Raw genomic sequence first — 1,097,378 nt, 5'->3', positions numbered from 1 at the left:
GTCAAAATACTGACCTCACTGAACAAAACAGGAACGTTTATAATAGCGCGCGGAACTTGACAATGACCGCAATCTACAAAACTATGGAATCATGATTGTAAGAATTCATGGTAAACGCAGGGAGGGCAACCTGATAAAGGGTTACTAAACAAAGGGAATAACTATAAATCCCCCCCCCCCATTTAGGAGGGAGACTGAGTACTAGGGGCACTCCGTTTTAGTATAAAATAGGCCCCAGGTAAAAGCACAGTTCTGTAACACTGGACCTGAATGCGCTCATACCATTTAGCAAGGCAGAGAAAAGTTCCATCATTTACATAAGAATTGCAATACCTGAAACGGCTTAAAAGCTAAAATGAGATATATATCGTAATAGGATAAGCTAAAAAAGGTCATTGACGTTATTTCATTTCAGAAAGACGGGAGAAGGTGTCATTACAACTACCCTTCCTCGCTCCACTAATTAATCTCTTTACTGCAATGCATAACATAAGAAAGTCATAAAAGTTGCAACATGAACGTAATGACTTATAGAGGCCATTTTTATTTATTAGGGAGTACAGACCAATCTTTGGCAATTCCACCGTCTATCGTAGAGCTCTAGGTGAGATTATGTCTGTGAAACTATATTGCAGGCATTGGTGTATTTATGTATAAAAGCCAGAGGCTGGTTAAGGCCGTGTATTGTATTAATCTGCCTGACTACTCCTTAGACAACCTGTATACAGTTTCTCATTTTCATTCATATAACCAGTGTCCTCTAGCTGCATTGCTGTAAAGGGACATTCCTTTGGAAATAAAATGATATTAATAGCAATAATAATTTACATCGTTCTACTTTAATGTACTCCCTCCCGTTATTGCCCAGTTATAATGGTGGGGAAGGGCTCCCTAAGATGGCAGAAACATAGACACATTTAGAAAATTCCAAAGTCCATGTTATAATAACTGTCAGTCCATTTTTCGAAGCCCGCAGCGTCATCAATTAAGATGACCATGACAAACCATAGTAAATGCAAAAAAAAAATTCCAACACTGGCATATGCCTCAGTCTAGGTGTTTTTGTCTTAGCAGGACAAGGAACTGCTATCTACAGAGGCTGAATAAGGAAGTCTTCGCGAAGCTCGCTTAGTTTGTGGGTACCAGGAACTCCACTGAAAAAAGCGTGCACTACAAGGAGCTGCCTGTAACAATTACAATCAAGCTGACAGCACCATGAACTGGCAGAGGATGTAAAGTGGAAACAGAGAAGACTGATCATTTAGAAGTAGAAACCCACCCGAATTCAATAACAGAATACCACGTCCTTGTCCCCATTCCCACCAAAATGGATTTGTTCTGTTCCGTCACATAGCATTTGAGAATTATGAACTGTGTAAGCTGGTTTTGTAACTATAATGCTACATGCCAGTGATCTGGAGGTAGATTCTCCACCTCCAGATCAGCGGTGTCTGATCTATTCCTATGTTCAAGTTTTCCCGAATAGCTGACCTACTCCAGCCAGAAGGGATAAAGATTTGAATGTAACTCTACTATGTAGATTCCACCGCATAAATTCATGACTCTGTTAACGCAAAGTGGGGCAATCGAAGTGCCCAAAATTCTAGCTAAGCCAGTTCACACACACCATATTACATAGAGGCTGCCGTAGCCTAGTGGTCAGGCGCGCGGGTGCGTAAGTACACGTGCCTTGAGTGACCGGGGTTCAAGCCCGTGACTACTGAATACGGTGCTGTTTCTTGTATTCTATCTATCTTGTGAACTCCTCTGACCGTTTGGTCGTCCCGGAGTATAAACAGAAAATTTATTTATTTATTTTATTTATTATCAATACAACTTCCAGATGCAGAAGCGTCCTTCGCATATCAAATACAGCAATTGAGAAGTCCTGTTGTTCCTATGCATAAATGACTGACTAAGCTACAGACACTAGGTAGTTGCCGTCGCGGATGCTGTTCTGAGAAGGACATATTTAATTAGGGAGCATATTGCTTAAGTCAATACAGATGTACGAATTTATATATAAAATGATGAAATACAGAACATTCGGGAACCTAGGCCCAAAAGGCCTTCAGTTTCACACATTAATAAAAGCAACATATTAGCGATTAATGTTGTCTTTCACAATTAACCAAATATTCAGTTCTAGGAGTCGCCAAGCATATCACGCCTGAGGCGCCGAAAGGCCTCCAGTCCGCAGCCGAGTTGTCAAACGACACCGCGAAATTGTGCACGTGCTTTGAATGACGCGGTTCAAGCCCGCGTGACTACGGAATACGGTACAATTCTTGCATTTATCTTGTGAATTCCTCTGTTTCAATTGCAAAGTACATAGAACTGCACAGATGATATATTCATTGGTACTAACTTCCACCACTATAACACGACGATGCTTTTGAAACAAGAAAAGCGGAAACTTCCTATAGTAGAAATAAGATTAGTTATTTAAATTAGCGCACCTTGCACCACTTACACGTTTAAGGCAATCAATTGTATATCGTACTTTATTGGTGCCTAACAAGCAGCAGGTTAAGAATTGCAAGGCATAAAGTATCTTATAAGTGGAACGGAAGAGCATACACGAAGAATTAAAAAAAAAAAACAGAAAGAAAAAATTGAGAAACACCACAAAAAATTAGGAGTAATGGAGATAGGCATACTCTTCCCCCACCCCTTTTAGAGAAGCGGAGCCACAAGAGTGTGAAAGACTTCTTTAGAAGAAGAATCCTAGGAATCAAAACGGACATTTTACTATGCTAGGAAACTTGAGCAGCCCAGGAAAGGTAAGAAAACAACTATTAGAAATATTAGGTATGATAAATTCAGCCGATTTTATCAAGCAAATTAAGGTTCTGTGCATATGTCAACAGCCCCGATACCACTGCTTTTCTTCTTGCAATAACCAGAACTGCATATTTTCACAGCTCATCATGCTTTTTTATATGGAATAATATGACTAGCCAATAAAGAATTAATGAAGAAGCCGATTTATAACCGGATCTAGCCTGGTCAGACCGAAGATAAATACTTGTAGGTCATAAAGAATTTTAAAAGGTGACAGTTTTTTTCTATTTCTCTGCTAACAATCTGGACAACAAACGCAGAACAGTTTGCGGTGCAGAAAGAGATAGAAAGCGAGTGAGAAAAATTACGTAATACTGGTAATGTGAATCCGATAAATGTTACGGAGCTATTCCACCGTCCCTTCCCTTTTGCAACACATAAACACAGCAAACCCCCTACTAGCAAAGAGGGAGGGGAGAACGGATTCAATCAATAAAGAAGGCCTCCACGGGGGTCACTGTGAGCCCATGCAGTTCAGCTTCTCTCGGGAGTCAGGACCATGATAAGAAGGAGCAAAATATTACGCGTTTCGTATGTGTGTATATACACACACCCACACGCACGCACGTGTGCAATTTTTAGGCCCCTCTCCCCACAGTGTTTCGCTTCGGTATCTTCTGCAAAGTGAAAACTCGACAAGGGAACGCTTTAATGCCCCATATAATGGGGGAATAATTAAAAGATGTGAAAAAAAATAAGCTTAAATTCATTGTATCCTTTTAATTCTAAATTGTTAATATTTAAATATATTTATAATTACCTTATTGAAAGTTCTGACGATTGCAGCAAAATGGTTAAATTAGTCCTTCAATAGTCCAATAAAACTTAGAAGTGAGTGCGTTACAACTTGAAACCTTCCCCCCCCCCCTCGCCATTTACCCGCCCAACAAGAGTTGACGTTCAGAAGAAAGAATATTTGAAAGAAGAGGACGAACAATACAATACAGCAACCCCAAATGTATACCTAAATTCTGCGGTGGGGTGACAGCAAAAAGGATCCTTAGCATGTAACCATTACCTGCCAGTGTATATTGGTCCCAGTGATTTAAAGCTCTTCATTAAAAGTGTAGTAAAAAGTAAGAAAGTAGTCGTAAAAACTCACATTTCACAACCAACAATCACATCCGCCTTCCTAGGTGGCGGTGCCGACTTTCTTCCGTAACGTCTTTCGGTAAAAAAGAGACACGTTAGAAAGAAAGGAAAAAAAAGGGGGGGGGGGAGAGAGTGTAGCTTGGCTTCCTGCTCTTTCGCTATCAACCAGTGGGCGGTACAAGTCATGTCCGTGCGTCCTGTATAACTCAGGTGAAAGTAGCCAATCGGTGGCTAACTATCACACAGGTAGCCCCGCCTATTCGACACGCGGACGCACGTCATCGTGCTCTTCCAAGCATCACCAGCGAAGCACCTCTCTCTTTCCACAGCGTGTCATGCTAGTAACGTGCTCGCGCAGTGACATCATGCAACAATGAGTTTGTTCAAGAGCCAAAAAAAAAAAAAAAAAAGCGCAAAACGAACCTGCGCGCGACTTTCTTTTCGGGCTCAGAGAACAAGGTTGGTTGAGAGGTAGAAAGCGATGAACAGGATTTGCGTGCAAGTTAAGCTACTGCTTTAGATGAGACGTTTATATAGGTCACTAACAGCAAGCCATTATACTGACTAGAAGACAAACGGAAGTCAATTTTCAGCTTACTGTTCCCAGACAGTTGTCTTTCAATGAGCAAACTGCCAACAAGTAATTTGTGTGTGTGCGCGCGCGCACACACACCAGCAGAACTTGTAAGACAGAAGCAAAGTACTGAAGAGAAAAAGAATCCGCTAATCTATTAGAAAATATTTTATTTTGTATGATGAACCAATGTTAAACCTAAGCATATAACAGTTAAAGGAAGAAGGTGATAAAGGAAGAGGCTGAAAGATTAAGTGGATAACTTGCCGACATTACACAACCAGGTGTCATTATCGGCCACCCTGAGAATACATGACCTCACTTTGATCACCTGTAGCCACCTGTTTCATCGTGGGTTTTGTAAGCGAATGGTGTCACTGGAGGCAGAAGGGATAACCCGGTGGGGAGATACTGTTGTTAGTAGCCGTAATTGAGGAAAAGTAATGGGCAGAGAGGCACAGTAAAGAAGCATTAATTTAGCCAGGCCTATAATGTGTCTCTCCCTTTTGATATTCGCTTTGTTCCCTGTCAACAAAATAAGGAAGCTACACAAAAAGAGCGTCGCTAAGAGGTTACCAGAAAGACCCGTCATAAGCACTTAACCAACCGTAGAAATTTACGGCAAAACCAAAGCAAGTGGAAGTTCCACTTCTTTGCTTATGTTTCTTTTTCATTCATATAACTGACTGACATTGGTGCCATCTGCTGTCACCTTTTGTTGTCACTTTTTTTTTTTTTTTACATGCGTCTTTCCTTTTTAATCGGAATGTACAGCGATGCGCTAAGAAAAGTATAATGATTAAGATAGGGATTAAAGTCTATGACCGTGAAAATGGCAATAAAAACGTTACCTAATAAAAGAGCACAATGGTGAAAAACAGCGGGGGTGATTAACCTGGATACAGAGTTCCCCCGAACAAGCACTGAGGTTAATGAACAAAAGCAAATGGCGTGGGTGACTAATAAAATGAAAGCTTCAACAAGCGGTTTACAAGTCTTGGGCTAAGTCAGTACTTTTATCCGTCCACCACTCCCTTTTTTTGGCGTTACTAGATGCATGGAGAAGAGTTCAAGTGAGGTCAAAGGTTGGATATGGGGTTTAAACATTATGAACGCTTGGGTGGGAAATGCAACTTTCTCTCTCTCGCGCGCTCGTTTGCATTCATTCTATCTGCACTTGACCATACATTATCTCACCTGCAACACAGGACTCAACATAACGTCACAGACTGAACCGGTAACGGGGGACTGTTACAAAGCAACGGAAATAACAGTCTATGAACGACTGGAACGGTACACTTCACTTAGATAATATTGATATTCACAGATATCAGATTCTTTACACAGCATTCTATTCTTGTTTTAGATTAAAAGCAAAGCCAATTTTTAGCCGTTATTTAAAACCTGCAGAAAAGGACTATATTTCACATTTTCTATCTTTATAAAACATTTCTGTTTTATAAAAATTCACTGTCAGACTAAGTCATTATCAAGCGTAATCAGTTTTCTTAACTTCAATTTAAATCCATTTGAAGCTGAGGAAGCCCCCTGGCTTTTGCTTCACCAGCCAAACATACATCAAATATTTAAATTGATATGTTCAGCTAGCTTCAAGTAGCTACCAGACTGGAAGATACGAGTTCAGAATTATAACATACTTTCCGGTTTAAATGATACAATGTTTATATTTAATTAAAGTTTAATAATTAAAAAAATAGCAGTTTTTAGTTCTTCAAATTTTAATACAGTATTTAAATAAACTTAGGGTAGCAATATTTTTAATTTTTATAAATATAAAAAGTTTTAAGAACCCACTTCTTTTTTTTTTTTTTTGTTGATTTTTAGAGACAGTTAGAATGGGATTATAAGAATGGAGAAATTATAATTTCGAGAACTCAAAGATGATCTCGAAAACTGCCAATAAATGTAAATTTTTAACCTTCGCTTTTAAGCGTGGTCGCCCTTCAATTAATAATGTAAACGTCATACACTGAATTGACTCTGTTAGCAATACCAAACTAATACCTTGTGGGAGCGACCTTTTGTACACATCTTAGCCAGTACACTTGACCTTGGCATGGACTCCATAAGGTGTTGCAGGGTGTCCTGTTGTAGTGCTACTCATGCATTGCGCAGTGTAATGCCCGCCAATTGTCAGGTGGATGAGCTTAACATTGAATGGCTTTTTCCAGTAGGTCCTAAACATACTCAATTGGGTTGAGATCGCGTGAGTTGAGCGTCTATGGGAGGACAGATAATCACTGTCGTGTTCCTGAAACCCGTTAGTAACCAGCCCAGCCCAGCCCAGCCCAGCCCAGCCTTGTGGCATGGCGCGTTGTGTTGTTGATGGGCGCTGGAGATGTCTGGATATATTGTCATCATGAAGGGTTGTACTTGGTCGACAACGAAAGAAAAGTAGGCGATCCCATCGAGCCAGTGATTAACGGTGATCAGCATATCCAAGGCATGCCACGATAAAAACAGTCCCCACAACACCACCGCCTCCAACTTGCCGAACGCCAACAGTGCATTCAGGTGCCAAGGCCACATGTTGCTTTCCCCAAATGCGGATACGTTTATCTGCATGACAGAGTTGGAAATGAAACAGGCGACAGATTTCCACATGTCAGTGTTCCAACATTGGTGCTGACGTGCCCATAAAAATCCCGGTTTCTTGTGTCTTGCAGTGAGCATGTGTACCCGTGACAGCCTTCGACTGCCACAGCCTATACGAACTAATTTTATTTATTTATTTATTAAATCTGTTTACTGCTCTGCCGAAGAGCCACCCCCTGGACAGCAGGAAACTAGGGGGGGGGGGTGATATTTACATACAGAGGTTAAGACAGGGACATGTGTCTGGCGGTTACATGGGGCACATGTATGCTTAACCCGAAAGGTACAGAACTTAGTGTTTATTATTTTACATAATTGAAAGAATTACAGGATATTATTTTCTCAAAATTACAAAAGCATGAGAGAAATGTACAAAATATAGAGAAATGAGGCAGTCCTTCACCGGTTGTTGCACGTGGTATCTCTTCAATCTTGACTGTAATAGTGCTCACAGCCAGGCGTCTTTGGAGTAGTAGATTCTAAGAGAGAGAACCAGTGATGGCTTCACTTTATTTTCATTTTCACCTATCTTTAACGGGATGCATTGTGGTGGCATTTTCTTTCTGGTGGCGTCTCATAAGTGAACGTTTGCATAAGTGTCCTTTAGCTTCTGACGTCTGTATGTATGCTGCTCGCAGAATCTATCCAGGTCGATGGCTAGATTGTTCATCAAATCTACCGTGTTTCCTGGGAACATCCGTCTCAATCCTTTCATGTTGTTCAAATTGATTGTGAGTGGGAGCCTTGAGTCCATTTGATTCCTTCCAGCAATGCGGGGAGTTTTTATCAGATCAGTAATGTCAGGGACGTCGAGTCGCCCTGTAATTAGTCTGGCAAGTGTAAAAAGGTATTGCCGCGCATATTCCACAGTGGAGTTGAGGGGACCCGAGTACCCCCAGTGCCGCATACAGTAAACACTATAGTCCATGTGGATTGGTCTTGCTGTTCCTACGTTGTACCGGGTGATTAGCGGGGCCACTGTGTTGAGTCGATGCTGTGTTACAAAACGAGACACATGACATTCACCACGGGCGTCGACAATACATGGCTCTCAGACGTGTGACCTTTGGCTGTTTGTTAGACCACTGTTGAGGCAGTCATGCCATAATCGTGACACGGCAGCACGGGAGCGCTTAACCATGTTGGCTGTTGTCGAGATATCTGTGCGTTATATCCTAAAATCATTCCACGCCTGAAGTCGGAAATATCTCGACACCGATCCATTCATTCTTCCACCCAGACACTCAAAAACTAACCGCCACGTGTGCGAACTAAATAAATAAATTTTCTGTTTATACTCCGGGACAACCAAACGGTCAGAGGAGTTCACAAGATAGACAGATTACAAGAAACAGCACCGTATTCAGCAGTCACGGGCTTGAACCCCGGTCACTCAAGGCACGTGTACATATGTACCCTCGCGCCTGACCACTAGGCCACGGCGGCACCTACAATCTTATATCAGCCGTTCCGACTTTGAGCTTTCACCAGCGTTACAAATCAATCCATTCCTACACAGAATTGCTGATGCAAATTTATTTAATATAATAATGCAGTGTATATTTAATATAATAATGCCGACCAGTCATCGGAAATCCTATACAAGCAGGGCCATTACGAGTGAAGAGTTCTGCAACACGCTGTCTTTCGATCCGATTTTTAGTTTTTAGGCGCATCAACAATTTCGACCACATTGCGCCATTGTATATTGTGTCTGTACGGTGTGTGTTTAGCGGACGATTTACTTGTTATGCGGGATAAAAATCCCGGAATAATTCAAGGGAAAATCCCTGTTCCCTCCGCCTGAAGGAGGAGGGAACGAGGGAGCACCGAGTTCAGCGATAACGACAGCCTCTACTGAAGAGGTCTTTAGAAATTCCTCCAGTCAATGACGGGACTCGAACCCATACCTCTCCAAACGAGTGAGAAGCGGCGAAATCACTATACAGTCACAGGGGCCTGCAGCACGATGGTGGTATGATATTTTATAAATTTTCCATACATTAAATTTCGGTTACACTTGCCAAAGTGGCATGCAGGATGATTTTTTTTAGTTGCAATTAATAAAAATGGTAGTGATAAGGAAAAGCAGTTGTTGACACCTGAACAGAGATCGTTATGCTCTCAGTGCGGTGGCGAAAATACAAACCCTGCCCTTCCTCCACTGCTCTTTTACTATTCCAAACGAATCATCTGCGATGCAACTCCCACGATGGAAGACCTGGCGGTATGAAAGTTTCGCTATTATCTCAGTGAAAGGATGACAGCACGAATACAAATTCGTGCTGCGATCATCTCATTAAGACAGTGGCGAAACTACCAACATAGAGTTCATAACATTGTGAGCCTTTCAGAATCTGAAAAACATGAAAAATTTTTATATAAATACGTGCCCGATTCTGAACAGTTACAGTGCTATCGGCTGTTTAAATTTTAAAAAAATAATAAATAAGAATAACCACACGCACCTAGTAAGATGCTTATTCACACTCGGTACATGCTTGCTTAATCATAAATTTATGTTTTTTATTATTTTTTTTTTACCACTGAAAACTCCATAGCCAATTTTTTTAAATTCAAACAGCAATATCGCTGTAACCGTTCAAAATTTGCACGTTTACACGAACTTTTTTCACTGTTTTCAGATCCTGAATCGATTCTGAAAATACAGCTCACGTGTTATGAAACACCTACATGATTATACGGTCGTAAGAAACGTCACGAATACAGTAAACCGTTTTCTCCACTAGGCAGCATCGCTCAGCAGTGATATATATTTCGTTTGCAATACTCTCCCACCCGACATCGCTCAAGTCATGCCTATGCGCAATATTCTTGACACCCTGTATATGTACTATGAAGTGCCGGATTAAGAGAAAAGTATAGTGCATTTCACGAAAGATAATATTACGTGACATGTAATAGATAACAATGGCTAAAGAGGGACTCGTCATGCTGATCGATCAATTCAGTTATGACAAGTTGGTTTGGTTCCCATTCAATTAAATCGCTATTTATAAATCGACGATAACGTTTATAATTAAATCAACTTAAATGTGTAAAACGGTTTAATCTGCATCCACGCTGGCATACATATTATACTTTAAAAGCCTGAATTCCAGTACATCTAAGTTTAAAAAAAAAAAAAAAAAAAAGGGAAAGGTAGTAGAACCTACTGTACTTTTATATGGTATGACGCACGGTAAAAGTACGAAACAGCAACGCTTTTCACTTTATTTCTAACTTTCTTACGGTAAACCCTTACAATTGCGAGTTCGTTTTGCCGAAAAGGATGGTGGTGATTTGTAAAAACCAACAATTTGAAATAAATAAAGTTATTTACTTTTTTTAGAAAAGTTTTCTTCACAGATTCTAGTGTAGAAACAAACCATAGAGATATGATTTTTTGGGCGCCTCCGTAGCCAGGTGGGAAGGAGCAGCAGTGCGTAGCACACGCTTCTTGATTAGACCGGGGTTCGAGCCCGTCACCACCAAATACGGAGGATATGGAAAGGTCAGGGAATGACCACCGCATATCCCGGAGCAATATGGCCTTAGTTGCTAATGCTCCTAAAAAACCAAAACAACAACAACAGATATGATTTAATATCTTGTTCTCCTCAATCGGAATACAGTATAATGAATATGTTACCCAGGAAACTTTGCGGGATAACCTTGTTTAAAAACCAGAAAAGTGAATGAAGCAGAAGATTGTAATTGCATTCCTTTTCGCACTGGCACTGTGTGATCATCTCTTTTCCAATTTTTTAACAAAAGCATAGGGGGATATATATCTGCTATCGTTGCAAGATTGTCCGGGTAACGTATTCACTACATTCCGAATAAAATGAACATTCCTCCATGCCCTTGTTTAAAATTCGGAAAAGAGATGATTGGACAATACGAAAAGGGAAGCAATGTTATTTCCTGTTTCATTCACTTTTCCGATTTTTAAACAAAATTACAGGAGAGATATATCTCCTGCCCTTTACTATATTTTATATTTACCATATTTGGAGTGCCTAATAAACAGTAATTCACTCAAAATGGAAAAAATTCGCAAATGCGATTATCGAATGGGTTTGACCAACACAGTCACTTAAATGATAGGATTTAAAGTATCAGAACAGTAATAGCGCGAAATAAAGTGAAATGTGTTGATACTTCGGATCTTACCAAAAGTCTAAATTTTAAGCTTTTGCCAAAGAATTGGCAAAAACTAGGATTTACCGGATTTCGGGGTTTTACAGTAACACACAGACATATATATATATATACACACACTGATGTGCAAAACTTAAGGACCAACACTATTTCTGAAGGTTACAACCATAAAATCTTCACTTAAGGTACTCTTTACTGATGACAGTAGATTCAGTCTCAGCAGCGATTCTGGACGTCAGCTAATCTGGCGAGAGGTTGGCACAGGGTATCACCCCCCAAACATCACTGAAAGGGATCGATATGGCGGTCGAGGTGTTCTCGTCTGGGGATGCGTTATCTTGGATGGACGTACACAACTCCAGATACTGGAAGGCAGTACTGTAACCGGTGTATGCTATTGTACTGAGGTAATCCTTCCCCGTGTGCGTCTGTTCCGAGGTGCCATTGGCCCCGAGTTCGTGTTTATGAGTGATAACGCCACACCCCATCGCACTGCAGCTGATGATATGCTTTTGGAAAGTGAGACATTGTTCGTAAAGATTGGCCTGCCCGTTCAACCGGTCTAATTCCCATCGAACACATATGGGACGCTCTGGGGAGAGGATTAGCGGCACGTCCACACCCACCAGAAAATGTTCACCAGACTGAAGATGGCGCTGACAGAGGAATGGACGATGTTACTGCAAGGACTTATCAAAAACATTGTTCTAAGTATGTACAGGCGGTGCAAAGCCTGCATCGACATTAGGGGTGGCCCTATCTCCTACTGAGGACCACCTCTCGCCTTTGTTTCATCTTTGGCAGTGATGCATCTGTATCATGGCAGTCAGAGCTATGTTGCCATTTTGAATAAAGTCTCTCTGTACCGTTTTGTTTCCGTTGTTGTGTCGAAGTTGTTTCCTTCATCATTTCTGTAACTCACGAGGTTCCTTTGGTATGCTTTTCCCATATCCAGGCCACTCCTATGAGAAGCGACAGGTGAAAACCTGACTGGTCCTTAAATTTTGCACACCAGTGTTTATATATACGCACAGAGTGGACAGAAATCATGGGATACATACCTAGTAAAGGACAGACCCATCTTTCGCCCGGATAAGGGCAGTCACACGGCGAGGCATTGAGTCCACTAGTTCAGGAAAACCTTCCACAGGTATTTCCGTCCATGCTTGCTGCACCGCTGTCCATAATTCCGTCGTATCCTGGGTTCAGGATCCAAAGCTCGAACGGATCTTTCCACAGCATCCCAAAGATGCTCCACAGGGTTCAGATCCAGTGAACGAGGAGGCCATTCCATGGCGATAAAATCTGCGGAATGCTCTTCGAACCATGTTCTAGTCACCACAGCTTGTGGAGAGGCGCATTGTCCTTCAGAAAGAGTCCATTGCCCTGTGGGTGGACGATGACCATGAAGGGGTGCAGATGGTCTGCAAAGATGGACACGTAACCTGGACCGTTCAGAGATGGGTCTAGACGTACCAGAGGTCCCAACGTGTGCCAGTTGAACACGCCCCTGGCGGAAACCGCAGCTTCCTGCGGTTTCCGCCAGGTACGCATCCTCCCGTCCGTTCGAAATTACTAGAAACGGGACTCATCGGACCAGAAAACCCCTCTCCAATCATCCAAGGTCCAGTGTCGATGTTCTTTCGCCCAGTTCAGCCTTAGAGTCCTGTTTCGTGGTGTTAGCAATGGGACTCTGGTGTGTCGGATACCTACTGCGGATAATGATCGCCTGATAGTCTTGGTGGATGTGTTTCTGGCACCTCCCTCGTTGAAGTCGACGGTAATTTGTGTCACTGTCGCTCTCCAGTTGGCTGAAACAATGCGAGACAGACGTCGACGGCCACGTTCATCCACTATCTTTCTTCGCCCACAGCGCTGTCCACGATGAGATGTTATTCCGGAAGTGGCGTATGACGACTACTGTTGAACGGGAACAGTACAATTTCTGTACCATCTCTGCGATATAATGACCTATGCGTTGGGAACCCACTATCATCCCTCTTTCAAAGTCGGTTAGGTCTTGACGTTTATCCATACTGACATCGAATTACCATTAAATGGATGCAGTGATGCAGCATACCTAGCCAAGCGGTGGATTCGTCAACTAGCGAGAGGGGTGACAGCATCGCGTTGCCCAGGGACCAGATATCCAATGAATTCTGTCCTTTCAGTATATTACTAAAGTAAGTAATTGAAATGATTTTTTTTTTTTTTTTTTTTTTTTATATTTTTCTTGTAAAGTATCTTGATTTGGCGAGCGACATATTTGCTATTACTTCTACCCATTCGGTATGTTATTTCCTCCTAAAAGATCCGGTTACCTAGGAGTGTAATATGCATACACATTCTATTATATAATAGAGTACCACATACAGTTATATATTAATTAATTTAACTGGCGTATAACACTAATACTGTTACATTTAAAGCATGACTTATCATTTGATAAGAAATGAATTCAACATTTAAATATTTTTAAATATACACAAATATTTAAATCAGAAAGTAAGACAATGATACAATGTAAAACAAAATAAGGACTTTACAATTCATTTTTGCAGTTTGCAGAAGTCGGTTCATTTTCATTGGTTTTTTAATTATTATTTTTTATTATTATTTATTATTATAGCACGGTACGAAGTACTATTAGGTATTAGAACCTATAGTACTTAGTACCGTGCATGAGTTGAAGGGTGAGAAGTTGAAAGCAGATATTTGTTGACATTATACTTGAACTTCTGTAGATTGTAATTTTCAGGAAATATGTATGAAGGAATCTTGTTCCAGAGAACGGAAGTTGAATGAATAAATGAGAAAGAAGAAAAGTTGTTTACGTTCAGCATTCAGTTTTCTTCTGTAGGTGTTACTCAACCGCCTGATCACCGCATTTAAAGTTGGAGGTATGTATTTTGAAAAACTTCCGTTCTATAGTTTTTCTTTGTGTATAACCATTCTGGGTTACGAGGAGACTGTTGTAGCTTCTAACAGTGCTGGACGGCAAAAATCGCTGTAAACCTTTCAGCTGCGCATTTCTGAGTGGTGGCGGCTCTTTACTCACCATCCTTTGCTCACACATAGTCGAAAGTACTAACATTGTAAGCTGGCTGGTTGTTTTAGAGATTTCTGGTGCATCAAAGTTGCTTATGTAAGAATAAGCCGTAGGCTTAATGGATCTGAAGTAATCGAAAGAACCTAGAATACTTTACTGTCTTCTGTTTATTTAACTTGGTTAAATAAATGGGAACGAGGCCCTCCTTGTATTAGTATTAGCTATATAGTGCAAGGAAGCTACAAGCTTTTTTTGCTATTAGGGAAGATACTGTTTCAACTTCAGGCTTGACTCTAACTGGCAAGAATCAGGCACTTATACAAAAAGATGATCTCAGACAAATGATCTCAGTAGTTATCTTTTATTAATATTTATTTATTTATTCTGAAGATAGATAAGCACGCGCATACGTATGCACATGTACACGCACTACAGTGATGTGCTGCTGCCCCAAAAACCCAGGAAATTGTTGTAAGGTTTTAGGTGCATCAGCAACCTAGGCCATATTGCGCTGTATATGTTATGCCTCTAAATTGCGTGTGCTCTCTGGTCGATTTGCTGTTTGCTGGACAAAAGACCCGAGTTAGTTTCCGGAAGAAAAAACCATGCTACTCTTGCTTAGAACCGAGTAACTCAGTCACGTTGAGAAAAAGACCCATAAAAATTCCTCGAGTAAATGACAGGACTCGACCTTAGATCTTTTCCACCTGGTGTAGTGAGAATGGTTTGTTTGTTACAGTATTTGGTTTTTAGGAGCATTAGCAACTAAGGCCATTTTGCTCCGGGATATGCGGTGGTCATTCCCTGAGCTTTCCTCATCCTCCGTATTTGGTGGTGAGTGAGAATGGTGGTGGTGAAAGTGAAAGTGTATTGACGTCTAGCGGCACCAAGCGTTCCCCCCATCTCCACGTTTCTTTCATTGTGGGTGTACCAGTTCGCTGGGAATGCCAGAGATTTAAAAGTGTGTGGGCTTTGCATTTATGTGATGTCGTGTACCGCTGTTCATCTGGTCGTTTAGCCGCTGCACCCCTGCTGAGGCCCAACGTTGCCCCACTTCGCCTCGTGGAGGCAGACCAGGAACCCAGTAGACTTAGTTACTCTGGCAGGTCCTGCCGCATAATTTTCTGAGATTTCGGCGGCTAGGACCTAAAAAAATAAAAATAATAAAAATTAATATATTTTTTAAACTAATTGATTGCGTGAGGGTAATGTCGCTTGAATTCGAAAAGGCCGAAATATGGGCGAAAGGTGATTTGGACATGTTTAAATTTAGGTGTGTGGGGCTTTCGCTAGCGTATAGATGGAGTGGAGAGGGAGACTGAAGACTGGGGGGGAGAAAGGCAGAAGTATAGGACCAATAGAGGTGGCCCAAGGTTTCAGTGGGGCAGGCTCATGCCCCACCAGAGAAGAAAAGTGGGGGTGGCAAGGAGGGGAGAAGACGGGAAAAAAGTCTCACCCAGGGAAATATAATTCAAAGATGAAGGGGGCTAGGGTGCCCTCTTCAGATCGGCATATGGCAGCCAAGCTGTACTTTGTTTCGTCATTTCTAGTTGTATCATTTATGGGGCTAGCCCCGTCCCTGTATTTTCTTATTCCTGCTTCGGGTGTTTTCTTTGGGGAGATTGGTTCCTTATTTGTCTCAGCCGGTGGCGAATCACTGTCAGCCAGGCGCTGCATCCACCATCGTTGTTTGGCTGGGTCAGATTATCTCAATTTGTCTTCAGTCAGTTGTCCTATCAGTTGCTTCGCAAGTCGTCACATTAGTTCTCGGTGCTCTGGTGTCTGCTCAGAGGATGGCGCCTTTTATCAGTTCAGTAATGACCATATCTGGGACAGTGTCCTGGCCGTGATTTCCATGGGTCCTATTTTGTAATAATGAACTGTGGAATGTTTTTAGTGGTAGGTCACATAAGGGGTGTGTTCCCGTCCTGGGTTGTAGAGTTGACTGGTCGTCCGTGCCTCATATGCTTGGGTCGCACATAGGAGCAGGGTCTCATCTCGTTCATTGAGTGCTCAGGAGGATTCATCATTGTAGTTGAGAGTCACACTCGATGTCTCTTGGGATGTTTCGTCCTTGTGTGGTTTTGTTTATGGCATTCTCTTCAGTGGATCTTCTCGTCAGTTCCTGATCGCATTTCGAGTTCTTCTTCTTGCGAAGAGCTCCCAGGGCAAATCTGGACAGGATTTGATATTCGTCGCTTGAATCCAATAGGTGAATCTCAGTCTCGTTATGAAGATTCCCCGCAGGTCCTCGTATATGGGACACTGGTACATCAGATGCTCCCAGCTTTCTCCACAAGGACAGTTTGGATCTTGGAGTATACCCAGCGTGGCGAGTTTGTCATTAAAGGGCCCATGGCCAGTCAGCATGAAGGTTGTTTAGAGGCCCGGGTGGAGCCACGCAGGCGACTTCGGGTAAGTTTTTTCTACAAGGGGGATGAATTTCCTCGTTACCTCGCCCTTGTGCGAAGGGAACCATCTAATCTGCCACGTTTTGTTTCAGGTGTGCCTGCAATCGTGCTTTCTCTTGTTTTTCTCCGTTTGCCGGTTCTATTGTGTGCCCCAAGAAGGTAATGGTAATCCCTTTCGTTATGTAGTATCTCAAGCCACATCTAATGATTTCCAGTTCCAGCGGCAAGACTCCTGCCAGAACCTGGAGCGCATCCGTGCTGACTCTATTACAAGCACGCGTTATTTTCAACAATATTGACCGTTGTATTGAGTTAAGGATCCTTTTGTTGATTACAGTCGTCATTTTGTGGTAGAATGTGGCAGCTGCGTATGTGATTATTGAGATAAAAGTGGCTTTGTAATAAAGAGCCAGTGTTCTTTTGTTTAGTTCCCAGTCTCGTCGCGTGACTCGGGCTACCATGGCAGCATAGTTTCTAATTTTCTTTCTGAATTGTATGAGATGTGGCTTGAACGTGAACTTTGTGTCGAGGATTATGCCAAGGTGTCTCATTTGGGTGGCGAACCTGATTGTGGCTCCGTTTATGGGGGTTTCCTTGGATCAAGGGTTCCTTCCACTGCAGTTTAAGCAAATTGGATAATCACAGATGCTGCATATCAAATGGTCACTTTCTTTATTTTACCATTACAAAGACCACAACTAACAAAATTCTCCACATTACTATTAATAAACTGTAAATTATCTTATTCAGCAATTTTCTTATAACTGCTGTTCCAACTTGCATTTAAAAAAAGAAAAAACAAAAAATTCGAACTAGTATGCCCTTATTAACTCAGACAACAAACTGGTCGGTCTAAACACTAAATAATAATGACTATAAAAACAGCTAATAAATACTAAAACATATCATACTTAAGGTGAACAACTTAGATCAATACTAAAAAGTTAAAATCTAACACTAAAAATTCAAAGTCACGATAATGCAATATGGCGCCTCCTCAACGGCAATGGTTACTTTAAGCAGGGTAATGCGGAGCCAAGTCACAGATCGTTCGGAATGGTTATGATAGCATAAAGACGACTTTACCAAACACAACTGGCCTTTTTTTTATTCAAGTTCAAAGTATTTCATTATTTTTTTTTTGGCGGGCTCCAGGGTTTCCCCCATTCGCCGACAACTGGCCTGCTTGGTCATCGAATTTCAATCCAAATAAACATCTACAAGACGAAGTGGAACGAGCACGAACTGTTCGCAGCATGGGGGTATACCGCCATCCAATCTCAGGAAACTGCAGGATGCGATTGGGCCTGCATCGGCCAGCATCGCTATGGGACACCTTTGGCACCTTGTGGAGTTCATGCTTAGACGAAACCCTCGCAGTTCACACAGTATGGAAAAGGCCACTAGCATAGCTACCCTTTTTCGAGCCCGGAGGCAAAGCACATATTCGGTCACCTACTTAATTAAGAAAATTGCAAAAACAGGAGACAGCCAAGACACCGGGTCGCTAAAGTGTCCGGAGGCAATTTTCTTGCCTGCCTGCCTGCCTACATGGTAGCTACGCCACTGGAAAAGGCCTAGGTTAAAATCCCGTCAATATGGGAGGGTGTGGCCGAATCAGTAGTTCTGGCAAGGTTTGCATGGTTTTAACTTCTGGAAATTCGGATTTTTCCTCTAATAGAGAGGCAAACGGACCGAAGGAATGACGCCATTAGAGACATAATATACTAAGCAAAAGAACGTTCTGTTTAAATGCCGGCATGACTATACAGTTTAAAGGAGTTTACAATTAATCATTTTAGCAAGAATATTAAATCATTACTCTGTATCAAAAGTTCGCGTAGGTCAACTTAAATACTGCACTCCTTCACTCATGGCGTTAGTTTTCTTGGCGCTTAACACACACATGCCCAGGCAACTTCAAAGTGTATCTAATATACACTGGACTTGCCTCCATCACAGAGTACATACGGCTCAGATGTGGGAAACCACTAGTGGCATAGTATTTATGGCGCCTAATCCTAAATACTATGCCACTATACACTGGTCCCCTCGGTGTTTGGGGTATAATTGTAGCAATTTTCTTCTCCATACCAATAAACTAATTAAAATATTTCAAGCAGAAAATATTAAATCTTACTTAGAAAAACTACTCTTTCACAGTTCAGTAGCCGACCGGGCTACTGAACTGTGAAAGTTGGTAAAGCACCTGCCTGGCAACCCAAAGGTTGCGGGTTCGGGTTCGAATCCCGCCTCGGGCTTGGATCAAAGTACTGCAAAAAAAAAAAAAACCTTGGGAGGTGCATTATGGCCACAGAAGCCGATGCGCCAACAACTACCAAAAACAAAAACAAAAAAAAAACTGTTCAATAAAACTATTAAGCAAATGATTAAAATCTAAGGAGTGTAATATTTCAGTAAGCGAAGTTCGAACAATTGAATTAGAATAAAATGTACATTTTCCCAATAGGGAGTCACCAAAGATGGTATTTCAGAACTAGAGGAGAACACAAATTGTGAGTAGAGCATTACGTTAATTTAATTTTAATAATGGAGGATACATATTTTCCAGCCTTGTTATATTTAGCAGGCTAACGAGAACGTTCAGTTTAGAAACGTTTCGAGTGCTTGTCAAAAAGAATAACCTTACTCTGTATAAGTTGTTATTAGAATCAAGTAACAGACTGATAATCAATATGCACAGAGGAGAGTTATTTGCATCCACAGCTATGTTCAGTTAAACAATTGTGTATAATTGCATACTCATCCAAAAGTTCATTAATTCAGAATTTTTGAGAAGACTGCAAATCAAAGACATTACTACAAAAGCAGTCTAACTGTGGATGAGGTTTTCCTTCACCCATATTTCTGTGCATCATTGCAGTATGAAAAAGGTGAATGCAATAGTTTGGATTTCAACTAATATCCAACGTAACAATTGCAGCCAGCCAGCAGGAAAATGACTCCATGCAACAGCCAGATACAAGAGCTGTAAGAAAGAGAAAATTACCGGGTGGGTAAAGTGCCTGCCTGACAACCCAAAGGTCGCGGGTTCGAATCATGCCTCGGGTTTGGATCAGAGTAGATAATGCCCAAAACTTGGGGAGGTGCATTATGGCCACAGAAGCCGATGCGCTAACAAAGAAAAGAAAATTGAAACTTTTAAATTTAAGTTTTTCATCAGAGATTACTGTAGTTTTGGGATTTGACTTCTGTATATTATGAAAATGCTATAAAACACCATGGGTTTTGTCAATAAATTATTCGTTCATTTATTAGATTTTAATATAACTTTTCAAATAAGTACATTAAAAGTGATCATGGAATAGTATTCAAATTCTTACTACGAATCGATAAACCTTTATATAAATAACTCGGAATATGTAACCACGACATAGCTAACTCACGACACGTGTAGCCCATGTTAGTCGCAAGCCTCCCGATTTGAAAAAAAAAAAAATAATAATAATAAATAAATTAATTAAATAACGTAAAATTAATACAACTGATTTGAAAATTCAAAAATGAACATAAACACATACAATTTAAATTCCAGTTTTACTGTCAGATATCATGACCAGGGTTTCAATGAGAAGGGGGTCTAGGGTTACTATTTACTCCCTTTTGGCGTTAATTTAGCATATGTAAATAGGACTGTTAGCGAGCTCTTCATAACATCGATTGCATAAGGATGAATTTATTCGTTAACCTATATTAAAGTATTTCATGAACGTAAAATTGTTTTTATTATAAAAGTTATATCAATATAACATTTCCAATAAATAAGTATATGCGTTTAGCATAAATTCCTTTATGTAATAACAAAACATTTGATAGCATTATGCCACCAAAGGTTTTTGCCAACTATGCAAGCGAATTGTTGATTCCGATGGCTTCTGAATGCGTGCCCCATGTTATGTTGGAAATGCCTCGCATGCTATTAGGTGGCGTGCGAGGCATTTCCAACATAACATGGGGCACGCTGCAAGAAATAGGGGTGGTCAACTCTGAATTAGCATGTCAAAATGTAAATTTCCAAGAACCGCTCCACCGCTATGGACTTCAGCTGTATATAGCAATGATAAAAACTAATGGGCAGCTCAAAGTCAATCACTAGGCTTCCCTCTCCTTAATCATTCCACAATAGACTGAATATAGATTGAATAGGACTGTCTGTTAATTACCTTGAGCCACTTATTGTTTTACGCCTTACTATAACGTCACTGATTTGCGTTACGACTTTATCTAAATGGTTTGCCTAAAGCTGCTGTAGCCGTGGTTAAGAACAAGGGTAAAGAAGTACAAACACTTTGACTGACCGTCGTCAGGCGCCTCCGTAGCCAGGTTGGGAAGGAGCAGCAGTGCGTAGCACACGCTTCTTGATTAGACCGGGGTTCGAGCCCGTCACCACCAAATACGGAGGATGCGGAAAGGTCAGGGAATGATCACCGCATATCCCGGAGCAATATGGCCTTAGTTGCTAATGCTCCTAAAAACAAAAACAAACAAAACTGACCGTCGTTCAAGCTCGCATGACTATTAAATACGGTCATGTTCTCGTTTCTATCCATTTTCTAAACTCCGCTGACCTTACGTGTGGTCGTCCCACAGCATAAACGGAAAATTCATTTATTTTATTTAAAGACGGGTCTACAGTTGAACATTCTGGCCTAACGTTTATATGAAATAATCAACGAATGCCCAAGTTCGGAGAGTGTTACTGTATTTTTCGTTCCTTCGGCTCGTGGCGCGGTCTATCCACTTTGTTGGTCTGAGCTAGCACAATGGTATCGTCACCGTCCTCCCCACACAGAGTGGAAAAGGCCCGGGTTCGAATCCCGTCGATGAAGCTAGGAACTTTTATGGGCTTTTTTCACTCCGTGGCTGAGTTAGTCGGTCACAGGCGTAGATAGCAAGGTATATTTTCCCCAGAACCAGGGGTTTTCCGTCTAGCAAAGCAGGCAAATCAAAGAAAAAACACATGCATGGAAATGTAGTTGAAATTACATTTCCAGGTGACCCTAATAAAATAGTTTTTTTTTTTTTTTTTTATCGTAACATCAGAGGATTTTGTATAAAACCACGTGCACTAGTGTGGACAACAATTGCCAATTTTCAGTTAAATACTACTCTTTGAAGAACAGCATTCGACTTTCTATTTTTTAAATTCAATTAAAGGGGTGCCCTTACCAAGAAAGGCTTAAGCTCTGCAAATTACAGCGCCTGGAGAGTAGGCACCTGCGAGGTGATCTGATTGGGGTGTATAAGGCCTTGAATGGGTCGAGCAAGCTGAATGCTGATGGGATTCTTCCTTTTGCTCAGATTAAGAACCTGAAGGGGCATAGATTCAAATTGAGGAAAGACAGTTGTAGAATAGATGTACGGAAATTTGCCTTTAGTCAGCGGGTGTTTGATTGGTGGAACAGACTTCCATCTTTTGTTGTGGAAGTTGATAGCCTAAATAAATTTAAGGCTGAGCTGGACAGGCATTTGGAACGAATGGAGGGGTGAAATGGGAGCGGGTTTTTTTTTTTTTTTTTACTGATGCTGCATAAGCTTGCTTTCTTGCATTGTATGCCTCTATTAATGTTAATGCTAATTATATCTGCTCTTTCATATTTACACTATCACTGCAGAGTAAACTATAATGAAAATCAGAAGTGTATGAATTAACTCCCTCACGGTCAAAACCTAAAGGCACGGGTGATAACGTCAAATTACTCATTGTCTATATCAATAACACCTATTATGAGAGGCTTTCATTAGGTCATTCTTGTAATGCTAGTTGATATTTCTATAAACAACGCCTCAATATGGAACTTAGTTTGCTATCAGAAACTGAATCTCGAAAGTTTACTTTTCGAGAACTCGGAAAGTTTATCCTAAAATACAACTCCGACTAATTTCATGAACTGTTTTCGTCTGATAATGAAGATGAACATATGCTTTAGCTTTAAAAGGCGAGAAAAAATGTATATTTGGGTTAAAATATGTAGAAGAACCTTAAAAATCAGAAACTTTTTGAATGTTTCTTCGAGGGTAGCAGACCATAAAATTCCAGAGGAAAAATGGGCAGGCCAAACAAAATAAAAAAGCATCGCAGGTGCCAAATTTATATATCATATTACATTAATCATTTCCATAAGCTATTTTTTTTCCTTATTTTACATATTTCCAAAACTGTAGGTCGTTATTACTGTTAATTTCCAAGTTCGCAGTTGGTAAAAAGGTAGGCAGGGTTGTTAATGACAGTATGCTACTGCAACAGGATCTAGAAAAGTTAGGCAGGTTAGGCAGATGGGCTGAGAAGTGGCAACTGAAGTTTAACATTGACAAATGGAAAGTACTGCATATGGGTAGCAGTAACTCGAGAGTAACGTACCAACTGTGTGGACTACATTCAGGGTAGTGGAAAATGAAAAACAACTAGGAGTAACTGTGTAGTCAGATATGAAGTTCTCTAAGCAATGCAGACAGGCTGCCAGGACAGCTCATGGGGGTTTTGTCAATGATATACAGGAATTTTGCTATTAGGGGTAAGGAGGTGATTATCCCATTGTATAAGACAATGGTGAGGGCACATCTTGATCACTGCACACAGGTCCGGAGGCCTCATTTTAGGAAGGATGTAAAGCTACTGGAACGCTTACAGAGAGGGCAACCAGATTGATGAGAGGAACAAAGGGGTGCTCTCACTAACAAAGGCTTCGGTTGAATTGTAACATCTAGAGACTAGGCACACCTGCGAGGTAATCTGATTGAGGTAGTTAAGGCTTTAAATGGTTTGAGGAAGCTCAATGCTGATGGGATTCTTCCTCTTGCTCAAATTACGTGCTTGAGGGAACATAAATTCAAATTGAGGAAAGATGGTTACAGAATAGATGTGCGGAAATTTACCTTTAGTCAGCGAGTTGATTGCTGGAACAAACTTCCATCCGTCGTTGTGGAAGTTGATGGCTTAAATAAATTCAAGGAAGAACTAGACAAACTGTTGGAGGGAATGAATAGCTGAAATGGGAAATATGTGTGTGTGTGTGTGTGTTTTTTTTTTTTTTTTTTTTTTTGGCTGATTCTGTATAAACTTGCTTTCTTGCATTATATGCCACTAATAATGCTAACATATTTGCAACATATAAAATCATTTGCGAGGCATTCAATACTAGTTCACAATACTATACTATTTAATAGTATAGTATTCTGTATTTTGTTTTTAAGACGAGTCAATTGCTGAAATCATATCGCACTATATGTACCTCATATTAAAAAATATTGGACGACCGCAACCCCATACCGGAAGCAGCATTCAAAGTTTACACCTTTATTTCTTAAACAAGTATGTTTCCTACTAGACCAATATCATCAGATTACAAATATCAGAGCTACTGTATTAGGTAATAAAAATAACGAATCACTCCTAAATACTTAAGCTGTATATGCATAATTTTCAAAAATCGAAAATATGCTATTTTCCTGAGGATGCCGGATTTATCAGGTTGTACTGTATATGTAATAAACTGTAAATATACTGGCATTAATTAATATCTTTCTAACCCTAAACACTTTACTTTAAAGTTGCATATGGTGTAAGTCGACCTTAAACTTTTAAAAGATATTTAAAGTGCTTCAAAAGTCGAAGTACGTATATTTCTTCGTAAACGCAGAAATATATGGTAACTCTTTTCCGCCTAGTGTAACTCAAATTTCCTACATATATCAGCTTCTTACTATCCTACAAATGATTTGTACAGCCTGAGAATTTATGAATACTTAAATACTTGAATCTTCAGCTCTATTGCGTTTCAGCAATAGAGCTAAAAAGTAAATGTGAGAGAAAAATATATTTTAAAAAAAAATTATAAAACGGTCACATAGGCCGCCGCAGCCTAGTGGTCAGGCGCGCGGGTGCCTAAGTACACGTGCCTTGAGTGACCGGGGTTCAAGCCTGTGACTACTGAATATGGTGCTGTTTCTTGTATTCAATCTATCATGCGAACTCCTCTGACCGTTTGGTCGTCCCGGAGTATAAACAGAAAATTTATTTTATTTTATATGTAAAACAAATTATGTTGTTTGGTTAACAGATTTCGGCTATAGCTTATTAATGTACTTTCCGTAAGGTTCGAAAAAAAAAAACAAATTCAAAGACGTCGACATGTCGACGATTAACTTGGACTTCGAATATATTGTTGATTACAGTTAATATAATTTCGAAACCATCTTTAAAAAAAAAAAAAAAAAAAAAAAAACCGAAAGCGTTTGAATATCGCATTTAGTAAATTAAGGAACCGCATTATTTCGTAACCTTAAAGGGCAATCCAAACCATTTTTTTTTTATAAAAATCGTCACTTCTGTCTACAAGAAAAATGGATATATGCGCCAACAAGAACCTGTGTAACGATTTTTATACAGATTTTCTTTTTTTTAAAATAATTAATAGTTACCGAGCAGTGCTCATTTCACTTGTAAAATATAATCAAAAGAACTTCCGTTATTTTTTGCTGCTTAATCTCCAGCTGAATATGTTGTCCAGTTATGACATCATACACCTATTTGGAGGTTACGTTAAAGAACGCTTACCACTGTCATAACAACATTAATTAATTTTTTTTATTATTATTTTTTTTTTTTTTTTTTTTTTCAGATCATACTAGATATAACAGCAAATCCCAAAAAGAGTCACCTGGATGGATGATCAACGTTTGCTACAAAAGATATTTCGCAGAAATGTCAAAAAAAAAGATAAAGTACTCATCACTGTTGTTAAGAGCGAACTTCAGGGCTTCATGGTCCTTTAAGATATTTTGCAATTTACTGGAAATAACATTGTTGAACTTCCTTTTTAGCAAAGTGTCCTCGATTCAGATAAATCGGTTCTTTAATTGAAGGAACAATGACGCCATCCAGTGATGAATTTGCAGTCAGTATGGATCAGCAAAATAAATAGCTGTCTCCCTCTCTTTACTAACTATACAATGGTGTGTGCATGTGTAACCGCGTAGGTACCAACAACAACAGCAATAAAAAAATCTTTCACTAATCCCTCACTTCCTTACGGCACCTTGTAATTCCACAAGTTACTAACCACGAGCCTTATAGGAAATGCAGATGAGCAACGCATTTTTCCGCCCTTTAAACGCGCACACCTCATTCAATTTATCACAGCATTTCGCTGCACATCAGCATCGGACTAAACGGGAGCGCGCGGCGGCCCGCTCCCTTAAACAGATTCCTGCCAAACTTCCACAAATTTAGCGAACCTATTAAACACGACTAACAACTAACGACTCATTATCAACCCGAAACCGAACGGTCCTATCAAATGGAAGTTACAACCGAACGCCATGTGCGCTTTCCCACAATTCAATTAGTACGACGTTCATGCTCCTATACTACGTCATGCACAGTTTTAATTAAATTACGCGCGCCTCACGTAGAACGTGGCCAACAATGGGATCCATGTATCGGGTAGGCCTCCACCTGCTGCTTCACTCCGTTTAGTCAGTTGCTTGCAGGGAAAGCTGGCTTAAATTGATGCTCGCGAGTTTAAAGGCATTATATACTACTATATTTTAATTTATCGGAATTTTCCGATAATCTCTGACTGGCTAGAGGAGGTAACTTACACTGAGATGAAATTATCGGAAAGGTTACAAAAGCAGAAGGGGGGAGCAAAATAGCGGACGGGGAAGGGGGAAGTTAATGCTAAAATCACCAACTTTTAGCGAGGGCTGATAGTTTTAATCGACATTTTTTAAAGGGGCATCATTCAAAACTCATGCTACACCTTCTATTGATTGTGATTTTTATTAATTTTTTTTTTCTTATCCCGTTGCGTTCATTTCCAGGGCAAGTGAATGTGCATGAGACGTCTACAGATGGGGAACTGGTCAGTTCAATTCCCAAGAAATGGAAAACCAGCAGCAATTGAGATAATTCACCGGTGTGACAGGCAATACTAGGTTCTCCCGTCAGTTCTCAATTCGCAAGAACACAGAAAGAGAAATAGAAAACAGAGAAAAAAGACACAAAAAGAAGAAATCGAAAAAGAGAGGTAAGAATAAAACAAAAAGAGAGCAAAAGTGCAAAACAGAGAAGATAAAATGCATAACAAGAAAGTAGTGATCGTGAGAGTTGTATTAATAAAACTGTCAAACAAATTTGTTATTTATATAAGTATACATCAATAGACGTAAAATTTTTCTTTCCCATTTACAGAGAAAGTTTACTGCGCGACTCGTATAAAAATTCTTTTATGACAGAACGCCTTTTTACGCACGATATGAAACAGAATACCCTGCATTTTGAAGCAATTGTTTTCAATGCATTCCATTTTTTGATCTTCAGAGGATACTTTTACCTTTTTATTTCCTACCATTCTACTTCCTTCATTATTTCTTCGCTCTTCATTACTTCTCTGTGGTTGCTCCATTTCTTACACATGGTTTTGTTTTTCCAATTTTTTAATTGCTTCTATTTACATTTCTCCAAATATTCTTATATTTAATTTAATTTAGCTTACTTAATGTCTTTTATTCCTGTTTCCCTCCACATACATCGTATATTGATTAATGTTATTTCAGCAATATCATGTCATCTTTTCTTGTTGAGTAACTCTCAGTTCAATTTCAATATCCTGTCCTTTACTTTGTAACGCTTATATTTTAAATTTACTTTTTTTGTTTTTTGCAATAACATTTTCATGATCGTGTCCAGTATTCTAAATGTTAGCAAATTTTCAGGTGACAGTTATGTTGATGGTTCATCTGATACATTAGTTCATATGGGCTTATTATTGTTTATGCACAGTCTGTAGAAGAGTGCATTTATGGATAGATTTGCATGTTCTGCGGCTGAAAAACCTGGAATAACTCTTAAGGCAGAACCTTCTTCTCTCCTTCCGTCTCTGATGTGAGTAACTTGATTTTCTGAATTCCAGAAGACGTTTTTCAGGTATATAAAATAATATGGAATAAAGGATTTCGCTTTCATTGTACGTAGATACAATAATATATTGTGAGAAGGGATTTCAACGTATTAAATCTTCTCTTCTAAACTTAAACATAGCTCCAATCAATAGATATGAAAATTCACTCTTCATTTCAAAGGGCCGGAAGACATTTATCTCTCTATTCAGTGCGGCACGTCGATCCATGCTAATGGTTCCTCAGTGCCCAGGGAAAAAAAATGAACCTCGGCGATGTGTCAGAAATGGTCCACACACATGCCTTGTTTCGCAAATGATGTATTTGCATAGCAAAGGCACTTGATAGAATATCAACAACTTCCAGACGGAAGACTAATTTTTGGGTTAACAGATTTCGGGCAGCTCTACAGGCTGCAGCGATTTTAGCTGGTGTATCAATAAAGACAGCCTCTAAGGTATCCCTTCATGTGGAAACGGAAAGGATAAACGTGTACAAGCAAGCACAACTGAATGGCAAAGCTCCATTGACGTCTTACTCCAATTTCCACTACAAACAGGCAAGCTACGGCAGATGTTCTAACCACGGAGCTTCGACAGCTCCGTGGTTAGAACATTGCATTAAGTAGTGCATAAACACGATATTCAGTTGTGTGCCTGCTTAGAAACCTCTCATATCACAACTAATAGGAACACATAAATTAAAGAAATTCCTGGGGCCTACCGGGGTGTCGGCAGCACATATGTTGGACTGCTGACCAGTGTCAGAAAGTTGTCATGTCTGACAAATCAAAATTTATGGTAATCCACCCGATGATAGACCCAAGCTTTGGAGACAACCACATGGAAGTGTGCAATACCTCTCACACCGCGAGTTTCTTAGTTTGTATACATAGTGTTTTATCGCTATGATTCAAGTAAGTGGTGGCTCTGTAATGATTTGGAGTGTCGTTTGTTGAGAAGGTCAATATGCTGAAGTATCTCTTCCTGGTTGTGTGACATCTTAAACGTATTTGGACATCTTATCTGACCATGTGAAACCCTATAATGATATTAGTCTGTCTCACTGGTGATGGAATCTCTCAGCGCGATAACTATTATCCAAAAAAGTTCTTCTAATTCGAAAATCATGACAGTGATTTTCGTCCTAGCCATCACAGAATTCTGGTCTCGGTCCAATTGAGCATAAATGGATTGAAGAATCAGGCAGCCAGAAAACACTCCTTCAACCTGTCGTTTGCGTGATGTATTATAGGGGAAATGGTGCAGAATCCCCTCGGACAACGTTCAACCTCCTACTGGTTTAACGTCATGCCGTATAATAGCACTTGTCAAAGCTCGGGGAGGTCGAACACGTTATTAGTTACTGTTCTCTATTATTTATTTATTTTTTTTTTTTGAACAGTCAATGTTAGAGATACGGATAAATGCTTGTGAATGAAGTTATGAAATGGATGGAGTATTTCGGATGATCTTATTAATCCAGATTACTTATCTCATAATATGAACCTGGGGCAATTAACCAAGTTATAGGTCGTTGTATATCGGTAAACTTCAAAAGAAAAGCGCCTGTTAAAAAAAGGACGGCTGGACAGATATTGTAGAACAAACATACTACTATGTCCTGGCGACCTAAGCACCCTCTATAAATTTTTTAGGCGGTGTCGGGTGTGAGAAAATAACATGGGTTTTTTTATTACTTTATTACATTTATTACCTTATCACATCTTTCCTAAAAAGGACCACTAAAAAAACAATTCCAAACATCAAAGTTAGATATTTAGACGACCCCCTTAGCTCTCCTGGAAAAAAAAAAAAAAAAAAAAAAAAGGCGCTTTCTACACTACAGCCTCCTTCATCCTCGTCACGCGTGTGCAAGTAGACCGCACGTTTTTCACCTGTCACTGGACCACGGTTAGGCTGATAAACGGACGAGTGCTTTCTGAATTGAGTGTGTCTTTAAATCCCTGGTTTTTAATGCGATGTCATATCGCCCAAGTACAGCGTTGTGGCCCAGTGAAAAATTTCCCCCGGCCACCGTTCCTTGCGCTGCGTGATAACTCATCCTCCTAGCGTTGGTGCCGTAAACCTGCACGAGACAGAAGATGCGTCCGTCTCTCCGTTCAGTGCTGCACGTCGATCTATGACACCCATACACTTGGTGTTAGGGACAGTTCATTTTTCTTTCACTAGCCACAATACTTTCTCTCAGCCATCGCCATCTGTATGCCCGAGTGTGTACTCTAAGCTTACGTCAGCTATGCAATGTACTGTATCTGTACATAAAGTGTACAAACAATGCAAACTCTATGCACAGATATAGCACATGTACTGTATCTACATATAAAGGTACAAAACAATGTGAACTCTATGAAAAGTACACACAGCAATGCTAAATTTTCTTGCATATTGTCACGTATGTACACAGTACAATACAGTAATACCTCTCTCAACCGCGAGTTTCTTAGTCTTGCAAAACGCGGTATTTTTCAAGAACACATCCTCGCGATTGTGATTGAGGGATTCGTGTATACCACGTTTCTTAAAGAAAGTATCTTTTTTATACGTCAAAAACTCTCGTGTTCATGTTCCATATTTCTAATACCAACTAGCGAAAGTATACAAAACAGCTCTAGCCTAAAGGTTCCAGACTTTTTTAATTCAATTTATATATTAGAAAATCTAATACATAAATCCAGTGTATTAGATTTTTTTGATACATATTAAAATCAAATTAACCTCAGTGAACTGTGGCAATATTATTTTAAAATCTCGCAACACTCGGTCGGGAATCTATGCTCTATCCTCTAGTCATTTCTAAAAGTTAACCAACTTCCAAGCAAATTTTAAACCAACTAGTATGCAACTGTTCAATGAAGAAATCGATATTTTTCATCTGGCTAATCGCAGTTAAATGATTTCATAATTTAAGTGTATCATCGGAGTGCAATGAAATCCCTACTTGTTGAGAATGGTTCCGGAAAGTTATGGTACTCGTAACGCAAGAGATAAAGCTTTTGTACATTAAAGATGGAACATGAGACGACAACACAACCGGGACGTCCAATACAGGAAGTGAAAATCTCAAGTAATCCCAAATGAATGGGAAAGCCCAAGTGTGGGGCAGGCCAACCACGTAAAATTAATTGCGTATATTTGCACCCAACTCATAAGTTCAGGGGTGGAGAACAGGGTTGACAGACAGAAGGAAGTGGGCGGTGTGCACGAAATCGTGCATCTTTTTCGTGCCTTGAATACCACGATTTCTTGCTTGAGGATAAAAACTATCATTTACCCCCTTTTACCTTAAGGGCTGTTTCATGATTCCCAGGAGGGTGGAGTGTTTTGTGCGGCTTCGGCAACCAAAAGATCAATGATGTTTCATCTGGGGAGAGAGGGAGGAAGAAAGCGAGCGAGAGAGCGTACGTGTGTGTGTGTGTGTGTGCGCGCGCGTGCGTAACACCATCTTGTGAAGAATCGTTTAGAAATTACTTTTACAAATACCTTGACTCCGATTCCAAACTCTGGGAAGCCATCAAAGAATTTGTGCGCGCTGCGTATGTACACACATCGGTGAAACAAGTCTACATCAGCATGATACCAGAAATAAAGCAAATTGACTGATTCTTCATTTTAATGACTTCTCTTAAGAATGTGGAGTTATTTCCAGTACTTCACCGTCATCACCACTAGAAAAATTAGTATTATTTCAGAGTTTTAAGTCGGTCTACTTCGAAGAGAGAAAGTGCAAGAACGAGGGAGAGGCGCAGAGTACTTTTGAATGTCTTAAATTACAGCGATTTGTATAATTACTGACGGTTTTCTCTCTGAATAATGCGTTCCATTAAGTAACTTAAAACTCGATACCATATTTTATTCCTGTACTTAAAAGGGAACATTTAATTAAAATCGATTTCAGAAAGGGAATTCATTTTTTAAGCCACTGTTTTTAATTGACTGGCTGATGAAAACAAGTGCGCAAGCATGTCATGTTATAGCTGGAGCGTGCTCGAGCTTAACCGCAAAGCCATGCTATAGATCACACTGACAAACTCGCATAAGTAGCTGGACAAACAAAGCGTGTGTACTTGCTGGAACGACTTGGGCAATATTAAATATAAGTCTATTCCTTTATGACAGAAATTACACTTTGTAATAGAATTCTATGCAAGCCATTGCACAAATTCGATAAACAATTTTTGATATTTTTTTTCAATAAGACGAGTTTTAATAAAGGATTAAAAATAAAATTTAATGTCGTTAAAAGTGTATTTAGACAAATTTCATGATATAAATAGCATTCAGATAGATAGTATAGAAAATTCCTAGTACTGTCAATTATATCTGTACCTTCTAGACAGCGAGAGTAGCAACACAATATCCATCCAGTAGTTCCAAATGATATTGTGTTACGGTGTCATCAAGGAAAGACTTCTTTCTTAGGCGCGTTAGCATATATGCATAATACTCATGTTGTCCTGAACATGTCCGTCAGACCATCCGACCGCATTTAACAACTCAACTCCCATTGAAAGGATTTTCACGAAATTTTATATTTGAACCTACTAAAACGCTTTGTCAACCCATTCCAAATTTCATTAAAATCAGACTAAACAGAAATCCAAAAATTTTTATTTATTTATCTATCTATACATTAAAAACGTTTTCCTCCTAGTGATATTTATTCGGGCCAATGGGAGAAGAGGGCGGGGGAAATTACGTCACTACAAATGTGCAAGTAAATAATTATATTATTGTCGCCCATTGAAAGACAATTGCTTCCATAATGTTCGCCAACCTTGTGCACGTGCTTTGAATGCCAGGCATCATTTAATGTTCCATTGTAATATCAGCAGATGAAGGGATCTAATATAGTTATTGCAAATAGTTTAGTATTTCTAAATATTTAAAATATTTGTAAATAGTTTAGTATTTTACAAATATTTTAAATATTTGTTTAGTTTGTAAATATTTTAGTCCTGCTCTTTCGGATGCAACAATATTCCTCATGCATTACGGAACCCGAAGCATAAGGCCTTTTCCTAAGCGACCTATGTAAATGCAGGTAAATAATTACATAGTGATATTTATTCCACCTTGAGAACGCTGTGTGGTGGGGGTAGCCAATGGGAGAAGACAGACCGGTCACATGGTACAAGTGAGAGGGGCAATTATGTCACTACAATGCACAGGCAAATAATTACATAAATAATTTCCTGATTAGATATCGATCAGTGCGTTTCGACAGGTTTCACTTAATCCGTCATACCCCTACATTTTACGTAGAAAAGCGTGCGCGGGGGTTGGCGAACAAAGCGAGCAGGGGGCGAAGCTCACTTATTATTATTATTGTTGCTCTTATATTAATTCTCTCTGATTGGGGTTCCATCTCGTGACGGGTATTGCACAACAGACGGGGTTGTTGTTATGTCTGGTGTTACTGTTAGTGTCATACTGTTAAAAACGCCTCACGCTGTTAAAAATTAAAAAAAATAAAAAAAATAAAAAATTATGCAACAGATTTGAAAAATCAGAACTGAAGTTCAACACATACAGCAAAGGTTTTCAAAATGGCTGCCTCAAAATTTTGCCATCATATTAGTTTTCACTTTGATTTCCTTTCACTGTATATAATTGATTAAAATACAATTTTTGTTAAATAAAATGTTTGCGATACTTATTTCTTCAGATGTTTCATGCTTGGAAGTTGGTGAACTCTGGACAGGTTCTTTTGCTTTGAAAGTTAATGACTGACCTAGTCGATTTTAAATAGCCTTGGTTAAGCAAGCTTGTGTCTAGTTAACGCATTTTCTCTCTCTCTCTCTCTCTCATGTTTTTTTTCCCCGACACAAAGGAATTGCTTACCGTTGTATTTATTACCAACTTCTAGAGAAGGAACAAAAACGGCGGAGTGTGGAATAATTATAAAATTTTTGGTGGGATGTGGAATTATTTTCGGCACATGCATAGTGTATTGGCTTTAAAAAAAAGTTTGTAAAACACTGACATACAGTTTAAATTACGCTTATTACCAGAAACTATTACATGGTTCTCAGCGTGACGGGAATCTCATTTACCCATTCATATTTAAAGTGAGGCTGAATAAAGCAATAAAGTTCTCATTAACTTATATTAATTTCATAAACGTGAAATGTTTTAATTACAAGCGCTTAGCATAAAATTCTTTTTTAAAGTAAAATGTACAGCGGAGCGAATCAGTGGGGAAGAGGTATTAATTTCTAGATTCACCCCTAAGTGGCATCTGCAGAAAAACGTTGGCCATCCAGGAACTATCATTCAGTAATCCATTCCGGTCGATTGCTCCCATCACTGCTACTAACCTCTATATTTCTCTCAGCTATGGACTGTTCTTGGACCCTGAACCTCGGAGCTGGCTTACTGTCAGCTGTACCCTTGGGAATCCAGTTGAGTATTCCCAAGAGAGGACCTTCATTGTTGTAGGGAGGAAGTTGGAAACAACAAGATCAGTAAATAAAAATAGAAAATTTCTTCACAAATACTTTTAATAAAATGGGAGTAATGCATAAGTTGCCATTATATCCCCCATCCCCCACAAATCAGCCCTTGCCCATCCCCCACAAATCAGCCCATAAAATGTGTGATCAAATCATAATATATCATGATTTGATCACACATTTTATTTTAGATTCGAATCGAGAAACACGATCACTTTGTCAACTTATGAACTACTTGATCGCCTGTTAGCGTGTAATGCTGCTCAGTGATCGTCTGTATTTCTCTCGAGAAAAATTCGAAAAGCCTGGGACAAACATTTTCTTTTCTTTCCACCACATTAGTAAAGTTTGGTGTTCTGACAAAAAGGGACGGTATTTAAATACAGTTCTGCCTCAACAATGATTGGATGGCGAACTAATGTCACGCGTGCCACGAGCGCAATCCTTAGGAAAATATACCGACACGCGGCCGTTCATACATAGTTTATATTATAAAAAATATTTTTTATTTGAATAAAAATCTGTTTCACGGTCTTTCGGCTAGTGAAAACTATACATGCATTTGTGTGTAAAATTATAAGCAATAAAATTCGCATTAAAAATATTAAAGACAATTTTTACGTGCTCTTTCAGATGAGATTCACACAAAAACCCGTAAATATTCAAATTTCCAATCCATTCTAGAAATAGCCTTGAATGTTTTCACGTTTATTCTTGCTAAGCAGGAGAACATATCAGATATAGAAAGGTTTCGTTTACAGAACTGTACAACATTGCAAGATACAATGTGGTTGGAGAGTTCTGGTTGAAAGATAGAGATAGGTCACCTGCATGTGGAGGATCTTCAGTCGGAAAGTGTCATCTCACTGCTGCATAAAAAATTCCGAAGGCAGGAACATTTCATTGCAAGAAAGATGTGCACGCACAACGCTGATGTCTGCACGTAAACTTACATTTGAGTTTTCGCCGGCCATAGGTACTAAATATCGGTGTCTCCTGGTTTAAGCAAAGAGGAATTTAAGCTAGGAAACTTGCGATTTGCATTTTCTAACGGTTTATGCCAGGTTTTTTTTTTTTTTTTTTTTGGCTTGAGGACAAAATGAATAAATACCGAAGGTTGCGAAGTGACATGAGTTCTTGCGGGACAGCGGGAACACTACTATTTACGCATTTTTCGAAATAGAATTTAAGTTTTCTTATCAACGTTAATATTTATTGTTTCATTTTTTTGTTACTTTTAACAATGAAATATGAAAATTCAATAATTATTAAATGACACAAAGAACATTCTTATTACATGGTTATAATAATAATATAGTTAAAACACCATAAGAAAACAATAAGAAAAATCAAATATTACTAAAACCGGATACAGTTTAGTGACCAAAAGGAATACAGACGTACACATGTTTCAATTAACTGTGGTTCAGCCCTCGTGACTGCTAATTGATTAATAATTGTATTCTTGTTAAAACGATCAGTTTTAAATGGTTGTGATCTATGTGGTCGTGCCGGAGTATAAACAGAACTTCTCTTTTTTTTTTTTTTTTAAATTTTCAAAAGTCAAAGTGAAACTACTGTTTATAACGTGCTAGTTTTAACTCAGTTCTATGCAGGGAACGCATAACACTTAGGGCTGCCTACATAGTATCGGGACAGTGTTTCACGAAGAGAGAATGTGCTGCGCCATATCTTCCACCAACACATATGAGGACAGTTTTGGGGGTGGAAAAATAATGGTGTGGAGAGGCATCGTTTTTTTAAAGGCCGTCCGCTCCCCCCCCCCCCCATATTTTCAAGGAGAAACCAGAACTGCTCGATGATACCTCTATATCATCTATTGGAATCTTAGTCCTTTGTGAGGTTGTGCCCGGCTGTAACTGGTCCTCAGGTCCTTTTTATGGACAATAACGCACTTCTCCATAACCCTTAAGGATACTAACACTGGGCACGATCGCCGTTGTAACCAGCCTACTACCACTGGGTTCGATCCTGTCAGGGCGAGAGGAATTTTTATAGGTTTTTTTTTTTTTTTTTCCCCACACCATGGGAAAGTTAATCGGTCTCCGGAGAGAGGTGAACGTTCCCTGCAACTGGTAGTTTTCAGCCAGAAAAAAAAAAAAAAAAAAAGCGATCACTGAATATACTCAGTTTACAGAATACACTGAGACCCATAGTCTTAGTTGCTTTGACGTGAAAACAAAACTTTCCCGTTCGGGCTCAGTTGGTTGATGATTTACTGGAAGACGAAGATATCTAAAAAATGGAGTGACCTCAGAGATCTTCAGACGAATAGATCCTACGAAATCTATCGGTTAGTTTCGGAGGCGAACAGCAACTTGCCATCCTCATCCAAGGATATGTGAGCTAAAATCTGCCCTCAAAGAGGAACGGGATTTATTACCTACCGACCTCCTGAAGGTTTGGTGTGACAGTTGTGCAATGGGGGGGGGGGGAATGATCAGATGCTCTTAATTCTTGTCTAATTATTTATTCATGGTATTAAATTTGTGATTTTCATGAGTTGATTATACTTTCGTGACATACACGTTCATTGCGTTTTGGTGGGTTTTAAGCGTTATTCATTTACAGATGTCTGCAGTTTTTTACTGAAATCTCTACTTGGAGATTCCATTAAAAATTTTACATATTTCTCTTAGAAACACGTACATTTTATTATAAGAGAAATATGCACCTGAGTGTTTATTTAAAATAGAGGCTAGCCAGCTTCACAGCTAAGAACAACACAGAACCTCAGCTGAAGAAGACATACATTGACAATAGGTTTAATAAACACTGGATGAGCAAGAGTGTAATAAATACCCCCTCCCACAGGCAGTCTCCGGAGTGTGGGGCTCACAACGAAGAGAAAAAGGGGAGGGGGCTCCACAGCTCCAAATAACTAGGAACAATTTCCTAGTTATTTTTAACTAGTATCTAATCTATTGCTGACGAAAGCAGTATTTTTAATCGAGAATCTCTGCATTTTCATCCTGAAAAACTACCAACTGACCATTATAACAGAAGCAGTCTACAGACAATCACTCCACTACATCCTTTCGGATATGTTCACAGAATATAAGCAGGCCGGCTACCCTATTAATCATAGGCTCTACTATACAGGAGTTTGAACGAAACTATAGAATCGGACGGGACACAAGATAAGAGTCGCATTTTTTCATTAGTAGTCATTTTCAGTTCTGTGCAAATCAGATTTTCTCTGCCCTTTTCATTAGCTGATACTGTCCACAATTAATAGCATTCACTTCAATTTTCCATGTTTTAGAACTTTCCTATATTAATCGAACTGATCATCTTCACACTTCCGCAAAGGTAACTGAAAACCTTCACACTTAATCGCTTTTACTTCGAAAAAGTAACTCCCGAAGCTACAATATTTGATACCCACGTTATCAACTGGCAAAAGTAATACAACAAACTTCATTATAATTTTAAAATTGTTTCTCCCCACCCCCTCCTCTACAAGCAAAGATTAAACACTGAGAAATAAGTCCCATTAAAAATAAATAAACTTACATTTACCACAGTGAAGACCTGAGGGTGTTCTGCAATAGTGAAAGTTAGAACTCAAAGCGTTTTCGGTTGTAAAAACAAACATTAAGAAAAGGGTGGGTGGGGAAGAAAGAAAACCAGAAGCGCAGGATGTTAAAAAAAAAAAAAAAAAAAAAAAGGAAAAAAAATTCGTAAAACACAAAATTAATTCACAGGTCTCTTTACAAAGTGGAGTAATTTAGCCTGGCCAGATCACGCTTGCGTGACGGATTGAAAGATTGAAGTCCACGGACTCCGAAAGAGCCCGCCGAACAATGCTGCATTCAATTTGGTAGGCTGTCTGCCAATAACTGGGCGACAAAAACAGAAGCGCGTGGAAATAGGCAGGTGTCACGCGATTTACCTGATGGACAAAACTATTTACGAGAGCTCGAGACTGCTATTTTTAAGTGCGTCTGGAGATAAGGGAGCGAGGTAAGGGGAAAGAAGGGAGAGAAATAAAAGTACACGCTGCAGCTAAAATGACGTGGAAGCGGTTAAAAAAAAAAAAAGACAAAGAAAAGAAAAAAAAAGATGATGGAATTCGCAAGTTTCATCCAAGACAGTCGGTCATGCTGTTTCGGAAGCATTTGCAGGCAGTTCTTTTGTACTCGTGGCCTTTTTTTGTGGGGTTCGATGTGAATGTCGTTAGGGTGCCGTTTTAAAGGATCATTATGCTAACCAAACGTCTCCGGTGGGAAATGAGAGGGCACATGAGGTTAGATTAGACACGAAGAATCCCCGAGTAATAAGGAACGACAGAAGGTGAGAAAGAGAGAATAAAGTACGGAGGAACGGCTAGCCAAGAAAATCACACCACAAAAATGGAAAAGGCCTACAGTAAGGAGCTATAAAATCGCATGGTCGCACGGAATGAAAAGAAAGACTTTAAAAAACTACGAGTGAGTAGACCAAATAAAAAAAAAAAAAGCCATAAACATGGAGTTTCAAGTTATAAAATTGGTACAGCAAAACTTGCTTAAAATTAGCGACTTACATTTTGTCTTTTCCTAAACGAGATTCCCGTTGGTACAATCGGAAAAATACGTTTTTCACGTGATAAGATACTCTTACGGAATTTATAATATGTATATCACATTAAAAGAACATGCGTTTAAATACCTGTGGTGTGAACGGACATCCAACTGAGAAAAATCGCAATGTACTTCGCCAGCCTAGGGCTTTCCCGTGTAAGAAGTTCAAATTTTTTGGTCCCATCATATATTCCAGATATTATTTTTTTTACAGTTAAAAAGATTCCCACGTAATAATAGTCTCGGTGTAAAATTTTAAGCTTTTCCAAAATTTTCCCACTCTACTCACTTCCACAACACTAATTGGAAGTTTATTGCAACAATCGAACCTTCGAGGATAGCACAGTGCATATAAACACCGTGTTCCTCACACCGGGTACAAAATACTTTTTTTCCCAACGTAGCTGAGTAGGTGGTCTTCGGCTACAGTAGCATGGTTTTCCTCCCGGAATCTCGAGTTTTTCGTCCAGCAAGCAAGCAAACAAATCGACCACAGAACACACGCCCAATTTACAGGTATAATATATACAGCGCAATATGGTCCAAGTCGCTGATGCGCCTGAAACCCAACAACAACCAATATCTGATTACTTTCTGGCTTAATGCAAATTTCCTTAATGCACATCTATTCTGCAACCATCGTTTTTCAATTTAAATTTATGCCGGATTGTGCGTGTCACTGAGAAAGAGTAAAGATACATAGTTTCCAAAGACTGCAATTTACAAAACCTCACTCTTTCTTGTTAAAGACTAGATAAATAAAATAAAATATCATTTTTGTCTTTAATTAATCTTGTTGCTCTTCTCTGCATCCTTTCCAACAGATCCATACCTTTCTAAAAATGACGTTTCGAAACCTATATGGTCTTTCAGATGAAGCCTAACCATTGCCTTATCAAATAGATAATCCCCTTTCTATCCCTGTTGGCAAAGATCATGTATATCATTAACAGAATCCCATGGGCTGCTTTAGTAGCCTATTTGCACAGCTCAGAGAATTTCATGTCCGACTATGCAATTAATTCTAGGTCGTTTTCCTTATCAGCTACCTTGAGTTTGGTGTTACACAAATATTACAGTATGTTATTCCAAGGTTACTGCTATCTAGATGCAATGTTTAACTTCAACTGCCATTTTTCAGCACATCTGCTTAGTTTATCTAGATCTTGAAGTAGCATGTCCTAATTACTGTCATTAACCATTGTGACTTGCTTTGTATCGAGAGCAAACTTAGCCATCAAACTTGAAATAGCTACATCAATATCATTAATAAATATCAAAACAATAAGGGGCTAACACTGACCCTCTCTAGTCTCCCACTCATCACATTAGTCCATGAAGAACAGTAGCCATTTATAACCCCTCTTTGTCTCATACCACTTAACCATCCCTTTATTCACAGATAACTTGTCCTTAACGCCACACTGATCCAATTTATACAATCGTACGTGTGGTAGAGTATCAAAGGCTTTACCGAAATCAAAGTAAATATATGAGTCAAAATTATTCTTTGCATCCAGTCCAGTTCCTTTGTGACAACCTCGTAATAGCTAATCAGATTGGTCAGATCTTCCCTTTAACAAATCCATGTTCTGCTCCTATCCAGATGCTCTTGTTTCGCTTCTTTAACCAGTGAATACATTATTTTCCCTGGCTTATGAGTCGAACTTACAGGTCTGTAGTTACCCTTTGAGCCATCCTACCATCATGTGCAACTGTATCTCCTATTCACCTTGTGAATAGGTAAGATATTTGCACATCTCCAATTTGTAGAGCTTCCCCTGAATCTAAGGATGCTCTCATTATTATGGCTAGTACCATGATAGCAGAGACGATAGTAGGAACCTGTCACCTTAATCCAAAGTTTGTTGATTGCGCTAAGAGCATAAATTCTTCAAATAGAAATGCAGTACTGTTTGGGTGATAATTGCTTTCTGCGTGATGATTTCCTCCGATGTCAAGTTAACAACTTTCATTCCTAAGTATTATTTATTATTATTATTTTATTTTATTTTTTTTGTGGTTAAGTTTCTTATACACTCATTGTAACGTGTCCGTTGATATGGTGTTTACTGCATACTCAACTGACATGACTATGCTTACAGTAAATGAAGTCAATTAGAAAACCATTAATAAAAAAAAAAATCGAGCAGGCTAAGGTCAGTACTCCTTGCTGAAGCCATAATTTTTTTGAAATCAGCTGCCCATGAAACACAATACTCCAACTATGTTACGCTAAAAATGTGCTACGCTTAATTTTATTAAAATCTTATGCCGTATTCAGTGGGCATCCTGTTTTACATAAAAAAAAAGAACTAAACTATGATATTAGGCCACCCGAATATTTAAATTCATATTCCGTGCTGTGTGTCTTATGTCTGTTAAATGCGTGTATTCTATGGTCGATTTGTCTGTTTTTCTGGACGAAAAACACAAGTTTCTGGGAAAAAACCTTGCCATCTATGCCTGAGACCGACTAACTCAGCCACAGAGTGAAAAAAAGCCCATAAAAGTTCCTCGCGTCATCGACGAGATTCGAACCCAGGCCTTTTTCACACAGTGTGGGGAGAACGGTGACCACTGTGCTACCCGCGTAGACCCTGTTTTAAATCCAAACAAAATAAGTGTACAACAAAAGACAAAAAATCTAAGAATATTAAAATGGGACTGCAGTTTTCTTTAATATAAGCACCCTCCGCCCTTCCATCCATACGTATATTGCAACCCTGGCTAATTTTTAGCATTCGAAAATAGTATATGTCGCACTGGGGCAAATAGTTATGTTCCATACCTTTACATGAATAGTAAATTATTCAACGAAACAGTTTTACATAAACAGTAGTGGTATATTCCATGAATTGTTTTTGCAATTATGCCTTTTGATCCTCAAAATGCATAAGTCTAAACTCAAATGCATAAGTCTCAACTAAATGCTACGGTAGAATGTACTGACTGCGAAACTTTGAAGAAGGTTTTGCAATCAGTACATCATACGTGATTATAGAAATGTGGCCACAATTACAAAAAAATTTGAACAAGAGAGAACATTTTCTATTGGGCAAGCCAAGGTTCTTGATGGCAGGATAACAGAAATTCCCCTGCCTTTTGTCCAAACTCCCGGTATTAAAATTTTATCCTGAAAATTCTGTGGAAATTATTCAAAGGGTTGGCAACACTGGCCAGTAGCTTATCTAGTTTCCGCCAGTCTTTAAATTAAAAAAATAAATAAATAAAATTATGTTGGCATCACAGCTTCAAAACAGTTTACAGCGACTTTGAAACTTTCATTACAATATCCCCTTTCGTGACTCCGAAATCTGGGAACCGCTATCTAAGCAATAGTTTGCTTAATCTAGACACCTGATGCTTAAGGAGTCTCTATTGAAAACAGACTAAAATATTGGCGACCGTGGTAACTGATGAATCATCAGTAACAACTGTGGTCTGTGGATTTACTCATCAGCACGTCACAAAGAATTTTTTTCTTCTTAGGTCGCAACATCTGTAAAGAAAATTAAACTTACTTCCACAAATTCGTGTGACAAAATACATCTTCCTAGAATAGTTAACCATTCGCTGCTGACAGAACCAGTGCTACCTTGATACAACCACAGCGTGCTTGAATTTTGCACCAGTGTTGTCAAGCAACTTGTTATATGAGGGTTCGGTAAGTAATTGGTTTTTCTGTTTCTCATAAGCCAGAAATTAGTAAAGTCGCAACATCAAAGGCCTTTACAGCACGATAACAGTGGTCAGCACCTGCAGAGGTCACTGGCGAAAGCAACACTTGCGAGTGGCCTTGCATTGTCAAGGCTAACGATGTCATGGCTATGTCGTGAAGATCAAGGTATGAGAACAAGCTTTTTGAGGTGTGTGTGTGTGTGTGTGTGTGTGTGCGCGCGCGCGCGCGAGAGAGAGAGAGAGAGAGAGAGAGAGAGAGAGAGAGAGAGAGCAGCACCGCTGTCCACTTGCTACCCGTCAGGACAGAAAGAGATGAGACAAGAATTCTACATCTAATTGTCAGCAATAAGGATTCATGATAAAAGAAGGAAAGAAAAGGTTAAAAACACATCAAAATGAAAAAAAAAAAAAAAAAAAAATTAGAGAAATTATTGCAAAATGAATTGTTCATCGACAGCCAGATTCAATGGAGAACTTCGATGTCAGGAGCAAAGGCTAACGCGAAACATGCAACTGGATGTGGTAACCTACAAATTAGAAAAGAATGTGCGATGTTAAAGCCCTCCGGCGAGGTGATGATTACAGTTATCGAAGAGGAACCGGCGTAAACAGTTAAACAATCAAAAACTGAGACTATTCTCATATTTATTTACAGCAATAAGAGTAGAAAACTATAGTTCTCAGCCACTCCGTATAATTATACTTAGGATGTTTAAAGATTTGAACATGAGATATAAAAGGAAAAATATAATAACTATAAATATAAACAGCAAATCATCCACAGAACACATGTAATTTACAGAACTGTTATCTACGGCGCAATATGCACTTAGAATCCTAAAATAACCAACCTACCCTGCTTAGAAAACTCCTGGTTGGGTTCGCGTCCCGTCAACAACACAACGAGCTTGTTCCTGTCTTTGGAATAGTGCTTAATTAGCTGGTTTCCAGACAAGGTTTCCACGAGATTTTCTCTAGTTCATGCATTATATGAACAGACAAAATGGCCTAGAACACACAATCTACGGCCGCAATACTCTCAAAAGGTGGCATGAGCTGCCGTGGCGTTATTGAATACATAAAAGAAAGCTAGATTACAAATCTCCCAAAGAAAATTCATGTTGATATAATTTCATTTTCAAATAAGCATCTTAATATGACACGCATCCCAGTGTTACATACAGCGCTATATGGATGTGAGGTATTTGATGTAACTGTGCTTTCCTTGTTTTACTTTCTTCTCCAGCCTACATTTACTCTAGTAGAGCTTAATTATTTTCTCCGTTAGGCGAAATAAATGTGCATACGTTGAGAGTACATCAGTCATTTTTGGGTCCACTGTTTCCGTCATTCTCACAATCACGCACATTATTGTGCACGTTCGTGGGGGTGACAAGTGCATGCGATGAATCGTGCTTTGACCATGGCGATTAATGTTTCTTCATTCGCAGTGCTGTATGAATTCAACAGCACTGCGAATTCCATCGCAAATCATCTGGTGCAGTTTCTCAAACAATAGTCTTGGAACCGGTGCCAGTCGGTGATCTTCTTTCTACTAGTTGACAGAAAGAATCGTTGCCTTGCCATCCTTTGCTGACGGTTTTATTTATTTTCACTATTAGCATTTTCATCAATGTAAGTTGCGCTTTCTAACTGAGGTTTACAAATGCTACTTTTTCAGATATAAACTAATTCAGCGGAATGGTAAATGTAGCTAGTTACCGAAGCGATAGACATCACTACTAAACAAATACACCTCTCAAGCAGCACATTGACACAAAATTAGTAACCAGCAATCACCAGCTGCAAATGATAATTTGTCATCATATAGAACTGAGATAGTAAACATCCTAATTTATTTCAACGATGAATTATAATTTTGTACTTCAAAAAAAAAAAAAAAAAAAAAAAAAAAGAGTACAAAATGCTATTCATTTTATTATGCTAGAAATTAATTTATATGAGATTTTGTTCATTTCCAGCATAATAAAACACTTATAGCATCCCTGGAACAAATATTACTTAATTATATTTAAAGCATATGTTTTAAACTACTGAGTAATTCTTTTCGAGTCCAAAAATTTATTTTTTGTACGTCTGTCATTAAAAATTGATCAGGATCAAGGTTAAATCTGTTAAACTTGGAAAGTTTACACTGGAGGAAAGGAGTAGCTTGTATTGAAAGAGAATCCAGATGTTGAAGAAGTCACTTTGGCCATAAATCAGGAATACGAGATTTTGGAGAGCTTTGTATTGCCAGCAAACAGAAACAAGTCCAATTTATTAATTAAAAAAACAAGGTTTTATTTCAGTATCATCTTCGTGCTCGATCGCCCTTGCTGGTAGCACAGTGCTTCCGTCATTCCACTATGGACTTCATAGTGTTTTTTTTATTTTTTTCATATAAGTACCATCTCCTCCATACGGCCAAAAAAGGCTCAGAGTCGAATCCAGTCAATGAGATGAAGAATATTTTGGACATTTTCACAACCTGGCTGAGTTAGTTGGCCTCGGGAGAGGATTGCATGCTTTTTTTTTTTTTTTTTGTCCAGAAATCACGCAAATCGACCACAGAACACAAGAAATTTACAGACATAATATAGTATATAAGGCGCAATATGGTCTAAGTCGCTAATTCGCCTAAAACCCTACAACAACAACAACATCAACCTGTTCAGCCACATGACCATGTTTACATTTTGCTGGTTGCGGGTCTTGAAAGGACTGGAGTGCACTTCCGAGATATCACACGCATTGGTAAAGTCATGTACGCATTTGATTAAAAATATTTATTTTATTAACGAGCGTTCCGTTTCTTAAAATTTTTCATTTCGATCCCTGGCTGGCTGCCATATAAAATTCTTATCCTCAAGGTTATGAAGGAAATTTTTAACGTCTGACAATGCCGTTGATTCAATAGAGATTATTGGATAGAAAAATGCTCCAGTGGAGGACAAAAAAGGAGAATATGTTTGGGCATGGAAAAGCAGATGATAGTTCCAAGTGAAAGGAACCGAGCAAGGAAAATAAGAGGCCAAAAATTTTATTTTCCCAGAACTACAGCTGTTGCCTTTACAGCGCCAGACTGATGTAAATACATATTCCACGGATTTTTATTCAGCTTATAATCTGATTTGAACATCCATCTGATTTCAAACAACATATAGGCCGCTATAGGTGAGTGGTCAACGGAAAGAGTGCATAAGTACACGCACTTTGAGTGACCGTGGTTCAAGCCTGCATGACTGCTAAATACGTTACTGTTTCTTGTATTCTCTCCGTCTTGTGAACTTCTCTGACCGTATGGTTCTTTTGAGAAATGGCATACTTATTCAGTACTTTCTGCACAGTAAGTGCTACAATGCATGGATTATATAAGGCAATTAAACTTTAGTTGCCATTTTTTGGCAACTAAAGTTTAATTGCAACCGATCCGAGTCTTTCTGAGGCATCATGGTTTTGCTCAAATTTTTAACCAGCCCTCCCACCTTCAAATCATCAGCAGACTTTGATAGCTTCCATTGGATACCATCGTAAACACGATTTATGAAAATTAAAAATAGGAGGGGACCCAACACCGCGCTTTTGAGGGATTCACTTGTTATACTAGTCCATTCTGAAGTCTGACCATTTATGACAACCCCTCCGTCTTCTATCTTTTAGCCAACCCTCGTTCCAGCGTAGGATCTTACCAGAAATCCCCGTTTATACTAGTTTATATAGCAGTCTCCCACAACGGACGGTATTAAGCTTTACTGAAGTCTATATACATAATGTTAAAACTTTACGTACATCCAACTGTTTAATGACTACATCACAATAATTTACCAGACTTGTCAGTTATGACCTCCCCCTTAACGAACCCCTGCTGGGATCTATTCAAAATACCATTCTTGTCAATATGGTCGTAAATCACATCCTTAACCACAGACTTCATGATATTCCCTAACAGAAGTCAAACTCACTGGCCTATAGTTATCTACCTTCTCTTTAGCATCACTTTTGTAGACTAGAGAGACATTAGTACTTTCCAGTCCAAGGGAATCTTTCAGGAGTCTAATGACACTGTCATTGACATTCATAACGGTATGGTATACTCACATACAGCCTACATGAATATATACCAACCTCTCCTAGAGACCTGCCCTCCTTTAACCTCAATAACTTTTCTAATAAACGTTTAAACGAGAACATTAATATCGCTTATCTTATTTTCAGCAATCGGACTCCACATTCCCCAGAAATTCGAGCTTGCTTTCAACTTTATATATCTTTGAGAAATATCTATTCATCTCATCAGCCATTTCGGCTGGTCTTTCTATTGACCTTCCACAGCAATCAGTTAAAGTTCCTATTCGATTAATTCTCTTCTGTTTTTGTATTCACATATGAGAATTCCCTCGTTCTTAGCTCTCTTCGTTAGCGCTTTCTCGTGATCAACTTTTGTACATCTTACCTCGTCAACAGCTTTGTTGCATAGCTTTTATAATGCTCATGCATCTCGGAATCACGTTATTTTAAGTAACTGTCCGATGCTTGTTTTTTTTGTTCGATTCAACTCTTAACCTCACTAGTCGTACATTTTGGCATCTTAAATTTAACGAACTTTACTATTGATGTGAATATATTCGTGGCTTCGAGCTAAATCTCATGTTGAATACTTCCCATAGCATATTTGTATCTGACACCATACAGTGTTCTCTGCAATTATTTATTGCGATTACTGAATTCGTAATCTGATTCACGTGTATTCACAAAATGATCACAGGTAACACTGCATTGAAATAGAATTCTTAATTAATCTACATTGAATAATATGCTATAGAATATCTCATCGCATCCAGAGTTTCCTTCCTAACTTTAATTCTGAGGGGGGGGTGAAGGTCAAAACACATGTGATCAAATAAAGCTTTCATTGGCCAGTTGCTAAAGAATACAGTGGCACTTTGGCAATTAATCAATGAGAGTTTTACTCGATGACATGTATTTCTTTAAGTCAGGATTAAAGTTAGAGTGAATATGGTATATTACTGTAAACCGGAAGGGTGGGGTGGAAGAGAGAAATCAGTACTTGTGAAAATGTGCCGCTCCATAAACTTTCATGAAATTTGTCAATTAATGATAATGAAAAATAAATGAATAATGAAACGAGAAATCATATACTGATAATCTTCTTTAAGCACTGATTACCCTCTACTGATTATGCAGACAATCCGCCTAAACCATGGAGAGTAATCAGTTGTGGTTACTTGAAAGAAACCATAAAAGTTGAAAATCTATTAGAGAAGAATATCATCAGAGAAAAATGAAAGCAGTTTAGTTTATAGACCACGTGCTGGTTTATAAATCTTCAATAAATTCGTCAAGTAACAAAAATTAAAAGAAAAACCAATTAAAAAATTAAGCATAGTTTGTAACCTGCAAAGAGAATAAATCTTCCATATTACTTGTATAAAGAGAAGTTGTTATGATGATCAATTTAATATTAGTTTCCCAGTAGAGTTGACCCTTCTAGCAGTTGCCAAAATGCCAGTTCGGCAATAGGCGCCACGATTAATTACGAATGTATTCGAACTTATAAACAATAAACATCTTACAGTCGTGGAAAACACATTTCGGAAATTTAACAATTGGAACCCTTTGATCTCAATTTTAAAAAGGAAATGTATCAAGTGGAACGGAATTCCGGTGTGCTCCGACCCAATTCAAGTACTGTATATAACAACAATAAGCTCTCCACTCTTTTTCATGTATTCTCAGAGAGCCCTAGCAATATCAAGTGACATGCACACTACTCGAGTGACGAATTTCGAATTTAGAAGCTTCCCATGCATACAACTAACGCATTTCCTTGAGCAGACTTGCCAGACAGCCAGTTATGTAAAGTCTTTATTGACAACATATTACAGGTCAATATAAATAGGATAGCGAGACGCGGACTACAAGTGCCCGTGAATGGCAAACAAATTCTAGAAAAGAACAAAACACAGAACAGAACAGAAATACACAACTAGATAAACTAGTAAACAGTGTTCAGTTACGGATATTCGATTGCACCTTATTGTAAACTTTCCGCAATAAATTTCATATCCGTTAACATTTTGAATTTAAGAAAATATATATAAAAAATGAACTGAATGGGATCATCAGCACAGAACTTTATCGTTTATTCTTGTTACAATATTGAACTGAGAGATTAATATACTATAATAATGAAGTTAAAAATAAAATTTCAATTTATAAAAGGACGAAAATTTTCTGGTTTATTATCTAAGAAAATTTACACAGTTTTATTGTGCGAGTGTTCGAATTCCGTAGAAAGAAACAAAACGTTTTGTATCCTTTTTTTTTTCACCAAATACATCTTAAGCGTAATTTACTTACTGTATTAAACTAGTAAATGATGAAATTTAAAAAAAAATTAAATTAAATTAACATCAATTTGTATAGATTTGCCAAAATTCAGGTTATTATTCGAAAACGGACTTAGGATTCAAAATACGGTGCAAGAAAATAATAAATAAATAGAGGATGAAATAAACTTTTTGGATTTAAAATGGGTAATTCTTTTTTAAAAAAAACCCCAGGAAATCTGGTTAATTTCTTGTGTCATCGACATATGGTATCAGTTTTCGCGTGTGAAACAATTCATTAAACAAAACTTAATTATTATACGCTAAATACAACAAAAAATTTGAACGATGCACAATCACAGAAATTCCAAGTCCATATTTACAAATTCCATATTTGGTAGAGATTTAATTAAGGTCTTATTTCAACGCAGCGATACATGTGATCATTTAGAGAATGTAGGTATATCAGATTACGAAGTGTGACTCTAAAATTCTATGAATGGGTATGGTAAGTTTAACCTGTACTTAACAATTATTCGCTTATGTTCTCTTCAATGTACACTGAGTGCACAGAAATCATAGGACACCTACCTAGTAACGTGTAGGCCCACCTTTTGCCGGATAAGGGCAGTCACACGGCAAGGCATTGAGTCCACTAGTTCAGGAAAGCGTTCCTCAAGTTGTTCCATTCATGCTTGCTGCACCGCGGTTCATAACTCCGTCGTATTCCAGGGTGGAGGATCCAAAGCTCGAACGGACCTTTCCACAGCATCCCAAAGATTCATGTCTGATGAAAGGGGGATCCATTCCGTGTTGGTAAAATCTGCGGAATGCTCATCGAACCACGTTCTAGTCAATACGGCTCTGTGGGGGAGGCGCATTGTCCTGCTGGAAGAGTCCATTGCCCTTTGAGTGCACGATGACCATGAGGGGATGCAGATGGTCTGCAAGGATGGACACGTAACCTGGACCGTTCAGAAATGCGTCTAGACACCCCAGAGGTCCAAACATGTGGCAGATGAACACGCCCCCAGACCATACCGACCGTCCACCTGCCTGAACGGTTTCTTGTTGACATGACGGGTGCAAAGCTTCGTGCGGTTTCCGCCAGATACGCACCGTCCCGTCGGCTCGAAATAACTGGAAACGGGACTAATCGGACCAGGAGACCCGTCTCCAATCATCCAATGTCCAGTGCTGATGTTCTTTTGCCCAGTTGAGGCGTAGAGTCCTGTGTCGTGGTGTTAACAATGGGACTCTGGTGGATCGGTGCCTCCCATAACCTATTGCGGCTAATGATGGCATGATGGTCTTGGTAGAGACGTTTCTGGCACCTTCCTCGTTGAAGTTGGCGGTGATTTGTGCGTAACCGTCGGTCTCCGTTTGGCTCAAACAATGCGAGACAGACGTCAACGGCCACGTTCATTCAACACCTTTCTCCGCCCACAGCGCTGTCCACGATTAGATGTTATTCCCGAAATGGCGTATGACCGATACTCTTGATACTGTCGAACGGGAATAATGCAATTTCTATACCACTTCCGCGATAGAGTAACCCATGCGTCGGGCACCCGCTATCATCTCTCTTTCAAAGTCGGTTAACTCACGACGTTTATCTATACTGATATTGAATTACGGTCTACTGCAGTCATGCAGTAATGTACCTATATACCTGAAAAGCGGTGGGTTCGTCTATTAGCGAGACGGATCACAGCGTCGCGTTGCCCAGGAACCAGGTATCCCACGAATTCTGTCCTTTCAGTGTAGTTGTTTACGTTCCCTTAGACAGCTCTACAAAAGGCACTCTATGTATCACGACTGAAAGTATTACTGGAACTCGCTAACTGATATCAATCTTAGTACCCTTTTATTTAGCACTGAAATGTGCTCCTTTTAGCGAAGTTAAGATTTTTTAATATTAGAACTGAATCGCCGATAACGAAGTGCGAGCTGGAGCATTGTCATAATACAACAACCATTGGTCCAGCCATGATTCGCAGCTTTTATGTAATCCATTTTTATATCAAATGCTTCATAACTTGACCGTAAAAATTTTGACGGAGGTCTTTTGGAAAACGAATTCGAATATTCGAATATTTCATGAAAAGATAGTTCTTTTGGGAAGTGTCTTTTCATGAAAGAAAACGAAGGGCATCTTAATGAATTTTGATTTTCTCTACCCTCCCTTGCTTTTATCGTTATTGATTTTACTCAGCATCTTAGATCATATTGCTCCAGTCTTTTACGTATGTAGAGATGTGTGTTCACTGCCGATTTGCATGCGGGCTGAAAAAACCGGAAACTCACGTGTTTTTCACGAGGAGGTTCCTCGTACGTTTCTCGATCGACCCTCACTGAAGAAGTCTTTAAGAATTCCTCCGACATTATAACCCATAGCTCTCCAAACGAGTGAGAAGTAGCAGAACTACTATACTATCAAAAACGTATCGTGCTTTTTTTCGATCATGGAAAATCCACTGTCTTTAACTGTGTCCTCTGCCCTTTCGTCTCGGAATCATACCGAAATATCTGAATTCCCTTGTGACGACAACGTTATCTATAAAGTTTGGTTCTTTGTCTAAAGCAGCGTTTCCCAAACTGGGATCCGGGACCCTGAGGGTTCGTAGACCAGTTCCAGGGGATCCGCGAAACGGACCCTCTGGATCCAAAGTGTCAAATTATTCGTTCTATGTAATAATTGATGATAAAGTTATTATATATTATACTCGAGTTATATTATAATATTATAAGTTATATAATATATTATATTATAAATATTATATATTATACTTATTATACTCGAGGGCTAGAGCAATATTTAATAGGGAAAAATCTAGTGCAATCAACCGCTGCATGAAAGACACACTTGACAGGGGAAAACTACTACCTCGTTAAACACATAAAAGTGACACAAATCAGGGACTTGACAAAGAAGCGTGAATGGACCACATCAGCAGATTCTCCAGCATATATCATGAGTCACAAGTCAGGGAGTTTGAGTGGAATCAATTAGTTGACAATGAGTTGGAGTCTGTTCTTATCACTAAAGAAGCACTGATACAGAGTATTAACCTCATCAGGGCAACTAAGACAGTTGGAGTTGATCGAGTCCCCCACTTCATGATAAAGTGTCTAGAGCTACTGCCAAAGCTGTCAAATCAGATACTGGCCAGGCAGCCTCAACAAATTCACTGTTCAATAACTACAAGATCAACAATTACTAACCACCTAACTGATATCAATCTTAGTACCCTTTTATTTAGCACTGAAATGTGCTCCTTTTAGCGAAGTTAAGATTTTTTAATATTAGAACTGAATCGCCGATAACGAAGTGCGAGCTGGAGCATTGTCATAATACAACAACCATTGGTCCAGCCATGATTCGCAGCTTTTATGTAATCCATTTTTATATCAAATGCTTCATAACTTGACCGTAAAAATTTTGACAGTTCAAGCCGCGATACTAAATGCTTTCCAAGCCGGAAAGGAAATTGCAATATATGATGATATAAAAACAGCTTTCGACAGTCTCGATGTACATGCCCTACTTCATCTGCTCCAACACGCCTTCCAAATAAAAGGAAATTTGCTGAAGTTCCTACAGGTCCTCCTTACTTGTCGGTCCATTTATTACCATACAGACAATCAGATCTTCCAACGCCAACTCCATGCAGTCTTATCTGGACTCCACTTTACCGCCATGATGATCCTGTTCTGCAAGGGTAGGGATGATGTATGCACTTACGCAGACGATATTAAGATCCTAACGTCCATCCAACCGTCCTTGACCAATAGTGCATTGTGTGACCAACCCCCTCACAGTTCAACCCCCATCCATCCAACCATCCATGACCAATACTGCATTGTGTGACCAACCCCCTCACAGTTAAGAACCACAACCAGATTAATCATAAGCTTCTGAACTTATTCGGCCAGGACAGCTTAGGCCAGTACTTAGATAAATTTGGTTTGGCCCTAATCAGCAGAAGACTGTAATCATGGTGTACTCGCTCACAAAATCGCCTACGCTCGTACATCCAAAACTAAATGGCAAACCATCCCAGTTGTTAAGACGCATAGAGATCTGGGAGTAACATTTGATACTAAATTTACGTTCAAGTCACATATTGACCTGATTGTAAAGAAAATGAACTACTTACGTTGGGCAACAAACAGCACCTCTTGCACGTGAAGCAGACTACAACAACCGCACGATATTTAAGAACCACAGTGTATTCGGCCATATTGTATGGCGCCGAATTGTGGGCGTCAACCACCCCTACCTACATTAGGAAAATATATGCGAGTGAATTCTGGCTGCTGAAGTGGGCAAACCATAAGCACCATCTCCCTCAACAATTAAGGGCAACGCAGCTTTCTGAACAGCTTAAACTACAGCGTTTACCAGACATCATTGCCTGGAAACGATTAATAACCACAATCAAAATGATGGCTGGCATGATATCATCACCATGCTTCTGGCAGCTTTGTGAGTGGCACATCCCGCCATCTACCTTAAGACGCACCAAATCCTTGAGAATGAAAACCGACAGACTGAAAATGGCCGACAGGTTTATACCAGCCAGTGCGTTGGAATCAATTCAGTGCTTAACACATATTGGAATTGACCTACAAATGCTCATAGAAATGAGCTACAATTGACCTACAAATGCTCATAGAAATGAGCTACAATTGACCTACAAATGATTACATTGCTCTATACAGAAATGTAGTGATGAGTAATGCAGTTTATATTTCAGCTTTTCTTGTATATTTTGCCTTCTCTTGTATATTTTAGCCATTCTTTTATTTTTCATTTCATGGTAATCCCCTGGCATTTTCTGCCGTGAAGAGAATTTTTCACTTACCAATGTACACCTATATTTTATATTTGGTAGGTAACGACTCTCTAAATGAATTTAGAGAGTCGTTAAATATTATACTTTTCAGGGTATTGATGAAGTTTATTCTATAGCCACTTGTATTACTGCAAGTTCTGCAGTGTATACACTGCATTCATTCGGCAGTTGTGTTAAAATGATATTCCCACTCTAGTTACACTTTTTGACCGATTTGTATATACTGGGACGTAATTGTAATATTCAGATTGTATGACGGCATGCAACTGTAGGATATTATCTTTGGGCATTAGATTCTTGTTCCAGTTTTGAAGCTGAAGGTCACATTCTGGTGGAACTGTGCTCCAAGGTAGTGGAAGAAGCTTTGGAGTGGTTGCAGTGTTTTGTAGATATTCACGTTTGGTAAGAGTTCCGAATTTGGATCTAATCAGAGCTCTGTATAAATGAAGTAACATTAAACAATCAGTCCCCCCCCCACACACACACACCTTATTGAGAAAATTTGTAGGACAGTTAGCTTTTTTTTGATTCCCAACTGTTTGACATGTTCAAGGAAATTTAGCTCATGGTCAAAAATGACGCCTAAGAAACGAATGCTGGTTTTAATAAGAATCGGTTGTCCATCTACTATTAATTCTTGATCGGAACAAAATCTATGTTTCCGACAGAAATGGCTCCCTGAAGCTGCTTTTATATAGTTCTCATAATTTGATAGTAACAAGAAATGCTGAAATCATCAATACATAATGTGGTGACCACTGCGTTTGGAAACTGCTGTGCTAGTGCATTTATTGCTACTATGAACAGGGCTGGGTTAAGTACTAATCGCGGTGGGACTTCCTTTCCCTGCGAACATACTTTGGATATGCAGTTTAAACGCATACTTGAAATTTGAAAGGCCCTCGTGGATAGCACAGCTGGTAGGATCACCATCCTCCCAACACCGGATGGAAATGACCTGACTTCGAGTCCCGTTGATGACGGAACTTTTTTATGGGCCTGTTTTTACAGGAAATTTTATGGGCCTTTTTCACAACATGGCTGAGATAGTCGGTCTCAGGCGTAGATAGGTTGATACCCCCCCCCCCCAGAAACTGGGATTTTTTTCGTCCAGCAAAACAGGCAAATCGACCAGAGAACACACGCAATTTACGGACACAATACTTATACGGGTATATATAATCATTTACCGGCGACTCTAATATAATAATAATTTGGTTTTTATATATGATTTGAAAAAAGATGCACTTGAAGATATTGCTAAGCCTGTTTGTGTTTCAATGGTTGGTATTTGCCAGTGACTTGAGCATACACCCCAGGGGCTCACATCTGGTGAGTATGGGCTTGGAATACCCAGGATCCTGAGTCTCAGTCTCTCTCTCTCTCTCTCTCTCTCTCTCTCTCTTAGGGTAACTCGGGAATTTTTTTTGGCTGATACGCTGAGCATAAGCCTCAGGCTTCCTTGCACCATATAGCTGCTACTACTACTACTACTAATAATAATAATAATAATAATATCCTCGGACTTACGTGACGGAGTTGGTAAGGTGCTAGTTTTGCTTCCTAGTATGTGACGTCATTTTATACTTTATATTTCTGGATTGCTTTCTCGTCTTCAACATCTAGAAAGACAAGAAAGCAATCCAGAAAAGCATTGTTGCATGCTTTGGAATAGGCAGTGTGATCCTTTCATTTGCAAGGCGTTGCATTCCTGACAATTGTGTTCGGGTGATCTGAATTTGGCACAAATAAGGATTTCCCCTACAGACTGTTTGAGAGTGTCCAAATTTCTGGCATCTGTAACACTCCAGAGGATTTGGGATGTAGGGCATGCCACTGTATATTAGGTATCCAGCTTTAATGGATGTAGGGCGCTGTGGCGTTTTCAAAGCGATTATTAAGTTACGAATAGAGATGAGGTTACCATCTCACCTGGTAGAAATTCTCCTTGTTCTCCTAACCTCGATAACGCCTTGTTCTGATAGTTCCTTTAGAATCTCATCTTTAGAAACATCAAGAAGGTTCCACCTTGAAATTTTTCTTTTCTAGTTATTTAGGGATTTATGGGGGCTTACTTTCATTAATCGTTCAGTGTGTCTTTTGGATTTGCGGTTTCCCTAATATCCCTATTTCCCTAATTATACCTGACTTGAGTCTTTTAACTGTCTTAGATGATCTAGCAATGCTCTCCGTTTCTTTCTGGATTCTGAATGGTGACAGTTTACTTACTATTATTTCGTTGTTAAAATGAAATATTAAAAAAAAGACGAAACTGGGTATGCCATTTCGTCAGTTATTTGACTTTTGGGTGTTGGGCTAGGTTCCTCATATTTACATCCTGTTATGTTTGCATCAGATAACTCAGTAGTTTGCCCTATAGAATTCTACCAACTGTGCTACCAGTGAGTAGCACAGTTGTTAGAATCTCCATCCTCGGGTCTTTTCCCACACCGAGCGGAAAAGACTTCAGTTCGAATCCCGTCCATGATGAGAAATTTTTATGGGCCTTTGTCACAACGACTGTGAGTTTGTTGGTCTCAGGCGTGTGTAGCATGGTTTTCCTCCCGGAAACTCAGTTTTTTTTTACTAGCAAGCAAGCAAATCGACCACAGGACACACGCAATTTACAGAAAATATGTACGGCACAATATGGCGTAAGTCGCTGATGCGCTTACAACTCTATAACAAACCAACAAAAGTAAACCCAGTGGCTTTCTCTGTTTTATGGAAGTCCATTCGTTCAGCCCTGGACGAGAGAACTTATCTCGACCAAGTTACTGCCCTCCCCCAGTTGGAGGCAGGAGCAGTGCCGCCTTGTGACCAAGTGGTAGAAAGGGTTAGAGATACGATTGTGCAGAGAAAGAAAAAGAAGAAGACAGGAGGTTACTTTTCTTCCTAATCTACAAACTAGTAAACGATTTCTTTACTGAAGCTTAGATGATTTGGTTTTAGTGTACTGTTAACAAATAAACGATTTATGACTTCAAGAGAAACCACTAATGTAGTGGCGCCTCCGTAGCCAGGTGGGCAGGAGCAGCAGTGCGTAGCCCACGCTTCTTGATTAGACCGGGGTTCGAGCCCGTGACCACTAAATACGGAGGATGCGGAAATGACCAGGGAATTACCACCGCATATCCCCGGAGCAATACGGCCTTAGTTGCTAATGCTCCTAAAAACCAAATAACAAACATAACTAATCTAGTTCGAGAGCTAAATTGCTTGATCACAACTCGCTTGGCAGTCGGGCCTAACTGGCGGGGAAATCTCTACTCCTCTGCCTAAGATCGAATAACTACAGCTCGACTGAAAAAGAATTCAGAAATTCCTCCAGTCATCGAAATGTTGTAAGACACAAAATACATGCACAACTTACAACCGCTATAACAATAAATGAAGAAATGATTGCGGTCCCGTTTTGTCGTTGGTGACGACAGCAGCGCCTTGCTTACTAGCCACACATTTTGTATACGCAATACATGAAGCCAATTTTTTTGCGTAGCTACCCTGTTATGCACATATTTTTAAAATTAATCATCTTTGAATAACAATAAAAAAAATTAAATTTTTATTGTTATTCAAACAATATGTTAATTAGACTACAAATAAGTGCCAGTAGATTAGCAAATAGCACTCAGTTACATTGTAGTACACGTGGGCTCCATCAATATATTTACAAAGTCTTATTTACAACTGTTTATATTACACTGTGTTGTCTTCTGATTTATAATGGGAAATCTCTAATTTCAATAAGTAACAAATGTCTGGTGTTGTATCTTAGGTGCAGGTACAGCCAGATGAAATATTTACATGCAAGGTAGTCCAGTTTACAATATATAACCTTAGGCAATGTGGACAGAATTTGAAGTATGGCCCACCAGTTGAGCTCTCAACACGCCTGTTACAGTTGGAAACTGAACAGACATTTCAAGAAATCATAATTAAAATCAATATACAGAAATGTTCTTGTTTATACTCCGGCACGACCACCAGGTCAGTGGAGTTTGCAATAAATCAATCAATACAATTTTTAATCATATTTAGTAATCACAGGCTTGAACCCAAAGAGTGTGTGCTACTGCACTCGCATTCCTGACCACTCAGCTACGTCAGGCCTAACAAGTGGGATTCCCCATAACTGGGTAAGAAGAAAGATGCTTCCATAAATAAACTTGTCTTGTTTTCCGTCTATGGGTTCTTGACGAAGCCTTAAAGGATCAATCTTCAGAGTGTTAAATGCTTCTAATATGTTCGTTGGGAGGAATCTCCTAAAACTATCCAACTTGTTCAGTGAGGCTAGGTGCCAGCAAAGAGCCTCATATCGAACTGTGAACGAGAGCTGAGGTTTTTCTACAATTGGCACGTCTAGCTTTCCGGTGAAAATCTGGACAGCCGTAAGCACATTCCTTGACAGTACTCACAACTTCCAGGGCAACCAACAAGAATCACGAGATGGCAAAAGGACCCCGAGCCACCGTGTCCAACCATCTCAGTAAATAAATAAATAAATAAATAAATTAATTAATTAATTTTCTGTTTACACTCTAGGACGACTACATAAAGACTCAGATGTTTCTGCATAACCAAAAGAAAGCCTCAGTTTATCAGAAACTGCCAATGATTAAATCGAAATGATGCATGTGTAATAATTATAGGAGAGCTCAGTGCTGTAGCAGACGATATGACTGCATATCATTTCGATATATACGAATGTTTTCGCGGATTTAATGGTTGTCTAAACTTCGACGAACCAAGAAAAAAATAATAAAATAAAAAAGAAATTTGCAGTAGTTTAACTGATTTACGAGTATCAACAGTTTATACATAAACGTCAACGCAATTACATTTAATGAGAAAGGATTTAAATCAGTACTCTAACTGATTTCGAAAATTACCCACACTGGCCAAAAAAATACGAAACTTACAACTGTAAGTCACGGACAGAAGAAATGCAAATAAATGAGAATAAATGCAAACAGGTGCAAAGAAAACTATGACGTGTTGCCTCGTTCAGTAAAAAGGCTGTTCGACTTCAGTAATCTGAAGCTAGAATGAGGAAAACAAGTAATCTATCAGACTTTGAAAAAGGTCTTATTGTAGGTGCACATTTAGCAGGAGTCACGATTCAAGAAACGAAAGATATAACTGGTTTCTAAAAATTCTCAAAAGCATCCTTCTCAAAGGTTTTTAATCACTGGAAAGCATGCGGTTCTTCCAGATCTCAAAGGCGTAAAAAAATGTGGCAAAAAAAAACAATACTTCAAGAGCGAAGCTGTCGTACTCTAATGACGACTGTACGGAAAAATAGGGCATCCAGTGTGCAGAAAATAACATCTGAATTCAACCAAGCCCAGAACTGCTCTATTTCGACCGTACCAAGCACAGGGAATTGGAGAAACTGGGTATTGGCAGTCGCCTACCTATTCAGAAGCCACTCGTTAGAGAAACACAGAAAAATCCGATTGCAGTGATGTCGAGAACGTCATGTTTGGACAGTGAAACAATGGAAGAAAATCATGTGATCACACGAATCGTGATACACTTTGTTTTGCACTGATGGTGGGCAGAGAGTGTGAGGAGAACCTCAAAGGAATGGATCCTTCCTGCCTTAAGACAACCAAGCATCTGATGACCACTTTATGGACAACAATGCAACAGCTCATCGTGCAAGTATAGTTCGGAGAACTATACTTGAACGATTGTTTCTAGCACGATGACACTGATTTCCACCATCTTCCCTGGCCCCTACATACACCTGATCTCAATCCTATTGAGAATATGTGGAATATATTGGAGAGAGCTATTCGGTAGCGAAGTTCTCTCTCTTACTTCAACTTTGTCGCAGCTTTGCGATATTTTGCCGGAAAAATTAGGCCAAAACGTGATAAAACGTTTTATAGAATCCATACCATGCCGCCTCGTTATTTGAAACGAAGACGACCCAATTGAACACTGAATAAATATTCGAGGTTTTTTTGGACAGTGTGTGTAAAACTTAATAATAAGACATTGATCATTATTTGCTAGAAAACAGAGTGCGAATATCAAGAAGTCTACCAGAAAACAACAGCATGCAAATTACATATAAAAACAAACTGTTTACAAGTGAAAAACAGAATTACCCTAATATTGTTTAAAATGTTATGCAGAGAAAATTAATTAGGAAATTAATAAGAATAAATTAAATATTCCGAAAACAGCTATATATACAGAAAACGATTTTTAAGATACAAAAAAGGAACATAAATAAAAGAATTCACAACTGGAATGGTATACAAAAAAATACAAAACAAAACCACGGACACATGCAGAAATGTCTGAAAATGATATAATGTGCTAAGATAAGATAATATAAAATAAGATAATGTACTGGTTCAAGATAGAATTTGGAAGAAAAAAAAATGCTCCACGAATTAATTCAGATTTTGAAAAAAATTTCATATTTGTTGTTCAGCTCTACCTATCGTTCGAATGAATAATCGATTTCCTTTCAGAGAAATTGAGAAAGGTCTAACAACTTTCTGAATATTTCTTCTCACTAACTTAAAAGCAACGTTTAGGGATACGTGGTTTTGTAATATGAAAATTCCCTCCTAATTTTAAAAATCGATGAACAATTGACACATCTCAATTACATAACAAAGAATATATATATATTCGAAACTGGATCTCTGATAAAGAGTAATAAGTGAAGAACCTACTAAACTGCCAGAGTGCATAAAGGTTCAGTAAAAATGACAAAACGGTAGTTGTTATTGTAATAGGGTTTTAGGAGCATCAGCGATTAAGGCCATATTGCTCCCTATGTATTGTCTGTAAATTGTGTGTGTTCTGAGGTCGATTTTCTGTATGCTGGACGAAAAACCCGAGTTTCAGGAAACAAAAAACCATGCCACCCTCGCCTGAGACCGACTAACTCAGACACGTCGTGAAAAAGGCCCCTAAAAATTCGTCATCGACGAGACTCGAACTCAGGTGTTTTCCACGCAGTGTGGGGAGGACGGCGCCTACCAACTGGGTTACCCACGAGGGCATATCTGAATACTTAGCTACATAATCTTTATAAATTCTAAATGTAAGTACGTACTAATAATGATATTTTGTTACACTTTATATTTCAGTCCTCTTAGGGTTACGTAGTCCTATCAAGTGCTTTGTTCATTTATGCATTTATGAATAGTTTTGTTTTAAAGTACGCTCTCTCTCTCTCTCTCTCTCTCTCTCTCTCTCTCTCTCCCTCCCCTGATGTGCATGGACGATATTAAACTATGCGGCAACCGAGAATAAACTCCAACAGCACATGGAACAAGTAATGACAAAGAGTTCAACACTGACATCAGAATACATTTGATCTCTACCCAGTGTAGGGAAGACCGGGTGGATCAGGGAAATCAAGTCGGCCGAAGCTACCAACTGAAGACCGGTTAAGAGATTGAGGCCATTACAGACGAAAGGAACTAAAAATATATGGTGATCCTGCAAGCTCAAAGGTCTAAAACGCAAGGAGATCGAGGCCCCCCGCTCTTAGATATTCCATCAGAGACTGAAAAGCCTGCAGAAATCAAAGATGAATGGTGGGAACATGGTCAAAGCCATAAACATCTACGCAGTCTCCCACTACTAACATACTCCTTTGGGATCACAGATTGGACCAACACTGAGCTGGAGGAGCTTATAAGATCGACCAGTACAATGATAACCAAGAGCCGCCAACAGCACCAGAAGTCGGTCATTGAGAAAGGAACGAAAAAAAGAAAGGAGGAAGCGGTTTGACAAACCTCATTGAACAACAGAAGAAGGCGATTAAGAACCTGAGGGATTACTTCCAGGAAACACATTTCATTTTTTCATTTTTCATTTATTAACACACGACTGTATATACATTTTCAAGATATATATTACCCAATTTATATACAAGATTTAAATACAACATTTATATACATACTGTTGTCTGATTTTTAGGAGCATTAGCAACTAAAGCCATATTGCTCCGTTATATATATATATATATATATATATATATATATATATATATATATATATAAATAAATACTCTTATATATGCTGTACCCCCTTGTGTACATATGCATGTGTGTGTCCTGGTATGAAGTGGGGGGTGACTCCTAGACATAAGCCCATCTCCACCTATTTCTCCTGTGATAGCTCAGAACCTCTGCAAAACAGGCCTGAAAAAAGTGTTGTGTCAGGCCATCTCGCCACCAGGGACCAACCAACACCTGGATCACCCATTCTCTGTGTGTGCTATAATGCACAAATCCAACACCCACCGGATGAAGTGCTATACCGGTAGATGCCAGCAATGCCGCCCCTAAGGCTGCCTAGAAAACACAGCGCCAATGTATCAAGCCACTCTCTCACCCTCTACACACTCTCTTTCTCTCTCTCACCTGATGTACATGAATGACATCAAACTCTACGCCGCAACCGAGAATCAACTCCAACATCTACTCCGGATCACTGAAAAGTTCAGCACTGATATCATGATATAAATTTGGCCTAGAAAAATGCAAGACTGTAGATTTCATCAAGGACATCCAGTCGGACGAAACTACCAGGTGAAAAACGGTTAAGAGATTGAAGCCATGACAGAAGGAGAGACCTACAAATATGATGATGATGCAAGCTCAAGAGCAAACACGCAAGGACACCAAGGCCCACCTCACTGAGAAATACCATCAGAGACTGAAAAAATGAAAGCTGAATGGTGGAAACATGTAACTATGTTTCCGTCATTATATGGTTACAGCCATAAACACCTATGTAGCCCCATTACTTAAATAAAAAAAAAAAAAACAACACAAACCATTAGGGTCACCTGGAAAGTTATTTCATCTATCCATGTATATTGTGACTGTAAATTGCGTGTGTTCGCTGGTCGATTTGCCTGTTTTTCTGGTCTAAAAGCCCTAGTTTCCGTGGGGGGAACGAACCGCGCTATCTACGCCTGAGAACGACTAACTCAGCCACGGAGTGAAAAAAACCCATAAAAGTTCCTCACGTCATCTACGGGATTCCCACCCGGTGTGGAGAGGACGGTGGACGGTGACGATATCACTCTGCTACCCGTGCAGGCACTCCCACTACTAACGCACTCCTTCGGGATCACTGATTGAACAAACACCGAGCTGGAGGAGATTATGAGGTCGACCAGGATAGTGATGATCAAGATCCGCCAATATCACCCCTTGATGATCAAGAGTCACCAACGACCATCAAGAGCCTGACCACAGTCCACAATCAAGGAGGGGTGGGATAGACTGACCTCACTGAACAAGAGAAGGCGATTAAGAAACTGCGGGATTACTTCAGGAAAACACAGCACCAATCTACTAAGCCATTTGTTGTTGTTGTTATTTGGTTTTTAGAAGCATTAGCAACTAAGGCCATATTGCTTCGGGGATATGCGGTGTTCATTCCCTGACCTTTCCGCATCCTCTCCGTATTTGGTGGTCACGGGCTCGAACCCCAGTCTAATCAAGAAGCCTACCAAGCCATAAGAAAGATAGACAAACGGCAACATCGCTGAACCTTAACAAGGAGACTCCACTCACACACAGAAGAAACAAAAATGGGTGAAGAAGGCACTCCAGGGCAGACAATACAATGACCTCCACCATGTACATAAGACGGCTTCCAACGCATGGCTGATGAACAATTAGCTCTTCTCCGAGACAGAAGGATTCATACTCGCCATCCAAGACAAAGTAGTCAATACTAGGAACTACGTGAAATACATCGCAAAAGAACCCGGAGTGACAATTGACACATGTCGACGAGACGATGCCACCTGGCCCTAGAAACAATCCAGCACATAACCGCGGGTTTCAGGTTGATCACCCAAAGGGAGTACACTTAGAAACACGAAGAGGTCGCCAGAAGCTAGCGCAAAAATACCAGTTGATCAAAGAAAATGTACCATATTACAAGTACAAACCCAAGGCCGTATTAGAGACCCTTACAAACTATACTGGGACTGTGCCATGATAACAGACAAAACAATCCCGCACAACAGATCCCTGAAGAGACAGACCAGACATAACCCTCATCGACAAGAAGGAAAAAGCTACCTACCTGATCGACATAGCAGTGCCCAACACAAGCAACCTCCAGAAAACGTACTAGGAAAAAATCAGCAAGTACACAGATCTAAGAAAGAAAGAAAAGTCAGAGAAACGTGCCATAGTAATGATCATCTGATCGCTGTGTCAACCACTGGAATGGTGCCAAAGCGCCTCCATAAGAACCTAACAACAATAGGTCTCCCAGAGAAATTACATGGAACTCCAGAAAACCGTAATCCTGTACACTTATAGGACAGTAAGAGAGTTCCTCGACCAACAGTAATAACAATAGTAACCGGACACAACCAACCCATGCACTTTGTGCCAATACCCAACTCGGGGCGGAAAAAATCCCATAAAGGAGAAAAAGTTAATAATAATAATAATACAATGCAGTGTTTATTGGCGCTAAAAGTAATTTACATAATAACTGAGCATCTCAAAAACGAGAAAATTCCTTGTCAGCAAGTTTTAGTTTATACAGCAGTTGATTTGACATACACATATGGCGCACTATAGCCAGTGTTGCCGATGCGCCTAATAAACAAACAAACAGACATACACACTTTCAAGTTTCCAATCCCAAATTCCTCTCCCCCACCAAATAATAATCCGAGTTACGAGAGAATATCAAAATGGAAAGCACTGAATAAAAAACAGCTCTCAAATAGTTAATGATTAATTATATTAACAGCGAAAGAAATCAAACCTAAATTAAAGATGTATGGTAGACCGTAAGAAGTTTTCTTTTAGCCAGGGAGTTCTTAATTACTGGAATATGCTAACTCCGTGGTGGTTGAGGCTGACTGGAGAAATTCAAAGTTATCTGGATAGTTACCTATGTGAAGAGGAAAACACATAGATTGTTTATTTTCTGCTTTTTTTATTTTTATACTCTTTATATTTATTGTTGTTATTATATTATTTCTCCTTGATGGGATGAAGAATTCCACAGGAATTATTATTATTACTGTTGTTATTTTTTGCTAGTACAGTAAATCCCTGTGGCTTCCTTGCACTAGACGGTTAATACTAAAGAAGACCAAATTAAAATACACAATAAATAAATGCTTCGATTACTAAGTTAGAGATACTCTTTTTTTTTTATCTCTGTATGATAATTGTTTTCACTACCATAATTATTAAATGATATATTGACAAAAATGCTGAAAGCAAAAAGTGTTAAGCCTACCTAGATACATTTTTCAAGTTACGGGTTACCCGAGCAGCAGCTCAATACACTCAATTGTGTTTTTTCTGGTCGGTTTGCTTGTTTTTCCGGAGACGAAAAAACTTGCTACCTTCGCTCGAAACTGACCAACTCCATCACGGTGTGAAAAAAGCTATAAAAATCTCTAGCATCATTAACGGAATTCGCACCCAAGCCTTTTCCGCACGGTATATAGAAAGATGGTGAGTATAACCACTATGCTACCTCAAGGGCACTAATAGGTTACAACGAAAATTAAAAGAACAAAACTGAGCATTTATAGTGAATCAAATTCACTTTGTAAACTTCTCTCTGAGCCTACTACGCAAAATGGTAGGGAATTCTTGATGAAAAAGGTTTAAAAACAAATTGGTTTAATTTGTGGGCTGATTCTGTTAAAATCAGAGGGTTAGCAATGGAACTTCAACATATTACAAATATATTAGAACTCTCAATAACAAAATATAATGCGAGCTTCACTGAAATAATCTAGTAATAATAGGAAAAGAAACAAATAAATAAACTGCAACAAACATGACATAATACGATAAAATACAGTACATAGATCAAATTAAAAACAAATATTAAAACAATTTAAAAATCATCACATATCAAAATCTGAAAACAGGAATTGAATGAATATGAAAATTTTAAAGCATCAGAAATAATAGCTACATTATATCTCAGATGCTTTTAGAAACAAACACGGTTATCAACCAATGCGAACGTGGTTCAAAGTGACGTTATGTAGTCAGTGATATCAACAGATGGCCAGAGGATTAATTTCCTCGCAAATTCGTCAAAAATAGCTAAGATACGGATAGGAAATAATTAAATAAGTAATTAAAATATGTATTATAAACATGAGAAAGAAAATCTTAATTTGGAATAAAGGCAAAATTAAATTCTAAAGAACTTTTCGACATTTTAGGTGGTTTGCACACAACGGCTACCATTGCCCCATTTCCCTCCTCTCCCCAACAGATACAGGAACTCACTAATCGATGAAAAGTCATACTTCATTATTTCAACTTTTTAGAACAATTTTTTTATTCGTTAATATATATTATGCATGTTGGGTTATTTAACATTCAAAGAAACAAACCATGAGTTCGCAAAATACGGCAATTAGAGGCGTGCATAGGGAAAACTCATAATAGAATTGTCCCTAAATATTAAGATAGTTTTCTGTATACGATATATTGCATTTTTGCCTTTGTAACTAATGTTCTGAACTGTCCTAAGAAATAGAGATGACTGGAAGCCATAGTTTAGAAACAACGAAAAATTTATTTGTCGTATGAATTTAAGATATTAAAAATTAAAGATTTACCTGACATCATCAATGCTGTTAGAGCTTTCTTTTTCAACCAAACAGCCGAAGCCATTATAAATGTGTAAAGAAAGAACGACGTTGTACTCAGACTTACGACAAGAAATAACAATATTCATTTGCAAGGTTTCCTGTGCAGAATCTGGTAATAAACAAATCGTCTATCTATCAAGACTGTCACGTGTGTAGTGTCTCGCGCTACTCAGAGAGGAAGCAGTTCCCGAGCGTCATAACGTTTTTCTTATTCGCTTGTCTTGTTGATTCAACATCAAACGAATTTAAAACAAATGCTGCTTACCATTTTATTTCTCTGACTAGACTTCGACGTACGCAGAAGCGTACCGAATTATTTGAAACAGAAAACGTGCATTTTAAACCAAACAAAAAATTTAACTGTGTACTTTCGAAGGAATAAAATAATATGTTGAGTGACCTGTTATCCCTCAAACACCAATTCAAATGAAAATGGTGGAAGAGGGGGAAAAAATCTGATTCCAATATATTGTGTGTATATTTTCCAGACGATTGAATCGACTCTTTTCGAATGCGCATAATAAGCAGTGAGTGCATTGAGTAACTTCTCAGTAATAGTCTTTAATAACTTCTAATAGAATGCTAGTTAAAGGGCCATTCACGAATTATATAACGCAACTTTTTGAATGCCCTTCACGTAATCCCTCTCCCATTATTGGGTAACAAAAAATGCTGTGATTCAAGTCATTTATTTTTTTTTATGAAAAAACTGTTACGTAAAATTACAGTAACAATTTTTTCATAAAAGGAAATACAAAATAGTTGGGCAACGATCCGATAATCCACTACTACTTATGGACAGCAGCATCAGATTCTTCCAGCGATGGGGGAAGGTTGGAGCAATATGGTCGTAGTTGCTAATGCTCCTAAAAAAAAAAAAACCGATGGGGGAAGGGGGTTAACAGCCGTTTCTACAAACAATGAGATAGGAGATATAGGCATCGACAGAGGTAGCCATAGCTGTCGCTGTCCAGAATCCTCGCCATGTCCAATTAATTATGTATACAGGATGATTCACTACCAGTGCGACAAACTTGCAGGAGGTGTAGGGGGCACAAAGACGAATCGGAATCACATAGCATTGCAGGGTCCGAAATGCCTTCGTCATGCGGTAGAGGACCTTGAAAGGGAGGTCGTGTGAACAGTGATCCCGCTGGAAGTCAGCATATGCGAACCGGTTCCTGAGGCAGTAGGATGGAAGAGTATTCAAACGTTGAACTGGCCGACATGCACCTCGCGTATGGAGCTGCGGACTGTAACGGGCGCGTCGCTCTGCCCTTGTACCAGGAACATTTCCCGCATAGGCGTGCTCCTCATCATACGATTTTCGCACGTGTGCACAGAAGGTTACGTGAGACTGGTTGTTTCACGAGAGGTACCATGAATCGAGAGCGAACGACGAGGACGCTAGACAATGAGGAGAATGTCCTACGTCTTGCAGAAGGCAATCCGAATACGAGTACTCTAGCGATAGGCCATCGATTGGGTATTTCCCAATCCACTGTATGGAGGATACTGTCAACAAACCAAATGAGTTCATACCATCTGTAACGCGTCCAATCATTGGAGCCTGCGGATTATCCACTCCGGAGGACTTTTGCTACTTGGTTTCTTCAACAGAAACGGTTCGCAAATGCTGACTTCCAGCGGGATCGGTGTTCACGCGACCTCCCGGTCAACGTCCTCTACCGCATGACGAAGGCATTTCGGACTCTGCAATGCTATGTGATTCCGATTCGTCTTTGTGCCCCCTACACCTCCTGCAAGTTTATCGCACTGGTAGTGAATCACCCTGTATAGTCATTTACTATATACATACTACAGTCACTGTGCCAGATACGTGTAAATTTATCTTGCTAACGATAGGAGATACAGAAACATAGCTTGATGAGAACAAATTATTGTGGCGGCCGCAAATTCACCTGAATCTCATGGAGCATCCAGTGAGTTCAAAAACAAAATGCCTCTCGTTTCCCACGGCTGCGCAACTCACGACTCCTTTGAGTGATGATGAATACAGAAAAATATCAACTGCTTACTACCGTAAACTGGTCACAGTATTACCTGATGGATCACGGTCATCATTTACAGTCCCAGGGGCGCCAATATGTTATTAATTTCATGAGAAAACATCCATTTTCTTAAAAAGTATATTTATTTATCTTTTTTTAAGACTATAGTGTAAATTCTATGTTCTTTGTGGCCATTGAAATATTTTCACGAGCATAATAATAATATCTGGACCTTCCGCCATCAGAGGCAACCCCCCCCCCCCCCCACTAACTCAAATAAAAACCCTCTCAAGGCTATCAGAACATTTGCATTGACAAAGGGCATATTGTCTACACCAATTTCACCATCACGGCATAGTCAATGAAAAGCGCGACTGCGCACTATCATTTAATCAGTCTGACAACCAGAGTAGAAGAAGTAAGAACCTATTTTCATTTAATCTGATACATACCCGTTGGGCTTTGTGTCGCCTATCCCAGTTTTCTGATTCTGACACTATTTTTACAAAATTTAAATTTAACACATATTATCTTTTCTCATTTATTAGCACTTCTCATTTAATTTCTATTAATTTCTATACAATCACCTAAAAATTAATATCAGGCAAAACTGGAATGGGGACAACAGAAACGGGTAGGTATGAGACAGTCTTTTAGTCTGGCTATCGGTCTGCTCAAAGCCCCCGTAGAAGTAGCAGACCGATGACCAAGTGGAAGAATGTTATTTACATTTTCATTGTTTATTATCATTTTTTATTGTAATTTTCATTTTTCATTATCATTTTTTATTTTTATTTTTATTCCCTTCTGGAATTTCGCGTCAAATACTATTAACAAAGGAGGACAAAGTGAGCGTCATCTACACACACCTGACCCATTCATTTGGTTGTGTCTCACAATTCTGAGCACTCAGTCAGTACGTTACGGCATCTTGGATCCACTTCATTCCTCGATAATGAGCTATATTAACCAAAGAAGTCACTATACAAGGCGCTAACTCGTCCGGGTTCTAGTCCCCAGGTGGCGTTCCTCAAGGTTCATCACTAGGACTCCTTCTATTTACTATTTTCATAAATGACCTGACCAAAATATAAATCGATCAGAAGGCGCACATTTCTATGTTCGCTGATGACGTAAAGCTTTTTATATCAATAAACGAATCAAAATACCAGCACCCTTCAGGATGCCACAGACAAATTCTCTTATATGTGCACACTTTATTTTGCGGAACCGGGGAATAAAAAAAAAAAAAAAAAAAAAGTCTTGAATTTTTTTGTATTCCATCAGACAAAATTCTATCACACTGGTAACAAAAGCAACGGATCTACGGATTACATTTGCACATGGCTGCAGCTTTGACATCCATATCGCGAAAAAGGTTGGTCAAGAATCAAGACGGAGGAGTTTATCAAGAGAGCACCTTTCAATTCAGTAATCCTGTATTTCCTGTTCTTCCAAAGCCTAAGTTTAGGAGACTCAAAAAAAGATGGATCAGATAGTTCACAAATCGCTGACCAGAGTTCTAACTCAGAAAATGTTATACCCAACTTTGTCAATATTTCAAGCTTCAGCCATTATAGGAAAAAATAAATATTCAAGATATGAAATTTCTATACAAATTAATTAACAGGTCACATTAGTATTCCTGTCCCTCTATGTCACATCATTACTCCGACTCTTTTAGGTCACATCAGTATTCCTGCCCTTCTTGGGCAAGTTCATTTCCATGTCTCCACAAAGCTACAAACGTTCGCCACAAAAAAAAGTTGACTCTTGAAGATGATAGAGAGCAACGAGGATAGCGAACAGACATGACATCAATTTCTTCACGAACATCAGAAAATTTCAGAGAACTCTTCTTAATTAAGGAAGTGAAATCGGGATCCAAATACATGTCTCCCATAGTTAAAATTTACTAACTGTTTTTGTTGGACATTGGTTGATCGATTAAACCAATCGCTCTTTGATGCATTTTTATGTCACGATTTGACGATAAGTAATAGTTTAGGTTTCAGTTAGTTTATATAAATTGATCCAGCCCATTGAACAATGCATTTTTACACATTTTGCAATTATCAATTGAGAAATATTTTACATAGTAATACAGTTATAAAGATTTTTTTTACACAGAATATCTATACTTGAATAATTTATATAAACTAACTGAAACCTAAACTATTAAAAGGTAAAAACCTTTTTATTTGCGAAATGATAATTGATTTTGAAATGATTTTGATAATTGCGAAATGTGTAAAAATGCATTATTGAATGGGCTGGATCAGTGGTTTTCAACCGGGATGCCGCAACAACATTCTTGGAGTGCCGTGTAATTTGGGTTTAAGTTACTTAAAGTTATTATTATTATTATTATTATTTTAATTTGTATATTTATTTCATTATAAAAAGGTGTACGGTATCCATTGTACCCTATCTTTTCAATTTTTTGGTGATCTATAATTGATCTTTATTTAGTACCTCTATATAAAGAATAAAATTATTATATAGTTATATATCAAAAGGTCGAAACCACTGTGTTAGGTATTTCTTTTAACCTAGGGGTGCCGTGAAAAAAAAGCTACTAGGGCACTAAGGGCGCCGTGAAACGAGAAAGTTTGAGAAACTCTGGGTTGGATTGTCAACCGACAAACCTATTATGTGGGCGATGTATCAAAAATAATCAAAATTCTATTGACTCTCAAACTAAAGCCAATCAAAGTTTTTACTTCAATAGTTTATTATTGAAGTAAAATACAGAAGCTTTGCTCTGCTTTGATGTCATGTAAAAATCTACTACTGAACAGATCCGAGAGTGATATTTTTAATCTTAAACCTTATCTCAAAATTTATACTCATTTATACATGTCTTATACTCTAGTTCAAAACAAATACATGTCTCCCATAGATAGAACTTTTGCTTTCATAAAAAAGAGTAATAATAAGGTTTCATATTTTTATAACAGTTATGAACTACTACATAATATGATTTATAATATTATGTACGTTATTTATATATAACGTAATATATTATATATTTACATTATTATGTATGTACATCATTTATAAATGTTGCCATAAAAATCGGAAATTTAAATGTCTATTACTATAAGAAAGAAAGAAGAGAAGAAAAGAATGAGTAAGGTTGGAGTTTCAGAAAATATTACACGCTGCTCATCGGATTCCTTGGACAAGAAAAGTCGGAAACCACGAATATATCGCTCACTGGCTGCAATAGTGGCACAACTCAAAATTCTTAATTTTTGAGTTAATACAACTAATGAGGTTGGGACAGTCGACTCTATATTTATGAAAAACAGTACAAGGCGAGTTCAATATTACCTCGCTAGGTAACACAAGTGACATTATGCCATCTGAGTTTTTACTGCATCGAGAAGCGTCAACAGTGGCACTTCAGTGTGCCCCCAACCTTAGGAGTGAATGGAGCGCGGTCTTGTGCAAAGTGATCCTTTTTGAGTTGTGCCAGTATTGGAGTGTAGTGCAACCTTCTTACTTAAAATATCAGTTGGCATTATTTTAGTTGAGCCACTATTCCACTCAAAATTTATTATAACAACCTATTTGTATGCTGTGGCGAACTTTCGAATCAAAGCCAATACAGTACACACAAATTTCTTGTTGTAGGTCAGATCCAAAATGAGGGTGACTGTGCACACTCATTAATATAGAAAAATATTAAAAGATCGCTGAAGTCTGGTCCTGTATTCGTCCCATCACAATATGTTACATTAGCTAGAACTGCCAGAAAGACAGGAAACCCTTTCAAGGTGACAGAGATGAGTCATTACAATTTTTATGACCTGAAAGATTTGGCCCGACAAACTTCTTATGAAATTTAATGAAAATACTGATGAAGTGAAGTTCCACTTCAATGACATTGCCATCTTTAAAGTAGAAAAGCAGCATTTAGACTCTTTCTTTTATAAAACATCATAGAAATAGGACGATTATAAATCAGTTAATGTTAAAGATAGTAAAACAAGAAAACCTTTGGAGTCATTTGTAGATTTCGAATTGAAAAAGGCCTACAAGAGTTCCATTCCGATTTCGAAAAAGAAGCACATGACCTCCAATGTTTGTTGAACAACAACACAAGTCCCAAATGTCACGCCGGTTTTTATAACAGTCTAAAAGTTAATTTACGGAAAGGTTAAATTTGTTTAATAATGACTAAATTCTTCCAAATTTTTGCTTGTTTGTACACCAATAATTTCGTATTAACTTCTTGTTCTTATTTATGCTTTACCACAATTTTTTTCTTAAAGATTAAAATGTAGTTCACACATGTTCCTGAGTTTATGAATATAAATAAAGTTCTTGTTTAATGTTTTTTTTTTTTTTTTTTTTTTTTTGTTCATCCTAATTATCTTCGATCTTTAGGAGACTCAAGTCAGTCACAAATTTTGAGTGTTTGTTGGTGCAATAGTGGAACAACTCAAAGTGGGAGGAGTTAAATTTTCGGAATTCTGGTTACCCATCAGGGAATGTCGATCAAGCCAGCCTAATTTGAGTACTACGGGGTATGATGAGATGAATCACAATATATTTCAACAATCACATAATTTCTTCGTTTCTAAAGAAACTAATTTTTAAAAACCAAATTTTTCTCATCGATTATCTCAGAATCGCGATTTTTGAGTTATGCCAATATTGCAGCTAGTGAGCGATATGGTCTCTATAACGTAATATTACTTAGCACCTGTTGTTTAATACGTGTTCATAAAGAATGCGAAAACGGTTTTATATCTATACTGAAAGAGCACATGTTCTGACAGAATTTTTTTGCTATTCCCTGTGATAAATCCCTTAAACGAAATTTCTGTTTGCGCCAGAGGTGAGTTCAATCATTTTAATACCTGACTTAATCTACAACTACAGTTCGTGTATTTCAAGCAGTAGAGGATATTTTCTGAAATTATTCGGAAGGCCAAGCTTAACTACAGTCTACAAAAATAACAATTTTCTTACACGATTGCCTGTTCCCCCCTTTTTTTTTGTTGGAAATCATTCCTCTTAACATATTAGATACTTTAGATAGATTCTTTTTCATATCTAGTTTAAGCCTTGTAAATTTTTCCTGTATTAAAATTGTCCACTGAGAAAAAGAAGAAACTTTTATGAAGTGTGAGAGGAAAACTTTTTCACAAACTCCCACATAGGTAATTTATTTCTTTTTCAGGACTTAACTTAAATTGTTTATGATTTGTATTGTTATTATTTTTAGATATTTATTTACTACAGGGAACGTTCCATTCTCGTATTTGACACGAAAGTACAATGTGCCTGTGAATATTATTATTGGAATTTAAGCTTCGTAAGGTGGTAAATCTGTATTTATTTATGAGGAGAATGAAGATTTAAATTTTCCACATACCGCAGATCGAAGCAGTGAATAGACTGTTATTGTTGTTGTAAGGTTTTAGGAGCATCAGCGAATAAGGCTATTGCTCCGTGTATACTATCTGTAAATTGCGTGTGTTCTTTGGTTGATTTTCTGTTTGCTGGACGTAAAACCCGACCTTCCGGGAGAAACAACCGTGCTACTCTCGCCAGAGACCGACTAACTCAGTCATGTTGTGAAAAATGCCCATAAAAATTCATCGCCGTCATCGGTGGGACTCGAACTCAGATCTTTTCCCATCCGGTGTGGGGAGGAGACCGATTCTACCAACTGTGCTACCCACGAAGACTGAATAGAGTGATTAGACTATTTAGCTTTATAAGCCATTAAAAGCAGACAGTAAGGAGATTGTTATGAACGTCAATAAATACCTATTATGAAAAGGAAACCACGAAAATGCAATCTCAATAACTGAAATTAAACAAAATTATCTTAATAAACTCACTAGTTTCTCAGGCTTCGATAGGGGACATCGGATACAAGGTCACATTCAAACCTTTCATTCCTTTCACCGCAGGACCTTCTATAAGAAGAATTTTCTATTAAAGGAAATGTTCATCGCTTATCTTACCTTGTTTAATACGAGAACTTCAATTACACTGCTCTTCATTGAAATTGCTGCACCTAAAAAGAGCGCATCCTTTGAGCTAAAAATACCGTAAGAAGAGTGATAGATGTAGCATAAAGATGAAATTAAAAAAACCGACCGGGCTAGCCGGGTGGGTAAAGTGCCTACCTAGCAACCCAAAGGTCGCGGGTTCGATTCCGGGCTTGGATCAAAGTACTGCAAAAACCTTGGGAGGTGCATTATGGCCACAGAAGCCTATGCGCCAACAACTACCAAAAAAAAAAAAAATAAATAAATAATAAATAATTAAATTAAATTCAACAGTATTTACTTAGGCAATTGCGGTGCACATCAATATCAAGTCAATTCCCAGTACAGTACATTGATATGATGTTCATTTCTACCTAAAATCTACCATGCCCCACTTACTTATTCTGACGGAATCTCAATTATCGGTAGCCTCAACCACTACTTATCTCAGTTGCTCTGACTATTCACTCTATAATTCCATTTGCTTTGAAGGTGGTACTTGCGCATATGTCTGCTCTGATGTTCCATTTCAGAGACTTATTAATTTTCAATTTCCACTTTTCGATCTCCTTTAGCTTAAAATCTCTCTGTCTCATGTGCAGAGACATTTTCTCTGCATATTAATTAATTATTGTTTAATATTTAACTTATTATTTTGATTTTGATTTGTTATACTTAGATTTAAATTTAGAATTGCTTTTGATTTGGTTAACTAATTTATTTGTACAGAATTTATTGGTTTTGCCTTTGGCATATCTTTGCCTTGGATGAGTTCTGTTTGTCTCTTTGTGTTTTGCATATATGTTTCTGCATTTCTTCTGGTTGACTATTTCTGTTAATTTCTTGGTTGACTGGTTTTTCAGCTAAGATTTTAATTACTTATATTGTAAATATTGTATATTTTACTCTCTGCTTATGCAGTGTAATTTGTTAATATGTTTACTGCTATGTTTCATATCGGTGACATAAGTATTTATTATTTATCTTAATTTATTCTTTTAAGTGGCTATCTAATAGCCACTTGTACATTACCTATGTTCTTTCCTTGAGACTTTTCTTTTTCCCCTTGTCGGTGCAGGGTGGGCTTCCTTCCCGGCTAGGAGAATCTTTCTTTCAAAATTACAAGCCTTCGGGCTTCAAAATTTTACCTCTTCAAGCTCTCTCGCTTGTTAGATTTTCCAACTAGTGTTTTCCTCTTTCCTATTTCTTCTTTTTCCTGAGAGAGTGTTTTGCTCTCTTTTTTTCTTCTACTTTCTTTTCTCCTACTTTCTCCTCCCTATTCCTTATTTATTATAACCGGGATTCCACTTGTTGGAATCCCACTTAGTGTAATTTAGATAGTTCCTGGAGCGCCTGCACGTGGCTAGGGACGGGAGTCGGGACGCAGGTAGCTTGCTCCCTGCCTCCCGGCTACTAAGACTCCAGGGCCGGCAAACAACAACCATCACAACACACATATATACTTACATACACACACTTGCCGGCTATAAATAACCTACAGATGCTACAGCGGTATATAGGGGTAACCCTGGAGGCCGCAATCAATACAAGAATACCTTGTCCCTTGTCCCATTCTGTACAACCGATTAGAAGAAATTACCAACAAAGAGAACTCTCCATTCATGACCTGGTGCAAATGGCCAGGACTGATGCTCTCAACGAATATGACTACCAAACTGACCAGAGTCATCACTCCTCTTCCTGACCCCATAAGACGAACACGAGACAAGTGAGACTGAACCAAGACTGTGACCTACCTGAAGTGACACTGAACTGAACATCCAAAAACCATGACTGTGACCGCAGTAACCCACCTGAAGTGATTCTGAACTGGCAATCAAAAACCATGACTGTGACCGCAGCTACGCTGTTGCCTCGCCTTTTGCGATCTCGGTTGGACACCTAGTCTGGCCCACGTTCTCTCCATATCCTGGCGGGGGGGACCGTTCCCTCCCCGCCGTCCCCCCGTTTACTTCTGGTGCGGCATGGGCATGCCGCACTGATATCTGGGGTCGTCTTCTCTATTGGCCCCATACTTCTGTCTTTCCCCTCCAGTCTTCAGTCTTTTCCCCCACTCTCTCTCTCTATACATTACAGTGTACGCCCCACACGACAAAAACTTAAATAAACTTCCAAATTATAACAGCCAAATCGTGCATCAATTCCGAAACTTAACCTCATTAGCGAACCACCCCTTAAAATCGCGTTATTATTATTATTATTTTATTTTTATTTTTTTTTTTTTTTTTTATTCCCTAGCCACTGAAATCTCAGGAAATTAGGTGGCAGGGCCTGCCAGAGTAAATAATTATGCTGGGTGTACCTGGTCTGCCTCCACGGGGCTGAGTGTGGGCAACGTTGGGCCCCAGCAGGGGTCTAGCAGCTACACAACACAATACTTCCAAATCCCATACACATTTAAATCTCTGGCCTTAACAGTGCTCTGTTACACCCACAAAGAAAACTACGCGGAGATGGAGGAAACCCTGGTGCCGTTTGACACGAACACACTTTACACTATACACTTACTTGTCCCATTCTGTCCAATTCATTTGTTGTTGCCTCTATCATTCTCCCAACTCCAATAATCTCTCTTAACTCTTAGACTTCCTTTCTTTGAAACTCGACTTTCTTCAGTCTAACTTTCCATAGAGTAAGGTAATTTCCCTTGGTGATTTTAATGTTCACAACTCCAGTTGGCTTCTGTTTTCTAGTCACACTGATTGAACTGGTCGAGATGCTGAGGCTTTTGCAATTACTAATGACCTCGCACAGATTGTTCATTTACCTACCAGAATATTGGACAATCCTAACCAAACACGCGCAACTCTCTTGTTCTTTTTCTCACTAATAACCCTTCAAAGAACAGAATCAGTATTAGTGGTCCTCCAATACTTGCATGATGGTCTCTCTCTCTCTCTCTCATGGCCTTGTGTTGTTTGGCATTTCAGGGATGTGAAATGGGATGATCTGCATACTTTCTATTCTCCTTTTCCTTGATTGGATTATTGTTTTAATTCTTCTGATCCCAATGTTTGCTCAGATAGTATCAGTGAAATTATTCTTGTAAGGATAAATTCTTATTCCTCATTCCACACCAAAATCTACCCCTTAACTAGGCCATTTTTTTCTTCTTTTTTTTTCTGTGCTAAGGCTGTTCAAGATAACAATGCAGCATATTGCAATTGGCGTGCGTCCAAATCTCCAGCTTCATTTTCAGCCTACACTAAAGCTCGCAACAATTGTAAAACAATTATTAATCAATATAAACTCAATTCTGAACAGGCTGAGAGTAGAAAACTAGCTTCTTGTCGAAATAGTAGAAGAGCATTCTGGTCTCTTGCCAAGGGTATTGGCCACAACTTCTGTACATCAATAACACTACCACCTCTGTTACAATATGGTCGTTTTATTGCATCCTCAGCTAAAGACAAAGTTGGCTTACTTGCATCCTATTTTCCTTCTAACGCTTGTATTAACGATCTTCGAAAGCAACCACTTATCATATACAATACACCAATACACTCCACTGGATGTTGTAAGAATTCTGGACCGTCTTGATGCCAAGAAAGGTCCAGGTCTTGATGCCATTTCTTCACTCACTCTCAAAACATGTGCTCCTGAGCTTGCTACTGTTCGGTGTAGCCGTTTTACACTTTCTTATCCTTTTGCTTGGATGTTTTTTCATATGAAGTTCACAAAATGGGTGGCAAATTCCTACGTTCCAATTGTCACCCCGTTTCACTTACCTTTACTTTTCTAAGTAATGGAGAAATCCATCAACCGCCAACTCTTAAATTATCTTGAAACCTTCCATCTGATCAGTATCAATCCACTGGCGACATATTGGTTTATGCTACTCATCTTTAGACAAATTCTGTGGAAGAAATTTGGAAAAATTCAAGCAGTTGTCTTTGACATTTCTAAAGCTTTCGATCATGTTTGACATAAAGGTCTTCTAAACAAGTTCCCATCTTATGGCCTGCTGACTGTTTTATGCAATTGGTTAGCCAGTTTTCTCCTTGGCCTTTCACTGCGGGTAATGGTAGACGGCGCTATCTCTTCTAACTTTTCCACTAATGTTGGCATTCCCAAGGTTCAGTTCTTTCACCCACTCTTTTCCTCTTGTATATTAATGACCTTCTTCCACTAACTATAAATCCAATCCATAGTTTTGCTGACGACAGCACACTATGTTCCACCCTCCAGTTTAAGAAACCTTGTCCTGCACAAACAGCCTCAGCCTACCCTAATAACCACCACCAATTCAGTAAATGCTGATTTCCAGCTGATTCCTCCATGGAGCGAATAAAACAGAATAAAATCCGCAGTTGGCGAGAGATTCCTGTATTATAGAGCTATTAGATAATACGCGCCCCTACTTCTGTAGAAAGATGAGATATTTCCACCGAGAGAGAGAGAGAGAGAGAGAGAGAGAGAGAGAGAGAGAGAGAGACCAAGGACAATTCTGATCTTTAAAAATACAGTAAAAAAATTAGAATTCCACCAATGATAATTTGTTTCAAAATATTAGTGTAGTCGACATTAATATCAGAAATTTTTTGACTAATTGCGTTTTCCAGAACTTATGCAAATCCCAAGTATGCATTAGTTCTCTCAGTATTAAGAACGATTGTTGGTCAACAGATCTTACACCCGACTGTTTAATCCTATGCGGATGTTGTTGTTGTTGTTATTTGGTTTTTAGGAGCATTAGCAACTAAGGCCATATTGCTCCGGGGATATGCGGTGGTCATTCCCTGACCTTTCCGCATCCTCCATATTTGGTGGTCACGGGCTCGAACCCCGGTTCCAATAAATGGAAATGACCTTTCCGCATCCTCCGTATTTGGTGGTCACGGGCTCGAACCCCGGTCTAATCAAGAAGCGTGTACTACGCACTACCGCTCCTGCCCACCTGGCTACGGAAGCACCCTATGCGGATGGACGTCATGGCAAAACTAACGAAAGGTAATGAATTAAGGTGTAAAGAATTAGAACCGATAATAATCAGTTTATTCTTAAAGTACAGTATAGTTTATTATGAAAATAACGAAGTGTGACATCTTGTTTCACTTAACGTGTTAGATAGTATTTCCAGAACAGTGTGCAAGGAGATTAGGGGAGCTCGGTTCCTTTCAATTGTAATCACTCTATAGGTTCACCACAAATATAACATATACTTCATCTTTTGATTCAAAACGTGACTCGTGTGACAATAGTTTCAAAACTGTTGCTGTAAGATATCTGGAAATTCCACAATGTGAAAGAACGTAACAGCAGGTAAGAGAAATGCCACGATAGGTAAAAATAACCTATAAGCCAAAAAGACAGAGAAAGAAATAACCTTCTACACAGTAAATAAAAATATTTACAGTATAGAAGGTTAGAGTATATACGAAGGACATGCGTTGTATTTTATGTAGCATGGCTTTTAAACGTTAATTCAACTCCGTCGCGGTGATGACGCAGAACTGGGTAAAATGGCCAGAAATGAGTTAGTACGATGTTTGTACAATGTACAGTATGTGTTCTTTCTGGCCAATCGTCTGCGCGGGTAGCACAGTAGTATCGTCACCGTCCTTCCCACACCGGGTGGAATAGGCCCGGATTTGAATCCTGTCAATGACGCGAGGAACTTTTATGGGCTTTTTTCAATCCGTGGCTGAGTTAGTCGGTCTCAGGCGTAGGTAGCAAGGTTCCCCCCAGAAACTGGGCTTTTTCGTCCAGCAAAAGAGGAAAATTGACCAGAGAACACGCAATTTACAGACACAATACACACGGGTATATGTAGTAACATACCGAGTGACCCTAATGTAATAGTTTGATGTTTTTTTTTTTTTTTTTTTTTTTTGTTTCTGGCCAATCAGCAAACATAAGAGTTACAAGACAAATAACAATCTTAAGAACAAAAGTAGGTGGTTAGATATTTTTAATTTTCGCCGAGGCTAGTTTGCCTCGAAATTACAGTGTATGGTGTTTGTAATTGCGTGTATTTTATTATTTTATTGGCAGTTGGCTAATTTCCAGGAGAACAAACTATATAAAACCCTCGACCAATACCGATTACCTCGGCCGATGTGTGACAAAAGCCCAAAAAAGCTACTTCCATCGAGATGAAATTCGAGTGCAGGTACAAAGTTACCCATATGTTGTGTGGATAATTTCATACCCGCATTTGACTACTCGGCTACAGTGGTGCCTTTTAAATAACTGATAATACAATCATATGAATGTATGTATCATTAACAACCACCACTGTGATTATAACTACTGTCTTACCCACAAAGGCAGGAGAAGAGCAGAGAATCTAACTAGTGGGTACTTTACAGCTATGAATTGTGTAATGCTACAAATTGTGTTCATGATTTGTAAGCAGTTGAAATATAGTCACACTCCTCCTCACCCCCAGTCATGCTATCTTTGTGAATTTACGGCCCATTATTTCTCTCCTTCCCGAATTTAAACATCCGCAAAACCGAGAGCAACAAAGGACGCTTTCCTGGCTTATCGATAACACTATGTTCCATAACGTCTTATCGTCACGTGCTGCCTCTGTAGACACATAATTGCCATCCTCTGAGGACGGTCGTTAGCTGTACTTCATACTGTCTTCCCCCTTCCCCACAGTGCCCTATACTCTAGAGTTTCGACTTTCGCTGAAGTGGACCATTATCTTCGATCGTCTTACCCCCCCCCCCCCCAATGAAAGTTCCCCAGCTTGGACCTCTGGAGGTCAGCAAAGAAGTGGCGAAGTTGACCATCGAATATCAATAATCCCTAATCTGACGTCTGCCCTCAATTACTCCGGGGACATAAGTCGTTGTCTTCATCATTAAGATCCCCTTCCCAGTAAAGCCATCACAAATGATATTTAATACAATCTGTGAACCACTTTAAAACTTGTCAGAATTGCCTCGTTCATTATACCGAACTGCAGTAGATGAAAATAATGAACTATAGATTTTACCCACAATTCTGCCCGCACTGAACCACGAAAAGAATATTTTCTCTATACAGAATAACAAAATAGCAACATAAAAATAGGTTACAATGGAAAGTTTGTTTAATTTAATTAAAATCAGGCCTTCAAAGCGAACTTTAAGGTGAACGTATGACCCTCAGGATTTCTAGATCCTGTTTAATCAAATATCCAAATATAAAAGCTTAGCTAAAAACCTCTTTCAGAAAAGGATTTTGCGAATAATTAATGTGCGTAGAAAGCTTTCGACGAAGAGACAATAGAAGCTTCAATATGTCACTACAGAACAAATAGCAGTGCATTTCTTAAGCCAATCAAGACAGTCAGTGGGATAAAAGTATGTTTAGTCACATTTGATGAAAATATTAGCGCTTGTCACAGTAAAACTTTTATGAATAATGTGCTTATAACTTTACAGTTACAAAACAAGTCCTATGCCCTGTAATTGTTATAAACAACGTGCAATTAGCTGCGTGCATCTTTCAGTGTCATGTACTAGCCTTAAGTTTTGCATTTAATTCTTTTCTTGGTAATCTTACTTCATCTCTACGTGATAGAGAAGAACGCCCAAGATATTCTGCGTGCATGAGTAACTAATAGTGGCCATCACGAATCATAACTCTCTGTCTTTCTCTTCGATTTCTTTCTGCGTGTGTTTCTCGGCCATCTAATATCGCTTAGAATGGGGAAACTTTCTTGAGTTTTCTTTCAAACTTTACCACGTTGGTAGTTCCATTCTTTTTTTTGCCCAAGCACAAAGAAAAAGCTTGTATGCTCACTTAAACATTAAACCGCTGACAAGAAAACTTAGAGACTATTAAGATATGCAATATTAATTAAACCATTGTTCTTTTGATGTCTGGTGCGAGGGTTAAAAAATGGATGTTGCATATTGGGTAGAAATTTACTCATTGTTGGAACGTCACGTTCTTGCGTCATCGAGCGGGGTGGAAAAAAAAAGTGAGGAAACACGCGCTGCTGGTTACGTAGCAACCGATGTGAAAAGTACAATCTGAGCGAGAAAACGGCTGAAAACGTTTGTTCAAATGTGTTCACAAAAAGGGAGAAAAAAGTGATAAGAGTCCAAGTAGCCACAGCGTGCTGTGAAACTTGTACAATAACAGGTAAAAGTAATGCCACCAGTACACCAGGTAGGAACATCTACATCGGTTTTCCACCCAGATGAAAAATAGCTCTGGAACTAAACATGGAAGCTGCCTGTATTCCTTAGAACCGCTTGGGATAAGGGGATAGTAGCCAGCACATGTATAGTTCTCAGACATAGACGCTGAATTCTTTGATTGCAAGTCACGCAATTGTGTCTCCCATACTCACCTCCCCCCTCTTTTTTTTTTTTCTGTAATGTGTCTGAACTCAATGCGTGTGAGATTACTTCATGCGCCTTATGTCAATAAAGGAAGGCAAATATCCGACATGCTCTACTACAGCAGAGACACGCTAACCTCAACAACGGGAGTAAATACTGTAATTTACAGCATAATTGAACCTAGTCTGTAAAAGGTCTTAGGCAAGCTTTTATCTTAAAGAAAAAAAAAACTGCAACTAGTAATACTGGATGGATAGTGAACTTCTTTGCCGTAAAGATTTGTAAGCCTTGTGCTTATGGAACAAGGCTTAGCAACAAATTCAATTAAGAAAAATGAGACTCCTTTTCACCGCTCCACATAAAAAAAAAGAAAGAAGAAAAAAGAAAAATGGTCCTTTCATTACCGGAACTCTGTATGGCCCACCTGTTGTTATAGGCTCTCTTTCTGCTGTGAAATCAATACTGCAGAAGATGTTTCGCTCAGTTTGTGCATTCAGATATCACATGGGAGGGGAGGGGAGTAAATGTCTATTCAGAATAAAATACTCACAAAAAGCACCTGTTGTTAAATGGGGCAGGATTAGTGCTTTCTGTCTAAACTATGCAAAATACATGGAGTGTTCACAAGTTATTGAATGTAATACAACAATGAAGTCTAATGTAACTGAAAAATCTCCTCTCTAAGTTTTACAGGCGTGTTTTTTTTTTTCTTTGTTAGTCCTTTCCTGTAACGTATGATGTCATATTTACTAAGGATGGGGTTAGAAAAGGACCGTGTAGACAAAATTCACGGATACAAAATCAGATAAAACACAAAGTTTAGAACAACTTATAGAAGGGAAATGCCAATAAGGTCCATGAACCATGAATAGCACAAAATGTTTGTAACAAGTTGTACGCAATTTATGCACGAATCGTGAAAATTTCGCTTCTGCGCATCATTCATTCAATTTTCCTTCCTCGAACCAGCGCATGGTAGCAAACATAATATTCCTAAAAGTAAATAATAACTGCCGGATTTATATTGGTCCGATTTTGATGAAATTCGGGAAGGGACAACAGAGCGGAATCTAAAATTTCATGAAAATCTATCCACTGGAAGTCGTATTATTATATGCGGGTGTGCGGAGGGACAAAGAAATAATAACGGGAAAAAAAAAATAATAATAATTACCGAATATCTATTGGCCCGAACTTGATTAAATTTGGAAAGGCGCGGCAAATATTTTCATTAAGTCCAAATGTAAAACTTCATGAAAATCCATATACTGGGAGTCGAGTTGTTACATGTTGACTGACAGACAACCGGGCGAACATGAAGACATGTTCGTCCGGTTGTCTGTCAGTCTACATGCAGTGAAGACAATAAGGCGCATGATGCAAATGCGCCTAAAAAACTGGTTGTACTCTGCAGAGGAAGGCATAACGAATACTAAACTTAAGGATAAATTATAATAGTTATATTACCTGTATTAACTAAAACGAAGCTTTAGAAATGATCACTAAAAAGCTATACCAAACGGCATTGGAAGTAGCAGCAAAAGAAATCAAAATATCTGAGAGAACAAAAGAATGGTTCAAGCCACAACTGAAAGTAAGTTTCCTCAGGAAGCAAAAACTGTACAGAAAATGGCAAAGAACGGGTAATCCCGCTGATCACGTTCGTTATAAGAAGGAAAGAGCACATTTCATCAAAGCAAAACGACAGGCACACTGCAGTGTTGTTCATAACAAACTAAAACGAGCAAAAAGAATTACTAGCAATAGAAATAGCACAGAGAATATGACCGAATGCATTTTCAAGGAATGGGCTAATAACACTTTTGGTAACCTGCCTGGACTGAATCAAATTGAGAACACTGATAACAGTAACAAAATTTTGGACCTCCTAAAAGATTTAAACAAGCGAAACTATTCGACAAGAGAGGAACCAACAAGATCTCCATTGAGTGAAATACAAATCACCAAAGAGAGCGTAATGAAAGCAATCAACGATCTGCCCAATAAGGCCACTGTTGGACCAGACAAATTTCCAATGTTCGTCCTCAAAATAAGTAGCCCATTTATAATATATCTATTACTGCACATCTATCAGGAAATCATCATGTCAGGAGCTTTCCCGCCAGCTTGGAAAAATTACATTGTAACCCCAATACCAAAAATTAAAAACCCAAAATTGGCTAAGGATTACAGACCAATTTCTGTTAGTTGCATATTCTGTTAGTTCGAATACCTTCTGTAGGGTGCACCCTACAGAAGGTATTCGAAAAAGCACTGCTTCCCACCATCAATCAACACTGCTTCAGCCATAGACCACCACATTTGCACTCAATCATTTCGGGGAGATCAACAATAACAAACTTAATGGAAACCCTTTTTCGCGTGCAGAAAGCACAAAATGAGAAAAAACAAATTGATATTATTTTTTTGGATATCTCCGCAGCCTACGACAACGTCTCAATTCCAGCGCAAATTGCGGTTTTAAGGAATTATTTTAATGTAAGAGGAAATTTGTTAACTATAATAAGCAGCCTGCTAGAACACAGAAAACTTACTGTTAAGCACCAAAAGCTATAATCTTGCTTTACCATCTCGCGAGGAGTGCCACAGGGGGGGGGGGGGGAGTTCTTTCGGCTACCCTCTTCGCGGCCGCCCTGGAGCCGTTTCTTGCACGGTACTACAATTTTATAACATATGCTGACGATGTAAAATTCTTCATCACTTCCAAAGACCATGAATCAGCAGAAGGTATTTGCCAGATGGCAAATAGCACAATCTGAGAATTTGAGCGCTACCTGGATTGCATCGGGCTCCGTATTAATGCACAGAAGTCTGCCCAAATGACCATAACTTACAAGCAGAATAAAAATGACATCTCGATCTCTGTGAACGGGTGTAGTGTGGAAAAAGTGCACTCTCACCTGGACCTGGGTCTTAAGTGGGATGACAGACTCACCTTTGCTCAACACTTCGCCCATATGAAGACAAAAATATTCGTTGCTTTATGGGCTACTAGACAGGAACTGGTAGGAATTAGGGATCCTCAGCTAGCGACCATGTACATTTTAATGTGTGTCCTGCCAGTTGCAATGTATGCCTCGCAAATCTGGTCTTCAGCTCCATATTCACATTATAAGTCCGTCCTTGGGATCGAGTACTGGTTCTTGCGATGGCTTAACAGAGTTGCTGGCCACCCTTTTACTATCTCAAGGGCCATTCTCTACTCAAACATTAGCATCACACCCTGGATGCAGCGGACAATTAACAGGAACATACACACTCTCGCATAAATGCTCACAGGCAGAGTAGATGCTCCAGTCCTGGATAATACAGTATTCTAGTCAAACCGCGTGCCACTGCTAGACGTTGCGGAGAAGTAAATAATCCACTGCGTCCAGTCCTGAACAATCTTAGTAGCCTGCAAAGATTCTTCCCATCAAATGCAGCAAAAATATTTAACTCACTACACATAGATGTCGAAAAACTGTGTGAGGATGCAGCATATCGGAAAGAGCATACCGGAAAGAGATCTTCCATATAGACTTACCGAAATATGAATCGGCTGCAAAGTACCAAAGAATTGTGAGTAAAAGTGAAACTTTCTGCTTTAAGAACAGTAACAATTTGGTAAGCTGTTGACTGTAAAAATATATCTTCTCTAACAGTTATGTAAATATGTAAGTTATATATGGAATTATTAGTGAATTGTAAATATGTAAGTTATATATGGAATTATTAGTGAATTGTAAATATATGATTTGTATAATGCATCTACAGAATCATTAATGTGTAAATATTGTATATATTAAACAAAATTTGTATATAATATTTCGGGACGAGACTACGTGTTCAGTATATGTAACCCACTGCACGTAGTATCTCGTACCCTGATATGTACTTAGCACCCTCCTGGCATTTTGCCGTCCCGGGGTGGTTTCCTTTACTGGAATACACAGATGATAATAATAATAATAAAAATATAACTCACAAATAATTAGATACTAATGATACAGAAAGGAATTACTCTAATCCCAATATAATGTATTATTCCGGTTATAATGTAATGGGGAGGAAAGGGTCATTTGTCTTAGTTTTTCCTCCAATAAATTCTATCCTTTGTGAATTTGCAGTAGACCTCCATATTTTGAGCGAAGTTAGCATCTGGTTGGGGTGAAATCTATCTGATAAATGCAATTTTTAGATGGAGGCCAGATGGAAGGGACCCTCTCTAAGAGGTTTCTACAAGGCTTTCAATCCACAAGAGTCCCAAAATGTCAGGGGAGGAGATAATTCTCACCAACTTCTTGACAGTAAGAGGAAGCCTGCTCTCAAAGACGAATGTTGATATTCTAATTAGAAGAAGAAGAACTCTTTATTACATACAGAACGCACACAATACCCTTCACGACTACAAGCCAGGGGTTTACAGTAAAGGCTAACACAATGTAATAAACAAGGATGAGATAGGAGAAAAAAAAAACAATATTATTACGAATTATACAAGTGTAGGATTAAACATTGAAAAACAAATGAAAAATTTACATATGAACATATACACAACAGCATGTTATCAAGTTAAATTATCATGCTGTAGATGTTGTTCTCGTAATAGCAAGATCACAAACGTGAAGTCGACGTTGCTTAATTTTCTTTGCAAACGGCATACTTCAAGCGGGTACGTCAGATGTGGTAGCGAAATCTAAATCGGGGTTAAAGTCTCACCCAGGTCAGTGTACCTAGTGAAAAAGAAATCGGCTTCCTATTCACTATTGGCTGAATCTCAGATGGCAGAGTTTTCATTTTAGTAGCGTTAATCATAAGTCAAAAGTGCTTTGCCAATGTGCCAACGAGATAGGCAAATGTAAGAAATACAGAGCTCAAGCCTTGTCACAAACATTTCAACTTACCCAGTTCTAATGAAGGCCTGCCGCTGAGATGTGTTTTTCTAGTCTGATGATTATTTCACCAGATCTCCTAATTGAAAACAGCTTCCATTGATTAACTCTAAAATTCAACCAAGTATATCTAAGTATAACTAAGTATATCAACTAAATATATCTAAGTATATCAACTAAGTATAACTAAGTATATCAGCTAAGTATAACTAAGTATAGCTTTCAACTAAGTATAACTTTATATTATTTTATTTCTAATGGTTAACTATAATACTATTGTATGATTGATGGAATATAATGTGTTATACTACGTATGTTTATAATTCCATATATTAATGTAACCCTACTAGCCAGTAAAAATAGGTATGAAATCTGTAACCCTCCTAGTGCAAAAGCTGTACAGGAGTTGAAACTTATTAAATAAAGTGGACAAGATAAGCTAAGTGAATCTATGTTAGTACAGTTAGTGACCGCTATTGCAAATGACATCTACAATGCATATCTGCATAGCATAAAATTGCTTTGCTGTCATGGACGATGGATATTAGAGTCTGAAAGTACGTCCCCTGCAAACATTTTTGTCTGCTTAGGGTGAAAGTTCTCTTACCTACTGTATATTAAAGAGTTCTCTTTGACAACAAACGCTGTGAGAAAACAAAGAAGGTTTCTCTTAGTGAGGGGGCCCGCTTTTCATAGATGTGTAGTAAATTGGTTATATTAAGGCTGTAGAAAACTGCCCGCGGATCTGAATACACGTATCTCACTTAAAGCGAATCAAATCTATGTAATTTTCATAACTGAAGAAGCTGAAACCCTTCCCTTGCATACAGTGCTGGATTTAAGTGATCTGGAAGCCCTGTCGCACATATTTTTAGAGGCCCTAAAAGTAAGGTCGCGACAGGGCCACCTAAGAGTAATTGGATTGGTCCGGGGCCTCCGTGACCTTGAGGTCTGGAGCAACCAAACCACTGCACCCCCATATAGCCTGCCTATATTTTTTAAAAATAACAGATTAGTACATTCAGACGTTTCGTGATACCATATTAGTTCTTAACATACGGTTTTCCATATCACTTTTTCAAAGAAAATAAATTCATAAGTTATGAAGTGACTGTTCAGTGACTGCTTTCTCCGATTTCAATATCATTAATTTTGCTTTTTTTGACAAATGATCATGCATCATTTGTTAAAAATAAGTTTTGTGATAAAGGAATTTTCTCTTTATACTCCGGGAAGACTACAGAAGGTAAAAGTAATTTACAAAAGAGAGAGAGAGAGAGAGAGAGAGAGAGAGAGAGAGAGAGAGAGAGAGAGAGAGAGAGAATACTAGAATACATTTTACCGTATTTAGTAGTCACGCGAGCTTCAGCCACGGTTACTCAAAGCCAGGCCTGGACCAAGGTATTTCCGGGCCCCAGGCAAAAAGATTTTTCGGCGCCCCTTTACTAAGGATATATATATATATATATATATATATTTATTTTATTATTTTTTTTTTTCACGATTTATAAAATTTGGTGTCCCTTAGTAACTCCTTAAAGAATGACGCTCAGGCAAGGGGCCCTGCTAGCTTGTACCTTAATCCAGCACTGCTCAAAGCGCATGCACATTTCTATCCTCGTGCTTGACCACATGGAGGCCTTCCTGAAAACAGAAGCAACAAAAATGACATGTAGATTAGTTAACCAATTAATTATGGTTTTATGTTGTAAAAATAGTGAAAACAGCAATAAAGATTAAATTTCGAATTAACGAAAGTGATGACATAGAAATGCTGAAATAAAAAAAGAAATCATATTCGGCGTTGGCATAGTGGGATAGTATCTAGGGTCAGGCGCCACCGGTGGTTTGCCACATCTGCGCCGTATATACTCTGTGATGGAATGCAGAACTACTGCAAAGCCAGAAAAAGTGTAATGTCTGGTTTTATGTAGTATTGTGCTTTGTTCTGTTGTTGTGTTTCTGGCTTCTTGGCCGAGGGTCCCCTAGTGGGGCCCTACGTTGCCTGCCACAACCACTGGGAGGTGATCCAGGCTGCCCATTATACTCTGGCTGGCTTCTGTCAGGAAGCGCAGGCGACCCTGGCAGAGGCCATAAAAAAAAAAAAACGAAAATTTTTTTTTGAAGAGACCATATGGGGGAGTAAGAAGAAGACGAGGTCAGAATGTGGGGAACAGTAGTTGGAGTGAACCAATAGGGAAGGCAGTCCATTCTAAGTTAGGCGAAGGTTGGGGATGGAGAAGGGGGTTGAAAGTCACAGGAGCAGGTGCTCCTGTGTGATTCGGCGTTCACATTTGATTGTCGTACTATATGAGGCGATGCAAACAGGAATTATACAAAAATATCTTGTTGATAAAATCGTCATGGGTGTGTGTGTTGCGCTGACGCCGAGATTAGGACAGACCACAGACGGGTGCGCCAAGATGCAGCGAACTGTTTGATCTGCGTGTATCCTTTATGATCCAAAAAATGCTAAAAAAAAATGGGTTGCAATGGTAAACACCAAGACGAATGTTGACAGAATGGTGTATGACGCTTGTCATGAGGTATGCTGGGGAATTAGTGTTATCAAATTACTACTGTTATATTGCTCTTTAAAGTTCCCCAAAACCAAAGGGTACAGGGCAGAGGAAGTGCGGTGGCGGGTTCAAATCAAACAACCGAAATGGCAATGCTGAACAGACATTGCTAATAATCCCTTTTTGAGAGAATGTGTCAAAAGGAGCATTTTCCACCAAAGTCGGCTCGAGGCATTCATGCTATCGAACAGCCTGGAGTCATTATAGATTAAGTTGCATTTTTTATGCAACTCAATCATTCACTCTCTAAGATTCAAAATATGACACTAAAATGTCTTATTTAACTATTCGTTTAGTTTCAGCCTGTATACGGAATGACTATAATTAATGTTTGGTTACTTCGATTCATCCGCAGAAAAGGCTTATTGATAAAAGAATTCATATTATTAGTAGACCCACTGTATAGTGACAAGAATTATGCAAAATAAACCTCGTTCCGAAAATTGTCATCGGGGGTACATGTTGATAATATGAAAATGACAGCATTACACTGATATATAAAGTGTTGGTGCTTGTGACTTTCGCTGTTGTGAATGACGCTGGGAATCACAGAATCGTTGTACCTGGGAATCACAGAATCGTTGTACATCACCGGTGAAACCGTTTTACCACAATGAAAGCAGTTAATAGCAGTATTAAAAAGGAGCTTCATCTGATGAAAGGATTGCGATGAAGCTTGGTGTCGGCAAATGATATCAGGAAAATAATGGTGAGGTTCGAAAAAACAGTTATTTAGGTGTAAGATTAGGGACCTTATTCGGAATATAAAGTAGAGAATATCCCTGTAGTGACAGAGAGTTCGTTAATGAATGTACAAGAAATAAGAAGGGCGTGGCATTGCACATCATTTTTCTTGTTGTGTTCCATGATACCAGTTTGTACAATAAAATCTACATTATTATCTGCTGTTCTTCAGACTGGTGTGCTCAGTAACTTCTTGGTAATCTGGCAATTTGAATAAATTTCCAGATTACTAAGAATTGGGTTATATCCCAAGATTGGTTTAAGACCCAGATTACCTGAGGGGTCTATCCCAATAGCAGAATTCGCCTTCCGGGGGGAAGCAATGGCCGCGCGATTCAAGAAGTCTCACCACACCACACTTTTATCCTGCTACAGAGCACTAGCCTAAAGTCGCCAAGTGATGTGGATTTACGATTAGAATTCATTATTTGTATATTCATTATATATATATATATATATATATATATATATATATATATATATGTTGTAAATATCAGGGGCGTATTCAGAGATGGCGGCATATGCCCCCCTTAACCAACCATGCGTATAAGTATTCGTAGGTCTATCTAAAAAAAAAACACTCAAAAACTTCGTTGTCATGTCCCCCCTTACGAGGATACGATAGTTGTAAATATAACTTTACGTTACGTGATATAGTTTTGTGAATACAGTTAATACTTGCATTATGGGAAGGATAATTCTGCATAGTACATTTTTTCATTTACTTTTATAAGATGCGTACATAATTATTTAATTCATGTGAGACCCTGGGTTTTGGCCGTGACGGGACAGTTACAACATTAACCATATTCTAAATTGCATTCATCTAGTTCCAGTAAAGACTCTCTCTCTCTCTCTCTGTCGTGAAATTGAAAGATTGACTTAATGAAAGAACTGACAACAATGAAGACGTTATTGAAAACAATGCGAGAATACTGACAGCCATTTCTTAAGAAGAGTTCCGAAGCATTAAAAGATAACAAACAATTAATACTGTTATACCACGATTATTATTCCCTTCTTTTAGCGGAATCACATTCTGGAACTTCTGTTATTCCCTTGGTTAATATACACTACTCCTCTCGATAATCAGTTAAGTCCATTACCATTAAAAGCAGGGGAAGGGATATGACGTCATAATAGAAAGGTTTACTTCTATTGATCAATCAGAGGAATCCATAACCCTGTTCTACCCTCTAAAGATTCTCTTCTGTAATATGTATATACCCTGCTTTTAAAACTTTAGGAAAAAAATTTTTTATTTTTATAAATTTATATTCTGTTGCTGAATAGATGCATCTATATTTCTATATAGAAATATATTTCTATTTAAATTTTTATTTGTTTAATTAATTAATAAATTAGATAATTAGATATATTTCTGTTTATTGTATTTCTATAGAAATATCCCCATATTTCTATTTATCGTCCTAACTTCAAATTTCTTTATATGCGAGGTGTGGTAATAAACTTCCCGGACTGGTGCTGTTGCGGTCACATTCTATGAGTTGGAAAAGAAAACAAGTCCTATGTAGTGGTTCAAACTTCCTCTAGGTAGTGCAGAGACCGTACAGTAGGCTACCAAGTTGCAAGTAACAACCAGTTTCGTTAGTAGCGTTACCATTCTGAGTCAGGATTTTGCAATGGAGCAATAAATGGATGCCAAACTTTGCTTTAAACTGGGAAAATCTGCAACAGAAACGTGTAAAATATTAAACACTGTTTATGGTGATGAAACGATAAGTCGTAACAGTGTGCTTGAATGGTATAAGTGGTTAAAAGGTGGATGTTAATATGTTCGTGATCACCCAAGAAGTGGGCGTCCGTCAACCTCTCGAAATGAGGACAGAGTTACAAAATTTTGGGATATTGTATGACAAGGGATAAGAAATCTCTTGTCATACAGTCGATAGTCGTTTAACTCTCAGAATGGTAGCTTATGAGCTGGATATGAATAAGGAAACGATCTGTCAAATTCTGAACGAAGATTTAGGGAAAAAGAAGGTCTGTATTCAAAATTTGTGTCGCACAGCCTAAGGATAAGCAGAATCAACGAAGAATTTTATCATGCGAAGACTTCATCCAGATTTGTCAAGAAAATCCTAATTTCCTTAACTCTATTGTCACTGGAGATGAGTGTTGGCACCACCCAGAGACGAAACTTCAGAGGATGCAGTGGACTTCAAAATCAACACCAAATATTTTCGTTTACAGAGCTCCAGGATCAAGATGATGCTGATCATGTTTTTCGACAAACAGGGTATGTATGATTCACAAGGAATTTGTGCGTGAAAAGGAGAGAGAGTGAATGCTGCGTTCTATGCAGGTGCTTCCAAGGCTACTGAAGCGCATTTCCCGGGTGATGTCGCAATTTCGAGAGAAAGGCAGCTGATTTTTGTTGCATGACAATGCCCCCTCTCATTCCGCATTTGTTGTGAAAACGTTTCTGATGAAATGATATTGTATAGATAACGATCCACCCTACTCTTCCGATCTAGTGCGATTGACTTCTTCCTCTGTCCCAAAATGAAAATTGCCCTCAAAGAAAAGAAATTTCAGGATGTTGAAGAAAAACATAAAACATCATCTCTTTGAACGCCTTCGCTGACTCTTTTCAGAAACTTTTACAACGGTCTAATAAGTGCATTCAATCAGGTGATGATTACTTTGAATAAAAATAAAACCATTTTTCAGCTCCTTCACTTTGTGTTCTTTTTATTGCGCCAGTCTGGGAAGTTTGTTGCCACACCTCATACATAGCTTCTTTAACTTTTATTTTGATAAAATCCCTTACCCTCGATTATTTTGAATTTTTTTACATTAAAAACCTGGGCATATTCGAAAGCGTGTTCAGCCAGCTCTGATTTTCCAAGCATTTCCCTTTACAGTGTTCATCAGTTCTAGTTTCAAATAACCACCCTGTCTCGTCGATATTAAGTATACTTTCACGCACCCATATGTGTTTTTGTTCATAAGGTGCCTTCTCCTAGTCAAAGGAATCGCATCACTTAAAATATTGTCTATTTCGTTCATTGGTTTAAATAGAACATTAAGTCCATACTTGTTACAAGTTCTCATAGTTTTCTCCTCTTATTCCTTTTATGTATGGTATTGTGATGATTGCTTTTTTTGAATTTCTCTATTCTGCATTTTCTTATTTTCCTGTGAAGTGGCAATCCTATAATTTCCATAAAGTAAAAGTAAAGTGCAGCCATTATCAACCCACTGCAGGATGGAAGCCTCCTCAACAATTCATGCTGAGGGAAATGGACCATAATCTGCCACGCTGGTCCAGTGCGGGTTGGCAGATCGACCGTATTCAGCAGTCAGGGGTTTGAACCCCATTCTACTCAAAGAGCGTGTGTGTTACTGCACTCCAGCTCCTGACCACTTGGCTACGGAGGCCATATATTTGAATATAGTTTTATAGACCACGCCTTGTAAAAATCCATTGTTAGTAAGGGTTATTAGCAATATGTTTAAGTTCATCATCTTTTAGTATTAGCATTAGTAGTGGCATAAAGAAAGCAAGCTTATTCAGCATCAGCCAAAAAAAAAAAAAAAAAAAACATTTCGCCTACTATCCATTCCCTCCAGTAGTTTCCCTCAGTCTAGTTCTTCCTTGAATTTATTTAACTATCAACTTCCAAAGAGGTGGAAGTTTGTTCCAGCAATCAACAACTCGCTGGCTATAGACAAACTTCTGCACATCTATTTTCCATCTATTTTTGGTTCTCAAACGCTTTACTGCTCTGCACATTAGCGTTTTAGTGATTGCTCTTTTTAATATTCGTCGAATGCTTTGAATTAAAATTAATATAACAACCCAGAGTCCGTCTTTCTCCTATACACCTGGATAATAATACAATTTTGTTCCCTCTTCACCAAGACATCCAAAGATAGTAGTTCATTTTCATCTACTTCCATTTTAAACCTAATAGAATAGTTTTATAAATATTATATTTCTTTCACATATCTGATCCATATTAGCGACTTTTAATGGCCAAGCCAATCTCACTCTCTTTCTCTTTCTCTCTCTCTTCAAAATCATCCATAAAGATACCCACCATGGGCGTTTAAAGTAGCTTCCCCATACTTTAACTGGTATTTCTGTATGTAAATTTTCCCTTCTAATTTGAAATACCTCGGTTCTAAAGCCAATTGTAGTGATTTGATTATCAAAGCGTTAGAGAGTATTTTATTTGTTTGCAGTGATTTGATTAGCAAAGCGTTAGAGAATTTTATTTGTTTGTTTGTGGAATTTTAATTTCCACCCTCTTCTTTTAGTGTTTACTACCTCTATTGTTTCTCTCAGAGTAATGTTCATAAACATTGTCTTCTATATCCATAGTCGTTCTTAAATTTTATTTCTTGATAGTGTTGATGAAGTCAATCGAATTTTTAAGTAATTACTTCTGAATTGATTTAAAATGGAAACTACCTATTTGCCTAAATGTTGGCTATTTACTGCTAAAGATGGGTCTAAGGGAATTACATTGTTTGTAAATTTTTATATTTCCAAACAATATCCATGCTCCGCTGTTCTTAGGTCCGATTATGTTATGGGTTTTTAGGAGCATTAGCAACTAAGGCCATATTGCTCCGGGGATGTACGGTGGTCATTCCTTGACCTTTCCGCATCCTCCGTATTTGGTGGTCACGGGCTCGAACCCTGGTCTAATCAAGAAGCGTGTGCTACGCACTGCTGCTCCTGCCTACATGGCTACGGAGGCGTCCTTAGGTCCAATGAAATTGTATGTCCTATTATTAATGGTCCCTTTGTCTAGTAAGTGTTTTGTATCCGCGATTTTTCTTTAAGTACTAGCAGTCGGATCTATCTTTCGTTCCGGGAATGCTTCAAAAAGTGGCATCAATGGCATTGGACTATTCAGTTACTAGACGGCCAGACACACTGTTTTGAATGCAAGTAGACTACTTTGAAGGGAATATAATCCAAAAGTGTGTGCGAGAATAATTTTATTTGTGTGTTGCTGAATCGGTTTCAGAACTTTGATAGATGCGCATTTATATTAAAATGGTATTATTCCCGTATTTATATTAAAATGGTATTATTCCGGTATTTATATTAAAATGATATGATATTATTGCTGTTTTAAAATTAGTTTATTGAATAAATTTTAATAATTTTTTGTGATTTCCTATTTTCTTCACTGTGGACCATTACATAATTATACTATAATCGTATTGTTAATCAGTTAGTGTTCTTTACGTAGATTTATAATTTAATTTTTAATTCCTGCTTATTTTAATATGTATGTTAGCTGTAAAGTTATTTACTGTAATAAGTTATCCCACCGATATATTTTAATTATTTGCTTGATATTTCATTTTTCTCATACTAAAAATTGTCTCGTAATCCTATTTATTAGCACAGTCTGGTGGATTGAACGATGAACAAGGATAAAATTGTGTATAGAATTCAAAACAATTCAGGAAGCTAAATCTCTTCAGCTGTAATTAAAGGATGCATAGAAGACCTGCACATTCATTGCTTTATAAGTTAACATTCAGCAAGTACAATCAGTAAATTATTGGAAGCGACAGCATCGTATTTTCTGATCTTTGCTCCATTTGTAAAGTGCAGTTTACTGGAAAGCGAATTTGAAGTGACTGCCATGTTTTGAAGAGTTCTTGAAACCCACGCGAAGCACTTGTTCTTCATTGAGCTAAGAACAATCTCAATTGCTGCGGACTGAAAAATAAAATATCCTGTGTTTATTTTTTGGCAGTTGTCGAACGAAATATGTCACTGTCTTTATTTCTATAGCATAGTAATAGTATTCGCCATATAGTGCAAGGAAGCTACAGGCTTTTGCCGCACTGGCAAAAAAAAAACCAAGTAGATAAGAAAATACAAATTATATGCTTCTCTCCTCACACAGGTAACTATCCAGTTGACCTTTGAATTTATTCAAACTGTCAGCCTTAACTACCTGTTATGGCAACTTGTTCCGGCTATGAACGACTCGCTGGCTAAAAGAAAACTTCCTACAATCTAATCTAAACCTCAAGCCCTGTAATTTGAATTTATGATCCCTAGTTCTGGAATTCTTTAGAACAGTGAGAATTCCATCATTCATTTTACTAATCCCTCTCAGAGCCTTATAGACCTCAATCAGGTCACCTTTGAGGTGCCTGGTTGCCAAGCTCCTGTAGCTCACATAATCGGAGTCTTTCCTCATACGATCGTCCGTGTGCCGATCTCACCATCCGAGTTGCCCATCTTTGAACCCTTTCAAGAAGCTCGATGTCTTTTTTCAGATGAAGTCTTCATACTTGAACACAGTATTCCAAATCGTGGGTTTAGTGTCAAACAACGTTAACTACAAAATTGTATTTTCTTTTTTGCGATTACTTTAGTTTTACTTTATACAAATAACAATACATATCATGTCATAGAACTGTATTTCTCTAGTACTTTACAAGTTAGCTTAGGCTGTAAGTACATTTCCGGTAAACCAAGAAAATGTCAAATGACTTTTTTTTTGGTTAATTACAAAAACATCATCTACAAAATGATTTTGCAGTTAACGTTGATTGACACTAACCCTCAAAATGTAGTCTTACAATTGCCTTATACAGTGGGATTATAATCTCTCTATCTCTGCAGGATAATGTAAACTCTCAACAGTAAATCTCAGCTGGACGTCATCTTCCTTGATATTTCATCTGCTTATGATAAGTTCTCAATTCCCGCTCTCATCTACATTCTAGAAAAGTACTTTGGCATTACTGGAAACCTGCTAAAAACCATCAACCTCATCCTTATACCAAGACAACTCATCATCAGCTATAAATCCTTCCAACAGGAGTGCATTATAACGAGAGGAGTACCACATGGAGGTGTCCTATCCTGTGTACTGTTCGCCGCTGCCCTTGAACCCTTCCTCGGAAGGTACACTGATTTCTCATCATGTGCAGATGACCTCAAATTATATATAAAATCAAAAGACCCTGAACAAACCCACCTGATAAATCAGCGAGTCGCCATCCTGATCAAACAGCCTTGTAACCTATCTACTGCAGATAGGTCTGGAGTTAAACATATTTAAATCAGCCCAAATCACATTTACAAAAAAGAGAATCAAAATGACATCACAGCCTATCACAACGGAGTGCAGATAAGGAAAGTGAAGTCTCACACCGACCTCGGCTTGACTTGGGACGAGGGCCTCACTTTTCAGAACCATTTCTCGACCATGAAAACTAAGACTTTCTCGGCGATGTGGGCAATTCGACAAGAGCTGACGGGGTTACTCCACGTCGATGTAGTCGTAGGATACGTCCAGCGGTGCCTACAACCAATCGTACTATATGCATCACCAATCTGGTCTTCTGCCCCGACGTCGTATATAAATAGATTCCTCGCAGTCGAGTACTGGGTAATGCGATGGATGAACAGTGTCACGGGCAATGCATTCACCATCTCCAGGGCTGTTTTATATACCAACTTAAATATCATTCCCTGGAGAGTTCACATTGAATCCAGGAATATTCTTCTTCTTTCTCAGATGCTTACCGATGTGACTGACGCCCCCAGTCTTCGAGGACTTATCTCTACTCCACGTGCTGGACGCAGTAATGACAGCCCCTACCTACCGTTGCATTTTATACTGTGGAACCTGTGCTCTCTGAAGAATTTCTTCCCAAACAACGCAGTGAACCTTTTCAATTCATTGGCAATAGACCCTGTGAATTACTCCGAAAGCAAGCAGTACAGAGTGAAGAGCCTCTCAGAAGAGCACAGCTAACTTCAACCATAATCTTGTCAATGAGTGAATTTTGTAAATAATATTGTAAATATACGCACTTGTGTAAATATTGTAAATAATTGTAATCGTCCATTTTTGTACACTCTTCTTGTATTGTAAATACTGTAAATAATTGTAATTTTTGCTTTTTGTGCACCCTTCTTATATTGTATATAATTGCAATTCTTGCATTTTGTACACCCTTCTAGCCGGTCGGCTGTGTATAAGGGGTGAAAGCAAACACTTGCTATTTTTAATAAACGGATTTAATAATAATAATAATAATGTTCGATGAATCATTGATATGACACCATGGGCTTTCCTGGCTGCCTGTTTATACTGTCAGAAAACTTCATATCTGCCCGCATTTTAACTCCCATATCCCTTTCCTTCTCCACTGCTTTTAACTCAACCCACAACAGTGTATAATTTATTTGTGGGTTGCTATTCCCCAAGTGTAAGACCTTTCCTCAGTAAAGCGATGCAAAGTACCTGTTAAATTCATCCGGTACATTAATAAATTTAAATAAATAAATTTTCTGTTTATACTCAGGCACGACAACCAAGTCAGTAGAGTTTACAATAAATCGTCAATTCAAATATTTATCGTATTTAGTAGTCACGGGCTTGAACCCCGGTCCACTCAAGGAATGCGTGCTATGCACTCTCGCTCCTGACCACTGGGCTACGTCAGGCATTAGCTGGGTTGTCTAATACTTTTCCCCACCCAGTGCACAAGGGTCCAATCTGATTCGGTTTTTTTCCCTTGTATTCACCACATACATGAAAAATTCCTTGTCCTTTACATATCGTAGGTCTTTCAGGTCTGTTTTGTCAGTAATTGAAAATAACAAGGTGTCATTCGGGGATTGAAAGTTCCTTTAAGAAGCATACGAACTCATTGCTTTTTCTTTTCTATTCTGCTTTTCCCAAACTCTGATTGCCTTCAGAGATAACAAAGACCTTCCACAGTGGATCAGCCTTCTCACAGAACTCTTTCCGGTTCAAGTCGCTCGTTTAATCACAGTCATCTTAGTCACTAAGGAGGATCTTAGTCACTTAAACTCTTCGACGACCTAATTTCGCTCACGGACTCTTTATTCCATTTTCAGTACGACTGCCTACCTATAATAACGTCATCATTAAGGTCTAGCTACAGCCTACCCTGCAGCTGAAGCAAAAAACGAAGAAGGAAAAAGGAAAAGAGCGTGTTAAGAGAGTGGAGGGTTTCCCTAACCGCCTCACAAAAGGCCATTAATTACCGGAGTTCTGATTAAAAACTGCCTTGCTAAATTACCCTCTGGTCTTGGCCGACAATTACACTGTAATTAGAGCCCATTTAAAGGTCTTACAAACAGTCAAATAAACTTCAGATGTCACTGCCGCTCAAGAAAGTGTCTACTAACCCCCTCCTCCCCTTACCCCAAAGAGAAGTTCTAATGGTTTGTTGGCTGGATGTGTAAAACAAGCCATTTCCATAGAACGCTACCAACACGCTATGATTAATGGATTTTATCCTCTCTCTCTCTCTCTCTCTCTCTCTCTCTCTCTCTCTCTCTCTCTCTCTGTCCCCCCACCACCACACTGCCAGTTTTCCGGATAGCCACCTTTTTCTGTACCTTCTTCCCCCCTAAACCTAACTACAGATGTCAGGTGATGATACGCCATCTTGCGGGGATTTTGCGTGCCATCTGGGCTATAATTTGGCACTCCTCCTATTATTAATAGACTTGGCTATGGGCACTTATTGAAAGATGGATGTAGGAAACACTGACGCATAGTCAACTAAGTTTCTATTCCGCACTCGATTTCCTCGTGCGATTTACAAGAGAATTCAACCTTTTCAATATGCTTCAAGATGACGATGGAACAGCGGACAAGAAACGGTAATCGAGAGAAGTTTTAGAAAAACCCAAATGACGAATTGAAGAATAAGTAGTGTTAAGCAGAGTGACCTATTGCTTTACAAGGAAACTGAGTTTAAATACGTTAGCCGAATTTTTTGGCATCAGAACTCCCTCTGTTCCTATCAAAAAAAAAAAAAAAAAAAAAACGGTACCGCTCCATACATTACAGTATTTACTTTCTTTCAGGATTGTAGGCGTATAAAAGATGAGTGGGGTATACCGTATAAGTAAAAACACCATGCCAATGATAATTATTCAAAAGGCGAGGGCATATGCTAGAAAAAAGGTAGGGGTGTGCGGCATATATCACAATTATATTTTACTACAGCTCTGTTCGCTGAAATTCTCTTTTAAATCCTTTATGAACCAGTTTACACAATTCGAGACGTTGCCGGAGAAATTTTATCAACAAGAATATAATGTTTGGCGATAAGAAATGCATTAGTTTATTTAATAATATGAATCCTTTCATGATGTTAACAAGGCATTCATTTCGTTATCGGATGTAGGATTGGGGAGAAGAGAGAGATCCTCTGTTCTATTAAAAAAAAAAAAAAGCATCTTAACCTCTTTTACTCTTGTTTTTCGCCTTCCTTTATAAATTGTAATCTAGTATATTTGCCCATAATACTCTTATATACACTAAGTACGTATATCCCTTCTAGCTCTATTAACCATCACGAGGACATCTGTATTGTTAAAAACTGACATATCCTTGTGTTTATTTTTAAAAAGTACGAATTAAAGTGGAACTATCTTGTTTGAATATTTTTATCTGCTTTCACTATACTTCTCCAGTTGCGTATAATATTTTCTGTCCCCTCCTTCCTTCTCTTCGTCTTTTTGTAGTGTGCTGTACTTTCGATTTTCACCATGAACATGACGACTTTACAACAATCTACTATAAGTATACGGGACACACATACGATGGTACAACTACAATGGCGCAAAGATGCGCCCGGGCCCTTTGCTTCAGTGATCATCTCTTCAAAAATTATATGCAAGTCCTGCTTTTGGCCCCAAACGACCTTGTGAACCTGGTTGCATTACTGCACTCGCTCACAAACACACGCATTTCCGTGTTTGCACAAAGGCCATCTACTCTTCAATTTGACCACTTACTGTTATATGATAGAGTTAGTCACTTTGCAACCTATATTTCGTCAAGAAAGCGGTATGCAAGTAATGTATATGCGCTGTACCAGTAAACGGGTGTATTCAGTTACTTGTTGATTCAATGTGACTGGTCCAGATGAAACAGGATTTTTTCAACTTTCAACAAACGTTAGTATCAAATTACCCTATAGGAACATGACTTTTATTAATGACCCATCAATGCGATGGGTAACGAATAAAAAAATAAATTAAATTAAATTAAATCAAGTGTGTATGATTCTAATGCAGTTTTGCCTCAAAAAACCGTTTTATAAGCGATTACATCGTATAATTTCGTTATGCTCTACTTTTGGACCAGTATCATATTATTTATCTGCTTTTCGCTACTCTGCTACAATAAAAGGAGCAACACAAGACATTAAACTGATCCCAAATGTGTCAAAATTGTCTCATATTTTCAGTGTATGCTTTTTTGCGCTTTGATACCATCCAATCAAAACTTTCCGATCTTTTTTTTTTTTTTCCAGAAAAACACAAAAGGGGGTTATTAGGAGGATGAGGAAGACTTACCATTAGACAATATAGGAAGGTGTAGCGGAGGTAATCCGCCAAAAAGCTGGAACCATGGGCACGTGAACATATCCTTAGATATAGAAATCCATCTCGCGCTGTAAGGCCACGAGTTTCTCTTTCTCTGAATGCGTGTGTATGTATGTTGAGTGTGTGTGTGTGCGTGTGCATATGTGTGTATGTGAGGAGTGTGCAACAGTCCACACCTGCGCAGTTATCTCTCTTGTAGAAGGCGTGAGTCGAGCGCGAGCTCTCTCCACTTTTGTAGTGGTTGCAAGGGAGCTTCTTTGACACACATCATCGAGCATCGCCTGGACGTCACGCAGGCCCTATTGAAACATAACTGTGCCACTGACGTGCCCTCTGGCCCTCGGAAAGTGCAGGAACCAGTAGCGATATACATGTATGTGTGTGTGTGTGTGTGTGTGTGAGAGAGAGAGAGAGAGAATCTATTGTTACCAAAACGACGGCCCGAAAGTGGTGGAGGCTCACGATCTTCGAGTAAGAGCAATCACGCACAGCACGCTGTTCCTACATTTCACGGTGCACAAGCACAAGCGATCACATTCGACGTAACTGTACGTCCCACCCATGCTCAACAGCCGGCGATCACTAGCTAATTACCCGTCTGAAAGCACGCAAAGCAACACCGGTCCCTGCTGCTCTTTTCTCGTGTGGAAGTTGAGAGTTGCGTTTCCCTAGCGACAAGTACTTCAGCTTGCCGCACGATGGCGCTCTAACTCACCGGCCACTCATAACAAGAGGGGAAAAGGGGGATGAAGAAAAAATATAAGGAAAATTCAAAACGGTAGTAACTGACAGTTAAGATTAGGGAAAGTACCATACTGGAATGGATGAAAATCGTTAATTAGGCAGTTGCTGTGCACGAAATTAATCACGTTTACCAAAAAAAATTACCAACAGAAAAAAATTGAACTGTTCGCTTGTTATTCTTTTTTATTTTTAATCTGTTAGACGTACCCTTAAACTACTAAACACGCGCGCGCGCGTGTGTGTGGAGAAAGATTTAATATTCTTTCAACTGTTAAACTGAGTAAAATACCAAATTTATTTTCTACTTACTAAGTAAAAAATATAAGGAAAATTCAAAACGCTAATAACTGACAGTTAAATTAGGGGAAGCACCATACTGGAGTAGATGAAAATCATTAATTGTGCACGAAATTAATCAGGTTTACCAAAAAAAAAAAAAAAAAAAAATATATATATATATATATATATATATATACACATGTATATATATATATATACAGTAACCTGGCGTAACAATACGCCAGAAACGAATTTTGCCGGCCCTCTATTTTCACACATGAACTCTACGGTACATAGCAAATATACTGTTCATGGCCTATATGATAAATATTTAGGTCAGTGGTTCAACCTTTTTTTAATAACTAAACAAAATAAAATAAATTACTTAGGGGTGCCCCTCTAAGTAATTTATTTTATTTTGCAGCACCCCTACTCAATTTATTCTCTCTCTCTCTCTCTCTATATATATATATATGTTATATGATATTTATTACAATAATATAATTATAAAAATTACATTTCATAATACAAATTATATATATACAGCATATAATTTTATTCTTTATACAGAGGTACTAAGTAAACATCAATTATAGATCACCACAAAATTAAAAAGATACTGTACACCTTTTTATAATGAAATAAACATATAAATTAAAAAATAATAATAAGTTTAAGTAACTTAAACTCAAATTACGTGGCACCCCTGGAATGTTGTTGCGGCACCCCGGTTGAAACTAGGTAAAGGTTTTATGGAGACAGCTTAACAATCTTTTTTGTTATGAAAACTGTAAGCCATATATCTTAAAGTGAAATTTCCAATAAGATACTTAATGCTTTCTTATTTGCTCAACATAAAATATTTCTGAGAACTGTTTAATAGAGGTAGGAAAACACTAATAAAACTGTGATCAGAACTTAACCTACAGCTTTATATTTCAGAAAATCAAATTCTTTTCTATCTTTTGAATAAATTATTACTTAATCTTGCATAACTACGAATGGAGCTTATATCATCAATTCATGGAAAGACTGGCAGATACCTGTATCAAACCGGATGACGTTTTTAACGCTCGTCAGCCATTAAAAATAGACCAACCAACAAAATAACACTGGGTTTTCTTCATGGATTTTTCCTTTATTAATACTAATACTCCTTCAAATATAGTGGTCTTGTCAAAAAAAAAAAAAAAAAATAACACACTTGGTATTTATTCAAGATGCCTTATGGCTTATATAACGTATTTTAATCTGCAAAGTACAAATAAAATACTAAATCATAGAACTTGTTTAAGGTAAGGACAACTGTCGGACCCCAAGTATTGTGCATTCTGATTTCAATCGAAATAAGTGTCATTTGTTATGCTACACTGTCATGATTTTTATATTAATACTATTATTAATACGGAGCCCTCTTGAGAGTATAGTGGTATCACCACTTGTCACTCGTTTCTTTTTTCTGACTGCTGTGACAATAGAGAGACGATTGCCTTCGCTATCTTATTCATCAATGATTTCTTTATGTGACTATAATAGGAGGAGTCATGTTAGACGCGTGCTGTTTTGTAATTTTTTTAAAAAAAGAGCAATAGTATCACACTTTTATGCGACTTATGGCAATATCACATTTCACATGAATTTATTTTGCAGTGTTTTTTGTTTGGTTCTGTTCTAATCTCCGTAACAGCTTAGTAGGCACGATACATTTCATTTTGTCACTCATTTGGAGAGGTCTGTGTTCGATTACCGTTGATGAATAGAGTAATTTCTGAAATCCTCCTCAGTCAAACTGTAGTTAGCCAATCTCAGGTGGATGGAGTGGTATTTACTCTCCCATCGTGAGTTATTCTTGGGTTTTCAGCTGGTACAACATGCAAATCGGTCCGTGAACACACACTTCGTACAGATAAAGCACAGGGCCCGTATTAGGATTAGTCACCCAGTATGGTACTGCGGTCAAGTGAGAAGCAAAATTGTTTTCCTACCCACAGCTGCATCGTAATCAATTCACGTTATGACTATTCTAATATTTATTTTATGTCTTTAAGACATCATGTTACAGTTGATAGATGTTAAAACATTTTGATTTATCAGTTGACAATATAGTTTTTGCCTCTGTTTCTCCACTAAAAATTCGAGAAGTTTGTATTAGATAGAGCGAAACTGTCTTACAAATTTGGCAATATTCCACACACGTTTTGTGGAGACTGTCACATGGTTTCTAAAGTAATTAATCTTTAACAGTGGCAGATATCAACCTAGGCACAAAAGGCGCGTGGCAAGGGCTCCAGATTTATGGTACCCCAAACTCTAAATTACAAATAATCATTTGCAAATTGCATATACATATCCCCCAAAATGTATTGGTACACCTCACTCCTGATAAGTTATGGTTAATTCCATGACGGGCAGATAGTACTAACAAAAGTAGGATATAAAAGTTACGCACCCTAATTACATAGAATGGAACAAGAATAACACTTCGATCGGCTCACAAGAGGTGTATAGTGTTACTTGCCATGCAGCAGTGGGTCCCCCAACTTCGCGTAGTATACTGTGTTGCAGTACAAAATTCTGTAAAGGGTAGAAAATGTAAGTTTATTGCGTAGGCTGCGTAGTGTAGCGCTGAGTTGTGGTCTTTTGTTCCTCCGGCCATTTAGCAGCGGGGCCGCTGGTGGGACTCCCCCGTTGACCATCCAGCACCTCGGGGAGGTAGGTCGGGCATATGGAGTAGATAAAGTCCCTGGATAGGGCTAATTCTGCGCGTCGTCTGAGTTTGCCAGGGCGGGCCCTAAAAGAAGAAGAAGAAAAACAACCTCTGGAAGTTTTTTTTATTGTAAAAGGGACACGGAGCTGATAGCTCAAGTTTTGGAGAAAAGGTGAAGATAAAGGTGTATGACAGGAAGGCTTCCACCATGAAATCAGAAGTCAAGGGAACAGAGGAGCACCCCTGTGCAGAAGCTCATCCTTATATTTAGGGGTGGCAACAGATGGCCGTTTTGACAGATAAATATAACTTTCACTCACACGTTTCCAGTGTTACTTTCATCAATGTTATATATATATATACAGTGAAACTTCTCCTAACGGACACCTCTCTTTAACGGACATCTCTCTACAACGGACATTTTCAAATTCCCCAACTCACCTCCATTGGTTTTAACGTGTTTGCAGCTTCTGTCTAGCGGACATTCTCTGTAACGGACGCGGACAGGCAATCTGCACTGTTTCGTTTAGATTAGCACTTAATTTAATCTCCCCATAACGGACTGTGGGAGAGCTCACGGCCCTTTTTCTAAGAACTTTTCTTCCACGTATTGCCTCAATCGTGTGTTTATTTTCTATTTCAGATTCTCCGAATTTTATCAAGGCTTAGGTCGCGGTTCTAAACCCTTTTTCAAGAATTTTACGGCACGTGTAAAACTTCTGATGAATTCGGTGTGTGCAGGGAGGAGGAATTTGGTCGGTCTTTTCAGTTTCAGTTTTGTTCAGTGTCGTGTGAAATGCACAATGTCTTCTCGTAAACATTTAACTTTAAGAGATAAAGTCGAACTCATTAATGCGTATGATCGGCAAAAAAATAGTGTTCGCAATCTCGCTGCAAAATTCAAAATCGGGAAGACGCAGGTAAGCGACATCGTAAAGAAGAAAAAAAATGAACTGCCCAAACAATTTTGGCAACACGGAAATGATCAGGTTCAAAAATCATTCCCGAAAACTGTTGGACTTCAAATTGACAATGTTACGCATGAGTGGTTTTTGTCGGCGCACGTGCTAAAAAAATTCCCATTAATGGACCTATTATTAGGGAAAATGCTTTGGAGGTTGCGAAATCTATGGGAGTAAATGAGTTCAAAGCTTCTGTGGGATGGTAGACAAGTTCAAAACTCGGCATAAAATTTCTTGGAAAACCGTAAGTGGTGAAGGTGGATCTGTTGATACTGGGGTTGTAACAGAGTAGACCGTTAAATTGGAAGATTTATGTCGTGATTTTGAAGCTAAGGATATTTACAACTGTGACGAGACAGGGTTGTTTTTTAAAGCTCTTCCTGAAAAAACAATGAGTCTAAAAAACGAAAAGTGCCAGGGCGGAAAAATTTCTAAGGAACGCTTGACTGTACTATTGTGTACAAATATGCTGGGAGATTTTGAACAACTTCTTGTTATAGGAAACCCACAAAATCCTCGTTGTTTCAAGGGAATAAAGTTGAATCTTTTGAATGTTGACTGGAAGTCTAATAAAAAAGCGTGGATGACACGATATATCATGAGCGAATGGATAAGTCACTTTAACCAAAACATGATTCGTCAAAACAGAAAAAATATTCTATTCATGGATAATGCTGCATCTCACACGCACATTGAATTGTCCAACATTCAAATCGTTTTTCTGCTACCAAACACATCTGCAGAGTGTCAGCCCTTGGATCAAGGGATAATAAAAAATTTTAAACTTCACTACAGAAAACGTGTTTCAAGACATCTCATTGCAAACATGAACGATTGAACATGTGCGAGTGACCTTGCAAAGAAAATCAGCATCCTAGATGCGATTCAATGGATTTCCTCTTCAGTAAACGCAATTAGAAAACAAACTGTCGTGAACTGTTTTGTAAAGTCTGGCTTCTCAAACGCAAAAATTGAAGTTGTGAACAGCAATGTGGAGCACCAAGAAGAAAAGAACTTCAGCATCTATTGATAATGTACGATACTTCCGCTACAAGTGACCCTGGCTACAAAGATATAGACTCGAACCTCACTACAGAAGATGGTGCTCTAGATAGCAACGACATTATGATCGATATTTTTCAAGAAGTTCCTCATGAGGATGAAGAAATGGAAGGAGGTCATTCTGTCGAAGAACATATTAACGACGAACCACCGATGACAATAGAAGAAGCGCTCATACAAATCAATCGTTTAAAAATGTTTTTCGCCGCTGAAGAAGATACTAAAGGACTTTCGATGGTTTCTTCACTCCAAACAAATGTTGAAAACAAAATTATCAGCCGGAAGAAGGTGCAGAAGAAAATAAGTGATTACAGTATGTATTTTTCTTAAGATAAAGTCATAATATGCATAGCACAATTGTATGTATATTATTTACAAAAATATTGTGCAAAATCTGTATATAATTTAATTTAATTTTACATTAAACGATTTTTTTTTTTTTTTTTTTTTTTTTTCTCCCTCAGACTTCTTGTAGCGGACACCTGTCTAACGGACAGATTTTCGTTCCCCATGGCTGTCCGTTAAAGGGAAGTTTCACTGTATATAGTAAACCCTCGCTAATCCGGTTACAGTTAATCCGGATCGAAATATGAAATTCTGTTAACAGTGGCGTTGGCGTGCGACGCCAACGCCACCTGATAAATGTATAAAAATACAATACTAAATAAAGGCTTTACAGTGATATATTTTTTATTTATTTTCATCAGCACTACCTATATCATTAAATTTTCCATTTATTTGTGTTCTAAGTTTTTTTTTGTCATTTAGGGCTATCTTTTGCTTCACTAATCCGGATTATTGCTTAATCCCGATGACCTCTCTCCCCCCAATTAATCCGGACTAGCGAAGGTTTACTGTATATATATATAACATATATTTCGAGTGTACTGTTGTTATTGTTATTGCTATTTGTAGGAGCATTAGCAACTAAGGCCATATTGTTCCGGGGATATGCGGTGGTCATTCCCTGACCCTTCCGCATCCTCCGTATTTGGTGGTCACGGGCTCGAACCCCGGTCTAATCAAGAAGCGTGTGCTACGCACTTCTGCTCCTGCCCACCTGGCTTCGACTGTACAGTCAACACTAAATGGACATTCTTACTTACACATCAGTTATACACAGTTTTTGGAATTCACTCAACACCGCAGTGAATATGGACTTTTCTTGTTTTGTGCAGGTTAAGTGTACATATGCACAAACCTTACAATTTTTTTTTCCCTTGTTAGTTGTTGGCGCATCAGCTTCTATGGCCATAATGCACCTCCCAAAGTTTTTGCATTTTACTGTGATCCGAACCCGCGACCTTTGGGTTGCCAGGCAGGCACTTTACCTACATGGCTAGCCCAGTCGGCAACAAATATTCACTGACATGAACAGGAAGGATGAACCCAAAGACTGCATTCAATCAGCACAAGCATTCAGTTCATTCAGTCCTGTATAACTTTCGCTCAGTTCAGTCATGACGGACGCGACTGAGAGCTCCGTATGAACGTAGTCATTTACTCACCCTTAGCTGCGCGCCTCCGTAGCCAGGTGGGAAGGAGCAGCAGTGCGTAGCACATGCTTCTTGATTAAACCGGGGTTCGAGCCCGTCACCACCAAATATGGAGGATGCGGAAAGGTCAGGGAATGACCACCGCATATCCCGGAGCAATATGGCCTTAGTTGCTAATGCTCCTAAAAACCAAATAACAAACAAACAATCACCCTTAGCAACTTCAACCGTACACTCCACCATGGGGCCGTGGCAGAGAACTCCAGGTGGACTTGGACATTTAGTCAGACCCTGCTTACACACTAGCTTGTGTACAAACCATGATTGAAAGCTCCAGGTGGACACAGCAGACTCCTCACTCTAACATTTACTCCCATCATGGTGGCCGCAAGAGAGAGAGAGAGTTTCAACTGCACTCAAGCATTCATCAAAACCTTTCATTTACCCACATACTTCAAACTTTGTATGTACGTAAATAGGAGCATACTCTCAAGCCACTCAATCATACATGCTGCTTCATACAATGTAATAAAGTGTAATAGAGCAATATAATAAAGTTAATAAGCATATGTATAGAACAGCTTAGAAAATATATCATGCACATAACGATGAGGTGCTGTAATCACTTGGAATGTATCTCTCGTGTTATTACAGTATATTAATATATTGCTTTCATGCAGTTTGGAGAATATTTCTCATACAATAAGTAAGTACAATAGTTTGGGTGAAAGCAGTTAAATTTGCTACTTAACAATGAGTACAATTTTATATCCTGTGTCCGTAGTTTTTTGTTTGTTTTGTTATTTGGTTTTTAGGAGCATTAGCAACTAGGGCCATATTGCTCCGGGATATGCGGTGGTCATTCCCTGACTTTTCCGCATCCTCCGTATTTGGTGGTGACGGGCTCGAACCCCGGTCTAATCAAGAAGCGTGTGCTACGCACTGCTGCTCCTTCCCACCTGGCTACGGAGGCGCCCTGTGTCCGTAGGAATGCATTTGAAAACGAAATGCACAAGGCATAATCCTTATGGGTTTTGGCAATTAATATCGGTGTAGATACACCATAGTTAAACCATAAATTTGAACTACGCAAATAGTGTAAAAGGCATCGTTTTAATTATATCTCATATTGTGGGTGCCTTCACAACGAGATGGTAATAATGCATACACTGACCCATTTACTACTCTTATTCTATTTACATTAACTCTCTATCACAAGACCACAAGCAGACATTTATTCATGCAATCACCAACCGTCAAACACATATACGGATAATCATACACATTCATTCATACATACATTCTCATCATAACGATGCTCATCTCCTCGATGAGGAGAGGAGCATCGTATTATAAATGATTCTATAATTATATGTACAATTTTGGTTGTTGTTGTTGTAGTAGTAGTAGAGTTTTAGGAGCATCAGCAACTGTGGTATATTGTAAATTGCGTGTGTTCTGAAGTCGATTTTCTGTTCACTGGACAAAAAATCCGAGTTTCCGAAAGTTCAACTATTTACAAATTCCACTATTTGCATGTTGCACTGCTCTTACATACTCAGACACTTACTGTCCCGAACAGAATGATTGCAATCTCTCTTTTGTCTCTTGCAATTATTGCATTGCGGCGAATTCTCTTTATTGGACAGTCAGCAAAGACAACCCCCATTTGCACAGTACTTAACCCCACACGACACTGTTTTGTGGGAACAGACCTGTGCTGAATACCCATAACCTAGACATTTGAAACATTTATTCATAACTGTGAATTTTCGAAATCGATGTGAAGTAAATCCCAAGTAGGCACGATCACTCTGAAACAAACTCTTCAAAAGACGGAGCGAAAAACCTATTACCCAGTAAGTTATCTTAGATTCTGATTCAGAGTTAAATCTGAATGTAGCTTCCTCTTTTATATCATCTTCTGTAAATTCATAGTCCTTAAAGTTCTTAAGATATAAATTTTCAAGTATTTTCCCCTTCATATATTCCTTGGGCACACCATAAATAAGAACCGTAGGATTAGACATTCTCGGTTTCTCTATAGATATTCCAGCCTCTTTCAAGGCCAGTGCATTTTCAATATTAACAATATCCTCATGATTTGTAGTCTCCATGAGTATTCCTTTATTCCTCAAAAGACGAATGCCTTTCACTTTCATATTTTTATGGTCCTTCTTAAGAGTCTCAGTCACAAGATTTTTAACAACTTGGCTAGAAGCGAAAGCAGAATCAGAAGATGGTCTAAGTATAACCAAATTTTTAGGGTCAATAACCCCTGGAGAGACAGATGAAGACGAGGGTCGTACCCGATCTCCAACAGTCCTCTGCGTACTTCTCAAAGTATTCCTACAAGTATCAGAGCCCTCAGAAGCCTTCTCAGAACAAGACTTTTGTCTCACTACATCAGCAAAAGATCTATGGAGATCATTTTGTCTTTCTATCAGCTGGTCAAAAATACCTGCACGCACCTCAAGTTCAGCAGATTTCATTTTCAATCTTTCATTATCAATTAATAGCGCTGTTATTACAGCCTCCAAATCAGCCCACCAATCATGGATACGGTTTGAAGCTGTTTTGGTAATCTTACTAGATTCCACCGTCATAACTTCACCCAAAGCCTTTCTAATTTTTGTAACCGCTGTATATACCGCTGAAGCCTCAAGAGATCCCTCAAGATCCAGTCCCTTTGAGAGCGACGAATTCCGAATTGACTCCGATTGATTTGAATCAATTTGTTTATCTACATTTTCTTTAGAAGGACCCATGGCCACCTCATCTTCAACTAATTGCACCAACTCATCCTCCAACATCGGAGTGTTTTATTTTTTCCTTTGTCCTTATCCTTTTCTTTACCCATCCTAGAAACTATCACTTAGGCGTTTTGGGGGGGGGGGGGTCTTTCTGCCTCTAGTCACTTTAACTGAATCCAGAGACCTTCTTCTCCTTACAGAATCCACAGAAGAGCAGCCCTCTGCATTAGAATTCCCTATCAATGTTTTTTTCCAATTCTGTACTGATGTTGTAATGTTGACTACAGAATTTAGAAACTAAAGAAATATCGAGTAAAGAAATTAGAAACAAAAGTTACAATATAACTTTTCTCTTATCAAGTAAACAAATTCTCTTCTTCCATTGACTAGAAATCTATAAATCAAAGTACATATATTTGTATGTATTAACACTTTTCTAATGGATGAAAAATCTGAAAAAAGTTCAGATACATCCAAATCAAGGTTTTCAAATCCCCTCTTCTAACCACCAGGGAAGCTAGAAAAATTCTTAAAATTAAGTAATTTTTTGAGAATCTTACCTACCAAAGATGGGGTCCCTGGAACCAATAGGTAAGGAGATAAAAGCAGTTTAAGGCTGAAAAAGATAGCCCAAATTAGCCCACCATGCTTTCCTATAGAAAAAATATAAAACTGCTCTAAATCACATATAAAGACTTCCCCTTGAAAAACCAATATTATATTATTCAATAGTGTGAACTAAGATGGCGCCACTGAATGTTTATATTGCTATGGCAAACTTAAAAATATAGAATTTTCTAGGTCTCCATTTTTTCAAAAGTCTATGGGCCTATCTTAAGTCTATGGAGAATTTCAAAACACTATGTAAAGCAATGAGTAACAAACTACTCAGTTTGTAATTTGATCACTCACTGATATCTTCACAAACCCACAGTCCCAACACCTAAAATTACAGTTATTAACTCACCACGCTTTTATCTTCAAGGAACACATATGGGGGATCCCTTAAAACGCACAAAAGCAAAACTGGACAATAGCGCCACTCTGGTCACTTCAACATCAGAGTACTAAACTATTATTATTTTTAGGCCACCCGAATAGTTAAATAAAATAATTAAATTCATCTGCCATGCACTGTGTATTATGTCCCTAAATTGCGTGTGTTCTACGGTCGATTTTCCTGTTTTGCTGGACGAAAAACCCCAGTTTCTGAGGAAAAACCTTGCTATCTACGCCTGAGACCAACTAACTCAGCCACGGACTGAAAAAAGCCCATTAAAGTTCCTCGCGTCATCGACGGGATTCGAATACCCGGGCCTGTTCCACCCGGTGTGGGGAGGACGAACATCAGAGTACCGTCTGATATTCATTTTTCCAAAAACGACGACCAATGTTCCAATCTGAAACCACGAGAAATAATTCCAGATGATGACAGCATCTCCGCCAAACACCACAGTTTAGATGACACACTCTGGTAAATAACATTCTCCGGGCATCCGCCAGACCCAAACACGGCCATCAGATCGAAAAACCGCGTACCGTAATTCGTCACTTCATACCACAGCTTTCTAACGTTTCACGGTCCAATTACGATGGGTTGGAACCAGGCAAATCGATGCTGTGCAGTGAGTACTTCGTTTTTGGGCTGCAGTTCTTCCTGCTTTTGGAGATGGACGCTACATGGTAGTGTTCCATGGAATCCAGATTTCTATAATGACCCACGTGAATATTAAGATAGTTTATTTAGCTATTAACTAAATCACTGTACATTAAGGTAACGTTTCGGATCCCATTAGCAGGAGGCTGGCAACAACCTATGTATGGTCTGAGGATGGGTTCCGGCAAGGTTCCCGAAAAGTTACCTTAATGTATAGCGATTTAGTTAATAGCTAAATGAACTACCTTAATATTCACGTGGCATATAAGTGGTTATTACAGAAATCTAGCTTTCAGAGAATATTCTCAAATAGTTTCGTTTTCCCTGGATATTCTTTTGAGAATGTCACTAGTGTATAATGTTCTTACAGAAATAATAATTATCTGTTCCATATCTGTAGCCTTTCTTTTACTCTTCTGTTACCTCCATACACTCAACTTGGGATATATATTCTGATTCTAACCTCTGGGTCGGGGGATGGTCTGGGATTGCAGTTCGTTTGGACCAGTGACAAGGTAATTCAGGCCACAAGCAGTGACAATTTAAGCATAAACGGAGTAAGTGGTCAATTTAGACCTCAGAATTTAGACAGCGGGACAAAATTTACTATATTTAAGGTGTTCCATGTGTGTCAAGAGCTAACAAATTCGCTTCAGGGCTCGGAATAGACGAATGGAACGCCATTCCACTTCGTAACACGCATCGGTAATGCCATGTACATACTTTATCATTATAAATAAGATATTTTATTAATAAGTGTTTCATTTTGTAAAATTTTTCCATTTTGATTCCTGCGTACAACGTTAATTCATTACAAAAAACATACATTTTGTGAAAGTAGGCGTACTGTATATAATCCTGTATTTTTATATGTAGCCGAGTGATTAACGAAGAGGTAAAGCTGCACATGCATTTCAGTTGACCGTAGTTCGTATCCATGTGAACACTAAATACAGATCACTTAATGATATCCTTTTCATATGTTTCACAAATATTACATAGATTACAGGTATTTGTACATTTCTGTCATCTATGTGGCAGCACTGGAGTATTAAACAGAGCGTTTATTTTACTTTATGCCATACGGAATCCCTAAAGGCCGCGGGTGCATAAGTACACGTACCTGGAGTGACCGGGGTTCAAGCCCGTGACTACCGATTACGGTGCTGTTTCTTGTATTCTATCTACCTTGTGAACTCCTCTGACCGTTTGGTCGTCCCGGAGTATAAACAGAAAATTTATTTATTTATTTAAAAGTATTCCCAACGCTTAATTCCTCAAAAGTACTTAGATACACAAGTCATGAGCGTTTAATCCCACAAAAATTCTCTACATATCTGCCTGAGATAAGCAGACTAACATATTTCCGATTGAAAAGCCCTCGACAGTTTCATCGCATCATAGACCAGATTCGAGATCAAACTTATCCAGGCAAGTGTTAATATAGCCGCTCTCTTGTCATGGGAGCATCCTCAAGAAGGTATATTTAAGATACAACAGTTATTTTATCATGCCTTATTCAGATAATTATACTATTTTATTATGCCTTATTCCTCTGATCTATGTGGCAGCACTGGAGCATTAAACAACTACTTACAGAAAAAGCTTGTGGCTTCCTTGCACTATATGAAAATTAATATTATTTAATATTTATTTTAAAGTACAGAGTAAAAGTTTTTAAGGTCACTGTCCTGTCTTTCTAAATTTTAACAAGATCCCTCTATATAAATATTTATCAAAATTTTGTCATGGTTTTCATTAGATTAAATTTCTATCTAAATTTTTGTGCTTTCTCTTGTTCATGAAAATTATGTCTAGAGCTTGGAAATATACTTTAGGAACAGAAGATGCCTGAACATCAGCTCATTACTAACAGGTCAATGCAAAGCTTTCTGTGCATTCTCTTACGTTTGTACGAAGAACAAAATTCTTTACAATGGATATTTCTATTAACGAAGTAAAAAGAAACTTTGCTCACATTAAGGAATGATTGTGCTTGCAGGTATACACCATCACCTTCATCTTATTGAAATGATCCCTGTAATTACAGAGTAACTTACCACATTAGTGTGGTAAGCAACTTTGCGCTCTTATTTTCTGCAATTAGTGAGTAAATGTCATCTGATGGTCTCAGTGCTGATAGTGTTAATGTAAAGTATTTCACTGACATACTCATTCAGTTCATTATTGTTTAAATTTATGAAACAGTTCTGACCTTTCTGCTTCTACAGATTTAGTTGACGCCCCCTATAAATCTTATTTCGCAGACTAGAAAGCGGATGTAAGGTGAAAAACGTATCCAATGATGAATTCGTAATCAACTTGACAAACTTCATCTCATGTGTACAGAATCTTCAGGCGATTTGTGCCCAAAGCAGAACAAGTTTCAGCAGTTCGCAGCGAGCAACGTTAATCAAGAACAGATTCGCTTTCCATGACTATGTTTTCTTTTACAATATTCAGCACGTGCATTGACATAAAGAGTTGTTCTACCAGATGGCGCTAGTGTTCAATGCCCTGAAAGAATAAACAGGTGGATGTGGATTTATCTTTGCTTCATCAAGATAACATAGCACTTTTTCATTCATCTATTTGTTTTTTTATTATTTTTCTTCTGGGATGAGTGTTGGATCATTTGCAAAGAATTCTCTTTCGCTCATTTTAATCCAAGACACCGAACACATATTTCTCCTTAATTTTTCAATCTAGTTCGCTCTCAAAATCGAAAATATTGATTCAACTCCAGTTTTACTGCACCAATTATCAGGAAACTGATTTGCATATTTTCGCGCTCCAGCTTCAAAACAATTTTAGGAGAAAAATTCATAAACGACTCTACAACAGCCATTTATCTTTAGTAATTTAGGTCCCACTTGTCTAGTTAAAGCTATAAATATATATTCTGTATTGCAGCTTAAGAATAAAACAAAAGTATACTTCTGGAGTATTCTTCTATTTTTCAGCACAAAATAAAAATTATTTCGTCATGTGGTGAACTGCGGCAATCTACCATTACGATTTTTTTTATTCTTATTATTATTAATAATCAGTTGGGTATCGAGTAAACTCCTCTCCATTCTGCTTTCCAGGTTCCACCTTCTCTTCGAGTGCGCTCTCTACGAGGACCTGAGGCAAGACCTAGCAAATACCATCCCTCTCACTGAAAATCAACTGGACATTCTGTTACAGACACCAGAAAACCTGGCTGCCTTCCAGGCCTACTCGACGCAAGTATTCACGCGCAGGAAAGCCTCCTACAGAATAACACAGGCTACGAATGGGGATCCCCAGACAGCAGCTTAAAAATTTTATTTTACTAATCTAAAATTTTTAATTATCTATATTTATTTTTATTATTATTTTTTAAAATTTTTATTTTTAATTAATTATTTTTTTTTCTCATTTTCTCATCGCGTTCTGCACTAGCCTACTTTTCTTTTTTTGTTTTTCTCTCTCCTCATCCCTCCCCCCGCCCTCCACTAGTATAGCTTCTCTCTCTCTCTCTCTCTCTCTCTCTCTCTCTCTCTTTTTTTTTATTACACCACGGAATTTTTTTCCCTCCCTCTCTCTCTCTCTTTTTTTTTTTTTTTCTTCTCTTCCTCTGGAATGGGCCCCCAGAGGAACCTGGCCCACCTTTTGACAACATCAGCTGAGTCAGTCTCTTTTGAGACGGTACGTGTTTTACTGGGACTGGCCCATCTTCCCGTGGTGTGGACGAGTACCCAGAATCATCTGTCCAGGTGACTGATGCTTCTGGGTGGCCAGAACAGAACAACAGAACACACACAAACCTACGTCACACACATATCTGGCCCATTTGTAGTGATACTGTTCTTCACAGAGATATGAGGCGGAGTTGAACAGACGTTCTAGGAACCGCCCTTTACAAAAACACATGTCCATATGTTCAGGTTGCTATGAGTCCAAAAAGAAGCAATGCAAGAATCAATTTCACCTTTACTTACAGGTGCAAACAAAGATGAAGGATAAATTAGTTCGTCACTGACCTTTCACTACATTAAGCTATTAAGGGCGTTTGAATGGTTCGTGGCCTGAGCTGAGTATGAAGGGTTTATTTCAGGAGTCTGGGAATATGTTACTTTTCAATGTAATACCTTTTGGAGTCAATACAAAACTTTCCAGCTACCGGGAAAGTTTTCTCTTGGGACTCCAGGAATACATCCACTACGGCAATGACGTCACTATCAGTGGGAAAATGGATACCAGACGGGGATGTCACCTATTTCCTAATTTCTTCCAATTAGAAAATAGCTCAAAGTCCGATGGCTATAGATCTAGTGGATATGGAGGATGATCCACGATTTCAAATCCAGACTCATGCAGTGCAGCCATGGCAATGACACATTTGTGAGCAGGTGTGTTGTCCTGATGAAACAAGACTCCTTTGCAGTGTTTTCCTCGGCGTTTTCTGAAGGTAATCCGCTAGCAAAACTCCATCGGCATCCCAAAAACCCGATGCCATCACCCTGCTAGCAGAAGGAATCGAGTTGGCTTTCTTTGGAGGGGAAGAAGAGCTGTGTTTCCACTGTTTTGACTGTTCCTTTGTCTCTGGCTGAAAGTGATGGATCCACATCTCATCCATGGCCACAAACCTTGCATGGAAATTTGCTGGATTTGCACATTCATGACGTTGTTGGAACATATCAATGTTCCAACAACGTCATGAAAAATGTGCAGACGATGCACATTTTTCATGACGAGAACCTCCGTTATTATGTGGTGCATACATTCAGATGAAATGCCCAAAACGGCGTCAATGCCTTATTAGACCGGGATTCGAGCCCGTCACCACCAAATACGGAGGATGCGGAAAGGTCAGGGAATGACTACCGCATATTCCCGGAGCAATATGGCCTTAGTTGCTAATGCTCCTAAAAACCAAATAACAAGCAAACAAACAAACAAACAAACGGCGTCCATGTACCGACCTGTATCATCGATCACTCATCACCAGATCATGCACGCTGTCAACAAGTTCTGAAGTGATGGATGTTGGAAGTCTTCCACAGCATGGGTCATCTTCCAGGCTCTCCCTCCCTGGTTTAAATTCTGCTGTCCACTTCTTGACCATGGAATAGGAAGGCACATCCTTTCCCAATGTTGCAACCATATCTTCATGAATTGTATTTGGCATTAGTCCTATTTTTCCCAAGTATTGGATGACTGCACGGTGACTGATTTTGTCCATCTTTCTTCATTTACAAAAGTTTGCTGACTTCAGGACCTGTAATTAAAAAAAAAAAAAAAAGACCTTATTGAAACTGCACGACACTTGGTTGGTTACTATTCGAAGCGTTTACAATAGGTACAAAAAGTTTTAACACTATGCTACTACCTTTTCATACTCAGACCACGAACTTTTCAAACGCCCCTAGTATTAGTCTGTTTAGCCCCCGAACTAGAAGTTTTCTGATCCGCCTAACACAATCTTGACAGCATCAACAAATATTCTTGCACCCCTTCTGTTTAAGTGTACATCGTCCCTGTAAAAATAGCCTCGCCTGTTGGGAAGCCCAGATCATGCTGGGAAAAACTCTAACCCATGAACCTTGCAGAATCTTTTCACTGCTGAATTGAATGACAAAGCTCTCATCATATACTCCCTCCTATCAACCATGATGGAAAAATTTTAGACACTTAGCCTTAACTCATAGCTTTTTCTCAACGTGACATCATACCTGTAAAATAAATTCCGAGATTACCTATACTTAGTATCTTCAGTATCAACATGTACAACGATATCACTTTTGTGTCTTACAAAGTTGATAACTGTTCTACAATATCATTAACTTTTGCTCCTGGCAGACGTACCCTGGTCTTACTTATTCTACCTATTCGTTTTGCATAATATATTTACCATGACAATAGAATCACCAATAATAGCTACACCCTATGAGACCAGAACCTTGGTGCTGGTCCAAGAGGAAGTGGCAGGAACAGCATCAGACAGGACAGTGGGACCACCTTGGTGGTCCCACTGTCCTGTCTGATGCAAGAGAGTAGGCTCTAGCATTGAGTTACGAAACTGAATGAATAATGGGTTCCAACTGTAGTTTCTTCGATAGTATCAACCTTTTTTCCTCAAAGTTGCCCATTGAAGCGCTTAATCACCTCACACTTTTTGCATCAAAAATGTACAAAGGTATCTCGCCTGTAGTTCTATTATATCCCACTACTTAGAGCTCTGCATACATGCCGTAAGTAGTATAAATGATAAGATCCTGATTCGTAAGAGAACTGCCTTCGGCGATCCACCCCCCCCCTCCCTCGAGCCAAAGAATTCTTATTTGAGCTCCTTGATTTGCTGCTCTAGTCTGATGTACCATTTGAGTTAAAATCTAGATTAAAGACTATACTACACCTCAATGCTATCACCTAATATTAAGAGATACTTAAGCACAATAAGAATGCGACAATATTTCCAATTATAGAGTATAGCAGTATGTATGCATTACGCAATGAAATTACATTATAAAAGTACGTTACGTAACATGTTAGAGCGTTTATAGTTTATAGACTACATTAGAGCACTTATAATATTAATTATACGACGTACACCTAGGAATTACAAAAAATAAATAAATAAATAAAACAGCAAAGAGTATTTAAACCGTGCTTATATCGGTACAATGCACGCCACGACGACAAAATTCTTTTCTACTTCGACTATCGTGTTTGCGTAATTATCATGAGAATGCGCGTCGGTATCACTCAAGAAATTTTCCCAACGGGCTTGTGACAATAACCTGACTCAACGTATCAACATGTACAGTGGTAACCTATGCAAATCCTAGTAAGAAAAAGATTTTTCATCCTTATGGAATTTTAATAATCACTTCAATACACCTAAATTCCATTATAGGGACTTAGGAACGGCGTTTTCTCCAACTGCTCCTTCGTTCCTCGTAATTTGAAAATTTTTAAGAAGGCATATTAGGTTCTTGGATTCATCAAGAAATTCACTTAAACGTTCAATAACGGACTTTTTATTAAACATTTATTTGTCGCTACTGCCTTGCTGATTCTTGAATATACTGTCCCTATATTTGCCCACAACAGCAAAACATTTGCTCAAGAGTTGGAAAATATTCATTCAAAAAAACGCATAAGATTACTACTAAAATTAGATGGCGCAATTTCCACAGAAAATATTGTAAGTACCTCCAAATATTTTCCTTATCTTATTTATTAAACAGGCGAACTCTGCTCAAATTTAAATTTCTTTATAAGCTTTTACATCATAAAATCTTAGATACAGGTTGCGTAGAAAATATAACTTATTCTGTTCCTTTCATTTCTTTTTGGTCTCTCTCTCTCTCTCTCTCTTCAATCAAATACAGGACTGACTACGGCAAAAACAGTCCGTTACTCAGTGCCTTAACTTTGCTAAACTACTTGCAACTAGACCCCTTCATAAATTACGCAAATTTCATTCACAATGTAAAATTTAACAATTCGGATTTATTTTTAATTCTTGTATAAATACAATAATCGCCTTTTTTTCTTGTATGTATATACAAATGTATAGATGCATATCTTGTATATATGTAAGATATATATCTTGCTTAAATGACGTGTTATTTAATTTGTCATGTAATACTGTACATATATATTGTCATTAGAGCTAACTGTGTAATGTGTGTTATTGAATAAAAACCTTTTTAAAAATAATAATAAATTTCCGTTTATTCTAGAGAACCAAATAAGAAATTTTCTACTACTTAATCATATAAACCCACATGATAACGTCACTACAAATAAAAAAAAAAAAAAAAAAAAAAAAAAATCCAAATTCCAATAAATCTGATAAACATTATTGCATTTTTAATAAAAGTTCAATAAAGAGTAATAAAAATCTGCTTATTAGGGATAACAAGTGGTGGCCACAGTAGTTTTAATCATTAATCGCTAATACTATTAAGTATTGCTTACATAAATTTCGACGGTGAAGTGATCTAGAGCTGGTTTATAAGTGCATACGGTATATTTTAGTATTAGTATTAGTAATGGCCGCATGGTGCAAGAAAGCCTATGGCTTATGCCGCGCCAGCCAAAAAAAAAAAAAAAAAAAAAAAACACGAATAAAACAATGATAAAAAAAAAAAAAAAAAAAACTAATAATTAATAAAAGAAAAGGAAATTAAACCTATCATCCAATGCGTTTCCCTCACCCGAAGGTACTGTCCAGATGACCTTTGAATTTCCCCAAAGTGTCAGCCTCTACCACCCATGTAGGCAACTTATTCCAGTAATTTATAACTCGCTGGCTAAAATAAAACTTCCTGCAGTCCAATCTAAACATCTCCCACTGTAACTTGAATTTATGTCCCCTAGTTCTAGCATCATTTATAATCTTGAAAATTTTGTCCTCATTCATTTTACTGATGCCTCTCAGAGCATTAAACACCTCAATCAAATCTCCTCTAAGGTGTCTAGTTTCCAAACTATGCAACCCACATATTCGAAGTCTTCATAAGGACGCCCTTTTTCCTATCTCACCAGGCGAGTTACCATTCTCTGCACCCTTTCAAGAAACTCGATGTCTTTCTTTAGGTGCGGTCTCCATACCTGAACACAGTATTCCAAGTGTGGTCTAACAAAAGCCTTATATAATGGGATTATGATGTCTCTAGTTGCAAAAGTTCGATAGATCATCGATAGGACACCATGGGCCTTCCTTGCAACCAGGTTACAATGCTCAGAGAACTTCAAGTCTGACCGTATTTTAACACCCAAGTCCCTTTCCTCCAGTACTGAGTTTAGTTGAACTCCACCAAGTGAATAAGTTATTTTGGGATTACTGTTTCCCAGGTGTAATACCTTACACTTTGTTGGATAAAAGCATAGCTGCCATTTTTCTGACCATTCCTGAAGTCTATCTAGGTCTCTCTGAAGAAGCTCAGCTTGACAGTGATCATTAACTAAGCTACCAATTTTAACATCATCTGCAAATTTAGATATCACGCCCTCTATCCATTCATCAATGTCGTTTATGAAAATTAAAAACAAGAGTGGTCCTAATACTGATCCATGGAGAACCCCACTTCTTACTTCAACCCAATCTGAGGAATAGCCATTTATCACAACCCTCTGTCTCCTGCCCTGAAGCCATCCTGATATCCATCTAAAGATTTTCCCAGTGATTCCAACCTGTTCCAGCTTATAAAGCAACCGCTCATGTGGGACTGAGTCAGAAGCTTTGCTGAAATCTAAATAAACAATGTCGAAATTATTCCCTAAATCCAGCTCGCGAGTGACCCTTTTAAAATAGCGAACCAGATTTGTTAAACATGATTTTCCCTTTACAAAACCATGTTGAGTATCCTTGAGAATTTCAATTCTATCCAAATGATCCTGAATTCCACCCCTGATCATTACCTCCATGATTTTCCCTACCACTGAAGTCAGACTGAGAGGTCGATAATTTCCCGCTTCACTCTTAGAATCACCCTTATGTATGGGAGATACATTGGCACTTTTCCAATCCAATGGAACCTCCCCAGAATCTAGTGATGCTCGCATAATTAACCTCAATGATTCAATGCACTCACTTGCCGCCTCCCTTAAGATTATAGGGTATATTCCATCAACTCCAGGAGCCTTACTGGCCTGTAGGCTCGAAAGATTTTTCATTAAATAATCTTGTGAAATTTCAATTTCATTAATTACATATTTTTCAACTTCGCTCCCACAATTTCCCATTGCCACAAAAGGTTTGTCATTTGTAAATATCGATGCAAAATAACCGTTGAGTTCATCTGTAATGGCAGCTGGTGTATTTAATACTATCTCCTTTCCCTTACGTAAAGGTCCGATCTGGTTTGTCCTGCTCTTCTTAACATTTATATATGTGAAGAATTTCTTATCCCCCCTCTTTGCTCTGTTTGCTAGCGATTTCTCATAAACTGCCTTTGCTTGTCGAACCTTTTCTGTGGCTCTATTACAGATAACCTTGTAGCTGTTATAGGCTTCAGTACTCTTTATTGCTCTGTAACTTTTCCATGCCACCTTTTTCTGCTCAAGTAATGTGGCAACTTCACGATTCATCCAGCTTGGAACCCTCCTCGTGGAGTATTTTTTTAATGGTAAATACGCATTCAAGGCGTCTGGGATTAACGTTTTAAAAGCATACCACAGTTCAATTGTATTAATTTTTCTTTTTATACTTTTTTCCAGTTAGTGTAAGCATTTTCTGACATTGTTGTTGTAGGGTTTTAGGCCATTAACGACTTAGACCATAATGTTCTATTGTGTATTGTCTGTAAAAGTATATTCATGGGCCTATTTGCATGTTGTGCGGCTGAAAATCCTGGAATAATTCAAATGGGGAACTCTACTCCCTCCACCTGAAATCGGCTAAACTACATCTCCGGTTGAAGAAGCCTTTAAAAAATTTTTGGCACGTTATTTTCTTAATAACAGCTAGCAACACGAGAGCTGAATAGACAAAGCCTATATCCATAATATAGGTCTTATGAGCTATAAGAACTTTTGTGTGCACTCCCCGCCACCACAGTAGTGATGTTGTTACAGTAGAAGTAATATTGCCTTGCCGACACTTGGACACTTATTACTCCACATAGAATCTAGGAGATTATACTAGGATAGTAGTCTACTTTGAACTAACCTAAGACACATGATCTGGAGAAGTGCACTAGTGACATTTCTGAATGCCACAAACAACGTTACTTGCTTTTTTGTCAAAGGGATAATTGTAAAATGTTTCTTGGGCAAATGAACTGATGTCTTCAAAGTGCAGTATACGCAGCTTTTGAAATGTAATCCGAACCATCAGCACCCGCAACAGTGCGAGTATCTTATTGTTATACCAACTGCTGGTTAAATTCTCGCTCATAAAAGTTATAAAAGTGGTGATGACTGCCCACGTCATTAAACAACTGCGTGAATATCTGCCCCTTTTCATGGTGATGTCACATGGATTACAGTAATTTCTCTCTGATCTTTCTAGATAAAGCTCTGGAAGCAGGTTTGTGGACTGGTGCTCCTGCGAGCAGGTGAATTTAGCTGTTCCATCCATACGTCAGAGCATTCGATTTTCGTCACCAGCAAGATGGAAGGGTCATTCCTGTCTGGATTGAAAGAACTTTTATGGGCTCATTTCACGTAGTGAAAACACGCATTTATCGCTGCCACAAATTCTTCTGTCGTAGCGGTAAGTTGCAACATGTATTGATATACAGTATTTAAGAAAACTGCATTTATTTAATATTTTTATCTATTAAACTAGGTAGATACATAAATTACCGTTAATTTTATCAAGAAAAAAAAAGAAGCAAATTACTAGTTTTATGAAAAACCTTAACCAGATATTTGTGCTTGTTTGGCATCAGTTAAATTATTTATTTTTTATGTATGGAAATTTACTAAAAAGTAAGTTTCTGACAATATATTTTAGTAGTTTGGAAATATTAATTTATTAGAGAAGGCTGGTCGGTATTAAATTAAAAATAAATAAGAAATTTCCGTTTATTCAGAAGAGTTTACATATTCATATATATATATACTGAAATTAAGGACTTCACATGGCAGCACTCGAATCTGCAACCTCCTTACTTATTGTTTACACATCACCAGACCAGGATTAAAAACACAAAGTTGGATATAATCTCTCTCTGATTTATATAGAGAATTATACTAGTCAATTAAGACAAGAGATTTGGAGAAAATTAATACAATATTTTTTCATCAGTCACTTGAATAAATCGCAAAGTATTCACATAAGTAATGCAACCTATAACAAACTTCAGGATGTTTCACCTTTTAACCTGTGACCTAGTAATTGTTGGATTCTTTTAAGGGACTAGTCCACTAAAGTGTCTTCATTTTATTTCCCGCGTTACTTGAACTCTAAAGCGGCGTCAAACCTAGGTTCATTTTATCTCTTGGGAAGAAACAATGTGTGGGGGCTATCCGATGAACCGTTAAATCTTGACAATTTCAGAGAAGTTTCCCTGTAAAAAAATAGATAATAGATCTGTGGCCCCATTCCCTGTAATTGACTACATCATTGTGCCACATTACTGGTGAGAGCTGATCACTTTATCCCTTATCTTTTTGTCCTCTTCTTTTATTCTACCATTACTTTCCTTCGAAATATCCAGTACTCCTTTTGATTTGCTCTCTCTGCTCCAGTTTTGTGTAACGTTTACAGATCTTATCAAATCTCTCACCCGCTGAACCTATAACAACCCTATCAGCCACCCACTGAACACTTTTATTGTGTGCAGTCTAGCCTGATGAAAATTATGTTACGCTAGCCTCTACTGTCCCAATGAGAAATGTGGACTTGGACCTCTCTCCTGCTGTTACCTCAGCACTTTTTAACTACTCCATCTCTGCTAGCATCCCATAGGTACTAAATTATCCTTAAAGTTCATGGTCTTTTATAGTTCTTTCTCTTGATATTCATACTTGTTATTGATTGTTTTTCCCTTATCGTTTTCCGACTTTTGTTCCGTTTCTCCTTTTCACATCTATTTACACTTCCTGCCCATCCTTTCACGAACATCATGGCACATTTTGGCGTTATTTAGGTAACCCTATCTTGATTTAGTAGTAGTAGTAATGGAGGCATGCAATGCAAGAAAGCAAGCGCATAAGCTCGTAGCATCAGCGAAAAAAACCAATTTCATACATCCATTACCTCTAAGAGTTTGTCCAGTTCCTTCTTGAATTTATTTAAGCTATAAACTTCCACAACGACAGATGGAAGTTTGTTCCAGCAATTAACCACTCAATGTGGCTAAAGGCAAATTTCTACACATCTATTCTACAATTGTCTTTCCTCAATTTGAATTTATGCACCCTCGGGTTCATACTCTGAGCAAGCGGAAGAATCCCATCAGAATTCAGCGTGCTCAACCCATTCAAGCCCTTATACACCTCAATCAGATCACCTCGCAGGTGCCTAGTCTCCAGCCACTACAATTTGCAGAACCTAAGTCTTTCTTGGTAAGAGGATCCTTCGTTCCCCTCACCAATCTTGTTGTCCTTCTCTCTACACGCTCAAGCAACTCTATATCTTTCCTAAATTGAGGCCTCCAGACCTGTACACAGTACTCAAGACATGACCTGCCATTGCCTTATACAAAGGCAATGGTCATGGGGTATTGTCAATGATATACAAATGTATATATCATTGACAATACCCCATGACCTGCTCTGGCAGCCTAGCTGCATTGCTCAGAAAACTTCATATCTGACTGCACAATTACTCCCAGATCTTTTTTCATTTTCTACCACCCTAAATGTAGTACCACACAGTTGGAAGGTTTCTTCTCTGCGGTTACTTCTACCGATATGCAGTACTTTGCATTTGTCAATATTAAACTTCAGTTGTCACTTCTCAGCATATCTGCCCAAATTTTCTAGATCCTGTTGCAGTAGCTCACTGCCATTACTGTCATTAACAACCATGCCAACCTTTGTTTCATCTGCAAACTTCGACATTAAGCCTGATATACCTTCATCAATATTATTGATAAATATACAAAACAACAGTGGGCCCAACACCAAACCCTGGGGTACTCCACTAATAACATTAGTCCACGAAGAGCAACGTCCACTGATTACCACTCTGTCTTCTCCCACTCAACCACCCTTTTATCCATTGTAGCAACTTACCCTTAATACCATACTGCTCCAATTTGTACAGTAGTCTTCCATGCGCAACAGTGTCGAAAGCTTTCCTGAAATCCAAGTATATGATATCAAAATTAGTTTTTGCATTCAGTTCCTTTGTAACCACATAATAGTATCCAATCAAATTTGTCAGACAAGTCTTTCCCTTAACAAACACATGCTGTGTCTGAATTATTGCTGCAGTCTTGTCTAGATGATCCTGCAATGCATCTTTAACAAGTGACTGCATTATTTTCTCCGGAACAGAAATTAAACTAACTGGTTTGCAACTACTCGTGTCACCCTTAAATCCCCCTTTGTGAATTTGGGATGCATTTGTACATTTCCAGTCCTTGGGGACTTCCCCTGAGTCCAAGGATACTCTCATAATTATGGCTAAGGGTTTGTTTACTTTCTTTGCCGCCTCCTTTAATTTAACTGGATAGATCCCATCCACCCCAGGTGCCTTTCTTATGTTTAACTTCAATTTCTCCTCCGCTTTGCTCTCAGTTATTACAAAATCATTAAGCACCCTGTTTTAGTTTGATAAACTTCTGGCATTTTCCTCCCTTAATAACTCCTCATGTGTGAATGTAAGTGCAAAATACGATTGCTGATAATCATTCAGATTATCAGCAATCCAACCATCGATATCAAGTGGGCCAATCTGATTTATCCCCTTCCTTTTAGGGCGCCTCCGTAGCCAGATGGGAAGGAGAAGCAGTGCGTAGCACACGCTTCTTGATTAGACCGGGGTTCGAGCCCGTCACCACCAAATACGGAGGATGCGGAAAGGTCAGGGAATGACCACCGCATATTCCTGGAGCAATATGGCCTTAGTTGCTAATGCTCCTAAAAACCAAATAACAAACAAACCCTTCCTTTTAGAGTTTATATAAGTAAAGACGTCCTTCCTGTTTTTCTTAGCATCCTTTGCTTGCCTAACCTCCTTTGTGACTTGATTACAGACTAGCCTATTTTGGCAGATTATTTTAATTCTACTAAATGAAGTGTATCAATGCACTCTAAAATGAACTTTATAGTCACTTTGGATTTAAAATACGTGAATTGTCCGAAAAAGTAGCGGCAAAAGTGCTGTTACAATAAAAAAGTAAGTAAAACGAGCTTTATTTACAGGAATTTGACCGTTACATTCTCTCAAAGTAATTTGTAGTCCCCAATACAACTCAATCCAAAGCATATGGGTGGAGTCTGATACCATCAGCAGCTGCGTTCTATTGAAGAATGGTAAGACAGTGATCTTTTGCTTGCAGTATCTCATGTGTTCTGACAATCTCATCTCATGTGATGCGTTCTGAAAACAATCAACTTTGAGTAGCAATTTCATCTTGTAAAATGAATCAAAGTCACGAGGACTCATCTCTAGCCGACCGGGCTAGCCGGGTGGGCAAAGTGCCTACCTGGCAACCCAAAGGTCGCGGGTTCGAATCCCGCCTCGGGCTTGGATCAAAGTACTGCAAAAACCTTGGGAGGTGCATTATGGCCACAGAAGCCGATGCGCCAATAACTACAAAAAAAAAAAAAAAAACTCATCTCTAAAGAATGGGGGGGGGGGTAAACGAGGTCATCAAAAATTTGCACTTGCGACAAATACAGTAACGTCTTCACAGTACCAGTCACGTTATACCTTGATTTTCTTGCATACTTTCCCTTTCATGTCGAAACGATTTAGCCACAATACAACAGAGAAATGCATCATGTTCGCATTCTCCTGTAAACCACAGAGACATTCCTTTGCGTTTCGTCCCAAAGCGATAAATACAATAACGACTTCACAGCACTAGTTACGTGATACATTGCATATCTGTAAATTATTACAGATCACTTCAGTACTTCAACTATGGCTTTCCCGCTTGAGATCGACTAGACAAGATGAAGTTAGTTATCCTCGCTAGGTTAAGAATTGGACATGCAAATGCCACACACTTCTATTTACGCAGAGCAGTAGATCCTCCTCATTGCAATTGTCAAGTCTGCAATACTCTTAAAACAGTCGTTCACATCCTACTGGACTGCCCAACATTTATAACAGCAAGTCAAGTAGTTTTTGCTGATCATATTAAAAAAAAAAAAAAAATTGTGCTTCAAACGTTGCTGAAGGACAAAACAGACATCTCCTTCCTTTGTTTAATAAATCATTATCGCTGCTTTTAACCTCTGAGATCGACTAACTGTCAAAGAGTGAAAAAAAAACATTAAGTTCCTAGCGTCATTAAAGGGATTTGAACCTGTACTTTGCCAGCAGCCGTGGAGAGGACGGTGATTATAATCGTTGTGCTACCGCGAGGATTATATAAGTGTATAACTAACAAGCACTACACGAATAGTTAATAGACTTTTTTTAACCATAAGCTGGCGCACTATGGCCTTAGTTGCCGATACGCTGTTCAACTTCTACTAAATCAACCAGCCAACCATCACACTTCTATCACTAACAGTGTTGACACCTGGCACAATGGGTACATTGATTAATACTGCTTTCGCCGTACTCTGGTCCTGCTATTGTATAAATGAGGGTTCTCTGCATTGCGTTGTGAAAAATATAAAGTTGAAAAACTCTAATTTTCAAAAAGTGAATTCAGCGTGTCAGATTTGCTCAGATTGCTTCTCGATATTTAAGTAAGATAGCACTTTCATATTTTCCTTAAAGTTATCAAGATCATCGCAGGGATGTCGCCTATTTCCAGATCACACGGATAATATCTGCATCCTCACATTCGTCTTCATTTATCACTTGTGTTTATCTGACTATCGAATTAGTGACTGCCATACGATAATATCCCCTTTACGGTGTGTTGCCCCACCAGCTGCCGAAACGAACAAATATGTAAAAGTGCTGCGTAACGTTAGACAGCTTATGCTCGTAGGGCGCTAAGAAAGCACGTGACAACAGAGAAGCAAGGTAACCCAGAAACCTCTGGCTGCAGCAGCAGCATTGTAGAAGTGATCTATGGACAGCGGGGATGCTTTCTCCTCACAGGGAGGTGGTGGCGGCGGTGAGCACAACCCGTAAATCTGATCGAGGGAAGTTGGGGGAGGTTGTTTCGAGATCACTGACAAGAGATGCAGTCTCAAACCGTGGGGGTGATAAATGTGCCGTGCACAGAATACCGCAGACGATGTGTAATTAAAGCGAGATATTATCACGGATACAAAGAAAGTGAGGGGGGGGACCGCCCTGATCTCCGACCGGCGGATGGCCAAGAAGGGACCGGCTCGAGTCCTGCATGGCGACGTGACATCTAGTGGCCCGACACTCCTGCGAGGCCAGGCGAACGTAATCCATCATCAGATGTGGACCTATCTTTATCAGACAAACCACCCCTCTCTCTCTCTCTCTCTCTCTCGCTCTCAACCCCCCCCCCCCCGTTGTTTTCTCGCTTTCCCTTACGATCTCCATCCCTGTAGTAGGTGCGTGTTAGCCCAGAGGCCAGTCAAGAAGCACGAGGCACACACACACAGATGATAGCATCTCTGCTAGAACTCCGGACAGCCGGACAGGTGTTTGGAACCCATTATCTCTGCAATGGCACTGTTTATCAACTTAACGCGCACTTCCCTGCTACCGCCCTCCCCACCGTCACGAAAAGACTACGGCTACGTTCAGCTCCGACCCCGTCCGCAGTGTTACGGAACCGTCCGTCTGCCTCATGTAGGTCAGGACGACGATCACGATCGACGGTACTGTAATTTACCGCAACTAATGAGTTAGGGCTTGGGAGAAGCAGCCCCTCCACTAGCTGCCTTTCTGTCCGTTTATGAGGGTGTGTCTGCAACAGGCGGTTCACCTTTACCACGACCCCAGTGACGTCACAATGGCAACGTGCTATCCAGATACCGCTATTAGGGAGCTCGAGGTGACAGCTACCACTTCACCACCTGTCACGCGTCCTATCAAAATGTTTGTGGTCATTAGGCCTAACCACGGCCTGGATCACGAAGTTATGCTAAGTAGCTCACACTTAGGGCTGCCAGGGAAGTGCAAGGGAGGGAACTCAGGGTTCGACCAGCTGTGTTCATGACCACCGAGGTGAACCACACCGTTGCAGCTGACTTCGACTGTTCGAAAACACGAGGAAACCATCTGAATTGTACTCCTCCATCTCTTGTCTATGTATGTTCACACAAGTGGAGCGCAATAAAGAAGCCAAAAGGAAGCAAAAGGAGTCTCTCCCTTTCGCTCGTGGTTGTGTCGTTTTCTTTTTCTCTCTTTTCAAGTCCCCCCCCCATCATCCGCTTTTTGTCTGATTTGTTTTTATCATGTATCCAGCTCCATTTCCATTTCTGCTACGAATCACTCTCTCTCTCTCTCTCTCTCTCTCTCTCTCTCTCTCAGTAATTCCTGATTTTTTTCTCTTCTTCCCTCTTAATAAAACTTTTATTTTTATGATTTGTTTTTCCTTCGACTTTTGACAATACTGACCTGACGAAGTTTTAAATAATCATTTTTTTTTCTAAAATGTTATTGTTTTTTTTTTATGTAGTCATTGTAATTAACGTCAGTTTATCTTCTCTCATATCCTGTAGACACGAACACCATTCACATCTGAACTATTTTTCGCACATTCCTCTTGCAAAATTCCGTCTTCATTACACTGCTTTGTCTCATAGAACAGCTATTCATCTTAAGTCCGGTAATTCATGGAATGAAACTAATTAACCTTCATTAGAAGTGGATTGATATTTTTGTTCCCAAGCTGACTCTTGGTGTGCTGAAATAACTTTTTTTTCTTTTTTTTTTAAATTCTACCATTAACCTGCTATGTTCAATTAAGTTTAACCAAAGGTATTTAGTCTGAAATTTTATCTAATAATATTATCATTATTATTATATTTTGTTCAAAGCTGTAAACAGTTACAAATTATTGATTATTACATTCATGTAATAATCAATGATTTGCCTCCGTAGCCGAGTGGTTAGGGGCGGGAGTGGAGTAGCACACGCTCTTTGCCGGGGTTCAACCCCCATGACTGCTAAATACGGTCGATCTGCCAACCCGCACTGGACCAGCGTGGAAGATTATGGTCCATTTACCTGAACATGAATTGTTGAGGAGGCGTCCATCCTGCAGAGGCGCCTCCGTAGCCAGGTGAGAAGGAGCAGCAGTGTGTAGCACACGCTTCTTGATTAGACCGGGGTTCGAGCCCGTCACCACCAAATACGGAGGATGCGGAAAGGTCAGGGAATGACCACCGCATATTCCCGGAGCAATATGGCCTTAGTTGCTAATGCTCCTAAAAACCAAATAACAAACAAACCATCCTGCGGTGAGTTGATAATGGCTGCAGTTTACCTTTTTTTTTTTTTTTTTTTTTTTTTAATTCTTATTTTATACAGCATTTCTGTATACAGGTGAACTAGTGTTTATCATTATAATGTTTATTCCAAACGAATAAATTAATACTTGCACTATTCTTTTTGAGGACACTTTGATTGGCCTCCAAAATTTGCCTTTAGTCAGCGGGTAGTTCATTGCGGGAACAAACTTCCACCTGCTCATGTTAAATTTTATGATATATAGATATGACAGCTTAAATAAATTCAAGGAAGAACTGGACAAACTTTAGAGCAAATGGATGTGTAAAATGGTGTGTAATATGATAGGTGTACAATTGGGCTGAATGCATGTAGAGTGTGTGCTGTTCTAACAGGTCCCCAAATTAGACTGCAGCGAAAGCAACCCCTAACAGGAACACCCCCCCGCCTTGCTGACGACACATCCCCCTCTTCTGAGGCATGACATGGGATTTGATGACACCGGCTTCAGCTGGCCTGGCCGGCGTGGGATTAATAACAGAGAAGCACTGTAGGTCCACAGTGCCATCTCCTCTTCCCACCTAGGGCGCCCTGTCCCTATGACTTTAATCCCCTACAATGGCAGTCTCCCTTCCCCACCTCCCAACCCAACCTTTTTGCCTAGTGGACTCTACCGCCGCCACAAATCTTTTTCTGCCTTTAACAGTCGCCCTCTGTGGAGGATAGCGACCCCTTCCACAGGGGTATCCTTCTATCTTCATCTGTTCCTTTCCTCCTCATCTGTCTACCCCGTTCCCTGTTTTCCTTTCCAGAGTGTTTTTTTTTTTTTTTTGTGGGCTCTACCTGGCAAGATCAGGCATCATCCAGGGTTCGCCACCAGAGACCTTTGTATTCCCTACTCTACGCGTCCTGCCTCCCCGAGATAGAGGACGGGCAACGTGGTGTTCCACTAGGGGACCCTGCGGTTAAATGGCCGGAGGAAGAACAGAACAACACAACCTAACAATACACTACGCAGACCAACACTAAAACTCACACTATCTCTGGCCGTTACAGAGTTTGTGCAACGGGGATCCCCACTGCCGCTTGACAACCAACACTATACACGATCAAAAATATATTGTTACGATTATTATAACTGTAAACCCCGCTGTGGTAAAGTAATAAAAATAATAATTTCAGCGCAATGGCTCTTTCTATGTTTCACCCCGACACTTTTGGTCTGCTTCGAAGACTCCTTTGAAGTATTGCCCCAGGAACTTCCCCAGCTGCTCCGGCTTAGTTCTGCCACTGGCGAAAGTTTTTAGTTAGATTTTGGATAGATTATCACGCTGGTTGTCAACACAGTTAACTATGTGTGTTCTGCAGTTTATCTGTTAGGAAACACGTTATTAATTATATAGCGAGCACGTTGTTATATAGTCAGCTTAGTGATAACTGATTGACTGCACACCGCTGGAGAATGGGGTGGGGTGAAGGATTAACGCATGTGGGTTTTTAGAAGGAAAATAAAAGTACCAAAGAAATACTTATAAGAATATCAGTATTCATATTAACCGCGCACAAGCGTCCACTCATAACCATAAGTGTAATATGTCTATGTAAGTGTGTTCATGGGCCGATTTGCGTGTGAGAACCCCTTGTATATACAGGTGGAGATGTAGAGCTGAAAAATCCGACACCCTCAGCCCGAGATCACCTATCTTAGTGGTCCCAACATTTTTTGTACTTACAGAGACATTTGAAAGTTCATGAGGGAGAATAATGGGCACCAACAACTCAATTTGAGACAAAAAGTAACCACGATTAGTGCAAAGAAGGATCCCAAATATAATAAACCACAAAGTGCGAGAGAAAACAGCAACATCACAATATGATAGTACAGCTCGCATTCCACGCAAAGTCATGCTATGTTCTCGCAAGCTTACTACACTGCTGGACAAAATTTGGGATGGTGGTGTATCATAGAATAAAGATGAAATGAGGAGACAGCTAGAAACTTCGGATAGCTATAAGGGACATTTATAGGGGTTGTATAAGAATTACCAAAACGATCACATTACAGAAGTCGATACATGATGCTCGAAAATATGGTCACATAACATCAGTACGTCGTATGATCTCCTCCAACGTCTAAACAGGCCTGACAGCGGTGAACCATGCTCGAGATATGGGTTTCTATAAGATTCTGTGGCAACAAAGTCCATTCTTCCACCAGCACAGACCTTAGCTCATCAAGTGACTGAGTAGGTGGCTGTCGGCGTGCAATGCCACACCCAAGGGATTGCATTGCATATCCAAGGCACGTCCTACACATGTTCTATCGGATTTAATTCTGATATTGTGCTGGCCACGGCAGTCGAGTACCCAGAATCATCTGTCCAGGTGACTGATGCTTCTGGGTAGCCAAGAGGCCAGAACAGAACACACACATAATACACACAAACCGACGTCACACACATCTGGCCCATTTGTAGTGATACTGTTCTTCACAGAGATACGAGGCGGAGATGAACTCACGTTCTAGGAGCCGCCCTTTACAAAAACGTATGACCACATGGCCACGGCAGTCATTGGATATCTTCTGTTTCAAGACATTCCTCCACCACTTGAGATCTATGTGCAGTGTCGTTGTCGTGCTTGAAAAGAAAATCTGGACCATCTGTACCCCTAAAAAAGCCGCACATAGGATTCGAAGATCTGTTCACGGTACCTCTGCGCAGTTATGGTACTCCAATCAAAAACGTGAGGAGGGGTACGGCCGTTGGTCGTTATTCTGCCCCACACGAGAACACCGCCGCCACCGTAAGTGTCCCTTTTTTTGGTACTGCCTCGTTGTCTCCAGACAAAAACGTCTAGAAACTGTTTGTAGGCTGAAATATAGTCACATGTTTTAGGTCACGTTTTTAAGACTCATCAGAGAACAGAACCGTACCCCATTTTAATGGGATACAAAAAAAAAAAAAAAAAAACAATTCTTAATACAAAATGTATAATATTTCTTCAAACAGGCCTCTGAGGTTGGGTATATTCATACTGTAGATTTTAGTGTTTTGCACCAACCTTACGTAAAAATAAAAACACAAAAGAAACTGGACTTTTAATAACTGTGTTTATAATAAATTATAATAACCTGTATTTACAATAAATTCAACTTTACGATAAACTATACATATAAAATATTAAAATCTGCTACATTAAGAACAATAAAATGCATTAAAATATACTAAGTTAAAAGCGATAAAAAACCATAGCTTTCAAAGGCTCCAGCCTTCTTCTTCAGCGGTATTTTCTTATTCGGCAGTACATCTTTAAATATCAGTAGGTTCATGGTACTCATCACGTGTTTCATTCTCACGCGTTCCGTTCTCTTGCGTTGTGGAACCGGAAGTGGCTCGAGCGGGAGTCATACGGAACCGTTCATCCCTTCTGAGGATAGTGGCCTCAAAGAGGGGATGAATCCGCGTACCTCTATCTCTATTAATGTTGATTGTAGAACAGATCCGCAAACTCTCGAGCCACTTACGGTCCCAGAAATTATGCGCCCGATCGGTGATCGGGCGCATAAGTTGTGGGGAATGTTATGTAGGGGAAACAAAACGCCGTCTCAAAGATCGTCTGGGGGAACACACTAAGGCAATAAGAAATGCGGAGTATGGCAAATCCGCCGTGGCCGAACATTTTTGGGAGAAGCAGCACCAGATCTCCCCGGACGATGCTATCATCACCGATCGGGCGCATAAGTTCTGGGACCGTAAGTGGCTCGAGAGTTTGCGGATCTGTTCTACAATCAACATTAATAGAGATAGAGGTACGCGGATTCATCCCCTCTTTGAGGCCACTATCCTCAGAAGGGATGAACGGTTCCGTATGACTCCCGCTCGAGCCACTTCCGGTTCCACAACGCAAGAGAACGGAACGCGTGAGAATGAAACACGTGATGAGTACCATGAACCTGCTGATATTTAAAGATGTACTGCAGAATAAGAAAATACCGCTGAAGAAGAAGGCTGGAGCCTTTGAAAGCTATGGTTTTTTATCGCTTTTAACTTAGTATATTTTAATGCATTTTATTGTTCTTAATGTAGCAGATTTTAATATTTTATATGTATAGTTTATCGTAAAGTTAAATTTATTGTAAATACAGGTTATTATAATTTATTATAAACACAGTTATTAAAAGTCCAGTTTCCTTTGTGTTTTTATTTTTACGTAAGGTTGGTGCAAAACACTAAAATCTACAGTATAAAAATGTATAATATAATATATAATAATACAAAATAGATCCGAAAAAATTTTAATTGAAGTTTTCAGACAGTTCATGGGGTCTTGTGTTTGATATACAGGAACTTTGCTAGCATGAATAAGGAGGTGATTAGCCCTTTGTATAAGGAAATGGTCAGGCCACACCTTGAGTACTGCATACAGGTCTGGAGGTCTCATTTTAGGAAGGATGTAGAGCTGCTGGAATGAGTACAGAGAAGGGCAACGAGATTAGTGAGGGGAACAAAGGGCCGCTCTTACTAATAAAAGCTTAAGTTCTGCAAATTGCAGCGTCTAGGGACTAGGCACCTGGAGAGCTTTGAATGGTTTGAGCAAGCTCAATGTTGATGGGATTCTTCCTCTTGCTCAAATTACGCACTTGAGGGGCATAAATTCAAATTGTGGAAAGACAGTTGCAGAAATAATGTGCAGAAAATTCCTTTAGCCTGCGAGTGGTTGATTGTTGGAACAAACTTCCATCTGTTGTTGTGGAAGTTGATAGCTTAAATAAATTAAAGTAAGAACTGGACTACTTTTGGAGCGAATGGATAGATGAAATGGAAAGTTTTTTTTTTTTTTTTTTTTTTTTTTGCCTGATGCTCTATAAGCTTGATTTCTTGCATCATATTCCACTACTAATGCTAAAATCACTTGCTTCCTTACTTAGAGTCCACTTGAATTGAGCCTTCTGAACAGAGTCCAGTAGGAAATGTTTTCACCTGTGGCCGCAGCAACCTCAAAAGACAGTTAATGACAGAACATCGTAAGGTCTCGTCTTGCTGTTAGAGTCATGTAGTGGTCTCTTCTGGTTGACGCAGCCCTTTGGGCGACATTGGCCAGCTCTTCTTGTAATGGTTCCTGCTTCCGTAGTGCCGAGAACACAATCTAGTGGTCACAAAGTTGGCAGACGACTTCAGAGATATCAAAATAAAATCCGTAAGGAAGACCCGAAACGTAGGGATTATCATCGAGACTCAAACAAAAGAGGACGCAACAAAAATCCTACAAAATGAGAAGATTCAAACACTTGGACTTGAAGCCCTACACCCTAGACGTAAAGGACCTAGCATAAGGATATATAACCTCGACAATGATCTGACAACAACTGCTCTCCAAGAGGAACTGTATCACTGAAACCTCCAGCACGCACATCCGGAAGAAGAACCCGCCAACTTGATCATTCCCAAGTTCAAGACGAAAGCCAGAACAGGAAATACTTACCACTGGGTCGTGGAGTTGTCACCAGCGGCCTGGGGCACGCTTAGCCAGATCGACAGAGTGTTTATAAACTAGGACAGTCACTGCTTTAGGGAGCACGGTGCTGTCGCTAAGTGTTTCAGATGTTGTCGGTTTGGGCATACCACTCATACCTGTGCCCAAACCCAACCCACTTGTGGCCACTGTGGAGAACGTGGCCACGACTTCAACACGTGTCCGAATAAAGACAAGCCGCCGACCTGTGTAAATTACAAATTTCATAAACTACCAGCAGAGCACTCAGTTAGAGACAGCGAATGTCCAGTGTACTGTAAAGCAAAGAGCGCTTTCCAAATGAGACTAGATTATAAATAAATAAATAAATAAATAAATATTCATTTATTGCAAATACAGCAAGCCCATCACAGCACATGGCTAGGGGCAGGTAAAAATACAACGGGAATGACATAAAATAATCCAGTATATGTACATAGCAGATTTTATATAGATATTAACAATGCTAGGAATTTTAGTTATGAATTTAAAAATTGCAGAACAGTTATGAATTTAAAAAAAATTGCAGAACAGGACATTTGGCTTTCAGTTGCAATTACTGGGTTGAATTATTTTTCTTCATTTTATCGGAGATCTGACTCCTGTAGGCTTCAGAGTTGATTAACCTGTTGCAATCAATGTTGTGATGATTTATGAGGTGAAGAGATGCAGTGGGGAACATTCTGTCCATTAGTTTGAGCCTGGAGAGGTTGGATTTGAATTTTCCCTGTTGGGGATAGCTATTATATTGGCTAAGTTTGGTGAATCGCACGCAGAGGTGATTAACTTTGCAAGAAGCATGACTCCAGACTCGTTGATAAATATTCATTTATTTATAAATATTCATTTATTGCAAATACAGCAAAAACAAAAACCTAAAAACAAAGCCTCTGTTGCAGAGGCTTTGTTTTTAGGTTTTTATAAAGCTGTTGCCTGGATATTGCATGGGGAAAACGAAGCTTACTATTGAGCCATCTAAGAACCCAATATTCTAGGGCAAGGAATTTCTTGACGGTTACTTGAGGAGCACCAGACCAGATTTCGGAAGCATAGGACAGAATGGGAAAGATGCATCTTTGAACATGCTTAATGACTGTTTTTCTGTCTTGAATCGCTGCTGTTTCTTGTTTGCCACACGCCCTAAATCCTATAACATCAACATGGTAAAATTCATACAACTTAATGCACAACGGTCCAAAATAGTAGCGGCGCAGCTCACAAAGAAGGCGAACGAGGCAAATCTCGACATATTCCTCATCCAGGAGCCATAGGCATATCGCAAGGAGGTCAGGGGTTACCCCTTAGCCTATAAGATAGTGCAGGATAACAGAGAAACACCCTGGACATGCATATTGATTCGGAATCCAAATATAACAGCAACAAAACTAACCAACTACTGCACATCTTGGGCTGCATGTGCCCATATTATCACGCCCCTGGGTGAACTTTATGCGGTATCGCTATACTGTCACCCAGGTGAAGATATACTACCAGTAACCAGATATCTGAGGAGCCTCCAAACAGACTTCCCAAACAGTAAAATTGTCGTGGGAGCGAATGTGAATTGCAGGTCCCCAACGTGGTTCAGCGAGACCACGGATAGACGTGGAGTACAGAACGGGCAACAACTTGAAGATTACTTAGCGAATAGTCCGTACACAGTCCTCAACCGGCCAAACAATCTGGCAAAGTTCTCTAGTTCGATGTAGGAGTCCACAATAGATGTCTCTCTGGCTACCAGATCCCTGGCTGGCCACCTAACATCGTGGACCATCCAAGAAAGCTGGACCACAGGGCCATCACGTTTGAGCTCCAGCGCTCCCTTAGTCGACACCAAGCAGTGAGCCAGGCACAGCCAAGATATGCCATAGAGAAGGCGGATTGGCCACTCTTCCAAGCCACACTAACCACAGCAGCCCAATCGCTGAACATCACTGGACTCAGCCCGGATCAGCACCAGATGACGGTCGCTGGTCTCATCACCTCTATTAAAAAGAAAAACCCAACCCCGGGGGCTGTATCCTGGTGGTCTCCAGAGCTACAGAGGCTTAGGCAGGAGATGCACAGGAGAAGGAAACTTTTCCAGCGGACAAGGCGCTCCCAGCCGGCAGCGGAAGTGGACGCACTAAGACAGAACTTCCGAGACTCAAGGAATCTATACACTGCAACCATACGCCAGCGTAAGATGCGCAGTTGGGAAGACCTTGTTTTACCACTGGGAATGATAACCCCTGGGGTGTGGTATACAGAGTAAATACAAACAAACTCCCCAGGGGTGAGACCGTACCAGCAACGAGGACACGGCAGGGTACTTATACCCGGACCTGGCAGGAAACAATTATTAACATCATGGATACCATGTTTCAAGACCATGGTCCGCAGGTTTCATTGTCCGCACTCTGTGCGGACAATGAAACCTACTGCACAACTGCAACAGAAGACCCTTTCACCAAACTTGAAATGGAAACAGCTGGCATGAGGATTAGAAACAAGAAGTCTCCTGGCTCTGATCTTTTGGAGCCAGAGATTGTCAAGAAAGTCGTCGAAACCATTCCAGAGGTGCTTCTTAACCTATACAACCACTGCCTCAAAGAAGGCCTGTTCCCCCAGGCCTGTAAAACTGAAAACTTGTGCCTCATTCCCAAAAGTACCAACAAACAACTAGACCTTCCGGGGTCATACAGACTCATAGCACTCTTATCAGTCCTGAGCAAGCTCTTTCAGCAGTTATTAAGAAACAGAATAGGGATCCACTACACTGCAGCCGGCCTGCAGTCACCCCAACAATATGGATTTAGGAAGGGATGCTCAACCCTGGATGTCCTGGAAAATATTACTAATGCTGCAACTACCTCAGATCAGAAATACTTTCTGGTCACAGCAATAGACTTTGCTGGGGCGTTTGACACTTTATGGTGGCCAAGCGTCCTGGCCCGACTCCGGAAGGCCAACCTACCATCAAATCTGTATCAAGTCATCAAATCCTACCTGTCGAATAGGTTCGTGACAGTCAGCGCACCATATTCTTCAGTAACAAGAGAAGTATTCAGAGGACGCCCACAGGGCTCAATCCTGGGTCCACTCCTATGGAACCTGGTTTTAGACGGATTTTTGAACCTGGAACTCGGCGACGTAGTTCCCTTAGCTTATGCGGATGATGTGGTTCTGATGCTGCCTGGGGAATTTAGGGCGCAACTGGAGAACACCGCCAACAGAGCAATAGAAACTCTAGAGGACTGGGCTAACAACAATAACTTGAAGATCTCATCCTCGAAGACAAGATCTATATTATTAAAAGGAGCCCTAGACACCAGATGACCCCCTCAAATCAAGATACAAGGTAATACAATTAAGCTTACCACCGAATTAAAGTACCTTGGAGTCGTACTAGACAAGAACCTCAGCTTTACACCACATATAATGCACTTACGGAAGAAAATTAGAGGATAATCGGCACTTTTTGCGCGAATCACACGCAAGGAATGGGGTTTGAGGAGAAAAACTCTCAGCTTCTACTATAAAGCTATTTTCCTGCCAGCGATTACATATGCTGCTGGAATATGGTATCGCAAGGCTACCACTGCAGTGAACCGGAAAAAATTGGAGACTACGCAGCGACACGTACTCATAACCATCTCGAGAGCATGTAACACTTTAAGTACCCACGCACTCCAGGCCCTAACGGGATCCCTCCCTCTAGACCTGGAGATTGTTAAGCATGGGCTACTCTATCAACTGACCAAAGGCAGAACAACATGCCTCGACTACACCATAGATCTGTCAAATGATCCCAAAGTAGAAAGGAACCGTCTCTCCGCTTACCTCCAACAAACTTGGCAGGCCTGCTGGGAGACCTCCAGCAAAGGTGCAATAACTAGAAAATTTCTACCCAACATACGGCTGGTATATCCGAATTATCCACCGTGGCTCTCACCAGGACTGTACAACACCTACCTGCTGACGGGACACGGGACCATTAGAGACAAACTACAAGGATTTGGACTGAGTGATATGCCGTTTTGCCTCTGTGGTGAACATGAAACGTGGGAGCACCTAATGTACAGTTGCCCACTATATGAGGACCTCTACTGCAGGTTCATTACTAGAACACAGCTTAACCTCCGTAATCAAGAAGACCTCGCCATAACTGAAGTTGACACATACAAGGCATTCGCGCAGCTGGCCCAGGACCTCTTCACAAGGAGAAGGACGTTCCCACAGCCTCAAACACTGCAGTAAACAACCATGCCGTGCAGACCAGCAGAAAGTCTAGACAACCACGGAAACCTTCCCAGATGATGAACTGACACCAAGGTGAAAAAACCAAGGAATTAAACCCTCACAACTGAGTCTACCTCCTGACGTGACAATCTCATTCAATACATGAACATGAATAAGGTAACTGGACCTAACCTGGAAGTGACCAACTAAAAAAAAATAAAATAATAAAAAAGAAATCACACTGTGACAACCCGATTAGATAACCTCATCCAGCACAGGCATTCGACAACCTGATCAAGATAACAAGACTTCCATGCAAGGGCTCAGAGAAATGACTGTAGCATATTGCTGCCACCTAGCCATACGGCGATCTGGGCTAGTAACCTTGACCAGCCTGCTTTCACTCCTATTCCTTGGCAGGGGGGGGAGATGGCTCGCTGTCTTCTCCTCCTCCTGCCATCCCCCTTTCCTTCTGGTGGGGCATGGGCATGCCCCACTGACTGCAGGGGCCCTCTACCCTATCTGCCCCTTACTTCTCTTTCTTCCCCCAAGCCTTCAGTCTCCCTACCCTTCTCTTTGACTATACACCGCGAAAGCCCCATTCATCCAAATTTATATTAGCACGAAAATTATTTCCCCCCCCCATTAGGCCTCTAGAACTTGTCATTTTAGCCTACAACCCCATGGTCATTTCGGCGAACAAACCCCACATACTATCTCTTAATAGCGATTTTACAATTATCACCGCGATTATCTTTTTTTTTTCCTCTCTCTCTAGGACCCAGCCGCTGAAATCCCAGGAAATTAGGCGGCGGGACCTGCCAGAGTATAATAAATTTCAAGGTACACCTGTCCAGCCTCCTCGTTGGCATGGTACGGACAACGTCGGGTCCCATCAGGGGCTCGACGGCCAATAGGCCAGAAGAACAATGGGCACAACATACTACACAACACATGATCCACACATTTTTAAATCTCTGGTCTTAGCAGAACACTGTCCCTCGATACAGCGAACACTCGCAGAGATCGGAGAAATTCCTGGTGCCGTTTGACCCTCAACATACTTTGTACTACTGATACATTAAGCCAACATGCCACCTCCGCCTGCCGGCTTCAAGTCTTCCAACAGGCCGCTATCTCAAAGAATTATCTAAACGATGACGTCATCCTGAGTACTGGAGATGTGTCTGTTCCACTGAGCAAGCCAAAAAAACGAGAATAAAATGATGTGGTGGCAACCCGTGTTTTTATAGGCATCAATAATTTGCACAATGTGCGGCTCTGTAAGGCGGTAGAACGATTTCTATTTGCTACTTGGAATTTTCATGCCATGATGCTTATTATATCAAATATTCGCCTTCAGCGACACTGTTCACAACAAAATATTAATAAAAAACATTTTGTTTTATTAATTTTGTCGCGCAGTGTAGTAACAACTGGTAAGAAGTATTCCAAACTAGCTGCGTAGTGCACGTTACGTAACACTAGCATCCCACCAAGCAGTAAATTACTGTTTACAAAATACTCCGATATGCCTTAGCAAAAGGATAAAAAAAACCTGTGATGTTAGGACCACCCGAGAATTACCTCATAAAAAAAAACAGATAAATGTGTGTCCGTTTGTCTGTTTTTTGGATGAAAAATCTGAGTTTCTGGAGAGGGAACCTTGCTATTCCCACCTGAGATCAACTAACTCAGCAACAGACAGTGGCGGATTTAACACCTGAGAGGCCCCAGGCGCAGTTCAGTTTTGAGGCCGCCCTCTAAATATTTTCGGTACCACTACAGTGTGCATTCTACGCACACGTTTTTACTCTAGCACGCGCTCTACATTTGGTGTTGCGGTTTTAATCATTTTGGTTGCGCAATTCTTTCATACATATTTTATTAATTGGGAATTAAAAAATTAATTCCCAATTATCACTTGCTATAAATGTCACGCCTCGTCAAACAATTCAGTTTTCATAAATACATAAACAATACATATTAGAGATACTTACTTAATAACAAAACAAAAATACTCCTACACTAAAACACCAACCACACCAAACTCTAGTAATTTGTAACAGATTCGTGAGTGATATGTTAGTTCCGAAAGCTATTAAAAAAGACGATGCTCCGTTACATGTGAGCCAGCGCAGTAGTGATTTCAGAGGCTTTAAAAGACTACTGCGCTTGCTTATTGGTTCCCAATTAGTTGCGAATAGTTTTGAACTGCCTCCGCGAACAAATCTAATATCGTATCTTGAGCAATATCGTCACAGGGTTCTTCACTCGTAGAATTACCTCCACAAGGAAAAAACTGAAAGTGTTTAATTTAAGCATTAATGATAATATGTATTCTACTTCATATTCACTTAGTTCGCATAGATACTGTATTTCATATAATATGTAGGGATATTCGCATAAGAGTTTACTAACTTCTCATCTTAAATTATAGTTTTATTCAGTAACGGTAATAAAGATGAGGGTAAATATTTACAATGAAACAATTTTTTTTTTTTTTTTTGAGACCTGAAATTTGAGGCCCCCTCGATTTAAGAGGGCCCAGGCGCGCGCCTCGTGCTCCTGTGCGGAAATCAGCCACTGGCAACAGATTGAAAAAAACCCTTAAAAGATCCTCGGGTCGTTGACAGGATTCGAACCCAGACCTTTTAAACCCAATGGGGGAAGAAGACTGTGATTGTAACCACTGTGCTACCGCGAAGAGTGCACGAATAGCTTTGACGTACACTGCGAGTTTATAATCTTATGTACGTTCTCCACTCATATTACGGCTTTCACTATTGATTGACTTCTTCCCGCGGGCACCCAAATAAGCCTTGGGGCGCCATATTGCCCACTGGCACTATGCTGGGGACTACCGTTCTAACTACAGCCTCAAATGCAGAAGACTTTAGAAATTACTTCGGTCTGTGTTCTATTCCATTCGACAGGAAGCGAGCCCGGACCTCTCCAATCGAGTACAGAATGCGATTCGCCGCGGCGACTGAGCTGCCACAGATAGCTAAAATGAATGCCTATGTTAAATGAAGTAAAAAGTTAATAACAAAAACTTTAAAACAGCGACTGGTCAATGGTGTTTATAACTAGGAATTACGTGCGCCGCATGCCCAGGAATTACGTGCGACCCACGAGATACAGTAATATTCTTGTAAATCGCAGGTAGCTGAAAACTCTTCTAACACTATGTTGCCTTTCTAGAGTACTATTATTTTTAGGCAACCTGAATAATTAAGTTCATCTGTCGTGCTGTGTGTCTTATGTCTGTTAATTGCGTGTGTTTTATGGTAGATATGCCCACTGGAAAATCGACCGTAGACGATTTGCCATTTTTCGTTTTTCCCCAGAATTTGTGGACGAAAAACCACAAATTCTGGGGAAAAAACTTTGCTATCTACGCCTGAGACCGACTAACTCAGGCACCGAGTGAAAAAAGCCCATTAAAGTTTCTCGCGTCATCGAAGGGATTCGATTCCAGGCATTTTCCACCCGGTGTGGGGAGGACAGTGACGATACCACTGTGCTACTTGTGCAGACCACCAGGGGCGTAAAAATGTAGGATTTAAAAATAATATAATACGCGGGGGTTCGAGAGAAAAGCGAGAAGGGAACTCGCCCCTGTTCGCCAACCCCCACTCACGCTATTCTACATAAAAATGTAGAAGTATGACGGAGTGAGTCAAATCTTTTCTGCGTAAAAGACACCTGTTGAAATGCACTGATCGATATTTAATCAGAAAATGGGCTATATTTCCCTGTGCATTTGTAGCGACGTAATTTCCCCGCCCACTTGTAACCCGTGGTCTGCAATCCTCTTTTCCCATTAGCTACCCCACCACGCAGCATTCTCAAGTTGGAATAAATACGGTAGGGCCCCAATATCCGATGCTAATTCGTCCCACAAAACCCACTGTATATTGAAAATATTGCAAGTTGAAACCAATATATTGATTTCCTGTAATTCGTTCCTCAACAACGCATAAAATAGGTATTTCTTACATTTTATACGTCATTTTTACATTAAAAATGAGTGCTTTATAGAGATTATTTAATAAATGGTTAAAACATCCGTAGCGGAGTGGTCAGGCACGGGAGTGCAGCAGCACACGCTCTTTGACTAGACCGGAGTTCAAGCCCCTGACTGCTAAATACAGTCGATCTGCCAACCCGCACTGGCCAGCGTGGCAGACTATGGTCCACTTCCCTCAGCATGAATTGTTGAGGAGACCTCCATCCTGCAGTGGACTGATAATGGCTGCAGTTTTTTAAACCATCTTAAAATAAAAACAAACAATAAATTAGCATTTACCTTAGACTTGAAGTGCAGAGCTAATGAAATCAATGGTGGCGTAATGGTGGTGGGACTATATCAAGCGTCAGGTGTCTTTTCAGTCTGTCTTTTGATTGACTTTGGACTTTTATTGGCAAATAAACTTTTCAAAGTCAAGCAAAGTGGTTTTGGGCGGCAAAAATTTGAATTGAACAAATCAAATTGTGACTCAAGAGATTGAATAAGTTTGGGATCATGGCCCCTCGCATTATCCAGCAGGAGCAGTTCCTACATAGGAAGCTTATTTTTCTCTTCACTGAAGGACAGAAAACTCCAAGCTCCCATTCACTGAAGACACAGTATCCTGCAACACAGGCCTCCTTGTTACTGCGCCAAAACACTCCCAGCATGTCGACCTTTTGTTGTTTAAATACTCTGGAAGTGTTCGAGTGACACACACAAGCAAAGGCTTCGGCTTAAAATCTCAAGAGGCAGTGGCACACAACAGGAGAGTGAGCCTATGTTTCATATGTACATCACTAAGGATGAGGCTAGGTAAACTAGCCTCATCCTTAGTGATGTACGTTCTGGGCATTCGCTTCCAGAAGAGGCCGGTTTCGCCAGTGTTAAAAACCTGCTGGGGAAGATAACCCTCCTGATCAACAAACTATTGGAATTCAATTTCAGCTGCTTTATTTTTTATCAGCACTGGATGCGTCCCCATGCCTTTCAACACTTTTGATATTCGCCCTTTTATTGAAGCGCTCGAACCAGCTTCTGCTGGCTTTAAAGTCATCAAAGAGCACAATACTGCTACTGGTTGATGGAGCCTTAAGTTTCAGATTGTCATAGATCTGAAAGAATCGTACGAGTGATGTTCCGCGCCCCACGCGTTGAACAAAACGTTGTTGAACGAAAACTAAGATGTTAATTTGTTTAGAACAATCGTACGAGTGATGAAAGTGATGACGAAAGTTGAAAATTTCCACCCATATCGGAAAGTCATTGGTACCTGCAAATATCATCGGTCCTTAAAATAAGAGATTGTATGGAAGGTATATCGGTTCCTAAGAATATCTGATGATGTCATCGTAAGTCGAATCCCCACTGTATCACTATATAAATATTTACCTGCGTTTATATAGGTCACTTAGGAAAAGGCCTTTGCTTCAGGTTCCATAATGCATGAGGAATACTGTTGCATCCGAAAGAGCAGGACTAAAATATTTACAAACTATACAAATATTTAAACTATTTACAAATATACAAATTATATCGGGTCCTTTCATCAGTTGACATTACAATGGAACATCTAATGATGGCGTGAGTGGTCATGTATTAGACAGTGAAGCATGTGCACGAGGGTGGTGAACGTTATGGAGGCAGCTGTCTTTCAATGGAAGACAACAATGTAATTATTTACCTGCGCATTTGTAGTGGCGTAATTGTCCCGCCCTCTTCTCCCACTGACTCGAATAAGTGACGCAAATGCCTCAACCTCTTCTCCCATTGACTTGAATAAATATCACTAGGAGGAAAACTTTTTGATGTGGGAATACCTTTGGCGGCACGCACTAAATTTCGGACGGTAGTAAAATCTATTTGTCACGATTTTGCGAAGCGGAAATGACGTTTCGTAACAAAGAAAAACGCAGTCGGGAAAGGAGATCGCGCAAAGGATCATGGGAGGTGATCTATGATATGGTCAGAGCTGGCATAAACCAGCTGGTTGCGGAAAAACATTTGATTCGGGGCATACCACTGAGGTGGTTCTGGGCTAACCATTGCTACCAGTGGCAGAAACCTTTTGGTAACCAGAGAAATGGATATCTTGACGGCAGTGACCCTGGATGTGCTCAGAGCTGGCATAAACCAACTCTGAGCACATCCAAGATTACATGCACTTCAGCCTTACCAGTTGAGACGCATGTTATATAGGCGTTACAGTACCCGTCTGTATTACTGAAGCGGTTGTATATTTCCATCAAGAGGCAAATCATAAATGTTTTTCTGCAACCAGCTGGGCGGTAAAGAATATCTGAATCGGTTGCGATTGGGAGATAACAGACTCCAAATTACATATGAGTAGAATCTTTTGCTTGTCATTGGTCATTCTCATTAAGTTGCGGAAGTCTTCGTTGGTTATCAAGAGTTCGCGTTTCTTTGCAATTGCGCTGAGTCGATTGAGCGTTACGAGTTTTAGATCCTCATTCATCTCGCTGTTTGGATGATTGTAAAAGTTTCGAAAGGGGTCTTCTCGCAGTCGAGTTACAAGGCTATGCAGGTCATTACCGCATGCTTCCTCAGGGTCAACGTCGTCGTTGTCTTGACACATAGTCTTACATATTTCAATTGTTTTGCGAATGTCCAAGTCCGATTCATACAATTTACGATCTACACATGAGCTCTTCATTGTCGTCGTAGATCTTGACCTATTTCATCTCTGACAGTATCTCTGTTTTCTCATTGCGAAATGGAATGTGCAGTGTTACCATTTCGCGCTTGTACTCGTTGAGATCCTGAACCAAGTCATAGTTTCGATATATTATGCGTGGATACTTTCGTTTCTTGCAGATCTCGTAGCGCTGCATGTGTAATTTGCGACAAAGCATGAGAGAGTAACATTATCCAACAGGATAGAAGGATTGCAACAATGCAAGTATTTGTATTGTTGCATATTCAACAAATGGGTAATTAGACTATTGGCCTAACCTCTTTCGAACGTTGATTCGGTACAATAAGCAGCGGGCGTGTGTATCCTATTAATTGATTCGGTAGAGTAAGTAGTGGGCGTGAGCATAAATTACATAGTTCATGATTTCGGTTCTAGCCGTTCAAACTTTAGTAGGTGTCGTCAAAGGTGTTTACACATAAAAGTGTGTACAAGGTACACACGCGATATACTATAGATATCTATTGTTACGTTTTTAAACTTTTAAATGCAGCAAAAAAAAAAAAAAAAAAAAAAATCACGACACCATTTGGCAATATAATATTATTCATCGTTCATTTTTATCGTTTATATATTGGGAAGAATATGGGGTACAAAATTTTTCTCAGCGCCCGCAAAAATACATAGTCACGGCTCTGCCGGAGCATAAACAAAAAAAAAAAAAAAATAAAATAAAATAATAATAATAATAAAAATAAATAAATAAATAAATATATATATATATATATATATATATATATATCGTTTAATGGCACCTTCATAGACAGCAACACATTTTCTGAATCGTGTAGGCCAGTGGTTTTCAACCTTTTTTTTAATAACGGTACCCCTAAGTCATTTATTTTATTTTGCGGGACCCCCTACTCAATTTTCTGCCTGTTAGATCCGATTCCTATATATATATATATATATATATATATATATATATATATAATAATTTTATTCTTTATATAGCGGTACTAAGATACTGTACACCTTTTTATAATGAAATAAACATATAAATTTTTAAAAAATAATAATAACTTTAAGTAACTTAAACCCAAATTACGTGGCACCTCTGGAATATTGTTGCGGCACCCCAGTTGAAAACCACTAGTGTAGGCGATTCCAATTGTCATTTGTAATTTAAAACAAGTGCTATTAACTGCTTAGCCAGGGCCAGCTCTAGGTAGATGAGATAAGTGAATTGCACCAGGTTCTGTGCTAATAATGAAAGCTAGAAATTCCAAGTTGTACTCTTTAAGGTCTAACATAAGATAATATGAGAAATTTTATAGCTGGTTTGAACTTTATATAGGACATTTAGCATTAAGGCCACATTGCGTTTAACACATGATTTAACATGCTACCGCTAGTTAATACCCTCATTTACGCTATTTAAAAATTTAATATTTAAATCTAATTGTCTTCAGACATAATTCCAATATATATATATATATATATATATATATATATAAACTGGATTTTTTTTTTTTTTTTTTGAAAACGCTATGCTTTAGTTTGTAATTGTACCTAATGCTCTTGTTCCTGTAATATGTATTTATTTGAAAAGAAAAATATAAAATCAAATCAAACAGTCGCAAACACCATCTTGCACATATCATAGCACATAACTACGAAAAAGAAAAGAGAAAAAGCTCCAGTTAAAATTTATGAAATTGGTCATAAAAAAATTGGGGAAATACAAATATTTCAAAGAATAAGCAAAATATTCAGAACACTCAAAAAATCCATACTCGTCTTAAAAGAAATGTGATATTAAAGAATCTGCTACTAAGAAATGGATTCCTTAACAGAAACATTAAAAATAGATATCAAATCTCTTATTTTTTTTATTAAAAAATGCATCCTTTCAAATATTAATCGCTAGTCCCAAGCCATTATATGCACTCGATTTGCACTTCTCTCCACAAATCCCAGAGTTGGCCCAACTTTAACAGAGGGTTCGTAGCAGTAACATGCATGGAATGGTTCCAGGCTAGTATTCTCATAGACTCGTAGAAAATATGGAGTTAACTGTCATACGCCCTCTGAAATCCTTGCTATCCTCCTCACAGATACCACGTTTCGCTTGCATCCGTCCCAAGATACGTATATTTACGCCTTCTGCTGGACACTTGGTTACTTAATAACCTCCGAGGTGTTGCCGTTTCTCTTACTCATTCCGTCAGCGCAAGCTCTCTAATTCCCCCTTTTCTACCCGCCTTCGTCCGAGTCCAACGCCTCTCTTTGTCCTTTACCGCCGACACTCGTGCTCCGAGCCACGAGAGAATTGTCCCACTTACACCTCGCCTTTATTGTTGACCGACATGTCTGCCTCCGTTTCTCATGTCACCGCATAGGGGCGCTAATGACGAGACACAGCCGCCGACGCTCTCTCCTTCGGGCTATGTGTCTTCGCACAGCATTCCGAATGAGCTTCTCGGTTTAAATTATAAGCTGGAGTTGCACAAGCAGGAATCTGTGGGGATTAAACATTCTTTCTGTTGGATGGACTTCTGACTGATGAAGAATATCAAACTTGTGCTCTGTGTTGTATTAAATGAGGGAGAAACCCCCTTCCCAACGCCGCCATTTCTGAGGTAGAGCCTTCATAACATCTTGTGCTTATTTGGCGAGGATTTATAACCATTATTGCTGTTCTCTCCCTTCATTTTTGCCTTGAATTGAGAATTAAGAAACATTCTTGACCTCCATCTTACTTTGTTGTATCAACTGCTGAAGTCACAGATGCTTAAAGTAATTCACTGAAGCAGAAGTTCCCAAGGTTTGTTTTATCCCTTGAGCCCCTTTAAAATTTTTCATAAATTTCAGGCTCCCCAAATTCCAGAACAAGTGCAAATAAACAGATTTCACCTAAAATTTAGTTATGCCTATACATACCTTTATAAATTAATATATACTTCAGTACAGTATATTTAAACGCAAAAAATAAATGCGAATACTAGAAATAAATAAAACACGCTACATACTTGGATTTGTGGGATACTTTGTCCTATTTCATTAAAAAATATAAATAAATTTATAAATTATCTGTTTATACAGCGGGACGACCAAACGGTCACAGGAGTTCACAAGATAGAATACAAGAAACAGTACCGTATTCAGCAGTCACGGGTTTGAACCCCGGTCACTCAAGGCACGTGTACTTATGCACCCGCGCGCCTGACCACTAGGCTACGGCGGCTTCATGAAAAAACCAAAAAACCCAAATGTGCCCCAGGGCGGACGCTCCACAGGTTGGAACCTCTGCACTAAAGTAATTCATATATATATATAGTATATATAAAATTTCCCCACCACTCGCAAACCAAAATCTATCGGAATCTTCACCTAATATATCGATGTGGGTATAACGTTTAATTGTTCATCCTACGATAGCATTAACGCCGCATAAGCGCAATACTGTATTGTTTGAAACAAATATAGAACATTGGCTTAAAAGTAGCATTCAAAAAAAAAATATATATATATATGTGTGTGTGTGTGTGTACCGATGAGCCAAAACATTATGACCAGCGAGTCGTTATGCAAATCGAAGCAACTGCAGGAGAACTACGGCACGTGCGCGGGTCGAGACACGGTATAAAAAAACACCTGATACTGAGCTCCGTTAATCAGTGTTAGTCTTGTTTTTCAGATGGGAAAAGCAGCGGACTTAAGCGAGTTTGACAAAGGCCAAATTTTAATGGCCAGACGACTGGGTCAGAACATATCCAAAACAGCACGGCTGGTGGGGTGCTCACAGTCAGCCGTGGTTAGTACCTACCAAAAGTGGTCCGAGGAGGGGAAACCCACGAACCGCCGTCGAGGTGTTGGACGACCACGGCTCATTGATGCTTGAGATGAGCAAAGGCTCCCCCGGATGGTACATGGCAACAGAAGGGCGACTGTGGTGCAACTCGCCGGTAATTGGAATGCTGGTGACAGAAGTATGTGTTACAACACACAGTATATCGAGCCCTGCTGAAAATGGATTTTTCATCGGCGACAGCGCCTACAATGGGCAGGCGAGCATCGAAACTGGACCTTGAGTGATTGGAAGAAGGTCGTCTGATCCGATGAATCACGTTTCCTGTTGCACTATGTGGACGGCCGGGTACGTGTGCGTTGTTTACCTGGGAAGTGATGCCGCCTGGATGCACCATGGGACGAAAACAAGCCGGTGTCAGCGGTATCATGCTGTCGGCGATGTTCTTCTAGGCTACCTTGGGTCCAGTCATCCATGTGCCAGGTCGATACTTAGCGATAAGAACCGACCTGTACCCTGACACCAAGAAAGACAGACCTCGATGGTACACAGAGCTAATCAAGAGGTGTCAAGAGCGATGGGATGCGTGAACGACAGGAGTTGTGACGCGAAGGTTCCTCAATATCCCGAACAGTGAACTCTTGGTTTTCAATTTCCCTTGAAGCCTCATTTTCAGTGACAGGACACAGATCAATAAAAGAAAAACTTAATTAACTTAGTTTACTTAACACAGATCAATGTTTCTGCGGAGGTCGCTAATGACGGTACTGGCAGCACATAATCTTAACATACCCAGAATATTGCGATCAAAGGCCGCCCTAGCCTAGTGGTCGGGCGCGTGGGTGCATAAGTACACGTGCCTTGAGTGACCGGGGTTCAAGCCTGTGACTGCTGAATACGGTGCTGTTTCTTGAATTCCGTCCATCTTGTGAACTCCTCTGACCATTTGGTCGTCCTGGAGTATAAACAGAAAATTTATTTATTTATTTATAGAGAACAGCTATTTAGACAGTTTCCCAATCTCACCCCGGACACACTTGGACAACTACTTTTAACTCCACAAACCCTTGTAGCATTCCAGACTAAAGATGTCTTCACGAAAAGAAAAATGCTATACCTCGCAGCGAATAATAATAACCAAGAAGACACCAATCAATAAACCAGAAGTAGTCGCAGCAGATTATATCACTGTTATGGCCCTCTTGCCATACTAAACACTTTTTTTTTTTTTTTTTTTTTTTTTTTTTGCGTGCTTTGCCACGAACTGGGGCTCCCCAATAATCTGGATAGCCACATTTTCATTCTCATTCTTTTTTTTTTCTTTTTTCTTCCTTACACTACACTCTGGTACGGAACCCCTCTGGTCTGAGAGGTTCCCTACTCTCTCATCTTACCCCCTTTTCCCCCTTTTACCCAGTAAGTAATTCCTCCCTGGGGAATTCTTCCCTCGGGGGAGGATAAGCTAGGGGAGGCCTTGCCTTCCCGCGGATAGGGACGAGTACCTGGAAGCGGCTATCCTGGTGATCGCACTTCCAGGTAGCCAAAAGGTCAAACCACATTACACTACAGAACACATAAGCTCACTAACAAATTTTTTTTCTAACCTATCATTCTCCTGAGTTGGGATGAAAACTTTTTTTTTCCCTCCTCCACTATTGTTTTCCCCTCCTCTTCTATTTTTTTTTTTTTTTTTCTCTCCACTACACACACATTTGACCTAACCTTAACAGAGTCTGTAAAAATGAACAGTGGAACGAGGCCGTGATGAACTTTGTTCTAGGAGCCGCCCGTACATAAAACCCATACATACCTAAATAGAGGTGGCGCTGAGTGTAGTCCTAGGAGTCACCCGAATAGTGAGCTCCGTGGAAAAAAGTTATTTTTATTGTGAAAAACATCGAATTTAATTTCGGATCGCAAATGGTGTTGGGTGGAAGCAGGAATTGGATTGGATGTACAGGTGACCTTTTGTGATTTTCATCAACTATTTTTAGAGATATGAACGTTTTTAAAAAAATTTCAATGTAAACCAGCACAGCAATATGCTGCGGGTATATGCTTAGAATAATTGTTTTGATTAGAGTGAGTCAAGCTCTTGGGAAGCCCAAAACCCTATAAAATAATCTCTCTTTATTACGCTCATATGATTTTGTAGTATTACCCGTAAAAAAATGATATTTTTGCATAGTCTAGAGATATTTTATATGTTCTTTTCTCGCGTTTCCAATCTCTTATTATCGTAACAATAGCGACACCACATTGGCCGCCATCTTGGATCGGTAACGAGTGAATTGCTTCAAAGCTGTTTAATATCGTATGCTAGGTAAAAATAATTGCCAACTAAATCTGATACTGAATGTATAAGGACACAGGAATACTTGCATAAACCGCTTGTTAAGTATAATACGAAATATTTACAGAAATTGGAAAAGTAACTAACGTCTAGTGCTGTCGTAACCATAAAACCGAAATTTTTTCGGGAAACTTTTTAAGGGGAAAAATTTGATCGGATCATGAATCAACAAATATCATTAAAAAGAGGATGGCTCCCTTTATTAAAGGAACCCTCAGAAAAATTAAGACAAATATTGGAGGTTTTACAAGTGTCTAAACATGCCTCACAATTTTAAGCCTCTCCAATACTTTGAATACTCTCCAACCCTTAAATTCTAAATTTGAACACCAGTCCCCCAAATATAACAAGTGAAGGACAGCCCAAATCTACAACAGTGATTGTGTGAGAACCAGTAAGGCCACACGGACTTGTAGCAGGTATTGTTCACCAGCATTTTATAGCGACAAAAACTGATAAAAGGAAAGACAACCCCGATAATCCACAGATCCGATTATCCGGAACCTTTGCTGATATGGATAGCAGAAATGACAAACTGAAAGAAACTCAGCCAAAAGGACAGGACGACGAGATAATCCCCCCCCCCTAGAACAACAGGAGGAGAGGACGCCCATCCAGGGACCCCTAACGCAAAACAAGCATAAAAGCAAAAATCCGGTAGAGAAATAGAGCGGGCAACACGCTCCCAAACTGAGAATAAGGACACTCAAGAAAATGTCAATGAGAACAAAGAAACAAACGAGGAAAAGCAGCAGGACACGCCCTCCCTACCGGTGGGCACTGTATATGAAAAGTCGCTGGCACTCAAAACAGCACTGGAATCAATCTTCAAAGAACCGAACAGGATAACCACCTTTGTGAGGTCGCAAATCGTCACAATCTTCAACAAGATGGAGACTATCCTATTCAAGACCTATGTCGAGAATGAAAAGGCCAGCGCAAAGCTGCAGGCCTATAATGACTGTCGGGCAAATAAAATGGAACAGCATGCTCCCACATATGCCGAAACACTGAGGAGTAACCAAAATCAGGAAAAACAAACTCAGAGCGGGCCCAAAAAAAGGAAGCAACCTCTCTTGAAGACACCCAACTTTGTTGTGCTTAGACCTGTGGCAGAGATGGCACCAGGAAAAGAGAACAAGTGAAGAATTAAAGCTACTAAGATAAAGTCCATCCGGAAAACGAGGAATGTAGGACTCGTTATTGAAACGGGGGGAAAAGAAGACGTAGAGACATTTTTTTTTTTTTTTGTGTGTGTGTGTGTGTGTGTGTGTTTGAGGGTACACATTATCTTTCAGGTATCCCCGTGCAAAATAAAAAATAAAATAAATAAAAAAACCCTACGGGACTGAGGTCTGGAGACCATGGAGGGCACACAAAAGTACTCCCCCTGCGATCTATCCCTTGTTCATGAAATTCCCCGTCCAAATTCACGAACAGCAGTATGAAAAAATGTGCGCCATCCTGTTGAAAAAAAACACCATCGTATCTGAAAATAGGCTTCTGATATTGGGTATTGCATAGTTCCTTAACATTGCTAATACACAATAGAACAGATAGGATATCATATGCAGATGATTTAAAGATCTTCACAAAAATAAATTCTACCGATGAAGCAAGAAACGCCACAGTAACCATCAACAAGACCTTATCCGAAGTACAGCAGTACCTCACGAATTTTGACCTGCAAGTGAGCCCTGAGAAATCTGCCATCATGGTATTCTCACTTAAATCGATACCAACCATAATTCAGCCTGCGATTGACAGAGTTCCGATCTCCTGTGTTGAAAAGCAAAGAGATCTGGGTGTAATCTTCGACAGAAAATTACGATTTCATCATCATATAGAAGAACTCTGTGCTAAATTCAACAAGAAACGGTGGGTTGCCAAGCAGCACTTGCTACACATTCACAACAGCAACCTGATAAAAATGTATATCAGGATGATGATTTTCGGAGGTGTACTGTATGGAGTAGAGTTGTGGGGCTCAGCTGCAGACACCACAATTAAACCATTAAAAGCAGCTGAATACTGGCTCCTGAAGTGCGCAACCTGGAAGTGTCATCTCCCACCACAGCAGCGCACAACACTGATGGCCAAAGCGCTGAATTTAACCAGGTTTTCAGCATTAATGCACGAGAGAAGACTCATCTTCACCGTAAAAATGATTGCCGGGAGAGTCTCAGCACCCAACGTTTGGGACACCATGTGCTGGCGGATTCCCCAACCAGCTCTCCGCTCCACTCCCAAGCTTATTGCTCTTCCTTCGAGGTTACATTTGAAAGATCGGTTCCTCCCTTATCAGAAGCTCCATCTGGTTCAATCCCTGGATGCTGACTTATTTAAAATCATAGATGACAAAAAGTATAGACGGCTCAGCCTAGATCTGCACGTGGTCTCCAGAACTAATAACTGATCCCAGATCGTTATGGCTGGGAAAGAAACTCTCAGAAAACTGGACTGGAGGAAAATCTTTTGTTATCACAATTTGTATTATTTTTGTTATTTTGTATTAGTTTTCCTTCCAAGTCAATGTTATCTGCTATAAGTACCTTTTTTATATATATATATATATATATATATATATATATATAATCTGCCTATAATTAATCTTTATAATATCGGCGAGATTATCTCTGCCGCTTGTTAACCCCTGGCATGGTGCCGTGAAGGGTATTGTAGAGTCGTGGTACCTGCGTGTACCGGTGAACTGTACAATAAAGATCTTATTAATTTCAAGACAACATTTCTCAGTAATAGTGCCACCGAATCTGTAAAGAACGATAATCCCGTGAGATAGGCACATTTTGGCCTCAGTTGCCCTTGTGCCCTAAAACATCAATACCAATTCCATGACAGGAGATTCCCATCCACACAGTTATCCCTGGTAGGTTAGCACCTTTCTATAAGGTGAGCTGAGAATTTTCACTGGCCGGTAAACATTCGTGACGATTAAAATGTCCATTTAGTTCGAACGTGGCTTCGTCTGCCACCCAACTGCATCCTCAAAAGCGCTGATTCCATCATTTTATGACAACACGCTCACAAAATTATGTTCAACGATCTAGATTATCTTCTCGTATAGCAAGCAATAACTGAGGTCTAAAAGGCTTCAAATTTATGTGCATTAAGATTCTTAAAACATTCGATTGGCCAATTTGCACTTCTCATGAACTCTGATCTCTTTTTCACTTCTGTGGGAACGTTCAAATGTCAGCTTCAACGTGTTTTCTGTACTTCTTGATTGTCCTTTTCCTCCCACTGCTTGTCTTATTGATATTGTGTACAGTTTCAAGTTCCTCAAATTTATTATGCAGACGGGTTATTAGACCTGTACGACATTTCGAATTTCCAATATCATTTTATCCTTTCTCTCACCAAAACTTAACTGGGGTTTCTCAGTTATTTCTATTCTTAATTCCTCTGTATTGGATTCTATATAATGAACTATGGTTCCGATTTTCGAGCATTTTTAGCCTAATGGTGCTGACTAATAAATTTAGTGACTGTTAGCAACCTAGGTTTAAAAATGACTTTATTACTAATGCTAAAGATATATTAAACTAAACAATTAAATCTAAAATTAATTAATTAATTAAAATTAACAGTCATCCATTCATCTGCATGGCCATCTCTCCGCTACTCATCAGGAGCTTTGAGTGGATATATAACCAATCGATATGAACGTCTCATGCATACCCGTTTCTGTTGTCCCACTAACACCTTTACTAATCTTAATTAATTTCATATTTAGTATGGCCAAAAATATAAATAGTAATATAAATTTTATGATAAATGATTATAAATGATATAAATGTAAAAAAAATAATAATAAATAAATAAATGATTTATCATATTTATCCTACGCGTCCTGACGAGACTTTTGAGATGGCAGCTTTCGTCACACTAGTGATTTCCTTTGTTTTCCCCATTTTGGCTCCTGCTAAACGTACTTTGGTCCAGTTCCCCTTCAAAGCAGAAGTCAATTCAGCTGATGATTGCGGACTTTTTGTCCTAGCCTGAAGTTGACGTTACAGTTCATTGTAGAGGTGTTCGGTGGGTATAAGTTCGGCGCTCTTGGCGGGCAGATAAAGCTTTTTCACGCCCATGTCTTAAACTGTCACTAAAGACTGGACATATGACATGGTACACTGTCACGCTGAAAGAGAAAAGAGCCCTCCCCCGTACTACTGCCATATTTTAGGAAGAATGAAACTGTCCAGAATGTCAATGTACCGCATGGCATTCATTGTCCAGGAACGATGACCAAACCGCAAAACAATCCCAGAGATAATAACGGTACACATCCACCATACTTCATAGTACGGCGACACAATTCAATAAATAGCATTCTCCTGACATCCTCCAGACCCAAACACGGCCATCAGATCTCAAAACCGGGTACCGCGGCTCGTCACTCACACCACAGATCTGCTACTTTCCAGCAACCAATTAATGGACTATGCATTGTGTGCTGTAGCTCTTCCGTAATTTCTGATGCGATGCAAATCCTTACGTGTCGTCTTTTTACTAATATCGGTTCTTGTATCCTTCCTGAACTCCTGGTGGACAGTATTCAATGAGAATTAACTTTATTTATATATTGCTATTTTGAACGCCCACCGGTTTTTTCCCATGAACTTGGTCTACCTGAACGTTTCTCGACTATAATATCGCCATAACGTTTCTATGTGGTGTTTATGTCAGCTCCCGTTGATCCAAATAAGTTTTCTGTTTATACTCCGGATTACCGCTAAGGTCACTGCAGTTCACAAGATAGAGAGATTCAAGAACATTACCGTATTTGGTTGATACGCGGACTTAAACCACGGTCTAAGCCTAATGTGTTGCAGTTTTGTTGAAATGGCACGAACAGATTCGTTAATAATGTGATCTCCTCCGATGAATCCCCTGGGAAACTGTCAAACTGAACGCCCGACCCATCTATATCTCATTGATCTGCTTACTTAAAGCGTGTAAACAGTTGCTTTTATACCTATTCCTGACAGGTGGATGGGAACCACACATGGGGCGTATGGTTCATTTTATGGTTCTCTTCCCAAATACCATGCGTAACCGATTGGCAATATAGTAGATATGTGTTTGAATGACTGTCACCTGGTAAAAAATGCAAAAAAGAAAGAAAGAAAGAAAGCAACAAGAAACAGGTAGAAATGTGGAGAAAAGGCAAACAGTAAAATAAAAAATATATACTGGTATTGATGACAAATACAATAAAAGTAAAATTTAAGATAAAAAAAAATCGTAAAACCTGGTAAGTCAAGGAAATGTGGTGCAATACTAATTTACAATACCATTTATCGGCTAAGGTATGAACAGAGGAAAAGGGTAGAAAGGCCTCTCTGAAAAGTTATAAGTGACTGTCCGTCAGCCGACTCACGACTGTCACAGTAATTACGATCGCTTTTCTCCCACACCGCGCGGAAGTTGAGCCTCCGTTTGACTGCCTCCGAGAAGGGAAGAATTTTTATGGGCTTTTTTCCAAACATTGCCGAGTCAATCGGTCTCAGGCAGGGGCGTATTCAGGGGTGGACAGAGAGGGCATATGCCCCTTAACCAAATATTTGAAATTAAAGAAAAGGGACGCAGGAGGCGTTCTAAAAAAAACTCAAAAGCCTGGTCGCCGTGCCCCACCTTACGATGATACCTGGACCTGGTCGCTATGCCCCCCCCCAACGATGGTACCTGGATACGCCACTGCCCTCAGGCAAGGTTTTACAGTTCTTTCTCCTGGAAATTTCAGTTTCTCACGCAGAAAAACTGATAAACCGCTCAAAGAACACACGATTAAACACAATATATTAACGCCTTATAGCCTTAGTTGTCAAGTGTCTAAGATTTTTCCATTCTTAAAAATGTTCGTTAAGCCTTCTTTGCCTTGTCATTTGTATGTCAAGATTTTTCCATTCTTAAAAATGTTCATTAAGCTTTCGTTGCCTTGTCATTTGTATGTGTGTTTAATCTAAAACACACACACACACACACACACACACACACACAGTCAACCCATTGGACAAAGCAATAAAATCAAAAAGAAAATAAATGGAGTCATGGAAGGAGTCTGCAATAAAATGATTAACCTCTTCTTCGGGGTTAAAATTCTGAAACTGCACAGAAATGAGTACTGATATTCAATGCCAGAATTACTTAGTATGGTGCCTTGGCGCATATATTTTTAGAAGCTCTAAAAATAAGGTCGCGGGAACCTGAACTAACAGTAATTCCATTGATCAAGTGTTCTCTATGACTTTAGGGCTGTGGAGCAACTGCGTTCCCACAAATACAGCCTTGCTGATGGCTTCATTGTTCCCCATATCTGTCCCAAAGTGAGATAAAGTCTCTGTCCCTTTTACATAAATGAAAGCAGTTCATAAATTAACCATTATTTCACAGCAACTTTCACTTCGTCATCTGTTAAAAAACTTGGCCATGAAAAGATACTCATTCAGATAATGTAACTATAACTGAAAATCTAGGTCGGAATCATGCGGTGAAATGTTCCATTACGTTCCACATGTAATGTAACTATGCTCTAGTATGAGCAGCTGCTGGAGGTGTTGCGTGATGATGAAGTAATATTATAACACCTGTTGTCAGCAACCCGCGTTGCTTCTTCCTCTTGGGCATCCTTACTTCACGTTGAACGCCGATATCAGCGATTAAGCGACTTCGACAGAAGACGAATTATCGACCTTTGAGAGGCAGGATGGTCGCTTCATTGTGTAAGGGAACTTGTGGTTCGATGGGTGATGGGGTGATAGCCAGCCGATTTCACAACTCATCTGAATGGTATCCAGAGTGGCTGTAGGTGCGGTGTAAACCTGTTGACGGATGAGACGCTCCTCCTGTTCTGTAGTTCTTCGTCATGCTCCACTACCCCTTCGACGAGCAGTCGTACTTTCCCACAGCCACTGTTGCCAACATCTGTACAATTTGGTATCGTACAGATGTTGGCAACAGTGAATGTAGCCCGCAAGTTCCGCTACAAGGCAGTCCCCCTTCTGCCGACTAGCAGACGGAACCCACCGTGCATTCCAGCCATCGCGTCGATTACCCATGACTGTTGCCAACAGCATCTGGAATGGTACCACTCTCGGACAACCTGAGACACAAAATTACGTCAAGTGGTCTTCAGCAATGAATTCTATTTCTTCTTGGGGTCCAGTGATCGCCGCATACATGTGTGGCAACGACATGGTGAACGCAGTGATCCTATAACCATTATTCAACCCCACACTGCACGCCCTGCTGGCGTTACGGTACGGGGAGCGATCAGTTTTGATAGTCGGTCGTCGTTGGTGTTTGTCAACGAAATCCGACTGCTTGCTGCTATGTCGAGAAAGGCACCTCAATATGAAAGGAGAAAACGTCGTCACGTTGCTCTCCCCTTTAGGGGAGAGCAACGTGACGGTTGCAACGTTTAGGGGTGTCTAACGCCAATTTTTGGCAGGACAGCCCCCCTAACATATACCGCAGGGGTTTTCTTTGGGTAAAAATTTAATTGAATAATAAAAGTAAAAATAAAGATAAAGATAAAAAAATAAATTGTGAAAGCTGGTAAGTCAAGAAATGTGATACAATACTAAACTGCAATACAATTTATCGGCTGAGGTATGAACAGACAGAGCGCGAATGTCTTGGCCAGCCAAGCCCGAGAATTCTTCCCCATCGAGCACGTGTGGGCCATAATTGATGCCATCTACAGAGTCTGCGGAACCACGTGCAACAGGTTCGTTGGGAATACGGCAGGAGGCTATCGACACCAGTACAACTCAGTGCCGAGAGGCTTAGCTAAATATATCCGCAACCGTGGTGGATTTACATCATATTTATCTGTCCATTGAAAGCATCATTTTGTGTCATTAAATATGCTCACACCCACATTAGCGTCCGCAACATTTATCATGTGTTCCTTAACTCTTTGGCTGTCATTACTCTAGGTATCCTCTATATGCCCGTTTCTTCAGGTGCTGCAATTTCAATGTCACAGAGTGTATTTATTTATTTTTCATTTTATTATTATTTTTAGTCAGTTGGAACAGTCTTGACTATTTTTCAGGCTGAAGATCTAGGAAGTATCTTGTATCTCCACCCTGAAAGTGCTATCGAATCTCTCTTTGTTTCTGAGGCAGCATGTTTTATCCTGTATCACAGCTCTGTTCAGAAAGTCTTTAACCTCTGCCATATGCCACAAGAACTGCTGGATACTCACTTCCATAAGCATGCTTTTGTATGTTTCAATTAAATCCTTGGGGATCTAGCATGTATGCACCTCTCTGAATCCCAGCTCGCCGTACACAATTCTGTTTGTTATTGACGTGCTTAATTTACTCGTTCTCTCTGCAACGAAGAGCTTTCTATTTGTGAAACAGACACTTTCGGACATCCACAACATGTCTGAATGATGTGCCATCAACTCTCGATGAATTTCGGGTGGAAATGATCTTTCTGTAATTGGGAAACGACTTAGCACTTAAGGATGTATTCATATCTACATGGATGTTTATTTACATGCATGGTGTTATCAGAAGATGGTACTCCTACCTCGTAGCCAAAAACAAATATATGGGGCACTGCAGGCAGAAGCTGCAGAAGATCTTCTCCCTTGTTGGCCCATGCATTCCTAGAACCAGGATGTTAGTTTTTCCTGTCTGAATGCTGCTGACGCCCGACTCGGCGTGGACGCTGACACCCCTTCTCGAGGGTGTGGGATATCGACTTCGTGGGCTTTACTCATGACCTTTATTTCCCTCTTCCGCAGGGGAGATGGCCTCCCGGATCCTCCCTTCCCCATCTACCATCTTTTAAATTCCCTAAGGTGGATGCTTCCACCTACATCCGCCTCTTTACTTCTACTTCCTCTCCTACTCCCACTCTATTCCCCTCTCCTTTTCACTACAATAGGGATCCCTTTCTCTTTATTTTAACTCCCCAACGGGTGGATCCCCAAAATCCCGCTTTCGCCTGGTGGCCAGCTAACCATCACTTTAACTACTTCCGTTCAGGGCAGGTTGGGCTTCCCACTCTAGAGGTTTCCCTACTGTCACTCCTTTCAACCTGGCGGCCACTTTCGCTACTGCTCCCTCTTTTATCTCCTACTCACACTATCTCCCCCGTCTTCCTTTTTTTTTATTTTTATTTTTTCTGGGACGTCCCTGGAAAGCTCAGGCGATCCCGGGGTTCACCCCAACAGAGTCTATTTCTTCCTACTGACCCGGCCCGTCTCCCCGTGGCAAAGGATGGTAACTATAGGTTGGTGGTTTCCACAGGCCCTTAGACTAAGAGGCCGAATGAACAACGTACCAACACAACCTACACCACACACACACACACCCGAGGAAAAGACCCGAGTTCGAATCCCGTCGATGACGCGAGGAACTTTAGTGGGCTTTTTTCACTCCGTGGCTGAGTTAGTCGGTCTTAGGCGTAGATAGCAAGCTTTTCCCCCCCAGAAACTGGGGTTTTTTCGTCCAACAAAACAGGCAAATCAACCAGAGAACACACGCAATTTACAGACATGAATACGGGTTAATGTAATCATTTACGGGTAACCCTGATATAATAATTTGATACACAAACACACACTATCTGGCTTTTACAGAGTACTGTATACGTCTCAAAATACCAATCACGGAGTTGAGGAAACCCCCGCTGCCGATAAGTAAGTAAGTAAGTATGGAAATATGTAAATTTTTCTCATATGTAAATTTGTAATTTTTTCTCCAATGTTTAATCCTACACTTGTATAATTAGTAATGTTTTTTTTTTTTCCCTCTCCTATCTCATCCTTCTTTATTACATTGTATTAGCCTCTCCTGTAAACCCCTTGTAGCCGTGAAGGGTATTGTGTACGAAGAAGATCTTCTCCCTGGCAGCTTATTAGTGAAAAAAAACGAAATCCATCCTCCCTTCTGGAGGATGGATTTAGGAGTTTTTTTTTTTTTTTTTTTTGGAGAAATGGATAGTCCGTTTCTGCCTCCATTGTTGTAATTCTCTGAGAGCAAAGTTGCTTGTTCCTCCAGTGCCGCGCTCTGGTGCTGCCCCTGATCAGAAGGCCGAGATCATCTGCAAAGGAAACTTTACCAGTAGGATCGAAATCAGTAATAAGAAACTCAATTAGTAATGAGGTCCAGAAGTATTGATGCACACTTTACTTTGGGGACAGCCTTTTGTGACTTTGCGCTTGATTTCTTCGAAACTAGTTAGCGCATCAACTCTTCTATCTGTAAGATAGTTCTTTAGGTATTATTAGTGGTTAAAAAGTACGTTACTTTGACGAAGTTTCCTAAGGATACTTGACCGCCACAAAGTGTGTGGGGAACATATATTTTCCCCAAATTGTACCTGCAGCTGTGATCATGTAATGCATTACATTATCTGTAGATTTACCTTGTTTGAACCCCTATATATGAGGTATATGAGGTATTGAGGGTCTAGCGGCTCCTGGGATTTCTCCCATCTCCGCGAATGTTCTATGTATCGGTGACAGTACCCTGTCAAAGCCAGAGATTTAGAAGTGTGTGGGTCATGAGTAGTGTTATATGTTGTGCCCATTGTTTCTCCGGCTTATTGGCCGCCAGGCCCCTAATGGGACCAGACGTTGCCCATACCTCGCCACGTGGAGGCTAGCCGGGTGTTACCATTGAGTCAATTGTACTCTGGCAGGTCCTGCCACTTACTTTCCTGGGATTTTAGTGGCTAGGACCTAAAATAAAATTGGAACGACCGCGGTTGATTTTAAATCACTTACATTAAAGCACTAATATGGGGTTTGACGCTGAAAGCCTGTTTCTAAAGTGCCTAAAAGGTTGGGCGAAAATTTTTGGTGTATTTTAAATTTGGACGTGTAGGGCTATACGCTGTGCAAGAAAAAGTGCTGGGAGGGGAGAGTGAAGGCTGGGGGGTGAAATAGGAAGAAGAGGGTCGATAGGGTAGGTGACCCCCAATTTTTCAGTGAGGCATGCCCATGCCCCACCAGAGGGAAGAAATGGTGTGGCAGGGAAGAGAGGCGACAGCAAGCCGTCACCTCCCTCCCCTGCCGGGAGTGGGAGTAAAAGAATTGCACTGCACAAGAGAGTGCAGAGCATAGAGCCAATATGGCTCCGTTGAGGCAGCAACTTGGAGTTTCTCTATCTTCGTTGGTCTTCTCTGTCATTGATAGCCATATTTTTCCTCAGCTAGGAACACTGGTCAGGTCCATTGTTGGTCTGTTAGCTATGGCTGTGGTTCTCTTCATCATGGAAAGATCCGCAGCTCCATGGGGTTATTCTTGCGATCGCTGGTTTTAGATGATTAGTAGTAAGCAGGTTCCTGGGCGAGGTTCTCCTTGAGTCATCTCCACGCGTGTTCTGTGCCCCCCCTTTTTTTTTTTTTTTTTTTTTTTTTTTTATCTTCTTCTGTAGATGGCTATCAGTGTTTTACGCCTACCAAATAGTTTTTGGGCATATTCCTTTAGCTCCCTGTATTCCTCAAGTGAGTCCAATAGATGTGATTCCAAGTTCTTGGGGAGGTAGTGTATTGCAGTGATCAGTCTGCACCTGAGGTCCTCATAATGGGTGCAATCATACATAATGTGCTCCCAGCACTCAAGCTCCCCACAGGCACATCTCGGATCCACCTCAATCCCCAGCGCTGCCAGCTTGGCTTTAAAGGCCCCGTGACCAGTCAATAAATAGGTGGTATATAAGCCAGGTTGAAACCAAGTTGGGGAACTGGGGTACATCCTGTCGATGTTCGGAATGAATTTCCTGGTGATATTTCCCTTATTTGAGTTGGCCCAACGCTCCTGCCAAACTTGCATCAGGTGTTTTTGCAGCCTTGTCTTTTCATTTTTTTGTGGTGCATTAACGTCCACAGTATAGCCATGGTATGTACAAGGTATTCCTTTCTCTATGTGGTAGTTCATTCCCCTACGCATGATCTCTAAGTCAAGGGGAAGAGCTCCGGCCAAGACCTGCAGCGCGTGGGTACTGGTTGTCCTACAAGCACGTGTAACTGTCAGTATGATTGTTCTTTGCGTTGCATCAAGGATGCGTCGGTTTACTACAGTTCCTGTTTTGGAAAACCATATTGCTGAGGCGTAAGTGATGATCGGTAGGAAGGTTGTTTTATAAAACAATGACAGGGTGCGTTGGTTTAACCCCCAGTCCCGCCTGACGATCCTAGCCACCAATCCAGAGTATCTTTTGATTTTGGCTCTGATATAAGTTAGATGGTGTTTAAAGGTAAGATTACCATCCAGTATAACTCCTAAATATTTTAACTGGGTCACTAATTTTATTGTGGTAGGTCCCACCTTTATTTGTGGCGGTCTACGTATATCAAGCTTGCCTTTTAGCAGGACGGAGGACGTCTTTGTTGTTGATATCGTCAGGCAGTGAGTTCTGGTCCAGTTTTGCAATATCAGCATTGCCTGATTGGCCTTTTCCTCTAGCTGGGCCCGGCTATCTGCAGCAATGGTGAGGACCAAATCATCAGCAAAGGCCTGGGAGCGCACATCACCGAGGTGCAAAGCCAAGAACCCATCCAAAACCATATTCCACAGGAGCGGTCCCAGAACAGAACCCTGGGGACAGCCCCTGTGGACATCACGATTCACTCTACCATAAGGTGCTAATGCAGTTCAAGGTGCATATTTGTCTTGTTAGTCTTTATAGCATTATTCTTCATATTATTTTCTCTAGAACTAATAGGGACTTCGCCCGTAAGATTTTGGATTGATTAGCGGTTTTTCTGGGTTTTTCAAAATTAATCATAAGTTAGCTAATTTCCATGCCTTTGGATATGTCCCTTCAGCAAGGCATTCATTGAACAGTTGCAGGAGGTTATCTGTGAGTTATTTAGCATATTTTTTAATGGTTTATACCTCTCAAAGGCATTTGAGAGGTATAAACCATTTGTTTGTTTTTGTTCTATCAAGAAGCTGGTTTCGTTCCTGAGTATCATTGTTATAATTATCGTCGTATGAACAGATTTCTATCTTTTCAGGGGAAGTGCTCAACCATCGTGAGAACAGAGCATTGAGAAGATTGTTTACGGTGTACTCTCAAGTGAGAGTTTGGGACCAGTCTGACGTTGCAGTCGTGTTGAGTATTCCCCTCTTGGCAGCTTATTGGTGACATGGACTACATGCCGGACGTTAGTTTGTATAGGCTATTGCAGTCAACGGCCGTCACGGTACCCATGCTCACTGCGAGACGCAAGAAACTGAGCCTTGCATGGGTACGTCAGCACCAACACTGGACCCACCACCGAAATGTGGAAAGCCGTCGCCTGGTCTGATGAATCCTATTTCCAACTTTATCATGGAGTGGTCTATGTGCCGCTTGAGGTCCAGTTCGCCCCAACAGGGGTCACTTGGCGTGCCTCATCGGTGTTTCCAAGTAATATGATGCAGTTATTTAACTTCTCTTTTCACAGCGAACGAACTATGCATTAGTTAAGTCATCCTACATCAAGGATATCAACAAACTTGGCTCTGAATACATGTCTCTTCCATGTGTAAGTAATACAATCACTTTGGAAACAAATTGAGATTATTCCGCCTCTGTCGAAACTAGTTACTGTCTTAAAATGCATCGATTACCACCCAAGATGACCTGCTAAACAAATTGGAAGTCCTAAAAGAGAGATTTCTAAACCTATTTTCTAGCCAATAAATTCTATGGAATTCTATTATTTCATCCAATGATTAGCAAAATAGCATCTGAAAATCAACCTCTCAGGATGTACTTGTCAGACTCATTTTTTCTACCTACATATTTTTTGTTTACCTACAATATCTTAATGCTTTCTGTTGATATCACGTCTGTTATTTTATCTTGTTTTATCAGGGAAAGGAATGTTAGGTTAACAAGTTAGAGTAACTTGTTAACCTAACATACCTTTCCCTGGAAAACAAGCTGTGCCCACCACTGACACACTTGCATACGAAGTACAAGGCAAAGTCTTCTACTTCATAATGATAAATAAAAATAAATGATGATCATTCACTATCAACTCGTTTGAAAAGGTTCAGGTTTGGATCAGTTGTTAACGGGAGAAATTATTAACGACTTTTCAAACAGCGACGAATTAACCAACAATCAAGGAGGTGCAGAGTTTTTCACGGGATGAAGTCCAGATGTCAGGGTAAGAAAGATGACAACACTTCATATAAACCAGTAAAATAATACTGTTTCGTAAATTTACAGAGATCTGAATTTGAGTAAAGCTTCAATGAATTCAGAGCTGCTGTTGGTTAACAGCTTTAGTAGTTGTTAGAACTAGTCCCAACTTCCTGAAGTTTGAAAGAGCAATTTTTATTGATTCGTCCGATTAGAAATGGGTTACTCAACCATTAATAGTTAGCTGAAATTAGTACTAAAAGTAGCATTATTCTGTGTAGAATAATACTATTGTGACTGCTGCTTTCGATCTTCTGCTCTGGAATAATTAAGAGAGAACAGAGCCGTAATCGCAATAAACACTATACGATATGCATTATCTGTACTTAGACTGCTACATGACCGATAAATCTCAAATTCAAAGTGGACGAAATGAATAGATCATATACAAAAAACTTGAGCCATCTGTTATTCAGTGAAGGACGAAACAAGAACAGCGAAGTGGTAACTACAGTAACCGAGCTCATCCGTATGAATGTCCGTGCAAGCACTTTACAGTTTTCTACAACGATTTATCTGACGTTCATTAGAAGAAAGTAATATTCCTTCTGTTTATCACCTCTTATCTGTGGTGCAGGATAACGCAATCCTGCGCATATTTGAGAACGTGCGCTTCTATTTGTGCACCTTGTCTATGAGCGCGCGGAGTTTATGGCAGGTGGAATAAACAAAAGAACAATTAAAGAGGATCATGGACGTAGAAGAGGAACGTAGCTAATGTCATTTCTCCTTCTAAACTCATTCGGAAGAATAAGAAGAGAATTTCTTTGGAAGCACCGCGGATTCTACTTAAAACTTCAACACTTAACACCATCTGGAAGTAGTTCCCCAGTAGAATTTTACAAATGTTCAAGAAACCCAGATGATGTCATTTACCACTTAGTAAAACTCTTGCTCCCTCAGTCACACGGTATGGATCATTTGATGAATAAACGACGGAAAGAAAGAAAAAGGGGGGGGGGGAGATGCATAAGCACTTTCAAGCGAGTACTCTCTCTCTCTCTCTCTCTCTCTCTCTCTCTCTCTCTCTCTCTCTCTCTCTCTCTCTCTCTCTCTCTCTCTCTCTCTCTCTCTCTCTCTCTCTCTCTCTCTGCAGTGTGGTCATTAGGTATCCCCACATTCATGGAATCTGTTTCTGTAGTAGGAAATGGAGTCAGATAATTTATTCCTGAACAAAGATTCAATTTATCACTTGTCTCTAGTCTCTATGGCAACGAGCACGCGGCGTGAGAACATGCCACTGTTGGCGCTCTGTTTAATTATCGGACGTGTGGGAGGAAAACTGCAAAAGGCCAACTGACGGTCGGGACCTACAGCCAGGTGACTGAATGGATGGTTTATCTTTTTTTTTTTTAACCTTCCTTTTCTCTCTCAGTCTATCTTCTCCAAACTGTCACTGATGGTTCCTGGTTGGCTGTCTGTAGGCAACGAGTAGCAATGCAACCTTCAGGATCCTAAGCGGAATGTTGAAGAATTACCAGATAGGAAGTCAGAAAAATCCGCGAAGAGAGAGCGAGAGGACGAGAGGGGTTGGACTGATGGCAAAGAGGAATTAACATTCATTACAATATCAGGATATTTTACTCTTTATCAAGAAAATTTATTTTTATTTAATAGGAGAGAAAGAGAACTGACATTTTTTAATGATAGAAAGAAAGCTGTAGATGAATGAACAGAATGAAAAATGTTTACTTACATAATAAGAAGAAGAACCGTAGGATGCATCACCATGTTTTCATTAGTGAATTACTTAAATAAAAGAGTTTGAGTATGGGCTTGGCACACCCAGGGTCCTGAGCTGGATATCATCATTCTTCTCTTTCTTGGTGATTTCCTTCTACTCTCTCTCTCTCTCTCTCTCTCTCTCTCTGGGTCGCAGGGTAAATCAATTTTTTTTTGGCTGGTGCAGCATAAGCCTCAGGCTTCCTTGCATCATATGACTAATAATAATAATAAGTTTTGCAGTGGATTAAGATGAAGTAATTATCCTTTGGTTGTCTTTTATCTGTTAGTAAAAATGATTCGTCCCTCAAGACTGAGAATTCTTTATCAGTTGAAATTTCCAGACAACCCTCTACCGTGAATGCCACTCCGTACATGTCTACAGAGTCTTTAGTTCGAACCCAGCCATTGATGAGAGATTTCTATTCTTTTCAATAAATGTAGAGTTTAGAAATTAACTTTTTTTTTAATAACAAAACATAAATATAATTAGGAAAATAAGGAAAACTCAAATCAAACTTTTATACAGGGTGTCTCAATTAAGAGGCACTGGGGATCTAACTCGCTTATTTTTAGGTTCAGGCTATTTGCTTTCTGAAACTGTCATATTTGGGTTGAAAAATTTGATCGTAAAAATCTAAATTACCGTTTAGATTTTTACAGTTTTAAGTTTTGCCCAATCAACTGTTCTCTTTCTTAATGGGAAAGTTGTTTCCCGTTCTTGATTGTCTGAAACCGTCATCGGTGTAGGTCATAGGTTTAGTCGCGCCATTGGTGTCCTCCTGAAACGAAAGTTTCAAGAATATTCCTGACTCGTCATACACCTATGACGAACATCACATACCCAAAATCGCTCTTCAGTACGCGCATTTAAGTCTGGGTTGCGCAACAGATCGCTGTGTGAAAGCAATTTGTATCGCATCTCCTCACACTACTACCGTTATTAAAATAATAAAAAATAATTATTGTATTTTAATTTCAAGAAAAGATTTATGTTCATTTCAAAAGTACACCGAAGACGTTTGGGGAAAGGAATAATGATCAATAACCACACCCCTTTTCATATTTTTGATAGGGTTACCGAGAATAGATCCTTGAACTCTACGTGCGACTTTTCTAGGGGTGCGGTTGGCCCAGATTTTCTTTTAATGCACTACAACTCCACTGCACATAGAGCTTAAGTGGTGAAGGAATATTTTGAAACTGAAGATATTCAACAACTGCCGTGGCCAGCACGATCAGTCTTAAAAACCGGTCGAAAATGTGTGGGACGACCTTGGGTGTCGCTTTGCACGCCGACAGTCTACTCCTCGGTCACCTGGTGAGCAAAGGTTTGTGCTGGTTGAAGAATGGAATTTGTTGCCACAGAATTTATAGACACTCTTATATCGAGAATGGTTCACCGCTGTCAGGCCTGCTTAGGCGTTGGAGGGGGGGGGGTTAATACGCCGTACTGATGTCATGTGATCCGTATTTTCGAGCATCTTGTATCGACTTATGTAATGTGTACTTTTTTTGGTAATTCTTATACAACCCCCTATAAATGTCCAGTATACCTGTCCAATGTTTCTCGCTGTCTCTTCATTTCATCGTTATTCTACGATACACCATCATACCAAATTTTGTCCCGTCCTGTTTCATTGCAAGCTGCATGAATTGTACCACGTTTTCTACGTGTGCGAATAATTTTGTCGAGTAGTGTATTGTCTGTAAATTAAATATAACTGTGGCGCAACTCGTCGATAATCGGAATGCTGGTGGTGGGAGTAATGTGTCACAACACACAGTACATCGAACCCTGCTGAAAATGGGGCTGCGCAGCTGCAGGCCGCTGCGAGAGCCCATGATAACCACAGCTCACCGGCGACAGCGCCTACAATGGGTACACGAGCATCAAAACTGGATCTTGAATGATTGGAAGAAGGTTGTCTGGTCCGATGAATCACGTTTCCTGTTGCACCATGTGGACGGCCGGGTACGTGTGTGTCGTTTACCTGGGGAAGTGATGGCGCCTGGATGCACTGTGGGACGTAAACAAGCCGGTGGCAGCAGCATCATGCTTTTGGCGATGTTCTGCTGGGATACTCTGGGTCCCGTCATCTGTATGCAGGCACTCTGACGTCTACCTCCTACCTAAAAAAAAAAAAATCTGTATGCAGGTACCACAAAGCAACTATTGCAACTAACAGACGAAGGCTCGACACAACACAGCGCCACATTCTGCTCACCATCTCCAGAGCATGCAGTACAGTCAGCACCCATGCACTCCAAGTTCTCATGGGTGTCCTCCCCCTCGACTTGGAAATAGTTCGCTGTGGTCTCCTCCATCACCTTTCCAAGGGCAAAACTGTCACCTGCCAAGGCTTTACAACGGATCAGAGAAATGACATCAAAGCAGAGAAGAGGCTTATCCTACACCTACAGCAAACTTGGCAAACACACTGGGAAAACTCTCAGTAGGGCACAATAACTCGGAAATTCATACCACAGGTGCACGCCGTCTATCCAAAATACCCACACTGGCTATCACCAAGATTACTAACCACCTATCTGCTCACCAGCCACGGTGCCATCCGACAAAAACTGACTGCCTTTGGACTCAGTAACACAACTCTTTGCCACTGCGGATAAACAGAAACGTGGGAGCATCTTATGCACCACTGTGAATTATACGACGACCTACGATGTCGCCTAATCACATAAACACAATACGTATTACAAAACCAGGAGCATTATGTACTAGAGGAGGAGTATAGCTACAAGGCGATAACTAAATATGCGCAGGACTTTTCGGCCGAAGAAGAACCTTCCCTGAGTCACAACCATAAGCAGTGAAACCCAGCTGACTCACCGGCCCAAAGAACGATCTTGCTTATATAAACTTTCAGACAAAAAAACATAACTAGCTGGAAGAAACCCCACCTCATTACTCAAACTTTGAGGGAGAAGCCTCTCACATGAACTAGACAAATCCATCGAGTGCAACACACAGAAACACTCCATATGGACTTGGAAGCGACAACCACCCAAGACGGTACTGCTGGTAGAAATCGCTGACCCGCAGAAACCGCGTGTGACAGCTCACCTACCAGACAAAGAGCGGAAACCAGACGAATTGAACACAAATTGAACGTATCCACAAAAAAAAGACGGTGCTAATGCTGATCAAGGGGTAACTCGATAGAGAGCGCCCATCACTTGTCAAGTACAAAGATCAAAGGATCAAATATACACAAACAACTAGATACATAGGCGACATGCTGGATGAAACACTCAGCGTCCTCCCACACGCAACATACTTAGAAGAGAAGACCAAGATCTTCCTGATGGTCCTCAAGCAAATAACCAAAAGAGAATGGGGCCTAAAAGCCCACACGCTAAGGGTATATTATAACTGTGTTTTCCTTTCTATTCTTACATACGATGCGGGTGCGTGGGGATATAGAGCAAACAAGTTGATAATACCCAAACATCTGGAACAGGCACAAAGAATGGCGCTCTTAACCATGTCAAGGGAATGCCGAACAACTTCAACAATGGCATTACAAGCTCTACTAAGGAAAACTTACCACTAAGGAAAATGCCAGCAAATCTAGAAGTACAATTCAGATACATGAGGTACAGAATAAACAAAGGAATACCCACGATTATTGATGACATCACTGTTGACCTGCAGGCTGGAAAAAAAAAAGGAAATAACAAGAATAAAAAATGTGATGAGGGAGAAATGGTTTGATTTGATTTGGATTTTATTGGCGCATTAGCAACTAAGGCTATAATGCACCGGGAGAAATGGCAAAACACCTGGAAAACCACGGAAAATGGAGCAATAACAAGACAATACATCAGTAACCAAGCAATAAGAAAAAAACAATAAGAAAAAAATTTCTCGAGTCCACCAGGGGCAGTACCCTGGTGGACTCGAGAAATTGCCATGCTCCGGCGGCAAACGATAAAAGCAAGGAAGGACTTTCAGAGGGCCCGCAGATCATGGCCTGCAAACGAAGTCCTGAGACAACAATATAGGGAGATAAGAAACCGCTATACTGATGCCATTAAGAAGAGCAAAAGACGCTCTTGGGAGCTCTTAGTATCCACAGAAGGAAACACTAATCCCTGGGGCCTAGTCTACAAGGTAACCACCAACAAAATGCCCAGAGGGGAGGTGAATGCCACCACCAGAACCCGGCAGGGAAACCTTACCACGACCTGGGAGCAGTCGATGGACAATATACTGGACACAATCTACCAGAAACCAGCGATGCCGATACTAACAGCACAGAGCGAAATATGCGAGAGCAATGCCAGTTACACCAATCAGGCAATGGAGCCCCCCTTTACCAATGACGAGCTCAGCGTGGCAGCTAGTCGAGTAAGAAGCAAGAAATGCCCAGGTCTCGACATGATTGAGCCTGAAATCTTAAAGAAAACTGTTGAATACGCACCGTACCTATCGCTCACCCTATACAACAGATGCCTGGAAGCCGGCCACTTTCCAAAGGCATGGAAAACGGCCAACTTAAAACTAATTCCAAAAAACCCCAAAAAAACCCAGAAAGCCCAGATGCATATCGACCCATCGCACTGCTCTCGGTGGTAAGTAAAGTATTCGAAAGACTACTTCACAGAAGAATAATTGTTGTTGTTGTTGTGCTTGGATTTTTCTGGTGCAAAGGCTACTTAGGCCATATTGCACCTATCAAAGTAGTTAGTACTAATTTTATTGGTTTCTATGGGAGCAGTTAGAAACGGTTATATAAACCTATTCGTTTCAGAAAGAGAAAGAATTCTGTAATGTTTGAGTTTTCGCCTATGATATGGCTAAGTGACAATTCCTGTAAGTTTGAGAGAGACGTGAATGAAATTAGACGGGAGTTGTTATACAAGATGCATTCCAAGAGTATGTGTTTTATTGTTAGTGGCTTGTGGCAATGTGAACACTGTGGAGGGTCATTACCTGATAACAGAAATAGATGGGTCAAATGGGTGTGGCCTATTCGGGCTCTGGCCAGGACGACCTCTTCTTGTCTGTTTGTACGAAAATTGGAGGCCCATAATTGCGGTATAGGTTTAATTTCAAGGAGTTTGTTATGAATGTGCGTTTGCCATTGTAGTTTCCATCGTTCCTTACATATATTACGTATATGTACTTTGTAATCCCTGAACGGGACCAGAAAATTCATTGGGGATGTGCTGGATGGATGCTTGGCAGCATCATCTGCAATTTCGTTTCCCGGTATTCCAGTATGGCCTGGGATCCAGCAGAAGACAACATTTTGCCGATGATCTCGGAGACGAATCAATTCTGATCTGATTAGCTGTAGTAGCGGATGAGTAGATGGGGAAATCTTTTGCATTGCTAATAGGGCACTTTGCGAGTCTGTGTAGATTATACTCTTTTTGATTGAGAGATGGGAAATGTTTTCCAGAGCAAGTTTTATGGCATATAATTCAGTGGTGTAACTGCTGCATTCTGTCGGAAGTGATAGTGTCATGGAATACCACTGCTGCACCTGATCCATTCTCAGACTTTGAGCCGTCAGTATATATTTTCGCAAAGTCAGGATAACTTTGTAAATGTGCAGTGTGGAGCTGCTGGATGTTCATACCCGTTAAAGAGTGTTTCCCCCATTGGTGAAAATAATAGTCACAACACGGCATGATGACAGACCATGGAGGAACGTGATCTGTAGGTTCTTGGTGGACTTTATTGATTTGTATATTCCAGTTTTCTGCTAGTTCCATTAATCTAATACCTGCAGGCCTAGTTGCTTGTGGTTTGTTTCTATAAAATATCGTGAGTGGCGGATCATTAAATATTGACCAATTAGGATGGGTCGACTGACTTTGGATCTTGGTTGCGTAGTTCAATAATAACATCTTTCTTCTGATGTTTAGAGGAGCTTCGTAGGCTTCTACATAGAGACTTTGCACTGGAGATGTTCTGAACGCACCTAGAGCTATTCTTAGAGCTGAATGTTGAATAGGGTTGAGACGAGATAAGGCACTCTCCCTAGCAGAATCAAAGACAGGTGCGCCATAGTCCAGACGAGATCTAATTATGGATCTATATAAGTGAAGCAGGGTGTAGCGATCTGCTCCCCAGGTTGTTGCTGATAAGGCTCTGAGTATGTTCATTTTCTTTTGGCAAGCTGTCCGGAGATGTTCAATGTGTTTTTGGTAATTTAACTTACTGTCAAAAATTAAGCCGAGCAGACGAATACTATTTGCTATTGGAATAAGGTGGTTATCTAATTGGAGTTCAGGATCAGGATGCATTTTACGTATGGTACAGAAATGAATGGCAGTAGATTTCTGGCTGGATAGTCTGTAACCGTTTTGTGTCATCCAAATCTGGATCTGATTTATTGATATCTGCAATTGTCTCTCAATGTAGTTTATGTTTTGAGAGTGACAGGAGATTGTGAGATCATCGGCATAAAGATATGAGTCCACTGTGTTCGGAATAAGTTCAGTTAAGTGGTTAATTCTAATTGCGAATAGAGTGGCGCTCAGAACGGACCCTTGAGGGACTCCTTCTTCCTGAACAAAGTTTTTAGAGAGAATTCCTTGGTAACGAACTTGAAAGGATCTTTGTTCTAAGAAATTTTGGATGAAATATGGCAAATTTCCTCTCAGGCCAAGAGAATGCAGATCCTTTAAAATGCCAAAACGCCATGTGGTGTCAAAAGCTTTCTCAATATCCAGACAGACCATAACGAGATGCTCCTTTTTGATGAATGCATTTCTGATGTTTGCTTCGGCTTTAATCATAAGGTCCAATGATGATCGATTTTTTCTGAAACCAAATTGATTATTATTGATTAAGTTTTGGGACTCAAGATACCAAGTCAGACGGTGGTGAATCATTTTTTCGAGGGTTTTGCTCAGACAGCTGGTAAGTGAAATTGGTCTGTAGTTTTGAGGAACAGAATTGTCTTTACCAGGTTTTGGGATAGCCAGAACGTAGGAATGACGCCAGGAGCTTGGGTATGTATGTTCAGTGAATATTCGATTGAGGAAGAACAGCAGTGATGACTGTGACTTTGTATTTAAATTTTTGAGCATTATATAAAATATCCCATCAGGGCCAGCAGCGCTGTTCCTTGTGTTGGTAAGAGCATGCTGAAGTTCAACCATGGTAAATGGTTGATTATATTTTAGTGCACATCTGTCAGTGAAATTCAGTTTGGATTTTTCAGTTACACCTTTAATTTTTTGAAACGATTGGTCATAAGAAGTTGAGGAGGACAACTGGGAAAATACGGATCCTAGTGCATTTGCGATTTCTGCAGGAGTAGAGAGTTCCTGTCCATTCCAGTTAATTAGTGGAGTAGATGTTGGAGGAATTTTGCCATTTAACAATTTTATCTTATTCCAGATCAGTCTGATGTCTGTATTTTTATTAACTGAGGAAGCGAATTTAATCCAAGATTCTTTTTTTGCTTTCCGTCTGATATAACGGGCTCTTGCTCTAAGTCGCTTATAATTAATAAGATTGGAAGTGGTTGGATGTTTGTGGAATTGATTCCAAACTTTGTTTTTCTCTTTTTTTGCATTGTTGCACTCTTCGTTCCACCAATAATTTAATTTTCGCCTTTTCCTGACTTGGTATTGTGGAATTGCAGCGGTTGCAGCTGTTAGAATTTGGTTTGTTATATGTTCGGTAACATGGTTGATAGAAGAGCACTGTATGATATGGTTGTCGAATGAGACAAGCGTGCTATATTTTATCCAGTCAGCCTTTGGAAATTTCCATTTTACTGGATTGTCTGTTGGTAATGAACAGGAGGTTTGAACTTTGCATATTATTGGGAAATGATCGCTGTTGTGGGGGTCGTTAAGAGTTACCCACTGGATACTTGGATAGAGCACTGGAGAGCAAATGGAAAGGTCTATTGCAGAGGTTGATCCGGTAGGAAAATGAACATAGGTGGGAGAGCCAGTATTTAACAACGTTAGATCCTGTCTATCTATTAACGTTTCAACAAGTTTTCCACGTCTGTCTAAGCTGGAAGAACCCCATAACGGGTGGTGAGCATTAAAGTCACCTAGTAGACAGAAGGGAACTGGTAGTTACAACACGAGACCTTCGATTTCCTGAATAGAATATGGACGATTAGGTGGAAGATAAATTGAGACCAATGTAACTGTGATTAAAATTACTACGCGTACGGCAACAGCTTCTAAAGAGGTTTTCAATGGAATGCATCTGGAAGGAACTCTTGAGTCCAACAGGATGGCTACTCCTCCATGAGCACTATTAGTGTCAGATCTATCTTGTCTGTAGATAGTGTAATTTTTGACTGTGGTGGAAACTTGGGGTGTCAAGTTGGTTTCCTGTAGGCACATAGCTACAGGATTGAAGCAGTGAATTAGTTCGTTGATATCATCGATGTTGCTGCGAAAACCTCTACAATTCCACTGAATTATTTTTTCCATTATTTGGTTTTGTTCGTGGAAGATGTATCTGACTGCTTTTTATAAGTTGATTGTTTATGACGGTCTCGTTTTGGTTTTTCTTTTCGGGGAAAAGTGGGACGTCCCGATTCACTGCTATCATCCATATCCATCTTCTGCGTGTATTTCAAGCAGTTCTTCTTGACCGATAGAATCATCTGTATCCATGCTTGTTAGACCTGATACTTTCGTCTCAGCAGAATAAGATCTTTGCAAATTTTCTGCTGCCTGACGATGCGGAAGTCTCTGGGTTGGAATTGAGAGTGGCGTGTTATTGCTTTGGTCTGTTGAATTCGGTTTAGATGGATGCTGGATCAAGAGTACTGATCGTGCCCAGTCTGATATTGATGTATTTGGAGAGATGGATACTTCAGTCTGACATGCCACTGATTCGTGTCTGAGAGTGGTAGAAGCATAAGTGCGTTTTGGCATACTTAAGTTGATCTGTTTTTTCGCTTCTTGGTAAGAGACTTTATTTTCAATTTTATATTTTTGTATTTTTTTCCCTATCTTCCACAGTTCACAGTCCTTAGAGTAGGCTGGATGTTTGCCACTACAATTAGGGCACTGTGGTGTTGGAGCTTTGCATTCTGCTTGTGTGTGATTCTTGCAGCTGCAGTTTGGACATATGGCGTCTCCACGGCATGCTGTCTGAGAATGGCCGAACTTTTGACATTTAAAGCATCTGAGCGGATTTGGGATATAAGGCCTTATGCGGCAATTCAGGTAACCTGCTTTGACAGAATCCGGTAGATTTGGAGTACTGAAAGTCAAGATTATGTTTCGCGTGGGAGTTAAGTTGCCGTCTTTTCTGATCATGATACGTTTTGCATGAGAGACATTTTGATCTTTTAGCTCCTGGACAATTTCTTCCTCAGAAACATATAATAGATCCCATTCCGAGATCACTCCTTTGGAAGAATTTAGTGTGTTGTGTGGTGTAACCTGAATCGGTATTCCGCTTAAAGAAGTAAGTTGTAGTAGTAACTCAGAATGTCTTGAGTAACAAGTCTCTACTAGTAGATCTCCTGATTGGAGACGTTTAACCATTTTTGGTGAGCCTGCAGCGTTTTCAAGGCATCTCTGGATGATGAAAGGTGAGAGCTTGCTCACAGGTTGGGATGACAAAGAGTGTATTATTAGGAAAGCTGGAGATTCCTGCTTCCTAGTGTCTTTTTTAAGTCTCTTTAAAAGAGAGAAGTCATGGTCGGTGTCATTGTCAAGTTCATGTTGAGAGCACTTAGGCTCTAAACGTGGAAATTCATTTGTTTCCATCTTTGCTCCTTTTCGCCCCGAGGGTTGGTTTTTCCCCCAGGTTACCGGCCCCGCCACGTGGAGGCAGGAGCGGTGCCGCCAGTGACCAAGCGGTTGTTTAAGTTAGTGGATTTGGTTAGTGATATATATAAAGAAGAAGAAAAGAAAGGTGGATTGCCTTTCTGGGTTCTTACTTTTGACTTTTAAAGCACAGAACCACTTCAAGTAAATAAAATAACAGCCGCACTGGAAAATAAAGAAACTATATCACTTTGGAGATCACTCTATAATCACTGGAAGAAAATCGCTTGTCACTATCGCTTGGCACTCGGGGCCAAGAATAATTGCTCACTACGGAAAAGCTGGACTCCATGCCGCGAATCAGTATGGCTTCAAGCCAGGGACCTCGACAGTGGACGCACTGGGAAACCTACTCAGGACGGTACAAGAATGTAGAAACAAGTACCTGCTTCTCATCTCGGTTGACTTTGCTGGGGCGTTTGACTCACTTTGGTGGCCAAGCGTCCTGGCGAGGTTGAGTGAGGCACGGGTGCCAACAAACCTATTCAAGGTCATGGAAAACTATTTATCACATAGAAGAGTGGAGATCAATGTAGAATACCATAAGGTCACAAGAGAAGTACACAGAGGCTGTCCGCAGGGGTCGGTGCTGGGACCACTCCTGTGGAATATGGTGTTAGATGAGTTCTTAGTGATGGATCTGGGACCCGTCAGGACACAAGCATTCGCTGATGACCTGATATTGACCGTGGGAGCGGATTCGCGGGCACAGTTGGAAACCCACGCAAACTAAGCACTGCAGCAACTCCAGCAATGGGCCGCAAAACACCAGCTAACAATTTCACCCACAAAGACCTCTTCAATCCTGCTTAAAGGAACCCTGCAATTGCGACGACCACCGCAAATAAAAATTGACAATGTCACCATTAAGTTTGTAAACCAACTTAAATACCTAGGCGTGGTACTGGACAACAACCTCTCGTTCCAGCTGCACCTAAAGTACATAAGGAAAAAAAATCAGGAGCTATTCTGCACTGGTAGCCAGAGTTACTAGGAAAGATTGGGGACTCAAAAAAAGAGCTCTGACGCTATATTACACGACAACGTTTCTCCCAGCAATTACTTACGCCTCAGCAATTTGGTTCCCAAAAACTGCACTGGCAGTGAATAGAAGAATTCTGGACATGATCCAAAGGACTGTACTCTTAACTACGACGCGTGCGTGTAGTACAGTGAGTACTCCAGCACTACAGGTACTCGCTGGAGCGCTTCCTTTGGACCTGGAGGTCGTCCGCACAGGTCTGTTATACTTGCTATCCAGGGGAGTGGCGGCCACACATCTGGACTACACAACTGACCCAGTGAACAACCTAAAAACGGAAAAAACTAGATTACAGAACCACCTGCTAAAATTATGGCAGAGAAGATGGACGGAGACCACCAAGGGTGAGATAACCAGAAGATATCTACCTGACCTCCAGAAAATCTACCCGAAACAGCCGACCTGGTACTTCCCAGGGTACCATTTGACATCTCTAATAACAGGACACGGACCCTACAATGAGAAGCTGCACGGATTCAGACTCACTGAGGACCCAAACTGTACGTGCGGGGAGACAGAAAGCTGGAATCACATAGTGTACGAGTGCCCACAATATGAAGACCTCAGAGGGGTACGTATAACAAAAATAAGATACCTACCAAAAGGATTGGAATCCCATTTCATAGATACTGAGGATGAATATAGAGCATTATCCCAGTTCGCACAAGACCTCTTCATCAGGAGAAGGACATTAATCACCATCTACAATGACTGACATCAAGTACCACTATTGAGACACCAGCCAGCACAATGTAAAGGCTGCAACTAAAGATGAGGGACACAAGCACAAGGACGGAGCTTGCCCCATGAGTAAAAAAACTTGAAACAATAGCTGCCAATAGCCATATGGCGATCTGAAGAGGGCACTCTAGCCCCCTTCACCTTTAAACCTACTTCCTTGGGGGGAGGGGGGACATTTTCGTCCTCCTCTCCTCTCCACCCTATATCTTTTACTCTGGTGGGACATGGGCATGTCCCACTGAAAACTGGGGCTACCTACTCTATTGGCCCCATATTTCTGTCTTTCTCCCCCCAGCCTTCTGCCTCCCCCCCTCTCTATCTATACGCTAGCGAAAGCCCTACCCAAAAACTTAACATATCTAAATTACCTTACGCCCATAACTTGGCCTAGCAAAACTAAGCGATTCTACCCCTACGTCGACGCGTTTCTGTCTTTTTTTTTTTTTTTTTTTTTTTTTTTAAGGTCCTAGCCGCCGAAATCTCAGGAAATTAAGTGGCAGGACCTGCCAGAGTGAAACAGACTAGTGGGTTCCTGGTCTGCCTCCAAGGGACGTAAGTGGGGCAACGTTGGGCCTCAGTAGGGGCCCAGCGGCTAAATGACCAGATGAACAACGGTACAAGGCATCACACATATACAAAGTCCATACACTTTTAAATCTCTGGCTTTTCCAGTCAACTGGTTCACCCACAATGTAAACTACGCGGAGATGGGGGGAACCCCTTGTGCCGTTTGACCCTAAACACACACTTACACTTACTTACATCTCGAACGTGCAAGAGCTAATCAAGAAGAAAAAATTATGGCTAGCACCAGGCCTATATGTCTCCTTCCTAATGACAGGCCATGGCAGTATAAACGTCAAACTATACCAAGTGGGCCTAACAGAGACACCACAATGTCACTGCAGCGAGCCTCAAACTGCTGACCTTATACTCAACGATTTGTAAGAATATTGAAAATCTTACAAAAATCTGATTTTTTTATTTGGAAAATTAGTTCTTTTTGTTTAGATTCTTGCCATTAATGAGATATAGGAATAAAATCTGCAGTTTCGAAATAAAATTTATTCTGGAAGGGGTTGAAAATATTAAAATTTTTCCTATTGTAAAAATTCCTACATAGCACTGGCAGAACCAAATTAGTTGTCCTTGGAAAGGGTAGTGAAACGAAAACAGAACAATTAGCCTTACTTTCGCTAAAACAAGGAACACTACGGAAAGCACAGCGGGTGGCTTAGTTCGACAAACAAGTGAGGGTCATTCCGAGACACATTAGTACAGCCAAATTACTGCAGACAGGTAATCGGTTCGTAAACACACACACAAGTTCCCAAAAATAGATGCTGTAGTCACGAATGTCGCTTCTTTGTGGTTTTAAAATGCCTTAGAGACGAGGCGTTATATGTGTAGGGTAATGTGTTGTTTTGGACAACCGGCTACTTCAAAGAACACACCGGATGGCCACAGATCCAACAGGTTGAAAATAGGGAGTATTGTTCACGTGCTACGGGGCAGGTTGACCGAGGCTTTTCAACGAATTAAAGGAAAAATAATGAATAAAGAAAGAGGGGATTGGTAGAAAACACTGTGGAAGGCGTGACAAACTCCGAAGAAAACTGTGGATGGGGACGGAAAAAAGGGGGAAAGAAAAAAAGATTGTTTTTGGTCGGAGAGAGTGTTGGAAGAAGTGCGGAGGAGTTGAAGAGGGAAGAGTGAGTCAGTGTCAGTAAGTTGGGCAGTTAGAGTAAAAATGAGTGTTGGGGAGAAGAGAGGGGATCAAGTTAAGATGTAGCAGTTAGTCAATCCGTCAGCGAGTAGCCGACACAGTTTTGTTTCAGTAAGGAGAGTTCAGAGTTTTCAGAGTTTTTTGAGTTCACTAAAGCGCAGTAGGCAACTATAATAATGGAAAAAGCTTAATACTGTTAAGTTAGCTTATTGTAGGATAAACAAAATGCCTGATGCCCGGAGGTAATGGAGCTGAAGCAGATAGAATCCGGACCCGGACCGAAAGGAGAACAAACGTGCTGACCAGATGAGTGAATCATTCTTTTAGGAGCAAAGGTACTCGAAACCCAAGAAGCAAACCCGAAGACCCCTGTCGAACTCTCCAAAGATTGCAAGATGAGTTCTAGATGGAGATGATCTGCTGTTCACCGCGAGAAAGACAAAGGACATGCCACAGAGCCCCGAGATAACTAAGTAAGTGGTTAGTTACATAATTGTTCTCATACACACCACGAACTGTAGGAACCCCGAAATTAAGTAGCAGGACTTTAGAAAGATACTGTGCATAAGAATTACTCAGTAGCAAGGATAAGATAAATTTAGGATATGTGCTGAAGGAACATTAGCCAGAACAAGCTAATAGATAAATATAAAAAATTTTGGATGGGAAATAGAAGTCAGTGAAACCTTTTAATAATCTTTATGATAGATAAATGAATAAGTATTGAATTATGTAAGAATTAATAGAAAGAGGATTGTTAATTTGTTATTACCGGTTTTAATTGATGCATGATCAATATCTGAAGAAAATGATAGAAAGGGATCGATTTTGTTATTGATGGTTTTTAAAGGATGCAGGATTGAATGTATACAGGAGGGAATGAAACTGGATTGGTATTGTAATTGATGGTTTCAACCAATGCAAGATTAAGATAGATGTATATAATAAGATGAGACTAAATCATGTTGTCTTAGGTATAAATTCAATTATTATTTGGCTTTTTAATTATGATCTTGTAAATATGCCTAATAAACTTATTTTTTATATACAACATTTGTGAGTTTTTTTGTTGTTCTGAGTAAAAGCCTATCCAAAGGGAATTAAACACATTAAGGAGCTTTCCCCTTGAACTTAGAATTTTCTGGGAAGAAATAGTCAGATGCGTAAGTGGGGTGAAATTACTAAAAGGGGATAGAAATAAAAGGGGAAATAATAAATATAATAAATATAAATAATTTCTTTTATTTATATTTATTATATTTAGAAATAATAAGAAATAAGAAATAATAATAACTAAATTATCCCCCCCCCCACAGATTGTCATTGTTACCAGGATATAAGGCAGGAGCTCGCTTCCTTAGTAGACTCCACACCACTAATTGACCTTGAGTTGGTTCCAACCGGGGCTCCACGTCACCTTTCTGCTCACCGGGTACGGGACATTTAATGCAAAACTGTCTAGCTTCCGAATCACTGCGGATCCCCGTTGCCTCTGTGGCCGCGAGGAGACATGGCAACATCTCATGTATGACTGCGACCACTATGAAGACCTGTGATGCATGCTCACCATTGCTAGCACCTACTTCCCGCAGAACATGGAACAGCATCTTCTGGACGCGAATCATGAATACAAAGCCCTTACCATCTTTGCACAGAAACTCTTTGCTAGAAGGAGAGCACTTATAGCAAACCACCATGCAGAGCACCCGGAAGCTGATGATGAATCATGAAACTAAGACTGGAGAAAACTGGAATACACAAGAAAACTGTACCAAAATCACCTACAACCACGAACATGACCATCATCTAGCCTTGTTCACGAGGGAACTGACAACCAGGAAGACCTACGTCTGAACCAGACAAACTGCCACAGGACTTGACATGAACTAGATACAAATTATTCGCACTGGACCACTAGCTGGATGGCCAATGCACGAACTAAGAAAATTAATATCACCAGGATCACCAACGAAGATCCGGTTCAGATCGCTTGGACGCTTCACGTGCTCTCTACTGCCAATGCCTGATGGCGATCTGTACCGGGCTCCCTTGCCTGGTACCTTTACTCCCTTTCCCCTGGTGGGGAGGAGGAGACAGTCTTGTCTCCTCTCCTCCCCTGCCCTGCCAAAACTTATTCTTCTCCTGGTGAGGCAAAGGCCTGCCTCACTGAACATCCTGGTGTCGCCTTCTCTATCGTCCCCATACTTCTGTCTTTTTCCCCCCAGCCTTCAGTCTCCCCCCCTATTCTGCCTAATACGCCAGCGTATAACCCCACACAAACTGCAAAAACTTAGCTTAGTCCAAATTAAACCGCATAAACCTCAATTGGCTTTTCTAATTCCAGTGCTCACCCTTACCGAGTTTTTTTTTTTAGGCCAGAGTAAAATTTCATTGTGTACCTGGTCTGCCTCCACGAGGCCAAGTGTGAGCAACCTTGGGCCTCAATAGGAGTCCAGCGGCTAAACGGCCAGATGAACAACGATACACAACACTACACATATACAAAATCCACACACTTTTAAATCTCTGGCCTTCCCAGTGAACTGGTACACCTACAATGAAAGCAACGCGGAGATGGGGGAAATCCCTGGTGCCGCTAAACATCAATACACTTTACCACCAATTGATAAGGCAAAGCTCACAAAAAGCGAGGACAATTTCAAGGCATTTAACACCTTCGCGACTAAGGCCTTTAAGAGAAGAGAGGCCATTAGGAGAGAGGACAATCGGATTTGACAAATAACTACCAACCTTGACCGTGACTGAAGACAACAAACTTTCCTCTCACTCTCTCTCACCACCCTGAGTGAGAGATATTTTATCCTTACTAAAACTCTCAGCGCTTTTTCCTAGAGCAGTCCTACTCTTGGATTTTCCCCATTCTATCACTCTCCTTTACTTACCCCTAAATTCAGTGTCCCCTGAATCTCTCAGCCAGATGATAGTAAAACCCTGCACGCCTCCTCGTGGAAAGGGTGGGGAGTGGGGGCGGAGACCTCGTGTCTCTGCCCTCCACTCGCTAAGTTGCCGGTTAGAAAGAAGAAAGAAGTCCTATAAACAAGAGAAGCGACTAATGGGGAAACTCCGGGCTCCGCTCAGGCAACCCAAACACAAACATCATTGCTGACCAGGTGCACCCTTTCATGGCAACGGTCTTCCCCTCTGGCGGTACCGCCTTTCAGCAGGATAACGCGCCATACCACACAGCCCGGATTGTTTGAGACTGGTTCGTGGAACATGAGAAAGACTTCCAGGTATTGGCCCTGGCCTCCAAATTCCCCAGACATCAATCCATTCGAGCAAATGTGGTTTGAGTTGGAACAGCAACTCCGATCTGCGGCCTCTCAACCACGGAACTTACACTGCTGCTGCTCCTTCCCATCTGCTACGGAGGCACCTCCGGACCTTACAGAAGTTAAATGATCTGCTGGTTATGTGTTGGTACCAGATACCACAAAACACATTTAGAAATCTTGTAAAGTCCATGCCTCGCCAGGTACGAGCTGTTTTGGCTGCACGTTGAGGACCAACATCATATTAGGTAGGTGGTAATAATGTTTCGGCTCATCGGTGTATGTGTGCGTGTTACGTACCAGAGCAATCAAGCCTATGCAGCCTATAAATTGTATGTATTCTGTGGTCGATCTGCCTGTCTGCCGGACGAAACACCAGAGTTTCCGGAGAAAAAGAAACCCTTTAAAAATCCCTTGCATCATTGACGGGATTCGAACTCAGGCATTTTTCCTCCGGTGTGAGGAGAATGGTTTATACATCCGCTATGCTACCTGTGAGAGCATTCTGAGAGGGATCAGTAAAACGAATGGATGTGAAATATTCACTATTATAAATAATTCGAACCAGGGGCCATAATTCATATTACGAGGAATGAGACCAGCGAGTTATTAATTACTGGAATAAGTTACCTCTATGGTTGGTGCGGCAGATAGCTGGGGTAAATTCAAAGGTTAGTTGGATACGTGAGGAGGGAAGCACATAAGTTGCTTATTTTCTTTTTTATTTTTATATATTTATTTATTTTTAGCTAATGCAGCAAAAGCTTCCTTCTACTGAACTACTAATACTAACGTAAACTTGTTTTTTTATTTACAGAATATTTTTTTGTATTGCTACATACGTATCCAATACTGCTATGGTAAGTTATGTTGACTAGGTCTATTGTGAATAAATATATTATTGAGTATGAATTTTTCAAGCATATTTCCTCTACAATTTCTAGTAGAACTATACCAATATATTGATTTAACATTTCGCATCAGAAGTAATTATTATTTTATTTGACAGGCGCCTCCGTAGGCAGGTGGGAAGGAGCAGCAGTGCGTAGCACACGCTTCTTGATTAAACCGGGATTCGAGCCCGTCACCACCAAATACGGAGGATGCGGAAAAGGTCTGTGAATGACCCCCGCATATCCCGGAGCAATATGGCCTTAGTTGCTAATGCTCCTAAAAACCAAATCACAAACACATTTTATTTGACCCCAAAGTATTCATTACGTGATGCAAATAATTTAATATCTCATTTAAGTCTATAAAAGGCGAATAGTGGATAGGTAATAAACACATTTTTTATTTATTAAACTAGGCGGTTCCAGTCAGCCTTCTGGCAACCCCGCCACCACAGATAATAAACAGAAAGACAGAGTAAAATAGATAAACAAAATGCAAGTAGCATATCTAATGCATAACTACCACATCTATAGTTGGTCAAACTATCATATTAGGGTCACCTAGAAAGCTACTTTCAACCCATGTGTATTGTGTCTGTAAATTGCATGTGTTCTCTGGTCGATTTGTCTGCTTTGCTGGACAAAAACCTTGCTATCTACGCATGAGATCGATTAACTCAGCCACGGAGTGAAAAAAAGCCCATAAAAGTTCTCGTGTCATCAACGGAATTCGAACCCGGTTTGGGGAGGACAGTGACTACACCATTATGCTACCCGCGAAGACCATCTAGTTGGTCATAGTGTGCATAGCGTTAGGGGGAAAGGCGCCTCCGGTTGTTTCCCACATCTGTGCCATATAAACTCTGTGGAGACAAACAGTACCAGCAAAACAAAAATTATGCTTTTTAAATCAAAGCTTGATCTCCGCCACCCACCACAGGTAGCCAAGAGGCCAGAACATAAGAGAACACACACATAATACACACGAACCTACGTCACCCACATATCTGGCCCATTTGTAGTGATACTGTTCTTCACAGAGATACGAGGCGGAGTTGAACAAACGTTTTAGGTGCCGCCCTTACACATACACATGTCCACATGTGGAGACAAACAGTATCACTTGAAAGCCAGAAAGTGTTGTGTTGTATATTAAGTACTGCGTTGGGTTCTGTTGTCTGTTCTGGCTTTGGGCCGCAGGGCCCCTGGTGGGATACCACGTTGACCGCACACACCACTAGGAGGTACTAGGCTGCTCATGATTCATGAAACTCGCCTGAGTTTCAGGAAAAGAGACCAAGTAAAATGAAAATTTAAAAAAAATAAAAAAAAAAAGATACGATTACAGGGAGTACAGGATGTACTGAAGAGAGTAAGAGAAATGAGGTATAGATAGAGCGACGGAGGATGTGAGGGAAGGCATCCTCCACAGGTTGGGTGGGACTCCTCCCACCGAGGCAACAAAGTGGAAAAAGAGAGCTCTCGAGAGGATGAAAAAGACAGTCACGTATCAAGAGAGACACGGGAGAAACAATTCAAGCGACTTGAGTGTCAAGTACAGTAGGTGGAAGCGATCACAATCTAGGTGAAGATGTTCACAGTCGGGTTAAGTCAGTTGAATCTGGTAATGTTCTATAATTGAGAAGAGTGTATAGATCAGCGTGCATTGGTTGCAGGACGCTGTACCAGTGATATTCTTCTGGTGAACAGATCACGGGCGAAGGCAGAGAAAGCGTGATACTGGTCTTTCTCATTGATCAGACGTTCATTTCCTTGGGGCAAGGCATATATTTTTGTGATGAGCAATGTTAGCAGATTCTTGTAGAGCGGAAAACATAGAATAGGTGACCCCAGTCTTCGTTTTTACCGCAAAGACAGCGAGGGTTATCCGTGATATTCATAGAGGCAAGCTTGTGATTCATGAATCCATGGTCTGTAATCGAGCAAGTGGTGTATAAACCTGGGCTGTACCATGCTAGAGTAGAGTAGATATGGGCTATTTAGATATAGCTATATGGTAGATATAGCTTTAGAGTAGATATGGGCTATTTGAGGTAAGAATCTAGTTGGTCAAAAAAAAAAATTATGATATTAGGGTCACCCGTAAATGATTACATCTACCGATACAGTATATCTATTTTGTCTGTAAATTGCGTGTTCTCTGGTCGATTTGCCTGTTTTGCTAGATGAAACAAAAAACAAAACCCTAGTTTCTGGTGGGGGGGGGGGGAGGACCGTGAAAAAGTTCATTAAAGTTCCTCGCGTCATCGACGGGATCCGAACCTGGACCTTTTCCGCCCGGTGTGGGGAGGAGGTGAGAATATCACTGTGGTACTACCCGCGCAGACAATCTAGTTAGTCAAACTAAAAAAAATAAACTATTATTTTTAGGCCACCCGAATAATTAAATTCACCTGTGTGCTGTGTGTCATATGTCTGTTAATTGCGTGTGTTCTATGGTCGATTTGTCTGTTTTGCTGGACGAAAACCCCCAGTGGGGGAACCTTGCTATCTACGCCTGAGACTGACTAACTCAGCCACAGAGAGAAAAAAGCCCATTAAAGTTCCTCGCGTCATAGACGGGATTCAAACCCGGGCCTTTTCCACCCGGTGTGGGGAGGACGGTGACGATACCACTGTGCTATTGTCTGCGATACCACCCAGACAATCTCTAGTTAGTCAGCCATTCCATTGTTTTCCATCTATTGGCTTGCACAAGGAGAGACAGCCTAGGTAACCACGACATTGATGAGATGCGAGCGCTCGCCATTGGCCCGGACCTTAATGCTGGTCTGTCCACTATCCATCCACTCTTGAACACCTTAATAACAGCATTCCGCGATCAGCCCACGAGATTCGTAGTTTCCGTAATAATACGTACCTCAATTCAACCAGTACCCGATAATCACTCCTTTTTCGAAGTCCGTCAGATCACGTCCCTTGCCCACGTCTATCCATACTTCATATGAATCTCATGCCACGAACCTGCAGATCACATTTACCGTTTTTCACCCAGACACGAGAACCACCGGTCGAGGAGGAAGGGTCGATTGTTAAAGCACCAGGATGGTAATAATGTTTTTATTATACCTGGCCGAGTGGTCAGGAGTAGAGGGTTCATTACCACATGCTTTTTTGAGTGGACCGTGGTTCAAGCCCGCGACTGCTAAATACGATTAAGGATTGTATTCGTGATTTATTATAAAAACTCCTCTGATCTGGTAGTCGTGGCGGAGTATAAACAATAACATATATAGGGATATACATATATAAATTACGCTAATAATAAATTATCGAAATTACACAAAAAAAGTAGCGCTAATGCAATTGCTTTGCAATTAGACATTACTCGCTGATGTGTAATGTTGCTAATATATATTTATGTTTAATTTAATGGAATTTAATTGCATTACTGGTAAATATTAATATCCTGAATACTTTTAATATAACTTAATAATAATCTGTCAGAGCGAAATCATAGTAAAATTTAAAGCAATATTTGCACTCTAACGATAAATGTCCAGCGACGTTAAAAGCTTCGTATTACCTAAGAAACATACAAGTGAATTTTCAAAAAGGGGAGCAAGATTTTACGAGTTTTATTCATTTTACATGAACGTTCTTTTTTACTTCATCGGGCTTTGAATGAACAATATGCAATCAGAAAGAATAACATTTGTTAACATTATCCAGTTTTACTAAGTTACATTCTTCAATACATATTATATTTTAATTCAGTTTTGAGTTGTATATTTTGCATATGAATAATAATGCCAAACAGCCAAATTATTAAATGAACTAAATTATTTTTAATTTCTACATTACATTTAGAATAAACTGAGGTAAGGGAAAACCCTACGTATATGCATCGTTATAACTAAAGAATCTAAATTAAATTTAATGATCTCACATATTCCGATCAGCAGAACCATATGAAAATTAACTACAAGAAGGCCGCCGTAGCCGAGTGGTCAGGCGCGCGGGTGCATACGTACACGTGCCTTGAGTGACAGAGGTTCAAGCCCGTGACTGCTGAATACGGTACTGTTTCTTGTATTCTCTCTACTTTATGAACTCCTCTGTCCGTGTGGTCATTCCCGAGTATAAACAGAAAATTTATTTTTTTTATTTGAATTACTTGCTGTATAGAATAGAACACTGCCGTTCTCTGGCAAGTGATTCAAAGAGGTAACGAATTTAAAATTTTTTTTTGCCAAGAAATAATGGCAAAAATTAAAATAACAGTTAAAATAAATTAAGCGAATTAAGTTGAATAAGGCCTAAACTAATGAAACAAATAATGACGTAGCCGAGTGGTCGGGAGTGCGAGTGCAGTAGCACACGCTCTTTAAGCGGACCGGGGTTCAAGTCGGTGACTGCTAAATATGATTAACATTTGTATCGATTGATTGATTTATTGTAAACTCCACCCACTGACGTGGTGGTCGTGCCAGAGTATAAACAAGAACATTTTAACTATAAGAAATATATATGTTCCTCTTCATACTCCGACATAGCCAAAGCTAGGCGACGATTGCTGCTGGAGCTAATAGTCAGGGGCGGGCCGTCCCGAGGGTAAAAGGGGTGCACTATACCCGGGCGCCAATGTTCAAGGGGCGCCTGAAAACCTGAAACTTACATACACATATTAAGAAAATTTGAAAGGGGATGCCAAATTTCAGTTGGCAGTCGGCGCCAAATTGCGATTGGCACCCGGGCGCCACATACCCTATGAACGCCCCTGCCAATAGTGTTTGGAAACCGCCAAGTCAACAGGCAGTGCGCCCCTGATTACACCCATAGATCAGGAGCGTACTGGCTGAATCCCTATGCATGCTAGTTAGAAGTTATCGGTGTTCGAAGAACCCATTTTTAGTTACGCTTCGGAAATAATTATTTGGGTATGTTTGTAGGAAATTATGTTTCCTTATAGTCAGGGGCGGGCCGTCCCGAGGGTAAAAGGGGTGCACTATACCCGGGCGCCAATGTTCAAGGGGCGCCTGAAAACCTGAAACTTACATACACATATTAAGAAAATTTGAAAGGGGATGCCAAATTTCAGTTGGCAGTCGGCGCCAAATTGCGATTGGCACCCGGGCGCCACATACCCTATGAACGCCCCTGCCAATAGTGTTTGGAAACCGCCAAGTCAACAGGCAGTGCGCCCCTGATTACACCCATAGATCAGGAGCGTACTGGCTGAATCCCTATGCATGCTAGTTAGAAGTTATCGGTGTGCTTACTGCAATTTCCCGCACAAATTTTAATTTTTCCCATGTTCTTCTCGACATCTTCTTCCATGTCGAGGGTTAGAAGACATAAAAGCAGTCTCTGATAGCTGTTTTTTGGTCTTCAATTGTCGTTAAGCGTTGTTGAGAAATTTTCTCTTTCATAATGCCCCAAAGTGAATTGTCACATGTTAAGTCTGGACTTCGAGGAGGCCACACCATATCATATTCACGTATAATCCATTGCACACTAAATTTGTCGTCAAAATGTTTCTCTAACTGGGAGAGCATAATGTGCTGGTGCACCATCTTGTTACAGGATAGTGTTGCCTCGAGACCTCTCTCACGCAGTTGTGTAACAAATCACGTCTGAAGCATGTCCAAATAAGTAGCGTGACTGACACTTGCATCGAAAAAATATATAGCCCTATCAAGTGATCTTCTAAAACAAATAATATAATTAAGAAGACACAATCTCATAGGGACTTTCTGGCCATCCAGTAGATAGTAGCACATTATGCCTGTAAATTACTTGTGTTCTTTGGACAGTTTACCTGATTGTTGGACGGGAAAAAAGAGTTTCCGACAGGAAAAAAAACATGCTACCTTCGGCCGAAACCGAATAATTTGACTACGGTGTGAGAGAGAAAAAAAGCCTATAAAAATTCAGAGCCACTAAGGGGTTTCAAACACAGGCTCTTTTCACACGGGGAAAGAGCACAATAATTATTACCACAGCACTACCGCAAGGACTGAAGTTAAGAAATTACACTGTAATTGTGTTAATGGGAGTCAATAAAACTGCCCTAATAATGGGCAGTGCATTTTTGTGGTTGCTTCAGTTTAGAGAATCGATTGACCAATGTGCATACCACTGACCATACCGCATATGGCTGGCTGTGCTATACCAGGAAACTTCACACACACTGGTGAACTAGTTACTGCCAACGTTACGTCATCGATGGCGACATCCAGTGACAATCCTTGGATTTTCAGAAGGGGACTTGGGCTTGCAGCGTGCAATTTGTGATATTTATGAATGTATAAATAAATAAATATAAAAAGCCATTAAGCCAATCAATATAAAAAGTTGGTAGCAGCAGCACTTGTGGCGACCGACTGTAGAATAAATATCACAGTAAGTCTTAAAAAAAAAAAAAAAAAAACACAGAACAGTAGACTGCTATATCACCAGAATTTCGACAAGTCGCAAAACTGAAAAATCGGTCACTAGACGACTTTCAAAAACACCAGATTCCTTTGTCAAAATTACTAAGCAGAGATCCCTATTCTTTTTTTTTAAGTGGTCGTACTATACGAGAAAGATTCCTGGAATTAAGCAGATACAAGCACCGAAAAGAAGAGACAATTCCAATCATAAAAAAATTAGTTTTGTGCTTTATCTAAAGTGCATTTTCTTAAACAGAAAAAAAACTGCCTGTCTTCACATTTCAGAGAATTGTTGAGCTTTAATCATCATGTAGCAGTATAAAAAAAAAAAAATCCACATCATTTTTTCATGGTAGGATGGCTGTAGCTCCTTTAACCCCGTCTCGGCCATGTCCAGGTAATACAGTCCCCACTGACTGTGAGCTAACAGCACGTTTAACGCCTCATCGCTCCCCGACCTGCAGCCACAAATCCACCATGGTCAGCTGACATTTATAGGAAATCCTCACGAGACTCGTGCAGTTCGAAACCGCTGATTAGGACAAACCTCGGCTTTGTTTTACAACGCAGGGCAAGTCCTAGGTGGCTCTATGTCATCGTGCCTATATTCGTCCTGGCGTTAGAGGTCACCGAGTCTTGACCTTGGCGCTTTCATTGGCTCTGCAGTACTACCCTTGGGGGTTCTTCTATAACTCCTGGTTTGATGAGTCGACAACGGCAAAACCCCCATGTGGATCCTTACCCTTTGTTGTTGATTTGGGTCTGCTTTATTAAAGCAAACGTGGTATTCTACGTGCAATGCGAAGATCGATGCGCACTCCTCTGAGACACTTCATAGTCAGCAGGCAACTAAAGAAAAAGAGTTCAATTACCCTATTATTCAATCGCTGTAAAATTTCAAACTTGGATTAAATTGAGTTTTCAGTGCACAAAATTATTATTAATGAACATGATGGCGAGTTTCTTAGTTCATACTAGAAAGTAAATATCCAGTTCACTTCGCGCCTGCCCACTCGGCTACGGCAGCTTCTTAACCAAATCCACTTCGGTAGATTCATTAGACTCCTTATTGCCAAGGAAGCAGAGGCATAACTGAGTATGTCGGGTATGGCCCCAACCACAGACACGAATACATCGTAGGTGCAGAGCGATGTTAAAGACTTAGAATTACTGAATTTATAATTTATTTTAAAACGAGGTTATCTGTTTATTATCTGCCCCAATTATTATTAAAACTTCTTTTTTTACATAAATCAATTAATATAAATTGATTAATATAAATCTATTAATCGATTTATAGATTTATATAAATCAATTAATTAATTGATTTATATAAATCAATTTTTACGAAAAAATTTTTACGAAAACAAAGGTGCATTTCTGATATTTGTCCATAGGTGTCAAAATTCCCACTTACGCTGTGCCAGCAAGCAATTCTTACATATGTTTCAAGTAAATACGTAAATAATTGAAAATAAATGACAAACCTCCGTAAAATTTCAAGAGGAAAGTTCGCAATTTCTGTCCTCATTTTCATCACTATATTTATTTTTGTGTAATGCCAATGGATGATATTCAAACTACATACTGATTATTATTCGCCTTATTTCTCTCTAAATTTCTATGTACATTTAATCATTGTATGAATTAGAACAGGAAAAATAAATAAAAATCTCTACTACATAGGTACGTTCTAATTACTGTATACAGGTATTATACAGTCACGTTCGTTACTAATATATTGCCCAACCTAATGCCATTATCAATTAATATATTACCCAACCTACGGCGCAAATTGTAAAGAAGTGCTCACCGAGACTATTAATATTGGTTTTTTTTTTTGTGTTGTCTATTCCACTGTTTCTTAATCTTTTTAATACCACAACACCTAAATCACAACCAGCAGGCTCCCCAGAGGCGAAGTGACAACGGCAACCAAAACCCCGCAAGGCACGATGGCCACAACATGGAAAGACTCAGTAACAAATAATCTTGCAACAATCATACAAGAACGGCCAACAGAGATGACATTGGAGCAGACAGAAATATGTCAAACAAACACGCAAAAGTACAAACACCCAAAGAGAGGCGGGCGGATGCATAAGTACACGTGCCTTGAGCGACCGGGGTTCAAACCCGTGACTGCTGAATACGGTGCTGTTTCTTGTATTCTGTCTATCTTGTGAACTCCTCTGACCGTTTGGTCGTCCCGACGTATAAACAGAAAATTTATTTTATTTATTCACTCTAGAAGAGATACAAGAGGCTACAAGCAGAACAAAAAACAAGCGATGTCCAGGTTCAGATCTAATCGAACCAAAAATTATTAAAAAGACAGCAGAATATGTTCCGCAACTTCTTCTGCGACTCTATAACTGCTGCTTGGCACAAGGCCACTTCCCAACTCAATGGAAAACAGCTATACTAATATTGATACCAAAAAGCCCAAAAAACCACTGGATTTACCAACATCGTATAGACCGATAGCCCTGCTATCGACAGTTGGCAAGATTTACGAAAGGCTATTGCACAAGAGAATCGAACATTACTACTGTAAGGACCTGTCCTTACAACTGTTATTTAATGAGAGTTATTGATATTGAAAAATTATTAAGGAATATTAATACAGACAACCATTTAAAAATATATATGGTCAAAACTAATAACAGAATTTGTATACAATAGTTCAGATAAGTCCCAGGTTTAATTGTGCTCGTTTCGCCTATTACCTTTAAGCAAGAGGAAGATTAACATAGCAACAGGGGGAAGCGTTTCGAACACGCGATTCAATAGGAAACACTGATGGAGCAGACCGTAGCTAATAAGCACAGATCAGAGTAAACATTTCGCCCCTAAAGAACAATGAACCGAAACAAAAACAATTAAGATAGAGATGGAGCTCAGTAATGGAGATACTCAAGAAATTTAAGTACACACTTTAAAATTTCACGGGGGCAATTAACGACAGGTGTAGCCAGGCAAATACAGGGCGTAGCTGGGTGTGGATGTGAGATCACAAAGAAGATCTGGAAACTTCTTGGCTGACCGGAACTTCCGTTTACCTTTCTAGAAAGTTCCAGAAATTGCTGGAAAACCGGAAGTCCTCATATAAAGGATGGAAGACACGCCTAGGGAAGAGTATAGGAGACGAATGGGAATTACAGGGGAAGGGATGTACAGGTCAGCGATTGGCCAGAGTGAAAAGAGTAGGAAATTTTGAAATTCAGAGTGAGGAGAAAGAAAAGTTTTTTTGGGGGGAGTCTTTGGAAGTGTGTGGAGGAAGACAGTCGTGTAGCAGAGTGGTTGCTGAGTTTTGGGGAGATGGCTTAGTAATGGGAAGGAAATTTTCCTTGTGAGAAATTTCGTAAGTCTAAAGTTGGGGAAAGAATGTGTCCATGTGGAAAAAAGATGATCCAGAGTAGCCAATGAATACAACAACGTTGTGAGAAGCTGATGAAATTCATAGTGAAGGAAGGAGAGCGCCCAATGAGAATTCTAGAGAATGACATAAGAAAAGGATCCTTATTCAACTCAACAGAGCGAACCTCAGGTAGATTGATGTATTCCAAGGATGAGCAACCGCCCGCCTTCTAGTCTATGCCGTTACGCTGATGGTTATGGCAGCCCTGAATAGAAAAATCACTTGGAAAACCAGTAAGTGATAGTTCAATAAGGAAAAATCTTAAGTTAGTGAGGGAAGGACTCTAGGGGAAATAGTTAACCGATTGGAGAAAGCTAAATGTAATTGTACCCATGTACACAGAATTGTAGTGAAATTAAGAGTAGGACCTTATGGTAAAGGTTTATTAATGGGTAGAAAGGATACTTTGAGATAATAGTTAATTTTGGGGGAATAACTAATTAGGTAACAAAGGATTGTAGTTGAATATGATATTATAGTGAATTTGGATTTATAGAGAGTATAACTTAGAGTGATAGTAATTGTTTAAACGGATAAAACACTGGTTGAGTGCCCTGCTAATTAAAGAATTATGGGATTAGATACGGGAAGACGGTTAATTACCATTGTTGATTATGAATGATGAACAGGTCTGTAGTTGAGGAAAGGTTTTTCTAACTGAGATATATATATATATATATATATATATATATATATATATATATGTGTGTGTGTGTGTGTGTGTGTATGTGATAATTTTGGAAAGGGATATAAATATGTATATATGGCTACTTGAAATTGTTTATTACCATGTTGAAAGCCACTTGTAAACCTACCAGGACAGTTGATTGGTAGGAGAGCTGATGTAAGGATTATGAGATGTAATGAACTCCTAGATCTGTTACAACCCAAGGATTAGACACACGAAGAACATGATGTTATGTACATATGTATGAAAATTCTGTAGTTTTAATTACAAGGATAATTACACAGATAAGGCCTAGCAGTCTAACAAAGCCACACATAATAAAGTTCACAGTTAATCGTAGTTATAGATTGGAAATGTATATATATAATGTCAATAAATATTATTCTGTTTTGGTACTTAAGTGTCAGTCAGTCATTTTGAACTTCAGCCAATCCATAGGAGAAATACCTAAAATATTGAGACCCCCTTCGAGTCTAGAATCTTCTGGGAGACAAACAAATCAGGTGTAAAGTGGGACAGGACTAAATGGGGGGCACAGTAGAGTACAGGGAATATTTAAACAAGACACATGCATTAAATAAATGAGAAAATATTTATTTAATGCATTAAAAGAAATAAAAATAATAAACATTTAAATTCCACCCCCACACTACACAGAAACAAATTTCAGCACTCCAAAACAATACGGCTTTAAACAGGGTTCTTCAACCACTGATGCGATTCTGGATCTTCTCAACAAAGCCACACAATGCACCAGCAAGTATTTTCTAGTGATTGCAGTGGACTTTGCTGGGGCGTTCGACACCCTCTGGTGGCCGAGCGTCCTGGCAAGGCTCCATCTTTGCCACAAAATCTTTATGACAGCCTAAAATCCTATCTCACGAACAGGGAAGTGCAGATCCTCACGCCTTATGCTAGCCTCACCCGTCTTGTCCGCAGGGGCTGCCCCCAGGGATCGGTCCTGGGGCTACTCCTGTGGAAGATTGTTCTAGATGACTTTCTCTGCAAGGACCTGGGCGATGTGGAGGCACAGGCCTTTGCTGATGATTTGATCTTATCCACAGCAGCGGCCTCAAGAGCAAATCTGGAAAAGCAAGCAAACAAAGCACTGCAAACTCTACAGGAGTGGGCCAAAATAAATAATCTAAAAATAGCACGGAAAAGACCAGCTCCGTCCTTCTTAGAGGAAAGCTTAAATTAAACAGGTCACCACAAATCAAAATAGAAGGTACCACTGTCAGACCAACCAACCAGATAAAGTAAAAGTAAAGTGCAGCCATTATCAACCCACTGCAGGATGGAAGCCTCCTCAACAATTCATGCTGAGGGAAATGGACCATAATCTGCCACGCTGGTCCAGTGCGGGTTGGCAGATCGACCGTATTCAGCAGTCAGGGGCTTGAACCCCGGTCTACTCGGAGAGCGTGTGCTACTGCACTCCCGCTTCTGCCCACTCGGCTACGGAGACCAGATAAAGTACTTAGGGATAATTATAGATAGCAATCTCTCATCTAAACTACCTCAGCAAATACACATGAATCATACTAAGAATAACGCGAAAGGACTGGGGACTAAACAAGAGGACCCTCTCCTTATATTATAAAGCCTTATTTATACCAGCAATTATCTACGGCTCACCTGTATGGATGACGAAGACCAACACAGCAACAAATAGGAAAATATTAGAAACAATACAAAAAAACATACTACTAACCATCACTAGGGCAAGCAATACAACTAGTACGGCAGCGCTTCAGATCATTGCTGGTGCACTGCCCCTTGACTTAGAGGTAGTACGAACTGGATTAATGTATTATTACAAAAAGGCAATACCAATCACAGCTAACGGCTTAAACCTCAATGTTACCAATGATTGGAAGCAGGAGCAAAAACGAATTGATGCACACCTAATTCACATTTGGCAGACAAGGTGGAATGACACCACCAAAGGAGCAATAACACACAAATTTCTTCCCCTAGTAACAAAAACGTACCCAAAAGCACCAGTATGGATCTACCCGGGCTTCAACACTACCTACTTATTAACAGGCCAGGGTCCGTTCAAAGATAAACTAAACACAATGGGCATAATAGAAGACAGGAATTGTCCATGTGGAGAACCAGCGACTTGGAGTCACGTCATGCATGACTGCGACAACTATGAAGATATAAGAGCAAGTCTTATTGTAAGAATTCAGTATAACCCAATCCACCAAGAGTCCCGACTATTGGACACTCAGGAAGATTACACAGCACTAACTAACTTCGCAATACAATTATTCACAAGAAGGAAAACAATTATCGCAATGTAACCTGATCCTCAGGAGGATAATAACGCCCAATAGATATATCACAAACCAAATGTCATGGACGAAGTAAAAATAAAGAGAGACACAGAAGAGTCAAAGCAAGAGCAAAAGAATAAAATCTCAGCATGAAGAAATAGACACGCCATTTGAGCCTCAAGAGACCTTGCGCAGGGCTACTCCTGGGAGAGACCAAAGCAAGAATCCTGCGGCCGACCATCTCGGACTTGATACAAACGCGCCACAACGAAGTTTCTGAAAATAATGAAAACTGGAATGACATCAGAACTAGAGTGCCATTTTGGCTATCAAATCTCGCACATGCGAGGTTTCTTTAAAACCCTAATCCGTGGCGGGGGGGATAGACGCTCCCTTCCCCCCTGCCAAACCTATTTCCCTCTGGTGAGGCATGGGCATGCCCCACTGAAAAACGGGGGGTCACCTTCCCTATCGACCCCTGTGCTTCCTATTTCCCCCCCAGCCTTCTGCCGCCCCACACAAATCTGTCATCTCACACAGCGATTAGCCCTACATCAAAATTTTAAGCCACACCAAAATTCTTGCCCGACCCAATTAGGCTTTATCGAAACCTTCAGCGTAAAACCCCAAATAGTGCTTCTAAAGCAAAACCCCAAATTCGCAATAAAACATCCTCGACTATTTATTTTTCTAATTTTTATTTTATTTATTTTGGTCCTAGCCACTGAAATCCCAGGAAAGTAGGTGGCAGGATCTGCCAGAGTACTGATTCCATCACTGGTAACACTCGGCCGGACTCCTCGTGGCTGGTATTGGTAACGTCGGGCCCCACTAGGGGCCCGGCGGCTGACAGTCCGGATGAACAATGGGCACAACATACTACATATCCCACACACTTTTAAATCTCTGGCTTGACCGATACAGAGAACATACGTGGAGATGGGAGAAATCCCAGGAACCGTTAGACCCCCAACATACCACAACACATGGCCTTTACAGTGAACTGTCACACCCACAATGAAAACAACGCGGAGATGGGGGAAACTCCTGGTGCCGTTTGACATGAACACACTAAACACTATACCACAACACCATCAAAATTCAAGAACTCTCTCTCATTTCACCTACAAATCACAACGGGTTATTTGCCTAAATATCTTAATCATATATTATTCATAATCGTATATATACGTAGGCCTGTATTAAAGATAATAAATACATTTTCTGTTTAAACTCCGGGACGATCAAACGGTCAGAGAAGTTCACAAGATAGACAGAATACAAGAAACAGCACCGTATTTAGCCGTCACGGACTTGAACCCCGGTCATTCAAGGCACGTGTACTTATGAACCCGCGCGCTTGACCACTCGGCTACGGCAGCCAATATTGTGAGAGGAGGGGGGAGAAGAGAAATACCTTGGTGTAATAAAAAAAAATAAATTAAAAAAAAAAGAGAGAGAACTACACTAGTGGAGGGTGGGGGAAAAATTACAGATAAAAAAAATTCATAAATAATTTTGTTTATTATTAATTTTACTTACCAGCATAAGTAGTATGGGGTAAATATAAAATCACAGTCCGCAGTTTATTAACGGATCTCCATGTTTAGGATCCCAGGAGTTCGAAGAACCCATTTTTAGTTACACTTCGGAAATAATTATTTGGGTATGTTTGTAGGAAATTATGTTTCCTTGTTGGGTAAGTATCTTGGTGGTACCAATTTTTCTCTTTTATTTCCTTTTAAAAATTAATCAGTAGCGATTAGTTTTTAAAAGGAAATAAAAGAGAAAAATGTTCAATGTTTTGTTATATTTATTTTAGCTGGTTTTAAACAGAAAATTAAATGGCTTACAATCAAAGATTTAAGTGATTAATGATAAACACGGGTCTGTCGTTTCTTACACAAAGCTTTTATCTGTGGGCGAATAGACGACAAACACACCTGCATTTCTTGTTCAACTGAGAGAATTCTCTCGCGATTCTTGTTCTTTACGTTTTTGTTTGTGCTGAAAAACCAAGCTTGCACAAGTAGGTGGTTGAAAAGGGCAACAGCATTCTTACTGCTTCTTCTGCTATTGCTGGGTACTCTCCTTTAGCCAATATCCAAAACTTTGGTAGCAATAGTTCACAATATTTAAGTTGCAGCGTGCGGTCCGACTGAAGTTCTGCGAGTTGTCCTTGTTTCTCAATAAGGTGGGTCGTGGCATCGGGCAACACAGCATAAGGATTCTCATTACTCAACCAGAAAAATGGGACTTATATAAATTTCAAGTTCATCATATCCTTTTCATACATATACATACTCTTTATGTGGCTAAGCAGTCTCATTCATTATAAAAATCTATGGATTGAGCGCGCGCGCATACACAAAGTAAACTCGTCCAAAACAACTACTGTTATAGGACATCCGGTTCCATGCAATTCTTTCCTCAGACAGATGTTTTAGTGGATTGCTTCTAGTGTGAACAAAAGACATAATTACCATCCTTCGTCACCTAGCAACGGAAAAAAGACACACACACACACAAGAACAGAGACTACCACAAGTAGACTTTGTATGCCTATTTTCTACAAAGCCCGCCTCTCGTGCACGCGCAAGACTGCCGTAGATAGTATCAACATTAAATCTTTCTCTATCTCTTTATCTTTATGTGCTTCTGTTTGGCTCCTTACAAAAACCAACAGGTGGGACACAGCAAAAACTCTATAAAAAAAGTTCAAAATTTGGGGATTCTGTGGGATAAAGTGATGCCCACTGTGGAAATTACACCCCAGTATGTGTCGAAATATTCACACCACCTGTTTGTGGCTTATCGCGTATCTATCGGCTTCAATTACTGTCCATCCATCTTAGGAATTATAGATTTCTCTTCTGTTATCATTACGAGTTGTCTGTTAATATTTTTTCCGGCAAAGAGGGATAAATTGATAATTCCGAAACCACAACCGAAAAACATACTAGACAAATTCAGATATACTTTAAGACATATATACTAGTATTTTTTCAGGGAGAGTTGTTAATCCTTTGAAATCTTAAGATAATCCAGCAGAATAAAGCTGTGATTTGAACAACTTTGATATTGCTTTATAGAATCAAACTATCAAACTCTATAATCAAGTAGTTTTAGTCGCGAAGCGTTATCTTGCAAAACTATATTCTTAGAATACAATTTTGCAGAGTCTAAAGTACAACGTTGAAATAATGTCGCATCGCAGTTAATATTAATTCAGCATTTATAAGAATACATCGTAACTTTATGCATCTCACAATAAGTACTGCAATAATATATTTCAATAAAAGTTGATGCTATAATCAAGAATTAACATTTATTTTTCTTAGTCAGTATGCTATTACATAATCCAAGGCAATTATTTTGCATGACGCAATGGAACTACGCTTAAAATTCACCACTGAACGGTCAGTGCTTTTGCAGTATGTTTTGTTCGTAATGAACTGTTCAAGTCGATAATTGGCATCGTTTTCATTGTATCTCATATTGTGAAGCAACCTTCACAACGAGTTGCCGAGGTATTTCACTGCTTTTAATAAGTAACGCTTCACCAGTGGAGAAGACTAATGTTACCTATTCTCCGCGGATACCACCACCCAGACGGCACCGTTTCGAAGCTTGCTGGCTTACTCATCGGTGGGTGGGCAATAATGACAACCCAATTATGAAGTATAAGTCCACAATATGAGAGAAGCCTGGTGGTTTGTAATAGTATAAACTAAGGCAATCATTTTGCATGAAGCAATGGGACTACGCTTATGAGATTCAATTAAAACGATGCCAATTATATTGACTTGAACAGTTCATCGTGAAAAAGCACTGACCATTCAATAGCTATTACATAATGTATTTGTTGCCTGATATTCTATCTCGAGTTCCATTGCAAATGTTTATTTGTGATATTACCTAGCGAAGGTGAATAGCCTATTGAAAGGATACGCACATAAACATTCATATACCAAATTATATAACTAGAGGGATGTTCAAAGAGAGAGGGATGCATTCTACAAGTAGTGCGACTTTAGACGCGCTACAGTGGATTCTGGAGTTGTGCCGCTCAGAAGGGGAAGTTGCGTCACAGTGACATACAAGTAACAACGTTACAAATGGCTGTATTATGTATCTGTACAATCATCGATTCTGGAACCAACTTATTTCGCTGCTAAATGAACCCAGTACGTCACCAGCCTTCTGGTATCCCCGATTCCTTGTCACGTTAATGCTCAACTTTATTTTTCCTGTTTAGAGATTAATGGTGAACTGGAGCGGTACCATGGTGGCGCTCATTAAATGCTGTTTAATATGTATGTAAGCAGATAATGGAGGAATAACTGCCCCGTGTACGCTGCTGGCATAACAAACGCTCCAGAGCAACTACATTTTCGAACATAGGGGATGGATGATAAATCTGGCATTTGGTTTGAGAAATCCATATAACATATAACATTCTTTGTTTAATGGAGTCTCTTTTGGCTGCGAGTATAGAAATAATTGTTTACATCATTCTTTCCTTTCTGTTAAAGCAAAACTTTATCTCATATTTAGTTACAGCGCCGTACTATTTGCGCATCATTCCAAAATTCTCCACTTTACAACGATAAACAGCGGGTGATCTTCAGTGTTACTTGCACTGTTTATTGATGTAAAATATTAAAATTAAAATGTTTAACATTCCTTATTAAAATTTAATCATTCATTCTAACTAATCAACACATTAGCGATTTTAATTATTTAATACAACCCTCATATTTTAACTGTTTATCCTTTATAGTTCGCTTTAGAAGGTAATTAGTTGATGCACTCGATCATCGGCTGGATTGTTATTCAAGCGTAGCGAAAAACTTTTTATGATGCTTGCAGTGCTACGTAAAACTAATCAAGTATAGCAAATCATCGTCGACAACTTCTAGAGACTGATAATGGTAGTTGAAAATCAGATAATTATTTGGAAAACTGAAGACACTTGAACTGAAAAAGATAGTCACCGGAAATCCTTATGAAACTGGGAAAACTGTTCTTTTGAGCATTCCGTAAAAATTACTGTTTCAATCGCACGCGGCTTAAAAAAAATAATAAATAAATGAAAGAAAAATAATTGTGCAGCTAAATTGAAAGTTTTGAAATTGCCGGAATTTCTTTTATGAACATCCGAAAGGCATCATAACCAAGTTTCCACCTTCTATGTCAAATCGGAAGTACCATAAAATTTAACCGGACAAACATGCAAACTGCAAACATTTTGCAGTATTAACATAGTTTGCTTTCTAATTTACTACATCTCATGTGATATATACAATGAGTGATCACTGAATGGGGTTCAGATAACCCAACTAGCTGACTCAGCACGGAAATCGTGGATGGAAGACAATACACAATTCCTGTGAGAATATCTCAGAAACATCTCCAGAAAAGAAAGAAACAGACCACAGAGGCAAAAAGTACTAAGATCCCCAGATGTAATAGCCTGGCCCTCTTCTATCAGAATGCCCGTAGCATCCGTAATAAGCCGGAAACTGTAGAAGAGCTTTTTTACTCTCACACAATTATGATGTGCTTTGCATAACAGAAACTTGGCTTGACCATAATGAAGAGGATTTTCCATTTGCAGTTTCGGCTGGTTATAATATGATTCTTCTCTCCCGACAGGACAACAGAGGGGGTATAGTGGGGCTTTTCTATAAAACACCACACATGGTTGTAACAAAGAATTACAAAAGCCATTCTAATAAGTTCGAAGGACTAATTGCGTCATGCCAATTTAAATCAGCCCGCATTGATATTGCAATTATTTATACACCCCCAGGACCCAATGCTGAAACCATCGATGAGTTAACTAATTGGCTCATTCATGGGCTTCGTCCGTCGGCAAGGCACGTAAATCTGTGGAGACTTCAACTTATCCACTCAACTTGTGCATCTTCAGTCAAGAATGCTAAATAGCCTTCATCCATTAGGAATCGATCTAATCAATCAGTTCCCGACAAGAGGTGACAACCATCTTGATCTTGTGCTATCATCAAGCGACTGTGAACTTGATTCAATAGCAGAAACTGCCTTTCAATCTGATCATATGCCAATTTTCATTAACGTGTCTTTTCTGGCTCCAAACTACAATGTCTCGACTAGGGTCCACACAAAGGTAATAACCAGCCCGAAATTAATCAACACTAGTAAATGCCTTGAAGCAGCCACTGCAATTCCTTGCAATGGACTTCAGCAGGGTGATAGCCAACTTGCCTTGGATCTGTTAACTAGCTGGCTCGTCACAATTTCCAAATTTGCAGCCTCAAAGAAAATAAGGATCTCGGAACGCACGGGAGGATGATGGACCCCTGAGCTCAGCAAAAGCTTTAAGATTAAACAGCAACTCTACAAACAATGGAAAAGACCAGGACAAATCCCTGACCGAATTGCTTACTCTAAAGTACGAGCAAGCTTCGATCGACTCAAGTCTCAAGCCATAAAACACCACGTTGAAGTCACACTATGTAAGGGTGCCCCATCATACCGACAGAAACATTGTGATCTCTCCTCACAGCTCGATCCTGATATCTGGATGGACTTTATTGCACGATTTCAGCGAGGTAACCATGAGTCCAGTGATATTCCTCTGCTTGATAATGATGTGCCCAGAGATGCACTTGCAACCATCTTAATCACAAGACACGACCTTATATCTGAAATTAATCAATTGCCTGCAACTGATACTGCAGGGATTGACAAAGTTCCACAGTTTATAATAAAATGTTTGAGTCCATATCTAATTGATCCCCTCTTAACAATTTTTAATAACATATTAAAAGGAGAATTTTTCCCTTCAGCATGGAATGTGTACTCCGTCAGGCCACTCCCAAAAGTCTCCCAGCCAACTGAAGCCAAGCACTTTAGATCCATCTCTCGCTCCTCGTGTTTACTGAAGCTGCTTGAGAAAACAGTACTGAAAACGCTTACCACACACATCTTCCCTCACAGGCCACATCAAATTCATTATGCGTTGCAGGACAGATCAACAATTAGCAATCTGCTTATGACCACCAATGCCATCCTTGGATCATTTGAGGAGAAAAAAGAAATTGCTATCACATACCTGGATCTACAAGCAGCGTTCGATAGTGTCAACATCCCTGCCTTGCTTAAGCTCCTTCAAAATTTCTATCATATCACAGGCCAAGTATTGAAGTTTCTGACATCTCTTCTTCAGAACAGAACCATCAAAATGTCCATAGGAAAGCAGACGTATACTAGGCAAATACAAGCAGGCGTGCCACAAGGGGGGGGGGGGATCCTGACTGTAATTCTTTTCACAGCCATAATTAACCCGCTAGTACACAACAGACCTGATATGTCATCAGATGCAGATGACTTGAAGCTCTTAACAAAAATAAAATCAACCGATAAAGCAATAGACACAACAGCAACCATCAACAAGACTTTATCAGAAATAAAGCAGTACCTCATGAGATTTGACCTGCAAGTCAATCCTGCAAAATCCGCCATCATGGTCTTCTCACTGAAACCCACACCAACAATAATTCAACCTGCGATAGACGGAGTCTTGGTCCCCTGCGTCTTGGTCCCGAAAAGCAGAAAGACCTGGGTGTGACTTTTGATCGAAAATTAAGATTCCATCATCACATTAAAGAACTCTGTGCAAAATTCAACAGAAAACGGTGGATTGCCAAGCAGCACTTGCTACATATTCATAACACCAATCTGATAAGAACGTATATCAGGACGATGATCCTCGGAGGTATACTGTATGGGGTAGAGTTGTTGGGCTCGGCCGCAGACACAACAATCAAACCATTGATCGCCGCGGAATACTGGCTCCTGAAGTGGGCTACCTGGAATTGTCATCTCCCACCACAACTTCACACAACACCGATGGCCAAAGCATTGAATTTAACCAGATTCGCAGCCTTAATGAACGAAAGAAGACTAATCTTCACCATCAAAATGATCGCTGAAAGAATCTCAGCGCCCAACATTTGGGACACCGTGTGCTGGAGAATCCATCAACCAGCACTCCGCGCCACTCCCAAGCTTCTTGCTCTTCCGTCCAGGTTACATTTTAAAGATCGGTTCCTCCCTTATCAGAGGCTCCATCTAGCTCAGGCATGCGCCTCCGTAGCCAGGTGGGAAGGAGCAGCAGTGCGTAGCACACGCTTCTTGATTAGACCGGGGTTCGAGCCTGTCACCACCAAATACGGAGTTTGCGGAAAGGTCAGGGAATGACCACCGCATATCCCCGGAGCAATATGGCCTTAGTTGCTAATGCTCCTAAAAAAAAAAATAATAAAAAAATAACAGCTCAGTCAGTGGACGCCGATCTGTGCAAAATCGTCGATGACAAAAAGTACAGACGGCGCATCCTGGATCTGCACGTGTGTTCCACAACCATCAACTTATGTGAGATCGCTCCGGCTCGGCAAGAATTTCAGGGAAACTTGAATTCTAGAAAACTGTCATGTGTTATTTTAATCTGATGTATTATTGTTATTATATTTTATTTTTAAATAAATTCAATCTGCTGTATGCTATTTATTTATCCTATTATGTATTTATTACATTTCCGGCGAGATGATATCCCTGCCGCTTGTTAACCCCTGGCTTAGTGCCGTGCAGGGTTTGTAAAGGTAGGGTACCTGCGTGTACCTAGGAACCTTACAATAAAGATCATATTTATTTATTTGAATTATGACCACCACTATGAAAACTGCATGCGACCGGTTGACCACGTGAGGTACGAGAGTGCGCAGTTAGTCGACCTACGTAGCATAGATAAGGTGTCAGTGGTTCAGTAGGTATTAAAATTCCGAGCGTGATGGGTAAAAGGAAGGATTTATCGGACAGGCCGCCTCCGTAGCCAGGTGGGAAGGAGCAGCAGTGCGTAGCACACGCTTCTTGATTAGACCGGGGTTCGAGCCTGTCACCACCAAATACGGAGGATGCGGAAAGGTCAGGAAATGACCACCGCATATCCCGAAGCAATATGGCCTTAGTTGCTAATGCTCCTAAAAACCAAATAACAAATAACAATTTATCGGACTTTGATAAAGGACAGATTGTGCGTGCTCGATGAGCTGGAGCCTCGCTTTCCCAAATAGCTGAACTGGTGTGGTGTTCGAGAGCCGCCATAGTTAAAAAGTGTACCAGGACTGGCGTCAAAATGGTCAAACAACGATCCGACGGCAAAACTGAAAAGGTCAGCGAAAGGTTGATGTTAGAGGTGAGCGCCGGGTCCGACGACTCGTACAGGCGAACAGACGCAGCACTGTTGAAGAGTTGACTACCCAATACAACATGTACCAACCGGGAATAATATCTGGCATGACCATGCGTCGCACGTATGGGCTATACCAGCAGACAACCCCCATACGGCATCCTCTCCTAACCAAGGTTCATCGGCGCAAACCAGTGGTCTCAAACTCAAATTGCATGCGGGCCGAATGCGAGATCTGAAAGCATCTGGCGGGCCGGATTTTTTTTTTTTTTTTTTACAAAATGAAAGTGAATATAAGCACCGTATTTGCAACAAATACATAATTGAAATGTATTCGCGGGCCGTGTAAAATTGCTTCGGGGGCCGGATGCGGCCCGCCAGTTTGAGACCACTGGCGTAAACGACTCACCTTGTGCAAAAAGCATGCAAATTGGACGTTAGAAGACTGGAAGAAGGCGTGCTGGTTGGATGAGTCACGTTATTTACTCCACACTGTGGATGGTCGTATACGGATTTGGCGGCGACTTCGTAGCCAGGTGGGAAGGATCAGCAGTGCATAGCACACGCTTCTTGATTAGACCGGGGTTCGAGCCCGTCACCACCAAATATGGTGGATGCGGAAAGGTCAGGGAATGACCTCCGCATATCCCGGAGCAATATGGCCTTAGTTGCTAATGCTCCTAAAAACCAAACAACACAAACAACACAATGGATTTGGCGTCAACAATATGAGGCTCTTGATCCATCACGCATGGTATCAAAAGTGCAGGCCCGTGGAGGTGGTTGTATGGTGTGGGACATGTTTCACTGGCAGGAACTTGGACCCCTGGTGCATGTGGAACAACGTATCAGTGGTCTTCAACTGTCGTCTACTGCTTGCTGCCTGTGCACACCCCGCTATGTTACACTTTTTCCCGAATGGCGATGTTGTCTTCCTAGATGACAATGCGCCGAGCCATAGGGCACTTGTTGTGCAGGAATGGTTTGAGGAACACAGTTCTGACTTCTAGCATATTGATTGGCCTCCGAACTCCCTCGATATCAATCGCATAGAGCACTTGTGGGACACTATGGAAAGGCATATTAGGCGTCTGGATACACCAATCACCTCCATACCTGCATTGCTGACTGCATTACACACAGCTTGGTTGGCCATACCTCCCGAACGCTTCCGACATCTTGTTGAATCAATGCCACGTCGGATAGCTGCTGTACTGAGGGCAAAAGGAGGACCTACGAAGTATTAGGTACGTGGTCATAATTCAGTGATCACTCAGTGTACACATAGTATACCGAACATATTCATCCAGAGGCACATCCACGAAGGATGCTGAAGGGGTAAAGCCTCTCTCAAGAACATCTTGTTTTATTTTTGGAATTGTACTCCCATGTGCTGACACTATATATAGTATGGTTAGTTAGTTAGTTATTTGGTTTTTAGGAGCATTAGCAACTAAGGCCATATTGCACCGGGATATGCGGTGGTCATTCCCTGACCTTTCCGCATCCTCCGTATTTGGTGGTGAAGGGCTCGAACACGGTCTAATCAAGAAGCGTGTGCTACGCACTGCTGCTCCTTCCCACCTGGCTACGGAGGCGCCTTATATACAGTACATACAGGGTTGTTAAAATTAAAGATCCCTATGTAGAGGACTCTGAAGAGAAATTTGGACAACAGGTACAATAAAGAACGTGCTCGCCATTTATTGGAAAAAAAAATTAGTTACAAAATTTATCACTGTATGACGCGTAACTATCTTAGTTAGGTTATGCAAATAACTTACTTTATTTGCATAATCGTAAGTTATTGCCACAGCATCACTACTCAGCTCTACTGTACTGTATAAAAGCAAAGCAGTCTCTTCAAAATCATACAGTAGATGTTTGCCTGCATTACAGCAGCAATGCCAACAATGTTGAAGGAAAAGAATCTATTAGCGAAGCAGTACTATCACAACAGCAACAATGCAGCTGCGGCTATCAGAGAATTGCAGCGTTAGAAGCGCATAAGGTGTGGACCTATGACTGTTCTGTCCGCAAAATGATTGCGAAATTTGAAGCGACAGTACATCTTGGTGTTAAACCAGGTAGAGGTCGAAAACGAGTGGACTCCGCTCGTGTTGAAGATGTGGCTATGGCTGTCGTGGATTTATCGAGTCAATCTCCATGTGGTAGAGCTAGTGTGCCAGCTATTTCTCGTGAAGTGGACATGCCGATTCCACTGTAAGGCTAGTAATGCGTCAGGTGTTGCGGTACTATCCTTACAAGATGCACATGCTACAGCAGCTAAAGCATGGTGATGCAATATTTGTTTCACATACGCACTTCAGTTTCTGGCGCGAATAACAGTGGATATCACTTAACCATGGAACATCCTTTGGAGTGATGAAGCCCACTTCTGCTTAAATGGACAAGTGAATACGCACAACTGTCGCATTTGGGCAACAGAAAACCCTCGAGTTATCCAAGAGGTCCCGTTGCATTCTCCAAAAGTGACAGTGCGGTGTGGATTTACGGCCACATTCATGATTGGGCCATATTTTTTTTGAACAGGAAACACCGACTGGACTCCGCACCTGTTCCATCACTGGACAGTGATATAATGAAATGTTGGTAAATTTCACAATACTAGAGCTGCAACAACGTAGGTGCCTTCAGGATACCATATTCATGAAAGATGGTGCGCCACCCTACATCCACCGTTGTGTCCAAAGATTGCTAAGGCAACACTTTACAGACGAACGGGTCATCAGCCATTATTTTCAGACATCTTGGCCACCCTGATCACAGGACCTCACCCCATGTGACTTCTGGTTGTGGGGTTTTTTGAAGAACCAGGTGTATCGGGAAGGATGTCAAACTATGGCAGATCTGAAGGACCGCATTAGATATCATGTGCTGGCTGTTCCAGTTGACATGTTACGGTCTGCTGTAAAAAATAGAAAATGCTGTTCTTCGAATGGAAACTGTTGTTAACCAAAATGGAGGACACATTGAACAATTGTCGCGTTGTTCAAGTGATTTTATTTGTACTGCCACAGCGCCATATAGTGACAAATTTTGTAACTAATTTTTTTTCCAATAAATGGCGAGCGCGTTCTTTATTGTACCTGTTGTCCAAATTTCTCTTCAGTAAGAGCCTTAGAACTCGCTCCAGAGCCCTCTACATAGGGATACTTTAATTTTAACAACCTTGTATATAGCCGAGTGGTTTTGCCTATACGGGACTTAGAATAGGCCCGACGTAGGCGTGTGGTTAAGAGCGAGCGTGCAGCAGCACACGCTCTTTGAGTAGTTTAATCCTGCATGACCACTAAATGCGATTAACGATTCCGTTCATGATTTATAGTAAACTCCTCTGACCTGGTGGTTGTGCCGGAGTACAAGAACATATACATGTAAATAAATAAATTAACAATATATATATATGGCTAATTCGTTTATTTAAAATCCAAAATTTTTAATGGAAACGCCATAATCGATTATGCCCAACGTTAATTTAACCCACCACCTCCTTCATTCCAACGTTTTTACCGAGTTTCAAACTTCTATGTCAAAGCAAAAATACCTTAAAATTTAACTGGACAGACATTTACTGAAACTCATTTATAGATACGTACCTTTTTTTCCCTTTGTATACCATATAAATCTAATAATTTATTTATTCACCAGCATTCTCTACATAAGGACGAAATAAAAAAAAAGTACAAAAAAATAAATAAATAATAATTCAATCGTTCCAAAAAAGAAAACAGAGATAACAAAGGAGGAAACAAAGCAACTGGAATACAAATACGTTTGCCGAATCCTGGAATGATAGCAAATGAAAATACGAAATAAACATACGCAAAAGGATTGGGAAGGATATGAAATTAAACAGAAAATGAGTGCTGAAAAGCAAAATAATTAGACAAAATCACTTGAATTAACGATAAGTAAAAGCAAAACGAAGAAAGGATATGTAATCAGCGAAAAGAATTTCTCAAGACTGCCAGAAGATACAGACAAAATCGAATAGAACAGAGATAAAATATAAATGATTAATCAGCCAGAGACGCAGATACGTATTGAGAAAGAAATTTTCGTTATATAGCTTGGCATATTACAAAATAAGTGTACAGTGTACGAGAAACTCAGGGAGGAATAAGAGCGAGATCAGTCTTTTTGCCGTGCAGCGCCATCTTCCGTTAGATGACTGGACTATCATTGAGTTGCTATCCGTTCAAAATTTATATAAATAAATTAATTCTTGCTTCTATTTAAATTAATAGAAGTAAAAGAAATACACTTGATACGTTGCTAAGCTGTATGCCATTTATGAAAGTGTTTGGAAACTGAAAGTTATAAAACCACTAATAAATACTATAACCCGTAAATTGAAATAAACTGATATAAATATGAATTAATATTTAATAATGGAATACTAGACCTATTTACATATATCATGTACTTTTCTAGAATCGAATTAATTCTAAATAGCAAAACGTTTTCGTTAGATAAATTATTACATTATTGTATAGTATGGTTACTATTATGATCAGTAGCTGGTCGTGGTCTTGGAGAGACGTACGCGGTTACTAAAGTGGGCATTGCGCGACTGAATCTGTAGTCTGTCATAAAAAGGCACGGATCGTTGAAAACTATAGCTAGGACCATGCACAAGGAAAAAGGGTGTATTGGATGGGAAGCCAACAGGGCCAGGCATAGAATGAGACCAAAAAAGTTTGTTTAATGATTATATATAGTTATAACAAAAGCAAGAGGGCTCCAGGACACCATCGCGGTCTTGACTGTGGAATTGGTTTATTAGCTGCTAGAAGCATACTCCTCTGACCCTAGGTGGCCCTCTCAGAATATAAACTCTCAGAAAATTTTAATTATATGTAAGCATGCATCAATATTTTCTATTTTTTACAACGAATTCTCTACTGCTTATATCTGCAGCGAGAAATTTTCTAGAATCAAGTAAAATCAAAATGGTGCTGTTTTTCGTTGATAAAATAGAATAGAAATATTTGTTAAGCTAAAATAAATCCAGGAAGGGCGATGGAAGGGGAGTATTAAGTTTAAAAATAGTAAGTATTAAGATTAGATATTTAGTTGTAATGTAAATAAGGTTAAAGTTTGAAGAAACACTGGATTTGGGGATGGGAAAGTTATAGACGTATATGTTAAATAGTGGCTAAATGGAAACAAGTAATTTCGAATAATATAAGAGAGCAAACAGGGACAGCGGTCACCACTAGGGAGGGGATGCCATTGAGAACAGGCGAGAAAGGGTTGCTGAGGGCAAGAACAATAGGACCGTGAAACTGGATTATGAAGCGTCTCTTTTGATCTAAGCCACCATTAGGAAGTAAACAGGAAATGAGTGGACATCCAGTGTTCCCATAAAAAGAAAACGGCGTCAGGATAACTGATATTTGGGTAACTTCGATATATTTAGCAGGGAAGGCGTGAACACGAAACTGAGTGTTTTGGAGGTGACCACCAAACATGAAAGGGCCATACTGCCGGGTGAAAAAAAAAAAAAAAAAAGAAATTTCTAGAGAAGGGTTGGTTTGTGCACTAGGGAGACGGCTGTGGTCCGATGTTTTAGCATCGGACCACGTTTTAGAGTATGGGGATTGGTTGAGAGTCCTTGGGGGAGGCGTTCCAAACTTGAGGAAAAAGGAAAAGTTTGGGGGGAGTAATTGAACAAGTGTCCACTCTGTATCTGACTTTTCTGCGGTCTAAGAGAAGGTCATGAGTTGCTGGTTGAAGTGGATGTAGATTTTTTTTGGTGGTCGGAGTTCACATCTCGTGGTAACAAGATGAAGAAAATGAAAAAAAAAAAAAAAAACATGCAAGAAAGAAAGGAAGGCCGTGATTAAGTTTAAGGTAACATGCGAGAAAGAAAGCCTGGTCCGGCATCGGAGGGCAGTGATATGGTGATCGGCGTCCTTAGCAACGAAATCGCAAGATGTACCCACAAAGGTTTGTCGTGTAAGAGACTACACTTGTGTCTAGGGTCCAGCCCGTTGAGAAATGGCCAGGTGTGCATATATGTGAGCCAAGAAGAGAAAGAAAGCCTGATCCGGAATCGGAAGGCAGTGATATGGTGATTGGCGTCCCTGGAAACGTAATCGCAAACTGTACTTCCGAAGTTTTGTCGTGTAAGAGCCTACACTTGTGTCTAGGGTCTGGCCTATTGAGAAATAGCCAGTTGTGCAGATATGTGAGCCAAGAAATGGAAGAAAGCCTGTCTGCCACGAAGGAAGCCTGAACGCAAGGAAATTGGAAGTAGCGGCCATTTCGGAATGTAAGTCTGTTCCTGTTTTTATTGAACCCCGAACTCATGGACTCATAATCTAAACTCTGTAAGAAATTGATTGATAGTTCTTTCTAACGAAAATTAAATTTGAAATAGGCAAGTTAGTTACTAAGGTTGTGATAATTTGTTATGAATGTTAATGATTATGAAGTAATGTAAGGGTGGTACAGGGGTAATAAAAAGAAAGTAATAGTATAAAGGAATTAGTAAAGAAATTATATTTATAGGGGTACCATACCAGCTGAGGTGTAAAGAGAAAGAAATTTTATTAATAGAGAAACCTCATGAGTAAAGAGGGATGACTAAGATGATAACTAGAGAGCAATTAAGGTAGAATAAATGAACTATAGAGAATATTGAGGTAAGAGGATACTAGTTGTAATACTTTTCATGTGTTAAAGGTTAGAAAAAAAATATAAAAAGAGTAATAAGAGTTGAAATGAGTTTTACTGATGTAAGTGGTAAAAATTGGTAATGGAAGAGAATGATAGAGTAAACATTGATAATTCATAATAAGTAAGGTACAACCGATACAAACTGATGTTAATAATTTATAAATTAAGAATAGTTGATGAGAGAGAGAGATAGTGTGTTGTACTGCAGTACGGTTCAAATGTATGGAAATTGGTATGCTTGTATGTAATTATTATTATTTTTTTAATTTAAATGCTGTACATAGTATTCATTAAAGGTTTGTAAATTTTTTTGTAAAAAAAAAAAAAAAAGTGTCTTTAACGTTCTGCTAACACCCGCTTTACACACTCTAGAATCTAGAATTTTCTGTGGATTGCAGTTAGATTTGCGTTTTGTGGGCTGTTTGAGACCTCAGTAGGGTGGAGGTGTGGAGAAAAAGGGAAGCAAAAACAGAACCCCCACAGTCTTATGCCACAAATTGGACTTTTGAAGAACAACGACAGTGGAACTTTGGTAGCGGCAGAAATAAGCTATTTTTGTCTTTTAAAAATAAAAATGGCATGCGTGAAAATCGCTCAATTCTTTTATTAACAATTAATATTTTATAAGGCCTCTAGATTTTGTGATCAGTTGAAACTGTAAAAAGAAACTGAACGTAACCGCTCGTAATTGTTGTTACCACTCATCGGCAAGGACGTCGAAAATAAAAATGGACATCACAGAATCCATAGCAAACAATCTTTCCCCTAAGACTTAGGCTCTCTACACAGGGTCCAAGTCCGGGCAGCCTTACTAAACCGTCGAGATTATATCTGGTTGTTGATGATCTGCTAGTAAAGTTGCGTAGTCGATTTCTACCACTACCTTAATAGAAAAGTGCCGGGAATTTTCTGCACAATTCCGAGTTAGTTGGTTTCAACGGCGTTGAAGTACTAGGAAAATGATTCTGTTTCCCACTCAAAAACAGAAAACCATTTTGTTTTTCCTTACTTGTAAGAGAAAAACAAGAAATCGTAAGTGCACAACCACTGTACACACGCGATTTTCAGTTACATATATGTGCGGGGGAAAGGGGAAGATAAGATAAGAATATTCTCACAGCAAATATATGGGTTGGTATGCGAAAAAATATTCAGTCTGAAACTCATTTTCAGTTATCGTGGGCAGATCCGAGCAAGTCGAGGAATCAACGGCTAGTCAGAAGAAGACAACGAAGATTATCATCCACCGATTCATGCAGCTAGTTCCCCTTTCGCTGTCATGACTGAGGAGAGTTCCCTCTTAGGGGTAGAGGATATCCTCAAAATCACATGCTCTCAGATTCGCTGTTCTACAAGAAAAAGAGAATGTATGCATTTCTTTCAATACTGTTTTCATGGCTTGCCGTCTGCCATTATTCTTCCCCAACGTATTTTGAAATAAACAAATTGCCGTTTGCAAAAATGCAACGGAACTATATTCCTCTGAAATTTATTTAATTATTTAATGCGAATTAAAAGAGCATTAAACTGTCTGACGTTTCATCACCTGATACACGCTGACACCCTCGGAGACAAAACTCGAATACTAAACACTATTCCAGAGATACTCTAGGGTCTTTGGCAATGCCGAAGTGCATCTGCATCTGCTGACAAAAAGCCAATACTAATACCAAGTTTAATACTAATAAAGATAGTAATACTAAGTTTAATACTAATAAAGATACTAATACTAAGCTTAATACTACTAATAATGCAAATACAGTACTAAGTTTTAACTTGCACTGAACAAATTTTAGAGGTGTGTAGAACGATAGAACCTAATTTCAAAATAATTATTTGGGAAAACGCAAATGATTTGCTTTGAATAATGCTCGTTTAATTTTGAATGACTCGCTATTCTAAAGGGAAAATGATAAAGCATAATTATACCAGTAATTAATTTTAAATTAAAGACAAGGCCGAATTGTTCTTCCTTTTAAATAAATATAGGGATTTATACCATGTGTTTAACGCAAAATGGTACAGGAATCTTTGATCGTTCTTTTTAACATAATAGAGAATAACTCGTTTTTTTCACGGAGTCACCTCGTCAGCTCCTCAAAGGGGATGGGTGTGAGTGATCTATTGACCAAAAATAAATAAATAAATAAAAAAATAAAAAAAAACCAGTCATAAAATAGATCCATCCTAAACATGGGAGAGGAATGTGGCGTAGGGAAGAAAGCAAGACACCAAGAAGAGGATTCTCGTACAGCTCTCCATCACATTACTACCTTCCGAAGAATATCGAATACCTAAAACAGCTCCTGAGCAACACAAACAGCAGATTTACAACGCGAACACTATGCAAATGAGCCATTTCAATGCCATGCGTCTATCGGTAGCACGTACCAAGTAAATAAGTCATTGACAACCTGTCACATTCTAGGAGACCAGCGATGCTGCGACCGATATAACGGACAGCAATAACAAACACGCCACCTGCTGTAAAACAAAAAAAATTCTTTGTGAGACAGCATTTTGTCGATTGTAAAGTTGTTAATGCAAATTCACGGGTCTTGCTGTTCACCCTGAATGGTAGATGAAGTAATGGTGCATTCCCCTATTCTATCCCTAGGCTGGGTCTGGAAGACAATCAATAACCAGCAAGCCTAAATAGATGCTAGTAGTTCTTTTGTTCTTTAAACTTGAATTAGAGTGAAGGTACCAAGGAACTTTTATTTCATTCTTAAAGCAAGAAAATATCTACTTCTTTCTTATGCGGTTTAGCAGACAGAGAAACAGATTCTCATATTACTGTTTACTTTTTTTTTTACTTTCCCCACTTACTTCGTGTCCATCTTCATTTAATCACATTTTGAGATGGATGATACGCTAGCGACTTGTGGGTGATGTAAAAGCTGCCAATTCCATCCTAAATGGCTTTCCGAATCCTTTCTATTGGTGTGTGATCACTCCTGACATGCCTGTCCTCTTGAATCGCTCTACGTGAGACTACTGACCCCCAGCTGACCAATAGATGGTGACTTTATTTACAGGGAGAAGACTCAACGTTTCCCCTGTGGCTTGTCAGCTCATTAGCCCAGCTGCTCCATGGATACCGTGAGTGTACATCCAGTCACTAAAGTGTGGCTGACGTGAGCCAAAGGTAGATAATGCTTATCAACGAAATCGATGCAACACATACCACGATGTGACATTGGGTATAGCGGCTTTTTTTTTTTTTTTTTAATTTTACATGAAACTTCGCGCTGTTATAAGAGGAATAAATTAATTAACGGGGCTTAACAATCGCATTAAAAAGCTATACAACTATAGAAATGATATAAATAATAAAGTGAGTTTAAAAAAAAGCTCTCCTTGTTCAAGAAATCCTAGAAATACATTCTATCATCATGTGTCAGCTACGTCACTCAGCAACTTTATTAACTGATGACGTACAGCGACCGTCAAAAGTTTTGATGTCTTCTAATGCCTGTTGACGATGAAGCATTTGTACACGCGTCGACTTTTCCTGTGTGTGTGTGTATGTATGTTCGCAATCAGAACCCACTCCCGCAGATTGCTCCCTAATGGGCCCCGTCCTCTCGTCTTCACCCTCCCTTTCCATCCTCCCCCTCACGTGCAACATGCAGTTACGCATCACCTATTTTATTTGTCAATGCCATTCGGGAGGACCGCACCTCATCAGGAGTTTCGCTAGCGCTCTCGACTCCCAGGGTTTCGGAGTTGCATCTAGCACGCCTAATTTCCTGTGTGGTTTAAAAATCAAAGAATCTTCTGGAGTTGTTTGGTGCTCGATTGCATTTCACACGAGCTAATTTGCATATACATTTGACTTCCCTGGCTCCCGGGAGCATTGGTGGCATGACGCCTGCGATTTCTCACTCTTTGCCTGCGCGTGCTAATCCAGTTAACGGGCAGCTAAGATGGGCTCTCGCTCTACTTTTTGCTGCTTCGGACGCGGGTAATTCAATTACCCAGCCGCCAGCACTAAGACGGCGTTTATGTGGCTCGGGACCGAGAGCATCTGCCGGGGTGTGCCACTTAAGGACTCCTCCGATCGGCAACCTTCGTCATCTGCCGACAAATTCGCGCACAAGCAAAACAGTTCGTGCCCCCCTGTCCCCTCTGTTTTCCCCTCCTTTCTTTCCATCCCTGTAATTCTCGCAGTTCTTGATTGCATCGGAATATTTGGCATTTACGTACACAACAGCTTACGTGCATAAAGAACACCCAATTGTGTTTTAAAATAAAACTCCAAGGAACGGAAGTCTTGGTCGGTTTTCTTTTGGAACTGTGGAAAGTTAGTCCTCGTTCGGAAAGTTCTTGTACGCCAGATGTCGCTAGTACCTTAAATATTCAGAATTACAAAGGAACGATAAAGGAGTAGGAAGAAGCGAATTTTAGGGTAATAAATATTGCGTATTATAAGTGAAGCAAGACTCTACATTCATTGTGCCAGATATATGTACGACAGACTTTGTAGAAAATATGTTAAAACTTAATACTCTTAATATATGCAATTTATTACCTATATATTTTAAAAATATATACATTGTTGCTCACTTTTTAAAATCAAAGAATTTGTTTATATCTTCATTAAACAAAAACAGTAGTTTTTCGTTTGATAGTTTTTGTGAGTTATATTTTCGGTTTCCCTTTCGAAGTTGTTAAATTCTTATAGCAAACGCGCTTCCACAATGAGGCATTGTTTACTGAGAAACCAATTTGCAGTACAGTAATAAACAGGCAAGGCCACTGTAGCCGAGTGGTCAGGAGCCGGGGTGGAGTAGCACACGCTCTTTGAGTAGACCGGGGCTCAAGCACCTGACTGCTAAATACGGTCAATCTGCCAATCCACGCTGTACCAGCGTGACAGATTATGGTCCATTTCTCTCAACATGAATTGTTATGGAGGCTTCCATTCTGCAGTGGATTGATAATGGCTGCAGTTTACCTTTTACTAAACAAGCAACAAGGAATGGCTCAGTTACATAATCATATGTCCCCATGTACAGTTACAGCGACGTCAGTGCATTATAGCCACAGTTGCTGATGCACCAACAAACCCAACAACAGCGACGTCACGTCGTCACTCATGCCTGTAGGTTTTGATTTCGTGACCTTCTACATAAGAGAGTGCTATACACGATTAGAGCATTTCTTTACAGTTTACTGTGCACTATAACAAAATGTCACAATTTAAACAGGGGCGGCCCTAGATCTACCAGCAATGGGTTTCCTAGGTAAAGTCGTCCATTTGGCGCTCTCCTGCCGAAACCCAAGACAGATGTATTCTGGGATTTTAGTATACTGGGAAACCATATTGCTGAGCGGCTGAGTTACTATTAAAATTTCGGAGCGAATCATCTCGACTTCATGTTACAATTTAAAAAAGAAATTCACTAAAATATTATTTATTATTGCAGTAAATAAAAGATTTGACATATCAATAAATTCTATAAAATGTGCAGAAATTAATTTAATTAATATTCTCTCGTACGCGCGCGTGAAATGAAATAATAGCATCCTTGAATTATTATTATTATTTTTTAACTTGACTTTTTTTTTTTTCTCTCGAATTTGGCGACCTAGGAAGCAGGCTGGCTCTCCTATATGGATGAACCACCCCTGAATATAAACTTAAAAAAAAAAAAAAAAAAGGAGCTGAAATAATTGAATTAAAAAGAAGGGATGTTCTTGTGTACTGTACTGTATTAAAAGACTACGCGAGATGCGAAAGATGACTGTAAAAAAGGAGTCGACTTAAACGGTGAATATACCGCGTGTATCATAATACGTGGGCTCCACTTCACGGATGGATTTAGAACCTAAAAGCAATTTGAAAAGTTCATGTCAATATAGGTCTGACTTCGTCTTGTTTCCGAGTTACAGCCACCTTTGTGTTCCAGCAATTCCTTTCACAAATTGAGTTACCACAGCTGCCTCGATTCAACTGTTTACAAACAATGCTCGATTTCTCATAGAGGGTCTTGCTGATAGTTATGTGAATAAGATCCCGTAGTTGTCGTTGCTGTAATAGTTTTAGGAGTATCAGCGACTAATATGGCTCTGTGTATGTTGTCTGTAAATTGCGTGTGTTCCGTGGTAGATTTTCTGTTTGCTGGACGAAAAACCCGAGTTTCCAGGTGTAAAATCCATGAAAACCCCCGCCTGAGACCGACTAACTCAGCCACATTGTGAAAAAGGCCCATAAAAATTCCTCCCGTTATCGAAGGGACTTGAACTCAGGTCTTTTCCGCCGGGTGTGGGGAGGACGGCGATCCTACCAAGTGCGCTACCCACGAGTGCTGATCCCGTGGTATTCTTTGAGTAATTTCAGTTAGTTAACATTCTAACCATATACTCTGTGAAACTGCATCAAATTTCACAAATATTGAATCAGTATACTGCCTTTTTCATCTTGGAAAGTTAAAAGTTTTAATAGTATTGCTTTATTTTCCACCTCCCTTAACTAATATTGACCTCCAGTACTTAGAAAGCTCGCTGGAATCTATCTTCCCACTAATTCAATCTGCCGACATAGCAATGGTTTTGGGTGACTTTAACTGTCAAATGGCCAATTTAGGATCTTCTCCATCACTGCAGACTAGGGCTCTCTTTAATATGCTTCACAGCTATGGTCTGGAACAAATTTGCAACTTTCCAACCAGAGAAAATGCCTACCTCGACCTAATATTTTCCTCTACTCATATAGATGTTCACACCGACAACCCCATATTTCACTCGGATCATTCACCAATTACTTTTGACATCACAGTGACTTCTCATAACTTCAAATGCAGCTCCCGTACTCCTCGATTCAATTTCAGAATGGCTGACTGGCCTCTGCTCAACCTAGCTCTAAGAAACGTAGACAAGCAGCTCGCTGACGCTATGGATGACATCGATGTGCTCACCAACAACCTGATTAACTGTGTCCATTCAGTTATATCTGACATTGTTCCTCAATCCCATCTTACCGCACGCTCTACCTACCCGCACTGGTATAACAGTGAAGTAATACGTAAAATTAAATCCAAAGAATTCTACAGAAACAAGTATAAGCAAACAGGTGACAGTCAATACTATGAAATATTCAGCCAACTCCGCAAAGAAGTGAAAACTCTCATATTAAACTCCAACAACATGTATACAGAGTCAATTCAGGATAATCTGCTTACTCACAGAGATATCAAACCAATCTGGAATTTCATGAAGCATAAGAACATAACCAGTAGAAAGTTACAACTCCGTAACGCAGATGGAATTCTCTTATCTGACGAATTCAGTATTGCTCAAGAGTTTGCCAAACACTTTTCTAGAATTCAAACAAATGATACATTGAGACCTGCCTCATTTCCTGACTTCACACCTGTTAAAGATGATATCCTCATTAATCTCTTTATCACTGATGAAGATTTAAATTCGGCATTAAAAAGCATGAGAAATGACTATACTAGAGGCCCAGATGACATTCCAGGCCTATTTTGGAAAAGGACTGTCACTACATTGAAACCCCTCATACTGCGGATCTTCAACCTGTCTCTCAGGCTGGGGAAGTATCCTAAGAACTTTAAGCAGGTCAATATAGTTCCTATTTTCAAAAAAGGTGATAAAAATGACGTATGCGATTACAGACCCATAACCTTGCAAAACAGCCTGGCTAAACTCTTCGACACAGCAGTGCAGAAACATCTCTTCGAATTCTTCAAGCCTTTTATGGATCAGAATCAACATGGTTTCTGCAGTGGCAAGTCAGTAGTCACAAATTTACTTCCTTTCTGGCAATACACCTCTGAAGCTCTTGACGTAGCCCAGTGGTCAGGAGCGAGAGTGCATAGCACGCGTTCCTTGAGCGGACAGGGATTCAAGCCCGTGACCACTAAATACGATAAATATTTGTATTGACGATTTATTGTAAACTCTACTGACTTGGTTGTCGTGCCGGAGTATAAACAGAAAATTTATTTATTTATTTATTTATAACCACCTACAAGTTGATGCAGTCTACACAGACATATCCAAGGCATTTTATAAAGTCCCGCACGAACAACTTCTGGAAAAACTTAAGCTATATGGTATCCGTGACCCTTTGCTCTCATGGCTACGCAGCTATATTACGCATCGTTCCTTGAGCGTTATCATCGATCAAGTGAACTCAGACTGTTTTATACCATTAAGCGGAGTACCACAAGGCTCTCCCTCAGGTCCTCTTCTCTTCATTGTTTTCGTAAATGATCTTCCTTCTTTCATCTACACCTCCAATGTTCAAGTTGCTCTCTATGCAGATGATCTTAAGATCTACTCAGCAGTGAAGGAGACTACCGATTCCCAACAGCTTCAATGTGCTCTCAATAAATTCTCTCTGTGGCTATCTCTGAATGGCTTGTCTGCTAACCCCTCGAAGTGCAAAGTAATCTCTTTCTCATATTGCAGATCTCCACAACTAATGAATACGGAGTACACTGTTAACTCTGTGATCAAGTTAACGACTTAGGGATTCTCTTTTCCAGCAGTGCTAAATTCGATGCCCATGTCCTTAAAATCACCAGCAAAGCATTCAAAACACTGGGATTCATCAAACGGAACACATACTAGTTCAAAAGCTACAGATATGCGGTTATCCTCTATAAAACTATTGTTCTGCCAATCCTTGAATTCAGTTCACCCATCTGGAATCCTCACACAAAGACTTTAACTAACAAAATTGAAGCAGTCCAAAAAAACTTTGTCCGTTACCTTACGTACCGCAATCCTCTATTCTATCACTCAGTGTATTATGAATCGCTGTGTGATTACTTTCATCTGAGGCCTCTGTGCACTAGAAGAGTTACTGCTGACATCGCCCTTCTAGCCAAAGTAATCACTGGAATTTACGAAGCATCTGATATCCTGAGTAAAATAAACTTCAATGCTCCTTGTAGACAAGTCAGGAACCTTACACCGCTTCGCCTTGACTCTGCCAACACGAACTTAATGAAGTTCAGTCCACTGAAGAGAATCAGCAAATCAGCAAATGACTCTCGCATTGACTTCTTTGACAACTCCCAATCACTGATGAACTCCATCCACAAGTTTGCCTCTTCACTTAAACTGCAAAGTGACTAGCTCACATCTAATTATTGTAGCTTTTTATTTGTTATATTATTTTTCTATTCTCTAACGGATTAATTATTACTTGTTTTACCGGTAACTTAACTTAATACAATCCTCTTTTGTACATATGCTTTTATTGTTTGAATCTATATCAATGTTTATCGTCCTGTAGGATTTCACATTATTGTTATTATGTTTATTGATCTGATCTCAGATACACTGTTAATGGTTAACTGTTGTGTATCTTGTTATTAATAAAATAAAATAAAAAAATAAAATAAAATAAAGTTCTCCTGACAAGAACACTAAATTTGGAGCTTGTTATTAACATTTTGATTCTGTGCACTTGCTGTGATAATGGTTGCTTATTCACATCGAGAGATGGCAGATATGCATCTCATGTATGGATTTGTTGCATGCAATGTAGCCGAAGCAAGATTTCTGTATGCAGAAAATTCCCAAATCGTCATGTCCCAAATAAGACCTTTCAGAGAATACATGGAACGCCTTGGGAAAACCGGTTCATTTAGAAAACTAGTTTCAGATGGTGGTAGACCCATCAGCATCAGAACAATTAAATCCGACAAACACCTGGAACTTTTGAGCGGATGAGGAGGTCTATGATGAGGCGTCTGCAAACTTGTACTCAGGCTCACGGTGGTTATATTGAGCATTTTCTGTAAACGTAAGCAGACGGTTGCTGAATACAAAGATGGTTGTAACACGGAAACAAGCCGAAATCAGACCTATGCTTACATGAACATTTTCTTATTGTTTTTATGTCCTAAATCCATCCCTGAAATGGGTTCCACATGTTATACACCTGTGTATATGCTAAAAAAAAAAAAGAGATGTTTGAGGTGGTAGTAAAATAAATGTATAACGTTCTCACTGACACTATTGAAACGGGAAAATGACACTGGAAAAATCAATCGAGTACGTCTCTATACATATTAAGAAGTTTGACCACTATATGCTGATTTAAGGAAAATACTAAAGTCTGCCTATATATAAAATACTGAAGTGTAAGCGCCGCCGTGGATAGCACAGTTGGTAGGATCACGGTCCTCCCCACACCGGGTGGAAAAGACCTGAATTCGAGTGCCGTCGATGACGGGAGGAATTTTTATGGGCCTATTTCACTACGTGGCAGAGTTAGTCGGCCTCAGGCAAGAGTAGCATGGGGTTTTCTCCCGGAAACTCGGGCTTTTCTTGCTCAGAACACACTCAATTTACAGAAAATATACACAGGACAATATGTCCTTAGTCGCTGATGCTCTTAAAACCCAACAACAACTGAAGTGTAAACGATGACTGTAAGGAATTTTAGACGCTAAAAACTCCAAAATGTTAGTGTAAAGTGTGTTTAGGGTCAAACGGCACCAGGGGTTTCCCCCATCTCCGCGTTGCTTTCATTGTGAGTGAACCAGTTCGCTGGGAAATGCCAGAGATTTAAAAGTGTATGGATATTGTATATGTGTAATGTCATGTACCGTTGTTCATCTGGTCGTTTAGCCGCTGGACCCCTACTGAGGCCCAACGTTGCCCCACTTTCGCCCCGTGGAGGCAGACCAGGAAACACCAGTAGACTAAGATTTACTCTGGCAGGTCCTGCCGCTTAATTTCCTGAGATTTCGGCGGCTAGGACCTAAAAAAAAAAAAAAAAAAAAAAAAAAAAAAAAATATATATATATAAAAATAAAAAATAAAAAAATAATAAAATAAAAAGAGGAAATGAAAGTTAAAAAATAAACTAAGATATATATATATATATATATATATATTTTTTTTATTTTGGTAAATTCTATGGGGAATAACGCTAAATTTTTGAAACGCCGAGTGTATGGGCGAAAAACGTAATTTGGAGATGATTAAATCAATTCCGATGTGTAGGGCATTCGCTTGCGTATGTGCAGGTAGAGTGGGTGGGGAGACTGAAGTCTGGGGGGAAAAGACAGAAGTATGGAGTCGAGAGAGGAGGCAACTCCAAGTCACAGTGGGGCATGCCCATGCCGCACCAGAAGGGAAAGTGGGAATGGTGTGAGGGGGATGAGACAGTAAGACCGTCTCCCCCCCCCCCCCACCGGGGATATGGGTATTAAAGATGAAGGAGGCTAGGGTGCCCTCTTCAATTCGCCAAATGGCGTTTGGCAGCTGTGCTGCGTTAAGTCTCTTTTCTTCAATATTGAGCCGGTTTCAGTCCAGTCGCTCATGGGGTAAGCGCCGTCCTTGTGTTTTTCACTCACTTGTCTCAAGGTTTTTCTCTGTAGTAACTCTGTTGGATAGTATTTTATGGTCTTGTACAGTTTAACTTGTGGTGATATTTCTTCAGACACGATTTATGGTAATTAGCAGTTTTCTCCTCTCGAAGAGGTCCTGCGCATATGAGAAAGTGCTCTGTATTCCTCTTCTGTGTCAATGAAGTGGGATTCCAGTCCTTTCGGAAGGTAGTGTATCTTTGTGATCAGGATGCCTCTGAGATCTTCGTATTCTGGGCAGTCGTAGACCAAGTGGTTCCAGTTCTCGATCTCCCCACATGTGCAGTTGGGGTCCTCAACAAGGCAGAACCCGAGCAGCTTCTCCTTAAAGGGACCATGACCAGTAAGGAGCGAAGTCAAATGCTTCCCCGGAAAGTACCAGGCTGGTTGCTTGGGATATATTTTGCTGAGGTTGGGAAGGAATTTTCTTGTGATTTCTCCTTTTGTTGTATCGGTCCATCTTTGTTGCCACTCCCGAAGTAGGTAAGCCTGTAATCGGACTTTTTCTGTTTTTGTACTACTCGCTGGGTCAATTATGAAATCCTGGAAGGTGGCAGCAACCCCCCCTGGCATGCAGGAAGAGCAAGCCAGCTTTTACAGTCTCCAAATCGAGGGGGAGCGCTCCAGCAAGCACCTGCAACGCTGGTGTGCTTACTGTTCTGCATGCTCGTGTGGTTGTTAGTAAAATGGTCCTTTGTATCGTATCCAGAGTTCTCCTATTGACTGCAAGCGTCGTTTTGCTGTACCACACTGCAGCAGCATAAGTTATCGCAGGGATGAAGGTTGCCTTATAATACAACATTAGTGCTGTTTTTTTTAATCCCCAGTCTTTTCTCGTAACCCTCGCCACCAGTGCCGAGTAACGTCTTATCTTCGTCCTTATATATTGTAGGTGAGGTTGAAAGGATAAGTTTTTGTCTAGGATAACTCCTAGATATTTCATTTGGTTGGCAAGTTTAATGGTCACACCTTCTATTTTAATTTGGGGTGGGCGCCGTATTTGCAGGGTTCCTTTTAGTAGAATAGATGTGGTTTTCGTCGGTGAAATTTTTAACTTGTTTCTTGTAGCCCAATTTTGTATTTTCTGCAGAGCTTGGTTTGCGGTAGTTTCCAGTTGGGCTCTTGAGTCAGCCTCAATGGTAAGAATAAGGTCGTCTGCAAAGGCCTAGGCTCCGATCAGCCCCAGGTCCAGGTTCAGGAGCTCATCTAGAACCATATTCCAAAGGAGTGGCCCCAAGACAGACCCCTGCGGGCAGCCCCTGTATACAGATCTTGTGACTTTTTGGTAGTTGGCATTTATTTCTACTTTCCTGCAAGATAGGTAGTCCTCCATTACCTTGTATAGGTTGATAGGGACTGCAGCCACCCTTAGTCTGGCTAGGACGCTCGGCCACCAAAGTGAGTCGAACGCCCCAGCAAAATCAATTGAAATGACTAGCAGGTATTTTTTTCTGCATTCCTGTGCCTTCCGAAGCAGGTTTCCAAGTGCATCCACTGTGGAGGAACCCGGCTTAAATCCGAACTGATTCCTAGCCGCCAGGTTTGTCCTCTCATAGTGGTTTTTGATTCGCTTGTGCAGCAGTCTTTCATATAGTTTGCTGACCACTGAGAGCAGGGCAATAGGTCTATATGACTCTGGGCAGTCCGGTTTTTTGTTAGGATTTTTAAGTAACAACTTGGTGTTTGCTGTTTTCCATGCTGTGGGGAATTTGCCTGTTTCCAGGCACCTGTTGTAGAGAGTAAGTAGTAAGTGCGGTGCAAATTCTGCAGTTTTCTTCAAGATCTCTGGTTCGATCATGTCCAGTCCTGGGCATTTGCGATTTCTGATCTTGGTGGCAGCCTCACTGAGCTCTTCCAGGGTGAAGGGGAGTTCAATTGTCGAGGTGTTATAGATTGCGTTCTCCTTGCAAATTTCGTGTTGTTCTTGCATGGTTAATATTGCTGGTTCCTTGAAGATTTTGTCCAGTATGTTGCCCATTGACTGCTCCCAAGTGGTCGTTAGGTTTCCCTCCGGTGTCCTGGTAGTACTAATGACCTCGCCCCTGGGAAGCTTATTGGTTATCACCTTGTAGACTATGCCCCAGGGGTCGGTGTTTCCAGAAGTAGACACTAGGCGCTCCCAAGAACCCTTCTTACTTTTTTTTATGGTGTCTGTGTAACGGTTCCTAGCTTCTCTGTTAGTGACACGGTATGTTACCTTTGCCAACTATCTTTCAGAGAAAGAATAAAATAAGGTCTGCATGATGGAGTATTAATGGAAGTGCGCCGTACATCCGACCGCCAAAATTCCACCTGTTAAGAGGAACGCTACAAGACGCTCCAGCGGACGAAGGAAGAATGTAGTGTTTCGATAACCACTCAGCCCAGAAAGACTCTTACAACAGTTAAAATCTGCCGTAGCTTGAAGCTTATGGATCTAAAACTTATGACATATGCGTTAATTAACCTAAATGTATATGGATCCATTATATGAGTATCCGATGCATTTTCTGGCAACTTTCTCACTTGAACCTCTAATTATATAGTAAGGAGAAAAACAATAGGCAGCTTAAGGTCATTCACTAGGCCTACCTACTCCATACTCACACTATGGGATGAATGAGGAGAGGGAAGCCTAGCGAGTGACTAAGCCGCCTATTGTTTTTCTCCTTACTGTAACCTCCAATCCAAATAATTTACACAAGCCACGAATATGTGTAAATCAGTTTCTCTTTCACTGCAGTTACAAAAGTCTGTATATTCAAGAACCAATTCACTCAATTTCATCCTTAAAAGACCCATGACTAGCGAGAAAATAAGTCGTGTTGACACCTGGAACAATCCAAGGTCATACTTTTATATTGACCATGTTTACTTCAGGTTTAAATGTAAAAATAGTTCGCCCTTTCTCATAACATTTCCAGTGATTCTGCCAAAATATCTCCAATTCTATCTATATTCCACGGCCGCCTCCGTAGCCAGGAGCATCGGTGCGTAGCACACGCTTCTTGATTAGACCGGGGTTCGAGCCCGTGACCACCAAATACGGAGGATGCGGAAAGGTCAGGGAATGACCACCGCATATCCCCAGAGTAATATGGCCTTAGTTGCCAATGCTCCTAAAAACCAAATAAACAAACATCTATATTCCAAGTTTCTCAGCTATTATGGGGTGATATCCAATCCATAAATATATATTTTGATAAGGCATGATCTGATTACAAAAATTTCACTTTGTACATTTTGTTTTGTAAAAGATATTAAAGGCCTATTCACAATCAGTAAATCTACAGGGATTCATTTGTCTGAAAATAAATTTATCTTCTGGTCAGAATGTGCATAACCCTATGACACCATACCGGAATAGCATTATCGCCACAGGACACATTCATAAAGCAACGTCTGGATCTACTTTTGTGATCTCAATCACTCGTACTACCCTTCAAATCAAGTGTGGAAATAACCTCAGCACGCTATTGCGGCGTTGAACTCCAAGTGCTCTGGACTGTCCTGCTGTATCCTACTGTCTTGCTTTTATTGCTGGCAGAGAGGGCATCCTTAGTTATTCAGTAACCTGAAGTTACGACCCCAGTCTTTTCTTTTAATGCCATCCAACATTATTACTGAAACAATCAATAGGAAACTGCAAGGTCTAGCACCTATTTATTGCACTTGCCGGTATCAGTAAATCCCACTGTCAGTATTATTAATATACTAAAAATCTGAATCATCAAATGTCTTTCCCTTCAGGATGTCCAGGTTCCAACGTTGCAGAGACAGATTTGGCATCACTTTTGACCCGAAGCTGCTCTTTTATAAATTTACAGACAGTATACACGGAGCAATACGGCCTTAAAAGAACAAATATAGATTATAACCCAGTTTAATATAAAATATACTAATAAGTAACAGGCAGTAGCTTTTGAGACTAACGAGTCTCTTTATCAACTGAAATTCAAATACATCGGATAAGTGCAATGAGCTGAGTGAGGCACGTTATTCTGAGTTATTGTTGTTGCACGGACGTGAGCTGTTTTACTCCACTGATCATCTAGCATTAAAGCGGTTGTCTCTAGGATGGGGTGTAGACGTATGCTTTTGGATTGTTTGATATGTTAAGTGACTCTAGCCATAGGCGGTGGCGAAAGTGTCTGAATGGTCTACTATTTCAAAGTCACGTTTGGGATCAAGATCGTGGTTGGTGGCCCAAAGATGTTCCGCGACTGCGGACTGGTCAGTTTCGGCAAGCCGGATTGCTCTGTCATGTTCCGTAAGGCGATCTTGGAGACGTCTTGATGTTTCTCCTATGTAGCAGCTGTCACAGTCTCTACAGGTGATGCGATATACTACATTGCTGCGTAAGAGAGGTGTGACAGGGGTCTTCACACTGGAGACAAGTGAACGTAGGTTCCTGCAGGGTAACTGCACGCATTTGATGTAATTTCTAAGAATCTTCGAGATCCGTCCTGACACGCCTGGATAGTAGGGAATGTAGGCGGACGGTATACCATCTTGGTTCGGTGGTCTTGGGTGGGATGTGAGTTCTTGTGCCTGTAATAAGCACCTGCTTAGCACATGGGATGGATAATCACATTTGGTTAGGTCCGCCTTCACACGGGAGATCTCGTTACGCCTAATTGCATCAGTGCTGGAATGGCTCCAAGCCCTGGAGAATAGGGTGCGAGCAGTGCTATTGAGATGACTTGGTGCGTGGTCGGATCTGTAGTTGGTGAATTGTCCGCACCACATAGGTTTGCGGTATACTGAAGTCTCTAGATGTGGGCCTACGCGATGCACTAAGACATCCAGGAACGGGAGCGCATCGTTGACCTCTAACTCTATAGTAAACTTGATGAAATTAGATAGGGAGTTGAGGTATTCCAGTAGTGCTGTTTCAGAGCCACGTGGTATTACAGTAAAAATATCGTCAACGTATCTGCACCATGTTGTAATAGGTGTAGGTGGGTTCAGGTGTATCTGCTCCTCCAGATCTTCCATGGCGATTTTGGCTACTACGGAACTAACAGGGGCACCCATAGCAGTGCCATGTACCTGCTGATAGACTGAATTCTCAAAAGTGAAGATGCTGCTTGATAAGCATAGGTTGAGGGCGGTACAGATGTCATCAGTGGATAGTGATGTCCTGGATTGGAGACTTAAGTCGTTCTCGAGGAGCCTTCTTGCGCAGTGCGCGGCCTGTTGGATGGGAATGGACTCATTGCGCTCATTGCACTTATCCGTTGTATTTGTATTTGAATTTCAGTTGATAAAGAGACTCGTTAGTCTCGAGAGCTACTGCCTGTTACTTATTAGTATATTTTACATTAAACTGGGTTATAATCTATATTTGTTCTCTCAACCATGGACCCCAGTACGCCAGGCCATTCGTTACAATACGGCCTTAGTTGCCGATGCTCCTAAAAATCAATTACAACAACCTATACGTATAGGGTGTTTCAAAATTGCGCTAAACATATACAGGAGCACCAAAATACGTACGCAGGAGCACATGCTACAGCTAAAAAAAAAAAAAAAAAAAAAAAAAAAATCCTATAAACGAATGTCTCAAAAGTCTTAATTTCCGAGATATTAAATATTAATCATAAAGTACAACGTCGTTTAAAACGGTAAAACATTTTTATGTTCAAATTTGTGATAAAAATAAGACTATGCAAAATGGGCTTTGAACATCAGAGAACATATCAGTACAGACATGAATAGTGTTGTTCTATTACATGAATCATAATCATAACTCACAACAGTTTCTCTGTTGTGAGTAATCAGTATAAAAGAGTATAAACTAGCACTGTCAATGTGTCTGTTACACGACTGCCTCTTTGTTTATAGACGGCATTTGTTAAAATTGATGAAATGAGAAACACTACAAATCTGTTTACTTTTGCTAAGTTAAATGATACGTATGATTTTAATTATGGTGAGGTTCATAAGAATTCTGCCACAGCTGCTGTTTGCAGATACCCCGAAAAATTTCCAACTCTATGAATACTAAATCGTAAAACATTTTTTTTGCTGTGATTAGACGACTTAGAGACAAGGTATACTGAAATCATTACGAGTAAACGCTGGCAGAGGGAGATTTCGATGAATTACTAATGTTGTACTCGTGCTGTACAATGACCTCTTATCAAAGTACCAGACGGTTATCAGGCGGCATAAATGTTTCATTTGCAAGAATATGGAGGATATTACACGAACAGCAATTATACCCGTTTCACAGTACACCTGTAAAAAAAATTGTTGCTACAAGGTATGAATAAACGCAGAAACTTTCGTCAGTAACTCTTTTGCAGTGTATACGTGATCCTTAATTCCTCAGTCATTTTCTGGTTACAGATGAATCGTGTTTTGCAAGAAATGGAATTCTAACTCTCGAAACACTCATATGAGGGTCGAAGAAAACGCATATGCAATTGTCAGTACTCATTATCAACATACTTTTTCCTTTAATATTTGGTGTAGTGTTCATGGGGACAATCTTATTGGACCTTATTTTATATCAGCAAGGCCGACCGAAATGGCATAAGTCCATTTTCTGTGGATTATTTTGTTGGAACTATTGAGAGACATACCCTTTGGCAATCAGCAAGGGATGTGGTTTATCCGTGACGGTGCACCAGCCCACTTTATGTTTCTGACTTTTTAAATACGGAGTACAATAACCTGGATTGATTTGTCAGAATGACCCTATACAATGGTCATCACGATCATCCAACCTCAGACCACTAGATTATTTTGTGTGGGGACATATGATCATGGTTTATTCTATGCATATTACCAATACGCGTGTTACCTAAGATACACAAGACAAACTGCCTGTGCATGTGTTGTCTTACACAGAGTGACTCCTGAACGTTAGTTCAACTCCGCTGTGGCACATTGTGATGATACTGAATTCTGTAGAATGGCCAGAAATCTGCATGTTCATCCAGTGTGTCTTGTTATGTTGTTTGTTTCTGGCCCCTTTGCTAGCAGGAAGCTTTTTTCCCAGTACCCGTTCATATCAAAAGGAGGCTGGCTAAAACTATGAACGTACTCTCCTACCAAATGGAGTCGACAATTAAAATCCGACACTCACCGGAAAGGCAAAAGTTAAAACCTGTGAGTCCAGCAGTCCCGTATCCCCTGTTCCGAGGGAGTCCAAACCAGAAGTACCAGTAATCCCGTCTAGCAAGATCCCGTCCCCAAATGAGCGAAAAAGTTAAAATAAAATAAAAAAATTTAAATAAGGTGAAAAACTAAAACAAATAAAAAAAATGAAACAAAACATTAAAAAAAAATAAATAAAATAAATAAAAATATTATATATATATTAATCCCACACTGGGCAAAGGTCAATGAGCAGTGTTAGCAAGTGTCTTTGCTAAGAAGGCAAGCAGGTAAGGAAATATCACTTGTTGAGCTAGAAGGCACCTCCGACGTTGAAATGCCTGACGAGCAAATTCTTGTAAAAACTGGAAATTTTCTCTGGAACTCCGTAAGTTAATCTTCATTTGCGGGCACAGCAACACCAGTAGAGGCAAGAGAGTTCTGCTGTAGATCTAGATATTAATGACAATGGTGTAGAATATGTTCCCAGTCCTCTGGGAAGCTTTAAGTACAAAATGAAGGATCAACAAAGTTGAAAGTTGCAGTGTGACATTAAGAGAGTTATGATCGGAAAGTAAGTAGAGAGTATACAGACTAGGATGAAACCGATTTTGAGGTGGATTATAAAGTTGCAAAGGTGACGTTAGGGATAAACTTTAGAGTAACAAGACTCTTTGAGATAGTTGATCATCTGTCTTACCAACGCTGCAAAAAAAGTTTCAAACACAGCGTGATTTCTCCGCCTTATAATCCGAAATGACACTGATGTTAATACCAAAGAAGGTTAGGGATAGTATGCCTGATGCAGCAGCGCAAGCCCCGGTACGAAAAAAATACACCAAGGGGAAGGCAGAGCAGTTAAGGATTTGCAGGGCAAGTAGATACAGTGCTGCAGGCAGTACACATCGCCAAAAGGATTTGGCGTTGAATGGAATATAATTTGTACTGGATCATAGGAACAAAATAGGAAAAAAACTAACAAATTGGCTAAACCACACCTTTATAATACAGCTGTAGGAAGCGATAACTGAGTCCCTAGGACTCTTTGAAGACAGACAGACAGGCAGACAAGACGAACTTAAATATTAAAAGAAAATAAATACTTTATTTTAGGGTTACCCGAGAAGATAAACTCAACCACCCAAGTATATCATGTCCGTACGTTGAGTGTGCTTCTGGTCGGTTTGCCTGTTTTGCTATCATCATCATCAGCCATTTTCAATCCACTGCAGGATGAAGGCCTCTCCAGCAACTTTCCAGTTCCTTCTGTTTTGAGCACTGGCCATCCATTTACTACCCACAAACTCATGAATTTCATCTATCCATCTCCGCCTTTGTCTTCCAGGATTTCTTCTAGCTCCTCTTGGGTACCATTCTGTTATTTTTTAGTCCATCTGTCAACATGTCTTCGAGCTATGTGTCCTGCCCAAGGCCATTTTAGTTCTTTAGTTTTGCTGTTTTGCTATACAGAAAAGTAAAAAAAAAAAAAAAAACCATCTTCCTATCTTAGACGATGTGAAAAATGCGCATAAAAGTTCTTCCCGTCATTGACGGGATTCGAACCCAGACCTTTTCCACACAGAGGTGGAGAAAACGGTGATTATAACCACTGCGGCGAAATGCAAGACGAACAAGAAAAGCTACAGCGGCGAAATGCAAGACGAACGTTCGTAAAAAAATTGTCACGTCCACAAACAATGTGTTCTCTGGTGGTTTTGCTTGTTTCTCTGGAAGAAAAATCCTTGTTTCATGGAGATGATGATTTTAATTTTATTGGCGCAAAAACGATTGAGGTTATACTGCGCCAAAAAAGATTAAAATATGAACAAAGGTTTCATGGAGAAAAAAAAAAACCCTTGTTTGAGACCGACTAACTCAACCACGGAGTGAAAAAAACCCCATAAAAGTTCATCGCAATAAAAATGACACTGACAGGATTCGAACCCGGGTCTTTTCCAGCCGGTGTCGGGATTATAACCACTGTTCTACTGGAGAAATGGAAGCTGCTGAAACGATTAAGAATAGTCTTGAAACGATAAGATATGCCAGGGAATCGTGGATTGGTCGTATTGAATGCTATATTGAACAAAATGGCGGCCATTTAGAACAGCTACTTTAGATGTTTTCATTTTCGAGGTTAGTTCAGTTTCTTTATTTTGTAATTTATGATTCATGTTTAATATCTCAGAAATATCCCTGGATATACCTCCTCTCAGAAATATCCCTGGATGACCTCCTGGTGGGGCCAGTGTCGTGATGCTGTTCTGAACCTGCTGACATAGCCACTCTGCAGCCAGGCTGAACACACGCCATATTGGCGACCTGTGCCGGCTCCCTTGTCCGGCCCTTTTTACCCCACCCCGGCAGGGGGGGAGACGGTCATACTGTTTCCTCCCCTCCACGCCACCCCCATTCTTCCTTCTGGCAGGGCATGGGCATGCCCTACTGACATCAAATTGAGGCCTCCTACTCTATTGGCCTTATCCTTCCTGCTTTAACCCTCCCAGTCTTCAGTCTCTCCCCTCTCTATCTCTACACAAGCGAATTCCCCCCCACACATAAATTCAATGAATCCAAATTAACTTACGCCCATATTTCGGTCTTTCTTTATTCAAGCGACATCACCCTACGCAATCGAGAGATATCACACATATATCTATACATACATGTGTAAATTTTTTTTATTATTATTTTATTATTTTTTTATTTTTTTTTAAGGTCCTAGCCACTGAAATCTCAGGAAATTAGGTGGCAGGACCTGCCAGAGTGAACTAAAGACTATCGGGTACCTGATCTGCCTCCACGGGGCGTAAGTGGGGCAACGTTGGGCCTCAGAAGAGGTCTAGCGGCTAAATGGCCAGAGGAACAACGGTACAAAACACCGCACTTCCATAATATAGTAGTAGTGGCACTTGATGCAAGAAAGCAAGTGTAGGAGCTTATGCAGCATCAGCCAAAAAAAAAAAAAAAAAAAAAACACACCATACCCTCCAAATGCCTGTCCAGTTCCTCCTTAAATTTATTTAACCTATCAACTTCCACAACGACAGATGGAAGTTTGTTCCAACAATTAACCACCCGCTGGCTAAAGGCAAATTTCCGCACATCTATTCTACATCTATCCTTTCTTAATTTGAACTTATGTCCCCGTAGGTTCGTATTCTGAACAAGTGGGAGGATCCCATCAGAATTCAGCGTGCTCAACCCATTCAAGGCCTTATAGACCTCAATCACACTTTTAAATCTCTGGCCTTCCCAGTGAACTGGTACACCCACAATAAAAGCAACGCGGAGATGGGGGAAACCCCTGGTGTCGTTAGACACTGAAATAAGGAGTTTTGAGACATATGAGTAGTGGTCGAATAAGTTCTGAGAACAGAGTATATAAAATGTATCAATAATTATAGAAAAGGTTATTTGCATAGCGTAATGTCTTATAAAATAAGAAAATATTTTATGTTAATATCTTATACGGTTTCTAAAACTGAATATTTTATGTTGGTAGGAGGAAGAAAAATGAATATCCAGCGTCATTCAATAACCGAATTTTTGACCAAAGAGGACAGAAATGGTAACGAAATTCTTGAAAGAATAATTACAGAGTGTTTGAGGAAGTATCACCCAGTTATACTACTGTTACAAGATGATCAGTAGAATTCAAAAGAGGATGAGAGTCAATTCAAGATCTGGTCGGCCATTTGAAGCAATCAATTCTGAAGCAAATGACATCGTTGAAAGAAAAAAAAATTAATTAAAGTGTCTGAACGTGAAAAAGTACTTAAAATTTCCCATGGAAGCATTTTGAGCATTTGGGAATGTCCAAAGTTTGCGTAAGATGAGTTCCCAGAAGCCTTTCCATTCGTGACAAATGTCAGAGGGTGGAGTCATCAAAAGAGAATTTAAAATTAATTCTGCTAATCCAGCTAAATTTTTAATCCAGCTTAGGCATTATATTTTGTAACTGGGGATGAAATTTGCGTACATTTTTATTGCGCTGAATCCAAATAGAAAGCATGCAATGGAAGTACAAGGGATATCAAAACCCAGAAAAAAGTACCGAACAAAATCAGTTGGAAAAGTGTCAGCCTTAATTTTTTGGGAAGTAAAAGGATTATTGTTAATTTAATTCCTTGCACCTAAAACCACAATAATAGGGAAATATTATTTAGTCTTATGCCAAGTTTAAAAGCTGCAGTTCGGAAAAAAGACGAGGAAAGTTGGGTCATCGCTTTCTTCTTCTTCTCCATGACAGTGCACCTACGTACAAATGCAGTTGCACAGGCTAAAATTCATGAATGTAGATTTGAACAACTGGAACACCCTCCCTCCCACCCACCGTACAGTTTAGATGTGGCCCTTAATGACCATTACATGTATTTGTTCAGAAATCTGAAGTCTCTCATCTTCGTGGAATTCATTTTAAAGATGATGAAGAGCTAAAAGCAACTTTGTCGAAGGATTAAACTCGCAAAATAAAATAAGTGTATTGAACTTCGTGGTAAATAGGAGGTAAATAAAAAGTTAAAAAGCATAACATTTTGTACCTATGTCTTCCATACTCTGTTTTCAGAACTTTTTATCTGCCAGCCCCTCTTATGTTTATAGGAACTTTTTCGCTTATTTTTAACTGCAGTATATGCTCCTATGTTTGCTCCCTGCAATTTTGAAATACCCTATAAACGAATATACTGTAAATGGCACTGGAAACCCACTGTTTCGGTGGCAGTACATAAAAATCCCATAATGTTTACTCTTTACAGTACTATAGGGATATATTTCAATGCAGTATTTGAAATAAAATAAAATAAAATTCGCACGAGTCATTCTGTGTTGGATTTCGTTCATTATAGACTTTCTGCTCTTATTGAAGACCAAGGGTGGTCTCTGTTCGTTAGTCTTAGGCTTATGTTCAACTTAGAAACAAATACCGTTATACATTTAAATATATGAGATATTTCCTGGATAGCTATATCGAAGTTTACTGTCTTCTCATCAGTTGGCTAGTGTCTCTATTAGCGAACGTATGCCGAACTAAATCGTTCGGTGTATTTTGTCGAAGTGAACAGCCAGGCGGTAAATGATACTAAAATTCGAATTGTAATCTATACCTTTAACCAGTGGTGGATCCAGAAAAAAATGACAGGAGGGATACCATTTTATGCCTTGTTTGTGCACAAACAAAGCAAAAAATAATGCACAGAACAAAACAAATATGACACTCAAACATAATGTGACTGGCGGACAGGCACACAGCTAAAGACGCATTATAGCCTTAGTTGCTAATGCGCCAATAAAACTCAAACAGCTAAAGTCTGAATTACTTTGAAGTAAAAATTATGCATAACCAAACTGCGTGACGCCTCGAACTAGAATCGGATCGCTCCCAAAGTTTAGAGCATTTAAGATAGTAACCAATGTTTTCTTTGCCTAGGCTAAGGGCACACCACACAACATTGCACTCACAGCTCTCCAACCTGTAGTCACTGTGCCCGTAGTGGGCACATCACTGCAGAGCGCCCACACAAAGAGGAGCAGCCTGTCTGCATTAACTGTAACAGGCGCAAGAAGGCTCCACAGCACTCAGTGAGAGATACAACCTGCCCTGAATACCAACGTGCCCTGGAAATGATACGGCTCAGAACTGCTGATGGAGAGTAACCCGAACAACTCTGCATTTCAGGTGAATCAGAATAAAACATCTTCTGATGGTTTTCACTTTCATTCTTTCTCCTGCACTCCACAAAACCTTAAACTTTGAACCTTAAACTTAAATTCGCGACCTATCTCCAAATCAATGGACATAGGTCGCGAATCGTCGCGGATGAGATTCGGCTGGCCGCAGAGCAAAACGCTGTGGACATCGTTGATCTCTATCCAGGAGCCCTACTTCTCGAAGGGTCAGTTTAGGCATATCTCCAAAATTATGGGCTATTCCATTTATGCTCTAGTGGTACAACCTGTGCCCCAAGATCCTAAAACATGCATCATAATTTTAAACAGAAATTTAGTTGTTGTTGTTGTCCATGGTCTCTTCAACAAACTGGCGACTTGTGTGCAAATCACCTTCTCATCTCTCTCCTATCTTCTGTCAATCTACTGTCCCCCTTCTGCAGACTTCAACGACTCATTAAACTTCCTGGAGTTCGCGCTTAACTTCCTCGGCTCTAGGAATATCCTCATTACCTCGGATGTCAACAAAGTCCCATTTCTGGTTCAGTGCTGTTTCTGACGCCCGAGGTCTTCTTCTTGAGGACTTTATTTTAAGTCACAATCTTGCAGTCCAGAATCGACCAGGCCAACTCTCCAGCTATTGTAGCTCAACTGGTGAGTCGAACATTGACGTTACACTCACCATCAGTGACTTAAATTCACGCATCAGTGACTGGGTTACAGTCCAGGATTGGACACTCAGCGATCACAGAGCCATTGTGTTCCACATCTCTGTCGATGCACCTACCAACTACAACTCACCTAGAACACCAGACTCCGTCCGGTTCTGCACAAAAACTGTTGACTGGGACTCTTTTGATGCCTCTATCACTAATGACTTTCCATCAAACCCTCCAGACAGCTTCGGCTTAACTTCTGCAAAAAATCTAGCCGAACTTATTCAACAGTCTCTTATTAAAGCCTCCTATAAATCAGCAAAGAAGAAGACCATCCGCTCTAAAGTCCGCTCCTGGTGGTTCCAGGACCTTACTACTCTTCGCAAATCAGTTCACGGCGCTCGACGGTTATATCAACGACACCGCAACCGGCCTGCTGACGACGTTATGCGATTATACAGGGTGATTCACTACCAGTGCGACAAACTTGCAGGAGATGTAGGGGGCACAAAGACGAATCGGAATCACATAGCATTGCAGGGTCCGAAATGCCTTCGTCATGCGGTAGAGGACGTTGAACGGGAGGTCGCGTGAACAGCGATCCCGCTGGAAGTCAGCATTTGCGAACCGTTTCTGTTGAAGAAACCAAGTAGCAAAAGTCCTCCGGAGTGGATAATCCGCAGGCTCCAATGATTGGACGCGTTGCAGATGGTATGAACTCATTTGGTTTGTTGACAGTATCCTCCATACAGTGGATTGGGAAATACCCAATCGTTGGCCTATCGCTCGAGTACTCGTACTCGGATTGCCTTCTGCAAGACGTCGGACATCCTCCTCATTGTCTGGCGTCCTCGTCGTTCGCTCTCGATTCATGGTACCTCTCGTGAAACAACCAGTCTCACTAACCTTCTGTGCACACGTGCGAAAATCGTATGATGAGGAGCACACCTGTGCGGGAAACGTTCCTGGTACAAGCGCAGAGCGGCGCGCCCGTTACAGTCCGCAGCTCCATACGCGAGGTGCATGTCGGCCAGTTCAACGTTTGAATACTCGTCCATCCTACTGCCTCGGGAACCTGTTCGCAAATGCTGACTTCCAGCGGGTTCGCTGTTCATGCGACCTCCCGTTCAACGTCCTCTACCGCATGACGAAGGCATTTCGGACCCTGCAATGCTATGTGATTTCGATTCGTCTTTGTGCCCCCTACACCTCCTGCAAGTTTGTCGCACTGGTAGTGAATTACCCTGTATAATGACTACATTGCCAAAAAGAATGCCTTTAGTAAAGCAATTGCAACGAGAAAAAGAGAAGCCTGGACAGTCTTTATAAAAGAATCCAACAGCAAAAACCCATGGGGTCTCATGTACAAGATATATAATAGGCCGCTGTAGCCTAGTGGTCAGGCGCGTGGGTGCATAAATACACGTGCCTTGAGTGGGGTTCCAGCCCGTGACTGCTGAATACGGTGCTGTTTCTTGTATTCTGCGTATCTTGTAAACTCCTCTGACCTTTTGGTCGTCCTGGAGTATAAACAGAAATTTTATTTATTTTTTATTTATAGCTCGGGAGAGAACATTTACCTCTTATGTTCTTGGCAATGTTACCACTGAGACTCATGAAACATCTGGCTGGACAGACTCTATCAACGAAATTCTTGACAACTTATTTCCTATGGATAACCCTTCTGAAGATTCTCCAGAGCATATAGCAATTCGGGAGGCAAATAAAAAGTACACCACTGAAGAATGTACCGAGCCATTTACTTTATAGGAACTTACCTCGGTGATCAAGAAGATCAATGTGAAGAAGTGTCCAGGAATGGATATGATTGAATATGTGTTCATTCTCCGGCTGTTAAAATTAAGACCTCTCTACTTGCGCTTGCTCTTCATTAAATGCCTCATGGCAGGCATCTTTCCCTCTGTTTGGAAGGTTTCATTGCTCCGTCTTATCAAAAAACCAGATAAGCTTGCCTCAAATCCACGTGCCTACAAACTAATTGCACTGCTTGCTAATCTTGGGAAGATCTTGGAGCGGCTTATGGCTCTTCGGCTAACAGCTCTCTTTCAACAACAATCTCTTTTCTGCTTGTTAATATGGCTTCTCCCCAGGTCATTCTTGTGAGGAGGCCTTGTCTGACTTTGTCTGGCACATTGTAAATTCTAAATCCAAATTTGAACTAGCTATTATGGTCGACTTCGAGGGAGTCTTCGACACTGTCTGATGGGGCAGCGCCCTTGAACATCTCCGGTCTGCCAGACGCTCCTTTCATATGTACAAATTATTTCAAAGCTATTTCTCTGACCGCTCAATAATTGTCAAGTCGCAATTTCTCCAAGTCTCCAGGAAGGTCTTTCGAGGGTGCCCCCAAGGTTCAGTCCTGGGGCCCCTTATCTGGAACATTGTGCTTCAAGACTGGCTGGGCCGCTCTCTCCAGAATTGAAAATTTTTGCTTTCACCGATGACCTCTAACAGTTGTGGTCTCAGGCAGTTCTCGTGCGGTGTTGGAGGTGAATGCAAACCGAATTTTAACTGACCTTTCCATCTAGTCATTGGCTAACAAACTTAAAATTAACCCAGTGAAAACAAAAATGATGCTTTTTAAATCCAAGTTGTTTCTCAGGCGGCCTCCCCAAGTCAAAAGTTTTGGCAAGCGGCTCTCTATAGTCACTGAGGCAAAACTCCTTGGGGTCATTATTGATCATAAGCTTTCCTTCTATTCTCATCTGATTCACATAAGTACTAAAATCAAAAAATTCATCAGAGGAGATTGGAGTCTCTTCAGGAAGTCACTCTTTCTCTACTATAATGCTGTTTTCTTGCCCATAGTCACCTATGCGGCAGGATCTTGGTTTCGTCGGGCCACCAATTCCAAAATGAGGTTAAAACTGAATTCCATCCAGCGGAGCATGCTCCTCTCTATTCTCAGAGTCCGTAGAACAGTTTCCACCGCTGCAGTGCAAGTTATTGCGGGTTCCCTTCCGTTGGATCTATTTGTCATCTATCGTGGCCTCTGCTTTCGACGCAAAAAACAAATACCTTCAGAATTACTTGGTATCCAGCTAAATTTAAATGAAGATCCTAAAAACGAGAAATCCAAATGCTTTAACGAGCTAATTAGCATCTTACCAGATGGGACATTACCCCACTTGGAGCGGCCACAAGAAAATTCCTGCCTGATGTGACCTTCTTACTCTCTAAATCGGTTAAAACCTAGTGCCCATTAACTATGGAAACTTCCTTTCTGGTAACTGGATATGGCTCTCTCAATCAAAAACTCTTTCAGTTTCGCTTGCATCACACCGATCTCTGCAGCTGCGGGAATACAGAAGATTGCAATCACTTGCTCTTTAACTATGCAATCTACGACGATCTTAGGATGAAGCTCCGAACTGACGTTCCAGGTCTCTCTCCAGGGCGGGAGGAGTTGCTTCTACAGAATAAGAATCATCTCTCAGCTCTTCAGAACTTTGCCTCCGAGATGTTTGCTCGCAGAGAGAGAGAAAGAATCAACGCTGGAGTAGCGCACCAAAACAATCCACCAAATACACCTGTGTAAGCGGGACAATAGTTTGCTCCTCTGCTATCCTGGATGACAAAACGTGTACTTTCAGAAATTTCTGTGCAGTACTGGCCTATTCATGAATTAAGCACAATTGCATCACAATTCGATATATTTTCTTCTATGGCTCATGTACACAAGAATTGTCATTGCACTGATCCTAAAGGTCACCAGTTCCACACCTGAATTATCCTGGATACAAGAGTACTTATTGAAGACTACTTTTCTCTTCTTTTTGTTTTCATTTTTGTCAGCCAGAACCGGTTTTTTTTTTTTTTTATCAGCACCAGTCCTTTTTATTAATATGATTTTTTTACCAGCACCAGCTTTTTTTATTATTTGTTTATTATTATTATTTTATTATTATTTACTGTTTTTTATTATTATTAATATTTATTTTTTATTTATTTTTTTATCCCAACTATCACCAATGTGGTTTTTTTCTCTTTTTTTGCACTAATGTTTATTATTATTATATTTTATTTTATTTATTATTTATTTTTTTCAACTAGCACCACAGGTTGGGTTTTTTGTTTTTTTTTTGTTTTTGTTGTTTTTTTCTTCCCTCTCTTGCTCCTTTCTTTTATTCTGGAATGGGCCCCAGAGGATCCTGGCCGACCTATTGGCATCACTAGGTGGGTCAGAGTCTCTTTTGAGACATTACATGCTCTACTGGAACTGGCCCACCTTCTAGTGGTGTGGACGAATACCCAGAATCATCTGTCCAGGTGACTGATGTTTCTGGGTAGCCAAGCGGCCAGACACAACAACAGAACACACACATAATACATACAAACCTACGTTATACACACATCTGGCCCATTTTTAGTGATACTGTTCTTCACAGAGACACGAGGCGGAGTTGAACAGACGTTCTAGGTGCCGCCCTATACATATGTCCACACATCACATCAGCATCAGTGTTGCCAACTGTAGTCAGGTGAAAATAGCTGAGCCACAATGCAAAAATAGATAAAATCCTATGTTAACAATGAAAAAAAAATATATATTTTTTTGTACTGAAGTGAATTTAAACGATTGGTGCATATTCTCCGAAAAACAACATGGGGGGGGGGGACATCCCCGGTGCCCCTACTCTGAATCCGCCACTGACTTTAACACATAGAATTGGTATGCATAAACGTAGGTCAGGCTCACGAATTTTACTTGATTCCGACTATCGGTTTAATATACTCCTGAAATCTTATAGTACGGTATTGTGTCGGGCATGCGCGGCCCAGTTGTAGGAGTTAAAGGTACACATAATAGTTGCTATGTGTTTGAATGAAGTTCTACTTACATAGATACACGAATGAAGTTCTACTTACATACAAGCTTGGCTGTCTATTAGACAAAATACATTACTCACAATTTAGTAACACGGTTTGCTAATACAGACTACCTACAGAGGTCGCCGTAGCCTAGTGGTCAGGCGCGTGAGTGCACAAGTACACGTGCCTTGAGTGACCGGGGTTCAAGCCCGTGACTGCTGAATACGGTACTGTTTCTTGTATTCTGTGTATCTTGTAAACTCCTCTGACCGTTTGGTCGTCCCGGAGTATAAACAGAAAATTTATTTACTAGCTGATGTGAAGTCAGCAAGCTTACAAACAGGTATCCAGGTGATGTCTCAGATTTTAAATGATAGCGGATTCACTTTTTCTGGTGATGCTATTTAAAATTTAAACAGATATCAGCAACTTAAGCAGAATCTTTTCTCTAAGTTGAGCATAAGCCCATGCCATAAGAATTTGTACTCGGCCCTCGTACAATGACAGCAGAAAGTCTCTCCGCGATCGAACTCGAATGCAGATACAGCGTACGAATTTTAGTTACTTCCACTATTTTCCCAAAGAAAGCAACTTACAAGTTCGGCAAATAGGATTCCAATTCGAACTATGACCAACAGACACACTATGTAGGGAGCAAAACCCTGTAGCGAACAAAGATGTCAAAATGAAGTCACGTGAATATATACTTCCCTCTTGTGAAATGGTAAGTTCCATTAGCACTTTCCTAACTCTCTTTATAAATAAAACTTAACTAAAATTTAAAAAAAAAAATTATAAAACTATCGAAACAACATAAGCAATGCTCGCATACATACTTAGAAAAGTGAGGTTTTCTTTTTAAAGTCGCAAATTTCAAGAATGAGTTTAGCCACATATTTTCTTGTACAGCTTTTATGAAGCTGATTTTAATTCATATCTTTCTTACCCTAAAAAAGTGCCTTCAAATTCAAGTTTATGATTCGGGTATAAATTGATTTTAATGTTTTAGACGATTTTAAACTTCGATTTATACGCCGATATATATGGAGCTCTCACGATTATTCATCCTTGCAAGCAGCACGGCAGCTGTTAATGTCGCATCATATGGAAAAGGCACGGTTCGATTCTTGTTGCCAGCTGAAGATGAAAAGAAATAGTTCTTGTGAAATGCGAGGAACTTTTAAGGTTTTTTTTTTTTTTTTGCACACGGTGGTCAAGTTAATCGATATATTGACCCTGATAATAATCCAAAAACTTAAGTTTATTCAAAATTTAATAAGATTTTAAGCATAAGCAACTGTTATCACTATAAGCATTGAAATTATATCAGTAATACTACATTTAATCAAGATTTATATATTTTCAGGTATTAAATAACTGCTCATCCTTTGGAACGTCCCATACTGATACTTCGCTTCGACCACTGAGCGATTTACTTTGCTGGGGAATTCATTATACAGTATTCACTTCATTGCGAATGTAATGAAGTGGGTACGACTATTTATAGTGTCATAGACTCATAGCAAAGGCAATCATGAAACTAACGTTAATATAGCTTTGGGAGAAGTTTAGTGAAGAACCGGAATTTTTATTTCAATAGTGCAAGTAATTTTATATCCGCGTTAATGAAAGAGAACTGGTGAACAAACAATATCCATTTATGATGCAATTAAAACAGTTCTTTAGTTAATATTAAAACGATTTTTAAGTTACAATTCCATCGTTGTCGCTTTCCTAAGCAATGCTATTTTAATATCATATTTATGATGTTAAAATGGTATGTCTAGGAAGCGCATAATGATAAAATTTAATCTAGATATATGCCCTAAAGATCACAATCTCAATGTCGTTCACATTCACGATGAAGATGAAGAACGGGCAACTTCAATGAAATAGTAGAGATCTAATTCACTTTCACAGTACTGCACACTCAATGAATTAGTTGTTCGTTAAGAAGTTTCTGATCTGTCATGTCTTGTTTAAAATAAATGAAGGGATCCATAGTCTGACTGATAATAGCATTAATTGATTAATTGGGGAAGTGATTAAGTCACGAAAAACCACTCACTCCCACAGTTCTCTTAATTAACCCCATGACAGATATCTTTCCCAGATCAGTTTCAGGGGAAAAAAAATCTGCTTACAGTTCTTTCTTATGTGCTTCGCAGTTAAGAGCCAATTATCAAGGCGAGAAGATGGTGCCTTGATAACAATTCAAGAACATCATCAGAATTTAAAACCAAATTTTACATGAGAGAGAGAGAGAGAGAGAGAGAGAGAGAGAGAGAGAGAGAGAGAGAGAGAGAGAGCAACCCGCAAAAGGAACACATAAAAGTTGATATATTAAGAATTTGTCTTAAATTTTTTATGTCAATAATAATGTAAAAATTAATCGTCGATATTGATATATTAATTTGTATAATGTGCATCATATATGATATTTAAGTCGGAAAGATGAGAAAGAGCATGGAGGTTAGGGGAATCATCATATGGAATGACCGATTTCGTGTGATAAAATTAGGAAAATTGTTTCATATGGTGAGTACTTGTGGGTAACCTGACAATTTGCCATAGACTTCGGAGATATAGCATTGTAGATACCTTCAGTAGTCCCAGAAAAGTTTAAGAATAATGCGGGTTTTTTTTTTTTTTTTTTTTTTCGTTCTGTATTTATTAGTATGAACCAGAGCAATAATGAAGTTCTGTATTTATAGATTAATTTCATCACTTTTTAGACTAAACAGGAATTCCATAGACTCTGGAAGCAATCACGTTCGGCAAGTCGTGTTAGAGCTATGTTTAATCACAAATTCTCAGAGAAACGATATTCATCTCAAGCCCCGAGCAAGAAAAAAATATCATTCTGTCTAGGAAGGAGTGTGCTGATTTCCATATATAATCGTCATTAAAGGCTATTTAAACTATGTTTCTAAAAAGTTAGCTAAAGCCGGCCATACACGTTCAAGGAATATTGCAAAAACTGCTCAAGGACAAACATGCACAACAAAGTTGCAGCGTGTGTCGCAGTTTCGTTAAAAGTATTTGCAGCATGGTCTGGGTTTAGTGGTTTCATTCGCGGCAGAAATCTTCCCGCCTCAATCTTCACACTTTCGGTCAGAGTTTATTACTTGCCTTTAGTTCAATGGGTGTCACCCCCCCCCCCCCCCAACTAATTACTTTCATTGCCAGCGCCTCCATATGGCGGCTCTGAAGTTTAATCCTCCACACCGTCGATGTTAATTAACCCTTAATTCTGCAGTAGTTGAAAGAGAATTTGCTTCCACGTAATGAGCGTTCTTGACCTACAGACAAGGTCACCTACTTCCCTGAGGGTGTGTCAACCGACACAACTGTGTTAATTATAAATATGACTTGACTATCTAGTACAGTGATCTCCAAAGTGGGGTGCGCGAGATGATCCATGAGGTGCGCGAGATAATTCGCAATAAATCAATATTTATTATGAAAATATTAAATGTTTTTTTTAATATTTCAATATTCGGTTTTGTTTGATCTGGCGGCTTTATTTGATCATGCACGTTCAAGTACATGCATTTTGCACTTGAACTTCAATTTAATTTTCCTTTGTATTTTTTTATTTGTGATCTTTTAAAATTATATGTGATTTTATAAGTGTGATTTTAGATATAATGCCTTCTATGTAAATGATTTATAAATAAAAAAAATTCAAACTTATATATTTATTTTTTTTATTCCGGGGTATGTGCTAGACCTTTTAAGTAAAATAAGTGTGCACGACCAAAAAAGTTTGGAGACCACTGATCTAGTGGAGTGTGTGTATTCTCCTAAAACATCTTAATAGATGGTTTTTTTTTTGGGGAGGGGGACACGTCTTTTTAAATAGTGAAACATTGCATGAATAAAGTGCCCCAACTGTTTCTGTGTATTTTTGGCATTTTTGTAAGAAAATGCAGTCTATGTACTTAGTGGTCACTTACTGTACGCACACCTAACTAATATTGAATAGATCCCGCTTTAGCCCCCAGAACAGCCTGCATTTGTCGCGATATGGACCCAACGAGGTATCAAATAGACAAGATATCAAAAGGTGAATCAATACAGACATACCATACTAGTCCGAGTTGACTTACCGCTTCTTACATATTGGATGGTTGCGGATCTGTACTGCGAGCGGTACGCGCCACCTCATCCCACAGGTTCTCCACTGATTTCAGATCTCGTGGGACGACAGTAGAACGAATTCACTCTCATGTACTGTACCTGGAACACTTAAAATTAAATTAAATTTTCTGTTTATACTCCGGGACGACCAAACGGTCAGAGGAGTTCAATATAACTCTGGCTTTGTAACATGGTGCATTATCATGTTGGAAAACTCCACTCGTAGATGGATACATTTCACCGATGAAAGGTTGTGTCATACAAATATTGCTCTTCTGGTATTAAACGGCCCGAACTGCACCACTAAAACCCTTCGCACACACCATTATATCGCCAAAACCGGCCTGCAGCCTGCACTGTTGATATCTGACAGAACTAGTCCATGGCCTCATGCTGTTTCCGCCATATACCAGTACTAGCAGGCTGCAGGCTAGTTTTGGCCATCAGCGCGAAACAGCAGGAACCAGGATTTATCAAACCAGGCAACGTTTTTCCAATCATCTATTGTCCAGTGCTGCTGTTCCTGAGTCCACTGTAACCCTATTTATTTATTATTTATTTATTTATTATTTATTTATTTATTATTTATTTATTTATTATTTATTTTTTTTATTTTATTTTATTTTTTTTTATTTATTTATTTATTTATTTTTATTTTTATTTATTTATTTATTTATTTTTTTTTTTAACTTGGTCTCCGCTCAGGAAGCTGAGGCGACCCTGACGGAGACTAGCCAGAGAACTATGGGCAGCCTGGCTACCTCCTAGTGGTGTGTGCGGGCAACGTGGGGTTCCATCAGGGGCCCTGCGGCCAAATGCCAGGACATACAACAGAACCCAACACAAAACCACACATTCAACACACAACACTTTTTCTGGCATTTACAGTGTTCTGTATTTCTTCACAGTGTACATATGGCGCAGATGTGGGAAACCACAGGTGGCGCCCGACCCTAACACTATGCACACTATGCACACTATGTAACCCTATCGTCTTTCTTTCTTTTCTTTTCTTTTCTTTTTTTTTTGATAAGAGTAGAACCTAGTTCGGTCATCGGCAGTAGTAGTACTGATCGTGGACAAGGTATGACGAGTTGTGCGTTCTGAAATGCTTTATTTGTTACCCCTGTTATACCAGTGGTTCCTGGTGCCATCTGATTGATTGTAGTTTAGAGTCCTATGCGAACCCATTGTATTAGACCAGAGGTTCCCAAACTTTCTCGGTTCACGGCACCCTCACTGTCCCAGTAATTTTTTCATGGCACCCCTAGGACAAAAGAAACACCTATCACAGCGGTTTTCGACCTTTTAATATATACCTATACAATAATTTTATTCTTTATATAGAGGTACTAAATCAAGATCAATTATAGATCACCACAAAATTAAAAAGATACGGTACAATATATTGTACGGTATCTTTTTTAATTTTGTGGTGAAAAGATCCTTACGGCACACCAGTTGAAAACCAATGTATTAGACCCACACCCGCAGTAACTGGAACCCCACGCGAACCCAACCGCGCAACCCGCAAAAGAAACACAAAAATTGATATATTAAGATATATTTGAAATATTCATTATAAAAAGGGTACAATACCCTTTATATTGTACCCTTTTTATAATGAAATAAATATATAAATTTAAAAAAAATAATAATAATAATAACTTTAAGTAACTTAAACCCAAATTACACGGCACCCCAAGATGTTGTGGCGGCACCCTAGTGTGCCCGGCACCCCGGTTGAAAACCAATGTATTAGACCCATACCCGCAGTAACTGGAAGTTGATATACAGAAAAATTTTTAAACGATCAAATAAAAACTAAAATAACCTTACAAAAACCTTAAAAGTCACGAACTGCACGCTTTGAGGTCACAAATTTTTATGGTCTCAAACAAGCACAAGTTCAATAGAATAAAACTTAACAAGGATTCCCCAAAAAAAAAAATAATAAAAAATACGGGGCATTCACATTTTTTTTTTTTTTTTGCATAACGACTAGCAAGTGAACAGTGAGGATTCAAAAAAAGAATGGAAATGTTTAAAAATTACATTCAACATAACAGTAGGGTTTTCCTAGGGCTGTAATGGAGGGTATACGCTGTATACCCTCTGGATTTTTTTTAGGTGAATATCTTCAAGTTTTTGAAAGACGTGAAAAAACAATATTATTAAAATATTTACTGAAAATTAAAAAATAAATTTATTATAATTTGATTCTTAGGCAATATTTATAGTTTTATTATTTTTAATATATATGCCATAAAAATAAGTAAGTAATTATGGCGTGTATATATATATATATATATATACACACACACACACACACAAACGGGTATACGCCATATATACACTGGAATTCGATTAATAAGCCTGATATGTACAATACCTCTCTATACATTAAAAAAGTTTTCCTCCTGGTGATATTTATTCGACCTTGAGAATGCCGCGTGGTGGTGGTGTAGCCAATGGGAGAAGAGGGATGTGGGTAACGTAGTACAAGTGGGCGGGGCAATTGCGTCACTACAAATGCACAGGTAAATAATTACATAGGTAATTTCCTGATTTGATATCGATCAGTGCGTTTTGACAAGTGTGTGGAATCCATGACATTTGATTTGCTAATGTAGTAATTAACACAATGCCGCGACCTAGTTAGCAATCACTAATTCCAAGAGAAAACGACGCAGTCGGAAGTAATATAGAGAGAAACATGCTAAAAGGTTACGAACTAATCAGAGAATAAGTTCAGAGAACTGTTAAACGGCTCAGATATAATGTAAGATCTTCACAAGATCCTGATGACGAAGAAACCACTGAAGTATCATATTGCAATTTAGATGATATGGTAGATAAATGTCAACGTTGTGTCTATTATCTTTTCACGGCGAACTCGGAAGAGCCACACATCCGTGTTGTCACAGAGGGAAAGTATGTTTGCCGATGGCAGATACCTATCCACACACTTTAAAGACTGTTGTTTGATAACACGGAAAAAGGGAAACACTTCAGAAAAAACGTTCGAGTCAACAATAACGTCTTTACACCTTCACGTATTTTAATGCCTTTCAAGGTGGTGTCGGCCCTTATACGATGCAAATGCAAGGAGGTGCCATGGTGAAAGGAATGACTTTAATGTCCGTTAGAGACATTCCACATTTTGGGCAAATCTACATTTATGACGATCGTTTGTTTGGGAAATATTTAGGCGCATCGGCGTCTATGGCCACAGTGCGCCACATTTATGAGAGAAAGTAGCATTGATGGAACATCGGGCTCAACTTCAGCTCGCAAACCCTGTGGCATCGGGGTTCTGCAGGGGGGTAGAGCAGAAATAGGGGCTATGCCCCCCTTCCCAGCCAATGGTAGGGGCCATTGGTCAGGCAGTCACAGGCGAAGGTGGCACGTTAGCTTAATGTGTCACGCAGTGTTGTCTCTGCACTATGGAAGTAGTTTGTCTATGCATGTAAGCACAGTGGTATCGCCACCATGCTCTCCACACTGAGTGGAGTAGGCAGGGGTTCGAATCTTGTCGATGAAGCAAGGAACTGTTATAGGCTTTTTTCACTCCACGGCCGAGTCTGTCAATCACATGCATGGATAGCAAGGTCCCTCAGACCCTGGGGTTTTTCGCCAAGCAAAGCAGGAATCGACCAGAGAACAAATGCAATTTACAGACACAATACACATGGGTAGATGAAATGTTTTTCCGGGTGACCCTAATAAATAGTTATATATATATATATGAGACCAGTCACAATATTATGACCACCCCCCAATGCAAACATTACACATGCCTATCAGACCTGGAAAAATGCATGATCATCGGCTATCGGGCCAGGGGAGCCAGTATTTCCGAAACATTGGACTTTGTGAAATGCTCATGTGCTGCAGTGGTGAAAATGTATCAAGACTGTATGAATGGGACAGTTTTGACAACCCGACGTGCCAATTGTGGAGCCCCATGTGTCATTGATTCCAGAGGTGAACGTCGGCCGAAACGGTTGGTCAGGACCGATCGGTGCACTACTGTTGCTCAACTGGCTGTCCAAATGAATTGTGGGTCACCAGAAAAGTCTCCAACACAACAGTACAGCGAACCCTGTTGGGCATTGGGCTCTGGAGTAGATGCTTAGTGACAGCCATTCATCGCAAACAACGGCATCAGTTTGCACAGAAATACCGACAATGGACCCCGGCCGAGTGGCAATGGGTGGGCTTCTCTGATGAGTCACGGTTCCTGGATAGAAAGTGGCGTATCGGGCCTGAAACCTCCAAGAACAGACACCTGGACACGATTGTTGGCAGAAGGCAGGCTGGTGGGGGCAGCATGCCCCCATCAGCCTGCCTTCTGCCTTATGGTCTGGGAAATGTTTTCATGGCATGACTTGGGTCCACTGATACCTCTGCTGGAGGGCACCCTGAACGCAAATTTTTACCTATCGATCGTCGCCGATCAGGTACACCCATACATGTTGGCCATGTTCCCTGCGGGCGATGGTATCTATTAGCAAGGAAATGCGCCATGCCATGTCACCAGAATTGTCCACGAGTGGTTTGAGTACGACGAAGACTTCAAGCTACTCCCTTGGCCACCGAATTCCCTCGGATCTTAACCCAATAGAAAATCTATGGGACCACCTCGATCGACATATCAGACGGATGGATCCTCCACCAAGGAACCTACAAGAATTCAGGGGTGCACTGCAGTCTGCATGGTCACAGATACCCATAGCAACCTTCCGCGCACCTATTGAGTCCCTCCCACGGCGGCTGGCTGCAGTGTATGCTGCGAAAAGCACATATTCTGGATACTATGTAGGTGGTCATAATAATGTGACTAGACCCTGTATATATATGGAAGCAGTTTCAGGAGACACGAACCATTACAAGAAGAGGTGGCCAAGCAATGTCGCCTGAAGGGTACGTCAACCAGAACAAACAGAGGCGGATTTAACGGCGGGCGCTCGCCCTGGGCCCCGACTTCTGAAGGGCCCACGCAAAACCCCAACAAATTAGTTGAACATATTAGTTCAAAACTTTGTGATTATTATTATGCTATTATTAATTATATTATACATATATTATATTCAAATTTTATTGGAAATAAAACATTAATAGTACATAGTATTTTTTATTTATTTAAAAAAATGGTTAACATGTATTTTTATTTTCTCTCTCTCTCTCTCTCTCTCTCTCTCTCTCTCTCTCTCTCTCTCTCTCTCTCTCTCTCTCTCTCTTTAAGGGACCCAATATTTTTTTCTGCGCCCGGGGCCTCAACCGACCTTAATCCGCTCCTGAGAACAAACCACTAAAGACAACCCTACGATGCTGTCATCAACTGTCTCTTGAGGTTGCTACGGCCACAGGTGAAAGCATTTCCAACCAGACTGTATTAACAAGGTGCAATTCAAGTGGATTCCACACGAAAAAGCCAGTGGTGGTCTGTATCTCATTAACCCCAAACTACCCCAGAGCTCTTCGAAACTGGTGCCATGAACATGGGACTTGGATTCCTGGCAAATGGGATACAGTTGTTCTCTGATGAGTGCCATTTTAGTCTACAAACAGATTCTAGACGTTACTTCATCTGGAGAAAACGTAGAATGCAGTACCATCCCTCCAACATTAGAGAAAGGGAAACTTACAGTGAAGGCGGTGTTGTCGTGTGGGGCGGAATAATGGTCAACAACCTCACCCAACATGACAGAACGGTGTAAGAAGAAGCGTCAGGTCGCATGTTTCTGTGCTCTATGAACATAGTACTGTACCAGTTTAGGTACTATGTTCTTGTATTAGCTTCACCAAACTGATCCATATTTGGCATCTACGGAATCCAGGAAGTGTAAGCTGTACATCAATCCTTTCCATTTCATTACACAAGTAACAGGTACAGTGCAATTTTTCAGTTTTAAATTCAACATTAGAAGGCCGATAATGTTACTGCTGCTTGCCAGAATTCAGGACAATAGGCTTCCAAGGTCAAAAGTGCTAGTATCGACCCTGCTGTCGGAATAATCCAATCAATTCCCTTAGGAATTTTCCCCCAATTCAAATTCCTACTCCGTCCAAGTATAGACCTACCCTACAAGTATGCTTGTAGCCACTTGCTACAGAAATTACCACTTGGCCTAACAGCATGAAGAAATCTAAATACTCTAACTGCTCACGAAAGGAATGTGGACAATTAAAACGTCTAAGTGACAGGCTAACACGTGCCTCCGGTGTTCAGCCAACTAAATGTAGCTCTTGCGTTTCTAGGAATAACTCCCCGACTTGCACCACTGGCGCGTTCAGATTTTTTGTACAGGAAAACCACAATGAAGAAAACACTTAGAAAAGCAAAGAATATGCGAAATAACATTACAATTATTAGACCGCCTGATTTGAACGGCATACCGAGGAGATCAGGAGCAGTAACCCACACAAGAAGACCATAACCCACAATCTGTTGCGATCTTTGAACCTGGTACCAAAAACAGAGATATAAAAAGAAAAATTTCAGAATTGCATGTCACTTGTATTAGCGAGATAAATAATTTAAAAAAATATATCTCGGCCAATGGGGAAAAACTAGAAAACTGGGTACAAGGCCTCGAGAAAATTGAGGATTTAATATTGCACAGAGAAGGGCAAGAAACAAATGGCTTTGAGATGATTCTTGAAGGCATTAACAAAATAGCCAATACTCTTGAAACATACCTAAGAACCCGGAATAGCTCAACTAAAGAAAAGGAAGCCATACTCAAAAGGGAAGTGGGTGCTCAAACGTCAGATCCTGTCTCTTCCGCGCCTAGTGAGACTGTACCTCAGCAACCTAAGATGCCGATTAATAATAATAAACCTGCTCTTGTGGTCTCTAGTCCTCTAGAAGAAATGCTAAGGAATTCTGACTACTTAGAATTTATTTAAAAAAATAAAAAAATCACACAAAGAAAAACTCCAGATTCCTTATTAAGTGGTGACAGACACTCTTTTTTTTTTTTTTTTTTTTGTTAGTTGTTGGCGCATGGCTTCTGCGGCCAGGGATTCGAACTCGCGCCCTTTGGGTTGCCAGGCAGGCACTTTACCCACCAGGCTAGCCCGGTTGGCAGAAACACTCTCAGCTAAATCTACTGAACCAGACTACACACCAGTTACCAGCTCCACAAGGTGAAATAATGCATCAAAACACCAGAATACCAACTAAAGCGGCTGTCAGAGGTTCAGAACTGAACTATAAAAAATCCAAACAATCGAAATTAAGCTATCTGCAGCAAAACACAGCTTCAGTGGACATACAACATTACTTTCAACCAACAACGAACAGTAATGCAACAAATACATCTGATTGCTACCACATGCAGTTTGAAAGTAGCTCCAAGATAGTTGAAACAAGATATTTGAACATGGGGATGAAATCAGCACCTATATAGATAGTTGATAGTTGAGCATGGGGGATGAAATAAGCACCTATCCGCAGTAAAGTTACTCCCAAGCAAGGCAAGGAGACCTTCTTCACTCAAGCAGCTCAGAATCGTGATGCAGTTATTGGCTCTAACCCTAACACCCTGGGTATTAAAACGGTGCAGCGTAGAGGAAGGAAGGCAAGGCCCTCCAGCATTTTTATAAGTCGACTATGCCCGGAAACAACCGTCGAACAAATTTAAACCCTTCTGAAGCAACTCGACATACCCGGTACCCCCATCAAGGTCCACACCAGGCATCCATCCTACTCCTCTTTCCTGATTAAGATCAAAGTTCCCAACCTAGAAAGATATCTAAACAAAGCTATCTGGACCACAGGTTTCTTGGTAACGCCGTCGTTTGGTAATCATAATGAACAACCAGCGGTACAAGTGATCTCGAGGCCAGAGATGGGCAGAGTGCATCTCTCTGCGTAGCTAGACAGCGAACCAGACTGTCCCTTCCAACTTAAAACCATGCAGATCAATGTACAACACTCTAGATGCGTTGCCGATGAGATCAGGCTCATTGCAACGGAAAATTCATTTGATAATTTATGCATTCAGGAACCTTATGTCTCTAAGCACTTTTATGGGCAATCTTCCAAAGTTATGGATATCCCGTGACATCAAGAATAATGCAGTCCTCTGAAACAGATCCTAAATCTCTACCATCATCATATTCAACAATGAGCGGGATATCACTGTTATCTCTGGCTTGTGTAATCAAAATTCCACCTGTATTTTAGTCTCTACATCAACTTTCTCATTCTACTTATTGTCACTATATTGTCCACCATCAGCAGATATTAATTTATCACAAAGATATCTATTATAGGTGTTTGCTACTTTAAATCCCACATATTTAATAATTACAACTGATTTTAACTCAAAATCTTTCTTATGGTTCAGCAACGTCTTGGACAACAGAGGTAGGATTTTCGAGGAATTCTTATTCACCTACAATTTAAATCTGCACAACTTACCCAACCAACTGTATACCTTCTCAAATGTCTATGGAGAATCAAACATTGATTTAACCATTTTAACGCCTGCCATTATCTCGAGGATCTCTGATTGGACCATACATACTGACTACGCAAACAGTGACCATGGAGCAATCACTTTTAAGGTATCTCTCCTTCCAAATACTACAGGTCCCCCTCCTTCTCCTCCTCCAAAAGACCTTAGAAGATTTTCTATCAATACCATCAAATGGCCTCTATTTATGTATTAAATTCACCAGGATTTTATCGTTGACACTCGCCGGTCTTTGAACCAGTTCAATGCCTCAGAATATGTATTCTATGTACAGGCTGCCTAACTTCGTGCTACAGAATGCTCCACTAAGAAGAAAATTAGCAAGCATACTACAGTTCCATGGTGGACAGCTGAACTTTCCACTCTGCGCAAAAAAGTACACAAAGCACGCAGAGACTTTCACCTGAGAAGGTCCTGGCCTGAACCAGAAGTCACTAGACTAAAAAATATCTATAAAAGCCAGCGGAAAGAATACGTAAATACAATTGCAAAACAAAAACTTGCCTCCTGGCAATATTTAGTTCACTCTACAGGAAATTCTGATCCCTGGGGTCTATTATATAAAATTAGCAAAAACAAGTTTTACCCTCATGAAGTGTTCAACACTGTAGGGAACAACGATATAGAAACCACTAACTGGAATGACTCAGTTAATGCCATCCTGGATCGCTTGCTTCCCCTGGACGATCTCACCACAGAAACTCCAGAACAAATATCTATTAGGAATAGCAACTCAACCTACCACTCCTCATATGAAACGAATCTCTTCACTTTTCCCGAGCTAAAGCTGGCCCTAAACAAAATAAATATCCATAAATGTCCAGGTTTAAATCTTGTGGAAAACGCTGCAATTATAAAATTTGCCGAAATCTTTCCAGAAATACTTCTATGTACAACAAATGTCGTACTGAGGGGATTTTTCCCAATTTCTGGAAGGTAGCTTTGATCAAAATTATTCACAAGCCTGACAAAAATAAATCTGATCCCAAAGCACCCAGACACATCTTTCTTTTGGCAAACCTTGGCAAACTATTTGAAAGATTCTTAGCACTCAGAGTAGCAGATTTAATTGAAGGTCAAAACTTAATGTCTCCATACCAATTTGGCTTCAAGAAGGGAAAATCCTGTGAAGACGCCTTGGTCTCTTTAGTTAACCACATATCAGCTTCAAGGGCTAAATATGAATTAGCCATATTCATTGACTTCAGGGGAGCTTTCGTTTCCCTCTGGTGGGAGAGCGCTCTCAATTGTCTTACCAAAATCAAGTGCTCTCAGCAACCATTCCAAGTTATTCGAAGCTACTTCCAAAATAGACTGATCCAAGTAATCTCGAAACAGCCGTCTCTCTCAAGGACCATCTCAAGAGGATGCCCCCAGGGATAAGTTCTGGGACCCCTCTTCTGGAACATAGTTTTGGACAGCTGGCTCATGCAAAAACCTGACAATATCTGTGCCTTTGCCTACGCCGATGATTTGGTTCTAATTCCAGGTCGATCGCATCTTCAACTAGAACAATCAGCCAATATAACTCTTTCTGAGCTAATTAAGTGGTCAAGTATAAATAAACTGCGAATATCTGACAAAAACAAACTGACGGTTTTTAAGGGCAAGTTAGATTACAGAAGACCTTCTAATATAAAGATAGACGGTAAGCAAATCCCTTTTGTACCTGAATTAAAACATCTTGGCGTAATTTTGGATGACAGGTTAACCTTCTCCTCTCATATTAATCACCTCGCCTTGAAGATTACGAAACAGTTCACTGCAGCAATTATCCGAATTTCCAAATCGGATTGGGGACTAAATAGGAAGACTCTCTTACTATATTATACAGCAGTATTCATACCAATAACAACATATGCTTCGGTAGTCTGGTTTCATAGAGCAGTTAATGTTAAACTCCGCTCCAAGCTCATCTCCATTCAACGGATTATGCTGCTTGCCATGCTCCGGGCCTGCAGGACAGTGTCCTGTGCTGCTCTGCAGGTCCTTGCTGGAGTCTTACCACTAGTCCTGCAAGTCATCTTCGAAGGACTATGCTATCGTCTAAAGAACAGAGTTCCTGGCGAGATTCTCGGCATCTCATGCAACCTAACTGCTAACATCAAAGACGAGAAACGGAGAATCTGGAATGAACTTATCAGCGTGTGGCAATCACGATGGGATTCTAGTACTACTGGTCAAGTGACCCGCTCTTTTGTTCCTGCAGTTACCTTCCCTCTCAACAAGAACATCCGCCAATGGTTTTCTCCCAGCTTAATAACATCGTATATACTTATTGGGCACGGCTCCATCAACTCCAAACTATTTCAATTTGGCTTGTCTGACACCAATCTCTGCTTGTGTGGTGCTGAGGAAACCATTTCTGTATCGCTGCAGCCTGTACCACGACGACAGATCTACACTACAAGCTGCTGTCAGCAACTTCTCTGAAGGAAATGAAGTGACACTGACTGAAAATTCTCAATCGTTCTCAGCTCTACAACGGTTCTGCTCTGCTGTTTTCACCAAAAGAAAGCAACCCTTCTCAAGTCTATCAACATATCAACATAAAGGAACCAATCCAACACTTGCAATGTCTATCGATATCTCTTAAAACTGATATCCCCCGCCGTCTACTTTTTTTTTTTTTTTTTTTTTAGCTGGTACCCCAGTTTGGGAAGCTGTGGATACACGATTAGCTAGCACCCACTGGTATAGCACTACCTCCAGTGAGTGCGGTTTTTGGTCTCCCTAGTACAGAAAAAGACTTCTGTCTTGTGGTTCCTGTGACACAATTTATACTTCTGATTAGTTGCGTGATGTGATTTGCTGTGTGGACATGTTACATTCATTTCACTTATGACAATGTAATTAACATGATTCTATGTTTATCATTGTATATAAATCACCCAACATCTGTGACGCGCCCTTAGGCATCGCATTGCACACCGACAGCCAACTCCTCTGGGTCACTTGGTAAGATTTATGGGATTTGTTGCCACAGAATATAGACACCCTTATATCAAACATGGTTCACCACTATCAGGCCTGTTTAGCTGTTGGAGGGGATCATACGCCGTACTGGTGTCATGTGACCAATATTCTCGAGCATCTTGTATTGACTTCTGTAATGTGACCTTTGGTAATTCTTATACAACCCCTATAAATGTCACTTATACCTGTCCGATGTTTCTCACTGTCTCCTCATTTCATTGTTATTCTATGGTACACCATCATACCAAATTTTGTGCCGCTTCATCGCAAGATGTACGGATTACGCCACGTTTTCTGTGTTCTGTAAATTTTGTCGAGAAGTACAGATGCGTCAGACATCCATAAATTCGTCACGCTACCTACTACTATCTACTTCAGTGCAAATACAACTATATCTTGATCAACTTGGTTATGTGGGTGACATGTTACCATCTAATGACATGAACAAATCATATCCTCAAAGGATATGAGAAGATAAAGGATGTAGGACGATGATTTTCGAATAATCGTACGCTAATGTACAGTTCTGAAACAGCATTTGCCTCATGAATTTATGATTCTGCCAAGTTTGTATCTTTTTGTACATATTTAAAGAATATGTTTATGTCGTGCAATATTAATGTGATCTAATAAAACTTCGTAAACAGTACTACGTTGAATGTAATCTAATTACTGAACAAACAATAATAGTGAAGTGCATTACTTTCCCAACCAATGATTTCATTATTTTCCATAGCACAGAGGTTTAGCAGAGAGCACAAGAAGTCACAATACTCACTGACCGCTCACTGCGGGTGATGGTAGATGGCTCCCTGTCTGCTAACTTCTCCATTAATGCTGGTGTTCCCCAATGTTCAGTTCTTTCTCCCACTTTTTCGTCCTGGATATTAATGACCTTCTTCCATTGACCGGAAATCCTAACCACAGTTTTGCTAATGATAGCACATTTCATTCCACCTTCCAGTTTGAGAAACCTTGCCCTGCGCAAACAGCTTCAGTTTCTCGAATATCCATTACCAATTCCTTAAATTTTGTCCTCCAGATAATTCACCAGCGGGAAAGTTGATGTCAATCCTTCTAAAACTCAGTTCTGTCTTATATCTCGCAAAAAGGATTCTTCTATTCCTATGCTTATCTTTGATGACACTCTGGTTTCTAAGCAAGATCATATATCTCTATTGGGGATTACTCTGATTTCTAAACTCTATTCTAAATTCTTCACTCTCTGTATCACAAATACTGCTTCCTCTACATCTAAAAAAATGGGACGCCTCCGTAGCCAGGAGCAGCAGTGCGTAGCACACGCTTCTTGATTAGACCAGGGTTCGAGCCCGTGACCACCAAATACGGAGGATGCGGAAAGGTCAGGGAATGACCACTGCATATCCCCGGGGCAATATGGCCTTAGTTGCTAATGCTCCTAAAAACCAAATAACAACTAAAAAAATGGGTTTTCTCTTTCACTCTCGGCGTTACTTTTCTTCCAAACAGCTGTCCACTCTGTACAAATCGCAAATTCGCCCTACCATGGAATACTGTTCTCACATCTGGGGCAGGGCCCCCCAAAACCTCTCTCAGGCTTCTAGATTACATTCAAAAGAGGGCAGTTGGGTTAATAATGACTCATCTCTAACAGTCTCTCCACTCTCTGTATCATAAACGTTCTATTTCTGCTGCATGCCCTTCCTATAGATACTTCCATGGGCACTGTTCTTCTGAATTGGCTTCTATAATTCCCGCTCTCTCATCCAAAGCAATCCGAACACGTACCGCAACGAGTAAGCATACTTTTACTGTTCAACTTCAAACTCACAGAACCAACTTTTCTTCTTCTTCATTTATTCAATCATCTTCTGTTTTCTGGAACATCCTTCCTTCATACGTCTTTTCTGAAAATTACACAGGAAATCCACAGAAATTAAAGTCTAATATTAACAAATATCTTCTTTCACATCTCAACCTTCAACCCATGCACGGTACTAGGTGCTATACACTGTGCTGCCACTTTATTAGGTACACCTACCTAGTAGAGTGTTGGGCCTCGTTTAGCCTTCAAAACAACCTGAATTCTTCTAGGCATGGATTGAACAAGGTGCTGAAAACGTTGTGCAGGAATGGAGTACCATGCAGACATGAGTGTGTCACGCAGTTCTTTGAGATTCGACGGAGGTTTAGGCCTGCAGCGAATAGCTCTTTCCAACTCATCCCAAAGATGTTCAATAGAATTGAGATCCAGAGACTGAGCGGGCCACTGCAGCAAAGAAAGGTCATTGTCATTTTCCTGGAACCATTCCATAGCGATTCGGGCTTTGTGCACCGGCGCATTATCCTGCTGGACGTAACCCTCTGACTGAGGATTAACTGTCAACATGAACGGATGCACTTGGTCAGCAACGATGTTTAGGTACGATGTGGCATTCAGACGTGAATCTATGGGTATCAATGGACCCAACATTTACCAAGAAAACATTTCCCACACCATAACACTGCCCCACCACCTTGCAAAGTAGTCGTCAGATATGACGGGCCCATGGATTCATGTTGTTTTCGCCAAATTCAGAGCCTTCCAACAACATGATGCACCAGGAACTTCGACTCGTCAGACCAAGCAACTGTTTTCCAATCCTCGATAATCCAGTGCTGGTGTTGCTGTGCCCACAGGAGGCGTGCTCTCTTGTTCTTCATTGATAACAAAGGTACGCGATGTGGCCGTCGGCTATTGTAGCCCATTCGCGACAAAGTGCGACTAGTGGTCCGTTGCGATATTTTGTTATGCGCACCAAGGTTGTATTCTGACGTGATGTGCGACATTGTGGCCGCTCTGTTTGCTTGCACAATTCTAGCCATCCTCCTCTGACCTCTCTCGCCAACAAGCGATTTTCTTCCACAGGAGTGCCGTTGAGAGGATTTTTCTGTTCGTTGCACCATTCTCGATACACCCTTGAAACTGTGGTGCGTGAAAAGTTCAGGAGAACTGCCCCGTTTCAGAGATGCTTTGTCCAGCATGTCTTGCACCTACTACCATGCCACGTTCGAAGTCCATTAGATCACTCCTTTTCCCGATTCTTGCTACGGTTTGTAAGCTTAACTGATACTAGAAAGGTTGTTCTGCTGCATTTATATCCACAACTGTGGTTATGTGACTTGAAACGTTGTGGGACAACCATTTGTGTGTACAGCAGGGGTGTACCTAATAAAGAGGCAGCACTGTGTAGGTTCTAATACCTCTCGTGTTTGCGATTTTAATTAAAAAAAAAGAACCCTCCTCTCACCTTGTGTGGCTCAGAGGAGTTCACAAGACAAAGAGAATACATTGCCTGGAGTAAAAACAGAAACTTAATTTATTTGTAACACGATTTGCGACTTTTCGCCCAATCTAGCAACCTTGCTTTTCACCTGGATCCTGTTGTCCCATACCGTATTCTGTGTTTGTTAAGGATTTGCAAAAATAAAATATACTTAAACTCATATCTTCTGCTATATTATAAATACGTTCTCTGACATTGTGATACTACTACCTCAAACTGGATTACTTCTACTGAAGATGTTTGCAGTTGTATTTTTAACTTTTTTTTTTTTTTCTTTTTACCTGTATTGTTACAGGAGTATTCTCATTGTGGGGTTATTGAATGAATAACTAGGAGTTATTGAATAAATGAATAATAACTCGTGTATTAAGCGTTTCTAGAAAGATGGAATGTTGTCTCATCACTAAAATAAATTTTAGACAGATAGGGTTCTTCATCATTAGTAGCAAGCAAATACATTATCCTACAACGAAACTGATAATTACACTTTATCATCCAATTTAATAAGCCGCAGTTTATAAGGACTTGGGGCAAGTTGTTTTCTTAGAACGCCACATGCAGCAGTTACAAGTTTACGAATGTTATATATAGATATTTTCAGACCACGAACAAAAGAATCATGAAGACGGCCAACAGTTGCTGCAATCAGAAGCATCGAGATTCGGAAAGGCGGGGGGGGGGGGGGGGAGACGTATCAACTTCGCTTACTCCACGCATTGTAGTAGGCCCGGAGTTGGAACCCCTCGTGGGAAAAGACAAAACAGTCCGGTGAGGCTATTTCTCTAGGGTCGGTGCTGGCTCAGACGCCCCTGGATGCAATAGTAAACAGGCTATAATTAGCTTTTTTTTTTTTTTTTTTTTTGCTGTTTTTAAACTTGCAGATGAAACCGGCGTCTCTCTAAAAGACTTACATTAAGCGCAAATGGAGTTCTCTCATAATAGCTGTTTTACGAAATTCTCATTAAACATTGGCCATCGATTTTTTCGTGTAAAATGGGAAAAATTTCTCCGATTGAGACGCCAACTCGAAGCCTGAATACTAAACATCTCCATATGAAAGAATGCTATACTAGCTGGTCAACCTGAGAATGATATTCATCCAGGGACGCTCACGTTTTTTCAATAATGTGCCACGTGATCAGACATCTATATGTGCGCGGGCCGATAGTTTTATTATTTTTCTTTTTATCGATAACAGTGGTGAAGTATATTAGGTATTCAAAAATGTGCACATTTTAGCAGTAATACAAAACAGTCTAATAAACTTATTCTTAAAAGAACGCACAGTTATAATCCTAGTTCTAGTCATTGATCAGTTTTGATCAATGTCAATGAGTATACTAGCATTTAACAAGCTATTCTATTCACGAGGTCAGTGAGGATTTCATGTGAACCAGATCGACTACATAAAATCTCATGTGGGTCAGATGGACCTCATTTGGCTCGCGGATCATACGTTGGATGCTCAGCGTCTATGCATATCTGAGCTGCACAGAACATTGGGAATTGCATATTTCCGTTAATTCATTAACACTTCTAAAATCCGAATAGCGATAATGTTGCTAGCAACAGTACAGACGCCTCTAACATACGGCATGTCACTATATGGAGATGCTCTTCCATGGAAGTAAAAGGATATATTCAAATTATAGAGGCTATTATGCAATGGATTGCTGTTTTCCAAGCGATATCTTCTCAGTTATTAATTGTAATATACTCCTAAAATACAGTTTCTTGGTTATAGTTGTTAATGATAATACTGTATTTCAAATACTAAAAAATCATTTTCTCGTTGACACAATGATTATTTCCTATCTTCAATACAGCCTAAATCGCAGACTTCTCCTCTTCCCCACTAGTACTGACAAGATTCTCGTCACAACCTCAACAGGCATTCCCCAAGGAGCCGTTCTCTCCAGTACTATATTTTCAGCATCTCTTCAACCATTTCTACAAGAAAATCCAAATCTACTGGCATATGCCGATGATTTAAAGTTATTTATAATCTCCAAAGCCAGTGATGATATTCGCAAAGTTATCAATGATGCGAATTCACAGATTTGTGAAATCATCGAGTACCTGAAAGATCTCAATCTGAATATAAATACAAGCAAATCTGCTCAAATTACTTATTCCCTTCAGAAACAACCCAACCACATAGAAATAAAAATTGTAGATGTCCCAATCCCAAATGTTTACGCTCACAAAGACCTTGGAGTTGATTTTGATAAAAATCTCTCCTTTAATGCCCACTATTTATATGTTGCTCAAAAAATTCAAAAAGCAAAATGGTTAATCAAACAAGAAACAGCAGCGATTCAAGACAGAAAAAGTCATTAAGCATGTTCAAATATGCATCTTTCCCATTCTGTCCTATGCTTCCGAAATCTGGTCTGGTGCTCCTCAAGTAACCGTCAAGAAATTCCTTGCCCTAGAATATTGGGTTCTTAGATGGCTCAATAGTAAGCTTCGTTTTCCCCATACAATATCCAGGCAACAACTTTATAAAAACCTAAAAACAAAGCCTCTGCAACAGATGATCAACGAGTCTGGAGTCATGCTTCTTTCAAAGTTAATCACCTCTGCATGTGATTCACCAAACTTAGCCAATATAATAGCTATCCCCAACAGGGAAAATTCAAGAAACCAGCAATTCAAATCCAACCTCTCCAGGCTCAAACAAATGGACACAATGTTCTCCAATGCATATCTTCACCTCATAAATCATCACAACATTGATTGCAACAGGTTAATCAACTCTGAAGCCTACAGGAGTCAGATCTCCGATAAAATGAAGAAAAATAATCCAACCCAGTAATTGCAACTGAAAGCCAAATGTCCTGTTCTGCAATTTTTTTAAAATTCATAACTGTTCTGCAATTTTTAAATTCATAACTAAAATTCCTAGGCATTATTTCTATATAAAATCTGCTATGTACATATACTCGATTATTTTATGTCATTCCCGTTGTATTTTTACCTGCCCCTAGCCATGTGCTGTGATGGGCTTGCTGTATTTGCAATAAATGAATATTTATTTATTTATTTACTGAAGATATTTTTTCTTAAGACGTCCTGTATATTCAGCTTGTAACTAAACTGAACTTTATTGCATGTTTTACTTTTTATCTGTGACTCGTAATTTTGCACGATGAATTCCCATGTAAATTCTCTTGACTGAACACGGCCGCTCTGAAAAATTTGCACAAGACAGCTATTTTCTTTTGCTGTTTGTTTATAATCTCAGATAATTTCACATGATCTACAATCACACGTTATGTTATGATGTTTGAGAATTTTCGGAATAAATGGCAGAGTGAATTTCCAAATGTGGAACTGCTCATTCTCTCTCTAAATAGTAAGTACAAAACTATACAGAACAAATTTACAAAAATAATTGTATTTATAAGACTTATCAGTATTCTGGGATTGACTTTAAAACTTCCACTAAGAAGCATCTGCACAGATTCCGATTCAGCTCATATTATTAGTTATCAACTTTCAGTGCTAGAGGGAGCCACTAGGCTATTTCAGTCAGACAAAGAAATTCGAATTGGAAGAAAAAATTAAGTGGAACTGCTTTGTAGCGGTTGATATCCGCCACTTCCTTAGTGAAGTATACATCAAGTGTAGAATTCTCATCCCTCAAGGGAACCATTCTTTCCTGCACTACGCAGCTCCCCGTAGCTCTCTTAATTACCCTGTTTGTTTCCGTGATTAAGGAGAGCTCATCAACTCATAACTTCCGCTCAACCGTAGCAGAGAGGGAAATCCTGGTGGTCAGATAGCTTTCGAGAGAAATTTTTTTAAGTTTTCTAGCTATTCATAACCATTAACTACCACAAGAATACGGTCCAACTAGCTTTGAATATTATTATACTGACTATTTTTAATTGGTAGTATCTTTTCAAAAGGAGATGTTACAGTCAATATAACACTATTTGCAGATGGCGTTTTTAGGTTTCCTCTAAGGAAGTATGCCCACAAATAAACTGCTTCGAATATCTATTTGGAAGTATTCTGATTAAAATAATTTTTGCTTTAACAAAAAAAAAAAACCTTCCCTTTCCTTGTATTCTTACAAAAAATGTATGACCTGATATAAACGAGGCAGTTCCTCTAAAGCAAACGTTTCCCGTTAATTATGGAAATCGAATGCGTTAAAATAAAACAACAACAACAACAAAAAAAAAAAAAGATACATTCATTTTATTAGTTTCTGAGTAATGTATTGTTTTGGACGTCCCACCCCCACACACACACACTGTGTGCGTGTGTGTGCACGTTCTGGCTATCTAGATGGACAGATACCACAAAATTGGCCTGTGTATGCCAATCGGTCAGCAGAATGGGTAAGCCAAGTAAGATCTTTATACGAGATAGGAGTATTGCTTCGCCAGCATGAGGACCGGTGGCGATTCTTGTTAGAAACAATATTCCATCCAAACATACTTCAAAAGTAGTAGTGACAGTGTGTATTGTAATTAGTATCACTCTTGCAATAGCATGTATACAGGGTGTCTCAAAAATATTGGTACAAACGTTTAGGGGAAGTAGGTAACATCTAAAGGAATGTGAACCCATAACCGGAAAAGTCACCGTAAGTCGGTAGATGGCGCTGTTCATCAGTTCGCGAGAGAGAAAATTTCTGGTTTACTCATTCAAGCAGTAGTCGCCGCACGAAGAGCATGCATCGATATACGAACTGTGAGCTGGTAGACATGAATCTAGTGTATGGATTAGCAGAGGGCAATGGACGAGCCGCTCAACGAATTTATGGAGAACGCTTCTCAGACAGACATGTACCGGACCACCGTTTGTTTGCGCGTATGCATCAAAATTTGTGCGATTATGGGTCATTTAGAGTTAACAGGAGTAGTGCGGGCAGACCAGTTCGACGCGAACTCCCGCCATGGAAGAAAGTGTGTTGAATGCCGTCCAGAATAATCCTACTACCAGCACATGTGCCATGCCTCTGCCTTAGGAGTGTCTCGTTGCAGTGTGCAGCGTATCTGGCACGACGATTCCTTACACCCCTTTCATCTTCAAAGGGTTCAGTTACTGCTCCCCCAAGATCATCCTGCACGTGTGGCTTTTGCGCAGTGGTTTCTCCAAGAAAGTATTCAAAACTTGAACTTTCCAGTCTATGTTTTGTTAACGGATGAGGCTTATTTCACTCGGGAAGGTTTATTCAATCAGCACAATGCTCATGTGTGGGCTCATGACAACCCACACGGTGTGCGCCCCCATGCGGCATAACATCGCTTCGCAATAAATGTGTGGGCAGGTATGGTCGGTGACTGCTTAGTCGGCCCATACCTGTTACCATTCCGCATGAACTCCGCTAAATATCGGATCTTTCTCGAACAAGTTCTACCACGGTTACTTGACAATGTTCGAGCAAATGTGAGACGCAACATTTGGTTTCAACGTGACGGGGCGCATGCCCATTATGGAAGGTGTGTTCGTGACCATTTGAACAGGCGTTTTGGGCGTCGATGGAATGGCCGTGGTGGACCCGTTGCCTGGCCCCCACGCTCACCTGATTTATCGAGCCTTGATTTCTTTCTGTGGGGGTCTTCAAATCTATCGTGTATGAATCGCCTGTGGAGACGGAAATGGATCTCGTGGCGAGACTCGTCTGCGCTGCTGCTACTGTTAAAGAAACTCTAGGTGTGTTCGAACGTGTCCGCCAATCCATACTGCGTCGGTGTCACGCATGCATCGCGTTACATGGTGGAACCTTCGAGCATCTGTTGTAACATCATGAAATGCATCCATCTCGTACTCCATTGTTAATATTATGTCAAATAAATGTTTGCCACTTTTTTTTTTTTTCTCGCCTTTTTCCCATTATTATGTGGGGTTAGCGTTTTTATTGTTTTGGCATGTAATTTTTACGGCCGGATGCCCTTCCTGATGCCAACCCTCACCCTTTATTCGGGCTGGGAATATGCGGTAGTCATTCCCTGACCTGCCGCATCCTCCGTATTTGGTGGGTACTGGCTCGAACCCCGGTCTAATCAAGAAGCGTGTGCTATGCACTACCGCTCCTGCCCACCTGGCTACGGAGGCGCCAAATAAATGCTTGCCACTAATTCCTGTTTTGTGTCACTTCTGCTTCTTGTGCCCCTGCTACTACTTTCCCGTGACGTTTTCGGTTATGGGTTCCTATGCGATTCGCATTCCTTTAGATGTTACCTAACTCCCCTAAACGTTTGTGCCAATATTTTTGAGACACCCTGTATATCTCTCTCCTAATTTCTTTTTCTCAAATGATCTGGAAAATCTAATAGATCAACCGCCATCTCTATTCTGCTTACTTGGGATTTCAACGTTCATCGTCCGTTTGTGAGAATCTGCAACAATCGACGAGACAGCTAAGCTAATAGAATCCTGCATGATGCTTACCAGCTTACTCTGTTGAACACTGGTGAGCATACCTGTATCAATTTTTCTACAAGATCCATGACTGTCATAAACCTTTCAGTCTGATCTCCTACAACTTATACATAGTGGTCAGTTCTTGATGACGCACTAATGTATCGCGCCACTTGGAAATTTCGTAGGGCACACTAAATATGCTTCTAGAGTTCAGTTTAATAATGATATAGTCCAATCCCACCTCATATATGATGTCACTGAACGTACAGTATAACTAACCGGATTTTACAAGTTGTTACCTCTAATACCAAAATCTTTGCCAGGAAAACATAAACACAACAATTACTGGTGGGCATTAACTGTAAAAGACTCCATGTCAAGTTTTCCAAATAAGAAAAAAAGGAAAGAAAGATGCCTGGATTAGTTATGCTTCAACCAGCAAAGACACAAACACTAGACTCGTCTGGAGAAAAATTCAAACACTTAATCGCAAATATGTGTAGTCTCCAGCCTTGATACTAAACTGAAAAGTGCAGGAGTTGTCCTCACTAGAAGAAACACTGCTAGTGAGAACAATTCCTCTTAACCTAATCTTTCAACAAATTAAGGCATCTGCAGAACAACATAAAATCAATTTCTCTACTACGGTTTCACACCTGCGCAACCAGCCATTCAGATCAACAGATCTTTTAAAATCTCCCAACAAAATATCCAGTAGTGCTCCTGGATACCCAAACTCCTAGTGTCACACAGCAAAGTTTCCGGCATCCCTACTTCACCTCCTTCAACCCACGCACGGTACTACTACTAGTAGTACTAACTAGTACATTACTAATATAAAATAGCACTAATAATACAATACTAACACTTACTAGTACTAATACTAAGTGGTAGTAACTCCCATTCACCTGTTCAATACCACTCCTCCCCCCCCCAGCTTCTCAATCGATGCACAGTACTACTAGTACTAATACTAACCAGTACCACTACTAATATAATACTAAAATAAAATACTAATACTTACTAACACTAGGTGATAGATGACTCTCATCAACCGGTGCAATACCACCACTTTGCTCATTGGCAGGTTGAAGTGGTGGAACCCATGTTTAGTCTCCAGAGCAAAGTTTCCGGCACCCTCCCCCCCATTTCCCTCAATCCATGCACGGTATTAAGTACTATAGGTTTTGATACCTTTCGTATTTGTTGTTTTCATTAAAAAAGAAAAAAAAAAAAGCTGTGAAAATACAATGAAAACCAGTACTATACATACAGAAACAATCAAGTGGGAAGGAAAATTCTGTGCTTTCTTTTCATTACTGTTGTCTATTATTTATTATTTTCTTAAGTTAACAATTTTTAATTCCTAGCATAAGTTCGAACCAATATGGTTGTGGGTGGGGGATCACATCAATTCGTTGTAAAACGTTACCATGCACTGAACTTGTCAATTCGTTTTCACGCACGGAACTGTCGTACAACGACAGTTCAGTGCACAACAGTCTGCTGTATGCGACAATTCGGTGTATGACATTTCACTGTATGTGACAATTTGGTGAAGGACAATTGATGGCTACGACAATTCGATGAGTACGATGATTCGGTGAATTCTTCGAGAGAATTTGGTGTGTGACAAAGCAAGACAGAAAAATGCAAACTTTTAACTTGCTGTGCTGTAAATGGCGAATTTAGCGATCACGATACCGTTCTTGATAGTTTATATTTTTGGTGTAGTGTACTATCCACCTTCGTTTTTTAATGCCCATTCTACTTTTTTTTTACGAGTTCCTATTTAAAAATGTGCTACGGATAGGTTAAAGACTGTAATACAGGAACTTTTGTTTGTACTTTACTTTCACTTCTGTAAATTTCATTTTTCAGGAAATACACATAGGGGAGGGGAGTTGTTCCAGAGACCAAAAGCTCATTAATGGATGCCGACTGGATAATGCACATCTTCTGACGTTCGGTTTCCAACCCGCACTATAGTTTTTATTAAAAGAAGTTAGTAGTATGCTAGTACCGTAAATGGGTTAAGGATAAGCTTCCCTGGAGATTGTGTAAGGATCGGAAATGGAGTCTGAGTCCCCTACATGGGGCGCCTCCGTAGCCAGGTGGGAAGGAGCAGCAGTGCGTAGCACACGCTTCTTGATTAGACCGGGGTTCGAGCCCGTCACCACCAAATATGGAAGATGCGGAAAGGTCAGGGAATGACCACCGCATATCCCGGAGCAATATGGCCTTAGTTGCTAATGCTCCTAAAAACCTAGGCACATTATAGCCTTAGCAGCTTATGTGCCATTAAACCTCCAGAGCAACAACAACAACAAATCCTAAAAACCAAAACAACAACAACAACAACCCCTACATGGAAAAGCGCCTAGCTCAGTGAGGCGTTTTCACCACAGCCCCTGGTGAGCGGTTTTCGACGCTCCTGACTAAGGGATGGTACGCCAACCAAACGATACTTAGCTAGCATGGAGGACGGTAGTTAAAACGGTGTTTATTTTCGCACCAAACAACTAAGGTCGTGAGGTGTCTGTGAATTGCATATAAAAATAAAAAAAATAAATTTTCTGTTTATACTCCGGGACGACCAAATGGTCAGAGGAGTTCACAAGACAGATAGAATACAAGAAACAGCACCGTATTCACCGTACTTATGCACCCGCGCGCCTGACCACTAGGCTACGGCGTTTGTAGTGTCTATTTGCCTTGTTTGGTTCATAAAAAAACAAGTTACCCGGTGGGGGAGAGATCCAAGCACCCACCCATAAAAATTCCTCCTTTATGATGGTATTCGAACCATCTCATTTTCCACAAGGCATGGATCCTAACCACAATGCTGCCTGAAAGGCCGTTAGCATGGAGACGTTGTAAGTCATACAAGATGCAAAGTACTTTTAAAAGGTTTTTTTTTTTTTTAGAATTTTTTGAAATCCATGTTTTTCAAGTAGCTAGCATTGGTTGGTTGTAGATTGAGAACGTATGAGGAAGAAATTTATTACCACAAACTAGAAAAAAGGAAAAAAAATAAGATTAACAATATTATTTTTAGGCTATCGAAGCCCATGCTATTTTATAAGGATGGATTGAGGACTTGGAAACCTGGTTCCTGCGCCCGTAATTTTGTTGTTTCTTTGAGCTTAACGGCCAAGGGCAGCTAGGTATAATGGTCCCAAACTTTACCTTCCTACCTCAACCAATTCATGCTCCTGGAAAAAGCAGAGGATTCAACTGAGTAGGTGTGTTAAAAAAATTAATAAATAACTTTATCTGGATTAAAGGTGTTACAATATGGACGGAGTCATGCTAAAAGAGGCACATACTCACTTTCCAACCTGCCTATGAGAAGGATCCGTGTGAATCCCTTTACAAATTAAATGAATAAAAAATATATTTTCTTTTTTCTAAATTTCTGCATTCTTCCTTTCTAAGTCGGCACAATTTCTCTTGTTTCCTAAACCTCTTACTTCATTGATTTTGCCAATTTCTGATCTCTGTGCGTGATACGCCGAATTGTCGCTCGTACACTAAATTTTCATACTAATTGAATTGTCGAAGCCACCAATTGTCTTTCACTAAATTGTTACATACAACGAAATGTTACTCAACAAATTGTCTCGTACAACGAACTATCATTCACCGTATTGTCGCATACAGCGAATTGTCATGAACCGAACTGTCGTATAACGAATTGTTTGCAAAGAATTGACTTGGAGTCTATATATATTAAGTTGGCTTTGCATTAGCAACACCTACCTAATACCTTTTCAGACCACCTTTTGCCCATAATACAGTCCGTATACGTCTTGGTAAGGACTCCACAAGGTATTGCAGGGTGTCCTGTGGTGTACTAGCCATGTGTACAGTAATGCCAGCACACTCACTGTCAGATGGATGGTCGTAGCAAGGAATGTATTTTTTCAGTAAGTCCCAAACGTGCTCATTTGGGATGAGATCGGTTGAATTGGGCAGCTATGGGAGGACAGAGGATTCATTACAATATTCCTGAAACCAGTCAGCAACCTTCTGAGCCTTGTGGCATGACGCCCGAGTTGTCCGGATAAACTACCATCATGACGAGTGTACTTGGTCGGTGACGGTAGAAATGTAGGCGTTCCTATCGAATCGCTGATTAACGGTTACCAAAGGACCCAGAGCATGCTATGAAAACAATCCCCAAACCATAATATCACCTCCAGTCTGCCGAACACCAACGGTGCATCCAGTTGTCAAGGCCTCGTGTTGCTTTCTCCAAATGTGGATAAGCCCACTAGCATTATAGAGTTGGCTGTTGTTATTTGGTTTTTAGGAGCATTAGCAACTAAGGCCATATTGCTCCGGGGATATGCAGTGGCCATTCCCTGACCTTTCCGCATCCTCCAAATTTGGTGGCTCACGGGCTCGAACTCCGGTCTAATCAAGAAGCGTGTGCTACGCACTGCTGCTCCTGCCCACCTGGCTGCGGAGGCGCCATAGAGTTGGCGGGATTTATCAGACAAGGCAACAGATTTCCGCACGTCGGTGGTTCAGTGTTGGTGCTGACGTGCTCAAGCAAGGCACAGAATTTCCAGTGGAGTGAACTAAGTGTTGCCAGGAGGCAAGTTTTTGTTTTGCAATTGTATTTACGTATTCTTTCCGCTGGCTTTTATAGATATTTTTTAGTCTGGTGACTTCCGGTTCAGGCCAGGACCTTCTCCGTTGAAAGTCTCTGCGTGCTTTGTGTACTTTTTTGCGCAGAGTGGAAAGTTCAGCTGTCTACCATGGAACTGTAGTATGCTTGCTAATTTTCTTCTTAGCGGAGCGTTCTGTAGCACGAAGTAAGGCAGCCTGTACGTAGAATGCATATTCTGAGGCATTGAACTGGTTCAAAAACCGACGAGTGTCAACGTTAAAATCGTGGTGAATCGAAGACATAAATAAAGGCCATTTGATGGTTTTGATAGAAAATCTTCTTCTAAGCTCTTTTGGAGGAGGAGAAGGAGGAGGACCTGTAGTATTTGGAAGGAGAGATACCTTAAAAGTGATTGCTCGGTGATCACTGTTTGTGTAGTCAGTATGTATGGTCCAATCAGAGATCCTCGAGGACACGGCGGACGTTGAAATGGTTAAATCAATGTTTGATTCTCCGTGGACGTTTGAGAAGGTGTGCAGATTTAAATTGTAGGCGAATAAAAATTCCTCGAAAATCCTACCTCTGTTGCCCAAGACACTGCTGAACCATAAGAATGATTTTGAGTTTGAATCAGTTGTAATTATTAAATATGTGGGATTTAAAACAGAAAACATTGGTTCTAGATATCTTTGTGATAATTTAATATCTGCTGAGGGTGGACAATATAGTGACTGAAAGTAGAACGAGAAAGTTGATGTAGAGACTAAAAATACAGGTGGAATTTTGATTACACAAGCCAGAGATAACAGTGATATCCAGCTTGTTGTTGAATATGATGATGGCAGATTTAGGATCTGTTGCAGAGGACTGGATGATTCTTGTAGTCATGTGATATCCCATAACTTTGGAACATTGCCCATAGGTCGTAGCGAGTCGCGACTTTTTCTAACATGTTTGGTGATTAATCTATACATACTAAGGCATGAATCATGGCGCCTTCGTAGCCAGGAGCAGCAGTGCGTAGCACACGCTTCTTGATTAGACCGTGGTTCGAGCCCGTGATCACCAAATACGGAGGATGCGGAAAGGTCAGGGAATGACTACCGCATATCCCTTGAGCAACATGGCCTTAATTGCTAATGCTCCAAAACAAACAACAACCAACCAAGTTCATGCATGAATCATCCGTTTACCTGCAGTATAAATTAGCCCGCGTTGAATAGGTGTTTTATTTGTTTCGTCGCATTTTAAAACGAGTATTTTACCTGCAGCGAATTTGCATCAAATTAGGGAGGAGTGCACCAGAAACCGGCGAAATGTTAAAATCAGCTTTCGGAGATGTATGTATCTTTCAAAGATTTTTTCGTGTTTCACAAAGTTTAGAGAGCTGCTTGTTAGTCGAAGACGATTCTCACTCTAGCTGCACTCCAACTTCAAAAGCCAATCGTTCGTGATCTGATCAGGAATGATCGACGTTTAACAATTCTCAAGTTGCCCGTGAAATTGGTATTTCTTGTGGGATATATCAATCAATTTTAACAGAAGATTTGGGGTTGGGAATACGACGCATTTCGACCAAGTTTGTGCCACGATCATCACAAAGAGCGGCAAGTTCTGGCATTTCAGGATCTTCAACGTTCTGCTGCTGAGCCACACTTTGTTTCTTAGGCGCCTCCGTAGCCAGGTGGGAAGGAGCAGCAGTGTGTAACACACTCTTCTTAATTAAACCGGGATTCGAGCCCGTCACCACCGAATGCGGAAAGGTCAGGGAATGACCACCGTATATCCCCGGAGCAATATGGCCTTAGTTGCTAATGCTCCTAAAAAACCAAAAACAACAACAACTTTGTTTCTTTCATTATTACTGGTGATGAATCAAGGGTGAATTGGTGCCTTCCATCAAACAAAGTTCCCTCGAAAGGTCACAGATTTGCAACGACCGAGGGAATTATTCAGAACGCGATACAAGGACGATGAGCAGTTCCGAAAGAAGTTTATCATAAATGATTCCAGAAGTTACAGAAGCGTTGGAATCGGTGTATGCAGTGTCAGGATTACTTCGAAAGAGATCCCTCCGAATAGCCAGTAAGCTCCATCATTTCCAAATCACTGAACTATTGTATTAGCATTAGAACCATTACATGGAACGCTAATATCAGAACTACGCGGTCACCCTTCTCTACTGACTTGTTCAGTGCTGCAGACATTGGCGAATTGATGTTTTTCGACGAAGTTGCTCTATCTCATAATTTGCTTTTCTATTCGTCTTATTTATTATTTTATTGTCAAGAAGAAAAAAAACCAACATTATCTGGTATTCATCCTAGGGCCAAATAATTTCCTTCATTTCCATTTCCATACCTACCTGCACTGTGTTTTACCGATCACATTGATTCTGTCATCTGTCTATATTTGTCAATCAATGGCGCAATACGGCCTAAGCTGCTAATGCTTTGAAACCACCACCAATAACAACCAACTAATTCTTTAGCCGATACCTATTCCCTTTCTTTAATCCGTTTTAGCCATCCAACCTCTTTCAATTTGTCCACATATTTATCCATTCCAATACCCTTCTATGTTTATCTATTTATTTATATGTTTGTCTAGTTCGACATCAATTTATAAGATACTTCCGTAAGAAGTCAACGGCCGACCTCACCTGATGACATTCTCTAGAGAATAGGTGGGGTTATTTGCACTAAGGCTGAGTAAGTTGGGCCGCACTCACATCTCTCAGTAGCTCCATCTTCCTGAGGCCAGATCGCGTGAAACATTTGGTCGGGGAGGTAATGGCTCTGTCGGTTATCAATTTTACTTCTCCAGTGTTTTTAATTCACTTTGCTCTAACAAATAACCGTCTCTGGCTGGCCGGATTAGAAATTCAAACACAATAAGAGCGAGCAGCACTCTACCTAGGGACTCCGCTAATTCCATGTTGTTATTTATGACCAGAGTCGACGCAATTACCTTGAAATTAAACTAACACGCTGTGATTGAGCGTTATTTGATGTGTTTGTGACAGTGCAGAGGCATGTTTCGGCTGCGGGCGGGCGGCCTCACTACGGACGAAGCGGCTGCGCTCCGTTAAGTCCGGGCACGCGGCTCTAGGAGACAGACAATGTGTTTATTGTATCTGGGATGTTATCAAAATGCATCGGACGGCCGTGGAATGATGGAAGCCATACTTGGTGCGCTTTTCTTGCTCGTAACCTGCAAATGAGATAAGAAAAAGTCATCAGTGAGTAAGGTAACGAGGCCCACGGGAGGTATATTGAGAAGCGCGTGCAACTGCGGATGGCAGCAAGTGAGGGGGAAGAGAGGATGGGGGTGGCTCTATGTCATTGGATGCGGTTAGGGGAGGGGGGAAGCTACAAAACAATTGCCCACTTTATAATGAGCCATCTTTTTCTTTGTGTGCTGTTACGGCAGCTGCGTGTTTGTTAAGACTCGTCTTAAATCTTGGGATGTGTGCTGGCATCCCAAACTGAACGCTAATGCTCCGAAGCAAGAAGGTGTCTATAAGTTTTATCTAATTAACCTGTAGTGGATTACAGAATGTAGTTATGCGCGCAAGAAGTGAATGGACTTGAAGCAGGGACGTGGATCTAATTTACTCTTCTTTTAACAGCAATCTGCGTACGACAAACTCCAACTATATACATACACACAAACGCCTTAATCACTTATTATAAATTATTACTCGCTCTTTGCCTTAAATGTAATTCCGATTTTACAGCCTGCCAACTACATTATTCATTGACTGTAGTTTATAAACGCGAATGAATTTCTCTCTCTCTCTCTCTCTCTCTCTCTCTCTCTCTCTCTCTCTCTCTCTCTCTCTCATGATTGAAGATCCTAAAGATCAAGTTCTATTTTTGTTTAGAAATTACTGCCTTGTACATTGTCTGAAGCTAAAATAAGATTATATGTTTAAATAAGCGATGAATGAAAAAGCATTGTCTTTCCACTTGCAACTAAATTCCAAAACAGATACAGCATTTTACATAATCGTTCATTTTTTATGCACATGTATAAGACTAATTAAGTTAACGAACAAGGATATCACTTCCTTCGAATTAAACTAGATTTAGTTTAATTTTTTACTTCGCTTTCATATGTAATTTGACTGTGAACATAACTATCTGATTGACTTCATACAATATCTACCACACGGAATAAATTAAGGTAATTATCGTTTTGCTCTTGTGAAGAAGTGATATCATGTTTTGTCCCTCTATCTGCAGAGAAAAAGGGAGAATAAAAGGAAAGGAAAATTATGTACATAGAGAGAATACAATGGAGGAGTAGAAGCGAAAAAATGGGTGTAGAAATATAATAATAGTAAGAGCAAGCCACAGAAAATCAGGGTATAAAAATATGAAAGTATTAAAACAAAAGAAAAGAATATAAAAAAATAAAAGAGATGTAAAATGATTTCCAATTAATGGGAACCGAGAAGGACCTATGTTTCGGGGGATGTTTAAGAAACAGAAATTTTCTAGCTTACAGTAAATTAAATTATTGATAGATAGATGGACAGAGAGAGAGAGAGAGATTCTTATAACTAAAAGCAAAGAAACAACTGATATGTCAAAAGGTTTCGTGTAACCACTAAGAACGTTATTAAGAAAGAAGTAACGATTCGTGGAGGAAACAGATCATTAAAACGATCACTAGAAAATCGTTTGTATCGTGAAGAATTCTCGAAGGAAGGAAATGATGCAGACTTATAGAAGAAAGTTGGTGAAACTATTACTGATGACTGACAACTTCTTCACAAGGCTATGTGTACAAAATGGAATGGCTGTCACCCTGAAAGTTTTGAAGTTAGTGCTCCCTGAACGGGATGTGGTCTGTAAAATGAAAATTACCGCTGCTCTATGCCTGTAAGATAAACATGTGGGATTATTCAGCTAAGCTTTCCATTATAATCTTACAATAACAGTCTCATTATAGCGGTTTTCTAGCGATTAAACATCCCGATATAAGTACGACTAAATAATTATATGTAGACACTATATCATAACCGAAAGGTCAAGAAGTCGTCTTCTACCGTGAGATACGGCTTCAACACAAAAAATTGTTTTTAAAAAAATGACATTAAAAATGTTTTTATTTGCAGATAACATACAAACTACTTGAGTACAGTATTACGCGGAAACTGCATTTGTTTATCGGCCCCCGAGAGTATTGTCAAGACTTTCTAGTGCGGAATACTGGCTTCTGAGATGGCAAAATAGGATTACTCGGAAAAATTTTACCATCTCAAGGGCAGTACTGTATGCTGCTAACCTTGGATATAAATATCACACCTTGGATGTAAATTATTACAAAAATCGAACATTTTATCTCTAGCCCAGTTATTAGCAAATAGACTTGGATGTGCGTAAAGTTTTTGTTATAGTACTTTAGGGGCATCAGCGAGTTAGTCCACATTACGCCATATATATTATGTCCGTAAATTGCATGTGTTCTGTTGTCGATTTTCCTGTTTTCTGGAAGAAAAACCCGAGTTTCCAGGAGAAAAAGTCATTCCATCTTTGCCTGAGATTGACTAACTCAAGCACGTTGTGAGAAAGGCCCATAAAAATTGCTCCCGTGGTTGACTGCATTAGAGCTCAGAACTTTACCACCCTGTGTGAGAAGGATGGACTTTTCCACCCTGTGTTAGAACCCTGCAAGAGCGCGTCTAAATTGTTCCACTTTAGACGCGCTCTTGAGGGCCTAAAGTGGAAAGTTGGATAGCTCAACTTTGGGTGATGCAACGGAGAATAAAGTGAAGAACCAAAACTCAAGTATAGCATGACATAGATGGAAGTCTGGGAAGATTTTCTCCAGAAAACACTGTTAAGTTTTTCAATAATCTGAACGTCGACACAAAGAAACTACGTACGAGCAAAGTATACTGAAAATAAATCTTTGGGAACGTGTACCGGCAAGTTAAAATTTGAACTGTGAAGGAAAAGAACAATAAACTTACTTTCAAATGAGAAGGAACATATTATATATTTTTTTACTTTAAAATAATTTTTAAATCGTTGGCTTAAATGAATCTTACATTGTGTGTTTTTTTGGTATTATTTTACAAATTTTGAAATCATGTAACGATATCGTCTAGTTAAAGGTTGTTATAGGGTGCGTCTCGAAAGGGAAATAAACAGATAATAACAATAATAATAATTTGCAGGATAATTTAAAAATATTATTTGTGATAATTTATATTGAACAGGATAATTTAAAAAGATTATTTGTGATAATTTATATAGAACAGGATAATTTAAAAATGTTTTTAAATTAAATAGATAGAATAATGTAAAATTTAATAGGACGGGATAATTTAGATAGAATAATTTAAAAAGATTAGTATGCTGATTTTTTTTTTTTTTTTTTTTTTTCAACGGAGCAAAATGTATATATTGATTAACTTGTGCACAAATATAATAAAAGATCTGTATGTTGTTTCTAACCCTTCTCAATCGATTTAAGCAATCTCCATTAAACTTGGCATAATGACTCCCAAGATCCTCAAAAGTAACGTGAAGCGGTCAAAATTCCCAGCAGATTTCCCAAACCAAGTCATTTCAATTTTTCGTTCCGGAGATCGTTCCGACTGAAAGCCGGATCTGCAAAACATTTTACGGATTCATAGACGCTGATATTAACAAATTTTAATACTTGATAGAATCAGTTAAATTATTGTTTATTTCCTGACAGACAGACTAACAATGATATTTACCAATAAAAATTATTAATTAAATAGAGGATATGTGCCATCTGTGGGACGAATTAATCCCTTAGCCTCCGTAAAGTTATATTTGCAACATAATTATAATTCAATATAAATGACGCTAAGCTGTCATCTGATGAATGGCCCTTTTGGGGGGAAAAATAATATGCTAAGAAACGTTGGATCAACATATATTTTAAAAATACAATAGTTTACAGTTTGCAAGAACAGCAAAAAGAAAGGGAAATGAATCACAATTAGAAAGAGAAATAACTTCAAAGCTGAAAGAGGAAGAACTGAAATATCAAGTCATCCTATAAGTAAATGTTTTTTTTTCTACTTTTACAAGATAAAAATAAATGTTCTTTATGGCGAAACGAACACTATACGGCATCGTTGTACAATCCCACCAGAGCCAGAAGGAAGTCAGTAGTCAACGATGTAAACGAAGTTACATTGTTAATTCCCCCCCCCCTGGAGTGGGCCCCAGAGAAGGAATTATTTTTTTTCTTTGTCTCATACTCTGAGACCATAGGTGTCCCATCTACTGGAACTGGCCCACCTTTCCGTGGTGTGGACGAGTATCCAGAATCATTGCCCAGGTGATTGATGCTTCTGGGTTGCCAAGTGGCCAGAACATAAAAGAACACACACATAATACACACAAACCTTTTTTCTTTATTAACAAAAACAACAAGCGGCCCCTAGCCAGAAACTGGCAAATCCGCTATGTACATACATAGATATATATACAACGATATATATATGATACATATAATGATACAATATATAACGATACATACATATAATCGTGTTAATTACAATGTTATAAGTGTAATTAATGTGTTCACACAGCAAATCACATCACGCAACTAATCAGAAGTATTAATTGTGGTACAGGAACCAGAAGACAGCAGTCTTTTTCTGTCCTGGGAAGAACGAAAACCGCACCCACTGGAGGTAGTGCTATACCAATGGGTGTTAGCTACTCCTGTATCTACAGCTGCCCAAACTGGGGTACCAGCTTAAAAAAAAAAAAAAAAAAAAGTAGATGGTAGGCGATATCAGTTTTAAGAAATATCGATAGACATTTAAGGTGTTGGGTTGGTTCCTTGTTGTTGATATGTTGATAAACTTGAGAAGAGTTGCTTTCTTTTGGTGAAAACAGCAGCGCAGAACTGTTGTAGAGCTGAGAACAATTGAGAATTTTCAGTCAGCGCCACTTCATTTTAATTCAGGGAAGTTGCTGACAGCAGCTTGTAGTGTAGATCTGTCATCGTGGTACAGGCTGCAGCGATACAGAATGTGCGTCCAGGTTTCCTCAACACCACACAAGCAGAGATTGGTGTCAGACAAGCCAAATTGAAATAGTTTGGAGTTGATGGAGCCGTGCCCAGTAAGTATATAAGATGTTGTTAGGCTGGGAGAAAACCATTGGCGGACGTTCTTGTTGAGAGGGAAGGTAACTGCAGGAACAAAAGAGCGGGTGATTTGACCAGTAGTACTGGAGTCCCATCGTGATTGCCACACACACACACACACACACACTGATAAGTTCATTCCAGATTCTCCGTTTCTCGTCTTTGATGTTAGCAGTTAAGTTGCATGAGATGCCGAGAATCTCGCCGGGAACTCCGTGCTTTAGACGATAGCCTAGTCCTTTGAAGATTACATGCAGGTCTAGTGGTAAGACTCCAGCAAGGTCCTGCAGGCCCGGAGCATGGCAAGCAGCATAATACACACAAACCTCCGTCACACACACACACATATCTGGCCCATTTGTAGTGATACTATTCTTCACAGAGATACAAGGTGGAGTTGAACTGACGTTCTAGGAGCCGCCCCTTACATAAACACATGTTAACCACTGCTAATTTTGCAGGTTATTAAAGATGACACAGGTAGAAAAAAATTTTAGAACTAAAAAAAAAAAAAAATTACAGATGATTCGCAGTTGATAAGCTGGTAGTGCAACAATGAAGGCAAAACAGAGGTTCACAGAATTAGTCACGCCAGATGCAGGATTCCCTGGATTGGGGTTGGAGCAAGCCGTACAGACATTTCATAATACGTCTTATCAGTGACAAATCTGCTGTGCTCACACCCTACCCAGTTCCAGGATTACAGAATTTGTTAGTTAAACAAGGGATGGGGGGGGGGGATTCGGGTCAGCTTCTTTGGCTGTCGCATAAGGGAACCAATATAGAGATGGGGGGGGGGAATTCGGGTCAGCTTCTTTGGCTGTCGCATAAGGGAACCAATATTGCCACAATTTATAAAAAGGGGAGAAGGAGAAGACGGCTCCTGAGAGCCAGCAAGGGCTGTGGACAGTGCAGGCTCTTGATGTCCACTCTGTAAGGTAAGAACCGATCTGTTATACCGAGTTTGTTGCTGTGGCATTAAGTGAAGATTATGATCTCAGACAAGGTGGCAGCATCCACCAATGAACATTGGTTCTGGATTTAGGACAGAAGGAACCTCCGTCCAGGGAAGGGGAGGCAAAGTTTTGACAATACCCATTATAAGCACCAGAATTCCGAGGCTTTTTTTTTTTCTCAGTTGGTGGGGCAGGGGAGGCCTAGTATTCATTTCATGGATGATTGGTGGTATTTATAAAGTACAGTTACTGTAAATGCCCTAGCCGCTAGTACAGTTGATACGCTCACCGTCCTCCCCACACTGGGTGGAAAAGACTCGAGTTCGAAACCTATCAATAAAGCGAGGAATTTTTCTGGGCCTTTTTCACAACGTGGCTCAATCAGTCGGTGTGAGGAGAGGATAGAATAGTTTTCCCTTCAAGAAAACTCGGATTTTGCGTCCATAAAACAGACAAATCGATCACGGGAAACACAATTTATATACGCAGTATGGTCTAAGTTGCTGATCACCTAAAACTGAACAACTGCAGAGATATCCTTGACATGGAGAAGGTAACTTTTTTTGAGAAATGTTACCACTGGCAATGATGCAGGAAAGCAAGCTTATACAGCATTAGCCAAAAAGCCCTCGTGGGTAGCACACTTCGTAGAATCGCCGTCCTTCCCACACCGGGTGGAAAAGACCTGGGTTTGAGTTGTGACAATGACGTGAGAAATACCAATAGGCCTTTTTCACAAAGTGGCAGAGTTAGTCTGTCTCAGGCGAGGGTAGCATGCTTTTCTCCCGAAACTAGAGTTTTTCGTCCAGCTAACAGAAAATCGACCGCAGAACACATGCAATCTACATACAGTATATGTGGAGCAATATGGCCTTAGTCGTCGATGCTCCTAAAACTATAAAAACACAACCTCCCATTTCACCTATTCATTCGCTCCAATAGTTTGTCAAGTTCTTCCTTGAATTTATTTAAGCTATCAATTTCCACAACAGATGGAAGTTTTTTCCAGCAATCAGCCACCCACTGGCTAAAGGCAAACTCCCGCACATCTATTCTGCAAGCGTCCTCCACAATTTGAATTTGTGCTCCCTCATTGTGTGGTCTGAGCAAGAGGAAGAAACTCATCAGCATTGAGCTTGCTTTGAATGGACTGAGCTTGCTCAATCCATTCAAAGCCTTAAAAACCTAAATCAGATCACCTCACAGGTGCGTAGTCTCCAGACGCGCTGCAGTTTTCAGAACTGAAGTCCCATGCATTTTTCTTCTCTGCCACGAGTTTCATATGTTCATATGACATCCATTTTGGCCTATAACTTGAAGAGTATTTCATAGTTGCTATGAAAAGCCAAATAGCTTCTATGATTAATTCCTTAATTCCTTGACCGCTTCCCATTTAGAATTTGCTGATGGTAACATCATTAGTTGGTCCAATTGTAAAGAATTTAAAAACTGTCTGAGACCACCGTAGTCACCTTCGAAAGCATAAACTCCCTCCCTTTTTCATTTATGGTAGTTATATCTTTAAGTAAATCCCAAATAAAAACACTGTGATCACTGCCACCTAGTGGTTCTTTTATCTGAAGATTCTTAATGCACGAATAATCACTGCTTATAATCAGATTAAGAGTATTATCCCCTCTTGTTGCCTCTCTAACATGGCGCTGTAGAAAACAGTTATCCAATAAATCCACAAAAGTCTCGCTATTGTCTGAGTGACCAATCCACAAGTTCCAGTCAATATCTGGAAAGTTAAAATCCCTCATTATAAGACATTCTGAATTTTTGGCCCACCCTATAATTCTTTACAGCTGTTCGTTGTACTCATCAGAGTCATTAGCCCTATAATAAAATCATACTCTCATTTTTACTTTCCAAATGGTTATGTTACACCAAACTGACTCAGCATTGCACTGGCCACCCATGGTAACTGGATGCATTGCCTTAGATTTTATGTACTTCTTAACTAAGATCATAATATGTCCTCTCCCCATCCTGTCTTTCCTTTCCGTATACATTGTATTCCTTATATTCAAATTCTGCGTCCCTTATATCTGAGAATAACACCACGTCTCTGAAATTCCAACAATGTCTGCATTTGATGTCTTAACCAGCACTTCAAATTCATCGAAGCACTTCAAAAACATTGAAGCTTGGCAAATCTTGACTGTAGGACAAATAGTTAGTTACGAAATGAAACCTTACTTTAAAATACTGTATTATTATAAAATGGATAATCTTTTAAAGTAAGGTTTCAATTGAGCTTAAGCACACCTTGGGTATATGTGTAAGCTCATTTGAAATGATCTTATCCTCCATGAGGATTTAACGATTTGTTAAATCCTCATGGAAGATAAGAGATCAGGTTTAAGAGACTAGACAAGTTGTGCCGACTTATCTGGAGAAGCCGAACAAAGACAAGGAATTCTCACGGATGGCAAGCTTGCTGTTACACATACTTTTAGTTGCTAGACTTCAATAACGAGACTCAACCTAGGTCAGCACTTGGGTCTGAATCAGAGTATGATAATGTAATCTCGCCAACAACAATGGGCAATTGGAATGATTACAGTCTTGAACAGTCCGGAAAGAGCCCCCCCCCCACATTGAGGGAGCCTCGCTTTAACTTAAGCACAAATACTGTACTTAGCTCACGGAACGCTGTATTCAGAAATCACAGGCGATTGGATGTTACACTGCATCACATGCGACCTGAATGTTGACTTACATAATGTGTGAATGGTATTTCGGCTTTCTCTTCAAATGCTTTGAGAACAGCACATGTGGTACCGACAAGGTTTGCTTTTGTGTACATCAGTTTCACTGTATCTTCCGCAGATACAGTGTGCTATCGACGGTTCACTGTATCTTCCATCGATAGCACCCTGTATCTCCGTTGGCTGGTTCTAGAGAATCCATCTGGTCAGACAGGGAGGAAGTAACTTCTCGAGAATTTTTCGAAACTTGAGGGTGTGGAAATTGACCAGAACATGCGCAGGGAATTGTCAGGTTTGCATTTAGGACGTGGTCTGACCAGGTAATTATGACTGCTAACAGGAAAGATGTGAAATGACAAGATCCTGTTGAAGACTACCATTTAGGGGGGGGGGAATAATTTTTAAGGGGACAAGCACTTTATCAGAAATTGGTACATTATCTGCGTCAGCGAATGCGGAGAGCACAACTATATTACATCACGTTTAGTCGAGTAAATATTTTCCTTCGTTTTCTACGACTTTCTGCCATTTTGCTAAAGTATTTCGTTACCATGTTTAATGAAATTCCACTATCTTTGAAGCGAAGAATAGTTTGCAATTTTGACAGCCTCAAAATGTTCAAATTATTTTCCATTGAAATAATGTTGTAGATTTTTCTAAGGTCCGCAGATAGCCCCTGAGATTATCGTAGGTATAGAATGCTAAGAAAGGAGCGTTTTTCGGTTTTTTGCATGCGTGTAATGTATTATAGTGGAACCAAAAAATAATCGCTACTTTTAAAATTTTAAACTAAAAAAATTTAAATATTATTAAGACTCAAAATTAAAAAATAGACTTAGTGAACCTATGAGAGACCTTCTGCGACAGATTTCCAGCGATTTTACTGAAATTAGGTGTCAAAGCTGATAACTGACAGTGAATGTCTGCTGAAGCGTGAAGTCTGTTTCCTCTTTTTTGATTTTGTGCACCAATATTTGGCAAACCCACGTTCACATAAATAAGTTTTTTTTGTTTTTTTTTTTTCTGTTTATACTCCGGCACGACAATCAAGTCAGTAGAGTTTACAATAAATCGTCAATACAAATATTTATCGTATTTAGTAGTCACGGGCTTGAACCCCGGTCCCCTCAAGGAACACGTGGTAGGCACTCTCGCTCCTGACAACTGGGCTACGTCAGGCACAAATGGAAAAAGTTTACGAACTGCTTAGTAGGGAAAGAGTCCAACAAACTAGCCCAGTACCAAGAGAGTGGAACATTAAAAAAGGCTTTCTTGGAGTGACGTTTCACAAGGGATATCAATCACTTCTTCTTTTGTGGATAGGACAGAGGAGTTTCTGTTTTTAAAGAAATGGTCAGGTATCCACCTGTAATTTTTAATGTCTCTATTGAGGAAAATATTCTTCAAAAGAGATCGACAGCTGTGTGAGGTGGTCAGTTATTGCTTTCTGTAAGACTGACTCTGCAGAGATTTTTTTTTTCAACAAGACATGTAGCAAAAGTATCAAAGGTATCACATTGTCCTGCTTCAGCCCTCTTTTTCCAAAGAATAATTTTATCTTGGAATGAAATTTAAATTACGACACTTTTCATTAGCCATGAAAAGTGTCGTGTTTTGCCTTGAAGTGACTGATTCAGTGCGTTCAGTTTGTCAAATATATAGCGGCAAGGTATGCAACCCCTTGTGAATTATAATCACTAGACAAAAAAGTCGAAGAATCTCTGCAGTTTATCTCGAGTTGGGGGGGGGGGGGTTTGTGGGTTACGCTTCACGATCAGTAAGAAACATCACAATTTCAAAATATAATTCATAGACTCTCATCAGGTTTTACCTCCACTCAGCCAACGTGCTTCGGTGTAAAAAAAAGCGGTTATAATCACTGCCCATTTCGTCGCAAATCTACCGAAAAACTCTTGTATTTCAGCCACTAGATTTTACATAATTGACGATTACTATTAGTGTCTTAAAAATAACTTTCAGTTTTGCAGGCATGTTTTTTACAGCAGCTATTTTTTTCCTGTGGAGTACACAGTGACTACTTGAACAGGAAGGGTGTGCTACTGTCTTGATTCTAGTAACAACACCTAAAATGGGATTCTGCATAGCCTTAGCACCGTCAGTATAGACATCAAATACACTTCTTCTAGTCGAGTTCACGAGCACAAAAAAAAGCTGTCAATTTTTTCAACAATATCATCTCCTGTTGTAGTGGTTTTCAAATCATCACAGATAAGAATGTCTTCACACAGCTCACCATTATACAGGTATCGAACAAATACTAACAGCACGGCTAGGCTACTGACATCAGTGCTCTCATCGAGTTGCAAGGTAAAATACGGCGACAATTTAAGTCTACGAATGAGTTCATTGAGAAGGTCGGCTGAACCAAGTAAAATTCTTCTTTAAACAGTGTCATTAGAGAGCGGCACCTATTTTATTTTTTCTGATTCATTGTGTCCGAATAATGTCTCGCACAGGTCAATAGCGCATGGTATTATCAAATTTTCACCAATAGTGTGGTCCTCTCCTTAACAAGCAATGCGATAGCCCACTTTCAGTGATGCGTCTAATATTTATTTTTTACGACTCACGAATATAGATTTCACCAACGAACTCTTTTTTATGTAATACTTTTTTTTCTTCGAAATAAGCAATAGACTTACCGTTCAAGTCTCGATGATTTCTTTCAAAATGTCTAATCAACGGAGAGGGTTTCATACAGTTATTGTTGAGCTCCTTCTTACATATTAAACATAGAGATCATTGAATTTGCTCATCGCCACAATAATTGACGCCATATTTCAAATTACATTCAGCCAACACTGTAATTCTCCTATCCCCATGTCAATAAGCACACTGATCTCGGGGTTGTTTTTGATTCTAAGCTTTGCTTCAGGAACCGCACGGACAAGCTGCTCACACTGGCAGCTCCACCCCGATGGATTACCAAACAGCATTTACATTATATTAATGAAATAGCAACTACCAGAAAAAAATATATAAAAACCACGGTATACTCTCCGCTTTTATATGCTGCAGAGGTATGGGCATCCGCTGCCCCTGACACAATTAGGCCACTTCTTTCCGCTGAAGTTTGGCTCTTAAAATGGGCCATTAACAAACAAACTTCCTCCACAGTTAAGGACAACTGAAATGGCCAGTATGATACAAATTAACAGGTTCCCCACGCTGATTAGAACGAAACGCCTTACCACGACTACTAAAATGATCGTTGGCAAGATTTCGGCATCATCATTCTGGGACATGTGCTCGTGGAGAGTCCCTCAGCCTTCCCCCAGAGCGACTACAACTCTGTGCTCACATCTCAGCCGTCCCCATCTATCTGATAGGTTTCTACCCTTTTCAGCTACTTTCATGTGCCTGGTCATTGGATGCTGACCTTAATAAGTTTGATTGTGACAGGGAATACAGATGCTGCATCCTTGAATTGTACTTTCCTGTTCCTGATCCTTCTCCTCGAAGCTTATCTGAATGTCGCAAGCCAACAACACCATCTGATATGAAGATGGCTTACTAACTTTTCAGTAATACAGTGAGTAATGATGAACTTACTACCTCATTATATTACTGTATATAAAAGTATTTGTTTCCATCTAGATCTTCCTTGTATATTGTGATATAACTGTATTATACTTTACTTTTAATGAGCTGTACTTCCTTTTATACGCCTACATATGTGTTTCCTTATGTTTAATTTATCAATGTTCTCTATTATTATATTGTATCATCTCTTAACCCCTGGTCTGATGGCCGTGAAGGGCAATATTGCAATATATCGATTGTATTATTATTGCAATAAAGATTTCTCAATATTCATTTTGATAATGCCTTCGTTTTTTTTTTTTTTTTTTTTGGTTCTTATCTGGAACTGATTTGCTCATAGACGGACTTGGTGAATGGTCACGATTACACTCGCCACTTGGTCTGTCATACTGAGGTGTTCTCGACTCATCTTCGCATCTTTTTTCAGGATTTTCTGTTCTCTCCGTAGAATCTAATTTTCTTTTTGTCTATCTTACTAAAAATTTATCAATTGGACGGAGTGAAATAAAAATTAAAAATTGTTACGCAGAAAATCCACCACGTCGCCCAGCACAAATTCACAACCCAAAGCGTTTCTGGGACTCGTATCTAGTGTACATCCGTATTTCTAAGAGGAGAAAATAGCTAAAAATTGCTATATAATCGCTTCGATATATTCAGTATTCAGTTGCCTAATAATTTTTGTTACCTCTGGAGGGGAATACGGCTACCGTTCGTAAAGTGCTGTACATTAGTTAAAAAGTAAATTTTTGTAAGCCACAGCACATGACATCCTTTCGTCGACTAAAAGTTATACTTAGGATAGAAAAAACTGCTAAGGGCTACACTAGACAAAAATACACATGAATTGACAAGTGATTTATTGAGAAATTACGTGACTTTACTTCGGCACCATGATAGGCCGGACACTTTGGTTTTGATTCAATTTTCTCAAAATTGAAATTTCTCAAATAAATTCTCGGGCATCAGAAATAAATCCACGGCAAAATTTGTAAAATTTCGCAATTAGCTGATAATTATTTTACTAAAACTAAGCACAAGAAAATCCGCCATTTTGGATGCAACGCCCGAGGTGCCCCAGGGTACGCGTACCTCCGGTTGAGAACCATGGGGCAAAGCTATAGTCGCCAGACCATTACTACTGCACCTACTATTGGCATTTAAGCTAATTTCGACCTTCTTCACTAGACTTGAACGTTTTTCGTGGGTGCAGTTGCGTTATTCCCTTTCAGTTCATAAAAGATGATGAATTCTGACATTTCCATCTTATTTTTACAGTGCATGCCTACACGTAAACTGATGAATAACATCTACACAAATTACCAAAAAAAAAAAAAAATAAATAAATAAAAAATAAAAAACCATTGATGTTCACAGATATACGTATAAATAAAATAAAAGGTTGGCAATGCGAAAAAACAACATTACTTTGAGATTACCTGATACGTGCACAAGAATCTAATCGTAGGCAATCAAATTACCGAAACTTAAAACGCCGACAGGATGAAAATACCGAAATACCACAGTCTACGGAATCAAATCGCCTAGTGGCACTAAATACCAAAAAAAAAAAAGTCTAAAATATAGTCCTTCAAAACTTTTTTTGAAGGACCGTATCTACAGCAGTATTTTAATTTACTATTCAAGAGTGAAGAAAATTGATTTAAGAAACCGACGAAGAAATGCAGAGAAGAGTCAAGCGGCGAATGGTTTTATAATAAAAATATTTTTATAAAACAAAAAAAGTCTATAAAACTGTGCTTCGTTTCAGTCACACGTGCAGCTTTGAATGCTTAATACGTTAAGATAAAAACAGATTTAAAAAAGTTGCGTCCATTTGTAAAAACCTGGTATAATATTTACTACAACTGGATGACTAATAAAATACTAATATTGTTTAGCTATAAGATATTATTTATTTGTCGGATGCCTCCTTCACTTACAGATGCACCGAGAGGATTCCTTAGCGTTAAAAGAAAGTATCTTTTGTTGCAGTATTACATCTCCTGAGAATGCTCGAGTGGGATATTTTCTTTCCCTAATGATCACCGCACTATTTTATCTAGTCACTGGGGTGTAATGTGTTCTCAAACTACCTCTTCTTAATTACCCTCTCCAGAACCTATAGCCACGAACGTCGATGAATAAACCAGAAAGTGTCCATTAAAAAAAAGTGAACAGAGGTTTGTTGACAACATTCTTTGAAGTCAAACAGGACAACGTAGGTACCCAGTCGGCGCATGTCAACTTATATATCAGCGAAACTATATCTGGAATCCATATATCATAAGCTTAATTCACAGTCTGAAAGCAGGTAAGCTAATGTGCTGCTTTTGTTGCAAGCTTGCCAGAAACACTAGGAGGCTTAACTCAAAGTGTAACAGTTTACCTACTTTTTAAACTATTGCGTATTCGCCTGATTTAAATACGTCAGAGATATTTCTTTATTTTTTTTTCACTAAATCTCCACAGACACATCGTTATCATCTGGATTAAACCAAATCAAAATCAAATTGTTATTTTAACGTTACTGGAGCTTGTCGCTCATATCCATGAGCTTTTTTTTTTTCGCACTGTGGACAAGATCGTCGATCAAATGTGAAGTGGGGAGGAACGCATTTTGTCTATTGAAACGTATGTTCACAGGGCTGTGTGTTCCTCCTTTCCGAAAACTCAGAACTCAGGTTGTTCATCCAGAGAAACAGTCAAACTGACCACAGAATACAAACAATTTACAGATAAAATATACTGACGCCTCACGGCTTTAGTTGCTTTGGCGGAAAAAATACAATCACAACAAACGTTTCCTCTGGTTACACCCTTTTTTTTTTTCTTTTTTTTAAATTGGCACGACTATTTATAACATAACGCTGGATATTAAATCCATATTGTCCTCATGGGTAGCACAATGGATATTTATTTATTTATTTTTAACGTATAATATGCACAACAGGCATGCGCCCAGTTAAAGTGTATAACAGAGCAGGAAAAAAAAAAAAAAAAAAAAAAAACAGAACAGATTGTACGAAACATAAAAATAAATAGGTAGAATAATACACTTTGTACAATGAAAGTTCATTCAAACGCGAAAAGTCCAATTCACGGAAATAGAAAAGATATTCGTGACATCAAGTCCAGAGCCATGAAAAATCGCAGAGAGCAGGTTGCTGCAGGAGACATAACACACACACACACACACACACACACACACACACACACACACACACACACACACACACACACACACACACACACACACAAATTAATGAGGACATCTTTAGCCCAGAACTCATCCGAGTTACCGATGTGAAATGTAGTCTTCTGTCTAGTAGCCACCGCTGGAGCGTGAAGGTCAATATGGCATAGAAGATGCCAGCAGGTAGGTTGAACCAGCAAAGAAATGGCACAACAGTTTTAAATCAAGAACAGTTCGCCGAGTTTCCAGAGATTGAAGCTTGAAGTAGAAACAGAGATTCCGATAGAAGATTCTGTAATATAATCACTATCTTCCTCACACCGTGTGGAAAAGATCTGGGTTAATCCCATCAATGACACAAGGGACTTTTATCAGCCCTTTTCATACGTTGGTTGAATTAATCGGTCTCAGGTGAGGATACCAAGGTGGTTTTCTTCCGTCCGGAATCCATGTTTTCTTTTTCGTCCAGAAAAACTGGCAAACCAGGCAGGGAACACACGCAATTTGCTAACTTACTTACTTACTTAGTCGCTCTTTTCATACCAGCTGGTGTCGAGGTTTCACAAAGAGAACGCCATCTTTTCTTTTTCACGAACAACAGTCCTGACTTGTCTCCAGGCCACACCTCTCTCCTCCAGGCTACTCTGGATGTTGTCCCCATTTCGCATGCGGCCTCCTCATTGTCGTGGTCCAGAGGGTTTGGCTTCCCAGGATAAATGTGGAAACCGGTTGTCGCCCATTCTGATGACATGGCCACACCATTGAAGTTGGGCTTCTTAGATTTTCATTTAAAGTATAGTAATTTTACGTTAAGCGCACTCCGCATAGTTTGATTGGGGACTTGGTCTCGACTCGACTTATCTTCCGTTCCACTGTACGATGGTATCCCATCTCGGAAGCTTGTAGCAGGCTCCGATGCTGAAAGGAAAGGGTTAATGCTGTATGTTAATGTTGACACATAGGTGGACTTGTACACCGCTAGCTTGGTCCCCTTGTTCACCTCGTTTTTGTTGATAAGCAGCCGGTTTATGACATGGTACAGGCGTCTTGAAGCTGCAATTCTTGCATTCAGCTATTCATCTATTCGGCCATCCTCGCTGATGATAGATCTTAAATACTTCAAGTGTCGGACCTGTTCAATGTTCTTCCCATCTAAGGTAATCAGATGGCATACAGGTTTGCGGAAATTACAGTGGATTTGGTCTTTCCGGAGCTAACAACTATTCCTCTTTTCGCCATAGCTTCCTGCCCCACGTTCAGTTATGCTGAAGATTTTCCTGCGACTTAATTATCAAAGTCTTGCTTTTACCACATCGTCGGTAAAAGCAAACTCGGAGATGACGACAGGCCTCGTCATCCAATTTCCAAGCCAGAAGGCTCCATATGTATCTTGCCGTACTTGATTATGTCATCCATGATAATGAAGAGATACGGGAAGAGAACGTCTCCTTGCCTCACACCCGACATTGTCAAAAATCCTTGACTTCGCGTTGCCCGTTCTCACATAGTCGCAACATCGCTTACAGAACTCCTAACTTCCCATCTAAGGTAATCAGATGGCATACAGGTTTGTGGAAATTACAGTGGATTTGGTCTTTCCGGAGTTAACAACTATTCCTCTTTTCGCCATAGCTTCCTGCCCCACGTTCAGTTATGCTGAAGATTTTCCTGCGACTTGATTATCAAAGTCTTGCTTTTACCACATCGTCGGTAAAAGCAAACTCGGAGATGACGACAGGCCTCGTCATTCAATTTCCAAGCCAGAAGGCTCCATATGTATCTTGCCGTACTTGATTATGTCATCCATGATAATGAAGAGATACGGGAAGAGAACGTCTCCTTGCCTCACACCCGACATTGTCAAGAATCCTTCTGATTTCGCGTTGCCCGTTCTCACATAGTCGCAACATCGCTTACAGAACTCCTAACGGCGGTTCTAAGCTTCTGATAGCATTTTTCTCGGAACCATGGAACCTCGTCGAACGCCTTCTCAAGTTCAAAGTAGCAAAGATGCTTTTCTGAGTCGTATCAATGGATTTCTCAATAATCTGTCAGAGCGTAAAGATAAGATCTTGTGTGCTCCTTCCCTGTCTGAACCCGCATTGGACTTCCTTCAGCTGCCCCTCGACCTCTTACCTTTTCCCTTAGCCTCGTTTCCAGTATTCGAGAATACATTTTCCTCGGTGCGCCAAGCAAGGAAATGCCTCGATGGTTTCGGCACTCACGGTTGTCACCCTTTTTAAAAATTGGAACAATTACTGATATATCCCAGTCTGCTAGTATCTTCTTACTTTTCCATGCCAGCCGCATCATCCTCAATAGAACCGTCCCCGCATCGCCCATATACTTCACCTCAGGTGTTATGCCATCATGGCATAACAACTATTGGCTTTCATCTTTCGCATAGCCGAACTCAGCTCTGCCAGGCTGATAGTGTTCTCCTCTCTGACTGCATCTATAATGTCATCACATAAGCTTGCTTTCTCACTACATACGCAATTTACGGATAATATACGTGGGTGGATGAGTTTGTTCTCTCGGGTAAAAAATATATGAAATATATTTTTTATTTTCTCCATATTGAACAGCATCATACTACTGGTGAAGTGAAGTAACATTACAACCCACATATGAACAAATGCAAGGAAGGGTCAAAGAGTAGGGTTCATACTGAACAGAAGAATCGCTCTCCGATACTAGGCAGTAGATGATTCTCATCATTCGGTGCGATACCATCACTTTGATTTTTGTAAGACCGAAACAGCGAAAACCCTGTTTGGCCTGCAGAGCAAAGTTACAACTTCTCCCTGTGCCTTTTACCATTTATTCTGAATGATATATTTTTAAGATTACGATGGGAATAAAGGTGAGATATAAGATCCCTTACACCTGGAAGGTAACTTAAAATACTGTAAATTCATAGAGTCCGCTAGATATCAGAGCGAAACGAACGTAATGGTAAGGCTTTAAGCGGCTGAAGAGTCACACAGAGAGTAATATTGCTGCCACTAATCTGCGGATTCATAATTGAAGGGATTCTGTAGTACGGTGTTTGAAAGGCACTGCCAGTGCTACGTATTGTGAAGTAGGCGGTATGGCATACAACTATCTAAAATTCTCATAATTTCTTTCTTGATGTCGTCCATCCCCAGCTTTAACAATGAACGATAAAGAATCACTAATGTAATCTAATCTTAATGAAATTTTCATTGCGTTCCCCTTCTTCACATTGAATAACTGAATTTGTTAAAAAGAATATTCGTTTGTGCCCCTCTAAACAGTGAGTCTTACCTCTCTAAGGGAACACCCACAGTTCGGAGCCCACCTATGAAAAACTTATTAGTGAAAAAAATTTTAAAAATAAGTAACTGAAAAACATTCTAACTGATTACACATATACAACTGGCCTTACTGCTAATACAAATAAAGTTCGTTTCTCAACTGTCGATTTCCTCAACTGTCACTCATTTGTCCTAATTATCCATCCAGTTGTCTATAGTTGTTCTAAGTCTTTTCAGCAGATAACTACAGATTAAAATTCAATCTATTTCTTAGTGAAGGCGGCGCCTCCGTAGCCAGGTGGGCAGGAGCAGCAGTGCGTAGCACACGCTTCTTGATTATACTGGGGTTCGAGCCCGTGCCCACCAAATACGGAGGATGCGGAAAGGTCAGGGAATGACCACCGCATATCCCCGCAGCAATATGGCCTTAGTTACTAATGCTCCTAAAAACAAAAAAAAAAAAAAAAAAACCAACAACAACAAACAACTTAGTGAAGGCTAAGATTATAACCTTCAGTTTGTAGTTCTCATTGTACAAAGTTTCCATGTGTACAGCGAGACAGAAGTAAGTAAAATCACCAGTTATCAGTTTAACTGCTTGCTCAAGTGAACTTTATTAAACAGCTCCTTAAACTTAGTCCTTTCACATAATGGATTAATTTGATGTGAGTGTCAGGCTGAAGAATTTTTCTTTCAAAAGGTATGAGTAGATCATTATATTTTACAAGTAGTGTAAAATGTTTTCATTTGAATAATTGCCTATGTAGATATCCAATGTTGTTGTTAGAGATAAAAAAACACTGATTCCTCCCCATATAAGATGTTTCTCCTGAAAATATGTTTATCGTAAAAAAATGATTTTAATAAGCGTAGAAAAATTATACAGGGTTACATAGTTCGATGAAACTAATAGTTTTGGGTAAATACGAGAACAAAATCTAGACAACTGACATTGATGAGGGATGCTTCCCAGGATCAGTGCTGGAACTCCTTCCCCCTTCCTCGTCAACCCATATGTAAATGGCATCGTTGCATTTCAGCGAAGAAAATATTCCCTCTTTTATCTTCGGTTCATGAAATTTTTGTTTTAAGCATTGGAAACTACATCTCTCAAGCGCTTTTACTAATTTTTTCCTTAAGTTTAATTTGATATGAAGAGAAAATAATAAAATCATTTCCACAGCTACTAAGTGGATAATGAACGTTCTTCTGTCCAGGAATATACTCCGTTCAAGATGGCCAATTCCTAACAATATATAATGAGAATTCCTGGCCTGCTGTCCCATTCACACAAGAAACAGCAACATTTTGTGAAACCAAGTTGAAAACACAGCAAAAGGTGCAATGGCATTTAGATCACGAGAAAATTTCTCGTGATCTAAATGCTAGTTATATCTTGTATAATTAATTTTTTTGTAAAGGAATTCCATATTTTCGTAGGTTTTTTTTCTTCAAATATTGCCGTTATTCAATAACATTGCCTTTAAGTTTTTATGAGTCGAGTTCATAAAAGCATCCATTCTTCTGGGTTATGCTTGTGAACTACATCATCATTTAAGCCATAGAAATCAGTAAAGACACCTCCTTCATGTCACAGAGCCCAAGTACACGCTCCAATACTTATACCGGTTTCTGCAGCCAGTCATCACCTCTGGGCGTCGGCAACGAAAACCACGCTAAAAACCATTGCATCTGATGAGTATCGGCTTCTTCGCTGGGTCCCCCTTCAAGCATAAACTTTCACCACTCACACACACTTCAGATATTATCAAACTACTTAATTACAGAAAAGTCTCGGAACGATCTTCACCCTCCGCTAACTCGTCTCAATTAAAATGATAGCGGGTGAAATCAATACGCCAAGTTTTGGGTAATGTCTAACTGGAGGATCCCCCCGAAACCCTTAAGGGCCCTCCCCTCTCTCTGCAGTCTGTGGCGTGGAGGCTCAGGATAGGCGACAGATTCTTGTCCACGGAGATGCTCCACAACGTCCAGGAGATGGAAGTCGACTGCAAAAAGTTCATAGAGGACAAATCCTATAGAAGAAGCATCCTGAGGGAAAAGCTTTCGTCTTAAGCTGAGTGACTTGCATCGTTTTTTCATCGCGCTGTATGTAGTATGGAAAAAAAAAATGTTCTTGTGTTAATAATTTGTTTTATGTAATTTTACCTGTATTGGTTAATTTTTATGTATTTTAATTAGCATTGTCCCTGTAATGGGCATTGAATCAGGCATCCATGTAATTAGTCACTGATTGCAATAAAGATGATATATCTCTTATCATAAAAAAAACTGTATTACGAGTTTTTGTAAATCCTTTTTGTGGCCGTGATATCCTAATACGGTTGTGTGTTGCGCAAGCAAGTTCGATCCTCATGATCTCGAATCCAACAGTTCAACTTCACTTGATTCGAATAAGGATATTTTGTTCCACTTAATAAAATGGGGTTGACTCTCATAGGTTGGTATATTTTCCCCATCCTTTTCAGTCACTTCAATTTGTTCATCTCCTCAAGAGGACAATCTTCAACCAAAGTCCATGTTTGATGAAGCTTAAGAATTGGCTTACCATCAGAATGAGCTACTTGCCCCATTGCGAAAGTTAAACTGAAGAACTGTTACTTCCTGTTACTTTTAGATGAAAAGTCTCGACCGTATTGGTTAAATAAAAGTAGCAGTTCTCCAAGTGCTTGTTTTGTTCCTGTCACCATGTATTGACACGGAAAACAGCATACAATCAGGGACGGTACCACGATTGTCTAAAGGAGGGGGTTAAAGCAGTGTTCAGAGGAATCAATGAGTTTTAATAATTATGTAGCAATAAAAAATCCACATAATCTTGATCATAAGTTTAGGCCCTTTACCCTTATCTAGGACCGCCCTGCACACTTTCCATTTTTCCATTCACGGATGCTCGAAGTACCACTGTACAGCAACCTAAACAACAGATAGCGATGCCCATGATTTATCTCGATCTCTTTTGCAGCTGAACAGATCGTCAGCTTTCTTGATCATTGAAGAAATGATTCTTTTGTGCTGTTCAAATTACATGCTCGCTATAGCATAACAGAAATGTTCTGTTTGTTAACACACTGACTCGACATTTCAGTTCTAGCACAGCAAATATTTCATCGTACTCATTTCACGCGTAGAATCCAAAGCAGCAAAATCCAGACAGCTACACAGACAATTTGCTCTATATACACTGGTGTTCAAATAAAGTGCATCGCCCCTTAAAATTGTAATTGTCGTCCGAATAATGTAAGTATATTGGCAATATTTTTTACAGATTGCAGCAGATAAGATTGACAAGCGTAGGTGATGGCGTAATATTGCATCAGCTGTTACTTTCAGCTATGTAAGCACGCTCAGCAAGAGTTGCAGTAGATTTCTTTCCAAACTCAAGAATACTGGTTCCGCCGATAGGAAAAAAGGAACCGGACGCAAACGGGTCTCTACGCCAAAACAGGACCGCGTTTTGAAGCGCTTATGCCTTAAAAACCGTAAAACTTCTTCGTCTGAGCTGCAAAAGAGAATGGGAAGAACATACAGGAGTGGTAGCAAGTGCAGTAACAGTCAGAAGACGCTTCTTCAAAAACGGACTTGTAGCCCGTCGTCCTAAGAAGAAGCCAATCCTCACACAAAACATGAAAAGGGCCCGATTAAATTGGTGTAAGGAGCATGTCATATGTAGACATGTATAGTATCTTATGTAGGACGGCACCTGAACGAAAGTTCAACTCCATCTTTGTACACTGTGATGGTTACAGAAAGCACTGTAACAGGCCAGAAATGTGTGTAACGTTATGTTCGTGCAGTGTGTGTGTTGTTGTGTTGTTTAGTTGTTTCTGGCCGTTTTGTCGCCAGGCAGGCGATCACCTGGAAAGCCTGCCCAGTGTCCGTCTACACCACGGGGAGGTAGGCCACAACTGCGCAAGAACCATGGCCAACCTCAACAGTCACGTACTGAATGTCAAAGAGGGTTTGGAGCCATTCAAAAGAACCCCGCGCCAGCAAGCCGGCAACAGCGCGCGCGCACACACACACACACACACACACACACACACACACACACACACACACACACACACACACACACACACACACACACACACACACACACACACACACACACACACACACACACTCCCAGGAGACAGGACAGCAGAAGACGAAGAAATAAGGATGAGAATAGCATAAAGTAAAAAAAAAAAAAAAAAAGAAAAATAAAATCTTTATCCATTTCTTTCCCACATCTGTATGCAGTGCTGCCCAAAGTGGTCCACAAAGAGAAAAGGTGTATTGTCAAACAGAAGTTGTAATGTCATTCAATCATGATCGGCAGGAACAAGTTCTAGATATAATTCTGAATTCTGTTAAACTGGAGTGGTGTCAGAAGTCTCTGGTAGATGACGGTATCACTGAGCAGAGGTTTAGTTGAAGAGAGTCTTGATAAAGGATGAGTCAGAGAAGTGCAGCATCTGTCAAAATCTTTGCGTGTTCTTGAAAGCCACAACAATTTTGTATATGACGTCATCAGGACGACGAGGCAGCGCACAGTTGTATTATGATTTATGATGCATTTTCAGTTTCATTTCTTGAATTAACATTGAGGTTGAGAGCCTTCCTGCGATTAAAAGCAGCATTGCAGAAGGTTTGAAGGGCCTGGAAATTGTTGACAGAAATGAGTATCTTCTCACCTCCGGGACACAAGTTTGGTACTGTTGCCTTAAGAGCCGATCTTAGATCCTCGTAAATGGAGCATTCAAAAAGTACGTGAGGAGAGTCTTCCGGTAGCCCACATCGACAGGAGACTGTATTGGAAAGTCTGAATTGGTAGAGTTTTGCGTTAAGCGAACCATGCCCAGTTAGTATGTAGGAGGTAAACAGTGAGGGTGAAAACCATTTTCTGGTGGATGATGAGAGTAGTGCAGTTACGTCGGGAACGAAGTTTTTGGTGATAGCTCCTTTTTCGGTAGAATTCCATCTATTCTGCCAGGTATTCACTAACAAATTCCAGCATCTGGTTCGCTCAGTTTTGGGATCAGTCTGAGGGTTAACAATGATTCCCTGAAATTCCACAGAAATGCCTTTGCGGATGTAAAAGCAAAGCCCTCTAAGGAGCATGTCATATGGACCCCTGAGCAGTGGAAGTCAGTTATTTTCTTGGATGAAAAGAAATTCAACCTGCGTGGCTCTGATGGGAGACAAACGATTCGCCATAGACGTGATGAAGAATACCATCCAGACTGTATGGTGTGGTGTCTACAGTGAAATTCCCTACCAGCCAAATGATATGAGGGTGCATTTCGTATTGCGGAATAGATCACCTAGAGTTTATAAATGGTTCCGTAAATGCCAATGGATATCTGGCTATACTGGAAGGTAAATTGCTGCCAACCATTAGAGATCATTTCAACCTGCCAAGTAACTGCATCTTTCAGGACGACTCTGCTCTTCGTCATCAGGCGAAAAGTGTAAGTAGGCACTTCTGTAGTTACTTTAGCTTCATTTCTGCCTTAGAGGTTCGACAGTAATGTGTTTACAGTTGTTACAGGTGAAAAAATGGTTCGAAGAATGGTCCATTTCAAATCTTAGCTGGCCAGGAAACAGCCCTGACCTGAATCCTATAGAGAACTGTTGGCATCGCGTGGAATCTGCAGTTGCCAGAAAGAAACCAAAGACCCTTCGTGAACTTCAGGAAGCCATAATTCGTGTTTGGAACCACGAACTATCAGTTGATTATCTTCATAAATTGTTCTTTTCAATGCCTTGACAATGTGCTACTGTCATCAGGGCCAGAAGTAGTTCAACTAAATATTAGTTTGCACTGGTGAACTTTTCATTTTGTTTTCCATTTAAAATAATAAATTGAAGCAAATTGAGGGCTTCTAATAACATTTCAGCCATAATTGTTGTGTTTACCAAAACTGTTGTATAAAGGTTGCAAATGCTCATTTTGGAATATTTTGAAAGCACCTGTCAAATATTACTTAGCTTTGCCTTAACTATTAATAAATATCTTTTGTTTATATTTCTATTTGTGATGCTAGTCATTAATGTAACATACTATCGCAAAAAAGGGTTAGAAATGTGAAATTCCTAGGTGATGCACTTTCTCTGAACCAGTGTGTATATATATATATATATATATATATATATATATATATACACACACTGGTTCTATATATATATAGATGTTTTTTCACTTTATATATATGTATATAAAGTGAAAAAACAAAGTGATAATGCAAGTTATCTTTTCCAAGGTTACTTAATTTTTACTGTTTTCAAATTTCTTTACCTTTACTTGGATTAGACTAATAAATTATGTTTCTAGATTTTTCTGTTGTCGATTCCAATGTTTAATTTCTCGTCTTCATAATGTCAACTGTAAAGTTCACAAGCCATTTTAGACCCCCCAACACTTTTAATCCTTGTAAAATTTTTATTTTGTTCAAAAATTTTATTTTCATTTATTTCGGTAACAAAAAAAAATTATTCTATTATTTTTATTTAGTTATGCTTTTTACCCTTTGAGATTAATATCAAAAATGAAGAAACCTATTTTGCTTGCAATCCTGGCCGTTACAACATGACGAGAGGCCAGCTTTGTAAGTTATGGGGCAATCCTTATTTTGTCAATTTTGTAATTGTTTTTCTCTTATTATACATTTTATTTTGTTGTCATCCTCTATCACTCTCTACCTCCCTCATTTTTTTTTTTACTTTATCGTCCATGCTCCGCATTTGCTGCCTTTGGCTGCATTGGACTACATCCTCTTTTTCCATTTTTCTGCTTTCTTGTTTCCGCTTTCATGTTATTCTTTTCAACATAGGTTAGTATGTATATAGTATTAAACGGTTATATATATATATATATATATATATATGCATATTAATATAAAGATGTAAGTATGAGTTACACGGACATATTCAGTATATTTTTATTTCCCCTTTATTTCCACTGTTTTTAACTTATTAGCACTATATTTAATATCTTATATATATATAAGATATATAAAACCGGCAACCATAAGGAAATACAGTATAGACAAATATGTTATTATCAGTGTATTAGGTGGAGGTGCTGAATTGTCAGGTGTAATTACCATGGAAGAATTCAGAGCACATGTATGTCAAAAAACAGATTACCTGAAATAAAATTAAATTAACATAAGCATAATTAATGTAAGTACCTAAAGCCATGGGTCCTAGGACTTTAACTACTTCTTCCGAGGGTCGGCAGCGAAAATCGTAGGAGCCACTGCAATAAGCCGGGTCTCTGTTTCTGTTATGACGTACACGTTAAAAGTATACGTATACATCATAGCCGACCCGACAGAGACCAAAAGAAAGAATAAATAAAAATAATAAATAAAGTTTAGAGAACATCAGCCCCCCACCTAATAACATATTTGTCTATACATAAACTCAAGATGGCTAAAATCTAAAAGTCAAATACTGTAATATAATATAATAATTCTGTATAATATAACATATTAATACAGAATAAAAAAAAATGCTGTACATACATCAGGTGTACTTTACCCTGATGTATATTATTAATTAACAATATGCTAATATATACAATATATTATATGCTTATATACTTATATATATATATATATATATATATATACACACACACACACACACACAGTGATTCCGGTTATTTGGGACCAATCGGGACTAGTGCATTTTGGCCCGATTAAGCAGCTGCCCCAATTATCCGAAGTTTCACGTAAATAGTTAAAAATACAATGGACTCCCGCTTTACAATTGGTTCACTGTACAATCAAATCCCGTTACGACGAACTCACCATAGTAAGGTACCATTCACTATACGATGTGTAGTAAGCGCCGGTCATTGTTATCACGTTTGTGAATTGAATTTTAATTCTATTAAACAGTGATTCTAATGAGCGAAAAATAGGAGGAATATTATCCACACACTATAAAGGTAAAGATATATTAAGCAGGCAAACGAATCATCGCCAGCTGTAAACAGATTCCCAAATAGCGGCGTGTATTGGGTGGAGGGTGTGGAAGAACTCGCGACACGAAATTATAACTTCAACGAATGACATTACACATCAAAACGATAAAATAGCAGACGAGTCATGTCAAAATAGTCAGTGTGCAGAGATCTGAAAAGATACTTGCTCGGTGAAAAACCCAACTTCTTACTGCAGGCAAGTTCGGTTGCCTAATAGTAATAATAATAAGAAAAACTACCAGTTTCACCAAAACAACTTGTAAAATGTGAATAAGTTCGGCAAATTTCCTTATCCTACGCTAAAACTGATAAAAAGGATATTTAGGCAGATTCAGAAGACATAAGAAAAATAACCTGTTTCGCCAAAGAATAACATATATTCAAACATTGCGCTGGTTTTCCATCTCAAGCTTAGCACATGCTAAATAATATCCACGTTAAATGCAAGAATAGGAGGCGCAAGGATTTTATGTACAAATAACGTAATCCAAATAGTCAGAAAACGTTGCGACATGTCGCGATCTCTCACATAGTAAAGTAGCCGCCTAGTCATTAATACAGTAACTCTTAATGTTTTAAAAACAAGTGTTGCTAGCCTTCAGGAAAGGGAAATTTTCAAATGAAATTGTAATTTATATCCTATTATCACATAAGTGTAGCTTTTAATATATAAAATGATGAAAATTTTCAAAAACCTGACGTGGTAGAAATATTTTGAAGCCATTTTCGTAATCAGGTAGGAAAGAGTGCACTAAAAAGGTCTTACTTAATTAGAAAAAAGATATGTTGTTAAGCGGCGTTAGCAGAAATTCAATCGATCTTTAGACTGAAAACTGAACTTCTACTTCGCACAACAACATTTCTACTTATTTTTCATTTCGTTCTACTTGAAACATGAACAATATTTGGGAATGGCAATTGTTTTGTCGTCTGACAACAAGGGATGCAAAAGCAACAACAAGAACTGTACGAAGTTCTCTAGTTAAGAACTGTGTTAATTTCATTGTGGCCCAGCACTACGAAAAAGCATAGATCAAGTGGAGATCTATTGCACTCCGGAAGAATAAGCAAACGCTGGTCTCCCTCGTGGCGTGAAGTCCTGCCGAATTACATCTTTAATGGTGTTCCACTTCCTCCATATGTATGTGCTGTCGATCCACTTGAGCCACCACGAGACAATCGCTGCAGTACATGCTAATTGAATCAGTCGGTATCGGTACGCATCTGTTGCACGTGACCTTATTTCAGGTATTTTTCAGCGGGGGAGAGGAAGGAGGGCAAAGTGACAAGCTAGATGAGAGAGAGAGAGAGAGAGGGGGGGGGAGGTCAGCGTCTCCATGTGGGTGCTCCGACCTCCGCATGAATAAAACATTGAATTCGTACACGGGGCTCGGCGTTGTTTTAAAGTGAGACGAATGGAATTTTAAATCCTCTACCTCATCTGTCATGTCCGCTGTGTTTAATTTTAACCGAGGTCTCCTGGAAAGGCAGGCAGGCTGACGGTAGAGCGCATGGAAGCAAATGCACAGATGACACAGCGGTAATTACAGAAAGGTGTTCCGTGACGAAACCGTCGCTGCTACGGTGATCCTGTGGGAACCTTTCGTAATTTGATTAGGACTCGAATTTGTTTTCTTCCTGCTTCCCCAACTTACTTCTACGGCCATTGTACAAAGAGTACACAAATGTAACTGGCTTGTTCTTCGATGGCCTGCCTGAAGTAATGGGATGGTCTGTTACTTGTTTGTTCGAAAGGAAAACACTGGTCTGATACTGAATGTGATATGATATCAGGTTTCTTTTCCGTGAACTTGATAGTAAAGAATAATCAAAAGGGGTCCATATGATAACTACATATGATATCTACTCACAGACAAAGCAATACGAGATTTCTTTGTGAGTAGCTATTATATGGAGCAACGCGCTGTTCCAGTCAGTACAGAAATTCGTGTTTCTTCATTTTTGTATTCTATTCTTCTCCGCTCCCATCCTCCCTCTCTCTCTCTCTCTCAAATTTAATTTTAATTATTTCAGCAAATAGAGTAATTCGCAGTTCCCTTTTGCTCCTATTTCATTTTGCTTCTTAGAATCCTTCTTTACTCTCTTTCTCCCATATATCCCTTCAAATTCTACAACGATTCAATTTATATTATTTTCTCTATGTTCTATAATATTGACTTGCACTAGATTACTAACGATACACTTTATCTGCCTTTTCCTAACTTTCAGTTATTTCTTGCATCGCATATTTGGTTCATACGATCTTATTGTTTTTTAAATTTTCTTTAGAGTCGTCCGTATCCTTTCTGCATGATTATCCTATTTCAGATCCAACTCGTGATTTTCTTCTCTATATATTAATTATCCTTCTTCATTTTTATAGATCTAATGCATCTTTTTTATCTAGACTTCTGTCTCGCTTTTCAATTATTTCAGCCCTTTTAATTGTAGATTCACTACGTTTCTTTAATCAATTATTTATTTTATCTTCGATCTCTGAATCTACTCTGTCTAGATCTATTTTTTTTTTCATTGTTATCTGGAAACATTGCATAATTTTTTATATAAAGTCATTTATCCTTTTCATTTCTGGATCTCTTGCATTGCATTTTTCACTTTTTACATCTATTCTTTTTTTACGCTTTTTAGTTTGCCTTCATCCTCTATTTCTAGAAAAATTTTAATTTCATTCATTTTGTCTTATATCTAATAGATACTTTTATCTCTCTAAATCGACAGCGTCCTTATCATCGTGATGGCAAACTGTTTCCTTCTCCACAGAATGTTAACGATCGATTTTTCCTAGTTTTTTGCATAATATTTAAGCTATTTTTTTCCTGAAACCTCAACATTCCACCTGAAAGTTCTAGCGGGTTCTTTTGGATCAGTCGCATCACTTTCACTCTAAATCCAAGTCATCTTATCTACATTTTTATAATTCTCTGATCTCTACTACGAAGGCCCTTAGGACTAGCACAGTGGTTATAATCACCATTCTTCCATACTGTGTAAAAAGGGTTTGCGTACGAATCTCGCCTTGGCGGAGCAACTTTTATGGGTTTTTTTCACACCCTGGGCAAATTAGCTTGACTAGCGTGAGGCTGCATGCTGTGATACATATAGTTTTTTGCAGAAAACTTTCATCCCACAACCAACCATGGAATACATACGATTTACAGACAGTATACCTGTCTCGGCGCAAATATAGAACAATCCAGTATTCCTATTGATATTTACATTTCTATATGCGCTTCATGTTTTATTCTGGATATTAGCGAACGACTGGTTGCGACTGATGTGTGGTCGCTGGCTTATGTGCGGTTGACACAAACAAACAAACAAACAGTACCAATTATCTCTCATAAACATTCATGTTCCAATCATTATAAGCTCAACTTGGTAAGCGAATTCACTCTGACTTCGGAAAACAGTTACAGATAATGAAACAGGCCAATTAAATAAAAAAAAAAGTAACGCAACAGAACTGCTGAAAACGACATATTAAGTGCTTCGATAAATTTATCCAGTTATTTCAAGATGGTGAAATGTTAGCTTTGATATATTATCACTTTTTGGTACAGCATCTTGGTTTCACCAATTATTCCAAATCATGAAATATAGCATCAAATCATCATATGCAAAAAATCATCTTGCAAACGAAACGAGTGTTTCATGTCTCCTGGCTTGTGCGTGTCTGTAAATGTAGTCTGAGGTCTGTTTGCCTGTTTTGCTGGTTGAAAACCTGCATTTCCAGGAGGAGGAACTTGCAACTCCGCAAGAGAGTGACTAACTCAACCACAATGTGAAAAATGTTTTAAAAGAATATATATATATATATATATATATATATATATATATATATATATATATTAAGGATAATAGAAAAGGTAAATCAATCAAATAATAATACTATCAGGGACTTAAGAAAACGCAAAAAAAAAAAAAAAAAAAAAAATTATCCCTTTTTACCGACAATCTAGATGACTTCAACTGGGGCCAACCACCCAGACTGAAGGCAAAAAACGACAGGAGGTTCTCTGTTTCTGTAATGATCAATATATGCTAAGTAATTTAAATCTAAACCAATATAGGCCAAGTATAAATCAAATGTAAATAAAAAGTTAAGAAATTTTAGAAATATTAGAATCAAATGTAAGAAATATAAGTAAAATATAAATGTAGGCATATATTAATCATCGTTGACCCGACAGAGAACGTAATTTAATGATTAAAATAAGATTAAATGTATTTATATAATACACACTACATATTTACCGTATCTAGGACATAATGTAATAGTCGTCAAAATAATATGTGGTGCTCCCTATGTGATGGATACGGTAAAAATAAATAAAAATAAATAATTAAATTTAAGTTAACGCAAAGAGAAACATGCAGATAGTAAGAAGGAAAACTAAAGGAGTAGAAATAATAGAACCTGAACTCCACAAAGGCGAAGAATAGTGGTATAGATAAGAAATAGTTTCTCCTACGTCCTAATACAGGATTGCCCTAATAATTTCGGAGAAATAAAAATAAAGAGTGTAGGACAGCTTAAAGACATTATAAGATATAAGTTGTGGCTCGGGTATGCCCGGGATCGCAAACCCGTTCCTATAGTAGGACCCTGAGCTGAATTTGCATGTTACCTCAGCGTGAACTTAAGTAAATTTAAATGAATTTAACTATATATATATATATATATATATAAAATGATACACTGTAATTTGCAAGCCGGTGGGTACAAGTTTTCTACGCCGTAAGACACCAAGAATGCAAAGTGTATCCTATGTACATATATACATGGCACTAAATATGACAATTATATTGAAAATTATATTGAAACAATAGGTTCAGAAAACAAATTTTTGAAATTAATTATGCTTAGCGCTTTCCTGAAGTGATATTTCAGGTAAGCGATAGGGAAATTATTATTAATCAACTTGCGGTACAATGCTGTTATGTTTGCTGAACAGTTTTTATTATTGCAAATGTAAGCAATCCTCAGACATTGCGATAAAATTATATTAGCATGCACTGATTTTGATATATTAGATCTCCAGTTTGTAAGGCTAACTACACTGAAATTAAATGCGTCTCTTTTATTATGTACGTTTACGTCTGTATTATTATTATGGGATATTTCTATATGAAGATCCAGGTAATTTGCTATAGTATCGGAACTATTAGTTTTTTCTAATACAAGTTCTTCTGGATATAATTTATCTACGTATCTGTATATAAGTAGGTTGTCTTGGAATGCTCTTTCTGTATAATATAGATAAAGGTTTGCGATTATGCTTGATGCTGGACTTCCCATAGGGATGCCAATCACTTGCAAGTATAACGATGTTCCGTCATATACGTAATTATTAAAGATGCATAATTTTATTAGAGTATCCCAATAGGTTAAATCAACCTTTATAGCATTTTTATTTTCGAAATATAGTTTCTGGAGAACGACTTTTAAATTATCAAGATTAATTCTCGTAAATAGACTGTTAAAGTCAAATGCATGTTACCTCAGAGTGAACTTAAGTAAATTTAAATGAATTTAACTATATGTATATATATATATATATATATATATATATATAAATTAGGGTTGCGATCCCGGGCATACTCGAGCCACAACTTATATCTTGTAATGTCTTTAAGCTGTCCTACACTCTTTATTTTTATTTCTCCGAAATTATTAGGGCAATCCTGTATTAGGACGTAGGAGAAACTATTTCTTATCTATACCACTATTCTTCGCCTTTGTGGAGTTCAGGTTCTATTATTCCTACTCCTTTAGTTTTTTTTCTTACTATCTGCATGTTTCTCTTTGCGTTAACTTAAACTTAATTATTTATTCATATTTATTTTTACCGTATCCGTCACATAGGGGGGCACCACATATTATTTTGACGACTATTACATTATGTCCTATATACGGTAAATATGTAGTGTGTATTATATAAATACATTTAATCTTATTTTAATCATTAAATTACGTTCTCTGTCAGGTCAACGATGATTAATATATGCTTACATTTATATTTTACTTATATTTCTTACATTTGATTCTAATATTTCTAAAAGTTCTTAACTTTTTATTTACATTTGATTTATACTTGGCCTATATTGGTTTACATTTGGTTTAGATTTAAATTACTTAGCATATATTGATCATTACAGAAACAGAGAACCTCTTGTCGTTTTTTGCCTTCAGTCTGGGTGTCTGGGTGGTTGACCCCAGTTGAAGTCATCTAGATTGTCGGTAAAAAGCGATATATTTTTTTTCTTTTTGCGGTTTCTTAAGTCCCTGATAGTATTATTATTTGATTGATTTACCTTTTCTATTATTTTATATTATCCTTAATATTTTATAGACATTATCGGTGTATTGCATGATTGCTTACAACTGCATTGACCCATAAATATTAGTTACAGTTACTGTCGTTTTAACTTTCTTTTTTTATCACTAATATATATATAGCTAAATCTTTCCAATCAAACAATAAATAATGATGTATAAGCGTATATATCATACTAAAGGAATACTTATGTGAGTCAAATAGACATTTCAATTCACATGCTTTACTGCTTTTGGTGTCTCAGATAAATCTGTGTAAGCTAGAGGATTAACCCACAAGTAGGTGCTCTGACAAATATGTATTTTGCACAGATGACACACCTGGATGTACAAATGTTTTCAATTTTTATGGCTATTTTTTTAATTTTAATAAAATTAATGATGTAGACTGAAAGTAAAACCTAATGATAAAGGAATATTAAAATTCATTGCTAACAAAAATTGAACCTAAGCTTTTCCACCAGGTGCAGAAGAATAGCGGTAGTAAACATTCTTCTAGCTGCGTGGGCCACAAAATAAGAATAAAGAATGTTCAAAAATGTACAACAGCAACCGTCCCATTAGTTATATAAATAAGTTGTGTTTAAATGTGCTTTAAATAAATAACTTAATAGACAGAACAAACAAAAAGCTTGCTCAATTAAGATAATGCATTGTTTATAGTTGAACTGATCTATCGTAATATGAAAAAAGAAAAAAAAACTATTGTATTAGGGTCAACTGAAAAGTAACTTTCAACTACCGATGTGCATTATGTCTGCAAATTGAGTGTGTTCTCTGGTCGATTTGCCTGCTTTGCTGGACGAAAACCCCAGTTCTTGGGGAGAAAACCTTGCTATATACGCCTGAGACCGACTGACTCAGCCACGGAGTGAAAAAAGCCCATAAAAGTTCCTCGCGTTATTGACAGTATTCGAACCCGGGCCTTCTCCACCCCGTGTGGGGAGGAAGGTGACGTACCACTGTGCTACTCGCACAGATCATAATGTGAATGTATGTATGTATTTGTCTTGGGCGGCACCTGGAACCTTAGTGAAGCTGTCTCAAGAGTTGCCTTGGTACTGCACTATTAATAAGTAATACTTCTCAGAGAGGAATGTTGTTAGTCATTAGTAAACTAGCGCCACCTCCCAAAAGGCCCTTTCGCTGCTTTTCGTTATCTCATCGGTGGGAGAACTGAACACTCAGCGCAGAATCTCAGCAACACAGTTTTGATTTAACTCAACCTTATGAAGGATGCCAAAAGATATTTAAGTTGAAACACTGGGTTAGAATTTGAGCCTCGTTTCTATCTCCGAATATTACAAGGAGTGCGTCTAACGAATGCGCTAACGAGCCTTCTAACAATTAAGTTGATAGGCAAAAGCAGAGAAAAGCTTGTTTTGCTTGTAAGAGATCAATTCCAAATATCAAGACTTTGTCTTAAAAGAATAAGCTTTTTTGCTTGTTCTGTCTATGAGGCTTAAGCCCCAATTTATCAATATTTGAACTTACACAGCTGAGTTGTCAAGTTTTAATGCACAATAGAAACTTGTGCGTTCAACTTTTGGTTTTAAAATACTTAATTTAACAGGGAGAATAAAAATAATTTTAAATAATTTAATATTTGCATTAGTGATGATATGGCATGGTTACCTTGAGACGTAAATGACTCACATGTAAATTTTTTGAATAAAATATAAATGCAAAACACGTTTCTGTGCTAAATCATAATATTGTTTATTTATTTATTTTTTTCTGGTCTGATGTAATTCCAAATATTTTATCTTCAATGCCAGCGTTTCCCAAACTGGGGTCCGCGAAACTGTGGTCGCCCATATATATATGTGTGTGTGCATATAACATATGCATATGTTATATATAAGGATCCGCAGACTTTTTTTTTATATTTGAAGGAGTCTGTGAACTTTTTTTGATTTTTGAAAGGGTCCGTAGATCTCAGTAGTTTGGGAATCACTGTTCTACGCGATTCCTCTGAATATGGCAGCTCTACTTTTTCCGGAACATGAATTTAAGATAAATTAAATCGTAGAAACAGCTGTAATAAAAATGAACACTCCTAGCATTTTAGCATACATAAATCCAAAAATAAATGCAGATTTTATTATTAGAGTAAACGCTCGGGTTAATGAATATCAACATAATGGAATTCGAAAACAACGGACAGTCAGTGAACCAGCCTTTTCGTTTGTATATGGACCTCTGAAGTGCTGCATCAGTCTGATAGCATTTATCATCGGGTAAAATACATTACGGGACCCTCTATCAGGAAGTTCCAAAAGCCGGCTATTGAGACCAAGGGTAATATATTTAACCTCTTACGTACAAGCCGCGAAAATTCTAGAACGTAGTGCAAAACGACTTTTACTTGTGTACCAATAAAATCATATATATATATATATATATATATATATATATATATATATATATATAAATTTTTTTTTTTGTTTGTACAAGCATATTCAAAAACATTTTACTAAAATAAAATGTCCTAATTTAAAAATATTTGAATATGTCACCACCTATAAAATCACCTCGTTATCATTTCATTCAATTACATATCATTTATTTTGTAAAAATTTCTGTTTGTTTAATAAAAATGGCGTCAGATTTTGTGGAAAATTTTAATTGGTCCATTTTGTTTATGACGCCGAATGTTAAAAACGATTTTAGTGTCTTTTTCTGCAGTCCTGATTAGACGTACCCACAGTCGTCATATTAAAAAACTCTGCAGAACAACTAGTGGCAAGACTGTCAAAAGGAAAAGTGCATCTCTTAGTATTAAAGAGACAGTGGAATTATTAAAACGTCTAGACAAAGGTCTATTGGCGAAGTTATTATGTAATGAGTATGGTGTGGATACATCTACAATCTATGATTTGAAGAAACAAAAAGAAAAACTGTTAAACTTTCATGGTGATAGTGATTTACTGAAGTTAATGGAACACAGGAAACACTACACCAGATAAAGAACACAAATACATAACGGTGCTAATGGAATCCACACTACAGAATCGAAGCAAAGAATCGAAGCACGGCCCAATCAAAACTTTTCATAATCATTTAGGCCTGTTGTGGTGTATACTCACAACATCGTATGATTATACATCAGACTGGTGAAAAATTTAAAAAACGTAATGGTCTTCGTATCTTGGCAGTTGCCGGTGAAAAGGCATCAGCTGATTATGAAGCGGCAGAACCATATTTTGGTGAATTTGCAAAATTAATTGCTGAGATAAAGTTGACTGCGGAGCAGATGTATAATGCTGAGGAGACTTCTTTATATTGGAGGTATATTCCTAGAAAAACTGTTTTTGCACCAGAAGAATCAGCACCCAGTGGGTTCAAGGGATCTAAAGACATGTTAACAGTGCTAACCTGTGCAAATGCTGCAGGATAACATAACACCAAATTGCTTGTTATAGGAAAAAACAAAACTCCAAGCGCTTTCAAAGGAGTTAAAGTCTTCCCAGTTATTCACATGACAAACAAACGGGCATGGATAACCAAAGAAATCTTTCTCGACTGGTTTGAAATCCATTTTGTTCCAGAAGTTAAGGCACATTGTATGCTTGCTGAGCTTCCCAGTGACAGCAAGACAATGCAAATTCCTTACACCCTGCTGCTGAGCTCCTGATCACAGATAATGTATTTGCCACCTAACTTTACGATTCTGATTCAGCCAATCGATCATAGAAACTAAGGTCATTCAAGTGCATCTATAAGGATGAATTCTTGCATAAAGTGCTAACAGAATGTAATAAAGGTGTTGGAATAATGAAATTTCAAAGAGGCTTTAATACTAAGGATGTAATTGATTGCTATGAAATCCTGGAACAGCACTGCCAAAGACGCTTTGAAACATGGGTTGACCTTATCTGCGCACAGTGTCAATGTTCTTTGATGAAGATGATGAAGAAGAACTTGATTTTAATTAGGATATCTAAATAGAAGAAAACTTGTTTACTTGATGAATTATGCTACATATCTGTAATGCCTTGAAGCTGAGCTGTTGGATGAAGATGCAGTGGAACAGTGCCTCCTTATTGATGATCATATTGCCGTTACCCTTCAGCTAACAGAGAGGAAAATCTGTGATATGGTAACGAATGAAAATAAAGATAATGGGAGTGATGACGATAATGAGAACAGTGCTACTGTTAAAGAAATAATCTCTAATGATACAATGATAAGCCTTACAGAAGAACTGATCTGGAGACCTTAGCAAAGAAATTTTGCTACATAGCATCACATAATGTCTCTCTATGAAATTCAGGAATTGCTTATAAAAGAAAGACCAAAATATCTAAAACGATTTAGCTCACAAGAAACGGCAGTAACTGGCTTCGAAGCAAACCACTACAGGTACATGTACAGCAGCCATCAACTATATCTTTCTCAATCAGTCAAGATATTTGAGCGCCTCCGTAGTCAGGTGGGCAGGAGCAGCAGGGCGTAGCACATGCTTCTTGATTAGACCGGGATTCAAGCCCGTGATCACCAAATACGGAAGATGCGGAAAGGTCAGGGAATGACCACGGCATATCCCCGGAGCAATGTGGCCTTAGTTGCTAATGCTCCTAAAAACCAAATAACAACAACAAGATATTTCTGATGATATTCCGTTTGATGATGATGCCATATAATTTATGTGAGCCAACTTATGATATATTCATTTTGGAAGAAAAACAATGGAATAAAGATAGTTAGTTATAAATATTTATTTTTTATTCGCCTCAAATTTTTTTTTCTATATTTTAAAGCTTGGCAATCCAAAAATCGGAAAAACTCCATATCCGACAACCCTCAGGTCCGACGCATGCCGGTTAAAAGGTTCTATAGTATTTAACCAACTAAGAAATTTTAATTTTCAGCTAATGAGAAGACCGGCCTTTCATTTATCAATATAGCATGAGATAATCAAAGGGAAAACCGAAATACTACACAGAACATTTTTATTCTCTTTTATGACCACTAAATTCATTTGTTTTTAAAATACTGTACCTCACTCATGTTAGAGTTACTGGTTTTACGACGAAATTGACAGCAGCTGAAATTCATGAGACATGAGAAAGTGTCCAGTGTTAATGTTTTTTTTTTTCAATAATACCGGTAATTTTTCCTAACAATCCAGTAATTCATCCATACAGTCTAGCACAATTTTACTTGTACGTATAACCCATACAATCCGGTATATTAATGGTTAACTGTCATCTAATAACTATAATACAATTATGTTATCTCATCTATTATACTATGTATTAATAAGCCTATATACAGTATTACGTTAATATAATCCTCCTAGCACAAACTAATTACAGTGGTTAAAACTGAATAAATAATAATAATTTCGACACTCGTATGCATTTTTGTAGAGCGAATGGGAATTAGCGGACAGGCCTTACCTCAATATACTGCGTTAAATCGACGTTTTATTGTATTAAACTTTTTTTCAGTTATAAATTGAAAGCTTACGAATCGCTTGTCATTAAATGTTATCAACATACGGCCTTCAGATCTGTTGAATGCTCGCACACCTAATGACTTTTCCAACATATGGTGTCTGGATAACACAAATTTTTCCCCTTCCTCACTCCACATAATCAGGTGCACCATGGGATAAAGAGCTTTTCATTTAGTCCTCCATTTTTCTTTTTCTTCATTCTCAAGATCAGCCAACTGATCTTGAGTGCGCAGAAAAAGGCTTTCGTTCAAGCTACTAATCGAACGTTGTTTTAACCTTATCACTTTTTTAATTCCTTCAACACCGATGACGAACGTTAATTGAAAAGTGCGCATTTTCTTTTTAGCCATTTTAACTTAATTACGCGTTTATTTTCATAATGAAATAATCCAAAACCCAGTAAAGAGGTGAACTGTACAATTAATTATTTTAACTGTTGCTAACTTTGCTACAAGCCCAGTGGTCAGGAGCGAGAGTGCATAGCACGCGTTCCTTGAGTGGACCGGGGTTCAAGTCCGTGACTACTAAATACGATAAATATTTGTATTGACGATTTATTGTAAACTCTACTGACTTGGTTGTCGTGCCGGAGTATAAACAGAAAATTTATTTGTAACTAAATTTTTTTGATATATGTACTATATATATATATATATACACACACACACAAATGTATTTGATCAACGTATTGAGTCCGATTCATAATCCGATTAAATAAACTAATACTTTTTCGTTCTTTTTTTAGACGTCCAATTTTATCAATACATCCTATTATATATATATACAGGAAAGGCGTAACCCCATCCATTAAAAGTTTTTTGGGTATGCCACTAATTGGCACTCATTTCACATCGAAAGTGAAAATATTTTTATTTAGCAGCTGTAAAAAATGGTTCGCAATTCTCACTTAAGATTATTTTATCCTCTTTAAATTCGCATTCGGCATTCATAAAATAAAATGCTTATTCTAAAAGCATTCTCTGTATCCATGAAATTTAGGTTTTAAATGCTTCTAAATAGCTTACGTGGCATTACTTTCAGAAGAGAAGACTATTTTTTTTACCACTAGTATAGCTACCACTTCCTTGTCACCGTTCCGTTTGGTTTCTTTATTTTTATTTCTGGCCTCCTTTCATATTTTGGCTTATTTGTTCTCTGTCCCAACATCCCTCTGTTCATTTTCCTTCTACTTTGTCTCCTCTCCTGCATGAGCCCCAACTCGGTCCCCTCACGACTAATGATATCTCTTCACATGCCAGCCCACACAGAGCCATATTAGAAAAATGCAGTAATTGTATTACCTATAGGCATTCAGCAGGCCAAGCATGCTTCGGCTTTACGTGGTCTATTCATCTTCTGTCACGGAAGACATTTGCCGGCGCTCATGAGGCTAGTTCACTGTTCACCCCTTGCCGACTGATTGGGTTGCTATGCAAATTTTGTGGCTCTTTTTTCCCTAGTGTGAGCTTCCGTCGGTGATGTGCCCAGCTCCTGTCACCAGTTGGTATGGATGTCTTTTGAATACCAAAGTCCATAAAGAGTGAGAAGGGAGAAAGAGAGAGAGAGGCACTCACACTTCCAAACAGGGTTGGGTTGAATGCTTGGGGACACATCATTCACTGTGAAAGAAAAACGGATCCGAATCCAGATGTTGCCGTCACGTCGTAAGATCAAAGACAGCGATTAGATGATATTTGGATGCAAAGCAGTTCAAGAATATGTCTTTATAGATATCTGTGAGTTTTGTTTTCAGTTTCGGTCCCTAAATCTGGGGGAATTTTCATAAAAACGTGCATGCCAAATGCTGTACATTTTAATCAAATTCACTAGTAAAGGAGAGAAATAAATAAAAAAGAAGTAGACAGAAAGCGAATGTTTTCAAATTGCGAAAAGATATATTTTACTTCGTAAAGAGGAAAATAAACTACAAAATTGTTAGGACGGTTTGTACACTGTCGTTCATGCATTTTATCTTTTGCAAAGAGGAGTAATACAATACATCTAACTGAAAATTTTCTGTCCTATCAAACAATGAATACGTTTTGAACTTGATACCGCAATATATGTGCACTGCATGCTGACACGTGCCAGACAGTCCTAACTTATTCACCGAAGCTGGTGTCTGACGCAATCAAAGAAAAAAAAGCTGCAGACACACCTCTCCATCTCCTAGAAATGTGTTACAGTACAAAGCACCCAATTGAATGAGGTTGACCCACGTGTGCACGTAATAGGAAGGCCTGGCTGCTCATGTACTTGTCTTTGTCTGTCTTCAGACGCGGAGACCTAACGTCCTTTGTTGAATTTTCCCTCCATGATGCCAAGTATTGCCCGCAGGGGTCAGCGGCATACTAGCGAACCGACTTGAACCGCAATACCGGGTCGCGTAAAGCGAAAATCAATGATTGCCTCCTGCCGGCTTCACAAGGTCCGCGCGGGAGAGAGCAGCAGCTGAGTCCCCGGTAGGATGAAACGAAAATTAGGCAGCTTCGGTGTCCAAGTGAAGCAGAACTTCCTGCGTAGTGAGCTATAACATTAAGTAACAGTCAATAGAGCGATTAGGGCAGCTCCTGATTGTCCACTTCTGCTGTATAATGCATCTAATGTGTGCAGACCCCAGCACAGATACGTGGCTGGCTTGCAGGGACGCATACAACAAAAGTAAGAGCGTGAAGCAAAATTTTTGAAAAGAACATTGAACAAACAGACGTTTATCTAGTCGCACTGCTTGCTTTTATATACCGTGCATTAAACAGAGCTAGAAATAAAATATTGCATACAAGCCAAACTTTACTTTCTTCATGAAAAATGTTTCGGCCTTCGCAGCCAATGGGGAGAGAGAGAATCGCAGAAACGGAAGTATAGACAACGTAAATCGGGTTTTACTGCTTAAATATAATGCTATGCTAGGTAGCAATCTTGCCTACATCTTTGAACGTTAAAAATCATGTTGCGAAGGCATGCTCTAATTCCACTTCCACTGCAGAAAATGCGAAGGCATGCTCTAATTCCACTTCCACTGCAGAAATGATAAGTTATCTAAATATATATGCTGAAATTCATTCACTTAACTTGAATTAACACTTCATAATCAGCACAATAAGAATTTACATAATTTAGACTAAGATACGTTTAGGGCTAAAGCCTCAAGCTGTGAGCAAATTTAGACTATGTATATATTAAGTGCAATAGCATCATTAATACACAGCTATTTATGAATAAACAGAATATTTATAAGGCAGTATCGTTTTAAGTTATATCTCATATTGTGAATACCTTCACAACGAGTTCCCATGATATTGCAATACTTCGAATAAGTAACGCTTCACCTAAGGAGAAGACTAGTGTTACTTATTCTCGGATAGGTACCACCACCCAGACGGCACCGTTTTGAAATATGGTATGGGATAAAGTTCTCGGTTATCCTCATACTATCCCTATTAGACTTAGAAAAGAGATAAAGATGTAGGAAGGTGATAGGAGAGGTAAAGGAAGGAAATGCCGCAGAAGGAAGAAAGGGACAGTTACTCCTCCAACTCACACTCAAAGCTCATATAGTCTTCGAATAGGCAACTCTTCCCCAGGTTCCCCATAGGTAAGAACAATCTTCTCTACTTCTCATATTATAACTCCATAATATGAGAGATGTCTGATAGTGTATGATGTATTTAGACTAAACGCATGTTAGCCTAAATACATCATACACCATCAGGCATCTCTCATATTGTGGAGTTATACTTCATAACTGTTTTGCCATCATTGCATCACTCGGGTACCTACCCACCCACCGAAGAAGGACCAAATAGCCCTGAAACGGCACCAGGGGGAGCCTGATGATGTCCGGAGTTTCCAAGAATAGGTAACAACAGCCTACTATTACTTTCCCTCTACCTTTTTGCTTTTCTAAGTCTAATAGGAACAATTGGATAGTCGAGTTATTATACCACACAAATACAAAATAGCCCTGAAACGGTGTCGTCTGGGTGATGGTACCTATCTGAGAATAAGTAACGTTAGTCTTCTCCTTAGGTGAAGCGTTACTTATTCGAAGTAGTGCAATATCATGGCAACTCGTTGTGAAGGTATTCACAATATGAGATATAACTTAAAACGATGCCGCCTTATAAATATTCTGTTTATTCATAAATAGCTGTGTATTAATGATGCTATTGCACTTAATATATACATAGTCTGAATTTACATAGTTTATTAACATGGTCTATTAGTTAACTTATTCTACAAATAGTTAACCGTCGCAAGTGTCATAACGAATAACTTGATAAATTAAAATGCAAAAGTTTGTGGTTGTCAAAACTTACCTCGAAATCTATGTGGTTTGATGTGCTTAGGGGACCGAAATAAAAGATAATTGAAAATAAAAATTTAAAACCATAACATCCCTTTTTTGCATTGGTTCTTCAGATTAACAAAATAGACTGAAAACCAAAAGTTTGAACGATCGCCTTTCGAACGTCATCCTCAGGTGGTTTAAAAGGCTGACAATGAAGAACAGAATAGTATTTAAAGGAATGATGTTTATGACGCCATTATGCGTCAGTTCAGTATGCATGGAACAACTTCATGTTTTCCCATGCATACTAAAAATTCATGTGGTTTAGTTTCCAAGCCTGTGAAAATCGTCTCCTTACCGAACATTGTCAAAAAGAGAATTCTGCCGAACTATTTAATGGCTTAAACTTTGTATATTAATGGCTAATGGTGTGAATGAAATTTAATTAAGATGTTTGTTCGTTTGTTTAACCTGTGGTTGAGTTTGAATTTGATTAAGAGCAGCAGGCCCGTTCCTAACCATTGTTGGTATTGTGCTAAACACAAAAGTGCCAAAAGTTAGGGTTGCCGCGCCGAGCGTCGGCCATTCCCCCTGGATTTAATAATCCTAATAGTCATATATTGAAAGTAAGCCACAGGCTTTCGCTGCACAGGTCGGGAAAAAAAAAAACTAGTAGATAAAAAAATAAATTATTTCCATTCCTCCTCACATAGGTTCCATGACTATCCATAACCTTTGAAGTTATTCAAACGGTCAACCTCAACTAACTGCGAAGGCAACCTATTCCAGAAATCAACGACCTGCTGGCTAAAAGAAAACGTTCTACAATCTAGTCTAAAACTCTTCCCCCGTAATTTATGCTCCTGAGTTCTGGAATTCTCCATAAAGTGAAATAATACCTTCACTTATTTTACTAACCCCTCTGAGAGCCTTATAAACTTCAATCAGGTGACCTCTGAGGTGCCTAGTTTTCAAGCTCTGTAGCCCACCGAAGAAGTTTTTCCTCGTATGGTCGCCCTTTTGCCAATCTCACCATGTGAGTTGCTCGCATGGCGAGAGATCGGCAAAAGATTTAACAGTGGGCGCGTACTCGCTTAACTAGTCGCAACCTGTTTCCGGCGCCCAGCCAAATTGTTACAATGTAACAATAATCGCAAGACATTGGTTTTTAACTAGTTGTTGTTGTAGGGTTTTAGGCACATCAGCAACTTAGACCATATTGCACCATATGTGTTATGTCCATAAATTGCATATTTTCTACGGTCGATTTTTTGTTAGCTGGACGAAAAACCCGAGTTTCCTGGAAAAAAAATACCATGCTACTCTTGCCTACGACCAACTAACTCAGCCATGTTGTGAAAAAGACAAAATTTCCTCGCATTGATTTGAACTTAGATCTTTTCCACTTGGTGTGGGGAGGAAGGCGATTATACCAACTGTGCGACCCACGATGACTGTTTAACTAGTATCAACCTGCCGCGCGACGCCCGGCAAAACTGCTATAAAGAAATAACATTCGTTACAAGGGCGTGACGAGTAGTTGTAGTATCATTTATGTCGTTTTAAACTACAGCGGTGCATAAACGTTATTAGCAACTAATAATTTCTTTTACTTCAACATTTAACTGCAAAGAGAACAAAAAATTTCGTTGAACTGAGGTAATTGTTAACTTTGTATTTATTTCTATTATTTTCTATGTAGTTCGCAAAATTTTCAATTCTATTTTACTAATTTTAAGGAAAAGGTGTCCCGTGAGCTTTGTAGTTCACAAAATCTTCAATTCTATTTTACTGTAAAGCTCACGGGGCACCTTTACCTTAAAATTTAATCTACCTTCATTATTAATAATTTGCATTGCTATATTTTATTATTAATTTATTATTAATTATTTATATATTAATTATTAATAAAGTACATTGCTATATTTTTTTATTTTCGATTCAAACAGTCAATCCCATTAATATAAATTCTGATCATTTGAAGACTCTTATTTAACTTTAACAGATGTCTGACAGAAAAAGGAAAAAACCCTCAGGAGCACAAAATCGTAAAAGAAAGCCTCAGAAAGATGAAGAAAAGAAGTTACATGGTTCAGTAGAAAAATACATTATTTTAAATGTAGTATCCAAAATATAGTAGACGAACCTCAAGCTCATGAAAATGTTGGCGAGCCTCAAGATGTAACAGAGATCAATGAAAATAAAGATACAATTAATAAATCTATTGATGTCGAGAATGGACAACAAGATGCAATAGATGATAAATCTGTAGAAAATGCAACAAAAACTCAAGATATAAAGGCAATATCGAAGATACAATTCACAAACCAATTGACATGGAAACGAAAATGAAAACCAAGACGACAAAATTGAATTAGAATATATATCGTTTGATACCACTGATTAGTGTACTTGGCCACAGGTTCTTACAAATAGAACAATTGAAATAACTATTGAAAAGGGTCCAGCAAATTAAAATTTTTAATTTTCCAAGAGATCATACGGGAAAATGTTTTTCAGTTAATTATTATAAATTTAGCCATTGCGAAAACGTTATTCGTAATGGCTAAATTTATTCTGTTAAATTAAACAGCGTATTTTGTTTTTGTTGCAAACTATTTAGTAAAACGAATACGAAGTTAACAAATCCAAAAGGTTTCTGCGATTAGAATCATTTGTCTTTTGTATTAGCAAAACACAAACCAACTAAAAATCATATGGAAAATTACATCAAATACTCTGATCTACAAAAGAGTTTAGCTGAAAATTGTACAATTGATAAAGATCAACAACATAACTCATATTTTCGAGTTACAAAAAAACATTGGTATAGAGTAATTGAACGAATGACATGTATTGTTCAGTTTATAACCACACATATTGCTTAGAATTTTGAGGTACATCAAATATATTATTTAAAAAAAATAATTGTAACTTTTTAAATGCTGTCGAAATCCTTTCAAAATGTATTTGATAGTGTATTGCAAATCGTATTTAAAATATTCACAAATCAAATACCAATAATGGTTGCATACCTCATTATTTAGGGAGTAAATTCCAAAATGAAATAATATCTTTATTAGCTAACAAAATTAAAGAGGAGATATGGATTTAGTGAAAAAAAAAGCAAAATATTATTCCATTATTTTAGACTGCATGCCGGATGCTGGCCATGTCGAATAAAATAGCCATTGTTATTAGGTTTGTGTCACACTGATGTCAAAATTCTAGAACATTTTTTGTTTGTTTCTAATTACAGATACCACGGGAGAAGATCCTTTTAATTTTTTATTAAAAGAATTACAAACACTTAACTTAGATATTCACGTTTCATAGCTTATGAAAATTTTGTTTACAGAAAGAATTTTAAAAACAGTAGAACCTGGATAAGAAATTCCTGCATAAGAAGTTTTCCCCTGTACTAGGTTTGGTTTCTTACGGCCCAATTTCAACTCTATATATCGTAATGTATTATTTTCCCGCATAAAAATGCGGAAAAATGACGTTTTTCCAGTTAAGTCTTTTTAAATATAGAAATTATTTATTTTTAATATTAAAAAATATTAAACAATATAAACATTTGGTAATCGAACAAGTTAGTGCCAAGCATCATTTTAGTTCGTAGTAAACCACTGAAGTAGGTGAAATGGCATTGTTTTTGATATACAGTACATGTGCATCTCATATTGTGAATGCCTTCACAATGAGTTGCCCTGATATTGCACTACCTCCAATAAGCAACGCTTCGCCAATGGAGAAGACAAATGTTACTTATTCTCGGCGGATTACCACCACAAAGGTCATTCTCCCTTCTAAGCAGATTACCCGCGTAAGAAGTTCTAAACCTCCAGTCCTTTGAAAAATGTCTTATCCGGGTTCTACTGTATAAATCGCAGTGCCATGTTTGTACTGTGCTCGGGCCACATTTTAAGAATCTTACTAACACTTCCCGTTTCTGTAGCATCCGGAGAGCGCTCATTTTCGAAATTAAAAATTTCCTTCGTTCCAGTATGCTACAGGAACGATTCACTAATCTGGTATTAATTTCAAACGAAAATGATGTTTTAGATGGAATTATAATATATGATTCCATTCCATGTTACATGATATTATTTCGACATTTGTATCAATAAAATCTTGTAAAACGTTTTAGAATTAAAAAATACTGTACACAATTTCTTTCATTTAAAATTTAACTTTTGAATACATATTCTTATTTTTATTATTTTTTTGGTATAATTTGTTTGTATGTGATATTGCTATCTTAAAATTTTGTTGATTTCATTTATGTGATTATTTAACATTTCGATTTTTAATAATTAGATAAAAATGTAAAAATTAATTTGGGAATTAAAATGTATACTATAAACATTGTTTTTATGTTATACATTATGTATATGACGTTTATCATTACCGATTATCAAAGATAAAAGAGGGGGCGCCAATATGAAAAAACACAAGGGCGCACAATACCTTAAGAATGGACCTGAAGGGCATTAAAATTACAAGTCGACAATATATCATGTCTGTATATTACATATATTTTATGGTCAGTTTGCCTGTTTTTGTTTTTTTTCTTGTTTTTTTTTTCGATGAAAAACCTGAGTTTCTTGAAGAAGAAAACATGTGTCCTTGCCCAAGACCAACTAACACAACCACAGTATAAAAAAATCTGATAAAACTTCCTCCTGTCTGGACAGAACTGATTAATATGTGGGAGTGCAGTGTGCTTGTAGTTCCGTTTCAGAAAAATTACTATTGAAATTTAATTTTGGTAATGTATTTTAGTATATACAGAACGTTGTGGTAAAGGCAAACAGTGTTAAAGTGTTTCCAACGTAACAGGTATTACAACCCTGTTGTTTTAACAGGGTTGTTTATTTAATGGTCTGTTTTAGACAATTAAATAAACTTAATACACTGTTTTAACTGAAGCACTGGTTAAATAAATATAATGCACTTATTAACCCTTGGCTTATTGCCATGAAGGGTTTGTAAAGGTAGGGTACCTTTTTTTTTTTTTTTTTTTTTAGTAGTTGTTGGCGCATCGGCTTCTGTGGCCATAATGCACCTCCCAAGGTTTTTGCAGTACTTTGATCCAAGCCCGAGGCGGGATTCTAACCCGCGACCTTTGGGTTGCTAGGCAGGCACTTTACCCACCCGGCTAGCCTGGTCGGCCGTAGGGTACCTGCGTGTACCTAGGAACCTTACAATAAAGATCATATTTATTGTTTCATGAAATTATATATCAAATTAATCTCTTCCTGAAGCAACAAAGCAGGCAACTTTTTAACAGCACCAAAACAGTTGTCATTTTAAACATAAAGAATTGATAAATTGCCAATTACTTAATTAAGACACTGCTATGACAGCCTGTTTCAAGATCCACTGATCCCTCATCATATAGAAAGTGAAGGATATTTTTGCCTAGACTGTGAAGGAGTTTACTGACATATGGGTTAGTGCAATTTGCATCATTTTTATACGTGTAGGTATAAAATGATCATCTACTCAGGTAGATGAATTGGCATCATTTTATTTATATCTCATATTGTGAGTACCTTCACTACGAGTTGCCATGGTATTGCACTACCTCGAATAAGTAACGCTTCATCAATGGAAAAGACTACTGTTACTTATTCTTGGTGGATACCACCACCCAGACGGCACCGTTTCAAGGCTTTTTGCCCGCTCTTCGGTGGTGGGCAGGTACCCTGATGTTGCAATAGTGACAATCCAGTTATGAAGTATAACTCTCCACAAGAAGTTTATCAGCTCCAGAATTTTATCAGCTCGATAAACTTCTGCCATCCCCTTCTCTAAGGAATTCTTCATATATGAATGTAGATGCAAAATACTCATTCAGTTTGTCAGTAACCCAGCGTACTTTAAAAATAAATCTACAACGGTGTTCTTCTTCTTCCTGGCGTTTTTCCCGTATCGGAGCAGGGTCCGCTTGTCTGCACTTCGTTCGCCACTTCATGCGGTCTGCAGCATCGCTTGGTTTGATGTTAATAGTTCGCATATCCTCTTTCAGTTGGTCGAGCCATCATTTCTTTGGTCGTCCACGTACACGTGGTCGCCTACATTCGAGACTTGGATTTAGTGCCGTCTTTGCTATCGAATCATTACTACGCACCACGTGACCATACCATCTAATGCATGTTTCGCGCATCTTTCCATGTATAGGGGCTATACCAAGAGTCCTTCGTACATCCATGTTTGTGATGTGGTCAAGTCTAGTCAGGCCGAGTGACCGCCTGAGCATTCGCATTTCCATAACATGCAGGATCTGTTCATGCTTATTTGTTGCTGGTACATGCTGGTCAGCATTCTGCCCCATACAACGCCACTGGTCTGATGATCGTCTTATAAACTTTTGATTTTAAGTATGTTTGAATTTTGCGATCGCACAGGACTCCGGTGGTTTGCCACCACTTCAGCCAGGCGGCATTGACTCGCATCCGGGTGTCTTGTAGTGTGTCACAATCAGAGGAAACATATGAGCCCAGGTATATAAACTGGGTTACTTTATTTAATGTCCGTCCGTCGATTGTAATTGGGCCATCTGTCTGGGTACCGCATTCTAGGTATCCTGTCTTCTTGATATTCAGTCGCAATTCAAACTTATCCATAGATGATTTCCTCATGTATTCCCTGGTGTTGTAATAGTGACAACCCAGTTATGAAGTATAACTCCACAAGAAGTTTATCAGCTCCTTCCATAAAGAATTCCTCATGTGTGAATGTAGATGCAAAATACTCATTCAGTTTGTCAGTAACCCAGCGTACTTTATAAATCAATTTTCAATGGTGTTGCGATGGCTGAAATAGTCGATGAACTACATGGGAACAGACAATGATGTGGTTATAAGAATCGCGGTTTACACTGTTTAGAAATGACAAATGAATGAGGTTGTTAAGGGAGCAGCAGAACACAATTGATCCCGAATGCGTCCTGCACAGGCCTCTGATGGTGGCGTTCTGGTATGAGGACTGTTTTCTTGATATCGCATGAGTCCTCTCGTTATTCTGAAGAGCTCTGTCACTTTGAGATGTATCAGAGCATATGTGCAGACTACAGTCGTCCCTTAATACTGACGTTTTAGTAGTAGTAGAGGCATATGATGCCAGAAAGCAAGCTTTGGTAGCATCAGCCAAAAAAAAACTAAATCATTTCACACATTCATTCCCTCTAAAATTTGTCCAGTTCCTCCTTGAATTTATTTAAGCTATCAACTTCCACAAACAGATGGAAGTTTGTTCCAGCAATCAGCTACCCGCTGACTAAAGGCAAATTTCCGCACATCTATTCTACATCTGTCTTTCCTCAATTTGAATTTATGCCCCCTTAGGTTCGTAATCTGAACAAGTGGAAGAATCCCATCAGAATTCAGCGTGCTCAACCCATTCAAAGCCTTATACACTTCAACCAGATCACCTCGCAGATGCCTAGTCTCCAGCCATTGCAATTTGCAGAACTTAAGCCTCTCTTTGTAAGAGGATCCCCCTTCATTCCCCTCACCAATCTTATTGCCCTTCTCTGTACACGCTCAAGCAAACCTACATCCTTCCTAAAATGAGGCCTCCAGGCCTGTACGCAGTACTCAAGCCGTGGCCTGGCTATTGCCTTATACAAAGGGATAATAACCTCCTTTTCCCTGCTAGCAAATTTCTGTACATCATTGACAATACCCCATGACCTGCTCTGGCAGCCTGTCTGCACTGCTCAGAAAACTTCGTATCTGACTGCACAATTATTTCCAGGTCTACATTATGTTATATGAAGTAATGAATTTTATTGATGATTCCCTGCAGTATCAGAAATGTATCTTGTCGAATGAATAATCTCTTATTGGGGTTTAGGTGGAGGAGGGGAATTTAACCCGCATTTTGCTAAAGGCGTTGATATTCCCATTTACACGAGCAGACTATCTATGCATATGTACGATCCTTAAACATACACATTTCATGTTCGAAGCCTCCCGATATCAAACTAATAATAATGTAGTATAATACATATAGTTTATGAAATCCAATGTCATTAAGGTTTTAAAAATATATACAAACCCACTTCCTTTCGCAGGCTCATGAAGTATCATACAATACGTTTCGACAGTCTTTGCTCACAAAGTAACTTCGTTTTAATCGAGGGGAATGGTGCTGACGTCTGGCAGCTCTTCCGGATACACTCTCCCCGTATTATTGAAAATTTACTTATATGAAATTATCAGTCTGTGAACATTGGTCATTAAATCTTTTAAATTAAAATCCAGTGACTCCCTTAATTTGCATATCCCTATAGAGTTGTCACATGTAGGGAGGATTGAGCAAGTGAAATTTCCTCATAATGCAACATATAGAAGTGCAATTGATTTGCTCTGAACGTCTCGTGAGCGCCAGTAACCTCTTTTTAATTTAATTTTTTCACTCGATCTGTTCACTTGACTCTAGCTATATGACAGTTATTTTGGAGATTTCTGCCCTAAATGCTGGAGTATTTTACAGTTATTTTAATTTTCGTTTTATTTATTTCGCATCAACACATAATTATGACTTATCTACATAATTAGGTGGGTGTGCTAAGCTCTACAGAAACTACGGCAATGAAAAAAAAAAGTAAAGTAAAGTGCAGCCATTATCAACCCACTGCAAGAAGGAAGCCTCCTCAACAATTCATGCTGAGGGCAATGAAGTGTCGGTATATTGTGTCTGTAAATTGAGTGTATTCTGTGGTTGATTTGCCTGTTTGATGGACAAAAAATCCGAGTTCCGGGATAAAAAAAAAAAAAAAAAAAATGCGCGCAACCCTCGCCTGAGACTGACTAACTCAACCATAATGTGAAAAAAAAAAAAGAAAAAAAATTTCTGGCGTCATTCGAGCTCAGGTATTTTCTACTCTGTCAGGAGAGGATGGGTAATTATGTTCACAGTGCGAAGGCTACGTTATTAGATTATTATCTTTTTATACCATTGGTATTTCACCCAATATTTAATTTGTTTTATTTGTTAGTTTGATTTTTCTTAGTTTAATTATTTCATCATCTCTGATATCAAAACCACGCTGACTGAAAGAATGCGATTTTTTCTGTCTTTAACATTTTAAAGACAGGATTTTTTCTGTCTTTAAAATGTCTTTTAACCATTTAGAATACTATTAGAAAAACTTTTGGTTCAGTACCATAAGACAAGTAAGTAATTCTCCTTCGGAGTTTTGACAGGATGGCCTATGTATGTATACAAATTAAATGGGAGCGAGTATTCACGAAAAATGGTGCTTGATATTTTAACATGACTTCTTATAAAAAACATCTCACGATGTTTTTCTATAAAAGCATCTAAACACAAAATTGTGTTTAGATGCTTTTTTGTAGGTTCTAATGCTCTTTTCGGCCCAAATGGTGAGGTAAATATATCTGAAACGCCATTAAACTGCCAATTTATTACCATAAAAATCTGATAGAAACTTACATCAGGTATTGCTGAAAAACAACTGAAAAATGCTGAAATTCGTTACAAGGCATACAAATACTTGTTCGGTGTGAAATGGGGCATAGACATTTATCTATCATCCATTTCTATTTGACTTCGATCCCCTTCTATCCATCCATTTCTATTTGACTTCGATCCCCTTTTATCCATCCATTTCTATTTGATTTCGATCCCCTTTTATCCATCCATTTCTATTTGGCTTCGAACAGTTTTCCCTAATTTAATCTAAAATGAACTAAAGTTGCGTTACATTAAAGGGGGGAAAAAAATGTTCACTTTAACTCCAATTCACTAATCCAGCGATTCCCAAACTGTGTGTCGCGGGATATTTTAAATTTTCGAGGGAAACACAGCAATACTCGACATCAGTCGGACACCGTGCGAACTACTAGCTCGAAGCAGTTCACAGTTTCAACATTACTTTTTAAGTTGTTTGGACCTAATTACTTAACAAATGGAACTGTTTGGTATTTCTTCTGGCCTAGGGGGGGCGTGAAAAAATTACTGAGACACTAAGGGCACCGTGAACCGAGAAAGTTTGGGAACCTCTGAGTGACTAATCACTGAACTTTCTCTACGTGTAAGAAAATAATATTAAAGTAATAGCAACATTATTACAATTAATACGTAGTTTAATGAAGATCATATTGTTTTAATTAAAACATGCCGGGGATCGATTCAAGAGTTACTTTAAAATGAATTCGTTCTGTTCGGTTTTAGTGCGATCATCCCCTTGGACAATTGCACAATTTACATCCTGTGGCCTTGTCATTTTAGAATAGTTCGTCACCATTTGGGTACAACTTGATATGGATGGTTCGACTGTTGATGATCCTGCTCAGATAGCTGAAAAACTGAATGAGTATTTTGCTTCTATATTCACACATGAGGAATTCTGTAGAGAAGTGGAGGACAGAAGCTAATTAAACTCTAACAGGGGGCTTAATGATTTTGTAATAACTGACCGCAAAGTGGAGGAAAAATTGTTGAAGTTAAACATAAGAAAGGCACCTGGGGTGGATGGGATCTATCCAGTCATATTAGAGGCGGCAAAGGAAGTAAGCAAACCTTTAGCCATAATTGTGAGAGCATCCTTCGACTCAGAGGAAGGTCCACACGGACTGGACATGTGCAAATGTATCCCCAATTCACAAAGAAGGATCAAAGAGTGACACGAGTAATTACAGACCTGTTAGTTTAACTTCTGTTCCGAGGAAAATAATAGAGTCACTGGTTAAAGATGCATTGCATGATCACCTAGACAAGAGTGCAGTAATAATTCAGACATAGCATGGGTTTGTTAAGGGAAAGTCTTGTCTGAAAATTTTGATTGGATACTATGATGTGGGTACAAAGGAACTGAATGAAAAAAATAATTTTGATATCATATAATTGGATTTCAGAAAAGCTTTTCATATTGTTGCTCATGTTACTACTGTACAAGTTGGAGCAATATGGTATTAAGGGCAATTTGCTACAATGGATAAAAGGGTGGTTGAGTGGGAGAAGATAGAGACTGGTAATCAATGGACGCTGCTCTTCGTGGAATAATGTTATTAGTGGAGTCCCTCAGGGTTCGGTGTTGGGCCCGCTGTTGTTGTTTTGTATATTTATTATATTTATCAATGATATTGATGAAGGTATATCAGGTTTCATATCTGACTGCATAATCACTCCCAGGTCTTTTTCATTTTCTACCACCCAAAGTGTAGTACCAAACAGTTGGTACGTTCCTCTGGGCTTTTACCCATACGCAGTACTTAGCATTTGACAATGTTAAACTTCAGTTGCCACTTCTCAGCCCATTTGCCCAAATTTTCTAGATCCTGTTGCAGTTTCACACTGCCATTAACAATCCTGCCAACCTTTGTATCATCTGCAAACGTCGACACTCTAAGCCTGATATACCTTCATCAATATCATTGATAAATATATAAAACAACAGTGGGCCCAAAACAGAATCCTATGGGACTCCACTAATAATATTAGTCCACGAAGAGCAGTGTCCACCGATTACCACTCTCTGTCTTAAAAATCTTTATTGCAATAATAATAATAATACAAATGGATACATTGCAATGTTGCCCTTCACGGCCACAAGGCCAGGGGTTAATAGTAATAGTACAATATGTAAGAAAAATAAATTAATAAATTCAACATAAGAAAATACATATGTGGACGAATAAAATTAAATACAGCTCGACACTCAACGTATAATACAGTTATATACATCACAATGTACAAAGAATATATAGGTGGAAAACTGAAAGGTTAGTAAATCATCTTCATGTCATATTGCTGGCTTGCGGCATTAAGGCGAGCTTCGAGGAGAAGGATCAGGGACAAGGAAGTACAATTTAAGGATGCGGTGTCTGTATTCCTTGTCACAAGAAAACTTATTAAGGTCAGCATCCAAAGACTGGGCACCTGAAAGTAGCTGAAATGGCAGAAACTTATCGGATAGGTGGAGACGGCTGAGATGTGGGCACAGAGTTGGAGTCGCTCTGAGGAAAGGCTGAGGGACCCTCCAAGAGCACACGTCCCAGAATGATGGTGCCGAAATCTTGCCAGTGACCATTTTTACAGTTGTGGTAAGGCGTTTCACACTAATCAGCGTGGGAAACCTGTGAATTTTTATCAAACTGGCCGTTTCAGTTGTCCTTAACTGTGGAGGAAGTTTATGTGTGTTTACGGCCCATTTTTAAGAGCCAAAAAACTCAGTAGAAAAGAGTGGTCGAATTGTGCTGGGGGCAGCAGATGCCCATACCTCTGCAGCATATAGAAGAGGAGAGTCTACTGTGGTTTTTATTCTCCCACTCAACTACCCTTTTATCCATTGTAGCAACTTACCCTTAATACCATACTGTTCCAATTTGTAGAGTAATCTTCCATGCGCAACAGTGTCAAAATATTTTCTGAAATCCAAGTACATGATATCAAAATTATTATTTTGCATCTAGTTCCTTTGTAACCATATCACAGTATCCAATAAAATTTGTCAGACAAGACTTTCCCTTAACAATCCCATGCTGTGTCTGAGTTATTGCTGCAGTCTTGTGTAGATGATCCTGCAATGCATCTTTAACCAGTGAACCCGAATCCAAGAATGCTCTCATAATTGGCCCAGGTGCCTTTCTCATGTTTAACTTCAATGTTTTCTGCTCCACTTTCCTCTCAGTTATTACAAAACCGTATAACTCCCTGTTAGAGTTTGATAAACATCTGGCCCTCTCCTCCTTGATTAAATTCTTGGTGTAGTCTTGGGAGTTCTGATGGTAAGATATTGTTGTTTCTTCGGGCTTTTTGTTTTCCTAGCTCGATGAACTTTACGTCTTAGTATCGTGAGTTCCTGTGACCACCAAGGAGTAGTTTTGGTGGTCAAGAACTTCTTCCTTGTTGATCTGGAAGTGGCTTTCAGAACTGTCTTTTGAATGAGAAGTGCTAATTCTTCAGGATTATAGTCAGAAATAGCTTTAGTATCATCTGAAGGAAAATCCTGGATCATTGATTTTTCAAAGTTTCTCCAACGAATATTACGAGGCAAATATTTCACAAGGTCCCTTGGAGGTTGCCTCGAAACTTTAGCTGTTTTTTATAATAGGAAAGCGATGACCCCATGATCAGATATAGTCAGATCAGTGTTTACCTCCCAGTTATGAATAAATGAGAGTACGTTATTAGTTACCAATGTAATGTCTATATTTGATTGTCCTAAGGAGTTGGAAAAGGTATAAGGCTGGCCTGGAAGGTTAATGACATTCAGTTTATGAGATAAAATGAGGTCCTCTAAAAGGCGTCCTCTTGTATCAGTGGATTTGCTGTGCCAAAGAGAAGATTTAGAATTTGCATCCATTAAAACTAGCAGAGGCTCTGGGTTAATAGCGGAGATGGGGGAAACCCCTGGTGCCGTATGACCCTAAATACACAATACACTTTACAGCGCGAAGCGCCGAGTCTAAGTAATGAAGATGAGGAGCAATATCTGTCGATGGCGGGCAATACAGGGAAATAATATAAAATGAAAGTGTTGCTGTAATAACATTAATGCACGTTGCAAATTGTGTACAAAGACTGGAAATTCTGACTATACGAAGGTTTTTATTGAAGATAATTATTGCAGACTTCGGTTCCTCATGATTGGGTTGAGTCTAGAGTAATCTATAGTATCGTATGTAGGACGGCACCTGAACGAAAGTTCAACTCCGCGTCTAAAGTAATATTTTAAAATGCCTATTCACTTTAATAAACGTATTATGCATACAAGTCATAGGTTTGACGGCATTAGGAACGTTTGTTCAACTCCGGCGTTTAAATTTGTAGCTTTCATACAGGACAATGTGAATTTCTAATTTAGAAGAGGCAAAACCAAAAAGCCTCCACAGCAAGCCATCCTTGTCCGTGCGGAGAAAGGCCTCAACAACCAGTCCTGTTGGTCCGCAGAAGAAGACAGATATCCCGTACTCAGGAGGAGTAAAAAAATAAAAAAAAAGTGGTCGAAGAAACCGAGTCATTCAAGTTAGTTAAGGTAAACTAAAAACTAACTAATATGGTTACATCAGTAAGCAAAACATATTTACACTCAGCATAACACATAATAGTAAAAATCACATTCATTAAGAGAAGAACATTCAAGTTTCGTGACCTCAAAAAAAAAAAAAAAAAAAGTGAGGAGCTCCTTGTTTTACTGACAATCCAAATACCTTTAAGTCTGCATTCCAATTTGGGCTCTCAGTAAAATGAAGTCTATCAACGCTTTGTATGTTCAGAGAAAATTCAATTGGCATCTCACCATCCTCAATACGATGCTTTTCTGAACGAATTTTTACCCACTCAACATCCATAGGACAAATGAAAGAAGGTAAAGGTTTTTGATCCTCTTTTCTTTTCTGTATTCATTGAATACTGCTTCAAAAATAGTGAAATCTAAATATTCATCTTCGCTGATAATGTTAAGCTCATCTCTGAAATTAATTCCACAGTCTCTGCTCTTCAGGCTGCCATTTAATTCTTTTGTCGTTTAGCATAAAAAATACTAGAAGCCAGTAAGACCAAATTTTATACCATTCCTTTTACAACACCTATGAAGAACAGATTTAAAAACCAATTAGAAACCTGTCACTAAACTTAGTCTATGAAAATATCTGGAACACACTTTCTGAGAAAACAGAGACTTTAACATGCGTGTTGGAAATCTGATCGACCTTGCATGCAAACAAATCAGATTCATTAAGAGGAGCACATTCAAGTTTCGTGACCTCAAAAAAAAAAAAAAAAAAAAAACATGCAGTGCTCCTTTTTTTAAGGCTTTAATCCAAATACCTTGAAGTTTGCATTCCCCATTTAGGCTTTCAGTAAAATGAAGTCCATCAACGCTTTGCAGGTTCAGAGAAAATTCGTCATGCACCTCACCATCCTCAATGCAATGCTTTTCTGAACGAAATTTTGCCCATTCAACATTCATAGGACAATTGCAGGCATCAAGCTGCTTAATAAGATTACTTCAGGACGAATCTGGATACCGGAAATCTTAAATCTGCTGGAATTTCAGGTTCGATCCGTTTCGATCAAGCAAAATCTAACATTTCATATCCGCATGACTAAAATTTTTCCTCGACAGAACCAGGCTTCAGTTATCCATCTATACATTGATATTTCGGAAGAGTATTAGGCTATTACGTTTTTATAATGCTGAGCTTTCGCCGAATACTTTATTTTTTTTTTATTTTTTAATTTACTCTTTGAATCAGTTTAACCTTTAAAAATTCCTGGAAGAATAGCTCCTTTCCTCATGCATTTGGGATATCTTCTGAAAATTTATAAAAGCAAAAATATCAAGGTGGCTTCAAAGACGCGAATTACAATAAGGTCTCATTTAATCAGCAATCGTTTTTTACGAGGTAGCTGCGTTTGGGGCAGACATTCCATGTATTGCGAGCTTTCAGCAGAAAAAGGGACTGTTCTAGAAATTACAAAAATTAGCAGATCTCTTTGTTGACTTGCTTTCTGCTTGCAAACAGCCATGAGTAACATAGCTATTTTCAAGTAGAGAGCAAATAATTAAACTAATTAAAATCATAACTACGTAATATAAAAATCGAAATAAATAGTGATTAACGTAAATTATGTCTATAGTGACAATCACTCTTAAGGCGATAAGAGGATATTCCACAACTTCCAAGCATGCCTAGAGAGGAAAGACTTTATAATGGAATCTCTGCTATGAACCCTTTCCACTCCAAGCATAATTTTTTACCGCCACTCGGGCTATCACTTCCTGTTTCAATCAAGTATTTTAATAAAGGAGGATAATTAATAAAACTAAAATAAAAATAAAAACCTAAGGCAAAATATATGAAATGAGTGGGGAAGTAAAAGAGAACATGGCGAGAGAAGGAATCAGGGAAAGAGAGAGATGATGACACACTTACTACTCTGTATCACAGAATAAAATCATATTTCATGTCATTGATTTAGCAATCTTGCACGTAAACAGAAACCACGATGAACTAGTAATGGACTTAATACCAAACTCGTGGAAATTCCATTTCAGACAACCTCCTCTCGAGGATCGATGAAGAGGGAGGGCAGTTGGGAGAGTGAACTTGGAAACTTGGCATTGCTTTATTCCAGTGGTTGTTCAAAGATTTTTTTCCCGCTTGCAACGGCGAAAGAATAACGCGATGCCTGTCGTGGGAAAATTTTTCATACATTCAACGCAAACAGTTGTTGATGGTTGGTCTGTGTGTAGGTGTGTATGTATGTGTGTGTTTTTTCTTTTCGGGACCACATGAAAGGAAGACCACACTATCGCTAGAGAAAGTTGCAGTGATAGAACGCCATAAGATACTGACAAGTGAACGGGTGCATGTAGGAGCTATTGCTCCGAGTCGACCAATCGACGATCACATTAGTAGCCATTGAGTTATGGACACAAATGTCGAAATTCGCACGGCACAAAAACTACCCATTCCCCTTTTCTTGGACAGTCCGATAAAGTCCCTCATCTGTGTGTGTGTATAAATCTACGGAGAATTTACAGGACAAATTTTAAGTACTTTTATACATAATCGTTGCTCTGGAGGGTAAGCAAGCATTGTAGTGATTTTCTCATTGCCTTTCTTTTTACTATTTCTTCTCGTTAAACGTCCTAAAGCTAGTGTGCACGCTTAAACACTTAAAATAGAAGATTATCTGTAAGAAACCATGCCCACAAATCAATAACCAGCTATTAAGCAAAGCAAACCACCAGAAAAAAAAAAAAAAAATCTCACGTATGAACTTATCAGCAAAAATTAAAAACTTTTTAAGTTCTTTGTAAAAAAAAAAAAAAAAACAATAAAAAACTTTTTTAAGCGGCTTATAACTTTAAATCAAGTTACGTCCTTAAAAATAAGACCTATTTCAACTCCTTTTTCTCACTTTTTCTTTGTCTGAGTATAAATACCTCTCCCCAGGAAGATTATAACGTTTGAATTCAAGAACTATCAACTATCTCTTTATCTTCCAGTCAGATAGCGTCAAAGAAGTTTACAAGTTAGAAATCACAAGAATATTACCGTATTTTGCGCTAACACGTGGATTCGAATATGCAGCTGGAGCAATTTCCCTCGGATACGCCATTTGATAATTCAGTAAAGATATGAATTCTTAGGGAGCTTTTATGTAATAATCTCTCTATACATCAAAAGAGTTTTCCTCCTACAGTAATATTTATTCGAGTCAATGGGAGAAGAGGGCAGAGCAATACGTCACTACAAATGTTCAGGTAAATAATTACATAGGTCATTTCCTGATTAGATTTCGATCAGTGCGTTATAATGTTAGTATAATGTTATTATTATACAAATAATACCATTATGCAATACAAAACTATACAAATATTTACAAACTAAACTATTGACAATCATACCTCTTCTATATCGGGACGATATGGGTCCCTTCATCAGCTGACATTAATATACAAAAAACGTTACAATGGAACATCAAATAATGCCGGGCGTGGTCATGTATTAGGCAGTGAAGCATGTGCACGCAGTTGGTGAACGTTAAATAGAAGGAACTCAAATGGGTTACTGGGCAGAATCAGATATTTGCCATTGACAATGTAGAGCGCGTACGTGGGATTCATGGCAGTCATTTCTGATTAGATATCGATCAGTGCATTTCGACAGGCATGTCTTTTACGTAGAAAAGATTTGACTTACTCCGTCATACCTCTACACTTTACGTAGAAAAGCGTGCGCGGGGTTGGCGAGCAAAGCGAGCAGGGGACGGAGACCCTAGTAATAATTAAAAAGGTGCTAAAGTGAGCTTATATGATTTTCGTTTGGCCGTCTGCGCAAGCGATTTCACCGACATTATCGAGTAGAGAGAGAGAAAACTTTCACAGGGTTTATTTACCTAACAAACCATAAAAGATTTCGATATTTTGGATCCTGAAAATAGAAGAGATTGTGAGAATGATAGCCACTCTCAGTTGAACGATCTTCATTATATTTATCGAAAATGGTTGACTTAGAATTCTTCTAAGTCAGTCAGGGCAAGATACTGTGCACTCTCTCTCTTCTTTAGACAATATCATTGAAACCACTTGCACAGACAGATAATGTTCCTTATATAACTTAATGAGGAATTACTGTGTGTGCAACAAATTCCTTCTATAAAATGTCCGCATAGTTTAACAGCATTACATGTCATCATGCAGTCCTGACGAACCCCCTTTTAAAAACCTATGATAGGATTCTTAATTATTTTAATTTTAACATTTTGATAGTCGTACTGGAATGCAAGAAATAAATTAAAACACACTCATGATATAATCGACGTCAATTCACAAAATAAAATTTATTAAAATAACATGAAATGCCTGTTGATTTACGCAATGTAGCGTTCAGAATTTAGTGTGTTAAGAAGGCGAAAGTCTTAAGAAAAAATTCGTCTTGTGTGATAATGAAATTATTATTCACAATCGAAAGCAGCACGGGATGCAGTCACAAAGGGTTATGCAAACTGGAAAAAAAAAAATCGCTATTTTCAAGCCTTAAGGCAACAATTGAAAAAAAACTTAATTCCAACTCAAATGGTGGTCACATTGAACGTTTATTTTGAATAATAATTGCATGATCACACGGCGCGATTTTTCCTAGAGACTAAATGCGGAAAGAGCATCCTGTAAATCGGCAAGCACTTGGCACTTTTTAAATAAATTTTTTTCTGCATTGAAGTCGATTGCGTTTTACATTATTTATTGTATTCCCGTTTGTGTTTTATAATATTTACTTCATTCCAAAGTAATCATGTCATTTGGCATCCGTTTCGCTGATGCTGGAATTAACCTCACAAAGCTTTAACACTACTTTTCTCAAAAACTACCCCGTTTTTGAAATAACTTACTTTTAAGAATATTTTCGATTCCTTTTGTTGTCAGGAGCCCACTGTACATATACCAGAACTTGTTAAGGAACTTACAATTCTGTATCAACAACTTACTCATTTGTGTACATATCAAACATTGTTCCAAAGATTTAATTTTCTCAAAAAAGGGGAAAAAGTTTGAAAGAAAAATATTTATTTAACCAAGCACGCAGAGAATAAGAATATAACACATCATAACAAACTTTAATAATATGAAATTGTAGGATATTGCTTCCTTATTCTGAAGTTCACTTTTGCTATAAAATTAATAATGATATTCAGTTGATGTCTTCCTGAAACATTCCTCAAAACTCTAAGATGGCCAAACAAGCAGTAATCTTTATTCTGTTAAATTTTACATATTTAGTCCCTTGTAATAGTTATTTGTTCAGTTTTCCTCTTTATATTTTCAGTACTTAAATTACTTCCTTTCAAATCTTAATTTTTTATATAAATTCACTAAATACATTGATCAACCATCGAAGTAGCCTACAAGTCTAAACAGTAGTGCTTCTAGGAAGCATCTATTATTTTACATAATAAATTCAACGCATTTTTTTAGGAGTAAACGCCTAAAAAAATTCAGCAGGTTGAGCAGGCTCAATTCTGATGGAATTATTCCTCTTGCTCCTCAGATTAAGAACCTGAGTAGACATAAATTCAAATTGAGGAAAGACAGCTGTAGAATAGATGTGCGGAAGTTTGCCTTTAGCCAGCGGGTAGGTGATTGCTGGAACAAACTTCTACCCGTCGTTGTGGAAGTTGATAGCTTAAATAAATTCAAGGAGGAACTGGACAAACGTTTAGAGCAGTGTTTCCCAACGTGGGTCCCACGCCCCACATGGGGGCAATTTGATTGTTCAGGGGGGCAATTCAAAAATTGCTCGTCTAGAGTTTAAAACAACCGCCTACTATGATTTAACTTGTACAAAAGAAGAATTGTTGGTATCTCAATTTTAAATAAGCATTCGTTAAATGTTGTACTTTCTATAGAGCTGCACTTGAAAGTTTGGAGTAATATCAACTACAGTTTGCTCGGAGAGTATTGCTTACTATGCCTAGTGAGGGAATAGTACATACTGTATTGGACGATTGCTTATGGCATATGCAATGTGCAAGCAAAGTGGTTGTCTACTGTAGCCTACCGCAAACTCAGCATGTTATATGAAATAGGTAATTCCTTTCATACAAACGCTCGTTTGGGCATCGTGACTGTACATTTGGATAGGTTTGACGATCTCAGATTAAAATAAAAATTACTTTGTCCACGCACAGAATTATTATTAATGAAGAACCGTGATATACAATGGTATGTATTTGTCATATATGTATTTCTGTGGTCTCAGTAAATAAGCAAATAAGTCCAAAAACTCGAATTTGCAGGAGAGGAAAAATAAACTTCACACTCTCATATAAACACGCATATATTCGAATATACAAATATTTATTACTCACGCTAAAACTACAATAACGAAGATAGCTGCGTGTCACATAATAGTAAATAATAAATACTTTATTATAGTGCACTTATCTCATTTTTGACAAATTAGACTTATCTGCTTGTTCACAGAGACCACAGATTTAATAGCCCGAATTCAGTAATTCGTGTGATTTATTCATTCAAAAAGCGTACTAATAATTAATTTTGATATATTAAAATTAAATTAAATTAACTTTAATGCATAGTTTATTTTTAGTTTTTGATTTATCTTATATTTATTTCTTTCAGTTGCACAGTAAAATGAGTAGTGCAAGTAAAAAAAAAGTTCGTCAGTATTCAGAGGAATACTTAAAATTTGGTTTCATACCCGCTATCCACGATCAAAGGTCACCTTTTTGTCTTTTATGCCAACAATGCTTGATCAATGAAGCGAGGTCGTCTTGAGGCGCATTTCAAGGCGAAACATAATGCCCTTGTAAATTCAGATTTAAATTACTTTCAAACTTTAAAGAAGAATTATGAAAAAAGAGCAACATGAAAGTCTCTGTTTATTGCTCATACTGCAACTATCAATCGTACTCTTGAAGCTAGTTATGAAATTTCTTTACTCATTGCTAAATCTGGGAAAAATCGTACTATAGGAGAGAATTTAATCAAACCATCAATATCAGCATTTCTTAAACAGTTCTGGAAAAAGATGACAAAGACGTGAAAGCTATGCCACTCAATAACAATACTGTTAGCAGAAGAATAGATGAAATGAGTGAAGATATTGAAATACAACTTGTTGGAAAGCTGAAAACAAGAAAATTCTCAGTGCAAATGGATGAATCAACTTTGAGAGACAGTGAAGCCGTACTGATAACTTATGTAAGATATATTGATAAAGGTAATTTTGCTGAAGAAATGTTATTCTGTAAATCATTAGAGAGCACCACTACCTCCAAAGGTATATATAATAAGCTAAAAAATTACTTGGACGACAATAATATACCAATGAAAAATATAACATCTTGTGCTGCAGATGGTGCTCCTAATATGATGGGCAAGAAAAATGGCTGCTTAAAATTGATGAAAGATGAGAATCCAGAAATGCTTCATGTGCATTGTGTTATTCATAGGGAAAACTTGGTAGCTAAAAATATTTCGCCTGTTCTTAATGAAGTATTAAATCAGTTATAAAGTGTGTCAATGCTATTAAAGCTAATGCCAAATGTGAGCGTCTCTTCAAGCTTTTTTGTGAAGAACAAAATGCAGACCATGTGAGACTTTTACTTCACACTGAAAGGGAACTGCTTGAAAAGATTTATGGAACTATTTGATACTATTAGTGACTTTTTAAGTGACAAACCTGAAATGAAGCATCTGTTAATGGTCGATGGTAAAGAATTTGTGAGTTATTTAGCCGATATCTTTGAAAAACTAAATATATTAAATAAACAACTTCAAGGAACAAATAAAACTCTCGTCAATACAAAAGCGAAGATATTTGGTTTCATTACATTCATTGAATTATGTCAAAAATATATTTGTAACAAAAATTTTGTTACAAAATTTTTGTTAAAATTTTTGTTACTGATACTGCTGTACTTGTTATTGTCGATCATCTGAAAATTCTGTCCACTGATTTAAAAGAAAGTTTTCTGATTTAAAACAAATTGATTTTCCAACCTGGATGATGCAACCAATGTTAATAGATTTGTTTGATGTATCAATGCAGTACCAAGAAGAACTGTCAGAAATGCAAAATGATGAGTCAGTTAAAACTTTATTCAATATAAAAGGAGCGATGGCATGGCTTTGTGATGAAACAGAAATTAAATACCCAAATTCAACCAACTTTGCAAGAGAGCTATTATTACCGTTTCCATCTTCATATTTAGCTGAATGTGGATTTAATGCCATAAATGATTTGTTACTAAAGAAAAGAAATCGACTGGATATCACAAAACTGGGAGATTTGAGACTGAAGCTGACTAAATTGGAGCCCAATATAAAATCTCTCTGCATCAAGCACAAGGGTCTCACTAAATTTAGGGGCGCCTCCGTAGCCAGGTGGAAAGGAGCAGTAGTGCGTAGCACACGCTTCTTGATTATACCGGGGTTCGAGCCCGTCACCACCAAATACGGAGAATGCGGAAATGTCAGGGAATGACCCCCGCATATCCCGGAACAATATGGCCTTAGTTGCTAATGCTCCTAAAAACCAAATAACAAACAACAAATAAACACTAAATTTAGTGCACTCATCTAGAAGTGACTTCACATGGAATGTTGAAATTATTAAACAATTAAATAATAATTACTAAAAATTAAAATATTATAGAAAAATCTTTCATATAAATTATTTTGTACTTGAATTTTAGTTGTCTATTATATGTTTTGAAAATTTACTTACTATTTTTTTCTTAATAATTTCCTAATGATTTCTTTCTAAAACCTAAGTCTTGTGTCCTGAACAAGTTGTAATTAGGCTTCATTTAGGGAATAATCCAATTTTTGAATATAAAAAATATGTATATCGGTGTTTCCCAACATTACATGGGGGGGGCATCAGAATTTTAGAAAGACTTAGGTGGGGCATGGTAAAAAAAAGGTTGGGAAACACTGGTTTAGAGGGAATGGATGTGTGAAACGGTTTTTTATTTTTTATTTTTTTGGCTAATGCTACATAAACTTGCTTTCTTGCATCACATGCTTCTACTACGGCAGGACTGCATATTTACTAATCAGAAGCTGTTTTGTCAATATTCATTACTAAATATGCATTCATTTTTGTAATTGCATAAAACCCCAGTTTGTTTGTTTGTTATTTGGTTTTTAGGAGCATTAGCAACTAAGGCCATATTGCTCCGGGATATGCGGTGGTCATTCCCTGACCTTTCCGCATCCTCCGTATTTGGTGGTGAGGGGCTCGAACCCCGGTCTAATCAAGAAGCCTGTGCTACGCACTGCTGCTCCTTCCCACCTGGCTATGGAGGCGCCATAAAACCCCAGGGGTTCACATCTGGTGAGTATGGGCTTGGCACACCCAGGGTCCTGAGCTAGATATCATCATTCTTCTCTTTCTTGGTGAATCCCTTCTCTCTCTCTCTCTCTCTCTCAGGGTAACTCGGGAATTTTTTTTTGGCTGGTGCAGCATAATAATAATAAGTCATATTTAGAGTACGAAGTAAGTTTTCTTAAATTTCTTCCAATAGCGTACAATATGATATCGTTTGCATTTATATTAAATATAAATAATATACACATATCGTTTATTGGAAATAAAAGATATGAGGGCGCCTCAAAACTTATGTTCCCTGCACGGCACAAGGCCAATAATACATTTAGTTTAAACATAAAGGATAATAAATGTTATTATGTTCAAGCATAATAAATGTATTATTATATTTAACCATAATAAATGTATTACAGTAGACTGTCGAAATAACGGCACCCCAAATAATGGAGCATTCGAGGTAACAGCACACTGAGATCGGAGGTTTACATACAGCGCAGATGTCTTGCAGTGCCATAAAAAGAAAACGGCAAGTCACGTGATTACCGTATTGGTTTACGTTCGCCATTCTGAAAGTGAATTTTGTGCTGATATCACGGGTTATGCCGCTGTTTCGCATTTATTTAAAATTAAAAATCCCTCACTATGGCCCCTAAAGTTAATAAAGGTCATACAGAGAAGAAAAGAAGCACAACATTAAAGCTTAGTGACAAACTTGATATAATCCAAACTATTACATTAAGGTCACCCGGAAAGTTAATTCATATACCCATGTGTATTGTGTATAAATTGCGTGTGTTCTCTGCTCGATTTGCCTGTTTTGCTGGACGAAGAACCCCAGTTTCTGGGAAAAACCTTGCTATGTACGCTTGAGACCGATTAACTCAGCCACAGAGTGAAAAAAGCCCACCAATGTTCCTTGCGTCATCGACGGATTCGAACCCGGGCATTTTCCAACCAGTGTGGGTAGGATGGTGACGATACCACTGTGCTACCAAGCAGACTAAACTTGATATAATGAAGAAAATAGAATGGGACGTAGGTAGGAGTGTATTAACGGCAGAATATAACATTGGATGGTGAACATGTTTATGTTTTTTATGTGCAGTTAATAAAATTGCATTCTTAATCTCTCTATTTCTGATTTTGCCTCATTATTTCAGCATTAAATATATTAAAAATAAAACTTTCTAGATAACGGAAAAATTTAAATAACGGCACCTTGAATCCCCGAAGTTGCCGTTATTCTGAAAGTCTACTGTATTATGTTTAAACATAATAAATGTATTATTATGTTGAAACATAATAATGCATTTAGTTTAACCATTAATAACATTTCAATATTACAAACTAGCCAAGAAAAATAATTACATACTGCACAAATGGAATAATTATACGACCAAGACGGTACCAAAGCTTGTCAAAAAGTTTAGAGAAATTCAAAAAGAAACTAATAATTTCTTTCTATAGGTAGACACATTCAACAAAGAGGGATCAACATTATATTTATTATTCATTAATGCCAAGGAGTCAGGAAACATTCCCTAATGTAGAATGTTTTTGCCTGGATATTCCAGGCGTTTTACGAGGTATATTCCAGAGAGAAGTATATTGGCATAATTGACTATATGTATAGTGTGCAAAAGAAAATTATGGATTTTTCAATAATAAATTTAGAGAGCAAGGGAAATTTAAGATTATCTGGGTCTTGGAAATTATAAACCCGATTTAAATTTAAGTGGTGTAATAGAGGACCTCATATATAATTTTTATAATGGGAACTTTTGACACAGCAGTGAACAAGTTCTGTTTAATAAGCCGTATTTTTTTTTTTTTTCTTAATGAATGAATGGAACAATGGAATATAATAAAAGGAATGATTATTTTGTTAAAGAAATATGGGTGGATTTTTCAACATTAATACACAATTAAAGACCATTTCTCCAAATGTCGAGAACTGATCTTTAACTTTTGAAAGATATCTACAATTGATAAACTTCACTCGCGCTGTAGTGCCTGAGGGGCAAATAACCCTGTCGGAGGAAAGTTATATCAGTCTGTGATCTAGTGGCACAGAAATTTTCTATTTTCTAGGCATACGTAGTTTTGGCAGTACGCGGTGGTTGCGCAAGGTTTTATTTTATTTAAAACAATCGAAAGCAGTAACTGCGTATGTGATATAGAGTATTTAATTCCACTTTACGCTTCTGAGTTTATTTAATCTGCCTTCAGCGTTGGGATTCTCTGCAGTTTGTCCAACAGTTAAATAATAAAATAAATATTTCATATAAAGGTTACCCGAGAGAACAAACTCACCCAACCACGTATATTAAGTCCGTAAATTGCGTGTAATCTGGTCGGCTGGACGGAAAAACTCGGGTTCCGGAAGTAAAAACGTTGCTCTCCTCGACTAACTCAACCGTGGTGTGAATGAATACCCATAAAAGTACTTCGTGTCATTGATGGGATTCAATCCCAGATCTTCTCCACACGTTGTAGGGGAAAGGGTGAGTATAACCACTGTGCTGCCGCGAAGACCCTCTCCGCTGTTAGGCTGCTATGCTTTGGGAGCTATGTAATCCTTGCTCTCATGATCTTTTGGGCCGTATCTCGCAGAAACAGTATACCACGACAAGCCATTTGAGAACGACTTTTGACATTTAAAACATCCTAAAGCGTTTTGGATATATACTCGTACTGGGAAGCTTAAGTGTCCCGCTTTGATAGATGCTAGATGTCTTGGTGCATTAAAGGTAAGAATTTCCAGCAGTTATCAGGGTCGCATTCCTTACATACACATGTGTATTTAGATGCATTTAACGCTGTCACTCCTGGGTCTTACAGTTCAGAGCAGATTTCCTCTTCGGACAACGTCAAGGAGGTCCAACTCTGAAATTACTTCCCATGATACATTAAAGGTATTACGAGGGATTAGGGATTATTGCAATTGGTATTTCACCCATCGGTGTGGCTTTCAGCAGCTAGTCTGAGTTTTCCCACAAGGGTTTCCCCAGAACCCAGCCGTTTCACGGACTTGGACGATTCGATCCATCCTACTTTTCCAATTATTTAACAACCACCGACTTTCCGGTGGATGTTAAATTTCTTGTACCCAACTGCTTGGTCTTTGATGTTTAACGAAGCCAAAGGAAAATTATCCGAAATTATTCGACTAATGACTGTGCATTATTATTATTATTATTATTATTATTAGCACGGAAGCCTGAGGCTTTTGCTGCACTAGCCAGAAAAAAAAAAAAAAAAAAAAAATTCTGAGTTACTCTGAGAGAGAGAGAGAACAAGATGAATGATGATGTCCAGCTCAGGATCCTGGGTGTGCCAAGCCCATACTCACTAGATGTCAGCTGGGGTTAGATTAGTTTATATTAGTTTATTTATTTTAGATTAGTTTATTTATTACTATTAAATAAACATTGATAATTTAGGCAAAGCCACATGTCTAGCCCTGAAACTAGCACACAAACAAAAAAAAAAAAAGTAAGAGCTATATTTACCTTTGCCCCTGTCTGCCAGGGGCAAAGGTTGATGACGTTGTAGAGCGGATATCATCTTTTAAGGGCACAAAAGGTGATATAGTTGTACACGTTGGCACTAATGATATTAAGAGTAGGAGACCGGCGGAATTACTTAGCAAGTACAGGTCACTGTTGAAAAAAAGCCGTGAATTAGGGTTGAACTTGAAAGTGTCTGCAATTCTGCCCAGACACGATAGGAGGGAGTATATGATGAGAGCCTTGTCGATCAATTCGGCCCTGGAGGGATTGTGCAAGGCTCAAGGGGTAGAATTTTTTTCAGCCTGGACTGTACTTGTTAACAGGAGAGATTGCTTCTACAGGGATGGGATACACTTAAATAGAAAGGGTGCAAGAATATTTGCTGATGCTGTCGAGGCAGTGTTAGGTGGGTCGGAAAACTGCTAGTTGGGGGGGATACAAGGACTAATAGATTAACAGTAGCCACTGGCAGAGGTGGAAGTGATTCTTGCACTGCTTCTATTCAAATGAGCAGAAGTCTGAAAAACAAGATGCAGGATATTTCAGAGACTGCTGGTAGTCATTGCGTTACAAGTAAACACATGGGTTGTGTTAGGGTAGCTAAGAATAGAAACAGGTGCATGTATACCTGCGTGTACACCAATGCTAGGAGTTTGGTAAATAAATTTGATGAATTTGAGGTATTGCTCAAAACATCAAAGGCAGATATTGTTGGGATATCAGAGACGTGGTGTCACACAGATATAAGTAATGCGGAACTGGAATTTGGGGAATACAATGTATATAGAAAGGATAGACAGGACAGGAGGGGAGGAGGGGTTATGCTATTAATTAAGAAACACATAAAGTCAAAGGAAGTGAAGCCAGTTGACATCGCTGGACAGGGCAGTGTCGAGTCAGTTTGGTGTGACATAAGCATAGGGAAATCAAAATTGAGAGTAGGAGTGTGCTATAGGCCTAATGACTCTGATGAGTATAATAATATATTGTACAGGGAAATAGAGTGGGCCAGTAAATCAGAGAGTCTTATAATGGGGGATTTTAATTTCCCAGATATTGACTGGAATTTGTGGGTTGGTCACTCGCACACTAGCAAGGCTTTTGTGGATTTATTGGATGATTGTTTTCTACATCAGCATGTTCGTGAGGCAACAAGAGGGAGCAATACTCTTGATCTGATTATCAGTAGTGATTCTTCATGCATTAAGAACCTGCAGATAAATGAACCACTAGGTGGCAGTGATCACAGTGTGTTGAAGTGGGATTTACTCAAGGAGGTAACTACCATCAGAGGTAAATGGAAGGGTTTTTGTTTTCGTAAAGGCGACTATGATGGTCTGAGACAGTATTTAAATTCTATACAGTGGGACCAACTGATGATGTTACCAACAGCAAACTCAAAATGGGAAGCATTCAAGGAACTAATCTTGGTGGCTACCAGGCTTTACATACCAACTAAGAAATATTGTTCAAGGTTTAGGCCTAAATGGTTGTCAGATGGACTAATGAGACATGTGGCAGAGAAGAAAAATGCATGGGATACATACAGATTAATGGGTGACATGGAAGCCTATGATAGATATAAGTTGGTCTGTAACCAAGTCACAAAGGAGATTAGGCAGGCAAAGGCAGACTACGAAAAATCCTTGGCAAAGGATGCAAAGAAAAACAGAAAGGAGTTCTTTACATACTTGAACTCGAGAAGGAAAGGGATGAATCAGATTGGTCCACTGGATATTGATGGTTCAACAGTTGAGGATCCTGCTCAGGTGGCTAACAATCTAAACGAGTATTTTGCATCTACATTCACGCATGAGGAGTTATTCAGGAAGGAGAATGATGTAGGTAAAGTAAACATTGGCAGTGAGCTGGATGATTTTGTAATAACTGAGAGGAAAGTGGAGGAGAGATTGTTGAGGATAAACATAAAAAAGGCACCTGGGGTGGATGGGATCTATCCAGTTATATTAAAGGAGGCAGCAAAGGAAGTATGCAAACCCCTAGCCATAATTATGAGAGCTTCTTTGGACTCAGGGGAGGTACCCATAGACTGGAGATGTGCAAATGTAACCCCAATTCACAAAGGAGGATCAAAGGCTGACACAAGTAATTATAGACCTGTTAGTTTAACTTCTGTTCCAGGTAAATTAATGGAGGCACTGGTTAAAGAAGCACTGCAGGATCATCTAGACAAGAATTCCGTTATAGCTCAGACGCAGCATGGTTTTGTTAAGGGCAGGTCTTGCCTGACCAATTTGATTGGATACTATGATGTAGTCACAAAAGAACTGGATGCAGGGAATAACTTTGATATTATATATTTGGATCTTAGAAAGGCTTTTGATACTGTTGCACATGGAAGACTTCTGCACAAATTGGAGCAGTGTGGCATTGGAGGCAAATTGCTGCTATGGATAAGGGGATGGTTGAGTGGCAGAAGACAGAGAGTGGTAATCAATGGACACTGCTCAACGTGGACTAATGTTATTAGTGGAGTTCCTCAAGGTTCAGTGTTGGGTCCATTGTTGTTTTCGGTGTTTATGAATGATATTGATGATGGGATATCAAGTTTAATGTCTAAGTTTGCAGATGATACAAAGGTTGGCAGGGTCGTTAAGGACACTACTGACGCTATGCTGCTGCAACAGGATCTGGAAAGGTTGAACAGATGGGCTGAGAGGTGGCAAATGAAGTTTAACATTGACAAATGTAAAGTACTACATATGGGTAACAGTAACCCCAGAGCAATGTATCAACTCTGCGGTACTACACTGACAGTAGTGGAGAATGAAAAGGACTTGGGGGTAATTGTGCAGGCAGATATGAAGTTCTCTGAGCAGTGCAGACGAGCTGCAAGAGTAGCTCATGGTGTCTTGTCAATGATATACAGGAATTTTTCTAGCAGGGATAAGGAGGTGATTATTCCCTTGTATAAGGCAATGGTTAGGCCACATCTTGAGTACTGTATACAGGTCTGGAGGCCTCATTTCAAGAAGGATGTAGAGCTGCTGGAACGGGTACAGAGAAGGGCAACAAGATTAGTAAATGGAACAAAGGGTTGCTCTTACGAAGAAAGGCTTAAGTTTTGCAAATTACAGAGTCTGGAGACTAGGCACCGGCGAGGTGATCTGATAGAGGTGTATAAGGCTTTGAATGGTTTGAGCATGCTCAATGCCAATGGGATTCTTCATCTTTCTCAGAATAATCACCTGAGAGGGCATAAATTCAAATTGAGGAAGGACGGATGTCGGATAGATGTGCGGAAATTTGCCTTTGGCCAGCGGGTGGTTGGTTGGTGGAACCGACTTCCATCACTTGTTGTTGAAGTTGATAGCCTAAACAAATTTAAAGCTCAACTGGACAGGTATTTCGAACGAACGGAGGGGTGAAATGGGAGAGGTTTTTTTTTTTTTTTTTTTGGCTGATGCTGAATAAGCTTGCTTTCTTGCATCATATGCCTCTACTAATGCTAATGCTAATGCTAATTTATGTGCTTAAAAAAAAAAAAAAAAAAATATATATATATATATATATATATATATATAGCTAGGGGCAAGAACAAACAAAAGTTTCTTCCATTGAGATGAGTCTTAACATAACTTAGAATAAGTATTAGTATTAATTTATTTACTGCCATTATTATGAACAATTTGGCAAGACTGAACTACAAATATAGCGTTAGTGTGATATCTGTTGGATATAACTTATTAGATATAACTAATAAGTTATATCCAACTAATATAACCATATTAGATATAACTAAAGAATAGTTTGTTTACACTGGATGAGGAGTAATTATACTGATTTAAGCCTGAACATAGATAAGAATGCAGAGCTGGTAGTTTTGGATAAATACGAAGGCAAATAAAGCATAACACTTCAGTACAGTCTATGCATTGCGTGATCCTGTGGTCAGTTTGCCTATATTGCGGAATCACTCCCGAGTTATCAGGAGAAAATCATCCTAAGCTGTTACGTATTCAGAACATTTGAACTATTTATATTTAACTTCTTCTGCTATTTAATAGAAATATTATTATTTATTGATTAACAAATATAAATACTAATATATAAAATAAATATGATAGAAAAATAATTTAGATGGTAAAGTTTTAGTGGTAACAGAAAACTTGAGTTTACAAAATCCATGCATGTACAGTATTTCCTAGCGAGTCGGCTCCAATCTGTGACTGAACCTGTGATTGCACCATTTCACTTTCTGTGACAAAAACCTGCTATTTGGCGCTCGTGTATCTCTTACTGTTTTCTCAGTGATGGCCGTCACAGTCAATAGTAAATAAATGAGGAATGATGGGATTTCGAGATTTACGTGACCAATGCAGGCTATCGCATTAATTATAAGATAATCTATTAGTGATCTAAAATACAACTGTAATACAAGTGAGTACTATGCAATCGATATAAAATAATATTATTGGTATGAGAAACAATATAATTTAAAACCATTATTTACCAACTACAAATCAGTACATTGCATATAATGAATGGCTATCGATATAAGATAGCAACATATCTGCCAGAAACTGAAATATTTGCCAGCAACACATAATATGGAAAATCAGTCTCACATAATGCATATATATAATAAACGTTTCCCTGTTGTGATAAATTTATAAAAATGCACCTACTTGAATATTAGTTCTCTTAATTTTCTTTAACAGCTTGGAACGCGTACACATCCATTAGCACAGGTTTAAAAGCAGACGATCACTTGTAGTGTCCCGTAGCGCCACACTCATGCTTCTCTATGTATGTAAAAGTTCATAAAATAAATAAAAAATATGAATATAGAAAAATAAATAAATATTGCTGCTAAATAGAAAACAAATAATTTAAAATTCGCAAATTCATTTAAAGAAATAGGATGGATTAAACGACACTGATTAAATAGCTGAATACAGTCACACATTAAATATATTTTAATGTGTGTCTATACCTTTGATTTTTAACTATTAGATCGACGTTAATTTTGAGACCGTTTCGAAATATCAACATTCTACCAATATCGTTATTAATAAGTAAAAATTATAAATAAGTAAAGTCAAATAAAATTATTTATTATTATATAAATAAACAACGCTAATCCTATTAACAAGAATTTTTTTAACATTATGTGGTCTTAAGTTTTTTTTTTTTTTTTAGCGTTGTTCCACCAATGCGCATTTAGAAAGAAGTTTCAAATCGCAAAACACCAAAATGATTGGATTACTATACAATAAACTATAATTTATGGACTGTTTGTTAAAGTTGATAACAGAATGTTTGACATGACAAAAAAACAATAACAAATAAATAAAATTATGGATACTGCGCCGAAGCTCATGCCCACAGTGTACAGTATTGTGTTCATTATTTGCTCACATTATATGAATATTTGCTGTTTTACTCGACAAACCCCATGTTTTCGGGGAGCGGGTTGGGGGAAGAACCATACTTCCCTCACCCAACTAACTCAACCGCCGCGTGACCCATAAAAATTCTCCCACCAAACCATTGTTAAATTACAGTGTAAGTCTGTGTTATAATTTATTCTGCATTTCATATGAACTGGCTGCAGCCGCTGCTACGCATATTGAATGGTTCATAAGCTACCGGAAAAAAAAAAAAAAAAAAAAAAAGCACCACCAGTTGTTAACTGTTATTTCGACTATCATAAAACATATAACGAAGATGTAGGCTCTTCCGGCCACTGGGTAGTTGTATTAAGTATGAAAACAAACTTTCTCTCTCTTAAAAGCAAATATTAACTTTGGATAATAAGAATAATAATGTTGTCCAAAGACTTCATTGCAGACGCTCTTTAAATTGTATTGCTAAAAGTATTTATATAACTGTAGTAGTAGTACACATTAGAGTTTGGGCTTTGTTTTTGTCTAAAGTGACTCGCTCAATGAAGCAGCGAACTTTATTAGGGAGTACAGGTTTACGAATAGGAAAAATGCAAGCAAAGAGGAGGGGCGCATTTCTCTTTAGCACTGGCATTAACTGAATAGACTAGTACTTAATAATGAAATTTCAATCATTAAAATAAGACAACAAAAAAGTACCTTTCTGTGCTGATGATCCTTACAAGATATACCAGTGAAGTGAATCGGAGTACATTGCAGCACAACTAGAGTGAGGATAATGAGCAGCGATTTTTCGTTAGAGGCGCTGGTTATTTCAGCCTTATAAGAACATATATAAAGAAAACCAATTTTATTACTTATTGCCGAATGAAGCCTAACAATAGAATTAAGAGTGCACTCCCATGATCTTTAATTCATATGGATATTTCCCCCACCCAACCAATTTCTACGAAGATAGAATTCCTTCTATATGCTCTTAAATTTCTCAAAGCTATTCTTGCATTTGGAATTATTTACAAAGGAGTTTATTACTACTTATTAAACATGAATTTCTTTTAGCTGACCGAGTTTATGCCTGCGGACAGATCGAAATCAATTATTGTTATTTGTCTAGAACTACGAGGTGCAGTCCAGAAATAATCCACATTTATATCTCTTAGAATTATTATATAGTATTATTCTTATATAAAGGGCTTTGCTATTGCATCTTACTTTTTTATGCAGTCTTCATCTTTGGCTACACACAATTTCCACCTCAGTACCCAGTTCTCATAACTGTCTACAGTCTTCTTTGGAGTGTGGGGTAGCTACAGCATACTCCGAAGAGCACACTGAGCTCTATACGGGGAATGTTTCAATTTGTTAAACTGGCAGATGGGAAGGGGAGATGTAGAACTATTTAATGTCAATACCCTTGTAGCTTGTCATAGAAATTCTTGAACAATGATAGCTTTGTGAGGTGCATTGTCTTCCGTTGACGAATCTTCTCAACTACAGGCAAAAGTTGGTTCTGTAGAAGGTAATAATGTTCAGTTACTGTGACACCTTTTCCAGTAGAAAATCGGTCGTAGAAGCAAGTCCTTACCCCCAAAACTGCGTACAGTACCTTCTCAGCTGATGCAGCAACCCGAAATAATTTTTTTTATTTTAAACTCTCATAATGTTTTTATTAATAATCTTTTTATTATTATTTTTATTGTAAAGCCTCAGGGGAGGTATCCATGGATTGGAGATGTGCAAATGTGACCGCAATTTATAAAGGAGGATCAAAGGGTAACACAAGTAATTACAGACCTATTAGTTTAACTTCTTTTCCGGGGAATTAATGAAGGCACTGGTTAAAGAAGCACAGCAAGATCATCTAGACAAGAGTTCAGTTATAGTTCGAACACAGCATGGGTTTGTTAAGGGGAAGTCTTGTCTGACCAATTTGATTGGATACTACGATGTGGTCACAAAGGAACTTGATGCAAAGAATTTTGATGTCATATACTTGGATCTTAGGAAGGCTTCTGATACTGTTGCACATGGAAGACTGCTGTACAAATTGGAGCAGTGTGGCATTAGCGGCAAATTGCTGCAATGGATAAAGAGACGATTGAGTGGGAGAAGACAGAGAGTGGTAATCAATGGACACTGCTCTTCTTGGACTAATGTTTAGTGGAGTCCCCAAGGGATCAGTGTTGGGTCCACTGTTGTTTTCTGTATTTATTAATGATATTGATGAAGGTATATCAGGCTTAATGTCTAAGTTTGCGGACGATACAAAAGTTGGCAGGGTTGTTAATGACAGTACACTACTGCAACAGGATCTAGTAAAGTTGAGCAGATGGGCTGAGTGGTGGCAACGGAAGTTTAATATTGACAAATGTAAAGTACTACATATGAGTATCAGTAACCCCAGAGTAATGTATGAACTGTGTGGTACTACACTGACAGTGGTACAGAGTGAAAAGGACCTGGGAGTAATTGTGCAGGCAGATATGAAGTTTTCTGAGCAGTGCAGACGGTCTGCAAGAGTAGGTCATGGTGTCTTATCAATGATGTACAGAAATTTTTCTAGCAGGGATAAGGAGGTGATTGTCCCATTGTATAAGGCAATGGTCAGGCCACACCTTGAGTACTGTATACAGGTCTGGAAGTCTCATTTTAAGAAGGATGTAGAGCTGCTGGAACGAGTACAGAGAAGGTCAACAAGATTAGTGTATGAAGAAAAAGGGTTGCTCTTACGAAGAAAGGCTTAAGTTTTGCAGGGAGTTATTCAGGGAGGGGAATGCCAGAGGTGTATTAAATTTTGACAGTAAACTAGATAACCTTGTAATAAAAATAAATAAATAAATAAATTTTCTGTTTATACTCCGGGACGACCAAACGGTCAGAGGAGTTCACAAGATAGATAGAATACAAGAAACAGCACCGTATTCAGTGGTCACGGGCTTGAACCCCGGTCACTCAAGGCACGTGTACTTATGCACCCGCGCGCCTAACCACTAGGCTACGGCGGCCTAACTGAGAGTAGAGTAGAGGAGAAATTGTTGAAGATAAACATAAGAAAGGCACCTCTGGTGGATGGAATCTATCGACTTATATTGAAGGAGACAACAAAGGAAGTAAGCAAACCCTTAGCCATAATTACGAGAGCTTCCTTCGACTCAGGGTAGGTTTCCATGGATTGGAGATGTGCAAATATGCATGTGCAGATAAAGGAACCACCTTGTGGTTCCTTTATCTGCAGATTCTTAATGCATGAAGAATCACCACTGATAATCAGATAAAGAGTATTACTACCTCTAGTTGCCCCCGAACATACTGCTGTAGAAAACAATCATCCAATAAATCCAAAAAAAGCCTTGATAGTGAGTGTCCAACCCACAGATTCCAGTCAATATCTGAGAAATTAAAATCCACCATTATATGACACTCTGATTTACTGGCCCACTCTATTTCCCTGTGCAGTTGTTTATTATACTCATTACGCGTGTAACACACTCCTACTCTCAATTTTGCTTTTCCAGTGCTTATGTCACACCAAACCGACTTTGCACTGCACTGTCCAGCTATGTCGACTGGCTGTACTTCCTTGGATTTTATGCGTTTCTTAACTAATAGCATAACCCCTTCGTGAATCACAAGTCGTGATTCACGAAGTTAAATGCGTAGTTATATCAGGGAAATACAGTTTGCTCAGTTCGCACCCAGATTTCATCATGGAGTCTACAAAGAAAAAGGAGGCGATTCTGAATTTTATTCAGTGCTATAGAGGTTTACCGGTACTGTGGAAAATGTTTTTTACAGTAACCGAGAGAAAAAAAAAAACACTGGCGTATGATACACTCATAGACAAATTAAGAGTTATAGAACCAGAAGCAACGAGAGAAAGTGTAGCGAAAAAAATTAATTCCTTGCGCTCAATTTTTCGCAGGGAATTTAAAAAAGTGAATGACTCAAAACGATCGGGAGCATACTCATGGCAACTCCGACTCACAAAATCACTGAACGAATGACAAAATTGATGTGAAACTTGTGACGTGTAGAGGAGAACGCTCAGTTCACTTTTTTAACAGTTAAACTGCGCATTTTAACTGAGCGTGTGTAGTCTCTCTTATGTAACCATTTTTATTTCAAGACTTTACTTTGATAACATTGCTATTTTATGAAGTTTCAGTTTAAATCGACCAGATGTAACTACCGCTGCTCACACACCACATGAACCGAACCAATTGCTAAAAATTGGGCACTGCACTCGGTTACTAATGCAAATTAGTAACTATGGATTTCATCTCTTTATTCATTGTACATTTAATGGTATATGAAGAAGAGAACAGCAGGAAGATTTTGAAACCTTACCATAAATCGTAATGCGAAAAAAAAAAAAAAAAAGAGTGGGGAGAGGGAGAAAGAGAGATCCAGAAAATATTTCATGACAATAGAGGCTACTTTAGATAAATAGTTCTAAAAAATAATAAATAAATAAAAATCTAGACCACACGTACACAACAGTGAAAACGTCGCACGAATCTTGTTGAAACTCACCCAATCAAAAACGAGATGGAGCTAAAAAAAACAAAAAAAAAAAAAAACAAACTGAAATACCACCAACGATGCGATGCCTGGTAAATTGGTAAAGGAATTTCTCCTAAAAGAACCAGAGGTCGAAAAAGTTCTTGGTGTTTAGTTTAAGATTTTTCTTGAGCCAATAGATAGAAAAGAAATCAAAAAGAAAAAAAAAAGGAAAGGATTATTTTTTAAGCAAAGCCGTTGCTTAAAAATGCAGCGGAACTAATCTACAGTTTGAAATGTGTGAATGTCGTGAAGCAAGAAACAAACTGGTTAATGTGGCAGCCGTGCCAATTCTTACACTTAGCATTAGATATTTGCAGCTTCCTTCATAAAGTACTTCTCTCTTGATCATTAACGCGTCTGTGGTGCGAGCCCTCCATTTTTCACGGCCCTACCTCCGTAGCGTAGTTGGTGCGTGTAAAGTGATAATGACACATTAAGACACTTCCTGCATTAGTTATGCAAACACCATCCATTAATATAAATATTTGTCATCCGCTGCAATCAGTTGCCTTCGCGCCAGCGATTCACCCCCGAGCCGGATGTCTTATCCTATCAGTAAGCTCGTGTGCAGCGTCTTCTGTGATTACAAGTCGCGGCCGTGATTAAGGCCAAATCACATTTAAGCTCGTAGCTGAACTGTTGAAATCAACTTTAGCTAGAAGGGTAAGTAATTTAAAACTAGGGACACAAAATAGGACAATTTTTCTTCATTTACCCATTATTTTTATTACACTTATATTTTTCTAAGCGGAAATATAACATTCCAAGCATAACATCAGGAAAATTCATCCGGAGTCATTAATTACAACGCTGAACTACGTTTTTCTTCCATTTCGGTATTCCTTATATTTTTAATCACAAATAGTGTAATACTGCCATCTATCGGAAAAATGGTAAAACTGCCTGTTATCATTGGCATTATTAAAAGCAGTGAAACAAAATAATAACAGCGATTGTAAAATCTTGTAACTTACGTGTGTGTAAAATTTAAAGTAAATTAAAATTAAAAAAAAAAATTCTCTAAAAGAATGTAGATCTTAACATCAGTTATAAATATCCCAAATAATTAAAAATTGGCTGAAGTCAAATATGTACTTGCTAATTGTGCGGGGTTTGTTCATTTCTAGTTCAAATTAAGTGAGGTGATCAGTGATCATTGCGTCTCCTCACTGTTTAAAATATTTAAAAAGGTCCCTTTGATATTATTCATTTCTCTCATGCAGAGATCAGTTGCCTGGACACAGTCACTTTCAGCCTTTCATTTTAACATGGCCTTGCTAATATTGGCTCGTAACCAAAATTACAGACGATGCTGGGCCTCAAAAAAATTGTGATGTTACCTGATCCCACCCCAATCAAAATTGGCACAGTATATATCTAATTATCACAGAAACGGCAAACCCAACGTGAGTATTTGGCCTCACATAATAGTGTTGACAGGTGTCCAGTATTTAAACTTTCTTATAAATCCGGTATCTTAATAAAATTGTATAAAACTTACTTTAATTTTGTTTACATACAGTATTTATTATATTGCAGTTGTTTTCTCGAGAGTTTCATAATTTTTTTGTGTAGGTAGAACTAAATTTTTTATTATTTTCACCACACAAGCTTCATTGTCTCAATAAAAAAATAACAAAAAAGGTTTCAATGGTAACTTTATCTTTATTATAGATGGGTCTACTACTGCTATGATAAATGGAAGTATATCGTGCCAGTATTTTTAATAGGGAGGTAACATAATTTCAGTACCATAGTTTCAGTTGAAACTTTATTGAAGCAATAAAGTTCGATAGTTTTAATGACATTTTTATTAAAACAATAAAATATAGCTTGCGAGGGTAACACCCCGCAATTAGCTATGTGCATTTTAAACATCCATAGAAATCGTGAAAAGTCTAAATTTCTAATTCCATCTAAATAGTGCAAATACAGCAAACACCAAAAGTTGTTCTCAGCACATAAATTAAGAAACATAGAACAATCGATATAAATAATTCTACAATCATCGTAAAATGATTCATTCTTCGGCTCGGTAAATAGGGCGTAGTAAGAAGAGAACTTGCTACGTCCTCTCAAAACCATGGACGAAACAATGTAGGATTTAAAGATGATATATGTATAATATATATATATTTTTGGCGGAGTTGAACTTTCGTTCAGGTACCGTCCTACATAAGATACTATACATGTATAATATATTTATAATGTTATACTTGTAGGGGCTAGGGGACTCATATTTTTTTTTTTTTTTTTTTTTTGTGGAAAATGGAAAAGACACCCTGAGGTACTTGAGTGGTCAGATGTGAAGTTTACTGAGCAGTGCAACGGGCTGCCAGGACAGCTCATGTGGTTTTTTCAATAATGTACAGGAATATTTCTAGCAGGGAAAAGGAAATGATTATCCTATTGTATAAAGTAATGGTCAGGCAACATTTTGAGTATTGCATACAGGTCTGGAGACCTCATTTTAGGAGGGATGTGGAACGAGTACAGAGAATGGTAACGAGATTGGTGAGAAGAACAAAGGATCTTACCAAGAGAGGGGGGTTCGAGCCCGTCACCACCAAATATGGAGGATGCGGAAAGGTCAGGGAATGACCACCGCATATCCCGGAGCAATATGGCCTTAGTTGCTAATGCTCCTAAAAACCAAACAACAAACAAACAACCAAGAGAGGCTCCAGCTCTGCAAATTTCAGCGACTGGAGGCTAGACAACTCTGGTGCGATCTGATTGAGGTTCTTAAGGCTTTGAATGGATTGAGCAAGCTCAATGCTGGTGGCATTTCTCCTTTTGCTCAGACTACACATATGAGGGACATATTCAAATTACTCAATTCAAATTGAGTAAGGATGGTTGCAGAAGAGATGTGCGGAGGATTTCCTTTAGCCAGCGGGTCGCTGATTGCTGGAATAAACTTCTGTCTGGGCAGCTTAAATAAATTCAAGGAAGAACTAGACAAACTACTGAAGGGGTTGGATTGATGAAATGGGAGGAAAAAATTAAACTATTATATTAGGCTCACCTGGAAAGTAACTTTCAACTACTCATGTGTATTGTGTCTGTAAATTGCGTGTGTTTTCTAGTCGATTTGCCTATTTTTCTGGGCGAAAAACCTCGCTATCTACGCCTGAGACCGACTAACTCAGCCACGGAGTAAAAAAAGCTAATGAAAATTACTCGCCTCATCGACGGGATTCGAACCCGGGCCTTTTCCACCTGGTGTGGGGAGGACGGTGACGATACCACTGTGCTACTTGCGCAGACTGCTGAAATTGGAAGGTTTTTTTTTTTTTTTTTTTTTTAGGTTTAATGCTGTATAAGCCTCCTAATACTAAACATTAATTGAAACACAGTAGAAACTGGAGCCAGGCAAGAAAACGTCGTTTAAACAAGCCCTTTGATATTTTAAGATAGCCCTTAAAATAACGGCTTTTGCTGAATTCAGAACATTGTTCATTTGTATTCCATTGTGCTGTGTTATGCGCTACAATTACCCTACTTTCTTATCAAATTACAAATACTGTAAGTATCTTCTTTCTCTCCTCGTCCATCATGCCTGCCTGTTCAGCTTTCGGCTGTACCTGCAAGCTGAAGGTGCAGAGAAGGGCAATCAGGTTGGTGATGAGTAAAAAGGGCGCTCTTGCCTAGAAAGGCTTCAGCAGAGGCGGACTGGTCATAAGACTTAATGAGGAAACCCTGGTGCGCCGGAGCGATTTTTAATATTACACTCTGACCTCTTGTACATTCTATTTGTTTTTCCCCGGTAAGAACTTTTGACCCAGTCCGTCTCTAGGCTTCAGTTCTGCAAATTGCAGTGACTGGAGACTAGGCACCTGCAAGGTGATCTGATTGAATTGCTTAAGGCCTTGAGTGAGTTGAACAAGCTGAATGTGAATGGCGTTCTTCCTCTTGCTGAGACTACACATGAGGGGGCCATAAATTTAAGTTGAGGAAGGATGGTTGCAGGATTAAGTTTTCCTTCAGCCAGCGAGTGGTTGATTGTTGGAACAGCCTTACATCTGTTGTTGTGGAAGTGGATGGTTTGAATGAATTGAAGGAAGAACTAGACAAATGCTTAGGGATTATGGATGAGTGAAATATGTAGTGTGTGAAGTCTTTTTTTTTTTTTGCTGATGCTATAAGGTTTGCTTTCTTATATCATTTGCCCCTACTACTATTACTAATACCTTCAAAAAGCTCCCAGGTGTTACATTTCAGAAGTAAGATAGATTTCGGAAATGAGCCTCATTCTAACCCACAAAAATTAATCGAATATAGAATTACAATAATGAGGAACTTGAAGTAGAATTTAAAATCATCAAATAATGTAACAATAGGAAGTAATACAGATAAAACATTATTTTGAATAAGCGGTACAGTTAATATATTGTAATATAAAATATATTCATTGAAATAATAAGAATTAGAATCCTTCACCTTTTGGGACAAAATAAAATAAGTTCTATATATTATCAGAATAACTATGAAAAAGCTAAAAATTATAACAACTACTTTAATTATTCCATATGGGCTGATTTCATGTAGTAGTTGTAGTGGCATTTGATGCAAGAAAGCAAGTGTATGAGCTTATGCAGCATCAGCCAAAAAAAAAAAAAAAAAAAAATCACACCATTCCCTCCAAATGCCTGTCCAGTTCCTCCTTAAATTTATTCAACCTATCAACTTCCACAACGACAGATGGAAGTTTGTTCCAGCAATTAACCACCCGCTGGCTAAAGGCAAATTTTCGCACATCTAATCTACATCTGTCTTTTCTTAATTTGAATTTATGCCCCCTAGTCGAATACAGGGCCGCCCATCGGGAACCCCAGGCAAATGTGCCTGGGGTTCCCAATGGACAATTGAGTTTGGCGCTTAATTGTGTTGCGATAAGCGAGATTCGCCATTTTATTGCGACTGTGTTGCTTCTTGGTGCATTTGAGAAGTCAGAATCTTTTACTGACAGAACTGGGCCTTTTTCCCATGTCATCCATACAACCACGATTCATTACCAGCAACGATGAGAGGAACAAATTGTGGATCAGCAGCAGCAGCACGTTGAAGAAGATGAGTGCGTCCTCACTGATGATCTCTGTGATCATCAGCAGTGGTGGGTCCAAGTAGGAGCTAAAGGAGCTATATCCCCATCACATGATCAAAATAACATGTGGATTTTTTTTTACTGTTACATGACGATTAAAGGTTATTGATTTAGCCCTTCCTTTAACTGATTAAACTCCCCCTTTAGAAAATCTTGAGACCACCACTGATCATCTGTGTGGCTGCAATGTCTAAACTAGGCCAAAACGGGTCCCATTCATAAATCATGTTAAAATTGACATATTGAAATATGCTTTCCTGTATTATTTTTACTTTTTGTTCGTATGAACATCAACGTATTTTTACGTAACATTAAACGTATTTTTAATTGCAACCTGTCATTTTCTTTCGGTTTTTGCTCTGTGGCACAATAATTTATTAATATTAATATGAATCCAGAGCACAAAGGCCTTTTTGCTTATATTCGAACTGTTCTTGGCCAACATACATACGACGTAGTTGTGAAGCTACAAAAGAATTTAATTTTTAAAGCCCGAGGTGGGCAACATCTCAGGTTTGCCCACCGGTGTAAATCTCACCGCATCATCCCGAAGGGCTTTTTCTACAAGGCTCCGTTTCCTAATGAACATATGCAGCATGCCTGCCGAAACTACAGCTATAGAACCCTAAACATTTGGACTAGCTGCCTCCACCAACAAAGCGGCCCTCATGCTCGAACTCAGGAGTTTGGTTCCTATCTCCATTTGTTCCAATGTTATCCAGACCTTGTGCTCCCAGGCCGTTAGTGAGTCTGAGCGTTATCGTATCCGGCAACAACGTAAGTTTGCATTTTTAGTCCGCGAACCGCACAACTCCTGTTACTAACGTAGAGCCGCTACAACAGACTGCTCACAGTTTGTACTAAATTTGGGTGAAAAGCACATATCTGCAGAGCAATTGGATTTATACACCCTGGGAATGAAGTTTTCCGTTCTTCCCCGCAGGCCACTCATCAGTGAGATTGCCTTGGGTGTTGAAGCGTCACTGACACACATCCCTGAAGAGGTAGCAAATACGATTGGCCTAAAAACCGCAGCGATCTTACATAATGCTCGCCCTGCAATCTCTAATCTCAGTCGCCGACAAATTTCTGCTGTCAACACATTGAAACAGGATATTTTCATTGTCATCCCTCCGGCAGACAAAGGGCATCAAATAGTCCTTTTGAACCGTTTCGACTACGAAACGAAAGCCCTATTACTCCTGCGAGACACCTCTGTCTATCAACCAGTAATCGTCTCTCCTGCCAAGACCCTGGAACGATGGGAGTCCAAGGTAAACAGCCTTGTCAACGTTTGGTTTCGATCAGGGAGTCACTGAATGGTGGCGTCTACATGCATCCAGCTGCCAGATTCCAGTTTTATGGACTACCAAAACTTCACAAGGAAGGTTTGTTTGTTTTATTTGGTTTTTAGGAGCATTAGCAACTAAGGCCATATTGCTCTGGGGATATGCGGTGGTCATTCCCTGACCTTTCTGCATCCTCCGTATTTGGTGGTCACGGGCTCGAACCCCGGTCTAATCAAGAAGCGCACAAGGAAGGGGACCCTTAAGACCTATCGTCTTCTGTTGTGTTTCGCCAACTTACAAGTTATCTAATTTTGTTTCGAGCTTACTCTCTCCCCTAGTGGGCAAGACCGCCAACACCGTTTCTAACAGTGGGGAGTTCCTGGATTGGATTCGTACCCTATCCATCTCGGATGATCAAGTCACGGCTCATTTGATGTGGCGTCTCTTTTCACTTCGATCCCGGTCGAACAGGCCATCACGTGTGCCAAGGAGCTTCTGGACAATGACCAGGCCCTGAGCAATAGAACTTCTCTAACTTCACAGGACATTTGCCCTACCCTTAGACTGTGCTTGACTAGTGGGACCATCATGTTTCGTGACTCCATTTACCAGCAGATACACGGTACAGCCATGGGTTCCCTGGTTAGTTCAATTATGGCAAATATCGCAATGAAAGAGTTGGAGAGTCACGCATTTGTGGGTTTACCAGATCCCATTGCCTTTTGGTGTCGCTAAATGGATGTTTACGGTCATTTCCCGGGAGTCGGGCAACTGACTTTTGCACTACTACTCTCTGTCGCCTTTCATTCAATTCACCATCGAACTGGAGTCAGACAATACCCTTCCATACTTGGATACTCTTGTTTGGCACAAGGGCACGCATTTGAAGATGACAGTCTATCACAAGCCAATGTGTGCTGGCCAATTCACCAACTACTGGTCAGCATGTGCATGCAGCCATCTTCTTGGCACAGTGCAAGCCCTGCTAACCTGCACCTGGACCCACCGTAGTTCTGCGGGTGAGACACACTGAGATTACTAGGGTTGACAGATCTCGCGAGGTGTGGCTACCCCACCAGTGCTGTAGATAGCTGTGACCTACAGGCCGATGACCACATAGCAACCCACAGGACCATGTGTAGTAATGACTCCGCCTTGACTGCCTTTATCATGTTCTACCTAAACCTATCACAACAGATTTCTAGTCTTAAAGGATCATGGGATAAATTGCTTAAAACTCCCGGGCAGGAAGATGTGATCCCTCATCTCCAGAGTTAAAACATTGGTTCCCCCCTTGCTGTAGAGTGGATTAGTCTACTGTATTTTCCTGCCATGACTGCTGGCACTTCCGTAGCCAGGTGGGCAGGAGCAGTAGTGCATAGCACACGCTTCTTGATTAGACTGGGGTTCGAATCAGTGACCACCAAATACGGAGGATGTGGAAGGTCAGGGAATGACCACCGCATATCCCCAGCCCAGATAAAGGGTGAGGGTTGGCATCAGGAAGGGCATCCGACCATAAAAATTGCATGCCAAAACAATAAAAACGCTGACCCCATATATAATGGGAAAAAGCGAGGACAAAAAAAAAAAAAATTTCCTGCTATGACTGCTACATTGGAAAAACTGGCAGAAGGCTCAGCAGTCTTGTTTCTAAAAATGAAAAAGCTATCCGTTTAGCAGACTTGGAGCACTCAGCCATTGCTGAGCACTTCTGGTTGAACCAGCACGACATTGACCCATGCCACGATGTTATAATTGATTGGCCTCTCCATTACTGTCGCCACACCTGGTTGGAGTCACCACACATCTCATGCTGTAGCGATTTCTTTAACCGAAACAGAGGATATCGTGTCCATCCCATTACTGAGACGACCATCCTCTTGGCTGACAAATGTTGGCATTTTCATTTCCAGGCATTACAACTACAAGCTTTTCTTCTAACAGCTAATTGTTACATATATGTAGTTCACCATACATGACTGCCATGGCACGCACATAGTTCTATATTTTAAACAGTCACAATTGAAGAACGCCTTCCAGTCCAAAAGCTATGTATTACTTTCCTGTATTATTTTTACTTGTGCTTTGTTTGTTCATGTGAACATCAGCATATTTTTAACTGCAACCTGTCATTTTCTTTCCGTTTTTGCTGTGGCACAATAATTTATTAATATTAAATTGACATATTGTACAACAAATACTAATTTCATTAGTAACTTTGATAACAGTTAAGCGCATTGATCACACCTGATCAGACAGGAAGTGTTTTCAGTATCAAGTGGCAGTCTCCCACAACTCTGCATAGTAACTCTGTAATGACCAGAATGTAAGTGTAGGGCTTATGTAGGGTAGTGTAGCATTGGGTCATGTTATTCTTCTGGCCATTCAGCCGTGGGACCCCACTTTCCCCATCACTCACCCCATGGTGGTAGACCAAGCAGTAGAGGAAATAGGAACTCTGGCTAGGTAACCCCGCAGTTGCCTAAGCGTTCTTAGGGGTGTCCATATATGTCCAAAAATAAAATAAATAAATAATAAAAAACAACAAATTGAGAGTAAAGGAGATAGTTTAAGAAGGGGAGCAAAAATGGAGAGGTTGTGGAATGAAGGCATTTTCCTGCTGAGGGAGGAGGGAGTGAAGAGTTGGATCACCCAATCCCAGAGAAAGAAAGCTTAAAATAAAATAAATGTGGGGTGAAAGTATGAGAGTATAAAAGTAAAAAAAACAGAGGGGGAAGGATGAGAAAGACTTCCTCCAGCTGAAAGAGGTGGGGAGGGTAGGTAGAGTTGGAATACCTCCAGGTTGGAGTGCCCACCCCAACCTAGGGAAAGAGTGAAAAGCTTGCAGGGCAAGAGAGAGAGAGCTCTACAAAGAGGTGCACCATATGGCATTCCACATCCAAATTTTGAAGTCAGCAGCACCTAACCCATGGCAAGGTTTGAATCCTACCATTGGATTAGCAAATCCTACACCCTTAATGAAAGGGTGCCAGCGTATCATATGCTAGTGGCAAAATATCAGTAGTGTAAGTGGATACATAGAGATCTTATGAAGAGATGTACTCACTACTTTTCTGGGTAGCCCCCAGAAAAGTAGTGAGGGCAGCTGTAGAACTAATTACTTACTGTATGATGTTCCAGGTTCACTGGCAGTTTGAAGTGCATTGTTCCTGTGGTGATGAGTCAATTCTAAGGAGTATAAGATTTGCCTTCTTTATGGAGAAAGCAGCCTGGACAAATTCAGTTGTTTGTAGTGCAGCTTATCAACGACATAGTAGAATTCTTCGCTGTGTCGGAGAATGCAAAGTTCCCCATAATCATTTTAGATCTAGAAGAATGGTAAAGATTATTATTAGCCATATGGTGCAAGGAAGCCTGAGGCTTATGCTGCACCAGCCAAAAAAAAAAAAAAAAAAAAACCCTGAATTACCCTGAGAGAGAGAGAAGTAGAAAGGAATCGCCAAGAAAGAGAAGAATGATGATATCCAGCTCAGGACCCTGGGTGTGCCAACCCCATACTCATCAGATGTGAGCCCCTGGGGTGAACTCATATAAAATGTGTTTCTAACCTTCTTGACTCCCACATGAGCAGAGGGGATCTGTGCAGAGACCAATCGAATCATTGATTTTTGAAGCTGAAGGGCAGCCAGACTGAGGATCATCTTTGATAGACAAGCAGCAGTCTTTAAACTAAACTTTGCAAGCCACTGAAAAGTCTTTGAAAAACACATACATCTCTTAAAGCTGTTTTGGACATTTCTTGGGCACTTTTTGCTAATTTGAAATAAAACGATGCAAATTCTCTGTTCAGTAAAATCACTGGCTTTAAAATTCAAAGAAACACATAAAAGACTTTTAATTTATGGCACGCTAATTCATCATGACTTCAGATAAAAGCATTCATGCATTACTGTATCTAGACAGGTCACTGAATATGTTGCGACAAGTCACAACTCTTGACGATGCTGCAATTTTAATATAAAATTTCTTTCCCTGAACTTTTTCATTACACCTCATATTAAATCAGTCCCATGTGACACACATAAACAGAATAAGAAAAGTATTTACAGACTAGATGATTATTGGACTAAACTCAACCTGTTCACATGGAGGCTGGGAGTTTGCATTTTTAAAGAGATGTTAGACAAATATTTGAAAGATTTAAGTGAGGGAAGATTACTCTGGTTACACTTTTTTTATGATGCTATATAAACTTTTTTCGTTGTACTATTTTGCTAATGCTAATACTGTACTGTTTTATTCGACATGACAATGTTAGGCCCTAGCAGTTTCTCTTTAATGTCAACATGCTTCCCTGGTTTACTATGTCCTCAGATTTCTTCTATCAAGCATTAGTAGTAATAGTAGTAATGACAAATGCTGCAAGAAAGCAAGCTTATATAATATCAGCCAAAAAAAAAGTCACCCATCAGTAACCTCCAAGAATTTGCCTAGTTCTTCCTTGAACTTATTCAACCCATTGACTTCACAACAGATGGAAGCCTGTTCCAACAATCTACCACCCACTGGCTGAAGGCAAACTTCCACACATTTTTCCTGATCACTTCTTGCTTTTTACCTATTTGTATATCAAGACAGCTAAATAAATCTACATTTTTATACTGAGGAAATTTTTCTGACACTTAGTGTACACACAGCTTTGCATTAGGAACACCTCTAACTGACCATGCACAATGCCTACACAGCTATGTAATGTCTCCACAAAAGGGCAGAGTCTGACTCTACATTATTCAGTAGACCAGCATTTCATGAAAATGGGCCAGGAACAACCTAACAGTGTTCCAATAAGAAATGATCCGGGCCAAATTAGCAGGCAGAGTAAATTGCAGTTTTTTTCAAGTATCAAGAGTACACAAAAAACAAACTTTGAACGAACCATCAGCCAGAGGTCATATGTAGACCATCCAAATATTGACTAAAGGGGTGAGAGGAGGGTCTAATGTGCTCTCTGACAGAGCAAATATGCCATAGTGAAGAAAATGACCATGCAATACTTGGAGTGGAATAACCTATTTAAATGTGGATTGTTCACCAGAAACAAGCATGGTTGATCAGAAAGTTCATATCTCACAGGCAAGGGAATGGGCCATTGGACACTAGATGACTGGTCTAAGGAATCACACTTCCAACACCATGCACCACTGGTGTTTGTGCGCGACATGCTCAACATACGGTTCTTAAACCATGCTGCAAGAAGGGTTGTACAGGCCAATGCAATAGTCTGGGGCATGTTTAGATGGAGATCCTGTGCCCACCTAGTGCCTTGCTAGAAATTCATACAGGCTCATTTCTGAAAATATGCACCTGTTTATGGTACCAGACTAACTGGATCACAAAGTCATCTTTCAATAAGACACAAAGTCATCTTTCAATAAGACAGTGTCAGAGTTGCAAGTGTTGGACTGGTTCAAGGATCATTCTGGTGAGTTCTCTGTCATCCCATGGCCACCAAACTTACCTGGTCTCAGTCTGCTTGAACATATGCAGACATTTGTGGAATGGGTCATTTAGCATCTGGATTCAGTATCACTGAATATCTGCTAACTGTGGGATGCAGGGTGATCAGCTTAGGTTACCATGCCTATCCATATGCCATGTGGATACATTCCAGGACTTCATGGAGTTTGGCATGTATTCAGGTATTGTACATGTTAAAATTATAGAAACTAGGCAATAGGTGTGTTCCTAATGCAGAGCTATCTCAGTGAATGTAAAAATATATTTAATAAAAATCTAAAAACATTGGAGATGGTTAGCATGAGAAAAGTATTAATAAATAGCTATTTATTAATATTTTTCTTTTCCATTCTGGATTTCAACAGTATAACAGACACTGTTAAAAAGTTTAAACTCATAACTGGAAGAATTTAATTTCTTTTTACCATGCTATTCAATTTATTTTTAAAAATTCATCTTTAACTCTCCCACATGTGGACATGTGTTTTTGTAATGGGCGGCAACTGGAACGTCAGTTCCGCTCTGCCTCATATCTCTGTGAAGAACAGTACCACTGTAGAAGGGCCAGAAAAGAGTGGTGTATGTTTGTGTGTTATTGCGTGTGTGTGTGTGTGTTCTGTTCTGGCCTCTTGGCTAAACAGAAGCATCAGTCACCTGGACCTCCCACAGAACACCTTCAGAAAATTAAACTACGGGAGTTTTTCCATTAAGAAGCCCATGGGCTTGTATTTGGTTTTTGCATTTTTAAGGTTCTCATGTTGTCCCTAAATAGAAGCCCATGGGCCTCTTAACGGAAACAGGTTTATTTTGAAATAATATTTATTTGATTAATGAAAGGCTATTTTTATTTTAAATATTACAACAATAGAACAGTATGAAATTAAAAATTATTCTTATTATCTTAAAAAATATAAATATATAAGACAAATAATAATAAGAAGAGAATAATAATAAGAAGAGAATTATTTATATTAGTAATTTTCATTCAGAACCTGTTGTATCAGAGCAATCAGAGTTAGTAGTGGAAGAATTGTTGTTTTCGTCTTCATCCAATTCCATTAATTCTTCATCACTTCCATCACTAGCAGCCAGATCACCAGATTCATTTCAAGTCCATGATTGTTTTCAAGGATAATTCGCAATTTTTGATTTAATATATTGGTCGCTGGTACTTCTTGTCCATTTGCAGAAATGCCACAACATTCAAATGCTCTTTGAATTGATTTTGATTGGATTGTATTACAGGCAGAAATAACCATTTCAACAATCTTTTGGTAAGATGGTCTTTTTCTATATCCTTTTGGAGTAAATTCAGCAGTTTCTTCTCTTACCCAATTATCCCATTCCTTTCTCAATAGCAGCTTTGAAACTGGAATTTATGGCAACATCTAGGGGCTGTGTGTAGTGCATTATCTTTCCTGGAATTATTACTGCCTTTGAGCCATAATTTTTAAAAAGATATTTTAAAATTTCTTCTTTCTTATGAGTTCCATAAGAATCCCAAATAATTACTGATGGAGTGTTACTAAAATAGGATCCTCTCTTGCAGAAAACAGTATCCATTCACATCTTCAGTAGATTTGTGTCCATTGATCTGCTTTTGTTTACAGCAACATCTGCTTTACCACTGGGGATTGTTACTTTGGGAATTTTCTTTAAGCCATGAAAAATAACCATCGGTGGGAGTATGCGTCCATCCAATGATACTGTCAAACAGACAGTGTATCAATTTTTTTCTGAACCCTGTATCCGCACCATCAACATTTTTGTTCCCAACAAAATGAAGAGTGCAATCTCTTGCCATGTCAAAGTAACATGGAGTTTCATCCATATTAAAAACACAATCACTTGTCATTCCTGCTGTAGCGTTATTTACTTGAATTAAGTATTGCTTTACTTGTTCCTGCATTATCCAGTTGTCCATGATGAGTTATTTTACGTGATCTAATCCGATGTCTCCTGGTCCATCCAAATAAGAACTTGTTGCTTACTTTAAAAGCAGGTGGTATTTTAAGGCCAAATTCTGGTGGGAAAATATAGTTTCGCAATGTTTTATAAGTAACTGATCGGTGGTTATTTCGTTCCTTTTTGAAAAATTCAAATAGTTTTTTCTCAATTTCAGGATAAAACGCCTTCCTTCCTGCACCTCAAGACGTTTGTGTTTACGTTTTTTAACCAGCTTCAATAATTCTGCTTCTTGTTGCAACCAACGGCGAAGATTTTTCCTGTCGATGCCTGTTTGTTGCGATATCGAATTTTGACTTTCCCTCGCTTTTAAACGTGTCACAAATTGTAGTTTTTCCTGGATAGTATATGATTTTCAGTTACTAGACTTTTTATTTTCCATTTTTAGGGTTAAATATTCTGACAATGAGTAAAGACGCGCAGTTCACATCTATTGCAATGACATCTCGGGCATGCGCAGAGCGCCGATATACGGTACATTACGAGAAAGCGCATTATTATTTGTCCCCAATAAAAGCCCATGGGCTTCTATTTGGAAAACAAATTCCTAATATAGGCCCAGATGGGCCTCTTAATGGAAAAACCTGGTACAGTAGATTCTTGTTAATGCAAACTCAGTTTATACAAAAGCATATTGTCCCCCTGCTCAAAGGCAGGCTGTTTTATTACACAACATATTTATTACAAAATTTAGTTATTATATATTACCAAGTCCGTTTTTTTTTTTTTTTTACCATTACAAACAAATTGTTATTTTGTATGGTTAATACAAAGCTTGGCACAATCCTAATTGATTAAAGGTTAATTTACTCCCTATCCCTAAAACAAAAATTTATTGGTCAAAGTCATGCAATGGTGGAAAATCAAAGCGAAGAGAACATTACTATTCTATTAAGCTGAAAAGCAGATGACAGCACAAAACTGTACTCACTTGTGATGGGAAAATTTTCAGCCAAGATGTTTTAAGAGTAATTAACCAGCTTCCAAATGATTATCAGACCAACAGAAGTTTCTTGGCTTGCAGTCCAAATTTTAAGGTCTTGATTACTTGAGAGTGAACAGAAAAATGGTTTAAAAAAAAAAGGAACATTTTGATGATTGTAGACTGTTGTACTGCACATTCTTCTGAGACGCTTAAGCTGAAAAACATAGTAAATATGTAGCAACTAGATCATGGCATTATTTATAACTCATGAGAGCATATAAAGCCTGCCTGAAAAGGTTAGGAGGGAACAATTTGTAGTCAAAGTGGAATGTCTTAGATACTATTCATAACGTTATGAATAGTATCTAAAACATTCCACTTTGATACTATTCATAACGTTATTTCAATAGTCGATGGCTTCAAAAAAAGAGTAGCTTTGGTGAGAATATCATTGAAAAACATAGTCCAACAAATGAATGTGACAGGATGGGACCTTGAAGGAGCATATGGATTTTGTTAGAGAATTTGGAGAATTATTAGTAGACACATATAATGCAAGAAAGCAAGCTTATACAGCATTATCCAAAAAAAAAAACCTTCCCATTTCACCCATCCATTCAATCCAAATGTTTGCCTTTCACCCATCCATTCACTCAAATGTTGGAAGTTTGTTCCAACTATCAACCACATCGATTCTACAATTATCTTTCCTCAATTTGAATTTATGTCCCCTCGGGTGAGTAAGCTGAGCAAGAGGAAGAATCCCATCAGCATTGAGCTTACTCAAACCATGCAAGGTCTTATACACCTCAGTTATCTCACCTCGTAGGTGCCTAGTCTCCAGATGCTGCAAGTTGCAGAACTTAAGCCTTTCTTAGTAAAAGCAACCCTTTGTTCCACTCACCAATCTCGCTGCCCTTCTGTGTACTCATTCTAGCAACTCTACATCCTTCCTAAAATGAGGCCTCCAGACCTGTATGCAGTACTCAAGGTGTGGCCTGACCACACCTTGAGTACTTGAGAATTTGTTAAGGTGGATGATGATGTTGTTACTACAACAATGCCAACACCAGGAGAGCTCCTAACCACCGAGAAAATGAAGTTTTCTACTAGTCGTGCTAATAAAAATGTATTAAAAAGTTAATTGATTTTCATATTTCCTTTAGTATTAATACTGTCGTCTGTTATTACTACTTTATGCAACACAAATTAGATATTTTCATATCAATAATACATTTTTATTTACACTAGTAAGAAAAAGAAAATCTAAACATTTTTATTATTTTTAAATAAAAATTAAGTTAATATTAATATATATTAGATATTTACTATTGAAAATAATCAAGTTTTGACATTTGTTGCCATAAAACCCAAAAATTTAGGTCCCTTGAACTTTGTCTTAACAAGATTCTATTGTCTTTACACAATAAAAGCGACTTGATCAAGTATGTTTTACTGTTTGTTAGCCAAAAAAAAAAAAATCTTCCTGTTTCACCCATCCATTCACTCCAAATGTTTGTCTTTCTACATTCTATTCTATTATTCTATTAATTCTATTAATTTTTTTGATAAATAATAGAACACTGATTTTCTATTAACTGTGGTAGCCACATATCATAAATAGGAGACTGCTTCCATTAATTTGTGTAAAATCAATAATTCTATGGCTTCTGACAGGTTTTTGAATGATTGGCTGCTAAATAACATTGGCATTATTGAATCCACAGCATCTGTGAAAAATGATAGGACTAGTTAGAAACAAAATCAGCACAATTTTCCCCCCCATGTTTTTATCAATTTTGACAGTAACACACTGTATTGTTACCAAACATATATCACAGTTATGCTTGAAAATACAGCAGGACAGGACTTTGAACAGTTAATGACAGGACATCTTTCCAAGTTAGAAATGACTGAAGTATGCCATTTCTTGTATCCCAATGGGTCAAAAATAATATGGCTTTAAATCACTGTCATTTGTTAATTGTTGTATTGAATGAAATGGATATTGCTAAATTCAGCAACCTTTCATAGCATAAGTTTCATTATAACAACAGTGCTACGTCTATTCCCTGATCCCATGTATTTTGAGGTCCCACTTTAAAAGCATACCTACCAACTTTCAGATATCGAAAACTGAAAGAATTTAGGAGCTCTAGTATTGTCTAAACGGTATTCCTTCCTTCCAAATTAATAACCGTAGCAACAGTTATTCAAAATCTCTGTTTCATACCTGTTGAAGTTGACTAAACTGCTTCATACCAACTTAGGTGAACTGACTACCACAGCACAGTTGCATCATTCAACAAATTCAAAGTAACCTTTCTTTTAATAACAAACAGAAGTACATTACACAACACAGAAGAACAAAACAGCCAATAAGCAGTTAATGCTATATTTACAAAAACACAAGTACTGAAATTAGAATTAAACATTAAATCTTTATTAAAAAATTAAATATGTAAGCACACCTGTCAAAACTTCTGAAATAAGAAATCCAGAAAACTAAAAAGTTTACAAAAAATACTATTTTTTCTTACTTCAAAATACACAAACACTTTACATAAATGTCCCTAAATTCTTGAAAATAATACTTGCTTTTTCTCATCTAACGTTGTTTGTATTTGAAGTAACTGTAACAATGTTTTCACATTAAATCTGGAATATTATAAACTAGGTAGACACGTCCTGCGCAACAACACAAGGTACTAATGAAGGACACTAAGGACAATGAATCAATGGCAAGACATTATGTGGCAAAGAACATTTTAAATGAAAAATAACACTTTATCCACATATTAAAGTGAAATTTTTTTTATTCCTGTGTAAATGACTGAAAATCAGAACATCATATACCACAAAAAATGAAAATGAACATATAAAGCCAGCTCAGCTTTCAAGCACACATTATTTAAATTCAATAAGTCCATAATTGGGGAAAAAAAAAAAAAAAAAAAAGTGCCTGCATGTTTTAAAAATAAAATGTTCTGTTCATACTTTGTCATGACCACTAAGTCAGAAGAATTTACAATTAGCTATTATGTCAATGAATACACTCATTAACCATATTTAGCAGTCACACAGGTTTGAACCACAGTCCACCAAAGCATGTATGCTACTACATGCTTGTACTTGACCACTCAGCTTAGAAGAAAACTAAATTTATCAAATACACAGAAGACACACCAATTGTTAGAACACTTCCGATTAAATAAGAAGAGTTCGCAAGTACATAAATGGACATTTATTATTAAAGCGTTTCAAATGAAAAACTACGCAATATATATTTAAACTCTTTATTGCAAAAAAGTTGCTTAAAAACAAAAACAATTAATGTATAAAAATGTTTTCACAGAAACTAAATAATGTTGTTTAATAAAACTTAAACAATAATTTAAAATTAAAATAAAACTGTACTAAGTTATATAAACTCTCTTGAATAGAAAAATTTACATCTAAATATATTTGCAATTTGTTTGATTTATGCATATATAGCAAAATAGTCAGTTTATCTTTCTTACATAAATTCTTCCGAAAAAAATACAAACTTTTAAAAAACTTTTTTACATTACATCAAAATGGATTTCTTTTCCTGAAACATACAAAATGTGCTTTAAGTGCCCATACATGATCAGTTAAAATGCACAGTTACAATGTTCTAAATAAATTTACAAATTAACTGAACTGAGCAATGAGCCTGTTGTTCATACACATCATAAATAAACTATGCATTCTTCAGTCAGAGCTCTTTAAGTAATGTGCTTGCCATTACTATTAATGGAAAATTGGAAAGGCAGAAAACCTTAACAGGAAAATGCATTTGGTACAAAAGTTTGTCCTAAAAATGATACATGCAATCATTGTAAATCTTTTTAATGAGCTTATTACAATAGTAGAACTTAAGTAAATTAAAGTAACTTAAGGAAATAAATTAAGACTGGATGAGGAAGCTTAATTTACTTTTTCAGAAAAATTTCCTGCTTAATCCACAAAAGAATCTATTTTAGCAGAATGGAGACTTTTGGTCATGCTTAGATTCCTTGCTACGAACAGCAGTGAGGATTTAAAATTGTCAATGAAAACAGCTGTGCAGACATTGGGAATAATAACTGCTGAAACATATGAAGCCATTGGTCATGCTTAGATTCCTTGCTACAAACAGCAGTGAGGATTTGAAATTCTCAATGAGAACAGCTGTGCAGACATTGGGAATAATAACTGCTGAAACATACGAAGCCATCATTAAAAGATCATAAAATTATATACAAGTATTTCTGTATTATTTTTCATATGCAGACATAACAGTTGGTATCTCATAAGCAAACCTTGTTACTGTCTTGGTGCTGTCTGGGTGGTGGTATCTGCTGAGAATAAGTAACAATAGTCTTCTCCTTTGGTGAAGCGTTTCTTATTTGAAGTAGTGCAATATCATGGCAACTCGTGAAAGTATTCACAACATGAGATATAACTTAAACGATGCTCCTTTTGCAAAAATTTGCTAATTCAGAGTTTAGCTGTGCACTAATATGATGCATTGCACTAACTTGTATGTATTCTAATTCTCTTGCAGCCTAAGGCTTAAGCTCTTGAAGCATTTTAGTAATTTTAGGAACTCTAAAAAAGCTTCCCCTCATTTATATTGCTAGCATCCCTGTTTCCATATCAAATTCCAGAACAGGGATGTCAAACTCAGAGGTGCTTGTGGACCACACAAACAGTTCTTGAGGGGCTAGTGGGATGTATAAATGATTCTCAGGTAGATCATGGGCTGCACTAGTGCAAACATAACATACCAACGGTATTTAGCACACATAATATACTAATGGTATCTGTGGCTTGTAGAATTTTGAAATAATTATAAGAATTAAGTTAAGTTTTTGTGCTGAAAATTATTAAAACTTGTGAAAAATATTTGTAAACTGTGCAATGTTTTTGCTATTTTTGTACCAATTGTTGTATGGATTTTGGTCCCTTGTATTTAAAAATGTTATTCACAGTAATGAGAAAACATTTCAGGGACTAATTTTAAATGAAAAGCTACAATGAATGCTTAATACTGTTATTCAGACATAAAATAATTTAGAACAATTAAATTAAGTAAATAAGTTCCAATTTTAACTTGCAATGGCATATTTTCAAGAAATTTTAAGAATTGAATAATTCTGGTTCTTGAATTTATAAGCTTTATTTATTTCACATATTTTTGCTCATTTTATTTTTATTTATTTATTTTTTTTTTGTTTGATTCAATATCTTTTAGTCATGAAGTGTTTTGGAACATAAGTCAGTTTAGAACTGTTAAATGAAGTTTTGGAAAAGACTATTTTCTTTACAGGATCTTGTCCAAAGGTGAAACAACCCAACTTATATGATGCAACAACTATCTTGTGTAATCTACCTTCTAGTTCCACGCATCCATGAACTTTGTGTGAAGTTACATTAAGGTCATAAAATCGGATACATAAGTCGGCATATTCTTTCAGTCCTGGTGCTCCAAAACAAAGAGGTGGAGGATTATGAACTGTAAAAAAAATAAAAAATAAATAATTAATCAAAGTAAAGTTTATTATTAAAATAATGACAATATTAAGATGATGTATGTATCTATATTCTCTTAATTTATATTGAAACTAAATTAATAATCTTCAATCACAGCTCAAACTTAAAAAAACTCTCATACTTCTTATTGGCTCTCAATGCTTCAAATTCTTCCTTCTTATATTAACCAATTACATTATGGCATCTCTAGATTATCAGTGGCTTCGCACTTTCTTGGTACACTTCAACTGCCATTTTGAGACTTATATGATGCAACAACTATCTTGAAGAAAAGGTTCAACTTGGCTATTAAGAATTATTAATATGTATAATTAACCACTCTTATACCACGTGGAGTTATTAATATATATTTTATTAAAGCATAGCCTAAACTACTTTGTACAATTGGGTAATGTTTCAGGTACCTTGCTGATACTCATCATCAGACTGTGCTGTTTGGGAAATAGAGATAAAAATTAAAAAGGTGAAGGTTACTAATTAGATTTACATTGAGCAGTTCTAAATTGCAATCACAATTTTTAACAAAGGGGTTTTAAATTAACCTCCTATCCATACTGGAGCAAGATGCTCCAGATATGGATAGAAAATGTAAGAAATTTTGTAAAAAAATTTTTTGTAAGAAATTATACAGGTCTGATCACTAGAATCAGCAAAGCTGATTAGGGATTAAAAACAAAGATATCAGCTCTATCCATAAAGCAGTATTCATACCAGTACTCTTCTTTGGTGCTGGAATCTGGTTTCACAGGAGAGCAGTAGCCAACAAAAACAAACTAGACTCCATACAGAGAATCATCCTGCTTGCCATCACAAGAGCCTGTAGAATGGTTAGTACCCTTGCCTTTCAGGTTTGGTTGGGGGGTGGGTTACCTTGCCTCTTGACTTTGAAGTTGTTCACCTTGGTGCCTAATGTGGCTCCAACTCTCCCTTGAGTATCCCCCTGGCCTGTACACAACCTTCTTTGACTGGTTATACAGTCGATTCCGATTATTTTTTTGGACACATCGGGACTAGTGCATTTGGCCCTATTAAGTGGCTGCCCCAATTATGCAAAGTTTCGTGTAAATAGTTAAAAATACAGCTTTATGATTGATTCTCTGTACGATCATATAACATTACGATGGACTCATCATAGTAAAGTACCCTTCACTATACGATATGTAGTAAGCGCCGGTCATTGTGATCACTAGGGTTCGGATTTTTATGACCTTAAATATGACAAAATAATTTACCTTTACATACCACATAAATGATATTTACTTTATTTATTCTTTTAAAGTTGTACAACAACTTGTTATACAAACTTCTAACAAGTAATATAATGAAAATATCACAATTTGCAAGTTTTTTTTTTTTGAAGTATAAACATTAAAATAAAATTTTTTAAACATACAAAAACCAAAATGTATAGGCTAAGGTACTAGGCTACTAACACTTAAGTTGCTAAGTACTCAGGGGCTCACATCTGGTGAGTATGGGCTTGGCACACCCAGGGTCCTGAGCTGGATATTATCATTCTTTCTTGGCAATTCCCTTCTACTTTTGACTCTCTCTCAGGGTAACTCGGGGAATTTTTTTTTTTTTTTGACTGGTGCAGCATAAGCCTCAGGCTTCCTTGCACCATGTAGCTAATAATAGTAATCAGTTATAAGATGTATTAACAATCGATCATTTCTAATTTTCAATATAATGCCAGTGAGTAGATAAATAATTCTAAGTTATAATTAATAGCTTAGAATTAATATATTAGTTTCGTATTAGTTTTAAATGTGTAACCTCAATAATTCTCCGCGAAAAGTTGTTTTTAATGGGGTCTTTTATGTTAAGACTGGCTGGAGTGATATTTACGTTTCTACGTTTTACTAGAAATTTATGTCTACATTTTAGTTTTGTAATCTTTACGCTTATATTTTCTAATTTGTGGATAAGACAGACAGTGGTTGGTCCATACCTAGTTCTAATGTAGTTAGGTAAGGACGTTTTCGGGGAGAATTATTAAGATTACGTGTTTAAAACTATTACGAAGTGCAATTAGACAAATTAGATTTGACATATCAAAAGTTACAGATACAATAAAAACCTACCTTGAGGGATTAAGAAAAACTTGAATGAAAATGATTTCTCAAACATGGTGCGATTAATATCCATCAGTTCCACTAAAACACACATAGATCTATCGAAACATCTTGAGGAAAAAATCTCTAGACTTATAAACCAAAATTTACCGTTGAATTCAAATTCTCTGAAAGATAAACCAGTATGCGAAATAGACCACCCTAATAATTCCTCTAAAGATAAGCCGGTACGTGAAGTAGGTCAGCCTAGTAATACCTCTAAAATTCCCGACCATAGCTCAAAAACTCTCACAAATGCAGAAATTTGGGTACCTAAAAAGTAAAGTAAAGTAAAGTGCAGGCATTATCAACCCACTGCAGGATGGAAGCCTCCTCAACAATTCATGCTGAGGGAAATGGACCATAATATGCCACACTGGTCCAGTGCGGGTTGGCAGATCGACCGTATTCAGCAGTCAGGGGCTTGAACCCCAGTCTACTCAAAAAGCGTGTGCTACTGCACTCCCGCTCCTGCACACTCGGCTATGGAGGCTCAGGTACTTAGCAAAGGCCTTAATTTTAAACTGACACCCAACCATATCCCCACATTAGATTTCCTAGCCCACCTCTACAATAGTTTAAAGTACATTCAGGATAATCTAGCCAAAGATACGATCAACGCCACAACCATGCATTCAATATACAGCTCAAACTGCAAGAGGATCTACAACAAGAACAACAACCTATCCACAGAAGAAAGGAAAGCACTGAAAATCCTGAAAGAAGACAAGAATATACATATATCCAAAGCAGACAAAAGGAACACAAGTCATTGTTGACAAAGAAAACTACATCGAGAAAGTAGAAGAGCTTCTAAAAGACACCAGCACCTACAAAGCAGTAAAAACAGATCCCACCAGCAGCCTCAAGAAAAAGGTCCAAAGAAAACTTCAAACCTTACTAGACAAGAAATTTATTGATGAAGAGCCCCACAGGAAGTTGAACCCTAACAATTCAGAAGTGTCGTACATTTTCGCCAACATTAAAGTGCACAAACCAGGATTCCCTGCCAGACCCATTATTAGCGGTAGACATCGCCCAGGACAGAAGATATCAAAATGGCTAACACAACTCCTCTCCCAGATAGTTCCGAAGAATCAAAGCTCATTAAAAAAATACCCAGGATAAAGGGTGTTGAAATCAACAAAGCAGATATACTAGTATCATTCGATGTGGACTCCATGTTCACTACCATTCCCTTAGGAGAAGCAAACACGTCTCCTCCAAACAATAGACAGCCATATCACCATGGGATACCCAAGACCCCTTCCAGCCACAGAAATAATATACTTCATAGATCTCTTCATAGGTAAACCTTACTTCACCTTCAATGGGAAATTCTACATGCAGATTTCTGGTCTCAGCATGGGAAATGCCCTATCTCCTCTCCTGGCAGAAATTTTTATGTCTAAATTTGAAGAAAATTTCTGGGAAAACCAACAGATAAAACCTAAATTCTGGTGTAGATACATGGATGACATCATAGCCATCTGGAATCATAAGTTACAAAAATTCTTTGAAGCTCTCAACAATCATCACCATAAAAATCAATTTCAAAATGGAAATTGAGGACAACAACCAACTTACTTTCCTGGACATCCTTTTTGCAAGAAAACCAGAGAACTACATATGGAAGTTTTCAGAAAACTCACAGATACTGGCATCATACTAAACTATAAATCCTGCCATCCTTTCTCCACTAAAATAGGCATTCTAAAGTCCTTCATCAGAAGAGTCTACAGAATTTGCAAAGAAGGTAACATACAACATGAACTACAAACAATAACTAGGCTTATTACGTTCTTAGCGTTTTTTTCACCAACCTTTCATGGAGTAAAATAAGATTAAAATAAAATAAAACAAAACAAATCTTGATAACTATATTTACAATAACCTGTATTTACAAAATTAATATACGTATTACAATATTAAAAGTATTAAAACACAAGATTAAAATGCATGCATTAAAATATACTAAGTTAAAAGCGATAAAATCCCGTAGCTTTCAAAGGCTCCAGCCTTCTTCTTCAGCAGTACTCTCTATTATTCAGTACACCTTTAAATATCAGCAGGGTAATGGTAGGCATTTGAGGAGTTAATAACTAGGCTTGCCATAAAGAACGGATATCCAATGCACGTCATCAAAAAAAGCCATCATAGACACCTCCAAGTCCATCACACAACCCCAACCCAACATCGACAGAAGACTCCATATGTATATTGTACATACCATCAATTAGCACCAGAATAGCAAAAGAAGCTAAGAAATTCGGTATATTCACCTTTTACAAAAGTTCAGCCTCCATAAAACAGATCATAAAACAGTCCAACAACCCCGACAATCCTAGAGGTCCGATCTATAAGATAGATTGTAGGTGTGGAAGTATATATTATAGGGGAATCCTACAGACGCCTACAATGTAGAATAAAAGAGCACAAAAAAGATGTAGCGTGCGGCAGAATCAATCTGTCTGATACAGCTCTCCACACCTTCAAATGTGGTGACACCTGGAACTTCCATAACACAAGTATTATTTTCACAGATAGTCAGTATAACAGAAGAAAATTCAAAGAAGCATTTCTTATCAAATTATTTGGATCTTCAACAATCAACAGAAAACAGGGGGTTGAGTTAAACCCACATCTCTTCAATGAGAAAATAAGTGAAGAAATAAGGATCCAGGAAAGAAAAAGAAACAAGGCATCCAGAGGTGCAGATCGCATACAACCCCTTCCAGAACCAGAACGAACACCATAATGGATGATCAAAGGTCAACAGCAACCTGGAACCAGAGCAGGAGGTCAAAGGTCAGCTTTCAAGCTCCCTGGATCTAGGATAACCTAACACTATTCCTATTGGCTAATTATAAGAATCCCTGGCCTATAAAAGGCACTGCTGACAGCCTCTTTCCCATTCTCTTCAGGTCTGAGGGCTGTCAGCAGGTAAGAATTGTTTTATCTTATAAAATAGGCTAACAATAAAGTAACTTAAAAATTGCTCATTGTAACCAGTTCTGCTCATATAATTGTGTAATGGTAACATAGAATTGCTCCTTTATATTGTAACAAAAAGCTTAGAGATGCTCAATTGCTAATTTGTTATTATAACCTAGAATTATTTATCTACTCACTGGCATTATTATTGAAAATTAGAAATGATCAATTGTTAATACAGCTTATAACTGATCCTTTGTTAAAAATTGTGACTGGAATTTAAAACTTCTCAATGTAAATCTAATTAGTAACTTTCACCTTTTTAATTTTTATCTCTATTTCCCAAACAGCACGGTCTGATGATGGGTATTGGCAAGATACCTGAAACGTTACCCAATTGTATATACGGAGAGTTGATTCAGATTTTTGATAACGATTTTGACATTAATCCTGCTTGTGATGTATGGCAGCAATGTAATTTTTTTTTTTTTTCCCTGCAGGCACAGTCCCAAACCTTATGAACAGGTGTATCAGTTGTTTTAATGTTGACATGCCTTGGAAATTGGACACATGGTTGGAAGATTACATAACTGCACTTTCCGAAGAAGGGTACAGTTATGCGAAAATTATTGATAGGTGCAAAAAGAAAAATTTTAGTGTATCGAAATTTGATATCCATAAGGTTTCAAATGGCAAAGGAAAATTCTGCGAATCTGCTGCAAGTGGGCGGAAAACACCAAAGAAACTGCAACTTGCTCCAAGCCGAACGAGGGAGGTAGTACGAAAAGTGCTATCGCTCGTTGTCGGTGAAAATCCAAAAACCCAAAGAGCTACAGTGTCACGTGTGGGAACATCCCAGTCAACCGTTTGTCGCATAATCAACGAAAATTTGCAACTAGAGAAGAAGCATAAGGCCCTCGTACACCACCTAGGAACAAGGCACATTGCAGAGCTGCGGGTCAATGCTCGAAAACTCTACGAAAAATATCTGGCAGCTGAAAAGTGGAAATTCGTAGCAACATTGGACAAAGCGTGGATATACCTCCCTGAATGCAACAAAATTCAGGTAATTTATTACTGTCCACAGGGTGACAAGGCCTTTCCAATATGGGTGCATTGGTTCAAGGAAAGTTTTGGCCAAGGTTTTATGGTTGTAGCCGGTTTTTGTTATAATGGAAAATTTGAGTTGCGTAGAGTTGCTAAAAACGTGAAAGTCAACTCAGTGTATTACCAGACTGAAGTTCTACAGCTGTTGTTTGAACGTGAAATACCCACATTGTATGGTTCTGACACTGAAAAGGTCTGGGTACACCAGGATAAGGCGTCCAGCCACAGTCACGTTCCACCCGTGCTTTTTTGCGGAGAATGGAAGCGGTGACAGGTATTCGTTCGATTCCATTTGAAGACATATCTGTTAAATCACCTGACGCCGCACCCATGGATTTTTGCACATTCGGACTTTTGAAAAGAGCTGTTGGAAACCGCCGCCCCAGAACTGTTGAAAGTTTGTGGAAAGTCTGCCAGCAGAAATAGGACATGTTCGACTTGGAAGTTTTGCAGCCGGCTTTTACTTCAATAGAAATTGCAATGCCGTGCGATAGTCCATGCGCAGGGAAAATAAATAGAACACAACTGGTGGCATGGAATTTTGTAATTTTAAAGGACTGTCAAAATCATTATCAAAAGGCCGAATCAACCTTCCGTATTAGTTTAGGCTATGCTTAAATAAAATATATATTAATACCTCCACGTGGTATAAGAGTGGTTAATTATACATATTAATAATTCTTAATGGATAACAACCACATAACGTCCTTCCCTAACTATATGTTCAACTCGACATTATCTTTCTTGATGCTTGAATTGTCAAGAAATGCTGCTTTTGACTCTGTCAATCCATTGCCTCTCATGTATTTCATTAGTAAACAATTCCACTTTCTATTAGCCTCATTTATTAAAATAAATATGATTTTTTTGACTCCAAACTTTCTATTCGCTAAAACTAATTATGATGGGATTCTTCAGGGTGTTGCTCTTTCCTCTCTTCTTTTCTGGAAATGAATTCTCATAACCTCAAAAAAATAATTCAGCTTTAGGTATGTCATTAATATTTAAGTGTGGACCACTGGAGTTGAATGAAGTAGCAATCATTCCCTCACTCAATCCTCACCTCTTATTTGCACATGTTCTATTCTTTCTTTACTTGTAATCTGTTTAAGAGACAATCTGGAAAATGTCAAGATTAAATAACTTTTTCATGAAAGTAACCCTGCCTTATTAATATACAATACCTCTTGTTCAGGTTGTTTAAGAACTGAGATTATTCTTTAGTTAAAACTTGTTTTTCATAAATTTATTTTCCAATTCATAAGACTAAAGTCAAAGTTACTAGAGCCTCCTGAGGCAAAAACTAATTTATATATCCAGAAAAAAAAAATAAATAAAAACATCGGTTAATAATAATAAAAAGAGTATCAGTTAACTATTTCAAGGCTACGACATTCGTTCTATTCTTCATTATGGTGTGAAAACTTGGTTTGGTGCTAATGATTTATGCAATCTGGCTGTAATGTGAATTTTTCTATTCTGTTTCTGTAACATTGGTTTTCGTATTATAAATCGATTAAAGTTGATATGGCATATTTTCAATATTTGAATACCAAATACTGTATTGTAAGGTTTAGATAATAAATATCGTGTTACAACATAACTTATAATGTAACCTGTTTAACATATTTAACACAAATAAAGAACCCCACACATATTTGTGAGGGTCCTTTATTTGTGCCTGGACACTTCTCTGGGGCACTGGAACAAGTAGGCAGTGCTTTTTAGTAAATGGATTTTGTAATGAATATGCAGAGAATCATCACTCCAAGTAACTTATCATGCAGCATTGTTTGCAGCGTTCTAACATCAATAGATGCATTTGAATGAGATTCAGAATCTGCACTTGAAGAGAATTCTATTTCAGTATCGGATGACATATTATAAACAGCTTCAACATACAATGTGTGCCATTGGATCGGATCCACAGCCTGTCCATCCTTGTTCCTTTTCAAGACTGAAAAAGGACAGGGATGGACAGGCTGTGGATCCATTATTACAACCCTTTAGGGTAAAATTTTATAGGAAAACACTTTTTACTCAAAATTTTAGCAGGACACATGCACACAAAGAATGATGTTTTCTTTTTCACAAACTAAAGAATTAAAATTCAGCAAATAACTGTTATGCAGCAGTTGAGTTTCTACTGTAGCTACAAAGTAACTATTAGTCCACTTCGCAAAGTGGTTAAGTAAAATTAAAGCATAAATAATGTATTAAGTGTAGTCCTTACCTGAAATTGTTTCATTGTAGATTGTCAAGTTATCAATTGTGATGGTAAATGAAATTCCATAATCATGTGGAATGTATGTAAGATTGACACAGCCTAATATAAAAGAGTAAAAGACAATACATTTTTATAATTAACTTGCAATATATGTTAGAAAGACAACTATTTTATTTATTTAGGTGGTATAAGCTCTCATAATAAAATAAGCAACATGTAAATTGCCCATAGCTAAGTAGAAAATATTTATTAGTGGTAGAAGTAAGAAAAATAAGCAGTCATGTGTCATAAGAGCCAACTCTAGGAAGAGAAAAGAGGTTGTTAGAACGAGACCCTAGATATAAAAATAATGTTTGATCAAGAACATTATTGGTATATCTATAATATTGATTCCCAAGTGCAGACACCAATGTTTTTATGAATAACATAAACATGTCAGAAATAATTAGATTATGGGTGTTATCAAGTTTTCTTTGTTTTTCTAAATACATTGAATAAACTCAATAATCTACTTAATGTATTTTCCAGACAATAAGACCACATTTCAGAAGACAAATTTTTCCAAAATTTGCCTGCTTAAATATTTTACCGCATATAATTTACTGTTTCAGATACATGCAGTAAAAAATATTTCACTGCATATATCTGAAACACAGGTACTAAAGCAAATGTTAACATAGACAATGCTTTCATTTATTATAGAACAACAAAAACTCATCACTGTTACTTTTGTTTCCATTCATCAAAGAATGTAATGTTTTCAGTCCCATTAAGAGAATGGCTGATTTTCCAAATTTCCTGAAAGATACATTTAGCAAAAGCAAATGATCTAGAAAGCAAGTTTATACAATATCAGCCAAAAAAAAAAACACCTCTCATTTTACCTATTCATTCCCTCAAATAGTTTGTCTCATTCTTCCTTGAATGAGACAAACTATTTGAGACAAACTAAACACACTGACTGAATACAAATTGGAAAAATAAATCCTCAAATAGAAACTGGAAAAAAAATAAAATAAAATAAAATATCGCATACAGATCAGAATTCCTGTAAAAATGTTTACTAAAGGTCACATGGTTTGGTTGCCTGTTAAACTGGCTGTTATTTTTTCATCACGGTGTTTATACTGCCCTCTGGCCCTGTTTTTTTTTTTTTTTTGAAGAAAGGCAGGCTCTCTTCTCATTGCTTATGAAATAGTTGGCCACTTCATGTATCAAATCGTGATTTTATGCCTCCATCCAGTTGGTCTGCACATCATGCATGAATGTTTTAAGGGCTTGTTAATTGAGATGCCAATGGCTGCTAGCTAAGGCCACCTGGAATTACAGCAAACTCAGCATTAATTCAACAACCATACTTTTTTTTTTTTTGCCTCTATCATGTGTGATCTGAAATTGACACATTAAAAAAAACCAAGCTTTTCAGGAGGCTGCCTGAACATTTTGACGATACTTTCTCTAGTCACAGGCAGATAATAACATCACTATATGCACCTAGTTTACCTTTGGACCATCATCATTATCAGCCATTTTCAATTCACTGCAGGATGAAGGCCTCTCCAGCAACTTTCCAGTTCCTTCTGTTTTGTGCAAGGCCATCCATTTGCTACCCATAAACTCATGAATTTTATCTGTCCATCTCCGTTGTTGTCTTCCAGGTTTTCTTCTAGCTCCTCTTGGGTACCATTCTGTTATTTTCTTCGGACCATAACATGTGGAAATTTTGGGAAACATTTTCCAAGAAAAAGTGCATTCACGCCCGCTACTTATTCTATCGAATCAATGTTAGTAACTGCATTAGTGTCATTTAAGAAGTGACGTAATTTGCATAATTTCTGTTTCACATTTTTTTCAAAGATGTTTTCACATAAAACATCTTTCATGTATACAGGGTACACATGCACTTTATTTTTTATGCATTTTTATGCAAATGAAATGTTTATGGTGAAGCTGTACTGCACAGCTTCACCATAAAATTCTTACACTAAAAAATTTATGAATGGCTCCACTTTTTCTATTATCAAGGTGGAATGCATTCCTTAGTTTTATTTGCTTTTCCTCCTTCTGATTCTAGTTTCTCTTTTTATGAATTGCCACTAGTCACTTTGGGTTCAGTTTTTGAAGAAACCAACTTCAGATCATAATCATGCTGCATTCAGTAGTATAACTAGAAAAAATTATTCCCACCACAAAATAAATCATTGGTCTATGGCACCCATTCAGGATTGGGGTTGCCCAATGAAGATATGGTAACATAAAAGGCACTATTTAAACTGCAATAAAATAAAAAGAAAAGAAAAAAACAAAAGGTTTCACTTTTCCATGGTGTCCCCTTGTAAGTTAACACATGTGCAGCAATTCTGCTATTACTAGAAGCTCTTTTGGAGCCTCTGTTTTGCTATAGAGTGGAAAGGCTTTTTTGATTTTTGTTGTATCTTCAAAATGTTGTTAAATTCTTCCCTTTAACCCTTTGTTATCTGATGTTGCACCAGCAGCTGCGTTGTCAGTGTTGGTCCTTGAGGTTGTCACAGACATTCTCTCAGATATGCCAGACAAGCTGTACTTGCTACCTGGGAGTCTAAAACGCTGATGGAACTGATATTCGGGTGACACTCAAGTCAAGTGGACCCAATTTCGGCAAAGTCTGGACGGTCTGTGACAGCCAAATCCTCTGCTTGCACCTTCACGATGGTGGGACTGTTAGTAATCCTGGGTATAACCTCCATGCACAAGTACATGGTGGGTGACCACCCATGTGTGAACCAACATAAGCAGGGGTCGAGGTGTGGCACCCACACCACATGGAGGAACGGCCGCCCCTCTATGTTACTAGGCAGTACTAGGTGGTAGATGACTCTCACCAACCGGTGAAATACCACCACTTTGCTTATTGGAGGCTTGAAGTGGTGGAACCCATGTTTAGTCTCTAGAGCTAAGTTCCGGTCAACCCTTCCCTATCTCTTCCATCATGTAGTATAATTGATGACTTTTTAGGTTATGATGAACATCGTGGCGAGATCCAATATTCCTTACATTTCGAGGGTACAGCTCTAAAACGGTGTTCGCAGGCCGGCCGCTAGTTAGTACACTGGACCGACCCTATTGGTAACTCTCTAGGAGGCTTCCGGATCAGCTAGTGTATAATCTTGCTACCTCTACTCTGCCAGATAGTGACTGGAGGGAGTCCAAGTAGTGTGTATGCGGGGAGCACTGTCGAGGCCACATTATGTCAAGGATCTGGGTATATTCTTACCATGTGTATGCCATATCCAAAAATTTCATTACTTCATACAACATGTCCCACCCACTTTTTCTTATTATTGAATACACCAAGAATTGTTAAACTAATAGAGCAAGCTTATCTGTGAAAAGATCTAAACCTCCCAAGCATTTCCTAATTCATTTCACAAATATACGTGGTCTCAATTCTAATCTCAATGATGTCCATTTCCACTTGCAGTCTGCCAAACCCCATGTACTTTTTCTGACAGAATCTCAGTTATCGGTTGATTCAACTACTGCTCATCTCAGATGCCCAAATTATTCGCTGTATGATTCCTTTCGCCTCAAAGGTGGTACTTGTTCATATGTCCATTCTGATATTCCCTGTCAGAGACTTGGCAATTTGGAATCTCCTCTCTTTGATCTTCTCTGGCTTAAAATCTCTCTACCTCATTGTGTCAAATTCAACTGTTGTCTCTACCGTTCTCCCAACTCCACTAACCACTTGGAGCTCTTCGATTTCCTCTCTTTGCAACTTGACTTTCTTCAGTCCAACTTTCCTAACAGTAAGGTAATTTTCCTTGGTGATTTTAATGTTCACAACTCCAGCTGGCTTCCGTTTTCTAGTCACACCGACCCAGCAGGTCGCGATGCTGAGGCGTTTTAATTACTAATGATCTAGCACAGATTGTTCATTTACCTACAAGAATACCGGACAATATTAATCATATAGCCAATACGCTTGATCTTTTTCTCACAAACAGCCCTTCTAAGTACACGGTTGAAGTGAGAGGTCCTTTAGGCATTTCAGATCACAACTTGGTGATTGTCTCTTCTCCAAAGGAACCTTTAACTCATGGCTATTCCCAACCTTGTGTTGTTTGGCATTACAATAATGTAAAATGGGATGACCTGCAAGACTTCTTTTCTTCTTTTCCATGGTCGGATTCTGTTTCAAAACTTCTGATGTCAACGTTTGCTCAGATCGTGCCAGTGAAATTATTCTTGCAGGAATGGAATCCTTTATCCCACACTCCACTTTAAAATCTCGTCCTTTATCTAAACCTTGGTTTTCTAATAAATGTGCTAAGGCTGTTCAAGAGAAGAATGTTGCATATCGTAATTGGCTTGTTTCTAATTCTTCAGTTTCATTTTCTGCCTACACCAAAGCTTGCAACAATTGTAAAGCAGTTATTAATCAGTCCAAACTAGAGTTGAACAGGCTAAGAGTAGGAAACTTGCTTCTTGCCCTAATGGTAGCCGAGCATTCTGGTCTCTTGCCAAAGCTATTGGCCGCAACTTTTGCCCATCTCTGCTCCCACCTCTGTCCAAACCAGATGGTTCTGTTTTCACTTCAGCCAAGGATAAAGCTGACTTGCTAGCATCCCATTTTTCTTCCAACTCATGTATTAATGATCTTGGTAAAAACACCTCCACCATTCCCAACATGCTCCATTCAATGTCTCCTGTGGTCTTCCGTCAAAAGGATGTCAGAAGGATTTTGACAAATCTTGATGCTAAGAAAGCTCCAGGTCCCAATGGTACTTCTCCACTTGTTCTGAAAACCTGTGCTCCTGAACTTACTCCTATTCTTTGCCGCCTTTTTTCACTTTCTTATTCCAAAGGTGTTTTTCCTTCTGCTTGGAAATTTGCTCATATCCAGCCAGTTCCTAAAAAGGGTGACAAATCCCTCCCATCGAATTATCGTCCGATTGCAATTACTTCTACTCTTTCTAAAATAATGGAGAAATCAATTAACCGTCAACCCTTAAACTACCTAGAAACCTTCCGTCTGATCAACGATCGCCAGTATGGATTCCGTCAGTGTCGATCCACTGGTGATATTCTGGCTTATGTTACCCATTTATGGACTAATTCAATGGAAAGGTTCGGTGAAACACAAGTAGTTGCTCTTGACATCTCAAAGGCTTTCAATCGTGTTTGGCATAAAGGTCTTCTAAACAAGCTTCCATCTTATGGTTTGCCAACTGTTTTTAGTAATTGGTTATCCAGTTTTCTTTCTGATCGCTCATTGAGGGTGATGGTAGATGGCTCTCTGTCTTCTAACTTCTCCACTAATGCCGGTGTCCCCCAAGGTTCAGTTCTTTCCCACACTCTTTTCCTCTTGTATATTAATGACCTTCTTCCATTGACTGGAAATCCTATCCATAGTTTTGCCAATGATAGCACATTGCAATCCACTTTCCATTTTGAGAAACCTTGTCCTGCTCAATCAGCTTCAACTTCTCGAAAAGCCACTACCAATTCCTTAAATGCCGATCTTCAGGTAATTCTCCAGTGGGGCAAAGACAACTTAGTTGATTTTAACCCTTCTAAAACTCAGTCTTGTCTTATATCTCACAAAAAGGATTCTTCTGCTCCTATGCTTATCTTCAGTGACACTCCAATTTCTAGGCAAAATGATATATCTCTTTTGGGGATTACCCTGATTTCTAATCTCGCTTGGCACAAGCACATTACAAATATTGCTTCCTCTGCATCTAAAAAACTTGGTTTTCTCTTTCGCTCTCGGCGTTACTTTTCTTCCAAACAGCTGCTCACTCTGTATAAATCGCAAATCTGCCCTGCTATGGAATATTGTTCCCACATCTGGAGTGGTTCCCCTAAAACCACTCTTAGGTTTCTTGATTCCATTCAGAAGAGGGCAGTTAGGTTAATTAATGATTCATCTCTAACAGAGTCTCTCCACTCACTTTCTCATAGACGTACTGTTTCTGCTGCATGCCTCTTCTACAGATACTTCCATGGGCACTGTTCTTCTGAATTGGCTTCTATAATTCCCGCTCTTTCTTTTAAAACAGTCCGAACATGTGCCGCCACCAGCCAACATCCATTTACTGTCCAACTTTAAACACACAGAACCAACTTTTCACCTTCCTCATTTATTCATTCAACAACCTTCCTTCATACGTATTTCCTGAAAATTACAATCTACAGAAGTTCAAGTCCAATGTCAACAAATATCTTCTTTAGTTTTCTCAACCTCCAACCCAAGCATGGTACTAAGTACTATAGGTTCTAATACCTCTCGTGTTTGGGAGGTCACATAAAAAAAAAAAAAACTACTGCAACACTGGCAGTTATGAAATTATGGTACTGCCATCTATTTATACTTCATATAAATATCAGTTGAAACTTCGTATCAACAGACTGTTTACATGAAGACAGATGATATGTGACATGACAGATGATATGACAGACAGGAGGGTGTTGACTCTCTTTACAAATTACAGCTGTGAATTACTCCGAAAAAGCAATAAGTGTTTGCCGTTTTATTTACCTAATTGTTATTTTACATTGTACTTTATTAAGTAGCCTTATAGTTCTAGTTACACTGGTTATTTTTAATTTAGATAAGAGTTTTTGTAGATTATTACTAAAACCTTTACTTTACGTATTACTAATAATACGTAAAGTAAAGAAAAGACAAATTCAAATTAAGAAAAGACAGATGTAGAATAGATGTGCGGAAATTTGCCTTTAGCCAGCGGGTGGTTAATTGCTGGAACAAACTTCCATCTGTTCCACAGGGTTCGGTGTTAGGTCCACTGTTGTTTTGTATATTTATCAATGATATTGATGAAGGAATATCAGGCTTAATGTCGAAGTTTGCAGATGATACAAAGGTTGGCAGGGTTGTTAATGACAGTAATGGCAGTGTGCTACTGCAACAGGATCTAGATAATTTGGGCAGATGGGCTAAGAAGTGGCAACTGAAATTTAACCTTGACAAATGCAAAGTACTGCATATGGGTAGAAGTAACCCCAGAGAAACGTACCAACTGTGTGGTAGTACACTTAAGGTGGTAGAAAATGAAAAAGACCTGGGAGTAATTGTGCAGTCAGATATGAAGTTCTCTGAGCAATGCAGACAGGCTGCCAGGGCAGGTCATGGGGTTTTGTCAATGATATATAGGAATTTTGCTAGCAGGGAAAAGGAGGTGATTATCCCTCTGTATAAGGCAATGTTCAGGCCACACCTTGAGTACTGCGTACAGGTCTGGAGGCCTCATTTTAGGAAGGATGTAGATTTACTTGAGCGTGTACAGAAAAGGGCAACAAGATTGGTGAGGGGAATGAAGGGATCCTCTTACCAAGAGAGGCTTAAGTTCTGCAAATTGCAGTGGCTGGATACTAGGCACCTGCGCGGTGATCTGATTGAGGTATATAAGGCCTTGAATGGGTTGAGCATGCTGAATTCTGATGGGATCCTTCCACTTGTTCAGATTACGAACCTAAGGGGGCATAAATTCAAATTAAGAAAAGACAGATGTAGAATAGATGTGCGGAAATTTGCCTTTAGCCAGCGGGTGGTTAATTGCTGGAACAAACTTCCATCTGTCGTTGTGGAAGTTGATAGGTTGAATAAATTTAAGGAGGAACTGGACAGGCATTTGGAGGGAATGGTGTGATTTTTTTTTTTTTTTTTTTTGGCTGATGCTGCATAAGTTCATACATTTGCTTTCTTGCATCACATGCCACTACTACTACTACTACTACTAATACTACGTAAAACCGTTGTTTCGTTTGAATCTTGCAGCCATTGTTTTTGTATAGAGAGTGGTAGGTAATTAAAATTTTTAATTGTGGTAACTAGGTAGGTCTAATGTAAAATTATATAGCATAATACGCATCACTGCATTTAAGATTCCATTAGATAGTGTACTCATCATCATCATCATCAGCCATTTTCAATCCACTGCAGGATGAAGGCCTCTCCAGCAACTTTCCAGTTCCTTCTGTTTTGAGCACTGGCCATCCATTTACTACCCACAAACTCATGAATTTCATCTATCCATCCCTGCCTTTGTCTTCCAGGATTTCTTCTAGCTCCTCTTGGGTACCATTCTGTTATTTTTTTAGTCCATCTGTCATCATCTCTTCGAGCTACGTGTCCTGCCCAAGACCATTTTAGTTCTTTAGTTTTGATAAGAATGTCCTTTACTTGAGTTTGCTGCCTAATCCATGTGTTTCTCTTCTTATCTAACAGTCTGATTCCCAATATAATTCGTTCCATTCTCCGCTGTGTAGTTCTCAGCTTTTCTTCCATTCTTTTGGTGAGTGCCCAAGTTTCGCTTCCATAAGTCATGGTGGGGAGTATACATTGGTTCATTATTTTAAGTTTCAGACAAATTGGGATATTGCTCCTCAGTATGTAACTATATTTCCTGAATGCTATCCATCCGAAATTTATTCTTCTCTTGAGTTCCAGCCATTTATCATTATTACAGCTAATAACTTGTCCCAGATAAGTATATGACTCCACCTTTTCAATTACTGCTCCTTCAATCACTATTTCCCTTTCTGTTTCATACTTGTTCATCATTACTTTTGTTTTAGCCATATTCAGCTTTAGTCTTAAATCCTTACTAACTGTGCATAATTGATTAAGATTTTCTTCTAATTCTTTGGGATCGTGGCTTATGACCACAGTGTCATCTGCAAATCGTAAATGATTTAGGTACTCTCCGTTCACATTGACTCCTTTCTGCGACCAGTCTAATCTTCTGAAAGCTTCCTCAAGGGCAGCAGTAAACAACTTCGGAGATATTGTGTCTCCTTGTCGAACTCCTTTCTCAATTTTAAATTTCCTACTGTCTTTGTCTAGTCTAATAAAGGAGGTAGCACTCTCATATATTTTCTTCAAAATCATAATATGTGGGGTAACTATGCCTTGTCTTTCTAGTGCCCGAAACATTGCCTTATGCTGTATGGAGTCAAATGCCTTTTCATAATCCAATGCTAGGCATAATGGTGTTTTATATTCATTTGCTTTCTCCATTAGCTGTGATATTACGTGAAGGTGATCCATAGTTGAGAATCCTGTCCTAAAGTCAGCTTGCTCTTTCGGTTGATTCTCATCAAGTATTCTTTCTAATCTGTTAGTAATGACCCTTGTGAACAACTTGTAGATGTGGGATAACAAGCTAATTGGTCTATAATTTCCAATTTTTGATTTATCTCCTTTCTTGCAAATGCAAAACTATGATTGCATTATTCCACTGCTTAGGCGTCACACCTTTTCAAATGCACTTTGTGAAGAGCCTTGCCAGTTTTTGTGTTATATCTCTTCTTCCCAATTTTAACAACTCTATAGTAACTTTATCTTCCCCTCGGGGCTTTCTGATTCTTCATTTTCTTCAATGCATGTTCTACCTCATCAGGAAGAATATCGGGTATGTCATATGTGTTGCTACTTTGCAATCCATCTTCCTCACTGCTGGCATCATTCCCTCGTTTCTTGTATAATTTTCTATAGTAGTCTTCTGCAATTTGAATTATGCCCTCTCTGCTGTTTATAAGTACACCATTGCTATTCTTCAGTTTCAGTATCATTTGTCTTTCTGTATTACTGCTCATGGCTGCTGATTTAAATTCTTTGTTTTCCCTTAATGCTTGTTCTACTTTTCTTGTGTTAAATCTTCTTATGTCCTCTCTGAGTCTCTTTCTAATGGCTTTGCATAACTCAGTATACTCAGTTTTCTCCCTGTCAGTGTTTTTCTTGCTCTTCATTTGTCTTCTTCAGTTCATCGTGACAAGTATTTCTTGACTAATTTTTTCTTCTTTGGATTTCTTTTTCCCTATAGGTTTCTTGGGCTTTATCACTTTCAGAAAGTTGTAATATTCCTTGTTGATATCTTGGTCCTGAGCAGTCTGCAAAAGCTCAAACTTGTTCTTAAGTTCCAGTACATACTGCTTTTTCTCCTCTTCTGTTATCTCAAAGACCTTTGTATTATTTACTCGAGTCAGTTTTTTCCTTTCCTTTCCTACATCTATATCAAGTGTACATCTTACCATTCTGTGATCACTTCCAACATTTACCTTATTCAGAACGGTAACATCATTCACAATATATCTTCCGTTAGTGAGGATGAAGTCGATTTCATTAGTTGTTAATCCATTTGGACTCTTCCATGTCCACTTTCTGTTCACCCTTTTCTTGAAAAAAAGTGTTCATTACTGACAGTCCTTGAGATTCTGCAAATTCCACAAGTCTTTCACCTCTTTTATTTCTTTCACCAATTCCAAAATTTCCTATAGTTCCTCTTTCTGCGCTGTTTTGCCTTTTTCCAACCTTAGCATTGAAGTCCCCCATAATAATAGTGTATTGGGTTTTCTGCTCATCTAGAAGACTCTCAATTTCGGTGTACATTTCTTCAACCTCTTCATCATCATGGCTCGATGTTGGTGCATAAATCATTATAATCTTTAGCTTGTACCTCTTAGAAATCTTGAGTATTAGTCTTGACACCCTTGGTGATGTACTTTTGAATTCCAAAATGTTGTTTTTAAAATCTTTATGAACCAGAAACCCAACTCTACCTTCACTCCTTTCACTGTTTCTATTGGTGTACAGTAGATTTCCACTTGATAAACTTATAAGTGATTCATTTCTTCTTCTTGTTTCAGCCAAACCGATGATATTCCAATTCACATTTTCTAATTCCTTTTCCAGCTCTAATATCCTGCCTTCACCAATGAGTGATCGTACGTTATAAGTTCAGTTTCCGTGCATGGCAGCCTGGTCGTACACAGAGATTTTTAGCCCCCTCTGCTTCCACTCTGATCCTCTCGCTGCCATAAGAGGGAGAGTGAAAGCTGCTGGGGACTGAGGGCCATTTGTATTTTTGTGCTGTCATATGCTGGAGGGTTTGGTCTTTTCCTCTTCACGCTGACCAGGCGTCTTGAAGAGAACCACTCTACACATTCGTTGCCACCTAAGTGACGTAACAGGACTTACCACCGAGAAGGTGTGCATGAGTGGATTTTAGGGAGGCAGGCCAACCGGACTTCTCCTAAATCTTCTGTAATAGAGAGATATTGGATCCATCAGTGTTTTAGGCTGAGTGTCTGATAACACACAGGATACCTGTTCCCCTCTAAGCCCCTATAGTGTACTATTGACAATTAATTAATTAAATTTATTGATCTTATTAATTTAAAATATCATACCCCAGACTAGAGCAGCAAAGCAATGGGCACAAAGTGGCAAGAGTGCTGTGACTTGGAGAAGAACTGAGGGGAACGATTCTCCAATGCATCACAGCCTAAAAAAATGTGCAACTTGTGAAATGTTTGCCAAACTTTCTGGAACAGAACATGATCTAGCCAAGGAGGATATCTTTGTGTGTGCCAGGTGCAGAGAGTGTCCAGAAATTAGGCATCAACTTAGCGTTCTAATGGATATCTATGAGAGTGTGAGGTGTAGGTAGATGCCCTTGAAGAAATTAATATGAGGAGCCCGTCAAGCTCTCAGCAAGCTCACTGAACAACTCAACCCCAGAGCTCACTCCTGTGCATCGGGCAATACAGCGGCAATCTCCAAGGCAGAATGCGCTGGACCCAAAGGAACTAGTTATTGTTGGTGACTCTATTGTCAGGGAGACGAGTAATATATTGTGTAAAAAGGATAGATGGAATAGGACCAGAGTATGTCTGGAAGGGGCAAAAGTTGATGACGTTGTGAAGCATATATCATCTTTTAAGGGCACAAAGGGTGATATTGTTGTACACATTGGCACCAATGACATTAAGAATAGGAGATTTGCAGATTTACTTAACAAGTACAGGTCAATGTTGCAAAAAAGTCTTGAGTTAAGGTTAAATCTGAAAGTGTCTGCAAGCAATTCTGCCCAGACACGACAGGAGGGACTACATGATGAGAGCCTTGTCAATCAATTCAGCCCTGGAGGGAAATTGCAAGGCTCGTGAGGTAGAATTTTTTTCAGCGTGGTCCGTGATTGTTAAGAGGAAAGACTACTTCTACAGGGATGGGATACACTTAAATAGAATGGGTGCAAGAATATTTGCTAATGCTATCGAGCCAGTATTAGGTGGGTTGGAAAACTGCTAGCTTGGGGGGATTCACAAACTAAAAGGTTAAAAGTAGCCGCAGGTAGAGGTGAAGGTGATTCTTGCACTACTTCTATTAGAATAAGCAGTGGCCTGGAATGAGATGTGTTAGGGTAACTAAGAATAAGAATAGGTGCACGCAGGTGTTGATGATCCTGCTCAGGTAGCTAACAAACTAAATGAATATTTTGCATCGACATTCACACATGAGGAGTTATTCAGCGAGGGGAATGCCAGAGGTGTATTCAACTCTAGCAGTAAGCTACAGAATCTTGAAATAACTGGGAGTAAAGTGGAGGAGAAACTGTTGAAGATAAACACAAGAAAGGCACCCGGGGTGGATGGGATCTATCCAGTTATATTAAAGGAGGCAGCAAAGGAAGTAAGCAAACCCTTAGCCATAATAATGAGAGCTTCCTTGGACTCAGGGGAGGTACCCATAGACTGGAAATGTGCAAATGTGACCCCAATTCACAAAGGAGGATCAAAGGCTGACACAAGTAATTATAGACCTGTGAGCTTAACTTCTGTTCCAGGAAAATTAATGGAGGCACTGGTTAAAGAAGCACTGCAGGATCATTTAGACAAGACTTCAGTTATAGCTCAGACACAGCATGGTTTTGTTAAGGGGAAGTCTTGCCTGACCAACTTGATTGGATACTATGATGCAGTCACAAAAGAACTGGATGCAGGGAATAACTTTGATATTATATACTTGGATCTTAGAAAGGCTTTTGATACTGTTACACATGGAAGACTGCTACACAAATTGGAGCAGTGTGACATTGGAGGCAAATTGCTGCTATGGATAAAGGGGTGGTTGAGGGGGAGAAGACAGAGAGTGGTAATCAATGGACACTGCTCATCGTGGACTGATGTTATTAGTGGAGTCCCTCAGGGCTCAGTGTTGGGTCCATTATTGTTTTCTGTATTTATAAATGATATTGATGATGGTATATCGGGCTTAATGTCCAAGTTTGCAGACGATACAAAGGTTGGCAGGGTTGTCAAGGACACTACTGACACTATGCTGCTGCAACAGGATCTGGAAAGGTTGAGCAGATGGGCTGAGAGGTGGCAAATGAAGTTTAACATTGACAAATGTAAAGTACTACACATGGGAAACAGCAACCCCAGAGCAACGTATCAACTCTGTGGTACTACACTGACAGTGGTAGAGAATGAAAGGGACTTGGGGGTGGTTGTGCAGGCAGATATGAAGTTCTCTGAGCAGTGCAGACGGGCTGCAAGAGTAGCTCATGGAGTGTTGTCAATGATATACAGGAATTTTTCCAGCAGGGATAAGGAGGTGATTATTCCATTGTATAAGGCGATGGTCAGGACACACCTAGAGTACTGTATACAGGTATGGAGGCCTCATTTCAAGAAGGATGTAGAGCTGCTGGAACGAGTACAGAGAAGGGCAACAAGATTAGTGAATGGAACAAAGGGGTGCTCTTACGAAGAAAGGCTTAAGTTTTGCAAATTACAGCATCTGGAGACTAGGCACCAGCGAGGTGATCTGATAGAGGTGTATAAAGCCTTGAATGGTTTAAGCATGCTCAATGCTGATGGGATTCTTCCTCTAGCTCAGAAAAATCACCTGAGAGGGCATAAATTCAAATTGAGGAAAGACAGATGTAGGATAGACGTGCGGAAATTTGCCTTTAGTCAGCGGGTGGTTGGTTGGTGGAACAGACTTCCGTCCCTTGTGGTGGAGGTTGATAGCCTAAATAAGTTTAAGGCTCAGCTGGACAGGTATTTTGAACGAACAGAGGGGTGAAGTGGAAATGGGTTTTTTTTTTTGGCTGATGCTGCATAAGCTTGCTTTCTTGCATCAAATGCCTCTACTAATGCTAATGCTAATACTTGCATGTAAACCAATGTTAGAAGTATAGTAAATAAATTTGATGAATTTGAAGTGTTGGTCAAGACATCAAAGGCAGATATTGTTGGGCTATCAGAGACGTGGTGTCACACAGATATTAGGAATGCAGAATTGCAATTTGAGGAGTACAATGTGTACAGAAGGGATAGACAGGATAGGAAAGGAGGAGGGGTTATGCTGTTAATTAAGAAAAACATAAAATCAAAAGAAATGCATCCAGTTGATACCGATGGACTGTTGAGTCAGTTTGGTGTGACATAAGCACTGCGAAAGCAAAAATAAGAATAGGAGTGAGTTAAGGCTTAATGACTCGAATGAGTACAATGAACAATTGTACAGAAAAATAGAGTGGGTTAGTAAATCAGAATGCGTTGTAATGGGGGGTTTTAACTTCCGAGATATTGACTGGAACTTGTGGATTGGTCACTCACACACTAGTAAGACATTTGGATTTATTGAATGATTGTTTTCTGTAGCAGCATGTTCGAGAGGCAACCAGAGAAGGTAATACTCTTGATCTGGTTATCAGCAGTGATCATTCTTGTATTAAGAATTTGCAGATAAAGTAACCACTAGGTGGCAGTGATCACAGTGTACTGATGTGGGATTTACTTAAAGATATAATTACCATCAGTGGTAAAAGAAAGGGTTTTTGCTTCCTTAAAGGTGACCACAGTGGTCTCAGATAGTTTTTAAATTCTGTACAATGGAATCAACTGATGATGTTACCAACAGCAAATTCTAAGTGGGAGGCATTCAAGGAATTAATCGTGGAAGCTACTAAATGTTTAATACCTATTAAGAAATATTGTTCAAGGTTTATTGTTTAGGCCTAAATGGTTGTTTTTAGGCCCAAATATTGTTTAGGCCTAAATGGTTGTCAAATGAACTAATGAGACTCGTTGCAGAGAAGAATTTAAATGCATGGGATGCATATAAATTATCAGATGACACAGAAGCCTATGGGAGATATAAGCTAGTTTGTAATCAAGTCACAAAGGAGGTTAGGCAGGCGAAGGCAAATTACAAGAAATCTTTGGCAAAGGATGCTAAGAAAAGCAAGAAGGATTTCTTTACTTATATAAACTCTAAAAGGAAGGGGATGAATCAGATTGGTCCACTTCATATTGATAGTTCAACTGTTGATGATCCTGCTCAGATAGCAAAAAAACTGAATAGGTATTTTGCATCTACATTCAAACATGAGTAGTTATTAAGGATTGAAAATGCCAGAAGGTTATCAAATTGTAGCAGTGTGCTTAATGATTTTGTAATAACTGAGAGAAAAGTGGAGTAGAAATTGATGCAATTAAACAATAGAAAGGCACCTGGGGTGGATGAGATCTATCCAGATATATTAAAGGAGGCAGCAAAACAACTAAGCAAACCCTTAGCCAAAATTATGAGAGCATCCTTGGACTTAGGGGAGGTCTCCACGGACTGGAGATGTGCAAATGTATCCCCAATTCACAAAGGGGGATCGAAGGTGACACAAGTAATTGCAGACCAGTTAGTTTAACTTCTGGTCTGGGTAAAATAATGGAGTCACTGGTTAAAGATGCATTGCAGGATCATCTAGACAAGACTGCAGCAATAATTCAGACACAGCATGGGTTTGTTAAGGGAAAGTCTCATCTGACAAATTTTGATTGGATATTATGATGTGGTTACAAAGGAACTGGATGTAAAAAATAATTTTGATATCATATACTTGGATTTCAGGAAAGCTTTCGACACTGTTACGCATGGAAGACTACTGTACGAATTGGAGCAGAATGGTATTAAGAGTAAGTTGCTACAATGGATAAAAGGATGGTTGAGTGGGAGAAGACAGAGGGTGGTAATCAATGGGTACTGCTCTTTGTGGACTAATGTTATTAGTGGAGTCCCACAGGGTTCGGTGTTAGGTCCACTGTTGTTTTGTATATTTATCAATGATATTCATGAAGGTATATCAGGCTTAGTGTCGACGTTTGCAGATGATACAAAGGTTGGCAGAGTTGTTAATGACAGTAATGGCAGTGTGCTATTGCAACAGGATCTAGAAAATTTGGGAAGATGGGCTGAGAAGTGCCAACTGAAGTTTAACATTGCTAAATGCAAAGTACTGCATATGGGTAGAAGTAACCTCAGAGGAACGTACCAACTGTGTGGTACTACATTTAGGGTGGTAGAAAATGAAAAAGACCTGGGAGTAATTGTACAGTCAGATATGAAGTTTTCTGAGCAATGCAGACAGGCTGCCAGATTAGGTCATGGGATTTTGTATGTGATATACAGGAATTTTGCTAGCAGGGAAAAGGAGGTGATTGTCCCTCTGTATAAGGCAATGGTCAGGCCATGCCTTGAGTACTGCATACAGATCTGGAGACCTCATTTTAGGAAGGATGTAGATTTGCTTGAGTGTGTACAGAGAAAGGCAACAAGATTGGTGAGGAGAATGAAGGGATCCTCATAACCAAGAGAGGCTTAAGTTCTGCAAATTGCAGCGGCTGGAGACTAGGTAATTACGAGGTGATCTGATTGAGGTGTATAAGGCCTTGAATGGGTTGAGCACACCGAATTCTAATGGGGTTCTTCCGCTTGTTCAGATTACGAACCTAAGAGGGCATAAATTCAAATTGAGGAAAGAGCTGTAGAATAGATGTGCGGAAATTTGCCTTTAGCCAGCAGGTGGTTACTTTCTGGAACAAACTTCCATCTGTCATTGTGGAAGTTGATAGGTTAAATAAATTTAAGGAGGAACTGGACAAACATTTAGAGGGAATGGTTGTGTGAATTTTTTGGCTGATGCTACATAAGCTTATACACTTGGTTTCTTACATCACATGCCGCGATTACTATTACATCAATGTCTTGTAAAAGCCTTTGTGAAGAAGAAATCAAGAAATTGTTAGAACGTTCTTATTCAGAATCTGAATGAACCGAAGGCATTTTTTTGGTGTTGATATGGGACTTAATGAAAAAAACTAATATAAAGGAATACTGACCTGAAGAATGAAGAGAAAGAACTACAGTTTTCAAGAATGCATTTACCAGGAAGATTTCTGCAGATATTTTGGATATTGCATCTCTAACCACCAACAAAATAGGAAACAAAAGATATTCAAAGTAAAAAAATATTTATCTGAATGAAAGTAAAAGTAAATGAAAGTAAAATTCTAAAGTAAAAAATATATTATCTGAATGAAAGTAAAATTCTATAAAGTAAAAAAATATATTATCTGAATGAAAGTAAAATTCTAAAGAAAAAAAAAATATTTATCTGAATGAAAAGTTTCATTCTAGGAAAGTATACAGCATTAGACCAAAATTACTACCAGTTTCAAGGGTAGAATTTCATTTGAACGTGATAATCCTCAAAAACCAACAAAGTGGGCCATCTTGTATTTATTTTAGCTGACTCATAAAGAGGTTGTGTGTCAACTACTGTACCATATTTTGGAAAGTCTACTACTCACTAGCTTGACAAGATCAGGCTTGACTTTCATCCAAAGGATCACACTTCATCTTATCCAAAAACTGCCTTACAGCAGGGGATACAGTTGTCTCCCACTATAGTGCAGTTCACTTATCACTATGAGATTCTGTGCATTTTGATAACCTCCACTAGAGTTGCACTCTGTTTCCCTGGAATAGCATTAATAGTAGCAAATGATGTAAGAAAGCAAGCTTATAGCATCAGCCAAAAAAAAAAAAAATTTCATCTATCCATTCCCTCCAATTGTCTGTCTAGTTCTTCCTTGAATTTATTTAAGCTGTCAACGTCTACAACAACAAATGGAAGTTTGTTCCAGCAATCAACCACCCACTGGCTAAAGGCAAACTTCTGCACATCTATTCTGCAACCATCCTTCCTCAATTTTAATTTATGCCCCCTCATGTGCACCCCTCCAATAATTGTCTCAATAATTTGATTCAAACTGCCCACCTCTAACAACAACAGATGAAGATTTGTTCCAAAAATCACTCACCTGCTGGCTGAAGGCAAACCTCTGCCCCCTCTATCCTGCAACAATCCTTTCTCAGAGCAAGTAGAAGTGCCATTACAGTTCGGTAGCGGAAATCCATTGCAATCACCCCTGTTATGACGTTATGGAGGATTCCAGAAACTTCTGGGGAGTATTTTTCATATTTTTATAGTTTTTAAGGACCCACCACAACTACAGTGGTTGAGGTGGCAATGTTATATTCCTGGTTACAAATTATAATTTCCAGTTTATTCATAAACTCTGATTAAATCACTAGATATCAGAATGATGATATTATATTATTTCAGAAGAAAGGAACTGTAAAAAGAGTGCAGTACCACAATGTGGCCATGATAAATTTTGCTTGAGGAACATTAGACTAAGTAAGCTTCCACCTCCAAATCTAAAGGCAACAAGTCCTTATATTTTCTGATGTATCTATAGTATCAGACATCTCATTGCTTTTATTTCAATCACATTGCTTTTCTATGTTTGTGCATTTTTCATTTCTATTTGTAATATTTAAATCATATGGCTAAATACAAGGGCTGTTCAATAAAGAATGATTATAATTTTTCATAAACAACCATACTACTTGCTATTTCTAGCCGGGCTGTAGAAATTAAGAGTAAACTAAGCTGCATCACATAGCAACCGTGTAGTCAACTCGTGGTGTGACCTTGGCAGTTAATGGTTTATGTCTGTTCAGTTTTGCCTACATAACAATGGATGTGACACGCGAGGAACAGTATGCTCCTCTCAAATTGTTTCCATCTCAAGAACACATCAGCTGATTTTTTTTTTTTTTTTGATTTGGTAGTTGTTGGCGCATCGGCTTCTATGGCCATATTGCACCTCCCAAGGTTTTTGCAGTACTTTGATCCAAGCCCGAGGCGGGAATCGAACCCGCGACCTTGGGTTGCCGGGCAGGTACTTTACCCACTCGGCTAGCCCGGTCGGCCACATCAGCTGAAGCATATGAAATGTTAAAAGAGGCTTATGGTGAATCTACGCTTCCATATAGCATGGCTTGCAAGTGATTTAGAATGTTTAAAGCTTTCTTGGAGCTCAAACCATTGCTGTCAGCACAGAAACGATAAACACTGTTTCTATAATTGTGAGAGAAAACTGTTGTATAACAGTAGGGCAACTTGCAAAGACATTGAAAACATCAGCAGAAAGCATGTAGAGTATTCTCTGTGACCATTTGCATATGACGTGTTTGTGCACACTGGATTCCAAGACTACTCACACCTGAGCCACAGCAAGTTTGCATGGAGATTTTTGTCAGGGTAGCAATGGATGTTTATTGAAGATGGTGAGGTGCTGCGCAAGGTGATAATGGTGGATGAAATGATGGCTTCATCATTTCGACACAGAGAGTAAGCAACAAAGCTCAGTTTAAAAATATACATCACCACCAGCACCAAAAAAAGGCAAGAGTTGTGACACTTTGTGGGATTGCATTTATCACAAATGACCACAGCTACACACAGGTGGGTGGATGTTCCATCATGATAATGTAAGACTTCACACTGCTCATACTGTCAAGTACTTAGACAGCATTAATGTAAAATGTGTTCCACCCTACAGCCCTGATCTTCTACCCAGCAATTTTTTTTTTACTTCCAAAGTTAAAGAAGGAGTTGCAAGGAAAGCGTTTCCAGTCATCAGAAGTTGTAAAGATATCAGAGGTGATTCTCAAGTGCATGTCAAACAATTGCTTCCACCATGCTTTTGAAGAATGGCAGAAATGGATTAAGTACATTTCATCAAATGGGGACTACTTTGAAAAGGATCATCAAAATATGGATGATTAATAAAGGTATGTTGTGAAAAAAAAATTATGATCGTTCTTTATTGGAAAAAAAAATTATGATCATTCTTTATTGGACAGCCCTCATACAGTATTCTGCATGTAATGTAAATCAATCCTCCATTCTTTCCAATACAAGAGCATCAACATCATATAAACATTTTGATTCCTTTCAAAAGCATTTGGAGGAAGAGTGATTGCTTTACAATTCACTGTTTTTACTTCCAACTCAAGTAATTTAGGCTAAAAAGCTTCAGGCCTGAAGCTTTTTAGCTTTATATTCTTTACTGCTATGTTTTACACTTCTCATGAATCAAATATCCAGAAAAATATTATCTAATAGCTATGCATACAAACTGAAGCAGCTATATTACTCTAATGAAAGGTATAAGGGTCCATGGTCACATGAACTTTTTCACTTGATTAGTTTTGGCTCTAAAGCGTTTAGGGCATAAGCCTCAAGCTATGGAAAAGTCTAGACTATGTAAGTATGGTGCGAAGGCATCAATAATACATAGCCAAATCTGAATGAACAGAATACAGGTGACCCCCGCTTAACGCTGATAATTTGTGCCAGAAAAACAGAGCGCTAAGTGAATCCACGCTAAGCGAGCTCCGTATTCCCATAAGGTAACATATGTATTTGTAAGTTGCAGTCGGTGCCATAGGATATTTCCTAATCAATAATAAATGATAGTGAAAAGATGCACAAATGTCGGTCAAAATATTTACTGGTAATATTCAAATATTTGTACATATAAAATATTCTACATTACATATGTATAAAATTATGTAGTAACTACTTACGTATCAAAATTAAACTTAAAATTCCAATTAAAATCATAAATTTAATTGCTCTAAATCGATTTTAATTGATTTAATTTAATTGATGAATTTAATCATGAAAAATGTGTCGATTTTGGGTTGAACTTTGGCCCTCTTCTAAATAAACTAAAAGGGGTATTAATTTTAAATCCGATGCAGCGTTACCACCCAACAAAAAAGTCACCCGATCATTCGTCGCTTTGAAACCTGGCATGTTTTTTGCTTCTTTCAATATGAAACTTCTTTTAGGTATTCGTTTCCACAAAAGTCCTGCTTCATCTATGTTATAAACTTGTTGAGAAGTATAACACACAATACCCCTCTTCAATAATTTTAACAAGTTCTTTTTTAAAAGTTTTGGCTCCTTGATCTGTACTTGCAGCTTCTCCCTAGATTTTAAATCTATTCAACCAGCCCTTACCAGTTTTAAATGGTTCCACATTTTTTTTTTTTTTTTAGGTGAGTTTTCTTCAGATCATCATATTGGCTAATCTCTCTCTCTATCTCTTTTTTTTTTTTTTTTATAATATTTAACTTAACTGACATTGGACATTATCTTCAATAAAATTAGTTAAAGTCTTTTCCATTTCAATCCTAATAGCCGGCCTAGCCCTAGTTGCTTGCAGTGGAACAGCTATCTTTCTCGCTGCTACAATTAATTCTTTATTGTTTTTTTACAATTGTTCTTACAGTTAAACTTGCAAGTCCTAAATTATGGACACATCCGCTTGTCGTTGATGGGAATCGATTCGCTTCAAAACATTTAATTTAATTTTCAGATTCGGTCTTTTTCTTACATTTAGTCTTCATACTGCGCCCAGACGTTGCTTTTTCATTCTTATCGACCATTCTCTTCGAAAATGTAACTGCGTTCGTTGCATTAATTACGATACAATGTTCAAGTAAACTGTCCGTTATGCACAATGTCTAATACTGTACTGAGTGATGACTACACTTCGGATAAATGCATATAACGCAAATATTACAAGCAATATACTTGATCATTTTTTAAAATGTTGATCTCGGAATTACGTAACAAGTCACTGTACTGCAATTAAATTAGCGTGTGAGAAAATTTCACTGAGCGTGGGAAATGTTTTAATGCTGTTTTGCTATTCATTTTCAAGCTATCGACTCCATCAAATGAAATGATTTCGTTAAATATGCCAAAAATGCAATCTGTAAAAGAGTGTTATAGTGATCTGTGACAGCGTTCTTGTCAAATATGGGTTATAATATAAGAACAGCGTTATAGCAAATCAGCGTAAAGCGAACCGCATTATAACGGGGGGCTTGCTGTATTAGCAAAGTGGCATTGTTTTAAGTTATATCTCATATTGTGAATACCTTCACAACGAGTTGCCATAATATTGCACTACTTCGAATAAGTAACGCTTCACCTGAGGAAAAGACTAATGTTACTTATTCTCAGATGGATACCACTACCCAGATGGCACCGTTTCAGCACTATTTGGCCCGTCTTCGGTGGGTGGGTAGGTACCCGAGTGATGCAATGATGGCAAAACAGTTATGAAGTATAACTCCTCAATATGAGAGATGCCTGATGGTGTATGATGTATTTAGACTATAAAGCGTTTAGGGCGTAGGCGTCAAGCTATGGAAAAGTCTATCACTCGGGTACCTATCCACCCACAGAAGAAGGGCCAAATAGCCCTGAAACAGTGCTGTCTGGGTGGGTGGTGATATCCATCTGAGAATAAGTAACATTTATTCTTCTCCTCAGGTGAAGCATTACTTATTCGAAGTAGTGCAACATCATGGCAACTCGTTGTGAAGGTATTCACAATATGAGATATAACTTAAAACGATGCCGCTTTGCTAATATTCTGTTCATTCTGATTTTGCTATGTATTATTGATGCCTTCGCACTATACTTATACATAGTTTAATTTTGGCTCTTAATTGTCATTATGTAATTTCGAAAGGCCATGTACCAGATAAAAAAATTGCACTATATTTGTGGCAGCCTCCTTTGTATACTGTATTTCATAATTGTTACGTAATTATGAAATACATAATTACGTAGCAATTATGTATTTCATTGACATGTTGTGTATTACTACAGCAACATGTCAATGAAACGAACAGCAGAGTAGAGAAATATTCAGTCAAATGAAATTATATCCCATTCTGTGCCAATTTACTAATCTTTAAGTAAAAATGTTTCATTTTAACAAATATCACTAAAATGAAACTATTAGTTTAGTGCTATAAATATCCATCCCATCATGAAAAAATATAATCATTATAATAAAATTTGTAAAACGAAAATTCTTTAGATCTGTCTACCTTCCTTGAAGTCTTATTTAACCCTGAGTTGGGAATACAGGATCAATTAGACCCCAGACAATATTTCAGCACTTTGTGCTCTTCATTTATTCCATCCACTCAGGTGAAACTCTTAACAGCTGCACAATTAGGAAAAATTCATGAATTAAGTTACACCTAATCATATGCATGTGTTGATTGGTATCTGTCACTTACAGTTTTGACAGCAAGCTGGCTTTACTGCCATATGCTTTCCTCCAATCAGTAATGCTCTCTAGCTTTGCGATATTGAAGTATCATCTTCAATCAAACTGTTGACATGTGCGCATCATGTCAACAATTTTACTGACAGCCTGACATTCCTTAAAGCAAGCAGCTTTTAAATTTGCATTTCACTTGCTGACAGGTCCATTAGACCTGTCAGCAAGTGATAAAAATATGTTTTAATATAAAAAATGTTTTTTTTCACAGTGTTCAGAAAGACTGAAAATCTAGGTGATATCAAAAAAATGAACAATTTTGAATTATTTTTTGCTGATTTTTCAAATGCAGGCATGCGGAGTCTGTATGGTGAACAAACAGCAACAATGATGCCAAATGTTAGCTGTTCCTGCAAGTGTCACTGAACGCTTTCACTGGCACTGATAACGATGATACTATTATTTTTCATGAAGTAATTGGGGGCAATAATGCATTGAATTATTAATGAGAGGAACGAATCAATGGTCAATAATGTTGCAGAGGATAATGACGAAGAAGGTGGCAATGATAATATTAGAATATAGATATAGAATATAAGCAATTCAACCTGAAATCTTCAACACCCCTTGGAATTCTTTCTGTCATTAATGACATGGAAAAATATTTCTTATATCATCATCATCATCCATTTTCAATCCACTACAGGATGAAAGCCTCTCCAGCAACTTTCCAGTTCCTACTGTTTTGTGCAATGGCCATCCATTTACTACCCACAAACTCGTGAATTTTATCTGTCCATCTTCGTTGTTGTCTTCCAGGTTTTCTCTTAGCTCCTCTTGGGTACCATTCTGTTATTTTCTTAGTCCATCTATCATCATGTCTTCGAGCTGTGCCCTGCCCAGGACCATTTTAGTTCTTTAGTTTTGATAAGAATGTCCTTTACTTGAGTTGCTGCCTAATCATGTGTTTCTCTTCTTATCTAAACAGTCTGATTCCCAATACAATTCATTCAATTCTTCGCTGTGTAGTTCTCATCTTCTCTTCCATTCTTTTGGTGAGTGCCCAAGTTTCGCTTCCATAAGTCATGGTGGGGAGTATACATTGATTCATTATTTTACATTTCAGACAAATTGGGATATTGCTCTTCAGTATGTGACTATATTTCCCGAATGCTATCCATCCAAAATTTATTCTTCTCTTGATTTCCATCCATTTATCATTATTACAGCTAATGACTTGTACCAGATAAGTATATGACTCCACCTTTTCAATTACTGCTGCTTCAATCATTATATCCCTTTCTGCGGCATACTTGTTCATCATTATTTTTGTTTTAGCCATATTCATCTTTAGTCCAAAATCCTTACTAACTGTGCATAACTGATTAAGATTTTCCTCTAATTCTTTGGGATCGTGGCTTATGACCACAATGTCATCTGCAAATCGTAAATGGTTTAGGTACTCTCCATTCACACTGACTCCTTTCTGCAAACAGTCTAATATTCTGAAAGCTTCCTCAAGGGCAGCAGTAAACAACTTCTGAGATACTGTGTCTCCTTGTCGAACTCCTTTCTCAATTTTAAATTTATTACTGTCTTTGTCTAGTCCAGTGGTCACCAAAGTGATCAATATCGACCTCAGGGGTCGATAGAAAAATATAAGATATCATCGTACGGGTAATATTTAATTTGGTTAACTTGGATTAGGCCAAAACGACGTATTTACCAATAAACAGATGTCGGTGGTTCCCGCCCGGCAGGAGCGAGATTGCTTATTTACTTATACTTACACATATTCGATCCCAGTCTCATTTTCGCGCATCGACATACAAGCGAGCTACACTTGTACTACAATCGACATACAATGTTCTAAAATTCATCAACATATATATTATAATTCAATCGTTATTCATTCACAAACTACACTTCTCTATGTTGAAGAGTTGAGAAGGGCTGGTAGTTTTGTACATCCTATAGATATACGTGAGTAGGTATATTATTTAGACTTATTACTTTTACTTACTGACTTCAATTTTAATTATTTTGTTACAACCCCAGTAACCACAATGGCAGCTTTAGATTCCAAAAAGAAATGCAGACAATATTCATTACAATATCTGAAACTTGGGTTTATTGCTTCACTAACAAATGAAACGAGGCCTATGTGTCTTCTTTGTGAAAAAACTTTTAGTAACAATGCAATGAAACCAGCAAAAATGAAAGATCATCTTCAAAGACTCTATCCCGATAAGAAAGATAAAGATCTTGACTTTTTTAAAGAACTAAAAGAGAAATACACACATTGACCAACTATAAAATCATTTATGAAAGCACATGCCGAAGCTGACAATAAACAAGAATTAACAGCCTCCTACAATATTTTTTTTAATATAGCAAAAAAAGGAAAACCATATACAATTGCAGAGGACATCGTTATACCCACAATCAAAGAAGTAATTGAAACCATAATGAAAACGGATTCTGGCCCTGTTTTAAAACGTTTACCATTGAGTGTGAATACCGTGAAAAGGTGCATTGGTGAAACAGCTGAAGATGTAGAAAAAACTGTAGTATCAGAACTCAAAAATAGTAAGTTCTCCATCCAACTTGATGAATCTACATTCGATAGTTCTTCTATTCTTATGACTTACGTAAAATATTATAGTAAAACCAAACATCAAATTATTGACAAATTTTTATTTGCAAAATATCTGGAAAGTGATGGAATGGGGTTGACAATTTTTCAGCGATTGGAGGAATATTTAAATAAGTATGATATTCCATTTACTAATATAACGGCTGTAGCCACAGATGGCGCACCTGCAATGGTGGGCCATTATTGAGGTTTCGCTACCTTTCTGAAAGAAAAAGTTAAAAGTGTACGTACTATTCACTGTGTGTTGAACCGAAACCATTTGGTGGCAAAACTCTCACGATACTCTAAGAGTGTGCACGTCTTACTCTAAGAGTAAGACGAACTGCACGATACTCTAAGAGTGTGTATTAAATCTATTAATCAAATTAGAGCTCATCCTCTTAAATTGCGATTGTTTGCCAAACTTTGTGAAAAAAATGAAGTATCAAACCAATTACTCTTGCATACTGAAGTAAGATGGTTGTCTAGAGGTGCAAGTCTACAAAGATTTGTTGAGTTGTTTGACTCAACCCTAGAGTTTCTTACAGATGTTAATTTGTTTTTGAGTGATGAACTGAAGAGAAATAAGAATCATATTTTCTACTTGGCGGACTTATTTTCAAAATTTAATGTCATACAGACCCGTCTACAAGGTAAAGGTGTCACGATTATTCAAGCTCGGACAATTCTTTTAGGCTTACAAGCTAAATTAGCCTTATTTAAATGATCATTGTTACAAAAAGGTTTTCAGCACTTTTCGAATCTACGGCAATTGGAAGTAAAAAATGAAGACCTAAAAATATACACAGAACATCTTCAAAATTTGAGCAATGATTTTAAATTGCACTTTGCAGATTTTAAAAACATGCACATTCCAGATTGGATTATCACGCCATTTTCTGCAGATATTGAAAATATCGAATGTAACTTACAAGATGAACTTACTGAATTGTCAGTTGATCTTGAAGCTAAGATGCTTTTTAAAAATAGGACTTTAAGTTACTTTTGTACGAATATAAATGTTGTAGAAAAATATCCAAAACTTTCTGAAGTGGTACTCTCCTTTTTGCTTTCATTTCATTTTAACAAATCAAAGAAATAAGCTACAGATATAGAATTCTGTGGCGATTACTAATTTTGAACCCAATATTGCTAATCTTGTCAAGAGTCACGAAGCACATCCTTCACATTGACAACATTAGTAAATTGTATACTAAGTTAATAAAAGTCTTATTTTCATATACATAAGGAAGATTGAATTATTGTTATTTTTTTATCTAAATTAAATTTTATATTTTATATATTATTTATCCTTCCTATCAAATATGTAATGTTAAGAAGGACGTCAAAAACAAAAACGTATCCCTTTGACGTTAAGCCAATATAATAATATATACTATATTATACATACAATAAACACTCTAAAAACTCATATAAGCGTCTTTTTTGCTTGTCATATTATAATTACGTAATAGTAAAATAGAGGGGGTCGATAAAAAGTCAAGAAACTCTTGAAGGGGTCAACGGTCAAAGAAGTTTGGTGACCCCTGGTCTAGTCTAATAAAGGAGGCAGCATTCTCATACATTTTCTTCAAAATCATAATATATGGGGTATCTATACCTTGTCTTTCCAGTGCCCGAAACATTGCCTTATGCTGTATGGAGCCAAATGCCTTTTCATAATCCACAAATGCCAGGCATAATGGTGTTTTATATCCATTTGCTTTCTCCATTAGCTGTGACATTACGTGAAGGTGATTCATAGTTGAGAATCCTGTCCTAAAGCCAGCTTGCTCTTTCACTTGATTCTCATCAAGTATTCTTTCTAATCTGTTGGTAATGACCCTTGTGAACAACTTGTAGATGTGGGATAACAAGCTAATTGGTCTATAATTTCCAATTTCTGATTTATCTCCTTTCTTATGCAGCAAAACTATGATTGCATTATTCCACTCCTTAGGCGCCACACCTTTTCTAATGCATTTTGTGAAGAGTCTTGCCAGTTTTTGTGTCATGTCTCTTCCTCCCAATTTTAACAACTGTACAGTAACTTCATCTTCCTCTGGAGCTTTCTGATTCTTCAACGCACATTCTACCTCATCAGGAAGAATACCAGGTATGTTGTATGTGTTACTAATTTGCGATCCATCTTCCACACTGCTGGCATCATTCCCTTGCTCCTTGTATAACTCTTTATAGTAGTCTTCTGCTATTTGAATTATGCCTTCTTTGCTATTCATAAGTACACCATCACTTTTCTTCAGTTTCAGTATCATTTGTCTTTCTGTATTACTGCTCATGACTGCTGATTTAAATCCTTTGTTTTCCCTTAAAGCTTGTTCTACTTTTCTTGTGCTAAATTTTCTTATGTCCTCTCTGAGTCTCTTTCTAATGGCTTTGCATAACTCAGTATACTCAATTTTCTCCCTGTCAGTGTTTTTCTTGCTCTTAATTTGTCGTCTTTGGTTCATCATGACAAGTGTTTCTTGACTGATTTTTTCTTCTTTGGATTTCTTTTTACCTATAGGTTTCTTGGGCTTTATCACTTTCGGAAAGTTGTAATATTCTTTGTCTGTAATATCTTGTTCCTGAACAGTCTGAAGAAGCTCAAACTTGTTCTTAAGTTCCAGTACATACTGCTTTTTCTCCTCTTCTGTTATCTCAAAGACCTTTGTATTATTTACTCGAGTCAGTTTTTTCCTTTCTTTTCTTACATCTATATCAAGTGTGCATCTTACCATTCTGTGATCACTTCCAACATTTACCTTGTTCAGGACAGTAACATCATTCATGATATATCTTCTGTTGGTGAGGATGAAGTCGATTTCATTAGTTGTTAATCCATTTGGGCTCTTCCATGTCCATCTCTGTTCACCCTTTTCTTGAAAAAAGTGTTCATTACTGACATTCCTCTAGATTCTGCAAATTCCACAAGTCTTTCACCTCTTTCATTTCTTTCATCAATTTCCTATAGTTCCCCTTTCTGCTGTGTTTTGTCTCTTTCCAACCTTAGCATTGAAGTCCCCCATAATGATAGTGTAGTGAGTTTTCTGTTCAAGAAGACTCTCAATTTTGGTGTACATTTCTTCAACCTCTTCATCATCATGGCTCGATGTTGGTGCAAAAATCATTATAACCTTTAGCTTATATCTCTTAGAAATCCTGAGTAGTAGTCTTGACACCCTTGGTGATGTGCTTTTGAATTCCAAAATGTTGTTTTTTATATCTTTATGGACCAGAAAGCCAACTTCACCTTCACTCCTTTCACTGTTTCAATTGGCGTACAGCAGATTTCCACTTGATAAACTTATAAGTGATTAATTTCTTCTTCTTGTTTCAGCCAAACCGATGATATTTCAATTTACATTTTCAACGTAAGATTGATGAGCAATCTTACGTTGTAACAAGCCAAGTTCAGTTTCCGTGCATGGCAGCCTGATCATACCCAGAGATTCTTATAGCACACTCTGCTTCCACTCTGATCCTCTCGATGCCATAAGAGGGGGAGTGAAAGCCACTGGGGACTGAGGGCCATTTGTTTCGTTGTGCTGTCATGTGCTGGAGGGTTTGGTCTTTTCCTCTTTACGCTGACCAGGCGTCTTGAAGAGAACCACTTTACACGTTCGTTTCCACCTAAGTGACGTAACAGGGCTTACCATCGAGAAGGTGTGCATGAGTGGATTTTAGGGAGGCAAGCCAACTAGACTTCTCCTAAATCTTCTGAAATAGAAAGATATTGGATCCATCAGCATTTTAGACTGAGTGTCTGATAACACAAAGAATGCCTGTTCCCCTCTAAGCCACTATTTCTTACAGTGTGTTAAAAAGTTATGTTCAGGAATTTGTGTGTGGAAAAATTTTTTTAAAAACAGAGTTCAGAAAAAAAATTATATACTTTAAGAATTGGGCACTTATTCATGATAAGTTTTTTTCACTATAATTATTTTGTAATTATGTAACTACTATTCTTACATTTTTATTTCATTTCACTGTAACAAAATATCATTGCAACAAATACACTGGTCTTCAAAGAAAGTACATCACCACTTAAAACTGTAATTGTCATCCGAATAATGTAAGTACAGGGCAATATTTCTTACAGATGCATCAGATAAGATTGATACATGTAGGTGACACTGTAATATTGCATCAGCTGTTACTTTCAGCCATATAAGCATGCTCAGCAAGAGTTCCAGTCATTCCTTGCTTGTGTCAGAATGGTGAGTTACGTGCAATTGACGCCACGAAGAAAGAGTGCTATTGTCGCTTTAAGTGAGAACGGATGTTCTTCCCGTCATATTGCTTATAGAGTGTCTTGTAATCAGTCGACAGTGAGTAGATTTCTTTCCAAACTCAATAATACTGGTTCTGCTGATAGGAAAAAAGGAACCGGACACAATCGAATCTGTACGCTAAAATAGGGCACAGGACTGCATTTTGCCTTAAAAACTGCAAAGCTTCTTAGTCTGAGCTGAAAAGAGAATGCAAGAGTAGCAAGTGCAGTAACAGTCAGAAGACTCTTCTTCAAAAATAAACTTGTAGCATGTCATCCTAAGAAGAAGCCCCTCCTCACACAAAAAATTAAAAATGCCCGATTAAATTGGTGTAAGGATCATGTCATATGGACCCCTGAGCATTGGAAGTCAGTTATTTTCTTGGATGAAAAGAAATTCAACCTGCATGGCTCTGGTGGGAGACAAATGATTCGCCATAGACATGATGAAGAATGCCATCCAGACTGTATGGTGTCTACAGTGAAATTCCCTACCAGCCAAATGATATGGGGGAGCATTTCATACTGCGGAGTAGGTTTGTTTGTTATTTGGTTTTTAGGAGCATTAGCAGCTAAGGCCATATTGCTCCGGGATATGTGGTGGTCATTCCCTGACCTTTTGCGGAGTAGGTCACCTACAGTTTATAAATGGTTCCGTAAATGGCAATGGATATCTGGCTATATTGGAAGGCAAATTGCTGCCAACCATTAGAGACCATTTCAACCTGCCAAGTAACTGCATCTTTCAGGATGACTCTGCTCTTTGTCATCAGGCGAAAAGTGTAAGTAGGCACTTCTGTAGTTACTTTAGCTTCATTTCTGCCTTAGAGGTTTGACAGTAATGTGTTTACAGTTGTTACAGGTGAAAAAATGGTTCGAAGAATGGTCCATTTCAAATCTTAGCTGGCCAGGAAACAGCCCTGACCTGAATCCTATAGAGAACTGTTGGCATCGCGTAGAATCTGCAGTTGCCAGAAAGAACCCAAAGACCCTTCGTGAACTTCAGGAAGCCATAATTCGTGTTTGGAACCACGAACTATCAGCTGATTATCTCCAGAAATTGTTCTTTTCAATGCCTCGACTATGTGCTACTGTCATCAGGGCCAGAGGTAGTTCAACTAAATATTAGTTTGCACTGGTGAACTTTTCATTTTGTTTTCCATTTAAAATGATAAACTGAAGCAAATTGAGGGCTTCTGATAACATTTCAGCCATAATTGTCGTGTTTACCAAAACTGTTGTATAAAGGTTGCAAATGCAAATTTTGGAATATTTTGAGAGCACCTGTCAAATATTACTTAGATTTGCCTTAACTATTAATAAATATCTTTTGTTTATATTTATATTTGTGATGCTAGTCATTAATGTAACATACCAATGCAAAAAAAGGGCTAGAAATGTGAAATTCCTAGGTGATTCACTTTCTGTGAACACCAGTGTATATTTTGGCCACCTACATGACTGTTATATCAACATTTCATAGTATTCATGGTATGTGATTAAGTGACCAACATGTAAATTTCAAAACTTCATTGAACTTTTGTGTAGAGTGGCAGGTGATGTTTGTTTGATTGTTTGTTATTTGGTTTTTAGGAGCATTAGCAACTAAGGCCATATTGCTCCAGGAAATGCGGTGGTCATTCCCTGACCTTTCCGCATCCTCCATATTTGGTGGTGACGGGCTCGAACCCCGGTCTAATCAAGAAGTGTGTGCTACGCACTGCTGCTCCTTCCCACCTGGCTACGGAGGTGCCATGTGGCAGGTGATGGATTCATTTATATTGAATAGTAAGTTACTTAAAAAAAAATCAGTTCTTTTTGTAACAATTTGCTGCAATTAGCTACTTCATCTACATTTAAGGGTCTGCAAAAAAAAAAATAAAATTAAATAGATAAATCAATAAAAATGAAAAAAGTAGTGTAATGCTTTGAACAACAAAATTGCAATGTGCACATGATATGTATGTAAGCAAATTTCTACAGTAAATTAAAAGTGAATTTTCATTTATCCTCTTGGGTCACCAGTAATATTACCTTCAACAAATTCCAAGAAACTCGGTCCCAATAAAAGAAGGGATGGGGAGAGAATGTTAAAAACTTTTTTTTCATATAAAATTTGTATCAGCAGAATATAATCTATGGTTTACTACAAGGAAATCTTTTCCATAAATGAAGCATTTTTTTGTAATATATACCTTCAACAAATTCCAAGAAACTCGGCCCCAATAAAAGAAGGGATGTGGAGAGAATGTTAAAAACTGTTTTTTTTTCATATAAAATTTGTATCAGCAGAATATAATCTATGGTTTACTACAAGGAAATCTTTTCCATAAATGAAGCATTTTTTTGTAATATAGTCTATACAATTAAAGATCTTTTACTGCATACTTTAATACTGAATTAAAGAACAGCAAACCTGTATCATTTAATCCAATCTTTGTGATTTCCAAATGGGCACAACATCCACAACTAAAGTTTTGACAATCGCATCCTGTGTCCATCCATTTTTTTACAGAGGGAGATGCTTGTAGGAGGTATTTCTGCTTTACTGCTGGAGGAATAGCTATAAAAAAAAGTTTTCATGTGTTTATTATGGTTACAACTTTCAAAATATCTTGTCATGACTATTTGTATATTAATATATTAATTAGATTATTTTTAAGTATTTGCATTGCAAACAATCTTGAACACTTACTTTGCCCTCTCCAGCATTTGCCTCCAAAATTATAAAGGTGAGGCGGTAAAAGGGACTGGAATAATTCTTATTAATTTATTAAACCATGTAGAAACTGTTTTAAAATTTTCTGTTTATCTTCACTTCTTGCTCTTTCTTTGTAATTTTGGTTATGCTGATTATGAATACAGCCATCCCCTGCTATAGTGTGGTTTCCTCAGTGTTTGTTCACTATAATATCCTGTGTATTATTGATACGCTCCTCCAGAGTTGCACTATTCGCTCCAAATGTATTGGGAAGATTTAATGATTAGCAGGTGTTTGGGTGCCTGAGAGGCTCTGTTGAAAAATAATTTTTTCATGCTCTTCAATTTGAGTTTTTAATATACTGCCATTCACAGTGCTTCCTTTCAAAGGTGTATTCTTTGATTTAAACTGACTTTTAATTGATACTGTAATTAACAAGAAACTCAAATACTGGTACATTCATTTATGAAGACACTGCAAACAAAAAATAAATTTTTCCAATTAAAAAATAAGAACATTTTATTTAACATAAAGTATTATTGATCTGCAGAGAAGTATTGCAGTTTAGCATCATTATAAACAATTTATCTAAGGTAAAGAAAGCCAACACGAAAACATCAAACTTTGGGAAACTTACCAGGCAAACTGGTTTCCCACTACCACAGTTTCTCTCTGCATCCTCGGTAAATAGATAGTGCCTGTTATCGGTAGTGGCAGCAGAAGTCAATAACGATGTACTGATTAGTTTTTTCTCATTATTAAAAGCAGATTATTGGAGTTCATGAGTGTTTTCGCAGCTGAAATTTACTTATGGGTACACCCTCCAGACTGCCTCAGTCTTAGGGTGCTTATCCCCCCCTTCCCACTGTTTTAAAATAGGAAAATGATTTCTACTCCAACTAATGATAATACGTGCCACCTGTAGAAGTCATTCTCCATTTTAAAACAGCAGGAAGGGAGGATAAATACCCCAAGACTGGGGCAGTCTGGAAGGTGTATCTTTAAGTAAATTTCAGCCGCAAAGTCATTACACTCATGAACTCTAATAATCTGCTTTTAATAATAAGAAAAAACTAATTAATACATTGTTATCGACTTCTACTGCCACTACGGATAACATGCACTGTCTGTTTACTGAGAATGCAAGGAGAAACTGCAGTAGCGGGAAACCAGTTTGTCTGGTATGGTAAGTTTCCTGAAGTTTTCTGTGGTTCTCATGTTGGCCTTCTTTACCTTCACCACAATTTAGATTAGTGGTAACCAATACCACAGGAAATGGACAACAGGATGATAGAGCATATGTTTTCTTCAACAGATCTGTCAGTTTTGTCAGCTTAATTCAATTGCACTGTTCTGTCACAAATTTGTCCTTCAGCCTATAGAGCTGCTGCTGCATTTTGAATAAAATGACAATGGCTAAGTGTATTTTATTCTCATTCTCACATCGTATTCTCACTAACTGGCACATCACTATTGTTACTCCCTTCACTGTCATTTACTTTGGGACTTAAAACAGCATCAATGATCATCAATGCAAGCTTCAGCAAGGAGTATTTCTATTGCAGTCAATCCATTCTTCTACTTCATCATTTACATTTAGAACAATAACACTTAATCCCTTTAGATAACTTATTATTTCAAAAGTTCAGTAATTTTTTTTTAACCAAAGCTATAGAAAATCAGCATTACAAGCCTCATCAGGAAATATCACCGCTATAAAAATATCAGGGCATGCAGTATACCATACTGCTTTCCTCAATATGACCAATTCTTGAAATTATGATAGGTATAGTCCCTCACAATTAACTACTTTTGTCATCAACTTACTAGGTGGGGGATCTTAAAATTTCAGATAATGAAAACTATCTATTAACAAGAGATTTCTACATTATCTGGTAGCTTGGCTTCCTTGGCACATTTCATTGCTTTGGTAAAAAATTATTAGTATTAGTAATGGCTGATGTTACAAGAAAGCAAGTTTAAAAGGCATCAGCCAAAAAAAAAAAAAAAAAACCCTCTCACATCACCTGTCCCACTCCTTCCAATAATTTGTCTAGTTCTTCCTTGAATTCATTCAAACTACTTCCTCAATTTGAATTTATGCCCTTCATATGTGTAGTCTGAGCAAGAAGAAGAAAGCCATCAACACTGAGCTTGCACAATCCATTCAAAGCCTTAAACACCTCAAGGTGCCTAGCCTCCAGACGTGCAATTTGCAGAACCAAGCCTTTCTAGGTAAGAGCACCCTTTCATTCTTTTCACCAATCTCACTGTCCTTCTCTGCACCCATTCTAGTAGATCTACATCCTTCCTAAAATGAGGCCTCAAGACCGCTAAGATGAAGCCTAACCATTGCCTTGTACATTGGTATAATCTCCTTCTTATCCCTGCAGTTTCCATACATTGTTGACAAAATCTCATGAGCTGTCCTGGCAGCCAATCTGCACTATTCAGAGGACTTCATATCTGATTGCATAATTACCCCCAAAAGTCTTTTTCATTTTCCACTACACTGATTATAGTATCACACAGCTGGTATATGTTAATCTAGTATTACTGCTACCCTTATTCAGTACTTTGCATTTGTCAATGTTAAACTTCAACTTCCATTTCTCAGCCCATCCCAATTTCTCTAGATATTGTTGCAGTAGCTTACCTTGATTACTGTCATTAATGATCCTACCAACCTTAGTATCATTTGCAAACTTAGACATTAAATCTGATTTACCTTCATCAATATCAATGAAATCTGCAGGGCTCCAATAATAACATTAATCAGATAAGACAGTGCCCACTGATAATTACTCTCTCTTTCTCTTCTCCCACTCAACCATTCCTTTATCCACAGCAGTAACTTGCCCTTAATGCCACACTGCTACAATTTGTACAGCAATCTTTTATGTGCAACAGTACCAAAAACTTTCCTGAAATACAAGTATATGATATGACAATCATTTTTTGTATACAGTTCCTTTGTTACTGCATCATAGTATGCACTTAGACTGGTTGGACAAGGCTGTCCCTTAACAAATCCATGATGTGACTGTACTTTAGTTACATTCCAGGCTAGATGGCCCTGCATTACTTCATTAACCAGTCAATCCATTATTTTCCCTGGAACAGATGTTAAGCTAACAGATTTGTAATTATTCATGTCACTTTTTAATCCCACTTTGTGAATTAGGATACATTACTACATCTCTAGTCCATAAGGACTAGAGATGTAGTAATGTATCTGAATCCTCCCCTGAATCCAAGGTTGTCCTCATAATTATGGCTAAGGGTTTGGTTACATCCTTTGCTAAATCTCTTGAGCAAAGGATTAGACAGATCCCATCCATCCCAGGTGTCTTTCTATTTTCTTTAATGTTTTACTTCAACAATTTCTCTTCCAGTTTCCTTTCAGTTATCACAAAATCATTTAGCTCCCGGTTAGAGGCTGATAAACTTTTTGCATCCACTTTCCTAAAAATCTGATTTGATTTGGTTTTGGGTTTATTGGAGCAACAGCAATCTAGGCTATAATGCGCCAACCATGACTTTCATAAAGAATTGCTCATGTATAAATGTATATACCTATTCAGTTTGTCAGCAACCTGAGCAGGTCATCAATAGTTAAACTATTGACATCAAGTAGCCCAATATGATTCAACCCCTTCCTTCTACTGTTAATATAAACATAGAAGTCTTTGCTGCTTTATTTGCTTTCTTGGCCTGAGACTTCTCTTAACTTGCTTAGTTTGCCTGACTTCCTTTGTGACCTGATTACAGATTAGTTTATTTCTACCTTAGGCTTCTGTATCATCTGATAATTTATATGCATCCTATGCAATTTTCTTCTCAGCCACAAGTCTCATCAGTTCATTTAATATTCATTTAGGTCTAAAACAGTATTTCTTAGTTGGTATGAAAAGCATAATAGCTTCTATGATTACTTCCCTGAATGTTTCCCATTTAGAATTTGCTGGTGATAACATCATCAGTTGGTCCTAATGCACAGAATTTAAAAACTGTCTGACACCACTGTAGTTACCATTACGAAGGCAAAAGCCTTTTCCTTTACCCTTCACAGTAGTTATGTCTTTAATTAAATTTCACATCTTTTCCACTTAAGTGAATCCCACCCCTTTAAAAACAGTCACACTTAAAATAAAAAAATAAATTTTCTTTTTATACTCTGGGATGACCATATGGTCAGAGGAGTTCACAAGATAGAGAAATTATAAGCAGCAGCACTGTATTAGCAGATCACGGGCTTGAAACCTGGTCACTCAAAGCACATGTACTTATGTACCCTCACACCTGAATCCTAATTTGCGGCTTTTTCCCAACACCGACCTGTACTTTTTTAACTAAGTCCTCAGATCTTCTCTTAATATCATTAGTGCCAACATGTACAATAATATCACCTTTTGTACCCTTAAAAGATGACATCTGCTGTACAATGTCATCTACTTTTTCCCCTGGCACACATACCCTGGTCCTGTTCAATCTATCCTTTTAGCACAATATATTTCCCCTTTCTCTGACAATAGTCACCAACAATAATCACCTCCTGTGGGACCAGTGCATTCTGCTTTTGGGATTGCTGACGTGTTGCCTGATGCAAAAGTGTAATCTCTGGCATTGAGTTGGGCAGCTGAGGGCTTGATGGGCCCCCATTTACTTTAATTACATTCCAGGCTAGATGGCTCTGCATTACTTCATTAACCAGTCAATTCATTATTTTCCCTGGAACAGATGTTAAGCTAACAGATCTGTAATTATTCATGTCACTTTTTAATCCCACTTTGTGAATTAGGTCACCATTGCTTGTATTAGTTACGGGGTTTGGCGACTGTCAGATGCAGCTGAAAGTTCGTGGTCCATGGAGGGTGTTTGGCCGAGTATAACATGTCTATATCGTCAGTTGACGGCAACCGACAACCGATGATATAGACATGTCAGTTGACGGCAAATTTCTTAAGGTCAGCGTCGACGTCCTGGATGTTCCTTCAAGGGCAATTACCCTATTCTTCAAGTTCTCATAAATGTCCATTAGAATGCTGAGTTGATGCCTAAAATCCTCACCTTTGTGCCGAACACACACATAGAGACACCCTATTGGCTGTATTGTGTACCATTCCAGATGATCTGTAAACATCGCATAAGTAGCCCATTTTATAAGCTCGCAGGAGAACTGCTCCTTTGGTTCTCCCACAAGCCACAGCACTCCCACTGCTTTTGACCCCATTGTTTTGCTGCTGTAGTCTGAGGCATGATTTCTGTTTAAATTTAATTTTAGAATACACTACACTAATAGATACCTAAACATTATGCCACAGAGTTTACATGAGAGAGAGAGAGAGAGAGAGAGAGAGAGAGAGAGAGAGAGAGAGAGAGAGAGTGAGAGAGAGAGAGAGAGAGAGAGAGAGAGAGAGAGAAAATCTTTATTGCAACATTTGATTGTAACTGGTTACAAGGTTAAGTACTGTAACTTTTCCTTCATGGCTAAAAGGCCAGGGGTTTACAAATAAGAAGTGTTACAAAAACATTAAATACCATAAGACATTCAAGAACAATAACAAGATGACATTAAATGATATAGGGATAAAATGAAAATGACAAATACATATACAATTTACAGTAGTGACTATTGTCCTCACAGTTCATTAGAGAGAGAAGCAAGAGCACTGTCAGGCTCATTTCCCGTTATGCTCGCTAATTAATTCACAGGGTTCTCCAACCGGGGACGTTTCACTCCTGTCTAGACAGTTGCAATGGGTTGCAATGCTTTGTCAAGGGATGGTGGTGCTACGTCTGCTGTGGTCACCATTGCTTGTATTCGTTACGGGGTTTGGCGACTGTCAGATGCAGCTGAAAGTTCGTGGTCCATGGAGGGTGCTGGGCCGAGTATAACATGTCTATATCGTCGGTTGACGACAAATTTCTTAAGGTCAGCGTCGATGTCCTGGATTCGTCTGAGTATCTGGTATGGTAGGAAACGATCTGATAGGTGGAGGCATGAATGAAGAAGGCAAATAGGGTGGCTCTGAGCTGGGCAGGTGGAATCCTCCAGCCACAGAGATCTCAGAATGAAGATGTGATCAGACCGGTCAACATCTTTACTGCAATTATTAGCCTTTTTTTGTCAATGAGATAGGGCAGCCTGGGGATTCCCAGGGCCTGGGCCATTTCAGTTGTATGAACATGGGGTGGTAACCTGTGCTTGGAGGTTACCTATTTGAGGAGCCAATATTCTGCTGCCCAGATGGGGTTTCTGCTCATACGTGCTGTTGATGCCCAGATTTCGTTTGTGATGCACACCCGATTCGAGCCTCAAAACAGAAAAACCAAGTGCAAACTACTCTGGTTAAAAAGGACATTGTTTTATTAGGAGACTCCATTGCCAGGGAAACGGGGAATATTTTTTGTAATAAAGATAGGTGGAGCAGAACCAGGGTAAGTCTGCCGGGAGCAACTATTGATGATGTCACCAACAGATTGTCAGATTTTGAAGGGGGTAAAGAAAATATTATTATTCATGTGGGGACAAACAATATTAAACGTACACGATCTGACGATTTGTTGGAAAAATACAGGACCATGCTGAGGAAATGTCGCAAGCTAGGCCATAATGTCTATGTGTCTGCAATTCTGCCCAGACACGATAGGAGGGATTATATGTTAAGAGCCTTGTGGATTAACTCAAGACTTCAAGGAATCTGCAAGGCTTTAGGGGGTAAATTTCTATCAGCATGGCCCACACTTGTAGGTAGAAGGAATTTGTTTTGTAGAGACGGGATACACTTAAACAAAGGTGGTGCAAAAGTTTTTGCCAGTATTATTGAGGATACCTTAAAGGTTCAGGGAAACTGCTAGTTAGGGGGGATGTGGGTAATACTGACACGCGTTTATCTGATAATATTGGTCAATGTAACTCTTGCACATACCTTAAGAGTTCTTATCTGTTACCCCAACTGGACGTATTATCTAGATGTTCTGGGGGCAAAGATGTTTCACGTGAGCGGGTAGCTAATATCAGGGAAGAAAGCCTAAAAAACTTCAAGGGTTGTGTTAGGGTTGTTAAATATACAAGAACAGTAAATCTTAATTGTTTATACAGTAACGTTAGAAGTGTCGTCAATAAAATGAGCGAATTCGAACTGCTGGTTAAAACAAGTAACGTGGACATAATAGGGTTTACAGAGACGTGGTGCCACGCGGAAATTGGGGATGATGAGTTTCAGTACAGCTTGTATAATGTATTTAGGAAGGATAGAGTAGATAGCAGGGGTGGTGGGGTAATGCTTCTTATCAGAAGCAGCCTGAGTGCTACGATAGCTTTCCCGGATTCAGACATTTCACATGCTAGTATAGAGTCTGTATGGTGTGAGATAGTTGGAAACAAAGGTATAATGCGAGTCGGAGTAATCTACAGACCAGGTGATTGTGAAGATTATGACAAAAGCCTCTACATGCAAATGGAATGGGCAAGTAAGCGTCAATGCCTTATTATGGGTGATTTCAATTTGCCTCTAATTGATTGGAGTAAATGGGAAGGAAACTCAACATAGGGAACAAAATTTTTAAATCAACTAGATGACTGTTATTTGTATCAACATGTCAGGGAAAGTACTAGAGAAAAGAATATCCTAGACCTCATCATCACACATGAATCAGATGACATAACAGGGCTGACAGTAGAGGAACCAGTAGCAGGAAGTGATCACGGAGTTCTACGGTGGATGATGATGAGAGAGGTAGCAGAAGTAAAAGGCAAAGGAATGGGTTTTAATTTCAGAAAAGGAAATTACGATGCCTTAAGGTACTACATGGCCTCTATTAACTGGGTAGATATCGCGCTGAGAATGAAAACAATTGAACTGTGGTACGCTTTTAAAACATTAATCACAGATGCCTTGAATGCGTATATACCATTAAAAAAATACTCCATGAGAAGGGTTCCAAGTTGGATGAATAGTGAAGTTGCCACATTACTTGAGCAGAAAAAGGTGGCATGGAAAGGTTACAGAGCAATAAAAAGTACTGAAGCCTATAACAGCTACAAGGTGATGTGTAATAGAGCCACAGAAAAGGTTCGACAGGAAAAGGCAGTTTATGAGAAATCACTAGCAAACAGAGCAAAGAGGGGGGGATAAAGAATTCTTCACATATATAAATGCCAAGAAGAGCAGGACAGACCAGATCGGACCTTTACGTAAGGGAAAGAGGATAGTAATAAATACACCAGCTGCCGTTGCAGATGAACTCAACAGTTATTTTGCATCGATATTTACAAATGAAAAGCCTTTTGTGGCAATGGGAAATTGTGGGAGCGAAGTTAAAAAATATGTAATTAATGATATTGAAATTTCGCAAGATTATTTAATGAAAAAACTTTTGAGCCTACAGACCAGTAAGGCTCCTGCAGTTGATGGAATATACCCTATAATCTTAAGAGAGGCGGCAAGCGAGTGCATTGAACCATTGAGGCTAATTATGCGAGCATCACTAGACTCTGGGGAGATTCCCTTGGATTGGAAAAGTGCAAATGTATCTCCCATACATAAGGGTGGCTCTAAAACTGAAGTTGGAAATTATCGACCTGCCAGTCTGACTTCAGTAGTAGGGAAAATCATGGAGGCAATGATCAAGGGTGGAATTCAGGATCATTTGGATCGAATTGAAATTCTCAAGGATACTCAGCATGGTTTTGTAAAGGGAAAATCATGTTTAACAAATCTGGTTCGCTATTTCGAAAGGGTCACTCACGAACTGGATTTAGGGAATAATTTCGACATTGTTTATTTAGATTTCAGCAAAGCTTTTGACTCAGTCCCACATGAGCGGTTGCTTTATAAGCTGGAACAGGTTGGAATCACTGGGAAAATCCTTAGATGGATAGAAGGATGGCTTCAGGGCAGGAGGCAGAGGGTTGTGATAAATGGCTATTCCTCAGATTGGGTTGATGTAAGAAGTGGGGTTCCCCAAGGATCAGTATTAGGGAACCCCACTTCTTACATTTTCATAAACGACAATTTTCATAAACGACATTGATGAAGGGATAGAGGGCGTGATGTCTAAATTTCCAGATGACGTGAAAATTGGTAGAGTAGTTAATGATCACTGTCACTGTCAAGCTGAGCTTCTTCAGAGAGACCTAGATAGACTTCAAGAATGGTCAGAAAAATGGCAGCTGTGCTTTAATCCAACAAAGTGTAAGGTATTACACCTGGGAAACAGTAATCCCAAAAAAACTTATTCACTTGGTGGAGTTCAACTAAACCCAGTACTGGAGGAAAGGGACTTGGGTGTTACGATACGGTCAGACATGAAATTCTCTGAGCATTGTAAACAGGTTGCAAGGAAGGCCCATGGTGTCCTATCGATGATCTATCGAACTTTTGCAAGTAGAGATAGGGACGTGATAATCCCATTATATAAGGCTTATGTTAGACCACACTTGGAATACTGTGTTCAAGTATGGAGACCGCACCTAAAGAAAGACATCGAGCTTCTTGAAAGGGTGCAAAGAAGGGTAACTCGCCTGGTGAGATCGGCAAAAGGGCGTCCTTATGAAGAAAGACTTCGAAATATGTGGGTTGCAGAGTTTGGAAACTAGACACCTTAGAGGAGATTTGATTGAGGTGTTTAAGGCTCTGAGAGGCATCAGTAAAATGAATGAGGACAAAATTTTCAAGATTATAAATGATGCTAGAACTAGGGGACATAAATTCAAGTTACAGGGGGGAAATGTTTAGATTGGACTGCAGGAAGTTTTATTTTAGCCAGCGAGTTATAAATTACTGGAATAAGTTGCCTTCATGGGTGGTAGAGGCCGACAGTTTGGGGAAATTCAAAGGTCATCTGGATAGTACTTTCGAGTAAGGGAAGCACATAGGATGATAGGTTTAATTTCCTTTTTATTTATATTTTATTTATATATATATATTTTTTTTTATTAATTATTATTATTTAGTTATTTATTTTATTTATTTATTTTTTTTTTGTTTTTATCATTGTTTTGTTTGGATTTTTTTTTTTTTTTTTTTGGCTGGTGCAGCATAAGCCATAGGCTTTCTTGCACCATGCAGCCGTTACTAATACTATTTCAGCTGTATAAAGTAGTGGGAGTATATAATGGTCCTGACATATTTTGTTGCTGTAACCTTGTCTGAGATGTAATGCAGATGTTGTTTTCTCTCCATTTCAGGTGTGCCGCACGACTGATGAGCTTGTCAATGTGCTTGTTGAATCTGAGTTTTGTGTCAAAGACAACCCCCAAATATAGATGATATGGAACAGTCAGGATGGAAACTCCACTGATGTTGGGCAAGATGATTGTTGTTTTTTTCTTCAGGGAGTAGAGCATGCACTTAGACTTTGCTGGGTTAATGTTAAGGCCAAATTGTTTAAGGTAGCCTGCTAGTGTTAATTTCCTCTGTAATCCTAGAGGGGTCTGTGTTTGCTTGGATGGTAGTCAATATTTTTAAATCATCTGCGTAAGACAATACATCTGGTCTCTGGCTTATGAAAGGGGAGATAATGGCAGTAAAGAGGAGAACAGAGAGGACTCTCCCTTGTGGTACTCCTGTAGATATTTGCTTGATATAGGTTTTTTGAATGATGTAGTATGATAGTATGGTTGAGGAGTGATGAGAGGAAGTGCAATGCATCCCCACCTATAGAGTAGTGGTCTTCAAGCAGTTGTAAAGGGCAGGTACTTTAATGGCATCAAAAGCTGCTTCGATGTCAAGGTATGTTATGAGTTCTTCTTTTCTCTCAAATTCTGTAAGGATGCTGTGGGTGGTGGCAAGGAGATTAGTAATGGTGGAACTATTTGGTAATGAAGAATGAATTTGTGGTGGGGCATCTGGAAGTATGTGAGTTATTAGTTGGAAGGAGGGTTCTGTAGTTTCAGGAGACATGAGGAATGTCTCCTGAAACTACTAGACAGAGACTTTTCCAATGACGCTGTTCTGATTTTTGGGTGTGGCCTTACCAGATATACATTCCATTGATGGGGAAGATGCGGCTGGTCAACACTGCATTGAAGATGCTAACAAGGGGCTAAATGATATATGGTCCCAGGCATCTCAACATGAACTGCAGTATTCCATCAGCACCCAGAGCTGTAGAGGACAGGGTTGAATTCAAGGCTGTCAAGATTTGGTGATAGTTGTCAGAGAGTTCTGTTTGTCATGACTGAATATGTGGTTGAGGTTACTGCTGGATCCTGCGATGTCTTCGAATCTGGTTATGAAGTCAATCCACCTCTGGGGGTCGAGTTGCTCTGGGAAACTGGTGGTTTGTTCATAGTGTAAAGTGTAAAGTGTGTTTAGGGTCAAGCGGCACCAGGGGTTTCCCCCATCTCCGCATAGTTTACATTGTGGGTGAACCAGTTGACTGGAAAAGCCAGAGATTCAAAAGTGTATGGACTTTGTATATGTGTGATGCCTTGTACTGTTGTTCATCTGGTCATTTAGCCGCCAGACCCCTACTGAGGCCCGACGTCCCACTTTCGCCCCGTGGAGGCAGACTGTTTGTTCATAGTATGGTATCTTACCTATTGCTAGCAAACGATTGTTTGTTGTTGTTGTTTGTTTGTTATTTGGTTTTTAGGAGCATTAGCAACTAAGGCCATATTGTTCCAGGGACATGTGGTAGTCATTCCCCGACCTTTCCGCATCCTCCGTATTTGGTGGTCACGGGCTCGAACCCCGGTCTAATGAAGAAGCGTGTGCTACGCACTGCTGCTCCTGCTCAATGGCTACAGAGGTGCCTAGCAAATGATCAAAATAGCTCTTGATGGCCTGAGATTTTTGGCAGTTGAAAATTGCTCTTGCTCTTGAAAAGGCTATTTTGTCATTCATTTCACCAGACTGCTTCCGTTGCTTATGGAGTTGTTGCTTTAGTTGAAAGCTGGAGTTTAGATGTGGGGACCACCATGCTTTAGAGTGGGGAGTGATAGTGACCGTCTTTGAGGCAGTGTATTGAGCTACCATAATAATCCATTGAGTTAACAGGTCGACTGCTAGTAGGGTATCGCAGGATTCAAGGACATACCATGGAATGAGAGATGCTGCTGCTGCAATGCATCTGGAAACATCCAGATATTTGGGACTACATATTGTTCTTCGTATCACCTGTCCTTTTGAGTTGTAACTTGGGAATGGTGGTTCTAGTTGTATTAGGATTGGGTCATGGTCAGAGTTAAAGTAACCATCCTATTATATGTATTATGTTATACCATTATGTTTTCAGAGTTTTAAATTAGTTTCTTCATTAGTTTAAATTAGTTTCAAATAAATTTCTTAGCTAAAAATAAAAAATATGCAGTCGATTCTGCTAAAACGCACATTTTCACAACGCAACTGATATATTAGGGAACAATGCGAGTATAACATGATTTTCGTGTTGGCTCATGCGCGATTTCATCTGTGAGTAACGCCAGGTGAATGCAAAACCTGGCACCAAGCTGAACATAGCAACCTGCTCGGAAGTACATACAAGTTTACAAAGCTTAAATGTCAAATGTGCGAAAGCTATATTTCCCATTTACTGTAGGTGTATTGGTCAGAGACACACTGTTGTCATTCATTGTATTCACAAGGTAACACGTGATATTGTAGGCTGACTCAAGTTTTCAGGAGCTCACATTTTTCTGTTCAAACAAAAATTTCATGCATGATAGCATGAGCAGAGAAGCACATTTCTGGAGGTCACTAACATAAAACAATAACAACAATTTGCAGATCCTGGTTTATTCAGCTTTTCACTTAGTGCAATCTAACTATAAATGGTTAGTAAGCTCAGTCTTATTGCATTTTCAATAATACAGACAGCTGGAATTCTGTGTTTTTATGTTATTATGGTGAAATGTGTTTCTCCTTCACCAAAATCTTCAATCATATAAAAAGCATAAATAAATTTCTGAATCTTTTCTTCATTCCTATTGCCCCATGTTCGTCGTTATTGATTGCTTATCTTTTTTACTATTTTAAATTTTACAACTAAAAAAAAAATAAATAAATAAAGAAAAAAAAGAAAATGTCAGTGAATACAAATATCAATCAAACTTCATATCTTGTCAAATCTATTTTGATGATATATGATGATGATAACTATGATCGCCTGCTTGGCTAAGCCTATTCAAAAGATCAGGCATCACATATTGTATGTTTTTATGATTTTATGCTACAAAGAAACTTAAGTAGGTATTCAATTTGTATGTGAATCACAAAAAGGTAAAGTGTATATTAATATACAATATTAAAAATCAAAATGGCTTTTATCGTTGGCTGGTGAATGTTGACATTGCTTGAACTTAGCTGTAGTAGCATGTTCTCTTAAATGACAATGTACATCACGTTAATTATAGCAGTACTACTACTACTATTAGTAATACTAGTCTACTACTACTACTACTACTAAATTATTAGTATATAATATTTTTTGTCTTATTGTCTTTTTTTCCCCTTATTTTCAGATATAAATGTATAAATTATAAATCATCTCTCCAAAATGTATTCTCACAAATCAGGAACCCAGATAAGAAAAGACAAGAAAGAACGAGAGGAAAATGAAAAAAGGGGTCAACAAACACTCTTTCAATTTGGATTAAGTGCGGCTTCAAAAAATTTTTCATTGAACTCACCTATAGCATTGGAACAAGAAGAAACTGTTGGAAACCTCATCCCCAAACAAGGAGCAGTTAATCTGGGTTAATTCAGTTGTCACACACAAAATCAGTTGTCACAGGATTTTGATGAAGGAGCAGATGCAGAAAATGTAAATGGAAAACAGAAATAAACAGACGTACAGGCGCATGCACAGGATTTTGATGAAGGAGCAGATGCAGAAAATGTAAATGGAAAACAGAAATAAACAGACATACAGGCGCATGTGGAAGTGAATTTGGAAAAAGAGAGAGGGGCAATCATAATGTAGGCCTTGGCATTGGATGTATCACAACCGAGTTTCCATCTCAAAAGGAAATAGAAAAGTATGTTAGGAATGGTCACATCCTTCTGCCTAAAACATTCCCAAAAGATACCAGCAATCAAGTTTTCCCAGAAAGCATACTGAAATTTAAAAAAACCCATGGAGAACTACATGTAAGAGACTGGCTTGGCTGAAGTCAGCAGAAACAAGCATTATATTGCTTTTCATGTCAATTATTTTGGCACAAGACAGTCAATAGTCTCAAGACTAGCACTTCTGCATCTAAATCTGCACTGGTATCTGCTGAAGGCTGGGATTCTAATGGAAAGTGGCAGAAACTTTCCTACAGGATCTGAAAACACAAAAAAGGCAATAGTCACAGAGAATGTTACCTAGCTTGGCAAGAACTAGAAAGGCGCCTGCTGTCTGGGACAGGAGTTGACACCATCTTAGAAACGTCAATCAAAACTGAAGCTATGAAATGGTACAATCTTTTAAAGTGCATCATCAATGTTGTACTCTTTTTGGGAGAACGTGGTCTGGCATTTATTGGTTCATCCCATGGAATTAGTGATTCAAACAATGGATACTTTTTAGGACTCACTGAACTGCTCTCCAGGTGGGACCCCATCCTTCAGGAACATGTGCTATGTGTAGAGGAGTCGCAGAAAAGGAGTGAGCGGCTTCAAGTTCATTATCTGTCCCAAGACTCACAAAATGAATTGATTGCAGAATGCTTGACTCTTGTGAAACAACACATTTTGCTGGAGTGGCAATTTGCAAAGTACTTTGCAGTAATAGTAGATGCAACACCAGATTCCTCCCATATTGAACAAACATTTCATTTGAGGTACTTAAAAGAAATGCAGTATGAGATTCAAGAAAGATTTCTCAAGTTTATGGACTGGAGCAACAAAAGAGGGAAATAAATTGCTCAGTTTATAACTGATACATTAAAAGAACATGCTATTCCTCTCAGTGATTGTTGAGCTCAAGTCTACGATAATGGGGCAAATATGGCTGAAAAATACAAGAGCGCACAAGCAAAAATACAAGAACAATGCTCAACAGCAATTTTGTCACCTTGCAGTTGTCACACACTAAACTTACTTGGAAATGATGCTGCTGAATGCATTACCTGAAACAATAACCTTTTTCGAAACAATACAAACTGTGTACCACCTGCTCAGTTCCAGTCCTAAGCGGTGGAAATTACTACAAAACCATATTGGTTGTTCTCTTCATGGTATGTCTGAAACAAGATGGTCAGAACGTGTTGAATGTGTAAAGCCATTTGCAGCTCACTTGCCTAGCATTAAATTAGCACTGGAAGACCTACTAGAACTAAATTTGATGGCCAAAACAAGAAATGAAGTCCACGAAGTTTATTATGTGACATCTTTTCCCTGTGTGTTAATGTCAGCTGTGTCTACAAAATATTAGCTGGCATAGATATTTGCAACAAGGTCATCCAAGCTAGAGATGCTACACTGGATGTTGAAGTAGCAAACATAGAAACGCTCCTCACAGATCTGACAAAACTTCGAAACAACTGGAAATGCATGTGGAATGAAGCCAAACCTAAAGATAGAAATAAAACTTTCCCATAGATGTGGTGGAGTTAGAGATATTGCAAGAGGGCAAGGCCGCATGACAGCACACCTGATGCTAACTTGGAGAAAATAAATGACACATGATAGGCCAGAACAGGCCTACTTCAGAAAGTGTGTGTTTTACGTTTTATAGCAGGATTAACTGTCTACTTCAATGCTGTTAAGCAGTTGGTAGAAAAATTTGATGTCTTGTGGAAATATCTCACCATTAAACCCAAGGGGCTCACATCTGGTGAGTATGGGCTGGGCACACCCAGGGTCCTGAGCTGGATATAATAATTCTTCTCTTTCTTGGCGATTCCCTTTTGACTCTCTCTCTCAGGGTAACTCGGGAATTTTTTTCTGGCTGATGCAGCATAAGCCTCAGGCTTCCTTGCACCATATAGCTAATAATAATAATAATGTCTGAAAGTGATGTGGAGAGAAAAGCTTTATCTTTATCAGAGCAATATCCTGCTGACCTTAACGGTGATGATTTTTGAAAAGAAATGCAACATTTACCCTAAGTACATAAAGCAAATTTTGTAAATGCACAGTTAAAGCCATTAGATCTGTTGAACTTGTTAATACAGTACAAACTTGGTGACCTATTTCCAAATGTTTGTGTTAGCTTAAGAATACTATTAACAATTCCAGCAACAGTAGCTTCTGCAGAGAGGTCATTTAGCAAACTCAAGCTGATTAAGAATTATTTAAGGTCTACAATGTCTCAGGAATGTCTTGTGGATTTGGCCAGGCTAATATTGAATCAAACATTGCCAGAATAATTAATTTTCATGCTGTGATTCAAAATTTTTCACAAAAAAAAAAAAAAGAGTCCAGGAAAGCTCTTTTTTTAGTAAATACTAAAAATCCTTTTTTTAGTAAATACTAAGCCTATCCACCTTTTTTTTTTTTACTTTTTACTAATAATTATGTCTTCTGATGATCTGATCTGCACTGCAATATAAAAGGATGTTTCAATGTAAATTCTTTCTCCTTATCTGTATTGTAGCATAAACAAAGATGTTCAAATCAAATCTGCGTTCTCTCTGCTCCTCTTTTATTTCATTTATATTTATAATGGAGGAAGTATAGGAGCATAAGGCCTCAAATACAGAAAATCAACAGAGTGCTCCATTCCACCCCTCTCGCATCTTCCATACCTTTTTGCCCTTACAGGCTACAGCTCATGGCATAAAACCGTAATGGATAAAGATATAATGACTAATGGAGAAGGGTAGGGTTGCTAAAGAAACTTTGTACCCCCTGATAAAATTCCTCATAAAATTCCTCTAAGAGGCCGTGATCGTATGCCTCTACTAATGCTAATTCACAGCTGACTTTTACACAGTACAGCTTATGTTTAATTAAACAATGGCATTAGAGATCGTAATCAGGAAGATTTTATGATAGAATTATTATACTAATATGTTTGCAAATTTAAATATTGCACGTATTTTCTCACCTGCGCCCACCAGGGTGAAGCACACAAAAATCAAAAAACACGACTTCATAATGAAACAGGTATACTGGGTGAATACCACTTTTGTCTGAAGTTTTGGCAAACAACTGATAAAAGGTAATAAGTGTTATTGCGTTATTAATAATAATTTATCGTGTAAATCAACAAGAAAAAGAAACTGTCTAGACATTGATTACAAACGCAACACGTGACAGTTAAGTCCAAAACATTATCGATCAACTAAGTCTTCGTAAAGGTCCGCTGATTTTACGGTAGGGGAACATGAATTTGTGAACCACTCGAACAGCGCAGAGTAGTAAAGTTACTCCTTCGTGACTTTACTGTGCAATCTTTCAAAAATCTTAGAAAGCCTCAAGGTAGGAGAACGATACAACATTATTGCTTGTTTTTAGTGTTCTAGGCGCATCCAGAGCCAATCCCAAAATTTGTGGAAACCTGTTCAAGAATTGCTTGCGGAGCCCTGTTCAGGAATTACTTGCAGGCCCCATTTGTTATTTTCTTACCTCCAGAAGTTAAAAACAATACAGATGTTATCTAAATTGCATAGAACATAAAAATTACATTTTTAAAAAAAATCCTATGTTCAATAACAAAGGAAGCATACACATTGAGAAAGAAATATACGCTCTATTTCTAGCAATTTTCAATTAAATTCGCGGAAGCGATCTTGGAATGACGATAATATGGGTAACTAGACATGTATAAGTATAGTGCGAAAGCATCAATAATACATAGCCAAAACTGAATGAACAGAATATTAGTAAAGCGGCATCGTTTTAAGTTATTATTATTATTATTATAAAGTTATATCTCATATTGTGAATACCTTCACAACGAGTTGCCATGATATTGCACTACTTCGAATAAGTAACGCTTCACCTGAGGAGAAGACTAACGTTACTTATTCTCAGATGGATACCACCACCCAGACGGCACCGTTTCAGGGCTATCCCTGAAACGGTGCCGTCTGGGAGGCCTGATGGCCACTGAGTTTCCTCGAATAGGTAACAACAGTCTTCTCTACTGGGGAAGCGTTGCCTAATCGAGGAATATATGAGCTTTTCTGTGAGTTGAAGGAGAAACTGTCCCTTTCTTCCTTCTACGGCATTTCCTTCCTCTACCTCTCCTACTATCACCTTCTACATTTTTATTGCTTTTCTTAGTCTAATAGGGATAGTATGAGGATAACCGAGAACTATTATCCCATACCATATTTCAAAACGGTGCCGTCTGGGTGGTGGTATCCATCTGAGAATAAGTAACATTAGTCTTCTCCTCAGGTGAAGCGTTACTTATTCGAAGTAGTGCAATATCATGGGAACTCGTTGTGAAGGTATTCACAATATGAGATATAACTTAAAACGATGCCGCTTTACTAATATTCTGTTCATTCAGATTTGGCTATGTATTATTGATGCTTTCGCACTATACTTATACATAGTCTAGACTTTTCCATAGCTTGAGGCTTACGCCCTAAATGCTTTATAGGGTAACTAGACATTAAGACATCTCTACATCCTTCCTAAAATGATACCCTCACAGCTGTACGCAGTACTCAAGATGTGGCCTGACCATTGCCTTATACGAAAGGATAATTTTGATATCATATACTTGGATTTAGTAGAGCTTATGATATTGCTGGACGTGGAAGACTACTGGACAAATTGGACAAATGCCGCTAAAGACAAGTTGCTAAAATGGATAAAAGGATGGTTAAGTGGGAGAACACAGAAAGTGGTTATCAATGTACACTGCTCTTCATGGAGATCCATGAAGGATCGAAAGGTGACACGAGTAATTACAAACCAGTTAGTTTAACTTCTGTTCCGCGTAAAATAATGGAGTCACTGGTTAAAGATGCATTGCAGGATCATCTAGACAAGACTGCAGCAATAATTCAGACACAGCATGGGTTTGTTAAGGGAAAGTCTTGTCTAACAAAGTTGATAGGATATTATGATGTGGTTACAAAGGATCTGGATGCAAAAAATAATTTTGATATCATATATTTGGATTTAAGGAAAGCTTTTTACACTGTTGTGCATGTAAGACTACAAATTGTACAAATTGTAGTAGAATGGTTTTAAGGGTAAGTTGCTACAATGGATAAAAGGATGGTTAAGTGGGAGAAGACAGAGGATGATAATCAATGGGTGCTGCTCTTCATGAACTAATGTTATTAGTGGAGTCCCACATGGTTCGGTGTTGGGCCCACTGTTGTTTTGTATATTTATCAATGATATTGATGAAGGTATATCAGGTTTAATGTCGAATTTTGCAGATGATACAAAGGTTGGCAGGGTTGTTAATGACAGTAATGGCAGTGTGCTACTGCAACAGGATCTAGATAATTTGGGCAGATGGGCGAAGAAGTGGCAACTGAAGTTTAACCTTGACAAATGCAAAGTACTGCATATGGGTAGAAGTAACCCCAGAGAAACGTACCAACTGTGTGGTACTACACTTAGGGGGTAGAAAATGAAAAAGACGTGGGAGTAATTGTGCAGTCAGATATTAAGTTTTCTGAGCAATGCAGACAGGCTGCCAGAGAAGGTCATGGGGTGTTGTCAATGATTTATAGGAATTTTGCTAGCAGGGAAAAGGAAGTGATTGTCCCTCTGTATAAGGCAATGATCAGGCCACGCCTTGAGTACTACGTACAGGTCTTTAAGCCTCATTTTTGGAATAATGTAGATTTGCTTGAGCGTGTACAGAGAAGGGCAACAAGATTGGTGAGGGGAATGAAGGGATCCTCTTACCAAGAGAGGCTTAAGTTCTGCAAATTGCAATGGCTGGAGACTAGGCACCTGCGCGGTGATCTGATTGAGGTGTATACTAATATGTTTGCAAATATATATATTGCACGTATTTTCTCACCTGCGTCCACCAGGGTGAATGGTGGGCGCAGGTGAGAATTGAATGGGTTGAGCACGCTGAATTCTTATCGGATCCTTCCACCGGTTCAGATTACTAACCTAAGGGGGACATAAATTCAAATTAAGAAAAGACAGGTGTAGAATAGATGTGCGAAAATTTGCCCTTAGCGAGAGGGTGGTTAATTTCTGGAACAAGCTTCCATCTGTCATTGTGGAAATTGATAGGCTAAATAAATTTAAGGGGGAACTTCACAGGCATTTGGCGGGAATGGTGTGATTTTTTTTTTTTTTTTTTTTTGGCTGATGCTGCATAAGCTCATACACTTGCTTTCTTCCATCACATGCCACTACTACTACTACTATTAGTGGAGTCGTCGAGGGCTTGGTGTTGGGCCTACTGTTTTTTTTTTTTCGGTATTTATTAATGATATTGATGAAGGTATATCACGGTTAATTAGCATTAGCATTAGTAGAGGCATACGATGCAATCGTATACTTCTAAGTTTGCAGACGATAGGTAGGTTGGCAGGGTTGTTAATGACAGTAATGATAGTATGCTGCTGCAACAGGATCTGGAAAAGTTTAGCAGATGGGCTGAGAGGTGGCAACTGAAGTTTAACATTGACAAATGTAAAGTACTGCATATAGGTAGCAGTAACCCCAGAATAACGTATCAAATCAGTGATACTACACTCAGGCTAGTGGAGAATGAAAAGGTTCTCGGGGTAACTGTGCAGTCAGATATGAAGTTTTCTGAGCAGTGAAAAAAAGGGTAGAAGAGTAGCTCATGGTGTCTTGTCAATGATATACAGGAATTTTTCTAGGAGAGATAAGGGGGTGATTGTCCCCTTCTATAAGGTAATGATCAGGCCACCACCTTGAGTACTGTATATAGGTCTGGAGGCCTCATTTTAGGAAAGATGTAGAGCTGCTGGAACGAGTACAGAGAAGGGAAAAAAAGATTGGTGAATGGAACACTTGGTGTGATAGAAAATGAAAAAGACCTGGGAGTGAATGTGCAATCAGATATGAAGTTTTCTGAGAAATACAGACAGGCTGCCAGAGCAGCTCATGGGGTATGTGATTGATATACAGGAGTTTTGCTAGCAGGGAAAAGGAGGTGATTCTCACTTTGTATAAGGCAATGGTCAGGCCACGCCTTGAGTACGGCGTCCAGGTCTGGAGGCCTCATTTTAGGAAGGATGTAGAGTTGCTTGAGCGTGTACAGAGAAGGGCAACAATATTGGTGAGAGGAGCGAATTGGTCCTCTTACCAACCCCTAAGAGGACCCCTTCTCCCCTCACCAAGAAAGGCTTATGTTTTTCAAATTGCAGCGGCTGGAGACAAGGCACGTGCAAGGTTATCTGTTTGAGGTGTATAAGACCTTAAATGGGTTGAGCACACTGAATTCTGATGGGATTCTTGCGCTTGCTCAAATTACGAACCTGAGGGGGAATAAATACAAATCGAGGAAAGACAATTGTATAATTTATGTGCCGAAATTCGCATTTAGCCAGCGTGGAACAAACATCCATCTGTCGTTGTGGAAGTTCATAGATTAAATAAATTCAACGAGGAATTAGACAATCTTTTAGAGGGAATGGATGTGTGAAATTGTTTTTTTTTTTTTTTTTTTTGTTTGATGCTACACTTGGGTTCTTTCATCACATGCCTCTATTACTACTACTATAACACATCTTTGAAAACTCCAACTCCTGGAATAAAGAGAAAGATCTTCGATCCAAAAGAAACCATTCTTCCTCATCAGGCAGCAGAGTTCCAATAATTTCACAGAACACCATCCTGTAACTGTCATAAATGTTAAATTTGCAACACCTAATGCAAATGTTGTATTAGTCATACCAAGTGCAAACAGCTTGTCATTGAGAGAGCCATGTCCAGTTATACAAAATAAAGATTCTGGAGTTCCTTGTAGGTGTTCGCTGAGATACCTATTGCTGCAAGGCTGTTATGTAGGGTCTTTGGCCCCATACCCGTGGTTGACACGATGATCCGGATGGTCGTTACTTGTTCCATATGCCACATCTCTTTGATCTCCAATCTTAGGTTCGTGTACTTCCTGATTTTTTTCCCATGGGGTTTCTGCAGGTTGCCAGTGTTGGATACAGCTATGTCAATCAGATAGGTAGTCTTTTCCTTCTTGTCCACAAGGGTTATGTCCGGTCTGTTGTGCGGGATTGTTCTATCCGTTATTATGGCGCGGTCCCAGCACAGCTTTTGGGTTGGGGTCTTTAGTACTGCCTGTACATCGTACTTGTAGTATGGTACAATTTCTTTGGTCAACTGGTATTTCCTCGCTAGCTTCTGATGTATTATCCTTGCCACCTGGTCGTGTCTATCAGTGTACTCAGTCTGGGTGATCACCTTGCACCCCACTGTGATGTGTTGGGTCGATTCTGAGGCCAGGTGCATCGTCGGCATGTATCATCAGACACTCCGGGCTCCTTGGCGATGTACTTTCTATAATTTCTGGTGTTGATTACCTGGTCTTGGATGGTCAGCATGAATCCTTCAGTCTCGGGGAAGAGTGTCCCGCTCGTGAGCCATACATTGGAAGCAGTTTTATCTATGTGATGGAGATCATTGTAGTGTCTGCCACAGAGTGTCTTTTTTGGCCATCTTTCTTGCTTCGTTTGTACCTCCTGGTTGGGGGAAGACTCGTCGCATAGGCTGAGTGGGGTATGCCACTTGTCTATCTTTCTTATGGCCTGGTGGAGTGCTGCTGTGTGTTTCTGGAAATAATCCTTCAGGTTAACTGTCGTTGTCTTCGGTTGCTCAATGAGGTCTATCAGACCCCTTCCTCCTTCTTGCCGGGCAGTTGTCAGTATCTCCACGGCAGATCTCGGGTGGTGTTGGCAGCTCTTGGTCATCACTGTCCTTGTCTTTCTCATGATATCCTCCAGCTCGGTGTTAGTCCAATCTATGACCTCGACGGAGTATGTTAGTACTGGGTCTGCATAGGTCTGTTTATGGCTTTAACTGTGTTCCCTCCATTCAGCTTTGCTTTCAGCAGGTTTCTGAGCCTCTGATGGCATTTTTCGGTCAGGCAGGCCTTACTTTCCTTGTTCTGTAACTGCTGAGCCTGCATCATCCCCAAGTATTTGTAGGCTTCTCCCTCTGCCATGGCTTCGATCTCTTTACCAGTCTGCAGCTGGTAGTTTCGCTTGACTAATTTTCCCTGACGCATTCTGTAGGTTTTGCACTTGTCTAGACCAAATTCCATCCTAATATCATTACTGAATTCTTCGGTGATCTGGAGTAGTTGCTGGAGGTGCTTCTCGGTTTTTGATGTCATCCATGTACATCAGGTAGGTGAGGGTGTACAGGTTCTTCCTTCCTTCTTTGAGGTTATATCCATAAATGCTACTGTTGAGTATGGTGGACAGCGGGTTAGGTGCTAAACAGAACAACAATGGGCACAGGGCATCTCCCTGAAAGATTCCTCTTCGGATGGGGTTTGGCCTGGTTGCGATTTTTTCGACTTTAATGGTTGTACTCTATTTCACCATCGTTTCTCCCAGGAAGTTTGTCACTATCCGATTGACTTTGTAGAGCTTGAGTGCCTCTATTAGGGCCAACTATCAGGCACAGAGTCGAAGGCCTTATGGTAATCGATGTAGGCTGTGTACATGTTGCCGCGCTTCTTGTAGGCTTGCTCCATAACCGCAGCATCTATGGTTAATTGCTCCTTGCATCCTTTACATCCTTTCTGCTGTTCGGCCATTATGTTCTGGCTCGTCTGCGCGGGTAGCACAGTGGTATCGTCACCGTCCTCCCCACACCGGGTGGAAAAGGCCTGGGTTCGAATCCCGTCGATGACGCGAGGAACTTTAATGGGCTTTTTTCACTCCGTGGCTGAGTTAGTTGGTCTCAGGCGTAGATAGCAAGGTTTTTCTCCCCAGTAACTGGGGTTTTTTCGTCCAGTAAAACAGGCAAATCAACCATAGAACATACGCAATTTACAGACACAAATACGGGTTAATGTATTTAATTACGGGTAACCCTAAAATAATAATAATAATTATGTTCTGGCTCTCCAAGTGGTCTGATATCTTCCTGGTTATGCAGCTGGTCAGAATCTTTTACATTGTTGAGAGGCAGGTGATTGGCCTATATTTCGCCGGGTTTCTTGTATCTTCGTCTTTAGCCATCAGATATGTGATTCCTTAAGTGAGAAACTTCGGGATTGTCTCTGGGGGCGTTATCATTCGGATAAACTGCTCTGCCAGGTGCTTGTGTGTGCAAGTGAGCTTCTTATACCAGTAGCTGTAGACGTTATCTATTCCTGGAGTACGCCAGCTGTGAGAGTTCTTGATCGTCTGTTTTACTTCTTCTTCCCGAATATCCCACCCTCCGATTTCTTGCACGTCCTTGATTTTCTTGGGTTCTAGTTCTATCCAGGGCGCTCGGCTGTTATGTCTTGCTTCCCTGTTCCATATGTTTCCACAGAACTCCTCAATCGTCTTCTTATCGGGTGGTCCATTCCCTTCTTTCCCCGTCTTCTCCAAGATTCCTGTGGAAGCCTCTTTGGTCCTCATAAAGATTCAGTTGTTTATTTTCCTCTGGGAGCTCTATTTGTATAGGCGTAGTCTATTGCTGTGTGCAAGGAGGTTCTGCTTCAATGTGTCCAAGTACTCTCCTATTCTCTGATTTTTTGTCTCATATTTGCTGTGGATGGTGTATGGAATATGATGTGTTTGTAATTGTTATTGGTCCCTGAGAGCTGGACTTAATGTATAGTTGTATATATTGTTTGGTTGGTCTAGCTTATGCCTGACTGGATTAAGTGTCAAATATGTATAATCATTAATGCCTGCTTTCTTATGAACTTTCATTCTGGAAGACATAAGTAAGACTTTTATTTGCGAACTTTCAATTCTAGAAGTTGCGAGTCGACTGTGAAGATTCAATTTTAAATTCCTGGGTATTAGTTGGAGGTTGATGTAGTTCCTCCGCGGTCACTTCATCCTGAGTTCAATCATTCTTTGATTTAGTAACTTATTGTGCTGGTAATGTCACCGTTATTATTACTAGCATTATGCCTTTCTTGTAAGGTTTGAGTGTGGTATTTGCATATTTAAACTAATTAATTGTGCTGCATATGCTTTGATAATGTATTTGACGGTTATGTTTAATTAGCTTTGATGTTCTGATGTCTAATCACACTGAGAGTGTTGTGATAAAGTTGTTAGTGAGCTTTGACTATTTGTATATTCTATTTTCAACTACTTGCTCTACCTTTCGTTCGACCTGAAGATGTATTTAAATATATTTTATCCATTCTACTAACCATCTGGCTAGTTAAGTTGTTTGCATAAGATGATCTTTAATTTTATGAATGTCAATCTGTTAGAATTTGTATGTAGAACTACAGATATTGTTGATTGTGTTCTGCAGATAATTTTGTGTAGTTACACAGTTACTCTTTTCTCTCTCCAGATGGTGTTAGACAGCGGCTAAAAGGGGAAACCCTGGGGTCCGGCATTCAATAAACAAAAAAAAAAAAAAAAATGTGGATGCTGTCTCTCTTTAGGATGCTCTTCACTTTTCCAATTAAGTTCTTACTCCTATTGCCCAAGTTAGTACTGGGTCAATTGGCCTATCTTGACTCAATTCTTCTATCTACTGCTGAAGTCTTCTTTCCCAAGCTGGTAGTTGCTTCTGTTTTCTCTCCCGCTTTTCTCCCGTTAATCCTCGTGGCTGCTATCGCAGCAAAATACATGGCTGTGTGGTGGCCTCCAGTGTTGCACCATTCCTGTCGAGATAATAGGGAATTATGTGCCGATTCAGGTGGTCGGGGACTCTCCACAAGGTTCTATTCTACTTGGCCCCTTTTTTTTATGTAAACCACAAACACAAGAGGCATTACAACCTATAGTACTTAGTACTATGGTTGGGTTGGAGGTTGAGAAGACGAAAGAAGATATTTGTTAACATTCAACTTCTGCAGACTAATTTTCAGGAAATACGTATGAAGGAAGGTTGTTCCAGAATACGGGAGTTGAATGAATAAACGAGGAAGATGAAAAGTTGGTTCTGTGAGTTTGAAGTTCAACGGTAAATGGATGCTGGCTGGTGGCGGCATGTGTTCGGAATGTTTTAAAAGAGAGAGCGGGAATTATAGAAGCCAATTCAGAAGAACAGTGCCCATGGAAATATCTAGAAAAGGCATGTAGCAGAAACTGTACGTATATGAGACAGCGAGTGGAGAGACTCTGTTAGAGATGAATCATTAATTAACCTAACTGCCCTCTTCTGAATGGAATCTAGAAGCCTGAGAGAGGTTTTGGGGACACCGCCCAGATGTGGGAACAATATTCCATGGCAGGGCGGATTTGCGATTCATACAGAGTGAGCTGTTTGGAGAAACGTAACGCCAAGAGCAAAAGAGAAAACCAAGTTTTTTAGATGCAGAGGAAGCAATATTTGTAATGTGCTTGTGCCAAGAGAGATTAGAATTCAGGGTAATCCCCAAAAGAGATATATATCATTTTGCCTAGAAATTGGAGTGTCACTGAAGATAAGCATAGGAGCAGCAGAAGAATCCTTTTTACGAGATATAAGACAAGACTGAGTTTTAGAAGGGTTGAAATCAACTAAGTTGTTTTTGACCCACTGGAGAATTACCTGAAGATCGGCATTTAAGGAATTGGTAGTGGCTTTTCGAGAAGTTGAAGCTGATTGAGCAGGACAAGGTTTCTCAAAATGGAAAGTGGAATGCAATGTGCTATCATCGGCAAAACTATGGATAGGATTTCCAATCAATGGAAGAAGGTCATTAATATACAAGAGGAAAACAGTGGGGGAAAGAACTGAACCTTGGGGGACACCGGCATTAGTGGAGAAGTTAGAAGACAGAGACCCATCTACCATCACCCTCAGTGAGCGATCAGAGAAAAAACTGGATAACCAATTACTAAAAACAGTTGGCAAACCATTAGATGGAAGCTTGTTTAGAAGACCTTTATGCCAAACACGATCGAAAGCCTTTGAGATGTCAAGAGCAACTACTTGTGTTTCACCGAACCTTTCCATTGAATTAGTCCATAAATGGGTAACATAAGCCAGAACATCACCAGTGGATAGACACTGACAAATCCATACTGGCGATCGTTGATCAGACGGAAGGTTTCTAGGTAGTTTAAGAATTGGCGGTTAATTGGTTTCTCCACTTCTTTAGAAAGAGTAGAAGTAATTGCAATGGGACGATAATTGGATGGGAGGGATTTGTCATCCTTTTTTAGGAACTGGCCAGATATGACCAAATTTCCAAGCAGAAGGAAAAACACTTTTGCAATAACAAAGTGAAAAAAGGTGGCAAAGAATAGGAGTAAGTTCAGGAGCACAGGTTTTGAGAACAAGTGGAGAAATACCATCGGGACCTGGAGCTTTCTTAGCATTAAGATTCGTCAAAATCCTTCTGACATCCTTTTGACGGAAGACCACAGGAGACAATGAATGGAGCGTGTTGGGAATGGTGGGAAGTGTTTTACCAAGATCATTAATTTTTGAGTTGGAAAAAAAATGGGATGCTAGCAGGTCAGCTGTATCCTTGGCTGAAGTGACAACAGGACCATCTGTTTTGGACAGAGGTGGGAGCAGAGATGGGCAAAAGTTGCGGCCGATAGCTTTGGCAAGAGACCAGAATGGTCGGCTACCATTAGGGCAAGAAGCAAGTTTTCTATCTTAGCCAGTTCAAACTCTAGTTTGGATTCATTAATAACTGCTTTACAATTGTTGCAAGCTTTGGTGTAAGCAGAAAATGAAACAGAAAAATTAGAAAGAAGTCAATTACGATATGAAACATTCTTCTCTTGAACAGCCTTAGCACATTTATTGGAAAACCAAGGTTTAGATAAAGGACGAGATTTTAAATTGGAGTGTGGGATAAAGGATTCCATTCCTGTCAGAATAATTTCACTGACACGATCTGAGCAAACGTTGACATCAGAAGTTTTGAACCAATAATCTGACCAAGGAAAAGAAGAAAATAAATCTCCCAGGTCATTCCATTTTGCATTCTTGTAATGCCAAACAACACGATGTTGGGAATAGTCATGAGATAAAGGCTCCACAGGAGCAGAGACAAATACCAAGTTGTGATCTGAAGTGCCTAATGGACCTCTCACTTCGAACGTGTACTTAGAAGGGTTGTTTGTGAGAAAAGGATCAAGCGTGTTGGTTTTATGATTAGGATTGTCCGGTATTCTTGTAGGTAAATGAACAATCTGTGCAAGGTCATTAGAAAATGCAAAAGCCTCAGCATCTCGACCAGCTATGTCGGTGTGACTAGAAAATGGAAGCCAGCTGGAGTTGTGAACATTAAAATCACCAAGGAAAATTACCTCACTGTTAGGAAAGTTAGACTGCAGAAAGTCAAGTTGCAAAGAGAGGAAGTCAAAGAGCTCCAAGTGATTAGTGGAGTTGGGAGAACGGTAGAGACAACAGACGAATTTGACACAATCAGGTAGAGAGATTTTAAGCCAGAGAACATCAAAGAGAGGGGGATTCCAAATTGGCAAGTCTCTGACAGGGTATATCAGAACGGACATATGCACAATTACCACCTTTGAGGCGAAAGGAATCATACAGCGAATAATTTGGGCATCTGAGATGAGCAGTAGTTGAATCAACCGATAACTGAGATTCTGTCAGAAAATGTACATGGGGTTTGGCAGACTGCAAGTGGAAATGGACATCGTTAAGATTAGAATTAAGACCATGTATATTTGTGAAATGAATTAGGAAGTGCTTAGGAGGTTTAGATCTTTTCGCAGATAAGCTTGCTCTATTAGTTTGACAATTCATGGTGTATTCAATAGTAAGAAAAAGTGAGTGGGACATGCTGCATGAAGTTTTTGGATATGGCGTACACATGGTTAGAATATACCCAGATCCTTGACATAATGTGGCCTCGACAATGTTCCCTGCATGCCCACTACTCGGACTATCTCCAGTCACTATCTGGCAGAGTAGAGGTAGCAGGATTATACACTAGCTGATTCGGAAGCCTCCTAGAGAGTTACCAATAGGTTCGGTCCAGTGTACTAACTAGCGGCCGGCCTGCGAACACCGTTTTAGAGATGTACCCTCGAATATAAGGAATATTGGATCTCGCCACGATGTTCATCATAACCTCAAAAATCGTCAATCACATTGCATGATGGAAGAGATAGGGAAGGGTCGACCGGAACTTAGCTCTAGAGACTAAACATGGGTTCCACCACTTCAAGCCTCCAATAAGCAAACTGGTGGTATTGCACCGGTTGATGAGAGTCATCTACCACCTAGTACTGCCTGGTAACATAGAAGGGTGGCATTCCTCCATGTGGTGTGGGCGCCACACCTCGACCCCTGCTTACGTTGGTTCACACCAGGATGGTCACCCACCATGTACTTTTGCATGGAGGTTATACCCAGGATTACTAACAGTTCCACCATCGTGAAGGTGCAAGCAGAGGATTTGGCTGTCACAGACCGTCCAGACTTCGCCGAAATTGGGTACACTTGACTTGAGTGTCACCCGAACATCAGTTCCATCAGCGTTTTAGACTCCCAGGTAGAAAGTGCAGCTTGTGTAGCATATCTCAGAGTTTGTCTGTGATATGCTAGACAAGCTGCCCGTGGTATCAAAGCTGGTCCTTGAAAAGACCTCAAGGACCAGCTTTGATATCACGTGAGTCTTTGTGGGATCCATTCCTTCGAATTCTATTAGAGCCTTCTTCCACTCGCCCTCTATTCTGGATATCATGACCTCCTTTGTTTCCTCTTCAGCTGCTGTGGGTTGAATGTCTTCTTTCTCTTCCTCCTCTGGTTCGGTGGTATGTTCTTCCTCTTCTGGCTCCATATTCTTTATTAGCATTAGCATTAGCATTAGCATTAGTAGAGACATTTGATGCAAGAAACAAGCTTATGCAGCATCAGCCAAAAAAAAAAAAAAAAAAACCCACTTCCACTTCACCCCTCTGTTCTTTCAAAATACCTGTCCAGCTGAGCCTTAAACTTATTTAGGCTATCAACCTCCACGACAAGGGATGGAAGTCGGTTCCACCAACCAACCACCCGCTGGCTAAAGGCAAATTTCCGCACGTCTCTCCTACATCTGTCTTTCCTCAATTTGAATTAAGCCCTCTCAGGTGATTTTTCTGAGCTAGAGGAAGAATCCCATCAGCATTGAGCATGCTTAAACCATTCAAGGCTTTATACACCTCTATCAGATCACCTCACTGGTGCCTAGTCTCCAGACACTGTAATTTGCAAAACTTAAGCCTTTCTTCGTAAGAGCACCCCTTTGTTCCATTCACTAATCTTGTTGCCCTTCTCTGTACTCGTTCCAGCAGCTCTACATCCTTCTTGAAATGAGGCCTCCAGACCTGTATACAGTACTCTAGGTGTGGCCTGACCATTGCCTTATACAATGGAATAATCACCTCCTTATCCCTGCTGAAAAAATTCCTGTATATCATTGACAATACTCCATGAGCTACTCTTGCGGCCCGTCTGCACTGCTCAGAGAACTTCATATCTGCCTGCACAATTATCCCCAGGTCCTTTTCATTCTCTACCACTGTCAGTGTAGTACCACAGAGTTGATACGTTGCTCTGGGGTTGCTGTTTCCCATGTGTAGTACTTTACATTTCTCAATGTTAAACTTCATTTGCTACCTCTCAGCCCGTCTGCTCAACCGTTCCAGATCCTGTTGCAGCAGCATAGTGTCAGTAGTGTCCTTGACAACCTTGCCAACCTTTGTATCGTCTGCAAACTTGGACATTAAGCTTGATATACCATCATTAATATCGTTTATAAATACAGAAAACAATAATGGACCCAACACTGAGCCCTGAGGGACTCCACTAATAACATTAGTCCACGATGAGCAGTGTCCATTGATTACCACTCTCTGTCTTCTCCCCCCCAACCACCCCTTTATCCATAGCAACAGTTTGCCTCCAATGCCACACTGCTCCAATTTGTGTAGCAGTCTTCCATGCGCAACAGTATCAAAAGCCTTTCTAAGATCCAAGTATATAATATCAAAGTTATTCCCTGCATCCAGTTCTTTTGTGACTGCATCATAGTATCCAATCAAGTTGGTCAGGCAAGACTTCCCCTTAACAAAACCATGCTGTGTCTGAGCTATAACTGAAGTCTTGTCTAAATGATCCTGCAGTGCTTCTTTAACCAGTGCCTCCATTAATTTTCCTGGAACAGAAGTTAAGCTCACAGGTCTATAATTACTTGTGTCATCCTTTGATCCTCCTTTGTGAATTGGGGTCACATTTGCACATTTCCAGTCTATGGGTACCTCCCCTGAGTCCAAGGAAGCTCTCATTATTATGGCTAAGGGTTTGCTTACTTCCTTTGCTGCCTCCTTTAATATAACTGGATAGATCCCATCCACCCCGGGTGCCTTTCTTGTGTTTATCTTCAACAGTTTCTCCTCCACTTTACTCCCAGTTATTTCAAGATTCTGTAGCTTACTGGTAGAGTTGAATACACCTCTGGCATTCCCCTCGCTGAATAACTCCTCATGTGTGAATGTCGATGCAAAATATTCATTTAGTTTGTTAGCTACCTGAGCAGGATCATCAACACTTGACACATTAATATCAAGTGGACCAATCTGATTCATCCCCTTCCTTCTAGAGTTTACATAAGTAAAGAACTCTTTGCTGTTTTTCTTTGCATCCCTTGCCAAGGATTTCTCGTAATCTGCCTTCGCCTGCCTAACCTCCTTTGTAACTTGGTTGCATATCAACTTGTATCTATCATAGGCTTCTGTGTCATGTGTTAATTTGTAAGTATCCCATGCATTTTTCTTCTCTGCCATATGCCTCATTAGTTCATCTGACATCCATTTTGGCGTAAACCTTGAACAATATTTCTTAGTTGGTATGTAAAGCCTAGTAGCTTCCAAGATAAGTTCTTTGAATGCTTCCCATTTTGAATTTGCTGTTGTTAACATCATCAGTTGGTCCCACTGTATAGAATTTAAATACTGTCTCAGTCCATCGTAGTCGCCTTTACGGAAGCAATAACCCTTTCCTTTACCCCTAATGGTAGTTACCTCTTTGAGTAAATCCCACTTCAGCACACTGTGATCACTGCCACCTAGTGGTTCATTTATCTGCAGATTCTTAATGCATGAAGAATCACTGCTGATAATCAAATCAAGAGTATTACTCCCTCTAGTTGCCTCCCGAACATGCTGATGTAGAAAACAATCATCCAATAAATCCACAAAAGCCCTGCTAGTGTGTGAGTAACCAGCCCCCAAATTCCAGTCAATATCTGGGAAATTAAAATATCCCATTATAAGACTCTCTGATTTACTGGCCCACTCTATTTCCCTGTACAGTTCCTTATTATACTCATCAGAGTCATTAGGCCTATAGCACACTCCTACTCTCAATTTTGATCTCCCAATGCTTATGTCACACCAAACTGACTCAACACTGCACTGTCCAGCGATGTCGACTGGCTTCACTTCCTTGGTTTTTATGTGTTTCTTAACTAATAGCATAACCCCTCCCCCCTTCCTATCCTGTCTATCCTTTCTGTAGACGTTGTACTCCCCAAATTGCAGTTCTGCATCCCTTATATCTGTGTGACACCACGTCTGTGATATCCCAACAATATCTGCCTTTGATGTTTTGAGCAATACCTCAAATTCATCAAATTTATTTACTAAACTCCTAGCATTGGTGTACACGCAAGAATACCTGCACCTGTTTCTATTCTTATCTACCCTAACACAACTCAATGGCTCCCAGCAGTCTCTGAAATACCATGCATCTTGTTTTTCAAACTTCTGCTCATTCTAATAGAAGCAGTGCAAGAATCTCTTTCCCCTCTGCCAGTGGCTACTGTCAATCTATTGGTCTTTGTCTCCCCCCAAGCTAGCAGTTTTCCAACCCACCTAACACTGCCTCGATAGCATCAGCAAATATTCATGCACCCTTTCTATTTCAGTGTATCCCATCCCTGTAGAAGCAATCTCTCCTGTTAACAAGTACAGTCCAGGCTGAAAAAAATTCTACCCCTTGAGCCTTGCACAGTGTTTCCAGGGCCGAATTGATCGACAAGGCTCTCATCATATACTCCCTCCTATCGTGTCTGGGCAGAATTGCAGACACTTTCAAATTCAACCCTAATTCTCGGCTTTTGTTCAACAGTGACCTGTACTTGTTAAGTAATTCTGCCGGTCTCCTACTCTTAATATTATTAGTGCCAACGTGTACAACTATATCACCTGTTGTGCTCTTAAAAGATGATATTCGCTCTACAACGTCATCAACCTTTGTCCCTGGCAGACATACCCTGGTCCTATTCCACCTATCTTTTTTACAAAGCATGTTCCCCGTTTCCCTGACAATAGATCACCAACAACTACTAGTTCCTTCGGGACCAGCGCATTCTGCCTTGGGGGTTGCCTCTGTGTCATGCGATGCCCAAGTGCAAGCTCTTGCGTTGATGTGGGCAGCTGAGAGCTTGATGGGCCCCTCAATTTAGTTTCTTCGAGGGCATCCACCCTGTCCTTCAAGCTCTCATATAGGCCCACAAGAACGCCGAGTTGTTGCCTGATATCGATACACTCCTTGCATCGTGCACACACAAAGACATTCCCCTTGGCAGTATCATGTCCCGTACCCGATTGTCCCAAACATCAAGCAAACAGTGCATTTTATAAGGCTGTGAGTCAGAGGACAACTGCCCCCCTCAGTTCTGCTCTGAGCCACAGCACTTCCATTAGCTTGAGCCTTTTGCTTTGCTGCTCTGGTCTGAGTCATGATTCTATTATTTTATTAATTAATTATAATTAATTATGTTATGTTATTAATTATGTTAAATATAATTAATTATATTACGTTTGTAATCTAAGTCGTTATATGTATTTATTTAAACGTACAATTTAACTGCTAACGAAGTTCAACTAACGCTATCTAGTACGGTATATAACTATTGTATCACAAAGGCGGGAAAGATCGCTCACGTCGTGCCTGATTTTTTCCAAGAATGCAGGAGCTATCAGGTTCTTCCTGATGATGGTCCTTCTCTGGTCCGCTATTGTTGACCTGAACATCCGGGAATCATTCCAGCCACTTGGTATATAGTCTTGCCCTGTAAGTTGTCATATCGGTCTCCAGCTTCGTTATTTCGTAGTATGCTCGCATGATGTAAGTATTCATTTCGATGCTCCACTTTATGTGTTGGCGTTTTCTTCAATCATGGGTGGTCACTAGCGCAGTAAGCAATTCCAGTTTATGGGGCTGGATGGTCTTGCCCTTCTCTTGTGGTAGCCATATGGGGCACAGCGGCACTCGCTCCACTCTCTTCCTCGGGAGACCGTCTCTGATTTTTCGAACCGACTCTTCTACCTGAACGCGAGTGACTTTATCCTGCGCCACACTCGATGCAGTATAATTAATATTTCTCTGTGACATCATCCATATATGGAGGGGGACCTGTTTAGCTTCGGCTTATGTCCAGTGGTAATTCTCAGGAGTGATGCCAGATGGCGCCACAATCTGCCTTAGCTGAAACTGAAGCTTGGGGTAGGTAGGTCCCTTGGAGCAACTTTCACGATGTTTATTTTATTAATTTTTATTACTATTAATTTATTTATTACTTTTATTATTATTATTATTAGCTATATGGTGAAAGAAAGCCTGAGGCTTATGCTGCAGGCGCCTCCGTAGCAGTTCGTAGCACACGCATCTTGATTAGACCGGGTTTCAAGCCTGTGACCACCGAATATGGAAGATGTGGAAAAGTCAGGGAATGACTACCACATATCCCCAGAGCAATATGGCCTTATTTGTGAATGCTCCAAATAACAAACAAGCTTATGCTGCACCAGCCAAAGAAAAAAAATTTCTGAATCACACTGAGAGAGAGAGAGAGAGAGAGAGAGAGAGAGAGAGAGAGAGAGAGAGAGAGACACAGAGAGTCAGTGTAGAAGGGAATCATCAAGAAAAAGAAGAATGATGATTATACCCAGCTCAGGACCCTGGGTGTGCCATGTCCATACTTCCCAGATGTGAGCCCCTGGGGCATATATTTCTATATATATACCGACATGTGTATATATACAAAGGGTACTAGGAACGTTTTGCAATACAGCTTTGTTTATTTAATTTTTTCAAAGTAATTTCCTCTACATTCAATACACCTCTCCATCCTCCGAAACCAATCTTTAAACCAGTTCTGACAAGTTTCACTAGAGAGTAAAGCACACTCGTTGTCCCAAGCCCGTAGAAGGTCCTCATCACTGGAAAACCGCCTCCCTTTTAGCTTCATTTTCACATGCGGGAACAGTGCAGAGTCGCAGGGAGCAAGGTCTGGGCTGTAGGGAGGGTGCTCGAGAAGTTTCAGTCCTGTCGTGGTCAAATATTCGGTGCAGGCTTTGGCGCGGTGAGCCGGAGCATTTTCGTGATGGAGGTACCAGGTGTCCATTCTTGACTTTGGCCGCAGGTTCTTCATAGATCCAATGACTTTAGGCAGGCATTGTTCAGTATACCACTTAGCTGTGACTGTCTTCTGCGTGTCCAAAACGACACGTTCCACAATTCCACGCGATTTGAAAAATACAGCTATCATTTTCTTCTTTACAGATCGGGATTTTCTGACAATTACGGGTGTGTCGTCATCATCAAAGACCCAAACTTTGTTTTGAGCCTTGGTCGGCAGATCGTAATAGTACAGCCAAGTCTCGTCACCTGTCACGATGCTGTTCACATACCGAGATTGTCCCTTATCAAACTTTTTTAACATCTCCCGGCACCAAGTCACACGTCGTGTCATCTGCTCTTCAGTCAGTTGATGCGGCACCCAGAGAGAACAAAGTTTCTTCACGTGCAAATGATCTTGCAGAATCGAACGAATTGCTGGTGCATTTAGGCCCAAAGTATCCTCTATCTGTTGGTAGGTCACTTGCCTGTTTTCGTCAAGCATTTTCCTCACAGCAGTAACGTTTTCCTCCGTAACTGACGTTCGTAGCCTTCCCGGCCTCTCAGAATCCTCCAGGGTGAAATTTCCCCTTTGGAATTCTCTATACCACCTGAATATCGTTGTACGATGTGGACAATCATCATCTAGTGCAAGAGTCATTTCTTCTAAGCACTGGTCTATGGTTAAACCACGCACGAAATTATACTGCAAAACTGTCCTTATCTCATTTCGTGACTACGATGCCATCGCAAGCACTTTACACTCTCACTACTAATGAATAACTGAGCCCATCGACTTGGCGCGGCGGCTACTATGCACGTATGAACATGTCTCAACATGCAGCAACAAGCAGCTTCCTGTGATTCATTGTTGCGTTATATTGCAAAACGTTCCTAGTACCCTTTGTATATATATATATATATAGAAATAATATTTCGGATTAATATTATTTATACACAATATTATATTGTGTATAAAAAATATATATATATATATATATATATATATAGAGAGAGAGAGAGAGAGAGAGAAATAATAATAAGTATATTTTATACACAATTTCCCCCCCTGGAGGGAAATTATGAATATTTTTTTTTGCTGTCTATCATGCTTCATTATTAGTTATAAACTATGGGAAATGAACTGAGTACTTATTGCGTCTCCATTATATGTCTTGCTGTAAACCCAATGTCACTTCGCTACAAGTAACAGCAAGTGGCATTGAAATCGACTGAAAATAGCTTTAACAATTGTAGCCGTTGCTTCTTCCTCAGTCAGGGGAACAAAGGCCTTTGTCTGAACTACATCACCACATGAATGAGATCTGACTGGCTGCCTGTTGGGTGGCGTACGAATTTGCCTATCCAGACAGCTGAATTCAATTAATTCAGTAATTATTATTATATATAAAAAAAAATTAATATGTTGTTGATGATGATGGTGTCACCAACAATATCAAATATAGACTGATTACTTAATATTACTTGATTGATTTAAATTGAACTATAGTGAATTTTATTAATGTGTGATACACTCACATGTGACCATAATCGTACCTTGCATCTACAAGTCAAGTGACCCACCAGCATTTATTTTCTGGCCTGCCCACAGCGCCACCTGATGACAGTTCAGTGAATCTTGATTTTCAGGAGATTGTTTTTCAGATTAGACAATTTCAGGGACAGTCTAGAAATTCGGTAGACGATTTAGCTAGTGCTCATCCCAACTAGACATACAAGCTAATATGAGTTCTCGCGATGAATCGAGCTCCTCACCTGAGAAGCCCTACGATTCGGAGCTGCTGCCCCACCAAAATCTTGGGGGAAAACCAAGGATTAAAAAGAAGTAGACCAAGAAAAGGTCTTGGGCTTGTCCCCTATCCTCTAACAATCCATCGCCAAGTGATGATAACAGCAGAATCCTTTCTGCTGACCCAAACTTGACTTCAGCATCTCCACTCCAGTGGCAGCATCCATTCTAGAGTCTTTTGAAACGGCTCTTCCAACCCCACCTTCTACACTTCTCAATCCAACTTTGCAGCTCCCATCTTCTAAACAACCAGGCTCAACCCCATCTGCTCCCAGTTGCTGTTCTGATGTAACTTCACCTTCAGGCAAAAGCAGACTGGCCTCTTTGGCCAAGTGTTCCTAACCTGGGAAAAAATGGAAATATTTATGCTACTATTACAACTGCCCATTCAGTTCATTTAAATGTGAAGGACATAATTGACTTTTATGTGTATTTGGTCAGCAATCAGATTACACTAATAGCCAAGTTTCACACGTGCATGGGATATCAGAACAGCAACGAATGAGGAAGCAGTAGCCACACAGGAATAACTTTGTATTAGACACAAAAAGTACCCAATGCAGAAGTGTGGTTGACTCAAGAAGTCCTATTACTTTCACTTCATATCAAATTAAGGTTAATGAAATAACCTGAAAAGGCCCTAGACAAACATGGTAATTGTAATAAGTATCTTTTCAGTGTGCAGGGCACTATGGCCTTAGTTGCTGATTTGCTGTTAAACTCACACTTAAACAACTTCCAAGTTCATCTAATATGAAATTTTTCCATCAGGAAGAAACAGTGTGAGCCATTCCAACAAATTATACAAGAATTGGAAAAGATACCAGTGGAGGTAAAATGTAAGCATTATGGTAGATTACTACTGGTCTCTGTTGTTCTTGTTGTAGTAGGGTTTCAGGAGGATCAGCGACCAAGGCCATATTGCTCCATGTATGCTGTTTGTAAATTGCATGTGTTTTGAGGTCGATTTTCTTTTTGCTGGACGACAAACCCAAGTTTCCAGGAGAAAAGACCATGCTACCCTTGCCTGAGATCAACTAACTCAGCCATGTTGCGAAAAAGGCCCATACAAATACCTGCCATCATCGACGGTACTCGAACTCAGTTCTTTTCCACCCAGTGTGGGGAGAACGCCTGTTCTATCAATTGTGCTACCCACTATAAATGGGTCTCTGAAAACGATGTCTGCAATAAATGAAATGTGCATTTCAGACTAACGGACTAGAATTCATTCCAAGAAATCTGTTAAATGTTTACTTCATTAATATTAGTTTTCCTTCTTCTCTTTCAGATCTATGCATTTTATTACAAACGGTACATTTTCATTCAGATAAATAAAAATTTACAAAATACGGAAATAAGTTTTTTCCCCCCAAACTTATGCAATTAAATAAAAAAATAAATAAAATAACAAATAAATAAAAACAAGATGCCAATTTTGAAATCAGCATGGAAAACTTAAGAAATGTATTGTATTACAGTAGAAATCCAATTTTGCTACTTTCAGTTTTCCAACCTATGTTATCCACTGTATGTAAAATATCTGGTGCATGCTTTGCACGTTTTGTACATCAGAAAAGCAGTCCTTGTCTAAATGCTACAATTATATCCATACAAATTGTTGTATTCTGCTAGTATGTTATTCGCTCTTAACATGTATCATTAACTCTTACTTGGAGAAATATAGCTGGAAAACAATTCTTTATAGTTCCACATCTGTGTAAAAAGTGTTCCGCACCTGCTCCCATATTATTCTGTTTCAGCGTTTATTTCATTCAAAACATGTTGCAGCAATGAAATATTTTTTTTTCTTATTATCCTATAAAACAATTGTAAAATTAGCATTAGCATTACTAGAGGCATACAATGCAAGAAAGCAAGCTTATACAGCATCAGCAAAAAAAGAAAAAAAAAAAAAACCTCCATTCTTTCCAAATGCTTGTCCAGCTCATCCTTAAGTTTATTTAAACTATCAACTTCCACAACAAAAGATGGAAGTCTGCCGACCGGGCTAGCAGGGTGGGTAAAGTGCCCACCTGGCAACGCAAAGTTCGCGAGTTCGAATCCCGCCTCGGGCTTGGATCAAAGTACTGCAAAAACCTTGAGAGGTGCATTATGGCCACAGAAGCCTATGCGCCAACAACTACCAAAAAAAAAAAAAAAAATTGGAAGTCTGTTCTACGAATCAGCCGCCCGCTGGCTAAAGGCAAATTTCCACACATATGTTCTACAACTGTCTTTCCTCAATTTGAATCTATGCCCTCACAGGTTCGTAATCTGAGCAAGAGGAAGAATCCCATCAGCATGCAGCTTGCTCAACCCATTCAAGGCCTTATACACCTCAATCAGATCCCCTCGCACGTGCTTAGGCTCAACCCGCTGCAATTTTCAGAAATTAAGCCTTTCTTGGTAAGTGGACCCTTCGTTCACCTCACCAGCCTTGTTGCCTTTCTCTGTACATGCTCAGGCAACTCTTCATCATTCTTAAAATGGGGCCTCCAGACCTGTACTCAGTACTCTAGGTGTCGCCTGACCATTGCCGTATACAAAGTGATAAACACTTCCTTTTGTCTACTAGCAAAATTCCTGTGGTAGTAACCCCATGACCTACTCTGGCAGTCTGTCTGCATTGCTCAGAAAACTTCATATCTGACTACACAATTACTCCCAGATCTTTTTCATTTTATACCACCCTAAGTGCAATACCACACGGTACGTTTCGCTGGGGTAACTTCCACCCATATGCAGTATTTTGCATTTGTCAATGTTAAACTTCAATTGCTACTTCTCAGCCCATCTGCTCAAATCTAGATCTTGTTGCAGGCACATTGCCATTAACAACCCTGCCAACCTTCGTATCATCTGCAAAATTCCACATTAAGCCTAATATACTTTCGCCAATATCAGTATCATTTTGCGTTTTGAAGTTATGATGGACATCATGGCAAGATCCAATCTTTCTTACATTTCAAGGGTACAGCTCTAAAACGGTGTTCCTTGGTCGGCCACTGGTTAGTACACCGAACTGAATCTATTGGTAACTCTCTAGGAGGCTTCTGGATCAGCTGGTATATAATCTCGCTGCCAGACAATGACTGGAGGGATTCCAAGTAGTGTGCATGCAGGGGGCATTGTCGAGGTCACATTATGTCAATGAGCTGGATATATTTTTACCACGTGTATGCCATATCGAAAAACTTTACTACTTCATACACCATGCCTCCCCACTTTTTCTTTCTACTGAATACACCATGAATTGTCAAACTAATAGAGCAAACTTATCTGCAAAAAGAACTAAACCTTCGAAAAACTTCTTCGCTCATTTCTCAAATATACGAGGTCTCAGTTCTAATCTCAATGATGGCCACTTCCACTTAGTTTGACAAACACCGTGTACTTTTTCTGACAGAATCTCAGTTATTGGTTGATTCAACCACTGCTCATCTCAACTGTCCGAATTATTCGTTGTACAATTCTTTTCAATTCAAAGGCGGTACTTGTGGTGCATATGTCCGTTCTGATGTTCCCTGTCCGAGACAGTTATTTGGAATCTCCTGTTTTCGATCTTCTCTGGCTTAAAATCTCTCTACCACATTCCGCCAAATTAATCGGTTGCCACTATCATTCTCCAAATTCCACTAATCACTTAAAACTTTAAATTCCTCCAGTCCAACTCTCCTAAAAAGAGTGGTAAATTTGTTTGGTGATTTTAATGTTCACAACTCCAGCTAGCTTCTTTTGTTCTTGTTTTCTGTTACACAGACCCATGTTGTCGAGATGCTGAGGCTTGAGTAATTACTAATGACCTCACACATTGTTCATTTGACCACTGGAATACCTGACAATCCTAACCACACAGCCAACACACTTGATATTTTTCTCACAAACACCCATTCAAGTACATGGGTGAGGTGAGTGGTCCTTTAGACACCTCAGATCACAACTTGGTGATGGTCTATTCTCCAATTGAGCCTTCTCTCATGCCTATTCCCAACATCGTGTTTGGCATTAAAAGAATGCACAACGGAATGATCTGAGATTTCTTTTCTTCTTTTCCGTGGTTGGATTAAATTTTCTCAGATCGTGTCAGTGAAATTATTCTTATAGGCATGGAATCCTTTATTCTACACACCACCTTAAAATCTCATCCTTTATCTAAACCTTGGTTTTTCCAGTAAATGTGCTAAGACTGTGCAAGAGAAGAATATTTCATATTGTAATTGGCTTGTTTCCAAATCTTCAGTTTCATTATCTGCGTACACCAAAGCTCACAATTGTAAAGCAGTTATTAACCAATCCAAACTAGAATTCGAACAGGCTAAGAGTAGAAAACATGCTTCTTGCAGAAATAGTAGCCGAGCATTCTGGTCTCTTGCCAAAGCTATTGACCGCAACTTTTGCCCGTCTCTGTCAAATCCAGATGGTTCTATTGCCACTTCAGCCAAAGATAAAACTGACTTGCTAGCATCCTATTTTTCTTCCAATTTGCGTATTAATGATCTTGGTAAACTACCTCCCACCATTCCCCGTATGTTGTATTCAATGCCTCCTGTGGTCTTCCATCAAAAGGATGTCAGGATTTTTAATAATCTTGATGCTAATAAAAGCTGCAGGTCCTAATGGTATTTCTCTTGAACTTACACCTCTATCGCCAGTATGGATTCCGTAAGTGTCAATCCACTGGTGATATTCTGGCTTACGTTACCTATTTATGGACAAATTCAATGGAAAGATTTGGTGAAACTCAAGCAGTTGCTCTTGACATTTCAAAGAGTTTCGATCGTGTTTGACATAAACCTTCTTCCATTGACTGGAAATCCTATTCATTGTTTTTCTGATGATAGCACATTGCATTCCGCCTTCCAGTTCGAGAAACCTTGGCCTGTTGAAGGTTTCAACTTTTTGAATATCCACTACCAATTCCTTAAATGCTGATCTCCAGATAATTCTCCAGTGGGAGAAAGATAGCTTAGTTGATTTCAATCCTTCTAAAACTCAGTCCTGTCATATTGATTGCAAAAAGGATTCTTCTGCTCCCACGCCTGTCCTTGATGACACTCCGATTTCTAGGCAAAATCATATATCTCTATCGGGGATTACTCTGACCTCTAATCTCTCTTGGTATAAGCACATTACAAATATTCCATCCTTTGCATCTAAAAAAAGGGTTTTCTTTCGCTCTGGGCGTTACTTTTCTAAACAACTGTTCACTCTGAACAAATTGCAAATCCATCCTACCAAGGAATATTGTTCTCACATCTGGGGTGGTGTCTCCAAAATCTCTTCTAGATTCCATTCAAAAGAGGGCATTTAGTTAATTAATGACTCATTTCTGAGTCTCTCCACTCTCTCTTTCTCATAGACGTTCTCTTTCTGCTGCATGCCTTTTCTATAGATACTTCCGTGGGCACTATTCTGAATTGGCTTTATAATTCCTGCAAAGCAGTCCTCCTTCACAGCAGTCCGAACCCCTGCTGTTACTACTCAACACTTTTACTGTCAACTAGAAACTTTGTCTTCTCCTTTTCATATTCCTCATCTATTCATTCAACTTCCATTTTCTGAAACCTGATTATCACAATCTACAGATGTTCAAGTCTTAATATCAACAAATATATTTTTCCATCATCTGAAACTCCAACCCATGCCCGGTACTAAGTACTATAGGTTGTTTGGGGTGTCCATAAAAAAAAAAAAAAAAAAATTAGAAATACTTTGTAGTGTTTTTTTTTTTTTATATTAAACCTTACACTGTCTCTAATTTCAAAAATAATTAACAAAAACTGTTGTCATATGGTGTGATTCCAAACTTTTAGGTGGGAATGTATTGTTTTTGTTTTTAGTCTGTATATGTGGCTGACAGGCAACAGTTATTCTAGGGGACTGATATTTTGGCAGTGTTATCAGCTAGGTTGCTTCTTGTGATCCTAATGTGGTTTAGAAGCCACCAGAAGAGGATGTCAAATGAAGAGAATAAAGTATCTGATGAATTCTGGATATAACCAGATGAGGACTGTACGTCATCGTTGATAATGTTTATAACATACATAATGAATCAGTATACATCATATATCTTTGGTAATTGTTACGCAATTTAGGGCTAGGTCTACCGCATATAATTCTGCTATATATTTGTATATATACAGGGTGATTCACTACCAGTGCGACAAACTTGCAGGAGGTGTAGGGGGCACAAAGACAAATCGGAATCACATAGCATTGCAGGGTCCAAAATGCCTTCGTCATGCGGTAGAGGACGTTGAACGGGAGGTCGCGTGAACAGCGATCCTGCTGGAAGTCAGCATTTGCAAACCGTTTCTGTTGAAGCAACCAAGTAGCAAAAGTCCTCCGGAGTGGATAATCCGCAGGCTCCAATGATTGGACGTGTTGCAGATGGTATGAACTCATTTGGTTTGTTGACAGTATCCTCCATACAGTGGACTGGGAAATACCCAATCGCTGGCCTATCGCTCGAGTACTCGTACTCGGATTGCCTTCTGTAAGATGTAGGACATTCTTCTCATTGTCTGGCGTCCTTGTCTGCATGACGAAGGCATTTCGGACCCTCCAATGCTGTCATTCCGATTCGTCTTTGTGCCCCCTACACCTCTTGCAAGTTTGTCGCACTGGTAATGAATCACCCTGTATACACACACAGACTATTTTCTTGTGGAATCTGGTTTGATATTATTTTGTCTGGAAGGACAACAGCTGACCACACCAAGCTTCTGACTTCAAGCCATCTGTGCATACTGGCAGAAAGTCAAAATACTTAAAAATAAAAGATGGTGGTGTAATAACCTTCTCCCAGAGAGGGGTCATGGAAGATTTGCCTGCTAGGGTGAAAGGAACTGCTTTGTTGTGAGGGCAACATTGTGTACCAGCTGAAATCTGTTAAGTGTCTAGCACACTTAACAGCCTACAGATTTGAATACCAAAAGGTGAGTCAGCAGTGTGGTGGGTGTTGTACAAATTTTCCCACTGTGGCTCAAAAAATTCCATTTCCAACAAAAGTGTACACAGACAGCCTTCTGTGATGAGTACCTAAACCCATTAGCAAACGTCCAGGGGCCATGATGATAAAGTCATTGGTGTAGAGGGCATGGTTTACAGCTGATGGAAATTGTTCTGCGAAAGTTTATTTTGATAGCAAAAAAATGTGGCAGTAGAACAGATCGCCGTGGGACTCCTTCTTGGCAAAACACTTGAGTGTGTGAATCCTACACGAACTTGAAATTAGATATTACATAGGACATTTTTAATTAATAAAAACAGGGAGACCCCCAAAGACTAGTTATGGAAGTCTTGTAACATGCCAAATCTCCACACTGTGCCACAAGACAAAGAAAACTGACACTATTTACTTTTATTTTATAAAAGCATCATGAATGTTTCATATGTACATTTCTGATTAAATAATCCAGTGTCGACCTGTTTCTTTGCCACATACCATTCAAGATGAGTGCTGACTTCTTTCCAGGTTCTTGCAAAAACAGCTTTTCGGAGCAACAGGACAACAGATCAATGGGTTTAGAATCCTTTTCTGGCTTTGGGAATTCAAGGATGATTGCCTTTACTTTTGGGGATACTCAAGACTTCCTCAGTGGCCTATCCATTTGCATGTGAAAGGCCCAATTCCATTGGTAGTAAGGATGATTACCTTTGCCAGGAATCTGGAAATTCTTACAAGAAAGGTTCTATTAAATACAATTAGTTGACCCTTAGATTCTACTGTAAGGCATTTTATTTTACAGTGGATCACTGTAGGGCATGGCCGATATTTTCCCAGACTATTTTCAGCTGGTAGACTGGTTAATGGATATACTTTTTTAAATATACTTTTAGCATTATCATTAGTAGAGGCACATGATGCAAGAAAGCAAGCTTATGCAGCATCAGCCAAAAAAAAAAAAAACACACTCTCTCCCATTTCATCCCCCTGTTCGTTCCAAATACCCATCCAGCCCAGCCTTAAATTAGGCTATCAACTTCCACAACAAAGGATGGAAGTCTGTTCCACCAACTACCCACTGGCTAAAGGCAAACTTCCACACATCTATCTTTCCTCAGTTTGAATTTATGCCCTCTCAGGTGATTATTCTGAGTAACAAGAAGAATCCCATCAGCATTGAGTATACTCAAACCATTCAAGGCTTTATACACCTCAATCAGATCACCTCGCAGGTGCCTAGTCTCCAGACACTAATTTTCAAAACTTAAGGCCTTTCTTCATAAGAGCAACCCTTTGTTCCATTCACTTATCTTGTTGCCCTTCTCTCTACTCATTCCAACAGCTCTACATCCTTCTTAAAATGAGGCCTCCAGAGCTGTATAAATTACTCAAGGTGTGGTCTGACCATTGCCTTATACAAAGGGATAATCATCTCATCCCTGCTAGAAAAATTCCTGTATATCATTGACAAGACACCACAAGCTACTCTTGCAGACCATCTGCACTGCTCAGAAAACTTCATATCTGCCTGCACAATTACCCCCAGGTCCTTTTTGTTCTCTACCACTGTCAGTGTAGTACCACAGAGTTGATACGTTACTCTGGGATTACTGCTTCCGATATGTAGTACTTTACATTTGTCAATGTTAAACCTCATTTGCCACCTCTCAGCCCATCATGATGTACAACTGATCCAAGATCGCTTTGGCTCTCACATTGAATATAACATATTATAGAATGTGTGCACTTAAAGATATTAAATTTTCTGTGGTGGGATATTACTGGAATATCTCCTTTGCCTTGTTTTGAGTGTTTCTCACTGAAAACAAGCTATTGGCCCTGTACATATTTTAGGAATGCAACTGCTGCTGCTGCATGGAAAAATAACTTTCATAATGTACATCACTGATATATTAAATTTTGAACTATTGTTAAGTACACTAAAGATAAGCAAGCCATCAAATCTCATAATTCTGTGGGTTAATTAAAATTTTCACTCACTCAAATATAAGCGGCATAGAAAATAAAATTAATCATCAAACCAACACAGGTGTTAAAATTGTTCACCATTTTCTTCTAGGCACTATTCTGAGCAGCAAACAACTGAATGTTTTCTAGTGCATACTTCATCCTTCAAGTAGTCCCACAAGTATAAGTTGAGCGGGATGAAATGAGACGAATATGGGGGATACAAGACGTCCTCAGTGACCTGCGAAGTGATTGTCAAGATAGAAATCACAATGATAATATGGACGTGCCCAATTCTGTTGGTAGTAAATCATTTCCTTGCTATAGTTCATAAATGGCAGAAATAATGGATATAATAAGCATGTGGGTGGAGGTACACACTACTGATGACTGATTAAAAAAAAAAGTTTCTCTAGACAAGACCACCAGACTGAACCCACACCATTTTCGGTTCACTGTATACCACAGAACTTGAATTTGCTGTATCCTGTCTGAAAATCTTGCATCCTCATTCATCTTCGTTTAAAACTTTTCACAAACTCAACAGGGCAATTGGGCCATCTTAATTTGTAGTGTATCTTGGAATGTAAGGATTCAGCTTAACACTTTTGAAAATGTGGCATACTTTTGTTTTGCTGATTCTAACCTCTCAAGCAGATGCCTTAAGATCTTCACATGCAAATTGCTGCTAAACCTTACCAGAATTTCTCAAACGTTGATTAGCAGGGTCTCTCAGATATTTGATTGCACAAATCTTACATAGTATCATATGACTCAAATTTATCATAAATACTTGGAATTATTCATCACAATGAGTTTGTGGCAAATTCACATTTCTAATGTCTTTGAACTTTGTTCATTCTGAGATTTCAATCACTTTAAAATTGCTTTGCTGTCTGAATGTGATACAGTCAGCTACTATGCTGGTTATACTTTGCATTTTATGGGTATCATTTTGCTTTTAACTAATTCCAACTTATTCTTTTATCAACAAAACATACTAATACTAATCAAAGACAAAAAAAATTAACTGGAGATAAGTAATTAAAAATATTTTATGATGAAAATGTGTTTATATCTTTTTGAAACATTGTGTATACATGTGCATTCACCTTCCAACTTGACTGGAAGCTACCACCACTACGGAAGGTTATTTAAAGGTAAGTCATTTAGGTGACTTGTAATATGTATAAGATCACAAGTATAAATGATGAGATCCTAAAATTGTTATGTAGGTGCCAATGGGCAGGACTTCATTTTGATAAACAAAAGATTTACACATTAGCCTCTATAGTATCATGTTTTTAAATCTATTTGGTATATCTGAAGTGTGAGTATGATGCAATGTGCTCTTTGTAAGAACATCACTGGAAAAAGCATCTTTCTTGATCTTGATGGTAGGGTAGTAATAATATCTGCAGCTCCTTTCTGATGGTTTCACAGTTGTTCCTCAAAGATTAGAGAATAAATTCATGTCTCCTCAAATGTAGCATAGCCATGCACTGCAAATATGGGGTTGAAGTTCCTTCCTAACCATATCAATAATTATGAATTTAAATAGTCCTGCCCAGTTTATTTACTTGATCTTTGTAATATTTTATATGGATTTGTAAAATTGCATCTACCAAAACACCCCATGTAAAGTGTGAGAGTTGAGAAAAGAAATCCAAACTACCATAGGAAACAGTGCTGTAGTTGTGGAAACTACAGAACTTCAGTGTTCAGAAATTTATACAGCCACTCTCCAACTTATGTAAGGGTTGCATTCTGGGGAACTATGTAAATTGGAATTTCCCCCATGCTTGCACAGCACTTGCAACTTTGCTCACTGAATTGATTGATTCAAAAAATAAATGTCGACGAACATGTAAATAGAAATCTTTGTATTTATTCAATTTTTTAACTCATGCACAAGAAAAAAGTTACAACAAAAGAGAGGAGACAGCATAACATCAGTAAGTTTTATCTCTTGAGCATCGTTGCCAGAATCAACGTCTTTAGCTGATAAGTAAGCCACTGTGGAGATTTAGAAGGGGTTGGCTGCTCAACCTTTCAAAAGAACACATTAATGGATGACTTGATGTTGGCTTTTTTTCTTTTCATTGTAGATTTCTTTGTAGTAAGCAAGCATATCATTCACCCCTCTGTTAACTTTTAAGAATCATTCGCTGTCAGGATCTATCTTCTCAAACCTCACCATTGCCATCTCTCTGGTGAAGAAGCATCTCGGCTCCTCATTTTGTTCATCTTGAGTTTTGTCAACATTTTCTTTCACTATCACTGCCTGCAAGTCAATAAGTTCTTCGTTAGATTATTCCTTCTCTTCTTCCTCTATTAATTCCTCCATGCTTTTGGCATCAACTTCAAATTGAAGTAGCTCTGCAAACTTTACAATCCTATCTGTAACCTCTTCATATAATTCATCTTTTTAAAATCTTTCAAAAAAAGCCTTTTTACGTGCTGTGGGCGTATTTTCTTCCATGTGCCATTTAAACAAGTTTTAGAAATTTCCGCCCAGGCCTTATTAATGTTTAAGACGGTGTTGTAAATAGTGTAAGATTTCCAAGTCTCTTATTGTAAAATTTTTCTCACTGTCTACTGCAGACAATGTCTGAGCAAATGTGCGTAAATAGTATACCTTTAAATTCAAAACAACACCCTTATCCATAGGTTGGATGAATGAATAGTGTTTGGCGGTAGAAATACTACACACATGTTCGAATTGAAATCATCTAGATGCATAGCATCTAGATGATTTCAATTCGTGTCCAGGATCATATCTAATAGAAGAAAAATCTTAAAAGGAACATCACTGTCTTTACAATGTTTTTCAACCTCTGTAATGAAGCAGCATTTAAACCAATCCTCAAAGAGATAATGTTATCCATGCTATCTGGTTCGACTGGAAATGCACAGGTAGGATGGCTTTACTGATGTCATTAAATGCAAGAGGATTTCCAGAATGGTACAACACAGGGGCAGGTTGTTCCTGTGTGTACCGCCCCGAGGGTGCACTGAACCTGGGTGACAATGCTCAAGGGGTGCCTAATAACCTGTAACTTACAAGTATGAAGAAAATTTCAAGGGGTGAGGCAAATTTTAATTGGCACCCAAGGTGTCAAATTGCAATTAGCACCTGGGCACCACATACCCTAGGAATGCTGCTGGGTACACAAGCAGTGGTTTTAATCTGTAATCTCCCACTGCATTAGCCCCAAGCAGGAGCGTGGCTGGCCCTATCTTTTGAAGCCTTGAAACCTGGCAATATGTTCGATCCGGCATTTTTTTCCAATACAGAGCACTCTTGGTAATGTTAAAAATTTGCTGCATTGAATAGCCGCCTTCATCACATACTTTAACATTGTGGAAACCAGGGCGATGCTTGAACCTATTAAACCACCTGTTGAGCTCCAGGAACTTGGCTTGGGGTTGGTGTACTTATCATTAATATCTTCATAAATACTTCTTGCTGTTGCTTGAATGGTCATTGGGACTCAGGGGCACTCACTTCTGAATCTGATTTTCCACCCATATTATTAATAGCTTTTCCATCTTTGATATAACACCTGAATGCTGTTTTGTGATCACCGTTGATCCTTTAACATGTTCTTTTATATGCACACTGTCCCTTAAAATAGTATTCGCTGTTGAAGCAGTGAGACCTAATTCCATGCAATAGATGACAATCTTTGTCCTGTTTCTTACTTCTTAATCATCTTCATTTCTAAACAATTTTGTTTCGTTTCCTAGCACTGCCAGCACTTGCACTTTCCGTTGGTCCCTTTTATGTTTTTCACATAATTGAAGATTTCAGTGAAGGGGAATTCATTTCACCATAATACCATAATGTAAAAACCCAGGGAATTACAGTTACTGGTATTATTGCAAATGCAATAAGATCATTTATACAACCCATTTATAATTGACTGCACTAACAGAAAAGCCCAATAAACCGGAAAGTGCATATTGTTTTTTTGTTTTGTGGTAGTGACCTCCAAAAATGTTTTAGAAAAATATGACAAATGCATTCAAAATTGATTCTTATAACGGAACATATGATAATGATGAAAGTGTAGTGCAATTTCCATTATAAAAATGACCTTTTAGAGAGATAAATAACTTAGTTATATAGCGAAAATTTCAACTTCTGAGGTCTTGGAACGAATTACTAAAAAAAAAAAAAGTGTTATTGGGTTCACAATATGATATTTTTACGATACCTCCATCTATCCCTACAGATGCAAAATACGTTTCCAAGATTTTTTTTCAGTTTGCACTGGCTGGGAAAAAACACAAAGTTGAATTTGCATAAGTCGAGGAGTTCCTGTACATTCATTCCTTGGTGTGGTGGTGGCTACCAGTCTTTGCTGTACTTCAACTGGAAAATCCATTGAGCCATTAATGTGACAACTGAATAAGCCAGAAAATGCAATGGACATTTTTCTGGTCAGCTGTTTTTGTTATTAGTCCTTACCTGTGGGGAGTACAAAGGCAATTTCAAAAATAACACCCACAAAACTTTAAGTTAATAAAACATGAAACTACAAGTATATTCACTATTCATGAATAGCATTCCTGATCCATTGGACATTTTCAGAATGTCCATAAACATTTGAGATATTTCATTTTTCTTTTGGATTCAGATTTTCTTTCCCACAGATATAACCATGTATACAAAGATGATCATATAATGATCTGCATTACTTCCAAGAAGAATGAATAATACACCAAAACTCACAATGTTCCTCTAGTATGTATGTTAGATATATATGTTGTGTAAAAAAATAAAGAAAAGAAAAAATCACCAAACTGACACAGATAAACATCATACCAAGTTTACTTTCTTGCTGATTCAACCACAAAGTCAGTTCATGTAGTAACATACTGAATACAATCAAAATCTAATATAAAGGCATTCCCCACACATACACTGGGGTTGCAAATACCATCTTTGGAATATATATACACAGCAACCACTGAAAAATCACAGAACATCATGAGATAAAGAGAAAAGATAGAAAGAGTACTAAGCAGAGAGGGTCTCTGTGAGTGCATCAAACTTAAGAATTATGGAGGAGAAGCATTGTGAGGTGGAAGAAGGTTGTACTTCTATCTATTAACATTTGACAAGATATGCTAATGGTGAGAATGACGAATCTATAACTGTACAAGGCCATTAAGACAAATGCAATTTTACAGCACAAATCTGTATATGGAAAGGTCTGCTGCTACAGCAGATGCAATAACATTTTCCTTTTTCTTTTTTTTTTTTCTTCTTTTTTTTGCAATTTTTATTTTGTGAGTAAACAGCTTATTTTTGACACAGCATTCATTCATTCATCTGCATTTGAGAGAATGAGCTCTTATTAATATTAAGTCATTTACACATCTACAGACAAACTAGAGCAATTAAAGCATGAACAAATCAAAGTTGATTAAAAATCGCTGAGGTGGCAATACTCAGACAGAATGACACAATTGTGCATCATGTATGAAATAAAGAAATACAGAGCCACCATAAATATACCTATTTATACTTTGCTTCATAAACAAGCCCCTAGTAATTACAAAGGCAGCTGAAGGCGGTAAAAAATTAGTCTTAAACTTCCTTAATAAATAAGGTACACTGACTACAATTCGAACCCCGTTTATTTTTTCATCAGAACTTTAATACCTTCACTGTGCAAGTTTTTTTTTTTTGTTTTTTTTGTTTTTTTTTCTTTGATGTAAACACAAAGTAATCTAAATGTCTGAAAAATACCCATTTATAGGGTTAAAAACTACTACATGACAGAGGGCTTTTAGACAGAGGCAACAAACGCCATATTTTGGCATATACATTTCTTGTGTAAGAAGCAAATTAATCCACGGACAAAGTCCTGACATAAGGACCAATACACCATTATACACAAAGTACTTCATCTTGATCTCTCCATCTACTATGAACACACTCCTTACCATAAGAAAGCGAACACTGTGAAACTGCTTAGAACATACTAATTTCTAATTGCTGCCCCAGTAGGAGAAGTTTTGCTTGTTGGCTCCCTTTTGTTGTCCAAGTGCTTGAGGTCCTCTTTGACCACCAGTTGGATTACCTCCAGTTTGAGAAGAATCCTGCTGCAAATGATGATGCAGCAGAGTATTGTGATGTTGGCCATGTGCAAGAACAGGAATGAATTGTGCTGCGTATGGTGCAGAAGAGGCACCTAAAGGTCCCGCAGTCTGGCTTCCAGGAATATTGAATGGTGGTGGTGTCCCCGTATGGAATCCAGGCTTGTCATAAGACTTAAAAGAATAAAATAAAATAAATAAACAAAAATATCACAAATGAAAAATAACCTTTTTTTATTCAAGTAGACAAGCATTTAAAATAGTTAGAACAAACAGCAAAATAAGCTCAACATAAAAAGTACACAGTATGCCTGGAATGTTTGAGTATGATACACTACAATCCCCTAAAATAATGCTTTAAAATATATGTTATAAGCATATAGTACAATCAAGTGTTTTAATATATAGCAGGATTACAGAATGTCTATTTTCTATTCACTTCAGAATGGGCTTTTATGTTTTTTTAAATTATAACTTCATAAAAATAAAACAAATATTTGATCAATTAAAAACATTCACAAATTATAATTGAACAAGCATGGCAATGTAAAAATAATGAAATACTGGGTTTTGAACACTGTTCTCAGTATAATTCAAGAACATTTCTAAAATTATTGTAATGGGGAATCCCCCTCTAAAGCACCATATTAAAGGTGGTTATAAAGTCCTTATCTATTTTTAAAATAAAAAATAAAAGCAAGGCCTCATAGAGAAAACAAAACTTTTTATAAAGGCATAATATTTGATAGGGTTTTATTGAAAAACAAAAAAGTTCCAGTTTTCTTCACCAGATGGCAATGTCTCATTGTAATATGAAATACAGCTACAGAAATTGCTATTAACTTTAAGCAGGTGAGGAATAACACTGTTCACATGCACCTGCAGAGTCTGTAGAGATGGCTGAAACATCATGTTGAATGTTATTCTTTAAAGACTAAAGAAATGGGGATCATCTAATCAGGAGTGGCCTTGTGCAGGCGAAGTTTTTTTGGCTCCAGGAAGAGAAAAGTTTTTTTTTTTTTTTAACTTTTGCTGTTTTATTGACTTAAATTGCCATATTAATTTATTTTCTAGAGTAGCTTTATATTCCTAGTTATGATACTTAGTTTAAATTTTTAACTTCTATAGAGATTTTGTAAGTTATTACTTAGTATCGGTAAGGGTATCCAATCCACGTGTTTTACAAGTTTCACAGCTCCAGTGAATGCTAGTTTTTAGCTATATTTAGGTGCTTTGACTTAATTGTTATATTAAATTATTTTCTATATGTAGCTTATAGACCTAGTCAAGATTCTCAATTTATTCTGAATTTAGGTAGCGAGATTTTGGAAGTTAATTAATACTTAGTTATTGTTGTTAGGTTTGTTGGTGCATCAGCAACTGTGGCTATAATGCACTGATTTCTGACTAGTATATCTTTGTTGTTGGTGCCGATTCTGATAAAAATTCAAACAAGATGATATTTATCAATCGATTTTAGGAAAACAAAACCGTCATCCATATCCTGACGATCTTCTAGAACATTATGTAGCGTTAATTGATTGCAATTTTTGAAAAGTAAGCAGAAAGCAGTTTTTCGTTCTCTTAGATATAGTGGGCATTCAATAACAATATGCTTTACAGTGAGTGGACATGAACAGTTACTGCATTGTGAGGCATCTTCCTTTCTTAATAAATAACTGTGGGTGAGGTATGTGTGACCTCTCAGACTGGATCGCCACTGTTTGGGTTCTTTCTTTATTTCAAAAAGTTTATTATTTGTTTCTTTTTCCCCATATACGTTTCCACTGTTCTTTAGAGGTCTGCTGTATAATGCATTTATAGTCAACATAAGGTGTCCTGAAATTGGAAGAGATAGCATAAGGTGTCCTGAAATTGGAAGAGATAGGATTTGAAGCATTTTTGGCAGCTAAATCTGCCTGTTCGTTTCCTGGGATTCCAGAGTGTCCAGGAATCCAACAAAAAATTATGTGGTGACCACGTGCATGAATTGCCATTAGCTGAGTCCAGATTTGCTGTACCAGAGGATGACTGTTGGGGCGTTTACATTGCATACAATTCACGGCACTTAATGAATCAGTATATATTATGGATTGATATATGAGGCTTCTTTTATTTTCTCCAGGGCTAGTAAAATACCATACAACTCAGCAGTATAATTACTACATTCTGAGGGGAGCTGTTTGGCGATGATATCGTCCGGAAGGACTACAGCTGTACCAACTTTATTGGCAGTCCTGGATCCATCTGTATATAGCTGCACGTAACTCCTAAACTGAGTGGAGTGGGCCAGATGTAATTGTCTGATGTTAATATTTGGAAGATTATTCTTTCCCCATTTCTGATAGTATTTTTCAATATGTATCGTGGGTATTTGCCATGGCTGGATTTCCCTACTAGTATCCTGCATTATATTATTCATGTTGAGTCCCTAGCTAGTGTTTAGAGCTTGAAGCCTAATGCCAGATGGTTTATTGAGACGTGATTTAGTTTGATAGAGGTTTTCCCATTTTGGTCTGAAGAGATATTGCCATATCGGGTGAAGTGGAAAGTTGCTGATTTTAGCGGTGGTTCATTGGCTTTCATATATAGACTTAAAGTGGGAGTGTACGAAAGGCACCCAGTGCTATTCCAAGTGCACTATGATGAATGGGATCAAGCCATTTCAGTACACTTGGCCTGGCTGAGGCGTATGCAGGAGATGCATAGTCTAAGCAGGATCTAATTATTGAGCGGTATAAATGTAGCAACATGTACCAATCTGCAACTCAGGACATAGAGGAGATTACTCTGAGAATATTTAGTTTCTTAAGACAGCTGGTACGAATATATTTTATATGTTCAAGGAAGTTTAGTTTTTTATCAATTATTATACTAAGAAAACGAGTACTTGGTTGAAATGTAATACAATGAGAGTCTAACTGAAGGTTTGGATCAGGATGCAATGTACGTTTACGACAGAAGTGTACTGCAGTTGTTTTCGATTTAGAAATTCTGTAGCCATTGTTTTTGGCTCAAGAGACTATTCTATTAATGGTGCCTTGTAGTTGTCTCTCAATAAGTCGCATATTTTGAGAATGACATGAGATGGCAAGGTCATCAGCATACAGGTATGCATCAACTGTGTTAGGTATACAATTGGTTATAGAATTGATCCTGATGGCAAAAAGTGTTGCACTCAGCACTGAGAAACTCCCTCTTCTTGTACATATGTTCCAGAAAGTGACGAGTGGAAGAGGACTTGGAAAGATCTGTTAGATAGGAAGTTCTGAATAAATTTCGGGAGATGACCTTGAAAACCAGATTTACGTAAGTCCCGAAGAATCCCATAACGCCAAGTTGTATCAAATGCTTTCTCGATGTCAACGCATATCATAACAAAGTGTTCATTTCTTAGAAAGGCGTTCCGAATATTTGCTTCCGCTTTGATAATGAGATCAAGCGTCGATCTACTTCTGCGAAAACCATACTGGCTTGGACTCAGAATGTTTCGATTCTCCAAATACCACGTTAGCCGAGTGTTAAGTATTTTTTCCATTGTTTTTCCCAAGCAACTTGTTAGAGAGAGAGAGAGATAGGTCGATAGTTTGTTGGATCTGTGTGGTCTTTTCCTGGTTTCGGGAAGGCTAGCACATAGGAATGGCACCAGCTGGTGGAGTAATATTCCTCTAAGAAAATTCTATTATACAGTAGTAAGAGAGCACTTAATGATCTTTCACTCAAATGGGAAATCATTGCGTAATAAATTCCATCAGGACCTGGTGCACTGTTTTTCACTTTTGTGAGCGCATTAAGCAATTCAGTCATGGTCAATGGCAGATTGGAGAGCGGTATTAAAATTCAGTTTATACTTTTCTGTACTGCATTTTAGTGTCTGAAAGGCTGGTTTCATAGGCAGAAACAGCTGAGAGTAATTCAGAAGACGAGCCGAATGCATTAGCAAGTTCCACAGGTTCAGAAATTTCCTTTCCTTTCAGAGATAGAATCGGAGAAGTAGCAAGTAAGTTTTTGCCATTGATATGTTTTTTTCCAGACTGTAGCAGTATCTGTGAATCTGTTTATTGTAGCAGCATAGTGTGCCCATGCTTCTTTTTTACTCATTCGTCTTACATGACGAGCCTTAGCCCTTGCTCTTTTAAACTGTAGGACGTTGGCTGTGGTTGGAAGTTTTCTAAACTGATTCCAGTATTTATTTATTTCTCTTTTAACAATGATACATGCTTCATTCCACCACATTTTTGGATGGAGTTGGATTTTAAATGATGATTTCAGGATAACAGATTCAGCTGCTATCATTATTTGTTGTGCAATATAGCTTACTGCAGAATCAATCTTGTCAGTTGCAATGATAGTGGAATCTAAATGAGCTATTTCTTGATATTTAGTCCAGTTGGCCTTGTCAAATTTCCAAATTGTTCTAATGCTATTCAGAGGAAGAGAACTTGTACAGAAATTACAGATGATCGGAAAGTGATCACTACCAAGAAGATTGTCAGTAACTGTCCAGTCTATGAGAGGAAATATTGGAGAACATATTATTAGATCAATGGCAGAGCTTGAACCAGATGGTACATGAACATATGTGTGATCACCGGTGTTTAAAATAGTTAGATTGTGTTTATCCAAGAATTTTTCAATTATCTGTCCTCTGCAGTCAAGTTACTGAGTACCCCATAGGGAGTTATGGCCATTCCAGTCACCCAGAATACAGAAAGGAGCAGGTATTTGTCCTATTAGGTCATCTAAATCAGCAAGGGTGAAAGCGTGGTTTGGTAACAGATATAATGAGACTAATGTTATCGTTATGCCAATGGTAATACGGGCTGCAATTGCCTCCAACGGTGTTTGCAAGGGAACAGGTCTGGAGGGAATTGAAGAGTTTACTAACAGCGCTACTCCTGTGTGTTGCATTAGAGCAGTTTCTATCTTTTCTATACATGGTGAAGTGTTTGATTGTTACAGATATTGCATTTGTCATGTTTGTTTCTTGTTTGCATGCTGTGACAGGCTTATATTCACTTAGGAGATCGTAGAGGTCATCTAAATTAGCACAAAATCCGCGACAATTCCATCGAATCACTGTGTGCATTGTTTGGTTTCTTATGGCGGATTTTTTTGTTTGCGCTTGTCTACTTTTTCTCTTTTTCTGGGAAGATTGGCCTACCCGTGTCAATGTCATCCTCTGGATGAATCTCAAGAATTGAATCATCTTCATCTATCTTTTCATCAATATCCATCGTATCGGATATAAATTTAGTAGCTTTGCTTCTTTCAGGGGTCTTGGCTCGTTCATTTGATTGCTCATTAGGCTTCTTATCCGGAGGTATTGTTACAGGAGTATTTGCTTCTTGAGTAGCATATTTCGGAATAGGTTTTTCCTTTGATGAGGAGAGGAGTGATTTAGCCCAACCAGATATTGAGATATTTGGAGGGACTGAGCAGTCAGTCAGTTTCTACTGAGCGTAGCCGTTGGGTAACTGAAGCATATGTAGGTGGTGACTTAGCAGGTACTGCAAAATGTTTTTTAACTTCTTGATAGGATACTTTGTGCTCAATCTTATATTTTTGAATATTCTTGTCTCTTTTCCATTGAGGAATTCCTTAGAGAAGGCAGAGTGGTTACCATGGCAGTTAGGACAAACTTGCATTTCAGTGTTACAGTTTGTGGGTGTATGCTCTTTTGATCCGCAGTTAGCACAAGTGGCTACACCTCTGCAGACAGCATGGGAACGACCAAATTTTTGGCACTTAAAGCACTGGACTGGATTTGGAATGTATGGTCTTACTTGGCATCTAAGATAACCAGCTTTAATAAAAGTAGGTAGATTTGGTGTTTTTAATGTTAGTATCACCGTCCGTGTGGGGGCAGGCTCTCCATCTCTTTTAATAACAATTCTTTTGGCTTGTACCACGTTTTGGTCTCTTAGTTCATGCACAAGCTCATCCTCTGATACGTTTAATAGATCCCACTCTGATTTTACCCCTTTAGAGGAGTTTAAGGTGGCATGTGGGGTAACCTTCGTGGGAATTCCACCAAAAGTAGATACATTCAATAGCCTCTCAGCATGTCTATGTTTGGTCATTTCGATTAATAAATCTCCGAACCATTTTTGGAGGGCCAGCCACATTTTTGAGACATTTCTGTATCAAAAATGGGGACAGCTTACTCAATGGTTGGTCTGTGGAGGAGTGTAGTATTAGAAAGAGAGGAGTCATCTTATCCGTTCCTTCTTTTTTTTGTCTCTTAGCATGGGATACATTTGTGTCGTCATGATCTGGATTATGCTCGTCTAGTTTTCAATCATAAGATCCACACAAGGACTGTTTATTTTTGTCCATCGTTGCTCCTTTTTGCCCTGGGAGGGTGTCTTTCTTCTCCCAGGTTTCCAGCCCTGCCACGTGGAGGCAGGAGCGGTGGTACCAGTGACCAAGCGATAAAGTAAGGTTATTTGTTAGTCCTATGCACAAAAAGAAAGGTGTCTTTCCTTTCTGTTAGGTACGCTAGCTTCTTTACTTTAGAATAGCAAAATTAAATAACTCTGTAAAAAATGAAAAATAATACTATAAGTATCTGCCGCTCTATACGAAAAACACTTGGAAATCACTCAGAAATCGCTATAATCACTCGCTTGGCACTCGGAGCCTTAACACTTTGTGTCTGTAGATTCACCATTCTTAACTTGCCACCATTGTTATACAATACGTTATATCCCATACTAGATAGCGTTAGCTTAGTATAGTATATAGTATTATCGATTAATCAGTAAAATTTATTAATCTTGTTAAACTTCATTATCAATTAAACTGTACTTTTTTAAAACTAAATAATGACTTATCCTCCATGCCTGTCCAGTTCTTCCTTAAATTTATTTAACCTATCAACTTCCACAACGACAGATGGAAGTTTGTTCCAGCAATTAACCATCCGCTGGCTAAAGGCAAATTTCCGCACACCTATTCTACATCTGTCTTTTCTTAATTTGAATTTATGCCCCCCTTAGGTTTGTAATCTGAACAAGTGGAAGGATCCCATCAGAATTCAGCGTGCGCAACCCATTCAAGGCCTTATACACCTCAATCAGATCACCGTGCAGGTGCCTAGTCTCCAGCCACTGCAATTTGCAGAATTTAAACTTCTCTTGGCAAGAGGATCCCTTCATTCCCCTCAATCTTGTTGCCCTTCTCTGTACACACTAAGACTTAGACCACAGCAGCAAAACAAAGGGCTCAAGCTAATGGGAGCACTGTAGCTCAAGTGAAAACTGAGGGGGGGGCAGTTACACTCTGAATCCCAGCCTTTTAAAATGAACTGCTTGCTTGATGTTTGTGGAGCAATCAGGTACGGGACATGATATTGCCAAGGGGAATGTCTTTGTGTGAGCACGATGTAAGGAGTGTGAGGAAATCAGGTGACAACTCAGCGTTGCTATGGGCCTATATGAGAGCTTGAAGGACAGGGTGGATGCCCTCAAAGGATCTAAATTGAGGGGCCCATCAAGCTCTCAGCTGCCCACACCAACGCCAGAGCTTGCACTTGAACATCAGGCAACACAGCAGCAACCCCCAAGGCAGAATGCACTGTTCCCACAGGAACTAATTGTTGTCGGTGACTTTACTGTCAGGGAAATGGGGAACATATTGTGTAAAAATGATAGGTGGAACAAGACCAGGGTATGTCTGCCAGGAGCAAAGGTTGATGACGTAGAGCAGATATCTTTTAAGGGCACAAAAGGTGATATTGTTGTGTACGTTGGGACTAATGATATTAAGAGCAGGAGACTGGCGGAATTATTAAACTACGGGTCACTGTTGAAAAAAAGCCATGAATTAGGGTTGAATTTGAAAGTGTCTGAAATTCTGCCCAGACACGATGTGAGGGAGTATATGATGAGAGCCTTGTCGATCAATTTGGTCCTGGAGAGATTGTGCAAGGCTCAAGGAGTAAAATTTTTTTCAGCCTGGTCTCTGCTTGTTAACAAGAGACTGCTTCTACAGGGATGGGATACACTTAAAAAGGAAGGGGACAAGAATATTTTCTGATGCTATCGAGGCAGTGTTATGTGGAACAGAAAACTAGATTGGGGGGTACGAGGACTAATAGATTAACAGTAGCCGCTGGCAGAGGTGAAAGTGGTTCGTGCACTGCTTCTACTGGAATGAGCAGCAGCCTGGAAAACAAGATGCAGGGGATTTTAGAGACGGCTGGAACTCATTGTGGTACAGGTAAACGCATGAGTTGTGTTAGGGTAGGTAGGAATAGGAACAGGTGCATGTATACTTGCATGTACACCAATGCTAGAGTCTGGAAAATAAATTTAATGAAATTGAGGTGTTGGTCAAAACATCAAAGGCTGATATTGTTGGGATATCAGAGACGTGGTGTCACACAGATATAAGGAATGCAGAACTGGGATTTGGAGAGTACAATGTGTATAGGAAGGGAGGAGGGGGTTATGCTATTAGTTAAGAAACACAAAACCCAAGGAGGTACAGCCACTCGACATCGCTGGACAGTGCAGTGTCGAGTCAGTTTGGTGTGACATAAGCACTGGGAAATCAAAATTGAGAGTAGGAGTGTGTTATAGGCCTAATGACTCTGATGACTATAATAAAAAACTGCACAGGGAAATAGTGGCCCAGTAAATCAGAGAGTCTTATAATGGGGAATTTTAATTTCCCGGATATTGACTGGAATTTGTCATGCATTAAGTGATTCGTCATGCGTTAAGAATCTGCAGATAAAGGAAACACTAAGTGGCAGTGATCACAGTGTGCTGAAGTGGGATTTACTGAAAGAGGTAACTACCATCAACGGTAAAGGGAAGGGTTTTTGCTTTCGTAAAGGCGACTACAGAGGTCTGAGACAGTATTTAAATTCTATATGGTTAGGCCAGCTGATGATGTTACTAACATCAAATTCAAAATGGGAAGCATTCAAAGAATTAATCCTGGAAGCTACTAGGCTTTACATACTAACTAAGAAATATTGTTCAAGGTTTAGGCGTAAATAGATGTCAGCTGAACTAATGAGACATGTGGCAGAGAATAAAAATGCATGGGATACATAAGCTAGGCTGTAACCAAGTAACAAAGGAAGTTAGGCAAGCAAAGGCAGATTATGAGAAATCTTTGGCAAAGGTTGCAAAGAAAAACAGCAAAGAGTTCTTTACTTATGTAAACTCTAGAAGGAAGGAGATGAGTCAGATTGGTCCACTGGATATTGATGGTTCAACTGTTGATGATCCTGCTCAGGTGGCTAACAAACTAAATGAGTATTTTGCATCTACATTCAAACAAGGAGTTATTCAGGGAGGGGAATGACAGAGGTGAACTAATCTCTGGCAGTGAGCTTGACGATTTTGTAATAACTGAGAGGAAAGTGGAGGAGAAATTGTTGAAGATAAACATAAGAAAGGCACCTGGGGTGGATGGGATCTATCCAGTTATATTAAAGGAGCCAGCAAAGGAAGTAAGCAAACCCTTTGCCATAATTATGAGAGCATCCTTGGATTCAGGGAAGGTACCCATGGAATGGAGATGTGCAAATGTAACCCCAATTCACAAAGGAGGATCAAAGGGTGACACAAGTAATTATGGACCTGTTAGTTTAACTTCTGTTCCAGGAAAATTAATGGAGGCACTGGTTAAAGAAGCACTTCAGGATTATCTAGACAAGACTTCAGTTATAGCTCGGACACAGCATGGCTTTGTTAAGGGGAAGTCTTGTCTGACCAATTTGATTGGATACTATGATGTGGTCACAAAGCAACTGGATGCAGGGAATACCTTTGATATCATATATATGGATCTTAGAAAGTCTTTTGATACTGTTGCACATGGAAGACTGCTGCACAAATTGGAGCAGTGTGGCATTGATGGCAAATTGCTACTATGGATAAATGGATGGTTGAGTGGCAGAAGACAGAGTGGTAATCAATGGACACTGCTCTTCGTGGACTAATGTTATTAGTGGAGTCCCTCAGGGTTCAGTGTTGGGTCCATTGTTGTTTTCTCTATTTATAAATTATATTGATGATGGTATATCAGGCTTAATGTCCAAGTTTGCAGACGATACGAAGGTTGGCAGAGTTCTTAATGACACTAATGACAGTATGCTGCTGGAACAAAAGAAGTTTAACATTGACAAATGTAAAGTACTACATATCGAGGCAGTGTTAGGTGGGTCAGAAAACTGGTAGATTGGGGGGATACAAGGACTAATAGATTAACAGTAGCCACTGGCAGAGGAGAAAGTGATTCTTGCACTGCTTCTATTGGAATGAGCAGCAGCCTGGAAAATAAGATGCAGGATATTTCAGAGACTGCTGGGAATCATGGGGATACAAGTGAACACATGGGTTGTGTTAGGGTGGCTAAGAGGAAGAGCAGGTGCATGTATACTTGCGTGTACACCAATGCTAGGAGTTTAGTAAATAAATTTGATGAATTTGAGGTACTGCTCAAAACATCAAAGGCAGATACTGTTGGGATTTCAGAGACGTGGCGTCACACAGATATAAGGAATGCAGAACTGGAAGTTGGGGAGTACAATGTCTACAGAAAGGATAGACAGGATAGGAAGGGAGGAGGGGTAATGCTATTAGTTAAGAAACACATAAAATCCAAGGAAGTGAAGCCAGTCGACATCACTGGACAGTGCAGTGTCGAGTCAGTTTGGTGTGACAAAAGCATTGGGAGATCAAAATTGAGAGTAGGAGTGTGCTATAGGCCTAATGACTCTGATGAGTATAATAAGAAACTGTACAGAGAAATAGAGTGGGCCAGTAAATCAGAGAGTCTTATAATGGGGGATTTTAATTTCCCAGATATTGACTGGAATTTGGGGGCTGGTCACTCACACACTAGCAAGGCCTTTGTGGATTTATTGGATGATTGTTTTCTAAATCAGCATGTTCGGGAGGCAACTAGAGGGAGTAATACTCTTGATTTGATTATCAGTAGTGATTCTTCATGCATTAAGAATCTGCAGATAAATGAACCACTAGGTGGCAGTGATCACAGTGTTCTGAAGTGGGATTTACTCAAACAGGTAACTACCATTAGGGGTAAAGGAAAGGGGTATTGCTTTCGTAAAGGCGACTACGATGGACTGAGACAGTATTTAAATTCTATACAGTGGGACCAACTGATGATGTTACCAACAGCAAATTCAAAATGGGAAGCATTCAAAGAACTTATCTTGGAAGCTACTAGGCTTTGCATACCAACTAAGAAATATTGTTCAAGGTTTAGGCCTAAATGGATGTCAGATGAACTAATGAGGCATATGGCAGAGAAGAAAAAGGCATGGGATACATACAAATTATCACGTGACACAGAAGCCTATGATAGATACAAGTTGATCTGTAACCAAGTTACAAAGGAGGTTAGGCAGACGAAGGCAGATTATGAGAGATCCTTGGCAAGGGATGCGAAGAAAAACAGCAAAGAGTTCTTTACTTATGTAAACTCTAGAAGAAAGGGGATGAATTAGATTGGTCCACTTGATATCGATGGGTCAACTGTTGATGACCCTGCTCAGGTAGCTAACAAACTAAATGAATATTTTGCATCGACATTCACACATGAGGAGTTATTCAGCAAGGGGAATGCCAGAGGTGTATTCAACTCTAGCAGTAAGCTAGAGAATCTTGTAATAACTGAGAGTAAAGTGGAGGAGAAATTGTTGAAGATAAACACAAGAAAGGCACCTGGGGTGGATGGGATCTATCCAGTTATATTAAAGGAGGCAGCAAAGGAAGTAAGCAAACCCTTAGCCATAATTATGAGAGCTTCCTTGGACTCAGGGGAGGTACCCATGGACTGGAGATGTGCAAATGTGACCCCAATTCACAAGGGAGGATCAAAGGCTGACACAAGTAATTATAGACCTGTGAGTTTAACTTCTGTTCCCGGAAAATTAATGGAGGCACTGGTGAAAGAAGCACTGCAGGATCATCTAGACAAGACTTCAGTTATAGCTCGGACACAGCATGGTTTTGTTAAGGGGAAATCTTGCCTGACCAATTTGATTGGATACTATGATGCAGTCACAAAAGAACTGGATGCAGGGAATAACTTTGATATTATATACTTGGATCTTAGAAAGGCTTTTGATACTGTTGCACATGGAAGACTGCTGCACAAATTGGAGCAGTGTGGCATTGGAGGCAAACTACTGCTTTGGATAAGGGGTGGTTGAGGGGGAGAAGACAGGGAGTGGTAATCAATGGACACTGCTCATCGTGGACTAATGTTATTAGTGGAGTCCGTCAGGGTTCAGTATTGGGTCCTTTATTGTTTTCTGTATTTATAAATGATATTGATGATGGTATATCAAGCTTAATGTCCAAGTTTGCAGACGATACGAAGGTTGACAGGGTTGTCAAGGACACTACTGACACTATGCTACTGCAACAGGATCTGGAAAGGTTTAGCAAATGGGCTGAGAGGTGGCAAATGAAGTTTAACATTGACAAATGTAAAGTACTACATATGGGAAACAGCAACCTCAGAGCAACGTATCAAATCTGTTGTACTACACTGACAGTGGTAGAGAATGAAAGGTACCTCGGGGTGGTTGTGCAGGCAGATATGAAGTTCTCTGAGCCGTGCAGACGGACTGCAAGAGTAGCTCATGGTGTATTGTCAATGATATATAGGAATTTTTCTAGCAGAGATAAGGTGATCATTCCCTTGTATAAGGCAATGGTCAGGCCACACCTAGAGTACTGTATACAGGCCTGGAGGCCTCATTTCAAGAAGGATGTAGAGCTTCTGGAACGAGTACAGAGAAGGGCAACAAGATTAGTGAATGGAACAAAGGGGTGCTCTTACGAAGAAAGGCTTAAGTTTTGCGAATTACAGTGTCTGGAGACTAGGCACCAGCGAGGTGATCTGATAGAGGTGTACAAAGCCTTGAATGGTTTGAGCATGTTTAATGCTGATGGGATTCTTCCTCTTGCTGAGAATAATCACCTGAGAGGGCATAAATTCAAATTGAGGAAAGACAGATGTAGGATAGATGTGCGGAAATTTGCCTTTAGCCAGCAGGTGGTTGGTAGGTGGAACAGACTTCCATCCCTTGTTGTGGAAGTTGATAGCCTAAATAAGTTTAAGGCTCAGCTGGACAGGTATTTCGAACGAACAGAGGGGGAAGTGGTTATTTTTTATTTATTTATTTTACTTTTTTTTTTTTTTTTTGGCTGATGCTGCATAAGCTTGCTTTCTTGCATCAAATGCCTCTACTAATGCTAATATGAGAAGCAGTAACCCCAGAATAATGTATCAACTCTGTGGTACTACACTGACAGTGGTAGAGAATGAAAAGGACCTGGGGGTAAATATGCAGGCAGATATGAAGTTTTCTGAGCAGTGCAATGGTAAGCCCTGTTATGTCACTTAGGTGGCAACAAAGGTGTGCAGTGGTTCTCTTCAAGTTGCCTGGTCAGCGTGAAGAGAAAAAGACCAAACCCTTCAGCACATGACAGCACGACAAAACAAATGGCCCTCAGTCCCCAGTGGCTTTCACTCCCCCTCTACTGGCAGCGAGAGGATCAGAGTGGTAGCAGAGGTTGCTAAGAATCTCTGGGTATGACCAGGCTGCCGTGCACGGAAACTGAACTTGGACTGTTACACAACATAAGCTGGGTCATTGGTGAAGACAGGATATTAGAGCTGGAAAAGGAATTAGAAAATGTGAATTTGAATATTATTGGTTTGGCTGAAGTTTATCAAGTTTATCACTTATAAATTTATCAAGTGGAAATCTGCTGTACACCAACGGAAACAGTGAAAGCGAAGGTGGAGTTGGCTTTCTGGTCCATAAAGATATAAAAAACAACATTTTGGAATTCAAAAGTACATCAAGACTACTATGCAAGATTTCTAAGAGGTACAAGCTAAAGGTTATAATGATTTATGCACCAATGTCAAGAGCCATGATGATGAAGAGGTTGAAGAAATGTACACCGAAATTGAGAGCCTTCTAGATGAGCAGAATACCCACTACACTATGATTATGGGGGACTTGAATGCTAAGGTTGGAAAGAGACAAAACAATGCAGAAAGGGAACTATAGGAAATTTTGGAATTGGAGAAAGAAATGAGACGTGCAATTTACAGAATCTCGAGAATGTCAGTAATGAACACTGTCTTCAAGAAAAGGGTGAACAGAAAGTGGACATGGAAGAGCCCAAATGGATTAAAAACTAATGAAATCTACTTCATCCCCTCACTAACAGAAGATATATCCTGATTGATGTTACTATCCTGAACAAGGTAAACGTAGGAAGTGATCACAGAATGGAGCATGCACACTTGATATAGATGTAAGAAAAGAAAGGAAAAATCTGATCTGAGTATGTATATATATATAAAATCTTTATTGTATACAAATGTGGTATATACAATAACACCCTTCACAGCAGCAATGCCAGGGGTTTTACACTGGCTGGTGGATAATAGCCTTGGGGGGTGGGGGGCACATCGAAGTTCGGCTCATCTCCCCAGAGCCAACAATAGAATCAGTGTCAGATTATTTACAGAATATTATGCTTTTGACACAATTTTTTCAATGTATTAATAAAGATAGTCATAGATACATTCATATTTACATTTATTTTATATTTATATTCATAGTTATTCTTGACTTCATTCACAACACATTCATAAAGACATTGTGCTTTGAACATTATTTACAATATAGTGGACATTATTATGGTGCCCTTATCAATGTGCACTTTGCCTGGCAAAGGTCAAGCTCTTAAGGATCTGTCTTCGGTACCTCCGATCCATCGCAAACCTACAGAGGTCGCTGTCAATTGAATGGATTGTGGGAGCATCTCCTTGGGGAGAAAGTGGTCACTTAGCGCCAGTCTGTTATAGTGGGCTGTGAGCGTAGGAGCTGACCCCATCAGTCCAGGTAGAGGGATTCTCCAGCCGCACAGTTCCCAGATGCTTGGCTCCGAGCACATCCCAGTTGTCATTTTGACAGTGAGAACAAGGCGTTTTTCCAATACAGGATCTGAAAGTCGGGCAAAATTAAGTGACATTGCCATCGCAGTCTTTTACTGAGGTGGGCGACAATGTTTTTGCGTGATCCAACGAAGGAGCCAGTATTCGGCAGAGTACATGGGCTTGATGTTGGTAGGGGCCCCGGACCCCCAAATTTCCGAGGCATATAATATACCAGAGTATACTGAGGTGTATATGTACCGATGAATCACATCCAGATCCCTAACGTGGAGTAGTTGTTGTTTTGTGGTCCAGCGCATTTGACAGAATTTTGCTATGAGCTTGTCAATGTGGGGGTTGAAGCTCAGTTTATAGTCGAAGGGGACTCCCAAGTCTGTATGCATCTTGACCACTGGGAAGGGAATACTGTCTAGAAAAGCTTGGATTTCAGTGGGTTGGCGTTCAGAGAAAAGACAATTTGGGCAGGGTTAATCCGGAGGCCAAATTAATAGAGATAGGATCCTAAATCGTGTAACTTTTCACTGATCCTTTTACTGATGTTTGACAGATGTTCGCCAGGGTGAATCTGTGTATATATCTTAATATCATTGGCATAGCAGAGTATGTCTTCTCTCTGTTGCACAAACGGAATAATAACTGCAGCGAATAATGCTCCGGAGAGGACTCCGCTTTGGGGAACTCACGCAGTGATCTTTCTCCAGATTGTGTGTTGGTCCGATTTAAGAATAATGGTTCTGTCAGAGAGCAGGGTTGTGATAAACCACAACTTGTCACCTTTTATGTAGAAGTAGTTTTCTAGGAGGTGAACAAGCGAGGGGGATACTGATGGAGTTGAAGGCAGCTTCCAGGTTGACATATGTGACGGCAAGCTCTGCTTTAGTTTCTAGTGCACTGAGAATGGTGTTGGTTATGGATGTTAAATTGGTGACCGTAGATCTTCCTGGAATGGCATAGTGAATCTGTGGGGGTTTGTGAGGCATGATTTGATTGGTAATAGTTGAAAGTAATGTCTTCTCCATGAGCTTCAAGAGGCTCGAAGAATGAGAGATTGGTCTGAACTGTTTAATGAGGGTTGAAGATTGGCATTTAGGGTGTGGCCTCCCGGCATATCTGTTCTAGAGAGGGGGAAAATAGTACTGCATTAAGACTCCAGTTAAAAATTGATAGTAGAGGATCGATGATAAACAAGCTAAGACATTTAATCATGAATTGTGGCACAAGATCGGGGCCTGTAGTTGCAGTGGGTGGCAATCCATTTATAGCAGTTATAAGCTGCTTCCTGGTGGCAAGCATATCAGTAGGAACGTTGTTGATGGGTAAGTTGCTTGGGTACATTGGGGCTGCAGTGTCTGAGAACTGTGCAATGTGGTCCATCCACAGTTCAAGGTCCAGTGTTTTAGGAATTCTGTGTGCTGAGAGTCATAAAACGATTTGCCTTTTCGTAGGGTTGCATTTAAATGCTTTTTAATTGCAAATGATTTCTGGTGGTCGAAAATTGCCCAGGCTTTGGAGAAGGCAATACGATCTTGTATAGCGCCTGATTCTTTCCATCTCTTATGCAGATTTTGTTTTTCTTGAAAGTTGTTGTTCAATGCTGATGTCCACCAAGCTCTCGAATGGGGAGTGATGCAGACAGTCTTTGTAGCACCATAACTTGCAATGGTTCGAATTCATCTGGTCATGAGGTCCACAGCTAGCCCAAGATCACAATTATTGAGAGCCTCCCAAGGTATCGAGGATGCAGCTTTGAGACATCACGGTGGATCAATGAATTTGGGTGCTGTGATGTCTTTTTTCTTCTTTGGGTCTTGGATATCGAAGTTAGGTGCAGCTAAGTGCAGGAGTATGACAATGGGTTCGTGATCGGATTGAAATAGATTGTGAGGACTGTCTTTGAGGTCGCATGGTGCTGAAGAGAATATCAGATCCAAGAGATTAGATCCTCTCATGGGGTGGCAGTTAAGTAGGCTGATACCCAATGAATTCATACTGCTAATGAGTTTCCTACTAAGATGTGTGAGAGTAGGTGGAAGATTGAAATCTCCACAAATAATGTGCTTAGCAGAGGCGTGGAGGTGATTTACTAGCCAGTGGATCACATCTTCAATTATGTCACTGTTTGGGCCTGGTGGAATGTATACCGTTGCTATGTCTATCAGGATGGCATTGAACTTGAGGGATACCATAGCAGCTTCAAATGCAAGGGATTGGCACATTCTGTGGTATTATAGAATATTGTGACCCCCCATCTATGATCCTCTCTAGAGGAACAGAGCATCTAGTACCCAGCCTGAGGTGCACAGGCAAGGGAGTCCTGCCAATTCCCAAGCCACGTTTCAGCAATGCAGAGAATAGCAAAGGTTTTAGAGAGGAAAAGCTGTTCGACAGTGTCTAGCTTGTTACAAATACTCCTTGCACTTTGATAGATAATTCAATGGTGGTAACCATAGTAACTGAAGTTCGTACAGGTGGAAAGTCTCTTTTTAAGGTTCGCACTGGTCTACTGTGTACCAGGATATCCTTCACAGGTCTGGAGTTCTGGGGATTGTCATTTTAATCTGAGAGTTGGATTGAATGATATGTGGGCAGTTTGTTCTCAGTGAAGTTATCTGATTTCTCACGCGTTTTGTTAGCTTGGTAGCTTTAATTGCTATTGCGTTTGATGTTGATGTCGGTGGTTTATTACAGTTCGTGGCTTCTGATCTAGGAAGGGTTTGATGAGGGTTCCAGAGGGCCATAGCTTTGGATCCAGCACAAAGCTCATCTTCTCTGGGTGGTAGGTAAGAATGAAAGAGGCGTAGGTTGGATAACTGGTTCTTCTCTGTCTCGCATCAATATTCATCCCATGTACTTCTGCAAACATGGTCTTAATGCTGTCTGGTTTAGTAGTCAGTTCCAACTGAGATATAAAGATTTGTCTACGAGTCAACTGCTGTGATGTTGTACGAATTAGAACGAGTCCCCTTCGAGGAAAGTTCTGTGGCATCTCTATCGCCCTGTTGTTCCATGTTCCATTTTATGATATGTTGAATATCTCATCCGGGTTTCTTTTGAGTGAACCTGTTGATTGGTGAGAGGTGGCAGGGAGTAGAGGCTGTCTATAAGCCGTAGTGGTGGGATATTTTGGCTATTGGCAGCATCTTTTTGGCCGGTGACTACTTCTGCAAATGTGGGTCTTGATGCACCCTTTCCAGTATGGATTGTCTCCTTTAACCTTTTAGGTTTGGTATTATTTTGGGTCGATATTATGGAGAGGGCCACCTGAGAGGTCTTTGAGCGGCTACCCCCGGTTGTTAGATGCAGGTTCGGGAGAGTAACCGTCATTGAGCCCTGCATCTCTGCTATTGAGCTGATCCTTATCTCGTTGTATTATGGGTGTCATTGGGCTAAGGGTGACAGGCATACGAGGGATTGCATTATGCATAAATTGGGGAATATGATTCCTTTGAACTTTGGAAACATGTATCAATTCTACTTCTTGTGGCTTGTTTTCCGAGGTTCCCTGAGCCACATTGAGTGCAGCGTTGTTGGGTACACTGTTTTCATTGGGCATTAAATAAGGTCCACAGGGTTTTCATGTGTCGTGATGATTGGTTGTTGATGGCATACCTCTGGATCCATTTAACACTCCGGGTTATCTGCTACTGAGTCAGTTTGACTTGCAGCATGAGTCTGACTAAAGTTTGATGTTTGGACATTTGTTTGTTTATTTTCAACGTCCAAGTCATCCTGGATATCCACACATTCCATTGCATTTGTCATTTGTTCTTTACTTTCACTGCAGAATGGGCAAATGTACTTTTGACATTGCTGCTTGTTGAACCGCTTTATATCACATTTGGTACAGGCCGCACAGTAAAATTGCTGACATGACGTACATTGGATTACTGCTTCCTGATATACTTTACAATGGAAGCACGTGGGAGATCTTGTCGAAATTTCTGATTCTACCATACATTGCCTTTAGGTTGAAATTTGTCTGACTAATTTTTATGCAAATCATTAAACCCGCTTGTATTTTAGGTATTCTTTTGACGATGGTTTGCCCGTGGGAGTCATAATCAGACGGGTTATACAGTACCTTTATGTGCACTTCTGAGGATTAGTATTGATACAACCGCTGTATGTTCTGCTGAGAGGGCAGTTTTTAAAGCTGAAAGGATAGGAGCGTTTAACGTACCCTGGGGGGTTCAGCAGAGCAGGGCCTTGTGCCTTCTCCAGGTTGACCACAATGTCACCATATGCCTTTAGGGCACTAGTGTTTGCTAGCTCTATACGGGTTAGAGCTAGTATAATGGAAGCATTAGCAGAAGAATAGAACATGAAACACCTGTTTGTTTGATGATGGCTCATCTGTGTTGGGCGGAACAAGAGGAATCCACTGGTACTTGAACCATCTGTACGGTCAAGGAGAATTAACTGAAACTTGCTATCTATAAAGAGCATAAACGGACATGACATACATCAACTCGTGCAAGCGTAAATAATACGAAGGTCTTTGAGATAACAGAAGAGGAGAAGAAGCAGTATGTACTGGAACTTAAGAACAAGTTTAAGCGTCTGCTGACTGCTCAAGAGCAAGATATCGACGAGGAATATTACAACTTTCTGAAAGTGATAAAGCCCAAGAAACCTATAGGTAAAAAGAAATCCAAATAAGAAAAAATTAGTCAAGAAACACTTATCATGATGAACCAAATACAAAAAACTAAGAGCAAGATAAACACTGACAAGGACAAAATTGAGGATTTAACACAAGAAAAGTAGAACAAGCATTAAGGGAAAAAAAGAACTAAAATCAGCAGCCATGAGTTGTAATATAGAAAGACAAATGATACTGAAACTGAAGATCAGCAATGGTGTACTTATAAATAGCAGAGAAGGCATAATTCAAATAGCAGAAGACTACTATAGAGAATTATACAAGGAGTGAGGGAATGATACCAGCAGTGGGGAAGATGGATCGAAAACTAGTAACACATATGACATACCTGATATCCTTCCTGATGAGGTAGAACATGCATTGAAGAAAATGAAGAATCAGAAAGCTCCAGAGGAAGATCAAGTTACTGTAGAGTTGTTAAAATTGGGAGGAAGAGACACGACATAAAAACTGGCAAGACTCTTCACATAATGCATTAGAAAAGGTGTGATGCCTAAGGAATGGAATAATGCAATCATAGTTTTGCTGCATAAGAAAGGATATAAATCAGAAATTATAGATCAATTAGCTTGTTTTCCCAAATCTACAAGTTGTTCACAAGGGTCATTAGAAAGAATACTCGATGAGAATCAACTGAAAGAGCAAGCTGGATTTAGGACAGGATTCTCAACTATGGACACCTTCATGTAATATCAGAGATAATGGAGAAAGGAAATGAAATGAATATAAAACACCGTTATGGCTGGCATTTGTGGATTATGAAAGGCATTTGACTCCATACAGCACAAGGCAATGTTTCGGGCACCCCATATATTATGATTTTGAAGAAAATATACGAGAATGCTACCTCCTTTATTAGACTAGACAAAGACAGTAGCAAATTTAAAATTGAGAAAGGAGTTCAACAAGGAGACACAATATCTTCAAAGTTGTTTACTGCTGCCCTCAAGGAAGTTTTCAGAAGATTAGACTAGTTGCAGAAAGGAGTCACTGTGAATGCAGAGTACCTAAACCATTTACAATTTGCATATGAGATTGTGGTCATAAGCAATGATCCCAAAGAATTAGAGGAAAATCTTAATTGTTATGTAAAGTTAGTAAGGATTTTGGACTAAAGATGAATATGGCTAAAACAAAAGTAATGATGAACAAGTATGCCACAGAAAGGGATATAATGATTGAAGGAGCAGTAATTCTGATAATATCTGAGATAATGCGTTTATCTGATAATATTGGTCAAAGTATTTGGTTTTTTGGTTTTTTTTTTTTTTTAGGAGCATTAGCAACTAAGGCCATATTGCTCCGGGATATGCGGTGGGCATTCCCTGACCTTTCCGCATCCGGTGGTGACGGGCTTGAACCCCGGTCTAATTAAGAAGTGTGTGCTACGCACTGCTGGTTCTCCTTCCCACCTGGCTACAAAGGATCCAATGGTCAAAGTAATTCTTGCACATACTTCAAGAGTTCTTATCAGTTACCCCAACTGGACATTATCTAGATGTTCTGGGGCAGAAACGTTTCAAGTGAGCGGGTAGCTAATGCCAGGGAAGCGAGCCTTAAAAACTTCAAGGGTTGTTAAATATACAAGAACAGTAAGTCTTAATTGTTTATATAGTAATGTTAGAAGTGTCGTCAATAAAATGAGCAAATTCGAACTGCTGGTTAAAACAAGTAACGCGGACATAATAGGGCTTACGGAGACGCGGTGCCACCAGGAAATTGGGGATGATGAGTTTCAGTACGGCTTGTATAATGTATTTAGGAAGGATAGGGTAGATAGAACGGGTGGTGGGGTAATGCTTCTTATCAGAAGCAGCCTGAGTGCGACGATAGCTTTCCCCAATTCAGACGTTTCACATGCTAGTATAGAATCTGTATGGTGGGAGATAGTTTGAAACAAAAGTATAATGCTAGTAGGAGTAATCTACAGACCAGGTGATTGTGAAGATTATGACGAAAGCCTCTACATGCAAATGGAATGGGCAAGTAAGCGTCAATTATGGGTGATTTCAATCTGCCTCTAATTAATTGGAGTAAATGGGAAGGAAACTCGAAATGGGGAACAAAATTTTTAAATCAACTAGATGACTGTTATTTGTATACATATGTCAGGGAAAGTACTAGAGAAAAGAATATCCTAGACATCATCATCACCCATGAATCACATGACATAACAGGGCTGACAGTAGAGGAACCAGTAGCAGGAAGTGATCACGGAGTTCTACGGTGGATTATGATGAGAGAGATAGCAGTAGTAAAAGGCAAAGGAATGGGTTTTAATTTCAGAAAAGGAAATTATGATGCCTTAAGGTACTACATGGCCTCTATTAACTGGGTACATATTACACAGAGAATGAATACAATTAAACTGTGGTATGCTATTAAAACATTAATCACAGATGCCTTGAATGCGTATTTACCATTAAAAAAATATACTCCACGAGGAGGGTTCCAAGTTGTATGAATAGTGAAGTTGCCATATTACTTGAGCAGAAAGAGGTGGCATGGTAAGGTTACAGAGCAATAAAAAGTACTGAAGCCTATAACAGCTACAAGATGATCTGTAATAGACCACAGAAAAAGTTCGACAGGAAAAGGCAGTTTATGAGAAATCACTAGCAAACAGAGCAAAGAGGGGGTTAAGGAATTCTTCACATATATAAATGCCAAGAAGAGCAGGACAAACCAGATCGGACCTTTACGTAAGGGAAAGGGGATAGCATTAAATACACCAGCTGCCGTTGCAGATGAACTCAACAGTTATTTTGCATCGATATTTACAAATGAAAAACCTTTTGTGGCAATGGGAAATTGTGGGAGCAAAGTTGAAAAATATGTAATTAATGATACTAAAATTTCATAAGTTTATTTAATGAAAAAACGTTCGAGCCTACAGGCCAGTAAGGCTCCTGGAGTTGATGGAATATACCCTATAATCTTAAGGGAGGCAGCAAGTGAGTGCATTGAACCATTGAGGCTAATTATGCGAACACAACTAGACTCTGGGGAGATTTCGTTGGATTGGAAAAGTGCCAATGTATCTCCTATACATAAGGGTGTCTCTAAGTGAAGTGGGAAATTATTGACCTGACAGTCTGACTTCAGTGGTAGGGAAAATCATGGAGGCAATGACCAAGGGTGGAATGCAGGATCATTTGGATAGAATTAAAATTCTCAAGGATACTCAGCATGGTTTTGTAAAGGGAAAATCATGTTTAACAAATCTGGTTCACTATTTTGAAAGGGTCACTCTTGAGCTGGATTTAGGGAATAATTTCGACATTGTTTATTTAGATTTCAGCAAAGCTTTTGACTCAGTCCCACATGAGTGGTTGCTTTATAAGCTGGAACAGCTTGGAATCACTGGGAAAATCCTTAGATGGACAGTAGGATGGCTTCAGGGCATGAGGAAAAGGGTTGTGATAAATGGCTATTCCTCAGATTGGGTTGATGTAAGAAGTGGGGTTCCCCAAGGATCAGTATTAGGACCACTGTTGTTTTTAATTTTCATAAATGACATTGACGAGGGGATAGAGAGTATGATGTCTAAATTTTCAGATGATGTTAACATTGGTAGAGTAGTTAATGATCACTGTCAAAGCTAAGCTTCTTCAGAGAGACCTAGATAGACTTCAGGAATGGTCAGAGAAATGGCAGCTATGCTTTAATCCAACAAAGTGTAAGGTATTACACCTGGGAAACAGTAATCCCAAAATAACTTATTCACTTGGTCGAGTTCAACTAAACCCAGTACTGGAGGAAAGGGACTTGGGCGTTACGATAAACAGGTTGCAAGGAAGGCCCATGGTGTCCTGTCGATGATCTATCGAACTTTTGCAAGTAGAGATAGGGACGTGATAATCCCATTATATAAGGCTTTTGTTAGACCACACTTGGAATACGGTGTTCAAGTATGGAGACTGCACCTAAAGAAAGACATCGAGCTTCTTGAAAGGGTGCAAAGACGGGTAACTCGCCTGGTAAGATCGCTAAAAGGGCGTCCTTATGAAGAATGACTTCGAATATGTGGGTTGCAAAGTTTGGAAACTAGACACCTTAGAGGAGATTTGAATGAGGTGTTTAAGGCTCTGAGAGGCATCAATAAAATTATTTATTTGGTTTTTAGGAGCATTAGCAACTAAGGCCATATTGCTCTGGGATATGCGGTGGTCATTCCCTGACCTTTCCGTATTTGGTGGTGACGGGCTCGAACCCTGGTCTAATCAAGAAGCGTGTGCTACGCACTGTTGCTCCTTCCCACCTGGCTATGGAGGTGCCGTCAATAAGATGAATGAGGACGAAATCTTCAAGATTATAAATGATGCTAGAACTAGGGGACGTAAATTCAAGTTACGGGGGAAATGTTTAAATTAGACTGTAGGAAGTTTTTTAGCCAGCGAGTTATAAATTACTGGAATAAGTTTCTTACGTGGGTGGTAGAGGCTGACAGTTTGGGGAAATTCAAAGATCATCTGGATAGTACCTTCGCGTGAGGGAAGTGCATAGGATAATAGGTATTTTTTTTTATCATTGTGTTTTTTTTTGGCTGGTGCAGCATAAGCTATAGGCTTTCTTGCACCATGCGGCCATTACTAATATTAATTGAAAAGGTGGAGTCATACACTTATCTGAGACAAATCATTAGCTGTAATAATGATAAGTGGCTAGAAGTCAAGAGAAGAATAAATTTTGGATGAATAGCATTCAGGAAATATAGTCGCATACTGAGGAGCAATATCCCAATTTGTCTGAAACGTAAAATAATGAACCAATGTATACTCCCCTCCATGACTTATGGAAGCGAAACTTGGGCACTCACCAAAAGAATGGAAGAGAAGCTGAGAACAACACAGCAAAGAATAGAATGAATTATATTCGGAATCAGACTGTTAGATAAGAAGAGAAACACATGGATTAGGCAGCAAACTCAAGTAAAGGACATTCTTATCAAAACTAAAGAATAAAATGGTCTTGGGCAGGACACAGCTTGAAGACATGATGACAGATGGACTAAGAAAATACAGAATGTTACCCAAGAGGAGCTAGAAGAAACCCTGGAAGACAACAACGGAGATGGACAGATAAAATTCATGAATTTGTGGGTAGTAAATGGATAGCCATTGCACAAAACAGAAGGAACTGGAAAGTTGCTTGAGAGGCCTTCATCCTGCAGTGGACTGAAAATGGGCGATGATGATGATTACTACATTCTGGCTATTCACATTTCTCTTTCCGTTCTATATCTAGTTAATCAGTAACTAACTCTTCCCGAAAGCTTCTCATCTTCATATTTTTTCACATGGCACTCCACGTAGGCATTGACAAGCAATATACCAAGTATATACTTTATTGCTAATTTACAGTACCACTTTATCCCCTTTCTTAGCATTGTGTCATGTGAACCCGTGTCGTCCGACAGATCAATGCCTGCAAGTAGTTTTTGTTTGGTTTCTTTTTGTCTTCCATTACTGTTGGAGGGTCCATCAACCATTTCGGAGGCATGCTTCGTTGTCAGTAGTCTCACATCTCTCGAGTATCCTGCCACTTTAGAACAATAATTCCATTTTTTTCTTCCTTCGAGATCATCTCCCCTTTATCTAGCTTTGAGTACGGCTCCTTTAGGTATAAATTTTTTACAGGCTTGTAATGTACCAACAATGTGAGTTTTTTGATGAAGAAAGATAACGCCAGATTATAGCTCGTTTAAAAATTGTCCACGTACAAGGTGCAACCTTTATTTAGAAGTCCTTCAGATAATTCTTCGCAGATAAACTTACAGATTTTCTATAATTTTAAGATTTACCTAAATAAATTTTTCTCGACCAGGTATATCCTTCAGTGGAACATAACTTGAACAGCTTGATTCCATATCTGTGAGCTCTATTTGGTGTATATTGTCAGAATATCAGGGTGCTCCTCCAAGGACGTAATCTTGGCTGAGGAAAAATATTTTCTGAAATTTCAGCTGCAAAACATCTGTGTGTTGTATCTTACTGAGCCTGTCCCCTGGAATGGCGGTTTCATTGTCTGAAAAGTGAATGAGGCGTAACAATTCAAATCTGTCACGAGACAATTTTTGTTAAGTGATTTTTATAGATAGGTTTCGTTGACCATTAAGATGCAATACTGCCCAATCTTACTTATTAGTCCCATCCACATGAGAAGCCTGAAAAATTTTCTTATCTCATCAGCAGTTGTTGGAACCCACTTTTTTATGCCTCAGTTATGAAGCTCATAACTGAGTCATTTGAATTTTCTGTTCGGCATGTTTGTTTCTGTTACAATAAGATTTATGACTTCATCAAAAAATAATGAAAACACCTCAAGACGAGTAATATCCCTTGATATGCCCTGATTTGCCTGTGAAATCAAATCTATTTTGGCATCCTTCATATTCATTTTGCTTCAATCTCAGGTTTTTCAATCTTTTCAATTTGCTCATGAATGTTTTCTTCTGCCATCCAGTCTCGAAACACTTCTACAAAATTTTCTGGTTTTTCAGCAACTTCTTCATTTGTTGAAATATCCCAGTCAGGATCTTTTACCAAATCAGAGTCGAAATCTTCTTTTTCATCTTCAGAACTACTAAGATTTTCAGCAATTTATCTCAGTTCCTCTTCTTTTAGCCATTGCTTTTTAGATTTTATTTTTTTTTATACAACACACTTGTACAAATTTGTGGAGGAACACACAACACAATATAGTGGGTAACACAGTGTGCTAACAAACTTGTTTTGACAAAATCTTTAACAAAACTTATTGCGGCACGTTGGGGAGTTTATTTTATTGCCCTTAGTTTATTACGGCACGAGCCCATGCGATAAACTAATCACAAATAACCTTCATATGTGTGCCGTAATAGCGTCATATGCATGCCTGACATGGCTTCTCAAGAAATAAAGTAACCTACAGGGCCACAATACGACACAAAAAAAAAAAAAAAAAAACTTTTTTGATATTTTAAGCAAAAATATGACAACACTAACATTACAATATTTATTTTAGAATTACTGATCAAATCATTTACTAAATATTTTTTGGCCCCGAGGGAAATTTTTTTCTTAAACTAGCAAAGGCAATCAATGTGCTAAAGAAGCATTGCAGGATCATCTAGACAAGTACTGCAGTTATAGTTCAGACATAGCATGGATTTGTCAAGTCCATGCTATGTCTGAACTGGCCAATTCGAACAGTCGACTGACCAATTTGATTGGATACTACGATGTGGTCACAAAGGAACTGGATGCAAAAAATAATTTTGATATCATATACTTGGATTTCAGGAAAGCCTTTGATACCGTTGAACATGGAAGACTGCTATACAAATTGGAGCAGTATGGCATTAAGGGCAAGTTGCTGCTATGGGTAAAGGGATGACTGAGTGGGAGAAGACAGAGAGTGATAATTAATGGACATTGTTTGTCATGGTTTAATGTTATTAGTGGAGTTCCCCCGTGGCTTGGTGTTGAGCCCATTGTTGTTTTCTATATTTATTAAAGCTATTCATGGAGGCATATCAGGCTTAATGTCCAAGTTTGCAGATAATACAAAGGTTGATAGGGTGGTTAATGACAGTATGCTATTACAATAGGATCTAGAAAAGTTAGGCAGATGAGCTGAGAAATTGCAGTTGAATTTTAACATTGACAAATGCAAAGTAACCCTAGAGTAATGTACCAACTGTGCAGTACTACACTCAGGGTAGTGAAGAATGAAAAAGACCTGGAGGTAATTGTGCAGTCAGAGCAACTCATGGAGTCTTGTCAATGATATACAGGAATTTTGCTAGCAGGGATAGGGAGGTGATTATCCCTTCACATAAGGCAATGGTCATGCCACACCTTGAGTACTGCTGGAATCAGTACAGAGAAGGGCAATGAGATTGGTGGGGAGGAACAAAGAGTTGCTCTTACCAAGAAACAATTAAGTTCTGCTTGCAGTGTCTGGAGACTGGGCACCTGCAAGGTAATCTGATTGAGGTGCATAAGGCCTTGTATGGTCTGAGTAAGTTCAATCTTGAAGGGATGCTTCCTCTTTGCCAGGGTATGCACTTGAGGGGCATAAATTCAAACTGGGGAAAGACAGTTGTAGAATAGATGTACAGAAATTTGCCTTCAGACTGGACAAACTTTTAGAGTGAATGGATGGATGAAATGGAGGGTTTTTTTTAGCTGATGCTGTATAAGCTTGCTTTCTTGCATCATTTGCCTCTACTAAATACTAATTCAGCCAACAGGCTAAAATGTTATTTAGGCAATTAAATTATGGTACCATAAAAATTTCTTGTTCATACAGTACAGATACCGCGGCTACATTAAGAAAAGATAACATTATCTGTTGTGACTGCTTGATGAACTTATCAACAGTATCCCTTGATGAAGCTTATTAAGGCCTCGGGTAAATAATAATAAAAGAACTACGGCTGAAACTGTATGATTTTCTAAAAGAATTGAAAAATGGGGACAAGGAACACAGAGAATAACTGAAACTGTTGTTAACTTGATAAACCAAATCAGCTAAGAAAGTGAAAGGTGGGAAGTTGATACAGATTGATTAAAACCAAAACAGAAAATTATAAATAGCCTCTTACAAGATGAAGAGGACCAAGGAGCCATTAAATGAATTTGCTGAAACAAAGATGCTGGTTTAGGTTTTAACACATGTAATGAATGGGCTATAGGATATAACATCCCCAAATTTTGCTGTTGTGTCAACTCCTCAAACATGCTTTAGAAAAGAGACTAAGCAAAGTAAAACAGGAAATCTGTGATTTTTTTTAAGTGAATACAGCACTATATTGTGTAATACAGTCCATTCCGGTTATTTGGGACACATCGGGACTAGTGCATTTTGGCCCGATTAAGCGGCTGCCCCGATTATCTGAAGTTTCACGTAAATAGTTAAAAATACAATGTACTCCCCTCTTTACAATTGGTTCACTGTACAATCAAATCACGTTACGACGAACTCACCACAGTAAAGTACTGTTCACTATACGATGTGTAGTAAGCGCCGGTCATTGCGATCACGTTTGTGAACTGAATTTTAATTCTATTAAACACCGATTCTAATTAGCGAAAATAGGAGGAATATTATCCACAGGCTATAAAAGCAGAGATATATTAAGCACAAATTTACCCTTTATTACCTTACCAATTAAAAATTAAATGATACGTGAAAATCGGAAGAATATACGCAATAATCGGAATAATTAATACGTACTGTAATATGTACATACGAACTAGTTGACATTTCTGTTCACTGACATTTGTGGGTGGGGGTTAAAATTTAAAACAGTAAAAACATAAGCAATCAATAACAAAGAACACGGCACACACAAATTGCAAGAAACACGATACGCACAAGTGAGAACGGAGTAACGAGTTACAAAGCTTTAAAAAATAGGAATGAAGAGAAGATCTGAAAATAAATTTTTTTATATGATTGAAGATTTCGTGGAAGTGTAAACACATTTCATCATAATAACCCACAGAATTCCAGCTGTCGGTATTATCACAAATTCAGTAAGATCGAGTTTACTGTCCGTTTGTGATAGATTTCACTAACAGAAAAGCCCAATAAACAGATGACTGCTAATTGTTTTTATTGTTTTATGGTTGTGACCTGCAGAATTTCGACCGAACCACGTGGTACCGTTGGAGACAATCGTAAGGTAATCTCCAGTGCTGCGGTCTCCTGCCACGATTAAACAGCACGCTGTCCCAATTAAGCAAAGTAAACCCTGGCTATTTTCTCAATTGGTTTCTGTTTTTTAAGATTTGTCCCAAATAAATTGGCTGCCCCGATTAACCGGTGGCCCAAATAATCGGAATCCACTGTATATTCTGAATAATAATAAAAAAAAAAAAAAAAAAAAACACCACCATGTAAAAGGACAATTTATGTATATAATGGTTTATGCAATAATTTGCTAATCTGAATACTTTGGTAATTCATAGCAGTCTCCCTGCATTAATTAGTTCAGATTATCAGCAACTGCACTGTATAATTTTTCTACAAAGAAAAATTATAGAAGAGCTATGAGATATTAATAACCTTCATTTAGGATTTATTGATCTTGAAAATGAATATGACAGAGTGGCTAAAAATTTTTTTTGAATCTTTTAATAAAATGGTAAGTTAATGGCAAAATTTAAATCTGAGTGATCTAAAAATTGGATTATTTTTACTAACATATGATGTGCTCTTAAATAGATGCTTGTAAGACCTTCAAGAATCTCTCAATAAATTAGATAAAGGTTGAAGACAATGTGATGAAAATTAGTTATAAAAAAACAACAGTTACATAAGACAGGAAAGACAAGGAATATTTAGAGTCAAATCAAAATTCACATGTTTTACCCACATTTGATTTCAATCATGGAGAATTTTCTGCTCTCCCTGAATACTGAGCACCAAGTGTTTTTGGGCTTATGTTCAGCTCAAATATAAATATCATTATCCATGGTTCTGAATAGGTTTATAATATCTTTTTAAATTGTAGTGTCACAAGAAGAGGCTCTGCTATATATTTAAAAATATTCAACACTGCCAGGACAGATGTTTTGAACCTCACTGGCTTCTCGTCAGCTTGCAGATGGTCTTCTTTTAGAGAATAAATGCATGCTAAACTGTGACCAATGTATTTTGTGTAAGTGAATAGCCAAGCAGAGTAGAAATACCTCTATAATTCTACAGTACCATACTGCATAGGACAAACAGTCCAATTCCAGGCATTAAAGGTTAAAATTACAGTCATTAACATTTTTAAATGTAAGTTTTACTTTTACACACCACTTGGCTGTTCACTTAGACAAAATACATTATTAACAGTCCAATATACATTTGCTAATAGAGACAACCCACCAACTGATGAGAAGTCAGTGACTTTAAAAGAGCTGTCCTGGCAGTGTCATAGATTTTCAAATGTACAGAGATTCACCTATTCTGGTGATGCTATACAATTCAAAAAGCTATTAGCAACTTAGACAGAACTGTGGATAGCAGTTCTTTCTTTCTAAGTTGCTAATATCTTTTTAAATTGTATAAATACCCTAATTTTAGAGTGAATGGATGGTTTGCCATGAATAAATAATAAAACTATATTTGAACTTATACAGTTGAAACAAGAGTCCAGACAGACTTTCATGAACCTGTCAACACCTAGTGGAGAAGGTTGGTTGGTTGGTTGGTTGGTTGATTTGGGTTTTACTGGCGCATTAGCATCTAAGGCTATAATGCGCCAAGACCAGGTATATATAAAAATTAATATATAAATATAAAACCTAATTAATTAGGCCACCATGTCCACATCTAAAGATAAATCAATAAAAGAAATAACAATAACATATAAATTTTAAATATGATTAAAAACCTTTATTGCTTTCAAAAAGTTAAAAATAGCAGACACACTGTCATCCTAGTGGAGAAGAACTGTAGTTTTTATAACTTTTTATCTTAAGTGTATGAATTGGATATGTTTAAGCTACCCTATTTGTGATAGGTTTGCAGGAAGTTTTATATTAAGTAGATTAATTCTTGGAATTTAAAAATCACTCAATAGCTATGGCGTCATGTGTGAATAATTTGTAAGTGGAATTCAACTTAATGGGGATTAACTGTAAAATTGATTTAAGGAACATGGGAAGATAACTGAATGTGCTTGCTAATAATACATTAGGGTTTGCTGTCACTGTTGATCCAAATTTCACAGTACTAGTGCCTATATAGCAGGCATTGAAGTTTTTCTAGTATGGAAAAAGATATGCTATATTATAGATATCCTTAATACTGTATTTGAATGTTTGTGCATACTGTTGAAATATGTTCTGAATTTTGTTATATGCATAAAAGAAAATGGTACAGAAGGATGAGTCTGGTTATTGTTTTTTGTGAATGATTGCTTAATTGTTAAAGGAATTAATAATTTAATTATTACTTCTGATATAGTATTATGTATTTTTGAGGAAGATATTTTTTCTTAAGAAAGGCATTTACTAAGTATTGTAATTCAATTTTAAGATGTTCATACTTAAAGCAATATTTCATGACACTAACATAATCTGTGTATATAAAAAAGATTTCTTAACAATATATGGATGATGTGAGCAAATGTGCAGAAATATTTATATATATTATATATGAATTTATTATTTAACTTGGCTCATAGTAGATTAATATACTCTAGAACTGGAAAAAGACAATTTTAATTTTTTAAACTTAAATACAATAACCAATTAAAAACAGATATATACAGAAGAAATACTCATATAGGAAAGTTTCTGCACTTCTTGCACCCATGCAAGTAGCAACAATTGATATAATCAGTCATTAGCAAATTGGTTGGAAAAAACCCAAGTTCAAACCTTGACACAATGAATTTTTATGGGCTTTTTTCACAAATGCTGCTGAGCTAGACAGTCTCAGCAAGGGTAGCTGGTTTTTACCCTTCTGGAAAATCAGATTTTTCAAACAGGAAAATTAACCAGAAAATACATGCAATTTATAGACAATTTACTGAAGCCTCATAGCTTAGTTGCATAAGGCACTTAACACACATTTCATCTACTTCTACTTGTGTTACCCATACAGCGTTAAGAAATCTGTTTTATATTTATTTATAATTACTTAATGTAAAACTTTCAGTAAATCAGTACTAGAAATATGCAAGCTTAAATGTATCAAATTTTCAATTTGATACATTTATGGAATTAAAATTTGCATTTAGAAACATAAAAGTTATATTTGCCATTAACTTCTACAATCAAGCTATATTTGCTATACACAATTCAATATGATAGGATTGCAGGGTTATTTCAAAACAGTGGTTAACACTTTTGCTGTCAACTTTTCCGATGACCTTTTTGATCCGGGATTGAAAACTATGGGATTGAGTCAATCTTGTTTGGTGGAGGGCAGAGACATTTTTGGGCTCTCTTCTCACTATGACTGAATTAATCAGCCTCTGGTGAAAGCTGTGTGGCAAAAAATATCCAGTGTTTCTTCTGTCAAATTGAAACAAAAAGTTCTAAAAGTAGAGTGGTTCTCTCGTGAAGTGAATTAAAATACCGAAGCCACACATTGGGGGTGCAGTGAATATGTTAAAATCAAATCATGTCATGTTAGTGAAATTATTTTAGTGGTGATGAATCCATTATTTCTCATTCCACCCTGATATCTCTTACTTTAACTAAACCTTGGTTTCCAATAAGTGCTAAGGCTGTTCAAGATAAAAATATTACAGAATACTACTGCAACTGGCTTGTATCCAAATCTCAAATTCAATTTCTGCCTACACTAAAGTTCACAAAACTAAATTTGCATAACTGTTTTTAAAAATTAAAGCTTGTAAAACAGTTATTTAATCAATCCAAATTTGGTTTTGACCAGGTCAGGAGAGGAAAATTTGCTTCTTGTCTAAATAGTAATCAAATCTCCTGGTCAAAGAAACTGGCTACAATTTTTGTCCATCTATATTGCAACCTCTCTTACAACCTGCTGGTTTTACTGCTAATAAGTCAGCAAAGATAAAGCTGACTTATTAGCATCTTACTTTTCTCCTAACTCCCGTATTGATGATAGCAAATCACCTTCTACCATATCAAACACACTCCACTCAATGTCTTCTGTCAAGAAGGATGTTAGAAGAATTCTAGAAAAGAATAGCGAAAGCTTAAAAAGCGGTACTCACCTTGAAATTAATCTGCGATGGTTTACTTAGGTAGCGTGGTTAATGTTTAAGTTGAATTGTTAAATTGAAAAATTAAAAGGGAGGGAAGTAGGTAAAAGTTGACTGAGTTAAATAGGGGCAAGGAAATAGAAGTGTACACATCCAATCCTTGGTTGTCATCGAAATAAAAGAAAAGAAGAATAATTAAAAACCTATGTAAGTGAATCCGGTGAAGCCAATAGTCTTTACGAGGACTTTCGTTAGTTAAAGAACGTCTTCAGTTGGCAATGTGTGGGGAGAGAACGCGCATGGTATTTTAAGAATAAAAAATTATACTCTCGTGATGCCTTTTTTGACATGTGGGAACTTTAATCTCTAGAGGTTCCAAATTGGGGAAAGATTGAAGGGGAGTTTAGAATTTAGAATTTTGAGGTTAGAGTGGTGCTTGTACCATTCAATAACTAGGGCTTCATATTGAAGTATTCTGTAGCTGGATTTTAGTTTAATGATGGAAATGGCAGAGTCGATGAGCGGGTTGTGGTTGTGAGTCTGGGCATGAGTTGTAAGTTCTGTGACAGATTGGTTAGACGTGAGACTATGGAAATGGTAGTATGCACGGGTGTTGGATGTTTTTGATGAGCCAAATTTAGTAGTGGTACTTCCGATATAACATGTGTTGCAGTTTGGTTGACAATTAATGAGGCATATAATATTATTAAGGTCGTTTGTAGGATATTTGTATGTGTCAAGCTTTTCAAATCCACCAATCAAGCTTTTCAAAAAATTAATATCACAATATCCGATACAGACATCCTAGCTTCCTATGACGTTACTTCTCTTTACACAAATGTCCATAATCCATTTATTTTACAAGCCTTACGCAAATTCTTAGAAACAGACAATACCTTAACAAAACGTACCTCCCTTTCTATAGACCATATCCTTGAACTCACCACCCTTCTATTAGAAGCAAGATTTTTTAGATTCAACGAAAAAATCTTCCAATAAATATTTGGCTTACCAATGGGACTAGGGATTTCGGCCCCATTATCCGAAATCTACCTAGCCGCCATTGAAAGCCAAATTCTACACCCCTTTCCCCATGAACTAAAACTATACATGCGCTATGCCGACGACATTCTTGTAATAGGCAACAGATCCGTTATTGATAACCTCTTCGTAAAACTTAACTCTGTACACAATAGACTTAAATTCACCCTTGAAATTGGACAAAATAATCAGATAAATTTCCTTAATCTCACTATCTATATAACAGGCACAAAATTAAATACAAAAATTTTCAGGAAAAATACAAACACCGGTAAATACTTACATTTTGTTTCTCATCACCCTCTAAACACTAAAAAGGCAGTTTTATATAACCAAATTCACAATGCACTAAAGTACAGTTCCTTACCCACTGACCTTCACAATGAAATACAGTATATCACCGACAAATTTATATCCAGAGGTTACCCCCACCAACTTATTTTAAATACAATCCTTAATGCTAAAAATAAAATTAAATCTAACACCCCAACCAAAGACAAAAATAAAACAAACATCCGCATAGTCCTCCCTTACCACAATGAACTAGCAGGAAAGTTCCGACGCCTATTTAACAACACTGATATCTCTCTTGTTTTTTCCACCTACAACAAATTAGGATCCTTCTTCAGCACCTATAAAGACACATACAAATATCCTACAAACGACCTTAATAATATTATATACCTCATTAATTGTCAACCAAACTGCAACACATGTTATATCGGAAGTACCACTACTAAATTTGGCTCATCAAAAACACCCAACACCCGTGCATACTACCATTTCCATAGTCTCACGTCTAACCAATCTGTCACAGAACTTACAACTCATGCCCAGACTCACAACCACAACCCGCTCATCGACTCTGCCATTTCCATCATTAAACTAAAATCCAGCTACAGAATACTTCAATATGAAGCCCTAGTTATTGAATGGTATAAGCACCACTCTAACCTCAAAATTCTAAATTCTAAGCTCCCCTTCAATCTTTCCCCAATTTGGAACCTCTCGAGATTAAAGTTCCCACATGTCAAAAAAGGCATCACGAGAGTATAATTTTTTATTCTTAAAATACCATGCGCGTTCTCTCCCCACACATTGCCAACTGAAGACGTTCTTTAACTAACGAAAGTCCTCGTAAAGACTATTGGCTTCACCGGATTCACTTACATAGGTTTTTAATTATTCTTCTTTTCTTTTATTTCGATGACAACCAAGGATTGGATGTGTACACTTCTATTTCCTTGCGCCTATTTAACTCAGTCAACTTTTACCTACTTCCTTCCCTTTTAATTTTTCAATTTAACAATTCAACTTAAACATTAACCATGCTACCTAAGTAAACCATCGCAGATTAATTTCAAGGTGAGTACCGCTTTTTAAGCTTTCGCTATTCTTTTCTAGTCTATTAACACGGTACTTGAAGATTTCTAAAAATTTCGTATTGTTAGAAGAATTCTTAACAATCTTCATGCCAAGAAAACCCCAGGTCCTGATGGCACTTCTCTGCTCTTAAAACCTATGCTTGTTTCTATTTCTGTTTTGTATTAACTTTTTTTTACTTTCTTAGTCCACAAGTGAATTTGCTTACATTCAGCAACTTTCCAAAGTAATGGAGAAATGCATTAACCGCCAACTCTTACGCTATCTCAAAAACTTCCATCTGAGCCATAATCACCAAAATGGATTCTGTTAGTGTTGAGATACTGGCTAATATTATTGGATAAACATCTATTTTTCGCAACTGTTTTTTTTTTCTCAGATTGCTCAGTGTGGGTGATGGTGGATTGTCTTTAACTTTACAACTAATGCTGGTACCCACCAACCATTCAGTTCTACCCACCACTCTTTTCCTCTTGTATATTAATTACCTTCTTTCTCTAACTATAAATCCATTTTATAGTTTTGACAATGACAGCACATTGAATTCCAACTCTTGGTTTGAGAAACCTGGCACTAACACAATCTTCTCAAACATCAACCGCTAATTCTGAAATGCTGATTTTCAAGTAATTCTACAATGAGGTGAAAAAAACTGGTTAACTTCAATCCTTCTAAAACCAAGCTCTTATTACCCACAAAACATAGTTCATTGTTCTCATCAGACTACATTTTGGAATAAGCTATGGCTTGAAGATTCACTATATGAGGGAACACCTCACCCCTATTTCCTTTTGTGAAGACAAAAATGTATAAATACATATTTTGGGCTCTTTTCACATGGTTTGGCTTAGTGTCTCATCTAAATAAGGTTCTAGCTCCTATGCTCATTTTTGATGACAGTCAGATTTCTGGACAAGAGTGCATATCTCTGAGGGGGGGGGAAAGATTACCCCAATTTCTAATCTCTCTCATGGCATAAGCACATCAGAAATATTATTTCCTGTGCATAAAAAAAATATTCTTTTAGCTCTAAATATTACTTTTCGTCTAAACTACACATTCTCTCTCTCTCTCTCTCTCTCTCTCTCTCTCTCTCTCTCTCTCTCTCTGTACAAATCTCAAATCCACCTTACCACAGAAAGTTGTTCCCCCATCTTGGGTGGTGTCCATGAAATCCGAAGCTTCTAAGACTCTACTCAAAAGAGAGCATCAGGTTAATAAATGACATCTCTTACAAATTCTTACCACCCTGTTTCATAGGAACAGAGTGGAGAGAGTTTGTGAGAGACAAGTCAAGCCTTCAGATACTTTCAGGAGTACTGTCCTTCTGAAATGGCCTTTGTAATCTCACTGTTTTCTTCTAAACCAGTCTGAACTGTGGTGCCTCAACCAGCCAACATCCATTCACCGTCCAACTCCAAACCTACAGAATTAACTTTTCCTCTTCCTCATCTACCTCTGTTACTTCTGTTTGTTGTAACAACCCTTTTTTCATATTTATTTCCTGAAAGTTGCAATCCAGAGAAATTAATGTGTAATGTCAACAAATGCCATATGTCTTAAACCTGTGTTACTAACTACTATAGGTTCTAATAATGTGTGTCAAGATTTTCATTAAATAAAAAAACTAGATGGGACAAGGGAAGCTCAAACAATCTGAAGGGTAACTGCTCAATCAGCAGAGAATGGCTACTCTAGACAAAGTGAATTACTGCAAAAGATTGCAAAACCTTCTCCAAATGGCAATACTCATCACAAATTCAACTAAGTGGAACGTAGAATTAAAAAGGCAATCAAGGCCCTTCTCAATACAGACAAGACAGAACACCGACTGGGCTAGTCAGGTGGGTAAAGTGCCTGCCTGGCAACCCAAAGGTTGCGGGTTCGAATCCCGCTTCGGGCTTGGATCAGAGTAAATGCAAAAACTTTGGGAGGTGCATTATGGCCATAGAAGCAGATGTGCCAACAACTAACAAAAAAAAAAAAAAAAAAACACAAGACACCTTTTCATACAAATATTAATCATAACAATTTCAAACCTCTATTTTTTCAAAGTGTAAAAGCTTACAAGCCTCTCCTATCAATTTTTTCCAATACTGGTGGTAAATGGGACCGGGCAGGCCCTATCCAAATGACTTCTTTTCCTTCTTCAAAATCACGTCATCTGTATTCTCATAAAAACTCAAAACATCTGTGAGGTCTCAAGGAGGGAACATATCAGCATGCTTTGATGTTGAATTTATGTTCACCAATATTAGAGGATCAAGGGAGGCATGTCAACCATCTATGTGTGAAGATATATTCTTCCAGAAGAGTGATATTTATCTACAAGGCCTTATCACTGGCTCCCCATGTGATTATAACTACCTAAAACTGGAGGGAGCCCAGCATGCATTTCTTTTTGAACTCAGTTAAGTGCCATAATATTCTTCCACAAAAGATTTGATAATATTACAAAAGGTATAATTTATATTTAAAATACTCTTGGCAACTAGCTTTTGAATATAAGACATCGTATTTTGCTGATTTTTTTTTTTTTTTTTTTTTTTTCAATTCTTTGGATTAATTATAGGGGTTTCTTAAAAGACTGATTCATTATGGGGGGGGGAATCTTGGGCAAAACTGTTTAAGTTCCAGATTACAGTAGATTGATAATCCGAACTAATTGGGACTGGGGTATTTGGGACTTCCAATTTGTTTGGATTTTTGAACTTATCAAAAATACTACTCTGGAGACTAAAAAAAAAAAAGTTTAGAAATAAAATACTGGCTTTAAAATCTGATAGACCACCTAATTTTTTGTTAAAATCCAGTAACCTTTCACACAAAAAAGTTCCAGATATGAGACTTTGTTTCACTCTCTGTATCTTCCTCCCTGTTCCAACCTAGGGTTGGATGAGGTGAAATCAAAGCCTTCTATTTTTTTCTACCTTCCCAAATCTCATCTTTTGTCATTCTCACCTGCTCAATTCCCTTCGTTTCAACATCTTCTCTAATCTGATCTCTCCATCTTTTCTGGGGGTCTTCCTCTCGGCCTCTTCTAATCCATTTTCATCTCAAAAATTCTTATTGGTATTCTGTTCGAGTTCATTCTCTTAATGTGTTCAAGCCATTGCAAACTTGATGCAGTCATCTTCTCCCACAAACTTTCTATTCTCAAGTTCCTAATGTTAAATATTTCTAATTTTGTCTCTTCTAGTTTTAGCCAGCATAATCCTTAACACCATTTCCATTGCTTGGATTCTGCTGGTATCCTTTTTATTCATCCTCCACATCTCAGCAGCATAGGTCAAAATATACCCTATTTGTCAGCTTTTTACACTTCATTGGAACTTCCCTAGCCCACAACAGGCTGTTAACATTACAGAAGAAACTCTGACTAGCTGCTATTCTACTTGTTATTTCCATATCTAGGCTGCCATCCTTTATTAATACACTCCCTAAGTACTTAAAATTGTCCACCACTTGCAACATTTCATCCCCTAATTTTATCCCTTTTACACTCACTTCTACCCCTTGTCTATCACAATCTCTCTGCTGTTTGGCTACTTATCTTTGGACCATACTCACTGACTACACTTTCCCAACGTGTTAGTTTCTCTTGAAGTTCTTCCTCCTTGTTTGCCCAGAGGACATCATCATCATCTGCAAACACACATATATATAAGGTATATAATATCTTCAATTCAATTGTAAAAATTTCTGCTTCCTTTTAAAAGACAAAGAAAACTACAGTACGGCAAAATAAAAATTCTGTAAAAACTCAGTTCAGAATCTTTTTACTACATATCTCACTGGCATGTATTGTGTTAGTTGCAATTTCTGTGAGCCGTGTTTTATTATTGATTGATGCTTATCTTTTTTTCTGTTTTAGATTTTACAACCCCTCCAAAAACAGTCAGTGAACAGAAATATCAGATTACAAAGTGTATTGAATAACAGATTACAAAGTGTTATGTTTAGTTAGTACTGTATGTATATTAATTTAAGCTACACAATTAATTTAATTTTGTAATTGGTAAGAGGGGAAAAAAAAAAAAGGTGCAAATTTGTGCTATACATCTTCATTTTTATAGCCTGTAGATAATATTCTTCAATTTTCGCTTATTAGAATTGCCATTTAATAGAATCAAAATTCAATTTGCAATGTGATCATAACCGGCACTTACTGTAATTATTTTATGGCACCAGCATAAAAAAATTAATGTTGGCTTGTTCGGATTATTGACATTCGGTTTTTTCGACGCTGTACCGTATTTTGAAAATGGTAAATCTGTGGGTACAAACACTATACATAAGATGGTGAAACACGTCTCAAATATGAATGTTCTGGAAAAGAATGAATCAGAGATGATTTGGCAATAAAGAGAAACTGCTTCTTTCTCTGATATACAAAGGAGTGGAAGCATGCTTCATATGTTGTTTCCCTTGAAAATGGTATTCTAAAACAAATGTAATGGATATCAGACATTCAATTTCTAAATAATAATCAACAACAAAATATAAGTGTGAAATAATGTATGGGTTGGAAGGACCTTAGAACACTGATCAAGGAAATATGATTACGAAGGTCATTAAACTGCAAAAGTTAAATAAAAGTTGTATCTCATAATCAACAAAGACACTATACACATTAACCTTATGTAGTCCCCATTATGTTCAATAAACTTCCTCCACTGCTGCATTAACACTTGGGTTCCTCAAGAGAAGTTTTGTGTTAGGTCTTGAAGTCATTCATGCACCACTATCTTCATCTGAAAGGAAGTGATGTCCTCTTAGTTCATCTTTCAGAGCATATTTGCTCTGAAAGATGCCAGGACTCATCTCCAGTCACTATGTGCTGAACCATCATTAATCTTGCCAGCTGCAGCAATTTTTTTCAATAGTAATGCGAGAGTTTCTTGTATGAGTTCCTCTATTGTTGGTATGACATCTGGCATCATAACAAAATGTACTTGTCTTGGTGAAGGAGAGGCATCAACACTCAATACTGTTCTTATTCACCCATTCATGAACTTACCATTGACTCATGCACACTTCACTAGCCAACATTCTGCAATAAATTTCAGCAGGTTTTATTCCTTCTGCAATCAAAAATTGAATTACATTAGCATCTTGAAAATTGACTGTTTCCAAATTATGCCAGCAGATAGTGCCAACTGGGCACTCTGTGTTTCTAACACACTTTGATCAATAATTTGACAAAAGATCATCACTGGTTTTATCACAACATACATTTCAAGTTGATTTGGCAGTTTTGATTTCAATGTTCTTTGTACTTTTTTTGTTTAACCCTCAAAATCACGTCATATTGCTAAGGAAATATCCAAAAAATTCCACTATATAATGAAAATTTATGCTTCTCAGTTTACAGCTTTGTTTATTAATACATCTTAAGAGATGTGTAATTTTCTCCAATAACAACAAATCAGATTAGTGAAGAGCTATTTCTAAAGAGTGGTAACGATAGTTGAAAGAGCACAGTAGAAATATTTAAGAGCTCTATAATAGGAATATCTAATAATACATTACAAACAAAATGTTGCTTACCTTTGCTAGTTGTGCATGAGTCTTGTTATAAACTGACGCTGATAAATCATTCCCTCCTACAAGAAAACTATACATTAAGCCACCCATTGCATTAAGTGATATAAGAATAAAATACTTATAACCATATATCATAGAATATATGAACAGGGTGCGTAAATTTAAAAAAATTAAAATCATACTTCATTTTATTTAATGAATTTAGTCAAAACTTACTGTGTCACTAACCACTGTTTCAAATAATCAAAAATTCACTAATCACTAAACCTTTTATAGTACTCTTGATTTTTTTAAGGAGTCCTTATGTGCTGTAATGTAATAACTAGATCGTATGTATAGCTTAGCTTAATTTTCAGCACTCACCTCAGGGGAGGTACCAATAGACTGCAGATGGGCAAATGTGACCCTAATTCACAAAGGATGATCAAAGGCTGACACAAGTAATTATAGACCTCTGAGTTTAACTTCTGTTCCAGGAAATTAATGAAGGCACTGGTTAAAGAAGCACTACAGGATCATCTAGACAAGACTTCAGTTAGGTGAATGCTGAAAATTAAGCTAAGCTATACATACGATCTACCTTTTATAGTAGTAACAAGAAATCTACATCATTAGTAAGACATATACAGTACTTTGTAGTATACAATGTTGCAGTCTTTTTGTTCAAGCTGCAGGGCCAGTTTTTCTGTGTGCATAATATTCCAAGTTTTTAGAAAGATATAAAATGCCTGCATGCACTAACTGACACAGACAAACTCATTCAGTCAGCTCTGCAATAAATGTTCTACTTATAAATAATTGGATTCAAACTGAGATCTTGCCAAAACAAGTGGCAAGGTAACAAAACTCACCAGTTCAAATAGGTAACTAATAAAACAGTTCACAAAAAAAAAAAAAGCAGGGACATTAACTCAATTAACTGACTTACTTATGTGAGCAATATTGTCTTTTATTCATATAAAGGATTGTGTTTATTAATAACAAGCAATTCCTAGAAATACATACAAATACCTCAAAGGCAGATATTGTTGGGATATCAGAGATATGGTGTCACACAGACATAAGCCGTGCAGAATTGGAATTCGGGGAGTACAATGTGTACAGAAAGGATAGACAGGACAGGAAGGGAGGAGAGGTTATGCTGTTAGTTAAGAAACACAAAATCTAAGAAAATGTATCCAATTGATGTTGGTGGACAATGCAATGTTGAGTCTGTCTGGTGTGACATAAGCACTGGGAAAGGAAAAATGAGAGTAAGTGCGTGTTATAGACCTAATGAATCTGATGAGTATAATGAGCAATTGTGCAGAGAAATAGAGTGGGCCAGTAAACCAGAATGTAATATAATGGAAGATTTTAACTTTCCAGATATTGACTGGAACTTGTGGTTTGGTCACTCGCACACTAGCAAGGTTTTTCTGGATTTATTGGATGACTGTTTTCTACAGCAACATGTTCGAAAGGCAACCAGAGGGAGTAATACTCTTGATCTGATTATCAGCAGTGATTATTCATGATTAAGAATTTGCAGATAAAGGAACCACTGGGTGACAGTGATAACAATGTACTGATGTGGGAATTACTTAAAGATGTAACTACCATCAAGGTTAAAGGGAAGGGCTTTGCTTTCTTAAAGGTGACTACAGTTTTTAAATTCTGTACAGTGGGATCAACTGATGATGTTACCAACACTGAATTCTAAATGGTTTAATTTTGGAGGTTACTAGGCTTTTCATTCCAACTAAGAAATACTGTTCAAGACCTAAATGGATGTCAGATGAATTAATGAGGCTCGTGGCAGAGAAGACAAATGTATGGGATGCATATAATGTATCAGGTGACACAGAAGCCTATGGAAGATATAAACTAGTCTGTAATCAAGTAACAAAGAAGGTTAGGCAGGCAAAGGCAGATTACAAGAAATCTTAGACAAAGGATGCAAAGAAAAACAGCAAAGAATTCTTTACTTATGCAAACTCTAGAAGGAAGGGATGAATCAGATTGGACCACTTAACATAGATGGGTTGACTATTGATGATCATACTCAGGTAGCTGATAAACTGAATGGGTATTTTGCATCTACATTCACACATGAGGAGTTATTTAATGAGGGGAGTGCCAGAAGTTTATCAAACTCTAACAGGGAGCTAAGTGATTTTGTAATAACTGAGAGCAAAGTGTAGGAGAAATTGTTGAAGTTAAAAAAAAAAAGGCACCTGGGATGGACAGGATCTATCCAGTTATGTGCAAATGTATCACCAATTCACAAAGGGGATTCAAAAGGCGACACAAGTAACTACAGCCCTCTTAGTTTAGCTTGTGTTCCGAGGAAAAAAATGGAATCACTGGTTAAAGAAGCACTGCAGGATCATCTAGACAAGACTGCAGTAATAGTTAAGACACAGCATTGGTTTGTTAATGGGAAGTCTTGTCTGACAAATTTGATTGGATTCTATGATGCGGTCACAAAGGAACTGAATGCCAAAAATAATTTTGATATCACATACTTGGATTTCAGGAAAGTTTTTGATACTGCTGCACATGGACGACTGCTATACAAATTGGAGAGGTATGGCATTAAGGTTAAGTTGCTACGATGGATAAAAGGATGGCTGCATGGGAGATGAGTGGTAATCAATGGACAATGGACTTTGTGGACAAATGTTATTAGTGGAGTTTCCCATGGTTTGGTGTTGGGCCCATTGTTTTGTGTATATATATATATATATATATATATACTATCATTGAATTATATTAAAATAAGTTAATTATGATAAAGTGAAAAGCCCATTGTTTTGTGTATATATATATATATATATATATATATATATATATATATATATATATATATACTATCATTGAATTATATTAAAATAAGTTAATTATGATAAAGTGAAAATAAATAATTAATTAAGCATTCATTAGAGGCAGCGACAGGCAATTCCTCCATATGAAGCTGAAAAACATCCAATATTTTAAATTAAATAAAATAAAACATAAGCCAGTAGTATGGCAAAGACTGTAGAACGAAAAGTAACATAAAAATAACCCAAATAAACAAACAAACGAAAAACAAGAATAGACATAAATAGTAGCCCAAAAACCCTCGTATAATTTCAAACTTTAAATCCAATTAACAAACCTATACAAAATTTAGAATAATGCCAATTACTTATTAATTTAGCGGTACCTCCCCCCCCCCGAGAGGTACCAGTTCCAAAAGACGTGAAATATCACCAAAAGAGGGTTAAAGGAACTACAAAACGATAACAAAATCAAAATAAATTAAAATAAAATAGACTGACCATCATGCCCCATATCAACAGAGGACCACGAGGCCAATAATGGTCATGGAATTAGCAATGATATGCTAATTTAGCATTGCCCGTGCCGCCATCTATTTTTTTTTTTTTCCCCTCCTATATAAGCTGATTCAGCTTACAGTATGTCAGTGGTGTGGCTCTGCTCTAGAGTGCTGTCAGTTCTATAATTTATTTTTTCGCTGCATAAGGACCACTGCCGTGCAAATCCTCTGCATTGGTGGATCAATTGGAGGAGGGAGGGTGAATTGGTGCTTCGATCTTTTCACCGTTGCGACGATTTGTATAGCGATTGAAATGCAGCGATTCCATGACCATTATTGGCCTCGTGGTCCTTTGTCGATATGGGGCATGATGGTCAGTCTATTTTATTTTAATTTATTTTGATTTTTGTTATCGTTTGGTAGTTCCTTTAACCCTCTTTTGGTGATATTTCACGTCTTTTGGAACTGGTACCTCTCGGGGGGGGGGGGGGGTACCACTAAATTAATAAGTAATTGGCATTATTCTAAATTTTGTATAGTTTTTGTTAATTGGATTTAAAGTTTGAAATTATACGAGGGTTTCTGGGCTACTATTTATGTCTATTCTTGTTTTTCGTTTGTTTATTTGGGTTATTTTTATGTTAATTTTCGCTCTACAGTTTTTGCCATACTACTGGCTTATGTTTTATTTTATTTAATTTAAAATATTGGATATATATATATATCAATGATATTGATGAAGGTATATCAGGTTTAATGTCCAAGTTTGCAGATGATACAAAGGTTGGCAGGGTTGTTGACAGTAAAGACTGTATGCTACTCCAACTGGATCTAGATAAGTTGGGGAAATGGGCTGAGAAGTGGCAGCTGAAGTTTAACATTGGTAGCAATCACCTGCGAGGTGATCTGATTGAGCTGTATAAGGCCTTGAATGGGTTGAGCAAGCTGAATGCTGATGAGATTCTTCCACTTACTCAAATTAAAACCTGAGGGGCACAGATTCAAATTGAAGAAAGACATTTGTAGAATAGATGCGTGGAAATTTGCTTTTAGTCAGCAGGTAATTGATTGATTGGTGGAATAGACTTCCATCTTTTGTTGTGAAAGTTGATAGCCTAAATAAATTTAAGGCTGAGCTGGACAGGCATTTGGAATGAATGGAGGGGTGAAATGGGAGGATTTTTTTTTTTGGCTGATGCTGCATAAGCTTGTTTTCTTGCATCGTATGCCTCTACTAATGCTAATGCTAAAAAGCTGCCAACTTCTGACTCAAAAACCTGTAGATCAGGTAACTACAAGCACGAGGAAAACAAGACATTTTTGGTACAAGCACTGAGCTCCTTGAAAGAGTTCTAAGGCAAGCAACATGCTTGGTGAAACTGGCAGAAGGGTGTCCATATTCAAATTACAAGGTTATTTATTTGTTATTTAGTTTTTTTTTAGGAGCATTAGCAACTAAGGCTATATTGCTCCAGTGCGGTGGTCATTCCCTGACCTTTCCGCATGCTCCGTATTTGATGGTGACGGGCTCGAACCCCGGTCTAATCAAGAAGCGTGTGCTACGTACTGCTGCTCCTTCCCACCTGGCTACGGAGGTGCCTCAAATTACAAGAGAAAGAGGTTTAGAGTGACTTGTAAAAAGTTTCATTTTATTCATCAAGTTGTTAGTTATGGAATAAGTTCCCATGGGTAGTTGAGGCTGACAATCTTGGGAAATTGGTCAGTTGAATAAGGAGTAAAATACATAAGTATATTTATTTTATTTATTCATTTTTTGTGACTGGTGCTTCCTTGCATTACATGGCTAATACTAATAAATGGAAAATGACAAAACATTCATGACTACTTAGGTTATAATTTTATTTTTTAAAAATAGCCAATAATATTCAAAATATATTTCCTTTGAGTAAGGTCTGAACACACGTGCACGCACTTTATGAGAGTTTCTTCAATATTATTCGCCAATTTTACAACACGCGCGCGATAGGAAAAATGGGTTGACTGTAATATATAACAAAGAAATAAATAAAATAAATGTAGACCCACCTCTGACTGTATTTTACATAAAAAAATAGTTTAACAATTTAAAGCTGTGCATTAGCTTACATTAATTACTAATAAAAATTGATAAATCAATGTTGTTAGTAGAAATGTATACAAAAGTTCAAAATATTAATCTCATTTCCTTACCTGACACTAGTTTAACCTGATTCTGTGAAGCTACTCCATAAGTACCTTTTGTGAAGTCTTGGTTTTGTGTCAGCCCTTCATAACCTATAAGAAATGAAAGTTTATAGAAACCTTCTATATATAAGAGCATAACTAGATAGTATGTATCAGAGCTGTAATACTCAATATGTTCTACGTTGATAATAATATTAGTAAATTAATAAGAGGAGTTTACCTCAATATAGTACGTGGAACACTTCCGTATGATACCCTCCAGAAATTAGAACGGAAAAAACGAAAAAATCGACAACTTACCGGTACATTAAAGTAAAATATAAATAATTAAAGTAAAATATAAATAATTAAATAATCAATTTAACACAATTCAAAATCAATTCAAAACAATTAAAATTCAAATTAACGCAATTAAAAGAATTAACGAAAATATTCAAAGCGATTTTCCTTCCTGAAGCTGACAATGCTTTTCGACCGACTGTCGTGATCACAGGAATGAAAATTACCGAATCAGGCTAAACCTGCAACTTAAATAGTGATTATATGTCTTCGCGCATGCGCGTAAAGGTCCACGCATCGGAGATCAAATATGGCCGCCGAACATTAACAGAATTCTCGTGTAATTTAATTTCAACGGTTTCTGCAATTAATAGTCACGTATAATTACGTTGAACGTTAAGTATTTTGGCCTCGTTAAATAAAAAAGTATGTTTTTCGTTAATGGCATGAAAGGCTAATTCTGACGCTGCTGACCGAGAAGCACGAACTGAGGTTTCGTGTTGATTTACACGAATATTAAGAGAAAACCGCGTCGAACCCTGGTAAGACGAGTCGCAATCACCACAAGAAATGTTGTATACTAGATCATTAATTTGTGTTGCGAACGCAGAAAGAACCGAGCGATTGTTCAGTATAGTGTGTAACTTCCGTATAGGCCTAGCTATAATTTTAAATTTGGTATCTTTAAAGAATCTGTTAAGTTGTTTGTGCCACTGTTCAACATATGGGACAGAAATAAAGTATTTTTTGATATTGCTGATTGGTGTAGTATTTTTTTATCCTATCCCTTAGCTTGTACCCTAATTCGATTTATTGTGTTAATGGGGTAACCCCTGTTCAAGAATCTGCTAGTTAATATTTGTATTTCTGAGTCCAAAGCAGAATCCGTCGTTGAATATTTATAGGCATTTAGAAATTGATTAAAGATAATCGATCTTTTGTAGGTGAACGGGTGGTAGCTATTATAATGAAGAAGCATACCGGTGTTTGTGGGTTTTCGATAGATGCTAAATTGTATTTTGTTCGAGTCACGGGTAAGCGTGAAATTTAGAAAGTTTAATGACTTAGTATCCGTATCTTCCCTTTCCAATGTAAATTTGAGTCTAGAATGAATATTATTAAACGAATGTAAAATGTCTTGGATAGTACTACTATCAGTAATAACTAGAACATCGTCTAAATATCTCCCATAGTATGTGATACGGGGAAGAAAAGGTGTCAAATGTATCTGCTCAATCGTTGAGAGATAGATCTCTGACATTAAGCCACTCAGGCTCAAACCCATTGGTAATCCAAAAATTTGTTTGTACACCTTGTCTCGAAAGGTGATGTAGTTAGCCTCAGCTAATAGTTTAATTAAGTGAAAAATTTCCTTAATGGGCAGCTTCGTATAATTAATCGGTGTCGAGTTTTTATTTAACATATCCCAAATAATATCTAATGTGTATTCAACGTTTACATTCGTATATAATGAGGTAACATCTAATGAGAATAAATTGTCATTGTCGCCGAGTCTACAGTCTTTAAGATTATTAAATAATGTATCGTAATTCTTAATCCCAAATTGTATAACCTGTCTAAAAGGTTTTATAATATTATATACATGTGTGGCTAAGGCTGAAAATGCCGAGTTCGGATAAACAAAAAGGTATTTTTGTTTATCCGAATATCGAGATTTTAAGGCAAGCTTAACAATATTACGTGATGTCACCAGAATGGCTTGGTACAAAATTACATTAAATCTACACTAAGGTACTCGGCCCAAAGTTATCATATTTCTTTCCTAAAATATTGCCTTCAAAACAACATCGTTCCGAAGTTTGCCAGGGTGAATTTAAATCAAAAAATTTCAGGCATAAAACAACTATCACTGGCGACATCACGTAATATTGTTAAGCTTGCCTTAAAATCTCGATATTCGGATAAACAAAAATACCTTTCCCAGGTTAGGAAGCTTCGCGATAAATTAAAAAATTATCTACATCCGAACGATTGGTCTGTATTGAAGACCTCCATAGATTTGCGACGGGAAGCACAAACCTCAGAAATAAAAAACAGACACGTTAATAAGTTGCAAACATTATCGAATAGTTCAAGACACGTTCATGCGAATTCTAACACATTGTCGCGAGCTTGCGACCAAGTTCACACGAGTTGGGTGACATCCCCCCCCCCACAGACATAACGCACTACCACAGAATATGTCGGCTAGTTCACGAACACCCCCTCACTCAGTATCCAACGAACCAACATATCAACAGGTTACAAATCTTTCCTCGTGTACACTATCGCAGGACCAGATTTCACTTTTATCCAAAGGATTAAATTATAATTTACCACCTCGAAAGCTGCCAAAAAAACAATGCGTAATTGATATTGAATTTGGACTTCGTAGTGTTCCACAAAAAGATGTATTTATTCAACAAGTTAACCAAGTAGTAAATAACATAAAAGAAACGCGACTTCCTAAATTGAATACACATGACAGTTCAGCTTTACGAGAACTTCGAGAAAATAAGGACATTATTATACAGAGGGCAGATAAAGGAGATACAGTGGTAATACTAGATAAACATGATTATATTAATAAGTTAGATTCAGTTGTATCTGATACCTCCACTTATCGTGAAGTGGAACCGGCACTGTTTACCAATTTGGTAAATCAATACAATAAAACGTTAACCACATATCGTAAAAACGACTACATTACTATGGTTCAGTTGAAGAAATTGAAGTCCAGAACATGCAATATTCCTGCACTTTTTGGTCAGGTAAAATTACACAAGCCTGGATTTCCGATTCGACCTATTGTTTCCTACAGGAACTCGGCATTTTCAGCCTTAGCCACACATGTATATAATATTATAAAACCTTTTAGACAGGTTATACAATTTGGGATTAAGAATTACGATACATTATTTAATAATCTTAAAGACTGTAGACTCGGCGACAATGACAATTTATTCTCATTAGATGTTACCTCATTATATACGAATGTAAACGTTGAATACACATTAGATATTATTTGGGATATGTTAAATAAAAACTCGACACCGATTAATTATACGAAGCTGCCCATTAAGGAAATTTTTCACTTAATTAAACTATTAGCTGAGGCTAACTACATCACCTTTCGAGACAAGGTGTACAAACAAATTTTTGGATTACCAATGGGTTTGAGCCTGAGTGGCTTAATGTCAGAGATCTATCTCTCAACGATTGAGCAGATACATTTGACACCTTTTCTTCCCCGTATCACATACTATGGGAGATATTTAGACGATGTTCTAGTTATTACTGATAGTAGTACTATCCAAGACATTTTACATTCGTTTAATAATATTCATTCTAGACTCAAATTTACATTGGAAAGGGAAGATACGGATACTAAGTCATTAAACTTTCTAAATTTCACGCTTACCCGTGACTCGAACAAAATACAATTTAGCATCTATCGAAAACCCACAAACACCGGTATGCTTCTTCATTATAATAGCTACCACCCGTTCACCTACAAAAGATCGATTATCTTTAATCAATTTCTAAATGCCTATAAATATTCAACGAAGGATTCTGCTTTGGACTCAGAAATACAAATATTAACTAGCAGATTCTTGAACAGGGGTTACCCCATTAACACAATAAATCGAATTAGGGTACAAGCTAAGGATAGGATAAAAAAATACTACACCAATCAGCAATATCAAAAAATACTTTATTTCTGTCCCATATGTTGAACAGTGGCACAAACAACTTAACAGATTCTTTAAAGATACCGAATTTAAAATTATAGCTAGGCCTATACGGAAGTTACACACTATACTGAACAATCGCTCGGTTCTTTCTGCGTTCGCAACACAAATTAATGATCTAGTATACAACATTTCTTGTGGTGATTGCGACTCGTCTTACCAGGGTTCGACGCGGTTTTCTCTTAATATTCGTGTAAATCAACACGAAACCTCAGTTCGTGCTTCTCGGTCAGCAGCGTCAGAATTAGCCTTTCATGCCATTAACGAAAAACATACTTTTTTATTTAACGAGGCCAAAATACTTAACGTTCAACGTAATTATACGCGACTATTAATTGCAGAAACCGTTGAAATTAAATTACACGAGAATTCTGTTAATGTTCGGCGGCCATATTTGATCTCCGATGCGTGGACCTTTACGCGCATGCGCGAAGACATATAATCACTATTTAAGTTGCAGGTTTAGCCTGATTCGGTAATTTTCATTCCTGTGATCACGACAGTCGGTCGAAAAGCATTGTCAGCTTCAGGAAGGAAAATCGCTTTGAATATTTTCGTTAATTCTTTTAATTGCGTTAATTTGAATTTTAATTGTTTTGAATTGATTTTGAATTGTGTTAAATTGATTATTTAATTATTTATATTTTACTTTAATTATTTATATTTTACTTTAATGTACCGGTAAGTTGTCGATTTTTTCGTTTTTTCCGTTCTAATTTCTGGAGGGTATCATACGGAAGTGTTCCACGTACTATATTGAGGTAAACTCCTCTTATTAATTTACTAATAACAGCATAACAAATACAAACAACATATCACACATTTTTGAACTAAATTATTCACTTAAAAGTTGATTTTTAAAATGAGTAGGTTTAAATCTTCAGTGATTTTAATTAATATTCCAAAAAAGTTTTTTAGGCTTATTAGTAATATTTTATTTTAATAACATAAAAAGTGTATTATATCATTCTTATCTTTTCACGACAAGAACAAAATATCACTTTTTAGAACCAGCCCCAATTTTTAAAATCCTAAGCTAGCCAATCTTAGAAAATAAAATGGCATGGTTAGAATTCCAGTATGACTACCATGACATATCTTCAGAGAAAACTAAGTGATTGTTGTCTAGTAAACAAAACATTTCATTCAATAAAACAAAAACAACTCTGCCACAAAGGATAAGGCTAAATCTAGCCTGGAAATACTAAAAGGTGGTAACCAATACAGACAACTAAAAAGGTCTGGTATAGAAATAATGTTAGGTCAAGACCCAAGGGAAGACAAAAAATAATAATAAAAATAAATAAAATAAATTAAAATGCAAATTATAAAAATAAAGGGTACACAAGTGGAGACCTATTGGGCCTCAAAGCACACAGGAGTAAATATGTCTAAACAAAAATATAATGTAGTTAAGCTAATGATGCCTATATAAGTCCTTCACAGATACAAATTCAAATGAGGGCCTGGAGGGTAACAGACCAAAAATATAAGAAATCTGCTACTATACACTTGTGAAAATATGAACATAGTTTCATCCCATTTCTAGGGTTACTACCATAACATTAGGAATTGGGAGAACTATTCTCTCACAAGTCAAGAGCCATGAAGAAATCTAAGGTTTCAATGGAAACCAAGGGAAATTATACATGTAGATTACATAAGAACGAGAGTTTGTTTGTTTGTTATTTGTTTTTTAGGAGCATTAGCAACTAAAGCCATATTGCTCTGGGGATATGTGGTGGTCACTGGCCCGAACCCTGGTCTAATAAAGAAGCATGTGCTATGCACTGCTGCTCCCGCCCACCTGGCTACGGAGATGCAGATGCCCCAAGAATGAGGGCAGAATTAGGCTATAATGAAAATATGCTACAATGCATTTTTCACCTCAACAGATTTTATCGTGGAACTTTACAACACAGGCTGAATTTCAGAAATTTTTATTTGTCTATTAGTAGGGGCAAAATGATGCAAGAAAGCAAGCTTATAACAGCACTGGCAAAAAAAAGAGAGAAAGGAATTATCCACTTCCACAACACCAGAGGCAGTTTAATACCATCATCAATTTCCATCTATTCTGCAATCATACTTTTCCAATTTAAATTTATACCCCCCCTTGTGAATATCATCAAAGAAAGAGTAAGGATGCCATTAAAGTTTACTCAACCCATTTAAAGTGCTTCAATTAGGTATCCTTACAGTTGTCTAGTTTCCAGATGCTGAAATTTACAGCACAAGTCTTTCTGGTAAGGGTAAATTTTTTTGTGTCCCCGACTAATCTTGTTGCTCTTCTCTACACTTGTTCAAATTGATCTACCCTTCCTAAAATGGAGCTTCAAATCTGTATGCATACTCAGTTTGGGACTGCACAATTACCCCTAGGTTGTTTGTTTGTTTTTTTTTTCATTCTCCACTATCTTGAATTTCATGTCACCCAACTGGTATGTTATTTGGGATTACTGTTATCTAAGTGAAATACTTTGCATTTATCAAGGTCTTGTTGGATTAGCATACCCAGATTACTTTCATTCATTAACAACCATACCCACCTTTGTATCACCAACAAACAGACATTGACATGCCTTCAATGATATCATTAATAAATATCGAAAACAGTAAGAGGGCACAACACCTAACCCTGAGAGAACCGATTCACAACATTAGTCAATGAAGGGCAGTGGATGTTAATAAGCATTCTCTGTCTGCTATCACCCCACCATCCTTTTATCCATAGTAGTAACTTGCCCCAATGGACACTTTTTTCTGTTTTTACCGTCCTTAACACTACAAGTTTAATTTTTTTTTTTTTTTTTTTTTTTTTATGTGAAAGACAAACACGAGGTATTAGAACCTATAGTACTTAGTACCGTGCTTGGGTTGGAAGGAGGTTGAGAAGACGAAAGAAGATATTTGTTGACATTGGACTTAACTTCTGCAGATTGTAATTTTCAGGAAATACATATGAAGGAAGGTTGTTCCAGAAAACGGCAGTTAAATGAATAAATGAGGAAGACGAAAAGTTGATTCTGTGGGCTGGAAGTTGGACAGTAAATGGATGTTGGCTGGTGGCAGCACGTGTTCGGACTGTTTTGAAAGAGAGAGCGGGAATTATAGAAGCCAATTCAGAAGAACAGTGCCCATGGAAGTATCTGTAGAAGAGGCATGCAGCAGAAACAGTACGTCTATGAGAAAGTGAGTGGAGAGACTCTGTTAGAGATGTATCATTAATTAACCTAACTGACCTCTTCTGAATGGAATCAAGAAGCTTGAGAGAGGTTTTGGGGGCACCACCCCAGATGTGGGAACAATATTCCATGACAGGGCGGATTTGCGATTTATACAGAGTGAGCAGCTGTTTGGAAGAAAAGTAATGGCGAGAGCGAAAGAGAAAACGAAGTTTTTTAGATGCAGAAGAAGCAATATTTGTAATGTGCTTGTGCCAGGAGAGATTAGAAGTCAGGGTAATCCCCAAAAGAGATATATCATTTTGCCTAGAAATCGGAGTGTCACTAAAGATAAGCATAGGAGCAGCAGAAGAATCTTTTTACGAGATATAAGACAAGACTGAGTTTTAGAAGGGTTGAAATCAACTAAGTTGTCTTTGCCCCACTGGAGAATTACCTGAAGATCGGAATTTAAGGAATTGGTAGAAGATTTTCGAGAAGTTGAAGCTGATTGAGCAGGACAAGGTTTCTCAAAATGGAAAGTGGAATGCAGTGTGCTATCATCGGCAAAACTATGGATAGGATTTCCAGTTAATGGAAGGTCATTAATATACAAGAGGAAAAGAATGGTGGAAAGAACTGAACCTTGGGGGACACCGGCATTAGTGGAGAAGTTAGAAGACAGAGAGCCATTTACCATAACCCTCAGTGAGCGATCAGAGAGAAAACTGGATAACCAATTACTAAAAACAGTTGGCAAACCATAAGATGGAAGCTTGTTTAGAAGACCTTTATGCCAAACACGATCAAAAGCCTTTGAGATGTCAAGAGCAACTACCTGGGTTTCACCGAACCTTTCCATTGAATTAGTCCATAAATGGGTAACATATGCCAGAATATCACCAGTGGATTGACACTGACGGAATCCATACTGGCGATCGTTGATCAGACGGAAGGTTTCTAGGTAGTTTAAGAGTTGACGGTTAATTGATTTCTCCATTACTTTAGAAAGAGTAGAAGTAATTGCAATGGGGCAATAAGTGGATGGGAGGGATTTGTCACCCTTTTTAGGAACTGGCTGGATATGAGCAAATTTCCAAGCAGAAGGAAAAACACCTTTGGAATAAGAAAGTGAAAAAAAAACGGCAAAGAATAGGAGTAAGTTCAGGGGCACAGGTTTTGAAAACAAGTGGAGAAATACCATCAGGACCTGGAGCTTTCTTAGCATCGAGATTCATCAAAATCCTTCTGATATCCTTTTGACGGAAGACCACAGGAGGCATTGAATGGAGCGTGTTGGGAATGGTGGGAGGTGTTTTACCAAGATCATTAGTACATTAGCTGGAAGAAAAATGGGGATGTCAGCTTTATCCTTGGCTGAAGTGACAACAGAACCATCTGGTTTGGACAGAGGTGGGAGCAGAGATGGACAAAAGTTGCGGCCAATAGTTTTGGCAAGAGACCAGAATGCTCGGCTACCATTAGGGCAAGAAGCAAGTTTTCTACTCTTGGCCTGTTCAAACTCTAGTTTGGACTGATTAATAACTGCTTTACAATTGTGGCGAAGTTTGGTGTAGGCAGAAAATGAAACTGAAGAATTAGAAATATGCCAATTACGATATGCAACATTCTTGTCTTGAACAGCCTTAGCACATTTATTGGAAAACCAAGGTTTAGTTAAAGGACGAGATTTTAAAGTGGAGTGTGGGATAAAGGATTCCATTCCTGCAAGAATAATTTCACTGACACGATCTGAACAAACGTTGACATCAGAAGTTTTGAAACAGTAATCCCCACCAAGGAAAAGAAGAAAAGAAGTCTCGCAGGTCATCCCATTTTGCATTCTTGTAATGCCAAACAACACCAGGTTGGGAATAGCCATGAGATAAAGATTCCATTGGAGAAGAGACAATCACCAAGTTGTGATCTGAATGCCTAAAGGACCTCTCACTTCGACCGTGTACTTAGAAGGGTTGTTTGTGAGAAAAAGATCAAGCGTATTGGCTGTATGATTATGATTGTCCGGAATTCTTGTAGGTAAATGAACAATCTGTGCGAGTTCATTAGTAATTGCAAAAGCCTCCGCATCTCGACCTGCTGGGTCGGTGTGACTAGAAAACGTGAATGAATGAAAACGTGAAAAACTGAACGGTAGAGACAACAGATGAATTTGACACGATGAGGTAGAGAGATTTTAAGACAGAGAAGATCAAAGAGAGGAGATTCCAAATTTCCAAGTCTCTGACAGGGAATATCAGAATGGATATATGCACAAGTACCACCTTCGAGGCGAAAAGAATCATACAGCAAATATTTTGGGCATCTGAGATGAGCAGTAGTTGAATCAACCGATAACTGAGATTCTGTCAGAAAAAGTACATGGGGTTTGGAAGACTGCAAGTGGAAATGGACATCGGTGAGATTAGAATTGAGACCACGTATATTTGTGAAATGAATTAGGAAGTGCTTGGGAGGTTTAGATCTTTTCACAGATAAGCTTGCTCTATTAGTTTAACAATTCGTGGTGTATTCAATAGTAAGAAAAAGTGGGTGGGACATGTTGTATGAAGTAATGAAATTTTTGGATATGGAGTACACGTGGTAAGAATATACCCAGATCCTTGACATAACGTGGCCTCGACAATGCTCCCCGCATACACATTACTCGAGCTCCCTCCAGTCACTATTTGGCAGAGTAGAGGTAGCAAGATTATACACTAGCTGATCCGGAAGCCTCCTAGAGAGTTACCAATAGGTTTGGTCCGGTGTACTAACTAGCGGCCAGCCTGCGAACACCGTTTTAGAGCTGTACCCTCGAAATGTAAGAAATATTGGATCTCGCGACGACGTTCATCGTAACCTCAAAAGTCATCAACCATACTGCATGATGGAAGAGATAGGGAAGGGTTGACCGGAACTTAGCTCTAGAGACTAAACATGGGTTCCACCACTTCAAGCCTCCAATAAGCAAACTGGTGGTATTTCACCGGTTGATGAGAGTCATCTACCACCTAGTACTGCCTGGTAACATAGAGGGGCGGCGTTCCTCCATGTGGTGTGGGTGCCACACCTCGACCCCTGCTTACGTTGGTTCACACCTGGGTGGTCACCCACCATGTACTTGTGCATGGAGGTTATACCCAGGATTACTAGCAGTCCCACCATCGTGAAGGTGCAAGCAGAGGATGTGGCTGTCACAGACCGTCCAGACTTTGCCGAAATTGGGTCCACTTGACTTGAGTGCCACCCGAATATCAGTTCCATCAGCGTTTTAGACTCTCTGGTAGCAAGTTCAGCTTGTCTGGCATATCTGAGAGAATGTCTGTGACAACCTCAAGGACGTCGTGGTGAGATCCTTACATTTCGAGGGTACAGCTCTAAAACGGTGTTCGCAGGCCGGCCGCTAGTTAGTACACTGGACGGACCTATTGGTTGTGTGTTTTTTTTTTTTTTTAGGAGCATTAGCAACTAAAGCCATATTGCTCCAGGATATGCAGTGGTCATTCCTTAACCTTTCCGCATCCTCCGTATTTGGTGGTGACGGGCTCGAAACCCGGTCTAATCAAGAAGCGTGTGCTACGCACTGCTGCTCCTTCCCACCTGGCTACGGAGGCATGAACCTATTGGTAACTCTCTAGGAGGCTTCCGGATTACACATACTTTCTTGATAATCATGAATGTGCTAACTGCACAGAACTTAATAGAAGTGGAAATTGCTCACTGGCAATTAACAATAATAACATTTAGTGCAAGTGCATCATCAAGTACGTCATATTGTCAATACCTTCATGAGTTACCATGATATTGCACTACCTCGAATAAGTAATGGTTCACAAACGGAAAATACTGTTACTTATTCTCGGCAGATAGCACCACCCAGACCGCGTCATTTCAGAGCTTGTTGGCTCCTCATCGTTGGGTGGGCAGGTACCCTGGTAATGCAATGATAACCTAGTTGCAAAGTATAACTCCTCAATACAAGAGATGCCTCATCATCATCAGCCATTTTCAATGAAATGTAGGATGAAGGCCTCTGAAGCAACTTCCCAGTTCCTTCTGTCTTGTGCAATGGCCATCCACTTACTACCCACAAACTCGTGAATTTCATCTGTCCATCTCTGGCACTGTCTTCCAGGTTTTCTTCTAGCTCCTCTTGGGTATAAAAAAAAAAAAAAATCTGTTATTTTCTCAGTCCACCTGTCATCAAGTTTTCAAGCTATGTGTCCTGCTCAAGACCATTTTAGTTCTTTAGTTTTGATAAGAACCCTTTACTTGAGTTTGTTGCCGAATCCATGTATTTATTTCTCTTCTTATCTAACAGCCTGATGCTCAATATAATTTGTTCCATTCTTCGCTGTGTAGTTCTCAGCTTCTCTTCCATTCTTTTAGTGAGTGGCCAAGTTTCACTTTAATAAGTCATGGTGGGGAGTATACTTTGGTTCATTATTTTACGTTACAGACAAATTGAGATATTGCTCCTCGGTATGTGACTATATTTCTTGAATGCTATCCATCCAAAATTTATTCTTCTCTTGATTTCCAGCCATTTATCATCATTACAGCTAATCACTTGTCCCAGATAAGAATATGATTCCACCTTTTCAATTACTGCTCCTTCAATCATTATATCCCTTTCTGTGGCATACTTGTTCGACATTACTTTTGTTTTAGCCATATTCATCTTTAATCCAAAATGCTTACTAACTCTGTATAACTGATTAAGATTTTCCACAAGTTCTTAGGGATCATGGCTTATGACCACAATGTCATCTGCAAATCATAAATGGTTTAGGTACTCTCCATTCACAGTGACTCCTTTCTGCAACCAGTCTAATCTTCTGAAAGCTTCCTCGAGGGCAGCAGTAAACAACTTCACAGATATACATGTCGAACTCCTTTCTCAATTTTAAATTTATTACTGTCTTTGTCTAGTCTAATAAAGGAGGTAGCATTCTCATATATTTTCTTCTAAATCATAATATATGGGGCATCTATGTCTTGTCTTTTCCCAAGCCCAAAACATTCCCTTGTGCTGTATTGAGTCAAATGCCTTTTCATAATCTACAAATGCCAGGCATAATGGTTTTTTATATTAATTTGTTTTCTCCATTAGCTGTGATATTATGTAAATGTGATCCATAGTTGAGAATCCTGTCCTAAAGCCAGCTTGCTCTTTCAGTTGATTCTTATCAAGTATTCTTTGTAATCTGTTAGTAATAACCCTTGTGAACACCTTGTAGATGTGGGATAACAAGCTAATTGGTCTACAATTACCAATTTCTGATTTATCTCCTTTCTTATGCAGCAAAACTATGACTGCATTATTCCACTCCTTGGGTGTCACACCTTTTCTAATGCATTTTGTGACGAGTCTTGCCAGTTTTTGTGTCATGTCTCTTCCTCCCAATTTTAACAACTCTACAGTAACTTCATCTTACCCTGGGGCTTTCTGATTCTTCGTTTTCTTCAATGCATGTTCCACCTCATCACAAAGGATATCGGGTATGTTGCATGTGTTACTAATTTGTGATCCATCTTCCCCACTGCTGCATAAATCATTATAACCTTTAGCTTGTACTTCTTAGAAATCTTGAGTAGTAGTCTTGACACCCTTGGTGATGTACTTTTGAATTTCAAAATGATGTTTTTTATATCTTTATTGACCAGAAAGCCAACTCTACCTTCGCTTCTTTCACTGTTTGCATTGGTGTACGCAGATTTCCACTTGATAAACTTCAGCCAAACCGATGATATTCCCATTCACATTTTCTAATTCCTTTTCCAGCTCTAATATCCTGTCTTCACTGATGAGTGATCTTATGTTGTAACAGGCCAAGTTCAGTTTCCGTGCATGGCAGCCTGGTCATACTCAGAGATTCTTATAGCACCCTCTGCTTCCACTCTGATCCTCTCGATGCCATAAGAGGGGGAGTGAAAGCCACTGTGGACTGAGGGCCATTTGTTTCGTTGTGCTGTCATGTACTGGAGGATTTGGTCCTTTCCTCTTCACACTGACCAGGTGTCTTGAAGAGAACCACTCTACATGTTCGTTGCCACCTAAGTGATGTAACAGGGCTTACCATTGAGATGTGCATGAGTGGATTTTAGGGAGGCAGGCCAACTGGACTTCTCCTAAATCTTCTGAAATAGAAAGATATTAGATCCATCAGTGTTTTAGACTGAGTGTCTGATAACACACAGAATGCCTGTTCCCCTCTAAGTCCCTAGAGAGATGCCTAGTGGTGTGTAAGTAATTAAGATCATAGAGCACTTTAGGGATATAAGCCTTAGGTTGCAAAATAGTTATTTATGCCAATTCCTAGTTACTTAGTAGCTGGCTGCTTGCAGAAACGATGCACGTCCACTAACTTATAGGTAAGTTAACTATTTCGCAATTTGAGGCTTATAGTCCTAAAGTGCTCTACAATAACAACATTGCAAAAAAATTCGAAAAATTCTAAACAAAATTGATCTGCTGATTCCAAAAAATATAAAATTTTTGTTTCTATCACATCCCCTCTAAAATATATACTGAAATTTTCTTAAATTAATGAATGACCAATTTCAAATATCACACAATAATACACATTCTATCTTAAAAATGAGTTATTCCTTTTAAAATACCTCAATCAAACATAATTTTATATAAGTTTCCTTAGCCACTCAATTACTCTTATAACCCCAGGGGTTCATATCTGGTGAGCATGGGCTTGGCATACCCAGGATCCTGAGCTGGATATCACAATTCTTTTCTTTTTTGGCGATTCCCTTCTACTTCTCTTTCTCTCTCTTCAGGGTAATTCATAAATTTTTTTTTCGGCTGGTGTAACATAAGCCTCAGAGTTTCTTGCACCATATGGCTAATAATAATTATAAAATATCCATTTTGCTTTCCCTCTGAAGAAAGCTAGCACTACCTACCATCATCGCAGTATTCCAGCAACCTTGGTACCACTTTTTCATTGCAGAAATGTCCTGATGAAAGCATGCCCCTTGCTCATCACTTATCTCCCAAATTTTGAGGAAAATACTGAAATGGGAATGAAGAAAATGAATTTTTAAAGACATTTCGCAGCCAATACATTTATAATAGTACGCTACAGTTGACACTAGAGATTTGTTATCTTCTTTCCTTCTTCCAAGAAATCCATGCACTGCTTTAAACGATCACCAAGTTACTAGTTCAACGTCATGTAGCTTCTTTTCAAGTACATCATTTTTGAGGAGTTTCTATATGTGAAGCCCAATGAAAATTCCTCCTTTCAGTTTTGCATCTGTTAAACTGGGAAACACTTTCCTTAGGTAGCAGAATCTGCTTCCTTCTTTTAACAAAGCCTTAACAAATTTCTTCATTAACCCAAACTTTATATTCAAAGTTAGAAGAACCTTTTTTAGTTTGACTAGTGGAACATGTTTTATATTAATTCATCCTGGTTAAAATTAATGTTTCTTTCAAGCCAACAGTATGAAGCAAAGGAACTGATAGAACTGCTGCTGCACAATATAATCAGATTTTTTTTTTTTTATTGCACAACTGTCCCACAAACATGCAAAAAAAAAAAAAAAAGTATTCTGTGAAACCTCCCTGCAAACCAGTTAGTTACCCAATTACCTTAAACCAAACACCTACATCCCAAGCAGCCATAGTACTTTACTGCACTCACGATCTTGAACATAGTTTAAAATGTTCCTTTCAATCCAAGAGAATAAAGTAGAGAAGCCGATGGGACAGCATTTCAATTGTGAAGCAAAACTGGTTTTTTTTTTTTTTTTTTTTTTTAAATTTAATTTTGAAGCATCAATAAATAAATGCTCTTCATTATGATGGTGTTCAAATTTTGAAAACACTTCACAAAGTTTTTGATAGGCTGTAATTTTAGGCTAAGGAATATATTTCACCACAACAAAATTATTTCAAGGTCTTTGCCAACCCTTACCAGCAGTACTCTGTAAATATTATTTTAATAGCATTTAAACGACTCACATAACACTGTACTCTATTCAGAGAAAGGAAACAATGGATGCGATCAAACATGTTAACACTTGAGAAAAATCCGAGATGTGGGCTTACACAAACAAAACTAAAGAAATTTTCTGGAATTCAGATCTAGAATTTGATGAAACTAAATAAATAGTATACATGTAAAGGATATAATAGTGTTAAGTAAGAAGGAAAAAAAAAAAAAAAAAAAGCCACATAATTAGTCCTACTTTTTATATATTTTAAAATTGTTTTCTTTTTGCACTTCCTTTTTACTTTTAACGATAACGTCACCTGAATACTCAGCTATACAATTAAAACAGGAAAAAATAAATATTTAAAAACATTAATGCTCACAGTGAAAATTTGCTCACAGAAGAGTTAAAGTAACACTAATCAACATTCATTAGGATAAAATTTCAGTCCACAAGAAGTTCAATGTCAATTCAGAATTACTGTTATATTTCAGTATAGTAGTACGCATGGATGTTTTAACTATCTACATTAGCAAAAATTTTCTACTAATAAAACCAAATTAGAACTGCTTGCCTGAGGTATATGAATGAGAACCATATGCAGATGCTTTTTGATACTGCGTATTAGTTGTGGCACCATGTGCATTTGTTGCAGGAGGCACCTAAGTAAAAGAATTAAGAAATTGTTATTTCTGATTTCTAAATTGCAAATAAAATATTGGTAAAACACCCCCCAAAACTGAATATTTTTAAGAATATTCAAACCATACTAATTCATTTGAGTTTGATGTAGGGCACAGGGCAAAAAATTATGGACTCATGGAATATGGGGAACAGCCAATTAATCTGCTCATAGTTTTTATTAGTCAAATGTCTCAATGTAAAAACAAAGAAAAGTAAGATTATGAGGAATGAGCACAAAATTTTAAGTTTTGGGAAATAATGGAATGGATATAACTGCTTCTGTACCAAAAATAAGTAAACTTGTGAGAGGTGTATAGGAACCATCTACTATCAGTTACAGTTATTGCTATTGTTAAGAACTTTTAGCACAAATTACTTAGGCTAAAACTTCACAAATTTTCTTGGTGATGAAATTCTTTTGCAGATCTGAGTCATCTGTGGGAATCCTTTTGAAAGTTTAAATTTTGAGCCAAAAATATTAAAGTTCTATAGAAAAAGTTAATAGTGGCATCGCAAAATATTATTTCCAGTTTAATCCACAGAGATTTGTGTTGATTTGGAACTATCTAGTCCAGATGATAATATAATCAAAATGAAGGGGGGGGGAGTATCAAAAAAGGGGGGAAGTGGAATGCATCTCTCACGAAAGTGGTCAAAATTATGATGACCAACACCACAATGAATGGAACTCTATTGCATTGAGCCTGAGTTTTTGGCTGGGATAAATACAAACCATTTCATTGTAAATTATTAAACCTTTAGCAGTAGTTTAAGGTGAAAAATAACCCTGATATTTTTTTGGCAGACTCAACACGGAAAGAACCCAATCACTTATCTAGTTATATGATAGAGCATTAAACTCTGAATGACCACAATGAAATTTTTATTTTTAAACAAGTAGTCAACATTAAAATTCAGTTGCCACCTCCCAGCCGATCTGCTCAACTTTTCTAGATCCTGTTGCAGTAGAGTACTGTCAGAGTACTGGAAGTTGGCCACAAACGTGGGCATTAAGTGTGATATACCTTCATCAATATCATTGATAAATAAAGAAAACAAAAAAGGGCCCAACACCAAGCCCAGGGGTACTCCACTAATAACATTAGTCTATCAATGGACACTGCTCTTCATGGACTAATGTTATTAGTGGAGTCCCCAGGGTTCGGCAATTGGGCCCATTGTTGTTTTCTGTATTTATCAATATTGATGAAGGTATATCAGTCTCAATGTCCAAGTCTGCAGGTGATACAAAGGTTGGCAGGGTTGTTAATGACAGTATGCTACCGCAACAGGATCTAGAAAAGTAGATAAAATGGGCTCAGAAGTGGCAACTGAAGTCTTAATATTGACAAATTCAAAGTACTGTATATGGGTAGCAGTAACCCCAGAGTAGTGGAGAATAAAAAAGACCTGGGGGTAATTGTGCATTCAGATATGAAGTATTCTGAGTAGTGCAGACAGGCTGCAAGAATAGCTCATGCGGTTTTGTCAATGATAAACAGGAATTTTGCTAGCAGGGATAAGGAGGTGATTATCCCCTTGTATAAAGCAATGGTCAGGCCACACCTTGAGTACTGCATACAGGTCTGGAGGCCCCATTTTAGGAAAGATGTAGAACTGGTGGAACGAATACAGAGAAGGACAACAAGATTGGTGAGTGGAATAAAGGGAAAACTTAAGCCTTTCTTACCAAGAAAGGCTTAAGTTTTCCAAACTGCAACATCTGGAGACCAGGCACTTGAAATGTGATGTGTACAAGGCCTCGAATGGTTTGAGCTAAATGCTGATGGGATTCTTTTTCAGATTACACACCTGAGATGCAATAAATTCAAATTGAGGAAAGACAGTTGTAGAATAGATGTGCGGAAATTTGCCATCGGCCAGCAGGTGGTTGATTGATGGACCAAACTTCCATCTATCGTTGACATCTGGAAGTTGACAGTTTAAATATATTCAAAGCAGAACTAGACTTTAGGAGTGAATGGAGGGGTGAAATAGGAAGGGGTTTTTTTTGGGGGGGGTGATGGTGTATAAGCTTGCTTTCTTGCATCATATGCCTCTGCTAATGCTAAAAGTGATATGGAAGACCTTCCATGATTATATGAAGTGTAACTGAGATAAGGAGAACTGGTGGATCTGTGCTGTACATTTTTTTCACTACCAATTCAGAAAAGTCCATAGAGTGGGTACTAGGATACTCTAAGTGGAAAGTTCCATTCACCATCCCAAAACAAGATGGCTGCCAATCCAATCATAAGCACCAAACACATCATGCATGCTTAGCTCAATGTTTATGGTCTAATACAAACTAAATTTGCAGCATGTATGAAGGCATCCTAGGAAACCCAAATGTGCACAGGTTCATTTCAACCTGCCACAATAAAACAAGATGGCTTCTACAGAAATTCTAAACAGCACCATGACCCATATCAGAACTCTTGTGTTGAAGCTGAGTGGTGAGGAGTGCGAGTGCAGTAGCATGCACTCTTTGAATGGCATGGGGTTCAAAAGTCCGTGACTGCTAAATATGATTAACATTTGTATTGATGATTTATTGTAAACTCAACTGACCTGGTGGTCATTACTAGTGATCATTACTTCTGTTTTGATCCACCATTTCAAAATAAAATGGCTAAAAAAAAAGAATTATAAATTCCATTCACTTAACACTCTGGTGGTTATATTCAAATTAAAAATACATTTACAGTAAATGTAGGAATGCTCTAAATTAGCCTAAGGGGTTTGCTTTTATTTTCCACCACCTGGAAACAGTGGCTACCACTCAAATAATACATGCTATCCCATACAATTACCACAAACTCTCATGTTTATAAGCCAATCCAAACAAAATTAATAATACAAGTAAAGGTTTTCTGGCTATCCAAAACAGAAACAGTTTTAATTCAGTTCACCACATTGCTTAAGCAATTCGAGTGGTCACCATTCGAAGTACAGGCATTAAATACTTAGAACTTCAGTGTATATAGTTTTAATTACTGTGTTTATAAATATTATACTTTATTTTTTCATTCAGTATAGTACTACTGACCAGAATATCAAATTTAAAATCAGAAACCCTAATTGGAAACCATGGTATAAGCACTTAATTTCTCATGAAAAGAGACACATACAACCACTTCAGTTAAAAATGAACATTTCATATTTAGATTAACCAAAAAATAATGAACAGATGAAAAGAAAGCAATGCAAAATATTTATACAAAAACATTATAAGCTGCTAAATGCTGAGTGATAAATATCCCATGCAAGACGCTTTTTATAAAAGTATATATATTTTTAATTACTGCATTATAAATTTGATATTTTTCTCTTAAAAATCTTATAGTATTATTTATCAGCATACCAAATTTTAGTTAGAAACATTGATGATATAATTAAGAATTTAAAGTAATACAATATACGTGTTCAAATTTAGGCCATTTTTGATTCCATGCAGGTTCCATTTTGTAGTTAGTATTTTGATAGAAATAATAAGTTTATGGATGTTTTAATTTACCATTACAGTCTGTATGTTATTAATAATCCCAATACAAAATTTCAATTGGAAATCTCTTCTGGAAGCTGTGATAAAGTCTGAATGTGCTATCTGCCATTGTGTTGATTTAATTGAGAATTTCAATAATAATAATAACAACAACAACAATATAGTAGAAGAACCAAACAAAGAAGGAACCACCAGCATGGGAAAGAAGGCATCAGCAGAAGATAGAAGAATTAAGAGTCAAGATAGGCCAATTGACCCAGTACCAACAGGGCAATAGGAGTAAGGAATTGATTGAAAAAGTGAAGAACATCCTCAAGAGAGAGTTATCCACGGCAAACCCGAGACCAAAAATCAGAGAATAGGAGAATACCTGGACACACCGAAGCAGAACCTCCTCATACTTAGCAAGAGACAAGGGCGATACAAATAGAGCTCCCAGAGGAAAATAAACAACTGAATCTTCAACACTTCTACAAGAGTCTAGAAGAAGACAATTTACTGAGAACACCTATAATACATACTTTTAAAGACTGTTTCAAGACAATACATCTTGTCAATGTAAGGACTCATGACAAACATAGTATACCTTGAAATGCAGCGTTTTTAGCTATTTAGAGTATGTATTTTGATTTTATTAATCTTTAAATGTAAACTGTTTGAATTTCCAACCAACACCCTGACCAATAATTACTGTCAAAATAAAAATGATTCCTTCCATCAGAATTATTAATTGATAATTGTAAGTTTGAGTTTGATTTTGGGTTTATTGGCGCAAAAACAACTAAGGTTATACTGCGCCAAGAAACGATTAAAATAACAATAAAGATAAGTTCTGGTAACCTTTAAAAAGTTTACCTCGTCAAATTGTTATTTATATATGTGGGTATATATTAATAGCTTTTAAAAATTTAAAAACTGCCGACACGTGGTCGTTGTCTGATAAAATCCGACTGAGTGTATAAGGCTCAGTCGGATGAGTAAAAGCGGTAAAATGTATATTGTGAACATGGGTAAAATGAACACAATCTATTAAAATATGCTTTAGAGTTAAAACGGTGTCGCAAGACTCGCACATAGGAGGGTCATCCGCCCTCAGCAGAAAAGAATGTGTCAGATGACTGTGACCTATGCGGAGTCGAGCAAGAACAACTTCCTCGCTCCGATTCCTGCGCAGACTAGACTGCCAAGTTTGTATTACAGGCTTTATTTGATATAATTTATTTGTTCTCTGTCTGTGCCATAGTTCTTGCCATTGGGAATATATCTTTTTGCGTATTATTTGCCTGTAGTCTGTATAGGGGACTGACAGGCAACGATTATGAGTGGGTGTTGCTGATTTGGCTGCAGCGTCAGCCAAATCATTTCCCTTTATCCCAATGTGGCTAGGAATCCAGCAGAAGCGGATATCAAACTTGCATTCATGAAGAGAATGTCTCTTCTGCTGAACCCGACAAAGAACTGGATGAGAATTATGTCTCGTAGTTAATAAAGCCTGTAATACACTCAAAGAATTGGAGTATATTATTGACCTTTGGAATTGACAAGTTCGAATGTGATCCAAGGCTAGCTCTATAGCATACAGCTCTGCAGTGTATATGCTGGATTCGGGAGGAATCTGCTGAGATATTATAGTGTCCGGAAAGACAGCAGCAGATCCTACGCATGATTCAGACTTCGAGCCGTCTGTGTAAACGGGCAGGAAGTCTGAGTACTCAGCTTGGTGTGCAGAGTAGAGCTGCTGGTAGACAGATGATGAGGTCTCAGACTTTACCCATTTCTTAAGGGAAAAGTCGCACGGTGGGGGATGAGCATGCCAGGGTGGAGGAGTTTCTTTTGGTGTTTGTGCCACCTTGTCTACCATGATGTTAAACTCTCTGATTAGCTCTTGGACACGAATACCAAAAGGTCGGTTGGCAGTCTGACGGGTATTGTACAAGTTTTCCCAACGTGGCTCAAAAACGGATGCCCACGTAGGATGGTCTGGCAGGGATTTCAACTTTAAAGCATAGTTTAAAGACAACTGCTTACGTCGAAGGGATAACGATGGTTCGTTTGCTTCGACGTATAAGCTCTGGACAGGAGATGTTCGAAAAGCTCCAGTAGCGATACGGATAGCCTGATGGTGGACAGGGTCCAGCCATCGGAGGACACTATCTCTAGCTAAAGAGTATACCTGGGACCCGTAGTCTAATTTGGGTCGTACAAGTGCACGGTAAAGCCGTAGTAGGGTGCATCGATCTGCTCCCCAACGCGTTGAGGAGAGAGAGCGGAGGATATTGAGTCCCCTCGTGCATTTTGTACGAAGTTGACGAATATGTTCGAGAAAGGTCAACTTTTTATCAAACACAAGTCCCAAGAATTTTGTGTCTGACACTACTGGAATAACATTTTGTCCGAGCCTTAATTCAGGTTCAGGATGAAGATTACGCTTGCAACAAAAGTGTACGCAAACGGTCTTCTCCGGCGAGAACCCGAAGCCATTAGCAAGTGCCCAGGAATTAAGGCGATCAATGGCTTTCTGCAGTTGTCTTTCAATAACCCTCATGTTGCATGACTGACAAAATATGCTAAAGTCATCAACATAGAGGGCACAGTTTACAGTTGGAGGAAGTCGTTCTGTGATGGAATTGACTTTGATGGCAAAAAGCGTGACACTTAATACTGATCCTTGTGGTACTCCCTCCTCTTGGCTGAAGGGACGAGAGAGTGAGGATCCCACACGTACTTGGAAAGTTCGATTGGCTAAAAAGTTTTTAATAAAAGTGGGGAGTTGCCCCCTAAGGCCAAGGCTATGGAGATCTTTTAAGATGCCAAATCTCCACGTTGTGTCATACGCTTTCTCCATGTCAAAGAACACCGACACCAAGTGTTCGCATTTTAGGAAAGCATCCCGGACGGATGCTTCCAATCTAATAAGATGGTCCAAAGTGGACTGGTTCCTTCGGAAGCCGCACTGGATGTTGGAGAGGTCATTTGATTCTAGATACCATATTAAACGAGAATTAACCATTCTCTCCAGGATTTTGCACAGACAGCTAGTCAGAGCAATAGGACGATAGTTGGTGGTGACTTTTGGATCCTTTCCTGGCTTAGGGAAGGCGAGAACGATTGCCTTTTGCCAGGAGTCCGGAACCTGGCCTTCAGTAAAGATTCTGTTATACAGAAGGAGCAGACAATCCATAGATTTTGGTGAAAGATTTTTAATCATTTCATAATGGATGCCATCTGGTCCAACGGCACTTGCTTTGGAAAGAGCGAGGGCTCTTTCCAGTTCTTGAATAGTGAAATCAAAGTTGTAGGGATAAATGCTCTTAGATTTAAAGTTAAGTGCCTGTTTTTCGATTTTATATTTCAGGACCAGGAACTCTGGGGAGTACAAGGATGTTGCGGAGATGTTAGAGAATGTTTCCCCAAGAGCATTGGCTATTGCAGTTGGATCTGCAATAGCGCATCCATTATAATCTAGGATTGAAGAAGGGTGGGATGTATATTTTCCCTTCATTTTCCGGATTTTATCCCAGACTACCTTAGAGTTGGTAGACTGGTTAATAGATGATGTAAAATGGATCCACGATTCCTTTTGACTCTGACGACGGATGTAGCGTGCTTTGGCTTGTGCACGTTTGAAGGCTATAAGGTTGTTCGTGGTAGGATATCGGCGTAATATCCCCCACGCTTTGTTTTGAGCCTTTTTTGCTGCTGTGCATTGTGAATTCCGGGCAGATGTTTTTGGAACAGCATTCGCAGCTGCTTGTACAATATTTTCTCTGATGTACTTAACTGCATCATTGATAGGCTCTTGACTGACTGTGCTAAGATCAAAATTTGCCTGATGTTGGAAGGCAGTCCAGTCAGCCTGATCAATCTTCCACCGTGGTAACCTGAAGGGAAGACATGGTCTCCCACTGGGTAACGAGGTTATCACAGGGAAGTGATCACTTCCGTATGGATTCTCCTCCACTTCCCAGGTGAGTGAAGGGAGTAGAGAAGGGGAGCAGATAGAGAGATCAATGGCAGAAAAAGTACGGGTAGGCATGTGGAAGAAGGTGTTTGTTCCAGTATTTAGAAGGGAAAGGTCATTGAGCATACGCTCTATGACTCGTCCCCTTCCGTTGATGTTAGCACTACCCCACAGGGTGTTATGTCCGTTAAAATCCCCGAGAAGTAAGAAAGGGGGAGGCAGCTGCGTTAAAAGATCATCAAGGTCTGCCTGGGTGATGTCAGTCGCAGGTGGCAAATAAATGGAGCACACAGTTATTAAAAATCCCACTGAAAGGCGAATTGCAACAGCCTCTATGCTGGTTGTAATTAGCAAGGGCTGTACTGGGGTCTGGTTACCCACAAGGATAGCCACTCCCCCATGTACAGAGCTATCTGCAATTCTATCCTTTCGAAAAAATGTGATGTTGTGCATGGTGGGATCATCATTTGCCTTTAGATATGTCTCCTGCAAGCAAAAGCAAACTGGCTCGTGCTTTTGCAGGAGGGCCTTGATGTCATCAATATTTCGCCGGAATCCACGACAATTCCATTGTAGGAATTTAGCCATTATTTTGGCTTGGTGGGTCCATCAGGCGGCTTCCGAGGTGCTGAGGGCTTACTTTTATCAGTCTTGGATTTATCTTTTTTGGGGAAGAATGGACGCTGTCCCGTGTCCATTTCCTCCTCCGCAAAGAGTTCCAAGACTGAATCTTCGGGTACCTCCTTCTGCTCGACATCCATCTTTTCTTGGGTAATAGCGGGGACTTCCCCTTTCTTATTCTTTTCTTTCATAATTACCTTTGTTACTTGTGGAGCATTAGGAGGTACCGATATAGGAGTGGCAGCTGATCGGTCCTTTTGTGCAGGTTTTTGAGAACTTAAGAGATACCGCGCGACGGGAGTGAAAGACTCCTTTGGAGGAATGGTCATGTCCATCTGAGTTCCGACGGAACATCTCCCTGCTACCTTCTGGGCGTAGGTAGGTCTGTTGATATTCAGGGGTTTCACCGATTTCCTTGCCTCCTGGTATGATCTGTTAAGCTCTGCCTTCGGCCGTTGAATCTCTTTTTCTTCTTTCCACCTCTGGCATGCTCGTGAGTAGGCCGGGTGTTCGCCTTCACAGTTAATACAGGTGAGTTTTGCGGCTGAACATGCTGTTGTTTCGTGGTCCTTTGCACCGCATCGAGTGCATGCAAGGACTCCACGGCAGGCCATTTGAGAATGTCCATACTTCTGGCATTTAAAACACCGTAAAGGGTTCGGAACGTATGGACGCATTGAACAGTTGATGTATCCAGCTTTTATCTCGTCAGGAGGTTTAGGAGAGTTAAAAGTCAGGATAACGCTCCTGGTTTTAACAATTTTTCCATCCCTTCGCGCAGTAATTCTCTTAACGGCAATAAAAGGTCCCACTCCGAAATGACACCTCTCGATGAATTGAGTGTTCTGTGTGGTGTCACTGTTATAGGGATTCCTCCGATTGATGTTACTCGGAGTAGATGTTCGGATTGCCTATCATTTTTAGTTTCAATTAAGAGGTCTCCAGAACGGAGCCTCTTAACTGATTTGGGAGGACCTGCTAACCCATCTAACCCTTTCTGTATAAAGAAAGGTGACATTTTACCAATCGGTTTTTCATTGGTGGAGTGCATGATTAGAAACAGCGGGATAGGCCCTGATGGTAATTCAGTCCGCTGCCTCTTTGAAGCAATAGTGCTGTCAGTGTCTATATTTTCAGATAGGGACCGGGTTGGGGCCCCTGAAGGAATATGTTTATCAGGATTCAAGGGAGTTTTTAAATGGTTCAGTGCCCGGGCTCCCCACCCACCACGGAGCCCAAAGGGACGCCCACTACCCAGCATGCAATAAATGTGCTCGGGAGTGGGACGCCAGGGCTACCCAGACACTATACCTGCACCGCCACCAGCCTGAATCCTGTCCCTCGGACCATGAGGGTAGGGGCGTGGCATTGACACGGTTGACCCTCGCAGGCGAGCCTACTAGCCGATTGATCCTAGCCGGGCCTTCCAGGACCACCCGTCTTGTCGAAGCAGGGGCCAAAGTGGTGTATTGAAGCTGGGCCCCTCAACCACCAGGATCCCCCTTTCCGAATTTCCACGGGTCGCAGCGCACGGCAAACATGGCGGATTCCATTGATGTAAGCCTGGAACCTGGGCTGTGGGCGTTGGATCCCAGTGATGCTAGTCTGGAAGTCCAGCAGCGTCACGGGGAGGTCTCCTCACCACGTACAGGTGCCCACGTCGAGGGGATAATTGTAAGAAAAGAAAAACTGAACCCTAATTTGTGAGTAGGTTTTTGGACAAATATTAATCATTTTGGAATTAAGCTTTTCTTAAAAAACAATCCTTTCTTATCTCATTGGATACTCTATTAATAAACGTGAATCTTTAGGGAAAAAAAAAAAAAAAACACTGAATTAAGTGTTGGCAAGGTAACTGTAAAAGTTCAGAGGGAAAAAAAAAAAAAAAAACTAGGAGTTTGTGCTTGGTTTGTTTTATAAGGGTTGTCAAATCTCACTCCAATTTAAAGAACCCCAAAATTAAAGATAGTACACAATACAATATTACTGTGTAATATTGTATTGTGCCAGAAAGACACACAACTCCAATCAATGGACCAGTGAAAATAGCATCACTGAAATGCCCTGGCCTTACATCAAAAGATCGTTGGTGTTGCCATTCGGCATGACACAGATGACCTGAATGTTAGAAAAACTAAAAGACAAATTACTGATTTTATGTAAATGAATGTACATGCATATATTTTAATTAAAGATAAAACTTTTAAGATATGTATGCACTTTTTTATGATTCCCTGCTTTATCTGACTTTCTTAAAATAATTACTGGTCCCAATCATGTTGCATAGGAGTGCTTCCACTATTTTAAGGAAAATATTTAATGGATATTCAAAATCTACTGCTAAAGAAACTACTGTAAAATGGGGTGGAGAATTTCCAACCTACACCCTGGCCAATAATTACTGTCAAAATAAAAATTATTCCTTCCATCAGAATTATTAAATAGTTGTAGGAAAAGAAAAACTAACAATTACATACTTTTATGCAGAACTCAGAATGGTAACTGAAATGGCAAATTTGTGATTATTTAACCTGTTGTATCAAATTTATTAAAACTTGTTCAGCAAGTAAGTGGTAAAGGACTGTTCTTAGCTTCACAAATCATGTATTTAAAGATGCAATAAAAGAAACTTTTTTGTGTTTGCTTTTTGATTCCACTAGCATTTTGCTGACTGGGGAGAGAGAGTTGCATCTCAAACTGAAATAAATAAATTATTCACTCTCTAACTCAGAAGTTAATGTATTTGTAAATCTGTTCATTTATAAACATTAATGTATGTCACAAATGATTTAAAAACAATTTATCAATATTGAAAACTTCTTTAGAGTATTGTATTGATGTTGATCAACATATGTAGGTTTAATGGATATTTATCTGTCAACAAATATCCATTTGTTGCCAGATTTTTATGTAGATATATATATAAACATACACAAACTAAAATATGAAACAAGACAAAAATTAAATTCCAAATATCACTTTATCAAAAATAATTCATCATATTGCCTGTGTCAGCCACAAATCAGTGTAAATACTTTGTATTTCCAGATGATGGCTGATATAGTAGGGGTAGATATGCCAACCAAAAACTGATTTCCTGTATATAGTATGTACACTGCATGTTTTTATGCCTCAGTTAGATTTTGGATACAAATATTTGCTACTGTAGTGTCATGTAATTTACCTGTTTACTGGATGGTTCTACTTTCGTTAAATCAATAATATCAGTATTTATTATTGCCAGGTATAATGAAAAAATGCGTCTCGGTTTTTGTAACTGAAAATTGGTGATTAGAATTTAAAAATGGAAATTTATTTTAATGAACTAAATTATGAGTCAAGAGATATTTACAATTTACTGGATAACACTAGCTCAGAAAATTACAAGGAAGGTAATTTTAATGGAACTAGATGATCTTCCATTACAAATTTTTGTTTCATTTGGACTGTAAGCAGAAGAGTTTCAAACAGATTGCACCTGTACTTTGATCTGCCAATTGTTTCAAGATGGTTTTGTTGGGTTTTAGGAGCATCGATGAGAAGTCTATGTTACTCTGTGTATATTGTCTGTAAATTGAGTGTGTTGCAAGGTCGATTTTCTGTTTTGCTGGACAAAAAAACCCCAGAGTTCTCGGGAGAATAAACCATGCTACCCTCACCTGAGAATGATTAACTCAGTCACATGAAAAAGACCCATAAAAATTCCTCCAGTCATCTATGGGATTTGAACTCAGGTCTTTTCCACCTGGTGTGGGGAGGACAGCAATCCTACCAACTGTGCTACTTATGAGGGCTCAAAATGATGGGTTGAAATATAAGCACCTAGATCAGGGTGCACTCTTTCCCCTTCCAAATGCATTGTAAATTTCGTTTTGATCAGAGTGTAAAAAAAAAAAGTAACACTTAAATCAAATGGTGGACAAAGTTATCCTGCCCCAACTGGGATGATCAAGCACCGCAAGATGGGATTGAGCAGAGGTTGTGTAAAGATAAATTTGGTTTTAATGGGACTAAATAGAAATGGTATTAGGATAGGGACAGATGCATGACAATCTCATAATACGTTTTGGAAAGTAGACAAAAAAAAAAAAAAAAAAACTGAAAGGTTTACAAAATTTTCTTGAAAATAAAGAAGCCTGTTAAAAATACTTATAAATCAATACTTACAGGAAAAATGGGTGGTGCATAATGATGAATACCACCAGCCATCATGCCCCCTGTAAAGTAATACCCATAACCAGGAGGGAGAGCAGCAGCAGGATTAAGGAATGCCTGGCCATGAGTTTGGGTAGTAGTTTGTCCTTGGGGCATGCTGGTTGCCACAGATGATGCATCACTATCAGTGCGACTGTATTTTCCATCTGCTATATATTAAAATATATATTCAGTTTAAGGCTACTGATAAAGTACAAATTCTAAAAGATGAAATAACAGTACTATAAGTTATTACCAACTTTTTTTAACATTGGTCAGTTCAGATTTAATTATATATGACACAATGAACAACTTGCTAAAAGGAAGTTATATGTAAACTTTGTAGTCTAAATTAAATAACCCCCAACCTCAAGAGTATCAGTGTGACAGGGAATCACCTAACATTTCAGGTGAACCATATTTACTATAAGGGTAAACATAAGTTAGAAGGAAGAGAAACCAATATGAGAAACAAAAGATCTGATGAAAAAACAAAGACACAAAAAAAGAATTAGCTACTATAAAAAAGAAAACCGAATTTTCAAAAATATGCCAAACTATTGAAAAAGAATGACACTGTAAATTAGGGTAAGACCTTATAAGGGTAAGAAAATTAAAGAAACAATAGAAAAAAAACTGAAACTTGAAAATTCTGATATCATTAATGGTAGGGAAACAAGAAACGTCTCAGATATTTCATGTCTTTTGGAGATTGCTACAAGAATTACAAAGAATGTAGATAAAATAGTGCAAAAGAATAGGAATTATACAGGGCTGTATAATGACAAAGCCAGAGATTTAGTCAAGGAAAAATTGGAAAAGGAAGGGGAAAAAAAAGATTTTAGGGGCCTGAAAATGTGAATCGGCTCTAAGAGGAATGAAAAATGGAAAGGCTCGAGAAGATGGAAATCTTGATTGAACGTCTGAAAACTAGAAGAAATGTAGTTATGGCTCAACTAGCTAATCTTTATACAAATTGTCTTGAATACAGTAAAATCTCTAAACCTTGGAACAATGCTATTCGGGTGATTATGGACTAATAAGTTTATCATAGTTTATAAATTTTTTTACAAAAATAATAAGTAATAGAATTAGAGTGAACCTAGACAATTCACAGCCATGGGAACAAGCAGGTTTCAAAAGTATAGTATAATAGATTATATCCATGTAATGAAACAGTTGATCGAAAAAACAGATGAATATAATAATCCACATAGGCCATACAAAGATAGTGTTTTTTTATATCTATCTGTGTTTTTTTTTTTGTTTAACTGTCTAGTTATACGGATATGATCTAGTGTACTATATTATTTCTGAAACCTGTTTATTAAATTTCATTTACAGAAGAGAAGGGACTTTACCCATAGGATATTACTTCCCCTCAACTATTTACTGCAATATTAGAAGAGGTATATTAAAACAAATGGAGAATCTAATATTTGCTGATGATGTAATATTAATTTCAGAAGACATGTTGGACTTAGAAAGAAGACTAAATGAGCTTAAAACGCCTCTAGTAAAATGTGGCTAAGACAAAGATAATGACAAACATATACCTATAAGAACTGTTAAAATAGCAAACCAAGAAATAAAAAGGATATCAGACTATATATATCTGGGGCAAATAATAAGCATGAAAAAGGGACAAGGGGAAGAAATTTTGAAGGAAGAATTCAACTGCGATAGACAGCATATGGAAAAATGAGAAATATATTAGGGATAAGAAAATTTCAGAAAGTGTAAAACAGAGTATTTGTCCACTGCATTTTGTCTATTATATCACATGGAAGTTAAACACGGAGCTAAACAGAAAGACTGAGCCAAAGATTGAAAGTAACACAACAAAGGACAGAAAAAAGCTTGCTAGGAATAACCTTAAGAGAAAGAAAGATAAACGAGTGAGTCAGAGTTAAAAATAAGGATGACTGCCATAGTAATACATAAAGTGGAAATGGGCTAGACATATTGAAAGCATGAGAGTATTGGAGAAGTGCATGGAAGAGACCTCTTTCCAGAAGTGGACGGATCGCAGTTAAAAAAAGAGAAGACTATTAACATTACTGTACAAGCAATTACATATATGCCTGTTTTTGCCCTTAGTAACCCTAACACATCCTATGTATTTGCTTGAGGACCTGGAAGGCCTTGTAATTTCTGACATACCTTGCTTTCAAGACTGCTGTTAATATGTTAAGTCTGTGTGTTCCCCACCAAGCTAGCAATTTTCTGCTAGCTTGGTGGGGAACACACAGACACTGCATTGACAACATCAGCAAATATTCTTGCACGCTTTCTTAAGCATATTACATTTCTTTAAAAACAATCTCTCCTGTTAACAAATACAGATCATACTGAGAAAAATTGTACGCCATGAATCTTGCACGGCCTCTTAAAGGCCAAACTCATCATTAACACAGCTCTTATCATGTTCTCTTTCCTTGTGTCTGGGCACAATTGGATCCCTTTCAGACACTTTCAAATTTAATCCTAAATCATCACTGTTTGAGAAAAAGTGATGATATCTCTTAAGTAAATCCTCAAATTTTGTATTCTTAATATCAATGTGTACAACAATATCACCTTTCATGTCCTTAAAAGATGATAGCTGCTCTACACCAACTTTTACCTATGGTGATGTATCTTGGTCATATTCCATTTATCCTTTTTACACATTTCCTATTTCCTTGACAATGGATTCAGGGACAATAGTTACTTTGTGGGAGTAGAACTCTCAGCTTGAACTGGGAAGCTGAGTGCTTGAGTCCCTTTTTCAATTCATGTGAGGACATCCAGCTTGTTCTTCAATCCTTCAGAGGCCTGAGGGCCTCTGAATTTGTACCTAATCTCCTCATTCTTTTGCATCGAAAATACACAGAAATATCCCCTTTGGCTGTATCATGTCTCTCTACAGATAAGGAAAATGTCAAAAACCATTGTACAAAGCTCTAATACATAACTGACTTGGCGGTTCTCTCCTAGGCACTACTTTGCTGCTCTGGTATGAAGCACTATTTCAACTTAAATTTAATACACCATTAAATTAAGAGAGATATATAAGAAAAAAGTAATGCTATACCATTTGGGCTTTCCAACAATAGTACATACTACATTACAAAATTATCCTATTATGCCAGTTATGATATTAAATCATGGTTGTAGTATTATAAATTTATAATTTACAGCTTAGAATACTTCTAATTAATTATACGTCTACAGCATTAACACAAAATATTAAACAACATGTTGATGCAATGAAAACTGAACAATGGCAGTAGCATTCCCTCTTACTTCTACAGTTTGAGAAATTTCCAAGCCCAAGTAAGAAATAAATTTCATTTATTTTTATCATATAAACAAATATCGGCACTAGGATAAATAAATAAATAAATAAAAATAAAAAAATAATGCAATTAAAAAAAAATTCTCCTTAGCGGGATTCAAAAAATCATCAGTTAACCTAACACTCTCTATAAATAAGTTTGCTGAGAATGAAACCACAGTTTTTACTCTAAGTCATTCTTAATCTGCAATTGAGTATGCATTCAATTCTAAAGTGCAAGTATTTTGAACAGTATACAAAATGAAAATTCAAAGAGGGGGGCATTACATTAATAAATAAGCTAATTTAAAAAATTTAGGCAAAACACTGAACTATTCATAGTTCCATATCTTTACTGAATTCCACAGGGCTCCTCACAAATTACCAGTCATTCTAGAATGACTGGTATTGAAATATTAATCAATATGTGCATTTGGTAACTTTTACTGATTTTCAGATTTATAGAACTTATCTTAAAAAGCAGTTCAGAGATATACCATAGAAACAAATGCAACATTACATTATGCTTACTTCTTCATTATTTAATTCTATCAAAAATAAATGAAACATTCACAAATATTTTATATTTTATGGGTAGAATACCCATAAAATTTCAAAATATTATAATAAAAAATGCATAATTTTCAGACTAATAAAATTTCAGGGTAGAAACCCCAAACTTTTAAATTATTTAGTGCAAATGCACTATTACTACATAGTTGAATTTTAAGACAAATTGAAATTTACATATTAGGCATCATCGTTGAGGCAACATCTCTGTGCCTTATTTATACAATGTGAGAGAAGCCAAAAGGTATAATTCTTAAGAGTAATAAAACGTCAGGGCAAGAAAGCCTCAAATTATGAAAAATCCAAACTTTAATTTTGTAAATTTCATGATGTATTTGCACTAAACAATGTCAAAGTATGAATTTTTTATATTTTGAGGCTTTTAGCCAAAATTCTATTAGTCTAAGATGTACACCTTTTGGCATCTCTCATATCACATAAGTCAGTCACAACCGGGTTGTCAACTCTTATATGTTTGCCCCCCCCCACCACCACCACCAATGAGAAGCCAAATGGCTGTTTCAAAGAAGCAAAGCTGCTTTGAAACAGCCATCTGAAAGTACATAACAGTAAACTTCTCTAATGGTACTGTTTATGAAGTATAATAGGAAGGCAAGTCATGCAGGATTTCCACAATATGAGATGTTATAACAATGATGTATTTGCACTAAACAAGGTCATAATGATTGTCATATTTTTTAATGAAAACTTGTGGTGTGCTAAACACTGCAACCGCCTAACACAGTGGTTTTCAACTGGGATGCCGTGGCACCTTAGGGTGCTACAACAACATTCCAGGAGTGTCACGTAATTTGGGTTTAAGTTACTTAAACTTATTATTTTTTAATTTATATGTTTATTTCATTATAAAAAGGTGTACAGTATCTTTTTAATTTTGCGGTGATCTATAACTGATGTTTATTTAGTATCTCTATATAAAGAATAAAATTATATACTATATATATATATATATATATATATATATAATTTGTATTATGAAATGTAATTTTTATAATTATGTTATTGTAATAAATATCATATAACATATTTTTTAATATTATACATATATGGATATATACAGAGAGAGAGAATCGGATCTAAAAGGCAGAAAATTGAGAAGGGGTACTGCAAAATAAAATCAATTACTCAGGGGTGCCGTTATTAAAAAAAAGGTTGAAAACTACTGGCCTAACACAATACAAGTTTGTACTGAGTAGGGTTGGGTTTAGAATAATGCCAAAGCCCCAACACACCAATGTATCATGTCATTATATTACATCCATTCTTGTTGATTTGCAAGTTTTCAGGGGAAAAAAGAGAATCTAAGAGAAAACATGCAACTTTTGACTGAATTTTATTAATTTTATTAATCGCTTTTTTTCACAGTGGGGAAGAACATCGATTGTAACCAAGGGCAAGTGAAATCATTTAATTCTTAAGGCCCAGACTTAAGGAAATCCAAAACACTTAGCAGTAAACTTCTTCTAGAGTGAACATTTTGAAATTTTTAACCTTATTAAACATAATGAAGTCTGGTATGAACAATTACTACATTGCAACATTTTCTTCCAAAATTTTGCAAAAAAAAAAAAAGCAGAATATCTTAACTGTAATGGCTCGATACAAAAAACTATTCTGCCAAAAATGCCAAACAGTGAAATTTAAACATAAAGAGCCTTTTAATCATCTACTTGTTTTAATGCATAGGAAGTCATACAAAATCATATAAAAGGTAGGGCCACTTCAAGGATCATTTTGACCTAATTCAACAGTTTTCTCAAATTTCTGATAAAGAAATCATGGAAAACAATTACTGTGGTCATACAAAATCATATAAAAGATATGGCCACTTCAAGGGTTATTTTGACCTAATTCAACAGTTTTCTCAAATTTCTGATAAAGAAATCATGGAAAACAATTACTGTGGTATGTAAGGAGAATCAATCCTGAATGAGCAGAATGGTTATGAGGTCAAAACAGAACAAATTAAATCCCATGTAACAACAATAACGTTAAACAGAATTTAAGATATGAATTTTGTGAAGGTCTAAGATATGTTAAAAATTTTCAATGAGGTTAAAACTTATGAAATAAACAAAAAACCTGAAAAGATAAAACTAAAATTGACTTTTGCAAATACTTTTTAAAAATTTCAAATCACAGCTGTGATTCCTTGACAAAACTTCAGAATTATGTACTAACTTAGAGAAAGCCAAGTCGTTTCCATTTTTCAAAAATCCAACACAATGTGGAAAAAATAAAATTTGCTTACTGAAGGATATCTTTATCTGCATGAATAGGATTAGAAAGAAAAGGTCCTAAAAAAAAAAGTATTTTTGTTTGGAGCTGTCAGTATGTATAACTGGCATAACACAAACCACAAAAATTTCTGTCATCCTAGTCAAGTCTGACACTGCAAAACAAAGGAACGCATAGCATCTAATGTGTACTCTAAATGTCCTGGCATAATTAAGAATCCAAATGTGTCTCTAGGCTATATGAAAATGTTTATTTTTAATTATGAATTCTAAAAATCGGTATTGTCATTCCTTTGGAAGATACAAAAACTTATTCATTAAAAAAAATTTTTTTTCAAGAACTCATTTTCCCCTAGCCAAAATCTTTTATGATAAAGTTTGAAATTATTCTTTAAATGAATGCTGTCCAACATACAGCCCATGGGATAACTTGATCCATATTCAAACTGTATTTATCCAATACACTCAATACAGCAGCAAATGCTCTGTTATTAAATATTGAGAATGGCACAGCAAAAATCTGAGGTAGGGAAAAAAAAAAAAAAAAAAAAAATGAAAATAAAATCCCAGTGAAAATGGTAACACTATTAAGTAATCAAAATTTCACATTCTTATATATACAAGGATTGGTCCATAAGTAATGCCTCTTTGGCCATAAAAGTATAGACAACAAACAAAGTTGCAATTTATATCATTTATTAATCAAACACTGGGAAACATGTATACACTGTTCTCTATATAACTGCCTTTTTCATCAATGCATTTTTGCTATTGTTCTTTCCAACACACATGCACTATGGGAAAAGGATGGATGTGCTGTTGAAGTCACCCCTTCACTGTCTTTCATCTCCTCATCATTCAAGTATTTTCTATGAAGACTGCTTCCTATATCAAAATATAAAAAAAGCCAGAAGGCAAGAAGTATAGTCTACATGCAGTATGAGATAAAACTCTCCATCCTAAGCCTGCAGTTTTCATCTGAGTCATGTGGACATTCTGTGTGTGTGTGTGTGGTCTGGCATTATCAAAGTGTAATGTGTCTTGAAATTGTATTAGGGCATTTCTTTTCTTGTTTTATAGCCCTATTAAGCTTATCAAGTGTTCGTAAACACCTTTCTTGTTTAGTCTGACTATTCCCTAAAAAATCAAACTAAACTGGGCCCTCTGTCCCAAAACACTGTGGCCTTCATTTTTTGTGATGATATGGAAATCCAAGGTTTTTCCTTCACTGAAGATGATGTGTCCATTCCACAAACTGGTATTCAAAATAAGGATCATAATCCAGGTCCATAATGATCCACATCATTACTTATTATTAGGCCTTCAAAAAAAATCTCTTTGAAAGTTAATGCACAACTGCAACAAGTTGTGGCAGCAGATCTCCTTAGAGAATTTCATTTCTGTCATTAACAGCTTGGGTACCAATCTACGGCATATTTTCTGATAATTTAATGTGTCTGAAATGATTTAATACACTTCTCTTTGAAAACACTAGTGCTTGAATAATTGCACATAGGATCACTGTCCTGCCTTTTTGAATCATTTCATCTAAAATCTGTTTTTGTGCAATGCACACACTTTGGTATTCCACCCCTGGATTGGTCACAAATGTCAGTGACTCTTCCTTTAAAACATACAAGACATCTACAGACATTGCGCTAATATCAACAGCACCTTGGTACACTTTCCCAATTTTCATGAATTCAGATAGCTGAGTTTTCTCATGACTTGAAACAGAACTATCACTGACTGTTGGCAGAAAGGACATCAGTTGACTGTTCCTTAACTTCAGATCTGTAACAGAGAGAAACTTTTATTTTAGTATGTTTATGTCTTAATGATCTATACTAGCAATATATAAAACTTCATGATGCTAATTCAATAAAAAACCTTTATCCAAGATGCATTACTAATGGACCTCTGTATATGAAACAATTTTTGTTTTGTTACTTTAGTATGTTTTTACACACACACACACACAGACACAGGGTGATTCTAAACAAATGTCACAAAATTTACAGGCATATTCTACACCTCGAAATTGAGAAAAAAGTACTAATAAACATGGGTCTGCAAACTTCTTGTTTCCAAGATAAATCAATTTTATTTAATTTGTTTGTTTGTTATTTGGTTTTTAGGAGCATTAGCAACTAAGGCCATATTGCTCCGGGAATATGTGGTGATCATTCCCTTGACCTTTCTGCATCCTCCATATTTGGTGGTGACGGGCTCGAATTTTATTTAGTATGAACTTAGCTTACTGTAATCATCAGCATCAGATTTGATGCTGATGATTTGCTTCGCTTCAATAATCACATGTGGATTCTCTTTGCTCCAAATACGAGTGTTATGGAAATTAACAATTCCATGTCTTGTGAACATTGCCTCATCTTTGAAGAATACATAACAGAGGAAGTAAGGAGTCTCTACACATTTATGCAAGAACCATTGACAAAATTACAGTCTATGTTGATAATCAGGTTCTAACAAAGCTTGTACACGGTTCAAGTGATAGGGATACAGTCCGCTTTCATGCACTACTTCAATGATTATCTTCAACTGCATGGAGTATGCTATCTTCAACTGCTGCTGTTCGAACACTTCTTAATCTTCCTGTGGAAGGACTCTTGATAAAACAGATGAGCTCTATGTGCATTCCCATTAGCATGACCATAACAGAAATGCACATCAGCCATTTCTGCAAAAGTGTATTCATTAGCCATTATTTCAACATGAGAAAGGAATCTAAGAACACAGCTCTCTTACAAAACTGATAAACTGAAATCACGAATACATACCTTTGTTGTTACGTATGGCAAGGTCATCAACAGAGATAATATCGACTGACTGTTTAATTTGCTATTTCTTATCTGATACAAGAAATATTTTCCTATGCCAATATGTATGCATACTGAAACTAAAAATTGGCTCATCTTGGAAACAAGAAATTTGCAGACCCATGTTTATTAGGACTTTTTTCTCAAATTCTAGGTGTAGAATACGCCTGTAAATTTTGTGATACTTGTTTAGAATCACACTATATATATATATATATATATATATATATATATATATATATTTTTTTTTTTTACAGCAGTAGAATTTTGGTTTTCACCTGCTCTTAATGGCAAGTAATTTTGTTATTAGTTTTAGAAAGTCACTTTTTGAACAAAAATCTAAAAAATTTTGCTTTAAGTGGAAGCATCAGTCTAAGAGACCTAGAAATAACTGAAACATATGGTAAAAAAAAGCTTTATCAAGAGGTATGATATTTGAACAGTAGATGTGCTTCAGATGGAAATAGTATCTGAACTTGTAAAAGAATTGATTGAATTTGTGATCATGACCAACAGTTCTTAAAACCAACAATAACAGAAGATGAAATATGATATCTTTACAATTGACAAATGGATGCCTTCTGTCTCTCCCAGGAAGAAAAAAATTCATATCAACAGGATAATGTTATGCTAGAATTATTTTTTGGGCTTAAAATTATAGCTCATTATGACTTTATACAATGTTAATAATGATTATGTTTATAAATCATTAGGAACTTGAGGGATAAAATAAGAAAGAAGAGACCTGTGCACAAAGCAAAGAAAAGTTGGAAATTACTCTATGTTAAAGCTCTTTATCAATCATGATTCTGCTACTATTTCAGAATATGTTTCCAATTCTTAAAAAAAAAAAAATTCCCAACATACAATATACTCCTTATTCATCTGATCTTGCACCATGTGATTTTTATATTTTTCTTAAACTAAAGAACTTAAAGGGACCATGATTTTCTGGTGAAGTTATTTTTGAAAGACCTTTTGCAATAATTTCTAACTATTATAATATAAATTAATTGAGCAAGAGGTGCTTAACCAGTAAAAAGAAAAAGGAGAAATAAATATATATATATTATTCCTCAGAATAAGAATATTTTCACTGATGCATAGTGTTTTTTTTACTGCACAACTCGCACAAACATACAAAAAAAAATAAATAAATAAATAAAATAAATAAATCAGTATTTTGCGAAATCTTCTCAAGAACAGCGAGTTCCTCAGGAGGTTTTACTTAATTGAATTACCTTAAGTTCACTGCAGACATTCCAAACAAGTCATGGTACTTTATTCCATTCATGATCTTGTACATACCTTAATGTTTCTTTCAAGCAAACATGAAGTATATTAACTGATGGGAATGTATTTCCACTGTACTGCTAAACCGCTTTTAAAATTAATTTGAGGCATCAATAAATATGCTATACATTGGAATTGTGTGCAATGCCCAGTTCTTTCAGAAGGCCACTAATATCTTATACATGTAATTTTCCACAATGAAATATTTGAAAACACTGACATTTTGGACATAATTATAGTTACTGCTTCTGCTTGCTCTTTAGATAAGTTTAAATCACAATCTAAGTCATTCAGCTGTTCATGCTTAATTAACTTAATGCTATAATTTTGTGGTTGGTAAATCTGCTAAAGTGGATGGTCTAGTAAAGTCTGCAACACAAGAATCCTCATTATATTCATCACTGCTTCCTATATCCCATGATTTTGGGGGGGGGGGGAATCTGGTATTGGAAGGTCTTTATTACAGGGAACAGGCCTTACTGCAAATGGCATGTAGGATATTTGATGCTATGCTTGCTTGCTTCCCCCCACCCACAGATTGCTTTCATGCAGAAATATCAATCATCAATGCGGTTGTGCACTATTTGCCACACCACAGGAACAGCTAATGGCATACTATTAATATTCCCAGTTAGGCTCATATTCCAATAACCAATATTGCAACCAAAGTACAAAGAACATGCACATTCAGTAATTACTGTAGATTTTCTTCCCAAGTTTTTTTTTTTTTTTTTTTGTAAATCATCCATATATGTAGCAGAAATTCTAAACAAAAACAATCATTATGAAATAAGTATACAGATAAACTGAACACATACTTATGTTGCAGCTGTCCTTCCATTGCTGAAAGTGAGGGTGGGAAGCAGACAGAAGGTTGTTGAACATGTTAACCTGCCCCAACATTATTGCTACCTATTAGCACATGCAATATTACTTACAAGTAATACAATAAAGGGGTGTCACATGTACTTCCACAAATTGTAGTAAGATATGCATATTATGGGTAAACAAAATCCTATATAAGTAGAAATTAAGTGAAATTAAAAATTATTTCAAAATCTAAGCATTAAAACTGAATGCAAAGAGCTGATATATTGGTTGAGGTAAAAATCATGATGGCCAGTGTAAATAACTTTGGATGCATAGAATGGAATGATTACTTTGTTCCTACTAATAAAATTCCTACACCTCGGAGACAAAACATACAGTGCTCTAGCAGCCGAGAGAACTTTGTATAAATTTTCTGTTTACATTCAGGGATAGTCACATATGTTATCTATATTGTAAACTTTGCCCAGTTAGAGGAGTTAACAGTATAGAAAACACAAGAACATTATTGTATTTCTATATAAGTCCAGTGGTTTGAACAACATTCAACTAAAAAAATGCATGTACTTCCCTGTTACCACATTTACATCAGGGTTAGATTTGCACAATTACTCCAAGGTCTTTTTCATTCCCAACTACATTAGGTTTGTTGCTTCTCATGTAATACTGCTTCCCTGGGATTATAATAACCCAAATGTGAACTCTTACAATTTGCAATATTATACTTTATTCCCTAATCAGTAACAAAAAGACTGTTAGACCTCTAAGTGCATGGTGGTATAATTGACCCCATACAGAAATTGGCACAAAATAATTCAAAATTGTTCACTTTTTGATGCCACCTTTATTTTCAATCTACTATGAACACAACTACAGAAAATCCATTTTTTATATTAAAATATATTTTTTTTGCAAATAAACTCCTTCTGCTACACTCTAGAACTGACAGTGGGCAAAATGTAAATTGAAAAACCCGCACACATCAACGTGGACACCAGCTAGTCAATAACACGGAAGCCCCAGAGATTGTAACAATTGAAGCTGCTATGCATTTTTCAACCACTCGACACCAGCTAGATGCTTCAATGTCACAAAATCAGAGCCCGAAACTATTGGAGGCAGTGCCATATATCATAAAGCCAGCACGCTTCAATAGCTGGACATGAGAGATGTCACCCAACATGTGCATATAATTAGGTTTAACTTGATCTTGCACTTTTTCCTGTTTACATCATAACAGAAATTTCTTGAATTTTCAATGGAGAAATCAAAGAAAACATTTTTATTGAAAGCTATTGGGTGGTTCAGTTGTGTGGATCAAATACACAAAGAGCACGATATTGTTGAAGGTAGTGTCTTTTCGGGACCTTGAAGACCCCAAACACCCTTCTCAGGGTTAAGTGTCATTTTTAAGAACTGAATAATTTATCTAGACCTTGTTGAAGATACATACTTTAGTTAATATTACCTTCCAACTTTTATATCATCAACAAACTTTAACATCCAGACTGTTGTGCCTTCATCAACAGCATTAACAAATATCAAAATTAAGGACCCAGTAATGAAACTTGTGAAACTACGTGAGAAAAGACCCTGGTCTAGTTAGATCAATAGCCATTAACAGCCACCCTTTGTGTCTCATATTACTTAATCCTTTTATTCCACTTTAATACTTTTATGTTGATGGCACACTGTTCCAGTTTTTTTTTTTTTGTTAGTTGCGGGCGCATAGGCTTCTGTGGCCATAATTCACCTCCCAAAGTTTTTGCATTTTACTCTGATCCAAGCCCGAGGCAGGATTCAAACCCACGACCTTTGGGTTGCCAGGCAGGCACTTTATCCACCTGGCTAGCCCGGTTGGCACTGTTCCAATATATGAAAAAGGCATTTATGTGAGATGGTATTAGTCTTGCCAAGTCGAAATACACTCCGTTAAATTATTCTTGCATCCAGTTTATTTTAATGTTAGCTTAGATTAGTGGTGGGAAAGATAAGCTAAGCTGTCCCACCAATGGGAGTCTGATTTCTCTTTAACAAACCCACGTTGTATTTCTTGTATAGGTATGATAAGGAAATATTGCTTCTTCTGACTTCAAACGGTTTATTAATATAAATGATGATAAAAAATTAGAAATTGAAAATATAAATAAATATATACAAGAATTTAAAATTACTGACTGTGTAAAATAAAATATAATAAAACAGGATTATATACAATTAAAATAAAATAAGACAACCAAATAACGTTTTGCTAAAACGTATATGCACTGTATATAAAATAAAACAAGAAGCTTTCATGGCTGTGGGCCTCTTCTTCAGCTTGATAAGATCAATGACAGTGAACCAAATATATACTACAGAGGAAAATTCCACACATGCAAAAACAATCCATATCTGTGCATAGAGGAAAAATTGAAGGGAAAAAAGGGGGGGGGGATAAGAGAAATAGAATATATTAATCATCAAACTATATATTACTGATGTAATGTCTAGCATCTCTATTTTTAACTTGCCACTTCCCATTCTGGTGGCAAACAGTGGCCTCCATAATAGGGTGAATGTGGGTCCCAGCATTATAATTAATGGTGGGACCTGCCATTGCTGTATGGAAGCCCTCTAAACACGGGGGATGGCATGTGTCATGAGCATAATCCAGAACTCAGTGATAGACTGGGGGTCACAGTGGAAATGCTGCTCACTCCAGTAGTACTTAGTGCTCAGCTAAATTTGAAAGTATATGCAATTCTAGAGAGATTGTGCAAGGTCCTTGGGTTCCAATTTTTCTGTGTGATCTGTGCTTGTTAACAGGATTGATGGATTCTACAGGGATGTAATACACTTAAATACAAATGGTGTAAAAATATTTGCTGATGTGACTGAGGAGTGTTAGGTGGGTCAGAAAACTTCTAGCTTGGGGAGCTACACAGACTAACAGATGTGCTGTGATAGGATAATTAAGAGTAAAAACAAGTGCATGGATGGTAACGCTAGGAGCATAGAAAATAAATTTAATGAACTGAAGTGCTGGTGAAGTCATCACATGAAGACACAGTACAGTCTGATACGAAGTTCTCTGAATAGTGCAGACAGGATGCCAGGACAGCTCATGGGGATTTGTCAATGACATACAGAATTTTGCTAGCAGAGATAACGTGATTATCCCATTGCATAAGGCAATAGTCAGGCCACATCTAGTGTACACTGCATAGAGGTCCGTTGATAGCCTAAATAAATTTAAGGCTGAGCTGGACAGGTATTTGGGATGAACGAAGGAGTGAATGGGAGCGTTTTTTTTTGGCTGATACTGTATAAGCTTGCTTTCTTGCATCGTATGCCTCTACTAATGCTAAGGTCCAGAGGCCTCATTTTAGGAAGGATGTAGAATGGCTGGAATGGGTACAGAGAAGAACAGCGAGATTGGTGAGTGGAATAAAATAGCATTCTCATGAAGAAAGGCTTCAGTTCTGCAAATTGCAGCATCTGCAGACTAGGCACATGTGAGGTGATCTGATTGAGATGTTTGAGTCTTTGAATGGCTTGAGCAAACTCTATGCTGATGATATTCTTCCACTTGCTCAAACTATGCACATGAGAGGGAATAAATTCAAACCGGATAAGGATGATTGCAGAATAGATGTGCAGAAGCTTGCTTTCAGCCAATGGGTGGTTGATTGCTAATACAACCATCTGTTGTTATGGAAGTGGATAGTTTGAATAAATTCAAGGAAGAACTAGACAAACTATTGGAAGGAATGGATAGGTGAAATGGGATTTTTTTTGTGATGCAGTATAAACCTGCTTTCTTGAATAATTTGCCACTATTAATACTAAAATACTCGTTAAACGCTGCTGCCCTCTTAGCCCTATCGTCAATTATCTAACCATTTTGACCTTGCAAAGGACTTATGAAATTTACTCCCTCTTTTTTTTGCATTCATATAGAATTACAATTTTTATTCTATATTTTTAACTTTCTTCATCAGTCATTTTTCATGCTTAGCTTTTTCTTACCCCATCAGTGGTTTTATCACACACATACTTATAGTTATCATATGAAGCCATGTTGCATGATAGCCTGTAACTGTGCTATGCCTTTTTCTTTGCCCAGTTAAGTCTTTCAACTCACTTGTCATCAATTTTCTCAATTAGAACAACAGTCATTGTGGCCTCAAGAATAAACACCTTAAACAGTTCCTATAATGCATTATTATCAAATAATGTATAGTAGTAACCTCAGTTAGAGTTCAAGAAATATCTATTTATTACTACCCTAATACATTCATAATTCCTACTCTCACCTTCCTGAAATTAAAGCAAGCCCTCACTTTGGACTACAGAAATTTCTTTGGATAACATCCATTTTATGACATTATGATCACTCTCTGTTGTTGGTTTCTGAACTCATTTTTTCATATTGTTTAGATCCCTGTTAAGAACTGGATCAAAGATATTCGATTGCCTTGCCTTTCTCCAATGTGATGAAATAAATTGCAATAAGTTAATTGATTCAAGAAATTATTCCCGCTGTGTGTATAGCGATTTTCTATGATTTCCAATTTGTAAGAGAAAAACAAAGCTGTCCACAATGCACTTGCCCTTGCTTGCCACCTCAAGTTGCGCACAGATATTCGGCAACTTCAGTGTGCAAAACATGGAGACAACATCTGCTGGACCCACTCACTTTGGGAACAATCTTTTTGCTTTCAAGCAGCATATGCCCCTCCAATCCCCACCCACTTTTTCACCATTTCCTAGATCTTCTAAACATACTGTGCTCACCAAAATAAAAGCCGTCATCCCTTCTCCAGGTATGGCACCATGTTTCAATATGCCACCTTATTCTGACAATATTGGTATTAACTGATCTGACCCAAGTTCACTCATTTTATTTAAAACATCCAGAGCATTATTATATACACAAATTACGTTTTGAATTCTTTTACTAATCTTATACATTCCCTGTAGTTATTTATCTAAATCGTTCTTCGTGGTACTACTCAGAGTTACTCTGTATGCCGAACAGTTCAGTCTTCCGTTCTCAAGCACACTATATACTGCAGTGTGTAGTTAGAATTACTACAGATTACAAAGTGATTAAATTAATTTTTTTACATGAGTTGATAAATTTTTTTTTTTTATTTTGGTGACCATTAAAATGTACAAAAAGAAAAAATGATGACAATTCACATTAAAAGAAAAATTGTGAATTTAGGAAAAAAATAGACAGCGGGAAAAAGAAGAGTGAAGTTGCAAAAGAATTTGGCATTGCTTCTTTAACATTGTCTACAATTTTGAAAGATCATTAAAAGATTGAAGACAATATTAAAGAGAGTTTTGGGATCTCACAGAAAGAAGAGCCGAAATACTTTACAGGACGACATTGATAAAGCTGTTTTCATGACTACAAAATGTTCAGTCAAGAAATATTCCAATTAGTGGTCCAATAAACATGCAGAAGGCATTAAATTTTTGGAAACTTTTAGGACAAGATAATTTTCAAGCAAGTGATGAATGGCTCAACAGGTTTTGAACACGATATGGAATAGCTTCCAAGGCAAGCTGTGGAGAAGAGAATGATGTACCACAGGATTGAGTTAATGAATGTTGTGCTAGTGAAATTAAAAGGATAACAAGGAATACAATATCAATGATATTTTTAATGCTGATGAGACTGGGATGTTCTATCAGTTACTTCCATATTGTACACTCCCCATAAAGGGAGATCTATGCAGAGGAAATAAATCAAAACAATGTTTAACTGTTTTGTTTTTCTGCAATGCTTCTGGAACAGAAAAGCTGAAACCATTGATCACTGGAAGATATACAAATCCATGATGTTTTAAGAATGTTTGATCGCTTACCTGTGATTACTGTGCAAACATTGATGACAAGAGCAATATTTGATGAATGGCTAAAAAACTCGGATGTCCAAATGAAAAGACAAAAAGAAAAATCCTTCTCCTAATTGCTTGGCACCTAATTTGACCCGGGTATTAGAATATGTTAAAGTTGAATTTTTACCTCCAAATTGTACAGCAGTTCTCTAATCTTTGCACTTAAGAATTACATGTTCAGTGAAAAATGCATTACAGGAGTCAAGTTATCAAAAAGCTACTGCTAAAATTAGTTTCAGAGGATAATGAAAAAATGGATGTTAAAAGAATGTGATATGATTTGATAGCATGTGATGTGATGTGATATGATACATTGCGGCATAGTGGTCAATAAAACAGTGGACCATACTGAAGTGAAGACCAATTCTTGTAAATAATGATCTTAAAATATAGACAACTGTACCAGAGACAACTGGATTGGAAGTGGAACGTAAGGTTGGAGAAATGTGAATTCTATAGTTACTGCCAAATGAGTTCCGGCCACAGTTAATTATGAAGGTTACATAGAAGCAGATGACAATTTCTTGATTGTGAGTGAGTTGATGAACCAAGATATTAATGAGCTCTACTACTGATGCCCAGAAAATATTTTTCAGCAGTTAAATGGTATTGAAAATTTCATTTTTAATGGCACTACTAAAAATATGAGACAACTGAAAATAACGGGCTTCTTAATCAAAAAATTAAATTTTGTAATGATTACTTGCATTTCTACGACTACTTTAAAATAAAAGTAATTTGTAATTTTTCTTTCCTTTATCCAGTACATTCAGTTCTGCTATAACATGCATTTTTGCAATGCGACTGATGAATTAGGAAACAATGCAAGTATAAAGTGATTTTCACATTGGCTCGTGTGCGATTTCATCTGCATGTAACACCAGGTGAACACAAAACCCGGCACCAAGCTGAATATAGCGACCTGCACAGCAATACATACACGTTTACAAAACTTAAAAAAATTAAAATGTCAAATGTGTGAGAGCTATATTTCCCATTAACTGTAGTTGTATTCATCGGAGACCCACTGTTGTCATTCGCTGTATTCACAAGATAACAAGTGATATGGGCGCCTCCGTAGCCAGGTGGGAAGGAGCAGCAGTGCAGAGCACATGCTTCTTGATTAGACCGGGGTTCGAGTCCGTCACCACCAAATACGGAGGATGCGGAAAGGTCAGGGAATGACCATCGCAGAGCAATATGGCCTTAGTTGCTAACGCTCCTAAAAAAAAAAAAAAAAAAAACCAAAAAAAAAAAAAAAAAAAAAAACAAGTGATATTGTAGGCTGACTCATGTTTTCAGGAGCTCACATTTATCTGTTCAAACAGAAATTTTGTGAGGCGGGATAGCATGAGCAGAGGAGCACATTTCTGGAGGTCACTACCATAAAACAATGTTCAATTCCTGGTTTATTGGGCTTTTCTGTTAGTGAAAACTAATTATAAAAGGGCAGTAAACTCGATCTTACTGAATTTGCGATAACACCGACAGCTGGAATTCTGTGAGTTTTTACGTTATTATGGTGAAATGTGTTTCCCCTCCAATGAAATCTTCAAACATTTAAAAAAACAAAAATAAATTTTCAGAATCTTCTCTTCATTCCTATAAGCTTGTAAACTTGTCTCACTTGTGCAATTTTTGTGTCCTGTGTTTGTTGTTATTGATTGCTCATCTCTTTTACTGTTTTAACTTTTACAATAAAATAAAAAAAAATAAAAAAAGTTAGTGAACAGAAATAGCAATCAAGCAAACTTCATTTCTTTTCAAGGTAAAGTGTTATATTTACTGTAATATTTATTTATTTATTAGAAATTTAGGATGTTTAAACCCGTGTGAGCAATTTTATTGGGTTTCTAATTTTTTTTTTTTGTGCTTTACTTACCAGACTGAACTTTTTTTTTTGAGTGCTCTGTCCCTAACCCTATTTTTCCCAAAGGCCCTCTTGTTTTTAATGTGCAAAATACCATAAAGCAGAGATTTTTGGAATATGTACCACATTACAGCAGAACTGACCACATAATGAAATTTAACCTGTATTCCCTGTTTCTCTAATGACACACATGAAAATTAATCCACATGGAATCTAAGTATTCTCCATCTGATGATCCATTATTACTGATACTTGGTCCTTTGAGAATGCCCAATTACTTAGTACTAGACACTTCTGTAATCCACGAGCCTCCATATTTGTTACAATTAAGTAATCGCTTGCTATCTAAGTGACTCATCTAACTCATTAGTAACTCAAGTTTTGACCTAGGATCGTTGCAGCCTATACAGTTCAGCAAACCTGCAACAGTTTGTAGAAGTAAATAGGCCATCTTTACACACAGGTGAATCGCCAATGGCAATCAACATAAGAGAGGGTATGTTGAGACATGTTACGCTTGCTATTTCTTGTTAATTAAAACAATATCTAGACAAAGTTTGAATAAAATAGTACTAGTAATGGAGGCATGTGATGCAAGAAAGCAATTGTATGAGCTTATGTAGCATCAGCCAAAAAAACAAAAAAACAATTTCACACATTCTTTCCCTCTAAATGTTTATCCAGTTCCTCCTTGAATTTAATTAAGCTATCAACTTCCACAATGACAGATGGAACTTTGTTCCAGCAATTAACCACCTGCTGGCTACAGGCAAATTTCCACACATCTATTCTACAACTGTCTTTCCTCAGTTTGAATTTATGTCCCCTCAGGTTCGCAATCTGAGCAAGAGGTAGAATCCCATCAGAATTCAACATGCTCAATCCATTCAAGGCCTTATACACCTCAATCAGATAACCTTGCAGGTGCCTAGTCTCCAGCTGCTGCAATTTGCAGAACTTAAGCTATTCTTGGTAAGAGGACCCCTTTGTTCCACTCACCAATCTTGTTGCCCTTCCCTGTACATGCTCAAGCAACTCTGCATCCTTCCTAAAATAAGGCCTCCAGACCTGTACACAGTACTCAAGGTGTGGCCTGACCATTGCCTTATACAAAAGGATAATCACCTCCTTTTCCCTACTAGCAAAATTCCTGTATATCACTGACAATATTCCATGACCTGCTCTGGCAGCCTGTCTGCATTGTTCTGAAAACTTCATATCTGACTACACAATTGCTCCCAGACCTTTTTCATTTTCTACCACCCTAAGTGTAGTACCACAGTTGGTACATTTCTCTGGGGTTACTTCTACCCATATGCAGTACTTTGCATTTGTCAATGTTAAACTTCAGTTGCCACTTCTCAGCCCATCTGTTCAAATTTTCAAGATCCTTTTGCAGTAGCACACTGCCATTAACAACCCATCAACCTTTGTATCATCTGCAAACTTCAACATTGAGCCTGATATACCTTCATCAATATCACTGATAAATATACAAATCAACAGTGGGCCCAACATCGAACCAAGGGGGGCTCCACTAATAACATTAGTCTACGAAGAACAGCATCCACTGATTACCACTCTGTCTCCTCTCACTCAACCACCCTTTTATCCATTGTAGCAACTTACTACCATACTGCTTCAATTTATACAATAGTCTTCCATGTGCAACAATGTAAAAACCTTTCCTGAAATCCAAGTATATGATATCAAAATTATTTTTTGCGTCTAGTTCCTTTGTAACCACATCATAGTATCCAATCAAGTTTGTCATACAAGACTTTCCCTTAACAAACAAATCATAAAACTATCACGGTATTGTCAATAAAACACTTTCTGTAATGTAATAACACATACATTTTTAATTGTCTTATATATCCTAATTACAATTTCGTATCAAAAAATTCAAAAGTTCACCATGAAATTTCTATATTTAACAACAGCAATTGGACATGCCTGCTACTGATTACACTAGCCAACAAAAAATATTTTTTTCATAGCTCTGCAATGAAAATACATGATTCTGGAGGAAATAAACGCACTGATTCTGAAAATCACCATAAAGTCTCTATCACATCTACATCAAAAGATGTACCGACGTTTAATGTTAATATTAAGGGATATATATACGTATAATTCAAGTTTGTAATACAAGTATAAAAAAATATTATACGTTCTCTATAACTCATTTAACTTTGGAAAACTTATCTTTAGTAAAATAGTTATATTTCAATAATATATAATCAGCATACCTGTAGACATGCCTGCTACTGATTACACTAGCCAACAAAAAATATTTTTTTCATAGCTCTGCAATGAAAATACATGATTCTGGAGGAAATAAACGCACTGATTCTGAAAATCACCATAAAGTCTCTATCACATCTACATCAAAAGATGTACCGACGTTTAATGTTAATATTAAGGGATATATATACGTATAATTCAAGTTTGTAATACAAGTATAAAAAAATATTATACGTTCTCTATAACTCATTTAACTTTGGAAAACTTATCTTTAGTAAAATAGTTATATTTCAATAATATATAATCAGCATACCTGTAAATTGCCCTTAAAATTTGCTACTAAGGGATTTTCTCTTTTATTCTTGCTTACTCTCCCTCACAAGGAACCAGCAGTAATCTCCCATTGTTACAGGATCCCAGTGACCTTGGTACCCGTTTTCCATCTTGATGAAAGCGCTCCCCTTGTTCATCACACGCACGCACGCGCACACACACACACACACACACACACACACACACACACACACACACACACACACACACACACACCTCTCAGATTTTTGGGGAAAAATTCGAGATGGGAATGAAGAAAATGAATTTAACGACATTCGACAGCACGTTTTTGTAGCATTCGAGTAAATTAGTCACCAACATTTCATAGTGTTCTTGTTTCCTATTACCCAAAAAAACCATGTACTTCTGCCTTAAATGATCACCAAAGATGGTTCTCACCAAACTATAGGGACTGCAAAAGGTAACACTTTGAGTTTGCCATGTAACCACTTCCTAAGGTTTGTAGTACAGGTAAAAAAAAAAAAAAAAACTCGAGATACCCAAGGCTTCTCATAATCACCAATTTTACATCCGAAATAAAAAGAATATGGAAGTTTTGTAATGTCATTGATATTTTTCCTTTGAGTCTTTGGGGTAAACTGTCCACAAACATAACAAAAATTGTCTGGTTGATTGATACACTTCCTGTGTTTGCTTATTCATTGTAGCACTAAATGAATTTCTGAAACAGTAAATTCAGTAAACACAATATAAAAACAACACAAATTCAATTTTTATCACTACACAGTACTCAGATGTGGCAACTTACTAGTTCTACTCGTGTGAAAACCCTGAAATGAAAAATATTTTTGAATTGGCAGGCGGAGCCAGAAATTATTTTACTGCTACCACAAGGGTTGCAGGCCACACCCTCTTACTCTCAAGGGGCTGTTTATGTTTGGAGGATAGATTTACGACCCTGAGAACATGTCATGATCAGTTAATACTTGGAAAACCTTGGCAGTCTACAAAAATCCTCACCAAAAATGCTGTATGCTAAGTTAAAATTGTAAAGTGTTGCATCAGAATGTGAACCTAAGAACCACAGGTAGAAGTCTGATTATGTTTATCACAAGAAAACAGAGGCCAGAATCGATTGCTAAAACTAAGATAATTAGCTTACATTCTCTTAAAATAAATCAGTACTGGCTAGATTATGCAAATTGGCATATTTTGGTTAAACGTAACTCCCTCTAAATTTAATAGCTGTGACATAATGTGAAACTATCATGGTGATTTTCGAAAACTAATTTTCGAAAATTGGTTAAAAACAGCATTTAAGTTCTTAGATGTAAAAATCGTGTTGGCTAGTGTTATCATAATGTAATGCTAACTGCACTGATTTAAGAGTTTCAAAAGTTGTATTAATCTATAAAATAGCTACAATATTGTTTATAGTACTGCTTCTATTTAGTTTCTGTTATCAAGTTGTGCTGTTAATTTTGTTTTGCAATACTCGACTGATTTTAACATATAAATCCAGTTACATGATCGGCAAGATAAAAACTAAGATTAAATAAAATTCAGAACACAAATAAAGGAAAAAAAAGCCACAAAAACTGAGCAAAAGCTTAGTAGCTTATTTGGAGTGAAAAGAACTCAGAGCAATTCCAGTGTCTGCAACACACAAAGAATTGGGTAAAGGGCTTTGTACCTTCTAGAATGTTTTGATAAAAAAAAAATTTTTTTTTTAATTAACATGTGGTTTAAAATGTTACCTCATTTAAAATATAGAGAAAGCCTGCTTTCACTGTTCATGGATAAATACCTAATCTGTAAGAACTGATATTGCTTCTATAAGACCCTTTTCAATGTAAAATTTATTCAATAGATAACTAAGATGGGTTTGAATCACGAACAAGTTTAAATTGCTGACCAGAATAGCTCATTTTTCACTTTCATCAAAAAAAAAATTAATTCTATACCAGGTGACAAAATCAGCAAAGAATGAGTAATGCTCATGACTTTGTGTGAATTCCTCTGGAAGCTGCAAACTGGATCTATTGGTTAGAGAAAAAATTACAAAACAATAGGTTTTCAAGAGCTGCCAATTTCTGTTTTCTAACAAGGTCATGCAACAAAGGATGGGTAAATAGAGAATTATGCATAGAATGGTTTCACCTTGAACTTGTTCCATTTGTTAAGAGCCATTTAGAATAAATTGACAGAAAAATTTCTGCCAATTCTTGATGGCAGACCAAGTCAACCAGATATATATATATAAAAATTGCAGTTTCTTCCTCCAATTGCACACCTTTAATGCCATCAATAGACCAAATGATTCAATTGATCAAATTTCAGTATAGTAAAAACCTTGTTCATGTAACAGTGCAAACTGGGTTACATTAAAGGATAACTTTAAGAGATGTCATGTTTTTCTTTGCCAAGGCCTGGTGTGGTGTTTTGTATTATACCTTATTAAGACCTGGAAAAAATGACTTCCAAAACTGGATGATTTTCTGAAAGATTTAGAAACCAGGGGGCAATGAAGCTGAGGGTAGCAAAGAACTGATATCAGTTGTTGACCTGATAAACCAAATTAGCTAAGAAGATGAAATGTCAGGAAGAGGTTACAAGATTAGATTTAAAGACAAAATTGAAAATGATTTTAAATTTCAGGTCAGTAATGAAATTATAAATAGCATCGCACAAGATGAAGAATATGAAATTGATAAGACCAAAGTGGAGACGAGACATCCAAGCAAATTTGTTGAGATATGAAGATGAAGGTTTATGTTTTAACACAAGTATTGAATGGGTTACAGAAAATGACTTACCACCTCACCATATCCTTCTTTTATGTGGACTCTATGAGTGTGCTTTAGAGAAGAAAGAAGCAAAGTAAAACAGACAAAAATCTGCGATTTCTTTATTAAAAAGAGAATAGACTACTATATTGTGTAATACATTTTGAATAAAAATAAATTTAAATTGACATGCATAAAGTGTTTTCAAAATTTCAAATTTGAAAATGCACTACAAAATGAAATTTGTGCTACCTCAGCATTTATAAGAATATTTTTCAATGTGAACTTGTGCACTATGTAGTTACATGTAACCATAAAGTACTTTCTCACACAGCAAAAGAACAGAATCTTCTCCTCTTGTTTTAAGATTCTTCACAACCTTGGCAGTAGACATGCCTATGACTAAATAAGATTCATCCTTCTGGTTTAGTCTGTTATGGTAATCAACTTTGAAATTGGAAATTGAAAATTTGAAACTGTTGGGAAAATAAATTTGACCAAAACATTCTTCAACATATTTAGGAGTAACAACCTCAGTACATGGATGTGGTATGATGGATTGAAGAGTTACATTCGATTTTCAAATGCTGGCATAACTTTTAAAAGAAACAAGCAAATATTGCTTTATTCAAGCCAGAAGAACATGACATCAATTTCTGCATATGTGAGGATAACATGCCTAGAATTAGCAGTTCGCATGGCCTATTTAAAATTGTTTTAAACCAGAAGTTTGCAATTCAGAAATACTTTTCTTGAGTTCATAAATTTATCTTCCTTTGGATCACAAACTGAATTTGAACACATGGAGGGAATCTACCCAATTATATTAAGGGAGGCAGCAAAGGAGGTAAGCAAATCTTTAGCCATAATTATGAGAGAGCATCCTTGCATTTCAGGGGAAGTCCCTATGTACTGTAGATGTGCAAATGTATCCCCATTTCATAAATGGGGACCAAAAGGTGATGTGGAAAATAATGGAATCACTGGTTAAAGAAGTAATGCAGAACCATCTGGACAGGCATGCAGTTATACTGCAACTACAGCATTGATGGGGCAGTGTGGTCTAACAAATCTGATAGGTTACTATGATGCAGTGACCAAGGAACTGAATGCAAAAAATTTATTTTGGCATCATACACTTGGATTTAAGGAAGGCTTTTGATATTGTTACAGATTAAAAAGACTGCTGCATAAATTGGAGCAATGTAGCATTAAGGACAGGTTACTGCTATGGATAAAGGGATGGTTAAGTGGGAGAAGACAGTGTCTTTGGGGAATAATGTTTTTAGTGGAGTTCCTTAGAGTTCAGCACTGGGCCTATTTGTTGTTTTAAATATTTATTAATGAAGGTATATCAGGCTTAATGTTTAAGTTTGCAGATGATACAAAGGTTGGCAGGATGGTTAATGACAGTCATCAGGGTGAGATATTGCAACAAGATATAGGAAAATTGCACAAATGGGCTCAGAAATGGCAGTTGAAGTTTAACACTGATAAATGCAAGATACTGCATATAGACAGCAATAACTTCAGAGTAACTTATCAACTATGTGGTACTACACTCAGGATAGTGGAGAATGAAAAAGACCTTGGGCATAATTGTGCTGTCAGACATGAAATTCTCTGAGCAGCGCAGAGATGATGCCAGAACAGCTCAAGGGGTTTGGTCAATGAGATGCAGAAACTTTCCTAGCAGGGATAAGGAGTGATTATCCCTTTGTATAAAGCCATGGCTAGGCTGCATCTTGAGTACTGTATAGAAGTCTGGAGGCCTCACTCTAGGAAGGATGTAGATCTGCTGGAAAGGGTACAGAGAAGGAAAGGACAACCAGATTGGTGAATAGAACAAAAGGGGCTCTTACCAAGAAAGGCTTCACATAGTGCAACTTGGAAAATTCCAAGTTGCACTATGTGGAGAATATGCATCTACAGGGAGCTCTTCTTGAGGTGTTTAAAGCCTTGAATTTATTAAGTAAGCTGAATGTTAATGGCATTCTTCTACTTGCTGAGACTACACACGAGGGGGCATAAATTCAATTTGAGGAAGGATGGTTGCAGGATAGATGTGCAGAAGTTTGCCTTCAGCCAGTGGATGGTTGATTGTTGGAAAAGGCTTCCATCCGTTGTTGTGGAAGTGGATGGGTGTACTGCGTATTTTTTTTTTTTTTTTTGTCGATGCTCTATAAGCTTGCTTTCTTGCATCATTTGCCATTATTACTACTACATGTTTCAAAAAATGTTACACTTCAGTGGAATTCATCACTGGTTAAAGAAGTAATGCAGAACCATCTGGACAGGCATGCAGTTAAATTTTTAAATGTCTTTCCTTTGGGCACTTCTTTCTAGATAATAGTATATTCCCACAAGGTATTCATCCATTTTAATGTGAAAATGTAGATCACTTCTCAGCACACATATTAATAAGATGACAAGGATAGCCTATTACCACGAAGTGCTCGATCTCTCTTGTAATAACCTTGGTATTCTAGTTTTTAGGCCTACTACAATAGCCACATTATGAACATTAAGTACCATACAGTTGTTTGAAGGAATCCCACATGCATTTAAGTTGTACAGAAGACGTCCAGTGTTGTAGAGTCACCTTTCAATGCTAGCTGAGGGCAAGCTGATCTGGATATATTTTTTAATTACAAAAGGTCACTGAAATGGGATATGCTTAGAATCACTTAGACAGCTGCCAGCAAATGAAAAGGTCCATTTTTGAGAGCATCACTACCTTTTATTTCTCTACCTGTGCAATTTCACTAACTATGTTTGTTGTTTTTGTTTTTCCATAACCAAGTTTTTTCTGACTACTGGGAAACATTTCTGAAAAACGAGCCTGAATGTTCAGCACAATTCAGATGCAGATTATATTCTATGACAAAACGTGCAAATTAACATTTGGCACATATGACATCTTTGTCACCACAAAATACATCTATTTTTTTCATTTCTTTTTATGCACTGCATATAGTTATGCTTATTTCTTATTTGCAAATATCCAAATACACAGCATTAACACAACTTAAATTTGAAAATTCACATCTGCATAAGTAAACAAGGCAAACATGTTACATTTCTTAGATTTTACAATACATGGAAAATCTTGAGTACACATCTGAAATTTTACAGCATATTTTCTTAGCATCTTACTTAGACATTGTGAAGTTTATTCACAATGTCTTTAAGTACTATGAAATTATCACAGAGAACAATGCTATTATCACATTTTTCTATTTTGCAATGTAGACTGCTACAGTACATCTAATTGCCAATTTGTTAGCAAAATAAGCAGAAATTTGCAAAATAAAAAATCCAATTTAATTCTAGTTTTGAGTTTTTACAAAAAGAATGAAAAGGGTTAAATCAAGTAAAGACATCATCTGTCGTAAATTCAATTTTGGTAGCTATGCATCTGGTAATTTCTCACACTGATTCTACAAAACATCTATTGCTTCTTCTATTTCTTTATTTTTAATGACAAAAAGAAGTATGCAAAATCTGTTCACAAAAAATTTCAAACTTGAAAATCATGTACTCTCAACTGACAAAGTTTGTGCCTTAGCAGTTATAAGCACACCACTTTTCAATGGGAACTTGTGTATCATGTAGTTACATGCAGCAATAGTTGATTTTGGTTTAGGTCTGCTACAGTAATCTACTTCCAAAATGGAAGGGGAAGATTTTAAAATGGTTGGTATAAGAACACACCACATTGTTCAACGTATTTGGGAGTAATGACCTCAGGGCATGGGTGTGATACACATTGGATTGAAGAGTTGTTTGGATTTTCAAACATTTACAAAACATTAAAAAAAAAAACCCTGCTTTATTCAAGCCAGAAGAGAGAAACAGGAACAGATGATTTCTATACCAGCAAGAATAAACATGCCTAAAATTATCAGCTCATTTGGCCTGTTTAGGATTGCTTTAGCAGAAGTGTACAATTCAGAAGTTCTATTTCTTGGGGAGGTGATTAATTTGTCTTTTTCAAAACTTCTTTTCAATCATGAAGTCAACTTGGACTTTAGTCTGTGCCACTCACTAGTGATTACTTGCTGTACTATTCAATTAGGCAATTCAATCCATTTAGAATTACTTTCTACACAGTAGTAAATGTCCATCAATATTCATTCCAAAGGAAAACAAGCAGTCTCCTTTTCAGCACCCAAATAAATGAGATGATAAAGATAGCCTATTACCATCAAGTGCTCAATCTCCTCTTTTAATACATCTGCTACCCCAGTTTTAGGCCTGCCATAGCAGGACATTATGAACAACACAGTGTGCAAAACAGCTTTTTTTAAAAAAGGAATCCAATGATAGTGACAAGAGCAAGTTGCTTTTGATTTTTTTTTTTTTTTAAATCACAAAGATATCAAAATAGAATATTTTGGGATCATTTTGATTTATTGCCATCTGCAGCAATCAAACATAACAAAATATGCAAATAAACATGCACATGACATTATCATCACAATAAAATGCTGCATCCATTTTTGCATTTCTTCTTATGCACTGCAACACTGTTCTTATGCTTATCTGGCAAATGTCTGATTACATCACATTTCTCAGTGCTACAGATTGAAGAATAACATCTGTATGCAGTACACAAAGCAAATGTGTTAGTGTTATCTTTTTCAAGATTTTTCGATACACTAAAAATTTTGTATATAAGTCTTTTGAAATTTTACATTTCTTTGGCATCTTGCTGAAAAAATATAAATTAGCCCTGCACCATACAAGTATGACAAAAATGCTACACGTTACAGAGAACAACAATAATGCGTCCCAAACTCCTATTTTGCAACACAGAGTAGCACACTTGACAGCTAATTTGTTAACATAAATAAATAGAAATTCACAGAATTTTAATGCACTTTTGTTGTTTTTCTGCAGAAAGTAAAAGATGAATAAAAATTACTTTATTTGAAAGTGCCAAGGGTCAAACAGAATCAAAAGGACTGCATCTCCATCATAAACCTGGAGTTGACAGTCATGAGCATTTTATGTGGTGATATTCAAAGCAATATTGTTTCCTTCCTGCCATGCCAGCACCAATCATTGCATGGACCAAGGGGTTTTCTAAATGCTTGCAAAAAATTGCATCAGCTGTATTACAATGCTTCCAGCAACCTTACAATTAAAAATAGAATATCATATGCAATGATGTAGGAAAATACATGACATAATACATACAGGCCAAATGAACATTCAAAAAAGGGAAGAGAAGTTACCAACAGGCAGATAATTTATGTTGATTTAATAAATATTAACATTGAGCTAATTAGGAGATCAGGATAAAAATTTTAAAATAAAGAAAATATTGGGCATTATATAGGAAGCAAAGATCATGTTTCAATTATATAGAAAATATAGAAAACACTAATGTTATTTATTGGAGAGTATATTGGTGGTCTCAAATATAAGTTCAAAACATTTATGAAGTCACACAGATATTACACGAATAATCTTAATTAGGAAAATTTTGCTTGTGCATATTTTGTCTGCACAAAACATGGGAAGAATTCTGTTATTATGCTAGGTGAAAAACTAAAATAACTCTCCCAGTTTGTGATTAGCTAAATGCAGCCTCAGATGAACAAAGACCTTTCCAAATAAGTGATGAAAAAACCATATTCAACAATTATAATCTTAAAATATCACATGGTAATGGGGCAGGGGAGAGCTGTGCCCTGCCATAGATAGTACTTCAATATTTTGAACACACTAAGAAAATTCTCATCTACGTTCTTTTTTGATGGCAGGTGATCTCTACGACAAACTAAACTAATATATATATATATATAGTATTTTTTTATGATGAAAAATAATCATGTGCTTTCATTATATATTACATTCTCTTTCATTAGTTATGCATATGTTTTATTAATTATAATAAACAAAATGGCATAATACACTTTATCATTCCATACAATTTGAGTTGTCACTTGTCTTATTTCCCTTTATTTTCTTGTCTTATTTCCCTCTACTATATTTTTTACATCAGAAAATATAACTGTCTAGCTGTCTCTGAAATTATAAAATATGACAGCACATTTATAAATCTGTTTAGCCTCAAGCACCTGACAAGTGTTATTTTTGATTACTCAACTAAGGCAATATTTGTTAAGCCCTGCACATTTTTATAATTACTATTATTTTGCACTACTTATCTTTTAAGTAAAACAGATGAGATGTTTCTACAGGGTTATCAAAAAAAAAAAATAATAATAATAATAAAATAAATAAATAATAATAAACTGTTTTGAATACTATTTTTTTATGCATTGTGCTGACACTGGTGAGTATGGTGATATTAAACATAAGACATGGGAGTTTATTATTCATGCAAAAATACATTCAGCATGATCCTCTTGTAGTTCTACAGGAATAATCGAAGGTATATGGATTATTCCTGTAGACATTGTTCTTAAGAAATCATTATAGGAAATAATCAAAATTCAGATCCATTGAGAATGGTGGTCAAGACCACCCAATTCAACATAATCCAAGACATTAATCAGAGATAACCCAATCATTAAAATGTTCCATCAGAAAACGAAGAACCACATTTGTCAGTAGAACTAGAAGACTTTAGGCTTCTAGTTCTACTGACTTCTATAAACCTTAGCTAGTACACACTGCTCAAAACAATTAAATCATTGCCCAATCCATTGTAGCTGCAATGACAGCATATGCTCACAGATTGACATGGAGATATAAATTACTAACGTCTCCAACAAACTTTCAAAGTTAGTATACAAGGGTATGCTAACCAACAATGTACAAATTGAGGACTGCAACCATTTTGTTAAACACTTGACTATGCTGCAGACACATGGCAGTCACTAATTACAGCTGCAAAAGACAACACACCTGTCAATTATTGTAGCAAAGTACCTGAAAATATCATTTCAAGTGGATTTTTCACAAGAGAGTCACTGGGCAACAGAGGGTGGGACATGCCAAGTTGTGGCATGGCACAGTATCACCAGCAGGTTGTGGAATCAGTTACAAGAAATCCAGACCATTTGTAAATGGTCCAGGTCAGAGACATAGACCAATATGCCAAAGCAAGATCTTTTTCTCCTGGAGTTAACACTTGAACACTAAGTAGCCACTCAGATGCTTTGCAGCAGCAACCAGGGCAAGAGAATCAACTGCACAGATGCAGACTATATAAGAAGGCCTATGGTGTGTGTGTTCCACTGAGTGCCTGATATCATAGGAGCAGAAAAATGCCCACACTCCAATACTAATTGGACTGGAGAGGAATGCTGCAATGCACACTTCACAGATCAGCCCAAGCATAGCCTGCAGTTGGCTTTTCAGTGGGTCTTAGTGTAGCATGAAAGAGGAGCAAAAAAAAAAAAGTCAACAGAACACACTTAGTTTGGTTTAAAGGTATTGTTGATATGGGTTGGCATTAGTGTCTGAGGTCATACAAACTTTTACATCAGTGGGAATGGGACCCTGACTGCACACAGGTGTAGAGATGAGACCCTGCAACCCTTGGTCCTTTGCTATGGTGGTGCTCTAGGTAGAGTTCATTCTAATGGACAATCACACTCAACCCCATTTCTATGGGGGTTGAGTGTGGTCATCCATCAGAATGAACAACAGTATGCTAGATGACGAGGGTATCATCCATATGAATTGTACTGCCTACTCCCCTGATAAGAATCCCATTAAGCATGTCTGGGGTGCTAAGAAGACATATTGCAGTTCATCTGGACTGTCCAGTGACATTTAATCAGCTGGACACAGCACTTGCACACAAGAGGAAGACTGATTCTGAATTCACCAATGTCTTAATTTTATCATAGCATTGCAAATGTCATGTTTGGCTGTTGCTGGGGGGCCAGACACCATATTAAAGTTACCACCAATGCACATTTCATCCATAAGAGTAACAAAAACTATTCCTACAAACTTACAATACTTTGCTTCTGGTGTGTCATATTACAATAATACTGTTCACTCTGGAGTTACTTTGAATGATTTTGACATAATTGTACACCGACAGGAATTTCACTTCAACTCTATCTACTATATTTACACAAACATCGTTTGCACATGCTGTGATCCTGTTTTAACTAGTATAAATGCAGAGTATATTACTGCATCAAAAAGAAAAATATATATATATATTTTTATAATTTCACTCCAATATTGAGCAACTCAACAGAATAAATTTAATATTTGAAAGTATTTACAAAGCTTTAATTTTTTTAAAAAACCACTTCAGCACTCAAAGCCAAAAAAACTTGCTTTCCTGAGGCCATATACATTCGGCAAAATTGCTGTTGAAAAGGTTAAACTGCTTCTGCACTGAAATACATATCAGACTGCAAAATTTCATTCAGCACAATTACAATGAATGATGTACATTTATCATTTCAGATTCCATTCTTCCACTGAATGGCATACATTCAATGGAAGAAAGTAATCTCAAATATATGAAACAAAAGCTGCATCCCCTCTCCATGAACACCAATAGAAACAATGGACATTGTATGCCTGTTCAGAGTAACTCATCACAGTTCTTCCTTGAATTGTTCATTTCATTGTTTCTTTTATAGCAGAAGTATCTTCCAATAGGCCTCTGGGATTTGGAAAATTCATATTCACAAAAAATTAAACACACCAACCGTTGCTGAAATAATTTACTTTAATACTGTAAAATATACATAGAACTAATAAAATAAAACTTTTCTTTAAATTAATGTAGAATTAAAATAAAATCTATTTACACTAAATATAAAAATATAAGAATTTGTGACAAAATAAAAGCGATAAAATAATGAAACTAAAACCACTAAAATAGCAATAAAACAATGAGACTAAAGCTGCTAAAATCCCGAAGCTTTCAGAGGCATCCACCTCCTTTCTCAACAGTAATATTTTTATGGTACAACACATTCTTAAATAACAACTCACGGCTCTCAGCACGTGGTTCCACAGGAGCATGGGCAGTATTCTCTTCATGCGCACTGGAACCGGAAATGGCCCGGGAGCGTGCCAGGCAGAACCGATCATCCTGTCTGAGAATCACCGCCTCAAAGAGGGGATGAATAAGAATTCCCGTCTCTGTTAATGGTATTGTTCTCAGAAGAACAAATCCACAAGCTCTCACAAGCCACTTGCGGTCCCAAAACCTATGTGCATGGTCGACGATGACAGCTTCGTCCGGGGAGATCTGATGATGCTTCTCCCAAAAATGTTCCGCTACAGCGGACTTCCCATAATCTAAAATCTGTGGATTATGGGAAGTCTGTTGTAGCAGAACATTTTGGGAGAAGCATCATCAGATCTCCCCGGACGAAGCTGTCATCGTCGACCATGCACATAAGTAAGTCGCTTGAGGATTTGTTCTTCTGAGAACAATACCATTAACAGAGACAGGGGAATTCGTATTCATCCCCTCTATTAGATGGCGATTCTCGGATGGGATGATCGGTTCCACCTGGCACGCTCCCGAGCCATTTCCGGTTCCAGTGCACAATAAGAGAATACTGCCCACAGGAACCACGTGCTGAGAGCCATGAGCGTGCTGTTATTTAAGGATGTGTTGTACCATAAAAATCTTACTGTTGAGAAAGGAGGCGGATGCCTCTGAAAGCCTCGGGATTTTAGCGGTTTTAGTCTCATTGTTTTATCGGTATTTTAGTGGTTTTAGTTTCATTATTTTATCGCTTTTATTTTCTCAAAAATTCTTATATTTTTATATTTATTGTAAATAGATTTTATTTTAATTCTACATTAATTTAAAGAAAATGTTTTGTTATTTTATTAGTTCTAGGTATATTTTACAGTATTAAAGTAAATTTAAAAGTAAATTATTTCAGCAATGGCTGAAATAATGAATATAGTAGATGTAGTATTAAGAGAATTTGAAAACATTCCTAGCAATTTGTACACAACTCAAGAAATTGCTTTCTTTATCTATTAAGTCCAAGAGCTAATGTATCTGATTTTAAGGGCTAGTTTCATCCAAAGAGAATGTCCAGATAAGATGGGCTTTAACCTTCTGGTAGGCAACCTACAGTATGCACACAATCATTAATCATTTTGGTTGAAATTTTCATCTGAATCATTACTTTTTAAACGGGAGAGTGCAGCTACCAAAAAAAAAATAAATAAATAAATAATTATGGTATTGTGCTTGTGTACAAAGTGTGCTGAAAGCCAGGGCCTTCGTTTTATGCCTTATTTTCACTTGATTCTCATCACTGAGCATCAGAAGTGATGTAGTAAGGAAATTATTTTCTTTGGACAAGATTTACAACAGAAGTTACTATAGATATCATTTGTTCTATTTATATTAAATCACATTATCAAATACACCATTTTCAATCATTTCTCACCTTTTACCTCAAAAAAGCTGAATGGTGTACACAGTGAATCACATGCCTGGCCCCAGATTGTGTTTTTTAAAGCTGTATCCACTAGAGGGTTAATGTCAGTGTTTCTTAAATTCAGTTCTTGGATTATTTGACGTTATATTTAACTTTAATTGGCATGGAGGGTCAGTTTTATAGGAAATACGTTTGTCTATTTTAATTTTCAAAGCATTTATTCCCAATTCTGCAAAATGTACATCCAAGTAGCTAGCAAGTTACATATATATATAATGCATATGTACATTGTATGTGTGTAACTTGTACTTCCCAATTATCTGTGCTTGGAGTGAAAATTCTTATCCCAATTATTTAAGGATACATAAATTTAGTCCACAAAGATTATATTATCCCTAATCAAATGAACTGTTTGAGCTCATTTGATTTTACTGTTAGCTGTAATGCACAGTCCTACCAACAAAGAAGTCTAAATAACAAACTTTTTTTATGGAAATTAGCTAGTTTGATTTATAGTGAGCAGAAATGTATGAAAGCTTTGCTAATGTAGAGGAAGAAAGTTACCTTAAAACGTCTTTAAAGCAATATTTTTACCAGATTTCTTTAGAAACTTTAAAATAAAAGAGGAACTACAGATTATATAAATGTTTGTGTCATAAAGTACAGACCTTATTTAGGACATAGTGGTTGTGTAGTACACTCAGATTAGTGGAAAATGAAAATGACCAGGGATAATTGTGCAGTCACATATGAAATTCTCTGTAAAGTGTAGCCAGGCCGCCATGCAGTTGATGGGGTTTTGTCGATGATATACAGAAACTTTGCTAGCAGGGATATAAAGGGGTGATTATGCCTTTGTACAATGCCATGGTTAGGCTGCATCATGAGTACTGTATACAGGTCTGGAGGCCTCAGTTTAGGAAGGATGTATATCTGCTGGAACGGGCTTAGAGAATGGCAACCAGTTTGGGGAAGGGAACAAAGGGGGCTCTTAACAAGTTTTGCAAATTGCAGTGTCTGGAGACTAGGCACCTATCGGAAGTTTTCTTGTGTTTAATACCTTAAATGGATTGAGTAAGTTAAATGTTGATGGCATTCTTCCTCTTGCTGAGACTACACACAAAGAGGGGCCTAAGTTCAAGTTGAGGAAGGAAGGCTAGAGAATAGATGTGTGGAGGTTTATCTTCAGCCAGTGGGTGGTTGTTAGAACAGATGGTTTGAATAAATTCTAGGAACTAGATAAGTTCTTATATGGTATGGATGGGTGAAGCATGTAATTTCTTTTTGGTTGATGATGCTTAACGAGCTTGCTTCCCTGCTTCATTTGCAACTACTAATACTATGTCACACCACAATCTAAATCACATTTCTTTGCCAAAGGAATATTATCTGAATACTATTGCATGGTACTAGATATGATGCTGGGTGACTCAAAAATCTAATTTTTTCTGATTTTTATTTATTGCTTAGGACTTTAGCCACAAAGCCAAAAGAATGGCTTATTTGGGGGTGAGCAGTATTTTTCCTCGTGACTGCTATTACTTACTTTTAAAAATTATGTTTAAAAATGGATTAAAAAAAAAAAAAAAAAAAAAAATGAACAAATTATTTGTTCATGCACAAAGCTTCCACACATGCCACTCAGACTAGTGAATGAACACAGAAGTAAGCAGTTTGAGTATCAATCACAAGTATACCTTCCCACGTGCCCTGCTGGCACTCATTCCAAGAAATCTCAATGCCAGGCCTAAAACAACAAATCTTTTCTTCTTACTTTAAATAACCTTAGAAACAGTATATCAAATTACTGTCAATCTTGAAATATCAGGTAATCCAGATATTTACATTTCTGAAAAGTTTACTACCTCGAAAATATTTCAAGTCCCATAAAATTAGCATAATATAATGGCACGAAATATTGTCAAATAGTTTTTCATTTTTAACAGAAAACAGATTTTGATTTCTTTGGAAATAAAGAAGCCATAGTTTTCTAAAAGAGGAAGACCAAAACCAAATCCTTTTTATTAAATATGCTCTTATGTTCAACATTACTGTGAGGAACAATTAATATTTCAAGCATGATTTCTGTTCATTTGACTCATCATTTTGATCTGGATGTGTACTTTACATGTCCAATACTCTTATTCATATTTACCATTAAAAGGTTGTTGTTGTTATTTTAGTTTTTAGGAGCATTAGCAACTAAGGCCATATCGCTCCGAGATATGCGGTGGTCATTCCCTGACCTTTCCGCATCCTCCGTATTTGGTGGTGACGGGCTCGAACCCCGGTCTAATCAAGAAGCGTGTGCTACGCGCTGCTGCTCCTTTCCACCTGGCTACGGAGACGCCTACCATTAAAGGATACTACAGTTGATTCTTCTTTAACAGTAGTAGCTGGGAGGTCATCAAGCTGAACAGCAAAGAAAAAGAAGGTTAAAATATTGCATTTTTCAAAACCAGCTTAATTTTTCTTTTTAGCACTGACTCTCCCCCTCCCTCAAATAAATATCCATGCAAGCTGGAAGGCAAGTAATCCTTTTCTCCACAGCCACATTTATAAGGTGTGTGCATGTAAAATTACTATTAAATCTCCAATTTCTTTAATGTTGAGCCCTTTCACTGGAGCTTTATAGGATTACAGTAATATACGTTCAGAGTCAAGTCTATGTGGTATGTACCTTGAACCTAATTGTAGATTTTGCTACATATAATTCTGGTCATAGATAAAACAAAACCCTAAATAAGGGTTTTGTTCAAATCCCTTCACTCTTGAAAAGAAGATATAGGTATTATTATTAATAATGGGAAATTTGATGTAAGGAATCCAGGTTTATATAGAATTAGCCTGAACAAAAAACCATTTGGTTTCATTCATGTATTGGTTCAAAGTTTTCTTAAATTTATGATCTAAGGATCCTTTCAATCCTTCAGATCAAAAGGATCCTTAGAACATAAAATATCCTTTGGCTAAAAGAAAATTTTCTTAAACCCAGTCTATAACTATCCTTCCTTAATTAAAGTATACACTGAGTGATCACTGAATTATGATCACCTACCTAATACTTCATAGTTCCCCTTTTGCACTCAGTATAGTAGCTATCTGACGTGGCATTGATTCAACAAGATGTCGAAAGCGTTTGGGAGGTATGCCAACCAAGCTGTATGTAATGCTGCTAGCAATGCAGGTATGGAAGTGATTGGTGTATCCAGATGCCTGATATGCCTTTCCTTAGTGTCCCCACAGGTGCTCTATGGGATTAATATTGGCGGAGGGGGAGGAGAGTTCAGAGGCCAATCGGTATGCAGGAAGTCAGAACTGTGTTCCTCAAACCATTCCTGTACCCAATGGCTCAGGGCATTGTCAACTTGGAAGACACCATCGCCATTCGGGAAAAAGTGTAACATAGCGGGGTGAAGACAGTCAGCAAGCAGTCAACGATAGTTGAGACCACTGATACGTTGTTCCACATGCACCAGGGTTCCAAGTTCCTGCCAGTGAAACATGCCCCACACCATACAACCACCTTCACCAGCCTGAACTTTTGATACCATGCATGATGGATAAAAAGCCTCATGTTGTCGCCAAATCCGTACATAAAAATCCACGGTGTGGAGTAAATAACGTGACTCATCTGACCAGCACACCTTCTTCTAGTCTTATAACATCCAACTTGCATGCTCTTTGTACCAGGCGAGTCTTTTATGCCAATGAACCTTAGTTAGAAGAGGATGCCATAGGGGTTGTCTTTTGGTATAGTCCATATGGGCGACACATGGTCATGACAGATATTTTTCTGGGTTGGCCCATGTTGTATTGGGTATCAACTCTTCAACAGTGCAGCGCCTGTTTGCCTGTATGAGTCGTCAGACCCAGCGCTCACCTCTAACATCAACCCTTTGCTGACCTTTGCAGTTTTGCTGTTGGGTCGTTGTTCGACCATTTTGATGCCAGTCCTGGTACACTTTTAACTACAGCGGCTGTCAAACACCTCACCAGTTCAGCCGTTTGGGAAATCAAGGCACCAGCTCGTTAAGCACCCACAATGTCCTTTATCTAAATCTGATAAATCCTTCCTTTTACCCATCATGCTCGGAATTTTATTACCTACTGAACTACTGACACCTTATCTATGCTATGTAGGTCGACTAACTGCGCACTCTTGCACCTCATGTGGTCAATGGGCCGCATTCAGTTTTCATAGGGGTGGTCATAATTCAGTGATCACTCAGTGTATGTCTTCTAATTTGTACCACCTGTGAAAGAATAAACAAAACCCCATTACTTAATTTACTCAAGTCTTTCAGAGCTTTAAATATCTTAGTAGCGTTCGTATTAGCAAATGATACAAGAAAGCAACCTTATGAGGCATCATGAAAAACAAAAATCACCTGTCCATCCCCTTAAATAATTTTAGTTCTTCCTTGAATTTATTCAAACTACTCACTTTTACAATAATAGACAAAAGTTTGTTCCAACAATCAACCACCCACTGCTTGGAGGCAAACTTCCACACACCTATCCTGCAACCACCCTTCCTCAATTTGAATTTAGGCCCCATCCTGTGTGAAATCTGAGAAAGGAAGAAAACCATCAGCATTAAGCTTGCTCAATCCATTCAAAGCTTTCTTACACACATTAATCATATCACCTCCCAGGTGCCTACTGCCCAAGGACTGCAATTTGAAAAACTGAAACCTTTCTTGATAAGACAACCCTTTTGTTCCCTTCACCAATTTCACTGCTCTTCTCTGCATTTGTTTCAGCAGATCTACATCCTTTCTGAAATGAGGCTGCCAGACCTTTGAGAAGTACTCAAGGTGCAGCCTAAACACTGCCTCGTATAATGGGATAATTACCTGCTTATCCTTGCTAGCAAAGATCGTGTATAGTTAACTGCAGCCATTATCAACCCACTGCAAGATGGAAGCCTCCTCAACAATTCATGCTGAGGGAAATGGACCATAATCTGCCACGCTGGTCCAGTGCAGGTTGGCAGATCGACTGTATTTAGCAATCAAGGGCTTGAACCCCGGTCTACTCAAAGAGCGTGTGCTACTGCACTCCCACTCCTGACCACTCGGCTACGGATTGATAACCCAATGACTGTTCTGGCAGCCAGTCTGAAATGCTCTGAGAACTTCATGTATCATTTCTTAATTACTCCCAGATCTTTTTTGTTTTCTACTAACCTGAATGTAGTACCACACAGTTGGTACATTAATCTGTGCTTACTGTTACCCATACGCAACACTTTGCATTTGTCAATGTTAAACTTCAACTGCCTTTTCTCAGCCCATCTAATTTTTTCTACATCTTGTTGCAGATTACCTTGATTACTATCAAGGAGACTCCACTAATACCATTACTCCATGGTGTACATTAATAACCACTCTCTGAATTCTCCCATTCAACAATTCCCATATGCACAGCATAACTTGCTCTTAATACCACCACAATGCTCCAATTTATACAGCAGCCTTGTACGTGCAACAGCATCAAAAGATTTCCTGAAATCCAGTATATGATATCAAAATTACTTTTTTTTCATCCAGTTCCTTTGTTACTAGATCATAGGATCCAACCCTATTAGTTAGACAAGATCACCCCTCAACAAATCTAAGCTGCGACTGCAGTAGAATTGCATTCCTCTCTGGATGGTCCTGCATTATTTCTTTAATCAAAAACACCATTATTTTCCCTGTAACAGTAGGTAAGCTAAATGGCTGTGTAATTATTCATCACCTTTTTTATCTCCTTTCGTGAATTTGGGGATGCACTTGCACATCTTAAGTCCATAGGGACCTCCCTTGAATCCAAAGACACTCTTGTGATTATAGCTAAAGGATTTCTTACTCCTTTGCTGCCTCTCTTAATATAATTGGATAGATCCTATCCACCCCAGGCCCTTTTTTATGTTTAGCTTTAATAGCTTCTCTTCCACTTTCCACCCAGTTCTTGCAAAATCGTTTAGTTACCTGTTAGAAAATTGATAAACTTTTGGCATTCCCTTTCCTAAAGAGCTCATTATGTGTGAGTGAAGATGCAAACAGTGTATTCTTTTTGTCAGTAACCTGTTTGTTAGAGTAGTAGAAACCTATAAAACTGTACAATGTTAGAAAAAATTTTTAACTAATGAAATTTAAATCTTAAAAATAATCAACTTTTTTTTTGATGAAAATAAAGAAATACTATGCTTTCAATCAAAGAGTGACTCATAAGATCAGAGACTATAATAATAAAATAATGGAGTATACAAAATATTCTATTTCTATTTGAGACTGAAGAAAATGACATTTGGAATTAGTTATATTACATATAAATAAAAGGGAAAAAAGATTTTCATAATGGATTTTAAATCTCTGCAAACCAATTTTATTTTTGCAACAATGTATACCAGTGAGTCAAAACTAACCTTTTTTTTTTTACACGGTAAGTGAAATAGTGAGATTTTCTCAACAACATGTTATGCCTACCAGCCCAGCAACATTCATTTAGTATTAATTTAATAAGAAAATACATTATTACTTCAGTAAAAAAAAAAAAAGTAACAATAAAAAATAATGAGCCATGCAGGGAAAAATCAGATCAACTTAAAAATAAATAACTTAACAAATAAAATAAAATCTTTTTACTATTCACATCATTCATGAAATTGTTATTTGGCACCATTCTTTGCAACTATATTTGGAGCAAACACTAGACTTTTTGGATTTTCTATTCCTGTGTTGAACACCTCCTACACATATTGAAGTTTCTGTTCTCCTCAATGACATCTAGGATACTATTTTACATCTACAGGGTGTAGCACAAATCTTGAACCACTGGCTATATGGTTTATTTAATTTTATTAGGTTAGTCTGTATGTGGAGTCACCTTAAAGACAGAGTATATGCTGCAAAATTATGCAATGTCAGGCACTTTAAAGAATGAATTGTCACTGCAAAAGAAGAGATCACACTTCAAACAAGTATTCTGTTTTCCTGGACTGGAAAAATGATTGCTTTGTTGTCTACATTTGAAATATTCTGCAAACATTTCCTATGGTTTTAGACTTAATGGATAGCTTATGGAATCCTCTGTGGCTAAGAGAATTCGACAGAAAACTTTGGAAACTTAGCCTCATTGATCTTAATTCATTTATCCTCCTTTCACTTATTCAACAAATAAATAAATTAAATTGAATGGCATCAGTTTGTCACAAAGCCACAAATATATTTCTACGAAATCAGAAATAATCATATTTTGAAAATTTCTAAATTTTTATTCTCAATGCACCTTACCATATGAGGTGCAATTTGATCCCAGCTTCATTCCAATTCTATAAAAGACAAATAAATTGTCTTTTTTTATTATTTTTTTCTTATTTATTTATCAGGGATCTACAAGGTACATAGAATTGGAAAAGGACGATCATTCCTGAACATCGAATGTGATATGACATGGAAGACAAGCTGCTTCATGCAGCTAAAACACTGATAGATTGACTTCAACTGTGGAAGTCAATTTTGTTTTGAGTGTGTTGGGTCTTTGGAAAGTACCTGCTTTCTGATGAGGAACTAGTAAATCACAGGATGGGATTGGGAGAGATTTGGCCTTTTCAATTTTTCAGAATATTACCACTGTTCCAATGTCTAATTCTTGTTCCTTTTCACGAATTTTTGCTGTATTATACTTTCTACTGGAGGCCTTCTTTGAATTTACTCATCCCAAAATTTAAACTGTCACAGCAGCATCTTAACCTTTGAATACATAAATTAATCTTTTTATGTTATTTGTTTGAAAGTAGCACAATACCAGGGCAACTCGTGGAGGCAGTTCTGTTGTGAGCATTAAGAATATTTATTCCATTAACTAAGCAGTTTAAATCCATTGGCTTGGGGAAGGGGTGGGGGGAGATAGGATAATTCTTACATATAATTGTCATTCACAGTTCATTTTTCTAGTGATCAAGTAATTACATCAAAACAAACTGTTTTTTAACAACTTCAAAAACTGTCACATCAAAAAAAGTTACTTTTTTGTGATGTGGACTGGATTAAAAATATATTTCTGAAATTTTTTGATTTAAAAACAGCTCTCACAAATACGCTAAGCAACTTCGAGCTTTGTCTTCCAAAGACATCGCAATGTTGTGAGGGGGGGGGGGTAGAAAATATGTCACAGAAAAGATGGAATATGGCTTTTCGTATATGGTATTCTACATATACAAGGACATTCAGGAAGAAAAACCAGGGGGAATCAAAGAACAAAGATTTTTTGATTGGAATCATTCTGATCCTGCTTGGTATGCAGAGGGTTGGAAAAATAAGCAGACAGGTGAAAACAGCAATGCATTCCAAACACAAATTTTGCCATTGGGCAAAAAGGAAATTAATATAAATGCCTGCTTATACGAGTTCATTTAAACATCAACTGAAATTTGCACTGTAGGGCAGAATTAAATACATTAAATGTTGAGGCCACTTATTCTATCAAACTATGGCCATAAGATGTCAGTAAGCATCGCATGTATTCCATTTTCATGATAAATTTATTTTGCAGGATCCAAAAGAGGGGGGGAAAAATTAGCTTTTCAGGAATGGAAAATTGAATAGATGAATGGTGTAGTGAAAGCATGGGTATCAGGATGAATACAAAGTGATTTAAAGAAATATCTTCAAAACTAAAATACTTTGAAATGCAATGATCTAATTATTAACAATATTCTTCCCTCAGATTGTTTGCAAAAATTGACCCAACATCAGAAGTACAAGCCATATTCAGATGGAATTTTAAATTAAAATGTAATTCTAGTGCTAATCACTGAAAAGCTGAGCTGCCATGGTGATATATTTATGGCATTTACATTCTTGGAGTATCTTTGCAATTTATGTGGTGATCCAAAAGATGCATTACTTGAGTGTGCCATCTTGCTTTTATCAGCTTTAAATATATATGCTGTAGAAGAGTTGTGTTAGATCAGAAATAAAACCATTCCTTGAAGTTTTTTTTTTACTTATATTTATAAGCCATAAAAAACATTTGTTTTTGTACTTTCAAATACTGGTCCCAATTTGAGCTTAAAGAACCTCTTAAAATTTGCTTACTTTTAAGGAATAAATTCTGAAATACTGAGGAAATCATAGTCAACCTCACACCACTATTTATAAGAAAATACTATAAGAAGATTTCATACTTTCATTCTCAAAGTACTTATTTTACTTTTAAATGCTTAGGATGGTACATGGCTGCTAAACTGTCTTCTTTCATTTCTTATATCAGTCTGAACCGCATTTATTTTTTAATCTCTCTCTCTCTCTCTCTCTCTCTCTCTCTCTCTCTCTCTCTCACACTAAAGACAAAATAAGAATATAACATAAATATAAAAAATAATTTAAAAATATAAAATTGTAATATTGTTACTATACAATGTAATACTACTACACAAAAAGAATTTTGTGTGTTCAGAATTATACTCATGGCACAACCCACACATATGGCATAATGTTGATTCAAGTCTGCACCCACATACAAAGAAACATACATCTCAGTTGGTCTGTTTCTGAAGTATTCTGGTGTTAAACATCTGTGTGAAGTGAATTTTTTCAGATTTTGTAAGCCTTTGTGATTTACTTCATTCTTAAAACTGGGTGCTAAAGATAAGTGTCTAGGTGATGGAATAAAAATATGCAGAAAGTGGCCATAGCATCAGAAGTAGAGAGAAATTGCTGAATATTCTGAGTTAAAGTCTACCCTCTAAGTACTAAAAAATCATCTGATATTTTAAAGTCAACTTATATGCTGAATATAAAATCTTTTAAAACAAAAACACTATTAAACTTTTAAAACAAAAAGATTTATTCACCTTCTTCAGACAAAAAACAGTTCACGGAACTTGTCAGGAGTTGTGTTCAGATTTAGTAAACTTTCAAGATTGGAAATTTCTTACAGAGAATGTGCTTCCATATTAAGACACTATCTACAGAGAAACCAATTTGCAGCACAGTACTAAACAGAATGAATGGCTCTGTTATATAATCAAGGTTTCCCACATACACATATAGCAGTAATAAGAGCAATGTCATGTCATCCCCTATGCCCATAGGTTTGTTTCGTGATTTCTACATATGCTAACTTTACAGTTTATTGCACAGAGTAATAAAATTTCAAAGAAAGAAAAGAGATAATTGAATTAACAAGTATAACGTGGTTTTTAATGCACATTTCATTGTAACACGCCACTGCACAAGATGATTGTAAAAAAGGGACCAGCTTATATGACAAAGATATTACTGAGCATGAATTTAAGGTAAAAAAAAAGGGGGGGGGGGGGGCACTTTATATAGTGGAATATGCAGTGCATTAAAACCAAAGATAAAAGCAATGCCATTTAGGAAGCGTGGACTGTTTAAATAATTATAATAGTTAAAAATTACACTATGACATACTTTAAAATTGGCTAATCAAATATGTATTTGCATTCAGTGGTGGATACATTATATGGTGGATGCATTATATGGTGAATACAAGATTAAGCATGAATTTAAAACAAAAAACAGAAGTAAATGTATATGTCAAAATATACAGTACAGTAAAAGTAATGATACAAGTGATACCATTTATGGAGAGTAGACTGTTGAAATAATTATAATAGTTTAAAAATTATATTATCACATATTTTACATGATTCATGAATTAAACCATTAAAATATGCTATTTGTATTCATATATCTGTAAAAAAAGTTTCATATCAAACTCTTGATGAGGAATGTAATCGCTTGATACAGCCACTGTTTCTATGGGGAAAACTCTTACTTTTTCTAGGAACATAACCTGCCATTACATGTCTAAGGACTGCCTGTAATTTAAGATTTTAATAACCATTCACAGCTCATTCTGTAAATATAACTGGGCAAAGTTAAACAATGTCAATGCCACAATTCAATCTGTGGTGTAAATTTCTGCATAAACAAAAAATTTCCAGTAAAGAATTTTAACACCTTTAGAACTTATTAGAATTCCTTGCTTTAGAACTTTTATTCAGAGACCCAAATGCTTCAGGGGAAAAAAATAAAAAGTATGTGCGTGTGTGTGTGTATGTATATATATATATATATATACACACACACACATATATATATATATATATACACATATATATATACACATGCTCTACATTGTAAAATATTTTAGACAATTAAAAATAGCAGACTTCAATCAAATGAAATTGGATGTTGTACCCAACTCTTTTTTGTACTATTTCTTATTTGCCATTCGACACTTTACTACGAAGATTAATACTGGTGCAGCATAAGTCACAGGCTTCCTTGCACCATGTGGCCATTACTAATACATTAACAATTGTAATGTCGAAAAATTTAATGTGAAAAAGTGAAGTCGATTAACCAATGACTTCACAAAAGCAACACACAAGCAGGTATGTTATATCACATATTGCTAATTTTAAGGACAGGTTTCCCTTTATTCACTATGAGATTTCTTGAAATTTTAATATAGAATAAACAGCAAAAATTATCCTTGATTAGATCAACTGATCTAAAAGACAGAAGATAAGCCTATCATGAAGGGGTAAAAGGTGAAAGCATTAAACTCAGTTCACTCTTTCGTCAGTCTTGGTATAAACAAGTTACATGTCATTGAATAAAGAGGGGTGTGTGTGTGTGAACATTAGATTTCAGTTATGGCAGAAAAATGAATACTACTTCATTTGAGACACAAAGGGGAGCTGAGTGTGTTTTTGGAATTTTACTTATATACAGTGATTGCCATTTAAAATAACATTAATACACTGTCTCCAGATCACCAGTGCATAGTCTAAGTACAGCAAAAAAAAAAAAAAAAAGAGACAGCAATTAAACAATTTTTTTTTCCCAAAAACCTCTTATCAACTGCTAAAAAAAAAAAAAAAAAAAAAAAGGCAGACAAGTAAAACATAGTACATTTAACAAACCATTTTACTCTAACAAAAAAAAGCACAAGGACACAACTGTAATAGTATTAGTGGCAATAATACCATTCATTCCAGTACTGGTTGGGGGGCATGATGTATAAGAGAACCCAATGGAGGAGGGCATATAGCAACTGAAATAAGGACTTTCCTGAGGAAAAATTTTAGACAATGGCTTTTCTTTAGAATAGATGCCATCACTATATTTTCAAAGTTTACATCTGGCAAAACAATCACAAAAGAGTAACCGAAGCAGATAAACAACAAAGATGGGGTGTCTGAACCCTCTGATAAATAATTGCCTAAGATGTTTGTACCCAAGGTAGAAATGGCATCTAATCCCAATGCCAGCATTACATTAAGACTGAATCTGACTAGTGCTTGGAATAGTTTAGGAAGTTAGTGGATAATTGTGTAGTCAGCTATAAATTTCTCTGAGAAGTATAGAAAGGCTGTTAGGGCAACTCATGGGGTTTGTCTATGATATAAAGGAATTTTTCTAGCAGGGATAATGAGGTTATTACCCTATTTATTTTTCTATTAATGACCGAAAGACTGATTTAAAAATAATAACTTTATTAAAATAGAATACATAAGATATAAGTTAAAACTGATATAAAAATAAAAGCATTAAAATACAGATAAAAATGGATATAAAATAATATAAAATACAGTCGGACCTCTCTTTAATGAACTTCCATATAGCAAACTTTTTTGATTTCCCCCTGATCATTACATTGAAAATAGTTTCCATAAAATGAAGGAAATTTCCATATAATGAACTAATTTCTAGAGACCTGGGTACCCATTGTTCGCACCTCTGGCCTTTAGGCAATGCAGCTGATGCTATAGAAAGCATCAAATTAAGAACTAAAAGGATTAAGATTTAATCACTTTAGCTTTTAATAGCTAAAGGATTTAATTATTAAGAGAATTCCACAATTTCGTGTTGCCCGAAAAGCATTTACTGTACTGAGAAGTTGTAAGGATCAACTGCTATCTACGTATCCACAGTAATTGACAAAGATTAAGTAATATTCCCGACACGGACATTGGCTGTGGCCAAGCTTCGTAAGCACCCTATTACAGAATTAGGCAAGTGATTTTCTGTTATCAAGGAAATTCATCTGTTGTTTTGCTGAAATGGGTTCCACACTTTCACTAAATTTCACTTGTCTCTGTATGGTAGATACAAATGGTCCCTAAATCAGTTTTGTTTTGCTGCTGCTGTGCAAGTAACCTTACAATGTCTAAGAGGAAATGTTTAATAGTGTAGATTGCGGTGTTAAAATAAAAAAGAAATTGATTTAAATTTTGGTGTCCCTGCCAATAGTGTGTCAACCATTCTAAAAACCAGGTTTCGATTTTCAAACTGTTTGAGAAAATGGGCCTAAGTCGAAAGCGTGCGAAATTATGCCTGTAGTAAGATGTAGATGAAGCAGTTTTTATGTGAGTGAAGTTGAATCAAGACCAAAACATGCCGATATCAGGGACATTAATAAAAGAAAAGGCTGTGGAGTACACTTTTTTCTTGGGCATAAAACTTGCCAAGTCAGTTCTAGTTGGCTGGACAAATTTTAAAAAGCGCCATGGCTTACTCAAAAAAGTTATTTCTGGTGAAAGTGGGATTGTAATTGAAGAAGTCTGTACCCATTGGAAAGAAACACTTTCAAAAAAAATTATGGACTAAGAGCCCAAAGACATATTCAAGTTGATGAAACGGGTCTTTGTTTTAAATGTTTGCAGAGCAAGACACCGACTTTTAAAGGTGATAAATGTGTAGGTGGTAAAAATAGTAAGGAAAGAATTACAGTTTTGGTTGGTGCAAATATGGCTGGTAATGAAAAACTGAAGCTTTTGATAATAGGCAAAAGTAATCCCTAATGTTTCAAAGGAGTAAAGTCGTTAGAGTTGGACTACAAGAACAAAAAAGCTTGTATGACAGCGAAAGTTTTGAACAGTGGATTTTAAAATCCGATAGAAAGATGACGAAAAAACACAGAAAAAAATCATGTTGATTGTCGACAACTGCCCTGCCCACCTTCATTTGGTAATTTCAAAACTTACAACAAGCGTGAAGCTTGTTTTCTTCCCTCCGAATACCTTGTCTAAACTGCAGCCAATGGACCAAGGCATTATCAAGAATTTGAAAATGAACTACCGAAGGTGCATACTGAAAAAAATTATACAGAGAATAGAAACCAACCAACCTATAGATTATGTTATAGATTTGCAGATGTCCATATAATAGTTGGCAAAAGTTTGGAGTCAAGATGTGACAGAAACAACAATTAAGAATTGTTGTGCAAAAGCAGGTTTTGTTAAAATGCCGATTAACAGTGATGAACCGCTACAAGACATTGAGCTTGTTATTTGTTTGTTATTTGGTTTTTTAGGAGCATTAGCAACTAAGGCCATATTGCTCCGGGATATGCGGTGGTCATTCCCTGACCTTTCCGCATTCTCCGTATTTGGTGGTGACGGGCTCGAACCCCGGTCTAATCAAGAAGCGTGTGCTATGCACTGCTGCTCCTTCCCACCTGGCTACGGAGGCGCCAGACATTGAGCAATCTTGGGAAGAACTCCAAACGAGAGGTTTGATCAGTGGAGAAATTGTTTTTGAAGAATTTCTAGGAGTTGGTAACGATGCCACAGTAGCTGAATATCCGAGTGACTCCAACAATTTGGAGAGTACTCAGAGAACTACTGAGAATATTGATGATGAGTTGTATGAAATTGAAGGCAATATTAAACCTTCCAAACATGAAAAGTTTGCAGCATTTGAAACTTTGCGTCAAGGCCTTCAAGTGTGAAGAAAATGTGCCAGAAGATATATTTGAGTGCTTAAACAAAAACGAACATTTTTTATGAAAGATGTACAATAAGATCCTGTGTACAACAAAAAATAACCAAATATTTTACGACATAATTCTTAAAAGTGTACTAATATATTGTGCACATCATAGAAATAGTTATTTCTTAATATGTATGTATTAATAAATTAATTGTTTTAAAATGTTAGAAAATTTCATTCCCTTCAAATTTCTGATTTTTTCCCCATATTCTACTATATTTCTGTTGAATTACAGTATTTTTCGCTATTAACGAAATTTCTGTTTAACGAATTTTTTCAAGTGAATGATCGATTTCGTTATATGGAGGTAAAACTGTATATAGTAGCCTTTGGGAAGAGGTGTCCCTTCTTCAGCTAAACAGTGAATGGTGTTGTTGTTGTTTGGTTTTTTTAGGAACATTAGCAACTAAGGCCATATTGCTCAGGGATATGCGGTGGTCATTCCCTGACCTTTCCGCATCCTCCATATTTGGTGGTGACGGGCTTGAACCCCACTCTAATCAAGAAGCGTGTGCTATGCACTGCTGCTCCTTCCCACCTGGCTACGGAGGCGCCCAGTGAATGGTGTACTGCATGTATATATGCATTAAATAAATAAAATAATAGATGACCAGGCATGATCATGTATTACGTGTCCGGTATGGATAACAATATTACGCACATATGACAAACGGCAGCACTCATCGCACTGCAAAATGGTAGACTCCATAATAGAGTGCATATGTACTCCCTTATTACGGTTCATAGTACTATTGCAGTTGACTATGTGCAGTGCCTCAAGCCATGAGCGTTGGCGGTAGTCATGTGAATAGGCTATTTCTATGTCATGCCGGGAATCAAGGTTGCACTGCTCAATCCAATAATGCTCAGCAATAGCAGTATTCAAAATTAGCTGTACAAATAGCTCCCTCATGTTCTGAAACACGATCTTTCAACCTCCTAGCAGTTTCACCCACATAACATTCCCCACAATCCAAACATATGATACACAGAACTGCTTCGTAGGAAAGAAGGGATGGGGGTTTTCACCCTGGAAATGATGGTACGTAACTTCCTACCAGGAAGATGTACACACTTTCCTGGTGTGTACATCTAATATATGTATATGGTAAGAGCGAAAAATCCTGGTGTTCCGATGTGCCAGGATAGTAGAGGATGTAGGCACTTGAGGTAAACTTATTATTGTGTGGGGGATTTGGCCGTTTAACAGCCTCCCAGGCTTGCAGTTCACATCTATCCAGAACATAAGGGGGGGATAACTGCAGCTGGAAAGCTGCACCCTTACTTTGGAAATCTTTCTAATTGCCTTTCACCTATGGAACTGGAATGTGTCCAAGCGCGGGTAAACAAGGTGCATGCTGTACAACACAAATGACTAGGAGCGTGTGCAGACCCATAGTTAATAAACTGGCCTGCACACATGGGCTTCCTAAAAACAGAAGTTGTAAGATATGAACCCACACGTTGGACTAAAACATCCAAAAAAGGAAGGGTATTACTTGCTCCCAGTCCAAATGTAAATTGAATATGAGGTGACAGGGAATTGAGGTATTGGAGTAATCGAGTTTCTGATCCCTGAGGGACAACAGCAAAGATATCAACAACATATCGACACCAGAGAGTGATGGGGACAGGCAAATTCGAAAATATCCAACTCTCTAGTTCCTCCATAGTAATGTTGGATACAACAAAACTGACAGGAGCATCCACAGCAGTTTCCTGAATCTGACAGAACATTTATAATATTTTATATCCACTATCTGTATTTTAATGCTTTTATTTTTAGATCAGTTTTAAGTTATATCTTATGTATTTTATTTTAATAAAGTTATTATTTTTAAATCAGTCTTTTGGTAGTTAATAGAAAAATGTGATAAAAAAGTGATATGCAATCCGAAGCTCAAGGCCTGTTTGCTAAGGTTATTATTCTGTTGTAAAAGGCTATTGATAGGCCACATCTTGAGTATGGCATAAGGCCTGAAAGCATCTCTTTAGGAAGGATATGGATCTGTTGGAATGGGTACAGAGAAGAGCAGTGAGATTAGTAAGGGAAACAAAAGGATGTTCTTACAAGGAAAGGTTTCAGTTCTGAAAATTGCAGCATCTGGAGACTAGGCACCTGCAAAAAAGATGTAATTGAGGTTTTAAGACTTTCAATGAATTGAATAAGCTCAATGCTGATGGAATCATTCCTCTTGCTCAGACTATATATATATATATATATATATATATATATATATATGTGAAGGGGCATAAATTTAAGTTGAGAATGGCTGGTTGCAGGATAAATGTGTGGAATTTTGCCTTCAGCCAGCATGTAGTTGATTGTTGGAACAAACTTCCATCTGGTGTTGTAAAGGTGGGTAGTCTGAATATTCAAGGCAGAATTTCACAAACAGCTAGAGGTAATGAACAGGTTATATTGGAAGTAATTTTTTTTTTTTTTAATTGATGCTGTACAAGTTTCTTTTCTTGACTTATTTGCCACTACTAATACTAAATTACAAGTGGAGACCAGGGACTATAGGTTGCTGTTGGAGGTCTGATGTTTGTTTTTGTCTGTCAGTTATTTTAACAGATATATTAATCCTGCTAATAATTCAAATTAGTCAGCACCAGTCTTTCCTAGGTGCTGAAACAATAAGAATATGGAAAAAGTGAGAGCAAAAATAGAGCAACAGCTCAAAACTGTCTAATAGTCTGCAGAAATAAACATATTCATGCAAAGTTGTCTGTTTTCTTTTGTCAATATTTCCATGAGAAGCTCACAAAATTAAGCTGATTAAAATCCTTCCTTTATTTTTACTTTTAAAAATTTGTTTTAAAAAATTAGCTTAAGACTATATAAATTTAAATTTTTTTAAAACAACAACAACAACAAAAAACCCTAATGCTTCTATTCTTAATGTGACTAAATTAGAAAAAAAATTTTTTTTTTACTTGTATTAACTAAAAAAAATATTTTAATAAGAAATATTCATTTGCAGCTGCATCACGAGCTTCTAATAATTCATTTATAGAATAGAATAGCAAAAGAATAGCTCACGTTCAATTTTTTTTCTTTTCTTTCTTACACTACTACCGCCATTATGAAGAGATTTTGTTTTTACAGCACTATAAGTATTAGTGACCAGGGAAAAATAAAAATAATAAAGATAATGCATTCATTAATATGTATTATGAAAGCTGTTTTCACTTTTTTAAAAATGCAACCACTCATTATTACAAACATAATTTAATCATATATTACCCACAGTTCCCTCCAGCAGGAGAAAAATCTCAAGCTATGATATTCATGAGTAACCACAATATAAACTTATCTAATAATAAATATTAACTATCACTAATAAAAACAAAAATACTGCCTCTAAAAATATGATCTTTTATTCTTTCAGTGCTTAGAGTTATAAGCACTAGAGCACTAATTCTAATAGGAAATATTCTTTTCTCTATAAGTATTAAAAGATAGACATGATTATCATCCCCAGGAAATCATTTGCATTACAAGCAGAATAAGACTGCTTATCAGAGAACAAAAAACACACACACCTTAACTCAACATTTCATGCCATACACTTGTATCTACAGAAAAGGATAGTGTGCTTACTTCAAAATTATATAACACTCAGACAACAAATTTAGTTGAAAGGTGCAAATACATTAAATCTAACCCCCTTTTTTTATAAAAATGATTTATTCAATAAAATGAAAAATTTATACTTTATCTCTTCTAAATGAACATCATTGACTTCAATGCAGTCTTAAAAGATTATTGGCATTTTGCAATATATTAATATCTGTAAATGTAACTTATATATGTAACTATTAAAAAGTTGGATTGGATTGGATTTGGATTTTATTGGCGCATTAGCAACTATAATGCGCCAAGACCATATTAAAAAGTAAGGAATTTGGTTTCATTTCCAGTGTCAGTTTTTATGCAACATTTAAGCTTAACCAAAATCTCATTACGCGCATTATTTTATTCATTATATTTAATTAGGAGGTGCGATAAGAAAGTCCAGGGACTGTCTCTGTATTTTTAAATTGCAGAGCTGCAACGAATTCTGAATTGTTCTGACATGTGACACTTTTCATCTAGACACAGTAATGTAATGCAGAAATACATTTATCTCCAGTTGGCCTGAATTTAGCATGCACTGAACAGATGGTACTTTTTGTTCCATTTTAAATTGCCTGATTTTGCCATGCAATGAATTTGCATCAAATTTTGTTACATATTACGGAAAATGCAACAAAACATGTTAAAAACAGCTTTCAGAGAACATGCCATATGTGATTTGGAGACTTTTTAGTGGTTTGCAAAGTTTAGAGGGGCCACTTCTCCATCAAAGGTGATCCTCACTCTGGCCACCTTTATCAAAATTCAATGATTCAATTGCTTGCATATTTGTAATTTGATTAGGAGTGATCAACATTTATTCAGGAAGTTGCTAGCAAAATTTTTATTTATTGACAAAATCAATCAATTTTAACACGAGATTTGGTTATGTGATACTGTTCATCCAAGTTTATACTTATCCTCATTGATGACCACAGAGAGCTCTCATGTCAAGATCTTCATCAACTTGAAGACCCACACATACATTGATTCTTCCATCATTGTTGGTGATGATCTGTGTGCACGTGTATGTGGCTACAGCTTGAAAATGAAAGCCCACTTCTTTCAATGGAAGACTGTCTTCTGCAAGGCCAAAAAAAAAAAACACGATTCTTGTTCAAATGAAGGTCATGCTTACTGTTTTATTTTTTAATAAGCATTTTCCACTCAAGAATTTGAGTATCATTCCATCACTGTGCCTTGCAAGAAATTACCATCAACCATATTCACTGGATTTAGTTTCCTGTGATTTCCCCCAACACAGCTTGTTCAGAGTCTACTTGAACAGTCAAAGATTTGCTATGACTGAGAAAACTATTAGAACCACAACACAGGAACTATTAATGATTGCAACAGTGCCAATATACAATGCTTACAGAAGCATCAGAATTGGTATACAGTGTCAGGCAGATTACAGTCAGCAGATTTGTAGGAGATCCACCCAGGAGTGTGCTGAAAATTTGTTAACAAGGAGCTTGCTCAGGGAGAATTTCAGCCAAAGGTCATTCCATATTAAAATAATCTGTTAAATTTTTATCAAATTACACTTTTTTTAAAACAGTTGGCTTGGACAATTCCCAAAAATTTAAAAAGGGGCTTGCATGAGCCTTCCTCCAGCACACACCTGGATGCATCAATATAGCCAGTCAGCATCACTATTTTCCAAATATTAGTTTAGTCATTGAACTTTCTGATCACCTCACATTACTCTTTTTATGGTAATACTATCTACACATTTATTACTTTAAGTAACTTTAAACCTGGCTGCAGATTCCTCCAACATAATTCATTAATTTACAATACTAGTTTCCAACAAATGAGTATTAAAATCTGATAATTTTAATAAAATAATTTGTAAACTCTACAAATTTTTATTTTTTTTAGAATTTACTTTTAAATGCCTTTCTCTCCAAGAAAGTCCTATAAGTTGTTTTTATAGTTTCTATATAAAAATCAATTGGAAATCAGTTCGCTTTCACCAAGTAAAATCATGAATGATACAGAGAATGCACGTGAACAAATCAATCACCCAACAAGTAACTTACAGACAGCTTGTTTTCCTTTCCAATCCATCTTCATAAAATGTATGCATTTCATATCATGCTATTAAAAAGTAAGGAAAATTTCAAAAATTATCTACAATGAATTGTGTGGCAAAAATGTACACAAAGAAGGGATATAAGAATGGGTTTTATACTAAGGAATAAGAGTGTATAGCACCACCTAAGGACAATAAGTTAAGATCAGCAATACTGGCAACATTAGTAATTTAAATTTTCCTTATTTTTTAAAAATTCATATAAAGACAGTGTTGATAAGTGTAAAGCATTTATTAGTAATAACCACAATACAATCATCCAGCAAGGACATAATCAAGAAATGATGTCTCTTGTTACTAGCTTCTAAGCTTCCTTCATGGATAGGCATAGGGATACCAGTAAAACTCACCAGTGTAAGCAACACTTCCCAAGCCAGGGTCTCTTCCAGTAAGACTTGTTGCTGCTTGAAACTGCATATCATAATACCCCTTCAAACACAAAATAAGAGATTCAGAATAAATTGTGAACAACATTGAATAAGGTACGATTATATTGCATATTTTTTGAAGTTTAACTATAATAGTAACCTTGCACATCAAAAATAAAAACTAAAGACACTATCTTATTCATTCTTTTCAAAGTATCAATACATTTTAGAAACAGTTAAGAAACATCAATTTTCATTAAGATAAACTTTTATTTGAAAGAGATCAAACATGCTATTCAAAACACATAATTTTGACATTATATAGGTCTGTTGACAGGGTCTCAATAAAAAAAAAAAAAACAAAAAAAAAAACATAAACAAAATAAATAAAACAACATGCTGCAACAAAAACCAAATATAGAAGAGCATGTAAGTTAAAAATACATAACACATTGATGCCTTTATACGGAAGCAAAATTTTACGGTGGGTGGGGGTTTATCAAATATCCTGGTGGCAAATTTGGTTGGTGCCGCATAAGCCATAGGCCTTCTTGCACCATGTGGCCATTACTAATACTAATCCCACCCACAGAGAGAGAGAGAGAGAGAGAGAGAGACTGATTGATGGTTAAATTTACTATTCATTACATAACCACATCCCAATAATATTTTGTGGCAATATCTTTAGCAGATGAAGCAAGCTTATACAGCATCAGTTTAAAATAAAAAAAAAAAAAAATCCCATTTCACCCATCCATTCACACTGAAAGTTTGTTCAGTTTTCCCTTTAATTTATTTAAGCTATGAACATCCACAATGATAGATGGAAGTTTGTTCCGGCAATCAACTACCCACTAGCTAAAGGCAAATTTCCGCAGATCTATTGTACAACTGTCTTTCCTCAATTTGAATTTATGCCCCCTCAGGCTTTTGTTTGTTTGTTATTTCATTTTTAGGAGCATTAGCAACTAAGGCCATATTGCTCCGGGATATGCGGTGGTCATTCCCTGACCCTTCCGCATTCTCTGTATTTGGTGGTGACGGGCTCGAACCCCGGTCTAATCAAGAAGCGTGTGCAACGCACTGCTGCTCCTTCCCACCTGGCTACGGAGGCGTCTTCCCTCTCAGGCTCGTAATCTGAGCAAGAGGAAGAAACCCATCAGCATTGAGCCTGTTCAAACCATTCAAGGCTTTAAACATCCTAATCAAATCACTTGGCAGGTGTGTGTCTCCAGACCTTGCAATTTGCAGAACTTGAGCCTTTCTTGGTAAGAACACTTTGTTCTCCACACTAATCTTGTTGCCCTTCTCTGTACTCATTCTAGCAACTCTACATCCTTCCTAAAATCAAGCTTCAATGAATAACAAAGAACACAGCACACACAAATTGCAACTAATATGATTTACGAAGCTTAAAAAATGGGAGAGAAGATTCGGAAAATATTTTACCATAACAATGTAAAAAACCACAGAATTCCGGCTATTGGAATTATTGAAAATGTAATAAGATCAAGTTTACTACCCATTTATACTCAGGGGAGGTACCCATAGACTGGAAATGTGCAAATGTGACCCCAATTCACAAAGGAGGATCAAAGGCTGACACAAGTAATTATAGACTGTGAGCTTAACTTCTGTTCCAGGAAAATTAATGGAGGCACTGGTTAAAGAAGCACTGCAGGATCATTTAGACAAGACTTCAGTTATAGCTCGGACACAGCATGGTTTTGTTAAGGGGAAGTCTTGCCTGACCAATTTGATTGGATACTATGATGCAGTCACAAAAGAACTGGATGCAGGGAATAGCTTTGATATTATATACTTGGATCTTAGAAAGGCTTTTGATACTGTTGCACGTGGAAGACTGCTACACAAATTGGAGCAGTGTGACATTGGAGGCAAATTGTTGCTATGGATAAAGGGATGGTTGAGTGGCAGAAGACAGAGTGGTAATCAATGGACACTGCTCATCGTGGACTAATGTTATTAGTGGAGTCCCTCAGGGCTCAGTGTTGGGCCCATTATTGTTTTCTGTATTTATAAATGATATTGATGATGGTATATCAAGCTTAATGTCCAAGTTTGCAGACGATACAAAGGTTGGCAGGGTTGTCAAGGACACTACTGACACTATGCTGCTGCAACAGGATCTGGAAAGGTTGAGCAGATGGGCTGAGAGGTGGCAAATGAAGTTTAACATTGACAAATGTAAAGTACTACACATGGGAAACAGCAACCCCAGAGCAACGTATCAACTCTGTGGTACTACACTGACAGTGGTAGAGAATGAAAGGGACTTGAGGGTAGTTGTGCAGGCAGATATGAAGTTCTCTGAGCAGTGCAGACGGGCTGCAAGAGTAGCTCATGGAGTATTGTCAATGATATACAGGAATTTTTCCAGCAGGGATAAGGAGGTGATTATTCCCTTGTATAAGGCAATGGTCAGGCCACACCTAGAATACTGTATACAGGTCTGGAGGCCTCATTTCAAGAAGGATGTAGAGCTGCTGGAACGAGTACAGAGAAGGGAAACAAGATTAGTGAATGGAACAAAGTGGTGCTCTTACGAAGAAAGGCTTAAGTTTTGCAAATTACAGTGTCTGGAGACTAGGCACCGGCGAGGTGATCTGATAGAGGTGTATAAAGCCTTGAATGGTTTGAGCATGCTCAATGCTGATGGGATTCTTCCTCTAGCTCAGAATAATCACCTGAGAGGGCATAAATTCAAATTGAGGAAAGACAGATGTAGGATAGATGTGCGGAAATTTGCCTTTAGCCAGCGGGTGGTTGGTTGGTGGAACAGACTTCCATCCCTTGTCGTGGAAGTTGATAGCCTAAATAAGTTTAAGGCTCAGCTGGACAGGTATTTTGAACGAACAGAGGGGTGAAGTGGAAGTGGTTTTTTTTTTTTTTTTTTTTTTTGGCTGATGCTGCATAAGCTTGCTTTCTTGCATCAAATGCCTCTACTAATGCTAATGCTATAATTGATTGTACTAACCGAAAAAGCAAAAAAAAAAAAAAAAAAAAAACTGGAAACAGAAAATTGTTTTTATTGTTTTGTGGTGGTGACCTCCAGAAATGTGCCACAATGGCATTTAAAATTGATTCTTATAACCAAACATATGATAACAATGAAAGTGTAGTGCATTTTAATCATTTTAATCGGTGTTTTTGAAATTTATTCTATAAAGTGGGATTCTACTACCCAAGTGACTTATTTCATTTTACGATAGACTTACAATTGTAAGTCCATCATAAATTGAATTGTCTCCGACCGGACCTCGTGGTCCTTCCTCTCAGCCAATATCAGCGTTTGTAAATATGTTTTGTTTTTGCATCCTTTAGTTGAAGTGATTTTTTGTGTTGTTCTTTAATCAATATATTAGTTTTAATAAATTTTTTAATAAATATGTACAATTTCTATAAAAAAAACAAACAAAAAAAAAAAACCCCCACCTTTTAGAGAGATAAATAGCTTAGTTATATATTGAAATTTTCAACTTCCGGGGTCCTGGAACAATTACCAAAAAACAATGTGTTATTGGGTTCACATTACGATATTTTCACGATACAATAATTTCTCTGGAATAGATTAATCGTAAAGCAAGGATCCATTATATAATACGTATCGCATTAAACTGAAAATATAGCCACATGTTTACAAGGATTTCAAAATGTTGATCTTCAGTGACTAAAAACACAACTGAGGAAAAATGGGAGCCATGCTTGCAGCGCATTATAACGAACCTTGTTTTAACAGGTTTCAGCTGTAGTTTGCAAATACAGGCATACCTCGATTAACGAATAGGATGCGTTCCACGAAATTACTTCGTTAAGCGAAACTTCGTTTTCAGAGGTAAAAATACTATGGCCAGAATAGGGATACATTCCTACGTAAAGAAAATGAAAAGCTTTTTTTTTTTCGAACAAAGAAAAGTTTTATTAAATAAACAGTCAACTTACATACAAAGTGAAATCACATTTTAAAATATGAGGTTAAAGTTGATTGTTTATGCTTTTTTTCTCTTTCATTTAACAATTGCCTATACGGAGTTATTGCATTTAACACTGATCGCTTAACTATAACACTTCTTCCTAAATCGGGATCATTTTCACTAAAAAAATTTAAAACGTTTTCAATGTCATTTAAGCACCTTTTTAAATCTCCTGTTAATTTTACATTATGAATCCTGGCCCGTTTTTTAAATTTCTCGAACCAACCACGAGAAGCCCCAAAGGTTTCCGTAATTTCTTCAGTTTGTTTAGATTTCAGGTGATTAAACAAAAATATGTAATGCTTTTTCTTGAATCACCATTTGACTTAAAGGCATATGACGTTGTGACATATCATCTATCCACAAACTTAACATTTTCTCCATTTTTTTCTAAAATTGGATTCCTTAAGCGAGTTAATTTTGCCGCTGTAACATCTGTACAATTCTGAGCAGACTGTTTTATTTTTTCTGATTGACTTAGTATGGTTGTTAAAGTTGATTGCGCTAATCCTCAAGAATGTGCCACATCGGATTTTCTTTCGCCGCTTTTAACACGTCGTACGATATTTAGTTTAGTTTCCAAAGAAATTGCTTTTCTTTTCTTTGATTCTGACATTTTAATTAACTAAAACAAAAATATTTCTATTAAAATTTACAAAATCTACGTTATGTAATGCTATAAAGAACCTACGTCGATTATTGCAATGCGCCACACTGAAACAACGTCAATCATGTAAACAACAACTAAATTACGCGATTGACACGCAAAACTGTTATAACAGACATGCCCGCAGCTCGGGAGCACTCGGGAATACGTAACGAGTCGCCGTCAGTCACCAATCGGATGATTGTCGGGCTTTGGCCTTAAATTGGAATATTTTTTTATGTTAAATGGGGCTTGAAATTGCGGACTTCGTTATATCGAGGCTTCGTTATCAGAGGTAACGTTAACCGAGGTATGCCTGTACACTCATGCATGAGGAGTTCTTCAAGGAAGGGAATGCCACAAATTTAAAATCTAAGATGAAAGAAGAGAAGAAATTTTTGAAACTTAATAAATAAAAAGTACCTAGGGTGGATGGAATACATCCAATTATATTAAGGGAGGCAACAAAGGAGGTAAGCAAACTGCTGGACATAATTACGAGTGTCTTTGGATACAAGAGAGGTCATTATAAGATGTGCAAATGTCCCTAATTCACAAAAGGAGCTCCAAAAATAATGGAGTCTCTGGTTAAGAAAATAATGCAGGCCCAGAATGCAATTATAAAGTCACAGCATGGATCTGTTAAGAGGGGGATTTTTCTGAACTTGTTAAGGATGATCTTGTCTGATGTAGTAACAAAAGAACTGGATGCAAATAATAATTTTGATATCATATACTTTAATTTCAGGAAAGCTAGTGATACTTTTGTGCATAAAAGCCTGCTCTACAAATTGAAGGTATGCCAGAGTGGGAGAAGACAAAGTGGTTATTAATAGACCTCATCGATTTATGTTATTAGTGTAGTTCTCCAGAGTTCAGTCTGGACCCATTGTTGTTTTCTATATTTATTAGTGATAATGATGAAGGTATATCATGCTTAATGTCTAAGTTTGCAGATGATACAAAAGTTGGTAGGATGGTTAATGACAGTAATCTAGGAAAATTATGCATATTGCCTGGGAAATGGTAGTTGAAGGTTAACATTGACAAATGCAAGGTATGGCATACGGGGAGCAGCAATCTCAGATCAATATACCAAATGTGTGGCACTACACTCAGGTTATCAGCAAATGAAAAAGACGGAGTAATTATGCACTTACGAAGGGGTATCAAAAGGTTCGTAATCTTACCTAGATAATAGCCATAGAAAGTGAAACTTCAGAGGAACTTTAATCTTTTCTACGTACTCTCCATGTATAGTAACACATTTCTCCCATCTATGGATCAGTTGTTTAATGCCTTGATCATAGAAGTCCACAATTTTTGCCTGAAACCACAATTCCACTTCATTGATGACAAATCAAAGTGGCGTCCATGCAATTGTTTCTTCATTTCTTGAAGAGTCTGACGGTGCTAGTCCAACAGTAGGCGAGAACATTGCTTCTGCAAAGACGTCAGCAATCTTGGAACCAATTGTGCATAGACCTTAGACACGTGCAGATGGTCACGTAAAATTCTGTGGGCAGATCCATAACTAATTCCCACAGCATTTCTGATGAAATGAATTGTCACATGTCTGTCATTCAGCACCAGCTGCTCAAACTTTGCAACCGTCTCACTGTTTGTGGGTTTGTTTGTTTGTTTGTTTTTGGTTTTTTATTGGCGCATTGGCAGCTGTGGCCATAATGCGCCAAGACTATGCAATATTTAAAAGTTTAAATTCTCGGTGACCTAATTAGTTAGGTCACCATGTCCAGATAAATAATAACAAATATATAAAAATTAAATCAATAAAGAGATAACAATAACAAATTTTAAATACAATTAAAAACTTTTATTGATTTAAAATAGCTAAAAACAGCAGACACGTTGTCATTGTCGGATAAAATCTGACTGAGTGTATAAGGCTCAGTCAGATGACTAAAAGCGGTAAAACGGGTGCTGCTAAAATCTGGACAGTCAATTAAAAGGTGTCTAATCGTTAGGATTGTGCCACAGGACACACACATAGGAGGGTCATCAGCCCTCAGCAAAAACGAATGAGTTAAATGACTGTGTCCTATGCGGGTCCGGGCAAGAACAACTTCCTCCTTACGATTCCTGCGCAGACTAGACTGCCACGGTTCTATTACAGGTTTTATATGATATAACTTATTCGCAGTCTGTCTATTCCACGAATCCTGCCATTGGGAATGTATCTTTTGATGTATTATTTGCCTGTAGTCTGTATAGGGGACTAACAGGCAGTGGTCATTATTGGGAATTGCTGATTTGGCTGCGGCGTCAGCCAAATCATTTCCCCTAATCCCAATGTGGCTAGGAATCCAGCAGAAGCGGATATCATATTCACGTTCATGGAGAACGTGAATCTTCTGCTGAATGCTAGACAGAACTGGATGAGAATTATATCTCACAGATATTAAAGCCTGTAACACGCTGAGAGCGTCGGTATACAAAATGAACCGTTGGTATTGGCATTCACTAATGTGATCCAAGGCTAACTCTATAGCGTGCAGCTCTGCAGTAAATATGCTGCATTCAGAGGGAATCTGCTCCGATGTAGTGCTGTCTGTAAAGACAGCAGCAGATCCCACATATGATTCTGACTTCGACCCGTCTGTGTAGACTGGCGCGAAGTCAGAATGTTCAGCTCGGTGTGCTGAAAAAAGCTGCAGGTAGACAGACGATGGAGTGTCCGACTTTCCCCAATTTCGAAGGGACAAGTCACATGCCGGGACATGAGCATGCCAGGGTGGAAGGGGTTGCTTTGGTGTTTGGGCAACCCTGTCTACCTTTATATTAAGTTCTTTGAGTAGCTCTTGGACACGAATACCAAAAGGACGATTGGCAGTCTTACGGGTGTTGTACAAATTTTCCCATCGTGGCCCAAAACGGTTAGCCACGTAGGGTGGTCTGGCAGGGATTTCAGTTTTAGAGCGTAGTTTAGAGACAACTGCTTACGTCGAAGCAATAATGGCGGTTCGTTTGCTTCGACGTATAAGCTCTGGACAGGAGATGTGCGATATGCTCCAATAGCGGTACGGAGAGCCAGATGATGGACAGGATCGAGCCAACGAAGTACACTGTCTCTGGCCGAATTGTATACCAGGGACCCGTAATCCAGTCTGGATCGTACAAGTGCACGATAGATGCGTAGTAGGGTGCATCGATCCGCACCCCAAGATGTTGAGGAAAGAGAGCGCAGAATATTTAGCCCTCTTGTGCACTTTGTGCGGAGTTGACGGATGTGATCCAGAAAGGTCAGCTTTTTATCGAATACGAGTCCCAAGAATTTTGTGTCCGCTGCTATTGGAATTACATTTTGTCCGAGCTTTAATTCAGGCTCAGGATGAAGATTACGCTTACGACAAAAGTGTACGCAAACGGTCTTCTCCGGCGAGAACCTGAAGCCATTAGCAAGAGCCCAGGAGTTGAGGCGATCAATAGCTTTCTGCAGTTGTCTTTCAATAACCCTCATGTTGCATGACTGACAAAATATGCTAAAGTCATCAACATAGAGGGCACAGTTTACAGTTGGAGGAAGTTGTTCTGTGATGGAATTCACTTTGATGGCAAAAAGCGTGACACTTAATACTGATCCTTGTGGTACTCCCTCCTCTTGGCTGAAGGAACGAGAGAGTGAGGATCCCACACGAACTTGGAAAGATCGATTGGCTAAAAAGTTTTTAATAAAAATGGGGAGTTGCCCCCTAAGGCCAAGGCTATGCAGATCTTTTAAGATGCCAAATCTCCAAGTTGTGTCATACGCTTTCTCCATGTCAAAGAACACCGACACCAAGTGTTCACGTTTTAGGAAAGCATCCCGGATGGATGCTTCCAATCTAATAAGATGGTCCAAAGTGGACCGGTTCCTTCGGAAGCCGCACTGTATGTTGGAGAGAAGGTCATTTGATTCTAAGTACCATATTAAACGAGAATTAACCATTCTCTCCAGGATTTTGCACAGACAGCTAGTCAGAGCAATAGGACGATAGTTGGTGGTGACTTTTGGATCCTTTCCTGGCTTAGGGAAGGCAAGAACGATTGCCTTTCTCCAGGAATCCGGAAACTGCCCTTCAGTAAAGATTCTGTTATACAGAAGGAGCAGACAATCCATAGATTTTGGTGAAAGATGTTTAATCATGTCATAATGGATGCCATCTGGTCCAACAGCACTTGCTTTGGAAAGAGCGAGGGCTCTTTTCAGTTCCTGAATAGTAAAATCCCCGTTGTAGGGATAGAGGCCCTTGGACTTAAAATTAAGTGCTTCTCTTTCCAGTTTATGTTTCAGGACCAGGAACTCTGGGGAGTACGAGGATGTTGCGGAGATGTTAGAGAATGTTTCCCCAAGAGCATTGGCTATTGCAGTTGGATCTGCAACAGCGCATCCATTATAATCTAAGATTGAAGAAGGGTGGGATGTATATTTTCCCTTCATTTTCCGGATTTTATCCCAGACTACCTTAGAGTTGGTAGACTGGTTAATAGATGATGTAAAACGGATCCACGATTCCTTTTGGCTCTGACGACGGATGTAGCGTGCTTTGGCTCGTGCACGTTTGAAGGCTATAAGGTTGTTCGTGGTAGGATATCGGCGAAATATCCCCCACGCTTTGTTTTGAGCCTTTTTTGCTGCTGTGCATTGTGAATTCCACCAAGGTTTGGGAAATGGTGGAAACCGGGCTGATGTTTTTGGGACAGCATTAGCAGCTGCGTGGACAATGATTTCTGTGATGTACGTTACTGCGTCATTGATAGGCTCCTGACTGACTGTACTGAGGTCAAAATTTGCCTGATGTTGGAAGGCATTCCAGTCAGCCTGATCAAACTTCCACCGTGGTAACCTAAAAGGAAGACACGGTCTCCCACTGTGTAACAAGGTTATCACAGGGAAGTGATCACTTCCGTATGGATTCTCCTCCACTTCCCAGGTGAGTGAAGGGAGTAGAGAAGGGGAGCAGATAGAGAGATCAATGGCAGAAAAAGTACGGGTAGGCATATGGAAGAAGGTGTTTGTTCCAGTATTTAGAAGGGAAAGGTCATTGTCATTGAGCATACGCTCTATGACTCGTCCCCTTCCGTTGATGTTAGCACTACCCCACAGGGTGTTATGTCCGTTAAAATCCCCGAGAAGTAAGAAAGGGGGAGGCAACTGCGTTACAAGATCATCAAGGTCTTCCTGGGAGATGTCAGTCCCAGGTGGCAAATAAATCGAGCAGACCGTTATTAAAAATCCCACTGTAAGGCGAATTGCAACAGCCTCTATGCTGGTTGTAATTAGCAAGGGCTGAACTGGGGTCTGATTACCCACAAGGATAGCCACTCCTCCATGAGCAGGACCATCCGCAATTCTATCCTTACGAAAGATTGTGATGTTATGCAGGGTGGGATCATCATTTGCCTTTAGATAAGTCTCCTGCAAGCAAAAGCAAACTGGCTCGTGCTTTTGCAGGAGGGCCTTGATGTCATCAGTATTTCGCCGGAATCCACGACAATTCCATTGTAGGAATTTAGCCATTATTTTGGCTTGGTGGGTCCATCAGGCGGCTTCCGAGGTGCTGAGGGCTTACTTTTATCAGTCTTGGCTTTGTCTTTTTTGGGGAAGAATGGACGATGTCCCGTGTCCATTTCTTCCTCCGCAAAGAGTTCCAAGACTGATTCATCCTGTACCTCCTTGTTCTCTACATCCATTCTTTCTGTTGTTACTTCAGGCTCTTTACCACTTGGTTTTGGTAGTGGTGGAGCACTAGGAGGTACGGATATAGGAGTGGCAACTGACTGTGTTTTTTTGGTGGGCTTTTGAGAACTCAATAAATAGCGTGCAATCGGGGTGAATGACTCTCTTGGTGGTATAGTCATCTCAGTTTGTGTCCCGATAGTGCTCTTAGCAGAAACCTTCTGGGCATATGAAGGTTTCCCGCTATTTACTGGTTGGATACGTTTTCTGGCCTCTGGGTAGGAAATATTCAGCTCTGTTTTTAGTTTTTGGATTTCTTTTTCGTCTTTCCACCGCTGGCATGCTCTTGAATAGGCGGGGTGCTCACCTTGGCAGTTAACACAGGCGGGTTTTGGAGCTGTACATTCCTTGCTCTCGTGGTCTTTAACACCACATCGAGCACAGGCAGGGTTACCACGACAAGATGTTTGTGAGTGGCCGTATTTTTGGCATCTAAAACACCGCAGTGGGTTTGGGATATAAATCCTCACTGGGCAGTTTAGATAACCTGCCTTGATGGAATTTGGAGGCCGTGGGGTGTTAAACGTGAGGATGAGAACTCGGGTAGGGACGAGATTCCCATCCTTCCGTATCGATATTCTCTTTACAGCTGTCACTCCTTGGTCTTTCAATTCAGAGCAGATCTCTTCTTCAGAAACATGAAGAAGGTCCCACTCTGATATGACACCACGTGAAGAATTTAGAGTTTTGTGAGGGGTTACGATGATAGGTATTCCCCCTATGGATGTAGCCTTTATGATTTTTTCCGCTTGCTTGGTGGTAGAAGCTTCGACCAAAAGGTCGCCAGAACGCAGTCTTTTTACAGATTTTGGTGAACCTGCCAACCCTTCTAATCCTTTCTGGATGAAGAAGGGTGACATCTTTCCAATGGACTGCTCTCCGGTGGAATGGAGAATGAGGAAAAGCGGTGTCACTAATGGTGGTGATTTATCCTCAGTTCTGGCTCGTTTTGCAGAGGTGTTATCTGCGTCATCATCTCGATTAGGTAGGGGCCTTGTTGGGGCCCCAGAAGAAAGGGGATTTGAATTACTCATGAGAGTAAAGAAAAATGTCTGATGCCTAAGTACCTCACCCACCACGGAGCCCTACGAGGGGGCGCCCACTCGTGAACTAGCAGGTACTGCGTACACGAATGGGACGCCGAGTTCGCTTAGAACACCATACCCACGTTACCAATAAGTCTTTATCCCGTCCCAGGACCATAGGGAGGGAGACTTATTGGAACGCAGTTGACCCTAGCAGTATAATACCACCCGCCGATTGATCCCAGTCGAGCCGGTCCGGGACCACCCGTCTCGTCGAAGCAGGGGCCAAAGTGGTGTATTAAGGCTGGGCCCCTCAACCACCAGGATCCCCCTTTCCGCTTCCACGGGTCGCGGCGCACGGCTGCACACGCCGGATTCCAATGATGTAACCCTGGAACCAAGGTATGGGCGTTGGATCCCAGTGATGCTAATCTGGAAAACCAGCAGCATCACTGGGAGGTCCCCTCACCACGTACAGGTGCCCACGTCGAGGGGTGTTTGTGGGTGTTGATGGCATTTCTTCTATTGGTTTGTCAAAGACACTTGTACAACCACACTGGAACACCCATTTCCACTTTTTTACAGTTTCATACAATGGAAAATTCTGCCCATACACAGCTCGATATACTCCACTTAGTCAACCATAGCATCCTTCCTCAGATTCCAGGCTCCGCCTCTGGTGTATGATCACTTACGGGAATGAAATTTCATACATTAGTTATTGAATATGTAGACAACTTATATTAAAAACAGCATCTGCCTACTGATGTTTTATCTACATCAGGATGGTGAATGTTTTGATGCTCCTCATAGATATAAAGATATGAAGTTCTCTGAGCAGTTCAGACCGGCTCAATGATGTACAGGAAATTTGCTAGCAGGGATAAGGATGTGATTATCCCATTTCACAAGGCAATGGTTAGCCTGCATCCTGAGAACTGTATATATACAGGTCTGGAGGCTTCATTTTATGAAGGACATAGATGTGCTGGAATGAATGCAGAAAACAACAACACTGATGAAAGAAACAAAAGGTTGGTATAATCAAGAAAGGCTTCAGTTATGCAAATTGCAGCTTCCAGAGACTAGGCACCTGTGAGGTTGGTTTGTTTGTTTGTTTTTTTGGTTTTTAGGAGCATTAGCAACTAAGGCCATATTGCTGCGGGAATATGCAGTGGTCATTCCCTGACCTTTCCGCATCCTCCGTATTTGGTGGTGACGGTCTAATCAAGAAGCGTGTGCTACGCACTGTTGCTCCTTCCCACCTGGCTATGGAGGCGCCCACCTGTGAGGTGTTTAAGAATCTGGGCTTTGAATGTATCGAGCATGCTTGATGCAGATGGCATTCTTCCTCTTGCTCAGACTTCATGCGGGGGGGGGGGATAATATCAAATTGAGGAAGGATGGTGTGTAGGTTTGCCTTCAGCCAGGAGGGTGGGTGGTTGATTGTTGGAACAAACTTCAATTTGTTGTTGTGGAATTGGATAGTTTGAATGAATTCAAGGAAGAACTAAATAAATTACTGAATGGGACAGATAGGTGATGTTTTTTTTTGCTTTATAAGCTTGCTTTTTTGCAACATATACCAGCACTTACTAATGATCACATGAAACAGGCCTATACTATTAAGTTGCCACTATCAACACCTAACAACAGATTGTGTACCGTCCAATCTGCATAAATCTATTATTTAGGCTTGTTCTCATGGTGGACTAACCTGACTGTGATATGTCTACACAGTCAGGTTGGTCCCCTGATGTATGGAGGAAGTCCTAGATCTTTTCCTCATCTCACCCTTCCTGTAAGTCTATTATACTCTTATATGTCTCTCAAAATCAGGTTTACTACCTACAGCAACACAACTTCCCTCTTCTGAACCTGAAGTGTCACAACACAATGACGTATAACATATATCTGAAGCTGTACCAAAAATGAGTCTCCCTGTTAATAAAGATAACTATTAATAACAGACAATTAAAAATAATTGTTCTAAGTTAAAATAATTAGAAATCATTGGTTTTTAACCTGTTAAACTAGTGGATAAAGGTAAATAGATGATATTTCTTTGGAGAAAATTATTAAAATCAGTTGTTGGCAATATTTCTGGTTTTGACAGTTTCATATTTCTTGATCCTTTAAGATGAAAGTTAGATGTGAATAATAAGGTGATAAAATTTTGGTATGCTGTATATACGGAAAAAAAAATCTTAATCTCTCTCTTTCTTACAAAGGAAAGCTCAGAAAGGTATTCTGATGGCACAGGTCTAAAAGAGACAATTTTAGGTCAGGCTTCTCAGACATGGGATTGCATCACACTACACACAATTATCAGTCCACTTAGTGGTCTGATGTTTTGAAAATTTTTTCCCAAAAACTTACTTTTTTAATCTGCTTTCCAAACTTCATGAGCCTGTCATGTTTGTGTCTCCACTGAAATGACATTACTCGCCCCATCAGGAGCTTATGTATCCCAATGTGGGGTTTTTTTTTGAGTAACTTTGCTCATGCATTTGCTTGCACCATTCTGACTTAAATCAGATTGTTCACAATCTGATTTAAGCATCACCAACTTAATTCATTTTTTATTAAAATTCAAAACAAATTTACAATACTTTTTTTGGGGATGGGAATGCATCTGACCAGGGTAGTTCTACATGAATTTGCCATCTTGAAATACAGGTCCAACCTGTTTGAAACACTTCTGTTTACAGTCTGATTGAAACAAATTTATCTAGTTGCAGTAAAATCACTTTCACTGTCAGCTTTTGAACTAGTCGTATTCAATAAATTGGAAATACCTCCTGGTTAAGAACCTGATACACTAAGAGAAAGTGATTTCTGAATGTGATGTCACTGTTATTTGATAGTTGTCATTACAAAAATCAATGTATTATACAAGTAAGATACCTGCTCTCAGAAGAAAATCTAAAACGTGTTTTTGTCCCATTATATTTCACAATAATGAAATGACAAAAGCAGACATCACAACACTATAAAAAAGAAATCTGCAGCTACACATTCATATTAAAAGTAACACACATGTTGAGATTATTGAACTGATGAAAGTAGTTAGCTACTGTACAGCAGCAAAATTATAATTTATAATAAAAAGTACATTGTTTTAAGGGCAACTCACATACCACTACACGAGTTGCTCATAGAACTATTTTGTTTTGAATGCAAATATTTGCATTCAAATTATCTCTACTTTATCTCTATTATCTCTACTTTCCCTTCCCTGTTTGTTTATTTATATTATTTTGCGTTTCATTTCGCTCTGCATTATTGCCGTACTACTGGCTGATGATTTTACTTAAATATCATATTTATTTTAATTATCAGATATATATATATATATATATATATATATATATATATATATATATATATAAGGTGCCTCTGTAGCCAGGAGCAGTAGTGTGTAGCACACGCTTCTTGATTTAGACCGGGGTTTGAGCCATGACCACCAAATACGGAGGATGCGGAAGATCAGGGAATGACCACTGCATATCCCCAGCCCGGATAAAGGGGTGAGGGTTGGCGTCAGTAAAGGCATCCGGCCGTAAAAAATTGCATGCCAAAACAATAATAAAAAAAAATATATATATAACAAAAGTTTTCTGCACAATCAACAGGATTTAGCCTAAAACCAATATTACTTGGAGATGGGAGGGGTAGAAATAACTAGCCAAGCATGAGTTGAGAGATACGTGAATTATGAGGTGATGAAATTTTTGAAATATTCTCTCTGAAACAGAGGGCTTCAAATAAATTTTATCTGCATCTTGTAGTAATCACTATCTTGGAAGTAAAAATATGATAAATGCCCACATTAGTTTTAATGTTAATTCATTAGAAACTAATTAAAATAATAGTTGCAATATAAATATAAGATACCTACCAATGTTGTCAACTTCGATTGCAACATTTGCATATCCTCATAACTATAGACAGGCTGTTGTAAACCCTAAAGGGGAGGAAACCATCACTATATTAGATTTATAGTTTAAAATTTATTAAAACTTAGTAAACCTGTTTGAATCTTAGTAAATCTTTTAATTATATGTTTGAATACAAACTCAAAGGAAATACTTTTCAATACCAAACAGAATTCACCTCAATACAACCACATGAAGGGGGTACCAAAATGAATATACAAAAAAGAAAGTCAGATAACTTTAATGGCAACTGAAATAAAGAACTAGTTTTGATGAAAATACAACAAACTCCTGTTATAATGCCTTCTTTCAAAGTGTTATTACAGGCGTTTTTACTGTAACTGATTGTTGTGTCACTTTTTCTCTCATTAAGAGTGAACTCTGAAAGATGAAATTCTGCTCCTATATACCTAATAAAAATAAAAATAGGAAAAAAAAAAAAAAAAAAGACAAATCAACACACATGCAGCAGTGACAATGTACAACCTCCCATCCAAGGAGATGCACTCCTTGGATGGGAGGTTGCACAAAAGAATGAGCACTACTTTTATAACAAAAAAAAAAAATAAACAAAGAACTCGTAACATGAGTCTTCAGTGATATTATAATGTTATCCCTATAATAAAGTTACCCGATAAGGACGTGATAGATTATATTTCCCCCCACTTCTCTTTCATTTATGGCTTTCTTATGTCCCATTCTTCTGTTTGTATATGTTCATGACTGACACTTGGTTTCAGTATTGTTTTATTTTATTATTTGGTTTATACCAATTATTTAATTTTAATTATGACATATTTATTATGATTTAGATGAATGTTAATTTGCAGTTTGTCTGCTATGTTTGTTTATATAACTTAGAGAGCATTGGCCCTGACATGCTTTATAATTGAGTTCTGTTTGTTATTTTTCGATGTTCTGATTGTATAGAGACATCCAGACTGACATTTTGCTAGATAGTGGTCAATGATCAAAATATGATCTTTTTTGGAATTCACAAGCGCTGATGTACCTTTTGAATAGGTAGTGCAAATGCCCATCAGCACCTCTTTCCGTACTATTCCAGCCTTATGTAAAAACAGCTGTTCAGGAGGGAAAACCTATATGTATTTTATAGATAACATACTAAACGATAGTTAATATATAGTTTAAATTCCTATAGTCACATAAGTTAGTTTATTTTTGTATTTAGATAAGTATTTGAACAGCTATAGCTTAATATTCAGTTAGCCTTTGCTATCGATATTTTGGCGGTAACCTTGAACTTTCGTTGGGCAGGTTAAATTTAATTTCACTAGTGGTTAATTTTTTTCAGAAAATTTCTGTAATATTCTGTTCATTTAAATTCCGTAGTATATAAAATTTAAAATTGTAAAGTATTTGGAAAGCCACAGGTTAATATTCAGATAGCCTTTGTTATCGATGTTTTGGTAGGAATTTAATAATTTTAGTTTGGTAGCTTAAATTTAGCTTCTTTAGTGATTAAGTCAATATTTACCAACAGTTTACTTTCTGAAATATTTTGTTAACTAAATTCTGTAATATATTGTAAATTTAAATTTTGCAGTCTTTCTATCTAAAGTTCATTTTATTTAAATTATGGTTGCTAAAAGATACACTTACACTACAAAGTTGCTAAAAGATACAATTACACTACAAAGTCCAGGGACATCGTCACGCAAACAGAAATTCCTGTGGGCATTTCTCGTGTGAGTCACGACTTTGGCATTTGTATAGCCTGTGGCATATATTCTAAAGGCTGGTCCAGTAGACCAGTGGCAAAGCTCACAACAATTATAATGCATTTATTAATCAGTCTAAAGTCCTAACTAGATTATTTTGAACAGGCTAAGGGTAGAAAATTTGCTTCTTGTCGAAATGATAGTTGGGCATTCTGGACTCGTGCCAAATCTATTGGCCGAAACTTCTGCATAACCATGCTCCCAACTCTGTTAAAACCTGATGGTTCTATTGCCACCTCAGCTAAAGATAATGCTGATTTTCTAGTATCCTCCCATTCTTCCTTTGTACTGAAAATCTTGGTAAACTACTTCCCACCATTCCTAGTACACTCCACTCAATGTCTCCTGTAGTCATCCACCAAAAAGGACGTCAATCTTTATGCCAAGAAAGCTCCAGGTTGTGATGGCATTTCTCCGGCTTGTTCTCAAAACCTGTGCTCCTGAGCTTACTCTTGTATTGTGTTGCTATTTTATGCTTTCTTATTTACTGGTGTTTTTTCTTCTACTTGGAAATTTGCACATATCCAGACAGTTCTTAAAAAGAGTGATAAATCCATCCCATCCAATTATCATCACAACTCACTCACTTCTGATCTTTCTATAGTAATGGAGAAATCCATTAACTGACAACTTCTTAACCAGTGGTTTAACTGGGGTGCCGCAACAACATTCCAGGGGTGCCACATAATTTGGGTTTAAGTTACTTAAACTTATTTTTTAATTTATATGTTTATTTCATTATAAAATGGTGTACAGTATCTTTTTAATTTTGTGATAATCTATAATTGATGTTTACTTAGTGCCTCTATATAAAGAATAAAATTATATACTGTATATGTATATATAATTTGTATTATGAAATGTAATTTTTATAATTATATTATTATAATACATATCATATAACATATTTTTTAATACTATGTGTGTGTGCAGAGAGAGAGAGAGAGAGAAAATCAGATCTAACAGGCAGAAAATTGAGTAGGGGTGCAGCAATATAAAATATATTACTTAGGGGTGCCGTTATTAAAAAAAGGTTGAAAACCACTGTTCTAAACTATCTTAACCTTTCAGCTGATCGATGATTACCATGGATTCCACTAGTGTCAAACCAGTGGTTGGTTGACATATTGGCTTATGTTACCCATCTATGGACAAATTCAATTGAAAAGTTTTCATGAAATGAAACTTTTCAAATGAATTTGTCAAGTCTTGACATTTTAAAGAATTTTTATCATGTTTGGAACAAAGCTCTTCTAAATAAGAGTCCACTTTATAGATTGCTGACTGTTTTTTGTAATTGGCCATTCAGTTTTCTGTATGATCACTCACTGTGGGTTATGATAGATGGCTCTGTTTTCTAACTCCTCTATTAATGCTGGTATTCCTGAAGGTTCGGTTATTTCTCCCATTTCTTTTGCCTTGTATATTAAAAACCTATCAACTAGAAATCCTATTCATAGTTTTGCTGATGATAGAACATTGCATTCCATTTTCCAGTTTGTGAAACCTTGCACTAAACAAACAGCTTCAATTTCTTGAATAGCCACTACCCATTCCTGAAATGCTGATTTCCAGGTAATTCACCAGCGGGGAAAAGATAACTTAGTTAATTTCAATCCTTCTACAACTAAGTTCTCCCTTATAACTCGCAAAAGGGATTCTTCTGCTCCTATGCTTATCTTCGATGACACTATGATTTCTAGACAAGATCATATATGTGTATCAAGGATTATCCTGACAGTTCTAATATCTCTTGGGATAAGCACACCACAATATTGTCTATGCTGCATCAAAAAAACTAGGTTTTCTCTTTTGCTCTCTGCATTACTTTTCCTCTGAACAGCTATTTACTCTGCACAAATATCAACTCCCCTACCACTGGAAACATGCTGGGCTGTGCTCCCATAACATCTCTCAGGCATCTGGACTCCATTCAAAAGAGAGCAGTTCGGTTAATTTATGACTCATCTCTATCAGTCTCTCCACTCCGTCTCATAATGTTCTGTTTCTGCATCATTCCTTTTCTATAGATACTTCAACGGGCACCATTCTTCTGAATTGGCATCTATAATTTTTCCTCTCTCTTCCAATGAGGTTCAATCACATCCTGCAACCAGCTGACATTGATTTACTGTTTCCAACTTCAAAACTCACAGAGCCAACTTTTCTTCTTCCATATTTATCCCTTTGACTTCCATTTTCTGGAACAACTTCTCTTCGTACGTATTTCCTGAAAATTAAATCAACACAAATTTTAGTCTAATATCAACAAATATCTTTTTTTAATCTTCTGAACCCATGCATGGTACCAAGAACAATTGGTTCTAATAACTTTCATGTTTGGGGTTTTCCTTAAACAAAAACAAAAACAAAAAAAAAAAAAAAAAAAAAAATTGTAAGCAAGTTCTAGAAAGGAAAGCTGTCTTTTTATTCCCAACCCGGCAGGAGTCTTCAGAAATGCTGAGTGAAGTAAAAGTTTTGTTAATAACAATGGCCCTGCTCTCTGGACTTCACTATGAAGGGCATTTCCAGTTTGATCAAAAAGACGTTTTCTTTCTTTTTTTTTTTTTTTAACATGGCTAAATATTCTTTCAAACTCAGAACTGCCATGAATTGTTTAAATGCTAATTGTTAAATGCATGACAAAATAAGTTGTCATATTTCAAGTTCTCTTCTGCACTTTCATTCCCCAATGAAGGACTACTGCACAGAGATTTCTACTTCTTTGATAATAGCTTCAAATTTGGTTCTGTAATAGCTTCAAATTCAAAAATGGTTCTGTCAAAACCAGGTTTTTGAGAGAAGAAATACTGCAAAACATCTACTGATAATGATGTGTGGCAATAAAGTATTACTGTTATCTATACAGTGCAGGAAAACCACACAAGCTAGTGGTAGTCGCATATGGCAATAAAGTATTACTCTTATCTACGTAGTGCAGGAAAGCCACACTCGTTTACTGCATTAGCCAAAAAATAAAATGAATAATTTGCTTCCCTGATCATATATGTAACTATCCACAGATGACCTTTAAATTTCCATGGAAATACCAATAACTAATAACTCTGGGAAAAAAAGGAAAGAAGGAAAAAAAAAAAAAAAAAAATCTATAACTCAGTATAAATTTCTTTACCCAGAATTTAAATTTATTGCTCTAACTTCTAGAATCATTCAGAACTGTGAAAATATCTGATTTCATTCAATCATATCCACTCTAAGGTGCCTGGTTACAAAGTTCTATAGTCAAGATAATCAAAGTCTTTACCCAAAACACAAAAACATTTTTTTAAGGTGTGGTTTCCACGCCTAGACAGTATTCTGAGTGCAGTTTTACAATTGTCTTATACAGTGGGATTATGACCTTCCCATCTCTAAATGTCTGATAAACCATTGAAGACACTGTGGACCTTCCTTTTTTAACTGTTTACACTGCCTAAAGAGCTTCATGTCTGCATGTATTGTAACTCCTAAATCCCTTTCTTTTGCTTCTGTTTTTAATCCAGTCCTACCCCATGTATAAGTTACTTTGAAGTTGCTACTCTCAAAGTGCAATACCTCTCATAATGCTGTATTAAAATATAACTGCCATTTTTCTGACCATCCATGGTGCTGATCATTCACCAATCTTCACATCATCTGCAAATTTTGACATCACGCCATCTATTCCTTCAGTGACATTGATGGAAATTGGAAACAACAGTGGTGCCAGAACTGATCCATGTGGGAACCCACTTCAGCCCAATCTGAACAGTAATCACTATACACTCCTCTGTCTCTTGCACCTCGCAATCTCTCTTAGAATCTTACTGTGATACCCAACAAGTTCCAGATAATACAGTAACATCTCACAAAAGATTGAATCATACCTTTGATAAAATCCAAATATAGAACATTGAAATTATTTCTTATATTTCACCCTCCCTCTGCTATCTTCTCAGTTGATAGAGGCCATGTGGCATCTTAAATTGTCAGTGTCCCTTCCCCTAAAATTAAATTCCATGCCTTCACTCCAACAACTATAATCTTTTTCATCATCTTAACTGAATGATCACTTCTGCTTTTGGTTTCTGTACTGTGAAATCAGGCTTTTCGTAATGATCAGGTTGAGAATATTCTTACTTCTAGTAATTTCTCTAATGTCCTCATACAAATAATGATCCTCTAGTTTATTTAAAATTTTTTTCCCATGGCAAGTTTCTCTCCCACTTGCTCCAATCAGTAAGGGAAAAATTGAAATCAAATCGCCCATAAGATAATTGTACTTGCTGGCTCATTCCATTTGAATGTAGAGGTTCTCATCACACTCCTCAGAAAGTTCTGGTCTGTAGCATACCCCACTCTTATTTTACCATTGTATACAACTACTTAACTCCCGTAGGTTCTATGCAGGCATGCATAGGTTTTGAATATGGGAAAGCACTTCTGTTGTACTCAAGCTTAAGAAGCATGACCCCAGCACCTACCCCTACTATTTTGTCTATCCTTCCTAAATAGATTAGACATACTAATCGATACTAATTACAGTGAAACACATCATCTATTTCTAGGTGACCCATGTTTCTGTTAGCCCTATTAATAGGCTAACAGCAGTAGTTGTGACCAGAGGTTTGAATTCACCAATTTTACTGATGATACTCCTAGCATTCTTGGAGTATCATCAGTAAAACTAAGTGTTTGTGTATATCATGTTATCCTGAACAACCCCTTGAATTTATTTAAATATGCTTCTCTAGCATTCAGTTCCTGTTCACATCTCTACCCCCAGCCCACCTTGCTGATATCTGTTCAGGAAACAACTCTTGGATGCAGGGAAACATTACTTCTAGATATTTTCCACAACCTTAATTGCAGAACTGCCTATAAAAATCATCCTTCTGATTTAGTCTGCTTTTATAATCAACTTCCAAAATGGAAATGGAAAATTTAATAACTGTTGATATAACAAATTTATACATCACATCCTTCAAAATATCAAGAAATAATGACCTCAGTAAATGCACGTGAGGCATATTTGATTGAAGATCTAATGTTAAGATTTGCAAAATCAGCATCTCATTTAAAAGGAATCTACAATATGCTTTATTGAAGCCAAAAAGAGAGAAACATAACGTACTTTAGGCATATGAGAATAAGCTACTTACAGTGATCAGGTTGCTTGATTGCTTATATCAGAATCAGAAGTTTTCTTTTGAGGAAAATAGTTATTTTTATTTTTTCAAAAACTTCTTTTGGATTATAAATGGATTTGGACATGAGTTAGTCTCTCACCAGTAATCACTCATTGCACTTTGAATTCAGTAACTTAAAGTGCTCATGTGGCTTTTTTTCCACTTTTTCTACTGAAAAATTAGGTGAAATCAATGAATCTTGAGTTCATTTTAACTATTTTCTCTTTAGACTTGTTAGAGGTTGCCAGTGTTCTACCAGTCTAATTAACCATTTACTCAAAGACATCCAATGTGTACACACATGCTTCAATACAGTTTAGTTTAGTGGCTTGCATTAAATGAAGCTGTTTAAATCTGTATTTCGTTTTGGCACTTTTTTCCCCCTTGGCCTTTATCACTAAGTACTCTTCTCTTTCAATACTCTTAACACTGCAATTTTTAGGCCAAAAACAAGTGATACAGAGTTTTCTGAAGGGAACCCACATACCTTCCTGTTATTCAAAAGATATACAATGTTGTTCTCTGCAGATTTACTTTCCAGCACTGGTACCAAAAGAAAACTGCTGCTGATTTGGGGTGTGTGTGTGTGTGTGTGTGTGTGTGTGTGTGTGTGTGTGTGTGTGTGTGTGCGCGCATGCGTGTTAGAGAATATTAATGAAAATGAATTCAAGCTGCATTCCACAGTGCAATACAGCAGAGATGGGGGGAACCCCTGGTGCCATCAGACAACTAACACTTTAGTGCAATACAGCTTGAATTCATTTTGATTAATGCAATTTACAGCATTCAAAATCTGCACATTTTTCAAACCATCACTACATCTTTGCCACTCTATCCAATTCACTAACAATGCCTGCTGGTTTTGTTCGTCCACAACCATAATTTTTGCTATTTTGGTATTAGAAACATATCTGAACAAATGCTTGCTTGATTAGGGTAACCCAGAGGAAGATTATGTCCTATGATAAACAGGTGAAAAAGCATTCAGCATATATTATATTGAGTATCTTTGTGGAGGAATGTTGGAATGGTGTTTGGTATGGAAAAATACATGCTATATACCAATGATATTTAATTGTTCAAATAATACAGTTGTTACTTAGATGGGTTAAAAATGGACACTATCGTCTTTACTTTTAAGTGCTAAATCTATTTTTGCATTTCTTTCTATAGACTGCATATGGTCATATATTAAAGTATTGCAAAAGCTTAATAGTTCAGTACCTACCTCTTGAACCATTTATCCATAATTCGTATAAAGATGAAACAGAATTAAAGTTAAATTACATTAATTATTAAAATAGAGCACAGAGGAAAACAAAATGCACTCCCTCTTCCTATTGTTGTTACATACAGAAGTTACTACAGGTAAACTGCTAAGAAGGATAATAATGTAGGAAGTCAATAGAGTCAGTCCTCATATAGCACGATAGTTGTGTTCCTAGAAACCCTCGTGCAATGCAAAATCGTGCAATATAAACAGGCCCTATGGGAAAAATAGGGTTAGGTGCCGACCACCCAAGATTGAACACACATTTGTAACCAAAACATTACCAAACACAATAAATAATCATAATAAAACACTTACGTATTTTATTATGACTATTACGTAATAAAATATTGCTAATGCTTTTGCTTGTATCGTAAGCAAACTTGTTCTTTGTTTGATTTTCTATCCAAACACATGACAGCTGTTCCATCTCTTTCAATTCTTTGTGTCTTGACCTCATGGATTTTAATTACACTGAGTTGTTCCTGCTATGAAAGTCTTTTATTTTCTCTGCATTCTTTCTAATTCTTGGCATTGCCTTATAGTCTTTCAACTTTGCTCAAAGCGTTTCACAATTTCATATTTTTTTCTCTATTGACAGAGGCGGACTGGCCATAAGACTTAGCGGGGAAACCCTGGTGGGCCGAAGGCCAGTGTGATTTTGGCCATAAACGCTAGTATGAGGCCACTACAAATTTTCCTGGGTAAGAATTTTTTTTTTTAGCAGTTTGCCTCTGTTTATCGATACTGCTTTTCTTCTTCTCTCTGAATCTGCAGTATCTTCACCAGGACGCTTCCTTTTTACTCATTTTTTTAGGAATAAAGCACAATTACAAAATGAGGAGGCATGTTTGATACACATAAACAAAGCTGCGTGCGTGAATTCAGTTCGTGTTATATACGATATCGTTCCCCTATATATAAATCGTGTATGATCGAATTTGTGTAGTGTAAACACATGTTATACGAGGACTGACTAGTCTAAAACGAGGGACTTTCGATTGAATCATCATCAGTTGACTAAATTGGGGTAAGTAGAGAAAGAGTTTATAAGGTAGTTCTAGTTCCCGTGATGCTTTGAGTTAGACATGTGGTGATTTAAAACGTGTTAGGCTCCATATTGAGGAGAGGCTGGCTGGTAATTTTGCATTTAATATTTTAAGTGACATATTCTGATGATACCATTCTATGGCCAAAGCTTTATATTGCAATATCCTATAATTAGAATTCAATTTTATAGATTTAATGGCTGAATCTATTAACGGATTATGATTATATGAATGTACTTGTTCCGCAAGCTCTGTGTTGAATTGATTAGTTTTAAAACTATTAAAATAGTAATAGGCTCTTGCCGTTGTCGATGGTCCATATTTGCCTATATAGCCCGATTGGAATTTTATAAAGTACATTAAATTATTAATATACTTAATTTTATATTCATGAGTCTTTGTAATTATTAAAGAGAGACTCATGAATATAAAAAATTAAAGATATTAATAATTTAACATATTTTATAAAATGCCAATCAGGCTGTAATGCTGGCTATATAGGCAGTACCACCACCAAATATGGATCATTGAAAACAGCAAACACAAGAGCCTATTACTATTTTAATAGTTTTAAAACTAATCAATTCAACACAGAGCTTGCGGAACATGGAAATTCATATAATCATAATCCATTAATAGATTCAGCCATTACATCAATAAAATTAAATTCTAATTATAGGATATTGCAATACGAAGCTTTGGCCATAGAATGGTATCAGAATACATCACTTAAAATATTAAATGCGAAACTACTAGCCGGCCTCTCCTCAATATGGAGCCTAACACGTTTTAAATTACCATGTGTCTAACTCAAAGCATCATGGGAACTAGAACTACCTTATAAACTCTTTCTCTACTTAGCCTAATTTAATTTAGTCAACTGATGATTCAATCGAAAGTCCCTCAGACTCTTGACCTCCTACATTATTATCCTTCTTAGCAGCTTACCTTTAGTAACTTATATATGAAAACTATAGGAAGAGGGAGTGCATTTTGTTTTCCTCTGTGCTCTATTTTAATAATTAATGTAATTTAACTTTAATTCTATTTCACCTTCTTTATACAAATTACCGTATTTACCGGCTTATAAGATGCGGTTTTTTTTTTTTTTTTCGAAGAAATACTCGGAAAATCACCCTGCATTTTATATGGTCAATGTCAGATTAGGCCTAAAGACTACCGGCAATGCATTTTCGATGACGCAGTGCCGGTAAACTTAGTTCTGAAAACTTCACTTTGAAATTCACACCAATTTTACTTAAGATTTATCTGTTGAAATATATTTTTAACAATTATCAGTGGTTACAATCTATGGCAATAATACATACCAGTAATCTTTTTTTGCGTGATAAGAATCTCACAATCAGACGTTAAGTGAAAACTTGTTTCATTTTCCCACGTGTTTGCTTCCTCTATAATATGATATCATGCTTTTATGGTATGGCGGGCTAATTAGACTGGATCGGGATTTTTCAATTCCAACCGTCTTTTACAAAGAGAAACTGACGCCCATATTTGTCTTAGGGTGAGTAAGAATTTCTGTTACGTTACTTCAGTCAGCTTTTTTCAGAAACAAACATTTCATTATTGGTTGGACATTTACCCAAGCATATACCATTATTTTGAGAAAAATATATTACCATGTTTAATTTTATTATTTTCTCCAAAATATTATTTTTATTATTTTGGAAAAATATTTATTTATTTTATTTTATTTTCTAAAATATGTGGCTAAAACTAGGGTGCATCTTGTATGCCCGTGCATCTTATAAGCCAGAAAATACCATATGTGATAAATGGTTCAAGAGGTAGGTACTGAACTATTAAGCTTTTGCTATATTTCAGTATATAATGATTAAACGAACAGTACTTGAAGTCATAACTATAAAATTTACTACTGCATATGTTCTTATGCTTATTTGTTTGCAAATGTTTAAGCATCACATTTCTTGCCAATGGAAAGTAAATACATTACTCAAAGCAATGCTAAAATCAAATTTAGCAAAAACAAGTCAAAGGGCAAATTTATTTTCAAAACACATTATATACAAAAACAGAGAATAACTTATAGATTATGATGAAAGTTTTACTTTAAGCAACACATACAATAACTGCACAGCCAGCCAATTAAAAGATGGATAATAAAATTTAGTATAGATTTACAAAATTGTTTTAATTTCCAATTTAATGGTAAAAATCTATAGTTTTAATTTTTATATAGATAAAAACTTAGTATAGCTTAATATAGATAAAAACTATATTACGATGGTGAGCAGGAAAACAAGTCAAAAAATGAGGTCTGCCATAAATCTAGAAAGTTGACACCTATGGATTTTTGATGAAAAGTGTTAAAGGCACTGGAAGAGTTTTAATATTTATGTGCCTCAGAGTAAGCTGTTTAAAAATCTTTGGCCTTTTCATTAATTTATCTGTTTAATGTGTTATTTATTTTTCATTCGATTTTTCTGCAGTGTATATTTTTTCTATTTTTGTTTGCTTCATTTGACAAAAAGGCAAGTGTCATTTTTGTCTTAATGTCACCAAAGGCAAGTGATTTTTGTGCTAATTTTTAATATGCAGTCAATCCTGTGTACTTAATATAGGCTGTGGATTTTAACTGGATATGTGTTACTTATGCATATATAATTTTTTTCAGTTGTAGTCCTGCTGTATTTTACATGAGTGTTTGTTCAGTAATTATATTAAAGACATCACACAGCTAACTGGTCCTTCTATAATTGCAAACTGTTGACATTTCCATATTTACCCCCAGCAACTCTGTCTGTAACTTTAGTAGTGTTCTTAAGCTGTTGTATTTCCTTCAGTACACCTAATGGCAGATTTAAACAAAACAAGAGTAAGCAGCTAATTAGAAATCAAAAGTATAAAAGGCCGAAAATTTCTACATCTGCAGCACGAAGTGAAGGTGCAAACACTATTCATATTGAAAATTCTCTTATAGTGTACTTTAAAGTTAATTCATGTACAACTGTCTGTAATGTTTTGTTGCTATAGAAAAGTACTATGTAGAATAACTTGTAATAAATATTGAAAGTAGCTAAATTCCACTACTTTATATATCAACAAGTATGACCCATCAATCCTATCATTCTTATATTTATCATCTAAATAATATCTTTCTCAATTCTTATCCTTCCCTCTTTACTCCGATATAGCATTTCTTGTGCTATTTCTCTGTAATGGTTAGGTCCAACTATACTCTACAACAAGGGTGGCCAACTTAATTTGTGATGCGATCTACTTTTTTCCTTCAAAATGTGCTGCGATCTACCATCTCAAAAATTTTATTGCCACATAAATGACTACAGTTATTGCACATGGTTAAAAAAGTTAATCAACACATATTGAAAAATGTTGTTTATAAATTTTAATATTCAATACAATTCAGAATTCTTATTTTAAATTCATACGTATTTAAAATTTTAATTTATGCGAAGTTTGTGTCTTCATGACAACTGCCAAGCTTTCAAAATGGGAGATATACAGTCAGTCCTCGTATAACATGTGTTTACATTACACGAATTCGATCATACACGATTTATAAATAGGGGAACGATATCTTATATAACACGAACTGAATTCGCTTATGCACGATTCGCCTTTGTGGTTACAAGAAATGGCAGTCGAACGCAACACGATAGGAATGAAGAGAAGATTCTGAAAATGTATTTATGTTTTTTATATCAGTGAAGGAGAAACACATTTCGCCATAATAACGTAAAAACCAACACAATTCCAGCTATCGGTATAATCACAAATGCAATTAGATCGAGTTTAGTACCAGTTAATAACAGATTCCACTAGCAGAAACGCAACTGGGAATTGTTTTTATTGTTTTATGGTAGTAACCCCTAGAAATGTGCTTTTGTAAAATGTGAGGTGTTAATAGTGTATCTCTGCCTTTATGGTGTTGTTTATTCAGTTGATACACGCGCGCAGCTTTGTTTATGTGTATCAAGCGTGCCTCCTCGTTTCGTAATTGTGCTTTATTCCCTAAAAATAAGTAAAATACTAAAAGGTGTGAAAAGGAAGCAGCCTGATGACGACACTGCAGATTCACAGAGAAAAAGGAAAGCAATATCGATAAACAGAGGTGGACTGGGTCAAAAATTCTTACCTAGAGAAATTTGTAGTGGCCTCATATTATGGCTTATGGCCAAAATCACACTGGCCTCCGGCCCGCCAGGGTTTTCCCGGTAAGGCTTATGGCCAGTCCGCCTCTGTCGATAGAGAAAAATATGAAATTGTGAAACGCTTTGAGCGAAATGAAAGACCATGTGATATTGCACGTGCTACAGACCTAAATGAGGCAATGCCAGGAATTACAAAGAATGCAGAGAAAATAAAAACTTTCATAGCAGGAACAACTCGAAGTGTAATTAAAATCCATTAGATTAAGACACAAAGAATTGGAAGAGATGGAACGGCTGTCATCTGTTTGGATCGAAAATCAAATAAAAAACAAGTTTGCTTACGATAGAAGCAAAAGCATTAGCAATATTTTATTATGTAATAGTCATAATAAAATACGTAAGTATTTTATTACGATTATTTATTGTGTTTCGTAATGTTTTGGTTACAAATGTGTGTTCAATCTTGGGTGGTCGGCACCTAACCCTATTTTTCCCATAGGGCCTGTTGTTTATATTGCCCGAGGGTTTCTAGGAACACAACTATCGTGCTATATGAGGACTGACTGTACTGTGATAATACCAACAGTAAAGAATCGTCTGTATGCAAGTCCGTAAGAGCACAGCAATTCTTCGTCTTTGTTTGTTTTCAAATACGAAAAGGCTGATTCACATAGATATGTGGAACCAAAACAGGAATTTAAGAGTTCACCGCATTTTTTTACATTTGAGTACTTTTCTAGGCAAACATATTTCCAAAAGTCTTCTTCTGATGATCTGGCTTTTAGGAAGATATCGTTTCGCAATGCAATAATTTCATTTTCAAGTAATATTTTCTCCATGTGAAAAATCGCAGCGATTTTTTCTGATATTTGTTTTGTATCTAAGTCGGCATTATATGGATAAGAAATATATTGAACAATGTCTTCAATTGTTTTAAAATCACTGAATCTGGTTTCAAAATCGTCCACAACATTCTCAATTTCAGAAACATATTTCTCACTATTAAATTCAAAAACAGGATATTTTTGCAAATGATCTTGCATATTTGCAAAATGATCGAATTTTTTTTTCTTCGAGATTCTTACCCATTACCAAAAATTGATATCTATATGTAGAAATACTACTAATCATGTCGCGCACATTTTTATTTTGTACTTGTAATTCCAAATTCAGATCACTTAATTTAATGGCAAAATCTGCCAAAAAAGCCAGATCACAGAACCACTCCGTATCTTGCAGCTGCTGATAATCATCTCTCCTCTGATCAACAAATTTTTTAATTTCATTTAGCAAATTTCGAAATCTCTGTAGAAACTTACTCCGACTCTGCTACCTCACACCTGTGTATAATATCAGATCTTGTTCATTTTAATCGAGTTGCATTTTGAAAAGTCTCCTTTGAAGAGCTTGTCCTCTGATGGAATTCACGATTTTGAAAGCTATGTCCATAACACTTTTAGAATTTAATCTTTTGCTGGCTAACATTTGTTGGTGGATGATACAGTAGTAACTCAAAAAATCTGAGAATTCATCATGTGGTGAATCCATTAAGATGCCCAGTCATTGCTTTAGCTCCATTTGTTGTTACTGGTACGAGCTTAAATAGCGGTAATTTAATTTTTGCAATAAAATGTTTCAATAAGTTAAAGATATCAAGACCTCTAGTTCTTTCTTTTACTGAAACCATACCCAGCAGTTCTTCTCTAGTGGCAGAATCATCGAAAACCATATGAATTAAAACGAGCAATTGAGCTGTATTACTGACGTCTGTAGATTCATCCAGTTGTAAATAAAAGGACACACAATTAGCAATATGAGCACGCAATTATTCTCTCACAATTTTACTCATTTTTTGCGATGCGTCACATCACAGTATTGAGATAATTGCAGATCTTGAAGGGCACTTTTAATTTCATTTTTTTCTTAAAATTTTCCAAAAGACAATCTGTTATTTCTAAAATTGCATCTTTGATGAATTGATCATCAAAAAATGATTTGCATTATTTTGCAAGAAGATGACTCACTTTAAACGATGCTACAGTTACCGCTTTGGATTGTAAATTAGGTGTCATGAAGAAATTTTGTTGCGAGAAAAATAATCTGGATTTAAGTGCTATTAATTTATTTTTTCTAAGGTCACTTCTGCGGAAAATCTGATCGGTATGTACCATGGAGTGCCTTTCTAAATTTCCTTTTTTGGGTATAGCCACGGAAGCATTGCAAATCAAACAGTAACATTTTTCTTTCACCATTACAAACAAGTAATCTAGTTCCCACTCTTGATGAAAATGATACGTTTTACTCTTTTTCGTAGTATTCATTTTAAATCAAAAGGTATTGAATTAACATAAATACTGTCCAGTTATTAAATCAGCAAAAGCAATGCTTACCAATTAAAACACTAAGTTGCGCGAACCAGAAAAATATTCTGTTTGAACAGCTAACGTAGGATAATTAATGAAGAGGATTCCCGAATGAGGAAGCTGTTTCCAAAATAACCGGACAAACACACCACCGTTTATTGCTCTGTTTGGTTATATCCTTATAAGAATCAGTTTTGAATGCCTTTGTGATATTTCTCTAAAGCTATTTCTGGAGGTTGCGACCATAAAACTATAAAAACAATTTGCACTTTTCGGTTTATTGGGCTTTTCTGTTAGTGCATTCTAATTATAAAAGGGTAGTAAACTCAATCTTATTGCATTTGTAATAATACCGAGAGGTGAAATTCTGTGGGGTTTTACGTTATTATGGTGAAATATGTAGTCATACAATCATACAAAAAAAAAAAAATAAAAAAAATCAAATCTGCTCTTCATTCCCATTTTTGAAGCTTCGTGAAAAAAAAAAAAGTGCAGGTAATGAAACCCGCTGTGCGATAAAATTTTGGTAGTATAGCTGACCATGCAAATCGAGGGATGACTGTATATTTAAAATTCGTCATGATCGACTGAAATTGAAGCTGCAATCGACTCGGTGGCCACCCTTGCTCTACAAAATCTAATTCTCAATAGCCTGTAGCCAATATCATATTAAAGCAAAACTTTGCATCCATACAATATGGTGTAAGAAATTAATGTTACAAAATAATAGTAACCAAAATTATAATTACTTAGTTATATTTATGATAATTCAGATCTATATTTTAGATAATATAACAGTTACCTTTAGTCATAATTTATAATAAAATATAGCAAAACAAAAGTGAAATAGATAAAAAAAAAAAAAATTAACTCACATAAAATGGTAAACCAGCTTGACCCATAATGTATTGATGATGGCCCAGCATAGGAACACCTGGAGGTATATTGGGCACCGCTTTTCCAGCTAGGAGATAAATAAATAAACCTTAAATTTGGCTAAAACAAAATGTCCTAATGAAATATAAAACTGACTATTCTGTTTAACAATGTGTGAAAAACAATGGAATCATTTACACCAAAATCTGTACCAACTATCAATATTAAATGCAAGTTTCTTACTAATTCTGCTTCTAGATTTAAATTTTTGTATTCAGATAGCTAATCTATTAGCACGATTCAAAATTTTTGCCTTCAAACAAAATATTATAATAATAACTATATCCACTCTTTCTGACAATTTTTGCTAAAGACTTACTACATGAGAGCTAGGCAAAGCAAGTAAAAAGAAGAAGGAAAAAAAAAAAAAAAAAAAAAAATATATATATATATATATATATATATATACACAAATTATGTTTGAACCGCATATTTGTAATGAGGATTTAATCACTAAACGGCTTTAAGTGGAATCATTAACTTATTATTAAATGAAAAGTTTTGTCGGTATTTATTACTATAGACACACCACAAATGAAGAGAAATAGAACCTATATTCCATATGAGAAAATCCGAAAAGCAGGTTTTAAGCAGTTAATCATAGCATTATAAGATTTGAGAAAATGAAACAAATTTCCTAAATATAAAATTTCCAGTTCAATTCTGTTCAGGATTTTTCTAAAATATTTCATTCACTGTTTATTAGTTTGTATTCTAGATCAGTGCAACAAAGTTTATAATGGTTCAATTAAACTGTGAGACTAAATTACTTAGCTTAATTATAACATCTATTAGAATTACTAGATTACTATCAGGCTTTTTCTTTGCTATGAAAATGGGACAACTGGGATTGAGTTGCATTACTTGGATTGCAAAATGCTTTGTCCTCATGTTACTGTTTACATTTTAATGAAGGGAGAGGGTAAATAGATTTATTGTTAAGTGAATGTTTAATGACTGATTTGCATGTGAGAAACTGCTTGATTGGTGATTAGTAGGTATGCATAACGTTTTGTTTTATAAATACAATGTTACATTTATTACATTAGTAAATTATCAGCTCTAATAGAAGTTAGCTGTTTATAATTTCCTATAAACTACTCTTGAGTGTGGTGCCTTAGACTGCTCGGCCATCCTGACAACAGGAATCCCTACCGGGACCCGAACCCGGGACCTTATGCAGCAATCCTGCATACAAAAGAACTCAGTAGCTGAGGGTGAAATACCTAGCCACATGCATAATCCTGTAAATATTTGTTTTAATTAAAAAAAAAAAATTTGAGTTTTACAGTTAGGTTCTTAAATGAGTAATGACCTAAGAAAGGAGAATTATATACCATTGAAACAGAAATCAACAGTTTGGTAGTGATTATTTAAGAGAGAGAGAGAGAAAATTAGGAGGGATCTAAAGTACTGATAAAACATAACAAGGATATATACATCTGGCTTTTATAATTAACATTTGAGTTACATAACACAACACAGAAATGAATTGTCTGGTGCAGTGATAATTGAATTATTAATTCAGTATGTAACGAACAGTCATGAGTTTTATCCAAAAGAACAGAGGTGTGTGTGTGTGTGTGTGTGTGTGTGTTTTTAATGCCCATAGATTAAAACAGCAACCACTAGCTTAAAAGAAAAACAAATTTGGTATATCTCAGAATTGAAAAAGGAAAACGAAGTCAAAAACAACCTTTCGATGGAGTAGAAGGAAACTATGGATGTGCATCAACCAACTGAATAAAGTTGGTCACTGCTTGGGAACTGTTTTAAAATGAAAATGAATGGGCCCCTGGCAATGCCATATACTATCAACCCTTCCCCCAAATCAGTATGACATGTCAGTATATTATGATTATAATACAATTAGTACAATTATTAGATTGTGGAATGTTATTTTCATAATGCGATGTCATATATGATAAAATTCACTGATGAAATTTTAAAAAATATCCTTTATTTACTTTTACTATATGTAAGGCTTGTCATTTTATAAAGAACTAGTAGACAGATCTGTGACATTGATATCAAATATCACTGGAAAGTAAGAGTTGTATAAATTGAAGCATTTTTTAAGTATATTTTTATTTTGATGTTCTTGGTATAACTGAAAGACACAAACAGTGTAAACTGCAAGCAGAATTTAAATGTCAGGCTTTCTCAGGAATGAATTTCTACGTAAAGGATTTCACGTAATTGACTACATAATGGACTATAAACTGTGATTACTTGGATTGATAATAATACTTGATCTTCCTTTTCAGAAAAACATTGATAGAGCTTTCTGTCAATCACATATTTCGAACATATTACATTAGATTATTTTCTATTTATTGTTTCTAAACAAATTCTTGAAATGGTAAAGCATAATAGTCACATGATAATTCTTGAAAATTAGCCTGGAATGGCCAATTTTGAATACAATTTAGGAAGCTAGATGGTAATTCAGAAATTGTTCATATTTGTTTATATATATATGTATGTATGTGTGCATATATATATATATATATACACATACACGCACACACATATATACATACATTTTTCTTACTTTCATATTACCATGTAATTCAGAAATAAAGAAAAGTTTTTTACACATTCCTGCTAATTATATGTAAAACTAGGTTTCATTTTGCTAACTCAATTTTTGCCTGTATATAAGTTAAAAATGATTTTTTTTCTCTCCTTTTAGCTTGGTATTTTGTTTTTGAAAGTTTCATATGAAAGATCACAACAAATAACCTACATGTGCAGGCTTTTCTAAAACCTTATGTTCACAGTTTAGTAAGTAAGGTGTAAAAAAAGACACCAGTTCAAGAATAAAAGGAATTTAGTGGTAGAAGGTACTTCACAAATTTTGTTAAAACATGCTTTTATGTTCAAATTCTCATTAAAAGAATAATAATTTTAAATTTAAAAGCATGTAAAATTTCAGCATTTTCAAGCTTGCTGTATTCATGAAATTGTGACAAATAAATTACTACATGGAAATGTTTTAGATAATACATACAATTAAAAAAAAAAAAAAAGCACACCAATACCTTGAAACACTATGTTCACCAGTACATAATTGCCATTTGATATATAATCATCAATATGATAAAGGAGAATCATCAATGACAAGAAGACTTGGGGGGGGGGAAATCAGTAACTGTATATATATAAAATGGTATATATTATTACATTTCATTGAGGAGAAGGTAGTTATAAAAATTAAAAAGGGACAAGCTGGAATAACCAGATAGGCTGGCTTCCAGGGCCACTTTCTGATATGTTTCAAAACTTAGACCCTAAATTTAGTCTTTGTATGAAAATTATAATAATTGGCTTTTGCTGCAGACAGCAGTGCAAAATTCATTCTCAAACAGCATGAATAAGTTAAATTTTTTCTACTTGTATAATTTTTATAAATATTAATTCCTTGTGTTGTTTCTATATAGAATAACTTATATTAATTTTGAATTATATCAGGATATAATTCACTGTCTATTTGCACATTCACATTCCTTGTCAAAAAAAACTCACAAAAAGAATTTGTTTCTATTTCAAGACTAACAATGAAGTTATTCATCCATTTAGCAATACTAATCCTTGGAAAAAAATGAGTGGTGTGCAGTTCAAATTTATCCTCTTAGTGTGTTCAATCATGTAATTTTTGCTTTTACATTACTTTTACAAATATAAATCACACACTGTTTTGTTTCCATATAAAATTAATTTTAATTCTGAATAATATTAGGAAAGTATTGTTTTGATGTGCAATTTGCATGTCCCTCAAAGGATTTTTTATAACTGACTAAGTAGCAAGCAATAAGCTACATTAACCAAACTGGAAACTGGTAACAAAAAGATTAAAATATAAGCTGCTTTGAACTGGAGAGAAGAATGCAATTCTCATTTATAAGAAATTAATACCAGTTTGAAATTTGAGAACGTGATTAGTTTTTGTCTTGCTCTGATGGTAACCAAAAAAACAGAGGCTCCTTGCTTAGTATATATATAAAAGAAACTATCAATATGGAAAAATGTCAGAAGCATAAGTGCCATTAGACATTGCTCTTGCTTTATAAACAATCTCATTTTCAGTAAATCTGCAAGGAAACTGAAATATTTCTGGCCAGTACAATGCCATAAAGCATTACAATACATACTGACAAAAGAATCATACTGAATTAAAATGAAGTGCTTAGAAATCTACACACCTTAAAACTCATGGGAGGAAAGGGGAAAAAAAAAAAAAAAAAAGATAACTTTATAATGCAATTCCATACTGCCTGGAAATTTAAAAAAAAAACAAACAAAAACAACCAGATAACCTTATAATAATATTCCTTTATTGACTGGATAGTTAATTATAAGATGTAATAAAAAACTAAAAAAGCAACAAAGTGGGAGAAAAAATAAATTTACATTTCTGTTTTTGGGCCTTTGCCAGCTTTCTTATATCTATGCTGAAACTTCCGCCATTTGCCTTGATACTGTGCCATGAAGAATGGCTATAAATCCAGCATCCACCCCCACCCCTCCCACAGCAGTAAGAAAAATGTTGCAGTTTCTGAAAAAAATTTTTTGGATTTTTAAAATTCTACTTTCAGAAACAATGCTTGACTCTTTCTTAATGAACTGCAACTTATTAAATATACCTTTTTAATAAAAATATTTTTATTTAAAATGTATTGTTTTATACTTATCCTTACAGCAAAACTTTTATTAATTCTGTTTTGGGGGAAAAACTATAAACAAAATATAAACATGGAACTATTAGTTGCATCTATTTTCAAGTTCATGCAAACTTGCTAAATGCATAAATTTCAAACTAATTCATGCACATGTATTACTAGGCTTTGTCATTCCATTTAAGCCAGCCAAAAACTCACATGTAAATCTAGGAAGATATACAGAAGAAGGGCCAGTAATTCAAAACTGGTGATTAATAAGCAACATATTTTCTTGGTAGGCCTGCAAAACCTTACCCCACCACTGCCAGGTTAAAATTAAAACTGGTTACTCCAAAAAGAAAAGTCCTTCTTTGTTCATAATGAGATGAGTTCTTGAAGGCAAAGATTTATCTGACTACACTAGAATTGGTTTTTTCAACTAAGCTTGAAGCCTTTCAGACTGAACTGATCAACATCTTATTATCTGCAAAACCTACCAGAATTACTCACACTGATGCTGTGATTCAGCCACTGCACAATTGGGTTGTATATTCTGGGGTATTCTACCTGGTCTAAATTACGGGAATGTCTTTTTAAAAATTAGTGAAAGCTGCATTTATGATGAGAGCCTAAAGTTTTCCTTTGGAAAGTCAGCAGTTGATCTATATAGTAAAATATCAAGGCAACTCACCGAAGAGGTAAGCTTGGAAAGGGAAGTTGCATTTAACCATAACAGTGTTAGTTTTACAGAGGCTTACAGCATTTTTAGAAGTTAATAAGACATTGTTTCAACAATTCATTATCCATTTATAAATTCTGTGAAAACTGGAGAGATAAAACCTGTTAACAAATTAAAACATTTAATTAGTGCAATATGTGTTGAGTAGAATAGAAGAAAACAAGCAAGGAACAACTTGTTGAAAGTAATAAAAGGCAGCTATCAGGCTGAACATTGTAGATCAGGAAACAGAAAAGTATTACCTGAATTGCATACATATTGGAAAATGAGAAGACATTAAATATAACCAGCAGGGTGGTTGGGGAGAGTACAAATGGTATCAACTTTGTGCAATCAATTCAGATACTTGTGGAATCAAAAGCCAGATAGCAACATATTGACTAACAAGTACTTTCTCAGCATGCAATATCCTGATTCAAGGTGGATCACATCAAAATAAAGTCAGAATTAAGTATTTAAAAAAACAATTACATATATATATATATATATATAAATAAAAAAAAGCCGTATAGTCAGATATAAATGACTTCTATAAAACATAGATGTTATTTGTTGTTGTTTTGATTTTTAGGAGCATTAGCAACTAAGGCCATATTGATCTGGGGATATGCGGTGGTCATTCCCTGACCTTTTCCACATCCTTCGTATTTGGCGGTCACGGGCTTGAACCCCGGTCTAATCAAGAAGCGCGTGCTATGCACTGCTGCTGCTCCTGCCCACGGAGGTGCCAAAACATAGATAATGAAACTTTTTAGCAAAAGGAACAGCTATCAAAGATTGAAAACCACTAGAAGTCTCATGATCTTTAATATTACTATTTTACATTACTGTTTTATTTTATTGTAGTATAGAGTTTAAATTCATATCTTATAATAATCAAAATATATAGAGGTTAAAAATGATAATCTCCTTTATGCAATAATAATGAAAGAATTTTCATTATTATCAAAAGGTTTTATAAATCTATAAAACTTTTATAGATTTAAATACTGTATTATAATTCAAACATTATTAATTAGCAGGAACTTCATTTTTACTGTAAACTGATACAAAAATGAAATTGATGAAAAAATTCTCAAGCTAACAAAGATTATTCAAATGAAGAAATCTGGACTCTTCTGTCATGGGTATCATATCGTGCCCAGTGTGTATAATCTGTCATTTCCACAAACCGTATTGCTCACTAAAGTGTTCAAACAGAACTCACAGCAAACACCAACCTTCCTTTTGCCATTTTCAGTTTTGCATATCACTGACTTCATCTTCTACACTTAAACCTTTCTCTACTTTTCCCTTTACTGGTTGGACAGGGTAGAAATTAACTAAGAGTTATAAAAGTCCTTATGCAACTCATTTTGAATTGAACAAGGAACAGAAAATACAATTGTTTCAGAATTAAGGCATGCTGTAAATGATTTATGGCAGAGTGAATTTTGTTAGAAGACCACATAACTGTCTGTTCCAGTTTATAAGCAACATTTGGCTTCCTCAGGAAAGAAAACAGTCTCCTAGTTTTGCAATTCTTACATAAAGCATTAGGCTGATATAATGTCTTCATTAAATGCCCTAAACAAAGGCCAAACAACAAGTAAACTTTCATCCATTTGTATTTTAACCAAATTAAAAACCATTCGCAACATCACCATTTTTGTTTTTGTTACATTTTTTTATGAGAGATTCACTGGGATCTTGCATAAGCCAACTGTACTGAAAAGTAGAAACTACAATATTTTAATACATGTCTTCCAGACAGAATACACTGGAGCACTATTTAATAATGTTTCTTCCAAACTCATAATACAGGCTGACAACATTTTTGGGGTTTGTCAAATTAAAACCTGTCCATTAGTAATTTGTGTATGCTGATTTCAAAAATTCCATCCATTTTTCTGAATCCCACATGAATTTTTTATTATTACAAAGTTGATGGACAGTGATTGCTAGATTTTCTATTATGAATGCAAAGGATTTTCAAGTGTGTTGTAGGTGCAGAGTACAAAGAGGTGTAGTTTTAGTTTGTGCAGTATGGCAAAAATAGAATGCATAAATAGAACTTTTGCTACATTTGAAATCGTTTTCTTGTAAAAGTTTTATCTATGTTAGTTTTCTTAAAACATAGTTAAAACCATGGGCACCAGACAAATTTGATATGCTCCTGTGTAGAATGGTTGAGGAAATAGTAAAACACATTACGCATAGAGTATATGACCAAGCATTTGGACATTCCCTCCAAGAATACTGTGCTAGAAATTCCAAGTGCATGCATATCAGCTCAGATATACCAATATGAATTGCACAGGCCTGCCTGTGCATCAGCAGTACATTAGAAGCCAGTATGGATAACAGATAGGAACTTGAAAACTTTAAAAATGAGATGGTGTGGTGGTCGCATGCCATGTAAGTAACCTTTCTGTAACTTATATGAAATCCTTAAATCCTTGTAGTTATTGAAATATGGAAGACTGGAGGTGATATCTTTATGAAAAAAGGTCTTTATGGTTAGTGGAACACATTCCATGGACACAAACCATTTCAGCTGGTTTGTGTCCCAAATATGCAGAAAACATATAAGCAGGTACAAGAGGCCAGAGAAACACCTGCCAATATGTCAACCATCTATATTTGTATACACTTTGGTTCAATGGTAGGGCAGTCATACATAAGCCCAATATCACCATCGTTAGTGTGAAATAGCACTTGGAGTAGTATTGTTCCCAATGGTCATGGACTCTACAGCAATAGAAAGTGTTATGAACCTTGCTACAGTGTTTCATTCCAATAGACATGTTTGGGTGTAGAATTGCTCAGACAGCACGTCCTGTTATGTTTCATGTCTAACATTAAGTTTAATGGAGGAAGAGGTCTCAAGGTATGGGGCTGTTTCAGCTGGTTTGAACTTGGTATGTTGGTGGTAACTTGGTGTTGCCTGGAATCAAAAGACCACCATGACTTTACTGATTGGACATGGTCCAATCAGTAAAGGGAAAAGTGGAGAAGGTTTTAACTGTGGATGTTTCAGACAATTAGGTGCAAATGTGGAAGTACTACAAAAATGGACCATGCCCATATCAATAGAGTGTTCCATATCATACAGGACAAGCCTGTGGACAATGAAGTTGAAAAATCTAGACTACTCAAAGCCAGGATCTCTGCCACATTCAATCCTAGTGGAATATGCCATAGCCAAAATGACCTTCCATCAACTGCTTTGCAGGAAAAAATGAAGGTGAATTCCAGCCAATGCCTAACAGAAGTTGGCAGACAGTACATATAGGAGGGTTGAAGCTGTGACATAGGCAAAAGGTGGCCCTGCTATGTATTAGGTTTTTTTTTTTTATTACAATTTCTTTAATTTAATAAATACTATTCTACAAATACTTGTGTGTGTCTGAATACTTCTGTCCATTAGTTTATTTCCCAAGATAAAAACAGACTCCAAGTTTTCCATACTTGTATTTAACAGTTTAGGAAGTGGACTAAGAGTAAAAAAGACTGCCACCTGCAATTTCCATAATCAGAGGTAAACTGAAAAGCCACAGTAATTTCTGCTTATCTAAAATTCAAGGCTATAACTACAAAAATAAGAAGGCCATTTCATATCCATCCTGTCTTATACTCACTGTGTTCATGGACCTGACTGCCTATACTTTCTCCACTACAGTCAATGTAATTTCATCATCCGATTCGGAATACAACATATATAGCAATAATGGGAACCAGTAAGTCAATTTAATAGAACCAGTTCATTGCACAGTTCCTTCAGCAATATCATTTTCTTGCTACTCAATGTGAGGATTTTGTGCAAAACATTTTTTTAAGAAAGTTTGCTGGTCTACTGCTCAGTATTTCCAGATTACCTTAGGATATCCAGTACATAAACCAAGTAAATGGGCACTGTTCATCAATTTTTCCCATGACTAGCCCGAAAGGCATTCACTTCATAAGGTAGATATTTATGTCTGTTCCAGCTGCATTTCCGACTATATAAAGGAGTTGAATGAAACCTCTAAGTCTATAATAAAGTTAAATACGAAGGGCATAATTGACTATTCTGTGGAGTCTTGAAGGTTTCTATGTATGGTGTTGTATCGGTAATCAGGATGCACTAATATGCCATTTTTCATATGTGAATGGGATGCCAGAGAATGAAATCGGCGGAAGTATTAACCACAAAGTATCTTGTACCAGGTTTTAAAAGTATTGGGATTTTATTTCAAATTTGTTTATATTAGAATTAATAAAGCTGTCTGAAAGCTTTAGAAAAAAATGTTAATGGCTTCAATACTTTCAGAAGTGAGCTTTTGAAAGAACCAGTTTCTTCGTGTAATTTTGAATATTTGAACATTTAAACTACTTCTACAATTACTTGGAAACACATAAGTGATCACAATACTTATTGGAAGATTAAAACAGTCCATATCTAGTTACATTATTTGAATAACCTTTAAAACATGTATATATGTATTTAAAAAGGACTTAGATGTTTACAACTTCTAATGGGAAGAAAGCAAGATACCAATTATAAAAGTAACTGAAAGTATTCTCAATAAATCTTACAAATCTGAAATGTGTCTGAAGGTTTATTTCTTGCACCTTCATCAAGTAGTGCTGTGCATGTGTGAGTGAGATGGAAAGATATCAGGGAATGTAGAACGTAAACACATTGTTCTTGGTCTTTGAAAAGGGAAACATATCTGTTAATATATATGGGAGAAAAAAAAAAATTACAAAAAAAGTTCATTTCAGAACAAACAACTACTTTATTCTAAGAAATCTGAGAATCAGTATAAACTTTCAATTTTGTGTTGGCATCCCACTTTCTTTGCTTTGAGTTTTGTTCATTTTATGATGAAATAAAATATTTGGATAAATCAAATAAAATTTACAAAGTAAAACCTTTTCCTTTTGTTTTAATATCCTTATGGGACGCAAAAAAAAAATGGTTCATTTTTGAAATCAGTGTAGCAAACTTAGGGAAGGTAACATATTGCAATATAAACTTGATGCCACATGATATCAATTTGAATGCTTGTATAATTAATGTTTTATATGGTGCAATGGCAGAATTATGCATGTCATTATAAAATGCAATAAACCATATTTTAACATTTTCTATTTCTGCCCACATCAAACCCATTTTGTTCAATTCTGTAATATTAATCATTGAAAATGTTTTCAAGCATGTGCAAATTCAATGCAAGAATGAACTAACAGTGCATCTTAAGTGACTGATTATGGCATGATAATCTACACCAAAATCAGACAGCCATCCTGTTGAAGTTTTCACATACAGCAATATCTAGATAACTAAAAAGCATCCAGCCCAAGGCAGTCTTTTGGCCAAGTGGCCAATGCAAGGTGAAAAGAACCATTGCAATCTAACAGGTGGGCCACAATTCATCAAATGATAATGCAAAGGGGGTACATGGGAATATGTGGATCTGTTATGAATGGGATATTGCAGTAGAAGGCATCACCATGTTTATGTTCTGTCAGCCAAAAACAAGTAGCTTGGTAGTTTCTGATGGGAAAACTAAAGAATGGTAAAAACAACATTAATCAATGTTGTTTTTACATTGAGTGTCAACACTTCAGGCTGATGGTGGAGATGTGATAGTGTGGGAAGAGTTTTTGTTGCACCAAGCTGATAATGGTGGATCAATGTCTAAATGCCATGGCCTACTTGAACATTTTTAACAATTTGGTATATCTGCCTTGGTGCTCACAATTTATCTTCCTGGTAATGGTTACTTTCACCATAGTTTGTTGGCCTGTTCATCACGCTGTTCAGTCCCAGACACTGTGAGACAAGGTGGAAAAAGGCTATTTGCTATAGGGATCCACTGCAATTCAATTAGAAGCAACTAATTGCAGGATGCAATCTAGTTGCATGGGCCAGCATCCCTGTGGAATGCTTATTTTCAGTATTTTGTGAAGTCCATGTTCTGATGACTTGAAGCTGATTTGAGGGCTAAAGGAAGTATTCCTATTTATTTAGGCCAGCGTGACTAGCAAACTAGCTTCTAAGTGTATTTAGCAAGAAAAATATCAAAATGATTAAGTAATGATTAATTAGTTACAAAAACAAAATATGAATTTAGAAGATCAATTTTTATCAAAAGAAATTGATAATAAACAAATAACCTCTCTCAAGACAAAATCTTCTTTGTCCTCCACCTATTGTAATGTGATGAAACTTTAACATTAGAAGTACAGTAGCAGTCAGTTTGCCCACTGAATGTTTCATTTACCATACCTTTAATATATATTACAATTTTTTTACAGATTCATGACTTTTTGTAAAATACTTAAAAATAAAGAACATTCAGGATGTTCTAAAATATGGATGCAGTCGATTTAAATATAATACATTTGTCTGATGTGTCCCTTTCAAAAATCTCTTCTTAGAGCTTACTGCTTTGTGTGGATGTGCAATTTCCACGAGTCTGGAATTATTGAGAGCAAACAGTTTGGACAGCTAGATAAATTTCTCGCTGCATAAGCACAATTTATGCTGTAGTAAAATTGTGTTAATTTCCCTTTGTTTTATTTTGCTGTATTATCCGTACTTTTAAAACAAACAAAGTCAAATGGGCTTATACAATAAGATTACCTACCGAAAATTATGTGACTGTATGAGGACAATTCAGATGTTCTGAGTAGTGTTAAAATGGCTTCCAATAAAAATAATTCTGGAATCCTGCTCTAATTAGTACTGACAATATGCAAGAAAGTAAGGCTTATTAGCACCCGGGAGAGGAAAAATTAATTTGCTCATTCCTTTCAATAATTTGCCTAAAAGTTCCTTAAAATTTTCGAACTCCCACCTCCACTACCAGGTAGTAGTTTATTCCAAAAATTTGTTACTCGTTAGCTGAATGCCAATTTCTCATATCTATTATTGTAATAATTTTATTGTCACTGTTAAGCAGCAACTGTCTCAAAAGTAACTGGTCAATTGTCATTATTCACAACACTGCAATTTTCTTGCCAATTCTCACATATGCTACAATAAAAATTGTCACAAAGTAGTAATATTTAATGATTTCAGTAACAAAACAATCTATAAAGTGGTACATAAACTAAAACAATATATAGTTTCAATTTTGAAACCATATATAAATATATATCCTTTTAATTTTTTCCTTAAAATTGACAAATCATTTCAATTGATTAAAAATAATTAAATAATAATAGGTACAGAGAAAAGTAATTTATAAAACTACTGCAATCAATGTACTGATGTGCAAGATTATTTTGTTTATTTGAATAACTTATCATAATTTTCTAAAAATTAACTCTGCCTGTAAAATAGTTTTAGGAATACACCCACCCATTCACCCTCAAAAACAGATTTCTTCATGACATCTTTTAACTGAAGTATGTGGGCTCCCATAAGCACTAGGCATAAATAGGCAGGAATATTTATATATATAATTAATTTTATGAATAATCTATTCTTTTTATGTTTAAACTGTAAATTTCATTCCAATTAATTACAGGACCTGAAAAGTGATCTATTGCAGTGAAAACTGAGAAAGAGATAAATTGGTGGTGAGAGAAGAGTAATGAAATAGCCACATAAAAAGCATCTCAGCCCATAAGCCATTCATGATGAAATGGACACCTTGGGGAACTTTCTATCTTTAATATGCCACTGAGAAATGGGCAAATGAGATCAAGAATGGTAGAGGATCAGTTCTAGATAAGCCTCAATGAGATAAACCTTCCAGTATCACACTCCAAAAACCATAAACAACCAATGTCTGTGAACTCACTCATGACACACGTGACTGTCAATGGAAAATATAGCAGACTGTTGACATTATGGTCTTACAAAATCAACAGTTGATCAAATTGTGAGAGTATGTAGGGATGAGAAAAGTTTCTGCATACTGTGTTCAACCTTGAGTCATGAACAAAAGCTGGTCAAATGTAATGTACCAAAGGAAAATTTGCACCTATTCTTGGATTTAATGGAATCCACTTCCAATGCACCAATAAACAGCAGTCTAACAAGTGGGAATACCCAACCCTCTTCTCTCCAAAGAAGGCCAAGTCTGATGTTTGGCTGCAAGGGTCAAAAATTGGTCTTTTGGGATACCATGGGGGAGGTTGTTGTTATTATTATTTGGTTTTTAGGAGCATTAGCAACTAAGGCCATATTGCTCTGGGATATGCGGTGGTCATTCCCTGACCTTTCCGCATCCTCCGTATTTGGTGGTGACGGGCTCGAACCTCGGTCTAATCAAGAAGCGTGTGCTACGCACTGCTGCTCCTTCCCACCTGGCTACGGAGGGGCCCCATGGGGGAGGTATTGCTGGTTGAATCCCCCAAAAGAGCTGAATTATTTATTACCAGTGTATTATTCAAGTCTGATGATTTACAAGATGAAATCATGGAAAATCAATCATCATGGGAAATTGACAAAAGGGATGCTCTTTAACCAGGACAACACACCAAAGTGATGTCACATTACTTCATCTTCTCTTTAGCCACCTGATCTGGGTTGCATTGACATTCATCCGTTTCCAAACCTAAATGGACACTGGTAAGTATCCAAATGGACACTGGTAAGTATCCATTTCATCACGTTATGGGTGCTGGACCATAAGTATGGATTTACAAAGTTACATTGAGAAGTAACCCAGAATTGATTTCTCTCAAGTTGGACACTTCCTAGTTAGGCTTAGAACTTATGGGATACCCCATGTATATTAGACTAACAGCATTAAAACTATTTATATGAAAATTAAATATTCATTACTTTTATTTCCTCAGAGTGATTTATATACACACAATCTGTTATTGTGATTCTGTAAATATTTTCCTTTCCCATCTTCACTTGTAATTAAGCAGTTTCTAGCACGAAGATATAGTCCTTTTTTTTAAGCATTCTAATCTTGTTGAGAAACATTCTTGTTCATTGGTATTCCAGTTTCCTCTTACAGACAGACTCAGTTTACCACTGAAACCTTCCTAAATTTACTGTCTTATTGAAAAAGCAATCCACACATTGAACTCCATAGTGTTATTTATTATGAGCTCAATTAAAACTGCAAATTATCCCACCAGTTAAAATACTAACTACCAAATGGGTATGATTTGGGAAATGCAAGTTTAACCCCGTATTTCACAAGAATTTGTGTGTTTGCACTCAGATACTTTCTCTAAAAAACATGTGTATCCTAAACATAACACTCTTTTGAAATTCGACTTCCCCTGTCTAATGAGTCATAAAATGAATAATACCCTAATATTTAAAATAATTTAATATAATATAACAAATTATATCAATGCTACATGTGTATGTTTGTAGTTACCTCCTAAACTCCATCTCCCTAATAGTCAGTTTTAGCTTTAACCATTCCACAGAATGCAAATAAAAGGACACTTTACATCTTAAACTACCCAAATAGCCATGATGTTATGGTTTAAGTATTAAAAGACTAATGAATTTTCACCAGTAAAAACAAAATTCAAGTACCTTAAAGCAAACATACATGTACAAGGTGTGATCAAAGTTAGCAGCAAATGCCTAATGAAGTTATATATACCTGAAAACAAAATTTATATCAATATTTTATCCGATTTTTGGGATTAAAATGTAAGAAATAGATATACTGAGGTTATTTGTGGGACCTAGATTTACTGCAAGGATGGAGCAGCTTCCTGATCTCTGCATATTCAGTATTAAACTTTCCACTACTGTGGTAAATAAATAAAAAGACAATTCACATACAGATTTATGTGGTCGAGCAGATTTTGCAATGCTGCATTCATAAATCAGCATTCCAATACAAATGAACTGTAACCATTTTCCTGTGTGAATAATAAATTACAGACTTCTTTGATCCTGTATGACTTTTCTTTAGCATAATATAAATCATTTTATATTTTAATAAACAAAATTTACAAAATTAGACTATGCAAGTTAGCATTAGCAAAACATAAAGCAAAGAAGAAAAACCCACACAGTTCCACCACAGCCTTAAAATAAATATACAAATGTTGTTTGCATATCCTCCATTCATTTCTTTTCATCTACTTTATCATAAATATTCAAACTCTCTATAAATTAGATGCACAATAATCTTGGGGAAAAAAATAAATAAATTATTTGGGGGTTTAAATTCTATTGAAGAAAATTTTTTTCACACATCTAATTTGCAGCTATTCTCTTAATTTTTAAAAAATGTTTCCTCGTATATGCAGCTTGAGAAAGAGTAAGGATAACTTCAGTGTCTGGTTTAATTACTCCAGTCAAGTCGTCGCCGATTTCCAGTTTTCAGACATTGCAATTTACAAAAATGGAGCTTCATCCTACAAGAATAATCACTTGTAACCTACAATCAATTTTATTCTTCTCTGTATCTGAAAGAGTTGGTCCATAACATCCCTAAAATGTGATTTCAAACCTATATATGATGCTTAAGAAACCTTGTGCACTGTCTTTACTTATTGTTGTCAGATTGTAAAAATAAAACTACCCATAATTCATTTTCATCAACTATGTTAAATTTGCTACTTGTTTAATGAATAACAAAAATATCAGTAGACCCTGTGGTCCATATTGCTGTTTCTTAAATTCTAACTTATAACTACTTTGTCTTCTGCCATTAAACCATCCTCTTATCTGCAGTAGATTTTCTTTCTAAAAGTAATTTGATTTAGTTAATTATAGCTCAAATTCTACCCTGCATACACTTAACATATGGCTGGTTGGGGGCAGCCAACTCAAATACTACACTGAAAATAATCCAATATAAAATATGTTCTCCTTTGTTTAAACTGTTCTGGTGAACAGTGAAACAACTAATCAAACTGAAATTTAAAATCTGTCTTGTAATATGCATGTTACTAATTAAAAGTAAAAATTTCCCTACTATAGACTAATCACAAACCAGATATAAAAAAAGGAAAACATTTTACAAATGGAAATATTGCAATTGTTATCACTTCTTTCAGCCAACAAAGCAGCATTACGACCACTTAACTACTAATAAGAAATCTTATATGTAATGCACATTTGAAAATTACAGTAACTCTACTCAGTTTAATTCCATCAGGGATAAAATCTTGATTATTCTTTGAGAATTTGAACATAAAAAACAATAAGGTTTTTGTGAAGAAATTTATTCTACCACTCTGCACTTATTGTGTATGTGGCTTGTGACTTATGGTTATGCCTTGCCTTAATGCATTTTTCTACTAATCTGAGAACATGTGGCAGTCCAATCGCTGACATGTGTAGTTATTCACGTACCCGTGGCTTGCAATGGTTTGTGTTTCTTGGGTATGAAAGGATCTGAAACAAAGAAGAAATCAATTCAGAGAATGAAAGGTAATGAAAGTAAGCATATGTAATGTCGTTTAAAATAGCAAAAAAGTAAAAAATAAAATATAGATTATATGTACTTTTAAGGAATGATTCTGAAATCATGAATTTATGTGTGGTGATAATAAACCATTAGGTTTATTTTTTTAATTAAAATCTGATTTTAATTAAAAAATCAATTGTTTTAATTAAAATCTTAAAATTTAATTAAAATCTAAGATGTGAAATGGAGGTTGTGAACATTTCTGTTATGGCTCTGACCAGCTGAAATAAAAACCTGTGGTTGATTAAATTAAGTAATTAGAATGTGGCTCTTCTTGAGTAACTTGGGAAATGCACAACTGAAAAAATGGCATAACAAAGCTAAATAAGCCCTTTACCTTTAATAATAAATGTTGAAAGGGGGTGAAGAAAGAATAACACATGAAAATGTCTTTGCAATGTATCTTTAAATAGTTTTAATATAATCCTTTTATTTACAGCTGAAGCAAGCTTATTATGAAGTGTGATCAAAGAAGTTTGGGGACTGAACTAATATTTAGGAAATAAAGCTCGCTGGCTCTTCTGCTGGATCTCTAAAGTAGTCTCCTTGACACTACATACACTGATTTTAACATTTCTGCAACTTCAAAAAGCCTTATACATACGCTTCTTTTGGAATTGTTAATAGTACCTGTGTAACATTCTGAATAACTTCTTCAGTTGTTGCAAATCTGGAACTTTACTGAGGGGGCACTTTAAATTGCAAGGGATACAAGCAGCACTTTGCTAAAATTTCTTGAATGGAATGAACTGGATATGCAGAGGTATATGATACAAGTGCCAATTTCCTGAAGCCCACTTTTCTCTGGACAGTGTATGCACTATTCCTAGTTCACATTTGACTACGAGAGACAGGTACATAATAAGCAAAACACTGTGAATCAAAATATACAAGTTTGAACTTCACATTTGATCAACATTGCCTTGCTTCGTTGGGCCTTGGAGAAGATTGAGAGGGCCATGTCTTTGCTTCCAGGTCATTGCCATACACTTACGGTTTATCACCAGTAATGATGGAAGAAAAAGTGTGGGCCAGAAAGTTGACAAAGATCCTGACATTTGAGAACCCTTCACTCTCTAATCACCAGTGAGGATGTGAGGTGTAAACTTGGCTGAAATAAGTCATTCCCACATACTGTGTTAAAATAGATTGGCGGGTTTCACAAATTATACCAGTTTCACTAGGAATTTCATGGATGGTTCAATGTCCATTACACCCAATATGAGCACAAACACAAGTGAGTGATTTTTTAGATTCATTAGTTTTTTGAAGTTGAAAAACAGCCAGAGAGTGATAGAGAGAGTTGACAGACAAGGGGTTCCCTTTTCAAACTTTGAAAATTCTTTGAATGATACACAGCATCTCCAAAATATGTTTTTAATGTTTTGTGGGCTTTTGTTGCATTTTTTACTAATTTGAAACAATTTGAAGCAAATCTACTGCTGAATAAAATCACCCATTTTAAAATGCAATGAAACACAAAACACTTCAATTCCATGCAGGCTAATTCAGACCAAATGGAGATAAACTCTTGATTCACGCATTACTATATCTAAATAAGCCACCAAACATGTTGCGATGAGTTGAAACACTTTTCTTCAAAATTTCAAGACACAAATTCAGTACCTGAACTTTTTGATCACACCTCATACTGGATAATAATAATAATAATACAAAATAAGTTTAATGTATATATCAAGAATAGTGAAAACATATTTAAATAATTTTTTCTTAAATGTATAGAGAAAAAAAAAGGGAAAAAAAAACACACAATTCAAAAAATAATATATTATAAACCACATCTATCCAAAACATTTATGCAATTAATCCAACCAGAAAGTTGAAAACATTGTACAGATATCTAACAATTGTTTCTGCATTTCACTAAATCATTGAAATGATCCACCCCTAAAAATCAGTGTTGAATACTATAATTATTTATTCTATCACAGTGGTCAAGGGTAGTTTTCAACTGGGGGATCCATAGACTAGCCAGAGAACATAAAGTCAGGGGAAGGAAGCTACGAGTGACATGTTGTTCATAGCACTTCCTCTTTTCTTAAATGTATAGATATAAGAAGACTCCAATATATCCATCTTTCGGCTGCATTCATACTGTGAATACCTGCATCAGGTATTCACAGTATAAATACCTGCATCAAAAAGAGGATAAATTAGGAGACTAGTAACATCCAAAATCCCACTACGAACAACTTCAATATTCAATTAAAGCAAATTCCTGCTTAAAGCTCTTAATGCATCTGTTACTTCTTTGTTAAAACATCTATATTTGAAACCTACTTAAGCAAAAAGTATAAACTTCTCAAAAATGGATACCTATAATTATCATAGTGTGCATACACACACTAAACTACTACTTCTATAGCACTCTTTTCTTCTGGTCCCACAGTCAATCCTATAAAGTGCCACATATTTTTTAATAATTGTAGTGATCCTGATTAAAATGCTATCCTGCTTACATCATTTACTTTAAGGTCCCAATAAGGAAACCCTGAGTCTATCCCTCCTTCCTACTGATAAGAGACTAAATTCCAAGGATTGCTTATGGGGCAGTTTGTAACATTCATAGAAATTGTTCTGGATGCATGTAACTTTATTTTATCTCATATTTAACTTTGAACGTAGAAAGACTGATCTTTACAACTCAGCGCATAGTCATTGATTGTTTTATTTAGATGCTCTTTTCAACACTTTTTTTTAAATTCAAAACCATCTGTTTTGGAAAACAGGCCTTGAGTTCTGGTTGCATATCACAAATTTTCCAACAACGACCGAAAAACTGAATTGACATAAATTTAAAATAAATTATATCTACATAAAATACTATGGTGTGATGTGGTTCATCTGTTTTACTTACTGATGCAGTAATCATCTTTCTTTTTTATCAAAAAATTTCATTAATGGCGGCACTATTATTACATAATTTAATGTTAATACTGCATGTTCATAATACTAGAGATATGTCCTAATAAAAATGTTTAGAATTTTCCATTCTCTTTAACTGCACACACAAAAAAAAAGGTAAGCTCCAATTGAAACAAAGAATGCAGCATGCAGAAATTACAGCTAACACGATAATGCAAGTGAGATATGGAGTAAAAGGAGTCTGAACATAGTTTCTACTGAGTTTTATTTTACCATACTGTAGTTTTCTTTATCTTTTAAAAGGAAGCAGACATTTTTAATAACTGATTCAAAGACTCTCAAAGGATCTTCATTAGCAAAATTTTTGGAAGTTGGAAAGTCAACCATAACAGACAAAAACAAGAAGGAAAAAATGTTGAAGTTCTCATCGAAACTTGATTCAGATGGTTTAAAAAAAAAAAAACAAAAAACACTATGCCTCAAAGATGCAGTTTGTGATTTACAGAGATGAAGCTTTGGAGAATACATATCTGGATCTTTGTTGTGTGAAAAGGTGCTGTATTTTAAGAAAAAAAATAAGATTTTAAAACCAATACAAAACTCAGACTTATGTAAGGGTTGCATTCCGCGGAATGCTGGGTAAGTCGGAGAATTTCCCCCATGCTTGTGCAGCACTCGCAACTGTGCTTGCTGAATTGGTTGAATCAAAAAAGAAATGTTCGACGAACATGTAAATAGAATTATTTATTGTATTTATTCAATTTTTTATCTCATGTGCAGGAAAAATTACAAAAGCATGCAATTTAAAAAAAAAATTTCAAAATTATAAAATTACAAAAAAAAGAGAGGAGACAGGCATGACATCAGTAAGTTTTACCTCTTGAGCATCATTGCCAAAATTGACGTCTTCAGCTGATAAGTATGCTGCTGCTGCGAAGGTTGAGGGCTGTGGAGATTTCGAAGGGGTCGGCTGCTCAACCTTACGAAAGAACATTAAGGGATGACTGAACGGTGGTTTTTTTCTTTTCATCGTAGATTTCTTTTTGGCAAGCACATCATTCACCTCTCTAACTTTTAAGAATCATTCACTGTCAGGAGCCATCTTCTCAAACCTCTCCATTGCCAATGCAATTTCACGAAATGCCATTTCCATCTCTCTGATGATGAAGCGTCTCGGCTAATCATTTGGTTCATCTTGAGCTTTAACATTTTCTTCTTTCACTATTGCTGCCTGCAAGTCAATATGCTATTTGTTAGATAATTCCTTCTCTTCTTCCTCTATTAACTCCTCCACGTTTTTGGCATCAACCTCCAACTGAAGTAGCTCTGCAACCTTTACAATCTTATCTGTAACCTCTTCATACGATTTGTCTTTTTCAAATCCTTCGAAGCTTTTTACGTGCCGTGGGCATATTTTCTTCCATGCAGCATTTAAACAACTTTTTAATAATTTCCACCCAGGTCTTATTAATGTTTAAGATAGCATGGTAAATATTGTAAGATTTCCAAAAGTCCCTTAACGTAAAATTTTCCTCATCGTCTGCTGCAGCCAATGCCTGAGCAAATGTGCGTAAATAGTATGCTTTTAACTTGGAAATAATACCCTGATCTATAGGTTGGATGAATGAAGCAGCTGTGTTTGGCGGTAGAAATATGACTCTCATGTTCGAATTGAAATCATCTAGATGCATAGGATGTCCAGGAGCATTATCTAATAGAAGCAAAATCTTGAAAGGAAAGTTGCTGTCCTTACAATATTTTACAACCTTAGGAATGAAGTAGCATTTAAACCAATCCTCAAAGAGAGATATTGCTATCCATGCTCTCTGGTTCGATTGGAAATACACGGGTAGGGTGGCTTTATTGATGCCCTTAAATGCACTGGGATTTCCAGAATGGTACACAAGCAGTGGTTTTAATCTGTAATCTTCCACTGCATTAGTCCCAAGAAAGAGAGTGGCCCTATCTTCTGACGCCTTGAAACTTGGCATTGTATTTTCCTTTTTGGCAATGTATGTCCGATCTGGCATTTTTTTCCAATACAGAACAGTCTCATCAATGTTAAAAATTTTCTGCATTGAATAGCCACCTTCATGAACATTTTTTTCCAACACATCACAAAATTTCTCTGCAGCTGCAGAATCTGCACTGGCGACTTCATTTCATATTTTAACGATGTGGAAACCAGCGCAATGCTTGAACCTAGTAAACCACCTGTTCCTTGCCACGAACTTGGCTTGGGGTTCATCGTAAAAAAAATAAAAAAAAGAGTAAATTGCAGCCATTATCAACCCACTGCAGGATGGAAGCCTCCTCAACAATTCATGCTGAGGGAAATGGGCCATAATCTGCCACGCTGGTCCAGTGCGGGTTGGCAGATCGATCATATTCAGCAGTCAGGGGCTTGAACCCCAGTCTACTCAAAGAGCGTGTGCTACTGCACTCCTGCTCCTGACCACTCGGCTACATCGTACTTATCCTTAATATCTTCATAACTACTTGTGGCTTTTGCTTGAATGGCCATTGGACTCAGGGGCACTCGCATCTGAATGTGATTTTCCACCCATATTATTAACAGTTGTTCCATCTTCAATATAGCACCTGAATGCTGTTTTGCAATCACTGTTGATCTTAAATGCATTGATCCTTTAACAAGTTATTTTATATGCGCACTGTCCTTTAAAATAGTATTCACTATTGAAGCGGCGAGACCTAATTCCCTTGCAATGGATGACAAACTTTGTCCTGCTTCGTACTTCTTAATCATTTTCATCTTCATTTCTAAATCAATTTTGTTTCATTTCCTGGAACTGCCAGCACTTGCACCTTCCATTGGTCCCCTTTCCCTTCATCATTGTAATACGTAAATAGGAATGAAGAGAAGATTCTGATAATTCGTTTTTTATATGATTGAAGATTTCAGCAAAGGGGAACACATTTCACGTAACATAAAAACCCACAGAATTCCAGTTATTGGGATTATCGCAAATGCAATAAGATCAAGTTTACTACCCGTTTATAATTAGGTACACTAACAGAAAAGCCGAATAAATCGGAAAGTGCAAATTGTTTTTATTGTTTCTTGGTCGTAACCTCCAGAAACATGCTTTAGAAAAACATCACAAAGGCATTCAAAATTGAATTTTATGATGGGAACATAGATAACGATGAATGCGTAGTGCAATTTCTGTTATAAATATGACCTTTTAGAGAGATAAATAGCTTAGTAATAATAGCAAAATTTTCAACTTCCAAGGACTTGGAACGAATTACAAAAAAAAAAAAAAAAGAAGTGTATTGTGTTCATATCACGATAATCTCAAGATACCTCCATTTATTCCTATGGGATGCAGAATACTTTTCCACAAATTCTTTAAGTTTGTAGTGGCCAACAAAAACTTGCATAAAGTCCAATTTCTGTAAGTCGAGAGTTATGTCAGTTGGGGAGTTCCTGTACTTTTATTTGGAAACTTACTAAACTTTTTTTGGTTAAAATTTATAAGCAGGTATCCCTTCCTATTGATTATTGCGAATCGCAGTGATTGACACGCCTAGTCCACTATGGTTAGTCTTAGTTAGGGTGAACCAGTACTTTTACAATAAATTTTTCTCAAAAAAAAAAAAAAAAAACCCTAATCTAGGGCAACAAGAAGCAGAATTCACTTGGCAGATACTTCTCTATCATATTAAGTACTGATTTGTTTTTATGCTACATGAGCATAATTCTTATCCACTATGCTTTGATTAGTATAAATAGTATAATACAATTCAGCACCAATTTAATGTTCCGTGTTCAACATACAAGGGCAGTCAATAAAGAACAATCATACTGCTTGTTATTTCTAGATGAGCTGTTCAATTTAAGACCAAACAAAGCAGCATCATATCAACTGCGCAGATGATTCGAGGCGTGGTGTGCCCTTGGCAGTTGGTCAAGTTTATGCTTGTTCAGTTTCGCTTATTTAACAATGGACATGATATGTATGCTGTTCTTAAATTTTGTTTCAGTATCAAGAAAACATCAGCTGAAGCATATAAGGCTTAAACGAGGCTTATAGCAAAAATCGATGATCTGATAAAGCAGAGCTCAGGGATAGTTTAGAACATTTAAAAATGGACATGATTCAATAACAAAAATCAGCAGACCTGGAGCTCCAACCACTGCTCTCACCACAGAAACCATAAACACTGCTTCTGCAATCATGAAAGAAGATGCCATACAACAATAAGGCAGTTGTCAGAGATGTTGAGATTATCAGTAGGAAGCACACATGGTATTCTCCATGCCATTTGCATATAACTTGTTTGTGCATGCTGGGTTCCAAAACTACTCACACCTAAGCAACAGCAAGTTCTCATGGAGGTTTGTCAGGAGCTGCAATGGATGGTTCCTAAAGATGGTGAGGTTCTGGAAGATGATAATCGCAGATGAGACATGGCTTCATCATTTCGAACCAGACAGTAAGAACAAAGCTGTTTCGGGTCTACGTCATCCAACACCAAAAAAGTTGTGGCTTCCGGAACAAAGATTATGGTCGTCTCTCTCTCTCTCTTTCTCTTATTTTTTCCATTCAGGAATGGTTAACTAGCATATTGTGCTATCATACAACTGTTACATTACAAGACCTTACTACAGAACTGTACTGCACACTTTGTGGGATCACATTTTCACAAATGACCACTACACGTAGGTGTGTGGATGCTGGATCACAACAAAAAATTATATTGCTCATACTGCCATTGAGTACTTAGCCAGCATTAATATCAAATGTGTTCATCATCTGCTCTATAGCTCTGACATTGCACCATGAGATTTTTTTTAATTTCCAAAATTAAAGGAGCTGCAAGGAAAACATTTCCAGTCATCAGAAGAAATTGTAAAGCCATTGAAGGCGATTCTAAAATGAATGCCAAAAAAATGGCCAGTTTTGAAGAATGGCAGAAACGTTGGAGTAAGTGCATTTCATCAAATGGTGACTACTTCAAAAAGGCCCATCAAAATATGGATGATTAATGGAGTTGGGGTGGGGGATTATAATAATTTTTTTTTTTTTTTTTTTTTTTAATCAAACAGTCCTAATATATATGCCTGCTCTGTAGGGTTAACCTGACAATGGGACACCAACTAACGCTGTACAGGTTATAAAAATTCTACACAAACTACTACCCATCTGTCCAATGACAGATGGGGCCTATCATCAATGACAAATCAAATTATCATGTGTCGAGGCAAATGATGAATAGTCAACAAGATAGAAAGAAACCAGAAAAATGCTAATCTGAACAGAACACTCTAGTTACATATCAAATCTGATAAGTAAAATCCACTGAAATACATAATGAATTTGTATATGTTGTGTCAAAAGCAATTAAATTTTCTTTAAAAAAAAGTTACTTTTAGAGCCATTTTAAAAGGTTTCCCAGATTTAAAAAAATTTAAAAATGACAAATGCATGACTACCATTGCTACTAAACAGTGAAGACTGAAATGTAATACAGAATTTTTCAAACAAAAAAAATAAAATAAAATAAAATAAAAATGGGTGCCTCAGAAGATACGTTAAAAACAAATAATAAACAGACACATTAGTTGCTGTATGGGCATCAAGAAACTGTTATCAGTTTATTTCCTGAGACAGGAGTCAGAAGAGTAAAAATGCAAAACAAATGAAGAAATTGGGTAGATACTTCCAGGAAATAAATTTTTTTTTGCAATTTTTAATACAGGCAGACCCTACTTATATACTCTGACTTACAGCAATCCACACCTATATCACTAGTGAATGGCCACCTATGTTATCCATCATAGGCAGTATCAGATGCATTTACGACAGCACGAGTTGCACATTTTCAAAATGAGTTTAAAATATCTTGAAAGTAATTATCAAATACTGATGACCTAGAAGCATACCATAGTTTAAAAATAGAAATGATGCCACAAAAGGGCATTTGGATGAATAAAACCAGTGACACTAGTTTTGAAATACTGTACAGCAAGTAGATTATAGTTACTACTACAAAGAATGGGAAATTGTCATGTTGACAATCAGTAAATTTGATTCTCTGGGGCCTTGGGTTGCAAATACACAATTTACTGATATGTACATGGTACTGTATGTTATTCATTCCATCTAATTCTAAACAAGATACAGTGCAAAAGGTTTGTATAATTTTGGTTTCATAATTCGTCCTTATAAACTTCATAAAAGGAAAGATCAGTGTTCAAGTGATGCTGTTGTAAAGAAATATAGCAAAAATGTCATTATGTTAGAAGCAAAAATAACTCATAGGAAGAGTGGACTGTCAAAGTCTAAAATTGGGAGTTGGTCACTACTTTGCATAACAGTGCAAACAATTCTTAAAGAAAATACCAGAATCAGTAAATTGAAAGTGGAATGATTGTAATCAACTATTTAAAATATGCAGGACTTAACAGCTGAGATAGAAAGACTTGATTTTTTGAATTCAAGATCAAAACTGGATGCTGTGCACCTTTAAACCTTGTCATCATTCAGGCTAAGGCTTTGAGACAGCAAAAGCTAAGCACAGGAACGAATTCAATAAAAGTTTCATTCACTTCAAGGCTGGGTGTAGCTTATATAATATCACAGTGCAATGTTAAGTTACTGGTGATGGAGAGGAAGTTGAAGATTCTCCCAAAAGACTTGTAGAAATCAATAAAGAGGGAGGCTACTGTTCCAGGTGTCTTCAATATTGAGGAGACTGGGCATTTTTGGAATGATGTGCCTTCAAGAACCTAAAAACAATAGTAATAAATAAACGAGCAGTTTTAAATTGGGAAGGGCCAGACTAACTCTTTTGCTTGGTTCAAATGCTATCAATTGCAAGCTAAAATGCTTTAACTCCTGAGTTCTGACTCAAGGGTTACGTTAACAGGAGACTTCCTGTCATCTGGAAATCCAATCTAAAGAACGTGAATTTTTCCTAATGTCACAATTCTTCATAATGTTTTTTCCATTGTTCTTCCTTTATTATATTTATTCTTGAAGTGTCTTTCTCTGTGCTATTCAAGTGTTTCATCATTTTATATGCCAAATTTTCTCTTCCATGAACACCATGTTGTATCGTGCTTATAAATCTATCCCATGACTCTGCTTTAGCCTTCCTTATTATATGTTTAAAGTTTTATTGCGTTCTTGTTCTTCTTCATTGTCACTTGTCCTGTTTTGTATATATTTAAGATATTTATCTTATACTGCTTTAGCTATTTCTTCATTCCATATCTTTACCCCCTCTGCTTATAGTTTTTCCTGAATTGTCCTAGTGTCTCTCTTTTGCTATCTTTTGAATTATATTTCATATATTATTCCATTCGTCTTCTATTTGTTCTCTCTCCGATGTTTTACTTATTTCGTGTTTAATCCTTTTTTCATATAAATTTTGTATACTTTCATCTTGAAGTAGATATACTTTATAACCCAACTCCTCCTTGCCCTGTTTAATAGCTTTTCTCTTCTTCCATTTAGCCCATAACTCTATTTATGAAGCCACTAAAAAATGATCTGAATTAATATCATATCCTCTGAACACCCTAGTATCTCGACATTGTTTTGCTAATTTCTGATTTACTATTACATAGTCTATTATTGATTGTGTACCTCTTGCCGACCATGTATATTTGTGTATATCACGTTTTCTAAAAAATTTGATTGTTATCTTTAAATTATTAAATGTTGCAAAATCTCTTAATTTTATCCATTTCCATTTACTTTACTTTCTCCATAACATCCCATAATATTTTTTATTGGCTTATTCCCTACCCAAATATTATAATCTCCCAAAATAACTACATGGTTCTTATCTAGTCCTTTTTGTAACTCTAAATAAAATTTATGTTTCTTCCTCTTTTCCATCTTCTGGAGCATAAATTCCAATTATACATAAATTGTACAAATTATACATTTATTCCTAAGGGCAAAATAAGTTTCTACGATTTTTTTAAATTTGCACTGTCTCATCAATACATGGGTGTCTATATTTCTAGGAAAAAATGAAAGCCAGTATTTTGATAGTTTCGCAAGACCCCCGCGCAAGTGGATATTGCTGTCTTTCTAACTGGCTGGCAAAAACTTAAGTCAAGTTGAATTTCCAGGGAGTGCTTGTACTAGTACTAGCCAATGATGCAAGTTTATACTGCATAAGCAAAAAAAGGAAAGGGAAAAAAAAAGTCACATTACCTAACCATTCAAATAATTCCTTCAAATAACTTCTCTAAACCTTCCTTAAATTTATTCAAGCTACCCACTTCCACAGTACTAGATGGAACTTTGGTCCAACAGTCAATTGGTCCCAGGCTAAAAGCAAATTTTGACACTTTCATCCTGCAACCACCTTTTCTCAATTTAAATTTATGCCCCCTTATATGCAATGTCTGAGCAAGAGTAAGGATATCATCAGCATTTAGTTTACGCAATCCATTCAAAACCTAAACATCTCAAACAGGTCTCCTCACAGATATAGAGCTACATGCTGCAATTTCCACAACTGAAGTCTTTCTTGGTAAGAACATCTTTTTGTACCTGACTAATGTAAGTTGCATATAGGATTACAACTTATATTAATCACATAAATTAAATAGCACAAATTATCAAGATACACTGAACACTACAAAAAGTATAAGTTAATCTGCAATAAAGATATTGGTGGGTTAAAAAATGCTAAGGCAAACTTTGATGAATGGCAATGGCAAAGAATTTCTGGATACACAAAGTAGAAGGAACACTTACAGTAGAAGGAAAAAAGAGAATAGCCACAGTTATCCATTACAGAATAGCTTTAGTAATAACATGAATGGGTACCTCATGAGCTACATAAAATTTTTGCATTAACCCATTTATGTGTGGTATGATATAAGCACTGGAAAAGGCAATATGGGAGTAGTGGGTTATGGGACTAATAAATCTGATGGGTATAATGAGCAATTGTACAGAGAAATAATGGGCCAGTAAAGCAGAATATCATATAATGGAGGATTTCAACTTTCCAGATATTGACTGGAACTTGTGGATTTGTCACTCGCACGCTAGCAAGACTTTTCCGGATTTATTGGATGACTGATTTCTACAGCAACACGTTCAAGAAGCAACCAGAGGGAGTAACATTCTTGATCTGATTATCAGCAGTGATTCTTCATGTGTTAAGAATTTTAAGATAAAGGAACACTAGGTGGCAGTGATCAGTGTACTGATGTGGGATTTACTTAAGGATGCAACTACCATCAGTAATAAGGTTTTTGTTTTCGTAAAGGTGACCACAGTGGTCACATAGTGTTTTTAAATTCTACACAATGGGATCAACTGATGTTACCAACTGTGAATTCTAAATTGGGAGGCCTTCAGGGACTTAATCTTAGAGGGACTAGGCTTTTCATACCAACTAAGAAATACTGTTCAAGGTTTAGGCCAAAATGGATGTCAGATGAATTAATGAGGCTCATGGTAGAGAAGAAAAATGCATGGGGTGCACATAAATTATCAGGTAACACAGAAGTATATGGCAGATATAAGCTAGTCTGTAATCAAGTCACAAAGGAGATTAGGCAGGCGAATACAGATTACGAGAAATCTTTGTAAGAGGATGCAAGAAAAACAGCAAAGAGTTCTTTACTTATGTAAACTCAAGAAGGAAATCAGATGAATCAGGATGAATCAAATTGGTCCACTTAACATAGATCGTTTGATTATTGATATTCATGTTCAGGTAGCTGATAAACTGAATGAGTATTTTGCATCCACAGCCACTCTCCAATATATGTAATAGTCAACTTAGAGAAAATTAACTTTGCGAAAGTTTTTGCTGGCCGGGGCAAACTTAAAAAAAAATCACAGAAATGTATTTTGCACCCCTAAGGAATAAATGGAGGTATCGTTAAAATATTGTAATGTGAACCCAATAACACAACTTTTGGTAATTAGTTCCAGCAACTCAGAAGTTGAAATTTTCACCATTTTTTTTTTTTTTTTTTTTACGTAAACCCCAAACACGAGGAGGTATTAGAACCCATAGTACTTAGTACCGTGCTTGGGTTGGAGGTTGAGAAGACGAAAGAAGATATTTGTTGACATTGGACTTGAACTTCTGTAGACTGTAATTTTCAGGAAATACGTATGCAGGAAGGTTGTTCCAGAAAACGACAGTTGAATGAATAAATTAGGAAGATGAAAAGTGCCCATGGAAGTATCTGTAGAAGAGGCATGCAGAAGAAACAGTACGTCTATAAGACAGCAAGTGGAGAGACTCTGTTAGAGATGAATTATTAATTAACCTAACTGCCCTCTTCTGAATGGAATCAAGAAGCCTTAGAGAGATTTTGGGGGCACCACCCCAGATGTGGGAACAATATTCCATGGCAGGGCGGATTTGCAATTTATACAGAGTGAACAGCTGTTTGGAAGAAAAGTGAGCGAAAGAGAAAACCAAGTTTTTTAGATGAAGCAATATTTGTAATCTGCTTGTGCCAAGAGAGATTAGAAGTCAGGGTAATCCCCAAAAGAGATACAGGTGGTGCCTAGCAATTCGACAGTCTCACAATTCGACGTACTGCTATTCGACAGTCGGATTTCGCGGGCCAGCGAAAACACACCATGATATTGCACGATAGAATTCTTTGCTGGACTACGTAACTGCGTTTAACATTACTAAATAGCACTAAATAGTGACGGCTGCCTCGTACATTTTAACCAATGGTATTAAAGAGCGAGAGTAACATTTAACCAATGATAGATAAAGCGGGAATAGATCCCTCAATCGTTCGGCTACGTTAGCCGCCCTCAAAGATAGCTACAAGTATGCCGTCAGTTCTTCCTCAGTTATGAGACAACATTATCTCGTTAATAATCGTAGTCTGAGTTCACGTTTGCTCTAGTTGTTTGTGTTAATTTATAATTCTGCATTTCTCATAAAGTAAAAAAATTTGTGCTTTGGCAGTTATTTATTTTTTGAGTGAAATTTGATAATGGGTCCAAAGAGAAGTGAACAGCGGAATAATTCAGGAAAGAAACACACTTGGTTGAGCATAGAAAAGAAGAAAGAAATTATAGAAAAAGTGCAGAAAGGTAGAAAAATTACAGATGTAGCTCAAGAGTATGGCATCCCTAGGTCAACTGTGGCAACTTTTTGGCAACAAAGAGACAAGATTATAAGTGCTAAGGTGTTCGCTGGAGCAATGAAAATTTCTGACAGAAACAGATCTTTAATCAATGAAGATATGGAAAAGCTGTTTCTTACCTGGATTAGAGAAAGACAGATGAAAGGAGATCCAGTAACTCAGGCAATGATCTGTGAGAAGGCTGGGTTAATTTTTGAAGAATTGCAGAAGAAAATTCCAGGACGTATCTCAGATCAAACTGATGAATTCAAGGCAAGTCGTGGGTGGTTTCACAGATTCAAAGGTAGAACAGGTATCCATAGTGTTCTCAGACATGGGGAAGCAGCTAGTGCAGATAAAAAGGCTGCAGAAGAGTTTGTGAAAAAATTTGGAGATTTAATCATGAAGGAAGGCTCCTTGCCGCAGCAAATTTTTAACGGGGATGAAACTGGGTTATTTTGGAAGCGCTTACCAAATCGAACATACATCACGCAAGAAGAAGTGACACTCCCGGGACATAAGCCTATGAAAGATAGGCTTACCTTGTTATTGGCAGAAAATGCAAGTGGAGACTTTAAAGTAAAGCCACTTCTCGTTTACCACTCTAAAAATCCTCGCTGCTTTGGGAAGAAAATCATCAAGTCCAAACTGCCAGTGATGTGGAGATCTAATGCAAAAGCCTGGGTAGACCAGAAAGTCTTCAAAGATTGGATTTTTGAGGAGTTTGCCCGAGCGTAAAAAAATTCCTCATTGACAACAATTTACCTTTGAAAGCACTGATGATTCTTGACAATGCTAGTGCCCACACCCAAGACTTGGCAAACATTCTTGAAATTGACTTTGATTTCATCAAAGTCCAGTTTTTGCCTCCAAACACCACATCACTGATCCAACCCATGGATCAAGAAGTAATTGCCTGTTTTAAAAAAACTTTACACCAAAGCTTTGTTTTCACAGCTTTCTGACGTGACTCATTCTTCTGATAAGACACTGAAGGAGTTCAGGAAGACTGAGTTCAATATTCTTCACGTCATTTCCTTTATTAAAACTTCCTGGGAGGGAGTGACACAGAGGACCCTTCGTGCATCATGGAAGAAACTCGTTCCTTGCTTTTTCGGGAATGACAACAATGCAGTGCAAGCCGCTGAAGAATCAGAAGCAACTGCAGCCATGCAAGAAACCATTTTGACGGCGGAGAACCTCGACATAGAAGTGGATGAGGCTGATGTGGAAGAGCTTGTGGAGGATCACGATGACAAACCAACCGTGGAAGAACTCAAAACGCTCAGCGAACAGGAAGAAAAAGAGAGAAAAGGGAATTTCAGTAGAAGAAGAAGAAGAGAGGGAAAAATGGCCGATGCCAATAGCTGCCATTAAAGGAATTTTATTCCATTGGGAGAAGGTGCAGTCTGCTTGTTTAAAATGGCACCCCAACACTGCTGTTGTAACCAGAATGACAGACTTGTTTAACAACACTACTATGCATCACTTCAAGGCTATCTTGAAAAAGAGGGAGAGACAGTCCGCCCTTGATCAATTCCTCATCCCCATTCAAGCCAAGAGAAGAAGAGAAAGGGTAGAACAAGATAAATAAAACATCCTTTCAACATCTAAGGCTCAATGAAATGTATGTACTCATTATGTATTTTGTAATTTCGTTTGTTATATAGTAGAATACAGTAAAGTCAATAATACTGTGTAGTTCTCTCCGACAACGAATTAATCAATTTTCCATAAACTTATATGGAAATTATTGACCCGCAATTCAACTCTAATTCGGCGACGGATTATAGTCGAATTGCGAGGCACCACTGTATATCATTTTGTCTAGAAATTGGAGTGTTACTAAAGATAAGCATAGTAGCGGAAGAATCCTTTTTGCGAGATATAAGACAAGACTGAGTTTTAGAAGGGTTGAAATCAACTAAGTTGTCTTTACCCCACTGGAGAATTACCTAAGATCGCCATTTAAGGAACTGGTAGCAGATTTTCGAGAAGTTGAAGCTGATTGAGCAGGGCAAGGTTTCTCAAAATGGAAAGTGCAATGCAATGTGCTATCATCGGCAAAACTATGGATAGGATTTCCAGTCAATGGAAGAAGGTCATTGATATACAAAAGGAAAAGAGTGGGGGAAAGAACTGAACCTTGGGGGACACCGGCATTAGTGGAGAAGTTAGAAGCCAGAGAGCCATCTACCATCACCCTCAGTAAGCAATCAGAGAGAAAACTGGATAATCAATTACTAAAAACAGTTAGCAAACCATAAGATGGAAGCTTGTTTAGAAGACCTCTATGCCAAACACGATTGAAAGCCTTTGAGATGTCAAGAGCAACCAATTGTGTTTCACCGAACCTTTCCATTGAATTAGTCCATGAATGGGTAACATAAGCCAGAATATCACCAGTGGATCGACACTGATGGAATCCATACTGGCGATCATTGATCAGATGGAAGGTTTCTAGGTAGTTTAAGAGTTGGCGGTTAATTGATTTATCCATTACTTTAGAAAGAGTAGAAGTAATTGCAATGGGACGATAATTGGATGGGAGAGATTTGTCATCCTTTTTAGGAACTGGCTGGATATGAGCAAATTTCCAAGCAGAAGGAAAAACACCCTTGGAATATGAAAGCGAAAAAAGGTGGCAAAGAATAGGAGTAAGTTCAGGAGCACAGGTTTTGAGAACAAGTGGAGAAATACTATCAGGACCTGGAGCTTTCTTAGCATCAAGATTCTTCAAAATCCTTCTGACATCCTTTTGACGGAAGACCACAGGAGGCATTGAATGGAGCATGTTGAGAATGGTGGGAGGTGTTTTACCAAGATCATTAATACATGAGTTGGAAGAAAAATGGGATGCTAGCAGGTCAGCTAGTTTGGACATAGGTGGGAGCAGAGATGGGCAAAAGCTGTGGCCAACAGCTTTGGCAGGAGACCTGAATGGTCGGCTACCATTAGGGCAAGAAGCAAGTTTTCTACTCTTAGCCTGTTCAAACTCTAGTTTGGACTGATTAATAACTGCTTTACAATTGTTGCGAGCTTTGGTGTAGGCAGAAAATGAAATTGATGAATTAGAAACAAGCCAATTACGATATACAACATTCTTTTCTTGAACAGCCTTAGCACATTTATTGGAAAACCAAGGTTTAGATAAAGGACGAGATTTTAAAGTGGAGTGTGGGATAAAGGATTCCATTCCTGCAAGAATAATTTCACTGACACAGTCTGAGCAAACATTGACATAAGTTTTGAAACAGCAACCCGACCAAGGAAAAGAAGAAAAGAAATCTCGCAGGTCATCCCATTTTGCATTCTTGTAATGCCAAATAACACGAGGTTGGGAATAGCCATGAGATAAAGGCTCCATTGGAGAAGAGACAATCCCCAAGTTGTGATCTGAAGTGCCTAAAGGACCTCTCACCTCAACCGTGTACTTAGAAGGGTTGTTTGTGAGAAAAAGATCAAGCGTATTGGCTGTGATTAGGACTGTCCAGTATTTTTCTAGGTAAATGAACAATCCGTGCAAGTCATTAGAAATTGCAAAAGCCTCAGCATCTCGACCAGCTGGGTCGGTGCGACTAGAAAACAGAAGCTAGCTGGAGTTGTGAACATTAAAATCACCAAGGAAAATTACCTCACTGTTAGGAAAGTTGGACTGGAGAGAGTCAAGTTGCAATGAGAGGAAGTCAAAGAGCTCCAAGTGATTAGTGGAGTTGGGAGAACGGTAGAGAGAACAGATGAATTTGACACAATGAGTTAGAGAGATTTTAAGCCAGAAAAGATCAAAGAGAGGAGATTCCAAATTGCCAAGTCTCTGACAGGGAATATCAGAACGGACATATGCACAAGTACTACCTTTGAGGTGAAAGGAATCATACAGCAAATAATTTGGGCATCTGAGATGAGCAGTAGTTGAATCAACAGATAACTGAGATTCTGTCAGAAAAAGTACATGGGTTTGGCAGACTGCAAGTGGAAATGGACATCGTTGAGATTAGAATTGAGACCACATATATTTGTGAAATGAATTAGGAAGTGCTTGGGAGGTTTAGATCTTTTCGCAGATAAGCTTGCTCTATTAGTTTGACAATTCATGGTGTATTCAATAGTAAGAAAAAGAGGGTGGGACATGCTGTATGAAGTGATGAAATTTTTGGATATGGCGTACACGTGGTAAGAATGTACCCAGATCCTTGACATAACGTGGCCTGACAATGCTCCCCGCTATTTATCTTATAACTAAGCTATTTATCTCTCTAAAAGGTCACTTTTATAATTGAAATTCCATTACAATTTCATTGTCATCATATGTTCCGTTATAAGAATCAAATTTCTAATGTCTTTGTGATATTTTTCTAAAATACTTTTCTGGAGGTCACTACAATAAAAATAATTTGCACTTTCTGGTTTATTGGGATTTTCTGTTAGTGCAATCTATTATAAACGGGTAGCAAACTCGATCTTATTGCATTTGTGATAATGCAGATAAGAATCTTCTCTTCATTCCTATTTACTGATTACAATGGTGAAGAGAAAGGGACCAATGGAAAGTGCAAGTGCTGGCAGTGCTAGGAAACGAAACAAAATTGATTTAGAAATTAAGATGATTAATTAGGAAGTACGAAGGTAGGACAAAGTTTCTCGCTGCTTCAACAGTGAATACTATTTTAAGGGATGGTGCACGTATAAAAGAACATGTTAAAGGATTAATGCATTTAAGATCAACAATGATCACAAAACAGCATTCAGATGCTATATCAAAGAGGGAAAAGCTTTTAATAATATAGATGGAAAATCAGATTCAGAAGCAAGTGCCCCTGAGCCCAATGCCCATTCAAGCAAAAACAAGAAGTATTTATGAAGATATTAAGTATAAGTACAGTGAACCCCAAGCCAAGTTCGTGGCAAGCAACCAGTAGTTTAATAGGTTCACACATTGCGTTGGTTTCCAAAACATTAACGTATGTGGTGAAGTCACCAGTGACGATTCTGCAGCTGCAGAGAAATTTTGTGATGTGTTGGAAATAACCCCTTCTAAATCTCCCCAGCCCTCAACTTCCAGTGGTATGCTTATAGGGTGGAGAGTTAATTCTGGCAACGATGCTCGAAGGGTAAAACTTGCTGACGTCATGCTTGTCTCCTCTCTCTTTTTGTAATTTTATAATTTTGAAATTTTTGTAATTTTGTATACTTTTGTAGTTTTTCCTGTGCATGAGATAAAAAAATTGAATAAATAATTCTATTTACATGTTCGTCGAAACTTTTTTGCTTCAATCAAATTCAATAAAATTTGCGAGTTCTGCATAAGCATTTTGTGGAAATTTCAACTTATGTAAGTTGGGGAGTGACTGTACATTCGCACATAAAGAGTTATTCAAGGAGGGTAATGCCAGAAGTTTATCCAACTCTAGCAGGGAGCTAAGTGATTTTGTAATAACTGAGAGTGAAGTGGACGAGAAATTGAAGTTAAGATAAGGAAGGAGCCTGAGATGGGTGTGATCTACTAGTTATATTAAAGGAGGCAGCAAAGGAAGTAAGCAAATCCTTAAGTCATAATTATGAAGGCTTCCTTGGACTCAAGGGAGGTCCCCACAGACTGGAGATGTGCAAATGTGTCCACAATTCACAAAGGGGGATAAAAGGGTGACACAAGTAATTACAGACCCATTAGTCTAACTTCTGTTCCAAGGAAAATAATGAAGTCACTGGTTACAGATGCATTGCAGGATCATCTAGACAGGACTGCAGTAATAATTCAGACATAGCATGGATTTGTTAAGGGGGAAGTCTTGTCTGACAAATATGATTGGATAATATGATGTGCTCATAAAGGAACTGGATGCAAAGAATAATTCTGATATCATATACTTGGATTTTAGGAAAGCTTTCAATACTGTGGCACATGGAAGACTACTGTACAAATAGGAGCAGTATGGAATTAAGGAAAAGTTGCTACAATGGACAAACGGATGGTTGAGTGGGAGAAGACAGAGTGGTTATTAATGGACACTGCTCCTCACGGACTAATGTTATTAGTGGAGTCCCCCAGGGTTCGGTGTTAGGCCCACTGTTGTTTTCGGTATTTATCAATGATATTGATGAAGGGGTATCAGGGTTAATATCTAAGTTTGCAGACAATGTGAAGGTTGGCAGGGTTGTTAATGACAGTAATGATAATACGGCTACTGCAATAGGATCTGGAAACGTTGGGCAGATGGGCTGAGAAGTGGCAACTAAAGTATAATATTGGCAATTGTATAGTACTGCATATGGTAGCATTAACCCCAGATTAACGAATCAACTGGGTGGTACTACACTCAGGGTAGTGGAGAATGAAAAGAACCTGGGGGTTATTGTGCAGTCAGATATGATGTTTTCAGAGCAGTGCAAAAAAGGCTGCAAGAGTAGCTCAAATGGGATTCCTAAGGATTTCTGGTGTTGAAGGTTTAGCAGAAGTGGAGCTCTCTAAACCTACCACACTCAAAGGACACAAACTGTGCTGCAAGTCTGTATGGATGGTTAATCAGTACAATTGTTTTTCTCCTCCAGCTTTGCTCGATAAAAGTGGAACAGAGCACACTTCTGAAATTTTAGTTAGGATGGAAGAAAATGCAACTGAAGCACATACATACAATATGAAACACACTATATTAGTGGCACTGTTAAGGATTCAAGGGCTAATTCCTTTACTGTTTTCAATATTTATTAAAGATAGTTACGAAAGCATATTAAGCTTATTGCCTGTTTGTTTATGATACAAGAGTTGGCAGGGTAGTTAATGACAGAAATCAGGGTATGCTACTGCAATAATAGCTAGAAAAATCACAGACATAGACTGAGAAGTGGCATATGAAGGTTAATATTCATAAATACAACATATGGGTAGCACAGGAGTTCCATATGGGGCATGCCCCTCAGGGAGCCTGGTTTTTGGTGGTGCCATGCTGTTTGTTTGAAGCTTAAGGAAATATGAGCAAACTATTTTTAAAACCCTTCAATTGGGTGGTATACCTTAATTATCACAGTACCATTTAATGCAAACTCTCAGAGCTTTGGTGGCTTTAGGAATGACTTAGCGTGGCCATTTTGCTAAGAACTGTAAAAGAATTTTCAGCTCTTGGAACAGGTTTTTTTTTTTTTTTAATTTTGCCTTTTTTTGATTTAATATATTAAGCTGTGTTCGATAAACAACTTAATAGTACTAGTCATGTTTGTTAGCTTATGACTTAATACAGGTACTAGACCATTTATCCAGCAAGCTTGGGACCGGAGGTGACCAGGATTTCTGGACCAGGGCTTAATATATACTTAAAATAAACAATGAAAAGTAAAGAAAGAAATTGCATTTAACAGATACAAATTAATACGCCTCTAAAGCAGGGTCTGTTTAATCAATATTAATCCACCAATCTTCATCTGAAGACAATTCAACATCTGGGGTGACGGGTGCAGGAAGAGAAGCAGCACAGGTATTGGAGGTTGAAGCTCAGGCTGAACTTCATTTGAAAGTTTCTGGTTGATCTTTTGAAATATGTCCTGCAGATTCTGTTGTTTCATATACTTTGGTTTTTCTTTAATGAAAACCTCTTGTATTTTATACATCCACATTATATGCTGCTCGCTAATGAAGGTCTTTTGCTCCATTCCCCGAATCAGTTCCTCAGTCAGGCTAATGCACCTATCCATAGACACTTTCTCTTGTTTCAGTGCACTGTCATTACCATCATCACTCTCGTCTGATTTGTTCTTATCAGCGTTCATTACCATATCTACAATTTAACTCTCAGTGAGTTTGAGAACAACTGGAGCATCACCGTCAATGTTTATACACTGTTGTATAGCCCCTTCATCAAGTGACTTGGCTACTTCACATGACAAACCTTTTGTTTATTCCAATAAATTCTTCACTATTTCTTTCTCACCAGACATACAAAAACCACAAAAATCAGGTTCGTCATCATCATCATCATCACTATCAAGAAATAAGTTAGATGGCCATAGTTTATGCCAGCCATTTATCAAAGTATCCTTGGCTACATTGTCCCAGGACTTTGCTGAACTCCAAAGTGCATCTTTAACATTAAATGCTTTCTGAAATTCTTTTATCCCTGCACCTTTGTTGCAAGTGTCTAGCATTTTCTGCAGAAATACATTCCTGTACCTGCACTTGAATGGCTGAATCAGTGAAATACAATTGGGATGAAAGTAAACAGCACATACATTGTTCTTGACTAGAACTTCAGCAGGAGGGTGTGCAGAGCAATTATCAAACACTAAAATAATTTTGTAGTCATCAGGTAGTCCCACAGATTTGCAATGAGACCTGGCGTCAGGCACTAAGTTCTTTAGAAACCAATTGCTGAAAATCTGTGTTGTAATCCAAGCTTCCTTATTTGCCTTATAAATCACAGGAAACACCCTGACTCCCTTAAATGCCCTAGGATTCTGACTTTTACCAACAGTGAGTAATTTGCACTTGTGAGTGCCAGCTGCATTGGAACATGCAAAAATAGTAAGTTGTTCCTTGGAATCCTTATACTCTGCTGGTGCTGACTCATCTGGTGTTACATACGATTGCCTTGGTATGTAATGCCAGAAGAAAGTTTCATCTGCAATGTACACCTGTTCAGCTGACAGCCCCCTCATCAGAAATCAACTTGGCACAAATTCATCTAAATACACCTCTGCGGCATGGTGAAAAGGTTTTCGCTTGTCCATTAAATTAAGCACATTACTGTCATCGTAGAATTTAAATATCTGTTCCTTCTGTTTCTTGATATCATAGATAGTAGATGTACCAACACCATGCTCCTCACTCAAATGCTGCACCGAAGCACCTTTATTGAGTCTCATGAGTAACTCTACTTTCTTCGATATACTGAGCGCAAAATGTTTCCTTTTAGACATGGTATTAAATGAAAATTATAATAAATTGGGGCAAATAATCACATAAATGTAGAGGGGCAAGTGTACACAGCAGCTGTCATACTGAAACTGACGTCATTTAGCATGAATATTGTATCATGTAACTAGTAGTGTAATGTATGGTAACGGAATTGTAGGCTTTTAAATGTGGCAAATATGTAGTTCGCAGTTTCTAATCACATAGTTTGGCATGGTTTTTTTTTTTTTTTTTTTTTAAGCTAACAAATTCTATTTCCAGTAAGGCAATGAATAAATTAAAAATCTATGAATGTAATCGTAGGAGAAAGCCCCCCACCCCTCCAGAAGTCTATATTGAATTTGTATTTTATTGAATTTATAATAAGTTAAGAAAAACAAGGGAAAGATTAAAACATTAAGGAAAGGCTGAAAATCAATAGATTCCTATTAATTCAATGTATTAACGACTGTAGAGACATAACGCAAACAGTTTGAAATTAAAAAATAATATAATTACTGAAATTAAGCTAGAACTTACCTTTAGTTATGCATCCAGTGAATTCTATAGCAAAATCTTGAATGATATAATTGAAACAGAAAATGTAACATTAATTTGTTTTTATTCCTATTGTCACATGCATTTAAAATGCATGAAAAGTAAAAATGGCTGTCATAAGCCAGATCTACATGCCAAATGGTGTGACATAACATCTAAATTTATGTGGTAGTTTTAAAGAGCCTAATTACTGGTTATCATTTTGTTTTAGAAATAAAACTCTTAAAGAATGTAAATAGAATTTTAGTGGTTGAACTGATACAAAAAATTTTGGCAAAAAATACAAAGGTATTAAAAGTTAATTCCTTGTTGCAATTTTAAGTTCAATGTAAATTTTAAAATAAAAGGACCACACAAGTATTGGTAGTTCTCATTTCATGAAGTTAGTGTATCTTCTAAACCAATTAGAAAGATTTTGTGCAGAATGTTTAAAGATATGTTCCAAATGTCAAAGGAAGTTATAGCAAGTTATAATCACATATATGAAAATTTAAAGGAACATGTCACTTTATTTACACTTTTCCAGGTATGGTTTTTTTTTCTGCTGCTGTTTTAGAAGGCTAAAGGTAAGGCTAAAAAGGACTAAAGGCTTCTCAAAAGGAAGCCTAATTAAACAGATTTTTTAAAGATGTAAAGAAAAAAGCCTGAAAAATTTATTTTGTTCTGAAGCTATCTTCCATTAAACTGGTGGCTTGTCATAAAGGACATCATGTGTTAAAACATCTTTCTTTGATTACTGAGTTTTAAGCTTTGTTATATACTTCGGCTTTACATTCAAGTGAAGAGAGTGACCTTAGCACAAGGGATACAAAAAAAAAAAAAATCTTACATTAAAATAAGAAAGGAAGAGATACTGTTTAAGCCTTTCACTTATAAGTATACATACTTTTGCTTACAGCTTAATTTAAATGGAGCTTGTGATATTTCATGCCTGTTGTTTTGCTAATTTATACTTTCCTTTGCAGTATATAACTGATTTCAAAACTATCTTTTGTGAATAAATTTTACTTGTTTTTAGAAAACTTTTCTTTGATTTTGGGTAGATGAAAAATTACATGAAATCTAACAAGTCAACACTGGAACTGAACCTAGCAATTTAAGACAAATATTTAAATCAAAAGATAAATACAATTAAAATGTGGTTGAACACACCTCATTATAAATTTAAGTCAACTGCCAATTTCTAACAAGTTTTGGAAATGTTTTCAGGAACAGGGTAGGTACAAAAGGTGTTCAAAGCTTATGGATAAACTGTGCTTGGATGTTGCTGCTAAAGATGTAAATGAATGCTTGCCATACAAGCAGCATCACATGAAGAGAAAGTTGATAATGAAATCATTAAATGTCCTCTCAGAAAGACTTGAAATGGTGAAGAATCTCTGAAGCCTTCACTTACCTTGAGATGCCACCCACAGACTGTCTATATACCATGTTATGTGAAGGTATTATTTAATCAATAATTTAAATAATTTAAATAATTAAAATGCATTTTACTCATTTTTATAATCCAGTTACTGCAACAGTGAAATTGCAGCACCTGAAGGAAGATGAATACAGAGAGGATACTTAGAGTAATAATAACAAAGGAATTAAGAAACACATCACAGGTTCCAGATGTTAATGTGCATGTGAATACATTTAATGACACAAAATGATGCTTACAATGGATAGATCAATGATATAAATCCACCATGGTTGCAGATATATTAAGATAAGTGTTGGGGCCGGGAGGTCTCATAGCCCATGCAAATACCAATCCACATAGGCTCTTGCTCTGGAAATCAGGATCTTCCTAATCTGCCAGAACATTCAATCATGAAATATGTTTTGTCCTTGGCCTTTCTTTGCAAGCATACAAATCACTGAGCAAAACTGGCCTTCTTGAATTTCAGTCTTTAAAATTCTTCCGCCACAGCTGATTCAGTAAATGTTCGTGAGTAACTGCTTTGTCAACATCAAAGATGATCATCTTCAGACTAAACCTGAAGGATCTATCAACCTCCATGCCTAATTTGGTGACTTTGGAAGAGGTCATAAATTCGGTGATGCCTTCTTCCACGAGTGCCTCCAGCACAACACTTGTTACCTAAAATTGTTCTCACAGATATTACTTTCATGCCATCAAGGACTGGGGGGGGGGGGCACAGACTTGAGGAGCTTGTTCTTCACTTGCTCAGTTGATTCTATTCCTATCTGTATTGGCCTTGACAATCACAGTCTTAGGTGTAGTCAGGACAACTCCAGTAACCTGAGACAATGTTGCAATCAGCTTGCTGTTTCTACCTTGGTCTCCAACAAAGCAGTCTCTATGTCATCCCACAAGGTTAGTATGTCCACTATCACCTTTCTTGGTAAGTCACACCTATCATCTATACTGCAGTCCCTTTATATACTGAACTTCCTGTACACACCTGTCTTTCACTGGGCCCTGGAGCTTCATGAATAACAGTCTCTATATCAAAAGACTTTCAAGTTTTAGTCTTAAAAGCAACTTCCTTCCCCTTCTTGGGCTGGTCATCTATGCTGTTTGCAGTTGAGACCTTTTTCTCGGCCTTCCTCTGTTCACGAAAGGATTGAAGCATTCTCAGGACATCCCCATCCTATACTCGCTCTATTCTCTTCAGATAGGGAATAGAACTTTTCAGATTGTTCTGGATTCTGTTGAAAGTATAAATCAAGTGCCTCCTTTTCCTGAGGAGGCAGCGGTGGTTCTCACCTCAACCCTAAAGCAAGATGTGCAGTGGTCATTTCAAATGAGTTAAGAGCTAGTCGTGCCCCTTCATGCTCTTGCACATATGCAACTAAGTCTCATCTGTTCACAAACTACTTAACCAGCTAGTTATTTGGTTAAATTCAATAAATAACAGAGATCAACACTTTGGGTCAGCTCAAAATGAAATAATGAGGGGTGGGGGGAAGAGACATCTTGAAAGGGACTTTTAGCCTCATGGCAGGAACGGGCCACACGGAGGTGGTGGTAGTAGTAATGGAGGCATGTGATGCAAGAAAGCAAATGTATGAGCTTATGTAGCATCAGCCAAAAAAAAAAAAAAGAAAGAAAAAAAATTAACTTTTTTTTTGGCTGATGCTACATAAGCTCATTCACTTGCTTTCTTGCATCCTTTCTTGCCTAGTAGCTTCCACGATTACCAATAGATGGTAGGTCATTACCATCTATTGCTCTCATTTTACAACTCAATTGATTCAACCTTCACGTCCCCATTGGTGGTCATTCACATTACTAGAGTCCTGGCAACTAGTTCTTATTTAGACACTGCTGCACATGCTCAGGAACAACCTTAGTCCAACAGTACCCAACAATGGGCAGTGGTCAGGGATAACTGACACAAAGGTCAGTATGCATGGTAGCCCCCTTCTGCCAGTCAGCATATAACACAGTTCATTGGACGGCAGCCAGCATGGCTGTAGGCATAAACCTGTTGATAGATAAGACAATCCTTCCATTCTGTAGTGCTCCACTAGCTATTTGATGACCAGTCATTCCTTCCTACAGCCACTATTGCCAACATCTGTGTACTGTGGTGCACAAGTTTCGCCATGAGGATGCAACCTTCCAGCCTCTCGAAAGCCAATATTCTGCCCTCTGTCGAATATGGTGTCATAGCATTCTCTACAACTTCCTTGTACAGTCAATTCTGCTATAACGCATATTTTCAAAACACGAATTTGCTCCAACGTGACTGATATATTAAGAAACAATACAAGTATAATGTTTTTCGAGTTGGCTCATGCCTGATTTCGTCTACGTGTAACATTAGGTGAACATAAAACCAGGCACCAAGTTGAATGTAGCAACCTACACAGCAATACATACAAGTTTACGAAGCTTAAAAAATGTCAAAAGTCAAATGTGTGAGAGCTACATTTACCGTTTTTGTATTGGTCGGAGACACACTGTTGTCATTCGCTATACTGTATTTACAAGATAACACATGATATTGTAGGCTGACTCATGTTTTCAGCAGCATGCATTTTTCCGTTAGAAAACAAATATTGTGAGGTGGGATAGCGTAAGCGGAGGAGCACATTTCTGGAGGTCATAAAACAAAAACAATTTGCAGTTTCCGGTTTATTGGGCTCTTCTGTTAGGGCAATCTATTATAAACGGGTAGTAAACTCGATCTTATTGCATTTGCAATAATACCGATAGCTGGAATTGTGCAGCTTTTTATGTTAAGATGAAATGTGTTTCCCCTTCCATGAAATCTTCAATCATATAAAAAACAAATAAATTTTCAGAATCTTCTCTTCATTCCAATTTTTTAAGCTTCTTACTCCATATCTCACTTGTGAAATTTGTACGGGCCATGTTTGTTGTTATTGATTGCTTATCTTTTTTACTGTTTTAAATTTTACAATAGAAAAAAATAAAATATCAGTGAACAGAAATATCAATTAGTATGTATATACAGTCGATTCCAGTTATTTGGGACACATTGGGAATAGTGCATTTTGGCCCCATTAAGCGGCTGCCCCAATTATGTGGAGTTTCATGTAAATAGTTAAAAATACAGCTTTACGATTGATTTTCTGTAAGATCAAATCACGTTACGATGGACTCACCAGAGTAAAATACCAATCACTATACAATGTGTAGTAAGTGCCGGTCATTGTGATCATGTTTGTGAATTGAAGTTTAATTCTATTAAACAGCGATTCTAATTAACGAAAATACAAGGAATATTATTCACAGGCTATAAAAGTAAAGATATACTGTATTAAGTACAATTTTACACTTCATTAAGTTACTAATTAAAAAATTAAATGATACGTGAAAATCGGAAGAATATTTTCCACAGGTTAGCAAAATAAAAATAAATTTACGCTTACATGACAACGTAATATGTACATACTAACTAGTTGACATTTCTGTTCACTAACATTTGTGGGTGGGGATTAAAATTTAAAACAGTAAAAAAGATAAACAATCAATAACAAAGAACACGGCATACATAAATTGCAAGTAGCACGATACATGCAAGTGAGAACGGAGTAACAAGTTACGAAGCTTAAAATAGGAATGAAGAGCAGATTCTGAAAATTAATTTTTTATATGATTGAAGCACTGACAGAAAAGCCCAATAAACAGGGGACTGCTAATTGTTTTTATTGTTTTATGGTTGTGACCTCCAGAAATCCGACTGAACCACATGGTATGGTTGGAGACAATCGTAGGGTAATCGAGTGCCGCGGTCTCCTGCCCCGATTAAATGGCATGTTGTCCCAATTAAGCGAAGTAAACCCTCGCTTGGGTTCTGTTCTTTAAGATTTGTCCTAAATAAATGGCTACCTCAATTAACCGGTGGCCCAAATAACTGGAATTCACTGTATTACAGTGCTATAGTTACTGTAATATTTATTTATTGGAAATTTAAGCTGTTTAAACCTGTGTTAGCAATTTTATTGGGTTTCTAAATTTTTTTTTTATTGTTTTTCTTACCAGACTGAACATTTTTTTTGAGTGCTCTGCCCCTATCCCTATTGTTTCCATAAACCCGTCGTTTTTCGTATGCGAAATACCATAAGGCGGAGATTTTTGGGAGCACCTATACCGTGTTATAGCAGAACTGACTGTACTCTGAAGTTGGTTTGTGTGTGTGTGAGAGAGAGAGAGAGACCTGTTTAGCTGCATCACGCAGGTGTTACTTTGTAAACCACGATCTCCCCATTCATTTTTATATCAGCTGAACCTTTCATCCTATTTAATGGTCCCATATTATAATCATCTCACCACAACATTTTTCTGCCGATTTGCACTTCTAATCATGCCTTCTGATCACTGAAATTTCAATGTCAGAGTGTATATTGACGAATTCATCATAAGTGAGTGTTATTACTGTGGACTTTTGAATTGTCAAAACCTGCCTATTAAAATGAACTCCAATCTTATCAGAGACATGGCTTTAGCAGTACAGGATTACTATACTTTGTCTAAATTAATGATAACTAATTAATACATAATCATACACAGCAGCAGGTATATGAAACATGTTTTAAATTGCAGTAAAATAAGTTCTTTACTTAGTATTTTTATTTATTTGCAAGCTTATATACCATCAGCAAAAAAAAAAAAAAAAACCCTTCCCATTCGCCCAACCATTCACTGCAAATGTTTTTCTAGTTCTGCCTTGAACTTATTTAAGTTGTTGACCTCCAACTACAACAGATGGAAGTTTGTTCAAACTGGCTAAAGGCAAATTTCCACTATTCTACAATTGTCTTTCCTCAATTTGAATTTGTTCCCTCAGGTGAGTAATCTGGGCAAGAGGAAGAATCCCATCAGCAGTGAGCCTGCTCAAACCATTCAAGGCCTCATATACCTTAATTAGATCAATTTGCAGGTGCCTAGTCTCCAGAAGCTGCAATTTTCAGAACTTAAGCCTTTCTTGGTAACACCAACCTTTTGTTCTACTCACCAATCTCGTTGCCCTTCTCTGTACTTGTTCCAGCAACTCTACATTCTGCCTAAAATGAGGCCTCCAGACCTGTATGCAGTACTCAAGGTGTCACCTCCTTATCCCTGCTATCAAAATTCCTGTATAAGATTCACAAGTCACCATGAGCTACTATTGCAGCCTGTCTACACTGTTCAGAAAACTTCATATATGACTGCATAATTACCTCCAGGTCCCTTTCATTCTCCACTATCCTGAGTGTAGTACCACCAAGTTGGTACATTACTCTGGGGTTACTGCTACCCATATGCAGTACTTTATATTTGTCAATGTTAAACTTCAGTTGCCACCCATTAGCCCATCTGCTCAACTTTTTCAGATCCTGTTGCAGTATCTGGAACTATCGTTACTGTCATTAACAACCCTGCCAACTTTCGTATCATCTGAAAACATAGACATTAACCCTGATATACATTCATCAATATCATTGATAAATACTGAAAACAACAATGGTTCCAACACTGAACCATAAGTCTACTCAACTAATAACATTAGTCCACGAAGAGCAGTGTCCATTGATTACCATTCTCGGTCTTCTCTCACTCAACCATACTTTATCCATTATGGCAACTTGCCGTTTATGCATTACTGCTCAAATTTTTGTACAGTAGTCTTCCATGTGCAACAGCATCAAAAGCTTTCCTAAAATCCAAGTATATGATATCAAAATTATTTTTTGCATCCAGTTCCTTTGTGACCACATCATATTATCCAATTAAATTTGTCAGACAAGACTGCCCCTTAACAAACTCATGCTGTGTCTGAACTATAACAGCAGTCTCGTCTAGATGATTCTACATTGTTCTTTGATTTCCTTTTATCCCACTGCTCCTTTAACTGTAAATTTTCAGTGGCTGCATTGTAAAGAGTGGCCTTTCTATCTACAAATCCCTGTGCTAAATATTGACTGAAATAATAAAAAAAACATCACCTGTACAGAAAATGATTTCTATACTAATCAGTTCAAGCCGACTATAGTACCGTATGCCAACATACACAAATTAATTAATTCAGTGCAGTCAGAAAAACTAATGACACACGTGGCAGAGAATAAAAATGCATGGGATGCATATAAATTATCAGGTGACACAGAAGCCGATGGCAGATATAAACTAGTCTGTAATCAAGTCACAAAGAAGGTTAGTCAAGCAAAGGCAGATTACGAGAAACCTTGGCAAAGGAAGGATGCTCAGAAAAACAGCAAAGATTTCTTTAATTATATAAACTCTAGAAGGAAGGGATTCAATCAGATTAGTCTACTTGATGGTTCAACTGTTGATGATCCTGCTCAGATAGCTGATAATCTGAATGAGTATTTTGCATCTACATTCACACATGAGGAGTTAAGGGAGGAAAATGCCAGAAGTTTATCAAACTGAAACAGAGTGCTTAATAGTTTTGTAATAACTGAGAGCAGAAATTGTTGAAGTTAAACCTAAGAAAGGCACCTGAGGCAGATGGGATCTATCCAGTTATATTAAAGGAGGCAGCAAAGGAACTAAGCAAACACTTAGCCATAATTATGAGCATCGTTGGACTCAGGGGAAATCCCTACAGACTGGAGATGTACAAAATGTATCTCCAATTCACAAAGGGGGGGAAATAAGGGTGACACAAGTAATTTCAAAACAGTGAGTAACTTCTGTTCCAGGAAAATAATGGAGTCACTGGTTAAAGATGCATTTTAGGATCATCTAGACAAGACTGCAGTAATAATTCAGATACAGCATGGATTCGTTAAGGGGAAGTCTTGTCTGACAAATTTGATTGGATACTATGATGTGGTTACAAAGGAACTGGATGCAAAAAATAATTTTGATATCATATACTTGGATTTCAGGAAAGCTTCTGACACTGTTGAGCATGGAAGACTACTGTACACATTGGAACAGTATGGTATTAAGGGTAAGTTGCTAAAATGGATAAAAGGGTGGTTGAGTGGGAGAAGACAGAGTGGTAATCAATGGAAGCTGCTCTTTGTGGACTAATGTTATTAGTGGAGTACCTCAGGGTTCAGAGTTGGGTTCACTGTTGTTTTGTGTGTTTATTATTGATACTGATGAAGGTATATCAGGCTTAATGTTGAAGTTTGCATATGATACAAAGGTTGGCCAGGTTGATAATGACTGATGGTAGTGTGCTACTGTAACAAGATTCAGAAAATTTGGGCAGATGGGCTAAGTGGCAACTGAAGTTTAACATTGATAAATGCAAAGTACTGCATATGGGTAGAAGTAATCCCAGGGAAATGTACCAATTGTGTGGTACTACACTTAGGGTGGTAGAAAACAAGAAAGATATGGGAGTAATTGTGTAGTCAGGTATAAAGTTTTCTGAGCAATGCAGACAGCCTGCCAGAGCAGATCATGGGGTATTGTCAATGATATACAGGAATTTTGCTAGTAGAGAAAAGGAGGTGATTATCTTTTTTGTATAATGCAATGGTCAGGCTATGCCTTCAGTACTGCATACAGGTCCTGAGGCATCATTTTAGGAAGCATGTTGATTTGCTTGAGCATATAAAGAGAAGGGCAACAAGAGTGGTGAGGAGAACTAGAAGGTTCTCATACGAAGAAAGGCTTAAGTTCTGCAAATTTCAGTGGCTGGAGACTAGGCACATGCAAGGTGATCTGATTGAGGGGTATAATAGAATAGATGTGCAGAAATTTGCCTTTAGCCAGTCAGTGGTTAATTACTGGAAAAAACTTCCATCTGTCGTCGTGGAAGTTGAGCTTAAATAAATTCAAGGGTTAACTGGACAAACTTTTAGAGGGAATGGATGTGTGATTCCTCCATTACTACTACTACTTTAACAAATTCTCTTTTAAAAAAAGTTCAGTTACATATTTAAATTAGCCTAACCATCTATTAACAACTACAATTAAAATACATATCACAGAACAAACTACCTGATATGCAGTACTGAGGATGCACTGAACTCCATCTGAATCAATAATGCTATTTACAAGAAATAGTAAGCATCAAAATCAAAATATTAAAGAGGAAATTATTACAAAAATCAAATACGTAAACACACCTGTTAAAATATATAGTATACAAAGTCCAGATATACCTTTATAGCTAATGTTTTAAATACATACTGGAATCTAGTCACTATAATTAGGCTGGACATGAGGAAAGCCACATAATGACAGCTTTTAAGCACATATACAGTCTGTCCCTGACATACGTAAGAGATACATTCCAGGACTTCTTACGTAAGTCAATTTTTACATAACTCTGGAACAACTAATAAAATATTGCTACTATATCCTTGATATGGCAAAATTACAAAAACCAAACAATATCCTGAGAAGAATGAAGAAAAATAGTTATATACCATAACAATTAAAAACTTTATCTGGGCACAGCAGGGAAATAGCTGGAGTGGCACATAAAAAAAAAGAAAACATGAAGGGGAGGGGGACGCATGTTATTGTACTGTAAAAACTGTACGTGTTTCATATGCCGTGTAGGCTTTATAAGGGCTAGTAAGGAAATCAACACCAAACTGTACATTTGGTCTAAACCACACAATGAATCAATCAATATGGTGATGAACTGAAGGTAACTTCAAACAAACCTCAAGCATTAAAAGACATTAATCACAGGGTGTTGTGGGCTGAGTAGAGGACAGGGACATAGTACGTGATATGAACTCTTCGATCTTCGTCTGTTTCATATGCTTTTTTTTTTTTTTTTTTAATCTTTTCATAAATTTCGCGATAAGCAATCAAACTTTTCTTTATTTTAAAGAAATGTTCAGTGTTTTCATCCATTCCATCAAACATTGAGAGACCTTCCCGAATTTTACAAAACGCTTCTGCCATTTCCTTTAATTTGAACTGCTTCTTGCATTGCTCCAATTCCTCAACGGATTCAGCTCTCCCTTGCTGAACTCTGTGCATTAAACTGGGCTGTTTTTTGTTGTTAAATCTTCACCCCGTTCATCCACAAGCTTGTCTTCTGTTGTTAAATCTTCTCCTTGTTAACCACAAGCTTGTCTACATCTTCATCCTCCAGGACCAACTGCAACTCCTGGGCTAAGTTTACAATTTCTTTGGTAACAAAACACAAAACTCATCTTTGTTCATCTTTGAACAAGAAATCATTCCTGTACACTTCAGGGCTAAGTCAAAGGTCTGGGTGACAATAACCATGTTCAAAGAATGGCTTCTAATTGTGTCTGTCCTTGAAGTTGAAAAATATTGCTTACAAATGTCAGTGTCTTTTAGGATATTAATGCTTCTTGATAACATGGGGTGTAACTAGATTCTAGTTAAGCCCCAGGTTATTATCCAGCATAGTTTGTATGGTAATGAAAATAAAAACTTATACTTATTGTTAATTCATTCGCCTTCACTCTTAAAAATTATACAAAAAGTATGTTTATGATTTTACCAAAAAAATTTACATAAGTCCAAAGTTACGTAACTCGGGCTGATGTAAGTTGGGGACTAATTGTAATTAAATTTGATAGGTCTAATTCAAGTGCAAAAAAATTAAAATAAACACCTACAGACTTGAAAAATAATAACTTGACTAAAAACAGAAGAAACTAAAGTTATCAGAAGATCCTCATCATCAAAAAAAAACAACTGAATTGGACAGATGGTGTGAAGGCTGAAAAACAAGCAAGGGGAACCTACTCCCACTACCTCAGATCGGCTAACCAAAGCCTTTAAGAATCATTCCAGTCTCCAACAGCAATCAAATTGAGAGTATCAAGTGGCAAACCCTCTTATTTATTGTGTATCAACATTACTGGTTGTCCTAATAACAAGAGACAACTAGACAACAGTGATGATGAATGCACAAACCATTACAGCAAATTTAAAATGCTTTGACGTGCCAAATAATTTTGAATGATTTTTATTTCCAAGCTATTAAAAAATAAAAAAAAAAAAAGGTTAAAAAGATTTTATTAAGCTAATTATATCTTGAGTATTATAAACATAATAAATGTCATTAACAAAACACCAATACAAAGGGTACTAGGAAAGTTTTGCAATATGACGCAACAATGAATCACAGGAAGCTGCTTGTTGCTGCATGTTGAGACATGTTCATACGTGCATAGTAGCCGCCGCGCCAAGTCGATGGGCTCAGTTATTCATTAGTAGTGAGAGTGTAAAGTGCTTGCGATGGCATCGTGGTCACGAAATGAGATAAGGACAGTTTTGCGGTATAATTTCGTGCGTGGTTTAACCATAGACCAGTGCTTAGAAGAAATGACTCTTGCACTAGATGATGATTGTCCACATCGTACAACGATCTTCAGGTGGTATAGAGAATTCCAAAGGGGAAATTTCACTCTGGAGGATTCTGAGAGGCCGGGAAGGCCACGAACGTCAGTTACGGAGGAAAACATTACTGCTGTGAGGAAAATGCTTGACGAAAACATGCGAGTGACCTACCAACAGATAGAGGATACTTTGGGCCTAAATGCACCAGCAATTCGTTCGATTCTGCAAGATCATTTGCACGTGAAGAAACTTTGTTCTCTCTGGGTGCCGCATCAACTGACTGAAGAGCAGATGACACGACGTGTGACTTGGTGCCGGGAGATGTTAAAAAAGTTTGATAAGGGACAATCTCGGTATGTGAACAACATCGTGACAGGTGACGAGACTTGGCTGTACTATTACGATCTGCCGACCAAGGCTCAAAACAAAGTTTGGGTCTTTGATGATGACGACACACCCATAATTGTCAGAAAATCCCGATCTGTAAAGAAGAAAATGATAGCTGTATTTTTCAAATCGAGTGGAATTGTGGAACGTGTCGTTTTGGACACGCAGAAGACAGTCACAGCTAAGTGGTATACTGAACAATGCCTGCCTAAAGTCATTGGATCTATGAAGAACCTGCGGCCAAAGTCAAGAATGGACACCTGGTACCTCGATCACAATAATGCTCCAGCTCACCGCGCCAAAGCCTGCACCGAATATTTGACAACGACAGGACTGAAACTTCTCGAGCACCCTCCCTACAGTCCAGACCTTGCTCCCTGCGACTTTGCACTGTTCCCGCATGTGAAAATGAAGCTAAAAGGGAGGCGGTTTTCCAGTGATGAGGACCTTCTACGGGCTTGGGACAACGAGTGTGCTTTACTCTCTAGTGAAACTTGTCAGAACTGGTTTAAAGATTGGTTTCGGAGGATGGAGAGGTGTATTGAATGTAGAGGAAATTACTTCGAAAAAATTAAATAAATAAAGCTGTATTGCAAAACTTTCCTAGTACCCTTTGTATATGAATTTTCGATGCAGTGTTCAACAGAGTTAATTCAACTTGGTATCGAGTTCATTAATAATAGCATTATTGTATTACACACAAAAGACATTACTATGCCAACAAGGAAAGTGGAAGAACGCTGAAAAGCTAAGGAGAAGAGAGTGGGAATGTAACTATGAATTGTCAGATGCTGCATTGTAAAGAGTGATCTTTCTATCTACAAATCCCAGTGTTACATATTATATGAAATAATAATAAAAAAAAAACCATCACCTGCACAGGAAATTATTTCCACGAAGTACATAAACTGCATCATAAACAATTACTACAATTTAGCCTCAGCTATCCCTTTCTCAAGACCAAAAGTCAAGAAGAAGGATGTTTATATTCAGGTTTATTCCCCCTCCAGATAATGAAAAATGCATGGCACTTCATGACTGTCCACAGGGCCAAAAGAGAAAATATTAAAATTACCAGAGTGCCATAAGGAAGAATGTTTACTATATTATCTAAAAAGAGGAAAGCACTCCAACAATGATGGAATGTTCTCCATCTTTATGAAGTGAGATAGGATCCACTGCCCATATAGGTTTGTGTCAATGGGTACTATATATCCCTATTTTGTCTCATAAATAACAACTAAAGTTGCCATATTCTTACATCATCTCAGACAGCAAAAAACTGGTCCAGTCATGTAAAACATGCTGCCAACTTTTGACTTTCAAAAAGGTATTTGTAGGCAGAATGAAAACATGAGATTTTTTTGGAAAAGGTCATTCAAATCCCACTACATTAGAAATTAAATTCCACTGACAAAAATACACATTTTCTATTAAAACACAGTCATACAATTGTTTAACAGTACACCATGTTTTTAACCATTAATTTACTTATCATTTCTCTCTGTGGATTTCTATTTGAATTGTCTGTTAGACATCAATTGATTGTGGTTTCTTCAAGAAAGACAATGAAGCAGACTTGGAACAGCTTTAGAAATGCAAAGTCAAAGTTTTGTTTATATTTGGCAGTAAAGAGAATTTCCAAAATTGCAGCAGAAAGAAATCGGATTTTTTTAAATCAACTAGTTGGAGATTCTCTGCCACTAAGTAGTGCTATGAAGAATTATTAAAATCCTGGGAATGAATTGGAGTAACTTATATTTTATGCCTTCTTTTCAGTTGTCCAACCAAATACCTCTGTACATTAATTCTTTCTTTTCTGATAATAGGAGTTGGCAGGTTGTCACACAATGAAACTGGCAGAACTTATCTGCAAAGTAATCTTTACTTTCAATGATAATTTCTCAGCTAGTACTAGAAACTTTTTTGGTACAATTATATTTAATTTAAAATCAAATACTTAAATGATACTAAATAACCCATTTGGGCAAATTGCAATCTATGTATTCTGTTTGGAGCAGGCAGTCTTTTGATCGCTGTAAGGAAACAAGTCTTGGTTTTAGGAATTCAAGACAGAAAGGCACTAGCTGCAAAACCAAGTCTGCAATTTATCAAATTTATTGATTAAATCATTTACTTTCTGCTATGGTAAAATTCTACCAAGTCAACCTGTTTTGACATTCAAGGAGGATCACACTTAACTCATTTCCATCTTTGATCTACTGTTAAAAACTTGGGAACAAATTTGCATAATCGTTTCTTGTTTAACAATCAGATATGATTGCATGGTAACATATATAATTCCAACTTAAGAGGTTATATTCAATTCAATTCTTATTTGATAACTGGCCCGAGTTCTTCTAAGGTGGGAAATGATTGTTATTTCTTGACACACAGGTCTCCAACACTATGCATCATTCTCAATGGTATCATATACATCTTTGAAGTTCTTGTACTATTCAAATATCCTGTGTAAGGGTTTTTTCTGCTGTATGCCTCAAGACAAATTTTATATAAGACCTTTGTTTAAAAACAACCATCTATTACTGGCACTAACAAAAAAATAAAAAAACCCTTTGAGTGCACAACTAAACTGATACCTAATGTAAAAAATTGAGTTAAGTAAAAAGAACTAACTAATTTTTCTTATTCAACGTTTTCAAAAAATTCTGCCCTGGAACACTGATCCCACCTTTTCTCAGCAGTGTATCATCCTATAGTGCAGATAACAATCTGAAGCAGGGCCTAACACCATGAAGAGATATGCCACAGGCTTTTATATATAATTTTAATAAAATTTCCTTGCATTCCTATACTAATGCAATGAAATAAAAATAACCAGTACTACCTAGTGTACTTTAATAGAATAATAAAACGCAACAAGGTATCTAGATAAAAACTGATACTCAGTAAGAAATTAATTTATAATAAAATTCATATAAAATATCAGTTAAGTGTTACAATGCAAAATTTTAGGGATGACAGTACTTTTTATCACCTTTATCAGAATAGACCATTTGTACATTATTTTTATATTGAATAATGCTTTGTACTATTAATTACCTTATATGGTTCATTGTCAGATAAATATTGCAAGAAAATTTTGGTGACTTTGATCACGATACAAGAGGCATTCTTAATATAAACAGCTTCTTTGAAATATCAAACTGAATGATAAACCAAATTTTCAAGAATACACACTGATATGCATCAAACAGTCAATTTTAATTGCGGTAAATGCAATGCTTAAACAATATAAACTGCTGAACACAGCTATACAATAGTCCTACTGTGCAAAGCGATGGCATTTCTGGTGGCTGGTGCCATAAAATAATACCTGAAATTGGCTTCAAGAGCAGTATCAGTTGCAATATGATTTTGAATGGTCATTTTATGAAGTAATTAAAAACTTCATTACAACAATATTCTCCCCCCCCTACATGCAGTTTGCCTTTAATTTTAAAAGCTGAAAAGTTGAATCACAGTAACAACAATTACAATTAGTTTGGCACAAATGTGGTAAATCTGATGTGGCTGAAGCTATACATCCACTCTCCATCAATAAAGAGACAAAAATCTGTTTGCATAGTCACCAATAGCGAGTAGGCAAATACAGATTGATTCAAAAGTCTCCGTACATAGGGAAAATGGTCACTTTTTTTTTTTTTTTTTTTTTTTTTTTAACAAACTTCACTTGATTCACAAAATAGGCTCTACATGGTTGCCATTCCTTTGAAAACATATAAGAGAATGATTTTTATATGCTCTTCTTTAGATAAAGGCATCTCAGAAGAGTACCTAAAAACAGAAAGAGAAACATTCTCTGTGTACACTTTTCAATCACCCTGTAGATTTTTGGAGCTTGGCATAAAAATAGTTTTCCACAAAATAACCACCAAACTTCAAGGGTGTGTTCTAGAGATGATTTGGAGCAAAACATATCCTATAGATCTTTTAACAGTTATGTTAAAAAACCACAGCATGACAATGAATATAAAATGGTTTTAAATTAGCTTTCAGTTTATTTTCATCAACTTGCAAGTTTACATAACCAAATCCAAGTTTTGAAATGACCAACTTGTGACTGCATGCTGCCAAGTGTTTCTCTAGTCAACATCTATAACTGCCTGCATTCCAATTTTTTGTTTATAACTGCAATCAATTGGTATGAATAAATCAGTATGCAGGCAGTTTGTTCATAACACCAAGAATGACTCCAGTTACAGCCTCTAAAAGCTGCTACCTTGTTTTGTCTTACCACTATGGTATACCCCAGACTTTGTGATATCCCAGATGGAAAAAATTAACAGGTTTAAGTCGGGGACTGAGCTGGTCATGCAACTGCTTTGCCTCTATCTATCTTCCTTGACATGGTAGTGCTCCATTTGTATCCACATTCATCTTTCTGTCATAAATAGGCAAGTCTCTAAATACAGAAGTAGTTAATTTGTAGAAAATCTGGTCCAAGCCACAAAATTTGGTCAAGTAGTCAGCAGTATAATATTCCATACCATGCATGTACTGAAATATTTATATCGAAAATTATGTACTGCTATTTCATGTCAATTTCCTAGTAACATAGCGCAAAAATTCACTCTACTATTAGATATCAACATGGATAAATTGAAACTCATTTGTGAACAGAATACCAGACAAAATTCGCAATTGGTTGGCAAGATTCAGCAATAGGAAGTACTCTTTGGAAATGAAACAACTACCCATCGTTGTGTAAAATCCTTCATATCTGTGTTGGTAGAATATCAGTCATTTGTGTAAGTCCTGTATATATTTATATAGGTGCTACATTACACTATTGCATCATCTTCCCTAATCAGTCTTTATTCAAGATCTATTGACTCACAGGAAATAACCAATATTCTTCAAAGCATTTTATGTACATATGCTAACACACATTGCAATGTGGAGATCATTGATCTCCACACTGCAACAGGTATTCCACAAAATGCATGTCACTATAGCCTTCATTTGTAAATACTTGTGGTATGCTGAATAACTGGAAGAAGACATCTGCACAAGGCACAAATGCTGTCTTTTCCCCTCTTTCTTTTTCTTAAATGATGAGTCCCCAATAAAACATATCAGAACCTATAGGTTCTTCAGAACTATGCATACACCGAAGTTTGACAAGACTAGATTTTTTTGTGTGTTGGACTATGAGCAGGCCAAGCTTTAATAAGCACAGCAGTGTCACCTCACTACTTTAGCACTTAACTCGATAACTGTCCCAAATTGACCCACAGTTTACTGGATATTTTTTGCTGCAAATCACCTTTAGAAAATGTCCTGAAACCTAGCCAACAAGTTGATTGGTTGGGTGTTGTAGGGTTTTTAGGTGCATCAGCAACTTAGGCCATATTGCACTGTATACAATGATGCAAACTGTGCATGTTCTGCTGTTGATTTGTTGTTTGCTGGAAGGAAAACCCATGCTATTCTTACTTGAGACCAACTAACTCAGCCACTCAGGAATTTTTATGGGTCTTTTTCTCACATTGTGACAAAGACTAATTGAAAAGTTCTCGTGTCATTGATAGGATTCAAACCCTCGTGTTTTCTACCCAGTGTAGAAAACACCCATAAGGGGCTAACAAGTCGAGGAACACACTATGCAGGTAGCCCTCATTTTGCACTGGTACGATTTACCTGATTCGCAATAGTACTGGTCATTAACCACAAGGCCATTTTTATTGTTATTTATTTATGCGATTTTTTTAATAATTTAAAATTTTAAATCGTCAGACAAAATTTATTGGCATCATACTGTACTATGTATCATGCCCTGTTGATGTGATCAAGGACAATCTGAGCCAATCAGCGACTAGCACGTCCGTATCACAGGCAATCAGAGACAAGAAAGCTTACTGCCCTCAAAGTAGCCACTCACGGATGTGGCTGGTAAAGATCCATGTGGTAAAGCATTCAGCTGGTTGTTGTTTACGCCATTTTCACATGTTGGAAATTTAATTTGCTAACGTTTTTAATTGATTGTGCTATTAATAAACTAAATAATAATTAATAGTGATAAGCCATGTGCAATTTTTTGCCAATCGTGTTATAAAGTTTTTAATTTAACAGAATAAAGAGATGCCATGGTTGGTAAAAGAAGTTCAATTAACCCTAGTGCAAATAAAAGCGTGAAAAAGGCACGTCAATCTATCACATTGGAAAATAAGATGGAGATTATTCGGAGGATGGAAGTTGGTGAAAGCCACCCCCCAATGTGTGTGTGTAGGGCTATGAATATGCCTTCATCGACTATTACTACAATTATGAAGAATTCTGATAAAATAAACAATCGATGCAAAGTGGTAGGTAAAATTTTTGATGCTCGGAACCTGCGCCTGTACCCGCAGGAACCTAACCCCGGTGTAAATTAAGGGTTACCTGTATATAGCTAGTAAAAGTGACTTCAAATGGTGCCAGAAAGTACCTTGGGTCATCTGTAGCTCAGGGACGAACCAAGATACTTCTAGGCATCATCCTTTAATGTAACTACCTTGGCTACTGCCATTGGTCTGATGGAATTATTTTACAGTCATCCTCAGTTGGCTCCCTTTATTCTTGTGATATGGTTTGTTTCTGATAAGGTATCTTTATTTTGCATAGTGTTTTTGTGGTGTACAAAGCTACAGTTATTCATGTAGATTGCCCTTACTTGCAAACTGTTCTTTTCTTAGACTTTTGTAATTCCATGCAATAGATGACAAACTTTGTCCTGCTTTGCACTTCTTAATTAATCATCTTCATTTCTAAATCAATTTTGTTTCCTAGCAACTGCCAGCACTTGCACTTTCCATTGGTCCCTTTCCCTTCAACATTGTAATCAGTAAATATGAAGAGAAGGTTCTGGAATTTTATTTATGTTTTTTATATGATTGAAGATTTCAGTGAAGGGGAACTCCTTTCACCATAATACCATAACATAAAAATCTACAGAATTCCAGTTATCAATTTTATCACAAATGCAATAAGATTGAGTTTATTACCCGTTTATAATAGATTGTGCTAACAGAAAAGTCCAATAAACCAGAAAGTGTAAATTGTTTTTGTTTTATGGTAGTGACCTCCAGAAATGTTTTTTAAAAAAATATCACAAAGGCATTCAAAATTGATTCTTACAAGGGAACATATGATAACGATGAAAGTGTAGCGCAATCTCCATTATAAAAATTACCTTTTAGAGATAAATGATTTATTTATACAGTGCATAGCGAAATTTTCACCTTCCGAAGTTTTGGAACGAATTAACAAAAAAAAAAAAAAAAAAAAAAAAAAAGTGTCATTGGGATCACATTACAATATTTTCACAATACCTGCATTTATTCCTATGGGATGCAAAATACGTTTCCACGATTTTTTTAAAGTTTGCACCATCCGGCAAAAACTTAAGTAAAGTTTCATTTCGAGAAGTCGAGTATTATGTAAGCTGGAGGTGCCTATGTATGCAATTTTCCCACTCATCTTTTCAAAATAGTTTAGATTGATTAATAACTTTTTACAACTGCTGCGAGCTTTAGTGTAGACAGAAAATAAAGCCAGAGATTTGAATGCAAGCCAATTGTGATATGCTGTATTCTTTACTTGAAAAACCTTAGAACATTTACAAAACAAGAGCACAGAGTGGAATGAGGATTAAAGGACTTCATCCCTACAAGAATAATTTCATTGCCACAATCTGAATAAACAACAGGAACAGAAGATTTAAAACCACGGCCAACCAAGGGAAACAGAAAAGAAAACCATGCAGACTATTCTACTTCCAGTAACAACAAAAGAAAAGGTTTAGAATGCCCACTTCAGAGAGGCTCTATTGCAGAAGAGACCATCACCAATTTGTGACCTGAAGTACCTAGATGCAACTAAAATTAACTGTGAAAGCTCGTTGGAGAGGAAAAGATAGTGTAAAGTGTGTGGTTAACATTATCTGGTATTATAGTAGGTAATGAACAAGCTGTAAAAGCCTCAGTATCACTACCAGCTGGAGTTATGAACATTAAACACACCAAGGAAAATTACTTCTTTGTTAGGAAGTTCAAATGGATAAGAGTGAAGTTTAATATAAAGAAGGTAAATAGGGTACACTAAAGTGTTGCCAATGTCCCACATTCTTCTATATCCCTATGTTGATGTTTTGGTAAGCAATAGTTGGGATGATTAATAATGAAATCTTAATGAAAAGGTTTTGTATTAATCTACTTACCTTATGTAATAAACAATACCTGAGAAGTGTATTCAGCAGAAACTAATTAAATCACATAACTGAACATTAAACAAAACACAATACATGAATAAATTTCTAAACCCACAAAATTTAAAGAAAACCAGAAAACCCAACCTGATACGTGGCAAACAAACCATGGTGAGCCATAAGCATATGGCCACATGGTGTGAAGGGGAGGGGATGGAAGGAGTTGAAACACAATTAAAACTTCAACAAATAAAATTATACATAAGAATGGTTGTCAAAGTGGCAGTAAGCAGATATAACAGAAAAGATATTTTCTCAGTAAGGAAACTGTTCCACCAACACAACTTGTAAATTGCAAATATTTTTGGCAAATTCCTTACCCTATGAAAAATCTGACAGAACAGATTCAGAATATAAACAAAAAATCAAAATACCTGTTTCACCAACAAATTAAATATTCAACCACTGCTCTTGTTTTCCAACCTATTCTTTAACATAGACTAAATAATATCCATGCTAACTACCCACACTAACGAACATAAGTGGCACAAGAATTTTATATATCCAGAGAAAAATACTAATTAGATTAATGTAATGGAAAACTTGCATGTCTATAAAAGATGCTGTATTCCAAATGAAAATAAAAAAAAACCTCTGAATGTTCACATAAATTTAGAAATCTAAAAGCTTTTTCTATCAGCATTTAAAATGCTACAGCATTTTATCATTTAATATGCATGTCATTTTATATATATATATATTTTTTTTAATTCCAAGATTTCAAAGTAATCCTTTGAGTCATTAGTTTCAATCTAATCAGGATTTTATTTTCTCTCAATATGTTTCAATGGGATAATTATTCTATTCCATGACAAGTGATTTTATTAACTCCTACTTGCAAACTTCTATATTATTCTTGATTACAAAAGGTAAGTATGCCAACTTTTTTTTAGTTCTGATTTCACTGTGTTAATCAGCCCAACTGCTACCTGCAAGTCAATATAGGGATGCTCTGGCTTAACACTTTATACTGCAAAATGAATTGTGTAGTGTAGCTACAATGTTATTATGTCTGTGATCATATATCAGCATTGTACAGGGCCCATGATTATGCCATATCATGCACTCTAGGAAGTTTCAGTTCCTAACATTTGGTGAAGCCAGCAGATTAACAGGAAAATTAGACTGGAAAGAAGGTCCCACAAGAAAATAAGTTATTTTTGTTTGGATCTATGACTATGAATCAGTGTCCTTAACAAGATTCCCAGATGAAAGAAAGAGGAAAATGCAAAGAAAAATACTCCATCTTACCAGTCCAGCATAACTAGATTAGTAGCAAGAAACTTGCTGTAGCCATAAGATAGCCATTAAGGTTCTTCATTACTGAGCTTTGTTTTAGTATTAGTGGTGGCAAATGATGTAATCTTATACAGAATCAATTAAAAATAAAAACTTCCATCCATTTTGAAAAATCATTTGAATTTAATTTACCCTTTAGGTGTATTTGTTCAAGAAACAAAGACACCAATAGCATTTAGTGTACTCAACCTATTAAAAGCCTGAAATATATCAATATAAGGTTTCTTTGCAGGAGCCTAGTGTCCAAATACTACAACTTGCAGAACTGAAGTCTTTCATTATAAGTGCCACTGACTAATTTTATTGATCTTCTCTGCACCTATTCCAAAAGGTGTACATCCTTCCTAAAATGAGGGCATCTAGATTTGTATCCAGTACTCAGGACACAGTCTAAACACTATCTTATACAATACAAGGGGATAAACACTTCTATTTCCCTGTTGGACAAATTCCTACAGATTGCTAAGAGAAACCCCACGAGCTGTCCTATCAGCCAGTCTGCACTGTCCAGAGAAGTTCATGGACTGTACAATTATACCTAGGTCTTTTTCATTCTCTACTACCCTGAATGCGGTACAGCTCAATTGTTATGTTATTTGGGATTATTGCTACCCATATGAACTGCCTTGCATTTGTCAATAATAAACATCAATTGGCACTTATCAGTCCATCTGCCCAATTTCACTAGATATTATTGCAGTAGCATACCATAATTCCTTTCATTAATCACCCTGCCAACATTTACTTTCTGCACACACCACTGTTTTTCATGAAGCCAGCTTACAGAATACTCTGTCCTTGTAAACACAAACTAACAAAACAACTGTAGCTTAACATGGAAAAATTTAAAACAAACAACATTAAACCACTTTAGAAAAAGTTCTATCACCTTTTTCTCAAGTTCTGGCTAAGCTTTTTGCAACTAAACTGGCATCAGATTATGACAAAAAACAAAACAGATTGTTATTTGGCAGGTTTGACAGTAACGAGAAATGTTTTTGTGTGCTAAATCCAAGAGAATTTACTACTGCTGCAATCTTCCAGTAACAGATTCTTGAACTTTGTTTTTCTGACATATCACTTTGGTTTTCATGTAGCTAACTTGCAGCATACATTTTTATTTTAACCATAATAAAACTGCAAATGATATATTGCTTTTCTACACAGTTAATGGAGAGTTGAGAAAATAATCTTGCACACCACAGCAGAATTGAAAACTTCACATTAATATGAGAAAAAAAGTGCCAAATCTGCCAGAATTTGCAGCATGGTAGAGAAATTGCAACTTTATACAGTGAAAGTGTTAAAGTATGGGATTCCTGAATACTTCTGTTTAATACAACACAAAGATCATTTTATATTTCCTTTCATTAACAATGAAATTCAATATTTTATGGATGCATGTTTCTTTTCTTTCTTAAACATGAATCATTTTCTTCTTTTTTTTTTCCTCTCTCTGTTTTTTAAAATTTAGTTTGCATGCAGTTGTGGTTGATTTAAAATAAACACAATTAATAATGATACTAATAATAAATACCTTGAGATAAAAGCAGTACATTTTTATAATGAATAATCATTAATATAAACCCATGTTAAAAATAAATTGTACGCCACCAATTATTACATTTCTTTTCAAAAACAGAGAACACATATTTCAGGAAAATGTAATACTAAATTTAAGCCTTACTTGCTGAGAGGGAGTTTTTCAGAACCGATGTCGTTGTAGTTGAAGATGATGTCGACACAAGGCCCAACACAGAATTCTGATTATTGTGATTCGAAGCAGAAGCTGATGGCAAAGTAGCACTTAAAGCACCACTGCTTGTTGTCATAGTGGATTCATAAGTAGACTTAAGAAAGAGGGGGAAATGAAAAACAATTTGTTTATACTAAGTTTATAAATTTATAATTATTATTTTAAGGTATCACAGATATCAATCTTAAACCACAATACACAAAATACATTTTACAGAAATAAAATCAAAATATGAGATGTCAATATTAGGAAATAAAAATTCACAACACTTCAGAAATAACAGTATTTATAACATACAAAACTGAAATACGCACACAAATACTACACTAAGGAATGAAATTATGGACATAGTATTAGAAGTGGCAAATGATGCAAGAAATCAAGCTCAGAGCATATAACAAAAAAAAAAAAAAAAAAATTACGCACCACACCAGTCCATCCCATCCAAGAATATCCAGTTCTTCCTTGAATTTATTCTAAATGCTCACTTCCACATATCTATGCTGCAATCATCCTTCTACAATTTGAATTCATGGCCACTTATTTGTAGTGCCAGCAAGAGAAAGACTGCCATCAACCTTGAGCTTACTCAACCCATTCAAGTCCCTTAAACAACTCAATCAGATCTCATTAGAGATGCCTAGTCTCCAGAAGCTGCCATTTGCAGAAATGAAGTCTTCCTTGATAAGAGCATCCTTTTGTTCCCTTCTCTGCATCCATTCCAGCAGATCTACATCCATCCTAAAATGATGGCCTCAAAACCTATCCAGTACTCAAGACGTGAACGAATCATGGCCTTGTACAAGGGAATAATCACCTCCTAATTCCTACTAGCAAAGTTCATTATGTCACTGACAAAACCCAAAGAGCTGTCTTGGGAGCCTGCCTACAGTGCTAGAACTCCAAAGCTGACTGCACAATTACCCAGCGGTCTTTTTTTAATATTTCAATATGCTAAGAGTAGTACCACAAAGTTGGTAAGTTAATTTCAAATTACTACACATATGCAGTACCTTACCTTGATTACCGTCATTAACCATCCTGCCAACCTTAATATCATACGCAAATTTATACATTACCTTCATTAATAAATATTGAAATCAACAACTGTTCCATCACTGAACCCAGAGGGACTCCACTAACAACATTAATCCACAAAGAACAGTGCCAACCGATAACCACTCTCTACCTTCTCCCACTCACGTATTTCTTTCTCCATAGCAGTAACGTGTCCTTAATGGCACACTGCTCCAGCTTGTACAGCAGTCTTTTATGTGCAACAGTATCAAAAGTCTCGTGAAATACAAGTATACAACATCAATTATTTTTTGCATCCAGTTCCTTTGTTATGGCATCATAGTATCTAATCAGATTGTTCAGACGAGACCACCCTTTAACAAATCCACACGATAACTGCAGTATAACTGCATTCCTGTCTATATGGTCCTGCATTACTTCTTTAACCAGTGACTCCGTTATTTTCTGTGGAATAGACGTTAAGCAAACAGGTCAGTAATTACTCATGTCACCTTTTGATTCCCCATTGTTAATTGGGTTATATATGCACATCTCCATTCATAGGGACTTTCCCCAAATCCATGAGTGCTCTCATAATTATAGCTCAGAGTTTACCTCCTTTGCCATTTCCCTTAATACAAACTGGCTCGATCCCACTCACCCCAGGCATGCTTCATGTTTAGCTTCAATAATTTCTCTTCCACTTTCCTTTCAGTTACCACAAAATAATTTAAATCCCCATAGAGTTTGATAAGCTTCTGACATTCCTAAAGAAGGCAGATGTGAAATATCTATTCAATTTGTCATCAACTGGAGCATGGTAATCAACAGTTCAACCAGTGACATCAAGTAGCCCAACTTGATTCAATCCCTTCCTTCTACTGTTGATATATACATACAAAGAAGTATTTTCTTCTATTCTTTACCATATATGTCAATCTGTCTTAGCTTGCATAAACTGCTTTATGATTTAATTATTGCCTAGTTTATATCTGACATATAAATTATCAGTTGATGCAGAAGTATCATCCGATAATTTTTATGTATCTCAGATATCTTCTCTGCCACAAATTTCATCAGTTTATCTGATATCCATTTAGGTCTAAGCCTTGAATAGTATTTTTTAATTGGTATGAAAAGCGTAGTAACTTCAAAGATCACTTCTGTGAATGCTCCCCATTTAGAATTTGTGGTGGTAACATGATCGGTTGGTCGCACTGCACAGAATTTAAAAACTGTCTGAGACCATTGTAGTCACCCTTATGAAAACAAAAGCCTTTCCCTTTAGCCTTCATAGTAATTGTCTTTAAGTAAATTACACAAATACACTGTGATCAATGCCACCCAGCAGGTCTTTTACCTGCAGGTTCTTAAGGCATGAAGAATCGTTGCCGCTGATTCCTCAGGTTGTTGTTTCTTAAACATACTAGTGGAGAAAACGATCATCCAATAAATCGCCAAACGTTTTGCTAGTCTGTGAGTGACCAACCCACAAGTTCCAGTCAATATCTGGAAAGTTAAAATCCTTCATAAGACATTCTGATTTACTGGTCCACTATTTCTCTGTATAGATGTTTTCTGTATTCATCTGAATCATTCAACCAATGACACACTCCGACTCTTGTTTTTGTTTCTCCAGTGCTTATTCACACCAAACTGACTCAACATTGCACTGGAAGCAATCTGAGAGAAACAGTGTCTGTTATCAATACAATACCCTAAAATATCTGAATTTAATGACTTAATCAGGACTTCAAATTCATCAAATTTATTTACAATGCTCCTAGCATTAGTGTACATGCAATGTATTCATGCACCTGTTCTTACTTTTATTTACCCTATATAGCCTGTGTTTGTTTATTTTTTATTATTATTTTTTTTTTTTTGTTAGATGTTGGCACATCGGCTTCTGTGGCCATAATGCACCTCCCAAAGTTTCTGCATTTTACTCTGATCCAAGCCCGAGGCGGGATTCGAACCCACGACCAATATGGCAGTCTTACCGTGTGGACATGTTTCAGTCAACTCTGTGATTTTTGATTTTAAATATGCGTTTTAAGTGTTATTTAACCCAAGAAAAGTATTCACACAGGATTATAAAGAACAGAGGATCATGCTGGTGAGATATTTTTGTCATTTACTTGGGAACATCATCTGGTTGAAGCATTATTTATCTGTATCCTTTGTTGCCAGACCGCATGGTCACCATGTGGCTGGCGGCAAGGCTATAAAGAGGCTGCCAATATAATGAGGCGGCCACATCTCAACCTGACACCTTGACTAGGGAAGCGCTATAGAGACTAACTTTGGACAGTGACTAGGTCCCAACCTTTCAACAAACTGAGTGATTTTATGAAGAAAGCTATGCGATATCGGGTACCCCCCACCATAAACTCTCTATGGTAAGGTGCGAACTATCTTCTCGACCACATTACTGTATTTTGAATGCCACTATTGTGCTCACCACCCCCTAGAAATCCCCTAGAGAAGTAGTTCCACTCTTCTAGGGGTATTTTTGCATTCGGCTGTTGTCCCCCCCCCCCTTCCAAAGTGAAGTGGGGGGTAGACCATATCTTTGAAAACTGTTTTTGCAGTAACAGATAAACCTACGAACTTGTGGTGGGTAACAACTGCCATCTTTTTAAAAGATGCTACCAGAATATACTGAAGCATTCCTGATTTTTCGGAATACGTAACAATGGAAGGGAGACAAAAAAATTAAGGACTCCCGGAGGCAGAAACAAAGCGACAAACTGACCATAATATATCAATCAGATGAGATGGAGGAGGCCCGTTCCGGGGCCACCTTACGCAAGAGGAAAAACTGAAAGGAAGTGGACCCTAAATTCGAAAGGGAGACCCACTCGCTGGCCGAAACAAGGGAACAACCTGAACGAACAGCATCACAAAGATGCAAACAATGAAAGACAGCAGGAGCCACACCTGCACCATGCACTGCTGGGGGGCTCAGTCTATGAACAATCCCTCAGACTGAAAACAGCCCTAGAGAATATTTTTGAAGAAAACCCAAACAGGATATCTACGGGTCTGAGGTCCCAAGTAGTGACCATATTTTACAAAATGGAGACAATCCTCCATGACACATACCTATAAAGCCAAATAGCTACTACAAAGCTACATAGAATGCAGGGTAAAACAAATGCCACAGCGCGCCCCGACATACTCAGAAGTGCTGAGGACCCTATTAACAAATGAAACTCAATCGACTGCAGAGGAAGAGAGCCCTATCACCCACACCAAACCTACTATAAGGCTACATTTATACCAGCAATCTCATATGCTGCTCCAATCTGGTTACACAAGACAGCCATGGCTGTAAATAAAAGAATTCTTGATTCAATCCAGAGATCAATCCTTCTAACAATAACCCGCGCATGCAGGACTGTCGGTACGCAGGCGCTCCAGGTGCTGGCGGGGGTTCTCCCGTTGGACCTGGAGATTGTCAGGTGTGGCCTGTCATACTACCAGTCACATTCATGGGGTAAACCATCGAACCTACAAATGACAGAAAGACCTGATTATTAGGGCAACTGAAGCAAGAATGGCAAACCCGCTGGACAAACAGCACCAAAGGAGAAGTGACAAGGAAATTTCTTCTGGACATACAAAAAGTTTACCCTAAATCACCGCCTTGGGTCCACCCAGGACAGCACTCCACTTACCTCCTGACGGGTCACGGACCTTTCAATGAAAAACTTGCAGTCTTTCGGCTTGTGGAGGACCCACATTGTCCATGTGGGGAATGTGAGAGCTGGCAACATTTGATGCACCAATGCCCACTGTATGACGACCTACGTTGAATCCTAATCACCAGACTAACTTACTTACCTCAGGATCGGGAACACCATCTCCTGGACAGCTTCGATGAATATAGTGCACTCGCCAAATCTGCACAAGACTTATTTGCAAGAAAGAAGGAGAACCCAAATTGCAATCAATAATGCACGCCGTTAGCCCAGGGCTCCCTGCACATGAGCATCCAAACTATGACCGTTACGGTGGGACCTCACTCTCTTTCCTAGGATTGAACATCCATCGCAAATGATAGACGATCTGACACCATAAATGCGGACTCCTACTAGACAATGATCTCTCTCTCTGGACGGACTCTTTCTCCCATGTGTGACACAATTACTGGACATGACCACAGCTCTGCTGCAGCACGTCGCCTGGCGTTCACTTTTAAAACCCAATCCCTAGGCAGGGAAGGGGAAGAGATGGGCCTGTCTCATCCCCTCCCCTGCCTCCCCCTTTTTTCTTTCCTGGTGAGGCTTGCTCCACTGACACTCCTGGGATCACCTTCTCTTTCGTTCCCATACTTCTACATGTTCCCTCCAATCTTCAGTCTTCCCCCACTCTACCTTTACCAACTGACCATGAACGTCCCAACTGCAAGCTGCTAACCTTCAATGTGAAAAATTAACCTAACCTTCATTTAAAACCTATCTCGCCTTACCTAAACCTCTAGCATCTACCCCCTTTTTTTTTTTTTTTTTTTACATAGGCCCTAGCCACTGAAATCTCAGGAAATTGGGTGGCAGGGCCTGCCAGAGTAAATAATCGTAATACCAGTGTACCTGGTCTGCCTCCACGGGGCCAAGTGTGGGCAACGTTGGGCCTCAGTAGGGGTCCAGCGGCTAAATGACCAGATGAACAACGGTACACGACAGTTCACATGAACAGTATCCACACGCTTTTAAATCTCTGGCTTCAACAGTGTTCTGTTTCACATGACAATGTATACTACACGGCGATTTGGGGAAACCCCTGGTGCCGTTTGACACAAATACACTACACTTTTTACACTGAACCTAGTGATCCTTAAACCTAAGGAGGCAGGTAAAATCTCAACAAGCGAGGAGCTTAAAACAAAGATAATCAACAACATGCAGGAGGACCTCAGGCACACGAGAATTAAAGGAATGCAAAAAATGAGATGTAGGGCTGGTGATGGAAACAGAAACAAGACAAGAAGCACAGAGCATAATAGAAAACCCTAAAATAGATGCCCTTGGTCTTACGGCCCAGCCACCCAAAAGGAAAGGACCACCAATATTAATCTTTGATTAAACCCGGAAGTTACGGCCGCACAGCTCGTGGAAGAACTATACTATAGAAACAAAGGAAATACCAGATAAGGAACTGCATGATGTAATAACTCAAATTCCACATAAAGGCAAGAGGCAGAATAAATAATAGTTGGAGCATTGAACTCAGCCCAGAGGCATGGCAAGTCTTAAAAGATAGGACAAGAGTATACATAGAATGGGTTAGCTATTGCTTTCGGGAACGAGTGGCAGTTCCCAAATGTTTTAGATGCTGTAAGTTCGGCCACTACTCCCACATATGCTCCCAAACGATCCCAATGTGCAGACATTGCACTGAGAAGGGGCATGGATTTAAGGATTGTCTGCACAAAGACAAAGAAGCTGCCTGCGCAAACTGCAAGTCCATGAAGCTGGATCATGCCCACTCAATCAGTTACCCCAATTGCCCGACCTATCTCAAAGCCAAGAGCAACTACCAAAATAGAATCAACTATGGGGACAGGAACTAAAGAATATAATAAAACAAATGATCAAAATAATACAAATAAATGCACAGCGAGGGAAAGCAGTGGCAGACCAAATCAGGGTCAAGGCTGATGAGGAAAATAGATGTAATTATTCTGCAAGAGCCATATGTCCACGAAGCGGGTTTGTTTGTTTTAGAGTTTTATGGCACATTAGCATCTAAGGCTCGCAGGGCGGGTAACGAGGTACCCACTCCGATATAAGATAATCCATACTAAAGAGGACACCCCACAGGCAGCGGTTCTAATCAGAAATGCAAACATAGCCGCAACCAAAATAACCCAACTCTGTATGGCCTGGGCTGCTTGTGCCCAGATTATCACAGCACTGGGCTCCCTTTATGTTGTGGCCCTCTACAGCAGGCCAGCACAAGAAATGGAGACCACAATTAGCTACTTACGTCACCTCCAGAACACCCTACCAAACGAAAAAATAATTATAGGAGCGGATGTCAACTGTCGCTCCCTGCTATGGCACAGCTCCACTGCTGACCGAAGGGGAACTGCAAGTGGGCAACAGCTCGAGGATTTCATACTGGGTTCACAGTTCACAGTATTGAACCAGCCACACCAGTTACCAACATACTGCAACACCCTCTGGGAGGCCACTATAGATATCACCCTGGCAACTAGAAACCTGGCAAACCACGTGGCAGACTGGAGGGTGGAGGAAGCGTAGACCACCTTGGACCAGAGTCATCACCTGCAAAATAACTAGAACACCGACAAGGGAAAAAATAGTAAAGCAAATACGCACAGATACGCAGTCGCCAAGGCAAACTGGCCGAAATACAAGGAGCTTTTAACTACAGTGATTCGTAACAAACCGCCATCCCTGGATCCACGAAACAACCCACATGACCTACAGAAGGCAATCACGGAACTGATAATTGACATAAGCAATCAAACCATCAGGAAAAAACACCCCCAAATGGGAGTGGTCCTTTGGTGGGCTCGGGAGATTGCAGCACTCCGGAGGAGAATGATGAAAGAAAGAAAAGACTTTCAAAGAGCCCGAAGAACATGGCCAGCAAACGAAGTCGAAGCATTAAGACAGAGATATAAACAAGCCAGAAACCAATGTATCGAAGCCATCAAGAAAAGGAAAAGACTAGCTTGGGAGCTTCTAGTCTCGACAACCGGAAACACTGACCCCTGGGAAGCAGTCTATAAGGTAACTACCAATAAGCTTTCCGGGGGGGGGGGGGTGAAAGGTGACTACTACCACCAGGACCCAGCATGGAAATCTTACCACCACTTTGGAGCAGTCGATAAATAACATCCTAGATGCAATATTCCTAAAACTAGAAATGCCAATCTTACCAGCACAGCAACACATTTGTGAAAACAACATCAGCTACAACAATCAAGAGATAGACCCCCCCCTTTACCCTGGATGAACTCGGGGAAGGCTGCACATCAAATCAGAAACAAGAAATGCCCAGGCCTTGATTTCATCGAGCCCGAATATTGAAGAAAACAGTGGAATTTCAGCCACAATTATTCCTCACATTATACAATAGATGCTTAGAAACTGGCCTATTCCCAACTACATGGAAAATAGCTAACCTAAAATTAATACTAAAAAGTCCTACAAAGAATCCAGAAAACCCCGAGGCCTATCAACCAATCGCACTGCTCCCAGTGGCCAGCAAGCTGTTTGAAAGATTGCTCCATAAAAGAATAACAAATCACTATGAAACAGCAGGCCTCCAATCGGCAAACCAGTATGGCTTCAGACCGGGGACCTCAACTGTGGATGCACTGGGGAACATACTCAAGATAGTGCAGGACTGCAGACAAAAGTACTTGCAGCTCATCTTCGTTGATTTTGCCGAGTCGTTTGACTCACTTTGGTGGCCAAGCATCCTGGCGAGGCTGAGGAAGACCCGAGTGCCGATAAACTTGTATAAAGTCATCAAAAGTTATCTAACCCAAAGAAGAGTGGAGATAAACGTGCAGTACCAGAAACTTAAGAGAGAGGGGCACAGAGGATGTCCGCAGGGGTCGGTTCTGGGGCCACTCCTGTGGAACATGGTCCTCGATGAGTTCCTGGAAATGGATCTGGGACCCATGAGAGCACATGCGTTCGCAGATGACCTTACCTTGACAGTGGAGGCGGACTCCAGGGCCCAACTGGAAGCGTTGGCAAACCGGCCACTACAGCGGCTACAACAATGGGCTTCCAAAAACCAATTAAGAATTTCACCAGAAAAGACCCCATCAATCTTCCTCACAGGGAAACTACAACTGCGGCGGCCCCCGCAAATAAAAATTGAAAATGTCACCATAAAATTCGCGAGTGAGCTAAAGTACTTAGGCGTAATCCTGGATAATAACTTGTCTTTCCAGCAGCACCTGAAATACATCCGGAGAAAAATCAGGGGCTACTCTGGGATGGTAGCCAAGATCGCAAAGAAGGACTGGGGTCTCAAAAAGAGAACCCTGTCAATATACTACAAAACTTTCCTACCAGCACTCACCTATGCAGCAGCGGTGTGGTTTCCCAAAGCAGCACTGGTTGTGAACAGAACACTTGAAACGATCCAAAGGACCATATTACTCACAACGCAAGCTTGAATCAAAAAGGTAAGCACCCCAGCACTGCAGGTGCTGGGGTGCTTACCTTGGATCTGGAAGTTATCCAGGCAGGGTTGCTGTTACTGCTGTCCAGGGGAGTGGCTGCCACCCACCAGGGCTACACGACTGATCCGGCGAACAGCCTAAAGATTGAAAGAGTCAGGTTACAGACCCACCTACTAAACCTTTGGCAGAGAAGGTGGACTGAGACCAAGGCAGAAGTGACAAAACAATTCCTACCGGACATCCGCAAGATATATCCAAAACAACCGGTGTGGTACTTCCCAGGGTACCACATGACAACGCTGTTCAACAGGACATGGCCCCTACAATGAAAAGATTTTCGGGCTGGGTCTCACCGACGATCCCAGCTGTATGTGCAGGGAGAGCAAGAGCTGGAGCCACATAGCTTATGAATGTCAAAATGTGAGGACCTCAGAGGGATTCTCATAAGAATTAGATATCTTCCGAAGGGATTGGAGTCCCATTTCCTGGACTCAGAGGAAGAATACAAGGCGCTCTCCCTCTTCGGGCAGGATCTATTCAACAGGAGGAAAATGCTAATTACAATCTACAGCAATCAACACAGAGACTGACAAAAAACGCTACCAGATGAAAAAGAAAATTGAAATTCGACCAAATGGAACGCTGACAACTGGAAGAAACATTAGGACGGGGATTACCCCATGAGTGACATTGAAAACAGAGAAGAGACAAAAAGCAGCATAACTGCCAAGAGACTGACGGCGACCTGAAGAGGGCACCCTAGCCCCCTTTCACCTTTTATTCCCATATCCTTGGGGAGGGAGTGACCATCGTTCCCTCCCCTCCTTGCCACCCTACATCTTCTACTCTGGTGGGGCATGGGCATGCCTCACTGAAAACTGGGGTACTTACCCTATTGGTCCCATATTTCTGTTTCTCAACCCCCCACCTCTATCTTTATGCTAACGAAAGACCCACACAACAAAAATTAATGCGCCAAAAATCATTTGAGCCCATAATTCGGCATAATCTTAGCGATCATACCCCCACGCCAACGCAGATGTGTATGTAATTGTACGTGTGTATATATATATATATATGTGTGTGTGTGTGTGTGCATAGTCACTAACCTAATGGATTTTTTTTTTTATTTATTTATGAGTCTTTTTTTTTTTTTTTTTAATATATATATTATGCTCCACGGGGTGTAAGTGGGACAACGTTGGGCCTCAGCAGGGGTCTAGCAGCTAGGTGACCAGATGTACAACAGTACACGACGCTACACATGAACAAGTCCCTCACACTTTTAAATCTCCGGCATTTCCCAGCGAACTGGTTCACCCACAATGTAAGCAACGTGGAAATGGGGGAAACCCCTGGTGGCGTATGACAATAACACACTTTACCTTTGGGTTGCCAGGCAGGCACTTTACCCACCTGGCTAGCCCGGTCGGCATTTATTTATTCTGTGACAACCTACAGCAGTGTTTGAAATCCCTGAAACCTTGTTTTCCAGGATGCTGCATGTTCCAATTAAAGCAGCGCAAGAATTACTTTCACCTCTGCATGGGGCTCTAGTTACTCTATTAGCCTATGTCTCTACCTCCTTCCTAAAGCTAGCAGTTTTCCAACTAGACTATCAGTGCTTCAATAGCATTAGCAAATATTCTTGTACCTTTTTTATTTAAGTGTATTCCATCCTTATATTTAGAAGAACTCACCTATACATGTGATATGCATATTGTGGGAGGAAGCAAATATATAAATATGTAAGTACACTGTGAAAAAACAGTTAAGCGCTATTCGCAGTACACATATGCATTCAGATATTTCATTATACAGAACATAACACTCAATTTTACAGACTAGATTTTATGGATGAAAAAAGTGGCTGGTACCAGAGTGTATTTGAGCTGCTCATGAAAGAAGAAAGTCATGAGATGTATAGAGGCATGGCCCAGTCTGTTTACTGATCAGCTCACTATCATATTGTTAGGTGCTCACCTTTACCCCAGTTTATTATAACCTCACAGCATATCTAAAATCCCTAAGAAATATGGTGAAAATAAAAACAATGTGCATCTGAATACTGTGCAGAAAATAAAGCTTTTAGAGAAATTAGATTCTGGTGGGTTTCTTTCCTACATCTGTGAGGAATAAAGAGTGAAAAAACAAACTATCATATATTGTAAAAAACCAAGACTAAGCTTAAATAAATACAGGCAGTCTTCTACAATTCTTTATTCAATTCTACAGCAGAACAAACTTTGCCTTCACAACAAGTTGCATTGGTATTGCATTACTTTCAAGTAAATGCCATCTCCAAATGCTTATACCTCCCATTTATTAAATCACTACAGACAGTCTAAAAGCAAATAAAACTGGAATTACAAACAAATACAATTACATGCTTTGTAGCATGTAATTGTATAGTGGTCTTTATACTCACAGCAAAAAAGGAAAACAACCTTTGCTTTCAATGTTACATTGGTATTGCACTACTTTCAAATAAAAGAACACAGACTGGTGCTGCATTACATAGGTTCTGCATCCATGAGGTCTGGGAACCCATACAAATAATTTCAAAAATTATACCAAATAAACTTTCTATATAGTCATCCCTCAATATGCACATGGATTATGTTCCAGGAAAACATTGCACAGTCCAAATCCATGCAATGTGAAGTGTAGTTTAATCGACATAATGAGGATTCTGTTCCTCCACACATAAGCACAAAAAGTATTTAGTAAGAAAAAGAAAAAAAAATTACAAAAGTCCATAAAATTAAACTTACTAATACGTACCTCTAGATTTTTAATCTAAATTTATTTGCTTCTTCGTTTCTGTTTTGCTTTGATAAACTTGCAACCGTAGCCAGCACTTTTTGGAAAAAAAATTAATTAAAATTGATTGCTTAGAAGCACACTGTTTTTCTCTATAAATTTCTTCATAAGGAACTAACTAAAGCTAATGATAAAGTTATACGAAAATTTAAACTCCTTTCCAAATTAGGATCCATATCCAGAGCTTCTTGGCTAAGCTGATTTGCAAGTCTTAAAAACTCAGCCAGTCTCTTTGCGGTCAAATTTTTGTGTGCATCTATTTCGTTTTTATGATTTTTGTTATCTTCATATTATGTTGAAATATTGTCCATTAATAATTGTTCTCGGAGATTCAAGGACTTCTGTGACATCTGTTGGTTCCAGTTCTTGAAATCCCTCTCTGCTAAACATTTTGCCAATTCTCAAAATCACAACTACATCAAGCATTTCAACCAATTGCTTCTTTGGTGCAGCTTTCTGGCCACAGCTTTTTCCAAATTGCATTCATTGTTGAATACTTACCCCATGCAAACTCAATCACTCAAACTTTTTTAAATCAATAATACGGATTCTTTCCATACTACTTGTGTTCTTTTCCTGTTCAGGCAAGTATCTTTTTTCTTTCTTTCTTTCTTTTTTTTTTATTTATTTATTTTTCTATATATAGTCCCAAAATTAAGTTAATTTAATTTTCCCTTAAACAAAGAGCAAAGCATGCTCTGATACCTTAGGCTATATCTTTTTCAAATTCTAAATAAATGAATTCCTTTTCTCTAGAATGCAGAGCTGTATCTTAAATTGAAAGCATTAAAATCTGCTTTCTGGGGGGGAGGGGAAGCCTTTAATTACTATACCTGAAAACAGCAGGAAAAAGGATGCTGAAAAAGGTTAAGTCTTAGTTTCCTGAAAGTTTTTTTTTTTTTTTTTTTTTTTTAAAATCTGGTTGGAGACAACTAAAACACTGGAAATCACACTTGCCTCAACATTTACTGAACCATATGCAAAGTACTGCATATAGGTAGCAGTAATCCCAGAGTAATGTATCAACTGTGTGGTACTACATTCATAGTAGTGGAGAATGAAAAAGACGAGGGGTAATTGTGAAGTCGGATATGAAGTTTTCAGAGCAGTGCAGACAGGCTTTCAGCGTAGCTCATATGGTGTTGTCAATGATATACAGGAACTTTGCTAGCAGGGATAAGGAGGGGGATTATCCCTTTGTATATGCCAAATACAGCCAGGCCTCGCTTAAACGCGAGTTCGATTAATGCGTTTTTCAGTTACCGCTATCTGAAAAAATACCACTTTTCGCTTTACATGACGCAAATTTCCAGTTAACGCAAATTTTTTTATGCAATAGTTGAAATAGATTTGAATCGTGTGTTAAGCTTCCCGCGCGTTGGACGAGCAATAAACAAACATTTGCCTGCTGCCCGCCTCAGTGTGTTCCATCAACCATCGGAAGAAAGATGTGTTACTTGTTTGTCTTCCGCTAATAAAGTCAATGCAGACTCGCATTTAAAAATTCAAATTTTTAAATGAGCCAGATGAAAATGTTACTGTGAAGGGGATTAAAAGAACTAGATGAAATATTTCGCATCACAGAGAACCTCAAACAAAAGGTTTGAGGTTCTCTGCGATATTTATTTCGCCAGAGCCCAGAGAAAGCTGGTGTCAGCTACTAGAAATTGATAGATGAAAAGGGAAAGTCAACACAGTTCAAACGACTCTGTTCAAATATTTCCGTAACAAATTGTTTCTTCACTATGTATTTTATGTCAGAGGTTCCCAAACTTTCTCAATTCATGGTGCCCTTAATGTCTCAGTAATTTTTTTTCATGGCGCACCTAGACCAAACGTTTCTAGACCTAACTGTTCTGTTTATAAAGCAGTTAGGTCCAAACAACTTAATAAGAAATGTTGAAATTGTAAACTAACTCGAGCTAGTAGTTCGCACGGCATACAACAGATGTTGAGTATCGTTGTGTTTCCCTCAAATTTTAAAATGTTCCACAGTGCACTGTTTGGGAATCGCTGTTTTATGCAATAAACATTTATTTTAGTTATTTTCATTATCTTTTACATGGTATACATTTAAAAAGTTATTTAAAAGGTATTTTTAAAATTCTTTTTGGACATTCTTGAAGATCAAGGACCAATTATAATTTTTCCTATTCATTATTATATTAGATTAACATGTTTCTGTTTTGCGCAATGCGCTTATGGGATGAATTAATCGCATTAATTGAGGTCTGCCCGTAGTCAGGCCACACCTTGATTACTGCATACAGAATGGGAGGCCTCATTTTAGGAAAGATGTAGGGCTGCTGGAACAAGTACAGAAGTGCAAAGAGATTGGTGAGGGGAACAAAGAGACGCTCTTACTGAGAAAGGCTAAAGTTCTGAAAATTGCAGAGTCTGCAGATTAAACACCTGCAAAGTGATCTGATGAGGTGAATAAGGCTTTGAATGGTTTGAGCAAGCTCAATACTGATGGGATTCTTCCTCTTGCTCAGATTACACACTTGAAGGGGCCAAATAAATTCAAATTGAGGAAAGACAGTTGCAAAATAGATGTGCAGAAATTTGCATTTAGCCATTTAGGTTGATTGCTGGAACAAACTTTCATTTGTCGTGGAAGTTGATAGCTTCAACAGGTTTAAGGAAAAACTGGACAAACCTTTGGAGCGAATAAATATGTGAAATGGGATATATATATATATATATATATATATATATTTTTTTTTTTTTTTTTGTTGATGCTGTATAAGCTTGCTTTCTTGCATCATATGCCACTACTAATACTAATATACAACAGAACCTCATTAACACAAAATTCAAGTGATCTAATTTTGTGTTTTGCTACAATGAGGTCTGCAAAAAATGTAAAAACCTGACCATTTTTGATTGTATTTATTAACTTCAACTTAAGCTTCGACTAACACAAATAAGAATATTATTTTAGATCTTCTTTTTATAAGATTTATAGGAGAAGCTAAGAAAAAGAAATAATATAACTGAAATTAAAATATAAATTCAGCAAAATCACAGTATTAAAAGTAAAAGAAACACAAAACTGATTAACTGTTTAATATACTAATTGAATTAATGAATCCAATTTTATTTGAACAGTTTACCTTATGTTTAGAAAACATTCTTAAGGATGGCACACATTTTAACTCTCACTTTCATCTTTGGTAACAAAGTTCATTTTTGCTTGGTGGTCAGCGGCTCTTCTGATGTTGGTGTTTCTACAATAGTAATGTCATATCTTCCAACTTAAACTCTCCAAATTCTTCAACAAAATCAATATTTCCCTCAAAGTCCCATCTATCACATTCATTTGATGGACCATATTTTTCAATGGTATTCTAACCAAAACCATTGATGCATTACCGTTCCAAGAAATATCACAAATAGCATTTTTGGATATGAACTGTTCCCTCTTTCTATGCTAAGGATCAAGCTCTCTCAAGGTAATAAATAATGTCCTGATCTAGTGGCATCAGAAAGTAAAGACTAAGATAAAGCTGAAGAACATCTTCAGCTTTAGTGACAGAGCACTGTATACAATCATCAAGACGTTCCATATTTTTCTGAAGCTGTTTATTCCACTCTCAATAATCAAGACTGAAAAATTTTTACCACAAGCCAAGAACCTTCTACTGGTCTCATAACTGCATGGAAGTCTGTTAACTACAGGTAACCCTCATATAACACAGTTGTTTGGTTCCTCCAAAATCTCGTGTAATGCAAAACCATGTTATACAGGACTAAGAACCAGTACCAAAAGGTAGGCTATGTTCCAAACGCTAACAGTTTATACACACCATGCTTATTTTTTTATAACTATCGGAAACTAAATTTTTATAATAGTACTAACTTAATATTTTGAGTTTATTTTTTTATAGTAGTAGTAACTTAAATAGTAATATCTGAACAAACGTTTTACCTTACAAACTGTGAAACATGTCAGATAATGTATTCATTTAATTTTCTTCCTCTTGATCACTGCTAAGCACTCAAGAACGTTTTCTCTGTTGCTGAATATCTCCACCTTCTGAACTTTCTTCTGCAGAATCCAGATTTCTTGTATCTTCTGCTCTCTTTAAAAAAAATCAGTAATCTGGGTTTGTTTGCTCTTGCTTGATAGATCATTGTAAATTTCATGCTAGGGAGCCAAAACATTTTTGAAGCTCCCTTTTGAAACTTTGTGCTCCTTTCAGTCAAAGGATCTGCATTCAAAAAATAAAATTCTAATTGCTCGGCCAGGTTTATGCCTTCCTGTATGCTTTTTAGTGTAAAATTTGGAACTTCAGAATTTTCATCTGCACTATCACCCTCTGAATGGATTTGGTTTACCTACGATGCCATTTCCACCAAATCCTCTTTGCCAGTCTTTTTTTTACCAGTAATTCCTGAATGTCTTCAGTAGTCATATCACCGAAACCTTCCCCTCCTACCGACTTAGCATGTTCTACTATTGCACCAATTCCATTTTCTGCCGGTTCGACCATATTTCCTGAATGAACTGATTCTGGCCAGATTTTTCCAACATGCATTTAATATTGATGGCTTTACTTCTTTGAGGGATAAAGCTATGATTCAGATACGGTCCACAACTGAAAAATGTTTCCATGTTTCCTCCATCACTTCAATAGATTCAGAATCATTTTTTTGCAAAATCCATTGTAACAATTTTCTGATGTAAATGAGTTTTAAAGGTAGATATAAGTGATAATCCTTGATCCATTGGCTGAATTAAAGAAGTTGTATTAGGTGGTAGGAACATTACTTCAATGTTTGGATGACTTAAACCTTTTGGATGGCCAGGTGTGTTATCCAATAGTAATAAAACTTTGAAATCTAGATTTTTCCACTTTAAATACTTTTCCACATCTGGCACAAAACAATTTAGAAACCATTCTTTAAACAAATCGGTAGTTACCCAAGCTTTTTTATTTGCTTTCTAATATACCAGTAACATATTTTTATTTAAACCTTTCATTACACGAGGATTAGAAGATCTATAAACCATCTCCTCATGCGTTAATGCACATAAGTAATGTTACACGATCTTTTTATGCCTTACAACCTGGTACAGTTTTCTCTTTTTTTTGAAATAAACGTTCTGTTCGACATTTTTTTCCACCAAAGGCCTGTCTCATCGGCATTTAAAACTTGATGTGGTGCATATCCGTGCTCTTCAATAATTTTTTTTAAAATTCCTCTGCATACTTCTTGGCAGCTTCATTATCAGCCGATGCACTTTCCCCTTGAATTCTTATGTTATGTTATGTAACGAGAAGCAGTTTTTAAATCACTCAAACCAACCTTTACTGGCAACAAACTCTGGGTTAACAGAAGATTCTTCATTTTCTTTTAAACGATTATAAATTTTTAGTGCCTTTTGTTTAATTACATTTCCGTCTAATGGGATAAATTTCTTACTGCTATCGTCAATCCAAATGCTGAGTGCTTTTTTCTTTTTCTCAATTTTTGGTGCTCTGGGTTTGTTATTTTGGTTTTTAGGAGCATTATCAACTAAGGACATATTGCTCCGGAGATATGTGGTGGTCATTCCAGGTGCTCTGGGACGAGCTGTCATATTTGCAGAAATTAAAGATCCTGTAGCAACATCAGTTCTAATTTTCTGTTCATTTTTCTTTATGGTCCAGATTGTTGCTTCATTTAAATTTAAACTTTTTGCAACTCATGACACCTTTTCACCTTCTTAAAGACGATCCAAAATTTGTATCTTTGATTCTAAAGAAATAAAGTTTCTTTAGAGTGGTGCTTTTTTGCTTTCCGTGGACACAATTGAGGGCTGGAATTTAATTCACAACAAAGAACAACGTTTAGTAATACATGCCCGGAAAAATGAATAACGATCAAATAAAAACCAAAATAACCTTACAAAAACTTTAAAAGTCACAAACGCACGCTTCCAAGTCAATTTTTCATGCTCTCAAACAAGCACAGATTCCAGGACCTCCCAAAAAATACAGTGGACTCTCACTTTACGATTGGTTCACTGTAATAAAATCACTTTATGATGGACTCTTCATAATTAAATACCATTTTAAACGGTGTTTCTAATAAGCGAAATAAATAGGAGGAATACTATCCACAGGCTATAAAAGTAAAGATATAAAGCACAAATTTAACTTTATTACCTTACCAATTAACAAAGTTAAAAGATACGTGAAAATCGGAAGAATACTTTCCAGTTAGCAAAATAAAAATAAATTTACATTTACATACATAGCTTAATTAACACATTGTAATATGTACATACTAATTAATATTTCTGTTCGCTGACATTTTTTTGGTTGTAAAATTTAAAACAGTAAAAACGATAAGCAATTCATAACAAAGAACAGGGCACGCACAAGTTTCAAGTGAGATAAGGAGTAACGAGTTTCTGAAAATTTATTTATGTTTTTATAAAATTGAAAATTTGATGGAAGTGGAAACATTTCACTTCAATAACATTAAAACCAACAGAATTCCAGCTGTCGGTACTATAGCAAATGCAAGAAGATAGAGTTTACTACCCCGTTTAAACCAGAAAGTGAAAATAGTTTTTATTGTTTTATGGTAGTGACCTCCAGAAATGTGCTTTAGAAAAATATCACAGAGGCAATAACGACTAGCAGGTCAACAGTGGGGATTCACAAAAAGGAATGGAAACGTTGAAAAATTACATCCAGCATAATAGAAGGGTTTTCCCAGCACAAAAGCACATGTTATGTGAGATTTCCTGCAATTCTTTAACCGGGTTAGAGCAAAACCGTGTTATATACGAGGGTGGTTCAATAAAAATTGCCCTCGCCTACTTCCACATATTCCAGTTATATTCTGTGTGTAGCATCATACATATCTCTGTACTAAAGGTGTGAAATTTCAGCCCTATGTCATAATTTGTTTTTCTCTTACAGAGCTGAAAGTATCATAAAGTAGTATCATGGATAAAGTTGAAGGCAGAGCTGTAATCCGGTATCTGTTCTTGAAAGGGAAATCTCCTAAAGAAATTCACGAGGAGATGACTGCTGTATATAAGGTTGAAGCCCCATCCTATAACATTGTGAAGCACTGCCATAGACAGTTTAGGTGTTGTCAGACATCAGTAGAATCTGAGCCCATTCCAGGTCATCCCCATTCAGCCATTGACGACAGCACGATCAGAAAAGTGGAGTCGTTAATCATGGGAGATCACCGGATATCTGTTCATGAATTGTCCCAAGAGGTGAAGATTAGTGGGAGCTCTGTTGAAACAGTCCTTCATGACCAACTCCATTTACGGAAATTGAGTGCAAGACGGATTCCCCGATTATTGACTGGTTTCTAGAAGGCTGATCGACAACAGAAATCACAAGAGTTGTTAGCCCTGTGCCAAAAAAATGAGGAAGACCTTTTCTCTTGTCTAATCATTCAGGATGAAAGTTGGATACACCATTCTGACCCTGAAAGTAAAAAGCACTCCATGGAATGGCGACATCATGGTTCCCACCCCCCAAAGAATTGGAAGTGGGGAACCATGATGGTGGGAAGGCAAGGGTCAAGCATCAGCAGGAAAGGTCTTACTGACAGTGTTTTGGGATGAGAAAGACGTAATAATGACTGATTACCTGCCGAAAGGTAGAACAATTACAGGTGCCTATTATGCCAACTTACTCACAAAATTACAGGAGAAAATCAAAACATATAGGCATGGCAAGCTGTCCAAAGGTGTGAAAATGTTTCAAGACAATGTCCCAGTTCACGCTTCTGAAATTGCAACAACACAAGCTGCCACTTGTGGATATGAAATACTGCCCCATCCAGCCTACTCACCCGATCTTACATCACTGAACTTCTTGTTTCCTTCCATCAAATCATTTAAAATAAATAAATTTTCTGTTTATACACCGGGACGACCAAACGGTCAGAGGAGTTCACAAGATACACAGAATACAAGAAACAGCACCGTATTCAGCAGTCACGGGCTTGAACTCCGATCACTCAAGGCACATGTACTTATGCACCCACGTGCCTGACCACTAGGCTACGGCGACCTTTCTTCGGGAGACCCACTTCCCTGACAACAAGACACCCGTTTCTGCAACAGAGTCATGGTTCAAAGACCAACCTCACCACTTCTACAAAAACGGTGTCCGGAGCCTCATCCAACGATGGGAAAAACGTGTAAATCTTCATGGTGGTTATGCAGAGAAGGACTAAAACTTCTGCAAAGAATCAACAGGCTAGCGCCTTTCCAGCCACGTCAGGGCGATTCTTTATTGAACCACCCTCGTAAGTACCATGTTATATGGGGGTTGCCTGTACTTTAAAAAGCTTAGCTTGGAAAATTTTCAAATTACAAGTGGATTAAGTTTTGTACTGCCTTCTGCTCTTTGCAGCATAATAGAATAGTAATGCCAGGCTCTTCAGTGAACAGCAACTGTTTTTTTTTTAATAAATTCAACTTTACTTAATTAGGCTTATATGAAGCTTTGTATTAACCATACAAAATAATATTTCTTGGCGTACAAGAATGAACTTCATAATATATATTATGTTATTCAAATTCTTTAATAAACAAGAACTTTCATAACCAAGTTGGTACTAAAGAGGTTCTACTGTATTTCTCTTTCATAAAATGTCATATGAGATTTTTTGATATTTAAATACTGCAATACTTATTTGAACTTGTCCTGTAACTACCTGGCCCTCTTGAGTTTATATTATTTTGCCTTGTTATCCAAATTACCATGTGCCCAATTAATTCAAATTACATAAAGAAATAAAGAACAATGCAAAATGGTATGCCACTCCATGTACACCTCCACACTTCTATTCTGATAAGTGAAAGCAGTTTGTATAACAAGGAAATTAATGCACCTGGAAGCAAAAGCTATTTTATTATGACAAAATTACTTATAAAAAAAATTATATTTATTCAATTCTTGTCTTTGGAATGTTTATTGTTTTCAGTTTCTTCTTAATAGTTGTGTGTTACTGCAGATAAACTACAAAAAAAAAAATAATAATATAATAATAAATAAATTTTTTTTATTTCTTCAGGAGACTATAAAAATAATTGATAAAAACAATTTAATGATGTTTGATATTGTATTTCACAAACAAAGAACCCGCATGCCACTTTACATGGCAGTCCCCATTACACACTTCTTCCAATGCTACAGCAATGTCGGAATTCCTGGAGAGAAGTTCTGTGGTTGGTGTTGAAGCCATTCATGCATACCCATCTTTTTCATCTGACAAGAAGTGACATCCCCTTAATGAGTCTTTTAGTGGCTAAAAAAAGTGATAATCACATGGATATAAGCTTGGTGAATATGGATGATAGGATAATACCTCAAATTTCATATTCTGTATCTGATATTCTATAAAAATAGCAAGCGTGAGGACAGGCATTATTATACTGAAGGAACACACCAGAGAACAGTAAAGTACATTTTTTTCAAATTTCCAGCTTCAACTGGTTCAGAAGCATATCATAGTAGCTGTAACTCATCACTTTGTCTTCTCCCTCTCTACAGATAGCACATTCGAAATGCTCCTTTACAAAATGAATAACACTTTCACAACTGATGCCTAGGTACAGATTTTCTTTGGAAAAGGTGAGCCCTGTATAGCGAAACTCTGAATTTACATATTTACTTTCTGGTGTGTAATAATACACCCAGAATTCATCTTTGGTTACTATATGTTCTAATATCGTTGTTTCTTTCACGCTTATACTGACCAAGAAGCACAGAACACACATTAAGCTATCATTTCTTTAGTTCTGCTGTTCAACACTTAAGAAATCCACCAAGCACACCTTTTTTGAAAGTGCAAATCCTTGCTAAAAATAGTATACAGTGAATCAACTTTAATTTTGCCTGTTCTGGCAATGTCTTCAATAATAATCAAGCAGTTTCTTCATGTGAATTCATCACTACCACTATGATTTCTGATGTCATGGTACAATGGCTGGTATACTGTTCAATATTTTTGTGAAAGCTCTTAATGATGTTGACATTATGAAAATAACAGCCTTTCAGTAATACCTTGAGCTTCAAGAATATAAAGAAGTCACACTGGGCTAAGTCTGCTGAATGTGGCACAACAGTACATAGACTATTTTGCTAGCCAAAAACTCTCAAACAATGGGGGGTGTGTGGCTTGGCCTGCTGTTGTGTAAAGGAGCCAACTGCTGCCTTCTCCATACTGAGAGGACAAACACGACAGATCCTCTGCAAAATGTTCAGACAGCAGGCAGCAATGGCACTTTGGCCAATGGACATGAACTCTTTGTGCACAATTCCCTTGCTAATACAGAAAATGATGAGCATGGTTTTGATTTTTGACCTTTCTTTCTTGAACTTTTCTGGCTTTGGTAGAATTTGCCAACTTCCACTCACACTTCATCACTTTGTTGCAGGGTCATACTGAAAACACCATATCTTGCATGTGTAGTGACCAAATTCAGGAAGTTGAGTTTGCTTCCAGTGATCTGAATGTGAGTTCTCTGCAGTGTTCAACTGATGCCTTTCGTTGACTGTCTGCTAACAAATATGAAACAAAACTATGCACAGACCATTTTCTTCAAATCCTGGGTTATTATTTGTCAAATGGTTTCCTTATTAATACACAGACAGTCTGAAATCATTCAGAGTGTTGCAACATTGGTAATGATTTCCTGCATTTTTTTGATCAACTCTGGCATCCTAACCTTTGTTGCAGGTCCTGGATATTCGTCATCTTCCAGTGATTCTCTTCCATAGGAGAAATATTTAAGCCACTCAAACACACATACGAGACAGGAAATTCTCTCCATATACTCGCTTCAACATCTGAAATGTTTCTGTAGCATTGATGTTTGCTCTTTGTTCCACTGTCCATCCACAACAAAAACACAGACATGGGAGAGAAGAGCAGTTCAGCTCAACATTATGCTTTGAAATAGCAGCAATTTCTGATGACCTTGACTGCAGTGATCAAAGAACAATCATTCTTTCATTTCATGTTTACTTCTAGATGGCAGCACCAACACTCGTCTCATAACATTATCAGTCTTGTTTTCCAATTGCCACAACTCTGTATAACTTACAGAACCGTACAACTTCCTATTGATTTAATTACAAGACAAAAATGAAACAAGTTCACAAATCCCTCCCCCGCCCCAAAGTAATTATGTGACAATAATGAAACTATTATATAGCTCCTTCCACAATATGAAATATTCCAACTAAAAGCTTAATATAATACTGTTTTATGTTTAATTTCAAAGCATTTATGGAGATGAATTCTTCATTCTTTTATTTTCTTACTTATTATTTAATTCTCTTATTACAAAATTCACTTTCAACAAAAGTAACCTTTCCCATTTCTCTGGTCCTCAATGTATGACATTTTGACTATCCTCCTGCATTAGAAGCCTATCAGCAGTTGCTGGACTTTCATTGCAGATGACCATTCCCTCAGAAGTTGAGTTCTCTGTTCAAAAGTGAATGTTGAGACAGTGCTGCTACGTGTAGTAAAGCTGTTTTCCTTGAGAATCCACTTACAGTTGGTCCTCGTATAACACGTGTTTACATTACATGAATTCGATCATACACGATTTATAAATAGGGGAAGATTATCTTATATAACACAAACCGAATTCGCTTGTGCACGATTCGCCATGTGTTTACAAGAAATGGCAGTCGAACGCGGAATCACCCCAACTGAACGCAGCATGATACGAATGAAGAAGATTCTGAAATTGTATTTATGTGTTTTATATCAGTGAAGGGGAAACACATTTCACCATAATAACTTAAAAACCAACACAATTCCAGCTATCGATATAATCGCAAATGCAATTAGATCGAGTTTACTACCAGTTTATAACAGATTCCACTAGCAGAAACGCAACTGAAAATTGTTTTTATTGTTTTATGGTAGATGTTAATAGTGTATCTCAGCCTTTACGGTGTTGTTTATTCAGTTGCTACACGCGCGCAGCTTTGTTTATGTGTATTAACCGTGACCCCTCGTTTTGTAATTGTGCTTTATTCCCTAAAAATGAGTAAAATACTTAAAAGGTGTGAAAAGGAAGCGTCCTGGCGAAGACACTGCAGATTCAGAGAGAGAAAAAAAAAAAAGCAATATCGATAAACAGAGGCGGACTGGATCAAAAATTCTTACCCGGGAAAATTTATAGTGGCCTCATACTACGGTTTATGGCCAAAATCACACCGGCCTCCAGTCCACGGGGATTTCCCAGGTAAGGCTTATGGCCAGTCCGCCTCTGTAGATAGAGAAAAAATATGAAATTGTGAAACGCTTTGAGCGAAATGAAAGACCATGTGATGTTGCAGGTGCTACAGACCGAAATGAGGCAACGCCGAGAATTACAAAGAATGCAGAGAAAATAAAAACAACTTTCATAGCAGGAAAAACTCAAAGTGTAATTAAAATCCATTAGATTAAGACACAAGAAATGGAAGAGATGGAACGGCTGTCATCTGTTTGGATAGAAAATCAAACAAAAAACAAGTCTGCTTACGATAGAAGCAAAAGCATTAGCAATATTTTATTACATAATAAAATACGTAAGTATTTTATTACGACTATTTTATTTAATATAATAAATTTTTTACGAATAAAATACGTATTTTATTCGTAAAAATACTTTTTTAGTATTAAAAAAGTATTTTATTCGTAAAAATACTTTTTTAGTATTAAAAAATACTAAAAATACTTTATTATAATATAATAAATAATATTTTTTATTATTTATTATATTATAATATAATAAATAAATAATATTTTTATTACCTATTTTAATCGTTATAAAATACTTAAGTATTTTATAACGATTAAAATTACCCGATTATTTATTGTGTTTGGTAATGTTTTGGTTCCAAATGTGTGTTCAATCTTGGGTGGTTGGCACCTGACCCCACTTTTCCCATAGGGCCTGTTGTTTATATTGCACGATTTTGCATTGCACGAGGGTTCCTAGGAACACAACTATCGTGCTATACAAGGACAGACTATATTTCTATAAAATCCAAATTATTGCTTAATGGTACCAGAGCTTGTTTCTTCTATCTGGTTAGTACAAACTATCCCTCAAAAAGCATCTGGTTGCCGTATTTTCCTATTCCACTGGATCATCTTGGGTTGGACGGTTAGTTATCTTAATTTTTTTATGGTACACTGACAACTAAGGCCATAGCACACCAAATTTACTGCTGATATTACAGGTAGTAGTCGACTTACGACCTATGCACTTTATGACTGATCAACTTATGACTGCTACTGCATCTCGAATCGCTTTTCAGTCCGAACTGAGCATACATACAAGATTGTTGCTAGGAAGAATGCTATATGTATATCAACCCTCTCTTAATGCAGTGTTCTCAGATTTTTCTCCTACACTCACACGCCCTATCCGTGTGGTCCCTGAATCCCAATGGGAACGGTTGTGCGTGTAGCATCAGCCCACTGCCCAGTAACGTGTGTTTGGCACGAAAAAAGCTAGACTTAATCCATTTAGTCAGCTTTGCCATCACAGTCGAACAAAACATCTTACCGATGTATGTATGTCGTGATTCATGCATCTTGATCTCTGTTTGCATACATTATGTTCACTATTTTTGTGTTACAATTAGCATTTTTTTAAAACCCCTAAACATGTCAACCAAGAGGAAAGTGCCTTTGTCTACTCCTAGACCTGTCAAGAGAAAGAAAGGCCATTGATTTAGACACAAAATTGAAAGTGATCAAGCAGTATGAAGAAGGAAAGAAGGTGAACGCGATCGCACGCGATTTTAAGTTCTCATTCTACAGTGTCGACGATTTTGAAAGACAAAGAAAGGATTTGTGAAGTTGTTAAAGGTTCGGCACCCGTGCGAGCAACAGTGATAATGAAACAACGTAGTGGGCCCATCCATGAAATGGAAAAATTGTTTCTTTGGGTGGAAGATCAGATACAGAAGCGAACACCCTTAAGCCTTCTTACAGTGCAGTTAAAAGCTAGAAGTCTCTTTCAGATGCTAAAGAAACGTGACAGAAAAGATTACACTCAGACATTTATAGCAAGTACAGGATGGTTCAAAAGATTCAAAAGAAGATTAAACCTTCATAGCATTCGAGTCACTGGAGAATCAGCAAGTGTGGATGTGGAAGGAGCTCAAGAGTTTATTAAAAGTCTGGATGAAATAATTACGGAAGAAGGGTATCAACCAGAGCAGCTTTTCAATGTGGATGAGACTGGATTGTTGTGGAAAAGGATGCCAGAACGCACTTACATTCACCAAGAAGCCAAAAGCATGCCTCGTTTTAAGGCATTTAAAGATAGGCTTACTTTGCTCCTTGGCGGGAACATCGCAGGTTTTAAACTGAAGCCTTTTTTAATTTATCATTCTGAAAATCCCCATGCATTCAAGAATGTAAACAAGCACACTCTGCCTGTATATTTCCGTTCAAACCGAAAAGCCTGGATGACTCAAACATTGTTTGAAGACTGGTTTCTAAATTGTTTCGCACCTCAAGTTTGTGAATATTGCTTCGAGAAAGAAATTCCTTTCAAAATTGTATTAATCTTAGATAATGCACCTGGCCATCCACCTCACCTAGACCACCTCCATCCAGACGTAAAAGTTGTTTATTTGCCGTCAAATACAACTCCACTCATTCAGCCTATGGACCAAGGGGCGATTTCCACATTTAAGGCGCACTATCTTCGAACCACTTTCACCCAAGCTATAGCCACCAACCCAGAACTATATTTCCGTGAGTTTTGGAAACAGTACGATATTTCTAAATGCATCAAAAACATTGCGGCCACGTGGGAGGCTGTGACAAAGAAATGCATGAATGGAATCTGGAAAAACCGTGTCCAGCATTTTGTTAATACTATTGATGAATTTGATAGTGAACGTGAACTTGAAATAGTTATGGAAAATATTGTAACACTGGCAAATGGCCTTTCTTTAGAGATTGAAGTGGAAGATGTTGAGGAGCTGCTAGAGCAAGGATCTGGAGAACTTACAAATGAAGAACTTATCGCTTTGGAAGAAGAAAGAATGGCTGAAGAAGAAAGGATGGAAGAAGAGAAAAATGAAGATGAAGGACCAAAAAGAAAATTCACCACTAGAGAGTTATCTGAAGGTAACTCTCTACTAAATAAACTTCTTACACATTTTGAGGAAATGGAACATCGAACAATTTACAGGGATTGAACGAATGGTACAAGATGCTTTTCGGCCACACCGTGAAATTTACGAGCAGAAAAGGAAACAAACAATTCAGACAAAAATCAACATGTTTATGAGAAAAACAACTCGCACTACATCACGTGGCGGCACTGATGACCCGCAGCCAAGCACGAGTGGTCAGTAAAATATTTCTTATCTATTTTCTACATATGTTTTGTTTACTTCTTTAAGATAAAATATCTTTTAGGTTTTATACAGTTTTTGATATCTTTTTCATATTTTTTTATTTTTGTAAATAGTAAACCAATTGTGTTGTACAGTGTCTGATTTACCTAAACTGGCCCGACTTACGTCCAGATCACTTTACGACCGATCGGTCGGAACCTAACATGATCGTAAGTCGACGACTACCTGTATATTTAAAATCCTACTTGGACATAGTGACTACAAAATGTGCATGTAAAATAGATCAATTAGAAACTGGTGTAAAAGACCAGGTATAATATGAGTCCATTTATATACAGCTGCAATGTTACATGCAACTGATATCATCATGTTTCTCCTTGCACTTCACATCTGATTCATTAGAAAACCAGGAGATACCACATGCTATTATGACTTTGTTTTTGAAATGTAATATGCCAAAGAGGATACCTCTCAAAACAGTCAAACAAACTTTCATTCAATTTCTTTGTGCAAAAAGTAACTCAGATACATATGTACTGTTTCTTGTAAACATTTGCTAAATGATTTCTCAGGATTTTGAAAGCTTCAAGCAAAGGTGCAAGGGAAAACTATTTTAGAAGTCTTGTCCTACATATAATGCAAGAAAACTTAAATCTTTGAAATGTCTATCATAATGAAATTAATTTAAATCAAAATGTGTGCACACATGAATTATATGCGAAGTAATGATGTTTGACATTCACACATGGTAGGTAAAAAATTTTTAAGATGAAAAACCAATTTAAGTTCCCTCATGTTCCCTTTTTGAAATGTTCTCTTATTTTCATTATAATGAAACCTGGTATCCTGCTAAAAATCAAAAAAATTATAGTGCTTTATTCTCAATTTTAAAGAGTTGACAAAAAAATCTATTAATTATAATTACACTTCTGCACCTTTGATTTTTATAAGACAGCATAGTAATTAAAAAAAATAAAATAAAATTGCTCTGTTATCACAGCCAAACAAAAATACATATCTTACTTGCTGGGAAACTGACATTCACAATTTACAGAAGAACATCGGTTATCCGGAATAATTTGAGAGGCTGATCTTTTTTTTTTTTTTTTTTTTTTTTAAATTAACAGTAGTACATTAAGCACAATTGCAAACTGAATTTTGATTATAATAAGTGAAAGTTCAAGTTTACTACCTGTTTATAACAGATTGTACAAACAAAAAGCCCAATAAACCAAAAACTGCAAATTGTTTTTATTTTATGGTCCTCTTCTATTCATAGCTGCTGTGACCTCTAGAATTCTATGTAACCTTCAGAAATGTGCTTTAGAAAAATATCAGAGACTACTGGGTTTTCTCAGAAACCATGATTGAATTTTAGACTTGTTTAGCTCCAGAATCAGTAAGAATAATATCGGCCTGAAACTGTGCGATTTATTATTTTTCTAAATTTTTTATGGTAAAATGTGAACGAAAAGAAAACGCATAATTTTAACATTGCAACAAAAAATGGAAATTAATAGAATTAGAAAAGGCGAAAATTTAGGAAATCTCTCCAAATTTAATTGGGGACTTCAACGATTTACGACATCAAGAAAAAATTCCAATGCTAAAACAGAATATTTGTTGATTATGGATAGTGAAGGAGGATCTAGCAAGAAAAAAAATGTAGAAACCTGAAAACACCACTTTAGAGAGTGCACTCACTTTATTTTATTTTATTTATTTATTTTTGTTTGTTTGTTTGTTTTCTTCAGAGTGAAATTTAGGTGAACCAGTGTCTGGCTCAGTGTTGTGTGAAAAAGCATTGGATTTTAGTCGAAAATTAATAGGTAATAAACGTCTTAAGGCAAGCACAGGTTGGCTGGAAAACTTAAACTGAGACACGGTATACATGAACTAGACATTCAAGGTGAGAAACTTTCCACAGACGAATCAGCAGCAGTGTCCTTTAAAAGTAAGTTTGCTTCAGTTATGGCAAAGTAAGAGAAAGAAAATGTTTATAACATTGATGAGATGGGCTTATTATAGAAGGCATTACCGAGAAAAACCCTAGCCACTAAAAGAGAAATGTCTGCACCAGGTTTTAAGATGAGAAAAGAGCAAGTTTTTTTTTTTTTTTTTTTTGTGAAAACCCCAAACACGAAAGGTATCAAAAACCTAAAGTACTTAGTACCGTGCATGGGCTGAAGGAGAAGTATGGGGGGTAGAGGGATGCCGGAAACTTTGCTCTAGAGACGAAACATGGGTTTCACCACTTCAAGCCTCCAATAAGCATTGTTCATGCTTGTTATTGGTAAGACAAAAAAAGAGCATTTAAAAATATTTCTAATTTTCCTGTTTTGTATAAAAATCATAAAAATGCCTGGATGGATGTTTCTGTTTTCCTAGATTGGTTTATAATTCTTTTTAATTAACCTTATTTAATTTAATCATAAGGTAAGATTAAATTTATTTAATCTTAGCTTATGAATAAATTTAGGTTTAATTATAATTAATTTCAGGTTTAATTAATCTTACTGGAAAAATTTTCCGGTTCCATTATCCAGAAAAGTTGACTATTCAGAAGAGATCTGATCAATTATTCCGAATAACTGACACTACTGTACTAATATCTATTAATTAGTCACACACAACCCTGTGAATAATACACTCAGGCTTGATAACATCAAATTTCTATCAGAGCACAGAATATTCACATGACCAAAAATGTGTTAAGCACTTTATATAACCCTGAAACTCACAAATATGACAGATGACTCTTTCAACTTGCAACCTTTTCATCTATATGGGGACAAGCTAATTACAGCCCGGAGTGAAACAAACTTCATTAATTCCTCCATTCGGCAACAGAAATTGAATTCACACCATTCAAAAATGATTAAAAAAAAAAAAAAAAACACAAAACAAAAAAAAATACCAATGTACCAAAGGAACCCAAGCGTGCCATGAAGATTCATCTAAAAATTGTAGATGCACATATTGTTTTAGGCCAAATACTAAAATACAATATTTTAATGAACAAGCAGGCAAGGTAGGGTGTGGTTTATAGGTGTTACACACACAGTTTACACACGAAAAGACAAAAAGAAAAAAAAAAAAAAAAAAAATCAAGTAAATCATTCAGCCCAGTGCTTCCAAAACTTTCATCTTGTGGTGCCCCAAATCTGATTAGAGTTTCAAGGCTCCCAAGATCCAAGAATAAATTTAGTTTAAAAGTCAACAACAATACATAAGTAATTATTTATTTTATTTAACCAATTTTTTTATTATAAACTAATAAAACAATCAAATTAGTTTTTACTTTTTAAACAAATATTGCAAAGTTATATAAAAATTGAACTAAAGTAAATGTCAAAATTTCTCCATTAGATATTATCTTTTGGTATCACTTTGTTCTTCATTCTTGTTTAAAGGGATTTAAGCTTATCAGCAACTTAGGCCATAGTGCGGTATATATACAGCAGGCCCCCGTTATAACGCGGTTCGCTATACGCTGATTCGCTATAATTATATTATAACCCGTGTCTGACTATAACGCTGTCACAGATCACTATAACGCTCTTTTACAGATTACATTTTTGACATATTTAACGAAATCGTTTCATTTGATGGAGTCGATAGCTTGAAAATGAATAGCAAAACAGCATTAAAACGTTTCCCACGCCGACTTGAGAAATTTTCCCACGCTCAGTGAAATTTTCTCGCACGCTAATTTAATTTCAGTACAGTGGCTTGTTACGTAGTTCCTAGATCAACATTTTAAAAAATGACGAAGTATATTGCTTGTAATATTTGCGTTATATGCATTTATCCGAAGTCTAGTCATCACTCAGTACCGTATTAGACAACGTGCGAAACGGACAGTTTACTCGAACATTGTATCATAATTAATGCAACCAACGCAGTTACAGAATGAAAAAAGAATGAAAAATCAACAACGTCTGAGCACAGTACGAAGACTATAAATGTAAGAAAAAGACTGAATTTGAAAATTAGACGTTTTGAAGCGAATCGATTCCGGTCAACGACAAGCGGATGTGTGCCATAATTTAGGACTTCCAACTTTAACTGTAAGAACAATTATAAAAAAATAAAGAATTAATTTTTGCAGCGGGAAAGGTAGCTGTTCCACTGCAAGCAACTAGAACTAGGCCGGCTATTAGGATTGAAATGGAAAGACTTTAATTTTAATGAAGATAATGTCCAATGCAGAATTCAGTTAAGTTAAATATTGAGAGAGAGAGAGAGAGATCGAGAGAGAGAGAGAGAGAGAGAGAGAGAGAGATCGATCTGAAGAAAACTTGCCTAAAAAAAATGTGGAACCATTTAAAACTGGTAAGGGCTGGTAGAATAGATTTAGAATGCAGATCAAGGAGCCGAAACTTTCAAAAAAGAACTTGTTAAAATTATTGAAGAGGGGTATTATGTGTTATACTTCTCAACAAGTTTTTAACATAGATGAAGCAGGACTTTTGTGGAAACGAATGCCTAAAAGAAGTTTCATATTGAAAGAAGAAAAAACATGCCAAGTTTCAAAGCGGCGAAGGATCAGTTGACGTTATTGTTGGGTGGTAACGCTGCGGGCCATTTAAAATTAAAACCCCTTTTAGTTTATTTGGAAGAGGGCCAAAGTTCAACTCAAAATCCACACATTTTTCATGATTAAATTCATCCATTAAATTAAATCAATTAAATTCATGATTTTAATTGGAATTTTAAGTTTACTTTTGATACGCAAGTAGTTACCACATAATTATACGTATGTAATGCAGAATATTTTATATGTGCAAATATTTGAATTTTAAATATTTTGACCGACATTTGTGCATCTTTTCATTACCGTTTATTATTGATTAGGAAATATCCTATGGCACCGACCGCAGCTCACAAATACATATGTTACCTTATGGGAAAGCGGCGCTCGCTTAGCGCGGATTCACTTAGCGCTCTGTTTTTCCGGAACGAATGATCAGCGTTAAGCGGGGGTCACCTGTATATATATATATATATATAATTTGGAGTGTTTTTTTTTTTTTTTTTCCTCTCTTTTTTTTATGTGGTCAATTTGCTGTTTTCTGGAGACAAAAAAAAAAAAAAAAAAAAAAAAAACTATGCTAATCCTCACCTGAGACCAGCTAGCTCGGCCATGTTGTGAAAAAGGCCCATAAAAATCCCTAACGCCATTGACAGGATTTGAACTCCAGTCTTTTCCATCTTGTGTGTGGAGAACAACAATTATACCAACTGTGTTACCCACAAGTGCTCTATTTTCCTCACCACTTGATGTCATGGCAGATCTATACACTTTTATTAAAGGTTAAAATTACATAATCCTATTGATACAAATTTTGTACAAACATCTTTATAAGTTTTTTCGCTGCTTCACTTTCATGATTGATTGATTGATTTTGTTGGCACAAAAACGACTAAGGTTATACTGCGCCAAGAAAACATTAAAATATCAACAAAGATACTTCCCTTTCAATAAAACACTTTAGTCTCAAAGGCATGGTTGGCACTTCACTGAACTGAAGATGTGTTCACTTTAATTTTTTTCCCCCCAAAACAAGAAATATAAAACAATTTTTTAAAAATCTTCCTTGTCTTTAAACATAATCTAATTCTGCGTTTGTTTAATAGCGACACGCAAGTACATAAAACGTTTCATCGCATTATTTGTGACAGTATATTTCTGTTTGCTTGTACTCAAGTAAGGGCAGACAGTTCAACAACACATGTATTACTTTTTGTTACAATCAACAAACAGATTTTCATTTTTTGTGCTTTCTGTTACAAGATTTAAAAATTTTTTTCAATGAATGAATAATGAGAGAAAAAGAAATATATTCCAACGCTTAACTATACCATGGCATTCTACCTTCGGTTTAAGAAGCTAATTTAGCCTATATACAGATTCACATAAAGAAATGTTATCATTGCTATTAATTAGGTATACAAAACACAGTCCACAATAACTTAATTACTACCTTAGCAAATGAAATATATAATAAATTATACCTGTCCAGAGTTTTGTTGGGCATCTAGAATAGAGTCCTTAACTCCATGTGGTAAACTACCTGTTAACTTCGAGGAAGAAGAGGAAGTTGAATGAAGAGTTCCAGGCTGTGTGCTCATGACAGATGAGCCAGCATACCCTTGATGGTTGGAATAATTACTATTTCCTGAAACATAAGCCGATGTAGTATGCGAATTATAACCTACCAAAGAAAGGAGAAAATAAATTTATTGAAAATAACATTTTTATAAGTACAAAAAATAAATATTCAGGACTATTTTCTGTCCACAGAAAGTTTGTTTGTTTTGTTTACATCTAGTCAACACTAGAGCATTATATTATAATTCACAACCAGACCTGCACCAATTTGTTACAAAATAGTTATTTCCAAAACACAAAAAATGAAAATCTGTTTGTTGACTGTAACAAAAAATAATACATGGTTGTTGAACTGTAAAATATAAATACACTTCTCATAATGGATTGTTCTCATTTTGTGAAAGTAATAGAACAGGTTATTCTGGTTTTGAACTACAAATAAAGTGTTCTTCATAAGTATGCAGTTTTTGTTTATTTTATGTGGTGTAACATTTAGTTTTGTATATAGTTTCTGATAAAGATTGAGGAAAATGAGGATTTCATAAATAAGATTGTAGGAATAGGCAAGGCATCATTCATACCAACATAAATGCATTGACTGGTCAGAACAAAATTTATTCACCAGGTCACACCTTCATTTTTATTTTTGAGAAATGCTAAAAGGTGTGCACAAAAAAACTAATTAAATAGGAAAAATCAAATATTGAGACTCTCCTGTTAATGTTTATGTGCGTCTTGGGGTGCTTCTCCTGCGCACTGGAACAATATATATGCTTTTTAAAAAACAGATTTACTCTGTGAGGAATCAATAGATCTCTTTCAGTATCTGTGTGGAATCATCACTCCAAGTAATGCTAGCATATGTTTGTAGCATTCTCCCATCAAGATGCACTTGAACAAGATTCAGACTCTGCATCACTTGAATAGATCTCTTCAATATCAGATGACATATTATAAAAAGTCTATTCAAATTTTGGAATCGAGATACCATGTGAGTCAACGGTGAATTACCTTTTCCCGAGTTTTACTTAAGCAACTGGTGAGAGAAATGGGTCAATAGTTTTGACAAATAGACTGATCTTTCCCTAGTTTGGGAATTGCTATTATATAGGAGTGATGCCAGGAACTGGGGAAAGAATGTTCAAGGAAGATGCGATTGAAAAATGCGAGCAGCGAAGAGACCGATTTTTTATCTAAGTGTTAAAGCATCATGTAATATATTCCATCGGGACCTGCAGCACTGTTTTTTGAGGTAGATATCGCTTCTTGAAGTTCAAGCATTGTAAGCAGTTGATTGTAGGGTGAAGAACATCTAGATCTGAAGTTCAATTGGGATTTTTCAGCTAATACTGTGATCTTTTGGAATGATGGATCATATGCTGTCGATGCAGACAACTGTGAAAATACAGTCCCTAGGGTATTCACTATCTCTTTGGGGGTAGAAAGCTCCTGCCCATTCCAGTTGAGAAGTGGGGTGGATAATGGGGAAAAGTGTCATTTAGCTGTTTTATTTTTCTCCATATTATTCTTGTGTCAGTATTTTTATTAATCAAGTTTGCAAATCAAATCCAAGAGTCTCTTTTAGCTTTCTTCCTAATGTGATGGACATTGGCTATAAGTCTTTGGTTGTTTAAAAGATTGACCGTGGTAGGATGTTTGCAAAACAAGTTCCATGCTCTGTTTTTTTTATTTTTTTGCGCACTTACACTCTTCATCATTCCACCAATAATTTATGGTTCTATGGATGGCTGATTGTGAAATCACAGTAGATACAGCAGCCAGCATTTGTCCTGTAATGTGATCGGTAACTGTGTCGATTGGAGAGGGTTTTTTTTTTTTTTTTTTTATGAGAACCCCAAACGAGAGGTATTAGAACCTCTAGTACATAGTACTGTGCATGGATTCAGGGTTGAGAAGAGGAAAGATTTTTGTTGACATTAGACTTCAACTTCTGTAGACTGCAATTTTCAGAAAATACGTATGAAGGAAGGTTGTTCCAGAAAACAGCAGTTCAATGAATAAATGAGGAAGATGAAAAGTTGGTTTTGTGAGATAGAAGTTGGACAGTAAATGGATGTTGGCTGGTGGCAGCACATGTTCGGACTATTTTGAAAGGGAGAGCAGGAATTATAGAAGCCAATTCAGAAGAACAGTACCCATGGAAGTATCTGTAGAAAAGGCATGCAGCAGAAACATTACATCTACGAGACAGAGAGTGGAGAGATTCTGTTAGAGAGAAGTCATTAATTAACTTAACTGAATGGAATCTAGAAGCCTGAGAAAGGTTTTGGGGGCACCAACCCAGATATGGGAACAATATTCCATGGTAGAGAGGATTTGCGATTTGTTCAGAGTGAGCAGCTGTTTGGAAGAAAAGTAATGACGAGAGCAAGAGAGAAAACCAAGTTTTTTAGAAGCAGAGGAAGCAATATTTGTAACATGCTTGTGCCAAGAGAGTTTAGAAGTCAGGGTAATCCCCAAAAGAAATATATCATCTTGCCTAGAAATCGGAGGGTCACACCAATGATAAGCATAGGAGCAGAAGAATCCTTTTTGCGAGATATAAGACAGAACTGAGTTTTAGAAGGACTGAAATCAACCAAGTTGTCATTGCCCCACTGGAGAATTACCTGGAGATAGGCATTTAAGGAATTGGTAGTGGATATTCGAGAAGCTGAAGCTGATTGAGCAGGGCAAGGTTTCTCAAAATGGAAAGTGGAATGCAATATGCTATCAACGGCAAAACTATGGATAGGATTTCTGGTCAATGGAAGGAGGTCATTAATGTACAAGAGGAAAAGAGTGGGGGAAAGAACTGAACCTTGGGGGACATCAGCATTAATGGAGAAATTAGAAGACAGAGAGCCATCTACCATCACCCTCAGTGAGTGGTTAGAGAGAAAATTGGATAACCAATTACAAAAAACAGTTCACAAATCATAAGATGGTTGTTATGTTGTTGTTATTTGGTTTTTAGGAGCATTAGCAACTAAGGCCATATTGCTCTGGGGATATGCGGTGATCATTTCCTGACCTTTCCACATCTTTCGTATTTGGTGGTCACGGGCTCAAACCCCGGTCTGATCAAGAAGCATGTGCTATGCACTGCTGCTCCTGCCCACCTGCATCATAAGATGGAAACTTGTTTAGAAGACCTTTATGCCAAACACAATTGAAAGCCTTTGAGATGTCAAGAGCAACTGCTTTGGTTTCACCGAACTTTTCCACTGAATTTGTCCATAAATGGGAAACATAAGCAAGAATATCACCAGTGGACCAACACTGATGATCGTTGATCAGGCGGTTTCTAGATAGTTTACTAAGAGTTGGTGGTTATTTGATTTCTCCATTACTTTAGAAAGAGTAGAAGTTTGTTTGTTTGTTATTTGGTTTTTAGGAGCATTAGCCACTAAGGCCATATTGTTCCAAGATATGCGGTGGTCATTCCCTGACTTTTCCGCATCCTCCGTATTTGGTGATGGCAGGCTCGAACCTTGGTCTAATCAAGAAGCGTGTGCTACGCACTGCTGCTCCTTCCCACCTGGCTACGGAGGCGCCTAAGAGTAGAAGTAACTGCAATGGAACGATAATTGGATGGGAGGGATTTATCACCCTTTTCAGGAAGTGGCTCGATATGAGCAAATTGCCAAGCAGAAGGAAAAACACCTTTGGAATAAGAAAGTGAAAAAAGCGGCAAAGAACAGAAATAAGTTCAGGAGCACAGGGTTTCAGAACAAGTGGAGAAATGCCATCACGTCCTGGAGCTTTCTTAGCATCGAGATTCGTCAAAATCCTTCTGACGGAAGACCACAGGAGACATTGAATGGAGCGTGCTAGGGATGGCGGGAGGTGTTTTACTAAGATCATTAATATGTGAGTCGGAAGAAAAAGGAGATGCTAGCAGGTCAGCTTTATTCTTGGCTGAAGTGACAATAGAACCATCTGGTTTTGATAGAGGTGGGAGCAGAGATGAGCAAAAGTTGCGGCCAGAGACCAGAATGCTCAGCTACCATTAGGGCAAGAAGCAAGTTTCCTACTTGTCTGTTCAAGTTTGGGCTGATTAATAACTGTTTTACAATTGTTGCGAGCTCTGGTGTTGGCAGAAAATGAAACTGACAAATTTGAAACAAGCCAATTACAATATGCAACATTCTTCTCTTGAACAGCCTTAGTACATTTATTGGAAAACCAAGGTTTAGATAAAGGACAAGATTTTAAGACAGAATGTGGAAAAAATCAGAAAGTTGTTGTTGTAGGGTTTTAGAAAATCAGCGACTAAAGCCCTACTTTTATTTTAGGACTTGCAAACAGGGGATATACCCAGGATTACTAACAGTCCCACCATTGAGAAGGTGCAAGCAGAGGATTTGGCTGGCAGACCACCCAGATGCCAAAATTGGGTCCACTTGACTTGAGTATCACCCAAATATCAGTTCCATCGGCATTTTAGACTCCCAGGTTGCAAGCATAGCTCGTCTGGCATGTCTGAGAGAATGTCGGTAACAGCCTCAAGGACCAAAGGTTACAATGATCTGGTCATCAAAGGACACATGAGAAGCGAACTTTGCCCAATCTGCTTTGAAAAATTTCCGTTTTGAGGTTTTCTGAATATGAAATTGATGGAATTTCATTCAGAATATGAAATTATGGAATGTGCTGTTTGAATTTTACACATTACTGGGAAGTGATCACTACTGAGCAAATTTTCAAGGGCCGTCCACTCAATTTTAGGAAAGAGAGACGGAGAGCAGATTGACAGATATATTGCAGAGGTTGTACCTGAAGAGGGATGGATGTAAGTTGGTGAGCCAGTATTTAGTATAGTTAGGTTTAGTCTATCAGCAAGCAGTTCAATGAGTTGTCCTCATCCATCTGCATTGGGAGAACCTGATAATGGATGGTGTCCATTGAAGTCGCCCAATAAACAGACAGGGGTTGGCAACTGCAGAATAAGATCTTCGAGTTCATGAATGGTATAGGGTTGACTGGGTGAAAGTAGAGAGACACAAGTTTGTTTGTTTGTTTGTTATTTGGTTTTTAGGAGCATTAGCAACTAAGGCCATATTGCTCTGGGAATATGCGGTGGTCATTCCCTGACCTTTTCCGCATCCTCCGTATTTGGTGGTGACAGGATCGAACCCCAGTCTAATCAAGAAGCGTGTGTTACGTACCGCTGCTCCTTCCCACCTGGCTACGGAGGTGCTAAGAGACAAGGGTCACAATAATACCAATCATTATATGCGTTGCAACAGTTTCAATGGAGATTTGTAAGGGAATTTTTATGCAAGGTATTCTTGAATCTAGGAGTACGGCTACCCCTCCATGGGCAGTATTTGTAACAGTTCTGTCTTTAGGAAAAGGAGTATAATTTTTTACTGAGAGAGAGATATATGTGGTGTTAAATTTGTCTCTTGTAAACAGATGCCTATAGGATGATGACGATTGATTAGCCCATAGACGTCATCAATGTTACTGTGAATTCCTCTACAGTTCCATTGTATGAAATGATGCATTATTTGATTTTGTTGCATGAGGATGTTTCTGACTCTTTTATTCCCAGGCTATTTATGGCGATCGAGCTTCATTTTCTCTCTTTTTGTAAAAAGTTTTTGCGTCGAGTATCCATTTCATCTTCTGCATGAAGATCTAGGATAGATTCATTTGGGGCTGCATTATTATCGGTATCCACGTTTACTAAAGTGATATTGTTTGTCTTCCTATTGGGAGCTTGAGTCTGTTTTTAATTTTGTAAAATCTGATGATCTATGTGGTGTGGTTGGTGAAACTGTGACCGGGGTGTTGTTGGCTCTGCCTACTACCTTTTACTCCTTATGAGTCAGTTTCATGAATGTTGACAGTATAGATTGAGCCCAATTTGCAATCGATATAGTTGGGGAACTGATGCTACAGTTTGTGTTGCCGTTGACTGATATTTTTATATCGCTGCTGGATGTGCATTTAAGTGCATTCAGTATAATTTGTTTTTTAGCCTCTTGGTATGAAACTCTTCGTTCTATGCTGTACTTCTGGATTTTTTCCCATTTTCCAGAGATCACATGATTTTGAATATGCTTGACGTGTGCCTTTGCAATTAGGACAATGCATTGTTTTAGCATCACAGTCTGTTTGCGAATGTTCTTTGGAACCACAGTTTGGACAGACTACAAGCCATTTGTGAGTGACCAAATTTCTGGCATTCATAGCATCTTATAGGATTCAGAATATAAGGCCGTACTCTGCAGTTGAGAAAGCCAGCTTTGACACTAGATGGTAAGACAGGTGATTCGAATGTCAGAATGATGTTGCGGGTGGGAATAAGATCTCCATCTTTCCTAATCATGATACATTTGGCTTGAATCACTTTTTGATGTTTCAGTTCCTGGACCAGTTCAGCTTCTGTTACGCTGATCAGATCAGATCAGATCCCACTCTGCAATTACCTCCCTTGGAGGTGTTTAATGTTGCAGGTGGGGTGACCTGTACGGGCAGTCCTCCAAATGTTGCTAGACTCAGCAGAGTCTCAGAATGTTTACGACTTGCTGTTTCAACTAATAGGTCTCCAGATAGTAGTAGTAGTAGTAGTGGCATGTGATTCAAGAAAGCAAGTATATGAGTTTATGCAGCATCAGCCAAAAAAAAAAAAAAAAACGCACCATTCCCTCCAAATGCCTGTCCAGTTCCCCCTTAAATTTATTTAAACTATCAACTTCCACGACAGATGGAAGTTTGTTCCAGCAATTAACCACCAGCTGACTAAAGGCAAATTTCCACACATCTATTCTACATCTGTCTTTTCTTAATTTGAATTTATGCCCCCTTAGGTTCATAATCTGAACAAGTGGAAGGATCCCATCAGAATTCAGCATGCTCAACCCATTCAAGGCCTTATAGACCTCAATCAGATCACTGTACAGGTGCCTAGTTTCCAGCCACTGCAATTTCCAGAACTTAAGCCTCTCTTGGTAAGAGGATCCCTTCATTCCCCTCACCAATCTTGTTGTCCTTCTCTGTACACACTCAAGGAAATCTACATCCTTCCTAAAATGAGGCCTCCATATGCAGTAATTTGCATTTGTCAAGGTTAAACTTCAGTTGCCACTTCTTAGTCCATCTGCCCAAATTTTCTAGATCCTGTTGCAGTAGCACACTGCCATTACTGTCATTAACAACCCTGCCAACCTATGTATCATCTGCAAACTTCAACACTAAGCCTGATATACCTTCATCAATATCATTGATAAATACACAAAACAACAGAGGACCAACACCAAACCCTGTGGGACTCCACTAATAACATTAGTCGACGAAGAGCAGCACCCATTGATTAACACCCTCTGTCTTCTCCCACTCAATCCTTTTATCCATTGTAGCAACTTACCCTTAATACCATTCTGCTCCAATTTGTACAATAGCTGGTGCCTCCATAGCCAGGTGGGAAGGAGCAGTAGTGCGCAGCACATGCTTCTTAATTAGACCGGGGTTCTAGTCAGTCACCACCGAATACGGAGGATGGGGAAAGGTCAGGGAATGACCACAGCATATTCCCGGAGCAATATGGCTTTAGTTGCTAATGCTCCTAAAAACCAAAACGACAACTTATACAATAGTCTTCCATGCATAACACTGTCAAAAGCTTTCCTGAAATCCAAATATATGACATCAAAATTACTTTTTGCATCCAGTTCCTTTGTAACCACATCATAATATCCTATTAAATTTTTCAGACAAGACTTTCCCTTAACAAACCCATGCTGTGTCTGAATTATAGCTGCAGTCTTGTCTAGATGATCCTGCAATGCATCTTTAACCAGTGACTCCATTATTTAACCCCGAAAAGAAGTTAAACTAACTGGTCCGTAATTACTCGTGTCACCCTTCGATCCCCCTTTGTGAATTGGGGATACATTTGCACATCTCCAGTCCGTGGGGACCTCCCTTTAGTCCAAGGATGCTCTCATAATTATGGCTAAGGGTTTGCTTATGTGCTTTGCCACCTCCTTTAACATAACTGGATAGATCCCATCCACCCCAGATGCCTTTCTTATGTTTAACTTCAACAATTTCTCTTCCACTTTGCTCTGAGTTATTACAAAATCATTAAGCGCCTTGCTACAATTTGATAACCTTCTGCCATTTTCAAACCTTAATAATTCCGCATGTGTGAATGTAGATGGAAAATGCTCATTCAGTTTGTTTCCTAACTGAGCAGGATCATCAACAGTCGAACCATCAATATCAAGTGGACCAATCAGATTCATCCCCTTCCTTTTAGAGTTTATATAAGTAAAGGAATCCTTCCTGTTTTCTTAGCAACTTTTGCCAAAGATTTCTCATAATCTGCCTTTGCTGCCTAACCTCCTTTGTGACCTGATTACAGACTAGCTTATATCTGCCATAGGCTCCTGAGTCGCTTGATAATTTATATGCATCCCATGCATTTTTCTTCTCTGTCGCCAGTCTCATTAGTTCATTTGATAACCATTTAGGCCTAAACCTTGAACAATATTTCTTATTAGGTATGGAACTTTTATTAGCATCCACAATTAATTCCTTGAATGCTTCCCACTTATAATTTACTGATGGTAACATCGTCAGTTGATCCCACTGTACAGAATATAACAACTGTCTCAGGCCACTGTACTCACCTTTACAGAAGCAAAAACCCTTTCCTTTACCCCTGATGGTAATTATATCTTTGAGTAAATCCCACATCAGTACACTGTGATCACTGCCACCTAGTTTTTTTTTTTTTTTTTTTTTTTTTTTTTATAGGAGCATTAGTAACTAAGGCCACATTGCTCCGGGATATGCGGTGGTCATTCCCTGACCTTTCCACATCCTCCGTATTTGGTGGTGACGGGCTCGAACCCCGGTCTAATCAAGAAGCGTGTGCTACACACTGCTGCTCCTTCCCACCTGGCTACGGAGGCGCCTACTAAAACAACAAAAGTCTTACTAGTGTGTGAGTGACCAACCCACAAGATCTGTCTTCTCACCATTTTGGGAGAGCCCGCCACATTTTCTAAGCATTTCTATATGGGAAATGGTGGTAAATTGCTCACAGATTTATCTGACAGAAAGTGCAAGATAAGGAATGACGGGCATTCCTGTTGTTCTGGGTTCTTACGCATTCTGTTTGATTTTTTTTTTTTTTTTTTTTTGTTTTTAGGAACATTAGCAACTAAGGCCATATTACTCCGGGGATATGCGGTGGTCATTCTCTGACCTTTCCACATCCTCCGTATTTGGTGGGCACGGGCTCGAACCCCGGTCTACATCAAGAAGCGTGTGTTTGACTTTGTTGCATCATAGTTAGATTCATGATCAGCATCGCTGACAGTACTAGATGAGCGCCTAGACTGCTAAATTGCAGGATAATCGTTGTAATCTATGGTTAGCTCCTTTTTGCCCTGGGGGGTTAACTTTCCCTCTCAGGTTTCTAGCCCTGCCACAGGTAGGCAGGAGCAGTGCCCCAAGGAGGTCAAGCTGATAGAAAAGTTAGTTGATTAATAAAGAAATATACATAAAAAACAAGAAAGGTGAATTTTCCCTCTTTGTTCTTACGAGACTTTTCAAGTGTATAACTGGTTTATAAATGAACTGCTGATAGTAAACGATATTACTTAAAAATAACTTATCACTATTTAATTCGCAATAGTGAACGCTTGACCTCGAATTCCCTTGGCACCCAGGGTCTCAAATATCATGCAATAATATATATGCCATCTTAAAAATGAGTCATTCATTTTAAAATACTTTAATCAAACATATGATGTACTAGGCACATTCTTTTATTTTCTTAGAAATGTTTTCACAGTTTTTCTTAAAAACTACTTTGCTTTCCTGCTTATGAAACTAGCAGTAATCTCCAATCATGGTAGTATTCCAGCAACCTTGATGCCAATTTTATATTGTGGATGTCTTGATGAAAAGGTTTCCCTTCTCTTACACTGCCCAAATTTCAGAAAAAAATTGAGATGGGAATGAAGAAAATAAACATACAAAGACAGCCCATATCTTTATACCACTGCAGTAAAGTTGACATCAAAGATTCATAATTATCTTTTTTCCTAATTCCAAAAAATCAATAAAAAACTGCTTTAAATGATCCCAAGCTGCGAGTTCAGCATTGCACAGTTTTGTTTCAAATACATCTTCAAGGAGTTTCTTTATTTGATGGAAAATGAAAAATTTCTCCGTTCAGTTTGACATCTGGCAAATTTGTAAAAACTTCAATTAGATAGCAGAATCCATTTCCTTCTTTCTCCAGAGCCTTAAGAAAATTCTTCATTAATCCACACTTTCTATGCAAATCCAGAAGAAGAACCTTGTTTGGTTGAATAAGTAGAACATATTACTTCTTTCTGATAAAAATTCCTCTCTTTTGTCACTGCTGCACAATAGTTTTTTTTTTTTTTTTTTGTACACAACTGTCCCACATATATAGAAAACAACAGTATTTTGTGAAATGGATTACCTTCTGTTACCAGAGACATTATACAGAAAGTCATGTTACTTTGTCGCACTAGGGATCTTGGACACGTTCATGTTTCTATCAGGCCAACAGCAAGAAGTAGAGGAATGATGGGAATCCATTTCTGCTGTGCAGCAAAACTGCTTTTAAACTTAATTTTAACACGTTAATAAATATATACCATTCATTACGATTGTGTTCAATGCTTAGTCCATATCAGAAGACCACTAATATCTTTAAAGAAATACATACTGGTTTACATAATGAAATACCTTTAAAAAACTTTAACATTTTTGATATACCATAATTTTAGTTCCTGCTTAAAGTAACTTCCACTGTTTTAACCCAGAACCAAAGAGTACTGCTTGCTCTTCGATAATGTGAAATCATAAACTAGATCATACAACTCTTGTTGATTATTAAGTTTGCCAGATTATAATTTTCTAGTTGGTAGTCCAAACCTGTTAATATAGACAGTCCCATAAAGTATGCAAATGCAAACACAAGAATCCTCACTATATTTAGTACTGCTTCCTTAATCCCACAACTTTGGAGTATCTGTATCACAGGTCTTCATTACGTGGAACAGGCCTTAACCGCAGATGATATGTTATACATTTGAGACTGTGCTTGGTATTTTTTGACATTACTGATATTTCTGTCATGCAGAAACAGCAATAGTGAATGTAGTTGTGCAGTTCTCAACACACCACAGAAGTATCAAAAAACACACTTTCAATTTTCCCAGTTGGCCACATCCCCATATTTGTGGTACAGGTAATACAGAATATGTGGAGCCCATTTGGTCACATCATTAATCTTGAAACTAAAGTGCAAGTTTAGTTATACTAAAGATATTCTTCCTTTGACTTTGTTATAAATAGCGTGCGCTCACACACACACACACACACACACACACACACACACACACCAAAAATTGTCAGGCTGATTCAGATACTGCTTCTGCTTAAACATTTTAACAATACAAGGTTAAGCAAAACTGAAAGCATGCAAACAACATGCAAATATGCAGATAAACTGTACACAACTCATACTATAACTGTCCTTCCATAACTGAGAGGTGGTAGAGGGACAGAGAAGGTAGTAGAACATGGTAACCCTCCCCAACATCATTATAAGCACGTGCAAACATTATTATTTACAAGTAATACAAGTTAGTGTCACATCTTTTTTCCTGTATATTGACACACAATAATCACCTGCTTTCAAGCAGATTTTGCCAAATTCTGCTGCCCACTACCTGACAGCATGTGGATGATCCCTTTTGCATGGTCTAGTATTTATTCCTTAAGTTATATTATTTGACTATTAACCACTATACCTGACTTGGCTTTATATGACTTAATCATTATATAATGGTTAATAGTCAAATAAACAACTTTACAGCAATTGTCAATGGCTGAAATGTCTTAAAACTATCTCGAAGTCTCATGTCAATAAATAATTAATAACAACAATAATAAAAGAAAATTAAATTCTTTTTATACTCCCATTCTTACACTGCATCGTAACTATTTTTGGAGCCAATATTTTAGAGTCCCAGTAGTCAAATGTTCCATGCATTTTTTATGGAAGCAAATGGGCTCAAAATTCCAATCATTTGCATCCATGTGCATTATTTAAGGATATATCAACTGTACACTGCAAAAAATTCAAATGAATGTCAGCAGAAACTGAAAAAAGAACTTACAAGCCAAATCATAGGGAGATCACAATGTTTATATTTGGATGTCTGGTGTGTGCACTCTTGCATAACTGTATTTATAGCACATATATCCATTTGTTTTCATGTAAATTTTGTGAAATTCTGCTGCCCACTACTTGACAGCATATGGACGATCCCCTGTTGCATGGTCCAGTATTCCTTAGTCATATTATTTGACTGTCAACCATTATTTGACCTGGTTTCATTAAACTGTGTTTTATTTGACTTAGGCAGTTAAAAAAAAAAAAAAATTCTAAATAAAAGTTAAATAACACAAACCTGATTGAGATGGATAAGTGCTTCCTGCTGTAGTTGTGGAACCAGAATATACTGACTGCTGGATACCATATGTTGTGGAACCGGGGACATATGATGAATTCGGAGTTTGAGAAGACGTGCCATATTTATTCTGAGATTGACTATTTGTGAGGTCACTACTTACAGAAGATAGAGAGGAATTTGGATTTGTGTAACTAGTTGTGGATGGTACTGCAGTTTTCTGTCCTGCATAAGATGATGAGTAAGAAGTACTGTTTTCATGGGAAGAACTACCATAGTTATTCAGTGAAGCATTTTCTGTCTTGCTGTTCCCTAATGCACCTAAGGATAATTCTGGAATTAGTAGTATTAATAGAAAATGAAAAAAAAAAAAATACATACTTTACCATTTCTATATTTAATTTCTTATAAAATACTTGGAAAAAATTAATGTTAACCTGGTTCACTCTCATGCACACTGCGCTGACCTTAAAGGCAAAAGTACAAACTTCAGATCATACAATAAAAAAACTTACCATTTACTCAAAACATTTTTGTACATGAACATTACTAAAAGTGTTGGATCAAAAAACATTCCAGGACTCAATCTATCAAAAATATCTGAACATCAAATAAGAAAAACTATTTTATTCCATAAACTAAAATGCCTAAAGTTGGTGTTTTTTTTTTTTTTTTTTTAAGAGTAGGTAGCATTTTGGTTGAACATAGACAAATGTTACTTTTTATCTGATCTTAATAAGCAATTTGTTATCACAGTTGTAGAAATGAAGTAATGTGCAAGCATATCAAGAGATAGAATATCTGGATGGTATCAATCCTTAAAAGATAAATATGATATTACTGAGGATAATGCAAGGTGTTGACAATATAGTAAATAATATCAATAAGTAAACAAACAATGAACTTGTTTCCTCCATTAGCAGCATTATCCAGATCAATCATCAAATAAGAGCTGAAAACAGCCACTCAAACTAGAACATCATACACTGATGGCCACTGATACACCTATTAAATGGCAAGTTGGTTCCATCTAGCCATTGGGACAGCCTAGATTCATCATGGCATGGAGTCAATAAGGTACAAAAGTGTCACAGAGATGCTAGTCCACGCTAACTAAACTGCTTCCCACAGTTGTTAACTGGATGGTTATTGTTCGGCTCATCCCATAGGTGCACAACTGGAGTGAGGTCTGGTGACTAGGGAAGCCTCTACATTAGGTTGAATTAACTCTCATTCGTGGCACCAGTTAATGATGCTGTCTTTGTGACATGGCCAGCATTGTACAAAATCTAGTGCGCATTATCCTGTTGGAACGATCCATTTGCAGGTGGGTGCACTGCAACCGTAAATGGATGCATGTGATCAAAAGTAAATTCCAGGTAACCTGTGGCATTCGAGTGGTGCTCCAATGAAATCAACGAGTCCAATGTACAATATGAAAACATTCACCACACCATTACACCTACCATATGGACTGTGGTAGGATTTATCCATGGTATTGTGCTATTTTCCCCACATTCTACTCCTACTCAGCATGAAACAGCACAAATTGAAACTTTTGAGGCCTGGCAAAATCTATTTTTTTTTTTTTTTTTTTTTTAAATCATCCACTGTTGTTCCTAAGACCATTGTAACTGTCTTTTTTTCGCACAGACAGGATGGGAACCTGGTTCAGCTATCTGCTACAATACTCCATTGTGTCAAGATACATTGGAGATGCACAATCTTAAATATCTCTTTAATTACAACTGCTGCACTGGGTTGTTATTTTTCTGACCCTAGCTTTTCTGTTACACTGCAGTCCTTTCAGTCTGTCTTGGCCTCTCACATCATCCAGCTGTTTCCGACTACACAATCAACATTGACTAGATGTTATTTGGTCATTAAATGATCTCTATATGCTCGAAATAGTCGTATGTGAAAATCCCAGCAGGGATGCAGTTTAAGATATTCATACGTGCATAGCTGGCATTGACTAACTTGCCACTCAAGGTTGCTTAAATCCTATGTATTGCTCATTCTCACAAAGAGAATCTGTATATACGAGGGGGTATCAAAACGTTCATACCCTTACCTAGAAATAATAGCCCTAGAAAGGTGAAACTTCACAGGAACTTTAATCCTTTTCTATGTACTCTCCATGTACAGTAACACATTTCTCCCATCTATGGATCAGTTGTTTAAGGCCTTGATCATAGGTCTGAACTTTTTGCCTGAAACCACAATGCCACTTCATTGATAACTTCCTTAGACGAATCGAAGTGGCATCCATCCAATGGTTTCTTCATTTCTCGAAACAAGAAGTCTGACGGTGCTTGGTCAGGAGAATAGTGTGGGTGATTCAGTAGTTTTAAGCTGCAGTGGGCAAAAAAGTTGGTGATAGCAACAGCCGTGTGAGCCAGTGCATTGTCTGACAGAAGATGGACACCTTTGGTTAACATTTCACACTTTTTTCACCTTCAAAGCATTGCGTAACCTTTTCAAAAGATTTCTGTAGCATTCTCCAGTAAGTGTGGAACCACAAGATAAGTAATCTGTCAGGATAACACCCTTTTCTCTTCCAAAACAGAGACAACATCATCTTCTTCACAGATGGAGTGGTCTTTGCCTTTTTTGGGAGGTGAGGTGGTGTGCTTCCACTGCTTTGACATGCCTTTAGTCTCCAGATCATACTGGTACACCCAGCATTCGTCATTTATCACCAACTGATCAAAAAAGTTCAGCATTCGCATTACACAAATCCAACAGTTGGCGAGAACATGGCATTCGACATTGCTTCTGTAAAGGTGTTGGCAATCTTGGAACCCATCCTGGAGGGTCCTTAGACACGTGCAGATGGTCATGTAAAATGCTGTGGGCAGACCCATAACTAATTCCCACTGCATTTGAAATGAACTGTCACCCGTCTGTCATTCAACATCAGCTGCTCAACCTTTGCAACCATCGCACTGCCTGTGTATGTTGATGGCCTTCCTTCTCTTGGCTCGTCAAAGACACTTGAACAACTGAAACTGGAACTCCCATTTCCACTTTTTTGTAGTGTCGTAGGATGGACAATTCTGCCTATGCACAGCTTTCATATCTTCGTCAATTTCCTGAGCTTTCTTGCCCTGCAAATGCAGGAACTTGATCACTGCTCAATACTCCACTTTGTCAACCACAGCGTCCTTCTTTAGATTCCGGCCTCCACCTCTGGTGGTAGCTGGAATCTAAAGGGAATGAAATTTCACATGTTAATTATTGAATATGTAGACAACTTATATTAAAAAACGGCATCTTCCTACTGATGTTTTATCTAGGTCAGGGTATGAACTTTTTGATACCTCTTCATATATCTATCAATCTGCTGCATATCACATGGTATGAACAGGTGATACTATTACTGAAGGAGTGCTCCGTTTAATGAAAGGGGTGGATGTACCTAGTAAAGTGGCTGCTCAGTGTAGCTAACATGATCATGATCCAGGATATATAAAATCAGTGAAAAAAAGAAACGTGGGTTATCCTAAGTGTTTTGAAAAATTGGAGATTACTTCACGATAATGGTGCAGTTCATTGTGCAACAATTTCTAAATTTCTTTCCAAATATGCTAATTGCCTTATTCACCTGACCTTCAGCATATGATTTCTTGGAGAAAGTATATATATAACTTTTTCATGGTTACTTCATGTATGTTTTCAATAAAGTGTCCATTTATATAAAAAAGGTCTACAGTGCTGACAACTATTATGTGTTTCCAAATAATTGTAGACAATTTATAATAGAGATGGCAGTATGAAAATAGTTTTAAAATCAGAGAAGACAGCTACACCTGTAAGTTACTGATATCAGATTCTGGCTTACAAAAGCTGAATTTCTCTGGAATTCAGGTCCAGACCCACTACTATTTACATATCACTTGAAATTATTTAATTGCAACAGATACATACAAGTATTCAAAGTATTTTATTATTTTTTTTGGGGGCTCCAGGGTTTCCCCTATTTGCCGCTGAAAGTAATCTATACATTGTGTACAATTTATAATGATTAATTATATATGAAAAGTACAATAATTAATTATACATGAAAAGCCTATTTACAGTGATGTTACATAAAAAGACTATATACAATGATGGTACATAAAAGACTATATACAATGATGGTACATAAAAAGACTATATACAGTGATGATACAATAAGGTATAAGGTATGTTCGTGTCAGACGGCACCTGGGATTTCTCCCATCTCCGCGTGTGTTTCACTGTATCGAGGACAGTACACTGTCAAGCCAGAGACTTGAAAGTGTGTGGGTCGTGTCTGTGCAGTGTGATATGTTGTGCCCATTGTTTATCCGGCTAATTGGCCGCCAGGCCCCTAGTGGGGCCCAACGTTGCCCATACCCTGCCACGTGGAGGCTAGCCGGGTGTATCCAGTATCACAACAATTTGCTCTGGCAGGTCCTGCCACCTAGTTTCCTGGGATTTCAGTGGCTAGGGCCTATTTAAAAAAAAAAAAAAAAAAATTTTATGCATTTGACATTAATGCTTAATGGGATTGCTGTTAGGAAATTGCTGGTTAGGGTTGAACACTAAAGAGATATGTTAAAGGCCAAATAGGTCGGGCAAAATTTTGATGTTATTAAATTTAGACATGTAACGCTAGATAAAAGCTGATAGTGTTAGATATCTTAGAGATTTGCACAAAACCGGTAGAATTTAGACGTTGGTTATAATTTGGCGGCATTGTTAAGGGGTGTACTAGGTCGATTTAGTGAGAGAGAGAGTGGGGGGGGAGATTGAAGACTGGGGAGGAAACAGATAGAAGAATAGGGACGGATAGAGTAGGCATCCCCAAAGAGGTCAGTGGAGACGAGCCCCACCAGGCGAAATATGGGGAGGGTAGGCAGGGAGGAGAGGAGACAGAGATCCGTCTCCTCCATTCCCTGCCTGGGGATGGGGTTTTAAAGGGAACCAGGTTAGAGTACCCAGTTCGGATCGCCAATGGCGTGTTGGCAGCAAAGCCGCAGAATGTCTTCGTCGGTGTCATGTCCAAGGAGTGTCGAATCCGGTATGAAGGTCCAGCTGCCCATCCCGCTCTGGGGGTGGGATATGTTAGCTGGCAGTGGGGAACCTACCAGGTGAAGGGGGGGGGACACACATTTACTTCATTCGTAATGTGCATTCTCACTCTACTTGCATTCTTTTTTTTTTTTTTTTATACTTTTTTCTTATTTTATAATTTTTTTTTTTTTTTTATATATATATTTTTTTTTTTTTTATTTATTTATTTATTTATTATTTTTTTTTTTTTTTTATTATTTCACTCAACTCATTCATCTTTTTCTCACACACCAGGAGGGGATGCAATGATGGGTAGCGTAAATTTAAATACTAATTAAAACCAGGGTTAGTGTGTACTTAACTTAGCATTTGTGGTTTGTGTTCTTTTCTCTCACGCTTGCACTTTTATTCATTCTTCTAGCTCTCATCTCATTTATTCGACTCTTTCTTTCTGCACTGCACTCTCTGGGCACCGCAACTTACTGTTATTCTTCAGTTGTGGTGCAGGCCTAGCTGCAAGGTGTTTTTTTTTTTTTTTTTTGCAGGCCAGGGGAGAATGCAGTGATAGTGTTTATGTGGTTTGTAAATGTTTGTTGGTACAATATATATAAAGTAATGTAAGTTATTTTTAACTTTGTATTCTTTTGGCCAATTACATTTGCTCTTCTGCTCATTCCCATTCACTTTCTCTGCATGCATTCCCATCCCCCCTCCCCTACACTGGTTTGGGGCCCCTACACATGGCATGGTAGTCATGGGGAGTTTTGTTATGTCAAGTTTCTGTCAGGGTGCAGAATTCTGCTACCCTAACAGTTTTTAAGTCATCATCTGGGCGTGGTGGGAAACTTGGGCAATTTCACTATTGATTATTGTTTAATTGCTGGGGGGCTGAATTGCCATTCTTTGCATTGCTCTGCGCATTTCGAAAACTTTCTGTGTGAAAGATGTAAAAGCTTTATAATTTTGCTCTTCTATGATGAAGAGATGTTCTTCTCCCCTGGGAAGGGGACCAATCTGTGCTATTAGCTCTGTTCTGGGGATGTCATATATTATACATTCATAGAGAATGTGTGCCCAGTCTTCACTTTTGCCACAGGTGCAGTTTGGGTCATCGGTCAGGCCTAAGGAGGTTAGTTTCGCCTTTAGGGAGCCGTGCCCTGTCAATATAAATGATGTAAAAAGTCCAGGGGCATACCACTTAGGTGGCTTTGGGCTGACCATTGACACCAGTGGCAGAAACCGTTTGGTGACCAGACCTCTGGTTTCCTGCTCCCACTTTGTTTGCCATAGCTCGTGGAGCTTTGTGGCTATTCTTTTTCTTTCATCATTGAAGGTATTGGTTGTATCAAGGGCTATCCCCAGAAATTCTGTGGGTATGCCCTTTTTAAATCTATAATATAAGCCTCTTTTGGCTACTTCCAGGTAAAACAGTGATGATACAGTGAAATACTGGGCTTCGGAGTCCAGCAGACTGATCAATACATCAGGTAAGCGTAATCCAAAGAAACAGTTTAGCATTTTACTGAACCTCAGGAGCAAGAATTCTTTTTCTCCATTTAAACAATTTCTCTGCATAGGTGGAGAAGGCAGTATAATATTCAGAACAGTTAACCAATCTCGGCAGTTCGGAGCAGTCAAATACATTTGTGAGAATGTTGAAAGTCTAGTCTTAAATCGTCGTACAGAGGACAATGAAAGACGAGATGCTCAACAGTTTCTTGAGCACCGCAACTACAGAGAGGAGTGTTACTTAATCCTAGTGAGAACAATTTAAAGTTAAGACTTCCATGACCAGTATATAAAAACGTAACGTATAAACCAGGATTGAACCAGTCAATTTTCTTGTCGTAATCAACAACCTCGGGAAAACACTTAAAGGTCTCCCTACCCAAAGTAGAGGTGGACCAGGTATTTTGCCATGCTCTACAACATTCATTTCTCATTCTTTTAATGTCTACATTTTCTTGCAAGCCAGTATTATATGTTATACCTTTTACAACACAGGAACATTTTTTCTTCTACAATATAAAAGATAGTGTAACATTACTTCATATTGGATTGACAGTCAATGACTGAGGACCTGGAGAGCAGCTGTAGAGACAGTTCGACAAGCTCTACTTACAGCGAGAAGAAAGAATCTTTGTGCTTGAGTAAGATATTTTTGAACAAGGGAGTTACCGATTCTGTATCCCCAGGCCCCAGCCGCATAACACACAATTGGTATAAACATACAAGAGTAGTATAATTTAATGGAAGATTTCTTTACACCAAAAGTACTCCTGGTAATCTTAATAATTTTATAGGTCATAGCTTTTATTTTCTGAAGTACATATTTTGCATGGTAATTGAAATTAAGACGGTCATCAAAATAAATTCCTAAGTACAGTAAACCCTCGCTATTCGCGGGGGTTACGTTCCTGAGAAATGTCGCGAATACCGAAAACGCGAATACTGAGTTATGGCTCCCATAGTAATAAAGGGGTTCCTTCCGAAGTATGAAATATATAAGAAAAACTAGTCTAAAATTTTGTCTATGTATGTATTATATGTACCTTCATAATATGACTGTACATGACAGTACATAGCGAAATGCAAGCATATGGCATCGAAATGAAAATAAGAAACAATTTAATATTAAATGTAATATTTATTAGAAATTTCAAACAAATCTTTCAAATCAGCGCCTTTGCTAGCAAAAAAAAAAAAAACATCCCGCCAGTGCTATCACCAGTTTCGCTAAAGTGTTGATGAAGAAGTTTTGTCTTTTCACGAATGATGAGTGAACTTAACGGAATTTTATTTTGAATTCGGTCTTCTATCCAGAGATTTAAAGCTTTTCCATTTTTTTAAATTTAACATCAAGAGTTACAGAGTAAATTTTTGAAGCAATTAGCGCGGTTTCACGGACACTACGGCCGATTTTTTCTTCCGATTTCTTGATTGATCGTACCGTTGACTCATTGATTTTATAATGTTTTGCCACTGAGGAGACACTTTCACCTTTAGAAATTTCGTCTAATAACTCAATTTTATTCGCTAGTGTCCTCACCTTCTTTGATATTTTCACATTTCTCTTTTTATTCGTAGCCATATTTTTGTAGGGGTTAGAAAGAACTTGACCACAATAAAGTCACTTGATTTCTTCCGTTAACGCACTCGAAAAAGCCTATTTTACACTGCAAAACGGTAGAGTTATCATTTTTGTAAGCATATCGATTTATAAATTGATAAATTTATTCAATTTATAAACATATAAATTAAAATCAAACGACGAAACCTTCCATGACTAACACATACTGAACAAAGATTAGCGAGAAACATCCACGCTCGCGATTTTTTCACCCCTCTCCCCCCACCCACTGAGCGCTGTTTTGACCGGGAAAGATAATTTTAGCCACGCCCATGTTTTTTATGGCGGAAAATATTCACGGCGTTTTAAAATTCACATTTTTTTAGGTTTCATTTTATATTAAATCGGCGATCGCGAATACGCGAAACCGCGAATACAGATACCGCGAATAGCGGGGGTGTACTGTACAGTAATACCCCGACTAACGCAAACTCGGAGTTACGCGGTTCTTTATTTTTTCGTTTGGCAACACTGCCACCCATTATCTTCAAGGTCGTTTTTCATACGTTATCGATATACGGTGCGACGGCGGAGAGTGAGAGCGAAAGATGAACAAAATTCAACTTTGCTGCGCATGAGCTGCACACATATACAAGAATTTGTATTCTAACTGTCATATTTATATGTGTGCGGTCGAATTCATGCTCAACTTTTGTCGGAAATTACATCGTTTTCACGAGAGAAATGGATCGCGTCGGTCGAGCCGTATACAATCAGTCCTTGTATAACACGTGTTTACACTACACGAATTCGATCACACTATTTATAAATACGGTAACGATATCTTATAATATAACACGAACCAAATTGGCTTATGCACGATTCGCCTTTGTGTTTACAAGAAATGGCAGTCGAACACAGAATCACCCCAACCGAACGCAACATGATAGGAATGAAGAGAAGATTCTGAAAATGTATTTATGGTTTTTTATATCAGTGAAGGGGAAACACATTTCACCATAATAACAAAAACCAACACAATTCCAGCTATCGGTATGCAATTAGATCGAGTTTACTACCAGTTTATAAAAGATTCCACTAGCAGAAACGCAACTGGATATTTATTGTTTTATGGTAGTAAACCCTAGAAATGTGAGGTGTTAATAGTGTATCTCTGCCTTTATGGTGTTGTTTATTCAGTTGCTACATGCACGCAGCTTTGTTTATGCGTATCAAGCATGCCTCCTCGTTTTGTAATTGTGCTTTATTCCCTAAAAATGAGTAAAATACTTAAAAGGTGTGAAAAGGAAGCGTATTGGTGGAGACACTGAAGATTCAGAGAGAAAAAGAAAAGCAATTATCGATAAACAGAGGCGGACTGGGTCAAAAATTCTTACCCGGGAAAATTTATAGTGGCCTCATACTATGGTTTATGGCCAAAATCACACCGGCCCACCGGGGTTTCCCTGGTAAGGCTTATGGCCAGTCTGCCTCTGTTGATAGCGAAAAAATATGAAATTGTGAAACGCTTTGAGCGAAATGAAAGACCACGTGATATTGCACGTGCTACAGGCCTAGATGAGGCAACGGCGAAAAGCACATGACAATTGCAAACTTGACAGAAGGTCTCAGTCCAATTTAAAAGGGCTTAAAAATTTTAGAAAACAGACTCCAACGAAGAATGCGTTATAGCTACAAAGCAAGGAATAAAAAAATTATTAGCTTGCTATGAAGAAATTCTGCGTGAAAAAAAGAAGGCGCTGTGTCGTCAGACGAATTTGTTAGATTTTAAGAAGCCATCGACATCGAAATAATTTTTAAGTAAGTCATTTATTTTTTTAATACATATTTTGTATAATATGTATAAAGAACTGCAATTTTATTAATACTTTTCTTCTAAACTAGTGTTTTTGTTAGTCCTTGGTCCCAATTAAACAAAATTTATACGTATTACTATGCAAAGTTGTACCCCAACTTATGCGAATTCGACTTAAGCGATTTTCGTCGGACCCACCTATCGTGTAACTTCGGGGTATTACTGTATTTATGCTGCCGAGTGCTCCTAATCATTTCTCCATTCAACTTAATAACAGGTGGTCTATTCACATCAAGAGAGCCTTTTAGCAACATTTGTTTTGTTTTATTAGTAGAAATTTGAAGTTTATGTGTTTGACACCAGATATCCAAGTCCTCTAGAACTTCATTTGCTCTGCACTCTAGCTCCCGGTGGGAATTACCAAAAATCAGAATAGCAAGGTCGTCTGCATAAGGTATCTGAAGGATGTTGTCCCGATCAACCGAGAGCCACCCATCAAGGACCATGTTCCAGCACACAGAGCCAAGAACAGAGCCCTGAGGGCAACCCCTAGAAACAGATCTGGAGACAGAGCAGAATCCTGAGGAAACTGTGATGCTGTGAGAATCAAAGTAATTTGAAAGGAGACAGTAAATAGGAGCAGAGACCCCGGCCTCTCTGGACCTCGCCAGGACACTCGGCCACCAAACAGTGTTGAATGCCCCTTGGAAATCAACAAAGAGACCGAGGACATATTTAGAATTGGAATTTTGAACAGAACTCAAAACCTGACGAATAGCATCAACAGAAGACCTTCCACGTGTAAAGACAAATTGCATACAGAAAAATATTATTGCAACTAAGGAAAAATAAGAGAAAATGAAAATATATAAAGTCAATCACATATAAAGTTTTCATTTTCACACAGCCAGCCACTAGCATACAGCTTGGGTCCACGTACATTCATGGAACTCACTTCACAAAGATTTAAAAGGACCAAAATTTCCAGAGAAGCAAGTTGTGCCATCTATAATACAATCGAGAAGCTTTCAAAAATGACAAGGTTTTTAGAAAGTATACAATCAAAGAAAACAACATGCAAATAGCCATGGTCATTATTTTGAAAAATGTAATGTGTAATTATTTATAAATTCTGTGATTATTTAACACCCTAGTGTTCATCCATTGTAAAATATATACCAAAAACAGTAACACTGAACTCTGAATCCTTATCAGAATACCCTTGTAGGACTTCTGGTACTCACTCTGAATTTACATAATTATTCTTCAATTGTAAAAAGAACAGTGACATGCACCTGTTACTGTTTTAATTTTCTCCTCAAGTTTGGTTCCCCTTTTAACCTGCTTCACTACCTGAGGTTTGACCACAAGACTGCAGTTATTAAAGATACTAGCTGTTCTTATCAACCACTATAATGTCAGAATTAAGATCATTTTGTAGTGCCACATTTTAAAATATTTTTGTCATTTTGCCAAAATAAGTTTGGCAAAAAGAACACCGACTTTTTCTCCCCCTCCTTTTTTCTTTTGCGCACCCACTGGTATAAAAAGAGTCTTGTGTACTCCAAGGAGTTTATAGACACAAGTTCATGGGGTCCTGTGAGAAGACAGACATTCTGCAGATTCTGTGCCGCAGAAGAGTTAATTACAAAAAAAAAAAAAAAAGAGAGAAACTCAATCACCACACTAATTCTGAAGTAAGTTGTTGGCTTCTTTCCTTCCCTCACCCCAGTATTTCCGGAAGCAATTATTCACTGAGGGGAGTGTGTATAAGTAGGTTTAAGAATTTAAATTCTTAAACATACATACTTCGAAACATGGAAGTTCAAATTTGAAAAATAGTTGGAAACATTTTTGTTTGGCAGATGTTTTATTGTCGAGAACAAAATGTTTACATGACACTCTACTAGATCACTAAATAAAAATCCGGCCTGGAAATTTTTGAATGAATTAAAGAATGAAGGCGCACTCCCAAATAATAATAATTGTGTAGTGAAAATGTTTGTTTTGCTGTTTGTTAACTTTGGGTTTTAATAGCATCAACTACTGAAACTATAGTGCACCAAGCTCAATGGTGGGACTTTCAGGACATTTGTTTCCTGACTTATTAATATAGTATATCAGAGAACATAGAAATTGCATTCTCAAAATATTGATTAATTTAACACTTTGCACAGCATGACAGAAGTTAATTTTCTGCATAAACTTGAAAAAACCTGTTTAAACATTTTTAAATTCCTTGTTTTAGAAAGAACCCTTTACGCATGCTTCCAGATGGTAAATGGAAGTTTGAAAGGGGGAGTATTATTATCAGACTGGGCATTCAGTTAGGTGCGGAACTGTCAGAGTAATACTGCAATTTCTACATTGTGAGGGATCTTCTGCTCTTAAAATGAGTGGATAAGGTATAACCTACTCTAACACTAGGACTACTTCCCCATGACATACAAAGGGTACTAGGAAAGTTTTGCAATACAGCTTTGTTTATTTAATTTTTTCAAAGTAATTTCCTCTACATTCAATACACCTCTCCATCCTCCGAAACCAATCTTTAAACCAGTTCTGCCAAGTTTCACTAGGGAGTAAAGCACACTCGTTGTCCCAAGCCCGTAGAAGGTCCTCATCACTGGAAAACCGCCTCCCTTTTAGCTTCATTTTCACATGCGGGAACAGTGCAAAGTCGCAGGGAGCAAGGTCTGGACTGTAGGGAGGGTGCTCGAGAAGTTTCAGTCCTGTCGTGGTCAAATATTCGGTGCAGGCTTTGGCGTGGTGAGCTGGAGCATTATTGTGATCGAGGTACCAGGTGTCCATTCTTGACTTTGGCCGCAGGTTCTTCACAGATCCAATGACTTTAGGCAGGCATTGTTCAGTATACCACTTAGCTGTGACTGTCTTCTGCGTGTCCAAAACGACACGTTCCACAATTCCACTCGATTTGAAAAATACAGCTATCATTTTCTTCTTTACAGATCAGGATTTTCTGACAATTACGGGTGTGTCGTCATCATCAAAGACCCAAACTTTGTTTTGAGCCTTGGTCGGCAGATCGTAATAGTACAGCCAAGTCTCGTCACCTGTCACGATGTTGTTCACATACCGAGATTGTCCCTTATCAAACTTTTTTAACATCTCCAGGCACCAAGTCACACGTCGTGTCATCTGCTCTTCAGTCAGTTGATGCGGCACCCAGAGAGAACAAAGTTTCTTCACGTGCAAATGATCTTGCAGAATCGAACGAATTGCTGGTGCATTTAGGCCCAAAGTATCCTCTATCTGTTGGTAGGTCACTCGCCTGTTTTCGTCAAGCATTTTCCTCACAGAAGTAACGTTTTCCTCCGTAACTGACGTTCGTGGCCTTCCCGGCCTCTCAGAATCCTCCAGAGTGAAATTTACCCTTTGGAATTCTCTATACCACCTGAATATCGTTGTACGATGTGGACAATCATCATCTAGTGCAAGAGTCATTTCTTCTAAGCACTGGTCTATGGTTAAACCACGCACGAAATTATACCGCAAAACTGTCCTTATCTCATTTCGTGACCACGATGCCATCGCAAGCACTTTACACTCTCACTACTAATGAATAACTGAGCCCATCGACTTGGCGCGGCGGCTACTATGCACGTATGAACATGTCTCAACATGCAGCAACAAGCAGCTTCCTGTGATTCATTGTTGCGTCATATTGCAAAACTTTCCTAGTACCCTTTGTACTTTACAAAGGCTATGTGCCATAAAGAGATTTGTATGGTAGTTTGATGCAAAATAATTTATTTAACTCTTGTTAAATAAATCATATAGCTAATAAATTGTATTATAATTATAATAAAAAAATCATTTCATGAGATGGTGGTTTTGGATTAGAAACTGGTGAAATAATTACACTGTTGTAATCAGCACATGAAATGAAGGCTTTGGATGCTGGATTATACTGATGATTTTCCAGATTTACTGGTGGTAGCGGCTTCATTTACTTTGATCCCAATATAGCTTTGAATCCAACAGAACTGAATATCATATTTTATTAAGTAGAGTTTGTAATATGCTCCAAGTCTGAGTACACCACACATATATACTGTTTTGGCCATAAAGCAGCCTAAAGCAAGCTTGACTGAAAATCATTCTGTTACACACATTAGGAACCTGAAGGGATAATCTAATGTTAGGAAAAACTGCTGGAGAACCTACAAAAGAATCTGATTTTGACTCATCAGTGTATACTGGTAAGCATTTAGAGTAGAGAGTGTTGGAATACTTGAGATCAGAAAAGACAGATCACAGCTTAGGGTATAAAGATTCCATGGTGATAGATTGCATTCAGAATCTAGAGAAATATTTTCAAAGGTCAGATTCAGCTCTGATAGCAATTCTTTCACTCTGATACTTAAGTCTATTTGCAGTATGGCAGCTATTACATATATTTCCCAATTTCAGTGTAAATGAAGTTTACCATGTAGAAATGTCAGCAGATAGTTTGGAATAAATATTCAAGGTAATGTTCCTATGCAAATTTGAAGGGAGTCACATGTGCAAATACATCTCTGCATATGAAACAGAAACAGCTTGTGCACTGGTGGTGGATCCTTACTTTGCATACAAATAACAGTACTGTTCTTTATGCAAATGTTCATTTCTTCAAGAATGTAAATGGATTTTTTTTTATTGCATCTAAACAATGCTGTTAATTGCATACAATTTGTGAAACAAATGAGACAGTTACTCACTCTTCCTCTACCAACCAAAAATGTACTCTCATTCTGGCAGAGATTTCTCTATTTAATAAAACAATTTAAAATCTTCTCTTGATACCCCCATGACCACCCACGCTTCTGAGCCTTCTATTACCTCACTGCAGTACCAACAAATAGATTTTGTGGTACAAGTTTCAGAGTTCAGCACAGTATTTAAAAGGACAAGGCAACTTAGGCTTTGTTTCATAATATCCATGCACAACAGGAGAGACAAGGAATTTTAAATATCTATAGTTAAATTAATTGCAGAGCATATCAATGTGGACAACTTCACTTTGAACCTTCACATGCTTACCTTCTAAAGATGTTTGCCCACTTCTATGATTGGTATAGGCTGCAGATTCAGCAGAAATATTTCTATCAGACTGTGTCGATAAAAGAATAGATTCCTGTGCTGAAACCTAATAAAAAGAAATTCGCTATATGAGAATCCAAGAACGGGTCACATCAAGCAAAAGCAGCAATAATTACATATATTATTTTATATATAAGTAATACTGATATATATAAAAGTCACAAATATCAGCTCATCAGCCCCTATAGTGATATACAAAGTGTCTCAAAAATATTGGTACAAACGTTTAGGGGAGGTAGGTAACATCTAAAGGAATGTGAATTGCATAGGAACTCTTAACTGGAAATGTCACCGTTAAGTCGGTAGACGGCACAGTAGACGCCGCACAAAGAGCATGCATCGATATACGAACTGTGAGCTGACAGACATGCACCTAGCGTATGGATTAGCAGAGGGCAATGGACGAGCCGCTCAACGAATTTATGGAGAATGCTTCTCAGAAAGACAAAGACATGTACCGGGCCACCGTTTGTTTGCACATGTGCATCAAAATTTGTGCCATTATGGGTCATTTAGAGGTAACAGGAGTAGTGCGGGCAAACCATGTTCGACACGAACTCCCGCCATGGAAGAAAGTGTGTTGAATGCCGTGATAATCCTACTACCAGCACACGTGCCATTGCCTCTGCCTTAGGAGTGTCTCGTTGCAGTGTACAGTGTGTCTGGCACAACGATTCCTTATACCCCCTTTCATCCCCAAGGGGTTCAGTTACTGTTCCCCCAAGATCATCCTGCATGTGTGGCTTTTGCGCAGTGGTTTCTCCAAGAAAGTGTTAAAGACTTGAATTTTCCAGCCTATGTTTTGTTCACGGATGAGGCTTATTTCACTCGGGAAGGCTTATTCAATCAGCACAATGCTCATGTGTGGGCTCAAGACAACCCACACGGCGTGCACCCCCATGCGGCACAACATCGCTTCGCAATAAATGTGTGGGCAGGTATGGTCGGTGACTGCTTAGTCAGCCCATACCTGTTACCATCCCGCATGAACTCTGCTAAATACTGGATCTTTCTTGAACAAGTTCTACAAGGGTTACTTGACGATGTTCCAGCAAATGTGAGACGCAACATTTGGTTTCAACATGATGGGGTGCCTGTCCATTATGGAAGGTGTGTTCGTGACCATTTGAACAGGCATTTTGAGCATTGATGGATTGGCCGTGGTGGACCCGTTGCCTGGCTCCCACGCTCACCTGATTTATCAAGCCTTGATTTCTTTCTGTGAGGTGGCCCTCAAATCTATCATGTATAAATCGCCTGTGGATACAGAAATGGATCTCGTGGCAAGACTTGTCTGCGCTGCTGCTACTGTCAAAGAAACTCAAGGTGTGTTTGACCATGTCCGCCAATTCATGCTGCGTCGGTGTCACGCATGCATCGTGTCTCATGGTAGAACCTTCGAGCATCTGTTGTAACATCATGAAATGCATCCATCTCGTACTCCATTGTTAACATTATGTCAAATAAATGTTTGCCACTAATTACTACCTTGTGTCATTGCTGCTTCTTGTGCCTCTGCTACTACTTTCCCATGACGTTTCCGGTTATGGGTTCCTATGCGATTCACATTCCTTTAGATGTTACCTACCTTCCTTCCCTAAACGTTTGTACCAATATTTTTGAGACACCTGTATACAAGATTAACAAGGGAAACAAAACGGTAAGCTTACCAAAAACAGGCTTCAGTACTGTAAATTGGACCATCTGGAAACCTAGGCATTTGCACAATATGAATGAGGTTTTTAGGTTTAAACGGATTAAGTAAGCTAAATATTAATGGCATCCCTACTCTTGCTCAGACAACACACATAAGCAAAAATAAATTTAAACTGAGGAATGATGGTTGCTGTATAGATGTGCAGAAATTTGCTTTCAGCCAGAGGGCAGTTGACTGTCAGAAACTTCCATTTGGTGTTGCAGAAATGGATAGTTTGAAATTTTTGGTGTTGCAGAAATGGCTAGTTTGAAACAGATTAAAGCACAATGGTTTCAAACCATTGTGCTTTAATCTGTTGAAATATTTTGGTTAAAATTACTGATCCCCCCCCCCCCATTAAATCAGACAGTGCAGTATATTAGGCAATCTGTCTCCCTCTGAACACCTTTTAACCTCTATTAGAGGAAAAGTTACTTCTAAAGTAAAGAAATTGCCTTGTCTGGCCAAGGTGATTACAGGTGACCCCCGCTTAACGCTGATCATTCGTTCCGGAAAAACAGAGCGCTAAGTGAATCGGCGCTAAGCAAGAACCGCTTTCCCATAAGGTAACATATGTAATTGTGAGCTGCGGTCGGTGTCATAGGATATTTCCTAATCAATAATAAACGGTAATGAAAAGATGCACAAATGTCGGTCAAAGTATTTAATATTCAAATATTTGCACTTTTAAAATATTCAGCATTACACACGTATATAATTACGTGGTAACTACTTGCATATCAAAAGTAAACTTAAAATTCCAATTAAAATACTGAATTTAATTGATTTAATTTAATGGATGAATTTAATCATGAAAAATGTGTGGATTTTGAGTTGAACTTTGGCCCTCTTGCAAATAAACTAAAAGGGGTATTAATTTTAAATTGCCTGCAGCGTTACCACCCAAAAATAAAGTCAACTGATCCTTCGCCGCTTTGAAACCTGGCATGTTTTTTCTTTTTTCAATATGAAATTCTTTTAGGCATTCGTTTCCACAAAAGTCCTGCTTCATCTATGTTAAAAACTTGTTGAGAACTATAACACATAATTTCCCTCTTCAATAATTTTAACAAGTTCTTTTTTGAAAGTTTCGACTTCTTGATCTGCACTCCCTGGATTTTAAATCTATTCTACCAGTCCTTACCAGTTTTAAATGGTTCCACATTTTTTTTTTTTTTTTTTCCCGGCAAGTTTTTTTTTTTTTTTTTTTAATATTTAACTTAACTGAATTCTGAATTGGAATCTTCAATAAAATTAAAGTCTTTCCATTTCAATCCTAATAGCCGGCCTAGTCCTAATCCTAGTTGCTTGCAGTGGAACAGCTATCTTTCCCGCTGCAAAAATTAATTCTTTATTTTTTTATAATTGTTCTTACAGTTAAAGTTGCGAGTCCTAAATTATGGCACACATCCGCTTGTCGTTGACCGAAATCGATTCGCTTCAAATTTCTAATTTAAAACGTCTAATTTAATTTTCAAATTCAGTCTTTTTCTTACATTTGTAGTCTTCGTACTGCGCCCAGACGTTGTTGCTTTTTCATTCCTATCGGTCATTATTTTTTAGCTCTTCGAAAATGTAACTGCGTTGGTTGAATTAATTATGTTCAAGTAAACTATCCGTTACGCACGATGTCTAATACTGTACTGAGTGATGACTAGACTTCGGATAAATGCATATAACGCAAATATTACAAGCAATATACTTGATCATTTTTTAAAATGTTGATCTCGGAACTACGAAACAAGTCACTGTACTGCAAATTAAATTAGCATGCGAGAAATTTTCACTGAGCGTGGGAAAATTTCTCAAGTCGGCGTGGGAAACGTTTTAATGCTGTTCTGCTATTCATTTTCAAGCTATTGACTCCATCAAATGAAACAATTTTGTTAAATATGTCAAAAATGTAATCTGTAAAAGAGCGTTATAGTGATCTATGACAGCGTTATAGTCAGATACGGGTTATAATATAAGAACAGCATTATAGCGAATCAGCGTGAAGCGAAGAGCTTTATAACGGGGGCCTGCTGTACCTTAAAATACAGTTGAGCAACTGTGATATCTTTTCAAAAGACATCTTGAATATTTGTTGTGTTTCAGTAATAATTAAGCAACTCTTCTAAAAAAATAAAATTATCTGAACAAAATATATACAACAGAAAACTTCAGTGTCACGCAGCATTACAAATACAAAGTTGATGTCTAAGCATTTATTTTATTGTTTTCAAACTAATGTTCAGTGGAAACCTGCTATTTAATTAACTAACTTTCACAGCAGTTAAAACTAATGTTTAATATTAGGTTTTTTTATGTTCTCTTATATGGCCACTTTTCATCAATTCTTTACTTCCCTAGATCCTAAATTATATAAAAGAAATTTTTTTCTCCCTATGATTCTTTAGAATAATTTGGTTAACAAACTTTACTTGAGAAGATTGTTAGGTTTCAATTGTTACCTGGAAGTATACAAATCTCATTCAAACTGACAAAAAAAACAAGCCTTCCTGTATTTAACCTAGTTTGTACAAGTTTCAACTACACAAAATGGGAAAAGCTTTTTTTCCATTTCCTTACAGATATGAAATGCTTTTATTTATGGAAAGCAATTTTCGTTATGATTTAAACTTCTCCCAATAACGGAATTAAAACATATATATTTATATCTTCTCCACTCAATTTTACGCTGTTCATGAGCTTCTCCAGTGGCCACTCGCATAACAAAGTCATGTATCATATGAAAATGTGTATCCAGTCACTTGTGGTAACAATGGTGGAAGAAAAGGATCAATTTAACACTAAGTATACGAAACATTTTTAAAGTATGCAATACAAGAATCCTCACAGTATTCATCACTGCTTTGAGGGATTTGATATCAACAGGTTCTCATTATGTGGAACAAGCCTTACTGCAGATGACAGGTTAGCATATTTGATAATGTGCTTAATATTTCTAGATTAACTAACTCCTCAGATTTGTTGTGCAGGTAATACAGAACTTGTGAAGCTTATGTTTTTTTTCTGATCATCAATCTTGCAACCACAGTACAAAAAATACACATTTAGTAATACACAAGACATTCTTCCTCAGAGTTTTTGATGTAAACTATCCATGTATGCAGCAGAAATTGTAATAGTGACTTAGAAATACCCTTTGCTTCTGATCTTTTAATTTTTTGTTTTGTCTATATTTTTGCTCAACAAAAATATAGACAAAACAAAATGCAAAAGACAGGCAGACGAATTGTACACATACAGAGTACAACTGTCTTTCTTTACAGAGAGAGAGAGAGAGAGAGAGAGAGAGAGAGAGAGAGAGAGAGAGACAGACAAAGATTTAACATGTTACCCCTGCCATCTATTAGAACATGCAAACATTATTTGCAGGTAATACAAAATGTCAGGGTCATATCTACTTCCCCATATCGTAATAAGATATACACATTATGGATAAACAAAAAACCTGTATCTGTGATGTGACATTACATGAAATTCCAAATCATTTAAATTATTTTTTGAATCTATGCATAAAAATTGACCGCGAACAGGTGATATATTAGTGAAAGGTAAAAATTGTTGGCTAGTAGGACAGGTGGCGTGGGAAATCCCCTCCCCCAATAATGCCATAATAGCTTGATTCCCTGCATCATTTGTCACATTTTCGAAATCTTATATAGGCCTTTTTCTCTTACCATCACAAATGTCGCTAATACTACGGTTGCAATCAATAAGTTTGGCAGATTGTGCCAATCAGTAAAACCACCTGAGGTATTACAGATATTAGGGAAAACAACAATTAATAGCCTCAATTTTAGTTATTTTATTAAGTTCAAATTTAAATAAAAAAATAATAATAAATACAGAATTAAACAAAAATAAGTGAGATTAACTTTCTCAAATAATGGATATTTTTGGATATGCAGGCTATCAATATTATTGTTTAGATCAGAATAGGCAATGTGAGTTTTTTAAAATACATCCTACTGCTTAGTAAAGTAATTAATTGCATTATGATTGTGGGGTTCAATGACAGATTAAGTAAACATACTTTATACGTTTTAATTTGTAAAATAATAAGGAGTTTACCTCGATATAATACGTAGAACACTTCCATATGATACTCTCCAGAAATTAAAATGAAAAAAATCGAAAAACTTACATTAGAGTAACAAATAATTAAAAATCAATTTAACACAATTAAAAATCGATTTAACGCAATTAAAAATATTACTAACGAAAAATATTCAAAACGATTTTCCTTCCTGAAGCTGATAATGCTTTGATCATATATCGTGATCTCAGGAATGAAAATTACCGAATAGGGATTGAATATGAAACTTAAATAGTGATTAGTTGTCTTCGCGCATGCGCGTAAAGGCCCACGCATCAGAGATCAAACATGGCTGACGAACATTAACAGAATTCTTGTGTAAATTAGTTTCTATGGTTTCTGCAATTAATAGTCGCGTATAATTACGATGGACATTAAGTATTTTGGCCTCATTAAATAAAAAAGTATGTTTTTCGTTAATGGCATGAAAGACTAATTCTGACGCTGCTGAACGAGAAGCACGAACTGAGGCTTCATGTTGATTTACACGAATATTCAGAGAAAAACGCATCGAACCTTGGCAAGATGAGTCGCAATCACCACAAGAAATGTATACCAGGTCACTGATTTGTGTTGCGAACACAGAAAGAACTGAGCGATTGTTCAGTATAGTGTGTAATTTCCATATTGGCCTGGCCACAATTTTAAATTCAGTACCTTTAAAGAATCTGTTAAACTGTTTGTGCCACTGTTCAACATATGGGACAGAAATAAAGTATTTTTTGATATTACTATTGTTGGTTGGTGTAGTGTTTTGTATCCTATCCTTAGCCTGCACTCTAATTTGGTTTATTGTAGCAAGTGGATAACCCCTGTTTAAGAACCTGCTAGTTAATATTTGTATTTTTATATACCATACATGCTTAAGAGTGTCACATCAATATTGGACTCACCATTAACAGTCCAAATAGTGGAGTGCTCTACATAATGCAGTAGTTTAAAGTAATTTCTTTTATACGAGTGCCATCAGCCAACATAATTACACAATCCAACATGATTTTTACCTCCATGAATATCACCTGTTTGCAATAAATTTGTGTAGATTACGAAAATAATTCTTAAGATCTTACTATAACTGGGGGGGGGGGGGGGGGGTAAATATGACACTGACCTGCTATATTACCTGCAAATAATATTTATATGTGCTCAGAAATGGCAGTAATGTTGGGGAGGGGTGCCATGTTCAACCTTAACTGTTCTCTCTTTCTCCCCCCCCCAAAAAAAATTATGAAAGACAGTACTAGAGTGAGATCTCTACAGTTAATGTGCATCGTATCAATTCCATATTATTTGTGTTTTTCTTAGCACTGTATTGTTAATGTTTAAGCAACAGCAAAAAAGTCTAAATAACCCTGACAATTGTTACTGTATATGTATGATTTAAATAAAATACTCAGAATGGTTAAAACATGAACATCTATAGTATTAAAAAAAAAAAAAAAAAATGTGCATATTCTTTAAATTTTTGGTTGCAAGATCGGTGATCAGGACAAAACCTAGGCTCCACGTATGTGCTGTATTACCTGTACCACAGATATGAGGATGTGGCTAACTAGGAAAACTGAAAATATGCCTTTTGGTATTCATATAGTATGTCAAGAAAAGCAATCACATTGACAATTGCTATTTCTAGACATCCATGGCAAAAATACCATGAATGTCCAGAAAAAGTAAGCACAGCATCAAATATACTAAACATATCATCTGCAACAAGACCTGTTCCACATAACAAACACCTATCGATCAGGGCTATATTTATAAATAGGTGCATGAGGTGCTAGTGTCAGGACTCACGATAGAGGTGGCATCATGAGGCCTCTGTAATCTCAAATTTTTAAAATCAATTTCTTTTTTTAATGCCCTGATCTAAACTAGAGCCCGATTGTAAATAGAGACCGGCAAAATTTACTGAAAGTGCGTATGACTCATTTCTCTAAAAGATCAGATTAATTTCCAGAATAAAGGAAAATCACTCTCTCTTAATTCTCTATTAGGGTGTAACAGTAGAACTGGTTGACCACGGTGCATTATCTGGGTTGGAACCTTAATCTTTTCCACTGGCTAGGAACACAAAGCAGTTGATTAGCATGACTTCTTGGTACTATGTGGGAGAGTTGGATATAAATGTGGTGAAATGATTAACATTTCACCACTAAATTGTGAAATGTTAATCTTTTTAGCTCTTAATTCATGCTTTCTACAGCAGCTCTATTGCCTAAAGGCCAGAGATGCAACAATTCGTATCCAGGTCTCTAGAAATCAGTTCGTTATATGGAAATTTCATTTGTTCTACAGAAACTATTTTAATTCAACCCCCCATGGATTTGAGAATCTATGTAAGTTGAGACCTGAAAATTGTAATATTTAATGTAATTATTGGTGAGCCAAGTTAAAGTGTGATATGTAGGAGTGCACACACTGAAGTAAATATAGATATGTATCTATCTCTCTAGAAGTAGAGCTGCAGTTTAATAAATTTTGATTCTGTTGAAACAGAAAATTTAAAATCATATCTATGCAATGTTTCATTATCTATTGTGATTGTGGCATATGTTTCCCTTATTGAAAGCTTTTTGTTTTCTCACTCTTTAAATATGAACTGATTTCAGTGTTAATTTTTGATGTTGAATCAATATCATTATTAGTTATATTACTCTTAGCTATGTTACTATATAGTAATCTCATTTGAATTAAATGATCTGAAATTGTCAATAAACAATGAATTAAATGAAGCAATGATTAAAACAAATATTTATATTAATATTTTACAGAGGCATTAATCCTGACAGCAGCAACTATGCCAAAAAAGAAAATGTTTCAAATATTGAGTATATTAGCATTAGTAGATGCATACGATGCAAGAAAGAAAGCTTATACAGCATCAGCCAAAAAAAATCACCCCCATTTCATCCCTCCATTCGTTTCAAATGCCTGTCCAGCTCAGCCTTAAATAAATTTATTTAGGCTATTAGCTTCCACAACAAAAGATGGAAGCCTGTTCCACCAATCAACTACCCACTGGCTAAAGGCAAATTTCCACACATCTATGCTACAACTGTCTTTCCTCAATTTGAAACTGTTAGCCCTCAGGCTCTTAGTCTGAGTAAGGGGAAGAACCCCATCAGCATTCAGCTTGTTCAACCCATACAAAGCCTTATACACCTCAATCAGATCACCTCGCAGGTGCCTACTCTACAGGCACTGCAATTTGCAGATTTTAAGCCTTTCTTGGTAAGAGCACCCCGTTGTCCCTCTCACCAATCTTGTTGCCCTTCTGTACTCATTCTAGCAACTCTACATCCTTCCCAAAATGAGGCCTCCAGACCTGTACACAGTACTCTAGGTGTGGCCTGACCATTGCATTTTATAACGGGATAATCACCTCCCTGTCCCTGCTAGCAAAATTCCTATGACAAGACTCCGTGACCTGCCCTGGCAGCCCATCTGCACTACTCAGCGAACTTAATATTTGACTGTACAATTACCCACATGTCTTTTTCACTTTCCACTTCCCTGAGTGTAGTACCACACGGTTGGTATGTTTCTCTTCGGTTATTGCTACCAATATGCAGTACTTTAGATTTGTAAATGTTAAACTTAAGTTGCCACTTCTCGGCTCACTTTCCCAACTTACCTAGATCCAGTTAGAGTAGCATATGGTCATTAACACCCTGCCAACCTTTTTATCATCTGAAAACTTGGACATTAAACCTGATATACCTTCATCGATATCACTGATAAATATACAAAACAACAATGGACCCAACACCAAATCCTGGGGAACTCCACTAACATTTGTTCACAAAGAGCAGTGTCCATGGATCACCACTCTGTCGTCTCCCACACAACAATCCCTTTATCCATTGTAGCAACTTATCCTTAATGCCATACCTCTCCAATTTGTACAGTAGTCTTCCATGTGAAACAGTATCAAAAGCTCTCCTGATATCCAAGTATATGATATCAAAATTATTTTTGGCATTCAGTTCCTTTGTGACCACATCACAGTATCCAATCAAATTGGTCAGACAAAATCTCCCTTTAACAAACCCATGCTGTGTCTTAACTATTATTGCAATCTTGTCTAGATGATCCGGCAATGCTTCTTTAACCAGTGATTCCATTATTTCCTCCTGAAACACAAGTTAAACTAACAGGTCTGTCGTTACTTGTGTCACCTCTTGAACCCGCTTTGTGAATTGGGGATATATTTGCACATCTCCAGTCCATGGGAACCTCCCTTGAGTCCAAGGATGCTCTCATAATTATGGCTAAGGGTTTGCTTAGTTGCTTTGCCGCCTCCTTTAATATAACTGGATAGATCACATCCACCCCAGGTGCCTTTCTTATGTTTAACTTCAACAATTTCTCCTCCACTTTGCTCTCAGTTATTACAAAATCATTAAGCACCCTGCTACAATTTGATAACCTTCTGCCATTTTCAAACCTTAATAATTCCTCATGTGTGAATGTAGAGGCAAAATACTCATTCAGTTTGTTTGCTAACTGAGCAGGATCATCAACAGTCGAACCATCAATATCAAGTGGACCAATCAGATTCATCCCCTTCCTTTTAGAGTTTATATAAGTAAAGGAATCCTTGCTGTTTTCTTTGCAAAAGATTTCTCGTAATCTGCCTTTTCCTGCCTAATCTCCTTTGTGACCTGATTACAGACTAGATTATATCTTCCATAGGCTTCTGTATCACCTAATACTTTATATGCATTCCATACATTCTTCTTCTCTGCCACGAGCCTCGCTAATTCGTCTGACATCCATTTAGGCCTAAACGGTATTTCTTAGTTGGAATTAAAAGCCTAGAAGCTTCCAAAATTAAGTCCCTGAAGGCTTCCCATTTAGAATTCAACTTTGGTAACATCATCAGTTGATTCCACTGTACAGAATTTAAAAACTGTCTGAGTGCACTGTAGTCACCTTTACGAAAGCAAAAGCCCTTCTCTTTAGCCTTGATGGTAGTTATATCTTTAAGTAATTCCCACATCAGTACATTCTGATCACTGTCACCCAGTGGTTCCTTTATCTGCAGATTCTTAATGCATGAATAATCAGTGCTGATAATCAGATGAAGAGTATTACTCCCTCTGGTTGCCTCTTGAACATGTTGGTGTAGAAAACAGTCATGCAATAAATCCACAAAAGTCTTGCTAGTGTGCGGGTGACAAACCCACAAGTTCCAGTCAAAATCTGTAAAGTTAAAATCCCCCATTATAATACATTCTGATTTACTGGCCCACTATTTCTCTGCACAACTGCTCATTATACTCATCAGATTCATTAGGCCTATAAACACACACCTACTCTCATTTTTCCTTTGCCAGTGCTTATTTCAAACCAAACTGACTCAACATTGCATTGTCCACTAACACCAATTGGATGCATTTCCTTAAATTTTATGTGTTTCTTAACTAACAGCATAACCCCTCCTCCCTTCCTGTCCTGTCTATCCTTCCTGTATACACTGTGCTCCCCAAATTCCAATTCTGCACTGCTTATGTCTGTGTGACACCACGTCTCTGATATTCTAACAATATCTGCCTTTGATGACTTGAGTACCATTTCAAGCTCATCAAATTTATTAACTATACTCCTAGTATTGGTGTACATGCAAGTATACATGCACCTGTTCCTGCTCATAGTTACCCTAACTCAGCCCATGTATTTACTTGTTCCACTATGACTCCCAACAGTCCTGGAAATCTCCATTACCTTGCTTTCTAGGCTGCTGCTCATTCTAATAGAAGCAGTGCAAGAATCACTTTTGCCTCTGACTGCGGCCACATTAACTTTTTAGTCTGTGCATCCCCCCCCCTAAGCTAGCAGTTTCCCAACCCATCTAACACTGCCTCGATAGCACCAGCAAATATTCTTGCAGCCTTTCTATTTAAGTGTAGAAGCAGTCTCTCCTGTCAACAAGCACAGACCAGGCTTTAAAAAATTCTACCCCTTGAGCCTTGCACAATTTCTCCAGAGCCGAATTGATCGACAAGGCTCTCATCATATACTCCCTCCTATCTTGTCTGGTCATAATTGCAGACACTTTCACATTCAACCCTAACTCACGACTTTTTTTCAACGTTGACCTGTACTTGTTGAGTAAATCTGCAGATCTCTTACTATTAATGTCATTAGTTCCAACGTGTACAACATCACCTTTTATGCCCTTAAAAGATGATATATACAATATTATTAGTGATGGACTTAGATAAACATTTCTGAATATTGAAACAATTTTGAAAATATTTCTCACAATGCCTGTGACAAACGCAGGTGGTCAATGGCCTTTTTCATCAGATCACATTAATGCTATGTGTCTTTTTTTTTTAAGAGTCGTTCAATTTTGGGTCATATTGACATGGAACTAATGAAACAAATTCAGTCTGAAGAAGATTATTAGCAAAATATTTTAAAAAGTATTGCTACTGTTCGGCTTTTGAATAAACTTGGTTTAGGATTTAGGGGTAGTAATGCCAAAATTTATAAGAAACAGTGGTAATTACTTAAGTTGCCTAGAATATGAGTAAATTTCATAATTTTTTTAAGAAATCAATATAGAGATGTATGCTAATTGTGGACTCAGCAAAACAAATTACCTTTCACATAAAATATGTGATGAATTTATAGAATTTAGGGCAGAACAGGTTGAAAAGGTGATGGTTTCTGAAATTCGAGACGCAAAATATTTTTCTATTATTGTTGATTCAACCCCTCACATTAGCCACATTGATCAATTAGTGTTTATTATAAGATACATGTCACAAAATGGTATCATCAAAGAACAATTTTTAGGTTTCCATCCTAGAGAACATCACAGTACTGAATATATAGAAAAAAAAACTAATTTAAAAAGATTAGGAGATTTATCAATTCATTTTACAAACTGCAAAGGACAAAGTTACAGTAATACTTCAAATATGGCAGGAAATTATTCAGAAGCACAAGCCAGATTGATGCAACATAGTTCTATAACATTTTATGTACCATGTACTAGCCACGCTCTAAATTTAATTGGAACTAATGCAGCTCAATCTTGTTCTACTTCAGCATATTTTTTCCACTTTATACAAAATTTACATAATTTTTTTTCTGCTGATCCAAGAATATGGAATGTCTTAAATCAATATTTAGGAAGAAATTCACTAACACTGAAAAATATTAGTGATACAAGATGGGCTGCTAGGGACGATGCTGTTTCAGCTCTTCGAAATGGTTATAAATTAACAAAAGAAGCCTTGATTAATTTATCAACAAATGAACATGAAAAATTAGTAGCACATCTAGAATGTACTAAATTAATAAAAATAGAGTATGAAACTGCCTTACTTACTCTGGGATAAAATATTAAATGGCTTAAATAAAACAAGTAAATTGTTACAAGATCCTGCATTAAATTTACTGCACTGTTCTGATCTTTTGAAATTATTACATAGATATATTTTGCATATTAGAAACAATTTTATTTATTATTGAAACAGAAGGTAAATTATTAACTGACAAAGGGCAATACAAAAATAAAAAAAAAACCGAATTAGAAAAAGAAAGACTGTGCGCGATGAAACGAGAGATAATGAAGTAATTTTAGAAAGGAAAGAAATGTTTATTATCTGTACATTCAACGTTGTTTGTAACAGATTAATTGCTAAGATAAATAGACGAAAACCGAATTATACATCAATACTTTAGATTCTTTTAAAATATTTATAAATATTGATTTAGAGGAAACTGAATTCAACACTAAACATTGATAAATTAATAAGTATATATAAAAATGACACTGACTCAGAAAAGTTTAAAGATGGAGTTATCCAATTTTTACTGTTTATTAAAGGAGAAAATATTGGCACCAATATGAATGAAATGTATGATATCATTAATAATGTACTGAATTCTACATTTGCCAACATTGAAACAATATTAAAAATATTTTTAACTTTTTTTTTTTTTTTTTTGTCAGTAATGCAAGCAAGGAACGGTCACTTACTGTTCTCAAACAAGCAAAACACTATTTGGGGAATAGTTTAATTCAAGATAAAATGAGCAATTTCTCATTGTTATTTATTGAATCTGAACTAGAAAATAGCATTAATTACGATGATTTAATAGATATGTGCAAATAAATTGAACAAACTCATAATTTAGCTATTGCATTGCTATTTTATAATGTACCTGCTATTATTTACTGCTGACAAACAAGATGTGAATGGTTTTATAATATTTTTGAAAAAACAATTTTTGATATTGTTTTTGTAATAAAATTAGTAAATACACTAATTTGGCATACTTATTTGTGTATTACACTTCATCGTTTTTGGGCTCCCCGTAGCTCGGTTCGGACGGTGCAGGTGGCCTGCATTCAATAGCGGTGGAGGCCCAAATTTGATGTTCACCCAGTGTCATGATGTGAAATGGGGTGCTACTTGTGAAAGGGCAGCAGACGCTGGTCATGACACACAGCGATGGAAATAAAATCGTTGATACTGTGATGACCAGCCAAAACTGTGTGGCAGATCATCCAGAGACGTAGCGAAGGGGGGGTGAAGTCCCCTGGGCACTGAGTTTCAGGGGTGCAAACTGAAGGAATTATCTGTCACCTTAACATTACATTATCACACTCAGGGGTGCAAACTGAAGGAATTATCTATCACATTCACATTACATAATCAAACTCAGGGGTGCCAGGAAGACATGTTGCCCCCCGGGCATTGCCGACCCTACAATTACAGAATAGATGTGCAGAAATTTTCCTTTAGCCAGCGGGTTGTTGACTGCTGGAACAAACTTCCATCTGTCATTATGGAAGTTGATATCTTAAATAAATTCAAGGAGCAACTGCACAAATGTTTAGAGGGAATGGATGCGTCAAATGGTGTTTTTTTTTTTTTTTTTTTTTGCTGATAAGCTTGCTTTCCTGCATCATATGCCTCTACTAATGCTGATTCTTGTGTTACAGGCTTTGCTAGACCCTCCACTTCAACAGAATACCATCAAGAAAATTATAATCTACTGCACTTAATTAAGCAAGAAGAGTAGAATGATTCTGTTTGTGATTTAAACTTAACTAAAGAGCAAGCAGAACTCTGGTTCTTGGTTTCAAAAGTTGAAGTTACACAGAATTGCATTTCCATCAGTTCTTCTACTTCATGCTGTTGGCTTGAAAAAAAAACATATGAAAGTATGTCCAAGGTTCTGAGAGTAATAAAGTACCATGGTTTTGCTTGGAATGTTTCTGGTGATCTTAAGATAACTGGATTACTCACTGGTCTACAGGGAGGTTTCACAAAATATTATTGTTTTCTGTTTGTGAGAATTCAGTTGTGCAACAGAAAAACATTACATCATGCAGCAGTGGAGAAGAGAGAAATTTTTACCAGAGAAGTAATATATTTTTATCAGAGAAGTAACCAAAAAAGTTTTATTTTATTTTATTTTATTTATTATTTTTTTTTATTTTTATGATTTTTTTTTATTTTTATGATTTTTTTTTATTTTAGGTCCTTGCCACTGAAATCTCAAGAAATTAGGTGGCAGGACCTGCCAGAGTGAAAATTTAAAATTACTGGGTACCTGGTCTGCCTCCACGAGGTATAGTGTGGACAACGTTGGGCCCCAGCAGGGGTCTAGCGGCTAAATGGCCAGAAGAACAACGAAACATAACACTACACTTACAAAATCCATACACTTTTAAATCTCTGGCCTGACCAGTGAACTGGTTGTTGTTTGTTTGTTGTTTGGTTTTTAGGAGCATTAGCAACTAAGGCCATATTGCTCCGGGAATATGCGGTGGTCATTCCCTGACCTTTCCGCATCCTCCGTATTTGGTGGTGACGGCCTCGAACCCCGGTCTAATCAAGAAGCGTGTGCTACACACTGCTGCTTCTTCCCACCTGGCTACGGAGGCGCCAGTGAACTGGTATACCTACAATGAAAGCAACGCGGAGATGGGGGAAACCCCTGGTGCCATTAGATACGAACACACTATACACTGTACATACCTTGTGTGGTGTCATAAAATACACGTTTCCTTCTCACACCCCCATGTAAAATATTAGCAGCCATTGAAGAATCTAAACAAATCTGAAATAAGGCTGTTTTATGCTATCAAAATGAAACTGGCAGAATTAAAGAGAAGGCCAGTGCTGCTGTTAGCCTAATATAAAGGTTGGAGGCTGAAAATATTTTCACTGATATACGGCAGACTCTCGATTTACCAGGATCAGATTAACCGGGATATTTCAAGACTCCAATTTAAAAAAAAAAAAAAAAAAAACAGCCAGAAATCATAAAATTCAAGTAATAACTAGAATAGGTATAAATAGATGTTTTGCAAGTTGTAAATCTGTAAATAAGTGACATTATAAGACATCATTGAAAGAGGAATGCACCTATTGTCTTGCAACCCCCGTCACGAGAGAGAGAGAGAGAACAAATGTTTAGTTTGTTTTAGTGCATCGTGTCGATTGTTGTGTTCCGTCACACCACAAAATGACAAATTTTCTTTTGTTATTTATATGAAGGATATAGAAATTTTTTTTTATAATAAATATATATTTTTTGTTTAGAAATCGCAGAAATGATGGGTAAACGCAAGAGCTGTGCTTTCAATTAAAAAAAATCTTGAAAACGGTGCATCCGTTAAATCTTTAATGAACCAACATTAAACCAGCATGAACCAACATTTGGTTGGGGACCAAATGCTTAGGATTGTAAAACTTAAAACAGTAAAAAATAAATAAATAAGCAATCAATACTGATGATCAATCACAGCACACACAAATTGCACAAGTGAGATACGGAGTAACAAGCTTCAAAAGAGGAATTGAAGATCACAGGGTTCGGATTAACCAGTACACTTCAAGACTCCAAAGGAGATTCTTTGGAGTCTAGAAGATTCTTATTTTATTTATGTTTTTTTTTATGACTGAAGATATCACATTTCACCATAATAACGTAAAAACCACAGAATTCCAGCTATAAGTATTATTGCAAATGCAATAAGATCAAGTTTACTACCCCTTTATAATGAATTGCATTAACAGAAAAGCCCAATAAACTGGAAACTGCAAATTGTCTTTATTGGTTTATGGTAATGACCTCTAGAAAGGTGCTTTAGTAAAATGTCTAGCTTGCATGGGGTGTAATAGTGAGTTTTCGTCTTAACCCTATGAAGTTCTTTACAGAAAATTTAATTTTGACTGTTATCATGGTGTGCCAACTAAGAGAATAAGTGACAGCTGTACTAGTAAATCTACCAAGGAAAGTAATTGAGTTAGATCAGAAAATTAAAATAATAAGGATGTATGAAAATGGTCAAACATTAATACGTATCACGCAGAATTCAGATGTCAGTGTCAACCTTGAACACAATAATAAAGGACAAAGACAGAATACAAGAAGGGATTGGCACCAATGAAGTCAATTATAATAACCTAAGGCTACGAAATACATATCAGTTTTACAGTATAATAACATGCATTCCTTCTTCCTTTTATATTTTCTTTACTGATGTGCCACTTCGGCTACTGCACCACTGTCCTCAGATAAAGTTTTTAATTGAACTAATTAAAAAAAAAATGTATATATATATATATTCTATATATATAACTAATATATAAAAAAATATATAACTATTTAATTGAAAAATATATAACCATTTTTCTTCATTCTTCTGAGGATATGTGGTTTTTGTAATTTTGGTATATCAGGGATATGGTAGCAATATTTTATTAGTCATTCCCGAGTTACGTAAAACGTCCTGGAATGTATCTCTTAAGTATGTCAGGGACTTACTGTATTTTTGGATTAACTGGGAAATTGATTATCCGGGATTTTTTCTTTGCCCTCTACCCCAGAAAATTGTGAGTCTACTGTATAATTATACCTAGGAATGAAATCAGCTTTTACACAAAAGTTGAAATTTTTAAACATGCATTCAGACATGCACATAGAAAATAATGGTCAAGTGAATTAGGTTTGCAATCTTTCAAACAAACAAGAAAATGAAAAGCTTTTATTTATAAAAGATCACTTGCCTTCTGTGTCTGTAGTGAAGATGATTGTCCTAAATCCTTGCTTGTGGAATCATTAGTATTAGTTCCATGGCTACTAACATGGTAGCTGGCTTCTTTGCTCAATGCAACAGATGAAGGTAATGTAGTTGATAGAGAACCAGAACTTGGAACACTTGATGTTGAATGGTGTAATACATGGGTAGGTGCAGTGCTACACAAAAAAAAATTTTAAATAATAATAAATAATAATAATACATTAAAAAAAAAAATTAGTTTAAAACAGAAATATTACTAGCCATATAGTGCAAGGAACCACATAAGGGAGGGGCTCAATAGGTGAAATGGACTTTTTTTTTTTTTTTTTTTTTGCTGATTGTGTATAAGCTTGCTTCCCTTGCATTATGTGCCACTATTAATATTAATTAACCAGTCCACCTCAAAGTTTTCAATTTTACTATCTAGCAACAGCAGAGCATTTTAAGTAGTCTATTATTAAGATTACTTTTTGCAAATGACTGGCTTCATAATATGGTGAGAATTAGCACTGAAACAACTGTCTTGGAAGTAGCAGAAATATCAATATCACAAGGAATTATACAGGGTATCTATAAATTATCATCCAATTATGAAGCTTGACTAAAATTTTATATTAATAGGAATTGTAAAACAGTTTGCTGCATTTAATAAAGCATCTCAAAGAATTTCTTATCACAAAATCACACTTCAGTTAACCTCCATATGGACACTTTTGGTAGCATATATAATGTTGAGATGATAGCCAATTTCATTTCTAGTGTTTTGAACCATCTCTTAAGAAATAGAAGTCACTACATATTCAATCCGGTCTTTTATCTCTGTGATGTTAAATTTTTTTTCATACACCTTGTCCTATACAAAGAAATCCATAGGTGCAATATCCGCAGAACATGGAAGTCATGGAATGGGAACTTCCTGGCCAATCCATCAGCTAGGAAATCACTCACATGCAAGCTTCAGAGTGGTGGTGCCCCATCTTGCTGATAGAACATGCGTGGCTGCATATCTCCCAGCTAAGGTACAGGGTTTTCAGAGTTCAGAGTTTTTGTGGAAGAAAAATGGCCCAATCACGTGGCTGAGGGGCAGTGCACGTCACTTGGAAGTATTTTGCTTGTGTTCAAAAACTGAGTTAGAATTTTCAGATCCCTATATGCAAAAATTGTCTGTTAACTTTACCAGACATGCAGAATGTTACTTCGTCACTGAAAATGACATTTTTTCCAGAAAGTGCTTATATTAGTCTATATGGTGAAGAATGTGAATACCTCTTGTTGCGGTTTCTCATGAGGCTTAATTTCCTGGATGATTTGCACTTTATAAGCATAAAGTTTCAATCTCTTGCCAATCATGGTGTGCAATGTTGCTCACTGGTGGATAGATTTTGTAAAAATTTGAGTAAACACTTAAAAAATTTGAGTAAACAGTTATTACAAGATTCTCTAGCTTACTGCTAGCATTGAATACACCCCTGGCATTCCCCTCGCTGAATAACTCCTCATGTGTGAATGTCGATGCAAAATATTCATTTAGTTTGTTAGCTACCTGAGCAGGATCATCAACAGTTGAACCATCGATATCAAGTGGACCAATCTGATTCATCCCCTTCCTTCTAGAGTTTACATAAAGTAAAGAACTCTTTGCTGTTTTTCTTTGCATCTCTTGCCAAAGATTTCTCATAATCTGCCTTTGCCTGCCTAACCTCCTTTGTAACTTGGTTACAGATCAACTTATATCTATCACAGGCTTCTGTGTCACGTGTTCATTTATATGTATCCCATGCATTTTTCTTCTCTCCCATATGTCTCATTAGTTCATCTGACATCCATTTAGGCCTAAACTTTGAAAAATATTTCTTAGTTGGTATGTAAAGCCTAGTAGCTTCCAAGATAAGTTCTTTGAATGCTTCCCATTTTGAATTTGCTGTTGGTAACATCATCAGCTGGTCCCACTGTATAGAATTTAAATACTGTCTCAGGCCATCGTAGTCGCCTTTACGAAAGCAAAAACCCTTCCCTTTACCCCTGATGGTAGTTACTTCTTTGTGTAAATCCCATTTCAGCACACTGTGATCACTGCCACCTAGTGGTTCATTTATCTGCAGATTCTTAATGCATGAAGAATCACTACTGATAATCAAATCAAGAGTATTACTCCCTCTAGTTGCCTACCGAACATGCTGATGTAGAAAACAATCATCCAATAAATCCACAAAAGCCTTGCTAGTGTGTGTGACCAGCCCCCAAATTCCAGTCAATATCTGGGAAATTAAAATCCCCCATTATAAGACTTTCTGATTTACTGGCCCACTATTTCTCTGTACAGTTTCTTATTATACTCATCAGAGTCATTAGGCCTATAGCACACGCCTACTCTCAATTTTGATCTCCCAATGCTTATGTCACACCAAACTGACTCGACACTGCACTGTCCAGCGATGTCGACTGGCTTCACTTCCTTGGATTTTATGTGTTTCTTAACTAATAGCATAACCCCTCCTCCTCCCTTCCTATCCTGTCTACCCCTTCTGTAGACATTGTACTCCCCAAATTCCAGTTCTGCATTCCTTATATCTGTGTGACACCACGTCTCTGAAATCCCAACAATATCTGCCTTTGATGTTTTGAGCGATATGCAAGTATACATGCACCTACTCTTCCTCTTAGCCACCCTAACAAAACCCATGTGTTCACTTGTATCCCCACGATTCCCAGCAGTCTCTGAAATATCCTGCATCTTATTTTCCTGGCTGCTGCTTATTCCAATAGAAGGAGTGCAAGAATCACTTTCTCCTCTGCAAGTGGCTACTGTTAATCTATTAGTCCTTGTATCCCCCCCCCCCCAACTAGCAGTTTTCCGACCCACGTAACACCGCCTCGATAGCATCAGCAAAAATTCTTGCACCCTTTCTATTTAAGTGTATCCCATCCTGTAGAAGCAGTCTCTCCTGTTGACAAGCACAGACCAGGCTGAAAAAAATTCTACCCCTTGAGCCCTGCACAGTCTTTCCAGGGCTGAATTGATCGACAAGGCTCTCATCATATACTCCCTCCTATCGTGTCTGGGCAGAATTGCAGACACTTTCAAATTCAACCCTAATTCACGGCTTTTTTTTTCATCAGTGACCTGTACTTGTTAAGTAATTCCGCCGGTTTCCTACTCTTAATATCATTAGTGCCAACGTGTACAACTATATCACCTTTTGTGCCCTTTGTGCCATTAAAAACATTCTACTGTGTAGAAATAATATGGGTATTCGAGAAGGTGTAATTGTGTGGGCTTGCTTTTGGTCCCTGATCCAGATGGTGGATATTGTGAACTCTGCCAGAATAAAACTGAACACCACTGCAGATCAGCTAAAACAGGCAAACACTGCATTCAACCATTATGGACAGGGATACTTTCAATATGACAATGCAATACACTATACCAAAGAAAGGTGCAAAAGTGTAGTTTCAGAAACATGAGAAGATTCTCCTTCACCTGCCCTGGCTAGCCCAATCCTTGGATCTAAATTGTACTGAGCATCTATGGGATGAAGTAGAAAGGTGTGTTTGTCTGCGCAAACCTCAGCCTACGTCACTCCAGAAATTGAGAACAGTTTTCTTAAGTGAATGCTCAAATATTCCTCATGTCAAAGAAGTAAATCAGGATAATAGTGGCCCCACACATTAACCCATGGTTATCAAGTGGATAAGCAGTGGAGTTAATTATTGTAATTGGATTTTTATTTTTTTATATGTAGATTACATCCATTCTAAGAGAATAAATCTTAAACTCTCAAACATCTACAGAAACAAATGAAATGAAAGCTAGAAGAATGAATGAAAGTGTGTGTGAGAAAAAGAACAAACCATAAATGCTACAGTTAAGTACACACTAACCCTAGTTTTAATTAGTATTTAAATGTACATTACACACTGTGTGCGTGTGCATGAAACTTGAAAGAAAAAAAAAGTATAAAATATAAGAAAAAAGTATAAAAATAGAATGCAAGTAGAGTGAGAATGTAGATTATAAATGAAGTAAATGTGTCTCTCTCCCACCCCTTCACCTGGTGGGTACTCCACTGTCAACTAACATATCCCACCCCCAGAGTGGGATGGGCAGCTTGACCTTCCTACAGGATTCAACACTACTTGGACTTGACAACAATCACCTACGAAGACATTCTGCGGCTTTGCTGCTGACTGAATTGCCGATCTGAACTGGGTATTCTAACCTGGTTCCCTTTAAAACCCCATCCCCAGGCAGGAGACAGGGCTCCTCTCCTCTCCTCCTTGCCTACCCCCCATACTTTGCCTGGTGGGGCTCATCTCCACTGACCTCTTTGAGGATGCCTACTCTATCATCCCTATTCTTCTATCTGTTTCCTCCAGTCTTCAGTATCCCACCTCTCACTAAACCGACCAAGTACACCCCTTAATGCCGCCAAATTCTAATCAATGTCTAAATTCTACGTTTTCTTGTAAATCTATTTTGGCCAAATTCTAGTGTACCCCCCCCCCTTAGGCCTTGCCACTAAAACCTCGGAAATTAGGTAGTGGAGCCCGCCAGAGTACTTAAATAATCTACTGGGTGCCTGACCTGCCTCCTCGTGGCAAAGATTGGGCAACGGTGGGTCCCAACAGCTAAATGGTCAGAGAAACAACAGAACATAATGCTACACAACAAACCACTCCCCACGCACTTTTTAAATCTCTGGCCTCCACAGAGTTCTGTATCAATCACAAAGAATACAATGCGGAGATGGGGGAAACCCCTGGTGCCATCAGACAACCAACACACTTCACGTCTACAGAAACAGCCAACACTGCAAGACTGGGTGTAGGCTAGTCACAACTGTATTATTATTATTAGTCATATGGTGCAAGGAAGCCCAAGACTTATGCTGCACCAGCCAAAAAAAAAAAAAAAAAAAAAAAAAAAATATGAGAGAGAGCACAAGAATCAGAAGCAGAAAGGAATCACCAAGAAAGAGAAGAATGATGATATCCAGCCCAGGACACTGTGTGTGACAAGCCCATACGCACCAGCTGTGAGCCCCTGGGGTTGAGAGGATACCTATCCAAATTCAGTATTCATCCCACCCTTAACTGTAGTGCAGTTTTGCCAATAGTGCTCAACTTGTTTTATACTGCACACACACACAAAAAAAATTAACCATAGAACCTCTCAATACAATGTCCCCCTTCATCCAAGTGAAATTTGCATGCAACAGTGCACCATAAGGTTTGAAAAGAAGAAAAAGTCAAGGGGCCAGGTTTATTGATAAAGGGGTGATCAAAGACAGTCAACCTTGTATCTGCAAATGCCAGACTTTGCAACAGTGAACTTGTGTATTGGTTCATTGGTAGAAAGGGGTACCACAAGGCAACATCTTTGCCGTAACAGCAGTTTTGTGTAGTTTCTCCATACATTGTATATAACTGGCCTATGATTGTGGCTGCATATTCAAGGCAAATAGTGGGTACAATTCAACGAGCATCCCAAAGTAAAGTGGAGGCCACCACTTCATCTGCTGACCAGACTACACAATTGCTTGATGATACAGAAGAATCCCATTAATAGAAATTTCGTTTATACAAAGCACGCATCATTCCTCTACTAGAAGACAGACTTTTCTACATGTATATTTGTTTATTGCAAAATTAGATTAATATATATTATAAAGTCATGTTTTGTCCCGAGAGAAATGAATTGCCTAATTGAAGTTTAATTAACACCCCTCCCAAAAAAAGATGTACAAAGAGCCTTGCAATAATGGAAAATTATATAAAGGCAGTATTACTACTGTTATGTTGCAGTGCAGATGGCAGTAAAAAATTGCACCCACTTATTATGAAAAAATTTTCCAAACTAATGTTTTAAGTAGAGTAAATCAACTTCCTTTAAAGAGATTATAATGTCAATATTGCTTGGCTTGTAATCAAAATTTCTCAGTTATGATTACTAAGAATAAACAGAATGGCTTCAAAATAAAACAGAATATTCGGCGAAGGTAAAGAAAGTCCACACGAGAAGCATGCAAAAGTTCCATATAAATTTACCGGTAAAAGTACTTTTCCATAAAAGCATTTATATTGTTGCTCACTCAGTAAACATATAGTGGGTGTCATCAGTCAGGAGTAGAAATTGAATCCCATGGGAGATTAAAACCCTCCCGAAGTGGGTGTGGGGGGGGGTAACCTGACCTTTTTTCTTTAGAGTCACTGATGGACTAGTGGATAAATTGTTTATTAAGAAAAAAAAAAAAAGAGGCAAAAGGTAAAGGAAGCCCACACGAGAAGCATGGCAAATTTCGAAAAAGTTTACTGGTGAAACTACATTACTAACATTTTGTACGATACCAGAACTTCCAATGATTCTGTTTGTGATTCAATTAGTTAATTCAATTAGTGATTCTAAAGAAAAAAGGTTAGGTTATCCCCCTCCACTTCGAGAGGGTTTCAAGCTCCCGTGAGATTCAACTTCTACTCCAGACCAATAACACCCACTATCTGTTTACCTAGCAAGCAACAATACAAATGCCGCTATGGCAAAGTACTTTTACCAGTAAATTTCACTGAACATTTCCATGCTTCTCGTGTGGGCTTTCTTTACCTTAGCCAAATATTCTAATTACAATAAAACCTCATTAATTCAAAGTTGAAGGGACCCAAAATATATGTCCATTTCAATTTAAATGAATTCAAAGTATATGTACAGAAATTGTCAATATTAATTAAACAAGAGAAATTTTAGTCACTCTTATTCACACAATACAGAATTTTGATAATTTTCATTTAAAACCGACATTTGCATATATATGGTTAAAGGATTAAATTTAGTCAATATGAAAAGATAACAAATGTGTTGCGAAAAATATCAAAATTTCTCGCATCCCGAACAAGATTACTGAGTTTTGCTTATGCTGCCATCATACTGTTCGATGCACAAAGGAAGTACTGTTTATTATGTATAACTGTATGTCGTATATACCTTCTAGTGAGGAGAGGAAGAATCCATATTTTTTAAATATTATCTGCTGTTTAATACTTGTATTCACCGTTATCTCTAAGATGTGGGTGCCATGCACTGGTTTCTACCAAGTTGCACAGGTGCTTTTACTTTCTGTGCACACATCCGACATACTAGATGGTGACAGGAGTATTAGTGGAAGAATGGATTAGTATTAGCATTTAGCATTAGTAGAGGCATATGATGCAAGAAAGCAAGCTTATGCAGCATCAGCCCAAAAAAAAAAAAAAAAAAAAACACCTTCCACTTCACCCCCCTCCGTTTGTTCGAAATACCTGTCCAGCTGAGCCTTAAATTTATTTAAACAGTGACTTCATTATTTTCCCTAGAACAGAAGTTAAACTAACAGGTGTATAATTATTTGTGACACCCTTTGAACACCCTTTGTGAATTGGGGATACATTTTCACATCTCCAGTCCATGGGGACCTACCCTGAACCTAAGAGTGCTGTCATAATTTTGGCTAAGGCTTTGCTAGCTTCCCTCTTTGCCTCCTTCAATATAACTGGATAGATTCCATCTGCCCCAGGTGCCTTTTTTCTTTAACTTCTACAATTTCTCCTCCACTTTGCTCTCCATTATTACAAAATCATTTAGTAGCACAAAATTATGCAAGGGAGCAAAGCTTATAATGGCAAAAAAAAATAAAAAAATAAATGACCCAACACTTTTGCTCATTCTTTCTAATAATTTGTCCAAAACTTCTTTAAATTTTCTACTTGAATGTCTTCTCCTCCTCTAAGTGTTGAGAATATCTAAGATGCCATTCACATTTAGATTACTTAACCAATTTGAAATCTTCTGTGCTTTAATCAGTTCACCATGCAGATGCTAATTTCCAGAACTCCAGTCTTGTAAGAATACCTTTTGTTCCCTCAAATTCCTGTCCAGTTTCCAAAAAATCTGCGACCTACCTAAAATGACGTTTCCATATCTTTATGCAGTATTAGTATTATTAATCGCTAAGTGATGAAAGTAAGCCTATGGCTTATGCTGCACCAGCCAAAAAATTAAAACATAATAATAAAATAAAATAAGAATAAAAACAAATTAATAATAATAAGAAAATTTAAAAATAATAATAAAAATTAATAAGAGAAAAGGAAATTTCATAATTGAGAGCTATTAAATGCTCAATAATTCCTATATTCTATTATATTATAAATCAACAGGGATTACCTTTATTTTAGATATAGGAAGCTTCTTTTCCAACTTTCTTTTCCAACTGAAGCTTCTTTTCCAACTTTCCTAGTCCAACTCACTCAAGTGAGTTGGACTAGGAGTTGGAAAAGAAGCTTCCTATATCTAAAATAAAGGTAATCCCTGTTGATTTATAATGAGAAAAGGAAATGTACAACCTCTGCATTTCCTTCCTCCCTTAGGTAATTATCCAGCTGACCTTTGAATCCCCAAGACTGTCAGCTTCTACTACCCACGGAGATAACTTATTCCAGTAATTTAAATACGTATAAAATACGTATTTTATTATGATTATTTACTGTATTTGGTAATGTTTTAGTTACAAATGTGTTACAAATGGGTGGTCGGCACCTAACCCTATTTTCCCCATAGGGTCTGTTATAGCACGAGGGTTTCTAGGAAACACAATTATCATGCTATACGAGGACTGACTGTATTTTGCATCTACTTTCACACATGGAATTATTCAGGGAGGGGGAATGCCAGAGATGAATTAAACTCTGGAAGTGAGCTAGATGGTTTTGTAATAACTGAGAGGAAAGTAGAAGAGAAATTGAAGATAAACATAAAAAAGGCACCCGGGTGGATGGGATCTATACCAGTTATATTAAAGGAGGCAGCAAAGGAAGTAAGCAAACCCTTAGCCATAATTATGAGAGTTTCTTTGGACTCAGGGGAGGTACCCATGGACTGGAGATGTGCAAATGTGACCCCAATTCACAGAGGATCAAAGGGCGACAAGTAATTATAGACCTGTTAGTTTAACTTCTGTTCGAGGAAAATTAATGGAGGCACTAATTAAAGAAGCACTGCAGGATCATCTGGACAAGGCTTCAGCTATAGCTCAGACACAGCATGGTTTTGTTAAGGGAAAGTCTTGCCTGACCAATTTGATTGGATACTATGATGCGGTCACAAAGGAACCAAGATGCAGGGAGTAACTTTGATATCATATATGTGATCTTAGAAAGGCTTTTGATACTGTTGCACATGGAAGACTGCTGAACAAATTGGAGCAGAATTGGAGCAGTGTGGCATTGGAGGCAAATTGCTGCTGTTTTTTTTTTTTATGAAACCGCCAAACACGAAAGGTATCAAAACCTATAGTACTTAGCACCGTGCATGGGTTGAGGGAGAAATATGGTGGGAGGGGGGGAGGGGGGTGCTGGAAACTTTGCTCTAGAGACTAAACATGGGTTTCACCACTTCAAGCCTCCAATAAGCAAAGTGGTGGAATTTCACCAGTTGATGAAAGTCATCTACCACCTACAATATTGATAAAGGGATGGTTAAGTGGGAGAAGACAGTGTGGTAATCAATGGACACTGCTCATCGTGGACTAATGTTATTAGTGGAGTCCTCCAGGATTCGGTGTTTGGTCCATTGTTGTTTTCTGTATTTATAAATGATATTGATGATGGTATATCAAGCTTAATGTCAAAGATTGCAGACAATACAAAGGTTGGCAGTGTTGTTAAAGACACTAATGGCAGTACGCTGCTGCAACAGGATCTAGAAAAGTTGACCAGATGGGCTGAGAGGTGGCAAATGAAGTTCAACATTGACAAATGTAAAGTACTACATATGGGAAGCAGTAATCCCAGAGTAACTTATCAACTCTGTGGTACTACACTGACAGTGGTAGAGAACAAAAAGGACCTGGGGGTAATTGTGCAGGCAGATATGAAGTTTTCTGAGTAGTGCAGATGATCTGCAAGAGTAGCTCATGGTGTCTTGTCAATGAAATACAGGAATTATTCTAGCAGGCATAAGGAGGTGATTATCCCCTTGTATAAGGCAATGGTCAGGCCACACCTTGAGTACTGTATACAGGTCTGGAGGCCTATTTTTAAGAAGGATGTAGAGCTGTTGGAACAAGTACAGAGAAGGGCAACAAGATTAGTGAATGAAACAAAGGGTTGCACTTACGAAGAAAGGCTTAAGTTTTGCAAATTACAGTGTCGGGAACCTAGCACCTGCGAGGTGATCTGATTGAGGTGTATAAAGCCTTGAATGGTTCGAGCATGCTCAATGCTGATGGATTCTTCCTCTTGCTTCAAATTGAGGAAAGACAGATGTAGGATAGTTGTGTGGAGGTTTGCCTTTAGCCAGCGGCCAGCGGGTAGTTGGTTGGTGGAACAGACTTCCATCGTTTGTTGTGGAAGTTGATAGCCTAAATAAATTTAAGGCTGAACTGGACAGGTATTTGTATCGAACGGAGGGGTGAAATGGGAGAGGGTGTTTTTTTTTTTTTTTTCCCTGGCTGATGCTGCATAAGCTTGCTTTCTTGCATCATATGCCTCTACTAATGCTAATGTGATATTAGCCATAAAAATTAATGCATCAATGAACTCTGTACAAGACATTCATGAAGACATGGAAAAATTTATAGATATACCTAAAAATTGGAGAAGCAAAAATTATTCATTTGAATTTGTTGAATGTATAAATTATGTACTCATAAAAAAGATCCTGAATGAAATAACAGAATCTACTTTCCACACGTTAATTGTAAGCAAAAGTACTGATATTTCAGTACAAAAAGTATTAATTTTGTATTTTAAATTGAGTGAAAAATGAAATATATTACAAAACACTATTTGGAGGTATTTTGAAGCTTACAAACTATGACAGTATGTCCATTTTAAAAAAAATAAAATTTTTGTACGACGAATATAATCTTGATATTCAAAAGATGTTCAGGTCAGATGGAGCAAGTGTTATGCTTGGAAGAAAAAATGGAGTAGCAGCAATTCTCAAAAAGGAAATATTACATCTATCTGAACAACACTGTGTTGCACACAGAGAAGATTTAGGATTGGAAGACACATGGAAAAATGTATCTATTATGCAGGATATAGAGATGCTGCTTAGAACTGTATACACAATGTTTAGCAGGTCTACCATAAAAAAACAGGAAAATTAGAACTAGCCCAGGTTACAGAACACGGTGTTGTATCTTTTAGACCATTACATGAAGTCAGATGGTTATTCAGACATTTTGCAATTGATGCTTTAGTAAAAAATTATGAAATATTAATCGAATGTTGCAATGAGTAGGTTAACAAATGTAATGATCCTATTAGTAAATACTGTTTACAAATTTTGACAAATTCACAATATCATGTGGCATTAATTGCACTCAATGATGTATTAGAAGAGCTTGCATCGCTTTGCAAATATCTACAAAAAAGTTGTTTAAACATTATTGATGCACATCAATATGTTAAAGCTAAATTAAACAAATTAAGAAGCCAATATCTTGGAAAAAATATTTTCCGGAGTGAAAATGTGAAAGAAGTATTATCAAAAATTCAAAGTGATGTTGACACTGCAGCTATAATTCGCTTTATTAAACGTGTATGCAATCACTTAGATAACAGATTTCCTAATGATGAATTAAACGATTGGAAAGTATTTGATATTAATGTTATCACAAATGAAAGCAATAATTTTGACTTTGAGAAACTTGATGTGATACACCTTGCAAAAAAGTATTCACGATTTATGACAAATAACGAAAGTGATGTTGTTTCTAAAATATCAGACGAATATTTGGAATTAAAATTTATAATTGCCAAAAAAACTAAAACTGGAACATTTAAAACTTTCCGTGACACTTTAAATTTCGTACTTACGAGTTTTGTAACATATCCATTCTCTATAATATTATGGGAACATTTCAAGCATCAAGTGCAGACTGCGAGTGAGCATTTAGCACTATAAATTCAATTAAAACAAAAAATCGAAATAGAATGCATGAAGATCATTTAAGTGACCTTATGAGAATCAAATTGCATGTAGCTAATGGTGCAACAATAAATGTAGATGGACTTCTACAAAGAACAGAAGAGAAAAATTCCAATAAAAATAAATAACTGTAAAGTGTCAATTTATTGTTAACATTTGTTTATTATTATGTATGTCCGTACTTATAATTAAAACAATTCGTAAAAATATTGCACATATTTAATCTTGTCTGAAATATTTTTACTTAGGTGCATTTCTGCACGGCGCAGCTATAAAAAAAATTAGAGGGAAGATTGCTTGTAATCCAAGCAAACAAAAAAATCCCTCTTTTTTGCATTAACACTTTGTGTCAATTGCTCTTACTACATGAGCCAGTAATTAGCTGACATCACTTTCAGTATAGCAGGCTAAGAGGGGTAGACAGAAAAATGTCCATCTAAGCACAGCCGAAAAAAGTACAGCTGCAAAATTTTACCTTGATTGCAGAATTAAATCCAATTGTTTATTTTTTCTTTCTTTTCATGTGTAAGTAAGTTTATTTACTAAATAGATTAACCAAAAGCTGTGCTAAAGGAAAGCATTACACACAAGCATACACTTAAACAAATAACACAAACACAAAAAAAGAAAGGAAACTAGATTGGTTTAATCAGAACATTGGTGTTTTTATATCTTTCTTACTTTAACCTGGCTCAGCATAGTAATATTGAAAATGAAAGAAAATCTCCCGAAGAAGTTTCATGGAAAATCACCTCCACAATTAGCAAGCAATTTATCCACAAAAATATACATTTAATACCACACAGCCAAGGTCAAATTTCAGAAGTGTAATCAAACATATTTTACCTACCCACACTGGGCTCTTGCTCATATGCTCTAAAAGAGAGGTTCTCAACAGGAGCGAAAATTTGTTTTTTGTGGGCGAAAAATAATGGGTATTAAAATGGTTAGTGGCCCTATAAAGTTCAACCATACCCAATGAAATCTTATTCCTTAATGAGCCAACTGATTTTTAACATTCAGTATATGTATATCATATTACGAGCGAGAGATATTTTGATAAAAGGAAGATAGTGGGCATGATTTTATTCAACCACCTTTGATTATCATAGGCATTATATGACTAAGTGCTTTCAGAGGTAATGTCTCAGCAATCAGTGTGTGTGTGTGTGTTTTTTATTCATTTATTATTTTGTTTCATTGGTCAATATATGAGGCATGGATGGGACGAGAAATGTTTCAGCCTATTGTTTAGTTTTCTAAGAATCTAAGCGACAATTAGTATTGATTTATTATTTCCTTGTGGAAGTTATTTTTGATCCACAGTGCTTTTGTGAGTGACACAGACTACGAGAGTTAAATAAAAATAGTTTATATTTTATTATTTAATCCTTTGTAGTTATTCAACCCATCATCAATCATGTCAAGTGCTGAAAAGAAAGAGTGTCGACAGTATCTGGATGAATATCCAGCTTGTGGTTTTATTGAAAGCCCATTCGACTCAAACAGTGTGTCTTATGTGTAATACTTCCTTTTCAAATGGGGCTATGAAACCAGGACTTTTAGATCACTTAAAAAGGAAACATCCTGATAAATTTAGTAAACATATCGAATATTTTCCGGCATTGGACACTAATTTCAACAGTGATCCATCAAAATCCTTCCAGTATTTTAAAAGCATTGCCATTAAGCAAGGATTTAATTCAATGACGAATCGATGAGACAACAGTTAACATTGAAGAGCAGCTAATTGACAAACTAAAAACGAGAATTTTCTATTCAGATTGATGAACCCACAGTTACGAACAATAAGGCCCTTCTAATGGCATACGTTTGTTATTTCGATGATGATTGTAAATTGCAAGAAGAGATGTTTCTAAAATCTGTAGAAATTGACTGTACTGGAGATTCCATTTTTGCTGATGTAAAAACATGGTTTGATGAAAAACAAGTACCATTAGAAAATTTGGTATCCTGTGCCACCAATGGTGCTATCTGCATGGTTGAAAGACAAAGGTTTTATAGCTTACCTAAAGGAAATATATCCTGAAGTTCTTGCAATACACTGCATTGCGCACCATCATCTGGTTGCAAAAAATATTAGTCCAGTTCTTTATCAATCTCTCAGCATAGTTATTAAAATCATCAATAAAATAAAGTTACACAGTAAATATGATTGCCTTTTCAGAAAAAATTGTGTTGATGATGAAGAACAGTATGTGAGGCTTCTTTTACATACAGAAGTCATATGGCTTTCTAAAGGAAAGCAGCAGTCTAACAAGATTTGTAAACCTTTTTGATAGATAATTAGTTTTTTAGAAAGCAAAGGAGATCAGCAAACACAAAAACAATATATACTATATAAGGATTTTTTGAAAACTTAATGAAGTATCACTTCAACTTCAAGGTAAATTAATTATGGTGACAGACTGCAAATGCATATTAAAAGCCTTCACTGAAAAAACTGAAAATATTTGAAAGCAATATAATGAGAAAACAATTTTATGGTATGCAAGAGTTAGCTGAAATCAATGACTCTCTCACCAAGAATGATCTTAAGAATTAGTCAGATCATTTGTGTTCCTTAAAAGGTGAAATGGAAAATAGATTTTCAGATTTATTTTACTTTGAAGTGAAGCCATGGATGTTGGATCCAACTGGATACGTTGCCAGGTCTTCTAGTGAACAAATTCAAGAACTCAGTGAACAAAAATGTAACAAAGAATGCAAATATAAATTTGAAAAGGGTGGAATGGCTGAGTTGTTGGGATCGAAAACAACTAAACTTCTTTATCCAACAATGTGTGCTGAAATGGCTAAATACTTCTTTGTTTTCCAACGTCTTATATGTTTGAAAATGGTTTCAGTTCAGTAAATAAAATAGTGACAAAGGAAAGAAACAGAACTGATATGTTCAAGAGGAGACACTAGAATTAAACTTACTAACATCATAACCGAACATTGAACTTTTAGCTAAGAAGCATCAGGCTCAGGGATTCCATTGAATAAAAAGAGTAAGTTAAAGTATTTTCTTGTTTAAAATTTCATGGGGAGCAAGTTGTGGGAGGGAAACAACCTTTTAGGGGGCAATAATTTAAAAAAAAGGTTCCAAAGCAACAACAAACTAGTGAATGGTTTGTGCAAAAACTCTATGACTAGCATATGTACTTTTATTAGCAAGAGTAGTTTGACTGCTATGTTACAAACTTTATGGAATAAGCAGCACTGCTAGAAGAGGAAAATGTCACCCTATTTAGCACAGATTACAAGTATTAAACAGCAAATCATATTATCCAAAACTACTGATACTTCTTTAGAAGGTATATGCAAGTTATACATAATAAACATAGCAACTGTTTTAGCATATAGCTTGTAAGCATTGAGCTGCATGACTATTATGGCAGCAAAAACAAAACACAGCAATCTTCCTTATTACAGGTGAGAAGTTTAAAAAAATTTCAGATAACTTATGAATTGTTAATTTTTTTTTTTTTTTTTAATCCTTCAATAGGAAATATTTTTTTTCCCTCTCAAGTATATTTATATTATCACTCTCTTCCAAGTGATTTCATACACTGACACTTGATGAACAGCACCTGTGATGGAAAATCGTGAGTTTTGTACTGTTAGCAATTGGTTAATATATATTATTCCCCCTCTTCTTGTAGTGTAAACAAATTCGATTACTTACGCACCTGTAATGCTCGTTACAATTACATGAATTCTCTGTGATTTTGCACAGAATTCCTATGGAAGTAAATAGAACTGGTGTAGGATTTCAGCAAACTTTATAAATTATACAAGCAACTCACAAGTTACTGAACCCAATTCTGACACAGTATTTCAGTGCACAGGTAGTTCCCGACTTTACGAGTTAATTTGTTACTAGTGTGCGCTTGTAAAGCAAAAACTCAAAGCGGGAATTTATTTCCTATAGATGCAAGGTTAAACAGGGGTTGTTTTCAACAATGATATTTGACCATATTAATGTTAAATAAAGGTTAACAAAACAAAACTTTATGCTAATACAATGATTTATTTATTCAAAGAAACGAAAACATAATAAAAACAAACATAATAATTATAAACATTATAATAATAAAGAAATTATTTATCATATAAATATTAAAAATTGTTTGTTCTTCATCATCATCGACTAAATGCACATTAGTTAGTTGATGGTTCAACACTCATTGTTGGTTCGGCACTCTTTGCTGGTTTGTTGGAAGCACAAGGAGTCGTCTTCGGAAATGCTTCAAGGGTCGTTTGTTTCCAAGACAGTCTTCTCTTTTTTTTATATATAAATTTCACGATAGTATGCACAGCATTTATTAAATCTGTAGCAGCTTCTCTGGTGCACTCGAAATTTGAATCTTGTGATTTGAAAATCTCAATTGCTTTTTCTGTGTTGAAAAGCTTCATCAAGCCCCTTGAGAGTGAAGGAACAAAGAGGAGCTTCAGTCGTTAAACTTCTTCCTCAGCTTCTTCACATTTTGCCATTTCAAGGAGGTCTTCATTTTTGATCTCTCCATTGTGCTTGAAGGAGATCAGTGACATGAATTGTAGAAACCTCAAGCTGCAATTGGTTAGCAATATTAATGACTGTTTCTGTTTCATTGTGTACGATCTCTGCTGGTTCTTAAAATCCTTCAAACTTATCAATATTATTCCAAACAACCTTCATGTTCTTCTCTGCAATTTTGTCTGACTCATTTTATTATTTTGATTGCATCTAAAATATGGAATTCTTTGGACCTCCCTCCTTATCTCTGCCTGAACAAGTTCTATCAAGTATTACACCTTGGTACTTAAGGTATCTGTAATGTTGTAGGAGAGAATTATCAAAGCACACCCTAAGATTTCTGGTAGCCATTTTATTGTTAAAATGGAAATAAGCAATGTCTGTTTTATCTGAGCGAGATTGGAGCCACCATTAATGAGAGTAATTTCCAAAAGAATAAAGTGAAATTTTTGCTAACAGTGATGAAAAAAGTTAATGTCCAGGCTGTACTCAAGAATGTAAGTAAGACAAAATGTATAAATGAAATTTCACTTTCTTTACACTATACTTAATTTATTAAAAACCTGAGTGGTTTTCATGTATCCTTACTTAAATGTCTTCTGCTTTTACTACGTTATACAAAATAGATTTCAACAATACTGTCTTTTCTCAAGGCATCTTTATAAATAAAAAAAATCTAAACAAAATATTATTATTGTCAGACAAAGCTTTTAAGTTAATATTAATAGATATGTATCACTCAAAATTATTAAGTTTTGACTGTTTTGGTGGACCTTGTTATTACAAAATCTTAAAATTTAGATCCATTGAACTCTGTATTAACAAGATTCCATGGTTTCTATTTCTGCATCAAGCTTTGATAATTGACATTGCCGCAAAGTGATTCACTCATCTCATCCACAATTATAAAAAATGAAAAATTATAAAAAAGTCATCAGGGTTCAGCATAAATCTCTTCTAATGAATTTTAGATGTTCTGATGTCTTGTTCAGTAAGCTTTCTAGTCATTAGTAAAAATTGAGAAACCCATAATATGGAAACCATTGTTAGCTTCAAGCAATCAATATATTATATGAATTGCCTTTGGATGACAATGGGCCCAGTAATTAGTCAAACAGTCAATCAATAAGCTTTCATTGCCATTTCTTTCACTATTGGCTACTATTTCTCAACTGACAGGTGTTGACAGTCCATTGAACAGCACCGAACTTCACAAAGCTGTCTTCCATGGGTAAATTTTTACCATGGCAATACTCGCAACAGCGGAATATAGAGTTCCCAGTATATCAGCACAAAGTTTAGATTTCTACATTTTGGTATTTTTGAAATACATGGCTTATATCCCTGTGGGGGGGGGGGCCTATTGTTAGTTAGATAGTGATACCATTACATAAGGACATATCTATTGAATAAAAGTTCCTACACAAAATTTTAGAATTGCCATAAAAAAAAAAAAAGTCATTTCATGAAATATTTGGACCACCCACATACATCGACAGCTATCCTGAAAACATCCAACACAATTCTTGTTTAGTACTACAGAGTATATCCCAATAACTGAAGACTGAAATATAATACTGATGCTGTTCTGTTATATTACCATATAACTATATAATATCGGTGTAAATACACCATATTTTACCCATAAATTTAACTAGTATGTAGACTACGCTACTTATGTAGTTAAATTTATGGGTAAACTATGGTGAATTTATACCGATATCATATAGTTAATTTTACCCATAATGTATTATGCCTTGTGCATTTAATCTTAAGAAATTACCATATAAAAGAGCAGCATCTCTAAATGTCTAAGGAACATCAGAACTAGACTGTGAAAAGGGAGAACTGACCTGAAATTTACATCAAGATCAGGGTTTTCCAACTGACAGCCCACAGACTACATTAGTAGAGGCATATGATGCAAGAAAGCAGCATCAGCAAAAAAAAAAAAAAAAACACCTATTCCCATTTCACCCATCCAGTCACTCCCAGTGTTTGTCTGGTTCAGCCTTAAATATATTTAAGCTATCAACTTCCACAACAACAGATGGAAGTCTGTTCCATTGGCTAAAGGTAAACTTCTGCACATCTATTCTACAGTTGTGTTTTCTCAATTTGAATCTATGCCCCCTCGAGTTCTTAATGGAAGTATTTCATTAAGAACCTGAGGAATACTTCCATTGAGCATAGTGTGACCATACGTCCGGGCTTCCGAGGACATGTCCTCTTTTTTTACGGTGTCCTCGGACGTCCTCGTGGGTTTTTAAAATTTGTCCTCGTTTGTCTTAGTTTTTCTATTTACAACTCGAGATTTACATTCACTTTAAATTTTTACACCCTCTGTATTCATTTAAGCATCACTTATAAGAATGTAAGTGATAACCCAAACAAATCATGGTACATACAGTATGGGTACTTTTCTGTTATATCCACCATGACTGCTGAGTTATCATCAGATTTTCATTAAATATTACAGGCCACACGTGCTGTCACATCTACGTCAATGGAGAGCGTTATAGCCTACGCGGCCGCCAATAGATAGCGCAAAAGTTATGGTGGCTATAACAGAAAAGTGCCACAGTATGCACTATCACAGCAAAAACATCGAAAATATCAAAGTATCATTTTGTTTTTGTCCCTGGCAAGTAGTTGCTACTGTTTTTCAAAAGAAAGCAATGTATGGTATGCAGTATTGCTGCAAAAACATGGGAAAAAGGAAGTGCATAGTAACTAATGAAATGCTTCAAGAACATCCTTCATTCAAGAAAGGTAAAACTAAACATGATGTAATCTGCATCATTTGCAATAGTGTTATTTCTGTTGCAAATAAAGGAAAACTTGATTTGAAAGAACATCTGAACACTGAAAAACATAAGCGTAACACCAGATGTGCATCGGCTTCATCAAATGTTTTGGAAAAATTTATTGTACCTAAAAAGGATCTTAAACTCATCCGAGCTTCTGAAGGCTTGGCAGCATATCGTACAGTAATGCATCACCAATCATACCGCTCGCTGGATTATTGGATTCTGCTAATGAAAAGAATGTTTCCTGATTCACATATTTGTCAAAATGTTGTGTGGCAGGACTAAGGCTGAGGCAATCATAAATAATATTTTTGGACCACATACAATTGATCTTGTATTGAATGATTTAAAGAACATGCCATATATAAGCATTTCAACAGATGCTAGCAATCATGGTTCGCTGAAAATATTCTCAATTTTTGATTTAGTACTTTGACTATCAAAACGGTGGAACTAAATGTAAATTATTAGATATAATTAATCAACCCAATGAGCAACCACACACGATTGCAAATATGATATGTGATGTTTTAACCAAAAAGAACATAACTAAATGTATCTCTTTTTTCTGGTGATAACTGTAATACAGTAAACCCCCGCTATTCGCGGGGGTTACGTTCCTGAGAAATGCCGCGAATACCGAAAACGCAAATACTGAGTTATGGCTCAGTATTCGCGTTTTCATTATTATGGAATATTACTCAGTATTCCATAGTAATAAAGGGGTTCCGTTCCAAAGTATGAAATATATAAGAAAAACTAGTCTAAAATTTTGTCTATGTATTATATGTACCTTCATAATATGACTATATACATAGACAGTACATAGTGAAATGCAAGCATATGGCATCGAAATGAAAATAAGAAACAATTTAATATTAAATGTAATATTTATTAGAAATTTCAAACAAATCTTTCAAACCAGCGTCTTTGCTAGCTAAAAAACCTATCCCGCCAGTGCTATAACCAGTTTCGCTAAAGCGTTGATAAGGAGTTTTGCGTTTTCACGAATGATGAGCGAATTTAACGGAATTTTATTTTGAGTTCGGTCTTCTATCCACAGATTTAAAGCTTTTTCCATTTTTTCTAATTTAACATCACGAGTTACAGAGCAAATTTTTGAAGCAATTAGCGCGTTTTCACGGACACTACGGCGGATATTTTCTTCCGATTTCTTGATTGATCGTACCGTTGACTCATTGATTTTATAATGTTTTGCCACTGAGGAGTCACTTTCACCATTAGAAATTTTATCTAATAACTCAATTTTATTCGCTAATGTCATCACCTTATTTGATATTTTCACATTTCTCTTGTTATTCGTAGCCATATTTTTGTACGGGTTAGAAAGAACTTGTCCACAATAAAGTCACTTTCTTCCGTTAACACACTCGAAAAAGTCTGTTTTACACTGCAAAACGGTAGATTTATCATTTTTGTAAGCATATCAATTTATAAATTGATAAATTTATTCAATTTATAAGCATATAAATTAAAAGCAAACGACGAAACCTTCCATAACAAGCGCATAACACATTGAACAAGGATTAGCGAGAAACATTCACGCTCGCGATTTTGTCACCCCTCTCCCCTCACCCACTGAGCGCTGTTTTGACCGGGAAAGATAATTTTAGCCACGCCCATGTTTTTTTTATGGCGGAAAATATTCACGGCGCTTTAAAATTCACATTTTTTAGGTTTCATTTTATAGTAAATCGGCGATCGCGAATACGCGAAACCGCGAATACAGATACCGCGAATAGCGGGGGTTCACTGTACTAACTTCGGTGGTGTCAAAAGAGCCGGAAGAAATAACGTGAATTTTAAACTAAAAGAAACGCTTAATGATAAATTAATTGGAATCGGTTGTCCAGCACACGTTTTAAATAATACTGTGTGTTATAGTTTTGATGGGCTACCAGTCAATATAGAAATGCTAGTTAGGGTAATCTACAATCATTTCTCTATTTATACTGTGAGAGTTGAATCACTAAAGGACTTTTGCAATTTTGTAGAGAGAGTATAAGCAACCTTTATACTATATACCAAAACGTGATGGTTTTCTCTTTACAGCCATAAATCGCATTTTAGAACTTTATGAAGGGTTTAAATCCTATTTTCTGTCGCTGGAAGATTCACCAGCAATATTGCAAGCATTTTTTGAAGATGATATGAATGAGGCATACGTTTCATTCGCTCATTCATTCATGTCAGTCTTTCAAGAAAATATAACACATATTGAAAGAGACTATTTCAATAATTGAAGTGTGGAAAATCCTTAAGACTGTTTTTCATTTGCTCAAGGAGAGGAAAAACCAATAAATTTCTTCCGTTAAAAGTGCGCTCAATACTAAAAATTGCAACAGAAAAGGGTAAGGAAAATGAAGTCACATGGTTTAGAGTTCAAATCGAGAATTTGTATGGCCGTACTTTAAAATATATTGAATCATGGTTAAAACAATTAGATGAGTTTCAAATCTTAGAATGGATCGATCTGGCAGAAATTCCTTCTTGGGACAATGTTCATTCCTGCTTAGAATATCTTTGTGAGAAGAGAGTCACAGTCGATGATGTAAAACTGTTTGATCAATGGCATCGTTTAAAGTTATTCTTGGAAACAACAAGAAAATGAGAAATGGAATACATTAACTGCAAATGAGAAATGGGTGATGTTTTTTAAACAATGTAAAACTTTTGAATTAACTTCAGAGTTACTAAAAATTGTACAATTCATCTTTTGTGTATTTGGCAACAATGCAAATGTTGAACGTGTATTTTCATTGATAAATAGTCAGTGGACAAAGGAAAGAAACCAATTAAAAATTGGTTTCTTTCCTACTGAAGGAATGGCTATTGAAGGAATATTGGCTATTAAAGGAATATTATTTACTATATATAATATGCAAATGACATATGAAAAATTTTACAACCACATAATTAATGAACCAAAAGTTTTAGCAGAAATTATCTTCAAGTAAATATTAATTTCGATGAATTATTAAATGTTTTTTTAAAAGAATAACTATTTAATTTTTATGTCAACAAGATGTATTTTATTTTGCCACTATTTTCTGTTTGTTATCTTTTGCAATAAAAAAATTTATAGTCCTATTTTTGTATTCTTCCTAAAATTAATTTCTTCCTCTGCTATCCTAGTTTTCATAAAAAATATATAGTCACCCTATCCATTCTTCAAGGCTGTTCAGTTAATTTCATGGTATAAAATTCATGGAAAAAATAAGAAATTGATGAACTACTGCATAAGGAATGTGTTTTTTTGTCAAACTTTAGAATTAAGTTCTGAATTATTAAAAATTATAGTATTTATTCCTTCTATATTCGGTCTTCATTGATGAACATTCAATGACCAAAAGGGAAGAAACCTGTTACAGTTTGAAGTAAATAAAGGCTTATTGTTTACTACACATAATATGAAAAAGAAATGCCAAGAATTTTAAGATCAAATAACTAAACAGCCAAAAATCTTAGAAAATATTAATTTTTTAAAAGTATTAAGTATTTTTAAAAGAATATCTGTTGTATTTTTAAAAGAATGTCTGTTTTATTTTATCAGAAGAAATTTCTATTTTATCAATAAAGCATATAATGTTCATAATTTTTTGTTAATAAAAAGTTTAAAATGTCCTAGTTTTGTCCTCTTTTTAAAAACGGGAATGTCCTAGTTTCTCTAAAAAAAAATATGGTCACCCTAACTGAGCAAGTGGAAGTATTCCGTCAGCATTGAGCCTGCTCAATGCCATTCAAGGCCTTATACACCTTGATCAGATCACCTCACAGGTGCATAGTTTCAGGATGCTGCAACTTGCGGAACTTAAGCCTCTCTTGATAAGATCACCCCTCTGTTCCTCTCACCAATCTTGTTGCCCTTCTCTGTACTCATTCTAGCAACTCTAGATTCTTCCTAAAATGGGGCCTGCAGACCTGCACACAGTACTCAAGGTGTTATGTTATATTATGTTATGTTGTTAGCTTTTTAGGAGCATTAGCAACTGAGGCCATATTGCTCCGGGAATATGTGGTGGTCATTCCCTGACCTTTCTGATATTCTCTGTATTTGGTGGTGACGGGCTCAAACCCCGGTCTAATCAAGAAGCGTGTGCTACGCACTGCTGCTCCTTCCCACCTGGCTACGGAGGCACCGTACTCAAGGTGTTGCGTGACCAATGCCTTATTATACAAGGGGATAATCATCTCCTTGTCTCTGCTACCAAAATCCCTATATATATATCATTGACAAAACTCCATGACCCGCTCTAGCAGCCCATCTGCACTGCTCAGAGAGAACTTCATATCTGACTGCACAATTACCCCCAGGTCTTTTTCATGCTCCAACTCCCTGAGTGTAGCAAACAGTTGATACGTTTCGCTTAGGTAACTGCTACCTCTATGTAGTACTTTGCATTTGTCAATGTTAAAACTTTAATTTCCACTTCTCAGCCCATCTGCCTAACTTTTCTGGATCCTGTTGCAATAGCATACTGTATTTACTGTCATTAACAACCCTGCCAACCTTTGTATCACCTGCAAATTTGAATGTTGTCTGATATACCTTCATCAATATCACTGAGAAATACAAAAAACAACAATACGCCCAGCACAAAACCCTGGGAGATTCCACTAATAACATTAGTTCACGTAGAGCAGTGTCCATTTATTACCACTCTCTGCTGTCTCCCACTCAACCATCCCGTTATCAAGTACAGCAACATGCCCTTAATGCCATACTGCTCCAATTTATAAAGCAGTCTTCCATGTGCAACAGTATCAAAAGCTTACCTGAAATCCACATATATGACATCAAAATTATTTTTTGCTCCAGTTCCTTTGTGACCACATCATAGTTTGTTTGTTATTTGGAGCATTAGCAACTAAGGCCATATTGCTATGGGGATATGCGGTGATCATTCCCTGACCTTTCTGCATCCTCCGTATTTGGTGGTCACGGGCTCGAACCCCGGTCTAATCAAGAAGCGTGTGCTATGCACTGCTGCTCCTGCCACCTGGCTATGGAGGCACCTTACCACATCATAGTATCTAATCAAATTGGTCAGACAAGACTTCCCCTTAGCAAACCCATGCTGTGTCTGAATTATTACTACAGTCTTTTATAGGTGATCTTGTATCACTTCTTTAACCAGTAACGCTATTATTTCCCAAAGAACAGAAGTTAAACTAACAGGTCTATAATTATTTGTGTCACCCACTGAACCCCCTTTCTGAATTGTGGATACATTTGCACATCTCCAGTTCATGTGGGCCTCCCCTGAATCTAAGGAAGCTCTCATAATTATGGCTAATGGTTTGCTAACTTCTCTCACTGCCTCCTTCAATGTAATTGGATAGATTCCATCCGCCTACAACTACTACCTCAGGCGCCTTTTTTTTTATGTTTAGTTTCAACAATTTCTCCTCCACTTTGCTCTCCGTTATTACAAAATCATTTATATTCCTGTTTAGAATTTAGTAAACGTCTGTCCTCCCCATCCTTACAGAATTCCGCATGTGTGAATGTAGATGCAGTTTATCAGCTATTTGAGCAGGATCATCAACATTCGAACCACCAACATCATTTGGACCAATCTGATTCCTCTCCTTCCTTCTAGAGTTTACATAAGTAAAAAAGTCTGTTTTTTTTTTTTTGCTTAGCATCTTTTACCAAGGGATCTCTCGGAATTAGCCTTTGTTTGCCTAACCTTTCTGACTAGATTACAGATTAGCTTATATCTGCCATAGGCTTCTGTGTCACCCGATAATTTATATGCACTCCACACATTTTTCTTCTCTGCCACAAGCCTCATTGGTTCATCTGGCATCCATTTAGGTCTAAATTTTGAACAGTATTTCTTAGTTAGTATGAAAAGCCTAGCAGCTTCCAAGATTAATTCCTTGAAGGCTTCCCATTTAGAATTCACTGTTTTAAACGTCATCATTTGATCTACTGTATAGAATTTTAAAAAAACTGTCTGAGACCACTGTAGTCACCTTGACGAAAACAAAAACCCTTCTCTTTACCCTTGATGATAGTTACATCTTTAAGTAAATCCCACATCAGTAAACTGTGATCACTGTCACCTAGTGGTTCCTTTATCTGCAAATTCTTAATGCATGAATAATCACTGCTGATAATCAGATCAAGAGTATTACTCACTCTGATTGCCCATCGAAAATGTTGCTGTAGAAAACAATCCTCCAATAAATCAAGAAGTCTTGCTAGCATGCAAGCACAAGTTCCAGTCAATATTTGGAAATTTAAAATCCCCCATTCCAAGACATTCTGATTTACTGACCCACTATTTCTCTGCACAATTGTTCATTGTACTCATCAGCCTATATAACACACTCCTACCCTCATTTTCCTTTTCCCAGTGCTTACGTCACACCAAACTTACTCAACATTGTACTGTCCACCCATATCAATTGAATGCACTTCCTTAGACACATTGTATTCCCGAAATTCCAATTCTGCAATGCTTATATCTGTGTCACACCATGTCTCTGATATCCGAACAATATGTGCCTCTGATGTCTTGATTAGCACTTCAAATTCATCAAATTTATTTACTACACTTCTAGCATTGGTGTACATGCAAGTATGCATGCACCTGTTCTTACTCTTAGTTACTCTAACACAGCCCATGTATTTACTTGTTCCACGATGACTCCCAGCAGCTCTTGCTCTCTAGGCTGCTGCTCATTCCAATAGAAGCAGAGCAGGAATCACTTTTTTCCCTCTGCCTTCAACTACTGTTAATCTTTTAGTCTCTAAATCCCCCCCCCCCAGCTAGCTGTTTCAGACCCACCTAACACAGTCTCGATAGCATCAGCAAATATTCTTGTTGCACCCTTTCTATTTAAGTGTATCCCATCCCTGTATAAGCAATCTCTCCTGTTAGCATGCACACAAACACACTGAAATGTAGCCTTCCAGCTTGTTTTGTGCCCATGAAATATGCTAATACTTTCTCTTCTTTATAAAAGGCAGCAAATCCTGTTGAAAACTCTATAAGTGCTTACTAAATATTGCATGTAATTTTTCAATTGTTTTCAGATGAAACCCAGTATTTAATTTTTTAGCAGAAGCACATTCATTAAATTATTCAAACTTAGTAAGTAATATTATGATATATTAAATTCAAATAATTGATTTTGAACTTTGAGTCTAATTCTTATTTGTGTGCTTGTGTTTCATTGATCTAATCATGGAAAGGGAGTTATTTGGATTGGCATACTGTGGATTCCACCCCCCCCCCCATAATGCAGCCCATAAATAGATATCAAAGGCAAAGACAATACTGTCTCTCAGTGGTTGAAAGATGGACAGCACTGATGTTAAGGGAACAAGAGTATTTTAAAAAAAGGAAGTTGAACGCAAAACAATATGCAAAGGCAGAAGAAGTGGGGGCAGTTTGACATTTTGTTAGAGATAAATGCATTACTAATAAAATGTAACTTTTAATATACATTTCATGCCTTATAAAAGTGCACAAGGAAAATAAATCAATTGAAGGGTTCAGGAGAAGAATTATCTGAGTCACTTGAATAATTCTCCCTGGAATTGCTGCTTAAAACATAATGCACAAATGTTCTGGTTTTCCTTATTTTAAACACAGGATATTTGTTTATTGTTGCAGATAATAAATGTTGACTGGAAGATTACAATAAATGAATGTGTTTTTTCATTTTTTTTTTAAGGGTCTGTTAAAAAAACATTGACTTTGTGTTACAAATACCAAGATCCAAAATATTCAGTGGTAAAGAAACAGTGCCCATTCCTTTGTGACTTTTAATACTTTTATTGGCTTTGTAGAGATATATAAAACTTAAGTGCTGATACTCTGATTTCTTGAACATATTGGAAAAGCAACTGATGACAGCTTCTTCCTGCTGTTTCGTATTATTTCTCTCCAATCCTCTGGTATTATGAATAAACAATGGCATGCATGTTTATATAAATAATGGCCTCTGATCATTCTTGGGCATGACACTAATATTTGAATATTTCCTAGGTGTTTTAAATTTTGATTTGAATGGTGGAGATTTCTTGAAGTTTTAATACAGAAACACTAAAAAAACTTCTCTTGAAAGTTAACATGAATTACAGCTCAGTGAAAAACAGTTTTAGAGGATAAAAAGAGTGATCAGAAATAAGGGGAAATAAACTCTGCAAATGTTGACATATTTGCTTGCGGTCAGGTTAAACCAGACCACAAGTGAACAACATGTAGAAGTGTAATTCTTCAAATGAATTCTATCCGCAAGAGACAGTATATAAATTATACAAATACTTTAAACTACTGAAACAACATATATTTCTCCATTTAACAAATCGTACCTAGTTCCCATTTCCTGATAGGATGTCTCAGCTGCAGCAAAGTCAAAAGTGGAAGAATCTGTCCCAAACTGTAAAGCTCCAAACTGAACATCTAATGATGTCACTGCATCATCGGGCATTACAACCGCAGATTCAGGTATCTTACAAATAAGAAAACAGAATATACTTCACAAATAAAAAACTTACTGGTATTTTCAGTAATATTTAAATAAGTTATTCAGTGAGGAATAAAAAACACTTCAAATGGTTTATGCACAAAAAGCAACATGCAGTTAATTATAATTATTCAGCATTCATTTTCTGATGTGTATATTTAAGATTCATATAAAGCTATATTTCAGTTAGTTGACATAGAAATTATTTGCAATATAAGGAAACCTTTATTAGTAAATAGCTTTAATTTGATATTTTCCTTGAGCACAATATCTATGCTGTAAAGTTAATTTAATTATAATGTTGGAGAAACCTTGTGATATTGTTTGCAGTAGGCAGATGAAGAGAGCAGACACATTTTAAGCTGGCTCCCACAGATTAACTGAAGGGAAGTAAAATCAGTAGTATAGTAGACAAATTTTTTGTTTAAAATTTGTTTAAATTTATCTTCTGCAAATATTTTGATAATTTTGTACTCATCATAATGATTAACTTTACTAATTTTTGCAAAAATTTGTAAAGTTAATTCTTCACTTTTCTACTAAGTTATATTCCTTTCGGCAACTCCAGTAGCTTAATTTTAAACTCATCAGTGCATAAAGTTTTGGTAATAGTTTAATTTATGCAATACTTCATTAATTGATATTATATAATATATTGCAAATTTAAGTTTTGTTATTTTTTTTTCACTTCAAATTTTACCTAAATAATGATTGTTACATGATCCATGTTCAATACATCATCGAAGGATATCATTACTCAGGCAGAAATGTGTGCAGGCACCAGTGTAAGTCACAAGTTTGTTGCATGTATAGCCTGTTGGCATGTATTCAAAGTCTGTCTAGTAAACAAACCAAGCTCAACTGACAATTATTTTCATAGCAACCAAGGTAAGAAGTATACCAATCTCAAATTAAAATTTGGCACATTACTACATGAATTTGAGTTACAGAATGAACAGGTGCTTACCTTAGAAATAAATGTAACTGGATGCTTGTGGTAGAGAAAATCTTGGAGGCAATGATTAAGAGTTTAATCTAGGGACATTTAGATAGCGATGACATTCTGAAGGATGCATAACATTGTTTTGTCAAAGGAAAATCACATTTAGTTAACATAGTTAGTTCAATTTAGTTTATTTAGATTTTTGCAAGGCATCTGACCCATTCCATCATCAGATGTTACTGTAGAAACTGGAACATGCCAGGATCATGGGCAAGATTCTATAATGGATCACAGTGTGACTGCAGGGCAGAAGGCAGAGGGTTGTAGTTAATGAATATTCTTCAAATTGGTATAATGTTGGAAGTGAGTTCCCCAAAGATCATGTCTTTGTCCACTCTTGTTTCTGATTTTCATAAATGACATTGAAGGGATAGAGGGCATGCCGAAATGGATGACTGCAGAACTAGCAGGTCAATCACAGCAGAAAAAGATAGCATGGGACAGTTACAGATCTATGAAAAGTACTGAAACCTACAACAGGTACAAGTTGATCTGTAATAGTACCATAAATAAGGTCAGGAAGGCCAAGGCTGCATATGAGAAAGCATTGACAAAGAGAGCAAAGACTAGGAATTTTTCAAGTATGTGAATACAATGGAGAAGAAAGCTAATCAGATCAGTCCCTTGTGCACTGGATGTGGGAAAGTCTTAGATAATGCAGCTGATGTTGTGGATGAATTAAACAGGTACTTTGCATCTGTCTTTACTGATGGAAGACCCTTCATGCTGAGAAGAGATTGTGCAAGTGAGGTGGAGCCATATGAAATTAGTGATGTCATAATTACAGATGATTGTGTATTAGAAAAACTTTTCAGCCTAAAGGCAAGTAAGGCTCCTGGAGTAGTATATATCCTGTAGCTTGGAGGGAGAATGCAAGGGAGAGTATTGAACCATTGAGATTAATTATCAGAGTATCTTTGCACTCAGAGGAGATTCCTCTGGATTGGAGAAGTGCAGATGTATCGCCAATACATAAAAGCAGTTCTAGGAGTGAAGTTGGTAACTACAGACATAGGAAAAATCTTAGAGGTAATGATTAAGGGTGCAATCTAGGGACATTTAGATAGATATGGCATCCTGAAGGGCACACAACATCAGGGGCTCACATCTGGTGAGTATGGGCTTGGCACACCACGGGTCCTGAGCTGTATATCATCATTCTTCTCTTTCTTGGTGATTCCTTTTTCTCTCTCTCTCTCTCTCTCTCTCTCTCTCTCTCTCATGGTAACTTTTTGGCTGGAAATTTTTTTTGGCTGGTGCAGCATAAGCCTCGGGCATCCTTGCACCATATGGCTATTAATAATAATGTGGCTTCAAGGGAAAATCATATTTAACTAACTTAATAGGCTATTTTGACACAGTTACTCATGAGCTGGATTTAGGGAACAATTTTTACATAGTTTATTTGGATGTTAGCAAGGCATTTGACTCAGTCTCTCATGAGGTTATTGTATAAGCTTGAAAAAGTTGGATTACTGGATACTCTCAGATTACTGGATACTCCACAGTATGCTACTAAATGCAAAGTCTTATACTTGGGGAATAGCAACCCACAAAATAAATTAAAAACAGTGGGGAAGGAAAAGAATCTGGGAGTTACAACACAGGCAGATATGAAGTTTTCTAAGCAGTGTCCAAGAAACAATCCTCAAGGATTGTTTCTTGGACCACTGTTGTTTCTTATTTTCATAAATAACAGAGATGAAGGAATAAAAGGTGTGCTGTCAAAATTTGCAGATAATGTAAATATTGGCAGACTTGTTAATGAACAATACTGCACATTGCTCCTCTCTTTCAGGATGACTTGACCAGACTTCAAAGATGGTCTGAGAAGTGGCAGCTATATTTTAATGCTACTAAATGCAAAGTCTTATACTTGGGGAATAGCAACCCACAAAATAAATTAAAAACAGTGGGGGAGGAAAAGAATCTGGGAGTTACAACACAGGCAGATATGAAGTTTTCTAAGCAGTGTAAACAGGCAGCCAGGAAAACCCACAGTATCCTATCGATGATTTATTGAATGTTATCCTGTAGAGATAGGAACGTCATTCTTGACAGGTTCCAAAGATGGGCAACTCAAATGGCGAGATCAGTAGAAGGACAACTGTATTAGGAAAGGTTGTGATTATGTGGGCTATAGAGCTTGGTAACAAAGACTTCAGAGGTGACCTGACTGAGGTTTACAAGGCTCTGAGAGGGATTAGTAAAATGAATGAAGAATGGAATGCTCAATGTTAAAAAGAATTCCAGAATTAGGAGTCACAAATTCAAATTACAGGGCTTGAGGTTTAGTTTAGATTGTGGGAAGTTTTCTTTTAGCCATTGAGCTGCTGATTGCTGGAACAAGTTACCCTAGCAGGTAGCTGAGACTGACAGTTTGAATAAATTCAAAGGCCAACTGGATACCTGTGGGAGGGAAACTTTTTTTCCCCCAGGGAAGCAAAAGACTGGCTTCCTTGCACTACATGGCAAATACTATTACGATGCAAAAATTTGCAAATGATGTACAGATTGGGAAAGTTGTTAACGATCAATGCCAAGCAGCACTCCTTCAGACATTAGCGGGCTTTGAGATTGGTCAGAAAAGTGGCAGTTATGCTTATTGCAACAAAATGCAAGGTCTTAGCCCTGGGGAATATCCACCCCAAAATAACTTATACACTTGGTGAAGTTGAATTAAAAACAGTAGAGGAAGAAAGGGATATGGCAGTTATGATAGACAAATATAAAGTTTTCTGAGTAATGGAAACAAATGGTCAAGAAATCCAATGGTGTCCTGTTGATTTATTGAACAATATCCTGTACAGATTGGGAGGCCACAACCCCATTATATAACAGCAATTGTAAGACCACACTTGGAATGTTGCATCCAAGTATGGAGACCTCATCTAAAAAAAGACAACTTCTTAAACATATGCAAAGACGGATAAATCGAAGATCAGCAAAATGACAACCATACAAGGAAAAACTTCATTTATGTGGGATACAGAGCTTGGCAAATATGCACCTTAGAAGGAACCTGAATGAGGTTTTTAAGGCTGGGGTTAGTGAAATGAACGAACGGAAATTTTCACTGTTATAAAAAGAATTCCAAAACTAGGGGCCATAAAACTCACTGAATTTTATGGCCGCTAGTTTTGGACTGAATTTTGATAATTTGAAGAAATTCAAAGTCAACTAGATAGTTACCTACTTACAAGAGAATGGAAGTGCAAAATTTGTCTATTTTCTTATCTACCTTTTTACAATTTTTTTTTAGTATTATTTTTTGGCTGGTGCAAGAAAAGCAATAGTGTATATTAGTCTGTAGCTTTTGCTGTATATGTTATGAAAGGTTAAGTCATACTAGTGTGTTTCAATGATATAAGTGGTTCAAAGATGAATGCGAGGATGTTTTTTATGAGCTAAGAAGCGGGCATCTGTCAACCTCTTGAAATGAAGACAGATTTGAAGTCTGGGAAACTGTGGAAAGAGATCGTCATTTTATGCACAGAACGATGGCTGATGAGTTAGATACAAATAAGGAGATGATTCATCATATTCTGCATGAAGATTTAGGGCTAAATATGCAAAATTTGTGCTGCACAGCCTCACGTATGAGCAAAAGTAAAGTGTCATCATGCAAAATTTCATCTAGACTTGGCAAGACAATCCTAATTTCTTCAACTGAATTGTCAGTGGAAATGAGTGCTGGGTGTGTCAGTACAAACCCCGAGATGAGATGAAGCGTCAGAGCATGCAGAGAACTTTAAAATCATCACAAATGCTCAAAAAGGTTTGTTTATAGAAGCCACAATCAAGACAATACTGGTCACGTTTTTAAACAAACAGGGTGTAATACTTCAAAAGCCATTTGTACCTGAATGGGAGAGAGTCAATGCTATGTTGTACGTCCAAGTGATTTAAAATTACAGGCACTCCCCGAGCGCCTGTAATTTTAAATCACTTGTGTAAGGGCTGCGTTCACGGAACTGTACGTAAGTCAGAATTTCCCAAAATGCTTATGCAGCACTCGCAATTATGCATGCTGCATTTGATTGAAGCAAAAAAAAGATTTCAACAAACATATAAATAGAATTATTCATTCAATTTTTTTTTTTCTCATGCGCAGGAAAAATGACTAAAGTGTACAAAATTACAAAAAGACAGGAGACAGGCATGACTTCAGCAAGTTTTACCTTTCGAGCATCATTGACAGAATTAACTCTCCAAATGATAAGCATGCCGATGCGGAAATTGAGGGCTGTAGGGATTTAGAAGGGGGTTTTTTTCCAACACATCACAAAATTTCTCTGCAGCTGCAGAATCAGCACTGGCAACTTCACCACATACTTTAATGCTTTGGAAACCAGTGCGGTGCTTGAACCTATTAAACCACCAATTTGCTTGCCACGAACTTGGCTTGAGCTTCTTCAAAAATACTTCTTGCTTTTGCTTGAATGAGCATTGAACTCAGGGGCACTTGCTTCTGAATGTGATTTTCCAACCATATTATTAATAGCTTTTCCATCTTCGATATATCACCTGAATACTGTTTTGTGATCACTGTTTATTTTAGATGCACTGATCCTTTAACATGTTCTTTTATACATGCACTGTCCCTTAAAATAGTATTCACTGTTGAAGTAAGACCTAATTCCGTGCAACAGATGATAAACTTTGTCCTGCTTCGTACTTATTAATCATCTTAATTTCGTTTCCTAGCACTGCCAGCACTTACACTTTCCAGTGGTCTCTTTCCCTTCACTAGGGTTGCCAGGTCCTACGTTTTTCCTGTAAGCTTTGTTTTTTGGTTGATTTTACTGTTTATGTTTTTAATTTGCCTGCAAGTAGGTTTCTTCCTTTTTAAGATGAAAATCATGTTTTAAACATCATGGTAAATATAGTTAAAAGTTGGTTGTGTGTTAGTAACACACAACCACCAGATGGTGCTGCAACTATTCAAAAACTGTTGGCAACGTTTTTTGAACAGTTGCCTACCATGAGAAAGGTAGAAGGAAGAAGTTCCGGAACATATTGTTCTTGCACTTTCATTGTCCGTCGTGTGCAAGAAGGATGCAATGTAGTTTATCACGTGCTGAAATGCGAAGTTGCTAATAAGTTATAGTAAGGAATATTGAACTTTATAGAAATTTAAATGTACATTGTGTGCTATTACTGGTATTTTTAAATATAAAAACATTTGTGCATTATTTTTTCTTAACAGTTCTTTCTTTTTCAAATTGAGATCAAGATTTGGTCCTTGACGTTGTCACAGACATTCTCTCAGATATGCCAGACAAGCTGTACTTGCTACATGGGAGTCTAAAATGCTGATGGAACTGATATTCGGGTGACACTCAAGTCAAGTGGACCCAATTTTGGCAAAGTCCGGACGGTCTGTGTCAGCCAAATCCTCTGCTTGCACCTTCACAATGGTGGGACTGTTAGTAATCCTGGGTATAACCTCCATGCACAAGTACATGGTGGGTGACCACCCAGGTGTGAACCAACGTAAGCAGGGGACGAGGTGTGGCACCCACACCACACCACATGGAGGAATTCCGCCCCTCTATGTTATCAGGCAGTACTAGGTGGTAGATGACTCTCATCAACCGGTGAAATACCACCACTTTCCTTATTGGAGGCTTGAAGTGGTGGAACCCATGTTTAGTCTCTAGAGCTAAGTTCGAGTCAACCCCTCCCTATCTCTTCCATCATACGGTATGATTGATGACTTTTGAGGTTATGATGAACGTCGTGGCGAGATCCAATATTCCTTACATTTCGAGGATACAGTTCTAAAACGGTGTTCGCAGGCCGACCGCTAGTTAGTACACCGGACTGAACCTATTGGTAACTCTCTAGGAAGCTTCCGGATCAGCTAGTGTATAACTTTGCTACCTCTACTCTGCCAGATAGTGACTGGAGGGAGTCCGAGTAGTGTGTATGCGGGGAGCATTGTCGAGGCCATGTTATGTCAAGGATCTGGATACATTCTTACCACGTGTACGCCATATCCAAAAATTTCATTACTTCATACAGTATGTCCCACCCACTTTTTCTTACTATTGAATACACCATGAATTGTCAAACTAATAGAGCAAGCTTATCTGCGAAAAGATCTAAACCTCCCAAGCACTTCCTAATTCATTTCACAAATATAAGTGGTCTAAATTCTAATCTCAATGATGTCCATTTCCACTTGCAGTCTGCCAAACCCCATGTACTTTTTCTGACAGAATCTCAGTTATCGGTCGATTAAACTACTGTTCATCTCAGATGCCCAAATTATTCGCTGTATGATTACTTTCGCCTCAAAGGTGGTACTTGTGCATATGCCCGTTCTGATATTCCCTGTCAGAGACTTGGCAATTTGGAATCTCCTCTCTCTGATCTTCTCTGATTTAAAATCTCTCTACCTCATTGGGTCAAAATCATCTGTTGTCTCTACCGTTCTCCCAACTCCACTAATCACTTGGAGCTCTTTGACTTCCTCTCGTTGCAACTTGACTTTCTCCAGTCCAACTTTCCTAACAGTGAGGTAATTTTCCTTGGTGATTTTAATGTTCACAACTCTCAGCTGGTCGATATACTGAGGCTTTTGCAATTACTAATGACTTGCACGGATTGTTCATTTACCTACAAGAATTCCAGACAATCATAATCATACAGCCAATACGCTTGATCATTTTCTCACAAACAACCCTTCTAAGTACACGGTTGAAGTGAGAGGTCCTTTAGGCACTTCAGATCACAACTTGGGGATTGTCTCTTCTCCAATGGAGCCTCTATCTCATGGCTATTCCCAACCTCGTGTTGTTTAGCATTACAAGAATGCAAAATGGGATGACCTGCGAGATTTCTTTTCTTCTTTTCCCTGGTCGGGTTACTGTTTCAAAACTTATGTCAATGTTTGCTCAGATCGTGTCAGTGAAATTATTCTTGCAGGAATGGAATCCTTCATCCCACACTCCACTTTAAAATCTCATCCCTTATCTAAACCTTGGTTTTCCAATAAATGTTCTAAGGCTGTTCAAGAGAAGAATGTTGCATATTGTAATTGGCTTGTTTCTAATTCTTCACTTTCATTTTCTGCCTACATCAAAGCTCGCAACAATTGTAAAGCAGTTATTAATCAGTCCAAACTAGAGTTTGAAAAGGCTAAGAGTAGAAAACTTGCTTCTTGCCCTAATGATAGCCGAACATTCTGGTCTCTTGCCAAAGCTATTGGCCGTAACTTTTGCCCATCTCTGCTCCCACTTCTGTCCAAACCAGATGGTTCTGTTTTCACTTCAGCCAAGGATAAAGCTTTCATTTTTCAAGGATAAAGCTCATGTATTAATGATCTTGGTAAAACACCTCCCACCATTCCCAACACGCTCCATTCAATGCCTCCTGTGGTCTTCCATCAAAAGGATATCAGAAGGATTCTGATGAATCTTGATGCTAAGAAAGCTCCAGGTCCTGATGGTATTTCTCCACTTGTTCTCAAAACCTGTGCTCCTGAACTTACTCCTATTCTTTGCTGCCTTTTTTCACTTTCTTATTCCAAAGGTGTTTTTCCTTCTGCTTGGAAATTTGCTCATATCCAGCAAGTTCCTAAAAAGGGTGACAAATCCCTCCCATCCAATTATCATCCCATTGCAATTACTTCTACTCTTTCTAAAATAATGGAGAAATCAATTAACCGCCAACTCTTAAACTACCTAGAAACCTTCCGTCTGATCAACGATCACCAGTGTCGTTCCACTTATGTTATCCATTTAGGGACTAATTCAATGGAAAGGTTCGGTGAAACAAGTAGTTGCTCTTGACATCTCAAAGGCTTTAAATCGTGTTTGGCATAAAGGTCTTCTAAACAAGCTTCCATCTTATGGTTTGCCAACTGTTTTTAGTAATTGGTTATCCAGTTTTCTCTCTGATCGCTCACTGCGGGTGATGGCTCTCTGTCTTCTAACTTCCCCACTAATGCCGGTGTCCCCCAAGGTTCAGTTCTTTCCCCCACTCTTTTCCTTTTGTATATCAACGACCTTCTTCCATTGACTGGAAATCCTATCCATAGTTTTGCCGATGATAGCACATTGCATTCAACTTTCCATTTTGAGAAACCTTGTCCTGCTCAATCAGCTTCAACTTTGCAAAAATCTGCTAGCAATTCCTTAAATGCCGATCTTCAGGTAATTCTCCAGTGGGGCAAAGACAACTTAGTTGATTTCAACCCTTCTAAAACTCAGTCTTGTCTTATATCTCACAAAAAGGATTCTTCTGCTCCTATGCTTATCTTTAGTGACACTCCGATTTCTAGGCAAAATGATATATCTCTTTTGGGGATTACCCTGACTTCTAATCTCTCTTGGCACAAGCACATTACAAATATTGCTTCCTCTGCATCTAAAAAACTTGGTTTTCTCTTTCGCTCTCGGCGTTACTTTTCTTCCAAACAGCTGCTCACTCTGTATAAATCGCAAATCCGCCCTGTCATGGAATATTGTTCCCACATCTGGGGTGGTGCCCCCAAAACTTCTCTCAGGCTTCTTGATTCCATTCAGAAGAGAGCAGTTAGGTTAATTAATGATTCATCTCTAACAGAGTCTCTCCACTCGCTTTCTCATAGACGTACTGTTTCTGCTGCATGCCTCTCCTACAGATACTTTCATGGGCACTGTTCTTCTGAACTGGCGTCTATAATTCCCGCTCTCTCTTTCAAAACAGTCCGAACACGTGCCGCCACCAGCCAACATCCATTTACTGTCCAACTTCAAACCCACAGAACCAACTTTTCATCTTCCTCATTTATTCATTCAACTGCCATTTTCTGGAACAACCTTCCTTCATATGTATTTCCTGAAAATTACAATCTACAGAAGTTCAAGTCCAGTGTCAACAAATATCTTCTTTCGTCTTCTTAACCTCCAACCCAAGCACCGTACTAAGTACTATAGGTTCTAATACCTCTCGTGTTTGGGGTTCACATAAAAAAGATCCTAGGAGAAACGTGGGCTTTGGATTATTTGTTGATGAGGTAAGATTAACAAATTATTATATACTGTTAGTTTAATTCTCTCCACATTTGAAATACATTGCTAAGCTGACAGACAATATTTGATATTTGTGAAACTTCTACTATTAAATTTTTTTTTTTTTATTATTATTATTTTCAGATTGCCATTGAATAATTTTTAATAGAATGAGTAAAGAATCACAGTCCATTAGTCCTCCCAAGAAAATGACGCTAAATATGACAGCATGTGAACTAGGGTTAATATTTAAAAAAAAAAAAAAAAAAAAAAAAAAGGGGTAAAGTGCAGCCATTATCAGCCCACTGCAGGATGGACGCCTCCTCAACAATTCATGCTGAGGGAAATGGACCATAATCTGCCACGCTGGTCCAGTGCGGGTTGGCAGATCGACTGTATTCAGCAGTCAGGGGCTTGAACCCTGGTCTAATAATAATTAATAATATTAATAGAATCTTTAATTGCAGCAAGGAGCGTGTGCTGCTGCACTCCCACTCCTAACCACTCGGCTACGGAGGCCGAGCGGGTTAATATAATACAATGTCAAATATAATCATAGTTATAATAGTTTGGACCATGTTAACAAACTGGCATCATCCTTATTCCATAATGATACTGCAACAAAATTGTGTTGTGGAAGAACAAAATCAGAACTATTAATTAAAAATGTTCTAGCTCCTAAAATTGTAGAAGACTGTGGATATTCTTAATGATCAAACTAAATGCAGTCAGTTCATTTGGGTTGCTACAGATGCTTCAAACAAGGACAACAGAAAGCTTTTTCCCATATGCATTAGATATTTTGATCCTAATAAAAGTATAGAAAATAAATTGTTAGGCATTATTGAAAGGGCTGATGAAACAGCTATTTCTAAATCTGAAATATTATTAGAAAAGCTTGAGGCTTTTCACCTTAACCCAAAATATTTCTGTGTACAGTGCTGATAATGCAAATGCAAATTTTGGAAAATATCACTATTTTTCATTTGTTAAGGGCAAGTACTGACATATTGTTAAAGCTAATTATACTAACCATACACCAAGGAACCAAAACATTATATCCAGCGACGCAAATGCTTGGCCTATCTTGGCAAATCGTTGGCCTATCGCTCGAGTACTCTTACTTGGATTGCCTTCTGCAAGACGTAGGACATTCTCCTAATTGTCTGGTGTCCTCGTCGTTCACTCTTGATTTATGATACCTCTCGTGAAACAACCAGTCTCACATGACCTTCTGTGCACACATGCGAAAATCATATGATGAGGAGCACGCCTGTGCGGGAAACGTTCCTGGTACAAGCGCAGAGCGGCGCGCCTGTTACAGTCTGCAGCTCCATACGAGAGGTGCATGTGTTGGCCAGTTCAACGTTTGAATACTCGTCCATCCTACTGCCTCGGGACAAATGTTGACTTCCAGCGGGATCGCTGTTCACGCGACCTCCCGTTCAACGTCCTCTACTGCATGATGAAGGCATTTCGGACCATGCAATGCTAAGTGATTCCGATTCGTCTTTGTGCCCCCTACACCTCCTGCAAGTTTGTCGCACTGGTAGTGGATCACCCTGTATATATTATGCCTCTGTTAGTAAATTAATAAGAGGAGTTTACCTCAATATAGTACGTGGAACACTTCCGTATTTACTAATATTATTATCAACGTAGAACATATTGAGTATTACAGCTCTGATTCATACTATCTAATTATGCCTGTGGAATATACTGATGTATGTCACACTACATTTCTTCTAACTTGATAACGGAGCTCCTAAAGCATCTCAGAGTATATTTTGTTTTTATCGCTTTTAGTACTTTTATCACTTACAGCATTTATCTGTATGTACTTTTAATTCTATTCTTAATAAGCTTCCATACACTGTATTTTATACTTTTACATTTTGTCGGTAATGGCAAGATATGTTTTCATATGCTTATTCTCAATGTACAAGGCCTTTTTGATAAATTTTGCTGTCTTATGTGAACTTCGCTTCAAATGCTACAATTAATTCAGTACAGCCAACAAGAAGCATGCTGTGGATTACCATTACAGTACCATTTTATAGTCCATCAGATGTTGAAATTCTAAACTTAGCTTCTCCACTTTTTTCGTTGATAATGGATCAAAGCATTCCAGCAACTATATGCAATTCTTTTGCATTTAGGGGTCAGTCAGATCTAATGGAGAGAGAGACAGTTCTTCTCATATTTGAGAAATCTTGTCTCTCCGTTAGATATACAATAAAAAGAAGTTTTACTGAATATTAATATGGGCTGTGCTTGAACTGAGAATTTTAATGAGTATCCACCAAGCTATAAATTCATTTCTTTAGTCAGCACACATTGCTGCTCACAATTTCTGGCACTTTGGCTAATTACAGTATATGGATAACTACAGATATGCATGCGAAAAAATGAATGGACATGATTAAATTATTAAGTGTTTTAGGCATTTGCTAATGAATCTACAAATGAGACAAAACAAACAGAATTAACATATTTTAATTAAACTTTTTTAAAAATGTTTATGAAGGTGTAAGTATAAATAAACTGCATTGAATTTCTCGTATACCTACCATTTTGTTAATAGAGCATTATGGCAATTATGTTTATTTTATTGGAAGCTAAATTTTAATCTATTCCATCTTCTTTTCTTTCTAAGACTGAAATCATTTTGAAGGTGACCAGGCATCCCAGTTTCCCCAATTTTTCCTGGGATTTTAGAGTTTTGTCACAGCACAAAACTCAAATCGCAGTGTTGTGATCCCCCCAGGTGAATCACTAATGTCCCAGTTTATTCTAGTAATACCTTTTTTCTCCATTGATAGGTAGTTATTTTGGAAATCAAACTACTTGCTCAAATAGAATGTCACATTAAAAATAGAATAGCTGATTAAGTAATTGCATCCCATGCTTACTGTCTGGACTCTACTAAAGGTATCATTAGTACTGAGAATCTACTGCTAACATTCTTTCTAGTACACCATTTACTATGTCTTCTAATTCTTCAAAATATTCAAAATATAATTTTCAACCATTTTCTTGAACTCGTGCCAAGTTGAGTCAGTAACAGCGCTGTATACAGATTGATATGCTGTGATACCTGGTGAAAGCAACATCATGATTTGTTCTGTAATATTTCAAAAGAAAAAAGAATAGCAAATATTCTTTCCAGCAGATAACTGGAGTACATTCAAATTTACATGTCTACAATGGATAATATTTATAGTTCACAAGTAAGAACATTTTTATTTACTCTTCTAGTTATATATGAGTAGATTAATGAAATACATCCAAAAAATGTTAATACCAATGGACGACTTATCGTGTAATTTACGCTTCAAAAATAATTATAGTTGTAGAACTACTTCCAGTGAAAAATAATTATACCTTAATTTTTACTTTCCAAACTATAAATATCTGGAAAATTATATTTTTTTTTCTGCAAAATGTTTCCAGGATAAATTTGAGCACCCCTCAATTTCTTTTCACTCTTTTATCAGTAATGTGTGCATGTTTATTTGTGCTATTATGAATCTTTTGAAGGCCATTTGTTTCCAAGTTTGACTTTTATGTGAATTTATCATGTAAAAGTTACTATGACATGATTAAGTGTACATCTTACCATTCTGTGATCACTTCCAACATTTACCTTATTCAGGACGGTAACATCATTCACAATATATCTTCTGTTAGTGAGGATGAAATCTATTTCATTAGTTGTTAATCCATTTGGACTCTTCCATGTCCACTTTCTGTTCACCCTTTTCTTGAAAAAAAATGTTCATTACTGACAGTCCTTGAGATTCTGCAAATTCCACAAGTCTTTCACCTCTTCTTTCTTTCACCAATTCCAAAATTTCCTATAGTTCCTCTTTCTTTGCTGTTTTGCCTTTTTCCAACCTTAGCATTGAAGTCCCCCATAATAATAGTGTAGTGGGTTTTCTGCTCATCTAGAAGACTCTCAATTTCGGTGTACATTTCTTCAACCTCTTCATCATCATGGCTCGATGTTCGTGCATAAATCATTATAATATTTAGCTTGTACCTCTTTAGAAACCTTGACTATTAGTCTTGACACCGTTGGTGATGTACTTTTGAATTTCAAAATGTTTTTAAAATCTTTATGGACCAGAAACCAAACTCCACCTTCACTCCTTTCACTGTTTCCATTGATGTACAGCAGATTTCCACTTGATAAACTTATAAGTGATTCATTTCTTCTTCTTGTTTGAAGCAAGGGTTATCCTTCTCTATTATGCACTTCATGATACAGATTGCATCTCTATTATGCAAAAAGATAAGATGAAATCTGTAATATGATTTTTGAATGTGGAAGGAATAAAACCTGTTGAAATGTAAAGCAGGGTCACCATAGTGGAGCATGTGTGAATCAACAGCAAGACCAAGTGGTGGCACCCTCGTTTGTAGCAAAAACCATGGCAGGGCACCCGACAAGTGCCTTTACTTTGTTTTATTTTTATTTTTTTTGGCTTGAACAATCCCAATATTTCATCCTTTCTTAACAGAATGCAATGCTTATTGCATGGTGTAACTCTAAGTTTTAAAAAAATATTAAAAGTTTTAAAATAAGCTGTGTTTTATACCTTTTATTTTCAAAAAACAAAAAATACAATTATTTGCTTAAATGCAAATGGGCCTGTGGTACTGGGTTCCATGACTTAAAGAAGAAATAATACAGTACATATCCAGTAATTAGAATTTTATGACAAAGAATGAAGCTTTCAGGGCAAATGGACCCCTTCCTCAGTAAACTTATTACAGGTAGGTCTCGACTTTACGAGTTAATTCGTTTCTAGTGCGCTCTCGTAAAGCGAAAACTCAAAGTGAGAATTAAATCCCATAGACATAATGTTGAAAACAGGGATTACGTTCTCAACAATGAAATTAGTTTGCTAATTAGTTTGTTTAAACAATGATTGATTTATCCAAAGAAATTAAAACGTAGCCTGTAAAATCAAGCAAATTATAATAATAAAGAAATTATTTACGACTTACAAATTTTAAAGAATGTTTATTCTTCATCATCGGCTAAATGCACACTCGTTGATCACTTATTATTGGCTAGGCACTCGTTGGTTTGTTGCACCAAGAGTCGTCTTCTTCAGAAATGCTTCAAGAGACGTTTGTTTCCAAGATAATCTTCTCTTTTCTTTATAAATTTCAATAGATCCATAAGCATTTTTTTAACAGAATGCACAAATTGCAACTAACACGATTTGCGTGGAGTAACAAATTTACGAAGCGCAAAAAAAAAAAAAAAAAAAAAAAAAAAATGAAGAAAAGATTCTGAAAATTTGTTTTTTATACGATTGAAGATTTCAGTAAAAGGAAAACACATTTCGCCATAATATCGCAAAAAACCACAGTTCCAACTATCAGTATTTTTGCAAATGCAACAACATTGAGTTTACTACCCGTTTATAATTGCTTGCAGCAACAGAAAAGCCCAATAAACCGGAAAGTGCAAATTGTTTTATGGTCATAATCTCCAGAAATGTACTTTAGAAAAATATCACAAAGCCATTGAATTGGTAACTAATACGATTTGCACTATAAAAAACGACCTTTTAGAGAGTTATATAGCAAAAATTTCAACTTCCGAGGTCGTGGAAAAATTACCAAAAAAACAATGTGTTACCGGGTTCACATTACGATATTTTCATGATACGATGGTGTCTCTGGAACAGATTAATATCGTAAAGCTGGGTACTCTATTGTATAACTACCTGCATGGTTTGAAATGCGGTATTTATGAATGTTTAACATTCATTTTTTGCAATTAATGTTCATATTTTCGATTTTGTTAATACTTGAAACTTTGAAAAAAAACTCGTAAACCCAGGACCTCGTAAAGAGAGAACTGCCTGTATTTGCTTAAAATTATAGAAAATTTCTTACACATAAAATAGAAGCACTAGTCTTAGTTTCTTTCATTTTCTAATTTGAAAGACTTAAGTGTGTGATATTTCAAATTGAATATTTAAAAAAAAAAAAATATATATATGAATATTTGATACTATTAGTTGCTTCAATTTTCAGGCTTATTCAATATTTATACCTTCACAGAATGCAAAATTTGAAACTGCTTCCTGCAGAATAGAAGCAATTTTAAGAGAATATCATGTTTTGTGTTATTTTTTGTGCTGTGAAAACAACAATAAATTTTTCAAAAACAACTAGGTTAGGTAAGATGGTAGATGTTTACTGACCTAGAGGGAGATGGAAAATAAGTAAGCTTAAATTTTAAACAAACACAGCGTCATGCTTGTCTGGTACCATTCCATTTTTCAAGCAAAATCCAAACAGTCGCAAAAACAGTGGTAGAGGGAGGTGGCAAGTTCTCACACCTATTTCTATATTAAAACTAAGAAAATCACACAAGAATCTATTACAGTAAAAGTTTGACCATATGTAAGAAGGTAGGGAAAAAATTTCAGATTTTTAGCCGTTGATTAACAGTTAATTGCAGTAAAGTTTTTTTTCGAGGGTACAGCTGTCAGTTGCCCTGCCATTACTGCTGCGTTAAGAACAATATCCAAAGTACTGACGATCCTCCTTGATCAAGACAAGCAGATCATGTCATGACATCAAAAATCAAAGCAGGTAGAAGGAACTCATATTAGGAAACAATTGCATTGCTATTTAAAAAACTGCCTTGGTAGGCCCAATTAGTGATGGTTCAGAACATATTAGTAAGAAGTTGTACTCTCGAAAAGGGTGTGTATGGTGGATTACTAAGAATTTAATCGAAGGAATGAAAACTTGACATAAGTCTTGACTGGTTGCCAAAACAGATTTTTATCACAAATCATTACACTTGTATCAACTTTAAATTACCACCAGATAACTCACACCATACTTATTCTACTCCCACCTGGGCGTGAACAGTGGTAACTATTTGACTGCTTTCAATTCACTTTTGATAAGCATATCACTCCCCTACAGCATGCGTGCTCACTCCCTCTCTCACTCACTTCTGAGCTCTAAGAAATTCCTAATCACCAATCAATTATATAGATGGTGGCTTGAAAGGACAACATACAATATCAATTGTCACCAAGAATTCTTGTGACTGCTACTTTATACAGGAAATCTTTCATGCAACCCATTTCCTGTTGTATGGGAGAAAATAGAGTTAGAAATAATAATCAATTTCAAGCTGTGCTAAGCAAAGATGCTGCACTTTGCAAATAATTGGCTGGAGATTATGGAGGTTGGGAGAACAATGGGAGCACGTGTGTGATGATCAGTTTCACAGCCATCTCTGTATACCTGCATGTTAGTGTCACTGGGAAGTTAAGGATTTATGAAGCCATCTGATGTTTTGTTGAGAGAGAGGGTAATTTTCCCTGTTCTCACAAGTTCCTTTTTTTTCTTCCTCTAGTGGTTTCTTGGCACCATTACTCCACCACTTCTTCGTTTATAAAACTGCTACTTTTTAAATCCCTTTATTTCTCACCAAGCCCCCCCCGATCCACGGTAAAAATAGGATTAAAGATTGTATTATAGCTAACTTTGCCAAAATAAAAATGGTATTATATCTAATTTTGACAAAACACAGAATTAGCTATAACACTATCTTAAAACAAAATGGATGCTTCACACACAATTCAACGTTCATTGTCCAACACAAACTAAATTTATAGTGTGTGAATGCATCCTAGAGTAACCAGATTTGTAGTTTCATCAATCCACAATTTTGAAAACCAGCAGACCTACACATTAAACTTCACATAAATCAAGATTCCCAAAATTGGAGACTTTTTTAGGTAATAAAAAAAAATAATAATAAATAAATAAAAAATTAAGAAATAAATTAAAAGTATATTATTTCTCTACAAATTAAGGCAACTGCTGGTTCTAACTTGAACAATCATGGCATTGTACTGGACATAAACATTCAAGTCACTTCATTATAATCAGCAGAACCATAGTTCCTTGGAATTTTAAACAGTGTAATGTTTTTATTGTAAGCAAATGTTTTCTTGTATATTTAGTGACAAAATTCTGCATCACAGGTTACGTTTTAAGAATCTTTACATAAAAATAATACATTTCCACATCCCAACCATTTATAGCAAAAAAACAGTACAAAACAGTTTCAACAAAGTGGACTCAATTAATGCTTCAAGCAAACTAGACATTGTAAGGTAAAAAGGCTAATGATTTAAAACACAATTATAAAAATCTATGACAATCTAGACACATTAATTGATAAAATACATCTGATCTGAATATGTGTTTGTAAGCATATATACTGAGTGAATGTATTTTTTTTTTTTTTTTTTTTTATATATATATTAATTACCTTAGAGGGAGGTGGCAGCCTTGCCCTTTGAGACTTCGGCCTAGGAGGAAGACCTTGCTGCTGTGGTGTAGGTTTTGTATGAGAGGCACTATTTGGTTGCTGATGTTGAGAAACAGTAGGCTGCTGAGGCTCCCTAGACAGCTGAACATGAGGTTGCCCTGAGACATTGGTACTAGAAAATGCACTCTGAGATACCACAGGCTGCTGAAGTTCTGTAGGTATTTGTACATGTCTTTGTCCAGTTGCTGTGCTTGATGTATATCCCTGTGATCCAACAGTTTGCTGGAGTTCTCGTGGAAGCTGGACTTGAGCTTGTGCTGTGGCTGTGTTTCCTACATAACTTGAGTGATACGTTGCAGTCAAAGATGGAGTAGTTTGTGATGAAAGATTACTTCCCACCTATAAATAATAATAGAAATAAGAATATTCTGTGTTTTCCATATAACATACCACATATACAGTCACAGCTCTTTCTAGTGATCTTTTTTTTTACCATCCAATAACATTATGACTTAGGTAGAAGGCCCCAGTAGATTTATCATAATAAACTTAATGCTATTTTACTTGAAAGACAAACAAATCTCTATAACAACCCAAAAATTTCCACTATTTTGTTTGTTTTTATTACAATATTCCAATTTCAAAATGAAAGGATCCTAATTTATTGGCATTAATAACAAATTTGCAGGCTGACCGAATTAACCTTGCCCAGGGTTTCATTTAATCATACAATATGTATAGACTGTATGAGTGTTGATATGGCTATATGAAGTGGGGATCTCTGTCAACCACAGACAAAATTAATTTTACAAGCTATAGATCAGCGTTTCCCCAAGTTGTGTTCCGTGAGATGTGAAGAAGTGTTCCATGAAAAATCGTAATTAATAATTAAAAAAATAAAATAAATAAATTTTGCATATTTGTAGTGTACATCACTTTCGTATCATTATAATTTAACTTTTTTTTTTTTTGTTATTAATATACTAGCATAGACTAATAATCAAATAGACTGCAGAATACTTTATTCTGGCAAGCTTTTGCATAGAGAAGTATGCACAGAGGTAATGACATCTATGAAAAAGTAGCAACGTAGTGATCTAATATGTCACTCGTATGCAATTTAGCCTGGGGGTACACAGGTTGAGGAAGAGGGAAAAGTGAACCCATATCGTAACTAAACTCACTTCCTTGTAAAAAAATTTTCTGGTCATTATCACAGTATTTCAAAATATTATTATTAACATAAATGACCATGGATTTGTGGTTGAAAAAAGGAACTTTAAAATGAGAAGATAGTACTTCTAGTGTTGCAACTGGGATCGATGAAAACGAACACAATATTGTCACACTTCAAAGTGAGGATGAAGGATCAGTCTTTTGTTCCTCAAAAAATGCGGAGTGAAAAAACAGGAGCATTAGCAACTAAGGCCATATTGCTCCGCGATATGCGGTAGTCATTCCTGACCTTTCCGCATCCTCCGTATTTGGTGGTGACGGGCTCGAACCCCGGTCTAATCAAGAAGCGTGTGCAACGCACTGCTGCTCCTTCCCACCTGGCTACGGAGGCGCCCCTGCTTTACATGTGCTGGAAATAAAAATGCTCCTGATGCACAGTGCATCGTATTTAATAAAATATTAGCAAACAGTTTTGGCTCCTGCTAAACTTGAGTTTTGTAAGTGTTCCGTAAATATATTGCAAGATGAAAAGTGTTCCGTGACTAAAAATGTTTGGGAAATGCTATTGTAGATGATAATGGCATGCATTCAAAGACCATCACCAAACAAGTCAGAATTCTTAACAGTGTGCAATGTTCACCATGCAGAAAGATTGAGAATAGATTGAAAACTTAGGATCTACTGCATCTGCTAGAATTAAGGCATAAAGGCAAAGTATCCAGATCTTGAAAGGGTATTCTTGGAATAGTTAATAACAAATATGTGCAAAAAACATTCCCATTCACGGAAACCTTTTAAAAACAAAGGTAAAATATTTCTTCGAATCAGATAAATATTGAAGATTAAGTCTTCTGATGGACGTTATCAAAGTTTAAGACTTGCCTTGGGCTGTACTTTCAAAGAAGTGTATGGTGAGAGTGCAGCCATTTCCACACTTTAAATGCAAGTGTTTAATCCAGTAGCAAGTTATTACCAGAAAAACATATTCAAGCATTTAAGATGCTTTTCTGGTCATAACTTGTATTTAAAGCGGGGAAATGCAGTGGCAGAAAACAAGGCCAAATGAAGGATTACTATTGTCCTGGTAGCAAGCGTGTCTGGAACAGAGCTCTCATTCTCTCTTAAGCACTGGGAAAGCCTAAAAGCATTAAAGGTTTGAAGACTTTAGCAACTGTATCAAGCAAAGCAAAAGGTTTGGATATCAGCAAAAATCTATGAAGAATAGATCAGCAACCCACCCAGATCATAAGATGAGCAGGGAGAACAGAAAAGAATTCCTGTTTGTGAATAACTGCACCCTTAATTTCCAAGTGAATGGCATATCACCATCATCATCAGCCATTTTCAATCCACTGCAGGATGAAGGCCTCTCCAGCAACTTTCCAGTTGCTTCTGTTTTGAGCACTGGACATCCATTTACTACCCACAAACTCATGAATTTCATCTATCCATCTCCGCCTTTGTCTTCCAGGTTTTCTTCTAGCTCCTCTTGGATACCATTCTGTTATTTTCTTAGTCCATCTGTCATCATGTCTTCGAGCTATGTGTCCTGCCCAAGACCATTTTAGTTCTTTAGTTTTGATAAGAATGTCCTTTACTTGAGTTTGTTGCCTAATCCATGTGTTTCTCTTCTTATCTAACAGTCTTATTCCCAATATGATTCGTTCCATTCTTCACTGTGTGGTTCTCAGCTTCTCTTCCATTCTTTTGGTGAGTGCCCAAGTTTCACTTCCATAAGTCATGGTGGGGAGTATACATTGGTCCATTATTTTACGTTTCAGACAAACTGGGATATTGCTCTTCAGTATGTGACTATATTTCCTGAATGCTATCCATCCAAAATTTATTCTTCTCTTGACTTCCAGCCATTTATCATTATTACAGCTAATAACTTGTCCCAGATAAGTATATGACTCCACCTTTTCAATTACTGCTCCTTCAATCATTATGTCTCTTTCTGTGGCATACTTGTTCATCATTACTTTTGTTTTAGCCATATTCATCTTTAGTCCAAAATCCTTACTAGCTGTGCATAACTGATTAAGACTTTCCTCTAATTCTTTGGGATCATGGCTTATGACCACAATGTCATCTGCAAATCGCAAATGGTTTAGGTACTCTCCGTTCACATTGACTCCTTTCTGCGACCAGTCTAATCTTCTGAAAGCTTCCTCAAGGGCAGCAGTAAACAGCTTAGGAGATATTGTGTCTCCTTGTCGAACTCCTTTCTCAATTTTAAATTTCCTACTGTCTTTGTCTAGTCTAATAAAGGAGGTAGCACTCTCGTATATTTTCTTCAAAATCATAATATATGGGGTATCAATGCCTTGTCTTTCCAGTGCCCGAAACATTGCCTTATGCTGTATGGAGTCAAATGCCTTTTCATAATCCACAAATGCCAGGCATAATGGTGTTTTATATTCATTTGCTTTCTCCATTAGCTGTGATATTACATGAAGGTGATCCATAGTTGCGAATCCTGTCCTAAAGCCAGCTTGCTCTTTCGGTTGATTCTCATCCAGTATTCTTTCTAATCTGTTAGTAATGACCCTTGTGAACAACTTGTAGATGTGGGATAACAAGCTAATTGGTCTATAATTTCCAATTTCTGATTTATCTCCTTTCTTATGCAGCAAAACTATGATTGCATTATTCCACTGCTTAGGCGTCACACCTTTTCTAATGCACTTTGTGAAGAGCCTTGCCAGTTTTTGTGTTATGTCTCTTCCTCCCAATTTTAACAACTCTACAGTAACTTCATCTTCCCCCGGGGCTTTCTGATTCTTCATTTTCTTCAATGCATGTTCTACCTCATCAGGAAGAATATTGGGTATGTCGTATGTGTTGCTACTTTGCAATCCATCTTCCCCACTGCTGGCATCATTCCCCTGCTCCTTGTATAATTCTCTATAGTAGTCTTCTGCTATTTGAATTATGCCTTCTCTGCTGTTTATAAGTACACCATCGCTATTCTTCAGTTTCAGTATCATTTGTCTTTCTGTATTACTGCTCATGGCTGCTGATTTAAATCCTTTGTTTTCCCTTAATGCTTGTTCTACTTTTCTTGTGTTAAATCTTCTTATGTCCTCTCTGAGTCTCTTTCTAATGGCTTTGCATAACTCAGTATACTCAATTTTCTCCCTGTCAGTGTTTTTCTTGCTTTTCATTTGTCGTCTTCGGTTCATCATGACAAGTGTTTCTTGACTAATTTTTTCTTCTTTGGATTTCTTTTTCCCTATAGGTTTCTTGGGCTTTATCACTTTCAAAAAGTTGTAATATTCCTCGTCGATATCTTGGTCCTCAGCAGTCTGCAGAAGCTCATACTTGTTCTTAAGTTCCAGTACATACTGCTTTTTCTCCTCTTCTGTTATCTCAAAGACCTTTGTATTATTTACTCGAGTCAGTTTTTTCCTTTCCTTTCCTACATCTATATCAAGTGTACATCTTACCATTCTGTGATCACTTCCAACATTTACCTTATTTAGGACGGTGACATCATTCACAATATATCTTCTATTAGTGAGGATGAAGTCGATTTCATTAGTAGTTAATCCATTTGGACTCTTCCATGTCCACTTTCTGTTCACCCTTTTCTTGAAAAAAGTGTTCATTACTGACAGTCCTTGAGATTCTGCAAATTCCACAAGTCTTTCGCCTCTTTCATTTCTTTCACCAATTCCAAAATTTCCTATAATTCCCCTTTCTGTGCTGTTTTGTCTTTTTCCAACCTTAGCATTGAAGTCTCCCATAATAATAGTGTAGTGGGTTTTCTGCTCATCTAGAAGACTCTCAATTTCAGTGTACATTTCTTCACCCTCTTCATCATCATGGCTCGATGTTGGTGCATAAATCATTATAATCTTTAGCTTGTATCTCTTAGAAATCTTTAGTATTAGTCTTGACACTCTTGGTGATGTACTTTTGAATTCCAAAATGTTGTTTTTAAAATCTTTATGGACCAGAAACCCAATTCCACCTTCACTCCTTTCACTGTTTCCATTGGTGTACAGCAGATTTCCACATGATAGACTTATAAGTGATTCATTTCTTCTTCTTATTTCAGCCAAACCGATGATATTCCAATTCACATTTTCTAATTCCTTTTCCAGCTCTAATATCCTGTCTTCACCGATGAGGGTTCTTACGTTATAACAGGCCAAGTTCAGTTTCCGTGCATGGCAGCCTGGTCGTACCCAGAGATTCTTAGCACCCTCTGCTTCCACTCTAATCCTCTCGCTGCCGTAAGAGGGAGAGTGAAAGCTGCTGGGGACTGAGGGCCATTTGTTTCGTCGTGCTTTCATATTGCTGGAGGGGTTGGTCTTTTCCTCTTCATGCTGACCAGGCATCTTGAAGAGAACCACTCTACACGTTCGTTGCCACCTAAGTGACGTAACAGGGCTTACCATCGAGAAGGTGTGCATGAGTGGATTTTAGGGAGGCAGGCCAACCGGACTTCTCCTAAATCTTCTGTAATAGAGAGATATTGGATCCATCAGTGTTTTAGGCTGAGTGTCTGATAACACACAGGATACCTGTTCCCCTCTAAGCCCACTATTGAGTACCTGCTACTTAATATGACATTAGTTCAACAACTTGAACAAGATGCAATCCAGTGAAATTAAACAAAATTGTACAGCATCTTAAAGGAAAAGCACAATGCAAAAGAAGATGACAAAAGAGATCACCACATTTTTTTTCTTCATCCCACGATCACATGAGGAGTTGATTGTTTTAATGATGCATTAAATGAAACTTTGCATAATTCTTCCTCTATTAATTACAAAGAATGGCCCAATAATGGTGAAGAAATTTTTGAAATTGTGCCTCACCGCCAAAGAGAAACATGTTTTAAAGACTACACCCCAAATTGGATGCAGACATTGCATATTTCAGAATATTTATGAATGAAGAACTCACTACATTCATAATGGAAACTGAAACTTGCAGTGATGAAAAAGACAAACCTATTGTGGTTGAGCAACAAGTTATTGAAGAAACTCATCAAGGATTAGAACTTATAATCCACCCCCCTCCCCAACCACAGCCCAAATGCAAAAGTGAATGCAACCACTACAGTGAAACTTCTCCTAACGGACACCTCTCTTTAACGAACATCTCTCTACAAAGGACATTTTCAAATTCCTCAACTCTCCTCTATTGGTTTTAACGTGTTTTCAGCTTCTGTCTAGCAGACATTCTCTGTAATGGACGCAGACAGGCAATCTGCAATGTTTCGTTTAGATTAGCACTTAATTTGATCTCCCAATAACGGACAGCTGGCGAGCTCACGGCCATTTTTCTAGGAACGTTTCTTCCACTTATTGCCTCAATCGTGTGTTTATTTTCTATTTCCGATTCTCTGAATTTTATCAAGGTTTACATCGCGGTTCTAAACCCTTTTTCAAGAATTTTAAGGCCCGTGTAAAACTTCTGATGAATTCGGTGTGTGCAGGGTGGGGGAAATTTGTCGGCCTTTTGTCTTTTGAGTTTCAGTTTTCAGTTTTGTTCAGTGTACAATGTCTTCTCGTAAACATTTAACTTTAAAAGATAAAGTCGAACTCATTAATGCGTATGATTGGCAAAAAAATAGTGTTCGCAATCTCCCTGAAAAATTCAAAAAAATCGAAAAGACACAGGTAAGCGACATCCTAAAGAAAAAAAATGAACTGCTCAAACAATTTTGGCAACACGTAAATGATCAGATTCAAAAATCATTTCCGAAAACTGTTGGACTTAAAATTTGTTGCGCACATGCTAAAAAAATTCCCATTAATGGACCTATTATTAGGGAAAAGGCTTTGGAGATTGCGAAATCTATGGGATTAAATTAGTTCAAAGCTTCTGTGGGATGGCTAGACAAGTTCAAAACTCGGCATAAAATTTCTAGGAAAACTGTAAGTGGTGAAGGTGGATCTGCTGATACTGAACAACCTCTTGTTATAGGAAAACTGGAAGTCTAATAAAAAAGCGTGGATGACACAAGATATCATGAGCGAATGGATAAGTCACTTTAACCAAAACATAATTCGTCAAAACAGAAAAATTATTCTTTTCATGGATAATGCTGCATCTCACCCGCACATTGAATTGTCCAACATTCAAATCGTTTTTCTGCCACCAAACACATCTGCAAAGTGTCAGCCCTTGGATCAAGGGATAATAAAAAATTTTAAACTTCACTACAGAAAACGTGTTTTAAGACATCACATTGCAAACATGAACGATGTAACATGTGCGAGTGACCTTGCAAAGAAACTCAGCATCCTAGATGCGATTCAATGGATTTCCTCTTCAGTAAACAATTAGAAAACAAACTGTCGTGAACTGTTTTGTAAAGTCTGGCTTCTCAAATGGAAAAATTGAAGTTGTGAACAGCAATGTGGAGCACCAAGAAGAACAACTTCAACATCTATTGATAATGTACGATACTTCTGTTACAAGCGACCCTGGCTACAAAGATATAGACTCGAACCTCACTACAGAATATGGTGCTCTAGATATCAACGACATTATCATCGATATTTTTCAAGAAGTTCCTCATGAGGATGAAGAAATGGAAGGAGGTCATTCTGTCAAAGAACATATTAACGACAAACCACCGATGAAAATAGAAGCAGCGCTCATACAAATCAATCGTTTAAAAAAATGTTTTTCGCTACTGAAGAAGATACTGAGGGACTTTCGATGGCTTCTTCACCCCAAACAAATGTTGAAAACAAAATTATCAGCTGGAAGAAGGTGCAGAAGAAAATAAGTGATTACTGTATGTATTTTTCTTAAGATAAAGTCATAATATGCATAGCACAATTCTATGTATATTATTTACAAAAATATTGTGCAAAATCTGTATATAATTTAATTTAATATTAAACTTTAACAATTTTTCTTTATCTCTTGGGTATGTAATTGTATATTATTTACAAAAGTATTGTTCAAAATCTGTATATATTTTATTTTAATTTTACATTAAACGTTTAATGATTTTTCTTTCTTTCTTTTTTTTTTTTCCTCTCTCAGACTTCTTGTTAGCGGACACTTCTCTCTAACGGACAGATTTTCGTTCCCCATGGCTGTCCGTTAAAGGGAAGTTTCACTGTATCACGTGCCATCATAATTCTGCTTTAAAACATGCTTTGCCACTGACACAGTGAATTTTCAATTTCTTTTAAGTCTGAAACTAATTCCCATCTATGGTTAAGTCTTATAATTAGTACATATGTACTAATGTATACATTAATTACTGTGCATATGTAATGGTTTTTTTTTTTTTTTTTTATGTAAACCCCAAACACGACAGGTATTAGAACCTATAGTACTTAGTACCGTGCTTGGGTTGAAGGTTGAGAAGGCGAAAGAAGATATTTGTTGATATTGGACTTCTGAAGTCTGTAATTTTCAGGAAATACGTGTGAAGGAAGGTTGTTCCAGAAAACAGCAGTTGAATGAATAAATGAGGAAGATGAAAAGTTGGTTCTGTGGGTTTGAAATTGGACAGTAAATGGATGTTGGCTGGTGGTGGCACGTGTTCGGACTGTTTTGAAAGAGAGAGTGGGAATTATAGAAGCCAATTCAGAAGAACAGTGCCCATGGAAGTATCTGAAAAAGAGGAATGCAGCAGAACAGTACATCTATGAGACAGGGGGTGGAAAGACTGTTAGAGATGAATCATTAATTAACCAACTGCCCTCTTCTGAATGGAATCAAGCAGCCTGAGAGAGGTTTTGGGCGGCACCACCCCAGATGTGGGAACAATATTACATGGCAGGGCGGATTTGCGATTTATACAGAGTAAGCAGCTGTTTGGAAGAAAAGTAACGCCGAGAGCAAAAGAGAAAACCTAGTTTTTTTAGATGCAGAAGAAGCAATATTTGTATTGTGCTTGTGCCAAGAGAGATTAGCAGTCAGGGTAATCCCTAAAAGAGATATATCATTTTGCCTACAAATCGGAGTGTCACTAAAGATGAGCATAGGAGCAGAAGAATCCTTTTTGCAAGATATAAGACAAGACTCAGTTTTAGAAGGGTTGAAATCAACTAAGTTGTCTTTGCCCCACTGGAGAATTACCTGAAGATCATCATTTAAGGAATTGGTAGCAGACTTTCGAGAAGTTGAAGCTGATTGAGCAGGACAAGGTTTCTCAAAATTGAAAGTGGACTGCAATGTGCTATGATCGACAAAACTATGGATAGGATTTCCAGTTAATGGAAGAAGGTCATTAATATACAAGAGGAAAAGAGTGGGGGAAAGAACTGAACCTTGGGGGAAACCGGCATTAGTGGAGAAGTTAGAAGACACAGAGCCATCTACCATCACCCTCAGTGAGCGATCAGAGAGAAAACTGGATAACCAATTACTAAAAACAGTTGGCAAACCATAAGATGGAAGCTTGTTTAGAAGACCTTTGTGCCAAACACGATCAAAAGCCTTTGAGATGTCAAGAGCAACTACCTGGGTTTCGCCGAACCTTTCCACTGAATTAGTCCATAAATGGGTAACATAAGCCAGAATATCACCAGTGGATCGACACTGATGGAATCCATACTGGTGATCGTTGATCAGATGGAAGGTTTCTAGGTAGTTTAAGAGTTGGCGGTTAATTGATTTCTCCATTACTTTAGCAAGAGTAGAAGTAATTGCAACGGGACGATAATTGGATGGGAGAGATTTGTCACCCTTTTTAGGAACTGGCTGGATATGAGCAAATTTCCAAGCAGAAGGAAAAACACCCTTGGAATAAGAAAGTGAAAAAAGGCGGCAAAGAATAGGAGTAAGTTCAGGAGCACAGGTTTTGAGAACAAGTGGAGAAATACTATCGGGACCTGGAGCTTTCTTAGCATCGAGATGCATCAAAATCCTTCTGACATCCTTTTCACGGACAAGCACAGGAGGCATTGAATGGAGCGTGTTGGGAATGGTGGGAGGTGTTTTACCAAGATCATTAATACATGAGTTGGAAGAAAAATGGAATGCTAGCAGGTCAACTTTATCCTTGGCTGAAGTGACAACAGAACCATCTGGTTTGGACAGAGGTGGGAGCAGAGATGGGCAAAAGTTGCAGCCAATAGCTCTGGCAAGAGACCAGAATGCTCGGCTACCATTAGGGCAAGAAGCAAGTTTTCTACTCTTAGCCTGTTCAAGCTCTAGTTTGGACTGATTAATAACTGCTTTATAATTGTTGCGAGCTTTGGTGTAGGCAGAAAAGGAAACTGACGAATTAGAAACAAGCCAATTACGATATACAACATTCTTTTCTTGAACAGCCTTAGCACATTTACTGGAAAACCAAGGTTTAGATAAAGGACGAGATTTTAAGTAGAGTGTGGGATAAAGGATTCCATTCCTGCAAGAATAATTTCACTGACACGATCTGAGCAAACATTGACATTAGAAGTTTTGAAACAGTAACCCGACCAAGGAAAAGAAGAAAAGAAATCTTGCAGGTCATCCCATTTTGCATTCTTGTAATGCCAAACAACATGAAGTTGGGAAAAGCCATGAGATAAAGGCTCCATTGGAGAAGAGACAATCACCAAGTTGTGATCTGAAGTGCCTAAAGGATCTCTCACTTCGACCGTGTACTTAGAAGGGTTGTTTCTGAGAAAAAGATCAAGCGTATTGGCTGTATGGTTAGGATTGTCCGGTATTCTTGTAGGTAAATAAACAATCTGTGCAAATCATTAGTAATTGCAAAAGCCTCAGCATCACGACCAGCTGGGTCGGTGTGACTAGAAAACAGAAGCCAGCTGGAGTTGTGAACATCAAAATCACCAAGGAAAATTACGTCACCGTTAGGAAAGTTGGACTGGAGAAAGTCAAGCTGCAAAGAGAGGAAGTCAGAGAGTTTCAAGTGATTAGTGTAGTTCAGTGAACGGTAGAGACAACGGATGAATTTGACACATTGAGGTATAGAGATTTTAAGCCAAAGAAAATCAAAGAGAGGAGATTCCAAATTGCCAAGTCTCTGACAGGGAATATCAGAACGGACATATGCACAAGTACCACCTTTGAGGCAAAAGGAATCGTAAAGCGAATAATTTGGGCATCTGAGATGAGCAGTAGTTGAATCAACCGATAACTGAGCTTCTGTCAGAAAAAGTACATGGGGTTTGGCAGACTGCCAGTGGAAATGGACATTGTTGAGATTAGAATTGAGACCACGTATATTTGTGAAATGAATTAGGAAGTGCTTGGGAGGTTTAGATCTTTTCGCAGATAAGCTTGCTCTATTAGTTTGACAATTCATGGTGTATTCAATAGTAAGAAAAAGTGGGTGGGACATGCTGTATGAAGTAATGAAATTTTTGGATAGGGCATACACATAGTAAGAATATACCCAGATCCTTGACATAACGTGGCCTCGACAATGCTCCACACATACAGACTACTCTGACTCCCTCCAGTCACTATCTGGCAGAGTAGAGGTAGCAAGATTATACACTAGCTGATCTGGAAGCCACCTAGAGGGTTACCAATAGGTTCGGTCCGGTGTACTAACTAGCTGTCGGCCTGCGAACACCGTTTTAGAGCTGTACCCTCGAAATGTAAGGAATATTGGATCTCACCACAATGTTCATCATAACCTCAAAATTCATCACTCATACTGCATGAGGGAAGAGACAGGGAAGGGTTGACCGGACCTTAGCTCTAGAGATTAAACATGGGTTCCACCACTTCAAGCCTCCAATAAGCAAAGTGGTGGTATTGCGTCAGTTGATGGGTCATCTACCACCTAGTACTGCCTGTTAACATAGAGGGGCGGCATTCCTCCATGTGGTGTGGGCGTCACACCTTGACCCTTGCTTACGTTGGTTGACACCTGGGTGGTCACCCACCATGTACTTGTGCATGGAGGTTATACCCAGGATTACTAACAGTCCCACCCTCGTGAAGGTGTAAGCAGATGATTTGGCTGTCACAGACCGTCCAGACTTCACTGAAATTGGGTCCACTTGACTTCAGTGTCACCCGAATATCAGTTCCATCAGCGTTTTAGACTCCGAGGTAGCAAGTACAGCTTGTCTGGCATATCTGAGAGAATGTCTGTGACAACCTTAAGGACCCTGTACAAAGTACAGTATGATGTACAAAGTAATCTCATTAAACCGTTAAAAAAAAAAAAAAAAAATCAATGCAAAGGGCTCAATCTTCATTTTCTTGTTTAATGCTGTAGTTCATACTTGGATTATACTATATCACAGAGGTTCACAAACTTTCTCAATTTTGTCTCAGTAATTTTTTCATGGCACCCCTAGGCCAAAAGAAATATATAATTGTTAGGTATTTCTTTTACTACTTATTTTTCTTCAGTACTACTTAATAAATGGAACGGTTATGTTCTAGCAGTTCCGTGTATTAAGTAGTTAGGTCCAAACAACTTAAGTATTTATGTCCCAACTTGTATCCATTTGAGAAAATAATACACATAAAAATGGAAAGAAAAAAATAATATTTTTATTTCATCCTTAAATAACCACAATTACTTACTAATGGGATGTGTATGCCTGTTTGGCACTGCAGAACTTTTCAAACCTTGGACACTGCCACCCTCATTTCCTGTTCCACCTTGATTTGTGTGTGGTACTTGCTTTTTTCACAGAAACTGCTGAAAGACCAGATTCAAAGTTATGAAGTCACAAATGGAATTAGAATTCGCTGAGCTTCAGCACTTAGCAGCAGACATTCATCTTTTGTTGATATCCAAAACTCAGTTAGTATCATGCTCAACTTTTATTTTTAAAGTCTTGTCATAAGACAGCTCAATAAGATTTTCTTTTTCTGCAGAGGTAAATTGAGATGGGGCCTTAGTCTTGAATCCATGCAAACTTCTACATAGCTTCTGGAAAGAATTTTTCAATCTAGTCACTGAGCTGTGTTAGGTGCTCTTCAAAAACAGATAAGTTCATGGGTCAAATAAACATCACTGGATGTAACAAATTGTTGCAACATGGCGAAACAGTCTTTGCAACCATCTTCATTTAATTTTCTGCTCCATAGTAGTAACTTTTTCTGAAAGCTGAAACCTTCTCTGCGAGTTTCAGAAAGTGCATGTTGCTACCCTGCAGCGAGAGATTCAACGTATTCTGTTTTTTGAAAAGATCGCACAGGTATGATAATTTTGACAAAAAATCAGTATTCAGGAAGTTTTTGGCACACTGGTGTTCTTCTTCTTTGAGATAACAGTAGAGTTCCTGTCATAATTCAAACACACGGGACAGTACATTGCCACGGGAGAGCCATCGCAAGCTACAGTAGTAGTAGTACAACCAAGATGTGTGCTCAGATCCCATATCCTCACAGTTTTTTTAAAAAACACTGCCTTCCGTGGCCAAGTTTTTATGAAGTTCACAACTTTTAACACATTTTTCATTACTAGGTTCAGTAGAGGACTCAGTTGCTTTGACGCAAGGGGTTCCCTGTGGACTATGCAGTGGGTCCACAGTGCATCAACAGCTTTGCTTCATATGAGTGCCTGCAATCCTCCATAACACCAGACAGAGCGACCACCATCGGTACAGATGCAAATGCACTTAGTCCAGTCTAGTTGCTTTCACACATAAGTGTCAACGACCTCTAACGTCTTGTGCCTTTATACCTGCAGTGATATTTTTACTGCAGGTATAAAGAGAAATTCTTCCACAATTTTGTCACCATCTACGAGCTGCGGGTAGCAAATGAAATGAGCATCCTTGTTACTGTCCGTCACCCCATCTAGCTGTAATCTGAATTCCTTCGCTTTCATTTTTTTCAAATAGCTGAGGTCCTGTCATGTGTTGGATTCTGTGTGTGCATGTGTTTATTCATTAATATGACATATACTGTTTGCTTAACTGCAATGTACATGTTCCATGTGTTCAAAAATGTTTTTAATGTTTTTAGTGGCCGTTCTGATTACATGAAAAACAATTTTTATTGCAAAAACAGTTTCTGCGATATAGATTACACTTTGTTTTTTTTTTTTTTTTTTTTAAATATAATCAGTATGTTCGGATTTCGGCCGTTGTGAATCTAGTTGTCAGGATTTTGGGCGGCACCGGAAACTGTGAACAACCTCAAGGTAGTAGTTTGCGCGATGTCTGACAGATGCGAGAATTGGTGTGTTTCCTTCGAAAATTTCAAATATTCTGCGGCACCCCTGTCATTTCACTGTGCCGCCCCAGGGCACTACGGGACACAGTTTGGGAACCACTGAACTAATGTGATGTACTAAAGTAAATTAATATTGCCTGAAACTACACAAAATAATGAATGCACAAACAGATATATTGCAAATTCCAATGAACAGCCCTATTGTATTGATTTTTCAACAGCTAGTTTCAACCACTAGGAATCAAAATTTAAGTTTCCATTACTGGTATAAATGAAATATGCATAATTTTAGTTTTGAACTGTTATTCCCACTTCACAAATTCAACACATTTCTAATTCCATCATGCTTGCAAAGGGTAGGTCAAAAATGACAGGAAAAGTTATATTTAACATAATTTTTCTTGCTATTCTTTTATTTTCTGGTTATGTCTACCTAAGCCATCTCTAGGTAACCATAACCAAGATTACACAGAGACAGCTTTAGAGAAACTAAGCCCATAACAGACCTCAACAGAGAGAATACTAACCACTGCAGTTCATAATAATCACTTTTTCTTGGTGAGCTTATTGAAATATGACAATAATTAATTTCTTATAGGGGATATGAAAACTGATCATGGTTGATTAATTCACTTTTCTTTTGTTAGGAAACTGAAAAATTCAGTAAAATCTCATGAGCCGTTTTAAACAAATTTTGCCTTTTTTTAAAAGGCAAGATATTTTGGACTTCCAAATGACTTCGCTTTTATTAGTGTTTTATACACCTTACTAAAACTAAAGTTTTAGCAAAAAATTCATTGGAACAAATTATTTTCAGGGTCCATGTGTGCATAAATGTTTGCTTGCAAAGAAATATGCATAAAAGTATTTTGCACTCATATAACAATCATTAATGATCAAGGCAGGAATGATTAAATACTAGTCTGATTTCATTAGTCATGTCTCATTCTAGAAAACTCATTTTCTGGAATGAGAGTATCAAGTTCACCACCACTGTAAATATGGCCAAGGATGGTATAAGAAATGCAAAAAACAGTCACTTAAAGAAACATTATGACTTAAAAGATATGGGGGAAAAAAGTCATTATCACACCCCTACATTCCTGAATGAATACACAAAATTAAGTTATATGCATGTCTATTACATTGTATTTGTTATAAACAAATACCTGCTTTAAAAATGATTATTTCTTTACAAATATACAGTCTATTCCCGTTATTTGGGACATATCGGGACTAGTGCATTTTGGCCAGATTAAGCGGCTGCCCCAATTATCCGAAGTTTCACGTAAATAGTTAAAAATACAATGTACCAACCCCCCCCCCTACAATTCGTTCACTGTACAATCAAATCACGTTACGACGAACTCAACATAGTAAAGTACCGTTCACTATATGATGTGCAGTAAGCGCCGGTCATTGTGATCACGTTTGTGAATTGAATTATAATTCTATTAAACAGCAATTCTAATTAGTGAAAATAGGAGGAATATTATCCACAGGCTATAAAAGCAAAGATATATTAAGCACAAATTTACACTTTATTACCTTACCAATTAAAAAATTAAATGATACATGAAAATCGGAAGAATATACTTGATAATTGGAATAATTAATACGTACTGTAATATGTACATACGAACTAGTTGACATTTCTGTTCACTGACATTTGTGGGTGGGAGTTAAAATTTAAAACAGTAAAAAGATAAGCAATCAATAACAAAGAACATGACACACACACAAATTGCAAGCAACACAATATGTGCAAGTGAGAACAGCGTAATGAGTTACAAAGCTTTAAAAATAGGAATGAAGAGAAGATCTGAAAATTAATTTTTTTATATGATTGAAGATTTTATGGAAGTGTAAATACATTTCACCATAACAACCCACAGAATTCCAGCTGACGGTATTATTGCAAATTCAGTAAGATCGAGTTTACTGTTCGTTTATGATAGATTTCACTAACAGAAAAGCCCAATAAACAAGTGACTGCTAATCGTTTTATGGTTGTGACCTACAGAACTCAGGCCAAACCACGTGGTATGGTTGGAGACAATCGGAGGGTAATCTCCAGTGCTGCGGTCTCCTGCCCCGATTAAACGGCATGCTGTCCCAATTAAGTGAAGTAAACCCTGGCTATTTTTTCAAATGGTTTCTGTTTTTTAAAATTTACCCCAAATAAACAGCTGACCTGATTAACCGATGGCCCAAATAATCGGAATCCACTGTATTTACTTTCAAGTGGTTTACAATCCGAAATGGGCATATTCTATCATTAGACACTCTCCATCAGTATGAAACACTGCAACAGCCTACCAATGTTATTATTTTGTTCCAAGGTATATTTACATGTTCCATACTGATGGATAGTCTAATTTTAAACTGGAATTCCATAGTTTTAATGTTTGTTTTATCTGAAATAATTTTTTTTCCATTTGTTTCTGCAGTTTGTTCGACATTTTGTAATACAGAAATTCTGAATCAATGGTTTAAATATAAATAGTCTGTATACAGAATTTTTTAAGGTGTAATTTAATGGAGCCATAGTTTATATTTGGTCAGCTGCTGTATTGTCAGAGATTTCCTTATGACCTCATGACCATCCAACAAAAGTCTTTCTGTTTAGAAAACAGAGTTAGAATATCTTTATCAGCCACAAAATCACACTGCAATTGGAGATATTTTGAATATCTCCAACTGAAACACTGAATGAATCGGTATAGCGCACACTCTTTTGTACTTGTATAGTTTAGTCATGCTCTAAAGCTAGTTTTATTGAAATTAATTCCAGTGTTTCTAGTACAGAATCAATTTCGGTTGCATACAGCTTCAGATATTGTGCCATCTATGTATTCAGCAATGTGTTCATGCATGAGAGTTCAGGAGCACATCCACCCAAGTTAAGACCCTTGGTTGGATCACAGGAAACTGCTGGACAGGAGGCAGTAGCTTGTGATTAATGGTTATTCCTCAGGCTAGAATTAGAAGTGCAGTCCCACTGCAATTAATGCTGAAGCCCCTGTTAGTTCTGATATGACATTAGTGAACAGGTTGGTGACTGAAATGCACTGTGACCAAATGAGCCTTGACCAAAATGCATACAAACTTGGTCTCCAGGATTAGATTTACCTTACATAGACCAGAATGCTGAAATAGTCAATGTAATCCCTTTAAGTCTTTGAATCTGGACTCCATTCTTCTGGCACTTGTACCTGAAACACTGCAGGAGCTCAGTATTTTGAGGTTGATCATAGTTTTAAAAAGTAAACTAACCACATGTCAGAAATACTCATTTTGAAAGATAGCAACAATGGGCAACATATTACTATGAAGTTATTTTATTTTTTCTTTCAGTAAGGCACAGATGTTACATGTCACATTCCAATAACATTTTATCATACAAAATCCAAATGTAATTATTGCCTCCAAATTTCCAAGTATTCCTTTCCCTTGTGTTCTCTGAATTTGTGAATCTTAGAGATGGCATAATTTATCAAGGATTCTAATACAAGATACCCATTTTGCTGTCTTGTATTCTTACAATAATGCACAAAATATAAACTTACACGTGTCTGTTCATTACCCTAATAAATACATCTTCATGAAATGTTATATCTATGTTCACAGAAACATTTGCCAAGTTACTCCAATTTCATTAAACTCAGACAAATATATATTTTTAAATGTATTGTATGTTTAAAATACATATCTTCAGTTATGTTCAATGGATTTTCATTAAGATTCACAACACTTCCATTCAGAATATTCATAATATAATAAAAATAAAGGTAATTCCAAATAATTATTAATTGAAGAAAAAATTTTCCAATATGTCTGAATCTGTCTTTGTTTATAATTATCTCATTGCCATACGTTTGTCTAGTAATCAGACCATAAAACAAGCAATTCCTTCCAACTTGTTATTTTATGACAACCTAAGTAAAATCACTGTCAAACAACTAATATTGGTTTTATCTTAAATGTTTAAAAGTACCAAGACCAAACAGAAAACCTACCCCAACAGCTGCCTTGATGGTCTCAGCAGCTTGTTTGGCAAACTGACTGAAATCAAACTGTGCTTGACTCTGCGGTACAGGCTGTTGAGAAACTTGAGATGTCAATGCCTGTGATCCTAATACAGTATGTTGTGATGTTTGAGAATTTACACCATTGGCAGCTAGATTAGTCGGAGAAGGGTCAGGACTGGAACGAGCTTTCTGAAGTAATGATGCTAAATCTAAACTATGGGAGGAAAAATATTTACAGCTATAATATTTAATTTAATAATATTTAGGGTAAAGAAATTACAAAAACCATTTTAAAATCAAATTTCTAAGTTGAACAAACATTTAATCATAATTAAAAGTGGTATGGTGCATAAGTAATGGTTCAATAATAATGGTAAATATAGTAAAAAAAGAACTAAACACTTAACCGACATGAGATTAATATTACTCATTATTTCCAGTTGGAAATTACATATAGATGGAATAAGACTTTTTGTTATACATTTAATGTTTCATAAATAAATCTAATAAAACAAAATTTGTAGCAGCCTTTGACTTTGATATTAGTAGTGGCAATGATACAAGAAAGCAAGCTTACACAGCACAAAAAAAAAAAAAAAAAAAAAAAAGGAAACCATCACACATCAACTCCCCAACTTACACAACACTCGACTTTTGCAAATTCGACTTTACATACGTTTTTGCTGGCCGGTGCAAACTAAAAAATATGGAAGCGTATTTTGCATCTGTAGGGATGGATAAATGGAGGTAATGTGAAAATATCGTAATGTGAACCTAATAACATTTTTTTTTTTTTTTTTTTAATTTGTTCCAAGTCCTTGGAAGTTGAAAATTTCGCTATATTACTAAGCTATTTATCTCTCTAAAAGATAAATTGTCCATATTTATTTATGGATGTAGCGGTGTATTTATGGTTTTTTGCATTTATTGTTACCCCAGAGGCGATGCTGAGGAAATCGGAAGGCTTTTTCTCATTGTTTGTAAGAGCGCTCTACATTTCTTGTGTTTCACAGGATTGTTTGTTCTTCCTTTTGCCTAGAGGCTGGTAAGCCTTGCACCGCTGCTCATACCTCCACGTGGTCTGGGGTAGGCAGGCGAGGGGATAACCCCTTGCCTGGCTGAATTGAGCAATTGGTTTAGTAGGAGCAAGGAGTTTTTTTTTTTTTTTTATGTTTAAACTTTTAGAGATTTTTCAAAACTCGGGAGGGGGCTTATTTTATATCTCCTGAGGTTACTGAAAGTATATCCGTGCCCTCACCAAATTAAAGGCTTTTTCCCCTGGGACCCTCACTCATTAAATTTGAATAAGGTGGGTTTTAGCTTGCTTGTGAATAGATTTTTGTGAGCATTTTAGAGTCAGTCAGGGTGTGCCATATTTGTGGGCTCTAGATCCTGTATTGTTTGTTTGTAAATTTTATAAATAATTGGCCATTTCCCATTTTAGGGATTCAGCTTTTATTGTAAATATATTTGATAGTACAACCCAGAGGGGGCACCTCCGTTGCCATGTGGGAAGAGGAGCAGCAGTGTGTAACACACACTTCTTGATTAGACCGGGGTTCGAGCCAGTCACCACCACATACACAGCATGCGGAAAGGTCAGGGAATGGCCACCGCATATTCCAGGAGCAATACGGCCTTAGTTGCTAATGCTCATAAAACCCAAATAACAATAACAAACCAGAGCTGTAATGCTCAGTATCTTCTACGTTGATATTAATATTTGTAAAATAATAAAGATTATTATTCTTTTGTGTTTATTGGTGGAAAATATCATACAGAAGTGTTCTATGTATTATATTGAGGTAAATTCTCTTATTATTTTACAAATATTGATATGAACATAATATTGGTCATTACAGCTCTAGTTCATACTATCAAATTCATTTTCAAAAACTGACTATTTCATTCACTTCCTTTCTCTCCAGTTATAACTTTTTGATAGGTGGGTCAGAAAATTGCTAGCTAGGGGGGATACAAGGACTAATAGATTAACAGTAGCCACTGGCAGAGGTGAAAGTGATTCTTGCACTGCTTCTATTGGAATGAGCAGAAGCCTGGAAAACAAGATGCAGGATATTTCAGAGACTGCTGGGAGTCATTGCAGTACAAGTAAACACATGGCTTGTGTTAGGGTAGCTAAGAATAGTAGCTAAGAATAGAAACAAGTGCATGTATACTTGCATGTACACCAATGCTAGGAGTTTGGTTAATAAATTTGATGAATTTGAGGTATTGCTCAAAGCATCAAAGATGGATATCGTTGGGATATCAGAGACGTGGTGTCACACAAATATAAGGAATGCAGAACTGGAATTTGGGGAGTACAATGTGAACAGAAAGGATAGACAGGATAGGAAGGGTGTCGACATCGCTGGACAGTGCAGTGTCGAGTCAGTTTGGTGTGACATAAGCACTGGGAGATCAAAATTGAGAGTAGGAGTGTGCTATAGGCCTAATGACTCTGATGAGTATAACAAGAAGCTGTACAGGGAAATAGAGTGGGACAGTAAATCAGAGAGTCTTATAATGGGGGATTTTAATTTCTCAGATATTGATTGGAATTTGTGGGTTGGCAAGGCTTTTGTGCATTTATGGGATGATTGTTTTCTACATCAGCATGTTCGGGAGGCAATTAGATTTGATTATCAGTAGTGATTCTTCATGCATTAAGAATCTGCAGATGAAGGAACCACTAGGTGGCAGTGATCACAGTGTGCTGAAATGGGATTTACACAAAGAGGTAACTACCATCAGGGGTAAAGGGAAGGGTTTTTGCTTTCGTAAAGGCGACTACGATGGCCTGAGACAGTATTTAAATTCTATACAGTGGGACCAGCTGATGATGTTACCAACAGCAAATTCAAAATGGGAAGCATTCAAAGAACTTATCTTGGAAGCTACTAGGCTTTACATACCAACTAAGAAATATTTTTCAAAGTTTAGGCCTAAATGGATGTCAGATGAACTAATGAGACATATGGGAGAGAAGAAAAACGCATGGGATACATATAAATGAACACGTGACACAGAAGCCTGTGATAGATATAAGTTGATCTGTAACCAAGTTACAAAGGAGGTTAGGCAGGCAAAGGCAGATTATGAGAAATCTTTGGCAAGGGATGCAAAGAAAAACAGCAAAGAGTTCTTTACTTATGTAAACTCTAGAAGGAAGGGGATGAATCAGATTGGTCCACTTGATATCGATGGTTCAACTGTTAATGATGATCCTGCTCAGGTAGCTAACAAACTAAATGAATATTTTGCATCGACATTCACACATGAGGAGTTATTCTGCGAGGGGAATGTCAGAGGTGTATTCAACTCTGGCAGTAAGCTAGATAATCTTGTAATAACTGAGAGTAAAGTGAAGGAGAAATTGTTGAAGATAAACACAAGAAAGGCACCTGGGGTGGATGGGATCTATCCAGTTATAATAAAGGAGGCAGCAAAGGAAGTAAGCAAACCCTTAGCCATAATTATGAGAGATTCTTTGGACTCAGGGGAGGTACCCATAGACTGCAGATGTGCAAATGTGACTCCAATTCACAAAGGAGGATTAAAGACTGACAAGTAATTATAGACCTGTGAGTTTAACTTCTGTTCCAGGGAAATTAATGGAGCCACTGGTTAAAGAAGCACTTCAGGATTATCTAGACAAGACTTCAGTTATAGCTCGGACACAGCATGGTTTTGTTAAGGGGAAGTCTTGCCTGACCAATTTGATTGGATACTATGATGCAGTCACAAAAGAACTGGAGGCAGGGAATAACTTTGATATTATATACTTGGATCTTAGGAAGGCTTTTGATACTGTTGCACATGGAAGACTGCTGCACAAATTGGAGCAGTGTGACATTGGAGGCAAATTGCTGCTATGGATAAAGGGGTGGTTGGGGTGAGAAGACAGAGAGTGGTAATGAATGGACACTGCTCGCTGTGGACTAATGTTATTAGTGGAGTCTCTCAGGGTTCAGTGTTGGGTCCATTATTGTTTTCTGTATTTATAAATAATATTAATGATGGTATATCAAGCTTAATGTCCAAGTTTGCAGATGATACAAAGGTTGGCCGGGTTGGTAAGGACACTACTGATGCTATGCTGCTGCAACAGGATCTGGAAAGGTTGAGCAGGTGGGCTGAGAGGTGACAAATGAAGTTTAACATTGACAAATGTAAAGTTGTACATATGGGAAACAGCAACCCCAGAGCAACGTATCAACTCTTTGGTACTACACTGACAGTGGTAGAGAACGAAAAGGACCTGGGGGTAATTGTGCAGGCAGATATGAGGTTCTCTGAGCAGTGCAGACGGGCTGCAAGAGTAGCTCATGGGGTCTTGTCATTGATATACAGGAATTTTTCTAGCAGGATAAGGAGGTGATTATTCCCTTGTATAAGGCAATGGTCAGGCCACACCTTGAATACTGTATACAGGTATGGAGGCCTCATTTCAAGAAGGATGTAGAGCTGCTGGAACGAGTACAGAGAAGGGCAACAAGATTAGTGAATGGAACAAAGGATTGCTCTTATGAAGAAAGGCTTAAGTTTTGAAAATTACAGTGTCTGGAGACTAGGCACCGGCAAGGTGATCTGATAGAGGTGAATAAAGCCTTGAATAGTTTGAGCATGCTCAATGCTGATGGGATTCTTCCTCTTGCTCAGAAAAATCACCTGAGAGGGCATAAATTCAAATTGAGGAAAGACAGATGTAGGATAGATGTGCAGAAATTTGCCATTAGCCAGCAAGTAGTTGGTTGGGGAAACAGACTTCCATCGCTTGTTGTGGAAGTTGATAGCCTAAATAAATTTAAGCCTCAGCTGGACAGGTATTTCAAATGAACGGAGGGGTGAAGTGGAAGTGGGGTTTTTTTTTTTTTTTGGCTGATGCTGCATAGGCTTGCTTTCTTGCATCATGCGCCTCTACTAATGTTAATAATACACACAATTATGGGGGATTTTTTTGAACAGCTTGGTGCAAAATTACATTAGATTAACACTAAGATACTCAGCCCAAAGTTACCATATTTCTTTTCTAAAATATTGCCTTCAAAACAACATCGTTTCGAATTTTGCCAGGGTCAATTTAAATCATAAAATTTCGGGCATAAAGCAACTAGCACTTGCCACATCGCATAATATAGTTACACTTGCCTTAAATCTCGGTATTCTAATAAACGGAAATACCTTTCCCGGGTTAGGAAACTTCGCAACAAATTAAAAATTATCTACATCCTAGCAATTGGTCGGTATTGAAGATCTCCATAGATTTGCGACAGGAAGCACAGCCCTCAGAAATAAAAAACAGACACGTTAGCTAACTGAATACATTATCGGAAGGGTCAAAACATGTTCATGCGAATTCTAACAAATTGTCGCAGGCTTGCGACCAAATACATAAGTGTTGGAGGTTTCAGAGTCGATTGCACAGGCTAAGGACAACCGATCGGTAGGCCTTGATTTGATAGAGGTGAAAGTAATGAAAAGAGCATTCTATTTGACACCTGTTGTCTTTGTAAATATGTATAATAAATGTTTAGATAAAGTTTCCTTTCCCCTAGCCTGGTCAACTGCCCTATTAAAAAAATTATAAAAAGTCCAAATAAGATACAGGAGCAGCCTGGTTCATACTGCCCGATTGCTTTACTATCGGTGCTGGCAAAAACATATGAATGACTATGTATTAGTAGAATTATGATTATATACAAACAAAACCTGTTGTTCACTTGTAATCAATTTGGTTATAGGAAGGGAAGATCAACAGAAGATGCCATGTGCCAGATGGTGAGGTATACACAGGACTATGATGGGCAGTATGTACTTGGTGTTTTTGTAGCTTTTCATGGTGCATTTGATAGGCTGTTGTGGGAAGGGATCTTAACTAGGTTAAGAGCAACAAAATGTTCTGAAAAATTGTTTTCTGCATTTCAACAATATTTTGAAGGTAGGAAAGTTGTCATAAGAACAGCTTACACATAAATTGTAAAAGATGTAGTGATAGGTTGTCCTCAGGACTCTGATCGGTCCTCAGGCCTGGTGCATGGTAATAGACGAATTCCTGAAACGAAATTATGTGGGTGTTGATGTGATAACCTATACCGATGACCTTCTCTTTTTGGTGTATGGTAAGGCCTGAACTCATATAGAAGAACAGGCTGCATGAGTTTTGGAAGATTTAATGGAATGGTCCACATTGTATAGCTTAAAAATTTCTGAAACTAAAACTGTGCAACTATTGTTAAAAGGACAATTGAGCAAGAATAGGCGACCTTTGGTTCGTGCACATGGAGTGTCTGTTCGATATATCACAACAGTTAAGTCCTTGGGTGTGTTGATAGGAGAGTAGAACAGTTTTGTCCCATATGATAAGTATTTGAAAAAGAAGATAAGAACATTATACACCAAGCTAAAGAGAGTTATATAAGGGTAGACTGGGATAAAAAGGGCAGAGCACTTAATCTATTGTATGACTGTCACTTCGTCCCAATAATAACTCATGCCTCAGCAGCTTGGCTTCATAGAATGACAAATTCGTTAATTAAAAAGTATATTTTGCAGGCTCAAAGGTTCACTCTTTTGTCAATCACTAGGGTATGTTGAACTGTTTCAACAGATGCTCTTCAAGTTGTTTCAGGTAGGCTGCCAGCGGATTTGTTGATTATTCTGCCCACTTTGATGTATTGCACAAGGAGGAATATAAGATGGACCACGTTAAATGTGAGTTCATACCCGAATGATGGAAGGCTGTATACCAGACAATATGTACAATCTGAGAAAAGAAGGATATTGTCAAAGTTAATGTTAGGATGGAAAAGGAGGTGGGACACCTCAGATAAAGGTAGGGTTACCTATTTGTTCTTGCCAAAAGTTAACATTATTGATGTAAGGAAGAAATTCTGGCAGCAGTTCGGTGTGAATGCAGCCTTCCTTATTACTGGGCACAGTCTTGCTAAAAGACTATGAGTTAGGGTTGGCACAAGATCAGAATTTCCCAGTAGAGACCATGAGGAAACATCTGAACATATGTTCTATTGCAGCTGTTAGGTAAAGAAAAAGATACACAGTCAATTGGAGATATTGATGGGAAGGCTTGAGCAAAGATCCTTATGGACTATGTTTGTGGAAAAATATAACTTTGCTTATTTTAATGATTTTTTTAATGCAGTATTTAAAAGGAGAGAGCAAATAAAAATAAGATAGCAAAGCCCGCCTCCCAGTGGCAGAGATGGAAACCAAGTCCACTGAGATAGGCGAGACTTACGATGAATGTTCAAAGTTTATCTCACTTGGTTTGGGCCAAGCAGCATAATGAGCTCTCAATCTTCGTTAGTTACGTTAGTCAAGTAACTCTTAGTTACTTGTGTTATTTTGGGTGGTGTTAAATTAATTAATAAATTATTAAGTTTCATTATACAGCATGAGTTAAAAATTTAAGTTCTAAGCCACATAAGCTTTGGCTTGGGTGTTGGGGGTCTTAACGGTATCTGGAACGAATGACTAGCGATGTTGGAAGGCATTCCAGTCAGCCTGGTCAATCTTCCACCAGGGTAAACAGAATGGCAGACACAGTTTACTACTAGTTAGGGTGGTTATTATGGGGAACTTATCACTTCCCTATGGGTTTTCCTCCACTGCCCAAGTAAGCAAAGGGAGGAGAGAAGGGGAGCAGACAGAATGATCAATGGCACAGAAAGTATGGGTAGGCATGTGGAAGGTGTTTGTTCCCACATTTAGAGGGGGGGGGGGAATCACTGCCAGTGAGCATATGCTCTATGACTCATCTCCTTGCATTGATATTAGCACTACACCACAGAGTATTATGACCATAAAAATCCCCAACTAAGAAGGGGAAAGGCAATTGCATGATGAGATCAAGTTCTTTTTGGGGATGTCGATCCCAGGTGGCAAATAAACAGAGCAGACAGTTAATAAGAACCCCACTATAAGGCAAATTGCTACAGCCTCTATTCTAGTGGTAAGGTGGGTAAGGTGAAAAGACTGAAAGGGGATCTGGTTGCTCACGAGGATTGCAACTCCTCCGTGAGCAGGACCATCCACAATTCTATCCTTAGGAATGATGGTAATGTTATACATAGTGGGGTCATAGTTTGCCTTTAAATAAGTCTCCTGTATGCAAAAGCACACTGGTTTATGCTTTTACAGGGGTGCATTGATGTCATCTGCATTTTGTTGGAATCCTTGGAAAATCCACTGTAGGAATTTAGCCATTATTTTGCCTTGGTGGGCCCATCACGCAGCTTCTGAGGTGCCAAGACTTCATTTTGTCAGTCTCAGTTTTATCTTTTTTGGGAAGTATAGACTCTGTCATGTGTCTATTTCTTCCTTTGCAAAGAGTTCTAAGAATGTATCATGTACCTCCTTGGATTCGAAATCCATTTTTTTCTTGACCTGATGTGGGTGGTTGTTTTCTGTACTATTAATTTAGTGCTCACTTCTGGTAATGATGGAGCACTAGGAGGTACCGATATTGGAGTGGCAGATTTCTGTGCTGGTTTTTCTGAGCTTAGTAATTAGCGAGCGATGGGCATGAATGACTCTTTTGGTGGTCAGTCATTTCCATTAGAGCCCCAATCAAACATTTCTTTGATACCTTTTCAGCATATGTTGTGTTACTTCTACTTATTGGTTTAACTGCTTTCCTGGCCTCCTGGTATGAAATGTTCAGTTCTGCCTTTAGTTGTATTTCCTTTTCTTCCTTCCACCTCTGGGGTGCCCTTGAGTAAGCAGGGTGCTTGCCTTTGCAGTTAATGCATGTTATCGGAACTACATTTTGCATATGCAAAGGTACCACGACAGGCCATTTGTGAATGTCCATACTTCTGGTACTTTAATGGGCTTGGAATATATGGATGCACTCTGCAGTTTAGATAACCAGCTTTAATTTCACTGGAAGATACTTGTGTAGTAAAAGTAAGGATGAGGTTCCTAGTCGGGACTACATTCCCATCCCTACATACCAACATTCGTTTTGTTGCTGCTGTCACTCCTTGGCATTTTAGTTCTGAACAGATTTCCTCCTCATAGATCCCATTGACACCCCACCAGACATTGAACTCATCCCGAGATAACGCCTAGGGATGAGTTCAATGTCTGGTGGGGTGTCGTTACAATTGGTATATTGGTATTCCCCCTATATATGTTACTCTGAGGGGCTGTTCAGAATGCCTATCAGTTTTTGTGTCAACAATAATGTCACCAGAACTCATTTTGGTGGGCCTGCTAGCCCTTTTAAACCCTCCTGGATGAAGAATGATGACATCTTCAATATGGGCTTTGAGCCCATATTTGAAGATGATTATAACTCATATTGTGGAATGTACAATCAGGAAACAAGGTGTTGGACCTGATATATCTTCAGTTCTGGGTCTTTTATCTGAGGAAGCATTTTGTTTCATTAATATAATTTTCTGGTAGGGACCATGTTGGGGTCACAGAAGGAGAATTTAAAGTATCAGGATCCATAGGTTTTTTTTTTTCAATGCCCAAACTCCCCACCCACCACAGAGCCTAAAGGGACACCAGGGCTGCCCAGACACTATACCCACACCTCCACCAGCCTGAATCCCATCTCTTGGACCAACATGAGTGGGGGCATGGTATCAATACGGTTGACCCTTGCAGGTGAACCCACTAGCCGAATGATCATGGTTGAGTCATCCAGAGGGAAAAAAAGTCTTTGAAGCAGGGGTCAAAGTGGTGTGTCAAAGCTGGGCCCCCCTCAATCACCAGGATTCCCCTTTCTGAATTACCACGGGTCGCAGCGCACAGCAACCGTGCCAGATCCCATTGATGTTAGCCTTGAACCTAGGCTGTGGGCAATGGATCCCAGTGATGCTAGTCTGGAAGACCAGCAGTGCCACTCAGAGGTTCCCTCACCAAGCACAGGTGGGTGCCCACATTGAGAAGTGAGTAACATGGCAGATATAGGAACAGACTAATTAGAGATATAGAATGGATCACTAGTTTTAACTTCCATCTCTAATGCTTTGAACAGCAACAAAGAAAATGCCACCTGGAATAACCATAAAGTCTTTCAAACTCAACATTTTAAGTAACCAATTTTTCTTTGAACAGGAATGCAAAAACCTTTTTTATATATATTAATAATATCATGACAGTGAGTGAAGTGAAGAGTGCAGCCTCAGTGAAATATAGCATAATACCATTTTAGAAAGGCTGCTTTAATGAATATTTGCCCTCTGCATAAAACACTTATGCAGGGGACAACTTTATTAATGTTTTATACCTACTATTCAATGATTTCTAATGATGATGCGATGATCTATGCAGGCTCTACTACACCAAAGAGAAATATGTAAACTAATTATATCATTTTTCATCTCTTCATAAGAGCAGCTTTTACTTTTAATCATATTATTAATAAAATTTTAGGGTAGAATGCCTCACAAACTCTGTGAAATAGAAACTATGGTACTGTTTAGTGCAATTGTACTATTACAAAACAATTGAATTTCAAGACAAACAGTTTGTACATTAGGCATCATTATTATAACTCATATTGTGAGATCCTTCCCCTTATACTTTGAATAAGGACTACTTCCTTATTAGAGAAGTCTGCTGTTGCTTGAGTTAAGTAGCACCATTCTAAACTATTTCACCTGTCATCAGGAGACAGTACGTACCCATCAATATAAGAGTTGACAACTCAGTTGTGACTTGTTTCTACAATATGTGAGATGCCAAAAGGTATACTTCTTAAACTAATGAAATTTTAGGGCAGAAAGACTCAATTCTGGTTTGTCTTTAAATTCAACTATAAAATAATGATGCAATTGACCTAAACAATGGCATACCTTGAATCAGAGGGCATATGATGCAAGAAAGAAAGCTTATGCAGCATAAGCAATAAAAAACTTCCAATTTCACCCATCCACTCACTTCAAAAGTCTGTCTGATTCTTCCTTGAATTTATTTCTGTTATCAACTTCCACAACAACAAATGGAAGTTTGTTCCAGCAATCAAACTGCTGGCTCAAGGCAAATTTCCACACATCTATTCTACAACAGTCTTTCCTTAAATTGAGTTTATGCCCCCCTCAGGTTCTTAATCTGAGCAAGAATCCCATCAGCATTAAGCCTGCTCAAATCATTCAAGGCCTTATACACCTCTATCAGATCACCTTGCAGGTGCCTAGTCTCGAGATGATGCAATTTGTATAAATTAAGCCTTTCTTGATAAGAGGACCCCTTCATTCCACTTACCAATCATGTTGCCCTTCTCTGTACTCATTCTAGCAACTCTACATCCTTTCTAAAATGAGGCCTCCAGATTTGTATGCAGTACTCAAGGTGTGGCCCGGCCATTACCTTATACAAAGGGATAATCACCCCCTTATCTGTGCTAGCAAAATTCCTGTATATCACTAACAAAACCCCACAACCTGATCTGGCAACATCTCTGCATTGCTCAGAAAACTTGACATCTGAATGCAAAATATACCCACAGGTCTTTTTCATTATCCTCTACACTGAGTAGAGGATAATGAAACTACCACACAATGAGTACATTTCTCTGGGGTTACTGATTGATTTTTGGTTTTTTTTTTTTTTTTTTTTGTGGCGCAAAAACAGCAAGGTTATAGCACCCCATGGCAAGGTCATAATTCAAGAAAGATGAGACTGGTAACTTTTAAAAAGGTTACTTGGTCGAAAAGTACATATATATACACAGACATCAATAAAATCAGTACAATGATAAAAACAAATTGTATTTTTCATATGAGTGTATAAATATTAATCAATTTTAAAAATTTAAAAAACTGCTGACACATTGTCATTTAAAATCTGACTGAGCATATATGACTCTGTCAGATGGGAAAAACCAGCAGTAAAATGAGCATTTTTAAAACTGGTACAATCACATAAAATATGTTGAACGGATAAAATGGTGTTGCATTGCTCGCACACAGGAGGGTCATCAGCCCTCAGCAAAAAGAAGTGTGTCAGATGACAGTGTCCTATGTGGAGCCGAGCAAGAACAACTTCCTCTTTGCGATCCCTGCATAAGCTGGACTGCCAATGATGGATCACAGGCTTAATTTGACATTGTTTGTTTGTAGTAATCAGGCGATGCCACGAATCTTGCCACTGAGAATGTAAGTTACTATGAATTACTTGCCTGTAGTTTGTATAGGGAACTAACAGGTCAAGATTATCCGTCAGGGCTGCCAAATTATTTCCTGTAATCCCGATGTGACTGGGGATCCAGCAGAAGCGGATATCAAATACGCTTGCATATAGGATGTATATTATCTGCTGAATTCGGGACAGGGTTGGATGATTAGTGTGTGACACCGCTGATAAAGCCTGTAGTGCACTCACTGAGTCGGCATATATAATACACCATTGGTATCGGTGATTTCTTATGTAAGCTAGAGCTAACTCTATAGCATCCACCTCTGAAGTGTAAATGCTACAGTCAAGGGGTATCTGCTTTGATATAGTATTATCTGGAAAAACAGATCCCACATACGATTCTAACTTTGAGCCGTCTGTGTAAACTGGCAGGAAGTCAGAATGTTCTGCATGGTGTTGTGAATAGAGCTGAAGGTAGACATAAGACTGAGTACTGGACTTCGTCACAATCTTCAGCGAGAAGTCACATGCTGGTATTTGCGCATGCCAGGGTGCTGCATTGGTGATCAAGCAACCTTGTCTACCGAGATGTTAACCTCATCGAGTAGCTCTTGAACACAAATGCCGAATGGGTGATTGGCGGTCCGTCATGTGTTATAGAGATTTTCCGATCGTGGCTCAAAAACAGATGTCAATGTTTTGGGTGATCTGGCAGGGATTTCAGTTTGAAGGCATATTGTATAGATAACTGCATTCGTTGAAGCGACAAGGATGGTTCATTTGCTTCAACATACAGACTTAGGACAGGCGATGTTCTGAATGCACCATTAGCAATACGAATGGCTTGATAATTAATGGGGTCAAGCCAACGAACAGTGCTATTTCTGGCAGATGCATATACCTCAGACCCATAATCTAATTTTGAGAGTGCTAGTGCACGGTAGAGACGGAGTAGAGTGCATCGGTCTGCGTCCAAGAGGTAGAAGAGAGAGAGCAGAGAATGTTAAGCCCTCTCGTGCACTTTGTGCATAGCTGACGAATGTGTTAGACAAATGTCAGCTTTTAGTCAGAAATAAGTCCCAAGAATTTCAACTGTGATACAACTGGAATGGTGCTTTGTCCAAGTCATAATCAGGCTCACGGTGGAGGTTACGTTTGCGACAAAAATGGATGCAAACGATCTTCTCCGGTAAGAACCTGAAACCATTGGCCATGGCCCAGGAGTTATGGTCAATAGCCTGTTGCAATTGTCTCTCAATAACCTTCATATTGCATGATTGAGAAAATATGCTGAAGTCATTGAAGTAGTGCACACTGTTTATAGTTGGAGGAAGCTATTCGAAAATACTTTATTTTAATGACAAAAAGTGTGACGCTTAAGACAGACGCTTGTGGTACCCCCTCCTCTTGGCAAAAGGGCCGGTAAATGGTGGATCCTACACGAACTTGGAAATAACGGCAGGATAAAAAATTTTTAATAAAGACAGGAGGGTTACCCTCTTAGACCGAGGTTGTAAAGGTCTTTTAAAATACCAAATCTCCAAGTTGTGTAGTACGCTTTTTCCATGTCACAGAAGATGGTCACCAAGTGTTCTCTTTTCAGGAAAGCATCTTGGATAGATGTTTCCAGTCTAATTAAGTGTTCCAGTGTGGACCTGTTCCTTTGGAAGCCGCACTGAAAGCGGGAGAGAAGGTCATTCGATTCTAAATACCACAGAGACAAGCAATGACCATTCTCTCCAATATTTTGCACTGACAGCTAGTCAGAGCAATAGGACAATAGTTTTTCAGAGATTTAGGATCCTTTCCTGGCTTGGCAAAAGCAAGAATAGTTGCCTTGCGTCAGGTATCCGGAAAATGCTCTTCAAGAAAGATTATGTTGTACAGGAAGAGCAGAAGATCCGTGGATTCTGGTTAAAGATGTTTGATCATTTCATAATGAATGTTGTCTGGTTCAACAGTGGTAGCCTTTGTATGGGCAAGTGCTGTTTTCAGCTTGTGGATAGTAAATGGCCCATTATATGAGTGGGAACCCTTTGATGTGAAGTTAAGGGCTTGTTTTTCAGTGTTGTGCTTTAAGACCAGAAACTTTGGGGAGTAAGATGATGTTAGAAAATGTTTCCCCAAGGGCATTGGCTATTGCAGTAGCTGCAATAGTACATCCATTATATTTAAGGACTGATGAGGGGTGTGTGCTGTGTATTTTCCCTTCATTTTCCAAATTTTTTCCCAGACCACATTAGGGCTGGTTGTCTGGGTGATGTGAAACGGATCCATGATTACTTCTGACTCTGATGGCAGATGTAGCATGACTTGGCTTGTGCATGTTTAAAGGCTAATAGGTATATCATGGTAGGATATTGTCGAAATATCCCCCATACTTTGTGCTTTTTTTTGCTGCTGTGCATTCTGAATTCCACCAAGGTTTGGGAAATAGTGGGAACTGGCTCGATGATTTTGTAATTGCAATTGCAGCTGCATGGACAATAGTGTCTGTGATGTATGTGACTGCATCACTGATCAGCTCCTGACTGACTGTAGCGATGTCAATGTTTGCGAGATGTTGAAAGGCATTACAGTCAGCCTGATCAATCTTCCACTGGGGTAAACTAAATGGCAGACACTGTCTACCACTAGTTAGGGTGGTTATCACGGGGAAGTGATCACATCCATGTGGATTTTCCTCCATCTCCCAAGTAAATGAAGGAAGTAGAGAAGGGGAGCAGATGAAAAATCAATGGCAGAGAAGGTACAGGTAGGCATGTGAAAGAAGGTGTTTGTTCCCAAATTAAGTAGGGAAAAGGTTATTGTCGGTGAGCATATTCTCAATGACTCATCCTCTTCTATTGATGTTAGCACTATCCCACAAAGTACAATGTCCATTAAAATCCCCAAGAATTAAACAAGGGGAAGGCAATTGCATGATAAGATCATCAAGGTCTTTCTGGGTGATGTCAATCCCAGTTGGCAAATAAATAGAGCAGACAGTTAATAAGAACCCCACTGTAAGGCAAACAAACTGCTTTACGCCGGATTCCTATGGTGTTGGCCTGGAACCTAGGCTGTGGGCGTTAGATCCCAGTGATGCTAATCTGGCAGACCAGCAGCGTCACTGGGAGATCCCCCTCACCATGTACAGGTGCGCACGTCAAGGTGCTGGGGTTACTGCTACCCATATGCAGTACTTTGCATTTGTCAATATTAAACTTCAGTTGCGACTTGACAGCGCATTTGTTGAACTTTTCCAGATCCTGTTGCAGTAGCAAACTGTCATTAAAAACCCTGCAAACCTCTGGGTCAACTGCAAACTTTAACAATAAGCATAATTAAGCATAAAATACCTTTATCATTCATAAATATACAAAAACAATAATGGGCCCAACACCGAACCCTGAGGGACACCACTAATAACATTGATCCACGAAGAGCAGTGTCCATTGATAACCACTCTCCGTCTTCTCCCACTCAACCATCTCTTTATTCATTGTAGCAACTTCCCCTTCTTAATGATGTACTGCTCCAATTTGTACAGTAGTCTTCCATGTGCAACAGTATCAAACGCTTTCATGAAACTGAAGTATATGACATCAAAATTATTATTTGCATCCAGTTCCTTTGTGACAACATCAGTATCCAATCAAACTGGTCAGACAAGACTTCCCCTTGACAAACCCATGCTGTGTCTGAATTATTATTGCAGTCTTGTCTAGATGATCCTGCAATACTTTAACCAGTGACTCCATTACTTTCCCAGGAACAGAAGTTAAACTAATAGGTCTATAAATTTTTATTTTTTTGGCTGATGACACATAAGCTTGCTTTCTTGAATCATATACCTCTACTACTATTACTCATGTCACCCTTTGATCCCTCCCTCTTTGTCAATTGGGGATACATTTGCATATCTTCAGGCCGTGGGGACCACCAATGAGTCCAGCGATGCTCTCATAATTAGGGCTAAAGGTTTGTTTCCTTCCTTTGCAGCCTCCTTTAATTATAACTAGACAGATCGCATCCAGCTCAGCTGTCTTTCTTATGTTTAAGTTCAACAATTTTTCCTCAACTTTGCTCTCGGTTATTACAAAATCATTTAGCTTCCTGTTAGAGTTCAGTTTACTCATTCAGTTTCTCATCTATCTGAGCATCATCAATAGTCAACCACCAACATCAAGTGGACCAATCTGATTCATCCCCTTCCTTCTACAGTTTACATAAGTAAAGAACTCTTTGCTGTTCTTCATTGCATCCACTGCCAAAGATGTCTCGTAATCTGCCTTCGCTTGCCTAAACTCATTTGTGACTTGATCACAGACTAGCTTATATCTACCATAGGCTTCTGTGTCGCCTGATAATTTATATGCATCCCATGCAATTTTCTTTTCTGCCATGAGTTTCATTAGTTCATCTGCCACTGATTTAGACCTAAACCTTGAATAGTATTTCTTAATCAGTATGAAAAGCCTAGTAGCTTCCAAGATTAATTCCTTGAATGCTTCCCATTTAGAATTTTCTGTTGGTAACATCATCAGTTAGTCCCGCTGTACAGAATTTAAATACTGTCTCAGACCACTGTAGTCACCTTTAGGAAAACAAAAACCCTTCCCATTACCCCTGATGGTAGTTACATCTTTTATTAAACCCTACGTAAGTACATTGTGATCACTGCCACCTAGTGGTTACTCTAACTGCGAATTCTTAATGCACAAATAATCACGCTGATAATCAGATCAAGAGTATTATTCCCTCTGGTTGCCTCATGAACATGCTGCTGTAGAAAACAATCGTTATATAAATAAATCCACAAAAGTCTTGCTAGTGTGCAAGTGACCATCCTACAAGTTCCAGTCAATATCAGGAAAGTTAAAATCGCCCATTATAAGACTTCTGATTTACTGGCCCACTTTTCTCTGTATAGTTGTTCATTGTACTCAGTCATTAGGCCTATAATACACTCTTGCTCTCATTTTTGCTTTCCCAGTGCTTATGTTATACCAAATTTAATCAACACTGCACTGTCCACCAATGGGGGTTTAACTGTATTTACTTGTTTTATGATGACTCCCAGCAGTTCTTGAGATCCCTGGTAACTTGCCTTCCTGGCTCCTGCTAATTCCAATAGAAGCAGTGCTAGAATCCCTTCCACCTCTGCTTGCAGCTACTATTAGTCTATTAGTGTGTGAATCCCCCCCCCAATCTAGCAGTTTTCCAACCAACCTAATACTGCCTCAATAGCACCAGCAAATATTCTTCCACCCTTTCTATTTAGCCGAATTGATTGACAAGGTTCTCATCATATATCCCTCCTGTCGTCTATGGGCAGAATTCTAGACACTTTCAAATGCAACCCTTACTTCCAGCTGTTTTCCGATATTTACCTGTACTTGTTAAGTAATTCCGCTACTCTTAACGTCATTAGTTAGTGCCAACATGTACAGCAATATCATATTTTGTGCCGTTAAAAGATATCTGCTCTACAATGTCATCAACTTTTGCTCCTGGCAGACATACACTGGTCCCCTTCCACCCATCCTTTTCGCACAATATATTTCCCCGTTTTCCTCACAACAGTGTCACTAACAGCAACTTGCTGTGCAACCTACCTTGGGGATTGGCACTTTCTTGCTTGATGATCAAATGCAAGCTCTGGCATTGATGTGGGCAGCAAAGTGGAGGAGAAATTGTTGAAGTTAAACATAAGAAAGGCACCTGGGGTTGATGGGATCCCATTATATTAAAAGCAGCAGCAAAGGAAGTAAGAAAACTCTTGGCCATAATTATGAGAGCTTCCATGGATTCGGGGCAGGTCCCCAAGGACTGGAGGTGTGCAAATGTATCACCAATTCACTAAGGGGGTTCAAAAGTGACAAGTAACTATAGACCTGTTAGTTTAACTTGTGTTCCAGGGAAAATAACTGAATCACTGATTAAAGAAGCACTGCAGGATCATCTAGAAAACTGCAGTAATAATTAAGACAGCATGGATTTGTTAAAAGGAGGTCTTGTCTGATCAATTTGATTGGATAATATGTGATCACAAAGGAACTGAATGTTAAAAATAATTTTGATATCATATATTTGGATTTCAGGAAAGCTTTTGATAGTCTTGCACATGGAAGACTGCTGTACAAATTGGAAAGGTAGGGCATTAACGGTAAGTTGCTAAAAGGATAAAAGAATGGTTGAGTGGAATATGACAGAGTGGTAATCAATGGGCACTGCTCCTTGTGGACAAATGTTATTAGTGGAATTCCCCAGGGTTTGGTGCTGGGCTCATTGTTGTTTTGTGTATTCATCAATGTTATTGATGAAAGTATATCAGGATTAATGTCAAAGTTTGCAGATGATACAAAGGTTGGCAGCATTGTTAACAAAGTAAAGAAAGTATTCAACTCCAAATGGATCGAGATAAGTTGGGCAAATGGGATGAGAAGTGGCAACTGAGGTTTAACTTTGACAATGCAAAGTACTGCATATGAGTAGCAATACCCAAGAGAAATGTATCAACTGTGTGGTACTACGCTGAGGGAAGTGGAAAGTGAAAAGGGCCTGGGGGTAATTGTGCAGTCAATTTATGAAGTTTGCTGAATAGTGCAGACAGGCTGCCAGGGCAGGTCATGGAGTCTTGTCAATGATATATAGGAGTTTTGCTAGCAGGGACAGGGAGGTGATTATCCAGTTATACAAGGCAATGGTCAGGCCACACCTAGAGTACCACTTACAGGTCTGGAGGCCTCATTTCAGAAAGGATGTAGAGTTGCTAGAACGAGTACAAAGAAGGGCAACAAGATTGGTGAGAAGAACAAAGGGGTGCTCTTACCAAGAAAGGCTTAAGCTCTGCAAACTGCAGCACCTGGAGTAGGCATCTGCGAGGTGATCTGATTGAGGTGTATAAGGCCTTGAATGGGTTGAGTAAGCTAAATGCTCATGGGATTCTTCCTCTTGCTCAGATTAAGAACCTGAGGGGCATAGATTCAAATTTAGGAAAGACAGTTGTAGAATAGATGTGCGGAAATTTGTTGAAATTTGCCATTAGCCAGTGGGTGGTTGATTGGTGGAACAGACTTCCATCTTTTGTTGTGGAAGTTGATAGCCTAAATAAATTTAAGGCTGAGCTGGACAGGCATTTGGAACGAATGAAGGGGTGAAATGGGAGGTTTTTTTTTTTTTGGCTGATGTATAAGCTTGCTCTCTTGCATCGTATGCCTCTACTAATGCTAACCTGAATGTCAGAACACTTCGAGAAAAACTTCACCCCGCCTCCCAAATCCTATCTGGTGTGTGAGGGGACACATGAAATACGTAATATCATGATAGAGCTTTATTTAGTCTTTCCCTAATCTATGTTTTCCTTTGCAAGATATATTGAAAGAAAAAACACCAAGTTAACTTACTTTTGTGTCACAGAAGGCGAAGCATCAACAGCTGTTATACTACTGGACTGCACACTAGTACTTGGTGTGAAAACTTTTGTTTCTGTCAGCTGAAAATTAATCCACAAGATTTAAATATTACATAATATTTTGCATGCACACACATCTATATTTATATACATACAACCAAACACCTTAAATATTCATACAATAATGGTAAAAGGCTACAAGAATTTAAAATAAGACAAAATCTTAATTACAAACACATAGATAAATATCCACAGCTTTGTATCCATTTGAGAATGAGACATGCTTATATGAAATTTGTGTTTTGTTATGCAAAACTATCCTTATATATATATAAAATAAGGGTAATATAAAAATAAGGGTAATATAAAGAACCATTAGAATAAGCAAATCAATCCAATAATAATACCATCAGGGACCTAAGAAAACACAAAAAAAAAAAAAAAAAAAAAAAAAATTATTATCGCTTTTTACCAACAATCTAGATGACTTCAACTGGGGCCAACCACCCAGAATGAAGGCAAAAAACGACAAGAGGTTCTCTGTTTCTGTGATGATCAATATATGCTAAGTAATTTAAATCTAAACCAAATAAACCAATATAGGCCGAATGTAAATCGAAAGATGATAATAAAAGTTAAGAAAATTTAGAAATATTAGAATCAAAGGTAAGTAAAATATAAAAGTAAGCATATATTAATCATCGTTGACCCGACAGAGAACGTAATTTAATGATTAAAATAAGATTAAATATATAATACATACTACATATTGACCGTATCTAGGACATAATGTAATAGTCGTCAAAATAATGTGGTGCCCCCTATGTGATGGATACGGTAAAAATAAAAATTAAATTGACGCATACAGAAACATGCAGATAGTAAGAAGAAAAACTAAAGGAGTAGGAATAATAGAACCTGAACTCCACAAAGGCGAAAAATAGTAGTATAGATAAGAAATAGTTTCTCCTACGTCCTCGGATTGCCCTAATAATTTCGGAGAAATAAAAATAAAGAGTGTAGGACAGTTTAAAGACATTACAAGATATAAGTTGTGGCTCGGGTATGAGCCACAACTTATACCCGAGTACAAGTTGTGGCTAAGTATAAGTGACTCATACCCGAGCAGGTATGGTCGGTGACTGCTTAGTCGGCCCATACCTATTACCATCCTGCATGAACTCCGCTAAATGTCGGATCTGTCTTGAAAAAGTTCTACCCGGATTACTTGACGATGTTCCAGCAAGTGTGAAACTCAACACTTGGTTTCAACATGACGGGGTGCCTGCCCATTATGGAAGGCATGCTTGTGACCATTTGAACAGGCATTTTGGGCGTCGATGGATTGGACGTGGTGGGCCTGTTGCCTGGCGCCCACACTCACCTGATTTATCGAGCCTTGATTTGTTTCTGGGGGTGGGGGGGAGGCGTCAAATCTATTGTGTATGAATCGCCTGTGGAGACGGCAATGGATCTCGTGGCAAGACTCGTCTGCACTGCTGCTACTGTCAAAGAAACTCCAGGTGTTTTTGACCGTGTCCGCCAATCCATGCTGTGTCGGTGTCACGCATGCATCGCATCTCATGGTGGAACCTTCGAGCATCTTTTGTAACATCATGAAATGCATCCATCTCATACTCCATTGTTAATATTATGTCAAATAAATGTTTGCCACTAATTACTGTCTTGTGCCTCTGCTACTACTTTTCCGTGATGTTTCTGGTTATGGGTTCCTATGCGATTCACATTCCTTTAGTTGTTGCCTACCTCCCCTAAATATTTGTACCAATATTTTTGAGACACCCTGTGTGTGTGTGTGTGTGTGTGTGTGTGTGTGTGTGTGTATTTTTTTTTATGTGTGTAATTTAGAAACACCCGTTATCTTATGTCACATCCTAGGTAACCAGCTTTTATTGTTGTGGGTAGATAACGCATTTTAAATGAATATCACTGACCAAGGAGGGATTGGCTCTCCACATCTGATGACAATTCTTTTTGTGTGTACTACATTTTGGTCACTTAATTCACAGACAAGTTTATCCTCCGACACATCTAACAGATCCCATACTGATATTACCCCTTTCGAGGAGTTCAAGGTGGCATGTGAGGCAACTTATGTGGAAATTCTACCAAAATTTAATTTTTTTTAAGTCTTTCAAGCATGTCTATGCACTATTAAAGCTCCAGATCTTAATCCCTAATGGCCAAACCATTTTTGGATGGCCAGTGGCATTCACTTCTGTTTCTCTATCAAAAATAGGGAGAGCGTACTCAGTAGCTGGTCTGAGGAATAATGTAATATTAAAAAGATCAGTATTTCTTCTCCCAGGTTTCCAGCCCTGCCACAGAGGCAACAGTAGTGCCACCAGTGACTATGCGAAAAGGGAAGGTTAGTAGTTATTGCATTAGTAAGTTGGTCATATATACAAGAAGAAAGGGTGTTTCACCTTTCTGTTAAGTAAGCTAACTACTTTAGAAGAGAAAAATTAAATAACTCTGGAAAGTATAAAAATAATTCTAGACTAGAATCAGCCACTCTATAAGAATATCTCATTGAAGATCACTCAGAAATTGCTATAATCAATCACTTGGCACTCAGGGCTGTTTAGGATATATATATATATGTCCAGTATCAAACCCTCTAGTCACCTCTCAATCCTTACACTGAAAAGACTCTTTCAGTTTTACATATAATATATATATATATTATTTTTTTTATTATGAAAAGTCACCACAATGGAATATCACCTGGAATTATTCTAATTATTGCCACCTGCTACAATCTAAAATATCCCCCCCCCTCTTTTTTTTACTATAATTATCGCTTCTTAACCTATCCATGCAATTACACTAACAATGCCTATTAATTATGTTCTTTCACAGTGGCATTTTTTTGTATAATCATAGCAACTCAGAGGTAGATTATGTTCTATGAGAAGAGATGCAAATAACAAATTGGTATGCATGACATCATTGTAAAAGAAATGCTACGTTATTTTTGCATTTCTATTTATTCACTGCCCACTCTCTTATGCTCATTTGTTTGCAAATCTCTGACTACACAGTTTTCTGCCACTTATACAGGTGACCCCCGCTTAACGCTGATCATTCGTTCCGGAAAAACAGAGCGCTAAGTGAATCCGCGCTAAGCGAGCGCCGCTTTCCCATAAGGTAACATATGTATTTGTGAGCTGCGGTCGGCGCCATAGGATATTTCCTAATCAATAATAAACGGTAATGAAAAGATGCACAAATGTCAGTCAAAATATTTAATATTCAAATATTTGCACATATAAAATATTCTGCATTACATACGTATAATTATGTGGTAACTACTTGCGTATCAAAAGTAAACTTAAAATTCCAATTAAAATAATGAATTTAATTGATTTAATTTAATTGATGAATTTAATCAAGAAAAATGTGTCGATTTTTGGTTGAACTTTGGCCCTCTTCCAAATAAACTAAAAGGGGTATTAATTTTAAATCCCCCCGCAGCGTTACCACCCAACAATAAAGTCAACCGATCCTTCGCTGCTTTGAAACCTGGCATGTTTTTTACTTCTTTCGTTATGAAACTTCTTTTAGGCATTCGTTTCCACAAAAGTCCTGCTTCATCTATGTTAAAAACTTGTTGAGAAGTATAACACATAATACCCCTCTTCAATAATTTTAACAAGTTCTTTTTTGAAAGTTTCGGCTCCTTGATCTGCACTCCCTGGATTCTAAATCTATTCTACCAGCCCTTACCAGTTTTAAATGGTTCCACATTTGTTTTTTTTTTAGGCGAGTTTTCTTCAGATCATCATATTGGCTAATCTCTCTCTCTCTCTCTCTCTCTTTTTTTTTTTTGTTAATATTTAACTTAACTGAATTCTGCATTGGACATTATCTTCAATAAAATTAGTCTTTCCATTTCAATCCTAATAGCCGGCCTAGTCCTAGTTGCTTGCAGTGGAACAGCTACCTTTCCCGCTGCAAAAATTAATTCTTTATTTTTTTATAATTGTTCTTACAGTTAAAGTTGCAAGTCCTAAATTATGGCACACATCCGCTTGTCGTTGACCGGAATCGATTCGCTTCAAAACTTCTAATTTTCAAATTCAGTCTTTTTCTTACATTTATAGTATTCGTACTGTGCTCAGACGTTGATTTTTCATTCTTTTTTCATTCTTCGAAAATGTAACTGCGTTGGTTGCATTAATTATGATACAATGTTCAAGTAAACTGTCCGTTTCGCACGTTGTCTAATACGGTACTGAGTGATGACTAGACTTCGGATAAATACATATAACGCAAATATTACAAGCAATATACTTCTTCATTTTTTAAAATGTTGATCTCGGAACTACGTAACAAGTCACTGTACTGAAATTAAATTAGCGTGCGAGAAAATTTCACTGGGCGTGGGAAACGTTTTAATGCTGTTTTGCTATTCATTTTCAAGCTATCGACTCCATCAAATGAAACGATTTCGTTAAATATGTCAAAAATGTAATCTGTAAAAGAGCGTTATAGTGATCTGTGACAGCGTTATAGTCAGACACGGGTTATAATATAATAACAGCGTTATAGCGAATCAGCGTATAGCGAACCGCGTTATAACGGGGGCCTGCTGTAATTAAAAATTGTATCCACACAAGGAAAACATGTTACATTTTGCAGATTTTACAGTACACAGAAAATCTCACATATCTTCTGAAGTTATATCATATTGCCTTTGGCATCTTACTGAAAGCAGTTAACTTCACACTACACAAGTTACCATGAAATGAATAAACAAAGCTATCACCCATTTCTATTTTGAAATGTAGACTGCCATACATGATAGCCACATCATTAAAGAAAATAAGTAGAAATTATCAAAATGTTTAAAAGAATTCCAATTTTAACTTGTTTTAATTACTTTTTTTTTTTGTGAAAAGAAAAAGATGGAGAAAAATCGGGTTTTTACAAAATGATGGAAAAATGTTCACCAAATACATCACAACAGCAAAGTGTAAAAGTGGTCAAATTAAGTAAAGACATTCATCATAAATCCAAGTGTTTATAGCTGTGCTAGCAATTGGGCATGTGCAAAACATGGATAAGGCTTTTTATACTAAAAAGGATATACTGTTCAAGGGTTAGACCAAAATGGATGTCGAATGAACTAATGACACTTGTGGTAGAAAAGAAAAATACACAGGTTTCATATAAATTATTAGCTGACACAAAAGCCTATAGGAGATATCAACTAGTCTGAAATCAACTCAAAAGAAGTTTAAGCAAGCTAAGGCAAATTATGAGACATCTCTGGCAAGGAGTCAAAGATGTCTTTACTTATGCAAACACTAGAAAAATCACATTGGTCCACTAGATACGAATGGTTTAAACTACTGTTGATCCTGCTCAGGTTGCTGACAAACTAAATAGATATTTTGCATGTACATTAACATATGAAGAATTTATGGATGAGGATGCCACAAGTACAGGCAGTTCCTGCTTTATGAATTCTTTTTTCAAGTATCAAATAACAACAAAATCGAAAATATGAACATTAATTGCAAAAAATGAATGTTAAACATTCACAAATACAGCATTTCAAACCCCGCGTAACTATACATTACAGTGCATCCCACTTTACGATATTAATCTGTTCCAGAGACACCATCGTATCATTAAAATATAATGTGAACCCAATAACACACTTTTTTTAGTTATTCATTCCAAGACTTTGGAAGTTGAAATTTTTGCTATAATACTAAGTTATTTATCTCTTTAAGAGGTCATTTTTATAATGTTTGTTTGTTATTTGATTTTTAGGGGCATTAGCAACTAAGGCCATATGCTCTGGGGATATGCGCTGGTCATTCCCTGACCTTTCCGCATCCTCAGTATTTGGTATTTTTATAATGTAAGTTGTATTAGTTACCAATTGAAATGATTAAAACGCACTACACTTTCATTATTGTGTGTTCTGTTATAAGAATCAATTTTGAACGCCTTTGTGATATTTTTCAAAAGCATATTTTTGGAGGTCACTACCATAAAACAATTTGTACTTTTTGGTTTATTGGGCTTTTCTGTTAGTGCAATCAATTATAAACAGATAACAAACTTGATGTTATTGCATTTGCAAAAATACTGATAGCTGGAATTGTGTGGGTTCTTATGTTATTATGGCAGAATGTGTTTCTTTTCAATGCAATCTTCAGTCATATAAAAAATATAAATTTTTATAATCTTTTCTTCATTTTTTTTTTTAAAGCTTCGTAAACTTCTTAACTCCACACAAATCGTGTTAGTTGTAATCTCACTTGCACATATTGTGTTAGTTGCAATTTGTGCATGCTGTTAAAAAATGCTTATGCATTATATCATGAAATTTATAAAGAGAAGATTATCTTGGAAACAAATGCGTCTTGAAGCATTTCTGAAGAAGACGACTCCTTGTGCAACAAACCAACGAGTGCTAACACAACGAGTGATCAATAGGGGTGCATTTAGTTGATGATGAAGAATAAATATTCTTAATATTTGTAAGTCATAAATAATTTCTTTATTATTATAATTTGCACAATATGATAGCATAGCTTAATTTATTATGGTACTCACCTTTTTTTTATAATCTGCAATTGATGTTTGAATAGGGTGGATGATAATTTTAATTTAAACTGGGAGTAAGTAAAAGTTGGAGTTTTTTAAAAACAGAAGTTAAAATATGTGCAAGGAAGTAGAAGTGCACGTCTTCGTCCTTGGTTGTCAATATTAAAGTTGAAAATAAATGGTTAACACAATTTTCAACTTTAATATTGACAACCAAGGACGAAGACGTGCACTTCTACTTCCTTACGCATATTTTAACTTCTGTTTTTAAACAGAAATTAAAATCACTTCTGTTTTTTCCCAATTTAAATTAAAATTATCATCCACCCTATTCAAACATCAATTGCAGATTATAAAAAAAGGTGAGTACCATAATAAATTAAGCTATGCTATCATATTGAGTCGATTATAAATGGTATTTTAAGACATCTACAATTATCGGATTATTATAATTTGCTTGATTTTACAGGCTGTTTTCGTTTATTTCGATAAATCAATCATTGTTTAAACAAACAATTAGCTAATTAATTTCATTGTTGAGAAGTAACCCCTGTTTTTAACATTCTGTCTATGGGAAATAAATTCCCACTTTACAAGTTTGCTTTACAAGCACATGCTAGGAACAAATCAACTCTTAAAGTTGGGAACTACCTATATATTGAATTTTAACAGGAGGCTAAATGATTTTAGCATTAGCATTAGTAGAGGCATTTGATGCAAGAAAGCAAGCTTATGCAGCATCAGCCAAAAAAAAAAAAAAAACACTTCCACTTCACCCCTCTGTTCGTTCAAAATACCTGTCCAGCTGAGCCTTAAACTTATTTAGGCTATCAACTTCCACGACAAGGGATGGAAGTCTGTTCCACCAACCAACCACTCGCTGGCTAAAGGCAAATTTCCGCACATCTATCCTACATCTGTCTTTCCTCAATTTGAATTTATGCCCTCTCAGGTGATTATTCTGAGCGAGAGGAAGAATCCCATCAGCACTGAGCATGCTCAAACCATTCAATGCTTTATACACCTCTATCAGATCACCTCGCTGGTGCCTAGTCTCCAGACACTGTAATTTGCAAAACTTAAGCCTTTCTTCGTAAGAGCACCCCTTTGTTCCATTCACTAATCTTGTTGCCCTTCTCTGTACTCGTTCCAGCAGCTCTACATTCTTCTTGAAATGAGGCCTCCAGACCTGTATACGGTACTCTAGGTGTGGCCTGACCATTGCCTTATATAAGGGAATAATCACCTCCTTATCCCTGCTAGAAAAATTCCTATATATCATTGACAATACACCATGAGTTACTCTTGCAGCCCGTCTGCACTGCTCAGAGAACTTCATATCTGTCTGAACAACCACCCCCAGGTCCCTTTCATTCTCTACCACTGTCAGTGTAGTACCACAGAGTTGATACGTTGCTCTGGGGTTGCTGTTTCCCATGTGTAGTACTTTACATTTGTCAATGTTAAACTTCATTTGCCACCTCTCAGCCCATCAGCTCAACCTTTCCAGATCCTGTTGCAGGAGCATAGTGTCAGTAGTGTCCTTGACAACCCCGCCTACCTTTGTATCGTCTGCAAACTTCGACATTAAACTTGATATACCATCATCAATATCATTTATGAATACAGAAAACAATAATGGACCCAACACTGAGCCCTGAGGGACTCCACTAATAACATTAGTCCACAATGAGCAGTGTCCATTGATTACCACTCTCTGTCTTCTCCCCCTCACCACCCCTTTATCCACAGCAGCAATTTGCCTCCAATGTCACACTGCTCCAATTTGTGCAGCAGTCTTCCATGTGCAACAGTATCAAAAGCCTTCCTAAGATCCAAGTATATAATATCAAAGTTATTCCCTGCATCCAGTTCCTTTGCGACTGCATCATAGTATCCAATCAAATTGGTCAGGCAAGACTTCCCCTTAACAAAACCATGCTGTGTCCGAGCTATAATTGAAGTCTTGTCTAAATGATCCTGCGGTGCTTCCTTAACTAGTGCCTCCATTAATTTTCCTGGAACAGAAGTCAAACTCACAGGTCTATAATTGCTTGTGTCAGCCTTTGATCCTCCTTTGTGAATTGGGGTCACATCTGCACATCTCCAGTCTGTGGGTACCTCCCCTCAGTCCAAGGAAGCTCTCATAATTACAGCTAAGGGTTTGCTTACTTCCTCTGCTGCCTCCTTTAATATAACTGGATAGATCCCATCCACCCCAGGTAATTTTGTAGAATTTTGTAAAGAGAGGAAAATGAAAGAGCAATTGTTAAGCTAAACATAAAAAAATCATCTAGGGGTGGATGTAATCTATCCAATTATATTAAGGGACACAATAAAAGAGGTAGGAAAACCTTTAGTCATAATAATGAGAGCATCCTTGGATTTAGAGGAGGCTCCTATGGACTGGAGTTGTGAGTGTATCCCCAATTCACAAAGGACAATTAAAAGGTGGCAAGTAATTACAGATTTGTTAGCTTCTGTTCCACAGAAAATAATGCAGTAACTGGTTAAAGAAGTAATGTAGGAACATCTAGATACAATGCAGTTATAAGGCTTTTGGGGGAAATTTTTATCAGCTTGGCCTGCACTTGTAGGTAGAAGGAATTGTTTTGTAGAGACGGGATAAATTTAAACAACGGTGGTGCAAAGATTTTTGCCAGTATCATTGAGGATACCTTAAAGGTTCGGGGAAACAAGGGTAATATGGATATACGCATTTATCTAATGATACTGGTCAAAGTAATGCTTGCAATCACCTTAAGCGTTCTGGTTTGTAACTGCAATAGATCATATTAGCAAGATGTTCTGAGGTCAGAAACGTTTCAAAGGAGTGAGTAGCTAATGCCAGGAAAGCAAGCTTAAATAACTAAGGGGTGTGTGTCAGGGTATGTAATGATACAAGAACACTAAGTCTTAATGTTTAAACAGTAATGTCAGAAGTGACTTCAATAAAATGAGTGAACTTGAACTGCTGGTTAGGACAAGTAATGCTGGTTAGGACATCATAGGGCTTACAGAAACTACGTGGTGTAGCCCGGAAATATGGGACGAGTTTCATTACAAGTATTTAGGAAGGATAGGATAAATATGAGGGGTGGTGGGGTCTTGCTTCTTAGCAAAAACAGCCTGAGTGCAATGAAATCTTTCCCGGATTCAGACTTTTCACATGCTAGTATAGAATCTGTATGATGTGAGATTGCTGGGAGCAAAGGTACAATGAGAGTCAGAGTAATCCGGTGCTTGTGAAACCAGGAGATTGTGAAGATTATGGTGAGAGCCTCTACATGCAAATGTACAGTAGAAGTAAGCATGAATGTCTTTTATGAGTGACTTTAATTCGCCTCTAATTGATTGGAGCAAATGGGAACTCCACACGAGGGACAAAATTTTTAAATCAACTAGATGATTGCTATTTGTATCAACATGTCAGGGAAAGTACTAGGGAAAACAATACTCTAGACCTCATCATCACCCATGAACCATATGACATAATAGGGCTGAAAGTGATTATGGAGTTCTATGGTGGATGATGAAGAGAAGGAGCAGTAGTTAAAAGAAAAGGAAAGGGTTATAATTTCAGGAAAGGAAATGACAATGCCTGAAGATGCTACACGATTTCTATTAACTGGGTAGATATTTCACAGAGCGAATACAACTGAATTATGGTATACCTTGATGACATTAATCACAGAAGCGTTGAATGCGTAATTACCATTAAAAAAAAAAAAACTCCATGAGGATCCCTAGTTGGATCAATAATGAAGTTGCCAGATTACCTAAGCAGAAAAAAAAATGACATGGATAAGTTACAGACCAATAAAAAGTACCGAAGCATATAACAGCTACAAATTGACCTGTAATAGTGCCCCAGAAAAGGTTAGGACAAAAGCACATTATGAGAAATCGCTGGAAAAGGGAGAGAAGAGCAGGGATAAGGAATTCTTCACATACATAGATGCAAAGAAGAGAAGGACAAACCAGATCAAACCCTTATGTAATGGACATGGAATAACATTAGTTACTCCAGTTGATGTTGCAGATGAACTCAACAGTTACTTTGCATCGATATTTACAGAAGAAAATTCCTTTATGTGAAAGAGAAATTATGGAAGTGAAGTTGAAAAATATGTAATGATATTAAAATTTCACATAATTATTTAATGAAAACATTTTAAAGCCTACAGGCAAGTAAGGCTCCTGGGGTTGATGGCATATACCCTATAATTTTCAGTGAGGGTGCAGGTGAGTGCATTGAACCATTCAGGCTAATTATAAGAGCATCACTGGACTCGGGAGTAATTCCATTGCATTGCAGAAGTGCCAATATATCGCCAATATGTAAATGCAGTTCTAAGAATGTAGTGGGAAATTACTGACTGGTCAGTCTAATCTCAGTAGCAGGAAAAATCATGGCGGCAATGATCATAACAGGTGGAATTCAGGATTGTTTAGATAAAAATGGAATTCCAAAAGATACACAGCATGGTTTTGTAAAAGGAAAATCATATTTAACAAATCTGGTTAGCTATTTTGACAGGATCACTCATGAGCTGTTTTTCAGAGATAATTTCAACATTGTTTATTTAGATTTCAGCAAAGCATTTGACACAGTCCCACATGAGTGGTTACTTTATAAGCTGGAACAGGTTGGAATCACAGGGAAAATCCTTAGATGAATAGCAGGATGGCTTCAGGGCAGGAGACAGGGGGTCATGATAAATGGTTATTCCTCATATTGGGTTAATGTAAGAAGTAGGGTTCCCCAAGGACCAGTATTGGGACCACTGTTGTTTTTGATTTTCTTAAATGACATAAGGGCATGATGTCTAAATCTGCAGATGATGTAAAGATCAGTAGAGCAGTTAATGATCAACGCAAAGCAGAGCTAGTGACCTAGATAGACCTCAGGGATGGTCAGAGAAGTGGCAGCTATGCTTAAATTCAGCAAAATGCAAGGTCTTACATCTGAAGAACAGTAACCCAAAAATAACTTATACACTTGGTGGAGTTGAACTAAAATTTGTAGTGGAAAAAAAGGGACTTGGGAGTTACTATACGGTCATATATATAAGTTCTCCAAGCATCATAGACAGGTTGCAGTTGTCTATCAATGATTTATCAAACATTTGCTAGTAGAGATAAGGACATCATAATCACATTATACAAGGCTATTTTTAAACCACACTTTGAATACTGTGTTCAAGTATGGAGACCACATCTAAAAAATACATCGACTTCTTGAAAGGGTTCAAAGAGGGGTAAACTCATTTGGTGAGATTAGCAAAAGGGCATTCATATGAGGAAAGACTTTGAATATGTGGGTTGCACAGCTTGGAAACTAAGTACCTTAGAGGAGACTTGAATGAGGTGTTTAAGGCTCTGAATGGTGGGGGGGGGGGGAATGAACGAGGACAAAATTTTCAAGGATATGATTCTAAAACTAGGGGTCATAAATTCAAGTTATAGGGGGAGAAGTTTAGACTGGATTGCAGGAAGTTTTATTTTAGCCAGCAAGTTATAAATTACTGGAATAAGTTACCTACATGGATGGTTGAGGCTGACAATTTGGGAAAATTCAAGGGTCAGCTGGACAGTTACCCACAAAAGGAAGGAAATGCATAGGTTTATTTTCTTTTATTAATTATTTATTTTATATACTATTTTACTTACCCCCCCCCCCTTTTTTTTTCTTTTAACTGGTGCAGTGTAACCTTTAGGCTTCCTGGAACCATATGGCCATTAATAATACTACAATAAAAGGATAGCATTCATGAGAATGCGTGATTCCTGAAAATTGCAACGCTGTCATCCCTCTCACTATTGGATGAACCCACCGCTTGGCAGGTGTATATGTACACTGCATCACTGATATTCACATAGATGGTAATTCGATGTCAATATGGATAAACTTAGTGAGTTAACCAACTTCGAAAGAGGATGATAGTGGGTGCCTGACACATGAGTCACTATCGCAGAGGTGGGGCAGAAACTGCACTATCCCTGTTCAACAGTATCAAGAATACGGCTTTTCCGGATGAACGTCTCATCATGAACAGCACTGTCGGCAAAGAAAGGGGTGGATGAATGTGGCCGCTGACGTCTGTCTCGCATTGTTTCAGCCAACCGGAGAGAGACAGTAGCACAAATCACTGTTGACTTCAATTAGGGAAGATGGGAGAAACCCCAAACGTGCCATTTGATTTTGACACTAAACACACTGTTGACTTCAATTAGGGAGGTGCAAGAAACATCTCCACCAAGACCATCAGGCAATCATTAGCCGCAATAGGCTAATGATAGGCTAAGGAAATTCCCATTTCAATACAGGTAGCTTCCGACTTTACAAGTTAATTCGTTCCTAGCACGCGCTCGTAAAGCAAAAATTCATAAAGCGGGAATTTATTTCCCATAGACAATATTAAAAATAGGGGTTATGTTCTCAAAAATGAAGTTAGTTAACTAATTAGTTTATGTTTAAACAATGAATGATTTATCCAAAGAAATGAAAACTTAGCCTGTAAAATCAAGCAAATTATAATAATAAAGAAATTACTTATGACTTACACCAAATATTAAAGAAGGTTTATTCTTCATCATCAGACTGAATGCACACTAATTGTTTGCTCATTATTAGCTCAGTACTCATTGATTTGTTGCACAAGGAGTCGTTTTCTTCAGAAATGCTTCAAGAGGCATTTGTTTCCAGAGTAAGACAAATTGCAACTAACACAATTTCACGGGGTAACAAGTTTATGAAGCTTACAAAAAGGAATGAAAAGAAGATTCTGAAAATTTGTTTTTTTTATACGACTGAAGATTTTTGTTTCAATTATTGCTAATTTGCTTTATTAAAATACAGGCAGTTCCCGCTTTATGAGTTTTGGCTTTACAAGTTCCCAGGTGAGTTCCCCCCCCCCCACCAAGTATCAAGTATCAACAAAATCGAAAATATGAACATTAATTGCAAGAAATTAACGTTAAATATTCACAAATCCCACATTTTAAACCACGCTTGTAGTTATACAAGCTAAGAAGATTGAAGATTCAGTAAAGGGGAAACACATTTCACCATAATAACATAAAAAAAAACTACACAATTCCAGCTATCGGTATTTTCACAAATGAAATATCATAGTTTACTACCATTTATAATTGCTTGCACTAACAGAAAAGCCCAATAAACCAGAAAGCGCAAATTGATTGTGTTATATGATCGTGACCACCAGAAATGTGCTTTAGGAAAATATCACAAAGGCATTTAAAATTGATTCTTAGAACAGAACATATAACAATGAAAGCGTAGTGCATTTTAATGATTTGGATTGGTAACTAATACAATTTACACTATAAAAATGACCTTTTAGAGAGTTATATAGCGAAAATTAACTTCGAGGTCATGGATTGAATTAATGTCAAATGAACCCAAAAAGCAATGTGTTATTGGGTTCACATTACAATAATTCCATGATACAATGGTGTCTCTGGAACAGATTAATATCGTAAAGTGAGGTGCACTGCATTGTATTGTACAGCTACAAGCGTGGTTTGAAATGTGGGATTCATGAATATTTAACATTCATTTCTTGCAATTAACGTTCATATTTTCGATTTTGTTGTTACTTGATACTTGGGGGGGGGGTCTCGTAAACCCGAGAACTTGTAAAGCAAAAACTCATAAAGCGGGAACTGCCTGTATTTTAATAAAACAAATTAGCAATAATTGAAACAAATATTGCCTGTCCATAATTTTTAAATTCTGGCCAACTTCACTAAACCTGAAAAATTATTTTCAAAATGCTGACCTAAATGACTACTTTCTACAATATTACTCACAATACTGATAATTTCTGTTGCTAAATGATCTTTTTCTAGTCTCGGAGGATGAAATCATGATACAGCAAAGGCTGAACAAATGTGGACATGAAAACACCCACAAGAACCTCAAGAAATATCAAGTTAGAAACTCTGGCATATGAATTCATAACCAGAAAAGTCACAATGCAACAAACATTCAGGTCATCACAGCACTACTGAAGCACAAGTTATTTTTAATTTTTTGTGTTCATTGGTAATGCTATAATTATATTCATATGGACTGTGTTCCTTAGGCTGAAGTCAGTTGAAGTAACTGTGAGCAGAACCCTGCTGTTAGTAAAACAGTCAATTTTTACAAAATTTTCATATTCCTCAATAAATCTTCCAAGTCACCTAAATACTGTCAACAAACTCACTTGCAAAAGTGATTAATGGCTTGTGTCATGACTATGCAGCTTATTAAAGCACAGTTAGAAAGTAGTGGCTGACATGAAGAGATACAAATCTAAATAGACTATTTTGAAAGCAGAAATCTTCACACACCTGCAGATAGTATTACAAAAAATGACAGATACAGACATAAGTGAACAGCATGCTGCAATCAAATTTTTTGTTCACACAGGTAAATCTGCAGCTGATATTCATATTCAAGATAAAGTAACAAAGGTCTGTGGTTGAAATGTGCTATGAAAGAGAATTGTGAGGCACATGGTGAATAAATTCAAACTGGGCCAAGTGGCTTTGATGATGAAGAACATGCTGATCAAATGGATATGCCATATTTTGTCAATGCAGATATAATGGCATAGCTAAGCATACAGAGTGAACATTTCATCATTGCAAATTATCATGGAAGATAAAAGTTAGTTTCACCTCTTGAGCCCAAAACAAAGGCACATTATGGAATGCATACAAAATAGTGAAAGATTCACAATACCACCACCACCACCACCACCATCTTCCCAAAAAACTGTATGCCATGTTCTAGGAGTCATGGGATTATTCTTGCAAAGGAATCTCTCCTCCTGGCAAATCTCCCAAAAATCAACCTGAAAACAATGTTTCTCCATCATGTGCCCAGAAAGTTTTTCTACTTGACAACCATAATTGGTTTTCCTACTGCCCCACCACATTCCTACACTTATCCCCTTCAGGATTTTAGCTCTTCTCCAAAAAAGGGAGGTCCTGAATAGTATAAAGTACAAAGACAATACTGCTCTGAGGTCCAACCAATAGGCTCAACACAACAGAAATAACCAATTTTCAAAAGCATATGGACAGTGATTACCAACAGGCATTGTGTTCAAAAACAGGAATAGTCTGTTTAAAAGCACATTCATCTTATGTTACGTTACACCCTGTAGTTGCAATAAACACCAGTCACCACTTTTTGACTGCATATTGTATATCATTGATCTTTGTTGTGCTTGGCCTGTCATTGTATCATGTAACAAAAACAGCAAAATATTTCTGGAATGTTGATATATAACTTTATTCATGTGCATCTGTGCAGATTTCTTTCCTTTCCTTTAATGTTTTCAGCAACCTATCAGCACACAATTTAGTTTTCCTTCATGAAAACAGTCAATTTATTTATTTCTGTTTCAACCTCCTAGTTTTATTTCTTTTCTATGAACAGATTTCATATATTTCATTTGTACTTCCATCCATGAATTTTGGAAATTTTTATACATAATTACCTCAAGTTATTTTTCTCATACTTCTTTCATTCATTTCTCTTTCCAACTCAATGCTAATATATTACAAAAGATAATCTGCATTTTCAAAAATATTAAATTAAATTTAAAAAAAAACAAAGAGCAGGTTACAGATATTGCTGTTTGCAGCAGAAAAGGATCACAGCATTCCACAAACATACACATTTAATTAACTTATGCTCAAGACCACTAACTTTATATAAAATCTAGGACAGGATGACTACTATAGTCTTGATTTTAAATAAAGGCTTACACTTTCTGCCCAGTCCTCTTCACTCCAGTCTTCATTTGCTGCAAAATCTGACCAATTTCCTAAATTCGGAGGTATAACATTAGTTGATAGCATGAATTACCCATAGTGATAAAACAATGCCAAAATAAATGTTATTTCAGAACTATGATAAAGATTCCAGTGTTTGTGATATTTGAATTTTTAAGAAAAAAATTAGATTTGTAGAAATTTAAATATTTAAAAATAAATATATTTTTTAATTTTATTTTTTAAATATATTTTAAATATATATAAAAATATCAACAATGTATTGCATGTAGTTATATGTTATTGTTAACAAAAAAAAGTGTTATTCTCTACAAATGAATGTTTATGCAACTTTATAGTCAGTATATATATACCATATTCTCTAATATAGAGAATACTGTGTATACTGACAATGAAGATTACCTGCAGATATCATTTTAAAAAGAAAGCATAATAATAAATTTAAAAAAGCATAATAATAAATAAAAAAAAAAGCAGGATTACAATTCTAAATAAGTTTATTACCTTTAAGCACTGAGAAGGGGTACCAGTTACAATTAGATTCCAGATGTCTGCTGGCACTCACCTTTGTATCATTCCAATATATGGTAACATTTGGAAATCAACAATATTAGATAAAGGGTGGCCAAACTGTATCTTACAAACCATATGCAGCTCTTCTACACTTGAGGTGCATTTCTCAATCAGAATGGCATGCGTCCAATATTTTTGTACTGGTACTGTTTGTTGCAACTAGCAAAAAGAGAGAGAGAAAAAAAAAGAAAAAAAAAAGCCTTTGCAGGTTTGTAGAATATTCTGTTAGGATACTCCAATATATCTTTTTAAAAGTTCATGCACACTTTTTAATTACACTCAGCCAGCAGAAAATACTATATTGTCTCATGAAGCGTCACTTTGAAGTGATCTTCAAAAATCCTTAAGGAATGAAGTGCAGTGCAAATTCTATGACCTTTTAATAATACTTTCTTATTTCAAATGTCTATTACTGTTATCCTGGATAAACATGGTGGTGAACAGGGGAGGGGAAAAAAGGTTAGTTATTTATTATGAGCACAATAAATTATTTTTCCCACCGTTATAGGTGCTCCATCCTTTGCAATACTAACAGAAGTGCAACATTAGCATACATATTCATGATTTATTGTAAACTCCTCTGACCTGGTGGTCACGACAGAGTATAAACAAAACATGCAAATATTGTATAAAATTTTTTTTTTTTTTTTTTTTTTTTAATGTCAAGTTGATGCTTCCAGTGGCATAATACAGGTTACCCATTACTAATCCAGCCACCAATAATCCGGTTCCACTGCTAATTCGGACAATTTCCGCAAACGTAATTTTAAATTTCCCGGGGGTTGGCACACCGACCTGCCACTACTGTTTTGGTGACATTTGTTGCAGCATCAGCTGTTGGTGCAAACTCAAACACTGGCAAGCCATTCCCACTTGTTTTTTACATTTATTATTATAACCTGCTCATATTTAGCCCCAGCCATGGTTCCAATGAATAAAGGAAGTGCCTCTCGTGGTGTAAAGCACAAACACCATACATTGTCCATAACAGATAAAGTTGAACTTCGGAAAAAACTGGACAGCAGTGTGTCTATGAGAAGTTTAACTCTGCTTAATTGTAAATTCCAGCAATTTCTCTCAGTTCCTCTTTTTTAGTCATTTTCTTTTAGCCATTCCTTTTTAGATTTTTTTGTTTTTTGCAACACACTTGTACAAACTTGTGGAAAAACACAACACAATATAATGGATAATACAGTGTGCTAATGAACTTGTTTTCACAAAATCTCTAACAATACTGACGAACTTATTGCGATGTTTGAGTTTATTTTATCGTAATTAGTTTTATTGCAGCGCTCACCGCACGTGCAATAAACTAATCACAAACGACCTTCATGTGTATGCCGTAATAACGTCACACGTATGTGGCTGACATGGCTTCTCAAGAAATAAAGTAACCAACATATGTGGCCATGTTGGCCACATATATGTGACATAAAAAATACTTTTTTTTTTATATTTTAAGCAAAAAAAAACGACAACGCTGACATAGCAATATTTATTTTAGAATTACTAATCAAATTATTTCCTAAATATTTTTTGGCCCCTGGGGAATTTTTTTCTTAAACTTGGCAGTCAACGTGTTAAAGGTAGAAGAAGGTGGTTAGCTGTTTGGTAAGATGTATGTGCTAAAATAACCAAAGGTAATCCGGCAAACTAACTAATCCAGCACCCCACAGGTCCCAACACTGCCGGATTAGTGATGATTGGCCAGTATTATAGAAATCATCTGCTTTTTCGCTGGAAGCAGATGAATTTCAGTAATGTGCTTCTTTATAAATTCTCTAGCACAAATTCCATTCAATAACAAAACCAGCTTCTGTTGTTATGTCTGCTAACTACTTAGGCATGATTTTAAAGTTACAAATTATCAGATTAAAGTTACAAATTAAAGTTAGATTAAAGTTACAAATTATTAAAAATCAATTCAGAAGGTTTTTTTATTTATTTTTTCAATGTTTCATAATGACCTTTTAACTTGTTGCCTTTAAATGAGAATACAATATTGCAAATAATACAGTTCTGTTGCCTTCATACTATACAATGTACTTCTCAACATGGATTACATTTTATTCCTCATTACTTTTCTTTCGATTGGATTATATCATTTTAATTGTACTACCACATGCCAGTTTTTCTTATCTTTAGATTTCAATGTTTCCTTTAGATATTCAAAATCAATCAAAATAGGCCTGACACAGCTGAGTGGTCATGGGCATGAGTGCAGTAGCATGCACTCTGAGTGGACCAGGGTTAAAGCCAGTGATTTCTAAATACGATTAACATTTGTATTGATGATTTATTGTAAACTACTGACCTGGTGGTCGTGGCAGAGTATAAACAAGAACATTAGTGATTTCATGTAATTTGTCATGTATCCCAAACTCAAAAAAAAAAAAAATAAATAATAATAATAATTTATTAAAATGAGGTAGGTAATAGTTTTCTATAGTTTAATTTATTTTTATTCGTAGTTTAAAATATATTGATATATTTTTTTAATTTTGTACACAAAGTGCGACAAAATCTTTATGTTTTACAGTGCACCACAAACCAAAAAAGGTTTGAGAACAACTGTGGCAGACCATCTAGACAGGAGTACAGTTAAACTTCAGTCACAGCATCGATTTGTTAAGGGAAAATCAAATATGATTGGATACTATGATGCAGTCACAAAGGAACTGCAAGCAAAAATTTATTTTGATATCATATACTTGTATTTCAGAGATTTTGATACTGTTGCACATAAAAGACTGCTGTGTAAATTGGAGCAGTACAGAGTTAAGTGCAAGTTACTGCTATGGATAAAGAGATGGTTGATTGGGTGAAGACAGAGTGGTTATCAATGGACACTGCTCCTCATGGACTAATGTTATTAGTGAAGTCCCCAAGGATTCGGTGCTGGGCCCACTGTTTTCTGTATTTATTAGTGATATTGATGAATGTATATTATGCTTAATGTCTAAGTTTGCAGATGATACAAAGGTTGGCAAAGTGATTAATGACAGTAATGATGGTGTGCTACTGTAACAAGATCTAAAAAAATTTGGCAGATGGGCTGAGAAGTGGCAATTGAAGTTTAACATTGACAAATGCAAAGTACTCCATATGGGTAGCAGTAACCTCAGAGAAATGTACCAATTGTGTGGTACTAGACTCAGGATAGTGTAAATAAAAGACTTGGTCATTGTGAAGTAAGATATGAATTTCTCTGACCAGTCCAGACAAGCTGCCAGGACAGCTGATACAGTGATATACAGTAATTTTGCTGGCAGGGATAAGGAGGTGATTATCACATTGGCAATGTTCAGGCCACATCTTGACTACTGTATACACATCTGAAGGGATCATTTTAGGAAGGATGTAGAGCAGCTGGAATGGGCACAGTGAAGGGTAACAACACTGGTGAGGGGGAACAAAGGAGTTTCCTCACCAAGAAAGGCTTCAGTTCTGCAGAATCTGGAGACTAGGTACCTGTGATGTGATCTGATAGAGTTGTTTAAGACTTTGAATGGATTGAACAAACTCAATTCTGATGGGATTCTTCCTCTCGCTCAGACTACACACACATGAAGGATGGTTGCAGAATAGATGTGCAGATATTTACCTTTAGCCAGTGAGTTGTTGATTGCTGGAAAAAACTACCTCTCTTGTGGAAATGGATAACTTGAACAAATGGTCAAGGAAGAACTGGACACTACTGGAGGGCTGGATAAGTGAAATGTGATTCCCCCCCCCCCCTTTTTCTGATTCTGTATAAGCTTGCTTTCTCGCATCATTTGCCACTACCCAATACTAATTTTCATATTTCCTAGAATCTTTGTCGTTCGTGATTTTGGCAGAGAGCATCTGCCAAATTAATAACTTGTAGTGTAATACGTATAATAGTAATTGCAGTGTACAAATTGTACTAAATAAGTAACTCAAAGTTCATAATCACTAACATGGGTTGGCATTAGGGCTTACAATACCGAGATCCTGGTATTTTTTTTTCCCGGTATTCAAATACCGGTATTGATACAAAAATATTGGTTTTTCAAATATAAAAAAATAATTGTTTATGATTTAATCACAAAGGTTATAAAATCACCTTTATGTGATTTTATAACCACCAACCAAAAATGATAAATATACACAAAAGTATACTTCAGCAGAATTTGGCAAATAATTTGTCGTGCAATTAGATTCCAAGACTCATTGGAACAGTTTATTGTCCATGCTTGAAAGCTTTTTTGAGTTGAGATATTGTGTGCAGAAAGCTTTAATTTATTTAGATTCAAGTATTTATTTCTGTGAGGATGAATTTAATTTATTACCTGCGGCTATATCTACATTAATACCTAGAAAGTTAGCGGTAGATGCACTATGCTACAAAGAAGCAAATCTTTTAACTGCAGATGCTGCCATAAAATTTTCATAAACTCTCAGCAATCAAAATTCTCAAACAGCTAGAGAATTGCATATGGCATTGAAACCCTGTACTTCACAGAAGATAAATTTATTACAGGTTCTTCAGTATTTGCAAAGCAGGACACAATACAATAGCAAATTATTTAGTATTAGTAATGGCTATATGGTGCAAGGAAGCTTAAGGCTTATGTTGCAGGGGGGGGGATTGAAAATTATAATAAAATAAATAATTAATAAATAATAAAAGAAAAGAAAATAGACAACAAATAGACTATGCATTTCTCTCCTCCCATCCAGCTGACCCTTGGATTTCCCCAACCACTCATGTAAGTAACTTATTCCAGTAATTTCTAACTCTCTGGCTAAAATAAAACTTCCTGCAATCCATTCTAAACTGTTTCCCCCCACCACCACCACCGTAATTTCAATTTATGACCCCTAATTCTAGAATCATTTATAACCGTGAAAATTTTGTCAACCTCAATTCAACCTGTTCACAATTCTCGGAGAACTTCATGTCTGATCATATCATAACTCCCAAGTCCCTTTCCTCCAGTGCTGACTTTAGTTCAACTCTACCAAGTGGAAAAATTATTTGGGGGTTGCTGTTCCCGAGGTGTAAGACCCTACATTTTGCTGAATTAAAGCATAGCTGCCACTTTTCTGACCATCCGGAAGTCTATCTAGGTCACTCTGAAGAAGCTGCTTGGCAGTGATCATTACCTACTCTACCGATCTTTACATCACCTGCAACTTTAGACATCACGCTCTCCATCCCTTCATAGATGTCATTTAAGATCAACAACAGTGGTCCCAATAATGATCCTTGGGAAACCAGGCTTCTTACATCAACCCAATCTAAGGAATAACCATTTATCACAACCCTCTGCCTGGTGCCATCAAGACATCCTGCTATCCATCTAAGGATTTTCCCTGTGATTCAAACCTGTTCCAGCTTATAAAGTAACCGCTCATCTGGGACTGAATCAATGCTTTGCTGAAATATAAATAAACAATGTCGAAATTATTTCCTAAATCTTGCTCACGAGTGACCCTGTCAAAATAGCTAAGCAGATTAGTTAAACACGATTTTCCCTTTACAAAACCATGTTGCATATCCTTCAGAATTCCATTTCTTTCTAAATGATCCTGAATTCCACCCTTGATCATTGCCCCCATGATTTTCCCTACTATTGAAGTTAGACTGACCGATTAGTAATTTCCCACTACACTATTAGAACCGGCCTTATGTATTGGCAATACATTGGTGCTTTTCCAATCCAATGGAATCTCTCCTGAGTCCAGTAATGCTCTCATAATTAGCCTGAATGGTTCAATCCACTCAGTTGCACCCTCAATGAAAATTATAGGGTATTTGCCATCAACCCCAGGAGCCTTACTTGCCTGTAGGCTTGAAAATGTTTTCATTAAATAATTATGTGAAATTTCAATATCATTAATTACATATTTTTCCACTTCACTCCCATATGTTCCCATTGACAAAGAGTTTTTCTTTTGTAAATATCGACGCAAAGTTACTGTTCAGTTCATCTGCAACATCAGTTGGGGGTATCTAATACAATCCCATGCAATTACATATGGGTCCGATCTGATTTGTCCTTCTCTTTGCATTTATATATGTGAAGAATTCCTTAACTGCACTCTTTGCTCTCTTCTTTATTCCTTATCCTGACTCTTTGCTGCCTCCCAGACTCAGAAAAGATATTATAGTGAAAATTATACTTTGCATAATAAAACATCTTTCTCCTTCAGAAAATGAACAGAATTCAACCTTGGAAGACAAAATGGGACAGAACATGTGTTCCACAAATTCTTTCCAAAATAAGAAATTGCCCGACTCTAATGAGAATTAATGAAATATTTTTTTAATATTACTTCTAAAGAAGTTCAAAGCCTAGAATATACAGACTGAGATTGTCTATGACTATCTCAGTACAATGGCACCAACCAGCATAAAATCCGAAGGGCCATTTTCTGCCGCTAATCATATATTGTACCAAAATTAGATCCAGTTTAAACGATAACACTATATGCTTATGTTTCTTAAGAGCTCACTTTATAGGGATGCGAAAACATAACTAAACTTTGCAGTATCAATATATTTTATTTTTTTTTGTTATTAGAATAACTAATAATTTTTTTCAGAATATTTATTATTGCAATAAGTTTATTTAAAACATGAATTTAAGTAATTACAGTACTTATTTTTTCCTTCCTTTAATTTCACCTAATTGCCATCAATTTATTGAGAAAAATGTGTTTTTGGAATACTGGTATCATAAATGAAAAATATCAAAATACCAGTATTAAGATTTTGACTGATATTGTAAGCCCTAGTTGGCATATTTTTGTATTAAGCTAGGAATATAGATGGCTCACAGTACATCTAGAAACATAATAGTATATATCATGTACAAGAATCTGGGAATAGCTTTGCACTGTTATATACTTATCTGCTAGATTGGTAATTTTAAATTAAATTTAGTCTAGAAAATTTGTCTAACAAGAGAACAAAAACAACAAGATCAAAGTTTGTAGTGGGGGGATTCTTCAGCTTGAGGGAAACAGTCAATGGCAGTTCTCTAATGCAACAGTCACATTTATTGTGATGCTTGTTGCCTTTTTCTGAGATCTTCAGTAGAAGCAAAATACTCATTCAGTATTTTGCATCTACATTCACACTTGAGGAGTTAAGGTTTGAAAATGGCAGAAAATTATCAAATTGTAGCAGGGTGCTTAATGATTTTGTAATAACTGAGAGCAAAGTGGAGGAGAAATTGTTGAAGTTAAACATAAGAAAGGCACCTGGAGTGGATGAGATCTATCCAGTTATATTAAAGAAGGCGGCAAGGCAACTAAGCAAACCCTTAGCCATAATTATGAGAGCATCCTTGGACAGGGGAGGTCCCCACGGACTGGAAAAGTGCAAATGTACCCCAATTCACAAAGGGGGATCAAAGGGTGACACGAGTAATTACAGACCAGTTAATTTAACTTCTGTTGCGGGTAAAATAATAGAGTCACTGGTTAAAGATGCATTGCAGGATCATCTAGACAAGACTGCAGCAATAATTCAGAAACAGCATGGGTTTGTTAAGGGAAAGTCTTGTCTGACAAATTTGATAGGATATTATGATGTGGTTACAAAGGAACTGGATGCAAAAAATAACTTTGATATATATTAGGATTTCAGGAAAGCTTTTGCAACTGTTGCGCATGGAAGACTATTGTACAAATTGGAGCAGAATGGTATTAAGGGTAAGTTGCTACAATGGATAAAAGAATGGTTGAGCGGGAGAAGACAGAAGGTGATAATCAATGGGTGCTGCTCTTCGTGGACTGATGTTATTAGTGGAGTCCCACAGGGTTCGGTGTCGGGTCCTGGTTTTTTTTTTCTATATTTATCAATGATATTGATGAAGGTATATCAGGCTTAGTGTCAAAGTTTGCAGATGATACAAAGGTTGGCAGGGTTGTTAATGACAGTAATGGCAGTGTGCTACTGCAACAGGATCTAGAAAATTTGGGCAGATGGGCTAAGAAGTGGCAACTGAAGTTTAACCTTGACAAATGCAAAGTACTGAATATGGGTAGAAGTTTCCCCAGAGAAACGTACCAACTGTGTGGTACTACACTTAAAGTGGTAGAAAATGAAAAAGACCTGGGAATAATTTTGAGCAGTCAGATATGAAGTTTTCTGAGCAATGCAGACAGGCTGCCAGGGCAGGTCATGGGCGTTTTGTCAATGATATACAGTAATACCCCGAAGTTACGCGATAGGTGGGTCCGACGAAAATCGCGTAAGTCGAATTCGCGTAAGTCGGGGTACAACTTTGCATATAAATACATATAAATTTTGCTTAATTGGGACCAAGAACTAACAAAAACACTAGTTTAGAAGAAAAATATTAATAAAATTGCAGTTCTTTATACATATTAATACAAAATATGTATTAAAAAAACAAATGACTTACGTTAAAAAGTTATTTCGATGTCGATGGCTTCATAAAATCTAACAAATTCGTCTGACGACACAGCGCGTTCCTTTTTTTCACACAGAATTTCTTCGTAGCAAGCTAATAATTTTTTTATTCCTTGCTTTGTAGCTATAACGCGTTCTTCGTTGGAGTCTATGTTTTCTAAAATTTTTAAGCCCTTTACAATTGAGATCTTTTCAATTTTCAACCTGCCAAGTTTGCAATTGTCATGTGCTTTTCGCCGTTGCTTCATTTAGGCCTGTAGCACGTGCAATATCACATGGTCTTTCATTTCGCTCAAAGCGTTTCACAATTTCATATTTTTTCTCTATCGACAGAGGTGGACTGGCCATAAGCCTTACCGGGGAAACCCCGGTGGGCCAGTGTGATTTTGGCCATAAACCATAGTGCGAGGCCACTATAAATTTTCCCGGGTAAGAATTTTTGATCCAGTCCGCCTCTGTTTATCGATAATTGCTTTTCTTTTTCTCTCTGAATCTGCAGTGTCTTCACCAGGACGCTTCCTTTTCACACCTTTTAATTAAGTATTTTACTCATTTTTAGGGAATAAAGCACAATTACAAAACGAGGAGCACGCTTGATACGCATAAACAAAGCTGCGCGCATGTAGCAACTGAATAAACAACACCATAAAGGCAGAGATACACTATTAACACCTCACATTTCTAGGGGTTACTACCATAAAACAATAAAAATCCAGTTGCGTTTCTGCTAGTGAAATCTGTTATAAACTGGTAGTAAACTCGATCTAATTGCATTTGCGATTATACCGATAGCTGGAATTGTGTTGGTTTTTACGTTATTATGGTGAAATGTGTTTCCCCTTCACTGATATAAAAAACATAAAAGCAGCAAAGTTTAATTTTGTTCATCTTTCGCTCTCAATCTCCGCCGTCGAACCGGATATCGATAACATATGAAAAACGACCTTGAAGATAGTGGGCGGCAGCGTTGCCAAACGAAAAAATCAAGAACCGCGTAACTCCGAGTTCGCGTAAGTCGGGGTAGCGTAAGTCGGGGTATTACTGTATAGCAATTTTGCTAGCAGGGAAAAGGAGGTGATTGTCCCTCTGTATAAGGCAATGGTCAGGCCACGCCTTGAGTACTTTGTACAGGTCTGGAGGCCTCATTTTAGGAAGGATGTAGATTTGCTTGAGCGTGTACAGAGAAGGGCAACAAGATTAGTGAGGGGAATGAAGGGATCCTCTTACCAAGAGATGCTTAAGTTCTACAAATTGCAGTGGCTGGAGACTAGGCACCTGCACGGTGATCTGATTGACGTGTATAAGGCCTTGAATGGGTTGAGCAAGCTGAATTCTGATGGGATTCTTCCACTTGTTCAGATTACGAACCTGAGGGGGAATAAATTGAAATTGAGGAAGGACAGATGTAGAATAGATGTGCAGAAATTTGCATTTAGCCAGCGGGTGGTTAATTGCTAGAACAAACTTCCATCTGTCGTTGTGGAAGTTGATAGGTTACAAAAAATCTAAGGAGGAACTGGACAGGCATTTGGAGGGAATGGCATGTATTTTTTTTTTGGCTGATGCTGCATAAGCTCATACACTTGCTGTCTTGCATCACGTGCCACTACTACTACTTCATCCAGGGAAAAGGAAAGGGATGCATATATTCACTGCAGAGTGTGTGAGGAAGCTTAAGGAAAAATTCATCATTCTAATAGGTTTATGGGGGCATGACGAGCAGGGCTCATCCTAGAAGAAATTAAAAAGGCTACAGTCACAATGGAGAAGCATCCCCAAAGAAATGGGTGCTGGTTTCACTAAAAGTAGCTATTGTTAGTGACTCTTCTGTTAAGAAAATGAAATATATTTTGTAAAGAAAACAGGCGGAATAGGAACAAGTTATATCTGCCAGGGACAAAAGATGACTTAGAGCAGCTGTCATCTTTTAAAAGCTTTAGTAGATTTTAGAATTTACTTAAAAAAGTACAGGAAAATGTTGAGGAAATGTTGCAAGTTAGGATTAAATTTGAAAGTATCTGTAAAAATACTGTTTGAGCAATCAGATGGATGCACCCACATAGCAAACATTTTGATTTACACATGCTATTTGCATGGCAGAGTAGTTTGTAAAAACATCTACTATTACAATCTTTGTTGAAATTCATTACTATTAATGAATTGCTTTATACTGATAAAAAATTTTCCACACCAAATAAAGCTATTAAATGAAGCTTTTACTACTAAGCCTATGTAATACTGGTATAGGGAAAACAAAATTATTCGATATGCTAATTCAAATTTACTGGTGGACGATAAATATTGGCTTTAAAACATTCTCATTTTTAATACTTTATTTACACACACTAATTATAATTCTAAAAAAAAAAAAAAAAGACTATCCACACCTTTGATTTCAGAACAGGCAGTTGCATATAATTTTTTTTTAAAATCCAGACTTAGAAATTAAATTTCACTGATTACTTATGCATTTTATATTATGTTACAGCCAAAGGTTTGTTTACCAGTATAGTATTTCATAAAATCTCAGGGAATAACAGAACACTGGACTACATGAAGTTGATTTGTGGGCCGAATTGTCGAACACTATCTCCCAGTGTGGCAGAAATAGTAGGTCTAACTAAATTGAAATCATACTTGGATTGTTATCTTGTGGAATAGAAACAGTATGAATATTCTGTTTTGTTTTATTTTATTTATATATTTATTATTTTTTTTTTTTTTATTTTACAGAAAAAGTCCACTTCCTTGCATCATTTAGCCTTACTAATACTAAATCGCATACCACACAGGGCACAATGCAAGTGTATTACCCATTCCAAATTTTATAATAAACAGAAAATTTTATTCTATGCTACATATTTCTTTGATACCTTAGTGAAAGAAACTGCTAAATCAAATTTAGCTTCTCAACATGCATACAAGAAAAAAAAAAATAATAAAAAAATAAAATTTCAATTAAAAAAAATATATGGTTTAAAATTACATCTAACAGAATAGCATTATACATATCATTTCACAAGTTCTCCATTTTATGCTGAACAGACTAGAACACCCAACAGGCAATTTGTTACCTGAAGTCAAAGAATGAAATTAAACAAAAATTTGCAGAATTCGTTTTAAAAATTTAATACATCCATTGTTATAAATCTGAAGCATTGGCAGCAGAAGCTATGATGATACAACACAATCTGAAATTAGGCACAATTTCATTTCCTGCATAACTAGAAATAAATAGGCATCTTTTTCAATTTTGATTGGTCAAAAGTAAAGAAATGCTGAGCAAAACATTTGAAACAGAGGTTCCCAAGGTGTGGGGCAAGCTTGCTTGTGTGTGGGGGGGGGATAGTTTTATGAAACACTTATTTCAAGAAACACAGACAAACAGCCCCATTAATGCAGGTATGAAGCATATTTTATTTCAATCTAAGATTATTAGATCTAATGAAGTATATATTAATTTATAACATCATGTATACTCATAACTAAATTTTATGTCAGATCTGTTTTATTTGCTTTTGGAAAATGGGAGGGAATAGAATTTTATGAAGGGAATTGAATATTTTAGGGGGTGAAAGGCATAAGTTTTAGAACCTGTGATTTAAAACAATAACATTCTTTTATTTTGTGCTGAACTACATTCAGGTATTTAAAGCACTTACCGACAGTCATTGTAGCATCTCCACTTCCACATGCATCCACCTGCTCTGCTGTGCTATTGGTCCATGTATCAATAGACTGTGGAAATCCATCATTATTAAATCCACGGTTTTGAAAAGTCCGACTTCTTCCACCACCTCTACCCCGACCACGACCTGAAAAAGAACATTCACTTATGATTATATGCCACAGAGAAAAATGGCTAGCATGCTATCACAACCTAGTGATGTACTGTACATTGAGTTACACATATGCTGACAGTTTGTTTCTCTTGGTTTGTCCCAGCCATATTCTTTTGATATTCTGCACATCTATGCCTAAATGGGAGATGTTTTTTTTTATAACTGCGAAATGAATTGAAATGGTGCAACCATCTCCACCTGACTTGTCAATAACATAATCAATGCTATTACTGATTTATTCAACTTTTTATGCATATTCATTGAGGATAATAAATTGGCTTAATTATATTAAACAAGTTTTCTTATAAGTTTTATGATAAGCAGCTAAAATCAGTACCAATTATGAAGTTAAAAACAATATTCATTCATTTTCAGGTAACACACTGTATATAGGACAAAAATCAAACTGACACACTAGTTTGATTTTTTTGTCATATTTACAAATAAAAATATAATTGCTTAATGCTAATTCATGTGCTAATTACAGTCGCTCACTCCAGATGAAACTAATCTATGTGGCCACTGAAAAGCCTTTGGAAGATATTACTATTATATGGTGGTAAACCAACAGTTAAAGGAATTCTACTGAAATATTTTTCAGGATGGAGGGAAAGCAGACTTCAAAACTAAAAATTCTAAGCTTCAAATAGCTTCAAGGCTATTTCAATATTATCAATTAATACTAAATTATCACAAATTCTCATCTCTTAGATATCTACACACTAAGATATCTTGTGCAGTTTTTATATGCAGTTATTCATAAAAATAAAACAATTATTTTGATAACAATGTCCTTTATTAAACAATCACAACATGAATATCACACACAGTAAAACGCTTTAATTTTTTTTGCAGCAACAAGCTTTAAAAAATTACAATTTAAATACAATCGATTCCGGTTATTTGGGACACATTGGGATTAGTGCATTTTGGTCCGATTAATCGGCTGCCCCAATTAACAGAAGTTTCATGTAAATAGTTAAAATTACAATGGACCCCCCGCTTTACTATTGGTACAATCAAATCACGTTACGATGGACTCACCACAGTAAAGTACTGTTTACTATATGATGTGTAATAAGCGCTGGTCATTGTGATCACGTTTGTGATTTGAATTTTGATTCTATTAAACAGCGATTCTAATTAGCGAAAATAGGAGGAATGTTATCCACAGGCTATAAAAGTATATTAAGCACAAATTTACCTTTTATTAGCTTACAAATTAAAAAATTAAATGATACATGAAAATCGGAATAATTAATACGTACTGTAATATGTACATACTAACTAACTGATATTTGTGGGTGAGGATTAAAATTTAAAACGGTAAAAAGATAAGGAATCAATAACAAAGAACACGATACATGCAAGTGAAAACGGAGTTACAAGTTATGAAGCTTTAAAAATAGGAATGAAGAGAAGATTCTGAAAATTAATTTTTTTATATAATTGAAGATTCCATGGAAGCGTAAACACATTTCCACCATAATAACCCACAGAATTCCAGCTGTCAGTATTATCGCAAATTCAATAAGATCGAGTTTCCTATCCATTTATGATAGATTGCACTAACAGAAAAGCCCAATAAACAGGTGACTGCTAATCGTTTTTATTGTTTTATGGTTGTGACCTCCAGAAATCCGACCGAACCACGTGGTACTGTCGGAGACAATCATAGGGTAGTCTCCAGTGCTACAGTCTCCTGCTCCAATTAAACAGCATGTTGTTCCAATTAAGGAAAGTAAACCCTGGTTATTTTCTCAATTGGGTTTGGTTTTTTAAGATCTGACCCAAAAAAATGGCTGCCCCAATTAACCCGTGGCCGAAATAACTGGAATCCACTGTACTTAAAATAAGTGCTTCACCTATGCAAAGTTTAAAATCTATTACTAATAGAAACTAGCAAATATGTTCCATGAGTGTTTTCTCCTCTGCTTCTTAAGTTGTCTGCAAGTTGTATCAGATTGTCTCTTGTCCAACATGTCTGCTTCTTAGGTGATCCTGACCTTGTGGTTACAGTGTCACAAAACACCAAACAACCAAATTGACAACTCCTCACCAAAAGTGAGGAAAATGAACAATTTGCATGATGGACAATGGATCGATGAGATTGGCCAAAGGGTGACTGTAGACTTTGTTTATGTGGGCTATGGAGATTGGCAACCAGAAACCTTAGAGGGAACCTGATTGTTATAAAGAATTTCAGAATTAGTGCCATAAATTCAAATTACAGGGGAAGAAATTTAAACAAGATTATAGGAAGTTTGCTTACTGGATCAAGCTGCCTGGATTAAGGATGGAATCATGTGATTAAAAATCTAAATTTTTTAAAATTTCTTGATTCATCCAAGATTTAGGTTTTGTAGTATTTAAATTGTAAGAACTTTGTTCTCTTGAAAGATCTTAGCTGCATAGCTTTCCCAACTATAAGCAATTTTATGCTTGTGTACTGTGGTATTGGAACATATTACAGTTATGCACTCCTTGCAGCTTTTATATCCAAGTACTATTCTTTCAGTCTAAAGTGGTGAGTAGTAGTAGTAGTAGTGGCATGTGATGCAAGAAAGCAAATGTATGAGCTTATGCAGCATCAGCCAAAAAGAAAAAAAAAAAAAAAAAAAAATCACACCATTCCCTCCAAATGCCTGTCCAGTTCCTCCTTAAATTTATTCAACCTATCAACTTCCACAACAGATGGAAGTTTGTTCCAACAATTAACCACCCGCTGGCTAAAGGCAAATTTCCGCACATCTATTCTACATCTGTCTTTTCTTAATTTGAATTTATGCCCCCTTAGGTTCGTAATCTGAATAAGTGGAAGGATCCCATCAGAATTCAGCTTGCTCAACCCATTCAAGGCCTTATACAAGTCAATCACATCACCGGGCAGGTGCCTAGTCTCCAGCCACTGCAATTTGTAGAACTTAAGCATCTCTTGGTAAGAGGATCCCTTCATTCCCCTCACCAATCTTGTTGCCCTTCTCTGTACATGCTCAAGTAAATCTACATCCTTCCTAAAATGAGGCCTCCAGACCTGTACGCAGTACTCAAGGCGTGGCCTGACCATTGCCTTATACAGAGGGATAATCACCTCCTTTTCCCTGCTAGCAAAATTCCTATATATCATTGACAAAACGCCCATGACCTGCCCTGGCAGCCTGTCTACATTGCTCAGAGAACTTCCTATCTGACTGCACAATTACTCCCAGGTCTCTTTCATTTTCTACCACCTTAAGTGTAGTACCACACAGTTGGTACGTTTCTCTGGGGTTACTTCTACCCATATGCAGTACTTTGCATTTGTCAAGGTTAAACTTCAGTTGCCACTTCTTAGCCCATCTGCCCAAATTATCTAGATCCTGTTGCAGTAGCAAACTGCCATTACTGTCATTAACAACCCTGCCAACCTTTGTATCATCTGCAAACTTCGACATTAAGATTGATGTACCTTCATCAATATCATTGATAAATATACAAAACAGTGGACCTAACACTGAACCCTGTGGGACTCCACTAATAACATTAGTCCAAGAAGAGCAGCACCCATTGATTACCACCCTGTCTTCTCCCACTTAACCATCCTTTTATCCATTGTAGCAACTTACCCTTAATACCATTCTGCTCCAATTTGTACAATAGTCTTCCATGCGCAACACTGTCAAAAGCTTCTCCTGAAATCCAAATATATGATATCAAAATTATTTTTTGCATCCAGTTCCTTTGTAACCACATCATAATATCCTATCAAATTTGTCAGACAAGACTTTCCCTTAACAAACCCATGCTGTGTCTGAATTATTGCTGCTGTCTTGTCTAGATGATCCTGCAATGCATCTTTAACCAGCGACTCCATTATTTTACCCGCAACAAAAGTTAAACTAACTGGTCTGTAATTACTCGTGTCACCCTTCGATCCCCCTTTGTGAATTGGGGATACATTTGCACATCTCCAGTCCGTGGGAACCTCCCCTGAGTCCAAGGATGCTCTCATAATTAGGGCTAAGGGTTTGCTTAGTTGCTTTGCGGCCTCCTTTAATATAACTGGATAGATCCCATCCACCCCGGGTGCTTTTCTTACGTTTAACTTCAACAATTTCTCCTCCACTTTTCTCTCAGTTATTACAAGATCATTAAGCACCCTGCTACAATTTGATAACCTTCTGCCATTTTCAAACCTTAATAACTCCTCATGTGTGAATGTAGATGCAAAATACTCATTCAGTTTGTTTGCTATCTGAGCAGGATCATCAACAGTCGAACCATCGATGTCAAGTGGATCAATCGGATTCATCCCCTTCCTTTCAGAGTTTATATAAGTAAAGAAATCCTTGCTGTTTTTCTTAGCATCTTTTTCCAAAGATTTCTTGTAATCTGCCTTCGCCTGCCGAACCTCCTTTGTGACCTGATTACAGATTAACTTATATCTGCCATAGGCTTCTGTGTCACGTGTTAATTTGTATGCATCCCATGCATTTTTCTTCTCTGTTACGAGTCTCATTAGTTAATTTGACAACCATTTAGGCCTAAACCTTGAACAATATTTCTTAATAGGTATGAAACTTTTAGTAGCCTCCACGATTAATTCCTTGAATGCTTCCCACTTAGAATGTACTGTTGGTAACATCGTCAGTTGATCCCACTGTACATAATTTAAAAACTGTCGGTATTGGAACATATTACAGTTACGCACTCCTTGCAGCTTTTATATCCAAGTACTATTCTTTCAGTCTAAAGTGGCGAATATTTTTGATGGAGGCACTTTACAAAACATTGAAGGTTCATCAGCACTTATGTTCACACAAAAGACAGATTATGTCTTTCAATCAAGAGTGAAAATTCTTGTCAGAATAATGTGGCAGCTAATTGTTCAACACTCAGCTTTTCAACATGTATTTCAAGTTGTTGGACCCCATGATGTTTTTTCCCCCAAAGATATCCTAGTGACACATGAAATGATTTGTTGACTTTTAATTACTCGTTTAACCACTTGTCCTTTTCTAATAGCAAATATTGAGGAATCAGAATTCCTATTACATGTTTCTACTGAACACCCACAAACTGCAGAAGTTTTGCTTGTTTCATCATTTACCTTTCAGACATGCTACATAAAAAATGTAACAAATTTTACCTTTTTATTTCATTTTTTAAAAATATTCCTAACTGCTGGTACATCAACATTACATTCAACAGGCAATTTCAAAGCATTCTCCATTTTGCACTCTTATCAACAATTTTCAGTTTACCTTGAAATGTCCAAGTTTCAAGTTTTTGTTTTGGCAGCATTGCTTTTATAAAGCAGTTTTCACCAAATCACTTAATAATAAAACAGAACAGTCCATGGAATCTGAATAATCACTTAAAGTGAATGATGATGATGAAATGAAATTTTTATAGTTATTATACAACAAATTCATATTACAAGGAATAGTCTGAACTGTACGAAGTATTCTATTAGGCACTAAGTTGTTATTTACCAGAATAAGTCTCTCTCGCCCAACACCCCCCCCCCTAGTTTCTTGCACCATATAGTTAATACTAGGCGCCTCCGTAGCCAGGTGGGCAGGAGCAGCAGTGCGTAGCACATGCTTCTTGATTAGACCGGGGTTCGAGCCCGTGAGCCACCAAATACGGAAAGGTCAGGGATTGACCACCGCATATCCCCGGAGCAATATGGCCTTAGTTGCTAATGCTCCTAAAAACTAAATAACAACAAATAACAACATAGTTAATACTAATACAGACGAAGGCACATCACTTTTAATGCCTACGCCTGTTGATGATACTAAGGTTATACAAGATACATGGCAGTTAATGATAGAAATCAGGGTAGAATAAAGGAAGAAAACCTATAGAAATTAGGCAGATGAGCTAAGTGGCAAATGAAGTTTAACAGTGACAAATGCAAGGTATTTCATATGGATAGCAGTAATCCCACATTAACATACCGACTGTGGTACCACACTCAGAGTAGTGGAGAATGAAAAAGACCTGGGAGTAATTGTGCAGCCAGATATGACATTCTCTGACAGAGCAGACAGGCTGCCGGGACAGCTCATGGGATTTTGTCAATGATATACAGGAATTTTGCCAACAGGGACAAGGATGTGGTTATTCCATTTATAAGGCAACAGTAAGACTGCATCTTGAATACTATATACAGGTCTGGAAGCCTCATTTTAGGAAGCGCATGGATCTGTTGGAATGAGTATAGAGAACAAAAACATGATTACTCAGGGAGCATTCCCTGAGTAATCATAAAGCCATTCATAACAATTCCTTGTTATGAATGGCCTTGTTATGAAAGGCCATTCATTACAAGACAATCTTCAGTTCAGCAAATTACAGTGTCTGTAATAGACAATTTTGAGGGCAGCTGATTGACGTGTTTAAAAGGTTTTAATGGAATGAGTAAATTAAATGCTGGTGATCCTTACTCTCTCAGACAACACACATAAGGGACAAATTTAAACTGAAAAAGAATAGATGTAGGTTAACTATACAAAAATGCTTTCAACAGAGTAATCAATTGTTGGAACAAATTTTTATTTGGTGTCATGGAAGTGGGTAGTCTAAATGAATTTAAGGACAGATTACAGAAATCATTAGAGGCGTACAGATGAGGTGGATTTTTTTAAATGCCATCTTTTCTGCTCTATTAAACTGGCCAACTTTGTATTCATCCATCTCAGCATACTCTTCATTCTGTATTTTCTTAATAGTACTTTGTATATATGCATTCAGAGCTTATATGACGATTGCTTTAAAGATATTCCATAATTCTAATGTATTTGCCCTCCCTCTGCTAACTGGCCTGTTGATAAGTCATTATCTCCTTTCCTGTAAATAAAACCCAACTGTGCATATTGTACTGTCAGTGATGCATGCAACTATAACATGTTCTGTCAGGAATAGGAATTTTTTTGCCATGATGAGATTGATAAATCACATGGTGAGGCATGGTATATACAGTAGAAGGGACAGTAAGTTTTATATCATTTAACCCTCCTGTGTTCGCATTTTGGTTACACTTATTGTGTTCGGGTCAACATGACCCGAGCGTCTATGGGTGTCATTTTAGTGGTGTTAAATTAATATGGCAGTAATGTGTTCACTAAATTATAAAAGAAATAAGAATATATGTAGCATTATTGACCAAAAGTTTGTTTATGAATGGCAGTAATGGATAAACAATTGTTACATACATCTGAAAAACCTAGTACAGGTGACCCCCACTTACCGCTGATAATTCATTCCAGAAAAACAGAACTCTACCTGAATCAGCGCTAAGCTAGCACCGGATACTCATAATGTAACATATGTATTTGTGAGTCACGGTCTATACCACTGCGACTCACAAATAATAAACGGTAGTGAAAAGACGGCAAATGTCGGTCAAAATATTTAATATTAAAAATCTGTACAAATAAAATATTCTCCATTACATACTTATATAATTATGTGGTAAGTAACTACATTACGTATCAAAATTAAACTTAAATGCCAATTAAAATTATGAATCTATTAATCCAATGGCCCTGGGTTGTCATGTTTTTATATTCTTTGTGTTGTACTTTGGCCCTCTTCCTAGTAAAATAAAAGGGTTTTTACTTTAAAATCCTCCGCAGCGTTACCACTCAACAATAAAGTCAAGCGATCCTTTGCCACTTTGAAGCCTGGCATGTTTTTTTCTTCTTTCGATATGAAACTTCTTTTAGACTTTCCCAAAAAAGTCCTGTTTCATCTATGTTAAAAACTGGTTTTAGAAGTATAACCCTTCTTTTCAATAATTAAGTTCTTTTTTGAAAGTTTTGGCTCCTTCTTGATCTGCACTTATGGGTTCTCCCTGAATTTTAAATCTATTGAACCAGCCCTTACTAGCTATAAATGGTTCCACATTTTTTTTTTTTTTTTTTAGATGAGCTTTCTTCAGATCATCCTATATAGAGGCTAATCACTTTTTATTTAATAATATTTAACTTAATGGAATTGTGCGTTGGATATTACTTCAATAAAATTATTTAGAAGTCTCCCCATTTCAATTATAATAGCTGGCCTAGCCAGCTATTATAATTGAAAGGCCATGATTAATTAAAGGCCTAAATTAACTAATTCAGTTGTTTGCAGTGGAACAGCTGTCTTTCCCACTGCTAAAATTAATTCTTTATTTTTTATAATTGTTCTTACATTTGAATCTGCCAGTCCTAAATGATTGCACACATCCACTTGTCATTGAACGGAATTGATTCACTTCAAAACATATAATCTAATTTTCAAATTCAGTCTTTTTCTTACCATAGTAGGCTTCATACCAGGACCAGGTGTTGTTGCTTTTTAATTCTTATCCGCTATTATTCATCTTCGAAAATGTAACTGTGTTGCATTAATAATGTTCGAGTAAACTGTCCGTTATCTAAGACTGTACTGAGTGATGACTAGACTTCAGATAAATGCATATAACGCAGATATTACAAGCAATATACTTGATCATTTTTAAAATGTTGATCTCACGACTATGTAACAAGCCACCGTACTGCGATTAAATTAGCATGGAAGAACATTTCACTGAGCATGAGAAAATTGCGCAAGTCGGCATGGGAAACTTTTTAATGCTGTTTTGCTATTCATTTTCAAGCTATCAACTACATCAGATGAAACATTTTCTTTAAACAAGGCAAAAATTTAATCTGCAAGGTGGTAAAAGAGAGTCATAGTGAGTTGTGACAGCGTTTGAGTGAGATATGGGTTATAATATAAGAACAGTGTTATAGCAAATCAGCGTAGAGCAAACCGCGTTGAGGGCAGCCTGTAGTTATATCATACATTTAGTTTTTTACAGTCTTGGCAGTACTAGTAATATACATGAGCTTTACATACGTATTTTGGGCAATTACAACATAGTATATTGGAACAGCTGACCACTTATTTGTGGTCAGCTGTTCCCTTGCTTTGGCAGTGTTGGTTGATGGTCGTGCACTTCAAACCATTTCAGCAGCAGCAATACTTCGAGAAAGGTGTTTTCTTTCTTGCAGTAAGGGAGCAATCAAGAAATTACCCAGTTCTTCAGAAATAGTCGATGTTTTGTAAGTTTGCCAGCATTCAAACATAGGCGTTGTAAGCAGAAACATCCATAATATTATAAAAGATAGACATTGGCCATCTTTTAGTTTGTTGTCTGCATGTGTATGTTATAACCAACTTGTCTAAAGCATCTACAGCACCTTTGGTTTTATTATAATCTAAAATCATAAACGGCTTTTTATGATCTTTATCACACACACCAGAATCGTGAAAGATGCTCATGAGTGTCATATTTTTATTCCGTTTCGGAATATGAGAAACTACCATTGTATTACTGCTGAAGTAGAACTTCCTTCCTGTTGCAGACCAATTCGGTTGGCAGTTTGGGCTTGTTTTTTCGAATAGTACCAAGGATGGTAATATTTCTTTTCAACAGCAACTGCCCCAGTTTGTAAGATGTAAAAAAATTATTACACATTACGTTTTGCCCTTTTAGACCATATATAAGGTCTAACACAACTCTTTTACCTTGGCCTTTTTCTGGAGGTTCACCTTTTTTTCCAAGGTATACTTACATGTTATATGCATAAGTATTTACACAATATTGCATAAAGTCCAAACCTTGATTCTGTATTTGGCTAGCTTGTTGGCTATATACTGCCTAAATGGGCAACGGCCTCTAAAAGGTACCAGTTGCTCATCTACTGTTACATTTTCATTAACATTATAGACTGTAGGTAGAATTGCAACCCATTTATCCCACAAGTCCCGTATGGCAGCTAATTTATCAGTCCGGCACCTTTGTGATAGAGTTTCTTTATCATCAAAGCATATTATTTGTGAAATTACATGGAATCGTTGTAGGGACATCGTTGCCCTGAATATATGGTGGCCTACATTTCCATCCCATGAGATTTATACACTCCAGCTACAAGCAGTTGGCCAAAATATGCTTCTAATTCAACTACTGTTGGTTCTTGCAACTAGTCACCATAAATTCTTTTCCTTCTAAATTTGATATCTTCAAAATTAAGTTTACAATTTTTGGCATAAAAAATAAGCAGTAGGAGGATTTTATATCATATATTCTAGATGTAGCATACCTTTTGGTCTAGGATTCAGTGTGATAATATTTTCTGATGAAAATCTTCCTTGTTGATTAGGCATGTTGCAGTTCCACACTATATTGCCATTTTTTTAAGTTATGTAATTAGCCATGACAGCTTCGTTTGAAATCATGGGTTCCACTTCATCATCCGATTCACTATTCACCTCTGCTTCAGAAGTACTACCATTACCATCAGAAGCATACAAAAGATTCTCAATTTCACTGTCCGTCTGATCTCTTAGTACACATCTTCAACAATTTTTTCCTACTGTTTTCTCTTAGAGTAGCACCAAGCTTGATGTTTGTCAAGAAAAACTGGCACACAAGTGCACTGGCAGATATATGCGAAAAGGCACCAACAAGCACCCACCAGCGTCAACACGCATCAACCTGTCGTTCATCACATGCACATAACGCACATGTTGAAACTTGTTCAAGAAACGTGGTAATGCAAGTTATTTCTATGAAAATAAAACAAAACCTATAAAATACGATCATTTATAATAGATTTGCTTCTTGTTCCTTAAATTTTAACAAAAATGATCGTCGGGTCACATTGACCAAAGCACAATAAATGTAACAATTACATTTATAAAAAAAAACTAACTGTAAAATTTTTTTGTCAATCTAGGTACACCATTATTAGGATAAATTAGTAAAAGTCAGAGTGGCAACAAAATATTTAAATATATATAGGATTTATGGGCATTAAAAGAAGGCAACCACGTCATATTGACCCAAACACAATAGGAGGGTTAAGTCAAGTTGCCGCTCACTAAGTGAAGATCGATGATGCATCCCTGTTGATGGGTTGATTGATGGGTAGTCTCTGTAAACGTTTTCCAATTTTGGAGAGAAAAGTAGTTTCCAAGTTGGGTGAGTTGGTTGTCCTTTGAGTTTTGCTGCATAGCTTACTAGGAGAGCTTCTCTGCATAAATGTAAGGGAGATTCACTGACTTCAGCATAAAGGCTCTGGATTGGAGATGTATGTTATGCACCAAGTACAAAGCAAAGCCTGCAGTGATGTATAGAGTCAAGCCACCATCATAGCGTGCTTAGTCTAGCACAGCTGTACACTATAGAGCATAATCTATTAGTGTGCAACTAGTCATGACCATATTAGATTGTGTTATAGGTGCAGCAGTGTAAAGTAGTTGGATCCCTGTGTTGTCACAGAGAGAACTCTTAATGTTTAGTTTATTCTAGCATATTATATGGAGGTTTTTATATGGTCGAGGAAAGTAAGTGTTTTTATCAAAAAGGCTCAGTCATCTAGGAGGCAGATACTAGAAACTACAGGAATTACTTGATTGTCCACCATAAGTGTAACTTATGGTGGACAATCAACCCAGACTCAGAATCGGAGTTCTGAGTCTGGATGTAGATTTCGTATCCTACAAAAGTGTATCCTGATGGTTTTTTGAGATGAGAGGCGGAAGCCATTGTTTCTAGTCCATGTAACAATTTTGTTGATCACACCTTGTAACTGTCTTTCCACCATTCGCATATTGAGGGAATGGCAAGAGATACTATTTTTTATGGGTTGTGTTATCAAATTTATTTTTAGGATAAATTAAGTGGCACTAAGTACAGAGCTCTGTGGGACGTCTTCCTGTGGGATAAGTCTGTGAGATAAATGGTTATGGAGTCGAACCTGAAAGGTCTGTTCGTGCAGAAAGTTTTTGATGAACAGTGGGAGATTTCCCTGCAATCCTAGGTCATAAAGGTTCAGTAATATTCCATATCTCCATGCAGTGTCAAAGGTTTTTTTCTATGTCAAACAGTATCATAACATGGTGTTCTTTTTGTACAGAAACATCACAGATGTTTATTTTTGACCAAACCAGCAGATTGAGGGCGAATCGATCATACAGAACCACACTGCATGGGATTGTGGAGGTCATGCTGTATTAGGAACCAAGTCAGTCAAGCATTGATCATTTTTTCCATTACCTTGTTCATACAACTAGTCAGAGCAATGGGCTGGTAGTTCTGTGGATTGGTAGGGTCTTTTCCACACTTTGGAAAGGCAAGAAAGTAAGCATGGTGCCATTTTTCTGTAAAGCATGTTCTATAAGGACCCTATGAGAGAACAATAAGTGTATTGAGAGTAAGGTGAGAGATCATTGTGTAATGAATTCCATCAGGTCCTGCACTGTGCCTGGTAGTACAGAGGGCCTGATGCAATTAAGCTAGTGTAAATGGAGGGTTGTATGAAGTGCTGTGCACTGTTTCAAAGTTGAGGTGACATTTTTCAGCTTGTGTTTTTTGCTTCTGGAATTGAGGTGAGCATGAGATGTAGATGAAATTTCTGCAAATGTTAAATCTAATTCATTAGCTCTTTCTTGTGTTGCTTTTTCACAACCATGCACAGTTAGTAGAGGAAGGCTGATGCATGGATGTTTGATACATCCATTGTATTTTAGCCCAAATTGTATGTGTCTTTGTGGTCCTCGTTATACTGAACATGAAATGCTTCCATGTTGCTCTGCTGTTTTGCCTAACATGCTTTGCTTTTGACCAAGACTTTTTTTTTTTAAATATATAAGATTTGCAGTTGTTGGGAGCTTCCTGAGGATGTTCCATGCTCTGTTCTTTTCTTTTTTTGCTTTACTACATTCATCATCCCACCAAATTTTTGGATGTGTATGATTCTTAATGGATTATCTTGGGATTGCTAGTCTGCTGTCTTCAGTATTTGGTTTGATATATACTCCAAAGCTGAGTTTATGGAGGAATTTTGGATCTGCAGTTCCCAGCCTGCTGCTTATACAGGCTCCAGTCAGCTTTGTCGAAGTACCGTTTTGTAAATTGGTTGAAAGGGTAGGAGATGCTGCTGTCAATGCAGCATATTACAGGATAATGGTCACTGCCTAATAGGCTGCTGAACATACAGAAACATGTATGACTGAAGTAGATTCCATAGGAAAATGGATGTACATGTGTGCTTCAGTATTCAAGGCTATCAGACTATATTAGTTGAATAATTTTTCAATTATTTGGTCCCATTTGTCCAGATTTTGATTTCCCCATAGAGGGTGATGACTATTAAAGTCTCCAAGGATGCAGTAGGACTGGAGAAGGTGTGCCACTAGTTCTAAATCAGTACAGCTAATCTGCTGATTGGGGCAAGCAGGATGAGACTACAGTTAGATCAAGTTTTATGCTAATTCGAGTTGACTGCTTCAATGTGTGTCTTTAATGCAATTAATTTTGAGGGTATCAACCAGCCTTATTATCATTGCTATCCCATCGTAACCATACTGTTAAGATTATGTGCAACACAATCCAATCTTTTCAATGTATTACATAGTTCCAGAATGAGGTGGTTACCTGTGGACCTAGGTTAGTTTCTTGCAGGCAAAATGCAATGGGGTCATATTGTGCAAGGTCTCGGATGTCCATTAAGTTACTATGGTAATTTCTACAGTTCCATTGCAAGCGTGTACACATTATTAAGGGTGTGATTTAGAAAAACCCTTGTTTTATTCCGAGGGGATGTGGAATTCTGTCATTCACCTCTATGTTAACCCCATTTTTGGGAAGTAAGGTTTACTAGCATCCATGTTCCCATTAGTTAATAGATCTAGAATATGGTTCTCTTCGCTTTATTTGTCAAAAGCATCCATGCTGTCCAATGCTGTTTGGCTGGTATCAGAGGCTACAGGTGTACCATTGTACAGCTGGGAAGCACAAGCTGGTTTTATGGTTGTCGACATACTTATTGCTTTACCATGGTTTATATGGAACTTGGTGTACTTGTACAGTGAGCAGTACTAGCCCAGTGAGCTATAGATTTGTTGGGTGGGATGGCTACTTCCATTTCAGTGGCACTTGATAGTTTTTTCATAGTTGCCCGGGCACAGATAAGTTTGCTTGTCTGTGGTCGGAACTGGTAGGGATTTTTTCACTTCCTGGTAAGTTACGTTTTGTTCAGTTTTATATTGTTGTATCTTTTTCTCCTTCCTCCAGAGTGGGACCCTCATGCAATAGGCAAGATGTTCTTGTTTGCAGTTCAGACAGCTGTGCAGTCAGCTTGGTTGTGCACAGGAGATCCACATGTGGTGCAGGTATCTGCTTCTCTGCAAACCACTTGTGAATGTCCAAACTTTTGGCACTTTTAGCAACATTAGGGGCTTGGGGTACCTTGATCACTGTTGGTGGTTTGGGATTAATGAAAGTGAGAATTATGTTCCGTGTGGGAACTAATATACCTTCTTGTTTTCTCATGATTCATCTCACATAAATCACTCCCTGGTCTTGCAATTCTTGCTTCAATTGTTCATCTGATAGATTGATCAGGTCCCACTTGGTAAAGATGCCTTTGGATGTATTAAGGGAGGCATGTGGGGAAACAATGACAGATAGTCCACCAAAAGTTCAGTTTTTCTAATTCTTCAGATTGTCGAGAAGTGGCAAATTCAACTAGTATGTCCCGTGATCTCATGTGATGAACTGCCTTCAGAAGTCAGTCTTGTACTGAATGGATAAATAAGAGAGGCTGGATTGCAAATTCTGTCTACATCAGTCTTTTGATGAGCAGGATTAAGACTCCTCATGTTTACAACCTGTTACATTCTTGCTTGTGAGCCCAGTAGCTTCTGGGGATTAGGATCTCTTTGCTCCATTTCATCTTGGAAGGGAGAACTTTCCCCTCCAGGTTACTGGCCCTTCCACATGGAGGCAGGAGCATTGCTGGCTTTGTGACCCAGCAGTAATGTGTTAGTATATAGAATAGGAAAAGAAGGTTACTTTCCTTCCTGATATAGTTATATTACTTTCTTTACTATTGTCTATACAATTGAGTTTTTGTGTAATGCTATAAATAAGGACACAATTCAGCTTTTCAAGAAAGAGCACAAGTTTACTGGTAGAGATACTTGATCACAAAATCACTTGGCACCTGGGACCACTGAACTTGGTACTCTATTCCACATTTGCATCATCTTTAATGAGAATGACTATCTTTCTCAAAAAACTGTGCACATTATTTTTATCATGAATTGTTTTACTTGCGGTACTGGCTACATTTCCTCTTCCTGCACTCATATCCAATCTAGCTACAACTCAGTCAGATCCTCATTGGTCAGGTCAGCATCTCCTACATACTATACCCACTTCATTAAAAACAATGCCATTTGCCAAATCTACAATCTGTAACTATATTTTGAGCATACTGACAAGTTCCTGGGCACTGACATTCTCTAGCCACATCATATTTTGCCACACCACAATTCATCATAATCCAAGTGACTTCGTCGTATGCCACAACATTGTCTGTGGACTACTTAATATCATTCCCTCCCCTACAGAACTGCCAAAATGATGACTAGTCGTCACCATCTGTCACTGTGATCAGTTATTGCATAGGCCACCAGAGATAAGTGGCTTTGAATATCACTATCACCCTGTAGTCCAACAGTTGCAACAAAGAGACCAAATCTACTATCGTGAAATGAACTTTAAGTTTTGTCACCCATGTCTACAATGTTAACAGGATGGTCAGATCCATTGTCAAAAACAAGCAAGTCTTCTATAATTGAGATTTTGTTCCTACAATAGTTTTTCAAGAAGGTACAGAAGTTTTTATAATTAGAAATTAAAATTTTAAAATAAAAAATGATATACTGAAACAATATAATCTGGAACAAAGTAAATCTGAAAAACCTGAGACTTCCTGTACAGTAAAATATGGACACTAAACCTATATCAATTAAATCTAATAATTTCCTCTGATAAATTTGTTCTGTTCTCACTAAGAACAGAATATATATGGAATGATTAAAGGTATTTATAGCTGAATCACAGATTTACAGTAATAGAAAAAACATGTGAAACTATATAAAAGATGCTATATTTTAATCAAAATTTAGAACGCAAATTACTTTTATATGATTAAAACAGATTTGCTTACGTGCTCTGGGCCTGCCATCAGAGCTCCTTTCTCTTCGACTATCCTGAAGATTTCTTTCATTCTTTTCATTCTCTTTATTACGCCCTAAAAGAGAGAGATCAGAAATTCTGATTCAAAGAAGTTGTTTGTATAGTGTATGACCCTTTATTTAAAGCTGAGTTCTGATGCATGATTCTGTTTGAGAGTAACTTTGGCACTGGCTACTGGTGTGAAAACAAATACAGTCGAACTTGGTTATAACGAGCATCAAGGGACCAACAAAATTTCCTCGTTATAACCATTACTTGCTATATCAGTGATAGCGGAGATGGGGAACCCCAGGGGAAGCCGTTAGACAATGAACACTTTATATCAGTGATGAGTTAAATCTACCTCCTATTTTTTTTTATTTAAATTCTCAATAACTGATAAAAATGATTCAAAAAAACAAAAGAAATATTAGAGAAAAATATAATATAAGCATATACCTGCATATTATTTGTATTAATATGCTTGTATAAACTACAATACACTTAATACTAAACAATTTATTTCTCTGTAATTAAAAACAATATTATTTAATAATAAACACTATTTCAATTAGTCTTCATTTATGAATCATAAAATTGATGTCTGTTTTAAAGATTATTTTGATATTTCTTTAAGTTTCCCCTTAAAACACTCAACACATTAAATCTCATTAGATGCATCAGTTTCTTTAAAAAAATTTACTAAAGTGCCCACTGCACCTTGAGCTTGTCGGCACTGATTTTGATTCACTTTGACTTGTCATCATATCACCATTATCTTTATCATCGCATTATCGACTTTGTTGAGCACAACATCTACAATGTCATTCTCTGAAGGAAGACCACTAGTTAACACGTTATTGACTCGTACAAATTCATCGATGTTATCTGTATTAAAACCTACAACGTTATGTAGCAACCATTCGGATAACGGTAAGTTGTTTTCTTCGTTTCCATCATCATCTACAATTGAAATTTCATTTGAATTTAATTTGAATTTCTTGAAAAAATCCAATATGGTTGTCGAAGCAATATTGTTCCACGCATTATTCAATAAATTTATAGCATCCAATATAGATATACTCAGTGAGTTTCTGTTCTCTTTGACTGATCAGACGTAGAATGAGAAATCTTTTACAAAATTCTTTCAAGCTCTTGATTACACCCTACGTCCATTGGTTGTAAAACTGATGTCGCATTGGGAGGCAGAAACACCAGCTTAATGTTGAACAAATTTTGAATCTGGGGATGTGCAGGACAGTTATCAACTAACAATAAAATATTTTTCTTCTTTTTGAATAGCTCCTTATTCCAGCCTTTTACGTATTGCTGAAAAATATCTGAAGTCATTCAAGCTTTCTTGTTTGCAGTGTAATCCACAAGAAGTTTCTTTACATTTTTGAAGCACCGAGGTTTTAATGATTTTCCAATAACACTTTTTTTTTTTTTTTTTAAATCAGTTCCTGTCATATTTGTGCATATCAGCACCTTCAAGCGAGCCTTTGATTTTTTTCAACCAACACATTTTCCCCCTTTGAATTTAAAAGTATTGTCAGGTGTCAAATTATAAAAAAGTCCTGTTTCGTCGGCATTGTAGATGTCATCGTCATTGAAATCTTTCCTGATTTCTGCTGAAACAGAGTCAATCCATTCATTTGTCATTATTGGATCTGCAGATCGAGATTCTCCACTAATTTCTGCATAAACTATGTTATGTCGGTTTTCAAATCGATCCAGCCAACTGTTGTTACACACAAAATCGTCGTATCCAATTTGTTCAGCAAATTTTTCCATTTGAGCCTTCAAGATCGGACCGTCTATTGAAAATCCAGCACTTCTTTGTGAGGTGAACCATTGAAGCAATGCTTCATCAACGTTTGTAATCTCGCACTTTCTAAATTTTTTTTTTTCCTTTCCTTCTTTCGGTTATGTTCTTTTCCAGTGCCGATATGTAAACATCTTTATTCTTCCACAAAGTCAATACACTTGAAGAGGACAAAGAAAGCTTTTTACACACTTCGCCATTTTTTGCACCACATTCTAACTCAAATAATTTCGACTTTTTCGAGAATCGAGACACTTTCTTTTCTTCCTTTCCGAAGGAAGGGTTCGTTTCAACTGATTTTACTTTAAAATGATAAAGTGATCTGCATAAAAAATTCATAGACGTCCCAAAATGCATACGACATTCTTAGAAGTGCCTAAATAAATTTATGGTTCGGTGAATACAAGACCATCTGTAAATAGAGTAATGCAACAAGTGCCAATGCACTATTGTATAGCCCGTCCCTGAAAGGAAAAGATCAAAAATGGGCCACTAATCTGATACAATGTGGGTGGTCATAAAAACTAAGTCGCCCTTTTCGTTTTTGTCTATTCCAAGAATTTTTTTTCCGATGACCCAAGTTACCAAAATTTGTTCGGTATAGCTACATAACACGCTAATTATAACAGTGAATGATTGTATGGGAATACGCGCAAATTAAAATCATTATGGCGTTTTGCTTGTTACAGCCGTGATTTTGTTATTTCCTTGCTCGTTATAACCAAGTTCGACTGTAGTCAGCATTATACCTTATGTGGATTGAAACATTCAGATTAACTTATTGGCACATCTAATACACTTTTTTTTTTTTTTTTTTCAAATCCACATTATGGACTAGACATTACATGTTAATATGGAAGGCCAAATTTCTTGGTGTCTAAGCAACAATCACAGTATAACATGATTATATTTCAACATAAAACATTTAATGTGGGCACACACCACAAAAGAAGTCTCCTTTTTACAAGTAACTTGACTTGAAAGTATAGTACTGTACTTTTACCTAAAATCTTTCTGCTGACAAGGTTCTCTTTCCTGGAAACTAAGAAAATCACCTCCAGCACTTCTTCCCCAAAGACACAGCTAATACCATGAATGAGCATGACCTTATTTACCAAACTGTATTCTCAGCAAATAGCAGCCTTTACACATGCACTGTTTCTCAGCCTTTACACATGTTGGACACTCAAGTACGTCCAACTTGTACATGTTTCTATTAACGTGATTTGCAAAATGATTTTGAAATAAACAAGCAATAAACCAACTTGCTAGTGCCATTCAAATTCTGATGAGAAAGCAGATATAAAACTTTTGCTATTGTATGTAACTGGCCATATTCCAAGCCTGACTCCCATACCCCCTTGTTTTGTTTAGGGTGGTGCACTGCCAGGGAGCCTCTAGGGTGGAATGGTACACTTGAGTAGGCTAAAATTTACTACTGTTAACACTATATAATGAATCTACTGTTACACTATTTTAAAAGGGTAGGAAAATACCAACCCTCTCTCCCAAGAATTTAGTCTAGCGCCTGCTATCTGCAAGGCCACTCCAAGTGTCATTTAAAAAAAAAAAACACACATTTTGATAGTGTGGGAAGGCCACTACAGTCCTTTTAGTCCCTGTTTGGCACTACCCCTCGATTCAATGATTTTTTTTATTACTATTATTATGAAAGTCACTACAAAGTTATTATTTTCATAATTATTATTATGAAAGTTCCAGGCTGTATCCCAGCCTGGGTTACAGCAGGGAATCACTTTGATTATTTCCATCTATAGCAACTGAAAATTGCTCATTTTTCAGGTCTCCCTACCTCATCTTTCCCTATCAATAACTAACTATTTCACTAACAGTGGCTGTTATTTTTGTTCTTCCAAACTCCAAATGAAATTGAGAAATTTCATTTCATACAGTAGAAAAGGCAAAAATATTACCTTTTCCAGATTTTACAATATTAAAAATTTTGCATATATGTCTTCTTGAATTTTACATTATATTTCTTTGGAATATTACTGAAAGACACTGTTAACTAACTTTGCACCATACAAGTACAATTAAATGGTAGCACATTACAGTGAATAAGACTATTATCCCATGTTTCTATTTTGAAAAGCAGACTCTCACACACCCGACAGCCAATTTTTTAATGAAAATAAGAAATTCACAGTATTTAAAAAAAATAATCAATGTTAATAATAAGTTTTACCTTTTTTTGTGTGTGAAATACAAAGTACAGAGAAAACTGAGTTTTTGCAAAATGATGGAGAAACTGTCACCAACTACATTATGAAAGCAAGATAGAACTGAGTGAAAAAAGATTCTCTCCATTGTAAATCTGAAGAGTTCACAGCTATGCTGGCAATTAGATATGGATAATTGATAGCATAGCTTGAAAAAGGCTAATGAAAATAAGCAGACATATACAGAATTTTTAAATTATAATTTTAACATCGTTTTACTATTTTTTGTGAAAAGAAAAAAGAGAAAAAGTGTTTTTGCAAAGACTGAACTCATCAGAGCTAACAATATTACAATGGTGAAACAGAGAATTGTCACACTGAGTAAAAGAGAATTTCTCTATCATAAATCTGGAGTATTGGCAGCTATGCATTATATATATTTTGTCAAATAAATAATTTTATGTAATATAAATTATATCCTAATTCAACCATAAAATTAATAGTATCTAATTTACCACGACAATAATGTTAAACTGTCCAACAAGTTGTACTTGTTTACACAAAACTGAAAACAAAAATAGTAATAAAAAGTGGCTCCTGGCTGTCACTTTTTCACATTTAATTCCAAATAAACAATGTCACTTCGAAAAATACTCTAAGTTAAAACTATGAGTAATCAAGGTGACATTGTAACAGCCACTAATATTAAAATGGTGATTAGCATATAATAGATATTTTGTTGAAAAACCTGTTAGACAAGACTCCAAATGGCTTAAAATATTATAATCATAATGGAGGTTATTTTATTTTTTTTTTATTATTTTTATTTTTTTTTTGGTCTGATCAAAAATACCACAATTAAGTAAAGGAAGGGTATTATATTTCAAAATTGTTGAAATAATTTGATAAATACTTCCCTGCTTAATATTTTTTGTCTAATTAAGACTCCCTGCTATCTGACAAAGGTCGTAATATCCAAACAGCTATAAAACTAGTGAGGTTTTTAATGAATAATGGATTTGCCTTATTCATGGCAATATGGCAGGTATATATACATATCAATGAAAGTCAATATCAGTAATTTTAAGTCAACTCGTAGATAACAATGTCATTCCAAAAGTGACCTTAAGCTCACGCCCATTGCTTGTAGAAAAAGGAACAAGGCTTCCCCAAGACATCAGGAACAGAAAACTATATAGCAGTGAGGCATTTATTATCAAATTTATTGTCAATATCAGCACCTGCACTGAAACACAATTCCTTTACTTAACTTCTTCAATGGACCAGCATAACCCAGTACTAAGGATTTAATACTCACATGTAACTTTTGTTACATTTTTCAATCTGAAGTTTTTCTCTACATACCACTTGGCTGCTTGTTTAGACTTGATACAGTTATTCACCGTTTTAACATGGTCCCATAAGCCTCAAAACAACTGTAATGGTAGTACCTTGAGTTTATAATGAAGTGAATAACATGGCCCAGATTCACTTTCTTGGTCATGTTATTCAATTAAAAACAATATTAGTAATTTTAATTTAACTCATGGATAATGAGATTTATAAAGTGAGCCTAAGTCTAACCCTCATCACTACCATGGTAGCACACAGCTTCCCCAATGAAACTTAAAAGAGGCACAAATATATATACACACACAGTGAGCTTTATCATTAAATTATTTCAAAAATAGATTTTCACATACTACCCAGTTAGAAGCTTAAAAGCTTCCATACATAAGGAGGGTTAAGAAACAACTTTAGGGGGATATCCTGTCTGAGACAAAATTTTCTAAAGCTGTGTTTAGGCATGATACCTGAATAATATTCCCAGACTTTTCTTATAACACATATATATCGTGTGCTGCTGCAGGTATGATACACACCACCATAAAATGCAGTAACTGTACTTTAAATTTCTTTGATTATACAGCTGTTTAGTAACAGTACCTAAAAGGGAAAAAAAAAAAAAAAAACCCAGTGTAGCCTAAAACAATATAAATAATAATGTGGCACTTCTATAGTTTGGCAAAAACTGTTAGTTTAGTGATACTCGCAAGGGTTAAATCCTAATAGTTCAGTCACAACATTCACTAGAAGTTTCCAATTTAGATTTAAGAGGGACGCAGCCCACAATGACCTAGCTGAACAACTGATAGGGTCATTTTTAAGCAATAATTTGTAGAAGTAGTGCTCAATTTCTGATATTTGAAATTTTATTTAAATGAGCGTGGGGGATCAAACTATACCAGTACAGTGATCACGTAGTATCACAATCAGAAACACTACCATTGTGTTCCTCAATGACCAGTGTCTAAAATTTCCAGAGGCAACCAGAGAGGGTAATACTCTTGATCTGGTTATCACCAGTCATCATTCGTGTATTAAGAATTTGCAGATAAAGGAACCACTAGGTGGTAGTGATCACAATGTACTGATGGGGGGATTTACTTAAAGATATAATTACCATCAGGGGTAAAGGAAAGAGTTTTTGCTTCCGTAAAGGTCAGTACAGCGGTCTCAGACAGTTTTTAAATTCTGTACATTGGGATCAACTGACGATGTTACCAACATTAAATTCTAAGTGGGAGGCATTCAAGGAATTAATCGTGGAAGCTACTAAAAGGTTCATACCTATTAAGAAATATTGTTCAAGGTTTAGGCCTGAATGGTTATCAAATGAATTAATGAGACTCGTGACAGAGAAGAAAAATGCATGGGATGCATATAAATTATCAAGTGACTCAGAAGCCTATGACAGATATAAGCTAGTCTATAATCAGGTCACAAAGGAGGTTAAGACAGGCGAAAGCAGATTACGAGAAATCTTTGGCAAAAGATGCAAAGAAAAACAGCAAGGATTTCTTTACTTATATAAAAACTCTAACAGGAAGGGGATGAATCTGATTGGGCCACTTGATATCGATGGATAGCAAACAAACTGAATGAGTATTTTGCATCTACATTCACACATGAGGAGTTATTAAGGTTTGAAAATGGCAGAAGGTTATCAAATTGTAGCAGGGTGTTTAATGATTTTGTAATAACTGAGAGCAAAGTGGAGGAGAAATTGTTGAAGTTAAACATAAGAAAGGCACCTGGGGTGGATGAGATCCATCCAGTTATATTAAAGGAGGCAGCAAAGCAACTAAGCAAATCCTTAGCCATTATTATGAGAGCATCCTTGGACTCAGGGGAGGTCTCCACAGACTGGAGATGTGCAAATGTATCCCCAATTCACAAAGGGGGATCAAAGGGTGACATGAGTAATTACAGACCAGTTAATTTAACTTCTGTTCCGGGTAAAATAATAGAGTTACTGGTTAAAGATGCACTGCAGGATCATCTAGACAAGACTGCAGCAATAATTCAGACACAGCATGGGTTTGTTAAGGGAAAGTCTTGTCTGACAAATTTGATAGGATATTATGATGTGGTTACAAAGGAACTGGATGCAAAAAATAATTTTGATATCATATATTTGGATTTCAGGACAAGCTTTTGACAGTGTTGCGCATGGAAGACTATTGTACAAATTGGAGCAGAATGGTATTAAGGGTAAGTTGCTACAATGGATAAAAGGATGGTTGAGTGGGAGAAGACAGAAGGTGGTAATCAATGGGTGCTGCTCTTCGTGGACTAATGTTATTAGTGGAGTCCCACAGGGTTCGGTATCGGGTCCTGGTTTTTTTTTTTTTTTTTGTATATTTATCAATAATATTGATGAAGGTATATCAGGCTTAGCGTCAAACTTTGCAGATGATACAAAGGTTGGCAGGGTTGTTAATGACAGTAATGGCAGTGTGCTACTGCAACAGGGTCTAGAAAATTTGCGCAGATGGGCTAAGAAGTGGCAACTGAAGTTTAACCTTGACAAATGCAAAGTACTGAATATGAGTAAAAGTTTCCCCAGAGAAACGTACCAACTGTGTGGTACTACACTTAAAGTGATAGAAAATGAAAAAGACCTGGGAATAATTTTGAGCATCAAGATATGAAGTTTTCTGAGCAATGTAGACAGGCTGCCAGGGCAGGTCATGGGGTTTTGTCAATGATATATAGGAATTTTGCTAGCAGGGAAAAGGAGGTGATTGTCCCTCTGTATAAGGCAATGGTCAGGCCACGCCTTAAGTACTACGTACTGGTGTTTAAGCCCCATTTTTGGAAGGATGTAGATTTCCTTCAACGCGTACAGAGAAGGGCAACAAGATTGGTGAGGGGAATGAATTGATCCTCTTACCAAGAGAGGCTTAAGTTCTGCAAATTGCAGTGGCTGGAGACTAGGCACATGCACGTAATCTGATTGAGGTGTATAAGGCCTTGAATGGGTTGAGAACGCTGAATTCTGATGGGATCCTTCCACTTGTTCAGATTACAAACGTAAGTCGCATAAATTCAAATTATGAAAAGACAGATGTAGAATAGATGTGCGGAAATTTGTCTTTAGCCAGCAGGTGGTTAATTGCTGGAACAAACTTCCATCTGTCCTTGTGGAAATTGATGGGTTAAATAAATTTAAGGAGGAACAGGACAGGCATTTGGAAGGAATGGTGTGATTTTTTTTTTTTTTTTTTTTTGGCTGATGCTGCATAAGCTCATACACTTGCTCTCTTGCCTTAAATGCCACTACTACTACTACTAAAAGTGGACAATTAAAAATTACATTTCAGTAAGCAGTCAAGAGTAAGGACAGAGTTAGCATTAGCAGAGGCATATGATGCAAGAAAGCAAGCTTATTCAGCATCAGCCAAAAAAAAAAAAAAACACACCACTCCCATTTCAACGCTCCGTTCGCTCGAAATACCTGTCCAGTTGAGCCTTAAATTTGTTTAGGCTATCAACTTCAACAACAAGTGATGGAAGTCGGTTCACCAACCAACCACCCGCTGGCCAAAGGCAAATTTCCGCACATCTATCCGACATCCGTCCTTCCTCAATTTCAATTTATGTCCTCTGAGCTGATTATTCTGAGCAAGATGAAGAATCCCATTGGCATTGAGCATGCTCAAACCATTCAAAGCCTTATACACCTCTATCAGATCACCTCGCCGGTGCCTAGTCTCCAGACTCTGTAATTTGCAAAACTTAAGCCTTTCTTCGTAAGAGCAACCCTTTGTTCCATTCACTAATCTTGTTGCCCTTCTCTGTACCCGTTCCAGCAGCTCTACATCCTTCTTGAAATGAGGCCTCCAGACCTGTATACAGTACTCAAGATGGCCTAACCATTGCCTTATACAAGGGAATAATCACCTCCTTATCCCTGCTAGAAAAATTCCTGTATATCATTGACAAGACACCATTAGCTACTCTTGCAGCTCGTCTGCACTGCTCATAGAACTTCATATCTGCCTGCACAATTACCCCCAGGTCCTTTTCATTCTCCACCACTGTCAGTGTAGTACCACAGAGTTGATACGTTGCTCTGGGGTTACTGTTTCCCATATGTAGTACTTTACATTTGTCAATGTTAAACTTCATTTGCCACCTCTCAGCCCATCTGTTCGACCTTTCCAGATCCTGTTGCAGCAGCATAGCATCAGTGGCATCCTTAACAACCCTGCCAACCTTTGTATCAACTGCAAACTTGGACATTAAACTCTATATCCCATCATCAATATCATTCATAAACACCGAAAACAACAACGGACCCAACACCGAACCCCGAGGAACTCCACTAATAACATAAGTCCACGTTGGGCAGTGTCCATTGATTACCACTGTCTTCTGCCACTCAACCATCCCCTTATCCATAGCAGCAATTTGCCTCCAATGCCACACTGCTCCAATTTGTGCAGCAGTCTTCCATGTGCAACAGTATCAAAAGCCTTTCTAAGATCCAAATATATAATATCAAAGTTATTCCCTGCATCCAGTTCTTTTGTGACTACATCATAGTATCCAATCAAATTGGTCAGGCAAGACCTGCCCTTAACAAAACCATGCTGCGTCTGAACTATAACTGAATTCTTGTCTAGATGATCCTGCAGTGCTTCTTTAACCAGTGCCTCCATTAATTTACCTGGAACAGAAGTTAAACTAACAGGTCTATAATTACTTGTGTCAGCCTTTGATCCTCCTTTGTGAATTGGGGTTACATTTGCACATCTCTGGTCTATGGGTACCTCCCCTGAGTCCAAAGAAGCTCTCATAATTATGGCTAGGGGTTTGCTTACTTCCTTTGCTGCCTCCTTTAATATAACTGGATAGATCCCATCCACCCCAGGTGCCTTTTTTATGTTTATCCTTTACCTCTGATGGTAGTTACCTCCTTAAGTAAATCCCACTTCAACACACTGATCACTGCCACCTAGTGGTTCATTTATCTGCAGATTCTTAATGCATGAAGAATCACTACTGATAATCAGATCAAGAGTATTGCTCCCTCTTGTTGCCTCACAAACATGCTGATGTAGAAAACAATCATCCAATAAATCCACAAAAGCCTTGCTAGTGTGCGAGTGACCAACCCACAAATTCCATTCAATATCTGGGAAATTAAAATCCCCCATTATAAGACTCTCTGATTTACTGGCCCACTCTATTTCCCTGTACAATATCTTATTATACTCATCAGAGCCATTAGGCCTATAGCACACTCCTACTCTCAATTTTGATTTCCCTATGCTTATGTCACACCAAATTGACTCGACACTGCCGTGTCCATCGATGTCGACTGGCTTCACTTCCTTGGACTTTGTGTTTCTTAACTAATAGCATAACCCCTCTTCCCCTCCTGTCCTGTCTATCCTTTCTATACACATTGTATTCCCCAAATTCCAGTTCCGCATTCCTTATATCTGTGTGACACCACGTCTCTGATATCCTAACAATATCTGCCTTTGATGTTTTGAGCAATACCTCAAATTCATCAAATTTATTTACCAAACTCCTAGCATTGGTGTACATGCAGGTATACATGCACCTGCTTCTATTCTTGGCTACCCTAACACAACCCATGTGTTTACTTGTACCGCAATGACTCGCAGCAGTCTCTGAAATATCCTGCATCTTGTTTTTCAGGCTTCTGCTCATTTCAATAGAAGCAGTGCAAGAATCACTTCGACCTCTGCCAGTGGCTACTGTTAATCTATTAGTCCTTGTATCCCCCCCAACTAGCAGTTTTCCGACCCACCTAACTCTGCCTCGACAGCATCAGCAAAAATTCTTGCACCCTTTCTATTTAAGTGTATCCCATCCCTGTAAAAGCAATCTCTCCTGTTAACAAGTACAGTCCAGGCTGAAAAAAATTCTACCCCTTGAACCTTGCACAATCCCTCCAGGGCCGAATTGATCGACAAGGCTCTCATCATATACTCCCTCCTATCGTGTCTGGGCAGAATTGCAGACACTTTCAAATTCAACCCTAATTCACGGCTTTTTTTCAACGGTGACCTGTACTTGCTAAGTAATTCCACCGGTCTCCTACTCTTAATATCATTAGTGCCAATGTGTACAACTATATCACCTTTTGTGCCCTTAAAAGATGATATCCGCTCTACAACGTCATCAACCTTTGCCCCTGGCAGACATACCCTGGTCCTATTCCACCTATCCTTTTTGCAAAGCATGTTCCCCGCTTCCCTGACAATAGGAGTCACCAACAACTACTAGTTCCTGTGGGACCAGCGCATTCTGCCTAGGGGGGCTGCCTCTGAGTTTTAATTTCAAGGATTACTGTGGACTTAAAATTCTTGGACAATCAAATGGGATGAAATACATAAGGGTGAAAGTACTGCAACACTATCATGTATTTCAGGACATTCATCAAAACCACTTGTATACTCATTTCATTAAGGATCTACACAAGGAAGATACCAAAAATGATGAAAAAGTGTTTAGAGAGCTTGGTAGAGCAGAAAACATCAGGATGGAATAATTTATTTGTTCAGTTATGGGAAGCTTGGTGTTTCATAAAATAATTTAGTTGATTTGTAGCAAGATCACAGACGGGGTTAGACAGGTAAAGTCTGAATAAGCAAAAGCATTGACTAAGCGAGCCAAAGAATAGTGACGAGGATTTTTATACATACACTAGAATATCTGTAGAGAATATTTAGCCAAAACTGTTGAAGGGAAGAAGTATAGATTAATATCAATGTAATTACAAAAACATTTCCCTTGACTCCCTTCGCTGCTAGCTAAGGTGTCAGTGGGACAGACTAGGGTAAAAATTCGATTTGACAATTTTTTTTTTAGTGACAAATGGGCCTGGAGTACTGGGGTCCATAGTTTAACAGATATTTATTTAAAGTATACCCAGTAAAATAAAATAAAATAAAATAAAATATTTCCAAAAGCTTCTGGAAATATTTTATTTTATTTTATTTTACTGGGTATACTTTAAATAAATATCTGTTAATTTTTTTTTTAAATGTATGACTATACATCCTTTAAAAAAAAAAAAAAAATTACAATTACTGAACAAAAATTATCCGGACCTAGAAACCACTATGTAAAGTGTCCATGAGCAAACATGCCAATTGTGTTGGAAGTGCGACCCTGAGATTTGTTGATCACAATTACTAAAGCTAAGAAACTGTCATCTCTTCAAATTAAACGACAAGCTAGTTTCAATCGGAGCTAAATCAATTCATGGGATTTAGAAAATTGGTGGGAAAATTTTTTGGAATCCACCCTAATACTGCTATATGAAACCAATTGCAAAAGGAATCAGGTCAAAAGCTTGTTTAGTCTTTGGGTTATTCACAGTCAAAGAATGTTCTGGATAGAGGGACATAATTAAATTATTATATAGTTATACATGAAAAGAAAAGAATAAATCAGATAAGACCATTACTCAACAGAAACCAGAACCATATACAATCCAGCAGATATCACTGGGAAGCTTAATAGATACCCTGTATTGATCTTCACAGAAGAACGTCCTTTTCCAGGTGGGAAATATGGTGCTAACATACCCTAGTAGTGTAAGTTATGTGATACTGATATTACACAAGGAAGTCTAATCAAAACAAATAAAAATAATAAAAAAATCGTAACAACTTTGTGTGTTTAACCAACCTGCTAAGGTTGGTTGAACAAGGTATTTCTTTATAAGGAATTTATAATTTGAAATTATAAATATGATGTGGTCATACACAGTTGGATACAAGAAACTATTTGAAAACATACTTGGACTGCAGCAAAGCATTTTGTATGGCTGCACTTGGAAGTTGCTATATATTCTGGGGTCTATTGGGGTTGCACACAAGATCCTGAAGTGAGTTGAGGGGTGGCCAAGGGACAGGATACAGTGGGTTATTATAAATGGCCATACTTCAGAAGCCAAAGTTACAAGCGGGGGGTTTCTGATAGTTCGGTGTTGGGACCAGTCTTGTTTGTGATCCTCTTGAATGATATGTACAAGGGAATGAAGGAATACTGTTACTTTAATTTGTAGAAGGAAAGGTTATCCACCTTTCCAGGGTAACAACTACTTTAACAGAAGTAAATTTGCACAGTTACCCTAAAAAGGTGGATAACAGTGTAAATCAGGCTGATTATCAAAAGGATTTATAAAATTGTAACGGATGGTTGGAGAAATGGTAGGAATGTTTTAGTTTGACATTTGGGAAACATGGAACCTGAGAGTAACATACAAAAAGTGGGATAGAGATGAAGAGCATAAATAAGAAAACAGACAATGTTTTGATAGTCATATATGAAGGTTAGCATACGATGTAAACAGGTAGACAGGAAGTTTTTTTTTTTTTTTTTTTTGTAGACCCCAAACACGAGAAGTATTAGAACCTATAGTACTTAGTACCGTGCTTGGGTTGAAGGTTGAGAAGACGAAAGAAGATATTTGTTGGCATTGAACTTTAACTTCTGTAGACTGTAATTTCCAGGTAATACATATGAAGGAAGGTTGTTCCAGAAAACGGCAGGTGAATGAATAAATGAAGATGAAAAGTTGGACAGTAAATGGATGTTGGCTGGTGGCTGCACGTGTTCGGACTGTTTTGAAAGAGAGAGCGGGAAAAATAGAAGCCAATTCAGAAGAACAGTGCCCATGGAAGTATTTGTAGAAGAGGCAGGCAGCAGAAACAGTATGTCTATGAGACAGCCAGTGGAGAGACTCTGTTAGAGATGAATCATTACTTAACCTAACTATCCTCTTCTGAACGGAATCAAGAAGCCTGAGAGAGGTTTTGGGGGTTCCACCCCAGATGTGGGAACAATATTCCATAGTAGGGAGGATTTGTGATTTATACAGAGTGAGCAGCTGTTTGGAAGAAAAGTACCACCAAGAGCGAAAGAGAAAACCAAGTTTTTTAGATGCAGACAAAGCAATATTCGTAATGTGCTTGTGCCAAGAGAGATTAGCAGTCAGGGTAATCCCCAAAAGAGATATATCATTTTGCCTACAAATCGGAGTGTCACTAAGATGAGCATAGGAGCAGAAGAATCCTATTTTCGAGATATAAGACAAGACTGAGTTTTAGAAGGGTTGAAATCAACTAAGTTGTCTTTGCCCCACTGGAGAATTACCTGAAGATCGGCATTTAAGGAATTGGTAGCAGATTTTCGCAAAGTTGAAGCTGATTGAGCAGGGCAAGTTTCTCAAAATGGACAGTGGAATGCAATGTGCTATCATCGGAAAAACTATGGATAGGATTTCCAGTCAATGAAAGAAGGTCATTAATATACAAGAAGAAAAGAGTGGGGGAAAGAACTGAACCTTGGGGGACACCGGCATTGGTGGAGAAGTTAGAAGACAGAGAGCCATCTACCATCACCCTCAGTGAGCAATCAGAGAGAAAACTGGATAACCAATTACAAAAAACAGTTGGCAAACCATAAGATCGAAGCTTGTTTAGAAGACCTTTATGCCAAACACGATTTAAAGCCTTTGAGATGTCAAGAGCAACTACTTGTGTTTCACTGAACCTTTCCATTGAATTAGTCCATAAATAGGTAACATAAGCCAGAATATCACCAGTGGATAGACACTGACAGAATCCATACTGGCGATCATTGATCAGATGGAAGGTTTCTAGGTAGTTTAAGAGTTAGCGGTTAATTGATTTCTCCATTGCAATTACCTATACTCTTTCTAAAGCAATGGGACGATAATCAGATGGGAGGGATTTGTCACCCTTTTTTAGGAACTGGCTGGATATGGGCAAATTTCCAAGCAGAAGGAAAAACACCTTTGGAATAAAAAATGAAAAAAGGCGACAAAGAATAGGAGTAAGTTCTGGAGCACAGGTTTTGAGTACAAGTGGAGAAATACCATTGGTACCTGGAGCTTTCTTAGCATCAAGATTCGTCAAAATCCTTCTGACATCCTTTTGACGGTAGACCACAGGAGGCACTGAATGGAGCATTTTGGGAATGGTGGGAGGTGTTTTACCAAGATCATTAATACATGAGTTGGAAGAAAAATGGGATGCTAGCAGGTCGGCTTTATCCTTGGCTGAAGTGAAGTGACAACAGAACCATCTGGTTTGGAAGAGGTGGGAGCATAGATGGACAAAAGTTGCAACCAATAGCTTTGGCAAGAGATCAGAATGCTCGGCTACCATTAGAGCAAGAAGAAAGTTTTCTGCTCTTAGCCTGTTCAAACTCTAGTTTAGACTGATTAATAACTGCTTTACAATTGTGAGCTTTGGTGTAGGCAGAAAATGAAACTGAAGAATTACAAACAAGCCAATTACGATATGCAACGTTCTCTTGAACAGCCTTAGCACATTTATTGGAAAACCAAGGTTTAATTAAAGGACGAGATTTTAAAGTGGAGTTTGGGATAAAGGATTCCATTCCTGCAAGAATAATTTCACTGACACGATCTGAGCAAACGTTGACATCAGAAGTTTTGAAACAGTAATCCAACCAAGGAAAAGAAGAAAAGAAGTCTCGCAGGTCATCCCATTTTGCATTCTTGTAATGCCAAACAACACGAGGTTGGGAATAGCCATGAGATAAAGGTTCCATTGGAGAAGAGACAATCACCAAGTTGTGATCTGAAGTGCCTAAAGCACCTCTCACTTCGACCGTGTACTTAGAAGGGTTGTTTGTGAGAAAAAAATTAAGCTTGTTGGCTGTATGATTAGGATTGTCCGGTATTCTTGTAGGTAAATGAACAATCTGTGGAAGGTCATTAGTAATTGCAAAAGCCTCAGCATCTCGACCAGCTGGGTCGGTGTGACTAGAAAATGGAAGCCAGCAGGAGTTGTGAACATTAAAATCACCAGGGAAAATTACCTCACTGTTAGGAAAGTTGGACTGGATGTTGTTGTTGTTGTTTTTTGGTTTTTAGGAGCGTTAGCAACTAAGGCCATATTGCTCCAGTTGGACTGGAGAAAGTCAAGTTGCAAAGAGAGGAAGTCAAAGAGCTCCAAGTGATTAGTGGAGTTGGGAGAACAGTAGAGACAACAGATGAACTTGACACAATGAGGTATAGAGATTTTAAGCCAGAGAAGATCGAAGAGAGGGAGGAGATTCCAAATTGCCAAGTCTCTGATAGGGAATATCAGAACGGACATATGCACAACTACCACCTTTCAGGCAAAAGGAATCATACAATGAATAATTTGGGCATCTGAGATGAGCAGTAGTTGAATCAACCGATAACTGAGATTCTGTCAAAAAAAGTGAATGGGGTTTTGCAGACTGCAAGTGGAAATGGACATCATTGAGATTAGAATTGAGACCACGTATATTTGTGAAATGAATTAGGAAGTGTTTGGGAGGTTTAATTCTTTTCACAGATAAGCTTACTTTATTAGTTTGACAATTCATGGTGTATTGAATAGTTAGAAAAAGTGGGTGGGACATGCTGTATGAAGTAATGATATTTTTGGATATGGCGTATACATGGTAAGCATATACCCAGATCCTTGACATAACATGGTCTCGACAATGACCCCCTGCATACACACTACTCGAACTCCCTCCAGTCACTATCTGGCAGAGTAGAGGTAGCAAGATTATACACTAGCTGATAAGGAAGCCTCCTAGAGAGTTACCAATAGGTTCGGTCCGGTGTAGCAGCCAGCCTGCGAACACCGTTTTAGAGCTGTACCCTCAAAATGTAAGGAAAATTGGATCTCGCCACAATGTTCATCATAACCTCAAAAGTCATCAATCATACTGCATGGTGGAAGAGATGGGGAAGGGTTAACCGGAACTTAGCTCTAGAGACTAAACTCTAGAGACAAATTTCATCAACGATTTACCATACTTCTGAATCATGGGAAAAGGAGGTCATAGTTTCATTACACAAGTCAATGGTAAGACCATATAATGGAATTCTGTGTTCAAGTCTGGAGGCCACATTTAAGAAAAGACATTTAACTTATTGAAAGAATGCAAAGATGAGCAACTTGTTTAATGTGAATAGCAAAGGGGCAGCCACTGGAGAAGAGACTGCATAGCTGTGGATTACAGAGCTTGGAAACAAGTCATATCAAGGGATATGGGTTGATTGGATAAATGTTTTTTTTTTTTTTTTTTACTGATAAAGCAAAAGACTAGCTTCCTTTTTACAGCCTACACTAATATTAAATCGATTATTTTATTTTATTTTTTTTGGATATCTATGAAAGGTATTGAACAGCACGAAAACACTACTTTTTTTCCATTTTTTTTTTTTTTTTTTTTTTTTTTAATAAGAAAGTATATTTTTATGGCTTTGGAGTAGATGTTCTACTACATGCCAACAGCAGCAGGCTAATAACTAATTTGTCTAAGTTTGTAGCTGTTTCCTGAAAATAGCTACCAAGTAAGTTTTTTTTTTGTTTGGTTAGTATAATTAAACAGTTTGGTGTTCCAGAACTAAGTCCACAGTAAGTAGCATACTATACTATACGCTGTTCACTGTAACTTTAATCCTGACATAAACAAATATATATCATAAATCAAAGAACTCGGGTTAGTCACTGAACAATACAAATGCATTCCAACAACTGTCCAATGAGAGCTTCGCTTCACGACATTTGTTTATGTCAGAATTCAATTTAGACTGAAAAACTAAGCAAACCATGACTCTCAGGGATTCCAGTTTGATACGAAAAATAAAAGTTAACAAATATTAATAAATTGATTCTTAACTTAAATGAAATTAAGTTTTGCCTAACATAATCCATAATCCAAACTTGAAATGTATTGAAAACTACAGTATTCTAGCACTGCATATTGCTTCAGAAAACACAATCACGATGCTTGTTGCCATTACACAAATTTCAGTAGATTGCAATTTTCAGTAAATAAAAGGAATGTTACACCAAAGAACAGAAGTGCAAGGGTCTTCTGATCACCAAGATGCACATGTTTTAACTAAGTAGCTTTAATTAAGTGGCAATGAACAAAATTATGCATTACCACTTAAAGCAAGGGTTTGTTAAGGGAAAGTCCTGTCTGACAAATTTTATTGGATACTATGATATGGTTACAAAGGAACTGGATACAAAAAATAATTTTGATATTATATACTTGGATTTCAGGAAAGTTTTGATACTGTTGCACATGAAGACTACTATACAAATTGGAGCAGTATGGCATTAAGGGCAAATAGCTACAATGGATAAGGCCTTGAATGAGTTGAGCAGGCTCAATTCTGATGGAATTCTTCCTCTGATTATGAACCTGAGGGGGAATAAATTCAAATTGAGGAAAGACAATTGTAGAATAGATTCAGAAATTTGCCTTTAGCCAACAGGTAGTTGATTGTTGGAACAAACTTTCATCTGTCGTTGTGGAAGTTGACAGTTTAAATAAATTCAAGCAAGAAATGGACAAACTTTTAGAGGAAATGGATGTATGAAATGGCTTTTTTTCTTCTTTTTTTTTTTTTGGCTGATACTACATAAGCTTGCTTTCTTGCATCACATGTATCTACTACTACTACTTCGGCTATTCAATTAACACTACAGAAGTGAATGAAAAAGTTTATGAAAAGTCTGTTTAAATGAATTAGTTTTAATAGAAGTAAATTTGATTTCCCAATCGTATTGATTGTGAAATCAGATACAGCAGTAAGTGCTTTTATCGTCATTTTTTAAAGTCTGTTTTGAAAAAGCCTGGAATACAATGATAAAGCTGAAGTCTGACACCTGGATATAATGAATAGCCACTTCAGAATAGCAGTTAGGTTCTTTCTGTATAAAGTCATCTGTGCATACTATCCCATAGTAATCAATTAAATATTACTATTTATTAATATTAATAAAAAATATTACAAGGCAATATCACAGCCGATAATGAAATAGATATTGCTTCTACCACAAAACGCAGTCAAAATAAATTAAATACATGAATGTGTACTCGTCCATATACTTAATTTATTTTCAATAAACTATTTTTGACTTATTTTTTCTTATATTTCAAAATAAGTAAAGCTTATTTTAATAAACTTTACTTATTTTGACTGTGTTTCACCAATAGAAGCAATATTTAATTAATATATTTATTTCATTATGACTATTCCCTAGCACTCAAGGCCTCTTCTCTACCACGCCTGATAATATAAGATGTTACTAACGTAACCAATTTTAACACAGTACACATATTACAAAACTAATACCAGTATATCATAATTTACTGAAAAGCTTGAAGAGGTTCATCTCTTCCCACAATCTATATCACCAATAGAAATCTTTAATAGAAAATATTCAATATAAACTCAATTGATTTCAATAGCATGATGCAAACATATGCAGCGCTGAACCCTAAAATCAAAGCAGCTGTAATAATATTCTCTGTAATAGCAGATGTTTGCCTTTCTTTTCCTCAATGGTTTGCATACATCATTTAAGTCCTTTTTAAGACAGTGTTCCAACTGCTATGAGACAAAAGAAACTGAATTTTATACACTTCTTTCAATTGTCTCCAAAGCTTTTTTGAAGGAGTAGTCCTTCATGAAAGTTCTACAGCTGAATAAGCCTTTGACTTTAAGTGTCTTAAACAATAAGCACTTTGATATGTTGTGCATAATACAATCTTTGTAAATACTCAATATTTATTCACACAAAAGTACTAACATAACAAAAAATTTATTTCTTAAGCAGTATTAAAGAATACATAAATTTTAAGAAATTGAAAATATTCATCTTCATGATGACCACAAAATTTTAAGCTAGAAAGAGATTAACTCAGCCAACAAAATACAATAAAATCTCATTATAATGAACTTCTCAGGGATGCACAAATCATTCTGATGAACCACAATTTCATTCTAATAAATATTGCAGAATTTTATTTCAAACAAACCATTATTTGTTCATATAAAATCTGTAGTAGTAATTTCTGCTTTATATTGACTTAAATATACGCTTTAAAATCAATAATAAATAAATATGAAATGAAGTAAAAATGCTTTGTTCAGAGGTTTTGTTTATTTCTGGATTCATGATATATGAAAAAATATCATGCATTAAGAAATACTATATAATATACATAATGTATATTATATAGTATTAAATCCTCATGTATGAGGATATAAATCTTCATACATGAGGATTTATATCCTCATTAACATTGAAATTCAACTATTTTATATTTTTGATTTAGTGCAATCAAAAATGTGGATTCAATTGATACTTTTATATTTTTTGGCTGTTTGTGAACTGCTTATATAAATGTAAATGGAAGGCACTTGAAATTATGAAAAAAAATGAGATATATTTCATTTCTGTTCCCAATTTAGTTTTTGTATTTTTTCTTAAATTAAGATATTTTACTTAAGGGTGGTGGGGGAATTTAACTACTAAAATTCGTCATCACACATCAGCTTGATTTTATTTTTGTGTATGTGTGTGAGAAATGTTGCCAGAACACTGTATCGGTTGCATGCCACAAGTGCTGGAGGAAGCATGTGATTCATTCAAAAATGTGGAGAAAACAGAGGGTGCAATATTGAATTCCTTTGTCATATTTTACTTAAAGCAAAATCTCCTATAACCACACTTATAACTTGAACTACCCAGTGAAGTTCATAATTTCACAAAAAAATTTGTGAAAATTTTTAAGCATAGTCCATTTAAGTATAGATGGACTTGAAAATTTTTTTAATAATAATTAAGTCGGATTGGATGTAGAAATATTTTCTTTATAGAGAAAATTTCATTAAAATAATATTCGTTGTAATGGGATTTTACTGTTTTTTTTTTTTTTTTTTTGCATTACTGATATAAGGACCATGTAAACTATTACAATGAAATGTATTAAGGGAGTGTATGAGGATGGAGCAAACACACTTACAATTTCTACCAGAGCCACCTCTGTTCATACGTGGGGGCCCTCGATACCGTGAACCCTCACGCTTTGGTTCCCATTTACGATTTCCTTCTACGTATTCACGTTCTTCTTTATTTTCAGGAACTGCATCATGTCCATTCACTTCTGGTACCTTTTGTGTTGAAACCTGCCGGTTTTTCTTTTTCTTTCCAGACATTTCCCACTCACCCTAAATAACAAATTTCTATTATAAAATAGACAATCACAAAGAGAATAAAGAATTACAATTTATTTTTAAAAAAAGTAATAAAAAAAATCATCACTGATTGCAGAACTGGTAGGTTTTAGAATTAGCTCCCCTCCTTTCTTCCACATTAAATGCCATTTTATTAAATCCACTTTATTAAATCGAGTATGTATATAAATCTATATTTTTTTAATAAAAGTTAATCAGAGGAGCAATAAGCCATCCAACATTTAAAAACAACTTACATTATGTTATAAGCATTGGTATCAACAGAAACCATCTTAGGAAGTTTCTATGTTTCACATTAACATAGAAAGTACATCTTAAGTACATCAGAATACTGATTTATCTGAATGTGAAACTGCAAAAATGCAGATTATCTGAACCAATCAAGAAAGTGGCAAATAGGGCACCCTGTACATGATAGGTATACATCAGTTTACAGCAGCAGTTCCCAACCTTTTTTGACTCATGAACTTCTTTCAACATAATATTTTTATTGCGAACCACTAAGCTTATATTCTCTGAAATCGTATAATAGTTGCGAATTTTTATTACAACTATTTCCAGTACCACGTTTTTATAAGCAATATTGCATAATGGTATAAAATTATTATTAAGTACCTATACATAACAATGGTCTTTGAGAATGAAAAAAAATTCAGTATGAAAAACATTTAACACAATATACTATAAGATAGTAAACTAATTACAGGTGACCCCCCCCCCCAACGCTATAATTCGTTCCGGAAAAACAGAGCGCTAAGTGAATCCACGCTAAGTGAGTGCCGCATTCCCTTAAGGTAACATATGTATTTGTGAGTTGCGGTCGGTGCCATGGGATATTTCCTAATCAATAATAAACGGTAGTGAAAAGATTCACAAATATCGGTCAAAATATTTAATATTCAAATATCTGTACATATAAAATATTCTGCATTACATACGTATATAATTATGTGGTAACTACTTACGTATCAAAATTAAACTTAAAGTTCCAATTAAAATCATGAATTTAATTGATCTAAATTGATTTAATTTAATTGATAAATTTAATCATTAAAAAGGTGTTGATTTTAGGTTGAACTCTGGCCTTCTTCCAAATAAATTAAAAGGGGTATTAATTTTAAATCCTCCACAGCGTCACCACCCAACAATAAAGTCAACTGATCCTTCGCCACTTTGAAACCTAGTTTTTCTTTTTTTCTTCTTTTAGGCATTCGTTTCCACAAAAGTCCTGCTTCATCTATGTTAAAAAGTACAACACATAATACCCCTCTTCAATAATTTTAACAAGTTTTTTTGAAAGTTTCGGCTCCTTGATCTGCACTTGCGGCTTCTCCCTGGATTTTAAATATATTCAACCAGCTCTTACTAGTTTTAAATGGTTCCATGTTTTTTACGTGAATTTTCTTCAGATCATCATATTGGCTAATCTCTCTCTCTCTCTCTCTATAATATTTAACTTAACTGAATTCTGCATTGGATATTATCCTCAATAAAATTAGTTAGTCGTTCCGTTTCAATCCTAAGAGCCGGCCTAGCCCTAGTTGCTTGCAATGGAACAGCTATCTTTCCCGCTGCTAAAATTAATTCATTATTTTTTTTTTTATAATTGTACTTACAGTTAAACTTGCAAGTCCTAAATTAGGGCACACATCTGCTTGTCTTTGACCGGAATCTATTTGTTTCAAAATGTCTAATTTAATTTCCAAATTCAGTCTTTTTCTTACATTTATAGTCTTCATACTGTGCCCAGACATTGTTGCTTTTTCATTCTTATCAGGCATTATTCTTCGAAAATGTAACTGCATTGGTTGCATTAATTATGATACAATGTTCAAGTAAACTGTCCATTACGCACGACGTCTAACACTGTACTGAGTGATGACTAGACTTCGGATAAATGCATATAACGCAAATATTACAATCAATATACTTGATCATTTTTTAAAATGCTGATCGTGGAACTACGTAACAAGTCACTATAGTGACTTTAAATTAGCACGCGAGAAAATTTCACTGAGCGTGGGAAACGTTTTAATGCTGTTTTGCTATTCATTTTCAAGCTATCGACTCCATCAAATGAAACAATTTCGTTAAATATGCCAAAAATGAAATCTGTAAGAGTGTTATAGTGATCTGTGACAGTGTTATAGTCAGATATGGGTTATAATATAAGAACAGCGTTATAGCGAATCAGCAACATACCAACAGCATAAAGCGAATAACGAGGGCCTGCTGTATATGGAATTGTGGGAGATGTGTTCTTTCGTTGGCAGTTCTTTACTTTTTATTTAATTTTATTCCGACTTTGTTTATCATTAGTTATAATTTTTTATAACCCTTTTACCACAGCCGAACGGTGCAATACATATCGGTACATTTGATGCATGGCTGACATGCATGCTCGCTATGTAAGGGTGTGTGACACAAACCACAACTAAATATAAATTTTGAAACAAACCGCATAAATGAATATTAAACTATTTTGCAGTTTACAAAAATATACTTATGTAAATCTAAGCAGACACCATTAAAGAATTTTTAGTCAACCCCCTAGAACACTTTCGCAAACCCCTGGGGGTTCGTAAACCGCTGGTTTACAATATTTTTAAATCATGGAGTAATAGATGGCAGAGTTGCACTGGCTCGATAAGTTCTACGTCATATTTCATTAACTAAGAAAAGAGGAATTACTCCTATGATGTCCTGAAGAAAACTTCAATGCTAATTCTCTCCGTAGTTGTAAAAAATTAATTTAAATGAATTCTTCCCACTCAAAGGCAAAATTAATGATCCAATGCACCTGGAATCAAGATCCAAGAATCCTAAACCTGACCCAAATACATCACAAATCACCAACCAAAATACACGAGTGGAAGAAGACATTAAATCCGTCCTAAAAAAACCAATGCTAAAATAATATCAAAAAAAATTTTTTATTTTTTTTTAAGAATTAGCATTAAAGTGTTCAACAGGATATCATAGAGGTAATTCCTCTTTTCATAGTTAATTAAACCATGGTTGTAACTGTTTCAGAAAGCTACTGGCTTTTCATACCAACTAAGAAATACTCTTCAAGGTATAGACTAAATGGATATCAGAAAAACTGATGAAACTCAGGGCAAAAAAAAAAAAAAAGAGAGCATGGGATGCATATAAATTATCAGGCAACACAGAAGCCGATGATAGATATAAACTAGTCTGTAATCAAATCACAAAGGTGAGACAAGCAAAGGAAGTTCACAAGAAATCTTTGGCAAAGAATACAAAAAAAAAAAAAAAACCAGCAATGACTTCATTACTTATGTAAACACTAGAAGGAAGGAACGGATCAAATTGGCACACTATATCGATGGTTTAGCTGTTCACGATCCAACTCATGTTGATCACAAATGAATAAGTATTATGCATCTTCATTCACAAATGAGGAATTCTTAAGTGAAGTGGATGCCAGTAGTTTATCAAACTTTAATAGGGAGCTAAATGGTTTTGTCGTAACTGAGAGGAAAGTGGAGAAAAATTGTTCAAGTTAAACAAAAGAAAGGCATCTGGAGTGAATGGGATCTATCCCATTATATTAAGGGAAGCAGCAAAGGAAATAAGCAAATCCAAAGGCATAATTATGAGAACATCCTTGGATTCAGGTGTGGTTCCCGCAGACTGAAGATGTGCAAATGTATTGCCAATTCACAAAGAGGGATCAGATAGTGACAAGAGTAATTAAAGACCTGTTAATTTAACCAATTTAACTTCTGTTCTAAGGAAAACAATGGAGTCTCTGGTAAAAGAAGTAATGCAGGATCATCTAAAGAAGGCTGAGAGTCTGCAATTATACTTCAGACACAGCATGGGTAAAATCTTGGGGAAATCTTGTTTGACCAATTTGATTGGTTACTATATGATCACAAAGGAACTGGATGCAAAAAATTATTTTAATATCATATACAGTAAGCTCACGTTATAACGCAATTCACTTTTCATTGATTCACTATAATGCTTTTTTTCATATTATAAATCCATATCTCACTATAACGCTCTTTTACCAGTGTACAGATTGAATTTTTGAACTGAAATCTTTTACAGATTGAATATTTGGCACTTTTAATGAAAATGTTTCATCTGATATAGTCGACAGTATGATAATAAATAGCAAAACAGCATTAAAATGTTTCCCAAGCTGACTTGAGAAATTTTCCCACGCTCAGTAAAATTTTCTCCCATACTAATTTAATTACAGTACAGTGACTTGTTTCTATAGTTCCGAGATCAACATTTGAAAAAAAAATTATCAAGTTAAGGAATATGTATTATTGCATGTAATCTTTGCATTACGTGCATTTATCCAAAGTGTAGTCATCGCTCTGTACAGTGTTAGACATCATCCATAATGGACAGCTTATTTGAACATCGTATCATAATTAATGCAATGCAGTTATCCAGCTTTTTTGATAGAACATAGTTATATTTTTGAAGAGTTGGTAATGGCAGATAAGAATGAAAAAGCAAAACTGTCTGGATGCGGTATGAAGACTACAAAGATATAAAAAAAAAAGGTTTGAAAATTAAATTAGATGTTTTGAAGCAAATAGATTCCAGTCAACGACAAGTGGATGTGTGCAATTATTTAGGACTGGCAGGTTAAACTAAGAAAAGAAAGTATAAAAAATATAAAGGATTAATTTTAGCAGTAGGAAAGACAGCTGTTCACTGCAAGAAACTAAACTGACTAGGACTAGACCAGCTTTTATGATTGAAATAGAAACTTCTAAATAAGTTCATCAAAGATAACATCGAACACAGAATTTTATCAAGTTCAATTATTATTAAAGAAAAGTGATTAGCCTAAATCAAAAGTATAAAAAATATAAAGGATTAATTTTAGCAGTAGGAAAGACAGCTGTTCACTGCAAGAAACTAAACTGACTAGGACTAGACCAGCTTTTATGATTGAAATAGAAACTTCTAAATAAGTTCAAAGATAATATCGAACACAGAATTTTATCAAGTTCAATTATTATTAAAGAAAAGTGATTAGCCTAAATCAAGATCTGAAGAAAGCTGACAGTGAAAAAAATGTGGAACAATTTAACATTAGTAAGGGCTGGTTTGATAGAACATAGCAATCCAGGGAGAAGCCACAAGTGCAGACCAAGGAGGAGTCAAAACCTTCGAAAAAAGAACTTGTTAAAATTAATGAAGGGGGCTGTTATACTGCTTGGCAAGTTAACATAGATGAAACGGAACTTTTTTTTTTTTTTTTAGAAACAAATACCTAAAAGAAGTTTCATATTAAAAGAAGAAAAAAACATGCCAGGCTTCAAAGTGGTGAAGGATCAATTGACTTTATTGTTAAGTGGTAACTCCGTGGGGTAGTTTAAATTAAAACCCCTTTTAATTTACCATTTCCAAAATCCAAGGGCTCTTAAAGGTTTCATCAAATTGAACCTACCTGTAATTTGGAAGGCTAATAAAAAAGCTTGGGTAACCAGGCCTCTTTTTGTTGATTGGTATTCTGAATTCTTCTGTCCCACAGTGGCAAAATATTGTGCAAAAAAAAAAAAAAAAAAAAAAAAAACACTGATTACAAAGCAATTCTGATCATGGGCAATGTGCCAGGACATTCAAGCAAAGAGAGCACGGTAGACTTGAACACTCATAAAAAAATTTTAACATGCCTCCTAACACTACATCTCTGATCCAACCAATGGACCAAGGTTTTATTGGTCACATTTAAAGGTTACTACATAAGGAATGCCTTTTCCCAAGCTATTAAAGCTATCAATTCTCTGGGAAGTGAAAATGTACTGAGCCTAAAGGAGTTTTGGAAATCCTACAACATTAAAACTGCTATGTACAACATTTCAAGTGCCTGTAATGAAGTGATTCGGAAAACCATGAATGGAGTGTTTGTTTGAGGATTTATTAAGTGCATCAGCATCTAAGGCTACAATGTGCCAATGAATGGAGTGTGGAAGAAAGTTTGGAAGGATTGTATAAAGTATTCCCAAGAACATGATGATTCAGTTCAGAATGTTAAAGTACAAATTGATGAGCTTGGAAAAGCAGGACTTGACGAAACTGATGATGACCAACAATGACAAGAAACTCCAATAAAGAACTCGCAGAAATGATAAAAGAACAAGAGCATGCAACTGCGGGAGATGATAAGCAAGATACTACAGATGAAGAACTGATAAGGTTGCTGACTGCAAAAGGACTTAGTGAAGCTTTTGAACACTTTGAAAAAATGTGCGATAATTTCCGGGAGAATGTCCCTGACATGGAACAAAGTTACAAGGTAATAAGAAACTTAAAGAAAGAAATGAATCCCTACATGATTTTTTACAACAGGAAGAGGGCTAAATTACAACCCAAAAATCAAGACATTTTTCAGTCCAAAGATAAGCATTCTAAGTTTAATTTTAATATGTAATGAAGTACTTTTGATACATAATATTTTATATATATAAATTTTTGAATATTAAATATTTTGACTAACATTGTTGATTAGGAGATATCCTATGGCCTAGAACACAACTCGCAAATGCATATGTTACCTTATGGGAATATGGTGCTCGCTTAGTGCTCTGTTTTTCCGGAATGAATTATCAGCGTTAAACAGGAGTCACCTGTACGTGGATTTCAGGAAGGCATTTCATACTGTTGCATGTAAAAGACCGTTGTAAGAATTGGAGTAGTGTGGCATTAAGTGCAAGTTTCTGCTATGGATAAAGGGATGGTTGAGTGTGAGAAGACAAAGAATGGTAATCAATGGAACTTTGCTCTTTGTGGACTAATGTTATTAGTGGAGTCTACAATAGTTTGGTTGGACCATTGTTGATTTCAATATTTACCAACAATATCAATGATGGCATATCAGGTTTAGTGTCCAAATTTGCAGATGATACAAAGATTGGCATGGCAGTTAATGACAACAATGACAGTATGCTACTGCAGCAGGATCTTGAAAAGTTAGGCAAATGGACTGAAAAAGGGCAATTAAAGTTTAACAATGGTAAATGCAAAGCACTGCAAATGGATAGCAATAACCCCAGAGAACATACCAACTGTGTGGTACTATGCTGGAAAGTGTAAAATTAAAAAAAAAAAAAAAGATCTTGTAGTAACTGAGCAGTCAGGTATCAAGTTCTCTGAGCAATGCAGATAGACTGCTAGGGCAGCTCGGAGTTTTGTCAACGATATACAGGAATTTTGCTAGCAGGGATAAGGAGGTGATTATTCCATTGTATAAGGCAATGGTCAGGCCACATCTTGAGTACTGCATACAGGTCTATAGGCCTCATTTTAGGAAAGCCTTCCAAACTTGCAACTTACCCTAATGAAGACTGTACAACTGCTCCAATTTATACAGCAGTCTTTCACGTAGAACAGTTATCAAATGTTTACTAAAATCGAAGTTTGTTGTAAAAATCTTTTTTTTGCATCCATTTCCTTTGTTACTGCAGAAGAGTATCCAACAGGTTGGTTAGACAAGATTGCCTCCTTAACAAATTCATGCTGTAATTGCACTCCTGCTCAAATGGTACTGTTACTTCTTTAACCAGTGACAAAGTTTCATGTAACATAATAGAGAATAAGAATACTTACATGTATACCAATGCTAGAAGTATAGTAAATAAATTTGATGAATTTGAAGTGGTCAAAACATCAAAGGCAGATATTGTTGGGATATCAGAGATGTGACATCACACATATTAGGAATGCAGAATTGGAATTTGGTGAGTACAATGTGTACAAAAAGGATAGACAGGATAGGAAGGGAGGAGGGGTTATGCTGTTAATAAAGAAAAACAAAATCAAAAGAAGTGAATCCAGTTGATATAGATCAGGGGTGGCCAATGAGTCAATCGCAGCTTTAATTTCGGTCAGTTACGATGAATTTTAAATATACAGTCATCTCTCGATTTGCACAGTCAGATATACTACCAAAATTTTATATTCTGCAGTGGGTTTCGCTACCTGCGTGTTATTTATTATTTTTTTTTTATGAAGCTTAAAAAATAGGAATGAAGAGCAGATTTTGAAAAATTTATTTATTTATTTTTTTTTTTTTGCATGATTGAAGATTTCATTGAAGGAGAAACACATTTCACCATAATAACGTAAAACCCCACAGAATACCAGCTGTCGCTATTATTGTTGCTGCAATAAGATCGAGTTTACTAGCCGTTTATAACTAGATGCACTAACAGAAAAGCCCAATAAACCAGAAAGTGCAAATAGTTTTTATTGTTTTATGGTTGTGACCTCCAGAAATAGCTTTAGAGAAATATCACAAAGCCTTTCGAAACTGATTCTTATAACGATATAACCAAACAGAACAATAAACAGTGGTGTGTTCGTCCGGTTATTTTGGAAACAACTTCCTCATTTGGGAATCCTCTTCATCAATTATTCTATTAGCTATTCAGACAGAATATTTTCCCGGTTCACGCAACTTGGTGTTTTAATCAGTAAGCATTGCTTTTGCTGATTTAATAACTGAACAGTACTTACCTTTTGATTTAAAATTAATACTATGAAAAAGAGTAAAACATAACATTTTCATCAAGAGTGGGAACTAGAATACTTTTTTGTAATGATAAAAGAAAAATGTTGTTGTTTGATTTGCAATGCTTCTGTGGCTACACCCAAAAAAAGGAAATTTCAGAAAGGCACTTCAACACACTCCATGATAAATACCAATCGGATTTTCCGTGGAATTTTACGGTGACCTTAGAAAAAAATTAATTAGAAGAACTTCAATCCAGATTATTCGCACAACAACATTTCTTCATGACACCTAATTTACAATCTAAAGCAGTAACTGTAGCATCACTTAAAGAGAGTCATCATCTTGAAAAAATGTGCAAATCATTTTCTGATAGTCAATTCATCAAAGACTCATTTTTAGAAATAAGATTCTCTTTTTGAAAATTTTAAGAACAAAAATGAAATTAAAAGTGCCCTTCAAGATCTGCAATTATCTCGAAATACTGTAATGCAGCGCATCGAAAAAAATGAGTAAAAATGTGAGCAAACAATTACGTGCCCTTTTCTTTACACCTGAATGAATCTACAGATGTCAGTGATACAGCTCAGTTGCATGTTTTTATTCATATGGTTTTCGATGATTCTGCCGCTAAAGAAGAACTGCTGGGTATGGTTTCATTAAAAGAACGAACTAGAGGTATTGATATCTTTAACTCATTCAAACATTTTATTGAAAAAATTAAATTACCACCATTTAAGCTCGTATCAGTAACAACAGATGGAGCTAAAGCAATGACGGGGCATCTTAACGGATTCATTGCATTCTGCCGAATGGATGATGAATTCCCAGATTTTTTGAGTTACCACTGTATCATCTGCCAACAAGTGTTAGGCAGCAAAAGATTAAATAATAAAAGTGTTATGGACATCACTTTCAAAATCATGAATTCCATCAGAGGACAATCTCTTCAAAGGAGACTTTTCAAAATGCAACTCAATGAAAATTAACCAGATCTGATATCACACACACACACACACACACACACACACACACACACACACACACACACACACACACACACACACACACGAGGTGGCTGAGTCAGAGTAAGTTTCTACAGAGATTTCGAAATTTGCTAAATGAAATTAAAAAATTTGTTGATCAAAAAGGGGAAATGATTATCGTCAGCTACTAGATATTGGAGTGGTTGTGTGATCTGGCTTTTTAGGCAGATTTTACCATTAAATTAAGTGATCTGAATTTGGAATTACAAGTAAAAAATAAAAATGTGGGCGACATGATTAGTAGTATTTCTACATATAAATATCAATTTTTGGAAATGGCTAAGGATCTCAAGAGAAAAAAAATTTGATCATTTTGCAAATATACACGATCATTTGCAAAAATGATCTTTTGAATTTAATAGTGAGAAATATGTTTCTGAAATTGAGAATGTTGTGGATGATTTTGAAAGCAGATTCAGTGATTTTAAAACAATCGAAGACATTGTTCAATATATCTTATCTTCCTTCACGGATTAGGTAATCCATCCGTTCCGATCTCAAAGAGGTATGCCCATCTTTTCTTCTGTCTTCCTCTGTTTCTTTTTCCTCTATATGTGTAAGCTAATTTAGGGAATCTATTATCTTCCATTCTTTCTACATGTTCTTACTATCTTTGTCTATATTCTATAAATTTTTCTTTGAGTAAATCTTTAATTCCTTTCTAATATTTATATTTGGTATTTCATCTAATTTTGTACATTCTTTAACATTTCTTAAATTTCATTTCTGCAGCTTGCATTCTATTAATGTCTCTTTGTTTCGGTTTCAGAACCATAAAGAAGTGTTGCCTAATACTTTGTAAAATTTCAATTGTGTTTCTTTCCTTGTTTTCTTAGCTGGAGTTCTTTTTATTGTTCATCACATATTTTGAAATTTCGCCAATTTCTGGTTCATATATTATTCAACATCTTATGTTATATCACATCCTAGATATTTAAAATGTTTTACTTGTTCTAATATTTTATTGCCTATAACTATTTTTGTTCTCACCATATTTTTTCCCTTAAAAGCCATTGTTCTAGTTTTCATTGTTGATATTTTAACTTTATATTCTTCTGTTATTTGATTTAATTTAAATACTGCTCTTTGTAAATTATCTTCACTATCTTGAATAATTACTTGATCATCTGCAAATAACAGTGTATTAATCCTATTCTTTGTAGTAGTAGTGGCATGTGATCCAAGAAAGCAAGTGCATGAGCTTATGCAGCATCAGCCAAAAAAAAATAATAAAAAATTAAAAAAATACAAATTTTTTTTGTAAATTGAAGACAAGTCCATGAAAACACAAATTAAAATTTTAAATACGTATTTAAATATATCCCAGTATTAATTTCCACTTTCCATTTACATATCATATCCTCAATATATATGTTAAACAACATTGGTGACAAGCTATATCCCTTCTAACTCCTTGATTTATTATACTTTCTTCTGTTAATTTATTACCTGTATCTATTACTATTTTTGTTCCTTGATATAAACTACTTTTGTAAGATGCTTTGGGTATCCTTTATTACTCAATATGTCCCATAGTTTTCGTCTGTTTACTCAATAAAATGCTTTTTCATAATCTATAAATGCCAAATGTGTTTCTAAATTAAACTCTTCTCGTTTTTCTATTGTTTGTTTTAATATAAATATATTATCTATATATGATCTTCCTTTTCTGAATCCTGCCTGTTCTTCTATTAATATTTCATCAGAGATAATTTTAATTCTATTATTTTTCTATACATTTTATATACTGTATATTATTTTTATATACATTTTATATACCCTCTATAATTTTTGTATCATTTCTATTTCCTTTTTTAAATACTGAAATAATTTTTGCTATCTTGCATTCTTCTGGTATTTTACATTTTTCCAACATTTATTAAATAAATTTAGTATCCTGTCTTTTAAAAAACTTTCTCCATACTTGATCAGTTCTGCATTTATACCTAATGCTTTCCTATTTTTTTAGCTTTCAATGCCTTTTCCAATTCTTTTGTTATCAGATCTATGTCACTAACTGGGTCTAACTGCATCTCTTTTATTTGATATGTTGTATATTTCCACAATTCTTCATAATGTTTTTTCCACTGTTCTTCCTTTATTATATTTATTCTTGAAGTGTCCTTCTCTGTGCTATTCAAGAGTTTCATCATTTTATATGCCAAATTTTGTCTTCCATGAATATCATGTTCTGTTGTACTTATAAATCTATGTCAATATATTTCTTATCCATTTAATGTCGACTTAGATACGAAACAAATTGCAGAAAAAAAACGCTGAGATTTTTCACATCTAGAAAATATTACATTGCAAAACGATATCTCCTAAAAGCCAGATCATCAGAAAAAGAGTTTTGGAAATATGTTTGCCGAGAAAAGTACCTAAATGTAAAAAAAAATGCAGTGAACTTCAAATTCCTGTTTTAGTTCCACATATCTATGTGAATCAGCCTTTTCGTATTTGAAACAAACAAAGAATCACTGTGCTCTTACGGACTTTCATACAGAAAATTCTTCATGGTTGGCCTTATCACAGTATATCCCCGATTTTGAAAGCTTGGCAGATGACATGAAGACACAAAATAAAATTTTAAATACATATAAATTTAAAATAAGAATTCTGAATTGTACTGAATTTTAAAATTTCTAAACAACATTTTTCAATATAAGTTGATTAACTTTTTTAACCACGTGCAATGAAATTCTTGAGTTGGTAGATCGCTGCACATTTTGAAGAAAAAAAAGTAGATCATATCACAAATTAAGTTGGCCACCCCTGATTAGATGAACAGTGCACTGTTGAGCCAGCTTGGTGTGACATAAGCACTGCAAAAGGAAAAATAAGAGTAGGAGTGTGTTATAGGCCTAATGACCCGAATAAGTACAATGAACAATTGTACAGAGAAATAGAGTGGGCTAGTAAATCAGAATGTCTTATAATGGGGGATTTTAACTTCCCAAATATTGACTGGAACTTGTGGTTTGGTCACTGGCAACACTAGTAAGACTTTTGTGGATTTATTGCATGATTGTTTTCTGCAGCAGCACGTTCGAGAAGCAACCAGAGAGGGTAATACTTTTGATCTGGTTATCACCAGTCATCATTCGTCTATTAAGAATTTGCAGATAAAAAACCACTAGGTGGCAGTGATCACAGTGTACTGATGTGGGATTTACTTAGATACAATTACCATCAGGGGGGGTCAAGAAAAGGGTTTTTGCTTCTGTAAAGGTGACTACAGTGGTCTCATACAGTTTTTAAATTCTGTACAGTGGGATCAACTGATGATGTTACCAACAGCAAATTCTAAGTGGGAAGCATTCAAGGAATTAATCGTGGAAGCTACTACACGTTTCATGCCTATTAAGAAATATTGTTCAAAGTTTAGGCCTAAATGGTTGTCAAATGAACTAATAAGACTCGTGGCAGAGAAGAAAAATGCATGGGATATATATAATTTATCAGGCGACACAGAAGCCAATGGCAGATATAAGTTAGTCTGTAACCAAGTCACAAAGGAGGTTAGGCAGGCAAAGGTAGATTACGAGAAATCGTTGGCAAAGGATGCTAAGAAAAACAGCAAGGATTTCTTTACTTATATAAACTCTAAAAGGAAGGGATGAATCTGGTCCACTTGATATCGATGGTTCGACTGTTGATGTTGCTCAGATAGCAAACAAACTGAATGAGTATTTTGCATCTATATTCACACACGAAGAGTTAAGGATTGAAAATGCCAAAAGGTTATCAAATTGTAGCAGGGTGCTTAATTATTTTGTAATAACTGAGATCAAAGTGGAGGAGAAATTGTTGAAATTAAACATAAAAAGGCTCCTCTGGTGGATGGGATCTATCCAGTTATATTAAAGGAGGTGGGAAAGGAAGTAAGCAAACCCTTAGCCATAATTATGAGATCATCCTTGGACTCAGTGGAAGTCCTCACAGACTGGAAATGTGCAAATGTATCCCCAATTCACAAAGGGGGGATCGAAGGTTGACACGAGTAATTACAGACCAGTTAGTTTAGCTTCTGTTCCGGGTAAAATAATGGGTCACTGGTTAAAGATGCATTGCAGGATCATCTAGACAAGACTGCAGCAACAATTCAGACACAGCATGGGTTTGTTAAGGGGAAAGTCTTGTCTCACAAATTTGATTGGATATTATGATGCGGTTACAAAGGAACTGGATGCAAAAAATAATTTTGATATCATATACTTGGATTTCAGGAAAGCTTTTGAGACTCTTGAGCATGGAAGACTACTGTACAAATTGGAGTAGAATGATATTAAGTGTAAGTTGCTACAGTAGATAAAAGGATGGTTGAGTGGGGAGAAGACAGAGGGTGGTAATTAATGGGTGCTGCTCTTCATGGACTAATGTTATTAGTGGAGTCCCACAGGGTTCGGTGTTGGGTCCACTGTTGTTTTGAATATTTATCAATGATATTGATGAAGGTATATCAAGCTTAGTGTCGAAGTTTGCAGATGATACAAAGGTAGGCAAGGTTGTTAATGACAGTAATGGCAGTGTGCTACTGCAAAAGAATCTAGAAAATTTGGGCAGATGGGCTGAGAAGTGGTAACTGAAGTTTAACATTGACAAATGCAAAGCACTGCATATGGGTAGAAGTAACCCCAGAGGAACGTACCAACTGTGTGGTACTACACTTAGAGCGGTAGAAAATGAAAAAGACATGGGAGTAATTGTGCAGTCAGATATGAAGTTTTCTGAGCAATGCAGACAGGCTGCCAGGGCAGGTCATGGGGTTTTGCCAATGATATGGAAGAATTTTGCTGGTAGGGAAAAGGAGGTGATTATCCCTCTGTATAAGGCAATGGTCAGGCCACACTTTGAGTACTGCGTACAGGTCTGGAGACCTCATTTTAGGAAGGATGTAGATTTGCTTCAGCGTGTACAGAGAAGAGCAACAAGATTGGTTAGGGGAATGAAGGGATCTTCTTACCAAGAGGTCCTTGAGGTTGTCACAGACATTCTCTCAAATATGCCAGACAAGCTGTACTTGCTACCTGGGAGTCTAAAACGCTGATGGAACTGATATTCGGGTGACACTCAAGTCAAGTGGACCCAATTTCGGTGAAGTCCGGAAGGTCTGTGACAGCCAAATCCTCTGCTTGCACCTTCACGATGGTGGGACTGTTAGTAATCCTGGGTCGTCTTCTTCTTCTTTGGTCCTTAGCTGGCAGCTGGGGGAGGCGGTTGGCCACGCAACCAGTATGCTGCTGTAGGTGCCGCAGGGTTTCGGACTTGCTCTGTGATGTTCTTCCATACCTTACGATCCATGGCGTCAGTCCTGGCCTGGTTAAGGTCGAGACGTCGGCTCTTCAAGTCATTTTCCACTTGCTTGGCCCACGTTTTCCTAGGCGCGGTCCGTTGGATGCTCCATTGGGTGGGTTGTTGTCTCCAAAGGAGTGTGGATGGTATTCTGTTCGTGCCCATTCTACATACGTGGCCAAACCATCTAAGCCTTCGCTTCTGGATTTGTTCGGCAATGGTTGGTTGCTGTTGGCATCTGGCGCGGGTGGTATCATTAGTGATGCGGTCGCAAAGAGAGATGCCCAAGATCTGCCGCAGGCATCGCATTTGGAATACCTCAAGTTTGTTCAAATCTAACTTGAGACAAATCCATGTTTCCGCTCCGTAAAGAATAATGGGCAGGATCAAAGTCCGGAAGAGTCGGATTTCAGTCTTTGTGGAAATGTTTGTCCTCTTCCACAGACACCATTTGAGCGAGGCGAACGCAGTGGCCGCCTGTCCAATTCTGCTGTGGATTTCCATGGTGGATGCAACTTTCTTCTCCTGGACCAGCGAGCCAAGGTATTTAAAGTCCTGCACTTGCTCGATCTGGACGCCTTCGAGATAGATGGTGGCTTGCGACCCATCTGTTGTCAGGGCCTTTGTCTTACCAGCATTGATCTTCAAACCGTATGGCCGGACAATGCGGGCAATGTCGTAGAGGATGTCCGTGGCTTCAGCGCCGTTACCGGCTAGGATAGCACTATCATCAGCAAACATCAGGTCAGTCTCATAGTGATCCTTGTCATATTGTATGCCCTGTCTGTTTCTGAATGCTTGCCTAATAATGGCGTCGACCACGATGTTGAAAAGCAACGGGGAGGCTACATCCCCTTGGCGGACTCCAGTTTGGATGGTAAATTCCTCAGATAAATCGTTCTGGATGCGCACCTGGCTGGTTAAACCGTTGTATGCAGTTTGGAGGAGTGTGATGACTTTTCGAGGGACATGTTCAACCTCTAGTAGTTTCCATAAGGCAGGCCGGTGGACACAGTCGAAAGCAGACTTAAAGTCAATGAAAACAATGACGGTTCGCTGTCCACACCGGATCCTCTCCTCCATCAGCTGACGAATGGCAAAGATTTGATCACAGCATCCTCGCCCGGGTCTAAATCCTGCCTGTTCTTCTCAACTGGTTTGCTCGCGATGTTTTTGCAGTCTTGACTGGATGATCTTCATAAAGACCTTTCCGATGATGGAAAGGAGGCTGATGTCACGGTAGTTCTTGCAGTCCCGGTTATCACCTTTCTTGTGGATCGGTACGATAATGGCTTTCCTCCATGTTAGCGGAATTTGTTCAGTGCACCAGATGGTTTTGAGGAGTGACTGTAGTCGGCGAAGCAGTACATCTCCCCCGGCTTTGATCGCTTCTGTGGTGACTTGGTCCACTCCTGGTGCCCTGCCATTCTTCAGGGATTGTATGGCTGCTTTCACTTCTTCTACTGTAGGCTCAACATCGACCATGGAGACCTCGGGGGGGGTCGATCGAGAATGCTGTTGCTGGCGGTCCCTGAGGTGGGTTGTGATTATACAAAGCTTTGAAGAATTCACTCCACCGTTGCAGGCGTTCGGATGGTGATCGCACGAAGGTCCCATCAGCATTCTTGATGGTCTCACTAGTCAATTTGGTCTTTCAACTCAGACATCTGAAGGTGCGGTACTCGTTCTTGGATGCCGGCACTTCAAGATCGTCTGCCACTTGGTTCCAGTATGCTTCTCTTTCTGCTGTCATTCTTTGTCGGACTTCTCGGTTTAGCTGCCAGTACCGTTCAAAGTCAACCAACTTTGCCTGTTTCCGTTTGTCCACGAGGTCGAGGCACTCGTCTGATATCCATGGTTGAGTTCGACATCGGCCAGGTGGACATAGGGGCTTGGCACATTCCAGGATGGCATCAGAGATCTGCTTTTCTTCTTCATTTATATCCTCGGGCACCGCCAGCATCTCAAAGCGGTTGGATAGGGCGATCTGATATGCCTGTTTGTTGGCAGCATTCATTAGCTGCCTCCAGTCCAGCTTGGCTGACCAAGATGATCTTTTTGCATGCCGTAATTTGAGCTGCACCTTAGCCCGGATGAGGTAGTGATCAGATCCGCAATCAGGTCCCCTCATGGCACGAATGTCCATGAGTGATGAGCGAAATTTGGCATTGATCAAAATGTAGTCCAGGATTGCTGAGTCCTTGCCAGATGGATTTCACCATGTAAGTTGATGTTTTTGAGGATGCTGGAAATGGCTGTTTCCAATGATCAGGTTGTTAGACGCGGCAAAGGACAACAAACGTAGTCCGTTGTCGTTGATCTTCCTATGGCCAAACTTGCCCATTGTTTCCCAACCAGATCTGTCCACGCCAATGTGGGCATTAAAGTCCCCTGCGAGGATGATCACTTCTGTCTGCGGAATTGAATCCAGCGTATGTTGGAGCTGGTTGTAGAAGTCATTCTTGGTCGGGTCCAGGCTAGTCTCAGTTGGCGCATAGGCAGAGATAATATGGGTCTTGATGGTGCCCTTGACAGCAAGGACTGCCAGGCGGTCCGATATTGGTTGGAAAGCGATCACACTACTGGTGGCCTGAGCATCGTCCATAAAGCCCACTCCTGCTTCTCGTTTCTCACCACCAGAGTAGAATAGCATAACCGCTTCGTTAGGTGCTGGTGGTTGGATGATCATCGTTCCAGACCCGGTAAGCCTTAATTCGGATAATGCCGCGATTGATATCTTCCACCTAAGTAGTTCTTGGGAAATGATTTCCTTTTGTCCAACGTGGTGCCCCGTTCGAACATTCCATTCGCCAATGTTAATTGTCCTTTTCGGCGTAGTAAGCTTATTGCTGTGGCCAGTGATCCACTTCACACCAGCACCCTGGGTCCCCAGTGTTGGCGCATCGGCTACCCCGGATGCGGTAACATTGTTGTAAGAGCTTGTTCCGAATTTCATGCGGTTTCTTGCCTAGTTTCCCCAGTTTCCCGGTTCTGGTCATTTTGGCAGGATGACCACCCTCCTCCTTTTGCAGCCGGGCTTGGGACCGTCCATGGGTATAACCTCCAATCAATCAATTACATGGTGGGTGACCACCCAGGTGTGAACCAACGTAAGCAGGGGTCGAGGTGTGGCGCCCACACCACATGGAGGAACGCCACCCCTCTATGTTACCAGGCAGTACTAGGTTGTAGATGACTCATCAACCGGTGAAATACCACCACTTTGATTATTGGAGGCTTGAAGTGGTGGAACCCATGTTTAGTCTCTAGAGCTAAGTTCCGGTCAACCCTTCCCTATCTCTGCCATCATGCAGTATGAGTGATGACTTTTGAGGTTATGATGAACATCGTGGCGAGATCCAATATTCCTTACATTTCGAGGGTACAGCTCTAAAACGGTGTTCGCAGGCCGGCCGCTAGTTAGTACACCGGACCGAACCTATTGGTAATTCTCTAGGAGGCTTCCGGATCAGCTAGTGTATAATCTTGCTACCTCTACTCTGCCAGATAGTGACTGGAGGGAGTCCGAGTAGTGTGTATGCGGGGAGCATTGTCGAGGCCACGTTATGTCAAGGATCTGGGTATATTCTTACCACATGTACGCCATATCCAAAAATTTCATTACTTCATACAGCATTTCCCACCCACTTTTTCTTACTATTGAATACACCATGAATTGTCAAACTAATAGAGCAAGCTTCTCTGCGAAAAGATCCAAACCTCCCAAGGACTTCCTAATTTATTTCACAAATATACGTGGTCTCAATTCTAATCTCAACAATGTCCATTTCCACTTGCAGTCAGCGAAACCACATGTACTTTTTCTGACAGAATCTCAGTTATCGGTTGATTCATCTACTGTTCATCTCAGATGCCCAAATTATTCGCTGTATGATTCCTTTCACCTCAAAGGTGGTACTTGTGCATATATCCGTTCTGATATTCCCTGTCAGAGACTTGGCAATTTGGAATCTCCTCTCTTTGATCTTCTCTGGCTTAAAATCTCTCTACCTCATTGTGTCAAACTCATCTGTTGTCTCTACCGTTCTCCCAACTCCACTAATCACTTGGAGCTCTTTGATTTCCTCTCTTTCCAACTTGACTTTCTCCAGTCCAACTTTCCTAACAGTGAGGTAATTTTCCTTGGTGATTTTAATGTTCACAACTCCAGCTGGCTTCCGTTTTCTAGTCACACCGACCCAGCAGGTCGAGATGCTGAGGCTTTTGCAATTACTAATGACCTAGCACAGATTGTTCATTAACCTACAAGAATACCGGACAATCCTAGTCATACAGCCAATATGCTTAATCTTTTTCTCACAAACAACCCTTCTAAATACACAGTTGAAGTGAGAGGTCCTCTAGGCACTTCAGATCACAACTTGGTGATTGTCTCTTCTCCAATGGAACCTTTATCTCATGGCTATTCCCAACCTCGTGTTGTTTGGCATTACAAGAATGTAAAATGGGATGACCTGTGAGATTTCTCTTCTTCTTTTCCTTGGTCGGATTACTCTTTCAAAACTTCTGATGTCAACGTTTGCTCAGATCGTGTCAGTGAAATTATTCTTGCAGGAATGGAATCCTTTATCCCAAACTCCACTTTAAAATCTCGTCCTTTATCTAAACCTTGGTTTTTCAATAAATGTGCTAAGGCTGTCCAAGAGAAGAATGTTGCATATCTTAATTAGCTTGTTTCTAATTCTTCAGTTTCACTTTCTGCCTACACCAAAGCTCGCAACAATTGTAAAGCAGTTATTAATCAGTCCAAACTAGAGTTTGAACAGGCTAAGAGTAGAAAACTTGCTTCTTGCCCTAATGGTAGCCAAGCATTCTGGTCTCTTGCCAAAGCTATTGGCCGCAACTTTTGCTCATCTCTGCTCCCACTTCTGTCCAAACCAGATGGTTCTGTTGTCACTTCAGCCAAGGATAAAGTTGATCTGCTAGCATCCCATTTTTCTTCCAGCTCATGTATTAATGATCTTGGTAAAACACCTCCCACCATTCCCAACATGCTCCATTCAATGCCTCCTGTGGTCTTCCATCAAAAGGATATCAGAAGGATTTTGATGAATCTCGATGCTAAGAAAGCTCCAGGTCCTGATGGTATTTCTCCACTTGTTCTCAAAACCTGTGCTCCTGAACTTACTCCTATTCTTTGCCACCTTTTTTCACTTTCTTATTCCAAAGGTGTTTTTCCTTCTGCTTGGAAATTTGCTCATATCCAGCCAGTTCCTAAGAAAGTGTGACAAATCCCTCCCATCCAATTATCGTCCCATTGCAATTACTTCTACTCTCTCTAAAATAATGGAGAAATCAATTAACCGCCAACTCTTAAACTACCTAGAAACCTTCCGTCTGATCAACGATCGCCAGTATGGATTCCGTCAGTGTTGATCCACTGGTGATGTTCTGGCTTATGTTATCCATTTATGGACTAATTCAATGGAAAGGTTCGGTGAAACACAAGTAGTTGCTCTTGAAATCTCAAAGGCTTTTGATCGTGTTTGGCATAAAGGTCTTCTAAACAAGCTTCGATCTTATGGTTTGCCAACTGTTTTTAGTAATTGGTTATCCAGTTTTCTCTCTGATCGCTCACCGAGTGTGATGGTAGATGGCTCTCTGTCTTCTAACTTCTCCACTAATGCCGTTGTCCCCCAAGGTTCAGTTCTTTCCCCACTCTTTTCCTCTTGTATATCAATGACCTTCTTCCATTGACTGGAAATCCTATCCATAGTTTTGCCGATGATAGCACATTGCATTCCACTTTCCATTTTGAGAAACCTTGTCCTGCTCAATCAGCTTCAACTTCTCGAAAATCTGCTACCAATTCCTTAAATGCCGATCTTCAGGTAATTCTCCAGTGGGGAAAAGACAACTTAATTGATTTCAACCCTTCTAAAACTCAGTCTTGTCTTATATCTCGCAAAAAGGATTCTTCTGCTCCTATGCTTATCTTTAGTGACACTCCGATTTCTAGGCAAAATGATATATCTCTTTTGGGGATTACCCTGACTTCTAATCTCTCTTTGCACAAGCACATTACAAATATTGCTTCCTCTGCATCTAAAAAACTTTGTTTTCTCTTTCGCTCTCTGCGTTACTTTTCTTCCAAACAGCTGCTCACTCTGTATAAATCGCAAATCCGCCCTGCCATGGAGTATTGTTACCACATCTGGGGTGGTGCCCCCAAAACTTCTCTCAGGCTTCTTGATTCCATTTAGAAGAGAGCAGTTAGGTTAATTAATGATTCATCTCTAACAGTCTCTCCACTCGCTTTCTCATAGACGCACTGTTTCTACTGCATGCCTCTTATACAGATACTTCCACGGGCACTGTTCTTCTGAATTGGCTTCTATAATTCCCGCTCTCTCTTTCAAAACAGTCCGAACACATGCCGCCACCAGCCAACATCCATTTACTGTCCAACTTCAAACCCACAGAACCAACTTTTTATCTTCCTCATTTATTCATTCAACTGCCGTTTTCTGGAACAACCTTCCTTCATACGTATTTCCTGAAAATTACAATCTACAGAAGTTCAAGTCCAATGTCAACAAATATCTTCTTTCATCTTCTCAACCTTCAACCCAAGCATGGTACTAAGTACTATAGGTTCTAATACCTCTCGTGTTTGGGGTTCACATAAAAAAGAAAAAGAGAGAGGCTTTAAGTTGCGCAAATTGCAGTGGCTGGAGACTAGACACCTGTGAGGTGATCTGATCAAGGTGTATAATGCCTTGAATGGGTTGAGCACGCTGAATTCTGATGGGATTCTTCCACTTATTCAGATTACAAACCTAAGGGAGCATGAATTCAAATTTGCCTTTAGCCAGCAGGTGGCTAATTACTGGAACAGACTTCCATCTGTCATTGTGGTAGTTGACAGGTTAAATAAATTTAAGGAGGAACTGGACAAACTGATTTTTTTTTTTGGCTGATGCTGCATAAGCTCATACACTTTCTTTCTTGCATCACATGCCACTATTACTACTACTACATGTCAAGTTTACAGATCTATAGTTACTCACTTCACCCTTTAATGTCCTTTCATGAAATAGAGATATCTGCACATCCACATTCCAGAGGGAGCTCCCCTGAATAGAATGCTGCCCTCATAATCATGACCAAAGATTTGCTTACCTCTTTTGCTACCTTTCTTAATATAATTTGATTAATCCCATTCATGTCAAGTGCCTTATTATTTTTAGCATCAACAATTTCTCTTCCACTTTCCTCTCAGTACCACAAAGTCATGCAACTCCCCATTAGAATATGACATACTTTTAAAAATGTAAAAATACAGCTAAAAATTTCTTTATGTATGAATGAAGAAATAGTGTATGGAAATATTCTATTTATGCAAATTATCTATTCAGTTTATTACCAACCTTGGCAGGATCATCAACAGTTGCAATGTTCATATCTGTAGGCCAATGTGATTCATCCCATTCCTTCTAGTGTTTAGAAGGAATGGGATGAATCACTTTTATTCTTTGCCAGACGTCTAGTAATCTGCATTAACTAGTTACCAATTCTCTTCATGACTTCATTTATCTATCTGATGATAATTCATACACATCAAATAATCTCCCTCATTCATTTTGAATATTGCTTTAAGGTAGTTCTTATCCAGCCAGACTCAATTCCCTAAGGGAAAAAAGGCCTCCCAAAATTGAATTTACTGACCATATATTTTATTTACTAATTTTGAAACTAAAATGAGGTGGAAGGACAAAATGGAAAAGAGAAGACACTACAAAAATGGTTAAGAACTCCAACTTTAAGGAAATTAAATACCTCTATCATGTCACCCCTGAGGTATCTAGTTTCCAAGCTCTGTAATCCACATCTTCTAAGACCCTCATAGGGGCAACCACATACAATCCTAACCATTTTTTTTTTTTTTTTTTTTTTTTGCCCTTATTTAACCGTTTCTAGAAGGTATGTCCTTTGGATAGGCATCCCTGACCTGAATGGAATATTCCAAATAGTCTCTTGCCACAGTTTTATAATGAAGAATAGTAACATTCTTTTCCTTGCATGTATCATAAGTCATAAATCTTCCTCATTCTGAACCTCTTTAATTAGTATTACCCATACAGTGCAAGGAGACCACAGGCTTTTGCCACCTACCAAAATTGAAAAAAAAAAAAAAAAAACACAATGAAACGTAAAAAAAAAAAACAAATAAAAATATAAAAAATAAAGAAAACAAAATAAATTACTTGTATGTTTTCCCCTCCTGACATATTTAGGTAACTACTCAGATAATCTTGAAATTCCATCAAGCCGCCAACCTTTACTACCCATGGAGGTAACAGCAATTAACAACTCACTGGATAAAAGAAAACTTCCTATAATCCAGTCAGTCTCTTATCTTATAATACAAGAACTAAAGACCATAAATGTGAATTTATTGCCCCTAGTTCTGGAATCATTTAACCGAAAAATATGACCTTGATTCATTTTTGCTATCTCTTCTTAGAGCCTTACAGATCAAGCAGGTCTCCTCTAAAGTGCCTAGTTGCCAAGCTCTATGGCCTACATATTCAAAGTCCTTCCTCGTCGCACATGTGCTCTATGTCTGATCTCACCAAGCATGAGGAATATGCCCATCTTTTGATCCTTTCAAGAAGCTTTATAGATTTCTCCCCCCAAGTGCAGTTTCCCTACTTGAACACAATATCCAAGTGCTGTCGTAGAATTTGTTATTCGCTAAAATGTTGGTATAACAAAAGCATGAGTAATGAAATAGTTAGTAAAATGAAATTGCTTCTTATCCCCTGCCAATTTACTATGCATTTTTATATAAAATTATTTAATTTTAATGAATATCAATTATAGCAAAAATATCAATTTACCACAAGAAAAATTCATATCCGGTATGAAAATATATAATTATTATAATGAAATTTGGAAACAGAAAATCCTTAAACAATACAACTTATACTTCTGAATATTTGATCTTTAGCATCTGACAATGCTGCAGTGATTTACTAATTGGGCAGTTAATTGCCTGTTCAAAACTGTTGGCTTTTAATCTTTCTGCCATTTTTTATGCTTACTTGAGAAAGTGACAGGGATTGTTTACATATAACATATTGTGTGAAATGTGCTGATAAATCAGATACTAACATTAAAGAAATTATATTTGTTTCAGCTGTGTATGAAGATGCATGGGTATTTACATCATATTATCTGACAGTTGCACTTATTGCATATTTATAAATTTGAGAAGGGAAGCCTGTTGTTTCATGATAATAATGTTCTTTTTTGCAGCTGATTAATAAATATTTTCTTTCATTGAAAATAAAAACACATAAAAATCACACATCTTAAAATGTGAATTTTTTACTAAAAAATATAAAATTGCATAAAATTTCTTTCATTATAATTATTTCGCAATATATTAATCACCATTCTGACTTTTTGTGTTTCAGTTTAATACAATTTTTATTATAATAAATATATTTTGGTTGTCCACTATATCTCCAAATCTACAAGCAAATGTTCAATTAATCATCAATAGGACACCATGAGCCTTACTTTCTGCCTATTTATATCATCTTTGGATAATTCAAATCATGTTTAGATGACTTGAACAGTATAAATTTAGAAATTTTCAAAGCAATCCTAACAGACAGCATGACATTCTGCTATTACATCATTTTTCTTTTGATGTGTGAAACTGAACTAGGCATACATTTACTAGTTTATTACAACAGAACAAGGCACAATGACTAAAATAAATGATTGACTAACCTCATTCTGATCACCTTCAAGGAGCATATTGATGGCTCTTTCTGTGTCATTATCACAGTCATGAAGAGCAACAATAACTGCATCACTAGACTTTCCAGTTAGTTCAATAATCTAAAAAAAAAATTTTTTTTTAAATAAAAAAAACAACTTACTCCATGTACAAAAACCATTACACATTAATACTAGTATAATGACCAATTAATATTCAGCATAGCATGTAATGCATGGAAACAAATTTATACAGCATCACAAAAAAAAAATAATAATAATATCAATAATAAATTTTACATGGCCATCTGTTCGTCCTCTCTAACAATCTGTCTAATCCTTCTTTAACTTTATTCAAATTACCTACTTCCACAACACCAAATGGAATTTTGCTCAAACAATTGATTACTCCCTGGCTATAAGAAAATTTTTACACATCAATCCTATACCTCCAGGGGCTCACATCTGGTGAATATGGGCTTGGCACACCCAGGGTCCTGAGCTGGATATCATCATTCTTCTCTTCCTTGTTGGTGATTTCCTTCTACTTCTGACTCTCACTCTCTCGGGGTAACTCGGAAACTTTTTTTTGGCTGGTGCAGCATAAGCCTCAAGCTTCCTTGCACTATGTGGCTAGTAGTAATAATAATAACCATGCATTTTAATATAAAAACATCTCTGAAGTGTGTTGTCCATGAAAGAGAATGCCATCAGCATTCAGTTTACTCAATCCATTTAAACCCTTAAATATCTTAATCAGGTCTCAAGGGTGGAGAGTTTCCAGGCACTACAATTCACAGAATTGAAGTCTTTCTTGATAACAGTACCCTTGTGTCACTAAGTAATCTTGTTGCACTTCTCTGCACCCATTCCAACAAATTCACACCCTTCCTAATATACACAAGCCTAACCACACTTTGTGCAACAGGATATTACCTCCTTGTCTCTGCTATAAAAATTGCTGTATATCAATGAGAGTCCCACAAGCTTTCCTAGCAGTCAAGGCTGCACTACTTGCAAACTTCACTATGGACTATACAATTATCCCTAGGTCTTTTACATTCTCCACCACCTTGAATGTGATACCACCCAATTAAGATGTTATTCTGAGCTTCCTGCAGCCCATATGCTGTAACTTGCATTTATCAAATACTAAACCCTTCCATTTCTCGGTCCATATTTTTAATTTTTCTAGGTTTTGTTCAGTACTATGCCTTGATTCCTGTCATTAACCACACTGCCAACCTTTGTATCACCTGCAAACTTAGGCATTAAGCATGATATGCTTACATTCACTGCATTAATATATATTTAAAACAGTAAATGGTCCAGCCCTGAACCTGATGGACTGCTCTAATACCACTGGTCTAAGAGCAGTGCCAATTAATAACTACTCTATCTTCTGGCACCCAACCATCCCTTCATCCATAGCAGTAACTTACCCCCAATGTGACATTGCACTAATGTATACAAAAGTCTTTCATAATTAACAGTGCCAAAAGCTTTACTGGCATATGATGTCAAAATTATTTTTTGCATTCAGTTCATTTGTTACTGCATCACAGCAGCTAATCAGATGGTCAGACAAGATCTTCCCTTAAATATGTGCTGTGATTGTAGTATAACTGCATTCCCAAGATGATCCTGCATTACTTCTTTAACCACTAATTCCATTATTTTCCCTAAAACAGAAGTCAGGTTTACAGATGTGTAATTACTCAATTCACCCTTTGATCTCCCTCTTTGTGAAGACAGGGAGATATTTGGATAACGTCAGACTTAATGGACATCTTCCAAATCCAAGGATGATCTTATAATTAAGACTACAAGGTTTGCTTACCTCTTTTGCTGCTTCTTTTAATACAATTGGATAGATTCCATCAGCCTGAGGTGTTCTATTTACTTTTTGCTTCACCAGTTTCTCTTCCACTTTCTTCTCATTATCACAAAATGATTTAGCTCTGTTATAACTTGGTATACTTTGGAGTCTCTTTCCTAAAATCTTCATGCATATAAAATATTTATGCAAAACATAAATACAAAATATTTATTCACTTTATCAGTAAAGTGAACAAGATCATCAATAGTTATGCAATTTGTATCTAGTGAGCCAGTGTGGTTTATCCCATTGCAAAGAATTTTTTGCTACTTTTTTGCCAAACCTTGCTCTAATCTGCCTTGGCATAATCTCCCTCAACAAACCATGGAGGCAACTTACTCTAATATTAACAACTCACTGGCTAAAATAAAACTTCCAACACCCAGTCTAAATCATTCTCCATATTTTGAATTTACAGTCCCTAGTTCTGGAATCATTTAAAACACAAAAATTGAGTTTTCATTCATTTTACTATCCCCTATCAGAGCCTTATACATCTCAATCAGATCCCCTAAGGTGTCTAGATGCTAAGCTCTGTATTCCACACATTCGAAGTCTTTCTTCATCTGGGTATCCTTTTGCAGATCTCACCAAATGGGCTTCCTGTCGTTGGCCACTTTCGGGAGCTCTGTATCTTCTTTCCTTTGACACTGTATTCCAAGTGTGGTAACTGCCTGATACAGTGGGATTATGACCTCTCTACAAGCAAATGTTCAATAAAAAAAATCAACAGGATACCTGGGCCTTCTTACCAAATGTCTATTCTACTCAGAGAACTTTGTCTAACCTTATTGTAACTTCCAAGTCCCTTTCTTCCTCTACTGTTTTTGACTTAACCTCACCAAGTATATAGTTATTTTTTGGGAAGCTATTCCCTCTCAAAGATTCGTTTACTGGCTCATTGTATTCAGCTCAATAGCAGTTCATCATATGGGTGAATTTCCCTTCCACTTACTGACCTTAATTTGGTGTCATAAAAACAGTGTGCTAAGTAAATCCATATAAAGTGTTTGTTTGTTTGTTTGTTTGTTATTTGGTTTTTAGGAGCATTAGCCACTAAGGCCATATTGCTCCAGGGATATGTGGTGGTCATTCCCTGACCTTTCCGCATCCTCCGTATTTGGTGGTCACGGGCTCGAACCCCAGTCTAATCAAGAAGCATGTGCTACGCACTGCTGCTCCTGCCCACCTGGCTACGGAGGCGCCCCATATAAAGTGAGGAAGATTTATCCACAAAAAGTAATGTACGTAATTTCAACTTGTTAGCATGAACAGTGTTTCTGGCTGATTTTACAGGCACCATTTCTCTGTATAAAAATATTATGTAAATCTAAATCATTCCTTTAAACCTTTAAATGCATAAATTTCTTCAATGTACAGTATATCTTTAAGAAAATGCAAAAAAATTACTTTAAAATGATGAAACCTTATTATATGTATACTGTATTTACAATTAACAGCATGTGATACCATTAATTTTCAGATCACTCAAAATTAGCAAATGAGTGCAAATCCTGTCTTTTCTGAATATCTAATTTTGTTTCCAATGACAAGTTTCTCAAAAAGCTTTTCACTTTCTTTGCATTATTATCATTAGCTGACTCGCTTGATCCCTTTGAGGCTATTAAAAAAAATTCTTTAGGTTAACTACAGGGCTTATTGCTTATTGCACAATAAGCAGTGAAAACAACAGTTCCTAATGAAAAGTTTTAGGAACTTAATAAACTTCAATTAATTATAAACTCCCAAAACAAGCACACTCATTTTTCCAAATAGCACCACTGGGTGGGTGGGAGGTATAAAGCATATATTTTTGTAATATGCAAGAAATGGCACACTTAACTGCTTTAATATATTTTCCACAATAAAACACCATGACAACAGTGTTTTACAGCTATGGACACAAAGATTGTGCCGTTATAAACAGCTACAAAAAATTACTAAAGATATGTAAATTACTCGTGGGCAAGAAAAATAACTATTGAGGCAATATACAAACACTTTCCAAGTTTCTCCTTGTCATAAACTAGAAATGCTTTGCAGCACTTCCAGTTTGTTCAACAATCCAACCACTTTCTCATTAATTACAATATCAATTAAAAGTCAATTTTCATTAGTGAAATCAAAGAACTTGCCTTTGAAGGTAGGTATTGTGAATTAAAAAAAAAAAAAAAAAAAGTAAAGTGCAGCCATTATCAACCCACTGCAGGATGGAAGCCTCCTCAACAATTCATGCTGAGGGAAATGGACCATAATCTGCCACGCTGGTCCAGTGCGGGTTGACAGATCGACTGTATTCAGCAGTCAGGGGCTTGAACCCCAGTATACTCAAAGAGCGTGTGCTACTGCACTCCCGCTCCTGACTACTCGGCTACTGAGGCCTTTGTGAATTAAATGTGACTGGAAAATCAGACTGAAGAGCATTAAAAAAAAAAAAAAAGTTTCCAAAGATACCCACTCAGGAGGCTAACCACCTGTTAATGGGTCACTCTGCTCCAGGCATTTGAAGTGAATAGTAAATAGCACTATTCTGGGAGTGTGTAGTAACTGGAAACAGTGCTATAACAAACTAGTGCTGAGTGAATGGCACTACAGTGGGAGACAGAGACAACTATACTCATAAGAGCTGGTTTATAACTAATTACTGGCAATTACTAATGACCTCTCACAGATTGTTCTTTTACCTACCAGAATTCCAGATAATCCTAACCACACAGGTAATTAACTGGTCAAGCACCTCAAATCAACTTTGTAATGATCTCTTCTCACTGTGGCCATTCTCAGCCTTGCATTATTTGACAAGTCAAGAATGCAAAATTGGATGATCTGCAAGATTTTTATTCTTCTTTTCCTTGGTTGGATTATTGTTTTAAAACTTCCGATGTCAATGTTTCCAACCCTTCTTTCCACATTCTCTTTAAAATCTCATCCTCTATTCAAATGTTGATTTTCCAATAAATGTGCTAAGGCTGTTGCATATATCCATTGACTCACATCCAAAACTCCAAGTTCATTTTCTGCCTACACTAAAGCTCGCAACAACTGTAAAACAATCAGTAATCCAAACTATATTTTTAACAGGCCGAAAATAGAAAACTTGCTTGTTCAAACAGTAGCTGAGCATTCTTGTCTCTTGCCAAAGCTATTTGCTGCAACTTTTGTTCATCTATACTCCCACCTTATTAAAACCTAATGGTTCTAATGCCTCCTGAGCTAAAGATAAAGCATATTTATTAGCATCCTATTTTCTTCCAACTCTTGTATTGATGATCTTGGTAAACTGCCTCTCGGTTCACTCCACTCGATGTCTCCTAAAAGTTATCTTCTTTCAAAAGGATGCAAGAAGAAATCTGAACAATCTCGATGGCATTTCTAAACTTGTTCTCAAAACCTGTGCTCTCTCTTGTGCTATATCACCATTTTATACTTTCTTATTCCACTGCTGTTCTTCCATCTGCTTGAAAATTGTTCATATCTAACAAGTTACTAAAATGGTTGACAAATCCTGCCCATCAAATTATCATCCTGTTGCACTTACTTATAGTAATAGCCATATAGTGCAGCAAAGAAGCCACAGGGTTTTGATGCACCAGCAAAAAAGAAAAATTATGCACTTTCCTCTTCATGAAGGTAACTATCCAGATGACCATTTAAATTTCTTCAAACTGTCGGCCTGAACTACCTGTGGAGGCAACCTGTTACAGTAATCAATGATTTGCTGGCTAAAAAAAATTACTACAATCTAGTCTAATCCTCTTCCCCCGTAATTTGAATGTATGGCCCCTAGTTCTGAAATTCTTTATAACAGTGAAAATTCCACCTTCATTCATTTTACTACTCCTCCTCTCAGAGCCTTATAAACCTCAATCAGGTAAGCTCTGAAGTGCCTAGTTGTTTGTTTGTTTATAGACTTTACGGTGCAAGAGTAGCAAAGGCCATAATACACCTAACTATGGTGATGGGGTGCCTAGTTGCCAAGCTCTGTAAGCCCACGTGATTGGAAGTCTTTCTTCGTATGGTTGCCCTTTCCTGATTGAACCATGCAAGTTGCCCACCTTTGGAACCTTTCAAGAAGTTCGTGTCTTTTTTCAAATGAGGTCTCCATACCTGAACACAGTATTCCAGATGTGGTCTTACAATTGCCTTATACGGTAGGACTATGGACCTCCCTATTTGTACAGGATAGTGTTTGATAAATCACTGATAGGACACCATGAGCTTTCCTGGCTGGCTCATTACACTGCTCAGAAAACTTCACATCTGCCTGTGTAATACCTTGAATTTTGCCATTAAAACATAGCTCTCACTTTTCTAACCATTCTTGAAGCCTGTTCAAGTCATCCTAATGGAGTGCTGCTTGGTACTGATCATTAACTACTCCACCAATCTTCATACTGTCTGCAAATTTTGACATCATGCCTTCTATCCCTTCATCAATGTTTATTAAAATCAGAAACAACAGTGATCCAAGTACCGATCCTTAGGAAACACCACTTCTTACTTCCCACCAATTTAAAGAATATCCATTAATCACAACCCTCTGTCTTCTGCCCTGCAGCCACCCAGCAATCCGTCTTAGAAGTTTTCCAATAATCCCAACATTTCTACTTCTACTCTTTCCAAAGTAATGGAGAATCTGGTAACTTCTAAGTCCTAAACTATCTTGAAACCTTCCATCTGATTTAACAATTGCCAATATGGATCTGTTAGCATCAATCCACTAGTGACATACTAGCTCATGTTACCCATCTATGGACAAATTCGATGGAAAACTTTTGTGAAACTGCACTAGTTGCTCTTGAAGTTTCTAAGGGTCCATGAAAGTATCTGTAGAAAAGGCATACAGCAGAAACAGTACGTCTATGAGACAGCGAGTGGAGAGACTCTGTTAGAGAGGAGTCATTAATTAACCTAACTGCCCTCTTCTGAATGGATTCTAGAAGCCTGAGAGGTTTTGTGGGCACTGCCCCAGATGTGGGAATTCCATGGTAGGGCAGATTTGCAATTTGTACAGAGTGAACAGCTGTTTAGAAGAAAAGTAACGCCGAGAGCGAAAGAGAAAACCAAGTTTTTTAGATGCAGAGGAAGCAATATGTGTAATGTGCTTGTGCCAAGAGAGATTAGAAGTCAGGGTAATCCCCAAAGGAGATATCATTTTGCCTAGAAATTGGAGTGTCACCAAAGATACGCATAGGAGCAGAAGAACCCTTTTTGCAAGATATAAGACAGGACTGAGTTTTAGAAGGATTGAAATCAACTAAGTTGTCTTTTCCCCACTGGAGAATTACCCAGAGATCGGCATTTAAGGAATTGGTAACGGATATTTGAGAAGTTGAAGCTGATTGAGCAAGGTTTCTCAAAATGGTAATTGGAATGCAATGTGCTATCATCGGCAAAACTATGGATAGGATTTCATTAACATACAAGAGGAAAATAGTGAGGGAAAGAACTGAACCTTAGGGGATACCAGCATTAGTGGAAAAGTTAGAGGACAGAGAGCCATCTGTCATCACCCTCAGTGAGCGATCAGAGAGAAAACTGGACAACCAATTACAAAAAACAGTTGACAAACCATAAGATGGAAGCTTGTTTAGGAGACCTTTATGCCAAACACAATTGAAAGCCTTTGAGATGTCAAGAGCAACTGCTTGTGTTTCACCAAACTTTTCCGTTGAAGTTGTCCATAAATGGGTAATATAAGCCAGAATTTCAATAGAGGATCGAAACTGACGGAATCCATACTGGGAATCGTTGATCAGATGGGAGGTTTCTAGGTAGTTTAAGAGTTAACAGTTAATTGATTTCTCCATTACTTTAGAAAGAGTAGACGTAATTGCAATGGGACAATAATTGGATGGAAGCAAATTAAATTTCACTGATAACATACATAGGATTGTTTACTAATATACAGTATGCCTTCATTAGTTTATTTAGGGTTTTTTTGCCTATGGATTTCTGTTTGCATTCTGTTAGACAACAGATTATGACAGCTGCAAGAAAGATACTCCTGCAGACTTCAGAAATATTGAATTATTTTGTTTATAACAATGACTCTGCTGTTTAAGCTTGGCTGTCAAAAGCATTTCCAAAGATTCACAAAAAAAAAAAAAAATCTGACCTTGTATTCCCCCCCCCCCACCATTGGATGAATATTCTCTTACACTTAACACTGCTACAAGAAATTGCTAAAACGCTAAGCATAACTTTAATTTGTTTGTTCAAGAAAGGGCTGGCCAGTCTTATCAAAATGATACTAACAAGGAACAGCGTGACATTCTCATTAAAGTATTGAGTGATCTTCGGCACTGTTAAAATGAACCATATCAAGAGAGGAAACAGGAAAATTCTGTTCACACTTCTCTTTGGCTTCATAAAATGACATAGTTTAGTATAACTGATAAAAGTATCTAAATAATAAATGTTTACACATGCAGTGAAAGGCATGTGTACTTTTATTGCTTTCCTGTTCTAATATTCATTTAATTTTTGTCTTAATGAATAGTTCAGTAAAGTCAAATTTACTTGGCAATCCAAAAAAGTGACCATGGGAACACATCACCTGTATAACCTGTAAATGTACATTTAAGTAGTGGTGGTGGTGGCGGCGGCATGTGATGCAAGAAAGCAAGTGTATAAGCTTATGTAGCATCAGTCAAAAAAAAAAAAAAAAAAAAAAAAATACAAAAATCCCTCTAAATGTTTGTCCAGTTTCTCCTTAAATTTATTATTATTATTATTAGCCATATGGTGCAAGGAAGCCTGAGGCTTATGCTGCACCAGCCAAAAAAAAAAAAAAAAAAAAAATTTCCCACATTACCCTGAGAGAGAGAGAGAGAGAGAGAGAGAGAGAGAGAGAGAGAGAGAGAGAGAGAGAGAGAGAGAGAGAGAGAGAGAGAGAGAGAGAGAGAGAGAGAGAGAGAGAGTGTGTAAAAGGGAATCACCAAGAAAGCAAGAAATAGAAGAATGATGATATCCAGCTCAGGACCCTGGGTTTGCCAAGCCCATACTCACCAAATGTGAGCCCCTGGGATATTTAAACCTATCAACTTCCACAACAACAGATGGAAGTTTGTTCCAGCAATTAACCACCCTCTGGCTAAAGGCAAATTTCCGCACAACTATTCTACATGTCTTTCCTTAATTTGAATTTATGCTTCCTTAGGTTCGTAATCTGAACAATGGAAGAATCCCATCAGAATTCAGCGTGTTCAACTCATTGGAGGCCTTATACACCTCAATCAGATCACCTTCCATGTGCAACAGTGTCAAAAGCTTTCCTGAAATCCAAATATATGATATCAAAATTATTTTTTGCATCCAGTTCCTTTGTAACCACATCATGTAATAAACATGTCTGATTTACATCGTTTCAACGTACATCCCTGTTCATAAGAAAACATCCCTGATGTAAATCAGACTACCTATCTGTGATTAGGAAAAAATTATTTTGGAAAACAGAAAATGAGAAGGCAAGAGAAAAAAACAGAAGTTGGATTCTTGAAAATGCACCATTGCTTATTTCAGAAAAACATGTCTGATGCGCTAACTGAATGCAGCAGATGCTGCATTTGCTGATAAGAGGTATATTTAACATCCAATACAAACCATTCAGGGTTTTAGCTAGCTCTTTTAAGTGGCTCTAATGCAAAACAGGTTGCTTACCAGTGTACTAGTAGATCAGTTTTGTCTTTAGACGTGAATGAAGCAGAAGTAAGGATGAAAATGATGCAATTTGAATAAAATTAAATACATAATATGCACATTAAGTGGCAATAATTTATAGCTCTAAATCCATAATTACTGGCCATATAATACATTTTACTAGATAAAGAGTTATGATCACCACTATAGTAGAAGTCTTACTTTTTATAGTTAATTATTCAAGAACAGCAAAAGAAGCACATTATACATACCTGGTCCACTTTCTGTTTCAGGTCGGGATCATCTGATTTGTTCGCGTCATTGATTATTTGGGCTATGCGCAACTGCTCTGCTGTTGGCTGCAATGAACATATATATTATGAAATCAACCAAACATAAAATAATCAACTATATAATATCGGTGTAGATACACCATAGTTTACCCATAAATTTGAACTAAGTATGTAGTGTAAAGGCATCATTTTAATTGTATCTCCTATTGTGGGTGCCTTCACAATGAGATAGCTGGTATTGCACTACTTCAAATAAATAACAGTTCTCTAGTAGAGAATACTGTTATTTATTTTCGGTGGATACCACCCAGACAATCGTTTCGAAGCTAGTTGGGTTCATCATCAGTGAGTGGGCAGGTATCCTGGTAATGCAATATGCCATCACAGTTGCAAAGTTATTTCCACAATATGAGAGAGTCCAAATGGTGTGTAAATAATAATGTATTAGAAGACTAAATGCACAAGGCATAATTTCTTATGGGTTTAGGTAATTAACTATATAATATCGGTGTAGATACATAGTGTACCCATAAATTTGAACTATGTATGTAGTGTAAAGGCATCGTTTTAATTGTATCTCATATTGTGGGTGCCTTCACAACAAGATAGCTGGTATTGCACTACTTTAAATAAATAACGCTTCTCTAGAAGAGAAGACTACCAGGATACCTGCCCACTCACTGAAGTCAACTAGCTTTGAAACAATCGTCTGGGTGGTGGTATCCACTGAAAATAAATAACAGTAGTCTTCTCTACTAGAGAAACGTTATTTATTTGAAGTAGTGCAATACCAGCTATCTTGTTGTAAAGGCACCCACAATAAGAGATACAATTAAAATGATGCCTTTAAACTACATATGTAGTTCAAATTTATCAGTAAACTATGGTGTATCTACACCAATATTATATAGTTAATTACCTAAACCCATAAGAAATTATGCCTTGTGCATTTCATCTTCCAAAATAAAATACTGAACAATGATGTCCCCTAAATCTATAATTTTCTCTTAAAGAAGCCTGAATTTAATATTCCAAAGATTTTACAGGATATCCAGAATCTGTTAACCATAATTTCCTATATCCACTTTACGTTCAGGATGGTATTTTTTAGTCAAGTGGAAAGAAAATATTAAAGAAACTCCAGAAAAGAAACTGGCTGAAACTAGAGTTCATATGAAAAACCCTTGGTGACATCATGCAGAAGGCAAATTAAATGGCACAGAAAGGATTCGCTTGCACTCTATATGGAAATAAATATTCTACCATTTAATATCACAATAGCAATATAGTTATACAATGAAGTTAAATAAATATCAGTTTATTGTTCATAATGAATACAAAGTCAGTTGGCCCTATTCTGTTACATTCACTAATACATGATCCATGTTATAACTTTATACACAAACAGATCATCAAATATCAGCAAACAAAATGCAAAGTGGAGAAGACCTAAGGGTTCAACAGAGATGCTTCAGGGGTTTACGAATGTCTGAAATTTCTTATCAATATTTAAAAACTGAAAAAAAAAATTCAGAGCATAGAAAGTATTTCATTAAGTGCAAGGATCTAAGAAAAAATTTCCAAGCTAAAAGGGGCCAGCAAAAAGCTCTTGAAGCTAAAATGAGTCATTATGTCACTAAATTTTGAGAACCACTGGCTTAATATATTCTCAAACTCTTCTATTATTTAAATTTTTGATATTAACTTTTGTTTTGCAGTTTTTAATAAAAAAATTAGTGCTTAAAGCAATACTATTTTCCTTAATTACAGAAAATTAACTACAGTAACTATATAAATATTATGAGAGGCAAATCTAGTAAATAAAAATTTGGGAAAGAATTAGAACAATCATGGCCCTTACCTGTATCTTAGGAACAAGACCATCTGGAGCCTTCGTTCCATCTGTTATACCCTTTGTGGTCAGTTGGGTATTCAGGGATTTGTTGCCTCTGTCTCTTGTAACCCTCCCTGTTCTTTGTGTACCGATGGAACTCATGATTTACAGTATATACAAAACAGGGTATGTACAAAAAACTGCAACAAAAAAAAAAAAAAAAAAATCAGTTTATCTATATACAGAAAAAATCAAATGTACATATTACAATAAATTTCAAAATATGAACCTGTTTCAAATGTTCACAGAAGCAAATTTTGAAATATTAAGTCATTATTCTTCAAAATAATGAAATCAACAAATGGATTTTTTTAAAAATAAATTTTTCTATCATGCATGTTGATTGACATGCATGGATTCTAGAGTATGTCACTGCATTTATTTATCAGCAATCCTTGTAAAGTGCACAAATTATTAAACCGGAAAATACCACCCACAGTAACTTTAAATAGCATTGGTAATTAATTAATGGTATATTAGATATTATACAACTATTTAGAACTTTCTGAATTAGAATTTGAATGAATTAAAAGCATTTTTTGGTGTTAACATGTAAATAAACTACATGTGAAACTTCCCTTTAACGGACAGCCATGGGGAACGAAAATGTGTCCATTAGAGAGAAGTGTCCGCTAACAAGAAGTCTGAGGGAGAAAAAAAAAAAAAAAAAAAGAAAGAAAAATCATTAAACGTTTAATGTAAAATTAAATTAAATTATATACAGATTTTGCACAATATTTTTGTAAATAATATACATACAATTGTGCTATGCATATTATGACTTTATCTTAAGAAAAATACATACAGTAATCACTTATTTTCTTCTGCACCTTCTTCCGGCTGATAATTTTGTTTTCAACATTTGTTTGGAGTGAAGAAACCATCGAAAGTCCTTTAGTATCTTCTTCAGCAGCGAAAAACATTTTTAAATGATTGATTTGTATGAGCGCTTCTTCTATTTTCATCGGTGGTTCGTCGTTAATATGTTCTTCGACATAATGACCTCCTTCCATTTCTTCATCCTCGTGAGGAACTTCTTGGAAAATATCGATGATAATGTCGTTGATATCTAGAGCACCATATTCTGTAGTGAGGTTTGAGTCTATATCTTTGTAGCCAGGGTCACTTGTAGCTGAAGTATCGTACATTATCAATAGATGAAGTTCTTGTTCTTCTTGGTGCTCCACATTTGCTGTTCACAACTTCAATTTTTGCGTTTGACAAGCCAGACTTTACAAAACAGTTCACAACAGTTTGTTTTCTAATTGCGTTTACTGAAGAGGAAATCCACTGAATCGCATCTAGGATGCTGATTTTCTTTGCAAGGTCACTCGCACATGTTACATCGTTCGTGTTTGCAATGAGATGTCTTAAAACACGTTTTCTGTAGTGAAGTTTAAAATTTTTTATTATCCCTTGATCCAAGGGCTGACACTCTGCAGATGTGTTTGGTGCAGAAAAACGATTTGAATGTTGGACAATTCAATGTGCAGGTGAGATGCAGCATTATCCATGAAAAGAATAATTTTTCTGTTTTGACGAATCATGTTTTGGTCAAAGTGACTTATCCATTCGCTCATGATATCTCTTGTCATCTACGCTTTTTATTAGACTTCCAATCAACATTCAAGATTCAACTTTATGCCCTTGAAACAACGAGGATTTTGTGGTTTTCCTATAACAAGAGGTTGTTCAAAGTCTCCCAGCATATTTGTACACAATAATACAGTCAAGTGTTCCTTAGAAATTTTTCCGCCCTGGCACTTTTAATTTTTTAGACTCTGTTTTTTCAGGAAGAACTTTAAAAAACAACCCTGTTTCGTCACAGTTGTAAATATCCTTAGCTTCAAAATCACGACATAAATCTTCGAATTTGACGGTCCACTCTGTTACAACCCCAGTATCAACAGATCCACCTTCACCACTTACGGTTTTCCAAGAAATTTTATGCCGAGTTTTGAACTTGTCTAGCCATCCCACAGAAGCTTTGAACTCATTTACTCCCATAGATTTTGCAACCTCCAAAGCCTTTTTCCTAATAATAGGCCCATTAATGGGAATTTTTTTAGCGACAAAACCACTTGTACGTAACATTGTCAATTTGAAGTCCAACAGTTTTCGGGAATGATTTCCGTGTTGCCAAAATTGTTTGAGCAGTTCATTTTTTTTCTTTAGGATGTCGCTTACCTGCGTCTTCCCGATTTTGAATTTTGCAGCGAGATTGCGAACACTATTTTTTGTGCCGATCATACGCATTAATGAGTTCGACTTTTAAAGTTAAATGTTTACGAGAAGACATTGTGCACTTCACACGACACTGAACAAAACTGAAAAGACGAAAGGCCGACCATATCCCCTCCCACCCTGCACACACCGAATTCATCAGAAGTTTTACACGTGCCTTAAAATTCTTGAAAAAGGGTTTAGAACCGCGACGCAAACCTTGATAAAATTCAGAGAATCGTAAATAGAAAATAAACACACGATTGAGGCAATATGTGGAAGAAACGTTCCTAGAAAAAGGGCCGTAAGCTCGCCTGCTGTCCGTTATGGGGAGATCAAATTAAGTGCTAATCTAAACGAAACAGTGCAGATTGCCTGTCCGCGTCCGTTACAGAGAATGTCCGCTACACAGAAGCTGCAAACACGTTAAAACCAATGGAGGTGAGTTGGGGAATTTGAAAATGTCCGTTGTAGAGAGATGTCCGTTAACGAGGTGTCCGTTAGGAGAAGTTTCACTGTATATAAAAGGATATTTGTCTGAAGAATGGACACACAGAATTCCATTTTTCATGACTGCATTTAGCATATAGAGATTTCTGCAGATATTGACTGTTCTACTGTTGCATTTCTTCCCACCAATAAAACAGAAAACAAAAGAAACTCAGAGTAGAGGAACTAAAGTAAAAAATATTTTTAGTAATCTGAATGAAAAGTTTAGTGATATATTGTTCAGGGAAGAATTATTGTATTAGACGAAACTACTGTTGGCTTTAAAAGTAAAGTTTCATTCAAATATTCCAACCTTCAAAACCCAACAGTGGGCCTTTGTATATGTATTTTAGCAAAACTAAAAAATTGGTTCTGTGTTAGCTATTATGCCATATTTTGGAAGGCTTAATGGATCTTATCCAAGAGGACAAGGTCATAAACCAGCTGCTAATCAGTGCAGGTGGTCATAAAAGCTAAGTCGCCCTTTTCATTTTTGTCTATTCCAAGAATTGGGTTTTTCAACTACCCAAGCAATTAAGAATGTTTGCATAGTTACCAAAATTTGTATGGTATATCCATGAAGTGCACTCGTTATAACAGTGAGCGATTGTATGGAAATATGCATATGTTAAAATCACTGTGGTTTTTTGCTCCTTACAGCCGCGATCTTGCCATTTCCGTGCTCATTATAACTAAGTTCAACTGTACGTACACAGTAGAATGTTGGTTAACCGGAATGTCAGTTATCTGGAATAATTTGAATGGCTGATTTTTTTTTTTTTTTTTTTTTTTTTTTAAGGTAGTACAGTAAGTGCTGGTTATAGTGATCACGTTTGCAAATTGAATTTTGATTCTAATAATCAAAAATCAACAAATATTATCTATAAATTATAGCTATAGCGAATATTAGCTATAAAATTAAAAACAAAGCACAAATTTACGCTTTATTACCAGTTAAATGATATGTGAAAATCTGAAGAATATTATCCACAGGTATCAAAATAAAATAAATTTATACTTACGTACGTGTAATTACATAGCTTAATTAATATACATATTAATTAAATATAACACTTTGTAATATGATTATAATTTGAAATTATCACTTATTTTAGATTGCTTCAAATTATCACTACAAAGTCTATTTATAGATTTTTCAATATATTGTATAACAGTCTATATTCACAATCACTTGCACCAGTTTCTTCAAACGCTCTCCTCAGGATGACTATAGCTTCACAAGTTTGCCGTTTTGTAATAGGAATTCATTCTGGTTCATCCTTATTTTCCTCCTCCTCGGCAAAATTATAAGTAACAGACTGGGCAATTTCTTCATCTGTTAAAGCTGTAGTAACTTGTAGATCACCATCTATGTCCACCCAATCAAACTCCTGTTCACCCATGTCTTCACGCTTTTCAACGCAATCAATATCGTGACTTAGTTGACCATCACGAATAATTAATCCATATTTTTTTCAGTTTAGGAGACTTCATTCCAGGCACTCATTGTCAAATAAAGTGCATCTAGAACAGTTATCTGCTTTGTGATATTGGATGATGTTCCCAAACCATAATCTATAGACTGGATGATTCTTCGCCTCATATCTAATCCATAAAAGGTTTTTATTATTCCCTGGTCAAGAGGATAAATCAGTGATGTGGTATTTGAATATAGAAAAACTAATTCCATGTTCATGAAAGTGAACTTTGGATGAGCTGGGCAGTTGTCCAAAACCAATGCAATTTCGCAATTTTTTTTGTTTTTCTTATCCAATTGCAGATTCCATTTACGATCCAATTGCAGATTCCATTTACGAAGATAATCTTCAAATAAAGAAGCTGTCATCCAAAAGTTGGCACTGTTGGCATATTCAAAAGACAGCTGTTTTACTCCTTTAAAACATCAGGTGATTTACTCTTGCCTATAACTAACAGCTTCGTCTTGATTGGTCCCATCATGCTGCATAGTAATGTAAGAACTGTAATCCTGTCCTTGATCATTTTTCCTACAGATGCAGAGGAATTTTTAAAAATCGTGCAATGGTCTGGGGTAACCTTGACATCTGTTTCATTTGTATTAAAAATGTCTTCAGGATTATAAGTGTTTAACAGTTTTCCAAGAGGCTTTCAACCAGTTGTCAGCTGCAGAACCATCAAGATTTTGATGGTTCTGCAGCTGACAACTGGTTGAAAACCTCTAACAACCTGTTTTTCTCCATTTACAATATCATGCCTCTCCTTCCAGTTTGTCAGCAAATCTGCAACCATTTTGTCAGCATCTGCCCGTCCCCTTAAACTCTGTGCAGTTTTTCAGGAAAATCATTAAATTTTCGAAATAGAATGCTATGACTGATTAGTGCATTAAATGAGCTGGCCTATTTGAACCAAACGAACAGAGCCTCATCTACTGTTCTGCATTTCCCCTGACACCTCCTTTTTCTGGTTTCACTAATCACATTAGTGTTTAATGTGTGACGTGATTTTAATAATTTTGATAAAGATGACTGAGGCACTCCTAATTTTAATTTCCGCTTCACTTTGAAGCTTAGCTGGTCATAAAGTTTTGGTGCGCGTGTGTGTGTGTTCACTACAACCAACAAATGGTTGTAGTGAATGGTAACAGCTTGAAAAGAATGTTAATTAAAAAATTGGTATTGATTATGGACAAGGGGCACTGCAAGTAACAGCAGAAATACCCAACGACTACAATGGAATATAGATAAGTAGATTAGAGTATAAATTGGAGGAATGCTGATCACATCAGATGTATTAACCATGGAAAAAATTAAACAGCTACCTGTAAAAAAAAAATAAATTATAAAAATACACATAGTACTTAATGCTATACATCTAATGATTTCAACTTTGTCATCAAGGGTCAGCAGCCAAAACAAATGGAACTATAGTAAGAAACAAGGCCTCTGTTTCTGATATCAAATATGTAGCAAGAAATAAAAAAATAGGCTGACGTATTTTTCTTAGTCTACTTTTTTACCTCTTGTTACATATATTTCATATCAGAAACCGAGGCCTTGCTTCTTGCTATATTTACATTGGTTTTGGCTGCTGACCCTTGATGAAGTTAAAATCATTAGATCTATAGCATTAAGTACCATATGCCATCATCATCAGCCGTTTTCAATCCACTGCAGTGCAAAGGCCTCTCCAGCAACTTTCCAGTTTCTTCTGTTTTGTGTAGTGGCCATCCATTTACTACTCACAAACTCATGAATTTCATCTGTCCATCTCCATTGTTGTCTTCCAGGTTTTCTCTTAGCTTGGGTACCATTCTGTTATTTTCTTAGTCCGCATGTCATCATGTCTTTGAGCTATGTGTCCTGCCCAAGACGATTTCAGTTCTTTAGTTTTGATAAGAATGTCCTTTGTGTTTGCTGCCTGACCTGTGCATTTCTCATCTTATCTAACAGTCTGATTCCTAATATAATTCATTCCATTCTTTGCTGTGTAGTTTTCAGCTTCTCTTCCATTCTTTTGGTGAGCGCCCAAGTTTCACTTCCATAAGTCATGGTGGGGAGTATACATTGGTTCATTATTTCACATTTCAGAAAAATTGGGATATTGCTCCACAGCATATGACTATCTTTCCTGAATGTACCCATTCAAAGTTTATTATTCTCTTGATTCCAGCCATTTATCATTATTACAGCTAATGACTTGTTCCGGATAAGTATATGAATCCACCTTTTCAATTACTGCTACTTCAATGATTATATAAATTATAATTATTATATAATTTTATATATATTAATTTTATTATATATTATATAATAAATTATATAATTTTTGTGAGCAGGGATAAGGAGGCGATTATTCCCTTGTATAAATTAGGCCACTCCTTGAGTACTGCGTACAGGTCTGGAAGCCTCATTTTAGGAAGGACGTAGAGTTCCTAGAACAAGTACAGAGAAGGGCAACAAGACTGTTGAGTGGAACAAAGGGGTGCTCTTACAAAGAAAGGCTTAAGTTCTTCAAATTGCAGCATCTGAAGACTAGGCACCTGTGAGGCAATCTGATTGAGGTGTATAAGGCCTTGAATGGATTGAGCAGGCTCAGTGCTGATAGCATTCTTCCTCTTGCTCAGATTACAAACCTGAAGGTGCATAAACTGAAATTGAGGAAAGACAGTTGTCGAATAGATGCGTGGAAATTTGCCTTTAGCCGGCAGGTAGTTGATTGTTGGAACAAACTTCCATCTGTCGTGAAAGTTGACAGCTTAAATAAATTCAAGGCAGAACTAGACAAACATTTGGAATGAACGGACAGGTGAAATGGGAAGGGTTTTTTTTTTTTGTGCTGATGCTTAATAAGCTTGCTTTCTTGCATTGTATACCTCTACTCATGCTAATGCCCATTTCTGTGGCATACTTGTTCATCATTACTTTTGTTTTAGTCATATTCATCTTTAGTCTGAAATTCTTACTAACTCTGCATAACTGATTAATATTTTCCTCTAAATCTTTGGGATAGTGGCTTATGACCATGATGTCATTTGCAAATCGTAAGTGGTTTAGGCACTCTTCGTTCACATTGACTCCTCTCTGCAACCAGTCCAACCTTCTGAAAGCTTCAAGGGCAGCAGTAAACAACGTCGGCAATATTGTCTCCCTTTGTCGAACTCCTTTCTCAATGTTATATTTGTTACTGTCTTTGTCTAGTCTAATAAAGGAGGTAGTGTTCTCATATTATTTTCTTCAAAATCATAATGTACAGGGTGTCTATGCCTTGCCTTTCCAGTGCCCGAAACATTGCCTTATGCTGTATGGAGTCAAATGCCTTTTCATAATCCACAAATGCCAGGCATAATGGTGTTTTATATTCATTTGTTTTCTTCATTAGCTGCAATATTACATGAAGATGATCCATAGTTGAGAAACCTGTCCTAAAGCCAGCTTGCACTTTCAGTTGATTCTCATCAAGTATTCTTTCTAATCTCTTAGTAATGACCCTAGTGAACAACTTGTAGATGTGGGACAACAAGCTAATTGGTCTATAATTTCCAATTTCTGATTATTTCCTTTCTTTATGCAGCAAAATTATGATTGCATTATTCCACTCCTGAGGCATCAACACCTTTCCTAATGGATTTTGTGAAAGGTTTTGGCAGTTTCTGTGCCATATCTCTTCCTCCCAATTTTAACAACTCTACAGTAACTTTATCTTCACTCGGGGCTTTCTGATTCTTCATTTTCTTCAGTGCATGTTCTACCTCATCAGAAAGGATATTGGGTATGTTGTATGCATTGCTAATTTGTGATCCATCTTCCCCACTGCTTGCATCATTTCCTTGCTCTTCATATAATTCTTTAGTCTTCTGCTATTTGAATTATGCCTTTTCTGCTATTTATAAGTAACACCATCCTATTCTTAAGTATCAGTATCATTTGTCTTTCTGTATTACTGATCATGATTGCTGATTTAAGTCCTTTGTTTTCCTTTAATGCTTGTTCTACTTTTCTTGTGCTAAATCTTATGCCCTCTCTCAGTTTCCTTCTAATGGCTTTGCATAACTCAGTATACTCAATTTTGTCCTTGTTTGTGTTTATCTTGCTGGTCATTTGTTGTCTTCGATTCATCATGACAAACATTTCTTAATTTTTTTCTTCTTTGTATTTCTTTTTACCTATAGGTTTCTCAGGCTTTATCACTTTCAGAAAATTGTCGTATTCCTCGTTGATATCTTGGTCCTGAAAGGTCTTCAGAAGCTCAAACTTGTTCTTCAGTTCCAGTACATACTCTTTTACTACCCTTCTGTTATCTCAAAAACCTTTGAATTATTTATTCGAATTGGTTTTTTCCTTTCTTTTCTTATAACCATAAGATTTATTTTTATAGTTATATATATAACCATAAAAATAAATTAGAATAAAAATTAAAACTAAAAAAATAAAAATAATGCCAGCAGCATGGCAAGACAAGGGCGAAAATAGTTAAAATTAAACATAACGATCAAACCTACAGGGAGGGAAGAGAAGATAACAAGAGTTACCTTGTTACCTTGGAGGGGTAACTCTTGTTATTTCTAACAAGCCCTGATTACATTTTGTTACAAAAATTTTATTACTATTGGGAGGTTAACAAAATTTAACCAAAGTGTACACTAATATTAAAAGTTTTTATCAATACATAATGACTTTAAAGAACTTCAACATGAGCACCTCTTGTGACACAGAATATCAAGGCAATATTCAACCTCTCTTTCCATACATTTTCTAACAACTGTGGGGCGATGCATTCGACTGCACGTGTAATCTGCTCTTGTAATGTTTCAATATCTGGAACAGCTGTCGCACACACCAAGTCTTTAACATATCCCCAAAGAAAGAAATCCAGTGGGGTTATGTCTGGTAGGTGACCTTGGGGGCCACAAAATCTGTCCATCCCTGCCCATCCAACAGTTTGGAATGTCTTATCCAAAGTGCCACAAACAACTTGAGCCCAATGAGCGGGTACTCCATCCAACTGAACGATAACAGTAGGCTGCCTCTGTTCCAGTTGGGGTATAGCATAATTAATGAGCATGTCTAAAAACACACTTGCACTAATTGTGTTTTCATGGAAGAAGAAAGGTCCAGTAATGTAATCTACCAATGCTTTTCTTTGACTTTAAATTATAGTTAATATATATATATATATATATATATATATATATTTTTTATTTTTTTTTTTTTAAGAAATAAATAAGGAGCTACCTTTTATTCAGTCAGCAGGATTTCTTCTTTACCAATTCTCCTTATGCGAATAAATTACGAAATGATACGTTAAAATCAGATTACATAAATAATTTAAAACTCTTAATGTGTTCCTCGCTATTGACACACGGGCAGTCCAATACTCCAGGATTGCAATGGTGAATCCCAACCTGACCCCCAGAAATATCAAGACCCCCATGCAACCTTTAGTGAAGGAAGACATTTTGTAATAAACGTGAATCTGGTTTTAACGTATCATATTGTAATTTATTCACATAACGATTGGTAAAGAAGAAATCCTATTGACTGAATAAGAGGTAACTCCTTGTTTATTTCTAAAATATTAATAGAATGTAGAAAAAATTGAGCTTGTGTAAGCTCTCATTTACGTAACACACACACACACACACACACTTCTCTGTGTGTGCATATATAGATGAACACTAAGTTTCCTGTAAAGAAAATTCAAAGTTTAATGTTTAAAACAACTCAATTTTATTCTTATTTTTACATAAATATATAATAACTTTATCATCAATTTGCTATACACAGAAAGAATAATTTGACCAGTTCAAGAGGATCCATTTTGCAGACCCCCCTGAAACTGGTCTACAGAACCCCCAGGGATCCACAGACCCCAGTTTGGGAAACTGTGCCATAAGGAATAATACATGGTTGGATGAAAAAGGAAAAAGTGTATTCATTCATAGACTCCATAAAAGATGAAGTAGACCTCCAAAGAAAGAAAACTACATTTTGTGAAAACAATGATGTCAACCATATGCTGATACAAGTGGTTTCTACAGAAGGGTAGTAAAGGAGTAGTGATAAATGGAGTAGCTTTGAAGGCACAGGCACTTAAATTTCATAAGCTACTTGGAGTGATGACACATTTAAAGCTTCTAAAGGCTTTAAATGTGCACTATTAGAAGTGAAGACAACTGCACTATTTCAGCCCATGGCTCTTGAGATGGAAAGCTCATCATGGGATATCCCAGGTTAGTCTTGTAGGCAGATCTGCATTTGGTGACATTACAGCAACAGAAACATTTCCTGAATTTCTGTGTAATGTGATTAAGATGGCACATTCACAGATGAACAACTGTGTTGAAATAGCTCTGTACTATAAACTTCTCCCTGACAAGTCAATGGATATTAAAAAGCCACCCAACAAAGCAGGCAATAAAACTAACAAAGAGAGAATTATTGTGTTACTGTAAGCAAACATGACAAGAAATCACCAGCTAATGCTATTGTGCATTGGTAAAAGTCGAAGTCCCTGGTGGTTTAAGCATATCAACATGAAATCTCTACGTATGATTTATAAAAACAGCTCCAATGCTTGGATGAAGAGCGATATTTTTGCTTCATAGCTTGAAAGTAAGTTTGTAACATCAGTGAGATGCCACTTTCTTTCCAAAAAAGTTGAAGAAAAGGCTCTGTTACTGTTGGAATACTGCCTAACTCATCCTCTGGGTGATGTCCTGAAATTGAAACATGGCAAGATCAGAGTTGTGTTACTGCCAAGGAAGACAAGTGCACTATTTCAGCCCATGGATCATGGTGAGCTACCTGCTAGTGTTGCTACTTCCAGTGTTAATGTTTTCTCTGAAAACATTAACACTGGAAGATGTTGCATACAATATTGGATAAGCATAAGAGAAAGCAAGTTCAACAGTTGAAAACTGCTGGAAAAATGTATGGGAAAATACAAGATCACTAATAACAGACTTTGCACCTTGTTCTGAAAATGCTGCTAATAAATAAGCAGCATTTTCAGAACAAGGTGAAGAAAGTTGCTAGTAACAAACATACTTGGAACAAATGACCTGCCTGCTAGGACTGAGGTGGATGCAGGAACTCCAGTTGTGCATTACCTGGGCGAAGAAGAAATCAAAGCATCTTAACAGTGGGAAGACAATTAAAAAAACAGAAGGCCTGTAACAGAGGGAGTGACTCAGAAAAATAATGTTGATGACTCATGTAAAGAAAAAGCACAAGAAATTAAAAAAGTGCTTGAAAACATTAATGAAATGATGGCATGGTAAGATCATCCGAGCAACAGTGAACATCATTTATTGCATTTGACCGCTATTAAGAATTATGTACTGAAAAAAATGAAAGTCCATAACAGCATTATTATAAGTAGAATGTAAAGGGAATGACATAACCTTTAATATTTTATGACATTTAGTGTGTATACTTAAAATATTAGTAAATGAAGTATTTATTTACTAAGTAAAGTGTACTTGTGTTAGAAAAAAAACTGAGGGGAAAGTGTGGTAAAAATTTTTTTGGCTATAAAGCTCTTCACTTATGTTGGTATTAAAGCTGTCACATGACACTCGCATTATATAGAGGTTGCACTGTGTATCAACTTTCCAGCCACCTCAGTTATAGAGATCGAGGAGGAAGAGAGGTAGAGGAACAGGGGGAAAAAATTAATAATTAAAAACAACAGTAGCGGTACCCCCTGTAAAAATTTTGCAATTGGTAGCAGAGTTTTTCTCTAGCTGTCCTAAAAAAATGAAGTCCGTGTTTGGTAGTGAGCAGGTAAGTCAGTACATGTTGAATCCTTTCTCATTTCTGTAAAATAAAACTATTCTTTCTTTTAAGATAGGCAGTACTAGTTGAGAAAGTTGGCCTGTTCTGTGAAATAAAACCATTTGGATTTTTTACTATTTGAAATTTTTATATTTTCCCATGTTTTTGCACACCTAGGAAGAAATATCTTTAATTTGAGACCAAATCAGTTAGACCTATCATACACAATGGCTACAGTTAGCTACACACATTACGAAAATTTTGCAATTGGTAGCAGAGTTTTATTATTTTTTTTTTTATCCCCAAAACAAAGGACACGATTGTGCAAATCATGCAATTTGTTAATCAGAAAAAGTCTTATCAACTTAAGACAACTGTTTGTTTAACAGCTAGCATCTTCCTGTGCTCCATCTATGAAGGGAATGTTGAACTATTCTCAACTGTAGTACAAAACTGGCCCGTTTGGTAAAATAAAACTATACGGAATTTTTAAATTTTAAAAACTTTGTGCACACCTAGGAAGAATATCTTCAATTTGAGACCCCTTCCAGCCAGAGTGGTTAAGCCTATCATGCACACCAACCACTGACTGTTGGAAAAAAAAAAAAAAAACAGCTTCCATATTAAATATATAAATAATACATTTAAGACAGTAGCCTCAAGTTAAGTAGAAGTTAGTGCTAGAGCATCATGTCTATACATAGCTAACTACTAAGTAGTTGAGAAATGGCATCATTTAAGTATATCTCATATTGTGAATACCTTCACAACAAGTTACAATGATATTGCCCTACCTCGAATAAGTAACGCTTCACCAATGGAGAAGGCTATTGTTACTTATTCTCGGCAGATATCACCACACAGAAAGCACTGTTTCGGAGCTTGTTGGCTCCTCATTGGTGGGTGGGCAGGTACCCTAATGTTCCGATGATGTCAACCCAGTTGCGAAATATAACATCACAATATGAGAGGCCTGATGGCATATAAATAATTAAGATTGCACAATACATGATACTCTAGCACTAATTTATACGTTAGTTAAATTCTATGTACCCTGAGCCTATTGCCCTAAATGTATTATGAAATCTTAATTACTTGCCTTTTCATACCAACTAAGAAATAATGCTCAAGGTTTAGGCCTAAATGGATCTCAGATAAACTAATGAGACGTGGCAGAGAAGAAAAATGCATGGATTGCATATAAATTATCAAGCGACACAGAAGCCTAAGGAAGATATAAGCTAGTCTGTAATCAAGTCACAAAGGATCTAATCGCTTCCACAATTAGTTCCTTGAATGCTTCCCACTTAGAATTTGCTGTTGGTAACATCATCAGTTGGTCCCACTGTTCAGAATTTAAAAACTGTCTGAGAACACTGCAGTGACCTTTACAGAAACAAAAACCCTTCCCTTTACCCCTGATGGCAATTATATCTTTAAGAAAATCCCACATCAGTACACTGTGATCACTGCCAGCCACCTAGTGGTTCCTTTATCTGCAAATTTTTAATGCACGAATAATCACTGTTGATAACCATACCAAGAGTTATACTCTGTGGTTGCCTCTCAAACATGCTGCTGCAGAAAACAATCATTCAATAAATTCACAAAAGTCTTGCTAGTGTCTGAGTGACCAATGCACAAGTTCCAGTCAATATTTGGGAAGCTAAAATCACCCATTATAAAGCAATCTGATTTACTGGCCCAATTATTTCTCTGTACAATTGTTCGTTGTACTCCTTAGAGTCAATTGAGCCTATAACACACTCATACTTTTGCTTTCCCAGTGCTTATGTCACAACAAACTGACTAAACATTGCACTGTCAACTGGATGCACTTCCTTAGATTTTGTTTTTCTTAATTAACAGCACAATCTCTCCTCCCTTCCTAAACTTTCTGTACACATTGCACTCCCCAAATTCCAATTCTGCATTCCTAATATCTGTGTGACACCACGAATCTGATATCCCAACAATAACCTCCTTTGATGTCTTGACCAGCACTTCAAAGGGTGACGAGTAATTATAGACCATTATTATTATTATTACTAGCCATGTAGCGCAAGGAAACCTGAGGCTTATGCTGCACCAGCTGAAGACCATTTAGTTTAATTGCTATTCTGGAAAAAATAATGGAGTCACTGGTTAAAGATGCATTGCAGAATAATTCAGACAAAGCATGGGTTTGTTAAGGGAAAGTCTTGTCTGACAAATCTGATTGGATACTATGATGTGGTTACAAAGGAACTGGATGCAAAAATTAATTTTGACATCATATACTTGGATTTCAGGAAAGATTTTAATACTGTTGCGCATGTAAGACTACTGTACAAATTGGAGCGGTATGGTATTAAGCGCAAGTTGCTACATGGATAAAAGGGTGGTTGAGTGGGGAAAGACAGAGGGTGGTAATCAATGGATTCTACTCTTCGTGGACTAATGTATTTAGTGGAGTCGCCCAGGTTGGGTGTTGGGACCATTGTTGTTTTCTGTATTTATCAATTATATTGATGAAGGTATACCTAGCTTAATGTCAAGGTTTGCAGATGAGACAAAGGTTGGCAGGATTGTTAATGGCAGTGTGCTACTGCAAAAGAATCTAGAAAAGTTGGGCAGATGGGCTGAGAAGTGGCAACAGAAGTTTAACAATGACAAATGCAAAATACCGCATATGTGTAGAAGTAACCTCAGAGTAACATACCAACTGTGTGGTAGTACACTTAGGGTGGTAGAAAATGAAAAAGTCCTGGGAGTAATTGTGCAATCAGATATGAAATTCTCTGAGCAATGCAGACAGGCTGCCAGAGAAGGTCATGGGATATCGTCAATGATATTCAGGAATTTTGCTAGTAAGGAAAAGGAGGCGATTATCCCTTTGTATAAGGCAATGGTCAGGCCATACCTTGAATACTGCATACAGGTCTGGAGGCCTCATTTTAGGAAGAATATAGAGTTGCTTGAGCGAGTACAGAGATGGGCAACAAGATTGGTGAGGGGAATGTAGGGGTGGTCTTATCAAGAAAGGCTTAAATTCTGCAAACTGCAGCATCTGGAGACTAGGCACCTGCGAGGTGATCTGATTGAAGTGTGTAAGGCATTGAATAGGTTGAGCAAGCTCAATTCTGATGGGATTCTTCTTGCTCAGATTACGAACCTGAGGTGGCATAAATTCAAATTGAGGAAAGACAGTTATAGAATAGATGTGTGGAAATTTACATTTAGCCAGCAGGTTGTTGATTGCTGGAACAAAGTTCCATCTGTCATTGTGGAGTTGATAGCTTAAATAAATTCAAGGAGGAACTGGACAAACATTTAGTGGGAATGGATGTGTGAAGTGGGTTTGTTTGTTTTTTTTTTTTTTTTTTTGGCTGATGCTACATAAGCTTGCTTTCTTGTGATATGCCTTTACTAATGCTAAATACTGTCGCATATATAATAGAACCTCATAAATTTGCCACCCTCAAAAATATAGAACATTCTGTTTTTTGAATGTTAAATACAGCTTAAGTGTTCATGGGTAATTCATTATATTTATTAGAGTAGCTTTGATCACCACAGAATAACAGTTGATAACATTAAGCAAAAAGTCACTGTTCTGCCAAATTGGTGAAGTGGGAAACTTATTTGCCTAAGAAATTAATGTGATATGAAATTTGCCTAACTAATAGTGTGATATGATTTCAGCATGTTGAACTGCCATAAAAACTAAATGCATACTACTGAATGACATAAGTAATATACTGTAGCATGCACTGAATGCCTCATCAAATTATTGATTTAATATGCAGTAAATACATAGCAACAATGGTGTACAGTCTAGAATACTGTATATGTAAAAACAGAAAGAAATTGGTGTTTGGAAATTAATGGAATATAATGCAAAATTTTAGCTCTTTTAAAGACTGGCCAGCCTATTTTCGATCTGCCTTTGTATGGTAGACTGATCTCAGAGAAATATTCAAAATTTCTGTTCTTTTTAGGTGTGTATGTGTGTGTGTGTGTGTGTGTGTGTGTGTGTGTGGTGCACTGGGTGCACACACGTTATTACAGTTTCACCTTTAACAAGTTAGTTAATTAATCCACTAAGTGCATTAAATTTCAGGAACATTAGCAAATGGTAACTCATGATTTATAAAAAAAATAAATAAATAAATAAATAAAAAAAGGAGAAAATTATAATATATCCAGTACTACAGCTACAATATTGCACCACAGGCAGAAGTTTGAGAGATTCTTGCACTATTTCTGTTGGAACATACAGAAGATTGGAAAATGAGGCATTGGTGATATCAAGACCTGCTAGGATTCTTCAAGCAAATACATGGACTTTGTTAGGGTTACTAAAAGTAAAAACAGTTGCATAAATACTTGCATGTACACTAATGTCGAGAGCATAGTAAATAAACTTGATGAATTTGAAGTCAAGTCATCAAATGCAGACATCGTTAAGATATCTGAGACATGGTGTCACTCAGATATAAGGGATGCACAATTTGAATATAGGAAGGGTAAAGAAAGGACATAGGATGGGTTATACTCTTAATTAAAAAGCACAAAATCTAAGGCTGTGCATCCAGTTGACACAGGCAGCCAGTGCAATGTGGAGTCAGCCTAGTATGATCTAACACTTTATTTATTATACTAGGTGATCACAGCCATTTTTTGCACTGTAAAAACAAAAATGAGAAGGGTATATTAGAGGCATAATGACTGTGTTGAGATTAACAAGCAATTGGACAGACCTACAGAGTGGGCCAGTAAATCAGAATGTCTTAAAATGGGGAGTTTTAACTTTCCAGATATTTGCTGTAACTTGTGCTTTAGTCATGCACACAGTAGCAAGAAGTTTGTGAATATATTGAATGATCATTTCCTATACCAGCATATTAGAGAGTCAACATGAGAAAGCAATACTCTATCTCAGGGGTGGCCAACTTAATTTGTGATGCGATCTACTTTTTTTTTTCTTCAAAATGTGCTACGATCTACCATCTCAAGAATTTCATTGCACATGGTTAAAAAAGTTAATCAACACATATTGAAAAATGTTTATAAATTTTAAAATTAAATACAATTCCGAATTCTTATTTTAAATTCATATGAATTTAAATTTTTAATTTATGTGAAATTCGTGTCTTCATGTCATCTGCCAATCTTTCAAAATAGAGGATATACTGTGATAAGGCCAACCGTAAAGAATCTTCTGTATGCAAGTCAGTAAGAGTGGAGCGATTCTTCGTCTTTGTTTGTTTCAAATATGAAAAGGCCGATTCATATAGATATGTGGAACCAAAACAGGAATTTAAAAGTTCACTACATTTTTTTACATTTGTGTACTTTTCTCAGCAAACATTTCCAAAAGTCTTTTTCTGATGATCTGGCTTTTAGGAAGACATCGTTTCACAATGTAATAATTTCATTTTCAAGTAATGTTTTCTCCATGTGAAAAATCGTAGCGATTTTTCCTGAAATTTTTTTCATATCTAAGTCGACATTAAATGGATAAGAAATATATTGAATGTCTTCAATTGTTTCAAAATCATCCACAACTTTCTCAATTTCAGAAACCTATTTCTCACTATTAAATTCAAACACGATATTTTTGCAAATGATCTTGCATATTTGCAAAATGGTCAATTTTTTTTTCTTTGGGATCCTTAGCCATTGTGAAAAATTGATATTTATAGGCAGAAATACTAATCATGTCACCCACATTTTTATTTTTTCCTTGTAATTCCAAATTCAGATCACTAATTTACTGATAAAATCTGTCAAAAAGACAGAACACACAACCACTCCATATCTTGTAGCTGCTGATAATCATCTCCCCTTTGATCAACAAAATTTTTAATTTCATTCATCAAATTTCGAAATCTCTGTAGAAACTTACTCTGACTCAGCCATCTCACATCTGTGTGTAATATCAGATCTGGTTAATTTTCATCCAGTTGCATTTTAAAAACTCTCCTTTGAAGAGATTGTCCTCTGATGGAATTCGATTTTGAAAGCTATGTCCATAACACTTTTAGTATTTAATCTTTTGCTGGCTAACACTTGGGGATACAGTGGTAACTCACAAAATCTGGGAATTCATCATCCTTTTGGTACAATGCGATGAATCGGTTAAGATGCCCTGTCATTGCTTTAGCTCTATCTGTTGTTATTGATACGAGCTGAAATAGCGGTAATTTAATTTTTTCAATAAAATTTTTTAATGCATTAATATATATCTACTATATATCAAGACTTCTTTTAATGAAACTATACCTAGCATTTCTTCTCTAGTGGCAGAATCATCGAAAACCATGTGAATAAAAACAAGCAATCGGGCTGTATCACTGGCATCCATAGATTCATCCAGTTTCAAAGAAAATGACACACAATTAGCAATATGAGCATGCAATTGTTCATTTACATTTTTACTCATTTTTTCAATGCGTCACATTACAGTATTTCGAGATAACTGCAGGTCTCGAAGAGCACTCTTAATTTCATTTTTGTTATTCAAGTTTTCAAAAAGAGAATCCGTTATTTCTAAAAATGAGTTTTTGATGAATTGACCATCAGCAAACGGTTTGCATTTTTTTTGCAAGATGACTTACTTCAAATGATGTTACAGTTACTGCTTTAAATTGTAAATTAGGTGTCATGAAGAAATTTTGTTGTGCGAATAATCTGGATTTAAGTTCTTTTAATTTATATTTTCTAAGGTCACTATTAGGAAGAAAATCCGATTGGTATTTACTATGGAATGAGTTGAAGTACCTTTCTAAATTTCCTTTTTTTGGGTCTAGCCACAGAAGCAATGCAAATTGTCTTTTATCATTTGTCTTTTAGTTCCCACTCTTAATGAAAATAATACATTTTGCTCTTTTTCGTAGTATTCATTTTAAATCAAAGGGTATTAAATTAACATATAAGCACTGTCCAGTTATTAATATTAAGTAAGCTAAATAAGAATTCAACACATACACTATGCTCTCTGCAATGTAACTGTGTGAATCTTCATTAGACAAGGCATAGTGGCTGCACGGCAACAAGAGTAGTCACGTGGTTCAACGGATTTGTAATAAGCGTATGCAGCGGGCTGCAGAATAATAACATTTAGATTTTGACTAATCTATTTTTTATATATACTTAAAATTCGTTGTGATCGACCGAAATTAAACCTGTAATCGACTCGTAGATCGCAATCGACTTGTTGGCCACCCCTGCTCTGTCTAATTATCAGTAGCAACTCTTTGTGCATAAAGAATCTGTAGCTAAGAGACCCACTAAGTGGAAGTGACCATAGTCTACTGATGTGAGATTTACTTAAAGATTTAAGTACTGTCAAGGGCAAAGGGAAGGACCTTTGTTTTTGTAAAGGTGGCTACAGTAGTCTCAGTCAGTTTTTTTTAATTCTATTCAGTAGGACCAACTGATTATGTTAGCAAAAGCAAATTCTAAATGGGACACATTCAAGGATGTAATAGTAGAATGCTACTAGGCTTTTATACCAATTAAGAGATATTGTTCAAGACAAACCTAAACAGATATACTGATGAGATATGGTAGAGAAGAATGTGGGATGCATATAAATTAACAGGTGATACAGAAGCCTACAGCAGGTATAACTAGTCTGCAAGCAAGTCACAAATAGGTTAGGCAATCTAAGGCAGATAACAAGAAGTCTGTAAAGAATACAAAGATAAAGAGCAAAGACTTCTTTACTCCTGCAAACATTAAGAAGGAAGGTGAAGAATCGCAGATGTCCACTAGATATGAAAGGTTTAACTGTTGATGAACATGCTCAGGCTGCTGACACACTGAATGGGTATTTTGCATTTACATTCACACATAAGGAATTATTTTAGGAAGGGATGCCAGAAGTGTATCAAATTCTAATAAGCAGCTATATGATTTTGTAAGAACCAAGAAGAAGATGCAAGAAAAATTGAAACTAAATGCAAACAAGTTAGTTTAAATTTATCTGCAATTTTTATTAGGAATATATTTAACTATATTTCAAGTTGAAAGCTGTAATTGTGGTTTTTAGCCATAGAACTAAATGAATTCTCAAACAAGCTTATGTCTTTTTCATGGGAAATCAATTTTCAAACACATCAAAAACTAATTGTAATGATGAGAGGCAACGATTCTTTGGAAATATGATTTTCTCTTTTAACTCGGTACAACATTCAAAGTGAACTAAATTATCTTGCTCTATTTGGGATTTAAATAACTTATTCTGAAATGATTTGATGTCACTATAGGCCTAATTTTCCTTTCCTTTGTGGTTTAAATTAAGAGCGCTTGAATGACTAGAAATATCTGTAAAAATTGCAAGATCAAACAGCCACTCCATATTTGATAGTTGTTTTACTAGTTTCCCTTTTCCTGTCATAAAAATATCAATTTCATGAAGCAGTTTATAGCAAATTGAAGTTGAATACAAAGATGTAATTTTACAGTGCAGTGAGATGGCTTAGTCGTGTTAAAGTGATATAACACTTTGCCACAACTAAGCCATCTCATTGCACTATGTAAATTTACATCTTCGTATCCAGCTTTAATTTCTGCAAGGGGGGGAAACTGTTGAAATGTAGGTTATTAAAGCCATCTTATAAGATTTACAGTTGAAATAACCACATTCATAAGATATTGGAGATCCAATACTTTCTCACAGAGAGCTTCTTGATGCACAATGCAGTGAATTCCAATTGGAGGTTCAGCTCTGATATCTATCATTTTCTTGGTTATTCTATCCATAAGCCCAATGTTTTTACCAATCATTTTTTGCACCATCAGTTGTGACTATTACCAGGTTTTTAATATTTAATCCTAACTTTTCAATAGATTAGCAAAAATTTTCAAAACGATTTTCACCTGTTGTTCTGTGCATACTCTATAGATTAGCTAAATCTTCAACTGGTAAAAATTATCATTAATTCCATGTATGATAATAAGGAGTTGGGCTCTGTCACATACATCAGTAATGTCGTCCAGTGCCACAAAAAAATATTTCATTTGTTTTATGCTTTCCAAAAATTGTTCAAACAAATACTCTTCAATATCTTCTATTCTTAGCATAATTGTTTGTCGAGACAAACTAATGTCTTGTATCATTGTTTGTTTCTCTGGTCAAATTTCTCCCACAACATTTAACAAATTCACCATCACTGAACAGTTTACTTTCAAAAGCGATCAAATGTGCAAATTGATAACTGGCGCTTACAGCAGATAAATTTGTTTACTGATACATTTTCAGTGTGTTTTGTTTTCTTAATTCATTTTGTAACCTTGAACACTTCTTTTCACAACACTCCTTTACATTGATAATAAGATTTATGCTTGGAATCATAGTGTCATTTTAAATTATGTCCTTTAAAAACTGATACAGTCTCCTTACACACAAAACATACTGCTTCTCAATGAAGAAATAGTCTTCAGTCCACCTTTGATTAAAATCATGACACTCCAAATCAACTTTCCTCTTTCACAATTTTTAATTAAGGATGATTTTTTTAATTCAATTAATAACAAATTAATACAATGAACAAGTATGAAAATAGTAGAATTTCACAATGTGAAGATTGCTACTACATAACTGTATTATGCTGTACATATCACTGCACTGGACTACATGTACACGTTTCATACAGTCGAGCTCGACGCTTGTATGCCGTACACTCTGCGGCACGACTCTTTAAACTGCTGTTTTAGTTCACTTTCTGCGCAGGCCGTATAAAAATTATTTCAGGGCCAGGCCATAGGCTGGACACCACTGTTCTAGAGTAATACGCAAAATATACTTTCATTTAAGTGAATAGATTTCTGTGGGTTGGAAGAGAGATATGATTGATCTTCAAAACTTTCCAGAGAAGAAAGTATCTAAACATCAGACAACATAGTTCTATTACAAGTTAAGTAATATATACATTACATTTCAGGTGCATTCTACATTTCTTAAAATTTATTGAATTTTTTTAAGTTTTTCTACAATTAAATGAAGTGAAAAGTAAGTAGTTATCTTCTCAGAATTAATTACTAAGATTATAACTTTATAGAACACTTAATAAAACTCTACAGTTTACATTCTCAATACACAACCATTTCAGTTTAACTATAACTATATAATATTCCTCCAGCAATGAGAGCACAACAATACAAATGGCCCTCAGTCCCCAGCAGCTTTCACTCTCCCTCTTACGGCAGCGAGAGGATCAGAGTGGAAGCAGAGGGTGCTAAGAATCTCTGGGTACGACCAGGCTGCCATGCACGGAAATTGAACTTGGCCTGTTATAACGTACGATCACTCATCGGTGAAGACAGGATATTAGAGCTGGAAAAGGAATTAGAAAATGTGAATTGGAATATCATCGATTTGGCTGAAACAAGAAGAAGAAATGAATCACTTATAAGTTTATCAAGTGGAAATCTGCTGTACACCAATGGAAACAGTGAAAGGAGTGAAGGTGGAGTTGGGTTTCTGATCCATAAAGATTTTAAAAACAACATTTTGGAATTCAAAAGTATATCACCAAGGGTGTCAAGACTAATACTCAAGATTTCTAAGAGGTACAAGCTAAAGATTATAATGATTTATGCACCAACATCGAGCCATGATGATGAAGCAGTAGAAGAAATGTACACTGAAATTGAGTCATCTAGATGAGCAGAAAACCCACTACACTATTATCATGGGGGACTTCAATGCTAAGGTTGGAAAAGGGCAAAACAGCGCAGAAAGAGGAACTATAGGAAATTTTGGAATTGGTGAAAGAAATAAGTGGTGAAAGACTTGTGGAATTTGCAGAATCTCAAGGACTGTCAGTAATGAACACTTTTTTCAAGAAAAGGGTGAACAGAAAGTGGACATGGAAGAGTCCAAATGGATTAACAACTAATGAAATAGACTTCATCCTCACTAACAGAAGATATATTGTGAATGATGTTACCGTCCTGAATAAGGTAAATGTTGGAAGTGATCACAGAATGGTAAGATATAGATGTAGATGTAGATGTAGGAAAGGAAAGGAAAAAACTGACTCGAGTAAATAATACAAAGGTCTTTGAAATAACAGAGGAGGAGAAAAAGCAGTATGTACTGGAACTTAAGAACAAGTTTGAGCTTCTGCAGACTGCTCAGGACCAAGATATCGACGAGGAATATTACAACTTTCTGAAAGTGATAAAGCCCAAGAAACCTATGGGGAAACAGAAATCCAAAGAAGAAAAAATTAGTCAAGAAATACTTGTCATGATGAACCAAAGACGACAAATGAAGAGCAAGAAAAACACTGACAGGGAGAAAATTGAGTATACTGAGTTATGCAAAGCCATCAGAAAGAGACTCAGAGAGGACATAAGAAGATTTAACGCAAGAAAAGTAGAACAAGCATTAAGGGAAAACAAAGGATTTAAATCAGCAGCCATGAGCAGTAATACAGAAAGACAAATGATACTGAAACTGAAGAATAGCGATGGTGTACTTATAAACAGCAGAGAAGGCATAATTAAAATAGCAGAAGACTACTATAGAGAATTATACAAGGAGCGAGGGAATGATACCAGCAGTGGGGAACATGGATTGCAAAGTAGCAACACATACGACATACCCGATATTCTTCCTGATGAGGTAGAACATGCATTGAAGAAAATCAAGAATCGGAAAGCCCCGGGGGAAGATGAAGTTACTGTAGAGTTGTTAAAATTGGGAGGAAGAGACATAACACAGAAACTGGCAAGGCTCTTCACAAAGTGCATTAGAAAAGGTGTGATGCCTAAGCAGTGGAATAATGCAATCATAGTTTTGCTGCATAAGAAAGGAGATAAATCAGAAATTGGAAATTATAGACCAATTAGCTTGTTATCCCATATCTACAAGTTGTTCACAAGGGTCATTACTAACAGATTAGAAAGAATACTTGATGAGAATCAACCGAAAGAGCAAGCTGGCTTTAGGACAGGATTCTCAACTACGGATCACCTTCACGTAATATCACAGCTAATGGAGAAAGCAAATGAATATAAAACACCATTATGCCTGGCATTTGTGGATTATGAAAAGGCATTTGACTCCATACAGCATAAGGTAATGTTTCGGGCACTGGAAAGACAAGGCACAGATACTCCATATATTATGATTTGGAAGAAAATATATGAGAGTGCTACATCCTTTATTAGACTAGACAAAGACAGTAGGAAATTTAAAATCGAGAAAGGAGTTCGACAAGGAGAGACAATATCTCCGAAGCTGTTTACTGCTGCCCTTGAGGAAGCTTTCAGAAGATTAGACTGGTTGCAGAAAGGAGTCAATGTGAACGGAGAGTACCTAAACCATTTACGATTTGCAGATGACATTGTGGTCATAAGTCACGATCCCAAAGAATTAGAGGAAAATCTTAATCAGTTATGCACAGTTAGTACGGATTTTGGACTAAAGATAAATATGGCTAAAACAAAAGTAATGATGAACAAGTATGCCACGGAAAGGGAAATAATGATTGAAGGAGCAGTAATTTAAAAGGTGGAGTCATATACTTATCTGGGACAAGTTATTAGCTGTAATAATGATAAATGGCTGGAAGTCAAGAGAAGAATAAATTTTGGATGGATAGCATTCAGGAAATATAGTCACATACTGAAGAGCAATATCCCAGTTTGTCTGAAACGTAAAATTATGAATCAATGTATACTCCCCACCATGACTTATGGAAGTGAAACTTGGGCACTCACCAAAAGAATGGAAGAGAAGCTAAGAACTACACAGCGAAGAATGGAACGAACTATATTGGGAATCAGACTGTTAGATAAGAAGAGAAACACATGGATTAGGCAGCAAACTCAAGTAAAGGACATTCTTATCAAAACTAAAGAACTAAAATGGTCTTGGGCAGGACACATAGCTCGAAGACATGATGACAGATGGACTTAGAAAATAACAGAATGGTACCCAAGAGGAGCTAGAAGAAAACCTGGAAGACAAAGGCAGAGATGGATAGATGAAATTCATGAGTTTTTGAGTAGTAAATGGATGGCCAGTGCTCAAAACAGAAGGAACTGGAAAGTTGCTGGAGAGGCCTTCATCCTGCAGTGGATTGAAAATGGCTGATGATGATGATGATGATGATATAATATTCACTGCTCTTTCATATATCCTTTTAAGTAACTTATCTATCTATACATAGGTATCTGTTCACAAGTGATACTGCAAAGTGTGCATGGACTGTCTAAAGCTAACAATATTACATTTAATCAACAAATTTTTCTTCCATACCAATTGTATTAAAAAAACAAAATGATTTCCAGATTTCTATTTGTGCAATATTAATTAAAATTGGGACTGCTCATCAAACCTTTCTATATGAACCAAACAAAATTTCATAAAAATCCACCCACCAAGAGTCTTTCTGTTACACATGAACAGACAGATATAACCATCTGTCTTAACAGATAGATGGACATAGCGAAGCCAACAGATACTTATGCATACCAGCTAATGTGCCAGAAAAGGGAACTGGGGTGATAGGATCTATCCAATTTTATTAACAGAGACAGCAAAAGAGATCAGCAAACCTTTAGGCATAATTATATCAGCATCCTTGGATTCAGGTGAGGTCCCTATAGACTGGAGATGTGTAAATATATCCCAAATTCAAAAAGAGTGACGTAAATAATTACACTTGTAAGCTTCACTGCTGTTCCAGAAAAATAATGGTCACAGGTTAAAGTAATGCAGAACATCCAGACAGGAATGCATTTATACTGCAGTCACAGCACAGATTTGTTAAAGACTGGTCATGTCTGACCAATCTTACTGGATACTATGACACAGTGACAAAGGAATTGGATGCAAAAAATAATTTTTAACATTTAGCATTAGTAGATGCAAGAAAGCAAACTTGTGCAGCATCAGTCAAAAAAAAAAAAAAAACCCTCCCATTTCACCCCTCCATTCGTTCCAAATGCCTGTCCAGCTCAGCCTTAAATTTATTTAGGCTGTTAGCTTCCACAAAAGATGGAAGCCTGTTCCACCAATCAACTACCCGCTGGCTAAAGGCAAATTTCTGCACATATATTCTATAACTATCTTTCCTCAATTTGAAACTGTGCCCCCTCAGGTTCTTAGTCTGAGCAAGAGGAAGAATCCCATCAGCATTCAGCTTGCTCAACCCATTCAAGGCCTTATACACATAAATCAGATAACCTCGCAGGTGCTTACTCTCTAGGCGCTGCAATTTGCAGAACTTAACCCATTCTTGGTAAGATCACCCCTTTGTTCCCCTCACCAATCTTGTTGCCCTTCTTTCTACTCGTTTTAGCAACTCTACATCCTTTCTAAAATGAGGCCTCCAGACCTGTACGCAGTACTCTAGGTGTGGCCTGACTATTAGCCTTGTATAACGGGATAATCACCTCCCTGTCAGCAAAATTCCTGACAAGACTCCATGACCTGCCCTGGCAGCCCGTCTGCACTGCTAGGAGAACTTCATTTTTGACTGCACAATTACCCCCAAATCTTTTTCACTTTACACTTCCCTGAGTGTAGTACCACACAGTTCATACGTTTCTCTTTAGTTATTGCTACCCATATATAGTACTTTGCATTTGTCAATATTAAACTTCAGTTTCCACTTCTCAGCCCATTTTCCAAACTTATCTAGATCCAGTTGGAGTAGCATACTATCTTTACTGTCATTAACAACCTTGCCAACCTTTGTATCATCTGCCAACTTGGACAATAAACCTGATATACCTTCATCAATATAAATGATAAATATACAAAACAACAATGGGCCCAACACCGAACCCTGGGTAACTCCACTAATAACATTTGTCCACAAAGAGCAGTGTCCATTGATTACACTCTGTCGTCTCCCACTCAACCATCCCTTTATCCATTGTAGCAACTTACCCTTAATGCCATACTTCTCCAATTTGCACAGCAGTTTTCCATGAGCAACAGTATCAAAAGCTTTCCTGAAATCCAAATATATGACATCCAAATTATTTTTGGCATTCAGTTCCTTTGTGACCACATCATAGTATCCAATCAAGTTGGTCAGACAAGACATCCCTTTAACCAACCCATGCTGTCTTAACTATTACTGCAGTCTTGTCTAGATGATCCTGCAATACTTCTTTAACCAGTGATTCCATTATTTTCCCCAGAACACAAGTTAAACTAACAGGTCTGTAGTTACTTGTGTCACCTTTTGAACCCCCCTTTGTGAAATGATGATACATTTGCACACCTCCAGTACATGGGGAACTCCCCCGAGTCCAAGGAAGCTCTCATAATTATGGCTAAGAGTTTGCTTTCTTCTTTTGCTGCCTCCTTTAATATAACTAGATAGATCCCATCCACCACGGGTGCATTCCTTATGTTTAACTTCAACAATTTCTCCTCCACTTTGCTCTCAGTTATTGCAAACTCACTTAGCTCCCTGTTAGCGTTTGATAAACTTGACATCATATAATTGGATTTTAGAAAAGCTTTTGATACTGTTCCACATAAATAAATGCTTTACAAACTGGAACAGTGTGCCATTAGGAGCAAGTTACTAATATTGATAAAGGAATGGTTGAGTACGAGAAAGCAGAGAATAATAATCATTGGGCACTGTTCTTCTTGGAATAATGTTAGAAACCCCCCCCCCAGATTTTGCTGCTAGGCCTATTGTTTTCTATATTTATTAATGATATTTATGAAGAGATATCAGGCCTATTGTTTCTAATTCTTCAGTTTCATTTTCTTCCTACACCAAAGCTCGCAACAATTGTAAAGCAGTTATTAATCATTCCAAACTATAGTTTGAACAGGCCAAGAGTAGAAAACTTGCTTCTTGCCCTAATGGTAGCCAAGCATTCTGGTCTCTTGCCAAAGCTATTGGCCGCAACTTTTGCCCATCTCTGCTCCCTCTTCTGTCTAATCCAGATGGTTCTGTTGTCACTTCAGCCAAGGATAAAGTTGATCTGCTAGCATCCCATTTTTCTTCCAGCTCATGTATTAATGATCTTGGTAAAACACCTCCCACCATTCCCAACATGCTCCATTCAATGCCTCCTGTGGTCTTCCATCAAAAGGATATCAGAAGGATTTTGATGAATCTCGATGCTAAGAAAGCTCCAGGTCCTGATGGTATTTCTCCACTTGTTCTCAAAACCTGTGCTCCTGAACTTACTCCTATTCTTTGCCACCTTTTTTCACTTTCTTATTCCAAAGGTGTTTTTCCTTCTGCTTGGAAATTTGCTCATATCCAACCAGTTCCTAAAAAGGGTGACAAATCCCTCCCATCCAATTATCGTCCTATTGCAATTACTTCTACTCTTTCTAAAGTAATGGAGAAATCAATTAACCGCCAACTCTTAAACTACCTAGAAACCTTCCGTCTGATCAACGATCGCCAGTATGGATTCCGGCAGTGTTGATCCACTGGTGATGTTCTGGCTTATGTTACCCATTTATGGACTAATTCAATGGAAAGGTTCGGCGAAACCCAGATAGTTGCTCTTGACATCTCAAAGGCTTTTGATCGTGTTTGGCACAAAGGTCTTATAAACAAGCTTCCATCTTATGGTTTGCCAACTGTTTTTAGTAATTGGTTATCCAGTTTTCTCTCTGATCGCTCACTGAGGGTGATGGTAGATGGCTCTCTGTCTTCTAACTTCTCCACTAATGCTGGTGTCCCCCAAGGTTCAGTTCTTTCCACCCACTCTTTTCCTCTTGTATATTAATGACCTTCTTCCATTAACTGGAAATCCTATCCATAGTTTTGCCGATGATAGCACATTGCATTCCACTTTCCATTTTGAGAAACCTTGTCCTGCTCAATCAGCTTCAACTTCTCGAAAATCTGCTACTAATTCCTTAAATGCCAATCTTCAGGTAATTCTCCAGTGGGACAAAGACAACTTAGTTGATTTCAACCCTTCTAAAACTCAGTCTTGTCTTATATCTCGCAAAAAGGATTCTTCTGCTCCTATGCTTATCTTTAGTGACACTCCGATTTCTAGGCAAAATGATATATCTCTTTTGGGGATTACCCTGACTTCTAATCTCTCTTGGCACAAGCACATTACAAACATTGCTTCCTCAGCATCTAAAAAACTTGGTTTTCTCTTTCGCTCTCGGCGCTACTTTTCTTCCAAACAGCTGCTCACTCTGTATAAATCGCAAATCCGCCCTGCCATGGAATATTGTTCCCATATCTGGGATGGTGCCCCCAAAACCTCTCTCAAGCTTCTTGATTCCATTCAGAAGAGGGCAGTTAGGTTAATTAATGATACATCTCTAACAGAGTCTGTCCACCCGCTTTCTCATAGATGTACTGTTTCTGCTGCATGCCTCTTCTACAGATACTTCCATGGGCACTGTTCTTCTGAATTGGCTTCTATAATTCCTGCTCTCTCTTTCAAAACAGTCTGAACACGTGTCGCCACCAGCCAACATCCATTTACTGTCCAACTTTTCGTCTTCCTCATTTATTCATTCAACTGCCGTTTTCTGGAACAACCTTCCTTCATATGTATTTCCTGAAAATTACAGTCTACAGAAGTTAAAGTCCAATGTCAACAAATATCTTCTTTCGTCTTCTCAACCTCCAACCCAAGCACAGTACTAAGTACTATAGGTTCTAATACCTCTCGTGTTTGGGGTTCACAAAAAAAAAAAAAAGTCTGCAGATGATAAAAAGGTTGATAGGGCGATTAAAGACACCATTTGTGGTATGATAATGAAACAATTTAGATAAATTAGACAGATGGGTTGAGAAGTGGGAACCGAAGTTTAACACTGACAATGCAAGGTACTTCATATGGGCGGCAGCAGTAGTAGTAATGCTGGATTAATGTACAACTGCGTGGTACCACATTCAGGGTAGTGGAGAATGAAAAAGACCTGGGGGTAATAAAGTCAGATATGATGTTCTATAACCAGTGTGCCAGGACTGCCCAGGGGATTTTGTCAATATCTAGGAACATTTCCAGTAGAGATAAGGAGGTGATTATCCCATTGCATAACACAATGGTTAGGCCATATCTTGAGTAATGCATAAAGGCTTGGAAGCCTCATTTGTGGAAGGATGTGAATCTGATGAAGCAGATACAGAGAAGAGTAACAAGGTTAGTTTGTTTTGTTTGTTATTTGGTTTTTAGGAGCACTAGCAACTAAGGCCATATTTCTTCAGAATATGCGGTGGTCATTCCCTGACCTTTCCGCATCCTCCGTATTTGGTAGTGACGGGCTCGAACCCTGGTCTAATCAAGAAGCGTGTGCTACGCACGGCTGCTCCTTCCCACCTGGCTACGGAGGTGCCTTATAAGGTTAGTGATGGGAACAAAAGGCACTCTTGCCAGTAAATGCTACAGTTCTACAAACTGCAGTACCTGGAAACTAGATACCTGCAAGGAGATCTCAGTTAAGTGGTTAAGGCTCTGAATGGATTGAGTAAGCTAAATGCCAATGGAATCCTTGTCAGATAACACATGCGAAGGGACATAAATTCAAACTGGGGAAGGATGGTTGCAGGACAGATGTACAATAACTTCTTTTTAGGCAGCAGACAGTTGATGGTTACAACAAAATTCTATCTGATACCGTAGAAGTACGTAGTTTGAATAAAGTCAAGGCAAAACTAGACAAACTGTTGGGATGGGGGGGATGAACAGGTGACATGGAAAACGTTTTTTTTTTCCACCGATGCTGCACGAGCTTGCTTTCTTGTATTATTTGCTGGTATTAATACAAGGTATATGGACAGCCTCTATTGTTCCAATTTTAATGTAATTTGGAATGGGTCAATAGATCTTTTTCAAAAGCCCAAATATAAAATAATGAAAATCCATGCACTGGGAATCAAAGCATTACCTGCAGGTAGACAGGGTGAAGAATGTTGTTGTTGCTATTGGGTTTAACAACACAAGGGCTGCTGTGGCCAAATTGTGTCTGTTCACAGTTTATGTAGAGGCATATTTTATAGATGTTAAATTATATCCTCTTGTACAGGCCAATACATTTTAAATATGTCAAACGTTCATCTATATTTGCTTCACTTCCTATAAAATGAGATAGATCATGTGAGATATTCAACGTGAAAAGTGAGTGAAAGGTGGTTGATCGGATGGTTGAATGTAAGGGACAATCAACCAGACAATGACGGACCGTAAGTTGTCTTTGACAGTATGAGCACTGCGGTGGATTTTCTCCCAATAACAGGAAGAGATGATTATGATGAGTGTGTCCAATTCTGAGTCTTGCCAATACCACTTCCTCTCAACTATTTTGCCAGAAGCCAGAGAGCCACAGCTTTGGTTCTTGCTTTATCTGGTAAAGTTTATCGTTGGTGTAACCAACAATAAACTTTACCAGATAAAGTAACCATTTATCGTAGAACTGTCAGAATGTTTTATCGTAGAACGCTTTGCGTATCACAGACTTAAGTCATTGTATGGAACCTGACGATGTGAGAGAGCCAATTGGGGATGTTTAGCGGCAAAGTCAGCACTTTCATTTCCCGGAATGCCAGAATGGCCAGGGATCCAGCCAAAACTGTTTGACTGATTGGACACACTGCAAGAGAATAGCTGAGAATGAATGTGTTTCAATGTAGGATGAGAGGAGGAGAAATTTTCTTATAGCAGACACAGCACTAAGGGAGAGTCGGTGTAAATTATAGCAGATGAGATGGAAAGCCCTATAATCTTACTAAGTGCTAACTTTATGGCATATAATTCAGCGGTGAAGATCACTACCACTCACAGGCTCACTACCAACTGCAGGCTAGTGGTAGTGAGCCTGTAACTGAAAGTGAAGGAAAAACTGCTGCAGCACCTACAGTAGTTGCAGTTTTTGATCCGTCAGCGTAGATTTTACAGGCATGCGAGTTTAGAGTAAAGCGAGCTGAGTGCAACTGCCTGATATTGCACAGAGGTATGACATTCTTTCCCCATCGAAGAAGATGTACATTGTAAGAGGCAAAAACGTACGTCCACGGAGGAACAGGTGCACTTGTGTCCTGGAAAATGTCATTTAAGTCAATATCCCAACTCTGGACAAGCTCTAATCCTGAGCGAGGCCGGTCGATTCTCATTTGGCTTACTCTCATAAAATGAAACCCACCTAGTATTATAAAGAAACTCCCAACTAGGGTGCGATGGAAGACTGAATCTTAGCAGAATAGTGAAGCAGTAGTGTTTTTCTACAAAGATGTAATGGGGGATCATGCATTTAAATGTTAAATGACTTTGGATCGGAGAAGTCCCGAAAGCTCCAAGTGCAGTCCTCAAGAGCACTGTGCTGGATAACATTCAAACATTGTAAAGTACTGCTTCTGGCAGAGTATAAACTGGACAACCATAGTCTAGGCGTGAATGCATTAAAGTTCTGTAAAGATGCAGTAAAGTATACCGATCAGCTGCACAAGACATGGATGAGATTGACTGAAGTATGTTAAAATGCTTTAGACATATTTCGTAAATGAGTGATGTGAGCTTGGAAATTAAGCTTGCTATCTAATATCAGTCCAAGAAATCTAATAGTGGTAACTGGTAACAATTGGTACTGGAGTATGGTTTATTTGCAATTCAGGATCAGGATGGAGGGCCCGACACTTGCAAAAGTGAGTGGCAGTGCATTTCTTTTCTGATAGCCGGTAACCATTCCGTAAAGTCCAGGATTCTATTTTAGTTATGCAAGTTGGAGCTGCCATTTGATGGTATTGATACTTTGAGACTGACAGAAAATGGTAAGGTCGTCTGCATACACATAGGTTTCAACAGTTTTTGGGATATCTTTTGTCATGCTGCTAACTCGGATTGCAAAAATTGTTGAACTAAGTACTGATCCCTGCAGGACTCCTTCCTGAATGTGACAAGCAGAGAGTAAGTTTTTATATCATACCTGAAAAGAGTGCAACTGCAGGAAATTTTGAATTATTTTAGGCAAATGGCCCCTAAGTCCCAGATGGCAAAGATCCATGATGATACCATGACACCAGATAGTGTCAAATGCCTTTTCAAGATCTAAGTTGACCATGACTAGATGTTTCCTGACAAAGGCATTGCGAATATGAGATTTGGTCTTGATGAGCACGTCTAGGGTTGATCTGTTTTTCCAAAAGCCATACTAATGACCTGGCAGGAGATTCTGTGACTCCAGAATCCAAGTGAGCCTTGAATGTACTACCCTTTCGAAAGTTTTTCCCAAGCAGCTCGTGAGAGATATAGGTCTATAATTTTGAACCAAGGAAGGATCTTTGCCTGGTTTTGGTATGGTGATAATGAAAGAATGGCACCAGGAAGAAGGACAGGCATTTTAGGAGATCTGATTGTATAAAATCAGCAAGGTACACAAGTAAATGCTACGCTTCATCATACTGTAATGAATATCATCTGGGCCTACAGCACTGTTGGATGATCTATTTAACAATTCTTTAAGTTCTGTTAATGTAAAAGGTTGGTTGTACAGGAATGAGCAGTGCATGGAGAAGTTGATTTTATATCATTCTGCATCTGCTTTAATGGACTGGAAGGAGGATGCATAAGAAGCAGAGGAATAAATTGGGGCAAACTATTCTGCTAACACATTAGCAACTTCCTCAAGAGCAGACACCTCTTTCCTTTCCAATGAAGTACCAGAGAGGACAGCCTTACAAATTTGCCATTTAGGGCCCCGTATTCTTCTCTAGATGATACGTGTGTAGGTGTATTTTATGATGGTTGAGGCAAAAGCAATCCACGAATCACATTTTGCTTTCCATATAATGTCTCTCTCTTTAGCTTTAAGTCTTTTATAAAGAATTAGGTTACTGGTGGTAGGATACCTGTGAAATTATTCCAAGCACAGTTTTTCTCCTTTTTGGCATGAAAGCAATCCATATTGCACCAGTGATTAGGGTGAATGCAATGTTTGAATTCCAGAATAGAAGCATGGGTTGCAGTTAGAATCTGATCGGTGATGTTAGTGGTTAACATCCAGTGGTGCTGCATTCCTATGTGCTGCCGGTAAGCAAAATAAGATTTGCCGCCCTGAATGTTGAATACTGATAGGCATTAAACCAGTCAGAAAACAACATCAAAAAAATTTTCGGCGCCCTCTTGAACTGCCGCCCGTAAGTGATGCTTACCTCGCCTACCTACTTTCAGCAGCCTACTTACAACATAAATCGACTGTTTTTCAACATAAAGCCTGTCTAGAAATATTTGGGCGGAATAGCCATCCCAATTAGCCTTTTTAAACTTCCAAGTGGATCGTTCATCAGGATTTGGAGTTACCCCTGTTTGTAATGAGCAAATAATAGGAAAATGATTGCTATTAAAGGGATTGGTTAACACTGACCATGTCATGAATGAAAAGATGGACGGTGAAAAGATTGATATGTCAGTTTCGGAAGTAGATCCTGTAGGCAGGTGGATATAGATGGGAGAACCAGAGTTTAGTAAATTTAGGTCATTATTGTTCAAAAATTCTTCAATCAATTTGCCCCTTGCATTGATTGTGGTGGATGGTGGCCATAAAAATCACCTAAAAGACCAAGTGGCGTTGGGAGTTGTGTAATGAGGTTGTCTAGTTCTTAATGGGGGAATGGTATTGATGGTGGAATATAAATGGAAACAAGGGTAACTGAAACACCAACTGTAATACGAACTGTCACAGCTTCTAGAGTGGTTTGTAATTGGATGTGCTTGGGCAGTGTGTTATTATTAACAAGAATGGCTACTTCTCCATGGGTAGGAGACTCAGAGATCCTAACTTGTCTGTAGATGATATAATTTGAAAGTTTTGGTGAAACATGTGGTCACAAGAAAGTTTCCTGTACACATACACCTATGAGGTTGAACTGAGCAAGTAAATCCTTTTCTGCAATATCACTGTATGATGTTGTGCCTCATTTTGGTTTAACTGAGGATGATTCTTCTGACTGTTTTTTGTATAAAGAGCATTTTTTTTTCATTCTTTTTTTTTGAGAAGATGGGGCATCCAGTATCCATAATGTCATTCACATGGAGTTCTAGTATGGGTTCCTCATAATCTGAGAGTTCATCTACTTCCATACTGTTCGTGGTTTTCTAGCTGTCTTTAGGTTTCAGTTTTTCACTATCATGCAAGACTGTTGCAGTACCAGCTGGAATGTTAATTGGAGCGCTGGTTGCTTCACTAGTTTTAGTTTGGGGTGTGTCCTTTCCAGAAATTGATAGTGTTATTTTAACCCAGTTAGCTAGATATGTGCTAGGGGATATTGATACATCTGTTTGAGCTGCTGTTGAATGGGTGCTTCGAGTGAGAGATGTATAAGAACGACTAGGCATGGTCAACATAACTTGTCTGCATGCCTCAGAGTATGTCACTTTGTTCTATTTTATATTTTTGAATTTTCTTGCCTGTTTTCCACATTTTGCAAGATTTAGAAAAGGCCAAGTGATTTTCTTTGCAGTTGGGGTAAACGGGTGTTGAGGCTGAAGAGTTTGCTTGTGTATGCTCCTTGGAACCACAAACTGAACAAATGGCATCACCTCTACATGCCTGCTGGGAATGTCCATATTTCTGGCACTTAAAACAATAAATGGAATTAGGAATATAAGGCTAAATTCGGCAGTTTAAATAGCCAACTTTTTAATAGTTACTTTTTAACAGATATTGTAAGTAGGTCCCATTCAGTTATGATGCCTTTCGAGGAATTTAAGGTAGGGAGTAATAGATACTGGCAGCCAACCGAATGTCATTGTTTTGAGCAGCCACTAAGAATGTTTCGAGTTGGTTATTCCAATAAGAAGGTCGCCGGATTGCAATTGTTTAACCATTTTTGGTGTTCCAGCAATGGATTCCAAATATCTTTGGATCACAAATGGTGATAATTTGCAAACAGGTTGGGTGGAGAGGGAATGTATTATGAGAAAAATCTGGCATGTCATTGCACCATGCTTCCCTTCAAAGCCTTTTCGGTTGATTACAGTTATTATCAGTGGACACGTCTGGTCTGGAGCTTGAAGGCTCTAGAGGTGGATACTCATTTGAATCTGTGGTTACTCCTTTTAGGCCTGGAAGATAATTTTTCCCCCAGGTTACAGGCCCCCGCCACAGGGAGGCATGTGCAGTGCCGCTCAGAGTCAAAGCAGTTGAAGTGTTAGTTGATTAGTAGAACTAGAAATATAGGAAAATAAAGAAAGGTGTGTTTCCTTTCTGTGTTCTGACTTGTGGCTTTAAAGTATAGAACTGGTTTTAAAGAAAGACTATTGATAGAAATGTAGGAACTTAAAAATAAATAACTTCAATCAGTTATCAAGAGCACTCTATAAATCATAAGAATATCGCTTGGCTTCAAAATGCACTTGGCACCTGGGGCCCAAGAAGAAAATAGGCACATTATGCATATACTAACATGCATAAAAAATCATTAAAAACACAAAATTTTAAATTATACATGAAAACCTATTTCTAATTACATATTACGTACGTAAATATAAAATATATATACATTTAATAAACTTATAGGTGTAAAATCAATTATAAAAGACTCAAGGACATAACAGAAAGTAAACATAAATTAGTGTAACAGATTTGATTAATGTCTTTGAAATGATTAAGACTGCTTATACACTTAGTGGTTGAATCAAAAACAGTAGAGGAAGTGATTTGGGAGTTATGTGGCCAGACATGAAGCTCTCTGAGCAAGACAGAAAACAAGCAAGAAAGACCCATAGTGTTCTAACAATGATTTATCGAACATTTGCTTACAGAGATAGGAAGGTCATAATACTACTTCATAAAACAATTGTAAGACTGCACTTGAAATACTGTCCAAGTAATGAGACTACACCAAAAAAAAAAAGACAAGCTTCTTGAAGGAGTCCAAAGACAGACAAATTGCTTAGTGAAATCCGCAAAAAGGGGCATCTATACAAAGGACTTGGAGTCTGTGGGATCCAGAGCTTGGCAACCAGTACCTTAGAGGGGCCTCCTCATTGAGGGTTATAACACTAAGAGAGAATAGTAAAATAAATGAAAGCAACATTCTTACTGTTATGGTTCTAAAACTAGAGACCATAAATTTAAATTACAGGGAAAGAGATTTTGCCTGGATTGCAGATTTACTTTCAATCAGCAAATTAACTACAGGAGTAAGTTCCCTTTGTACGTAGAAGAGGCTGGCAGATTGGGGAAATTCAAAAGTTAGCTGAATAGTTATCTATGTGAGAATAGAAACTTTTTATTTTTTTTTTTTATCATTTATTTTCTGACAGTGCAGGAAAAGCTTATGGCTTCCTTGCAACAAATTTCTAATACTAAATCTAGTTTTATTACTGTCCACTTTGGGCCAATGACAAATAAGATCTAGTATTAATGATCCCTTGCTGTGAATGATGCCTGTACCATCATATCTGTGACATTATTCAGGTCACCAGTGAAGATCAAATCAAGGATATTCTTGCCCCTTGTCCTCTCCGTGACATGTGGATACAAACAAGTCAATCAAATCTAATTCAAATAATTTACCCCACAAGCCAAACTGTCAGTCTGTGATTTTCATTCATTGGGTAAAAATCTAAAATCCCTCATAACACAGCATGACTTGCCCATTCAACTTGCACATAGAGATGTCATGCACTCTGTACTACATCCCTACTCACCTCTCTCACTAAGTATCTTACAAGCGAGACTTACGCTCTACTGAAACTTCACTGAATCAGGGTATGATAGTACTGCGTTCGGGTAGATTTTTTTTTTTTTTTTTTAATCTCTTTCTTCTAATGTTTTTTTTTTTTCCTCATCCTACAACAGGTGAGTAGGGTAGTTGTTATATCTGGTTACTATTACTGGTCAAGGAAGTCTGACTATCCTATAGATTTTCAGGATCGTAGCTTTCTGGAGTTCCATGTAAGTGTTCTCGCTGAGGCCTAATGTTGCTAGGTTCTTATGGAGACTCTAGCACCATGCCAGCAGCCGACATAGTGATCAAGATGTACTTCCTGATCTTCTCCTTGTAGGTTTTCTAGAATTTCCTGGTGTTGGACACTGCTGTCGATCAGGTAGGTAGCCATCTCCTTGTCGATGATGGTCATGTCTGGTCTGTTGTGTGGGATTGTCTTGTCTTATTATGGCACAGTCCTGGTGTATTTTGCGAGTAAGAGAGTCTCTAGTATGGCCTGGGATTCATACTTGTAATGCAGTACACTTTCTTTGAACAACTTGTATTTTTGTGCTAGCTTCTGATGTGTCATCATGGCAACTTGCTCATATCATATACATCCTATATGACGTGTCATATAGGTTATGTTTCCTGTAGTTTCTAGTATTAATTAGTTGGTCTTCGATGGTGAGCATGAATCCTTCAGTCTCAGGGAAAAGTATCCCACTTGTGAGCCATCAGTTTGAAGCCATCTTATCTATGTAGCCCAGATGGAGGTCATTGTAGCGTGCCATGGAATGCCTCTTTTGCCCATTTTTCTATCGTTGTTTCTACTGTCTGTGTGAGTGGGATCTTGAGGCTGGGAATGTATGCCATTTGTCTATATTCCTTGTGGCTTGATATATTGGCATTGTGTTTCCTGGAAATAATCCCTCAAGTTATCAATCGCCTTCTGTTGTTCAATGAGATATGTCATAACCACTCCCTCCTTTCTGGACTATGGTCAGTCCCTCAATGGCTGACTTAGTGCAGTGTTGTGGGCTCTTGGTCATCATTATTGAAGTCAATCTCAACCTCCTCCAAGCTCAGTGTTGGTCCAATCTATGATCCCAAAGGAGTATGTTAGTAGGGACTGCATAGGTGTTTATAGCTCTGATTGTGTTCCCACCATTCAGCTTTGATTTCAGCAAGCTTCTCCGACTGATTGTATTTCTCAGTTAGGCAGGCCTTGATCTCCAAGCCTACTAGCTGCTGAGCCTGCATCATTCCCAGATATTTGTAGGTCTCTTCCTCAGTCATGGCTTCAATCTCTTCAACTGGTAGCTGACTGGATTCCCTTGATGCAACCCATGGGTGTTACATTTGTCTAAACCAAATTGCATCCTGATATCAGTGCTGAACTCTTCCGTGAACCGAAGTAGCTGTTGGAGTTGATTCTCAGTTGACACAGACTTTGATGTCATCCATGTGCATCAGGATGTAATTTGGGTGAGAAAGGACGTACAGATTCTTCCTCCATTCTTTTAGGGTATATCTGCACTTGCTGTTGCTGAGCATGGTAGACAGTGGGTTGAGTGCAGACAGAACCACATTGGGCTCGAGGCATCTCATTTGAGGATTCCTTTCCTGATGACAATTGGTCTGGTCGTGATGTTCTCGACCTTGATAGTAGTCCTCCATTTCGCCATGGCTGCTTCTAGGAAGTGTGTCAATGTCGAGTTAGCCTGATATAGCAGTAGTGAAGAGCATGCACTCTTTGAGTGGACCAGGATTCAAGCCCATGACTGCTAAATACAATTAACATTTGTATTCATGATTTATTATAAACTCCACTGACCTGGTGGTCATGCTGGAGTATAAACAAGAACTTTTTTTTTCCTTTTTTTTTTTTTTTTTTTTTTGTAGATCTGTCTCTTTCTCAATCAGCTACAGAGCACGGAGTCAAAGGCCTTGCAGTAGTCAGTGCAGGCTGTGTACAGGTTACATGCTTCTTGAAGGTGAAAAGATTATTTGATCCTATGATTATAGGTCTCGTGTTTGCTGTGAATGCTGTCTTTATTGAGCCTTCACTTTTCTGATCAGCTTCTCACTTCTGTTGCCATGTTGGTACTGGGTCAAGTTGGCCTATCTTCACTCTTAGCTCTTCTATCTCCTACTGTAGCCTCCTTTCCCAGACTGGTGGTTCCCTGTCTTTGCATTTTTTTCTGTTGGTCTCTGGTTGCTCTTCCATTCATCCATGTGGCTGCTACAGAGTAGACAGCTGTGCAGATGGCATCTAATGTTATTTCACTGTTGTTGAGGTAATCCGGAATTATTTGCCAATTGCGGTGGTTGGGGACTTGTCACAGGCTTCTGTTCAGTCTCTGCTTTTGTATGAGCAACGTATGCCGTATGTCTATCTGATTTTCTTATTATTAAAAGCAGATTATCGGAGTTCAAGAGTGGGCTGAAGTTCACTTATGGGTACACTCTCCAGACTACCTCAGTCTTAGGGTGTTTATCCCCCTTCCCACTGTTTTAAGCCAATACAAAAACAACTTCTACGGATGGTGCGTGTTATCGGTAGTTGCAGTAGAAGTCGTTTTCCTATCGGGTTAAAACAGCAGGAGTGGGTGATAAACACCCTAAGGCTGAGGCAGTCTGGAGGGGGTACCCATAAGTAAATTTCAGCTGCAAAGGCACTACACTCATGAACTCCAATAATCTGCTTTTAACAATGAGGAAAAAACTAATCAATACATCATTATCGACTTCTATTGCCATTACCAATAACATGCACCATCTGTTTACCGAGAATGCAGGGAGAAGCTGCGGTACCGGGAAACACACCTCACAGCTAAAAGTTTCCCGTGGTTCTCGTGTTGGCTTTCTTTACCTTCGTCATCTATCTTCCTTATGGCTTGATATATTGGCACTGTGTATCCTGGAAATAAATACTAAATTTTGTGGAAATGTTTCCTGGTCTCTGTGGGATCCATTCCCTCATTCTGCTAGGGCCTTCTTCCACTCTTCTTGGGTTGTACTTTTCATATTTACTGTTCCTCTCCTAATTCTGGTTTAGTTAATTCCTTGTTCTTTGTAGGTGGTTGTTCACGTCCTGTTTGATTTTTTTCAAGGATTACAGAACTATCAGATTCTTCATGACAATGGTCTCCAGTCTGCTATTCGCTGTTCAGTGATCTGAACGGTCTGGAACCATTCCAACTACCTGGCATGTTCATCCCATACACTGTCATATCAGTCTAGTTTTGTTAATTAGTAGTATGCTCGCATAATGAATATATTCATTTGAATGCCTGAAGTGGAGCATTGAAATGAGCATATTCATTTCAATGCTCCACTTCACTCATGGCTTCCTTCCTTCCTGGGTGGTGTTGCCCTTCAGCTGTGGTAGCCATACAAAAAGCACCACTTGCTCTGTCTTCCTCGGGAAGCAGTCTCCGACTTTTTAAACTGAATCATCAGAAGCAAATAATCATTAAAGGCAAATCTTTCCCTATATGCATCATGCATTCTAAAATTTAAAGGCACCACTCCCCCGTATCTGGGTGACATCAAGTCACAGTTAAACCTATTATTTCAGCATCTACAGGCCTAATCAGTAAGCTCATAAATCCATTTCATTGACAAATAAAACTGATGGAATTACTGGTTAGGCATACAGATGCTGATAATATAAGATTAAGTATATAAACAGTTTAAGATCTGTATTTTCTCAGATTTGTGTTATTCCCTTCCATGATACATCCCTTATAATTACAGAAGCGCATTCCACCATTCTAGCCAGAGTTAAGTATACGAAAGGATACTGAACATCCATTCATAAACTTAACTCGTACAATGGTCTCAGGACCGCAATGTTGTACATAGTTTTGCCTTGGAGTCTGATAGCTTCTCTTTTGATGGCCATGAGAGTGTAACCTTGACCCATATCACAAGCCAAATGCATCTCTAATCCTCCCCTGTTTCCCCCCACTAGCAGCACCTCAACCCTTAAAACTCCTTCAATGACATGAGCAAAGACCATTCCACCTCCTCTGAATATATCTAATCCATGCAAAATAAATTCCTTCTATCAACTAGAGTGGACCATGCTGATAATCTCCCACTCTCTAGAAATGCTTGCAGAGTCCCTTAAGACAAGAGTTCACTGATAAAGATCACACCATAAAATCTCTATCATTCTCAGACAGAACTACAGACAATCACATTTTTCCTTAACTTTTTTTTTTTTTCGTGATTCTGTACTTTTCACAAGTCCTCAATTTGTTTGCATTTAACATCATCATTAGCCATGTGTAACCAAAACCAAATTACTCCCCTCAAAAACAGACGACTGGCTAGTTACATCTGGAGTGCCATATTTTGATTCCATATTATACTGGAGTGCCATATTTTGATTCTATTCCACTATCTTTAATTGGTATTAGAACTGTCAATCTCAACCACCCAGAAAAGTATTTTATAATTGGGGTCAACAAGAATGGACCAAAGGTAAACATTAGTATTAGCAGAGGCACATGATACAAGAAAGCAAGCTTATTTATCATCAGCCAAAAAAAAAAAAAAAAAAAAAAACCCTTCCCATTTCCCCCATCCATTCATACCAAAATGTTTGTATACTTCAGCCTTGAATATATTTTAGCTGTTAACTTCCACAACAAAAGATGAAAGTTTGTTCCAACAATCAACTACCTGCTGGCTAAGACAAATTTCCAAACATCTATTCTACAATCATCTTTCCTCAATTTGAATTTATGCCCCCTCAGATGCAGAATTTGAGAAAGAGTCCCATCAGCATTCAGCTTGTTCAAATAACTCCAGGCCTTCTACACCTCAGTCATATCACCTCGCAGGTGCCTAGTTTCCAGAAACTGCAATTTGCAGAACTTAAGCCTATCTTCATAATAGCAACCCTTTGTTCCACTCACTAATCTCATTGTCCTTCTCTGTACTCATTCTAGTAGCTCAACATCCTTCCTAAAAAGAAGCCTCCAGACCTGTAGGCAGTACTCGAGGTGTGGCCTGACCATTGCCTTATACAAGGGGATAATCACCTCTTTATCGCTGCTAGCAAAATTCTTATATATCATTGACAAGACCCCACAAGCTCCTCTTGCAGCCTGTCTGCACTGCTCAGAAAACTTCATATCTGACTGCACAATTATCCCAAGTCTTTTTCATTCTCCACTACTCTGAGTATAGTACCGCACAGTTGGTATATTACTCTAGGGTTACTGCTACCCATATGCAGTACTTTGCATTTGTCAAATGTTAAACTTCATTTGCCACCTCACTTGTCATTAATAACCCTACCAACATTTGAATCATCTGCAAACTTGGACATTTAACCCTGATATACCTTCATCAATATCATTGATAAATACAGAAAACAACAATGGACCCAAAAGGGACCCCTGGGGAAATCCACTAATAACATTAGTCCATGAACAGCAGTGTCCATTAATTACTATTGTCTTCTCCCACACAACCATCCTTTATCCATTGTAGCAACTTGCCTTAATGCCATACTTCTCTAAATTGTACAGTAGTCTTCTACTTGCAACAGTACCAAAAGCTTTCCTAAAATCGAAGTATATAATATCAAAATTGTTTTTGCATCCAGTTCTTTTTGTGACTACATCATAGTATCAATCAAATTGTTCAGGCAAGGCTTCCCCTTAACAAATCCATGTTGTGTCTGAATTATTACTGCAGTCTTGTCTAGATGCTCCTGCAATGCACCTGTAACCAGTGACTCGGGGTCACTCAAGAGCTTGGCTCAGGGAGTAATTTTGATGCTGTTTATTTGGATTTCAGCAAAACATTTGACTCAGTCCCACATAAGCCGTTACTTTATAACCTGGAATAGGTTGGAATTACAGGAAAAGTCCTTAGATCAGGCCCGGGCAAACCATGGCCCGCGGGCCGCATGCGGCCCGCCGCACATTTGTGTGCGGCCCGCGAGCTTTAATTGTATTTTCGAAAAAAGTTTACTTATTTTATGCCCTTTGCGACGCCTTTTTGAAAAATAAATTTGTACAGTCCATTCCGGTTATTTGGGACACATCGGGACTAGTGCATTTTGGCTTGATTAAGCGGCTGCCCCAATTATCCGAAGTTTCACGTAAATAGTTAAAAATGCAATGTACTCCCCCTTTACAATTGTTTCATTGTACAATCAAATCACATTACGATGGAGTCAGCATCGTAATGTGATTTGATAGGTAGCATGTAAAGTACCGTTCACTATTACAATGTGCAGTAAGCGCCGGTCATTGTGATCACGTTTGTGAATTGAATTTTAATTCTATTAAACAGCGATTCTAATTAGCGAAAATAGGAGGAATATTATCCACAGGTTATAAAAGTAGTTATATTAAACAGCACAAATTTACCCTTTATTACCTTACTAATTAAAAAATTAAATGATACGTGAAAATCGGAAGAATATACGTGATAATCGGAAGAATTAATACGTACTGTAATATGTACATACGAACTAGTTGACATTTCTGTTCACTGACATTTGTGGGTGGGGGTTAAAATTTAAAACAGTAAAAAGATAAGCAATCAATAACAAAGAACACGGTACACACAAATTGCAAGTAACAGGATACGCGCAAGTGAGAACGGAGTAACGAGTTACAAAGATTTAAAAATAGGAATGAAGAGAAGATCTGAAAATTAATTTTTTTATATGATTGAAGATTTCATGGAAGTGTAAACACATTTCACCATAATAACCCACAGAATTCCAGCTGTCGTTATTATCGCAAATTCAATAAGATCGAGTTTACTGTCCGTTTATGATAGATTTCACTAACAGAAAAGCCCAATACACAGGTGACTGCTAATTGTTTTTATTGTTTTATGGTTGTGACCTCCAGAATTTCGACCAAACCATGTGGTACCGTCGGAGACAATCGTAGGGTAATCTCCAGTGCTGGGGTCTCCTGCCCCGATTAAACGGCATGCTGTCCCAATTCCAACGGGCCCTTTTATAACAATATAATTTGCGATTATAAACTAACCGCGCGAAACTACAGTAACAGACAACTGGTGATGACGACAACAGCTTTGCTGAGGTGGCGGAGTAATAGGATAGAACTGCTGACTGCCCTCAGTTCCAGTCTGTTTTCTCTGACGGTCATCCCGCAGTTAGTTTTTTGCGTTATCTTCGGTTATCATCTTTGGTGCCAGTAGCGATAAAAATATTTACGTCCTTTTAAAAATGAATAAAAAACGAAAAATTCAACAAGAGCATCGTGTCTTCAATGAAGAGTGGAGCACAAAATATTTTTTTGCTAACATAAATAATAAGCCTATTTGTCTCATCTGCCGGGAGAGTGTCTCAGTGTTGAAAGAGTACAACATTAAAAGACATTTCACTACTAAACATTCCGAATATGGTGCCAATTTAACTCCGGAAGCGAGAAAGAAAACTGCTGATGGATTGATTCAAAATTTATCTAGACAACAAAATGTGTTTACGCGGGTAACTAAGGAACAAGAAGCTACTGTAGAGGCAAGTTTTGTTATTTCTCATATAATTGCAAAAAGCAACAAGCCTTTTTCTGATGGAGACTATATTAAAGAATGTATGACTGAAGCTTGTGGAATTATATGTCCTGACATTAAACACAAATTTGAGAATATAAGTTTATCTCGGCGAACCATAGTAAGAAGAATTGAATGTATCGATACAAATTTGAATGAACAATTATTATCAGTATTAGAATCCATAACATGGTACTCGATAGCTCTCGACGAAAGTAACGACCAAAAGAATACTGCGCAGTTATTAATTTTCATACGTGGATGTACCTCTAATTTTGAAATTATTGAAGAGCTTCTTTCGATGGAATCTCTTAAAGACCAAACAACGGGAGCAGATATATTTGAAAAAGTTGAAAAATGCTTAACAAGATATAATCTACAATGGAACAAAATGGTAAGCGTAACAACTGACGGAGCACCAAGTTTGACAGGTAAAAATGTTGGAGCGTTAAAGAAAATTCAGGATAAAATTTGTGAAAATTATCCTGATTATAATTTAATTACAATTCATTGTATTATACATCAACAAGTATTATGTAAAAATGTGTTAAAAGTTGAACATGTCACATCTTGTATTATTAAACTAGTAAATTTAATACGATCGAGGGGCCTGAAACACAGACAATTCATTAATTTTCTTCAAGATATTGAATCCGAGTACACAGATATTCCTTATCATAGCCAAATTCGATGGCTTAGCTTAGGAAAAGTTCTTCGGCGAGTATGGGATCTTAAAGATGACATCATTTTATTTTTAAAACTGAAAAATATTATGGACTTTCCCGAATTAACTGATAATAACTGGATTTGTGATTTTGCGTTTACCCTGGACATCGTGACACACTTAAATACTTTCAACACCGTGTTACAAGGGAAAAATTTACACGCCCATGATATGGTAAAAAGTTTGAATGGATTTCAATTAAAACTCCAGTTGTTCCTTCGACATTTATTAATTAACAAGGTAGACCACTTTCCAACCATGAAGTTGCTGAAGATTCCAGAAAATAAATTTGAAAAATATTGTGAAATTATCAGCGCTTTGAATGACGACTTTTCACGAAGATTTGGCGACTTCCGAAAAATTGAGACAAGTTTGGCAATAGTGCGCGACCCATTTTCAATAGAAATTGATAGTGCACCGAGTGAACTACAGCTTCAGATTATAGATCTGCAGTGTGATACCGATCTGAGAGAATTGCACCGTCGTGAGGAAATCTGTAAATTTTACAATACTCTTAATTCGGACAAATTCGACGAACTTAAAGATTTTGCCCGAAAAATGTTGGTTATTTTTGGATCAACTTACATATGTGAACAAACATTTTCCATCATGAATCTAAATAAAAATTGTTTACGATCAAGCATCACCGATGAACATTTACAAGAATCTCAACTACAAAATTAACACCCGAAATTAAAAAAATGGTAAAAGATGTAAAACAGTTCCATTCATCTCATTAAATTCTTGGTTGTTAGAGAATAATTTTTTTATGTAAAAGATGTAAAACAGTTCCATTCATCTCATTAAATTCTTGGTTGTTAGAGAATAATTTTTTGTTGTATTTCTTCTTCATGATAACAAATAATATATGTATATCTAAAAATAGGAATTTACATGCGGCCCGGCCTTCTTTGTGAATTTCTAATGTGGCCCTTCAGCCAAAAAGTTTGCCCAGGCCTGCCTTAGATGGATAGCTGGATGGCTTCAGGGCAGGAGGCAAAGGGTTGTGATAAATAGTTATTCCTCAGGTTGGGTTGATGTAAGAAGTGAAGTCCCCCAAGGATCAGTATTAGGACACTTATTTTTGATTTTCATAATGACATTGATGAAGGGATAGAGGTCGTGATGTCTAAATTTGCAGATGATGTAAAGATTGGCAGAGTAGTTAATGAGTTAATGATATCTGCCAAGCATAGCTTCTTCAGAATGACCTAGATAGACTTCAGAGATGGTAGAAAAATGGCAGCTATGCTTTAATCCAGCAAAGTGGAAAGTATTGCACCTGGGGAACAGTAACCCCAAAATAACTTATACACTTGGCGGAGTTGAACTAAGGCTGGTAGTGGAGGAAAGGGAGTTGGGTGTCACAATATGGACAGAACTGAAGTTCTCCGAGCATTGTAGACAGGTTGCAAGGAAGGCCCATGGTGTCCTATCGATGATTTATCAAACAATTGCTAGTAGAGATAAGGATGTCATAATCCCATTATATAAGGCTATTATTAGACCACACTTGGAATATATTGTTCAAGTATGGAGACCACACCTAAAGTAAGACACTGTTCTTCTTGAAAGGGTTCAAAGACGGATAACTAGCCTGGTGAGATCAGCAAGAGGGCGTCCATATGAAGAAAGATTTCGAATATGTTGATTGCAGAGCGTAGAAACTAGGCACCTTAGACGAGACTTGATTAAAGGTGTTTAAGGCTCTGAGAGGCATAAACAAAATGAATAAGGACGATATTTTCATGGTTATAAATGATTCTAGAACTAGGGGCCATAATTTCATGTTATGGGGGGGACTGAATGGCAGGTTGTTTAGACTGAATTGCAGGAATTTTTATTTTAGCCAGCAAGTTATAAATTACTAGAATAAGTTACCTACATGGGTGGTAGAGGCTGACAGTCTGGGGGAAATTCAAAGGCCAGCTGGATAATTACCTAAGGGAGAAGGTAAATGCATAGGTTGTCCATTTCCTTTTCTCTTATTAATTTTTATTATTTTTTTAATTTTCTTATTATTATTAATGTTTTTATTCTTATTTTATTTATTTTTGTTATTTTATTATTATTTATTTATTTATTTATTTTATTTTATTATTATTTATTTTTTTTTTTTTTTTGAGGCTGGTGCATCATAAGCCATAGGCTTCTTGGATCATGTGGCCAATACTAATACACTTTCCCTGAAACAGAAGTTACACTAACAGGTCTGTAATTACTCATGTCATTGTGGGAAACATCTGCACATCTCCAGTCCATGAGGTCCTCCCCTGAGACCAAGGATGCCCTCATAATCATGGCTAAGGGCCTGCTTATTTCCTTTGCTATCTCTCTTATTTTTAACTTCAGCAATTTCTCCTCCACTCTGCTCTCAGTTATTACAAAATCATTTAGCTCCCTGCAAGAATTTGATAAACTTCTGGCATTCCCATCCTGAATAACTATTCATGTGTGAATGTAGATGCAAAATAGTCATTCATTTTGTCAGCACATGTAGCACGAGCAGAATCAACAACAATCGAACCATCGATATCAAAGAACCAATCTGATTTGTCCCCTTTCTTTTAGAGTTTATATAAAACAGTAAAGAAGTCTTTACAGTTTTTCTTTGCATCCTTTGCCAAAGATTTCTCATAATCTGCCTTTGCTTGCCTAACCTCCTTTGTCACTTGATTACAGACTATCTTATATCTACCATAGGAATCTGTCTCTTGACAGTTTATATGCGTCCCTTGCATTTTTCTTCTCTGCACGAGTTTCAATAGTTCTGCTGACACCCATTTAGACCTAAACCTTGAACAATATTCCTTAGTTGGTATGAAAAGCCTAGTAGCTTCCAAGATTAATTCCTTGAATGATTCCCATTTAGCATTTGCTGTTGGTAACAGCATCAGTTGGTCCCACTGTACAGAATTTAAAAACTGTCCGAGACAACTGTCGTCATCGTTACAAAAGCAAAAACCCTTCCCCACTAATGGTAGTGACATCTGAGTAAATTCCGCATCAGTACACTGACCGCTGCCACCTAGTGGTTTCTTTATCTGCAGATTCTTAGTGCATGAATAATCACTACTGATAATCAGAGCACAAGTATTACTCCCTCTGGTTGCCTCTCGAACATGTTGCTGTAGAAACCAATCGTCCAATAAATCCACAAAAGTCTTGCTAGTGTGTGAGTGACAACCTACAAGTTCCAGTCTATACCTGGGAAGTTAAAACACGCATAAGACAATCTAGCCCACTATTTGTTTATAGAGTTGCTTGTTCGTTGTCCTCATCAGGGTCATTAGGGCTATAACACACTCCTACTCTCAACTCTGCTTTCCCAGTGCTTATGTCATACCAAATTGACTCAACACTGCACTGTCCACCCATGTCAACTGGATGCACTTCCTTTGACTTTGTGTTTCATAACTAACAGCATGGCCCTCCTCCCTTTCTATTCTTTCTGTACACACTGTACTCACCAAATTCCAATTCTGCATTCCTTATCGTAATTTGAACAGTGGAAGGATCCCATCAGAATTCAGCGTGCTCAACCCATTCAAGGCCTTATACACCTCAATCAGATTACCGCGCAGGTGCTTAGTCTCCATCTGTCTTTTCTTAATTTGAATTTATGTCCCCTTAGATTCGTAATCTGAGCAAGCAGAAGAATCCCATCAGAATTCAGCGCACTCAACCCATTCAAGGTCTTGTACACCTCATTCAGATCACCTCGCAGGTGCCTAGTCTCCAGCAGCTACAATTTGCAGAACTTAAGCCTCTCTTGGTAAGAGGATCCCCTTTGTTGGTCAGGATTCCCCTCACCAATCTGTTACCCTTCTCTGTACACACTCAAGCAAATCTACATCCTTTCTAAAATGAGGCCTCCAGACCTGTACGCAGTACTCCAGGTGCAAGCAGAAGAATCCCATCAGAATTCAGCGTACTCAATGGTTGTGTGAATTTTTTCTGGCTGATGCTACATAAGCTCATACGTTTGCTTTCTTGCATCACATGCCTCTATTACTGTCAAACCAAGAAAATGTTAACACAATTTCGTGATATACTTGTAGATGGTGTGTATCTCAATGAATATTTTTATTTGCATTCTGAATCCAATTTTCAATAATATTATTTTTTTCTTTAAAATTTTTTGAATTGCGTGTTACTGCAATTATACTTTTGTGCCAACCGTCTACACCAGTGGTCGTCAACCTGGTCCCTACTGCCTAATAGTGGGCAATTCAACCTTTCATGGTGGGCAGTGGGGATTTTTTGTCCGTTGTTACAAATTTTGTTCTTCCTCCACATATCGAATACATTGCTAACAACTTCACAAGTTTGACTTTTTAAAATATGCTTTTGCAATTTACTTTTGAATTCCATTTTAAACTTTGAATATAGATAATAATTCGCTGGACACTTCTGCAGTAAATTTAGGGGCTAAATTGAGTTACTGCAGCACCGGTGGGCAGTAAGGAAATTTTACCATCAACAAAGATACAAAAGTGGGCGGTAGGAATTAAAAGGTTGACGACCCCTGGTCTACACAATAAACTCTTTTCTTCATCTTCTATAAATTTGACTCACGTTTCTAAATTTAAAATTTTAATTTTGCATTTTTGTACCATCACGTCTATACTCGGAAAAAGGATAAATCAGAAATAAATGAACGAAATACCTATTTGGTAGCAACATTTATAGTTACTTTAGAAATTCCAAATTCATAAAAGTTTGTGAAAAACAATGGTCACCAAACAACAAGATTAATAGTCCCAGTCAGGTAATACAATGGTTGTCTGAGAGAATTAGATGTCTAAAAATCTATGGAATACACCAGCTGCCAAACAACAGGCTTAACAGTCGCAGTCTGGTCAAAGAGTGGTCACCTTAGAAAATAGTTTTAATATACACAGGACACTTATTTAAAACCGTTCTAAGAAATATTGGTCCTTCACAAAGGTAATCTCATTGAGGAGGTAGTTGCTTATAGAGGTTTCACTGCATTTAAGTTAAGTTAAATAATATTTAACAATGCTTCTGAACACTCAGCTGGAAACTTGCTAACGATGAATTCTGTTTGGGGCCAGCAGACTTGACTGCTATTAATACATATAGTCGTAGAATTTCACAAGAGATAATCAGCTGGCTGACAAATTGTCAATAATTTAATAAATTTATCCATAAAAATCATACAGGTTCTGCTATGACTGTATTAAATATCTGAAGTTAACAATCAAGTTTGCAACGAATGCTGCGGTGTACTACTGATCACTTCATCCATCAACCCATTTGACATTCATATTTCACCTCTGTACTCCTCTCACTGGTCTTTTATAATTTGTGATTAATAAGAAAAGTGGCCTTCACCAATTCAATTACAGGGAGAAGTGTTTTGGCTCTCATTTCTAGATTCTTTCAACAACGTGAGTTAGAATTACCAACCCACACATTTATTTTCTATGAAAATAAATTCTTACTGACCTTATTTCTAATAAGCTATGTTCTTTTATTAATCTTTATTGCTTTCTAAATTGAGAGGATATCATCGTATGTATTGCACTGAAAACAAAAAAGCTGAGGAACAAAGTTTCTTTTTAATGACTACCTGAACAACTACTCAAGCTATTCTTGGGTGTTTGTTATAGCCACATTATTAAAAAAATAAGAAATTCACTGAATTTTATTTTAATCCTGATTTTAATGGATTTTTTTTTTGTTACAAGGGAGAAAGGGCCAAATCAAGTATTATACCTATATTATTATTATTACTAGCCATGTAGCGCAAGGAAACCTGAGGCTTATGCTGCACCAGCTGAAAAGAAATTTTCCAAGTTACTCAGAGAGAGAGAGAGGGGGGAGGTGGACTCAGAAGTACAAAGGGGATCACCAAGAATGAGAAGAATTATGATATCCAGCTCAGGACCCTCAGGTATGCCAAGCCCATACTCACCAGATGTCAGCCCCTGGAGTTAATTATGTTGCTGTTTGTAGTTCCATGATGCAAAACCTGCTTAGGCTATATTCAGCTTGTTCAAGTTTTGCTATTACTAGTTATACTAATCCAGAATCCAAGAGATCATGCAATGAATATTTGACTTAACCGACTGGTCTATAGTTATCTTATTCTCACCCTGCCTTTACATATTTGCTACCTTCCATGGCTGTCAGTTGAATTCCCCCCCACTTTGTATACCTTCTTAATTTTTCTTCACAACTTTTGTTTTATGACAAATTAAGTCCTCATCACCACCTATAATACTAACATTCATTCCATCTTATCATTATTACTCAAGCTTCATTTTGACACTTATGCTATGCTTTGATTACTTATGCTATTTACAGTTGCGGTGGTTGTTACATTAGAGAATCTAGCAGAAGACTCCAAGACTGGATCTTAGAGCATAATAGGGCAATCCATTCTGCTGATTCAGAGCACTCAGCAGTCAAAGAGCATTATTGGTCATCTCAGCACGATCTTGACCCATGCCAATACATCAGTCATTGACCACTAGCGAAATTACCAACGATTGTGGCTAGAATCATTCTATATATCAGGTTGCCACTGTGCTTTTAATCGCAATAAAGGAGCACGTATTCATTCTATTATTTAGGCGGTTATCCTCAAGTGTGATGAACGTTGGCATGTACCCCCATATATGCACTTTGCAATCACAGCTACAAATGTGTCTAGCTCCAACCAGTAATTGTTGCTTGCACTCGTGCCACACTGTCTCACATGACCATGACCAGGCATTCTTTGTTTTCGTACTAACGTATATTCAGCTGATGAAGTCTCTTTGACTTGAAAGCTTCTGTTTTAATCTGTTTGTTTTTGCTTTAGTTTAACTTATTAAAGGTTCTACCTACAGCATATTTGTTTTCCATTTATCCAGAAGTAATTTTACCTTTATTGTGAATACCAGATTCTGAAGCCTTTTTAATCTAGTATCACACAGTTCTTGGATATTACAACAACAATCGTACCTAGAAACTTTGTCATGTGGTGTTAGAGCTTGTAACAAATGAATTTTGTAAAGATGCATGAAGAGTCACCTTCTGAGAATAAGCCAAAAGCACTTCTGTGGAATCCCAAAGTCTCTACTGCCCTTATTAGTCAATTTACAGGTACTCCTACTTATATGCCTGCTGCACACATTCTATGGTTATGTTGTCTGTGCTGAAATGACCTTTGCTTTTGCCCTTGCAGATGCATCCATGCTCCACAAACTGCCTATACAACTTAATGACTGAGTCTCGAGTTGGTCGATTTCTGTGAAATTTAGTTCAAAATGATTGCTACACTGAACCACTGGATTCTGTTTCGTGATAACGGAGAACACAAAATGATTTCTTCACCGGTGACGGAATTTTGAACGCAGCACTATCTGGTACAGATGTCTGTGCATCTCTGTTACGGCAAACAACTTTGATATTTACTCTTTCATCTGATAGCAATTTTGTCACAGAAACATATGTAGTATATTTGGCAAACTGTCAAAGTTATCAACAACATTTTGACTAACCATGTATTAGTCTTTCGTGAGGAACCATATCAAAAGCTTTACTGAAGTCAAGGTAAATGATTTCAAAGTTGTTTCTTGCACCTAACTGTTTTATGACTTCATTATAAGATTCAAATTCAAATCAAAAGTTTACAATCATAAAGTACAAAAGGGAGGTGCATTTGCACCTCCTTTGTGGACTGGGGAAATATTAGCATTTCTCCAGCTTAAGGAGAAATGCTAATTGATAATAATCTCAATAACATTCTTAATAGGACAATAAATTCATTCCATTCCTGGGGTCTTACCTTTGCTCATTTTGAGTAGCTCTCCTAACAGATCCCTCTCTGAACATTCATATCACTTAATTTGCAGCAGCCTGACTCCTTGTCACTGTTCCCTCATGGTTCAAAATGATCTTTCAACTAAAAACATTGTTGCAGCAAAGTACCTTTTCATAATTCATCTGCCACTTCTGTTGGACTGACTTTTCCAATTCAATTAAGTAGGGGCCCTATCTAATTTACTCTTTTCTTTCTTTGTATTAGTGTACAAAAAGAACTGTCACCATTTTTAACTCTTTGCTAACAATTTCTTGTATTCAGCACCCAGCTAACATAACCCATGTTGTTTTGTAACTTAAATGCTAATAATACTCTTAAATCAGTGTCATCTTAATAGTCAGTAACTATGACATGCTTGCTTTTTTTTTTCCTTTTTCTCAATTAAACCCTTAATCACCAATGTCATCCACTTTGGCATCCTTTTACAGAACCTGAGTGGAAAAAATGCATTTGTAGCCTCCAGAATAACCCCTAGGAGTTATAATACCTCCCATAATAACTCATATCGAAAGAGTATAGTTGTCTTTCCAGTTAAAAGAATCCAACAAATACTTCAAGCATTATAGTCTGCTCTCTTGAAAATAGAGCCCTCACCTTTTGATCACAGAAATCTCTTTGAAGGCTGCCCATTTTATGACACTGTAGTCACTACCCGCTATTGGTTCCTGCAATCAAATTTTTGATGCAGTTTGAACCCATAGTGAGAACCAAGTAAAAGGCATTACAGCCCCCTTCTACTTTCTCTCTGACATACTGAAATAACTAACAATCATTTATATGGCTCAAAAATCTGTTTCCACATGGCATATTGCCAGTCCACAATTTCCCAGTTTAAAAAGGCAGGTTGAAATTACCCATAATGAAGCAATCACACTTGGCTGCCCATTCAAGCTTGCCTAAAGAAATTGTCACACTCCTCAGAATCGTTTAGCATGTAACACATTCTATCATCGTTCCTTTACCACAAATCATTTTGAACCAAATCAACTTGAACATCTGAATCTGGATAAAGTCTGACTGCTTCCAAAGAGCTTTTGAGAAAAAGCATGACATACTCTGTCATCGCTGAATGACAACAGATCTCCATTAATCCTATTATATCAGCACTAGTTCACCTAATCAAAATCTCAAATTCATTAAATTTATTTACAATACTCCTGAAAGGCTGAATTTTGTATTGTATTTTTTTGACTTTTTGCAACCCTACTACCAGGAAAAATGTATTTCTTAAATATGTTTTTCCTGGTAGTTTTTGCACTTATTTCAATGTTTCTTTCTGTGCATAATTACTAGATTATAAAAATGTACTCATAGGGAACCTCAAAATCATGGTCTGATTTTGGCCAGTGTCACTAACCATTCCTATTACTCTTCTAACTTTCCCCACTCCAAATAGGCAGTTTTCCTGAATTGTTAAGGGCTCTTCAATGTTATTAGAAAAAACTTTTGCACTTCCTCTATTCAAATGAATTCTGCCTTGTCAAAACAAATTTCTTCTATTAACTAGGGTAAGCCATACGCAGAAAAATTCCTACCCATAAACCTTGAAGAGTCACTCAAGTCTAAGTAAATTCACATGGCTTTCAGATCATATATCCCTCCTATCATTTCTGGGCAGAATTTCAAACACAAAGAACATTTTATCCCTTCTCACAACATTTTTCCAGCATGACCTTATATTTCTTGAACAAGTCATCAGTTCGTCTTTGTTCACATTTGAACACAGATGAACTGAAGACTGGCTGGGTTAACACATTCACACTGGCCTGCAAATGACACATATAGCCCTATAGGCAAGTACACTTTGAGGAAATTTATCCATTCTTGCAGGAAGTTTTCTTTTTCTGAAGAATTTAACCCTAAAATGAGTTTTTGGGTTTTTCACTTAGAGCTGTTGTTTTTGTTGTTTTGGTTTTTAGGAGCATTAGCAACTAAGGCCATATTGCTCCGAGAAATGCAGTGGTCATTCCCTGACCTTTCCGCATCCTCCGTATTTGGTGGTGATGGGAACCCCGGTCTAATCAAGAAGCGTGTGCTACGCACTGTTGCTCCTTCCCACCTGGCTACGGAGGCACCCCTCACTTAGAGCTCATTTCTGCACTAAATAAGCATTAACTATAGCAATCCATTAACGGGTTGCTGTGTGCCAGATAAATCACCACTGAAGTAATGGCCACTGTATTTCACTGGTGTTTGTACATGTCTGATGTTTCTGTAACAATCAATCTCTCCCAATGTACAGAAAGCAAATGAGAATTAGCAATTTGATGTGTTGTTTTGTATCGTGTAGAACTGAATAACTAGAGAATTTCTATTAAAAAAATTTCAGTGAACACTAAAGTTGTTCTCGTTGATTGAACTGATATAAATAATCAGCAGAATGACTTCTCAGTGTTTGCTTATCTTTTGTCACAATAGAACACTGATTTTGTCCATTGTTCAGAATGCACAATACTGTTAATATATAGCCATTTGCATACAATAAATAAGTGGGACAAATAAACAGGACTAGAAAAGGGAATAAAGAAACAATAAAGGAACAGGATAAAGAAACAGGAAAGCACTTAATGAGTGTTTGCATTTTTTCCAAACTCATGAGCATACTCAAGATATGCTCTGGTGTCAGTGAAATTCTTTTTCATCCATTAAATTCAGAATCTACCATATTACTTACTGCAAATGGGAAAAAAATACCCTGATAATAACATAAGTTACTGAAATATATTAACAAAATTGTTCATCTTTGTTAAACCTGTGTATATTTCATTTCTATCAATAGCTATACGTAAAAAGAAGCAACAGAATTCCAAATACAGTAATACCCCAAAGTTACGCGATAGGTGGGTCCGACGAAAATCGCTTAAGTCGAATTCGCACAAGTCTGGGTACAACTTTGCATATAAATACATATAAATTTTGTTTAATTGGGACCAAGGACTAACAAAAACACTAGTTTAGAAGAAAAATATTTAATAAAATTCCAGTTATTTATACATATTAATACAAAATATGTATTAAAAATTAAATGAGTTATGTAAAAAAGTTATTTCGATGTCGACGGCTTCATAAAATCTAACAAATTCGTCTGACGACACAGCACCTTTTTTTCACGCAGAATTTCTTCATAGCAAGCTAATGATTTTTGTTAGTTAGTTATTTTGGTTTTTAGGAGCATTAGCAGCTAAGGCCATATTGCTCCGGGAAATGCAGTGGTCATTCCCTGACCTTTCCGCATCCTCCGTATTTGGTGGTGACGGGCTCGAACCCCAGTCTAATCAAGAAGCGTGTGCTACGCACTGCTGCTCCTTCCCACCTGGCTATGGAGGCGCCTATAATTTTTGTATTCCTTGCTTTGTAGCTATAACGCGTTCTTCATTGGACTCTGTTTTCTAAAATGTTTAAGCCTTTTTCAATTGAGCTGAGACCTTCTGTCAAACTTGCAATTGTCATGTGCTTTTCTGGTGGAACTGGGTCTGAAGTGTCAGATACTTCAGTGACGTTTTGCTCACGCATCTCTGAGCTCATTCATTGTCAGCTCCTGACTATGTGAATCCAACAGCTCGTTGACATCATCACCATTGACTTCCAAATCTAATTGCCTGGCAAGATTAACAACTTCTTCTATAACATGAGTGACATGATCAGTTTCTGGCGTTGTTTTCGTCTCGTTTTTGAAAAAAAATGGACAAAGTTTCTTCCAGACACCATTCAATGTTTTTTTGTGAATTTCATCCCAAGATTCTTCAATGATTCTTACGGCATCTAAAACATTGAATTGTTTCCTAAAGTCTTTAACAGATATCTCACTATTTTGTCTCATAGCTTCGTTCAGACGTGCAAACGAATGCCTCATGTAGTAAGCCTTGAATGTTTTGATGACTCCCTGGTCCTTCAGTTGAAGCAAGCTGGTTGTATTTGGATGCAAAAACAACTTTCACACGTGGGATGAAATTAATTAGGGTGGCAGGAGAGTGACCGGGTGCATTGTCATTAAGAAGCATCACTTTAAATGGAATCTGTTTAGACTTGCAATAACGTTGGACTTCGGGTATGAAATGGTGACCAAACCAGTCCTCAAAAACAAAAGCTGTCACCCAAGCTTTATGATTTGACTTCCAAATCACTGGTAAGCTAATTTTAGATATACACCAAACGAAAAAATCAAGAACCACATAACTCCGAGTTCGCGTAAGTCGGGGTATTACTGTATACAATTTGCAGGGCCGGGTTTGGGCTGTTAGCCACCTGCGTGCTAAAGATATTTGGCCACCCTATCAATACATATCACAAGTAGATTCATAACCTAACCCAATCCATAGGAGCATACTAGTATGTTTTTATGACCGTTCCATATACACAGTGTTGCCACTTTATTGGGTACACCCCTGCTGTGCACAAATGGTTTGTCCCACGTTTCAAGTCACATGACCACAGTTGTGGATATAAATGCAGCAGAACAACCTTTCTAGTATCAGTTAAGCGTACAAACCGCAGCGATAATAGGGAAAAGGACTGCTCTAACGGAGTTCGAACGTGGCATGGCAGTAGGTGCAAGATGTGCTGGACAAAGCATCTCTGAAACGGCAGTTCTTGAAACGCCACAGTTTCAAGGGTGTATCAAGAATTGTGCAACAAACAGAAAACATCCTCTCAACGGCACTCCTGTGGAAGAAAGAAAATCGCTTGTTGATGAGAGGTCAGAGGAGGATGGCTACAATTGTGCAAGCAAACAGATGGGCCACAATGTCACACATCACATCAGAATACAACCTTGATGCGCAGAACAAAATATCGCAACGGACCACTATTCACACTTTGTCGCGAATGGGCTATAACATCTGATAGTCACATCGCATTTCTTTGTTATCAATGACGAACAAGAGAGCACGCCTCCTGTGGGCACAGAAACACCAGCACTGGACTATTGAGGATTGGAAAACAGTTACTTGGTCTGACGAGTCGAAGTTCCTGGTGCATCATGTTGATGGAAGGCTCAAAATTTAGCAAAAACAACATGAATCCATGGGCCCGTCGTGTCTGACGACTACTGTGCAAGTTGGTGGGGGCAGTGTTATGGTGTGGGGAATGTTTTCTTGGCACACATTGTGTCCATTGATACCCATAGATTGGCATCTGAATATCATGTTGGCAGTTTATCCATAGTCAGATGGTTACTTCCAGCAGGATAATGCGTCAGTGCACAAAGCCCGAATTGCTATGGAATGGTTCTAGCAACATAACAATGACTTTTTCTTTGCTGCAGTGGCCCACTCAGTCATGGCTCTCAATCTGGGACTGAGCGGGCCGCTGCAGCCAACCTTAAGTCTTATAATTAAGTTTAAGGTTACACTTCAACTTAATCATAAGACATTAACATGAAAGTTTGCACACTCCAAGCTTTTATGCTTTTGTTTACATGGCTTAAAACAAGACACAATCGTAGAGGTTATGGAAGTCCCATGGTTGAATCCTTCTCTGGTTCAACGGATGAACCCACCATCGCCTGTGCTTGCACTTCTAAGTTTTCTGATGCAAAAGACCTAACATGTATGCTTCGGCGTTTTTTATAACCATAAACTGCACAGCTATATCATCCGTCATCAGGCAAACATCAATTTTTTGAAGTACGAAAGAAGAGCATGTTGTGTTTCCATGGTTACCAAATGTTTACTGTCATGTTTATGTTCCAATTGCAAATGTTTGTATGACTTCTTAATTTTACAGTAACATTTGTTACGTTACGTTATTTTTATGTTTAATTTTCATTGTGAATGGGTCTTTAGAGAATACAATATTATTTATTAACAATGCCACGTTGGCTATTTCATCGCCGACCACTGTATTAAAATAATATTAAATTACATTTTAATTTTTTCTTCTAAGTGCACTATCGGCCGCCCTAGAGATTTGGCCACCTGCGTGCATGCACATCTACCAGAACCGGCCCTGACAATTTGGAATTATGTTGCTTTTTGATGGGATGTGATCACAGTGTATAGATGAGATTTAGTTAAATATGTAACTACCATCAAAGGTAATGGTTCTTGCTTACAAAAAGGTCACTACAGTGGTCTCAGACAGCTTTTAAATTCTATACAATGGGACCAACTGATGTTACCATCAGAAAATTCTAAACAGAAAGCATTCAAGGAAATAATCATAGAAGCTACTAGGCTTTTCATACCAACTAAGAAATATCGTTCAAGGCTTAGACCTAAGTGGATGTATGATAGTTGCAGAAGCAAAATGCATGTGACAAATTTTTGGGTGATACAGAAGCCTATAGTAGATATAAAGTAGTCAGCCACAAGAGACTATGCAAGGTCAACTTGGAGCCCTTGTAGCTTTCAGAACAGTGCAAACTTTCATCCCTAAAACTAATACAGTCGATTCTGGTTATTTGGGACACATCGGGACTAGTGTATTTTGGCCCGATTAAGCGGCTGCCCCAATTATCCGAAGTTTCACGTAAATAGTTAAAAATACAACGTACCTCCCCCCTTTACAACTGATTCACTGTACAATCAAATCACGTTACAATGGAGTCACCATAGTGAAGTACTGTTCATTATACGATGTGCAGTAAGCACCGGTCATTGTGATCACGTTTGTGAATTGAATTTTAATTCTATTAAACAGCAATTCTAATTAGTGAAAATAGGAGGAATATTATCCACAGGCTATAAAAGTATAAAAGATATATTAAGCACAAATTTACCCTTTATTACCTTACCAATTAAAAAATTAAATGATACATGATAATCGGAATAATTAATATGCACTGTAATATGTACATACTAACTAAACTAGTTGACATTTCTGTTGACTGACATTTTTGGGTGGGGTTAAAATTTAAAACAGTAAAAAGATAAGCAATCAATAACAAAGAACACTGCACACACAAACTGCAAGTAACACGATACGTGGATACGTGCAAGTGAGAACGGAATAACGGGTTACAAAGCTTTAAAAATAGGAATGAAGAAAAGATCTGAAAATTGATTTTTTTATATGATTGAAGATTTCGTGGAAGTGTAAACACATTTCACCATAATAACACAGAATTCCAGCTGTCAGTATTATCGCAAATTCAGTAAGATCGAGTTTACTGTTTGTTTATGATAGATTTCACTAACAGAAAAGCCCAATAAACAGGTTACTGCTTATTGTTTTATGGTTGTGACCTCCAGAAATCCAACCAAACTACGTGGTACGGTCGGTGACAATTGTAGGGTAATCTTCAGTGCTGCAGTCTCCTGCCCCGATTAAACGGCATGTTGTCCCAATTAAGCGAAGTAAACCCTGGATATTTTCTTGATTGGATTCTGTTTTTTAAGATTCCTCCCAAATAAACGGCTGCCCCGATTAACCGGTGGCTCAAATAACCGGAATCCACTGTAGTAGATATAAAGTAAAAAACTATAGCAGATAAAAAGTAGTCTGCAAACAAGAGACTATGCAAAGCTAGCAACTTGGAGCCCTTCTAACTTTCAGAGCAGCACAAACCTTCATCTCTGAAATCAATAACTCAAATATTTTTTGCCAATGTGCACAATATACACAAACATAATACTACTTACATGTCCAGCTTTTTTTTTTTTGCTACTGAGACCTGTATCTTCACAGTGAAACCAGGTGGGATTGAACTAAAGTTCCAAGTGCAGCCCCAACAAAATATACAAATCTTTTCAACCTCAAATTTGTCTGGTCCACAAACCACACTAAATTAGATTTTAATATGGTCTATGGATGCTACAGAAATTCCTAACCCTGCACAGCCTCGTCAATAGTTTCCACATAGCCAAAAAACACTCAAGCAAATGAGAATTCTAGCACTCAGAGGGGGGAAAAAAAAATCCAAACCTATCATGAACAAATATTTCATCATAGCTACGTGTGAAAAGAAAAGTAACATTCAGCCACAGAACAGCAAGGATAGAAGTTCCAGGTGCAGCCCCAAACAGAATTCCAAATATACAATTTGGAATTCAGTTGCTTTTTGAAGGGATATGATCCCGGTGTATAGATGAGATTTAGTTAAATATGTAACTACAGACGATTCCAGTTATTTGGGACACATCGGGACTAGTGCATTTTGGCCCGATTAAGCGGCTGCCCTAATTATCCGAAGTTTCATGTATATTGTTAAAAATACAATGGACCTCCACTTTACAATAAAAATCACGTTACGATGGACTCACCATAGTAAAGTACCGTTCACTATATGATGTGTGTAGTATAATGTGTAATCACGTTTGTGAACTGAATTTTAATTCTATTAAACAGCGATTCTAATTAGCGAAAATGGAAGGAATAATACCCACAGGCTATAAAAGTAAAAATATATTAAGCACAAATTTACCCTTTATTACCTTACCAATTAAAAAATTAAATGATACGTGAAAATCAGATGAATATATGTGATAATCGAAATAATTAATATGCTGTAATATGCACATAACTAGTTGACATTTCTGTTCACTGATATTTGAAGGTGGGGTTTTAAAACAGTAAAAAGATAAGCAATCAATAACAAAGAACACGGCACACAGAAATTGCAACTACCACAACAAGCGCAAGTGAGAATGGAGTAACAAGTTACGAAGCTTTAAAAACAGAATGAAGAGAAGATTCTGAAAAGTAAATTTTTTTATATGACTGAAGATTCCATGGAAGTGTAAACACATTTTACCATAATAACCCACAGAATTCCAGCTGTCAGTATTACTGCAAATTCAGTAACATTGAGTTTACTGTCCATTTATGATAGATTGCATTAACAGAAAAGCCCAATAAACAGGTGACTGCTAATCGTTTTATGGTTGTGACCTACAGAACTCAGGCCAAACCACGTGGTATGGTCGGAGACAATCGTAGGGTAATTCCAGTGCTGCGGTCTCCTGTCCTGATTAAACGGCATGTTGTCCCAATTAAGCAAAGTAAACCCTGGCTATTTTCTGGATTTGGTTCTGCTTTTTAAGATTTGCCCCGATTAACCGGTGGCCCAAATAACCGGAATCCACTGTACCATCAAGGGTAATGGTTTTTGCTTTCAGAATCTACTAAAACAGTTCACACCTGGCCAGTAAAATCACTTCCAGCAACAGAGAATTCTGCCCTCAAAACAAACAATTTTAAACAATAAAAACCTATCATTCTCATCCACACATCTAGAATCACGAACTTACAAACTCTCCTTTCCAAAACCATTCTGGCCAGGTATACAAATTATCATATTGAATGCAAAGTCATTCACTTCGTGTGTATAAGCTTCTATTTCTCAAATAAACAGAAAAAAAGTGAGTCATCACTAGTTTTCAATAAGTGTGGTGCACTGTTCCATAAGAGAAGTTGCGTTATTTTACATTATTAGCAACGATGCCCTACATAATTTATGGAAAACAGGTTCAATCTTCTACTAAATCGTGTTTCCCCAATTCCTTCAGTACATTGATTTCTACAAAAGAACCTCCTCTCAAAAAAAGAAAAACAAACAAACACAAAGCATTCCCATCTCATGAACTTAGTACTGTGCTTGAGTTTGAGAAGACGAAAGAAGATATTTTGGCATTAGACTTGAACTTCTGTAGACTATAATTTTCAGGAAATACGTATGAAGGAAGGTTGTTCCAGAAAACAACAGATGAATGAATAAAGGAGGAAAATGAAAAGTAGGTTCTGTGAGTTTGAAGTTGGACAGGATGTTAAATGGATGTTGGCTGGTGGCATGTGTTCAGACTGTTTTGAAAGACAGAGCGGGAATTATAAAAGCCTATTCAGAAGAACAGTGTCCATGGAACTATCTGTAGAAAAGGCATGCAGCAGAAACAGTACGTCTATGACACAGCGAGTGGAGAGACGCTGTTAGAGATGAATCATTAAATAACCTAACTGCCCTCTTCTGAATGGAATCTAGAAGCCTGAGAGGTTTTGGGGGCACCACCCCAGATGCGGGAACAATATTCCATGGTAGGGAGGATTTGCGATTTATACAGAGTGAGCAGCTGTTTGGAAGAAAAGTACCGCCGAGAGCGAAAGAGTAAACGAAGTTTTTTAGATGCAAAGGAAGCAATATTTGTAGTAATGTGCTTGTGCCAAGAGAGATTAGAAGTCAGGGTAATCCCCAAAAGAGATATATCATTTTGCCTAGAAATCGGAGTATCATCAAAGATAAGCACAGGAGCAGAAGAAACGTTTTTGCAAGATATAAGACAAGACTGAGTTTTAGAAGGATTGAAATCAATTAAGTTGTCTTTGCCCCACTGGAGGATTACCTGGAGATGGGCATTTACGGAATTGGTAGTGGATATCTGAGAAGTTGAAGCTTATTGAACAGGAGAAGGTTTCTCAAAATGGAAAGTGGAATGCAATGTGCTATCATCAGCAAAACTATGGATAGGATTTCCAACCAATGGAAGAAGGTCATTATTATATACAAGAAGAAAAGAGTGGGGGAAAGAACTGAACCTTGCGGGACACCAGCGTTAGTGGAGAAGTTATAAGACAGAGAGCTATCTACCATTACCCTCAGTGAGTGATCAGAGAGAAAACTGGATAACCAATTACAAAAAACAGTTGGCAAACCAAAGATGGAAACTTGTTTAGAAGACCTTTATGCTAAATATGATCGAAAGCCTTTGAGATGTCAAGAGCAACTACTTGTGTTTCACTGAACTTTTCCACTGAATTTGTCCATAAATGGGTGACATAAGCCAGAATATCACCAGTGGATCGACACTGATGGAATCCATATTGGTGATCATTGATCAGACAGAAGGTTTCTAAGTAGTTTAAGAGTTGGTGGTTAATTGATTTCTCCATTACTTTAGAAAGAGTAGAAGTAATTGCAATGGGACAATAATTGGATGGGAGGGATTTGTCACCCTTTTTAGGAACTGGCTGGATATGAGCAAATTTCCAAGTAGAAGGGAAAACAACTTTGGAATAAGAAAGTGAAAAAAGGCAGCAAAGAACAGGAGTAAGTTCAGGAGCACAGGTTTTGAAAACAAGTGGAGAAATACCATCAGGACCTGGAGCTTTCTTAGCATCAAGATTTGTCAAAATCCTTCTAACAGAAGACCACAGGAGGCAATGAATGGACCGTGTTGGGAATGGTGGGAGGTGTTTTACCAAGATCCTTAATACACGAGTTGGAAGAAAAATGGGATGCCAGCAGGTCAGCCTTAATCCTTATCCGAAGTGATAACAGGGTTTTGACAGAGGTGGGAGGAGAGATGGGCAAAAGTTGCAGCCAATAGCTTGGCAAGAGACCAGAATGCTTGACTACCATTAGGGCAAGAAGCAAGTTTTTTAATCTTAGGCTGTTCAAAATCTAGTTTGGACTGATTAATAACTGTTTTACAATTGTTGTGAGCTTTGGTGTAGCCAGAAAATGAAACTGAAGAATTGGAAACAAGCCAATTACGATATGCAACATTCTTCTCCTGAACGGCCTTAGCACATTTATTGGAAAATCAAGGTTTATGCAGTATAGGTCATGTCTTTTGAGGTTATGACAGGCATCATGGTGAACTCAAATATTCCATACATTTCAAAGTATATGTAGCTGTAAAACAGTGTTTGAAGGCCAGCCTAGTGGCTGGCCTTCAAACACTGACATAGAGTCCACTAACAAAAGCTATTGTTAACTCTAGGAGGCATCCAGATTAACTAGCATATAATCTATCAGTCTATGAATGGAGAGAGTTCAAGCAGTGACAAGGCTCCATTACATCAACAAACAGGAATTTTTTTTTTTTTTTCCTATGCATATGCCACATCTAAAAATTTAATCAATCCATACATGTCAATCCCTGCCCCAACTTTTAACTATCTATACCAATGCATGGTATAGATGGTTAACTAAAATGTTCTTGGGCAGGACACACAGCTCAAAGACATGACAGATGGACTAAGAAAATAACAGAATGGTACCCAAGAGGAGCTAGAAGAAAACCTGGAAGACAAAAGCGAAGATGGATAGATGAAATTCATGAGTCTGTGGGTAGTAAATGGATGGCCAGTGCCCAAAACAGAAGGAACTGGAAAGTTTCTGGAGAGGCCATCCTGCAGTGGATTGAAAATGGCTGATGATGATAATGACTAATGCATACATCAAACTAATAAAACAAGCTTATCTGCAAAAAAGATTTAAACCTCCAAAAACTTCCTAATTCATTTTAGGAACGTACTTGGTCTCAGTCCACTCTGAGTGATGTCCATATCCACCTTCAGTGCACTATGTCCCATTTTTCTGACAATATCAATTATCAGTTGCTCAACCAACACTTCTCTACTGACCTAAGTACTCTTTCTATGATTCTTTTGCTTCAGACATGGCAGACATTAATGCATATGTTTTCTCAGACATACCTTGCACAAGTTTCTAATGTGGCTTTGATCTCCTCCAACTTAAAATCTCTTTACCCCATCCTATCAAATTCGCCTATGGCTGGCCTCTATTGTTCTCACAGCTATGTCTACAAATCACTTAAATTTTGCTCTCTTTTTTTTGAAACTTGACTTTCTCCAACCTAACTCTCCTAACAATATAATTTTCCTTGTTGATTTCAATACTCAACTCCAATTGATAGAGATGCTAAGGCTTTTGTGACTGTTAATGACTTTGCAAAACTTGTTCATTTGCCTAATAAAATATTACACAATCCTAATGATATACCTGACATTCTTGATCTTTTCCTCACAAACAACCTTAAAAGTATGCAGTTAATATTCTCTAGGTAATTCAGATCACAACCTTATTTAATGTTAACGTCCTCTAGGTATTTCAGAACTTAGCCTGATATCATCTATCATTACAAGAATGCAAAATGAGATGATCTGCAAGATTTTTATTCCTCTTTTCCTTGAATTACTGTTTCAAAAAATTCTTATCCTACTGTTTTAATTAAATTAGAGTTATAAATCTTGATCTAGCAAACATTTTCTGCATAAATAATACATTATGTAGACTCCGTTGTTCCAGTAAATGCAGTTTGAAAGTCAGAATCAGGAAAAAGCCACAATAAGTACATTAAGATAAATGAAACAATACTGAAAATAATGCATATGTCATGTACTGATACAACACTTTCAATACACTTTGCATCTTTAGGTATAAACTAAAATGCATGCTACAAAATGTACAAAACAGTATTAAAATGCAAAGTCCTCCAAACTGTCACCTTAAAACTGCAATATGCATCTATACCTATAAAATTGTCATTGCATCAGAGTACAGAATCACTGCATAAACTATTTTTTAAGTACATTTAAAACATTTGCTGTACATGGCACTAATGACATTAAGAGTAGATCTGCAGACTTACTTAACAAGTAGAGAGCAATGTTGAAAAAAATTTGAGTTAGGTTTAAATTTGAAAGCGTCTACAATTCTGCCCTGTCACGACAGGAAGTATATGATGGGTGCCATGTTAATCAATCAAGCCCTGAAGAGATCATGCAGGGCTCATGGGGTTGAATTTTCAACATGGTCTGTGCTTGTTAACAGGAGACACTGCTACTACAGGGATGGGATACACTTAAATAGAAAGGGTGCAAGAATATTTGCTGATCTATCAAGACTGTGTTAGTTGAGTCAGAAAACTTTCTATTTAGAATTTTCTGATGTTACCATCAGAAAATTCTAAATAGAAAGCACTCAAGGAAATAATCATAGAAGCTACTAGGGTTTTCATACCAACTAAGAAATAACGTTTGAAGCTTAGACCTAAATGGATGTCAGATGAACTAATGAAATTAGTTGCAGAAGCAAAATGCATGGGGGACAAATTATCAGGTGATACAGAAGCCTATAGTAGATATAAAGTAGTCTGCAAACAAGTCACAAAGGATGTTAAGGCAAGCTAAGGCAGATTATGAGAAATCTTTGGCAAAAGATGAAAAGTAAAATAGCAAAGACTTCTCTTATGTAAAGAGAAGTAAATGAGTAGGAGACCGGCAGAATTACTTAGCAAGTACAGGTCACTGTTGAAAAAAAGCCGTGAATTAGGGTTGAATTTGAAAGTGTCTGCCCAGACACGATAGGAGGGAGTATATGATGAGAGCCTTGTCGATCAATTCGGCCATGGAGGGATTGTGCAAGGCTCAAGGGGTAAAATTTTTTTCAACCTGGAGTGTACTTGTTAACAGGAGAGATTGCTTCTACAGGGATGGGATACACTTAAATAGAAAGGGTGCAAGAATTTTTACTGATGCTGTCGAGGCAGAGTTAGGTGGGTCAGAAAACTGCTAGTTAGGGGGGAATACAAGGACTAATAGATTAACAGTAGTCACTGGCAGAGGTGGAAGTGATTCTTGCACTGCTTCTATTGGAATGAGCCGCAGCCTGGAAAATAAGATGCAGGATATTTCAGAGACTGCTGGGAATCATTGGGGTACAAATAAACACATAGGTTGTGTTAGGGTAGCTAAGAAAAAGAACAGGTGCATGTATAGTTGCGTGTACACCAATGCCAGGAGTTTAGTAAATAAATTTGATGAATTTGAGGTATTGCTCAAAACATCAAAGGCAGATATTGTTGAGATATCAGAGACGTGGTGTCACACAGATATAAGGAATGTGGAACTGGAATTTGGGGAGTACAATGTCTACAGAAAGGATAGACAGAGTAGGAAGGGAGAAGGGTTATGCTATTAGTTAAGAAATACATAAAATCCAAGGAAGTGAAGCTAGTCGACATTGCTGGACAGGGCAGTGTCGAGTCAGTTTGGTGTGACATAAGCATTGGGAGATCAAAATTGAGAGTAGGAGTGTGCTATAGGCCTAATGACTCTGATGAGTATAATAAGAAACTGTACGGGGAATTAGAGTGAGCCAGTAAATCAGAGAGTCTTATAATGGGGGATTTTAATTTCCCAGATATTGACTGGAATTTGGGGGCTGGTCACTCACACACTAGCCAGGCTTTTGTGGATTTATTGGATGATTGTTTTCTACATGTTCGGGTGGCAACTAGAGGGAGTAATACTCTTGATTTGATTATCAGTAGCGATTCTTCATGCATTAAGAATCTGCAGGTAAATGAACCACTAGGTGGCAGTGATCACAGTGTGCTGAAGTGGGATTTACTCAAAGAGGTAACTACCAATAGGGGTAAAGGGAAGGGTTATTGCTTTCTCGTAAAGGCGACTACGATGGATTGAGACAGTATTTAAATTCTATACAGTGGGAACAACTGATAATGTTACCAACAGCAAATTCAAAATGGGAAGCATTCAAAGAACTTATCTTGGAAGCTACTAGGCTTTACATACCAACTAAGAAATACTGTTCAAGGTTTAGGCCTAAGTGGATGTCAGATGAACTATTGAGACATATGGCAGAGAAGAAAAATGCATGGGATACATACAAATTAACACGGGACACAAGCCTATGATAGATACAAGTTGATCTGTAACCAAGTTATACAAAGGGTACTAGGAAAGTTTTGCAATATGACGCAACAATGAATCACAGAAAGCTGCCTGTTGCTTCATGTTGAGACATGTTCATACGTGCATAGTAGCCGCCGCACCAAGTCGATGGGCTCAGCTATTCATTAGTGGTGAGAGTGTAAAGTGCTTGCGATGGCATCGTGGTCACGAAATGAGATAAGGACAGTTTTGCGGTATAATTTCGTGCGTGGTTTAACCATAGACCAGTGCTTAGAAGAAATGACTCTTGCACTAGATGATGATTGTCCACATCGTACAACGATATTCGGGTGGTATAGAGAATTCCAAAGGGGAAATTTCACTCTGGAGGATTCTGAGAGGCCGGGAAGGCCACAAACGTCAGTTACGGAGGAAAACGTTAATGCTGTGAGGAAAATGCTTGACGAAAACAGGCGAGTGACCTACCAACAGATAGAGGATACTTTGGGCCTAAATGCACCAGCAATTCGTTCGATTCTGCAAGATCATTTGCACGTGAAGAAACTTTGTTCTCTCTGCCGCATCAACTGACTGAAGAGCAGATGACACGACGTGTGACTTGGTGCCGGGAGATGTTAAAAAGTGTGATAAGGGACAATCTCGGTATGTGAACAACATCGTGACAGGTGACGAGACTTGGCTGTACTATTACGATCTGCCGACCAAGTCTCAAAACAAAGTTTGGGTCTTTGATGATGACGACACACCCGTAATTGTCAGAAAATCCCGATCTGTAAAGAAGAAAATGATAGCTGTATTTTTCAAATCGAGTGGAATTGTGGAACGTGTTGTTTTGGACACGCAGAAGACAGTCACAGCTAAGTGGTATACTGAACAATGCCTGCCTAAAGTCATCGGATCTATGAGGAACCTGCGGCCAAAGTCAAGAATGGACACCTGGTACCTCCATCACGATAATGCTGCAGCTCACCGCGCCAAAGCCTGCACCGAATATTTGACCACGACAGGACTGAAACTTCTCGAACACCCTCCCTACAGCCCAGACCTTGCTCCCTGCGACTTTGCACTGTTCCCGCATGTGAAAATGAAGCTAAAAGGGAGGCGGTTTTCCAGTGATGAGGACCTTCTACGGGCTTGGGACAACGAGTGTGCTTTACTCCCTAGTGAAACTTGGCAGAACTGGTTTAAAGATTGGTTTCGGAGGATGGAGAGGTGTATTGAATGTAGAGGAAATTACTTTGAAAAAATTAAATAAACAAAGCTGTATTGCAAAACTTTCCTAGTACCCTTTGTAAAGGAGGTTAGGCAGGCGAAGGCAGACTACAAGAAATCTTTGGCAAGGGATGCAAAGAAAAACAGCAAAGAGTTCTTTACTTATGTAAACTCTAGAAGGAAGGGGATGAATCAGATTGGTCCACTTGATATCGATGGGTCAACTGTTGATGATCCTGCTCAGGTAGCTAACAAACTAAATGAATATTTTGCATCGACATTCACACATGAGGAGTTATTCAGCGAGGGGAATGCCAGAGGTGTATTCAACTCTGGCAGTAAGCTAGAGAATCTTGTAATAACTGAGAGTAAAGTGAAGGAGAAATTGTTGAAGATAAATACAAGAAAGGCACCTTGGGTGGATGGGATCTATCCAGTTATATTAAAGGAGGCAGCAAAGGAGGTAAGCAAACCCTTAGCCATAATTATGAGAGCTTCCTTGGACTCAGGGGAAGTACCCATGGACTGGAGATGTGCAAATGTGACCGCAATTCACAAAGGAGGATCAAAGGGCAACAAGTAATTATAGACCTGTTAGTTTAACTTCTGTTCCTGGAAAATTAATGGAGGAACTGGTTAAAGAAGCACTGCAGGATCATCTAGACAAGACTTCAGTCATAGCTCAGACACAGCATGGTTTTGTTAAGGGGAAGTCTTGCCTGACCAATTTGATTGGATACTATGATGCAGTCACAAAAGAACTGGATGCAGGGAATAACTTTGATATTATATACTTGAATCTTAGAAAGGCTTTTGATACTGTTGCACATGGAAGACTGCTGCACAAATTGGAGCAGTGTGGCATTGAAGGCAAATTGCTGCTATGGATAAAGGGGTGGTTGATGGGGAGAAGACAGAGTGGTAATCAATGGACACTGCTCATCGTGGACTAATGTTATTAGTGGGGTCCCTCGGAGTTCAGTATTGGGTCCATTATTGTTTTCTGTATTTATAAATGATATTGATGATGGTATATCAAGCTTAATGTCCAAGTTTGCAGATGATACGAAGGTTGGCAGGGTTGTCAAGGACACTACGCTACTGCAACAAGATCTGGAAAAGTTGAGCAGATGGGCTGAGAGGTGGCAAATGAAGTTTAACATTGACAAATGTAAAGTACTACATATGGGAAACAGCAACCCCAGAGCAACGTATCAACTCTGTGGTACTACACTGACAGTGGTAGAGAATTAAAGGGACCTGGGGGTGGTTGTGCAGGCAGATATGAAGTTTTCTGAGCAGTGCAGACGGGCTACAAGAGTAGCTCACGGTGTATTGTCGATGATATATAGGAATTTTTCTAGCAGGGATAAGGAGGTGATTATTCCCTTGTATAAGGCAATGGTCAGACCAAACCTAGAGTACTGCATACAGGTCTGGAGGCCTCATTTCAAAAAGGATGTAGAGATGCTGGAACGAGTACAGAGAAGGGCAACAAGATTAGTGAATGGAACAAAGGGGTGCGCTTACGAAGAAAGGCTTAAGTTTTGCAAATTAGTGTCTGGAGACTAGGCACCGGCGAGGTGATCTGATAGAGGTGTATAAAGCCTTGAATGGTTTGAGCATGCTCAATGCTGATGGGATTCTTCCTCTTGCTCAGAATAATCACCTGAGAGGGCATAAATTCAAATTGAGGAAAGACAGATGCAGGATAGATGTGCGGAAATTTGCCTTTAGCCAGCGGGTGGTTGGTTGGTGGACACTGCTCATCGTGGACTAATGTTATTAGTGGGGTCCCTCGGAGTTCAGTATTGGGTCCATTATTGTTTTCTGTATTTATAAATGATATTGATGATGGTATATCAAGCTTAATGTCCAAGTTTGCAGATGATACGAAGGTTGGCAGGGTTGTCAAGGACACTACGCTACTGCAACAAGATCTGGAAAAGTTGAGCAGATGGGCTGAGAGGTGGCAAATGAAGTTTAACATTGACAAATGTAAAGTACTACATATGGGAAACAGCAACCCCAGAGCAACGTATCAACTCTGTGGTACTACACTGACAGTGGTAGAGAATTAAAGGGACCTGGGGGTGGTTGTGCAGGCAGATATGAAGTTTTCTGAGCAGTGCAGACGGGCTACAAGAGTAGCTCACGGTGTATTGTCGATGATATATAGGAATTTTTCTAGCAGGGATAAGGAGGTGATTATTCCCTTGTATAAGGCAATGGTCAGACCAAACCTAGAGTACTGCATACAGGTCTGGAGGCCTCATTTCAAAAAGGATGTAGAGATGCTGGAACGAGTACAGAGAAGGGCAACAAGATTAGTGAATGGAACAAAGGGGTGCGCTTACGAAGAAAGGCTTAAGTTTTGCAAATTAGTGTCTGGAGACTAGGCACCGGCGAGGTGATCTGATAGAGGTGTATAAAGCCTTGAATGGTTTGAGCATGCTCAATGCTGATGGGATTCTTCCTCTTGCTCAGAATAATCACCTGAGAGGGCATAAATTCAAATTGAGGAAAGACAGATGCAGGATAGATGTGCGGAAATTTGCCTTTAGCCAGCGGGTGGTTGGTTGGTGGAATAGACTTCCATCCCTTGTCATGGAAGTTGATAGCCTAAATAAGTTTAAGGCTCAGCTGGACAGGTATTTCGAACGAACAGAGGGATGAAGTGGAAGTGGTTATTTTTTATTTATTTATTTATTTATTTATTTTTTTTTTTTTTTGGTTGATGCTGCATAAGCTTTCTTTCTTGCATCAAATGCCTCTACTAATGCTAATGCTAAAATGCTTCATGATTTGAAAAAGCAAAAAGGCATTAGCACACTTTTCAAAGAAACCTAATAAAATTTACATCCATGAAATCATTTTAAAACATCAAACTAACATTGTCAATAAAAAAAAAAAAAAAAAAAAATTTAAATGCTTTTAAAAATATAACATCTAGACAATAGCATGATGCTCATTTGAGTCTACATCTAGTTCAGAATACAAAGAAATAGTGCCAAACTGCTTTGCAAAGGACCCTAAGTTAGACCTCCATATACAACCCTTTTTTTTTAAATATGGGTAAGCATTTACCTAAGCTCTTCTTATTATGAATATTAGCAATTAGCACACTAAATATTACCACAGCTCTTTACATATAAATTATATATAGCAAACTATGCTGCAATGATCTCTCTTTCATAAAATTATCTTTTCTCTCTAGATGCCACACATTGAAAGGGAAAAGATGAAACAAGAGTGAAATTTATCAATTCCATACAACTTTTACAGAGTATAGAAAAATTACATCTATTTACAATGAACAAGAATGTATGTAATTGGTATACATATAATGAATAAGAATCAAAACAAATTTAAAGACAGCACCGTTTTAAGCTTAGTTATTACACTAAATAACAAAAGAAAAAAAAGTTTGTTTATATTTAACTGTTTCTTATATTTTTCTTATCCAACTGTTTCTTATCCAAGTGTCATCAGTTTTTCTCTGGTGTCAATACTCTAGAAGCAATTCAAGTTTTCTCATTTTTGCAACATTTATATGCATTACATAAGTGCATACAAATAATGTGACATAAAAGAGCTTATTGTATTTACAAATTAAGTTGGGGTTTCTTTTTATGGTGTTAGTTCTCTCCAGACTAATTCTGCTACGTTTGAATATTACACATATCTAATGAGGTGAAGCATAACATCACTGGCAGCACCAAGCTTTAAGTTTTCCAGTGCACATGAAGCACTATTTTGGAATGCCTATGGTTTATCGAGACAAGTTGTTAGCACCTAATTTCTGCTTTGCTAGTTTCTGGCCAACATTAGAGGGTTGGTTTCATGGTAAGCATAGACCTTTTGTAATGTCCCAAATATGAATAGAACCCATAAATCATCATGCCAACAGCTACATCTACTATGGTGGATGTATCAACTAAAGTCTACAGATCAAAAGCTTTTGTATATTTCAACATATCAACCTCTATTACTCTGGTACCAAATAATGAATACCTGCCAATTCTCAGTCTATCTTAAGAGAAGCCTTCAGAATTGAATGATGTACATGGTGAACAGGATAACTGGAATATCATCTGAGAAGTCTGTTAAAGAAAATCAAATTTCCCTAATCAGCAAGAATTAAAAAATTTAATGAAAGACCTGGAGCTAGCCAAATCCAATATAGAGCATAAGAGTGGAATACACTGAATTCCAATGTAAGGCTTCCACATACATCCATATGTATGTGGAAGCCTTTGTGCTATTGTTATGATTAGACTGGTCTTGATGAAGAAATTGATATTAATCAAAATACAGAAAAGTGGATCTTTTCATAGACAGTTGAATCAAAATAAAAGTTTCAAAGCTGTGCTGCCTCAACAATGGGAATATACACCCATCAGTTCTGTTATATTTAATATTACCATTTATATGGAAAACTAAATAAATTAGCATTAGGGAAGATCAACTATGACCAGTGTGTATGTGTGATGTCTCTGGAAACTTCAATATGCTGGAGTTACTTTTTTTTTTTTTTTATGCGAACCCCAAACACGAGAGGTATTAGAACCCATAGTACTTAGTACCGTGCTTGGGTTAAAACCAACACGCAAAACTCAGAAGTTTGCGTGTTGGTTTCACTAATTTCCCTTGCTTTCTTTGCCTCAAACAGCAAGGCAGTAGCTCAACAGTACAAAAGAAAATAGACCTTCAGAATTCAGTTGCTGCATGGCAATCAATGCAGTAAACAATCTCAGTTCCCAGAAAGCCTTGCTTTCACTGCTCCAATATGAAGCCAGGACAGGTCAAACAATTTCTTAAAGAACTACATCCTCAAGGTTTAAAGAACTACATCCTTCAAGCATATACAATGTTTCTAAACTTGTCTAACACAAAAATCAAAATATGGCATTATTGGTCCACAAGTTTGCAGAGTATAAGCAGATGTTGGCTTCAGAAGAAATGGAAGGCAAAATGACTGATAGCAAATGAAATGGCTGGCAGTCACCTTACATTGTATGAATGGCTTTCTTGGTAACAGTGAGGGAAAATTATGAAATTCTAGTTGGCAAGTTAATTTAAAATTATGCAAATAAGAGATGCAGAAAGTTTAACTCCACTGCAGTCTTGGTTATGATTCTACTAGGAATAAAAATTAGTTAACTTATGAGGAAGCATTAGAGTAGTGCCCACTCTACATTTATAATGCCATTTCACTTTTAATAACAAATTCAGTAAATGATGGTTTTTATGAAAATATGCATACCATTTTCAATTAAGAAAAATTTACAATGAGATAAAAAAAATCAAATATTTTCAGATGCTGTTAAAACTGCATACTAGCTGTAAATTTTTTTTGTCAGAAGAATTTATTCCCAATTGGATATATATCAATAATAATCAAAATTATGATATTAAGGTAATTTGGCCACAGCTAATAAATAATTTTATATTAAGATAAGGAAGAAGTCTATTCTGTCTAAGTAGCACATAAAAAAGAAGCTATTCTAATAACCAAGTGCAAAACTCATTAAACTGTAAAAATAAATTTAATTAATAAACTCAGTGTTCAAATTAACTACTTAAGCCTATATCTCCTTTGATGCTGATGTGGGATTTACTTAAAGATATAATTACCATCAGGGATAAAGGAAAGGGTTTTTGCTTCAGTAAAGGTGAATACAGTAGTCTCAGACAGTTTTTAAATTCTGTACAGTAGGATCAACTGACGATGTTACCAACAGTAAATTCTAAGTGGGAAGCATTCAGGGAATTAATCATGGATGCTACTAAAAGTTTCATACCTATTAAGAAATACTGTTCAAGGTTTAGGACTAAATGGTTATCAAATGAACTAATCACACTCGTGACAGAGAACAAAAATGCATGGGATGCATATAAATTATCAAGCGACTCAGAAGCCTATGGCAGATATAAGCTAGTCTGTAATCAGGTCACAAAGGGGGTTTGGCAGGCGAAGGCAGATTACGAGAAATCTTTGGCAAAAGATGCTAAGACAAACAGCAAGGATTTCTTTACCTAATAAACTCTAAAAGGAAGGGGATGAATCTGATTGGTCCACTTGATATCGATGGTTCCACTGTTGATGATTCTACTCAGATAGAAACAAACTGAACGAGTATTTTGCATCAACATTCACAAGAGGAGTTAAGGTTTGAAAATGGCAGAAGGTTATCAAATTGTAAAAGGGTGCTTAACGATTTTGTAATAACTGAGAGCAAAGTGGAGGAGAAATTGTTGAAATTAAACATAAGAAAGGCACCTGGGGTGGATGTGATCTATCCAGTTATATTAAAGGAGGTGGCAAAGCAACTAAGCAAACCATTAGCCATAATTATGAGAGCATCCTTGGACTCAAGGGAGGTCCCTACGGACTGGAGATGTGCATATGTATCCCCAATTCACAAAGGGGGATTGATGGATGACACGAGTAATTACAGACCAGTTAGTTTAACTTCTGTTCCGGGTAAAATAATGGAGTCACTGGTTTAAGATGCATTGCAGGATCATCTAGACAAGACTGCAGCAATAATTCAGACACAGGATGGATTTCTTAAGGGAAAGTCTTATCTGACAAATTTGATAGGATATTATGATGTGGTTACAAAGGAACTGGATGCAAAAAATAATTTTGATATCATATATTTGGATTTCAGGAAAGCTTTTGACACTGTTACGCATGGAAGACTACTGTACAAATTGGAGCAGAATGGTATTAAGGGTAAATTGCTACAATGGATAAAAGGATGGTTGAGTGGGAGAAGACAGAGAGTGGTAATTAATGGGTGCTGCTCTTCATGGACTAATGTTATTAGTGGAGTCCCACAGGGTTCGATGTTGGGTCCACTGTTGTTTTGAATATTTATCAATGATATTGATGAAGGTATATCAGGCTTAGTGTCAAAGTTTGCAGATGATACAAAGGTTGGCAGGGTTGTTATTAATGACAGTAATGGCAGTGTGCTACTGCAACAGGATCTAGATAATTTGGGCAGATGGGTAAGAAGTGGCAACTGAAGTTTAACCTTGACAAATGCAAAGTACTGCATATGGGTAGAAGTAACCCCATAGAAACGTACCAACTGTGTGGTACTACACTTAAGGTGGTAGAAAATTAAAAATACCTGGGAGTAATTGTGCAGTCAGATATGAAGTTTTGTGAGCAATGCAGACAGGGGGTTTTGTCAATGATATATAGGAATTTTGCTAGCAGGGAAAAGGAGGTGATTGTCCCTGTGTATAAGGCAATGGTCAGACCACACCTTGAGTACTGCATACAGGTCTGGAGGCCTCATTTTAGGAAGGATGTAGATTTGCTTGAGCATGTACAGAGCAGGGCAACAAGATTGGTGAGGGAAATGAAGGGATCCTCTTACCAGAGGCTTAAGTTCTGCAAATTGCAGTGGCTGGAGACTAGGCACCTGCGCGGTGATCTGATTGAGGTGTATAAGGCCTTGAATGGGTTGAGCACGCTGCATTCTGATGGGATCCTTCCACTTGTTCAGATTACGAACTTAAGGGGGCATAAATTCAAATTAAGAAAAGACAGATGTAGAATAGATGTGCGGAAATTTGCCTTTAGCCAGCGGGTGGTTAATTGCTGGAACAAACTTTCATCTGTCTTTGTGGAAGTTGATATGTTAAATAAATTTAAGGAGGAACTGGACAGGATTTGGAGGGAATGGTGTGATTTTTTTTTTTTTTTTTTGGCTGATACTACATAAGCTCATACACTTGCTTTCTTGCATCACATGCTACTACTACTATCTCAACATAAATCAAGACAACTAAATATTCTTTTCACACATGTCCACTAATCAAATATAAATTACCGCTCACTTGATATGCATATATAAGTAGTAATTGTACACTGTAATGATTATTTCAGATTTTCAATGAACAAAAAATAAAGCACACATGAACAAGCATAAATAATGAACGAAAAATATTGCAACAAGAAAACCTGAAAAAGTACAGTACAAAACAATATTTTTACCAAAAATAATAGGCATAACAAAATGACAAAATAACAAATTAAATTAAATAAAAAAATAGTAGCAATTAAATTAGTATCTCTTTATACCAAGTGCAAAATACTAACATAAGCAGATACCAAAATCTTGTACCACCACCGAACTCTCATGTAAATACAATACTCAAATCATGAATTGCAAAAAAGTCTGGGCCATTTTTAGAGTGTAATACAGCCAGTAATACATTCAATTTTCACAACATTGAATAGAAAGGAAAACAAAACAATTGGCAATTTCTAAAATTTGACATTCATAAATTTTCTGATATATTTCTATTTTCTAAACATGTCAAATATTTTCCTTAGTTACAACTGTTAATATGTGAAGGACTATTCTAAAACAAAATAACACTCTTACGGGTTCTTTTTATAAATTGCCTATTCAAGCAATTAAAAAAACCAGAAAAACTTTTTTCAACGATAGCAAGGGGCTCACATCTGGTAAGTATGGGCTTGGCACACCCGTTGTCCTGAGCTGGATATCATCATTCTTCTCTTTCAACTTCTGGTTCTCTCTCACACAGGGTAACTCAGATTTTTTTTTTTTTTTTTTTGGCTGGTGCAGCATAAGCCTCAGGCTTCCTTGCACCATATGGCTAATAATAATAATCATCTGTCTTACACATTAATTTAGTATTTAAGCTACTATACTAAGTGTTGTGGTTGTTTTACAAATAATGTTTTGCAACTGCCTACCTTTGTCATAATGAGACTCAAAATAAATGCTCTTTACTGTATGACAGAAATTTAACACTTTTGTTGTACAATCCTTTCATGACAAGAAAAAAAGGCCAGGGGTCATACTATAATAATTAAGTACTGTAACTCTAAAAATATACAATATAAAATTACTATATTAATGGGTGTATTCTAAAATATACCTTTAAATATGTAAAAAATATTACTTATCATTATAATATTCACTAATTCTCGAGACATGGCTCTTTTTTGAATTAAAATGTATTTATATTTGTGAAACAAATTAGTTTTCATATCTTTATATTAACTTAACCTGGTTTTAAAATACAACCTATAGCTTGACAATCTACAGAAAGAAAAACTGCTAACCAGCATGTAATTCATTTAACGTTGTTCGTAATTGAAAATGAAAACTAAAAGCCATTTTTTTTTTTGGAACAGAATTCCTTGTAATCTACAGCTAGTGACATTGGGGAATATCATTTCACTGCAACACAACAGTATCTCCAAATTCTGTGAAGGCAAGCTTTCAATAGGCTCTAGTGGTAACAGAGAAAAGACAATGAAAACCAATATATGAATTGTAATGCTGATTCACTAATCCTTAAGTCATCAAAAAATACTTTATGCATCATTACCATACTTTTCATCAAAATGTCATCCTTTCACCAGTCCATCATTACAAATGTTTTAAGTAAAATAAAATGTACCAGAATTTTTTTTAACCACAAATTTAAAATTTGGGATAGCATACATCACCTAATAATGTGTAATCAACAACTAACATATACTATGCTAAGCATATACACACAACTAAATCCTCATGATTAATTTGGCTGAAATAACTTATGCAAACAGTGAATTCATTTCATACATTTCAATAAATTCAATAAAATGCGACCAAATGGCAATATGTTTCAATTATACAACATAGCGGGGTACTGATATATGTTTTTCAGTATATGTTAAGAAAATTTAAGCCATTTTATTCTTAAATTACAAGAGTTTACAAAAAAAACATTGATTTGAAGTCTTACCAGACTTCAAATCAATGTTTTTTTTTGGTCGTTGTTTTTTAACAAGGCTCGAACTGTGTTAAAAAAAGAGAAGTAATGGTGATTGAAACCGCAATTCATTTCATGATAAAATGCAGAGATACACTTACAGGAATTACACCAAATTGTCATTCTATAAGTTACTTAAACAATAATTTCGTTTATGTTATAAGTATGCCAGCCAAATTTTCTGCATAACACTCGTAAGGGTCAAATGCCTTAAACAATAAGTTGCGATAGAATCATTAAAATGAATTAAAATTAGTATAATTCCCTTACACATGATTATCAGACTTTCACTGGTTCTAAGACTTAATCACAAAAGGAGCATTTATAATTATTCTCATTCGATACCTTCCTATATGGAAACACTTTGCATTGCTTTACTCTCAATATCATCGACTTAAAAACACGGAGCGTTGCCATCGAAGCCCTAACTGGGTGAGCTTTGAATTACTTACGAAACTGAAACAATAGAGACGTGAAGCAAACTTGGAAGAGTACCTTCCTATTTAATACTTTAGAACAAAATTCGTTTTATTTCCTTTCAAATCAAATATATCACTATTTTTTAAACAGACTTGAAAACATAACGTGAACTAAAAGAATAACAAACTCTTGGTTTTAAGACTAACAATGCTTAACACATCGTGCCTTTAACATTTACATTAGTGCAAGTTTATAACAGATGATATTAGAGATAAAACTGTATCACCTCGAAAGATGTAAGTAAACATCTTTGAAAGTAAAATATATTATTATCTACACATATATATATATTTAAACGAAAGGTACTTCATACTAACTTGAACACAGCATTACAAAGCCTAAATTTGAATGATGGACTACCAGCGCTACAAAAACGAAGGATAATATCACACACAGACAAAAAAAAATGTGCACTTAGAGTACAAAATATTTTGGTATTAAATTTGACTTTCGGCAAAGAAAGATACTTAAACAAGGAAAATGGATTACTTAAAAATTGATTAATCCACCCTAAATTCCACCATCTATTTCTATTTTACCTGGGAATTGCACTCACAAAAACTTCATTGGTCACGTGATCACGGGTGATCGCGCCGCCATTATATATATGACATCACAGTTCTGACGCCTGAACCATTAATGGGATTCGCCATATTAAATCAATATAAGAAATAATTTTCAATATTACAGTTAGTTCAACTCGTATACAAAAATATCGTATATTTTTATGTATTACTTAAAACATATCACAAGTAGTATATAATCATTCAACTCAGTAATATTGTAATTAACTTATGAACGCATACATCTTGTAGCAAATCGTAGTCAATTAGTATATTTATTTAAATATCTGAACAGCTTCAATATCTCACCAGCGGACTAATGGCACGTAAAAAAACCTTCAAGTTCGATTGTTACCAATGTTTCTGATTTAAGAAGTCGAGTAACATCGCAACCTTAAACCAAATGGGAAAAAAGATCAAAATAATTTATACCATTTTGTTTATTTCAATAGAAATTTACCATTTTAATCTATTGAGTGATATTTTACTCGAAAGTTAATTTCGTACATTAAATTTTCAATATTTATATAGGATTTTCTTCGGCACTGGTATGAGTAGTTCGAGAGTTGAGAATTCCATTTCTTGTAAAAGGTGATTCATCTGTACCCAGAACATGGCGGTCACAGGCGAGATTAGCATGGTTTTTTCTCCCAGAAACTAGGGGTTTTCGTCCAAAAAAAACAGAAAATCGACCTCAGAACACACGTAAATTTATAGACAATATACACGAAACAAGATGGCCTTAGTTGCTGATGCTCCTAAAAACCCAACAACAACAACTGAGTCAGTGTCTCAGAACATGGCTGAGAAATTAAAGATCAAGGGTACATCGCAAAATATGCTGCTACTAATAGTGTCTGCCTTTATTTATATCTTGTAGAAACAATTCTAATACATGTGAACTGTGTAGAATTGTCGTGCCTCCAAAGCCCTCCATACTTTCAGATGGAACCTTTATTCTACCTGAAAACCTTCTTGTACTTGTGTTAGGAGCTACTTGTAGAGCCAGAAATATTTGTACCTTAATTAACATTTGCAGTACGTCGAAATCTCCCACCGCCAGAGTTTACTAGTAATGGCTTCAGCGTACCTGTCTCAGTCGATCTCCACAGCGCATATAACTGACAATTTTTACGATACGAGTTGGAAATTTTTCACTATATCTGCGAAACGCAACTTCGAAACTCTTATGAAACTGGCCATAAATTAAAATAATATCAATTACCCAGGCAAAAAGTAAACAGATCTGCCTCTTTGTTAATGACATTTTAACAAAATTGAAACTCAAGTAGTAGCCACGTTGGTACAACTGGTATTTACTCCACAACACCGATTAATCACAAATGAGTAATTGATATAAGTCATGTAGTAAAATAACACAATTCGTGTCAGTGTTGGTACGTATGTTCTGTACTGTTCAAAGCCCACTTTACACACTGATGTTTTTATGATATAAATTTAAACTTGAAAATACTTTGCCATTTTTTACAGTTTCGTCATTTTTGATTAAAATTTAATAACCCGGAACTGCTTTTGAGGTTGTTTTTTTTCGTGCTCTTACATTTGTTCATTGCAATTTTAAAACACTGATATGGGCATGTATGTGAGTAGAGAGTTGGCTGTTGTCAATTAATAGGGTGAAAAGTGCAGCAATAGGAATTCTAAGTCAATAAGAAGAAAAGTAAATCACGTATAATATGAATAAATGCAATTACCTGCTAAGACTAAAATGGAGCATTAATAAGAATTTACTGCTGTAATAAATTCACTAGAGTTTGTTAGGAAGGTACTCAGATACAAAGGGTTAAGGTAAAGTAAAGTCAATTAGAGGTTAAGGTAATGAACAAATTTATTTCGTATGGTTTCATTAAATCTGTTACAGTTTTTCAAAAAAAGAAATTAAGTGTTCTGTCTTTCAGTGCCCTACGAACATGAAAATCTCGGCATTCAGACGCCCAAATTCTATTTATCATTTATCAGTAATAAGTTACAAGATTAAGCAATTTGTGATTAAGTATGGACACATTACCTGTGCAAATATGGGCTATGACTTCAAGTGTACAGTATGTTATCCAAAAAAGGAGCAGGCAGAGCCTAAAAATTTTGGAGTATATGCATCTTAATTAATTTTATTGTTCAAAAACAATATTAATTCATATTGCTGCTCCAAAATAAAATTGAAACATATTATTACACCAAAATATATTGCAGCGTTCCAACAAATAAATTTATCTAACCAGAGGATCGAAGGTACATTGACAATGTCTTACAACTGGCTTTAGCCATCCAGGATTTTAGAATAATACGACTCGGGTTTTCTCAGATTTCCACAAGTAATGTTATCAGCCAATTCAAGGAAAACGACAAAAGAAATTAAATTAAAGAGCGAGCGTCTATACTTAACCAGGGTAGAACAGCAGCACTGAATCCAGAAAAATATAAACTGCAACCTGAAACAACACAAAGAAACTAGTTTGTTTGTTTTTTTTGTTGATGCTGCATAAGCTTGCTTTCTTGCATCGTATGCAAGAAAGTAAGCTTATGCTAATGATAACTATGCTCATGCACACTTTCCAATCAAAAGGCAGATTTTAATAGTCCATTATAGTTTTTAGTTTTAGTTTTACTATATTGATGTAAACTCCTCTTATTATTTCACAAATAGTCCATTATAGATAGATAATAGCAAAAAAAAGGGGAGAAGAATGATGACATCAACAATTGCGTCAGGAGGCACGTTGCTATGAATTCACAAATGGTCAGAGTCTGCCATGGACTTCTTATTGAAAGTGGAACACAATTTCCTTAAACGACCAAAAATGGCATAAGAAACTGAAAACATTTGCTTAAATATGACGATATCCTCAAAAACAAAACAAAACAAAAAAAAATTAATATAACTTGAACCGTTAGCAGTAAACTTTAGAGACCAAAAAAAATTAAATGAAAGTAAATTAAGTTAAAAGACAAATTGAATCATTCATAGCAGCGAAATGGCCTCCCAACGATTATGCTACTGTGGTTCCCACAAACTTTCTTTTTTTTCTTATTATTCTTATGTAGCGGATGTCACTATTTATTTTTCGTTTTCTGCGTGGGTTTAGTATTAGTAGTAGAGAAAAATGTGCAATGAAGCAAGTTTATATGGAGCCCGTAAAACAAATCCCTCATCTACACATCCCTTCTAACAATTTGTTTAATCCTTCCTATTAAAACTACACACTTCGAGAACACTAGGCTGAAATTTGTTCCAAGAATCGATTACCATCTGCTGAAAAAAAAATTTCTGATAGCTCCTGCAGCCATCGATGTTTCAACTTAATTTTTCACCCCAGGCGTTTCGGACGAAGACTTCATCTAGAATTTTCAAAACAATCCAAATTTCTATGACTGAATTGTCACTAGAGTTGGATGTTCGGAATTTCAGTATGACTCAGAAACGAAGCGTAAGGACTTGAAAATCATCACCAAGGTCCAAACATTTCATGTCCAGAAGTCCAGGGTCAAGCAAATTCTGATCATGTTTTTCGACAAATAGGGTGTGCCGATCATGTTTTTCGACAAATCAAGTACAAATTTCTTGCGAGATAAAGGCATTCCATTTTTTCCATTTATTTGTAAACACAATTATTACATATATATATATATATATATATATATACAATATTTACAAAAAAAATATATATATACAATTTTATATACATTAACATTCTCGTTACACATATATAAGACATATTATATCCCCTGGTGCCCTTCTTATGTATATCCCAGAGTCAAGAGTGGCTCCTAGGCAAAAAAAAAATTACTCTATTAGGGTTACCCGTAAATGATTACATTAACCCGTATTCGTGTCTATAAATTGCGTGTGTTCTCTGGTCGATTTGCCTGGTTTGCTGGACGAAAAAACCTCAGTTTCTGAGGGAAAAAAACCTTGCTATCTACGCCTGAGACCGACTAACTCAGCCACGGAGTGAAAAAGGCCAATAAAATTCCTCGCGTCATCGACGGGATTCGAACCCGGGCCTTTTCCACCCGGTGGGGGGAGGACGGTGACAATACCACTGTGCTACACACGCAGACTCCGAGGCAAACGCCCATCTCCTCCTAGTTCATCTGTTTTGGCGTACAACCTCAACAAATCTAGCCTAAAAATATGTGCGAGGTATTTTACCACCGCCAAGAAGACAGCTGTTGCCCGGTGCCCTTCTCCAAGCCCGGTTTTACGTTATATATTTGTGCCGAAGTCACAAGTCCCGCACCCACCGGATGTAGTGCAGTACCAGTGGGTGTCAACAAATGAATCACTAGTGGAGAACTTCCACAAATTATCCTCACTTACACCCACTAATTATTACATTAAACAGATATGAACAATACTTTTTTTTTTAAATATGCTCAGTCTCTGAATTACTGAGAACTAAGAAAACAATATATAACATACAGCTTTACAATTAAAATTGACATAAATCTTGTCGATAACAATTGGGCAAAATTGATGCAACATTAATTAACATAAATCAACATAATAGCAATCCATATAAGTCAACATAATAACAATTAACTTAAATCTTCTGTTTACACTTAAACTTTTGGTCATTTGTGAGGTCAATTCCCAGAAGAAGCTGAAGTTCTTAGCTGAGTCCCCAATATGAAAACTGATCTTGAGAAGGTTTGCAGAGCAGTAAAGTTATTACAGACTTCAACTAAGATATTTACATTATTCTCCAAATGTTTGGAACCGCAGACATTAAATCCGTTCTAAGTTGACAATGGACATGTTCAGAAGAACATGAATCCACGTTTCATATTCCCATCATGTGCAGTACGGATCGGGCCCCAGGCCACGCTCAAATAACTTAGTCCGGAGGGACCCATACCCTGTTAGCAGATAAGAAGTTGTCGTAGAAGGTCTAAACCATGAAATAACTCCAGGGGTTGTTGAGAATTCCACTTGCGCAATATACTTTCTTGTTACAAGCCCAAATTCCCTCTCATCTCATCTTTTTTGCCAGACAACATTCACCTTCAAAAGCCTTTTCTTCTCCCTTTTAAAGTCGCTGGATGGGTCAATCGTAATTCCAAGCTTTCTCTTAGACTGTGCTTTTTTTAGGTAGTAAATCAAACCCCGAAAAGCAATATATAAATCAACAGGAATCGTACCGCCAAGTATTTGGAGTGCGTTGTTTGAAAAGGTCCTTGGAATATTATTGATCGTGAAAAGAACTGATCTTTGTCTGGAAATAAGTTTCCGGTTCTCTTTTACCTTTGATACTTTTTGGTACCAAACACTTGCTGCGTATGATATAATATATAATAAGCAAAAATATGGTTTTATAGTAAAGGTTCAAGGTTTTCTTTGATAATCCCCACTCTTTCCTTGAGACTGATAACTGAGCCTGTGAAAAAATGTATTTTGTCCCTGAGTTTTGACACATGAGGCAGAAAACTGAGTTTATCATCTAAGGTGATTCCCAAATACTTAGTTTGGGATACATGTGGTATTTGGGTATTATTTAGTCGGAATCTGGGCGTTCTGTGTGGCTAAAATGGTTCTTAAAAGTCATAAAACTGGTTTTACTGTGGGATATTTTCAGTTTTTTGACTGTAGCCCATGATGTCAAGTCATCCAAGATAGGCTGTATTTTCTCTTCAGTCATTCTCCTTGTATTTCCCTAAGCAACGATCACCAAATCATCCGCACAGGCTATCTTACTGATACCATTGTGTTCCCGCGTCGTCCTCAGCCGACTAAGACGTGCCTGTCTTCCCGGAAACCTTTATAACACCATAAGAAGCTACCTCACAGCCAGAGAAATAATTGTCAATGCACCATATTGCAGAGTCAAACGCCAGGTTTACAGGGTTTCTCCCAGGGTTCGGTGCTGGGGCCGCTCCTTTGGAATGTTGTACTTGATGACTTCCTCAACACTAACCTGAAAGAAGTTATCTCCCAGGCCTATGCAGATGATCTGATCCTGGCCATGCCTGCAGACTGCAGAGCGCAGCTAAAAAATTCTGCAAATCAGGCTCTCTTGATATTACAAAACTGGGCAAGGGATCATAATCTTCAAATCTCTTTAATGAAGACTAATTCCATCTTACTGAAAGGGTCCCTCAGAAGACGTCCAAAAATCAAGATAAACGACACCACAATATGTTTCACTACTGAACTGAAATATCTATCAAATCAAATTACTATATTAGGGTTACCCGTAAATGATTACATTAACCCGTATTCGTGTGTGTAAATTGCGTGTGTTCTATGGTCGATTTGCCTGTTTTGCTGGACGAAAAAACCCCAGTTTCTGAGGGAAAAAACCATGCTATCTACGCCTGGGACGTAGATAGCATGGCACAGTATACACACACACACACACACACACACACCTCCTTTTCCTTCTGGTGAGGCATGGACATGCCTCACTGACCACCTGGGGCATCTACTCTGTCGCCCCCATACTTCTACCTTTACCCCCCAGCCTTCTGCCTCTCCTCCCCCACTCTCTCTATACACGATGTAAACGCCCTACATCCTAAATTAATCAAATCAAAAATAATTTTCGCCCAATCTCGGCCTATCATATCCACTGCCCTGCTCTTGCCGTTTGAATGCATGGACGCTATGCGCTGTATGCAAACATTCAAAAATAAATTACAACTGCATGTGTATATATATATATATATATACACACTTATATATCTTCAATTTTTTTTTTTTTTTTTTTTTAGTTCCTAGCTGCCGAAATCTCAGGAAATTAAGCGGCAGGACCTGCCAGAGTAACTTAAGTCAAGTGAGTTCCTGGTCTGCCTCCACGGGGCGAAAGTGGGGCAACGTTGGGCCTCAATAGGGGTCCAGCGGCTAAATGACCAGATGAACAACGGTAAACGACACCACACAAATACAATTCCCACACACTTTTAAATCTCTGGCTTTTCCAGTCAACTGGTTCACCCACAATGTAAACTACGCGGAGATGGGGGAAACCCCTGGTGCCGTTGGACCCTAAACACACTTTCACACTTTCACTTTCACCGTTGATCCCACTAATAACTTGATTGCTGAAAAGAAGCGCCTTAGCCTCCATTTACAGCAGATATGGCAAGGTAGATGGGCTAACTCTATTAAAGGAGATATCACTAGGAAATTTATTCCACATATCAACAAGGTATATCCCAAGTCTTCTTTATGGTTCTCTCCCGACCTGTACACAACTTTCATGCTAAAAGGCCACGGATCCATCAGAGCCAAACTCTCAAGTTTTGGAATTATTGATGATCCCCTCTGCCACTGTGGAGAATTGGAGAGTTGGTCTCACATAATGTATGACTGCCCTTTGTACGAGGACCTTCGCTGCATTCTAATTACCAGAATTAACTTCAATCCGAAACTCCAGGAGCATTACTTGTTGGACAGCGACAGAGAGTACAAGGCCTTTTCACAATACTGCCAGGAGCTCTTCACAAGAAGAAGATCCCTACCGCTGGAACGAACGTAGACCTGATTAACTCATCTTGCCCAAATTCAAGTTGGACTGTCAACGACTAACATCGTTAATGGGATGGGACCTCTGTTTCATGAACGACAACACTGTTTTGGAACTTCCTGGTTTAGACTCTTTACAATTTAAAATGGATCCTCTGTTCCATGAATGACAACACTGTTTTGGACCTTCCTGATTTAGACTTTTTACAAAACTGTGATATTATGCAGCTCTGCTGAATCAATTTCAAGCTGGAATATCAATGACTACCATCGTTATTGGGATGGGACCTTTGTTCCATGAATGACAACACTGTTTTGGAACTTCCTGGTTTAGACTCTTTACAAATTAAATTGGATCCTCTGTTCCATGAATGACAACACTGTTTTGGACCTTCCTGCTTTAGACTCTTTACAAATTGTGATATTATGCAGCTCTGCTGACTCAGTGACCAAACGAACAGAAGCCCTGAAACCGCTCCCAAGTCAGACTGCAGTCAACATACATCTCTAATTTTGACTTTACAAAAGGGACAAATCCGCGGTGAGACCCGCACTAGTGACACAGTATAATGATAACGACACACTTGACGACCAGACCTGAAAGCTCCGAACTCGTAGTGACAAGTATACATCGGGCGGGACACATTACGTACAGTCCCAAATGGGACAGCCTTGCCAGACTGAAAAAAAAAGACAAGATGGGACGGGACCTTTGTCCCAGCTATGACACTCCAAAGCACAGTTTAGCTGCTGCCATTAAGCTTTCTTTGCCACGCACCCTTGCGTGGTTCTTTTTCTCAGGCACTCAGGCAGGGAGGAGGTTACCCGTGGTCGCCTTCCCCCTCGCCATCCTTCTTTTCCCTCTGGTGGGACATGGGCCTGCTCCACTGATTTGGGGGTCATCTTCTCTATGGACCCCTTATCTCTGTCTTTTCCCCAAGCCTTCAGTCTCCCTCCCCCTTCTCTAACTTATAACCAGCGTCTAAATTGCCTGAGCCCTACACCCAAAAACTTAATAACAACATCAGTTGCATAATCAGTAATCCTTTTGGCTGACCCCTATCTGTAGCGTTTTTTTTTTTTTAGGTCCTAGCCACTGAAATCTCAGTAAATTAGGTGGCAGGACCTGCCAGAGTGAATAACTATAATACTGGTGTACCTGGTCTGCCTCCACGGGGTAGAGTGTGGACAACATTAGAACCCATTAGGGCCCCAGCGGCTATGACCAGAGGAACAACGGTAAATGACACTACGCATATACAAAACCCATACACTTTTAAACCTCTGGCATTGACAGCGTTTTGTTCCACACCCACAATGTATACTAAGCGGAGATGGGGGAAACCCCTGGTGCCGTTTGACACTAAACACACTCTACACTCTACACTCTGTGTTCCCGCGTTAACCATTGATCCAGCACAGCGTTCCAGAGGAGAGGTCCCAACACTGATCCTTGGAGACATCCTCTTGAAATCTGAGACCTAATATGTCTGTCGCTAAAATACGATCGCATAACACTGTAGATATACGCATCACACTCTGCGGATCTCAAGCTCCTGAGGGCACTTTCCCACCATAAAGTGTCAAACGCTCCCTGAAAGTCCACAAACACATCGAGTATGTATTTAGCAGGTGAGTTGGACACAAAGTTGGTCAGAAGATTTATAGCGTCTTCAGTCAACCGTCCTTTCTTGAAGCCGTATTGTGCTTCTGAACATAACTGATGATCTTCTAGCATTTTTTTGGATTCTTGGGGCTGACATTGATTAAAACAATTTCCCCAGATTTGCTAAAAGCGAAATAGGTCTGTAGGCTCGTGGATCTGATATTAATTTCTCTAGTTTGTGCAGTATCTTTAGTAGAGCTATTTTCCATTGACGAGGAAATATTCCTTCTAATAAACGCTTATTCATCAAATTTAAAAGAATGTGTTGAAAAAAGTCAAAAAATTTAACGAAGACTGTGTTCTCAATCAGATCAATACCGGGGAATTTCTTACCATTGAGCTTTGCCACAGCAGAGCCCAAATCCAGAAGTGAAAGGGTTCAATGTCTGATGGTTCTTCATACTTTTCATTATGCAGCTTGTTCTGGTTGCATGATAATACACCCACCAATTCCAATGCTTCTAAGACTATTCAAGTGCATTTCCCGGATAAGACAACAATGCCGAGATAAAGGCAGTTGGTTCTTTTTGCATGACAATACCTCCGCCAATTCTGCGCTTGTTGTGAAGACATTTTTGATGAGACATGGCATATCACACATCAACCATCCGCCCTACTCTCCAATCTAGCACCAGGGGACTTGTTCCTCTGTCTCAAGCTTAAAAGTTCCCTCAAAGGAAAGAGATTTCAAGATATACCTTCAAGATACACTTTCAAGTTATACCTTCAAGATACATTTTCAAGATATACCTTCAAGAGAGTTCAAGGTATAACCATGATGGTAGTCATATTTTTAAATAAATCCCACATCAGTACACTGTGATCACTGCCACCCAGTGGTTCGTTTATTCGAAAATTCTTAATGTGCAAATAATCACTGCTGATAACCAGATGCAGAGTGTAACTCTCTCTCTCTCTAGTTGCCTCTCGAACATGCTGCTGCAGAAAACAATATTTTAAAACGATATAAGTGGAGAAGTAAGAGCAGTAACTTATAAAATCCCATCATTTAGGAGTGTTCGTGGAAGATTTGTGTGTTTAATGATAAACATGGTAAAAAATAAGGAAATGAGTGTTGAAAAAGGAAGGGCTATTATAACTCTGTATAAAGAAAGTTATTCCATGAGAAGTATTAGCACAAAAACTAGGTGTTTCTTTTAAAGGAGCAAAAATTACCATTCAACGATTCAAGGAAACTGACAGTTTAAAGGCCATTACAGTGATTTCTAAACGCAATGGAGGACGTATTGCACCTGAAATCCGAAATGAATTCAATAGTAACAGAGAAAATCCTGTGTCTACATCCACTGCAAAACTCCGCTTTAAACAATTAGGATTTCATGGTCGTATAGCAGTCCGAAAACACTTATTAGAAACGTAAAATCGAAAGAAACGGCTTGCTTGAGCTAAGCGCCATCAACATTGGACATTTTTGGATCCAAGCGTAGAGTTTATATGAGACGATCAACTGAATTAAAAACGGTGCCCCATTGTTTAATACCTATAGCCAAAACACATTAGTGGTTCCCTCATGATTTGTGGTTGCTTCTGTTTTTCTGGAGTGGATGATAGGGGCAGAATTGAACCAATTCGAAGAAAAGAAGGCTATAAAAACTTTCTTGAATATAATTCAATATCCTCTGGACCTCGACTTTGCAGAAGAAATTTTATATTACAACAAGGTAATGATGCAAAGCACAGTTCCAAGTGAGTACTTTCTAGCAACTAACTAATAGGAGGGGTATTGCGACGACTTCACAGACCGCCAAGTCCGTGAAATCTGTCGATCTTCACAAAATTTATGGGAAACCTTGTAGATGGCTTGGAATAATGTTAGTCAAGATATTATTATAAAATTAATCACCAGAATACCACTTCCGTATAAGGCAGTCATAAAATCACGTAGATGAAATTAAGAGGAAAAATCAATATAGTTGCTAATAATAATAAATTCAATATATAGTATTTTTCTGTAAATTTTTCAATGCTTAACAGAAAAATCTTAAAATACTTTGTGTTGTTGTTGTTTTTTAAACCTTATATTTGTCATAGCCAATTTCAAAAAAAAAAATTAACAAAAACTGTTGTCGAAAACCTTTGTGATTCCAACTATTCGGCGAGAGTGTGACTATGAACTGAAATACAAATTACATAAAATTATAAAAAAAAAAAAAGGGGACAGCAGATAATGGTGCTTTTCAACAGAATGTCTGTGCGGTAGCATAATGGTATCATCACCGTCCTCCCCACGCCGGGGGGAAAAGGTCGGGTTCGAATCACGTCTATGACGCGAGGAACTTTAAAAGTTTTTTTTCACTCCATAGCTGAGTTAGTCGGTCTCAGGCGTAGATAGCAAGGTTTCCCTCCCACCAGAAACTGGGGTTTTTCATCCAGCAAAACAGAAAAATCGACCACAGAACACACGCAATTAACAGACATAAGACACACACACACGGCTGATGAATTTATTCATTTGGGTGGCCTAAAAATAATAGTTTGGTTTATTGAATTGAATGTCTGCGCGGTAGTACCGTGGTGTCGTCACCGTCCTCCCCACACCGGGTGGAAAAGGCACTGGTTCGAATCACGTCGATGACGCGAGAACTTTCCATAGGAATAATAATGATTATCAAGGAGGACATGAGCCTTAACGCCAGGAAGTCCACAATGGCAGAAATTGGTGTTTGGGGCTCCACCTTCATAACTTATACCCCATGTTTGTCCTGACTGGATATGGTCAAAGGACCACTTTATGACACGATAGTCATAGCTTGTGCTCCTGAACTTACTCCTGTTCTGTGCCGCCTTTTTTTTCCCCACAATCTTATTCCAAAGATGTTTTCTCTTCTGTTTGAATATTTGCTCATATCCAGCTAGTTGCTAAAAATGATCACAAATCCTGCCCATCCAATTATCGTCCCATTGCACTTACTTATACTCTTGTCTAAAACCATTTATACATTGTTTTAGATACGAAGGTTACAAACTGTAAGAAGCATTTAGTAGGCAACCCTTCGGTTTTAACATTTCAATGATTGTGTCGGATGATCATGAGATCAGGAATGAAGCCAAGAAAACTTATTTGTAATTGTCTGCGATTGAAGTTCGATAAACAAGCAGAAAGAATTTCAAAGTCAATAGGCAGTTGTGGTAGGGTTTTAGGGGAACCAGCAATATAGGCCATATTGAGCCGTGTTTAATATGTCTGTAAATTGTGTTTTGTAGTCGATCTGCTGTTTGAAAAACCCAAGTTTCTAGCAGAAAAAACATGCTACCTCACCGAGTCCGACTAACTCAGCTATGTTGTGAAAAAGGCCCATAAAAATTCCTCACTTCATCGAGGGGAATCGAATTCAGGTCTTTTCCACCAGGTGTAGAGAGGACGGTGAACTTATCAACTGTACTACCTACAAGAATTGCTACCTGATGTCTACGACGTCAAGTTATAAACATTTACAGATTTTTCTAATATAACTTTCAAAACACACTGGGTGGAAAATGCCCGGGTTCGAATCCTGTTGATGATAAGAACAACTTTAATGGGATTTTTTCACTCCGTGGCTGAGTGAGTTAATCGGTCTGAGGCGTAGATAGAATGGTTTTGTTCCCCAGAAACTGGGATTTTTTTCGTCCAGCAAAACAGGAAAATCAACTAGAGAACACTAGCAATTTACGGACACAAATACGGATTAATGTAATCAATTACGGATAATCCTAATATAATAACTTGATTTTTTTTGTCAATTCATGTGATCTGCGCGGTGGCACAGTGATATCGTCACCGTCCACCCCACACCGGGTGGAAAGGTCTGGGTTCGAATCCCGTCGATGATGCGGGGAAGTTTAATGGGCTTTTTACACTCTGTGGCTGAGTTAGTCGGTCTGAGGCGTAGATGACAGGTTTTTTCGTCCAGAAAATAGTCAAATCAACCAGAGAACACACGCAATTTACAGACAAAATACATATGGGCAGATGTAATCAATTACGAGTGACCATAATATAAGTTGGTTTTTGTCAATGCCAAGATTGACTATACATGTGCGTTAAACGCCAAATACACGTAGGCTACGAGGGGACAGTATATTATAGCTGTAAATTGTATGTGTGTGTGTTGTTTGTAGTCGATCTGCCTGTTTGCTGAACGAATAATCCAAATTTCTCGAAGAAAATACCATGCAACACTTACCTGAGACCAACAAACTCAGCCACGTTGTTAAAAAAGCCCACAAAAGTTTCTCTCGTCAGTGATGTAAGGGCTGTTATGGGCTCTTTGAACTGGGGCCTTTTCCACTTGACATGGGGAGAGCGGTTATTATATAAACGGTGCTATTCGCGAGGAAAAAACTGACCAGGATTTATTTATATAAAAGGTCGAAGAATGGAGCATGAGACAGCCATTGGCCATGGTTGTTGAGCACTTCCAGCGTCTGCAAGCAAATTATTCTAATTTTGCATGCTGTTGTAGTCGCAGTCATACTGTCTGTGAATTCCGTGTATTCGAGGTCGATTTTCTGTTTACTGAACGAAAACCCGAGTTTCCGGGAGGAAAACCATGATATCCTCTCCTAAGACCGACTTTGATTCCTCATAAGGCCCATAAAAATCTTCCCGTCGTCAACGGGACTTGAACTCAGGTCGTTCCCACCCTGTGTGGGGAGGACGGCGATTCTACCAACTGTGCTACCCATCAACGCAAGTTTCCTTCCAGCATACCTCAACACTTCCACTTAACGATTCCTTCCTCACCATTGTAAAAAAGTATCTAAATTAGACTCTTGCAGTGGCAGATCCAGAAAAAAAAATTTACAGGAGGGGCACCATTTTGTGCCTTGTTTGTGCACAGAACAAAACAAATACGACACTCAAACATAATGTGACTGGCAGACACAGGCACACAGCTAAAGTCTGAATAACTTTGAATTTAACATTACGCACGACCAAACTGCCTTAAACTAGAATGGTGATCACATCAGCATTAGTGTTGCCAACTGTAGTCAGTTGAAAATAGCTGAACCGCAATGCAAAAATAGATAAAATCCTATGTTAATAATGAAAAAATATATATTTTTTTTTTTTGTAGCTAAAGAGAATTTAAACGATTGGTGAATATTCTCTGAAAAACTACGTGTGGGGGGACGTTCCCTGGTGCCCCTACCCTAAATCCCCTTGTGTAAACCTGGCTGGACAAACAACCCAAACTTGATGAACCTATACAGGACTTGTCCTAATCTGAGATTGCCTTGGCCTCAAGGCGATCTGTACTGAGCTCCCTTGCTCAGAACGCTTTGATTCCTCATCCCTTACCCACTCGCCTTACGGAGTAAGCTCCATCCTCCTTGGGGATACCTTCCTCTACATCCCCAATATTCTTACCTTTCCCTTTCCATTCGACTCTTCTCCCAAACCTTTTTTTTCTTCCCCTTTCTTCATTTCCTTTTTTTTTTCTTCCCCTTCCTTCATTTCCTTTTTTTTCTTCCCCTTCCTTCATTTCCTTTTTTTTATTTCTTTTTTTCCTCTCATTTTTCTTCCTTTTCTTTTTTTTTCTCCTTTATTTTTTCTTTACTTTTTTTTTTTTTTTAACATTTGGTCTGTCCAGGAAGCTCAGGCAACCCTGGCGGCAACAAGCCAGGGAAAGCAATCTGTACTGCCTGGCTCATATGCTAGTGGTATGTACAGCAACGTGGGGTCCCAACATGGGCCCCTGCGGCCGAGAAGCCAGAAGAACAGCTGAACACTAGTTAAATCTACATTAACCCACACTCCACACACACTTCTGGCATTTACAGAGTACTGTTTTCCTCCCAAGAGTACCAAAGGTGCAGTTCTGGGAAACCACTGGCGGTGCCTCACTCCCAAACGCTATGTACACTATGTACTATGTATCTCTAGTAGTGCCCCACGGCAAAGCGTTTATTGATTGTGATTTTGTAAGCTATAAAAGTGCTGTATTGAGAGACTATCATGATTTATTTTATATATATATTTTTTTATTTTCAGAAGAGTGCAAATAATATTTTATCATAAGAAGCAATCTGAGCGATTGCAAAGAGTGCCGCCTCCATGCGGCCTGTGGTGGGCAGCCAGATTCTCTGACTGGCGAAGTGGAGTCAGGCTTAAATCGTGGACAGTGGTGATTGTGTCAGTGAAAATAGATATTGTGGACAAGATACTGTGCTATTGTCCAGACTGTGACTGGAGTCTGCGCATGTAGCACAGGGGTATCGTCACCGTCCTCCCCACACCGGATGGCAAAGGCCCGGGTTCGAATCCTGTCGATGACGCGAGGAACTTTAATGGGCTTTTTTCACTCCGTGGCTGAGTTAGTCGGTCTCAGGCGTAGATAGCAAGATAGCAAGGTTTTTTCCGCAGAAACTGGGGTTTTTCGTCTAGCACACAGACAAATCGACCATAGAACACAAGCAATTAACAGACATAAGACACAGCACGGCAGATGAATTTAATTAATCGGGTGGCCTTAAACATAATAGTTTGTTTGTTTTTAGACTGTGACTGGCCTGCTAAATTTACACTTCAGGCCGATGTGATTAAGGGATTTGTTTTCACATGATAATTTATGGAGATGGATGAATAGTCCTGGTGCTATTGAGACAGGTATACATACATACACACATACAACTGTATATGAAGACTGTGAGTAGAAATTGTGAAAAAAACAGTGTTCTCATAGAAATTAAGGTTGCGTCTATTTTTTCTAGTGTTACAAATTTTTGATGCAACTATTTATATTGTAGTTCTAGTCAAGCTTAAATATTCAGTAATCAGTGTTTGCGTTTGTAGTTTGCAGCATTTCGTGGACTAATGTTATTAGAGGTGTCCCGCAAGGTTTTGTGTTTGGTCCACTGTTGTTTGATATACACTGTGCTGCCACTTTATTAGGTACATGCCTGCTGTGCACACAAATATTTCGGCCCACAACGTTGCAAGTCACATGACCACTGTTGTGGATATAAATGCAGCAGACCAACCTTTATATAGTATCAGTTAAGCATACAAACCGTAGCTAGAACAGGGATAAGGAGTGATCTAACGGACTTCGAACATGGCATGGTAGTAGGTGCAAGACATGCTGGACAAAGCGTCCTTGAAACGGCATTTCTCCTGAACTTTTCACCCACCACAGTTTCAAGAGTGTATCGAGAATGGTGCAACGAACAGAAAACATCCTCTCAACTGCACTCCTGTGGAAGAAAATCGCTTGTTGATGAAAGAGGTCAGAGGAGGATGGCTAGAATTGTGCAAGCAAACAGACGGGCCACAAGGTCGCACATCACGTCAGAATACAACCTTGGTGCGCAGAACAAAATATCGCAACGGACCACTAGTCGCACTTTGTCGCGAATGGGCTACAACAGCCGGCGGCCACATCGTGTACCTTTTTTATCAATTAGATAGTATGAATCAGAGCTGTGCTACTCAATATGTTCTACGTTGATAATAATATTAGTAAAATAATAAGAGGAGTATACCTCAATATAGTGCGTAGAACCCTTGGAAGGGTTCTACGCACTATATTGAGGTATACTCCTCTTATTATTTTACTTTTTTATCAATGAATAACAAGAGAGCACTCCTCCTGTGGGCACAGCAGCATCAGCACTGGACTATCGAGGATTGGAAAACAGTTGCTTTGTCTGACGAGTCGAAGTTCCTGATGCATCATGTTGATGGAAGGCTCAGAATTTGGCGAAAACAATGTGAATCCATGGACATGTCATGTCCGACGACTACTGTGCAAGGTGGTGGGGCAGTGTTATGGTGTGGGGAATGTTTTCTTGGCAGTTTATCCTCAGTCAGATGGTTACTTCCAGCAGGATAATGTGCCGGTGCACAAAGTCCGAATTGCTATGGAATGGTCCCAGGAACATGACAATGACTTTTCTTTGCTGCAGTGGCCCTCTCAGTCCGCGTATCTCAATCCTATTGAACATCTTTGGGATGAGCTGGAAAGGGCTGTTCGCTGCAGGCCTACACCTCCGTCGAATCTCAAGGAACTGCGTGACACACTCATGTCTGCATGGTACTCCATTCCTGCACAACGTTTTCAGCATCTTGTTCAATCTATGCCTAGAAGAATTCAGGCTGTTTTGAAGGCTAAAGGAGGCTCAACACGCTACTAGGTAGGTGTACCTAATATCCATAATCAATTCTTTTTTTATATTATTCACAAAACTTTTTGCATTCACTGCAATCTCGGCTTCTTATTGAATGGCAGTAGTCTTTATTCTTCCATTTGCAATTTATACAAACCGAATCCTCACTTTTCTTTTTACAATCCTTATATACATATCCTTCTTCCCCACAACGTCCACATGTGGTCTTTCCCTTACATTGGCAGGCAACATGTCCACATGACAAGCACTTAAAGCATTTAGGAACGAGTACAATGCCTTCACCCGAAACGAGGTCCATTGGTAATATATTCTCCATTTTCCCCATTTTTCTTTGAATATCTTCCTCCACTCTTGGGCATTTCAAATATCCAATTACTTCCTTCTCTTCCAGAGGAAATCGATCTCACCACCATATCTCTTTTAACCACATCTAAGTTATAACCATGCTCTTTCAAATTCTTTTCCAATATTTCTCACATAAAATCCTCTTTTTGAACTTCCTTTGCAACGTCATACACAATTTTAATCCTGCTTTGGTATCTTTATTTTAAGACCAGTCTGCCTCAATCTCTCCTTATTCTGCAATTCTTTATATTATTTTCAGAATCTACTTCAAATAATAGTCCTCTGTCCCTTATCTTCCTTGTTTTTTTCACTTTCACATTATTTATATAAGGTTTTATTTCTTTATTAACTACCTTTGCCACTTGTTCACTTGTAGCTGTTTCTTCTTTGTTCGCCTTAATTAAGGCCACGACAGTCTCACTATCCTTTTTCTTTCCGTTATCTTTTCCTCTTCCCAACATAGAGGCATAAGTTTCAAATCGATAATTTTTTTCCTGGGCTAACTTTCTACAATCTCTCACTCTAGTAGTCATAACTCGATTTTCCACATACAATTTTCTCGTTTTATCTTCTAATTGATCTCATTTAGAAAGCAAATTGTTCATTGCAGCCCTTGTTACCTTATCTGAATCAAAAAAAAATTTTTTTGCAAACTGGTCCGTATTTTCCTTATTTCAAAAAATTCATCCCATAAATCTTTCTCTATCTCTAATTAGTCATTACCAATATTATCCTTTCCTCTTCGTCCACCCTTGTCCTTTCCTATGCTCTTCTATACTTTCCTATAGCAATATCCTCTGTTTACTTGCACAATTATCCTCTCTTCCCTCTTCTGCTCTTTCCAATCTTACCATAGCTGTCTTCAGATATTCATGAAATCTCATTTCCTCAAATTCTTCATCATACATAGACTACATCCTCTGAATCGGATGAAGATTCCTCTATCCTTCTATGTGCCATCTTCACAATAACACAAATATAGCCCTATACAGTCCGATCACAGTAAACACTTATCTTGCTGTATTCGTTCAAGGATAATTGTAGTAGTAATGGAGGCATGTGATGCAAGTGAGATTGTGTGGCATCAGCCAAAAAAAAAAAAAAAAAAATTCACACATCCATTCCCTCTAAAGGTTTGTCCAGTTTCTCCTTAAATGTATTTAAGCTTCAACTTCCACAACGGCAGATGGAAGTCTGTTCCAGCAATTTACCACACGCTCACTAAAGGCAAATTTCCGCATATCTGTTCTACAACTGTCTTTCCTCAGTTTGAATTTATTTTCCCTCAGGTGCATAATCTGAGCAAGCGGAAGAATCCCATCAAAATTCAGCGTGCTCAACCCATTCAAGGCCTTATACACCTCAATCATATCACCTCAGAGGTGCCTAGTCTCCAGCCACTGCAATTTGCAGAACTTAAGCCTTTGTTGGCAAGAGAACCCCTTTGAACCCCTCACCAATCCTGTTGCCCTTCTTTGTACTCGTTCTAACAACCCTACATCCTTCCTAAAATGAGGCGTCCAGACCTTTACACAGTACTCTAGGTGTGGTATTGAAATTAACGTATAACGTATTGTGCATCATAGCTCTGGTTTCTACCATCATATTTATTTTATTTATTTATTATTTTTTTTAACACCACGGGAATTTTTTTCCCTCCTCTGGAGTGGGCCCCCAGAGGAATCTGGCCCATATTTTTGGCAACGTCAGGTGGGCGAGAGTCACGAATTCAGACAGTGTGAGCTCCATTGGGACTGACCCACCTTCCCGTGGTGTGGACGAGTACCGAGAATCATCTCTCCAGGTGACTGATGCTTCTGGGTTGCCAAGAGACCAGAATATAACAACAGAATACACACAAACACTACTCATTTCTGGCCCTTTTACAGTGGTACTATTCTTCACAGAGATATGAAGCGAAGATGAATTAACGTTCCAGGTGCCGCCCATTACAAAAACACATATTCACATATATCTCTGGTATACCAAAGCTACCCATGTCACCAACAAAAGGATACTTGATGCCATCCAACGCTCCATACTGCTCGTCACCTTCCGTGCCTTCCGCACAGTGAGCACTCACGTCCTCCAGGTCCTGGCGAGTACCTTACTCCTTGACCTCGAGGTCGGTAGAACCGATCTCCTGTACCACCCTTCTAAGGGAAACCGGCAAACAACGGCTCCGAAACATTAGTTCAGCTCCGCCAGTGCGCTCTGTGAAGATACAAGACTCTGTAGAATGGCCAGAAATGTGTGTAGTGTTGTTTGTATAGTCTGTATGTTGTTATGTTGTTTCTGGCCACTTTGCCACCGGGAAGGTCAGGATCTCCTGGAGAGCCTACCCGTGCCCGTCCACACCACGAGGAGGTGGGCCACAACTAAGTATGTCCCTAGTCCCATAGAGGTTGATCATTGCAATCTTTGTCTGCCCTAGGAAGGGCAAAGTCTCGCATCCACTGGAGGTAGTATACCAGTGGGTGCCAGCAAAATTCCGTACCCGCAGTTGCCCAAACTGAGGGTGCCAGCAGAAAAAAAAAAAAAAAGAAAAAAAAAGATTAATAATAATAATAAAATAAATTAAAATAAAATAATACTATAATTAACTTTAAAAAATGAAAAGTGAGGTCGGAATATGGAATATGGGAATATCTTCCCATAATCCATATTCCATATACTATAATTAACTTTAAAAAAATGAAAAGTGAGGTCGGAATGTGGAATATGGGAATATCTTCGTGTTTTAGAGACACGAGATCCCCTAGGAATTGAAGGCAGAAAATTCTGAAAGTTCCATAATATAGGTTCTTTCTAGTAAAAGTGATAGAAAGGGTCTCTGTTATTCTAAGACATCTGGATTTGAATTTGTGACTGGTTGGTTTACCAAAAGTCGGTTTCTTCTAGAAAATAGCTGTTGAGAACTGCTGGAAGGCTTTAAATTGGTGATGGATTCTACTAAGAGTGTCTCGTTCCCTGGAGAAAGGCTGGGAATTTGTGCCTTCATGATGTTTCTAATGTCCATGTAGAGCAGGCAGTAGTACAGGATGTGGATCCAATCTTCTGTTTGTTGGCATATGCAGGAATCAGTGTTAGCTAATCTAAACTGATACAGTTTTGAGTTCATTGATCTATGGCCAATGGGGAGAAATGATGTGTAGACATGAGTGAACCAGGAAAAGGTTCTTTGGTTTGCTGTGAAGGAGACTTCTGGGACGAAGTTGAAAGTCGTTCTGCCTTTAGCTGATATGTTCCAGAGTGTTTGCCATTGTTTCATCAATTCTGTCCAGAGTAGCCTTCTCAGATTTTATATCTGCAAGAGTGTTAATTGTTATTCATCTGAAAGTCATGGGCTTGGCATGCTTGATAGAACAGCAAAAAGTACGGAACGCTAGATGGAGGTCTAGAGGCATGACGCCTGCTATGGCCTGTAGGGCATCGGTTGAGACAGTTCTGCAGGATCCAGACATGGTTAGGGTCATCATTCGTTGAAGCGAGAGGAGTTTAGATTGAATATTAGTATTTTTGGTTCTGTCGTACCATACTGAGGCAGTGTAGGTTGCTGTGGGGATAAAGACTGCCTTGTAGTAGAGCATAAGGGTTTACGTCCTAGTCCCCAGTCGGATTTTGTAATTCTAATGATAGCCATGGTAAACTTTTCAATTTTCTCTGTTACGTGGGTTATCTGGAGCATGAAGTTCATCTTGTCGTCTAACATCGAGCCCAGGTATTTAGTGTTCCTGACATAGGGAATTTGTTTTCCGTAAATTTTGAAGAGTGGGGGGGACGCTGTAGATTGAGTTGTCCCTTAAAGGTCATCATTTGCGTTTTGGCAGTTGATATTTTTAACTTATTTTTGGTTTCCCATTCTATAAGGTTTCCAAGTACTGAAGCAGCGCTTACTTCCAACTGGGATCTTGAGTTCCCAGGAAATATGAGAACCAAATCATCTGCATATGCTAAAGGATAAATATACTCAAGTTTTTTGGACAGCCAGGAGTTTAGGACGATTTTCCAGAAGATAGGTCCCAGTACAGAGCCTTGGGGCACCCTCTTGAGATGGATCAGGTGATGCTGTGGTTCTTTGTTAGAACTTGTATATATCTATGTCTGAAATAGTCACAAACTACTTGGTATAGCTGGGATGAGCAGTGGGCACAGCAGAGACTATCAAGAACGGTCTCCCACCAGAGGGAGTCAAAGGCGCCCGCGAAGTCTATAAAAATAGCCAGTTCATATTTAGCCTTAGAGTCTTGGATGTGATTTCTGAGTGTAAGAAGAGCATACTCACATGACTTGCCCTTGACGAAACTAAACTGCTGGCTCCAATGAGAGTAGGTTCTGATTTTGGAAGAGGTCCTTAATTTTGACTTCTAACAATCTTTCAAAAAGTTTTCCCAAGTTCAGAAGAAGGGATATGGGTCGAAAAGCTTTTGGATCTGATGTTCGTTTGTTAGTCTTCTTTATTAGTTTTACAAGGGCTTTTTCCATAGCCGGGAGAAACTGCTATTGATTAGACATTTATTGAATAGGTTTAGCAATATGTTGGGATATATTTCTCCAAATATTTTGATGATAAGGTTTTCCAGAAGGTCTGAACCTGGGCATTTGGTGATTTTGAGTTTCTCTAATGCTGTCTGTAGTCTGTGAGGTTGAATAATTTTGTATCCCTGGTGGAAGTATATTCGAGGTTAAGAATCCTTAGGGAAGATTGGAAAGGTGAGTCATCTTCAGGAAACAGTTTTTCCAGGATTGTACTGTGTCCTTCCAGTTTACTGTTTCAGTGTTGTTTTCCTCAACGGAATTGTAAATTTCATTGGTAGATAGTTTGTCTTTACGAATTTTATAGAGAAGGTCCCAGGAATGTGAGTTACCAAAAGAAGAGACAAAAGTCTTCCAAGTGGTGCTTTTTTGCTGGGCGATTTCCGCATTGTATTGACGTTTCAAGGTACAGTAATCATTCATATATCTATCAACTTCAGCTTGAGGCCAGGAACGTCTACGTTGGTAGTGTTTTTTAGCTTGATGTACTTTTTTTCTCAGTTCTGTCAGGTGAGAATTCCACTAGGGGACGGAGGTATTCGTTGGTGTTTTGCGTGTGGCTGATTTGGCTGTGGCCCTTATTAGTGCTGCTTGTACGTAAAATGCATACTCTTCTGTATTTAGTTGATTTAAGGAGTCAATCGTGTCTTCATGAAAATCTTGTTTTATGGAGTTTATGAAGGATGTCCATTTTATGTGTTTAATGGAAAATCTTCTTAATTCTTGAGGAGGTGGAATCCTGGCAGGCTCGTTGGCAGAAACTTTGAAAGAGATGGCCATGTGGTCACTACACATGTGATCTTCGTGAACAGTCCATTCTGAAATCTTGTTGGTTAATCCTGGTGTACAGATTGTCAGGTCAATGTTTGACTCGCCTAGAAGGGTAAAGAAGGTGTTCGGTTCGTTGGGCTGATTCAGGATGTACAGGTTGTGAGTAAGGATAAATTCTTACAGTATACGCTCACGGGATCACAGGTTTTGCTGTTCCATAGTGGAGATTTGACGTTCAGATCTGTTGCGATTACTATTTCAGACTAAGAGAGGCAGGGTCTAGATAGTTCAGGGAATTTGATAGTTCTTTATCAAAGGCAAGTTGTAGATAGTTCTTTATCAAAGGCAAGTTGTAGATAGTTCAGGGAACTTTCGATGTCATCAGATGGTGGGTAGTAGACAGAGATTATATAGAAGGTATGGGAAGTGGATGAAATGTGAACACATGTAGCATTTTGGGTGCGTAGGGAGGATATTGCAGTAACATCGAGAGAATTATTGAAGACAATGATGGCTGTTTTGGGAAGACCCTCTGCTAAATGTATGATTCTTGAGGAAATCGGAAATCCAATGGCCTTTAAATTTCGTCCGTGAATTTGTCTGGAGAAATAAGGCTCTAGACATAAAATGTGGTAGGAGTGTTCGCTGATGATAACTCTGGCCTCGTCGGTAACCGCTCTGGAGCGCTGAGCATTCAATTGTAGAATAGAAAGATCAGCAGCAGTTGTGATGAACTTGGCATGGACAGAAGTGATTTAGGGATTTGGTGAATTATTCATTGATGGTCCTTGTTCTTGCCTGGTCCAATGCTCTCAGGTATTCCGGGCAAGTTGGATCCCGGACACAGTGATTGTGGTCTTTATTGTGTCTCTTACAATTGATGCATTTTGGGTCTGTTTGGGCCATATCGGCGTAGATATGGCCCCCCCATGGCACAGTGACCGCACGATACAGTTTTGTGTGTGCAGTTGTGGGATGAATGTCCATACCCAAGGCAGCGAAAGCATTTGTTCACTATCGTGAATTTGCGGAACTTGTGAGCTGAGTATCCCAGATAGATTCTGTCTCCCTCCAAGATGTGTTTCATTAATTTGGCTGAGATGCTTATAACCCAGTTGGTGGAGTTTGCCTTTGATCCAGCGTGGAATCTCAGCTTAATAGCATTCTTTACTTCTTCAAAACTGTAACCATAGTCGTGCAGGTTCTTGTGGTAAACGTTTGTTAGAATGTGTTGAAACAAACCTGTTGAAATCGACATCCACTGATTTAGACGTCGCCAACTGGACTAACAACACCTGACTGGACACTATCAGCAGAATACCGCAGCCAAGAGTTCTTGGCGAACTTACAATAGGCCCCCTTGCCTAGTGCCCTTTAACCACCCCATCCTTCCCCTTTTTTCACCTGGTGGAGTTTAAATTCAACTTACTTTGTGGATTCCTTCACCTACTTTAACCCTTTAACCTTTAACCACCCCATCCTCTCCCCTTTTTTCACCTGGTGGAGTTTAAATTCAACTTACCTTGTGGATTCCTTCACCTACTTCCCCATTATTTCTAGTTGTTTCCCCCCTTCCTTCTCTAAATCTCACACACTAACTTTTTTAAAAGTTATTTTTATTTATTTTATTTCATTTTATTTTATTTATTTATGTTTTTTGTTGTTGTTCTTGTTGTTGTCTCCGTCCCGGAAGCTCAGGCGACTCCGGCGGAAACAAGCCAGAGAAATAATATCCTGCCTGGCTGCTTCCTAGCGGTGTGTGCGGGCAACGTGGTGTCCCACCAGGGGCTCTGCGACCAAATGCCAGGACATAACAACAGAATCCATCATAATTAGCATTAGCATTAGCATTAGTAGAGGCATATGATGCAAGAAAGCAAGCTTATTCAGCATCAGCCAAAAAAAAAAAAAAAAAAAACCACTACTCCCATTTCACCCCTCCGTTCGTTCGAAATACCTGTCCAGCTGAGCCTTAAATTTATTTAGGCTATCAACTTCAACAACAAGCGATGGGAGTCTATTCCACAAACCAACTGCCCGCTGGCTAAAGGCAAATTTCCGCACATCTATCCGAGATCCGTCCTTCCTCAATTTGAATTTATGCCCTCTCAGGTGATTATTCTGAGCAAAAGAAAGAATCCCATCGGCATTGAGCATGCTCAAGCCATTCAAAGCCTTATACACCTCTATCAGATCACCTCGCCGATGCCTAGTCTCCAGGCTCTGTAATTTGCAAAACTTAAGCCTTTCTTCGTAAGAGCAACCCTTTGTTCCATTCACTAATCTTGTTGCCCTTCTCTGTACTCGTTCGAGCAGCTCTACATCCTTCTTGAAATGAGGCCTCCAGACCTGTATACAATACTCAAGGTGTGGCCTGACCAATGCCTTATACAAGGGAATAATCACATCCTTATCCCTGCTAGAAAAATTCCTGTATATCATTGACAAGACACCATGAGCTACTCTTGCAGCTCGTCTGCACTGCTCAGAGAACTTCATATCTGCCTGCACAATTACCCCCAGGTCCTTTTCATTCTCTACCACTGTCAGCGTAGTACCACAGAGTTGATACGTTGATCTGGGGTTACTGTTTCCCATATGTAGTACTTTACATTTGTCATTGTTAAACTTCATTTGCCACCTCTCAGCCCATCTGCTCAACCTTTCCAGATCCTGTTGCAGCAGCATAGTATCAGTAGTGTCCTTAACAACCCTGCCAACTTTGGTATCGTCTGCAAACTTGGACATTAAGCCTGATACACCATCATCAATATCATTTATAAATACAGAAAACAACAATGGACCCAACACTGAACCCTGAGGAACTCCACTAATAACATTAGTCCACGTTGAGCAGTGTCCATTGATTACCACTCTCTGTCTTCTGCCACTCAACCATCCCTTTATCCATAGCAGCAATTTGCCTCCAATGCCACACTTCTCCAATTTGTGCAGCAGTCTTCCATGCGCAACAGTATCAAAAGCCTTTCTAAGATCCAAATATATAATATCAAAGTTATTCCCTGCATCCAGTTCTTTTGTGACTACATCATAGTATCCAATCAAATTGGTCAGACAAGACCTGCCCTTAACAAAACCATGCTGTGTCTGAGCTATAACTGAATTCTTGTCCAGATGATCCTACAGTGCTTCTTTAACCAGTGCCTCCATTAATTTTCCTGGAATCGAAATTAAAGTAACAGGTCTGTAATTACTTGTGTCAGCCTTTGATCCTCCTTTGTGAATTGGGGTTACATTGGCACATCTCCAGTCCATGGGTACCTCCCCTGAGTCCAAAGAAGCTCTCATAATTATGGCTAGGGGTTTGCTTACTTCCTTTGCTGCCTCCTTTAATATAACTGGATAGATCCCATCCACCCCTGGTGCCTTTTTTATGTTTATCCTCAGCAATTTCTCCTCCACTTTCCTTTCAGTTATTAGAAAATAATCTAGCTCACTGCCAATGTTTACTTCACCTACGACATTCCCCTTCCTGAATAACTCCTCATGTGTGAATGTAGATGCAAAATACTCGTTTAGATTGTTAGCCACCTGAGCAGGATCCTCAACTGTTGAACCATCAACATCCAGTGGACCAATCTGATTCATCCCTTTCCTTCTTGAGTTTAAATATGTAAAGAACTCTTTTCTGTTTTTCTTTGCATCCTTTGCCAAGGATTTTTCGTAGTCTGCCTTTGCCTGCCTAATCTCCTTTGTGACTTGGTTACAGACCAACTTATATCTATCATAGGCTTCCATGTCACCCATTAATTTGTATGTATTCCATGCATTTTTCTTCTCTGCCATATGTCTCATTAGTTCATCTGACAACCATTTAGGCCTGAACCTTGAACAATATTTCTTGGTTGGTATGTAAAGCCTGGTAGCTTCCAAGATTAGTTCCTTGAATGCTTCCCATTTTGAATTTGATGTTGGTAACATCATCAGTTGGTCCCACTGTATAGAATTTATATACTGTCTCAGACCATCATAGTCGCCTTTACGAAAGCAAAAACCCTTCCCTTTGCCTCTGATGGTAGTTACCTCCTTGAGTAAATCCCACTTCAGCACACTGTGATCACTGCCACCCAGTGGTTCCTTTATCTGCAGATTTCTAATGCATGAAGAATCACTACTGATAATCAGATCAAGAGTATTACTCCCTCTAGTTGCCTCCCGAACATGCTGGTGTAGAAAACATTCATCCAATAAATCCACAAAAGCCCTGCTAATGTGTGAGTGACCAAACCACAAATTCCAGTCAATATCTGGGAAATTAAAATCCCCCATTATAAGACTCTCTGATTTACTGGCCCATTCTATTTCCCTGTACAGTATCTTATTATACTCATCAGAGTCATTAGGCCTATAGCACACTCCTACTCTCAATTTTGATTTACCTATGCTTATGTCACACCAAACTGACTCGACACTGCCCTGTCCATCAATGTCGACTGGCTTCACTTACTTGGATTTTATGTGTTTTTTAACTAGTAGCATAACCCCTCCTCCCCTCCTGTCCTGTCTATCCTTTCTATACACATTGTACTCCCCAAATTCCAGTTCTGCATTCCTTATATCTGTGTGACACCACGTCTCTGATATCCCAACAATATCTGCCTTTGATGTTTTGAGCAATACCTCAAATTCATCAAATTTATTTACTAAACTCCTAGCATTGGTGTACACGCAAGTATACCTGCACTTGTTTCTATTATTAGCTACCCTAACACAACCCATGTGTTTACTTGTATCACAATGACTTCCAGCAGTCTCTGAAATATCCTGCATCTTGTTTTTCAGGCTTCTGCTCATTCCAATAGAAGCAGTGCAAGAATCTCTTTCACCTCTGCCAGTGGCTACTGTTAATCCATTAGTCTTTGTCTCCCCCCAAGCTAGCAGTTTTCGGACCCACCTAACACTGCCTCGATAGCATCAGCAAATATTCTTGCACCCTTTCTATTTAAGTGTATCCCATCCCTGTAGAGGCAATCTCTCCTTTTAACAAGTACATTCCAGGCTGAAAAAAATTCTACCCCTTGAGCCTTGCACAATCTTTCCAGGGCCGAATTGATCGACAAGGCTCTCATCATATACTCCCTCCTATCGTGTCTGGGCAGAATTGCAGACACTTTCAAATTTAACCCTACTTCACGGCTTTTTTTCAACAGTGACCTGTACTTGTTAAGTAATTCCGCTGGTCTCCTACTCTTAATGTCATTAGTGCCAACGTGTACAACTATATCACCTTTTGTGCCCTTAAAAGATGATATCTGCTCTACAACGTCATCAACCCTTGCCCCTGGCAGACATACCCTGGTCCTGTTCCACCTATCCTTTTTACAAAGCATGGTCCCCGTTTCCCTGACAATAGAGTCACCAACAACTACTAGTTCCTGTGGGACCAGCGCATTCTGCCTTGGGGGCTGCCTCTGTGTTGCAAGATGACCAAGTGCAAGCTCTGGCGTTGATGTGGGCAGCTGAGAGCTTGATGGGCCCCTCAATTTATTTCCTTCGAGGGCATCCACTCTGTCCTTCAAGGTCTCATATAGGCCCATAACAACGCCGAGTTGTCGCCTAATTTCCTTGCACTCCTTGCATCGTGCACACACAAAGACATCCCCCATGGCAGTATCATGTCCCGTACCCGATTGCTCCGCAAACATCAAGCAAACAGTGCATCTTAAAAGGCTGTGATTCAGAGCGCAACTGCCCCCCTCAGTTCTCCCCTGAGTCACAGCACTCCCATTAGCTTGAGCCTTTTGCTTTGCTGCTCTGGTCAGAGTCATGATTTCGATTTAAATGTCAGTAAAATTACAATTTCAGAACAAAATTAAAACCTTAAACTTGTATCTTAACACAGTTATAACGCTATATTTATTTTTCAGTATCGAGTGTTATCTACGAGTTCCCTTTATATAACTTCCGTATCAAGTATGTATTAATTATTTGTTACGTTTGTACTCTAAGTCGTTATATATATATAGTTAAAAGAACAATTTAATTGACAATGAAGTTTAACAAGATTAATAGATCTACTGATTAATTGACAATATTATATTATGCACTATACTATACAAAGCTAATGCTATCGAATTCCGGATATGCTGTATCGCGTTTCAGTAACGAGTGTTATCTACGAAGTCCCTTTATATAACTTCCGTATCAAGTTATGTATTAATTATTTATTTTTACTTTATTTTTACTAATTATTTATGTTCCGTAACCTAAGTGGTTATATGTATAGTTAAAAGTACAATTTAATTGCCAATGAAGTTCGACAAGATTAATAGATTTACTGATTAATTTTCACGTAACAATGGCGGCTGTTTATGAACGGTAAACACGTGTATTTGATGCCCTTTCCGATACTAAGTAATACCTACAAATCTCTATCTAAGTTACTTTAACTTTAAGTACCGTAAATAGGAATATAAAGCTACTCTAGAAATAAGTTAATATGTCAATTTAAACTAATAAAGTAGAAAATAAATCAGAAAAAACTTCTCTGTTCCAGTAGCGGCAGAAAGGCACGTCCGCACAGGAAACCCTCGTCCTCAAACTCCCCGATAATATACATTCAACACAACACTTTCCTGGTACGTACAGTAGTACTGTATTTCGTCAGAGCATATTCCCCATATTTTATATTGTTCCAGTAGCTTTCTACACATATATTCGGCATCCTAGGGGCTCACATCTGGTGAGTATGGGCTTGGCATACCAAGGGTCCTGAGCTGGATATCATCATTCTTCTCTTTCTTGGTGATTTCCCTCTATTTTTACTCTTGTTCCTCTCTTTCTCTCTTAGGATAAGGTTTTTGGCTGGTGCAGCAAAAGCCTCAGAATTTCTAGCACTATATTGGCTACTACTACTACTACTACTACTACTACTACTACTACTACTACTACTACTACTACTACTACTACTACTACTACTACTACTAATAATAATAATAATAATAATAATAAATAAATAAATAAATAAAAGGGGCGCGATGACCCAGTGGTTAAGACACTGGACTACCAGCCAGACGGACAGGGGCTCGAATCCCGCAGTGGTGGAAGCGAACGCGGCTCAATTACGCTGGGAGACCGATATAATAATAATATTAAATGATAAAAAAAAAAAAAAAAACATCGCGAAAGTTACCCCATTGGGCTTACCTTCCACAAAGTCGGAGTGACGACTGAGACATGTAGTGGCGCCATCTGGTGTCACCCGCGAGAAATAACTAACTAAATAAATAAAAAAACCACTCGACATAAGCCGAAGCTAAACAAGTCCACCTCCATAGATGGATGATGTCGCAATAAATATTATTCATACTGCATCAAGTGTGGCACAGGATAAAGTCACTCGTGTTCATGCCTTAGGCAGAGGGGTCGTTTCTAAAAGTTGGAGACAGTCTCCAGAGCAAGACAGTGGAGCAAGTGGCGCTGTCCCCGGTAAGGCTACCGCAAGAGAAGGGCAAGACCATCCAGCCCCACCAATAGGAAGTGTTTCCTGTGTAACTGCGCTAGTGACCACCTAGGAAGGAAGAAAACGCCAATGGATGAAGTGGAGCATTGAAATGAATACATACATCATGCGAGTATACTATGAAATAGCCAGGCTAGAGACTATTACGACAATGTACAGATCGCGACTACATACCAAGTGGTTGGAACGATACCCGGATATTCAGGTCACTGAACAGCTATTAACATATCAAAGAAGGACTATCGTCACAAAGAACCTAATAGCTTCTGCCATCTTGGAAAAAATCAAGCAGGATGTCAGCGATCTGCACAAAGCACAAAAAATATGGTCAATATGGAACCAGAGGAGGAACAGCAAGAAGAAATACAACCCAGAGTAGCTGAAGTGGAAAGAGATGACGCCATGCTATCTAGAATATAAGACGAGTGGAAGAAGGCCCTAACAGAATTCGAAGGAACGGACCCCACAAGAACCCATGTGATGCCTAAGCAGAGGCCAAATAAAATCCTGTGGAGAGTAACAGACCACCTCAATCGGCAAATAATACCACATTACCTTGACAACAATGGTGCAGTGCTGGAGGCTATCCACACAGCCGTATACTGTGCTGCCATAGCAGCCACTAGGATTAATGGAAAAAAAAAAAACGAGAGACCAGCAGCAGAAGAACCGAAAACAGAAGGAACCGCCAGTTTGGGAAAGAAAACGTCAGCAGAAGATAGAAGAATTAAGAGTCAAGATAGGTCAGTTGACCCAGTACCAACAGGGTAATAGAAGTAAGAAATTGATTGGAAAGGTGAAGAGCATCCTCAAGAGAGACAGCGTCCACAGCAAACATGAGACCAGAAATCTGAGAATAGGAGAATACTTGGACACAATGAAGCAGAACCTCCTCGCACTCAGCAAGAGACTACACCGATACAAAGAGAGCTCCCAGAGGAAACTAAACAACCGAATCTTCGATGAAGACCAAAGCGCCTTCTACAGGAAACTGGGTAAACATGAGAAAGAAGGAAACGGACCACCCGAGAAGAAGACTATTGAAGAGTTCTGGGGAAATATCTGGAGCAGTGAAGTAAGACATAACAGCAGAGCACCCTGGATAGAAGTAGAACGGAAGAAAACGAAGGACATACAAGAGATGAAAGAATGGGAGGTTCGAGAAGAAGAAGTAAAACAATCGATCAGGAACACCCACAACTGGCAAACCCCGGGAATTGATAACATCCACAACTACTGGTACAAGAAGGTCACCTGCACACAGTTCACTCGAATGATAAGCAACCCGGAGACAAGCCCGAAGTTTCTCACTGAAGGAGTCACATATCTAAAGATGAAGATACAAGAAACCTGGCGAAATACAGGACAATCACATGCTTCCCAACGATGTACAAGATCCTGACCAGCTGCATAACTAAGAAGATATCAGACCACTTAGAGAGTCAGAACTTAATGGCCGAACAGTAGAATGGATGCAAGCGGCTGAGCAAAAGATGCAAGGAGCAATTAACCATAGATTCCACAGTTATGGAGCAAGCCTTCAAGAAGCACCGCAACCTATACAGGGCCTACATCGATTACCGCAAGGCCTTCGACTCCGTACCTCATAGCTGGCTAATAGAGACCCTGAAGATCTACAAGGTCAATCCGATAGTGACAAACTTCCTAGGAGCAACAATGGTGAAATGGAGTACCACCATTAAGGTCGAGAACATCACAACCAGGCCAATCCCCATTAGAAGAGGAATCTTTCAGGGAGATGCTCTGAGCCCACTATGGTTCTGTTTAGCACTCAACCCGCTATCCACCATGCTCAACGGCAGCAAGGAAGGAAGAAGGAAGAAATAACCTGAACACCCTCACCCACCTGATGTACACGGATGGCATCAAGCTCTACGCGGCAACCGAGAAGCAACTCCAACAACTACTCCGGATCACCTAAGAATTCAGCAAGGACATCAGGATAGAATTTGGTCTAGAAAAATGCAAGACTCGCACACTGCACCAGAGAAATTTAGTTGGCCAAAACTACCAGTTGCTGACTGGTAAAGAGATCGAAGATATGAGAGGAGAGACCTACAAATACCTTGGAATGATGAACGATACGATAATCGGGACGGTGCCAAAGACTCTACATAACAGCCTAGCAGCAATAGATCTCCCAGCGAACACCTACAAGGAACTCCAGAAAGGTGCAATCCTGAACACCTATAGGATATTCAGAGAGTTCCTCGACTAACAGTAACACCAGACATAACAACAACAACCACCCTGTATACTTTGTAGCAATACCCGTCACGAGGTGGAGCCCCCAATCAGTGAGAAATAAATAATATAATAATAATAATAATCCTCCGCATCCTGTGCGATCAGTATCTGGTCATCTGCAAATAAAACATTTGAAAGGTGAATATTTTGATCCACACATAATCCCATTGATACTGCATCTTTGGGACCAAGTTTCCAGAGTCACTTCCATGAACAACTTGAATAAGGTGAGGTATAATATTCAGATTGCAATAAATAGCAGATGACCATTCAATATTGTTAAAACGTCTACCTCTAACCACCACAAACAGAATGATTTACAGAGTCCAGTGTCGTGATTAACTAGAGTTAATTTAGATTAAACCTTAGAATTATATACATCAAGTTCTCAAGTACTTTATAACAGTTTAGTTTCATATTCGATGAGTTGAGGTGTAAAGGGCAAAATTGCTCTTTACACTGAATATCTACCTGTAAAGGATAGAGAATGAACCCACCAGTAATTGGGTTCCTTCTATCTACGGAACGTAGGTGCTACCACATCTGATCTACATTTCCTTTGTCGAACAATCTGTCTTTTTTCTTCTTGAAGAGAAATATTAATTTTATTGATTACTTTATATATATTTTTAAATTTTAGCATACTTTTGCCGATTTTAATCTACACAGTGTATTATCGTATATCCATTAAAAATCGACAAAAATTGATTTAATTTTAAACATAATATAGGAGTGGAACGGTAATCTTCTACGCGCGGGTCACATGTTGTGAGAAGCATAAAATGTTGAACGCTACACTGCGTGAATTCAGAAATTAAATAATTTATTGAACGAAAAAATTGCTCTTCGAATAAAGTAATGATATACATCATTACTCCCAAAATCCATGTTAAGGCTGAAGTGGTATGACCTTAACATGGGTTTTGGGAGTTACAGTCTGAGTGAAAACTACTCTGGACATATTAACTTCCAGACAACTAACATACAAGAAGAAAGAAGACTATAATTGGACCGTGTCAGACTTTTATATGTGAGCATTACATGATTATAGCTGTGCTCCAGAGTCGAACAAACTTTGATCATCATCGTGGCCCTGAGAGAAAGCTGCGTTATGCTGATTGGTTCTAGCTTTCCTGTTTTTGAATACGTAGCGATCTTCTTAGGATGGAAGAGAATCGATTGTTAATGGACGAAGCATCGCTCATTTGACTTGCTGCTACCTGTCTGGAAAGTCTGTTTTGGAGTCTTTGGCAGTTCCTGGTGCCATCAGAAGTAACTCTAGACGTAGGAGGAGGGGTGAAGGGTAGCAGGGTGGGATGCCTCCGGAGTATGGGGGTTTGTGGTATCTCTTGGGACGGCGTCTGATTTTCGAGGAAGAGCTATCCTGGAGGGGAAAAAGGGAACGGGTAATCTGCCAATGTTTCTGTTTATGGCACTTGGGCTATGTTGAATGGACCAGGCTTCTAGAAATTCTTTCCAGGAACGATTGTGAGATTTGGAGGAAGATTCATAAAATTGTGCTGAAAACGTCATTAATACAATGATGTGAATGCTATTTTATAAATTCATTAAAAGCTGCTTAGTACAGTTCAATAATCATTATTGTACTTTGTATAGTCTTATGAAACAATGAAAAATTAATGTTTAAAGGAATTTATTTCTTTATTTTGAAGTAGAAAAAAATTAGAGCCGATCCCTGGTGTTCAGCAATCTACTCAAATTAATTAATTAAACGTGGTGTTATATTGGTGAAAGGTGCCACTTGAACTTGCGAGACGATACTGCTTGATAATCTGAGTAGGGTAAACCAGAGAAAGTTGTCATAACGGAGAAGCAAGTTTCATTACAAAACGCAAAGCAGACGATTCGATTCTAGCCATACGCACATATTCGGGTACTAAAGCCTGGAGCTCACGTGATCTCACATAAACCTGGTATGACGCTTGCCAACGCCAAATGTACTTAATCAGTTATTATTGTATTTGTAACGTTACTTCGGTCACTTTAAATTCTATGGTTCAAATTATGTTTTTCAACAAAAGTAAGTTGGTTTCTCTAACTGCTTGCTTTAAAGAAAGATAAACATTTATTTACCGTAATTGAAAATTTCCCTTTACAGTCGTCTTAACGTAAAAGACTTACGTTATAAGCGTTTGTTCATAACATATTCAATGTTGAAGGTGAGTTCCGTTCATGTATAAAACTTCCGTTATTTTCATTATTTAATTTTTAAATAATTTATTTTATTTTTATGTATATAATTTATTTTATACATATCTTATAATTTACACATATAATCTTATATTATACTCATAGGAAAATCGTTTTTTTTTTTTTTAATTATGAGTTTCTAAGTATGAATTTTCATTATTTATTTTATTATTATTATTTATTTATTTATTTTATTTTTTTTTTTTTGAGATATTTTCAGGCCTTCATTTACACGCAGTAGTGTATAACTATTCTACCTAAACATACTTATGAACTTTGGAAAAATTAAAGTAAGGAAATACTTTACTAATTATTCGAGCAATATTTTGTGATGCTTGTATAATTAGTAAAGTATTTCCTTATTTTATTAGTGTTGTTTTAGTTTAGAATTCTTTTGCGGGCATTTTTCATCCTTCATTTTGTATCACACTATTTCTTTAAATTTTTTGGTTCTCTTCCATGCTTACCGAGCTTTGCTTGGTTCTCTTTAGAAAAGATCTTGTGTGTAATGCTCTGTGTTCCCAGAAAATGTTTTTGGGACTCTGATTTCCATTTTATCATATAAAGCTCTTTTCCGAACTAAATATACGTATTTAAAATTAATATTATGTAATTTACCATCGCAATTAAGATTATCTTAATAAGCAGCAACGCTTGTATACCTTGTCGAAATGCACGGAATAAAGTATCAATGCAAATTGTATAGTATGTTCGCTTGCTCTGCAGTGTTGTGCTGCTTTCAAGCCTAAAGTAATCACGGCAACGAGAAGCATATTATAATAATTAATAAAATATAACATGGAATATTTTATATATTTCCTCTATACATGAATGTTTTTTAAATAAGAATATTCGAAGGAACGCACATTAATCAAAAAGAGTATTCCAGTGAAGAATACAATTTAAGAACAATTGAAATAATTATAAAAAAATAAAAAAAGAATAAAAAAATATGATCAAAAGTGCAACTCAGAAGTGGTGGTGTGTTTTAAACAACTTAGCCTCTTGGTGAGGTTTGAATTAAAAACAGCAGAGGAAGAAAGTATTTGGGAGTTACAGTACTGTCGGACATGGAGTTTTCCAAGCAGTGGAGACAAAATGCTTTTGAGGGAAGGCCCACTGTGACCTATGGGCCATTTACGGAACATTTGCGTGTAGAGGTAGTGAGGTCATAATCCCACCGTATAAGGTAATTGTAAATTGGCAATTGGAATGCCGTATCCAAGATGTAAATTGCCGCTTAAAAAAAAAAAAAAAAAACACATTGAGCTTTTTGAAAGGGTTCATACACGGGCATCCCGATTGATGAAATCTTCAAAATGGCACCAGCGTGAGGAAAGACTTCGAATATGTGGGCTACAGAACTTAGCAACTGGTCACCTTAGAGGTGGATCTGATTGAGTAATTACGGCACTGAGAAGGAACAGTAAAATGAATGAAGGTAGAATTTTTACTGTTATAAACGATTCCAGAAATAGGGACCATAGTTTAAAACTACGGGGAAGGAGGTTTAAACTGAATTGCAGGAAGGTTTCTTTTATCCAGCGAGTTGTTAATTACTGTAATGGGTTTCACTCCAATGTGTGCTTGGGGAAATTCAAAGGTCAGCTGCTAAGTAATAAATATTTTACTCCCTCCGAACTTAGGAGGAAGTCAAATAAGTACTTCATTATTATTATATTTTTTTTATAATTACATTTTTATTATTTAATTTATTTTTATTTTTATATTATGTTATTATATTTCGTACCATATGGATATATGACCATATGATTAATACTAATATTAATTAGCCATATGGTGCCTGTGAGGAGTCAGTAAATTATGTAATAGCCTGTATTCCCCATTCAGTTTGAATGTTTGCTAAATGAGAAAAAACAGTTTTAGGAAGATGAAACCATCCAACCTCTCCCTCGAGACCGATTACTAGAAAAAAAAAAAAAAAAAGATAATGTTCCTCATGTTGAGATAGAATTTGAACCCAAACCATTTACACTTATTAGAGGTCTTGAAGCTGTGCCAGTATCTTTTTGTTGTTTTCAACTTTAAATCATGCTAGTGCGGATATAATATTTTCTTTGAACATATTATTGTTGGGTTTTTCGGTTGGGTTGTTGGGTTTTAGCGCATCAGCGACTTAGACTATGTTCACTTTTTATATTATAGTTTTAGAAAAAAACGCGGAATAACTCACGCGAGAAACCCCTACTCCATCTGCCTGAGATCGGCTAACTACAACCTCAATTGAAAAGGACTAGAAATTCCTCCAGTCATAAAAAATAAAAAAAATAAAAAAAAACCTGTACGATATTAGGGTTATCAGAATAACCTCATCCTACCATGTGTATTATGTCTATAAATTACGTGTGTTCACTGGTCGATTTGTCTATTTTTTTGGACGGAAAATCAGAGTTTCTGGGAGAAAAGCCTTCCTATCCTTCCCTGAGACCGACTAACAGCGATGGAGGGAAAAAAAAAAAACCCATAAAAGTTCCACACGTTTTTTATTGACCTTAAAAAGACAAAAAAAAAAGGAATTAATAGTAGTAGTAGTGGCATGTGATGCAAGAAAGCAAGTGTGTGAGCTTATGCAGCATCAGCCAAAAAAAAAAAAAAAAAAAAAAAAAAAAAGTCACACCAGTCCCTCCAAATGCCTGTCCAGTTCCTCCTTAAATTTATTTAACCTATCAACTTCCACAACGACAGATTGAAGTTTGTTCCAGCAATTAACCACCCGCTGGCTAAAAGCAAATTTCCGCACATCTATTCTACATCTATCTTTTCTTAATTTTAATTTATGCCCCCTTAGGTTCGTAATCTGAACAAGTGGAAGGATCCCATCAGAATTCAGGTGCTCAACCCATTCAAGGCCTTATACACCTCAATCAGATCACATCGCAGGTGCCTAGTCTCCAGCCACTGCAATTTGCAGAACTTAAGCCTCTCTTGGTAAGAGCATCCCTTCATTCCCCACACCAATCTTGTTGCCCTTCTCTGTACACGCTCAAGCAAATCTACATCCTTCCTAAAATGAGGCCTCCAGACCTGTACGCAGTACTCAAGGCGCGGCTTGACCATTGCCTTATACAGAGGGACAATTACCTCCTTCTCCTTCTGCTAGCAAAATTCCTATATATCATTGACAAAACCCATGACCTGCCCTGGCAGCCTGTCTGCATTGCTCAGAAAACTTCATATCTGACTACACAAAATTATTCCCGGGTCTTTTTCATTTTCTACCACCTTAAGTGTAGTACCACACAGTTGGTACGTTTCTCTGGGGTTACTTCTACCCATATGCAGTACTTTGCATTTGTCAAGCTTAAACTTCAGTTGCCACTTCTTAGCCCATCTGCCCAAATTATCTAGATCCTGTTGCAGTAGCACACTGCCATTACTGACATTAACAACCCTGCCAACCTTTGTATCATCTGCTAACTTCGACACTAAGCCTGATATACCTTCATCAATATCATTGATAAATATACAAAACAACACAGGACCCAACAACGAACTCTGTGGGACTCCACTAATAACATTAGTCCACGAAGAGCAGCACCCATTAATTACCGCCCTCTTGTCTTCTCCCACTCAACCATCCTTTTATCCATTGTAGCAACTTACTCTTAATACCATTCTACTACAATTTGTACAATAGCCTTTCATGCGCAACAGTGTCAAAAGCTTTCCTGAAATCCAAGTATATGATACCAAAATTATTTTTTGCATCCAGTTCCTTTGTAACCACATCATAATATCCTATCAAATTTATCAGATAAAACTTTCCCTGAACAAATCCATGCTGTGTCTGAATTATTGCTGCAGTCTTGTCTAGATGATCCTGCAATGCATCTTTAACCAGTGACTCCATTATTTTACCCGGAACAGAAGTTAAACTAACTATTCTGTAATTACTCGTGTCACCCTTCGACCCCCCTTTGTGAATTGGGGATACATTTGCACATCTCCAGTCCGTGGAGACCTCCCGTGAGTCCAAGGATGCCCTCATAATTATGGCTAAGGGTTTGCTTAGTTGTTTTGCCGCCTCCTTTAATATAACTGGATAGATCCCATCCACCCCAGGTGCCTTTCTTATGTTTAATTTCAACAGTCCCTCCTCCACTTTTCTCTCAGTTATTACAAAATCATTAAGGACCATGATACAATTTGATAACCTTCTGCCATTTTCAAACCTTAATAACTCCTCATGTGTGAATGTAGATGCAAAATACTCATTCAATTTGTTTGCTATCTGAGCAGGATCATCAACAGTGGAACCATCGATATCAAGTGGACCAATCAGATTCATCCCCTTCCATTTAGAGTTTATATAAGTAAAGAAATCCTTGCTGTTTTTCTTAGCATCTTTTGCCAAGATTTCTCGTAATCTGCCTTCGCCTGCCTAACCTCCTTTGTGACCTGATTACAGACCAGCTTATATCTGCCATAAGCTGCTGAGTCGCTTGATAATTTATATGCATCCCATGCATTTTTCTTCTGTCACAAGTCTCATTAGTTCATTTGATAACCATTTAGGCCTAAACCTCGAACAATATTTCTTAATAGGTATGAAACTTTTAGTAGCATCCACGATTAATTCCTTGAATGCTTCCCTTCCCACTTAGAATTTACTGTTGGTAACATCGTCAGTTGATCCCACTGTACAGAATTTAAAAACTGTCTGAGACCACTGTACTCACCTTTACGGAAGCAAAAACCCTTTCCTTTATCCTGATGGTAATTAAATCTTTAAGCAAATCCCACATCAGTACACTGTGATCACTGCCTACCACCTAGTGGTTCCTTTATCTGCAAATTCTTAATACACGAATGATCACTGCTGATAACCAGATCCAGAGTATTACCCTCTCTGGTTGCCTCTCGAACATGCTGCTGCAGAAAACAATCATCCAATAAATCCACAAAAGATTGACTAGTGTATGAGTGACCAACCCACAAGTTCCAGTCAATATCTGGGAAGTTAAAATCCCCCATTATAAGATATTCTGATTTACTAGCCCACTCTATTTCTCTGTACAATTGTTCATTGTACTCATTCGAGTCATTAGGCCTATAACACACTCCTACTCTTATTTTTGCTTTAGCAGTGCTTATGTCACACCGAACTGACTCAACAGTGCACTGTTCATCTATATCAACTGGACGCACTTCTTTTGATTTTATGTTTTTCTTAATTAACAGCATAACGCCTCCCTTCCTATCCTGTCTTTCCTTTCTGTACACATTGTACTCCCCAAATTCCAGTTGTGCATTCCTTATATCTGTGTAACACCACATCTCTGCTGTCCCAACAATATCCGCCTTTCATGTCTTGACCATCACTTTAAATTCTTCAAATTGATTTACTATACTTCTAGCATTGGTATACATGCAAGTATACATGTACCTATTCCTATTCACCCTGACACATCCCGTATACCCACCTGTTTCACTATGACTGCCATCAGTCCCTGAAACCCCCAGGCCCCCTCGCTCCAGGTCGCTACTTATTCTAACAGAAGTTGTGCACGAAGTGCACGAATCACCTTCACCTCTGCCTGCGGCTACTTTTAACCTTTTAGTCTGTGAATCCCTCCCAAGCTAGCAGTTTTCCGACCCACCTAACGCTGCCTTGATAGCATCAGCAAATATTCTTGCACCCTTTCTATTTAACTGTATCCCATCCCTGTAAAAGCAGTCTCTCCTGTTAGCACGCACAGACCAGGCTGAAAAAATTTTACCCCTTGAGCCTTGCACATTTCCTCCAGAGCCGAATTGATTGACAAGGCTCTCATCATGTACTCCCTCCTATCGTGTTTAGGCAGAATTGCAGACACTTTCAAATTTAACCCTAATTCACGACTTTTTTGCAACATTGACCCGTACTTGTTAAGTAAAACTGCAGATCGCCTACTCTTAATGTCATTGGTGCCAACGTGTACAACAATATCACCTTTTGTGCCCTTAAAAGATGACATATGCTTTACAACGTCATCAACTTTTGCCCCTAGCAGACATACCCTAGTCCTGTTCCATCTATCCTTTTTACACAATATATTCCCCGTCTCCCTGACAATAGAGTCACCAACAATAACTAGTTCCTTTGGGACCAGCGCATTCTGCCTTGGAGATTGCCGCTGTGTTGTCTGATGCCCAGGAGTGAGCTCTGGCGTTGAGTTGGGCAGCTGAGAGCTTGACTGGCCCCTCATATTAATTTCTTCAAGGGTATCTACCCTACACCTCAAGCTCTCATAGACGCCCAGTAGAAATCTGATAACAATAACAATAATAAGTAGAAAAGAAAAATACGCATTCTTATAGGAGACAGTTTCAAGGTCCACATCGAGGTGTTAAGGCATACAAGGCCTGCCGAAGATAGAACTGCCAGCACAAGGAGCTTGAGCTCTGTAGAATCACGAACTGCGCAAGGAGATGGAGGAGTTTTTCTAAAATCATGAATCAATACAAGGAACTGGAGCAGACGGGAATGGAACCCGGACCTCGTAAAATGAGTAACAAGTGACGAAACCACTATACCATCACGGAAAAACACAATGAAAACCGGCCGGAAATGATTCTATAAATAGCAACTGATTTCGAATTATTGGAATTTTATAACATTGTTAAAGAGCAAGAAATCTTCCAAACAAAATATGATTTTGTGAAAAACGCACTAATAGTTATGAATATTATTATCTAGTGTTGTTTTTATGTAAAATGTATTTTTATTTTTATGTTCCTGTGATTAATGGTTTCTTATAAAGCTTGATAATTGTATCAATTATGGGATTTCTGTTTTTCCTAGTTTAGTGATTAGCAATTTTACTGAAGCAAAAATATAATTTCAGATCTATTTGGTCATCGTGTCTTGAAATAATATTAACGCTGTTAGTGTTATGGTAAAAGAAATTTATTTTTTTAAAAAATTAGAATTTCAGATCTCTCTGGCTTTTATACATGGGTGCCTGGAACGTCCAAGTTTTTTCACCTTCAGAATTCCTTTTGTTCCGGTTTTCTTTCCTGGAAATCTGGTCACTTTATGTATATACAAAGTAATAGTAATAGTATTCGCCATATAGTGCAAGGAAGCCACATGCTTTTATTCCACTGGCAAAAAAAAAAAAAAAACACCAGGTAGATAAGAAAATACAAATTACTGACTAAAACAAAAATTCCTACAACCTAAGTTAAACCTCAACCAATATAATTTGAATTTATGGCCCCCAGTGCTGGAATTCTTTAAAAAAGTGAAAATTTCACTTTCGTTCATTTTACTAATCCCTCTCAGAGCCTTATAAACCTCAATCAGATCACCTAGCATTAGCATTAGTAATGGCATATGATGCAAGAAAGCAAGCTTATATACAGCATCAGCCAAAAAAATAAAAAAAAACACGACACCTCCCATTTCACCTGTTCGTTCCCTTCAATAGTTTGTTTAGTTCTTCCTTGGATTTATTTACGCTATCAACTTCCAAAACAACAGATAGAAAATTCTCCCAGCAATCAACCACTCTTGGCTAAAGACAAATTTCTGCATATTTATTCTGCAATCGACTTTCCTCAATTTGAATTTATGCCCCCCCCCCAAAGTGTGCAGTCTGAGCAAGAGGAATAATCCCATCAGCATTAAGCTTGCCCAGACCATTCAAAGTCTTAAACACCTCACTCAGATCACCTCGCAGATGCCTAGTCTCCAGACGCTGCAATTTGTAGAACTAAAGCTTTTCTTTGTAGGAGCATCCCTTTGTTCCCCCTCACCAATCTCGTTTCCCTTCTCTGTAATCATTTCAAGTCGTTTTATCCTGGTGTAATAAAAGTTCTGGCCATGATATGAGGACTGTGTCAATCAAAAAAAAAAAAAAAAAAAAAAAAAGAACTGCAAGAGAACATTGCAGCAACTGAGAAAAGCAACTGAATGCAGAGCTACCTCCAGACCTCGTCAAGAACATAGTCCTCAATAATGTAATGTTGCAATTATCGGTATGCGTCTTAAATGTATTACCTTACCCAATAATGCAACAGTATTTTATTTTGCTTGGTTTCAATTGCATCAGGAAACAGTTCATCTCCAGTTATTCTTTCAATCGCCAATCCTCAACCAATCGAACGTCTTTGAAAGATGGGTTTGAAACTTTATAAATAAGATACGTTTTTCCTGTTCCTTTTCTGTCCGTCTCTCTAGTTCTAGGTTCTCCTTATGTAAGTATAGTCCCATATTCATTCCACCAGAAAGTGTCCAATCTATATTTCCTCTAACTAAATTAAAATTGGAGGAAAATTATTGTGGTGAACCGTTGTTGCTGCAGGGTTCTAGGAGCATCGACTAAGGCTATATTGATCCATGTATACTGTCTGTAAATTGTGTACTTTCCGTGGTCGGTTTTCTGTTTTACTGGACGAAAAACCCGAGTTTCCGGGGGGGAAAAACCATGCTATCCTCGCTTGAGATCGACTAACTCCGCCACCGTTGTGAATGGTGAAATGTCATCAACTTGATGCTGTAACTTGAATACTGAACATTTTTTTTCCCTTTTGATAAAGATATACGATATTGTGCAATCACAACACCCTTCAATCTATAGAAAAATCAATATGAAAATATGAATATTGCAAGCTTTATGCACATATTCCTCTATGTGTCTAAGGCTTAAAATTGACATAAAATGACATAAAATGGTCCTTGAAAAGTAAAGAATAGTGAGAGGAAATTTATATACATATTATCAGCCTGTATATTCTTGATGTAAAATTACCATATACATGTACAAGAGCCGACCGGGCTAGCCGGGTGCGTAAAGTGCCTCCCTGGCAACCCAAAGGCCGCGGGTTGCAATCCCGCCTCGGGCTTGGATCAGAGTAAAATGCAAAAACTTTGGGAGGTGCATTATGGTCACAGAAGCCGATGCGCCAACAACTAAGGGGAAAAAAAAAAACCATGTACAAGAACCGGTCGCCTTGTTAAATTAATAACCCACTTTCGTTGAAATCAGCTAAAGAACTCCCCAACAATCAGCGGCCTCCTTTTGGGAGGTCAGGAGAGCAGTTATAAATCCATGTTTCTTAATTGAACATGTTACAATTTTTTTAAGTAAAATACTGTGTGTTATATTTAAATACGTATTAAGAGTATTTATTTAAAAATTAATTAAATTTTATGAAATTTTGACGACAAATATAATAATAGTCAGCAATTGGGCTGTTGAACTTTAATGAATGATATCCATAGCATGAAGAACTAATCACACCGCGGGCCGAGGGAGTTCGAAAAAGTTTTATCCTATGTGTTTACAGTTAATTTCATCACTAAATTTTCGGAAATTTCCCCATCTATGGTCTACGCTGTAACACAGTAGTATCGTTAACGTCCTCTCCCACGGGCTGAAAAAGACCCGAGTTCGAATCCCGTAGATGACACGAGTAACTTTTATCCCCAGGGATAAAAGTTACTCGTGTAACTTTTATCCATACTCACATCTGGTGAGTATGGGCATAGCTCACCCAGGGTCCTGAGTTGGATATCATCATCTTCTCTTCCTTGGTGATTCCCTTCTACCTCTCTCTCTCTCTCTTCCTCTCCCTCTCAGGGTAACTCAGAAAGAAATTTTTTCTGGTTGGTGCAGCATAAGCCTCAGGCTTCCTTGCACCATATGGCTTATGATAATAATAATAATAATAATAATAATAATAATAATAATAATAATAATAATAATAATAATCAAGTTCCCCCGTGACAGGTGCATGTTATTGTCAGCTACGGCTGCTATGTTCTCCGTGATAGTATAGTGGTTTTGCAACTTGTCGTTTATCTGGAGAGATCTGGGTTCGAATCCCGTCACGATTATAGGAATTGCTAAAGTCCTCTTCAATCGGGACTGTAGTTAACCAATCTCAAGTGGAAGGAGTAAGATTTACCCCTTGAGTTATTCTTGGTTTTTCAGCTCGCAGACAAGGCTCTTTGCATAACCATTTTCATGGAAGACAGGCCATCACCCTACGTTGCTTAATGTTATTTCGGGAAGTTTCCTTGCAACTCAGTGTGGAGATATGTAAAATAATTCTTATTATTTAGAGTACTACGCGGAAAATCAGAAAAAAGGCTTAAAATGTTTTGGGGCCTTTCACAAATGCCTTCAAAAAGTTCAGTAGTTGTGACACGGTGATAATAAAGAATAGGGTCGTTAGGAGAAATATTCAAACTCTGGTTACTTGCAAAATATTGAAAAGTCCTGTACATAGAATTAACTAAATATAAATATGAATACCATAACTAATTATTTTGCAACTAACGCGAGTTAACTTGGAGAGATCCTCGGTTCGAAAATACGCATAATTAATTTGAAAGAACTACGTTAAAGTCCTATTTGTTTTAACTTAATATTTGCGCAACCATTGCGAATTCCAGTTTTCAAGACTTGAAGTAAGTTTATTGATACAACGGAAAACATTAAACTCAAGTTGAAACCTGATTAAAGTTTTTCCGCTCCATGGCTTAACAACGACGATATTCATCATAAAATCAAGGAAAAAAGGCTACAAAAGAATTTAAAGTAACCAGAAAAAACAGTTGCATGGCAGAGCTATTGCCAGACTTTGCCAGATTTGGAGAAACATAACGGACATCAACATGTCGTCATGGAAACCAACACAAGTTTTTTTATTGTGAGGCAGTATGGTGTTTTTCTAGCGACCAATATAGCTGGCGACAAAATAAATAATTCTGAAGATTATTTTTCAACAGAGAAAAGAAAGAAAGCTAAACGAAATAACTATTAGCCTCGGATAATAGCATCAAATAGTAAAAAAAGCAAAACGAATGAAGAAGAGTAAAGTGGTGATTACTTCACTCTTTCTTTTTCTGTTCTGCAGGCGGCACAGTGCATAACTCCGCTGCTCTCTTATACTACTAAGAAAAAAACACTTGCTTTAGATCCCTCACCGGCCGAAGTTGTGAAATAAAAATACAGGTTTTTTTTTTTTTTTTTTTTTTTCCGGAACTATATGAGGATAAGGCCAATCCGCTAAACCGTTCCACTCGAAATAAATAGATATACAGTATTTGCTGAAACTGCTAGAATGTTATGAAAAAGTACTGTACTTTGAAATATGAGTTGTGGCTATTAAATAATCGACGAACTGAAAATGGGTTCTCTTAAGCATTGCATTGTCGAACACCTAGCATTGCTGCTGTTATGGGTATTATTGCATCAGGCAATCATGTAACCATTCACTGCCTTCAATAAAGATATTATATAAGTACACTTTCCAGTTTAGAGAAGATAAAAAAGTCACAGGGGGTAGGTCCAGTGAGTAGGATGTATGTTCACACACAAGGATTTGTTTGTGGCCAGAAATGGCGAACAGACAGCGCTTTGTGTGATGGAGCAGTGTCTTGAAGGAACATCCAACCACGATGATGCCTAAATTTTCAATTAAAATTTGTCTAATTGTTTCTTTGTCCATATTGAGCAGATGTGGGGAACCACCGGTAGCACAAGACTCCAAACATATTGAGTTCTGATGCAACCATTCTGATGCTTAAACAACGATCACGTCTAATCAATGTCCTTACTCTGTCCACATTTTCCGTGTCGTATAGTGGCACTGGAAACTCCGACTGCAGCTTATTCAGAGTCAGAAGAGGTCTCAAGCACACTTGCTAGAGGTTCAGATGACATTTACTGATGTCTGACGCGCACAGCAGGTTAATGGAAGGTGATGGCGAGGAAAATCTTGCTCCCTTTCACTTCCTGCGATGTGTATCTTGTAAAGAGCGCCAGACGTATAAATCTGGTTGTGTTTAAAGTTTCTGCATAACAGGAGCTACTGTAAACACGACTTAGGAAAAACACTTTAACAAGTTCTTTTGCAGTTACAATACGTTAACTTCAAGAGAACAAAAATGTTTCATACAGTATTTCGGTTTTTCTGTCCGATTACTTGATATTGTATTAATAAAGGAAAGCAAGGCCATCAGCCGTTAACTAAATTTGCTTTATTGTTAATTTAAATTTATTAACTGACGATAAATAGACCGGGTAGTACTGTTATTGTGTTCCGTACAGACGCCTGGTTCACTGGGCGCTATCGGTTATTTTTGAAGTTTGTCATATTGAGGTGCCTTAAATCGATGGTTTTCTGTATCGGGTCAGAGGAAATTTTATGAGCTTTTTTCGCGCCTTGGCCAGTTGATCTCCGGTGACAGGTGAATGAATTCCCGCATCCCCCAGAAAACTCGATGTTTTCATCTCTCAAAAAAAAAAAAAAAAAAAAAACAGGACGAAAATGACCAATAATATACGCGCAATTTACAGCGAAATTATATTAATACCTCATGGCCTGTTTATAGAAACACTTCCCAGCAGAACCGGAAGAGATTTTCATGTTTTATTATTATTTTTCTTTAAACAACTCGGAGCTTTCATCTCTGGAAAAAAAAAGCAAATCGAACCATAAAATACATGCAAGTTACAGATATTATAGATTAACCTTATTACCTATTTGCTCTTCCACATATTCTTAAACATCCCAACTGAACTCTTGAGCCAGTGCCGCTAAGGTAAAGCCAGTCTCCTGTTAGAATGACAATTGCTGCACACTCCATCAATGTAGAATGCACAAGACAAAGAAGATTTAAACAGTAGAAGAGGAACAAAAACGGCAGAAAATATCCCAGAAACAGGACAAGACAAAACCAAGAAACCTAAAACAGCCGTAGAATGCATTGTGTCAACAAAGATGCAGTTAAAGATGATGTCAACAAAGATGCAGTTTCATGGGTTGCCAATCAAACTGGATATCAGCGGCTGTGAGAGTTCAAATCATTAACCATGGACGCCGTTGTAAACCATCTTGACAAGAGTTATATGTTGAAAATCAAGTGCTGAAGGCCAAACTTGAAACCATAAATGAATATGACTTGGAAAATAAATGATATACAGCGATCCCCAGACATGGCAGAGGATTAAACAGAGTCTGTTCAACAAACAAACCTGTTCCAAGAGCAAAAATTCAGGACAAGAAAAACAACAGAACCTCGTCGTTCTATGACTGGCAGAGAATTCCCAAATGGAGACTGTTTATAAAGAAGGTTGTAGCTAAGCAACTAAGTAAACTATAGCTCACTTTAAAAAAAGTAAAATTCAAGAGATTACGAATGATTCGAAGTACGGCATCATTATAAAAACAGCAATATTAGAGAAAGCTACAATCATAATAAATCATCCAGAGATGGCAAATAAAAGCTGAGAAACCAAAGGAGGAACCTAGCGGAAATACATGCCAAAAATCTCGAAGAACATAATAACGTTTGATCAAGCAAAGACCGAATTTATTCAAAAACATCCTGCGAAGTCCAGATGAAATCTGGTAGTAAATTGGATCGCGGATATATCGCCAAACATATGGCAAATCCTTCAGGATCAAAACAAAATCTATTTAGGCTGGGGCAGCCATAGATTCAGCGATATCAGAACGTATGATCAGCAGGACAGTATGTGCGGGAACTGCACTGTCAGTGGTCACGACTACTCCAAATGCAAAGAAACCAAAACAGGGAGCCAAAGTGTGCTAACTGCATGTCAGCGCGGCTGAAATTTCATCACTCTATAAGATACTACAAATGCACTGTATACCAGAGGTTCGTTAAACAATATGAGGCAAAAATAAATTACCGCTCAATAGGTAGCCTAGCTCACCTCCGAGCCGTGGTGGCGGGAGATGTAGGTTCCACTAGGGGCCAACAGAACATAACACTACTGTGACACAAACCAAAACTATGGTATTATGCCTCAACTCAATATTAGGGAATAGGGATAGGTGTCATGCTTTAAAGTTAGTTCAGCTAAACGCTCAGTGAGGACGCGCTGTTATCGACCAAATAAAACTCAAAATGGACGGATATCATATCGACATACTTACTGTCCAAGAGTCCTACACATACAGGGGTAAGGTTCAAGAGTATCCTTGCACCTATAGAATTGTGACGGCTACTACTGATACCATCTGGGCACCAATAGTTATTAGTTAACAGGAATGCTGAATTGACAGTGACTAAAGTTAATTCCCTTTATTCGCCATTTGCTGCCTGGACCCATTTCATTAGTCACCTTAGCTCTCCATGTTATGTCAGTGTATGTTGACCAGGAGAGGACATTGATTCTTGTATACTACCTGCAGTCTGCGCTCACCCTGCTACCAGGTAGCAAGCTGCTGGAAGCCATGGATACTAACTGTCGCTCTACCTTATGGCATAGCCGCACAGAAGATTGTGCAGGCACAAATAAGGCCAGCAGCTGAAGGACTTTATAGCGGAAACAACTTTTATGGTTTTAAAACAACCGAATAACTTAGCGACTTTTTACAGTAGTTGTGGGAGAGTGATATTGATGCCACGCGGGCCTGCACCAAAAATTGCCACCTAGCATGTTTAAGAATCTTGGACAACGAAAACAGATGCTTATAAAACTCTGAGGAACACTCACACAGCTATGATTAGACCAAAAAAAAAAAAAAAAAAAAGGAGAGCAAACTTATTGTTTCCATTGTGTTAAGAATGTCTGATAGCTTTGTGCGGGGGATTCATTGGGAGATTTAAGGCTGGTAAATCTCAAACGGATGTAGCCAAATGGTTACTAAATAGTGCGGAGCAGTTGCCCACAGACTTCGGCACGAAGACAAAGGTTGACATCACCGAACAACGATGGTTTTGTTGAATCAATGCAGAAATTTGTCAGACTAAAAGGAAAGATTAAAAAAAGGATTATTTTGAGAACAACAGCGGTAATTCTATCAAAATCAGATGTACCTTTTTGTTTGTTTCCCAGCAATTAATATTTCTTCGGTGAGCGGGACATGGAAGAAAGAATCTCTGATTGCATTGATAAATGGTTACGACGATCATGGGAACCCTTGCCAGTCTTCCTCCACACTGTATGAGAAGTGATTGCAGAAAGCATCGACCTTTTCAAGGTTACAGTTGAGCCATCTACGTCAACATCGCTAGTACTGTTCTTTGCTTTTGGCTTCCAACCAGGTGGCTTATCCAGTATTGGCCTTTTTTTTTTCTTTTTTTTTTTCCTTGCTTCTCACTACTCCAAGTTCCGTTTCAGAAAGTTTTCTGTTTTCCTTCCGAATGTAGTCAATAACCCTGTTTCTCTAGGACGTGTATTTATCCGCGTCAACTGTCAGCTGTGTTGTCTTGGCTGCTCTCGCCTAAGCTGTCTTGATTTTTTTAGCACTTTCTTAATTTTTATCAGGGAAGTAAGCACAGATGTTTCCACCAAGTCTAGAATGATTTGTTTTCTGTGTTTTTGTATATAAAGGAATGCAGGTTTCAAAACAGAAGATTTAAATTAAAATTGGGTCAGAGAAAGAGAGAGAGAGAGTTTAAACTAATTCATAAAATTAATTAAAGCGGTACTAATTTATTCTGAACTAATTTTGGACCTGACTTTAAAAATAGGTACGTAGAATACAGCATGGTTCATCTCAGGACACTCTGCTATTACGAACTTGACAAAAAATATAGGGAGATGCACTTGTTGAGAACCAGCAGTTAATTCTTATCAAGAACCAGCTGCAATATATTTTGATCTTACGAAAGCCTTTGGACACAGTACTTGTATCTAATTTGATAAGCAAACTTTAAAATTACAGTTTAACTGGGCAGGCCCTAATTCAACAGTACAGATATAGAGCATTATTGTTAATTAAAGGAAAATTCGATTATATTTGGTATTTAGTGCAACAGTAAAATATGATAACGAAACGAAACTTCATGTTTTGCCGTATCGTAGGGTTCTGTTCTAGATACAGTTCTCATTGCAATTTATATTAATAACCTCATTAATACTTTGTATTAAAATGATACTACAGCCTTAATATAAGCTGACATTTTAAGATATATTTATTCAGTTGGAGATCATAATCTCAGCCCCGAACAGCAGGGTGCTAGCGGGGTAAATTTAATTTTCTGAATTTAATCTAATTAATTAGATAAATCATTATTGCATAGAGGGTGAGTGGGGGTGTTCGTGTCTGTATTTGTG

At 37.7% G+C, this 1,097,378-nt stretch overlaps 2 protein-coding genes across 7 annotated transcripts; both read right to left on the bottom strand.

The window, feature by feature from the left end:
• Nucleotides 1-378,522: 378,522 nt before the first annotated feature.
• LOC150083343 (uncharacterized) lies at nucleotides 378,523-438,486 on the bottom strand. The gene is made up of 4 exons (XM_090377200.1): nucleotides 438,208-438,486; nucleotides 420,937-421,083; nucleotides 388,534-388,626; nucleotides 378,523-380,107 (listed from the first exon to the last, which is right to left on the bottom strand). Exons 1-4 carry the CDS (start codon nucleotides 438,254-438,256, stop codon nucleotides 379,833-379,835), a joined length of 564 nt encoding a protein of 187 aa, XP_090233326.1. The 5' UTR covers nucleotides 438,257-438,486; the 3' UTR covers nucleotides 378,523-379,832.
• A 33,637-nt stretch (nucleotides 438,487-472,123) lies between these two features.
• On the bottom strand, nucleotides 472,124-1,046,493 carry lig (ubiquitin-associated protein-like lingerer). 6 transcript variants are annotated; one of them, XM_090377982.1, is made up of 26 exons: nucleotides 1,046,410-1,046,493; nucleotides 965,237-965,409; nucleotides 963,355-963,441; nucleotides 953,575-953,685; nucleotides 928,728-928,932; nucleotides 907,516-907,599; nucleotides 891,296-891,448; nucleotides 878,624-878,682; nucleotides 862,239-862,327; nucleotides 842,719-842,944; nucleotides 824,438-824,836; nucleotides 805,952-806,091; nucleotides 778,285-778,474; nucleotides 760,377-760,482; nucleotides 745,405-745,725; nucleotides 732,829-733,028; nucleotides 699,358-699,520; nucleotides 652,447-652,488; nucleotides 635,720-635,808; nucleotides 619,062-619,127; nucleotides 603,740-603,818; nucleotides 548,279-548,475; nucleotides 535,915-536,002; nucleotides 520,196-520,279; nucleotides 514,705-514,760; nucleotides 472,124-473,587 (listed from the first exon to the last, which is right to left on the bottom strand). In XM_090377982.1, exons 2-26 carry the CDS (start codon nucleotides 965,369-965,371, stop codon nucleotides 473,306-473,308), a joined length of 3,651 nt encoding a protein of 1,216 aa, XP_090234108.1. In that variant the 5' UTR covers nucleotides 965,372-965,409; nucleotides 1,046,410-1,046,493; the 3' UTR covers nucleotides 472,124-473,305. The 6 variants fall into 6 exon arrangements, with proteins under 6 accessions (XP_090234108.1, XP_090234109.1, XP_090234107.1 ...); XM_090377983.1 differs by having other exon boundaries at nucleotides 1,046,360-1,046,436; XM_090377981.1 differs by lacking the exon at nucleotides 1,046,410-1,046,493 and adding an exon at nucleotides 1,046,188-1,046,320.
• Between the last annotated feature and the right edge of the window lie 50,885 nt (nucleotides 1,046,494-1,097,378).

This window comes from Mastigoproctus giganteus, chromosome 7 (assembly GCF_048544385.1).
Source record: "Mastigoproctus giganteus isolate SK-2022 chromosome 7, ASM4854438v1, whole genome shotgun sequence".
Taxonomy (NCBI): domain Eukaryota; kingdom Metazoa; phylum Arthropoda; class Arachnida; order Uropygi; family Thelyphonidae; genus Mastigoproctus; species Mastigoproctus giganteus.
The sequence above is the reverse complement of the archived record's forward strand: the minus strand, read 5'-3'. Positions and strand labels throughout refer to the sequence as shown.

What these genes read in the sequence shown, in the direction of transcription:
- LOC150083343 (XM_090377200.1), bottom strand. Translation starts at nt 438,256, where the DNA reads ATGAAGTCGTGTTTTTTGATTTTTGTGTGCTTCACCCTGGTGGGCGCA. An exon ending in GATTGGATTAAATGATACAG is followed by an intron (nt 388,627 to 420,936) that starts GTTTGCTGTTCT and finishes CTTTTATATTAG; the next exon opens with GCTGTGTCAATCTTACATAC. An exon ending in CTACAATGAAACAATTTCAG is followed by an intron (nt 380,108 to 388,533) that starts GTAAGGACTACA and finishes TTTTTTTTACAG; the next exon opens with TTCATAATCCTCCACCTCTT.
- lig (XM_090377982.1), bottom strand. Translation starts at nt 965,371, where the DNA reads ATGAGTTCCATCGGTACACAAAGAACAGGGAGGGTTACAAGAGACAGA. An exon ending in TGATGGCAGGCCCAGAGCAC is followed by an intron (nt 891,449 to 907,515) that starts GTAAGCAAATCT and finishes GTTCTTTTTCAG; the next exon opens with GTCGTGGTCGGGGTAGAGGT. An exon ending in TTCTCATTCATATACCTCAG is followed by an intron (nt 520,280 to 535,914) that starts GCAAGCAGTTCT and finishes CATTTCTTATAG; the next exon opens with GTTATGAAGGGCTGACACAA.